The 1153433-nt window shown below is 42.6% G+C and overlaps 9 protein-coding genes, 7 long non-coding RNA genes, 2 other non-coding genes and 9 pseudogenes across 29 annotated transcripts; 12 read left to right on the forward strand and 15 right to left on the reverse strand.

Moving 5' to 3' along the window:
- Nucleotides 1–20006: 20006 nt before the first annotated feature.
- LOC130680517 (uncharacterized) lies at nucleotides 20007–654032 on the reverse strand. Of its 7 annotated transcripts, XM_057491208.1 has the most exons (5): nucleotides 222533–223094; nucleotides 221693–221770; nucleotides 21184–21240; nucleotides 20660–20720; nucleotides 20007–20390 (listed from the first exon to the last, which is right to left on the reverse strand). In XM_057491208.1, exons 1-5 carry the CDS (start codon nucleotides 222804–222806, stop codon nucleotides 20195–20197), a joined length of 666 nt encoding a protein of 221 aa, XP_057347191.1. In that variant the 5' UTR covers nucleotides 222807–223094; the 3' UTR covers nucleotides 20007–20194. The 7 variants fall into 7 exon arrangements, with proteins under 7 accessions (XP_057347191.1, XP_057347193.1, XP_057347190.1 ...); XM_057491210.1 differs by lacking the exon at nucleotides 221693–221770 and having other exon boundaries at nucleotides 20014–20390; nucleotides 222533–222932; XM_057491207.1 differs by lacking the exons at nucleotides 20007–20390; nucleotides 20660–20720; nucleotides 21184–21240 and adding exons at nucleotides 192207–194615; nucleotides 199686–199870 and having other exon boundaries at nucleotides 222533–222906.
- Nucleotides 29391–31012, forward strand: LOC130680528 (uncharacterized). Its single transcript, XR_008993550.1, has 3 exons — nucleotides 29391–29500; nucleotides 30603–30649; nucleotides 30765–31012. It is a non-coding gene; the product is annotated as an uncharacterized LOC130680528 (long non-coding RNA).
- On the forward strand, nucleotides 42524–48706 carry LOC130680523 (natural killer cells antigen CD94-like). The gene is made up of 5 exons (XM_057491217.1): nucleotides 42524–43800; nucleotides 45073–45165; nucleotides 45308–45370; nucleotides 46889–47040; nucleotides 47893–48706. Exons 1-5 carry the CDS (start codon nucleotides 43794–43796, stop codon nucleotides 47998–48000), a joined length of 423 nt encoding a protein of 140 aa, XP_057347200.1. The 5' UTR covers nucleotides 42524–43793; the 3' UTR covers nucleotides 48001–48706.
- On the forward strand, nucleotides 73333–81722 carry LOC130680526 (uncharacterized). The gene is made up of 6 exons (XR_008993548.1): nucleotides 73333–73486; nucleotides 73803–73970; nucleotides 74654–74753; nucleotides 75203–75305; nucleotides 78473–78591; nucleotides 81544–81722. It is a non-coding gene; the product is annotated as an uncharacterized LOC130680526 (long non-coding RNA).
- Nucleotides 84375–188661, reverse strand: LOC130680527 (uncharacterized). Its single transcript, XR_008993549.1, has 3 exons — nucleotides 185020–188661; nucleotides 183702–183789; nucleotides 84375–84541 (listed from the first exon to the last, which is right to left on the reverse strand). It is a non-coding gene; the product is annotated as an uncharacterized LOC130680527 (long non-coding RNA).
- Nucleotides 105961–107432, reverse strand: LOC130680520 (histone RNA hairpin-binding protein-like). Its single transcript, XM_057491211.1, has one exon. It carries the CDS (start codon nucleotides 107385–107387, stop codon nucleotides 106680–106682), a length of 708 nt encoding a protein of 235 aa, XP_057347194.1. The 5' UTR covers nucleotides 107388–107432; the 3' UTR covers nucleotides 105961–106679.
- LOC130680519 (olfactory receptor 4P4-like) lies at nucleotides 253480–254440 on the reverse strand (annotated as a pseudogene).
- Nucleotides 268633–269381, reverse strand: LOC130680547 (olfactory receptor 4P4-like; annotated as a pseudogene).
- On the reverse strand, nucleotides 305641–324503 carry LOC130680524 (apoptosis facilitator Bcl-2-like protein 14; annotated as a pseudogene).
- LOC118917116 (U6 spliceosomal RNA) lies at nucleotides 320808–320910 on the forward strand. The gene has a single exon (XR_005026684.1). It is a non-coding gene; the product is annotated as a U6 spliceosomal RNA (small nuclear RNA).
- LOC130680548 (olfactory receptor 4P4-like) lies at nucleotides 405415–406201 on the reverse strand (annotated as a pseudogene).
- LOC130680521 (natural killer cells antigen CD94-like) lies at nucleotides 429549–444030 on the forward strand. Of its 2 annotated transcripts, XM_057491213.1 has the most exons (7): nucleotides 429549–429633; nucleotides 438517–438606; nucleotides 439879–439971; nucleotides 440116–440178; nucleotides 441696–441847; nucleotides 442700–442803; nucleotides 443581–444030. In XM_057491213.1, the coding sequence occupies exons 2-7, from the start codon at nucleotides 438600–438602 to the stop codon at nucleotides 443741–443743; spliced, it is 582 nt and encodes a 193-aa protein (XP_057347196.1). In that variant the 5' UTR covers nucleotides 429549–429633; nucleotides 438517–438599; the 3' UTR covers nucleotides 443744–444030. The 2 variants fall into 2 exon arrangements, with proteins under 2 accessions (XP_057347196.1, XP_057347197.1); XM_057491214.1 differs by lacking the exons at nucleotides 429549–429633; nucleotides 440116–440178 and having other exon boundaries at nucleotides 438438–438606.
- LOC130680516 (spermatogenesis-associated protein 31E1-like) lies at nucleotides 477380–479854 on the forward strand. Its single transcript, XM_057491203.1, has one exon. It carries the CDS (start codon nucleotides 477394–477396, stop codon nucleotides 479851–479853), a length of 2460 nt encoding a protein of 819 aa, XP_057347186.1. The 5' UTR covers nucleotides 477380–477393; the 3' UTR covers nucleotide 479854.
- Nucleotides 570988–574460, forward strand: LOC118925047 (spermatogenesis-associated protein 31E1-like). Its single transcript, XM_057491284.1, has 2 exons — nucleotides 570988–573381; nucleotides 573438–574460. The coding sequence occupies exons 1-2, from the start codon at nucleotides 570988–570990 to the stop codon at nucleotides 574458–574460; spliced, it is 3417 nt and encodes a 1138-aa protein (XP_057347267.1).
- Nucleotides 613744–620155, forward strand: LOC130680525 (uncharacterized). 2 transcript variants are annotated; one of them, XR_008993546.1, is made up of 4 exons: nucleotides 613744–614120; nucleotides 617878–617935; nucleotides 618421–618550; nucleotides 619949–620155. It is a non-coding gene; the product is annotated as an uncharacterized LOC130680525 (long non-coding RNA). The 2 variants fall into 2 exon arrangements; XR_008993547.1 differs by lacking the exon at nucleotides 617878–617935.
- Nucleotides 654033–654966: 934 nt separating the features above from the next.
- Nucleotides 654967–656475, reverse strand: LOC130680522 (uncharacterized). Of its 2 annotated transcripts, none has more exons than XM_057491216.1 (2): nucleotides 655741–656470; nucleotides 654967–655099 (listed from the first exon to the last, which is right to left on the reverse strand). In XM_057491216.1, the coding sequence occupies exons 1-2, from the start codon at nucleotides 656118–656120 to the stop codon at nucleotides 655012–655014; spliced, it is 468 nt and encodes a 155-aa protein (XP_057347199.1). In that variant the 5' UTR covers nucleotides 656121–656470; the 3' UTR covers nucleotides 654967–655011. The 2 variants fall into 2 exon arrangements, with proteins under 2 accessions (XP_057347199.1, XP_057347198.1); XM_057491215.1 differs by lacking the exon at nucleotides 654967–655099 and adding an exon at nucleotides 655281–655597 and having other exon boundaries at nucleotides 655741–656475.
- A 30179-nt stretch (nucleotides 656476–686654) lies between these two features.
- Nucleotides 686655–687615, reverse strand: LOC130680765 (olfactory receptor 4P4-like; annotated as a pseudogene).
- Nucleotides 687616–710440: 22825 nt separating this feature from the next.
- LOC130680549 (olfactory receptor 4P4-like) lies at nucleotides 710441–745124 on the reverse strand (annotated as a pseudogene).
- Nucleotides 745125–757021: 11897 nt separating this feature from the next.
- Nucleotides 757022–775388, reverse strand: LOC130680550 (apoptosis facilitator Bcl-2-like protein 14; annotated as a pseudogene).
- On the forward strand, nucleotides 771693–771795 carry LOC130680890 (U6 spliceosomal RNA). Its single transcript, XR_008993916.1, has one exon. It is a non-coding gene; the product is annotated as a U6 spliceosomal RNA (small nuclear RNA).
- An 80229-nt stretch (nucleotides 775389–855617) lies between the features above and the next one.
- On the reverse strand, nucleotides 855618–856404 carry LOC130680551 (olfactory receptor 4P4-like; annotated as a pseudogene).
- A 21908-nt stretch (nucleotides 856405–878312) lies between these two features.
- Nucleotides 878313–894244, forward strand: LOC130680532 (natural killer cells antigen CD94-like). 2 transcript variants are annotated; one of them, XM_057491260.1, is made up of 9 exons: nucleotides 878313–878396; nucleotides 879512–879558; nucleotides 879675–879847; nucleotides 888731–888820; nucleotides 890093–890185; nucleotides 890330–890392; nucleotides 891910–892061; nucleotides 892914–893017; nucleotides 893795–894244. In XM_057491260.1, the coding sequence occupies exons 4-9, from the start codon at nucleotides 888814–888816 to the stop codon at nucleotides 893955–893957; spliced, it is 582 nt and encodes a 193-aa protein (XP_057347243.1). In that variant the 5' UTR covers nucleotides 878313–878396; nucleotides 879512–879558; nucleotides 879675–879847; nucleotides 888731–888813; the 3' UTR covers nucleotides 893958–894244. The 2 variants fall into 2 exon arrangements, with proteins under 2 accessions (XP_057347243.1, XP_057347244.1); XM_057491261.1 differs by lacking the exons at nucleotides 878313–878396; nucleotides 879512–879558; nucleotides 879675–879847; nucleotides 890330–890392 and having other exon boundaries at nucleotides 888117–888820.
- Nucleotides 885259–892907, reverse strand: LOC130680533 (uncharacterized). The gene is made up of 3 exons (XR_008993555.1): nucleotides 892773–892907; nucleotides 888786–888972; nucleotides 885259–888086 (listed from the first exon to the last, which is right to left on the reverse strand). It is a non-coding gene; the product is annotated as an uncharacterized LOC130680533 (long non-coding RNA).
- Nucleotides 894245–1021237: 126993 nt separating the features above from the next.
- LOC130680552 (spermatogenesis-associated protein 31E1-like) lies at nucleotides 1021238–1024710 on the forward strand. Its single transcript, XM_057491285.1, has 2 exons — nucleotides 1021238–1023631; nucleotides 1023688–1024710. The coding sequence occupies exons 1-2, from the start codon at nucleotides 1021238–1021240 to the stop codon at nucleotides 1024708–1024710; spliced, it is 3417 nt and encodes a 1138-aa protein (XP_057347268.1).
- A 39271-nt stretch (nucleotides 1024711–1063981) lies between these two features.
- LOC130680534 (uncharacterized) lies at nucleotides 1063982–1070382 on the forward strand. Of its 2 annotated transcripts, XR_008993556.1 has the most exons (4): nucleotides 1063982–1064358; nucleotides 1068114–1068171; nucleotides 1068657–1068786; nucleotides 1070185–1070382. It is a non-coding gene; the product is annotated as an uncharacterized LOC130680534 (long non-coding RNA). The 2 variants fall into 2 exon arrangements; XR_008993557.1 differs by lacking the exon at nucleotides 1068114–1068171.
- A 28447-nt stretch (nucleotides 1070383–1098829) lies between these two features.
- On the reverse strand, nucleotides 1098830–1105323 carry LOC130680535 (uncharacterized). Its single transcript, XR_008993558.1, has 3 exons — nucleotides 1105133–1105323; nucleotides 1104246–1104349; nucleotides 1098830–1101279 (listed from the first exon to the last, which is right to left on the reverse strand). It is a non-coding gene; the product is annotated as an uncharacterized LOC130680535 (long non-coding RNA).
- A 31577-nt stretch (nucleotides 1105324–1136900) lies between these two features.
- LOC130680746 (olfactory receptor 4P4-like) lies at nucleotides 1136901–1137861 on the reverse strand (annotated as a pseudogene).
- Nucleotides 1137862–1153433: the final 15572 nt, after the last annotated feature.

Consider the following 1153433-nt stretch of genomic DNA (forward strand, 5'->3'; position numbering starts at 1 on the left):
CAAGTTTGAATTATCAAATACCTATGCAGATATTTGAGTTTCTTGTAATGCAGCATCAGCATCCCAGGGACCTGTTCCTCATGCATATTCATTCTTTCTTCAGTAAATATGCAAATTATGATAGAGCTAGTTGTACAATCTTGGAAACTGGGAGATAAGTCATAATGATCATATTCTTGACAAAGTGTGTCCCCTTTGCCCAGCATTTTTTTCTGTAAGAGCTAGTTTTCAAAAACAAAGTTCACTAATTGATGATTGCCTTATATTACCATTTTTAAAAGGATGTGTTGATACTGGCTGTTCTTTAGGTTATCATTGTCGCTGTAACAGTAAATCCTAGTAGAGCTTCTGCCCTTCATCCAGGCATTCATTTTCGATATGAGTGGATGAACTTAAGATAAGTCTAGCTTAAGAAATTGATTTTGATGCCTAAAATAGCAACACTCCTGAGTAAGGAATAACCTGCTTTTGTAAGCTCATTACCATCTTTCCCAGCACAGATTCAGACTATAGCTTTGTCATCGGCCTCAGGCTCATTGCGTTAACCTTGTTCCAACAGATCAGAGTGTGTTTCCACCCCAGCCCCTCCCCCATGGTAACCACCAGTCCCTTCCCAGTGTCTATGAGTCTATTGCTGTTTTGTTCATTTTGTTTAGTTTTGTGTTTAGATTCCATAAATAAGTGAAATCATGTGGTATATTTTTTCTCTGCCTTGCTTGTTTCACTTAACATAATATCTTCTAGGTCCATCCATATTGTCACAATGGCAAGATTTCTTTCATTTTTATAGCTGAATAATATTCCATTGTTTATATGTACCACCTCTTCTTTATCCATTCATCTGTTGATGGACATTTTTGTTGCTTCCATATCTTGGCTATTGTAAGTAATGCAGCAATAAAATAGGTGTGCATATATCTTTTCAAATCAGATGTTTTGTTTTTTTTGGGTAAGTTCCTAGAAGTGGAGTGACTGGGTCAATGGTATTTCTATTTTAATTTTTTGAGGAACCTCCATACTGCTTTACACAATGGCTGCACCAGTTTACATTCCCACAAAGAGTGTAGGAGTGTTCCTATTTCCCCACATGCTCACCAACACTTGCTATTTCTTGTCTTTTGAATAGTGGCCATCCTAACTGGTGTGAGCTGATATCTCATTGTGGTTGTGACTTGCATTCCCCCGATCATTAACAGTGTGGAGCATCATTTCATGTACCTGTTGGCCATCTGTACTTCTTCATTGGAAAATTGTCTGTTCAAGTCCTCTGCCTATCTTTGAATTTTTTTTTCCCTTTTGTTGAGTCATACAGGTCCTTTATATATTTTGGATGTTAACCCCTTATCAGATAAGTCATTTATGAATATATTCTCCCCTCCTGTAGGTTGGCTTTTTGTTCTGTAGATGGTGCCTTTGCTGTACAGAAGATTTTCAGTTTGATGCAATCCCACTTGTTTATTTTTGATTTTGTGTCCCTTTCCTGGAAAGACATGTTCAGAAAAAGTTTGCTCATGCTTATGTTCTAAGATTTTTGCATGTGTTTTCTTTTAAACATTTTATGGTTTCATGTTTTACATTTAGGTCTTTGATCCATTTCGAGTTTACTTTTGTGTATAGAGTTAAGACCATGATCCAGTTTCATTCTTCTGCATGTAGCCATCCAGTTTCCGCAATGCCATTTATTGAAGTGACTGTTTTTCCCCATGGTGTATTCATGGCTCCTTTATCATATGTTAACATTAACCATCAATGTATGTGTTTATTTCTGGGCTCTCTATTCTGCTCTGCTGATCTATGGGTCTGTTCTTGTGCCATTACCACATTGTTTTGATAATTTGCGCTTTGTAGTATAGCTTGAAGTTAGGGACTTGGATCATAGAATGTCCTGGGGAGCTTAGGTGATACTCATTTCCTCTGAGACAAACGAGCTTTTTCCTGACAAAGCAGTGAGAAGAAAAGCAAACATTTTGGCTGATCTTGAACTAATGCCATGCACCATTTGGGAAAAGTCCTCTATACATCACATGCTGACTGCACGCTCTGGGCCATCCAACACATTTAGTTAATCCTCGCACAGTTCTCACTAGGGCTACAGTTTCCAAGACTGTGGAGGAACAGTCTCCATCAGTGAAAGGGCTTTGAGGGGTGTGAGTAAAATTGAAGGATTTCCAGAATCTCTCACCTAGCTTTAGTGCATCTCCATATCAACAGAAGTTCCTACTGGATGGAGAGAAGTAGTTCATCTCCAAATCAATAGGTAATTACCTGGGGCTTATCTGAACGTAAGAGGTTGGTGGGAGGTCTTAGTTGTTTCTGCCAGAGCAGGAGAGAGAAATGGCCCTGGACCACAGTTTGGAAGCAATAAACGGGTTTTAAACTTTATTTCTACCTTTGACTGATTTTGGTTTTAGAGGTATTTTGCCCCAGGATTTCCTCTCAGAGTTACAAGTGGCAGTAGTCGACAGGACCACTGAAACCAAAATCTGTCCAAATGGGTGTGACTTTTGGGAGGGCTGCTCCTGGAGATGGTGGGGAGATGCCTGGAACCCCCTGTGGATGGTGGGGAGGCCCCAATGGATGCAGCAGCAGAGGATGCAGCTTCACCTGTTACTGTCCCCCCATCTGTGGTGGGACTTGGTCTAGGGTACAGTACCTCCTAGAGGGGTGGGGCCTTCCTCAGAACTGGGGAAGGGTGGAGACTCCAGAACCTGCAGAATTAGCCCTTTGTGAGTTAGAAGGCTGCTTACATACCCTAAGTGGCCATGTAGCAGCTGGCATTATAGGGACTCTTTTCATCAAGATATTGAAAATATTATTGAGGAGAAAGATGGGATTATCCAGAGGGTTAGTGAGGAGAGAGATTGACTTAGGCTGGAGAGAGACACCCTTCAGCATCCCTTGGGGGAGCTGAGCAATAACCTATGGGATGCCTTTAAGGAAGAGAGACAGTTGCCCCACAGGCAGTCACATATACATGACACAGAGTTAATTTCCTTATGTATAAAGCCATTTTACACATCAGTGGATAAAGATAAAAAGTGTACAGATTGAAAGATATTAATAAGCAGTTTGCACAAAGAAAAGATGGCTTATAAATAAATGAAATAATGTTCAACCTCATGCAAGTTGAAGAGAGGAAAGTTGAAACAGCAGAGGGTACTACTTAGCCCATTAGATAGGAACAGAGTTAAGTATTTGGTAAAAGTGCTCCATTGTTTAGGACAATACTTTGCAAACTATATCATAGTAAAAACTTACATTCTTTTCCTTTCACAGTTATGTATTAAATTTAAACTCTCTTAAAATAATTAGTACACCACACCTATGATACCATAGATGTTCTTGCTTAGCATTAGACTCGGGTTTAAAAAAAATCAGTTTAAAGAAATTAAGTATGAATTGTTCATTACATATCCTGAGTGGTTAGTGTGTGGCAGACAGAATTCTTTGTGCTTTGTGTGTGTTTACATCCTCACAAAGCTTTACAGGAGGTAATGATATTCCACTCAAATAATAAGAAAACAAGCAAAAAAAACACAGGTGTTATTTGCTCACATCAGAGAGCTGGTTAGTGCTGACACAAGGATTTGAACCCAAGCAGCCTGGCTGCACACCTCACAACCCTCACCTGTTGTAGGTCTGTAATAAGCAGTTTGCGTGAAGCAGATAGACAAACTGCTTATGTCTGCAGATGAACTGAAAAGGTAGAGTCCAAATGATTCAACCTCATTTAACACTGCCTTAGGTGCTCGGTGGGATATACACTGACATGATTCCTAGGAGGGCAATTTGGTACTAGCTAGACAACAACAAGTTTACAAAAAAGATACAAGAAGAGTGATGCTTTTTGGTCTTCACAGTGTACAATTTAGTAGGTAGCAATTGTACTTCTTGAAATCTACCCCGTAGTTATAGTCTAATACAGGCATATGTAAATGTGCATAAAAAGATCAGCTGTACTATTTTTTATAGTAAGGTAATATATTGACACAGTTCTCTATCAGTTGGTGCCTGGCAAATGAACTTTATACTGTGGAATTGCACACAGCCTTTAGAAAGAATGAAGTAATAGTATTTGATTATAATGAACGTCAGGAGTTTTTTACAGGCAATCAATTGATAAACATAATATTTTCTCATTTGAGATTCTCAAAAGGAATAATACCTATATGTGCAAGTAAAATATATAATATATATTTAGAAGGATACAACAGAAAAACCATTATAGCAGTTTCCCCCTCTGGGTAAGGTACCCAGGAGTAAAAATTTAAGAGGAATGGTTTAAATTACATGAATGTATAGCTTTTCACTTAAATACTAAGTAGTTGAAAGATTTTTTAAAACAATAAATAGTGTTTTTTATTTTTTGTATCCTTAATCTACAATTACATGGGGAACATTATGTTTACTAGATTACCCCCTTCACCAAGTCCTCCCAACAAACCCCACTACAGTCACTGTCCGTCAGAGTAGTAAGATGCTGTAGAATCACTACTTGTCTTCTCAGTGTTGCACAGCCCTCCCTGTGCCTCCCCCCATATTATACATGCTAATCGTAAGGCCCCCTTTCTTCTCCCACCACCCATCCCTCCCTTCCCACCGATCATCCCCAGTCCTTTTCCCTTTGGTAACTGTTAGTCCATTCTTGGGTTCTGTGATTCTGCTGCTGTTTGTTCCTTCCGTTTTTTAATAAAGAGTGATTTTAACTTCATTCCTTTTATCTATTGAAATCTCTTCTGTTTGAAAGCCAGTTGGTAGAGCTCAGTTAGCATGTCCTCCACATCCTCATCAACGTCTCCTGTGATGCACTTTCCAAAGTTATAGACGATCCATCTGAAAGGGAAAGGAATGCCTAGACAGAAGTTTGTCTTCATTTGGCTGGGTCTGCCGCAGAGACCGTGAGAACAGAGGCAGCACAGTGCTGTGTCCTGGTAGCAGTGCATGGCTTGGCTGCTGGAGCGGAGGCTCTGTCCACCATGTTAATCCTGGCACGCTGGAAGATGGCTTCCTTTGACATCAGCTCCTGACTCGGTTTCTCAGTTTCTGCTCCAGTCAGTTGCTAGGGTTATGCATCTTTACCCCCAGGACTACTTCTCCATGACTTGCTCTCCTTTGGTCTTAAACCAATGTTTTTCATCTGATCACCTCTGAATTGGGTCCTTTGGCCAATAGTAGAAGCCATGGGTTTCTCAAGTGGCCTCCTTGACCTCAAAACTATTCACTAAATCATTTCTCCTGAGTTGTGTAAATGGCTTCTGACATAGTTCCACTTCTAGATGCCATTTCTGAGTTACCCCAAACTACCACAGTCTGCCCAGTCCTTCCCTGACAGTATTTGAAGCTCATTTATTTTTCATTCTATTTCACAATATTTCTATGCTGACTTTTCCCCACAGATTATACCTTTGATGTAACTTAATGCCGATCTAATATAAGCTATTGACTAAAAGATACATTATTTATGTTATCATTTTATTAAACATATTCATGCTTATTTAGGATTGTGAATTCCTAAGAGATGGGTTTGTTGTCATAAGATTTGTTTGTATGGATAGAATTTGAATCATTTCCACAGTGCATATTTTCCTAACATGTCCTTTTTGATGACATGGATAGGAGTAAATATTGATACTACTCTATTCTTGGTGACCACAGATAAAACAGAATATTATAACTAGTCATGTCATTCCTCGATTACATTACTGGGGTTTCAGTTTATAAAGCAACACGTCTTTCCCCACAACATTTTGTATATTTACAAGAAAATCTATTCTTTATAAGTAGCAGGACCTGAATCATGCAAACTGCACCTTCATGCATATTTCTGATTCTCTGTGCTCCCTCGAAGTCGGCCTCATGGAAAACCCTCTGTTTACGCCAGCATATAGGTCAGTGGTCCTTTCATAAATGTCCTTGGGGAGGAACCTTTGGGTACTACAGCAAACCATACTTTAGAAAAGATCCAAGTGTCAGGACACTAGTTCTGAAGTAACGGTGAGCATGAGAAAAAACAGAAATAATTCAGGAAAAATCAGATTTGATCTGCATTCTGCAATGGAAATGTTTTCTAAAATGTGAACTCCATCTCTTATTTTGTATTCCTTAATGTGCTAGTTAATTATTAAAATCAAATGACTTGTCTTTCTTTCAGAGTCCTAACATTTTGAAGACATAATGTCATTCTTTTTATAGGAAGGAGAAAAATTACTTGAGCATTGGAAAGAGAGCCGTAGGGAGCTATTGTGCTACACTCCAGCGAGAGCTTTATTAACCAAACTTCTGAATGAACAGGAAGAAAAATTCAGATTCAGAAAATATTTGTATTTATTGTAAGAAGTTTGCAAAGATCGCTGGAAAATGTCCCAAGAATTCAATGCAAAATTACTATGGAAGTATTTTTGCCACATTTCCTTCCCAAAATAATAAAAAGCAATACTCTTGAATCAGAATAAATTAATGAATTGTCTAATTAAGCACACATGAAAGGCAGGCTTTTTTTTTAAGTAAGTACATAAATGGATCTTATGTATATCCATTTTCTTTTCTTTTCTCAGGTGGATAAGGCACTCTGATGTTCTCAGCAATTATGTCTTTTTTTCTTTTCTTATTAAGGTATCATTGAAATACACTCTTATGAAGGTTTCGCAAGAAAAACAATCTGGTTACTATGTTCACCCATATGATCGAGTCCCCACCCCATACCCAATTGCAGTCAGTGTCATTCAGCGTAGTAAGATGCCACAGAGTCCCTGCTTGTCTTCTCTGTGCTAAACTCTCTTCCCTGTGACCCCCACACACTATGTGCACTAATCATAATACCCCCAATCCCCTTCTCCCTCCCTCCATACCCAATCTCCCACACCCCTCTCATTTGTTTACCGCTAGTCCCTTTTTGGAGTCTGTGAGTCTGCTGCTATTTTGTTCCTTCAGTTTGCTTTGTTGTTATACTCCACAAATGAGGGATATCATTTGGTATTTGTCTTTCTCTGCCTGACTTATTTCACTGAGCATAGCACCCTGTAGCTCCATCCATGTTGTTGCAAGTGGTACAATTTGTTTCTTTCTTATGTTTGAATAGTATTCCATTGTATATATGTACCACCTCTTCTTTATCCATTCATCTACTGATGGACACTTAGGTTGCTTCCATAGCTTGGCTGTTGTAAATAGTGCTGCGATAAACATAGGGGTGCATATGTCTTTTTGAATTTAAGAAGTTGTTTTCTTTGGGTAAATTCTAGGAGTAGAATTCCTGGGTGAAATGATGTTTCTATTTTTAGTTTTTTGAGGAACCTCCATACTGCTTCCTATAGTGGTTTAACAAGTTTACATTCCCACCAGCAATGCAGGAGGGTTCCCCTTTCCCCGCATCCTCGCCAGCATTTGTTGTTCCTAGTGTTTTTGATGTTGGCCATCCTAACTGGTGTGAGGTGATATCTCATTGTGGTTTTAATTTGAGTTTCCCTGACAATTAGCAATGTGGAGCATCTTTTCAAGTGCCTGTTGGCCATATGAATTTCTTCTTCAGAGAAGTGTCTGTTCATATCCTCCACCCATTTGTTAATTGGGTCATTTGCTTTTTGGGTGTTGAGGCATGTGAGTTCTTTATATATTTTGGATGTTAACCGCTTGTCACATATGTCATTTAAAAATATATTCTCCCATAGTGTAGGACGCTTTTTTTTTTTTTGCCTGAGTGGTGTCCTTTGCTGTACAGAAGCTTTTTAGCTTGATGTAGTCCCACTTGTTCATTTTTTATTTTGTTTCCCATGCCCAAGGAGATGCTTTCAGGGAAAAGTTGCTCATGTTTATATTCAAGAGATTTTTGCCTATGTTTTCTTCTAAGAGTTTTATGGTTTCATGACTTAAATTCAGGTCTTTGATCCATTTCAATTTTACTTGCATATATGGGGTTAGACAATAATCTGGTTTCATTCTCTTGCATGTAGCTGTCCAGTTTCTGCCAACACTAATTGTTGAAGAGGCTGTCATTTCCCCATTGTATATCCATGGCTCCTTTATCGTATATTAACTGACCATATATATATATATTCTTGGGTTTATATCTGGGATCTCTAGTCTGTTCCATTGGTCTGTGGGTCTGTTCTTGTGCCAGTACCAAATTGTCTTGATTACCTTGGCTTTGTAGTAGAGCTTGAAGTCGGGGAAGATAATCCCCCCTACTGTATCCTTCCTCCTCAGGATTGCTTAGGCTATTTGGGGTCTTTTGTCGCTCCATATGAATTTTAGAACTATTTGCTTTAGCTTGCTGAAGAATGTTGTTGATATTTTGGTAGGGATTGCATTGAATCTGTAGATTGCTTTAGGCAGGATGGCCATTTTGACAATATTAATTCTTCCTATCCATGAGCATGGGATGTGTTTCCATTTATTGGTATCTTCTTTAACTACTCTCATGTGTGTCTTGTAGTTTTCAGGGTATATATAGGTCTTTCACTTCCTTGGTTAGGCTTATTCCTAGGGATTTTATTCTTTTGATGCAATTGTGAATGGAATTGTTTTCCAGATTTCTCTTTCTGCTAGTTCATCATTAGAGTATAGGAATGCAACAGATTTCTGTGTATTAATTGTATATCCTACAACTTTGCTAAATTCAGATATTAGACCTAGTAGTTTTGGAGTGGGCTCTTTAGGGTTTATCATGTACAATATCATATGTGCACTCCTTTGGTTCTTAACTATCACAAGGACATATGTTTTATTGTGTTCTTCTATAAGAAAATGTAGCCCACTGCTTCTGGTCCCATAGGCTACACGTTGCCCTAATGTATTTATGACTCTTATGTGGGCTCACTGTGCTTCCTTTTGGGGTTTGCTGAGATGGCAGGATACAGGCTGTGTTAGCATGGGCTGGTGAGGAATCAGAACAGGTTCCTCTAGGAAGATATAAAGCACTGCCAATTCCTTTGACTTTTAAGCTGTTGGTAGTTGTACTCTGGTGAATAATTTTGTTATACAGAATCATTTAGGTTTAGGGCTAATCACAGTGGGGCATCTAATCCCAGTTTGATCTTTGCTACCTTGTATCAGTTTACTAAGGGTACTTTTGTTGTGAATTTTTACCTTGGTTATGCCTTTTTAGTGCTTAACCTTATTTAAATAAATTCACTTTAACAGTCTTTATGCCGCTTTTCTATAAACTTGGGTTAATCATATGACTGTGGTGGTTGGCATGAAATTTATGAAACCTTGGTAACTAAGTCGAACAATTGTTGATGGCTTAAATTTTCTCAGTGCTGTTTCCCATAGGAGGGTGTTAAGCAAGGTGTCGTGAGCTGCCTTAGAAAGCGTATTGGCTACCCACTCCTTTCAATCTTCAGGCTAGTTGATTTAGAGTCCTTTCTCACCAGAGGGCAGATACTTGGAAGTGTAATTTTGTTAAAAACTAATAGAAAAGCTGGGACTAAATCTATTTGTTCATGGAGCAGGTCTGCTAGTCTAGGCATTTTCTGTGGCTTGCTTTGTTGGAAAACTACATGAACCTGAGTTTTGTGGGGCATATGGGGGGAACCAGTTTATATTAAGAATCTATATAAAAGTTAAACCATAGTGATTTGATCTAACAGTCTTATTCACTTTAATCACACCATTCCAGTTGAATTTCATAAAGTGCAGCTTGTTATAAAGGCCCTTCCTTACTCATATGTATCTGGATCCCTAAGCATTTTGCCGATAGGCAGAGAGTAGGCCTGGAATTGAATCTCAGGGTTTTCGGGCTTGATACTGGTTACTAAGAGCATGTTTAGTGCTTCCATGTGCTCATCCTTGTTTGGGGGGTTTGACAAGATATTTAATAGATGTGGGGTGTATTTGGGGGGTAGGAGGGTTCAAGCTAACTATATTGGAGTTTATTAGGTTAACTAAGTTAATGAGCACAGCTATAGCTATTAGAATAAGTATTACAACGGTATGGTGGCTACCACGATTAACAGTACATGTATGTCTACATCTATTCTTATGCTTTCTCATATACATACAACTACATTTATGTCTATGTCTAGAATATCCATATTTTTTAAATAAATTCTGTCTGTCCTGTAGACATTGACTGAATAACACCTGAAGGTTTATATGTACAATTCACAGTTCAATTAAAGTTTAGCTACAAGTTATGTGCTTGTGCTTGAGTTTGAGCCTCAGACAGACGTGAGTCCAAGCATCCCTCAAACTAAAAAATACCAGAGAAATGACAGCATGGTTTTGTGTGAGCCTGGGTTGATTAGTCACTAATCCACTGAGATATCTTACTTAAAAGGAACAAATGAGTGATTCTGAAAGAGATGGTCCTGAAGTGAGAACTGGGTGCCAGATATAATTCGGTTTAGCTTCCCCACTGTCAGTGGGCCCACAGTGAGAAGAGGGACATGATTGTGGAAGGAATTTCATCTGAGTTCAGTGTGATTCCTGTTGGATTGTTGGATCTGGTTTCATGTAGAAATACAAGGAATGTTACTATGCCCAGAATGGTAAAGGGAAGGATAAAATGAAGGCCAAGGTTCAGGTGAGGGCAGCCTTGTCTGCTGCAAAGCTGCCCCAGAGCCGTTCTAGTAGATTTGTGCCAACATGCGAGACAGCTGAAAGGATGCTGGTAATGGCTGTTGGCCCTCAGAAAGACTTGTGTTCTCACCGTATGCTGTTGATCAGGTGTGACATTTATTCTCAGGAATGCTGTTCCTATTACTGTAAATAATAAGATGCTCCCAATGTTTGAAGTGCTATTATGTGCTTAGGATCCATAATCTAAGCCTCGCCTAATGTGCATAAATAAGCAGATGAAAACTACGTGTGCCCCGTAATCATGCATGTATCGAGCGATTCACCCATTACTGGACACCCCGGCTGATGTGTGTTACCGACGAGAATGCATTTAGTGTATCTGGTGTTTAGGGCATTTGCCAGAAAGAGGCCTGGTAAGATTTGTGGAATGAAGCAGATCCCTCAGAGTGAGCCGAAGTTTCATCATGCTGAGGTAGTAGATGGGGAGGGTAGGTCAGTGAATGAGTTGTTAATAGTTTGGACTAGGGGTGAAATTTTCACATGTTGGTCATGAAGTTCTTAGAGTTGAATTACAATGATAATTTTTTATGCTGTTGTCTGTGGATCAACATGATGTGGGAATCATGATGGTATACATTGTGTTTATTTCAAGCACGATCTTTGAAATGAGTTTTTCAGATTTTTCTTCAAAACCTTCTCCTGTTAATGGTAGGCTTGGGTTGATTTTAAGCGGCAGGGTTGTCTACAGATTTGTAATTAATTTAGTGGCTCTTTCTTAGCTTTAATAGTATTTCTTAATTATCTTGCAGTGATGTTGGCTGGTTTTGAATACACGGCAGACCTAGCTGCTGAGGAGTACCCTGAGGTTTGCATGGCTGATATGGCTCTACTGGGGACACTTCTGTGGCATTGTTGAAGGAGATTCTATTGGTATATTTTGTGTTGAAAAATTAGGAATGAAAGGTTGTGTTTGAGTTTCATGGTCTGGGGCATGGGGTTATGTATTAGATACTAGGGATTCTGGGTTTTCCAGTGAGGAGGCCATGGGGACTGCTGATTTGTGTTGTGGTAATCATGTAGGTTACTAGAGGGAATTCAGTATTATTGGGGCTGGAATAATTGTTACTGGAAGGATAACGCAGTGTAGTTAGCTAAGGCCTTTCTGGTTTGATACCAGCTGTGAGACTTTTAGGTGAAATTGTGAATGGACTTTGATGCCTTCTTGTGAAGTGAAGTCTAGTAGTAGGGATGCTGAGTTTTGGCTTATTGTTAGAGTGGTAAGTGGTCATGCGCGGTGTACAATTGTAGAGGAATAGCCCAGTAGCTGAGAAAATTTGAAGAGATGTGAAGGGGGTTGAATTTTAGTCTTTGTGTTAGAGCACAGAGTTGTAACACTGGTATGAATCCTAGGACTGTGGCGGGCAATTAGGGCTGTGAGTTTTAGGAGCGGGAATATTTGCACTGCACCTCTGGGGTCTTTAGGGCCCTCCACGGCCTTTGTGCCGAGGTCGTGCTCTCCCCAGGCCACTCGCAGCCAGTGATGGGCTGACTGACAAGCAGGGCTCTCCCTACCCAGTGTGCGGATCCCCTTGCTTGCAGCCTGTGCTCGGCACTCCCCATAGGACTGGCTGAGACTTTGTCAGATTTGCCCTGAAGTCTGCGTCCCATATTCCACCATCCTCATTCTTCCCTGTTCTCCTTTCGGGTGTCAGGCCTGCGCTGAGTCAGAATGCTTCCGCACCTGCTCCTGCGCCTTCATTTCTTTCTCCTCCACAGGTGTTTCCCTCGCAAATCACTCACGTGTCTGATTCCACATTGGCCTCTGTTTCCGAGAGAACCCAAAGTGGTCCCCTAAGAAATCAAGAAAATTCCACTTGAGCTACACTAGACTCCACTGATCTTGTTATCAGGCATAATGGTGACACTCAAGCTAGAGTAATATTCAAGGTAGGGAAGGAAGAATGACCTTCATCTCCCAATAATGAATGACCTACTGGAGTGTATAAATTAAACCTTGGGGAATATTAGAGTGTCACTGAGGGTCTGGGTGGGAGTGTGAGTGCTGTGTGAGCATGTCTGTGTGGGTCTCTGAGGGTCAGTGAGGGACCCAGGGATGGTCCAGGAGGGTCTCTGGGAGGGTCCCCCTGAGGGTCTGGGAGAGTCATGGGGGTCTGGAGTATCTGAGGAATGCAGAGTGAGGCAGTGTGAGGGACCCAGGGGAGGTCCGAGGTGCTGGGAGGCTAAGTTTGGATGCCGCTGAGGGGCTGCGCGTGTCTGTGAGGGTCTGTTAGATATGGTCTCACATACTCTGTGAGGGTTGTTGAGGGTTGTGAGGATCTGTCATGGTCTCTGTGAGGGTCCCTGTGAGGGTCTGTCTTGGTCCCAGTTAGTGTCCCTCAGGGTCTTTCAGGGTGTGTTTGCGGGTATGTGAGTGTCTCTGTGAGGTTCTGGGAAGGTGTGTGAGAGCCGCTTTGACAGACCCTGTGAGGGTTTCTGAAGGTCTCAGAGTTTCCCTGTGAGGTTCCATAAGGTTCCCTGTGAGGGTCCGTGTGAGGTGCTATGTGGCTCTGTGAGAGTCTGTCTTGGGGCTTGTGTGGGTACGTCAGGACCCACATGAGAGTGTTTGAGGGTCTCTTAGTATCACTGTGAGTGTCTTTTTGAGGGTGAGAATCCATGAGTAACCCTGTGTGTGTGTCTGTTATGGTCTTTGTAGGTCCCTGTGAGGGTCTTTCAGGGTCTCTGTGAGGGTCTTTCAGGGTGTCAATGAGGGCCTTTGAGAGTCTCTTTGAGGGTTTTGGAGTTTTGGTGAGGGTCTCTCAGTGACTATAAAAGTCCCTATATGTGTCTGTGACAGTCTGCGGAGGTCCCCATGCGGGTTTTCTGTGTGTCCATGTACATGTCTGTAATGGTCTGTGAGGGTCACAGTGAGTGTGTGTGAGGGTCTGTGTGAGTCTGTGTTTGGGTCTGTGAGGGTTTCTGTGAGGACCTGTGTGAGTCTGGGGTTCTGTTAGTGTCACTGTGTGGGTTTCTCTGAAAGTCTATGAGGATCTGTGCTGGTGTTTGTGTGTCTTGAGGGCCTGCAAGCATCCCTGTGCGTGTCTGCATGGTTCTCTGTCGGACTGTACAGGTCTGTGTTAGTCTGTGAGGGTCTTTGCGTATCTGGGATGGCCTGGGATAGAAGATGTGAGGTTGTGGGAGGGTCCCTGTGAGGGTGATTAAGTCTGTGAGGGCCTCTGTGTGGGACTCTGATGGTCCCATAGAAGTCCTCTGTGAGGGTCTGTCAGGGTTACTGAGAGGGTGTGTGTTGGTGTTTGTGGTTTCTGAGGGTGTGTGGTGGTTCCTGGGATGGTCTGGGTGGGTCTGTAAGTGCCTGTGTGTGTCTGTGAGTGTCTGTGAGGGTGCCTGAGGGTATTGAGGGTTCCAGGGTGTGTTTGTGTGGGTCTGTCAGGGTCTCTGAGGTTGTGTGAAGGTCTGTGAGGGTCTGTCTGGGTCTCTATGTGGGTCCATGAGGGACTGTGGGGGTTGTGGAGGTCTGTAGGAGGGTCTGTGATGTTCTGCGAGGGTCTGTGAGCCTCCCTGTGAGTTTCTCAAGGGGCACTGTGACGGTGAGTGAGGGTCTCTGTGAGGGTCCGTGCTGTTGGGTAAGGGTCCCTGTGGGGTTGTGTGGGGGTCATTGTGAAGGTGTGTGAGGGTCTCTTTGAAGGCCATTTTGAGGTCTGGGATGGTCTGGGAGGTTCCCTGTGTGTGTCAGAGAGGCTCTTTGTAACTCGCTGTGAGTAGCGTGCCTGTGAGCATCTCCGAAGGTCTGTGGAGGGTGTGTGAGGGTCTCTGAGGTTCTGTGAGGCTGTGTGGGGGCCTGTGAAGGTATGTGGAGCTCAGTCAGAATCTCTGTGAGGCTGTGTGAGGGTTCCCGTGAGGGTGTGTCAGGTTCGGGGAGGGTACGTTTGGATCCCGCTGAGAGTCTGAGCATGTGTGTGACGGACTTTGTGAGGGACTTTAAGGTTCCTTGGAAGGGTGCACGAGTCTCTGAGGATCTCTACTGGTCGCTCTGAGGTTCAGTTAGTGTCACTTAGGGTCTCTGTGAGGGACTGTGGGGGTATTTGAGGTTTCCTCAGTGAGTGTGACAGTCTTTGATGGTCTGTGTGGGTCCTTGAGTGTCTGGTCTGAGAGGTCTTTGCGTGTCCATATGAATGTGTGTTTGGTTCTGTGAGGATCTGTGTGGGTCTGTGACTGTCCCTGTGAAGGTCTGTGAGGGCCAATGTATGGGTGGGTGTGTCTTGGTGTCTGTGAAGGGCTTGATGTTCTGTGAGGGTCTCTGAGAGTGTCCCAGTGAGGGTCTCTGAGGTTCTGTGAGGGTCTGTGCGGCTCAGTTGGTGTCACTGTGAGGGTCCCTATAAGGGTCTTTGATGGTCACGGAGAAGGTCTGTGTTGTTCTTTTATGGTCTTTCAGGGTTTGTGAAGGTCTCTGAGGGTACCTGTGAGTGCCTTGGGGGTCTCTGTGAGGTTCTGTTTGGGTCTGTGAGTGTCTCTGTGAAGGCCTGTGTGGTTCTGGGAGGGATTATTAGGGTCTGGGAGGGCACACAGGGATCTGTGATTATTCCTTAGAGGTTCTGTGTGTAGGACTGTGAAGTAAGTTCACTTTGATGTCATGTGAGGGGCTGGACGGCACCCTGTGTGCGTCTGGAAAAGAGGGTCTCTGATGATCTGGGAGTGTCTGGGAGGGCTGGAAATGGTGTCTGTGGGGGTCTCCATTGCTGACCTTACCGCAGTCATGACAGGAGAAGAGCACAGGGGCTTGTCTACCCTGTTTCCTGCTGTTCCTTCAGCCCCATCTTTGGCACTTAACCTGCAAGGGTGTTGGTCCCCTATACCCCATTCCCAGAACGCACCTCTAGGGGCCCGTGAGAGGGCCCAGCTGTCCCGAGCCTTGGGGTCCCCTCTGTGCCCCTCCCCTGTCCCGAGGTGGGGTCTCTCTGCCCGGGATCCCAGTCCCACAGGCCCTGGCTGGGCTCTCACAGGGGCCCCTGGAGGAGCCGGGGAGCTGCGCGCAGAGGCAGATGTGGATCCAGGGGACAATGCGGCACAAGCGTCTGCACCCATTTGACTCCTCCACTCCGGCCCAAATGGGGGTGTGGTGTCCTGACAGGCACGGGGCAGGGCCGTCCATGGTCCCTGCATCAGGGCTCCCGGAGCAGGACTCACCCCCAGAAGTGGCCCTGTAGCTGGCCTACTGTGTGCGCTGCATGTGGCGGAAAGTTCACATCGCTCCCGCTTTCCCATGGGGACCGGCCAGGGTGGAGGGGTGTAGGCTGGAGCACAGCGCACAGTGGGCCATCCTGGACTGCGCCCTCATTCTGGACAGGTCACTTCCAGCCCGTTGTGTGACAGATCCTGTGTGTTGGCCTCTTCCCCCTCCGAGCCCTGGGCTGGGCAGCGCTGGGAGCCAGGCGAGTGTTGCTGTGGGACCCCAGGCCCGTCCCTTACTCTTTAAAATCCCCCTGGGAGCCTTCTTTATGGCCACGTGTGGACGTAAATGTCAGAGACCCTGAGTCAGTCTCAAGGAGCCCAGCCCTGTGCAGGTTTATTCAGTATATTGTGGGAAAGTCAAGCTTCCCTGCCTGTGTGAGCCTGGTCCTCTGTCATAGGTCCCCGAGGCAGCTCCTGGGCTCTGTGAGCTGGTGTGGGTGGAGACCCCAGGGCGGGCCACCATGCGGGAGCCATGGGCCCTGAGCTGCTCCTCCCCTCTGGGCTTGTGATGGCGGTGGGTCTCCAGGGCTCCTCGGTCCCTGCACCGTTGTGGGGTGCAGCGTGCCATTTTGCTACCATCCTCCCCTGTCCCCGAAAGGTTCAGGGTCCACCTTCTGATGGTGACTGTGCACAAGCCACAACAGCCTTGATCCCTGATTCCCCAGAAGGGAAGGTGTGGCCCATCCCTCAGGACCTCTGTGCACCCCACCCGCACACCCTCAGAGCCGGGACTGCATCCTCTTCCTGCTGCTCCTGAGTGGGAGAAGGGTGGAGGGAGGGGATGCTGAGCTAGAGGGACCCGAGCCCACCGCAACCCCGGCTTCATCAGGACAGAAGGGGCTGCCCGGCAGGTGTCAGCTACTCCCCACCCGGAGCTCCGGGTGGGGGAGGTCTCCTGCGCCTCTGCTCTCAGGCAAGCACTGCCCCGGACACCCCTGCGCCTGCGGGGAACTTTTCAGATACTTTCTGGAGCCTGAGGGGAATTTCAGCCTCTGTAAATATCTCCCTCACAGCTGCCCAAGAGCAAGCAGCAGGGCCGGCTGAGCCAGATCCTGGGGTTGGGGGGCGTCTTACAAGTTTTCGTCATCTTGTCATGTCCAGATGCTTTTGATTTGTAATGGGGCTCTCATGGAAACCTAAGGTGCATCGAGGGCAAGGGGTGCAGGTGGGCATGCCACACCACAGGCATCCTCAACCTCCCTTTCCACCTCTCGGGAAGCCACGGTGGCTGCGTGTGAAGAGCGGACCCTGACTCCTTCCCTTCCCCCAGCAGGGCACAGACAGAAGCCACCACCTCTCCTGAGAGAAAGGCATGTATTTTGGGAAATGATGGAAGTTGTGGTAGGAAGAATCCATCAGCACTAAGGGGATGTGCTGACGTAAGGAAAACCAAGTTTTCTTCACACTATATGGATCTTTTCTTGAAGAAAAGTTGTCCCAGGAAACACATGAAACCCCGCTCCCGCTGAACAGATGGCACATCTCTCTGAATCATAGGATGCCTTGGGCAGTGGAGGGTGCAGGCTGAGGCACCTGCCGCCCTTGGCCCGTGCTGGCGGGGCCTGGCTGGGCACCATAGCTAATGGGGTGAGAAGGCCCTGTTGCCGTCCTTGTCTCTGGCCAGCCTGCTCTTGCCAGCACTGCTGTGGCCCTTCAGGGTGGCCTGGAGATTGCAGGCTTTCTCTCTTGTCGCCCTCCCTTGCTCTTCATAGGAGAGAAGCCTGTGGTACCAGAAGTCTGTGGCACCATGTTCTCCTGCGGGAGCCTGGAATTGCCCTTTGTGCCAATTTAAGTCCGAGGGAGGACGTCCATGTTGAAGTTTGATTTTCTCGCCTAGGACACATCCCACAGGGGACGAGGCTGTCGCGATCCCCTGAGCCTCGGCAGCCCCGCTGTCTGGAGCAGATCTGCTATTGTCTTGTCCCTGGCTCTGGGCAGTCACTGATGGAGGCCTGCCTTTTTGCTGGGGAAGTTCACTGGAGAAAATCCCCCGCGGAAAGTGCTGTCTCTTTTTTGTGAGGTGGCTTTCTGGAGGAGCCTGTTCCTCCTTCTGTCCCAGCTGGCAGGACTTGCTTCTTAAGGATTCTACTGTTTCCTTATCCTTATTTATCATCCCATTGTCCTGGGAGGCCCACGGTTATGCTAATCTTTTTTCATGCTCTTCTTGGCTGGACCTCCTCACCAGCAGGGACAGCCATCTTGCTCTGGCTCTGATCTGGCTCCTCTGGTTTCCAGGACCCCTTCAGCCCCTGGCTGCTCTGATGTGAGGCCCATCTACTCAACATCATGTCACCTGACACATGCGCAGCTGATGTGTCCCCAGTTGATGTGCTCTGCAAGCTGCACAGAGAGCACTGAGAATCTGAACCATCTGCGGCAAGAAACGCCCGGGAGTGCTGCGGGAGCACAGGAGCGTCGCAGCTCTGAAGAGGCTCAGCAGGGCCACTGTCCGCAGGCTGCTTCGCGGACTCTACCTTCTCATGGAGCTCAGAGTCACTGTGCTGTGCATCAGGCCGTGGCTCTTCCGGATCCTGAATCACACCCTTTACACTTTGCAGTGTTGGGATTTTATTTGTCCCTGGAGTCCCTGATCTCCTCAGATCCACATTAGTAATTTGGGAGTTGGCCAGCGCACTGGATTTCAAGGTGACTTTCCAAGCAGAGGCCTCCTCAGCCACCACCAACCCCTGGTCTTCATCAGCACTTGAAGAAGGGGACCCAGTGCTGCCCTCCAACACTGTGATCCTGCAGTGGGGGACTCCTGCGGCCCAGCCTCCACTCTCCCCACCTGACTCACTGCTGGCCATGGCTGCACCTGGGCCCAGCTCCAGGCTGGCTCTGTTGGCCCTCACGGCCATCTCGCTGTGCCACATTCTGCCCACAGACACGCACGTGGAGGTCTGAGAAGGCATCCTGCTCGCCTGTGTGGTCAGAGGTGCCTCTGAGGACGCATGGCCATCATCAGGTAGTGTCTCTTCCACGGAGTTCTAGATTTCCTCATACGTAGGTGAGGGGGCTGGGACTGGACTCACTGGGCTGAAGACTTGAGCTTTTTTAACCATAGGAGGTAAGGTCTTCTGCTCACTTTCTCACTGCTTCTCCACAGAATGACATTCCAGATTGTGCTGGGATGGGGCCACAGGCTGAGGCAGGACCTGGGATGGGGTCACAGGCTGATACAAGGACTGGGATGGGGCAACAGGCTGATACAAGGGCTGGGATGGGGCCACAGGCTAGGGCAGGACCTGGGATGGGGCCTCAATCTGATACAAGGGCTTGGATGGGGCCACAGGCTGAGGCAGGACCTGGGATGGGGCCGCAGGCTGAGGCAGGACCTGGGATGGGGCCGCAGTCTGATACAAGGGCTGGGATGGGGCCACAGGCTGAGGCAGGACCTGGGATGGGGCCACAGGCTGAGGCAGGACCTGGGATGGGGCCGCAGGCTGAGGCAGGACCTGGGATGGGGCCGCAGGCTGAGGCAGGACATGGGATGGGGTCGCAGGCTGAGGCAGGACCTGGGATGGGGCCACAAGCTGATACAAGGGCTGGGATGGGGCCACAGGCTGAGGCAGGGGTTGAGTTGGTGAAATGTGTGGCCCTACTGTAGCCTGAAATCGGAATGGTAAGGCAGGAGAGTGTCCATTGAAAGAGAGCAAATCTCTTGCTGGGAACCAGATTCCCTGGCATTAGCCTCCAGCGACTCACTGTGTAGAAAGGGGATACCCCAGAAGAACTGTTTGTATTTCTGCTGTAAATGGTCCCCCAAATCCTTAGTATCTGGGGGCTTTCCAGGACTCGCCAGCTGCTCTGGTTTGCCTTTTGTGCTCTCACCCTTGGACTTCACAGTCCCCAAACAATTCAGGCGGTGGTCTGACCCATCTCCCTTTTCGTTCTCCTTCCTCATCTTCTGCTCTGTTCTCCTGCTGATTAGTGTGTCCCGCAGCTTCTGGGTGTCAGGGTTGACAAATGAGGGGCTACAAGCCTCTACCTGTTTGTCTGTGGGGTGTCCCCAGAATGAGACCTCTGGTGGGTGTTGGGGCAGGTGTTCTTGCTGTGACATGCATCGTGAGGAGGTCGAGTGGCTCCAGGTTTTGGCATCTGCCTGACACCTGGAAGGGGCTGGCACGGGCGAGGTTGCGTGTCCAACGCCTGAGATGACTCGGGTGTGAGAAGCCAGCCAGTGGGCATATGGGGCCGAACTCCATGGGAGGGTGCCTAGGCGGAGTGCCATTGAGTCACGCTCAGTGTGAGTCAGAGTGGAGCTTGGTGGTGGGAAAAAGGAGGTCATCGGAGGTGGAGGGCAAGGCTCTGAATCCGTGGAATTTGGTGGGGAAGGGGAAGGAGTACGTGGGAGAGGCTCTGGTGGCTGAGAGTCACTCTGGGACGAGTCTGAATGGACACCAACTTTGGACGTTAGCAGGCCTGGTGATCAGCTGGAGGCCAGAGGTGGAGAGCGTGTGGCCGGAGGAGCCAAGTTAGCCGAAGGGCCCACGGCAGGAGCAGTGCTGTCCTCAGGCTCCCTGCACGGCCACTGGGCTCCCTCAGGCTCTGCTTCGGACCCCTCACTGGGCTGCTCTTGCGATGACATCTGAGAGTCACCGTTGTCAGGGAGCCTCCTCACACGGCTGCAGAAGACAGGAGGCAAGAGCTGCAGCCAGGAGCAGCCAGGGCCAGGAGGGGCCGAGCAGGCCAGGCAGGGCTGAGCGCCTGAAGCCCATGGTCCTGCAGGTCCCCATGCTGGCTGCACAGTGCTCCTGCTGTCCCCCAGGTCTGCAGTCACACCTGTCCCCATGTCTCCCCCACCACGTCAGTCCCAGGCTGCCTGCAGCCCTGGAGTCCCGTCATAAGGCTCTGGGAGGAAGGAGGACCCAGAGGAGAAAGGAAGATTCTTTACCTTCTCAGAAGAAGTAACAGGTCCTTAATCTCTCCCAGGTCACGAAGGAATTCTCTGCAAGCTGGAAAGTGGAAGACGGGGTCATCGTGGGGAAGGCAGGGACCTAGGTGTCTTATAGGAGACTGAGGGCTACATCCCTTTAGGGGAGACATTGGGGAGGTTAGAGCCTGGAGCCCAAGCCTCAGAGTCCAAGGCCATAGGATCCCTGATGGCGATGGCAAGACTCGTGACTGGGAACGCTTTGCCATTTGCAAAGTGCTTCGACATTCATTGCCTGCTGCGGCCCTCACAGCCATTTTCTGGGGGAGACATGGCAAGGGCCACCTCACAGAGGCACCTGAGGGCAGGTAAACGCCCACACGTGGACCTGGAGTCCCCCCTTCCCAATCCGGACACTCTTGGTCCACTCCAGCCCACCGCGTCCATGCTGGGCAACACCATCCTCAGGGGCGTCGTGTAGCTGGGCCCTCCAGCGGGAGAGACAGGCTGACTCGGGTGGGCAGGGCCGGCTGACAGAAGCTCACCTTTCAGAGATCCACTGCTTTTTTTATACTTTTTCTTTTCTTTGGCTCCAAGTGATGCTAAGGGACCAAAAACATGACAGGCTTGGACCAAGTCTCACTCACCTCCATAGACAAGCTGCAGAGGCTTGGTGTCTATACACAGGACTTCCTACATTTACCTAACAGGCCCCGAGGTGTCCTGTCCTTGTACTCATTTTTAACATAGATAAGAACATTTTCCCTTTTCCTTCTTTGAAAAATGTAAAGAAGGATTTTCTGTGTGGGACCCGCCCTGGCTTTCTTGTGTCAGTGTATTTCTCTGCTCAAGAAACACACATGTGCTCAGACCTACAGGCCCCTCTGAGCTCTGTCAGGCCGCACTGTGCCTCCCGAGGCCAACGCCCCACTGCAGCCTCTTCTCAGAGGCACTGCGGGCTCAGCACTGCCCTCGGGTCAGCCTGGACAAAGCCTCGCCCTAGACCCTTGCCCCAGGAAGGCAGCTGGTAAATCAGTGCTCAGGGGCCTGTCCTCCTGCAGACATCAGATTCTTAGAATCTGGGCCCCAGCTGCCGGCCACTGGGTATGGGATTTTCCTGGAGCCCTTTAGCCACCTGGCCCCTGTCTAGGATCTTTGGCTAGATCCTCCTGCCGGAACTCGTGCCTGGCCTGGCTTATGCCTAGAAGGAGGATCTTGTATTCTTTCCTGAGAAGAGATGAAGAGATGATCTCTTCTTTCCCATCCCAGGAGCCTCTACAGCTGACTCCAAAAAGCAGAAGTAAAGAGAGAAAAGAGAGAACCACATTCTGTTGGGTCTGGGCCAAGGTTTCCTTACCTTCCTGATGTTTCCATATTTTTTAGATGGTGTTGGTGAGGATGGATCACTTGCGAAGAAGGGGAGTAATAGAAGGAAGAGCTCAAAGGAGTAAAGTTAGACCCCAGGAATTTTGAATTCATAATTTAATCATAGCCCTTTTTTGTTGTTTTGACATAGCATTACTAAAATGATTTTTAAAATGTACTTCTGTTTACAAAATTAGACTTGGATATCTATTCGATGCAATGAAAGAGAAACTTCCTCTAGGAACTCACTGTCATTCTCGTCCAAAGTGTTGGGCTTGATCAGTATTTTGTCTTCGTGATATAGGACTTCTTCTGGCAGCTCTTTTTCTGGGCACATCTCTGCGTGTGATCGTGTCATCTCCACCATCTTCATGGATTTCAACCCGTTGTTTTTGTTTCCTGCATACTGATATTTGCCTTGGTTTGGTAGAGGACAAAAATCTCAACATTCTGGGTATCTGCACGATTTGAATCTTGTGTGAGAACCAGGTCTTAGGAGCAGCAAGTGACGGTGAGAATCGGGAAGTAGAGCAGAAGGTGGAGGAAGGCGAGAAGAGAATGAAAGCAGCCACGTGAGTTTAGAACCCGTGAAAGGTCTCCAGTCAGCAAAGGGTTCCACAGAAGGAGCAGAACAAGGTAACAGCACCTAGCAGCAAAGGCAGGGTGTTGACGCAAGTATTTGTTGTTCCTTCTGTAACTGACCTTGTACTTTTCTGATAAGCTTGGATGGTCTTATGTTAGAAAATTATATTTAAATTAACTGAACACAGATCGAGTTTCTGGAAACAGAGGAGTGCTGTTCAACTTTATTCTCAAGAATTTCCTGTGGTGCCTACTCAAGATTCAGATTATGCTCTCTCACAGAAATTGCCAACAAATAAGTCTGGGACTTGTTGAAGCAAGTACAGTAGGTGACACTGAGGTACACGCTCTACGGATCACTTTTTAAGAAGGATTGGAACAAAGAGAAGGGAACTGTCCACAGTTTCATATAGAATTGTTAATCTCATTATTGTTCCACTGGTGACTCCTATGGTGCATAAATCTTTGTCATATATTCAGAAAATGTTGTATAACCTTAGTGTAGTGACATAGTTTACAGTCATTAAGACATTTTTGTGCTGAAGAACATAGTTCTCTAAGCACCACCTTAGTTCTATCAAAGGTACTTAAAATCCAGATCACCAGAAATTCTGCCAAGCACTCCTTAGCTACAGCCCAGGTCCTTTAGCTTTAGCAGAAATGTAGTTTGAGTTATGAAAAATATGCTTTATTAAAATATTCAGTTCTATGCTTTTAGATTTTTCACACTCACTTCTATGTCTCTGCTTCCATTTCTTCTTTTATTTTTTTTTAAAAATAATTTGTACCACTTGAAAGTATTTTCTGCTAAATTTATAATACTAATTTAAGCAAATTTCTTTCTATTCTAATATAACACCAAACCAAATCAAAAGAAAAATTTTAAAGATATGTGAAATAGTACAAAAACTCCCATACATGTGCATAACCAGAGCAAATGCCTACTTGTTGAGGATTCCTGCATGAATCTGAACATAAATATTCAAATATTCAGAGTTCGTTTAAAATCAGTGGCTATAGTTTGATAGAGATTTAGCAAATATCTGTGCCCCACTAAAAAAAAAAGAAATTCTTTATAAAATTGTCTAACATAGAAACCAAATAGAATATTCTCTTTTGTTATAAATTATTGCCTATCACATCATATGTAATAAGGCTCTGTTTGATACAGTTACCCTTGTTTTCATTAAACCGAATCTCATGGATTCTAGACTCAGCTGTTGGATTTGGCAAGGTTCAGAGTGGGAAAGCAATGTGAACAAGATCTTTTGGGCCAATTCAATGTACTGCTTTTATTGCTTCTACATTTGAAAGTATAGTAGGACTTGATGTATTATAGGCTTGTCCTTGTCCATCCCATCAGTGCCGGAAGGACTGCTTTGATTGGAAGAGAGCAGTGCTAGAGGGAGAAACTCCCTGGCATTTGCCACTGGACAGTGTGTGTGGGATGATCAGGTTTTAGAGGGAATATCTCCACCCACCACCGTCTGAAGAATTCCCTATATAGAAGATGGATGCTCTGTTGGTTGGAAAGTCAGAAGCTTTGGCCTCAGTGGGGCTGGCTGCCGTGTTACTGTACCTCTACCAATGTGTGTGTGTGTGTGTGTGTGTGTGTGTGTGTATGTGTGTGTGTGTGTGTGTGTGTGTCAGGGATGCTTATAAACATCCACAAAACCCAGGAATCTGCTCTCCGAGTAAAGTTTCTTGGGACAACATGGTATGATTCATGATACTTAATCGAGACATCAAAGAAACACTGCCCTCTCTTCCCACCTCCCACAAGGAGGCCCAACATCTTCTTGGGTGTGGGAGAGTCTAGGCATTGTGCTTGGTGCATTAACTTGCAAATCAGCCTTCTTTGAGTGGTTATGGAAGCAGTCCAGCAAGTTGTAGCATTCTGTCTCTGTGGCCTCAAGACCTCAATAATCCCTTAGAAGCACAGTTTCCTCCAGGTGATGATTGGTGCCCCTCAGGGATGCAGACCTGTTGCCTCCCTAACACAACTAACTACCTTTCACATTCCTTCTGAAAGGCAGCTATTAATTTGCTCTAAATCAAGTTTTCTTGTAAAAACAGAACACTTGACCCATGGGGCCTTGTGACTCCTTGGCCTGACATTCCTATGTTGGGGTGTTGCAATGTGGACTCAATGGAGCCAGCGTGAGAAGGACACACGTTCCCTCACCAAGTGGGATGTTACACTCAAGGACACAGAGAGCTTGGATCCGGCGGCGTCTTGTCTTTCCTGAGAAAGTGGCACCTACGCCTTTGGTGCAAACTTTAGTCCCAACTCCATCACTGAAGAAGAGTGATGGGCTGGTGGCCCTCTTAAGTCACAGAGGACCCCCAACTGATGCCACTTGAAACCTGATCCCAATGTCCCTGTTCTGGTGCAGAGCTGTCCATGCAGAAGGAGAGCAGGTGTGGTCGCTACACTTAATGGGCAGCACGCAGAGCCATTCTCATCGCTCCAGGCAGGATCCCTCTGGCTGAATCTCTGTGTTTTTTATTAACTCATGAATGGATTGTTGCCAGCGGCCCACCCGTGTGGCCTACCCTTGGGAACCTATCCTCCTCTGCGTCATAAACTGTAGACAGAATTTACAGCTACTGATTTAACTGTTTCTCATGTAAGTGCCCACATTTTCTGATCAGAATCAGGTTGTTCATTGAATCTGCCCTGTCCGACTGCTACCATGGCTGCCTGGATCCATCATGATGGGACGTGATGACACGCCACAGACCAGCACAAAGTAGAGGACTCTGTTTCTGATTCAGAGGCTACTTCCCATTGCATGCCAGACTTGTGACTCCTGCCCAAGTTGATCCTATTGTTTTCTGGCGGAGGAGGGACTCCAGTGCCCAGGGCACTGCGCCCACCCACTCCTAGCAGGCTGATTCCATCAGCTATTTGATCTGCTCTTGGAGCCATCAGTAGTAACTCATACTGTCTGCCCTTTTCTGAGCAATAGTGTTACTTATTCCAATTTGAGTACCCACTCGGGTCACAACATTTTGGCCTGTGAAAATAATCCTTGACAGGTTCTCACCTCTCCAGGCCATTTATAGTCTGACACATTTATTGCACAGCCTCTCAAAATGGCTAATATATAAATACTCTAATGTAGGGTTTTTGCTACTGATTGCTAGGAATGAATTGCTTCTTTCAATATGTTCTACAAATCATGGCTGTTTTGTTCACATATTTCAAGAATTATCTTTATCACAGTGTAGCTTCCCGTTTCCCTAACAAAAATTTATGCTTCTCAAATATGAAGATTTCTGTTTCTCTAATATTAAATGTCTGAATGTGCTTTCTAATAACCTCATCCTATCATATTTTATTTTCTTGTGAAGTTCAAGATTGAAAAGAACAGTCTGTTTTATTAAAATAGGCGGTATGACAGGTGCTCATATAGGCATTTACTTGCCTATTATTTCTTTTTACTAAATATGCTACCTGAATAGATCCCCTTGAGAAGATATTTCCAAGAAACTCATGTTTGGAACATGATTATAACATTTAATAGTCTATATATGACTTGCATTAGTGATTTTTTTCATCCTTATGTTATTATTTGTCATTCTCACTCCATTAAAGATTCTTAATTTGTATTATTAATTTTAATTCATATTATTTCACATTGTTATATGTCTTTTCATTCGTCCTTCCTTCTGAGAAAAGCCCAGTCATGACTCTGAAGTTGATGTTATTGGCTGTGATGGTCAATGTCCAACTCGTGACACTGATATGATGGTTACAGTGGTGGCAATCGCCACATCCAAGTTTATAAATCTCAGTTTTGAGATTTCCTTCTCCTTTCAGCTAAACTTACTGCGTCTTGGCCAATTACTCAGGTTTTACTTCTAATATCTTCTACAATAAAATCTCATTTTTCATCATAAATATCATTCTCCTTTCCCATCACTCCCCTGAGGTTCCCCAAGAGTCACGAATAACATCAAGAGTGGTCTAGGTGCTAAATGCCTTTCAAATGCTAGTAACACTGTGGTTGAAAATATTCTGTACAGAGGAGTGTACAGTGAGTGGATGTGTCAGCAACACCTTTACATACCTCCAGTGTATTGACCAGATACCCAGCGCTTAAACACCGCTGGATTAAATGCAGAAGAAAATCCGGTACCCTTTCTGAAAAAATGCAACATGTGCCACATCAGAATACAGATGGCTTATTTAATCAGTAATTATATGACAAATATTTAACAGCAGCTAATACCTTAGAAAAATATCACAGCACTTTATCAGAACTCAGTTATTTCATAATGAATAAAATAAATAGATTTTTTCAGCTAAGTCTTTTCCAGGCAACACTGCGCAGGGCATCAGGATAATGATTACATTGTACTCTACTGTGGAGTGTCAGAAGCAGGAATTCACAGGGACGGATTCCAGCCACTGGCAGGACCTGGTAATCAAGGGGGAGGCCGGAGAATGAAAGAGTTTGTCCACTTTCTCCTCTCACTTTCTGACCCCTGCCAGCATCTCACAATGGCTGAAACCAGAAGCCAGAAGCCAGAGGGCAAGGAAACCTGAGCATCACAGCTGTTCAGAGTGTAGCCTGCAGGAGCACAGGATGCTGCAGAGAAGCACGGAGCCAGGCTGGGGGCCGGTGTTAGGAATAGAAGATATCAAAATCCTGCCATTGCAGTAGCCAGTGGTGACAGAGTAGTGACAGCTCTGCTGGGAACACACGGTCTGTCTTGCAGGATTGATGAGCTATGTCTGCCTGATTCTTGTGGGCTAAAAGGGGCCCAATGGGGGGCAGGGGGCCACCTGGGGGCCTCTTGGATGCTGTGGTAAACTGAGTAATGGCCCCTGAAAAATCCAGGTCACAGTCACTGGAAACCAAATACTCCCTTCTATGGCAAAAACGACTTTGCACAAGTGATGAATGAAGGGCGGAATCGTGGGGTAGGGAGAGTGTGTTGGTTTTTTCCAGGTAGCCTTGAAATTGAGTCACAAATGTTTGTATAAGAAGGAGGCAGACGGAGATTTGAGTACAGGAGGTTTTAAAAGGCCAAGTAATCCGGGACCGGAGCCAGGAAGGTGAAGCCACAAGGCAGGGCCGCGCACCGGAGAGGCCGGAAGGGGGAGGGGCAGAGCGCCCCTGCTGAAGCCTTAGAGGAGCCCCGGGGGGCCCTGGACCTCCAGCCTGGCAGGGGCATGCAGGGCCTTCAGTTCAAGGGAACGGCCAGAACTAGACAGCAAACCAGCGAAGGCCACTGCCCGCGGCAGAGGAGCTGCAGCCACAGGGCTCCGCGGGCATTTCCCCGGGCTCAGCCCGCGTCACTGCCGAAACCCCGAGAAACGGCAAACACGCCCCTTTTTCTTTGCTATTTTCTCAGTCTGAACTCCGTTGAAGTTTGAAGGAGAGAGTAATGTTACATTTGCACAGGAATAATTTTATCCTATAGAATTGGAACTTTGGTTGAAATCGTTGTGACTGAAAATAACTCAATTATCTGAGAACCACCTACATAATTGGAGACTCTGGGGAGGCCCGAAAAGAAAAAAACTACACAAGTTTAAACGAAATTGAGAGAAACCTTGACCTCTACTTACACAGGCAGTATGTGAAATATTTTAATTGTTTTGCTTATGTGAATAGGATTTTGAATTCTAAGTAACAATGATTAGCTTCCACATATAAGCTTTTTTATCTGAAATCTGCTTAAAGTATCAAGAATCTGTCACTCTTCTGGTTTTAATCTTCCGGGTTTATCTTAGTGCTGTTGTTCATGTGAGAACCAAGCCCTCTGAATGTCACGTGTCTCCGTTCTGTTCATTGTACGTATCACAGCCACCATCTGATCCCTCCAGCAGACGCTATAGTCATGATCCATCGAGTGTTATATAATCATTAGACAGTTACCATAGAGATAGAGAATCCAATAAAAGCACACTTAATATAAAGGTTACTTGTAAGAATACATTTAATATAAGGAGTCATTTTAGATTTCGAGCTGCAGTTGTTGGTCCTGCGAAGGACCTTCGGCCTCCTCCTCTGTTGTAGGGACTATTGTAAATCCTATGGAATGAGGTGCGCGCACATTCAGAAAGGGTCGTCCCAGGAGTCACACAGAGTGGGCCTGGCCGAGATGAGGGGGGGAGCCTGTGCGACCTTTGGCGGGGGTGGAAGGGGCTGTACAAACAGTGGCCAAGGCTTTGCTTGGGAAAGAGCAGGAAGGCTTCCTGCCTGGGGCACAGGGGATGACGGGAAGGGGGAGGGAGAGGAAAACAGGACCAGGCAGGGCGGCAAGGCAGTGGCAAAGAGTCTGGGTTTTACTGGAAGGAGGGAGGTGCATGGTGAGGGCCCAGGAGGTAAACAAAGCCCATGCCAGATCACAAGTGGGGGGAATTTAATACAGGAAAATATTTACCAAGCTGGCAGAGAGCCTGAGAAGACAAACAGGAGACAGAAGACAGCGATGAGTGAATCAGCAAGCTGGCACCATTTCCCGGGCTGGAGGTTCCCCCGAGCACATGGTGGCAACCGGGGCCGCAGGGGGTGGTGCCGGGTGGGAGCTGGGAAGAGGAAGCCGCTGCTGCTTGGCTGGACTTAAAACCGCACAGCATGTGTAGCCCCAGCAGGAGGCAGAGCCGGACGCAGAGAAAAAAAAGCATATCACCAGGCTTCTCCCCTCTTCCTACCTTCCAAATGCCAAGCCAGTAGCTTCCGTTGGCTGCACCTGACTGGACGCTGATTGGCCGTGGAGACTGAAATGCATTTTGCAGGAAGCAGCTCCCCGAGACATGAGCAGAGCAGGGGAAGGCCCAGGAGCAGGAAAGGATACGCCTGACAGAGTGGGAGAGACCGGATCTAACCGAGGCACAGAACCACAGCCTTTGGGGGATGATGCTCCTCGTACCCAGACCGGTGCCTTGTTAACACGGTATTCTTTGAGGAGAATCATTGAACCTGTCCTATATCTACGTGTCCATCTCTTTACTGTAACAGTAGGATCAGTAAGTTATCAATATGGACCCATGCGTGGAAGGGTCAGCAAGAAGGGAAGGGATTTTAGAAAAAAAGTTCTTGAAGAAAGAATTGAGTAGACTTTATTCCCTACACTAACATGGGATATACAAGTCTACTTATCCACAGTGCTGAAAACCAAATATATAAAAATATTTTTATTAGTTTGGTTCTAAAACCTAAGCTAAGCTAACCCTGGTTTTTATATAATACATTTTGCTATGAAAACACAGATGTGATTAGTTATGGGCTGAAGCACCAAATTCTACCGGTATTGTTAATTTATGCATGTATATGCACATTTTATATTGTAAAATACAAAATTGTGAACTTTAAAATACATTTCACCCCAAGGATTTTGGAGACAGAATTAGGGACTATATTTGTATCTTACATATCATTGCTCAGTTCTAAATGTTTCAAGACATAATGAGAGAGCACTGTAGGTAGAACAATCTCTGGTCTATTCTTGCTGTCTGTCTGTCTGTCTGTCTGTCTGTCTCTGTCTTTCTGGAGGCAGGGGAGGAGGCTGTACTGGTGCTGCCTGTGTACCATGCTAGCAATATCTCACGATATCCTGGACTAGAATAACATTTCCTTACTTTGAAAAGCACTTCACTACTATTTGTAAGGTAAGTTATTACCTTTAGATTGTGTTCTTGCTAAAACTGACATTTCAGGACAGTGTCTTGCTACAACCTGCTAAGCACGGGTGGCTTCTTTTAAAACTCAACACAATCATGACCTTCTGATTCACCTTTACTCCTGGCATTATTTTTACCATGTGCTCGCTTTCTTTTCCTGTCGTGTGAATTGGCTGTCCGTTTTGAAAACTTTGTTCCAATTACTGTTCAGTCGTGATTACAGTTCAGAGAGAACTCTGGGAGAAACAATTCCTTTCACAAGGTTTTGTATAAACAGACACCCTAATAATTTTTGTATATTATTATTTAATCATATAATATCCCCATAGCAGCCTAAGTGTTCTTTAGTGTTCTTACTTTCTCATTTTTTTCCAGCTACAAAATATGCTACCTCTAACCACTCTTATCAGAAGAAAATCCAGGTAAAAAAAGATCTCACGTAAAATACAGCTCTAGTGTTTACAGTCTAATCCACGCTTTTTGATTGTCATGTTAGTTTTCTCTGAGTTTGACTCTTCTGCCCTCCTCCCCTCTTAGTGGGTAAATGGTGCAGTGATTCTGAATTTAGTGTCGCTTCCTGTGGTCCTGTTTGCTCAAGTGATAATGACACAGACAACAGTTAGAAGTATAACGGTCACTACGTCCAGGCTCGCACACCTCACTTTTGGTCTCCTGTACACCTGCAGCTACAACTTCTGTTCCTTGACCAGGTAAACTGCTTCAGTCTCCAGTATCTTTTGTAGTAGGTTCTTGTTCTTTTTTTATCAGGCATGCTGTTTCCTCTGCCTGATACCCATTCACCTCATGTCCAAGGTTGTATGGTCACCAAAAGGGCTAGGGCCAGATCAGAATCCAAACTTCCCTAGTAAAATTTAATCTCCAAACTACTGGAATGAATGACCCCTGTCCTATGTCCTAGTGGTTTTGAGCACTTTCTAGGCATTAAGTGCTTTATAAGTTTACACATTAAGCCATTGTCACAACATATTTCTAATAAACTATGTAATTATATTTTACCTTTTAAGTTGGTGGAAATGAATATTAAAGGGGTGCATAATCTACTACCCATGTTTATAGATCTAACAAAAAAACAGAATCATGCACTTGAAGCTACTGACTTTTGACAACACATTTAGCACATTGAAGGGAAGAGAAGGATTATCTGATCAGGATCCATTAGAATCTGGTTTTGACTGTTGGGTAGTTCACCTTTGCACTGCCATCTCATTTAGCTTTGTGCTGTTTTTCTAGATTCTCTGTGTACCTTGTTCTCATTAGATTATCCCACAGATGCCATAATTTTCATTTGCTGAGAAGTTGCATTGATTTCTACCTCAATTGATATTTAAGCATCATTCAATTTTTCATCAGTCTACTTATCACCTGATTCATTTATATATACATTCACACATTCATTCATTAAATAGATGGTTATTTTTAAATCTGCTATGACTTAGGCATGGTTCTAGGAGCTGCAGACACAGAAGTCAACGAGACAGATAAAATCCCTGCTCCCGCTGTTTCTTTCCCTGGCAGGCCTGAGACAGACAAGCGCAAGGCAGGCACCGTTTTCCTCCCCTCCCCGTCTTTGCTGCACACCTGGAACTGTGTGCACAAAAGAAGTTATAGCAATTTCTTAATCTGAACACATTTTGTCTTTTTTGTGTATTTGTTTTCAGAACCAGGCCTGCCATAACTGCTTATATACAGTGTCCTTTATATAATGAACCTCATGATATTTTAGGTGCTTAAAAACTTTAGAGAGACCCATATGCAGTAATGGACACAGATTTGAAGTTGGATCAAAGAGCCTCTGGGAGAATGGAAAGGTAGGCCTGAGATCAGTACCGTTATTAAACAGTTATTACTTATAAAGTACTTAGAAGAGTACATGACACATAATAAGGATTAGTTGGTGTTCATTACATAAATACATATATGCAAACATGCAAATTACTTAGAAAATTCTCTGGCTCAACTCTCAGACTTCTCACTGATAGGTTGCAAAAAATACGCAAATAGTAACAGAGCATTTTCTCTTTTGGTTCATGGTGCAATAAGCACACAAAATGTCAGAAACATTTGTTCCAGCAGTTTCTTTTGCAAATAGAGGCCAAATGGGCATTTTCTACACTAATGGGAAATATCTTTACTACAGATGTATGTAATTTCCAGCATCTCCATGTAGGTTGTACATTTTTATCATTAGCAGTGGTGATGCCTTAGACAGAAATCAGCAATGCAGCGTTTGGTATCAGAGGTGATTGGAAATATCCCTTCAGCAGCCACTACAGGAGCTAATTGTAAAGAGGTCCAGAGACTTTACATGTTTGAGCACCTCCAATTTAGAAAAAGACTTGTTCTTTTTCTTTGAAAAATAAAAGCACATATATTGTTAGAGCTCTCCACCATTTTTTCTCACATAGTTTCAACCACCATGTTTACTGTGACCTTTAGTTAAAGTAGCTAACTGCTATGACAGAAAATGCTCCTGGGTAGAGGCTGGAAACTGTCTACTGTGTAGAAGCATTTTCTCAGCCTAGAGGAGCTCATGAACACACGCAAGGCAACTTTCTACATTTTATATCTTAACGTAACAAAAAATTCCACATTTGTTAACATATTTATTTTTTTAACTATGTATATGCCTTTCACTGTCTTTAAGGTATTTTACAGCTCTGTAAACTATGAAAACTGATAGAATATTGTCAAGCTCCAGCTCTTATTGACCGTAAAGTATAACATCGCATGATTCTCTATTTGAGGGGTTATATTAGATTATCAGGATGGCTTAGGTTCTAGTTTGTTTCAGCTTTTCAGTGATTTAAAGTCTTATTTGTACTTTTATTATGGACATTATTACTTAATAGACTTTTATTGTAATAAAGTTAAAACACATTTAGAGGAGCTATCCATAACACCAAAAATTAAAGTACATCAATGGCCCACTGTTCATTCAAAAGAAGACAGATACTGAACTATCCTGATCCTTGAGTTTCCTTATTTCTTCACTGGTGTCCAGAAAAAAACCCCCCAAAACTGGTTTCCAAATCCAGACAGAACTGCACCGACCAAAGTGGGGTGATCTCTTCGCCTCCTACTCCCCATCTCCTGTGCTCCGACTGCTGTTCTCAGATCCTCACCTGCCTTGCACTGCACCACCTTAGAATCTTGCTTTATTTTCCCTTATGCACCCTTTCATGTCCCCTCTACTGTCAATATTCTCTGGAACTGGAAAGTTTGAGAAACAGTATCCCCATCAGAGAGCACAAATACAACATGCATCCCCATTGAATGACTTCAAAAAATTTTTGTTTTCTAGGGAACAGTTAATTGTTGCAGAAAGGGAAATGGCCACAATGTGGGGGAAAACCCTTATTGTTTATCTGACATAAAGAAAACTCGAGACAACAGCAATCTACAGCATGCCACACTCTGTAATGCAAAGGGGGAATTGGTAATGTGTATTTTGCATCCCGTACTGTCTCTGGCATTTAATTTGTCCTCTTCATCTGATTATTATGAATAAATTATAGAACACCATCTGTCTTTTGTAGGTTAGCACAGTTTGCTCCAGGCTCTGTGATTTACAAGCATCATTTTATTTAGTCATCCCCCAAACCAATGACTTAAACATAATAATTATAAACTGTGAAATTCTGGCCTAGCAGTTGTTATTTATTTAATCACCAAGCTAGAAAGTGCTGGAGCTTAGCTTTGAATCCAGGTCATTCATATTCGAAGGCCAAGCCTATGAATCTGTGTTATTCATACTATGTGAATCACTATGCTGACTTAGACTAAATCAGTTCAATGAGAAATCTGAATGTAGAATTTTGCCTGCAATTAGTGCATCTAATTTCAGGAGAAAAATGAAAACAAAAATAGCTTGAAGCCATGAATTATACCTGACACAGTAGACCAAATGGGAGGAAAAACTTTTATCTCAAACTGTCATTGGCCCAGTTAGGACCACCATGTTTTCCTAAAAAGTATTTCTTGCCTTTTATAAAATAACATATACCTATTGACCATGTTGGCCTGGCTTATTATTTTATGCCATTCAATTATCCTTTCATTACATTAAAATCTAAAAACAATGGTGAAGAGGGATGAAAAGAAACAAAATTAAAGTCTAATACAAATTCATCTTTTACTTTTCCCATTTCCAAAAAATTGGGTGTCAAATTTACAGTTAGCAAGCTATTAATATTTTAAACATAATTGTAAATTTGGAGCTAAAAAATACTCAAAATGATATAAATTGATCTGTGAGAAAAAATCTATAGTAAACACTAATTTGTCACCCAAAATGTCATCTTGTAACCATTTGTTTTTTCTCCAATTTTTTATATCTGTGATAAAGATTTTACCATTGACTTTTTTTCCCGCTTACTAGTAAGTGTTTTTCTGAATGTTAGGCTACTAAATGACCGTGAATCTAGCTCAAGTCAGATTCTGCCTGCTGTCTTCAACCTTTACAAACATGTGAATCTGAACAAAATCATATTGTTTTCCTATTGCACTATCTCCAATGGCTTTAGCTGTGCCAACCCCACATACCTCTCTGTGGTATGACTAGAGTCTGGGGCACCACGTGCATCCTACTCTCCATGAGTTTCCTTGACTTATGTCATGTGTAATTGGTAGTGTTTGTCCTATTTCATTACTGGAAAGAGAGTTAGTGTCCAACGTGGGACAGAAACTGCTCTTTCCTGAAATAAGGCCTTTGTAAGTGGAACAAATGTTTTGCATCCACTTTGGAAGCAGGAAGCATCTCCTTTTGGAAGAAAAATGGTTAATATTCAGCAGAATGTGATGATCAATGATAGGGAGACCACTAGAATTATATCTTGGGACTACAGAATCATGAAGCAGAGGATCTAATGAAAAGTAAAGCCAGATAATAAATTTGCTTGAAGTCTCAGATATTGAAATAATTGGAGGAATCAACTAATAACCATGTTCACAAGGGAATAGATTAGTCTTTCTCCAACCATATAGATCTCTAGGGCAGAAGGGACAAAGGGAACTCTGAAGGTTTATTTCAGGGCTTTACTTGGTGGCTGACTGAAGATTCCCATGTCCTTAGTGAGAAAAGGTCCACTTGAGCTAACGGCTAGACAGTGTAACCTGAACTATGTGCACTGTTATCATTGCCAGGATGTTGGCAAGTTTAAAATAGTTTGCTTGCATTTCACTGCATACTCCCCAGGTTCAGTTCACCAAGATGGATGAATGCCGTACATAACTGTATGGACATTAATTTGGAAACACTGTTGTATTTCAAGATGGCATCCATTCATGCACACCAGAACGGTCTCTCTCCTCCTATGTTTGCTCATGTTTGTCTATGTTTTCATTCTTTTCCTGTCCTGAAACTATGGGACACTGGCCCAGTTCTTATTTATGTACAGCCACTCTGCTGTATTTCCTGAAATTCTTGCACTGTTAGAATAGTGACTCAGGGTTGTGTTGAGCTCTTCAATCGGGGCAAAGGACAAACAGCCTTCCAGAAGCACATGACACATCTCTTCTAGAAGTATGTGACCATATCTGATCCTGGGAAGCAGGTATGGGGTCAAAGTGTGGATAATATTTCCTTTCTTTGTATTTCAGGTGTGGATAGGCCTCCCTAATAAGTCCTTTACCTCTTTTCCAGGCAATACTCCTGAGTGAAACCTTGTCATCCTTGCGGTTACTAATTTTAGTTCCTCATAAGACTATTTTGTCTGTTTAGCTTAATGTAAAGTAAAAGTTGACCAAAGCTTAGAAATAAATTGACTATAGCCCCTCCCACCTTGGCAATCATCCCTTTTTATTTTTTGTAACTGATACTTTGTTATGAGTGGGGCATCAGAAAGTTGTTGGATATATTTGCTATCAAAAAGTGTGAGTACAGAAGTTGGACTCAAAATAACCAGGATAATAGAAGCAAATAATACACATTGTTATATAATTATGCAAAGTGACTCTTCATATTTTACCTAGAGGTAGACAAAACTTAGCAAATCTTACCTCAGCAACTCTTAGCTAGTTGACTTTGAGCACATTTACTTGATAATCCTCTGCATCTTTATTTAAGAAATAGTACTATCAATAACAGGGCTTATAATGAGTAAATGAGGTAAATTATGCAAAATATCTAACAAATTTTGCAATGTAGTAAACCCCCAAATTGTCTGTTTTATAGATAATTATTAAATATAATATATATACTATGAAAATTTTGTCAATTTATAGGAAAATAAAATGCTAGGCATCATTATCATTGAGTCCAGTTGTATTTGAACCAACCATGATTTTTCTTTCTTTTTTGGTGGGGAGAGGCAAATCTGTGTACCACTTGAACTATTACTTATTTTTGTGTCAACTTGATTCACATTACAAACAAACAAATAACTAAATAAATATAGACTAGTTTTCTACTAAAAAGGTAGGGGAATTTTAAAACAGCCAAGATATGGAAGCAACCAAAGTGTTCATCGATAGGTGAATGGATAAAGAAGAGGTGGTACATATACCCAATGGAATATTATTCAGCCATAAAAAAGAAAGAAGTCTTGCCATTTGCAACAACATGGATGGACCTAGAGGGCATTATGCTAAGTGAAATAAGCCAGGTGGAGAAAGACAAATACCATATGATTTCACTTATTCATGGAGTATAAAAATAAAACAAAACTAAACTAACAAAACAGCAGTAGACTCAGAGACACTGAAAAGTGACTGGTGGTTACCATGGGGAGGGATGGGTGGGTAGATAGGATTAAGGGGCACAAAATCTCATACATAATATAAGTTGGTCACAAGGTTGGACTTGCAGCATGGAGATTACAGTCAATGATTCTATAACATCTTCCTATGTTGACAGTTGGTAACTGCACTAGCTGGGGTGAGGGTTTAATGTGTGCAGCTGTTGAATCACCGTGTTGTGTACTTGAAATATAATACTGTATATCAACTATACTTCAATAAAATTTTTAAAAGATAGCTGTGGAATCAATTATAAAATTTTAACAATAATCCTCTTCTATGACTCTCAGATTCATTTTAGACTACTAGATCTTGGAAATGTGTGTATTGATTGAGTCCCAGTGGACGAGAATTTAGTGCAAAAGTTAAAAGGCAAATTCTCTAGACTGACAGGCTTTTACTGACTCTAATAATCTTGTGTACTGATGTGTCTTATCATTCTTAGGGGACCTTCTACTTCCCTTGTCTTTTCTTTATACCCCAACTTCATCAACAGATATGAACCACAGAGCTTTACAATGTAGATATTTTTCGTCTAAAGGTCAAGAAAGACGCTTAGTGCTATTTTGATGATGCTTAGTAAAAATACTTGAGATTTAGACTTCAAGAAGTGACCAATTTGTCACCTTCCTGTGTTATATCAGAGTGAGAACCCAAAGGGCCCCTCATGCTCACCACAGAGAAACTGTTTTGGGCCACGTGGGGGTTGACAAGCCGCAGCTGCAGTCAACAAGCTCTCTGCAGCTCTCACATGAGGTTCTTACTCTTAAGACTCATGTGTTGCGCTTTATTAGAAGAGATGTATTTTAAGGGCTGAAATTAAGAAATTTTGAAAAGAATTTTACTTTTTCTCCACTCTGGTTTTATAAACCTCTCCCTACAATAAGCAAGCAGAAAATGCCAATATTTTATGCAAAATACATGTTACCAATTAGGACACCATTATTTGAATGCTGCTTTTGCTGTGTGTTGACACCTCACTTTATAAACTAGCTATTTGAGTGTTTGGTGCCGGGAAAGATTTAAAAATACTCAGAATGTTCACACTGTATTGTTTCTTTCATTTGAGTCTGTGTAAGCTACTCCTGAACCAGATGAAGAGTTGGTTTTATTGTTTGTTTATCTATTTATTTCTTTGATGGGGAAGGAGTTCCTCTGGTTGTTACTTTCTTTTTTTCTATTGAAGTGTATTGGCATTTCTAGCCTCACACAAAAAAGGGAAACTTTTGTAACATCTCTGGTTGATACCCATGATTGAATTTGCAACTGTCAGTTAAAATTGCAACTGTTAAACGTCATCCTTGTGAAAACAACAGGCAGTCTCTGAAACCTGTAATATAGTTCCAAAGATATGGTGTAACTTATCAGTCAAATCAAAACAATGTGTTGAATAACTGAAAATCAGCATGTCTACCAGTGGCAAATGTTTCCCCATTTGATTGGATTACAAAGCGATCGTCTCTGCTCCATAGGAAAGGCCAGAGAAAGACCCATAAAGGACAATCCCAGTCACCTCTTAGGAAAGCTCCCTTGGTGTAACTGAATGACCAATAAGAAGCAGGCTACTGCATTTAAAATACTGTCAGGATCTTTGACTCTAGGTTAAGAATATTCAGAGGTGGGAGATTTTTAAATGATTTCCTATTGCTAGGTATACTTGTGTGGTCTTTACTAAGAAAGTATTGAGCCTAACAGAGTTTCTGATGTATTAATAAATGTCTACAGCAGTAATATAGTGGGATGCCAAAATAATTCACTGGAATTCAATGTACTGATCCAGTTAATGTGCACTCATACACCTAATGAGACATTCACATTAAGTGCAAAAATAGGCATGTAATATATGCTCAGTAAATGTTAAGATTTTCCCCTGCTGAACCAACTCATTAAAATGGAAACTGAGAAATAAAGGAAAAGTTTCAGTCATTTATTTTGCCTTTTCTTTAACAACCATACTTCAGAGTAACAAAATAATTGGTAATTATTTTCTAGAATATAAAAATGGAAATTATATGATGATGGTTACACAATTTAGATATATGATAAACTTGCATAAAACAATACATATATGTACACACAAACACACTGAAACAAATGAGTGCATATAAAACTGGCAAAATCTAAATAAAACCTACGGATTGTACTAATGTCAATGTCTTGGCTTTGATATTACATTTTACTTATATATTACCATGGGGAAAACTGAGTAAAAGGTACAAGGGAGCTCCCTGTACTGTATTATTTTTGCAACTTTCTGTCAACTATACTCATTTCTAAATAAAAAGTGAGAAAAGGACTCTCTTGTCCCCTCCTGGCGTGAGCTGGGAGCTCTGCCCTTTCACTTTATCTCCAAATAAAAGCCTGTACCTTGCTCTCCTAAAAAAAAAGTGAAAAAAAAAGAGGTTAACAGAAGATGGTATATTTAGCCTCTTGGTATCAGCCCTAGGTATCTTCATTTCCATTTCCTTCTTATGTCTCAGCCACACTAATGGTTCTCTCACCAAAGTCAAATGCTGTTTATTCAATAACAAAAGGTGCACACCACATCAGAAATGGTAAATTCAGAGATGGTGGAAGTGCTAAATGTTTTCATATCAAAGCTCATGGAAGTCATTGCTCATCTGTTATAAAATTATTTCTTGCTGAATCTGTACATGAAGCTTTCTCAACACAGCACACCCAAAAAGGGACTCTAATTAATTACAATTGGTGCAGGAGAGATTCACTCTGATCTTTTCGCGGTGCTTCAAAGTGAACTTGCACCTGTAGATCAACGGTAGGCTTATTCATAAAGACCTATCTTAAGAAAACAAAAACAATACCAAACAGAAAATATTGAAAGGTATCAACAATTTACCAAAGTTCATCCTCCCAGAAGCATAGTGCTTCAAATTTCCTTTAGATAAACTTTACTATTCATTTTGTTTCTATTCATTTTCCAAATAGTAAAGTTGACCCCACCCCCATATTTAAACTGGGGCCCAATTGATTTAAACAATTGATGTGTCTTATCCACCAGCCAAAGTAATTGCTTTTAGCCTAGTCAGCTTCAATAAGATGGAGTTCTTGGGTGACTCTCACAAGATCTTGAAGAAAATAAGCTACACAAAAGTTTATGTTATATTGTTACAGTTATATAAATTTCAAGAACAGGCAAAACTGAAACTATAGTTCACATTAGAGGCCAAATGGTGTTAGCAGTCAAGATGTTGGTAATACCTGGAAGGAGAGAGGGAGTAGTAACTGTATGTTTAAATGAGGAAAGATTTTAGGGGTGCTGGAAATGTTTATTTTTTGTGGTGGTGGTTACATAGAAATTGCCTCATAATTAGTTTCATGCTTTTATTTTTAATTTGCACATTATATTTTACAAAAGTGAGAAGAGAATGTGTTTAATTTTTTCTCTTATTTAGATTTTGATTTGAGGCATATCTGTAATCTATTTCTCACGTTACAGTAAATAACCACAGTTCTATATTTCCAAGTCCTATTTACCCTGTAGGATCAGGCTCAAATTTCAAATTTAATGAGTCTCTTCTTCATTTCTTTCTGAAGCCATCTCTTCCTCCTCCATGACTCTATTCTGCTCCACAGTGGATTGGGAACAGATTCAAGTGTTTGCTTCAGCACCTTTCTAATGAAGCAAAACTTTTGAGAGAGAGCTGGGGGTTCTGTGATTGTCAGAATTCCAGTGTATTTCAGGTCTAGAGTGGAGGTGAATCAATATTTTCTCAAATTAAGTATCACATGGTTCCCTTTGGGAGACATTGAAAAATACTGCAAATTAAGCTGAATACTTTTAATTTGATTTTTAGACATTGAAAGGACTTTTGAGAAAATTATGTGGGTAATACTTGTACCCTAAAATACTCATTATAAAACTGATGTGAGGTACCTTAACAAATTGCATGAATAGATAAAATTCAGGTTTTTAGAAAAAAGTTACTAAAAACTCTTAGGAAAATATACAATCAATAAAAATAGATCATTATTAAACAATAAAATACAGATACCTATGTTTATGTGAGAATGAAGTGGTCTTAATCATGAATAAAGTTTATGTATTCAATGTTCTTACCAGGTGACATGTCATTTAAATACACATATTAGGTTCATGTTTTGTGCTTTAAGTGATTAGAGACAAAATAATCAGTCATAATTCAAATACATGGCTTCAATATAGAGTGAAATTTCATTGTTATCCATTATTTTCTTTAACAACCAATTAAAGTTCTTTGAATCATAATAATTTTAACTCACTTCTATCATGTTTTAAAATAACAGCTTTTTTCACATCTCCAAAATAATATGTGGAACCATATTAGAGGTATGAATATAAAAATTAGTTCATCCTTTTAAGAAGCTCTTGCTATGGCTGCATTCAAAACCTGTGCTGACCGATCATACAAACTATAGAATGTACCCAGTGCTTTACTCACAAGTTGAATTCAGATGTCTTACCTGGGATATCTAATTACTCAGGAAGTGTTGTTTAACACATTCATGTTCTGACCTCTCCTAAGTTAGATGAATGCATTTTGGTGGTGAATCATATTTCATAAGTGAATAAGGGAGTGGGCAAGACAGAGAAAAATGAGTCATGTGATTATTTTCTTATAAGATAAAATAATTTTGAGACTGATGGCATCATTTACTTAGTTCAAAATTCAAGGCATCCAGAGTTGCATAGGCAAAAATAAATGTATGAATCTTTGTGTCACTGGGGGCAGTTGGGTTTGTTTCCAATCAGGCATGTATGAACTGATGGGTCAGACATGTAGTACTTGTTTCTGAGAGGACGGCTCTGCTTTCTACGTAATTGTCCAGCGTCTGGTACATTACAGTCACTGTCCATCAGCATAGTAAGATACTATAGAGTCACTACTTGTCTTCTCTGTGCTGTACTTGTATATCTATCCCCGTGCCTCACCTATATTATGTGGGGTAATCATAATGCCCCTTATTCCCCTTCTCCCTCCCTTCCCACCCATCCTCCCCAGTCCCTTTCCCTTTGGTAACTGTTAGCCCATTCTTGGGTTCTGTGATTCTGCTATTTTGTTCCTTCAGTTTTTTCTTTGTTCTTATACTCCACAGATGAGTGAAATCATTTGATACTTGTCTTTCTCTGCCTGGCTTATTTCACTGAGTATAATGTCCTCCAACTCCATCCAGGTTGTTGCAAATGGTAGGATTTATTTTCTTCTTATGGTTGAATAATATTCCATTGTGTAAATGTACCATCTCTTCTTTATCCATTCATTTACTGACGGACACTTAGGTTGCTTTCATTTCTTGGCTGTCGTAAATAGTGCTGTGATAAACATTGGACCTCATGTATTTTATAAATCATGCTTATTTCACTATCTCTAGAAGACAGTGATATGTATCAGTATTTTATATCACATTACAATGTCTTATATATTGAAACCATTTATTTAAAAAAATTTTATGCCTCTGTATAGAGGTAATTATTTCAAAAATTTCCTGATTTTAGTATTTTATTAACCTTTAGTCTCTTGTTTTGAAACTGTGCTTCACACATGATTGCTTCCAGATTTTCCCAGTATAAAAACAATTTGGGCCCCACTCATTAATAAATTGTATTTGCATGAAATCTGGATGAAGGAATTTTCATGTTTACTTTCTCTGGTATATTTTATATTTTATACTTTAGCAATTTTGGTGGTTCAGTAAAAGCAGTCCTAAAGATGGAAAACTTCAACTTCATGGAGATTGAGAAACCAAACTATAGTCCTTTTTTGTTTTTCTTTTCGTCATTGATAAAAATACAGTAAAAATTATAATAATGAACTTATTAGTCAAATAAGGGTAATAGAGCAGCTGTACAACATTGGAGAGTCAGTTTTGAAAGAAGCTTGTAAGGCTAGTGCACGAGGCACTGGAGCGTGGGCTTGGACCAGCCGAGGCAGTCGTAGAGCACAGGTGTGCACGTGCGTGTACTTGGGGCAAAAATGAGAAGTCGCTCTGCTTCTTTCTTTTTGATCTTTGCCTTCCATAACTGGGTTCATGAGACACGGATCAGAAGAGCAGAATGAGACATGGAACTACCCACGAGTCTGTGCTAAAGAGAAGAAATGAAAACTAAAAATAAGTATATAGACACAGAAAGATAGGCTTGATTTGAAATATACTGCAATGTGTATTCTGGACAAGGCCTGGGTTTGAAACTTGAGGTCTTGGTCAAGTACTTAACTCTACTGTGCTTTAGTTTTCTCATTGGTAAGATGAGCATATTAATGTATCTTCATTATTAAGCCATTTTCAGAAATAAAACAGCTAACATATGTCAAGTGCTTTGAACTGCATTGGCACAAGGTAAATAACAAATATTTTTCATTATTAAAAGAGGACAATTCTATGTGGAATTTTATTGCACTAAGTAAATTTACCTTTGGTTTACCCATATTTTCCCCTATTCTCTAAATAATTTTTAAGGTGACTTTGATATTCAAACATTCAAAAAAAAAAAACAACCTCCTTCTCACCTTCTTTTGTGACAAAGTGTTCACATTACACAAAAAGAGTACGAATTTCCTGTGTTGTGGTTCCGGAACATTTTAGAAGCTAGTGATTTTACTTTGTCTTGTTCATTGTGCACATCCATGTCTCACCATAGAAGACTCAAGAGCATTGTTTAAATGCACAATTTTTGTTTCTCTTTCTTTTTATAACAAATTTCTCCATACACAACTTTTGGATTCTTTAGCCTCGAGGTCAGCTCTGTGACCCACCATTCTTGAACAAGACACAGAGTGCCTTACCTGCATCAGCACTGGACCAAGACTTCCCATGGCAGGTATGTGCAGCCCAGATCATAAAATTAATACATGAAAATAGCCAGAAAAGGTGTATCTCTGGGATATGGCTAATTCCAAGGTAGTGCTTTAACAAAGAAGCAGGCATTTTTAGACTTCCCACATGTCAGCACTTCCCATTTCTGACTTCATTCTGCAAATGAAAAGTGATTTTGTGAAGCTTTACCAATAGGCTTAAAGTGGCTTCTGACAGGGAGGGTTAGCTCTAAATTCTGAATGGAAACTGAATTTCCAGTGAAATTAGGAGCAGCACCATGCTAGCATAGAAATAGATAGAGAATGTTGAGTATTAACAACACAATGCTTAAAGGTGTGTTTTAAAAATATTACCATTTGTGTTGTGATATCCACAAACCACCCAGATAAACAGTTTGACACACTGGGGTGTTGCTAATGACAACACCCTTTGGGAGCATGCTAATGTTAATGTTTAATCTCCTAATAATAAATTGTTTAGGGGAAATGTCTATAAGCAAGTCATTTTTGGTATGAGAACATGTAAAAAGCGGTTGCTTATATGTCAAAATTTAATGTACTGTGAAATGAACCCAGATCCCCAGAGTATTAACCATACATTCGTTGGAGAACCTTTCTTCACACCAGATTTAGAATGCTCCTATGTCTTCTTTCCATGTAAAAAGGCTACAAACCTTTGAACAGCTTGACATTTCTCAGAGCAGAGGATGCATTGAGATTAGCAGAAGGGCATATTCCTGCCAAGTAGTTTTCTGACAGTGGTAGAATGTGCTAAATGAAAGACTCTGGGCCTGGCAAACTGTCATTTGATTTCTGACTTGGATACTTACCAGCTTTGATATCTTGGGAAAATATTAGTGGATCCTAAGGTTTCTCACCTGCCTAATGGGAATCATATTATCTTGTGTTTTTGTTGAGAAAATAGAAGTAAATGTCAATTACATAAGCCCATAAAACAGGAATTGGTGCCTGTTAGATCTCTAAGCTTCTTTGCCAAGTAAAACAATAGACGGTAAATTCACTTTGCTGAGACAGAGCTGGTAAAGAAGAAAACGTGTGGGTAAATCCCACTGACGAATAAAGTATGCCACATAAAAATGTTGGTTTGGGTGTAGTTCGGAATGGAGTGTCTTCATTTTCCAGTGTTTTACTGGCAAAGTGATCAGGTTATCAAACCAAAGAATTTTTAAGATTCTTTCTCAAAGGTTTTTGCTTTTAAGAACTTCAGCTTCTGTGTTTGTTCTTGAAGTTATCACTGGCCCTCTCTTCCTTCACAGCTTCTCAGAGCACTCCTTGGAAATTGATCAGTGGCATCTTAGGAGTAATGTGCCTTTTGTTGATGTCTACTTTGGCAATTTTGTTGAGAAATTGTAAGTTTTTCTAGGCAAGTCTATATAAAGATCAAAGTTATGATGAAACCATTTAATAGTAAAAGTTTCATTTTATGAATGTGTAATATATTATTTCATAAACCTGTGTCTAATTAAGTAAATTTCTGATCATTTCCTATAGCATTCACTAAAAAAAGTATTCAGCCAACATTGTCTCCAGGATCCACCATAGGTCTCCAGGGAGGTAGGTTCCAAATTTTGGAAAATCTTAAGAGTTGGTAGGGAATGAAATAGACAACTTTTTGCTTTTCTCACACAAAAGCATGATGGAATATTACACTTAGTAATATAAGTTTGCCTACTAATTGTGGACTAGGCACATTTCATTGTTCTCTAATGTAAAAATTATTAAATTGCCTAGACTGAGCATCATTTATATATTTAAGTAAAAAGAAAAATGTTAGCAGAAGTGACATATATTTCCTGTATGAGTGCTCATGTTTATGTAACAAATCAAAAATAATTTGCCATAAATATATTACAGAGAATCCTAATCAGCTGTTTGCTTATAACCCCTACTTTTATATCTCCTTTATCTTTGCTTTTTCTTCTTCTATGACTCAGAATATAGTGCAGATTTCTGCAGTTCTAAACCCTATTAATCCAATGAAAGCCAGCTCTAAATCCAGTTTCTAATATGTATTTTTTCCAAATGCTATCCAAGTTGTCTTACCATCTTCTGTAATTATGTGGAACTTCCTTTCTCTCTTTTTCCTTGGCATTTTTCCAGCTTTACTGATACATAATTGACATATATTTTGTAAGTTTAAGGTGTACAAGTTGATATGATGCACATATATTGCAATATGATTAGCTAACCACACCATTAGCTAACACTTCCATCATGTCACATAATTACCTTTTTTTTTGCAGTGAGAACATTTAAGATCTACTCTCTTAGCAAATTTTAAGTGTATAAAACAGTGTTGTTAACTATAACCTCAATGCTGTGCATTAGATCCCCAGAACTTACTGATCTTCTTCTATTTGGAAGTTTAACCCTTTGAACTACATCTTCCCATTTCCCCCACCTCCAGCCCCTGCTAATCACCACTCTACTCAACAACCTGGTGTCCTTCATGTGGCAAAGATTTGAGTGTTTACCATGTGTCATGAGCTTTATCAGGGAGGATAGTAAATATTTAAAACTCTATCACTGGGAAACCATATGACCAGATTTCCAGCTAATTGTTTTTATTCACCTTCATTTTGAAAATTAAAATATCCTAAAAGCATATTAGAATTCTCCCAATGTATCATGTATTTTCTGACTCAAGAAATATGTTAAAATACTCGCCTTTAAATATCTCTTTCATCTAGTTTATTCCTGTTTACACAGTAGAGCTCAAATTTGGGTCACTTCCCCAAAAAGGCTTTTCCAACCACCTCACATTATACTCTTCTATACAATGTTTTGACATACCGAATTTCTTGTGTATGCACACCCAAATTACCATTAACTATAAAAAATAAGTGATTGGAAATAATACAATTCTGACTCTACAATATAATCCCCAAGAAGAAAAACACCATGTCTGGCTTGGTCATGTGAGTATCCCCTGAACTGTGGTATAGGTAGTAGAGTCTCAAAGAGTATTTCATAGAAAAAAATGAATAAATAACAAATAATTTTTGAATGAGTGAATAGCATTGAAAAATAGAATCTCAATGTCAACAGTCATGTTTTATTTTTTTCTCTTAGGCTCTGGCTGCTGTTCTTGCCATGAAAAGTGGATTGGGTACCAGTGCAACTGTTACTTCATTTCTAATGAATTAAAAAGTTGGGCAGAAAGTAGGAATTTCTGTTCTTCTCAGAATTCCAGTTTACTTCAGATGCAAAATGAAGATGAATTGGCATGTATTTAATTGTGGTTTCTCACATTTTCTTTGACCTATTGGTCAAAGAAAAATAGGCAAACATACTAAGTAAGCTGACTACTTTATTCATGCCTTTAATCAGATAGTAAATGGATGGTTATATGTGAATGAACAATTTATTGATTTCCTATACTTTGAAATAACCACTGTAAAATGTACATGAACTTTCTCAAAGATTTATAGTCTAGAGATAAAAGTCATGATAGGTGCCAGATAAAGTACAAAAAACTTTTTAGAGAGAATTAAAAGATGAGATACTAGGTCATCATTTTTATTCAAAGAACCAACCAAACAACCTTGTAATTGTTAGTTCTTTAATTGAATTTACTATTTCTTTTGTAATTACATATCTTTTGTCATCACTCTGGGACATAATGTGGAATGAAAATGAAGAGTCTGATCACAAAAATTACCCAATTCTTAAGAAAAGGTGAAAAATTTATTGAGCTGCATGCATGCTAAGTATAGGATGAGTATGTTATATCCATGAAATCTGTCACTCAAGATTCTGATTTAGGATCAAATTTGATTGGCAATCTCCTGTGACGGAAGTGTTTCAAGAAATCTCCAGCTTCCTTTATACCATTTTTCATTCCTTGAAGGAATGATATTTTGTGGCATCTTTTTCTCTACTAATGCATGGGCGTGGTAAATGAAAAAAAATATGAAGGAAGTGACCATACATACCTCTTCAGCTAGACGTTAAAATGACTTCAGTTCATGTGATTGAAAGGCTGAATCTGATGCTGACACTGGCTTTCTTAAAAGTACATTATTCCCAGAGTAGATTCCTATGAAATTAATCAGTTTGTTTCTGTTTCCAAGCAGCATTTTATGAACTCCAGTAAATATTTTTACTGGATTGGACTCCATTACAGTGAAGAACATAGCGTCTGGGTGTGGGAGAACGGCTCTGCTCTGTCCCGAGATCTGTAAGTTTCCAGCAGTCAAGGTCTTCTCTGTTCTTTATAAGATTTTTTGTGGCTCTCGCCAGAGATGTACCATCAAGAAGCACTAGATAAGAACCTGCCCTAGAGCATGAGAACAGAGTAAAGAGAATAGATACAACAGAGTAATGATTTTAGTCCCATCTAGAACATCAAAGTTTATGCTCAAGTGACATGACGTTAGTGTACTTCTGACCATAAAGGTGCCAAAGACATATGATTTTCTCTGCATTAGTGTAAACACTTGGGCATGTCTGTGCAGACACTCACATTCCTGGAAGTGGTCCAGGGAAAACTGTAAAGAAATCCATTATTTTCTCAGTATCCTCCCATATTTCAAATATGCTGGAGTTACTCCTGTATGTTTATTTATAATCTTTGAATCTCATTTTCCTTCATAAACATGGGTTAGAATCATCATATAATGACAAATTTTATGCTCTGATTTGTATTCCTAGCCTAAATTAGTCCATCTTTAAACCAAATAGAAGCAAAGTATATCATATTGCAAAACCATTAATATTGATAGCAAAATTTTAAAAATCCCTGGCTTCAATGCTCTTGACTATTGAGGTAATAACTTGAGTTATGAAGTATTGTGCTCTGAAATTGTGAAAGCTTGGCTATTTAATGAAAGCACTACAACTCAGTAAGTTAAATTCTCATTCAAATGCTTTTAAAGGTCCTATTGCTTAATAAAAAAAAACCATCCCTGAACATTCTTTTTTCCTTTTCCATACAACAATTTATTTTTCATTACAGATCTCCATTGTTTCAAACTGTAAATACAAAACTGCATCATATACAGCACAAGCAAAAACGTTTTGGGTGATCCCTGCAAAAAAGAGCATTGTTTTATCTGTAAGCAACAGCTTTTTAAAGATGTTTCCAGGAGCGAGAAGGGTACAATGAAGGTCCAGTAGTAATAAGAATGTACCTTTGCTTCTTACAGTATAGCTAATTATCTACTGCTGGGATCTGTAAAATGTTTCAAACTGTGTCTTATACAATTTTCATACATTTGAAACCACGAGTTTTAAAGTTGATGGTTTGTACACCTACACCTGAAATTATAAAGCATCAACAAAAGAATGTCATTAATGTTGACTTAATGCATGTGTTCACTGGTGAGTTTAGCATATTTGTATGCATCTATTTTTATAGACTTTCTCTGCAGAAATTCAGATAAAACAATTCACACCAAATAATATGTATCAACATCATTTTATCTCTTTGTATGGCATGCCAAATTGGGAAATCCCATCTTCATCTCACTTTTCTGGAGTTAATTCTTTCTGGATATTTATATAGCTGTGTGTTTTCATGTAGACTTGAAAGTACCTCATGACGGTTTCCTAATGTGCATCATCCAGCTTCAGAGGGGAACACATTGTGTATCTTCTCTTGATACTCCTGAGTTCTGTAGAACAACTGCCCGTCTTTGGGCAAAGATATGGTTCCTGTGTAATTGCTTTCTGATTTTGAAAGGATAAAGGGAAACTAGGCCCAGATTACATAAGTTTACAAGACATTTCTTTACTCCACAGATTTCAGATTTTTCTTGCCTTATGCTTAACCATCAGTAAAAAATTCACTTACACGTGCACGGAAGATCTTAATCTCTAATCAACCCCACAGCCCTTTTCCTAAAACTTATGTGTCAAATATTGAACATTCCTCACCTCCTCCTGCTCCCGCTTTTGTGAGAGAGGGAGCGCTGCAAGTTATCGAGGGGTTTCTGAATGTGTCGAAAAAGGGATGGGAATACAGTAAGCTCCAATACCTGTGAGCTCGATGGGTTTTCCCCTACCTTACAGATATCAAAAGCCACTTCTCTTTTTTTAACTGTTGCTTATACATCTTAAGAAATTTATATTGACATCTCTATTTGCTTTAGTTTTATATTTCAATTAAATGATGATACTTAAGAACCTCAAATTGATTCTTAATATATAAAGAGCCAGGAAGAGGAAAGGATCTTGTTTATTTCTCAAAATGTGAATATAAAGAACTACAAACGAACTCTTCACATGTTTTGACCACAAGCCATGCTGGCAGTCAGAGCCAGGCCATCAGCGGATGCGTTCTCTGGGCAGTAGACACAGAAGCTGGGTTAACAGATGTGTACACAATCTCCTTTCTCAGTAACCGCACAAACTGGAGCAGGGCAGAGAAAGAGCGCAAAGAGGTGCCTGCTGGCCTCCCCAGTCCCTAGAGGATTTCGGTCAGCCCCTAAAAATGCGTTTAGTGGAAGCTGCCTCTCAGAGCACACTAACGAAGATAAGCTGATTTAGGCTGCTTTCACAGAAAGACTAGGGGTGTGTTTCAGTGTGCTGCCTCTTTATTTTAACTTTTTATATTAACTCTTTAATTTTCTCTCTCTTCGTTGATATTCTTAGTTTGCTCATGCATTGTTCTCCTGACCTTAGGTTTTTTTTTTTTTTTGATGGATATTTTGAATTATCTGACAGGTTGATCATACAACTCCGTTTCACTAGTTCCATTTCTGGTGATGTACCATGTTCCTTTATTTGGAACATATTTCCCTGTCTCTTCACTTTCATTCACTCTCTTTGTTGGTGTCTGTACATTAGACAAAAGAGCCACTTCTCCAAGTCTTCATAGACCAGCTTCATATAGAAGACCCTCACCAACCAGCCTGGCCACAGATCCTGGGGGTCTCTCCAACCTTTGGACTAGTTCAGTCCACTCTCTCTGTGCTCGGTGGCCCCTAGTCATCTAGAGTATGCCAGTTCTTGTTTTGACACAAGGGAGATGGGAGCCAGTTCCTCAGGAAGCTCCCATACAAGTTGGATCATCAGATGCTCTTTCCACTCTTCCCTCCCCAGAGAGAAGTTGGGAGCTGTGGATTTTTGTCCACTCACTCTGCTGGGCCAGGAGAGGGTCTATGGTGCTATGGAAACTCCTATCCCACGCTGTCATCTTTTTCTCACTGGTACCAGGCAATCAGACCCTGCTGGGTCCCACTGACACTCCAAGAAAAGCTAGACAGAACCCAGTCCTTTGACTATCTGCCTGAAAAGTTGGGGCATTGGATATACACTCCGTTTCTCTTCCTCTCAAGGAGGAAGCTGGAGTTCTCACTCTGTGATGGACTAGGTGGAAGGGATAGTGGGGCTATGGTGACTACCAGCCCACACCACTGTCACTGTGCTTCACTGGCCCCTAGTGGTTGCGTAATGCCAAGCGCCATCAGCATTCTGAAACAGGCTACACAGAATCTAGCTGGGAATTTCCTCCTGATGCATGACATCGTGCAGGAGTAGAGATTAGGCAAGAGGATGTCTCAATTCACCAGTATTGAAGTGGATAGTTTTCACCCAGAGTGTGGGAACTTCTCAATTTGTTTCAGAATTTCACACAAAGGAAGGTGTCCATGAATTATTATTGAATTGGTGTCTTTGTGATGGGAATTAGGGTTAAGGGCTTCCTATCCTGCCATCTTGTTAATGTCATTCTGCCAACACTGTTTTCTTAGAAGTATAAATAAAAATAAACAGATTTATAATTTATGTATATGTACCTATTTTCAGCCTCAAGTGATACTAGAGATATTTATTCACTCTATTTCTAAAATACATTTAAATAAGACTTGGTTTGCAATCAAATGCAATATAACTGCATTTAAAATTTACAAAAATATTACTATGTGTAAGTGGATTCATCTCATCACCGAGAAAGCCATTGCCATTGTAAACAATGCCATAAAACATTTTCATATAGTGAACCTTCAATGTTTTCTAATCTTTATGCTGAGGTTTTCTGAACCCTACTCTGAGATGCTTCTAGATACTATAAAGCTTATACTGACAAATATAATGTGATACTCTTCCTCTGTATGTTTTTACTTGATTCAACATTAAAAAGAACTGCATTTTTTCAGCCATTATGGTCTACAGCTGTTTATTCACACACTAAATACATGAAACAGAGGGGCTACAAGAAGGCAAAAGCATATACAGAGAATAAAATCATCTCAGGTAAACATTTTAGAATGTTATTCTCTGAGAATTCATGTGTCTTCCATACAAGTTTTTACTAATTAAGTGTATGAAATAGATTTCAGAGTAAGGATCTAAAAGATAGGACATATTAATAAATATACTAGCTAAACTCCCATGTTCACATTGCAAACATGGTCACCTGACTCCAAATATTCCCCCATCTCTCCCCCAATCCATAAAGTTAATAAAGAAACAAATAAAACCACACAAGACCCATGTCTTTTCAACATCTCCAGAGACACATAGTATCACAACCTTCAAATTTTCTGTAAGTAGATAAAATAAATGTTAACAGAGCCTTTGCTCCAGCCCGTTACCTAAGGCCTGTGGTACAGGGGAGAGGGGTTAGTCCTTGTAATATTCTATGAAGAAGAAAGGAAGAGAGGGCATAGATCAAGCACAGACATAATCAATCCAGGAGGATAAAACTGCAATAATAAATTCCAAAATGCCTAATACAGTCTGAGATTTGGTAGTTTCTGACACTGGAGAAGGGGTTTGCAATGTAAGACAAATGAGAAACCTGGAAAATCATTTTTTCCTGTGGAAGAGGCAGATAATAAAGAAGGGGTGGTGTGTCTTTTACATGGGAGTATGAAAATAAAGAAATAATTTGAAGGACTTAAGGATCCTGAAGAAATGAAAGAGAAAAAAGACATGCCTTCCCCTCCCCCTCCTCCAGTCAACCCCATCCACAAAGGAAACTGCACAGATAGGGCAGAACTGACAGAAGAGGGAGCTCTCCAACTAGGCGGCTTGACCATGACATCAGTAGGAATAGAAAAAACGAAACCCATTTACATAAAACCCGTTTAACAATTCAAGGATGTGAATACAGTATTTTCTACCTACAAAAAGTTATCCACCTAAAAAAGGAAACAGCCACAAGACTGAAGAAAACTATAACACAACACTGTAAATGAGATTAGATATCCTTACACTGTAATAAAAAGAACAGGAATGGAAAAAAAAGCTGAAATGAAGAAGGGATGGAGTGAGCTCAAGAAATTAATACAAGGTTAAAAGTAAAAAGATAAATATTGATAAGGCAAAGAAAGCTGGGGTTGGAATCTTGACACAAATATGTTACTATGGAGATTAAATTTATCCAGTAACAGTGCTTATTTATATATTATAAAAATTATAGGAGCTGCAAGAATACACAGTAACACTTTAATGAAAGGTGACTTTAACAGGTCACTCTCAGAAATGACAGAAAATTTGGACAAAAAATAAGTCATAGATGATCCAAATAATATAGTCAGTATGGTAGATATTTTGGATATATGTTAATTACTACAAGGGAAAATATGATTTCTTTACAAATGCACCTGAAATATCCACAAAAATTGAATACATAAAACTCTTGAAGAAAAATAAAATGTAAGGATACTACCTTAACTGTAGTTTATAAAGTTTATAAATATACTTATGTATGTATATGTATATGTATATATGCATATGTATGTAGGTATGTGTGAGTATTCTAAAACCAGAATTTTACTTTGCAGAAAATATTGAGGTAGTCCCTTAGAGTCAGGAAAATGGCATCATGCCAATTACCTCCACTACTTACTAACATTGTTCTGCTGTTGTTAGCCAATGTAACTAGGCCAGAAAAAATGAATAGAAAGATAAAAATGGGGGAAAAATGCTGTATTTGTATGTGTATGATAATATATCTAACAGTCAAGATAAGCCTAAATTTACTAATAAGAAATTCAGTATGTTAGCAAATTGTAAAATTCATATGTAAAATAAATAGCTTTCATCTACTCAATAAAACCAGTTACAAGACATATTGGATGCAAAGCCTTATTTACAGTAATGATAAATAAGACGGAATATTTGGAAATAAACTGAAAAAGGTCTATTCCAAGTTTGTATGAAAAAATGTAAAACATTCCTGGAAGATGAAAAATAGACTTTTAACCAGGTAAAAACATCTTCTGATTTGGGTCAGGACCTTTTCTTAAGTCAGTTTATAAATTTGAAGTGATCCCATTAAAAATCCGAAGATGACAGATCTGGGCACTGAAGTTCATATAGAAAAATAAACACAGGATATGTAGACTGCAAAAGCATAACCACAATGAAGAATTAGACCTACTAATTATTAAAACACACCTCAAAAACTTTCAGTTAAAATAATGTGGTTAGTAATGACCACAAATAGACCAAAGGCATAGAATGAAAAGACCATAAATAGTCTCAACTACATACAGAAATTTAGATTATGAAAAAAGTGGTAACTAATAAATGTAATAAATCATGGGCTTTTAAATAGATATTGTCTGGACAATTGGACAGCCATTTGAAAAAGGTTAAAACTAGATATATTCCTCAAACCATATAGAGGAATAAACTATAAAATATAAAGAAACCATACAAATACTAGAAGAAAACTTGATGTATTTCTTTATGACTTGAGGAAAGGCTTTCTAATTATACTTAAAGCTTAGATGCAATACATGCAAAACTTGAAAAATATGGCTATCTAAATTTATTTTAATTTGCATAGCAAAAAATACCAAAAGCAAAGTCAAAATACACATGAAAAACTTTGAAAAGAACAAAATTTCTCTAGGAAAAAATGGCAAAGCTTTCAAAGAGTTATTTCACATGAAAAGATATAAAAATGGCCCTTAAACTAAGAAAATCGACTGCAGTCATCATAAGAAAAATTCATACTAAAATTACAATGAGGTTCTATTTCTCATCTGTCAAAAATTCAGAAGTTTGATGAAGTTGAGGGGAAATAGACATTTTCACACATTGCTGGTAGGAATGCTAAATGTCACATATCCATGGAGAAAATTTCTTCCCCCTCCCCTCCCCACCTCTCCTCCCCCTTTCCTCATCTCCCCTCTTCCCTCTTCTGCTCCCTCCCTTCCTCTCCCCTAATCTCCTCTCCTTTTCATAGCCAAATGACTATGCATCAAATAAATGACCTAAAGACTAAAATATACCTTCATATATTCATTATGTGGACCTGAGAGCTTTGTGAATTCTCCCCCACTGGTTCCCACTTTTAAGACCTCCATCATCTGAGTTCTCACCTTAACTCTTATCTCCCTCTTTCCTCTGCTTTTTTCAGATGGCTCCATTAAGACTGATTTTTGAGACTTCAGGAGTCTGCAGCTTGTATTAAAATCATGGTGTGAAAAAGTGTAAGTTATTCTAGAACACTTTATGAAAATCAAAGAGTCTTTCAGGTTTTCTTTCACCAATATATAACATATTTTTATTTCATGTATTTCCTGAAAACTGAACCAAATTTCTTGTGGCATTTTCTAAACTCCCTCCAGAAACCACCATAACCATTTAGGAATATAGGTTCCAATATTTGCAAACCCAAGTGGTTGGTTTAATCTGAAAATGGAGGGTTTCCTGTACTTTACCACTCAGGAGTGTGAGAGAAAATAACATAGTAAGAAAAGTTCCCTTTTCTGATAGTAGAACCATTTAATTCCAAAGTTCTCTAATGTCAGGATAATGTAGCAAGCGGTTAAGCTCTGTATGTTAAATGAAAAACAGAAATTAGAGCTTGATATGATAGGTTTGTCCTCTGTGTGTGTGTATGATTATGTAACAAATTACAAATTAAATGCCATGAGTATTACTGTGAATTCTGCTAACCTGCCTGTGAGTGCTCACTGCTTTCACTTTCCTAACTTCTCCCTTGCTCCTGCTATTAACTACTTGACTCGGGGAAGAGTACAAATATTTGGGCATCTCTAAGTATTCTTCTGTAAGATCCAACTCAAACTCCAGTTGCTATGAGTGTTTCCTTCCTGAATGCTTCCTGAAATTGCCCCACACTCTCTCATGACCCGTAGTGCTTCTTTCATTACTGACTCAGCAATTTCAGCACCATTCTTTTGGCAAACAGGCAAGTCCTTACCATATGCTGATTTGTAGGCGCTAAGGCAAGAAAAGAGTAAGACACCATAACCACCACCATATGTTATCAGACTTTAAACTGATCTTTTTTTAATCTGTCAACCTTGGGGGGAAAGTAAAACCACTTTCTGAACATCTATCCAAATTCTGCCACTGAACTACCTAGTTATGGATGCACAAATAAATTAATTTTCTTAATTTATTTAAGACTAAAAATAAATTCCTCCATTAAACAAGGTTCTTTTCCTGGCTCAGGAAATGTGCAGATGCTATTTCTCTAGCCTGCTAAGCTTTTCCGATTTACTTCCCCCTCTAGGTAACTCCTGTTCTCCCTGAAGAGCTCATCTTATAGGTCATGTCCTAAAAAAGGAAGCTTTCTGAGCTTTGCAAGTTTGTTTTTATGTCTGGCTGGGAAAGGGACCATGTGCTTAGACAGAGTAGGATGAGGGCCTCCAGAAAATACTAAGTAAGATAATCCACTGTGGGATTTGCTTTGGCCTGCTGGGGGGTCCAGCTTGTTTTCCTGACTTTACCCAGGTACTGCTTTTCTTCCTCCAGCCTTAAACAAATTATTTGCAACTTGGGCAATGTAGCAAGCAAGAGCAAAACAACATAGTAAAATCAGGAAGGATTCCATCTTGAAAATTAGATTGCATTTTAAAACCTAATTGGTTATTAACATACTCTTTAACAAACAGACAATAACTCAGCTCACCTTGGGAGCAAAGCAAGAAGCCTTGAGTGATATGCTCCCAGACCAGGAAGCTAATATCCTGGGAGGAAATCAGAGCAGTAAATTTCTTGTGAATAACCAGGAAGGCTAATAGTAAATTTAGTGTTTCTTCAAAGGTAAACATTTTGGGACCACTTAGCAGGCGTACATCCCTAGCCCTTTGTCTCTCAACCGCCTACAAAACCCCTAGACAATGAACCACCCCAGGGCACTCTTGTCCCCGCCTGGCCTGAGGCAGGAGCTCTGTCCTCTCACTTTCTCTCTAAAATAAAAGCCTCCCCTTGCTCTCCTGCCTTGAGTGTTTGCAAAGTTCATTCTTTAGCTCCACAAACAGGAACCCCGGCATCATGGTCAGTACAGCCCACATCCAGAAGCACTGCAATAAAGAGAAAATATCTAAACCATGAGATTACAGAAAATGAAATTAGTGGAAAAGGAAACTTTTAGCTCCTCCCAGAACTAACACGTTTATGCTCAAGTGTCATGGAAGTAAACAGTCCCCTATCCTTAAAATAACTTTCATCACATAATTTTATGTCTAAACACTTTTTGGCCTTTTGCCTTGGTATAGACATAGGGACATACACACTGTCTCTGAGCCACCGACTGGCAGGCACAAGAAACTTACAAACCACTGTTCATTATTACAGTGGAGGCTCACATTCTTAGGACTTACACTTTTCAAAGACTTCAAGCTCTTTTTCCATATATTTGAAATCTTTGAATTACAATTCTAGTAATAACTGGTTATTTAACACATTCTGGAGATTCATTCTTTCTACTTAGAACTAAAATGCATGCAACAGTTTGTAAATATATATTATCTGTGATACTGTGAAGTACTAAGAAATGTATACCTGGTCTTCCTCCTTGGTTCTTGACACAGAGTTCCTAAAACCTTTGTAATTTCCTGAGTGATGAGAGTGAAAGAGTATCTTCCATTATTCCATAATAAACCCCTTTCAACCATATCTGAATTTACACTAATGAAGTGACTTGTGATTCCCTTGAAACAGGCAGGGACAAAGTAGGGTCTTAGTCACCTCAACAAAGCAGCCCACAAAGAATCAACAGAAGCCTGAGCCTCCACAAATTTTTGCTGGTGATCCAGAGGAAGAGCCAATCTTGTCCCCACCTTATGCGACCCCAGGACTGTCAGCACCTAGCCCCCTGGTCCCAGACACCCTGCCGCTTTCAGCCTCCCTGCCAACTCCAGAACCAGTGGATCCACTCACCCCCCGACCAGCAGCCAGACTGTGCCCTTGGCTGGGAGCAGGTGCCCTTCAGATGCCGGTGCAAGAGGCGAGGGAGCCCGAAAGGTGTAATGAAGATGGGACCATCCAGAGCCCGGTCCTTGTCAGTCTGAGTCTGTTCCTGCCAGACTAATGGGCCTCTGCTCCTCCCAGCAGTGACTGGGCTTTGGGGCTTTGTCTTGCTTGGGGCATTCGTTCTTCCAATGCCCCTTCTCTTCACGGTAAGCACATTGGTCCCTGGCTAGGGGTGTCCTAGGCTTTTCCCCCTTTGGTGGCCAGCTTTTCGCTGCCTTTTGGTCATCTCTGTCTTTTAGTGCAGCTGACAGAGACTGTCCTGGTCATTGAGTGACTGAAGATACTTGGGTCATGTTTATAGGCTTTTGGGACCTGGCTTTGACCCCCTGGAGGAAGGCATCCTATATCGGCGGATCTGGTGCTGTCCCTCAGGGTGGTGAAGTCCCACTCAGGGTGCTACTTAGGGACAGCGATTTCAGCCCATGCACCCCAAAGACCCTGGCTGCCTCCTCTCTTCCATTGTGAACAGGGTGCAGAGAAACTGTTGGCAGTCTTTCCAGGCCGGCTGATGGGTTTGGAAGATGAATTTCATGAGATCAACCAGGGCTTGCGGCTTTTCCGACAGCGTGCTGTGTTTTTAATTGAGGTGGTTAGTCATGGAGAAGGGTTGATAGTACAGCATGGACACAAGAGCACCTAGATTCAAAGCCCACCTCAGTATTTATTCACTCTATGTCCTTAGGGAAACTAATTCCTTTTGCAAATAGTACCTACCTTATATAGTTTTTGAGGAGATTAATTGATAGGATCCATATAAAGTGCTTAGGGCAGTTCTTGGCACATAGTTAAGTCCTGGTAAAGTGTCGATTACTGGCTGCCTTGACACAGGCTTTCAGTTTGGCAGTAACCTCTGTTCTCAGGAGTCTGATCGTTGTTCTGTGACTGCCTTGCTCTGTTTGAGCTGCAGTGAAACATGTGCTTCTAGAATGAGCTGTGACGCTCACTTGGCTCCCAGTCACCACACACATCATTTATGTATGAAGTTCTAGACACAGAGACTCTGTTTGGTGCCAGTTGGGTTGTAATTAAAACCGCTGCAGTTCTTGAAGTTTCATGGTAATACTGGGATTATAAATGGATTATCCTAATTTTAGACTTTCTAATCAATTTATTTAATTACTGATAGAAAAACCCTAGAATTAAAAATATTCTTCCACAGCACTCATACCCCTAAGAATACATCACTCAGGGATCTGCAAGTCCAGTTTGAGAACCATTCTAGAGTTATACACTCCTGTGACTTAGATCAGATGTCCTTTAATATCTGATTTTATATCTAGTATATAGGTCATAAATTACTTATTCTGTACAAGTAAGAGGAATGCCAGTCTCCTAGGATTGCTTTAGTTAGCAGTAGTACTGTTCTGCATAGAAAAGCCATGGTTTGAATGTTTGCTTTCAAGTGTGGCAGGCCTATAGCCATATTCCTCTTGGTCTATAGCTGTGGTGATACCAAATTAAATTTCCTGAGAAGCTGCTTCAGTGCTACTGTTTTTGGTAAGAGGGAGGCAGTAGAGGACCACCTTCCTATTTCTAGGCTTTTCCTCTTTGCTTCTCATTCTGTCCAGATCTATTACATGGTTGCTGTACTTAAGCATTGCCCTCTATATCTCTACTACCACATGCTTTCCCTTTGTCGCCATTATAGACACAGCGATAGTGAATGGGGGGCTGGGGCAGTGAAAGCTTGCTCTTTATTTAATTTGTATGTGGGTTCAATGTTACATCTTAGAAATCAGAATCCAGAACCCATGATTTGGGTTCTTCTGATATACCTATGGGAAAGAAGGCTGACAACTTACTTGGAAGGTTTTTGTGCAACTGTTTTCATTAATTTATATTAGGATATTTGTGCTTACAGAGCTTTTTCTCTGAGAGGATTTTGAATTTTGTCACATTGCACATAACTAGAAAGACTGTTTTCTTGAGGCTTTAAAAAGAATTTATACTTGTATTAGCAGTCTTAATGATGGGAGGTGATCTACAGGCCTTTGGAATATCGTGCCTGACAGGAGCATCTTTGTTTGCCTGAGGACCCAGGGCCATATGGTTATCAGTTCTGCCTCCAGAGGTCTGGGACCTACGGGTTAGCCACACTGGCAGTACATGACTAAACCTCAATAAAAACTCAGCACCAAGGCTCTGGTCAGCTCCCTGGGCTGGCAATACTCTATGAGTATTGTCCCATGTGGACGTAGGGAAAATAACCTGTCCTTGACTCCACAGAGACAGGAAAACAGAAGCTCTACACCTTTGGCACCTTTGCCAGACTCCACCCTATGCACCTCCTCCTTTGGCTGATTCTCATCTATATCTTTTCCCTGTAGTAAACTGTAAACATCAGTGTAATAGTTTCCAGTGAGTCCTGTGAGGCCTTGAAGCAAATTATTAAACCTGGGGGGTGGTTTGGGAAACCCCCTACGCTGAGCACCTGGTATCAGAAGTGAGGACAGCCTTGTGTGGACTGTTCTAAGTTTGTAATTGGCTAAATCCTTACATGGCTTGAGGGATATCATAGGAAGCTTTAAGATATTATCAGAGACTTAGGGTTCTCTCACTATATCGTGCTAGAAAAAGACAAAGCCATATAAGCATAAGCAAGATATGACTCCATACACATTTTATTCTGAGAAAGTAATTATTAATGATACTTTCTTTAAAAAAACTGAGGGTACTAAGTTATCACTACATAAGTGTCCCTACTGGCAGTGTAAACCAGAATAACATATTTAGAAGCTGTTCTGCAGTAGAAGTCTTTAGATTATATTCAGTTTAATTTGAAAATAATTTAACAAGAACATTTGAAATATTTTATAGTATATCTTGAGGGATATTTTAAAAATACAATTACCAGTATGATAGGTTTGAATAAGCAAAGTAATATCTTTCAATATATTCTGACTACCTATGGCCTGCTTGATAACTATACTAGATACCAAGAAAGTTTATATCACAGGACATGAATTTTATTCTTTTTTTTTTTTTTTTTTCAAGTTCTATAACTACTTTTTTTTTTTTTTTTTTTTTTATTGAAGGGTAGTTGACAACAGCATTGCATTACATTAGTTTCAGGTGTACAACACAGCGACTCAACATTTATATACATGATATTTCTAGGTACCAGGTATCACCATACCAAGTTGTTACAATATTTTGACTATATTCCTTATGCTATACATTACATCCCGGTTACTTATTTATTTTACAATTGGAAGTGTGTTTATATATATATATATATATATATATAGTGAGGGCATCTCTCATATTTATTGATCAAATAGTTGTTAACCACAACAAATCTCTGTATAGGGGGGTCAATACTCAATGCACAATCATTAATCCACCCCAAGCCCATTTTTCGTCAGTCTCCAATCTTCTGATGCATAACGAACAAATTCTTACATGGAGTACAAATTCTTACATAGTGAATAAGTTACATGGTGAACAGTGCAAGGGCAGTCATCACAGAAGCTTTCGGTTTTGTTAATGCATTATGAAGTATAAACAGTCAGTTCAAATATGAATACTCATTTGATTTTTAAACCTGATTTATATGTGGATACCACATTTCTCTATTATTATTATTTTTAATAAAATGCTGAAGTGGTAGGTAGATACGAGATAAAGGTAGAAAACAGAGTTTAGTGTTGTAAGAGAGCAAATGTAGATGATCAGGTGTGTGCCTGTAGACTATGTGTTAATCCGCGCTAGACGAGGGCAATAAACATCCATGTATGCAGAAGATTTCTCTCAGAACATGAGGGGGGAGGTTCTAAGCCTCACCTCTGCTGCTCCCCATTTTCTCACCAGATGGCCCCCTGCGACTGTGCCTGTCTTAGGTTGTTCCTCCCTTGAGGAATCTTACCCGTCTCTGGCTAACCAGTCATCTTCCGGGGCCATACAGGGAAATGTGAAGTTGGTAAGTGAGAGAGAAGCCTTATCGTTTGAAAAGGTTAGCTTTTTACTTCTTTGCATATTTATGCCCTGTGGCTTCTATGCCCAGCATTTGTCTTGAGGTGTCTTTACCACTTGGAAGAATTATGATACTCGGTAAATTCGACATGTGGCACGAGTTCTATTTAAAGGTTGTGATTAGGTAGGAAGAAGAAAAGCTACAGAAGTAGCAGGCAGAAGAAAACCTGGGAAGATTGATTATTTCTTTGACATATCTTCTTGTAGAGTAACTTCAGCATGGATAGGTTTTAAACTACTAATTAAATTGTGCACACACATTAACATAATAGGAATATAGTTACCTAACCAAAGCATACCTGTAATTACCAGCCATCTCCAGTGAAACCAAGAAAACCAGTTAGGCACCTTAGGCATTTGTGAAAACTTATCTATGATATGGTGGATATTGTCCGACTGAACTTAAACAGTCTGAGAGAATTCAGATAAACTAGAACACCCCATTCCTGGGGACTGTTCATATCCCATATGTTCTTTTAACAATAAATAGTCTGTGGTTTTAAGATTTTGGAGCGCTACAATTTGCACTTCTCCTAATTCTTGGTTGAGTTCCAACAGTATAGATCCAGTCCAATTTTTGTTTTACTGCATGCACAGGCCAGCCTAGATATCTCCTTCATCTTTCCCATGGCAAGTCCAGGAACTGGTGGGATGAGTGCATCTACACCTGTGACAGTGTGTGGATCTTTGTTGAAGTTTTTTTTTTTTTTTTTTTTTTCTGATCATCTTCTGTCGTGAGTCTTCCCGAGAGTGCTGATGTTGGAAGTTCTTTTTCATATCGTATCTTAGTTCATTTTCGGGGTAGCCAAATTAGGCTTTGATCCTCTGTATAAACACAAACAGACCCTTTGCCTACACTTTTATATGTCCTTTATATCATTGTGTAGAACTCATTAGAGGTCACCACATAGGAACTGCATTTTTTTTTTTAATCATTAATCTACACTTACATGACGAATACTTTGTTTACTAGGCTCTCCCCTATACCAGGTCCCCCCTATATACTCCTTTACAGTCACTGTCCATCAGCGTAGCAACCTGTTGTAGAATCACTACTTGTCTTCTCTGTGTTGTACAGCCCTCCCCTTTCTCCCACCCCGCTATGGATGCTAATCTTAATACCCCCCTACTTCTCCCCCCCTTATCCCTCCCTACCCACCCATCCTCCCCAGTCCCTTTCCCTTTGGTACCTGTTAGTCCATTCTTGAGTTCTGTGATTCTGCTGCTGTTTTGTTCCTTCAGTTTTTCCTTTGTTCTTATATTCCACAGATGAGTGAAATCATTTGGTATTTCTCTTTCTCTGCTTGGCTTGTTTCACTGAGCAAAATACCCTCCAGCTCCATCCATGTTGCTGCAAATGGTTGGATTTGCCCTTTTCTTATGGCTGAGTAGTATTCCATTGTGTATATGTACCACATCTTCTTTATCCATTCATCTATCGATGGACATTTAGGTTGCTTCCAATTCTTGGCTATTGTAAATAGTGCTGTGATAAACATAGGGGTGCACTGATCTTTCTCATACTTGATTGCTGCATTCTTAGGGTAAATTCCTAGGAGTGCAATTCCTGGGTCAAATGGTAAGTCTGTTTTGAGCATTTTGATGTACCTCCATACTGCTTTCCACAATGGTTGAACAAGTTTACATTCCCACCAGCAGTGTAGGAGGGTTCCCCTTTCTCCACAGCCTCGCCAACATTTGTTGTTGTTTGTCTTTTGGATGGCAGCCATCCTTACTGGTGTGAGGTGATACCTCATTGTAGTTTTAATTTGCATTTCTCTGATAATTAGCGATGTGGAGCATCTTTTCATGTGTCTGTTGGCCATCTGTATTTCTTTTTTGGAGAACCGTCTGTTCAGTTCCTTTGCCCATTTTTTAATTGGGTTATTTGTTTTTTGTTTGTTGAGGCGTGTGAGCTCTTTATATATTCTGGACGTCAAGCCTTTATCGGATGTGTCATTTTCAAAGATATTCTCCCATACTGTAGGGTTCCTTTTTGTTCTATTGATGGTGTCTTTTGCTGTACAGAAGCTTTTCAGCTTAATATAGTCCCACTTGTTCATTTTTGCTGTTGTTTTCCTTGCCCGGGGAGATATGTTCAAGAAGAGGTCACTCATGTTTATGTCTAAGAGGTTTGTGCCTATGTTTTCTTCCAAGAGTTTAATGGTTTCATGACTTACATTCAGGTCTTTGATCCATTTTGAGTTTTCTTTTGTATATGTGGTTAGACGATGGTCCAGTTTCATTCTCCTACATGTAGCTGTCCAGTTTTGCCAGCACCATCTGTTGAAGAGACTGTCATTTCGCCATTGTATGTCCATGGCTCCTTTATCAAATATTAATTGACCATATATGTCTGAGTTAATGTCTGGATTTTCTAGTCTGTTCCATTGGTCTGTGGCTCTGTTCTTGTGCCAGTACCAAATTGTCTTGATTACTATGGCTTTATAATAGAGCTTGAAGTTGGGGAGTGAGATCCCCCCTACTTTATTCTTCTTTCTCAGGATTGCTTTGGCTATTCGGGGTCTTTGGTGGTTCCATATGAATTTTTGAATTATTTGTTCCAGTTCATTGAAGAATGTTGCTGGTAGTTTCATAGGGATTGCATCAAATCTGTATATTGCTTTGGGCAGGATGGCCATTTTGACGATATTAATTCTTCCTAGCCATGAGCATGGGATGCGTTTCCATCTGTTAGTGTCCCCTTTAATTTCTTTTAAGAGTGACTTGTAGTTTTCAGAATATAAGTCTTTCACTTCTTTGGTTAGGTTTATTCCTAGGTATTTTATTTTTTTGGATGCAATTGTGAATGGAGTTGTTTTCCTGATTTCTCTTTCTGTTGGTTCATTGTTGGTATATAGGAAAGCCACAGATTTCTGTGTGTTGATTTTGTATCCTGCAACTTTGCTGTATTCTGATATCAGTTATAGTAGTTCTGGGGTGGAGTCTTTAGGGTTTTTTATGTACAGTATCATGTCATCTGCAAATAGTGACAGTTTGACTTCTTCTTTGCCAATCTGGATTCCTTGTATTTTTTTGTTTTGTCTGATTGCCGTGGCTAGGACCTCTAGTACAATGTTAAATAACAGTGGGGAGAGTGGGCATCCCTGTCTAGTTCCCGATCTCAGCGGAAATGCTTTCAGCTTCTCACTATTCAATATAATGTTGGCTGTAGGTTTTTCATAGATGGCCTTTATTATGTTGAGGTACTTGCCCTCTATTCCCATTTTGCTGAGAGTTTTTATCATGAATGGATGTTGAACTTTGTCAAATGCTTTTTCAGCATCTATGGAGATGATCATGTGGTTTTTGTCTTTCTTTTTGTTGATGTGGTGGATGATATTGATGGACTTTCGAATGTTGTGCCATCCTTGCATCCCTGGGATGAATCCCACTTGGTCATGGTGTACGATGGTTTTGATGTATTTTTGAATTCGGTTTGCTAAAATTTTGTTGAGTATTTTTGCGTCTACGTTCATCAGGGATATTGGTCTGTAGTTTTCTTTTTTGGTGGTGTCTTTGCCTGGTTTTGGTATTAGGGTGATGTTAGCTTCATAGAGTGAGTTTGGGAGTATCCCATCCTCTTCTATTTTTTTGAAAACTTTAAGGAGAATGGGTATTATGTCTTCCCTGTATGTCTGATAAAATTCCGAGGTAAATCCATCTGGCCCGGGGGTTTTGTTCTTTGGTAGTTTTTTGATTACCGCTTCAATTTCGTTGCTGGTAATTGGTCTGTTTAGATTTTCTGTTTCTTTTTGGGTCAGTCTTGGAAGGTTGTATTTTTCTAGGAAGTTGTCCATTTCTCCTAGGTTTCCCAGCTTGTTAGCATATAGGTTTTCATAGTAGTCTCTAATAATTCTTTGTATTTCTGCGGGATCTATTGTGATTTTTCCTTTCTTATTTCTGATACTGTTGATTTGTGTTGACTCTCTTTTCCTCTTAATAAGTCTGGCTAGAGGCTTATCTATTTTGTTTATTTTCTCAAGAACCAGCTCTTGGTTTCATTGATTTTTGCTATTGTTTTATTCTTCTCAATTTTATTTATTTCTTCTCTGATCTTTATTATGTCCCTCCTTCTGCTGACCTTAGGCCTCATTTGTTCTTCTTTTTCCAATTTTGATAGTTGTGACATTAGACCGTTCATTTGGGATTGCTCTTCCTTTTTTAAATATGCTTGGAGTGCTATATACTTTCCTCTTAAGACTGCTTTTGCTGCGTCCCACAGAAGTTGGGGCTTAGTGTTGTTGTTGTCATTTGTTTCCATATATTGCTGGATCTCCATTTTGATTTGGTCATTGATCCATTGATTATTTAGGAGTGTGTTGTTTAGCCTCCATGTGTTTGTGAGCCTTTTTGCTTTCTTTGAACAGTTTATTTCTAGTTTAATGCCTTTGTGGTCTGAAAAGTTGGTTGGTAGGATTTCAATCTTTTGGAATTTACTGAGGCTCTTTTTGTGTCCTAGTATGTGGTCTATTCTGGAGAATGTTCCATGTGCACTTGAGAAGAACGTGTATCCTGTTGCTTTTGGATGTAGAGTTCTGTAGATGTCTATTAGGTCCATCTGTTCTAGTGTGTTGTTCAGTGCCTCTGTGTCCTTACTTATTTTCTTTCTGGTGGATCTGTCCTTTGGAGTGAGTGGTGTGTTGAAGTCTCCTAGAATGAATGCATTGCATTCTATTTCCTCCTTTAGTTCTGTTAATATTTGTTTCAGGTATGTTTTTGCTCCTGTATTGGGTGCATATATATTTATAATGGTTATATCCTCTTGATGGACTGAGCCCTTTATCATTATGTAATGTCCTTCTTTGTCTTTTGTTACTTTATTTTGAAGTCTGTTTTGTCTGATACCAGAATTGCAACACCTGCTTTCTTCTCTCTGTTGTTTGCTTGAAATATCTTTTTCCATCCCTTGACTTTAAGTCTGTGCGCGTCTTTGGGTTTGAGGTGAGTCTCTTGTAAGCAGCATATGGATGGATCTTGCTTTTTTATCCATTCTATTACTCTGTGTCTTTTGATTGGTGCATTCAGTCCATTTACATTTAGGGTGATTATTGAAAGGTATGAATTTATTGCCATTTCAGGCTTTAAGTTTGTGGTTACCAAAGGTTTAGGGTTAGCTTCTTTACTGTCTTACTGTCTAACTTAACTCGCTTGTTGAGCTATTATAAACACAGTCTGATGATTCTTTATTTCTCTCCCTTCTTATTCCTCCTCCTCCCTTCTTCATATGTTGGGTGTTTTGTTGTGTGCTCTTTTTAGGAGTGCTCCCATCTAGAGCAGTCCCTGTAGGATGCCCTGTAGAGGTGGTTTGTGGGAGGCAAATTCCCTCAACTTTTGCTTGTCTGGGAATTGTTTAATCCCTCCTTCAAATTTAAATGATATTCGTGCTGGATACAGTAGTCTTGGTTCGAGGCCCTTCTGTTTCATTGCATTAAGTATATCATGCCATTCTCTTCTGGCCTGTAGGGTTTCTGTTGAGAAGTCTGATGATAGCCTGATGGGTTTTCCTTTGTAGGTAACCTTTTTTTTCTCTCTGGCTGCTTGTAATACTTTGTCCTTGTCTTTGATCTTTGCCATTTTAATTATTATGTGTCTTGGTGTTGCCCTCCTTGGATCCCTTGTCATGGGAGTTCTGTGTATCTCTGTGGTCTGAGAGGCCATTTCTTCCCCTAGTTTGGGGAAATTTTCAGCAATTATTTCTTCAAAGACATTTTCTATCCCCTTTTCTCTCTCTACTTCTTCTGGAATGCCTATGATTCTTATATTATTCCTTTTAGATTGATCACTCAGCTCTCTTAAAATTCTTTCATTCCTGGAGATCCTTTTATCTCTCTCTGCATCAGCTTCTCTGCGTTCCTGTTCTCTGTTTTCTAGTCCATTAATGGTCTCTTGCATCTCGTCCATTCTGTTTTGAAGTCCTTCCAGAGCTTGTTTTATTTCTGAATTCTCCTTCCTTAGTTCTTGCATATTTCTCTGCAAGTCCATCAGCATGGTTATGACTTTTGTTTTGAATTCTTTTTCAGGTAGACTGGCTAAATCTATCTCCCCAGATTCCTTCTCAGGGGAAGATGTAGCAGATGCTGAAGCTGTCTGGGTTAGTCTTGTCTGGATCATATTTTTTTGCCTTTTCATGTTGACAGGTGCTATTGACTGTCAGCTGGGAGGGCCAAAATTTTCACTTGCTACTGGCCTTTCTTTACTGGGACAACTGCGACCCCTAGTGGCTTGTGTTGGGTAATTGCGTGTAGAGTGGGTCTTTGTGTCTTGCTTGGCCGGAAGGGAGAAATTTCCCTTTCTATGGGCGGAATTTGTCTCAGGCTGCTTCTCTGCTTTCGCAGCGCCCGGTGGGGTAATGGATGGGGGGGCTGCTTGACTGTTTGCCTCTGTGTGGGGTCTCAGAGCTGTTGCCCAGGTTGTTAGTGCACCCGGTTTTCCCTGTAATTTCCAGCTGCTGTACTGTGACCTGGGTTGTTTCCGTCAAGCTGTTAAGTCCCTGTCCCTTTAAGACTTTCAAAAAGCCCCCGCTTTTCTTTGTCACAGGGGCATCAGCTTCAGCACCCGCTCAGAGGTCTTACTCCCTGTTCCCCCAGTATCCAGGGCCCCCTGGGCACGTACTGTGTCTGCGCTCTGGCCCGGATGGCTGGGGCTGGGTGTTCAGCAGTCCTGTGCTCCGTCTCCCTCCCGCTCTGCCTATTCTTCTCCCGCCGGGAGCTGGGGGGAGGGGCGCTCGGGTCCCGCTGGGCCGGGGCTTGTATCTTACCCCTTTCACCAGTCGCTGGGTTCTCGCTGGTGTAGCTGCAGTCTGGCCACTATCCTGCGTCTTCTGGTCTCTCTTTTAGGGCTAGTTGTGTTTGTTGTATTTTCAAAAGTATATATGTTTTTGGGAGGAGATTCCCACTGTCCTACTCACGCCGCCATGTTGGCTCCGCCTCCGAATTTTATTCTTAATAATGAAACATTAATATATGTGCACTATTTTTTTATTGCTACATGAAAATAGTTAAAAGTGCTATGTATATGTATTGGGGACATCAGTAACATTACATTTTAAAGTGTGACTAAACCATACTAAAGCAGAACATAAGTTTGAGTGTGGAGAGAGATGTGAGCTGGAAGGAATATAATAATAGGCCACATGGACAACTCTTATTCAATAATGGTATACAGCTATGTATATATATATATATATACACACATAAATTCATATGTGTTATGTATCTGTGTATATACATATGTGTATGTGTATACAAATATACATACACACGGGTATCATCACAAAATAGCATGTGAGTATCTTTAGGATAGATTCTTTAAAGCTTTACAGTGTCAACATGATAGATTAATTAGATAAAAACTTTTGAAAATGTTAAAGGCAAAAAATAAACACAAAATTTACCCTAAGCTAAAGCAATGCAAGAATTGTCAAAATGTTTTAAGTGTTTCCTATCACACAAAAAATGAAACTGAGAAACTGATTTTACATGAATAATTTTACACAAATCATTCGCTGATTAGGTTTCATTGTTTCATTTTTTGTTTTTAGTGGCCATGACTGATAAGAATGATTTGTGACCTGACAGCCCACTAACAGTAAGTTCTGCAGTGTCCTGAGAAAAGTCCCATATACACTACCTCGTGATGAAAAATGGTACCTACTCTAGAACTGAAAGAGTTCATAAAGAAATATCACAGAAGTGTCTTTAAGGAATAATATTTCCAGAATATTCACTGACTATGATCTGTAACAAAGCACATTAAAAATAATTAAAACATTTGAAGCTACTTTCCTAATAAGCAATGATGAATTAAATTATGTTTGTGATAATGCAAAGGTTAGTGAAATTGTTTGTGTATCAGTGTGAATGTGTTAGGCATATTGTGTAACTTCAGGTAAGACTAGTCGATGACATGCCCAATCTAGAGATGATACAGAGCTAAAATGAGCAGCAGCAGAGCAGTTTCCTGTGTGGTTGGGAAGAGTATGCCCTTGAATTCTGTGCTCACATATCAGTCTCTCACAGGACAAGACATTATCAGCCTTTCTTGGCTTCTCTTCTGGGCTCTAAGTATTGAAATTCTTGTATTGAATCTTCCATCATAAGAGTCACGATCTGCTTCTTCCCAGGATATATATGCACACTCTGCAAAAGTTCAGACATTTTCTTCGATAAACTAGATATTTATAATTTCTCAGATATTCATTCAATTTCTCAGCATGTGTTTTTTAAGAAAGTTGAAGGAAATTAAGTAGAAAGAAACAAAACTCAAGGACAGATTGATGTATCAATATGCAGGTGTGTGTATATATATATATATTCTTCCAAATAACATATGAGTAACAAGTTAGGGAAAGAACATAGGAAAAGAAAGGAGAAAGTATTGAAGATGAGGGATGCTAGGAGGGAAATCAGGTATATTTGATTTATATATATAATTTTAAGTAAGTTATTCTAATTATTATTTACATTTAGGAATTGTATTATTATCACTGTTTTTATTTGATGTAACACTTTATGAATCCTAGAAATTGTTAAGTGATATGAAATAGCGGCTTAAAGAAAACCAATAAGGAAATACAAAATTCAACCTAGGAAAAGCATAATTAATCCTCCCATAGGATGTGTTTTTTGATTATGAAGAGCTTGGGTATATTATCTTCTAGTAAAAGAGTAAAGCAATTTCACATTAATTTCTTTCAAATTTCTAAAATGTTTCAATCACAAAAAATGTTTTCCAAATTCCTCCTGAAATAGAACTTAATTAATTCACTAAACATTAGCTTTGAAGATGCATTTAATTGCTTGTTAAACTGCATGGAGAAATTGAATAAACAATTATGGCAATGACAAAGATTAATTAGACAAATCAAGGAGGTCATAATACAGTGGGGAGGCATCAATGAAAGCAAGATAAGAGGAGCTAATTGATAGAAGGGTGACAAATAAAAAATCATGAGAAAAATTGGAAGAACAGATTGTTATTGAAGGATCAGGGAGTTTTAGTAAAGGTGGTGGAATTTGATTTACAGATTGAATATACTAAAATTATAATGAGCAAATGTAGCAGGAAAATATACCAGAGAAAGAATTTGAGTGAAACACTCAGGTGGAAAGACCTATATTATGTTGAAAAGAATAGGGGTATCGATGGAATTAAGGGACATGGAAATGGGAGAAATGAAAGGTAAGACTGAAAAAAAGGAGGGAGCAGGTGAGACTGCAGAGGCTCGTGGCACTTGCATGCCAGGCTGTAGATAAATTTCATCCTATGCCATCCAATAAAGCAGTCAGATCATCTTTTCCTTTTTTACTTATCAGTGAATGACTGATTAATCAATGTATATTGAATGACTCATCACTTATATTTAAATTAAATGACAATTTATATGGAATTTTTCAGTGAATGACTATAAATCAGTTTGTAGATTTGTAGTTAATAGACATTAAAGAGACCGAAGTGACATGTCACACCAACTTGTTAACCTGAAAAATAAAACCATGTTTTTTCCCTTCTTAAAATGTTTTTGCATTTGAATTATATTCTCGTCACTAGTAATTTGAGTTCATTCCTAACACTATTTTATTCAACACCAATTTTACTTGCTGATTCCAGAATTTACATGAATTGAAAAATATGTTCTTCCATTCATTTTTCTTGCCTCTCTGCCCTTCAGTAATGAGTGAAGGAAGTGTAAAAACGTTTAGTTTTTCAGTTTCTAAAATGCTTTCACATGTAGAAATCAATACCGAAAGAATTCCACAAGGTAAGTGTCGTCTTGATAGCCAATATACAAATGTAAACAGTCATGATGGTTAAATGGCATGTTCACGACATGAGAGCCTCTAAGTGTTAGAAGTCAGTCTATCATTCAAGTAAAGAGGCTTATGGAGCCTGGAATGGATCTGATACTATAGTCATTCATTACATGATTGTGCTTTCAAGATTGTTTCAATTCAATAACTCTCCTAATGTCATAAACGGGTTTCTCCACCTGAAACATCCATCTCTTAACTGAGAATGCTCTGAAAAATTTTAATTTCTACTTTTTTTATTAGTTTCCTGATTTTTGCTTCATGTTATTGATGTATTACTAATATCCTCATGGCTTAAGTCTAATCCATCCTTCTTAAACATTTCTTTCTACCATTAGTCCAAGTGTTCTGCAGTCTTAGTAAAATGGCATGCCTAAGCAGAGATGGGGTAATGATTAAATCTAGGCTGAAGGTGGATAATGGAAGGGTATTGTCGGTATATCCCTACAAATCCTGCTTAAGCACACCATCTGATTGAAATGGCAGGGCCCGATTTTGCTTAGAGACACATCTGAAATAGCAAAACAAGACAAACACAAGAATTTGCAAAGGAACTGTGAATTTATATATGCTTGGCAGGGGATTTTATTCATAAGCCATAACAATCTTTCTCACAATTGATTTCTTTTCCCTGTTGCCCACTTATCTTACAGGATAAATGTTCTCTAAAAACTGACCCTGCATATCTTAATTTGAGTAGCATCACATTTCTGAGGCTCTTAAATCCCTACTTCTGTCCACATAGCCTGAGTTCTTTATTATGGAGATGAACTTTCATTTCTTGCTTTTTAAAATTTCACTTAAGCTTTTAAAAATATTCACTCATTTTTTGGAATAAAATGACAGAAAACCTGGAAATCAAACTGGAATAAAAAGATTTTTCTTTAGATATTGGGAAAAAAGGAGTAAAAATAATGTAAGGACATCGTTCTCTGGGGGTAGGGTTTGGGAACACACATTTATGAATGTGCTATCATGATTACATAAATGTTTTGCACACATTTGATGTTTGAAGTGAAAGAATGGAATTCAGTCAAATGAATCCAGGCTTACCACAGGACCAATGGTTTTCACTGATTCCATTCTGATAAGTGGATTTAGATAATATTATTGAATACTCTGCAGAATGCAAATTCAATAAATCCAAGTTAATGAGGTTAAGAAGAGAGATTTATAAAGAGTCAACTTTTGGAGCAGAGGTCTCAAAGACCAGAGAGGTAAAATCATTTTATCTGCTCTATAGAGTCTACAGACAAGTCTGTGGAGCAAATTATTCATCTCTGATAACATGGTTATTTTTTATTCAGAGCATTTCCATCTTATAGTTCTTATAAATTTCATATCTCTACTGAAATGCTCCATATATCTATGCCAGATTCCATTTTCCCAACAGATGCCTTTATCTATCAACCATTGTTATTTCATATTTCCTGTCTGAAAGTTACAACTAATCCATTCCCAGATCTGGTCTTGAATGCATTGTTTTTTTTAAATGTGTTTTACTAAGAGCAGGGTTTATTGCTCAGGCAAGGGGGTTTCTGTCCCTCCCTCTGTGGTATCTGTCCTGTACTTGTACTTCATGTGTGAGGCAGTTTGCTTCCTCTTGAGCTGAGGTCCTTTGCCTTACCATTTCAAGCTGGCTTTCTGATCCTTTTCTAGAAGCAGGTGCTTTTACCGATTGTCGTTGCAGGGTACAGGGCAGGTTAGCTTTCTACTTTTCCCCCAGTAGCAGCTGAACTCTCCGTAGAGTGGATGAACCGGTGCGGAGGGAGAGGGATGGTGGGGAAGCATTTATTACTCTCTCCTCAGCGGCAGCTCTCTATCAGCCCTGGAGTTAGGACAGCCAGGGTACCAGCTGGGTTTTATGTTTGTCCCTTAAGACCAGACATTTACCATCTTTTACTCACACATGGCCCAGAACAGGGATGGACTCCAGATCTACCCACTAAACCCAAACTTTGACAGACCCTGCAGACCCATGCCACAGATGGGCTTCTGAACTTTTCTTATCTTTCCAGGAACATCCAGTGGAAGCCAACAGAGTAATTGGCAAGTGTGTGTGAACTTCCATTCGTCTATGGCTACACAGGATTCCAGTCTCATGATTGCCTGCTCTTAGCCTTGGAGTGTATTCAAATTTTCACTGATTTCATGGCTGCCACTCTTTCTTCTATGCTTTGCTAGAGGTGAAGTACAGTATGTGTCCCTTCTTTCTACAGAAGCAGGGCTTGTTACCTCTTAGAATCCATCACCTGATTGCTTTTTTAATTCAACCGTCTCATTCACTCAAGACGAGATACGACTTTGTAGCTTACCTCTCTTTTCCCTGCCTTTGTATGTGAGCTGTGTTGTGCTGGACTGTAGCTCCGGGAGTAAGGCAGTTCCTTCCCAGGGCAAGCTCCCTATGAATCTGGTGAAAGTGAAGAAGGGCAAGGGGAAGGGCAGGTTGGGTTAAAGGGTTTTATTGCGCCAAGCTCAGTCCCTCGCTGGGCTTCCCCTGACGCGCTACCAACTCCTCCATCTCCAGCAAGCCCGCTCCATCCAACACTCGAGCCACAGCACCTGCTCGCTTCTCCTGACCGCCCCTCCGACAGGACCCTGGTGGCTGGCCGGTACCAGACCAATTAGGTACCTGGAACAGAGGGGAGGAGAGAATGGCTGTTTTTTGCTCCACCCCTTGCCCTGGCTGCCATCCTGCTGTGGCCTATTGTACGTAAAAGGTCCCTCATCTGCAGACCACTATGGAAGCCAGGCAGAAATTCTGGGTGGAAACTTCCATTTACCCCACAGTGACTAACTTAAAACAGAAGCAGAACTCTGAGTAAACATTTAGAAGCTGATATCACAAGGTTTAATAATCTCTTTACAGATCTTTCTACTTGATTTTCATGGAAATACGTTGCAGTGATTCAGTGAATCATTTGCCTGGTGCTTCTTTTGTCTGTTGGAATCTTAGCCATGAAGTTTAAGTGAGTATGTAAAACAGAAATCTGCTTTTCCATTACTCACATAATGAAATCTTTTAAAGAGAATACACTTTTTGATCAGTTCAATTCCTTGACCGTGAATGATATTCTTTGCATAGAATGAAAATTTCTTAGAAACGTCATTGTCCATTTTTAAGCACATAATGAACCTTACTAAATACAGTCTGTTCTCATGTTTCCTTTACCAGAAATGCCTCTTAAAAATATCTTTCTCTATGAAAAACTTTCTCACACTGTTACCAGAATAAAATTTCCTTCTCTGTGATCAATTGCTGAATGAACTTATCATAGTTATATTATTTTATTTTTATGTTTATGAATTCATTACTTTTGAACTCCTTGAAGCAAGTGATGTTTCATTAATCATTTTTTATTTCCAAATTTAGTACAGGATCCTGCATATAAGAATGTCAAATTATTTTCTATTTCAGTTTAAAATTGACCTTTCTGAATTATCTTCAGTGACTCAGAAGTCATTCCAAGCAAAAGAATGTTCAGAAAATATCTCCTCCAACAAGAAAGCAAACAAAACAGGTAATTTCAGAAGAGACTCTGAGTCATAATTTTATTTGTAGGAAAGAGAACTATGTATTAACTATTTTGCTTGATACATGTAACTGGATACATGTGAGGGGATAGGAGTCAAATCTATTTGTATGTCAAAGAGTATTTCTCATGTAATCACATAGATAAAATTTATACACTCAAAATGATGACACTATCAATGATGACCTAAGGTTGAATGAAATACTTTGACAAGGCACCAATGATGATTATTGGGTGGATATCTATTTATGACTTTACTTATGTATTTCTTTTTATCGAATTTCTGAAACAAACCTTTTAACAAATGTATGCACATTCATTTTCATTTTGAACAGAAAGAATACTTTATTGACAATTTTAACAGTTATATGTATTGGCTATGCTTCCTGATACACTTCTTTTTATCCTATGTATTTTTTTAAAATAATTTTTTAAAATTAAGGAATTATTGGTATACTCTTATGAAGGTTTCACATGAAAACCAATGTGGCTACTACATTCATCCATATTATTGAGTCCCCCCACCATACCTCATTGTAGTCACTGTCCATCAGTCTGATACACTTCTAATTCTGTGATTTTAAAAACAAAATTTGTTTCCCAATACGCATCTTATGAATCTTGACGACCAAAATGTTTTCAATGAGATGAACTATTAACTTTATTCTAACACAAAATTTAAGTGCTTACAGTCTGCAATGTAAAACTCAAAAAATGTTTTTGTAGTGGATAGGGTTGCTTATGTGAATTTACTGGATGTGATTTGCACTAATGGAAAGCATCAGTTATATTCTAACATTTTGGAAATGTCCACTTGTTCAAACAACTGGCAACATCATGGAGAAAACTACTACCATTTTTAAGAGCTTTGCATCCCTGGAAAGAACGTCACCGTTATTGCATTGATTAGGTTCAAGATTTCTTAAATCAAATATTGAAGAAGAGATGATAAAGACAAGACTTTTGTTTCATAAATTTCATTATCAAAAATAATAAGAACGCAGCAATCCTTCAAGTTTTATATTCTTCTGAAGCTCCTATTGCAGTCACAGAAATCTTTACAATTTGACTGTGATTTTCAATGTGTACTTCACTAACATTTGAATAGCTTTCCTCAGCACTAGGATAACATACGAATAACATGTGCATAAGATTATTTGTGTCTGATTCCTTCCTATCTGGGGCCTCTTCTGCTGTCCAGGACTCCCCACCACACCATTCTATGGGAAGCACGCCATGGTCTCCAGCTCTACTACAGCTCTGTGAACCCATTGTGGCCCCACGGTACTCTTTCATTTCCTTGTTTCATTTACCTGTGACAAATCTGAAGGGCAGTTGTTCTATTCCAAATCCTGTTTGCTTGCCTAACACCTCTGGATACATATGAGAAGCGATTTAAATGTATTTGGGCAACCCTTAGGGAGGATAAACACTTTTAGACAGGTTTTGCAATGTTCTGAGTTTTATCTATCTCTTTGTAAACAATGTGTTGGTGTTTCTTGGGGTTGAATGAGTCTTAGTTTTTTGTCCCTGTTCTGGTTTTCTAGTGGCAGACTTTTGAGTTATAACCAAAATAACATTTCAAACCAGTCAGTCTATGTCAGGGGCCAAGACACTATCTTTAAAAAGCCAGATGGTAAATATTTTTTGCAGGTTTGCAGGCCACAGTGTCTCTCAGCTGTTCAGTTCTGCTTGTTGCACAGAAGCAGCAGCAGGCAATGCCTGAATGAATGGGTGTGACTATGTTGCAGGAAAATTTTATTTACAAAAATAGGTAGTTCAAAAACCTGCAGGCCATCTGGCCACTAGTTTATATGTTCATGAAGCCTAGTGATCCTGGTACTTGAATATGGAAAGGGTTGGCTCCTTTTTCTCCAGTGCTGTATCAGGAACTCTAAAGGAAATAATACTCCAAATAGAAAATGTCTAGAACCTTATTACAGCACACACATTATTTTATAAGTTTGGATATATTGTGTACTTGAGTATCTGTTTTTCTATAATCTCAAAAAATGTCTTTTCACTTTCATCATCAATATAATTTGTTAGAAATACATAGTTTTGATAAAGCTGTCTATTCTTAATCTATGATGATTCTTCCAGACTTTGTTATTGAAGGTTTGAGCAGTGACCTAAAGGAATTTTACTGTATATTTCCCTGAAAATTGTATCTTCTCACCTCCCAGTTATTTGGCCTCACAAACATGAAATCCATTGTTTACATTGAGATGTGAAAATCTTGTATCATTAATCTATATGGAAAATTAGGTTATTTTTTCAAGTGTTCTATTATATTACTTTCATTTTAAATTCAGAGTCTCTTTTCCTTCCTTGATCTACTAATTCATCAATTTCTGTCATCCCCAAAACACAGCAAGGTGGGATTTATCTTTGGTTTAAAATAGCATGGAATCAGGTAGGTCTAAAAGTTCTGCCTAAGGATTTTAGACATTCTGTATTCCTAATCCTAAAAATGAAACTAGGATAATTTGAGTTTAAAAAGGTAATGCTAAAATTAAAGTGAAGAAAGACAAGCTTATGGCTGATGATGGATGAAAGGTACAAAAATAATAATAAGAAGAACAAAATTGATAAATGTCAGCTAACTTAGTAGAAATGTATGTTACCTGAATATGATCTTTTACATGGTAGTTGTCTTATTTTAGGAGCTAGTTCTTGGTCAATAATAACTTGTCACCAATCCTGGAGATGAAAATTTACATTGTTAATAGTTCAAAATGAAATAATTTTTAATCACAGTTCTGTATAACTCTTCTTTAAAAAATTGAGGTAATAGCGTTACTAAATGTGTGTTTAATGGTCAGTATGTTCTTAAATTATTAGAGTACATTTAGTGGTGTACTCTTAAAATAGGCAATTTTGTATGTACCTCTGGAAGGAAAATGATTTAAATATGCATCATAGAAGAGTCAGAAGAGCCTAAGGAATGTATGATGACAAGCATGAAATATTTATAATAAAAATGCCAATTTATTTTGATGAGCGAAACTTTTCTGATATGTCTGAAAAGCAAATAAACCTACCCTGAAGCTATCCCTTCTTCATAAAATCCTGTCTTTTTAAATATTAACTAGGGAAAAAAGTTGACCCCAGAGTTATTAGAATAAATAGGCATCTTCCCCTGTCACTGACAGGAACAAGAACAGAAAGCTGAAGAAGAAAGAATTTATATGGAAAACATTCTGAGTGGAAACCCTCTCCTTAACCTTACAGGCCCATCCCAGCCTCAGGCCAATTTCAAAGTTAAAAGAAGGTACTCTACACTAATGGGTTGGAGATATATATATATATATATATATATATATATATATATAAAGATTAAGAGTTTTATTGCAAACTATGTTCTGTAAATCCCACCTTCCACTGATAACTCTTCTCTATCAGACTGCAGTAATGGAAGAAGGAAAATGAAAGAAAATAAACTTATTTTCAATAGAGATTTACAGTAACCAGCTATGTACCAGGTATTATTCAAAACACTAGGGACAGACCAAGGCACTGAGCCCTTGACCTTACAAAGCTTACATTTTAGGTGTCTATGTCAGGGATCCCTAAGACTGTCCTTCAAATTCAGAGATTTACATTAGGCCTCAGGCTCAGCATATGGTTATACTAATGGCTAATGTGGTAAAAATACACAGTTATATCATAAGGGGAAAAGATACCAGAAGAATCCATGTGCGCAATTTCTTCCTTATGTTCTGTCCCTTTTGTGAAGTGTCGCACAAATTCTTGACCCCAGCAGTGCAAGTACAGTGCAGTGTTTTCTGCCCAGAGAGTGTACATTAGAGACTCAGTGCCTGAGGTTTTCACTAGGGCTAGTCTGGTAGGCAACCTCTGCACAGCACATACCAAAATCCAGACTCCCAGAAGGGAAAAAGGTGTTCTGCATAGTCCATATTTGTACAGATAGTCTAGGCACAATGACAGAAGATTCCTGAAATCCAGGTTCGCAACTGCCAGCCATGGAGCAACCTCGTGAGCAGCCTGTCTTAAGAATAACAGTCTTAGTTTAGGCCTGATCTATGAACTCTTTTCTATACCACCTGTGTTTGGAAGAGTGAAGTAGAAAGCTGAAGAGGGAGAATAATAAAACAATAAATATTTTATGTAGTACTTCAAAAAGTAATACATAGAAAAGTATAGCAAAAAAGCTTATAGGAGGTGCTGAATAGGAGGCAGGTTGGTTATTTTATATGTGATCAAGGAACCCCGTAGGCTTACCTTTGAAACCATACCTATTTCTCACCACCTCCACTGCTACCCTCTCCCTCTGGGGTGATGCAGTACCTCTCAGTCGTCTGATTGCACCCCCACTACCTTCTCCCTCCCTAACTACATTTTTATTTAGCAGCAGCATTGTGATCCATTTAAAATGAAAGGTCACAACCTTGCTCTGAAGTATCCAGTGGCTTCCTAACTCATTCGTAGTAAACTTTGAGTCCTTAACAATGGCCCATATGCTATAAAAACTTACAGCCTCCATGCAGAGGCAACAGAATAGTCAAGGAAGGATTTGCTGGGAAGGTGACATTTTATCAGAGACCAGACTTCAACGTATTTACCTAAGCAATTGAAAGGACTGAGATGGGGAGGAAAGTAAACTACTGTTGGAGGCAGGGGAGGTGACATATTTAAGATATGGTAAGTTTAGGATGTTATGTATGCTCTTGTGGAAATGTTGAGTAGTCCAAGTTGGAGAGGATGGATTTGGGAGTTGTCAATTTATAGAAGTTTTTCAAAGCCATGAAATTAGATGAGATCACTAGGGAATGGCTTTAGGTAGAGAAGTCAGAGGACAGCCTGGGATAATATTTAGAGATTGGGTAAATGATTAGCAATCAATGCCTGGAACTGTGCCTGGTAGGTATGAGGTGTTTAGTAAGTGAGTGCTGATTGATTGGATTTTGATGAAAGAAACTAGAAAGAAGAGGAGCAGTTAGTGAGGAGGAGGAGAACCAGAAGAGACTGGCATGTTGGAAGCCAATGAAACAAAACACTGGAAGAGGCCTAGAGAGATGATCTAGGTCAAATACCGATGACAGGGCTGGTAAAATGAGTACCGTGAACTGGCCACTCTACTTAGCCACATGGAAGAGCAGTTTTGGTGTTGAGAAGGAGAAGCTTAAAGTTTATTGGGAGTGGGTTGAGAGAGTGGTCAGAGAAAAATCTATTCAGATTATGTTTATATTAATATTAAACTATATAGTTTTTCTGCCTTTTTTGGAAGTAGAATCTTTTGTAGGTCAAAATATGTCTTAATATGCAGACCATATTTGACCTAGTTGTGCTCAGCTTTTCATATTTCTGTGTACTATACCAATGACTTTACTAACAATATTTCCAAAGGTGCCCCTATCCTTTATTTTCCCTGTGAAGTTTCTTCTGGCATGCATACACGCATGTACAAAGAATGTATGTTCTAAACAGATATTGCCTTCCTACTATTATAAAGCAAGATTACAACCTATTAAGAATTATTTTTATTCTTTTGGGTGTAATCAGCACATCAAATGATGTACATGTTGAGTATCTTTCTGTGTAATGACTAAGTTTTGCAGTTTGCATGCTGTTCTTGTCTCCTGAAACAAACATTATAAAAGCATTCTATTTCCTTTTTTCCCTGAGGTGGGATGATGATGTTGTTTTCAAGAACTGTGCAAAAGGTGTAGATGATCAGAAGACAAAAGATTTGTAAATGATACACTGCGATCAGAATTTCACAAAAAGTTCATGGAGTTTTATGTGTTTATATTAAATAGTACAGTTTTATGTGCTTTACAGTTTTGTGAGACTGTAGAATGTACATGGTCATTCGGACTTTATTTTGCTGGTGGGTTTTTTCTTTTTTTCTCTTTTCTCCCATCGAAGTTTTGTATAGGCTCTCTTAATTTTAAGGTCCAAAATATCTTTTCCTTCATTGATACCTTATTTGATAAGGACTTGGGAATTGGTTTAACCCAGTTTCTGGTCTCTGAATTTTTCCATTCATGTTTTTTTTAATACAGGAAAGGGAATCTGCCTGGAATAAATATTTTTAATAATCTAAAAAACCGTATCTGTCCCCAGCCTTTTTGTTGAAATGTATGCTGCTTATGACACAGTGCGTATTTTCTTTGTGTAATATATTTCCTTGTGCATTACCTTCTCTCCCCATTTCTCTGACATTGGCTTAAGGTTAGTTAATTTGTGATATCTCCTCCAGGTTTTCTAAGACTATGATGAACGATGGAAGGGATCCCATTTTGAATCACATGTTGGTATGGAAGTGTCATCAACCACCAAGCTGCTTCAGTGGGTGCCCAAGGATGGGATGGGGTACCTGCACCCCCAAAGTGCAGGCGTTTTTCTCTTTTCTGTTGGTGCAAGACAGGCGCTCCTTAAGCATGCCTACGAAGCATGGATACTTGTGTTCTGCATACTCAGCTGCCATGTTTCTCTTGAATGAAGTAGAGTTTACACACTGATAAACTTTAGCTACAAAGCCTAGAAAGATTAACATCCAATGATACATGTAATAAAACTTTTGGAAATAGGATTTTGTTTGCTTGTATGTTATCCTGGAGGATAAAAATGTGGGAGTATGCCTGTATACCTGGGAAATGAAGTTTTCCTAAACCTGGGCTGTGATCTTTGATAGAAAACTTGGGACCAAATAGTGAGCCTTTTATAGATAGAGACCCATTCGTAGGATTCCTCAGCTGTGAATTGATGTGGAGCTTAAGGTTAAAGGTAAAACTTTCAAAGCAAAAACAGTATGGCATTTATCACTGGCTATTTATTTAAACCATTTTCTATGAGACCTCATGCACTACTCCACATTTCCCCAGGGGACACTGGGACGTAGGTCGTATGTAGCCTGAGTTGGGAGAGCTGGAGATGGAGCCCAGGTCTTGACTTCACATTCATACTCTTTTTTCCAACTGAGGTATTTACACAAAACTTTGAATACAGCTTGTGTATTTTAAAAGCCTTTAACAATATTAAAACCTTGTTTTTGAAATATGTCCAACTTTACAATTTTTAAGTGCCTTTGCATTCATTTCAACTTCATAGCGTCACTTATGTAAGAGGGAAATACGTTAAGGAAAATGAAAACTCCGGCTGAGTTACTGGATCAAGGTTACTATGGGATGGGACACGTATAATTGCCTTAAAACTACATGAAAATATGCTTAAAAATGAGAGAGGCATGATGAGATTTCCAAAACTTGTGGTTGGGTTTATGAGTAAAGCCTGAGGAAAAGAACTGGCAGCACTTAATTGCATCTGAAGGCATGTTACTCACACCCAGGGGGTCCAATTTAGGTGCACTTTTACTCCCAAGATCTGCTAATTCCAGATTCCCTGGTTTGAACCTGACAGGTTCAGGTTCAGGAAGAATTAAAAGTAACGCTAATTTCAATGATTCTGTTCCTTTCCCTGTGATTTTACAATGTAAAACAACATTGTGAACACAAGTTACAGATTCAAGACAGGTAAATGTTCCAGTTTCAGCTCTCAGACTTCCAGAGTAGGTAATAGCCTTCTTACCTAAAAGCCCTTGCAACCTTCTTGTAAAACATCGGGAATCTTGCTATTGTTTCAGGGGTCCCATGCTGAGTGCAAAGAGCCAGGACATTGAAGCCAAATGGACCTATACTAAAGGAGCCCAGCTCTGTGTCTTTATGCTTTACTAAGGCTAACATTGAATACTCACCATGTACACTTATTTACACAGTATTCATTTAATCGACACCACTCCCTGTAAGACATTAGTATTTTCCCTATTTTATAGACTAGGAAGTTAAAGTTTGTAAGAAGTTTAAAAAGAGGCAAATCATAAATATTTCAGTGAATAGGGCTGTGATTCAAACTTGGAACTGTTTTTATTCTAAAGCCCAACCTCTTAATTGCTATGCTTGACTGCCGCCTCATGTGAATTAACTCTTCGGACTTTTCTTACCCATTAAAACGATTGTAATGAGACAATCGTAAGCAAGTTCCCAGTGATAATGGAAGATGTAAATACCCGGCAGGGCACGTACAGGGATTTCATACCTGTTCTCCTACCTGCCTCTACTAGCACACAGCAGGCATTGGCCAAAACTGACAGCCCATTGTTTTGTTCTGTCATAATGATCTGGTTCTGAATTAAGAGATTCCCTAGCTCTTCAGAGCTTGGGTTGGGCAATATGTATGGCCTGGATAGGGACTGCTTTTGTTTGGTTGCTAGAATTAGAAACCCAGTAACGGAAACGCACGTAAGATAGAGGTTTATCTTAAGTATACTTAAAAGGCACCTCCTGTGTACAACTCACTCTGCTTCTTTATTCATCTGCCCAACTTCCTCTGTAAGGCCAGATTTCTGCAGCAAAATTCTAAGGTCCCTCATTCATGCTCCTGACTTCCCTGGAAGGGAGTCTTCATGACCTTATAGCTACTACGGTTCAAAGAGCCCCTGTATTCAGAGACAGAGGTGAACCAGTGAGCAGTGACCAGGAACCAGGTCACCTAGAACAAAAATGGGCAAGGGCAGGGAGAGGGTGATGGCACCAACTCTTTCAGAGACAGGGCTTGAGATACTCAGCTGCACTCATGGCAGACAAAGCCTGGAGACAGATGTCACAGCTGTGACCGCAGGTTCCTCAGGGCCAGTGCCTGCATCTCCCTGCAGCTCTAACACTATGTTGGGCTCCTAGCAAGGGCTCCCCACTGCCTCCAGGGCTGGCCTGGGCACAGCTGTAACCTGGGCAGCAGAGGCCCGCGAGGCCTGCCAGGGGTGGCCCTGCTGGGTGAGTTGCTGCTGGCTACCGGAAGCACCAGCACCAGGCCGAGTGGGGCTTGTCCTGTTTTTGAGACTCCTTTTTAGAAGTAGGACGAATCAGACTGAACCACTCCTGTGGGGAGAGGGTGGAGCAAGAGAGGCCGAAGAGGACAGCGGAGTTCCTGAGGGCTGGAGTACTGACTTCCTGGGACCAAGGCGGGCCACAGGAGAGACAAGACCTGCCTGCCTTGGAATCATCTTTCAAGAAATGTGAGATGGCGTTTTACCTGTGGTGGTGTTGGCACACGGCTGTCGTGCAACTCTCTGAACCACACTCCCACAGAGCCCCTGCTGTGCACATCCTCGCTCTGGAAAGGTTTCTGTACAGGAACTCAGGTGTTTTTTCTTTTCATTTTTTGAAATGTCTTATTCTCACCTGGGCTGACTCTCAGAGGCACTTTAGGAGAAGAAAGAGGAGGAAGAAATCAGCATGTTCACACCTGTTCCCACTCCAGGGTGATCTTTTCATGTAACTGTATTTTCCAACAGCCTCCCTTTTGAGAAGCAGACAAAGAAATGGCTCCTAAAGGCCCCAGACTAATTAGAAGCAGCTTCCTGGCTACTCAGCCATCTCTGTATGTGCCAGAGTCTGAGGAAGGAGGGAAGAGGCATGGGGGGCATAAAGGACTTTTTGCCTTTTTCAGAAGGAAGGGTTCTAATGTCATTTTGAGAGTTCCTCAACGCACACATGTCCTCGTAAGCCTAACTCAGCTCCAGAGGCCTACTTCTAGAGGGTGGACTCAGTAAGAGCCAGGGGTTAGTCGCTGTCTGCAAAAGCCCTGATGCCCAGGCCACACCTCAACCAATTAAACCAGAAACTTTGGGGAGGAAACCTCTGCATCCATGTATTTTAAAGCTCTCTAGTTGATAACAAACTTTATCCTAGTTTGAGAACCACTGCTTTATCCTGTCCCTGCTTTAGACCTACAATATCTTTGTCAATGTAATATTAATATTTAATGTTAATATTACAATTCAATACTACATACTGTTATAATACATCATATTCATTATATTCAATATTACACACATACGTTATTGAGTTTGTTAGATGATAGCTATCTACTTAAACATAATTCTTGCATTATATAGAGCAGGTATAATTCTTAGGCCACAGACTCAGGTATGCAAAAACATGTATTGTTTTGTTTTACTATAATTCAACTTAATTTCTCTTTCTATCCCCTATCCTTGCAGAGAAGAGAATCAGAGTTGATTCCATTTTATTTCAGTTCTGGGTTTAGATATGCAATATCCTTTGAATCTCTCTTAGGTTACTTATTAGGGAGAGGAGAGGAAGGTGTTTGGTCATTATTTTTAAACCGAGGCACCTCTTGAATAAATTATTGGATGTCAAAATGACAGTGGAGCCATGAAATTCATATGGAGCCACAAAAGACCCCAAACAGCCAAAGCAATCCTGAGGAAGAAGAATAAAGCAGGGGAGATTATGCTCCCCGACTTCAAGCTCTACTACAAAGCCACTGTAATCAGGACACTTTGGTACTGGCACAAGAACAGACGCACAGACCAATGGAACAGACTAGAGTCCAGATATAAACCCAAGAATACATATATGGTCAATTACAATACGATAAAGGAGCCATGGATATACAATGGGGAAATGACAGCCTCTTCAACAGCTGGTGTTGGCAAAATTGGACAGCTACATGCAAGAGAGTAAAACCGGATAATTGTCTAACCCCATATACAAAAGTAAACTTGAAACGGATCAGAGACCTGAATGTAAGTCATGAAACCATAAAACTCATAGAAGAAAACATAGGTAAAAATCTCTTGAATATTGTAACAACCCGCAGGACAGTCAACGGGGGTCGACGAACTGGAGGAGAGAATGAAGGGGCAAGGGATACAAAGAACGGACAGCAAGACAGGATGTCTGATCAAGCTGACACAGTTTATTGTTTGCAGGCTCAATTTATACAGGTAGCAAGGAAGGGATGGGTCAGAAGGTGATTGGGCCTTAGGGGATGCCGCGGGAAGGTGTAGAGGGGTGATTGGACCTCGGCTGGCACCGGCGGGAGCGGAGGACCCGGAAGAAAAGCAGGAGGTTTGCCATCTTGTGGGTGGGGGCCCTTGGGGAGTTTACGGGTGGGGTCTTTCCCTGAGGCAGCGGGTGTTCTTGAGAAGCAGGGTGTTAGCAGGGTTAGAAGGCCAGTGGGAAGAACAGAGGAGGAAATATTGCTTAGCAACTTGACCGCAAGATTTATATTTGTTTGGCTAGGGAAGCAGCTTTGCTTTTTCTAGGATACTGCAGAAATGATTGCTGTTGTCTTAAGACTTACATAACTGGTATTCCTTAAAGTCCATAGGCTCGCTCCCAACAGAATATAAACATGAGCAATTTTTCCCTGAATGCATCTCCTCAGGCAAGGGAAACAAAAGCAAAAACGAACAAATGAGACTACATCAAGCTAAAAAGCTTTTGTACAGCAAAGGACAACATCAGTAGAACAAAAAGACATCCTACAGTATAGGAATACATTTGTAAATGACACAGACAACAAGGGGTTGACATTCAAACTGTATAAAGAATGTACATACCTCAATAAGCAAAAAGCAAATAACCTGACTAAAAAATGTGCAGAGGTTATGAACACACTTCTCCGAAGAAGAAATTCAGATGGCCAACAGGCACATGAAAAGATGCTCCATATCACTAAATATCAGGGAAATGCAAATTAAAACCAAAAAGAGCTTTCAGCTCACAATGGTGAGGATGGCCAACATCCAAAAGACAAGGAAAAACAAGTGCTGGAGAGGATGTGGAGAAAGGGGAACCCTCCTACACTGCTGGTGGGAATGTAAATTAGTTCAACCATTGTGGAAAAGTAATATGGAGTTCCTCAAAAAACTAAAAATAGAAATACCATTTGACCCGGGAATTCCACTCATAGGAATTCACCCAAAGATGACAAGTTCTCAGATACAAAAAGACAAATGCACCCCAATGTTTATTGCAGCACTATTTACAATAGCCAAGATATGGAAGCATCCTAAGTGTCCATCAGCGGATGAATGGCTAAAGAAGATGTGGTACATATACACAATGGAATACTATTCAGCCATAAGAAGAAACAAATCCTACCATTTGCTACAACATGGATGGAGCTAGAGGGTAACATACTCAGTGAAATAAGTCAGGCAGAGAAAGACAAGTACCAAATGATTTCCCTCATTTGTGGAGTATAACAACAAAGCAAAACTGAAAGAACAAAACAGCAGCAGACTCAGGGACACCCAAGAAGGGACTAGTGGTTAGCAAAGGGGAGAGGGGGGAGGGAGGGACAAGGAGATTAAGGGGTATTATGATTAGTACATGTGGTGTGGGGGGTCACGGAGAAGACAGTGTAGCAGAGAGAACACAAGTGGTCACCCTGTGGCACCTTACTACACTGATGGACAGTGACTGCAATGGGGTATGGGGTGGGGACTCGATAACATGGGTGAATGCAGTAAACACATTGTTTTTCATGTGAAACCTTCATAAGAGTGTGTATCAATGATATCTTATTAAAAAAAAAAAAAAAAGGAATGTGGGGACCAGATAATGTCCGGATGAGAGGAAAAGTGGCTAATGTCTCCCTGACAGAGTGAATAGAGTTGGAAAGAAGGAACCTACAAGGCACAGTAGGGTGCAGAGCCCTGTGGGACTGGATGGTGGGGAAGGGGCTGTGGTTCTGCCTGCTCCTCCCGTGTCCCCTTCCCCGCTCTCAGGAACCGTTTGTGACAAGGCCACTGCTCTGTGATGTGCGCCTGCTGTGCTCTGCCCAAGCACAGGCCCAGAGGTCAGTTGCCTGAGGGCAGTAGTGCGATTCAGATGATGGAGAATCCTCTCCTGTGTCTGAAAAGCATTCTAGCTACCTGGCTGAGCTCCAGCTCCACTTCCTGGGTGCCTAACACCATCGTAGGCATGCTGTGGGGACTGGGGCTCTTCCTTCTATTACTCCCCTTCTTTGCAAGTGATCCATCCTCATCACTACCATCTAAAAAACATGGAAACATCAGGAAGGTAAGGAACCCTTGGCCCAGACCCAACAGAATGTGGTTCTCTCTTTTCTTTCTTTACTTCTGCTTTTTGAGTCAGCTGTAGAGGCTCCTGGGATGGGAAAGAAGAGATCATCTCTTCTCAGGAAAGAATACAAGATCCTCATTCTAGGCATAAGCCAGGCCAGGCACGAGTTCCGGAAGGAGGATCTAGCCAAAGATCCTAGACAGGGGCCAGGTGGCTAAAGGGCTCCATGCCAAAATCCCAAACCCAGTGGACGGCAGCTGAGGCCCAGATCCTAAGAATCTGATGTCTGCAGGAGGACAGGCCCCTGAGCACTGATATACCAGCTGCCTTCCTGGGGCAGGAGTCTAGGGCGAGGCTTCGTCCAGGCTGACCTGAGGGCAGTGCTGACCCCGCAGTGCCTCTGAGCAGGGGCTTCAGTGGGGGCATTGCATCGGGAAGCAGAGAGCGGCCTGACGGAGCTCAGAGGAGCCTGTAGGTCTGAGCACGTGCGTGTTTCTTGAGAAGAGAAATACATTGACGCAAGAAAGCCAGGGCGGGTCCCACAGAGAAAATCCTTCATTACATTCTTCATGGAAGGAAAAGGGAAAATGTTCTTATCTGTGGTAAAAGTGAGTACAAGGATAGGACACCTCGGGGCCTATTAGGTAAATGTAGGAAGTCCTGTGTATAGACACCGAGCCTCTGCAGCTTGTCTATGGAGGTGACTGAGACTTGGTCCTTCTCTGAAAGGTGAGCTTCTGTCAGCCGGCCCTACCCAACCGAGTCAGCCTGTCTCTCCAGCAAGAGGGCCCTGCTCCACAACACCCCTGGGAATGGTGTCGCCCAGCAAGGATGTGGTGGGCGGGAGTGGACCAAGAGTGTCTGGATTGGGAAGGGGGGACTCCAGGTCCACGTGTGGGCATTTAAATTCCCTCATGTGCCTCTGTGAGGTGGCCCTTGCCATGTCTCCCCCAGAGGGTGGTCGCTGTGAGGGCCACAGCAGGCAATGGATGTTGAAGCACTTTGCAAATGGCAAAGTGTTCCCTGTCACGAGTCTTGCCATCGCCGTCAGGGATCCTGTGGCTTGGACACTGCGGCTTGTGCTCCAGGCTCTAAGCTCCCCAATGTCTCCCCTAAAGAAATGTAGCCCTCAGTCTCCTAGAAGACACCTAGGTCCCTGCCTTCCCCATCATGACCCCGTCTTCCGCTTTCCAGCTTGCAGAGAATTCCTTCGTGACCTGGGAGAGATTAAGGACCTGTTACTTCTTCTGAGAAGGTAAAGGATCTTCCCTTCTCCTCTGGGTCCTCCTTCCCCCCAGAGCCTTATGACGGGACTCCAGGGCTGCAGGCAGCCTGGGACTGACGTGGTGGGGGAGACATGGGGACAGGTGTGACTGCAGACCTGGGGGACAGCAGGACCACTGTGCAGTAGCATGGGGACCTGCATGGCCATGGGCTTCAGGCGCTCAGCCCTGCCAGGCCTGCTCGGCCCCTCCTGGCCCTGGCTGCTCCTGGCTGCAGCTCTTGCCTCCTGTCTTCTGCAGCCGCGTGAGGAGGCTCCCTGACAACGGTGACTCTCAGATGTCATCGCAAGAGCAGCCCAGTGAGGGGTCCGAAGCAGAGCCTGCGGGAGCCCAGTGGCCATGCGGGGAGCCTGAGGACAGCACTGCTCCTGCCGTGGGCCCTGCGGCTTCCTTGGCTCCTCTGGCCACACGCTCTCCACATCTGGCCTCCAGCTGCTCACCAGGCCTGCTAACATCCAAAGTTTGTGTCCATTCAGACTTGTCCGGGAGTGACTCTCAGCCGCGAGAGACTTTCCCACGTAGTCCTTCCCCTTCCCCACCAAATTCAGCACATTCAGAGCCTTGCCCTCCACCTCTGATGACCTCCTTTGTCCCACCACCAAGCTCCACTCCGACTCACACTCAGCGTGACTCAATGGCCCTCCACCTAGGCACCCTCCCATGGAGCTTGGCCCCATATGCACACTGGCTGGCTTCTCACACCCGAGTCATCTCAGGCGTTGGTCGCGCAACCTCGCCCGTGCCAGCCCCTTCCAGGTGTCAGGCAGATGCCAAAGCCTGGAGCCGCTCAACCTCCTCACGATGCAAGTCGCAGCAAGAACACCTGCCCCAACATCCACCTATGGTCTCATTCTGGGGAAACCCCACAGACAAACAGGTAGAGGCTTGTAGCCCCTCATTTGTCAACCCTGACACCCAGAAGCTGCGGGAGACACTAATCAGCAGGAGAACAGAGCAGAAGATGTGGAAGGAGAATGAAAAGGGAGATGGGTCAGACCACCGCCTGAATTGTTTGGGGACTGTGAAGTCCCTGGGTGAGAGCACAAAAGGCAAACCAGAGCCGCTGGCCAGTCCTGGAAAGCCCCCAGATACTAAGGATTTGGGGGACCATTTACAGCAGAAATGCGAACAGTTCTTCTGCGGTATCCCCTTTCTACACAGCGAGTCGCTAGAGGTTAATGCCAGGGAATCTGGTTCCCAGCAAGAGATTCACTGTGTCTCTTTTAATGGACACTCTCCTGTCTTACCATTCCGATATCAGGCTATAGTATGGCCACACATTTCACCAACCCAACCCCTGCCTCAGCCTGTGGCCAAATCTCAGCCCTTGTGTCAGCCTCTGACTCCAACACAGGGCCTACCTCAGCCTGAGGCCCCATCCCAGCACAATCTGGAATGTCATTCTGTGGAGAAGCAGCGAGAAAGTGAGAAGACCTTACCCGCTATGGTTAAAAAAGCTCAAGTCTTCAGCCCAGTGAGTCCAGTCCCAGCCCCCTCACCTACGTATGAGGAAATCCAGAACACCCTGGAAGAGACCCCACCTGGTGATGGCCACGCGTACTCAGAGGCCCCTCTGACCGCACAGGCGAGCAGGCCGCCTGCTCAAACTTCCACGTGCATGTCTGTGGGCAGAATGTGGCACAGTGAGATGGCCGTGAGGGCCCACAGAGCCAGCCTGGAGCTGGGCCCAGGTGCAGCCACGGCCAGCGGTGACTCAGGTGGTGAGGGTGGAGGCTGGGCCGCAGGAGTCCCCCACTGCAGGATCACAGTGTTGGAGGGCAGCACTGGGTTCCCTTCTTCAAGTGCTGATGAGGACGGGGGTTCGGTGGTGGCTGAGGAGGCCTCTGCTTGGAAAGTCACCTTGAAATACAATGTGCGGGCTAACTCCAAAATTACTAATGTGGATCTGAGGAGATCAGGGACTCCAGGGGCAAATAAAATCCCAACACTGCCAAGTGTAAAGGGTGCGATTCAGGATCCGGAAGAGCCACGGCCTGATGCACAGCACAGAGACTCTGAGCTCTGCGAGAAGGTAGAGTCTGGGAAGCAGCCTGCGGACAGCGTCCCTGCAGAGCTTCTTCGGGACTGCGACGCTCCCGCGCTCCCGCAGCACTCCCGGGCGTTTCTTGCTGCAGACGGTTCAGATTCTCAGAGCTCTCTGAGCAGCTCGCAGAGCACATCAACTGGGGACACATCAGCTGCGCATGTGTCAGGTGACATCATGTTGAGTAGATGGGCTTCACATCAGAGCCGCCAGGGGCTAAAGGGGTCCTGGAGACGGGAGGAGCCAGATCAGAGCCAGATCAGAGCCAGAGCAAGATGGCTGTCCCTGCTGGTGAGGAAAAGCACTGTAGGAGGTCCGACCAAGGAGAGCATGAAAAAAGATCAGCAGAACCGAGGGCCTCGCAGGACAATGGGATGCTAAATAAGGATAAGGAAACAGTAGAATCCTTAAGAAGCAAGTCTTGCCAGCTGGGACAGAAGGAGGAACAGGCTCCTCCAGAAAGCCACCTCACAAAAAAGAGACAGCACGTTCCGCAGTGGATTTTCGCCAGTGAACTTCCCCAGCAAAAAGACAGGCCTCCGTCACCCACTGCCCAGAGACAGGGAGAAGACAATAGCAGATCTGCCCCGAACAGCGGGGCTGCCGAGGCTCAGGGGATCGTGACAGCCTCGTCCCCTGTGGGACGGATCCCAGGTGAGAAAAATCAAACTTCAACATGGACGTCCTCCCTCGGAGTTAAATTGCCACAAAGGGCAATTCCAGGCTCCCGCAGGAGAACATGGTGCCACAGACTTCTGGTACCACAGGCTTCTCTCCTATGAAGAGCAAGGGAGGGCGACGAGACAGAAAGCCTGCAATCTCCAGGCCACCCTGAAGGGCCACAGCAGTCCTGGCAAGAGCAGGCTGGCCAGAGACAAGGACGGCAACAAGGCCTTCACACCCCGTGAGCTGGGGTGCCCAGCGAAGCCCCGCCAGCACGGGCCAAGGGCGGCAGGTGCCTCAGCCTGCACCCTCCACTGCCCAAGGCATCCTATGATTCAGAGAGATGTGCCATCGGTTCAGCGGGAGCGGGGTTTCATGTGTTTCCTGGGACAAATTTTCTTCAAGAAAAGATTCACATAGTGCGAAGAACACTTGGTTTTCCTCATATCACCACATCAACTCAGTGCTGATGGATTCTTCCTACCTCAACTTCCATCATTTCCCAAAATACATGCTTTTCTCTCAGGAGAGGTGGTGGCTTCTGTCTGTGCCCTGCTGGGGGAAGGGAAGGAGTCAGGGTCCGCTCTTCACACGCAGCCACCGTGGCTTCCCGAGAGTTGGAAAGGGAGGTTGACGATGCCTGTGGTGTGGCATGCCCACATGCACCCCTTGCCCTCGATGCACCTTAGGTTTCCATAAGAGCCCTATTACAAAACAAAAGCATCTGGACATGAGAAGATGAGGAAAACCTGTAAGACGCCCCCCAACCCCAGGATCTGGCTCAGCCGGCCTCACTGCGTGCTCTTGGGCAGCTGTGAGGGAGACATTTACAGAAGCTAAAATTTTCCTCAGGCTCCAGAAAGTGTCTGAAAAGTTCCCCTCAGGGAGGCTGTTGGCACAATGGCATGCTGCACCCAAAGGTGCAGGGACCGAGGAGCCCTGGAGACCCACCGCCATCACAAGCCCAGAGGGGAGGAGCAGCTCAGGGCCCATGGCTCCCGCATGGTGGCCCGCCCTGGGGTCTCCACCCACACCAGCTCACGGAGCCCAGGAGCTGCCTCGGGGACCTGTGACAGAGGGCCAGGTTCACACAGGCAGGGAAGCTTGACTTTCCCACAATATACTGAATAAACCTGCACAGGGCTGGGGCCCTTGAGACTGACTCAGGGTCTCTAACTTTATGTCCACACGTGGGCCAAAGAAGGCTCCCAGGGGGATTTTAAAGGGTTAGGAACGGGCCTGGGGTCCCACAGCAACGCTCACCTGGCTCCCAGCGCTGCCCAGCCCAGGGCTCAGAGGGGGAAGAGGCCATCACACAGGATCTGTCACACAAGGGCTGGAAGTGACCTGTACACAATGGGGGTGCAGTCCAGGATGGCCCACTGTGCGCTCTGCTCCAGCCTACACCCCTCCACCCTGGCCAGTCCCCACCGGAAAGAGGGAGCGATATGAACTTTCCACCACATGCAGCGCACACAATTGTCTAGCAACAGGGCCGCCCCTGGGGGTGAGTCCTGCTCAGGGAGCCCTGACGCAGGGACCATGGACGGCCCTACCCCGTGCCTGTCAGGACACCCCTCCGCCAGGTGGGCCGGGGTGGAGGAGTCAAATGGGTGCAGACGCTGGTGTTGCATCGTCCCGTGGAGCTGCATCTGCCTCTGTGTGCAGCTCTCCGGCTCCTCCAGGGGCCCCGGTGAGAGCCCAGCCAAAGCCTGTGGGACTGGGATCCCGGGCAGAGAGACCCCACCTCTGGTCAGGGGAGGGGCACAGAGGGAAACCCAGGGCTTGGGACAGCTGGGCCCTCTCACGGGCCCCTAGAGATGAGTTCTGAGAATGGAGGTATAGGGTACCACCAACACCCTTGCAGGTTAAGTGCCACAGATGGGGCTGAAGGAACAGCAGGAAACAGGGTAGACAAGCCCCTGTGTTCTTATCCTGCCATGACTGCGGTAATGTCTACAATGGAGACCGCCACAGACAACATTTCTAGCCCTCCCAGACACTCCCACACCATCAGAGACCCTCCTTCCCAGAGCCACACAGGGCGCACCCCCAGCCCCTCACATGATGTCAAAGCGCCCGTCACAGTCCTACACACAGAACCTCTAAGGAATAATCACAGATCCCTGCGTGCCCTCCCAGACCCTAATAATCCCTCCCAGAACGACACAGGCCTTCACAGAGACACTCACAGACCCAAACAGAACCTCACAGAGACCCCCAAGGCACTCACAGGAACCCTCAGAGACCTTCACAAACCCTGAAAGACCACAGAAGACCAACACAGACCCTCGCCGTGACTGTCAGAGACCCTCATAGGGACCCTTACAGTGACACTAACTGACCCGCACAGACCCACACAGAACCTCAGAGACCCTCACTGGGACCCTCTCAGAGACCCTCACAGAACATCAAGCCCTTCACAGACACCAAGACACACCCACCCATACATTGGCCCTCACAGACCTTCACAGGGACAGTCACAGACCCACGCAGATCCTCACAGAACCAAACACATTCACATGGACACGGAAAGACCTCTCAGACTCTCAAGGACCCACACAGACCATCAAAGACTGTCACACTCACTGAGGAAACCTAAAATACCCCCACAGTCCCTCACGGAGACCCTAACTGTCACTAACTGAACCTCAGAGCGACCAGTAGAGATCCTCAGAGAGTCTCGCGCACCCTTCCAAGGAACCTCAAAGTCCCTCACAGAGACCGTCACACACACGCTCAGACTCTCAGCGGGATCCAAACGTACCCTCCCCGAACCTGACAAACCTCACGGGAACCCTCAAACAGCCTCTCAGAGATTCTGACTTAGCTACACACACCTACACAGACACCCCACACACCCCCACAGAGCCTCACAGAACCTCAGGGGCCCTCCACAGAACTTCGGAGATGCTCACAGGCACACTACTCACAGCAACTTACAAAGAGCCTCTCTGACACACACAGGGAACCTCCCAGACCATCCCAGACCTCAAAATGGCCCTCAAAGAGACCCTCATACACCTTCACAATGACCCCCACACAACCCCACAGGGACCCTTACCCAACAGCACGGACCCTCACAGGGACCCTCACTCACTGTCACAGTGCCCCTCGCAGAACCTCACAGGGAGGCTCACAGACCCTCGCAGAACACCACAGACACTCCTACAGACCTTCACAACCCTCACAGTCCCGCATGGACCCACATAGAGACCCAGACAGACCCTCACAGACCTTCACACAACCTCAGAGACCCTGACAGACCCACACAAACACACCCTGGAACCCTCAATAACCTCAGGCACCCTCACAGACACTCACAGACACACACAGGCACTTACAGACCCACCCAGACCATCCCAGGAACCACCACACACCCTCAGAAACCACAAACACCAACACACACCCTCTCAGTGACCCTGACAGACCCTCACAGAGGACTTCTATGGGACCATCACAGTCCCACACAGAGGCCCTCACAGACCTAATCACCCTCACAGGGACCCTCCCACAACCTCACATCTTCTATCCCAGGCCATCCCAGATACGCAAAGACCCTCACAGACTAACACAGACCCGTACAGTCCTACACAGAACCACGCAGACCCGCACAGGGATGCTTGCAGGCCCTCAAGACACACAAACACCAGCACAGATCCTCACAGACCTTCGAGAAACCCACACAGTGACATTAACAGAACACCAGACTCACGCAGGTCCTCACAGAAACCCTCACAGACCCAAACACAGACTCACACAGACCCTCACACACACTCACTTTGACCCTCACAGACCATTACAGACATGTACATGGACACACAGCAAACCGGCATGGGGACCTCCGCAGACTGTCACAGACACATATAGGGACTTTTATAGACACTGGGAGACCCTCGCCAAACCTCCAAGACCCTCAAAGAGACTCTCACAGGCCCTCATTGACACCCTGAAAGACCCTCACAGAGACCCTGAAAGAACCTCAAAGGGACCAACAAAGACACTCACAGACACACACAGGGATACTCATGGACTCTCACCCTCAAAAAGCCACTCACAGTGATACTAAGACATCCTCAAACACCCTCATGTAGGTCCTGACGCACCCACACAAGCCCCAAGACAGACTCTCACAGAGCCACATAGCACCTCACAGGGACCCTCACAGAAAATCTCACGGAACCTCAAAGGGAAACTCTGAAACCTTCAGAAAATCTCACAGGGTCTGTCAAAGCGGCTCTCACACACCTTCACAGAACCTCACAGAAACACTCACATACCTGCAAACAAACCCTGAAAGACCCTGAGGGACACTAACCGGGACACAGACAGACCCGCACAGGGACCCACACAGAGACCATGACAGATCCTCACAACCCTCAACAACCCTCACAGAGTATGTGAGACCATATCTCACAGACCCTCACAGACATGCGCAGCCCCTCAGCGGCATCGAAACTTAGCCTCCCAGCACCTCGGACCTCCCCTGGGTCCCTCACACTGCCTCACTCTGCATTCTTCATATACTCCAGAACCCCATGACTCTCCCAGACCCTCAGGGGGACCCTCCCAGAGACACTCCTGGACCCTCCCTGGGTCCCTCAGTGACCCTCAGAGACCCACACAGACATGCTCACACAGCACTCACAGTCCCACCCAGACCGTCAGTGACAATCTAATATTCCCCAAGGTTTAATTTGTACACTCCAGTGGGTCATTCATTATTGGGAGATGAAGGTCATTCTTCCTTTCCTACCTTGAATATTAGTCTAGCTTGAGTGTCACCATTATGCCTGATAACAAGATCAGTGGAGTCTAGTGTAGCCCAAGTGGAATTTTCTTGATTTCTTAGGGGACCACTTCAGGTTCTCTCAGAAGCAGAGGCCAATGTGGAATCAGACACGTGAGTGATTTGCCAGGGAAACACCTGTGGAGGAGAAAGAAATGAAGGTGCAGGAGCAGGTGCTGAAGCATTCTGACTCAGCGCAGGCCTGACACCCGAAAGGAGAACAGGGAAGAATGAGGATGGTGGAATATGGGACGCAGACTTCAGGGCAAATCTGACAAAGTCTCAGCCAGGCCTATGGGGAGTGCCGAGCACAGGCTGCCAGCAAGGGGATCCGCACACTGGGCAGGGGGAGCCCTGCTTGTCAGTCAGCCCATCACTGGCTGCGAGTGGCCTGGGGAGAGCACGACTTTGGCACAAAGGCCGTGGAGGGCCCTAAAGACCCCAGAGGTGCAGTGCAAATATGCCCGCTCCTAAAACTCACAGCCCTAATTGCCCGCCACAGTCCTAGGATTCATACCAGTGTTACAACTCTGTGCTCTAACACAAAGACTAAAATTCAACGCCCTTCACATCTCTTCAAATTTTCTCAGCTACTGGGCTATTCCTCTACAATTGTACACCGCGCATGACCACTTACCACTCTAACAATAAGCCAAAACTCAGCATCCCTACTACTAGACTTCACTTCACAAGAAGGCATCAAAGTCCATTCACATTTTCACCTAAAAGTCTCACAGCTGGTATCAAACCAGAAAGGTCTTAGCTAACTACACTGCGTTATCCTTCCAGTAACAATTATTCCAGCCCCAATAATACTGAATTCCCTCTAGTAACCTACATGATTACCACAACACAAATCAGCAGTCCCCATGGCCTCCTCACTGGAAAACCCAGAATCCCTAGTATCTAATACATAACCCCATGCCCCAGACCATGAACCTCAAACACAACCTTTCATTCCTAATTTTTCAACACAAAATATACCAATAGAATCTCCTTCAACAATGCCACAGAAGTGTCCCCAGTAGAGCCATATCAGCCATGCAAACCTCAGGGTACTCCTCAGCAGCTAGGGCTGCCGTGTGTTCAAAACCAGCCAACATCACCGCAAGATAAATAAGAAATACTATTAAAGCTAAGAAAGAGCCACTAAATTAATTACAAATCTGTAGACAACCCTGCCGCTTAAAATCAACCCAAGCCTACCATTAACAGGAGAAGGTTTTGAAGAAAAATCTGAAAAACTCATTTCAAAGATCGTGCTTGAAATAAACACAATGTATACCATCATGATTCCCACATCGTGTTGATCCACAGACAACAGCATAAAAAATTATCATTGTAATTCAACTCCAAGAACTTCATGACCAACATGTGAAAATTTCACCCCTAGTCCAAACTATTAACAACTCATTCACTGACCTACCCTCCCCATCTACTACCTCAGCATGATGAAACTTCGGCTCACTCTGAGGGATCTGCTTCATTCCACAAATCTTACCAGGCCTCTTTCTGGCAAATGCCCTAAACACCAGATACACTAAATGCATTCTCGTTGGTAACACACATCAGCCGGTGTGTCCAGTAATGGGTGAATCGCTCGATACATGCATGATTACGGGGCACACGTAGTTTTCATCTGCTTATTTATGCACATTGGGTGAGTCTTAGATTATGGATCCTATGCACATAATAGCACTTCAAACATTGGGAGCATCTTATTATTTACAGTAATAGGAACAGCATTCCTGAGAATAAATGTCACACCTGATCAACAGCATACGGTGAGAACACAAGTCTTTCTGAGGGCCAACAGCCATTACCAGCATCCTTTCAGCTGTCTCGCATGTTGGCACAAATCTACTAGAACGGCTCTGGGGAGGCTTTGCAGCAGACAAGGCTGCCCTCACCTGAACCTCGGCCTTCATTTTACCTTCCCTTTATCATTCTGGGCATAGTAACATTCCTTCTATTTCTACATGAAACCAGATCCAACAATCCAACAGGAATCACACTGAACTCAGATGAAATTCCTTCCACAATCATGTCCCTCTTCTCACTGTGGGCCCACTGACAGTGGGGTAGCTAAACCGAATTATATCTGGCACCCAGTTCTCACTTCAGGACCATCACTTTCATAGTCACTCATTCGTTCCTCTTAAGTAAGATATCTCAGTGGATTAGTGACTAATCAACCCAGGCTCACACAAAACCATGCTGTCATTTCTCTGGTATTTTTTAGTTTGGGGGATGCTTGAACTCATGTCTGTCTGAGGCTCAAACTCAAGCACATAACTTGTAGCTAAACTTTAATTGAACTGTGAATTGTACATATAAACCTTCAGGTGTTATTCAGTCAATGTCTATAGGACATACAGAATTTATAAAAAAATATGGATATTCTAGACATAGATGTAAATGTAGTTGTATGTATTTGAGAAAGCGTAAGAATAGATGTAGACATACATGTACTATTAATGTAGACACCATACCATTGTAATACTTATTCTAATAGCTATAGCTGTGCTCATTAACTTAGTTAATCTAATAAACACCAATATAGTTAGCTTGAACCCTCCTATCCCCCAAATACACCCCACATTTATTAAATATCTTGTCAAACCCCCCAAACAAGGACGAGCACATGGAAGCACTAAACATGCGGTTAGTAACCAGTATCAAGCCCGAAAACCCTGATATTCAATTCCCAGGCCTACTCTCTGCCTATCGGCAAAATGCTTAGGGATCCAGATACGTATGAGTAAGGAAGGGCCTTTACGACAAGCTGCACTTAAGTATGAATTTCAACTGGAATGGTGTGATTAAAGTGAATAAGACTGTTAGATCAAATCACAATGGCTTAACTTTTATATAGATATGTAATATAAACTGGTTCCCCCCTATATGTCCCACAAAACTCAGGTTCATGTAGTTTTCCAACAAACAAAGCCACAGAAAATGCCTAGACTAGCAAACCTGCTCCATAAACAAATAGATTTAGTCCCAGCTTTTCTATTACTTTTTAACAAAATTACACTTGCAAGTATCTGCCCTCTGGTGAGAAAGGACTCGAAATCAACTAGCCTGAAGATTGAAAGGAGTGGGTAGCCAATACGCTTTCTAAGGCAGCTCATGACACCTTGCTTAACACCCTCCTATGGGAAACAGCACTGAGAAAAATTAAGCCATCAACAATTGTTCGACTTAGTTACCAAGGTTTCATAAATTTCATGCCAACCACCACAGTCATATGATTAACCCAAGTTTATAGAAAAGCGGCATAAAGACTGTTAAAGTGAATTTATTTAAATAAGGTTAAACACTAAAAAGTCATAACCAAGGTAAAAACTCACAACAAAAGTACCCTTAGTAAACTGATACAAGATAGCAAAGATCAAACAGGGATTAGATGCCCCACTGTGATTAGAGCTAAACCTAAATGATTCTGTATAACAAAATTATTCACCAGAGTACAACTACCAACAGCTTAAAAGTCAAAGGAATTGGCAGTGCTTTATATCCTCCTAGCGAAACCTATTCTGATTCCACACCAGCCCCTGCTAACACAGCCTGTATCCTGCTATCTCAGCAAACCACAAAAGGAAGCACATTGAGCCCACATAAGAGTCATAAATGCATTAGGGCAACATGTAACCTAAGGGACCAGAAGCAGTGGGCTACATTTTCTTATAGAAGAACACAATAAAACATATGTCCTTGTGAAAGTTAAGAACCAAAGGAGTGCACATATGATATTGTACATGATAAACCCTAAAGAGCCCACTCCAAAAATACTAGGTCTAATATCTGAATTTAGCAAAGTTGTAGGATATACAATTAATACACAGAAATCTGTTGCATTCCTATACTCTAATGATGAACTAGCAGAAAGAGAAATCTGGAAAACAATTCCATTCACAATTGCATCAAAAGAATAAAATCCCTAGGAATAAGCCTAACCAAGGAAGTGAAAGACCTATATATACCCTGAAAACTACAAGACACACATGAGAGAAATTAAAGAAAATACCAATAAATGGAAACACATCCCATGCTCATGGATAGGAAGAATTAATATTGTCAAAATGGCCATCCTGCCTAAAGCAATCTACAGATCCAATGCAATCCCTACCAAAATACCAACAACATTCTTCAGCAAGCTAAAGCAAATAGTTCTAAAATTCATATGGAGCCACAAAAGACCCCGAATAGCCAAAGCAATCCTGAGGAAGAAGGATACAGTAGGGGGGATTATCTTCCCCGACTTCAAGCTCTACTACAAAGCCACGATAATCAAGACAATTTGGTACTGGCACAAGAACAGACCCACAGACCAACGGAACAGACTAGAGATCCCAGACATAAACCCAAGAATATATACATATGGTTAATTACTATATGATAAAGGAGCCATGGATATACAATGGGGAAATGACAGCCTCTTCAACAATTAGTGTTGGCAGAAACTGGACAGCTACATGCAAGAGAATGAAACCGGATGGTTGTCTAACCCCGTATACGAAAGTAAACTCTAAATGGATCAAAGACCTGAATCTAAGTCATGAAACCACAAAACTCTTAGAAGAAAACATAGGCAAAAATCTCTTGAATATAAACATGAGCAACTTTTCCCTGAAAGCATCTCCTTGGGCATGGGAAACAAAATAAAAAATGAACAAATGGGACTACATCAATCTAAAAAGCTTCTGTACAGCAAAGGACACCACTCAGGCAAACAAAAAAGCGTCCTACACTATGGGGGAATATATTTTTAAATGACATATGTGACAAGGGGTTAACATCCAAAATATATAAAGAACTCACATGCCTCAACACCCAAAAAGCAAATAACCCTATTAACAAATGGGTGGAGGATAGGAACAGACACTTCTCTGAAGATGAAATTCATATGGCCAACAGGCACTTGAAAAGATGCTCCACATTGCTAATTGTCAGGGAAACTCAAATTAAAACCACAATGAGATATCACCTCACACCAGTTAGGATGGCCAACATCAAAAACACTAAGAACAACAAATGCTGGCGAGGTTACGGGGAAAGCGGAACCCTCCTGCATTGCTGGTGGGAATGTAAACTTGTTAAACCACTATAGAAAGCAGTATGGAGGTTCCTCAAAAAACTAAAAATAGAAACATCATTTGATCCAGGAATTCTACTCCTAGGAATTTACCCAAGGAAAACAACTTCTTAGATTGAGAAAGAGATATGCACCCCCATGTTTATCGCAGCACTATTTACAATAGCCAAACTATGGAAGCAACCTAAGTGTCCATCAGTAGATGAATGGATAAAGAAGAGGTGGTACATATATACAATGGAATACTATTCAGACATAAGAAAGAAACAAATTGTACCACTTGCAACAACATGGATGGAGCTACAGGGTGCTATGCTCAGTGAAATAAGTCAGGCAGAGAAAGACAAATACCAAATGATTTCCCTCATTTGTTGAGTATAACAACAAAGCAAAACTGAAGGAACAAAATAGCAGCAGACTCACAGACTCCAAAAAGGGACTAGCGGTTACCAAATGAGAGGGGTGGGGAAGATTGGGTATGGAGGGAGGGAGAAGGGGATTGGGGGGTATTATGATTAGTGCACATAGTGGGGGGGGGGGTCACAGGGAGGACAGTGTAGCACAGAGAAGACAAGCATGGACTCTGTAGCATCTTACTAAGCTGAATGACATTGACTGCAATTGGGTATGGGGTGGGGACTCGATCATATGGGTGAATGTAGTAACCAGATTGTTTTTCTTGCAAAACCTTCATAAGAGTGTATTTCAATGATACCTTAACAAGAAAAGAAAAAAAGACATACTTGCTGAGAACATCAGAGTGCCTTATCCACCTGAGAAAATAAAATAAAATGGATATACATAAGATCCATTTATGTACTTACTTAAAAAAAAAGCCTACCTTTCGTTTGTGCTTAATTAGACAATTCATTAATTTATTCTGATTCAAGAGTATCCATTATCAATGTAATTTATTTGTCATTTTGCTTTTTATTATTTTGGGAAGGAAAGGTGGGAAAAATACTGCCACAGTAATTTTGCATTGAATTCTTGGGACATTTTCCAGCGATCTTTGCAAACTTCTTACAATAAATACAAATATTTTCTGAGTCTGAATTTTTCTTCCTGTTCATTCAGAAGTTTGGTTAATAAAGCTCTCGCTGGAGTGTGGCACAATAGCTCCCTAAGGCTCTCTTTCCAATGCTCAAGTAATTTTTCTCCTTCCTATAAAAAGAATGACATTATGTCTTCAAAATGTTAGGGCTCTGAAAGAAAGACAATCCATTTGATTTTAATAATTAACTAGTACATTAAGGAATACAAAATAAGAGATGGAGTTCACATTTTAGAAAATATTTCCATTGCAGAATGCAGATCAAATCTGATTTTTCCTGAATTATTTGTTTTTTCTCATGCTCACTGATACTTCAGAACTAGTGTCCTGACACTTGGATCTTCTCTAAAGTATGGTTTGCTGTAGTACCCAGAGGTTCCTCCCCAAGGACATTTATGAAAGGAGCCCTGGCCTATATGCTGGCGTAAACAGATGGTTTTCCATAAGGCCGACTTGGAGGGAGCACAGAGAATCGGAAATATGCATGAAGGTGCAGTTTGCATGATTCAGGTCCTGCTACTTATAAAGAATAGCTTTTCTTGTAAATATACAACATGTTGCAGGGAAGTACATGTTGCTTTATAAACTGAAACCAGATCAATGTAATCGATGAATGACATGACTAGTTATAATGTTCTGTTTTATCTGTGGTCACCAAGAATAGAGTAGTATCAATATTTACTCCTATCCATGTCATCAAAAAGGACATGTTAGGAAAATAAGCACTGTGGAAATGATTCAAATTCTATCCATACAATCAAATCTTATGACAACAAACCCATCTCTTAGGAATTCACAATCCTAAATAAGCATGAATATGTTTAATAAAATGATAACATAAATAATGTATCTTTTAGTCAATAGCTTATATTAGATCGGCATTAAGTTACATCAAAGGTATAATCTGTGGGGAAAAGTCAGCATAGAAATATTGTGAAATAGAATGAAAAATAAATGAGCTTCAAATACTGTCAGGGAAGGACTGGGCAGACTGTGGTAGTTTGGGGTAACTCAGAAATGGCATCTAGAAGTGGAACTATGTCAGAAGCCATTTACACAACTCAGGAGAAATGATTTAGTGAATAGTTTTGAGGTCAAGGAGGCCACTTGGGAAACCCATGGCTTCTAGTATTGGCCAAAGGAACCAATTCAGAGGTGATCAGATGAAAAACATTGGTTTAAGACCAAAGGAGAGCAAGTCATGGAGAAGTAGTCCTGGGGGTAAAGATGCATAACCCTAGCAACTGACTGGAGCAGAAACTGAGAAACCGAGTCTGGAGCTGATGTCAAAGGAAGCCGTCCTCCAGAGTGCCAGGATTAATACGGTGGACAGAGCCTCCGCTCCAGCAGCCAAGCCATGCACTGCTACCAGAACACAGCACTGTGCTGCCTCTGTTCTCACGGTCTCTGCGGCAGACCCAGCCAAATGAAGACAAACTTCTGTCTAGGCATTCCTTTCCCTTTCAGATGGATCGTCTATAACTTTGGAAAGTGCATCACAGGAGAGGTTGATGAGGATGTGGAGGACATGCTAACTGAGCTCTACCAACTGGCTTTCAAACAGAAGAGATTTCAGTGGCTAAAAGGAATGAAGTTAAAATCACTCTTTATTAAAAAACGGAAGGAACAAACAGCAGCAGAATCACAGAACCCAAGAATGGACAAACAGTTACCAAAGGGAAAAGGACTGGGGATGATCGGTGGGAAGGGAGGGATTGGTGGGGGGAGAAGAAAAGGGGCCTTACGATTAGCATGTATAATATGGGAGAAGGCACGGGGAGGGCTGTGCAACACTGAGAACACAAGTAGTGATTGTACAGCATCTTACTACTCTGACGGACAGTGACTGTAGTGGGGTTTGTTGGGAGGACTTGGTGAAGGGGGTAATCTAGTAAACATAATGTTCCCCATGTAATTGTAGATTAAGGATACAAAAAATAAAAAACACTATTTATTGTTTTAAAAAATCTTTCAACTACTTAGTATTTAAGTGAAAAGCTATACATTCATGTAATTTAAACCATTCCTCTTAAATTTTTACTCCTGGGTACCTTACCCAGAGGGGGAAACTGCTATAATGGTTTTTCTGTTGTATCCTTCTAAATATATATTATATATTTTACTTGCACATATATGTATTATTCCTTTTGAGAATCTCAAATGAGAAAATATTATGTTTATCAATTGATTGCCTGTAAAAAACTCCTGACGTTCATTTTCATCAAATACTATTACTTCATTCTTTCTAAAGGCTGTGTGCAATTCCACAGTATAAAGTTCATTTGCCAGGCACCAACTGATAGAGAACTGTGTCAATATATTACCTTACTATAAAAAATAGTACAGCTGATCTTTTTATGCACATTTACATATGCCTGTATTAGACTATAACTAGGTAGATTTCAAGAAGTACAATTGCTACCTACTAAATTGTACACTGTGAAGACCAAAAAGCATCACTCTTCTTGTATCTTTTTTGTAAACTTGTTGTTGTCTAGGTAGTACCAAATTGCCCTCTTAGGAATCACATCAGTATATATCCCACCGAGCACCTAAGGCAGTATTAAATGAGGTTGAATCTTTTGGACTCTACTTTTTCAGATCATTTGTAGACATAAACAGTTTGTCTACCTGCTTTACGCAAACTGCTTATTACAGACCTGCAACAGGTGAGGGTTGTGAGGTGTGCAGCCAGGCTGCTTGGGTTCAAATCCTTGTGTCAGCACTAACCAGCTCTCTGATGTGAGCAAATAACGCCTGTGTTTTTTTTTTTTTTTTTTTTTTTTTTTAAAGGAAGTTCTTTTATTTTTGCAACGTCATTCCATACAAAAACAATAGAAACACAAGTCTTAACAAGAGGCTTATAAATGAATATTTGAACAGAAAATCTGTACACATTATCATTTACAGCAATTTCACATGGTAAATTAACTGATTGTAAAAAAGGTTCTTTCTAAATCCTTCTGCTGCCGAAACTCTTGGAGTATTACAGGTAGAAGGCCTACCTGGCGCTATTTACAAGTACCAAATTAAGACTGTATAACTTACATAAAATCTGTTAGCTTAGCTCAATTCACTATCTTTGACTCTTGAGTGTTCCGTATGAGAAAAAAAAAAATCCTGACATATTGACAAAAGGCCAGAAATTTAGTTTCCATAAAGACTTGGTCCACGGTTCCAAGACTCCTTAGGTACCAGTAAAGAAAGCCAGTGCTAGACTGTCCCCATGAGTGTAGGTTATACCCAACCAGCCACCTGACAAGTGGCAACTTCAGGTCTGAAGTGCTGTGGGGAAACCACTGAAGTGTCCCTGTCAGGGCAGCCTGGACAGGGGCAGGGAGTGAGAGACTGAGTTTGCTGCAAAGCTGCTTCGAGTTCAATTTCCCTTGGATTTAACAAAACATGCAGAATACACTATTCATAAAATCAAGGTTTCTTAAGCAAATAAGGCAAGAATAACAATTCACCATGAGATAATAAACTATTAACACACCATCCAGTTATAGATGCGCGAGGCATGCGTGGCTGGCCCCCAACCTCACTCCCAGGGGCCTCCGGGGGGCACCAGTTAGCTCATGGCCGAGAAGTCTTTCAAAGGCTCAGTTAAACAGGCTTCCAGGTCAAACTCATCCTCCACTTGGCAGTCCACGTGTCTAACTTTGGTGGGTGTACCAGAGTACACATCGGAGTTGTCCTGTAAGCTCGTCTGGGACTCGGAGCTGCTCTCTGCGGATTCTGTCTCCATTTCCCCGAGGTCCACAGGATGGATTTCTTGCAAGTCACATCCTTCTTCAGCTGGAGGATCCCAGAAATGCAGAGCCACCTTCCAGAGCTTGATCTGCTGGTCCCACGACCGCCGACTATACTTCTTGAATTTGTTGGGTGTCTTGGGATGAACGCCAGGTTGTCGAAGATGTCTCGGGACCTCCCTGGTGTAGCGGTCATAGGCAATGGTGTTCTTCCCATAGTTGATCTGCTTCTGCCGTCTCATCAGGACGCTCTCATCAGTCTCCAGGTCGGCCGGCACGGCAGACGCAGACTCCCTCGAGTCAGAACTTCCAGATGACGCTTTTCTCTCTCTTCCAAAGTCATTTATGAGGAGTTTCCTTTTATATCTTGCAATTTCTTTGTTAACTCTGGTCCTCATTTCGTCTTCTTCAACCGCACTTGCCCAGTCTGAACATCTAGGATGGGGCTGGGGGCCTTCAGGAGTGGTGAAGCTGGCGTCGGCGTCGCGGCTCCCACGACCCGCGGGGCTTCGCGGCCGGCTGGCCATGGCGAGCGCGGCGGGTCCTCGGGCCGACGGCGTCCTCCCCGTACAGACCGCGCGCTCAACCTTTGCTTGTTTTCTTATTATTTGAGCGGAATATCATTACCTCCTGTAAAGCTTTGTGAGGATGTAAACACACACAAAGCACAAAGAATTCTGTCTGCCACACACTAACCACTCAGGATATGTAATGAACAATTCATACTTAATTTCTTTAAACTGATTTTTTTTAAACCCAAGTCTAATGATAAGCAAGAACATCTATGGTATCATAGGTGTGGTGTACTCATTATTTTAAGAGAGTTTAAATTTAATACATAACTGTGAAAGGAAAAGAATGTAAGTTTTTACTATGATATAGTTTGCAAAGTATTGTCCTAAACAATGGAGCACTTTTACCAAATACTTAACTCTGTTCCTATCTAATGGGCTAAGTAGTACCCTCTGCTGTTTCAACTTTCCTCTCTTCAACTTGCATGAGGTTGAACATTATTTCATTTATTTATAAGCCATCTTTTCTTTGTGCAAACTGTTTAATATCTTTTATCTTTATCCACTGATGTGTAAAATGGCTTTATACATAAGGAAATTAACTCTGTGTCATGTATATGTGACTGCCTGTGGGGCAACTGTCTCTCTTCCTTAAAAGCATCCCATAGGTTATTGCTCAGCTCGCCAAGGGATGCTGAAGGGTGTCTCTCTGCAGCCTAAGTCCCTCTCTCTCCTCACTAACCCTCTGGATAATCCCATCTTTCTCCTCAATAATATTTTCAATATCTTGATGAAAAGAGACCCTATAATGCCAGCTGCTACATGGCCACTTAGGGTATGTAAGCAGCCTTCTAACCCACAGAGGGTTAATTCTGCAGCGTATGGAGTCTCCACCCTTCCCCAGTTCTGAGGAAGGCCCCACCCCTCTAGGAGGTACTTTACCCTAGACCAATTCCCCACTAGGGGCTCCCAAATTGGAAGCCCCACAGATGGGGGGACAGTAACAGGTGAAGCTGCATCCTCTGCTGCTGCATCCATTGGGGCCTCCCAACCATCCACAGGGGGTTCCAGGCATCTCCCACCATCTCCAGGGGCAGCCCTCCCAAAGTCACACCCATTTGGACAGATTTTGGGTTCAGCGGTCCTGTCGACACTACTGCCACTTGTAACTCTGAGGAGAGGAAATCCTGGGGCAAAATACCTCTAAAACCAAAATCAGTCAAAGGTAGAAATTAAGTTTAAAACCCATTTGTTGCTTACAAACTGTGGTCCAGGGCCATTTCTCTCTCCTGCTCTGGAAGAAACAAGTAAGACCTCCCCCCAACCTCTTAGGTTCAGTTAAGCCCTAGGTTGCCCAGATAATTACCTATTCATATGGAGATGAACTACTTCTCTCCATCCAGTAGGAACTTCTGTTGATATGGAGATGCACTAAAGCTAGGTGAGAGATTCTGGAAATCCTTCAGTTTTACCCACACCCCTCAAAGCCCTTTCACTGTTTCTTCACAGTCTTGGAAACTCTAGCCCTAGTGAGAACTGTGCGAGGATTAACTGTGAATGTTGGATGGCCCAGAGCATGCAGTCAGCACCTGATGTATAGAGGACTTTTCCCAAATAGTGCATGGCATTAGTTCAAGATCAGCCAAATGTTTGCTTTTCTCCTCTCTGCTTTGTCAGGAAAAAGCTCGTTTGTCTCAGAGGAAATGAGTATCACCTAAGCTCCCCAGGACATTCTATGATCCAAGTCCCTAACTTCAAGCTATACTACAAAGCACAAATTATCAAAACAGTGTGGTAATGGCACAAGAACAGACCCATAGATCAGCAGAGCAGAATAGAGAGCCCAGAAATAAACACATACATTGATGGTAAATGTTAACATATGATAAAGGAGCCATGAATACACCATGGGGAAAAACAGTCACTTCAATAAATGGCATTGCGGAAACTGGACGGCTACATGCAGAAGAATGAAACTGGATCATGGTCTTAACTCTATACACAAAAGTAAACTCGAAATGGATCAAAGACCTAAATGTAAAACATGAAACCATAAAATGTTTAAAAGAAAACACATGCAAAAATCTTAGAACATAAGCATGAGCAAACTTTTTCTGAACATGTCTTTCCAGGAAAGGGACACAAAATCAAAAATAAACAAGTGGGATTGCATCAAACTGAAAATCTTCTGTACAGCAAAGGCACCATCTACAGAACAAAAAGCCAACCTACAGGAGGGGAGAATATATTCATAAATGACTTATCTGATAAGGGGTTAACATCCAAAATATATAAAGGACCTGTATGACTCAACAAAAGGGAAAAAAAAATTCAAAGATAGGCAGAGGACTTGAACAGACAATTTTCCAATGAAGAAGTACAGATGGCCAACAGGTACATGAAATGATGCTCCACACTGTTAATGATCGGGGGAATGCAAGTCACAACCACAATGAGATATCAGCTCACACCAGTTAGGATGGCCACTATTCAAAAGACAAGAAATAGCAAGTGTTGGTGAGCATGTGGGGAAATAGGAACACTCCTACACTCTTTGTGGGAATGTAAACTGGTGCAGCCATTGTGTAAAGCAGTATGGAGGTTCCTCAAAAAATTAAAATAGAAATACCATTGACTCAGTCACTCCACTTCTAGGAACTTACCCAAAAAAAACAAAATATCTGATTTGAAAAGATATACGCACACCTATTTTATTGCTGCATTATATACAATAGCCAAGATATGGAAGCAACAAAAATGTCCATCAACAGATGAATGGATAAAGAAGAGGTGGTACGTATAAACAATGGAATATTATTCAGCCATAAAAATAAAAGAAATCTTGCCATTGTGACAATATGCATGGACCTAGAAGATATTATGTTATGTGAATTAAGCAAGGCAGAGAAAAAATATACCATATGACTTCACTTATTTATGGAATCTAAACACAAACTAAACAAAATGAACAAAACAGCAGTAGACTCATAGACACTGGGAAGGGACTGGTGGTTACCATGGGGGAGGGACTGGGGTGGAAACACACTCTGATCTGTTGGAACAAGGTTAACGCAATGAGCCTGAGGCCGATGACAAAGCTATAGTCTGAATCTGTGCTGGGAAAGATGGTAATGAGCTTACAAAAGCAGGTTATTCCTTACTCAGGAGTGTTGCTATTTTAGGCATCAAAATCAATTTCTTAAGCTAGACTTATCTTAAGTTCATCCACTCATATCGAAAATGAATGCCTGGATGAAGGGCAGAAGCTCTACTAGGATTTACTGTTACAGCGACAATGATAACCTAAAGAACAGCCAGTATCAACACATCCTTTTAAAAATGAGAATATGAGGCAATCATCAATTAGTGAACTTTGTTTCTGAAAAGTAGCTCTTACAGAAAAAATGCTGGGCAAAGGGGACACACTTTGTCAAGAATATGATCATTATGACTTATCTCCCAGCTTCCAAGATTGTACAACTAGCTCTATCATAATTTGCATATTTACTGAAGAAAGAATGAATATGAATGAGGAACAGGTCCCTGGGATGCTGATGCTGCATTACAAGAAACTCAAATACCTGCATAGGTATTTGATAATCCAAACTTGTCACCCTGGTTCTTTGAAATTTCTTAATTTCCATCAAATTCTTCATATTCTCTCTCCATTTCAGTCTGGATAGCCATCTCACATCTCACTGGCTTTCATGGGTCTATCTATCCATCATCCATGCTTTTGCTCACATTATTTCCCCTTCCTGAACATCCCCTTAGCTGTTTTCCAACAAGCCACATCACAGCACTTCTCTTTTCAAGCCCTAAGTTCCCCCTAGCCAAGTCTCTGAGGGTCTATAGCTCAGAGCTAAATAAACATGCACTATTATTTTCTCTGCTTTATTCTGTGGCTTCTATCTCTTTCGTAGCATCACCATTTTATTTACCATACAAAATTCAGTACATTTGTTTGCAGAGTAGGAAATGAATTCACTTAATGATTGCTATCTGTCTGTCAGAGACAGGATGAACAACATGAAAAGATAAAGCCCTCCCCTCAATACCAATTTAGCTCATAATGGTGGAAGGGAGAGTCAAGAACCCTCACAGCATCACACTTAGTTCAAAACAAGTCCTGCAGATGTGCAGGGTTGGAGTTGTGCAAGACATCTGAAGGCTTCTTCACTCTCCAGTCTGGCCCTTAGGCTGGGCTGACTCAGCTGCCATTGTTAAATAGTGTCTACAAGCACCCTCTCCATGTGACTGGGCTTTCTCACAGCACCACAGTCTCAGAGTAGCCAGACTTCAAGAGGCAACCCAGAGCTCCAGGAGCAAGTATTCCAACGAGCAAGGCAGACATGCATGGCCTTCAATGACCAGTTCCAGAAATCACATGGCATCACTTCCACCACAGCCTAATTGCTGAAACAGTCACAGCCTGCTCGGATCTAAGGAGCCGGGAAATCAAACTCAAGTCCATCAGTTTGGTACAGTGGTTATCTCCAAGTTATCTCTACAGTGTGGGATTTGGGGTGATTTTAATTTTCCTCTTTTTGCCTACCTTCGTTTCCTAATTTCTTTAACTAAGCAAGTACATCCTGTTTTATAAAATAAGTATTTTAGAAAAATAATGGATCTCTTTTAAGACCATCTTTGTGAAGTGAAAGCAAAACCATGTTTCCCATGCATTTTCCTTGTGGGTTGGAAACAGTCACAGAGTTCAGGGATAAAACCATATATATTTTTCATAAACTCTCTCTACACAAGGATGCATCATAGCGGGAGCATTATGGTCGCAAATGCGGCCACTTGAGCGGCAGCACACCTTACTCTTTCGCAGGATCAGGCTCTGCAGGCAGAGAAATAGTGCCCCAAGTGGCTGTCCCTGAACTGTGTCCATCTGTGTGGCATAGCTCTGTGGACCCTACATCCCAAGTCTTTGTCACAGGGTGTGAAGCAAGTCTGAGACAGTGAGGGGCTGGCCTGCCTGTGTCCTTTCGCCTGGCTGTGACACCTTTAAAAGAAGCTTTTCTCCCTCTATTCTTTGTCCCTCCTTCTACCTTGATTCTTCCGTCTCCCCAGCACCTTCACCCTCCCCAGATGTTTCTTCTTTAACCAATCCTCTAGCTCTCACTACTTGCACCTTTTATCTTCTCGCTATACCACACCCAGTGTCACAAGGACTCAACAAGAACACTGTATGAGAGGGCGGAAGAGCCACCCTAAGATAGCAAAACAGGCGTACAAGGCCCCTTTCCCTTTGCTCAGCTCCCAGTTTGGGGGTTTTCATGCCGCTTTGTTTTACTTCATTATTGGCCTTAGCATCCCCTGACACTTTCTGACCTCTTTCTTTTTTACTGTGGTCAACTACTCATGAAGTGAAATTCCTCTTTTCCACCATTTCAAAGTGCACCGTTCAGTGGCATCAGGTACATTTGCACCGCTGTGCAGCCATACCCACCAGCATCCGCAGAACTTTCTTGTCCCCAAACTGAAACTGTGTCCCAAAACTGAACCTCGTGGCCCCTGGCAACTACCACCTGTACTTTCAGCACCCATGAGTTTGACTATTCCATGAGTTTGAGTGTTTCATGTATCTGGAATCATACAGTAATTCTCTTTGAGAAGGCTTATTTTATCTAGCACAACATCTTCAAGTTCATCCACGGTGCCACGTGCATCAGAATTTCTTTCCATTTCAAGACGGAAGGATATTCCATTGTTTGTGCATACTGCATGTGGTTTAACCATTCATCTCGTCACTGGACGTGCGTTCTCTGCTCTCAGTTTTTCCTGTGGAACAAAGCGAGGTGGGCCCTTCCCTCCCCTCCCGCAGTTCCTTCCATCCTGCAGGCCCGCTGCTCCGCTGCCGGAGTGCCTCACGGTCGGGTCCTGCGCTCTCATCACACCTCTACCCACACTCTCCCGAGTAACGGCACCTACTTCACGGCCTCCAACACCCCCCAGGGATGATGGCTCCAGGCTTACAGCAAGACTTCTGCTCACAACCCCAAATCTCACACACACCTACACACTTTTCAGCTCTACCTACGAACAGTTCATACGTTGTTCAAAACTATATTTCTAGATTTTTTTTCTCCACCCTTCCACCTTCAACATAAAAGAGACCAGAAACCTTCCCAAAACTAGCCAGGAGACCAGAGGTTTAATCTATGGAGAAACTGAAGCTTTCCCTCCATCTCTGGACACCAGCCTCAGAGGAGGGTGAGAGTGATACACAGAGCAGAAAATAAGGGAACTAATAGAAAGTCTGTATGCTCCTTGGTAGAAAGCACCGCCCTGTGCCTGCCATGCTCCCAGAACAAAAGGAGTCAAAGGTAAGCTCCTAGGCAGGGGATTGGAGTTTTCTTCTCTGGAGAAACAGAGTGGCCCCACTGAAAGGACCTTCGTACAGAGGTATTTGGCCCATTCACTGCCCGTTCCTCTCCTGAAAGTCCTCTTAGTTCCCAAAATAGAAATCCAGCCACACACTCACAGCTTCAACCCATGCACTAGGGTCTCTGCCTTGAATGTCAAAAAACAGCCAAGGACCAACAGGCATTTCAGGAAAGTAGTAAGGTGTCCATATTATCTAGAAACTTAGAGATAAATACCAAGAAAACAGCTGAAAGAGCTGAAGATGGTTTCCTCTGGGGAGAAAAACTGTACAGATAGTAGGGGACTGGTATCTTTAGTTATACCTTTTTTTAATGTTACAATTTTTAAAATGTGTGTGTGTATGTATGTAAAAAAGCATTTTAAAAGAGCAAATATGAGCACCACCATCAATGTAGTTGCTCAAGGCTGAAGAAATTTGGAAATTACCTCTGCTTCCTCCTTTTTCCTCATCCCACAGTATCCATTCTCTCTCTAAGGCCCATCAGCTTCGTATCCAAAATAGTAGTGATCCACCCATTTCCTTCCACTTTGCTACCACCATCCTCAAGCCACCAGCACCTCTTTCCAGTTACACACAGCCACTCACTGGTCTCCTTTCCACCACTGCCTGCCTCCAAGTCACTCTCCTCAGGGCACTAAAGGTGATCTTCCTAGAACGTCAATAAGGTCACGTGACACCCTCCAATGTCTTCTCGTTGTGCTCAGCCAGGAACACATGCTCCCTTGGTTATGCCAACGTCCTGCCGGATCCAGCTACTGCCTCTCCAACCACATCTTGCTTTGCTCACTCCCGTCCTTGATCAGTAGACTCCAGCCTCGCTGTTCTCCTTTCCCTCACTTCCTGTCAAAAAGTCAAGGCCTTTGCTGTCCTAGGTCCATAAGTTTGCTCTTCCATACCTATAAAGTCTTTGCCCTGCTCCTCATCTGGCTGATCTGTTCATGTTTCAGCATAAATATCACCTCCCCAAAGGGAGCCTTCCCCACCAGCCTATCAAAAGTCACACCAATAATTCTCTCTTTTGTCCTCTTATTTGCTTCCTTCATAACATTAAAAAATTGGTATATCTTATTTGTTCATTTGCTGTACTTTTGTGCAGCCCGGGTAGAAAATAAGCTCCATGCAGGGAAGGAACTTGCATTGGTTGTGGAACTGCACACAGTACTTCTCTGAATAAATTACATCCCAAACTGAGTGCAAATCTCAACTGGCATCTGTCTGGGCAGTTTTCCAGGTTCTACTATTCTTCAGAATGACAACAACAACCAACTTGGTTCAAGATCAAACATGTATGACAACAGATGCTCCCTAACATGTGACATGACATCAGCCCAACTCCACGCTGCTAAGACGTCTCCCTTCTGGGGCTTGAGTAATGAATGGTTTATCTATTTGTATTGGAGGGAGCAGAGAACAGGAAAAACTCACATTCAAACTGATCGTGGGGTTGGGGGAGTGCTATTTTTCAAACGGCTCAATAAATCATCCTTATATAATAAGGTCAAAGCCCTATCTTGATGGACTTTGGGGAGTGGGAGTTCAATGCCAGTTTTAATTTGAATCACATTAGAATGAGTGACATAACAACTTAGAACTGTAAAGCTATGATGACTACTAAAATTGCAATAATGCGAGAGAGCGTAAAATCAGATGACAAACCAGGAAAGGCAGGTAAAATACCCTCAACCGTGTTCTCCAAACATTTTAGTTATACCTGAATCATCTCTTCATCAAAAAGATGTTAAGACAGTACTGGTGACAAGGTGTTTGCAGTGTTTGACCTAGAAAGAAGTATCTACTTTGTTACCTTCAAATTCAACCCATGTCATCCCCAAACTCACCTTGTCCAAAATCATGGTGACTCAATTTCAAGCACTGTTAGACACATATTTGAAAGGAAATGTGTGCATTCTGCTGATGCTGAAATCTTAAATCACACAATCTTCTCTCCTCCTTACCATGGAGCAGAAGTTCAAGTCCCTCTTTGAAGAGAAGGAAGGATCGAATGATTCCTCAGCACCCTTTCCAGGTCTAAGATTCAATAATTGGCGGGCTCTTTATCTGCTGAAGGCATCTGGCTAAGCAGACTGGGTGGTGGTAAGCTGTGAACCTCTCCTGAGCGTGGTCCTACTGACTGAGTTGCTCAATCTGTACATTAGCATCCCAGAAAAACATCGAATTTCATATCAGCAGAAACCAGGAGGGATGAAATCTTTCTCATCATTTATTTGCTCATTAAGCAAACATTCACTTAGCTCTCACTATGTCACCAACACGGTGCTTGACATGGAGTTAGATTTACCTGCTCCTCCATCCAGTCCTCACCACTTGCACTTCTACAACATGAGGCCAATGATCTGGCTTGGCAGGTGAAAGCACAGGATTAGTTTGTTTTCTTATTTTCCTCCTTAACTTCTCTCAGCACACTGATAGCTTGTCCTGGAAACTAGGGAAAGAAAGACACAACTATGATGAGATACCTCAGCCTCACCCACGTGTGGGGCCTGGGGATTGCATAAAGCTCCTGTGTGTGTGGTAATGAAGAAAGAAGTACATTTAAATATCTGGGACACCGGAGGAACAGACATCAATTAGATGGACAATGGCATTTTTAGGGTAATATTGCCCTATAAGCCTGCAGATACCCACAGTGATGCTGGTGCCTCACGTGTGTTCATAGTGACAATTCATAACTGCTGAGAATACAGCCCATTTCTGCTTATCGACCGCCTATTACTCTGCTAAGTATTTGCATGGCAACCTGTTCCCGCATCAGCTACCACAGTAGGCCCCAGTCTGGGTGGGATCAGGGCTGTACAAGGGAATGTGGAGGACAGGAGCAGGGGTAGAATACAGACTGAAAGGTGAGGGAGAATTTCCGCCCTGCACATTCTGTTTAAATTCTGAGGCGACACGATCCTCATCTGTGTCACCAAATATTTGCTGAGCTTCTAATGTAATTAGAACACTGTGCAAAAGAGTTTCAGAGCTAAAACATAGGATTCCTGCCTCAGGAACCTTCCACTAGAGTTTATGATACGAACCATAAACATAAATACATATGCATCAATATTCAACAGCAACTAATGCCCAAGGGTGTGAAGCAGCCAGGAGCTCCACTGCGCAGCTGTGATAGATGAATCAGAGAACTGAGTGAATTCTCCAGGGAGAAAGGAGAAAGCGACAGGAACAAGAAATATTTCTTAAGCGACTACTGATGATTCTACTAACAGCTTCCATTTGGATGCGTTTAGTAAATGCCACGTTCTTACCTGTGCCTCCTCATTTTTGCAACCCTATGTGACAGTGTTACAGCCAACCAAGTATACAGACTCCGGAAAATGGTTACTCCAAGGTCACACAATGTCAACCACTGAGCAGAACTCACTCGTGGGTTGGTCTAACTCAGAGTTCACACTCTTTTCTTCATAGCTGGGCTCACTCTTCTGCATCTTTCCATACTAGAAACATGTCATTTTTGTCGTGTGTAACCTCCATGGCCGAGGCGTAAAAGAAAAAGTTACGTGCACAAGATAGTGGGGACAAGAAAGGGCCAACCCAAAGGATGCCTGAGTGCCCAAATGTAAGGCAGAGATAATTCATTCTGGGGAGGGAGGCAATGGTGCCGTGGGGACAGGATGCCCTTCGTCAAGAGCATCATGTGCCCCTTGCTGCCTCCATGGAACTCTACCAACACTCCCAAATTCCAGTACAAAAATTGTCAACTGCAGCAACAGCCCTCAGAGTCTCTTTATCTGATGCTGCACAGTGAAGCACCCTGGTTATGCTTCAACAGCAGGTCTGTGGGTGGCCTGACTGGGCTAGTTAGACTGTGGACACAGAGGTGGCTGCCCTTCCCAAGGCCCATCTGAGTGATGGCAGCCTCCAGTGACAGAGAATGTTCCCCATGCCTGAAACAGACCTAACTAGTGTCAGTATTCACAGAGGAACTCAAGGGACAACGGATGGATGGACCTGAGGTCTCTGCTCTAGCAAAGTGGGGTCCCTCATGGCAAGTGGTGCTCTGCGCTCATCTTAGCAAACTCAGTTACCGCCCCTCAAACATGTGAGGAACTACCCACTGAAGGGTGGCTAATGGCGAGAGTTTGCTGATGCAATAGCATTTCTTAGGATAAAACAAATCCTCTCAGTTCCCCCCACTGTAATTTCCTTCTGTGTAATTTACTAGCCATCCTTGGGAGGTTCAGGAGTCACCAGCACATAGTTATTAGCTGTAAAAATGACAGTGGACAATACTTCGAATCCAGAGGGAAGAGAACTGGCCAAGAAAAACCCTGGGAGTGCCAACATCTCGGGCTGTGATATGAAGGAGAGGAGCCCAAGAATACTACGTAATCATGGACGTACACACAGATTCAGGACTGAAAGCTATCCTGGGAGTCCAGAGGGCAGCAGGGAAACCCAGAAGAAGGCAGTTACAAAATGGCCCTTGTGTTTGGTGTGGAGGTCGTGAGTGACCTGAGCATGAGTCTCAATGGAGCGAATGGCGGACCCCCGAGGCATGAGGAGCCAGGGCGCACGAGGAAACAGAAACCAAGTGCCGAGGTGTTTTCCCTCAGACAAGTTTGAATAGGCCACCAGGGAATGACCAAGATGGAAAAATCACTTGAGTGGTTGAGAGGGTCGGGGGGAAAGATCCAGTGGGAAGGAGAGGCCCCAACAGGGGAGGGCGAGCTGATGGAAGGATGCACACAGACTTCACACAGAGGGGGCCCACAGCGTATGCTCCCCAGCATTGGGGCGTTCCATCCAAAGAATCCATCTGTAAACAGCTGAAATTGTTCTCTTCGTGCTCCCTGTTGACCTACTCAAGGACAGGAAGACCAAGTCGGCTATCTTTGCTGGCGGCCACCTGATCCGTTTTCCCTCCATAAAGTGTGAACACTGTGCACAGAATGACTGTGGTGTTTCCTTGCCCCCCAATCTTACGTATAAATCTTTACCTCAGCTTAAGAACTTGTTCCTTCACATACGATGAAACAACTTGCATTCAAAATAGTTCATCAACATAAACTAAATGCTTTTTGAGTTTTGTTTTTTTTACAAAAGAAAGGCAAGGGATGCAGGAACATATGGCAGTGACTGACGAAGCCAGGCCAAGAGAAGTTGGCAGGACATAGTCGGAGGTTCCATGATGAAGTTGCTTTTAAGTGGGAGAAGGGGTCCCCACACTCTGATCCTGGAGGAATCATAGGGAGGCTGGGGAGCAAGGGGGTGTAGAGGGGATGAGGGGTGAATATAGCAGGAAGTCAGAAGGTGTCTGAGGGGGGAAGAGGCCGTCTACATGGGGAAGGGTGCAAGTTTTAATCTGGTGGAGAGAAAGGGAGACGGCATGACAAGGGAAAGGACGTGACGGCCTGGCGTCCACGGTGAACCGGTGACTGGCTGGGGCTGAGACACAACCGCAGTCTGTGCGGCCATATGATTCCTCCCACTCCGACACGACTGACCTGCCCGGGTGCAGAGGGAAAGTGGACACCGGTGTTTTGTTGGGTGGGTGGGAGAAGCCAGTGGTTCAGATGATCATAGCACTTTGGTTGGGATAGGAAGCGGGGGATGTAAAAGGGGTGCTTACACTGGCCCGTGTTCTAGGTGGATCCCAGCCCACTCTAGCTCGCTTAAGCAGAGCGGAATAATGATAGCACTAAAATCACTGGAGGTGCAAAGAAACCGAATCTGGCTGGGTGTCCAGGAGCGATTCCCTGGCGCACCGCGTATCGGCCCCTCGGAGGAACGAGCCTCTGCATGATTGTGAACTTCGGGCTCAGAGGACAGCCGCCATGGCTGCGAACCACAGAACCAAAGCCCGCCGGCCAACCTGCTCCCAGGAAAACTGACGCCCCTGCTCCGTCTTCCCTGTATAAACTGGTTTTGAGTCAGTCTCTTGTAGGTGCATTAGGTTGGTGGGACGGAAATCATGCATCTGCCCCTGGCCACCACGGTGTGCGAGAGGCTGAGAAATGAACCGTGGGTGCCCTGTCTCCTTTCCCCTTGGCACTGTCAGTTGTGAGGCTGCTATTTGCCCTGTGGAGAAAGTGTTCAAGAAGGGGAGAAAGAGCTCAAGCGGGTGGGACAGCTGTTCACAGTAGGGTATGTCAGTCAGCACTCCTGAAGCCTACCTGGTGTATCTGTGAACATTTTTAAAAGTACTCAGCCAGGCACTGCAATCCTGTGGGCACACAGCTGTACAAAGTCCACTCTTTATAAGGAAAGGGTGTTTCTTCTAAGGGGGACACTGCCCTGCCTCAGCACATAGTTCCCTGACCAAAGTGCAGGTGGTATTCAGCCCCCAGCCTCCTCTTCATGTGGGAGTACCCAAAGGACACACCATTTGTGACTACTCTGGAGTACTAACCGGGAAGAAATAGAGGGAGCAAGGGCCAAGAAGTGTCCCCAGAGTGTGACAGCATGTGCCATCGCAGAAGGAGATGGGGGGGCGGCAGACGGACAGGCTTACAGCTCAAAGCACAGGAGTCGCCCTATTCCCAGGGGTGGGGCTCTCAGTGTGGGAATTACAAGTGCCCACGGGAGGGTGAAGTGCAGCGAGTCAGGAGACCCTGACATGGACGAAGCTGTTGAGAGACAGGCCTACATGGAAATTAGAAATTGAGTTGGAGAAAGCGGGAGAAGTTGCTGGAATCCAAAGTTCCCTGTGAGAGAGCTACAGGGAGACAGTGGGTGACCACAACCAGGAGGAGAGGGGAGCAATATCCTCAAGACAGCAAGGGCTTTACGCAAGGGCAGAAGCACAAGCTGAACTAAGAACCTCAACGTCGCCGTTTTCCTCTCCCAGCCCCTGCTTCATGGACATTGATGCACTCACTCAAGCAAATGGTTAGTGAACCTCCCTGTCTCAGTCAGTTCCAGCTGCCACACCAACATACCACACAGATGGGGGGCTTGGCCAACAGAAATTTACTTCTCACAGGTCTGGAGGCTGAAGCCCAGGATCGAGGTGCCCGCGTGGGTAGGGTTCTGGAGGAGGCATTCTTTGTGCCTTGCAAAAGGCTGCCCTCTCTCCATATCCCCCCACTGAAAAGAGAAAGAGAGCAGGTTCCCCAGTCTCTTCTTATAGAGGCACCAATCCCATCATGAGGGCCTCATCCTCATGACCTCATCTAACCCTAATCTTCTCTCAAAATGCCATCTCCAAGTACCATCAGACTGGGGGTTAGGAATTCATTATTTGAATTTAAGGAGGGACATAACTCAGTCCATAGCCCTCTCCTACTTGTGAGCACAAGTTCTTATTCTGCTCAAGCTGAGCAGAAGTTAGGTTAGTGGCATGGGGGAGAAACAGGAAGAAGGGAGTCAGGCTGAGAGCATCAAGTGCAAAGGTCCTGAGGCAGGTGTGACCTGTGACATTGGAGGGAAAAGAAGGAAAGTGGTAAGATTTGTGGTAATTGGAGTAAAATAGGGTAAATTGCATAGGAACCCTGTAAGGACTTCAGCTTTGGCTCTGGGTAAGGTGGGAAGCCACTGTAGGTTAGTGAGAGAAGTGACAAGATCCAGAAATGGGAGAAAGGAAAGGGGAGAGAATTACAAGTGTTGTGTTGCGTAGGGGAAAAGCAGGTTGCAAAGAAGACAGGGAGTGGAGGAAGAGAGGTTTGAGAAATTGAGCACTGAAAGGGGAGAGGTACGGTGGATGAGTGGGAGGCCCAGGGGAAGGGCAGAGCAGCAGGAGCAAGGGAGAGCAAGGGAGGACAGAGGGGGACAGGCTACCTTGGAGATGCAAGAGCAAAGGGGCGAGAGGCAACACCATACCACACTGCTTGGAGGCAGGCCAGGGTGAGGAGTCAGAGGCACGGGGAGAGCCCCCAGCATTTGAGGAGGGTGGAGAGACTGCCTGTCTTGTGAATCGGTTTCAGGCTTGGGCAAGTTCACTATGGATTCAATGTGACCAAAGAAATTGACAGCAAAATGTTCTTGGGGTGAAAGGGTTATACCCAACTTCATTTCCACATGGCAGGTCAGTCACTAGAATTCCGTTCACTCAGAGCCAGTCTGCATGCAGCAATCCGGTCTCTGCCTCTGGGCCGCTCTGTCTGCACAGCCATCCCGCACAGCCATCCTCTGGGCTCCTTTGTCTGCACAGCCATTATGCACAGCCATCAACTGGGCTCCTCTGTCTGCACAGCCATCCTCTGGGCCCCTCTGTCTGCACAGCCATCCCACACGGCCGTCCTCTGGGCCTCCCTACACAGTTGTCCTGCACAGCCATCCTCTGGGCCTCTGTCCTTGGCGCTGCCACCACTCCAGCCTTTGCTCTGCCCCCTCCGGCCTTTAGCAGTGCCACCATGTCACATGCAGAGCACTGGGCGGACCTCTTTATATAGAGTCAACGGAGCCATGCATTGCCCACATGTGTGTACTGAGCTAGCCAACCACAGCCAGGTGAGAATCCTGGCCACAGAAACTCTCATTTTCTCCACACTGCCTGTGGAGATTGGTTCTGGGCAAGGGCTGTGGTGAAATGTGGAAGCACCAGAAGTTCCCACAAGGCTTCGGGATGTTGGGGGGTGGGGGCAAGGGGAAGCTGGGACACCTCCAAAATGTGCTGAAAGGGCACCCTGGATGGAAGGAGTACAAGAGATTTCTGGCCATGATCTGGAAATTTTGAGGGGAAAGAGTTGGAAAAATGGAACCTGGGAAGCTGTCCAGCCAAGGGGAGGGAGGGGAAGGTGGGAGAGGTGGGAGGAGAGGGAGGGGACCGCAGCCTACGGACCCTGGGTGGCCCTGGAGGTCTGTACACTGGGAGCAGGGAGGAAGAGCTTGCCAGGAAAGAGGCGCTGAACAGAGACAGGAAAGGAGGAAGTGAGTGGCTGCAATGGGAGTCACTTCCTCCTCTGGGCCTCACCCTCCCAGGGACCTGGGCCGCCAGCGGGTGTGCAGAGGCGGCCATGGACTGTGGAGGAGAAACAGCCCCAGAGTAGATCTAATCAAGAGCCACTCTCCACAGCCTCACTTGCAATTCAGCTGCTCCTTCAGCAGAGGACCCTCCACAGCTGCTGCCAAGAGAGCCTCTGCCAGGTGAACTGGGGGCCGTGCAAGATGCCTCACACCTGCTGCCCTGACAGCCACAGCTTTCCCTCTCCCAGGTGTCCGAACTCTGGGCCTTTAGGGCAGAGTTGCACCAGGAGACAGGTGAGGGAGGAGGCTCAGCACAGGCTGGGAGCAACAGCTTTGTTTTCCTCTCCTAGTTAAAGCAAGACACAAAGTGCTCTTTGATCTGAGCCCTCTGCCTGCTCTGGAGAGGCTGTGCTCGTCACAGGACCAAGGAAGAGCAGGAGGTTACTTAGCCATGGATGAATAATAATTGGGCATTTGTCTAACAGCTACTGTACTGAAGAATAATTAAAAATTTTATTACAATTGATGCAAAAAGCACTCTACCCCCACGGATGGTCTGTCAGCTGTGCCAAGGGAGATGCAGGTAATGAAAGAGTTCCTTCCAACTTCCGAAATACTAGTCACTCTTACAGTTAAGGTGTCTGCGCAAACAGCTGCAGAAGAATTATCAGGGAAACAGACCCAACACTGAGGTCTCTTCCTTACATTCCCTTCCAGGATGCAATAAATCAGCTGGAGCAGGACGAGGGGCGTGCAGACAGCTAAAATACTAGGGAAACTAGAACTGAAAATCAGGAAGCAACCGGAGAAAAAGAGAAAGAGATAACAACTCAGCTATACACAGTCCTTTCATTGTAGCCAGTGAGGATGATGGTTGGAGACAGAGCGGGGACAGCTGGAGCACAATGGGCACAGGGCTGAACTCGGGAGTCTGGACACTCTAGCTCAATGGCGTGGCTACTTCTTGCTGTGACCTTTGGCAAACTCACTACACCTCCACACACCTCCCTTTCTGAATTTACAAATGGGGATACAACTACCTGATCATTGTGTTGTCCTTAGGATTAAACAAGGTAGTGCTGATTAGAGTATCTGGTAATTACAAAAGCAAATAGCAAATGCAAGTAATTATAATTCAAAAATCAGAATTAAAGGTAACTGAGTCCAAACAGTGTAAGAGTTGGGATAGGTTCAGTCAATTAGAATTCTGAAATAATGGAAAAGAAAGTCTGTGGCATTTGGGCTGGATATTAAATTACCAATGGAATGTCACAGAGGTCAACTTAAATATATTGTGGAAGGTGAACAAATATCCTTTAGTTAAATAGTTTTTTATCCTTCTTTGGTTTATCAACATAGCAGTCCACTTAAAAGAAGCAGCACTAAATATTTACTATTTTTATGACAGCATGCCTATAGAGTTCATACATCCACCAATAAAGAGTCACACAGTGGAAATAGACGATGGGTGAGAGGGACTATTTTTCAGAGCATGTCATGTGCAATAGGACCTTCCCACGTCTCAGGATAAATCCCAAAAATGTCCTGATTCCCCAAATTTATATGGAAAACACAGTGTAGAGATTGTGGCTTGATCTTCCTTTATGCAGTGACCAGCCCTGTAGTCCATATGACTCAACTTCATGCTGGGCACCAAAAGTATTAAGTGCATAAAGGCTGAGCATCCACCATACATTATTCCTTTAGTTCTCACAACACTATTTGTGCCCCATTTTACAAAGGATGAAATATCGCTCAGAGGGGTGTAGGCAACTAGCCCAAAGTCCCAAGGCCACTAATGCATTGAGCCAGAATTTGAAGCTTACTTATCACTGAAAAGCCACTGAAACATGCACTATACTCTCCTCTTCATAGTTCACCTGGGGAGGTGACATCGACCATAACAAAGTCCCTTTCCCTCATAAGTCTGCTAGGAGAGATGAAGTGCAACAGATTAACTTGGCCAGGTATATGATGGGTACCTTTGTTCAAGGTGCTGAGAGTCCACAGACAAATAAGATACATGAAACTCTATTCTTCGAGTGACACTGAGGATAGTGACACGTGCGTGGTGCAGACCCAGCACTGGAGGCCTTGCAGGGCCCCTCATCAGCTCTTGGCACTGAATCCCCTTACATATAGTAACGAAAAGTGTCATTTTTTTCAACTTTTTCCCCTCAAAATGTCCAGATCATGGCCAGAAGTCTCTTGTACTCCTTCTATCCAGGGTAGCTCTCATGTGGCAGGTCATGAATAGCTGGCTGGTATCTCAGTCCCTTCAACAGTGAGATCAGATGAGACAGGTGAGCGGTCCAATTTCTTTCCCCAGCTCTAAACTCTCACACCCATCACAAAGAAACCGAGCCAAACCCTACATGGTCAGTTTGGGGTGCTGTGTAAACACTGTCCTCACTGACCTCTTCCTTCCTTCTTAGCTATCTCAAGTGGTTGAAGGGGGATTTATGCCATTTGCCCATGGGTATCCAGGGATGAACATCCAGCAATGTTTAATCCAATCTGCTGTCTTCTCTGAAAGGTCAAGAACATTTGTAGATGGCTCACTGCATACGCACAGAGTCCCGATAGTCTTGCGGTAGATAGGTCATCATATTTACATTTCCCCCGCTCCCATCTTGGTGTCTGTGGGGTGGTAGGGTACTGAGGAGACAGTGCTGTGAGAACAGGAGAGCAGCCCCTAGTCAGGGAGCAAGCTAGAGTTTCACCTCAGAACAGCCTTCCTCCCTAGGGCAAACCTGGAACCGCCTTTGACGTCAGTGACAGGGAGCCTTCCTCCATGATCTGCTGGAACTTCCTGGAGTCCACTGCCCGAGGGAGCCCGTACCCTGATACACACTCAATTATTTGGAGGGAAAAACCTTCCAACCAGCTTCTCTAGAACTTTCTTCCATTGGTCCATTAACTATATGACAGCTGTGTCAGAACTTCACAAAATGTGAAAGACAGAAAGAAGAGGAAGTGGTGCCTCTGCTCTCCCTTCCAGACCCTCCTCCAAATCTGTAACCACAGGGGTGAATTAGCTTTTTCTCTGGCTTTTTCTAAAAAGTCAGGTACTCTGATTCACGTCTTGATAAGTGGGAACAGGCTTTTTGCAGTGCACTTCTTCCCTGTAGCTCATCTGTGCACCTGGATATCACATGACTCTCCACTCACTGCCTGTCCAAGCACATTCACACTAGAGAGAAACTGAGGCAGCAGCCCACTTAAGAACAGTTGTGGCTGCTTCTCTATGTTAATAAGGGACAAAATAATACCCACAACGATAAACTTCATGTTTTCCAATGGTAGGATCATGTGGCTCGATCGGGCATTGGCCCACAGCTTTAACATCTCCCCAGAATTATTTGTGCATATGTGAACACTGCACTAAATAAAAGATACAGGTACATCCTACTGCCACAAACAGTCATTAGAAAATCACCCCCTCTTCTCATGATCACCCACATGCACCAGAACACTCCCCTGTGGTGGGAAGAGCAGAACACTAACTGATTAATAATCCTTTCACTCAACACATTTGGACTGAACAATCTTTTTGTTTTCACCACACTGAGGCACTGCGGAAAAAAAGAGACCTTAAGAAATCATAACCCACACCCAGTATTCTGGTAGATCTATATTCTAGATCTCCCAAGTGGGAGACAAATCCTTTACTTTGTGTTGATGACAATGACATTTTTGTGTTTGATTCTTTTACATTATTAAGTATGTCAACATAAAGAGAGTAGTGTAGACTATAATAAAACAAATATCTGTGTATCCACCATCTAGTGTTAACATTGTTAACAACTGATTATATTTTGTTCAGTTTTTTTCTAAAAAAAAAATAGTAAAGCAAAGCACTTAGACAGACATAATGCTGTGTGGGTGTTCTTCCCTGACCCCATACACTTAACTCCACTCCAACAGGCAACCACTTGCCTGAGGCTAATAGTATCAGTTCCAGGAGGAGTTTTAAAAATATTTACCACCTGTATACTCATAAAGACATAGTGGGATTCTTTTTTTGCATTTTAAATTTTTAATAAAATTATGCCACACTGTAGGTTCTATTCTGCACTTCCTTTTTTCACTCAACATTAGGTTTCTGAGATATATCCATAATGACACATGCAACTCTGTATGCACCCCAGCTGATATCATTTCTGTATTGTTTAAAAAAAATTCCGAGAGGGGACTGGAAGATGGCGGTGTGAGTAGAGCAGCGGAAATCTCCCCCCAAAACCACATATATCTATGAAAATATAACAAAGACAACTGTTCCTAGAATAAAGAGCACAGGACACAGGCAATATCCAGACCACATCCGCACTTGAGAGAACCCAGCGCCTGGTGAAGGGGGTAAGATACAAGCCCCGGCCCCGCGGGAGCCGAGCGCCCCTCCCCCCACCTCCCGGCAGGAGAAGAATAGGCAGAGCGGGAGGGAGACGGAGCCCAGGACTGCCGAACACCTAGCCCCAGCCATCCGGGCCACAGTGTAGACACATTGCGTGCACAGGGGCCCCTGGATACTAGGAAAACAGGGCAGCAAGAACAGTGAGAGGGCACCGGAGGCCAGACACCGGAGGACATAAGAAAAGGGAGGGAACAAATTTTTTTTTTTTTTGGCGAGCGCTTTTTGGAAGTCTTAAAGGGATAGGGACCCCAATACTAGGGAAACAGGGCAGCAAGAACAGTGAGTGGGCACTGGAGGTCTGGCGCCGCAGGACACCAGAAAACCGAGTGACTTTTTTTTTTTGCTCTTTTGTTTTGGAGAGCGCTTTTTGGAAGTCTTAAAGGGATTGGGACACCAATACTAGGGAAACAGAGCAGCAAGACCAGTGAGCAAGACCAAGTCACCTATAAAGGAAAACCCATCAGGCTAACATCAGACTTCTCGACAGAAACCCTACAGGCCAGAAGAGAATGGCATGATATATTTAATACAATGAAACAGAAGGGCCTTGAACCAAGGATACTGTATCCAGCACGGCTATCATTCAAATATGACGGTGGGATTAAACAATTCCCAGACATACAAAAGCTAAGGGAATTTGCTTCCCACAAACCACCTCTACAGGACATCTTACAGGGACTGCTCTAGATGGGAGCACTCCTAGAAAGACCAGAGCACAAAACACCCAATGTATGAAGAATCGAGGAGGAGGAATAAGAAGGGAGAGAAGAAAAGAATCTCCAGACAGTGTATATAACAGCTCAATAAGCGAGCTAAGTTAGGCAGTAAGATACTAAAGAGGCTAACTTTGAACCTTTGGTAAACACGAATTTAAAGCCTGCAATGGCAATAAGTACATATCTTTCAATAGTCACCCTAAATGTTAATGGGCTGAATGCACCAATCAAAAGACACAGAGTAACAGAATGGATAAAAAAGCAAGACCCACCTATATGCTGCTTACAAGAAACTCACCTCAAACCCAAAGACATCTACAGACTAAAAGTAAAGGGATGGAAAAACATATTTCAAGCAAACAACAGCGAGAAGAAAGCAGGGGTTGCAGTACTACTATCAGACTAAATAGACTTCAAAACAAAGAAAGTAACAAGAGATAAAGAAGGACACTGCATAATGATAAAGGGCTCAGTCAAACAAGAGGATATAACCATTCTAAATATATATGCACCCAACACAGGAGCACCAGCACACGTGAAACAAATACTAACAGAACTAAAGAGGGAAACAGACTGCAATGCATTCATTCTAGGAGACTTCAACACACCACTCACCCCAAAGGATAGATCCACCGGGCAGAAAATAAGAAGGACACGGAAGCTCTGAACAACACAGTAGAGCAGATGGACCTAATAGACATCTATACAACTCTATATCCAAAAGCAACAGGATATACATTCTTCTCAAGTGCACATGGAACATTCTCCAGAATAGACCACATACTAGGCCAAAAAAAGAGCCTCAGTAAATCCAAAAGATTGAAATCCTAAAAACCAACTTTTCAGACCACAAAGGCATAAAACTAGAAATAAACTGTACAAAGAAGCAAAGCGGCTCACAAACACGTGGAGGCTTAACAACACGCTCCTAAATAACCAATGGATCAATGGCCAAATCAAAATGGAGATCCAGCAATATATGGAAACAAATGACAACAACAACACTAAGCCCCAACTTCTGTGGGACACAGAAAAAGCAGTCTTAAGAGGAAAGTATATAGCAATCCAAGCACATTTAAAAAAGGAAGAACAAGCCCAAATGAATGGTCTAATGTCACAATTATCGAAATTGGAAAAAGAAGAACAAATGAGGCCTAAGGTCAGCAGAAGGAGGGACATAATAAATATCAGAGAAGAAATAAATAAAATTGAGAAGAATAAAACATTAGCAAAAATCAATGAAACCAAGAGCTGGTTCTTCGAGAAAATAAACAAAATAGATAAGCCTCTAGCCAGACTTACTAAGAGGGAAAGAGAGTCAACACAAATCAACAGTATCAGAAACGAAAAAGGAAAAATCACGACGGACCCCACAGAAATATAAAGAATTATTAGAGAATACTATGAAAACCTATATGCTAACAAGCTGGGAAACCTAGGAGAAATGGACGACTTCGTAGAAAAACACAACCTTCCAAGACTGACCCAGAAAGAAACAGAAAACCTAAACAGACCAATTACCAGCAACGAAATTGAAGCGCTAATCAAAAAAGTACCAAAGAACAAAACCCCTGGGCCAGATGGATTTACCTCAGAATTTTATCAGACATATAGAGAAGAGATAATACCCATTCTCCTTCAAGTTTTCCAAAAAATAGAGGAAGAAGGGATACTCCCAAACCCATTCTATGAAGCTAACATCACCCTAATACCAAAAGCAGGCAAAGACCCCACCAAAAAAGAAAACTACAGACCAATATCCCTGATGAACGTAGATGCAAAAATACTCAACAAAATATTAGCAAACCGAATTCAAAAATACATCAAAAGGATCATGCACCATGACAAAGTGGGAGTCATCCCAGGGATGCAAGCATGGTACAACATTCGAAAGTCCATCAACATCATCCACCACATCAACAAAAAGAAAGACAAAAACCACATGATCATCTCCATAGATGCTGAAAAAGCATTTGACAAAGTTCAACATCCATTCATGATAAAAACTCTCAGCAAAATGGGAATAGAGGGCAAGTACCTCAACATAATAAAGGCCATCTATGATAAACCCACAGCCAACATTATATTGAACAGTGAGAATCTGAAAGCATTTCCACTGAGATCGGGAACTAGTCAGGGATGACCACTCTCTCCACTGTTATTTAACATACTACTGGAGGACCTAGCCACAGCAATCAGACAAAACAAAGAAATACAAGGAATACAGTTTGGTAAAGAAGAAGTTAAACTGCCACTATTTGCAGATGAGATGATACTGAACATGAAAAACCCTAAAGACTCCACCCCAAACCTACTAGAACTGATATAGGAATACAGCAAAGTTGCAGGATACAAAATCAACACACAGAAATCTGTGGCTTTCCGATACACTAACAATGAACCAACAGAAAGAGAAATCAGGAAAACAACTCCATTCACAATTGCATCCAAAAAAAAAATACCTAGGAATAAACCTAACCAAAGAAGTGAAAGACTTATACTCTGAAAACTACAAGTTACTCTTAAGAGAAATTAAAGGGGACACTAACATATAGAAACTCATCCCATGCTCGTGGCTGGGAAGAATTAATATCGTCAAAATGGCCATCCTGACCAAAGCAATATACAGATTTGATGCAATCCCTATGAAACTACCAGCAACATTCTTCAATGAACAGGAACAAATAATTCAAAAATTAATATGGAAACACCAAAGACCCCGAATAGCCAAAGCATTCGTGAGAATGAAGAATAAAGTAGGGGGGATCTCACTCCCCAACTTCAAGCTCTACTATAAAGCCATAGTAATCAAGACAATTTGGTACTGGCACAAGAACAGAGCCACAGACCAATGGAACAGACTAGAGAATCGAGACATTAACCCAGACATATATGGTCAATTAATATTTGATAAAGGAGCCATGGACATAAAATGGGGAAATGACAGTCTCTTCAACAGATAGTGCTGGCAAAACTGTATAGCTACATGTAGAGAATGAAACTGGACCATTGTCTAACACCATATACAAAAGTAAACTCAAAATGGATCAAAGACCTGAATGTAAGTCATGAAACCATTAAACTCTTGGAAGAAAACATAGGCAAAAACCTCTTACACATAAACATAAGTGACCTCTTCTTGAACATATCTCCCCGGGCAAGGAAAACAACAGCAAAATTGAATAAGTGGGCCTATAGTAAGCTCAAAAGCTTCTGTACAGCAACAGACACCATCAATAGAACAAAAAGGAACCCTACAGTATGGGAGAATATATTTGAAAATGACACATCCGATAAAGGCTTGACGTCCAGAATATATAAAGAGCTCACACGCCTCAACAAACAAAAAACAAATAACCCAATTAAAAATTATTGGAGAATACTATGAAAACCTATATGCTAACAAGCTGGGAAACCTAGGAGAAATGGACAACTTCCTAGAAAAATATAACCTTCCAAGATTGACCCAGGAAGAAACAGAAAATCTAAACAGACCAATTACCAGCAACAAAATTGAAGCGGTAATCAAAAAACTAAAAAAGAACAAAACCCCCGGGCCAGATGGATTTACCTCAGAATTTTATCAGACATACAGGGAAGACATAATACCCATTCTCCTTAAAGTTTTCAAAAAAATAGAGGAGGAGGGGATACTCCCAAACTCATTCTATGAAGCTAACATCACCCTAATACCAAAACCAGGCAAAGACCCCACTAAAAAAGAAAACTACAGACCAATATCCCTGATGAACGTAGATGCAAAAATACTCAACAAAATATTAGCAAACTGAATTCAAAAATACATCAAAAGGATCATACACCATGACCAAGTGGGATTCATCCCAGGGATGCAAGGATGGTACAACATTCAAAAGTCCATCAACATCATCCACCACATCAACAAAAAGAAAGACAAAAACCACATGATCATCTCCATAGATGCTGAAAAAGCATTTGACAAAGTTCAACATCCATTCATGTTAAAAACTCTCAGCAAAATGGGAATAGAGGGCAAGTACCTCAACATAATAAAGGCCATCTATGATAAACCCACAGCCAACATTATATTGAACAGCGAGAAGCTGAAAGCATTTACTCTGAGATCGGGAACTAGACAGGGACGCCCACTGTCTCCACTGTTATTTAACATAGTACTGGAGGTCCTAGCCACGGCAATCAGACAAAATAAAGAAATACAAGGAATCCAGATTGGTAAAGAAGAAGTTAAACTGTCACTATTTGCAGATGACATGATACTGTACATAAAAAACCCTAAAGACTCCACCCCAAAACTACTAGAACTGATAACAGAATACAGCAAAGTTGCAGGATACAAAATCAACACACAGAAATCTGTGGCTTTCCTATATACTAACAATGAACCAACAGAAAGAGAAATCAGGAAAACAACTCCATTCACAACAGCATCAAAAAAAATAAAATACCTAGGAATAAACCTAACCAAAGAAGTGAAAGACTTATACTCTGAAAACTACAAGTCACTCTTAAGAGAAATTAAAGGGGACACTAACAGATGGAAACGCATCCCATGCTCATGGCTAGGAAGAATTAATATCGTTAAAATGGCCATCCTGCCCAAAGCAATATACAGATTTGATGCAATCCCTATGAAACTACCAGCAACATTCTTCAATTTACTGGAACAAATAATTCAAAAATACATATGGAAACACCAAAGACCCCGAATAGCCAAAGCAATCCTGAGAAAGAAGAATAAAGTAGGGGGGATCTCACTCCCCAACTTCAAGATCTACTATAAAGCCATAGTAATCAAGACAATTTGGTACTGGCACAAGAACAGTGCCACAGACCAATGGAACAGACTAGAGAATCCAGACATTAACCCAGACATATATGGTCAATTAATATTTGATAAAGGAGCCATGGACATACAATGGCGAAATGACAGTCTCTTCAACAGGTGGTGCTGGCAAAACTGGACAGCTACATGTAGGAGAATGAAACTGGACCATTGTCTAACCCCATATACAAAAGTAAACTCAAAATGGATCAAAGACCTGAATGTAAGCCATGAAACCATTAAACCCTTGGAAGAAAACATAGGCAAAAACCTCTTAGACATAAACATGAGTGACCTCTTCTTGAACATATCTCCCCGGGCAAGGAAAACAACAGCAAAAATGAGTAAGTGGGACTATATTAAGCTGAAAAGCTCCTGCACAGCAAAAGACACCATCAATAGAACAAGAAGGATCCCTACAGTATGGGAGAATATATTTGAAAATAACACATCCGATAAAGGCCTGACGTCCAGAATATATAAGGAGCTCACACGCCTCAACAAACAAAAAACAAATAACCCAATTAAAAAATGGGCAGAGGAACTGATCAGACAGTTCTCCAAAAAAGAAATACAGATGGCCAACAGACACATGAAAAGATGCTCCACATCGCTAATTATCAGAGAAATGCAAATTAAAAATAAAAATGAGGTATCACTTCACACCAGTAAGGATGGCTGCCATCCAAAAGACAAACAACAACAAATGTTGGCGAGGCTGTGGAGAAAGGGGAACCCTCCTACACTGCTGGTGGGAATGTAAGTTAGTTCAACCATTGTGGAAAGCAGTATGGAGGTACATCAAAATGCTCAAAACAGACTTACCATTTGACCCAGGAATTCCACTCCTAGGAATTTACCCTAAGAACGCAGCAATCAAGTTTGAGAAAGACAGATGCACCCCCATGTTTATTGCAGCACTATTTACAATAGCCAAGAATTGGAAGCAACCTAAATGTCCATCAATAGATGAATGGATTAAGAAGATGTGGTACATATACACAATGGAATACTACTCAGCCATAAGAAAAGGGCAAATCCAATCATTTGCAGCAACATGGATGGAGCTGGAGGGTATTATGCTCAGTGAAACAAGCCAAGCGGAGAAAGAGAAATACCAAATGATTTCACTTATCTGTGGAATATAAGAACAAAGGAAAAACTGAAGGAACAAAACAGCAGCAGAATCACAGAACTCAAGAATGGACTAACAGGTACCAAAGGGAAAGGGACTGGGGAGGATGGGTGGGTAGGGAGGAATAAGGGGTGGAGAAGTAGGGGGGTATTAAGATTAACATGCATGGGGGGGAAGGAGAAAAGGGAGGGCTGTACAACACAGAGAAGGCAAGTAGTGATTCTACAACATTTTGCTATGCTGATGGACAGTGACTGTAAAGGGGTTTATAGGGGAGACCTGGTATAGGGGAGAGCCTAGTAAACATAATATTCGTCATGTAAGTGCAGATTAGTGATACCAAAAACAAAGCAAAAAAAAAAAAAAAGGGGGGCAGTTCCTGTGTGTTAACCTCCAACGAGTTCTACACAAGGGTATAAAGGGCATATAAAAGTGTAGGCAAAGGGTCTGTTTGTGTTTACACAGAGGATCAAAGCCTAATTGGGCTACCCCGAAAATGAACTAAGATACGATATGAAAAAGAACTTCCAACATCTCCACTCTCTGGAAGACTCATGCCAGAAGATGATCATCAAAAAACCCCAACAAAGATCCACGCACTGCTACAGCTGTAGATGCACTCATCCCACCAGTTCCTGGACTTGCCATGGGAATGAGGAAGGAGATATCTAAGCTGGCCTGTGCATACAGTAAAACAACAAATTTGACTGGATCTATACTGCTGGAACTCAACCAAGAATTTGGAGAAGTGCAAATTGTAGCGCTCCAAAGTCTTACAACTACAGACTATTTACTGTTAAAAGAACATATGGCATGTGAACAGTCCCCAGGAATGGATTGTTTTAATTTGTCTAACTTCTCTCAGACTGTTCAAGTTCAGTTGGACAATATCCACCATATCATAGATAAGTTTTCACAAATGCCTAAGGTGCCTAACTGGTTTTCTTGGTTTCACTGGAGATGGCTGGTAATTACAGATATGCTTTGGTTATGTAACTATACTCCACTATGTTAATGTGTGTACGCAATTTAAGTAGTAGCTTAAAACCTATACATGCTGAAGTACTCTACAAGAAGATATGTCAAAGAAATAATCAATCTTCCCATGTTTTCTTCCGCCTGCTACTTCTATAGCTTTTCTTCTTCCTTCCTAATTACAACCCTTAAATAGAATTCGTGCCTCATATCAAATTTACCGAGTATCATAATTCTTCCAAGTGGTAAAGATACCTCAAGACAAATGCTGGGCATAGAAGCTACAGGGCATAAATATGCAAAGAAGTAAAAAGCTAACCTTTTCAAACAATAAGGCTTCCCTCTCACTTACCAACTTTACATTTCCCTGTATGGCCCCGGAAGATGAATGGTTAGCCAGAGACGGGTAAGATTCCTCAAGGGAGGAACAACCTAAGACAGGCACAGTCGCAGGGGGCCCATCAGGTGAGAAATTGGGGATCAACAGAGGTGAGGCTTAGAACCTCACCCCCCCTTTTCTGAGAGAAATCTTCTGCATACGTGGATGTTTTATTGCCCTGGTCTAGCTTAGATTAACACATAGTCTACAGGCACACACCTGATCATCTACATTTGCTCTCTTACAACACTAAACTATGTTTTCTACCTTTATCTTGTATCTACCTACCACTTCAGCATTTTATTAAAAATCATAATAATAAAGAGAGAAATGTGGTATCCACATATAAATCAAGTATAAAAACCAAATGAGTATTCATATTTGAACCGACTGTTTAGAGTTCATAATGCATGAGCAAAACTGAAAGTTTCTGTGATGACTGTCCTTGTACTGTTCACCATGTAATTTATTCACTATGTAAGAATTTGTTCTCCATGTAAGAACTTGTTTGTTATGCCTCAGAAGATTGGAGACTGATGAAAATTAGGCTTGGGGTGGATTAATGATTGTGCATTGAGCATTGACTCCCCTGTACAGAATTTTATTGTCGTTAACAACCATTTGATCAATAAATATGAGAGATGCCCTCACAAAAAAAAAAAAAAAAAAAAAAAGGACAGACTTCCAATGGTAAAATAAATAAGTAACCGGGATTTAATGTATAGCATAAGGAATATAGTCAAGATATTGTAACAGCTTGGTAGGGTGATAGCTGGAACCTAGAATTATGTATATAAATGTTCTACCACTGTGTTGTACACTTGAAACTAATGTAATGTAATACTGTGCGTCAACTACCCTTCAATAAAAAATAAAAAAATAAAAAAATAAAAATAAAAAATAGAATTTTAAATCAGTGAGGACAAGATGGATGATAAAATAAATAACATTAAGGCAGCTGGGTTGTCATCCCAAAATAAAATTATATTTGTACTCCAAAATTAATAAAGGAAAAACCAAGTAAATCACATACTGAAATGTGAAAAACTAAGCCAAAAAAGCATTTAAAGAAACCATGGGGAGATTGTTTTTATAATATTATTATAGAGGGAAAGCCCTTTCTAATGTGCCACTGTGAATTGTCTGTCCATCATATCCATTACTTACTTTCCCAGCTCTTCCCAACTGAATAAAACCCCAATTCTGCTCAGAGTGACAATAGGCCCATACCCAAAAAGTGGGTCACGAAGGCAGTCTTGGTCTCTGCTTTAGCAGCCTCCCTTCAGCTAGGCAACTATGTGACTTCATTTTCGTTGAGACTGAAGTGGGAATCTGCTGGGGAAATTTCTTGCTTTCCTAATAAAAATGGACAAGCACTCTGGCCCTGCCTCTCCTTTGGAAGACTAGACCTGAAGAAATCAGAAGGGAAAGGCCAACAGAGGAGAATAAGAGACACTGGTCCTGACATGGTGAATAGCTGGACCAGGGCTGGCAACCACCTATACCTAGACATCTCACTTTGAGACAGAAAAAAAAATTCTATTTCCTTAAGCCACCGTGTCTTAGCTTTGGCTTCTCTAGTTATATGTGACTCACAATCCTAACTGGCATGCTGAGAATACCATAAAACTCAGAAACCTTAAAGAAAAAGACTGAGCAATTTGACATGAAAATCTTTTAATTCTTTACAAAAAAAAAAGATACCAAAAAGAAAAGAAAATGAGGTATTTTAAAATTTACATTACAGCCAAAGCATTACTATCTTTACTATACAAAGAGCTCAACAAATAAAAGGTAACAAATACCACAACCCAGTAGGAAAATGGGCAAGGGACAGTTATTATCAAAACAAAGGAATACAGATGGCTCTTAATCATAGGAAGAGATGTTCAAATTCACTCTAAATAATAACAAAATAATTTAAACTATATAACATGTTCCTATCAATTTGGTATCAATATAAAACAAAGTCTGACAGAACACTGTATTTTTAAGGAAACTCATACTCTTGGCATTTCTACTAGGAGAGAAAACTGGAATAGCATTCATGGAGAGCAACATGTCAGTGTCACAAAAATTATAAATGCCACTGCAGCAATTGTTACCTGCTTATAAAACTAAAGGATTGGAAACAGTTCAAATGCCCATCAAGGTAGGACTTGTTATGTAAAGTAGGAAACATCTATGTAATAAAATATAATGTATTTATAAAAAGGAATGAAGAAGCTCTATGTGTAGTTGAAGAATCTTCAAGATATACTGTTAGATGAAAAAAAAATCAAAGTGCAGAACAAAGCATATGGTATGCAACCATCTGCAATAAAAATTGAAAGGAAAAATACGATTTTATTTTCAAAAAATACTTTTGATGGAGAACACAAGAAACTGGTAATGGTGGTTTTCTCTGAGAAGAGGAACTGAATAGTTGAGTGTTCCAGCTATCCATGAGCGCATAATGAACCATCCATCCCAAGCCTGGCGACACAAAACCACATCCATTTTATCATGTCCCCAGATTCTGTGGGTCAAGAGTTTGGCCAGGGCGCAGGGCAGGCGATGAGGGATGACTTATCTCTGGTCACTGATGTCTGCAGCTCTGGCTATTGAAGAGCTGACTGCCAGCATGTGACTCACGTGGCTGGAGCTGCAAGACATCTGAAGGCTTCTTCACTCTCCAGTCTGGCCCTTAGGCTGGGCTGACTCAGCTGCCATTGTTAAGTAGTGTCTACAAGCACCCTCTCCGTGTGGCTGGGCTTTCTCACAGCACGGCAGTCTCAGAGTAGCCAGACTTCAAGAGGCAACCCAGGGCTCCAAGAGCAAGTGTTCCAATGTGCAAGGCAGAAACGCATGGCCTTGAATGACCAGTTCCAGAAATCACATGGCATCATTTCCACCACAGCCTAATCGCTGAAACAGTCACAGCCTGCTCGGATCCAAGGAGCCGGGAAATCAAACTCAAGTTCATCGGTTTGGTACAGTGGTTATCTCCAGGTTATCTCTACAGTGTGGGATTTGGGGTGATTTTAATTTTCCTCTTTTTGCCTACCTTCGTTTCCTAATTTCTTTAACTAAGCAAGTACATCCTGTTTTATAAAATAAGTATTTTAGAAAAATCATGGATCTCTTTTAAGACCATCTTTGTGGAGTGAAAGCAAAACCATGTTTCCCATGCTTTTTTCACTGTGTGTTTGAAATAGTGACAAGAGTTCAGGGATAAATCAATACATATTTTTCATAAACTCTCTCTACACAAGGACGCATCATAGCGGGAGCGTTATAGTCGCACATGCGGCCACCTGAGCGGCAGCACACCTTACTCTTTCACAGGATCAGGCTCTGCAGGCAGAGAAATAGTGCCCCAAGTGGCTGACCCTTAACTGTGTCCAGCTGCGTGGCATAGCTCTGCGGACCCTACATCCCAAGTCTTTGTCACAGGGTGTGAAGCAAGCCTGAGACAGTGAGGGGCTGGCCTGCCTGTGTCCTTTCGCCTGGCTGTGACACCTTTAAAAGAAGCTTTTCTCCCTCTATTCTTTGTCCCTCCTTCTACCTTGATTCTTCCATCTCCCCAGCCCCTTCACCCTCCCCAGATGTTTCTTCTTTAACCAACCCTCCAGCTCTCACTACTTGCACCTTTTATTTTCTCGCTATAGCACACCCACTACCACAAGGACTCAACAAGAACACTTTCAGAGAGGGTGGAAGAGCCACCCTAAGTCAGCAAAACAGGCGTACAAGGCCCCGTTGCCTTTGCTCAGCTCCCAGTTTGGGGGTTTTCATGCCGCTTTGTTTCATTTCATTACTGGCCTTAGCATCACCTGACACTTTCTGACTTCTCTCTTTTTTACTGTGGTCAACTACACATGAAGCGAAATTCCTCATTTCCACCATTTTAAAGTGCACCGTTCAGTGGCATCAGGTTCATTTGCACCGCTGTGCAGCCATCCCCACCACCCATCCGCAGAACTTTTCTTGTTCCCAAACTGCAACTGTGTCCCAAAACTGAACCTCATGGGTCCCGGCAAGTACCACCTGTACTTTCAGCACCCATCAGTTTGACTATGCCATGACTTTGAGTGTTTCACGTATGTGGAATCATACAGTAATTCTCTTTGTGAAGGCTTATTTTATCTAGCACAACATCTTCAAGTTCCTCCACGGTGCCACATGCAACAGAATTTCTTTCTATTCTGACAGAAGGATATTCCATTGTTTGTACATACCACGTGTGGTTTACCCATTCATCTTGTCACTGGACGTGCATTCTCTGCTCTCAGTTTTTCCCGTGGAACAAAGCGAGATGGGCCCTTCCCTCCCCTCCCGCAGTTCCATCCATCCTGTGGGCCCGCTGCTCCGCTGCCGGAGTGCCTCACGGTCGGGTCCTGCGCTCTCATCACACCTCTACCCACACTCTCCCGAGTAACGGCACCTACTTCACGGCCTCCAACACCCCCCAGGGATGATGGCTCCAGACTTATGGCAAGACTTCTGGTCAGAACCCCAAATCTCACACACACCTACACACTTCTCAGCTCTACTTACGAACAGTTCATACCTTGTTCAAAACCAGATTTCTAGATTTTTTTCTCCACCCTTCCACCTTCAACATAAAATAGACCAGAACCCTTCCCAAAACTAGCCAGGAGACTAGAGGTTTAATCTATGGAGAAACTGAAGCTTTCCCTCCATCTCTGGACACCAGCCTCAGAGGAGGGTGAGAGTAATACACAGACCAGAAAATAAGGGAACTAATAGAAAGTCTGTATGCTCCTTGGTAGGAAGCAGCGCCCTGTGCCTGCCATGCTCCCAGAACAGAAGGAGTCAAAGGTAAGCTCCTAGGCAGGAGATTGGAGTTTTCTTTTCTGGAAAAACTGTAGGAAAGTAGGGGACTGGTACCTTTAACACACCTTTTTTTAGTGTTACAATTTTTTAAATGTGTGTGTGTATGTAAAAAGCATTTTAAAAGAACAAATATGACCACCATCAATGTAGTTGCTCAAGACTGAAGAAATTTGGAAATTACCTCTGCTTCCTCCTTTTTGCTCATCCCACCGTATCTATTTTCTCTCTCAGGCCCATCAGCTTCCTAATCAAAATGGTTTTGATCCACCCATTTCTTTACACTTTGCTACTGCCACCCTCAAGCCACCGGCACTGCTTTCCGTTTACACACAGCCACTCACTGGTCTCCTTTCCACCCCTGCCCTCCTCCAAGTCACTCTCCTCAGGGCACTAAAGGTGATCTTCCTAGAACATCAATAAGGTCACGTGACACCCTCCAAAGTCTTCTCGTTACCCTCAGACAGGAACACATGCTCCCGTGGTCGCGCCAACGTCCTGCCGGATCCGGCCACTGTCTCTCCAACACCATTTTGCTTTGCTCACTCCCTTCCTTGATCGGTAGACTCCAGCCTCGCTGTTCTCCTTTCCCTCACTTCCTGCCAAAAAGCCGACGCCTTTGCTGCTCCAGGTCTTTAGGTTTGCTCTTCCATATCCACAAAGTCTTTGTCCTGCTCCTCATCTGGCTGGTCCGTTCACATCTCAGCATAAACATCACCTCCCCAGAGGGGGCCTTCTCCACCAGATTATCAAAAGTCACCCCAATAATTCTCTATTTTGTCCTCTTATTTGCTTCCTTCATAACATTAAAAAATTGTTCTTATTTCTTATTTGTTCATTTGCTATACTTTTCTGCAGCCGGGGTACAAAATAAGCTGCATGCAGGGAAGGACCTTGCTTTCGTTCAAGAACTGCACACAGTACTTCTCTGAATAAATTACATCCCAAACTGAGTGAAAATCTCAATTGGGATCTCTCTGGGCAGTTTTCCAGTTTGTACTATTCTTCAGAATGAGAACAACCAACTTCGTTCAAGATCAAACATGTATGACAACAGATGCTGCCGAACATGTGACACGATATCAGCCCCACTCCACACTGCTAAGACGTCTCCCTTCGGGGCTTGTGTAATGAACGGTTTATCTATTTGAATTGGAGGGAGCAGAGAACAGGAAAAACTCACATACAAATTGATCGTGGGATTCGGGAAGTGCTATTTTTCAAATGGCTCAATAAATCATCCTTAGATAATAAGGTCAAAGCCCTATCTTGATGGACTTTGGGGAGTGGGAGTTCAATGCCAGTTTTCCTTTGAATCACATTAGAATGAGTGACATAACAACTTAGAACTGAAAAGCTATGATGACTATTAAAATTGCAACAATGCGAGAGAGCGTAAAATCAGATGACAAAACAGGATAGGCAGCTAAAATACCCTCAACCGTGTTCTCCAAACATTTTAGTTATACCTGAATCATCTCTTCATCAAAAAGATTTTAAGACAGTACTGGTGACAAGGTGTTTGCAGTGTTTGACCTAGAAAGAAGTATCTACTTTGTTACCTACAAATTTAACCCATGTCACTCCCAAAACCATCTTGTCCAAAATCATGGTGACTCAATCTCAAGCACCTTTAGACACGTATTTGAAAGGAAAGGTGTGCATTCTGCTGATGCTGAAATCTTAAATCACACAATCTTCTCTCCTCCTTACCATGGAGCAGAAGTTCAAGTCCCTCTTTGAGGAGAAGGAAGGATCGAATGATTCCTCAACACCCTTTCCAGGTCGAAGATTCAATAATTGGCGGGCTCTTTATCTGCTGAAGGCACCTGGCTAAGCAGACTGGGCGGTGTTAAGCTGTGAACCTCTCCTGAGCCTGGTCCTACTGACTGAGCTGCTCATACTATACATTAACAACGCAGAAAAACATCGAGTTTTATATCAGCAGAAACCAGGAGGGATGAAATCCTTCTCATCATTTATTTGCTCATTAAGCAAACATTCACTTAGCTCTCACTATGTCAACAGCACAGTGCTTGACGTGGGAGACAGATTTACCTACTCCTCCAACCAGTCCTCACCACTTCCACTTCTAGGACATGAGGCCAATGATCTGGCTTGGCAGGTAAAAGCACAGGATTAGTTTGTTTTCTTATTTTCCTCCTTAACTTCTCTCAGCACACTGATAGCTTGTCCTGGAAACTAGGGAAAGAAAGACAAAACTACGATCAGATACCTCAGCCTCACACACGCAGCGGGCCTGGGGATTGCATAAAGGTCCTGAGTGTGTGGTAATGAAGAAAGAAGCTCATTTAAATATCTGGGACACTGGAGGAACATACATCAATTAGATGGACAATGGCATTTTTAGTGTAATAATGCCCTATAAGCCTGCAGATACCCACAGTGATGCTGGTGCCTCACGGGTGTTCATAGTGACAATTCATAACTCTACTGAGAATACAGCCCATTTCTGCTTATCCACCGCCTATTACTCTGCTAAGTATTTGCATGGCAATCTGTTCTGGCATCAGCTACCATAGTAGATCCCATACTCAGTCTGGGTGGGTTCAGGGCTGTACAAGGGAATGTGGAGGGCAGGAGCAGGGGTAGAATACAGACTAAGAGGTGAGGGAGAATTTCCCCCCTGCACATGTCTGATTAAATTCTGAAGTGACACGATACTCATCTGTGTCACCAAATATTTGCTGAGCCTCTATTGTAATTAGAACACTGTGCAAAAGAGTTTCAGAGCTATAATATAGGATTCCTGCCTCAGGAACCTTCCACTAGAGTGAATAAGCATGAATACATATGCATCAGTATTCACCAGCAACTAATGCCCGAGGGTGTGAAGCAGCCAGGAGCTCCACTGTGGAGCTATGTTAGATGAATCAGAGAACTGAGTGAATTCTCCAGGGAGAAAGGAGAAAGCGACAGGAGCAAGAAATATTTATTAAGCGTCTACTGATGATTCTACTAACAGCTTCCATTTGGACGCGTTTAATAAATGCCACGTTCTTTACCTGTGCCTCCTCATTATTGCAACCCCATGTGACAGTGTTACAGCTAACCAAGTAATCAGTCTCCGGAAAATGGTTACTCCAAGGTCACACAATGTCAACCACTGAGAAGAACTCACTTGTGGGTTGGTCTGACTCAGAGGTCACACTCTTTTCTTCATAGCTGGGCTCACTCTTCTGCATCTTTCCATACTAGAAACATCTCATTTTTGTCATGTGTAACCTCCATGGCAGAGGCATCAAAGAAAAAGTTACGTGCACAACATAGTGGGGACAAGAAAGGGCCAAACCAAAGGATGCCTGAGTGCCCAAATGTAAGGCAGAGATAATTCATTCTGAGGAGGGAGACCTGAGGGAGGCAATGGTGCCATGGGGACAGGACGCCCTTCGTAAAGAGCATCATGTGCCCCTTGCTGCCTCCATGGAACTATGAAACTCTACCAACACTCCCAAATTCCAGTACAAAAATTGTCAACTGCAGCAACAGCGCTCAGAGTCTCTTTACCTGATGCTGCACAGTGAGGCACTCTGGTTATGCTTCAACAGCAGGCTGGTGGGTGGACTGACTGGGCTAGTTAGACTGTGGACACAGAGGTGGCTGCCCTTCCTAAGGCCCATCTGAATGATGGCAGCCTCCAGGGACAGAGAATGTTCCCCATGCCTGCAACAGGCCTAACTAGTGTCAATACTCACAGAGGAACTCAAGGGACAACAGATGGATGGACCTGAGGTCTCTGCTCTAGCAAAGTGGGGTCCCTCATGGCAAGTGGTGCTCTGCGCTCATCTTAGCAAACTCAGTTACCGCCCCTCAAACATGTGAGGGACTACCCACTGAAGGGTGGCTAATGGCGAGAGTTTGCTGATGCAATAGCATTTCTTAGGATAAAACAAATTCTCTCGGTTCCCCCCACTGTAATTTCCTTCTGTGTAATTTACTGGCCATCCTTGGCAGGTTGGGGAGTCACCAGCACATAGTTATTAGCTGTAAAAATGACAGTGGACGATACTTCGAGTCCAGAGGGAAGAGAACTGGACAAGAAAAACCCTGGGAGTGCCAACATCTCAGGCTGTGATATGAAGGAGAGGAGCCCAAGAATTCTAGGTAACCATGGACGTACACACAGAATCAGGACTGAAAGCTATCCTGGGAGTCCAGAGGGCAGCAGGGAAACCCAGAAGAAGGCAGTTACAAAACGGCTCTTGTGTTGGGTGTGGAGGTCGTGACTGACCTGAGCATGAGAGTCTCGATGGAGCGGAAGACGGACCCCCGGGGCATGAGGGGCCAGGGCGCACGAGGAAGCAGAAACCAAGTGCTGAGGTGTTTTCCCTCAGACAAGTTTGAATAGGCCACCAGGGAATGGCCAAGATGGATAATCACTTGAGTGTGATGAGAGGGTCGGGGGGAAAGATCCAGTGGGAAGGAGAGGCCCCAACAGGGGAGGGTGAGCTGATGGAAGAATGCCCACAGACTTCACACAGATTGGGCCCACAGCGTATGCTCCCCAGCCTCGGGGCTTTCCAAGGAATCCATCTGTAAACAGCTGAAATTGTTCTCTTCGAGCTCCCTGTTGACCTACTCAAGGACAGAAGACCAGGCCGGCAATCTTTGCTGGTGGCCACCTGATCCGTTTTCCCTCCATAAAGTGTGAACACTGTGCACAGACTGACTGTGGTGTTTCCGTGCCCCCCAATCTTATGTATAAATAAATCTTTACCTCAGCTTTAGAACTTGTTCCTTCACATACGATGAAACAACTTGCATACAAAATAGTTCATCAACATAAAATAAATGCTTTTTGAGTTTTGTTTTTTTTACAAAAGAAAGGAAAGGGATGCAGGAACATATGGCAGTGACTGACGAAGCCAGGCCCAGAGAAGTTGGCAGGACATAGTCGGAGGTTCCATGATGAAGTTGCTTTTAAGTGGGAGAAGGGGTCCCCATGCTCTGACCCTGGAGGAAACGTAGGGAGTCTAGGGAGCAAGGGGGTATGGAGGGGGCAAGGGGTGAATAGAGCAGGAGGTTAGAAGGTGTCTGAGGGGGAAGGAGGCCGTCTACGTGGGGAAGGGTGCAAGTTTTAAACTGGTGGAGAGAAAGGGCGACGGCATGAGAAGGGAAAGGACGTGACGGCCGGGCGTCCACGGCGACCCGGGGACTGGCTGGGGCTGAGACACGACGGCACTCTGTGTGGCTGTGTGATTCCTCAAACTCCCATATGGCTGAGCTGCCCGGATGGAAAGGCAAAGTGGACACCGGTGTTTCGTTGGGTGGGTGGGAGAGGCCAGTGGTTCAGATGATCATAGCACTTTGGCTGGGACAGGAAGGGGGGGATGTAAAAGGGGTGCTTACGGTGGCCGGTATTCTAGGTGGATCCCAGCCCACTCCAGCTCGCTTAAGCAGAGACGAATAGCGATAGCGTGAAAATCACTGGAGGCACAAAGGAACCGACTCTGGCTGGGTGTCCAGGAGCAATTCCATGGCGCACCGCGGGGCCGGCCCCTCGGAGGAACAAGCCTCTGCATGATTGTGAAGCTCGGGCTCAGAGGCCGGACGCCATGGCTGCCAACCACAGAACCAAAGCCCGCTGGCCGCCCTGCTCCCAGGAAAACTGACGCCCCTGCTCCGCCTTCCCTGTATAAACCGGGTTTGAGTCAAACTGTCTTGTAGGTGCATTAGTTTGGTGGGACAGAAATCATGCATCTGCCCCTGGCCACAAGAGTGCGGGAGAGGCTGAGAAATGAACCGTGGGTGCCCTGTCTCCCTTCCCCTCGGCACTGTCAGTTGGGAGGCTGCTATTTGCCCTGTGGAGAAAATGTTCAAGAAGGGGAGAAAGAGCTCAAGCGGGTGGGACAGCTGTTCACAGTAGGGTACGTCAGTCAGCACTGCTGAAGCCTACCTGGCATATCTGTGAACATTTTTAAAAATGCTCAGTCAGGCACTGCAATCCTGTGGGCACACAGCTGGACAAAGACCACTCTTTATAAGAAAAGGGTGTTTCTTCTAAGGGGGACACTGCCCCGCCCCAGTGCATAGTTCCCTGAGCAAAGTGCAGGTGGTACTCACCCCCAGCCACCTCTACATGTGGGAGTACCCAAAGGACACACCATTTGTGACTACTCTGGAGTACTAACCGGGAAGACATAGAGGGAGCAAGGGCCAAGAAGTGTCCCCAGAGTGTGTCAGCATGTGCCATCGCAGAAGGAGATGGGGGGGCGGCAGACGGACAGGCATTACAGTCACAGCACTAGCACAGGAGTCGCCCTATTCCCAGGGGTGGGGCTCTCAGTGTGGGAAATACAAGTGCCCACAGGAGGGTGAAGTGCAGCGAGTCAGGAGACCCTGACATGGACGAAGCTGTTGAGAGACAGGCCTACATGGAAATTAGAAATTGAGTTGGAGAAAGCGGGAGCAGGTGCTGGAATCCAAAGTTCTCTGTGAGAGAGCTACAGGGAGACAGTGGGTGACCGCAACCAGGAGGAGAGGGGAGCAATATCCTCAAGACAGCAAGGGCTTTACGCAAGGGCAGAAGCAGAAGCTGGAAACAAACTAAGAATCTCAACGTCGCCGTTTTCCTCTCCCAGCCCCTGCTTCATGGACATTGATGCACTCACTCAAGCAAATGGTTAGTGAACCTCCCTGTCTCAGTCAGTTCCAGCTGCCACACCAACATACCACAGACGGGGGGCTTGGCCAACAGAAATTTACTTCTCACAGTTCTGGAGGCTGAAGCCCAGGATCGAGGTGCCAGCATGGGTCGGGTTCTGGAGGAGGCATTCTTTGTGCCTTGCAAACAGCTGCCCTCTCTCCGAATCGCCACACGGCAAAGAGAAAGAGAGCGGGTTCTCGAGAGTCTCTTCTTATAAAGGCACCAATCCCATCATGAGGGCCCCATCCTCATAACCTCATCTAACCCTAATCTCCTCTCAAAATGCCATCTCCAAGTACCATCAGACTGGGGTTTGGGATTCATTATTTCAATTTATGGAGGGACATAACTCAGTCCATAGCCCTCTCCTACTTGTGAGCACAAGTTCTTATTCTCATTGAGCTTAGCGGAAGTTAGGTTAGTGGCATGGGGGAGAAACAGGAAGAAGAAGGGAGACAGGCTGAGAGCATCAAGTGCAAAGGTCCTGAGGCAGGTGTGACCTGTGACATTGGAGGGAGAAGGAGGAAAGTGGTAAGATTTGTGGTAATTGGAGTAAAATAGGGTAAATTGCATAGGAACCCTGTAAGGACTTCAGCTTTGGCTCTGGGTAAGGTGGGAAGGCACTGTAGGTTAGTGAGAGAAGTGACAAGATCCACAAAAGGGAGAAAGGAAAGGGGAGAGAATTACAAGTGTTGTGTTCCGTAGGGGACAAGCAGGTTGCAAGGAAGAGAGGGAGTAGATGAAGAGAGGTTTGAGAAATTGAGCACTGAAAGGGGAGTGGTATGGTGGATGAGTGGGAGGCCCAGGGGGAGGAAGGGCAGAGCAGCAGGAGCAAGGGAGAGAGGGAGGACAGAGTGGGAGAGGCTGTCCTGGAGATGCAAGAGCAAAGGAGCAAGAGCCAACACCAGACCACACCGCTTGGAGGCAGGCCAGGGTGTGGAGTCAGAGGCACGGGGAGAGCCCCCAGCAGCTGAGGAGGGTGGAGAGACTGCCTGTCTTGCTAATGGGTTTCAGGCCTGGGCAAGTTCACTATGGATTCAAACATGACCAAAGAAATTGACAGCAAAACATTCTTGGGGTGAAAGGGTTATACCCAACTTCATTTCCACATGGCAGGTCAGTCACTAGAATCCCGTTCACTCAGAGCGAGTCTGCATGCAGCAAGCCGGTCTCTGCCTCTGGGCCCCTCTGTCTACAGAGCCATCCCACACAGCCATCCTCTGGGCTTCTCTGTCTGCACAGCCATCCCGCACAGCCATCCTCTGGGCCCCTCTGTCTGCACAGCTGTCCTCTGGGCCCCTCTGTCTGCACAGCCATCCCACACAGCCATTCTCTGGGCCTCTCTGCACAGTTGTCCTGCACAGCCATCCTCTGGGCCTCTGTCCTTGGTGCTGCCACCACTCCAGCCTTTGCTCTGCCCCCCTCCGGCCTTTAGCAGTGCCACCATGTCACATGCAGAACACTGGGCCTCTTTATATAGAGTCAACGGAGCCATGCATTGCCCACATGTGTGTAGTGAGCTAGCCAACCACAGCCAGGTGAGAATCCTGGCCACAGGAACTCCCATTTTCTCCACACTGCCTGTGAAGATCAGTTCTGGGCAAGGGCTGTGGTGAAATGTGGAAGCACCAGAATTTCCCACAAGGCTTCGGGATGTTTGGGGGTGGGGGCATGGGGAAGCTGGGACACCTCCAAAATGTGCTGAATGGGCACCCTGGATGGAAGGAGTACAAGAGATTTCTGGCCATGATCTGGAAATTTTGAGGGGAAAGAGTTGGAAAAAATGGAAACCTGGGAAGCTGTCCAGCCAAGGGGAGGGAGGGGAAGGTGGGAGAGGTGGGAGGAGAGGGAGGGGACCGCAGCCTACGGACCCTGGGTGGCCCTGGAAGTCTGTACACTGGGAGCAGGGAGGAAGAGCTTGCCAGGAAAGAGGCGCTGAACAGAGACAGGAAAGGAGGAAGTGAGTGGCTGCAATGGGAGTCACATCCTCCTCTGGGCCTCACCCGCCCAGGAACCTGGGGCGCCAGGGGGTGTGCAGAGGCAGCCATGGACTGTGGAAGAGAAGCAGCCCCAGAGTAGATCTAATCAAGAGCCACTCTCCACAGCCTCATTTGCAATTCAGCTGCTCCTTCGGCAGAGGACCCTGCACAGCTGCTGCCCAGAGAGCCTCTGCCAGGTGAACTGGGGGCCGTGCAAGATGCCTCACAGCTGCTGCCCTGACGGCCACAGCTTCCCTGGTCCCAGGTGTCTGAACTCTGGGACTTTAGGGCAGAGGTGCACCAGGAGACAGGTGAGGGAGGAGGCTCAGCACAGGCTGGGAGCACCGGCTTTGTTTTCCTCTCCTAGTTAAAGCAAGACACAAAGCGCTCTTTGATCTGAGCCCTCTGCCCGCTCTGGAGAGTCTGTGCTCGTCACAGGACCAAGGAAGAGCAGGAGGTTACTTAGCCGTGGATGAATAATAATCGGGCATTTGTCTAACAGCTACTGTACTGAAGAATAATTAAAAATTTTATTACAATTGCGGCAAAAAGCACTCTACCCCCATGGATGGTCTGTCAGCTGTGCCAAGGGAGATGCAGGTAATGAAAGAGTTCCTTCCAACTTCTGAAATAATAGTCACTCTTACAGTTAAGGTGTCTGGGCAAACAGCTGCAGAAGAATTATCGGGGAAGCAGACCCAACACTGAGGTCTCTTCCTAACATTCCCTTTCAGGATGCAATAAATCAGCTGGAGCAGGACGTGGGGCGTGAAGACAGCTAAAATACTAGGGAAACTAGAACTGAAAATCAGGAAGCAACCGGAGAGAAAGAGAAAGAGATAACAACTCAGCTATACACAAGTCCTTTCATTGTAGCCAGTGAGGATGACGGTTGGCCACAGAGCGGGGACAGCTGGAGCACAATGGGCACAGGGCTGAACTCGGGAGTCCGGACACTCTAGCTCAACGGCGTGGCTACTTCTTGCTGTGACCTTTGGCAAACTCACTATACCTCCACACACCTCCCTTTCTGCATTTACAAATGGGGATACAACTACCTGATCATTGTGTTGTCCTTAGGATTAAACAAGGTAGTGCTGATTAGAGTATCTGGTAATTTCAAAAGCAAATAGCAAATGCAAGTAATTATAATTCAAAAATCAGAATTAAAGGTAACTGAGTCCAAACAGTGTAAGAGTTGGGATAGGTTCAGTCAATTAGGATTCTGAAATAATGGAAAAGAAAGTCTGTGGCATTTGGGCTGGATATTAAATTAATAAATGGAATGTCTTAGAGGTCAACTTAAATATATTGTGCAAGGTAAATAAATATCCTTTAGTTAAACAGTTTTTTATCCTTCTTTGGTTTGTCAACACAGCAGTCCACTTAAAAGAAGAAGCACTAAATATTTACTATTTTTATGACAGCATGCCTGTAGAGTTCATACATCCACCAATAAAGAGTCACACAGTGGAAATAGACGATGGGCAGGAGGGACTATTTTTCAGAGCATGTCATGTGCAATAGGACCTTGCCACGTCTGAGGATAAATACCAAGAATGTCCTGATTCCCCAAAATTATAAGGATAACACACTGTAGAGATTGTGGCTAGATCTTCCCTTATGCAGTGACCAGCCCGGTAGTCCATATGACTCAGCTTCATGCAGGGAAACAAAAGTGTTAAGTGCATAAAGGCTGAGCATCCACCATACATTTTTCCTTTAATTGTTACAACACTATTTGTCCCGAATTTTACATAGGATGCAATATGGCTCAGAGGGGTGTAGGCAACTAGCCCAAAGTCCCAAGGCCACTAATGCATTGAGACAGAATTTGAACCTTACTTATCACTGAAAAGCCACTGAAACATGCACTATACTCTCCTCTTCATAGTTCACCTGGGGAGGTGACATCGACCATAACAAAGTCCCTTTCCCTCATAAGTCTGCTAGGAGAGATGAAGTGCAACAGATTAACTTGGCCAGGTATATGATGGGTACCTTTGTTCAAGGTGCTGAGAGTCCACAGACAACTAAGAGACATGAAAACCTATTCTTCAAGAGACATTGAGGTGAGTGACATGTGCGTGGTGCAGACCCAGCACTGGAGGCCATGCACGGCCCCTCATCAGCTCTTGGCACTAAATCCCCTTGCACATAGTAACCAAAAGTGTCATTTTTTCCAAATCTTTCCCCTCAAAATTTCCAGATCATGGCCAGAAGTCTCTTGTTCTCCATCCATCCAGGGTAGCTCTCATGTGGCAGGTCACGTATAGCTGGCTGGTATCTCAGTCCTTTCAACAGTGAGATCAGATGAGACAGGTGAGTAGTCCAGTTTCTTTGCCCAGCTCTAAACTCTCACACCCATCACAAACAAACTGAGCCAAACCCTGCAGGGTCAGTTTGGGGTGCTGTGTAAACATCGTCCTCACTGACCTGTTCCTTCCTTCTTAGCTATTTCAAGTGGTTGAAGGGGGACTTATGCCATTTGCCCATGAGTATCCAGGGATGAACATCCAGCAATGTTTAATCCAATCTGCTGTCTTCTCTGAAAGGTCAAGAACATTTGTAGATGGCTCACTGCATACGCACAGCGTCCCTATATTCTCACGGTAGGTAGATTACCATATTTACATTTCCCCGCTCCCATCTTGGTGCCTGTGGGGTGGTAGGGTACTGAGGAGACAGTGCTGTGAGAACAGGAGAGCAGACCCTAGTCAGGGAGCAACCTGGAGTTAGACCTCAGAACAGCCTTCCTCCCGAGGTCAAACCTGGAACCGCCCATGATGTCACTGACAGGGAGCCTTCGGCCATGATCTGCTGAAACCTACTGGAGTGCACTGCCTGAGGCAGCCCATACTCTAATACACATTCAATTATTTGGAGGAAAAAACCTTCCAACCAGCTTCTCTAGAACTTTCTTCCATTGGTCCATGAGCTATATGACAGCTGTGTCAGAACTTCACAAAATATGAAAGACAGAAAGAAGAGGAAGAGGTGCCTCTGCTCTCCCTTCTAGACCCTCCTCCAAATCTGTCCCCACAGGGGTGCATTAGCTTTTTCTCTGGCTTTTTCTAAAAAGTCAGGTACTCTGATTCACGTCTTGATAAGTGGTAACAGGCTTTTTGCAGTGCACTTCTTCCCTGTGGCTCGTCTGTGCACCTGGATATCATATGACTCCCCAGTCACTGCCTGTCCAACCACATGCACACTAGAGAGAAACTGAGGCAGAAGCCCACATAAGGACAGTTGTGGCTGCTTCTCTATGTTTATAAGGGACAAAATAAAACCCACAAACATAAACTTCATGTGTTCCAATGGTAGGATTACGTGGCTCGATCCGGGCATTGGCCCACAGCTTTAACATCTCCCCAGAATTATTTGTGCATATGTCAACACCGCACTAAATAAAAGATACAGGTACATCCTACTGCCACAAACAGTCATCAGAAAATCATCCCCTCTTCTCATGATCACCCACACGAACCAGAACACTGCCCTGTGGTGGGAAGAGCAGAATACGAACTGATTAATAATCCTTTCACTCAACACATTTGGACTGAACAAACTTTTGTTTTCACAACACTGAGGCACAGGGGAAAAAAGAGACCTTAAGAAATCATAACCCACACCCAGTATTCTGGTAGATCTATATTCTAGATCTTCCAAGTGGGAGACAAATCCTTTACTTTGTGTTGATGACAATGACATTTTTGTGTTTGCTTATTTTACATTATTAAGTATGTCAATATAAAGAGAGAAGTGCAGACTATAATAAAACAAATATCTGTGTATCCACCATCTAGCTTTAACTTTGTTAACAACTGACTATATTTTGTTCAGTTTTCTTCAAAAAAAAAAAAAGTAAAGCAAAGCACTTACACATACATAATGCCGTGTGAGTGTTCTTCCCTGACCCCATACACTTACCTCCACTCCAGCAGGCAACCACTCGCCTGAGGCTAATAGTATCAGATCCATGAGGAGTTTTAAAAATATTTACTACCTATATACTCATAAAGACCTAATGGGATTTTTTTTTTGCATTTTAAATTTTTAATAAAATTATGCCACACTGTAGGTTCTATTCTGCACTTGCTTTTTTCACTCGACATTACGCTTCTGAGATATGTCCATAATGACACATGCAACTCTGCATGCACCCCAGCTGCTATTATTTCTCCATTGTCTAAAAAAAGAAATTCCACTGACTTTGCTCCCTCCACCATTTTTTGCGATAAAATTACCTGAAAGTGCTGTCTCTGCTAGGTTTTCTCTCAAACTCTCTCAGCCTTTAATCAGTGAAGCCCCTTGACTCCCTAGAGATACCTGGGTATGACGGGCCACAATCCTTCCTCTCTGGAGTGGCAGCACTGCTCCCTGAGTGGCCGAGGAGAAGCCCTACGTTTCGGTTTCTGGCGGTGGTTTCTGTGGTGCTCCTGCTTTAGAGCGCCTTCCTCGACTTGTCTGTTCTGAACTCTAGGATCTGGAGCCAAGCCCCGACACAGACTGGTCTGTCTCAAGAGGTCATGGCAAGCCTGGTGTCTCGGCTGCTATGTGATGGTCTTAAGAACGCTGTGTATATAACGATGCCTGATCTAGAAGCTCTTTCTGACTCCTTCTACAGAGACGCATAAATATTCGCTGAGTGTTTCCTTCCCTTGTGAACACCGTCATGTGAGAGAAGGACCAAGGGCCTCTCTCCAGGACCCCTATCCTCAGATCTCTGTTGGGCTCCACTCGGCCAGCAGGTGGAAGCCCCAAGCTGCTAGTGACATGAAAGTGCCGCAGTCTGGAGGGAGAGTTGCTTTCCAGCTCTTCTACAACTGAGAACATGCTCTGTTGGAGTCTGCAGTGAAGGTCCTTGAGGGAACGCCCGGATCACCACTAGGGAGAGGATCTGGAGCTCAGGAAGGAGCAAGGAGGATACACTGCTTCAGAGCCTCTCAACTGTGTAAGGACAGCTTTACTGCCCATACATACATACCCTAACACAACCTTCTTTTCCTCCCGCTCATGCAGAAAGTATAGACTCACACACCAAGAAGCCTGACTGTATTGATGAATCAACAGATGCAAAAGTCAGATGCACAGGGGTGACAAGGCATTTCACTCATTTGCTTTTCTTTCCTTCTTTTTTTGATCCTATTCACTTACTTTGCATCTCAGTTTATACTGATCTATTGGTGGATGGGCATGAGTTCCAAAAGTCCCAGCATCCTGCTCAGGAGATGTTGTGGAAACAAAAAACAGACACTGTGAACATTTTCTCTGAATTACTTTTCACTCACATAAGACAGCCAGGGTTTGAATCTCACCTCTCTCATTTACTGACACTTTGGGGAATTTATTTTACCTCCATAGCCTCAGTGTTACTATATGTAAAATAAAAGATAATTACAGCACCCATCTCCTTGGCTGGCTATGAGTATTAAATGTGAATGAAGACACCTAGCACTTTGCCGGGCACACAGAACATATTCAATACATGTTAATTGATATTATTATTAATATTCTCTTCACAAATTTCTCAACATTCATTTTCTCCATTCTAATGCCCAATGGCCCCAATCCTCTGCACACACCTCAGCCTCCCACCCCTTCACCGCCCCCAATCCACCTCTGAGCAAGGTCAACAAGGGCCTCTGAATCTGCCCCAATCTATCCTTCCAGCCCCAAATACTTCCCTTACTCTATAAACTCGCCCTCTGCACTGGCCACCCTGAACAATTCCCAGGCCTTGGGGGTGGTGATTCTTTGGCATTTGTCTGTCCTTACTTCCGTTGTGACCTTCTCCTGGAATGCCCTTCTCCTCTTGTCCTACTCATGATAATCAGCCCTTCACCCCTTGGCTTTCTGAAACCCTCTCTGCTTTAGCCAGCTTTTGTTCATGGGATCTGTATCTACATCTATCTAGACAACGATGGAGAGATACCAATTTATACATAGACAACTACATATATCGACCTACAGATCCCCCCTGGTAGGTACTCAAGACACGCATGTGGAATTGAACAGGTGAGCAGACTGTTCCTTCTGAGCTGTTCCAGGCTTGCTAGGCCACCTGGAAGGACACCAGATGATGTCTTTTTCCTTGTCACCTACAAACACCAAGGCTGTAAGACCCTCAGGCCACTCAGGCAAATTTTCCACATTGAAAACACCAAGCTTGAGGGCATTTGACACTCATGTAAAAGTGAGTCTCTTCCGAATATAAAATGAGATGAGGAGTGAGAATCCTCTAGTGACCCAATTTCTCTGTGAGGGCCTCTTGTTATTTAAAAAGCATCCTGGGAAGGATTCTGTGGCACGTGCCTCAGCCATCCTGGGCTATGACCAGGAAAAGCTCTTGGTGGTTGTGTGGCTCCGTATCAGGAGCCCCTCCTGCCCCACTGCTTCTGGAGAGGGGGACATTAGGGCCGACATTCCCTAGGTGACCCTGAGGATTCCTCACCATCTCACTACAGATGTTGTGAACCCAGAGATGACTCACAGCTGAAGCCACTGTCCCACATCAATACGTCAGGCTGCCATTTAAACTGGAATCCAGACAGCCATCTGCACACTATCTACTCATATTTTTGTGAAGTTGTAAATACACAGTGAGTAAGAGGAGACCAGCAAAACAAAGTTATCATGTTGCTGCTGGGAGCCATGACAGACACCCCTTATCAGACATGCCCTGAACTTGGGAAAGACACACTCCCAACAGAGTCCAGGGCACTGGGGGATGGATTCCACCTGCCAGTCAGATAAATTCAAGGGAGAGAGGCACTTGCCAGTAAGCAGGAGAGCTGGCTCTGGCCCTAACTCCCACAGCCTGGATTCGAAATCCAGTTCCTCTTAGTAGCTGTGAGACTTTGGGCCCGTTTAATTAATTGCCCTGTGCCTCTGTTTCCATATCTGGAAACGACGACAGGGGTCACTCTAAGAACTAGATGTTACACTGAAGCTGTGGGAATAGGGCCTGGTACATGGTAAGGACGTTCGTTGTCCCTATGCACTGATGGCTTCTCTACGAGCCTCTGTGAGTGGCGGGGAGACTGGGTCTCAACTTCTCATTTCATCTCAGCCAGTTAATTGGCACTGGTACCAGTGCACCCAAAGCAGAATCCTCTGGTCACTTCCAAGGCCCAGGACCCACCTCTGCTTCTTCACTACTTTCTTAGAGGGTCCCCCTCATGAAGGGGCTACTGTGGTGCTCGGAGCCCCCTTGCGCTGGGATGAAATCTGCTCTGCCTCTCTGGAACGGCCACCCAACGGTCTCCACACACTGCTTCACTTCTCTTACGGAGATGATCACTCCCCAGGGGAGACTTGGTGATGTGTGGGGGATTTCTGAAATCACAAAATAAATATGGTGTGTTTTTCCTGATGAACCAAACTGAAGTGAAGATTTATCGGGGCAGAGGGGAGGATTTAAGCTTTGCATTGAACGTCTTTGCTTTTTAAAAGATTTTCTAAGTTAAAATACTTTTTATGAGAATAAACAAGCATAACTGCATGTAAAATATAAAGCTCAGATAGTTTCATTTTCAGATTTGACAGAAAATCTTGCTTCTGGCAGCTCTGCCCCAGACCTCCCAGGAATACGTATTCATCTGCCTTTGACATTAGGCGTTTCTGGATATGAACGCCTGAGAAATGCTCACCTACTGAACAGAGACACAAAGGCCAAATCTAACTCCTTTCCCACAGGATTGCCCCCAAGTTTGAAGAAGATCTCACAGTTGGAAAGAGACTCAGAAGTTATCCCAATCGATCTCCCTTCTGCAGCAGTCCTAACGGATGGTCACCTGGCTTCTATTAGATCAGGCTCAGAGCAGAGCAGAGACCACATGATAATCCTTACCAGTCCATCACTGGCCAGCCTTAATTGTTAGAATATTCTTTTCTTAGGCTGAGCAAAATGCACATTGCCTTGGAATAAGGTCCATCTGAGATGAACTCTAGGACTAGTCCCTTGACCTCACTGGACCTCAGTTTTCCTCAGCTGTAAAATGGGATGAATGGTGTCAGCACATCACAGAGATACATAAAGGAGAAAATGCATGTAAATCACTCAGAATTCTGCCCAGCATATTGAAGGATTCAATAAGTGTACACTGTCATCATCACTATTTCCCTACAGAGCTTTCATCAGCTGCAGTTCCAGAGCCTATATGTAATGCCTCTCTAAAATCATGTTTTAGATATTTGGTAGCAGTTCACATACTCTCCACCAGCTGTGCCTAACAAGCATTTTTCCCTAAACTAAATATGCCTCCACCCTCCTCAGCAGAATAATATTTAGACCTGCAGTTAATGTGTCCTTTTCCAGAAAGCAATTTGAAAGTGAATTAAAAGGTTCTGACAGAAGAACCGGAGGAATGCTACAGGATGGAAAGTGCTACGGAGAAAAGAAAAGCAGACCAGCAAAGGAGATGGGAAAGGCTAGGATGGGGGGAGGGGGGATTTAAGTGGAGTGGTCAGGCAGCTCAGAGGCCCCAAAGACTGGGCTTTCGCACGAAATCTGATCAGAGGACATGGATCGGACCCAAGCTGAGGGCGGCATTCCTGCTCCTTCTTGGACTAACAGACAGACAGTCTGCCCTGCAGCACCAGCCTGTTTAGCGCAACAGCAGGCAGAAAGCAGGAAGAGGCTGAGCGGAGGTCTGGCTGGGGCAGCCTGAGTCTGCTCGCTGTCCTGATCACCGCGTGCTGCCCAGAAGCACAACACTGAGTATTGTGAGCCTCAACCAGAAGGCCAGAGGAGCAGGAGGTGGGGCAGAAGGAGCCCACATCTTCACATCTTCATCCAGCACCTAAAAATCAGCCCGATGGCTGTGTCACGCTCACAGCTCCCCAGTCAGCTCCTCCTCCACTTGGAGAAAGAGCCGCCAAGGTGTTCGGCCTGATCTGTGTTCCCGTGACATGCCTGCAGTGAGGCCCCAACCCCAGGGGAACTATATTTGGAGACTGGGCCTTTATGGAGATAACATTAAGTGAGATATAAAGGTGGAGCCCTAATCTGATAGAAAGGATGTAATTTTAAGAAGAGGAAGAGACGACAGAGCACACTGTCTCCCCTGTACACGGCAGAGGACAGGCAACGAGCAGGCAGCCATCTGCGGGCGAGGGAGAGAGTCCTCGCCAGGAACCACCTGGGCCGGCACCTCCACCAAGGGCTTCCAGGCTCCGGACCTGTAGGCAAATACATTGCTGCTGCATGAGCCACCCAGTCTCCAGCATTTTGTTCCCGCAGCCCGAGCTGACAGACACACAAGGCGCAGCAGTTCCCGGGAAAGTGGTATGGCTAGAGGGAGATTTCTCCTTCATGGGTGAGGCAGAACCTGGGGAGAGAAGAGTTCCCCAGTGTAGGTAGACTGGAACAATAACTCAGTGCTATAGTCATAAGACATAAGAATGTAAAACAAAGCAAAATTTAAATAGAAAGTTATTTATTATGCCTCTGGCTATATGTTCAATAAATTAATTTATTCTTAGAAAAGGAGGAGATGAAATAGAGCCTTGAGTAGGTGAAAGGGTAAAGAAAGTATTCACAGAGGGAAAGGAGAAAATGAAAAGAAGAAGCCGTTAAGTACTCTAAGCCCAAATGCAGATGGTGCAGATCCTAACTGAGATCAGGAATGTTTGTGAAGTAGTTACTGAATGTCTGATGTATTCAGGGTGCTAGGTATGGAAGATAACAATTAAAGAGTAGGATATGTATCCTGCCTTTTACAAACTTGTACGTTTTAAAATGTAAGTCCTTCCTCCCTCCTTCCCTTCCTCACTTCCTCTGTAATTTACCAAACATTGACTAAGCTAGTCCTTTGCTAGACAGCATGAAAGGTAAATAAAGGTAAGTTACAAGTCCTGCTTTGGAGCGGCTCACCCTCTCAAAAATAAACACAAAAACTAGAGATGAGTTTAAAATGCAATCAGTGAAGGGCCCACGAGCTTAACAGAAATGAAGGAACATAAAGGATGACTCCAAGTTCCACAGGGGGGGAATAAGGAGAAGGACATTCTGAGCAGAGAGACTGCCTGAGCCCGGCCCAGAGGCCTGGATGCCAAGAGTTCTTCTGAGAGGCTGAGCCCAGTCCTGGGAGCTCTGGGTAGGAGGGGGCTTCACCTAAGTGCAGCTTCCTCTCTGCCTTCAAAGTATTTCTAAGATGTGATTTTTGCCTCCAGTTACTAGGCTGGAAAGCCATCCAGAAACAGCGAACTTGCTAAAAACAGCCAAGTCCCCCTCCCTCAACCCAGGTTCTCCAAAGCTGTTTTTGGTGCCTCTGCCTCACGCAGACTCCCATCCCTTCCACACTCGGGACTGACGGCAGAGGCAGGGGAGCTAAGAGGGAAAACAGCCTGAATTCCCTGCCTTGCTTCTTAGCACCCTTTTTTAAGTACAGTTTTTTCCAGCTCTACTCTTGGTAAGTTACTAATATCTACTCATTAAGGTTACTTTTTTAAATGCTAAGTGCTTTTCATATATTTTTTTAATAGATACTCAAAACAAGTCCAAGAAGTATTACTATTCTATTTACAGATGGGAAAACTGAAGCTCACAGAAGTTGTATAACTCGCCTAAGGTTATAGAAGTAGTTAATGATGGAATTTAAAACCAAGTCCATCTGCCTCTATACATGTGGTCCTCAAAATGTGGTCACGGTAGAGGATTAGCAAATCATCATGCTACCTCTCTGATGCTCCTCTGGTGTTAGCCATATGCTAGGCCCTAGATACACATCTCCTGAATTAATTCATGGAGGTTTATACTCCTGCTACATTTTAAGACACAAGAAATGGTCACGTTCGGCATCTTGAGGAAATTCTTGAAACCTCCCACTAGCTTTGTGCAATAGTAGCTCGAATGCAGTAGAGATGAAGTTCTCATGACCTCTTTCACTTATAGTTTAAGGAATGAAATAGACTCAATATGGTGCAATCCTAAAGTAACTTTACTCTTTCTCCCACTGTCCCTCCAAACCTATTCTGGAAGCAGGTTCTTCCTCTGGCACTGCTTGTGATTTCAGGGTGGTCTAATGGCTTTTCCGGCCATCATAAGCATATGGGTCATTTTAAGTCCGGAAAGCCACCTCATTTCAGCATTCTAAATATCGAGGCCAAATTATCAAAACTCTGAACTTTTTTCTAGATTAGAGTCTCTCCTCTTCTGGCAGGGCAGTACTTTCAGACTAGCACCAGCTGGTGTTGGTACCTACAGGGCCAGGCAGGTATGCAAAGCTGACCCTGCTGCGGAAGGCACTTGCAGGGGGAACCTCCATCTCAGTTACTTGAATACCAACCAGGGTGACCACATGCCCTCTTTGCAGGGACAGTTCCAGTTTAATCCTGCTGCCCCAGCATACTGGTTAACAGCAGCCCCTTTCTTTCTCACACGTGCCCCCACTTAGATGATAAAGGAGAGTCATCCTACTTGACACAGTGAGACCTTCTCTGGATGGCCAAATTTCAATTCCCTTTTCATTTCCCTCCTTTCTCAGACCTATCTGACTATCATTTCCAAACAAGTCCTCACTCTAGAGAACAGATGGAAGCTACCCTGAGGTCCCTCTCTCTTGGCTTAAAATGAGAGGGAAGTCCCCTCACTCCAGGGCACAACATTTTATCAGCTGCCTCCAAGGAATCCCCATCCCCAGCTCTACATTTTAACTCTTTTGTAAGGTTGCAGGTAGGTGACTATTAATGCTGGCAGGTCTGGATTTCACCATTTCTTCATATGTTTTGAACTGTGGTCCAATTTCATTTTCTTTTATAATGCGGAGTTCCTTGCACCTATTGTAATATTCTCAGACTTGAAGGCCTCTACCTCTCTCCTAAGCAACAAAAGGAGTTGAATTTAACATCTAGTTATGTATGGTTTAGTAAAGAAGGGAGGGAAAAAAACCCAACCACCCTGGGTCTACTAAATCCTACAAAAAGGTGAATCCTGTAGCAGGCTATCACCCAAAGCCACATCAACTTCCAGAAATGCAACGTCTAAAATGGGGGAAGGTTCTGAACAAGCGCAGCTTTAGCCAGGATCTCCCTGGAGAAGAGGGGACCAATTCCATCAGGGCTGCCTCGGTCAGTTTCCTTGCATCCCTTCTTGAAGATGCCAATGGATGTAGGTTCTGAAAATCTGAAACATGCCCATGGCATTCCATGCCCTGGTGAAGAAAGCTCTGTGCCAACTCTGTCACAGTTTTGAACATGGGAACAGAAAACCCATCCTAGAATCACCCCTCTGACTGGGGACACCTGGCCACACTGTTAATGAGGCGTGCACAGAAGTGTCAGCCTCGCTGGTCCCAGTTTGCAGTCCTCCGTCCATCCCAAAGATAAACAGTAGGGTAGATTCCTCCTCTCTGTGTTTGCAGGGGGCTCATGGTGGTACCCTTGAAACCCACAGGTTAGAAAGCCAAGAGTGTGGTCTTACAGAGGAAGCACTGTGCTTGTCTCCTCTTCTCCTGTGTGTAACCTAAGAAGACCTCTGGGTTTGCCCAAGCCACAGGCTGGGTCAGTAGCTTAGCCAGGAACAATCTACATGGCCTGACTTTTAGTCTGTGTCCTGTTCGCTACATAACTCAAGCTCTGTCAAGTACTGTCCTCAGAAACAAAGACAAGCTCTTTAGGGTAATCCCACCTTTTCCCACAAGCCGTGTTTTTACAGGAAGTTTTTGTGTTTTCCCCAGCAGCAAGGCAAAGCAAGCAGCTGCACTGACTTGCTCTCAGATCAGTGGGTCCACTGTGCGCCTCAGGGAGCAAGAGGGGTTTTTTTTGTCACTCTTTTTTTTCCCTTTCAAATGATGGTTTCGAGCAGGAATTAAACTTGGCCACGTGCTATGAGGAAAAAAGAAGTGGATTGACAAAGCTTTTCTTTCTCTGGCTGGGGTTCGGAGTTCCATAGCAATCCATAGGTTTATAACTAAAATTGTTACTATATATGTATTTAAATAAATACTAAATATGCATTACTAAATATATAAAGAGTACGCATGTACTCTTCTGCTTCTCCTCCTGCTTCCCTCCCCTTACTCCTCATAGTAGCACCAGCTGAGCTCCAGGACACCAGAATCTGAAGTCCTCTGTGCCTGATGTCACTGGTTACCTTCCCAATAGAAACAGAAGCGAGGTTACTAACTGTGGGTAAAATTGCACTATTTCTAGAATCTCTTGCCTGGCCTTAGTACATCTCCATATCAATAGGTGTTTCACAGGGGTGGAGATGGGTATCATCTCCATATCAATAGGTGATTGAGAGGGAATGAGGGCTCATCTGGACCAGAGAGGTTGGTTAGGGTCCCTTTTGGCATCCAGGTTACGAGAGACCCGCTAGGGACATGGGTGAGCAGAAGTGGACGACTGCTTGTAAAAAATAGACGGATTTCTCCCACTTTATTTCCTCCTTTGACTGACTTTGGTTTCAGAAGTAATTTGCCCTGGGCTGGGAACTTATCCCCCTCCCACCCACCCCCAAGGTACAGTGATGTACTACCGAATGCTGGCAAAGAAAGGGAGATTCAGAAGTTCATGCCTAGCATGGACGAAGCTTCACATCAAAATTCTAGAATGTCCTGATCCACTTACGAATTAAGGAAGGGAATGGTGTTATTTATTTCACTGTTACTCCTCTGCTCATCAAGATTTGGCGATATTCTATTCTCAGTCCTGAGCTAGTTTTAGAGTAACAGGAACTAAGACAATTCAGCGCATAGAATAGTCCTTTCTCCAAATGGTACTGGGACAACTGGTATCCACATACAGAAGAATGAAGTTGGACCCCTTATTACCAGCTCAAGCCACCATAACAAAATACCACAGAATGGGTGGCTTATGCCGCAGGAATTTTTTTTCTGCCCCAGAGGTTTGAAGTCCAAGGACAGGGAGCCAACATGGCCGGAGCTCTCTGCCCGGCTCCCAGTCAGCTGCCTTCTCATTGTGTCCCCTGGTAAGGGGGGAGTCTCTCTCTCTCTACCTCTTCTTATAAGGCCAGAGTCCTATCAGATTAGGGCCCCACCCTTACAACTTCATTTATTCTTAATTACCTTCTAAAGACCCAATCTTCAGACACAGTCACACTGGGGGTGAGAGTTTTAACATACAAATTTTGGTTCACAATTCAGCCCATAGCAACCTCTCCTCATACCATACATAAAAATTAACTCAAAATGGATCTGAGATCTCAAAGCAAGAGCTTAACTATAAAACTTTCAGGAGAAAATCTTCTGTAAAACCAGAGTAAATCTTCAAAACAAAGCCTTCTTAGAAACGACGCCAACATCCCAAGGGAAAATGGAAAAAACAGATAAACTGAGCTTCATCAAAATTAAAAACCTTCATGCAATGGACACCCTCAAGAAGTGAAAAACAACCCACAGAATGAGAAATAATATTTGCAAATTAAATGACTGATAATGGACTTGTATCTAGAATATATAAAGAGCTCTTACAACACATAAGACAAATAACCTAATTAAATCATAGGCAAAGAATCTGAATAGACATTCCTCCAAAGAAGGTATAAAATTGGCCAATAAGCACATGAAAAACTGTTCATCATTAGCTCTCAGAACCAAGCAAATTAAAACCACAATGAGAAACCATTTCGCATCTACTAAGATGCTATACTTGAAAAGATAGAGAATAACAAGCATTGGCAGCACTATGGAGAAATCAGAACCTTCATACATTGCTGGCAGGGGTAAAAAATGATACAGCTACTGCAGAAAACAGCATAACAGTCCCTCAAAATGTTAAACATAAAGTTATCATACGAAACAGCAATTTCACTCCTGAGTATATACCCAAGAGCAATGAAAATAGATGTTCACACAAAAAATACTATACAATGTTCACAGCAGCATTACTCATAGTAGCCAAAAAGTGAAAACAAACCAGAAGTCCATCAGCTGGTGAATAAGTTAAAATGTGATAAATCTGCACAGTAGAATATTATTTGGCAGTAGAAAGGAATGAAGTACTGATACATGCCAATATGGATGGATCTCAAAATCATTACACTGTACTAAAGAAGCCAGTCACAAAAGTTACATACTGTATGATTTGGTTTCTATGAAATGTCCAGAGAAGGCAAATCTATAGAGACAGAAAGTAGATTCGTGGGTTACTTAGGGTGACCTGGGGTGAAGACACTGGAGAAAATGGGGAATGACTGCTGAGAGGGACAGGGTTTTACTTTTCTGGGTGATGGAAATGTTCCAAAATTGATTTTCATGATGGTTGCATATCCTGTGAATATACTGAAAACCACTGAGTGTTACATTTTAAAATGGGTGAGTTGTATGGTATGTGAATTAAATCTCCACAGAGTTGTATACACACACACACACACACAAACTTAGAAAATTACCTGAGATTTGAAACAAAAATGAAATTAAGAGAAAAACTGAGGGTTAGACCAAACATGTGTGCTTTTATTCATTATGGAGAAGGCGTCAAAATGTCTGAGAGCTAGAAAAATTGAATTAAGAGAAAATGTACTGGGGAAAACCAAACTGGAAGTCAGATTATGTTAAACCAAACAAAATAAGGCACTTCTCTTGTTTAAAGGAGTAGGAGCACTGGGATGGGACCTCTGCCAGCTCTGAATGTTTCTTGTTCGGAAGAAAATGAAGCCCACACAGAACAGTTACACCTTCCTTCCCTAGAAGTGACCTCATCTCTAATACATGGGCATTAAGAACAAAAACACACTCTTTTTCCTGATTATAAACATGATATATTTCAGATACCATAAAAGAACTAAGAAAAGGAAAAAAAAATCACAGTCTGCCACTAATGCCTGGTTGAAATGTTTGGGAGTGTTCTTTCTTGAGCATCCTGCTTCACAGGGTGAAGCTCATAAAACACAATTTTGCTTCCTTCTTTTACATTTATGATCAACATTTTCTATTACTATTTAAAACTCTGATAAGTTTTCATTTTCGATCGAAAGAATAGACCATCACTATTTCACTAATTTCTTGATGATGGGACTTTATCTTTTCAATCTTTCACTATTATTAAAAACAAAATGTTGCAAAGAATATTCTGAGCATAGATTTTTGGCCTTATTTCAAATTATTCCCTTGGGACATAAATAATTTTACAGTTAAAATGTGTGGAAGTGTTTAATGATCACCTACAGTGCTTATCAAAAATATAATGCAAACTTGTCTATTACTAGCAGTGTACTGATATGCCCATCTCATCACATGCTCATCTTTTCGAAGTAACTCCCATTACCCTTCTAGAAAAGAATTCTCATCACAGCATTTTTGATGATGGCAAAAATTGGAGGAAAAAAAAACCCCACCCATCGACAGTGGAAAAGTGAAACAGAGTATGATGAATGATTTTTCAGTAATTAAAATTAAATGTTTTCAAATGAAGTGGCAAGGAAAAATGACTTCTACAAAATTCTTAATTGAAACGACCTGTATACCAAACACCAAACTGTTGGCGTCGTCGTAATACAAAAGCCTATAGCAGCAGTGACATCTGGGCTGTGGGATCACAGGTGATTTTGTTTTATTTACACCTTTCTGTACTTTCCAAACTACCTACATGACCAATTCATTCCTTTTATCAATTTTTAAAGCTCAATGATTTTAAAAATTAGCCCCACAAGTAAATTCACTCTCAGAGAGTATCTGGCACAGAAAAGACAGGAAAGGATGAAACCTACAGGCACCTTTGAAAGACAGTGTGGGGACATCTTGCTGCTCTGGCTTCCAGCTCCAGCTCTCCTGCTTCTGGATGTGCCTTGACTGGACCTCATGTCCACACTGTTACAGGAAGCCGTCAGACGCCTGGGTGTGCTAATGTCCTTCAGTTCTGGGTTCCTCAAAATCACCAACCCAGGACAATTGGTTGCAGCCAATTAATAGGCATTAACAATTGATTACACATGAGGCAAGCATCCAAGAAGAGTACTATGCTTCTTGCCAAGCACAGAATTAGGACTAAAAACAATCCTGGCTTCAAGCAAATTTCCCAGCTTGCAAAGTTCTTTGACAGAAAGCAAAATACATCCACTATCCCTACCAGTCTGTCTGTGAGTTTTCCACTACCATTCTCTACCACGAACTCTGACTTTCCAGCAGCCTGTTGGATTTCACACTAAGAGCACAGCTAAAATGGGAGGAAAGAGTTCCTATGCAAAGCAGTAGTGCTGACAGAAAATACAGATTCAATAAGTATAATCTGGGCTTCCTGGCTTGTAAACTGTTCATAATGACTCACTCACTGCTCAGACATTAACAGCAAACTAAATTACTGTGAACCTAGGGCTAGAATGTCAGCAATTTACTCCTTAAAGTGAAGAACTCAGATGATGCTGGAATGCATTGATAAACAGGTGGAGAAAGCCACATTTGACCTGGATGAAAAACTAGTGGTAGTTGATTAGCAGGGATGGGACATCAGGCTGACCATATTCTTCTCCTTCCCAGATTTATCATCATAACAGCTCTGGAAAGTTTTTGCATGCCTATCATGCAAAAGCAGCAAGAAAATCCCTTTTTAGCCAGGAGGGAGTCGGGAGGGTCTGTTTAGCAGAGCAGTGTATCAGTCAGCTATTGCCTCAATCGGGCCACACAATAAACCACCCTAAACCTCAGCAGCTTAAAAGCACAAGGATTTAATCTCGCACTCACAGGTCCGCAAGACTGCCTGTGGTTCAGCTGGCGCAGGCTGGGCTGGGCTCGGAAGCTCTGCCTCAGGCTGCCCTTCAGCTAGACTTGGCTCCAGACTACGGACTGGGCTGCAGGCATGTAGGCCGACTACGGAGCCCAGAGGGAAGGGCCAACAGCTGCCTGCAGGAAGTCTCCTCGTGGTGGATCGCAGATGTACGTAAAGAGCAGCCTGAAGGCAGAGGCTCTTGTCCAAGGCTTGGTCATGTCCCATCCGCTAACATCCTCTTTGACCAAACCCCAAGTGAAGGGGCAGGAAGCACGCCCCACCCACCATGGGGCCGTTCCAAGGGCACTGGTGAATAATTCTCTTTGAATGCTGTTAAGACTTGAGAACAGTAATCAGTTTTCCACAGTGATGACTCAATCTCCAGGCATCAATCAACTTTTCCTCCTCTGGCCACTTCTGCCTTTCTCCTCTGGCTTCCCAGTGTCTGCACCCCTCCAAGTGGGCCAAACTGCCAGGCTGTTGGTATTATCCCCCCAAAGAGAGAAGGAAAAGCTTTCCCTTGGAAGATTCTGCCCAGTCTGCCATGTCAAGACAGCTCCATTATTTGCAAAGGGACACCATTATGCAAAATCATGGAATATAAAGAACCTAGAGCGAAAAAGGAGTAAGGGGAGGAAGCGGACCCAGCAGTCCGAACTAGAAATAAAGTTCACACTGTCACCTATCGTCAGCCGCTGTTCAAATTTTTTTTACATGGGCAACTACGGAGGATGGGAAATCAAGTTGATGAGACCTAAAAGGTGCAGTGGAAACATCAAGGCCCGGGATCCAGGCCACGTCTCATCCCTTAGCCATAAATGCCTAGGTGAGTCGTCTCTTACACATGTTTTTCATTGCTTACAGCACACACACACACACACACACACACACACACACACACACACATTGCCAATTCGGATAATCTATTACATATAGTTTTAACCTACTTCTTCCACATTTCAGAATAGTTTTCCTTATCAAGAAAGATAGGCTATATCATCATGTTAAATGCTGCCTTGTATTTCATTTATGAATTACCACAAATTGTCAGTGCTCCTTTGCTGGTAGTTTAGGTTATTTTCAAATTTTCAACATTACTTTTTGCATGCACAATGACCCACATCACTTCATATATAAAGTGAGGCATTTGTTTTCATTTCCGGATCTAAGATATCTATGAGGTGACAATAAGCAGAACGACTTCTGTGGTGCCAGAATGTAAGCAGCAAGAAAGGAAATAGTGTGGCTGAGCAGAGATTAGTCATTTTTGAAAGTGCATCTACGTGCCTTTCAAATATTGATTGCAATCCACTCTAAAGCCTACAGAGGCTGTGTTCCCACGGACGGTGTCTGGAGGCATTCAGAATGGTCCCGTGCTTGGGCTTTCCTATAATACAGCCTGCAACAAAAGTAGGCTGTCCCAAACCCCTGGTGATAGAACTATTTACCTTTATACCAAGTTGGTAGGGAAGTCACCCAAACCTACAGGTGGCATGTGCCAGGCTGGCTTTGAAGAGTTTATGTTGTGGAACCTGAAGTCCTTGTGAGGTTGTATAAAATGCAAAACTATGTGAGCGGCTTAGGGTGGTGGTTATGTGCATGCTGAATGCGTCTGTGGTACGATCAAGTGTGCTTTCCTTACTGAGGGGCGGAAAGTGGGGTGACAGTACTGGAGCCAAGACCCAGGCACAAAGTCAGAAAGCTAAATATAAAAATGAAGCTTTTTTTGAGTACTAAAAACAAAAAAGCCTATAGATGCAGATTTGTTTCAAAATGCAGCTTAAGTCTTGAGTCACCGTTAAGCACTCCTAAATTCAGTGCACATTTCAGCTTCTCAGGTAAGCCAACCCGTCTGGAGTCAAAATAAGGCCATACTCCCTGGGGGCCTCTTGGCAATCCTACCCTCAGAGTCATTTCCAGAAGAGCAAAGGCGCCCCAGAGACTCTTGTCCCAACAGGACAGAAATGACACCCAGCTCCTCAGCCCACCTCCATCATCATGGCAGGGTGCTCAGGAATAGCTCAGAGCCAGTACCACACCGGCTGATCACAAACTAAGCAACGCATCCAAAGGAAGGTGCAGGAAGGAAATAAGCCAACAGAGAAGCACCAGAACCGAGGGGCCACTCCTTCTCCAGCTCCCCTCCTCAAGAGACAGCAAGGTGACACAGCCTAAAGTAGGGGTTGACATTTTACCACTACAGCACAGAGTCATTCTGGCACCAGAAGGACTTACTCTGTTCCCCCAGATTTACTTTCACTCCTCCCCATGGTAAACCAAGATCCTCCGGGCATGTTCACAGGGATAAGGATGCTCATCCAAAAGACTGCAGAGTCGTTCAGAAACAAGTAAGCTCCACTCTCTCATTTTATTAGTCTTGTTTATAACCTCCCATCAGTCCTCTGAACTCCTTACTTTGGATAAGGGGTCAGAGAAACAGATTCACAGAATGCCAGAGCCTATGAGGACCACGGAGATTTTGTCCAATACCCTCACCGTATGATAAGCAAATGGAGGCCTTGGAGAGAGTGAGTGACCTGACCAGTGTCTCAGAGAGTTGGTGGCAGAGCCCAAGAGACTCTTGGCCCCCAACCACTCTGCCTAGACTCCAAGCTGACCCTCTTGCCAGCACTACAGAGCTAACAGGCTTTCTGCCTGAATGCCTCCTAGGGAACGTCATGAAGACAAATGACTCTCTAGCTGTATGGTTCTTGGGTCCTTTGGATAAAACCTGCTGCATGTCAGTGTGCCTGGCAGGTCCCCATGGAAACTAAATTAGGAAGAAATAAAACAGCCCACCTTGGCTGAAACTATTGCCAAAACACTCGTCTCCAACCCTCAGCTCTCCAGATATCCTAGCACGTAACCGGGAGACATCACAGAGAGTTAAACCTTCAGTATCAGTTAGGCTAAAAGAACAGTTAATCTCATACCCATAAACTTTACAGAAATAGATCTCAAGCTACAAGGGAGCAAGAACAAAGCAACAGACGAGACACATACACTTCCAGAAATTTTAAGCCCTGGAAGAAGAAAACAATTTTTTTCTTCAGAGAAAATTTGGGGGCAAGGGATTGAAATACCTGCAAAGCTTATTTTTAGTGCCCTTTACAGATATGAAGTCATGCTGTTTGTTTAGGAAAGTAAAAATGCATTATGTATAACTCATTTCACTCATAAAATTACCATGTTTTCGTATATTGATATATTTATACATTGGGAGAACTGAAAAAAGAGATTTTATGATTTCTTTCGTGGTTATTTTCTCAGGCAAAAGAGAGTTGTTTTTAAGTCCTTAGTGGGAAAATTTTACAGAGTTTTCAGAAACTTTTCTGAAAATGTATGCATTTTAGAGAGGGTCTTTATTCCCCCCAAACTATTTCAAGTCTTCAGGTTCTCAAGTTATGGAATTCACATGTGTTCAAACAACCTCTTCTATCAAGGCAAGAAATTAGCATAACTTGGTTCAGTTACGGTGACCTATTGTGGAACTTCAGAAAGTCCATTTCAGAAGTCCCACAAATTTGCAATGCACCTTGCCCTCCAAGGCAGATCTCTTCTATTCTTCCCACTGCAGGACTATCTAAAAGCACATTTCTAGAAATGGACCAGGAGAGATCATGAGTCATTTAGCTTAGAACCTGCATGAGCAAAAAGCCTCTCTCTATGAGGTCTACAAATGGTTGACTATCCCTTGCTTCTCCCATAGTCAACAGCCTAAGACCTAGTTGTTACACTTGATCATTTGTTATACATTTATGTATGTGTGATTATCTGATAAGTTTCTGTGTTCCTCACTGGACTATCGCTGCCATCAGGGAAGGGACCAAACCTTCTTTACTGACCATCTAGTCCTCAGCGCCTATCAATGCGAGGAAGATAGCAGTGAATGTATGCTCACAACCTTCTGACACAGCTCTTATTATTTGAATTTCCCTCTGTATAGCGAACTCACATTGTTCTTCCTGTAACTACTACCCACTGGCTGGATTCTGCCCTTCTGGTCCATCCAGACTTTCACAAGGCAGCAGGTCAAATACGTGAAAACACTGTGTCATTACCAACTTTCACATCCTCTAAGCTACAGATTGTCAGTCTCTTTAGCTGTTCTGCACATGGCATGGTTTTTTAGTTCCTTCATTATGTTCGATGTTTTTCTCTGCTTTTCACAGACCCCACAGCTCACAGGGAAGGGGGAGTTACTGGAGCAGAGGGTACTGACATTTTCAGTGCCCCAGAAATGGCTTCAAAGTCAGGATTAAACTGGAATTATGCAGTTTCTCCCCCAGAAAGGTGACTGGTGACCTAGACTGCCAGTTGACCCTAAAATACATTCTCCTTTTCTTCTACAGCAATAGAACCCCTGATTTTCAGCTGGACAAATACCTATGTATGAGAAATGTTAAGTTTGTCAGCCTTTTATGCAGCTAAGTGCTCTCATGTGGAAAAGTTCTTCTTAATGGAATGAATAGGAATACATTAGACATACCTGCACCTTATGCCCAGCTTCTTTATATTTCTTCTATTCTTTTTCCTAGAGTATGAATACCACCATTTTAGACTACAAGCCCAATGCATACATGGCTGAGCAATAAGGTACAGAGATGCTGGGTCCCTGACATCAGGAAGTATCCTAGACAAAGAATTTACATCTAAAAGAGAAATAAACTATAGTGTTTAAACCACTGTTATTCCAGTTTTCAGTCAGACACAGCAAAAGCTAATCCTGACAGTCTATTGCTCTGTCTTCAGTTTTACTCAAGTAGTTTTCTACTGAAGCAGAACATAGTGTAATTAAACATGACCTTGCAAGTGATAACTTTCACAACATTTGCTACTTTGCCAAGGGGGAGAGTGGAGAGGGAGGTACAAGGTATGACACCCTCTGACACAGTGTGTGTCTGGCTCGACTGTAAAGAGCTTCCAGGAGCTGACTCCCTGCCCAGTAGAAAAAGAAAGCAAAAACAAATTGAAAAACCAAAGAGGTCCCTTCATACATGAAGGCATAAATGATATTTTGCAAAAGAGGATATATTCTTCTTCTTCTTATTCCATTTAATGATTTCAAAATTACTTAATGAGACAATAACACGGACTTCAGATAGAGAAGACAATCCACGGGGCCTGGAAGGCCGACAGAGAGGCTCACAGAGGCCACTGAGAAGGCGAGCTGCAGGAACACCACCCTGCTGCCCATGCCGCTGAGGCCAGGGTAAGTACTGGGTCACGGCGCCCTCCACCGTCATGGGTAGTGGGGATGGACCCCCCAGTACCTGGAATTTCAGCTTCCATGTGCCATTTCCTGATTTAATGTCAGTCATTTAGTTGTTCTGGTTAAAATCAAACTTCTATAACAAAACCATAAAAATGGTAAAAGTATTAGTAACAGACAAGTATGGCAGCACCATATTTTTTAAATATTTCCAGGTATTATGCTTCCATTTAGAATGTAGAAATCACAAGACACAATCATTTCCCACTAATACTAAGAACAAGATAGAGAAGCTACTAATAATAGTTAAAGGACAAATAATAGTTGAGGACAAAAGGATATCTAAACAAAGTTAATTCCAGAAAGTAATAAACATGTCCTAGGAGAGAAGAAACTATGGCTGCTTTCATCTCTGGAAGTACAAAGGGGAAGAATTTGCCACAGACAGAGACAGGGAGAAACCAGCCAAACCGTTCCTAACCTTTTAGCTGGGTGCTGGCTGTCATGAAGACTGGAAGGCCAGTGAGCTCTGGCCACACAGCAAGGCGGCCCCTCTCCAAGTATTCTGCCCCAGCCTTCTCTGCGCACATGGGGATGGTCAGGGGAAAAGCTAGGGGCAAGGCAAAAGACCCGGGAGACCTTCCGCACGTACCTACCCCACTTCCCGTCCCGGCAGAATGCCCAGAGCTTCTCCAAGGGCAAGGCAGCAGCCTGCTAAAGGCTGAGGACAGGGCAGGAAGGCTGAGAACACGCATCCAAGATCGACTCGGACTTCCCCAAGGGCTCCGAGGCATCCTAAGGCTGCAGGAGGGGCTGAGGAGTGGGAAGAAATTCCTCCCAAGTTCTCCAGGCCATCACTGATTGCCAGGCAGTCTTCCAAAGGTTCGTGACAGTTAGAGAGTAGAAAGAAATGTGTCTGAGGCGCCTGAGTCTTTACCAAGCCTGCCTCTGTGGCCTTCCAAGGGCGAGGGGAAGCACAAGGGTGCCAAGAGGAATCTCCAGAAGACCCCTGGGTCTCCACTCAGTGCACTGCCAGGGGCAGGGAAGCCAGGTGGAGAGACATGTCCTGAGGAACTGCAACCCAGAGGAACAGAGAGTAAAGAAAGCCCCCAGACATGCAAAAGGCTTGTACCTAGCCATAAATTATAAGAACAGGAGCCTACCAGTGCTCAAAACCTAAGCACTTCTGAAAGAGAAGTCCCACTCCTGCTGTGATCTGGAAGCTAATGGTGAATTGAATCTAACTAAAATGACAACAAAGCCCAGACCCAGTACAGCTCTGACCCAGTTCAAGTAGATCAACTCAGCCAAAACTCTAGTGGTAAGGAAAATAAAGGAGTATACCTTTCTCTGTTGATAAATGTCATTTATCTTAATCTACTGCTCTTTGACCCACAGAGTCCAGCATACAATCAAAGTTTATAAAATATGTGAAGAAACAAGAGAAATGTTTTTATAAACATTTTTATAAAATATGTGAAGAAAGCAGCTCATGGTCAAGAGAGAAAATAGTCAACAGGAACAGATCCAGAACCAGAGATGGCCTTGGAATTATCGGATATGGACTTCACACATTTGTGCAAATATATTAAAGACACTGCAGAAAAGTTGGACAACAGTGAACAGTTGGGGAATTTTAGCAGAGAGATGAAATATTTTTAGGACAACCAAATGGAAACGATGGAAATAAATAACTACATATCAGAAAATAAAGTTTCATTCAGTGGGCTTAAAAATGACCCCAGGATTGCTTGAATGGTGAGAATATGCTCTAGGGCAGCAGTGTATAAAACTAACTTACCTCTACCAGAACCGAAATGTTTCTAAATGCCTTGCCTCTATTCTTCTTTTTCAGTAAATAAAAGCTGAGAAACGTACTAAGGTATAGCTTTAATTCAGCCAGCCACTTTAGGAAAATTCGTCCTCACAAGTACCTAATGAAGCCAGAGAAAAATAAGAGTCTTAACATGAAACTACACACAGGGGTGGAAATAAGGGTGTTCATATTCTATTTTTCTTAAAGAAAAGCTCAAGTCCCATTAGATGGCCAGGAAAGCTGTGTTGTTAGATGCTAGATTAGGTTACAAAGGATGGTTGTTCATGTCGATTCCTTATTCTACCTATCTACCTACCACCAAACATCCCCCATACAATTTAGGCAGGTTTGCTCCTCTTTGGATGAACTAAGAGGCAGGAAGAGCAAGTAAGCAATGGGCTTCCACTCACAGAAGCTAGCAACTGATGAAAACCCCCAGGAAAATGATTACTACCTTCTACCAGGACCAGGATGGCTGCCAAGCTGCTATGCTAACAGGCAGAACAGATGGAGTAACACTGATTTATGGATTATTTATGCTGCTTCATCTATACTAACAAGATAAATAACTGCATACACCATGTCCAAGAAGCTCTTGAGTTTTCATGATCAACGCAACATCTCCTTTTATACATAACTTGAACACTTTCCCAAGCAATCCAAGTCACTGACTTCAACACAAAATTCTTCCCAAAGTTCAGTCAGTACTTCCCTTCCTCTAGGGTCACAAGCATGTCTGAACTATACATTCTTTCTTCTTTTTAACACCTCTGTCTCTCCAAGCATCTTGTTGAATGTTATTAGTGAGCAAGTCATGTTTACCTAATTTCCCTCTTGCATCTTATTTGTACCAAGAACATAATATATGAACTATTCCCAAATGGGCATGGTCACCTTGTAAAAAACCTCTTGAAAAAAATAGATTTCCTTCTATAGTACTTGCATTACAGTATTTAACCAACAGTTTAATAGCATATTTCATCATATGTATTAAATTATAAGATGCACCATTATTTCAGCACCACAACATATATATAATGTATTAAGGATAGTCACATATAATACATGAATTATACACACAAATCTCTTGTTATCTCAAAATCTGGGACTTGCTTATTTCTCCTGTCTTAAGTTGTACTGCTTAGTATGTAATAATGTAATTACAGTGTAATCTTTCTGCAGTTATTTCAAATAGCAATTAAATTCAAAATTCATATGACTAACAGGGAGCATAACCCAAGAGAAGTATAGACATTGTAAAAGGTATGAACAAGATCACACATGTTCGGACAACAATGACCACGTTCTGACTTCTGCCTAGCCCACAATGTCTTTCAGATATCACTGACTCTACAACACTTCCTGATCTCACAGATGTTAGGATAAGCAAAAAAAATGTGCTTTTAAGAATCCTTTTGCATTTTCCTTTCTCTTCTGAAAGGTATACCCATTCACAGTTCTCTCCTTCGAAGGTGGTATTTTAAGCCACGGAGTGAAATGCATGTAGAAGACTGTCAGGGGGTCTATCCCACCAAACATAAGCTGTTATCTGTTGGTGGTTATCTATGGGTTCTGTGCCCAGTGAGTGGTTTATTGTTTCCTTCTTTGGTTTCTTGTGTTTAATAATTTTCCATTTAAAAAATGAAAACAATGGTATTGCCTGAGTAAAATTTAAATCTACCCAATATTTACCAAGGTTTAAAGGGATAAACCTAGTACATACGCTTTTTTTAAAAATACAAAATCAAAATGCTAGCTGGACAAAAAAATACTGGCAACACATAAAGACTAATATTAAGCTCAGTACAACAGAACAGCAATTCACAGAGGAGGAAATCCAAACAGCCATAAACATATGAAAAGGTGCTCATCCTCAACCAGGAGGCAGAGAAACCCAAAACAAACCAGTAAGGAGATGCCATTTTCCCCGCCCCTTAGATTGACAAAATATTTTTAGAATTTCTAAATGAAAAACCTATTGTATTCTATGCTGGCCAGCACTTTCTCACACTTCTGTCGGAATGAGAATTGCTGTAGCAAGTTTTTTCCCAACAAACTTTCTGGAAAGCAAACTAGACACAGGTACTAAAAATTCAAATACATATAACATTTGACCCAGCAACCCGCCTTTAGGAATAAGTCCTTTGGGGGGGGAAAGTTCAAGTCCATAACAATCTATTTAAGAGTATTTATTGCAGCATTAATTCTAAAGGTGAACATCCAGAAACTCCCTGAATATCCATCAAATGGAGATTAAATAAATTTTGGTGCATCTATACCAGTAGCTTTATAGATTACTATAAAGCTACTAAATAGAATGGCTTAGCTATTTTGATTTGGAGGGACATCCATAGCAAACTGTTATGTGAGAAAAGTTGCATACAACTGCACATAGTGTGATCTCAATGTTAAAAAGTCAAAATAATACATGTCTGTCTTAACTTGGGAAAGGTGTAAAAAAACAGTATCATTGATTACCTTAGTGGAGCAGACGTAGAAAGGCAGAAATGATGAGAAAGATGCTTAATTTGCTTCCTTCTTTCTTCATATTATTTTACAAGTTATAGAGAACGTATGTGAATTCTCTAATTTTGGAAATGAAATTTAATAGAAGATTTTTTAAACTGAACAGTCCATGCCATGCATTCTTACCTCTCTGGAACGACACTGACTCACAAGATGAAGTCTCCCTCCAAATGACAGAACGAATTCACCCATGCTGGGATGATTATCAGCCAATACAGTCCCTCAGTGAGCCTGGTTCCCTGGCTACCGGATACATTGATTGCATATTGTATTGATATATGAATACTTTCACTTTTTTATCTTGTAAGAAGTTACAGTGTAGCCATTCCATTATGAGGCTAACTGAACATAGCACCTCTGAGTCACGCCATGCCATCACATGTATCCCAACAATTCCAGAAAGGGTGTGTTATGGCTCTATGACAAGGAGCTGTCTATAATTGGTTGGGAACACTGGGGGAGGGGCAGGCTGGGGAGGGGAGATGTTCTCCAAAGTGAACGTGGGAGGAAGATTTGAGAACCATCTGACTAATACCTTTCTGGTCTCTCTCATTCTTGCGCCATTCCCCTGGCCTACAGGAGTCAACACTGCAGCTCAGTCAGATCACATAGCTGTACACCTGACAAGGACTCAAAGTGTCACCATGCTTGCCTCCTGTGCTTCCCTCAAGCTCTTCTGAAGATGCCAACAGCTGCCGTATGCCCATTAGTTAGAAATACCCTTACAGCTGCCATAACCATCCAGCAGAACTTGGCATCAAGAGAAACTAGAGGAAGTCTGCTGAAAATTTATGTGAGAAAACATGTGGCTTAACAGTGGTCAAACCTTCCTAAAAACTATGGAATCTGGAAGAAAAACTCACATCGTTCTATTTGTTCGGTTCAGCGGAATAGGGAGCAAAAATCACTTTCCTCTGCTTTTCAGTAATTTGACTTCAAATCTAAATCGAATGGCCTGAGGCTTTCTTATTAGCCAACCAGGAAGCAGAACCACTGCCAGATTCCTACTTGATAACGTCATTCGCCACACACTGCACTGTGGCTCCTACGCCTTTCATCTGGGTCCAGAGATTGGAAGGAAAGAAAAGACATAGACCTTTATTGGTCTGGGAATGGTGCTAAAATGGGGGTCTCTAATGGGTCACCAAGCACCTGCTAGGAAGCAAAGATAATTTAAACACTAATTTTTTTACATGGCTGCTAGTTTAGGAAAACCCATATGCCCAGATTTCTACTCACATTTCAGCAAACAAATAAGATTGCTGTTTATACCAACCTTCTCCTCCAGTCAGGGTCTAGGAAGAGAGGAGCAGGAGTTTGGAGTTAGCCCAGCTGCCAACCAGCTTTCTGGAAGGAGCCCACACATCCTCTTCTACCCCGTGTTCTGAATTTATCCCGGATAAGAAAGTCAGAGGATCCCAGAGAACAAGGGCCTAGAACTGGTGGCCACTGGGTTCACACACAGTCAACAGCTGTAATTTGCCTCCTTAACATTTATACCCCCTATTTCTGCCAAAAGCCCCAAATTTTTGTGAAGGGCCCATCTTTCCTTCACTTCCACTCAATCAAAGCACTGTATGCTCTGGCCACAAATCCAGCAGCACCAATGAGATGAAGTGGGGACCTTACTGGGACTTCTGGAGAAGTGACCTGATGTCTTTTCCTCTGAGATCTGAAGGTGAGAAGAGGTGAGACCAAGTGACGTGCAGCCATTACAGCCCCAAAGGGAGGGTCCGAGAGAACAGGACCTGAGGAAGGCGGGCAGAGCCAGGGTGTGACAACAGGGAGCACTGGAGCCTGCGGACTGTCACATCAGTAATTAACTCTCTTTTCACTTAAGTAGGATTGTGTTTGTCACCTTCAATAGAAGCATCCTGACTGATAAGACAGAAGATGGCAAAAAGCCACAGGTCAATACGAGGACAGCCACATGTTCTCTTTCTTCCATTTAAAGGTTCTATGCATTGTGCTTACTCTTCACCTGCCTTTAGAAGGTGTCCCAGTCTCACCTGGGGAGCAGCTCCTTCTAGACTGGTTAGACCTTCTGTAGGAAACATTTATTTTCCTGAACAAGAAATCATGGTGGGAAGACAAATGCGTTGTTTACTGTCATTTTACTTTTATTCTTATTAATTAAAATGCATCTCTCAATATTCTGAGACTATTTAGTTGACTCATCATTGGCAGGAGGTTTGCTCTCCCTGGCTGTAGACAGTTTTGCTGTGAGTCACCCATAGTCTCATATGGCCCCATGGCAACAATGACACCCTACTGCACAATGGCTTATCCAAATCCGCCTTCAGTGTCCTTTGGGGTTTTATTAAATTGGCCACTGTAAACTAGCCACTTAAAAAAGGTAGGGTATTGAATGCTCTAAACAAAACGGGAAAATATAAAAGGGCATTGCCATATTCTTGCACACCAGGTCCCAGGGCCGGGTCTCCTTCCTATCTGGTATGAGTCCCTCAGGATACATGAGGCGTAAAGAGGCTAATGACCCCTCTCAAATTATGACTTGGCTATCAATGGGCCTCTGTTTTTCTTTCTTTATTTTTTTGCTTGCCTTCTTTTCATGGGAGATATAAACACCAGGTGGGGCCTTAATGTATTGCCCAATGAAACAAGATGTGCACCAAAGCATTCACCCTGCTCAGGGCTCACAACCTTCAGGGTGCCCCCACGCCATCCTGTCAGCTAGGACAGGGCAGTTTCTGAATGCTCCCCCTCTCCATGCCCATGATATCAGTACGGGGGCTTTCCTTTCATTGGCTATTTTCTTCTTAAGATCCAGTCACAGGAATTGAGAACTAATTGCTACTGGCTGCACTAGTTTACTACACACACAGTTCCTGCCCCTTCAGGAAGAGAACTTTTGAGGGAGCTGGGTCTCAGTAAGTAGGACAAAATAACTGTTAGAAGAGTCATCACTAATTTCAAAACTAAACCATATTTCAAATTGACACCAAACAAAATAAAGGGGCTTTTCCTTCACCTTTTTCTGGGCAAAAGTCTAATAACAAAATTCTGTAGGAAGTTCCCAGTCTTCTACAACAACTTTTTGAAACTAATATTTGTTCCATTTTCACTACTTTCTCAAGGTAATGGCCATTATAAACAGAACTTAAAGAAATCACACACTGGCATGGTGGAGGGTGAGGATAGGTGCACAAAGAGACAAAGCAAAGAGGTATGAGGTTCTCTCCTACGTTGTCCCAATGCGTCTTACCAACATTAACTCCAGGAGACATGCTCCGGATGGGTACAACTCACCTCTTGTACTGACAAGGATGGGACATAATAAAGATCGAAGCAGAAATAAGTAAAATGGAGAAGAATAAAACAATAGAAACAATTGGTGAAACCAGAAGCTGGTTCCTTGAGAAAATAAACAAAATAGATTAACCACTAGCCATACTTATCAACAAAAAAAGAGAGTGTACATACATAAACAAAATCAGAAATGAAGAAGGAATAATCAGAATGGACAGTACAGAAATGCAAAAAATTATTTGAAAATTCTGTGAAAAATCATACGCCAACAAACTGCACAACCTAGAATAAATGGGCAACTTCCTGGATAAATACAACCTTCCAAGATTAACCCAGTTTGACCCAGGAAGAAATGGAAAATCTGAACAGGACAATTACCAGCAATGAAATTGAACTGGTAATCAAAATACTCCCAAAAAACAAAAGTCCAGGACCAGTGGCTTCACAGCTGAATTCTACCAAACATTTAGAGAAGAGCTAAGAGCTAATACCCATCCTTCTTAAAGTATTCCAGAAAGTAGAATAGGAGAGAATACTTCCAAATTCATTCTATGAGGCAGGCATTACTCTAATAACAAAACCAGCAAAGACACCACAGAAAGGAAAGACCAATGTCCCTGATGAACATAGAAGCAAAAATACTCAACAAAATATTAACAAACTGAATTCAAAAGTATATCAACAAGATCATCCACCATGACCAAATGGGATTCATTCCAGGGATGCAAAGACAGTACAATATTTGTAAATCAATCAGTATCATACACACTAACAAAAAGGATAAAAACCACATGATCATCTCAATAGATGCTGAAAAAGCATTTGACAAATTTAACATCCATTCATGATAAAAATTCTCAACAAAATGGGTTTAGAGGGTATATACATCAACATAATAAAGGCCACATATGACAAACTTACAGCCAACATCATACTTAACAGAAAAGCTAAAAGCTTTTCCTCTAAGATCAGGAACAAGACAATGATCCACTCTCACCACTTTTATTCCAAATAGGTCCTAGCCACAGCTATCAGATAACACAAAGAGATAAAAGGCATCCAAATTGGTAAGGAAGAAATTAAAGTGTCACTATCTGCAGACATGCATTTATACATAAAAAACCGTAAAGACTCCACCAAAAAACTACAACTAATAACTGGACTCAGCAAAGTGGCAGGATACAAAATTAATACACAGAAATCTGACACATTCCTATATATTAACAACAAACTAACAGAAAGAGAAATCAGGAAAACAACTTCATTTACAATTGTACCAAAAAGAATAAAATACCTAGGAATAAACCTAACCAAGGAGTTGAAAGACCTAAACTCTGAAAACTGTAAGACACTCATGAGAGAAATCAAAGAAGATGCCAATAAATGCAAATCTATAACATGCTCATGAATAGTAAGAATTAATACTGTCAAACAGTCATCCAGCCCAAAGCATTTTTATAGATTCAGTACCATTCATATCAAAATACCAACAGCATTTATCAATAAACTAGGACAAATAGTTTTAAAATTCATATGGAACCAGAAAAGGCTCCAAATAGCCAAAGCAGTCCTGAGAAAGAAGAACAAAGCTGCGGGTATTACACTCCCTGACTTCAAGCTATACTACAAGCTACAGTAGATTAAAAGAGTATGGTAATGCCACAGACCCACAGATCAATAGAACAGAATAGAGAACTCAGTTGTAAACCCATGCATACATGATCAATTAATATATAATAAAGGAGCCATGAATATATAATGGAGAAAAAACAACCTCTTCTTCAACAACTGCTGCTGGCAAAACTGGACAGCTACATGTAAAAGAATGAAACTGGATTATTGTCTAACCCCATACACAAAAGTAAACTTGAAATGGATCAAAGATGTAAATGTAAAACATGAAGCCATAAAACTGTTAGAAGAAAACATAGGCAGAAATCTCTTCAAGAGAAATACAAACAGTTTTCTCCTGGACACATCTCCTCAGGCAAGGGAAACAGAAGAAAAATGAACAAGTGGGACTATATCAAATTAAAAACTTCTGTACAGTGAAGGACACCATCAGCAGAACACAAAGGCAACCTACAGTATGGGAGGATATACTCATAAATGATTTATCTGATACGGGATTAACATTCAAAATACATAAAGAATTCACAGGCCTCAACACTGAAAAAACAAATAACTCAATTAAAAAATGGGCAGAGAACCTGAACACATTTCTCCAAAGAAAGAATTCAAATGGTCAACAAGCACATGAAAAGATGCGCCACATCACTAATTATCAGGGAAATGCAAATCAAAACCACAATGAGTTATCACCTCACACCAGTTAGAATGGTCATTATCCAAAAGACAAGAAGTAATAAATGGTGGTGAGGATGGAGAGAAATGGGAACCCTCTCTACACTGTTGGTGGGAATGTAAATTGGTGCAACCATTGTGGAAAGCAGTTCAGAGGTTCCTTAAAAAAACTAAAAGTAGAAATACCTTTAGATCCAGTAATTCTACTTCTAGTAATTTACTCAATTAAAACAAAATACCCTGACTCAAAAAGATAAATGCACCCCTATGTTTATCACTGTACTATTTGCAACAGCCAAGATAAAGAAACCTAAGTGTTCATCAACAGATGAATGGATAAAGAAGATGTGGTATATATACATAATGGAATATTATTCAGCCTCAAAAAGAAAAGAAATCGTGCCATTTGCAACAACATGGATGGATCTACAGGGTATTATGCTCAGTAAAATAAGCCAGGTAGAGAAAGACAAATACCATATGATTTCACTTTTATGTGGAATATACAAACAAAGCAAAACAGAAGGAACATAACAGCAGTAAATTCAGACACTGAGAAGTGACTAGTGATTACCAAGGGGGAGGGGTTGGGGGGAAGGGTGAGAGGGAGGGCGATAAAGGGACCCAATTATTCACAATCACAATATAAGTTGGTCATGGGGATAGCAGTACAGCTTGGAAAATACAGTCAGTGACTCTGTAGCATCTTTCCATATGGACAGATAGTGACGGCACTAGTGGGGGAGAGGAATTCCCAATATGGGTAGGTGTTGAATCACTGTGTTGTACATTTGAAACCAATATAAGATTATATATCAGTGATACTTTAATGAAAAAAGAACCATAAGAACATGCAGATTAACACAACAATGAAAAGTAAAATAGAAAATATAAAGATGAGAATCAAGGTCAATAGATATTATCCAACACCATGAAGCAAATTGCAATAATAAAATAAAACTAGATCATACCAAAGGCAGTAATTAATTAAGAGGAAGAGAAGGGATACACTTCAAATAGAAGTAATGATAAGTAATAAGCTCTTGGATCATCTGATAATCCAATTAATGAGGAGAAATGAATCATAGGAATACATTGAGGAAATATTTAAATTTCTTGCTGATTTGACACAAATACTGGCATGGATGTAGATGACATAAAATTTATAATATACCAGAGGACATGGCTGACATCAGTTCAAAGCATATTTAAGATAGAAGCTCACAAGAAAATCTTAAATGCCTCAAAACCTTACAACTCCTGTATGAAAGAAGTCTGTCATATCCTATATGATAGCAGTCTGCCCAAATTTGACAATTCTAAACATTTACTTGGCATTACAAATCACAAGTTGTGCAGCTGGAAGATATTTTTCTAAACTGTCCATAATAAAAATAAGTATTTTTTCATAAACCATACTAAATAAAAGACTGAATCATTTATTCTCTCTATAGAAAATATCACAAAATTGCTGGTATGAAAATACAGAAAGTGTATAGCTAAAATAGCTTTAAAAATAACATAATAAACATATGTACAGTAGTTAATAAAATGCTCCACTATGATTTCTGTTCTCATTCTAAATAAGCACTCCATTTTCATACCTCATTTTGTATTCTTTTACCTAAAGAGGGCTCCAAAAATTGTGTTAAGTTTCACCCCTACAGACGTGAGGTTCAGCCTCACAATGGGATCTTGGGTTTGTCCCTCCCTCCCTCTTCACCCTAACTCAGGGCTGACCTTCTTCCAGGCAGACAGACAATGGCCAGGACAGAACTGGAGCAGAATGAATGGAAATTCCACCTGCTGTGTTCTCCTTAGAAGTCAGACCAATCTCTATGAAGCCCATGGAAGTGAGGAGGGCTCAGACACTCCTGGGGCTGTTTTCACCAGTCCGCGTCCACACAGATGTAAGGCTAGACAGAAAGTGCTCACGGTTGTTTGTTTGTTTTTAATTATTGCGTTTTTTCACAAGTAAATGTTCCACTGGCATAAGTTAGCAGAGTAAACACAGGGCTTTCCTTCCCTACCTGATGAAAACACAGGTGACTGAATGGATTTATATATTTGAGGAAGAAGGTCTGGCTATCTTCTCACTCTAATTTGGAGGATGTTATTTATTTGGACTGCGGTCTCCTTTCTAAGAAAAAGATCTCTGTGTCTTGAATAAGCATTTGTGGGTACATTAGACAGACTAAAACTAAAATCGCTTCACTATAGAAAGTTATTTTAGTTCATTACTTCCTATATTCTTATTTGCCCATGGTCAGGTCTCAGGAATTGTCTGTTATATTTCATTAAATTTAAAATGCAAAGCTTTGACAAACAATGTAAATCTCTAGTTACCTCACTGATGTGTTTTTCACGTCAATTCAATTCAACTCAGCAAACACCGGTGCAGAGCCTTCCAGGCAGACAGGCACTGTGCTGGGTACTGGAAAATATAGAGATAAAAATTAAGGATGCTTTCTGCAAACAAGTGTCAAGGTGATAAATGCTGCCCTGGTGATAAGATCAAACTGTTAAGAGAACAGAGAGGAAGAAGGAATTAATTCTGCCTGGGCCAACTGGGAAAAGAGGAGTGGCTTCAAAGTGCAGTTTGTGGCTCCCCAGGGCTCCAGAGGAGTACTGGGCTGTCTGCTGGGACTGGAGAGCTGAATCTGGACTCCAGGGTTTCCGTTTCTGCTTCAACCAAAGTGTGTCTCCATCCATCTGTTTTATTGGTTGGAAGTCTGCATTAGACTTTTTTTTGACAAAAAGCTTCTGCTTTGGAAAGGTAACTTTTAAAAACTATAACAAAATGTCTTTTAATCTGAGCTTTCAAGGTTATAGAATTTATCCAAGTAGAGCTCAATCCAGGGGCTCCAGCTCCCTTCAGATGTTAAAATTTCCACACCTACATTTTAACCCTAACCTTTCCCTAGTGGTGCTATTCTCCTTCTCCAATCCCCCTCTATCCTCCATACCATGTTTTAGAACCTGTGATGGCTCCCCTCTCTCTACCAGATAAAGTCTAATCTCCCTAACATGCTATAAAATCCTTCCCAATTGGGCTCCAAATGCCTTCCTGCATTCACTTTCCTCCACTGACCCAAAGATACTGTTGGAAGACAACCTCTGTGGGTCTCACATTTCTGCACTTCTTGCAAACAAAACACTGACAAATTTGGTTCCTGAGTATCTTTTCAAGAATGTTTGTGTAGTGACCAGATTTGGGAAATAGAGACAGTGACCCCACTAAAGAGCAGAGGGTAAGTTTGTCTTCTTTCCAGTATAATAAAGATAGATCTCCCTCAGACAAAAGTTGATCAGGTTGGCTTGTAACCCCATGGACGATGAGGGTTCCTGAGTTCCAGGGTCCTCCGCTGTGACACGAGCCCACTGGCCCTCTCAGCACTGCCACAGAGGGACTTGGGGGACAAGGGAAATCACCGCAACAAAGCAGCTCAAGATTCCTGCTGGTGGTGAAGAATAAAATCCTTATTCTCTCACTTCGGGATCTCGTGTCTTCTGCCAGCCCCTAGGTAACTCTGGCAGACTAGCTGTTCGCTTACATGTGATATAAAATCTCAAACCCTTCATGGTACTAGAAAGTCCCCAGTATCAGTCAGAGTAAATTAAGTTACACTGCAGAACCAGACAACCCCAAATCCCAGGGGCATACAACAGAGGTTTACGTCTTGTTTATCCCCATGTCCTTTGCAGGTCAGCTGGTGGCTCTGCCTCCATCACCACTGGTCTCATTCCAGAACACAAGCAGACAAAGCAACCACCCTCCGGAACATTGCTAGTAGCCAAAAGAATACAGGAAGTAGCAAAACAACAGGCATCAGCTTTTAAATCTTCCACCTGGAAGTAACAGACATCCCCTCTGCTTACTTTCACTGGCCACATCCTCAAGCCTGATGGGAAGTTCAAAGTTGCCACGTGCCCAGAGACAAACAGAGATGGGGTATTCCTAAGCATACCTAATGACCAGCAGAGCACCCCGGCTCCAGCCTCACCAAGTGACTGGGTACTATGCAAACCTGCCATATGCTCTCTCACGCCTATGTATCTGGACATGCAATTCCTCCTTCCCAAAATGTGCTGCTGCTCCTGGCTTCTTCACCCAATCCCACACTTCTTATCACTTCAAGCTGGGTGGATTATGCTCCATAACTTGAAGCTCTTCTACAAAGTCATTTTAATCAAAACGATTTGGTACTGGCACAGGAGAAGATCCAATAGATCAAAGGAACAGAACAGAGAGCCCAGATATAAACCCACACATATATGGCCAATTAATATACAATAAAGGAGACATGGATATACAATGGGGAAATGACACCCCAGTCAACAGATGGTGTTGGCAAAACTGGACACCTACATGTAAGAGAATGAAACTGAATTATTATCTAACTGGATACACAAAAGTAAACTTGAAATGGATCAAAGACCTGAATGTAAGTCATGAAGCATAAACTCACAGAAAAAAACATAGGTAAAAATCTCTTGAATATAAATATGAGCAACATTTTCCTGAACACATCTTCTCAGGCAAAGGGAACAAAAGCCAAAATTAAAAATGGGACTACATCAAGCTAAAAATCTTCTGTACAGCAAAGGACACCATCAGTAGAACAAAAGGGCATCTTACAGTATGGGAGAATATATTTGTAAACGACTTACAACAAGGGGTTAACATCCAAACTGTATAAAGAACTCACAAGCCTCAACATCCAAAAAGCAAATAATCCGATTAAAAAATGGGCCGAGGATATGAACAGACACTTCTCCGAAGAAGAAATTCAGATAGCCAACAGGCACATGAAAAGATGCTCCATATCACTAATTATCAGGGAAATGAAAACTAAAACCACAAAGAGCTTTCACCTCACAACGGTTAGGATGGCCAACATCCAAAAGACAAGGAACAACAAGTGCTGCAGAGGATGTGGAGAAAGGGGAACCCTCCTACACTGCTGGTGGGAATGTAAATTAGTTCAACCATTGTGGAAAGCAGTATGGAGGTTCCTCAAAAAACTAAAAATAGAACTACCATTTGACCCGGGAATTCCACTCATAGGAATTCACCCAAAGATGACAAGTTCTCAGATACAAAAAGACAAATGCACCCCAATGTTTATTGCAGCACTATTTACAATAGCCAAGATATGGAAGCGACCTAAGTGTCCATCAGCGGATGAATGGCTAAAGAAGATGTGGTACATATACACAATGGAATACTATTCAGCCATAAGAAAGAAACAAATCCTACCATTTGCTACAACATGGATGGAGCTAGAGGGTATCATACTCAGTGAAATAAGTCAGGCAGAGAAAGACAAATACCAAATGATTTCCCTCATTTGTGGAGTATAACAACAAAGCAAAACTGAAAGAACAAAACAGCAGCAGACTCACAGAACCCAAGAAGGGACTAGTGGTTATCAGAGGGGAGTGCGGGAAAGGAGGGAGAAGGAGATTAAGGGGTATTATGATTAGTACATGTGGTGTGGGGGGGTCACAGAGAAGCCAGATGTAGCAGAGAGAACACTAGTCACCCTGTGGCACCTTATTACACTGATGGACAGTGACTGCAATGGGCTATGGGGTGGGGACTCGATAACATGGGTGAATATAGTAAACACACTGTTTTCATGTGAAACCTTCATAAGAGTGTGTATCAGAGAGGGGCGGAAGATGGCGGCGTGAGTAGAGCAGCGGAAATCTCCTCCCAAAAGCACATATATCTATGAAAATATAACAAAGACAACCCTTCCTAGAATAAAGACCAGAGGACACAGGACAATATCCAGACCACATCCGCACCTGAGAGAACCCAGCGCCTCGTGAAGGGGGTAAGATACAAGCCCCGGCCCGGCGGGAGCCGAGCACCCATCCCCCCAGCTCCCGGCGGGAGAAGAATAGGCAGAGCGGGAGGGAGACGGAGCACAGGACTGCCGAACACCCAGCCCCCGCCATCCGGGCCAGAGTGCAGGGCCCTGGATACTAGGAAAACAGGGCAGCAATAACAGTGAGCGGGCACCGTACGCCGGGAGCCGGAGGACATAAGAAAAGCGTGCGACCACTTTTTTTTTTTTTTTTTTTTTTGCTTTTTTGCTGTTTTGTTTTGGTGAGCGCTTTTTGGAAGTCTTAAAGGGATATGGACCCCAATACTAGGGAAACAGGGCAGCAAGACTGGTGAGCAGATGCCTGAGGCTGGCGCCGAAGAATAAAGAAAAACGAGCAGCCACCTTTTATTTATTTATTTTTTAATTAAAAAGAAAATTTTTTTTTTAAATATAATTTTTTTTGTGTGTGTGTGTGGTCGTTGTTTTGTTTTGGCGGGTGCTTTTTGGAAGTATTAAAGGGGCAGGGCAGGACACTTAATCCAGAGGTAGGGAATCGGGGGATCTCTAGACACCCTAACCCCTGGGCTGCAGGGAGAAGGGAGGCCCCGTATGGAGATAAACAGCCTCCCAGCCGCTCCCCCTCCAACGCAATTCCACCACTTTGGAGCAGAGGCCTGAGCCAGGCCACGCCCACAGCAACAGTGGAGATAAACTCCATAGCAGCCCGGAAGGAAGCAGAGGCCTTGTCTGCGCCCAGCTGCCCAGCACAAGCCACTAGAGGTCGCTGTTCTCCCAGGAGAGGAGGGCGACAAACCAACAAGAAGGGAAGTTCTTCCAGCCGTCACTCGTCCCAGCTCTGTAAACTATTCCTATCACCATGAAAAGGCAAAGCTACAGGCAGACAAAGAACACAGAGACCACACCATAGAAGGAGACATACCTAAGCAGTCTTCCTGACAAAGAAATGAAAATAAGAATCATAAACGTGCTGACAGAGATGCAGAGAAATACGCAAGAGAAATGGGATGAAGTCTGGAGGGAGATCACAGATGCCAGAAAGGAGATTACAGAACTGAAACAAACTCTGGAAGGGTTTATAAGCAGAATGGATAGGATGCAAGAGGCCACTGATGGAACTGAAACCAGAGAACAGGAACGCATAGAAGCTGACATAGAGAGAAATAAAAGGATCTCCAGGAATGAAACAATGTTAAGAGAACTGTGTGACCAATCCAAACGGAACAATACCCGTATTATAGGGGTTCCAGAAGAAGAAGAGAGAGGAAAAGAGACGGAAAGTATCTTACAAGAAATAATTTAATTGCTGAAAACTTCCCCAAACTGGGGGAGGAAATAATCGAACAGACCACGGAAATACACAGAACCCCCAACAGAAAGGATCCAAGGAGGACAACACCAAGACACATAATAAGTATAATGGCAAAGATCAAGGATAAAGAAAGAGTTTTAAAGGCAGCTAGAGAGAAAAACGTCACCTATAAAGGAAAACCCATCAGGCTAACATCAGACTTCTCGACAGAAACCCTACAGGCCAGAAGAGAATGACATGATATATTTAATACAATGAAACAGAAGGGACTTGAACCAAGGATACTGTATCCAGTCATTCAAATATGACGGTGGGATTAAACAATTCCCAGACAAACAAAAGCTGAGGGAATTTGCTTCCCACAAACCACCTCTACAGAACATCTTACAGGGACTGTTCTAGATGGGAGCACTCCTAGAAAGAGCACAGCACAAAACACCCAACATATGAAGAATCGAGGAGGAGGAATAAGAAGGGAGAGAAGAAAAGAATCTCCAGACAGTGTATATAACAGCTCAATAAGCGAGCTAAGTTAGGCAGTAAGATACTAAAGAGGCTAACCTAGAACCTTTGGTAACCACAAATTTAAAGCCTGCAATGGCAATAAGTACATATCTTTCAATAGTCACCCTAAATTTTAATGGGCTGAATGCACCAATCAAAAGACACAGAGTAATAGAATGGATAAAAATGCAGGATCCATCTATATGCTGCTTACAAGAAACTCACCTCAAACCCAAAGACATGTACAGACTAAAAGTCAAGGGATGGAAAAACATATTTCAAGCAAACAACAGCGAGAAGAAAGCAGGGGTTGCAGTACTAATATCAGACAAAATAGACTTCAAAACAAAGAAAGTAACAAGAGATAAAGAAGGACACTACATAATGATAAAGGGCTCAATCCAACAAGAGGATATAACCATTCTAAATATATATGCACCCAACACAGGAGCACCAGCATATGTAAAACGAATATTAACAGAACGAAAGGGGGAAATACACTGCAATGCATTCATTCTAGGAGACTTCAACACACCACTCACCGCAAAGGATAGATCCACTGGGCAGAAAATAAGTAAGGACACGGAAGCACTGAACAACACACTAGAACAGATGGACCTAATAGACATCTATAGAACTCTACATCCAAAAGCAACAGGATATACATTCTTCTCAAATGCGCATGGAACACTCTCCAGAATAGACCACATACTAGGCCACAAAAAGAGCCTCAGAAAATTCCAAAAGATTGAAATCCTACCAACCAACTTTTCAGACCACAAAGGCCCAAAACAAGAAATAAACTGTACAAAGAAAGCAAAGAGGCTCACAAACACATGGAGGCTTAACAACACGCTCCTAAATTATCAATGGATCAATGATCAAATCAAAATGGAGATCCAGCAATATGTGGAAAGAAATGACAACAACAACACTAAGCCCCAAATTCTGTGGGAAGCAGCAAAAGCAGTCTCAAGAGGAAAGTATATAGCAATCCAAGCATATTTTAAAAAGGAAGAACAATCCCAAATGAATGGTCTAATGTCACAATTATCGAAATTGGAAAAAGAAAAACAAATGAGGCCTAAGGTCAGCAGAAGGAGGGACATAATAAAGATCAGAGAAGAAATAAATAAAACTGAGAAGAATAAAACAATAGCAAAAATTAATGAAACCAAGAGCTGGTTCTTGAGAAAATAAACAAAATAGATAAGCCTCTAGCCAGACTTATTAAGAAGAAAAGAGAGTCAACACAAATCAACAGTATCAGAAACGAGAAAGGAAAAATCACGACGGACCCCACAGAAATACAAAGAATTATTAGAGAATACTATGAAAACCTATATGCTAACAAACTGGGAAACCTAGGAGAAATAGACAACGTCCTAGAAAAATACAACCCTCCATGATTGACCCAGAAAGAAACAGAAAATCTAAACAGACCAATTACCAGCAACGAAATTGAAGCGGTAACCAAAAAACTACCAAAGAACAAAACACCCGGGCCAGATGGATTTACCTCGGAATTTTATCAGACATACAGGGAAGACATAATACCCATTCTCCTTCAAGTTTTCCAAAAAATAGAGGAGGAGGGGATACTCCCAAACTCATTCTATGAAGCTAACATCACCCTAATACCAAAACCAGGCAAAGACCCCACCAAAAAAGGAAACTACAGACCAATATCCCTGATGAACGTAGATGCAAAAATACTCAACAAAATATTAGCAAACCGAATTCAAAAATACATCAAAAGGATCATACACCATGACCAAGTGGGATTCATCCCAGGGATGCAAGGATGGTACAACATTCGAAAGTCCATCAACATCATCCACCACAGCAACAAAAAGAAAGACAAAAACCACATGATCATCTCCATAGATGCTGAAAAAGCATTTGACAAAGTTCAACATCCATTCATGATAAAAACTCTCAGCAAAATGGGAATAGAGGGCAAGTACCTCAACATAATAAAGGCCATCTATGATAAACCCACAGCCAACATTATATTGAACAGCGAGAAGCTGAAAGCATTTCCTCTGAGATCGGGAACTAGACAGGGACGCCCACTCTCTCCACTGTTATTTAACATAGTACTGGAGGTTCTAGCCACGGCAATCAGACAAAACAAAGAAATACAAGGAATCCAGATTGGTAAAGAAGAAGTTAAACTGTCACTATTTGCAGATGACATGATACTGTACATAAAAAACCCTAAAGACTCCACCCCAAAACTATAGGAACTGATATCGGAATACAGCAAAGTTGCAGGATACAAAATCCACACACAGAAATCTCTGGCTTTCCTATACACTAACAATGAACCAACAGAAAGAGAAATCAGGAAAACAACTCCATTCACAATTGCATCAGAAAAAATAAAATACCTAGGAATAAACCTAACCAAGGAAGTAAAAGACTTATACTCTGAAAACTACAAGTCACTCTTAAGAGAAATTAAAGGGGACACTAACAGATGGAAACTCATCCCAAGCTCATGGCTAGGAAGAATTAATATCGTCAAAATGGCCATCCTGCCCAAAGCAATATACAGATTTGATGCAATCCCTATGAAACTACCAGCAACATTCTTCAATTAACTGGAACAAATAATTCAAAAATTCGTATGGAAACACCAAAGACCCCGAATAACGAAAGCAATCCTGAGAAAGAAGAATAAAGTAGGGGGGATCTCACTCCCCAACTTCAAGCTCTACTATAAAGCCATAGTAATCAAGACAATTTGGTACTGGCACAAGAGCAGAGCCACAGACCAATGGAACAGACTAGAGAATCCAGACATTAACCCAGACATGTATGGTCAATTAATATTTGATAAAGGAGCCATGGACATACAATGGCAAAATGACAGTCTCTTCAACAGATGGTGCTGGCAAAACTGGACAGCTACATGTAGGAGAATGAAACTGGACCATTGTCTAACCCCATATACAAAAGTAAACTCAAAATGGATCAAAGACCTGAATGTAAGTCATGAAACCATTAAACTCTTGGAAAAAAACAGGCAAAAACCTCTTAGACATAAACATGAGTGACCTCTTCTTGAACATATCTCCCCGGGCAAGGAAAACAACAGCAAAAATGAATAAGTGGGACTATATTTGTCGCGCGCCCCGTCCTCGCCGGCAAGAACAGCACGCAACAACAGCAGGATTCTTCTGCAGAAAGCTTTAATCTTCAGCTCTTTGTGAAACAAATGTGTCGGGCAGGACCCAGAGAGGAAGAAAGGGCTTGCGTATATAGCTCTCATGCTCCGAGCTGATTGGTGCTGCCATGCAAGCCTAATTAGCATGGCAATTTAGTAGACTCTGATTGGTACATTTGTTAGGGTGTGATTACATGTGGTTTTATGACGTGGGGTTTTTTCCAGCTGGGCTGTACGGGACTTTCTAGCTGCCCCACGTTGGGCGCCACTTTCTGGGTGCGGCTGCCAACATCTCCCCCTTTTTTGTTTAATAGAAACTCAGAGCGGAACATGTCAGCTGAGGCGGAGATAGAGGCCTGACCTCCAGCAAATACTTTTTGATGCCTTTTTTTTGGAGAGGGGTCTCTGGGCATCTACCCCTATGCAGTCAGGCGTGTCTCTCAGAGGGGTCCAAAACCTCTTGCAGTGCTTTGCCTCGCATCCTCTAGCAGACGTTGGGACCGCCTGGTACAAAGGGTCTTGGACTTTTTCTTTGACCCTCTTGCACTGCGAGTTTCTTAGGGAAAGTTGTAGGTAAGCAACAAGGTACCCGGGCCTGGTGCAATGCCACAAAGGCTCAGGGTGCAAGGGCTACCTCAAGCTAAAGCTGAGCTTCTTTATTGAGCATGTTGAGCCATACTTGGGGAGAGGCACCAATGTCTACCGCCATTAGGGCCTGAGCAAGGATTACTTTATCTTGCCTATGTTGGGCACGGAGCCTGCATAACAACCAGAGTAGGAGCATGAGACCTCCAAGCATGAATACACTCATCCCAGCCATGCCCGCCCACTCTTTAACGTGGGAGAGAGCTCTGTGAAACCAGGAAGAGAGTCCTTCTGCTACGGAGATATCTAGCCGGGTGGAGTCGACGTGGATTATTTCTCGCCGTAGCTCTTCCAATGCTCCATCAAAGTCCTGGGACCAGTTTCCTGAAAGATACTGGGACAGGCTTCGTGACAGATTAGCTGCTCGCGTAAAGTTTTCATACTGTATGCTAGTAATGCAGAGAGCGCGAAACTTTCGCTCACATCCCAATTGGGCTAACTGCCAGAGCACATCTAGTTGCTCTTCCACTAGATCTACTCGCTGGTTGAGGACCATTATTCCTCCTTTCAGCTTGCCATCAAGCGTGGACTGACGTTCAAGGGCAGAGGATACTGATTCTGCAAGGTTATTGAGTTCAGCGGCTGTTTTGATAGAGGTGTCTAAAGCTATGCCAGCTGCGGTGGCTGTAACTGCGGTTATGGAGATTAGAAGCACTATGGCGGCTGTAGCACCGAAGTCACGTTTCTCTCAAAACAGGGTCATGGTGTTAGGTGCGTCCACTGGGACGGGGACCCAACGAGGAATACGGGCTATTAAGGCATTGGTAAAGTTAAGTGCATCCCAGCACTGAGACAGAAAACAGGAGGTATTGGAACAGGAGTCAAAACTATCATTGGACAAGATGAACAGGAATGGAGGAGAAAGGCATACTGGAGCTGGTGGGAAGAAGAGCTTGGGGTCCCCCTGCGTAGAATTGGCCGGAGAACAGAAACGAGTGGTGGGGGCTGAGGACCTATCGTTAATATAGCACTGATAGGTCATGTTGTAGCTGACGCCTTTTCTTCCACCTAAAAGGGCGGATAGTGGGGACAGGTCTGTACAAGAGCCATTAATGCCACACAGCATCCATTTGTGAAAAGGATTCCTGTTCATAGGCTGGGAGTAATTGCCATCTTCTACCATTGCTGTTCCCCAGCTTCTATCTTTGGTCATATCTGGGGAGATAGTGAACCTGTGGTGTACGTCTGCCCAAGTCACTGTAGCTGACTGGCAGTCTGTCCAAGGCCACGGTTCTCCTTCATAGTCACCCAAACAGTGGGGGGCGTATTTGGGTTGGCGAAGCACAGGGGATGCTGTTACGTTTGACTGAGCACTTTCAGGGGGCTCTACAAACGTGCCATTGATCCAGAGAACATTCTGGGGGATCGTTTGGTTATCACTGCTCCCAAGCCCGATCCCCGTTATCGGATCACTGAACCAGCCATATTTTCTCTGTTTTAGGGAGATACAGTTGGTTAGATTTTGAGTGGTGAAGCATAATGACCCATGGGTTACAAAGGACCGGTTTTCTCCCAAAGGAGCTGTCATGGTGTCTTTTGCTAGGTATGGCAGGTTTATGCTAGAGTTGGTAGTGAAAAAACGTGGAAAAACCGCTGCATTGAAGCGGACGGGCATAGGCTTAGGAAAGGCAGACAATATTCCCCATCTCAATACTCCCTGAATCGGGGTTCCCAGTGACAGGAGCAGGATCAGTAGGTACAGAGAGGTCATCTCCTTTGTCCAAGACCTTCCTTGTCAGGCGCTCCGGGATCCAGAAGGGGTTTTCTTCACCCTGGGGAAAAACACATACAGCTCCCCTGGATCTTATTATAATTGGATCCGGGCCTTTCCATTGGTTAGATAATACATCTTTCCATTTTACTAGCTCCTGTGGGTCTTTTGGCCACTGATTGTGGCGGTCTGCTGCTGTATGGCCTCTAGCATCCAGATTCAAAAAATTTATAGTAAAAAGTGCTAGGGCTATTGCAGTTTTTGGTGTGGGGGGTATATCCTCAATTCCCCCTTTTTGTTTAAGTAAATAGGATTTGAGAGTGCGGTTCGCACGCTCCACAATCCCTTGACCTTGTGGGTTGTAGGGAAGACCAGTGATATGTTTTATCCCCATATGATGACAAAATTGAGCAAATTTGGTAGAGGTATATGCTGGACCATTGTCTGTTTTGAGGATTTGGGGTAACCCCCATGCGCTCCAAGCCTCAAGACAGTGCTGGATGACATGGGAAACTTTCTCCCCAGATAATGGAGAGGCAAAGATGACTCCTGAACAAGTATCTACAGATACATGTACATATTTTAGCTTCCCAAAGGAAGAAATATGTGTCACATCCATTTGCCAAACCTGTAAAGGTTTGATACCTCTGGGATTGATCCCAACATGAGGTGTGGGAAGAAAACTACAGCAATGTTGGCAGCTAAGAACAATGGTCCTAGCTTCGGCTCTGGTTATGCTAAACCGCTTGCGCAGTGTTTCCGCAGTGACATGAAATTGTGAATGGAATTGTGAGGCTGTGGCGACAGGGTCTAGCAGAGGGAAAGCCACATTCCTAGTTGAAAGGTCAGCTAAGTGGTTGCCTTGTGTCATAGGCCCGGGAAGGCCTGAATGTGCTCTAATGTGGGTTATATATAAAGGTGAGCGTCTAAGGAGTAATTGTGATTGTATCTGTTTGAACAGGGTAGCTACTGTACTTGATGCTTTGATCAGTCCAGCTACTTCTAGGGAATTAACTGCATTAACTACATAACAAGAATCTGACACAACATTTAAAGGTCCATGAAAGGTTTGAAGTACTTCTAAAACTATGTGGCATTCAACTACTTGTGGAGTATTGGGTGTATAGTTCTTTGTCACAACTTTGCCATTATGGACATAGGCACCTGTACCTGTCTTGGATCCATCTGTGTAGACTGTTTCTCCATGTGGCAACGGGGTTTGTCTAGTGATCCGAGGGAACACTAGGGGATGAGTTTTGGCAAAATTGATAAGGGGATGTTTTGGGAAATGGTTATCAAAGGTTCCTGAGAAGCTATAAGCAAGTATGGCCCAATCGTCATTCATAGCACATAATGTTTGTATCTGCTCCATATTGTAAGGAGTTATGATTGTTGCTGGAGCTTTCCCAAAATGTGTTAATGAGTTTTTTACTCCCCTCAGAGCAAGTTTGGCTATGGCCGCCGGGTAATATTCTATTGTTCTAACCTGAGAGACTTGGGGATGGATCCAGATCAGTGGACCTTGTTGCCATAAGACTGCAGTTGGCAGTCCCGGAGTAGGAAGGATGCATAACTCAAAGGGTTCATTTAATTGTATCCTATTCAATTGTGCTGTCATTAAGGCTTGTTCTATCTTGTGGATGGCTTGCATTGCCTCAGGTGTAAGGGAGCGCGGAGATGTTAGTTGTGAGTCCCCTTCTAGGATTTTAAACAATGGTTTCAATTCAGTGGTAGGTATCTTTAAAAATGGCCACAACCAATTAATATCTCCCAGGAGTTTCTGGAAATCATTCAAAGTTCGCAGCTGATCATGTCTTATCTCAAGCTTTTGAGGGTAAATAACATCTGTGGAAATAGTGGTTCCTAGGAATTTGCTAATACTAGACTTTTGGACTTTCTCACTGGCTATATTCAGTCCCCAAGTCTCTAGGGATTTAGTGAGCTTTACATAGGCCTCTTCGACTTCTGCTGATTGCGGGGAGCAGAGAAGGATATCATCCATATAGTGAATGATTTTTAGTTTGGGGTAGATTTCACGAATTGGTGCTAGCGCTTGCTAAACATACAGTTGACATATGGTGGGGCTATTTGCCATCCCTTGAGGGAGGACTTTCCACTGAAATCTGGCGTCTGGTTGCTCATGATTAATAGCTGGTAGGGTGAAAGCGAATCTTTCTCTATCTTTGGTGTTTAGGTGTATGGAGAAGAAGCAATCTTTGATGTCTATTATGATTACTTTCCATTCTTTGGTAGAGCAGAGAGAAGCGGCAGTCCTCGCTGGACAGGTCCAAATAGCCTCATTTGAGCATTTACTGCTCTCAAATCATGAAGCAATCTTCATGATCCTGACTTTTTTCTGATTATAAATATGGGCGTATTCCATGGAGATACAGAGGGTTCTAAATGTCCTAATTGGAGCTGTTCTTGTACCAAATGGTGAGCTGCTTCTAATTTCTCAGAGGATAGGGGCCACTGAGGAACCCATATGGCCTCCTCTGTAAGCCAAGGTATGGGCATGGCGTCTTCAATGGCCCCTATGAAAAACTCAAGCCGCGACGGTCATTTTTTACTTTGGGTAGGATAGGCTCTGTGCGTCCCTGTTGGTGTTTCCCTAGCCCTTTACCAGGGATGTACCCCATATCCATCATCATGCTTAGGGCAGGGGTGGAGCATTCATTAATGAGTTTAAGGCCCAGACCTTGCATAACATCTCTCCCCCACAAATTGACTGGCAGTGGGAGCACATAGGGGTAACTGTACCTTCTTGCCCCTCAGGCGCTTGCCATTTCAATGGTTTGGCACTAATGGTAGGGCTAGACTCATATCCTAAACCTTGTAAAGAGTGTGAGGATTGTGTTACAGGCCATTTGGAGGGCCACCAGGTTGCAGAAATAATACTTTTATCTGCTCCAGTATCCAGGATTCCTTCAAAACTTTTTCCTTCTATTTTGAGGGTTAATTTTGGTCTGTCTGCTAAATCTAATACTATGAAAGCTGAATTGTAGTTAGAGGAGCCGAAACTCCCTTCTCCTCTCTCAGTGGTGGCGGCTGGGTAATTGGCATGGAGACTGGGCAATACTAGGAGTTGGGCTATGCGGTCTCCTGGGGATATAGGGTAAATTCCTCTGGGGGCTGAACACATAATTTTTACCTGTCCTACGTAGTCTTGGTCTATAACTCCAGGGTGGACTACAAGGCCTTTTAAAGTAGCAGAAGAGCGCCCCAAGAGTAATCCAACTGTGTTTGGTGGTAAAGGGCCTTTAAAGTCTGAGGGGATAGGTTGAACTCCCATCTGTGGAGTTAACACTATTCTGGTGGTGGCACAGATGTCCAATCCCGTGGAACCTGGAGTGGCTCTCCTTGGGGGGCTTTGTTGCTCCCGAATGACACTTGTGTGCTGGTTGCCCCATATATTTGCGGGCCCTGATGGCGGGGGCCCCTCTGGGCGTTTTTTGGCAGCTCTAAGGGTTTCCCTTCTATGTCTTTAACAGATCGGCATTCATTGGCCCAATGTCTGCCTTTTTTGCACTTAGGGCACAATCCAGGGGTCTTTTGGGTTGTGTGCTCTAAAGCTGGGCTTTTCTACATTCTCTCTTTATATGTCCTAATTTCCCACATTGAAAACATTTAATGTTTTTATTAGTAATTCTGGCTTGTTTGTTTCTTTGTAATATAGCCGCGGCTAGGCCCGCATTGGTGAGTGGTCCCCCTATTTCTCTGCAGGCTTTTAGCCAAGCATGCATTCCCTTCTGCTTCCAGGGTGTTATTGCCTGCCTACACTCTTTGGTGCACTGTTCGAATACTAATTGCTCTACTAGGGGCATAGCCTGCTCTTGGTCTCCAAATACTCTACCCGCGGCCTCCAGCATGCGAGCGACGAAATCTGAAAATGGCTCACTCGGCCCTTGGATAATCTTTGTCAAATTGCCTGATACTTCCCCTTTGTTAGTGAGGGCTTTCCATGCCTTAGCAGAGCACGCGTTTATTTGTGCGTACACCTGTGCGGGGAAGGCAGTCTGGTTGGCCACCCACTGTCCCTGGCCTGTCAACATATCATATGACCACACGGGTTGCCCTTCGGCAGCGTTTGCACGTGCCTGGGTCATGCTGATATCATGCCACAATGCTTTCCACTCTATATATTGTCCCATACTAGTAAGGCATGCTTTAGCTACATACTGCCAATCTGTGGGCGTCATAGCTGTCTCTGTTAACCTCTCAATTTGTTCTAAGGTGTAGTTAGCACTGACTCCGTAAGCCCGAACGGATTCTGCTAAATCTTTAACTTGTTTATGGCTCAGGGGCTGGTGGGAGCGTACCCCGTTGTCCTCAAATATAGGGAACATTTGTTTAATTGCTTGTATGGTATCTGGGTGACAGAAAGTATGTGTACCGCTCACATAAGGTGGCGGAGCAGTGGGCGGCGGAGAGCACCATGCTTTCATTTTCTCTTTGGTCTGCCTTTCAGCCTTGCTAGTTCTCTCACTTCTGCATTTCGCGGTCCTGGTCTCTTCCTCCTCTTCCGAGGATATGAGCTCCTCCTCTGGCTCCCTGTCGGAGAGTTGAAGCTCTCTCAACTCTTCCCATGGATATTTGCTACTTTCTCCGAGGCGGTCGTCACCTGCTCCTCGGGGCTCTTTCACTTTTGCCCTGGGCGGACTTTCCCCCTCACTCTGGGGTTTTTTAACTTTCACTTTAGCGGTCCTCTTTCGGCCGAGAGCTAGCTGTGTCTCCCGTTCCGTTTCTGACATGCTTTCTTGGATCTCTGTCAAAGCTCTCTGTCCTGCCTTTATCACCTTTTCACATTTTTCATCTTGTAGGCAAGCTCTAATCAGTTTCCATAATGGTCTAGTGCCTCCTCTCAAGTGTCCCTCTTCTTCCTCTCTATCAAGATTTTTCCCTAACTTGTCCCAACTCGGGATGGAGAGGGACCCTGAACAGATAAACCAGGGAGCGACACGGTCTATCTCCTTTACAAAAGATCCTAAGACTTTGCTGGAGACCTTCAAATTTCGCTCTTTGAGCGCTGTTTGCAGCGCTGTGACTAATGACGGCGCGTTTCCCATGGTGTCTCTTTATCTACAGAGAACCATCAGCCCCCACCCTTAAAAGCGCGTCTCTCGGAACTTACCACTCCGGGTTTTTCTTCAGTCCTGCAGTTCTGAATCCTCTCCAGATGTCTGAAGGGTCCTCCCTGTGCCGGTGAGGTTCTGGATCCCGGGTTTCGGCACCACTTGTCGCGCGCCCCGTCCTCGCCGGCAAGAACAGCACGCAACAACAGCAGGATTCTTCTGCAGAAAGCTTTAATCTTCAGCTCTTTGTGAAACAAATGTGTCGGGCAGGACCCAGAGAGGAAGAAAGGGCTTGCTTATATAGCTCTCATGCTCCGAGCTGATTGGTGCTGCCATGCAAGCCTAATTAGCATGGCAATTTAGTAGAGTCTGATTGGTACATTTGTTAGGGTGTGATTACATGTGGTTTTATGACGTGGGGTTTTTTCCAGCTGGGCTGTACGGGACTTTCTAGCTGCCCCACGTTGGGCGCCACTTTCTGGGTGCGGCTGCCAACAATATTAAGCTGAAAAGCTTCTGTTCAGCAAAAGACAGCATCAATAGAACAAAAAGTAACCCTACAGTATGGGAGAATATATTTGAAAATGACACATCCGATAAAGGCTTGACGTCCAGAATATATAAAGAGCTCACACGCCTCAACAAACAAAAAACAAATAACCCAATTAAAAAATGGGAAGAGGAACTGGACAGACAGTTCTCCAAAAAAGAAATACAGATGGCCAACAGACACATGAAAAGATGCTCCATATCGCTAATTATCAGAGAAATGTAAATTGAAACTGCAATGAGGTACCACCTCACACCAGTAAGGATGGCTGCCTTCCAAAAGACAGAGAACAACAAATGTTTCCGAGGCTGTGGAGAAAGGGGAACCCTCCTACACTGCTGGTGGGAATGTAAGTTAGTTCAACCATTGTGGAAAGCAGTATGGAGGTCCATCAAAATGCTCAAAACAGACCTACCATTTGACCCAGGAATTGCACTCCTAGGAATTTACCCTAAGAATGCAGCAATCAAGTATGAGAAAGATCAGTTCACACCTATGTTTATCGCAGCACTATTTACAATAGCCAAGAATTGGAAGCAACCTAAAGGTCCATGGATAGATGAATGGATAAAGAAGATGTGGTACATATACACAATGGAATACTACTCAGCCATAAGAAAAGGGCAAATCCAACCATTTGCAGCAACATGGATGGAACTGGAGGGTATTATGCTCAGTGAAACAAGCCAAGCGGAGAAAGAGAAATACCAAATGATTTCACTTATCTGTGGAATATAAGAACAAAGGAAAAAATGAAGGAACAAAACAGCAGCAGAATCACAGAAATCAAGAATGGACTAACAGGTACCAAAGTGAAAGGGACTGGGGAGGATGGGTGGGTAGGGAGGGATAAGGGGGGGTGAAGTAAGGGGGTATTAAGATTAGCATGCATGTGGGGGTAGGAGAAAAGTGAGGGCTGTACAACACAGAGAAGGCAAGTAGGGATTGTACAACATTTTCCTATGCTGATGGACAGTGACTGTAAAGGGGTTTATAGGGGGGACCTGGTATAGGGGAGAGCCTACTAAACATAATATTTGTCATGTAAGTGTAGATTAGTGATACCAAGAAAAAAAAAAAGGGCAGTTCTGTGTGGTAACCTCCAATGAGTTCTACACAAGAGTATAAAGGGCATATAAAAGTGTAGGCAAAGGGTCTGTTTGTGTTTATACAGAGGATCAAAGCCTAATTGGGCTACCCTGAAAATGAACTAAGATACGATATGAAAAAGAACTTCCAACATCAGCACTCTCTGGAAGACTCATGCCAGAAGATGATCTTCAAAAAACCCCAACAAAGATCCATGCACTGCTACAACTGTAGATGCACTCATCCCACCAGTTCGTGGACTTGCCATGGGAATGAAGGAGATATCTAAGCTGGCCTGTGAATACAGTAAAACAACAAATTTGGCTGGATCTATACTGTTGGAACTCAATCAAGAATTCGGAGAAGTGCAAATTGTAGCGCTCCAAAATCTTACAACTACAGACTATTTACTCTTAAAAGAACATAAGGGATGTGAACATTCCCCAGGAATGGGTTGTTTTAATTTGTCTGATTTCTCTCAGACTGTTCAAGTTCAGTTGGACAATATCCACCATATCATAGATAAGTTTTCACAAATGCCTAAGGTGCTGAACTGGTTTTCTTGGTTTCACTGGAGATGGCTGGTAATCACACGTATGCTTTGGTTATGTAACTATACTCCTATTATGTTAATGTGTGTGCACAATTTAAGTAGTAGCTTAAAACCTATACATGCTGAGGTTACTCTACAAGAAGATGTGTCAAAGAAATAATCAATCTTCCCAGGTTTTCTTCCGCCTGCTACTTCTATAGCTTTTCTTCTTCCTTCCTAATTACAACCCTTAAATAGAATTCATGCCTCATATCAAATTTACTGAGTATCATAATTCTTCCAAGTGGTAAAGATACCTCAAGACAAATGCTGGGCATAGAAGCTACAGGGCATAAATACGCAAGGAAATAAAAAGCTAACCATTTCAAACAATAAGGCTTCTCTCTCACTTACCAACTTCACATTTCCCTGTATGGCCCCGGAAGATGACTGGTTAGCCAGAGACGGGTAAGATTCCTCAAGGGAGGAACAACCTAAGACAGGCACAGTCGCAGGGGGGTCATCAGGTGAGAAATTGGGGATCAACAGAGGTGAGGCTTAGAACCTCACGCCCCCTGTTCTGAGAGAAATCTTCTGCATACATGGATTTTATTAAAAATAATAAGAATAAGCATTTTATTAAAAATAATAATAATAAAGAGAGAAATGTGGTATCCACATATAAATCAAGTATAAAAATCAAATGAGTATTCATATTTGAACTGACTGTTTATAGTTCATAATGCATGAGCAAAACCGAAGGTTTCTGTGATGGCTGCCCCTGTACTGTTCACCATGTAAGAACTTATTCACTATGTAAGAATTTGTTCGCCATGTAAGAACTTGTTTGTTATGCCTCAGAAGATTGGAGACTGACGAAAATTAGGCTTGGGGTGGATTAATGATTGTGCATTGAGCATTGACTCCCCTATACAGAATTTTATTGTTGTTAACAACCATTTGATCAATAAATATGAGAGATGCCCTCACAAAAAAAAAAGTATACACTTCCAATGTTAAAATAATAAGTAACCGGGATGTAATGAATATAGTCAAGATATTGTTACAGCTTGGTATGGTGATAGCTGGTACCTAGAATTGTCATGTATATAAATGTTGAATCACTATGTTGTACACCTGAAACTAATGTAATGAAATACTGTGTGTCAACTACCCTTCAATAAAAAATAATTATCTACAAAAAAATAAATAAATAAAAAATAAAGATAATATCTCCCTCAGACAAAAGTTGCTCAGCTTGGCTTGTAACCCCATGGACGATGAGGGTTCCTAAGCTCCAGGGTCCTCCGCTGTGACACGAGCCCACTGGCCCTCTCTGCACTGCCACAGAGGGACTTGGGGGACAAGGGAAATCACCGCAAGAAAGCAGCTCAAGATTCTTGCTTGTGGTGAAGAATAAAATCCTTATTCTCTCACTTGGGGATCTCGTGTCTTCTGCCAGCCCCTAGGTAACTCTGGCAGGCTAGCTGTTAGCTTACATGTGATATAAAATCTCAAACCCTTCATGGTTCTGGAAAGCCCCCTGTATCAGTTAGAGTAAATTAAGTTACACTGCAGTAGCCAACAACCCCAAATCCCAGGGGCATACAACAGAGGGTTATGTCTTGCTTATCCCCATGTCCTTTGCAGGTCAGCTGGTGGCTCTGCCTCCATCACCACTGGCCTCATTCCAGAACGCAAGCGGACAAAGCAACCACCCTCCGGAACATTGCAAGTAGCCAAAAGAAAACAGGAAGTAGCAAAAAACCAGGCATCAGCTTTTAAATCTTCCACCTGGAAGTTAACAGACATCCCCTCCACTTACTTTCACTGGCCACATCCTCAAGCCTGGTGGGAAGAGCAAAGCTGCCACGTGCCCAGAGGCAAACAGAGATGGGGTATTCCTAAGCAAACCTAATGACCAGCAGAGCACCCCGGCTCCAGCCTCACCAAGTGACTCGGTACTATGAAACCTGCCATATGCTCTCTCACGCCTATGTAACTGGACACGCAATTACCCCTTCCCAAAATGTGCTGCTGCTCCTGGCTTCTTCACCCATTCCCACACTTCCTATGACTTCTTATTACCTGCTATTTTTCAACAGCCAGATCAAACTTTACCTCATTTTTGGAGCTTTCCCTGACCACTGCTTGCCCTGAAAAATATCTTGCTTCCTTATGCTTCCCTCGCACTGTGTACATAGTTCTACCGAAGTAATGAACACAGTTTCATACTTGTGCGTGAATTTGAACCTTTGCAGAAACTAAGATCTCTTGGAGATACAGGATGGACCCATGATTTTTTATTTACCTTTATGCAAACCTAACACCATTTTGATTAAAATATTTCAGAGGACTTTCACTAAGATTAAAAACAAAAACAAAATCCTTAAATCACCTGCAAAGCCCACACAGTGTGGCAGCCCCATCCACTTCTGCAGTGCTTCCTACTTCCTTCTGCCTTCAAATGCCATGTATTTAACTCTGCCTAAAACCTGTTGTTCCCCACCCACTGCCTCACCTAATTAACCCCTCCTTATCCTTCAGATCTGAGCAGAAGCACCACTTACTCAGGGAAGTCTTCCTGCACCCTACCCCCAGCCTAGGTGAACTCCCCCAACTCTATGTTCTCATAGCACTGGGGACTTTACGGCACAACTAGCATTTTAGTTATTGGCATGACTATTTCACTGTGTTTTTCCCCACACTCAACCTTCAGATGTAAGTTCATGAGGGCATGAATCCCATCTATTTTTGCCCACCGCTGGTCTCTAGTACTTGGCATACTGTCTGTCATGCAGTAGGACTCAATAAACATAGGGTGAGCAAATAAATGAATGAATGACTGAATATGAGATACTCAATGTATGTGTGTGGGGTTAAAGAATTCCAAGTACAGGGGGCAACAGTTAAAAAGAAAAGGCACAAAAATTTTCATGTCTGCGGGACAAAATTTTTTATTAATGACAAGAATATAGGTGGGCAAACCATAAACTTCCAGTGTTTCCTCTCAGTTTAGATTCTGAATTATGACTGATCAGCTCAGCAGATGCTGAATTCCAGGAGAGCTTAAGAAAATCATCTTACTTTCAACCTCTGTGTCTAAGTATAATTTATACCTAATTCTTTAAGTAAGCAGAGACCATCCGAAGCCTCTCACTGGTATCAATACCTAACATATATGTGGTGACTTACCATTTACAAAGCATTTTCTCTTATGCTGACATATTTAACACTAAGCAACCATAATAATCATGATTAAAGTCATAGGATCTGACTTTGACATCTTTGCAGAACTTTTTAATATGTTTTGAGAATAACAAGAAGGCAGGTAAGGCAGCATAGAAGCCTCCAGAAGGCAAGAAAAGTGGATGGCAGAGGCACAGGGAGGGAGATGAGAAGACAAAGAATCAGAAGGAGTGGTACCAGGAGGGAGGGAATAGCCTCCATACAATGAAGGACGGCCCACGCAGAGGACAGAACGCTGTGCCACCCCAAAGACTTATGTTGAAGTCCTAACCCCCACTGTGATGGAATCAGGACCTGGGGGCCTATGGGAGGTGACTGGGTTACAGGGTGGAGCCTTTACGAAAGGGATTAGCGCCCTTATAAACTAAACTCCAGAGAGCTCCCTCACGCTCTTCCTGCCATGTAAGGGCACAGTGAGAAGCTGGCAGTTTGGAAGAGGGTCCTCAGAACCCGACCATGCTGGCACCCTGATCTTGGACTTCTAGCATCCAGAACCATGGGAGATAATGTTCATTGGGTAAGCCGCCCAGTCTATGGTAATTTGTTATATTTATTATAGCAGCCTGAGCTGACTAGGAGCCCACAAACAAGAGAACAGTGATCTTTGAACTTGGCTTCAATGGGCTGTAGGGAGTGGAGACACATAACTATGTAGGCTAGGAAATGAGTGGGAGTCTTTACAGGGGACGAGGCTCTGGGGCAGGGAAGCCATAGAGTCTATAGAGAGCCTATAGGGACCTGAACTGTCAGCAGAAGGTAAAGGATATTTCCAGGTGTGTGTCATTAAAAGATTTAATGTGTGGGTAGATGAGAGTTAGACAGTTTTACTTAAAGTAGTAAAATGGAGATTAGGTTAATAGGTCACAAAAAATGAACATTAATTATTGTTTGCCTTTGCGATTCCATCAGTATCTGGGGTTGGTCTAGTTGGGGAAAGAAGCATCTTGAGCGTGGCACGGGTGGGGAGGGGTGAAAAGGAGAGGGTACGCCAGGATCTGAACAGACCTGCAAGCTGCAAAGAATGCAATAAATGCCCTCATTTCACTAAGATACACACTCTCCTCTCATGCTCCCAGGAGCTCTGAGCCACCTGTGCGGTCTTGAGTAGCCCCTGCAGAGGCCCACCCAGTCCTGGCTAGCTTCTAGGACTTGGTGTGCGCAGTCAGCAGGCCACCCTACTCATTTGCATTGCCAGCACAGAGGACACCACCACCATCCACCTCTTTGCCTGTGACAAAAATCTGGAAACTATTCTTGACTTTGTCTCTCTTTACTCTCCAAATCAAATTGATTCTGTGTTCTGATATGTCTCAAATCCACCTACCTCTTGCTATCCCCGAAACCACTGATGTAGCTCAGGAAGCCTCCACTGAGGCATGGTCTAACTTCCTCCCTACTCTGTCTGGCTCTCTTCCTATCTGGTTCTCATTCCGCAAAACTGATCAATGTCTCTCCGCTTCATTAACTCCCTTTCACCCTCAGGACAAAGTCCAAAGTTCCTAATATAATTGCCCTCAATACCCCTGATGAACGGGCCAGTGGTCACATCTCTGGCTTTGTCAAGGGCTTCCCACTGGGCATTTTCCAGCTCTGCTGAACTACTTGCAGTCCCCCGTGAGCACCCTGCTCTTTCTCACTCCTGGACTCAGAGAGAATGCTTCCTGCTTTTCCCTGCAATCCTCTTACTCGCACCTCTACTCACCCCCAGACCTCTCAGTCCTGATTAACTTGGTTAATTCCTACTCTTAAAATCTCAGCTGTGATTTCTCCTACCTCACAAAAACCTCCCCAACTCTTTCTAGGATAGATAAGTGGCTCCAGCTATGAGCTCCCATAACAACTTGTATTTGCCCCAGTCAGCACATAATAATGTGTTGTAGTTTTTGGTCTTTGTTTAGCTTATCTGCATCTCCATCTAGACCAGTGGTTCTCTACTCTGCACATCAGAATCACCTAGGGACCTTAAAAAAAATACAAATGTTAATTAAACAAGAACCTCTTGAGGTGGGTCTGGACATGAGTGTTTTGTATTCTCCCAAATAATTCTAGGATGTGACCAGAAATGGGCAACACTGAGAAGACCATAATTCACTGAGCTCAGAGAACATACAGGATTAGTCTTGGCTGCCCAGTGCCCTGCGCTGGAAATACCACCCAGTTTTTGTTACCTGTTCAAGTTTTGATCTCTCCACTTTGGTCTGCTGTAGGGGCCGGCCTATGGCCGAGGCTGAGTCCCACTATGGCTGAACACCGCCCTTCCACTGTAGCTGACCAACGCCCTAAGATGGCGCTCGCTTCCTGGGCGCCACCCTTCCTGGTTTGGTGGCATTAGCATAAGGAAGTTGCTCCTATAGGCTTGCCCCATGCTTCCGCGCTCGTGCTCAACTCATGCAGAAGGCATGCTACCAATCAGCTTAAAGGTCACGCATGATCTTGATCACCATAGGCCAGCTTCCTAGGCATAAGCAGGAAAGAGAAGGAGAGTCTCTCTCCTCTCATTCTTCCTCTCACTCGCTCTCTCCGGCTGTTGCTTCTTCTCACTCACCTTCTCCCGACCTTCCGAGCAACAATAAAGAACTGAAGTGAACCAGGTCTGTGTACATATCGCTGTCGTCACCGCCACAAGAAGTGAACGCAATAGTCTGCAAGGTGAAAGCTCCGCACAGCGGGCAGGGTGAAGAAGAGACGGATCTTAGAGAAGAACCTTGCCATGGGGAGGGCCCATGTCTGCCCCTAAGTGAGCACAGGTGGAAATCCATCTATCTATACAGTTCATTCTGATACAAAATCACACAGCTGGAGTTGTGGGTACAGCCACTGGGGGTGAAACACCCATACACAAGTCTTAGTAGGAAGGCTTTAATGTCAAACAGCAACGTATTTCCCTACAGAGACAGGAGAGCAAATTTGGAAGGACAAATTTACTTTTCAGATCTCTTGAGGTCTCATTATCTCTTCAGAGCAAGTACACAGGTGAATAAACGGAGGCTCCAAAAGTCTGTGAGGGGCCCTCTCCTCAACCCACTCTAGAACAATGCGGAACAGAAATCAGTAGGTGACTTGCCAAACACCATCAGCTTCATAGTGGAAGGCAGAGACCTAGGTCCTAAACTTACTGCCTTCTAGAGCAGGGGTCCCCCCACTCTCCCACCCTACTTCCTCGTGTTTATGGAGATGCATTTACAGGGAGGAATCTGTTGCAGGAAGACTGCAGAGGATGATTTTGCACCTGAGGGACTCTTCTCATTAAAACGGGCTCATGCGACTCCCCATTAAGAGAAGGAAGGGGCCTGCGGAATTCTATCAGAGAATCTGGGGCCCTCGTTAGCAAGGGGAGACAGACATCTATGTCCACAAGGCACTGACTGATCGGGCCCATCCACTCTGCTGGGTGCCATGGTGAGAAACATCAGGCCAACGGGTGTGACAGAGGCTAGGTGAGGAGGTGGGGCCCAAGGCTGTACTTACTACCAGATGTTAGAGGGCAGGACGGCTTTGGCAACACGCAGACCTAGGTTCATACCTGGCTGGCTGTAGCACTCAGCAGCTCTGGACCATGAGCATGTCAAAATGAATCCAGACTATTTACCACTCGACGATATGAGCGCAGACTATTGTGCTTATGAGGAATCCACTTGGCAGCTACACTGAAAAGCCCTCATCCTAAAGGGCAACAAGAAACGGAGAAGAACCCAGTGACCGGGGGAAACTGCAAGTGAAGCTGAATTTAATTTCTCTCCCTGTTGTTTGCGGTGCTCAACAGTACTGCTTTGCTGATCGTCTCAGAGCGGGTTAATGACCCTCTGTCGACAGTTCCCTGCCTAGCAACAGGCAGGGGCTCTGTCCAAAGTCTCATGCGGACTCGGTGGCCCCCAGGCTGTTGCTGTGGTTCGTGTCGCCCACATGCAGGGATCCAGGGCATCCACACTCATTTCCAGCCCGCCTGCCCTCACAGGCAACGGCTCCTGGCAAAGGGGAACCCACTGCTGCTGAGAATCACCTCAAGAGCTGACTACATTTGGATTCCCATTCTGCACAGGAAGGCCCTGAGTGTTCCGCCCCTCCTGCTCCACTGCTGACAGTGAGGCTGGCAGGCGCGGGGCGGAGAATGAGCCCCCGAATCCGGAAGCCATCAGAAAAGAGTTGGTGTGCCTTTAAGATGAAGATGGTGGGCAACCATCCATCTTCCCTAAACACAGACTTGCCTTGTTCTTCCATTTCTGGATGAGTGATAAAAACGTTAAATGTCATTTCCTGTATCAGTGGTTAACCACTAGATGCTGGATCAGAGATTTACCAGAAGTGCTGAAGTTAAGGAAGAAAAACCCTGCAGTTTTCAATAACCCTTTCTTGTACCCTGTGGGAACTATTTAACCTTTCTTGGGGGAGAGGCGTGAGGGGACTGCTAGATTTGGCCTGAGCAATAAACTGAGGCTTAGATTTGCCAGAGACTTTCTTATGCTTCATACAGGAAGGGAAGAGAGGCGGAATCCAACCGTCCTGCTTCCCGCCCCACTGAGTGAGCATGTGTGCAGGGGAGGCAGAAGTGAACACCCCCCACATGCCCTTTGCCCACCACTCTAGGATAGCCGCAGCGGTAAGGTTTTATTGGCCCAGCCTTGTCCCCAGGGGCCATGACTCTGGCTGTTTAGTTCCCCTGCTTCCTGCAGCAGTCAGCGTCCCGCAGGGACAAGAGGCACCCTGGGGAAGGGCAGTGCCCCCGGAGCTTCTGCGAAGGAGAAGCTGTGTCTTCTTGGATTTCTCTATTAATTAATTAAGCGCTCAGGACAGTAAAGTCAGGGAGGCTTGGCTCAGCCCTGCTGAGATCTGGCCAGACTGACTGCAACCCATGCACAGAACGTTGCCGGCGGTTCCCCTCCTCTGCCATGTACTTTCTGCTCTGAGGTGACCTCCACGGGACAACACCACACAAAGCTTCCCTGGGCCCCTCCCTGCTGCCTCCAGGCCCCACGCACCTCTCTCAGGCTCGGCAGATAAGACTTAAGAACTACACTTTGTTCCAGCAATTGCATTTCCTACCTAAGGCTGCTTAGAATGCTGTGTGCATACACCCAGCACTCCCAGCACCTCATGCACACCTAGGATGAAGAACAGTCCTGGTTTGCCTGGAACTACAGGGGTGCACAGGAGGCTGAAACTGGGAAAGTCCCTGGCAAACTGCAGTGACCCAGTCACCCCAACAGAACTGTGTGACAGGCAAATACATGCTTCTACTTCGAAAGTGAACCTAAATGTTTAGAAAGGATCCAGCCAGGTCAAAGTAAGGAGGGCACCTCATGGTGCAAGCCGACCTTGGGGTGAATGGAAATCATCACTGTCTCCTGCTACTCATAGCACATACTTAGAAGTCATCCTCTCCTAAATCAGTGTCAAAACTGGAAGGGAAAAGATTGTGGGGGAAATATATTCCACCAAGTTTCTTGCAGTTCCGACAATGAACTCAAACCTATATTCTTCCTTGCAATCCTGGTAACACCCCCATCAGCCCCCGAGGACCCCGACACAAGCAAAGCACTGTTGCCTCGCTCTGCCTGTCCCACTCTCCAGTTGAACAGCAGGCCCGGTCACACCTTCCTGCCACCAGTTGTCTCTCCTCTCCAAGCTCCCTGCTCCTTCCGAGCCCAGCACCCCAGGTCCTCAGCGAACACCTCCATCCTCTCCAACCTTGATTTCATCTGCTCCCTGACCTGGTCAATGCCTCCTCCCCTTTTTTAAAACTAAATTTAAGAAACACGTATTAATTACCTGCATCAGAAGGATGCCATCAGTGCCACTCACCTAGATTTCATATGACTCTGGACATTCTTTATGGTCCCTTTTTGAATAAACATCCCTGATGTCTTCTTGACTGAGAAAATCTCCCTGACATTGGCAGGCAGAGCTGAGGACTTCCTCCCAGCGTCCTACTTCACACTGACCTTTAGCTCTCACCACTGCTAGGGTAATTGGATTGTATTTCCATCTTGCCTACTCGCTGTGAATTCCTGGTGTCTCATCATCTTATTTCCCCAGCATCGATCCTAGACCTTGACAGACAATTAAATAAGTATGGAAAATGAGATGGCATGGAGATAAGAAGAAAATATTGGCTGGGTGCTATGGTACTTAGATGGGTCTATAGCCATTTGAACATACAAATATTCAAAGGCTATTGACCATGGCTAGATCAAACTGGTAGTCTCCATTACAGAACTAAAGTTTTCTGCCTTGGGCCCCATCATAACAAACATTTTTATAAACATCCTAGATGAAGATATAAAAGATAAAAAACAGATTTGCAGAAAAGCCAAAGCTGCGGAGCATCACTAATATGTAGGGTATGAGAACTAATGTTGCAAAATTACCTCGAACTACTAGATCAATAGACCAAAACTAAGAAGATAAAAATGCATGATAATAAATACAAATGCTACATTCATAGTAGCACTATGCACTAGAACAATGAGGAGACCTAGTTTAGCAACAGTTCATATGAAAATATTCTAGTAGTCCTCAGTCCTTGAGGTAGAAGAAAGCCCAGCGACCACCCAGTATAGAGGATCCCCGGCTTCTCTTAAACAGAACATTTTCAACAATTTCAGCAATCAGAATTTCACACAGAGGCCAAGTAAAGAAATATTTAAAAGGTACTGCTCTATGTAGGAGGACAGCAAAGACAAGTCAACCCCCCACAACTCATCCCTCAAAAACACCTTCTGAAGACCACTCAGGCACCTTCCCAAATTCCTGGGGCTTTTCTGAGCGCTGCTTGGAAACAGCAGAGCTGAATCCATCTCTTTGCTCTATCAAGCCTACACCGCTAGCATCAGAACTCCTTCAATCCCTTATCCAACTTGATTTGTTTGTTTTGTCTTTATTTATTGTTTCTGTCCCTCCCTGGCACATTATTACACAACTGAGTGTACAGCACCTGTGCCCACCCTGGGGTGTGCCCCCAGTGCATGGTACACAGTGGGAGTTAAATAAACACTTATTGGGAAAATGAGTGAAAGAACCGGAAAAGAACCAGATGTCTTGACTCCCAACCCAGTATTGCTCTGCCAATAGTGTGAATGCCCCAAAGAACAACACAAGGTAAGGTCACATGGAGCTGCATGAGAAGACGACTGCTGTCCTAAGTAAGGATGCAATGAATGGTCCCACTGTACTCTGCATTGTTCAGGCCATTTCTGGAATATCGTGTAACTCCTGGAAGCTACATGAAAGGAAAGCAATTGGTTGCAGGGGCGGGATTAAATAATATTTTTGAGGACTAACTTTGTGCCAGACATATAACACACATTTATCTCATTTAATCATCACAATTATGCTATAAAGTAATTATATTCCTTTTATAGCTGAGGAAACTGAGACTCAGAGAGTAGAAGTAATTTCTCCAAAGTCACACAGCTAAAGAGCCAGGATTCAAACCCCTGGCAAACTTTGTGTTCCTCCTACTACATCAAGATACCTCTTGGAAGGTATTCCCCCAAAGGCAGAGAATGGAGGGTCTAGAAATAATGGGATTGACATATTCAGCCTGGAGAAGCCCAGGCATGTTCTGAGGGGCTGGGGGAGTTGAGGGGAATATGACAGCGGTCATCACAGAGAGAGGAGCTCTTTTTGAGGGGGAAGTACTAAGACTCCACATTGCTTAAAAGGTGAGGTGGACAGGAGATTCCCGGCTGAGTAGGAAACTGGTCCAAACAGCTCTAAAATCTGCACGCTTGGGACTGGCCACTGCTTTTGGGGTGGAGACAGAGCCTGGTGCCCTTGACACACACTTGCGCCTCCCCTCTAGCCCTGTATCCTACATGCCATAGGTTCTCAAAAGCTCCTTTTTATTTTCCATGGACCGTGGATGCTGACAGTAGCATGGTACCAGCTGCCCACAAGCTGTGGCTGAAATCATTTTCACAGCTGCTTAGCTTTCATGGTTACAGAAACAGCCCCAGATGAAGCTGCTTGTCCAGCAGTAAACAGTCAATGGGTAAGGGACAGGGGCAATCACAGAGGAAGGCTGGGGTCCAAGTTGGGCCCTGGTGCCCTGGGGCTGGGAGGAGTTGGCCAGCAGGACCCCTCTCCCTGCCCAGGCCCTTCTCCAGGCTGCGGGAACAGACCTTCCCACACTTGGGTCTCCTGATCTGCTCCAACACACGGAGGCAAAGAGCAGAAGAGTGACCTCAGGAGGAAATGGCCTTTCTCCTCCTGAGAGTCTCCTCTGTTCAGGACCCTTCACGGAGGCTGCTCCTTGTCTTGAGCCTCCTAGAAATTCTGCCATAAGCCTGAGCTTCTCAGGACCTGAAGGCAACTACAGTATGCTGGCTCAAGTCTTGGTGAATCCAAATGTGATTATAATGACTGAGAAACAGTTTTCTGTTCCAGGTCGAGTCACCTTCCTCCATTCTTCCGGTCCCCCTACTGAGGCACCTTCCATGAGAGCACAGGGCTATAAGCTCCCCACCCCTCTGGCCTGATCCATCCTCAAGAGCTAGAGGCAGGAACAGACAGCAAATTCACAAGGAGAACTGATGCTGAAAGGGGAGGTGGGAAGACCCCAGAGGCGAGTGCCATAATCTATCTAGAATGTGAAAGCTACGAGGACTTTCCAGAGCCACTCCATCCAGGGACTGGCAAACTTTCTGTAAAGGACCAGAGAGAAAATACTTTTGACTTTGCAGACCACGTGTGGTCTCTGTCACGACCATTCAACTCAGCCATGGAGCCCAAGAGCAGCCACAGACAACGTGTGAAAGAATGGAATCAGCTGTATTCTGATAAAGCTTTATGGACACCAACATTTGAATTTCATAAAATTTTCACATGTCAGGAAGATGTCATTTTCTAAAATTTCTTTTTCAATCCTTTAAAAATGTAAACACCACTCTTATTTAACCTGCTGTACAAAAACGGGCAGCAGGCTGGATTTAGCCACTGTTTGTCAATCCCTGATCTAGTCCAAGCCCCTCCTAACACACGACTGACAGGGTAGCAGGGAATCCACATATTTAATTCTCATGTTGTACTCTTTCCCCTGCAAGGCCATGTTTCAGCTGTCCCCATTCCCTGAGTACCAAGTGCCTCTACTGCAAGCAGAGCAGTCTGGTCCAAGCCCTGCCACCTGCCACAGCTCTGGACGGGACATACTCCATCTCTGTCCCGTTTCTACACCCACTCATGGGATGACCTGGAGCAGGGTGACTGCCCTGTCTGGACCCTAACAGAAATGCAAGCATAGGAACTCAACCTGGTGAACTCGGAGAGCAAGCCCTTTGCCATTTGTCCTGCCTTCCCACATCCCAGCTCAGCTCCCAGCCTGCCCTGCTCCTGGGACATTTCGGTACTGGCACACCCTGCTGCCCTCACCAGCAGCCATCCTTAAAGCAACCCTGAGTTCTGATGTCACCAAATGACAATGACTTCTGGGCAGGAAAACCAGAAATGGAGGCAGAGGAAGTGTCTATTTTCGTGCAGATGAAGCTTTGGGAGGATACATGTTCATGTGTTAAGTGCTTTCTCAAGAGCATGTTTCTATCATTTTATGGAAGACAGAAAGTCAGCTTCCCCTGGGGTGACTGGTGAGAATGTTTGGGGTTTTTTTCTTTAAAAGGGGGGTTTGATTTGGGTTTTGTTGATGTTGTTTGGTTTCTTCATTTTTGTTTTCTTGTAACTTGTTTTAGTTAGTTGGAGAAGGAGGATAAGGAGAGAAAGGTTTTTTTTGTAAGAAAAAAGCAGAGCCCATGTACAAGGGCCTCCAGATGATACCAAGAAGGTCAAGGTGGGTTCAAAGTCACGCAGTCAGATACGTGGGTACCTGCCAAACAGCAGATGCCTTTGTTAGAAAATTAGCAACAGTCTGACATCTGGGTCTCGTGTGATTGCCATCCAAAGATAAGGAAGGGAAGAGCCTTGGCACAGGACTTCCTAGAAGGCTTGGAGCCCCAGGCCTGTCCCCGCCATCCCTTGACAGAACGTGGCCACTCTGCTCCAGAGCAGTTCCCTCCAGTCACGCCAGGGCACTGGTGGCCAAGAGCAGACGCAGGCCGGGCCCAGCCCAGAGCCGTGCTCAGTACTGGTTCCCTCGGCCGCTCTCCCCCACGGTACCCAACCCCCAAAGCAGGTGGATACTGTGAATTAGGGTTTTAGGTCAGTGGACCTTCTCAGGAAGCTCTGGGGGCCTCTGGGGACTCGAGTAGAAGCCACTCCAAAGGACTACACTGAACCCTGATTTCTCCTTAGCTAACACTATGCTGGCAAGAGTTTACTATCTAGAAAAAAAGGCTCTGCTTTGTAACATTTGCCAGTTCCCATAGAACACCCACCTTGGACAATTTCAAGTTGTCAGTGTGATATCCACTGGCTCACAAAAATCCTGAAAACTCACAGTTCAGCTCCCCTATGATGGAGCAGGCCAGCTCCAGTCAGCACGGCGCTGCGCCCTTTGGAACTCAAGGAGAAGGCAGGAATCAGAACAATCTGCTCAGATGTCAGAATGACCTGTGCTCCCCTGAGGAAGTCACAGACATCCTGAGGCTGAGCTGGGGAACCCTAGGTGGGCAGGAGGGAGGGGCAGGGGCTGGCTGACTACAAGCCCTAAAATGCCCACAGGCAATGCAGGCGGGAGGAAGGGGGGGAGCGGGGAGAAGTGCTAGAAGCTGCAGAGGCACTAAACTTCTGTATGTCCACAAAACACGCCAAACTGTGAGGGATTTCACCAGCTCCTCTCCCTCTTTCCCGAGTGTCCCTGTCTCAGTCCATCACTTTCCAGGGAAAACGTTACTAAAGGATGTAGGAATCAGCCATCCCGAAGCCCTGAAAAGAGGTGCCTTGTGTTTAAAACATGCTAAAGATGGTGGCTGACCTGGAGGAATCTGTACCCTGAACACAGAGGGCGGCTCCTGCTGGCCCCAGGGGCACTAAGGCTGGAGCCCCGCGCCCGCCTCCTGCTGCGGTTCCCCTCACCCAGCTCCCCAGACTCCCTCCCCAGGAGTCCCACCTCACTGGTGAGAACCTCACCTCCTCCTGCCTTCATTTCCCTATCATCCACGCAAACTCCTTTATTAAATGTACCTAGAGATTTATGGATGGACAGCTTGTGGGCAGTTTCAGTTAGGCGGGCATTCTGGGAATAGGGCCAGGCGGCAACTCACTTACAAAGGTCTTCATTCAGTGTTCTCTCCTCTCCCGACGCCTGACACACACAAAGAACCCCTGACGGCCAGCGTTGCTGTCCTCTGCTTTCAGAACCTGCTCACCTGTCCAGAGATGCTCACACAGTCCTCTGCACTCCCTCGACGCCCTTCCTGGAAACAGAAGCCTTGGGTTCTGTTCCTCCCTCTGCCCCTAATTACCTTAACACTCATTTAACCTCTTTACACTATACTTTCCTTACCTGTTACATAAAATATGGTTGAACTTTAAAATAAAGTTCCTCATAAAATATTACAGGAACGATTTGTGTGAACCTTTAAATGTGACCAAGTACTTTGGTCATTACTTAAGCATCACACAAAAAAATAAACAGCAACATTAGACATAATGTTGTGTAAGTGACATCACCAGTAATGGTACATAATAGTAGGGAGCTGAGACTCAGAGAGAGGTTGGGAACATACCCGAGGTTACAGGGCTCAGAGGCAACCCCAGCGCCTTCGAGTGCATGCCTCTGATGGCCAGCGCTCCGTGCAGACCGCAGAGGGCGAGGGGCTACGATGGGGACGCCACTGCAGAGCCCCGGAGTGTGACCCAGCTCCCCGGCTGACATCCACGTCCCTTTGGCTCACCAGTTTAACCCATCACTTGGCATTCAGACTGACCCCCATCCCCAAGTGAGGCGACTAGAGTGAGTATGGGCAAAACCGGAGGAGAAAACTAGGGTCGCCCTTAGCAGAGGAGGTGACTGGGGCCAGTTTGCCTTCAGTGAGTCTTGCCAATGCCTGCCACAATCACATGTCTACTCTTTTGGCACCTAACACTCGTCATTGTCTTAATATTGTCCCAGCCCCTCCAAAACGAAGCACTGCAATCAAAAAGCTGTATAACCTATTCCCTCTCTACCTTCTGCAATAAACCTACTGCTGGCACCCCACGCTCCACAAGAAGGTGGAGGCAGCTCCCTCACTTGACCTGTACACTCCTCCACTTCTCTACACACAGTTCTCATCCTTGTGTCCCAGCTGCCCTCTCTACCTCGGGGCAGACTTCTCTCAGTCCTTTATTTTCATAATCATTCTTTATCACTGTCTATTGTATGTGCTGGGTGCCAGGCATGCCCACCACCCTCCACCAAGGAGGTTAAGGCAAGAGGAAGGAATACAAAGAGGCATAAATTACTACCATTTACATAGACATTTGTAATGATGACACCCTTCCAAGCCCTCACTGAGTTATGAGAACAGTCTAATGAAGGAGGTACCATTATACTCATGTTTACAGATGAGGACACCACGGCGCAAAGGCTATCGATCATTCAGCTATCAAGCAGAAGAGCCAGAATGGGAATCCATGTTCAGGACTCCAAGGGCAGCGGCATGAGCGGGGCCCTCCCCAATAAATTATCTGATAAGAACCTCCAGGAATCTTTGCTCTCTAACAGCGGCGTCTTACGATCAGAGCCTAAGCACCCGCCCACAGTGCTCTGAGGGCGCTTACCAACATTCACTGAGGCAATCACATAGAAGACCCGGTAGGGTCTCAGATGCTGAAGTCTCCTACTTTACCGATCAGGCAGTCACCAGGCCTGCTGTCCAGAAAACCAGCCATCCATGTAAACAAAGGAGTCCCAATCCACGGGTCTGAAGACTGAAAACGATGAAGTTCCCAAATTTAGGAAAATTCTGAATCAGAAATGGTGGAATAGAACTATTTGTATAACACTATACACTAGATAGATGTATGTATGGCATATAACCATGTATGTCTAAGTCTCAGCTTTCATCCAAATAACATAAGGAACTGGACATAGTAAGAGGTTCTCTTATGCTGTCCAGACTGGTAACAGCAATCATGCAGTACCTTCTGAAGTACCCTGTGGTCTGAGACCTGTGATAGAGGATGCGATTTTCAATGCATTATGGGTGCACCCAAAGTACAGATTTGCAGACCTTCCTAGAAATGAGTAAGTGTGAAAAGTAAGTTCAGATCACCAGATAAATTTATTTTAGAGACTTTATCAGGAAAAACGGATCAGGATACTACAGAAACTTCTTGGTGATTCCACTGGGCAGGTCAAATCTAAAGACCTTGCTCTTAAATACATTACAATTTAGTTAATGAGATGTGATGAGGTCGTGACCCTCTTGGTAGGGCCAATAATGGTTGACCATTATGGGGTTTAGATCAGGAAGAGTGAAATTGAACTGTTTAAGCCTGATGTGTTTTCCTACACTTTTTGTATAGGTTAAAGACCTGCAAAAGATGAAGCTCAAGAAATCATTTGAGTGTAATGTGAAATCAAACACTCAGGCAGGGAAAATAAAACCGAATAGAACTGTAACTGCCTGGTATGCTGTCTTTGCTGGAGGAAAGAGAGACGGACTGCCCAGAACAAGTCACAAAAACATGTAGCCTGGCCAGCTGGGCTGGCTTCAAGGGTGCAAACTGAAAGGTGAGCTGGTAACATCTGTTCTAATGGATTCAAGGAAGCTACCTGGAGCCGGAAGGGAAAGGGGGTTAGTAGAGCTTTAGGGAGAAATGGGGGAAATAAAGGAGATGGATTTCCACTGGTGGTGGGAAAAAAAGGAAAGGAAAAGAAAGAAGGCAGTTGCTGGAGAAGGTACCTACGAGCTTCTACTGAGAAGAGGACCTAAGTGGATAAGACTTACCCCAGGGGAAAGCTCTAGTAAGTGAACAAAGGAAATAGAGGAGGAAGTGCTATTAGAAGTGAAAGAAAAGAACGTGGCCAGCTCCGTGGATGGATCCCAAGTCCTGAAGGAATGGGCAGAAACTAGGGGGCAAAGGAAAAGAAACTTAGAAGAAGACTTCAAAGACTAATTAAATCCACAAGAAGAGAATAGAGAATAATTCAAAGTAGAAGCATGAAATTACACTGTCTTGCGTGAGGTTTTCAGCCCCAGGCATGTTCACTGTGGACTCGGTGACAATGAAAAATGACAGGGGAACGTTTTGGAGCTTTATTCTCAACGTGGTGGTGAGTGCTGGCATCACATCTGCCTCCTGGGCAGTCTGCATGCAGCAAGCCCGTCTCCCGGTCTCCGTCTCCGCCTCTGCCTCCCAACTCTTTGCCACGGCAGCCCCGGAGCCCTGGGCAGAGCTCTTTAGAGAGTCAGTGATAGCCCATTGCCCACACGTGTGCAAGCCTATGCCTGCGAGCACTGCCCCACTGCCCGGGCACAGTGGGCAAGCAGACCAGGGCCAGGTGAGGACCCCGGCCACGGAACTTCCAGTTTCCCTAGAACTCATAAAGGACTCTAAGGAAAGGTAAACTCGACATAGATTTGTGAAAGCGGTAGTCTGGATTAGTCTCCAGGAACATGGAGAAGAAACTGATCTATGGGTTTCCTTACCAGAAGATTTTAAGAGTGAGGCTTTTATTTATAGCTTATATTTGGAACTTCCCAAAGACTTATGGGATCTGGATCTGATAATACATAGTGATGTTTATGAACTGTAGAAGCAAAACTATCTACTTCATGGATACATATATCCTCCCCAGAAAAAATCTGTATAACCCCTAAAAGAAATTTGAAAAAGAAAAGCCATATCCAACACTAAACTATGTTTTCTACCTTTATCTTGTAGCTACCTACCACTTCAGCATTTTATTAAAAATAATAATAGAGAAATGTGGTATCCACATATAAATCAAGTATAAAAAGCAAATGAGTATTCATATTTGAACTGTTTATAGTTCATAATGCATTAGCAAAACCGAAAGTTACTGTGATGACTGCCCTTGTACTGTTCACCATGTAACTTATTCATTATGTAAGAATTTGTTCTCCATGCAAGAACTTGTTTGTTATGCCTCAGAAGATTGGAGACTGACGAAAATTAGGCTTGGGGTGGATTAATGATTGTGCATTGAGCATTGACTCCCCTATACAGAATTTTATTGTTGTAAACAACCATTTGATCAATAAATATGAGAGATGCCCTCACAAAAAAAAAAAAAAGTACACACTTCCAATTGTAAAATAAATAAGTAACCGGGATGTAATGTATAGAATAAGGAATATAGTCAAAATATTGTAACAACTTGGTATGGTGATACCTGGTACCTAGAATTATCATGTATATAAATGTTGAATCACTGTGTTGTGCCCCTGAAACTAATGTAATACTGTGTGTCAACTACCCTTCAAAAAAAAATAATTATCTACAAAAAAAAAAAAAAAACAAATTTGCAGAAAGAGAATGTAAGAAAACAATCCCAGTTGCAGTTGTAGCAAAAGCAGTAAGAGATCTAGAGGATGTTTAACCAAGGAGGTGAAAGACCTGTACTCTGAATATGCTAAGATACTGAGGCAAGAAACTGAAGGTGACACAAGTTAATGGAAAGCATCTCATGCTTATGGAATGCAAGAATTAAAATGGTCGATATTAACGTTAAAATAAAAATTAGTAGTATTGTTAATACTACCTGCAGCTCTGGGAGGAAACTGCAAGTTGGTGCAGCCACCATGGAAAGCAGGATGGAGGTTTCTCAGAGAACAGCTGTGCTCTCTGTAATGCTATGGGATGAACCCTGGGAAGGACACTGAATGGTGGCTTGCTGAGGATGCTAAAAGGAGTTACCTACCCACCTCGTGTGACCCTGGAGCTAGAGAGCAGCAGATGTTTGCAGAAAAGGGTCAAGTAGAACTTTCATGAGTTCAGAGAGATGAAGTTGTTCCCTGTGGAGACCTTGTACGGAAAACAAAAATTAAGAGGGTGAACCTGACCCACTGGGCTTCTCCACTAAGAAGGGACAGTCCACTAGCAGATAGCTTCTTTTCAGAGGCAGGGAGGGTGGGTCACAGGGGAAGCCCTGATTTGCAGGCAACCTGCCTAGTGGAAGGGGGTGGGAAGGATGCTCTCACCTGTGACTATTTATGCTCCAGGGGCCTCCCTGCTGAACTCAATCTCCCCAGCAGCCTGCCCCAAAGTCTCCCCACCTGACTTCTCTGTTAGGCGGTTGTGGTGAGCCGGCTGCCTTCCTCAAGTTCTCCTAGTGCACAGGCACCCAGAGACACACACTGTCCCAGGCCGCACAGTGTTCTCACACACACACCACCACACGTGCAAGAGCTACGACACATCGAGGGAACCCGACACCACGGCGACGCACTCACCAGGGGGCCAGGCCACCGCCAAGCAGCCGCAGGGACCTTGACACACCCCCTGAACTCCTGCGCGCTGACCCGTTTGGGAAGCACAGAAGGCCCCCAAGCCCCTGCGGATGCACCCTCGCAGCGACCATGCCCGCGTACCCAGAGACGGGACACCCAAACCGTTACATTGCAGTCAGAGCAGCTGGCGGGCCTGGGGAGCTCCTGGATAAGACCTGGTCACCTTCCTGGTTGGGTAGTGCCTGCGCTGCCCATGGCTTTCCAACGCCCACGCACAGCTTTCCACTTTCCTCCCAGGGCCCATGCAACACCCCCAAACTCCCTGAACAAAAAGCCAACGGGTCGGCGGCTACCTACTATGAGCTGAGGCTGCTGCAAGTTGGCGAGGCCTGCGTGAGAACGAGGGAACCCTGGCAAGGTGGCGGCGGCAGGGGTCTAAGGGGGTCCGGCAGCGGAGAGCGCTCGGCGTCAGTGAACTTAAGTAAAGGCAGCGAAGGTCAGCGTCAGCGGGAAGAAGGCATTGGACGGCGGTGGTGGCGGCAGGCATCCGGGGCGGCTGTCAGCGGAAGGCACCGGTTGGCGGGGACAGGCGGGAGTCGGCCTCTGGGCTGGTGGCTGCGCTTTGGTGGGGGGAAGCTGCGTCGGAGGCCCTTGGCTTTCGCTGGCAGGGGCTGGGCGTCGGTTGCGGGCGGACTCCGTACCCTTACGACGTTGCCGCCCCTGCACCCCGGAACCGACACCGCCAACCGCCGCCAACCTCAGAGATCCGCTCCGCACAGACACCCGCGCCTCCCGCAGCTGCAGACGCCACGGCCCACGATGGAGCGCAGCCTGTCCACGCTGCGGCCCACTGCAGACACCGCATCCCGCCGCCTCGCCCTCGCCTCTGGCTGCGCCACCTGCCAACGGCAGCCTCGGAGGTCCGCCTCGCGCACAGACTCACGCGCCTCCCGCAGCTGGAGACGCCACGCCCCAACATGGAGACAGCCCGTCCACGCGGCGGCCCACTGCAGACCCCGCTCACCGCCGCCCGCTGCCGGCTCTCGGGGCGCACCTGCAGACGGAGGGCTGGACTGCGCCCCCGGCCGAAGACCACGCAGCGAGGCGCCCCAGCCTGCAGCCTCCCGCAGCGGACACCTTCTCGGCCCGATCCCTCCCGTACCCGATGCCGCCCGCCCCCTGGGGGTGGCCGCTTACCGTGAGCTGCCGCTGCGAGGAGCACAGGCCTGCGTGAGGAAGAGGGCGCCGGTCCCTGGCGAGGGAGGCCCCTGGAGCCGGCGGGAGGAAGCCGCAGGCGGTCGCTGTTGGAGGGCGCCTGGGCTTTGGCGAGCGACGGCGGCGGCGGCGGGGCGGGAGATACCAGCGGGCGGGCGCAGGCGGGAAGCTTCCTCTGCTGGGTCTGGCTGAGCACTTTTGGAAAGAAACATGGCGGGCACCGGAAGCGGGCGGTGCCGGCCGGCGGGACGAGCATGCGCGGCGTCGGCTGCGAGCGGACCCCGCCCCCTCAGGGCGCTGCCCCGCCCCACAACAACGGAGAGCCGGCGCAGCAATCCTACCCTCCCCTCTCGGTGCAGCGTCCCTGTGAAATAAAAGGAGATGAGAAAACTGCAAAAGGAAACCGAGGAGGAGTTTATCTAGAAGATAGAGAATTAAGGGGCAGGTGCTGTGAGAGTAAAAGAGAATAACTTTTCAGATTGCATGTACGGGAATGTTTAGTATAATCTTCAGAACTACCATCAAGTAAATGAAATTAGGCATGGAAAAGTGATCTTGAGAAATGTCATTACTGGTAATTAAATAATCTTTCCTAAAATTCTTCAAGAGATACCAATAAACATAGAAAGCCCCTTCTTATTACTCATGGTTTCACACCTGTGCGTCTATGAAAGCAATTCAGTCTGGCAGTGTGACCCTGTGGAGTGTTAGAATATTTCAGGGTATCACTGAACTCACCCATCACAAACTCACCGTCATTCCCCTCTGATGCCAGTGCCAAAGTACACATCGTCTTATGTTCTGAGTCCCGGTAAAAATCATTTGTATCTGCCCAGTTCTAGAGAAAAAGCCCTTATTTTCCTTGTCTCTCCCCTTAGAACCTGATTATTTATTTAATTACACTGTTCTATAGATTCCATAAACTTCTTTCCAGTTCATTCAAATTGTGACCCCCACAGCCCTGGGCTATGGTCCAGGTTGCAGACCTCTCTGACCTGCAGTACCCAAAGATTCTAAATGCTCATTTCCGTCTCCTTTGTCTCTTAACCTGCAGTCTGTTCTTTACAATGAAATAGCCAATATGATCTTCACCATTCTATATATTGATGGTGACCTTCTATTGCTCCAAAAAACTTAAGTGATTTCTTGCTCTTTGGGAGGAGCGCAAGGTCCCTTCACCTTGTTCTTATCTCTGAAGCTTCATACCTCACTGGTCACCCACCTCGGATTGTTAACTCGTTGACATACCAAATATTTTCTTCTCTCCAGCTAGCCATGCTCTCTTCAGCTTGTGAGACGGTGTCCTCTTTGTGTAAGATGCACTTATTCTTCCCACCTCACACCTGCCTTACCTGACCTTGCTTGTGCTCATTGTTCAGGGTCCCATCCACGGTGCCATCCTTGAAAGAAGCCTCCACCGTCCTTTTCTCTCAGGTCTGATTTAGTGCGCCCTGATCGTAGTGGCCATGTTTACCGGTCTTCTTCACCAGACTGAAGCTCTGTAGGAACACAGGTCATGTATTTCTCATTTAGGATTGTGAAGAAACAAACAGAAGAACAAAACCCACAAAAACAACAGTGAAACTCAGTGAGGGGCTCATCTAGCATTCAATAAACATTTGTTGAAGTAAAATTAAAATAAACTTCATGTATTCTGCCTTTCCATGCAATAGTAAATATGCCAAATGCTAAGTTAAATGCATCTATCACTTCCCTGCTAGCCTGGGATTGGCTGAGATTTTGTTACTTGTCAGTATGTCTCAGAACATAAAATTTATCAGGCTCATTGTTGTGTGCTAGACAAATACATACTGAATGCTGGTACATACTAGGCATTAAAGAATAATTGCTTTCCAAGGAGCAGTACGAAAGAACATTTTTTCATTAGCTTATTACTAGGAGCACAAGAATAATCAAACCTTTACAAAAAATAATATTCTTAAGTAATTTGTCAGAATACAGTCTTTAATTTCCCCAGTAAAGTTGCACTTGTCAGCCCAGGTTTCTGTATTCTGAGACCTCTTTATAATATGCTGGGAGAACAAATGGACTGTAATGATAATAATTTAATTTTTATAATTGGTGTCGTGCTTTCACCTAGCAGACCATTACAATATCAATTGGCTATTAAATAAATGTATTGTCCAAACACACTTTACATTAGAATTATGAACATAGCCTCGGTATTCTCACATGTCAGGCCTACGTTCTTGCCACATTTTGAGGTCATGTACCACTGTGTTGGATTTTCTTTATTCTTGAATGTGGCTCCTTGAAATGTCAGATTCTAAGTTATTTGCTTTTCTTTTTGTTAGCAATCTTCTTAAAAATGGAAATATAAAGTGAGCATGGAATACCAGAAAACAAGATATCTTTTGATCATTAAGTTCAGTTTTTTAAGCTTTTTTAAAGTGTAATACACATAAGCATACACTTCTAAAATGAGTTCGTATTCTCACTGTGTTTTCACAGCCTTTACATAATTGTGTAAAAGCCATCAAACTCATGAAGCAGAACTTTACCATCGCAACTAAGACCCACCTTGTTCTAGTCACTAATCCACCACTCCCAAGGTTAACCACTATCCTGATTTTAAACACAATAGATCTGTTTTGTTTGTTTTAACCTTAACATAAATGAAATCATACAGCATGTACTTTTTTGTGTCTATTTCTTTCCCACTCAAATTGTGTTAATGAGACATCTGTACTGTTACATGTAGTTGTAGATTATTGTCATGGCTGTGCAGTATTCCATTATTTGCATGTAGTACAATTTATTTTCCCATTATATCAATAGACATTTGAGGAATTATCAGTTTGGGCTATTATAAATAGTTCTATTTTGAACATATATGTATTTCTGTTAAGTGTATACCCCAGAATGGAATTTCTGGATCACAGGATATGCATATATTTAACTTTGGTACATAGAGTTAAACAATTTTCAAAGAGGCATTACCAATCTGCTCACCTGCAGGCAGTATGTGAGAGTCTGGTTTCTCCACATGCTTCTCAACACTTGCTATTACATTGTTATTATTCTTATTGATATTATTAGTATAATTATATAAACTTCAGCCATCCTGCAAAGTTGTGGCATAGGTATATGTTGTTCTAATTTGTATTTCCCCGATGATTAAGTTACTAAAGTGCCTTTTATATATTACTGGACATTTGGGTGCCCTTTTTTGGGGATGTATCTGTTCAGGTTCTCTGCCCATCTTTTGCTAGTTTCGATGTCCTTTTCAAATAGATTTGTGGAGGATCTTTATCTTTTGTTGGATTTACATATTGCAAATATGTTATTCTACCCTTTGGATTTTTTTTTCCCCCCCATAGTGCTATATTTTGGGTTTTTTTTGTTTTTTTGTGTTTTTTTTCTGGTTCCTGGATACATTTTGTTTTTTATTTTTTATTTTTTTTTTAGATAATTATTTTTATAGAAGGGTAGTTGACACACAGCATTACATTAGTTTCAGGGGTACAACACAGTGATTCAACATTTATATACATGATAATTCTAGGTACCAGCTATCACCATACCAAGTTGTTACAATATTTTGACTATATTCCTTATGCTATACATTACATCCCGGTTACTTATTTATTTTAAAATTGGAAGTGTGTATATATACATATATATATATTGTGTGTGTGTGAGGGCCTCTCTCATATTTATTGATCAAATGGTTGTTAACAACAATAAAATTCTGTATAGTGGGGTCAATGATCAACGCACAATCATTAATCCCCCCAAGCCTAATTTTCATCAGTCTCCAATCTTCTGAAGCATATCGAACAAGTTCTTACATGGAGTACAAATTCTTACATAGTGAATAAGTTACATGGTGAACCTTACAAGGGCAGTCATCACAGAAGCTTTCGGTTTTGCTCATGCATTATGAACTATAAACAGTCAGTTCAAATATGAATATTCATTTGATTTTAATACTTGATTTATATGTGGATACCACATTTCTCTCTTTATCATTATTATTTTTAATAAAATGCTGAAGTGGTAGGTAGATACAGGATAAAAGTAGAAAACATAGTTTACTGTTGAAAGAGAGCAAATATAGATGATCAGGTGTGTGCCTGTAGACTATGTGTTAATCCAAGCTAGACAAGGGCAATAAAACATCCACGTATGCAGAAGATTTCTCTCAGAAAAGGGGGATGAGGTTCTAAGCCTCACCTCTGTTGATCCCCAATTTCTCACCTGATGGCCCCCCTGCGACTGTGCCTGTCTTAGGTTGTTCCTCCCTTGAGGAATCTTACCCGTCTCTGGCTAACCAGTCATCTTCCGGGGCCATACAGGGAAATGTAAAGTTGGTAAGTGAGAGAGAAGCCTTATTGTTTGAAAAGGTTAGCTTTTTACTTCTTTGCATATTTATGCCCTGTGGCTTCTATGCCCAGCATTTGTCTTGAGGTGTCTTTACCACTTGGAAGAATTATGATACTCGGTAAATTCGATATGCAGCACGAATTCTATTTAAGGTTTGTAATTAGGAAGGAAGAAGAAAAGCTATAGAAGTAGCAGGCAGAAGAAAACATGGGAAGGTTGATTATTTCTTTAACATATCTTCTTGTAGAGTAACTTCAGCATGTATAGGTTTTAAGCTACTAATTAAATTGCGCACACACATTAACATAATAGGAGTACAGTTACATAACCAAAGCATACCTGTAATTACCAGCCATCTCCAGTGAAACCAAGAAAACCAGTTAGGCACCTTAGGCATTTGTGAAAACTTGTCTATGATATGGTGGATATTGTCCAACTGAACTTGAACAGTCTGAGAGAACTCAGACAAATTAAAACAACCCATTCCTGGGGACTGTTCACATCCCATATGTTCTTTTAACAGTAAATAGTCTGTAGTTGTAAGATTTTGGAGCGCTACAATTTGCACTTCTCCTAATTCTTGGTTGAGTTCCAACAGTATACATCCAGTCAAATTTGTTGTTTTACTGTATGCACAGGCCAGCTTAGATATCTCCTTCCTCATTCCCATGGCAAGTCCAGGAACTGGTGGGATGAGTGCATTTACAGCTGTAGCAGTGCGTGGATCTTTGTTGGGGTTTTTTTGATGATCATCTTCTGGCATGAGTCTTCCCGAGAGTGCTGATGTTGGAAGTTCTATTTTATGTCGTATCTTAGTTCATTTTCGGGGTAGCAAAATTAGGCTTTGATCCTCTGTATAAACACAAACAGATCCTTTGCCTACACTTTTATATGCCATTTATATCATTGTGTAGAACACATTGGAGGTAACCACACAGGAACTGCTGTTTTTTGTTGTCTTTTGTTTTTTTTCTTATCATTAATCTACACTTATATGACGAATAATTTGTTTACTAGGCTCGCCCCTATACCAGGTCCCCCCTATATACCCCTTTACAGTCACTGACCATCAGCATAGCAAAATGTTGTAGAATCACTACTTGTCTTCTCTGTGTTGTACAGCCCTCCCCTTTCTCCCACACCCCTATGCATGCTAATCTTAATGCACCCCTTTTTCTCCCCCCTTATCCCTCCCTACGATCCCATTCTCGCCAGTCCCTTTCCCTTTGGTACCTGTTAGTCCATTCTTGAGTTCTGTGATTCTGCTGCTGTTTTGTTCCTTCAGTTTTTCCTTTGTTCTTATACTCCACAGATGAGTGAGATCATTTGGTATTTCTCTTTCTCCGCTTGGCTTGTTTCACTGAGCATAACACCCTCCGGCTCCATCCATGTTGCTGCAAATGGTAGGATTTGCCCTTTTCTTATGGCTGAGTAGTATTCCATTGTGTATATGTACCACTGCTTCTTTATACATTCATCTATCGATGGACATTTAGGTTGCTTCCAATTCTTGGCTATTGTAAATAGTGCTGCAATAAACACAGGGGTGCATTGGTCTTTCTCATACTCGATTGCTGCATTCTTAGGGTAAATTCCTAGGAGTGTAATTCCTGGGTCAAATGGTATGTCTGTTTTGAGCATTTTGATGTACCTCCATAGTGCTTTCCACAATGGTTGAACTGATTTAAATTCCCACCAGCAGTGTAGGAGGATTCCCCTTTCTCCACAGCCTCGCCAACATTTGTTGTTGTTTGTCTTTTGGATGGCAGCCATCCTTACTGGTATGAGGTGATATCTCATTGTAGTTTTAATTTGCATTTCTCTGATTATTAGTGATGTGGAGCATCTTTTTATGTGTCTGTTGGCCATCTGTATTTCTTTTTTGGAGAACCATCTGTTCAGTTCCTCTGCATATTTTTTAATTGGGTTATTTATTTTTTGTTTGTTGAGGCGTGCGAGCTCTTTATATATTCTGGAGGTCAATCCTTTATCGGATGTGTCCTTTTCAAATATATTCTCAAATACTGTAGGGTTGCTTTTTGTTCTATTGATGGTGACTTTTGCTGTACAGAAGCTTTTCAGCTTAATATACTCCCACTTGTTCATTTTTGCTGTTGTTTTCCTTGCCCGGGGAGATATATTCAAGAAGAAGTCACTCGTGTTTATGTCTAAGAGGTTTTTGCCTATGTTTTTTTCCAAGAGTTTAATGATTTCATGACTTACATTCAGGTCTTTGATCCATTTTGAGTTTACTTTTGTATATGGGGTTAGACAATGGTCCAGTTTCATTCTCCTACATGTAGCTGTCCAGTTTTGCCAGCACCATCTGTTGAAGAGACTGTCATTTCCCCATTGTATGTCCATGGCTCCTTTATCAAATATTAATTGACCATATATGTCTGGGTTAATGTCTGGATTCTCTAGTCTGTTCCATTGGTCTGTGGCTCTGTTCTTGTTCCAGTACCAAATTGTCTTGATTACTATGGCTTTATAGTAGAGCTTGAAGTTGGGGAGTGAGATCCCCCCTACTTTATTCTTCTTTCTCAGGATTGCTTTCGTACTCGGGGTCTTTGGTGTTTCCATACGAATTTTTGAATTATTTGTTCCTGTTAATTGAAGAATGTTGCTGGTAGTTTCATAGGGATTGCATCAAATCTGTATATTGCTTTGGGCAGGATGACCATTTTGACGATATTAATTTTTCCTAGCCAAGAGAATGGGATGAGTTTCCATCTCTTAGTGTCCCTTTAATTTCTCTTAAGAGTGACTTGTAGTTTTAGTCTTTCACTTCTTTGGTTAGGTTTATTCCTAGGTATTTTTTTTTTGGATGCAATTGTGAATGGAGTTGTTTTCCTGATTTCTCTTTCTGTTGGTTCATTGTTAGTGTATAGGAAAGCCACAGATTTCTGTGTGTTGGTTTTGTATCCTGCAACTTTGCTGTATTCCGATATCAGTTCTAGTAGTTTTGGGGTGGAGTCTTTAGGGTTTTTTATGTACAGTATCATGTCATCTGCAAATAGTGACAGTTTAACTTCTTCTTTACCAATATGGATTCCTTATATTTCTTTGTTTTGTCTGATTGCCGTGGCTAGGACCTCCAGTACTATGTTAAATAACAGTGGGGAGAGTGGGCATCCCTGTCTAATTCCCGATCTCAGAGGAAAAGCTTTCAGCTTCACGCTGTTCAATATAATGTTGGCTGTGGGTTTATCATAGATGGCCTTCATTATGTTGAGGTACTTGCCCTCTATTCCCATTTTGCTGAGAGTTTTTATCATGAATGGATGTTGAACTTTGTCAAATGCTTTTTCAGCATCTATGGAGATGGTCATGTGGTTTTTGTCTTTCTTTTTGTTGATGTGGTGGATGATGTTGATGGACTTTTGAATGTTGTGCCATCCTTGCATCCCTGGAATGAATGCCACTTGGTCATGGTGTACGATCCTTTTAATGTATTTTTGAATTCGGTTTGCTAATATTTTGTTGAGTATTTTTGCATCTACATTCATCAGGGATATTGGTCTGTAGTTTTCTTTTTTGGTGGGGTCTTTGCCTGGTTTTGGTATTAGGGTGATGTTAGCTTCATAGAATGAGTTTGGGAGTATCCCCTCCTCTTCTATTTTTTGGAAAACTTTAATGAGAATGGGCATTATGTCTTCCCTGTAAGTCTGATAAAATTCTGAGGTAAATCCATCTGGCCCAGGGGTTTTGTTCTTTGGTAGTTTTTTGATTACCGCTTCAATTTCGTTGCTGGTAATTGGTCTGTTTGGATTTTCTGTTTCTTTCTGGGTCAGTCTTGGAAGGTTGTATTTTTCTAGGAAGTTGTCCATTTCTCCTAGGTTTCCCAGTTTGTTAGCATATAGGTTTTCATAGTATTCTCTAATAATTCTTTGTATTTCTGTGGGGTCCGTCGTGATTTTTCCTTTCTCGTTTCTGATACTGTTGATTTGTGTTGACTCTCTTTCCCTCTTAATAAGTCTGGCTAGAGGCTTATCTATTTTTTTTATTTTCTTGAAGAACCAGCTCATGGTTTCAATGATTTTTGCAAATGTTTTATTCTTCTCAATTTTATTTATTTCTTCTCTGATCTTTATTATGTCTCTCCTTCTGCTGACCTTAGGCCTCATTTGTTCTTCTTTTTCCAATTTCGATAATTGTGACATTAGACCATTCATTTGGGCTTGTTCTTCCTTTTTTAAATATGCTTGGATTGCTATATACTTTCCTCTTAAGACTGCTTTTGCTGTGTCCCACAGAAGTTGGGGCTTAGTGTTGTTGTCGTTTGTTTCCATATATTGCTGGATCTCCATTTTGATTTGGTCATTGATCCATTGATTATTTAGGAGCATGTTGTTAAGCCTCCATGTGTTTGTGAGCCTCTTTGCTTTCTTTGTACAGTTTATTTCTAGTTTTATACCTTTGTGGTCTGAAAAGTTGTTTGGTAGGATTTCAATCTTTTGGAATTTACTGAGGCTCTTTTTGTGGCCTAGTATGTGGTCTATTCTGGAGAATGTTCCTTGTGCACTTGAGAAGAATGTGTATACTGTTGCTTTTCAATGTAGAATTCTGTAGATGTCCATTAGGTCCATCTGTTCTAGTGTGTTGTTCAGTGCCTCTGTGTCCTTACTTATTTTCTGTCTGGTGGATCTGTCCTTTGGAGTGAGTGATGTGTTGAAGTGTCCTAGAATGAATGCATTGCATTCTATTTCCTCCTTTAGTTCTGTTAATATTTGTTTCAGGTATGTTGGTGCTCCTGTATTGGGTGCATATATATTTATAATGGTTATATCCTCATGATGGACTGAGCCCTTTATCATTATGCAATGTCCTTCTTTGTCGTTTGTTACTTTCTTTATTTTGTAGTCTGTTTTGTCTGATACCAGAGTTACAACACCTGCTTTCTTCTCTTTGTTGTTTGCATGAAATATCTTTTTCCATCCCTTGACTTTAAGTCTGTGCATGTCTTTGGGTTTGAGGTGAGTCTCTTGTAAGCAGCATATGGATGGTTCTTGCTTTTTTATCCATTCTATTACTCTGTGTCTTTTGATTGGTGCATTCAGTCCATTTACATTTAGGGTGATTATTGAAAGGTATGAATTTATTGCCATTGCAGGCTTTAAGTTTGTGGTTACCAAAGGTTCAGGGTTAGCTTCTTTACTATCTTACTGTCTAACTTAACTCATTGTTGAGCTATTATAAATGCGGTCTGATGATTCTTTATTTCTCTCCCTTCTTATTCCTCCTCCTCCCTTCTTCATATGTTGGGTGTTTTGTTCTGTGCTCTTTTTAGGAGTGCTCCCATCTAGAGCAGTCCCTGTAGGATGCCCTGAAGAGGTGGTTTGTGGGAGGCAAATTCCCTCAACTTTTGCTTATCTGGGAATTGTTTAATCCCTCCTTCATATTTAAATGATATTCATGCTGGATACAGTAGTCTTGGTTCGAGGCCCTTCTGTTTCATTGCATTAAGTATATCTTGCCATTCTCTTCTGGCCTGTAGGGTTTCTGTTGAGAAATCTGATGATAGCCTCATGTGTTTTCCTTTTTAGGTAACCTTTTTTTTCTCTCTGGCTGCCTTTAATACTTTGTCCTTGTCTTTGATCTTTGCCATTTTAATTATTATGTGTCTTGGTGTTGCCCTCCTTTTATCCCTTGTCATGGGAGTTCTGTGTACCTCTGTGGTCTGAGAGGCCATTGCTTCCCCTAGTTTGGGGAAGTGTTCTGCAATTATTTTTTCAAAGACACTTTCTATCCCTTTTTCTCTCTTCTTCTTCTTCTGGTATCCCTATAATGCATATATTGTTCCTTTTTGATTGGTCACTCAGCTCTCTTATAATTCTTTCATTCCTGGAGATCCTTTTATCTCTCTCTGCATCAGCTTCTCTGCGTTCCTGTTCTCTGTTTTCTAGTCCATTAATGGTCTCTTGCATCTCGTCCATTCTGTTTTGAAGTCCTTCCAGAGCTTGTTTTATTTCTGTATTCTCCTTCCTTAGTTCTTGGATATTTCTCTGCAAGTCCATCAGCATGGTTATGACTTTTGTTTTGAATTCTTTTTCAGGAAGACTGGCTAAATCTATCTCCCCAGGTTCCTTCTCAGGGGAAGATGTAGCAGATGCCGAAGCTGTCTGGGTTAGTCTTGTCTGGATCATAGTTTTTTGCCTTTTCATGTTGACAGGTGCTATTGACTGTCAGCTGGGAGGGCCAAACTTTTCACTTGCTACTGGCCTTTCTTTACTGGGACAATTGCGACCCCTAGTGGCTTGTGTTGTGTAATTGAGTGTAGGCTGGGTCTTTGTGTCTTTCCCGGCCGAAGTGTAAGAATTTTCCTTTCTGCCTTTCTGTGGGTGTGCTTTGCCTTAGGCTGTTTCTCTGCTTTTGCACCGCCTGGAGGTGTAATGAACGGGGGAGGGGGGCTGTTTGGCTGTTTAGCTCTGTGAGGGGTCTTGGAGCTGTTGCCCAGGGTGTTAGTGCGCCGGTTTTCCCTGTAATTTCCAGCCACTGGGCTGTGACCTATGCTGTTTCCATCCAGCTGTTAAGTCCCTGTCCCTTTAAGACTTTAAAAAAGTCCCCGCTTTTCTTTGTCACAGGGCACCCTGTGTCTTTTCGGCACCCGCTCAGAGGTCTTGCTGCCCTATTTCCCTAGTTTCCAGCCCTCCACACATGCACTGTGCCTGCGGTCTGGTGCGGGTGGCTGCGGCTGGCTGTTTAGCAGTTCTGGGCTCCCTCTCCCTCCTGCCGGGAGCTGGGGGGAGGTGTGCTCGGGTCCCGCCGGGCCGGGGCTTGTATCTTACCCCTTTCACCAGGCGCTGTGTTCTCGCTGGTGTAGTTGTAGTCTGGCTGTTGTCCTATGTCTTCTGGTCTCTCTTTTAGGATTAGCTGTATTTGTTGTATTTTCAAAAATATATATGTTTTAGGGAGGAGTTTCCCACTGTCCTACTCACGTCGCCATGTTGGCTCTGCCACGTTATAGTGGTATATTTTGATAAATAGAATTTCTTAAGGGAAAACTAGACCAATTCACTGGACTTTTTGTCATTATGGTTAGTGTGAAGATTAATTTCCATAAGCTGCACCTTAAAATAAAATATTTTGAAAACTATTTAAACAAAGTAACAAGTATTTGGACTTCAGACCTATTTTGGTCACTGGATCTTATGTATGGCATGATCTTAGACAAAGTAATTAATTTCTCCTTGCTTCTATTTACTCATTGTACAATAGACACAAGAAAAAAATATATGTATTTCCTCTACTGAATGCAAAATAAAATAAAATGTATAATGATCGTGAAATGTCTCTGTAAACTGCAAAAAACAACATAAATCAAAGACAATGATAAAAAGAACTGTGTGATTTTCCCGTCATAGGCATAAGAGATCTATGTGCCCTAACTTATGCCATGACCTTCAGTCAGTGTTCAACTTGCAGAAAATAATTAATAGATTGGCAAACCAGAGTACATTTCATCAATCTGTAGGTACCTCTAATATTGTTAATTTGAATGGAATCTCTTTAATCATAAGGTCAATCAGTTCTTTTCTGTATAATCAAAGACACTTAAATTTCATAGTAGTCTTATGGTTCTTGTTTGGATCCACCACTTCAAGCCCTGTGTCCTAGAGCCCATCAGTTCATACATGAGCTGGAGCCATGTGAACTAAGAAACAATATGACCATAAAGTATTACCATTTTATAGAATCATATTTTTCAAATATTTAATATATTTATGAAACTATATGTCTGTTCATTTAGTTGTGCTGTACATTCAATGAACACTTATTAAGAATTTAAGTTAATATTGGTCAGGATAAGCTGGATGATGATTCATAAAAAGTAACTGCAACCTTTTAGTAGCTTAAAACATCAAAGTGATTTTTTGCTCATGCTATGCTACATCTCTGTCTCAAGTGAGTTGCTATCTCTGATTCATGTTTTTCTCACTCTCAGGCCGAGCTGAAGGGCCAGCCACCAATTAGAGCTTTGTTAGCTGTGGAAATGATAATGGTGTTCTGAAGAGTCTCTTTTCAGAGATGATCCATCCAAAATATGATATAGGTCTTTTTGTTCACAACTTGCTGACCGTAAGTAGAAACACCATTCTACCCACACAAAAGAGGGCTAACAAATGTAAACTTACATGGCTGAAGGGTGGAGAGCTGGAATATCTGGTGAACAGAAGTAATGATGGTTTGTACTATCCTGTACATACCGAAGGGTCGCTGGAGAACCAAAATGAAAAAAGGCATGGCCTGTGTCTCTACAGTGACAAACAGAAAGTACACCCTACTGAGATGTGTGCAGTAACAGTTTGGTGGCTACACAAAGGAAAAAATGATAAACTCTTTTTTTGATGAGTTTGGAAAGACTTAAAGAAAGGGGAATAATGATCTGTGTCTTGAAGCATAAATAAGAGTTCAAAAGCAAAAATAAATTGGGGTAGCTAATTGTTAAAGATTCTATCAATGAGGGTATTTTATTGTTAGGAAGCAGGAAGTAGAGTGAATTACTGTTACTTCTTCTGGGTCTCCTGTTCATGGTACTCTATCTCAGGGTTTGAGTTTCTCACAGATACACAGAATTTGTTGCCAAATAAGGTGTGATAGAAGATAGTAAATATTAACTGGAAAGAAAAATGAGGAACTGTTCTTATACAACATTTTTATTGGCTTTTGTTAAAGCTTTTCTTGTTGCAAAATGCCTATCTCTTGCATAGTATGAAAATGCATTTGAATGGGTTTGCCCACCATAATCTACTTCAAAGACCAGTGAGTACATATATAGTGTAACAAACATTGGGAAACAAGACTTCACACAGTATTTTGTTTGTGGTATGTTTAGAGATTGATGTTTATGTTCATCATAACAAATGTCAAGTCCATAAAAGCTAATTGTAAAGGATAATTACAATTTGTATTGTAGTGACATTTCCTATGAAAAGAATTACAGTACATGTCAGGGAATCCATAAATAGGCTTCTTCCTGGAGGTAAAAACCAAACTTACAAATTTGCTTCAGTATATTAGGTAAGAAAAAAACAATGGCTATGTACCCGAAGAGTGCAGTGTGTTGATTGTGATTTTGTGTTAAGCTGATCATGTAGAAATTTCCCATTTGGATTAAAATTGTGAATCCACAGCTATGGAAAAATTTTAAAGGATGATTATTTTTTAAAAATTATTGAATTGCCTTGAGAATCGAAGGCCATGGGTAGAGTCCCTATCTTGCTTTCTGTTTTAGTCCTTAAGATCTAGTTACCAGCCACTCCCAGTCATCTTCATTCCTTAGGAAAGACTAGACCTTTCTATTTAGCAACCAATCCAGGAAATTGATTTCAGCACACTAACCACATCTTCCTTCTCTGTGTCACGCTTGTATGCTTTTGGTCCTGAAAAGAAGTAAATGTAGCCAAATTGTGGTTAGTGAAAATGACTTGCAAATATATAAATGGGAGGATTTGTGATGTAACTTTTCTTAGGTGGCACCAAAGGGGAACTGGGAATTTGTCAGGGGGCAGTTAGCTTGTCTGAATAGCTCTCCTCGAGCTCTGAAAGCCAACATCCCCAACTTCTCAAGCATCTCTTGGCATTCCCTCTGTCCTAACCAGGGTCTGCCTTCTCTTGGGGCCACCCAACAGGTCAGGCAAGCTGAGCTACGCTTGGTGCTTCTGTCCAGTCTATTTTCCTCCAGGAAACACACTCCCCTTTTCTCTCCATAGTCAAACCTGTAGCCGTTCTTTAAAACTCAGCCCAAGTCCTACCATAAAATCTTCAACTATGAGTGCTGGTTTCCATCTTTCTCAATTATTGAGAAGACTACTACACATTCCATATCAAATATAGATTGTCCTGTTTTCTAGTAATTTCATCTTTGTTGGATGGAGGGGTATTTCCCAAAGATATTAACCATTCCACCAGAGCAGAGACGGTATCTGCAAGTGTCTTTGAATTTCTAAGAGTCCAGCTCTGTGCTATATACTCAGGAAGAATGGATTGACTCGTTCAAAAGATTCTATTAAATGTATTCAACCAGTTCAATTTAATTTTCTTAGCTGTGTATTAAATTTCAGGAGTTAGGTGATGAAGGGGAGAAAGGCACTGGGAAGGTTGAGAGTATGTGGATTTTAAAGATGAAAACGGTGAGTTTAACTGGCTGAATTTATGATGTAGTTGACTAATGGGTTGAAGCTATACTTTTACAACTTTCCATATGTAAAGAGAGAACCACAGTGGCAGAACTTTTACAGTTACTCTTTCTAGCAGTTAATCTGGTTACCTAAATTTATAAAGGACTCAGAACCTTATGAAAAAATAAGAACCGGGGACTCCCATTTGGAAATCCATTTTCTATTATCTTAAAGCAGACCCAGGTTTCATGTTATAATTTCCACAAAGAAAGTTTTTGGTGGAAACACTCACCATTTAATTCCACAATAGCATCTATGCAGCCATTGACTCCTGAGAATTCCTCTTTAGTATTCTTTGTATAGTCTTTTTTCCATTTTCTTTTTTTGTTCATCATAGATGGAAGAAGTGTTATTTCATAAATAATAGTAAGAAGAGATTTATAGTGGCTGTAATTACATCATCCTTTTCAGGCATATTTAGCCAGGGCTGACTTATGACTTTAGGTCTCTCTCTGTCACACACACACACACACACACACACACACACACTCTCTCTCTCTCTCTCTCTCTCTGTCTCTCTCTCTCTCTCTCTCACTACTATCCTAGGTTCCTGAGAGGGGACACTAATTTGGGACTCATTTGCTCTAAACAGTGTCTTTAAAAAATTGCAAGATATATTACTTGAATTATTCTACATATTATAGCAACATATTTCTATAATTTAAAGATATATAAATAGCCTTTCAAAAGAAACTGTACATATATTACTAGTACTTTATTACTGTTGTAATTTTTCCCCCCTCTGTTCCCCTCTCTCCCCAGGTATTAATTTCCTGGCTCACAAAGTAGTTGAAAGCCCATCATTGGGGATTTTATTCTTTGGCTTCGTGATATGTACCCACAGAGAAGGGATTGAACAAATAATGCACAATGAATGAATAAACAATTGTGTAAACAGTTAATAGATAAAAATAAGCAAAAAAAAATCTATAATAACTGACCCTCTGCCTTTTAAATCAATTTAATTGAATCAAATTACTTTTGTTTCCTGGAAAAATTATACACCTGATGAAATAGATCAGGTTTCTTTTTCTGGATCAGCAACCACCATGCAGTGATGACTCTGAAGATTGTTTAATACATCTCTTGTGATCTAAATGACCTCTCCTGTAAAAAAGACTGTGACTTGTATGAATCAGCATGACATGTTTAAGGTCAGCATGTGGGCAGAGCAGACTCTCACCTCTTCAAGATTGCATTTAAAGTGTGAGAAAGTCTCTTCCTCATCAGCATAGAGCTCCCAATGGGGACATTCCCAGAGTGGACACCCTACTCCTTTCCCACCAAAAGGTCAGACAAAAGGTCTCCTGGTCTCCTGGTGCCTGGCACACTGGGCAATTTCCTGGAGCAGAAGATCACACCCACCTTCTCCTGAAATGTGCCTTGCATGTGGCTGTGACTACACAGGGCAGGGGACAGATCTCTCATGATACTGAACAGAATCAAATGTTGTGAAAGAAGTATTCAGGCTGAAACCGTCTAGGGGGTTGATCTGCTTTATAGAGTGTTAAAGAAAGACATGGTAACTAACTTCCCCAAATTCCCTTTCCAGGAAAGGCATTAGAACTTTCCAGTAGGCCAGGGGAAAAACTGAGCTACATAAGTTACTGTAGCATAAATAAAAATGGAAACCATTTACTGGATTTCTTCACCCTCAGAAGTGCCAGTGCAGTGTGTGCGGGGACAGAGCACCCACACGCGGTTTGAAGGAGTGACTGCAAGGTATCAGGAATGGAGTGAGGGAAAACTGGAGAAAAAAAGGAGCAGCCCAGGCACATTGGCCTAGATTTCTTTTGTTCTCTTTGTCCCAGTGTCTGAAATCTGGAATCTTTTATTAAAAGTGGGAGTACAGGTTGTTCACATACTAATCTTTGTCCATTAGGTTGTTTTCTACTCTCACTTCCCTGAGAGACAGCTGTACTGAGGAAATGGAAGCTTTGATCAGAAGCAGTAAGAGAGATAATTGTAGGGTTTAAAACATTTGGGGAGTGGGATGTAGAAGAAAGGAAAGTGACCAAGACGCATTTGGCGTGTGTGCAGATTTAGAGGGAAATGCGGTTGGAGGTGCCAGAGAATGTGATCTCTGACTTTCTGCCTCATGACCCTGTGCTCAGGGAAAACGGTAGGATGCCTTTCACGTCTGTATCTTTTGTCTGCTCTAAGTAGAGGATTAGAAGCTGAGCTATTATAATTAGAACTATGCCTTACCTCTGTGTATGTTATTCCTAGATTCATGAATGATTTTTACAACTTAATCACCATTTGTATTGTTTTTGTGGCAAAATATGTTCTCAGTTTCAAACAAGTGACTGGCTAAACAATAGTTGTAGGGAAACTTATTACAAGTTGGGATCTATTTATATTATATTTTAAGTTGGATGGCAAAATCTGGACAGTATGAAAGGACAGAGAAAATACCCTTCTTGAGAATAGAGAAACAGTTTAAATAGTATCTGAATAAGTTTTAAACAGAAAAGAATGACTATTAATACAATAGAAAAATCTGAAGAAGTGTTATCTGTCTGCTTATTTTACCATGGTGGGTGCTGGTGACACCTAAAATTTTATATAGACCTATTTAGAGGTTAACTGATGTAATAATATCACAGGTAAATAAAATTTCAGAGAAAACTTCAGAGAAGCAATGTCCAGCTAAGAAATTTAATTCTCAATCATACTTATGAAAACCTCGGCAAAATCCTCAGCACAACTGTGAAGCACTGTTTCTTTCCTCCATCCCTTCGAGCACTTATGTATTTAACAGTTTCTTTCTTTCCACCAGCCTCCTCTCCACCCTCTTGCCTCTTACCCTATACCTGATATCCAAAGAGTATTACTGTCAATGAAATCTATTTGAAAGTATCAGTCTGACACACAAATCACCATTTTGGGATTAGTAGATGACATCAATATTTCATTTGAGCCTTTTATGTAGACAAAAAATTACCACCTATTTGCATGATCTTTTCACATGGAACAGAAATTTTAACAACAAAAAAGACATAGTCTAAAAATAAAAGATGGTTTTTACCAATGACGTATCTTTATACTGACCCAGGCCACACCCCCCTACAGTTAAAATATTGTGCTGTTACTCATATTTTGTTGTAGACTGCTGAAAATTTTGTGATGATCTCACCCTTGGTTTGTGGTCAGATATTTAAGGATCTCTATTATTGAGCAAAGACCACAAAGTGTATAGTCAGAGAGAGCTGGGTTTGAATTTTGACTGTTATCTGATGGCTCTGTGATCAGAGGAAAGTGCTGTGAGCTCTGTCCTTGTCTCCTTCCCGGAAAATAGTGGTAATGAGAATGAGCGACAATTTAAACACACACACACACACACACACACACACACACACATAGACATCCAAGGCAGGGCCAAGTTACAAGACTTTGTAGCTTATTTTGGCCCCAAGAACCACTGACTGGCTGGCTTATATGAGGTTGAGTGACTTTTGTGAGTGATCTGGGATCCTAACTCATCAAGAAGCGGTGTGACTTTTTTCTAACATCTTTATCTTTCTGTGCTGTAATGTTTTTAGCAGTTAAATGGAGTTAGTAGTTCCTAGTTCTCAAGATTGTTGAGAAGGCAGATGGGAAAATGAGAGAATATGACAAAATATTCAATGTATAATAAACACATAATAAACTGTTAACAGATAATAGCTGGATTTTAATATTAAGAAAAAAATACATATTTATTGTGAGCATATTATATACTGGGTACCTGCTAAAAATCATTGCATACATTTTCTTATCACTGAGGTGTTGTTTGTGAAACCTAAAGACCAAATGAAAATGACTGACCTATTACTTTGCTTGTTTCCCTTATAGGCATTTATTTCATGTAATATTGATTAACAAGTATAGATATTTATTTAATATCTATATAATTATAGATAGTGAAACTTTACTAGCAATATCATAGTGCCATAGATATCTGATGTGGTTTTTCAGATATATTGTCTTACTCTTCATCTTTGTAATCTAAGGACTTGGGGACTATTGTGGTAAAGTGTCTGCATGTTGTTTAATTTTTATGCTCAGAACTTAGACTTGTGAGGAATTCCTGGTGTTTTGATTGTGATGATTTCTATCATACATCAATGGCAATACTGGCTCTATTCTACCTCTTTTGAAGTAATGAATGGGGAGTTGAGTCTGCTGAAGAATGCTTAAAATGTGGGAAAGGATGACAAAGATGGAAATTTGGTGGAAGGTATCCAAGATCTATGCTTTCAGGAAGTTTCTTCAATATCTTTCTAGTGAGATAGAAATCTCTCTGAAGTTAATAATCCCTTTAAGCAAGTTTTATTTTTTTTAATTTCATGGAAGAAGGGGCATTTCAGAGCTATACCAGAGAAGGGCAACAGGGAGAGTGGTCAGTAATGAAGAGAGAGGAGAAGAGTGAGAAGCTGCCATGTACTATCCCAGACAGGGGTCAGGAACTGAGTTCCCATGAAGAAAATGATTGTGAGAAGATTCTGGAACAAAGAGTTTGTAAAAAATGGTAGAAAATATTGATGGCCTTCATTACTACCTGATTGTATGTTGCAATGCAAATCTGTTATCTCCAGCTTGAATTCTAAGAATTCAAGACCTGTATGTCCACTTCTCTTTTGGATATTTCCATTCTTGGGTCCCACCAACATGTCAAACTCATGTTCAAAATGGAACTCCTGTTTATTCCTTTTATTCTGTATCACTTCTTAATTTTATTATTTCCTCATTGAATGGCCTTATTATCCTTGTCAAAAATTGACTGATCATAGATATATTAAGTTATTTCTGGTTTGTCAATTTTATTCCATTGATTTATGTATCTATCCTCATGTTAGTATCATATTATATTCATTACTGATGCATTGTAGTAAGTTTTGAAATTGGCAAGTCCTCCAACTTTGCTATTCATTTTCAATACATTTTGGCTACTCCAGATCCTAGGAATTTCCATATGAATTTTAGGATCAGTTGATCAATTTGTATGAAGAAATCAATGGTATTCTGATAGGAATTGTATTGAATCTGTAGAACAACTTGAGGAGTATTGCCATCTTAAAAATATTGAGTTCCAATCCATGAACATGAAATATATTTCCATTTGTCCTTTTGAATTTGTTTCAACAATGTCTTACAGTTTTCAGACTATAAGTTTTCTACTTCTGTTAAATTTATTTCTAAATTTTTGTACTTTTGATCTTATTATAAGTAGAATTGTTTTCTTAATTTCTTTTTTGGATTGTTCTTTGAAATGTAAAGAAATACAACTGATTTTTGCATATTGAATCATACTCTGCAAACTTTGCTGGACTTGTTTATTAGTTCTAATAGTTTTTTTTTTAAAGGCAATTCCTCAGGCTTTTCTATATAAAATATCATACAACATACAACTAAAGATAGTGTTATTTTCCTTCAAATCTGAATTGCTTTTATTTCATTCATCCTTGTGTAATTGTTCTGTCTAAATCTTCCAGTACAATATTGAGTAGAAGTGAGTGATGAGAGTGGAAATTTTTGTCTTGTTCCTGCTTTTAGAGGGAAAACATCCAATCTCTCACCACTGAGTATATCAGCTGTGGGTTTTTATAGGTGCCTTTTATCAGGTGAGTAAGTTTCTTTCTTTTCCTAGTTTGTTGAATGTTTTCATCATGCAACAGTGTTGGATTTTGTCAAATGCTTTTTCAGTGTCTATTGTAATGATCGTATGGTTTTCGGTTTTTTATTTTATTGATATGGTGTATTACATTAATTGATTTTCAGATGTTAAACTAACCTTGCATTCCAAGGGGAAATCCCACTTGTTCATGATGTTGCTGTACTTGACTTTTTTACTATTTTTGGAGGATTTTTTTCATCCATATTCACAATAGATATTGCTCTGATGTTTTCCTTTTTTTTGTGCGTTATCTTTAGTTTGGTATCAGGACAATGCTGGCCTCATACAATGAACTGGGAAGTGGTTCTTCCTCTTCTATTTTTTGGAAGAGTTTGTGAAAAACTGGCATTAAGTCTTCTTTAAATGTTTTAGTAGAATTCACCAGTGAAGCATGAACACTTGGAATTTTCTTTGTAGATAATTTTTGGATTATGAATTAAATCTCTTCACTAGTTATAGTCCTAGTCAGAGTGTGTATTTCTTTTTGACTCAGTTTTGTCACTTTGTACCTTTCTAGGAATTTGAAAGTCCATTTCTTCTAAGTTTTCTAATTTATTGGCATACAACTCTTCATAGTATTCCTTTATAATCCATTATATTTCTATAAGTTGGCAGTAATGTTCCCTCTTTCATTTATGATTTTAGTAAGTTGAGTCTTCTCTCTTTTACTAGGTCAATCTAGTGAGAAGTTTGTCAACTTTGTTGATCCTTTCGAAGAACAATATTTAGTTGTGTTGATCCTTCCAAATTGCTTACATATTCCCTGATTCATTCATGTTCTTGTAATCTTTGTTATTTCCTTCTTCCTGCTTATTTTATATTTAATTTGTTATCTTTTCCCACCATCTTAAGGTGGAAGATTAGGTTATTGATTTGGAATATTTCTTTTTTTAAAAAAATATGTGCATTTATGAACAATGCCTTCACTGTGTTCATGAGTTCTCACATGCTGTGTTTTCATTTTCATTCAGCTTTAAGTATTTTCGAACTTCTCTTGTAATTTCTTTGACCCATTTGTTGTTTAAGAGTATGTTATTTAATTTCCACGTATTTGTAAGTTTTCCAGTTTTCCTTTTTGTATTTGTTCCTAGTTTGATTCCATTATGATCAAAAAAGATATTTTGTATGATTTCAGTTATTTTAAATTTACTGAGACTTGTGTTGTAGCCTAACATTCTCTCCTGGACAATGTTCCATATTCACTTGAGAAGAATGTATATCCTGTTTTTGCTGAGTGAAGTGATCTACAGAAATGTTAGGTCTGATTGGTTTTTAGTGAGTGCTGTTTAAGTTATTTTCCTTACTGATCTTGTTATCTGGTTATTCTATTCATTACTGAAAGTGAAGTATTGAAGTCTCCAACTACTATTACTCAGTTGTTGCTTCAGCCCTTTATTTGTCATTTTGCCATTTGATTAGACTGTTTAATCCATTCACATTTAATATTATTGATAAAATTGGATTTATATCTGACATTTTACTTTTTGTTTTCTATATGTCTGTTGTTTTTGGGGTTCCTTTTTCTCTCCTTAATGTTTTCTTTTGCATTAGTGAAAATTCTCCAATGTACAACTTTACTTTCTTTCATGATTTTTTCACTACATTTTACAAACTTATTTTCTTAGTGGCTACTATAGAGAATACCATTATAAACCTTAATTTACCATAATCTGCTTTAGATTGATACTAACTTATTTCCAGTGAGATGTAGAAACATTGCTCCTATCGAGTTCCATCTCTTACCCTTCCTTTTGTGCACTCTTGCTATATGTATTACTTCTGAATATGTTACAAACCCCAAACATGGTTATCATTACTTTTATATATTTTAATGTTTTCTAGGTGTTGGATTAAAAATGGCAGCATTAGAGGAGAGACAGAGGCTTCCTCTTAAAACTGTATACAATTAGAAAATAAAGTTAGTGCAACTAATCCTGAGAGAACAACAGGAAAGAGGATGGTGCCAGAATGCACACACCTGGAGAAAAGAGCAGACCTCATCGAATGGGGTAATGTACCAGAGCTGTGGCTCCACGGGACCCGAGCTCTTCCCCCACCCCAGCTCACCAGCAGGAGGTAGAGAAACAGAGCAGGGAGGGAGTAGAAGGCCTGGGACTGCTGAATACCTAGCTCCAGAGATCTGCTCTGGGAGCACAAACCTACATTTCATGGTGCTTTCATGACACTCGCATGATTACAGGGTTGAAAAACTAATAAAGGCAGAGTTCCTGGAGAGACTGAGATTCCAGCTGCTTGTGGAAAGCAGGGATTCATATCCAGCTGCTCTAGGACAAAAGCTTATACCTGTGTGCTGAGCCCACTGGTTCAGGCAGTGGAGACAGGCATAGCAGCCAGGAAGCAGGAAACAGCTCTTTCCTCCCCCCAGGCACCAATACTGCTCCCCTGTGACCCCCGACATTGCTTCAGGGGCTGAGCAGCTCCAGAGTAGAGCTCCTGGACACTAGAGGGGGCCATATACAAATATGAAATGCCAAAGGAATCTTGTCCCGAGTAAAATTAATATAACTCTGGAGAAAGATTTAAATGACATGGACCTTATAACTCTTCCTGAAAGGGAGTTCAAAATAAAAATCATCAACATGCTAATGGAGGTATGGAAAGATATCCAAGAACTCAAGAATGAACTCCGGTTGGAGATCCAGTCATTGAAGAGCACAATGGAGGGTATTAAAAGCAGGTTGGATATGGTGGACGAGATGATAAATTAAATAGAAACTAGAGAAAAAGAATACAAAGAAGCTGAGGCACAGAGAGAAAAAAGTATCTCTAAGAATGAAAGACTATTGAGAGAACCGTGTGACCAATCCAAATGGAACAATATTCGCATTATAGGGATACCAGAGGAAGAAGAGAGAAAGGGATAGAAAGTGTCTTTGAGGAGGTAGTTGCTGAAAACTTCCCCAATCTGAGGAAGGAGATAGTCTCTCAGGCCATGGAGATCCACAGATCTCCCAACACAAGGGACCGAAGAAAGACAACACCAAGACATATAGTAATAAAATTAGCAAAGATCAAGGATAAGGACAGACTATTAAAAGCAGCCAGATAGAGAAATAAGATCATATACAAAGGAAAGCCCATCAGGCTAACATCAGACTTCTCAGCAGAAACCTTAGAGGCCAGAAGGGAGTGGCATGATGAATTTAATGCAATGAAGCAGAAGGGCCTGGAACCGAGATTAATTTATCCAGAAGGATTATCATTTAAATTTGAAGGAGGGATTAAACAATTTCCAGATAAGCAAAAGCTAAGAGAATTTACCTCCCACAAACCATCTCTACAGTCTATTTTGGAGCGACTGCTATAGATGGAAGTGTTCCTAAGTTTTAATAGCTGTCACCAGAGGTAATAAAACCCCAGTAAAGAAAGTAGAACAGCTAATTACTAAGCAAATGCAAAATTAAATTAACTATCCTCAAAGTCAATCAAGGGATAGACAAAGAATACAGAATATGATATGTAATATATAAAGAATGGAGGAGGAAGAAAAAGGAGGAGAAAAAGAAAAGAACCTTTAGATTGTATTTGTAACAGCATATTAAGTGAGTTAAGTTAGACTCTTAGATAGTAAGGAAGTTAACCTTGAACCTTTGGTAACCACAAATCTAAAACCTGCAATGGCAATAAGTACATACCTATCAATAATCACCCTAAATGTCAATCAAAAGACATAGAGTCATTGAATGGAAAAACAAGGCCCATCTATATGCTACCTACAAGAGACTCACTTTAAATCCAAAGACATACACAGACTAAAAGTGAAGGGATGGAAAAAGATATTTCATGCAACTAACAGAGAGAAAAATGAAGGAGTTGCAGTACTAGTATCAGACAAAATAGACTTCAAAACACACAAAGTAACAAGAGACAAAGAAGGACATTACATAGTGGTAAAGGGGTCAATCCAACAAGAAGCTATAACCACTATAAATATCTATGTTCCCAACACAGGAGCACCCACATATGTGAAACAAATACTAACAGAATTAAAAGGGGAAATAGAATGCAAAGCATTCATTCTACGAGACTTCAACACTCCACTCACTCTGAAGGACAGATCAATCAGACAGAAGATAAGTAAGAACACAGAGGCACTGAACAACACAATAGAACAGATGGACCTAACGGACATCTACAGAACTCTACACCCAAAAGCAACAGAATACACATTCTTCTCAAGGGCACATAGAACATTTTCAAGAATAGATCTTATACTAGGCCACAAAAAGAGCCTCAGTAAATTAAAAAAGACTGAAATTGTACCAACCAGCTTCTCAGATCACAAAGGTATGAAATTAGAAATAAATTATGCAAAGAAAATGAAAAATCCCACAAACACATGGAGGCTTCACAACATGCTCCTAAATAACCAATGGATCAATGACCAAATAAAAACAGAGATCAAGCAATATATGGAGACAAATGACAATAATAATTCAACACCACAAAATCTGTGGGAAGCAGCCAAGGCTCTGCTAAGAGGAAAGTATATCACAATACAGGCCTACCTCAAGACAGAAGAACAATCCCATATAAGCACTCTAAACTCACAATTAATGAAAGTAGAAAAAGAACAACAAATGAGGCCCAAAGTCAGTAGAAGGAGGGACATAATAAAGATTAGAGCAGAAATAAATAAAATTGAAAAGAATAAAACAATAGAAAGAATCAATGAAACCAAGTGCTGGTTCTTTGAGAAAATAAACAAAATAGATAAACCCCTAGCCAGACTTATCAAGAAAAAAGGAGAGTCTGCACACATAAACAGAATCAGAAATTAGACAGGAAAAATCACTACGGACACCACAGAAATACAAAGAATTATTAGAGAATACTATGAAAAATTACATGCTAACAAACTGGATAACCCAGAAGAAATGGATAACTTTCTAGAAATATACACCCTTCCAAGGCTGACCAAGGAAGAAACAGAAAATCTGAACAGACCAATTACCAGCAACAAAATTGAACGGGTAATCAAAAACCTACCTAAGAATAAAACTCCTAGACCAGATGGCTTCACCGCTGAATTTTATCAAACATTTAGTGAAGACCTAATACCCATTCTCCTTAAAGTTTTCCAAAAAATAGAAGAGGAGGTAATACTTCCAAACTCATTCTATGAGGTTCGCATCACTCTAATACCAAAACCAGGCAAAGACACCACAAAAAAGAAAATTACAGACCAATATCCCTGATGAACATACATGCAAAAATACTCAACAAAATATTAGCAAATCAAATTCAAAAATACATCAAAAAGATCATCCATCACGATCAGGTAGGGTTTATGCCAGGGATGCAAGGATGGTACAACATTCGAAAATCCATCAACATCATCCACCACCTCAACAAAAAGAAGGACAAAAACCACATGATCATCTCCATAGATGCTGAAAAAGCATTTGACAAAATTCAACATCCATTCATGATAAAAACTCTCAACAAGATGGGCATAGAGGGTAAGTACCTCAACATAATAAAGGCCATTTATGACAAACCCACAGCTAACATTATACTTAACAGTGAGAAGATGAAAGCTTTTCCTTTAAGATCGGGAATGAGATAAGGATGCCCACTCTCCCCACTTCTATTCAACATAGTACTGGAGGTCCTTGCCACAGCAATCAGACAACACAAAGAAATAAAAGGCATCCAGATTGGCAAGGAAGAAGTTAAACTGTCCCTGTTTGCAGATGACATGATATTGTACATAAAAAACCCTAAAGAATCCACTCCAAAACTACTAGAGCTAATATCTGAATTCAGCAAAGTTGCTGGATACAAAATTAATACACAGAAATCTGTGGCATTCCTATACACTAACAATGAACTAGCAGAGAGAGAAATCAGGAGAACAATTCCATTCACAACTGCATCAAAAAGAATAAAATGCCTAGGAATAAACCTAACCAAGGAAGTGAAAGACCTATACTCTGAAAACTACCAGACACTCATGAGAGAAATTAAAGAAGATACCAGTAAATGGAAACACATCCCATGCTCATGGATAGGAAGAATTAATATTGTCAAAATGGCCATCCTGCCTAAAGCAATCTATAGATTCAATGCAATTCCTATCAAAATACAAACAGCTTTCTTCAATGAACTGGAGAAAATCATCCTAAAATTCATATGGAACCACAAAAGACCTCGAATAGCCAAAGCAATCCTGAGAAGGAAGAATAAAGCAGGGGGAATCACGCTCCCCGACTTCAAGCTGTACTACAAAGCCACAGTAATCAAGACAATTTGGTACTGGCACAAGAACAGACCCATAGACCAATGGGACAGACTAGAGAGCCCTGACATAAACCCAACCATATATGGTTAATTAATCTATGTACATAGGGTTTAAACAGTAAAAGTATTATTTATGTTAGAAATAATGGTTGTACAAAAATAGAAAGTTTTTCTAAAATTATTTTAATTAGATCATTTTTAAAAATCACAAATTTTTAATAATTACAGAGATATTCACTATAAAAATCCCCTTTATATAGTAATGAGGGCATGGTATTGGTAATAAACAAACAGAGTAGCTATACAATTTATTATTCAAACTGAGCCCCATTTGAGTGTAGAAGAGTGGATCTACTAGTAATTATGATGAGAGACTAGACATAAAAGTGGGATTGTGTCAGGAAATGAGTTGGGCTGACTACTTTTGAATGTCTGAGAAGTATGGGCACCCTAGTGAAAAGGCTAGAGGTACTGACATTGAGGAATCTCCAATTAATATTACTTGGAACCAATTGAATTGTGAAAACAAATATAAACACTGGTACTGAAACTACCTGAAGTAGAGATTGCTTAAATATATATTTTTTCCTTTGAAATCAAAAGTAAAACTACAAATTTCTAGTTACTATAAAACTTCTATATATCTGGATATTTATAATCTATAGAATTGAATGTTTTCAAATAATTAATCATTTTTTTCTTAATTATTTAATGAAATAGGACTCATTGGACATCATGAAAATAACATGATGGAACGAAGTAAACCATTACATTGCACAGCTAAGGGAGGAAGTAACATAGACTGAATGTATCAATGAATACATACATGGAAAGGCAAAATAATGCCATAGCACAGTGTATGATGAAAAATTTAGAGAAGTGCAAATGGAGAAATATGATTAGAGACTTGTCCATAAAAGGGACATGTTTATATAGGCATTAAAAATTCAGGAGAAGTGTTGTTAGAGCAGTTGATCCAGAAATGTAACTGCATCTTACTGAAATGATTATGCAGTCTACATCATGACAAATGCCCATTACATTAGTTCGTTAAAAGTAACTCTAACCCTCTAGTTTTGAAATAGAGATCTAACTATCATTTTATTTTACAGATGAGTAAACTGAAACTGAGAGGATTAAAATTACTTTAAGCATAAAACTGCAACCTAGGCAGGCATTTAAATGTTCCAGTAAAGAAAAAAATCACATATAAATTGATGGCAACTGTCAAAGTTTTATTTCAAGTTTGACTGCGAGGGGGAAATCATAAAAGCGAGATTAGAGATTTCACTTTTGAAAGTGACATGTTTAGGAGAAAAAAGTAGAAGATAGAGTTCGATGAGATTTTTAGAGTAGACACAATGGAGGAGTGCATAAAGTTTTTAAGTAAAACACAGTTTGATGAGTGAATCCATATCCCCCAAAGATGTTCTTATTACATTAAATTCCATCAGAAAATTGCTCAAATGCTTTTCTCCCCAGGAGGGTCTCTGAAGTGTGTCAAAATGTCTTTCCCCAATTATGAGGAGTTTTTTTCCTTCTTAGGCTCCTTCTTTGAGGAAATCTTTAAAGATGTTTCACCAGGAAAATTACTTATTCATATTGTAATTTTGTGCTACATCATTATTTGAATATGTTACTTAAACTTTTTACATTTGGAACTGGATTTTTAAATTGCACTTGGGCTTGATATATATTTCAAATGCAATATTTGGCAATAATACCAGTTTTCCATTCATCCTCTTTCTCTCTCTCCCTCCCTCTCTCTCTGTGTGTATATATATATATATTCATATATATATATATTATTCACGCACTGAATATATATATTCACACACGCACACTCATATATGCATATATATATGAATTCTTTATACAAGATACATATATTATATACATTCCAAAGTGTGTTGGGGGGTTCTCACCAGTGGAACCTGGGCATAGCTGTGGGACACTGACTCTCTGTCATGTGGACTGGTATGCTATAGTTGGACACAAAAGTTAATGCTATTACACCTTGTCAGGGCAAGAGAGAAACACCATTACACGTGACTGCAATTCCCTCACAGAAAAATTCTGAGATTCTCTAGGAAGCTTGAAAGAAAAAGCATCATCATTAAACAAATAAAAAGAAACAAGTTGAGGGAGAAGGGCTTTCCTACACCCAGAAATGGAATAGACGATTGGTTGGCAAGGGGATAAACTAGTTTTAAAAGTGAAAAATAAGAAGAGAAAAAAGTTATAGGAAAATAAAGGTTTTGTGATAATGAAAGAAGCTTCTCATCAAAGCCGGTAGCAAATATAGAAAAAAGATTTCTAAGAGTAACTCCATCTTTCTTAGCAACCAATTCCTAAAAATGTACAGGGCACAGCTACTTATTTATATTGGAAAATATGCAAAAAGTATAACTATGCAAAAAGTAATTTCATTGGCAAGAAATGATAAATTTAGAATTTATGGATGAAAGTGATGATCATCAATGTTGATAAAAATTGAAATATATGCGATTATAATCACCCCCTTTGGAAAAATTTATCCTTACTCAATAACTAAGTCTTCTCAATTTACTCTCCATGAGAAAGTAACTCAGAGACCCCATCACTAAATCTACTCTGTATTTCCTGTTAAATATTATTTTTGGATTATGTTTAAGTTGAATTTAAATAGTAAATGAAAAATATTTTACTTTGAAAATAATCACTTATTTTGAAGTATTTACATGCTCCTTTTTGTATCAAATCCAGTTGTGGTTTATTTCTTGATAGTATATATTCAAAGGCAAACTAGTTAAAATAGCATGAGTTCATCCTCCATGACTTATTAAACAGGACGATTGAGTAATCTCCGAGGCATATTGAACTTGTTAAGAATCAATATATGTATCTTGGAGAAAATAGTGGATAGAGAATATAAAGGGAAAACAAATTACATAGCACGGGACTGTCTTTCCCTGAATCTCCTCCAGCGCTGGAGTGTGCCTAAGACACGAGGCGTCATTCTGCTCCCCACCTTCGTGGATTTCAGCTGTTAAGACTCCTCGTACAGTGTGCGTCTCTTACAGGGGTGGATGATTGAATTCCATCTTTACTATGTGCTAGGTGAGTCATGTTGGATAATTTTAACCACACTCAATGCTCATCTCATACTGACTTAAGAACCCAATGCATATAAGATGTGACTTTAAGATCTTTTATTAATGCCAAGAATGACTTAATATATGAAAGATATGTACACATATGTAAAGATAATTATCTTAAAATCATTGGGCTTTCTATATACTAACCACAAATAGTGAGGAAGCAGTAAAAATATTGTATTCCTCTAGCAACAGCAGATGAAATACATAGGGAAAAAAATAAGAAATATGACACATTTATTTGAATAAATGAGAAGATTTTACTCTAAGCTATTAAAGAAGAAGACTTCAATAGACTCTAGCATGCTCTTGGAGGGGAGAACTGAATATTATAAAGATGTTATTCCCCACCAAATTAATTTATTAGTTATAACTCCAATCAAAACCCCAAGAGAGAAATCCTGAGACTTAAAAGAAAGAATCACTGGCTCATAACTTGGAAGAATTGACTTGATTTCTTTCTAGTATCACCTATTCAATAGTTTAAGCTACACTTGTTTCATTTAAATTTATGTAGAGGTTTATGCTACGGAAAAATTATGAAGTGGGTTGAGATAGGAGGTTTTCAAACAAATATCTAAAAGTACAAAGGCCCACACACTGTCAGTGTCTTTTGCCACTTCACAGCCTTTTTCAGTACCACCAAAAGAAACAATGAAATAAGAATTTCAGTCAGACATCTTAATTTGGAGTATGTATGTGTGTGAGTGACTATCTTTATATAAATTGACTTTTTTTCTTGTAAAACTGACTTTATGAATAAGAAATATTACATATTCAAACTCTGTTTGGAAATTGGAAAAGGAATATATGCATAAACCTGAGAACTAACCCAGTACTATGTACTATGTTGCCTGATTCCTGGATGTCTTGTCTCGCTGCTTAGATCCAGGGTGGAACCCTTTCTCATCCATAGTCATGGCTGTATGAAGCTAAAATGTATTGAAGTAGAGAAATAATTGAAGAGTACATATCAGCCAAATGGTGATGCTCAATGTTCAAGTGCTCATTCAACCATGAAGGTGATTACTCTAAGGGAAGAGAAGCAGAGCTATGTGACAAAATATTCATATATTCATTCAATAAATATTTATTGAGCTCCTAATAATGTGCTATATACTTTGTCTATCAGCAGGAAATTCACAATGAAATAAGTATGACATGACCCCAACATTCATAGAGTAAAACTTAATGAAGAATGAAAACAAGGGAAGCACATCAGAACAGAGGAAAACCGCTGAGGACGAGCAGGGGTTGAAGGCTTGGCTTTTACACATTGTGCCTGGTTTCCCATTGTTAGGAGGGAATGGAAGAGGGCAGGAGTGATGAGAAGATAGCCATTCACATCACAAGATGAACAGCCTTCCGGTCACTGGCTTCCTTTCCCAAAAGCTTTTACTGCACCGGGTTCTCCTTATGGCCTGTTTCATCTCTGTGTTTCTAATCTGTAAATAAGAGGGTTGAGCATGGGGACAATAACTGCGTAGAAGAGTGTCAACACTTGGTCTACCGGTAAAATTGTGGCAGGTCAATGTAAACAAAGATGACAGGTACAAAAAACAGGATTACAAATGTGATGTGGGAACTGCAAGTGGAAAGAGCCTTGTGGCAGCTTTCTACAGAATATGCTCTCATGTTACATAATATCACAAAGTAGGAGGCCATCAAAACCATGGGGATCACCAGTCTCATCAGGCCAGAATTGGCAATGACTAAGAAACCAATTTTGTGTGTATCAGTGCAAGCTAGTTTCAACAAAGGATATACGTCACAGAAATAGTGATCTATTTCATTGGGGCCACAGAAAGGTAAAAAAAATAGTAAGAAGAAACAGGCCAAGGGAATGCGGAAAACCGCCTCGCACATGAGGACATTAGAACCGAGTTACACCTTTGCCTATTCATGATGATGGCATAGTGGAGCGGCTTGCAGATGGCCACATAGTGGTCATAGGCCATTCCTGTGAGGCTGAAGACCTCAATCCCCCAAACAAGTGTGTGGCAAAATGTTGCATTATGCAGTTTTTATAGGAAATGACCTTCCTGTCTGTCAGTAGGTCGGTCATTAGTTTGGGTGTCACAGTGGAGGTGTAGAAGAGGACTGAGAGGGCAAGGTAATTAAGGAAGAAGTACATGGGCTGGTTAATTAACTGACTGCGCATGACAGAGACCATGATAATCAAATTCCCTAACCAAATAGCCAAGTAACAGAGTAAGAAAAATAGAAAGCAGAAAATCCAAACTTTCTTATTCTTAGAAAGTCCCAACAGAATAAATTCAGTAACATTATTCCTATTTTCCATGCTCTGGTCTGATTCTGAAGAAAGTTATCTGAAATGACAAAAGTAATATAAAAAATTATTGATGAGAAAACAGGAATCTCATATCTAATTAAAATGGCACAAATGCAATTTTTGAGGGCTTAGCCATTTTAAGAGCCACTGAAGTCACTCATTCATTTCACAAAATGCTTTGAGTACCCAGTGGCAATACTCTCCTAAGAAATGAGGACACAGTGATGAAGTCCCAGCTTTTGTGTAATTTAAATTCTTTTGGGAAGAAGCAGGAAATTATACTTGTCAAAAATAAATAATAAACAAATAAATAAATGTGTAAATTCAAGTAGTGCTAAGTAGGGCAAAACATAATGCATCACCTTAAGATGTAAACTGGAGTTAACCACAGAACTTACCTGACTGGATGGTTTCCAATCAGATCACAAAAACCGTGGTTTATACAGAGTTTGGCATATAGTCAATGTTAAATAAACATTCAGTAAAGAAAAAAACTGAGAAATAAACAATGTACTATAACCCTGAAGGAATAATACAATATTAGAAATAACCAACCAGCCATTAGGTAATGCATGATAGAACTGAAGCACAAATATTTTTCTGAATTGGTTTGTAATCTTTTTGGATTTATAAGAGGAAATAACTAGAATTTACTCCATGAAACTTCTATATTTCTTAAAAGTTATTTGTAGGTTCTATTGGGTAATGTTTCTCCAGCACTGCTTTTCTTATTTTTCTTGCAGGATTATAGTAAAAACAACCTTAGTTTAAAAACTTAATTATTGGTTCAGGAACTTTTTAAATAAATTGTCACGTTTATACATCATTGATGTCTTCTGCTTTTAGGTTAAATTGGAGGTATTCGACTATAAGCAAAACTAAACTTAATGCTAATTAAGAGATATGCATGTTTTTTCTTTTTTTAATTTAGAATTATTATTTATTTAAGAGTTGGTGTAGCTTCTTTATAAGAAATATATATCTGAAGTTCAAAAATATTACATCCAAGTTACATACTTAAAGCAACATAACATTTAAGTAAATTAACAATGGTTATTTCATGATGGATAGACTATGGAGATTTTCAATTTCCAATTTATATTCTTCATTTTCTAAAAATCTTGCCATGCACATATTTATTTTCATAAAAGGAAATACTTTGTAAATAAAAGTATCTTTTACATTACTAATGATTATGATTTATATTTATTTGAAAATGTCTTTATAAATATGACTGCCCACTTATCCTTTAAATGTAGTTTAAAATATATTAGAATTGTACCCACTACAATCTGGAAGCCTACTCTCATTTTTATAGGAAACTAAGACCAGGAATTCACACTAATAATCATTCACCCCTAAGTGAAAATTTATTGAGAGACAGAAGTGCACTGATCTTTACCAGGTTTCTTTATCTTGAATCATTGATCAGACCTGCAAATTTTGTTGAAATTTGCCAAGTAAATAGGAATATTTCAATTATTGGTGTCAGTAATGCCAAAGGTCTTGCAATGTCAGATGAATGAGTAAAGACAGAAAATTTCAAAACATTACACAATTTTGAATACTGTTGTCATAAGACTGTGACTCTGGGTCCGGAGAGAAGAAACGATATGAAGACCAACAAAAAATTTCTCCATTTTTTTTCTGCTCATCTACTTTTTCAAAATAGGTAAATTATCAGAGAAGTTATTTGAATTACATTTCAGCAGGCAATCAATTGTGTTTGCCTAGGTTGGAAATACACAGAAAATAGGCTTCCCCAATTTCAAAATAGTTCCCACAAACACAAGGCAGTAAAAATGATGCTTTGCCACTTTGACCAATCATTTTCTCCCTTACTTTCTTAGAAATCTGCCCACACAATTGGCATGATTCCTTAGAAGAATTTGTCTTCCTATTGTGTTAAATAGAAACAGTTATACTTGCCTTCTAGGTAATCATCTGGTAAATGCACTCTGTCAGTTGACAAAAGAACTAGCTTTTTCTCCAATTCTGTTGTTCAGTTGCTCATTCCTTAGGATTTCAGGCTCCCATCCATACAGTATAGGAGTTGGATTAGATAATCTCTGAAGATGTCTCCAGATTCTGAGAGTGTGTGACTCCTGATTCTCCATTAGTTTGGAGAAAACCCTAGTCTGCCTGCACCCTGCCTTGCTCCACTGGATACACTGAGACTATGGACACTATGGTATCAGCAATTTCATTAGCATTTCTGTGCCTCAGTTTCCTTCTCTGTAAAACTGAGATAATGGCAATACCTCCCAATAGGGTGATATTTTAAAGTAAAAAGTTAATAAATATGAATTTCTTAGAAGAGCCCCTGGAAAGCATTACACATCCAGTAATTGTTGGCCAGCTTCTACAATTACTAAAAGATGAACGGTCTAGAGAAAATGTAAAGACACCAGGTTGGGAGCTAAATCTTGTATTATCCATCTCTCCACACTGTTGGAAATATCTGAAGCTTTGGACATAGACCCTGGTTCAAACATAGATACTTAAATGCAAGATTCTTCCCCTCCTTGAACATTTTTTCTCTACTTACATAAAATGAACACTGAGGTGCCTAATCTAAGGATTATGGTGAAATTCAAATAAACTTACACATGAAACTCAATGCTCAAAAATATACTTGCTCCCCTGCATCTTTGGAATTCCCCCAGTGTTATAAAGTTTGGAGGTACCAAAGATATTCAAGTAGTAGTAGATCCTAGGAATTAAGAAGGCAAGTTCTGGAGCTACACAAAATGAGATAGAATCCAGCTCCAAAATTAACTCTAGGGCATAATCTAGGACAAAATATGTACACAGTTTCTTCATTTATAAAATGAGTAATAATATAATTAACTCTGAGGTCTGTTGTAAGTATTTAATGGTTCATTTATGTAGAAGTTCAAGACAGACCTGGTATATTAAGATTAATCATTTAATAAATATATTTTATCACTGATATTATATATTTATGTCCTATCAGTGGGCATAAATATAAATTAAAAATGGCTTGTCATTTTATTATTCCTATTATAAATGTTAGGCTGGAGAAAGGAAAAACAAGGACATGCAAACAGAACAGAGAGATGCCACAGGGAGAGAACAGACCAGACCCCAAAGTCCGTGCCGTATATGGAAAGGGGACAGCTCTCCCTGAATTCCATCTTGATGTGCCAACTAAGACCCGGATGTCAGCCTCCTCCCTCTTGGAAAGAAAAAAGTTTCTAGTTGACTATTATGTCACCTTTAGCCAATCATACCTCTCAACACCCCCCCTAAGATAGTTTGCCCACTCCTCCCCCTCCTAATCCCTTATAAGCACCCCACCTCCCTAACCGGGCGTGACTTCTCCCTCTGGCTTGTAGTGCCCAGGCAGCGAGAACATCACCCGGGGGTATTTAAATAAATTACCTGGCCCTTTGTTGCCTCTCTTTGCCTGCTTATTCTGGCTAGAATTTATCTTACAATAAATTTTAAAGAGCTTATTAAAAATACATAATATTTCAATATGGATAAATAACGGCAGGTAAATAAAACACAGCATAGTTTCCCTGCTATGAACAATCTATTCTATCTTACTTACAAACTGGGGTTTCTCGCATCCGGGAAATGTTCTCTCATTAAACAAAATCTTTCCCTCCTTGGTAGGGTTAAACTGACCTTTCTCCCCACAAACCTGCAGGTAAACTTCTTGCTCATTCCAGTCATTTAATGCTTTTGTTTTCTGGATGAACCCTACCTAAATTAGACGGATGTTCATATCCCCCTTTCATCTAAGAAAAACAAACTGTTTACTAAACTAAGAAAAAAGAAATATACCCCATAGATATTACATACTCTAGTAGGCCAATTAAAAATTTTGCTATACGTTTGCCTCCTCATCATTTTGAAATTGTACTGGTTCTTGTTTTTTAATCATTTTTATATCCAGTTCCTTCACTGAAATTCTGTCCCTTGACCTGCTAGCCTAGGACATCCTTCTTCCTATTCAACTTTTCTTCATCATAGTGATGTCGGGGTTCTTGTTTGCGGAGCCGAAGAATGAGCTTCACAAACAGTCAAGGTAGGAGAGCAAGGTACAGGCTTTTATTTAGAGATACAGTGAAAGGACACAGCTCCCGGCTCACGCCAGGAGGGGACAAGAGAGTCCGTAGCGGTGCGTTGTCTAGGGGGTTTTACAGGCAGCTGAGGATTTTTCCAGAACATGAAAAAAACTTAGGGGTGTGGATTTGTTAAGTGGTCTCTGAATATTTAGAATTAACTTAACACAAGCAACTTCCTCTGATGATTTCTCCCTGAGATACCAGCATCTTGGTCTGGGGGCACAGGAAACAAGGCCACCTGCTCAGCCCCCCAAGGTGGGCTGAGGTATTGTTTGCTAAAGATTAAGTTAAGAATTTCTAACGTCTTAACTTCTTGGGTATTAAAATACAATCTTATCTTTAAGGTGGAATCCTTCCTGCCTTTTACTGTGTTGTTTATGCCTGGGCTTACTTGCTAAATTAGTGGCCCAGTTTGCAAAATCACTTCATCAGATCTGAAGGAGGAAAGACAGCACATAGACCTGGGCCTTTTAGTATGATAAAGAGAACCTTACACATGATTATAAATGGTTAGCATAATAAAACATGTGCTACTCTTCTTTATCTGGGGAACATTAACAGATTTTATTGAAGAATGATTCTTGAGCTCAATGTTTAACATAGAGTTTTAGCAGGAGGGTTTCCTTGCATGTAGTTACATTGCTCTGACTGCAAATATCCTGCCCTGCCCCCTCCGGAGGCCCTCATCCTACTCTGACTACATCCACGGTCCCTGTCTCAATAGAATATGAAAGGCTAATGACATGATCAAATTTGTGAAATTTAAAAATAAAGTAAAACAAGTAAATCTAGTAATATTTTGATAGATATGGCACTGATAACTCGAATAGCTGTTGCACAATCTAAAGTCCATCCTTGCTAGTGGTTTATTATAGATGGAAGGCAAGACAGAAGCTTTCCTGAAATAGTAAAAATATCATTTTTAAAGATTCTGGATTTTTTTCCATTCAAAGTTTTATTAGAGAGGTTAGATAATTATTATAATTAGAATGATTTAAACATTCTTTTTAAGGAAAATGACTAGTACAATTATGAACTGGATTTAACTTACCAGCTGTTTAACTCACCAGATTTTTTGTAAGCTGAGGCTTCACACCTATAAGTCAAAATCTTTAAAAATCACATTACTGTGCAATAATAAATCTCAAATTGCATAAAGTCTCATGAGAGAACTCTTACGGTATCCATCAATAAAAATACATTTGATAAATTGAACCAAGCTTGGTAAATTTTGTAAATTTGCATATTTTAGCAAACTAATTTTCTATTCTTAAAAAGAAAAAGGAATTGTCTCTCTGACATTTACCTTTGTCTGTAGAAAAAACATTATATATATGTAGTTATATGCGGGCATTTAAAATTAATTCTGAGAAACATGTTATATAGAATAGCTCTCAATATCTCTGAGGGTTTAAAAATTTTCCACCAGTATACTTTGTCAAATACATAAACCATAGCTTAAATGTCTCTGTAATAATTATACCAAATGCAATAATTGTATTTCCCTGCTACATCAAGATCCAAAGCATTGAGATTAGACTTGGGACAAGGGGACCCTAGGGAAATGTTGTACCTAACCTTCCTATGTCAGGACACGGCAGAAGCAGGCGGCTGAGGGAAGCTAGGATAAGCTGAACTAAAAACATCAGAGTGCCCTACAGAGAGACTTACAAGCACTGAATGTGGACCAAGAATTTAATATTTAAATTTTCCCAGAAAAAAAGCGTATTAGGGTACTGGAATTTCTAACTGATGCCTGGAAAACACTCCTTGTTAATACACTTGCTCTTCCAGGAAGCTCTTCTGACCCCAGAGGTTTTCTTGCCAGGTGTGCAGGTAGCTTAGAAATTTATCTCTGTATCCAAACTCCATTCTAAAAATAAATTATTTTCTGATATATATATCATAGAAAATAGAGAAAACTATAACAGTAAATAAAATAGTCTCATCGATTCATTCATTTCAAAAAATATTTACTGTCACCTACATCTAAAAATTGTGAATTGGATAAAAGTAGTATGAAGAATTCACATAGTGGTGGACAACACAGTCTCAGCCCTCAATGAGGCAAGAGACTAAAGGAAGAGACAAATAATAAACATGAGAACAAACAAATGTAAAATCACAAGTAGTATATTCAAAAGAAAATTTCAGAAATTCAAAAGAAATTCCAGGGGTGCTAGTCTTTTTCATTTTAACTTATGGAAGCTTGATTAAGTAGCATATCTTTGACATTTTTGTTATACAGATATTTTTACTTGGGGGTCTCTTGAATCTGTTTGAATCTATTTTTTTAACCTTAAACAATATCGTCTTTTTATTTGTTCTAAAGCTGGAATTGTGTGATTTAATAATTTTTTAAAATTTAATTTATTATGTGCTTGGAAGATTATCAGATCTTTTCATTTATCACTGAAATTGTCATACACAGTGGATGTTTATGAATGGGTCTATTCTTATAGTTTTTTCTTTTAATTTAAGCAACACTTTAAGGCTTATATCTGAATGCTCAGATTTTTAATTTTCATGTTTATTCCCATTTCAAGAAAGCTACCTTTAATGGAAATTTATTATAATCTATTTGTTTCAGAATGTGAAGATAGGAAAACTTATGATTCTTATAGTTATCTAAATATCTTTACCTGAAATATTAATTACAATCTCCCTATGTGATTTTTAGTTCTTTTTCACTTTCTTCTCCATAGTGAGAGACCTTCTCAAGTTTTCAGCACTTGATTATCAGCATTTAAAATTTTGTTTTAATGCCATTAAAGATACTTTCAGTTTGTCTACTTAATTTTGTTTTCCCCATAGTTTTTAATCTAACTATTTCTGTTTTCACATCCATTTTCTTCTTTTTTTAAGTACTCAATAAATTTTATTGAACGAATAAATGAATTCTTACTAAAAAAGCATGTATAGGGTCATAAAAAAATCAAAGGACTTTACAAACATAAGTTTGATTAGGAACTTTTGAGTTTTCTGAAGAATGAGAACATAACTAGAAAAATTAGTATTATCATAATTAAGAACTCATATTTTTGGATTTTGCTCATTATAAAAAAAATGTTGAATCTTTAAAAAACAAAATTCAAACTACACATTAATCACTAACCTACTTAGTATAGAATATGAGACTGTATTTTTTTCCCAAGCAAGCTCATGCCACACACAATTAGCTGGATTACAACCAGGAAAATGCTAAAATGTCGAGAGAGTAAAAATTGTCCTTCTCTGACTTTTAAGAGAGTAAGTGATATTAGGAGATAGTTGGAAAATCTATTTTTTTCAAGCAGAGTGGGAAAAAGATACAGAACATTGAAGAATTTTCCTAGTGCTTGTAATATATGACAGCAAATTAACTTATGAATGTATAGAGGAGTCATTGGAAATACATCAGTGTTTCTGTGAGATTTAATGAAAGTGGAGCCTTGAAGACCCTTGAGATTAATTTTTTTTAATCCATGCTCTAGTGAAACCCATACCTACTTTTTACTTTTCCCCTACTCTTCTAGCTATCTTTTTTTTTTTTGAAGAACATTATGTTTACTAGGCTCTCCCCTACCCCAAGTCCCCCCCACAAACCCCATTACAGTCACTGTCCATCAGCATAGTAAGATGTTGTAGAATCACTACTTGTCTTCTCTGTGTTGCAAAGCCCTCCCCTTTCCCCCACCCCCCACATTATACATGCTAATCGTAATACCCCCTTTCTTCTTCCCCACCCTTATCCTTCCCTACCCTCCCATTCTCCCCAGTCTCTTTCCCTTTGGTAACTGTTAGTCCATTCTTGGGTTCTGTGATTCTGCTGCTGTTTTGTTCCTTCAGTTTTTCTTTTGTTCTTATACTCCACAGATGAGTGAAATCATTTGGTATTTGTCTTTCTCCACTTGGCTTATTTCACTGAGCATAATACCCTCTAGCTCCATCCATGTTGTTGCAAATGGTAGGATTTGTTACCTTGACACATCCATTTTCTCTTGAATGTCAATTTGTTCTCCATAAAACTTTCTGTTTCAGTTTTGTAGACATTCTCTTGCAACCTACTGAAGACAGCAGACTTTTCCTTCTTGTTCCCATAGGAAATAATTTTCAGAGTTCGAGCCTTTCTCTATGATAGAGATTATTTTTTATAAAATTTCTTTTTTCTTCTTCAATATTCTTTCACTGTCTTTTATTTTTTCCTATTCTTGTTGAAATAAATCAAATGATCTTCAGCTCCAGTGTTTGCCATCTGACAGATATTGGCATTATCCTTCATGACATCCCATATCCACCCTGACCTACAGCAGTAATGTGGTGATGCATAGCTCCTTGGCCATGTGACTCTGTCTATCTGGCTTTCATGTTGGAGTTTTGACTGAGACGTTTGTCTCCCTCTGGACTCCTGAGTCCAAGCACGCTCATATTCTAATTGTTTATTTCTTTTTGTTTCATGTCAGTTCAGATAAAGAATTTACTCAGCTTCTTTGGCTCTATCCAAAATCATCCACACATTGTGTCTGAAAATGTGTTCAGACCTAATATTCATTGAATAATTGCTCTGTGCCAACCAGTACTCTAAATTGCTACTCATTTAATACTTGGGCTAGTCTCATGGTTAGGTATTATCATTATTATTCCCTTTTTACAGTTGAGAGGATTGAAGTACAGATGTTGAGAAACTTTCCCAGAGTTTCCTAGTCAGTGGAAAATTTTCCTGGTGAATTTTTACTTATGTTTATATTCTCCACAAATAATTAATCCATCTAATATAATGACAATATTAAACCTTGAGCCTAGAAACAGTTAATGTCAGCCAAAACTTTTTTTGGATTATTTGACTTTTTATTATTGAATAGTAAGAGTTTTTATACATTCTAGATACACATCCTTTTTTAGATTCATGATTTGCAAATATATCCTTCCAGTCTCTGGATTGTCTTTACCATTTCTTCATGGTATACACTGAAACACAAAAGTGCTTGCTATTGTTATTTGCTTTTTAATTTGTTTAGTCACTGTCTGGATCATTTCAGTGAGGTCATTTTCTTTCCCGCAGGCTTGCTCAGGCCACAGCCATCCTAGGATGGCAGTGATTTTGATTGAGCTCTCTTCTCTTCCCTTGATTGCACTCAGGTGGCTAGCATCACCAATTGCTGCCTGTTGCTCAGTTGATTTCAACAGTGTTCTGAAGCATAAACTGCTCTGTAAACCATTCCGACCAAATCATGGGTTTTGAAAAGAATTGTATCTGAGGTCAGAGTTTGATACTTGTTTTAATCCCAAGAGGGTTCCTCAGCTGACTCATTTTTCAGTTTTGTTCTGTCAGCTTCCTGGCTTACCATTTAACCTACATCTCAAATCTCCTCCAAATTGCCTTTCACCACATTCCCCAGTGTTTTTGAGTGTGCCTTTAGGCTTGACTTCTTCCATGCTTTGTTGCAAATGACAATGCCAACTTACTCTCTTACAGCTCCTGAAGCCTGAAGTCAGTTTCACTGGGCCAAAACCTGGATTTTCTCAGGGCTGTGCTTTCTTTGGAGGCTCTGGCAGATAGAGTGTTTCCTTGTCATTCTAACCTTCAGAACAGTATCTTTTGGCTCATGATCTCTTCTGTTTTCAAATACACTGGTGTAGCATCTTCTCTAGTCTCTGCTTCCCTTTACTTCACATGACTTTTTCTCTGTGCTGAATCTTCAACTTCACTTTTGTCAGGCAGGACACTTGTGACTGCATTTAGGGCCCACCCAGATAATCTACCCCCATCTAAATATAGTTAATTTAATCATGTCTACAAAGTCACTTTTTGCCATATGAGTTAACTTTTAACAGGTTCCAGAGATTAGGTCATAGATATATTTTGGAGAAACCTTACTCAGCCTATCATAGTAAGTATCCTTCCATCCAGTCTCCAAGAAGACTAATTTTTAAAGAAGAGAAGCAGAAAAAATGGTCTCTTGTGCTCTATATGGGGAAAATCCTTATTTTTCCATTCTGTGTCTACAGAGTGAACCCACAACTAGTGTAGTTATCTTTTCCATCTGGTTCTTATCACATTGCTCTGCTGGGGCTGCTGGTCATGGAGGACCAACACGTTTTGGAGCTAGGAAGTCCAAGATCAAGTTTTCAACAGAGTCCATGTCTAATGAGGGCTCTACTTCCTGGTTCAGGATGGCCATCTTCTTGCTGCATCCTCACATGGTGGAAAGCCAGCCTTAACTTTTTAAAAATCAACCAATAGCTACAGTGGTTTGGTGAAGCATGGCCTGAACATGTTAGATGCAAATATTTTGCTAATAATTAAATGAGAAAGATGATAAAATTCTATGAGGCAACTTTATCCATCTGTGAAATGGGTTAGGTTGTGATCCTATAAAATCTTTAAGAAATCGTAAAATACCTAGAAATAATAAGAAAATTGGTAAGGTAGCTAGATCTAACATATGTATACATAAGAAAAGTTCACTGCATATAATCTAGGAACAAAAATTAGAAAAGGAGATAAAAGGTTCTGTGTATAATAGTAAGAAAGCAATAAGTAAGTAAGAAAGCAATTACTTACAAATAAATTTTAATAAAAGAAAGTCAAGCCAATAGGGAGAAAACTATATGACCTTAATTAAAGCCATTAAGTAAACACTGACAGAATCATATACCAAAGTTTTAGATGAGCAGATATCATAAATATAACAATTTCCTGAATTAACATGTAAATTCAATTTAATTTTTAATTAAAATTCTAAGGTATTTCCCTGTTTTCACTTTTAATAAAATAATCCTAATGTTTATGCAGAAGAATAAGTGTCCAGGGGTGAAAAAAACCATGTATGTATTAGTTGGGATTGCCCTCAATCATATTTAGTAGAAAATATTTAGGAACTTAAGCAAATAATTTTTTAATGTAATAATAAGTCCATAAAAGCAAAGTTTATGAGAACATAGGATTTAAAACTATTATTAAATTGATTGAGAGATATAGTTGCTGATACAGTTGTAAACCCACGATCCTTCTAGATCCTTGCTCTACCATGTTTTTCATGAAGCATTTGCCCTTAAGGTTACAAAATGGCTGCTATATTTATACTTGCATGTCCATGTTTCAGGAAAGAAGAAGAGGACAAAGAATGAAAAAAACTTAACAGGAAGCAAAACTTTCCCAGAATTACACAGTGAATTCCCAGTTCAGTTTCATTGGTGACAGCTGTGATATGTGCTAACCTAGAAACTGCTGGTACAAAGAATCTCAGGTTTCTGAGAATAATGAACAGGAAAGAGAGATTTAGGTAGACTTCTGGCAACATCTGAACTCATATGCAAAATTAGAATCCTGAAGGGGTTCTTTGCTTTCTCAGGTATTAGCTTAATAAGGAACTGATTTTGGAATGGGCAATTCATTTTTTGGAAGAGATTCTGAAACCTAGAAATATTTCTGAATCTATATAAGGAATGTAATACTTTCTGAATATATATATATATATAGAATGTAATATATATAAAGAATATGTATTTGTAATATATAAATGTTATATATTTATTTATATAATACATACATAGTACTATCAATATGCCCTACCCCCCCTTTTTGGGTTATATTCTCTGTCATTAGAGATTTTTCTCAATATATTTATTCAGCATTTACTCATTCAACAAATACTTATTATTTATTATAGCCAGCCATTATTCTAAACAGTGAAAAAAACACAGATATCCCTGCCTTTATTGAGCTTACATTTTAATTGAGACCGTCACTAAGTAAGGTAAATACATCAGATGTGTAATAGGTTAGATACTATAAGTCTAAGGATAAAATTAAGCAATAAAGAGGGATAAAAAGAATTGGGTGTGAATGTGAGTAAGTGTGGAAATTGTATCTAGGTTGACCAGGAAAGAATTCGCTGAGAATTAAATGAAAGAAGTAACAGTTCATTTTGTGTTGGGAAAATGGAGATTTCTGACCATGACTCCCCACTGGCCTTAACAGCACCCATTGTGTAAGAGCCTGCTTGCACATCAAGGAGATGTTTACTGGGGACAGAGCAGCTGGTCAGTCACTGGGAGTACCAGCTGAGGCGAGGGGAGGAGAGGAACCACCCATTCTCTCCTCCCCTCAGTTCCTGGCGTATAATTGGTCAGGTGCCCATTAGCCACCAGAGACCTGCCAGTGGAGTTCCTCCTGGTGTGGGGGCAGGGGAAGTGGAGGGCCCCCGGGGGTGCCGTGAAAGCTGTGGAGTCTGAGCACAGGAGCACAGCGCCTGGAGAATGAGAAGGGCATCCTGCCAGGAGAACGAGGAGATGGCAGAGGCTGGGTGGACAAGAGAACTGAGACCCACTGCAGTGAGAACAAGACCCCTTTTAAGCCCCATGTCATTGCCCTTGCCTTTATGTGATTTCATAAGATTCATAAGGAACTTGCCCTGGGCAGGGAAATGCCGCCTCCCAGAGCAACATTTTATTAAACAATAAATTTTAAAGGAAGATATAATTGTTATTTTCATACAAATAGTGAATAAACACATCAAAAATTTTATCTTACCTAGTATTTAATGCAGAAGCCAGACAAGCACAAAATGTCCCCCACACATACAGTCTGCTAAGAAGGGCTGAAGTGAATCACGTGTTCTGTGAGTTAATTTCTGTATCCATAGCATTGTAAAATACCCTAGTCAAAGACAATGAAAGGCACATAGCCTGAATGGAAGAACTAGTAAAGACAGTCTCTAAACTGCAAAGAATTTCATTATTTTTCACCACAATTTTATACTGGTATCAATGATCCAGCAGAGAGAAAAAAATTGCTGATGCCTAGAAAGACACGAGAATCCATGAAGTGATGTTAAGTGAAGTTCTTGAGAAGACAAGATGAGAAGTTTTATTTTTCAACAATACAAGTCTGCAGCTGGAGGATAGAGCTCTTTTAAACAGAGGCAAACTCCATGGCGTTGCTGGTCTTCTTACCAAAAGCTACCACTTGAGTGCATTGTGTTTCCTTGGTCCTTGTCTATGTCTTCTTGAAGGAAGGAATTCAGTCAAGACACAGAACAATCTTGAGCGGCAGGAGTTTATTAAGCAAACCAAAAGTACACTCTTGAGAAGAGGGGAGAGCGGCTGTCTGGAAACCAGAAGCAGCCCTGCTGTGGGGGGTTAGGGTCAGGGTTAGGGTTAGAGTTGGTTTTTTAAATGGTGGGAAGTCCCTCCCTGCATCTTACATCATTTAAGTGACATGTTGATTGACAGCTCTAGGTTATATAACTTTCTTTCTATTGTGCAGGTGCTTACCTTTAAGTACCTAAGTGAAACCCACTGGGTTGCAGAGGGGCAAAACCACAATGTAAATTTATTGTAATTTTGGTATAATGATAATGAACCCCGAGGTAGCTTCAGTCACCTTCTAGGTCTTAGTGTGCCTGCAGTCAACCTGTGTTGGTGGTCTGGAAGCCCCATTGGGCTTTTTACACCCTGTTTGGCCCTGATAAGGCAGGAGACTGAACCATACAGGAGAGGTTTGGGTGTGTTCTGTCATCTGGTTACAAGGGAGTAGGTGGACGGAGGAGGACCTCATCCAGGACAGGGTGGGACCTGTTCCTGTCTGCTTAGGTATCTGACCCAAAGCCCCTGCTTATTGTACACCAGAGGGTGATCTTTCACCTTTCTGCTCTAATTCTGACATGAACACTGTGCAACCCTTACTCAGCAGTCTTGGCATAACTATCAAGAATTAGATAAAGAGCAACTAGGAAGGTATGTTAGGGTATTTTTTAAGAGTTTCTAGAACATGATATTTTCAGTTTTGCTTGGTGGGTATTTTAAAATGAGTCACAACACTCTGTTATTTTTCTCTTTACACCTCCATCTGTTTCAGGAAACCTCGATGATACTAACCCATCTTTACTGAATATGTCTTTTATAGCATCCTGAAAACAAATTCATATGCAAATATTTCATATCAGTAGAATTTCTATTGAACTTTGAGTTCCTCCCCAGTCCTAATTAGCTAGTTAGCTAGTCCTAATAGCTAGGTATAAGAGATATAGCACTATGCATTTTTCAAGTTTTGGTATAGAAAAGTCATATGTTCCACAAGCTCTGTAGTGAAAAATCAGTGATGTCTTTCTGTTTATTTCCTTACTTTGGTACACGGCACCACAGTGTCTTCATGGTGTTCTTCATGTCCATGTTCCTGAGTGTGTAAATCAGAGGGTTGAGCATGGGAGCAATGATGGGGTAGAAAAGAGCAAACACTTTGTCTTCTGGGAGAGTAATTACTGTTCTAATATAAATAAAGAGTAAAGGAGAATAAAAAAGGACCAGCACAGTGATGTGGGAACTGCATGTAGAAAGAGCTTTGCGACGAATTCTCTGCAGAGTAGGACCTGACTGCATGCAGGATCACAGCATGGGATACCAGCAAGACCACAAAGTCACCAGACCCATCACATCCGAATTGGCAATGACCAGGAGACCGATTCTCCTTGTGTCCATGCAGGCTAGTTTCAGCAAAGGATACACATCGCAGAAGTAGTGGTCTATCTCATTGGGGCCACAGTAGGGTAAAAGATGGCGAGAATAAACTGACCGAAGGAATGGAGGAATCCCCCAGCACAGGAAGTGGCGATCAGGACGTCACACCTCTGCCTGCTCATGATGACTGCGTAGTGCAGGGGCTTGCAGATGGCCACATAATGGTCATAGGCCATCCCTGTGAGGATGAAGACCTCTATGTCCCCAAAAAAGTGCATGGTAAAGAGCTATGTCATGCAGCCATTGTAGAAAATGTTCTTCTTTTCTGCCAGCAAGTCAATGATTAATTTTGGGGTCATAGTAGAAGTGTAGCAAAGGTCTGAGAGTGAGAGATAAGTCAGGAAGAAATACATAAGCTAATTAATAAGTTGACTGCAGGTGATTGAAATCACGACAAGCAGGTTTGCAATGAAAATCGCTATGTGACAAAATAAGAACAGTAAAAAACAGAGAATTTCTATCTCCTTTTTCTGAGAAAGTCCTAAGAGAATAAATTCTGTGATGTTATTTCTACTTTCTATGATCCAGAGCAGTTTGTAGCTACCTGAAATCAGAAACATTGTGAATTTTTGTTATATAAATATTTAAATATGATGATTCTTATCATTCCTTGGTATGAGGCAGATTACAGTGGAAAGGGTTCAAATGTTATATAAGGTAGAAATTTAATTTTTATTTTGGAAGGCTTTCCTGCTTGTCTTTTTATCATTTTCTTGAAAACATTACTGGTAAACATCTTAGGTACCTGAGATGAAGACTAACATTGTAAAATACAGAATATTTATGTAACCATTCCATTAACATGTATTATCGAACATAAATGAGATTATACCTCTATGGAATTGCAGAAATGGTATTTTTAGAAAAAAAATCAGAAATCTCTTTGCTGTTCTCACTGTTTATTATTGAAAAAATATACACAGAAATGAAACACTGAGTGAAAATACAAAAAGTGCAAATACATGAAGTATAGTATGTGGAAAATGTTATATGTGAAAAATTACCTGTCATGTGTCCTATATAGAAAGGTAATAAATAGAAAAATCAACATACGTATTTGAAACCATAAGGCATTTATACTTGGCCATAATCAGTTATATTTCTCTATTTATTAATATACTTAATTTACAACTGGATTACATTTTATAGTCAACCAAAAGAATAATAAGAGAAATATGATTATCTGTATTTTTCAAAAGATTATCATCTCAAACATATTTGACACTCGCCAACACATTAGAGGATAATAATAATAGGTTTTGCTTGGATCTTAGAGTCTCACATAATACCTTACCCACTTGCATAAACCAGCTTTTATCTAATCGATGTACACAAATTGTTCAACTCTTCATAATCAGTCATACCTAAAATGTGTATTCCTTTCAGTTTCCACATTACGGTCTCCATATCTTTCATTTCTTCTCTCTTTCATTCCCATTATTTTAACTCTCTTTCATTCTCATCACTTTTACTTCCTCCTCTTTCTCAATGTAGAATTAACACTATTAATATCTCTTTCGTAATAGCTATTAAGCCTTTGACAAATACATTTTTTTATAAGTAGAATTTCAGGCATCATCGATAAGCTAAGGAAGAACTATTGAGAAACAAGCTGTTGACCATTCCACTATATCACACCATAAATTCTTTTTTTTAATTAAAGTATAATTGGTATGCAATATTATGAAGGTTTCACATGAGTAACATTGAGGTTTCAACATTCACCCATATTATCAAGTCCTCCCCACCTCGACCCCACTACAGTCACTGTCTATCAGCATAGTAAGTTGCTATAGAGACATCACTTGTCTTCTCTGTGCTGAGTTAACATCAACCACTTCAAAGTGACAGCTTGGTATTCTTTCTACTGAAAAATGAAGAGGGGATATTCATAGTGGTCAAATAAGCCTTCTCATTCAATTAATGATTGCATTTTAGGATTTTAAAATTATTTGCAATGATTTAAAAGAATTCAGTGCTCTAGCATCCCCAAAATTAAATTCCTGTGATATATTGAAAAGAACTGAAAGTTAAATTTTTAATTATAGCCTAGTCTTTACTTCATGTTTTAACTTGTTGCATGAACTGATAGTAACTAAGTTTTCTCAACCTCTTTTCCCTCACCGATAGTCTAAAATTCTGCTTGATCTCATCCACAGGGATTTGTGAGAATCTCTATCAGGTAATAGATCAAATCACATTTGTAAAATACAGCGCAAATGTCATTTGTTAAGTGTGTTTTCAGTCCAAAAGTGAAAAATTGATGGCATAATCAGGAATTACCAGGAAAATAAACAAAGACTTTTTTTTTTTGTAGATAATTATTTTTTATTGAAGGGTAGTTGACACACAGTATTACATTACATTAGTTTCAGGTGTACAACATAGTGATTCAACATTTATATACATGACAATTCTAGGTACCAGCTATCACCATAAAAAGCTGTTACAATATCTTGACTATATTCATTACATCCCGGTTACTTATTATTTTACCATTGGAAGTGTATACCTTTTTTTTTTTTTTTGTGAGGGCATCTCTCATATTTATTGATCAAATGGTTGTTAACAACAATAAGATTCTGTATAGGGGAGTCAATGCTCAATGCACAATCATTAATCCACCCCAAGCCTAATTTTCGTCAGTCTCCAATCTTCTGAGGCATAACAAACAAGTTCTTACATGTAGAACAAATTCTTACATAGTGAATAAGTTCTTACATGGTGAACAGTACAGGGGCAGCCATCACAGAAACCTTCGGTTTTGCTCATGCATTATGAACTATAAACAGTCAGTTCAAATATGAACACTCATCTGATTTTTATACTTGATTTATATGTGGATACCACATTTCTCTCTTTATTATTATGATTTTTAATAAAATGCTGAAGTGGTAGGTAGATACAATATAAAGGTAGAAAACACAGTTTAGTGTTGTAAGAGAGCAAATGTAGATGATCAGGTGTGTGCCTGTAGACTATGTGTTAATCCAAGCTAGACCAGGGCAATAAAACATCCACGTATGCAGAATATTTCTCTCAGAACAGGGGGGGTGAGGTTCTAAGCCTCACCTCTGTTGATCCCCAATTTCTCACCTGATACCCCCTGTGACTGTGCCTGTCTTAGGTTGTTCCTCCCTTGAGGAATCTTACCCGAACAAAGACATTTTTTAATGAAGATTATTTTGTTTTACAAATACTTGGGTATTTCAGACAAAACACAATGTTCTTTAAAAAATAATAGGCACATAAATTTACCCAATCTAGTTTATTAGAAAGATGGAAAAAAAGTTGTGAAAAAGACCTATCATTTCATTTACTTTTTAAAACATAAAATCTACTGTTGTGTCTGACTCAAAAACTGCAATCTATATCCCTGAATCACTTGAAAGTATGATTTCCTCTATTTTCAAGTATTTCTATAGAAAGCTAAGAAGGTATGGCTCCTATATATCTACAAGAATAATTTCATATTTTTAAGACAGATAATAATATCACCTTATCTAGAGTAGATACCCTTCAGAATACTAGACTATTTATAAAAAAAAAATCTCCTTCATAAAGCACCTCTTAACTCAATGATTTTTAATATGCTGCATCCCTTTTATGAGTTTCAGTTTAACCAAAAGTAAACTGTGGGAGTTAAACCAGGTCTTTAAAGACCTCTTTTGGGCCTGACCTGTTCATGATTCTGACTTAAATTAAGAAGAGTCAGCAGCTGGGTGTTGGTGGCTGGTTACCTTTCTCCCAAACTGTGAGTATAATCCCATATTTCCAGAATCTCTCGCCTGAGAGACACGTTTTTTTGTTTGTTTGTTTGTTTTTTCCTTGGGTTATTTTTATTGGATTGGGGCACGTGGTCTGGCCCTAGGCAGGCTCCACCTCCATGAGGAAGTGCTCCAGGTCCTCAAACAGGCTGTTGGAGCTGGACAGGCAGAGGCTGAGGCTGCCACTGTCCAGGGAGGAAGCTCCTTCGCTCTGCACCCCCTCCAGGTACGCCCGGCACAGCCATGGCTCCAGCTTCGCCGGGCCTTAGTCCATCTCCATAGCAATAGGTGACTACACGGGGGAGCGAGGGCATATCTGGACCAGAGAGGTTGGCTGAGGTTCCTTTTCTGCAGCCGGGTCACGAGAGACCCAGGCGGGTGGAAGTGGACGACTGCTTGTAAACAATAAACGCGTTTCTCCCACTTTATTTCTCCTTTGACTGATTTTGGCCTCAAAGGTAATTTGCCCCGGACTGCGAACATATTTCCCCAGAGCTACACCAACATATTAGAATAAAGTTACAACCTTAGCTTCACGTTGTTGTCCCTTATCTCCTCTAAGGTCAGCTGATCCAATTGCACAATCACAGCAAAGTGGCCTTCCTCCCAGGAAGAGGGAGACCCTCCAGGCTCTCTCTCCTCTTGTCTGGATCCCTCATAGCCTACTATTTTGAACTCCTTAAACATCTTCCCTTTATGCAATCCAGGTACAAGGACATCTCCAGAGTGTATAGTTTAAACCTAAGTATTCTTCCCTTGATTGCTAAAGACTGTGCTGCCGGAGAACTGGACTTTTGCCATTCTCAGTCAGCCCTTATTCGATCCTGTCATTGTCCATTCAACTCCTACTCTTTTCCGATAGCACAATTAGTAGAGCCCACCACACAATGCATACTACAACTTTCTAAGTTTTTGGTAATTAGAACTATTTGGTTTCATATGCTTATCTATTTTTGTCACATTGTTAAATGCTTTAACGTCTCTTCAAGAAAATCTTGGTAAGTGTTAGGGCCAGTGCCTAACTATCCTAAAGAAGCCAGTGCCTACTGGGAAAAACTAAACTAAACAAAACAAAGCAAAATTTTATGCATTTCAGCTCTATGTTGTATCTTGGGTGTCTGGTTTTTGGACAAATTACATCACCTTTCTGAACCTCACTTATTTATCTCTCAAGTAAGGAAAATGAAACTCATCTCCTGTTGATTTAGGAAAAGACTGATTAATTAATTACTCTTTACTATGTGTCAGGTATTGTGCTAGAAGGGAAAAAGCCTGAAATCACCTAAGCTTCACTGATATTCTTATTTTGTAAGAAAACTCTTATTTTTCTGGTTCTTCCATAATAAGACTATGGCTGTGTAAATAAATCATGAATAACTAGACAACACATTCATAATTTTATCAATTTGATGACATCTGGCCTTATCATGTATTAAAATATTAATTCCGTTTATTTCCTCTTTATAGCCGCACATTATATTTTGATCATTTTAAGTAATCAGTATGTATTTGCCAAATAATTGCCTACATTCACTTTCAATTTTTGAAAGAATGAAAAGCAAGTTCATTTTAATTATATATCACTATTGTTTTGTCATGTATTGGAGAGAGAGAAAAATACAGAAGGTTTATAATCAAATTTACTTCAGAATGATAGAGAGAGGGAGAGATCACCATTCAGAGTGGTCCTCCTGATTTCTACCAGTATCCTGTTTGTCAGCAAGCACCATTTGGTTCATAAATCCCATCCTTGTAACCTTCCTGATTTCTTCATCTATTGGATTATGGTGGAGACTACATCCTTTAGTGTAGTCTTATATGTTAAAACTCAGGTCATTTTCCCTAAAACCCTGGTGGTCTCCTCCCCAGGTGGTCCACAAAATGTACAGAAAAAAAAAACCTGAATTTTATTCTCCACCCTTCCACCCATCTGTAGGAATATTCAGATAATCATCATTAATATCCTATTGTAACAGAATAGGTGATGTTTAAATAGAATAATAGAATAGGTGATGATTAAATACAGAAATCAGAAACACATACTACAAATATGACACATTAAGACAAGTAACAGGAAGTAGGAATGGAATCATTTGACACCTTCTGTATTTCTTGAGTTTTCCTTTCCAGATTTTCTCTATCCTTCACTGATACAAATCTTTCACTTTCTGTTTTCTTTCCCCTGAACTTTTCTGAAATCATGAAAAAATTTATTACTGCCATGTTTTGAATTATTTTATTTAATTGATACAGAAAGTATAAGTTATCATATATAGATGATATAAAAAATATACAACCATATGAGCCATTCTATACCTGTTCATTAGGTATATAGAACTATAGTTTGAACAGTTTATTGTATACTAATCATGACTAAAATTTTCCAGTAAGTATTAGTCAAGCACAAATAATCATTAAATTGATACTTTAATAATATATTCTAAAACTATATTTCTTATTAATCTAAGGACAGTGGTTAATCGTGGGTTGGTAAAGTAAAATTTAATGTGACCAACACACCAGATATTTGTCTTAAATCTAAGGTACATACAATCATTCACAACTACCTTACTCAGAATCAATGAATAAATTCAATGACTACGTATTAATAAATCTCACACTGCAAACAATTCTGAAGAATCCTGAAGATAGAATTCACCTGTTCTCTAACGTAAGGTGTCCAGCTTTTTTCTAAAGCAAATTCAAGTCTTTTCCCAGTTTTATTTTGATATTTAGGAAAAGAAGAAACTGACATCTTCAGCATGTATGTTGGCAACTATTCTTTATCTCTCCTCAACAGCACATTTATTACATTCTCCGGGGAAATGAAAACAAAGATAATACATGGTTCCTGTATGATTTCCAAACAGCTTTACCTAGGAGATACTGTGATTTGCAGAACTGTATTGCAGTATCTCTGTGAGTCTGGAAATTCCCACTGGGATAATTTAAACAAGCTGAACTTTTTTTTAAGGTTTTATTCCACAACCCAAAATGATTGTATCAATCAAATCATATTTTTCACATGTATCTATAGAAACTAAGAGCAGATCAGATTCTGTATTAACATTGGGAATGGTTTTTGGGACATTCTGGTGACCTGAGAAGAGAAGTCATGGTGGTCACACTACAGAAAGCAGAGGAGTAGAGAGGACATCAGTTTCAGGTCAAAGGAAAACATTAATATTGCCTCAGTTTAGTCTGTAGAGGATGCTGAATATTCCAGCATGCATCTACTATTGTCTAATAATAGCTTTAACAAGTTAACACACTCTGTCGTCCTTTCCTCTGAATGTCCTTGGCTGTTGATTTTTCTGCCAACAATTCTTCCAAGCCATCCCCCTTACACACATCCTTGTAATGGAAGATATTCCCAAGTCTTCTTTGTGATTATTTTTATTTTATAACTGAGTTCTCGGTAATCTTATCTTTTCTGACATTTTCTTCCAGATCCATAGACCACATTCCTTAAATTTGTTTATATATAGAATTTGGGATTTTAATAACTTTGAGTGCATAATTCACTGGCACTAATTACCTTTACAATGTCATACAACTATTACCACTATCTCCAAGATGTTTTCATTATCCCAAACCACACCCATTAAATAAATCCCCATCCTCCTCCTGTCTGCCACTGTAACTTCTAGTCTACTCGGTTTCTATGAATTTGCCTATTCTAGAATTTCATACAAGTGGAATCATACAACTTTTGTATTTTGCGTGTAACTCATTTCACTTAGTGTGGCTCCTGGAGGAAGGGGGTTCCCTATGAATCCCGTGGAACCGAAGGCAGACGGGGTAGGGTCTGTTGGGGATTAAAGGTTTATTTCTCGTGGCTCAGTTTCTCTCCCGCTCTGCCCTCGGCTCCGAACCCCAGCCGCTCGGCTTCCTCTGCCCCAGCACCTCGGCCTCCTGTCCCTCAACTCTGCTCCCCGGCTCTCTCTCCAGCCACAGCGCAATCCACCTCTACACCCCGCACCAACCCTCCCCACCCACGCCTTCCTCCAGGAGGAACTCCATGGGCAGGTCCCTGGTGACTAGCAGTCGCCTGACCAATTACATACCAGGAATGGAGGGGAGGAAGAATGGCTGCTGCTCTCCACCCCGTACCCCAGAGCCGCAATCCCGTGAAGGACCAGTGGCTCTGCTATAGTAAACATCACATTGATGTGCAAACAGGCCGTTATACGTATATCACTATCAAGGCCAGGTGGGAAATCTGATTGAAAACTTCCATTTACCCCACAGAATGATATTCAGGGTTTATCTACGTTGTAGCATGGGTGAATAGCAATCCATTACATGTATATACCACATTTTATCCATTCTCTATTGATGGATGCTGGAATTATTTCCACCTTTTAGCTATTGTAAATAATTGTGCCATGAACATTGGTATACAAATATCTGTTTGAGTCCCTGATTTCAATTATTCTAGGTGTTACAGCTAGTGATGTTATATGGTGATTATATGTATGCCTTTTTGAGAAACCACAAAAACCTATTCTACCGTGGCTGTACCAGTTTACATTCCCACTATCACTGTACAAGTATTCCACATTCTAGACATCCTGGGAAACACTTGTTATTTTCTATTGTATTATTATTATTATTGCCATCATAGTGAGTGTGAAGTGGTTTCTTGTTGTGGTTTTGATCTGTATTCTCCCAATAAATAATGATGGTGAGCATTATTTCATATGTTTAATGACCATTTGTATATCTTCATCTTCTTTGGGGAAATGTCTACTCAAGTCTTTACCCAGTTTGTAATTGAGTTGTTTGTCTTTTGTTCTTGAGCTGTAAGAGTTCTTCATATATTCTGGATGTTAATCATCTGTCCAATATATGATTCAAAAATATTTTCACCAATTCTGTAGATTGTCTCTTCACTTTCTTGGTAATGTCTACACTTTGTCAGTCTACCTAAAGTATGTCAAGTTTATCAATTTTTTCAAAAAACCAGTATTTGGTTTTATTAATTCTATGTTGTTTTTCTATTCTTTGCTTCATTTTTCTTCTCTCTAATCTTTATTTATTTACTTCTGGTAGCTTTGATTTTAGTTTGCACTACTTTTTCTAGTTCATATATGTATATAAAGATAGATTATTGACTTGAGGTCTTTATTTTTTAATGTAAAATTTTGTCTCCCTGCTTATCTCTCTGAACATTGCCTTGAGTACATCCTATAAGTTTTGGAGTGTTGTGTTTTCATTCATCTCTAAGAATTTTCTAATTTCTCTTATAATTCCTTTCAGCCGTTTGATTAAGAATGTGTTAATTTGTGCTACTGTATTGTTTAATTAGCCTATTTGTGAATTTTTCAGTTTTCCTTCTGTTACTGATTTTTAGCTTTATTTCATTGTAACTAAATAAGATATTTTGTATGATTTCAATATTTTTAAGTTCTCTTAGACTTGTTTTGTGGCCTAAAATATGGTCTATCCTGGATAATGTTCCTTGCACATTGAGTAAGAATGCATTATTTGCTTTTGTTGGATAGAACGGTTTATATGTTTGTTAGGGCTAGTTATTTTCAGTGGTAAGACCTCTATTTAATTATTGATCTTCTGCTTAGATGCTCTATCCATTATTGAAAGTCGTATATTGTGTTCTTCATATAGTATTATAGAATAGTCTATGTCTGTTCAATTCTGTCAATTTCTCCTTCAACCAGTTTGGAGCTGTTAAAAAAACAGACAACAGGCCCAAAATGGAGTCACTTACTTTAAGTAAACCCCATGTCACCAAACCAAGGATTAACTTATCATTTCAGCTCTCCCAGAAATGGAATCTTAAACCAATCAATGAAGAATCACCTAATCACCACTAGTTAAGTAATCTGCCTAATTAGACCCCTGTTATCCCTTAAAAGAAAGTAATCTTGCAATACCCAATCTGCTTTTTTTCTAGTATGATTTCCTTGTTCCTGCAATATTCCTATAAAAGTCTTTTATTTTGTACAACTCCTCAAAGCTTCAGTCTATCTACTAAATTGGATGCTGCCCCATTCATTAATTGTTGAATAATGCCAGTAAAATCTTATTTACTCAGTTGAATTGTTTGTAAACAGGGCTTTGTTGTTTGGTACATATAGATATATATATATATAACTATTATAATCCTTGACAAACTGACCCTTTTAATCAATTCATAATGTCTTTCTTTGTCTCTTGTAGCAGTTTTTTACCTAAAGTCTATTTTGTCTGATGTTACTATAACCACACCTGCTCTCTTTTGGTTACTATTTGCACAGTGTATATTTCTCCACTTTTTCATTTTCAGCCTATTTGTTTGTTTGGATCTATAGCAAGCCTCTTATAGCCAGCATTTTGTTGTCTCCCAGTCTTTGCAGATAGGCTAAGTGCTGGAACACTTTTTCAACGCTCATCCGTACATAGATACTGAGTCTAGAGATCACCCAAGGTGAAAGCTGAAGGTCTTCTCAAGATTTTTCTAAGCAAGCATCTTGTCCTAAACATGCACATCATCTTTATTCTCGCATTTTTTGACTGCTTTGGAATGTCCTAATTTCCCAAAGCAATCCTCCTCCACTTTTTGTTTTGGGCCTTACGCATCAGCGCATTGTTATTCATCTTGCTGTTTTCAAACCATGCCCATGTTCTTCCAACCTGAGATTTCTATTTTAGGTGAAACATAGAAGTCCTCTTAGCATGTCCTTTCTACAGACTTTGTATAGATTACAGTAGACATGCACAATTATTTATAAACATGGTGTCTCTATTCCCTCCCTAATTAGGACCTTCAATCGCACAGTAGGAATGCAGGCTATTCTTTCCAGACCACCACCACAGCAGGAAGAAGACAGCCATAGGCAAGAACAAATGCCACATAGCCTTTCCTCAGGGTGGTCCACCTGCTCATCCTCATCTTCAGAAGGCCCTGGAATGAGTCCTCCTCTCATGTTTTCCTCACAAACCTGGAGTAGAGGTGGTCAGGAATGGAGAATGGGGATCCTCGAATTAATTTACTTATATTACTTCCTTTTTCTATTAACTATTACAACTTAAAAGGTGTTGTCCTCTTTTACCTTCCCTCATTCCCCTCAGAAAGGATTTTCCCTAAATTCTTTACCTCAAATTCCATACAATTGCTAATCTTTTTCCTATAGTTCATGCTGTTTCCTATTAGGCTGTGGACCTATTTTAATGTTTGCTTATGTAAATGGAAGTTTATATTCATTTTATCTGTTTTATCCCACTAACAGGATCTCCACTTCCCTTTTCTCTTAACTAAGCTATTTCTTCAGAGTTCTCTATGTACACACATAGAATTTTGGTAATTTGAAGTCCAGAGATAGTTCTTCTCACTTGTGATAAATATTCTTTACTTAGAGGTAACTTCTACTCTATGGTTATCTTCCTTAGAGTGATGCAGAAAGTGTGGGTTATTTATTTGGTTTCTCTGGTCTGAATGGTTTTTGAGATAATGGGTAGAAAGATTGAATTTTAGGTGTTGTCACTATCATAAGGCCTTTTTCTAGGCCTCTTGAGTAAAATGTTTTATTTATTTTCATTTTATTGTTATCAATATGAAATACCAAATAATTTCTTCTGATAATTGTCTCATACAGTAATTTGCAGTTAGAGTCTATATCATTTCTTGATTCTTTTTTCTTTTTCTTTCAGGTTTTAAAAATTGGTTTTATTGAGAGAGAATTTGTATTTCTTTTTTTTTTTTTTTTTTAGATAATTATTTTTTTATTGAAGGGTAGTTGACACACAGTATTGCATTACATTAGTTTCAGGTGTACAACATAGGGATCCAACATTTATATACATGACAATTCTAGGTACCAGCTATCACCATACCAAGCTGTTACAATATCTTGACTATATCGTTATATCCTGGTTACTTATTATTTTACCATTGGAAGTGTATACTTTTTTTTTTTTTTGTGAGGGCATCTATCATATTTACTGATCAAATGGTGGTTAACAATAATAAAATTCTGTATAGGGGAGTCAATGCTCAATGCACAATCATTAATCCACCCCAAGCCTAATTTTCGTCAGTCTCCAATCTTCTGAGGCATAACAAACAAGTTCTTACATGGAAAACAAATTCTTACATAGTGAATAAGTTCTTACATGGTGAAGAGTACAAGGGCAGCCATCACAGAAAACTTCGGTTTTGCTCATGCATTATGAACTATAAACAGTCAGTTCAAATATGAATACTCATTTGATTTTTTTTTTATTAATGATTATTTTTTATTGAAGGGTAGTTGATGCACAGTATTACATTACATTAGTTTCAAGTGTACAACACAGTGATAAAACATTTATATACATAATTCTAGGTTCCAGCTATCACCCTACCAAGCTGTTACAATATCTTGACTATACTCCTTATGCTATACATTACATCCCGGTTACTTATTTATTTTACCTTGGAAGTCTGTCCCGTTTTTTTTGTTGTTTTTTTTTGTGAGGGCATCTCTCACATTTATTGATCAAATGGTTGTTAACGACAATAAAATTCTGTATAGGGGAGTCAATGCTCAATGCACAATCATTAATCCACCCCAAGCCTAATTTTCGTCAGTCTCCAATCTTCTGAGGCATAACAAACAAGTTCTTACATGGAGTACAAATTCTTACACAATTAATAAGTTACATAGTGAACAGTACAAGGGCAGTCATCACAGAAACTTTCGGTTTTGCTCATGCATTATGAACTATAAACAGTCAGTTCAAATATGAATACTCATTTGGTTTTTATACTTGATTTATATGTGGATACCACATTTCTCTCTTTATTATTATGATTTTTAATAAAATGCTGAAGTGGTAGGTAGATACAAGATAAAGGTAGAAAACATAGTTTAGTGTTGTAAGAGAGCAAATGTAGATGATCAGGTGTGTGCCTGTAGACTATGTGTTAATCCAAGCTAGACAAGGGCAATAAAACATCCACGTATGCAGAATATTTCTCTCAGAACAGGGGGGGTGAGGTTCTAAGCCTCACCTCTGTTGATCCCCAATTTCTCACCTGATGGCCCCCCTGCGACTGTGCCTGTCTTAGGTTGTTCCTCCCTTGAGGAATCTTACCCGTCTCTGGCTAACCAGTCATCTTCCGGGGCCATACAGGGAAATGTAAAGTTGGTAAGTGAGAGGGAAGCCTTATTGTTTGAAAAGGTTAGCTTTTTACTTCTTTGCATATTTATGCCCTGTAGCTTCTATGCCCAGCATTTGTCTTGAGGTATCTTTACCACTTGGAAGAATTATGATACTCGGTAAATTTGATATGAGGCACGAATTCTATTTAAGGGTTGTAATTAGGAAGGAAGAAGAAAAGCTATAGAAGTAGCAGGCGGAAGAAAACATGGGAAGATTGATTATTTCTTTGACATATCTTCTTGTAGAGTAACTTCAGCATGGATAGGTTTTAAGCTACTACTTAAATTGCGCACACACATTAACATAATAGGAGTATAGTTACATAACCAAAACATACCTGTAATTACCAGCCATCTCCAGTGAAACCAAGAAAACCAGTTAGGCACCTTAGGCATTTGTGAAAACTTATCTATGATATGGTGGATATTGTCCGACTGAACTTAGTCTGAGAGAATTCAGATAAACTAGAACAACCCATTCCTGGGGACTGTTCATATCCCATATGTTCTTTTAACAATACTCTGTGGTTTTAAGATTTTGGAGTGCTACAATTTGCACTTCTCCTAATTGTTGGTTGAGTTCAAACAGTATAGATCCAGTCCAATTTTTTGTTTTACTGTATGCACAGGCCAGCTTAGATATCTCCTTCATCATTCCCATGGCACGTCCAGGAACTGGTGGGATGAATGCATCTACACCTGTGGCAGTGCGTGGATCTTTGTTGGAGTTTTTTTTTTGCTGATCATCTTCTGTCATGAGTCTTCCCGAGAGTGCTGATGTTGGAAGTTCTTTTTCATATCGTATCTTAATTCATTTTCGGGGTAGCCAAATTAGGCTTTGATCCTCTGTATAAACACAAACAGACCCTTTGCCTACACTTTTATATGCCCTTTATATCATTGTGTAGAACTCATTAGAGGTCACCACATAGGAACTGCTTTTTTTTTTTTTTAATCATTAATCTACACTTTCATGACGACTACTTTGTTTACTAGGCTCTCCCCTATACCAGGTCCCCCCTATATACTCCTTTACAGTCACTGTACATCAGCGTAGCAAACTGTTGTAGAATCACTACTTGTCTTCTCTGTGTTGTACAGCCCTCCCCTTTCTCCCACCCCGCTATGGATGCTAATCTTAATACCCCTCTTTTTCTGCTACCCCTTATCCCTCCCTACCCATCCATCCTCCCCAGTCCCTTTCCCTTTGATACCTGTTAGTCCATTCTTGATTTCTGTGATTCTGTTGCTGTTTTGTTCCTTCAGTTTTTCCTTTGTTCTTATATTCCACAGATGAGTGAAATCATTTGGTATTTCTCTTTCTCTGCTTGGCTTCTTTCACTGAGCATAATACCCTCCAGCTCCATCCATGTTGCTGCAAATGGTTGGATTTGCCCTTTTCTTATGGCTGAGTAGTATTCCATTGTGTATATGTACCACATCTTCTTTATCCATTCATCTATCGATGGACATTTAGGTTGCTTCCAATTCTTGGCTATTGTAAATAGTGCTGCGATAAACATAGGGGTACATTGGTCTTTCTCATACTTGATTGCTGCATTCTTAGGGTAAATTCCTAGGAGTGCAATTCCTGGATCAAATGGTATGTCTGTTTTGAGCATTTTGATGTACCTCCATACTGCTTTCCACAATGGTTGAACAAGTTTACATTCCCACCAGCAGTGTAGGAGGGTTCCCCTTTCTCCACAGCCTCGCCAACATTTGTTGTTGTTTGTCTTTTGGATGGCAGCCATCCTTACTGGTGTGAGGTGATACCTCATTGTAGTTTTAATTTGCATTTCTCTGATAATTAGCGATGTGGAGCATCTTTTCATGTGTCTGTTGGCCATCTGTATTTCTTTTTTGGAGAACCGTCTGTTCAGTTCCTTTGCCCATTTTTTAATTGGGTTATTTGTTTTTTGTTTGTTGAGGCATGTGAGCTCTTTATATATTCTGGACGTCAAGCCTTTATCGGATGTGTCATTTTCAAATATATTCTCCCATACTGTAGGGTTCCTTTTTGTTCTATTGATGGTGTCTTTTGCTGTACAGAAGCTTTTCTGCTTAATATAGTCCCACTTATTCATTTTTGCTGTTGTTTTCCTTGCCCGGGGAGATATGTTCAAGAAGAGGTCACTCATGTTTATGTCTAAGAGGTTTTGCCTATGTTTTCTTCCAAGAGTTTAATGGTTTCATGACTTACATTCAGGTCTTTGATCCATTTTGAGTTTACTTTTGTATATGGGGTTAGACAATGGTCCAGTTTCATTCTCCTACATGTAGCTGTCCAGTTTTGCCAGCACCATCTGTTGAAGAGACTGTCATTTTGCCATTATATGTCCATGGCTCCTTTATCAAATATTAATTGACCATATATGTCTGGGTTAATGTCTGGATTGTCTAGTCTGTTCTATTGGTCTTTGGCTCTGCTCTTGTGAAAGTACCAAATTGTCTTGATTACTATGGCTTATAGTAGAGCTTGAAGTTGGTGAGTGAGATCCCCCCTACTTTATTCTTCTTTCTCAGGATTGTTTGGGCTATTCGGGGTCTTTGGTGCTTCCATATGAATTTTTGAATTATTTTTTCCAGTTCATTGAAGAATGTAGCTGGTAGTTTCATAGGGATTGCATCAAATCTGTATATTGCTTTGGGAAGGATGGCCATTTTGACGATATTAATTCTTCCTAGCCACGAGCATGGGATGAGTTTCCATCTATTAGTGTCCCCTTTAATTTCTCTTAAGAGTGACTTGTAGTTTTCAGAGTATAAGTCTTTCACTTCCTTGGTTAGGTTTATTCCTAGGTATTTTATTTTTTTTGATCCAATTGTGAATGGAGTTGTTTTCCTGATTTCTCTTTCTGTTGGTTCATTGTTAGTGTATAGGAAAGCCACAGATTTCTGTGTGTTGATTTTGTATCCTGCAACTTTGCTGTATTCCAATATCAGTTCTACTAGTTTTGGGGTGGAGTCTTTAGGGTTTTTTATGTTCAGTATCATGTCATCTGCAAATAATGACAGTTTAACTTCTTCTTTACCAATCTGGATTCTTTGTGTGTTTTTGTTTTGTCTGATTGCCGTGGCTAGGACCTCCTGTACTATGTTAAATAACAGTGGGGAGAGTGGGCATCCCTGTCTAGTTCCCGATCTCAGAGGAAATGCTTTCAGCTTCTCGCTGTTCAATATGATGTTGGCTGTGGGTTTATCATATATGGCCTTTATTATGTTGAGGTACTTGCACTCTATTCCCATTTTGCTGAGAGTTTTTATCATGAATGGATGTTGAACTTTGTCAAATGCTTTTTCAGCATCTATGGAGATGATCATGTGGTTTTTGTCTTTCTTTTTGTTGATGTGGTGGATGATGTTGATGGACTTTCGAATGTTGTACCGTCCTTGCATCCCTGGGGTGAATCCCACTTGGTCATGGTGTATGATCCTTTTGATGTATTTTTGAATTCGGTTTGCTAATATTTTGTTGAGTATTTTTGCATCTACGTTCATCAGGGATATTGGTCTGTAGTTTTCTTTTCTGGTGGGGTCTTTGCCTGGTTTTGGTATTAGGGTGATGTTAGCTTCATAGAATGAGGTTGGGAGTATCCCCTCCTCGTGTATTTTTTGGAAAACTCTAAGGAGAATGGGTATTATGTCTTCCCTGTATGTCTGATAAAATTCCGAGGTAAATTTATCTGGCCCGGGGGTTTTGTTCTTTGGTAGTTTTTCGATTACCGCTTCAATTTCGTTGCTGTTAATTGGTCTGTTTAGATTTTCTCTTTCTTTCTGGGTCAATTGTGGAAAGTTGTATTTTTCTCGGAAGTTGTCCATTTCTCCTGGGTTTCCCAGCTTGTTAGCACATAGGTTTTCATAGTATTCTCTAATAATTATTTGTTTTCTGTGGGGTCCGTCGTGATTTTTCCTTACTCGTTTCTGATACTGTTTATTTGTGTTAATGCTCTTTTCTTCTTAATAAGTCCGGCTAGAGGTTTATCTATATTGTTTATTTTCTCGAAGAATCAGCTCTTGGTTTCATTGATTTTTGCTATTGTTTTATTCTTCTCAATTTTATTTATTTCTTCTCTGATCTTTATTATGTCCCTCCTTCTGCTGACCTTTGGCCTCATCTGTTCTTCTTTTTCCAATTTTGATAATTGTGACATTAGACCGTTCATTTGGGATTGTTCTTCCTTTTTTAAATATGCTTGGATTGCTATATACTTTCCTCTTAAGACTGCTTTTGCTGTGTCCCACAGAAGTTGGGGCTTAGTGTTGTTGTTGTCATTTGTTTCAATATATTGCTGGATCTCCATTTTAATTTGGTCATTGATCCATTGATTATTCAGGAGCATGTTGTTAAGACTCCATGTGTTTGTGAGCCTCTTTGCTTTCTTTGTACACTTTATTTCTAGTTTTATGCCTTTGTGGTCTGAAAAGTTGGTTGGTAGGATTTCAATCTTTTGGAATTTTCTGAGGCTCTTTTTGTGGGCTAGTATGTGGTCTTTTCTGGAGAATGTTCCATGTGCACTTGAGAAGAATGTATATCCTGTTGCTTTTGGAAGTAGAGTTCTATAGGTGTCTATTAGGTCCATCTGCTCTACTGTGTTGTTCAGTGCTTCCGTGTCCTTACTTATTTTCTGCCCGGTGGATCTATCCTTTGGGTTGAGTGGTGTGTTGAAGTCTCCTAGAATGAATGCATTGCAGTCTATTTCCCCCTTTAGTTCTGTTAGTATTTGTTTCACATATGCTGGTGCTCCTGTGTTGGGTGCATATATATTTAGAATGGTTATATCCTCTTGTTAGACTGAGCCCTTTATCATTGTGTAGTGTCCTTTTTATCTCTTGTTACTTTCTTTGTTTTGAAGTCTATTTTGTCTGATATTAGTACTGGAACCCCTGCTTTCTTCTTGCTGTTGTTTGCTTGAGATATGTTTTTCCATCCCTTGACTTTTAGTCTGTACATGTCTTTGGGTTTGAAGTGAGTTTCTTGTAAGCAGCATATAGATGGGTCTTGCTTTTTTATCCATTCTATTACTCTGTGTCTTTTGATTGGTGCATTCAGCCCATTAACATTTAGGGTGACTATTGAAAGATATGTACTTATTGCCATTGCAAGCTTTAAATTTGTGGTTACCAAAGGTTCATGGTTAGCCTCTTTAGTATATTACTGCCTAACTTAGCTCGCTTATTGAGCTGTTATATACACTGTCTGGAGATTCTTTTCTTCTCTCCCTTCTTATTCCTCCTCCTCCATTCTTCATATGTTGGGTGTTTTGTGCTGTGCTCTTTCTAGGAGTGCTCCCATCTAGAGCAGTCCCTGTAAGACGTCCTGTAGAGGTGGTTTGTGGGAAGCAAATTCCCTCAGCTTTTGTTTGTCTGGGAATTGTTTAATCCCACCGTCATATTTGAATGATAGTCGTGCTGGATACAGTATCCTTGGGTCAAGGCCTTTCTGTTTCTTTGTATTAAATATATCATGCCATTCTCTTCTGGCCTGTAGGGTTTCTGACGAGAAGTCTGATGTTAGCCTGATGGGTTTTCCTTTCTAGGTGACCTTTTTCTCTCTAGCTGCCTTTAAAACTCTTTCTTTGTCCTTGATCTTTGCCATTTTAATTATTATGTGTCTTGGTGTTGTCCTCCTTGGATCCTTTCTGTTGGGGGTTCTGTGTATTTCCGTGGTCTGTTCGATTATTTCCTCCCCCAGTTTGGGGAAGTTTTCAGCAATTATTTCTTCTAAGATACTTTCCATCTCTTTTTCTCTCTCTTCTTCTTCTGCAACACCTATAATATGGATATTTTTCCTTTCGGATTGGTCACACAGTTCTCTTAACATTGTTTCATTCCTGTAGATCCTTTTATCTCTCTCTATGTCAGCTTTTATGTGTTCCTGTTCTCTGGTTTCAATTCTATCAGTGGCCTCTTACATCCTATCCATTCTACTTATAAACCCTTCCAGAGTTTGTTTCATTTCTGTAATCTCCTTTCTGGCATCTGTGATCTCCCTCCGGAATTCATCCCATTTCTCTTGCATATTTCTCTGCATCTCTGTCAGCATGTTTATGATTCTTATTTTGAATTCTTTGTCAGGAAGACAGGTTAGGTCTGTCTCCTTCTCTGGTGTTGTCTCTGTGATCTTTGTCGGCCTGTAGCTTTGCCTTTTCATGGTCATAGGAATACTTTGCAGGGCTGGAATGAGTGACGTCTGGAAGAATTTCCCTTCTTGTTGGTTTGTGGCCCTCCTCTCCTGGGAGAACAGCGACCTCTAGTGGCTTGTGCTGGGCAGCTGCACGCAGACAGGGATTCTGCTTCCTTCCGGGATGCTATGGAGTTTACCTCTGCTGTTGCTGTGTGTGTGGCCTGATTTGGGCCTCTGCTCCAAAGTGGTGGAGTCCCGTTGGAGGGGGAGTGGCCTGGAGGCTATTTATCTCTGTAAGGGTCCTCCCTGCTCCCTGCAGCCCAGGGGTTAGTGTGCCCAGAGGTCTCCGGATTCCCTACCTCTGGATTAAGTGTCCCGTCTTGCCCCTTTAAGACTTCCAAAAAGCACCCACCAAAACAGCCCCTTACCCATGACTGAGAAGAGAAAAAAACAGCCTTGAATGATCAAGGAAAACAAACTGGAGTCAAGTTCTCATGTCCTCAGTAGAATTCTTTAAGAAAAGAAGTAACAGCCTTAGCCCTCACCTCCTCTCTCACACAAATAGCACCAGAATGTGCATAGACTGTACTTTGAGGACACTGAACCAAATGTATCCTCGGTACAATGCTTTGATGTATTAATGAATGTAACTTCTTCCTTGCACACGTCCCCTGCTGTACACTGCATATAAACTGTCTTAACACGAAGGAGATGAAACAGTCTAGCTGTAGCTCTAACTGTTTTTGTTACGGGTTGAGTTCCTTCTCCTTGGTCGTGGTCCTTGTCCCCACTACAATAAAGAACTGAAAGGCACAGACACCATAGCAAAGCAAGCATAAGTTTTATTTGAACTCATTCCAAAGGGAGTAGAGAGCCCGAGTCAAGGTAAGCAAAGGCCCAATCCCTTAGGCAGGAGGCCTATGTATTGCATTCTGGCTGGGAGGCACCTCATTGCTTAACAAAGGGGGATTATTTGATTGACAAGTCCATTTATACAGCCATCCCTCTAAGTGATAACGGTCTTTCTCGTGATGAGGTGTAATTTGGGCAGCTCTTAGTTCTGTTTGATTGTGCCTATGTTGATATCTGCCTGGGACCTGCAAAGCCTTTGTTGTCCTCACATGGGACCCCCTACCCAGGCAGGGTTTGGGTGGCTTTTTCCCTGAACCTTATCTTCCCCTTTTCCAGCCACTAATGTCTATCTTTTTACCTAACATTCCTAACATTTTTAGGCCATGGTTCTCAGTGAGACTATGAATAAACCTTACCCTTCTTAATATAATAGCCATGTTGATTTCAATCAACAGAAGTGAGACCTTGCCACCCACAACAATGCTTTGCACGTGAGAGCTCTTGCCTGGGCTGGGCTGCTGACTAGAAACCATGAAGGCTTGCCAGGCGGCACTGGTGCCCTTCTGAATTTGGAGACCTTTGCCCATTTTCAGTGACTTCGATCTGCACATGAAGATGACAGTCTCCTGCCATGTTTTGAAGTCTGAGAGCAAGAAGGAAGAAAGCAGGTGGGCTGAAACATCCAGAACTAGGGCTTTGCCAATGAATGCAAAAATAATGTCGATGGGATAAAGGAATTGGAAATGACAGAAAAGTTGTTGATGGTCCATGGGATCAACACTGCAGAGCACAGGACGTGAGACTGACAGATGGGAGGTGGGGAGAATGAAGGAGTAGTGGGCAAGGAGATTTTGATGAGGTCCAAGAACAGGGGAGGTGCATGCAAGAAAATGAAAGTTCAGGAAGGATGGAGATTAGGATGAGAGATTATTGTGTGGTATTTAACAGCTAGCAGCTGTGATATTTTCTATTGTAGAAGAGTTCCAGGTAATGATAAGGTCTAGGTGTGGCCGAGGACTAAAGGGCAGAGGTGAGTGGTGAAGTGAGCCAGGGATTGGATGGCCTTTGCACAGTGGTACCCAGCTTCCCTGGAGTGATGAGGAAGACCCAGGGTCAGATGCAGCGTCTCCAGTTAGTGTGTGTGTGCTGAAGGCCATATAAGTCTCTTGTCCTTTCCATGGCAAAATTATATTACTTGATGTCAAATGGTATTTCAGAAAACTTCAAAATAGGAAAATCTTGTCTTTTGGGTGCCCTACAATGTTTTATGCATGGTTGGTTTTGATTATAGTCCTGTGTCTATGGCCTGTATGCAGGGGTTACAATGTAGACACACCTTTTGGGGGCCAACATGTAACCCACGATAGGAGGCTAAGACAGAAATTCAAGCATTTGAGAAGGGTTATGGACGAACTTAATGCAAACAACCAGGGAGAAGCCAACTAGTTTACCAGAGAAGGGAGGAGAGAGCATCTGGAAACCCCTCCGCGAGGTTCATAGAACTGCCTTCTCCCGGAGCTATGGGCACCTTGCCTCAGTAATCACTGACCTCCTGCTGTGCAAAGAGGATTCAGCAGGAGGGCCCCTTAGATCCCTCCCAATTCTGAGATCCTGTAAGAGACCCTTCCAGATCCTGGCACTTGGAAGGCTAATGACTATTTTGAACAGATGATGAATCAGGTGAGTGAGGAACTGAGAGAAAGCCAGCAAACAATTTTCTAGAAAGTTGATAGTCTCCATGTTTGCTATGTCCAGATTAGATAGGCTCCTGAATGAGGAAAGTCACTTCTGGGGAGGGCATTGAGGAAAGGTGGGACCTTTAGCTACCAGTGCACACACCAGGTGGGTTCCCTTTGGCCGGTTTGCATGGCCCTGCTACAGGGTTCCCTGACTGTATGAGAGGCAGTTGGCAAAGCACCCCAGTTCTCCATGGCTGCTCCATAGGACCGGAAGCAGCAAAGGGGAACCTGTTAGAATACAAATTCTCAGATCCTCCCCAGGCCTCTTGAACCAGGCACTCTGAGTACGGGGCCCAGAAGTCTGTTTCGAGTAAGCCTTGAGGTGAATCTGACCCTCTCCTGAGTGAGAAATGCTGGTATAGTGGTTAGACTCAGACTTATGTATCACATATACCTTCATGTATACTTACATATACATGTATTTATGTACCACATAAACCTCTCTGAAATATGGTTTTCTTATATATAAAATGGCAATAGCTACTCTATTGGATTTTCAGATAATTAAAAGTGGTAATACTTATAAAGAGCTTTATATGGTGCCTGGTACATAATGACCACTTAACGGCAAACAGCTATTATTATTAGGCCAGTGGTGGCCGGTGTTCTCTTCTACACTGTGCACTTAGAATGACTACCTGTAAATCAGTGGCTTCAGCTACCAGGTTCCTTTTCTAGGCCCTGGGGTTGTATCAGGTGACACTTCTAGCTGACGCTTGACCTGTCAATTCATTCTGCCCCAAATCCATTTTGACTCATTCTACCCATGGAACAGAGAGCTGCTGGCCTGACCTGGACCCGTGAATCAATTCTGTGAAGACATGGATTCGCATTCTCCAGAGTCACAAGCCAGTGGTATGACCCCAGACACCGTAACCAGCACGATGCCTCAGCAAGGCCGGCCTGGGTTCTGCCTCACCGAACTGTTGCTTGCTCTGAGAGCAGCTTCTGCTTCCTGCTACCAGACTTACCGCTGTCTGTTTTTCACTATACGTTTTCTCTGAGAGATTCAAACTGCTTGAAGAATCTGTTTTGTTTCTATCACTTCTCCACAAAGAAGCTCTGTACACATTTTTTTTCCTCCTGTTTGATTCTCATCCTGACAGCTGTGAAACAGCCAGAACAGGATGTGTTTTCTCCATTTCACAGATGAGGAGACTGAGTCCTTGGGCAGGTAGGTGGCCTGTCTAACCTGAGGTCACATAGCTCGTAGGCGGTACTCCCTCACCTACACCCCACTCTGCCTGCTCCTGGCGGATTGCTCCTTCAGAGGCACCATGTGGCTCCCTAAAATGTACATGAAAGTTCCTCCAAACCAGGCAACCTGGGCTCTAGAAAGTCTGCATTTGTGGAAAATTCCCTTTTCTCCCCTGGAAATCATGTCTCCTGCCCTATTTGGTCTGACTTCGTCTGACTGAGGTCTCAGTGGGAAGAGGAAGCCCTTGGGACAAGAAAAGAAAAGAAAAGGTTCCTTCCCTGCGCCTCAAGTCGGGGTCACCATCTGCTCCCCCGACCCCTGGCCCTTGACCCACTGGAGAGCAGAGGACAGGTCAGGCCAGCCACAGGAGATGGGGCCAAACTGAGGAGCATCTGGCACAAGCAGCCCTCTCTATTTTTTTTTTGTATGAACTCGACGACTACTATAGATAAGAACTTTTTCTCCCCCTGGGTTTTATAACCCTTTTCTCTTTAATGTACACATGGTGACAACTTTGCTGGCATGCCCTCATCCTGCCTTGTGTAAGGATCCAGCTGAGCCGTGGGCTGAGGGGCAGGGTGAGGAGCAGTGCTGAGGAGCAGGGCTTGGGCTCAGGCAGCCGAGGGGACACTGTCTCCTCCTCCGAATAGATGTTGGCACCAACAATACGCCAAACTCACATTTACGGTAATTAGGATCCCTAAAACCCGCAGTCAGCTCAGCTGTGGGGAGGAAAGGCAGGAATTGAGAACTGCTGATTGTGCGCTGTGTGTGTCTCTTCAACCTCCTACTGCCCCCAAATGCACACACTATTTGCTCTTTGGCTCCAAGAGGGCCCGGCTCCAGGCTGTTCTATAGCCAGGGTCTGGAGCGGGTCGGTAGGGGGTGTGAGGGACATGTGTGACTGGTTGCTGGCATGAGAATCCTGGGGAGCAGGCAGGCCAGCAGCAGGGATAGGGGGGTCTGCCCCAAGGCCCAGCTGGAGCTGACAGGGCTCTTGCCCTAGAGCTGCTAAGAAACCCCAGGCCTGGTTCCAACCGCCAGGAGAGAGGCAGCTTTGGAGCTGGGTCCTGGCTCCAGCCCTCTCTGTTTCATACCTGTCTCGGCCTGCCACCACAAGCTATCATAGTCTGAACAGATAAACAACAGAAATTTATTTCTTTGCAGTTCTGGAGGCTGGAGAGAGATGCCAGGGTGCCGGCCAGTTCCTGGTGAGGAACACTTTCTGCGCTTGGGGAAGGCCTTGTTGCTGACCTCACAGGGCCTTTCCTTGGTGGGTGCAGTGGACAGAGAGAGAGAGACAGAGATTCAACATATGAAATTTGGGGGACACAAACGTTCAGTCCATAATAGTCTTTGCCCTAGTCTTTCCGGGCTAATGTTAAAAATGTCATCTTTAATAAAAATCCAACTCTTGTCATTTATTTATTTGTAAATGCATAGCAAATCCCATCATAGATAAGTGGATGGAAGAGAAAGTGTTCTGTCTGAGGTCAGACATGCGTCCTTCCTATGGACGGAAGCTCTCTCGTGGGATGGGAGAGGGGAAGGGCAGCAGCCCACCTGGTCAGGTTGAGTGCAGTCGACTTTCACCTCGATTCCCTTCGTTCTAAGAGTTCTGCCAGTAAGAAGCAGCTTCAATTAGCCACAAGAAAAAGCAACTGGGCAGAAAACGCCACCCGCGCTTCTGCCCGTGGTGGAGGCAGTGAGGTTCACTAGCCAGTGGGTGCTGCGCCTCTGGGGCTGGGGGCTCTGGGATCTGTCTTCCCTGTCTTCCCAGCTCCTCCCTCACAGCGGGATGGGAGGAAAACCAGGAGCTTGCTATGGATGTGAAGGGTGACCACGTACACCTTTCATGTCCAACTGAGCTGCCATGCTGAGCCCAGGCAGCCGGCTGACCTCCACTCTCAGCTGGGCTCTCCTACGTGAGCATCCCCGCCCCAGGGGTGGTTTGCTCTGCCATTCCATAAGGATTTCTTGAACATCTGTTATGCAGGAGCACTGGGCTGGCAGTAGCTAAATGCCCAGAGCTGTCCTCAAGGGTTCGTGGTCAGGACTAGCTGGGTGTTTGGGCCTGGCCCCGCTTCTAGATGGACCTGGCTGTGTGCATCCTGTGTGGTGGTGCCCACCACAGGCACACAGAAGGGGCCCCAATGCCACTGCACCACTCTGTTCTTTGTCAACAGTCTCCCATTGGTCCCTGACAGCTTTCATGGCTTTACCCTGGTGCGTCAGGGCCAATAGCTCTGTTAACGGCTTTATAGAATCACAAAGAAGCTCAGTGAGTGACTTCTCTGAGTAACTCACAGGCTAACACAAGGACTGAGCTGCAGGCCCTGGGCGCCCCAGTCCTCAGCCGGAACTCTGCCTCCCCTGTTGCATAGGGCGCCATGGAAAATCCCATCTGAATGTCACAGTTTGGCTACGGAGATGGAAGAAGTTTACAAACCTGTGATGCCAGCCAGAAGATAATCACTTCTGAGCTAAGGGCCGGTTGGAAGATTTACACCCACCTCTCTCCCTGTCCTTCACACCCTGCCGTCCCTGCTGCCTCAGCCCTGACAATTCCTTCTTACCTAGTCCTTTATTTTGGGAACTCCAAATCACCTCATAGCCTCACTACAATGGTTATGGTGGAAAACTTGCCATTTGCCATTTCACCATCTCTATGTAACTATTTAACACCTACTGACGTTTGGTTCACATCAGCAGTTCTCAAAGTTGAGTGAGCATCAGAATCATCTGGAGGGCTGGTTAAAACTCAGAGTGCTGGGCCCACTCCTGGAGCTTCCGATTCACTCAGTCTGAGGTGAGATTCACTCAAGAATCTCCATTTTTATCAAGTTTCCAGATGATTCTGATGCTGCTCGTCCAGGGAAACCACACTTTGAGAACCACTGCTTCCCATAAATATAATCTAAGATTAGCACAACTGACTCTTGAGGGAGCAAGAACACAGATGAGTTTAAGAATACAAGGAGAGGGAGACACTGAGCAGAGTGTGGTGACTCTTCTCAGTGGAGGTGGGCCTGAAACAGGAGACAGTGAGGGAGGGGTCAGTAGGGACAGAGGTCGTTGGGGTCACAATTTCACGGGATACCATAGAGCACGTGCCTCTCAGCACCTTTCACACTGTAGAAACTCAAATTGTGTTAGGCCCCATATCTTTGTCATAAACTTACATAGAGTTAAAGGTGATTTTAAGATGCTGCCACATCTGTTCATTCATTCCTTCATTCCAGCTAATATTTGTGGAGATTATTTTCAGAGCACGGTGTGGAGGCACTGCGGATGCAGAGACACAAAGTTACCTTCCCTGCCTTTGAGCTGTGCTTCCTGTAGTGAGTGAGTGTCTTGCCGATGGGTTTCAGCCCCAGGCAAGTTCACTGTGGATTCAGTGAGACCGAGCAATGACAATGGAACGCTTTTAGGGTGAAAGGGTTTATTGCCCAGCTTGTTCTCCTGGCAATAGGTGGAGCCCTCGACTTACTGTAATCCTCCTTCCTCTGCCTCTGCCTGGAGCATTGGGCAGAGCTCTTTATACAGTGACTCAGTCAATAATAGTTTATTGTCTGGGTGTGGAAGCAGTAGCCTCGCAGCCGCAGCCGGCCAGTTACATCATCATGTACTTTAGGGTCAGGTGAGGATCCTGGCCATAGGGACTTCAATTTTCCCCACAGTGAGCCAAATGAATGAGCAAAAATGGCCGGGGAGGCGGTGGGGGTAGAGGTGGTGCTGGTGGTGGTATTGGCATTTGTGGCGATGCAGGTGGTGGAGGTGATGGCCCTTTTGTTGGTGGCAGTGCAGGTGAAGGTGATAGCAGAGGTGGTACTAATGATGACTTTCTTGATCAGGTTCTGCCTATGTTCCAGACATAAGCATAAGCACTTTCCATACCTGATCTTCTTTTCTCCCCAACAACACTAAGAGACAGGCATTATTATCCCTATTTTATGGGTGGTGGACTTACTTTGTTCACAGTCCACAGCTCGAAATTAAGTGGCAAAGCAAGTTTCATGTCCTGGACTGCCTGACAGCAAATGCCTAGCCCGTCACAGTCCTGCCCCTGCCAAACTGCTCTGGGCTGCCCCAGATGTTTGCTATGGGCACAGGGCCTCGGGTTTTGTCCAAGGAGAGGGTATGGTTAGGAGAAGTCTCCTAGAGGATGCACTGCTGACTGTGGCCAATGGGCAAGGTGGAGGAAGGCTCTCCAGAAAAAGAGCAGCACTTTGAGTTTCAGACATAAGCATATGTAATGAAAACTGCTCTTTTTAGAGAGAAAATAGATTAAAGAATGCAAGCCTTGCTTGGCCACCCAGGATAGACTTACTTCCTGAGATGGCTGGCAGTTCAGCTTCAGTACTGACAAGTGAAGTTTCTAGGAGACAGCGAAGGGAGCTGAAGTTGGCCCAGGCCCACTGTGCTCACATGAAGAATGCCGGAAGCATCCAACAAAATGCACACTGCTGGAAAAGTCTGGAAGTCAGAGTCATGGGAGCATCAAGGGGGGCATCAGCCAAAAAAGTAAATAAACACTTAATTTAAAAAGACTCCAGAGAGAGAAGATGTTTCCGAAAAGTGTACTCATAGATGGATTTGCTGAAGCACTTCCATATTTGTGAATGGAATTTCAGTTACTATGGCTGCTTAACAAATCACTCCAATTTAGTGGCATAAAACAACTACTTATTATGCTCTCTGGATCTGGGGTTTATGCATAAGGAACAGCAGGGACAGCTTCTCTTTGCTCCCTGATGGTCTCAGTTGCATGAATCAAAGGCTCAGCACTTAAAACCATTTGAAGGTTCTTTCACATGTTGGGTGGCTGATGCTGGCTGAGGGCCTGCATCTCCATGTGACCTCTGCTGGGCTAGTTCAGGCTTCCTCATAGCCTGGGTGCTGGGTGCCAAGGGTGAGCCTTCTGAGAGCGAGAGCCTGGTGGAATCTGGACTGCCACAATCAAATCAGGGAAATTAAATGAGATTACCTGTCTAGCCAATGCCTCTCCTGGCTATTAAAGTCAGACAGAAAAAAGTCCAGGGTTTCTGGCAAAATGGAACCCAGTTGAAATGTCTCTGAGGACCAGCACAGCTCATGGGAAATCTCCAACACGGTGATCTCCTAGGGGAGGCTTTGAGGAAGAGAAACACAAAGGATGTGAGCTGTCAGACTGCAAGTATTTTAGGAGCAGCCTAGTGGAGAATGTGGGGAAGCGAAGGCTAAGAAGACAGAATATGAACAAATCAAAAGAGTGACACAATTTGAAGCAAATTCAGACTGTGCAGGAGAAGGGAGATGGTCCTTAATTGGGTGCAGGCTCCAGGTGGGATTTTTCTGTGAATGGTCTGCAGCTAAAGAAAGGAAAGGGCCTGATGCTTGCGTCTCCACCAGCCCAGGAAGAGCATCTAGAGATGAGCATTGTTTGTAGAATGCTGAGAAGAAGCTGACGACTGGCTAGAAGCTCTCGGTCTCATTATTTCTGATTCACTGTGTAGTTCTGCCATTTATATGTGTGATACTATGTGAGAGGCAGCTGACTCCTGTAAAGCGGCCCCTCCTTGAAGACACTAATATGCCCCTCGCAGGCTATGGCAGATGTTAAACATGATGCCCCAGGGCTTTCCCTTTCTAAAGGGCTCTTTTCTGTACCTACCTGGACCCTGTGGGTGTATATTTTGGCATTTACCAGGTGAAAGATCTATTATCCAGAATATCTTCCTGAATCCCAGCTGGAAGGATGTCTTCCTCTTCTCTGCTGTCCTGCCACCTTATCCCGCCCTCTACAGAGGTGCAGAGGGCCTATACCTTCTTTCTCTCCTCTTCCATCTGGTGTGTGGGAGGAAAGAACTATGTCTGATTAATCTTTGGTTCTGAAATTTGCCACACTGTTTGACACCGACAAATGCTGAATTTGTAGGTTTGACACCTACAAAAAATGTTGAATAAATGAAATAATGAAAAGGAAAGATTAAGATGGAGACTACCTTAAATACAATGAGTGCTCATGGTAGAAAGAGCTGCTATTTCGAGTGTTTGCTACATGTTAGGCTTTAAGCTAACTACTTTATGCCTGATTCCAAAGCCAGACAATCGATACCAGCTGTGGAGAAAGGGAGGGCTCCTGCGGCCAGGACTCTCCCCTGGCCCTAGTCGCCCGCTCACTACCCGCGTGTGGGCAATACGTTGTTACTGACTGTACATAAAGAGCTCCGCCCAGTGCTCTGGGCTGCTGCACAGCTGCAGGAGAGCAGAGGCTGGAGTGGTGGCAGCACCAAGGACAGAGACTGAGACGGCTGTGGGTGTGGAAAGGCCCAGAGGCAGAGACGGGCTTTTTATATGCAGACTCGCTCTGAGTGGATGGGATTATAGTGACTGACCTGCCACTGTAGGAATTCAGTTGGGTATCAACCCTTTCATCCCATGAACGTTCCACTGTCATTTTTTTTCCATCTCATGGAATCCATACTGAACTTGTTCATGGCTGAAACCCATTGGTAAAACCCCAAACTATATGAAACGATATTAAATGATATGAAGGGTTCCTTAGAGCCATCTGCCAGTCTGCTCGAAATGCCTACTAGTTTTTTAATGGTTTAAATTGAAAGGCAAAATTTCAAAGCAGAAGTGTTAATAGGAGACACATCATATTAATATATTAATTTTGACTGAGAACTTAAATCATTTTTAATTAACTGTCTTAGTCTGTTTGGGCTGCTATAACAAAATACCATAGACTGGGTAGCTCAGAAACAACAGAAATCTATTCCTCACAGTTCTAGAGGCTAGAAGTCCAAGATCAAGGCAGGGTCCCTGCGTGGTCAGGCGAGGGCCCTCCCCAGGGGCTCGGCCTTCTCCGTGCATCCTCGCAGGGCTGAAGGGAGCTAGGGAGCTCTTCAGGGTCCCTTTTTCAGGATACTACTCCTATTATGACTTTCATGGCCTGATCACCTCCCAGAGGCCTGCCTCCTAATACCATCACCTTGAGAGGTGGATTTCAACATAATGAATTCTGGGGATACACATTCAGACCATAGCAATTGTTAATTAATATTGTTTGAGAACTTATTATTTCCAAAGCTCTGAGTACTTCACATGTAGCATTTTTTACAACCCCCTGAGACAGGTATTGTTATCGTCATTCTTTTGTAGGTGAGGAAACCGAGGCACAAAGTTCAATGCTTTGTCCCAGTTCCTACCCCTGGAAGGCAGCAGGTTCAGGCTACAGACCTGGGAGACAGCTTCAGAACCTGCACCCCTGGCGCTCTCCCATAAGAGGACAGCATGCAAAACAGCTACATTTTGCCGATGGGGAGAAACCGGAAGGTGTGGTGCACACTGCTGAGAGTGTTGAACTGCAGTGTATTGAGGAGTTGGGTGCTGTGAGTGTGGCAGCAGCGAGGTGTGCCACTCGCATGGCCCTCGGGAGAACATGCAGAGAGGATGGTAGTTGGTGTGAACAGCCTCCAACTGCTGCATGGTTAGATCTCCCCAAGTATCCATGCTGAGCTCATGCCCTCCCCAGGCTTCCCCAGCTGTAGCCAAGGACCAGGCATGGCAGGTGTCATCTGTCCTGGCTGTCCCTGTGCAATGCAGACTCCTCTGCTGGGAAATATTTGCCCTGGGGCTCCCAGTGGTCTGGCTGAGACTCTCTCAGAGGTTGCTGTAGTCGGAGGCCCTCCCTGCTTACACCTGCCCCTTGGCACTTCATCCTTTACCAGTGTTCCCCCTCCCCCCAAGTAAATTTCTTGCATGTCTAATTCTGTTTTGGCATTTTTCCTCTCAGAGAACCCAAACTGATACAATGAGAAACATAAGAGAAGTGGGGGAAAAAGTTACTCTCTGTCCCAGCTCCTTGGGCCTGCTGTAACAGAATATACTGCAGACTGGGTGGCTTAACAGACATTTACTTCTCACACTTCTGGAGGCTGCAGAGTCCAAGATCAAGGTGCCAGCACATTCTGTCTGCTGAGCCCCCTCTTCCTGGTTTGTGATAGCTGTCTTCCTGCTGTATTCTCACATAGCCCAGAGATGTTCTCTCACATTTTTTCTTTTAAGGCTCTAAGCCCACTTATGAGGACTCCACGTTCACGTCCTAATGATGCCGGGGTTCTTGTTCACTGAGCCAAAGAATGAACTTCTCAAACACTCAAGGTAGGAGGGCAAGGCAGAGGCTTTTATTTAGAGAGAAAGCAAGAGGACGGAGCTCCGGGCTCATGCCAGGAGGAGACAAGAGCCCTGGATGGTGCGCTGTCTAGGGGTTTTATAGGTGGTTGAGAGACAAAGGACTAAGGTTGTACACCTGCTAAGTGGTCCCAAAATGTTTACCTTTGAAGAAACACTAAATTTCCTATTAGTCTTCCTGGTTATTCACAAGAAATTTACTGCTCTGATTTCCTCCCAGGATAGCATCTTCGTGGTCTAGGAACATATCTCTCAAGGCTGCCTACTTTGCTCTGAAGGTGGGCTGAGTTATTGTTTGTTAAGAAACTTACTTTCAACTAATTGGGTTTTAAAATACAATCTTATTTTCAAGTTGGAATCTTTCCTGTTTTTACTATGTTGTTTTGGGCTTGTTTGCTACATTGCCCAAGTTGCAAATCATTTGTTTAGGGCTGGAGGAAGAAAAGCAGCACCTGGGTAAAGTCAGAAAAACAAACTGGGCCCCCCAGCAGGCCAAAGCAAATCCCACAGTGGATTATCTCGCTTTGCCCCCCCGCCCCCCACCATCCCAGGCCCTCACCCTACCCTGTCTCACTAACCACTTCCCAAAGTTCCCAACCCCTAATACAATCACACTGGGCATCCGGTATCAACCCCAAACAGGAAGTTCAGGCCACCCTCCTCTTTTTTTGACTATCATCTACTTAAGAAGCTTAAAGGTACATAACAGAAACTGTTAGGAAATCATTCAAGGCATCGTATAATTTCTGAAATGTAGTTCCCCCTATATTTTAGAAAGGTTTGTGTTGCTGACAAAAGTACGTATGATAGAAAGGAAAAAAAAGGGGGTTAGGGGGTGGAAGGAATCCAGGCGAAGAAAGAATAGAGCTGGAGTGACTAGCAAAGGAAATGCGGAGGTGGGGTGGGATGCGAAGGATCTGCACAGATCTGCCTCAGACCTTCCTAGAGACCCAGCAAAGAGGAGCTCCTCGCCTTTACAGGCCTCAGCAGGTCAGAGGGAAGACCAAGCCAGTTGCTCGGAAGAGGCACTGCTTTTCCAGTGGCCAACACCGCCGCCGGCGCCGGGAGGAGTCCTCGCGTGGTCCCTCATCAGGGAGACGGACCTGCGGCGGTGCAGGGCACGGTCCTAAACAACACCCCGTAAGAGCTGCGGACGGATACTGCCCAAGGCGGCTTACTTCTGCCGAGCTCTGCAGCGAACAACACATTCTGAGCGACTTCTCGGTGAAAGCGATTCCCCTGGGGTCAAACTCGTGGTCCGAGAGCACAGCCATCGCGCGATCCAGCTGACCCCGTCATACAGCTCGCAACATGCGGATCAATGAAGGAACTAGGTGTTCTTCATTCATCCCTCTATACACATAATTTCCCCCAAATCAAGCTTTTCTGGCTGCCTTCAAAAGAGTTCATGGTCATAGCCTTGGAGAGGAGCTGAGTGAAAATACTCGGCGAAGGCAGGATTCAATTTCTCCTTTGAAAATTAAGGGGCTGAATCAAGACCAGCGCCTGCCTGCAAAGGATGAGAAGGATGATCATTTCCAAGTAAGCCCTACGTTCGCACTTAAAAGGAATGCGAGGAAAAGGGGCCGAAGGGAGAACACCTCGGCCTGCGCTGGCATCCGAGGCTCTGACTGCGGCGGCGGCCTCGGCTCCGGGAGAGGCGGCGGCGGGCGGAGCGCTGCCGGGTCGCCAAGGCTCCGGGGGCGGGGACGGCGCGGGAGCCGCTGCCCAGTCTCCACCTGGATCTGGGTGATAAGCCCGGGCACCGGCGCCTGTGAGTAAAGATACTTTTGCACTAACGGCTTAAATTTCAGGACTATCTTAAATCACCACTAAAAATTTGGTTTAATTTGAGAAAAGCAAATTGAATCTAATGGAGAACCCAGATAAGGAAAGTGAGAGGATTATTCTGAGGTGGTGGGTTATTTCTGTCTCTGTAAGTGCATCACTCATAATTCTACTGCTTCTCAGGCCCCATTTCTCTGAACCGTGGGAGATGGAATGGAGGGCTATTTTCATGGAACATCATCTCTACATGAACTATTATTGTTATTAATCTCCTTTCATGCTTTAGCAATGGGGTAACTGACAACTGTTTGTTTTTTTTTTTAGTATAAGGACTAAAGTAGAAAGAGGGAGTTTAAATGATGGCCCAGCTTTCCAACACACACTTCTCTCTCTTTCCAGAACAAGAAACCCTAGCAGAGGAATACAGGCCTCCAACCGTTCCTAGCCAAACCTGAATCTTCTCTTTTCCGGACCAGATGTGGGGTTCTTTCACCAGTGCCCATCCACCATTCCTCTTGTTTTCTTCTTGATCTCCTCTGAACATCTTCCTTTATTTCTCCTGAAGTGCAGCTTTGCACATGATGTCATGACAGCCCCCAGCCCTCCCCACATGCCAGGGTGCACTCCTCCAGACACTGGGAACACAGCAGTGGAGAGAATGGCTTATTGATATGAGAGGTGGGAGAAGGTGGGTTGGGGAAGGCAGGAGAAAACTAAGGTTTATGACCATTTACTGTATACCAGCCATTCTGCAAAGAACTACACATTATGTCACATTCTTACAAAAATGGGATCATCATCCCCTTTGCAGATCAGCGAGTGGAGGCAAATGACTAAATGACTTAACTAGTCAAGTAAGTGGTGGAGCTGTGGTTCAAACCCACCTGTATCTGATCCCAGACAGGCAGACAGCTGTGTCAGAGGACCAGCACTGTGTCTTAAACATCTTTGAATCTCCATATTTACAACAGTGTCTGGCACACAGTAGGTACTCAGTTTTAAAGCACATTTTTAGACCCACCCTCTTATAGCACTAACTCACTGTTAAAAGCAAACCACATTCTAGTTGTATTTCTTCCACATTTTTTCCCCTGTTTTTTTCTGCTTCAAAAAAACAAACTTCTGCACATGAGTGATCGTTCAGTTTTCCTGGAACGCTGCCAGGCCTTGGTACTTTCAGACTTTTGACAGCCTGTTACACAATTATGTCCCATCATTGCATGTTTTAGGAACTTTTTCAACGACCCAGCTCAGGAGATAATGGGTGGATGAATGTGGTAGTGTTCCTCCAGGGCTGATGGGTGCGCCTGCCAGCCTTCAGTAATTTTCAAGTGGATGGAAAATTGAAACTCAAAAGAAACATTTTTTATTCTTTGACTTGGATGGCCTCAGCTTTACAACTCCCTCCTCCACAGCCTGGCCAGTGTCATAAGGGGCACAACTAGCTTCAGTGGGCTGTGAACTGGAGTCCCTTGCGGCTGGTGAAAGGAGAACCTGGAGGAGCCCAGTCTGCGCCTTCCTCGTCACCCAGCGGATCTTGCCTCTCACTTGCATCTGCATCAATAAAAACGTGGTAAATATATCAACTCTGAATGTCACTTTCCTCTTGAGACTTTCACGCTTGGCTTCTCTGTCTAAAGAGTATTATCTTCTACCTTTAAGTGCAAGCACATTCTCTTTGACAACTCTATGAAAAAGAAAAATTCAATTTGGAGAAAAATATTTTTTCTCTTCTTCCGAAGATGGAGAAGAAAGGCCCTGAAGGGGAAGAGGGGGAGGGAACTAAGCTGAACACCGAGGCTTTCTGCACGTGGCATTTAAATCCCACAGAAATGGATGTTCTCAGGGTGCTTGCAGATGAAGGAATGGCAGCAACTCCCAAAGTCATGGCAGTGCTCAAGGCAGAGATGGAGAGAGGAGGGGTTTTTTGGAGATATTTGTTGAGGCTGAGGTGCTGGTGAGCCATGGGTGGAGATGCTCAGCAGACAGAAACAAAAAGTGGGAGGGTGGGAAATGGATGCGGGCTGGAGACAGAGTTCTGGGGACCAGTGACATAGCGCTGTACCATCACTTTCTGAAAGGGCTGAACCCCAAGGAGCCAACTCCTTGCCACCCCCACCCAACCTCCACACCACCCACAACCTTCCCAGATGCAGAGCTTTCAAAACGCAGGGGACTGTGCCTTTAGTATTCTATGTGGATCTTTCTCAGAATGCTAAGGGTGGAGGAGGTAAGGGCAGCAGGCAGGAAGGGCCTAGGTGGAGAAGACTGTGACACCTGTGAAATGGCAAGAAGGATGGGAGGCCAATACCAGGGAGACCCTCATAGGAAGTATCCACATAGGGCGAAACTGGAGGGAACAGCCAACAATAGGCAGCTGCAGACAGGTCTGACTCCAGCACCCCAATATCCTGCCCAGACTGGACTCAAAATGACTTTGGGGAAACTGCCAAAACTCCATTAGAGCACTGCTAAAATCTCCTGAACTTATTACAGCATTGTTCACAGTGGGGAGAAAGAAAAAAAACAGAAGGAGAAATAAAATGAACAGCCTGTCACGAGGTGGTTGCTTGTATAAATTATTATAAACCAATGGTGTGGTAGCTTTCTGAAAAAACAAAGGCCCTGATTTGCAGTGCTTGCCAATTTCCATGGTGTAAATTCTTCTACTGTGGATTATTTCAAGCGACTTACAGTTTATAACTTGCTTACAAAATTGTTGACTATTTAATAACTATCTCTTGCAAGAGGTATTAAATACGAGATGGCTCCCTAACACAACCGAGTCTGGCACAGAGCTATTAAGAAGAATGAATTTGAATTATATTAGTTATCTTGGAAAAAATTCTACAGAATTTTGTTGAGTAAGAATAAAAAAGGCAGGGAGTTATGTCATCATCCCATATGTGGAAACAAATACGTGTATGTGTGAGAGTATATGAGATGGAGAAACCATGGATGACACACAGGAGGTCTTTAACATGGGTCACTGGCAGATACTGATGTGGGAGGAGTAGGAGAAGGGAAAGCAAGAAGCAAAAGAAAAACTAGATCTTTTTATCTTTTCTTTTTTTAAAGCACACATAATACGTGAGATAGAATTATATTTATTTTACATGAAACTACATCTATACATAAAAAATTCAAAAAACAGAGGCAAAGTGAGGCAAAAGCAATATAAACATGGTGAGTGGAGAACAGTCCATCAACTGACGTATGGTGAGACTTTTACACAACACTTATTAAAGAAGAATGATACTTGAATCGCAGGAGGGAAAGGCCAAGAGCTGAGTTCGGTCTCCAGCCTCGCGAAGCACGACCTCATCATCTGGGGGGTCCTCTCCCACTGCCCCTTCGTAGGGAGCACTTAGCCCCGCCTAGGCAGCAAGCCTCCTCCTGGATCATGAGTAGCTACTGGGATGCGAAAGCTTCATGGACTGTGGCAATTTGGAGTAGACTGAAGAAAAAAGACTGTGTGCACACGCAATTGAGTACGTGTGTGTGTGTGTGCGTGTGTGTGTGTGCACGTGCACACAGGTATGTGACATCAAGCATATGTGTGTGCTTGACTGTAAAAACATTTCATTATAACTACTTTGAGCCCAGACCATCCCATGAACACCTGCCCTGATATCTAGACCAAAACACACAGAATCCAATTTAGAAATGACGACTGTGTATAATGTGCAATGCTGGGAATTTCAACTACATACATGCAGCTCTCCTTTCTAGAGGGAAAAATACAGTCTACTGGAGGGATAAAACAAAGGCACAAATAAACTTATATAGAAGACAATATATGTGTCTATACATGTGTTGTATCTGAACCAATGACAGCACATTCCTTATAAAGAAAGCTAAGAGGAAAATCAAAATGTTGATGACCTCGTTTAATTTTAAAAATAAATAGTAATGGAAACTGAAGAGTAGAAACATGCACAATTTATCATTTTCCTCTCATGGGAACAGCAAATATCTAGAACACACTTTCCCTAAAGTGGCCAACAGAGGCAGGATGATGGCTTCTGTTGCGAATATCTGGAAGGCGAAATTCCACTTATCTTTCCAGACTTCCTCACCCACTCAAAGGAGGGCCCAGAAAACATGGATGTCAAGGGCCACGCTACTACCGTCTATCCGTGGGACAGGAGCAACACTCTTCTGCTGCCTCTTGCTCACAGGAATGATGGTTTTGAAAACCCGAGGCTCCATCTGCCTGTCCATTTAAATTTTCTCCTGTAGTCTATGCTGAGGGTGATGCACACCGGCCCACTGCTGCACGAATGTTCCAGATTATAGACCTTCAGATGTGTCAGTCTACCTCTTCATGTGATATCCCAAGCACTTTTTCCTAGAGAGGAAAAAAAGAAATAGATTCTTAAAATTCCAAGTTTGATTCACTGTGGAAGTGAAAGCATATGCCCGTTAACTCTGCTTTCTTATCCCAGGCCTGACCCGAGGCCCGGAGACTTTGTGGAGGTTGGGGGAGGTTTGGAAAGGTGGCTGGCATTCTTGGTATGCCTGAAAGGAAAACATCGGCTGAGGATTTATGTTATACATCCAGAGGGAACAGCCTGGATGGGAAAAATGCTTTGATACTGTACTTAACATTCAGAAAAGCAGATACTGAAAGGTTCATGACTATGGCAAAGTTCTCTTTTCAAAGTGCTGTGGAATGGTGAGATCGCAGGAAGGCAGGTAACTATGTGACAGTGTTCCACAGTGAGGAAAAAGGGCCAAGGAGTAAATTAAAATCTCACGGTAGTTTATTTAGCATGCTTTGCAGATTGAGTTGCTATTCATTCAATTGATTCATTTATTATTCTACAAGTACTGGCTGAACATCTACGATGTATGTTACAGTAACGGCAGCTATGAGAGATACTAAGAGGCATCCAATACATGGTCTCACACTCCCAGGAGACACAGGATACTGAGATAGCTGGGATGTCTGAGCTCCTGGAAAACTTGTGCATGGTATAGTGTTCCTCCCTCCACACCACTGCAAGTCCACCCCAGAGGGTCACCAAGATACGTGGGGCCAGTGAAAGTTCCTGCAGGCTGGCCGCCCAGTGTCGTCTCTCTTTCCTCTGCAGGGGGGCTGAGCACAGGTCTCATCCACATCCCTCTCACCCTTTCACAGCTCACCAACTCATGAATATTCCCTTATCAACATCCTTCACTTTGCAACTCTTTCTCCATTACTTTGGGAAAATGAGTCCTTGCTCTCACTCTGTTTCCTCCCTCTGTCTCTTTCCAGCTGTGTGCTTCAAATTAAACCTCACTGTGGCCAAGACTTAAGGTTAGGATTTATGATGACTTGGAAAAGTAAACTAATAAATTTTGAATTGAAACTACAAACGATAAAAAACTACTGCCATCAAATTCTAATGCCTTTGAAAATTCCAAATTCCCTTTATGATTTCTACTGAAAAATCCATATATTTTCTCTAATTGGAACTAACTTTCTCTGTAGCACCAGCAGTCAAATTTTAAAAATAAGTAAATAAAAATGTCTGTATTCTTTTTTCTTTTCTCTTTTTATTGGCTTACTAGAATTAGGACTCCCATTTTTCATAACAGATTTACTGAAATATACCATGAAATTCATCCTTTTAAAAGTACATGATTCAGTGGCTTTTAGTATATTCTATTTAGTATATTCACAGTATAGCCACCATCACCTCTGATTTTAGAACTTTTCATCACCACAAAAAGAAGGTCCTTGTCTATCAGTCACCACCCATTCCCTCTCCTCAAAGCCCCAGGAAACCACTCATCTGACTCCACAGATTTGCCTATTCTGGGCATTTCATATAAATTGAGTGATATAATATATGGCCCTTCTGTCTGACTTCTTTCACTTAGCATAATGTTTTCAGGGTTCATATATTTGTTAGTACTTTCCTCCTTTTTATGGGTGAATAATATTCCCTTGTATGGATATACCACTTGTGGTCTCTTCATTCATCATTCATCATTAATGAACATTTTGGCTGTTCCCATTTTTTGGCTATTCTGAGTAATGAGTGCTGCTATGAACATTCATGTCAATGTTCTTATGTGAACATTTCTTTTCAATTTTCTTGGGCATGTACCTAAGAGTGGAGTTGGTAACTATATTTAACATTTCAGGGAACTGCTGAATTACTTTCCAAAGGGGCTAGACCATTGCTAGACCTACCAGCAATGGTGCATTGAACCAGGATGGGGGTCCCAATTTATCCACATCATCACCAACACTTGTCTTTTTATTTTAGCTTTGCTAGAAAGTGTGAAATGGTCTCTCATTGTGGTTTTGATTTACATTCCCCTCATGCTGAAATGAAGCTGCCAAGCAAGCAACGTCTCATGTGCTCCTTGCTCATTTGTATATCTTCTTTGGAGAAATGTCTATTTAAATCCATTGCCCATTGTGAAAACTGGGTTTGTCTTTTATTGTTAAGAGTTTATTACATATTCTGAATATTAAGTCCCTTTTTAGATATAAAATTTGCAAATATTTTTTTCCCATTTTTGTGGGTTGTCTTCACTGATATCCTTGGAAGCATGGTACAAAAGTGGAAAATAGGAAAGAAAGGAAGACTGGGTAAGTGCAATGGGCAGCTGCTGAAGACCATGGTGGGCACATCAGCCCCTTAGGTGAGAGGACCTCTTCTTTCCTTCTGGTAGCAAAGACATCAAGCCTGTTTGGAGGCTCCAGGGCCATACAGGCCATGTCTAGGGCAGCCTTAAACCTGCTGCTGGTCCCTGGATTCTAGGGGGAAGAGGACTAAGGATAGTGTGGAGCAAAGGCCTGTCCTCTGGTGAAGGGCTTGAATAGACAAAAGTGCTCTAGACCTATTGAGATTTAAAGCTATGGGGTAAGGCATTTATACAACGTTGCCCTTGTGCAGCCATTTAACATGGCAGTTTTGAGGAAATCTCAAGGAAAGGGGATAAAGGATGGGAGAGGGGTTGAGACTAAGGCATGGGGATGAAGCTGTCTGTTCTGCTTGATGACATGTAATTAAAAACAAATGAAAATTTAACTGCTTTTTTTAGCTGAAATCAAGATGTTCCCTGTCAAAATGGCTGGGTCCAAGCAGCAATGATAAAATGTCACAAGCCCCAAGTCTCTGCCTGGGGATCACCCCTGTGCACTGCCAATACCTGAGAGGGTAGGGAACCGTCTGCCTCTTCTTGTTTCACTGCCAGACTTTGGTTGCCTGAAAAACTGGTGAAAAACACAAATTATATCTGTCTAAACATTTTACATTTTCAACATCTCTTCATTTCATATTACATCTGACCAGTCCCTCTCCCCAACACACACACTCCACATACCGTTTGGGAGCACACTATTTATTGAAGGTCAAGATAATCATGAAAAGTATGTTCCCATCAATGGGATACATCTCTTGCCACTCAAGTGTCCTAACCCCATGAGGTGGCTTGAAAGACATATTCCCTTACTTAAATAAAACAATTTTCCATCCATCTCCTCTGAATTTTGGGAAGATTCATCTTTAAACAGGATGCACTTACCCATCCTCCATGCTGCTGGACCCAGGGCGAAAAGTTGTCTCTCAGGTACTCGGTTCCAAAGCCCAGGACCCTGTTCATGGGGTGGTTGTCGACAGCGGTGAGCTTGGCTGCAACGTCTATTGCAAGGGCAGCCTTAAAGCCCTGAGCTCTGACCTCCGATTCTCCCCTGGTGTCCACTCCCCTTAGGAACTGCTCTGTGATGGTCTTGAAAACAGAGTAGGACAGCCTGTCCTGGAAGGTGTTCATCAAAGTCTTGTCTCTCTTCAACTGTGTACAAGAGGATAAACATTCAGCAGAGCAGCTTGGCCCACCCAGTGGGATTGACTATTTAGCTCAACAGTGCGCTCTAAACACCCAACGGAAAAACCCTGAATTGTAGTTTCACCCGTGGAACGCTGTCCTGCAGGCACGTACCTGCTCTGTGAATTCATTTCACTGGGACAAGTCAATAGTAAAAGTGAACAGTCCATTCATCCAACATTTCATCAGTGTTTCCTGCAAATTTACAATGGGCATGTGGTGTGGATGATTAAGACCCAGGCCCTAACGCAAGGGCTCACCGTCTACCGACAACTGCAATACAGTGCCAAGGGCTTTGTGAGAGGTTGTAAAATGGATAGAATCTGAAGCCTGGAGATGATTGTGTTGGCTGAGACCCCCACTCTGCCTCTTACCAGCTGTGCAATCTTGGGGAAATGAATTGACCTCTCAGTATCCGTTTTTGTCATTTCTAAACTCCAATGATGATGGTACCTACTCTATAGGATAATTGAGTAAAACACTTACTTAGCATAGTGCGTGATGTGGAAGAAGTGCTCTGGAAATGTAAGAAAGTAGTCACGATGTTGCAAGAGCACAAGGACAACAGGGAAGACCCCGAGGAGCATGTGTTAACTTTAAAAAGACAAACACCTAATCCATCCACCGTTTTCCATTGTTCTAAATGATCTGTCTTACTTTGTGCCCCACTCTTGAACCTTGTATCTCTGCTTTACCTCCTTTGGACTGCTATACCTTTTAGAGAAACCAACACCACCTCTGCTTCTTTTGAAAAAGCAGAGCCACATGTGTCATAAAGACATATATCACATTCATGTAAAGCCATTCTTGGAATGTCTGTTAACATGGTTGTCAGGAGAAAGCAGGAATTTCTTAGTGGGCCGGGAAATGTTCATTTGGAAATCCTCTAGCTCTACCCTTGAGGAATGATGAGCTAAACAGGTTTTCAACAAATATTTTTTCTAAGTGGGATATTCTGGGGATGGGTCGGATGCTCCATAAAGATTTTGGTGGGGCCATGTCCTTTATTGGAACCCAGCTAACACCCCCCAAACTTTCAGGCACCATAAGAGGCATATCTGAGCCATAAATCTGAGACAGGAGGACCAGTGTCATCCATACCAATAGAGACTCCTCTTAACCAGTGACCCAGCTGAAGAGGCTAGACTCAAAACCTCACTGGGTGACCAGGAGCCTGGACTTTGCCAGAACAGTTAAAGAATTCCACGCTCGAAAGAAGCCCCTCCCACAGGGAACCTGGCTCCTCCCACTATGCCCCTTGGAGATCCAGGGAGGTGGGATGAGCCCCCCTGAAGACACTCTGTGGCCATGGGGAGCCCCTCCTCAGTGTCACTGTCCCACTCTGGTGGGAACTCACCTCCTCACAGCAACTCACACCTGTGGGTTCCTATTAGAGGCCTCTACCGGAAAAATCATGTTTCCTACATAAATAATGAAGAGAGCACATCAGGCAAAGAGACGTTTTCACAAGTGGTCATTTGTGGGGCGAACAAGAAACATCTTTCTTTGTACCCCGCGGGGTCACCTTCATGCCGCCTCCTGTCCCTGGCCTCCCCACCCTACTGCAAGTCACTGCTTAGGGAGGCCAGGAAGGAGGTTGCCATGAGAGACACAGACCTTCCAGCTGCAGAGATCGCTGGAGGACATCTAATAGTCCCCTCCCATTTCACGGGCTGAACTGTTGGCTGGCATCTACTAGAAATTCTCCTTGTGACAGGAAGATCATTCCTTCACAGGGCAGCCAGCTCCTGGCCCCAGTGAGCAGCCCTGAGTGTTAGAAAGTTAACTCTTAAAATGGGGTGAAATAAATTGCCCCATAACTCGTATCCACTGATCCTAGTTCTGGAGAAACACAGGGGTGTCCTTAAACCATGTTCTATTTCCTGCTTCCTCTGCAGCCCTGTCCACCTCTACTGTGGCCCCAAAGCTCACATACCCCTCCTCTTTCTTTAGTCTGATATCCCTGGTTTTCTCACTGTTTCTCGTTCTGCACCATCTCACATGCCCTTCACCTTCCCGGTCACCTCTGGTCACACCGCTGACAGGCATGACAGGAGGCAGCGAGCACGCTGCAGTGGGGAAGGGCGGCTGGCCAGGCAGTGCTGCTTCCCCCTCCCGCAGAAGCCCCACGGCGCCTGACTTCCTCCCCGTGGATCATAGCAAAACAAGGAAGTGGCTCTCCTAGCCAGCCCGACTGACAGGCCCCAGAGACTACTCAGCAATCTGCAGGTGGCAGACATGGGAGAGGTCACGCTCAGAAACCCTCCTGACTCCAGTGGGGGCCTGCCCAGCTCCATCTGAAGGCACCCTCACATCTCCCCACCTGGAATGAAGGGTCTCAACTGCTAAGTGGCAGGATATGCAAAGTTCTCCAAGTAACACCAGCCTCCCTGGCCAAATAGCTAAGAGCAACCTTGAACAGAGAAGAGGCCAGCCATTCTAAGGGGAGATTTCAGGATGGACTCCAGCCTTGGAATAGCTGTGGGACACCGATATCCAGGCTGCAGGGCAAATGCAAGAGTCAGTCTAAACTTCCCTGAGGATCAGTTACATGGACAACTAGATTCATACTTCTCTTCAGCAAATTTTAATTTATTGGTGTTTTGCAATAACAAAGTTATAGTTCTCATTTCCAAAAATTCCAAGAAGGCTCCAGAAGGTTTACTTATGTATTCCAAAATGATTCATTTTTGAGATGCGGCCAGCGTGAAGAATTTTGACTCCAAGGGAAATAAAATTTAGGACTAAGTGGAAAGCAGAACTTTGAAAAGGAATACAACCTGGACCCCAATTCCATTCTCATGTAACACTATGCGGGCACAGAATGGAACCACATGAACTCAAGAAGCTCCATACTTCCTTTTCCAAATGATCCCCAGAATATTTCAGCACCTCAACGACTCTGGCTATTATTTAGTCATCATCATCTGTCACAGGGAAATTCCAGTTATTTTTTTTTTTTAAGTAAAAAGATAACCTTAAATTTTTCCAGTGATGAGGCTTGTGGCCTGGTCAGGGATTGAGGAAGACATGTGCTTTGTAATTCTCAGCAGATTAAATCTTACCTCGCCTCTGCTGACCAGGCACGAGTCATCCCTCTCCCCCAGGCCCCTCCTTTCTGCCGCTCCTCCTTCCCTTAGAGTCCTGTTCCCACCATGAACTTCATCACTCTAGTTACTGTACGAATGCTGCTGAAGACATTAGTTCCACTACACACGATCCTATCACTGCAGATATTTAGGAGAAATTTCTCTCTGGTCTTTAGGCTTCTCCTGAGCACACAGTGCTTTTTCCATATGGACACCGTAAATCCCCTATTTGATCATATACCCGCTTTGTGTGAGCTGCTGGCAAGTGTAGAGCCAAATTCATGGCCTCGATCTAAGGGAGGACATGATCTTCCAGGCCTGCATTTTGGGAATTAAACTCATTCCTAAGCCCACCTCGTTTTCCGCTATTGTTTCTTTTTTACATTATCTTTCATAAATTTAATTTATCTTACTTTAGTGTACACTCTATATGCTAATCCCTTACAACAAGGTGGGGAATAAATGCATAAAACTGATAAATTCTCCCACCCCAAAGGCAGGCAGAGAGAGAGACGGCTGTAGCTGGTGTGTGCTGTGCGTGCTGGAACGGGGAGGGGAGGAGGATTTTTCTTGCCTCACAACATGCTACTAACTAAACATGAGGGAGACGGTCATCGCTATGAAACAGAATCCCAACAGAGGAAAGCCAGTTACTAAGAGAACAGAATTTTTAACTTATGGCCAATCTCTGAAGTCATGGTGTCCTCATGTTTGTCCCAGATAAGAGGGAAAGAGAGGCCAGGAAATGAATCCAGCACATCATGTCCCAAGAAGGTCTAGTGAAGGGCAGGTACACGGGACGCGTGATACTCAGGTCACTTGGGAAAGGTGAGCATGCGTGTCTGCACAGCCCGTGGGTCGCTGTTACCCGATGCTGCCTCTCAGGGAAAGCTGCTGCCCCAGGGGACCGGAGTGGAAAACAGCCCTGGCTTCAGCGTGGCTTAGGGGTATTGCTTTATACCGCCCAGACACACATGAGATTGCTTCTTAGCAGGCTCAGAAAGGCCCTCCTGTCCTCCAGCCCCTCACCTTCAGCTCCTGCAGCAGCCGTGGTCCCCACAGTACAGCACGGCCCGGACAAACTCTGCCCTCTGCTTCCGGCGCTGTGAGACTCCAGTACTCCAATTTGGAGAGAGAACTTCTGCCCTGTGCTTTAGTGTGCTGCCCACCCAGAGTCCCTCTGCCCCCCACCGCCAACTGGAGTTTAGGGAAAGAGAGCTGAGAGGATTGTCCTCGGTGAGGGAAGGCAGGACTGAGCTGCTCCTCCTGTGGCGCTTGGCCCCGCTCTTCTCAACTGCAGAATTCCTGCTGTTGGGTGGGACCTACAGTCCTAGCTGGAGCTACCGTTCTGCTGACAGCTGACCCAGGCTGGTGGCTGCTCATTAGCTCTGCAACATGTTCTGCACCAGAGCCGGTGTCTGACAAAACCCTGCTTTTTCACAGGAGGCCAAGGCAACAGCATAAATCAGTGGGCTGATGCTCCCCCTACAACCAGTGCACTCCCATGAGCACGCTGGTCCTCGGGCATCACTAACATGACTAAATCTGATGCTGCATGTTCCCCATGGACAAGGTGGAGTGCACCCTGTGTACTTCCTCCTCTCCCTCAGCAGAAGACTTTATTTCGGCCTTCGCAGTGAAGCTGGCCATCTGCACACTCCCTTTGGCTTGAGCTGCTCTCTCCAGGCCAATGTCAGGCCCTTAGTCCCCGGCAGCCGGGCTTCTGGAGTTGCAGCGTCCTGAGCTGAAGAAACGTGTAAGTGCTCGTATACCTCTGCCCGGCAAACATTCAGCCCAGCACAAATACTCCAAGGGAAGTTTACCTTTCTTAGAACTTTCAGCTCTCAGCTGGAGGCTCTGGGGCTGGGGGCCATGGCAGACCACCAATCTCCCTTCCAACTGGAAGCCTCCTCCCTGGTAGGGGAGCTCTTATGGCGGTGGCCAGGAATACACAATTTCAGCAACTCGATTGGCAATGCAAACAACTTTGGGGTGTGCAGCTGAAACAAGACAAAATGGTGCTAAGAGCCCTTCCCAGAACTTGGTCTAGGTAACTGGTATATGCAGTTACCCGAAATGAAAAGACAAGGAAAGTGCCCTGGGGTGGGTATGCAGGGAGGAGCATGCAGAGAAATGATAGCCACCTTGAAACAACCACCCATCTGCACCCTCCTTTTGAAGTCTTGCAAAATTAGGGTCCTCTTTCTAGTTTGCAACGGAAGAAACACAGAAGGGAGCGCCCAGTTCTTAGTTTGAGGGAGTGCTCATGATGCCTTTATTTTTACTCTTTTTTTTTGGACATCCTTTATATCTTGGAGAGCTGGCTCCTATGTGCATAGGAGGGCATTCAGTAGTTCCACAAGTCTTTGGGGGTTAGTCACTAAGGGAAGAGAAATACCCCTGCTCTTGGACCATGTCCAGCACTCGTGCCACCACCAGGTAAACACTGAACTCCCGTGGCTCATGTGGTCATGTATCTCCTGGCTCCTCCAAGTTTGCCTGGGAACATCCAATTAATGCTGTTAGGTAAACGAGGATGCATAAAGTACAACCCACAGCCTTGTAGAATTTACACTCAGGAAAAGTATTGCCATGACTTGCACACTTAATTACAGAAGAGTGAATGCATTTGGGGACCTGAAGGCTTAAATGGCTTTGGTCCCCTTAGTTGTAGCCTGTGAGAGACCAGTCAGCTTTGCCCCTGGCCAGGGATGGGGTCCAGTGGAGAAGGCAGGTGGTAGTGCTGAGTTATTTGGGAGTAAGATTTTCATTGCTGATTCATCACTAGTTTCCTACCTAGTAGAAACCTGTACAAACTCTGTCTTTGAGCCATACGGAGCGGCCATATCATGTGATATTTGAAAAACAATTTAATTTACAGACTAGAATAAAGTAACAGAGTGGAATTTTGGTTAAAAGATTGGTGTGTTGGGGGGGACTGTTGGGCTTTGTACATCAGGATAGATAAGAGAGGCCTGTGCCCCATGAAAGGCAAACTCTGCCATCCTATGGGGCTGCCAAGGGGACCTCTGGCCCTCTCACCCTGGATTCCTCCCCAGGGCCTTGGTGCCCTCCTTTCACCCTCTGGACATTCACTGGAAAGCCATGGCAACTAACACTTGATCCATAATGCCTTCCGTTAAAAAAAAGGCATAATGGCTTCTTTGAAAAGTCCTATGTTTCATGCTCCATCCACAGGGTTTGAAAACAGAAAAGGAGAGAATTAGAGAAGCAGAGAAAGGGATTGATGCATTTCCTTCACATTTTAACAACCAAAACAAATATACTTGCCATTTTAAATCAGCTTAGTGTGGCCCAGCCTGTGCTTGAACGCTGGTCACCCAAGGCCTCCGGCAAGGAAATGGCAGGAGTCTAGGTCCCAAAGCCAGAGGGCGGCACAGAGACAGGACAGCGGAGCTTGTATTCCCTGCCTGTGTAACCTTGCGCAGCCTGTCCGGGGTGAGCAGCACATGCTCTTTCCTCGGGAGCTGCCCCACGCCCAGCTCACACTCAGGCAGATGAGGGCCCCAGAGGCTGCGTCTCCTCATACTCCAGCCCCACCGTGTGGCAGGGCCGTCATAAGGCCAGCAGGCCCAGAAGTACACAGTCAGCCTATCCTTGTACAGTGTATTGATCTCCACAAATTGGTGGGTATGCAAAGGAAACTTGTGCAGGAAAAACTAAGCAAACGCATTCAAACTCAGATGAACTAGCACTAATGAAGATTCCCATTTGAACATCTTAATTCTAGACACTGCAAAAATAAAAGATTTCCTTCTTGTCAGAGTTGGTAGGCAAAGGGACACTGGATGGGGGTAGGGAGAGGACAGACAGCCTGCCCATCCCTTGAGGCCTGTTTTTGGGGGATAGTGTGGGGCCAAGGAGAGCAGGGTTCAAAAAGTGTGTCAGCCTTTGTCCTGAGGCATTTGCTTTAAAGAGAAGAGGCAGGGAGTTTGAGAGAGATTTCCATAGCGTTGAGACTGTTATTTCCCAGTTCCTATTTCCTTCTTCGTTAGCAACAGAACCCTGAAACGTCAGCGGAGCAATGGACTGAGCTGAAAAAACTCCATTTCCCAGCTTCCCTTGCAGTAAGGAGTGGCCAGCAGCGAGATGTAAGCAGTTGAGTGCGGTTTCAAGAAAGCTCTCTCGAGGGGAGCTGAAATATCTAAAAAGCCACCCCTTTGTCTCTCCATTGCTTCTTCTGTCTTTGTGTTTGAACTTGGATTCAAAGCAGTCCCCTTGCAAAATAGGTGACTTTGAGGTGGGAAGTCACTAGCTGCGGGGTGGCAGAGTTAAGAATTCCCCAGTGCTGGTGGAGCTGCTGTTGGGCCTGGGCAGCCACACTTTGGTCTTCTATATGGGAGACAAAAATAGCCTCTGTGTTATTTAAGCCAGAGTTACTTGAACTTCCTACTATGTGTTGCAGAACTATCTTAACTGCCACATTCCACATGGAGTGAGTCAGAGCTGTGGGGCAACACAAGGTGCACATGTAAAAGAACCTGGGCTCAGAGTCTCTAAAATTGGTATTGATGCCCATTTTCCTGCATCCTAAAGCCTCTCACTACTAGACTTTGGTGTTGGGACATAACCTCATAGTTCTCACTTAAGCCTGGTGCCTGAGTCCTGGAAATGGTAGCACAGGCTAAACTGTGACCTTTGGTTAAAAGACACCAGCTGCTAAGCTCTGATTTACATGTGGCAAAGTAGAAATAGAAATCAAGGCCCTCTTGAGTCACACACAACATGACCACCTACATTATTGACCGAACAAGAAAGAAAGGAAGGTGAAGGGGGTAGTGAGGTACAAACTTCCAATGATAAAATAAATAAGCCACAGGGATGAGAAGTACAGCATAGGGAATATAGTCAATAATACTGGAATAACTTTGTACAGTGACAGCTGATCATCACACTTAATTGTGGTGGGCATTCCATAATATGTATCACCATCACATCCCTATGTTGTACGCCTGAAACTGACACGGTAGGTCAAATATACTTCAATAAAAACAATGGAAACATTGAAATCAAGTGCAGATCTACAAGAATAAACACAGCAAAAGTATGAATATAATAAAACTTCTGAAAGTGGAAAAACAAAAGCAAGCAAGGAAATAGAAAGGCGAGGAGGGAGGATAAGCTGCACATACATGTTGAAAGCTAAGTCTCCTTAGGAGGCACCCATTTCTACTTTTTTAGGGAAATCTATATATATCTCAAGAAATAGCTTGAAATTTTAGAAAACAAAAAAAAGGCCAAGTGATACTTGAGTAGTATGGGAATTCAGAATCTTTTATCTCAAGAGACCAAAAGATTGAGGTCTGTAGAAGCGTCCTCTGTCCCCTGGCAAAGTAGCCGAGCAGGGAAGCAGGTGTCACTTCAGGTGCCCCCCAACTGCTCTGCTGGCTCCAGAGCTCAGCTGCCGCCCCCTGCAGGAGGGGCCTGGGGTCCCACGACAGGCTGGGCCAAGGAGGACTTCCCCACCTGATCCCGACCCCGACTCCTCCTGTTCTAAAAACTCTAAGTCTCACGAATGGAAGTTTCTTTGATCCAGGTGAATGACCTAAAGCTGGGCTGCTTCTCCCGCTAAGCCGGGACATAGTTTAAAACTGAGACATTACTGCCCCCTGTTGACTGATTACTGACCAGCCCAGCAGGAGAGGGTGGGTTTCTTTTCAAATCTGGGCATTGGTCACTGGGCATTGTTGAACGGGAAGAAGATGCTTTTGCCAAGGTTTGTGGATGAAGCGCAACGCTCTGTGATAAAGCCCTTCGGGAAAACGTTGTATTCAATAACATATGTTTTGTCCCACTGAGGGAAGATTTTGTCAAAATGCTTCTGAGTTGTTTTCTTTGGGTGGCTTATACTTTGAAGAGTATTTTTGTATATAGCTACCTGATCTTTCCATTCACCTTAAGAGGGAGGGAGTGTGGGCTACCCCAATGTACAGATGGAAAAACAGAGGCCCAGAGAGGTGAGCTGGCTTCCCTCAGGAAGAGCAAAAGCCTGAACCCGTCTAGGGCGCTTTCCTGTGTACTGGCCTCTGACATAGAGGATTTGGAATTTGGGCAGCAAGCTTATTTATAGACAGCAGAGAAATCCAGTCCCATCACCCTTTACTGCCACCTTCTTCCTTCCTGCTTAGTCTTGAGAGAAGGAGAGTAATTGTTACTGAATATTAGTAAGTTGGGAAACTGAAGTTCAGTGAGCGCCCCACCAAAGGGCGCATTATTAGTGAGGAGAAGAGGAACTAGCACGCGCGCAAAGAGCAGAGATGCTGCTGCGGGAGAATCCGAAACCTACCTTCGTGCTTTAAGCACCGTTCCACGTTAGAAAGGGACCTGGACCCTGACTGACTCTGACGTCCACTCTCAAGGTGCACTGTCCTTTAAACCTGACGATGGATCTCTGTAGAGACCTCAGAGAATCTTCCTCTTTCTCCACTACTCCAAAAAATGTTCTCCAAGATGACTTTTTCTTGGCAAGGATTATGGGCTTCTCACTGGGTTGGGAATTTCTGCAAGCCCATGACACCTGTGTCCCTGACTCGTTTGTTGAGCAACTCCCAGTTCTTTCTGGGACAAGCTTCTTGTTCTCAACCACTCTGGCGAGAAGACAGCAGAGTTGTTCTTGAAGACATGCTGTTTGACATAGAACTCCAGGATTTTGAATTCTAGGCTATTTGGGTCATCATCATCCAGGGGGATCTCCTCCAGGTCACACTCACTGGTGGTACACATGGCTGGCCTGCAACAACAAAGTCCACATATGTCCTTGTACCTGTGGGCAGTCTACCCCTGGGAGTTCAGGAGATACAGGGGTGCAATTCCATGAACATTTATTGAGCACCTGATTTTACTTACATGGGGAGGCAAGGGCAGAGCCAGGGTTGTTTCTGAAAGTTCAGTCGTATAGAGATGAGGAAGAGAGACAGGTACATGGGTAAGTCCAAAGAGGGCGACGTAGGTGGTACACCAGAGGTCAGATGGCTGGTGTGGGGAGGAATCAACGGCTGCAAATAGAGAGCAAGCCGAGGCTCCCTGAAAGATTGCAAGGATTTAATGGGTGAGTGGGTATCGGGGTTAAGAACAGGACTGGAAGAAGTTAGATGAAAGGTGAACTTAGGATGTGTTTGAAGAGCAGCTAGAGAAGTGGAATAGCATAAACAGGCATTGTGTAGACAGCTGGGGCTCAGGGAGGTAGTGGGACAACAAGTGAAATGGCAGTCGGGCCAGATTACGGGGACCTTTGAATGTGGGGCTGAAAGCTTTGCATATTCTCTGTTGCTCTATCAGTACATTTAAAAAGGAGCCTCAAACAGTGGACAGCAATTAAAAGTCTTCTTGGGAGAGGTAGATGGGCCAAGGAGGAAGCGAGCAATGTTTGGGGTCCCTGACCCTTCCTGTTCCCTCTCCCAAACTTTGCCATCTGCTCAAGCTTACAGTTTTGCTTGTTTCTTGCCATATTTGGTGTTCCATGCAAGATTTCATCTGAAAAAAAATCCTGCTATTTTTACAAAATTTGAAGAGCATTGTTGGAGGCAATGGCGAGCTTTTCAAAGTTTTGAGTGGGAGGGTGATGTGATCACAGGCATGTTTTGGAAAGCTCAGCAGGAAAATGATGGGGTAGAAGGACCTCACCTTTATTTCCATATGAATAACTGGATGGATATAATGAACTGACTTTGTTAATTTTAGCTTTCATGAAATAATCCCTTTTCTGGTTTCTTGCTGGGAAATAATTTCTTATTAATAATCTGCCTTGCATTCTTTTGTCACATAGTGAGGACCACGTATTCTTTTTAGTCCCAGAGGCCAGAAAGCCCAGACATACCGACTCTCACTGGACTAAAATTTCCTAGATAGTGGATATTCTGGAAAACAGCGTGGGCTTCCTGACCTAACCAATGACCAGCTGTATTGGGCACGTTATTTCACCTCCCTGAACTTGAGCTTCTTGGGGGTAAATTGAAAATATGTTATCTTGGAGGGATATTGTGAGGGTATAAGATAATGCATGAGAAATCTCAACACAGAACCTGGCTCAAAAATGGTAGCTACCGTGCTCGCTTTGGCAGCACATAACTAAAATTGGAACGATACAGAGATTAGCACGGCCACTGCGCAAGGATGACATGCAAATTTGTGAAGCATTCCATATTTAAAAAAAAAAGGTGACTACTATGTTTTTTCTTGTACTACAGACATCGCAGTTCCTCTGAGTCTGTCATTGAGGTGGCTCTTAATTAGGTCCCCTTCCTTTAATAGTCCTATGTTAATACTGTCTTTTGGTATATGTAGGCATATGTTTACCGGCTTATTAAACAGATGTAGTGATATTAATGGGATGGCTGTCATATTCCTCTTTCTCTTTCCACTGTATTATCTCAAACTAGGACCAACTTAAAAAGAAACAGGACAATAACTGCAGAGACTTCGAGCGTGACAGGATACAGATAAACTGGACTGCATACAGATAAATTGCACTGGGTGTCTGGAGGCCAACGGTCAGGACTGGCTCAGCTTCTAAATTGCAAGGTCCTTGGTCAAGTCACTTAATCTCTTTGGTTCTCGGTTTCCTCCTCATATATTCTCTAACTGTTCCTGAAGGTTCTACTATTTGAAGGAGGGGCTTCCTGTCTCCATGGTTGTTTCCTCTCCTTTATTTGGAAGGGGCTCACGCTGGCTGATACAGAAGCCGTTCACCTGAGGAACAGCTCCCTGGCCAGGCCCCCAGAACGCAGTGGCCCCTGGCTGGGTGAGTTCTGATGGAAGTGCGGCAGGGAGGGGGCTGCGGGGGGCTGGTCCAGAACATCAGGTGCAGATGGAGGGGACTGAACTGGATTTCCCAGTGTCACCTTGGGCAAAAATGCAAAGCCTGAGAAACCCCTACGCACGCAGAAATATTTCCACAATTCCTAAGCCCCACAAACCCGCCTCAGGCAAGCGGGTGTAAGCAAACGCTTGAGAGGTACAATGTGAAGTGGGGGTCCTGGCCACTGTGCGTCATCCGCTTTCATCATTTTTCCATCCTATGCCAGGGCTTCGATAACTTTTCTTCCCTCATTTTCTCCCAATTTAACACTCACATCACTCGCCACAGCGGACCTTCTGCTCGCAGAAGCCACTTCCACTTCGCGGCAAAGCACCTGCGGCCTCCGGCCTTCCCGCCTCCGCCCCTTTCCCCCACGCATGCGCACGGACTCTGGGCCGCCGACTCCCAGGTGTGCGGAGAACCGGCCCAGGCCAGAGACCAGAGTGGGACTGTGTCAGGCGAGGATTCGCGAGATTTCTAATTCGAAGCTTTGCTTTGATTCGGGCCCACTCAGGACACCTTAGGCCAGAAGTGTGCTGGGCGGGGCCGGAACTGCATCCTCGAGTGGGATGCTACGTGCGAAGCTTCTGAAGAAACTCCGTGTAAGTTAAAAGCGAAATAGAGCAGAACAAAAAACGAACGAAAGTTTTCTAATGGAGTGTGAGGACTTTAAAACTGTGTGCGGTGTAGCTGGGGAAGGGAAAGAAACAAGTTTGCTAAATGCTGGTTCAGGAGCAGCCTCAGAAAGGGCAAGGTGGCGCACACAGCCCTTCCGCTTTGTGAAACGAGATTTTTGCCGTTTTATAGGCTACCCAAAACTGAGTAGTCGGTCCAACCAGCAGGCCAGGCCAAGGATGAGTGAGGAGAGGAAAGCTCAGCTGTCAGGCAACAGCTGGGTAAGGAGACCCCAACTGCCGGAGGTGGAGGTGGGTGCTGTGCCCAGGGCCGGGGAAACTGAAAGAATCCATGGGGACACAAATGGATTTAACAGTGTAGGTTTTTCCCCCCTACAGTCCGTCATTGTAAATGAAAGGAGAGCTATTGTTACATTTATAGCGAAGTCTTAGTATAGAGCAGCAGTGAGCGAGTTTATCATATGTTAGATCCCTTCTGCCGTCAGCTATTTCTGTTGGGAATAAAGGCTCAACCTGGGGCTTACAGAAACTTCACCCGTAAGTTTTATGCTTGTGGAAAGGTGGGGCCCCTGAGGGCTGATTCAGAGCCCGGAGGGGATATTTAGTCCTAGGCTTAGTAGACCTATGAGGCTTATTCTAATTTGATGACACAGTGGATGTAACTCTGCTCTTACTACAGTATTTACATACTCTCGCCAACCAGCCACAGCAAGGTTACAGAGCTGCTTTTGCTGGCGTCTTTTCCCCTCCTTGAGAGTTCCTTTCCCATCACCCCCTAAATGGCCAGAGTCCTTCGGGTCTCCCTGCAGCCTGGGTCTCCCGGGCATCAGCAGAGAAGGTGCTGCTTCCCCAGGTAGCTCAGCTGGGAAGGCCACAACCACGGGGAAGCACCTAAGGTCCCGTTATTTCCAATCACAGTTTTGGGATTTTTCTAGCTCTGGATTGTTTGTTGAAGTTAGATTTCACTTCCCTTCCTGTGGCAGGTCATGGATAAGCATACAGAGGAAACAGGTGCTGCTTGGTTCTTTGCACAGAACCTGCTACGTACAACTAGGGCCCAAGTAAGCTGGACAGAACTTACTCTCCACTCCATTCACCCTGCGTCTACCTGTCCCAGTGAGGGGTGTGTAGGACCCCTTGGCAACAGGCTGTTCAATGGAAGAGATGACTTCCATTGCTCTGGATAGACAGTTGAGGCCTGAGTGTGACTCATGGGTATAGACGCTTATCCAAAGGGAGTTTTGCATGCCAAATTATGAGTTCAATTTTGTCTGGTTGCCTTGAGCCTGCCTTTCTCAGCATCCTGTACTTCCTTATGCACTTCAGGAGCAGCCTGACCTTGTCCTGGTTCCCTAAACTTAAGACTTTAGAGTCTTCATTTCTTGCCTGTTTGTCATCTCTAAGAATGACACGTTCTTTAATCCTGAGTGAAAAGAGGAATGAAGTAAAATGCCTACTTCCTACCATGAAGCTAAACAAGAGGCGGGGAGAGAGCATGAGCAAGTGCCTGAGGTCATATTAATTAAAGGAAGGACTAAGTCTCTGAGTGTAAACAGAAGTGGTAGGGGAACCCGTGGGGGTGGGGGAAGGAGAGGCGTTTCCCATTGCAAAATGCGGGGGCCTTGCACTCAAGGACATCTCTAGAGGGTCTGCAGGACTGGACCTTGTGCCCAGGTTTCTGCAAGGTCCTCAGGACTCTAGGCTCAAACCAAGGGGTCCCTGTCCTCAGCCTCATCCTTGTGCTAGAAGAGGAATTCAGCATCTCCATGGGCCCCTGGCCATAGGCTGTCTCTCCCGTCATCACATACCTTGTCATAGACTCAAAGAGAGACGACTGCATGATGTTAAAAATGATTCTCCCAGGTAAAGATTCTTCACTGACTTACCTCAAATTTTCTGTGGCAAAGGAAAAATGAAAGAGAAACCTAAATAGCTTTTGCTTTTCTGGAAACCCCAATAAACTAGGTTCTTAGCTGTCATCTGCTTCCTGAGACATAATAAGAACTTTAAAATAAAGTCAGTGAGTGTTTCCCCTAGTTAGATTGCATCATTAGCAAAACCAAGACTGAAGACCCAGCGGTGTCTTCCCAGGAAGACGGAATGAAGACTGGCGCCTCCTGGTGTTACCTGTTTCTGAAGCTGTCAGTGGTTTCTCTGGCTTCAGGTCAGGTGGCAGTAAAGATATTTCTATACCTGAGTCTCCACAGAGCTTAAGAGGGTACTGTCACCTAGTTGTCCTGGCTTCTCAGTTAGGAAGGCTCCTGTGATCTAAGATTCCTCTGGGTGTAGCCTCTTCAGGTTTAGCACTAAGCCTGAAGGCTGAAGTAAGGCTTAGAAAAGAATTGCCACTTCCTTGTTAAGTTCCACCCCCAGCTTTTTAACTGAAGGAGGGGCTATAATTTAACTCTAAAAGGAATTCTATATCCTTTATCAAGGACTCTCACTGCTCTTTGGGACAGTTTGCTGGGTTTTCCTGAGGGTTCTTTTCTTTCTATATCGTCATTTTAACAAATGTTTACTGACCACCCAATATATGACAGATAATGTACACATATTTAATCTTAACAACATTGAAAGGAAGATGTTATGACACCCATTTTACAGATGAGGAAACTGAGGCTCATAGAGGTAAAGCATCTTGCCAGTGGTCCCTATCAGTTGAGCTGAGATCCTAACCCTGGTCTTTCTGGCTTCACACTCTATCATGTTACCTCTCCTTTGAAATCCAAAGATTGTATTCAAAGGGAACTACTGGAAAGTATTTAAAAACTAAAGCTAACTGAGTCATCTAGACACCAAAAAAACTCAATTAAAGACCATATGTCACAATTTTAGGGCTAGAATTCCCTCTGTATATGAAAGAAGAAGCAGCTACATATGGTTTTATGTTCTACTCAGATTCCTAACTGAACTAGACACTTAATGGCCACGCATGTGATTGTGAAGCCATGAGCGCTGGATGGCTGAAATGTGGAGATGAAGGAAGTATGAATGGTGAAAGAGGAATTAGGCTAATTTCATAAAAGTGAGGGAAGAACTGTCTGTTTAGATATTAGGCAAACAGATCTGTGAGACACAAACAGTGGTTATGGGACAGTTAGTTCTTTGGTGACCAAAGTGGATTTTAGCCAACAAACTAATATTTATTGCACATAACATGCAGCTGTCTAGTCAACTTAAAGGGTATTAAAGAAATACTAAGAATAGTTTTTCTTTTTTAAAAAACTTACAGTCTTTTTTGGGAAGATGAGATGTAGTCATTTGAAACAATCCAAGAATCAACAAATGCATAAATCATAAGTAAATCGCATAGTGTGGACTACAGTTGTTACTGGCATTCAGAGTTACCTAACTTAATGACAATGGAACAATTTAGAATCCAGTGAGGTTTTGGCAAGTTAAGTACAAACCAAGGAAAGGTTGGCACAAAGAGGCAGGCTAATTGAGGACAGAGAATGTCCCCTTTCTGGAACTTTCTCAGCTTCCTGGATCTGGATGTCTATTTGTTTCCCCAGATAGGGAAGTTTTCAGCCAGTTTCTCTGAACAAGCTTTCTGCCCCTCTCTCTCCTTCTGGGACTTCTGTCATGAGAGTAGTGGTCCACTTGATGGTGTCCCTTAAGTCCCTTAATCTGTCTTCGCTTTCTTTTATTCTTTTTTCTTCTCTGATTGGATGAATTCCGTTACCCTGTCTTTGAGGTTGCTGATCCATTCTCTGGCTTGCTATTGAAATGTTCTGTTCAGTTACTGTATTCTTCAGCTCTGTGATTTCTGTTTGGTACTTTCTTATATATTCTGTCTCTCTGCTGAAATTCTCACTGATTTCATGCCTTGTTCTCCTGAGCTCAGTGAGCATCTTTGTTATCTTGAACTCCTTATCAGGTAAATCACTTATCTCCATTTCATTAAGGTCTGTTTCTAGAGTTTTATCTTGTTCTTTAGTTTGGAACCTGTTCCTCTGTTTCTTCATTTTTCTTGACTCTCTGTCTTGGTTTTCGTGCGTTTGATAAAGCAGACACCTCTCTCCGTCTTGATGGAGGGGTGTCGTCTAGGACATGATCAGCTGGCTTGAGCCCTTAATTGTATCTCAAATCTTAGCGATTGTCACAGCTGCCTTCTTTGTTGTTTGTGGCTCCCTCCTCAGCAGTTGAGGGTGTGCCAAGACCTGTCAGTGTCCCAAAGGCGAGAGTCATAGTCAACACCTAGAGGAAGGTTGATTGGAAGCCAGACCCGCAGGCAGCAGCTGGGAAAGTATGTATGTAATTAGGGCCCTCCCAGTAGAAACTGGAAGATGGGCATTTTTGTTCACTCCTTCTGCACTGGAAGTGTATGTATAGCCATGGAGGGGTGTACTTCTGCACCTGTTAAGAACTATTTCTTTATTTGTTACAGTCTTGTGGGATTTGTGAATGCATGCTTGGTTGGGTTTCAGAGCCAGGCTTCCAGGGACCTGTCTCTTGGGCAGCATCTGCAGAAGCTTGGGGCCCAGATATGTATACAAGGTCTACATGGGAGATACTGGCAATTTGGAGTGGGCTGGAGGGAGAAGGCAGAGGCAAGCCCTGTTGGCTCTCAGAGATACGTGATTTGGTGGCCCACCTTTCACATGGCAGCCCTTAAAATTGGAGTGTTAGATGTGTTGTGAAGCTCCTTCTGAAGAAATACCGACAACCTGGTTTTATTGTTGAAGCAGGTAGGAGGAAGAAGGCGCAGGAAGTGCCCACCAGCTGTTTAGGGCTCCAGGAAGGATTGCAGTTAGCACCTATATAGTGTGCTAAATAGAAGCAAGTTTCTTAGGCAGCAGCTTGTAAGTGTGCAGTCAAATGCCTTCCTGGAAAAGACTGGGAAGTGGGCGTTGCCTACTCCCTCCGCTCTGAGCTCTGGGGATAGCCGCAGTGAATGTTTACATGCTTGTTAACATGCTTCGTTGTTTGCTATCATCATGCAAAGTTAATGTTTTTTATGTTACGATGTTCTCTAAGCCCCAAGTTCTAACCACTCCTTCAGGTTACTCATCACTGAGTTTCCCCCACATGTATGCAAGCTGTATGCTTTAATGAACTTCTTTTGTTTTTCTGTTGTTTAATCTATCTTTTATCTGTCTAAATTTTTTCAGAGTCCCAGCTGGAGAACCTAGGAGGGTCAAGGAAAAAGTTTTTACTTCCTCCCCTACACCTGTAGGGAAATCCTGTAAGTTGTGGTTAGAATGTTTGAATGAAGACAAAATCATGGAATTAAAGTGATGTTGGGGGTTGCTGCAGCTGGCCTCTCCAGGGGGAAGACGGATGATGCTTTTGGTACAGATGTCACACTGGCACAGAGGCAGGATCTAATTGTGACAGGAGATTTGCTTGACTTCTGCTAAACACTCTTGATAAGGAGAATCTCATACCTGAGGCTAATGTCATCTCTTAGGTCAAAAGAAGCAGTGGTGCTAAATGTTGTATACACTTGAATCCCACACTTGGCAAAGAGTAACTGGCTAAAGCAATGAGAACCCTGGGAGAAAGAATTAATGTTCATATTATTTTAGAATTTGTGATCATTAAGATAGAATTCTGGCCTGGTCAGCCACAGCCTGTTAGAGTGAAGATAGACATGCTTTCAGAGCCACAGGCTCCAAAGAGGCACAACAGTAGTATCTGTAATTTTACTGAGTCTTTACCAATGACTCACTCAGCTGTGCAATGGGTACTTTTTCTTACATGCATCTGAGAGATGAGGAAAGTGAGGCACAGGGGAGTTAAGTAAAACTGCGCAAGGTAATCCAACCATGTGTGGCACAGCTGGGATTTGAGGGCCCTGAGGCAATCCGTCTTCAGATTTCAGGAACCTAACCACTAAACTGACCATCTTCTTAATACTGTATAGATATATACCTGATTATTGAAGGTTTTCATCTTCTTAACTTTCTGTACTCAACTTTTACTGCTATTTGACCTTGTAGTAGGGAAAAACAGGGAGATTTTGAAATGCAAAAGAGATCACTGGATATCTTTTTAATGGGATACAGTGGGATGCTGGAACCTCTGGGGATAGTTTGATTTTGTAAGATATGCAAGTTTGCCTGCTTTCCATGGGGCTATTTTACAGCCCCGTAGACAGAAGTTGACTTAAAGGAAACTGATGGTAATGTAAATTGTTCCTTCCATTAAAATGGAAATGGCCCCTGTGGAATGCAGTGTTTCCTGTCCTATGGATTTTGACCTCTTTTTTCCAGTTCTGCCTCCATTGGCAATTTATTTCACCATCTATTACCTGACTACAAAGGTGTGGTAGTTTGAGCTCTCCTTTGAACTGGTTGTAATATTATACTGGTTCTATCATTAATTCATGAATTAGATAAAATGTTTGGCACATGTTCTTTTATATTATGTGAGAATTGACAAAGATTCTCTCCTTGGCCAAGCTCTAGCTAGGATCCCACTGAGCCCTTCCTTGAACAGGGCTCCACACTGGCCTATGAAGGCTTGAATGAAACACTAACATAATTTCCAACAGCACATGGCCACAGCCCTACAAAGACATTTAAAGTGCCTGCCTGAGAAAAGTCAAGGCTGACAAAAGAACTTACTGTTTGTTCCAGCCAATACCTGAACACAGGCCCCTTGTCTTCCAGTTTTTGTGGGGGATAGGAGCCTAATAATCCTAGATGGTTTTACACGGACCAACCCCGCTTCCAGCTTTTTGTAATTTATCACTCTGCTGACTCTGCTGAACCCCTGCTCACCCTCTTCTTATTCCCTCATTCTCCCTTTAAAACACTGAGGCACTCTGTACAAATCAAAGTTGCGTTCCGTTCATGCTGGACTATTTTTCCTATTGCAGTTGTATATTGCATATTAAAATCTGCCCTTACCACTTTAAGGTCTGGCTTTGTTTATCTTGATTTGACCTTTGAAACAATTATTTCCTAACATTTATTAAGCCACTTAAATTCTCTGGACCTCATGTCGCCTTCAGGCTCTTCTTTGATTGTCTAATTAATTGAGAAGTGTTTGGATAGAGATCTCAAGGTTCTGTTAGTGCTTTTTTATGTTGTTGGTGTTTTTAATGGCTTGGTTACTGACACATTTACAGATAATACAAATATAAAATAACATAGTAGTTAAGGGCTCAGACTCCACAGGCAAACATTTTGGAGTTGAATCCTGACTCCCTCTTACCTGGTGAGGTGGTGGAGGGAGTGATCTGGAGGAGGACGCAAAGGAAAGACACTTGATGTTCAGGCTAAAAGGAAGTTCTTGGATGAGCTATTTTTATAAGTACATATACAAAAGATGCCCAAAGGAGGTGTTAAAAAAGAAAATTATATTGTTATTTGTTAATATGCTAAGTAGTCTATAATCAGGGCTAGGTATAGGGACCTCAGTCTGCACTGGTGCTTTGTAGCAGGGGAGAGAGACTGGGCTTAGCTCTGAATACAGCAAGGAAAAGTGGGAATTCACAGCCAAGGAGCAGGGTTGGGGGTGGTCAGTGGATGGAAAATTGCTAAGAGGAAGCATCACTGGTAAGTGGGAATTCAGGCTAAGGTAACTTGATAGGATTCTTGCAGGAGGCAGATCAGAGTCACCAGGCTTTACCAAGGGGATTTTTGGGAAGAAGGAAGAATTTTATGAGATATCAAACGATCAGCTATCAAGAGTAGGAGATTCTGGCTAGTATTACTTAGCAGGAATCTTGCTAAAGCGGACTTTGGAGTACATGAACATCCCCGGAATGGAGCCTAGTTGGGCTTGGGAGGAGCCGGGAAAAGGTTGGTCAAGGAGAGAGTCTTTTTCAGTGGCTATGACAAAAAGCAAATGCAAAAGAGTGAAACAGGCCTGGAGTAAGTGTCAGACAGAGCTGAGGTTCTTGAAAATGTTAATGACAAGAGAAGGGATTTTTCAGATTAATTTGCAACAACAGAAGGCAGAAAGAAAACAGAACCACTGTGATTCAATTTGATGTCTCTCTTCTCTACCAAGGAAAACAGGCTTAGTTGGAAATGACGGAGAGAAATTGAAGTTTCAGATAAAGAGGAGATGGCAGAGGTCTGTTTACCAGTGCTAAATAAATCTTAGGCCTAACATAGGCAGACCTAGGGCCACTGTTGAGTGGTGTTAATGACTGGAGATGACTTGCACAGTTTTTAGGGAGTGGGCATGCCTCAGAAAACCTCACCCCAATGTTAATTCCCTGTAGAATCTACACTGGATGATTTAAGAACCATTAGAATGGTTAAGTTTCATGTGTTCACTGAGATTCAGTCTGGACAAGCTAATCCCACCTCCCGTAGATCAGGGTGGTGTCTTTGATGAAGTGCATGTTCTAAGGTTCTCATGAGATGCATGTGAGCAAGTTGGAGAATTGCTGTCTAGCTGGCCCTGTAATTGGCAAATTTTTGGATGGTTTCTCATTTATACTTGGAGTGGTGCTGATGGAATGAAGGGCTTGACCTCTCTGGATTGCTTACTTTTCCTTCTCCTTTCTTCTGTAGGTGTGTGAGCTTGGGCAAATTGTTCAACTTCCCTGGCCTTTCCATGTTACTGAAAAATGCCTCAATCTCTAAGTGTTTATGTCTACATGAGTAATTGGTTTTATATGCCTGGAGGGATATAATTTACCTCTGAGTTCTGACCTTGATTCTATTGACATTTTTTGTGATTGACTTAGTTAATGGTAAGTTTATAGATGATGCCAAGAGGTGGGAGAGGGTATGGATAAGAGTTCAGGCCCCAGAGTCAGACAATCTTAGATCTGAACCTTGGGTCTGTCACTTCCTAACTGGATCTTGGGCTGGTTTCCTAACTCCACTAGCTTTAATTTCCTACTCTCTTAAGTGAGAATAATAATAATAACAGATTTTATGTAAAGGCTAAAACACTACAAGATACTATATGAAAACAATTGGCAGGGTGTCTTGCTCAAAGTTAATGCTCCAACAACTGTTAGCTGTTAATGTTATGTTACTACTAAGCTGGGAGAGATAACATGGGATAATATATATCAAAATATTTTTAGGGTGAAACTATGAACTAAAACCTAGAATATAGTAGGGCTAATGGAAAAGCCCTACATTTAGGACCAACTAATCGACTGTACATGAACAGAATGGGTCTGCCTGGCTTAAGAGCAGCTCATGTCAAAAGCATTTTAGGAATTTTAGGTGTCTCCTTCCCAGAAAGTTGATGTTACCTTAAGCTGAGTTAATGAGAAGGCAAAAGAAGCTATAATGCCACTGCACTGGCCCTGTTGAAGCGGAACATGACTACAGAGCTGTTCAGTTCTGTCCTTGAAGAAGGAAAGCGGGAAGCCAGACGACCTGAGTTCAAATCCCAGCTCTGCCATAAGACAAGCCTGTGAACTTGGTCATGTTATTTAATCTCTCTCGGCCTCTACGTTGTCATCTGTAAATGGAAATTATAAAACTTGAACCTATCTCATTGGGCTGTTATGAGGATTCAGTGGGATGCAAATAGGAATATGTAAAGTGCTTCCAAAGGTGTTTGGCTTACAGTAATGGCTGAAGATGATGATGTTGCTGGCAGTGTCATCCTCATTCTAATAGGGACATTGTTAGTGTCCCAAAATGACATAATGGCAATGGGTGCTATGTCTATGCAACAGACAGAATAGTGAACAAATTGTCCTCCCCCTGCCCCCGACCCTGCCGCCCCAGCACACACCACTGTCTTGACGTGGGCAGGCCTTTGCATGCCTGGACTATTGCCTGAGTTAGGATGCTCGGACTCACACTTTGTGAGTCTCTCTTACTAGACTTTAGAGATCATCTGGTTTCAGGCCCTCATTTAGAATATGCTCAAGGTCAAATAGGAAGTTAAGAACCAAGGTTCTCAAGCCCATGCTGTATAGTCATTCTGCTCACTGGCTGCCTCCTTCCACACATGTACAGGCTGAAGTCTTTCAAACTGCAACTCAGATCTCACTTCCCAGAAGCCTTTCCAGATTCCCACGATGAGTTGCTCTGCTCTTTCCTTAGAGCTATACCGTATCAATTTTTGAACATTTATTATAGTACTTACCAGTCTTCTTTGTATTAGAGTCCACTGCCTAAGCCTCGGTCTCCACCCTGTTTGCCTGAAGAGCAAGGAGAGAATTTATTCACTTTAGGATCCCACCTGGCATGTGCACTGTGTGCTTTGCATGCATTATGTGAAGGTCATCATGAAATGATTGTTGTCTTGGTTATTAAGTTTGTGTAATATGAACTACTTATTCTAGAAGAGAGAAGATTTAGGGGGAATGGAGTTGACTCTCCTGGAGAGGAAAGACCAGATTTAAACTACTTAGCTCCAGAGAGCTGGAAGAGGATCAGGGACTAGAAGTCACCAGAGGACAGATTTGGAGAAAATTCTTCACAATGATAGTCATTTAATAAGGAAATGGATGCCTCAGGAGAAGAGAGGTTCCCTCAGTGCAGGCATTTGCTTAGAGGCTGGATGACCATTGTCAGGGATGAATGTAGGATATATCCCTGAGATTCCGTGTTTACTAGCGGTGTTTTAATATTAAAGATCATGGTGCCAGTGGGTGCACATCTAGTCGTTGACCCAGCATGTGAGGCTCACCTGGTTCACCAACAGGGTTGAGATGGGCCCACACTGTCCGGGTAGACTTGGGTCTCACTGGGTTCATGCTTGGCTCTTGCCAGTTCAGTGCGCAGATGAGATGGTGCCTCACTTTCCTCGCTTTGTTTCTTGTGGTACCCTTTCCCTCACCTTCTCCCACCTGTTCATTGCTGTCCTGTGTACCCGGAAGGGCAGCTTCAAGCTGAACTTGACTACAGTGGAAACTCCTGAGTGTCTCACAGTACTTCCCCAAACCTCTTAGCTTAGCTTTAGGTTACAGTGTTAAGCAAACCTTATCAAGCACTTCTATATAGAGGCCCCAACTCTCTCTCTAGCTCTTAGCCTTGGAACTATAGTTTTTGTTTTTCTTCTTGCCATTCCATTTCATTTTCAAATTATGACTCTAGCTATTCCTTTTCTGTTTGCGTCCCAGACACTCTTATATAAGCTTTCAGCTAAAACCTTTCTGCCTTCACAGGCTCTTTACCAACAAGTAGGCTCCCCATTGGCATTGTTCTTGGGGCCCTATTTTCCAAGTTTTGGGGGCTCCTTTCCAAGACTTCTCCCCAGCTTCTTCATACCAAGGTATTGATTGTGACCGCCCACTGATTTCCCCCAGCCAATCTAGCTAGTTTTCTTTACATCACAGTTTTGCTTTCTCCCTTTGGCCCTGCGCACCTCTGCCACATGGCCTCATTCATAAGGTTCTTGCTCAGACAGGCCAGGTCAGTATCTGCCATCCATCAGCCTGATAAATGTACAGTCTCCAAAGCATCCTCCTTCGTGACATTCAATTCTAGGCAGTACCAAACATAAATGTGGGTTCTGTTTCAAATGTTCATTTGTGAGGGACTTGTCCAGGACTTACATTTTCCCCTTGCAGTGATACTCTTCATGGTGGTTAGTTTGACCAGGCCAGTGCAGGAGAGCCCATTTAAATCTTAGGATTAAGCTGAAGCCCCAGAACCATAGAACCTTTAGGAGTAATAATGGCTGTATAGAATACAATCACAGTTCAGAATGGTGTTTCTATTGGAAAATATTTTCATAGTTCCAGCTTGGAATGCTGGGATTCCTTTCATGTCTCCATCATAGTAAACATACCTCAATTATTAAAAGAGAAAGTTATTTAACAAATTCTCTTAGTTTCTTTTTTTTTTTCTGTAGATAATTATTTTTTATTTAAGGGTAGTTGACACACAGTATTACATTACATTAGTTTCAGGTGTACAACACAGTGATTCAACATTTATATACATGATAATTCTAGCTACCAGCTATCACCATACAAAGTTGTTACAATATTTTGACTATATTCCTTATTCTATACATTACATCCCGGTGTCTGATTTATTTTACAATTGGAAGTGTGTACTTTTTTGTTGTTGTTGTTGTTGTGAAGGCATCTGTCATATTTATTGATCAAATGGTTGGTAACAACAATAAAATTCTGTATAGGGGTGTCAATGCTCAATGCACAATCATTAATCCACCCCAAGCCTAATTTTCGTCAGTCTCCAATCTTCCGAGGCATAACAAACAAGTTCTTACATGGAGAACAAATTCTTACATAGTGAATAAGTTACATGGTGAGCAGTACAAGGGCAGTCATCACAGAAACTTTCGGGTTTGCTCATGCATTATGAAATATAAACAGTCAGTTCAAATATGAATACTCATTTGATTTTTATACTTGATTTATATGTGGATACCACATTTCTCTCTTTATTATTATTAATTTTAATAAAATGCTGAAGTGGTAGGTAGATACAAGATAAAGGTAGAAAACATAGTTTAGTGTTGTAAGAGAGCAAATATAGATGATCAGGTGTGTGCCTGTAGACTATGTGTTAATCCAAGCTAGACCAGGGCAATAAAACATCCACGTATGCAGAAGATTTCTCTCAGAACAGGAGGGGTGAGGTTCTAAGCCTCACCTCTGTTGATCCCCAATTTCTCACCTGATGGACCCCCTGCGACTGTGCCTGCCTTAGGTTGTGCCTCCCTTGAGGAATCTTACCCGTCTCTGGCAAACCAGTCATCTTCCGGGGCCATACAGGGAAATGTAAAGTTGGTAAGTGAGAGAGAAGCCTTATTGTTTGAAAAGGTTAGCTTTTTACTTCTTTGCATATTTATGCCCTGTGGCTTCTATGCCCAGCATTTGTCTTGAGGTATCTTTACCACTTGGAAGAATTATGATACTCGGTAAATTTGATATGAGGCACGAATTCTATTTAATGGTGGTAATTAGGAAGGAAGAAGAAAAGCCATAGAAGTAGCAGGCGGAAGAAAACATGCAAAGATTGATTATTTCTTTGACATATCTTCTTGTAGAGTAACTTCAGCATATATAGGTTTTAAGCTACTAATTAAATTGCGCACACACATTAACATAATAGGAAAATAGTTACGTAACCAAAGCATACCTGTAATTACCATCCATCTCCAGTGAAACCAAGAAAACCAGTTAGGCACCTTAGGCATTTGTGAAAACTTATCCATGATATGGTGGATATTGTCCAACTGAACTTCAACACTCTGAGAAAAATCAGACAAATTAAAACAACCCATTCCTGGGGACTTTTCACATCCCATATGTTCTTTTAACAGTAAATAGTCTGTAGTTGTAAGATTTTGGAGTGCTACAATTTGCACTTCTCCGAATTCTTGTTTGAGTTCCAACAGTATAGATCCAGTGAAATTTGTTGTTTTACTGTATGCACAGGCCAGCTTAGATATCTCCTTCTTCATTCCCATGGCAAGTCCAGGAACTAGTGAGATGAGTGCATCTACAGCTGTAGCAGTGCGGGGATCTTTGTTGGGGTTTTTTGATGATCATCTTCTGACATGAGTCTTCCAGAGAGTGCTGATGTTGTAAGTTCTTTTTCATATCGTATCTTAGTTCATTTTTGGGGTAGCCCAATTAGGCTTTGATCCTCTGTATAAACAGAAAGAGGCCCTTTGCCTACACTTTTATATGCCCTTTATACTCTTCTGTAGAACTCATTGGAGGTCTCCACACAGGAACTACCTTTTTTTTTTTTTGGTATCATTAATCTACACTTACATGATGAATATTATGTTTACTAGACTCTCCCCTATACCAGGTTCCCCCTATAAACCCCTTTACAGTCACTGTCCATCAGCATAGCAAAATGTTGTAGAATCACTACTTGACTTCTCTGTGTTGTACAGCCTTCCCCTTTCTCCCACCACCCCATGCATGCTAATCTTAATACCCCCCTTCTTCTCCCTCCCCTTAACCCTCCCTTCCCACCCATCCTCCCCTGTCCCTTTCCCTTTGGTACCTGTTAGTCCATTCTTGAGTTCTGTGATTCTGCTGCTGTTTTGTTCCTTCAGTTTTTCTTTGTTCTTATATTCCACAGATAAGTGAAATCATTTGGTATTTCTCTTTCCCTGCTTGGCTTGTTTCACTGAGCATAATACCCTCCAGCTCCATCCATGTTGCTGCAAATGGTTGGATTTGCCCTTTTCTTATGGCTGAGTAGTATTCCATTGTGTATATGTACCACATCTTCTTTATCCATTCATCTATCGATGGACATTTAGGTTGCTTCCAATTCTTGGCTATTGTAAATAGTGCTGCGATAAACATAGGGGTGCATTGGTCTTTCTCATACTTGATTGCTGCATTCTTAGGGTAAATTCCTAGGAGTGCAATTCCTGGGTCAAATGGTAAGTCTGTTTTGAGCATTTTGATATACATCCATACTGCTTTCCACAATGGTTGAACTAATTTACATTCCCACCAGCAGTGTAGGAGGGTTCCCCTTTCTCCACAGCCTCGCCAACATTTGTTGTTGTTTGTCTTTTGGATGGCAGCCATCCTTACTGGTGTGAGGTGATACCTCATTGTAGTTTTAATTTGCATTTCTCTGATAATTACCGATGTGGAGCATCTTTTCATGTGTCTGTTGGCCATCTGTATTTCTTTTTTGGAGAACTGTCTGTTCAGTTCCTCTGCCCATTTTTTAATTGGGTTATTTGTTTTTTGTTTGTTGAGGTGTGTGAGCTATTTATATATTCTGGATGACAAGCCTTTATCGGATGTGTCATTTTCAAATATATTCTCCCATACTGTAGGGTTCCTTTTTGTTCTATTGATGGTGTCTTTTGCTGTACAGAAGCTTTTCAGCTTAATATAGTCCCACTTGTTCATTTTTGCTGTTGTTTTCCTTGCCCGGAGAGATATGTTCAAGAAGAGGTCACTCATGTTTATGTCTAAGAGGTTTTTGCATATGTTTTCTTCCAAGAGTTTAATGGTTGCATGACTTACATTCAGGTCTTTGATCCATTTTGAGTTTACATTGTATATGGGGTTAGACAATGGTTCAGTTTCATTCCCCTACATGTAGCTGTCCAGTTTTGCCAGCACCATCTGTTGAAGCGACTGTCATTTCGCCATTGTATGTCCATGGCTCCTTTATGAAATATTAATTGGCCATATATGTCCGGGTTAATGTCTGGATTCTCTAGTCTGTTCCATTCATCTATGGCTCTGTTCTTGTGCCAGTACCAAATTGTCTTGATTACTATGGCTTTATAGTAGAGCTTGAAGTTGGGGAGTGAGATCCCCCCTACTTTATTCTTCTTTCTCAGGATTGCTTTGGCTATTCGGGGTCTTTGGTGTTTCCATATGAGTTTTTTGAATTATTTGTTCCAGTTCATTGAAGAATGTTGCTGGTAGTTTCATAGGGATTGCATCAAATCTGTATATTGCTTTGGGCAGGATGGCCATTTTGACGATATTAATTCTTCCCAGCCACGAGCATGGGATGAGTTTCCATCTGTTAGTGTCCCTTTAATTTCTCTTAAGAGTGACTTGTAGTTTTCAGAGTATAAGTCTTTCACTTCCTTGGTTAGGTTTATTCCTAGGTATTTTATTTTTTTTGATGCAATTGTGAATGGAGTTGTTTTCCTGATTTCACTTTCTGTTGGTTCATTGCTAGTGTATAGGAAAGTCACAGATTTCTGTGTGTTGATTTTGTATCCTGCAACTTTGCTGTATTCCGATATCAGTTCTAGTAGTTTTGGGGTGGAGCCTTTAGGGTTTTTTATGTACAGTATCATGTCATCTGCAAATAATGACAGTTTAACTTCTTCTTTACCAATCTGGATTCCTTGTATGTTTTTGTTTTGTCTGATTGCCGTGGCTAGGACCTCCTGTACTATGTTAAATAACAGTGGGGAGAGTGGGCATCCCTGTCTAGTTCCCGATCTCAGAGGAAATGCTTTCAGCTTCTCGCTGTTCAATATGATGTTGGCTGTGGGTTTATCATATATGGCCTTTATTATGTTGAGGTACTTGCCCTCTATTCCCATTTTGCTGAGAGTTTTTATCATGAATGGATGTTGAACTTTGTCAAATGCTTTTTCAGCATCTATGGAGATGATCATGTGGTTTTTGTCTTTCTTTTTGTTGATGTGGTGGATGATGTTGATGGACTTTTGAATGTTGTACTGTCCTTGCATCCCTCGGGTGAATCCCACTTGGTCGTGGTGTATGATCCTTTTGATGTATTTTTGAATTCAGTTTGCTAATATTTTGTTGAGTATTTTTGCATCTACGTTCATCAGGGATATTGGTCTGTAGTTTTCTTTTTTGGTAGGGTCTTTGCCTGGTTTTGGTATTAGGGTGATGTTAGCTTCATAGAATGAGTTTGGGAGTATCCCCTCCTCCTCTATTTTTTGGAAAACTTTAAGGAGAATGGGTATTATGTCTTCCCTGTATGTCTGATATAATTCTGAGGTAAATCCAGCTGGTCCGGGGCTTTTGTTCTTTGGTAGTTTTTTTATTACTGCTAGAATTTCATTTCTGGTAATTGGTCTGTTTAGATTTTCTGTTTCTTTCTGGGTCAGTCTTGGAAGGTTGTATTATACTAGGAAGTTGCCATTTCTCCTAGGTTTCCCAGCTTGTTAGCATATAGGTTTTCTTAGTATTCTCTAATAATTCTTTGTATTTCTGTGGGGTCTGTTGTGATTATTCATTTCTCGTTTCTGATACCGTTGATGTGTGTTGTCTCTCTTTTCCTCTTAATAAGTCTGCCTAGAGCCTTATCTATTTTGTTTATTTTCTCGAAGAATCAGCTCTTGGTTTCATCGATTTTTGCTATTGTTTTATTCTTCTCAATTTTATTTATTTCTTCTCTGATCTTTATTATGTCCCTCCTTCTGCTGACCTTAGGCCTCATTTGTTTTTCTTTTTCCAATTTCGATAATTGTGACATTAGACCATTCATTTAGGATTTTTCTTCGTTTTTTAAATATGCTTGGATTGCTATATACTTTCCTCTTAAGACTGCTTTTGCTGTGTCCCACAGAAGTTGGGGCTTTGTGTTGTTGTTGTCGTTTGTTTCCATATATTGCTGGATCTCCATTTTGATTTGGTCATTGATCCATTGATTATTTAGGAGCGTGTTGTTAAGCCTCCATGTGTTTGTGAGCCTTTTTTCTTTCTTTGTACAGTTTATTTCTAGTTTTATGCCTTTGTTGTCTGAAAAGTTGGTTGGTAGGATTTCAATCTTTTGGAATTTACTGAGGCTCTTTTTGTGGCCTAGTATGTGGTCTATTCTGGAGAATGTTCCATGGGCACTTGAGAAGAATGTATATTCTGTTGCTTTTGGATGTAGAGTTCTATAGATATCTATTAGGTCCATCTGCTCTACTGTGTTGTTCAGTGCTTCCGTGTCCTTACTTATTTTCTGCCCGGTGGATCTATCCTTTGGGTTGAGTGGTGTGTTGAAGTCTCCTAGAGTGAATGCATTGCAATCTATTTCCCCCTTTAGTTCTGTTAGTATTTGTTTCAGATATGCTGGTGCTCCTGTGTTGGGTGTATATATATTTAGAATGGTTATATCCTCTTGTTGGACTGAGCCCTTTATCATTGTGTAGTGTCCTTCTTTATCTCTTGTTACTTTCTTTGTTTTGAAGTCTATTTTGTCTGATATTAGTACTGCAACCCCTGCTTTCTTCTCGCTGTTGTTTGCTTGAAATATGTTTTTCCACCCCTTGACTTTTAGTCTGTACATGTCTTTGGGTTTGAGGTGAGTTTCTTGTAAGTAGCGTATAGATGAGTCTTGCTTTTTTATCCATTCTATTACTCTGTGTCTTTTGATTGGTGCATTCAGTCCATTAACATTTAGGGTGACTATTGAAAGATATGTACTTATTGCCATTGCAGGCTTTAAATTCGTGGTTACCAGAGGTTCAAGGTTAGCCTGTTTAGTAACTTACTGTCTAACTTAGCTCGCTTATTCAGCTGTTATATACACTGTCTGGAGATTCTTTTCTTCTCTCTCTCACTTCTTATTCCTCCTCCTCAATTCTTCATATGTTGGGTGTTTTGTGCTGTGCTCTTTCTAGGAGTGCTCCCATCTAGAGCAGTCCCTGTAAGATGTCCTGTATAGAGGTGGTTTGTGGGAAGCAAATTCCCTCAACTTTTGTTTGTCTGGGAATTGTTTAATCCCACCATCATATTTGAATGATAGTCGTGCTCAATACAGTATCCTTGGTTCAAGGCCCTTCTGTTTCATTGTATTAAATATATCAAGCCATTCTCTTCTTGCCTGTAGGGTTTCTGTCGAGAAGTCTGATGTTAGCCTGATGGCTTTTCCTTCATAGGTGATCTTTTTCTCTCTAGCTGCCTTTAAAACTCTTTCCTTGGATGAGGGGCGGAAGATGGCGGCATGAGTAGAGCAGCGGAAATCTCCTCCCAAAACAACATATATCTATGAAAATATAACAAAGACAACCCTTCCTAGAATAAAGACCAGAGGACACAGGACAATATCCAGACCACATCCGCACCTGAGAGAACCCAGCGCCTCGCGAAGGGGGTAAGATACAAGCCCCGGCCCGCGGGAGCCGAGCGCCCATCCCCCCAGCTCCCGGCGGGAGAAGAGCAGGCAGAGCGGGAGGGAGACGGAGCCCAGGACTGCCGAACACCCAGCCCCAGCCATCCGGGCCAGAGTGCAGGGCGCTCGATACTAGGAAAACAGGGCAGCAAGAACAGTGAGCAGGCACTGGAGGCTGGGCGACAGAGGGCATAAAAAAAGCGCGCGACCATTTTTTTTTTTTGCTTTTTTGCTGTTTTGTTTTGGCGAGCGCTTTTTGGAAGTCTTAAAGGGATAGGGACCCCAATACTAGGGAAACAGGACAGCAAGAACAGTGAGCAGGCACTGGAGGCTGGGCGACAGAGGACATAAGAAAAGCGCGCGACCATTTTTTTTTTGCTTTTTTGCTGTTTTGTTTAGGCGAGCGCTTTTTGGAAGTCTTAAAGGGATAGGGACCCCAATACTAGGGAAACAGGGCAGCAAGAACAGTGAGCAGGCACTGGAGGCTGGGCGACAGAGGACATAAGAAAAGCGCGCGACCATTTTTTTTTTGCTTTTTTGCTGTTTTGTTTTGGCGAGCGCTTTTTGGAAGTCTTAAAGGGATAGGGACCCCAATACTAGGGAAACAGGGCAGAAAGACCGGTGAGCAGAGGCCTGAGGCTGGCACCGGAGAATAAAGAAAAACGAACGACCACCCCCTTATTTTTTTTTTTTTTATTATAAACTTTTTTTTTTTTTTTAATTAAAAAAATTTCTTTTTCTTATTTTTTTTTTTTTGTGGTCGTTGTTTTGTTTTGGCGGGTGCTTTTTGGAAGTCTTAAAGGGGCAGGGCAGGTCACTTAATCCAGAGGTAGGGAATCCGGGATCTCTGGGCACCCTAACCCCTGGGCTGCAGGGAGCAGGCAGGCCCCTTACGGAGATAAATAGCCTCCCAGCAGCTCCTGCTCCAACGCGACTCCACCATTTTGGAGTAGCTGCCCGAGCCAGGCCACGCCCACAGCAACAGCGGAGATTAACTCCATAGCAGCCGGGCAGGAAGCAGAAACCCTGTCTGCACGCAGCTGCGCAGCACAAGCCAGTAGAGGCCGCTGTTCTCCCAGGAGAGGAGGGCCACAAACCAACAAGAAAGGAAGTCCTTCCAGCCGTCACTCGTCCCAGTTCTGCAGACTATTCCTATCACCATGAAAAGGCAAAGCTACAGGCAGACAAAGATCACAGAGACAACACCAGAGAAGGAGACAGACCTAACCAGTCTTCCTGACAAAGAATTCAAAATAAGAATCATAAACATGCTGACAGAGATGCAGAGAAATACGCAAGAGAAATGGGATGAAGTCCGGAAGGAGATCACAGATGCCAGAAAGGAGATCGCAGAAATGAAACAAACTCTGGAAGGGTTTATAAGCAGAATGGATAGAATGCAAGAGGCCATTGATGGAATTGAAATCAGAGAACAGGAACGCATAGAAGCTGACATAGAGAGAGACAAAAGGATCTCCAGGAATGAAACAATGTTAAGAGAACTGTGTGACCAATCCAAAAGGAACAATACCCGTATTATAGGGGTCCCAGAAGAAGAAGAGAGAGGAAAAGAGATGGAAAGTATCTTAGAAGAAATAATTGCTGAAAACTTCCCCACACTGGGGGAGGAAGTAATTGAACAGACCACGGAAATACACAGAACCCCCAACAGAAAGGATCCAAGAAGGACAACACCAAGACACATAATAATTAAAATGGCAAAGATCAAGGACAAGGAAAGAGTATTAAAGGCAGCTAGAGAGAAAAAGGTCACCTATAAAGGGAAACCCATCAGGCTAACGTCAGATTTCTCAACAGAAACTTTACATGCCAGAAGAGAATGGCATGATATATTTAATACAATGAAAGAGAAGGGCCTTGAACCAAGGATACTGTATCCAGCACGACTATCATTCAAATATGACGGTGGGATTAAACAATTCCCAGACAAACGAAAGCTGAGGGAATTTGCTTTCCACAAACCACCACTACAGAACATCTTACAGGGACTGCTCTAGATGGGAGCACTCCTAGAAAGAGCACAGCACAAAACACCCAACATATGAAGAATCGAGGAGGAGGAACAAGAAGGGAGAGAAGAAAAGAATCTCCAGACAGTGTATATAACAGCTCAATAAGCGAGCTAAGTTAGGCAGTAAGATACTAAAGAGGCTAACCTTGAACCTTTGGTAACCACGAATTTAAAGCCTGCAATGGCAATAAGTACATATCTTTCAATAGTCACCCTAAATGTTAATGGGTTGAATGCACCAATCAAAAGACACAGAGTAACAGAATGGATAAAAAAGCAAGATCCATCTATATGCTGCTTACAAGAAACTCACCTCAAACCCAAAGACATGTACAGACTAAAAGTCAAGGGATGGAAAAACATATTTCAAGCAAACAACAGTGAAAAGAAAGCAGGGGTTGCAGTACTAATATCAGACAAAATAGACTTCAAAACAAAGAAAGTAACAAGAGATAAAGAAGGACACTACATAATGATAAAGGGCTCAGTCAAACAAGAGGATATAACCATTCTAAATATATATGCACCCAACACAGGAGCACCAGCATATGTGAAACAAATACTAACAGAACTAAAGGGGGAAATAGACTGCAATGCATTCATTCTAGGAGACTTCAACACACCACTCACCCCAAAGGATAGATCCACTGGGCAGAAAATAAGTAAGGACACGGAAGCACTGAACAACACAGTAGAGCAGATGGACCTAATAGACATCTATAGAACTCTACATCCAAAAGCAGCGGGATATACATTCTTCTCAAGTGCACATGGAACATTCTCCAGAATAGACCACATACTAGGCCACAAAAAGAGCCTCAGTAAATTCCAAAAGATTGAAATCCTACCAACCAACTTTTCAGACAACAAAGGAATAAAACTAGAAATAAACTGTACAAAGAAAGAAAAAAGGCTCACAAACACATGGAGGCTTAACAACACGCTCCTAAATAATCAATGGATCAATGACCAAATCAAAATGGAGATCCAGCAATATATGGAAACAAATGAGAACAACAACACTAAGCCCCAACTTCTGTGGGACGCAGCAAAAGCAGTCTTAAGAGGAAAGTATATAGCAATCCAAGCATATTTAAAAGAGGAAGAGCAATCCCAAATGAATGGTCTAATGTCACAATTATCGAAATTGGAAAAAGAAGAACAGATGAGGCCTAAGGTCAGCAGAAGGAGGGACATAATAAAGATCAGAGAAGAAATAAATAAAATTGAGAAGAATAAAACGATAGCAAAAATCAATGAAACCAAGAGCTGGTTCTTTGAGAAAATAAACAAAATAGATAAGCCTCTAGCCAGACTTATTAAGAAGAAAAGAGAGTCAACACAAATCAACAGTATCAGAAACGAGAAAGGAAAAATCACGACGGACCCCACAGAAATGCAAAGAATTATTGGAGAATACTATGAAAACCTATATGCTAACAAGCTGGGAAACCTAGGAGAAATGGACAACTTCCTAGAAAAATATAACCTTCCAAGATTGACGCAGGAAGAAACAGAAAATCTAAACAGACCAATTACCAGCAACGAAATTGAAGCGGTAATCAAAAAACTACCAAAGAACAAAACTCCCGGGCCAGATGGATTTACCTAAGAATTTTATCAGACATACAGGGAAGACATAATACCCATTCTCCTTAGAGTTTTCCAAAAAATAGAGGAGGAGGGGATACTCCCAAACTCATTCTATGAAGCTAACATCACCCTAATACCAAAACCAGGCAAAGACCCCACCAAAAAAGAAAACTACAGACCAATATCCCTGATGAACGTAGATGCAAAAATACTCAACAAAATATTAGCAAACCGAATTCAAAAATACATCAAAAGGATCATACACCATGACCAAGTGGGATTCATCCCAGGGATGCAAGGATGGTACAACATTCGAAAGTCCATCAACATCATCCACCACATCAACAAAAAGAAAGACAAAAACCACATGATCATCTCCATAGATGCTGAAAAAGCATTTGACAAAGTTCAACATCCATTCATGTTAAAAACTCTCAGCAAAATGGGAATAGAGGGCAAGTACCTCAACATAATAAAGGCCATCTATGATAAACCCACAGCCAACATTATATTGAACAGCGAGAAGCTGAAAGCATTTCCTCTGAGATCAGGAACTAGACAGGGATGCCCACTCTCTCCACTGTTATTTAACATAGTACTGGAGGTCCTAGCCACGGCAATCAGACAAAATAAAAAAATACAAGGAATCCAGATTGGTAAAGAAAAAGTTAAACTGTCACTATTTGCAGATGACATGATACTGTACATAAAAAACCCTAAAGACTCCACCCCAAAACTACTAGAACTGATATGGGAATACAGCAAAGTTGCGGGATACAAAAACAAAACACAGAAATCTGTGGCTTTCCTGTATACTAACAATGAACCAACAGAAAGAGAAATCAGGAAAACAACTCCATTCACAAATGCATCAAAAAAATAAAATACCTAGGAATAAACCTAACCAAAGAAGTGAAAGACTTATACTCTGAAAACTACAAGTCACTCTTAAGAGAAATTAAAGGGGACACTAACAGATGGAAACTCATCCCATGCTCGTGGCTAGGAAGAATTAATATCGTCAAAATGGCCATCCTGCCCAAAGCAATATACAGATTTGATGCAATCCCTATGAAACTACCAGCAACATTCTTCAATGAACTGGAACAAATAATTCAAAAATTCATATGGAAACACAAAAGACCCCGAATAGCCAAAGCAATCCTGAGAAAGAAGAATAAAGTAGGGGGGATCTCACTCCCCAACTTCAAGCTCTACTATAAAGCCATAGTAATCAAGACAATTTGGTACTGGCACAAGAGGAGAGCCACAGACCAATGGAACAGACTAGAGAATCCAGACATTAACCCAGACATATATGGTCAATTAATATTTGATAAAGGAGCCATGGACATACAATGGCGAAATGACAGTCTCTTCAACAGGTGGTGCTGGCAAAACTGGACAGCTACATGTAGGAGAATGAAACTGGACCATTGTCTAACCCCATATACAAAAGTAAACTCAAAATGGATCAAAGACCTGAATGTAAGCCATGAAACCATTAAACTCTTGGAAGAAAACATAGGGAAAAACCTATTAGACATAAACATGAGTGACCTCTTCTTGAACATATCTCCCCGGGCAAGGAAAACAACAGCAAAAATGAGTAAGTGGGACTATATTAAGCTGAAAAGCTTCTGTACAGCAAAAGACACCATCAATAGAACAAGAAGGATCCCTACAGTATGGGAGAATATATTTGAAAATGACACATCTGATAAAGGCTTGAAGTCCAGAATATATAAGGAGCTCACACGCCTCAACAAACAAAAAACAAATAACCCAATTAAAAAATGGGCAGAGGAACTGAACACACAGTTCTCCAAAAAAGAAATACAGATGGCCAACAGACACATGAAACGATGCTCCACATCGCTAATTATCAGAGAAATGCAAATTAAAACTACAATGAGGTATCACCTCACACCAGTAAGGATGGCTGCCATCCAAAAGACAAACAACAACAAATGTTGGCGAGGCTGTGGAGAAAGGGGAACCCTCCTACACTGCTGGTGGGAATGTAAGTTAGTTCAACCATTGTGGAAAGCAGTATGGAGGTACATCAAAATGCTCAAAACAGACTTACCATTTGACCCAGGAATTGCACTCCTAGGAATTTACCCTAAGAACGCAGCAATCAAGTTTGAGAAAGACAGATGCACCCCTATGTTTATTGCAGCACTATTTACAATAGCCAAGAATTGGAAGCAACCTAAATGTCCATCAATAGATGAATGGATAAAGAAGATGTGGTACATATACACAATGGAATACTACTCAGCCATAAGAAAAGGGCAAATCCAATCATTTGCAGCAACATGGATGGAGCTGGAGGGTATTATGCTCAGTGAAACAAGCCAAGTGGAGAAAGAGAAATACCAAATGATTTCACTTATCTGTGGAATATAAGAACAAAGGAAAAACTGAAGGAACAAAACAGCACCAGAATCACAGAACTCAACAATGGACTAACAGGTACCAAAGGGAAAGGGACTGGGGAGGATGGGTGGGTAGGGTGGGATAAGGGGGGGAGAAGTAGGGGGGTATTAAGATTAACATACAAGGGGGGGTAGGAGAAAAGGGAGGGCTGTACAACACAGAGAAGGCAAGTAGTGATTCTACAACATTTTGCTATGCTGATGGACAATGACTGTAAAGGGGTTTATAGGGGAGACCTGGTATAGGGGAGAGCCTAGTAAGCATAATATTCATCATGTAAGTGTAGATTAGTGATACCAAAAACAAAGAAAAAAAAAATTGCAGTTCCTATGTGGTAACCTCCAACGAGTTCTACACAAGGGTATAAAGGGCATATAAAAGTGTAGGCAAAGGGTCTGTTTGTGTTTATACAGAGGATCAAAGCCTAATTGGGCTACCCCAAAAATGAACTAAGATACGATATGAAAAAGAACTTCCAACATCAGCACTCTCTGGAAGACTCATGCCAGAAGATGATCATCAAAAAACCCCAACAAAGATCCACGCACTGCTACAGCTGTAGATGCACTCATCCCACCCGTTCCTGGACTTGCCATGGGAATGAGGAAGGAGATATCTAAGCTGGCCTGTGCATACAGTAAAACAACAAATTTGACTGGATCTATACTGTTGGAACTCAACCAAGAATTTGGAGAAGTGCAAATTGTAGCGCTCCAAAGTCTTACAACTACAGACTATTTACTGTTAAAAGAACATATGGCATGTGAACAGTCCCCAGGAATGGGTTGTTTTAATTTGTCTGATTTCTCTCAGACTGTTCAAGTTCAGTTGGACAATATCCACCATGTCATAGATAAGTTTTCACAAATGCCTAAGGTGCCTAACTGGTTTTCTTGGTTTCACTGGAGATGGCTGGTAATTACAGATATGCTTTGGTTATGTAACTATACTCCTATTATGTTAATGTGTGTGCGCTATTTAAGTAGTAGCTTAAAACCTGTACATGCTGAAGTTACTCTACAAGAAGATATTCCAAAGAAATAATCAATCTTCCCATGTTTTCTTCCGCCTGCTACTTCTATAGCTTTTCTTCTTCCTTCCTAATTACAACCCTTAAATAGAATTCGTGCCTCGTATCAAATTTATCGAGTATCATAATTCTTCCAAGTGGTAAAGATACCTCAAGACAAATGCTGGGCATAGAAGCCACAGGGCATAAATATGCAAAGATGTAAAAAGCTAACCTTTTCAAACAATAAGGCTTCTCTCTCACTTACCAACTTCACATTTCCCTGTATGGCCCCGGAAGATGACTGGTTAGCCAGAGACGGGTAAGATTCCTCAAGGGAGGAACAACCTAAGACAGGCACAGTCGCAGGGGGGCCATCAGGTGAGAAATTGGGGATCAACAGAGGTGAGGCTTAGAACCTCACCCCCCCTGTTCTGAGAGAAATCTTCTGCATACGTGGATGTTTTATTGCCCTGGTCTAGCTTGGATTAACACATAGTCTACAGGCACACACCTGATCATCTACATTTGCTCTCTTACAACACTGAACTATGTTTTCTACCTTTATCTTGTATCTACCTACCACTTCAGCATTTTATTAAAAATAATAATAATAAAGAGAGAAATGTGGTATCCACATATAAATCAAGTATAAAAACCAAATGAGTATTCATATTTGAACTGACTGTTTAGAGTTCATAATGCATGTGCAAAACCGAAAGCTTCTGTGATGACTGCCCTTGTACTGTTCACCATGTAAGAACTTATTCACTATGTAAGAATTTCTTCTCCATGTAAGAACTTGTTTGTTATGCCTCAGAAGATTGGAGACTGACGAAAATTAGGCTTGGGGTGGATTAATGATTGTGCATTGAGCATTGACTCCCCTATACAGAATTTTATTTTCATTAACAACCATTTGATCAATAAATATGAGAGATGCCCTCACAAAAAAAAAAAAAAAAAAAGGACAGACTTCCAATGGTAAAATAAATAAGTAACCGGGATGTAATGTATAGCATAAGGAATATAGTCAAGATAATGTAACAGCTTGGTAGGGTGATAGCTGGAACCTCGAATTATGTATATAAATGTTCTACCACTGTGTTGTACACTTGAAACTAATGTAATGTAATACTATGCGTCAACTACCCTTCAATAAAAAATAATTTAAAAAAAAAACAAAAACTCTTTCCTTGTCCTTGATCTTTGCCATTTTAATTATTATGTGCCTTGGTGTTGTGCTCCTTGGATCCTTTCTGTTGGGAGTTCTGTGTATTTCCATGGTCTGTTCAATTATTTCCTCCCCTAGATTGGGGAAGTTTTCAGCAATTATTTCTTCCAAGATACTTTCCATCCCTTTTTTCTCTCTCTTCTTCTTTCGTACCCCTACAATACGGATATTGTTCATTTTGGATTGGTCACATAGTTCTCTTAACATTGTTTCATTCCTGTAGATCCTTTTATCTCTCTCTATGTCAGCTTCTATGCATTCCTGTTCTCTGGCTTCAATTCCATCAATGGCCTCTTGCATCCTATCCATTCTGCTTATAAACCCTTCCAGAGTTTGTTTCATTTCTGTGATCTCCTTTCTGGCATCTGTGATCTCCCTCCAGACTTCATCCCATATCTCTTGCATATTTCTCTGCATCTCTGTCAGCATGTTTATGATTCTTATTTTGAATTCTTTGTCAGGAAGACTGGTTAGGTCTGTCTCCTTCTCTGGTGTTGTCTCTGTGATCTTTGTCTGCCTGTAGTTTTGCCTTTTCATGGTGATAGGAATGGTTTGCAGATCTGGAATGAGTGATGGCTGGAGGAACTTCCCTTCTTGTTGGTTTGTGGCCCTCCTCTCCTGGGAGAACAGTGACCTCTAGTGGCTTGTGCTTGGTAGCTGCGCGCAGACAGGGCTTCTGCTTCCTGCCCGGCTGCTATGGAGTTTATCTCCGCTGTTGCTGTGGGCGTGGCCTGGCTCGGGAGGCTGCTCCAAAATGGTGGAGTCGCGTTGGATGTGGAGCAGCCTGGACGCTATTTATCTCCGTAAGAGGTCTCCGAGCTCCCTGCAGCCCAGGGAATTAGCGTGCCCAGAGATCCCCGGATTCACTACCTCTGGATTAAGTGTCCCTCCCTGCCCCTTTGAGACTTCCAAAAAGTTCCCGCCAAAACAAAACAACGACCACAAAAAAAAAAATTAATAAATTTTTAAATTAAAAAGATAAAAAAATAAAAATAAAAATAAATGATGGCCACTCATTTTTCTTTATTCTCCGGTGCCATCTTCAGGCATCTGCTCACCAGTCTTGCTGCACTGTTTCCCTAGTATTGCGGTCCCTATCCCTTTAAGACTTCCAAATAGTGCTCGCCAAAACAAAACAGAAAAAAAAAAATGGCCGCTCGCTTTTCTTATGTCCTCCAGCGCCAGGCCTCCGGTACCCACTCACTGTGCTTGCTGCCCTGTTTCCCTAGTATCCAGGGCCCCCCGTGCACTCACTGTCTGCGCTCTGGCCTGGATGGCTGTGGCTGGGTGTTCAGCAGTCCTGGGCTCCTTGTCCCTCCCGCTCTGCCTACTCTTCTCCCACCGGGAGCTGGGGGGAGGGGCGCTCGGGTCCCGCGGGGCCAGGGCTTGTATCTTACCCCCTTTACGAGGCACTGGGTTCTTGCAGGTGTGGATGTGGTCTGGATGTTGTCCTGTGTCCTCTGGTCTTTATTCTAGGAAGAGTTGTCTTTGTTATATTTTCATAGATATATGTGGTTTTTGGGGGAGATTTCCGCTGCTCTACTCACGCTGCCATCTTGGCTCCAATCTCTCTCTTAGTTTCTTTCGTCAGAGAATATCTTGATTCCCCCTCAATTCTGAAAGCATTTTTTTCTGGGTATATGATTCTGAATTGACAGTTCTTTTCTTTCAGCACTTGAAAAATATTTTGCTACTTTCTTTTGGCATCAATCATTTCTTATGTGAAATCTATTGCTATTCTAATTGTTTTGCCCCTCTTTTTCTCTATGTTCAAGATTTTTTCTTTGTTCTTTGCCTTAGGTTTTCAGAAATTTGACTATGATGGATCTTGGTGTGGATTTCTTGGGGTTTGTCTTGTTTGGGATTTGCTTTACTTTTTGGAACGGTAGGTTTATGTCTCGTGGCAAATTTGGTAAGTTTTAGATCACTATTTCTGTGATAATACCTTTTTTTTAGCACTTCCTCTGCCCTTCTGGGACTCCAGTGACATGAATATCATCCATGGGTCCTTGAGGTCCTATATAGTCTCCAGTGACACCATGGTGCAGGAGGCTTTACAAACTTCTGGCAATGGTGAACAGCTTACTCTCCACTTGGCTTCCTCTAATACCACCCCAGCAGGGATGTGAGAGACCCCTCTTTACTGACAGAAGGAGAAGAAAGTCCAGGTTCTTCACATGGTCCACAGCAGATATTTATTCAGTGTAAAGAGGTTAGCCTGATTTCCAAACACCAGGTAGAGAGCTGAGGAAACAGAGTGCTCGCTAACAGCTCTGAAGCATCACTGCTGCATGGGTCTCGCATGGACCAATGAGTCCTCACTCACTGCTGCAACAGAGACCCTGCTGGTGCTGAGCTCTGGCCTTCCCTTGGATAACCAGGTTTATAGTCTGATTTATACTCACAGCTCAGGTATCATTCCCATGGCCACTGGATGGATCCCTGGGCCAGGTGGGCCTTATTGAAGGATCTGTAGGAGTTTCCACTTTGTGTTCTTATTTTAAAAACCCAAAATAAATATCCTTAAATGCATATGATTGAATACTTGAGCAACTGTATCTGTAGAACAAGTCCCTAGAATTAGATTTGTCAGATCAAAAGGTATGCTTCACAAGCCATTCTTAGGAGATAAGTCCTGGGTGCATTGATTTTCTCCAGGTGGGCAGGCTAGCTCCTTTTTCCTCTGTGTCTCTTAGCTTCTGAAAATGTATTTTCTTTTCTGTAATTATCCTGTGGTGGTTTGTACAATTTCACAATTTGGTTTCCCCTGGAAATCACAATTTTTTGTGATTTTTGTGTTCAGCGACTTCTTTAATGTACAACCCTAGCTCATTTTCTCCTGACCATTTAGATCTTGTAATATTGGAAGATCTGAATTTACTTCTTAAAACTCTTTCCGTGTTTGGCTGATAGGACACAAACAACCTGGATTTGATTCCTCTTCTTCCTCTGTTGCAGTCGGGGACAGCGAAAATGAGAAACCAAGTCAGAATGACGTTTAATGAAGAGGGCTTAGACTTCCTTTGGAGACTAAGCACCAAGCCCGTGCTCCCCTGTGCTTTTATTAAGTTACAGCAAGCAAGAAGACAGGATTAAAGGGTAAGCTTTTTTATCAAGCTAAACAATTGCAGACTAATCCTCTTAAAGTTTCTCTTATGTCTTGTCAAGTCATCTGGCCATGGTGAGTCTCAAGGTGTGTTCCTTATCTGGGTTTGCCTCAGAAAGGATCACGAGACCTGTTTGCAGTCCTTGTGGCACCACTCCTGACTCACACCAGATTCCAAGATGCAGCACCTATTGTTCTTTTCTTTTAGATTAGTTTCAGCTATAGATCAAGTTTAAGCAGGAACTAAATTACAGCAAGGTCAACTGCTGGGTAATCTACATTCCTCTTTAACAATTTCTTTACTTCAGAGAATCCATAGGGATTACCAACCAAATGTGTGTTTTCAGAATAGTGTTTGTCAAACTTTTAAAATCTGGCATATGTGCCTATAAACTTGCTAAGACATATGACTGGAGGCAGGTGCCATATTCATCATAAGATAGTTATGTGAGTTCTTTCTAAATATGTTATGAAATTGGAGAAATTAAATAATATGTTTAGATTTCCAGTTGAGCAAAGCAGACTAAACACACACACACACACACATATATATATATATGAGTTCCATTCTCACCCCTCTTTATCCAGAATTATAGTAAGGGAATAAAAAGGGATAAGACCATAAGGACAAAGAGAATTGGAGGGGAGACAAGAGTCGAGAAGAGAAGTGGTCACACCTGGGACATGAAAAGTGCTTCGAAGGATGGTAACTGTCTTAGCAGAATAGAGGTGGCCGTTACCCAAGGGCCTGTAAAAAGGAAGACTGATGAGCAGCAGGATATTTGTTCACCTGGAACAGGAGACGCTTAGGAGAGTGGGAGGAGCGAGGGTAAGTCATGGGGCTGAGGATAGTGAGATGGTTTGAAAACTTCTCTAAGGACCTGTTGTTCCCCCACCCACACCATTAAGGGACAGCCTCTCTCTAAGCCCTGTAGAACGTGGAGTTCCTTCTCTGGAGAAACTGACCAGAGTCTCTGGCTCTGGGACTTGCCAGCCGGTGAGCTCCCGTCATCCTCCATCCGCCCACTGTGGCACCAGGCTTATCACTCAGACCCAGCTCTTCAGTTGCATCACGTTGGCGACCAGAGTGAAAAGTCAATGGAAAAATTCAGTTGCCCCAGAGAAAAACTCACATGTAATGACAATTGGGGGGAGGTGTGTATCTTCTAATGACAGAGTGGCTCAACGCCTGACCACTCTGCAGGCCACCAGGTGACAGTTCTGATTTAACCACACAGCCATTTCAGACAACTTCATGATGTCTCATTTTTAAGCATGAGTCAATAGCCAAGAATCATCAGATGCTTGCGAGACATCACCAAAATAAAAGACAGAGATCAGAGTGTGTGTGGGGGGAAATAATTGATTTGAAGGAAAAGGAAATATTGTAAGGAGGGGGCAAAAAGTTGAAGGGAAAGTTAAAAGTACCTTTAGAGAGATGATATTGCAACTGTAAAACAAGAATGGATACCATTAAATCAAGAAAGGGAAATATCAGAAAACAAGAAAGAACTTTAGACATTTAAATGATTAAAGTAGAAATAAATCCAACAGAGTTTAGAAGAAGAAATTGAAGAATTATTGCATAAGGTAGTAAAAAAAAACCATGGAAAATAGGACATGGGATTGGCTCATTCCTCTTTTACAATCCGCTTTTCTCTTACATCCCTTCACTGTTGAGAGTGGGATACTGAAATTCCATTTCTAGGCTCTCCCATAGTTAGATTTGCCTTTTGCCACATTTTTGGTCAATGAGTCACACATTGAAGGCTGCAGGGGATTTCTGGAAAGCCTTTACTTTCCTGATACAAATGCAGCTCTCTTCTTCCTTCGCCTTCCTCCATACTCTTGCCTTGAATGTGGATGTGATGGCTGGAGCTGCAGCAGTTTTCTTATGGCCACGGGCAAGAGGCCAAGAGAGTTCTGGAAATCTTTACCCTGAGGTTCTTGAGCCTCTGATATAATTCCAGTCCAACTACCTCTTGAATTCTTGTGTGAGGAAGAAAAAAAAAATCCCTAACTTGTTTAAGCTATTATTTAATTGGATATCCTTTTACTCCTGGGTGAATCATATTCTTTAATAGAGAGAAGAGTTAAACTGGAATATCCATTCAAGTGGTCCTGTGTTTACCTGTTAAGCATTTCAGAGAGAGAAAACAGAGGTAATGGATGGAAAAAAATTATCAAAGGAATAATCCCAGAACTGAGCTTTCATATCTTGAAACAACACATTAGCCCAAGTCACTATAAATCACCAGGATGTAGGATGGAAGTACTTCACAGTTTGCTTTCAGATAAATGGCCAGGAGGTCAGGAAATTGGTTTTACTACAATGAAAGAATGTGTAGTAAAAAGAATTAACATTGCATTCAAAAGGTTTGTCAATAACTGTAAACCAAAAATGATACATTTTAAGAAGATTTGTATTGTGTAAACTGTAATGCCTATATTATCCATTCAACAGAGTGGTTAAGTTTGGGCTCTTGGTTCATACCTCAAAATTGCCATGTTTTATTTTAAAAGTTGGTTATTTTGAAAGATTATGCACTGTAAAATTACACAGACTTGGTTCTGATCCCAGTTTATGGGGCAGGCAATTTCCTTTACTTCTGGGCGCCTATTTCCTCTTCTGTATGGCTACTTGGGAGGTCATTGTGGCGACTAATGGTGATTCGGTATCTAAACTCCTGGCGTAGAGGTGGTGTTTCTAGCATGTTAATTCCCTATAATTCTGTTTCTTAAATTGGGATTCTACCTATACATGCACACACCACAGCCTTTCATTTTTTCTTGTTTTAGTTAATAATAGTTTGAGTTATCCTTAAGCTTACCCAGTCTATTGGTTCCCAAACTGGAATATCCTAGCGTGTAGGGTCTGGGAAAGTTGTAACTAGGGTCTGTGAGTTACTTTAAGTATTCTAAAAGCCTAACAGAAATCACACATGTATTGGGGTCAGGATAAGGGTGTGTAAGTTCATTGGGTAACTCTCTGGTGCTTCATGATCAAAAGCTCTGGTGGACAATTATACATGTGACTACTAAAGATAAAAAAGTTATTAGTTGCATTTTTAGAGATGCATTTCAGAAGGCAACATCTTTTAAAATCGTGGAATTTGTGGGGAAAATAGTGTAGACAGTAATGTGTCTGGGGCCCTAAGGTCCACAAAGATTAAGTAACTTGACCGATGACACACAGTAGGTTAGCAGCAGTGCCAAGACTTGGATTGATGTCTCCTGATGCCTAGTTGTCAGCATGCTCTACCTACAATAGCTCTCCAGACCATCTTTTCTTCCCACTGCCCCTGTCCTTCATGTCTGTCAAATATTGCTTTGGTCACCATATACCATACTATATATAGTGGCAGATAGAACTAGACTTCCTGTGGTGGTCATTTTGCAGTGTATAAAAATAGCAAATCATTGTGTTGTCTACCTGAAATAATGTATAATAATGTTTTATGTAAATTACACTCAATTTAAAAATATTTCTTCAGAAACTTGAAGCCCAGGATATTGTAGTGTCAAAGGTACCTCACTCCTCCTCTATGCTAGGACCCCAGGAATCCTAAGGGAGATAGTATCCCTGACAGTTTGTCATCTAGGTACAACTAGACATTCTCTCTTGCTTCCTTCTGTCAATTAGAGAACTTTGTACCTTAGGTTTTAAATGCTTGGTTACTTAGGAGAATGAGAAAACTCAACTGTTTATATTGTGTTTTGTGCCCATGGATAAAAGCAGGAATTTTTCAGCCAAGACAAGGCAGAGTGGCAGGAATTCCCACGAGAAAGTTGACCAGGCATGAGAACTGAATGTGCACCGCCTGGAAGCTGCAACCTTCCGTAATAAACATGAACAAGAGAACCAGGAAGAAAACTGTCTTGATAAGATGTGGTCACCAGGTGGCGCTATGCACACGCTGTCAAATCTGGAGAATTTGTCCTGATTTACTGAAGCAGGCAAAAAAAAAATACAGGTCGGTCCAGTGCTTCAACTTGGAACAGAGGACTTGAAAGGTAGTGGTAAAAAAACCTCAGAGCACTCTGCCCTCCTTAATTGTGTGGTAGAGCATTCTCTGGTGTTCTCTGAATTCACCGAGTAAGTGAGGAGCTGGCCGACTCCTCCAGTGAGTGGCCACTCAGGCGGTGACTGGCTCCTGTAGCAAGAAAAGCCCAGAGTTACTCTGCGAGGGCAGATAGACTCCAGGGTTAGGGCTCCAGTCCTTGCTGTTGCTCAGGTGGGCGAACTTCTCCTTTACTGTCTGTTGGCCTGGGCGCCTGGGCGTCTCCCTGCAGGGGAAAGGCAATTTCCGTTTCTCTGCGGGGAACTCACCTTTGTTGCCTCCTGCATTTCATTTTTCTCCCAGCAATTGTGAATCCTCAACTACGGTGGGTCCTGGGAGGAGGGGATGGGGAAAGCCGTGACCCAGCAGCCCCCTCACCCTTCCCACCCCTCCCTGCGGGAGGCCCTTCAGCACCTTGACCTACCCCTTCCCTCCAAAGGAGAAATGCAAGTGCTGCATCCGTGCCCGCTGATGTGGATTTTCCTGGGAGTTTGCTCTGGGGTTTCCTGGGGTCACTCTGTATTAAAGGAGAAAATAAAACCCCCGTGCCTCCTACCCTAGAGCCTTTTCCTGGTACCACAAGAAAACAACCTGGGCTCTCCACCCTCTGATACCTTTGATTTCAGGGCAACTTGATGGCACCCAGGCCAGTTCGCGGCATCTCAGCAGATTAAGCAGCCGCCCCACCATTCTAGGGGTGCAGCCTCGGCACCCGCAGTCACACACCCAGATGCTGCTCAGTGGCAGCTTTCTACGAATCAGTGTTTGAGAACAGTAGTTCACCCACCTGAGCCAGTCTCAGAATCACCGGGGGTTGGGGGTCTTGTTAAGACATATTGCTGGGCCCCACTCTGTGGTGTAGTGGTCTGGGGTGGAGTCAGAAAGTTTGCCTTTTTACCAAGTTCCCCTGTGAGACTGATGCTACTGCTGGTTTGGGGAGCACGGTTTTTCAGAACAAAAAGTTGATGGGAGGTGGGGCGGGGTGGGGGGAGGAGGAGCAGCAAGAAGCAGTCCGTGGCTGTGGTTTGGCTAGTCTTTTTCCTCGGGGGGGCTGTGTGCCAGGACTGCAGGGGCACCAAGTGGGCCTGACCTTGTCTTCCTAGACCAGCGGTTCTGAAACTTGGCGACACATTGCAGGGAGCTTTAAAACAGTCCTGACCACTGGCTCCGCGTCCCAGAGATCTTGATTTCATTGGTTTGGGAGGTGGTTTGGGCACCGGATGCTTTAAAAGCTCCCCGGGTGCTTCTGATGTGCAGCCCAGGTGAACAAACCGCAGTCCTAGGCCCTCCTCTCGCTGCTTTGTTCTGTCTGCTCCTCGCTGGTGGGCGTCCTGCTCAGCCGGCCTGGAGCCCTTCCAGCGCCCTCCCGCCGCCTGCCCTCCCTCTGCCGTCCCTGGGCTGGAGCACTCCTGCGTGTCTGACAGCTGACCTCCTGTGTTTCCTTCAAAACCCAGCACAAATATTTCTCCCGGAGTGCAGACTTTCCTGGCTTCTCCTAACGGTTAATTGCTTCTTTTAAAATCTCCTTAAGTACTTTGCATGCACTCGAATTATAACCTTTATTTCACTGTATTGTAATTATTTGCTTTCATGTCTTCCCTCCCCACTTGATGGTGTACCTCTCAGGGGGACTCAATAAAACTGTGATTAAGTGAAATCTCATAGTTGGAGATAAGGTTTAAAATGTAAAAGCTCTGCATAAGGAAGTTTATTAATTTCAGTTCTGTTCAAAAAACTGAATGCATACTGTGGGTCGGCCTCTCGTGGGTACCTGGCAAGGGCAGCCTGCCCTGCCCTGTCCGTGCCCTTGAGGAAACCCTCCAGCTTGGGAACCACTTTCAGGGGGCAGCTGGAGCACAGAGCAAACCTCAGGCCGCCCTTTCACTCCTCTGTGCCGTCGCCATCCGCAGGGTTAAGTGAGTTTCTTGGCACATCTTTCAGGAACTTACTGTCCTTTGTCTACCTCTCTAGACATGAAATCTGCCAACAGTTTGGTGCTTGGATTGTAGTTCCCTGCACACACGGTGCTGTTGCCAGTGCACATGTTTCCGTCCTCCTGCGATTCCCTTCTCAGCTGTGTGCCTGGCCAACAGCCGTGGCCTGCGGGGCCTCCCTGACCCCAGGCTGAGTGCCTTCTCTTCCTACTCTCTTAGCATTTGATACACACCTCTGTCCGTATGTTGAAATAATACTCATTTTTTGTGAACCCAGCACACAGTCGGTTCTCTGTTAAGTGCTGAGTTGAATCAAATCCTGTCCCAGTGATTCTCAAACTCTTCTGCCTGTGCCTATGCCCATGGAGTAGGTGGGCACATTCTCCTGGGGAATCAGGATACTGAGGAGGGGAGAGGCAGGGTCTGGTTGGAACGTCCCTCTAATTGCCACTGTGATTCTAATTTGTGTCCTGCTCACAGATTGAGCGTTGTTGAGCTACTGTAGACCAGGCAGTGTGCTGGGTGCTTTTAATATCATGGACACAGCAATCTTGCCTGATAGTTATTACCACCCCCATTTAAAGGGTGAGAAAACCGAGGACAAGGGATTTGCCCATAGCTGCATAGCTGGTTTAAATGGCAGTGGGCTACAAGGATCAAAGGCACTGGGTATTTCTTGAAGGCGGGCATGGTCTTAGTCATACTGAGCCCCAGCACCTGACCCAGAGCCTGGTGTCAGAAGGTCTCAGTACATGAGGGCTGAACTGAACTGAATTGTGCTTGGCCACAATTCTCTGTCATTTAGCTACAAAATACCGTTTGGGAACTTCACTAAGTTAAATAACCAACAGTTTTGTTCAATATATATTGAATGAGAGCCCTGTTTTAATTGGTCTTTTATCTATTCAAAACCTTGTCAAAGTCTAATTTAAGAGTTACCTGCTTCCTGTGTCATGTGTTTGCTTATAATTTCCCTTTCTAGATCTGCCACTTTTGTCCTCTTCTCCCTTCTTCGTGCACCACCCTGGCAGTGGGCAGAGCCTTTCCCTTGTTCTCCTTGAGCAGGGCACTCTCCTCCCAGCAAGGGCTCCCCAAGCAGGTAGGTTTAGAAGCCCGTCTCTGGCCTTGAGTCCATGTCAAACGAGCACTATAAACCAGCTCGGTCCCCACCCTGTGGGGGTAGATTCCCAGCCAAGTTCATGAGCTTGTTCCACTGAGCCATGAAAATGGTTCCCCTTAGCCGGGCTCCATGCCCCGTTGGCGAGAGTGGTGCACAGCCGCGTGTGCCCAGGACACCCAGCGAGAGAAGCAGCATGACCACTGGCCTCTATTCCCTTAGAGTTTCCACATCCCCAGGCTTGCTTTTCCATTTCCTTTACTATCACCCTCCTCCCCTCCATTCTGAAACCCACTGTGGAAACCTCATGACCGTTATGAGGACAGCTTTATAACAGAATCATTTCTTTATTTCATTATTTTATTTTATCTTCACAATAGATGCGAGGGTCTAATTCTACCATCTGGCCATTCCTTCCTGATTTTACCCGTCCCTCCTTTGCTCTTCCCCCCTCCGGTCTCCTTTTGGATTAATGACGTATGTGTCCGTATTCCATTTTATCTCCTCTACTGGCTTTTTGGCTACAATTCTGTTTTGTTTTATTTACATGGTTGCTGAAAATATTATCTTCAGTTTTTTCACAGTCCATCTTGAATTAATAAGACCTCATGTGAAATATAGTCTTACAACACTGTGTTTCCATTTGCTCCTCTCCTCTCCTCTGTGATAGTTATTATACATTTTACTTCTACATATATTACAGACCCAGAAAGGCATTGTCATTTTTACTTTAAACAGTGTATTTTGAAGAAACAAAAAAATGAAATAGTGTTTTATATCTACTCCCTGTATTTACCTTTTTTGGCGTTCTTCCTTGTTTGTTGTAGATCTGTGTTCCTGTCTGGAATCATTTCCCTTTGGCCTGAAGAACTCCTTTTAAGATGTCTTATTGTGCAGCTCCACTGGTGATAAATTCTTTCAGCTTTTGTTTATCTGAACATGTCTTTATTTTGTCTTCTAATTGTGTTTCTCTTGTTTAAGATGTGTTGAGATTCTTGGGTCTATGGATGGTATTTTTCATCACATTTGGAAATCATTACTTTTTGAAATACTTCTGCCCTAATTTCTCTTTGCTTTCCTCCTGAAACTTCAAGGATACATAGGTTAGACTGGTTAATATTCTTCCCACATGGAACTGAAGCTCTGCTCTTTTTCTCGGCCCTTTTTTCTCTATGTGCTTTAATTTGGTTACTTTCTAACATTCTGTCCTCAAGGTTACTGATACTTTCTTTTGCAGTGTCCAATAGCTGTTAAGCCCATTCTGTGAATTATTTCAGTTACTGTGTATTTTTTAGTTCTATAGTTCCTATTGGTTGCATTTTATAGTTTCTGTTCTATGATAAGATCATCCACCTATTCATTCCTTATGTCCATTCCTTCCCTTTAAATTCTTGAACATATTTTTGTTATTTTAAAGCCCTCGTCTCCTAATTCCATCTCTATCATTGGGACTGTTTCTACTGACTGCTTCATTTCTTCCTTGTTATATGTCATAAATTTTTTATTACATGCCAAAACTAGGGATTTTACCATCTTCCATTCAAGAGTGTTGAATTTGTCCTGGCAGGCAGCTGTTATGCTGGGTCAGCTTGATAACTGCGGAATGTTGGCCTTTGGAGTCCTAACAGTGCGTCCAGTGCAGCCCCTCTCCAGGGCCAGGTGTGGCCTTTCCTGGATCTCTGTGGAATGTCCAGAGTGGACATTAGGTTCTCAGCACTGTGGCCACTGAAAACATCAATGTGTTCACTGCTGTGTGACCCCTGGAGTCTGTTCGGGACACAGCCCCCCAACACCTACTCTCTCCAAGGCCTGGGCACTTCATCCTGCACGCATGCAGCTTCATCTGCAGCCAGAGACTCCGGTGGCCCAGTGTGCATTTCTGCTCTCGCAGCCTCTTCTCTCGTGTGCTGCCCTGCTAACCTCAGCTCTGTCGGCCGCTCACTCGCTCCGCCTCCTTTTCCTCCTGCCTTGGTTTGGGTCCTATTTCCCTGTGCTGTGGTTTGGAAAACCCCCAGGCAGGAGGCCAGAGTAAATGTGGATTTCACTTCTGTTTTTCTTCTTTCAAGGTTCCCATCCCTGCACCATGTGTAGTCCAGAGCCTGAAAACAGTTGTTCCATATATTTTGTCCAGTTTTATTGTTGTTTATGGTCAGAGGGTAAGTCTGATATCCTTTACCTCTGGCATGGCTATGCCACAGTTACTCTGTAGTTAGAAAGACATTGTTGCTCTACTTACGGTCGAGGGACCTCAGGCTCAGAACCCATCAACACCTTGCTCAAGATCACGTCAGAACCAGCTGCGTGAGGGGCGCAGATCGGAACCCAGGCCCTCTGGTTCGAGAGCAGGGCTCTCACCGCCGCTTCCCCTTTTTGCTTTTCCGCCTTGTTCCTCTTCAGGCAGCATATACAGCCATCCCTTGTCTACCTTCGGATCTTCAGTTCCATCGTATTTCCTCTTGTCTGTGGAATATGTGAAGTATTCGTGTACTTCACATTGCTCTACCTTGGCTGGACAACCCCGTATTTTAAATACTCACCTCCCCTTTCTGTTTCTATTTATGTTAGGACACCTAGCCATATTTCTTATTTATTCTCTATTTTCTTAGCATCGAGCATTGTACTTAGGACACAGACATCTTTTTATGAATGCTGACTGATCCAAAAAAGAAACGAGTTGCATTTTGTTCATCATTTCCCCCCTTCCCCCCGCATGCCATTGAAAACAGGTGCTGGAGGAGGCGCAGGTGGGCAGCGAAGTGCACAGGACTCAGGGAGGCCCCCGCGCCGGCCGCTTCTTCACCAGCAGCTTGAACGCGCTTCTCATCGGGTATGAGTTGTTGGCTGGTGATTCACGCATTTCTTTATTCTTCTTGGCGTACTGGAATTAGCCCACTGCCTTTTCTTTCTCTACCTTTCTTTTCCTGGAAACAATTTCATAAAGATCCCTATTATCCATTTTAATCAAGCTGCTAAAATCTACCCACTTCATTTTATCATTGCTCTTTATTCCTTATGTTTCTAGTACACCCTAGAATTTTGTATCCAATTTCTTTACTTTTGCTGTATCTTTCTCTTTTTCTCCTTATTTCCTTCTCTGTACAAACTCCACTAGAAACCTCAGTGTGGTACTTTCAATTTCATCATTTCTATTCCAATTCGTCTTGGACTCTTGTTTATTGCTCCTACTTGAGTAACTCTGGTTTTTCTCTTTCAAACCTTTGATTTCAGGGCCACTCTCCTTGAGCACTTCCTCCTATCATTTTCTAACATGCCCACCACTGCCAGCCTGGGAAGATCAGAGGCCGGCCCTTCCCTTGATCTCTTCTCTTTTGTTTTTAATCTATTCTTATTCTATCAGGAATTTACCCCCTTCTTTATACCTCTGCCAAACTTCTATTTTTGAGAAGTGAATTTTGGCTACTACCTTCGTAAATGAAAATGGGACCATCATTCATGATACATGTCACAACCACTATTCCTTTTTGTATGGAAATAATGTCAGCCCTCCTGGCTCAGTTTCCCTTTGGTAACCATGCGGCCGGCTGTTGGCGTGCGTGTTAAGTGAACACCTTTCAGTCCTGTGCTCTTACAACCTAGGGTATTTGGCTTGTTGGGGCACTTACCTTACACCTCTCATTTTTTTCTCAAGAATCAATGGATATCTTCCTTTCCTCCCCCTTCTTGTAGTTAGGAAGTGAGTCATATTTTTATATATGGCTTTTCTTTTTCAAATTACTTTTAGGGGTTCTACAGATTTTTTCTGGGGAGGATATATGTATCCATGAAGTAGATAGTTTTGCTTCTGCAGTTCATAAACATCTTTATGTATTATCAGATCCAGATCTCATAAATCTTAGGGAAGTTCCAAATATAAGCTATAAATAAAAGCCTCACTCTTAAAATCTTCTTGTAAGGAAACCCACAGATCTGATTCTTCTCCATGTTCCTGGAGACTAATCCAGACTACCGCTTTCACAAATCTATGTCGAGTTTACCTTTCCTTAGAGTCCTTTATGAGCTGTAGGGAAACTGGAAGTTCCGTGGCCGGGGTCCTCACCTGGCCCTGGTCTGCTTGCCCACTGTGCCGGGCAGTGCTCGCAGGCGCAGGCTTGCACACGTGTGGGCAATGGGCTATCACTCACTCTATATAAAGAGCTCCGCCCAGGGCTCAGGGGCTGCCGTGGCAAAGAGTCGGGAGGCAGAGGCGGAGACGGAGAACCCGAGATGGGCTTGCTGCATGCAGACTGCCCAGGAGGCAGATGTGATGCCAGCACTCGACCACCACGGTGAGAATAAAGCTCCAAAACGTTCCCCTGTCATTTTTCATTGTCACCGAATCCTGAGTGAACCTACCTGGGGCTGAAAACCTCAGGCAAGGCAATGTAATTTCATGCTTCTACTTTGAATTATTCTCTATTCTCTTCTTGTGGATTTAGTCAGTCTTTGAAGGCTTCTTTTAAGTTTCTTTTCCTTTGCCTCCTAGTTTCTGCCCATTCCTTCAGGACTTGGGATCCATCCACGGAGCTGGCCACGCTCTTTTCTTTCACTTTTAATAGCACTTCCTCCTCTATTTTCTTTGTTCACTTACTAGAGCTTTCCCCTGGGGTAAGTCTTATCCACTTAGGTCCTCTTCTGAGTAGAAGCTCTTAGGTACCTTCTCCAGCACCTGCCTTCTTTCTTTTCCTTTCCTTTTTTTCCCACCATCAGTGGAAATCCATCTTCTTTATTTCCCCCATTTCTCCCTAAAGCTCTACTAACCCCCTTTCCCTTCCGGCTCCAGGTAGCTTCCTTGAATCCATTAGAACAGATGTTACCAGCTCACCTTTCAGTTTGCACCCTTGAAGCCAGCCCAGCTGGCCAGGCTACATGTTTTTATGACTTGTTCTGGGCAGTTCATCTCTCTTTTCTCCAGCAAGGACAGCATACTCGGCAGTTACAGTTTTATTCGGTTTTATTTTCCCTGCCTGAGTGTTTGATTTCACATTACACTCAAATGATTTCTTGAGCTTCATCTTTTGCAGGTCTTTAACCTATACAAAAAGTGTAGGGAAACACGTCAGGTTTAAACAGTTCAATTTCACACTTCCTGATCTAAACCCCATAATGTTCAACCATTATTGGCCCTACCAAGAGGGTCACTACCTCATCACATCTCATTAACTAAATTGTAATGTATTTAAGTGCAAGGTCTTTAGATTTGACCTGCCCAGTGGAATGACCAAGAAGTTTCTGTAGTATCCTGATCCCTTTTTACTTATAAAGTCTCTAAAATAAATTTATCTGGTGATCTCAACTTACTTCACACTTCTTGCTCATTCCTAGGAAGGTCTGCAAATCTATACTTTGGGTGCACCCATAATGAATTGAAAATCGCATCCTCTATCACAGGTCTCAGACCACAGGGGACTTCAGAAGGTACTGCATGATTGCTGTTACCAGTCTGGACAGCATAAGAGAACCTCTTACTATGTCCAGTTCCTTATGTTATTTGAATGAAAGTTAAGACTTAGACATACATGGTTATATGCCATACATACATATATCTGGTGTATAAGGTTATACAAATAGTTCTATGCCCCCATTTCTGATTCAGAATTTTCCAAAATTTGGGAACTTCATCGTTTTCAGTCTCCAGACCCGTGGATTGGGACTCCTTTGTTTACATGGATGGCTGGTTTTCTGGACAGCAGGCCTGGTGACTGCCTGATCGGTAAAGTAGGAGACTTCAGCATCTGAGACCCTACCGGGTCTTCTATGTAATTGCCTCCGTGAATGTTGGTAAGCGCCCTCAGAGCACTGTGGGCGGGTGCTTAGGCTCTGATCGTAAGACGCCGCTGTTAGACAGCAAAGATTCCTGGAGGTTCTTATCAGATAATTTCTTGGGGAGGGCCCCGCTCATGCCGCTGCCCTTGGAGTCCTGAACATGGATTCCCATTCTGGCTCTTCTGCTTGATAGCTGAATGATGGATAGCCTTTGAGCCGTGGTGTCCTCATCTGTAAACATGAGTATAAAGGTACCTCCTTCATTAGACTGTTCTCATAACTCAGTGAGGGCTTTGGAAGGGTGTCATCATTACAAATGTCTATGTAAAAGGTAGTAATTTATGCCTCTTTGTATTCCTTCCTCTGCCTTAACCTCTTTGGTGGAGGGTGGTGGGCATGCCTGGCACCCAGCACATACAATAGACAGTGATAAAGAATGATTATGAAAATAAAGGACTGAGAGAAGTCTGCCCCGAGGTAGAGAGGGCAGCTGGGACACAAGGATGAGAACTGTGTGTAGAGAAGTGGAGGAGTGTACAGGTCAAGTGAGGGAGCTGCCTCCACCTTCTTGTGGAGCGTGGGGTGCCAGCAGTAGGTTTATTGCAGAAGGTAGAGAGGGAATAGGTTATACAGCTTTTTGATTGCAGTGCTTCGTTTTGGAGGGGCTGGGACAATATTAAGACAATGACGAGTGTTAGGTGCCAAAAGAGTAGACATGTGATTGTGGCAGGCATTGGCAAGACTCACTGAAGGCAAACTGGCCCCAGTCACCTCCTCTGCTAAGGGCGACCCTAGTTTTCTCCTCCGGTTTTGCCCATACTCACTCTAGTCGCCTCACTTGGGGATGGGGGTCAGTCTGAATGCCAAGTGATGGGTTAAACTGGTGAGCCAAAGGGACGTGGATGTCAGCCGAGGAGCTGGGTCACACTCCGGGGCTCTGCAGTGGGGTCCCCATCGTAGCCCCTCGCCCTCTGCGGTCTGCATGGAGCGCTGGCCATCAGAGGCATGCACTCGAAGGCGCTGGGGTTGCCTCTGAGCCATGTAACCTCAGGTATGTTCCCAACCTCTGTCTGAGCCTCAATTCCCTACTATTATCTACTATTGCTGCTGATGTCACTTACACAACATTATGTCTAATGTTGCTGCTTATTTTTTTGTGTGATGCTTAAGTAATGACCAAAGTACTTGGTCACATTTAAAGTTTCACACAAATCGTTCCTGTAATATTTGTATGTGGAACTTTATTATTTTAAAGTTCAACAATGTTTTATGTGACAGATAAGCAAAGTATAGTGTAAAGAGGTTAAATGAGTGTTAAGGTAATTAGGGGCAGAGGGAGGAATAGAACCCAAGGCTCCTGTCTCCAGGAAGGGCATCGAGGGAGCGCCGAGGACTGTGTGAGCGTCTCTGGACAGGTGAGCAGGTTCTGAAAGCAGAGGACAGCAACGCTGGCCGTCAGGGGTTCTTTGTGTGTGTCAGGCGTCGGGAGAGGAGAGAACACTGAATGAAGACCTTTGTAAGTGAGTTGCCGCCGGGCCCTATTCACAGAATGCCCGCCAAACTGAAACTGCCCACGAGCAGTCCATCCATAAATCTCTAGGTACATTTAATAAAGGAGTTTGTGTGGACGATAGGGAAATGAAAGCAGGAGGAGGTGAGGTTCTCACAAGTGAGGTGGGACTCCTGGGGAGGGAGTCTGGGGAGCTGCGTGAGGGGAGCCGCAGCAGGAGGCGGGCGCGGGGCTCCAGCCTTAGTGCCCCCCTGGCCAGCCTGCTGGCCGGAGCAGCCCTCTGTGTTCAGGGGACAGACAGATTCCTCCAGGTCAGCCACCATCTTTAGCATGTTTTAAACACAAGGCACCTCGACCCAGGGGCGGAAGATGGCGGCGTGAGTAGAGCAGCGGAAATCTCCTCCCAAAACAACATATATCTATGAAAATATAACAAAGACAACCCTTCCTAGAATAAAGACCAGAGGACACAGGACAATCTCCAGACCACATCCGCACCTGAGAGAACCCAGCGCCTCGCGAAGGGGGTAAGATACAAGCCCCGGCCCCGCGGGTGCCGAGCGCCCCTCCCCCCAGCTCCCGGCGGGAGAAGAGCAGGCAGAGCGGGAGGGAGACGGAGCCCAGGACTGCCGAACACCCAGCCCCAGCCATCCGGGCCAGAGTGCAGGGCGCTCGATACTAGGAAAACAGGGCAGCAAGAACAGTGAGCAGGCAATGGAGGCTGGGCGACAGAGGACTTAAGAAAGGCGCGCGACCATTTTTTTTTTTTTTTGCTATTTTGCTGTTTTTTTTTGGCGAGCGCTTTTTGGAAGTCTTAAAGGGATAGGGACCCCAATACTAGGGAAACAGGGCAGAAAGACCGGTGAGCAGAGGCCTGAGGCTGGCACCGGAGAATAAAGAAAAACGAACGACCACCTTTTTTTTTTTTTTTTTTTTTTTAATTAAAAACTTTTTTTTTTCTTTTTTTTTTTTTTTTGGTGGGCGTTGTTTTGTTTTGGTGGGTGCTTTTTGGAAGTCTTAAAGGGGCAGGGCGGGTCACTTAATTTAGAGGTAGGGAATCCGGGATCTCTGGGTACCCTAACCCCTGGGCTGCAGGGAGCAGGGAGGCCCCTTACGGAGATAAATAGCCTCCCAGCAGCTCCTGCTCCAAAGCGACTCCACCATTTTGGAGTAGCTGCCCGAGCCAGGCCACGCCCACAGCAACAGCGGAGATTAACTCCATAGCAGCCGGGCAGGAAGCAGAAACCCTGTCTGCACGCAGCTGCACAGCACAAGCCACTAGAGGTCGCTGTTCTCCCAGGAGAGGAGGGCCACAAACCAACAAGAAAGGAAGTCCTTCCAGCCGTCACTCGTCCCAGTTCTGCAGACTATTCCTATCACCATGAAAAGGCAAAGCTACAGGCAGACAAAGATCACAGAGACAACACCAGAAAAGGAGACAGACCTAACCAGTCTCCCTGAAAAAGAATTCAAAATAAGAATCATAAACATGCTGACAGAGATGCAGAGAAATACGCAAGAGAAATGGGATGAAGTCCGGAAGGAGATCACAGATGCCAGAAAGGAGATCGCAGAAATGAAACAAACTCTGGAAGGGTTTATAAGCAGAATGGATAGAATGCAAGAGGCCATTGATGGAATTGAAATCAGAGAACAGGAACGCATAGAAGCTGACATAGAGAGAGACAAAAGGATCTCCAGGAATGAAACAATATTAAGAGAACTGTGTGACCAATCCAAAAGGAACAATATCCGTATTATAGGGGTCCCAGAAGAAGAAGAGAGAGGAAAAGAGATGGAAAGTATCTTAGAAGAAATAATTGCTCAAAACTTCCCCACACTGGGGGAGGAAGTAATCGAACAGACCACGGAAATACACAGAACCCCCAACAGAAAGGATCCAAGAAGGACAACACCAAGACACATAATAATTAAAATGGCAAAGATCAAGGACAAGGAAAGAGTGTTAAAGGCAGCTAGAGAGAAAAAGGTCACCTATAAAGGGAAACCCATCAGGCTAACGTCAAATTTCTCAACAGAAACCCTACAGGCCAGAAGAGAATGGCATGATATATTTAATACAATGAAACAGAAGGGCCTTGAACCAAGGATACTGTATCCAGCACGACTATCATTCAAATATGATGGTGGGATTAAACAATTCCCAGACAAACAAAAGCTGAGGGAATTTGCTTTCCAGAAACCACCTCTACAGAACATCTTACAGGGACTGCTCTAGATGGGAGCACTCCTAGAAAGAGCACAGCACAAAACACCCAACATATGAAGAATCGAGGAGGAGGAACAAGAGGGAGAGAAGAAAAGAATCTCCAGAGTGTGTATATAAAAGCTCAATAAGTGAGCTAAGTTAGGCAGTAAGATACTAAAGAGGCTAACCTTGAACTTTTGGTAACCACGAACTTAAGGCCTGCAATGGCAATAAGTACATATCTTTCAATAGTCACACTAAATGTTAATGGGTTGAATGCACCAATCAAAAGACACAGAGTAACAGAATGGATAAAAAAGCAAGACCCATCTATATGCTGCTTACAAGAAACTCACCTCAAACCCAAAGACATGTACAGACTAAAAGTCAAGGGATGGAAAAACATATTTCAAGCAAACAACAGTGAGAAGAAAGCAGGGGTTGCAGTACTAATATCAGACAAAATAGACTTCAAAACAAAGAAAGTAACAAGAGATAAAGAAGGACACTACATAATGATAAAGGGCTCAGTCCAACAAGAGGATATAACCATTCTAAATATATATGCACCCAACACAGGAGCACCAGCATATGTGAAACAAATACTAACAGAACTAAAGGGGGATATAGACTGCAATGCATTCATTCTAGGAGACTCCAACACACCACTCACCCCAAAGGATAGATCCACTGGGCAGAAAATAAGTAAGGACACGGAAGCACTGAACAACACAGTAGAGCAGATGGACCTAATAGACATCTATAGAACTCTACATCCAAAAGCAGCGGGATATACATTCTTCTCAAGTGCACATGGAACATTCTCCAGAATAGACCACATACTAGGCCACAAAAAGAGCCTCAGAAAATTGCAAAAGATTGAAATCCTACCAACCAACTTTTCAGACCACAAAGGCATAAAACTAGAAATAAACTGTACAAAGAAAGCAAAGAAGCTCACAAACACATGGAGGCTTAACAACACGATCCTAAATAATCAATGGATCAATGACCAAATCAAAATGGAGATCCAGCAATATATGGAAACAAATGACAACAACAACACTAAGCCCCAACTTCTGTGGGACACAGCAAAAGATGAATGGTCTAATGTCACAATTATCGAAATTGGAAAAAGAAGAACAGATGAGGCCTAAGGTCAGCAGAAGGAGGGACGTAATAAAGATCAGAGAAGAAATAAATAAAATTGAGAAGAATTAAACAATAGCAAAAATCAATGAAACCAAGAGCTGGTTCTTCGAGAAAATAAACAAAATAGATAAGCCTCTAGCCAGACTTATTAAGAAGAAAAGAGAGTCAACACTAATCGACAGTATCAGAAACGAGAAAGGAGAAATCACGACGGACCCCACGGAAATGCAAAGAATTATTGGAGAATACTATGAAAACCTATATGCTAACAAGCTGGGAAACCTAGAAGAAATGGACAACTTCCTAGGAAAATACAACCTTCCAAGATTGACCCAGGAAGAAACAGAAAATCTAAACAGACCAATTACCAGCAACAAAATTGAAGCGGTAATCAAAAAACTACCAAACAACAAAACCCCCGGGCCAGATGGATTTACCTCGGAATTTTATCAGACATACAGAGAAGACATAATACCCATTCTCCTTAAAGTTTTCCAAAAAATAGAGGAGGAGGGGATACTCCCAAACTCATTCTATGAAGCTAACATCACCCTAATACCAAAACCAGGCAAAGACCCCACCAAAAAAGAAAACTACAGACCAATATCCCTGATGAACGTAGATGCAAAAATACTCAACAAAATATTAGCAAACCGAATTCAAAAATACATCAAAAGGATCATACACCATGACCAAGTGGGATTCATCCCAGGGATGCAAGGATGGTACAACATTCGAAAGTCCATCAACATCATCCACCACATCAACAAAAAGAAAGACAAAAACCACATGATCATCTCTATAGATGCTGAAAAAGCATTTGACAAAGTTCAACATTCATTCATGTTAAAAATTCTCAGCAAAATGGGAATAGAGGGCAAGTACCTCAACATAATAAAGGCCATCTATGACAAACCCACAGCCAACATTATATTGAACAGCGAGAAGCTGAAAGCATTTCCGCTGAGATCGGGAACTACACAGGGATGCCCACTCTCTCCACTGTTATTTAACATAGTACTGGAGGTCCTAGCCACGGCAATCAGACAAAATAAAGAAATACAAGGAATCCAGATTGGTAAAGAAGAAGTTAAACTGTCACTATTTGCAGATGACATGATACTGTACATAAAAAACCCTATAGACTCCACCCCAAAACTACTAGAACTGATATCAGAATACAGCAAAGTTGCAGGATACAAAATCAACACACAGAAATCTGTGGCTTTCCTATACACTAACAATGAACCAACAGAAAGAGAAATCAGGAAAACAACTCCATTCACAATTGCATCCAAAAAAATAAAATACCTAGGAATAAACCTAACCAAAGAAGTGAAAGACTTATACTCTGAAAACTACAAGTCACTCTTAAGAGAAATTAAAGGGGACACTAACAGATGGAAACTCATCCCATGCTCGTGGCTAGGAAGAATCAATATCGTCAAAATGGCCATCCTGCCCAAAGCAATATACAGATTTGATGCAATCCCTATGAAACTACCAGCAACATTCTTCAATGAACTGGAACAAATAATTCAAAAATTCATATGGAAACACCAAAGACCCCGAATAGCCAAAGCAATCCTGAGAAAGAAGAATAAAGTAGGGGGGATCTCACTCCCCAACTTCAAGCTCTACTATAAAGCCATAGTAATCAAGACAATTTGGTACTGGCAGAAGAGCAGAGCCACAGACCAATGGAACAGACTAGAGAATCCAGACATTAACCCAGACATATATGGTCAATTAATATTTGATAAAGGAGCCATGGACATACAATGGCGAAATGACAGTCTCTTCAACAGGTGGTGCTGGCAAAACTGGACAGCTACATGTAGAAGAATGAAACTGGACCATTGTCTAACCCCATATACAAAAGTAAACTCAAAATGGATCAAAGACCTGAATGTAAGCCATGAAACCATTAAACTCTTGGAAGAAAACATAGGCGAAAACCTCTTAGACATAAACATGAGTGACCTCTTCTTGAACATATCTCCCCGGGCAAGGAAAACAACAGCAAAAATGAGTAAGTGGGACTCTATTAAGCTGAAAAGCTTCTGTACAGCAAAAGACACCATCAATAGAACAAGAAGGATCCCTACAGTATGGGAAAATATATTTGAAAATGACACATCCGATAAAGGTTTGACGTCCAGAATATATAAGGAGCTCACACGCCTCAACAAACAAAAAACAAATAACCCAATTAAAAAATGGGCAGAGGAACTGAACAGACAGTTCTCCAGAAAAGAAATACAGATGGCCAACAGACACATGAAAAGATGCTCCACATCGCTAATTATCAGAGAAATGCAAATTAAAACTACAATGAGGTATCACCTCACACCAGTAAGGATGGCTGCCATCCAAAAGACAAACAACAACAAATGTTGGCGAGGCTGTGGAGAAAGGGGAACCCTCCTACACTGCTGGTGGGAATGTAAGTTAGTTCAACCATTGTGGAAAGCAGTATGGAGGTACATCAAAATGCTCAAAACAGACTTACCATTTGACCCAGGAATTCCACTCCTAGGAATTTACCCTAAGAACGCAGCAATCAAGTTTGAGAAAGACAGATGCACCCCTATGTTTATTGCAGCACTATTTACAATAGCCAAGAATTGGAAGCAACTTAAATGTCCATCAATAGATGAATGGATAAAGAAGATGTGGTACATATACACAATGGAATACTACTCAGCCATAAGAAAAGGGCAAATCCAATCATTTGCAGCAACATGGATGGAGCTGGAGGGTATTATGCTCAGTGAAACAAGCCAAGCGGAGAAAGAGAAATACCAAATGATTGCACTTATCTGTGGAATATAAGAACAAAGGAAAAACTGAAGGAACAAAACAGCAGCAGAATCACAGAACTCAAGAATGGATTAACAGGTACCAAAGTGAAAGGGACTGGGGAGGATGGGTGGGTAGGGAGGGATAAGGGGGGGAGAAGTAGGGGGGTATTAAGATTAACATGCATGGGAGGGTAGGAGAAAAGGGAGGGCTGTACAACACAGAGAAGGCAAGTAGTGATTCTACAACATTTTGCTATGCTGATGGACAGTGACTGTAAAGGGGTTTATAGGGGAGACCTGGTATAGGGGAGAGCCTAGTAAACATAATATTCGTCATGTAAGTGTAGATTAGTGATACCAAAAACAAAGCAAAAAAAAAAAAGGGCAGTTCCTGTGTGGTAACCTCCAACGAGTTCTACACAGGGTATAAAGGTCATATAAAAGTGTAGGCAAAGGGTCTGTTTGTGTTTATACAGAGGATCAAAGCCTAATTGGGCTACCCCGAAAATGAAATAAGATACGATATGAAAAAGAACTTCCAACATCTGCACTCTCTGGAAGACTCATGCCAGAAGATGATCATCAAAAAACCCCAACAAAGATCCACGCACTGCTACAGCTGTAGATGCACTCATCCCACCAGTTCCTGGACTTGCCATGGGAATGAGGAAGGAGATATCTAAGCTGGCCTGTGCATACAGTAAAACAACAAATTTGACTGGATCTATACTGTTGGAACTCAACCAAGAATTTGGAGAAGTGCAAATTGTAGCGCTCCAAAGTCTTACAACCACAGACTATTTACTGTTAAAAGAACATATGGCATGTGAATAGTCCCCAGGAATGGGTTGTTTTAATTGGTCTGATTTCTCTCAGACTGTTCAAGTTCAGTTGGACAATATCCACCATATCATAGATAAGTTTTCACAAATGCCAAAGGTGCCTAACTGGTTTTCTTGGTTTCACTGGAGATGGCTGGTAATTACAGATATGCTTTGGTTATGTAACTATACTCCTATTATGTTAATGTGTGTGCGCAATTTAAGTAGTAGCTTAAAACCTATATATGCTGAAGTTACTCTACAAGAAGATATGTCAAAGAAATAATCAATCTTCCCATGTTTTCTTCCGCCTGCTACTTCTATAGCTTTTCTTCTTCCTTCCTAATTACATCCCTTAAATAGAATTCGTGCCTCATATCAAATTTACCGAGTATCATAATTCTTCCAAGTGGTAAAGATACCTCAAGACAAATGCTGGACATAGAAGCCACAGGGCATAAATATGCAAAGAAGTAAAAAGCTAACCTTTTCAAACAATAAGGCTTCTCTCTCACTTACCAACTTCACATTTCCCTGTATGGCCCCGGAAGATGAATGGTTAGCCAGAGACGGGTAAGATTCCTCAAGGGAGGAACAACCTAAGACAGGCACAGTCGCAGGGGGGCCATCAGGTGAGAAATTGGGGATCAACAGAGGTGAGGCTTAGAACCTCACCCCCCCTGTTCTGAGAGAAATCTTCTGCATACGTGGATGTTTTATTGCCCTGGTCTAGCTTGGATTAACACATAGTCTACAGGCACACACCTGATCATCTACATTTGCTCTCTTACAACACTGAACTATGTTTTCTACCTTTATCTTGTATCTACCTACCACTTCAGCATTTTATTAAAAATAATAATAATAAAGAGAGAAATGTGGTATCCACATATAAATCAAGTATAAAAACCAAATGAGTATTCATATTTGAACTGACTGTTTAGAGTTCATAATGCATGTGCAAAACCGAAAGCTTCTGTGATGACTGCCCTTGTACTGTTCACCATGTAAGAACTTATTCACTATGTAAGAATTTCTTCTCCATGTAAGAACTTGTTTGTTATGCCTCAGAAGATTGGAGACTGACGAAAATTAGGCTTGGGGTGGATTAATGATTGTGCATTGAGCATTGACTCCCCTATACAGAATTTTATTTTCATTAACAACCATTTGATCAATAAATATGAGAGATGCCCTCACAAAAAAAAAAAAAAAGGACAGACTTCCAATGGTAAAATAAATAAGTAACCGGGATGTAATGTATAGCATAAGGAATATAGTCAAGATATTGTAACAGCTTGGTAGGGTGATAGCTGGAACCTAGAATTATGAATATAAATGTTCTACCACTGTGTTGTACACTTGAAACTAATGTAATGTAATACTGTGCATCAACTACCCTTCCATAAAAAATAATTATTTAAAAAATAAAATATATAAAAAAAAAAATAAACACAAGGCACCTCTTTTCAGGGCTACAGGATGGCTGCTTCCTATATCCTTTTAAAGGTTTTCCCTGGAAAGTGATGGACTGAGACAGGGACACTCGGGAAAGAGGGAGAGGAGCCGGTGAAATCCCTCACAGTTTGGTGTGTTTTGTGGGTATACAGAAGTTTGGTGCCTCTGCAGCTTCTAGCACTTACCCCCGCTCCCCCTCTTCCTCCCGCCTGCATTGCCTGTGGGCATTTTAGGGCTTGTAGTCAGCCAGCCCCTGCCCCTCCCTCCTGCCCACCTAGGGTTCCCCAGCTCAGCCTCCAGAAGTCTGCGACTTCGTCAGGGAAACACAGGTCATTCTGACGTCTGAGCAGATTGTTCTGATTCCTGCCTTCTCTTTGAGTTCCAAAGGGCACAGCGCCTTGGTGACTGGAGCTGGCCTGCTCCATCACTGGGGAGCTGAACTGTGAGTTTTCAGGATTTTTGTGAGCCAGTGGATATCACACTGACAACTTGAAATTGGCCAAGGTGGGTGTTCTATGGGAACTGGCAAATGTTACAAAGCAGAGCCTTTTTTTCTAGATAGTAAACTCTTGCCAGCATACTGTTAGCTAAGGAGAAAACAGGGTTCAGTGTAGTCCTTTGGAGTGGCTTCTACTCGAGTCCCCAGAGGCCCCCAGAGCTTCCTGAGAAGGTCCACTGACCTAAAACCCTAATTCACACTATCCACCTGCTTTGGAGGTTGGATACTGTGGGGCAGAGCTGCCGAGGGAACCAGTACTGAGCACGGCTCTCAGCTGGGCCCGGCCTGCGTCTGCTCTTGGCCACCAGTGCCCTGGCGTGACTGGAGGGAACTGCTCTAGAGCAGAGTGGCCACGTTCTGTCAAGGGATGGCGACCCTGCTTGGAAGTCCTGTGCCAAGTCTCTTCCCTTCCTTATCTTTGGATGGCAATCACACGAGACCCAGATGTCAGACTGTTGCTAATTTTCTAACAAAGGCATCTGCTGTTTGGTAGGTACCCAGGTATCTGACTGCGTGACTTTGAACCCACCTTGACCTTCTTTGTATCATCTGGAGGCCCTTGGACATGGGCTCTGCTTTCTTCTTCCAAAAAAAACCCTTTCTCTCCTTATCCTCCATCTCCAACTAACTAAAACAAGCTACAACAAAACAAAAATGAAGAAACCAAACAACATCAACAAAACCCAAATCAAACCCCCATTTTAAAGAAAAAACCCCAAACATCTTTCTCTCCAGTCACCCCAGAGGAAGCTGACTTTGTGTCTTCCAGAGAATGATAAAAACATGCTCTTGAGAAAGCACTTAACACATGAATCGTGTATCCTCCCAAAGCTTCATCTGCACGAAAATAGACACTTCCTCTGCCTCCATTTCTGGTTTTCCTGCCCAGAAGTCATTGTCATTTGGTGACATCAGAACTCAGGGTTGCTTTAAGGATGGCTGCTGGTGAGGGCAGCAGGGTGTGCCAGTACCGAAATGTCCCAGGAGCAGGGCAGGCTGGGAGCTGAGCTGGGATGTGGGAAGGCAGGACAAATGGCAAAGTGCTTGCTCTCCGAGTTCACCAGGTTGAGTTCCTATGCTTGCATTTCTGTTAGGGTCCAGACAGGGCAGTCACCCTGCTCCAGGTCATCCAATGAGTGGGTGTAGAAACGGGACAGAGATGGAGTATGTCCCGTCCAGAGCTGTGGCAGGTGGCAGGGCTTGGACCAGACTGCTCTGCTTGCAGTAGAGGCACATGGTGCTCAGGGAATGGGGGCAGCTGAAACATGGCCTTGCAGGGGAAAGAGTACAGCATGAGATTTAAATATGTGGATTCCCTGCTACCCTGTCAGTCTTGTGTTAGGAGGGGCTTGGAATAAATCAGGGATTGACAAACAGTGGCTAAATCCAGCCTGCTGCCTGTTTTTGTACAGCAGGTTAAATAAGAGTGGTGTTTACATTTTTAAAGGATTGAAAAAGAAATTTTAGAAAATGACATCTTCCTGACATGTGAAAATTCTATGAAATTCAAATGTTGGTGTCCATAAAGCTTTATCAGAATACAGCTGATTCCATTCTTTCACACGTTGTCTGTGGCTGTTCTTGGGCTCCATGGCTGAATTGAACGGTCGTGACAGAGACCACACGTGGTCTGCAAAGTCAAAAGTATTTTCTCTTCACAGAAAGTTTGCCAGTCCCTGGATGGAGTGGCTCTGGAAAGTCCTCGTAGCTTTCGCATTCTGGACAGGTTATGGCACTCGCCTCTGGGGTCTTCCCACCTCCCCTTTCAGCATCAGTTCTCCTTGTGAATTTGCTGTCTGTTCCTGCCTCTAGCTCTTGAGGTTGGATCAGGCCAGAGGGTTGGGGAGCTTAAAGCCCTGTGCTCTCATGGAAGGTGCCTCAGTAGGGGGACCAGAAGAATGGAGGAAGGTGACTCTGGACTTGGAACAGAAAACTGTTTCTCAGTCATTATAATCACATTTGGATTCACCAAGACTTAAGCCAGCATACTGTAGTTGCCTTCAGGTCCTGAGAAGCTCAGGCTTATGGCAGAATTTCTAGGAGGCTCAAGACAAGGAGCAGCCTCCGTGAAGGGTCCTGAACAGAGGAGACTCTCAGGAGGAGAAAGGCCATTTCCTCCTGAGGTCACTCTTCTGCTCTTTGCCTCCGTGTGTTTTGGAGCAGATCAGGAGACCCAAGTCTGGGAAGGTCTGTTCCTGCAGCCTGGAGAAGGGCCTGGGCAGGGAGAAGGGTCCTGATGGCCAACTCCTCCCAGCCCCAGGGCACCAGGGCCCAACTTGGACCCCAGCCTTCCTCTGTGATTGCCCCTGTCCCTTAACCGTTGACTGTTTACTGTGGGATGAGCAGCTTCATCTGGGACTGTTTCTGTAACCATGAAAGCTAAGCAGCTGTGAAAATGATTTCAGCCACAGCTTGTGGGCAGCTGGTACCATGCTACTGTCAGCATCCACGGTCCATGGAAAATAAAAAGGAGCTTTTGAGAACCTATGGCATGTAGGATACAGGGCTAGAGGGGAGGCGCAAGTATGAGTCAAGGGCACCAGGCTCTGTCTCCAACCCAAAAGCATTGGCCAGTCCCAAGCGCACAGATTTTAGAGTTGTTTGGAGCAGTTTCCTACTCAGCCGGGAATCTCCTGTCCACCTCACCTGTTAAGCAATGTGGAGTCTTAGTACTTCCCCCTCAAAAAGAGCTCCTCTCTCTGTGATGACCGCTGTCATATTCCCCTCAACTCCCCCAGCCCCTCAGAACATGACTGGGCTTCTCCAGGCTGAATATGTCACTTGCCATTATTTCTAGACCCTCCGTTCTCTGCCTTTGGGGGATACCTTCCAAGAGCTATCTTGATGTCGCAGGAGGAACACAAGGTTTGCCAGGGGTTTGAATCCTGGCTCTTTAGCGGTGTGACTTTGGAGAAATTACTTCTACTCTGAGTCTCAGTTTCCTCAGCTAGAAAAGGGATATAATTACTTTATAGCATAATTGTGATGATTAAATGAGATAAATGTGTTATATGTCTGGCACAAAGTTAGTCCTCAAAAATATTATTTACTCCCACCCCTGCAACCAATTGCTTTCCTTTCATGTAGCTTCCAGGAGTAAAACAATATTCTAGAAATGGCCTGAACAATGCAGAGTACAGTGAGACCATTGCATCCTTACTTAGGACAGCAGTCGTCTTCTCATGCAGCCTCATGTGAGCTTACCTTGTGTTGTTATTTGGGGCATTCACACTATTGGCAGAGCAATACCGGGTTGGGAGTCAAGACATCTGGTTCTTTTCCAGTTATTTCACTCATTTTCCCAATAAGTGTTTATTGAGCTCCCACTGTGTACCATGCACTGGGGGCACACCCCAGGGCGGGCACAGGTGCTGTACAGTCAAATGTGTAATAATGTGCCAGGGAGGGACAGAATCAGTAAATAAAGGCAAAACAAACAAATCAAGTTGGATAAGGGATTGAAGGAGTTCTGATGCTAGCGGTGTAGGCTTGATAGAGCAAAGAGATGGATTCAGCTCTGCTGTTTCCAAGCAGCGCTCAGAAAAGCCCCAGGAATTTGGGAAGGTGCCTGAGTGGTCTTCAGAAGGTGGGTGAGGCATGAGTTGTGGGGGTTTGACTTGTCTTTGCTGTCCTCCTACATAGACCAGTACCTTTTAAAAATTTCTTTACTTGGCCTCTGTGTGAAATTGTGATTGCTGGAAATGTTCTGTTTAAGAGAAGCTGGGGATCCTCTATACTGGGTGGTCTCTGGGCTTTCAGCTCAAAGACTTAGGATTGCTAGAATATTTTCATATGAACTGTTGCTAAACTAGGTCTCCTCATTGTTCTAGTGCATAGTGCTACTATGTCTGTAGCATTTGTATTTATTAGCATGCATTTTTATCTTCTTAGTTTTGGTCTATTGATCTAGTAGTTCAAGATAATTTTGCAACATTAGTTCTCATACCCTACATATTAGTGATGCTCCCAAGTTTTGGCTTTTCTGCAAATCTGTTTTTTATCTTTTATATCTTCATCTAGGATGTTTATAAAAATGTTTGTTATAATGGGGCCCAAGGCAGAAAACTTCAGTTCTGTAATGGAGACTACCAGTTTGACCTAGCCACGGTCAATAGCCTTTGAATATTTGTATGTTCAAATGGCTATAGACCATTCTATGTATCATAGCACCCAGCCAATATTTTCTTCTTATCTCCATGCCATCTCATTTTCCATACTTTTTTAATTATCTGTCAAGGTCTAGGATCGATGCTGGGGAAATAAGATGATGAGGCACTAGGAATTCACAGTGAGTAGGCAAGATGGAAATACAAACCAATTACCCTAGCAGTGGTGAGAGCTAAAGGTCAGTGTGAAGCAGGACGCTGGGAGGAAGTCCTCGGCTCTGCCAGCCAATGTCAGGGAGATTTTCTCGGTCAAGAAGACATCATAGATGGGAGCAATCCTAGAAAGAGCACAGCACAAGACACCCAACATATGAAGAATTGAGGAGGAGGAATAAGAAGGGAGAGAAGAAAAGAATCTCCAGACAGTGTATATAACAGCTCAATAAGCGAGGTAAGTTAGGAAGTAAGATACTAAAGAGGCTAACCTTGAACCTTTGGTAACCACGAATTTAAAGCCTGCAATGGCAATAAGTACATATCTTTCAATAGTCACCCTAAATATTAATGGGCTGAATGCACCAATCAAAAGACATAGAGAAATAGAATGGATAAAAAAGCAAGATCCATCTATATGCTGCTTACAAGAAACTCACCTCAAACACAAAGACAGGTAGAGACTAAAAGTCAATGGATGGAAAAACATATTTCAAGCAAACAACAGCGAGAAGAAAGCAGGGTTTGCAGTACATATATCAGACAAAATAGACTTCAAAACAAAGAAAGTAACAAGAGATAAAGAAGGACACAACACAATGATAAAGGGCTCAGTCCAACAAGAGGATATAACCATTCTAAATATATATACACCCAACACAGGAGCACCAGCATATGTGAAACAAATACTAACAGAACTAAAGGGGGAAATAGACTGCAATGCATTCATTCTAGGAGACTTCAACACACCACTCACCCCAAAGGATAGATAAACTGGGCAGAAAATAAGTAAGGACACGGAAGCACTGAACAACACAGTAGAGCAGATGGACCTAATAGACATCTGTAGAACACGACATCTAAAAGCAACAGAATATACATTCTTCTCAAGTGCACATGGAACATTCTCCAGAATAGACCACATACTAGGCCACAAAAAGAGCCTCAGAAAATTGCAAAAGATTGAAATCCTACCAACCAACTTTTCAGACCACAAAGGCATAAAACTAGAAATAAACTGTACAAAGAAAGCAAAGAGGCTCACAAACACATGGAGGCTTAACAACACACTCCTAAATAATCAATGGATCAATGACCAAATCAAAATGGAGATCCAGCAATATTTGGAAACAAATGACAACAACAACACTAAGCACCAACTTCTGCGGGACACAGCAAAAGCAGTCTTAAGAGAAAAGTATATAGCAATCCAAGCATATTAAAAAAAGGAAGAACAACCCCAAATGAATGATCTAATGTCACAATTATCGAAATTGGAAAAAGAAGAACAAATGAGGCCTAAGGTCAGCAGAAGGAGGGACATAATAAAGATCAGAGAAGAAGTAAATAAAATTGAGAAGAATAAAACAATAGCAAAAATCAATGAAAACATGAGCTGGTTCTTGGAGAAAATAAACAAAATAGATAAGCCTCTTGCCAGACTTATTAAGAAGAAAAGAGAGTCAACACAAATCAACAGTATCAGAAACGAGACAGGAAAAATCACGATGGACCCCACAGAAATACAAAGAATTATTAGAGAATACTATGAAAACCTATATGCTAACAAGCTGGGAAACCTAGGAGAAATGGACAACTTCCTAGAAAAAAAAAAACCTTCCAAGACTGACCCAGAAAGAAACAGAAAATCTAAACAGACCAATTACCAGCAACGAAATTGAAGCGGTAATCAAAAAACTACCAAAGAAGAAAACCCCCGGGCCAGATGGATTTACCTCGGAATTTTATCAGACATACAGGGCAGACATAATACCCATTCTCCTTAGAGTTTTCCAAAAAATACACGAGGAGGGGATACTCCCAAACTCATTCTAAGATGCTAAAATTACCCTAATATGAAAACCAGGCAAAACCCCACCAAAAAAGAAAACTACAGACCAATATCCCTGATGAATGTAGATGCAAAAATACTCAACAAAATATTAGCAAACCGAATTCGAAAGTACATCAAAAGGATCATACACCATTACCAAGTGTGATTCATCCCAGGGATGCAAGGATGGTACAACATTCGAATGTCCATCAACATCATCCACCACATCAACAAAAAGAAAGACAAAAACCACATGATCATCTCCATAGATGCTGAAAAAGCATTTGACAAAGTTCAACATCCATTCATGATAAAAACTATCAGCAAAATCTGAATAGAGGGCAAGTACCTCAATATAATAAAGGCCATCTATGATAAAGCCACAGCCAACATTATATTGAACAGCGAGAAGCTGAAAGCATTTCCTCTGAGATCAGGAACTAGACAGGGATGCCCACTCTCCCCACTGTTATTTAACATAGTACTGGAGGTCTTAGCTATGGCAATAAAAAAAAACAAAGAAATACAAGGAATCCAGATTGGTAAAGAAGAAGTTAAACTGTCATTATTTGCAGATGACATGATACTGTACATAAAAAACCCTAAAGACTCCACCCCAAAACTACTAGAACTGATATCGGAATACAGCAAAGTTGCAGGATACAAAATCAACACACAGAAATCTGTGGCTTTCCTATACACTAACAATGAACCAACAGAAAGAGAAATCAGGAAAACAACTCCATTCACAATTGCATCAAAAAAAATAAAATACCAAGGAATAAACCTAACCAAGGAAGTGAAAGACTTATACTCTGAAAACTACAAGTCACTCTTAAGAGAAATTAAAGGGGACACTAACAGATGGAAACTCATCCCATGCTCGTGGCTGGGAAGAATTAATATCGTCAAAATGGCCATCCTGCCCTAAGCAATATACAGATTTGATGCAATCCCTATGAAACTACCAGAAACATTCTTCAATGACCTGAAAAAAATAATTCAAAAATTCATATGGAAACACCAAAGACCCCGAATAGCCAAAGCAATCCTGAGAAAGAAGAATAAAGTAGGGGGGATCTCACTCCCCAACTTCAAGCTCTACTATAAAGCCATAGTAATCAAGACAATTTGGTACTGGCACAAGAGCAGAGCCACAGACCAATGGAACAGACTAGAGAATCCAGACATTAACCCGGACATATATGGTCAATTAATATTTCATAAAGAAGCCATGGACATATAATGGCGAAATGACAGTCTCTTCAACAGATGGTGCTGGCAAAACTGGACCGCTACATGTAGGAGAATGACATGGGACCATTGTCTAACCCCTTATACAAAAGTAAACTCAAAATGGATCAAAGACCTGAATGTAAATCATGAAACCATTAAACTCTTGGAAGAAAACATAGGCAAAAACCTCTTAGACATAAACATGAGTGACCTCTTCTTGAACATATCTCCCTGGGCAAGGAAAACATCAGCAAAAATGAACAAGTGGGACTATATTAAGCTGAAAGTCTTCTGTACAGCAAAAGACACCATCAATAGAACAAAAAGGAACCCTACAGTATGGGAGAATATATTTGAAAATGACATATCCGATAAAGGCTTGACATCCAGAATATATAAAGAGCTCACATGCCTCAACAAATAAAAAACAAATAACCCAATTAAAAAATGGGCAGAGGAACTGAGCAGACAGTTCTCCAAAAAAGAAATACAGATGGTCAACAGACACATGAAAAGATGCTCTACATCGCTAATTATCAGAGAAATGCAAATTAAAACTACAATGAGGTATCACCTCACAGCAGTAAAGATGGCTGCCATCCAAAAGACAAACAACAACAAATGTTGGCGAGGCTGTGGAGAAAGGGGAACCCTCCTACACTGCTGGTGGGAATGTAAGTTAGTTCAACCATTGTGGAAAGAAGTATGGAGGTACATCAAAATGCTCAAAACAGACCTACCATTTGACCCAGGAATTGCACTCCTAGGAATTTACCCTAAGAATTCAGCAATCAAGTATGAGAAAGATCAGTACACACCTATGTTTATCGCAGCACTATTTACAATAGCCAGGAATTGGAAGCAACCTAAATGACCATCGGTAGATGAATGGATAAAGAAGAAGTGGTACATATACACAATGGAATACTACTCAGCCATAAGAAAAGGCAAATCCAACCATTTGCAGCAACATGGATGGAGCTGAAGGGTATTATGCTCAGTGAAACAAGCCAAGCGGAGAAAGAGAAATACCAAACGATTTCACTTATCTGTGGAATATAAGAACAAAGGAAAAACTGATAGAACAAAACAGCAGCAGAATCACAGAACTCAAGAATGGACTAACAGGTACCAAAGGGAAAGGGACTGGGGACAATGGGTGGGTAGGGAGGGATAAGGGGGGTGTAGAAGTAGGAGGGTATGAAGATTATCATGCATGGGGGGGTAGGAGAAAAGGGAGGGCTGTACAACACAGAGAAGGCAAGTAGTGATTCTATATCATTTTGCTATGCTGATGGACAGTGACTATAAAGGGGTTTATAGGCGGGACCTGGTATAGGGGAGAGCCTAGTAAACATAATATTCATCATGTAAGTGTAGATTAGTGAGGCCAAAAAAATATTAAAAAAAAAAAGGGCTGTTCCTGTGGGGTAACCTCCAATGAGTTCTACCCAAGGGTATAAAGGGCATATAAAAGTGTAGGCAAAGGGTCTGTTTGTGTTTATACAGAGGATCAAAGTGTAATTGGGCTACCCCGAAAATGAGCTAAGATACGATATGAAAAAGAACTTCCGACATCAGCACTCTCTGGAAGACTCATGCCAGAAGATGATCATCAAAAAACCCCAACAAAGATCCACGCACTGCTACAGCTGTAGATGCACTCATCCCACCAGTTCCTGGACTTGCCATGGGAATGAGGAAGAAGATATCTAAGCTGGCCTGTGCATACAGTAAAACAACAAATTTGACTGGATCTATACTGTTGGAACTCAACCAAGAATTAGGAGAAGTGCAAATTGTAGCGCTCCAAAACCTTACAACTACAGACTATTTACTGTTAAAAGAACATAAGGGATGTGAACATTCCCCAGGAATGGGTTGTTTTAATTTGTCTGATTTCTCTCAGACTGTTCAGGTTCAGTTGGACAATATCCACCATATCATAGATAAGTTTTCACAAATGCCTAAGGTGCCTAACTGGTTTTCTTGGTTTCACTGGAGATGGTTGGTAATTACAGGTATGCTTTGGTTATGTAACTATACTCCTATTATGTTAATCTGTGTGCACAATTTAAGTAGTAGCTTAAAACCTATACATGCTGAAGTTACTCTACAAGAAGATATGTTAAAGAAATAATCAATCTTCCCATGTTTTCTGCCACCTGCTACTTCTATAGCTTTTCTTCTTCCTTCCTAATTACAACCCTTAAATAGAATTCTTGCCTCATATCAAATGTACCAAGTATCATAATTCTTCCAAGTGGTAAAGATACCTCAAGACAAATGCTGGGCATAGAAGTTACAGGGCATAAATATGCAAAGAAGGAAAAAGCTAACCATTTCAAACAATAAGGCTTCTCTCTCACTTACCAACTTTACATTTCCCTGTATGGCCCCGGAAGATGACTGGTTAGCCAGAGACGGGTAACTTTCCTCAAGGGAGGAACAACCTAAGACAGGCACAGTCGCAGGGGGGTCATCAGGTGACAAATTGGGGATCAACAGAGGTGAGGCTTAGAACCTCACCCCCACATTCTGAGAGAAATCTTCTGCATGCATGGATGTCTTATTGCCCTTGTCTAGCTTGGATTTACACATAGTCTACTGACACACACCTGATCATCTACATTTGCTCTCTTACAACACTAAACTATGTTTTCTACCTTTATCTTGTATCTATCTACCACTTCAGCATTTTATTAAAAATAATAATAATAAAGAGAGAAATGTGGTATCCACATATAAATCAAGTATAAAAATCAAATGAGTATTCATATTTGAACTGACTGTTTATAGTTCATAATGCATGAGCAAAACCGAAGGTTTCTGTGATGGCTGCCCCTGTACTGTTCACCATGTAAGAACTTATTCACTATGTAAGAATTTGTTCTCCATGTAAGAACTTGTTTGTTATGCCTCGGAAGATTGGAGACTGACGAAAATTAGGCTTGGGATGGATTAAAGATTGTGCATTGAGTTTTGACTCCCCTATACAGAATTTTATTATTGTTAACAACCATTTGATCAATAAATATGAGAGATGCCCTCACAAAGAAAAAACAAAAAACAAACAAACACACAAAAAGTACACACTTCCAATGGTAAAATAATAAGTAACCGGGATGTAATGAATATAGTCAAGATATTGTAACAGCTTTTTATGGTGATAGCTGGTACCTAGAATTGTCATGTATATAAATGTTGAATCACTATGTTTTTGTTGTACACCTGAAACTAATGTAATGTAATACTGTGTGTCAACTACCCTTCAATAAAAAATAATTATCTACAAAAAAGAAAAAAAAAAAAAAAGACATCAGGGATGTTCTTATTCAAAAGGGGATCATAAAGAATGTCCAGAGTCATATGAAATCTAGGTGAGTGGCACTGATGGCATCCTTCTGATGCAGGTACTCAATACATGTTTCTTAAATTTAGTTTAAAAAAAGGGCAGGAGGCATTGACCAGGTCAGGGAGCAGATGAAATCAAGGTTGGATAGGATGGAGGTGTTCGCTTAGGTCCTGGGGCGCTGGGCTAGACAGGGTCAGGGAGCTTGGAGAGGAGAGACAACTGGTGGCAGGAAGGTGTGGCCGGGCCTGCTGATCAACTGGAGAGTGGGACAGGCAGAGCGAGGCAACAGTGCTTTGCTTGTGTCGGGGTCCTCGGGGGCTGATGGGTGTGTTACCAGGATTGCAAGTAGGAATATAGGTTTGAGTTCATTGGCGGAACTGCAAGAAACTTGGTGGAATATATTTCCCCCACAATCTTTTCCCTTCCAGTTTTGACACTGATTTCAGATTTCCATTGCTAACTGCAGAATTAGGAGAGGATGACTTCTAGGTATGTGCTACGAGTAGCAGAAGGTAGTGATGATTTCCATTCTCCCCAAGGACTGCTTGCACCATGAGGTGCCCTCCTTACTTTGACCTGGCTGGATCCTTTCTAAACATTTAGGTTCACTTTCGAAGTAGAAGCACGTATTCGCCTGTCACACAGTTCTGTTGGGGTGACTGGCTGACTGCAGTTTGCCAGGGACTTTCCCAGTTTCTGCCTCCTGTGCACCCCTGTAGTTCCAGGCAAACCGGGACTGTTCTTCATCCTACCTAGGTGTGCATGAGGTGCTGGGAGTGCTGGGCGTATGCACACAGCATTCTAAGCAGTGTTAGGTAGGAAATGCAATTGCTGGAACAAAGTGTAGTTCTTAAGTCTTATCTGCCCAGCCTGAGAGAGGTGTGTGGGGCCTGGAGGCAGCAGGGAGGGGCCCAGGGAAGCTTTGTGTGGCATTGTCCAGTGTAGGTCACCTCAGGGCAGAAAGTACATGGCAGAGGAGGGGGGCCGCCGGCAACATTCTGTGCATGGGTTGCAGTCAGTCTGGCCAGATCTCAGCAGGGCTGAGCCAAGCCTCCCTGACTTTACTGTCCTGAGCGCTTAATTAATTAATGGAGAAATCCAAGAAGACACAGCTACTCCTACGCAGAAGCTCCGGGGGCGCACTGCCCTTCCCCAGGGTGCCCCTTGTCCCTGCGGGACGCTGACTGCTGCAGGAAGCAGGGGAACCAAACGGCTAGAGCCACGGCCCCCGGGGACAACGCTGGGCCAATAAAACCTTACCGCTGCGGCTATCCTAGAGAGTGGTGGGCAAAGGGCGTGTGCGGGGTGTTCACTTCCGCCTCCCCTGCACACATGCTCACTCACTGGGGCTGGAAGCAGGACGGTTGGATTCCGCCTCTCTTCCCTTCCTGTATGAAGCATAAGAAAGTCTCTGGCAAATCTAAGCCTCAGTTTATTGCTCAGGCAAAATCCAGCAGCCCCCTCACGCCTCTCCACCCAGGAAGGTTAAATAGTTCCCACATGGTACAAGAATGGGTTATTGAAAACTGCAGGTTTTTTTCTTCCTTAACTTCAGCACTTCTGGTAAGTCTCTGATCCAGCATCTAGTGGTTAACTACTGATACAGGAGATGACATTTAACGTTTTTATCACTCAGCCAGAAATGGAAGAACAAGGCAAGTTCTGTGTTTAGGGAAAATGGATGGTTGCCCACCATCTTCATCTTAAAGTCACACCACCTCTTTTCTAATGGCTTCGGGATTCAGGGGCTCACTCCCCGCCCCGCGCCTGCCAGCCTCACTGTCAGCAGTGGAGCAGGAGGGGCGGAACACTCAGGGCCTTCCTGCACAGAATGGGAATCCAAATGTAGTCGGTTCTTGAGGTGATTCTCAGCAGCAGTGGGTTCCCCTTTGCCAGGAGCCGTTGCCTGTGGGGGCAGGCGGGCCGGAAGTGAGTGTGGATGCCCCGGTCCCTGCATGTGGGTGCCCCGAACCACAGCAGCAGTCTGGGGGCCACCTAGTCGGCATGAGACTTTGGACAGAGCCCCTGCCTGTTGCTAGGCGGGGAACAGTCCACAGAGGGTCATTAACCCTCTCTGAGACGATCAGCAAAGCAGGACTGTTGAGCACCGCAAACAACAGGGAGAGAAATTAAATTCACCTTCACTTGCAGTTTGCTCCGGTCACTGGGTTCTTCTCCGTTTCTTGTTGCCCTTTAGGATGAGGGCTTTTCAGTGCAGCTGCCAAGTGGATTCCTCATAAGCACAATAGTCGGCGCTCATATTGTCGAGTGGTAAATAGTCTTTATTCATCTTGACATGCTCATGGTCCAGAGCTGCTGAGTGCTACAGCCAGCCAGGTATGAACCTAGGTCTGCGTGTTGCCAAAGCCGTCCTGCCCTCTAACATCTGGTAGTAAGTACAGCCTTGGGCCCCACCTCCTCGCCCAGCCTCTGTCACACCCGCTGGCCTGAGGTTTCTCACCATGGCACCCAGCGGAGTGGATGGGCCAGATCAGTCAGTGCCTTGTGGGCATAGATGTCTGTCTCCCCTTGCTAACGAGGGCCCCAGATTCTCTGATAGAATTCCGCAGGCCCCTTCCTTCTCTTAATGGGGAGTCACATGAGCCCGTTTTAATGAGAAGAGTCCCTCAGGTGCAAAATCATCCTCTGCAGTCTTACCGCACAGATTCCTCCCTGTAAATGCATCTCCATCAACATGAGGAAATAGGGTGGGAGAGTGGGGGGACCCCTGCTCTAGGAGGCAGTAAGTTTAGGGCCTAGGTCTCTGCCTTCCACTATGAAGCTGATGGTGTTTGGCAAGTCACCTACTGATTTCTGTTCCGCATTGTTCTAGAGTGGGTTGAGGAGAGGGCCCCTCACAGACTTTTGGAGCCTCCGTTTATCCACCTGTGTACTTGCTCTGAAGAGATAATGAAACCTCAAGAGCTCTGAAAAGTAAATTTGTCCTTCCAAATTTGCTCTCCTGTCTCTGTAGGAAAATAAGTTGCTCTTTGACATCAAAGCCTTCCTACTAGGACAGAGTTGTGTATGGGTGTTTCACCCCCTGTGGCTGTACCCACAACTCCAGCTGTGTGATTTTGTATCAGAATGAACTGAATAGATGGATTTCCACCTATGCTCACTTAGGGGCAGACATGGACCCTCCCCAGGGCAAGATTCCTCTCTAAGACCCATCTCTTTTTCTCCCTGCCCGCTGTGCAGAGCTTTCACCCTGCAGACCAAAGTGGAGAGATCAAAACTTGGACAGGTAATGAAAACTGGGTGGTATTTACAGGGCAGGGCACTGGGCAGCCAAGACCAATCCTGTATGTTGTCTGTGCTCAGTGAATTATGGTCTTCTCAGTGGGGTCCATTTCTGGTCACATCCTAGAATTATTTGGGAAAATACAAAACAGTCATGTCCAGACCCACCTCAAGAGGTTCTTGTTTAATTAACATTTGTATTCTTTTTAAGGTCCCTAGGTGATTCTAATGTGCAGAGTAGAGAACACTGGTCTAGATTCAGATGCAGATAAGCTAAACAAAGACCAAAGACTACAACACATTATTATGTGCTGACTGGGGCAAATACAAGTTGCTATGGGAGCTCATAGCTGGAGCCACTTATCTAGCCTAGAAAGAGTTGGGGAGGTTTTTGTGAAGTAGGAGAAATCACAGCTGAGATTTTAAGAGTAGGAATTAACCAAGTTAATCAGGACTGAGAGGTCTGGGGGAGAGTAGAGGTGAGAGTAAGAGAATTCCAGGAAAGAGCAGCAAACATTCTCTCTGAGTCCAGGAGAGAGAAAGAGCAGGGTGCTCACGGGGGACTGCAAGTAGTTCAGCAGAGCTGGAAAATGCCCAGTGGGAAGCCCTTGAGAAAGCCAGAGATGTGACCACTGGCCCGTTCATCAGGGGTATTGAGGGCAGTAATATTAGGAACTTTGGACTTTGTCCTGAGGGTGAAAGGGAGTTAATGAAGCGGAGAGACTTTGATCAGTTTTGCGGAATGAGAACCAGATAGGAAGGGAGCCAGACAGAGTAGGGAGGAAGTTAGACCATGCCTCAGTGGAGGCTTCCTGAGCTACATCAGTGGTTTTGGGGATAGCAAGAGGTAGGTGGATTTGAGACATATCAGAACACAGAATCAATTTGATTTGGAGAGTAAAGAGAGACAAAGTCAAGAATAGTTCCCAGATTTTTGTCACAGGCAAAGAGGTGGATGGTGGTGGTGTCCTCTGGGCTGGCAATGCAGATGAGTAGGGTGGCCTGCTGCCTGCGCACACCGAGTCCTGGAAGCTAACCAGTATCGCGTTTGCTCCTTGTGGCGGTGACGACAGCGATACGTACACAGACCTGGTTCACTTCAGTTCTTTATTGTTGCTCGGAAGGTCAGGAGAAGGTGAGTGAGAAGAAGCAACAGCCGGAGGGAGCGAGTGAGAGGAAGAATGAGAGGAGAGAGAAAGAGAGCTTCTCTTTCCTGCTTATGCCTATATAAAGGAAGCTGGCCTATGGTGATCAAGATAATGCGTGACCTTTAAGCTGATTGGTAGCATGCCTTCTGCATGAGTTGAGCACGAGCGCGGAAGCATGGGGCAAGCCTATAGGAGCAACTTCCTTATGCTAATGCCACCAAACAAGGAAGGGTGGCGCCCAGGAAGCGGGCGCCACCTTAGGGCGTTGGTCAGCTACAGTGGAAGGGCGGTGTTCAGCCATAGTGGGACTCAGCCTCGGCCGTAGGCCGGCCCCTACATCTCCCCCTTTTTTGTTTTATAACACAATGAGGCTCGGGGACCATGCCTGTCTTAGGTTGTCAGGGAGGCACAGCATCCTTACCCGTCATAGGGCAACAGACAGCTAAGGTCTGCGCCCTGTCTTAGGTTGGTATGCATACCTCCTGATCTTACCCGTCTTTGACTACTGGTCCAACATATTGAGCTACACCCTAGGGGAGATGCCTTCCTCTATAGCTGCCATGGCCTGCACCAGAGCCATCCGCACTTCCCGATGTTGCCGTTGCATGGAACAGACTTTTCTCCCAAGTAGGAGAGGACCTACAAGGAGTAACACCCATGCCTGACCAGGCTTTGGTGGCATTTAGCATGGCTTCAGCAAACTGAGCTACAAACAGCGCCTCTACCTTTTAGGAACTAACATTCAATATTTCTAGCCATAGCTGAGTGGTGAGCACATCAAACTCACTGGACCAATTGGTGGATAACATCTTGCCTAATTCCCTGGACAGATTGGCAGCTTTAGAGAGGTTATGAAAAGGAATGCCAGTAACACATAGAGCTGTCAAAGGGCAGATATGGGAGATTAAGTGTACTATAGGTAGAGAAAAAGGCGGGAAAGGTATGTGCAGTTTCAGTCACCGGGAGTGGTAGAGGCCAAGCCTTCACCAGACCCCATAGTTCTCTGGGTTTCGCTATTGCCTGATGAAGGATCAGTAGCAGGATCAGCATCAGTGGGGTCGGCATCTCGCACTTCCGGTTCTGGTCTTGCCACTCTCCGTGTCAGGCGTTCAGGCACCCAGATGGGATTGTTTCGGTCCTGTGGGAAAACACAAACAGAGCCTCAGTTCCAGATTAACACTGGATCCGGGCCTTTCCATGATCCTTCCAATACATCCTTCCACATAACTGCGGGCATGTCTTTAGGCCTGGAATGGCGATTATGCCTCTCTGCTGCACTGTGGCCATCTTTGTCCAATGTCAAAAAATTTAAAATGAATAATATGATGTTAAGTTTGTCTCTGGGGGATCTGAAGTCTGCCCCTATTCCCCCTTTTTGTTTATAGAGAGCATTTTTAAGGGTCAGGTTGGTGCGCTCTACCACGCCTTGCCCTTGAGGGTTGTAGGGAATACCTGTGGTATGGGTGATATCCATTACCCTTAAAAATCTGAGAAAGGATTGGGATGTATATGCTGGTCCATTATCAGTTTTTACATGCTTGGGCTTTCCCCAGGCCGAAAACGCCTGAAGGCAGTGAGTTATGACATCTCTAGTTTTTTCCCCTGTATGGCAAGAGGCGAAAATGATGCCTGAGCAGGTGTCAACAGATACATGAATATATTTCATCTTGCCAAACTCTGGAATATGAGTGACATCCATTTGCCAAATGTGATTGGGTAGTAGTCCCTTTGGATTGACTCCCTCTGAAACGGTGGGTAAGAGTGTAACACACCATTTACAACTTACTACTATGGCTCTAGCTTGGTCTCTAGTAATATTATATTTTAAGCGAAGGGTGTTTGAATTCACATGAAATTGTTTGTGAAATTGTGTCTCTTGTTCTACATGGTCAAATATCACTGAGATGTTAGACTCATGGGTCAGGGCATCGGCACGTCTGTTTCCCTCAGCAATGGGTCCTGGGAGGGAAGTGTGGGCTCTTACATGTCCAATAAAGAAAGGTGTTGATCGATCCCAGATCAGTTGTTGTAGCTTTCTGAAAATACTGGCAACGGGGGAAGACTGGCTAATATAACTTACATTCTCTAAGATGGACACAGCATTCACTACATACTGACTATCTGCTAAAAGGTTAAAAGGTTCCTGTGAGAAAAGTGTAAAGGCTTGTGCTACAGCCAACAGCTCTGTTTGTTGGGCTGAAGTGGTTGGAAAACTGAATGTCCAAGATTGGTCACCAGTGACCACAGTCCCGATGCCATTCTTTGACCCATCAGTGAACACCACCTTAGCCTTGGGTATGGGATTACATCTTGTGTTTTTAGGAAAGATGACGGGATTAGAGAGGCAGAACTGTAGCCAAGGATGTTTTGGGTAGTGGTTGTCAAAGGAAGCATTGGTGATGGTGTAAGCAACAGCCTATGCATCACAGCATGCAGTAAGACATTCAATCTGCTCAGCAGTATAAGGTGTTATTATTATGTTTGGGGGAATCCCAAATGTTTTTATAGCTGTCCTGATTCCCTTGATGATCAAATCAGCTATACTCTGAGGATACCATCTTAATGTTTTTCCTGGAGAGTGGGCCAGATATACCCAGAGAATTGGCCCTTCCTGCCAAAGTACCCCTGTTGGGCTATTATTACTGGGTATCACTATAAGGAATAGCAATTTGCCATAGTCTATTCTATCTACCTGGGCAAGCTGCAAGCGGGATTGGACTAGGCTCAAGGCTTCCTTGGCTTGCTTACTGAGAGAGCGCGGAGATGATAAATCAGAATCGCCCTTCAGTGTCTCATATAATGGACTGAGCTCTTCATCTGTAAGCTTTAGGAATGGCCTTACCCAATTTATATCTCCAAGTAGTTTTTGAAAATCATTAAGGGTTTTTAATTGATCTGTTCTTACGGTTATTTTTAATGGCCTAGCAATAGTATCTTCCAATTTAATTCCTAAATACTGTTTGGTGCAAGTTGCCTGTATTTTCTCTGGTGCTGGTTCCAGGCCCCATATCTTAAAGTGTGCTTGCAAGAAGCAGAGGGCTTCTTCTACTTTACTATTCTTTTCATGACATAAGAGAATATCATCCATATAATGATAGATAATTACATCAGGGAACTTTTTTCTAACTTCTGCCAGGGCCTCATGCACATACAACTGGCACATAGTAGGGCTATTTGCCATGCCTTGTGGCAACACTTTCCACTCATACCGCTCATCTGGTTGACCATGATTGATGGCTGGTACAGTGAAGGCAAACCTTTTACAGTCCTCAGAATGAAGAGGGATGGAAAAGAAACAATCTTTGATATCTATTACAATTGATTTCCAATCTTTTGGCAGGGCCATAGGCAACGGTAAACCTAATTGCACTGATCCCATGAGAATCATCTGATTATTTACAGCTCTTAAATCATGCAGCAATCTCCATTTTCCTGATTTCTTTCTTATGACAAATATGGGTGTATTCCATGGGGAAGTAGAACTTTGAAGATGCCCTGCGGCAATTTGCTCTTGCACTAATATGTGGGCTGCTTCCCTTTTCTCTTTAGTAAGGGGCCACTGAGGAACCCACACGGGCTCCTCTGATTGCCATTGTGTTTTTAGTTCTTGTCTGTCCTCAATGGCCCCAAGGAAAAACCCAGTCCTGGGCCTCCAATCCTACTGGGTACCACTCGTGAGAGCGGGATGGGTGTCGCTCTGCCAGTCAAGTTTTTTCCTATGCCTCCGGTCCCTGTATGGCCCTGCTTCCTCATAATGGACTTTGCCTGATTACTATAGAAGGTTTCTGTTGTTAGTTTAAGATTCATCTGGGTCACTATGTCTCTTCCCCAGAGAGACACCGGTATGCTCAGCACATAAGGTTGAACTACTCCCTCATGCCCTTCCGGATCTTTCCAGGGGAGTGTGGCAGCACTACATAATGGGGCTTGAGCTATGCCCAGCCCTCTTAGAGTCTGAGCAGCTCGGTTTAGAGGCCAATCTTTCGGCCACTCTTCTTCCCTTATAATGCTGCGATCTGCTCCTGTGTCTAATAGTCCTAAAAGGTTCCTATCTCTAATCTTTAGGACAAGCATAGGCCTGTCTCCCAGCTCTAATGTGAGACAGGTCAGAGGGGCCCCAGATGATCCAAATCCTGATTGACCTCTTTTCATGTTTTTATGTCCATATTGTCCATGCTTACTGGGAAGCATAAGAATTTGGGCAATGCGGTCTCCAGGGTTGATGGCTATAATGCCTCTTGGGGAGGAGACCATGATCTTTACTACTCCCTCATAATCTGGGTCAATTACTCCTGGGTGTACTATTAATCCTGCTTTGGTTGTGGAACTTCGGCCCAATAGGAGTCCCACTGTATCCTTAGGTAATGGACCTTTAAAATCTGACTCTACTAACTGGACCCCCATCTCGGGTGTCAATACGAGTCTGGTGGTGGCACGGATGTCCACTCCTGCGCTCCCTGTGGTGGCTATCCTTGGTTCTTCAACTCCAAGCTGGATCCTTGATCTGTCAGATGAAAATGTGTCCTGGGGATTTGTTGGATCACCCCATACATTTGAGGGCCCTGAGGTGGGGGGCCCGGCCTCCCATTTTTTGCCTGCTGTGGGGGTAGTGGGCGTCCCTCCACATCTACTACTGATCTGCACTCTCTTGCCCAATGGTTTCCTTTTCTACATCTGGGACAAAATCTCGGTTGTGGTTGGATGTTGGTCACACTGGCTCCTCCTCCGCCAAATTTCGGGCAATCTCGCTTTAAATGACCCATCTGCTTGCAATGGAAGCATGCCCTGGGAGGGGTACTCCTGCTACGCGCCTGTTGCAGTCCCTGAGTTATGGCTGTGGCTATCACTTGTCCTTGCACTACACTATCATTGATGTCTCGGCAAACTTTGAGGTACACATTTAAATCTTTATTTTTCCAAGGCCTGATAGCTTCTTTACACCATTTATTTGCTTGCTCATAGGCGAACTGTTTTACTAGGGGCATGGCTGTGTCAGCATCTCCAAATATACGGCCTGCGGTTTGCATCAGTCTCGCCAAGAAATCTGCGTAAGGCTCATTTGATCCTTAGAATACTCTGGATAGTTGACCTTGTAAATCACCAGAGCCCTGGAGTGTTTTCCAGGCCTTGACAGCTGCTGTAGCTATTTTCATATACACTGCAGGCAGGTAATTTATCTGATTATGCTGTCCTAAGTAAGGTCCTGTGCCCATTAGCATCTCTAGGTTCCACTGATTGTTCCCTGCGGCAGTGTTGCGCCGGGCAGTGTCTTGTGAAAGCTCTGCCCATGCAGTTTTGAATAGCAGGTACTGACCTCCAGTAAGGCATGCTCTGGCTACATTAGCCCAATCATCTGGTGTTAGATTCTGAGTGGCTAATGACTCCACTATGGCCACAGTGAACGCTGCTTGCACTCCATAGGTGGTGGCAGCTTCCTTTAGGCTTTTTACAAGCTTAAAATCTAGGGCTTGATGGTATCTTTGCTGGGTGTTTGGATCTTCTATTACTGGGAAGGCTGCATTCCCCTCCATGATTCTTGCCCAATTGCCTCCATTCCCTCCATCTATTCTTGCCCAATTGTTCTTGGCACCACTGGCCACCACAACATGAGTAACTCTGGTAAAGGGGTGGCTCTGCTCTATAGGTTGGAGAGCAAAATGGATGATTTGGGGCGGTTGGCACAACCTCTTCTACCTTACTGCTCTTATTGGGGAGAGGGGCCGAACTAGTCTCTCCTTCCTCTCTGCTTATTCTCAGTTGGCTCAGTGAGGGGTACAATGTGGGCCGATGTCCTCTCTGAGCAGCCCTAGCCTCTAACTCTTCTCCTGATAATTCTTGGTCCTCTTCCTCATCAGAGGACACCCCCTGTGTAGATCCTCTTTCAGATGCTCTCGCAGAGGCTCTTTCTTCTTTCACTTCCTCAAGAACCTCCTCTCCTTCCCTTATGTCCTCTCTACAACTAGGTTTATTCCCCCTTAGGCAGCTCCTAACGAGCCCCCATATGGGGAGTGTCCCAGCTGGGAGCGGCTCCCTGCGATCTGCGTTGCGCAGATCCTCGCCTAACTTTTCCCACACGGGGGTAGTGATTCTTCCTTCATCTAGGAACCACGGAGCATGCTTCTCCACCGTGTGGAGGAAAGCCCTTGCGGTTTTTGTTTTTAATGATGTTCCGTTGGCCCTCAGGAGTGCTCTCAAAGGCTCTTCTGCTCTCAGTCTAGACCCTTCAGACCCCATGTTAATAGTGAAGAGATTAAGATATACTCCTGATGTCTATAGGTAGGGGGTACTCTAATCACTAATTTACATTCATCGCTATACCGCGAACTTTCCTTGCTTCGTCGCTATCCCGCGAACTTTCACTGGCGCCCTAACTTTTCATAACATTTTTGACAAAACAAAACAGTACAACAAAGAACACTATGACGGACAGACAAAACAGAAATCCCCACCACAGCCGCTTGCTATCTCCTTTCCTACTTCTACTTTCGCTTTGCTCGTTGGTCCACTCACCCTTCTCCTCTGAGGCGCCTTCCCGAGCGATCCTTCCGAATGGGGTCCACAGGTACTGCTTCAGGGTAAGAAGCTCTATGGCGTCCGCGTCCGCCAGTTTCTCCTCTGGGTGGTTGGAGAAAAATTCCTGGGTTTCAGCTCCAGATATCGTGTTCGCTCCTTGTGGCGGTGACGACAGTGATACGTACACAGACCTGGTTCACTTCAGTTCTTTATTGTTGCTCGGAAGGCCGGGAGAAGGTGAGTGAGAAGAAGCAACAGCTGGAGGGAGCGAGTGAGAGGAAGAATGAGAGGAGAGAGAGAGAGAGAGAGAGAGAGAGAGCTTCTCTTTCCTGCTTATGCCTTATATAAAGGAAGCTGGCCTACGGTGATCAAGATCATGCGTGACCTTTAAGCTGATTGGTAGCATGCCTTCTGCATGAGTTGAGCATGAGTGCGGAAGCATGGGGCAAGCCTATAGGAGCAACTTCCTTATGCTAATGCCACCAAACGAGGAAGGGTGGCACCCGGAAAGCGGGTGCCATCTTAGGGCGTTGGACAGCTACAGTGGAAGGGCGGTGTTCAGCCATAGTGGGACTCAGCCTCGGCCGTAGGCCGGCCCCTACATGTTTTCACATACATTTTCTTTTTTTTTAAAGTACTCAATAAATTTTATTGAATGAATAAATGAATTCTTACTAAAAAAGCATGTATAGGGTCATAAAAAATGAATGGACTTTACAAACATAAGTTCGATTAGGAATGTTTGAGTTTTCTGAAGAATGAGAACATAACTAGAAAAATTAGTACTATCATAATTAAGTACTCATATTTTTGGATTTTGCTCATTATAAAAAATAATGTTGAATTTTTACAAAACAAAATTCAAATTACACATTAATCACTAACCTACTTAGTATAGAATATGAGACTGTATTTTTTTCTCAAGCAAGCTCATGCCACACACAATTAGCTGGATTACAACCAGGAAAATGCTAAAATGTCGAGAGAGTAAAAATTGTCCTTCTCTGACTTTTAAGAGAATAAGTGATATTAGGAGATAGTTGGAAAATCTATTTTTTTCAAGCAGAGTGGGAAAAAGATACAGAACATTGAAGAATTTTCCTAGTGCTAGTAATATATGACAGCAAATTAACTTATGACTGTATAGAGGAGTCATTGGAAATACATCAGTGTTTCTGTGAGATTTAATGAAAGTGGAGCCTTGAAGACCCTTGAGATTAATTTTTTTTAATCCATGCTCTAGTGAAACCCATACCTACTTTTTACTTTTCCCCTACTCTTCTAGCTACCTTCTTTTTTTTTTTAAGAACATTATGTTTATTAGGCTCTCCCCTACCCCAAGTCCCCCCCACAAACCCCATTACAGTCACTGTCCATCAGCATAGTAAGATGTTGTAGAATCACTACTTGTCTTCTCTGTGTTCCAAAGCCCTCCCCTTTCCCCCACCCCCTACATTATACATGCTAATCGTAATACCCCCTTTCTTCTTCCCCACCCTTATTCCTCCCTACCCTCCCATTCTCCCCAGTCTCTTCCCCTTTGGTTACTGTTAGTCCATTCTTGGATTCTGTGATTCTGCTGCTGTTTTGTTCCTCCAGTTTTTCTTTTGTTCTTATACTCCACAGATGAGTGAAATCATTTGGTATTTGTCTTTCTCCACTTGGCTTATTTCACTGAGCATAATACCCTCTAGCTCCATCCATGTTGTTGCAAATGGTAGGATTTGTTACCTTGACACATCCATTTTCTCTTGAATATCAATTTGTTCTCCATAAAACTTTCTGTTTCAGTTTTGTAGACATTCTCTTGCAACCTACTGAAGACAGCAGACTTTTCCTTCTTGTTCCCATAGGAAATAATTTTCAGAGTTCTAGCCTTTCTCTATGATAGAGATTATTTTTTATAAAATTTCTTTTTTCTTCTTCAATATTCTTTCACTGTCTTTTATTTTTTCCTATTCTTGTTGAAATAAATCAAATGATCTTCAGCTCCAGTGTTTGCCATCTGACAGATATTGGCATTATCCTTCATGACATCCCATATCCACCCTGACCTACAGCAGTAATGTGGTGATGCATAGCTCCTTGGCCATGTGACTCTGTCTATCTGGCTTTCATGTTGGAGTTTTGACTGAGACGTTTGTCTCCCTCTGGACTCCTGAGTCCAAGCACACTCATATTCTAATTGTTTATTTCTCTTTGTTTCATGTCAGTTAAGATAAAGAATTTACTCAGCTTCTTTGGCTCTATCCAAAATCATCCACACATTGTGTCTGAAAATGTGTTCAGAGCTAATATTCATTGAATAATTGCTCTGTGCCAACCAGTACTCTAAGTTGCTACTCATTTAATACTTGAGCTAGTCTCATGATTAGGTATTATCATTATTATTCCCTTTTTACAGTTGAGAGGATTGAAGTACAGATGTTGAGAAACTTTCCCAGAGTTTCCTAGTCAGTAGAAAATTTTCCTGGTGAATTTTTACTTATGTTTATATTCTCCACAAATAATTAATCCATCTAATATAATGACAATATTAAACCTTGATCCTAGAAACAGTTAATGTCAGCCAAAACTTTTTTTTGGATTATTTGACTTTTTATTATTGAATAGTAAGAGTTTTTATACATTCTAGATACACATCCTTTTTTAGATTCATGATTTTCAAATATATGCTTCCAGTCTCTGGATTGTCTTTACCATTTCTTCATGGTATACACTGAAACACAAAAGTGCTTGCTATTGTTATTTGCTTTTTAATTTGTTTAGTCACTGTCTGGATCATTTCAGTGAGGTCATTTCCTTTCCCGCAGGCTTGCTCAGGCCCACAGCCATCCTAGGATGGCAGTGATTTTGATTGAGCTCTCGTCTCTTCCCTTGATTGCACTCAGGTGGCTAGCATCACCAATTGCTGCCTGTTGCTCAGTTGATTTCAACAGTGTTCTGAAGCATAAACTGCTCTGTAAACCATTCCGACCAAATCACGGGTTTTGAAAAGAATTGTATCTGAGGTCAGAGTTTGATACTTGTTTTAATCCCAAGAGGGTTCCTCAGCTGACTCATTTTCCAGTTTTGTTCTGTCAGCTTCCTGGCTTACCATCTAACCTACATCTCAAATCTCCTCCGAATTGCCTTTCACCACATTCTCCAGTGTTTTTGAGTGTGCCTTTAGGCTTGACTTCTTCCATGCTTTGTTGCAAATGACAATGCCAACTTACTCTCTTACAGCTCCTGAAGCCTGAAGTCAGTTTCACTGGGCCAAAACCTGGATTTTCTCAGGGCTGTGCTTTCTTTGGAGGCTCTGGCATATAGAGTGTTTCCTTGTCATTCTAACCTTCAGAACAGTATCTTTTGGCTCATGATCTCTTCTTCTGTTTTCAAATACACTGGTGTAGCATCTTCTCTAGTCTCTGCTTCCCTTTGCTTCACATGACTTTTTCTTTGTGTTGAATCTTCAACTTCACTTTTGTCAGGCAGGACACTTGTGACTGCATTTAGGGCCCACCCAGATAATCTACCCCCATCTAAATATAGTTAATTTAATCATGTCTACAAAGTCACTTTTTGCCATATGAGTTAACTTTTAACAGGTTCCAGAGATTAGGTCATAGATATATTTTGGAGAAACCTTACTCAGCCTATCATAGTAAGTATCCTTCCATCCAGTCTCCAAGAAGACTAATTTTTAAAGAAGGGAAGCAGAAAAAATGGTCTCTTGTGCTCTATATGGGGAAAATCCTTATTTTTCCATTCTTTGTCTACAGAGTGAACCCACAACTAGTGTAGTTATCTTTTCCATCTGGTTCTCATCACATTGCTCTGCTGGGGCTGCTGGTCATGGAGGACCAACACGTTTTGGAGCTAGGAAGTCCAAGATCAAGTTTTCAACAGAGTCCATGTCTAATGAGGGCTCTACTTCCTGGTTCAGGATGGCCATCTTCTTGCTGCATCCTTACATGGTGGAAAGCCAGCCTTAACTTTTTAAAAATCAACCAATAGCTACAGTGGTTTGGTGAAGCATGGCCTGAACATGTTAGATGCAAATATTTTGCTAATAATTAAATGAGAAAGATGATAAAATTCTATGAGGCAACTTTATCCATCTGTGAAATGGGTTAGGTTGTGATCCTATAAAATCTTTAAGAAATCGTAAAATAGCTAGAAATAATAGGAAAATTGGTAAGGTAGCTAGATCTAACATATGTATACATACGAAAAGTACATTGCATATAATCTAGGAACAAAAATTAGAAAAGGAGATAAAAGGTTCTCTGTATAATAGTAAGAAAGCAATAAGTAAGTAAGAAAGCAATTACTTACAAATAAATTTTAATAAAAGAAAGTCAAGCCAATAGGGAGAAAACTGTATGACCTTAATTAAAGCCATTAAGTAAACACTGACAGAATCATATACCAAAGTTTTAGATGAGCAGACATCATAAATATAACAATTTCCTGAAATAACATGTAAATTCAATTTAATTTTTAATTAAAATTCTAAGGTATTTCCCGGTTTTCACTTTTAATAAAATAATCCTAATATTTATGCAGAAGAATAAGTGCCCAAGGGGAAAAAAAAACCATGTATGTATTAGTTGGGATTGCCCTCAATCATATTTAGTAGAAAATATTTAGGAACTTAAGCAAATAATTTTTTAATGTAATAATAAGTCCATAAAAGCAAAGTTTATGAGAACATAGGTAGGATTTAAAACTATTATTAAATTGATTGAGAGATATAGTTGCTGATACAGTTGTAGACCCACGATCCTTCTAGATCCTTGCTCTACCATGTTTTTCATGAAGCATTTGCCCTTAAGGTTACAAAATGGCTGCTATATTTATACTTGCATGTCCATGTTTCAGGAAAGAAGAAAGAAGAGGACAAAGAATGAAAAAAACTTAACAGGAAGCAAAACTTTCCCAGAATTACACAGTGAATTCCCAGTTCAGTTTTATTGGTGACAGCTGTGATGTGTGCTAACCTAGATATTGCTGGTACAAATAATCTCAGGGTTCTGAGAATAATGAACGGGAAAGAGAGATTTAGGTAGACTTCTGGCAACATCTGAACTCATATGCAAAATTAGAATCCTGAAGGGGTTCTTTGCTTTCTCAGGTATTAGCTTAATAAGGAACTGATTTTGGAATGGGCAATTCATTTTTTGGAAGAGATTCTGAAACCTAGAAATATTTCTGAATACATATAAAGAATGAAATACTTTCTGAATATATATATATAGAATGTAATATATATAAAGTATATGTATTTGTAATATATAAATGTTATATATTTATTTATATAATACATACATAGTACCATCAATATGCCCTACCCCCCCTTTTTGGGTTATATTCTCTGTCATTAGAGATTTTTCTCAATATATTTATTCAGCATTTACTCATGTAAGAATGGAAATAAGTTAGCATAAGAGTAGCCATCTTAAGCGCCTAGAAGCCATTTTCTGAGGTTGTGACTTAAAAAGAAAAACTGGAACTGGGTAAGGCCTTGGAAAACAAGTTAATCATGAACATCGGGATGGGGGCAGCTGTGGCCTTCAGTCAGCTAACCTTGGTCAGTTAATCCTACATACCAAGCTAATCGTGCAGAACCTCTCTAACAACTGAGGACTGGTCTTATCTTACCCCCAGGATGTATGATTTGCAAAGATAATGTGCAGCTGTGGAAAATTACTATGAGTTAAGTGTTTTAAAAATGCTATATAAACCCTTGGCTTTGAGTGCTCAGGGTCCTTGTTGAAACCCGCTGCACTGGGCAGACACTTGGACCCCAGCTAGCTGGAATAACAATAAACCTCTTGCTTGTTGCATCGATCTGCCGTGGCCTTCGTCTCCTCACTGGGGGGGAAGCGCAGACCAGAATAAGGCCGTTGGGTCTTACACTCATTCAACAAATACTTATTATTTATTATAGCCAGCCATTATTTTAAACAGTGAAAAAAACACAGATATCCCTGCCTTTATTGAGCTTACATTTTAATTGAGACCGTCACTAAGTAAGGTAAATACATCAGATGTGTAATAGGTTAGATACTATAAGTCTAAGGATAAAATTAAGCAATAAAGAGGGATAAAAAGAATTGGATGTGAATGTAAGTGTGGAAATTGTATCTAGGTTGACCAGGAAAGAATTCGCTGAGAATTAAATGGAAGAAGTAACAGTTCATTTTGTGTTGGGAAAATGGAGATTTCTGACCATGACTCCCCACTGGCCTTAACAGCACCCATTGTGTAAGAGCCTGCTTGCACATCAAGGAGATGTTTACTGGGGACAGAGCAGCTGGTCAGTCACTGGGAGTACCAGCTGAGGCGAGGGGAGGAGAGGAACCACCCATTCTCTCCTCCCCTCAGTTCCTGGCGTATAATTGGTCAGGTGCCCATTAGCCACCAGAGACCTGCCAGTGGAGTTCCTCCTGGTGTGGGGGCAGGGGAAGTGGAGGGCCCCCGGGGGTGCCGTGAAAGCTGTGGAGTCTGAGCACAGGAGCACAGCGCCTGGAGAATGAGAAGGGCATCCTGCCAGGAGAACGAGGAGATGGCAGAGGCTGGGTGGACAAGAGAACTGAGACCCACTGCAGTGAGAACAAGACCCCTTTTAAGCCCCATGTCATTGCCCTTGCCTTTATGTGATTTCATAAGATTCATAAGGAACTTGCCCTGGGCAGGGAAATGCCGCCTCCCAGAGCAACATTTTATTAAACAATAAATTTTAAAGGAAGATATAATTGTTATTTTCATACAAATAGTGAATAAACACATCAAAAATTTTATCTTACCTAGTATTTAATGCAGAAGCCAGACAAGCACAAAATGTCCCCCACACATACAGTCTGCTAAGAAGGGCTGAAGTGAATCACGTGTTCTGTGAGTTAATTTCTGTATCCATAGCATTGTAAAATGTCCTAGTCAAACACAATGAAAGGCAGATAGCCTGAATGGAAGAACTAGTAAAGACAGTCTATAAATTGCAAAGAATTTCATTATTTTTCACCACAATTTTATACTGGTATCAATGATCCAGCAGAGAGAAAAAAATTGCTGATGCCTAGAAAGACACGAGAATCCATGAAGTGATGTTAAGTGAAGTTCTTGAGAAGACAAGATGAGAAGTTTTATTTTTCAACAATACAAGTCTGCAGCTGGAGGATACAGCTCTTTTAAACAGAGGCAAACTCCATGGCGTTGCTGGTCTTCTTACCAAAAGCTACCACTTGAGTGCATTGTGTTTCCTTGGTCCTTGTCTATGTCTTCTTGAAGGAAGGAATTCAGTCAAGACACAGAACAATCTTGAGCGGCAGGAGTTTATTAAGCAAACCAAAAGTACACTCTTGAGAAGAAGGGAGAGCGGCTGTCTGGAAACCAGAAGCAGCCCTGCTGTGGGGGGTTAGGGTCAGGGTTAGGGTTAGAGTTGGTTTTTTAAATGGTGGGAAGTCCCTCCCTGCATCTTACATCATTTAAGTGACATGTTGATTGACAGCTCTAGGTTATATAACCTTCTTTCTATTGTGCAGGTGCTTACCTTTAAGTACCTAAGTGAAACCCACTGGGTTGCAGAGGGGCAAAACCACAATGTAAATATATTGTAATTTTGGTATAATGATAATGAACCCCGAGGTAGCTTCAGTCACCTTCTAGGTCTTAGTGTGCCTGCAGTCAACCTGTGTTGGTGGTCTGGAAGCCCCATTGGGCTTTTTACACCTTGTTTGGCCCTGATAAGGCAGGAGACTGAACCATAAACAGGAGACGTTTGGGTGTGTTCTGTCATCTGGTTACAAGGGAGTAGGTGGACGGAGGAGGACCTCATCCAGGACAGGGTGGGACCTGCTCCTGTCTGCCTAGGTATCTGACCCAAAGCCCCTGCTTATTGTACACCAGAGGGTGATCTTTCACCTTTCTGCTCTAATTCTGACGTGTACACTGTGCAACCCTTACTCAGCAGTCTTGGGATAACTATCAAGAATTAGATAAAGAGCAACTAGGAAGGTATGTTAGGGTATTTTTTAAGACTTTCTAGAACATGATATTTTCAGTTTTGCTTGGTGGGTATTTTAAAATGAGTCACAACACTCTGTTATTTTTCTCTTTACACCTCCATCTGTTTCAGGAAACCTCAATGATAATAACCCATCTTTACTGAATATGTCTTTTATAGCATCCTGAAAACAAATTCATATGCAAATATTTCATATCAGTAGAATTTCTATTGAACTTTGAGTTCCTCCCCAGTCCTAATAAGCTAGTTAGCTAGTCCTAATAGCTAAGTATAAGAGATATAGCACTATGCATTTTTAAAGTTTTGGTATAGAAAAGTCTTATATTCCACAAGCTCTGTAGTGAAAATCAGTGATGTCTTTCCGTTTATTTCCTTACTTTGGTACACGGCACCACAGTGTCTTCATGGTGTTCTTCATGTCCATGTTCCTGAGTGTGTAAATCAGAGGGTTGAGCATGGGAGCAATGATGGGGTAGAAAAGAGCAAACACTTTGTCTTCTGGGAGAGTAATTACTGTTCTAATATAAATAAAGAGTAAAGGAGAATAAAAAAGGACCAGCACAGTGATGTGGGAACTGCATGTAGAAAGAGCTTTGCGATGAATTCTCTGCAGAGTAGGACCTGACTGCATGCAGGATCACAGCATGGGATACCAGCAAGACCACTAAAGTCACCAGATCCATCACATCCGAATTGGCAATGACCAGGAGACCGATTCTCTTTGTGTCCATGCAGGCTAGTTTTAGCAAAGGATACACATCACAGAAGTAGTGGTCTATCTCATTAGGGCCACAGTAGGGTAAAAAGATGGCGAGAATAAACTGACCGAAGGAATGGAGGAATCCCCCAGCACAGGAAGTGGCGATCAGGCCGTCACACCTCTGCCTGCTCATGATGACTGCATAGTGCAGGGGTTTGCAGATGTCCACGTAATGGTCATAGGCCATCCCTGTGAGGATGATTACCTCTATGCCCCCAAAGAAGTGCATGGAAAAGAGCTATGTCATGCAGCCATTGTAGAAAATGTTCTTTTCTGCCAGCAAGTCAATGATTAATTTTGGAGTCATAGTAGAAGTGTAGCAAAGGTCTGAGAGTGAGAGGTAAGTCAGGAAGAAATACATAGGCTAATTAATAAGTTGACTGCAGGTGATTGAAATCATGACAAGCAGGTTTCCAATGAAAATCACTATGTGACAAAATAAGAATAGTAAAAAACAGAATTTCTATCTCCTTTTTCTGAGAAAGTCCTAGGAGAATAAATTCTGTGATGTTATTCCTATTTTCCATGATCCAGACCAGTTTGTAGCTACCTGAAATCAGAAACATTGTGAATTTTTGTTATATAAATATTTAAATATGGTGATTCTTATCATTGCTTGCTATGAGGCAGATTACAGTGGAAAGGGCTCAAATGTTATATAAAGTAGAAATTTAATTTTTATTTAGGAAGGCTTTCCTGCTTGTCTTTTTATCATTTTCTTGAAAACATTACTGGTAAACATCTTAGGTACCTGAGATGAAGACTAACATTGTAAAATACTTTGTAAATTAAAAGAAAGAATTACTTTTGCAAAAATAATATTTATGTAACCATTGTATTAACATGTATAATCGAACATAAGTGATATTATACCTCTATGGAATTGCAGAAATGGTATTTTTAGAAAAAAATCAGAAATCTCTTTGATGTTCTCACTGTATATTATTGAAAAAATATACACAGAAATGAAACACTGAGTGAAAATACAAAAAGTGCAAATACATGAAGTATAGTATGTGGAAAATGTTATATGTGAAAAATTACCTGTCATGTGTCCTATATAGAAAGGTAATAAATAGAAAAATCAACATACGTATTTGAAACCATAAGGCATTTATACTTGGCCATAATCAGTTATATTTCTCTATTTATTAATATATTTAATTTACAACTGGATTACATTTTACAGTCAACCAAAAGAATAATAAAAGAAATATGATTATCTGTATTTTTCAAAAGATTATCATCTCAAACATATTTGACACTCACCAACACATTTGAGGATAATAATAGTAGGTTTTGCTTGGATCTTAGAGTCTCACATAATACCTTACCCACTTGCATAAACCAGGTTTTATCAATGTACACAAATTGTTCAACTCTTCATAATCAGTCATACCTAAAATGTATGTTCCTTTCAGTTTCCACATTACTGTCTCCATATCTTTCATTTCTTTTCTCTTTCATTCTCATCACTTTTACTTCCTCCTCTTTCTCAATGTAGAATTAACACTATTAATATCTCTTTGGTAATAGCTATTAAACCTTTGACAAATACATTTTTTATAAGTAGAATTTCAGGCATCATTGATAAGCTAAGGAAGAACTATTGAGAAACAAGCTGTTGACCATTCCACTATATCACACCATAAATTCTTTTTTTTAATTAAAGTATAATTGGTATGCAATATTATGAAGGTTTCACATGAGCAACATTGAGGTTTCAACATTCACCCATATTATCAAGTCCTCCCCACCTCGACCCCACTACAGTCACTGTCTATCAGCATAGTAAGTTGCTATAGAGATATCACTTGTCTTCTCTGTGCTGAGTTAACATCAACCACTTCAAAGTGACAGTTTGGTATACTTTCTACTGAAAAATGAAGAGGGGGATATTCATAGTGGTCAAATAAGCCTTGTCATTCAATTAATGATTGCATTTTAGGATTTTAAAATTATTTGCAATGATTTAAAAGAATTCAGTGTGCTAGCATCCCCAAAATTAAATTCCTGTGATATATTGAAAAGAACTGAAAGTTAAATTTTTAATTATAGCCTAGTCTTTACTTCATGTTTTAACTTGTTGCATGAACTGATAGTAACTAAGTTTTCTCAACCTCTTTTCCCTCACCGATAGTCTAAAATTCTGCTTGATCTCATCCACAGGGCTTTGTGAGAATCTCTATCAGGTAATAGATCAAATCACACTTGAAAAATACAGTGCAAATGTCATTTCTTAAGTGTGCTTTCAGTCCAAAAGTGAAAAATTGATGGCATAAATAGGAATAACCAGGAAAATAAACAAATACTTTTTTTTTTTTTCTGTAGATAATTATTTTTATTGAAGGGCAGTTGACACACAGTATTACATTACATTAGTTTCAGGTGTACAACATAGTGATTCAACATTTATATACATGACAATTCTAGGTACCAGCTATCACCATACCAAGCTGTTGCAATATCTTGACTATATTCATTACATCCCATTTACTTATTATTTTACCATTGGAAGTGTGTACTTTTGTGTGTCTGTGTGTGTGAGGACATCTCTCATATTTATTGATCAAATGGTTGTTAACAACAATAAAATTCTGTATAGGTGAGTCAATGCTCAATGCATAATCATTAATCCACCCCAAGCCTTATTTTCATCAGTCTCCAATTTTCTGAGGCATAACAAACAAGTTCTTACATGGAGAACAAATTCTTACATAGTGAATAACTTACATGTTGAACAGTACAGTGGCAGTCATCACAGAAACTTTCGGTTTTGCTATTGCATTATAACTATAAACAGTCAGTTCAAATATGAATACTCATTTGATTTTTATACTTGATTTATATGTGGATACCACATTTCTCTCTTTATTATTATTATTTTTAATAAAATGGTGAAGTGGCAGGTAGATACAAGATAAAGGTAGAAAACATAGTTTAGTGTTGTAAGAGAGCAAATGTAGATGATCAGGTGTGTGCCTGTAGACTATGTGTTAATCCAAGCTAGACAAGGGCAATAAAACATCAACGTATGCAGAAGATTTCTCTCAGAACGGGGAGGTGAGGTTCTAAGCCTCACTTCTGTTGATCCCCAATTTCTCACCTGATGACCCCCCTGCGACTGTGCCTGTCTTAGGTTGTTCCTCCCTTGAGGAATCTTACCCGTCTCTGGCTAACCAGTCATCTTCCGGGGCCATACAGGGAAATGTAAAGTTGGTAAGTGAGAGAGAAGCTTTATTGTTTGAAATCGTTAGCTTTTTACTTCTTTGCATATTTATGCCCTGTAGCTTCTATGCCCAGCATTTGTCTTGAGGTGTCTTTACCACTTGGAAGAATTATGATACTCGGTAAATTTGATATGAGGCACGAATTGTATTTAAGGGTTGTAATTAGGAGGGAAGAAGAAAAGCTATAGAAGTAGCAGGCTGAAGACAACATGGGAAGATTGATTATTTCTTTGATATATCTTCTTGTAGAGTAACTTCACTATGTATAGGTTTTAAGCTACTACTTAAATTGTGCACACACCTTAACATAATAGGAGTATAGTTACATAACCAAAGCATACCTGTAATTACCAGCCATCTCCAGTGAAACCAAGAAAACGAGTTAGGCACCTTAGGCATTTGTGAAAACTTGTCTATGATATGGTAGATATTGACCAACTGAACTTGAACAGTCTGAGAGAAATCAGACAAATTAAAACAACCCATTCCTGGGGAATGTTCACATCCTTTATGTTCTTTTAACAGTAAACAGTCTGTAGTTGTAAGATTTTGGAGCGCTACAATTTGCACTTCTCCTAATTCTTGATTGAGTTCCAACAGTATAGATCCACTCAAATTTGTTGTTTTACTGTATGCACAGGCCAGCTTAGATATCTCCTTCTTCATTCCCATGGCAAGTCCAGGAACTGGTGGGAGGGGTGCATCTACAGCTGTAGCAGTGCGTGGATCTTTGTTGGGGTTTTTTGATGATCATCTTCTGGCATGAGTCTTCCAGACAGTGCTGATGTTGTAAGTTCTTTTTCATATGGTATCTTAGTTCATTTTCGGGGTAGCCCAATTAGGCTTTGATCCTCTGTATAAACACAAACAGACCCTTTGCCTACACTTTTATATGCCCTTTATACCCTTGTGTAGCACTCATTGGAAGTTACCACACAGGAATTGCCTTTTTCTTTTTTTTTTTTTTTGTTATCACTAGTCTACACTTTCATGACGAATATTATGCTTACTAGGCTCTCCCCTATACCAGGTCCCCCCTATAAATCCCTTCACAGTCACTGTCCATCTGCATAGCAAAATGTTGTAGAATCACTACTTCACTTCTCTGTGTTGTACAGCCCTCCCCTTTCTCCCATCCCACAATGCATGCTAATCTTAATACCCCACTACTTCTCCCCCCCTTATCCCTCCCTACCCACCCATCCTAACCAGTCCCTTTCCCTTTGGTACCTGTTATTCCACTCTTGAGTTCTGTGATTCTGCTTCAGTTTTGTTCCTTCAGTTTTTCCTTTGTTCTTATATTCCACAGATTAGTGAAATCATTTGGTATTTCTCTTTCTCCTCTTGGCTTGTTTCACTGAGCATAATACCCTCCAGCTCCATCCATTTTGCTGCAAATGGTAGGATTTGCCCGTTTCTTATGGCTGAGTAGTATTGCATTGTGTATATGTACCACCTATTCTTTATCCATTCATCTATCGATGGACATTTAGGTTCCTTCCAATTCTTGGCTATTGTAAATAGTGCTGCGATAAACATAGGGGTGCACTGATCTTTCTCATACTTGATTGCTGCATTCTTAGGGTAAATTCCTGGAAGTGTAATTTCTGGGTCAAATGGTAAGTCTGCATTGAGCATTTTGATGTACCTCCATACTGCTTTCCACAATGGTTGAACTAACTTACATTCCCACCAGCAGTGCAGGTGGGTTCCCCTTTCTCCACAGCCTCGCCAACATTTGTTGTTGTTTGTCTTTTGGATGGTAGCCATCCTTACTGGTGTGAGGTGATACGTCATTGTAGTTTTAATTTGCATTTCTCTGATAATTAGCAATGTAGAGCATCTTTTCATGTGTCTTTTGGCCATCTGTATTTCTTTTTTGGAGAACTGTCTGTTCAGTTCCTCTGCCCATTTTTTAATTGGGTTATTTGTTTTTTGTTTGTTGAGGTATGTGAGCTCTTTATATATTCTGGACGTCAAGCCTTTATCGGATGTGTCAATTTCAAATATATTCTCCCATACTGTAGGGTTCCTTTTTGTTCTATTGATGGTGTCTTTTGCTGAACAGAAGCTTTTCAGCTTAATATAGTCCCACTTATTCATTTTTGTTTTGTTTTCCTTGACCGGGGAGATATGTTCAAGAAGAGGTCACTCATATTTATGTCTAAGAGGTTTTTGCCTATGTTTTCTTCCAAGAGTTTAATGGTTTCATGACGTACATTCAGGTCTTTGATCCATTTTCAGTTTACTTTTGTATATGGGGTTAGACAATGGTTCAGTTTCATTCTCCTACATGTAGCTGTCCAGTTTTCCCAGCACCATCTGTTGAAGAGACTGTCCTTTCGCCATTGTATGTGCATGGCTCCTTTATCAAATATTAATTGACCATATATGTCTGGGTTAATGTCTGGACTCTCGAGTCTGTTCCATTGGTCTGTGGCTCTGTTCTTGTGCCAGTACCAAATTCTCTTGATTACTATGGCTTTATAGTAGAGCTTGAAGTTGGGGAGTGAGATCCCCCCTACTTTATTCTTCTTTCTCAGGATTGCTTTGGCTATTTGGGGTCTTTGGTGTTTCCATATGAATTTTTGAATTATTTGTTCCAGTTCATTGAAGAATGTTGCTGGTAGTTTCATAGGGATTGCATCAAATCTGTATATTGCTTTGGGCAGGATGGCCATTTTGACGATATTAATTCTTCCCAGCCATGAGCATGGGATGAGTTTCCATCTGTTAGTGTCCCCTTTAATTTCTCTTAAGAGTGACTTGTAGTTTTCAGAGTATAAGTCTTTCACTTCTTCGGTTAGGTTTATTCCTAGGTATTTTTTTTTTTGAGGCAATTGTGAATGGAGTTGTTTTCCCGATTTCTCTTTCTGTTGGTTCATTGTTAGTGTATAGGAAAGCCACAGATTTCTGTGTGTTGATTTTTTATCCTGCAAATTTGCTGTATTCTGATATCAGTTCTAGTTGTTTTGGGGTGGCGTCTTTAGGATTTTTTATGTACGGTATCATGTCATCTGCAAATAGTGACAGTTTAACTTCTTCTTTACCAATCTGGATTCCTTGTATTTTTTTGTTTTGTGTGATTGCCGTGGTTACAACCTCCAGTACTATGTTAAAAAACAGTGGGGAGAGTGGGCCTCCCTGTCTAGTTCCCGATCTCAGAGGAAATGCTTTCAGCTTCTCGCTGTTCAATATAATTTTGGCTGTGGGATTTTCATAGATGGCCTTTATTATGTTGAGGTACTTGCCCTCTATTCCCATTTTGCTGAGAGTTTTTATCATGAATGGAAGTTGAACTTTGTCAAATGCTTTTTCAGCATCTATGGAGATGATCTTGTGATTTTTGTCTTTCTTTTTGTTGATGTGGTGGATGATGTTGATGGACTTTCGAATGTTGTACCATCCTTGCATCCCTGGGATGAATCCCACTTGGTCATGGTGTATGATCCTTTTGATGTATTTTTGAATTCAGTTTGCGAATATTTTGTTGAGTATTTTTGCATCTACGTTCATCAGGGATATTGGTCTGTAGATTTTTTTGGTGGGGTCTTTGCCTGGTTTTGGTATTAGGGTGATGTTAGCTTCATAGAATGAGTTTGGGAGTATCCCCTCCTCCTCTATTATTTGGAAAACTTTAAGGAGAATGGGTATTATGTCTTCCCTGTATGTCTGATAAAATTCCAAGGTAAATCCATCTGACCCGGGGGTTTTATTCTTTGGTAATTTTTTGATTACCGCTTCAATTTCGTTGCTGGTAATTGGTCTGTTTAGATTATCTGTTTCTTTCTGGGTCTGTCTTGGTAGGTTGTATTTTTCAAGGAAGTTGTCCATTTCTCCAAGGTTTCCCAGCTTGTTAGCATATAGGTTTTCATAGTATTCTCTAATAATTCTTTGTATTTCTGTGGGGTCCGTCGTGATTTTTCCTTTCTCGTTTCTGATACTGTTGATTTGTGTTGACTCTCTTTTCTTCTTAATAAGTCTGGCAAGAGGCTTATCTATTTTGTTTATTTTCTCGAAGAACCAGCTCATGGTGTCATTGATTTTTGCTAGTGTTTTATTCTTCTCAATTTTATTTATTTCTTCTCTGATCTTTATTATGTCCTTCCTTCTGCTGACCTTAGGCCTCATTTGTTCTCCTTTTTCCAATTTCGATAATTGTGACATTAGACCATTCATTTGGGATTGTTCTTCCTTTTTTAAATATGCTTGGATTGCTATATACTTTCCTCTTAAGACTGCTTTTGCTGCATCCCACAGAAGTTGGCGCTTAGTGTTGTTGTTGTCATTTGTTTCCATATATTGCTGGATCTCCATTTTGATTTGGTCATTGATCCATTGATTATTTAGGAGTGTGTTGTTAAGCCTCCACGTGTTTGTGAGCCTCTTTGCTTTCTTTGTACAGTTTATTTCTAGTTTTATGCCTTTGTGGTCTGAAAAGTTGGTTGGTAGGATTTCAATCTTTTGCAATTTACTGAGGCTCTTTTTGTGGCCTAGTATGTGGTCTATTCTGGAGAATGTTCCATGTGCACTTGAGAAGAATGTATATCCTGTTGGTTTTGGATGTAGAGTTCTATAGATGTCTATTAGGTCCATCTGCTCTACTGTGTTGTTCAGAGCTTCCATATCCTTCTTATTTTCTACCCGGTGGATCTATCCTTTAGGGTGAGTTGTGTGTTGAAGTCTCCTAGAATGAATGCATTGCAGTCTGTTTCCCCCTTTAGTTCTGTTAGTATTTGTTTCACATATGCTGGTGCTCCTGTGTTGGGTGCATATATATTTAGAATGGTTATATCCTCTTGTTGGACTGAGCCCTTTATCATTATGTAGTGTCCTTCTTTATCTCTTGTTACTTTCTTTGTTTTGAAGTCTATTTTGTCTGATATTAGTACTGCAACCCCTGCTTTCTTCTCGCTGTTGTTTGCTTGAAATATGTTTTTCCATCCCTTGACTTTTAGTCTGTACATGTCTTTGGGTTTGAGGTGAGTTTCTTGTAAGCAGCATATAGATGGATCCTGCTTTTTTATCCATTCTATTACTCTGTGTCTTTTGATTGGTGCATTCATCCCTTTAACATTTAGTGTGAGTATTGAATGATATGTACTTATTGCCATTGCAGGCTTTAATTCGTGGTTACCAGATGTTCAAGGTTAGCCTCTTTAGGATCTTACTGCCTAACTTAGCTCGCTTATTGAGCTGTTATATACACTGTCTGGAGATTCTTTTCTTCTCTCCCTTCTTATTCCTCCTCCTCGATTCTTCATATGTTGGGTGTTTTGTGCTGTGCTCTTTCTAGGAATGCTCCCATCTAGAGCAGTCCCTGTAGAGGTGGTTTGTGGGAAGAAATTCTCTCAGCTTTTGTTTGTCTGGGAATTGTTTAATCCCACCATCATATTTGAATTATACTCGTGCTGGATACAGTATCATTGGTTCAAGGCCCTTCTGTTTCATTGTATTAAATATATCATGCCATTCTCTTCTGGCCTGTAGGGTTTCTGTTGAGAAATTTGACGTTAGCCTGATGGGTTTCCCTTTATAGGTGACCTTTTTCTGTCTAGCTGCCTTTAAAACTCTTTCCTTGTCCTTGATCTTTGCCATTTTAATTATTATGTGTCTTGGTGTTTTCCTCCTTGGATACTTTCTGTTGGGGATTCTTTGTATTTCTGTGGTCTGTTCGATTATTTCCTCCCCCAGTTTGGGGAAGTTTTCAGCAATTGTTTCTTCTAAGATACTTTCCATCTCTTTTCCTCTCTCTTCTCCTTCTGGTACCCCTATAATACGGATATTGTTCCTTTTGGATTGGTCACACAGTTCTCTTAATATTTTTTCATTCCTGTAGATCCTTTTATCTCTCTCTATGTCAGCTCCTATGTGTTCCTGTTCTCTGGTTTCAATTCCATCAATGGCCTCTTGCATCCTATCCATTCTGTTTATAAACCCTTCCAGAGTTTGTTTCATTTCTATAATCTCCTCTCTGGCATCTGTGATCTCCCTCCGGACTTCATCTCATTTCTCTTGCGTATTTCTCTGCATCTCTGTCAGCATGTTTATGATTTTTATTTTGAATTCTTTGGCAGGAAGACTGGTTAGGTCTGTCTCCTTCTCTGGTGTTGTCTCTGTGATCTTTGTCTGCCTGTAGTTTTGCCTTTTCATGGTGATAGGAATAGTTTGCAGATCTGGAACGAGTAACGGCTGGAGGAACTTCCCTTCTTGTTGGTTTGTGGCCCTCCTCTCCTGGGAGAACAGCGACCTCTAGTGGCTTGTGGTGGGCAACTGCGTGCCGACAGGGCTTCTGCTTCCTGCCCGGCTGCTATGGAGTTTATCTCCACTGTTCCTGTGGGTTTGGCCTGGTTCGGGCCTCTTCTCCAAAGTGGTGGCGTCGCGTTGAAGGGGGAGCGGCTGGGAGGCTATTTAAATCCATAAGGGGCCTCCGAGAACCCTGCAGCCCAGGGGCTAGGGTGCCCAGAAATCCCCAGATTCCCTACCTATGGATTAAGTGTCCCACCCTACCCCTTTAAGACTTCCATAAAGCAAACGCCAAAACAAAATGACCACAAAAAATAATAAAAATAATAATTTTTAAATTAAAAAAAAAAGTGGCCCCTCGTTTTTCTTTATTCTCCGGTACCAGCCTCAGGCATCTGCTCACCGGTCTTGCTGCCCTGTTTCCCTAATATTAGGGTCCCTATCCCTTTAAGACTTCCAAAAAGCGTTCACCAAAACAATACAACAACAACAACAACAAAAAAATGTTCGTTCACTTTTCTGGTGCCCTCCAACGCCAGGCCTCTGGTGCCCGCCCACTGTTCTTGCTGCCCTGTTTCCCTAGTATTGGGGTCCCTATCCCTTTAAGACGTCCAAAAAGCGCTGGCCAAAATAAAACAGCAAAAAAAAAAAAAAAATGGTCACTCGCTTTTCTGTTGTTCTCCGGTGCCCGGCCTCCGGTGCCCGCTCACTGTTCTTGCTGCCCTGTTTCCTTAATATCCAGGCCCCCCCGTGCATGCACTGTGTCTGCACTCTCGCCCAGATGGCTGGGGCTGGGTGTTCGGCAGTCCTGGCCTCCGTCTCCCTCCTGCTCTGCCTATTCTTCTCCCGCCGGGAGCAGGGCGTAGGGGCGCTCGGCTCCCACCGGGTCGGGGCTTGTATCTTACCCCCTTGGTGAGGCACTGTGTTCTCTCAGGTGTGGATGTGGTCTGGATATTGTCCTGGTCCTCTGGTCTTTATTCTAGGAAGTGTTGTCTTTGTTATATTTTCATAGATATATGTGGATTTGGGAGGAGATTTCCACTGCTCTACTCATGCTGCCATCTTGGCTCCGCCCACTCTGATTACATTTTAAACTCATCTCTAGTTTTTGTGTTAATTTTTGAGAGGGTGAGCCCCTCCAAAGCAGGACTTGTAACTTACCTTTATATACCTTTCATGCTATCTAGCAAAGGAGTAGCTTAATAAATGTTTGGTAAATTACAGAGGAAGAGAGGAAGGGAAGGAGGGAGGAAGGACTTACATTTTAACAGGTACAAGTTTGTAAAAGGCAGGATACATATCCTACTCTTTAATTGTTATCTTCCATACCTAGCACCCTGAATACATCAGACATTCAGTAACTACTTCACAAACATTCCTGATCTCAGTTAGGATCTGCACCATCTGCATTTGGGCTTAGAGTACTTAACGGCTTCTTCTTTTCGTTTTCTCCTTTCCCTCTAGAATACTTTCTTTACCCATTCACCTGCTCAAGGCTCTATTTCATTTCCTCCTTTTCTAAGAATAAATTAATTTATTGAACATATAGCCAGAGGCATAATAAATAAGTTTCTATTTAAATTTTGCTTTGTTTTACATTCTTATGTCTTATGACTATAGCACTGAGATATTGTTGCAATCTACTTATAGTGTGGAACTCTTCTCTCCCCACGTTCTGCCTCACCCGTGAAGGAGAAATCTCCCTCTAGCCATTCCACTTTCCCGGGAAGTGCTGCGTCTTGTGTGTCTGTCAGCTCGGGCTGCGGGAACAAAATGCTGGAGACTGGGTGGGTCATGCAGCAGCAATGTATTTGCCTACAGGTCCGGAGGCTGAAGCCCTTTCTGGAGGTGCCGGCCCAGGTGGTTCCTGGCGAGGACTCTCTCCCTCGCCCGCAGATGGCTGCCTGCTTGTTGCCTGTCCTCTGTCGTGTACTGGGGAGACAGTGCGCTCTGGCGTCTCTACTTCTTCTTAAAAGGACATCCTTTCTATCAGATTAGGGCTCTACCTTTATATCTCACTTAATATTATCTCCATAAAGGCCCAGTCTCCAAATATAGTTCCGCTGGGGTTGGGACCTCACCGCAGGCATGTCACGGGGACACAGATCAGGCCGAACTCCTTGGCGGCTCTTTCTCCAAGTGGAGGAGGAGCTGACTGGGGAGCTGAGAGCCTGACACAGCCATCGGGCTGATTTTTAGGTGCTGGGTGAAGATGTGAAGATGTGGGCTCCTTCTGCCCCACCTCCTGCTCCCCTGACCTTATGGTTGAGGCTCACAATACTCAGTGTTGTGCTTCTGGGCAGCACACAGGGATCGGGACAGCGAGCAGAGTCAGGCTGCCCCAGCCAGACCTGCGCTCAGCCTCTTCCTGCTTTCTACCTGCTGTTGGGCAAAACAGGCTGGTGCTGCAGGGCAGACTGTCTGTCTGTTAGTCCAAAAAGGGGCAGGAATGCCGCCCTCAGCTTGGGTCCAAGCCACGTCCTCTGATCAGATTTCATGCGAAAGCCCAGTCCTTGGGGCCTCTGAGCTGCCTGACCACGCCACTTAAATCCCCCTTCCCCCCCATCCTAGCCTTTCCTATCTCCTTTGCTGGTCTGCTTTTCTTTTCTCCGTAGCACTTTCCATCCTGTACCATTCCTCCAGATCTTCTGTCAGAACCTTTTAATACACTTTCAAATTGCTTTCTGGAAAAGGACACATTAACTGAAGGTCTAAATATTATTCTGCTGAGGAGGGTGGAGGCATATTTAGTTTAGGGAAAAATGCTTGTTAGGCATAGCTGGTGGAGAGTATGTGAAATGCTACGAAATATCTAAAACATGATTTTAGAGAGGCATTACATATAGGCTCTGGAACTGCAGCTGATGAAAGCTCTGTAGGGAAATAGTGATGATGACAGTGTACACTTATTGAATCCTTCAATATGCTGGGCAGAATTCTGAGTGATTTACATGCATTTTCTCCTCTATGTATCTCTGTGATGTGCTGACACCATTCATCCCATTTTACAGCTGAGGAAAACTGAGGTCCAGTGAGGTCAAGGGACTAGTCCTAGAGTTCATCTCAGATGGACCTTATTCCAAGGCAGTGTGCATTTTGCTCAGCCTAAGAAAAGAATATTCTAACAATTAAGGCTGGCCAGTGATGGACTGGTAAGGATTATCATGTGGTCTCTGCTCTGCTCTGAGCCTGATCTAATAGAAGCCAGGTGACCATCCGTTAGGACTGCTGCAGAAGGGAGATCGATTGGGACAACTTCTGAGTCTCTTTTCAACTGTGAGATCTTCTGCAAACTTGGGGGCAATCCTGTGGGAAAGCAGTTAGATTTGGCCTTTGTGGCTCTGTTCAGCAGATGAGCATTTCTCAGGCGTTCATATCCAGAAACGCCCAATGTCAAAGGCAGATGAATACGTATTCCTGGAAGGTCTGGGGGCAGAGCTGCCAGAAGCAAGATTTTCTGTCAAATCTGAAAACGAAACTATCTGAGCTTTATATTTTACATGCAATTATGCTTGTTTATTCTCATAAAAAGTATTTTAACTTAGAAAATCTTTTAAAAAGCAAAGACGTTCAATGCAAAGCTTAAATCCTCCCCTCTGCCCCGATAAATCTTCACTTCAGTTTGGTTCATCAGGAAAAACACACCATATTTATTTTGTGAGTTCAGAAATCCCCCACACATCACCAAGTCTCCCCTGGGGAGTGATCATCTCCGTAAGAGAAGTGAAGCAGTGTGTGGAGACCGGTGGGTGGCCGTTCCAGAGAGGCAGAGCAGATTGCATCCCAGCGCAAGGGGACTCCGAGCGCCACAGTAGCCCCTTCGTGAGGGGGACCCTCTAAGAAAGTAGTGAAGAAGCAGAGGTGGGTCCCGGGCCTGGGAAGTGACCAGAGGATTCTGCTTTGTGTGCGCTGGTACCAGCGACAATTAACTGGCTGAGATGAAAGGAGACGTTGAGTCCCAGTCTCTGCACCACTCAAAGAGGCTCATAGAGAAGCCATCAGTGCATAGGGACAATGAACGTCCTTACCGTGTACCAGGCCCTATTCACACAGCTTCAGTGTAACATCTAGTTCTTAGAGTGGCCCCTGTCATTGTTAACAGATGTGGAAACAGAGGCACAGGGCAATTAAGTAAAGGGACCCAAAGTCTCACAGGTACTAAGAGGAGCGAGAATTTGAATCCAGGCTGTGGGAGTTAGGGGCAGAGCCAGCTCTCCTGCTTACTGGCAAGTGCCTCTCTCCCTTGAATTTATCTGACTGGCAGGTGGAATCCATCCCCCAGTGCCCTGGACTCTGTGGGGAGTGTGTCTTTCCCAAGTTCAGGGCATGTCTGATATTGGTGTCTGTCATGGCCCCCAGTAGCAACATGATAACTGGATTTTGCTGTTCTCCTCTTACTCACTGTGTATTTACAACTTCACAAAAATATGAGTAGATAGTGTGCAGATGGCTGTCTGGTTTACAGTTTAAATGGCAGCCTGACGTATTGATGTGGGACAGTGGCTTCAGCTGTGAGTCCTCTCTGGGTTCCCAACATCTGTAGTGAGATGGTGAGGAATCCTCAGGGTCGCCTAGGGAATGTCGGCCCTAATGTCCCCCACTCCAGAAGCCGTGGGGCAGGAGGGGCTCCTGATACGGAGCCACACAACCACCGAGAGCTTTTCCTGGTCATAGCCGAGGATGGCTGAGGCACATGCCACAGAATCTTTCCCAGGATGCTTTTTAAATAACAAGAGGCTCTCACAGAGAAATTGTGTCACTAGAGGATTCTCACTCCTCATCTCATTTTATATTCCGAAGAGACTCACTTTTACATGAGAGTCAAATGCCCTGAGGCTTGGTGTTTTCAATCTGGAAAATTTGCCTGAGTGGCCTGAGGGTCTTACACCCTTGGTGTTTGTAGGTGACAAGGAAAGAGACATCATCTGGTGTCCTCCCAGGTGGCCTAGCAAACCTGGAACAGCTCAGAAGGAACAGTCTGCTCACCTGTTCAATTCCACATGCGTGCCTTGAGTACCTACCAGGGGGGATCTGTAGGTCGATATATGTAGTTGTCTATGTATAAATTGGTATCTCTCCATCGCTGTCTAAATAGATGTAGATACAGATCCCATGAACAAAAGTTGGCTAAAGCAGAGGGGGGTTCAGAAAGCCAAGGGGTGAAGGGCTGATTATTGTGAGTAGGACAAGAGGAGAAGGGCATTCCAGGAGAAGGTCACAATGGAAATAAGGACAGAGAAATGCCAAAGAATCGCCAACCCCAAGGCCTGGGAATTGTTCAGGGTGGCCAGTGCAGAGGGCGAGTTTATAGAGTAAGGAAGTATTTGGGGGTGGAAGGATAGATTGGGGCAGATTCAGAGGCCCTTGTTGACCTTGCTCAGAGGTGGATTGGGGGCGGTGAAGGGGTGGGAGGCTGAGGTGTGTGCAGAGGATTGGGGCCACGGGGCATTAGAATGGAAGAAATGAATGTTGAGAAATTTGTGAAGAGAATATTAATAATAATATCAACTAACATGTATTGAATATGTTCTGTGTGCCCGGCAAGGTGCTGGGTGTCTTCATTCACATTTCATACTCATAGCCAGCCAAGGAGATGAGTGCTGTAATTATCTTTTATTTTACATATAGTAACACTGAGGCTATGGAGGTAAAATAAATTGCCCAAAGTGTCAGTAAATGAGAGAGCTGAGATTCAAACCCTGGCTGTCTTATCTGAGTGAGAAGTAATTCAGAGAGGATGTTCACAGTGTCTGTTTTGTGTTTCCACAACATCTCCTGAGCAGGATGCCGGGACTTTTGGAACTCATGCATATCCACCTATAGGTCATTATAAACTGAGATGCAAAGTAAGTGAATAGGATCAAAAAAAGAAGGAAAGAAAAGCAAATGAATGAAATGCCTTGTCACCACTGTGCATCTGACTTTTGTGTCTGTTGATTCATCAATACAGTCAGGCTTCTTGGTGTGTGAGTCTACTTTCTGCATGAGCGGGAGGAAAAGAAGGTTGTGTTAGGGTATGTATGTATGGGCAGTAAAGGTGTCCTTACACAGGTGAGAGGCTCTGAAGCAGTGTATCCTCCTTGCTCCTTCCTGAGCTCCAGATCCTCTCCCTAGTGGGGATCCGGGCGTTCCCTCATGGACCCTCACTGCAGACTCCAACAGAGCATGTTCTCAGAAGTGGAAGAGCTGGAAAGCAACTCTCCCTCCAGACTGCGGCACTTCCATCTCACTAGCAGCTTGGGGCTTCCACCTGCTGGCCGAGTGGAGCCCAACAGAGATCTGAGGAGAGGGGTCCTGGAGAGACGCCCTTGGTCCTTCTCTCACATGACGATGTTCACAAGGGAAGGAAACACTCAGCGAATGTTTATGCGTCTCTGTAGAAGGAGTCAGAAAGAGCTTCTAGATCAGGCATCGTTATATACACAGCGTTCTTAAGACCATCACATAGCAGCCGAGACACCAGGCTTGCCATGACCTCTTGAGACAGGCCAGTCTGTGTCGGGGCTTGGCTCCAGATCCTAGAGTTCAGAACAGACAAGCCGAGGAAGGCGCTCTAAATCAGGGCACCACATAAACCACTGCCAGAAACCGAAACGTAGGGCTTCTCCTCGGCCACTCAGGGAGCAGTGCCGCCACTCCAGAGAGGAAGGATTGTGGCCCGTCATACCCAGGTATCTCTAGGGAGTCAAGGGGCTTCACTGATTCCAGGCTGAGAGAGTTTGAGAGAAAACCTAGCAGAGACAGCACTTTCAGGGAATTTTATCGCAAAAAATGGTGGAGGGAGTAAAGTCAGTGGAATTTCTTTTTTAAACAATGGTGAAATAATAGCAGCTGGGGTGCATACAGAGTTGCATGTGTCATTATGGACATATCTCAGAAGCGTAATGTTGAGTGAAAAAAGCAAGTGCAGAATAGAACCTACAGTGTGGCATAATTTTATTAAAAATTTAAAATGCAAAAAAAAATCCCATTATGTCTTTATGAATATATAGGTAGTAAATATTTTTTAAAGTCCTCATGGAACTGATACTATTAGCCTCAGGCGAGTGGTTGCCTGCTGGAGTGGAGGTAAGTGTATGGGGTCAGGGAAGAACACCCACACAGCATTACGTATGTGTAAGTGCTTTGCTTTACTTTTTTTTTTTTTTTAGAAAAAACTGAACAAAATATAGTCAGTTGTTAACAATGTAAAAGCTAGATGGTGGATACACAGATATTTGTTTTATTATAGTCTACACTTCTCTCTTTATGTTGACATACTTAGTAATGTAAAATAAGCAAACACAAAAATGTCATTGTCATCAACACAATGTAAAGGAATACTCTCCCACTTGGGAGATCTAGAATATAGATCTACCAGAATACTGGGTGTGGGTTATGATTTCTTAAGGTCTCTTTTTTCCCCAGTGCCTCAGTGTTGTGAAAACAAAAGTTTGTTCAGTCCAAATGTGTTGAGTGAAAGGATTATTAATCAATCCGTGTTCTGCTCTTCCCACCACAGGGCAGTGTTCTGGTTCGTATGGGTGATCATGAGAAGAGGGGATGATTTTCTGATGACTGTTTGTGGCAGTAGGATGTACCTGTATCTTTTATTTAGTGCGGTGTTGACATATGCACAAATAATTCTGGGGAGATGTTAAAGCTGTGGGCCAATGCCCAATCGAGCCACATGATCCTACCATTGGAAAACATGAAGTTTATCGTTGTGGGTTTTATTTTGTCCCTTATAAACATAGAGAAGCAGTCACAACTGTCCTTATGTGGGCTTCTGCCTCAGTTTCTCTCTAGTGTGCGTGTGGTTGGACAGGCAGTGACTGGAGAGTAATGTGATATCCAGGTGCGCAGATGAACCACAGGGAAGAGGTGCACTGCAAAAAGCTTGTTAACACTTACGAAGACGTGAATCAGAGTACGTGACTTTTTAGAGAAAACCAGAGAAAAAGCTAATGCACCCCTGTGGGGACAGATTTGGAGGAGGGTCTGGAAGGGAGAGCAGAGGCACCTCTTCCTCTTCTTTCTGTCTTTCATATTTTGTGAAGTTCTGACACAGTTGTCATATAGCTAATGGACCAATGGAAGAAAGTTCTAGAGAAGCTGGTTGGAAGGTTTTTTCCTCCAAATAATTGAATGTGTATCAGCGTAAGGGCTGCCTCGGGCAGTGGACTCCAGGAGGTTTAAGCAGATCATGGCGGAAGGCTCCCTGTCAGTGATGCCATGGGAGGTTCCAGGTTTGCCCTCGGGAGGAAGGCTGTTCTGATTTCAAACTCCAGCTTGCTCCCTGACTAGGGGCTGCTCTCCTGTTCTCACAGCACTGTCTCCTCACCCTACCACCCCACAGGCACCAAGATGGGAGCGGGGGAAATGTAAATATGATAATCTACCTGCTCTGAGACTGTCGGGATGCTGTGCGTATGCAGCGAGCCATCTACAAATGTTCTTGACCTTTCAGAGAAGACAGCAGATTGGATTAAACATTGCTGGACGTTCATCCCTGGATACCCATGGGCAAATGGCATAAGTCCCCCTTCAACCACTTGAGATAGCTAAGAAGGAAGGAACAGGTCAGTGAGGACAGTGTTTTCACAGCACCCCAAACTGACCTTGCAATGTTTGGCTCGGTTTCTTTGTGATGGGTGTAAGAGTTTAGAGCAGGGCAAAGAAATTGGACCGCTCACCTGTCTCATCTGATCTCACTGTTGAAAGGACTGAGATACCAGCCAGCTATTCATGACCTGCCACATGAGAGCTACCCTGGGTGGAAGGAGTACAAGAGACTTCTGGCCATGATCTGAAAATTTTGAGGGGAAAGAGTTGGGAAAAATGACACTTTTCGTTACTATATGCAAGGGGATTCAGTGCCAAGAGCTGATGAGGGGCCGTGCACGGACTCCAGTGCTGGGTCTGCACCACGCACGTGTCACTCACCTCAGTGTCGCTTGAAGAATAGGTTTTCATGTCTCTTAGTTGTCTGTGGACTCTCAGCACCTTGAACAAAGGTACCCAGCATATACCTGGCCAAGTTAATCTGTTGCACTTCATCTCTCCTAGCAGACTTATGAGGGAAAGGGACTTTGTTATGGTCGATGTCACCTCCCCAGATGAACTATGAAGAGGAGAGTATAGTGCATGTTTCAGTGGCTTTTCATTGATAAGTAAAGTTCAAATTCTGGCTCAATGCATTAGTGGCCTTGGGACTTTGGGCTAATTGCCTACACCACTCTGAGCCATATTGCATCCTATGTAAAATTCGGGACAAATAGTGTTGTAACAATTAAAGGAATAATGTATGGTGGATGCTCAGCCTTTATGCACTTAACACTTTTGGTTCCCAGCATGAAGTTGAGTCATATGGACTACAGGGCTGGTCACTGCATAAAGGAAGATCAAGCCACAATCTCTACACTGTGTTGTCCATATAAATTTGGGGAATCAGGACATTCTTTGGATTTATCCTGAGACGTGGCAAGGTCCTATTGCACATGAAATGCTCTGAAAAATAGTCCCTCTCACCCATTGTCTATTTCCACTGTGTGACTCTTTATTGGTGAATGTATGAACTCTATAGGCATGCTGTCATAAAAATAGTAAATATTTAGTGCTACTTCTTTTAAGTGGACTGCTATGTTGACAAACCAAAGAAGGATGAAAAACTATTTAACTAAAGGATATTTGTTCACCTTGCACAATATATTTAAGTTGACCTCTATGACATTCCATTAGTAATTTAATATCCAGCCCAAATGCCACAGACTTTCTTTTCCATTATTTCAGAATCCTAATTGACTGAACCTATCCCAACTCTTACACTGTTTGGACTCAGTTACCTTTAATTCTGATTTTTGAATTATAATTACTTGCATTTGCTATTTGCCTTTGAAATTACCAGATACTCTCATCAGCACTACCTTGTTTAATCCTAAGGACAACACAATGATCAGGTAGTTGTATCCCCATTTGTAAATGCAGAAAGGGAGGTGTGTGGAGGTATAGGGAGCTTGCCAAAGGTCACAGCAAGAAGTAGCCACGCCATTGAGCTAGAGTGTCCGGACTCCCGAGTTCAGCCCTGTGCCCATTGTGCTCCAGCTGTCCCCGCTCTGTCGCCAACCATCATCCTCACTGGCTACAATGAAAGGACTTGCGTATAGCTGAGTTGTTATCTCTTTCTCTCCGGTTGCTTCCTGATTTTCAGTTCTAGTTTCCCTAGTATTTTAGCTGTCTGCACGCCCCACGTCCTGCTCCATCTGATTTATTGCATCCTGAAAGGGAATGTTAGGAAGAGACCTCAGTGTTGGGTCTGCTTCCCCGATAATTCTTCTGCAGCTGTTTGCGCAGACACCTTAACTGTAAGAGTGACTATTATTTCAGAAGTTGGAAGGTACTCTTTCATTACCTGCATCTCCCTTGGCACAGCTGACAGACCATCCGTGGGGGTAGAGTGCTTTTTGCCGCAATTGTAATAAAATTTTTAATTATTCTTCACTTTCTGACCCCTGCCAGCATCTCACAGTGGCTGAAACCAGAAGCCAGAAGCCAGAGGGCAAGGAAACCTGAGCATCACAGCTGTTCAGAGTGTAGCTTGCAGGAGCACAGGATGCTGCAGAGAAGCACGGAGCTGGGCTGGGGGCCGGTGTTAGGAATAGAAGATATCAAAATCCTGCCATTGCAGTAGCCAGTGGTGACAGAGTAGTGACAGCTCTGCTGGGAACACACGGCCTGTCTTGCAGGATTGATGAGCTATGTCTGCCTGCTTCTTGTGGGCTAAAAGGGGCCCAATGGGGGCAGGGGGCCACCTGGGGGCCTCTTGGATGCTGTGGTAAACTGAGTAATGGCCCCTGAAAAATCCAGGTCACAGTCACTGGAAACCAAATACTCCCTTCTATGGCAAAAACGACTTTGCACAAGTGATGAATGAAGGGCGGAATCGTGGGGTAGGGAGAGTGTGTTGGTTTTTTCCAGGTAGCCTTGAAATTGAGTCACAAATGTTTGTATAAGAAGGAGGCAGACGGAGATTTGAGTACAGGAGGTTTTAAAAGGCCAAGTAATCCGGGACCGGAGCCAGGAAGGTGAAGCCACAAGGCAGGGCCGCGCACCGGAGAGGCCGGAAGGGGGAGGGGCAGAGCGCCCCTGCTGAAGCCTTAGAGGAGCCCCGGGGGGCCCTGGACCTCCAGCCTGGCAGGGGCGTGCAGGGCCTTCAGTTCAAGGGAACGGCCAGAACTAGACAGCAAACCAGCGAAGGCCACTGCCCGTGGCAGAGGAGCGGCAGCCACAGGGCTCCGCGGGCATTTCCCCGGGCTCAGCCCGCGTCGCTGCTGAAACCCCGAGAAACGGCAAACACGCCCCTTCTTCTTTGCTATTTTCTCAGTCTGAACTCCGTTGAAGTTGGAAGGAGAGAGTAATGTTACATTTGCACAGTAATAATTTTATCCTATAGAATTGGAACTTTGGTTGAAATCGTTGTGACTGAAAATAACTCAATTATCTGAGAACCACCTACATAATTGGAGACTCTGGGGAGGCCCGAAAAGAACAAAACTACACAAGTTTAAACAAAATTGAGAGAAACCTTGACCTCCACTTACATAGGCAGTATGTGAAATATTTTAATTGTTTTGCTTATGTGAATAGGATTTTGAATTCTAAGTAACAATGATTAGCTTCCACATATAAGCTTTTTTATCTGAAATCTGCTGAAAGTATCAAGAATCTGTCACTCTTCTGGTTTTAATCTTCCGGGTTTATCTTAGTGCTGTTGTTCATGTGAGAACCAAGCCCTCTGAATGTCACGTGTCTCCGTTCTGTTCATTGTACGTATCACAGCCACCATCTGATCCCTCCAGCAGACGCTATAGTCATGATCCATCGTGTGTTATATAATCATTAGACATTTACCGTAGAGATAGAGAATCCAATAAAAGCACACTTAATATAAAGGTTACTTGTAAGAATACATTTAATATAAGGAGTCATTTTAGATTTCGAGCTGCAGTTGTTGGTCCTGCGAAGGGCCTTCGGCCTCCTCCTCTGTTGTAGGGACTATTGTAAATCCTATGGAATGAGGTGCGCGCACATTCAGAAAGGGTCGTCCCAGGAGTCACACAGAGTGGGCCTGGCCGAGATGAGGGGGGGAGCCTGTGCGACCTTTGGCGGGGGTGGAAGGGGCTGTACAAACAGTGGCCAAGGCTTTGCTTGGGGAAGAGCAGGAAGGCTTCCTGCCTGGGGCACAGGGGATGACGGGAAGGGGGAGGGAGAGGAAAACAGGACCGGGCAGGGCGGCAAGGCAGTGGCAAAGAGTCTGGGTTTTACTGGAAGGAGGGAGGTGCATGGTGAGGGCCCAGGAGGTAAACAAAGCCCATGCCAGATCACAAGTGGGGGGAATTTAATACAGGAAAATATTTACCAAGCTGGCAGAGAGCCTGAGAAGACAAACAGGAGACAGAAGACAGCAGTGAGTGAATCAGCAAGCTGGCACCATTTCCCGGGCTGGAGGTTCCCCCGAGCACATGGTGGCAACCGGGGCCGCAGTGGGTGGTGCCGGGTGGGAGCTGGGAAGAGGAAGCCGCTGCTGCTTGGCTGGACTTAAAACCGCACAGCATGTGTAGCCCCAGCAGGAGGCAGAGCCGGACGCAGAGAAAAAAAAGCAAATCACCAGGCTTCTCCCCTCTTCCTACCTTCCAAATGCCAAGCCAGTAGCTCCCGTTGGCTGCACCTGACTGGACGCTGATTGGCCGTGGAGACTGAAATGCATTTTGCAGGAAGCAGCGCCCCGAGACATGAGCAGAGCAGGGGAAGGCCCAGGAGCAGGAAAGGATACGCCTGACAGAGTGGGAGAGACCGGATCTAACCGAGGCACAGAACCACAGCCTTTGGGGGATGATGCTCCTCGTACCCAGACCGGTGCCTTGTTAACACGGTATTCTTTGAGGAGAATCATTGAACCTGTCCTATATCTACGTGTCCATCTCTTTACTGTAACAGTAGGATCAGTAAGTTATCAATATGGACCCATGCGTGGAAGGGTCAGCAAGAAGGGAAGGGATTTTAGAAAAAAAGTTCTTGAAGAAAGAATTGAGTAGACTTTACTCCTTACGCTGACATGGGATATACAAGTCTACTTATCCACAGTGCTGAAAACCAAATATCTATAAATATTTTTATTAGTTTGGTTCTAAAACCTAAGCTAAACTAACTCTGGTTTTTATATAATACATTTTGCTTATGACAACACAGATGTGATTAGTTATGGGCTGAAGCACCAAATTCTACCGGTATTGTTAATTTATGCATGTATATGCACATTTTATATTGTAAAATACAAAATTGTGAACTTTAAAATACATTTCACCCCAAGGATTTTGGAGACAGAATTAGGGACTATATTTGTATCTTACATATCATTGCTCAGTTCTATATGTTTAAAGACATAATGAGAGAGCACTGTAGGTAGAACAATCTCTGGTCTATTCTTGCTGTCTGTCTGTCTGTCTGTCTGTCTGTCTCTCTCTCTCTGTCTTTCTGGAGGCAGGGGAGGAGGCTGTACTGGTGCTGCCTGTGTACCATGCTAGCAATATCTCACGATATCCTGGACTAGAATAGCATTTCCTTACTTTGAAAAGCACTTTACTACTATTTGTAAGGTAAGTTATTACCTTTAGATTGTGTTCTTGCTAAAACTGACATTTCAGGACAGTGTCTTGCTACAACCTGCTAAGCACGGGTGGCTTCTTTTAAAACTCAACACAATCATGACCTTCTGATTCACCTTTACTCCTGGCATTATTTTTACCATGTGCTCGCTTTCTTTTCCTGTCGTGTGAATTGGCTGTCCGTTTTGAAAACTTTGTTCCAATTACTGTTCAGTCGTGATTACAGTTCAGAGAGAACTCTGGGAGAAACAATTCCTTTCACAAGGTTTTGTATAAACAGACATCCTAATAATTTTTGTATATTATTATTTAATCATATAATATCCCCATAGCAGCCTAAGTGTTCTTTAGTGTTCTTACTTTCTCATTTTTTCCCAGCTACAAAATATGCTACCTCTAACCACTCTTATCAGAAGAAAATCCAGGTAAAAAAAGATCTCACGTAAAATACAGCTCTAGTGTTTACAGTCTAATCCACGCTTTTTGATTGTCATGTTAGTTTTCTCTGAGTTTGACTCTTCTGCCCTCCTCCCCTCTTAGTGGGTAAATGGTGCAGTGATTCAGAATTTAGTGTCGCTTCCTGTGGTCCTGTTTGCTCAAGTGATAATGACACAGACAACACTTAGAAGTATAACGGTCACTACGTCCAGGCTCGCACACCTCACTTTTGGTCTCCTGTACACCTGCAGCTACAACTTCTGTTCCTTGACCAGGTAAACTGCTTCAGTCTCCAGTATCTTTTGTAGTAGCTTCTTGTTCTTTTTTTATCAGGCATGCTGTTTCCTCTGCCTGATACCCATTCACCTCATGTCCAAGGTTGTATGGTCACCAAAAGGGCTAGGGCCAGATCAGAATCCAAACTTCCCTAGTAAAATTTAATCTCCAAACTACTGGAATGAATGGCCTCTGTCCTATGTCCTAGTGGTTTTGAGCACTTTCTAGGCATTAAGTGCTTTATAAGTTTACACATTAAGCCATTGTCACAACATATTTCTAATAAACTATGTAATTATATTTTACCTTTTAAGTTGGTGGAAATGAATATTAAAGGGGTGCATAATCTACTACCCATGTTTATAGATCTAACAAAAAAACAGAATCACGCACTTGAAGCTACTGTCTTTTGACAACACATTTAGCACATTGAAGGGAAGAGAAGGATTATCTGATCAGGATCCATTAGAATCTGGTTTTGACTGTTGGGTAGTTCACCTTTGCACTGCCATCTCATTTAGCTTTGTGCTGTTTTTCTAGATTCTCTGTGTACCTTGTTCTCATTAGATTATCCCACAGATGCCATAATTTTCATTTGCTGAGAAGTTGCATTGATTTCTACCTCAATTGATTTTTAAGCATCATTCAATTTTTCATCAGTCTACTTATCACCTGATTCATTTATATATACATTCACACGTTCATTCATTAAATAGATAGTTATTTTTAAATCTGCTATGGCTTAGGCATGGTTCTAGGAGCTGCAGACACAGAAGTCAACGAGACAGATAAAATCCCTGCTCCCGCTGTTTCTTTCCCTGGCAGGCCTGAGACAGACAAGCGCAAGGCAGGTGCCGTTTTCCTCCCCTCCCCATCTTTGCTCCACACCTGGAACTGTGTGCACAAAAGAAGTTATAGCAATTTCTTAATCTGAACACATTTTGTCTTTTTTGTGTATTTGTTTTCAGAACCAGGCCTGCCATAACTGCTTATATACAGTGTCTTTTATATAATGAACCTCATGATATTTTAGGTGCTTAAAAACTTTAGAGAGACCCATATGCAGTAATGGACACAGATTTGAGGTTGGATCAAAGAGCCTCTGGGAGAATGGAAAGGTAGGCCTGAGATCAGTACCGTTATTAAACAGTTATTACTTATAAAGTACTTAGAAGAGTACATGACACATAATAAGGATTAGTTGGTGTTCGTTACATAAATACATATATGCAAACATGCAAATTACTTAGAAAATTCTCTGGCTCAACTCTCAGACTTCTCACTGATAGGTTGCAAAAAATACACAAATAGTAACAGAGCATTTTCTCTTTTGGTTCATGGTGCAATAAGCACACAAAATGTCAGAAACATTTGTTCCAGCAGTTTCTTTTGCAAATAGAGGCCAAATGGGCATTTTCTACACTAATGGGAAATATCTTTACTACAGATGTATGTAATTTCCAGCATCTCCATGTAGGTTGTACATTTTTATCATTAGCAGTGGTGATGCCTTAGACAGAAATCAGCAATGCAGCGTTTGGTATCAGAGGTGATTGGAAATATGCCTTCAGCAGCCACTACAGGAGCTAATTGTAAACAGGTCCAGAGACTTTACATGTTTGAGCACCTCCAATTTAGAAAAAGACTAGTTCTTTTTCTTTGAAAAATAAAAGCACATATATTGTTAGAGCTCTCCATCGTTTTTTCTCACATAGTTTCAACCACCATGTTTACTGTGACCTTTAGTTAAAGTAGCTAACTGCTATGACAGAAAATGCTCCTGGGTAGAGGCTGGAAACTGTCTACTGTGTAGAAGCATTTTCTCAGCCTAGAGGAGCTCATGAACACACGCAAGGCAACTTTCTACATTTTATATCTTAACGTAACAAAAAAACCCACATTTGTTAACATATTTTTTTAACTATGTATATGCCTTTCACTGTCTTTAAGGTATTTTACAGCTCTGTAAACTATGAAAACTGATAGAATATTGTCAAACTCCAGCTCTTATTGACCGTAAAGTATAACATCGCATGATTCTCTATTTGAGGGGTTATATTAGATTATCAGGATGGCTTAGGTTCTAATTTGTTTCAACTTTTCAGTAATTTAAAGTCTTATTTGTACTTTTATTATGGACATTATTACTTAATAGACTTTTACTGTAATAAAGTTAAAACACATTTAGAGGAGCTATCCATAACACCAAAAATTAAAGTACATCAATGGGCCACTGTTCATTCAAAAGAAGACAGATACTGAACTATCCTGATCCTTGAGTTTCCTTATTTCTTCACTGGTGTCCAGAAAAAAACCCCCCAAAAACTGGTTTCGAAATCCAGACAGAACTGCACCGACCAAAGCGGGGTACTCTCTTCGCCTCCTACTCCCCAGCTCCTGTGCTCTGACTGCTGTTCTCAGATCCTCGCCTGCCTTGCAGTGCACCACCTCAGAATCTTGCTTTATTTTCCCTTATGCACCCTTTCATGTCCCCTCTACTGTCAGTATTCTCTGGAACTGGAAAGTTTGAGAAACAGTATCCCCATCAGAAAGCACAAATACAACATGCATCCCCAGTGAATGACTTCAAAAAATTTTTGTTTTCTAGGGAACAGTTAATTGTTGCAGAAAGGGAAATGGCCACAATGTGGGGGAAAACCCTTATTGTTTATCTGACATAAAGAAAACTCGAGACAACAACAGTCTACAGCATGCCACACTCTGTAATGCAAAGGGGGAATTGGTCATGTGTATTTTGCATCCCGTACTGTCTCTGGCATTTAACTTGTCCTCTTCATCTGATTATTATGAATAAATTATAGCACACCATCTGTCTTTTGTAGGTTAGAACAGTTTGCTCCAGGGTCTGTGATTTACAATCATCATTTTATTTAGTCATCCCCCAAACCAATGACTTAAACATTATAATAATTATAAACTGTGAAATTCTGGCCTAGCAGTTGTTATTTATTTAATCACCAAGCTAGAAAGTGGTGGAGCTTAGCTTTGAATCCAGGTCATTCATATTCGAAGGCCAAGCCTATGAATCTTTGTTATTCATACTATGTGATTCACTATGCTGACTTAGACTAAGTCAGTTCAATGAGAAATCTGAATGTAGAATTTTGCCTGCAACTAGTGCATCTAATTTCAGGAGAAAAATGAAAACAAAAATAGCTTGAAGCCATGAATTTTACCTGACACAGTAGACCAAATGGGAGGAAAAACTTTTATCTCAAACTGTCATTGGCCCAGTTAGGACCACCATGTTTTCCTAAAAAGTATTTCTTGCCTTTTATAAAATAACATATACCTATTGACCATGCTGGCCTGGCTTATTATTTTATGCCATTCAATTATCCTTTCATTACATTAAAATCTAAAAACAATGGTGAAGAGGGATGAAAAGAAACAAAATTAAAGTCTAATACAAATTCATCTTTTACTTTTCCCATTTCCAAAAAATTGGGTGTCAAATTTACAGTTAGCAAGCTATTAATATTTTAAACATAATTGTAAATTTGGAGCTAAAAAATACGCAAAATGATATAAATTGATCTGTGAGAAAAAATCTATAGTAAACACTAATTTGTCACCCAAAATGTCATCTTGTAACCATTTGTTTTTTCTCCAATTTTTTATATCTGTGATAAAGATTTTACCATTGACTTTTTTTCCTGCTTACTAGTAAGTGTTTTTCTGAGTGTTAGGCTACTAAATGACCGTGAATCTAGCTCAAGTCAGATTCTGCCTGCTGTCTTCAACCTTTACAAACATGTGAATCTGAACAAAATCATATTGTTTTCCTATTGCACTATCTCCAATGGCTTTAGCTGTGCCAACCCCACATACCTCTCTGTGGTATGACTAGAGTCTGGGGCACCACGTGCATCCTACTCTCCATGAGTTTCCTTGACTTATGTCATGTGTAATTGGTAGTGTTTGTCCTATTTCATTACTGGAAAGAGAGTTAGTGTCCAACGTGGGACAGAAACTGCTCTTTCCTGAAATAAGGCCTTTGTAAGTGGAACAAATGTTTTGCATCCACTTTGGAAGCAGGAAGCATCTCCTTTTGGAAGAAAAGTGGTTAATATTCAGCAGAATGTGATGATCAATGATAGGGAGACCACTGGAATTATATCTTAGGACTACAGAATCATGAAGCAGAGGATCTAATGAAAAGTAAAGCCAGATAATAAATTTGCTTGAAGTCTCAGATATTGAAATAATTGGAGGAATCAACTAATAACCATGTTCACAAGGGAATAGATTAGTCTTTCTCCAACCATTTAGATCTCTAGGGCAGAAGGGACAAAGGGAACTCTGAAGGTTTATTTCAGGGCTTTACTTGGTGGCTGACTGAAGACTCCCATGTCCTTAGTGAGAAAAGGTCCACTTGAGCTAACGGCTAGACAGTGTAACCTGAACTATGTGCACTGTTATCATTGCCAGGATGTTGGCAAGTTTAAAATAGTTTGCTTGCATTTCACTGCATACTCACCAGGTTCAGTTCACCAAGATGGATGAATGCCGTATTAACTGTATGGACATTAATTTGGAAACACTGTTGTATTTCAAGATGGCATCCATTCATGCACACCAGAATGGTCTCTCTCCTCCTATGTTTGCTCATGTTTGTCTATGTTTTCATTCTTTTCCTGTCCTGAAACTATGGGACACTGGCCCAGTTCTTATTTATGTACAGCCACTCTGCTGTATTTCTTGAAATTCTTGCACTGTTAGAATAGTGACTCAGGGTTGTGTTGAGCTCTTCAATTAGGGCAAAGGACAAACAGCCTTCCAGAAGCACATGACACATCTCTGCTAGAAGTATGTGACCATATCTGATCCTGGGAAGCTGGTATGGGGTCAAAGTGTGGATAATATTTCCTTTCTTTGTATTTCAGGTGTGGATAGGCCTCCCTAATAAGTCCTTTACCTCTTTTGCAGGCAATACTCCTGAGGGAAACCTTGTCATCCTTGCGGTTACTAATTTTAGTTCCTCATAAGACTATTTGTCTGTTTAGCTTAATGTAAAGTAAAAGTTGGCCAAAGCTTAGAAATAAATTGACTATAGCCCCTCCCACCTTGGCAATCATCCCTTATTTTTTGTAACTGATACTTTGTTATGAGTGGGGCATCAGAAAGTTGTTGCATATATTTGCTATCAAAAAGTGTGAGTACAGAAGTTGGACTCAAAATAACCAGGATAATAGAAGCAAATAATACACATTATTATATAATTATGCAAAGTGACTCTCCATATTTTACCTAGAGGTAGACAAAACTTAGCAAATCTTAGCTCAGCAACTCTTAGCTAGTTGACTTTGAGCACATTTACTTGATAATCCTCTGCATCTTTATTTAAGAAATAGTACTATCAATAACAGGGCTTATAATGAGTAAATGAGGTAAATTATGCAAAATATCTAACAAATTTTGCAATGTAGTAAACCCCCAAATTGTCTGTCTTATAGATAATTATTAAATATAATATATATATTATGAAAATGTTGTCAATTTATAGGAAAATAAAATGCTAGGCATCATTATCATTGAGTCCAGTTGTATTTGAACCAACCATGATTTTTCTTTCTTTTTTGGTGGGGAGAGGCAAATCTGTGTACCACTTGAACTATTACTTATTTTTGTGTCAACTTGATTCACATTACAAACAAACAAATAACTAAATAAATATAGACTAGTTTTCTACTAAAAAGGTAGGGGAATTTTAAAACAGCCAAGATATGGAAGCAACCAAAGTGTCCATTGATAGGTGAATGGATAAAGAAGAGGTGGTACATATACCCAATGGAATATTATTCAGCCATAAAAAGAAAGAAGTCTTGCCATTTGCAACAACATGGATGGACCTAGAGGGCATTATGCTAAGTGAAATAAGCCAGGTGGAAAAAGACAAATACCATGTGATTTCACTTATTCATGGAGTATAAAAATAAAACAAAACTTAACTAACAAAACAGCAGTAGACTCAGAGACACTGAAAAGTGACTGGTGGTTACCATGGGGAGGGATGGGTGGGTAGATGGGATTAAGGGGCACAAAATCTCATACATAATATAAGTTGGTCACAAGGTTGGACGTGCAGCATGGAGATTACAGTCAATGATTCTATAACATCTTCCTATGTTGACGGTTGGTAACTGTACTAGTTGGGGTGAGAGTTTAATAATTTGTGCAGCTGTTGAATCACCGTGTTGTGTACTTGAAATATAATACTGTATATCAACTATACTTCAATAAAAATTTTAAAAGATAGCTGTGGAATCAATTATAAAATTTTAACAATAATCCTCTTCTATGACTCTCAGATTCATTTTAGACTACTAGATCTTGGAAATGTGTGTATTGATTGAGTCCCAGTGGACGAGAATTTAGTGCAAAAGTTAAAAGGCAAATTCTCTAGACTGACAGGCTTTTACTGACTCAAATAATCTTCTGTTTGTGTACTGATGTGTCTTATCATTCTTAGGGGACCTTCTACTTCCCTTGTCTTTTCTATACCCCAACTGCATCAACAGATATGAACCACAGAGCTTTACATCGTAGATATTTTTTGTCTAAAGGTCAAGAAAGACGCTTAGTGCTATTTTGATGATGCTTAGTAAAAATACTTGAGCTTTAGACTTCAAGAAGTGACCAATTTGTCACCTTCCTGTGTTATATCAGAGAACCCAATGGGCCCCTCATGCTCACCACAGAGAAACTGTTTTGGGCCACGTGGGGGTTGACAAGCCGCAGCTGCAGTCAACAAGCTCTCTGCAGCTCTCACATGAGGTTCTTACTCTTAAGACTCATGTGATGCGCTTTATTAGAAGAGATGTATTTTAAGGGCTGAAATTAAGAAATTTTGAAACGAATTTTACGTTTTCTCCACTCTGGTTTTATAAACCTCTCCCTACAATAAGCAAGCAGAAAATGCCAATATTTTATCCAAAATACATGTTACCAATTAGGACACCATTATTTGAATGCTGCTTTTTCTGTGTGTTCACACCTCACTTTATAAACTAGCTATTTGGCAGTGTTTGGTGCTGGAAAAGATTTAAAAATACTCAGAATGTTCACACTGTATTGTTTCTTTCATTTGAGTCTGTGTAAGCTATTCCTGAACCAGATGAAGAGTTGGTTAGGTCCCTTTCCCTTTGGTAACTGTTAGTCCATTCTTGGGTTTTGTGATTCTGCTATTTTGTTCCTTCAAGTTTTTCTTTGTTCTTATACTCCACAGATGAGTGAAATCATTTGATACTTGTCTTTCTCTGCCTGGCTTATTTCACTGAGCATAATGTCCTCCAACTCCATCCAGGTTGTTGCAAATGGTAGGATTTATTTTCTTCTTATGGTTGAATAATATTCCATTGTGTAAATGTACCATCTCTTCTTTATCCATTCATTTACTGATGGACACTTAGGTTGCTTTCATTTCTTGGCTGTCGTAAATAGTGCTGTGATAAACATTGGACCTCATGTATTTTATAAATCATGCTTATTTCACTATCTCTAGAAGACAGTGATATGTATCAGTATTTTATATCACATTACAATGTCTTATATATTGAAACCATTTATTTAGAAAATTTTTATGCCTCTGTATAGAGGTAATTATTTAAAAAATTTCCTGATTTTAGTATTTTATTAACCTTGAGTCTCTTGTTTTGAAACTGTGCTTCACACATGATTGCTTCCAGATTTTCCCAGTATAAAAACAATTTGGGCCTCACTCATTAATAAATTGTATTTGCATGAAATCTGGATGAAGGAATTTTCATGTTTACTTTCTCTGGTATATTTTATATTTTATACTTTAGCAATTTTGGTGGTTCAGTAAAAGCAGTCCTAAAGATGGAAAACTTCAACTTCATGGAGATTGAGAAACCAAACTATAGTCCTTTTTTGTTTTTCTTTTTGTCATTGATAAAAATACAGTAAAAATTATAATAATGAACTTATTAGTCAAATAAGGATAATAGAGCAGCTGTACAACATTGGAGAGTCAGTTTTGAAAGAAGCTTGTAAGGCTAGTGCATGAGGCACTGGAGCGTGGGCTTGGACCAGCCGAGGCAGTCGTAGAGCACAGGTGTGCATGAGCATGTACTTGGGGCAAAAATGAGAAGTCGCTCTGCTTCTTTCTTTTTGATCTTTGCCTTCCATAGCTGGGTTCATGAGACACGGATCAGAAGAGCAGAATGAGACATGGAACTACCCACCAGTCTGTGCTAAAGAGAAGAAATGAAAACTAAAAATAAGTATATAGACACAGAAAGATAGGCTTGATTTGAAATATATTGCAATGTGTATTCTGGACAAGGCCTGGGTTTCAAACTTGAGGTCTTGGTCAAGTACTTAACTCTACTGTGCTTTAGTTTTCTCATTGGTAAGATGAGCATATTAATGTATCTTCATTATTAAGCCATTTTCAGAAATAAAACAGCTAACATATGTCAAGTGCTTTGAACTGCATTGGCACAAGGTAAATAACAAATATTTTTCATTATTAAAAGAGGACAATTCTATGTGGAATTTTATTGCACTAAGTAAATTTACCTTTGGTTTACCCATATTTTCCCCTATTCTCTAAATAATTTTTAAGGTGACTTTGATATTCAAACATTCAAAAAAAAAAAACAACCTCCTTCTCACCTTCTTTTGTGACAAAGTGTTCACATTACACAAAAAGAGTACGAATTTCCTGTGTTGTGGTTCCGGAACATTTTAGAAGCTAGTGATTTTACTTTGTCTTGTTCATTGTGCACATCCATGTCTCACCATAGAAGACTCAAGAGCATTGTTTAAATGCACAATTTTTGTTTCTTTTTCTTTTTAAAACAAATTTCTCCATACACAACTTTTGGATTCTTTAGCCTCGAGCTCAGCTCTGTGACCCACCATTCTTGAACAAGACACAGAGTGCCTTACCTGCGTCAGCACTGGACCAAGACTTCCCATGGCAGGTATGTGCAGCCCAGATCATAAAATTAATACATGAAAATAGCCAGAAAAGGTGTATCTCTGGGATATGGCTAATTCCAAGGTGGTGCTTTAACAAAGAAGCAGGCATTTTTAGACTTCCCACATGTCAGCACTTTCCATTTCTGACTTCATTCTGCAAATGAAAAGTGATTTTGTGAAGCTTTACCAATAGGCTTAAAGTGGCTTCTGACAGGGAGGGTTAGCTCTAAATTCTGAATGGAAACTGAATTTCCAGTGAAATTATGAGCAGCACCATGCTAGCATAGAAATAGATAGAGAATGTTGAATATTAACAACACAATGCTTAAAGGTGTGTTTTAAAAATATTACCATTTGTGTTGTGATATCCGCAAACCACCCAGATAAACAGTTTGATACACTGGGGTGTTGCTAATGACAACACCCTTTGGGAGCATGCTAATGTTAATGTTTAATCTCCTAATAATAAATTGTTTAGGGGAAATGTCTATAAGCAAGTCATTTTTGGTATGAGAACATGTAAAAAGCGGTTGCTTATATGTCAAAATTTAATGTACTGCGAAATGAACCCAGATCCCCAGAGTATTACCCATACATTCGTTGGAGAACCTTTCTTCACACCAGATTTAGAATGCTCCTATGTCTTCTTTCCATGTAAAAAGGCTACAAACCTTTGAACAGCTTGACATTTCTCAGCGCAGAGGATGCATTGAGATTAGCAGAAGGGCATATTCCTGCCAAGTAGTTTTCTGACAGTGGTAGAATGTGCTAAATGAAAGACTCTGGGCCTGGCAAACTGTCATTTGATTTCTCACTTGGATACTTACCAGCTTTGATATCTTGGGAAAATATTAGTGGATCCTAAGGTTTCTCACCTGCCTAATGGGAATCATATGATCTTGTGTTTTTGTTGAGAAAATAGAAATAAATGTCAGTTACATAAGCCCATAAAACAGGAATTGGTGCCTGTTAGATCTCTAAGCTTCTTTGCCAAATAAAACAATAGACGGTAAATTCACTTTGCTGAGACAGAGCTGGTAAAGAAGAAAACGTGTGGGTAAATCCCACTGACGAATAAAGTATGCCACATAAAAATGTTGGTTTGGGTGTAGTTCGGAATGGAGTGTCTTCATTTTCCAGTGTTTTACTGGCAAAGTGATCAGGTTATCAAACCAAAGAATTTTTAAGATTCTTTCTCAAAGGTTTTTGCTTTTAAGAACTTCAGCTTCTGTGTTTGTTCTTGAAGTTATCACTGGCCCTCTCTTCCTTCACAGCTTCTCAGAGCACTCCTTGGAAATTGATCAGTGGCGTCTTAGGAGTAATGTGCCTTTTGTTGATGTCTACTTTGGCAATTTTGTTGAGAAATTGTAAGTTTTTCTAGGCAAGTCTATATACAAAGATCAAAGTTATGATGAAACCATTTAATAGTAAAAGTTTCATTTTACGAATGTGTAATATATTATTTCATATACCTGTGTCTAATAAAGTAAATTTCTGATCATTTCCTATAGCATTCACTAAAAAAAGTATTCAGCCAGCATTGTCTCCAGGATCCACCATAGGTCTCCAGGGAGGTAGGTTCCAAATTTTGGAAAATCTTAAGAGTTGGTAGGGAATGAAATAGACAACTTTTTGCTTTTCTCACACAAAAGCATGATGGAATATTACACTTAGTAATATAAGTTTGCCTACTAATTGTGGACTAGGCACATTTCATTGTTCTCTAATGTAAAAATTATTAAATTGCCTAGACCTAAATTTATATATTTAAGTAAAAAGAAAAATGTTAGCAGAAGTGACATATATTTCCTGTATGAGTGCTCATGTTTATGTAACAAATCAAAAATAATTTGCCATAAATATATTACAGAGAATTCTAATTAGCTGTTTGCTTATAACCCCTACTTTTATATCTCCTTTATCTTTGCTTTTTCTTCTTCTATGACTCAGAATATAGTGCAGAGATTTCTGCAGTTCTAAACCCTATTAATCCAATGAAAGCCAGCTCTAAATCCAGTTTCTAATATGTATTTTTTCCAAATGCTATCCAAGATGTCTTACCATCTTCTGTAATTATGTGGAACTTCCTTTATTTCTTTTTCCTTGGCATTTTTCCAGCTTTACTGATACATAATTGACATATATTTTGTAAGTTTAAGGTGTACAAGTTGATATGATGCACATATATTGCAATATGATGAGCTAACCACACCATTAGCTAACACTTCCATCATGTCACATAATTACCTTTTTTTTTGCAGTGAGAACATTTAAGATCTACTCTCTTAGCAAATTTTAAGTGTATAAAACAGTGCTGTTAACTATAACCTCAATGCTGTGCATTAGATCCCCAGAACTTACTGATCTTCTTCTAATTGGAAGTTTAACCCTTTGACCTACATCTTCCCATTTCCCCCACCTCCAGCCCCTGCTAATCACCACTCTACTCAACAACCTGGTGTCCTTCATGTGGCAAAGATTTGAGTGTTTACCATGTGTCATGAGCTTTATCACCGAGGATAGTAAATATTTAAAACTCTATCACTGGGAAACCATATGACCAGATTTCCAGCTAATTGTTTTTATTCATCTTCATTTTGAAAATTAAAATATCCTAAAAACATATTAGAATTCTCCCAATGTACTGTGTATTTTCTGACTCAAGAAATATGTTAAAATACTCACCTTTAAATATCTCTTTCATCTAGTTTATTCCTGTTTACACAGTAGAGCTCAAATTTGGGTCACTTCCCCAAAAAGGCTTTTCCAACCACCTCACATTATACTCTTCTATACAATGTTTTGACATACCGAATTTCTTGTGTATGCACACCCAAATTACCATTAACTATAAAAAATAAGTGATTGGAAACAATACAATTCTGACTCTACAATATAATCCCCAAGAAGAAAAACACCATGTCTGGCTTGGTCATGTGAGTATCCCCTGAACTGTGGTATAGGTAGTAGAGTCTCAAAGAGTATTTCATAGAAAAAAATGAATAAATAACAAATAATTTTTGAATGAGTGAATAGCATTGAAAAATAGAATCTCAATGTCAACAGTCACGTTTTATTTTTTTTCTCTTAGGCTCTGGCTGCTGTTCTTGCCATGAAAAGTGGATTGGGTACCAGTGCAACTGTTACTTCATTTCTAATGAATTAAAAAGTTGGGCAGAAAGTAGGAATTTCTGTTCTTCTCAGAATTCCAGTTTACTTCAGATGCAAAATGAAGATGAATTGGCATGTATTTAATTGTGGTTTCTCACATTTTCTTTGACCTATTGGTCAAAGAAAAATAGGCAAACATATTAAGTAAGCTGACTACTTTATTCATGCCTTTAATCAGATAGTAAATGGATGGTTATATGTGAATGAACAATTTATTGATTTCCTATACTTTGAAATAACCACTGTAAAATGTACATGAACTTTCTCAAAGATTTATAGTCTAGAGATAAAAATCATGATAGGTGCCAGATAAAGTACAAAAAACTTTTTAGAGAGAATTAAAAGATGAGATATTAGGTCATCATTTTTATTCAAAGAACCAACCAAACAACCTTGTAATTGTTAGTTCTTTAATTGAATTTACTATTTCTTTTGTAATTACATATCTTTTGTCATCACTCTGGGATATAATGTGGAATGAAAATGGAGAGTCTGATCACAAAAATTACCCAATTCTTAAGAAAAGGTGAAAAATTTATTGAGCTGCATGCATGCTAAGTATAGGATGAGTATGTTATATCCATGAAATCTGTCACTCAAGATTCTGATTTAGGATCAAATTTGATTGGCAATCTCCTGTGACGGAAGTGTTTCAAGAAATCTCCAGCTTCCTTTATACCATTTTTCATTCCTTGAAGGAATGATATTTTGTGGCATCTTTTTCTCTACTAATGGATGGGCCTGGTAAGTGAAAAAAAATATGAAGGAAGTGACCATACATACCTCTTCAGCTAGACGTTAAAATGATATCAGTTCATGTGATTGAAAGGCTGAATCTGATGCTGACACTGGCTTTCTTAAAAGTACATTATTCCCAGAGTAGATTCTGATGAAATTAATCAGTTTGTTTCTGTTTCCAAGCAGCATTTTATGAACTCCAGTAAATATTTTTACTGGATTGGACTCCATTACAGTGAAGAACAAAGCGTCTGGGTGTGGGAGAACGGCTCTGCTCTGTCCCGAGATCTGTAAGTTTCCAGCAGTCAAGGTCTTCTCTGTTCTTTATAAGTTTTTCTGTGGCTCTCGCCAGAGATGTACCGTCAAGAAGCACTAGATAAGAACCTGCCCTAGAGCATGAGAACAGAGTAAAGAGAATAGATACAACAGAGTAATGATTTTAGTCCCATCTAGAACATCAAAGTTCATGCTCAAGTGACATGACGTTAGTGTACTTCTGACCATAAAGGTGCCAAAGACATATGATTTTCTCTGCTTTAGTGTAAACATTTGGGCATGTATGTGCAGACACTCACATTCCTGGAACTGGTCCAGGGAAAACTGTAAAGAAATCCATTATTTTCTCAGTATCCTCCCATATTTCAAATATGCTGGAGTTACTCCTATATGTTTATTTATAATCTTTGAATCTCATTTTCCTTCATAAACATGGGTTAGCATCATCATATAATGACAAATTTTATGCTCTGATTTGTATTCCTAGCCTAAATTAGTCCATCTTTAAACCAAATAGAAGCAAAGTATATCATATTGCAAAACCATTAATATTGATAGCAAAATTTTAAAAATCCCTGGCTTCAATGTTCTTGACTATTGAGGTTATAACTTGAGTTATGAAGTATTGTGCTCTGAAATTGTGAAAGCTTGGCTATTTAATGAAAGCACTACAACTCAACAAGTGAATTTCTCATTCAAATGCTCTTAAAGGTTCTATTGCTTAATAAAAAAAAACCATCCCTGAACATTCTTTTTTCCCTTTCCATACAACAATTTATTTTTCATTACAGATCTCCATTGTTTCGAACTGTAAATACAAAGAACTGCATTACATACAGTGCAAGCAAAAACGTTTTGGGTGAACCCTGCAAAAAAGAGCATCGTTTTATCTGTAAGCAACAGCTTTTTAAAGATGTTTCCAGGAGCGAGAAGGGTGCAATGAAGGTCCAGTAGTAATAAGAATGTACCTTTGCTTCTTACAGTATAGCTAATTATCTACTTCTGGTATCTGTAAAATGTTTCAAACTGTGTCTTATACAATTTTCATACATTTGAAACCACAAGTTTTAAAGTTGATGAAGTTTGTACACCTACACCTGAAATTATAAAGCATCAACAAAAGAATGTCATTAATGTTGACTTAATGCATGTGTTCACTGGTGAGTTTAGCATATTTGTATGCATCTATTTTTATACACTTTCTCTGCAGAAATTCAAATAAAACAATTCACACCAAATAATATGTATCAACATCATTTTATCTCTTTGTATGGCATGCCAAATTGGGAAATCCCATCTTCATCTCACTTTTCTGGAGTTAATTCTTTCTGGATATTTATATAGCTGTGTGTTTTCATGTAGACTTGAAAGTACCTCATGACGGTTTCCTAATGTGCATCATCCAGCTTCAGAGGGGAACACATTGTGTATCTTCTCTTGATACTCCTGAGTTCTGTAGAACAACTGCCCGTCTTTGGGCAAAGATATGGTTCCTGTGTAATTGCTTTCTGATTTTGAAAAGATAAAGGGAAACTAGGCCCAGATTACATAAGTTTACAAGACATTTCTTTACTCCACAGATTTCAGATTTTTCTTGCTGTATGCTTAACCATCAGTAAAAAATTCACTTACACGTGCACGGAAGATCTTCATCTCTAATCAACCCCACAGCCCTTTTCCTAAAACTTATGTGTCAAATATTGAACATTCCTCACCTCCTCCTGCTCCCGCTTTTGTGAGAGAGGGAGCGCTGCAAGTTATCGAGGGGTTTCTGAATGTGTCGAAAAAGGGATGGGAATACAGTAAGCTCCAATACCTGTGAGCTCGATGGGTTTTCCCCTACCTTACAGATATCAAAAGCCACTTCTCTTTTTTTAACTGTTGCTTATACATCTTAAGAAATTTATATTGACATCTCTATTTGCTTTAGTTTTATATTTCAATTAAATGATGATACTTAAGAACCTCAAATTGATTCTTAATATATAAAGAGCCAGGAAGAGGAAAGGATCTTGTTTATTTCTCAAAATGTAAATATAAAGAACTACAAACGAACTCTTCACATGTTTTGACCACAAGCCATGCTGGCAGTCAGAGCCAGGCCATCAGCGGATGCGTTCTCTGGGCAGCAGACACAGAAGCTAGGTTAACAGATGTGTACACAATCTCCTTTCTCAGTAACCGCACAAACTGGAGCAGGGCAGAGAAAGAGCGCAAAGAGGTGCCTGCTGGCCTCCCCAGTCCCTAGAGGATTTCGGTCAGCCCCTAAAAATGCGTTTAGTGGAAGCTGCCTCTCAGAGCACACTAACGAAGATAAGCTGATTTAGGCTGCTTTCACAGAAAGACTAGGGGTGTGTTTCAGTGTGCTGCCTCTTTAACTTTTTATATTAACTCTTTAATTTTCTCTCTCTTTGTTGATATTCTTAGTTTGCTCATGCATTGTTCTCCTGACCTTAGGTTTTTTTTTTTTTTTGATGGTTATTTTGAATTATCTGACAGGTTGATCATACAACTCCATTTCATTAGTTCCATTTCTGGTGATGTACCATGTTCCTTTATTTGGAACATATTTCCCTGTTTCTTCACTTTCATTCACTCTCTTTGTTGGTGTCTGTACATTAGACAAAAGAGCCACTTCTCCAAGTCTTCATAGACCAGCTTCATATAGAAGACCCTCACCAACCAGCCTGGCCACAGATCCTGGGGGTCTCTCCAACCTTTGGACTAGTTCAGTCCACTCTCTCTGTGCTCGGTGGCCCCTAGTCATCTAGAATATGCCAGTTCTTGTTTTGACACAAGGGAGATGGGAGCCAGTTCCTCAGGAAGCTCCCATACAAGTTGGATCATCAGATGCTCTTTCCACTCTTCCCTCCCCAGAGAGAAGTTGGGAGCTGTGGATTTTTGTCCACTCACTCTGCTGGGCCAGGAGAGGGTCTATGGTGCTATGGAAACTCCTATCCCACGCTGTCATCTTTTTCTCACTGGTACCAGGCGATCAGACCCTGCTGGGTCCCACTGACACTCCAAGACAAGCTAGACAGAACCCAGTCCTTTGACTATCTGCCTGAAAAGTTGGGGCATTGGATATACACTCCGTTTCTCTTCCTCTCAAGGAGGAATCTGGAGTTCTCACTCTGTGATGGACTAGGTGGAAGGGATAGTGGGGCTATGGTGACTACCAGCCCACACCACTGTCACTGTGCTTCACTGGCCCCTAGTGGCTGCATAATGCCAAGCGCCATCAGCATTCTGAAACAGGCTACACAGAATCTAGCTGGGAATTTCCTCCTGATGCATGACATCGTGCAGGAGTAGAGATTAGGCAAGAGGATGTCTCAATTCACCAGTATTGAAGTGGATAGTTTTCACCCAGAGTGTGGGAACTTCTCAATTTGTTTCAGAATTTCCCACAAAAGGAAGGTGTCCATGAATTATTATTGAATTGGTGTCTTTGTGATGGGAATTAGGGTTAAGGGCTTCCTATCCTGCCATCTTGTTAATGTCATTCTGCCAACACTGTTTTCTTAGAAGTATAAATAAAAATAAACAGATTCATAATTTATGTATATGTACCTATTTACAGCCTCAAGTGATACTAAATAGAGATATTTATTCACTCTATTTCTAAAATACATTTAAATAAGACTTGGTTTGCAATCAAATGCAATATGACTGGATTTTAAATTTACAAAAATATTACTATGTGTAAGTGGATTCATCTCATCACTGAGAAAGCCATTGCCATTGTAAACAATGCCATAAAACATTTTCATATAGTGAACCTTCAATGTTTTCTAATCTTTATGCTGAGGTTTTCTGAACCCTACTCTTTGAGATGCTTCTAGATACTATAAAGCTTATACTGACAAATATAATGTGATACTCTTCCTCTGTATGTTTTTACTTGATTCAACATTAAAAAGAACTGCATTTTTTCAGCCATTATGGTTTACAGCTGTTTATTCAAACACTAAATACATGAAACAGAGGGGCTACAAGAAGGCAAAAGCATATACAGAGAATAAAATCATCTCAGGTAAACATTTTAGAATGTTATTCTCTGAGAATTTATGAGTCTTCCTTACAAGTTTTTACTAATTAAGTGTATGAAACAGATTTCAGAGTAAGGATCTAAAAGATAGGACACATTAATAAATATACTAGCTAAACTCCCATGTTCACATTGCAAACATGGTCACCTGACTCCAGATATTCCTGCATCTCTCCCCCAATCCATAAAATTAATAAAGAAAGCAAATAAAACCACACAAGACCCATGTCTTTTTAACATCTCCAGAGACACATAGTATCACAACCTTCAAATTTTCTGTACGTAGTTAAAATAAATTTTAACAGAGCCTTTGCTCCAGCCTGTTACCTAAGGCCTGTGGTACAGGGGAGAGGGGTTAGTCCTTGTAATATTCTACGAAGAAGAAAGGAAGAGAGGGCATAGATCAAGCACAGACATAATCAATCCAGGAGGATAAAACTGCAATAATAAATTCCAAAATGCCTAATACGGTCTGGGATTTGGTAGTTTCTAACACTGGAAAAGGGGTTTGCAATGTAAGACAAATGAGAGACCTGGAAAAGCATTTTTTCCTGTGGAAGAGGCAGATAATAAAAAAGGGGTGGTGTGTCTTTTACATGGGAGTATGAAAGTAAAGAAATAATTTGAAGGACTTAAGGATCCTGAAGAAATGAAAGAGAAAAAAGACATGCCTTCCCCTCTCCCTCCTCCAGTCAACCCCATCCACAAAGGAAACTGCACAGATAGGGCAGAACTGACAGAAGAGGGAGCTCTCCAACTAGGCGGCTTGACCATGACATCAGTAGGAAAAAAAAAAACGAAATCCATTTACATAAAACCCGTTTAACAAATACAAGGATGTGAATACAGGATTTTCTACCTACAAAAAGTTATCCACCTAAAAAAGGAAACAGCCACAAGACTGAAGAAAACTATAACACAACACTGTAAATGAGATTAGATATCCTTACACTGTAATAAAAAGAACAGGAATGGAAAAAAAAGCTGAAATGAAGCAGGGATGGATTGAGCTCAAGAAATTAATACAAGGCTAAAAGTAAAAAGATAAATATTGATAAGGCAACGAAAGCTGGGGTTGGAATCTTAACACAAATATGTTTCTATGGAGATTACATTTATCCAGTAACAGTGCTTATTTATATATTACAAAAATTATAGGAGCTGCAAGAATACACAGTAACACATTAATAAAAGGTGACTTTAACAGGTCACTCTCAGAAATGACAGAAAATTTGGACAAAAAATAAGTTATAGATGATCCAAATAATATAGTCAGTATGGTAGATATTTTGGATATATGTTAATTACTACAAACGGATAAGGGAAAATATGATTTCTTTACAAATGCACCTGAAATATCCACAAAAATTGAATATATAAAACTCTTGAAGAAAAATAAAATGTAAGGATACTACCTTAACTGTAGTTTATAAATATACTTATGTATGTATATGTATATGTATATATGCATATGTATGTAGGTATGTGTGAGTATTCTAAAACCAGAATTTTACTTTGCAGAAAATATTGAGGTAGTCCCTTAGAGTCAGGAAAATGGCATCGTGCCAATTACCTCCACTACTTACTAACATTGTTCTGCTGTTGTTAGCCAATGTAACTAGGCCAGAAAAAATGAATAGAAAGATAAAAATGGGGGAAAAATGCTGTATTTGTATGTGTATGATAATATATCTAACAGTCAAGATAAGCCTAAATTTACTAATAAGAAATTCAGTATGTTAGCAAATTGTAAAATTCATATGTAAAATAAATAGCTTTCATCTACTCAATAAAACCAGTTACAAGACATATTGGATGCAAAGCCTTATTTACAGTAATGATAAATAAGACGGAATATTTGGAAATAAACTGAAAAAGGTCTATTCCAAGTTTGTATGAAAAAATGTAAAACATTCCTGGAAGATGAAAAATAGACTTTTAAGCAGGTAAAAACATCTTCTGATTTGGGTCAGGACCTTTTCTTAAGTCAGTTTGTAAATTTGAAGTGATCCCATTAAAAATCCGAAGATGACAGATCTGGGCACTGAAGTTCATATAGAAAAATAAACACAGGATATGTAGACTGCAAAAGCATAACCACAATGAAGAATTAGGCCTACTAATTATTAAAACACACCTCAAAAACTTTCAGTTAAAATAATGTGGTTAGTAATGACCACAAATAGACCAAAGGCATAGAATGAAAAGACCATAAATAGTCTCAACTACATATAGAAATTTAGATTATGAAAAAAGTGGTAACTAATAAATGTAATAAATCATGGGCTTTTAAATAGGTATTGTCTGGACAATTGGATAGCCATTTGAAAAAGGTTAAAACTAGATATACTCCTCAAACCATATAGAGAAATAAACTACAGAATATAAAGAAACCATACAAATACTAGAAGAAAACTTGATGTATTTCTTTATGACTTGAGGAAAGGCTTTCTAATTATACTTAAAGCTTAGATGCAATACATGCAAAACTTGAAAAATATGGCTATCTAAATTTATTTTAATTTGCATAGCAAAAAATACCAAAAGCAAAGTCAAAATACACATGAAAAACTTTGAAAAGAACAAAATTTCTCTAGGAAAAAATGGCAAAGCTTTCAAAGAGTTTTTTCACATGAAAAGATATAAAAATGGCCCTTAAACTAAGAAAATTGACTGCAGTCATCATAAGAAAAATTCAGACTAAAATTACAATGAGGTTCTATTTCTCATCTGCCAAAAATTCAGAAGTTTGATGAAGTTGAGGGGAAATAGACATTTTCACACATTGCTGGTAGGAATGCTAAATGTCACATATCCATGGAGAGAATTTCTTCCCCCTCCCCTCCCCTCCTCTCTTCCCCCTTTCCTCATCTCCCCTCTTCCCTCCACTGCTCCCTCCCTTCCTCTCCCCTCCTCTCCTCTCCTCTACTTTTCATAGCCAAATGACTATGCATCAAATAAATGACCTAAAGACTAAAATATACCTTCATCTATTCATTATGTTGACCTGAGAGCTTTGTGAATTCTCCCCCACTGGTTCCCACTTTTAAGACCTCCATCACTTGAGTTCTCACCTTAACTCTTATCTCCCTCTTTCCTCTGCTTTTTTCAGATGGCTCCATTAAGACTGATTTTTGAGACTTCAGGAGTCTGCTGCTTGTATTAAAATCATGGTGTGAAAAAGTGTAAGTTATTCTAGAACACTCTTTATGAAAATCAAAGAGTCTTTCAGGTTTTCTTTCACCAATATATAACATGTTTTTATTTCATGTATTTCCTGAAAACTGAACCTAATTTATTGTGGCATTTTCTAAACCCCCTCCAGAACCCACCATAACCATTTAGGAATATAGGTTCCAATATTTGCAAACCCAAGTGGTTGGTTTAATCTGAAAATGGAGGGTTTCCTGTACTTTACCACTCAGGAGTGTGAGAGAATATAACATAGTAATAACTAAGTTCCCTTTTCTGATAGTAGAACCATTTAATTCCAATGTTCTCTAATGTCAGGATAATGTAGCAAGCGTTTAACCTCTGTATGTTAAATGAATAACAGAAATAAGAGCTTGATATGATAGGTTTGTCCTCTGTGTGTGTGTATGATTATGTAACAAATTACAAATTAAATGCCATGAGTATTACAGTGAATTCTGATAACCTGCCTGTGAGTGCTCACTGCTTTCACTTTCCTAACTTCTCCCTTGCTCCTGCTATTAACTACTTGACTCGGGGAAGAGTACAAATATTTGGGCATCTCTAAGTGTTCTTCTGTAAGATCCAACTCAAACTCCAGTTGCTATGAGTGTTTCCTTCCTGAATGCTTCCTGAAATTGCCCCACACTCTCTCATGACCCGTAGTGCTTCTTTCATTACTGACTCAGCAATTTCAGCACCATTCTTTTGGCAAACAGGCAAGTCCTTACCATATGCTGATTTGTAGGCGCTAAGGCAAGAAAAGAGTAAGACACCATAACCACCACCATATGTTATCAGACTTTAAACTGATCTTTTTTTAATCTGTCGACCTTTGGGGGGAAAGTAAAACCACTTTCTGAACATCTATCCAAATTCTGCCACTGAACTACCTAGTTATGGATGCACAAATAAATTAATTTTCTTAATTTATTTAAGACTAAAAATAAATTCCTCCATTAAACAAGGTTCTTTTCCTGGCTCAGGAAATGTGCAGATGCTATTTCTCTTGCCTGCTAAGCTTTTCTGATTTACTTCCCCCTCTAGGTAACTCCTGTTCTCCCTGAAGAGCTCATCTTATAGGTCATGTCCTAAAAAGGAAGCTTTCTGAGCTTTGCAAGTTTGTTTTTATGTCTGGCTGGGAAAGGGACCATGTGCTTAGACAGAGTAGGATGAGGGCCTCCGGAAAATACTAAGTAAGATAATCCACTGTGGGATTTGCTTTGGCCTGTTGGGGGGTCCAGCTTGTTTTCCTGACTTTACCCAAGTACTGCTTTTCTTCCTCCAGCCCTAAACAAATTATTTGCAACTTGGGCAATGTAGCAAGCAAGTGCAAAACAACATAGTAAAATCAGGAAGGATTCCATCTTGAAAATTAGATTGCATTTTAAAACCTAATTGGTTATTAACATACTCTTTAACAAACAGACAATAACTCAGCTCACCTTGGGAGCAAAGCAGGCAGCCTTGAGTGATATGCTCCCAGACCAGGAAGCTGCCATCCTGGGAGGAAATCAGAGCAGTAAAAATTTTGTAAATAACCAGGAAAACTAGTAAGAAACTTAGTGTTTCTTCAAAGGTAAACATTTTGGGACCACTTAGCAGGCGTACATCCCTAGCCCTTTGTCTCTCAACCGCCTATAAAACCCCTAGACAATGAACCACCCCAGGGCACTCTTGTCCCCGCCTGGCCTGAGGCAGGAGCTCTGTCCTCTCACTTTCTCTCTAAATAAAAGCCTCTCCCTTGCTCTCCTGCCTTGAGTGTTTGCAAAGTTCATTCTTAGGTCCGCGAACAGGAACCCCGGCATCATGGTCAGTACAGCCCACATGCAGAAGCACTGCAATAAAGAGAAAATATCTAAACCATGAGATTACAGAAAATGAAATAAGTGGAAAAGGAAAACTTTTAGCTCCTCCCAGAACTAACACGTTTATGCTCAAGTGTCATGGAGTTAAACAGTCCCCTATCCTTAAAAAACTTTCAGCACATAATTTTATGTCTAAACACTTTTTGGCCTTTTGCCTTGGTATAGACATAGGGACATACACACTGTCTCTGAGCCACCGACTGGCAGGCACAAGAAACTTACAAACCACTGTTCATTATTCCAGTGGAGGCTCACATTCTTAGGACTCACACTTTTCAAAGACTTCAAGCTCTTTTTCCATATATTTGAAATCTTTGAATTACAATTCTAGTAATAACTGGTTATTTAACACATTCTGGAGATTCAGACATTCTTTCTACTTAGAACTGAAAATGCATGCAACAGTTTGTAAATATATATTATCTGTGATACTGTGAAGTACTAAGAAATGTATGCCTGGTCTTCCTCCCTGGTTCTTGACACAGCGTTCCTAAAACCTTTGTAATTTCCTGAGTGATGAGAGTGAAAGAGCATCTTCCATTATTCCATAATAAACCCCTTTCAACCATATCTGAATTTACACTAATGAAGTGACTTGTGATTCCCTTGCAACAGGCAGGGACAAAGTAGGGTCTTAGTCACCTCAACAAAGCAGCTCACAAAGAATCAACAGAAGCCTGAGCCTCCACAAATTTTTGCTGGTGATCCAGAGGAAGAGCCAATCTTGTCCCCACCTTATGCGACCCCAGGACTGTCAGCACCTAGCCCCCTGGTCCCAGACACCCTGCCGCTTTCAGCCTCCCTGCCAACTCCAGAACCAGTGGATCCACTCACCCCCAGACCAGCAGCCAGACTGTGCCCTTGGCTGGGAGCAGGTGCCCTTCAGATGCGGGTGCCAGAGGCGGGGAAGCCTGAAAGGTGTAATGAAGGTGGGACCATCCAGAGCCCGGTCCTTGTCAGTCTGAGTCTGTTCCTGCCAGACTAATGGGCCTCTGCTCCTCCCAGCAGTGACTGGGCTTTGGGGCTTTGTCTTGCTTGGGGCATTCGTTCTTCCAATGCCCCTTCTCTTCACGGTAAGCACAGTGGTCCCTGGCTAGGGGTGTCCTAGGCTTTTCCCCCTTTGGCGGCCAGCTTTTCTCTGCCTTTTGGTCATCTCTCTGTCTTTTATTGCAGCTAACAGAGACTGTCCTGGTTGTTGAGTGACTGAAGATACTTGGGTCATGTTCATAGACTTTTGGGACCTGGCTTTGACCCCCTGGAGGAAGGCATCCTTTATCAGCGGATCTGGTGCTGTCCCTCAGGTTGGTGAAGTCCCACTCAGGGTGCTACTTAGGGACAGCGATTTCAGCCCATGCACCCCAAAGACCCTGGCTGCCTCCTCTCTTCCGTTGTGAACAGGGTGCAGAGAAGCTGTTGGCAGTCTTTCCAGGCCGGCTGATGGGTTTGGAAGATGGATTTCATGAGATCAACCAGGGCTTGTGGCTTTTCCGACGGGGTGCTGTGTTTTTAATTGAGGTTGTTAGTCATGGAGAAGGGTTGATAGTACAGCATGGACACAAGAGCACCTAGATTCAAAGCCCACCTAGGAATTTATTCACTCTATGTCCTTAGGGAAATTTAATTCCTTTTGCAAATAGTACCTACCTTATATAGTTTTTGAGGAGATTAATTGATAGGATCCATATAAAGTGCTTAGGGCAGTTCTTGGCACATAGTTAAGTCCAGGTAAAGTGTCGATTACTGGCTGCCTTGACACAGGCTTTCAGTTTGGCAGTAACCTCTGTTCTGAGGAGTCTGATCATTGTTCTGTGACTGCCTTGCTCTGTTTGAGCTGCAGTGAAACATGTGCTTCTAGAATGAGCTGTGACGCTCACTTGGCTCCCAGTCACCGTGCACATCATTTATGTATGAAGTTCTAGACACAGAGACTCTGTTTGGTGCCAGTTGGGTTGTAATTAAAACCGCTGCAGTTCTTGAAGTTTCATGGTAATACTGGGATTATAAATGGATTACCCTAATTTTAGACTTTCTAATCAATTTATTTAATTACTGATAGAAAAACCCTAGAATTAAAAATATTCTTCCACAGCACTCATACCCCTACGAATACATCACTCAGGGATCTGCAAGTCCAGTTTGAGAACCATTCTAGAGTTATACACTCCTGTGAGTTAGATCAGATGTCCTTTAATATCTGATTTTATATCTAGTATATAGGTCATAAATTAGTTATTCTGTACAAGTAAGAGGAATGCCAGTCTCCTAGGATTGCTTTAGTTAGCAGTAGTACTGTTCTGCATAGAAAAGCCATGGTTTGAATGTTTGCTTTCAAGTGTGGCAGGCCTATAGCCATATTCCTCTTGGTCTATAGCTGTGGTGATACCAAATTAAATTTCCTGAGAAGCTGCTTCAGTGCTACTGTTTTCGGTAAGAGGGAGGCAGTAGAGGACCACCTTCCTATTTCTAGGCTTTTCCTCTTTGCTTCTCATTCTGTCCAGATCTATTACATGGTTGCTGTACTTAAGCATTGCCCTCTATATCTCTACTACCACATGCTTTCCCTTTGTCGCCATTATAGACACAGGGATAGTGAATGGGGGGCTGGGGCAGTGAAAGGTTGCTCTTTATTTAATTTGTATGTGGGTTCAATGTTACATCTTAGAAATCGGAATCCAGAACCCATGATTTGGGTTCTTCTGATATACCTATGGGAAAGAAGGCTGACAACTTACTTGGAAGGTTTTTGTGCAACTCTTTTAATTAATTTATATTAGGATATTTGGGCTTACAGAGCTTCTTTCTCTGAGAGGATTTTGAATTTTGTCACATTGCACATAACTAGAAAGACTGTTTTCTTGAGGCTTTAAAAAGAATTCATACTTGTATTAGCAGTCTTAATGATGGGAGGTGATCTACAGGCCTTTGGAATATCGTGCCTGACAGGAGCATCTTTGTTTGCCTGAGGACCCAGGGCCATATGGTTATCAGTTCTGCCTCCAGAGGTCTGGGACCTACGGGTTAGCCACACTGGCAGTACATGACTAAACCTCAATAAAAACTCAGCACCAAGGCTCTGGTCAGCTCCCTGGGCTGGCAATACTCTATGAGTATTGTCCCATGTGGACGTAGGGAAAATAACCTGTCCTTGACTCCACAGAGACAGGAAAACAGAAGCTCTACACCTTTGGCACCTTTGCCAGACTCCACCCTATGCACCTCCTCCTTTGGCTGATTCTCATCTATATCTTTTCCCTGTAATAAACTGTAAACATCAGTGTAATAGTTTCCAGTGAGTCCTGTGAGGCCTTGAAGCAAATTATTAAACCTGGGGGGTGGTTTGGGAAACCCCCTACACTGAGCACCTGGTATCAGAAGTGAGGACAGCCTTGTGTGGACTGTTCTAAGTTTGTAATTGGCTAAATCCTTACATGGCTTGAGGGATATCATAGGAAGCTTTAAGATATTATCAGAGACTTAGGGTTCTCTCACTATATCGTGCTAAAAAAAGACAAAGCCATATAAGCATAAGCAATATATGACTCCATACACATTTTATTCTGAGAAAGTAATTATTAATGATACTTTCTTTAAAAAAACTCAGGGTACTAAGTTATCACTACATAAGTGTCCCTACTGGCAGTGTAAACCAGAATAACATATTTAGAAGCTGTTCTGCAGAAAAAGTCTTTAGATTATATTCAGATTAATTTCAAAATAATTTAACAGGAACATTTGAAATATTTTATAGTGTATCTTGAGGGATATTTTAAAAATACAATTACCACTATGATAGGTTTGAATAAGCAAAGTAATATCTTTCAATATATTCTGACTACCTATGGCCTACTTGATAACTATACTAGATACCAAGAAAGTTTATATCACAGGACATGAATTTTATTCTTAATAATGAAACATTAACATATGTGCACTATTTTTTTATTGCTACATGAAAATAGTTAAAAGTGCTATGTATATGTATTGGGCACATCAGTAACATTACATTACATTTTAAGGTGTGACTAAACCATACTAAAGCAGAACATAAGTTTGAGTGTGGAGAGAGATGTGAGCTGGAAGGAATATCATAATAGGTCACATGGACAACTCTTATTCAATAATGGTATACAGCTATGTATATATATATACATATATATATGTATACATATAAATTCATATGTGTTATGTATCTGTGTATATACATATGTGTATGTGTATACAAATATACATACACACATGTGTATCATCACAAAATAGCATGTGAGTATCTTTAGGATAGATTCTTTAAAGCTTTACTTACAGTGTCAACATGATAGATTAATTAGATAAAAACTTTTGAAAATGTTAAAGGCAAAAAATAAACACAAAATTTACCCTAAGCTAAAGCAATGCAAGAATTGTCAAAATGTTTTAAGTGTTTCCTATCACACAAAAAATGAAACTGAGAAACTGATTTTACATGAATAATTTTACACAAATCATTCGCTGATTAGGTTTCATTGTTTCATTTTTTGTTTTTAGTGGCCATGACTGATAAGAATGATTTGTGACCTGACAGCCCACTAACAGTAAGTTCTGCAGTGTCCTGAGAAAAGTCCCATATACACTACCTCGTGATGAAAAATGGTACCTACTCTAGAACTGAAAGAGTTCATAAAGAAATATCACAGAAGTGTCTTTAAGGAATAATATTTCCAGAATATTCACTGACTATGATCTGTAACAAAGCACATTAAAAATAATTAAAACATTTGAAGCTACTTTCCTAATAAGCAATGATGAATTAAATTATGTTTGTGATAATGCAAAGGTTACTGAAATTGTTTGTGTATCAGTGTGAATGTGTTAGGCATATTGTGTAACTTCAGGTAAGACTAGTCGATGACATGCCCAATCTAGAGATGATACAGAGCTAAAATGAGCAGCAGCAGAGCAGTTTCCTGTGTGGTTGGGAAGAGTATGCCTTTGAATTCTGTGCTCACATATCAGTCTCTCACAGGACAAGACATTATCAGCCTTTCTTGGCTTCTCTTCTGGCCTCTAAGTATTGAAATTCTTGTATTGAATCTTCCATCATAAGAGTCACGATCTGCTTCTTCCCAGGATATATATGCACACTCTGCAAAAGTTCAGACATTTTCTTCGATAAACTAGATATTTATAATTTCTCAGATATTCATTCAATTTCTCAGCATGTGTTTTTTAAGAAAGTTGAAGGAAATTAAGTAGAAAGAAACAAAACTCAAGGACAGATTGATGTATCAATATGCAGGTGTGTGTATATATATATATATTCTTCCAAATAACATATGAGTAACAAGTTAGGGAAAGAACATAGGAAAAGAAAGGAGAAAGTATTGAAGATGAGGGATGCTAGGAGGGAAATCAGGTATATTTGATTTATATATATATAATTTTAAATAAGTTATTCTAATTATTATTTACATTTAGGAATTGTATTATCATCACTGTTTTTATTTGATGTAACACTTTATGAATCCTAGAAATTGTTAAGTGATATGAAATAGCGGCTTAAAGAAAACCAATAAGGAAATACAAAATTCAACCTGGGAAAATCATAATTAATCCTCCCATAGGATGTGTCTTTTTATTATGAAGAGCTTGGGTATATTATCTTCTAGTAAAAGAGTAAAGCAATTTCACATTAATTTCTTTCAAATTTCTAAAATGTTTCAATCACAAAAAATGTTTTCCAAATTCCTCCTGAAATAGAACTTAATTAATTCACTAAACATTAGCTTTGAAGATGCATTTAACTGCTTGTTAAATTGCATGGAGAAATTGAATAAACAATTATGGCAATAACAAAGATTAATTAGACAAATCAAGGAGGTCATAATACAGTGGGGAGGCATCAATGAAAGCAAGATAAGAGGAGCTAATTGATAGAAGGGTGACAAATAAAAAATCATGAGAAAAATTGGAAGAACAGTTTGTTATTGAAGGATCAGGGAGTTTTAGTAAAGGTGGTGGAATTTGATTTACAGATTGAATATACTAAAATTATAATGAGCAAATGTAGCAGGAAAATATACCAGAGAAAGAATTTGAGTGAAACACTCAGGTGGAAAGACCTATATTATGTTGAAAAGAATAGGGGTATCGATGGAATTAAGGGACATGGAAATGGGAGAAATGAAAGGTAAGACTGAAAAAAAGGAGGGAGCAGGTGAGGCTGCAGAGGCTCGTGGCACTTGCATGCCAGGCTGTAGATAAATTTCATCCTATGCCATCCAATAAAGCAGTCAAATCATCTTTTCCTTTTTTACTTATCAGTGAATGACTGATTAATCAATGTATATTGAATGACTTATCACTTATATTTAAATTGAATGACAATTTATATGGAATTTTTCAGTGAATGACTATAAATCAGTTTGTAGATTTGTAGTTAATAGACATTAAAGAGACCGAAGTGACATGTCACACCAACTTGTTAACCTGAAAAATAAAACCATGTTTTTTCCCTTCTTAAAATGTTTTTGCATTTGAATTATATTCTCGTCACTAGTAATTTGAGTTCATTCCTAACACTATTTTATTCAATACCAATTTTACTTGCTGATTCCAGAATTTGCATGAATTGAAAAATATGTTCTTCCATTCATTTTTCTTGCCTCTCTGCCCTTCAGTAATGAGTGAAGGAAGTGTAAAAACGTTTAGTTTTTCAGTTTCTAAAATGCTTTCACATGTAGAAATCAATACCAAAAGAATTCCACAAGGTAAGTGTCGTCTTGATAGCCAATATACAAATGTAAACAGTCATGATGGTTAAATGGCATGTTCATGACATGAGAGCCTCTAAGTGTTAGAAGTCAGTCTATCATTCAAGTAAAGAGGCTTATGGAGCCTGGAATGAATCTGATACTATAGTCATTCATTACATGATTGTGCTTTCAAGATTGTTTCAATTCAGTAACTCTCCTAATGTCATAAATGGGTTTCTCCACCTGAAACATCCATCTCTGAACTGAGAATTCTCTGAAAAATTTTAATTTCGACTTTTTTATTAGTTTCCTGATTTTTGCTTCATGTTATTAATGTATTACAAATATCCTCATGGCTTAAGTCTAATCCATCCTTCTTAAACATTTCTTTCTACCATTAGTCCAAGTGTTCTGCAGTCTTAGTAAAATGGCATGCCTAAGCAGAGATGGGGTAATGATTAAATCTAGGCTGAAGGTGGATAATGGAAGGGTATTGTCGGTATATCCCTATAAATCCTGCTTAAGCACACCATCTGATTGAAATGGCAGGGCCCGATTTTGCTTAGAGACACATCTGAAATAGCAAAACAAGACAAACACAAGAATTTGCAAAGGAACTGTGAATTTATATATGCTTGGCAGGGGATTTTATTCATAAGCCATAACAATCTTTCTCACAATTGATTTCTTTTCCCTGTTGCCCACTTATCTTACAGGATAAATGTTCTCTAAAAACTGACCCTGCATATCTTCTTAATTTGAGTAACATCACATTTCTGAGGCTCTTAAATCCCTACTTCTGTCCACATAGCCTGAGTTCTTTATTATGGAGATGAACTTTCATTTCTTGCTTTTTAAAATTTCACTTAAGCTTTTAAAAATATTCACTCATTTTTTGGAATAAAATGACAGAAAACCTGGAAATCAAACTGGAATAAAAAGATTTTTCTTTAGATATTGGGAAAAAAGGAGTAAAAATAATGTAAGGACATCGTTCTCTGGGGGTAGGGTTTGGGAACACACATTTATGAATGTGCTATCATGGTTACATAAATGTTTTGCACACATTTGATGTTTGAAGTGAAAGAATGGAATTCAGTCAAATGAATCCAGGCTTACCACAGGACCAATGGTTTTCACTGATTCCATTCTGATAAGTGGATTTAGATAATATTATTGAATACTCTGCAGAATGCAAATTCAATAAATCCAAGTTAATGAGGTTAAGAAGAGAGATTTATAAAGAGTCAACTTTTGGAGCAGAGGTCTCAAAGACCAGAGAGGTAAAATCATTTTATCTGCTCTATAGAGTCTACAGACAAGTCTGTGGAGCAAATTATTCATCTCTGATAACATGGTTATTTTTTATTCAGAGCATTCCCATCTTATACTTCTTATAAATTTCGTATCTCTACTGAAATGCTCCATATGTCTATGCCAGTTTCCATTTTCCCATCAGATGCCTGTATCTATCAACCATTGTTATTTCATATTTCCTGTCTGAAAGTTACAACTAATCCATTCCCAGATCTGGTCTTGAATGCATTGTTTTTTTAAAATGTGTTTTACTAAGCGCAGGGTTTATTGCTCAGGCAAGGGGGTTTCCGTCCCTCCCTCTGTGGTATCTGTCCTGTACTGGTACCTCATGTGTGAGGCAGTTTCCTTCCTCTTGAGCTGAGGTCCTTTGCCTTACCATTTCAAGCTGGCTTTCTGATCTTTTTCTAGAAGCAGGTTCGGTTACTGATTGTCGTTGCAGGGTACAGGGCAGGTTAGCTTTCTACTTTTCCCCCAGTAGCAGCTGAACTCTCCCTAGAGTGGATGAACCGGTGAGGAGGGAGAGGGATGGTGGGGAAGCATTTATTACTCTCTCCTCAGCGGCAGCTGTCTATCAGTCCTGGAGTTAGGACAGTCAGGGTACCAGCTGGGTTTTATGTTTGTCCCTTAAGACCAGACATTTACCATCTTTTACTCATACATGGACCAGAACAGGGATGGACTCCAGATCTACCCACTAAACCCAAACTTTGACAGACCCTGCAGACCCATGCCACAGATGGGGGTCTCTCAGGTCTTCCGAACTTTTCCTATCTTTCCAGGAACACCCAGTGGAAGCCAACAGAGTAATTGGCAAGTGTGTGTGAACTTCCATTCGTCTATGGCTACACAGGATTCCAGTCTCATGATTGCCTGCTCTTAGCCTTGGAGTGTATTCAAACTTTCACTGATTTCATGGCTGTCACTCTTTCTTCTATGCTTTGCTAGAGGTGAAGTACAGTATGTGTCCCTTCTTTCTACAGAAGCAGGGCTTGTTACCTCTTAGAATCCATCACCTGATTGCTTTTTTAATTCAACCGTCTCATTCACTCAAGACGAGATACGACTTTGTAGCTTACCTCTCTTTTCCCTGCCTTTGTATGTGAGCTGTGTTGTGCTGGACTGTAGCTCCGGGAGTAAGGCAGTTCCTTCCCAGGGCAAGCTCCCTATGAATCTGGTGAAACTGAAGAAGGGCAAGGGGAAGGGCAGGTTGGGTTAAAGGGTTTTATTGCGCCAAGCTCAGTCCCTCGCTGGGCTTCCCCTGACGCGCTACCAACTCCTCCATCTCCAGCAAGCCCGCTCCATCCAACCCTCGAGCCACAGCACCTGCTCGCTTCTCCTGACTGCCCCTCCGACAGGCCCCTGGTGGCTGGCCGGTACCAGACCAATTAGGTACCTGGAACAGAGGGGAGGAGAGAATGGCTGTTTTTTGCTCCACCCCTTGCCCTGGCTGCCATCCTGCTGTGGCCTATTGTACGTAAAAGGTCCCTCATCTGCAGACCACTATGGAAGCCAGGCAGAAATTCTGGGTGGAAACTTCCATTTACCCCACAGTGACTAACTTAAAACAGAAGCAGAACTCTGAGTAAACATTTAGAAGCTGATATCACAAGGTTTAACAATCTCTTTACAGATCTTTCTACTCGATTTTCATGGAAATACGTTGCAGTGATTCAGTGAATCATTTGCCTGGTGCTTCTTTTGTCTGTTGGAATCTTAGCCATGAAGTTTAAGTGAGTATGTAAAACAGAAATCTGCTTTTCCAATACTCACATAATGAAATCTTTTAAAGAGAATACACTTTTTGATCAGTTCAGTTCCTTGACCGTTAATGATATTCTTTGCATAGAATGAAAATGATTTCTTAGAAACGTCATTGTCCATTTCTAAGCACATACTGAACCTTACTAAATACTGTCTGTTCTCATGTTTCCTTTACCAGAAATGCCTCTTAAAAATATCTTTCTCTATGAAAAACTTTCTCACACTGTTACCAGAATAAAATTTCCTTCTCTGTGATTAATTGCTGAATGAACTTATCATAGTTATATTATTTTATTTTTATGTTTATGAATTCATTACTTTTGAACTCCTTGAAGCAAGTGATGTTTCATTAATCATTTTTTATTTCCAAATTTAGTACAGGATCCTGCATATAAGAATGTCAAATTATTTTCTATTTCAGTTTAAAATTGACCTTTCTGAATTATCTTCAGTGACTCAGAAGTCATTCCAAGCAAAAGAATGTTCAGAAAATATCTCCTCCAACAAGAAAGCAAACAAAACAGGTAATTTCAGAAGAGACTCTGAGTCATAATTTTATTTGTAGGAAAGAGGAGAGAACTATGTATTAACTATTTTGCTTGATACATGTAACTGGATACATGTGAGGGGATAGGAGTCAAATCTATTTGTATGTCAAAGAGTATTTCTCATGTAATCACACAGATAAAATTTATACACTCAAAATGATGACACTATCAATGATGACCTAAGGTTGAATGAAATACTTTGACAAGGCACCAATGATGATTATTGGGTGGATATCTATTTATGACTTTACTTATGTATTTCTTTTTATCGAATTTCTGAAACAAACCTTTTAACAAATGTATGCACATTCATTTTCATTTTGAACAGAAAGAATACTTTATTGACAATTTTAACAGTTATATGTATTGGCTATGCTTCCTGATACACTTCTTTCTTTTTATCCTATGTATTTTTTTAAAATAATTTTTAAAAATTAAGGTATTATTGGTATACTCTTATGAAGGTTTCACATGAAAAACAATGTGGTTACTACATTCATCCATATTATCGAGTCCCCCCACCATACCTCATTGTAGTCACTGTCCATCAGTCTGATACACTTCCAATTCTGTGATTTTAAAAACAAAATTTGTTTCCCAATACGCATCTTATGAATCTTGACGACCAAAATGTTTTCAATGAGATGAACTATTAACTTTATTCTAACACAAAATTTAAGTGCTTACAGTCTGCAATGTAAAACTCAAAAAATGTTTTTGTAGTGGATAGGGTTGCTTATGTGAATTTACTGGATGTGGTTTGCACTAATGGAAAGCATCAGTTATATTCTAACATTTTGGAAATGTCCACTTGTTCAAACAACTGGCAACATCATGGAGAAAACTACTACCATTTTTAAGAGCTTTGCATCCCTGGAAAGAACGTCACCGTTATTGCATTGATTAGGTTCAAGATTTCTTAAATCAAATATTGAAGAAGAGATGATAAAGACAAGACTTTTGTTTCATAAATTTCATTATCAAAAATAATAAGAACGCAGCAATCCTTCAAGTTTTATATTCTTCTGAAGCTCCTATTGCAGTCACAGAAATCTTTACAATTTGACTGTGATTTTCAATGTGTACTTCACTAACATTTGAATAGCTTTCCTCAGCACTAGGATAACATACGAATAACATGTGCATAAGATTATTTGTGTCTGATTCCTTCCTATCTGGGGCCTCTTCTGCTGTCCAGGACTCCCCACCACACCATTCTATGGGAAGCACGCCATGGTCTCCAGCTCTACTACAGCTCTGTGAACCCATTGTGGCCCCACGGTACTCTTTCATTTCCTTGTTTCATTTACCTGTGACAAATCTGAAGGGCAGTTGTTCTATTCCAAATCCTGTTTGCTTGCCTAACACCTCTGGATACATATGAGAAGCGATTTAAATGTATTTGGGCAACCCTTAGGGGGGATAAACACTTTTAGACAGGTTTTGCAATGTTCTGAGTTTTATCTATCTCTTTGTAAACAATGTGTTGGTGTTTCTTGGGGTTGAATGAGTCTTAGTTTTTTGTCCCTGTTCTGGTTTTCTAGTGGCAGACTTTTGAGTTATAACCAAAATAACATTTCAAACCAGTCAGTCTATGTCAGGGGCCAAGACACTATCTTTAAAAAGCCAGATGGTAAACATTTTTTGCAGGTTTTCAGGTCACACAGTGTCTCTCAGCTGTTCAGTTCTGCTTGTTGCACAGAAGCAGCGGCAGGCAATGCCTGAATGAATGGGTGTGACTATGTTGCAGGAAAATTTTATTTACAAAAATAGGTAGTTCAAAAACCTGCAGGCCATCTGGCCACTAGTTTATATGTTCATGAAGCCTAGTGATCCTGGTACTTGAATATGGAAAGGGTTGGCTCCTTTTTCTCCAGTGCTGTATCAGGAACTCTAAAGGAAATAATACTTCAAATAGAAAATGTCTAGAACCTTATTACAGCACACACATTATTTTATAAGTTTGGATATGTTGTGTACTTGAGTATCTGTTTTTCTATAATCTCAAAAAATGTCTTTTCACTTTCATCATCAATATAATTTGTTAGAAATACATAGTTTTGATAAAGCTGTCTATTCTTAATCTATGATGATTCTTCCAGACTTTGTTATTGAAGGTTTGAGCAGTGACCTAAAGGAATTTTACTGTATATTTCCCTGAAAATTGTATCTTCTCACCTCCCAGTTATTTGGCCTCACAAAAATGAAATCCATTGTTTACATTGAGATGTGAAAATCTAGTATCATTAATCTATATGGAAAACTAGGTTATTTTTCCAAGTGTTCTATTATATTACTTTCATTTTAAATTCAGAGTCTCTTTTTCTTCCTTGATCTACTAATTCATCAATTTCTGTCATCCCCAAAACACAGCAAGGTGGGATTTATCTTTGGTTTAAAATAGCATGGAATCAGGTAGGTCTAGAAGTTCTGCCTAAGGATTTTAGACATTCTGTATTCCTAATCCTAAAAATGAAACTAAGGATAATTTGAGTTTAAAAAGGTAATGCTAAAATTAAAGTGAAGAAAGACAAGCTTATGGCTGATGATGGATGAAAGGTACAAAAATAATAAGAACAACAAAATGGATAAATGTCAGCTAACTTAGTAGAAATGTATGTTACCTGAATATGATCTTTTACATGGTAGTTGTCTTATTTTAGGAGCTAGTTCTTGGTCAATAATAACTTGTCACCAATCCTGGAGATGAAAATTTACATTGTTAATAGTTCAAAATGAAATAATTTTTAATCACAGTTATGTATAACTCTTCTTTAAAAAATTGAGGTAATAGCGTTACTAAATGTGTGTTTAATGGTATGTTCTTAAATTATTAGAGTACATTTAGTGGTGTACTCTTAAAATAGGCAATTTTGTATGTACCTCTGGAAGGAAAATGATTTAAATATGCATCATAGAACTTCAGAGTCAGAAGAGCCTAAGGAATGTATGATGACAAGCATGAAATATTTATAATAAAAATGCCAATTTATTTTGATGAGCGAGACTTTTCTGATATGTCTGAAAAGCAAATAAACCTATCCTGAAGCTATTCCTTCTTCATAAAATCCTGTCTTTTTAAATATTAACTATGGAAAAAAATTGACCCCAGAGTTATTAGAATAAATAGGCATCTTCCCCTGTCATTGACAAGAACAAGAACAGAAAGCTGAAGAAGAAAGAATTAATATGGAAAACATTCTGAGTGGAAACCCTCTCCTTAACTTGCAGGCCCATCCCAGCCTCAGGCCAATTTCAAAGTTAAAAGAAGGTACTCTACACTAATGGGTTGGAGATTATATATATATATATATATATAGATTAAGAGTTTTATTGCAAACTATGTTCTGTAAATCCCACCTTCCACTGATAACTCTTCTCTATCAGACTGCAATAATGGAAGAAGGAAAATGAAAGAAAATAAACTTATTTTCAATAGAGATTTACAGTAACCAGCTATGTACCAGGTATTATTCAAAACACTAGGGACAGACCAAGGCAGAGCCCTTGACCTTACAAAGCTTACATTTTAGGTGTCTATGTCAGGGATCCCTAAGACTGTCCTTCAAATTCAGAGATTTACATTACGCCTCAGGCTCAGCATATGGTTGTACTAATGGCTAATGTGGTAAAAATACAGTTATAAGGGGAAAAGATACCAGAAGAATCCATGTTTGCAATTTCTTCCTTATGTTCTGTCCCTTTTGTGAAGTGTCGCACAATTTCTTGACCCCAGCAGTGCAAATACAGTGCAGTGTTTTCTGCCCAGAGAGTGTACATTAGAGACTCAGTGCCTGAGGTTTTCACTAGGGCTAGTCTGGTAGGCAACCTCTGCACAGCACATACCAAAATCCAGACTCCCAGAAGGGAAGCAGGTGTTCTGCATAGTCCATATTTGTACAGACAGTCTAGGCACAATGACAGAAGATTCCTGAAATCCAGGTTCGCAACTGCCAGCCATGGAGCAACCTCGTGAGCAGCCTGTCTTAAGAATAACAGTCTTAGTTTAGGCCTGATCTGTGAACTCTTTTCTATACCACGTGTGTTTGGAAGAGTGAAGTAGAAAGCTGAAGAGGGAGAATAATAAAACAATAAATATTTTATGTAATACTTCAAAAAGTAATACATAGAAAAGTATAGCAAAAAAGCTTATAGGAGGTGCTGAATAGGAGGCAGGTTGGTTATTTTATATGTGATCAAGGAACCCCGTAGGCTTACCTTTGAAACCATACCTATTTCTCACCACCTCCACTGCTACCCTCTCCCTCTGGGGTGATGCAGTACCTCTCAGTCATCTGCTTGCACACCCACTACCTTCTCCCTCCCTAACTACAGTTTTTTTAGCAGCAGCATTGTAATCCATTTAAAATGAAAGGTCACAACCTTGCTCTGAAGTATCCAGTGGCTTCCTAACTCATTCGTAGTAAACTTTGAGTCCTTAACAATGGCCCATATGCTATAAAAATTTACAGCCTCCATGCAGAGGCAACAGAATAGTCAAGGAAGGATTTGCTGGGAAGGTGACATTTTATCAGAGACCAGACTTCAAGGTATTTACCTAAGCAATTGAAAGGACTGAGATGGGGAGAAAGTAAACTACTGTTGGAGGCAGGGGAGGTGACATATTTAAGATATGGTAAGTTTAGGATGTTCTGTATGCTTTTTTTTGTGGAAATGTTGAGTAGTCCAAGTTGGAGAGGATGGATTTGGGAGTTGTCAATTTATAGAAGTTTTTCAAAGCCATGAAATTAGATGAGATCACTAGGGAATGGCTTTAGGTAGAGAAGTCAGAGGACAGCCTGGAATAATATTTAGAGATTGGGTAAATGATTAGCAATCAATGCCTGGAACTGTGCCTGGTAGGTATGAGGTGTTTAGTAAGTGCTGATTGATTGGATTTTGATGAAAGAAACAAGAAAGAAGAGGAGCAGTTAGTGAGGAGGAGGAGAACCAGAAGAGACTGGCATGTTGGAAGCCAATGAAACAAAACACTGGAAGAGGCCTAGAGAGATGATCTAGGTCAAATACCAATGACAGGGCTGGTAAAATGAGTACCGTGAACTGGCCACTCTACTTAGCCACATGGAAGAGCAGTTTTGGTGTTGAGAAGGAGAAGCTAAAAGTTTATTGGGAGTGGGTTGAGAGAGTGGTCAGAGAAAAATCTATTCAGATTATGTTTATATTAATATTAAACTATATAGTTTTTCTTTTTTGGAAGTAGACAGAATCATTTGGAGGTCAAAATATGTCTTAATATGCAGATCATATTTGACCTAGTTGTGCTCAGCTTTTCATATTTCTGTGTACTATACCAATGACTTTACTAACAATATTTCCAAAGGTGCCCCTATCCTTTATTTTCCCTGTGAAGTTTCTTCTGGCATGCATACACGCATGTACAAAGAATGTATGTTCTAAACAGATATTGCCTTCCTACTATTATAAAGCAAGATTACAACCTATTAAGAATTATTTTTATTCTTTTGGGTGTAATCAGCACATCAAATGATGTACATGTTGAGTATCTTTCTGTGTAATGACTAAGTTTTGCAGTTTGCATGCTGTTCTTGTTTCCTGAAACAAACATTATAAAAGCATTCTATTTCCTTTTTTCCCTGAGGTGGGATGATGATGTTGTTTTCAAGAACTGTGCAAAAGGTGTAGATGATCAGAAGACAAAAGATTTGTAAATGATACACTGTGATCAGAATTTCACAAAAAGTTCATGGAGTTTTATGTATTTATATTAAATAGTACAGTTTTATGTGCTGTAGTTTTATGAGACTGTAGAAAGTACATGGTCATTCGGACTTTATTTTGCTGGTGGGTTTTTTTTTTTTCTCTTTTCTCCCATCGAAGTTTTGTATAGGCTCTCAATTTTAAGGTCCAAAATATCTTTTCCTTTATTGATACCTTATTTGATAAGGACTTGGGAATTGGTTTAACCCAGTTTCTGGTCTCTGAATTTTTCCATTCATGTTTTCTTTTTAATACAGGAAAGGGAATCTGCCTGGAATAAATATTTTTAATAATCTAAAAAACCGTATCTGTCCCCAGCTTTTTTGTTGAAATGTATGCTGCTTATGACACAGTGCATATTTTGTGTATTATATTTCCTTGTGCATTACCTTCTCTCCCCATTTCTCTGACATTGGCTTAAGATTAGTTAATTTGTGATATCTTCTCCAGGTTTTCTAAGACTATGATGAACGATGGAAGGGATCCCATTTTGAATCACATGTTGGTATGGAAGTGTCATCAACCACCAAGCTGCTTCAGTGGGTGCCCAAGGATGGGATGGGGTACCTGCACCCCCAAAGTGCAGGTGTTTTTTTCTTTTCTGTTGGTGCAAGACAGGCGCTCCTTAAGCATGCCTACGAAGCATGGATACTTGTGTTCTGAATACTCAGCTGCCATGTTTCTCTTGAATGAAGTAGAGTTTACACACTGATAAACTTTAGCTACAAAGCCTAGAAAGATTAACATCCAATGATACATGTAATAAAACCTTTGGAAATAGGATTTTGTTTGCTTGTATGTTATCTTGGAGGATAAAAATGTGGGATGTGGGAGTATGTCTGTATACCTGGGAAATGAAGTTTTCCTAAACCTGGGCTGTGATCTTTGATAGAAAACTTGGGACCAAGTAGTGAGCCTTTTACAGATAGAGACCCATTCATAGGATTCCTCAGCTGTGAATTGATGTGGAGCTTAAGGTTAAAAGTAAAACTTTTAAAGCAAAAACAGTATGGCATTTATCACTGGCTATTTATTTAAACCATTTTCTATGAGACCTCATGCACTACTCCACATTTCCCCAGGGGACACTGGGACGTAGGTCGTATGTAGCTTGAGTTGGGAGAGCTGGAGATGGAGCCCAGGTCTTGACTTCACATTCATACTCTTCATTTTTTCCAACTGAGGTATTTACACAAAACTTTGAATACAGCTTGTGTATTTTAAAAGCCTTTAACACTATTAAAACCTTGTTTTTGAAATATGTCCAACTTTACAATTTTTAAGTGCCTTTGCATTCATTTTAACTTCATAGCGTCACTTATGTAAGAGGGAAATACGTTAAGGAAAATGAAAACTCCGGCTGAGTTACTGGATCAAGGTTACTATGGGATGGGACACGTATAATTGCCTTAAAACTACATGAAAATATGCTTAAAAATGAGAGAGGCATGATGAGATTTCCAAAACTTGTTGTTGGGTTTATGAGTAAAGCCTGAGGAAAAGAACTGGCAGCACTTAATTGCATCTGAAGGCATGTTACTCACACCCAGGGGGTCCGATTTAGGTGCACTTTTACTCCCAAGATCCGCTAATTCCAGATTCCCTGGTTTGAACCTGACAGGTTCAGGTTCAGGAAGAATTAAAAGTAATGCTAATTTCAATGATTCTGTTCCTTTCCCTGTGATTTTACAATGTAAAACAACATTGTGAACACAAGCTACAGATTCAAGACAGGTAAATGTTCCAGTTTCAGCTCTCAGACTTCCAGAGTAGGTAATAGCCTTCTTACCTAAAAGCCCTTGCAACATTCTTGTAAAACATCGGGAATCTTGCTATTGTTTCAGGGGTCCCATGCTGAGTGCAAAGAGCCAGGACATTGAAGCCAAATGGACCTATACTAAAGGAGCCCAGCTCTGTGTCTTTATGCTTTACACTAAGGCTAACATTGAATACTCACCATGTACACTTATTTACACAGTATTCATTTAATCGACACCACTCCCTGTAAGGCATTAGTATTTTCCCTATTTTATAGACCAGGAAGTTAAAGTTTGTAAGAAGTTTAAAAAGAAGCGAATCATAAATACTTCAGTGAATAGGGCTGTGATTCAAACTTGGAACTGTTTTTATTCTAAAGCCCAACCTCTTAATTGCTATGCTTGACTGCCACCTCATGTGAATTAACTCTTCGGACTTTTCTTACCCATTAAAACGATTGTAATGAGACAATCGTAAGCAAGTTCCCAGTGATAATGGAAGATGTAAATACCCGGCAGGGCACGTAAAGGGATTTCATACATGTTCTCCTACCTGCCTCTACTAGCACATAGCAGGCATTGGCCAAAACTGACAGTCCATTGTTTTGTTCTGTCATAATGATCTGGTTCTGAATTAAGAGATTCCCTAGCTCTTCAGAGCTTGGGTTGGGCAATATGTATGGCCTGGATAGGGATTGCTTTTGTTTGGTTGCTAGAATTAGAAACCCAGTAACGGAAACGCACGTAAGATAGAGGTTTATCTTAAGTATACTTAAAAGGCACCTCCTGTGTACAACTCACTCTGCTTCTTTATTCATCTGCCCCACTTCCTCTGTAAGGCCAGATTTCTGCAGCAAAATTCTAAGGACACTCATTCATGCTCCTGACTTCCCTGGAAGGGAGTCTTCATGACCTTATAGTTACTATGGTTCAAAGAGCCCCTGTATTCAGAGACAGAGGTGAACCAGTGAGCAGTGACCAGGAACCACGTCACCTTGTACAAAAACGGGCAAGGGCAGGGAGAGGGTGATGGCATCAACTCTTGTCAGAGACAGGGCTTGAGATACTCAGCTGCACTCATGGCAAAGCCTGGAGACAGATGTCACAGCTGTGACCGCAGGTTCCTCAGGGCCAGTGCCTGCTTCTCCCTGCAGCTCTAGCACTATGTTGGGCTCCTAGCAAGGACTCCCCCCTGCCTCCAGGGCTGGCCTGGGCACAGCTGTAACCTGGGCAGCAGAGGCCCGCAAGGCCTGCCAGGGGTGGCCCTGCTGGGTGAGCTGCTGCTGGCTACCGGAAGCACCAGCACCAAGCCGAGTGGGGCTTGTCCTGTTTTTGAGACTCCTTTTTTGTAGTAGGACAAATCGGACTGAACCACTCCTGTGGGGAGAGGGTGGAGCAAGAGAGGCCAAAGAGGACAGCGGAGTTCCTGAGGGCTGGAGTACTGACTTCCAGGGACCAAGGCGGGCCACAGGAGAGACAAGACCGGCCTTGGAATCATCTTTCAAGAAATGTGAGACGGCGTTTTACCTGTGGTGGTGTTGGCACACGGCTGTCGTGCAACTCTCTGAACCACACTCCCACAGAGCCCCTGCTGTGCACATCCTCGCTCTGGAAAGGTTTCTGTACAGGAACTCAGGTGTTTTTTCATTTTTTGAAATGTCTTATTCTTACCTGGGCTGACTCTCAAAGAGGCACTTCAGGAGAAGAAAGAGGAGGAAGAAATCAGCATGTTCACGCCTGTTCCCACTCCAGCGTGATCTTTTCATGTAACTGTATTTTCCAACAGCCTCCCTTTTGAGAAGCAGACAAAGAAATGGCTCCTAAAGGCCCCAGACTAATTAGAAGCAGCTTCCTGGCTACTCAGCCATCTCTGTATGTGCCAGAGTCTGAGGAAGGAGGGAAGCGGCGTGGGGGGCATAAAGGACTTTTTGCCTTTTTCAGAAGGAAGAGTTCTAATGTCATTCTGAGAGTTCCTCAACGCACACATGTCCTCGTAAGCCTAACTCAGCTCCAGAGGCCTACTTCTAGAGGGTGGGCTCAGTAAGAGCCGGGGGTTAGTCACTGTCTGCAAAAGCCCTGATGCCCAGGCCACACCTCAACCAATTAAACCAGAAACTTTGGGGAGGAAACCTCTGCATCCATGTATTTTAAAGCTCTCTAGTTGATAACAAACTTTATCCTAGTTTGAGAACCACTGCTTTATCCTGTCCCTGCTTTAGACCTACAATATCTTTGTCAATGTAATATTAATATTTAATGTTAATATTACAATTCAATATTACATACTGTTATATAATACATCATATTCATTATATATATTCAATATTACACACATACATTATTGAGTTCGTTAGATGATAGCTATCTACTTAAAACATAATTCTTGCATTTTATAGAGCAGGTATAATTCTTAGGCCACAGGCTCAGGTATGCAAAAACATGTATTGTTTTGTTTTACTATAATTCAACTTAATTTCTCTTTCTATCCCCTATCCTTGCAGAGAAGAGAATCAGAGTTGATTCCATTTCATTTCAGTTCTGGGTTTAGATATGCAATATCCTTTGAATCTCTCTTAGGTTACTTATTACGGAGAGGAGATGAAGGTGCTTGGTCATTATTTTTAAACCGAGGCACCTCTTGAATAAATTATTGGATGGCAAAATGACAGTGGAGCCATGAAATTCATATGGAGCCACAAAAGACCCCAAACAGCCAAAGCAATCCTGAGGAAGAAGAATAAAGCAGGGGAGATTACGCTCCCCAACTTCAAGCTCTACTACAAAGCCACTGTAATCAGGACACTTTGGTACTGGCACAAGAACAGACGCACAGACCAATGGAACAGACTAGAGTCCAGATATAAACCCAAGAATACATATATGGTCAATTACAATATGATAAAGGAGCCATGGATATACAATGGGGAAATGACAGCCTCTTCAACAGCTGGTGTTGGCAAAATTGGACAGCTACATGCAAGAGAGTAAAACCGGTTAATTGTCTAACCTCATATACAAAAGTAAACTTGAAACGGATCAGAGACCTGAATGTAAGTCATGAAACCATAAAACTCATAGAAGAAAACATAGGTAAAAATCTCTTGAATATTGTAACAACCCGCAGGACAGTCAACGGGGGTTGACGACCTGGAGGAGAGAATGAAGGGGCAAGGGATACAAAGAACGGACAGCAAGACAGGATGTCTGATCAAGCTGACACAGTTTATTGTTTGCAGGCTCAATTTATACAGGTAGCAAGGAAGGGGTGGGTCAGAAGGTGATTGGGCCTTAGGGGATGCCGCGGGAAGGTGTAGAGGGGTGATTGGGCCTCGGCTGGCACCGGCGGGAGCGGAGGACCCCGAAGAGAAGCAAGAGGTTCGCCATCTTGTGGGTGGGGGCCCTTGGGGAGTTTACGGGTGGGGTCTTTCCCTGAGGCAGCGGGTGTTCTTGAGAAGCAGGGTGTTAGCAGGGTTAGAAGGCCAGTGGGAAGAACAGAGGAGGAAATATTGCTTAGCAACTTGACCGCAAGATTTATATTTGTTTGGCTAGGGAAGCAGCTTTGCTTTTTCTAGGATACTGCAGAAATGATTGCTGTTGTCTTAAGACTTACATAACTGGTATTCCTTAAAGTCCATAGGCTCGCTCCCAACAGAATATAAACATGAGCAATTTTTCCCTGAATGCATCTCCTCAGGCAAGGGAAACAAAAGCAAAAACGAACAAATGAGACTACATCAAGCTAAAAAGCTTTTGTACAGCAAAGGACAATGTCAGTAGAACAAAAAGACATCCTACAGTATAGGAATACATTTGTAAATGACATAGACAACAAGGGGTTAACATTCAAACTGTATAAAGAACGCACATACCTCAACACCCAGAAAGCAAATAACCTGATTAAAAAATGTCCAGAGGTTATGAACACACTTCTCCGAAGAAGAAATTCAGATGGCCAACAGGCACATGAAAAGATGCTCCATTATCACTAATTATCAGGGAAATGCAAATTAAAACCAAAAAGAGCTTTCACCTCACAATGGTGAGGATGGCCAACATCCAAAAGACAAGGAAAAACAAGTGCTGGAGAGGATGTGGAGAAAGGGGAACCCTCCTACACTGCTGGTGGGAATGTAAATTAGTTCAACCATTGTGGAAAAGCAATATGGAGTTCCTCAAAAAACTAAAAATAGCAATATCATTTGACCCAGGGATTCCACTCATAGGAATTCACCCAAAGATGACAAGTTCTCAGATACAAAAAGACAAATGCACCCCAATGTTTATTGCAGCACTATTTACAATAGCCAAGATATGGAAGCATCCTAAGTGTCCATCAGCAGATGAATGAAGATGTTTGTACATATACACAATGGAATACTATTCAGCCATAAGAAAGAAACAAATCCTACCATTTGCTACAACATGGATGGAGCTAGAGGGTATCATACTCAGTGAAATAAGTCAGGCAGAGAAAGACAAGTACCAAATGATTTCCCTCATTTGTGGAGTATAACAACAAAGCAAAACTGAAAGAACAAAACAGCAGCAGACTCAGAGACACCCAAGAAGGGACTAGTGGTTAGCAAAGGGGAGAGGGGGGAGGGAGGGAGAAGGAGATTAAGGGGTATTATGATTAGTACACGTGGTGTGGGGGGTCACGGAGAACACAGTGTAGCAGAGAGAACACAAGTGGTCACCCTGTGGCACCTTACTACACTGATGGACAGTGACTGCAATGAGGTATGGGGTGGGGACTCGATAACATGGGTGAATGCAGTAAACACATTGTTTTTCATGTGAAACCTTCATAAGAGTGTGTATCAATGATACCTTAAAAAAAGGAATGGGGGGACCAGATAATGTCCGGATGGGAGAAAAAGTGGCTAATGTCTCCCTGACAGAGTGAATAGAGTTGGAAAGAAGGAACCTACAAGGCCCAGTAGGGTGCAGAGCCCTGTGGGACTGGATGGTGGGGAAGGGGCTGTGGTTCCGCCTGCTCCTCCTCTGTCCCCTCCCCGCCCCCAGAAACAGTTTGTGACAAGGCCAGTGCTCTGTGATGTGCGCCTGCTGTGCTGTGCCCAAGCACAGGCCCAGAGGTCAGTTGCCTGAGGGAAGCAGTGTGATTCAGATGATGGAGAGTCCTCTCCTGTGTCTGAAAAGCATTCTAGCTACCTGGCTGAGCTCCAGCTCCACTTCCTGGGTGCCTAACACCATCGTAGGCATCCTGTGGGGACTGGGGCTCTTCCTTCTATTACTCCCCTTCTTTGCAAGTGATCCATCCTCATCACTACCATCTAAAAAACATGGAAACATCAGGAAGGTAAGGAAACCTTGGCCCAGACCCAACAGAATGTGGTCCTCTCTTTTCTATCTTTACTTCTGCTTTTTGGAGTCAGCTGTAGAGGCTCCTGGGATGGGAAAGAAGAGATCATCTGTACTGAGGAAAGAATACAAGATCCTCCTTCTAGGCATAAGCCAGGCCAGGCACGAGTTCCGGCAGGAGGATCTAGCCAACGACCCTAGACGGGGCCAGGTGGCTAAAGGGCTCCAGGTCAAAATCCCAAACCCAGTGGCCGGCGGCTGAGGCCCAGATCCTAAGAATCTGATGTCTGCAGGAGGACAGGCCCCTGGGCACTGATTTACCAGCTGCCTTCCCGGGGCAGGGGTCTAGGGCGAGGCTTCGTCCAGGCTGACCTGAGGGCAGTGCTGAGCCCGCAGTGCCTCTGAGAAGGGGCTGCAGTGGGGCGTTGGCCTCGGGAGGCAGAGTGCGGCCTGACGGAGCTCAGAGGGGCCTGTAGGTCTGAGCACGTGTGTGTTTCTTGAGCAGAGAAATACACTGATGCAAGAAAGCCAGGGCAGGTCCCACAGAGAAAATACTTCACACTACATTCTTCATGGAAGGAAAAGGGAAAATCTTCTTATCTATGGTAAAAATGAGTACAAGGACAGGACACCTCGGGGCCTATTAGGTAAATGTAGGAAGTCCTGTGTATAGACACAGAGCCTCTGCAGCTTGTCTATGGAGGTGACTGAGACTTGGTCCCAGCCTGTCATGTTTCTGGTCCCTCAGCATCACTTGGAGGCAAATGGAAAGAAAAAGTATAAAAAAAAAGTGGATCTCTGAAAGGTGATCTTCTGTCAGCCGGCCCTGCCCAACCGAGTCAGCCTGTCTCTCCGGCTACAGGGCCGAGCTCCACAACACCCCTGAAAATGGTGTCGCCCAGCACGGATGTGGTGGGCTGGAGTGGACCAAGAGGGTCTGGATTGGGAAGGGGGGACTCCAGGTCCACGTGTGGACATTTAAATTCCCTCATGTGCCTCTGTGAGGTGGCCCTTGCCATGTCTCCCCCAGAGGGTAGTCGCTGTGAGGGCCGCAGCAGGCAATGGATGTTGAAGCACTTTGCAAATGGCAAAGTGTTCCCTGTCACGAGTCTTGCCATCGCCGTCAGGGATCCTGTGGCTTGGACACTGAGGCTTGGGCTCCAGGCTCTAACCTCCCCAATGTCTCCCCTAAAGAGATGTAGCCCTCAGTCTCCTATAAGACACCTAGGTCCCTGACTTTAACACGATGACCCCGTCTTCCGCTTTCCAGCTTGCAGGGAATTCCTTCGTGACCTGGGAGAGATTAAGGACCTGTTACTTCTTCTGAGAAGGTAAAGAATGTTCCCTTCTCCTCTGGGTCCTCCTTCCTCCCAGAGCCTTATGACGGGACTCCAGGGCTGCAGGCAGCCTGGGACTGACGTGGTGGGGGAGACATGGGGACAGGTGTGACTGCAGACCTGGGGGACAGCAGGAGCACTGTGCAGCCAGCATGGGGACCTGCATGGCCATGGGCTTCAGGCGCTCAGCCCTGCCAGGCCTGCTCGGCCCCTCCTGGCCCTGGCTGCTCCTGGCTGCAGCTCTTGCCTCCTGTCTTCTGCAGCCGCGTGAGGAGGCTCCCTGACAACGGTGACTCTCAGATGTCATCGCAAGAGCAGCCCAGTGAGGGGTCCGAAGCAGAGCCTGCGGGAGCCCAGTGGCCATGCGGGGAGCCTGAGGACAGCACTGCTCCTGCCGTGGGCCCTGCGGCTTCCTTGGCTCCTCTGGCCACACGCTCTCCACATCTGGCCTCCAGCTGCTCACCAGGCCTGCTAACATCCAAAGTTTGTGTCCATTCAGACTTGTCCGGGAGGGACTCTCAGCCGCTAGAGCCTTTCCCACGTAGTCCTTCCCCTTCCCCACCAAATTCAACGCATTCAGAGCCTTGCTTTCCACCTCTGATGACCTCCTTTGTCCCACCACCAAGCCCCACTCCGACTCACACTCAGCGTGACTCAATGGCACTCCGCCTAGGCACCCTCCCATGAAGCTCGACCCCATATGCACACTGGCTGGCTTCTCACACCCGAGTCATCTCAGGCGTTGGTCGCGCAACCTCGCCCGTGCCAGCCCCTTCCAGGTGTCAGGCAGATGCCAAAGCCTGGAGCCGCTCAACCTCCTCACAATGCAAGTCGCAGCAAGAACACCTGCCCCAACACCCACCAGAGGTCTCATTCTGGGGACACCCCACAGACAAACAGGTAGAGGCTTGTAGCCCCTCATTTGTGAACCCTGACACCCAGAAGCTGCAGGAGACACTAATCAGCAGGAGAACAGAGCAGAAGATGTGGAAGGAGAACGAAAAGGGAGATGGGTCAGACCACCGCCTGAATTGTTTGGGGACTGTGAAGTCCCTGGGTGAGAGTACAAAAGGCAAACCAGAGCAGCTGGCCAGTCCTGGAAAGCCCACAGATACTAAGGATTTGGGGGACCATTTACAGCAGAAATGCGAACAGTTCTTCTGGGGTATCCCCTTTCTACACAGCGAGTCGCTGGAGGCTAATGCCAGGGAATCTGGTTCCCAGCAAGAGATTCGCTCTGTCTCTTTCAATGGACACTCTCCTGCCTTATCATTCCGATATCAGGCTATAGTACGGCCACACATTTCACCAACCCAACCCCTGCCTCAGCCTGTAGCCACATCTCAGCCCTTGTGTCAGCCTCTGACCCCATCCCAGGCCCTGCCTCAGCCTGTGGCCCCAACACAGGTCCTGCCTCAGCCTGCGGCCCCATCCCAGCACAATCTGGAATACTGTTCTGTGGAGAAGCAGCGAGAAAGTGAGAAGACCTTACCCGCTATGGTTAAAAAAGCTCAAGTCTTCAGCCCAGTGAGTCCAGTCCCAGCCCCCTCACCTACGTATGAGGAAATCCAGAACACCATGGAAGAGACCCCACCTGGTGATGGCCACGCGTACTCAGAGGCCCCTCTGACCGCACAGGTGAGCAGGCCACCTGCTCAAACTTCCACGTGCGTGTCTGTGGGCAAAATGTGGCACAGTGAGATGGCCGTGATGGCCCACAGAGCCAGCCTGGAGATGGGCCCAGGTGCAGCCACGGCCAGGAGTGAGTCAGGTGGGGAGGGTGGAGGCTGGGCCGCAGGAGTCCCCCACTGCAGGATCACAGTGTTGGAGGGCAGCACTGGGTCCCCTTCTTCAAGTGCTGATGAGGACGGGGGTTCGGTGGTGGCTGAGGAGGCCTCTGCTTGGAAAGTCACCTTGAAATCCAGTGTGCGGGCCAACTCCCAAATTACTAATGTGGATCTGAGGAGATCAGGGACTCCAGGGGCAAATAAAATCCCAACACTGCCAAGTGTAAAGGGTGTGATTCAGGATCCGGAAGAGCCACGCCTTCATGCACAGCACAGAGACTCTGAGCTCTGCGAGAAGGTAGAGTCTGGGAAGCAGCCTGCGGACAGTGTCCCTGCTGAGCTTCAGGACTGCGACGCTCACGCGCTCCTGCAGCACTCCCAGGCGTTTTTTGCTGCAGACTGTTCAGATTCTCAGAGCTCTCCGAGCAGCTCGCAGAGCACATCAACTGGGGACACATCAGCTGCGCATGTGTCAGGTGACATCATGTTGAGTAGATGGGCCTCACATCAGAGCCGCCAGGGGCTTAAGGGGTCCTGGAGACGGGAGGAGCCACATCAGAGCCAGAGCAAGATGGCTGTCCCTGCTGGTGAGGAAAAACACTGTAGGAGGACCGACCAAGGACAGCATGAAAAAAGATCAGCAGAACCAAGGGTCTCGCAGGACAATGGTATACTAAATAAGGATAAGGAAACAGTAGAATCCTTAAGAAGCAAGCCCTGCCAGCTGGGACAGAAGGAGGAACAGGCTCCTCCAGAAAGCCACCTCACAAAAAAGAGACAGCACTTTCCACGGGGGATTTTCTCCAGTGAACTTCCCCAGCAAAAAGGCAGGCCTCCGACAGCCACTGCCCAGAGCCAAGGACAAGAGAATAGCAGATCTGCTCCGGACAGCGGGGCTGCCAAGGCTCAGGGGATTGCGACAGCATCGTCCCCTGTGGGACGGATCCTAGGTGAGAAAATCAAACTTCAACATGGACGTCCTCCCTCGGACTTAAATTGGCACAAAGGGCAATTCCAGGCTCCCGCAGGAGAACATGGTGCCACAGACTTCTGGTACCACAGGCTTCTCTCCTATGAAGAGCAAGGGAGGGCGACGAGAGAGAAACCCTGTAATCTCCAGGCGACCCTGAAGGGTCACAGCAGTCTTGGCAAGAGCAGGCTGGCTAGAGACAAGGACGGCAACAGGGCCTTCCCACCCCATGAGCTGGGGTGCCCAGCAAGGCCCCGCAAGCAGGGGCCAAGGGCGGCAGGTGCCTCAGCCTGCACCCTCCACTGCCCAAGGCATCCTATGATTCAGAGAGATGTGCCCTCGGTTCAGCGGGAGCGGGGTTTCATGTGTTTCCTGGGACAACGTTTCTTCATGAAAAGATCCACATCGTGTGAAGAACACTTGGTTTTCCTCATATCACCACATCAACTCAGTGCTGATGGATTCTTCCTACCTCAACTTCTATCATTTCCCAAAATACATGCTTTTCTCTCAGGAGAGGTGGTGGCTTCTGTCTCTGCCCTGCTGGGGGAAGGGAAGGAGTCAGGGTCCGCTCTTCACACGCAGCCACCGTGGCTTCCCGAGAGGTGGAAAGGGAGGTTGAGGATGCCTGTGGTGTGGCATGCCGACATGCACCCCTTGCCCTCGATGCACCTTAGGTTTCCATGAGAGCCCTATTAAAAAACAAAAGCATCTGGACATGAGAAGATGAGGAAAACCTGTTAAGACGCCCCCCAACCCAAGGATCTGGCTCAGCCGGCCCCACTGTGTGCTCTTGGGCAGCTGTGAGGGAGACGTTTACAGAAGCTGAAATTTCCCTCAGGCTCCAGAAAGTGTCTGAAAAGTTCCCCTCAGGGAGGCTGGTGGCAAAATGGCATGCTGCACCCCACAACGGTGCAGGGACTGAGGAGCCCTGGAGACCCACCGCCATCACAAGCCCAGAGGGGAGGAGCAGCTCAGGGCCCATAGCTCCCGCATGGTAGCCCGCCCTGGGGTCTCCACCCACACCAGCCCCCAGAGCCCAAGAGCTGCCTCGGGGACCTGTGACAGAGGGCCAGGCTCACACAGGCAGGGAAGCTTGACTTTCCCACAATATACTGAATAAACCTGGACAGGGCTGGGGCCCTTGAGACTGACTCAGGGTCTCTAACCTTTACGTCCACACGTGGGCCAAAGAAGGCTCCCAGGGGGATTTTAAAGGGATAGGGACGGGCCTGGGGTCCCACAGCAACGCTCACCTGGCTCCCAGCGCTGCCCAGCCCAGGGCTCGGAGGGGAAAGAGGCCATCACACAGGATCTGTCACACAACGGGCTGGAAGTGACCTGTACACAATGAGGGTGCAGTCCAGGATGGCCCACTGTGGGCTCTGCTCCAGCCTACACCCTTCCACCCTGGCCAGTCCCCACGGGAAAGCGGGAGCGATGTAAACTTTCCGCCAAATGCAGTGCACACAATTGGCCAGCTACAGGGCCGCCCCTGGGGGTGAGTCCTGCTCCGGGAGCCCTGATGCAGAGCCCATGGACGGCCATGCCCCGCCCGTGCCTGTCAGGACACCCCACCCCCAGGTGGGCCGGGGTGGAGGAGTCAAATGGGTGCAGATGCTGGTGTTGCATTGTCCCGTGGAGCCGCATCTGCCTCTGTGTGCAGCTCCCCGGCTCCTCCAGGGGCCCCGGTGAGAGCCCAGCCAAAGCCTGTGGGACTGGGATCCCGGGCAGAGAGACCCCACCTCTGGTCAGGGGAGGGGCACAGAGGGTAACCAGGGCTCGGGACAGCTGGGCCCTCTCACGGGCCCCTAGAGATGAGTTCTAAGAATGGAGGTATAGGGTACCAACACCCTTGCAGGTTAAGTGCCACAGATGGGGCTGAAGGAACAGCAGGAAACAGGGTAGGCAAGCCCCTGTGTTCTTCTCCTGCCATGACTGCGGTAATGTCAACAATGGAGACCCCCACAGACAACATTTCTAGCCCTCCCAGACACTCCCAAACCATCAGAGACCCTCCTTCCCAGAGCCACACAGGGCGCACCCCCAGCCCCTCACATGATGTCAAAGGGCCCGTCACAGTCCTACACACAGAACCTCTAAGGAATAATCACAGTTTCCTGCGTGCCCTCCCAGACCATAATAATACCTCCCAGAACCACATAGGCCTTCACAGAGACACTCACAGACCCAAACAGAACCTCACAGAGACCCCCAAGGCACTCACAGGTACCCTCACAGACCTTCACAAACCCTGAAAGACCACAAAAGAACAACACAGACCCTCTCCGTGACCGTCAGAGACCCTTATAGGGAGCCTCACAGTGACACCAACTGACCCTCACAGTCCGGCACAGAACCTCAGAGACCCTCACTGGGACCCTCTCAGAGACCCTCACAGAACATCAAGCCTTTCACAGACACCAAGACACACCCACCCATACATTGGCCCTCACAGACCTTCACAGGGACACTCACAGATCCACGCAGATCCTCACAGAACCAAACACACATTCACATGGACACGGAAAGACCTCTCAGACTCTCAAGGACCCACACAGACCATCAAAGACTGTCACACTCACTGAGGAAACCTCAAATACCCCCACAGTCCCTCACGGAGACCCTAACTGTCACTAACTGAACCTCAGAGCGACCAGTAGAGATCCTCAGAGAGTCTCGCGCACCCTTCCAAGGAACCTCAAACTCCCTCACAGAGTCCGTCACACACACACTCAGACTCTCAGCGGGATCCAAACGTACCCTCCGCAAACCTGACACACCCTCACGGGAACCCTCACACAGCCTCTCAGAGATTCTGACTTAGCTCCACACACCTTCACAGACACCCCACACACCCCCACAGAGCCTCACAGAACCTCAGGGGCCCTCCACAGACCTTCGGAGATGCTCACAGGCACACTACTCACAGCGACTTACAAAGAGCCTCTCTGACACAGACAGGGAACCTCCCAGACCATCCCAGACCTCAAAATGGCCCTCAAAGAGACCCTCACACACCTTCACAATGACCCCCACACAACCCCACAGGGACCCTTACCCAACAGCATGGACCCTCACAGAGACCCTCACTCACCGTCACAGTGCCCCTCGTAGAACCTCACACGGAGGCTCACAGACCCTCGCAGAACATCACAGACCCTCCTACAGACCTTCACAACCCTCACAGTCCCTCATGGACCCACATAGAGACCCAGACAGACCCTCACAGACCTTCACACAACCTCAGAGACCCTGACAGACCCACACAAACACACCCTAAACCCTCAATATCCTCAGGCACCCTCACAGACACTCACAGACACACACAGGCACTTACAGACCCACCCAGACCATCCCAGGAACCACCACACACCCTCAGAAACCACAAACACCAACACACACCCTCTCAGTGACCCTGACAGACCCTCACAGAGGACTTCTATGGGACCATCACAGTCCCACACAGAGGCCTTCACAGACCTAATCACAATCACAGGGACCCTCCCACAATCTCACATCTTCTATCCCAGGCCATCCCAGATACGCAAAGACCCTCACAGACTAACACAGACCTGTACAGTACTACAGAGAACCACGCAGACCCGCACAGGGATGCTTGCAGGCCCTCAAGACACACAAACACCAGCACAGATCCTCACAGACCTTCGATAAAACCCACACAGTGACACTCACAGAACCCCAGACTCACGCAGGTCCTCACAGAAACCATCACAGACCCAAACACAGACTCACACAAACCCTCACACACACTCACTTGACCCTCACAGACCCTCACAGACATGTACATGGACACACAGCAAACCCGCATGTGGACCTCCGCAGACTGTCACAGACACATATAGGGACTTTTATAGACACTGAGAGACCCTCACCGAACCTCCAAGACCCTCAAAGAGACTCTCACAGGCCCTCATTGACACCCTTAAAAACCCTCAAAGGGACCAACAAAGACCCTCACAGACACACACAGGGATACTCATGGACTCTCACCCTCAAAAAGACACTCACAGTGATACGAAGACATCCTCAAACAGCCTCATGTAGGTCCTGACGCACCCACACAAGCCCCAAGACAGACTCTCACAGAGAAACATAGCACCTCACATGGACCCTCACAGAACATCTCACGGAACCTCACAGGGAAACTCTGAGACCTATAGAAACCCTCACAGGGTCTGTCAAAGCGGCTCTCACAGACCTTCACAGAACCTCACAGAGACACTCACATACCCGCAAACAAACCCTGAAAGACCCTGAGGGACACTAACCGGGACACAGACAGACCCTCACAGGGACCCACACAGAGACCATGACAGATCCTCACAACCCTCAACAATCCTCACAGAGTATGTGAGACCATATCTCACAGACCCTCACAGACATGCGAAGGCCCTCAGCGGCATCAAAACTTAGCCTCCGAGCACCTCGGACCTCCCTTGGGTCCATCACACTGCCTCACTCTGCATTCTTCAGATGCTCCAGAGCCCCATGACCCTCCCAATCAGGGGGACACTCCCAGAGACCCTCCCAGGCCCTCCCTGGGTCCCTCAGTGACCCTCAGAGACCCACACAGACATGCTCACACAGCACTCACAGTCCCACCCAGACCCTCAGTGACACTCTAATATTCCCCAAGGTTTAATTTGTACACTCCAGTAGGTCATTATTGAGAGACAAAGGTCATTCTTCCTTTCCTACCTTGAATATTAATCTAGCTTGACTGTCACCATTATGCCTGATAACAAGATCAGTGGAGTCTAGTGTAGCCAAAGTGGAATTTTCTTGATTTCTTAGGGGACCACTTCGGGTTCTCTCGGAAGCAGAGGCCAACGTGGAATCAGACACGTGAGTGATTTGCCAGGGAAACACCTGTGGAGGAGAAAGAAATGAAGGTGCAGGAGCAGGTGCTGAAGCATTCTGACTCAGCGCAGGCCTGACACCCGAAAGGAGAACAGGGAAGAATGAGGATGGTGGAATATGGGACGCAGACTTCAGGGAAAATCTGACAAAGTCTCAGCCAGGCCTATGGGGAGTGCCGAGCACAGTCTGCCAGCAGAGGGATCCGCACACTGGGCAGGGGGAGCCCTGCTTGTCAGTCAGCCCATCACTGGCTGCGAGTCCTGGAGAGAGCACAACCTCAGCACAAAGGCCGTGAGGGCCCTAAAGACCCCAGAGGTGCAGTGCAAATATGCCCGCTCCTAAAACTCACAGCCCTAATTGCCCGCCACAGTCCTAGGATTCATACCAGTGTTACAACTCTGTGCTCTAACACAAAGGCTAAAAATTCAACCCCCTTCACATCTCTTCAAATTTTCTCAGCTACTGGGCTATTTCTCTACAATTGTACACCACGCATGACCACTTACCACTCTAACAAGAAGCCAAAACTCAGCATCCCTACTACTAGACTTCACTTGACAAGAAGGCGTCAAAGTCCATTCACATTTTCACCTAAACGTCTCACTGCTGGTATCCAACCAGAAAGGCCTTAGCTAACTACACTGCGTTATCCTTCCGATAACAATTATTCCAGCCCCAATAATACTGAATTCCCTCAAGTAGCCTACATGATTAGCACAACACAAATCAGCAGGGACCACCCTGTCACAGTCACAAGCCAACCCCCCTGTCACTGTCACAAGCCAAGTACCATAACTACACAAAGCAGCAGTCCCCACGGCCTCATCACTGGAAAACCCAGAACCCCTAGTATCTAATAAATAACCCAATGCCAAGGACCATAAAACTCAAACACAACCTTTCATTCCTCATTTTTCAACACAAAATATACCAATAGAATCTCCTGCAACACCCCCACACAAGTGTTCCCAGTAGAGCCATATTAGCCATGCAAACCTCAGGGTACTCCTCAGCAGCTAGGGCTGCCGTGTATTCAAAACCAGCCAACATCACCGCAAGATAAATAAGAAATACTATTAAAGCTATGAAAGAGCCACTAAATTAATTACAATTATGTAGACAACCCTGCCGCTTAAAATCAACCCAAGCCTACCATTAACAGGAGAAGGTTTTGAAGAAAAATCTGAAAAACTCATTTCAAAGATTGTGCTTGAAATAAACACAATGTATACCATCATGATTCCCACATCGTGTTGATCCACGGACAACAGCATAAAAAATTATCATTGTAATTCAACTCTAAGAACTTCATGACCAACATGTGAAAATTTCACCCCTAGTCCAAACTATCAAAAACTCATTCACTGACCTACACTCCCCATCTACTACCTCAGCATGATGAAACTTCGGCTCACTCTGAGGGATCTGCTTCATTCCACAAATCTTACCAGGCCTCTTTCTGGCAAATGCCCTAAACACCAGATACACTAAATGCATTCTCGTCGGTAACACACATCAGCCGGGGCATCCAGTAATGGGTGAATCGCTCGATACATGCATGATTACAGAGCATACGTAGTTTTCATCTGCTTATTTATGCACATTGGGCAAGGCTTAGATTATGGATCCTATGCAAATAATAGCACTTCAAACATTGGGAGCATCTTATTATTTACAATAATAGGAACAGCATTCCTGAGAATAAATGTCGCACCTGATCAACAGCATACGGTGAGAACACAAGTCTTTCTGAGGGCCAACAGCCATTACCAGCATCCTTTCAGCTATCTCGCACGTTGGCACAAATCTACTAGAACGGCTCTGGGGCGGCTTTGCAGCAGACAAGGCTGCCCTCACCTGAACCTCGGCCTTCATTTTATCCTTCCCTTTATCTTTCTGGGCATAGTAACATTCGTTCTATTTCTACGTGAAACCAGATCCAACAATCCAACAGGAATCACCCTGAACTCAGATGAAATTCCTTCCACAATCATGTCCCTCTTCTCACTGTGGGCCCACTGACAGTGGGGTAGCTAAACCGAATTATATCTGGCACCCAGTTCTCACTTCAGGACCATCTCTTTCATAGTCACTCATTCGTTCCTCTTAAGTAAGATATCTCAGTGGATTAGTGACTAATCAACCCAGGCTCACACAAAACCATGCTGTCATTTCTCTGGTATTTTTTAGTTTTGGGGATGCTTGAACTCACGTCTGTCTGAGGCTCAAACTCAAGCACATAACTTGTAGCTAAACTTTAATTGAACTGTGAATTGTACATATAAACCTTCAGGTGTTATTCAGTCAATGTCTACAGGACATACAGAATTTATTAAAAAATATGGATATTCTAGACATAGACGTAAATGTAGTTGTATGTATGTGAGAAAGCATAAGAATAGATGTAGACATACATGTACTGTTAATGTAGACACCATACCGTTGTAATACTTATTCTAATAGCTATAGCTGTGCTCATTAACTTAATCTAATAAACACCAATATAGTTAGCGTGAACCCTCCTACCCCCCAAATACACCCCACATTTATTAAATATCTTGTCAAACCCCCCAAACAAGTATGAGCACATGGAAGCACTAAACATGCTGTTAGTAACCAGTATCAAGCCCGAAAACCCTGATATTCAATTCCCAGGCCTACTCTCTGCCTATCGGCAAAATGCTTAGAGATCCAGATACATATGAGTAAGGAAGGGCCTTTACAACAAGCTGCACTTAAGTATGAATTTCAACTGGAATGGTGTGATTAAAGTGAATAAGACTGTTAGATCAAATCACTATGGCTTAACTTTTATATAGATTCTTAATATAAACTGGTTCCCCCCTATATGCCCCATAAAACTCAGGTTCATGTAGTTTTCCAACAAACAAAGCCACAGAAAATGCCTAGACTAGCAAATCTGCTCCATAAACGAATAGATTTGGTCCCAGCTTTTCTATTAGTTTTTAACAAAATTACACTTGCAAGTATCTGCCCTCTGGTGAGAAAGGACTCTAAATCAACTAGCCTGAAGATTGAAAGGAGTGGGTAGCCAATACGCTTTCTAAGGCAGCTCACGACACCTTGCTTAACACCCCCCTATGGGAAACAGCACTGAGAAAAATTAAGCCATCAACAATAGTTCGACTTAGTTACCAAGGTTTCATAAATTTCATGCCAACCACCACAGTCATATGATTAACCCAAGTTAATAGAAAAGCGGCATAAAGACTGTTAAAGTGAATTTATTTAAATAAGGTTAAACACTAAAAAGTCATAACCAAGGTAAAAATTCACAACAAAAGTACCCTTAGTAAACTGATACAAGATAGTAAAGATCAAACTGGGATTAGATGCACCACTGTGATTAGCCCTAAACCTAAATGATTCTGTATAACAAAATTATTTACCAGAGTACAACTACCAATAGCTTAAAAGTCAAAGAAATTGGCAGTGCTTTATATCCTCCTAGAGGAACCTGTTCTGATTCCTCACCAGCCCCTGCTAACACAGCCTGTATCCTGCCATCTCAGCAAACCCCAAAAGGAAGCACAGTGAGCCCACATAAGAGTCATAAATACATTAGGGCAACGTGTAACCTATGGGACCAGAAGCAGTGGGCTACATTTTCTTATAGAAGAACACAATAAAACATATGTCCTTGTGAAAGTTAAGAACCAAAGGAGTGCACATATGATACTGTACATGATAAACCCTAAAGAGCCCACTCCAAAACTACTAGGTCTAACATCTGAATTTAGCAAAGTTGTACGATATAAAATTAATACACAGAACTCTGTTGCATTCCTATACTCTAATGATGAACTAGCAGAAAGAGAAATCTGGAAAACCATTCCATTCACAATTGCATCAAAAGAATAAAATCCCTAGGAATAAGCCTAACCAAGGAAGTGAAAGACCTATATATACCCTGAAAACTACAAGACACACATGAGAGAAATTAAAGAAGATACCAATAAATGGAAACACATTCCATGCTCATGGATAGGAAGAATTAATATTGTCAAAATGGCCATCCTGCCTAAAGCAATCTACAGATCCAATGCAATCCCTACCAAAATACCAACAACATTCTTCAGCAAGCTAAAGCAAATAGTTCTAAAATTCATATGGAGCCACAAAAGACCCCGAATAGCCAAAGCAATCCTGAGGAGGAAGGATACAGTAGGGGGGATTATCTTCCCCGACTTCAAGCTCTACTACAAAGCCAAGGTAATCAAGACAATTTGGTACTGGCACTAGAACAGACCCACAGACCAATGGAACAGACTAGAGAGCCCAGATATAAACCCAAGAATATATATATATGGTTAATTAATATATGATAAAGGAGCCATGGATATACAATGGGGAAATGACAGCCTCTTCAACAATTAGTGTTGGCAGAAACTGGACAGCTACATGCAAGAGAATGAAACCGGATGATTGTCTAACCCCATATACGAAAGTAAACTCGAAATGGATCAAAGACCTGAATCTAAGTCATGAAACCATAAAACTCTTAGAAGAAAACATAGGCAAAAATCTCTTGAATATAAACATGAGCAACTTTTCCCTGAAAGCATCTCCTTGGGCATGGGAAACAAAATAAAAAATGAACAAATGGGACTACATCAAGCTAAAAAGCTTCTATACAGCAAAGGACACCACTCAAGCAAACAAAAAAGCGGCCTACAGTATGGGAGAATGTATTTTTAAATGACATATGTGACAAGGGGTTAACATCCAAAATATATAAAGAACTCACATGCCTCAACGCCCAAAAAGCAAATAACCCAATTAACAAATGGGTGGAGGATATGAACAGACACTTCTCCGAAGAAGAAATTCATATGGCCAACAGGCACTTGAAAAGATGCTCCACATTGCTAATTGTCAGGGAAACTCAAATTAAAACCACAATGAAATATCAACTCACACCAGTTAGGATGGCCAACATCAAGAAGAATAGGAACAACAAATGCTGGTGAGGATGCGGAGAAAGGGGAACCCTCCTGCATTGCTGGTGGGAATGTAAACTTGTTAAACCACTATAGAAAGCAGTATGGAGGTTCCTCAAAAAACTAAAAATAGAAACATCATTTGACCCAGGAATTCTACTCCTAGGAATTTACCCAAGGAAAACAACTTCTTAGATTCAGAAAGAGATATGCACCCCCATGTTTATCGCAGCACTATTTACAATAGCCAAACTATGGAAGCAACCTAAGTGTCCATCAGTAGATGAATGGATAAAGAAGAGGTGGTACATATATACAATGGAATACTATTCAGACATAAGAAAGAAACAAATTGTACCACTTGCAACAACATGGATGGAGCTACAGGGTGCTATGCTCAGTGAAATAAGTCAGGCAGAGAAAGACAAATACCAAATGATTTCCCTCATTTGTGGAGTATAACAACAAAGCAAAACTGAAGGAACAAAATAGCAGCAGACTCACAGACTCCAAAAAGGGACTAGCGGTTACCAAATGAGAGGGGTGGGGGAGATTGGGTATGGAGGGAGGGAGAAGGGGATTGGGGGGTATTATGATTAGTGCACATCGTGTGGGGGGGGTCAAAGGGAAGACAGTTTAGCACAGAGAAGACAAGCAGGGACTCTGTAGCATCTTACTAAGCTGAATGACATTGACTGCAATTGGGTATGGGGTGGGGACTCGATCATATGGGTGAATGTAGTAACCAGATTGATTTTCTTGCGAAACCTTCATAAGAGTGTATTTCAATACCTTAACAAGAAAAGAAAAAAAGACATACTTGCTGAGAACATCAGAGTGCCTTATCCACCTGAGAACAGAAAAGAAAATGGATATACATAAGATCCATTTATGTACTTACTTAAAAAAAAAGCCTACCTTTTGTTTGTGCTTAATTAGACAGTTCATTAATTTATTCTGATTCAAGAGTATCCATTATCAATGTAATTTATTTGTCATTTTGCTTTTTATTATTTTGGGAAGGAAAGGTGGGAAAAATACTGCCACAGTAATTTTGCATTGAATTCTTGGGACATTTTCCAGCGATCTTTGCAAACTTCTTACAATAAATAGAAATATTTTCTGAATCTGAATTTATCTTCCTGTTCATTCAGAAGTTTGGTTAATAAAGCTCTCGCTGGAGTGTGGCACAATAGCTCCCTAAGGCTCTCTTTCCAATGCTCAAGTAATTTTTCTCCTTCCTATAAAAAGAATGACATTATATCTTCAAAATGTTAGGGCTCTGAAAGAAAGACAAGCCATTTGATTTTAATAATTAACTAGTACATTAAGGAATACAAAATAAGAGATGGAGTTCACATTTTAGAAAATATTTCCATTGCAGAATGCAGATCAAATCTGATTTTTCCTGAATTATTTCTGTTTTTTTCTCATGCTCACCGTTACTTCAGAACTAGTGTCCTGACACTTGGATCTTTTCTAAAGTATGGTTTGCTGTAGTACCCAAAGGTTCCTCCCCAAGGACATTTATGAAAGGAGCCCTGGCCTATATGCTGGCGTAAACAGATGGTTTTCCATGAGGCCGACTTGGAGGGAGCACAGAGAATCGGAAATATGCATGAAGGTGCAGTTTGCATGATTCAGGTCCTACTAGTTATAAAGAATAGCTATTCTTGTAAATATACAACATGTTGCATGGAAGTACATGTTGCTTTATAAACTGAAACCAGATCAATGTAATCGAGGAATGACATGACTAGTTATAATGTTCTGTTTCATCTGTGGTCACTAAGAATAGAGTAGTATCAATATTTACTCCTATCCATGTCATCAAAAAGGACATATTAGGAAAATATGCACTGTGGAAATGATTCAAATTCTATCCATACAAACAAATCTTATGACAACAAACCCATCTCTTAGGAATTCATAATCCTAAATGAGCATGAATATGTTTAATAAAATGATAACATAAATAATGTATCTTTTAGACAATAGCTTATATTAGATCGGCATTAAGTTACATCAAAGGTATAATCTGTGGGGAAAAGTCAGCACAGAAATATTGTGAAATAGAATGAAAAATAAATGAGCTTCAAATACTGTCAGGGAAGGACTGGGCAGACTGTGGTAGTTTGGGGGTAACTCAGAAATGGCATCTAGAAGTGGAACTATGTCAGAAGCCATTTACACAATTCAGGAGAAATGATTTAGTGAATAGTTTTGAGGTCAAGGAGGCCACTTGGGAAACCCATGGCTTCTACTATTGGCCAAAGGACCCAATTCAGAGGTGATCAGATGAAAAACATTGGTTTAAGACCAAAGGAGAGCAAGTCATGGAGAAGTAGTCCCGGGGGTAAAGATGCATAACCCTAGCAACTGACTGGAGCAGAAACTGAGAAACCGAGTCAGGAGCTGATGTCAAAGGAAGCCATCTTCCAGAGTACCAGGATTAACACGGTGGACAGAGCCTCCGCTCCAGCAGCCAAGCCATGCACTGCTACCAGGACACAGCACTGTGCTGCATCTGTTCTCACGGTCTCTGCGGCAGACCCAGCCAAATGAAGACAAACTTCTGTCTAGGCATTCCTTTCCCTTTCAGACGGATCGTCTATAACTTTGGAAGTGCATCACAGGAGAGGTTGATGAGGATGTGGAGGACATGCTAACTGAGCTCTACCAACTGGCTTTCAAACAGAAGAGATTTCAATGGCTAAAAGGAATGAAGTTAAAATCACTCTTTATTAAAAAACAGAAGGAACAAACAGCAGCAGAATCACAGAACCCAAGAATGGACTAACAGTTACCAAAGGGAAAAGGACTGGGAGGATTGGTAGGAAGGGAGGGATTGGTGGGGGGAGAAGAAAGGGGGCATTACGATTAGCATGTATAATATGGGGGGAGGCACGGGGAGGGCTGTGCAACACTGAGAAGATGAGTAGTGATTGCACAGCATCTTACTACTCTGACGGACAGTGACTGTAGTGGGGTTTGTTGGGAGGACTTGGTGAAGGGGGTAGTCTAGTAAACATAATGTTCCCCAGGTAATTGTAGATTAAGGATACAAAAAATAAAAAATACTATTCATTGTTTTAAAAAATCTTTCAACTACTTAGTATTTAAGTGAAAATCTATACATTCATGTAGTTTAAACCATTCCTCTTAAATTTTTACTCCTGGGTACCTTACCCAGAGGGGGAAAATGCTATAATGGTTTTTCTGTTGTATCCTTCTAAATATATATTCTATATATTACTTGCACATATATGCACTATTCCTTTAGAGAATGTCAAATGAGAAAATATTATGTTTATCAATTGATTGCCTGTAAAAAACTCCTGAAGTTCATTATCATCAAATACTATTACTTCATTCTTTCTAAAGGCTGTGTGCAATTCCACAGTATAAAGTTTATTTGCCAGGCACCAACTGATAGAGAACTGTGTCAATATATTACCTTACCATAAAAAATAGTACAGCTGATCTTTTTATGCACATTTACAGATGCCTGTATTAGACTATAACTAGGTAGATTTCAAGAAGTACAATTGCTACCTACTAAATTGTACACTGTGAAGACCAAAAAGCATCACTCTTCTTGTATCTTTTTTGTAAACTTGTTGTTGTCTAGCTAGTACCAAATTGCCCTCTTAGGAATCACGTCAGTGTATATCCCACCGAGCACCTAAGGCAGTATTAAATGAGGTTGAATCTTTTGGACTCTACCTTTTCAGTTCATTTGTAGACATAAACAGTTTGTCTACCTGCTTTACGCAAACTGCTTATTACAGACCTGCAACAGGTGAGGGTTGTGAGGTGTGCAGCCAGGCTGCTTGGGTTCAAATCCTTGTGTCAGCACTAACCAGCTCTCTGATGTGAGCAAATAACACCTGTGTTTTTTTTGCTTGTTTTCTTATTATTTGAGCGGAATATCATTACCTCCTGTAAAGCTTTGTGAGGATGTAAACACACACAAAGCACAAAGAATTCTGTCTGCCACACACTAACCACTCAGGATATGTAATGAACAATTCATACTTAATTTCTTTAAACTGATTTTTTTTAAACCCAAGTCTAATGCTAAGCAAGAATATCTATGGTATCATAGGTGTGGTGTACTAATTATTTTAAGAGAGTTTAAATTTAATATGTAACTGTGAAAGGAAAAGAATATAAGTTTTTACTATGATATAGTTTGCAAAGTATTGTCCTAAACAATGGAGCACTTTTACCAAATACTTAACTCTGTTCCTATCTAATGGGCTAAGTAGTACCCTCTGCTGTTTCAACTTTCCTCTCTTCAACTTGCATGAGGTTGAACATTATTTCATTTATTTATAAGCCATCTTTCCTTTGTGCAAACTGCTTATTAATATCTTTCAATCTGTACACTTTTTATCTTTATCCACTGATGTGTAAAATGGCTTTATACATAAGGAAATTAACTCTGTGTCATGTATATGTGACTGCCTGTGGGGCAACTGTCTCTCTTCCTTAAAGGCATCCCATAGGTTATTGCTCAGCTCCCCCAAGGGATGCTGAAGGGTGTCTCTCTCCAGCTTAAGTACCTCTCTCTCCTCACTAATCCTCTGGATAATCCCATCTTTCTCCTCAATAATATTTTCAATATCCTGATGAAAAGAGACCCTATAATGCCAGCTGCTACATGGCTACTTAGGGTATGTAAGCAGCCTTCTAACTCACAGAGGGTTAATTCTGCAGCTTCTGGAGTCTCCACCCTTCCCCAGTTCTGAGGATGGCCCCAGCCCTCTAGGAGGTACATTACCCTAGACCAGTTCCCCACTAGGGGCTCCCAAATTGGAAGCCCCACAGATGGGGGGACAGTAACAGGTGAAGCTGCATCCTCTGCTGCTGCATCCATTGGGGCCTCCCCACCATCCACAGGGGGTTCCAGGCATCTCCCACCATCTCCAGGGGAAGCCCTCCCAAAAGTCACACCCATTTGGACAGATTTTGGGTTCAGCGGTCCTGTCGACTACTGCCACTTGTAACTCTGAGGAGAGGAAATCCAGGGTGAAATACCTCTAAAACCAAAATTAGTCCAAGGTAGAAATAAAGTTTAAAACCCATTTGTTGCTTACAAACTGTGGTCCAGGGCCATTTCTCTCTCCTGCTCTGGCAGAAACAAGTAAGACCTCCCCCCAACCTCTTAGGTTCAGATAAGCCCTAGGTTTCCCAGATAATTACCTATTGATATGGAGATGAACTACTTCTCTCCATCCAGTAGGAATTTCTGTTGACATGGAAATGCACTAAAGCTACGTGAGAGATTCTGGAAATCCTTCAATTTTACCCACAGCCCTCAAAGCCCTTTCACTGTTTCTTCACAGTCTTGGAAACTGTAGCCCTAGTGAGAACTGTGCGAGGATGAACTGTGAATGTGTTGGATGGCCCAGAGCATGCAGTCAGCACCTGATGTATAGAGGACTTTTCCCAAATGGTGCATGGCATTAGTTCAAGATCAGCCAAAATGTTTGCTTTTCTCCTCTCTGCTTTGTCAGGAAAAAGCTCGTTTGTCTCAGAGGAAAAGAGTATCACCTAAGCTCCCCAGGACATTCTATGATCCAAGTCCCTAACTTCAAGCTATACTACAAAGCGCAAATTATCAAAACAGTGTGGTAATGGCACAAGAACAGACCCATAGATCAGCAGAGCAGAATAGAGAGCCCAGAAATAAACACATACATTGATGGTTAATGTTAACATATGATAAAGGAGCCATGAATACACCATGGGGAAAAACAGTCACTTCAATAAATGGCATTGCGGAAACTGGAAGGCTACATGCAGAAGAATGAAACTGGATCATGGTCTTAACTCTATACACAAAAGTAAACTCGAAATGGATCAAAGACCCAAATGTAAAACATGAAACCATAAAATGTTTAAAAGAAAACACATGCAAAAATCTTACAACATAAGCATGAGCAAACTTTTTCTGAACATGTCTTTCCAGGAAAGGGACACAAAATCAAAAATGAACAAGTGGGATTGCATCAAACTGAAAATCTTCTGTACAGCAAAGGCACCATCTACAGAACAAAAAGCCAACCTACAGGAGGGGAGAATATATTCATAAATGACTTATCTGATAAGGGGTTAACATCCAAAATATATAAACGACCTGTATGACTCAACAAAAGGGAAAAAAAAAATTAAAAGATAGGCAGAGGACTTGAACAGACAATTTTCCAATGAAGAAGTACAGATGGCCAACAGGTACATGAAATGATGCTCCACACTGTTAATGATCGGGGGAATGCAAGTCACAACCACAATGAGATATCAGCTCACACCAGTTAGGATGGCCACTATTCAAAACATAAGAAATAGCAAGTGTTGGTGAGGATGTGGGGAAATAGGAATACTCCTACACTCTTTGTGGGAATGTAAACTGGTGCAGCCATTGTGTAAAGCAGTATGGAGGTTCCTCAAAAAATTAAAATAGAAATACCATTGACCCAGTAACTCCACTTCTAGGAACTTACCCAAAAAAAACAAAATATCTGATTTGAAAAGATATATGCACACCTATTTTATTGTTGCATTATTTACAATAGCCAAGATATGGAAGCAACAAAAATGTCCATCAACAGATGAATGGATAAAGAAGAGGTGGTACGTACAAACAATGGAATATTATTCAGCCATAAAAATGAAAGAAATCTTGCCATTGTAACAATATGGATGGACCTAGAAGATATTATGTTATGTGAAATAAGCAAGGCAGAGAAAAAAATATACCATATGACTTCACTTATTTATGGAATCTAAACACAAACGAAGCAAAATGAACAAAACAGCAGTAGACTCATAGACACTGGGAAGGGACTGGTGGTTATCATGGGGGAGGGGCTGGGGTGGAAACACACTCTGATCTGTTGGAACAAGGTTAAAGCAATGCGCCTGAGGTTGATGATGAAGCTAGAGTCTGAATCTGTGCTAGGAAAGATGGTAATAAGCTTACGAAAGCAGGTTATTCCTTACTCAGGAGTGTTGCTATTTTGGGCATCAAAATCAATTTCTTAAGCTAGACTTATCTTAAGTTCATCCACTCATATCGAAAATGAATGCCTGGATGAAGGGCAGAAGCTCCACTAGGATTTACTGTTACAGCAACAATGATAACCTAAAGAACAGCCAGTATCAACACATCCTTTTAAAAATGAGAATATGAGGCAATCATCAATTAGTGAACTTTGTTTCTGAAAAGTAGCTCTTACAGAAAAAATGCTGGGCAAAGGGGACACACTTTGTCAAGAATATGATCATTATGACTTATCTCCCAGCTTCCGAGATTGTACAACTAGCTCTATCATAATTTGCATATTTACTGAAGAAAGAATGAATATGAATGAGGAACAGATCCCTGGGATGCTGATGCTGCATTACAAGAAACTCAAATATCTGCATAGGTATTTGATAATCCACACTTGTCACCCTGGTTCTTTGAAATTTCTTAATTTCCATCAAATTCTTCATATTCTCTCTCCATTTCAGTCTGGATAGCCATCTCACATCTCACTGGCTTTTGTGGGCCTATCCATCATCCATGGTTTTGCTCACATTATTTCCCCTTCCTGAACATCCCCTTAGCTGTTTTCCAACAAGCCACATCACAGCACTTCTCTTTTCAAGCCCTAAGTTCCCCCTAGCCAAGTCTCTGAGGGTCTATAGCTCAGAGCTAAATAAACATGCACTATTATTTTCTCTGGTTTATTCTGTGGCTTCTATCTCTTTAGTAGCATCACCACTTTATTGAGCATACCAAATTCAGTACATTTGTTTGCAGAGTAGGAAATGAATTCACTTAATGATTGCTATCTGTCTGTCAGAGACAGAGGATGAACGACATGAAAAGATAAAACCCTCCCCTCAATACCAATTTAGCTCATAATGGTGGAAGGGAGGGTCAAGAACCCTCACAGCATCACACTTAGTTCAAAACAAGTCCTGGAGATGTGCAGGGTTGGAGTTCTGCAAGACATCTGAAGGCTTCTTCACTCTCCAGTCTGGCCCTTAGGCTGGGCTGACTCAGCTGCCATTGTTAAATAGTGTCTACAAGCACCCTCTCCGTGTGGCTGGGCTTTCTCACAGCATGGCAGTTTCAGAGTAGCCAGACTTCAAGAGGCAACCCAGGGCTCCAAGAGCAAGTATTCCAACGAGTAAGGCAGACACGCATGGCCTTGAATGACCAGTTCCAGAAATCACATGGCATCACTTCCACCACAGCCTAATCGCTGAAACAGTCACAGCCTGCTCGGATCCAAGGAGCCGGGAAATTGAAACTCAAGTCCATCAGTTTGGTACAGTGGTTATCTCCAGGTTATCTCTACAGTGTGGGATTTGGGGAGATTTTAATTTTCCTCTTTTTGCTTACCTTCGTTCCCTAATTTTTTTAAATAAGCAAGTACATCCTGTTTTATAAAATAAGTATTTTAGAAAAATCATGGATCTCTTTTAAGACCATCTTTGTGGAGTAAAAGCAAAACCATGTTTCCCATGCATTTTCCTTGTGGGTTGGAAACAGTCACAGAGTTCAGGGATAAAACCATATATGTTCTTCATAAACTCTCTCTACACAAAGATGCATCATAGCGGGAGCATTATGGTCGCACATGCGGCCACCTGAGCGGCAGCACACCTTACTCTTTCGCAGGATCAGTCTCTGCAGGCAGAGAAATAGTGCCCCAAGTGGCTGTCCCTGAACTGTGTCCAGCTGCGTGGCATAGCTCTGTGGACCCTACATCCCAAGTCTTTGTCACAGGGTGTGAAGCAAGTCTGAGACAGTGAGGGGCTGGCCTGCCTGTGTCCTTTCGCCTGGCTGTGACACCTTTAAAAGAAGCTTTTCTCCCTCTATTCTTTGTCCCTCCTTCTACATTTATTCTTCCGTCTCCCCAGCCCCTTCACCTTCCCCAGATGTTTCTTCTTTAACCAACCCTCTAGCTCTCACTACTTGCACCTTTTATTTTCTCGCTATAGCACACACACTGTCACAAGGACTCAACAAGAACACTGTATGAGAGGGCGGAAGAGCCACCCTAAGATAGCAAAACAGTCGTACAAGGCCCCGTTGCCTTTGCTCAGCTCCCAGGTTGGGGGTTTTCATGCCGCTTTGTTTTACTTTATTATTGGCCTTAGCATCCCCTGACACTTTCTGACTTCTCTCTTTCTTACTGTGGTCAACTACTCATGAAGTGAAATTCCTCATTTCCACCATTTTAAAGTGCACCGTTCAGTGGCATCAGGGACATTCGCACCGCTGTGGAGCCATCCCCACCACCATCCACAGAACTTTCTTGTCCCCAAACTGAAACTGTGTCCCAAAACTGAACCTCGTGGCCCCTGGCAACTACCACCTGTACTTTCAGCACCCATGAGTTTGACTATGCCATGAGTTTGAGTGTTTCATGTATGTGGAATCATACAGTATTTCTCTTTGAGAAGGCTTATTTTATCTAGCACAACATCTTCAAGTTCATCCACGGTGCCACGTGCGTCAGAATTTCTTTCCATTTCAAGACGGAAGGATATTCCATTGTTTGTGCATACTGCATGTGGTTTACCCATTCATCTTGTCACTGGACATGCGTTCTCTGCTCTCAGTTTTTCCTGTGGAACAAAGCGAGGGGGCCCTTCCGTCCCCTCCCACAGTTATTTCCATCCTGCAGGCCCGCTGCTCCGCTGCCGGAGTGCCTCACGGTCGGGTCCTGCGCTCTCATCACACCTCTACCCACACTCTCCCGAGTAACGGCACCTACTTCATGGCCTTCACTACCCCCCTGTGCCGATGGCTCCAGGCTTATGGCAAGACTTCTGCTCAGAACCCCAAATCTCACACCCACCTACACACTTCACAGCTCTACTTACGAACAGTTCATACATTGTTCAAAACCAGATTTCTAGATTTTTTTCTCCACCCTTCCACCTTCAACATAAAAGAGACCAGAACCCTTCCCAAAACTAGCCAGGAGACCAGAGGTTTAATCTTCAGAGAAATTGAAGCTTTCCCTCCATCTCTGGACACCAGCCTCAGAGGAGGGTGAGACTGATATACAGAGCAGAAAATAAGGGAACTAATAGAAAGTCTGTATGCTCCTTGGTAGGAAGCACCACCCTGTGCCTGCCATGCTCCCAGAAAAAAAGGAGTCAAAGGTAAGCTCCTAGGCAGGAGATTGGAGTTTTCTTCTCTGGAGAAACTGAGTGGCCCCACTGAAACGACCTTCGTACAGAGGTATTTGGCCAGTTCACTGCCTGTTCCTCTCCTGAAAGTCCTCCTAGTTCCCAAAATAGAAATCCAGCCACACACACACAGCTTCAACCCATGCACTAGGGTCTCTGCCTTGAATGTCAAAAAACAGCCAAGGACCAACAGGCATTTCAGGAAAGTAGTAAGGTGTCCATATTATCTAGAAACTTAGAGATAAATACCAAGAAAACAGCTGAAAGAGCTGAAGATGGTTTCCTCTGGGGAGAAAAACTGTACAGATAGTAGGGGACTGGTATCTTTAGTTATACCTTTTTTTAATATTACAATTTTTAAAATTTGTGTGTGTATGTATGTAAAAAGCATTTTAAAAGAGCAAATATGAGCACCATCAATGTAGTTGCTCAAGACTGAAGAAATTTGGAAATTACCTCTGCTTCCTCCTTTTTTCTCAATCCACAGTATCCATTCTCTCTCTAAGGCCCGTCAGCTTCCCATCCAAAATGGTATTGATCCACCCATTTCCTTCCACTTTGCTACCAACATCTTCAAGCCACCAGCACCGCTTTCCAGTTACACACAGCCACTCACTGGTCTCCTTTCCACCCCTGCCCGCCTCCAAGTCACTCTCCTCAGAGCACTAAAGGTGATCTTCCTAGAACGTGAATAAGGTCACGTGACACCCTCCAATGTCTTCTTGTTACCCTCAGAGAGGAATACTCGCTCCCGCGGTCGCACCAAGGTCCTGCCGGATCCGGCCACTGCCTCTCCAAACACATCTTGCTTTGCTCACTCCCTTCCTTGATCAGTAGACTCCAGGGTCGCTGTTCTCCTTTCCCTCACTTCCTGCCAAAAAGTCAACGCCTTTGCTGCTCTAGGTGTTTAAGTTTGCTCTTCCATACCTATAAAATCTTTTCCCTGCTCCTCATCTGGCTGGTCCGTTTACGTTTCAGCATAAATATCACCTCCCCAAAGGGAGCCTTCCCCAACAGCCTATCAAAAGTCACACCAATAATTCTCTCTTTTGTCCTCTTATTTGCTTCCTTAATAACATTAAAAATTTGTTCTTATTTCTTACTTGTTCATTTGCTGTACTTTTCTGCAGCCCAGGTAGAAAATAAGCTCCATGCAGGGAAGGAACTTGCCTTGGTTGTGGAACTGCACACAGTACTTCTCTGAATAAATCACATCCCAAACTGAGTGTAAATCTAAACTGGCATCTGTCTGGGCAGTTTCCCAGGTTGTACTATTCTTCAGAATGAGAACAACCAACTTGGTTCAAGATCAAACATGTATGGCAACAGATGCTCCCTAACATGTGACATGACATCAGCCCCACTCCACGCTGCTAAGACGTCTCCCTTCTGGGGCTTGAGTAATGAACGGTTTATCTATTTGTATTGGAGGGAGCAGAGAACAGGAAAAACTCACATTCAAACTGATCGTGGGGTTGGGGAAGTGCTATTTTTCAAACGGCTCAATAAATCATCCTTATATAATGACCTTATTTATATAAGGTCAAAGCCCTATCTTGATGGACTTTGGGGAGTGGGAGTTCAATGCCAGTTTTCATTTGAATCACATTAGAATGAGTGACATAACAACTTAGAACTGAAAAGATTAAAATTGCAATAATGTGAGAGAGCATAAAATCAGATGACAAACCAGGAAAGACAGGTAAAATACCCTCAACCGTGTTCTACAAAGATTTTAGTTATACCTAAATCATCTCTTCATCAAAAAGATGTTAAGACAGTACTGGTGAAAAGGTGTTTGCAGTGTTTGACCTAGAAAGAAGTATCTACTTTGTTACCTTCAAATTCAACTCATGTCATCCCCAAACCCATCTTGTCCAAAATCATGGTGACTCAATTTCAAGCACTGTTAGACACATATTTGAAAGGAAAGGTGTGCATTCTGCTGATGCTGAAATCTTAAATCACACAATCTTCTCTCCTCCTTACCATGGAGCAGAAGTTCAAGTCCCTCTTTGAGGAGAAGGAAGGATCGAATGATTCCTCAGCACCCTTTCCAGGTCTAAGATTCAATAATTGGCAGGCTCTTTATCTGCTGAAGGCACCTGGCTAAGCAGACTGGGTGGTGGTAAGCTGTGAACCTCTCCTGAGCGTGGTCCTACTGACTGAGCTGCTCAATCTGTACATTAGCATCCCAGAAAAACATCGAATTTTATATCAGCAGAAACCAGGAGGGATGAAATCCTTCTCATCATTTATTTGCTCATTAAGCAAACATTCACTTAGCTCTCACTATGTCACCAGCACGGTGCTTGACGTGGAGACAGATTTACCTGCTCCTCCATCCAGTCCTCACCACTTGCACTTCTACGACAAGAGGCCAATGATCTGGCTTGGCAGGTAAAAGCACAGGATTAGTTAGTTTTCTTATTTTCCTCCTTAACTTCTCTCAGCACACTGATAGCTTGTCCTGGAAACTAGGGAAAGAAAGACACAACTACGATCAGATACCTCAGCCTCACCCATGTGTGGGGCCTGGGGATTGCATAAAGCTCCTGAGCGTGCGGTGATGAAGAAAGAAGTTCATTTAAATATCTGGGACACCAGAGGAACAGACATCAATTAGATGGACAATGGCATTTTTAGGGTAATAATGCCCTATAAGCCTGCAGATACCCACAGTGATGGTGGTGACTCACGGGTGTTCATAGTGACAATTCATAACTGCTGAGAATACAGCCCATTTCTGCTTATCCACCGCCTATTACTCTGCTAAGTATTTGCATGGCAACCTGTTCCCGCATCAGCTACCACAGTAGGCCCCAGTCTGGGTGGGATCAGGGCTGTACAAGGGAATGTGGAGGACAGGAGCAGGGGTAGAATACAGACTGAAAGGTGAGGGAGAATTTCCGCCCTGCACATTCTGTTTAAATTCTGAGGCGACATGATACTCATCTGTGTCACCAAATATTTGCTGAGCCTCTAATGTAATTAGAACACTGTGCAAAAGAGTTTCAGAGCTATAATATAGGATTCCTGCCTCAGGAACCTTCCACTAGAGTTTATGATACAAACCATAAACATTAATACATATGCATCAATATTCACCAGCAACTAATGCCCAAGGGTGTGAAGCAGCCAGGAGCTCCACTGTGGAGCTATGATAGATGAATCAGAGAACTGAGTGAATTCTCCACGGATAAAGGAGAAAGTGACAGGACCAAGAAATATTTATTAAGCGTCTACTGATGATTCTACTAACAGCTTCCATTTGGATGCGTTTAGTAAATGCCACGTTCTTTACCTGTGCCTCCTCATTTTTGCAACCCCATGTGACAGTGTTACAGCTAACCAAGTATACAGTCTCCGGAAAATGGTGACTCCAAGGTCACACAATGTCAACCACTGAGCAGAACTCACTCGTGGGTTGGTCTGACTCAGAGTTCACACTCTTTTCTTCATAGCTGGGCTCACTCTTCTGCATCTTTCCATACTAGAAACATGTCATTTTTCTTGTGTGTAACCTCCATGGCCGAGGCGTCAAAGAAAAAGTTACATGCACAAGATAGTGGGGACAAGAAAGGGCCACACCAAAGGATGCCTGAGTGCCCAAATGTAAGGCAGAGATAATTCATTCTGGGGAGGGAGGCAATGGTGCCGTGGGGACAGGATGCCCTTCGTCAAGAGCATCATGTGCCCCTTGCTGCCTCCATGGAACTCTACCAACACTCCAAATTCCAGTACAAAAATTGTCAACTGCAGCAACAGCCCTCAGAGTCTCTTTATCTGATGCTGCACAGTGAGGCACCCTGGTTGTGCTTCAACAGCAGCAGGCCTGTGGGTGGCCTGACTGGGCTAGTTAGACTGTGGACACAGAGGTGGCTGCCCTTCCCAAGGCCTATCTGAGTGATGGCAGCCTCCAGGGATAGAGAATGTTCCCCATGCCTGAAACCGGCCTAACTAGTGTCAGTATTCACAGAGGAACTCAAGGGACAACAGATGGATGGACCTGAGGTCTCTGCTCTAGCAAAGTGGGGTGCCTCACGGCAAGTGGTGCTCTGCGTTCTTAGCAAACTCAGTTACCGCCCCTCAAACATGTGAGGGACTACCCACTGATGGGTGGGTAATGGCGAGAGTTTGCTGATGCAATCGCTTTTCTTAGGATAAAACAAATCCGCTCGGTTCCCCCCACTGTAATTTCCTTCTGTGTAATTTACTAGCCATCCTTGGCAGGTTGGGGAGTCACCAGCACATAGTTATTAGCTGTAAAAATGACAGTGGACAATACTTCGAATCCAGAGGGAAGAGAACTGGCCAAGTAAAACCCTGGAAGTGCCAACATCTCGGGCTGTGATATGAAGGAGAGGAGCCCAAGAATACTACGTAATCATGGACGTACACACAGAATCAGGACTGAAAGCTATCCTGGGAGTCCAGAGGGCAGCAGGGAAACCCAGAAGAAGGCAGTTACAAAATGGCCCTTGTGTTTGGTGTGGAGGTCGTGACTGACCTGAGCATGAGAGTCTCGATGGAGCGAATGGCGGACCCCCGAGGCATGAGGGGCGAGGGCGCACGAGGAAACAGAAACCAAGTGCTGAGGTGTTTTCCCTCAGACAAGTTTGAATAGGCCACCAGGGAATGGCCAAGACGGAAAAATCACTTGAGTGGTTGAGAGGGTCGGGGGGAAAGATCCAGTGGGAATGAGAGGCCCCAATAGGGGAGGGCGAGCTGATGGAAGGATGCTCACAGACTTCACACAGAGGGGTCCCACAGCGTATGCTCCCCAGCATCGGGGCGTTCCAAAGAATCCATCTGTAAACAGCTGAAATTGTTCTCTTCGTGCTCCCTGTTGACCTACACAAGGACAGGAAGACCAAGTCGGCTATCTTTGCTGGCGGCCACCTGATCCGTTTTCCCTCCATAAAGTGTGAACACTGTGCACAGAATGACTGTGGTGTTTCAGTGCCCCTAACTCTTACGTATAAATCCTTACCTCAGCTTAAGAACTTGTTCCTTCACATACGATGAAACAACTTGCATACAAAATAGTTCATCAACATGTAAACTAAATGCTTTTTGAGTTTTGTTTTGTTTTTTTACAAAAGAAAGGCAAGGTATGCAGGAACAGATGGCAATGACTGACGAAGCCAGACCCAGAGAAGTTGGCAGGACATAGTCGGAGGTTCCATGATGAAGTTGCTTTTAAGTGGGAGAAGGGGTCCCCACGCTCTGATCCTGGAGGAATCATAGGGAGGCTGGGGAGCAAGGGGGTGTAGAGGGGATGAGGGGTGAATAGAGCAGGAGGTTAGAAGGTGTCTGAGGGGGGAAAAGGCAGTGTATGTGGGGAAGGGTGCAAGTTTTAAACTGGTGGAGAGAAAGGGAGACGGCATGACAAGGGAAAAGACATGACGGCCTGGCGTCCACGGTGACCCAGTGACTGGCTGGGGCTGAGACACGACCGCAGTCTGTGCGGCCATGTGATTCCTCCCACTCCGACACGACTGACCTGCCCGGGTGCTGAGGGAAAGTGGACACCGGTGTTTTGTTGGGTGGGTGGGAGAGGCCAGTGGTTCGGATGATCATAGCACTTTGGCTGGGATAGGAAGCGGGGGATGTAAAAGGGGTGCTTACACTGGCCCGTGTTCTAGGTGGATCCCAGCCCACTCTAGCTCGCTTAAGCAGAGCGGAATAATGATAGCACTAAAATCACTGGAGATGCAAAGAAACCGACTCTGGCTGGGTGTCCAGGAGCGATTCCCTGGCGCACCGCGTGTCGGCCCCTCGGAGTAACGAGCCTCTGCATGATCGTGAACCTCGGGCTCAGAGGCCGGCCACCATGGCTGCCAACCACAGAACCAAAGCCCGCGGACCGCCCTGCTCCCAGGAAAACTGACGCCCCTGCTCCGCCTTCCCTGTATAAACCGGTTTTGAGTCAGTCTCTTGTAGGTGCATTAGGTTGGTGGGACCTAAATCATGCACCTGCCCCTGGCCGCCAGGGTGCGGGAGAGGCTGAGAAATGAACCGTGGGTGCCCTGTCTACCATCCCCTCGGCACTGTCAGTTGGGAGGCTGCTATTTGCCCTGTGGAGAAAGTGTTCAAGAAGGGGAGAAAGAGCTCGAGCGGGTGGGACAGCTGTTCACATTAGGGCACATCAGTCAGCACTGCTGAACCTACCTGGCGTTTCTGTGAACATTTTCAAAAATGCTCAGCCAGGCACTGCAATCCTGTGGGCACACAGCTGGACAAAGTCCACTCTTTATAAGGAAAGGGTGTTTCTTCTAATGGGGACACTGCCCCGCCCCAGCGCATAGTTCCTGAGCAAAGTGCAGGTGGTATTCAGCCCCCAGCCACCTCTACATCTGGGAGTACCCAAAGGACACACCATTTGTGACTACTCTGGAGTACTAACCGGGAAGACATAGAGGGAGCAAGGGCCAAGAAGTGTCCCCAGAGTGTGGGAGCATGTGCCATCGCAGAAGGAGATGGGGGGGCGGCAGACGGACAGGCATTACGGTCACAGCCCAAAGCACAGGAGTCGCCGTGTTCCCGGGGGTGGGGCTCTCAGTGTGGGAATTACAAGTGCCCACGGGAGGGTGAAGTGCAGCGAGTCAGGAGACCCTGACATGGACGAAGCTGTTGAGAGACAGGCCTACATGGAAATTAGAAATTGAGTTGGAGAAAGCGGGAGCAGGTGCTGGAATCCAAAGTTCCCTGTGAGAGAGCTACAGGGAGACAGTGGGTGACCGCAACCAGGAGGAGAGGGGAGCAATATCCTCAAGACAGCAAGGGCTTTACGCAAGGGCAGAAGCAGAAGCTGGAAACAAACTAAGAATCTCAACGTCGCCGTTTTCCTCTCCCAGCCCCTGCTTCATGGACATTGATGCACTCACTCAAGCAAATGGTTAGTGAACCTCCCTGTCTCAGTCAGTTCCAGCTGCAATACCAACATACCACAGATGGGGGGCTTGGCCAACAGAAATTTACTTCTCACAGTTCTGGAGGCTGAAGCCAAGGATCGAGGTGCCAGCATGGGTCGGGTTCTGGAGGAGGCATTCTTTGTGCCTTGCAAACAGCTGCCCTCTCTCCGTATCGCCACACGGCAAAGAGAAAGAGAGCGGGTTCTCGAGAGTCTCTTCTTATAAAGGCACCAATCCCATCATGAGGGCCCCATCCTCATAACCTCATCTAACCCTAATCTCCTCTCAAAATCCCATCTCCAAGTACAATCAGACTGGGGGTTAGGAATTCATTATTTGAATTTATGGAGTGACATAACTCAGTCCATAGCCCTCTCCTACTTGTGAGCACAAGTTCTTATTCTCCTAGAGCTTAGTGGAAGTTAGGTTAGTGGCATGGGGTAGAAACAGGAAGAAGGGAGTCAGGCTGAGAGCATCAAGTGCAAAGGTCCTGAGGCAGGTGTGACCTGTGACATTGGAGGGAGGAGGAGGAAAGTGGTAAGATTTGTGGTAATTGGAGTAAAATAGGGTAAATTGCATAGGAACCCTGTAAGGACTTCAGCTTTGGCTCTGGGTAACGTGGGAAGCCACTGTAGGTTAGTGAGAGAAGTGACAAGATCCAGAAATGGGAGAGAGGAAAGGGGAGAGAATTACAAGTGTTGTGTTAAATAGGGGAAAGGCAGGTTGCAAGGAAGAGAGGGAGTGGAGGAAGAGAGGTTTGAGAAATTGAGCACTGAAATGGGAGGGTATGGTGGATGAGTGGGAGGCCCAGGGGGAGGAAGGGCAGAGCAGCAGGTGCAAGGGAGAGCAAGGGAGGACTGAGGGGAGCGGGGTGTGAGGGGCGTGTCTTGGAGATGCAAGAGCAAAGGAGTGAGAGGCAACACCAGACCACACTGCTTGGAGGCAGGCCAGGGTGAGGAGTCAGAGGCACGGGGAGAGCCCCCAGCATCTGAGGAGGGTGGAGAGACTGCCTGTCTTGCCAATGGGTTTCTACCCTGGGCAAGTTCACTATGGATTCAATGTGACCAAAGAAATTGACAGCAAAACATTCTTCCGGTGAAAGGGTTATACCCAACTTCATTTCCATGTGGCAGGTCAGTCACTAGAATCCCGTTGCAGGCAGCAAGCCAGTCTCTGCCTCTGGTTCCCTCTGTCTGCATAGCCATCCCACACAGCCATCCTCTGGGCCCCTCTGTCTGCAGAGCCATCCCACACTGACGTCCTCTGGGCCTCTCTGCACAGTTGGTCTGCACAGCCATCCTCTGGGCCTCTGTCCTTGGCGCTGCCACTACTCCAGCCTCTGCTCTGCCCCCCTCCGGCCTTCAGCAGTGCCACCATGTCACATGCAGAGCACTGGGCGGACCTCTTTATATAGAGTCAACAGAGCCATGTATTGCCCACATGTGTGTAGTGAGCTAGCCAACCCCAGCCAGGTGAGAATCCTGGCCACAGGAACTCTCATTTTATCCACACTGCTTATGGAGATCGGTTCTGGGCAAGGACTGAGGTGAAATGTGGAAGCACCAGAACCTCCCACAAGGCTTCGGGATGTTGGGGGTGGGGGCATGGGGAAGCTGGGACACCTCCAAAATGTGCTGAATGGGCACCCTGGATGGAAGGAGTACAAGAGATTTCTGGCCATGATCTGGAAAATTTGAGGGGAAAGTGGTGGAAAAAATGGAAACCTGGGAAGATGTCCAGCCAAGGGGAGGGAGGGGAAGGTGGGAGAAGTGGGAGGAGAGGGAGGGGACCGCAGCCTATGGACCCTGGGTGGCCCTGGAGGTCTGTACACTGGGAGCAGGGAGGAAGAGCTTGCCAGGAAAGAGGCGCTGAACAGAGACAGGAAAGGAGGAAGTGAGTGGCTGCAATGGGAGTCACTTCCTTCTCTGCGCCTCACCCTCCCAGGGACCTGGGCCGCAAGCGGGTGTGCAGAGGCGGCCATGGACTGTGGAGGAGAAGCAGCCCCAGAGTAGATCTAACTAAGAGCCACTCTCCACAGCCTCATTTGCAATTCAGCTGCTCCTTCAGCAGAGGACCCTGCACAGCTGTTGCCCAGAGAGCCTCTGCCAGGTGAACTGGGGGGCCGTGCAAGATGCCTCACAGCTGCTGCCCTGACGGCCACAGCTTCCCTGGTCCCAGGTGTCCGAACTCTGGGACTTTAGGGCAGAGGTGCACCAGGACACAGGTGAGGGAGGAGGCTCAGCACAGGCTGGGAGCACCAGCTTTGTTTTCCTCTCCTAGTTAAAGCAAGAAACAAAGCGCTCTTTGATCTGAGCCCTCTGCCTGCTCTGGAGAGGCTGTGCTCGTCACAGGACCAAGGAAGAGCAGGAGGTTACTTAGCCATGGATGAATAATAATTGGGCATTTGTCTAACAGCTACTGTACAGGTGAATAATTAAAAATTTTATTACAATTGATGCAAAAAGCACTCTACCCCCATGGATGGTCTGTCAGCTGTGCCAAGGGAGATGCAGGTAATGAAAGAGTTCCTTCCAACTTCTGAAATTATAGTCACTCTTACAGTTAAGGTGTCTGCGCAAACAGCTGCAGAAGAATTATCGGGGAAGCAGACCCAACACTGAGGTCTCTTCCTAACATTCCCTTTCAGGATGCAATAAATCAGATGGAGCAGGACGTGGGGCGTGCAGACAGCTAAAATACTAGGGAAACTAGAACTAAAAATCAGGAAGCAACAAGAGAGAAAGAGAAAGAGATAACAACTCAGCTATACGCAAGTCCTTTCATTGTAGCCAGTGAGGATGACGGTTGGCGACAGAGCGGGGACAGCTGGAGCACAATGGGCACAGCGCTGAACTCGGGAGTCCGGACACTCTAGCTCAATGGCGTGGCTACTTATTGCTGTGACCATTGGCAAGCTCCCTATACCTCCACACACCTCCCTTTCTGCATTTACAAATGGGGATACAACTACCTGATCATTGTGTTGTCCTTAGGATTAAACAAGGTAGTGCTGATGAGAGTATCTGGTAATTTCAAAGGCAAATAGCAAATGCAAGTAATTATAATTCAAAAATCAGAATTAAAGGTAACTGAGTCTAAACAGTGTAAGAGTTGGGATAGGTTCAGTCAATTAGGATTCTGAAATAATGGAAAAGAAAGTCTGTGGCATTTGGGCTGGATATTAAATTACCAATGGAATGTCATAGAGGTCAACTTAAATATATTGTGCAAGGTGAACAAATATCCTTTAGTTAAATAGTTTTTTATCCTTCTTTGGTTTGTCAACATAGCGGTCCACTTAAAAGTAGAACTATATATTTACTATTTTTATGACAGCATGCCTATAGAGTTCATACATCCACCAATAAAAAGTCACACAGTGGAAATAGACAATGGGTGACAGGGACTATTTCTCAGAGCATTTCATGTGCAATAGGACCTTGCCACGTCTCAGGATAAATCCAAAGAATGTCCTGATTCCCCAAATTTATAAGGACAACACAGTGTAGAGATTGTGGCTTAATCTTCCCTTATGCAGTGACCAGCCCTGTAGTCCATATGACTCAGGATCATGCTGGGAATCAAAAGTGTTAAGTGCATAAAGGCTGAGCATCCACCATTCTTTATTCCTTTAATTCCCACAACACTATTTTTCCCCCATTTTATATAGGATGCAATATGGCTCAGAGGGGTGTAGGCAACTAGCCCAAAGTCCCAAGGCCACTAATGCATTGAGCCAGAATTTGAAGCTTACTTATCACTGAAAAGCCACTGAAACATGCACTATACTCTCCTCTTCATAGTTCACCTGGGGAGGTGACATCGACCATAACAAAGTCCCTTTCCCTCATAAGTCTGCTAGGAGAGATGAAGTGCAACAGATTAACTTGGCCAGGTATATGCTGGGTACCTTTGTTCAAGGTGCTGAGAGTCCAAAGACAACTAAGAGACATGAAAACCTATTCTTCAAGCGACACTGAGGTGAGTGACACGTGCGTGGTGCAGACCCAGCACTGGAGGCCGTGCACGGCCCCTCATCAGCTCTTGGCACTGAATCCCCTTACACATAGTAACCAAAAGTGTCATTTTTTCCAACTCTTTCCCCTCAAAATTTCCAGATCATGGCCAGAAGTCTCTTGTACTCCTTCCATCCAGGGTAACTCTCATGTGGCAGGTCATGAATAGCTGGCTGGTATCTCAGTCCTTTCAACAGTGAGATCAGATGAGACAGGTGAGCAGTCCAATTTCTTTGCCTTGCTCTAAACTCTCACACCCATCACAAAGAAACCGAGCCAAATCCTGCACGGTCAGTTTGGGGTGCTGTGTAAACACTGTCCTCACTGACCTGTTCCTTCCTTCTTAGCTATCTCAAGTGGTTGAAGGGGGACTTATGCCATTTGCCTATGGGAATCCAGGAATGAACATCCAGAAATATTTAATCCAATCTGCTGTCTTCTCTGAAAGGTCAAGAACATTTGTAGATGGCTCACTGCATACGCACAGCACCCCGACAGTCTCGAAGTAGGTAGATTATCATATTTACATTTCCCCCGCTCCCATCTTGGTGCCTGTGAGGTGGTATGGTGAGGAGACAGTGCTGTGAGAACAGGAGAGCAGCCCCTAGTCAGGGAGCAAGCTGGAGTTAGACCTCAGAACAGCCTTCCTCCCGAGGGCAAACCTGGAACCGCCCATGGCGTCAGTGACAGGGAGCCTTCCGCCATGATCTGCTGAAACCTCCTGGAGTCCACTGCCCGAGGCAGCCCTTACGCTGATACACATTCAATTATTTGGAGGAAAAAACCTTCCAACCAGCTTCTCTAGAACTTTCTTCCATTGTTCCATTAGCTATATGACAACTGTGTCAGAACTTCACAAAATATGAAAGACCGAAAGAAGAGGAAGAGGTGCCTCTGCTCTCCCTTCCAGACCCTCCTCCAAATCTGTCCCCACAGGGGTGCATTAGCTTTTTCTCTGGTTTTCTCTAAAAAGTCAGGTACTCTGATTCACGTCTTCATAAGTGGTAACAAGCTTTTTGCAGTGCACCTCTTCCCTGTGGTTCATCTGCGCACCTGGATATCACATTACTCTCCAGTCACTGCCTGTCCAACCACATGTACACTAGAGAGAAACTGAGGGAGAAGCCCACATGAAGACAGTTGTGACTGCTTCTCTATGTTTATAAGGGACAAAATAAAACCCACAACGATAAACTTCATGTTTTCCAAAGGTAGGATCATATGTCTCGATCGGGCATTGGCCCACAGCTTTAACATCTTCCCAGAACTATTTGTGCATATGTAAACACCACACTAAATAAAAGATACAGGTACATCCTACTGCCACAAACAGTCATCAGAAAATCATCCCCTCTTCTCATGATCACCCACACGAACCAGAACACTGCCTTGTGGTGGGAAGAGCAGAACACGAACTGATTAATAATCCTTTCACTCAACACATTTGGACTGAACAAACTTTTGTTTTCACAACACTGAGGCACTGGGGAAAAAAGAGACCTTAAGAAATCATAACCCACACCCAGTATTCTGGTAGATCTATATTCTAGATCTCCCAAGTGGGAGAGTATTCCTTTACATTGTGTTGATGACAATGACATTTTTGTGTTTGCTTATTTTACATTACTAAGTATGTCAACATAAAGAGAGAAGTGTAGACTATAATAAAACAAATATCTGTGTATCCACCATCTAGCTTTTACATTGTTAACAACTGACTATATTTTGTTCAGTTTTTTCTAAAAAAAAAAAAAAAGTAAAGCAAAGCACTTACACATACGTAATGCTGTGTGGGTGTTCTTCCCTGACCCCATACACTTACCTCCACTCCAGCAGGCAACCACTCGCCTGAGGCTAATAGTATCAGTTCCATGAGGACTTTAAAAAATATTTACTACCTATATATTCATAAAGACATAATGGGATTTTTTTTTGCATTTTAAATTTTTAATAAAATTATGCCACACTGTAGGTTCTATTCTGCACTTGCTTTTTTCACTCAACATTACGCTTCTGAGATATGTCCATAATGACACATGCAACTCTGTATGCACCCCAGCTGCTATTATTTCACCATTGTTTAAAAAAGAAATTCCACTGACTTTACTCCCTCCACCATTTTTTGCGATAAAATTCCCTGAAAGTGCTGTCTCTGCTAGGTTTTCTCTCAAACTCTCTCAGCCTGGAATCAGTGAAGCCCCTTGACTCCCTAGAGATACCTGGGTATGACGGGCCACAATCCTTCCTCTCTGGAGTGGCGGCACTGCTCCCTGAGTGGCCGAGGAGAAGCCCTACGTTTCGGTTTCTGGCAGTGGTTTATGTGGTGCCCTGATTTAGAGCGCCTTCCTCGGCTTGTCTGTTCTGAACTCTAGGATCTGGAGCCAAGCCCCGACACAGACTGGCCTGTCTCAAGAGGTCATGGCAAGCCTGGTGTCTCGGCTGCTATGTGATGGTCTTAAGAACGCTGTGTATATAACGATGCCTGATCTAGAAGCTCTTTCTGACTCCTTCTACAGAGACGCATAAACATTCGCTGAGTGTTTCCTTCCCTTGTGAACATCGTCATGTGAGAGAAGGACCAAGGGCGTCTCTCCAGGACCCCTCTCCTCAGATCTCTGTTGGGCTCCACTCGGCCAGCAGGTGGAAGCCCCAAGCTGCTAGTGAGATGGAAGTGCCGCAGTCTGGAGGGAGAGTTGCTTTCCAGCTCTTCCACTTCTGAGAACATGCTCTGTTGGAGTCTGCAGTGAGGGTCCATGAGGGAACGCCCGGATCCCCACTAGGGAGAGGATCTGGAGCTCAGGAAGGAGCAAGGAGGATACACTGCTTCAGAGCCTCTCACCTGTGTAAGGACACCTTTACTGCCCATACATACATACCCTAACACAACCTTCTTTTCCTCCCGCTCATGCAGAAAGTAGACTCACACACCAAGAAGCCTGACTGTATTGATGAATCAACAGACACAAAAGTCAGATGCACAGTGGTGACAAGGCATTTCATTCATTTGCTTTTCTTTCCTTCTTTTTTTGATCCTATTCACTTACTTTGCATCTCAGTTTATAATGACCTATAGGTGGATATGCATGAGTTCCAAAAGTCCCGGCATCCTGCTCAGGAGATGTTGTGGAAACAAAAAACAGACACTGTGAACATTTTCTCTGAATTACTTTTCACTCACATAAGACAGCCAGGGTTTGAATCTCACCTCTCTCATTTACTGACACTTTCGGCAATTTATTTTACCTCCATAGCCTCAGTGTTACTATATGTAAAATAAAAGATAATTACAGCACCCATCTCCTTGGCTGGCTATGAGTATGAAATGTGAATGAAGACACCCAGCACCTTGCCGGGCACACAGAACATATTCAATACATGTTAGTTGATATTATTATTAATATTCTCTTCACAAATTTCTCAACATTCATTTCTTCCATTCTAATGCCCCGTGGCCCCAATCCTCTGCACACACCTCAGCCTCCCACCCCTTCACCGCCCCCAATCCACCTCTGAGCAAGGTCAACAAGGGCCTCTGAATCTGCCCCAATCTATCCTTCCACCCCCAAATACTTCCTTACTCTATAAACTCGCCCTCTGCACTGGCCACCCTGAACAATTCCCAGGCCTTGGGGTTGGCGATTCTTTGGCATTTCTCTGTCCTTATTTCCATTGTGACCTTCTCCTGGAATGCCCTTCTCCTCTTGTCCTACTCACAATAATCAGCCCTTCACCCCTTGGCTTTCTGAACCCCCCTCTGCTTTAGCCAACTTTTGTTCATGGGATCTGTATCTACATCTATTTAGACAGCGATGGAGAGATACCAATTTATACATAGACAACTACATATATCGACCTACAGATCCCCCCTGGTAGGTACTCAAGGCACGCATGTGGAATTGAACAGGTGAGCAGACTGTTCCTTCTGAGCTGTTCCAGGTTTGCTAGGCCACCTGGGAGGACACCAGATGATGTCTCTTTCCTTGTCACCTACAAACACCAAGGGTGTAAGACCCTCAGGCCACTCAGGCAAATTTTCCAGATTGAAAACACCAAGCCTCAGGGCATTTGACTCTCATGTAAAAGTGAGTCTCTTCGGAATATAAAATGAGATGAGGAGTGAGAATCCTCTAGTGACACAATTTCTCTGTGAGAGCCTCTTGTTATTTAAAAAGCATCCTGGGAAAGATTCTGTGGCATGTGCCTCAGCCATCCTCGGCTATGACCAGGAAAAGCTCTCGGTGGTTGTGTGGCTCCGTATCAGGAGCCCCTCCTGCCCCACGGCTTCTGGAGTGGGGGACATTAGGGCCGACATTCCCTAGGCGACCCTGAGGATTCCTCACCATCTCACTACAGATGTTGGGAACCCAGAGAGGACTCACAGCTGAAGCCACTGTCCCACATCAATACGTCAGGCTGCCATTTAAACTGTAAACCAGACAGCCATCTGCACACTATCTACTCATATTTTTGTGAAGTTGTAAATACACAGTGAGTAAGAGGAGAACAGCAAAATCCAGTTATCATGTTGCTACTGGGGGCCATGACAGACACCAATATCAGACATGCCCTGAACTTGGGAAAGACACACTCCCCACAGAGTCCAGGGCACTGGGGGATGGATTCCACCTGCCAGTCAGATAAATTCAAGGGAGAGAGGCACTTGCCAGTAAGCAGGAGAGCTGGCTCTGCCCCTAACTCCCACAGCCTGGATTCAAATTCTCGCTCCTCTTAGTACCTGTGAGACTTTGGGTCCCTTTACTTAATTGCCCTGTGCCTCTGTTTCCACATCTGTTAACAATGACAGGGGCCACTCTAAGAACTAGATGTTACACTGAAGCTGTGTGAATAGGGCCTGGTACACGGTAAGGACGTTCATTGTCCCTATGCACTGATGGCTTCTCTATGAGCCTCTTTGAGTGGTGCAGAGACTGGGACTCAACGTCTCCTTTCATCTCAGCCAGTTAATTGTCGCTGGTACCAGCGCACACAAAGCAGAATCCTCTGGTCACTTCCCAGGCCCGGGACCCACCTCTGCTTCTTCACTACTTTCTTAGAGGGTCCCCCTCACGAAGGGGCTACTGTGGTGCTCGGAGCCCCCTTGCGCTGGGATGCAATCTGCTCTGCCTCTCTGGAACGGCCACCCACCGGTCTCCACACACTGCTTCACTTCTCTTACGGAGATGATCACTCCCCAGGGGAGACTTGGTGATGTGTGGGGGATTTCTGAACTCACAAAATAAATATGGTGTGTTTTTCCTGATGAACCAAACTGAAGTGAAGATTTATCGGGGCAGAGGGGAGGATTTAAGCTTTGCATTGAACGTCTTTGCTTTTTAAAAGATTTTCTAAGTTAAAATACTTTTTATGAGAATAAACAAGCATAATTGCATGTAAAATATAAAGCTCAGATAGTTTCGTTTTCAGATTTGACAGAAAATCTTGCTTCTGGCAGCTCTGCCCCCAGACCTTCCAGGAATACGTATTCATCTGCCTTTGACATTGGGCGTTTCTGGATATGAACGCCTGAGAAATGCTCATCTGCTGAACAGAGACACAAAGGCCAAATCTAACTGCTTTCCCACAGGATTGCCCCCAAGTTTGCAGAAGATCTCACAGTTGAAAAGAGACTCAGAAGTTGTCCCAATCGATCTCCCTTCTGCAGCAGTCCTAACGGATGGTCACCTGGCTTCTATTAGATCAGGCTCAGAGCAGAGCAGAGACCACATGATAATCCTTACCAGTCCATCACTGGCCAGCCTTAATTGTTAGAATATTCTTTTCTTAGGCTGAGCAAAATGCACACTGCCTTGGAATAAGGTCCATCTGAGATGAACTCTAGGACTAGTCCCTTGACCTCACTGGACCTCAGTTTTCCTCAGCTGTAAAATGGGATGAATGGTGTCAGCACATCACAGAGATACATAGAGGAGAAAATGCATGTAAATCACTCAGAATTCTGCCCAGCATATTGAAGGATTCAATAAGTGTACACTGTCATCATCACTATTTCCCTACAGAGCTTTCATCAGCTGCAGTTCCAGAGCCTATATGTAATGCCTCTCTAAAATCATGTTTTAGATATTTCGTAGCATTTCACATACTCTCCACCAGCTATGCCTAACAAGCATTTTTCCCTAAACTAAATATGCCTCCACCCTCCTCAGCAGAATAATATTTAGACCTTCAGTTAATGTGTCCTTTTCCAGAAAGCAATTTGAAAGTGTATTAAAAGGTTCTGACAGAAGAACCGGAGGAATGCTACAGGATGGAAAGTGCTACGGAGAAAAGAAAAGCAGACCAGCAAAGGAGATGGGAAAGGCTAGGATGGGGGGAGGGGGGATTTAAGTGGAGTGGTCAGGCAGCTCAGAGGCCCCAAGGACTGGGCTTTCGCATGAAATCTGATCAGAGGACGTGGCGCAGACCCAAGCTGAGGGCGGCATTCCTGCTCCTTCTTGGACTTACAGACAGACAGTCTGCCCTGCAGCACCAGCCTGTTTTGCGCAACAGCAGGCAGAAAGCAGGAAGAGGCTGAGCGGAGGTCTGGCTGGGGCAGCCTGAGTCTGCTCGCTGTCCTGATCACCGCGTGCTGCCCAGAAGCACAACACTGAGTATTGTGAACTTCAACCAGAAGGCCAGAGGAGCAGGAGGTGGGGCAGAAGGAGCCCACATCTTCACATCTTCACCCAGCACCTAAAAATCAGCCCAATGGCTGTGTCAGGCTCTCAGCTCCCCAGTCAGCTCCTCCTCCACTTGGAGAAAGAGCCGCCAAGGTGTTCGGCCTGATCTGTGTTCCCGTGACATGCCTCCGGTGAGGCCCCAACCCCAGGGGAACTATATTTGGAGACTGGGGCTTTATGGAGATAATATTAAGTGAGATATAAAGGTGGAGCCCTAATCTGATAGAAAGGATGTAATTTTAAGAAGAGGAAGAGACGACAGAGCACACTGTCTCCCCCGTACACGACAGAGGACGGGCAACAAGCAGGCAGCCATCTGCGGGCGAGGGAGAGAGTCCTCGCCAGGAACCACCTGGGCCGGCACCTCCAGAAAGGGCTTCAGCCTCCGGACCTGTAGGCAAATACATTGCTGCTGCATGTGCCACCCGTCTCCAGCATTTTGTTCCCGCAGCCCGAGCTGACAGACACACAAGGCGCAGCAGTTCCCGGGAAAGTGGTATGGCTAGAGGGAGATTTCTCCTTCATGGGTGAGGGAGAACGTGGGGAGAGAAGAGTTCCCCAGTGTAGGTAGATTGGAATAATAACTCAGTGCTATAGTCATAAGACATAAGAATGTAAAACAAAGCAAAATTAAAATAGAAACTTATTTATTATGCCTCTGGCTATATGTTCAATAAATTAATTTATTCTTAGAAAAGGAGGAAATGAAATAGAGCCTTGAACAGATAAAAGGGTAAAGAAAGTATTCACAGAGGGAAAGGAGAAAATGAAAAGAAGAAGCCGTTAAGTACTCTAAGCCCAAATGCAGATGGTGCAGATCCTAACTGAGATCAGGAATGTTTGTGAAGTAGTTACTGAATGTCTGATGTATTCAGGGTGCTAGGTATGAAAGATAACAATTAAAAAGTAGGATATGTATCCTGCCTTTTACAAACTTGTACCTGTTAAAATGTAAATCCTTCCTCCCTCCTTCCCTTCCTCTCTTCCTCTGTAATTTACCAAACATTTATTAAGCTAGTACTTTGCTAGATAGCATGAAAGGTATATAAAGGTAAGTTACAAGTCCTGCTTTGGAGGGGCTCACCCTCTCAAAAATTAACACAAAAACTAGAGATGAGCTTAAAATGTAATCAGAGGGGGCGGAGCCAAGATGGCAGCGTGAGTAGAGCAGCGGAAATCTCCTCCCAAATCCACATATATCTATGAAAATATAACAAAGACAACTCTTCCTAGAATAAAGACCAGAGGACACAGGACAATATCCAGACCACATCCACACGTGAGAGAACACAGCGCCTCGCCAAGGGGGTAAGATAAAAGCCCAGAACCGGTGGGAGCCGAGCGACCCTCCCCCCAGCTACCGGCGGGAGAAGAATAGGCAGAGCGGGAGGGAGACGGAGCACAGGTCTGCCGAACACCCAGCCCCAGCCATCTGGGCCAGAGTGCAGACACAGTGCATGCACGGGGGGGCCTGGATATTAGGGAAACAGGGCAGCAAGAACAGTGAGCGGGCACCGGATGCCGGGTGCCGGAGGACAACAGAAAAGCGAGCGACCATTTTTTTTTTATTTTTGCTGTTTTGTTTTGGCCAGCGCTTTTTGAAAGTCTTAAAGGGATAGGGACCCTAATACTAGGGAAACAGGGCAGCAAGACCGGTGAGCAGATGCCTGAGGCTGGCGCCGGAGACTAAAGAAAAACGAGGGGCAACTTTTTTTCTTTTTAATTTAAAAATTATTATTATTATTATTTTTTGTGGTCGTTGTTTTGTTTTCGCGGGTTCTTTTTGGAAGTCTTAAAGGGGCAGTGTGGGACACTTAATCGAGAAGCAGGGAATTTGGGGATTTCTGGGCACCCTAATCCCTGGGCTGCAGGGAGCTCGGAGGCCCCTTATGGAGATAAATAGCCTCCCATCCGCTCCCCCTCCAACGCGACGCCACCACGTTGGAGCACCAGCCCGAACTAGGCCAAACCCACAGCGCCAGCGGAGATAAACTCCATAGCAGCCGGGCAGGAAGCAGAAACACTGTCTGTGCACAGCTGTGCAGCACAAGCCACTAGAGGTCGCTGTTCTCCCAGGAGAGGAGGGCCACAAACCAACAAGAAAGGAAGTCCTTCCAGCCGTCACTCGTCCCAGTTCTGCAGACTATTCCTATCACCATGAAAAGGCAAAGCTACAGGCAGACAAAGATCACAGAGACAACACCAGAGAAGGAGACAGACCTAACCAGTCTCCCTGAAAAAGAATTCAAAATAAGAATCATAAACATGCTGACAGAGATGCAGAGAAATACGCACGAGAAATGGGATGAAGTCCGGAAGGAGATCACAGATGCCAGAAAGGAGATCGCAGAAATGAAACAAACTCTGGAAGGGTTTATAAGCAGAATGGATAGAATGCAAGAGGCCATTGATGGAATTGAAATCAGAGAACAGGAACGCATAGAAGCTGACATAGAGAGAGACAAAAGGATCTCCAGGAATGAAACAATATTGAGAACTGTGTGACCAATCCTAAAGGAACAATATCCATATTATAGGGGTCCCAGAAGAAGAAGAGAGAGGAAAAGAGATGGAAAGTATCTTAGAAGAAATAATTGCTGAAAACTTCCCCACACTGGGGGAGGAAGTAATCGAACAGACCACGGAAATACACAGAACCCCCAACAGAAAGGATCCAAGGAGGACAACACTAAGACACATAATAATGAAAATGGCACAGATCAAGGACAAAGAAAGAGTTTTAAAGGCAGCTAGATAGAAAAAGGTCACCTATAAATCAAAACCCATCAGGCTAACATCAGACTTCAAGACCAAAACACTACAGGCCAGAAGAGAATGGCATGATATATTAAATGCAATGAAACAGAAGGGCCTTGAACCAAGGATACTGTATCCAGCACGACTATCATTCAAATATGATGGTGGGATTAAGCAATTCCCAGACAAATAAAAGCTGAGAGAATTTCTTCCCACAAACCACCTCTACAGAACATCTTACAGGGACTGCTCTAGATGGGAGCACTCCTAGAAAGAGCACAGCACAAAATACCCAACATATGAAGAATCGAGGAGGAGGAATAAGAAGGGAGAGAAGAAAAGAATCTCCAGACAGTGTATATAACAGCTCAATAAGCGAGCTAACTTAGGCAGTAAGATACTAAAGAGGCTAACCTTGAATATCTGGCAACCACGAATTAAAGCCTGCAATGGCAATAAGTACATATCTTTCAATACTCACCCTAAATGTTAATGGTCTGAATGCAACAATCAAAAGACACAGAGTAATAGAATGGATAAAACAGCAAGACCCATCTATATGCTGCTTACAAGAAACTCACCTCAAAACCAAAGACATCTACAGACTAAAAGTCTAGGGATGGAAAAACATATTTCAAGCAAACAAGAGCGAGAAGAAAGCAGGGGTTGCAGTACTAATATCAGACAAAATAGATTTCAAAACAAAATAGGTAACAAGAGATAAAGAACGACACTACATAATGATAAAGGGCTCAGTCCAACAAGAGGATATAACCATTCCAAATATATATGCACCCAATACAGGAGAACCTGCATATGTGAAATAAATACTAACAGAACTAAAGGGGGAAACAGACTGCAATGCATTGATTCTAGGAGACTTCAACACACCACTCACCCCAAAGGATAGATCCACCGGGCAGAAAATAAGTAAGGACATGGAAGCACTGAACAACACAGTAGAGCAGATGGACCTAATAGACATCTATAGAACTCTACATCCAAAAGCAACAGGATATAAATTCTTCTCAAGAGCACATGGAACATTCTCCAGAATAGACCACACACTAGGCCACAAAAAGAGCCTCAGAAAATTGCAAAAGATTGAAATCCTACAAACCAACTTTTCAGACCACAAAGGCATAAAACTAGAAATAAACTGTACAAAGAAAGCAAAGAGGCTCACAAACAAGTGGACGCTTAAAAACACGCTCCTAAATAATCAATGGATGAATGACCAAATCAAAATGGAGATCCAGCAATATATGGAAACAAATGACAATAACAACACTAAGCCGCAACTTCTGTGGGACACAGCAAAAGCAGTCTAAAGAGGAAAGTATATAGCAATCCAAGCATATTTAAAAAACGAAGAACAATCCCAAATGAATGGTCTAATGTCACAATTATCGAAATTGCAAAAAGGAGAACAAATGAGGCCTAAGGTCAGCAGAAGGAGGGACATAATATAAGATCAGAGAAGAAATAAATAAAATTGAGAAGAATAAAACAACAGCAAAAATCAATGAAACCAAGAACTGGTTCTTCAAGAAAATAAACAAAATAGATAAGCCTCTAGCCATACTTATTAAGAAGAAAAGAGAGTCAACACAAATCAACAGTATCAGAAACGAGAAAGGAAAAATCACGACGGACAACACAGAAATACAAAGAATTATTAGAGAATACTAAGAAAACCTATATGCTAACAAGCTGGGAAACCTAGGAGAAATGGACAACTTCCTAGAAAAATACAACCTTCCAAGACAGACCCAGAAAGAAACAGAAAATCTAAACAGACCAATTACGAGCAACGAAATTCCAGTGCTAATCAAAAAATTACCAAAGAACAAAACCCCCGGGTCAGATGGATGTACCTCAGAATTTTATCAGACATACAGGGAAGACATAATACCCATTCTCCTTAGAGTTTTCCAAAAAATACACGAGGAGGGGATACTCCCAACCTCATTCTATGAAGTTAACATCACCCTAATACCAAAACCAGGCAAAGACCCCACCAAAAAAAACTACAGACCAATATCCCTGATGAACATAGATGCAAAAATACTCAATAAAATATGAGCAAATCGAATTCAAAAATACATCAAAAGGATCATACACCATGACCAAGTAGGATTCATTCCAGGGATGCAAGGATGGTACAACACTCGAAAGTCCATCAACATCATCCACCACATCAACAAAAAGAAAGACGAAAAACAGAAGATCATCTCCACAGATGCTGAAAAAGCATTTGACAAAGTTCAACATCCATTCATGATAAAAACTCTCAGCAAAATGGGAATAGAAGGCAAGTACCTCAACATAATAAAGGCCATCTATGAAAAACCCACAGCCAAAATTATATTGAACAGCGAGAAGCTGAAAGCATTTCCTCTGAGATCAGGAACTAGACAGGGATGCCCAATCTCCCCACTGTTTTTTAACATAGTACTGGAGGTCGTAACCACGGCAATCAAACAAAACAAAAAAATACAAGGAATCCAGATTGGTAAAGAATAAGTTAAACTGTCACTATTTGCAGATGACATGATACTGTACATAAAAAAACCTAAAGACGCCACACCAAAACTACTAGAACTGATATCGGAATACAGCAAAGTTGCAGGATACAAAATCAATACACAGAAATCTGAGGCTTTCCTAAACACTAACAATGAACCAACAGAAAGAGAAATCAGGAAAACAACTCCATTCACAATTGCATCAAAAAAAATAAAATACCTAGGAATAAACCTAACCAAGGAAGTGAAATACTTATACTCTGAAAACTACAAGTCGCTCTCAAGAGAAATTAAAGGGGACACTAACAGATGGAAACTCATCCCATGCTCATGGCTAGGAAGAATTAATATCGTCAAAATGGCCATCCTACCCAAAGCAATATACAGATTTGATGCAATCCCTATGAAACTACCAGAAACATTCTTCAATGAACTGGAACAAATAATTCAAAAATTCATATGGAAACACCAAAGACCCCGAACAGCAAAAGCAATTCAGAGAAAGAAGAATAAAGTAGGGGGGATCTCCCTCCCCAACTTCAAGCTCTACTATAAAGCCACAGTAATCAAGACAATGTGGTACTGGCAGAAGAACAGAGCCACAGGCCAATGGAACAGACTAGAGAATCCAGATATTAACCCAGATATATATGGCCAATTAATATTTGATAAAGGAGCCATGCACATACAGTGGTGAAATGACAGTCTCTTCAACAGATGGTGCTGGGAAAACTGGACAGCTACATGTAGGAGAATGAAACTGGGCCACTGTCTAACCCCATATACAAAAGTAAACTGAAAATTGATCAAAGACCTGAATGTACGTCATGAAACCATTAAACTCTTGGAAGAAAACATAGGCAAAAACCTCTTAGACATAAACATGAGTGACCTCTTCTTGAACATATCTCCCCGGTCAAGGAAAACAAAAGCAAAAATGAATAAGTGGGACTATATTAAGCTGACAAGGTTCTATACAGCAAAAGACACCATCAATAGAAGAAAAAGGAACCCTACAGTATGGGAGAATATATTTGAAAATGACCCTTCCGATAAAGGCTTGACGTCCAGAATATATAAAGAGCTCACACGCCTCAACAAACAAAAAACAAATAACCCAATTAAAAAAAGGCAGAAGAACTGAACAGACAGTTCTCCAAAACAGAAGTACAGATGGCCAACAGACACATGAAAAGATGCTCCACATCGCTAATTATCAGAGAAATGCAAATTAAAACTACAATGAGGTATCACACCACACCAGTAAAGATGACTGCCTTCCAAAAGACAAACAACAACAAATGTTGGCGAGGCTGTGGAGAAAGGGGAACCCACCTACACTGCTGGTGGGAATGTAAGTTAGTTCAACCATTGTGGAAAGCAGTATGGATGTACATCAAAATGCTCAAAACAGACTTACCATTTGACCCAGGAATTCCACTCCTAGGAATTTACCCTAAGAACGCAGCAATCAAGTTTGAGAAAGACAGATGCACCCCTATGTTTATTGCAGCACTATTTACAATAGCCAAGAATTGGAAGCAACCTAAATGTCTATCAATAGATGAATGGATAAAGAAGAAGTGGTACATATACACAATGGAGTACTACTCAGCCATAAGAAAAGGGCAAATCCAACCATTTGCAACAACATGGATGGAGCTGTAGGGTGTTATTCTCAGTGAAACAAGCCAAGTGGAGAAAGAGAAATACCAAATGATTTCACTTATCTGTGGAATATAAGAACAAAGGAAAAACTGAAGGAACAAAACAGCACCAGAATCACAGAACTCAAGAATGGACTAACAGGTACCAAAGGGTAAGGGACTGGGGAGGATGGGTGGGAAGAGAGGGACAAGGGTGGGGAGAAGTAGGGTGTATTAAGATTAGCATGCATGGGGGGGTAGGAGAAAAGGGAGGGCTGTACAACACAGAGAAGACAAGTAGTGATTCTACAACATTTTGCTATGCTGTTGGACAGTGACTGTAAAGGGGTTTATAGGGGGCCTCTGGTATAGGGGAGAGCCTAGTAAACATAATATTCATTATGTAAGTGCAGATTAGTGATATCAAAAAAAAAAAAAAAGGCAGTTCCAGTGTGGTAACCTCAAATGAGTTCTACACAAGGGTATAAAGGGCATATAATAGTGTAGGCAAAGGGTCTGTGTTTATACAGAGGATCAAAGCCTAATTGTGCTAACCCAAAAATGAACTAAGATACGATATGAAAAAGAACTTCCAACATCAGCACTCTCTGGAAGACTCATCCCAGAAGATGATCATCAAAAAACCCCAACAAAGATCCACGCACTGCTACAGGTGTAGATGCACTCATCCCACCAGTTCCTGGACTTCCCATGGGAATGAAGAAGGAGATATCTAAGCTGACCTGTGCATACAGTAAAACAACAAATTTGACTGGATCTATACTGTTGGAACTCAATCAAGTATTAGGAGAAGTGCAAATTGTAGCGCTCCAAAATCTTACAACTACAGACTATCTACTGTTAAAAGAACCTAAGGGATGTGAACATTCCCCAGGAATGGGCTGTTTTAATTTGTCTGATTTCTCTCAGACTGTTCAAGTTTAGTTGGACAATATCCACCATATCACAGATAACTTTTCACAAACGCCTAAGGTGCCTAACTGGCTTTCTTGGTTTCACTGGAGATGGCCGGTAATTACACGTATGCTTTGGTTATATAACTATACTCCTATTACGTTAATGTGTGCGCGCAATTTAAGTAGTAGCTTAAAACCTATACATGCTGAAGTTATGCTACAAGAAGATAAGCTGAAGAAATGATCAGTCTTCCCATGTTTTCTTCCGCTTGCTGCTTCTATAGATTTTCTTCCTTCCTAATTACAACACTTAAATAGAATTCGTGCCTCATATCAAATTTACCGAGTATCATAATTCTTCCAAGTGGTAAAGATGCATCAAGACAGATGCTGGGCTTAGAAGCTTCAGGGCATAAATATGCAAACAAATAAAAAGCAAACCATTTCAAACAATAAGGCTTCTCTCTCACTTACCAACTTTACATTTCCCTGTATGGCCCCGGAAGATGACTCGTTAGCCAGAGACGGGTAAGATTCCTCAAGGGAGGAACAACCTAAGACAGGCACAGTCGCAGGGGGGCCATCAGGTGATAAATCAGGGATCAACAGAGGTGAGGCTTAGAACCTCACCCATCCTGTTCTGAGAGAAATCTTCTGCATACGTGGATGTTTTATTGCCCTTGTCTAGCTTGGATTAACACATAGTCTACAGGCACACACCTGATCATCTGCATTTGCTCTCTTACAACACTAAACTATGTTTTCTACCTTTATCTTGTATCTACCTACCACTTCAGCATTTTATTAAAAATAATAATAATAATGAAGAGAGAAATGTTGTATCCACATATAAAACAAGTATGAAAATCAAATGAGTATTCATATTTGAACTGACTGTTTATAGTTTATAATGCATGAGCAAAACCAAAAGTTTCTCTGATGACTGCCCTTGTACTGTTCACTATGTAACTTACTCACTATGAAAGAATTTGTTCTCCATGTAAGAACTTGTTTGTTATGCCTCAGAAGATTGGAGACTGATGAAAATTAGGCTTGGGGTGGATTAATGATTTTGCATTGAGCATTGAGTCCCCTATACAGAATTTTATTGTTGTTAACAACCATTTGATCAATAAACATGAGAGATGCCTCACAAAAAAAAAAAAAAAAAAAAGTACACACTTCCAATGGGAAAGTAAATAAGTAACCAGGATGTAATGTATAGCATAAGGAATATAGTCAAATTATTGTAACAACTTGGTATGGGGATAGCTGGAACCTAGAATTATCATGTATATAAATGTTGAATCACTATGTCGTACACCTGAAACTAATGTAATACTGTGTGTCAACTACCCTTCAATAAAAAATAATTATCTAACAAAAAAAGAGAAATTCTAATTATGTGATGGTATAGAAGTGTTAGCTAATGCTATGGTGGTAATTACATTGCAATATGTACATATATCAAGTCAACCTATACATTTACAACTTATACAATGTTATATGTCAATATATCTCAATAAAAAATAAAAAATAAATTAAAAAAAAAAGAAATTCCACTGACTTTGCTCCCTCCATCATTTTTTGCGATAAAATTCCCTGAAAGTGCTGTCTCTGCTAGGTTTTCTATCAAACTCTCTCAGCCTTTAATCAGTGAAGCCCCTTGACTCCCTAGAGATACCTGGGTATGACGGGCCACAATCCTTCCTCTCTGGAGTGGCAGCACTGCTCCCTGAGTGGCCGAGGAGAAGCCCTACGTTTCGTTTTCTGGCAGTGGTTTCTGTGGTGCCCTGCTTTAGAGCGCCTTCCTCGGCTTGTCTGTTCTGAACTCTAGGATCTGGACCCAAGCCCCGACACAGACTGGCCTGTCTCAAGAGGTCATGGCAAGCCTGGTACCTCGGCTGCTATGTGATGGTCTTAAGAACGCTGTGTATATAACGATGCCTGATCTAGAAGCTCTTTCTGACTCCTTCTACAGAGACGCATAAACATTCGCTGAGTGTTTCCTTCCCTTGTGAACACCGTCATGTGAGAGAAGGACCAAGGGCCTCTCTCCAGGACCCCTCTCCTCAGATCTCTGTTGGGCTCCACTCGGCCAACAGGTGGAAACCCAAGCTGCTAGTGAGATGGAAGTGCCACAGTCTGGAGGGAGAGTTGCTTTCCAGCTCTTCCACTTCTGAGAACATGCTCTGTTGGAGTCTGCAGTGAGGGTCCATGAGGGAATGCCCGGATCCCCACTAGGGAGAGGATCTGGAGCTCAGGAAGGAGCAAGGAGGATACACTGCTTCAGAGCCTCTCACCTGTGAAAGGACACCTTTACTGCCCATATATACATACCCTATCACAACCTTCTTTTCCTCCCGCTCATGCAGAAAGTAGACTCACACACCAAGAAGCCTGACTGTATTGATGAATCAACAGACACAAAAGTCAGATGCACAGTGGTGACAAGGCATTTCATTCATTTGCTTTCTTTCCTTCTTTTTTTGATCCTATTCACTTACTTTGCATCTCAGTTTATACTGACTTTTCGGTGGATATGCATGAGTTCCAAAAGTCCCGGCATCCTGCTCAGGAGATGTTGTGGAAACACAAAACAGACACTGTGAACATCCTCTCTGAATTACTTCTCACTCAGATAAGACAGCCAAGGCTTGAATCTCAGCTCTCTCATTTACTGACACTTTGGGCAATTTATTTTACCTCCATAGCCTCAGTGTTACTATATGTAAAATAAAAGATAATTACAGCACCCATCTCCTTGGCTGGCTATGAGTATTAAATGTGAATGAAGACACCTAGCACTTTGCCGGGCACACAGAACATATTCAATACATGTTAGTTGATATTATTATTAATATTCTCTTCACAAATTTCTCAACATTCATTTCCTCCATTCTAATGCCCTGTGGCCCCAATCCTCTGCACACACCTCGGCCTCCCACCCCTTCACCGCCCCAAATCCACCTCTGAGCGAGGTCAACAAGGGCCTCTGAATCTGCCCCAATCTATCCTTCCAGCCCCAAATACTTCCCTTACTCTATAAACTCGCCCTCTGCACTGGCCACCCTGAACAATTCCCAGGCCTTGGGGTTGGCGATTCTTTGGCATTTCTCTGTCCTTATTTCCATTGTGACCTTCTCCTGGAATGCCCTTCTCCTCTTGTCCTACTCACAATAATCAGCCCTTCACCCCTTGGCTTTCTGAACCCCCCTCTGCTTTAGCCAACTTCTGTTCATGGGATCTGTATCTACATCTGCTTAGACAGCAATGGAGAGATACCAATTTATACATAGACAACTACATATATTGACCTACAGATCCCCCCCGGTAGGTACTCAAGACACGCATGTGGAATTGAACAGGTGAGCAGACTGTTACTTCTGAGCTGTCCCAGGCTTGCTAGGCCACCTGGAAGGACACCAGATGATGTCTCTTTCCTTGTCACCTACAAACACCAAGGGTGTAAGACCCTCAGGCCACTCAGGCAAATTTTCCAGATTGAAAACACCAAGCCTCAGGGCATTTGACTCTCATGTAAAGGTGAGTCTCTTCCGAATATAAAATGAGATGAGGAGTGAGAATCCTCAAGTGACCCAATTTCCCTGTGAGACCCTCTTGTTATTTAAAAAGCATCCTGGGAAGGATTCTGTGGCATGTGCCTCAGCCATCCTGGGCTATGACCAGGAAAAGCTCTAGGTGGTTATGTGGCTCCGTATCAGGAGCCCCTCCTACCTCACTGCTTCTGGAGGGGGAAACATGAGGGCCCATGGTAAGGATTCCTCACCATCTCACTACAGCTGTAGGAAACCCAGAGATGACTCACAGCTGAAGCCACTGTCCCACATCAATACATCAGGCTGCCATTTAAACTCGAAACCAGACAGCCATCTGGACACGATCTACTCATATTTTTGTGAAGTTGTAATTACACAGTGAGTAAGAGGAGACCAGCAAAATTCAGTTATCATGTTGCTGCTGGGAGCTATGACAGACACCCCTTATCAGACATGCCCTGACCTTGGGAAAGACACACTCCCCACACAGTCCAGGACACTGGGGGACGAATTCCACCTGCCAGTCAGATAAATTCAAGGTAGAGAGGCACTTGCCAGTAAGCAGGAGAGCTGGCTCTGGCGCTAACTCCCACAACCTGGATTCAAAATCCCGTTCCTCTTAGTAGCTGTGAGACTTTGGTCCCATTTACTTAATCGCCCTGTGCCTCTGTTTCCGTATCTGGAAACGACGACAGGGGTCACTCTAAGAACTAGATGTTACGCTGATGCTGTGGGAATAGGGCCTGGTACTTGGTAAGGACGTTCGTTGTCCCTATGCACTGATGGCTTCTCTAAAAGCCTCTTCGAGTGGTGGGGAGACTGGGTCTCAACTTCTCATTTCATCTCAGCCAGTTAATTGGCTCTGGTACCAGCACACACAAAGCAGCATCCTCTGGTCACTTCCCTAGGCCCGGGACCCACCTCTGCTTCTTCACTACTTTCTTAGAGGGTCCCACTCATGAAGAGGCTACTTCGGCACTCAGATCCCCCTTGTGCTGGGATGAAATCTGCTCTGCGTCTCTGGAACGGCCTTGCACCGGTCTCCACACACTGCTACACTTCCCTTACGGAGATGATCGCTCCCCAGGGGAGACTTGGTGATGTGTGGGCGATTTGTAAACTAACAAAATAAATATGGCGTGTTCTTCCTGATGAACCAAACTGAAGTGAAGATTTATCGGGGCAGAAGGGAGGATTTAAGCTTTGCATTGAAAGTCTTTGCTTTTTAAAAGATTTTCTAAGTTAAAATACTTTTTATGAGAATAAACAAGCATAACTGCATGTATAATATAAAGCTCAGATAGTTTCATTTTCAGATTTGACAGAAAATCTTGCTTCTGGCAGCTCTGCCCCAGACCTTCCAGGAATACTTATTCATCTGCCTTTGACATTGGGCGTTTCTGGATATGAACGCCTGAGAAATGCTCATCTGCTGAACAGAGACACAAAGGCCAAATCTAACTCCTTTCCCACAGGATTACCCCTGAAGTTTGCAGAAGATCTCACAGTTGGAAAGAGACTCAGAAGTTGTCCCAATCGATCTCCCTTCTGCAGCAGTCCTAACGAATGGTCACCTGGCTTCTACTACATCAGGCTCAGAGCAGAGCAGAGACCACATGATAATCCTTACCAGTCCATCACTGGTCAGCTTTAATTGTTAGAATATTCTTTTCTTAGGCTGAGCAAAATGCACACTGCCTTGGAATAAGGTCCATCTGAGATGAACTCTAGGACTAGTTCCTTGACCTCACTGGACCTCAGTTTTCCTCAGCTGTAAAATGGGATGAATGGTGTCAGCACATCACAGAGATACATAGAGGAGAAAATGCATGTAAATCACTCAGAATTCTGCCCAGCATATTGAAGGATTCAATAAGTGTACACTGTCATCATCACTATTTCCCTACAGAGCTTTCATCAGCTGCAGTTCCAGAGCCTATATGTAATGCCTCTCTAAAATCATGTTTTAGATATTTGGTAGCAGTTCACATACTCTCCACCAGCTGTGCCTAACAAGCATTTTTCCCTAAACTAAATATGCCTCCAGCCTCCTCGGAAGAATAATATTTAGACCTTCAGTTAACGTGTCCATTTTCAAAAAGCAAATTGAAAGTGCGTTAAAAGGTTCTTACAGAAGAACCGGAGGAATGCTACAGGATGGAAAGTGCTACGGAGAAAGGAAAAGCAGCCGAGCAAAGGAGATGGGAAAGGCTAAGATGGGGGGGTTGGATTTAAGTGGAGTGGTCAGGCAGCTCAGAGGCCCCAAGGACTGGGCTTTCCTATGAAATTTGATCAGAGGATGTGGATCGGACCCAAGGTGAGGACGGCATTCCTGCTCTTTCTTGGACTTACAGACAGACAATCTGCCCTGCAGCACCAGCCTGTTTTGCGGAACAGCAGGCAAAAAGCAGGAAGAGGCTAAGCGGAGGTCTGGCAGGGGCAGCCTGAGTCTGCTCGCTGTCCCGATCACCACGTGTGGCCCAGAAGCACAACACTGAGTACTGTGAGCCTCAACCAGAAGGCCAGAGGAGCAGGAGGAGGGGCAGAAGAAGCCCCCCCATCTTCACATCATGCCCCAGCCCCTAAAAAAGAACCCGATGGGTGTGTCAGCCTCTCAGCTGCCCAATCAGCTCCTTCTCCACTTGGAGAAAGAACTGCCAAGGTGTTCGGCCTGATATGTGTCCCTGTGACATGCTTGTGGTGAGTCCCCAACCCCAGGGGAACTATATTTGGAGACTGGGGCTTTATGGAGATAATATTAAGTGAGATATAAAGGTGGAGCCCTAATCTGATAGAAAGGATGTAATTTTAAGAAGAGGAAGAGACGCCAGAGCGCACTGTCTCCCCTGTACACGATAGAGGACAGGCAACAAGCAGGCAGCCATCTGCGGGCGAGGGAGAGAGTCCTCTCCAGGAACCACCTGGGCCGGCACCTCCACCAAGGGCTTCCAGCCTCCGGAACTGTAGGCAAATACATTGGTGCTGCATGAGCCACCCAGTCTCCAGCATTTTGTTCCCGCAGCCTGAGCTGACACACAAGGCGCAGAATTCCTGGGAAAGTGGTATGGCTAGAGGGAGATTTCTCCTTCACGGGTGAGGCAGAACGTGGGGAGAGAAGAGTTCCCCAGTGTAGGTTGATTGGAACAATAACTCAGTGCTATAGTTATAAGACATAAGAATGTAAAACAAAGCAAAATTTAAATAGAAAGTTATTTATTATGCCTCTGGCTATATGTTCAATAAATTAATTTATTCTTAGAAAAGGTGGAGATGAAATAGAGCCTTGAGCAGGTGAAAGGGTAAAGAAAGTATTCATAGAGGGAAAGGAGAAAACGAAAAGAAGAAGCCGTTAAGTACTCTAACCCAAATGCAGATGGTGCAGATCCTAACTGAGATCAGGAATGTTTGTGAAGTAGTTACTGAATGTCTGATGTATTCAGGGTGCTAGGTATGGAAGATAACAATTAAAGAGAAGGATATGTATCCTGCCTTTTACAAACTTGTACGTTTTAAAACGTAAGTCCTTCCGCCCTCCTTCCCTTCCTCCCTTCCTCTGTAATTTACCAAACATTGACTAAGCTAGTCCTTTGCTAGACAACATGAAAGGTATATGAAGGTAAGTTACAAGTTCTGCTTTGGAGGGGCACACCCTCTCAAAAATTAACACAAAAACTAGAGGTGAGTTTAAAATGCAATCAGTGAAGGGCCCACGAGCTTCAAAGAAATGAAGGACCATAAAGGATGGCTCCAAGTTCCACAGGGGTGGCCTAAGGAAAAGGACATTCTGAGCAGAGAGACTGCCTGAGCCCGGCCCAGAGGCCTGGATGCCAAGAGTTCTTCTGAGAGGCTGAGCCCAGTCCTGGGAGCTCTGGGTAGGAGGGGGCTTCACCTAAGTGGAGCTTCCTCTCTGCCTTCAAAGTATTTCTAAGCTGCGACTTTTGCCTTTAGTTACTAGGCTGTAAAGCCATCCAGAAACAGCGAATTTGCTAAAAACAGCCAAGTCCCCCTCTGTCAACGAAGGTTCTCCAAAGCTGATTTGGTGCCTCTGCCTCACGCAGACTCCCATCCCTTCCACACTCGGGACTGACGGCAGAGGCAGGGAACCCAAGAGGGAAAACAGCCTGACGTCCCTGCCTTGCTTCTTAGCACCCTTTTTAAGTACAGTTTTTTCCAGCTCTACTTTTGGTAAGTTACTAATATCTACTCATTAAGGTTACTTTTTAAAATGCCAGGTGCTTTTCATATATTTTTTTAACTGATACTCAAAACAAGACCAAGAAGTATTACTATTCTATTTACAGATGGGAAAGCTGAAGCTCACAGAAGTTGTATAACTCGCCTAAGGTTATAGAAGTAGTTAATGATGGAATTTAAAACCAAGTCCATCTGCCTCTATAGATGTGGTTCTCAAAATGTGGTCACGGTAGAGGATTAGCAAATCATGATGCTACCTCTCTGATGCTCCTCTGGTGTTAGCCATATGCTAGGCCCTAGATACACATCTCCTGAATTAATTCATGGAGGTTAATACTCCTGCTACATTTTAAGACAACAAGAAATGGTCGCGTTCAGCATCATGAGGAAATTCTTGAAACCTCCCACTAGCTTTGTGCAATAGTAGCTTGAATGCAGTAGAGATGAAGTTCTCATGACCTCTTTCACTTATAGTTTAAGGAATGAAATAGACTCAATATGGTGCAATCCTAAAGTAACTTTACTCTTTCTCCCACTGTCCCTCCAAACCTATTCTGGAAGCAGGTTCTTCCTCTGGCACTGCTTGTGATTTCAGGGTGGTCTAATGGCTTTTCCAGCCATCATAAGCATATGGGTCATTTTCAGTCCCGAAAGCCACCTCATTTCAGCATTTTAAATATCCAGGCCAAATTATCAAAACTCTGAACTTTTTTCTAGATTAGAGTCTCTCCTCTTCTGGCAGGGCAGTACTTTCAGACTAGCACCAGCTGGTGTTGGTACCTACAGGGCCAGGCAGGTATGCAAAGCTGACCCTGCTGCGGAAGGCACTTGCAGGGGGAACCTCCATCTCAGTTACTTGAATACCAACCAGGGTGACCACATGCCCTCTTTGCAGGGACAGTTCCAGTTTAATCCTGCTGCCCCAGCATATTGGTTAACAGCAGCCCCTTTCTTTCTCACACGTGCCCCCACTTAGATGATAAAGGAGAGTCATCCTACTTGACACAGTGAGACCTTCTCTGGATGGCCAAATTTCAAATCCCTTTTCACTTCCCTCCTTTCTCAGACCTACGTGACTATCATTTCCAAACAAGTCCTCACTCTAGAGAACAGATGGAAGCTACCCTGAGGTTCCACTCTCTTGGCTTAAAATGAGAGGGAAGTCCCCTCACTCCAGGGCACAGCATTTTAACAGCTGCCTCCAAGGAATCCTCCTCCCCAGCTCTACATTTCAACTCTTTTGAAAGGTTGCAGGTAGGTGACTATTAATGCTGGCAGGTCTGGTTTTCACCATTTCTTCATATGTTTTGAACTGTGGTCCAATTTCATTTTCTTTTATAATGCGGAGTTCCTTGCACCTATTGTAATATTCTCAGACTTGAAGGGCTCTACCTATCTCCTAAGCAACAAAAGGAGTTGAATTTAACATCTAGTTATGTATGGTTTAGTAAAGAAGGGAGGGAAAAAAACCCAACCACTCTGGGACTCCTAAATCCTACAAAAAGGTGAATCCTGTAGCAGGCTATCACCCAAAGCCACATCAACTTCCAGAAATGCAACGTCTAAACTAGGGGAAGGTTCTGAACAAGCGCAGCTTTAGACAGGATCTCCCTGGAGAAGAGGGGACCAATTCCATCAGGGCTGCCTCGGTCAGTTTCCTTGCATCCCTTCTTGAAGATGCCAATGGATGTAGGTTCTGAAAATCTGAAACATGCCCATGGCATTCCATGCCCTGGTGAAGAAAGCTCTGTGCCAACTCTGTCACAGTTATGAACATGGGAACAGAAAACCCATCCTAGAATCACCCCTCTGACAGGGGACACCTGGCCACACTACTAATGAGGCGTGCACAGAAGTGTCAGCCTCGCTGGTCCCAGTTTACAGTCCTCTATCCATCCCAAAGATAAACAGTAGGGTAGATTTCTCCTTTCTGTGTTTGCAGGGGTCTCATGGTGGTACCCTTGATACCCACAGGTTAGAAAACCAAGAGTGTGGTCTTACAGAGGAAGCACTGTGCTTGTCTCCGCTTCTCCTGTGTGTAACCTAATAAGACTTCTGGGTTTGCCCAAGCCACAGGCTGGGTCAGTAGCTTAGGCAGGAACAATCTACGTGGCCTGACTTTTAGTCTGTGTCCTGTTCACTACATAACTCAAGCTCTGTCGAGCAGTGTCCACAGAAACAAAGACAAGGTTTTTAGGGTAATCCCACCTTTTCCCACAGGCCGTGTTTTTACAGGAAGTATTTTGTTTTCCCCAGCAGCAAGGTAAAGGAAGCATCTGCACTGACCTGCTCTCAGATCAGTGGGTCCACTGGGCACCTCAGGGAGCAAAAGGGGTTTTGGTTGTCACTCTTTTTTTTCTCTTTCAAATGATGGTTTGGAGCAGGAATTAAACTTGGCCACGTGCTATGAGGAAAAAGAAGTGGATTGACAAAGCTTTTCTTTCTCTGGCTGGGGTTCGGAGTTCCATAGCAATCCATAGGTTTATAACTAAAATTGTTACTAAATATGTATTTAAATAAATACTAAATATGCATTACTAAATATATAAAGAGTACACATGTACTCTTCTGCTTCTCCTCCTGCTTCCCTCCCCTTACTCCTCATAGTAGCACCAGCTGAGCTCCAGGACACCAGAATCTGAAGTGCTCTTTGCCTCATGTCACTGGTTACCTTCCCAATAGAAACAGATGCGAGGTTACTAACTGTGGGTAAAATTGCACTATTTCTAGAATCTCTTTCCTGGCCTTAGTGCATCTCCATATCAATAGGACTTTCACAGGGGTGGAGACAGGTACCATCTCCATATCAATAGGTGATTGAGGGGAAATGAGGGCTTATCTGGACCAGAGAGGTTGGTTAGGGTCCCTTTTGGCATCCAGGTTACCAGAGACGTCCAAGAGACATGGGTGAGCAGAACTGGACGACTGCTTGTAAAAAATACACGGATCTCTCCCACTTTATTTCCTCCTTTCACTGACTTTGGTTTCAGAAGTAATTTGCCCTGGGCTGGGAACTTATCCCCCTCCCACACACCCCCGAGGTACAGTGATGTACTACCGAATGCTGGCAAAGAAAGGGAGATTCAGAAGTTCATGCCTAGCATGGACAAAGCTTCAGATCAAAATTCTAGAATGTCCTGATCTACTTACGAATTAAGGAAGGGAATGGTGTTATTTATTTCACTGTTACTCCTCTGCTCATCAAGATTTGGCGATATTCTGTTCTCAGTCCTGAGCTAGTCTTAGAGTAACTGGAACTAAGACAATTCAGCGCATAGAATAGTCCTTTCTCCAAATGGTACTGGGACAACTGGTATCCACATACAGAAGAATGAAGTTGGACCCTTTATTACCAGCTCAAACCACCATAACAAAATACCACAGAATGGGTGGCTTAAGCCACAGGAATTTTTTTTCTGCCCCAGAGGTTGGAAGTCCAAGGGCAGGGAGCCAACATGGCCGGAGATCTCTGCCTGGCTCCCAGGCAGCTGCCTTCTCACTGTGTCCCCTGGGCAGGGGGCAGTCTCTCTCTCTACCTCTTCTTATAAGGCCAGAGTCCTATCAGATTAGGGCCCCACCCTTACAACTTCATTTATTCTTAATTACCTTCTAAAGACCCAATCTTCAGACACAGTCACACTGGGGGTGAGAGCTTTAACATACAAATTTTGGTTCACAATTCAGCCCATAGCAACCTCTCCTCATACCATACATAAAAATTAACTCAAAATGGATCTGAGATCTCAATGCAAGAGCTTAACTATAAAACTTTCAGGAGAAAATCTTCTGTAAAACCAGAGTAAATCTTCAAAACAAAGCCTTCTTAGAAATGACACCAACATCCCAAGGGAAAAAGGAAAAAAAAGATAAACTGAACATCATCAAAATAAAAAAACTTCATACAATGGACACCCTCAAGAAGTGAAAAACAACCCACAGAATGAGAAATAATATTTGCAAATTAAATGACTGATAATGGACTTGTATCTAGAATATGTAAAGAGCTCTTCCAACACATAAGACAAATAACCTAATTAAATCATAGGCAAAGAATCTGAATAGACATTCCTCCAAAGAAGGTATAAAATTGGCCAATAAGCACATGAAAAACTGTTCATCATTAGCTGTCAGAAATATGCAAATTAAAACCACAATGAGAAACCATTTCCCATCTACTAAGATGCTATACTTGAAAAGATAGAGAATAACAAGCATTGGCAGCACTATGGAGAAATCAGAACCTTCATACATTGCTGGCAGGGGTAAAAAATGATGCAGCTACTTCGGAAAACAGCATAACAGCTCCTCAAAATGTTAAACATAAAGTTATCATATGAACCAGCAATTTCACTCCTGAGAATATACCCAAGAGCAATGAAAATAGATGTTCACACAGAAAATACTATACAATGTTCACAGCAGCATTACTCATAGTAGCCAAAAAGTGAAAACAAACCAGAAGTCCATCAGCTGGTGAATAAGTTAAAATGTGATAAATCTGCACAGTAGAATATTATTTGGCAGTAGAAAGGAATGAAGTACTGATACATGCCAATATGGATGGATCTCAAAATCATTACACTGTACTAAAGAAGCCAGTCACAAAAGTTACATACTGTATGATTTGGTTTCTATGAAATGTCCAGAGTAGGCAAATCTATAGAGACAGAAAGTAGATTAGTGGGTTACTTAGGGTGACATGGGGTGAAGGCACTGGAGAAAATGGGGAATGACTGCTGAGAGGGACAGGGTTTTTCTTTTCTGGGTGATGGAAATGTTCCAAAATTGATTGTCACGATGGTTGCATATCCTGTGAATATACTGAAAACCTGAGTTTAACATTTTAAAATGGCTGAGTTGTATGGTATGTGAATTAAATCTCCACAGAGTTGTATATACACACACACACACACACACACACACAAACTTAGAAAATTACCTGAGATTTGAAACAAAAATGAAATTAAGAGAAAAACTGAGGGGTTAGACCAAACGTGTGCTTTTATTCATTATGGAGAAGGCATCAAAATGTCTGAGAGCTAGAAAAATTGAATTAAGACAAAATGCACTCGGGAAAACCAAAATGGAAGTCAGATTATGTTAAACCAAATGAAATAAGGCACTTCTCTTGTTTAAAGGAGTAGGAGCACTGGGATGGGACTTCTGCCAGCTCTGAATGTTTCTTGTTCAGAAGAAAATGAAGCCCACACAGAACAGTCACACCTTCCTTCCCTAGAAGTGACCTCATCTCTAATACATGGGCATTATGAACAACAACACACTCTTTTTACTGATTATAAACATGATATATTTAAGATACCATAAAAGTACTAAGAAAAGGAAAAAAAAAATCACAGTCTGCCACTAATGTCTGGTAGAAATGTTTGGGAGTGTTCTTTCTTGAGCATCCTGCTTCACAGGGTGAAGCTCATAAAACACAATTTTGCTGCCTTCTTTTACATTTACGATCAACATTTTCTATTACTATTTAAAACTCTGATAAGTTTTCATTTTCGATCACAAGAATAGACCATCACTATTTCACTAATTTCTTGATAATGGGACTTTATCTTTTCAATCTTTCACTATTATTAAAAACAAAATGTTGGAAAGAATATTCTAAGCATAGATTTTTGGCCTTATTTCAAATTATTCCCTTGGGATATAAATAATTTTACAGTTAAAATGTGTGGAAGTGTTTAATGATCACCTACAGTGCTTATCAAAAATGTAATGCAAACTTGTCTCTTACTAGCACTGTAGTGATATGCCCATCTCATCACATGCTCATCTTTCCAAAGTAACTCCCATTCCCCTTCTAGAAAAGAATTCTCATCACAGCATTTTTGATGATAGCAAAAATTGGAGGAAAAAAAAACCCCACCCATCGACAGTGGAAAAGTGAAACACATTATGATGAATGATTTTTCAGAAACTAAAATTAAATGTTTTTCAAATGAAGTGGCAAGGAAAAATGAGTTCTACAAAATTCTTCATTGAAACGACGTGTATACCAAACACCAAACTGTTGGCGTGGTCGTAATAAAAAAGCCTACAGCAGCAGTGACATCTGGGCTGTGGGATCACAGGTGATTTTGTTTTATTTACACCTTTCTGTAGTTTCCAAACTACCTACATGACCAATTCTTTCCTTTTATCAATTTTTAAAGCTCAATGATTTTAAAAATTAGCCCCACAAGTAAATTCACTCTCAGAGAGTATCCGGCACAGAAAAGACAGGAAAGGATGAAACCTACAGGCACCTTTGAAAGCCAGTGTGGGGACATCTTGCTGCTCCGTCTTCCAGCTCCAGCTCTTCTGCTTCCGGATGTGCCTTGACTGGACCTAATGTCCACACTGTTACAGGAAGCCATCAGATGCCTGGGTGTGCTAATGTCCTTCAGTTCTGTGTTCCTCAAAATCACCACCCCAGGACTCTGTTGCAGCCAATTAATAGGCATTAACAATTGATTGCACATGAGGCAAGCATCCAAGAAGAGTTCTATGCTTCTCGCCGAGCACAGAATTAGGACTAAAAACAATCCTGGCTTCAAGCAAATCCCCCAGCTTGCAAAGTTCTTTGACAGAAAGCAAAATACATCCACTATCCCTACCAGTCTGTCTGTGAGTTTTCCACTACCATTCTCTACCACGAACTCTGACTTTCCAGCAGCCTGTTGGATTTCACACGAAGAGCACAGCTAAAATGGGAGGAAAGAGTTCCTATGCAAAGCAGTACGGCTGACAGAAAATACAGATTCAGTAAGTATAATCTGGGCTTCCTGGCTTGTAAACTGTTCATAATGACTCACTCACTGCTCAGACATTAACAGCAAACTAAATTCCTGTGAACCTAGGGCTAGAATGTCAGCAATTTAGTCCTTAAAGTGAAGAACTCAGATGATGCTGGAATGCATTTATAATCAGGTGGAGAAAGCCACATTTGACCTAGATGAAAAACTAGTGGTAGTTGGTTAGCAGGGATGGGACATCAGGCTGACCATATTCTTCTCCTTCCCAGATTTATCATCATAACAGCTCTGGAAAGTTTTGCATGCCTATCATGCAAAAGCAGCAAGAAAATCCCTTTTTAGCCAGCAGGGAGAGGGGAGGGTCTGTTTAGTAGAGCAGTGTATCAGTCAGCTATTGCCTCAATCGGGCCACATAATAAACCACCCTAAACATCAGCAGCTTAAAAGCACAAGGACTTAATCTCGCACTCACAGGTCCGCAAAACTGCCTGTGGTTCAGCTAGGGCAGGCTGGGCTGGGCTCCGGAGCTCTGCCTCAGGCTGCCCTTCACTAGACTTGGCTCCAGACTACGGACTGGGCTGCAGGCATGTAGGCCGACTATGGAGCCCAGCGGGAAGGGCCAACAGCTGCCTGCAGGATGTCTTCTCGTGGTGGATCGCTAATGTATGTAAAGAGCAGCCTGAAGGCAGAGGCTCTTGTCCAAGGCTTGGTCATGTCCCATCCGCTAACATCCTCTTTGACCAAACCCCAAGTGAAGGGGCAGGAAGCACGCCCCACCCACCATGGGGCCCTGCCAAGGGCACTGGTGAATAATTCTCTTTGAATGCTGTTAAGAATTGAGAACAGTAATCAGTTTTCCACAGTGATGACTCAATCTCCAGCCATTAATAAACTCCTCCTCCTCTGGCCACTTCTGCCTTTCTCCTCTGCCTTCCCAGTGTCTGCACCCCTCCAAGTGGGCCAAACTGCCAGGCTGTTGGTATTATTCCCCCAGAGAGAGAAGGAACACCTTTTCCTTGGAAGATTCTGCCCAGTCTGCCATGTCAAGACAGCTCCATTATTTGCAAAGGGACACCATTATGCAAAATCATGGAATATAAAGAACCTAGAGCCAAAAAGGAGTAAGGGGAGGAAGCCGACCCAGCAGTCCGAACTAGAAAAAAAGTTCACACTGTCACCTATCGTCACCCACTGTTCAAATTTTTTTTACATGGGCAACTACGGAGGATCGGAAATCAAGTTGATGAGACCTTAAAAATGCAGTGGAAACATCAAGGCCCGGAATCCAGGCCACGTCTCATCCCTTAGCCATAAATGCCTAGGTGAGTTGTCTCTTACACATGTTTTTCAGTGCTTACAGCACACACACACACACACACACACACACACACACACACACACACACACACACACATATATTGCCAATTCGGATAATCTATTACATATAGTTTTAACCTACTTGTTCCACATTTCAGAATAGTTTTCCTTATCAAGAAAGATAGGCTATATCATCATGTTAAATGCTGCCTTGTATTTCATCTATGAATTACCACAAATTATCAGTGCTCCTTTGCTGGTAGTTTAGGTTATTTTCAAATTTTCAACATTACTTTCTGCATGCACAACGACCCATATCACTTCATATATAAAGTTAGGCATTTGTTTTCCTTTCCAGATCTAAGAAATCTAAGAGGCGACTTTACTGACAATAAGCAGAACCACTTCTGTGGTGCCAGAATGTGAGCAGCAAGAAAGGAAATAGGGTGGCTGAGCAGAGGTTGGTCATTCTTGAAAGTGCATCTACGTGCCTTTCAAATATTGATTGCAATCCACTCTAAAGGCTACAGAGGCTGCGTTCCAGCGGACAGTGTCTGGAGGCATTCAGAATGGTCCCGTGCTTGGGCTTTCCTACAATATAGCCTGCAACAAAAGTAGGCTGTCCCAAACCGCTGGTGATAGAACTATTTACCTTTATACCAAGTTGGTAGGGAAGGCACCCAAACCTACAGGTGGAATGTGCCAGGCTGCCTTTGAAGAGTTTATGCTGTGGAACCTAAACTCCTTGTGAGGTTGTATAAAATGCAAAACTATGTGAGCGGCTTATGGTGGTGGTTATGTGCATGCTGAATGTGTCTGTGGTACGATCAAGTGTGCTTTCTTTACTGAGGGGCGGAAAGTGGGGTGACAGTACTGGAGCCAAGACCCAGGCACAAAGTCAGAAAGCTAAATTTAAAAATCAAGCTTTTTTTGAGTACTAAAAACAAAAAAGCCTATAGACGCAGATTTGTTTCAAAATGCAGCTTAAGTCTTGAGTCACCGCTAAGCACTCCTAAATTCAGTGCACATTTCAGCTTCTCAGGTCCGCCAACCCGTCTGGAGTCAAAATAAGGCCAGACTCCCTGGGGGCCTCTTGGCAATCCTAACCTCAGAGTCATTTCCAGAAGAGCAAAGGCGCCCCAGAGACTCTTGTCCCACCAGGACAGAAACGACACCCAGCTCCTCAGCCCGCCACCATCACCATGGCAGGGTGCTCAGGAATAGCTCAGAGCCAGTACCACGCTGGCTGATCACAAACTGAGCCACACATACAAAGGAAGGTGCAGGAAGGAAATAAGCCAACAGAACACCACCAGAACTGAGTGGCCACTCCTTCTCCAGCTCCCCTCCTCAAGAGACAGCAAGGTGACACAGCCTAAAGTAGGGGTTGACATTTTACCGCTACAGCACAGAGTCATTCTGGCACCAGAAGGACTTACTCTGTTCCCCCAGATTTACTTTCACTCCTCCCCATGGTAAACCAAGATCCTCCGGGCATGTTCACAGGGATAAGGATGCTCATCCAAAAGACTGCAGAGCCGTTCAGAAACAAGTAAGCTCCACTCTCTCATTTTATTAGTCTTGTTTATAACCTCCCATCAGTCCTCTGATCTCCTTCCTTTGGATAAGGGGTCAGAGTAACAGATTCACAGAATGCCAGAGCCTATGAGAACCACGGAGATTTTGTCCAATACCCTCACCCTACGATAAGCAAATGGAGGCCTTGGAGAGAGTGAGCGACCTGACCAGGGTCCCAGAGAGTTGGTGGCAGAGCCCAAGACACTTGATCACCAACCACTCTTCCTAGATTCCAAGCTGACCCTCTTGCCAGCCCTACAGGGCTAACAGGCTTTCTGCCTGAATGCCTCCTGGGGAACGTCATGAAGACAAATGACTCTCTAGCTGTATGGTTCTTGGGTCCTTTGGATAAAACCTGCTGCATGTCAGTGTGCCTGCCTGGCAGGTACCCACGGAAAGTAAAATTGGGAAGAAATAAAACAGCCCACCTTGGCTGAAACTATTGCCAGAACACTCATCTCCCACCCTCAGCTCTCCAAATATCCTAGCAGGTAAACGGGAGACATCACACAGAGTTAAACCTTCAGTATCAGGCTAAAAGAACAGTTAATTTCATACCCATAAACTTTACAGAAATAGATCCCAAGCTACAAGGGAGCAAGAACAAAGCAACAGACGAGACACATACACTTTCAGAAATTTTAAGCCCTGGAAGAAAAAAACAATTTTTTTCTTCAGAAAAAATTTGGGGGCAAGGGATTGAAATACCTGCAAAGCTTATTTGTAGTGCCCTTTACAGATATGAAGTCATGCTGTTCGTTTAGGAAAGAAAAAATGCATTATGTATAACTCATTTCACTCATAAAATCACCATGTTTTTGTATATTGACATATTTAGACATTGGGAGAACTGAAAAAAGAGATCTTATGATTTCTTTCCTGGTTATTTTCTCAGGCAAAAGAGAGTTGTTTTTTAAGTCCTTAGTGGGAAAATTTTACAGAGTTTTCAGAAACTTTTCTGAAAATATGCATTTTAGACAGGGTCTTTATTCCCCCCAAACTATTTCAAGTCTTCAGGTTCTCAAGTTATTGAATTCACAGGTGTTCAAACAACCTCTTCTATCTAGGCAAGAAATTAGCATAACCTGGTTCAGTTACGGTGACCTATTGTGGAACTACAGAAAGTCCATTTCAGAAGTCCCACAAATTTGCAATTCACCTTGCCCTCCAAGGCAGATCTCTTCTATTCTTCCCAGGGCAGGACTATCTAAAGCACATTTCTAGAAATGGACCAGGAGAGATCATGAGTCATTTAGCTTAGAACCTGCATGAGCAAAAAGCCTCTCTCTATGAGGTCTACAAATGGTTGACTATTCCTTGCTTCTCCCATAGTCAACAGCCTAAGACCTAGTTGTTACACTTGATCATTAGTTATACATTTATGTATGTGTGATTATCTGATAAGTTTCTGTCTTCCTCACTGGACTATAGCTGCCATCAGGGAAGGGACCAAACCTTTTTTACTGACCATCTAGTCCTCAGCGCCTATCAATGCGAGGAAGATAGCAGTGAATGTATGCGCACAACCTTCTGACACAGCTCTTATTATTTGAATTTCCCTCTCTACAGTGAACTCACATTGTTCTTCCTATAACTTCTACCCACTGGCTGGATTCTCCCCTTCTGGTCCATTGAGACTTTCACAAGGTAGCACGTCCAATATGTGAAAACACTGTGTCGTTACCAACTTTCACTTCCTCTAAGCTACAGATTGTCAGTCTCTTTAGCTGTTCTGCACGTGGCATGGTTTCTTAGTTCCTTCATTATGTTCGATGCTTTTCTCTGCTTTTCACAGACCCCACAACTCACAGGGAAGGGGGAGTTACAGGAGCAGACGGTACTGACATTTTCAGTGCCCCAGAAATGGCTTCAAAGTCAGGATTAAACTGCAACTATGCAGTTTCTCCCCCAGAAAGGTGACTGGTGACCTAGATTGCCAGTTGACCCTAAAATACATTCTCCTTTTCTTCTACAGCAATAGAACCCCTGATTTTCAGCTGGACAAATACCTATGTATAAGAAACGTTAAGTTTGTCAGCCTTTTACGCAGCTAAGTGCTGTCATGTGGAAAAATTCTTGTTAATGGAATGAGTAGGAATACATTAGACATACCTGCACCTTTTGCCCAGCTTTTTTATATTTCTTCTATTCCTTTTCCTAGAGTATGAATACCACAATTTTAGACTACAAGCCCAATTTACACATGGCTGAGCAATAAGGTACAGAGATGCTGGGTCCCTGACATCAGGGAGTATCCTAGACAAAGACTTTTACATCTAAAAGAGAAATAAACTATAGTGTTTAAACCACTGTTATTCCGGTTTTCGGTCAGACACAGCCAAAGCTAATCCTAACTGACAGTCTATTGCTCTGTCTTCAGTTTTACTCAAGTAGTTTTCTACTGAAGTAGAATATAGTGTAATTAAACATGACCTTGCAAGTGATAACTTTCACAACATTTGCTACTTTGCCAAGGGGGAGAGTGGAGAGGGAGGTACAGGGCATGACACCCTCTGACACAGTGTGTCTGTGGCTCGACTGGAAAGAGCTTCCAGGAGCTGCCTCCCTGCCCAGTAGAAAAAGAAAGCAAGAACAAATTTAAAAAACCGAAGAGGTCCCTTCATACATGAAGGCATAAATGATATTTTGCAAAAGAGGATATATTCTTCTTCTTCTTCTTCCATTAAATGGTTTCAAAATTACTTAATGAGACAATAACACGGACTTCAGATAGAGTAAACAATCCACGGGGCCTGGAAGGCCGACAGAGATGCTCACAGAGCCCACTAGAAGGCGAGCTGCAGGAACACCACACTGATGCCCATGCCGCTGAGGCCAGGGTAAGTACCGGGTCACGGCGCCCTCCACCGTCATGGGTAGAGGGGATGGACGCCCCAGTGACTGGAATTTCAGCTTCCATGTGCCATTTCCTGATTTAATGTCAATCATTTAGTAGTTCTTGTTAAAATAAAACTTCTATAACAAAACCATAAAAATGGTAAAAGTATTAGTAAGAGACAAGTATGGCAGCACCATATTTTTAAAATATTTCCAGGTATTATGCTTCCGTTTAGAATGTAGAAATCACAAGACACAATCATTTCCCACTAATACTAAGAACAAGATAGAAAATCTACTAATAATAATTTAAGGACAAATAATAGTTGAGGACAAAAGGAAATCTAAACAAAGTTAATTCCAGAAAGTAATAAACATGTCCTAGGAGAGAAGAAACTATGGCTGCTTTCATCTCTGGAAGTACAAAGGGGAAGAATTTGCCACAGACAGAGACAGGGAGAAACCAGCCAAACCGTTCCTAACCTTTTAGCTGTGTGCTGGCTGTCATGAAGACTGGAAGGCCAGTGAGCTCTGGCCACACAGCAAGGCGGCCCCTCTCCAAGTCTTCTGACCCAGCCTTCTCTGCGCACATGGGGATGGTCAGGGGAAAAGCTAGGAACAAGGCAAGAGACCCGGGAGACTTTCCGCACGTACCTACCCCACCTCCCGTCCCGGCAGAATGCCCAGAGCTTCTCCAAGGGCAAGGCAGCAGCCTGCTAAAGGCTGAGGGCAGGGCAGGAAGGCTGAGAACATGCATCCAAGACCGACTCGGACTTCCCCAAGGACTCCGAGGCATCCTAAGGCTGCAGGAAGGGCTGAGGAGCGGGAAGAAATTCCTCCCAAGTTCTCCAGGCCGTCACTGATTGCCAGGCAGTCTTCCAAATTTTGGGGACAGTAAGAGAGTAGAAAGAAATGTCTCTGACGCGCCTGAGTCTTTACCAAGTCTGCCTCTGTGGCCTTACAAAGGCGAGGGGAAGCACAAGGATGCCGGGAGGAATCTCCGGAAGACCCCTGGGTCTCCACTGAGTGCACTGCCAGGGGCAGGGAAGCCAGGTGGAGAGGCATGTCCTGAGGAACTGCAACCCAGAGGAACAGAGAGTAAAGAAAGCCCCCAGACATGCAAAAGGCTTGTAGCTAGCCATAAATTATAAGAACAGGAGCCTACCAGTGCTCAAAACCTAAGCACTTCTGAAAGAGAAGTCCCACTCCTGCTGTGATCCTGAAGCTAATGGTGAATTGAATCTAACTAAAATGACAACAAAGCCCAGACCCAGTACAGCTCTGACCCAGTTCGAGTAGATCAACTCAGCCACCACTCTAGTGGTAAGGAAAATAAAGGAGTATACCTTTCTCTGTTGATAAATGTTATTTATCCTAATCTACTGCTCTATGACCCACAGAGTCCAGCATAAACTTCACAAAGTTTATAAAATATGTGAAGAAACAAGAGAAATGTTTTTATAAACATTTTTATAAAATATGTGGAGAAAGCAGCTCATGGTCAAGAGAGAAAATAGTCAACAGGAACAGATCCAGAACCAGAGATGGCCTTGGAATTATCGGATATGGACTTCACACAATTGTGACAAAGATATTAAAGGACACTGCAGAAAAGTTGGACAACAGTGAACAGTTGGGGAATTTTAGCAGAGAGATGAAATATTTTTAGGACAACCAAATGGAAATAAGGAAATAAATAAATACATATCAGAAAATAAAGTTTCATTCAGTGGGCTTAAAAATGAACCCAGGATTGCTTGAATGGCGAGAATATGCTCTAGGACAGCAGTGTATAAAACTAACTTACCTCTACCAGAAGTGAAATATTTCTAAATGCCTTGCCTCTATTCTTCTTTTTCGGTAAATAAAAGCTGAGAAACGTACTAAGGTATAGCTTCAATTCAGCCAGCCACTTAAGGAAAATTTGTCCTGGCAAGTACCTAATGAAGCCAGAGAAAAATAAGAGTCTTAACATGAAACTACACACAGGGGTGAAAATAAGGGTGTTCATATTCTATTTTTCTTAAAGAAAAGCTCAAGTCCCATTAGATGGCCAGGAAAGCTGTGTTGTTAGATGCTAGATTAGGTTACAAAGGATGGTTGTTCATGTCAATTCCTTATTCTACCTATCTACCTACCACCAAACATCCCCCATACAATTTAGGCAGGTTTGCTCCTCTTTGGATGAATTAAGAGGCAGGAAGAGTAAGTAAGCAATGGGCTTCCACTCACATAAGCTAGCAACTGATGAAAGCCCCCAGGAAAATGATTACTACCTTCTACCAGGACCAGGATGGCTGCCAAGCTGGTATGCTAACAGGCAGAACAGATGGAGTTAACACTGATTTATGGAATATTTATGCTGCTTCATCTATACTAACAAGATAAATAACTGCATACACCATGTCCAAGAAGCTCTTGAGTTTTCATGATCAATGCAACATCTCCTTTTATACATAACTTGAACACTTTCCCAAGCAATCCAAGTCACTGACTTCAACACAAAATTCTTCCCAAAGTCCAGTCAGTACTTCCCTTCCTCTAGGGTCACAAGCATGTCTGAACTATACATTCTTTCTTCTTTTTAACACCTCTGTCTCTCCAAGCATCTTGTTGAATGTTATTACTGAGCAAGTCATGTTTACCTAATTTCCCTCTTGCATCTTATTTGTACCAAGAACATAATATATGAACTATTCCCAAATGGGCATGGTCACCTTGTAAAAAACCTCTTGAAAAAAACAGATTTTCTTCTATACTACTTGCCATATACAGTACTTAACCAACAATTTAATAGCATATTTCATCATATGTAATAAATTATAAGATGCACCATTATTTCAGCACCACAACATACATATAATGTATTAAGGATAGTCACATATAATACATGAATTAGACACACAAATCTCTTGTTATCTCAAAATCTGGGACTTGCATATTTCTCCTGTCTTAAATTGTACTGCTTAGTATGTAATAATGTAATTACAGTGTAATCTTTCTACAGTTATTTCAAATAGCAATTAAATTCAAAATTCATATGACTAACAGGGAGCATAACCCAAGAGAAGTATAGACATTGTAAAAGGAATGAACAAGATCACACATGTGCGGACAACAATGACCACGTTCTGACTTCTGCCTAGCCCACAATGTCTGTCAGACATCACTGACTCTACAACACTTCCTGATTTCACAGATGTTAGGATAAACAGAAAAAAATGTGCTTTTAACAATCCTTTTGCATTTTCCTTTCTCTTCTGAAAGGTATACCCATTCACAGTTCTCTCCTTCGATGGTGGTATTTTAAGCCACGGAGTGAAATGCATGTAGAAGACTGTCAGGGGGTCTATCTCCCCAAACATAAGCTGTTATCTGTTGGTGGTTATCTATGGGTTGTGTGCCCAGTGAGTGGTTTATTGTTTCCTTCTTTGGTTTCTTGTGTTTAATAATTTTCCAATTAAAAAATGAAAACAACAGTATTGCCTGGGTAAAATTTAAATCTACCCAATTTTTACCAAGGTATAAAGGGATAAACCTAGTACATATGCTTTTTTTGAAAATACAAAATCAAAATGCTAGCTGGACAAAAAAATACTGGCAACACATAAAGACTAATATTAAGCTCAGTACAACAGAACAGCAATTCACAGAGGAGGAAATCCAAACAGCCATAAACATATGAAAAGGTGCTCATCCACAACCAGGAGGCAGAGAAACCCAAAACAAACCAGTAAGGAGATGCCATTTTCCCCACCACTTAGATTGACAAAATATTTTTAGAATTTCTAAATGAAAAACCTATTGTATTCTATGCTAGCCAGCACTTTCTCACACTTCTGTCGGAATGAGAATTGATGTAGCAAGTTTTTTCCCAACAAATTTTCTGGAAAGCAAACTAGACACAGGTACTAAAAATTCAAATACATATAACCTTTGACCTAGCAACCCGCCTTTAGGAATAAGTCCTTTGGGGGGGAAAGTTCAAGTCCATAAAAATCTATTTAAAAGAGTATTTATTGCAGCATTAATTCTAAAGGTGAAAATCCAGAAACTCCCTGAATATCCATCAAATGGATATTAAATAAATTTTGGTGCATCTATACCAGTAGCTTTATAGATTACTATAAAGAAACTAAATAGAATGGCTTAGCTATTTTGCTTTGGAGGGACATCCATAGCAAACTGTTGAGAGAAAATGTGAGAAAAGTTGCATACAACTGCACATAGTGTGATCTCAATTTTAAAACGTCAAAATAATATATGTCTGTATTAACTTGGGAAAGGTGTAAAAAAACATTATCATCGATTACCTCAGTGGAGCAGACGTAGAAAGGCAGAAATGATGAGAAAGATGCTTAATTTGCTTCCTTCTTCCTTCGTATTATTTTAAAAGTTATAGAGAACGTATGTGAATTCTCTAATTTTGGAAATGAAATTTACTAGAAGATTTTTTAAACTGAACAGTGCATGCCATGCATTCTTACCTCTCTGGAACGACACTGACTCACAAGATGAAGTACCCTCCAGGTGACAGAATGAACTCAGCCCTGCTGGGATGATGATCAGCCAATACAGTTCCTCAGCAAGCCTGGTTCCCTGGCTACAGGATATATTGATTGTATATTGTATTGATATATGAATACTTTTACTTTTTTATCTTGTAAGAAGTTACAGTGTAGCCATTCCATCATGAGGCTAACTGAACATAGCACCTCTGAGTCACGCCAGGCCATCATATGTATCCAAACAATTCCAGAAAGGGTGTGTTATGGCTCCATGAGAACGAGCTGTCTATAATTGGTAGGGAACACTGGGGGAGGGGCAGGCTGGGGAGGGGAGATGTTCTCCAAAGTGAACGTGGGATGAAGATTTGAGAACCATCTGACTAAGACCTTTCCGGTCTCTCTCATTCTTGCGCCATTCCCCTGGCCTACAGGAGCCACCACCGCAGCTCAGTCAGATCACATAGCTGTACACCTGACAAGGATTCAAAGTGTCACCATGCTTGCCTCCTGTGCTTCCCTCAAGCTCTTCTGAAGATGCCAACAGCTGCCGTATGCCCATTAGTTAGAAATACCCTTACAGCTGCCATAACCATCCAGCAGAACTTGGCGTCAAGAGAAACTAGTGGAAGTCTGCTGAAAATTTATGTGAGAAAACATGTGGCTTAACAATGGTCACACCTCCCTAAAATCTATGGAATCTGGAAGAAAAACCCACATCGTTCTATTTGTTCGGTTCCGAGGAATAGGGAGCAAAAATCAGTTTCCTCTGCTTTTCAGTAATTTGATTTCAGAACTAAATCAAATGGCCTGAGGCTTTCTTATTAGCCAACCAGGAAGCAGAACCACTGCCAGATTCCTACTTGATAACGTCATTCGCCACACACTGCACTGTGGCTCCTACGCCTTTCATCTGGGTCCAGAGATTGGAAGGAAAGAAAAGACATAGACCTTTATTGGTCTGGGAATGGTGCTAAAATGGGGGTCTCTAATGGGTCACCAAGCACCTGCTAGGAAGCAAAGATAATTTAAACACTAATTTTTTTACATGGCTGCTAGTTTAGGAAAACCCATATGCCCAGATTTCTACTCACATTTCAGCAAACAAATAAGATTGCTGTTTATACCAACCTTCTCCTCCAGTCAGGGTCTAGGAAGAGAGGAGCAGGAGTTTGGAGTTAGCCCAGCTGCCAACCAGCTTTCTGGAAGGAGCCCACACATCCTCTTCTACCCCGTGTTCTGAATTTATCCCGGATAAGAAAGTCAGAGGATCCCAGAGAACAAGGGCCTAGAACTGGTGGCCACTGGGTTCACACACAGTCAACAGCTGTAATTTGCCTCCTTAACATTTATACCCCCTATTTCTGCCAAAAGCCCCAAATTTTTGTGAAGGGCCCATCTTTCCTTCACTTCCACTCAATCAAAGCACTGTATGCTCTGGCCACAAATCCAGCAGCACCAATGAGATGAAGTGGGGACCTTACTGGGACTTCTGGAGAAGTGACCTGATGTCTTTTCCTCTGAGATTTGAAGGTGAGAAGAGGTGAGACCTAGTGACGAGCAGCCATTACAGCCCCAAAGGGAGGGCCCCTGAGAACAGGACCTGAGGAAGGCGGGCAGAGCCAGGGTGCGACAACAGGGAGCACTGGAGCCTGCGGACTGTCACATCAGTAATTAACTCTCTTTTCACTTAAGTAGGATTGTGTTTGTCACCTGCAATAGAAGCATCCTGACTGATAACACAGAAGATGGCAAAAAGCCACAGGTCAGTACGAGGATAGCCACGTGTTCTCTTTCTTCCATTTAAAGGTTCCATGCATTGTGCTTACTGTTCACCTGCCGAAAGAAGCTGTCCCAGTCTCACCTGGGGAGCGGCTCCTTCTAGTCTGGTTAGACCTTCTGTAGGAAACATTTATTTTCCTGTACAAGAAATGGTGGTGGGAAGACAAATGCGTTGTTTACTGTCATTTTACTTCTATTCTTATTAATTAAAATGCATCTCTCAATATTCTGAGACTATTCAGTTGACTCATCATTGGCAGGAGGTTTGCTCTCCCTGGCTGTAGACAGTTTTGTTCTGAGTCACCCATAGTCTCATATGGCCCCATGGCGACAATGACACCCTACTGCACAATGGCTTATCCAAATCCGCCTTCAGTGTCCTGTGGGATTTTATTAAATTGACCACTGTACACTAGCCACTTAAAAAAGGTAGGGTATTGAATGCTCTAAACAAAAAGGGAAAATATTAAAGGGCATTGCCATATTCTTGCACACCAGGTCCCAGGGCCGGGTCTCCTTCCTATCTGGTATGAGTCCCTCAGGATACATGAGGCATAAAGAGGCTAATGACCCCTCTCAAATTATGACTTGGCTATCAATGGGCCTCTGTTTTTCTTTCTTTATTTTTTTGCTTGCCTTCTTTTCATGGGAGATATAAACACCAGGTAGGGCCTTAATGTATTGCCCAATGAAACAAGATGTGCACCAAAGCATTCACCCTGCTCAGGGCTCACAACCTTCAGGGTGCCCCCACGCCATCCTGTCAGCTAGGACAGGGCAGTTTCTGAATGCTCCCCCTCTCCATGCCCATGATATCAGTACGGGGGCTTTCCTTTCATTGGCTATTTTCTTCTTAAGATCCAGTCACAGGAATTGAGAACTAATTGCTACTGGCTGCACTAGTTTACTACACACACACAGTTCCTGCCCCTTCAGGAAGAGAACTTTTGAGGGAGCTGGGTCTCAGTAAGTAGGACAAAATAACTGCTAGATGAGTCATCACTAATTTCAAAACTAAACCATATTTCAAATTGACATCAAACAAAATAAAGGGGCTTTTCCTTCACCTTTTTCTGGGCAAAAGTCTAATAACACAATTCTGTAGGAAGTTCCCAGTCTAATACAACAACTTTTTGAAACTAATATTTGTTCCATTTTCACTACTTTCTCAAGGTAATGGCCATTATAAACAGAACTTAAAGAAATCACACACTGGCATGGTGGAGGGTGAGGATAGGTGCACAAAGAGACAAAGCAAAGAGGTATGAGGTTCTCTCCTACGTGGTCCCAATGCGTCTTACCAACATTAACTCCAGGAGACATGCACCGGATGGGTACAACTCACCTCTTATACTGACAAGGATGGGACATAATAAAGATCGAAGCAGAAATAAATAAAATGGAGAAGAGTAAAACAATAGAAAAAATTGGTGAAACCAGAAGCTGGTTCCTTGAGAAAATAAACAAAATAGATTAACCCCTAGCCAGACTTATCAAGAAAAAAAGAGTGTACATACATAAACAAAATCGGAAATGAAGAAGGAATAATCAGAATGGACACTACAGAAATGCAAAGAATTATTTGAAAATTCTGTGAAAAATCATTTGCCAACAAACTGCACAACCTAGAATAAATGGGCAACTTCCTGGATAAATACAACCTTCCAAGATTGACCCAGTTTGACCCAGGAAGAAATGTAAAATCTGAACAGGACAATTACCAGCAATGAAATTGAACTGGTAATCAAAATACTCCCAAAAAACAAAAGTCCAGTACCAGTGGCTTCACAGCTGAATTCTACCAAACATATAGAGAAGAGCTAAGAGCTAATACCAATCCTTCCTAAAGTATTCCAAAAAGTAGAATAGGAGAGAATACTTCCAAATTCATTCTATGAGGCAGGCATTACTCTAATAACAAAACCAGCAAAGACACCACAGAAAAGGAAAGACCAATGTCCCTGATGAACATAGAAGCAAAAATACTCAACAAAATATTAACAAACTGAATTCAAAAGTATATCAACAAGATCATCCACCATGACCAAGTGGGATTCATTCCAGGGATGCAAAGACGGTACAATATTTGTAAATCAATCAGTATCATACACACTAACAAAAAGAAGGATAAAAACCACATGATCATCTCCATAGACGCTGAAAGAGCAGTTGACAAATTTAAAATCCATTCATGATAAAAACTCTCAACAAAATGGGTTTAGAGGGTATGTACATCAACATAATAAAGGCCACATATGACAAAACTACAGCCAACATCGTACTTAATAGAAAAGCTAAAAGCTTTTCCCCTAAGATCAGGAACAAGACAATGATCCACTCTCATCACTTTTATTCCAAATAGGTCCTAGCCACAGCTATCAGATAACACGAAGAGATAAGAGCCATCCAAATTGGTAAGGAAGAAATTAAAGTGTCACTATCTGCAGACATGCATTTATACATAAAAAACCGTAAAGACTCCACCAAAAAACTACAACTAATAACTGGACTCAGCAAAGTGGCAGGATACAAAATTAATACACAGAAATCTGACACATTCCTATATATTAACAACAAACTAACAGAAAGAGAAATCAGGAAAACAACTTCATTTACAATTGTATCAAAAAGAATAAAATACCTAGGAATAAACCTAACCAAGGAGGTGAAAGACCTAAACTCTGAAAACTGTAAGACACTCATGAGAGAAATCAAAGAAGATGCCAATAAATGGAAATCTATCCCAAGCTCATGAATAGTAAGAATTAATATTGTCAAACAGTCATCCAGCCCAAAGCATTTTTGAAGATTCAGTGCCATTCGTATCAAAATACCAACAGCATATATCAATAAACTAGGACAAATAGTTTTAAAATTCATATGGAACCAGAAAAGACTGCAAATAGCCAAAGCAATCCTGAGAAAGAAGAACAAAGCTGCAGGTATTACACTCCCTGACTTCAAGCTATACTACAAGCTACAGTAGATCAAAAGAGTATGGTAATGCCACATACCCACAGATCAATAGAACAGAATAGAGAACTCAGTTGTAAACCCATGCATTCATGATCAATTAATATATAATAAAGGAGGCATGAATACACAATGGAGAAAAAACAACCTCTTCAACAACTGCTCCTGGCAAAACTGGACAGCTACATGTAAAGGAATGAAACTGGATTATTGTCTAACCCCATACACAAAAGTAAACCTGAAATGGATCAAAGATGTAAATGTAAGACATGAAACCATAAAACTGTTAGAAGAAAACATAGGCAAAAATCTCTTCAAGAGAAATACAAACAGCTTTCTCCTGGACACATCTCCTCGGGCAAGGGAAACAAAACAAAAATGAACAAGTGGGACTACATCAAATTAAAAAGCTTCTGGAGGCGGAGCCAACATGGTGGCGTGAGTAGGACAGTGGGAATCTCCTCCCAAAAACATATATACTTTTGAAAATACAACAAACACAACTAGCCCTAAAAGAGAGACCAGAAGACGGAGGACAGTGGCCAGACTGCAGCTACACCAGCGAGAACCCAGCGACTGGTGAAAGGGGTAAGATACAAGCTACGGCCCTGCGGGACCCGAGCACCCATCCCCCCAGTTCCCAGCGGGAGAAGAATAGGCAGAGCGGGAGGGAGACGGAGCCCAGGACTGCCAAACACCCAGCCCCAGCCATCCGGGCCAGAGCGCAGACACAGTACGTGCCCAGGGGGCCCTGGATACTGGGAGAACAGGGAGTAAGACCTCTGAGCGGGTGCCGAATCTGATGCCCCTGTGACAAAGAAAAGCGGGGGCTTTTTGAAAGTCTTAAAGGGACAGGGACTTAAGAGCTGGACGGAAACAACCCAGGTCACAGTACAGCAGCTGGAAATTACAGGGAAAACCGGGTGCACTAACCCCTGGGCAACAGCTCTGAGAACCCTCACGGAGGCAAACAGTCAAGCAGCCCCCCCATCCATTACCCCACCGGGCGCTGCGAAAGCAGAGAAGCAGCCTGAGACAAATTCCGCCTACAGAAAGGGAAATTTCTCCCTTCCGGCCAGGCAAGACACAAAGACCCACTCTACACGCAATTACCCAACACAAGCCACTAGGGGTCGCAATTGTCCCAGTAAAGAAAGGCCAGTAGCAAGTGAAAATTTTGGCCCTCCCAGCTGACAGTCAATAGCACCTGTCAACATGAAAAGGCAAAAAAATATGATCCAGACAAGACTAACCCAGACAGCTTCGGCATCTGCTACATCTTCCCCTGAGAAGGAATCTGGGGAGATAGATTTAGCCAGTCTACCTGAAAAAGAATTCAAAACAAAAGTCATAACCATGCTGATGGACTTGCAGAGAAATATGCAAGAACTAAGGAAGGAGAATTCAGAAATAAAACAAGCTCTGGAAGGACTTCAAAACAGAATGGACGAGATGCAAGAGACCATTAATGGACTAGAAAACAGAGAACAGGAACGCAGAGAAGCTGATGCAGAGAGAGATAAAAGGATCTCCAGGAATGAAAGAATTTTAAGAGAGCTGAGTGATCAAACGAAAAGGAACAATATAAGAATCATAGGTATTCCAGAAGAAGTAGAGAGAGAAGAGGGGATAGAAAATGTCTTTGAAGAAATAATTGCTGAAAATTTCCCCAAACTAGGGGAAGAAATGGCCTCTCAGACCACAGAGGTACACAGAACTCCCATGACAAGGGATCCAAGGAGGGCAACACCAAGACACATAATAATTAAAATGGCAAAGATCAAAGACAAGGACAAAGTATTACAGGCAGCCAGAGAGAAAACAAAGGTTACCTACAAAGGAAAACCCATCAGGCTATCATCAGACTTCTCAAGAGAAACCCTACAGGGCAGAAGAGAATGGCATGATATACTTAATGCAATGAAACAGAAGGGCCTCGAACCAAGACTACTGTATCCAGCACGAATATCATTTAAATATGAAGGAGGGATTAAACAATTCCCAGACAAGCAAAAGTTGAGGGAATTTGCCTCACACAAACCACCTCTACAGGGCATCCTACAGGGACTGCTCTAGATGGGAGCACTCCTAAAAAGAGCACACAACAAAAACACCCAACATATGAAGAAGGGAGGAGGAGGAATAAGAAGGGAGAGAAATAAAGAATCATCAGACTGTGTTTATAATAGCTCAACAAGCGAGTTAAGTTAGACAGTAAGATAGTAAAGAAGCTAACCCTAAACCTTTGGTAACCACAAACTTAAAGCCTGCAATGGCAATAAATTCATACCTTTCAATAATCACTCTAAATGTAAATGGACTGAATGCACCAATCAAAAGACAGAGAGTAATAGAATGGATAAAAAAGCAAGATCCAACCAAATGCTGCTTACAAGAGACTCACCTCAAACCCAAAGATGCGCACAGACTTAAAGTCAAGGGATGGAAAAAGATATTTCAAGCAAACAACAGAGAGAAGAAAGCAGGTGTTGCAATTCTGGTATCAGACAAAACAGACTTCAAAATAAAGAAAGTAACAAAAGACAAAGAAGGACATTACATAATGATAAAGGGCTCAGTCCATCAAGAGGATATAACCATTATAAATATATATGCACCCAATACAGGAGCACCAACATACCTGAAACAAATATTAATAGAACTAAAGGAGGAAACAGAATGCAATGCATTCATTCTAGGAGACTTCAACACACCACTCACTCCAAAGGAAAGATCCACCAGACAGAAAATAACTAAGGACACAGAGGCACTGAACAACACATTAGAACAGATGGACCTAATAGACATCTACAGAACTCTACATCCAAAAGCAACAGGATACACATTCTTGTCAAGTGCACATGGAACATTCTCCAGAATAGACCACATACTAGGACACAAAAAGAGCCTCAGTAAATTCCAAAAGATTGAAACCCTACCAATCAACTTTTCAGACCACAAAGGCATTAAACTAGAAATAAACTGTTCAAAGAAAGCAAAAAGGCTCACAAACACATGGAGGCTAAACAACACGCTCCTAAATAATCAATGGATCAATGACCAAATCAAAATGGAGATCCAGCAATATATGGAAACAAATGACAACAACAACAATAAGCCCCAACTTCTGTGGGACACAGCAAAAGCAGTCTTAAGAGGAAAGTATATAGCAATCCAAGCATATTTTAAAAAGGAAGAGCAATCCCAAATGAACGGTCTAATGTCACAACTATCGAAATTGGAAAAAGAAGAACAAATGAGGCCTAACGTCAGCAGAAGGAGGGACATAATAAAGATCAGAGAAGAAATAAATAAAATTGAGAAGAATAAAACAATAGCAAAAATCAATGAAACCAAGAGCTGGTTCTTCGAGAAAATAAACAAAATAGATAAGCCTCTAGCCAGACTTATTAAGAGGAAAAGAGAGTCAACACAAATCAACAGTATCAGAAATGAGAAAGGAAAAATCACGACGGACCCCGCAGAAATACAAAGAATTATTAGAGACTACTATGAAAACCTATATGCTAACAAGCTGGGAAACCTAGGAGAAATGGACAACTTCCTAGAAAAATACAACCTTCCAAGACTGACCCAAAAAGAAACAGAAAATCTAAACAGACCAATTACCAGCAACGAAATTGAAGCGGTAATCAAAAAACTACCAAAGAACAAAACCCCCGGGCCAGATGGATTTACCTCAGAATTTTATCAGACATACAGAAAAGACATAATACCCATTCTCCTTAAAGTTTTCCAAGAAACAGAAGAGGAGGAGATACTCCCAAACTCATTCTATGAATCTAACATCACCCTAATACCAAAACCAGGCAAAGACACCACCAAAAAAGAAAACTACAGACCAATATCCCTGATGAACGTAGACGCAAAAATACTCAACAAAATTTTAGCAAACCGAATTCAAAAATACATCAAAACCATCGTACACCATGACCAAGTGGGATTCATCCCAGGGATGCAAGGATGGCACAACATTCGAAAGTCCATCAATATCATCCACCACATCAACAAAAAGAAAGACAAAAACCACATGATAATCTCCATAGATGCTGAAAAAGCATTTGACAAAGTTCAACATCCATTCATGATAAAAACTCTCAGCAAAATGGGAATAGAGGGCAAGTACCTCAACATAATAAAGGCCATCTATGAAAAACACACAGCCAACATTATATTGAATAGCGAGAAGCTGAAAGCATTTCCGCTGAGATCGGGAACTAGACAGGGATGCCCACTCTCCCCACTGTTATTTAACATAGTACTGGAGGTCCTAGCCACGGCAATCAGACAAAACAAAAAAATACAAGGAATCCAGATTGGAAAAGAAGAAGTCAAACTGTCACTATTTGCAGATGACATGATACTGTACATAAAATACCCTAAAGACTCCACCCCAGAACTACTAGAACTGATATCGGAATACAGCAAAGTTGCAGGATACAAAATCAACACACAGAAATCTGTGGCTTTCCTATATACCAACAATGAACCAACAGAAAGAGAAATCAGGAAAACAACTCCATTCACAATTGCATCAAAAAAAATTAAATACCTAGGAATAAACCTAACCAAAGAAGTGAAAGACTTATATTCTGAAAACTACAAGTCACTCTTAAAAGAAATTAAAGTGGACACTAACAGATGGGAACTCATCCCATGCTCATGGCTAGGAAGAATTAATATTGTCAAAATGGCCATCCTGCCCAAAGCAATATACAGATTTGATGCAATCCCTATGAAACTACCAGCAACATTCTTCAATGAACTGGAACAAATAATTCAAAAATTCATATGGAACCACCAAAGACCCCGAATAGCCAAAGCAATCCTGAGAAAGAAGAATAAAGTAGGAGGGATCTCACTCCCCAACTTCAAGCTCTATTATAAAGCCATAGTTATCAAGACAATTTGGTACTGGCACAAGAACAGAGCCACAGACCAATGGAACAGACTAGACAATCCAGACATTAACCCAGACATATATGGCCAATTAATATTTGATAAAGGAGCCATGGACATACAATGGCAAAATGACAGTCTCTTCAACAGATGGTGCTGGCAAAACTGGACAGCTACATGTAGGAGAATGAAACTGGACCATTGTCTAACCCCATATACAAAAGTAAACTCAAAATGGATCAAAGACCTGAATGTAAGTCACGAAACCATTAAACTCTTGGAAGAAAACATAGGCACGAACCTCTTAGACATAAACATGAGTGACCTCTTCTTGAACATATCTCCCCGGGCAAGGAAAACAACAGCAAAAATGAACAAGTGGGACTATATTAAGCTGAAAAGCTTCTCTGTACAGCAAAAGACACCATCAGTAGAACAAAAAGGAACCCTACATTATGGGAGAATATATTTGAAAATGACACATCCGATAAAGGCTTGATGTCCAGAATATATAAAGAGCTCACACGCCTCAACAAACAAAAAACAAATAACCCAATTAAAAAATGGGCAAAGGAACTGAACATATGGTTCTCCAAAAAAGAAATACAGATGGCCAACAGACACATGAAAAGATGATCCACATCGCTAATTATCAGAGAAATGCAAATTAAAACTACAATGAGGTATCACCTCACACCAGTAAGGATGGCTGCCATCCAAAAGACAAACAACAACAAATGTAGGCGAGGCTGTGGAGAAAGGGGAACCCTCCTACACTGCTGGTGGGAATGTAAGTTAGTTCAACCATTGTGGAAAGCAGTATGGAGGTACATCAAAATGCTCAAAACACACATATCATTTGTGTTTGCAATTCCCAGGAATTGCACTCCTAGGAATTTACCCTAAGAATGCAGCAATCAAGTATGAGAAAGACCAGTGTACCCTATGTTTATCACAGCACTATTTACAATAGCCAAGAATTGGAAGCAACCTAAATGTCCATCGATAGATGAATGGATAAAGAAGATGTGGTACATATACACAATGGAATACTACTCAGCCATAAGAAAAGGGCAAATCCAACCATTTGCAGCAACATGGATGGAGCTGGGGGGTATTATGCTCAGTGAAACAAGCCAAGCAGAGAAAGAGAAATACCAAATGATTTCACTCATCTGTGGAATATAAGAACAAAGGAAAAACTGAAGGAACAAAACAGCAACAGAATCACAGAACTCAAGAATGGACTAACAGGTACCAAAGGGAAAGGGACTGGGGAGGATGGGTGGGCAGGGAGGGATAAGGGGGGGCAGAAAAAGAGGGTTATTAAGATTAGCATCCATAGCGGGGTGGGAGAAAGGGGAGGGCTGTACAACACAGAGAAGACAAGTAGTGATTCTACAACAGTTTGCTACGCTGATGTACAGTGACTGTAAAGGAGTATATAGGGAGGACCTGGTATAGGGGAGAGCCTGGTAAACAAAATATTCGTCATGTAAGTGTAGATTAATGATAAAAAAAAAAAAAAGCAGTTCCTATGTGGTGACCTCTAATGAGTTCTACGCAATGATATAAAGGGCATATAAAAGTGTAGGCAAAGGGTCTGTTTGTGTTTATACAGAGGATCAAAGCCTAATTTGGCTACCCAAAAATGAACTAAGATACGATATGAAAAAGAACTTCCAACATCAGCACTCTCGGGAAGACTCATGACAGAATATGATCAGCAAAAAAAAAAAAACAAACTCCAACAAAGATCCACGCACTGTCACAGGTGTAGATGCACTCATCCCACCAGTTCCTGGACTTGCCATGGAAACGATGAAGGAGATATCTAAGCTGGCCTGTGCATACAGTAAAACAAAAATTGGACTGGATCTATACTGTTGGAACTCAACCAAGAATTAGGAGAAGTGCAAATTGTAGCACTCCAAAATCTTACAACCACAGACTATTTATCGTTAAAAGAACATATGGGATATGAACAGTCCCCAGGAATGGGTTGTTGTAGTTTATCTGAATTCTCTCAGACTGTTTAAGTTCAGTCGGACAATATCCACCATATCATAGATAAGTTTTCACAAATGCCTAAGGTGCCTAACTGGTTTTCTTGGTTTCACTGGAGATGGCTGGTAATTACAGGTATACTTTGGTTAGGTAACTATATTCCTATTATGTTAATGTGTGTGCACAATTTAATTAGTAGTTTAAAACCTATCCATGCTGAAGTTACTCTACAAGAAGATATGTCAAAGAAATAATCAATCTTCCCATGTTTTCTTCTGCCTGCTACTTCTATAGCTTTTCTTCTTCCTACCTAATCACAACCTTTAAATAGAACTCGTGCCACATGTCGAATTTACCGAGTATCATAATTCTTCCAAGTGGTAAAGACACCTCAAGACAAATGCTGGGCATAGAAGCCACAGGGCATAAATATGCAAAGAAGTAAAAAGCTAACCTTTTCAAACAATAAGGCTTCTCTCTCACTTACCAACTTTACATTTCCCTGTATGGCCCCGGAAGATGACTGGTTAGCCAGAGACGGGTAAGATTCCTCAAGGGAGGAACAACCTAAGACAGGCACAGTCGCAGGGGGCCATGTGGTGAGAAAATGGGGAGCAGCAGTGGTGAGGCTTAGAACCTCCCCCCTCATGTTCTGAGAGAAATCTTCTGCATACATGGATGTTTATTGCCCTCGTCTAGCTCGGATTAACACATAGTCTACAGGCACAGACCTGATCATCTACATTTGCTCTCTTACAACACTAAACTCTGTTTTCTACCTTTATCTCGTATCTACCTACTTCAGCATTTTATTAAAAATAATAATAATAGAGAAATGTGGTATCCACATATAAATCAAGTTTAAAAATCAAATGAATATTCATATTTGAACTGACTGTGTATAGTTCATAATGCATGAACAAAACCGAAAGCTTCTGTGATGACTGCCCTTGCACTGTTCACCATGTAACTTATTCACTATGTAAGAATTTGTGCTCCATGTAAGAATTTGTTCGTTATGCATCAGAAGATTGGAGACTGACGAAAATTAGGCTTGGGGTGGATTAATGATTGTGCATTGAGTAGTGACCCCCCTATACAGAAATTTATTGTGGTTAACAACTATTTGATCAATAAATATGAGAGATGCCCTCACAAAATATATATATACATATATATATATATAAACACACTTCCAATTGTAAAATAAATAAGTAACCGGGATGTAATGTATAGCATAAGGAATATAGTCAAAATATTGTAACAACCTGGTATGGTGATACCTGGTACCTAGAATTATCATGTATATAAATGTTGAATCACTGTGTTGTACACCTGAAACTAATGTAATGCAATACTGTTGTGAACTACCCTTCAATAATAATTAAAAAATTAAATAAATAAATAAATAAATAAATAAAGCTTCTGTACATCGAAGGACACCATCAGCAGAACACAAAGGCAACCTACAGTATGGGAGGATATACTCATAAATGATTTATCTGATACGGGATTAACATTCAAAATACATAAAGAATTCACAAGCCTCAACACTGAAAAAACAAATAACTCAATTAAAAAATGGGCAGAGAACCTGAACACATTTCTCCAAAGAAAGAATTCAAATGGTCAACAGGCACATGAAAAGATGCTCCACATCACTAATTATCAGGGAAATGCAAATCAAAACCACAGTGAGATATCACCTCACACCAGTTAGAATGGTCATTATCCAAAAGACAGAAGTAAGAAATGCTGGCGAGGATGTAGAGAAATGGGAACTCTCTCTACACTGTTGGTGGGAATGTAAATTGGTGAAACCATTGTGGAAAGCAGTTCAGAGGTTCCTCAAAAAACTAAAACTAGAAATACTTTTCGATCCAGGAATTCTACTTCTAGTAATTTACTCAATTAAAACAAAATCCCCTGACTCAAAAAGATAAATGCACCCCTATGTTTATCACTGTACTATAATTATTTGCAACAGCCAAGATACAGAAGCAACCTAAGTGTTCATCAATAGATGAATGGATAATGAAGATGTGGTATATGTACATAATGGAATAATATTCAGCCTCAAAAAGAAAAGAACTCGTGCCATTTGCAACATGGATGGATCTACAGGGTATTATTCTCAGTAAAATAAGCCAGGTAGAGAAAGACAAATACTATATGATTTCACTTTTTTGTGGAATATACAAACAAAGTAAAACAGAAGGAACATAACAGCAGTAAATTCATAGACACTGAGAAGTGACTAGTGATTACCAAGGGGAAGGGGTTGGGGGGAGGGGTGAGAGGGAGGGGTATAAAGGGACCCAATCATTCACAGTCACAATATAAGTTGGTCATGGGGATAGCAGTACAGCTTGGAAAATACAGTCAGTGATTCTGTAGCATCTTTCCATATGGACAGATAGTGACGGCACTAGTGGGAGAGAGGAATTACCAATATGGGTAGGTGTTGAATCACTGTGTTGTACATTTGAAACCAATATAAGATTATATATCAGTGATACTTTAATGAAAAAAGAAACATAAGAACATGCAGATTAACACAACAATGAAAAGTAAAATAGAAAAAATAAAGATGAGAATTAAGGTCAATAGATATTATCCAACACCATGAAGCAAATTGCAATAATAAAATAAAACTAGATCATACCAAAGGCAGTAATTAATTAAGAGGAAGAGAAGGAATACACTTCAAATAGAAGTAATGATAAGTAATAAGCTCTTGGATCATTTGATAATCCAATTAATGAGGAGAAATGAATCATAGGAATACATTGAGGAAATATTTAAATTTTTTGCTGATTTGACACAAAATACTGGCATGGATGTAGATAACATAAAATTTATAATATACCAGAGGACATGGCTGACATCAGTTCAAAGCATATTTAAGATAGAAGCTCACAAGAAAATCTTAAATGCCTCAAAACCTTACAGCTCCTGTATGAAAGAAATCTGTCATATCCTATATGATAGCAGTCTGCCCAAATCTGACAATTCTAAACATTTACTTGGCATTACAAATCACAAGTTGTGCAGCTGGAAGATATTTTTCTAAACGGTCGGTAATAAAAATAAGTATTTTTTCATCAACCATACTAAATAAAAGACTGAATCATTTATTCTCTCTATAGAAAATATCACAAAATTGCTGGTATGAAAATACAGAAAGTGTACAGCTAAAATAGCTTTAAAAATAACATTATAAACATATGTACAGTAGTTAACAAAATGCTCCACTATGATTTCTGTTCTCATTCTAAATAAGCACTCCATTTTCATACCTCATTTTGCATTCTTTTACCTAAAGAGGGCTCCAAAAATTGTGTTAAGTTTCACCCCTACAGACGTGAGGTTCAGCCTCACAATGGGATCTTGGGTTTGTCCCTGCCTCCCTCTTCACCCTAACTCAGGGCTGACCCTCTTCCAGGCAGACAGACAATGGCCAGGACAGAACTGGAGCAGAATGAATGGAAATTCCACCTGCTGGGTTCTCCTTAAAAGTCAGACCGATCTGTATGAAGCCCATGGAAGTGAGGAGGGCTCAGACACTCCTGGGGCTGTTTTCACCAGTCCGCATCCACACAGATGTAAGGCTAGACAGAAAGTGCTCACGGTTGTTTGTTTGTTTTTAATTATTGCGTTTTTTCACAAGTAAATATTCCGCTGGCATAAGTTAGCAGAGTAAACACAGGGATTTCCTTCCCTACCTAATGAAAACACAGGTGACTGAATGGATTTATATATTTGAGGAAGAAGGTCTGGCGATCTTCTCACTCTAATTTGGAGGATGTTATTTATTTGGACTGCGGTCTCCTTTCTAAGAAAAAGATCTCTGTGTCTTGAATAAGCATTTGTGGGTACATTAGACAGACTAAAACTAAAATCGCTTCACTATAGAAAGTTATTTTAGTTCATTACATCCTATATTCTTATTTGCCCATGGTCAGGTCTCAGGAATTGTCTGTTAAATTTCATTAAATTTAAAATGCAAAGCTTTGACAAAAAATGTAATTCTCCAGTTACCTCATTGATGTGTTTTTCACGTGAATTCAATTCAACTCAGCAAACACCGGTGCAGAGCCTTCCAGGCAGACAGGCACTCTGCTGGGTACTGGAAAATACAGAGATAAAAATTAAGGATGCTTTCTGCAAACATGTGTCAAGGTGACAAATGCTGCCCCGGTGGTAAGATCAAACTGTTAAGAGAACAGAGAGGAAGAAGCAATTAATTCTGCCTGGGCCAACTGGGAAAAGAGGAGTGGCTTCAAAGTGCAGTTTGTGGCTCCCCAGGGCTCCACAGGAGTACTGGGCTGTCTGCTGGGACTGGGGAGCTGAATCTGGGCTCCAGGGTTTCCGAGGAGTTTCTGCTTCAACCAAAGTGTGTCTCCTTCCATCCGTTTTATTGGTTGGAGGTCTGCATTAGACTTTTTTATTGACAAAAAGCTTCTGCTTTGGAAAGGTAACTTTAAAAAACTAAAACAAAATGTCTTTTGATTTGAGCTTTCAAGGTTATAGAATTTATCCAAGTAGAGCTCAATCCAGGGGCTCCAGCTCCCTTCAGATGTTAAAATTTCCACACCTACATTTTAACCCTAACCTTTCCCTAGTGGTGCTATTCTCCTTCTCCAATCCCCCTCTATCCTCCATACCATGTTTTAGAACCTGAGATGGCTCCCCTCTCTCTACCAGATAAAGTCTAACCTCCCTAACATGCTATAAAATCCTTCCCAATTGGGCTCCAAATGCCTTCCTGCATTCACTTTCCTCCACTGACACAAAGATACTGTTGGAAGACAACCTCTGTGGGTCTCACATTTCTGCACTTCTTGCAAAGAAAACACTGACAAATTTGGTTCCTGAGTATCTTTTCAGGAATGTTTGTGTAGTGACCAGATTTGGGAAATAGAGACAGTGACCCCGCTCCAGAGCAGAGGGAAAGTCTGTCTTCTTTACAGTATAATAAAGATAGTATCTCCCTCAGACAAAAGTTGATCGGGTTGGCTTGTAACCCCATGGACGATGAGGGTTCCTGAGCTCCAGGGTCCTCTGCTGTGACACGAGCCCACTGGCCCTCTCAGCACTGCCAGAGAGGGACTTGGGGGACAAGGGAAATCACCGCAAGAAAGCAGCTCAAGATTCCTGCTGGTGGTGAAGAATAAAATCCTTATTCTCTCACTTGGGGATCTCGTGTCTTCTGCCAGCCCCTAGGTAACTCTGGCAGGCTAGCTGTTAGCTTACATGTGATATAAAATCTCAAACCCTTCATGGTTCTGGAAAGCCCCCAGTTCCAGTCTGAATAAATTAAGTTACACTGCAGTAGCCAACAACCCCAAATCCCAGGGGCATACAACAGAGGGTTACGTCTTGCTTATCCCCATGTCCTTTGCAGGTCAGCTGGTGGCTCTGCCTCCATCACCACTGGTCTCATTCCAGAACACAAGCAGACAAAGCAACCACCCTCCGGAACATTGCAAGTAGCCAAAAGAATACAGGAAGTAGCAAAACAACAGGCATCAGCTTTTAAATATTCCACCTGGAAGTAACAGACATCCCCTCTGCTTACTTTCACTGGCCACATCCTCAAGCCTGATGGGAAGAGCAAAGCTGCCACGTGCCCAGAGGCAAACAGAGATGGGGTATTCCTAAGCATACCTAATGACCAGCAGAGCACCCCGGCTCCAGCCTCACCAAGTGACTGGGTACTATGCAAACCTGCCATATGCTCTCTCACACCTATGTATCTGGACATGCAATTCCTCCTTCCCAAAATGTGCTGCTGCTCCTGGCTTCTTCACCCAATCCCACATTTCTTATCACTTCAAGCTGGGTGGATTATGCTCCATGACTTGAAGCTCTTCTACAAAGTCACTGTAATCAAAACGATTTGGTACTGGCACAGGAAAAGATCCAATATATCAAAGGAATAGAACAGAGAGCCCAGATATAAACCCACACATATATGGCCAATTAATATACGATAAAGGAGACAAGGATATACAATGGGGAAATGACACCCCAGTCAACAGATCGTATTGGCAAAACTGGACACCTACATGTAAGAGAATGAAACTGAATTATTATCTAACTGCATACACAAAAGTAAACTTGAAATGGATCAAAGACCTGAATGTAAGTCATGAAACATAAACTCATAGAAGAAAACATAGGTAAAAATCTCTTGAATATAAATATGAGCAACATTTTCCTGAACACATCTTCTCAGGCAAAGGGAACAAAAGCCAAAATGAAAAAATGGGACTACATCAAGCTAAAAATCTTCTGTACAGCAAAGGACACCATCAGTAGAACAAAAGGGCATCTTACAGTATGGGAGAATATATTTGTAAACGACTTGTAAACAAGGGGTTAACATCCAAACTGTATAAAGAACTCACAAGCCTCAACATCCAAAAAGCAAATAACCCGATTAAAAAATGGGCCGAGGATATGAACAGACACCTCTCCGAAGAAGAAATTCAGATGGCCAACAGGCACATGAAAAGATGCTCCATATCACTAATTATCAGGGAAATGAAAATTAAAACCACAAAGAGCTTTCACCTCACAACGGTTAGGATGGCCAACATCCAAAAGACAAGGAACAACAAGTGCTGCAGAGGATGTGGAGAAAGGGGAACCCTCCTACACTGCTGGTGGGAATGTAAATTTGTTCAACCATTGTGGAAAGCAGTATGGAGGTTCCTCAAAAAACTAAAAATAGAACTACCATTTGACCCGGGAATTCCACTCATAGGAATTCACCCAAAGATGACAAGTTCTCAGATACAAAAAGACAAATGCACCCCAATGTTTATTGCAGCACTATTTACAATAGCCAAGATATGGAAGCGACCTAAGTATCCATCAGCGGGTGAATGGCTAAAGAAGATGTGGTACATATACACAATGGAATACTATTCAGCCCTAAGAAAGAAACAAATCCTACCATTTGCTACAACATGGATGGAGCTAGAGGGTATCATACTCAGTGAAATAAGTCAGGCAGAGAAAGACAAATACCAAATGATTTCCCTCATTTGTGGAGTATAACAACAAAGCAAAACTGAAAGAACAAAACAGCAGCAGACTCACAGAACCCAAGAAGGGACTAGTGGTTAGCAAAGGGAGTGCAGGAAGGGAGGGAGAAGGAGATTAAGGGGTATTATGATTAGTACACGTGGTGTGGGGGGTCACGGAGAAGACAGTGAAGCAGAGAGAACACTAGTCACCCTGTGGCACCTTACTACACTGATGGACAGTGACTGCAATGGGCTATGGGGTGGGGACTCGATAACATGGGTGAATGTAGTAAACACAGTTTTCATGTGAAACCTTCATAAGAGTTTGTATCAATGATACCTTAAAGTGAAACCTTCATAAGAGTTTGTATCAATGATACCTTAATTTAAAAAAAAAGGAAACTGGCGACCAGATAATGTCCGGATGAGTGGAAAATTGGCTAAGGTCTCCATGACAGAGTGAATAGAGTTGGAAAGAAGGAACCTACAAGGCCCAGTAGGGTGCAGAGCCCTGTGGGACGGGATGGTGGGGGAGGGGCTGTGGTTCCGCCTGCTCCTCCTCTGTCCCCTCCCCGCCCTCAGGAACCGTTTGTGACAAGGCCAGTGATCTGTGATGTGTGCCTGCTGTGCTCTGCCCAAGCACAGGCCCAGAGGTCAGTTGCCTGAGGGCAGCAGTGCGATTCAGAATGATGGAGAGTCCTCTCCTGTGTCTGAAAAGCATTCTAGCTACCTGGCTGAGCTCCAGCTCCACTTCCTGGGTGCCTAACACCATCATAGGCATCCTGTGGGGACTGGGGCTCTTCCTTCTATTACTCCCCTTCTTTGCAAGTGATCCATCCTCATCACTACCATCTAAAAAACATGGAAACATCAGGAAGGTAAGGAAACCTTGGCCCAGACCCAACAGAATGTGGTTCTCTTTTCTCTCTTTACTTCTGCTTTTTGGAGTCAGCTGTAGAGGCTCCTGGGATGGGAAAGAAGAGATCATCTCTTCTCAGGAAAGAATACAAGATCCTCCTTCTAGGCATAAGCCAGGCCAGGCACCAGTTCCGGAAGGAGGATCTAGCCAAAGATCCTAGACAGGGGCCAGGTGGCTAAAGGGCTCCAGGCCAAAATACCAAACTCAGTGGCCAGTGGCTGAGGCCCAGATCCTAAGAATCTGATGTCTGCAGGAGGACACGCCCCTGAGCACTCATTTACCAGCTGCCTTCCTGGGGCAGGGGTCTAGGGCGAGGCTTCGTCCAGGCTGACCTGAGGGCAGTGCTGACCCCGCAGTGCCTCTGAGCAGGGGCTGCAGTGGGGCATTGCCTAGGGAGGCAGAGTGCGGCCTGACGGAGCTCAGAGGGGAACATGTGTGTTTCTTGAGCAGAGAAATACACTGACACAAGAAAGCCAGGGCGGGTCCCACACAGAAAATCCTTCTTTACATTCTTCAAGGAAGGAAAAGGGAAAATGTTCTTATCTATGGTAAAAATGAGTACAAGGACAGGACACCTTGGGGCCTGTTAGGTACATGTAGGAAGTCCTGTGTATAGACACCGAGCCTCTGCAGCTTGTCTATGGAGGTGAGTGAGACTTGGTCCCAGCCTGTCATGTTTTTGGTCCCTCAGCATCACTTGGAGCCAAATGGAAAGAAAAAGTATAAAAAAAGAAGTGGATCTCTGAAAGGTGAGCTTCTGTCAGCCGGCCCTGCCCACCCGAGTCAGCCTGTCTCTCCTGCTGGAGGGCCCAGCTACACGATGCCCCTGAGGATGGTGTCGCCCAGCACGGACGCGGTGGGCTGGAGTGGACCAAGAGTGTTCGGATTGGGAAGGGTGGACTTCAGGTCCACGTGTGGGTGTTTACCTTCCCTCAGGTGCCTCTGTGAGGTGGCCCTTGCCATGTCTGCCCAGAGGATGGCTGTGAGGGCCACAGCAGGCAATGGATGTTGAAGCACTTTGCAAATGGCAAAGCGTTCCCTATCACGAGTCTTGCCATCGCCATCAGGGATCTGTGACCTTGGACACTGAGGCTCGGGCTCCAGACTCTAAGCTCCCAAAGTCTCCCCTAAAGGGATGTAGCTCTCAGTCTCCTATAAGATACCTAGGTCCCTGCCTTCCCCACCATGACCCCGTCTTCCACTTTCCAGCTTGCAGAGAATTCCTTCATGACCTGGGAGAGATTAAGGACCTGTTACTTCTTCTGAGAAGGTAAAGAATCTTCCCTTCTCCTCTGGGACCTCCTTCCTCCCAGAGCTTTATGACGGGACTCCAGGGCTGCAGGCAGCCTGGGACTGACGTGGTGGGGGAGACATGGGGACAGGTGTGACTGCAGACCTGGGGGACAGCAGGAGCACTGTGCAGCCAGCATGGGGACCTGCAGGACCATGGGCTTCAGGCGCTCAGCCCTGCCGGGCCTGCTCGGCCCCTCCTGGCCCTGGCTGCTCCTGGCTGCAGCTCTTGCCTCCTGTCTTCTGCAGCCGCGTGAGAAGGCTCCCTGACAACGGTGACTCTCAGATGTCATCGCAAGAGCAGCTCAGTGAGGGGTCCGAAGCAGAGCCTGCGGGAGCCCAGTGGCCATGCGGGGAGCCTGAGGACAGCACTGCTCCTGCCGTGGACACTTCCGCTTCCTTTGCTCCTCTGGCTACACGCTCTCCACATCTGGCCTCCAGCTGCTCACCAGGCCTGCTAACGTCCAAAGTTTGTGTCCATTCAGACTTGTCTGGGAGTGACTCCCAGCCGCTAGAGCCTTTCCCACATAGTCCTTCCCCTTCCCCACAAAATTCAACGTATTCAGAGCCTTGCCCTCCACCTCTGATGACCTCCTTTGTCCCACCACCAAGCCCCACTCCGACTCACACTCAGCGTGACTCAATGGCACTCCGCCTAGGCACCCTCCCATGGAACTCGACCCCATATGCACACTGGCTGGCTTCTCACACCCGAGTCATCTCAGGCGTTGGTCGCGCAACCTCGCCCGTGCCAGCCCCTTCCAGGTGTCAGGCAGATGCCAAGGCCTGGAGCCGCTCAACCTCCTCACGACGCAAGTCACAGCAAGAACACCTGCCCCAACACCCACCAATGGTCTCATTCTGGGGAAACCCCACAGACAAACAGGTAGAGGCTTGTAGCCCCTCATTTGTCAACCCTGACACCCAGAAGCTGCGGGAGACACTAATCAGCAGGAGAACAGAGCAGAAGATGTGGAAGGAGAACGAAAAGGGAGATGGGTCAGACCACCGCCTGAATTGTTTGGGGACTGTGAAGTCCCTGGGTGAGAGCACAAAAGGCAAACCAGACCAGCTGGCCAGTCCTGGAAAGCCCCCAGATACTAAGGATTTGGGGGACCATTTACAGCAGAAATACGAACAGTTCTTCTGGGGTATCCCCTTTCTACACAGCGAGTCGCTGGAGGCTAATGCCAGGGAATCTGGTTCCCAGCAAGAGATTCGCTCTGTCTCTTTCAATGGACACTCTTCTGCCTTCCCATTCCGATTTCAGGCTACAGTAGGGATACACATTTCAACAACCCAACCCCTGCTTCAGCCTATGGCCCCATCCCAGCCCTTGCATCAGACTGCGGCCCCATCCCAGGTCCTGCCTCAGCCTGCAGCCCCATCCCAGGTCGTGCCTCAGCCTGTGGCCCCATCCAAGCCCTTGTATCAGATTGCGGTCCCATCCCAGGTCCTGCCTCAGCCTGCGGCCAGATCCCAGCACAATCTGAAATGTCATTCTGTGGAGAAGCAGCGAGAAAGTGAGAAGACCTTACCTTCTACGGTTAAAAAAGCTCAAGTCCTCAGCCCAGTGAGTTCCCTCCCAGCCCCCTCACCTACGTATGAGGAAATGCAGAAAAACCTGGAGGAGACCCCACCTGGTGATGGCCATGCGTCCTCAGAAGCGCGTCTGACCACACAGGCGAGCAGGCCGCCTGCTCAGACCTCCACGTGCGTGTCTGTGGGCAGAATGTGGCACACCGAGATGGCCGTGAGGGCCCACAGAGCCAGCCTGAAGATGAACCCACGTGTAGCCACGACCAGGACTGAGTCAGTTGGGGAGGGTGGAGGCTGGGCCGCAGGAGTCCCCCACTGCAGGATCACAGTGTTGGAGGGCAGCACTGGGTCCCCTTCTTCAAGTGCTGATGAGGACGGGGAGTCGGTGGTGGATGAGGCCTCTGCTTGGAAAGTCACCTTGAAATCCAGTGTGCTGGCCAACTCCCAAATTACTAATCTGGACCTGAGAAGATCAGGGACTCCAGGGACAAATACAATCCCAACACTGCCAAGTGAAAAGGGTGCGATTCAGGATCCAGAAGAACCACGGCCTGATGCACAGCACAGTGACTCTGAGCTCCGCGAGAACGTAGTGACTGGGAAGCAGCCTGCGGACAGCGGCCCTGCTGAGCTTCTTCAGGACTGCGACGCTCCCGCGCTCCCGCAGCACTCCCGGGCGTTTCTTGCCGCAGACGGTTCGGATTCTCAGAGCTCTCTGTGCAGCTCGCAGAGCACATCAACTGGGGACACATCAGCTGCACATGTGTCAGGTGACATCATGTTGAGTAGATGGGCCTCACATCAGAGCAGTCAGGGATTGAAGGGGTCCTGGAAACCGGAGGAGCCAGATCAGAGCCAGAGCAAGATGTCTGTCCCTGCTGGTGAGGAAAAGCACTGTACCTGCCCACCTACCTGTGTAGCTGGAGTCCAGCTAAATACGTTTTCCCAGCTCTTGGAAAAACCTCAGTGCCCCCTGGGAGAGGAGGCAGTAAAGAAGGAGGCGATTTCCAGCCCAGTGAGTCTGCTCCCTGAGACCTCACCTACGTATGAGGAAATTGAGAAGACCCTGGCAGTGACCCCACCCGGTGATGGCCACGTGTCCTCAGAGGCTCCTCTGACTACACAGCCGAGCAGACCACCTACTCAGACCTCCACGTGCGTGTCTGTGGGCAGAATGTGGCACAGCGAGATGGCCGTGAGGGCCCACAAAGCCAGCCTGGAGATGGGCTCAGGTGCAGCCACGGCCAGGAGTGAGTCAGGTGGGGAGGGTGGAGGCTGGGACGCAGGAGTCCCCCACTGCAGGATCACAGTGTTGGATGGCAGCAGTGGGTCCCCTTATTCAAGTGCTGATGAGGATGGGGGGTCATTGGTGGCTGAGGAGGACTCTGCTTGGAAAGTCACCTTGAAATCCAGTGTGCCGGCCAACTCCCAAATTACTAATGAGGATTTGAGGAGATCAGGGAATCCAGGAACAAATAAAATCCCAACACTGCCGAGGGTAAAGGGTGCAAATCAGCGATTCAGGATCCAGAAGAGCCATGCCTTCATGCACAGCACAGTGACTCTGAGCTCCCGGAGAAGCTAGCGTCTGGGAAGCAGCCTGCAGACAGCGTCCCTGCTGAGCTTCTTCAGGACTGCGACGCTCACGCACTCCTGCAACACTCCCGGGAGTTTCGTGCCGCAGACGGTTCGGATTCTCAGAGCTCTCTGTGCAGCTCGCAGAGTACATCAACTGGGGACACAGCAGCTGCGCATGTGTCAGGTGACATCATGCTGAGTAGATGGGCCTCACGTCAGAGCAGCCAGGGGCTGAAGGGGTCCTGGAGACGGGAGGAGGCAGATCAGAGCCAGAGCAAGATGGCTGTCCCTGCTGGTGAGGAAAAGCACTGTAGGAGGTCCGACCAAGGAGAGCATGAAAAAAGATCAGCACAACCGAGGGCCTCCCAGGACAATGAGATGTTAAATAAGGATAAGGAAACAGGAGAATACTTAAGAAGCAAGTCCTGCCAGCTGGGACAGAAGGAGGAACAGGCTCCTCCAGAAAGCCACCTCACAAAAAAGACACAGCACTTTCCGCGGGGGATTTTCTCCAGTGAACTTCCCCAGCAAAAAGGCAGGCCTCCTACAGCCACTGCCCAGAGCCAGGGACAAGACAATAGCAGATCTGCTCCGGACAGCGGGGCTGCCGAGGCTCAGGGGATCGTGACAGCCTCGTCCCCTGTGGGACGGATCCTAGGCGAGAAAATCAAACTTCAACATGGACGTCCTCTCTTGGAGTTAAATTGGCACAAAGGGCAATTCCAGGCTCCAGCAGGAGAACATGGTGCCACAGACTTCTGGTACCACAGGCTTCTCTCCTATGAAGAGCAAGGGAGGGCGACGAGAGACAAAGCCTGCAATCTCCAGGCCACCCTGAAGGGTTACAGCAGTCCTGGCAAGAGCAGGCTGGCCAGAGACAAGGACGGCAACAAGGCCTTCCCACCCCGTGAGCTGGGGTGCCCAGCGAACCCTGCCAGCACGGGCCAAGGGCGGCAGGTGCCTCAGCCTGCACCCTCCACTGCCCAAGGCATCCTATGATTCAGAGAGATGTGCCATCTGTTCAGCGGGAGCGGGGTTTCATGTGTTTCCTGGGACAACTTTTATTCAAGAAAAGATCCAAATAGTGCGAAGAACTCTTGGTTTTCCTCACGTCAGCAAATCCCCTTAGTGCTGATGGATTCTTCCTACCTCAACTTCTATCATTTCCCAAAATACATGCTTTTTTCTCATGAGAGGTGGTGCCTTCTGTCTGTGCCCTGCTGGGGGAAGGGAAGGAGTCAGGGTCCGCTCTTCACACGCAGCCACCGTGGCTTCCCGAGAGGTGGAAAGGGAGGTTGAGGATGCCTGTGGTGTGGCATGCCCACATGCACCCCTTGCCCTCTATGCACCTTAGGTTTCCATGAGAGCCCCATTACAAAACAAAAGCACCTGGACATGATAAGATGAGGAAAACCTGTAAGACGCCCCCCAACCCCAGGATGTGCTCAGGGGGCCCCACTGCGTGCTCTTGAGCAGCTGTGAGGGAGTTGTTTACAGAAGCTGAAATTTCCCTCAGGCTCCAGAAAGTGTCTGAAAAGTTCCCCTCAGGGAGGATGGTGGCAAAATGGCATGCTGCACCCCACAACGGTGCAGGGACCGAGGAGCCCTGGAGACCCAACGCCATCACAAGCCCAGAGGGGAGGAGCTGCTCAGGGCCCACGGCTCCTGCATGGTGGCCCGCCCTGGGGTCTCCACCCACACCAGCTCACAGAGCCCAGGAGCTGCCTCGGGGACCTGTGACAGAGGGCCAGGCTCACACAGGCAGGGAAGCTTGACTTTCCCACAATATAGTGAATAAACCTGCACAGGGCGGGGGTCCTTGAGACTGACTCAGGGTCTCTGACCTTTACTTCAACATATGGCCCAAAGAAAGCTCCCAGGGGGACAATAAAGAGTAAGGGATGGGCCTGGGGTCCCACAGCAATGCTCACCTGGCTCCCAGCGCTGCCCAGCCGAGGGCTCGGAGGGGGAAGAGGGAATCACACAGGATCTGTCACAAAACGGGCTGAAAGTGACCTGTCCACAATGAGGGTGCAGTCCAGGATGGCCCACCGTGCGCTCTGCTCCAGCCTACACCCCTCCACCCTGGCCGGTCCCCACGGGAAAGAGGGAGCGATGTGAACTTTCTGCCACATGCAGCACACACAATTGGCCAGCTACAGGGCTGCCCCTGGGGGTGAGTCCTGCTCCGGGAGCCCTGATGCAGGGACCATGTACGGCCCTGCCCCGTGCCTGTCAGGAGAACCCACCCCCAGGTGGGCTGGGGTGGAGGAGTCAAATGGGTGCAGACGCTTCTGCCGCACTGTCCCCTGGAGCCGCATCTGGCTCTGCGCGCAGCTCCCTGGCTCCTCCAGGGGCCCCGGTGAGAGCCCAGCCAGAGCCTGTGGGACTGGGATCCCCGACAGAGAGACCCCACATTGGGTCAGGAGAGGCGCACAGAGGGGACCCCAAGGCTCGGGACAGCTGGGCCCTCTCACGGGCCCCTAGAGATGCGTTCTGGGAATGGTGGTATAGGGTACCAACACCTTGCAGGTTAAGTGCCAAAGATTGGGCTGAAGGAACAGCAGGAAACAGGGTAGAGAAGGCCCTGTATTCTTATCCTGCCATGACTGCGGTAATGTCAACAAGACACCCCCACAGACACCATTTCTAGCCCTCCCAGACACTCCCACACCATCAGAGACCCTCCTTCCCAGACCCACACAGGGCGCCGCCCAGCCCCTCACATGATGTCAAAGGGCCCTTCACAGTCCTACACACAGAACCTCTAAGGAATAATCACAGTTCCCTGCGTGCCCTCCCAGACCCTAATAATCCCTCCCAGAACCACACAGGCCTTCACAGAGACCCTCACAGTCCCAAACAGAACCTCACAGAGACCCCCAAGGCACTCACAGGTACCCTCAGCGACCTTCACAAACCCTGAAAGACTGCAGAAGAGCAACACAGACCCTCTCTGTGACCGTCAGAGAACTTATAGGGAGCCTCACAGTGACACCAACTGACACGCACAGACCCTCACAGAACCTCAGAGACCCTCACTGGGACCCTCTCAGAGACAGTCACAGAACATCAAGCCCTTCACAGACACCAAGACACACCCACCCGTACATTGGCCCTCACAGACCTTTACAGGGACACTCACAGACCCACGCAGATCCTCACAGAACCAAACACACATTCACGTGGACACAGAACAACCTCATGGACTCTCACCCTCTAGAAGACAGTCACAGTGGTAACTAAGAGATCCTCAAACACCCTCATGTGGTCCCTCATGTGGACGCACCCACACAAGCCCAAACACAGACTCTCACAGAGCCACATAGCACCTCACACGGACCCTCACAGAAAACTTCACGGAACCTCAGAGGGAACCTATGAGACCTTCAGAAAACCTCACAGGGTCTGTCAAAGCGGCTCTCACACACCTTCAGAGAACCTCACAGAGACACTCACATACCCGCAAACACACCCTGAAAGACCCTGAGGGACACTAACCGGGACACAGACAGACCCTCACAGGAACCCTCACAGAGACCATGACAGATCCTCACAACGCTCAACAACCCTCACAGAGTATGTGAGACCATATATCACAGACCCTCACAGACACGTGCAGCCCCTCAGAGGCATCCAAACTTAGCCACCCAGCACCTTGGACCTCCCCTGGGTCCCTCACACTGCCTCACTCTGCATTCTTCAGATACTCCAGACCCCCATGACCCTCCCAGAGACCCTCCTAGACCCTCAGAGGTACCCTCACCGACCCTCCCAGACCCTCAGGGATACCCTCCCAGAGACCCTCCCGGACCATCCCTGGGTCCCGGACCCTCACTGACCCTCAGAGACCCACACAGACATGCTCACACAGCACTCACTGTCCCACCCAGACCGTCAGTGACACTCTAATATTCCCCAATATTTAATTTATACACTCCAGTAAGTCATTCATTATTGGGAGATGAAGGTCATTCTTCCTTCCCTACCTTGAATATTACTCTAGCTTGAGTGTCACCATTATGCCTGATAACAAGATCAGTGGAGTCTAGTGTAGCCCAAGTGGAATTTTCTTGATTTCTTAGGGGACCACTTCAGGTCCTCTCGGGAGCAGAGGCCAAAGTGGAATCAGACACGTGAGTGATTTGCCGGGGAAACACCTGTGGAGGAGAAAGAAATGAAGGCACAGGAGCAGGTGCTGAAGCATTCTGACTCAGCGCAGGCCTGACACCCGAAAGGAGAACAGGGAAGAATGAGGATGGTGGAACACGGGACACAGACATCAGGGCAAATCTGACAAAGTCTCAGCCAGGCCTATGGAGAGCGCCGAGCAGAGGCTGCCAGCAAGGGGATCCGCACATTGGGCAGGGGGAGCCCTGCTTGTCAGTCAGCCCATCACTGGCTGCGAGTGGCCTGGAGAGAGCACGACCTCAGCACAGAGGCCGTGGAGGGCTCTAAAGACCCCAGAGGTGCACTGCAAATATTCCCGCTCCTAAAACTCACAGCCCTAATTGCCCGCCACAGTCCTAGGATTCATACCAGTGTTACAACTCTGTGCTCTAATACAAAGACTAAAATTCAACCCCCTTCACATCTCTTCAAATTTTCTCAGCTACTGGGCTATTTCTCTACAATTGTACACCGCGCATGACCACTTACCACTCTAACAAGAAGCCAAAACTCAGCATCCCTACTACTAGACTTCACTTGACAAGAAGGCGTCAAAGTCCATTCACATTTTCACCTAAACGTCTCACTGCTGGTATCCAACCAGAAAGGCCTTAGCTAACTACACTGCGTTATCCTTCTGATAACAATTATTCCAGGCCCAATAATACTGAATTCCCTCAAGTAACCTCCATGATTACCACAACACAAATCAGAAGGGACCACCCTGTCACAGTCACAAGCCAACTGCCCTGTCACAGTCACAAGCCAAGTACCATAACTACACAAAACACCAGTCCCCATGGCCTCCTCACTGGAAAACCCAGAAACCCTAGTATCTAATAAATAACCCAATGCCCCGGACCATGAAACTCAAACACAACCTTTCATTCCTCATTTTTCAACACAAAATATACCAATAGAATCTCCTGCAACACCCCCACACAAGTATCCCCAGTAGAGCCATATCAGCCATGCAAACGTCAGGGTACTCCTCAGCAGCTAGGGCTGCCGTGTATTCAAAACCAGCCAACATCACCGCAAGATAAATAAAAAATACTGTTAAAGCTAAGAAAGAGCCACTAAATTAATTACAATTATGTAGACAACCCTGCTGCTGAAAATCAACCCAAGTCTACGACAAACAAGACAAGGTTCCGAACAAAAATCTGAAAAACTCATTTCAAAGATCGTGCTTGAAATAAACACAATGTATACCATCAGGATACTTACATCGTGTTGATCCACGGACAACAGCATAAAAAATTATCATTGTAATTCAACTCTAAGAACTTCATGACTAACATGTGAAAATTTCACCCCTAGTCCAAACTATCAACAACTCATTCACTGACCTACCCTCCCCATCTACTACCTCAGCATGATGAAACTTCGGCTCACTCTGAGGGATCTGCTTCATTCCACAAATCTTACCAGGCCTCTTTCTGGCAAATGCCCTAAACACCAGATACACTAAATGCATTCTCGTCGGTAACACACATCAGCCGGGGCATCCAGTAATGGGTGAATCGCTCGATACATGCATGCTTACAGAGAACACGCAGTTTTCATCTGCTTATTTATGCACATTGGGCAAGGCTTAGATTATGGATCCTATGCACATAATAGCACTTCAAACATTGGGAGCATCTTATTATTTACAATAATAGGAACAGCATTCCTGAGAATAAATGTCACACCTGATCAACAGCATACGGCGAGAACACAAGTCTTTCTGAGGGCCAACAGCCATTACCAGCATCCTTTCAGCTGTCTCGCACGTTGGCACAAATCTACTAGAACGGCTCTGGGGCGGCTTTGCAGCAGACAAGGCTGCCCTCACCTGAACCTCGGCCTTCATTTTATCCTTCCCTTTATCATTCTGGGCATATAAAATTCCTTCTATTTCTACATGAAACCAGATTCAACAATCCAACAGGAATCACACTGAACTCAGATGAAATTCCTTTCACAATTGTGTCCCTCTTCTCACTGTGGGCCCACTGACAGTGGGGTAGCTAAACCGAATTATATCTGGCACCCAGTTCTCACTTCAGGACCATCTCTTTCAGAATCACTCATTCGTTCCTCTTAAGTAAGATATCTCAGTGGATTAGTGACTAATCAACCCAGGCTCACACAAAACCATGCTGTCATTTCTCTGGTATTTTTTAGTTTGGGGGATGCTTGGACTCACTGTCTGTCTGAGGCCCAAATTCAAGCAAATAACTTGTAGCTAAATTTTAATTGAACTGTGAATTGTACATATAAACCTTCAGGTGTTATTGAGTTAATGTCTACAGGACATGTAGACTTTATAAATAAATACAGATATCAAGACATACACATAAATGTAGTTGTATGTGTAAGAGCAAGCATAAGAATTGATGTACACATACATGTACTATTAATCGTGGTAGCCACCATAGAGTTTTAATACATATTCTAATAGCTATAGCTGTGCTCATTAACTTAGTTAATCTAATAAACACCAATATACTTAGCTTGAACCCTCCTACCCCCCTAATACACATGCTTACAAACTGTGGTCCAGGGCCATTTCTCTCTCCTGCTCTGGCAGAAACAAGTAAGACCTCCCCCCAACCTCTTAGGTTCAGATAAGCACTAGGTTGCCCAGGTTATTATCTATTGATATGGAGATGAACTACTTCTCTCCATCCAGTAGGAACTTCTGTTGATATGGAGATGCACTAAAGCTAGGTGAGAGATTCTGGAAATCCTTCAATTTTACCCACACCCCTCAAAGGCCTTTCACTGATGGAGACTGTTCCTTCACAGTGTTGGAAACTGTAGCCCTAGTGATAACTGCGCGAGGATTAACTGTGAATGTGTTGGATGGCCCAGAGCGTGCAGTCGGCACCTGATGTATAGAGGACTTTTCCCAAATGGTGCATGGCATTAGTTCAAGATCAGCCAAAATGTTTGCTTTTCTCCTCACTGCTTTGTCAGGAAAAAGCTCGTTTGTCTCAGAGGAAAAGAGTATCACCTAAGCTCCCCAGGACATTCTATGATCCAAGTCCCTAACTTCAAGCTATACTACAAAGCGCAAATTATCAAAACAGTGTGGTAATGCACAAGAACAGACCCATAGATCAGCAGAGCAGAATAGAGAGCCCAGAAGGAAACACATACATTGATGGTTAATGTTAACATATGATAAAGGAGCCATGAATACACCATGGGGAAAAACAGTCACTTCAATAAATGGCATTGCGGAAACTGGACGGCTACATGCAGAAGAATGAAACTGGATCATGGTCTTAACTCTATACACAATAATAAACTCAAAATGGACCAAAGATCTAAATGAAAAACATGAAACCATAAAATGTTTAAAAGAAAACACATGCAAAAATCTTAGAACATAAGCATGAGCAAACTTTTTCTGAACATGTCTTTCCAGGAAAGGGACACAAAATCAAAAATAAACAAGTGGGATTGCATCAAACTGAAAATCTTCTGTACAGCAAAGGCACCATCTACAGAACAAAAAGCCAACCTACAGGAGGGGAGAATATATTCATAAATGACTTATCTGATAAGGGGTTAACATCCAAAATATATAAACGACCTGTATGACTCAACAAAAGGGAAAAAAAAAATTAAAAGATAGGCAGAGGACTTGAACAGACAATTTTCCAATGAAGAAGTACAGATGGCCAACAGGTACATGAAATGATGCTCCACACTGTTAATGATCGGGGGAATGCAAGTCACAACCACAATGAGATATCAGCTCACACCAGTTAGGATGGCCACTATTCAAAACATAAGAAATAGCAAGTGTTGGTGAGGATGTGGGGAAATAGGAATACTCCTACACTCTTTGTGGGAATGTAAACTGGTGCAGCCACTGTGTAAAGCAGTATGGAGGTTCCTCAAAAAATTAAAATAGAAATACCATTGACCCAGTAACTCCACTTCTAGGAACTTACCCAAAAAAAACAAAATATCTGATTTGAAAAGATATATGCACACCTATTTTATTGCTGCATTATTTACAATAGCCAAGATATGGAAGCAACAAAAATGTCCATCAACAGATGAATGGATAAAGAAGAGGTGGTATGTATAAAGAATGGAATATTATTCAGCCATAAAAATGAAAGAAATCTTGCCATTGTGACAATATGGATGGACCTAGAGGATATTATGTTAAGTGAAATAAGCAAGGCAGAGAAAAAATATACCACATGATTTCACTTATTTATGGAATCTAAACACAAAACTAAACAAAATGAACAAAACAGCAATAGACTCATAGACACTGGGAAGGGACTGGTGGTTACCATGGAGAAGGGACTGGGGTGGAAACACACTCTGATCTGTTGGAACAAGGTTAACGCAATGAGCCTGAGGCCGATGACGAAGCTAGAGTCTGAATCTGTGCTGGGAAAGATGGTAATAAGCTTACAAAAGCAGGTTATTCCTTACTCAGGAGTGTTGCTATTTTAGGCATCAAAATCAATTTCTTAAGCTAGACTTATCTTAAGTTCATCCACTCATATCGAAAATGAATGCCTGGATGAAGGGCAGAAGCTCCACTAGGATTTACTGTTACAGCAACAATGATAACCTAAAGAACAGCCAGTATCAACATATCCTTTTAAAAATGATAATATGAGGCAATCATCAATTAGTGAACTTTGTTTCTGAAAAGTAGCTCTTACAGGAAAAATGCTGGACAAAGGGGACACACTTTGTCAAGAATATGATCATTATGACTTATCTCCCAGCTTCCAAGATTGTACAACTAGCTCTATCATAATTTGCATATTTACTGAGGAAAGAATGAATATGAATGAGGAACAGGTCCCTGGGATGCTGATGCTGCATTACAAGAAACTCAAATATCTGCATAGGTATTTGATAATCCAAACTTGTCACGCTGGTTCTTTGAAATTTCTTAATTTCCATCAAATTCTTCATATTCTCTCTCCATTTCAGTCTGGATAGCCACCTCACATCTCACTGGCTTTCGTGGGTCTATCTATCCATCAACCATGCTTTTGCTCACATTATTTCCCCTTCCTGAACATCCCCTTAGCTGTTTTCCAACAAGCCACATCACAGCACTTTTCTTTTCAAGCCATAAGTTCCCCCTCACCCCCAAGTCTCTGAGGGTCTGTAGCTCAGAGCTAAATAAACATGCACTATTATTTTCTCTGGTTTATTCTGTGGCTTCTATCTCTTTAGTAGCATCAACATTTTATTGACCATACAAAATTCTGTACATTTGTTTGCAGAGTAGGAAATGAATTCACTTAATGATTGCTATCTGTCTGTCAGAGACAGAGGATGAACGACATGAAAAGATAAAGCCCTCCCCTCAATACCAATTTAGCTCATACTGGTGGAAGGGAGAGTCAAGAACCCTCACAGTATCACATTTACTTAAAAACAAGTCCTGGAGATGTGCAGGGTTGGAGGGATCGCTTTCAAGGGTGGGTGTTCAAGAAAGGCATTTTGGGAGAGGATGAATTTCACTCATTCGTTCAGCATTTACTGGCATTCTCTGTTAAATTCATAAATAAGATAGGGCTGTCAACTATCACCACTTCGACTTTTATTAAACATTATACTGTAAGTATTATTCTAATCAATTAGACAAGAAGAAAAAATGACATGTGTAACATTTGGTGATACGATATTTGCCATAAAAATTCCCTAAAAATTACAAATAATAAGCAATTCAAGTTGACTAATTTACAAAACTAGTATTCAAAAATAAAAATTCTTCATGTACATAAAAAACATCTGCTAGGAATTTATCATGGAAGAAAAGATAAAACACATAGGTTTTAGAGTAACTCTTAAAAAACACATTAAAATCAATCCCTCCAAAATCTTACTCAAATGAAAAAATAGATTTGTTCTTACACAGGAAGACTCCACATCATAAAGATGTTACACCTTCCAAAATTAATCTAAAATACATGTCATCCTTGTGAAATATTACCAGTACTATTTTTGGAACTAGACAAAGTGATTCTAAAGTTCACTTGGAATGAGAATAAAGAGGCAAGAGATGCCAGGGTGATTATGGGGAGAAAACAGTATAAGAAGTCTACTCTACTTAGCTAAATTTTAGCTAATTAAAACAGTATGGTACTGGTGCATAAATATAGTAACACAATAGGATACAAAACAGAGATATTCAAATTCATACAAGAATTTTGTATAAGATAAAAGTAGAATTTTAAATCAGTGAGGACAAGATGGATTATACAATAAATAACATTAAGGAAGCTGGGTTGTCATCTCAAGATAAAATTATATTTGTACTCCAAAATTAATAAAGGAAAAACCAAGTAAATCACACACTGAAATGTGAAAAACTAAGCCAAAAAAGCATTTAAAGAAACCATGGGGAGATGGTTTTTATAATAATATTATAGAGGGAAAGCCCTTTCTAATGTGCCACTGTGAACTGTCTGTCCATCATATCCATTACTTATTTTTCCCCAGCTCTTCCCAGCTGAATAAAACTCCAATTCTGCTCAGAGTGACAATAGGCCCATACCCAAAAAGTGGGTCACGAAGGCAGTCTTGGTCTCTGCTTTAGCAGCCTCCCTTCAGCTAGGCAACTATGTGACTTCATTTTGGTTGAGACTGAAGTGGGAATCTGCTGGGGAAATTTCTTGCTTTCCTAATAAAAATGGACAAGCACTCTGGCACTGCGTCTCCTTTGGAAGACTAGACCTGAAGAAATCAGAAGGGAAAGGCCAACAGAGGAGAATAAGAGACACTGGTCCTGGCATGGTGAATAGCTGAACCAGGGCTGGCAACCACCTACACCTAGACATCTCACTTTGAGACAAAACAATAAATTCTATTTCCTTAAGCCACCGTGTCTTAGCTTTGGCTTCTCTAGTTATATGTGACTCACAATCCTAACTGGCATGCTGAGAATACCATAAAACTCAGAAACCTTAAAGAAAAAGACTGAGCAATTTGACATGAAAATCTTTTAATTCTTTGCAAAAAAAAAAAAGATAACAAAAAGAAAAGAAAATGAGGTATTTTAAAATTTACATTACAGCCAAAGCATTACTATCTTTACTATACAAAGAGCTCAACAAATAAAAGGTAACAAATACCACAACCCAGTAGGAAAATGGGCAAGGGACAGTTATTATCAAAACAAAGGAATACAGATGGCTCTTAATCATAGGAAGAGATGTTCAAATTCACTCTAAATAATAACAAAATAATTTAAACTATATAACATGTTCCTATCAATTTGGTATCAATTTAAAACAAAGTCTGACAGAACACTGTATTTTTAAGGAAACTCATACTCTTGGCATTTCTACTAGGAGAGAAAACTGGAATAGCATTCATGGAGAGCAACATGTCAGTGTCACAAAAATTATAAATGCCACTGCAGCAATTGTTACCTGCTTATAAAACTAAAGGATTGGAAACAGTTCAAATGCCCATCAAGGTAGGACTTGTTATGTAAAGTAGGAAACATCTATGTAATAAAATATAATGTATTTATAAAAAGGAATGAAGAAGCTCTATGTGTAGTTGAAGAATCTTCAAGATATACTGTTAGATGAAAAAAAAATCAAAGTGCAGAACAAAGCATATGGTATGCAACCATCTGCACTAAAAATAAATTGACAGGAAAAATATGATTTTATTTTCAAAAAACACTTTTGATGGAGTACACAAGAAACTGGTAATGGTGGTTTTCTCTGAGAAGAGGAACTGAATAGTTGAGTGTTCCAGCTATCCATGAGCGCATAATGAACCATCCATCCCAAGCCTGAGGACACAAAACCACATCCATTTTATCATGCCCACAGATTCTGTGGGTCAAGAGTTTGGCCAGGGCGCAGGGCAGGCGATGAGGGATGACTTATCTCTGGTCACTGATGTCTGCAGCTCCGGCTGTTGAAGAGCTGACTGCCAGCATGTGACTCACTTGGCTGGAGCTGCAAGACATCTGAAGGCTTCTTCACTCTCCAGTCTGGCCCTTAGGCTGGGCTGACTCAGCTGCCATTGTTAAATAGTGTCTACAAGCACCCTCTCCGTGTGGCTGGGCTTTCCCACAGCACGGCAGTCTCAGAGTAGCCAGACTTCAAGAGGCAACCCAGGGCTCCAAGAGCAAGTGTGCCAATGAGCAAGGCAGACACGCATGGCCTTGTATGACCAGTTCCAGAAATCACATGGCATCACTTCCACCACAGCCTAATCGCTGAAACAGTCACAGCCTGCTCGGATCCAAGGAGCCGGGAAATCAAACTCAAGTCCATCAATTTGGTACAGTGGATATCTCCAGGTTATCTCTACAGTGTGGCATTTGGGGAGATTTTAATTTTCCTCTTTTTGCCTACCTTCGTTCCTAATTTCTTTAAATAAGCAAGTACATCCTGTTTTATAAAATAAGTATTTTAGAAAAATCATGGATCTCTTTTAAGACCATCTCTGTGGAGTTGAAAGCAAAACCATGTTTCCCATGCATTTTCACTGTGGGTTTGAAATAGTGACAAGAGTTCAGGGATAAATCAATACATATTTTTCATGAACTCTCTCTACACAAGGACGCATCATAGCGGGAGCGTTATGGTCGCACACGCGGCCGCCTGAGCGGCAGCACACCTCACTCTTTCGCAGGATCGGGCTCTGCAGGCAGAGAAATAGTGCCCCAAGTGGCTGTCCCTGACTGGGTCCATCTGCGTGGCATAGCTCTGTGGACCCTACATCCCAAGTCTTTGTCACAGGGTGTGAAGCAAGTCTGAGACAGTGAGGGGCTGGCCTGCCTGTGTCCTTATGCCTGGCTGTGACACCTTTAAAAGAAGCTTTTCTCCCTCTATTCTTTGTCCCTCCTTCTACCTTCATTCTTCTGTCTTCCCAGCCCCTTCACCTTCCCCAGATGTTTCTTCTTTAACCAACCCTCCAGCTCTCACTACTTGCACCTTTTATTTTCTCGCTATAGCATACCCACTGCCACAAGGACTCAACAAGAACACTTTATGAGAGGGCGGAAAAGCCACCCTAAGTCAGCAAAACAGACGTACAAGGCCCTGTTGCCTTTGCTCAGCTCCCAGTTTGGGGGTTTTCATGCCGCTTTGTTTTACTTCATTACTGGCCATAGCATCACCTGATACTTCCGGACCTCTCTTTTTTACTGTGGTCAACTACACATGAAGTGGAATTCCTCATTTCCACCATTTTAAAGTGCACAGTTCAGTGGAATCAGGTACATTCGCACCACTGTGCAGCCATCCCCACCACCCATCCACAGAACTTTTCTTGTCCCCAAACTGCAACTGTGTACCAAAACTGAACCTCGTGACCCCCGGCAACTACCACCTATACTTTCAGCACCCATGAGTTTGACTATGCCATGACTTTGAGTGTTTCATGTGTGTGGAATCATACAGTAATTCTCTCTGCGAAGGCTTATTTTATCTAGCACAACATCTTCAAGTTCATCCACGGTGCCACGTGCATAAGAATTTCTTTCCATTCTGATGGAAGGATATTCCATTGTTTCTACATACCACGTGTGGTTTACCCATTCATCTTGTCACTGGACGTGCGTTCTCTGCTCTCAGTTTTTCCCGTGGAACAAAGCGAGATGGGCCCTTCCCTCCCCTCCCGCAGTTCCTTCCATCCTGCGGGCCCGCTGCTCCGCTGCCACAGCGCCTCACGGTCGGGTCCTGCGCTCTCATCACACCTCTAAACACACTCTCCCGAGTAACGGCACCTACTTCACGGCCTCCAACACCCCCCAGGGATGATGGCTCCAGGCTTACGGCAAGACTTCTGCTCAGAACCCCAAATCTCACACACACCTACACACTTCTCAGCTCTACTTACGAACAGTTCATACCTTGTCCAAAACCAGATTTCTAGAATTTTTTCTCCACCCTTCCACATTCAACATAAAAGAGACCAGAACCCTTCCCAAAACTAGCCAGGAGACTAGAGGTTTAATCTATGGAGAAACTGAAGCTTTCCCTCCATCTCTGGACACCATCCTCAGAGGAGGGTGAGAGTGATACACAGAGCAGAAAATAAGGGAACTAATAGAAAGTCTGTATGCTCCTTGGTAGGAAGCAGCGCCCTGTGCCTGCCATGCTCCCAGAACAGAAGGAGTCAAAGGTAAGCTCCTAGGCAGGAGATTGGAAGTTTTCTTTTCTGGAAAAACTGTAGGATAGTAGGGGACTGGTACCTTTAATACACCTTTTTTTAGTGTTACAATTTTTTAAATGTGTGTGTGTATGTAAAAAGCATTTTAAAAGAACAAATATGACCACCACCATCAATGTAGTTGCTCAAGACAGAAGAAATTTGGAAATTACCTCTGCTTCCTCCTTTTTGCTCATCCCACCATATCTATTTTCTCTCTCAGGCCCATCAGCTTCCTATCCAAAATGGTTTTGATCCACCCATTTCTTTGCACTTTGCTACTGCCATCCTCAAGCCACCAGCACCGCTTTCCGGTTACACACAGCCACTCACTGGTCTCCTTTCCACCCATGCCCTCCTCCAAGTCACTCTCCTCAGGGCACTAAAGGTGATCTTCCTAGAACGTCAATAAGGTCACGTGACACGCTCCAATGTCTTCTCGTTGCCCTCAGCCAGGAACACACGCTCCCTTGGTCGTGCCAACGTCCTGCCGGATCCGGCCACTGCCTCTCCAACCACATCTTGCTTCGCTCACTCCCTTCCTTGATCAGTAGACTCCAGGGTCGCTGTTCTCCTTTCCCTCACTTCCTGCCAAAAAGCCAACACCTTTGCTGCTCTAGGTCTTTACGTTTGCCCTTCCGTATCCACAATGTCTTTGCCCTGCTGCTCATCTGGCTGGTCCGTTCACATCTCAGCATAAACATCACCTCCCCAGAGGGAGCCTTCTCCACCAGACTATCAAAAGTCACCCCAATATTTCTCTATTTTGTCCTCCTATTTGCTTCGTTCAAAACAATAAAAAATTGTTCTTATTTCTTATTTGTTCATTTGCTATACTTTTCTGCAGCCAGGGTAGAAAATAAGCTAAATGCAGGGAAGGACCTTGCTTTCGTTCAAGAACTGCACACAGTACTTCTCTGAATAAATTACATCCCAAACTGAGTGAAAATCTCAATTGGCATCTCTCTGGGCAGTTTTCCAGTTTGTACTATTCTTCAGAATGAGAACAACCAACTTCGTTCAAGATCAAACATGTATGACAACAGATGCTCCCTAACATGTGACACGATATCAGCCCCACTCCACGCTGCTAAGACGTCTCCCTTCGGGGCTTGTGTAATGAACGGTTTATCTATTTGTATTGGAGGGAGCAGAGAACAGGAAAAACTCACATACAAATTGATCGTGGGATTCGGGAAGTGCTATTTTTCAAATGGCTCAATAAATCATCCTTAGATAATAAGGTCAAAGCCCTATCTTGATGGACTTTGGGGAGTGGAAGTTCAATGTGAGTTTTCCTTTGAATCACATTAGTATGAGTGACATAACAACTTAGAACTGAAAAGCTATGATGACTATTAAAATTGCAACAATACGAGAGAGTGTAAAATCAAATAACAAAACAGGATAGGCAGCTAAAATACCCTCAACCGTGTTCTCCAAACATTTTAGTTATACCTGAATCATCTCTTCATCAAAAAGATGTTAAGACAGTACTGGTGACAAGGTGTTTGCAGTGTTTGACCTAGAAAGAAGTATCTACTTTGTTACCTACAAATTTAACCCATGTCACCCCCAAAACCATCTTGTCCAAAATCATGGTGACTCAATCTCAAGCACTGTTAGACACATATTTGAAAGGAAAGGTGTGCATTCTGCTGATGCTGAAATCTTAAATCACACAATCTTCTCTCCTCCTTACCATGGAGCAGAAGTTCAAGTCCCTCTTTGAGGAGAAGGAAGAATCGAATGATAACTCAACACCCTTTCCAGGTCAAAGATTCAATAATTGGCGGGCTCTTTATCTGCTGAAGGCACCTGGCTAAGCAGACTGGGCGGTGGTAAGCTGTGAACCTCTCCTGAGCCTGGTCCTACTGACTGAGCTGCTCATACTGTACACTAACATCCCACAAAAACATCGACTTTTATATCAGCAGAAACCAGGAGAGATGAAATCCTTCTCATCATTTATTTGCTCATTAAGCAAACATTCACTTAGCTCTCACTATGTCACCAGCACAGTGCTTGACATGGGAGACAGATTTACCTGCTCCTCCATCCAGTCCTCACCACTTCCACTTCTAGGACATGAGGCCAATGATCTGGCTTGGCGGGTAAAAGCACAGAATTAGTTTGTTTTCTTATTTTCCTCCTTAACTTCTCTCAGCACACTGATAGCTTGTCCTGGAAACTAGGGAAAGAAAGACACAACTACGATCAGATACCTCAGCCTCACCCACGCGTGGGGCCTGGGAATTTAATAAAGCTCCTGTGCATGCGGTAATGAAGAAGCTCATTTAAATATCTGGGACACTGGAGGAACAGACATCAGTTAGATGGACAATGGCATTTTTAGTGTAATAATGCCCTATAAGCCTGCAGGTACCCACAGTCATGCTGGTGCCTCACGGGTGTTCATAGTGACAATTCATAACTCTACTGAGAATACAGCCCATTTCTGCTTATCCCCTGCTTATTACTCTGCTAAGTATTTGCATGGCAATCTGTTCCCACATCAGCTACCACAGTAGGCCCCAGTCTGGGTGGGATCAGGGCTGTACAAGGGAATGTGGAGGACAGGAGCAGGGGTAGAATATAGACTAAGAGGTAAGGGAGAATTTCCCCCCTGCACATGTCTGACTAAATTCTGAGGTGACACGATACTCATCTGTGTCACCAAATATTTGCTGAGCCTCTATTGTAATAAGAACATTGGGCAAAAGAGTTTCAGAGCTATAAAATAGGATCCCTGCCTCAGAAACCTTACACTAGAGTTTATGATACAAACCAAAAGCATAAATACATATGCATCAATCTTCACCAGCAACTAATGCCCAAGGGTGTGAAGCAGCCAGGAACTCCACTGCACAGCTGTGATAGATGAATCAGAGAACTGAGCAAATTCTCCAGGGAGAAAGGAGAAAGTGACAGGAGCAAGAAATATTTATTAAGCGTCTACTGATGATTCTACTAACAACTTCCATTTGGACGCGTTTAATAAATGCCACGTTCTTTACCTGTGCCTCCTCATTTTTGCAACCCCATGTGACAGTGTTACAGCTAACCAAGTAATCAGTCTCCGGAAAATGGTTACTCCAAGGTCACACAATGTCAACCACTGAGCAGAACTCACTCGTGGGTTGGTCTGACTCAGAGTTCACACTCTTTTCTTCATAGCTGGGCTCACTCTTCTGCATCTTTCCATACTAGAAACATGTCATTTTCTTGTGTGTAACCTCCATGGCCGAGGCGTCAAAGAAAAAGTTATGTGCACAAGATAGTGGGGACAAGAAAGGGCCAAACCAAAGGATGCCTGAGTGCCCAAATGTAAGGCAGAGATAATTCATTCTGGGGAGGGAGGCAATGGTGCGTGGAGACAGGGTGCCCTTCATAAAGAGGATCATGTGCCCCTTGCTGCCTCGATGGAACTCTACCAACACTCCCAAATTCCAGTACAAAAATTGTCAACTGCAGCAACAGCCCTCAGAGTCTCTTTATCTGATGCTGCACAGTGAGGCACCCTGGTTATGCTTCAACAGCAGGCCTGTAGGTGGCCTGACTGGGCTAGTTAGACTGTGAACACAGAGGTGGCTGCCCTTCCCAAGGCCCATCTGAATGATGGCAGCCTCCAGGGACAGAGAATGTTCCCCATGCCTGAAACAGAACTAACTAATGTCAGTATTCACAGAGGAACTCAAGGGACAATGGATGGATGGACCTGAGGTCTCTGCTCTAGCAAAGTGGGGTCCCTCACGGCAGGTGGTGCTCTGCGCTCATCTTAGCAAACTCAGTTACCGCCCCTCAAACATGTGAGGAACTACCCACTGAAGGGTGGCTAATGGCGAGAGTTTGCTGATGCAATAGGATTTCTTAGGATAAAACAAATCCTCTCACTTCCCCCACTGTAATTTCCTTCTGTGTAATTTACTAGCCATCCTTGGCAGGTTGGGGAGTCACCAGCACATAGCTATTTGCTGTAAAAATGACAGTGGATGATACTTCGAGACCAGAGGGAAAAGAACTGGCCAAGAAAAACCCTGGGAGTGCCAACATCTCAGGCTGTGATATGAAGGAGAGGAGCCCAAGAATACTATGTAATCATGGACGTACACACAGAATCAGGACTGACAGCTATCCTGGGAGTCCAGAGGGCAGCAGGGAAACCCAGAAGAAGGCAGTTACCAAACGGCTCGTGTGTTGGGTGTGGAGGTCGTGACTGACCTGAGCATGAGAGTCTCCATGGAGCTGAAGGCGAACCCCCAGGGCATGAGGGAAGAGGGGGCACGAGGAAGCAGAAACCAAGTGCTGAGATGTTTTCCCTCAGACAAGTTAGAATAGGCCACCAGGGAATGGCCAAGACGAATAATCACTTGAGTGTGATGAGAGGCTCGGGGGGAAAGATCCAGTGGAAAGGAGAGGCCCCAATAGGGGAGGGCGAGCTGATGGAAGGATGCCCGCAGACTTCACACAGATTGCGCCCACAGCGTATGCTCCCCATCCTCGGGGCTTTCCAAGGAATCCATCTGTAAACAGCTGAAATTGTTCTCTTCGAGCTCCCTGTTGACCTACTGAAGGACAGAAGACCAGGACGGCATTCTTTGCTGGCGGCCACCTGATCCGTTTTCCCTCCATAAAGTGTGATCATTGTGCACAGACTGACTGTGGTGTTTACGTGCGCCCCGCTCTTACGTATAAATCCTTACCTCAGCTTAAGAACTTGTTCCTTCACATACGATGAAACAACTTGCATACAAAATAGTTCATCAACATATAAACTAAATGCTTTTTGAGTTTTGTTTTTTTTTACAAAAGAAACGCAAGGGATGCAGGAACATATGGCAGTGACTGACGAAGCCAGGCCCAGAGAAGTTGGCAGGACATAGTCGGAGGTCCCATGATGAAGTTGCTTTTAAGTGGGAGAAGGGGTCCCCATGCTCTGACCCTGGAGGAAACGTAGGGAGTCTAGGGAGCAAGGGAGTGTGGAGGGGGCAAGGGGTGAATACAGCAGGAGGTTAGAAGGTGTCTGAGGGGGGAGGAGGCAGTCTACGTGGGGAAGGGTGCAAGTTTTAAACTGGTGGAGAGAAAGGGAGACGGCATGAGAAGGGAAAGGACGTGACGGCCGGGCGTCCACGGCGACCCGGTGACTGGCTGGGGCTGAGACACGACGGCACTCTGTGTGGCTGTGTGATTCCTCAAACTCCAACATGGCTGAGCTGCCCGGGTGGAAAGGCAAAGTGGACAACGGTGTTTCGTTGGGTGGGTGGGAGAGGCCAGTGGTTCAGATGATCATAGAACTTTGGCTGGGACAGGAAGGGAGGGATATAAAAGGGGTGCTTACGGTGGCCGGTATTCTAGGGGGATCCCAGCCCACTCCAGCTCGCTTAAGCAGAGAGGAATAGCGATAGTGTGAAAATCAATGGAAGCACAAAGGAACCGACTCTGCCTGGGTGTCCAGGAGCAATTCCCTGGCGCACCGCGGGGCCGGCCCCTCGGAGGAACAAGCCTCTGCATGATCGTGAAGCTCGGGCTCAGAGGCCGGCCGCCATGGCTACCAACCACAGAACCAAAGCCCGCTGGCCGCCCTGCTCCCAGGAAAACTGACGCACCTGCTCCGCCTTCCCTGTATAAACCGGTTTTGAGTCAAAGTCTCTTGTAGGTGCATTAGGTTGGTGGGAAGGAAATCATGCATCTGCCCCTGGCCACCAGGGTGTGGGAGAGGCTGAGAAATGAACCGTGGGTGCCCTTTCTCCTTTCCCCTTGGCACTGTCAGTTGGGAGGCTGCTATTTGCCCTGTGGAGCTGGAAACAAACTAAGAATCTCAACATCGCAGTTTTCCTCTCCCAGTCCCTGCTTCATGGACATTGATGCACTCAGTCAAGCAAATGGTTAGTGAACCTCCCTGTCTCAGTCAGTTCTAGCTACAATAACAACATACCACAGATGGGGGGCTTGGTCAACAGAAATTTACTTCTCACAGTTCTGGAGGCTGAAGCCAAGGATCGAGGTGCCAGCATGGGTCGGGTTCTGGAGGAGGTATTCTTTGTGCCTTGCAAACAGATGCCCTCTCTCCGTATCGCCACACAGCAAAGAGTGCGGGTTCTCCAGAGTCTCTTCTTATGAAGGCACCAATCCCATCATGAGGGCCCCACCCTCATAACCTCATCTAACCCTAATCTCCTCTCAAAATCCCATCTCCAAGTACCATCAGACTGGGGTTTGGGATTCATCATTTGAATTTATGGAGGGACATAACTCAGTCGATAGCCCTCTCCTACTTGTGAGCACAAGTTCTTATTCTCATCGAGCTTAGCGGAAGTTAGGTTAGTGGCATGGGGGAGAAACAGGAAGAAGAAGGGAGACAGGCTGAGAACATCAAGTGCAAAGGTCCTGAGGCAGGTGTGACCTGTGACATTGGAGGGAAAAGGAGGAAAGTGGTAAGATTTGTGGTAATTGGAGTAAAATAGGGTAAATTGCATTAGAACCCTGTAAGGACTTCAGCTTTGGCTCTGGGTAAGGTGGGAAGCCACTGTAGGTTAGCGAGAGAAGTGACAAGATCCAGAAAAGGGAGAAAGGAAAGGGGAGAGAATTACAAGTGCTGTGTTCCATAGGGGACAAGCAGGTTGCAAGGAAGAGACGGAGTGGATGAAGAGAGGTTTGAGAAATTGAGCACTGAAAGGGGAGGGGTATGGTGAATAAGTGGGAGGCCCAGGGGGAGGAAGGGCAGAGCAGCAGGAGCAAGGGAGAGAGAGGGAGGACAGAGTGGGAGAGGCTGTCCTGGAGATGCAAGAGCAAAGGAGCGAGAGCCAACACCAGACCACACTGCTTGGAGGCAGGCCAGGGTGAGTAGTCAGAGGCACGGGGAGAGCCCCCAGCATCTGAGGAGGGTGGAGAGACTGCCTGTCTTGCTAATGGGTTTCAGCCCTGGGCAAGTTCACTATGGATTCAATATGAACAAAGAAATTGACAGCAAAACATTCTTCGGGTGAAAGGGTTATACCCAACTTCATTTCAACATGGCAGGTCAGTCACTAGAATCTGGTTCACTCAGAGCGAGTCTGCATGCAGCAAGCCGGTCTCTGCCTCTGGGCCCCTCTGTCTACAGAGCCGTCTTCCGGGACCCTCTGTCTACCCAGCCATCCTCTGGGCCCCTCTGTCTGCAGAGCCATCCCACACAGCCGTCCTCTGGGCCTCAATGCACAGTTGCTCTGCACAGCCATCCTCTGGGCCTCTGTCCTTGGCGCTGCCTGTACTCCAGCCTCTGCTCTGCCCCCCCTCCGGCCTTTAGCAGTGCCAACATGTCACATGCAGAGCACTGGGCGGACCTCTTTATATAGAGTCAACGGAGCCATGCATTGCCCACATGTGTGTAGTGAGCTAGCCAACCACAGCCAGGTGAGAATCCTGGCCACAGGAACTCCCATTTTCTCCACACTGCCTGTGGAGATGAGTTCTGGGCAAGAGCTGTGGTGAAATGTGGAAGCACCAGAAGTTCCCACAAGGCTTTGGGATGTTGGGGGGTGGGCGCATGGGGAAGCTGGGACACCTCCAAAATGTGCTGAAAGGGCACCCTGGATGGAAGGAGTACAAGAGATTTCTGGCCATGATCTGGAAACTTTGAGGGGAAAGAGTTGGAAAAAATGGAAACCTGGGAAGCTGTCCAGCCAAGGGGAGGGAGGGGAAGGTGGGAGAGGTGGGAGGAGAGGGAGGGGACCGCAGCCTACGGACCCTGAGTGGCCCTGGAGGTCTGTACACTGGGAGCAGGGAGGAAGAGCTTGCCAGGAAGAGGCGCTGAACAGAGACAGGAAAGGAGGAAGTGAGTGGCTGCAATGGGAGTCACTTCCTCCTCTGGGCCTCACCCTCCCAGGGACCTGGGCCGCCAGGGGGTGTGCAGAGGCGGCCATGGACTGTGGAGGAGAAGCAGCCCCAGAGTAGATCTAATCAAGAGGCACTCTCCACAGCCTCATTTGCAATTCAGCTGCTCCTTCGGCAGAGGACCCTGCACAGCTGCTGCCCAGAGAGCCTCTCCCAGGTGAACTGGGGGGCCGTGCAAGATGCCTCACAGCTGCTGCCCTGACGGCCACAGCTTCCCTGGTCCCAGGTGTCTGAACTCTGGGACTTTAGGTCAGAGGTGCACCAGGAGTCTGGTGAGGGAGGAGGCTCAGCACAGGCTGGGAGCACCAGCTTTGTTTTCCTCTCCTAGTTAAAGCAAGAAACAAAGCGCTCTTTGATCTGAGCCCTCTGCCCGCTCTGGAGAGGCTGTGCTCGTCACAGGACCAAGGAAGAGCAGGAGATTACTTAGCCATGGATGAATAATAATTGGGCATTTGTCTAACAGCTACTGTACTGGTGAATAATTAAAAATTTTATTACAATTGATGCAAAAAGCACTCTACCCCCATGGATGGTCTGTCAGCTGTGCCAAGGGAGATGCAGGTAATGAAAGAGTTCCTTCCAACTTCTGAAATTATAGTCACTCTTACAGTTAAGGTGTCTGGGCAAACAGCTGCAGAAGAATTATCGGGGAAGCAGACCCAACACTGAGGTCTCTTCCTAACATTCCCTTTCAGGATGCAATAAATCAGCTGGAGCAGGACGTGGGCGTGAAGACAGCTAAAATACTAGGGAAACTAGAACTGAAAATCAGGAAGCAACCGGAGAGAAAGAGAAAGAGATAACTCAGCTATACACAAGTCCTTTCATTGTAGCCAGTGAGGATGACGGTTGGCCACAGAGCGGGGACAGCTGGAGCACAATGGGCACAGGGCTGAACTCGGGAGTCCGGACACTCTAGCTCAATGGCGTGGCTACTTATTGCTGTGACCATTGGCAAGCTCCCTATACCTCCACACACCTCCCTTTCTGCATTTACAAATGGGGATACAACTACCTGATCATTGTGTTGTCCTTAGGATTAAACAAGGTAGTGCTGATGAGAGTATCTGGTAATTTCAAAGGCAAATAGCAAATGCAAGTAATTATAATTCAAAAATCAGAATTAAAGGTAACTGAGTCTAAACAGTGTAAGAGTTGGGATAGGTTCAGTCAATTAGGATTCTGAAATAATGGAAAAGAAAGTCTGTGGCATTTGGGCTGGATATTAAATTACCAATGGAATGTCATAGAGGTCAACTTAAATATATTGTGCAAGGTGAACAAATATCCTTTAGTTAAATAGTTTTTTATCCTTCTTTGGTTTGTCAACATAGCGGTCCACTTAAAAGAAGTAGAACTATATATTTACTATTTTTATGACAGCATGCCTATAGAGTTCATACATCCACCAATAAAAAGTCACACAGTGGAAATAGACAATGGGTGACAGGGACTATTTCTCAGAGCATTTCATGTGCAATAGGACCTTGCCACGTCTCAGGATAAATCCAAAGAATGTCCTGATTCCCCAAATTTATAAGGACAACACAGTGTAGAGATTGTGGCTTAATCTTCCCTTATGCAGTGACCAGCCCTGTAGTCCATATGACTCAGGATCATGCTGGGAATCAAAAGTGTTAAGTGCATAAAGGCTGAGCATCCACCATTCTTTATTCCTTTAATTCCCACAACACTATTTTTCCCCCATTTTATATAGGATGCAATATGGCTCAGAGGGGTGTAGGCAACTAGCCCAAAGTCCCAAGGCCACTAATGCATTGAGCCAGAATTTGAAGCTTACTTATCACTGAAAAGCCACTGAAACATGCACTATACTCTCCTCTTCATAGTTCACCTGGGGAGGTGACATCGACCATAACAAAGTCCCTTTCCCTCATAAGTCTGCTAGGAGAGATGAAGTGCAACAGATTAACTTGGCCAGGTATATGCTGGGTACCTTTGTTCAAGGTGCTGAGAGTCCAAAGACAACTAAGAGACATGAAAACCTATTCTTCAAGCGACACTGAGGTGAGTGACACGTGCGTGGTGCAGACCCAGCACTGGAGGCCGTGCACGGCCCCTCATCAGCTCTTGGCACTGAATCCCCTTACACATAGTAACCAAAAGTGTCATTTTTTCCAACTCTTTCCCCTCAAAATTTCCAGATCATGGCCAGAAGTCTCTTGTACTCCTTCCATCCAGGGTAGCTCTCATGTGGCAGGTCACGAATACCAGGCTGGTATCTCAGTCCTTTCAACAGTGAGATCAGATGAGACAGGTGAGCGGTCCAATTTCTTTGCCCTGCTCTAAACTCTCACACCCATCACAAAGAAACCGAGCCAAACTCTGCACGGTCAGATTGGGGTGCTGTGTAAACACCATCCTCATGGACCTGTTCCTTCCTTCTAAGCTATCTCAAGTGGTTGAAGAGGGACTTATGCCATTTGCCCATGGGTATCCAGGGTGAATGTCCAGCAATGTTTAATCCAATCTGCTGTCTTCTCTGAAAGGTCAAGAACATTTGTAGATGGCTCACTGCATACGCACAGCGTACCGACAGTCTCACGGTAAGTAGATCATCATATTTACATATCACCCGCTCCCATCTTGGTGCCCCTGGGGTGGTAAGGTATTGAGGAGACAGTGCTGTGAGAACAGGAGAGCAGTCCCTAGTCATGGAGCAAGCTAGAGTTACACCTCACAACAGCCTTCCTCCAGAGGGCAAACCTGGAACCGCCCATGGCGTCAGTGACAGGGAGCCTTCTGCCATGATCTGCTTAAACCTCCTAGAGTACACTGCCCGAGGCAGCCCATACCCTAATACACATTCAATTATTTGGAGGAAAAAACCTTCCAACCAGCTTCTCTAGAACTTTCTTCCATTGGTCCATTAGCTATATGACAGCTGTGTCAGAACTTCACAATATATGAAAGACCGAAAGAAGAGGAAGAGGTGCCTCTGTTCTCCCTTCCAGACCCTCCTCCAAATCTGTCCCCACAGGGGTGCATTAGCTTTTTCTCTGGTTTTCTCTAAAAAGTCGGGTACTCTGATTCACGTCTTGATAAGTGAGAACAGGCTTTTTGCAGTGCACTTCTTCCTTGTAGATCATCTGCGCACCTGGATATCACATGACTCTCCACTCACTGCCTGTCCAACCACATTCACACTAGAGAGAAACTGAGGCAGCAGCCCACATAAGAACAGTTGTGGCTGCTTCTCTATGTTTATAAGGGACAAAATAAAACCCACAACGATAAACTTCATGTTTTCCAATGGTAGGATCATGTGGCTTGATCCGGGCATTAGCCCACAGCCTTAACATCTCCCCAGAATTATTTGTGCATATGTCAACACCGCACTAAATAAAAGATACAGGTATATCCTACTGCCACAAACAGTCATCAGAAAATCATCCCCTCTTCTCATGATCACCCACACAAACCAAAACACTCCCCTGTGGTGGGAAGAGAAGAACACGAACTGATTAGTAATCCTTTCACTCAACACATTTGGACTGAACAAACTTTTGTTTTCACAACACTGAGGCACTGGGGAAAAAAGAGACCTTAAGAAATCATAACCCACACCCAGTATTCTGGTAGATCTATATTCTAGATCTCCCAAGTGGGAGAGAATTCCTTTACATTGTATTGATGACAATGACATTTTTGTGTTTGCTTATTTTACATTACTAAGTATGTCAACATAAAGAGAGAAGTGTAGACTAGAATAAAACAAATATCTGTGTATCCACCATCTAGCTTTAACATTGTTAACAAATGACTATATTTTGTTCAGTTTTTTTCTAAAAAAAAAAAAAAAAGAAAAGAAAAGCACTTAGACATACATAATGCTGTGTGGGTGTTCTTCCCTGACCCCATACACTTACCTCCACTCCAGCAGGCAACCACTCGCCTGAGGCTAATAGTGTCAGTTCCATGAGGACTTTTAAAAATATTTACTACCTGTATACTCATAAAGACATAATGGGATTATTTTTTGCATTTTAAATTTTTAATAAAATTATGCCACACTGTAGGTTCTATTGTGCACTTGCTTTTTTCACTCAACATTAGGCTTCTGAAATATGTCCATAATGACACATGCAACTCTGTATGCACCCCAGCTGCTATTATTTCACCATTGTTTAAAAAAGAAATTCCACTGACTTTGCTCCCTCCACCATTTTTTGCGATAAAATTCCCTGAAAGTGCTGTCTCTGCTAGGTATTCTCTCAAACTATCTCAGCCTGGAATCAGGGAAGCCCCTTGACTCCCCAGAGATACCTGGGTATGACGGGCCACAATCCTTCCTCTCTGGAGTGGCGGCACTGCTCCCTGAGTGGCCGAGGAGAAGCCCTACGTTTCGGTTTCTGGCGGTGGTTTCTGTGGTGCTCCTGCTTTATCGCGCCTTCCTCGGCTTCTCTGTTCTGAACTCTAGGATCTGGAGCCAAGCCCCGACACAGACTGGCCTGTCTCAAGAGGTCATGGCAAGCCTGGTACCTCGGCTGCTATGTGATGGTCTTAAGAACGCTGTGTATATAACGATGCCTGATCTAGAAGCTCTTTCTGACTCCATCTACAGAGACGCATAAATATTCGCTGAGTGTTTCCTTCCCTTGTGAACACCGTCATGTGAGAGAAGGACCAAGGGCCTCTCTCCAGGACCCCTCTCCTCAGATCTCTGTTGGGCTCCACTCGGCCAGCAGGTGGAAGCCCCAAGCTGCTAGTGAGATGGAAGTGCCGCAGTCTGGAGGGAGAGTTGCTTTCCAGCTCTTCCACTTCTGAGAACATGCTCTGTTGGAGTCTGCAGTGAGGGTCCATGAGGGAACGCCCGGATCCCCACTAGGGAGAGGATCTGGAGCTCAGGAAGGATCAAGGAGGATACACTGCTTCAGAGCCTCTCACCTGTGAAAGGACACCTTCACTGCCCATACATATATACCCTAACACAACCTTCTTTTCCTCCCGCTCACGCAGAAAGTAGACTCACACACCGAGAAGCCTGACTATATTGATGAATCAACAGACGCAAAAGTCAGATGCACAGTGGTGACAAGGCATTTCATTCATTTGCTTTTCTTTCCTTCTTTGTTTGATCCTATTCACTTACTTTGCATCTCATTTTCAACTGACATATGGGTGGATATGCATGAGATCCAAAAGTCCCGGCATCCTGCTCAGGAGATGTTGTGGAAACACAAAACAGACACTGTGAACATCCTCTCTGAATTACTTCTCACTCAGATAAGACAGCCAGGGTTTGAATCTCAGCTCTCTCGTTTACTGACACTTTGGGCAATTTACTTTACCTCCATAGCCTCAGTGTTACTATATGTAAAATAAAAGATAATACAGCACCCATCTCCTTGGCTGGCTATGAGTATTAAATGTGAATGAAGACACCTGGCACTTTGCCGCGCACACAGAACATATTCAATACATGTTAGTTGATATTATTACTAATATTCTCTTCACAAATTTCTCAATATTCATTTCCTCCATTCTAATGCACCACGGCCCCCAATCCTCTGCACCCACCTTGGCTTCCCACCCCTTCACTACCCTTGATCCACCTCTGAGCGAGGTCAACAGGGGCCTCTGAATCTGCCCCAATCTATCCTTCCAGCCCCAAATACTTCCTTACTCTATAAACTCGCCCTTGGCACTGGCCACCCTGAACAATTCCCAGGCCTTGGGGGTGGCGATTCTTTGGCATTTCTCTGTCCTTACTTCCTTTGTGACCTTCTCCTGGAATGCCCTTCTCCTCTTGTCCTACTCATGATAATCAGCCCTTCACCCCTTGGCTTTCTGAAACCCCCTCTACTTTAGCCAACTTTTGTTCATGGGATCTGTATCTACATCTATCTAGACAGCGATGGAGAGATACCAATTTATACATAGACAACTACATATATTGACCTACAGATCCCCCCCGGTAGGTACTCAAGACATGCATGTGGAATTGAACAGGTGAGCAGACTGTTCCTTCTGAGCTGTTCCACGCTTGCTAGGCCACCTGGAAGGACTTCCAGGGACATCAGATGATGCTCTCTTCCCTTTTCACCTACAAACACCAAGGGTGTAAGACCCTCAGGCCACTCAGGCAAATTTTCCAGATTGAAAACACCAAGCCTCAGGGCATTTGACTCTCATGTAAAAGTGAGTCTCTTCCGAATATAAAATGAGATGAGGAGTGAGAATCCTCCAGTGACCCAAAATCCCTATGAGAGCCTCTTGTTATTTAAAAAGCATCCTGGGAAGGATTCTGTGGCATGTGCCTCAGCCATCCTGGGCTATGACCAGGAAAAGCTCTAGGTGGTTGTGTGGCTCCGTATCAGGAGCCCCTCCTACCCCACTGCTTCTGGAGGGGGGAACATGAGGGCCGACATTCCCTAGGTGACCCTGAGGATTCCTCACCATCTCACTACAGATGTTGGGTACCCAGAGAGGACTCACAGCTGAAGCCACTGTCCCACATCAATAGATCAGGCTGCTATTTAAACTGGAAGCCAGAAAACCATCTGGACACAATCTACTCATACTTTTGTGAAGTTGTAAATACACAGTGAGTAAGAGAAGACCAGCAAAATACAGTTATCACGTTGCTGCTGCGAGCCATGACAGACACCCCTTATCAGACATGCCCTGAACTTGGGAAAGACACACTCCCAACAGAGTCCAGGGCACTGGGGGATGGATTCCACCTGCCAGTCAGATAAATTCAAGGGAGAGAGGCACTTGCCAGTAAGCAGGAGAGCTGGCTATGGCCCTCACTCCCACAGTCTGGATTCAAAATCCAGCTCCTCCTCTTAGTAGCCGTGAGACGTTGGCCCCCTTTACTTAATTGCCCTGTGCCTCTGTTTCCATATCTGGAAACAATGACAGGGGCCACTCTGAGAACTAGATGTTACGCTGATGCTGTGGGAATAGGGACTGGTACACGGTAAGGACGTTCGTTGTCCCTATGCACTGATGGCTTCTCTACCAGCCTCTTTGAGTGGTGCGGAGACTGGGACTCAACTTCTCCTTTCATCTCAGCCAGTTAATTGTCGCTGGTACCAGCGCACACAAAGCAGAATCCTCTGGTCACTTCCCCAGGCCCGGGAACCACCTCTGCTTGTTCACTACTTTCTTAGAGGGTCCCCCTCATGAAGGGGCTACTGCGGTGCTTGGAGCCCCCTTGCGCTGGGAAGAAATCTGCTCTGGCTCTCTGGAACGGACCCCACAGGTCTGCAAACACTGCTTCACTTCTCTTACGGAGATGATCGCTCCCCAGGGGAGCCTTGGTGATGTGTGGGCGATTTGTAAACTCACAACATAAATATGGTGTGTTTTTCCTGATGAACCAAACTGAAGTGAAGATTTATCAGGGCAGAGGGGAGGATTTAAGCTTTGCATTGAACGTCTTTGCTTTTTAAAAGATTTTCTAAGTTAAAATACTTTTTATGAGAATAAACAAGCATAACTGCATGTATAATATAAAGCTCAGATAGTTTCATTTTCAGATTTGACACAAAATCTTGCTTCTGGCAGCTCTGCCCCAGACCTTCCAGAAATACGTATTCATCTGCCTTTGACATTGCATGTTTCTGGATATGAATGCCTGAGAAATGCTCACCTGCTGAACAGAGCCACAAAGGCCAAATCTAATTCCTTTCCGCAGGACTGCCCCCAAGTTTGCAGAAGATCTCACAGTTGGAAAGAGACTCAGAAGTTGTCCCAATCGATCTCCCTTCTGCAGCAGTCCTAACGGATGGTCACCTGGCTTCTACTAGATCAGGCTCAGAGCAGAGCAGAGACCACATGATAATCCTTACCAGTCCATCACTGGCCAGCCTTAATTGTTAGAATATTCTTTTCTTAGGCTGAGCAAAATGCACACTGCCTTGGAATAAGGTCCATCTGAGATGAACTCTACGACTAGTCCCTTGACCTCACTGGACCTCAGTTTTTCGCAGCTGTAAAATGGGATGAATGGTGTCAGCACATCACAGAGATACATAAAGGAGAAAATGCATGTAAATCACTCAGAATTCTGCCAGCATATTGAAGGATTCAATAAGTGTACACTGTCATCATCACTATTTCCCTACAGAGCTTTCATCAGCTGCAGTTCCAGAGCCTATATGTAATGCCTCTCTAAAATCATGTTTTAGATATTTCGTAGCATTTCACATACTCTCCACCAGCTATGCCTAACAAGCATTTTTCCCTAAACTAAATATGCCTCCACCCTCCTCAGCAGAATAATATTTAGACCTTCAGTTAATGTGTCCTTTTCCAGAAAGCAATTTGAAAGTGTATTAAAAGGTTCTGACAGAAGAACCAGAGGAATGCTACAGGATGGAAAGTGCTACGGAGAAAAGAAAAGCAGACCAGCAAAGGAGATGGGAAAGGCTAGGATGGGGGGAAGGGGGAATTTAAGTGGAGTGGTCAGGCAGCTCAGAGGCCCCAAGGACTGGGCTTTCGCATGAAATCTGATCAGAGGACGTGGCGCAGACCCAAGCTGAGGGCGGCATTCCTGCTCCTTCTTGGACTTACAGACAGACAGTCTGCCCTGCAGCACCAGCCTGTTTTGCCCAACAGCAGGTAGAAAGCAGGAAGAGGCTGAGCGGAGGTCTGGCTGGGGCAGCCTGAGTCTGCTCGCTGTCCTGATCACCGCGTGCTGCCCAGAAGCACAACACTGAGTATTGTGAACTTCAACCAGAAGGCCAGAGGAGCAGGAGGTGGGGCAGAAGGAGCCCACATCTTCACATCTTCATCAAGCACCTAAAAATCAGCCCGATTGCTGTGTCACGCTCACAGCTCCCCAGTCAGTTCCTCCTCCACTTGGAGAAAGAGCCGCCAAGGTGTTCGGCCTGATCTGTGTTCCCGTGACATGCCTCCGGTGAGGCCCCAACCCCAGGGGAACTATATTTGGAGACTGGGGCTTTATGGAGATAATATTAAGTGAGATATAAAGGTGGAGCCCTAATCTGATAGAAAGGATGTAATTTTAAGAAGAGGAAGAGACGACAGAGCACACTGTCTCCCCTGTACACGGCAGAGGACAGGCAACAAGCAGGCAGCCATCTGCGGGCGAGGGAGAGAGTCCTCGCCAGGAACCACCTGGGCCGGCACCTCCACCAAGGGCTTCCAGGCTCCGGACCTGTAGGCAAATACATTGCTGCTGCATGAGCCACCCAGTCTCCAGCATTTTGTTCCCGCAGCCCGAGCTGACAGACACACAAGGCGCAGCAGTTCCCAGGAAAGTGGTATGGCTAGAGGGAGATTTCTCCTTCATGGGAGAGACAGAACGTGGGGAGAGAAGAGTTCCCCAGGGTAGGTAGATTGGAACAATAGCTCAGTGCTATAGTTATAAGACATAAGAATGTAAAACAAAGCAAAATTTAAATAGAAAGTTATTTATTATGCCTCAGGCTATATGTTCAATAAATTAACTTATTCTTAGAAAAGGAGGATATGAAATAGAGCCTTGAGCAGGTAAAAGGGTAAAGAAAGTATTCACAGAGGGAAAGGAGAAAATGAAAAGAAGAAGCCGTTAAGTACTCTAAGCCCAAATGCAGATGGTGCAGATCCTAACTGAGATCAGGAATGTCTGTGAAGTAGTTACTGAATGTCTGATTTATTCAGGGTGCTAGGTATGGAAGATAACAATTAAAGGGTAGGATATGTATCCTGCCTTTTACAAACTTGTACGTTTTAAAATGTAAATCCTTCCTTCCTCCTTCCCTTCCTCCATTCCTCTGTAATTTACCAAACATTTATTAAGCTAGTACTTTGCTAGATAGCATGAAAGGTATATAAAGGTAAGTTACAAGTCCTGCTTTGGAGGGGCTCACCTTCTCAAAAATTAACACAAAAACTAGAGATGAGTTTAAAATGCAAGCAGTGTAGGGTCCACGAGCTTCAAAGAAATGAAGGACCATAAAGGATGACTCCGAGTTCCACAGGGGGGGCCTAAGGAAAAGGACATTCTGAGCAGACAGACTGCCTGAGCCCCGGCCCAGAGGCCTGGATGCCAAGAGTTCTTCTGACAGGCTGAGCCCAGTCCTGGGAGCTCTGGGTAGGAGGGGGCTTCACCTAAGTGCAGCTTCCTCTCTGCCTTCAAAGTATTTCTAAGATGTGATTTTTGCCTTCAGTTACTAGGCTGTAAAGCCATCCAGAAACAGCAAATTTGCTAAAAACAGCCAAGTCCCCCTCCCTCAACCCAGGTTCTCCAAAGCTGTTTTTGGTGCCTCTGCCTCTCGCAGACTCCCATCCCTTCCACACTCGGGACTGACGGCAGAGGCAGGGGAGCTAAGAGGAAAAACAGCCTGACTTCCCTGCCTTGCTTCTTAGCACCCTTTTTAAGTACAGTTTTTTCCAGCTCTACTCTTGGTAAGTTACTAATATCTACTCATTAAGGTTACTTTTTTAAATGCTAGGTGCTTTTCATATATTTTTTTAACTGATACTCAAAACAAGACCAAGAAGTCTTAGTATTCTATTTACAGATGGGAAAGCTGAAGCTCACAGAAGTTGTATAACTCGCCTAAGGTTATAGAAGTAGTTAATGATGGAATTTAAAACCAAGTCCATCTGCCTCTATAGATGTGGTTCTCAAAATGTGGTCACGGTAGAGGATTAGCAAATCATCATGCTACCTCTCTGATGCTCCTCTGGTGTTAGCCATATGCTAGGCCCTAGATACACATCTCCTGAATTAATTCATGGAGGTTAATACTCCTGCTACATTTTAAGACAACAAGAAATGGTCGCGTTCAGCATCATGAGGAAATTCTTGAAACCTCCCACTAGCTTTGTGCAATAGTAGCTTGAATGCAGTAGAGATGAAGTTCTCATGACCTCTTTCACTTATAGTTTAAGGAATGAAATAGACTCAATATGGTGCAATCCTAAAGTAACTTTACTCTTTCTCCCACTGTCCCTCCAAACCTATTCTGGAAGCAGGTTCTTCCTCTGGCACTGCTTGTGATTTCAGGGTGGTCTAATGGCTTTTCCAGCCATCATAAGCATATGGGTCATTTTCAGTCCCGAAAGCCACCTCATTTCAGCATTTTAAATATCCAGGCCAAATTATCAAAACTCTGAACTTTTTTCTAGATTAGAGTCTCTCCTCTTCTGGCAGGGCAGTACTTTCAGACTAGCACCAGCTGGTGTTGGTACCTACAGGGCCAGGCAGGTATGCAAAGCTGACCCTGCTGCGGAAGGCACTTGCAGGGGGAACCTCCATCTCAGTTACTTGAATACCAACCAGGGTGACCACATGCCCTCTTTGCAGGGACAGTTCCAGTTTAATCCTGCTGCCCCAGCATATTGGTTAACAGCAGCCCCTTTCTTTCTCACACGTGCCCCCACTTAGATGATAAAGGAGAGTCATCCTACTTGACACAGTGAGACCTTCTCTGGATGGCCAAATTTCAAATCCCTTTTCACTTCCCTCCTTTCTCAGACCTACGTGACTATCATTTCCAAACAAGTCCTCACTCTAGAGAACAGATGGAAGCTACCCTGAGGTTCCACTCTCTTGGCTTAAAATGAGAGGGAAGTCCCCTCACTCCAGGGCACAGCATTTTAACAGCTGCCTCCAAGGAATCCTCCTCCCCAGCTCTACATTTCAACTCTTTTGAAAGGTTGCAGGTAGGTGACTATTAATGCTGGCAGGTCTGGTTTTCACCATTTCTTCATATGTTTTGAACTGTGGTCCAATTTCATTTTCTTTTATAATGCGGAGTTCCTTGCACCTATTGTAATATTCTCAGACTTGAAGGGCTCTACCTATCTCCTAAGCAACAAAAGGAGTTGAATTTAACATCTAGTTATGTATGGTTTAGTAAAGAAGGGAGGGAAAAAAACCCAACCACTCTGGGTCTACTAAATCCTACAAAAAGGTGAATCTTGTAGCAGGCTATCACCCAAAGCCAGATCAACTTCCAGAAATGCAACATCTAAAATGGGGGAAGGTTCTGAACAAGCGCAGCTTTAGCCAGGATCTCCCTGGAGAAGAGGGGACCAATTCCATCACGGCTGCCTTGGTCAGTTTCCTTGCATCCCTTCTTGAAGATGCCAATGGATGTAGGTTCTGAAAATCTGAAACATGCCCATGGCATTCAATGCCCTGGTGAAGAAAGCTCTGTGCCAACTCAGTCACAGTTCTGAACATGGGAACAGAAAACCCATCCTAGAATCACACCTCTGACTGGGACACCTGGCCACATTGCTAATGGGGCGTGCACAGAAGTGTCAGCCTCGCTGGTCCCAGTTTGCAGTCCTCCATCCATCCCAAAGATAAACAGTAGGGTAGATTCCTTCTCTCTGTGTTTGCAGGGGGCTCATGGTGGTACCCTTGAAAGCTAAAGGTTAGAAAGCCAAGAGTGTGGTCTTACAGAGGAAGCACTGTGCTTGTCTCCACTTCTCCTGTGTGTAACCTAAGAAGACTTCTGGGTTTGCCCAAGCCACAGGCTGGGTCAGTAGCTTAGCCAGGAACAATCTACATGGCCTGACTTTTAGTCTGTGTCCTGTTCGCTACATAACTCAAGCTCTGTCAAGTACTGTCCACAGACACAAAGACAAGCTTTTTAGGGTAATCCCACCTTTTCCCACAAGCCGTGTTTTTACAGGAAGTTTTTGTGTTTTCCCCAGCAGCAAGGCAAAGCAAGCAGCTGCACTGACTTGCTCTCAGATCAGTGGGTCCACAGTGCACCTCAGGGAGCAAAAGTGGTTTTTGTTTTCACTCTTTTTTTCCCCTTTCAAATGATGGTTTAAAGCAGGAATTAAACTTGGCCACGTGCTATGAGGAAAAAGAAGTGGATTGACAAAGCTTTTCTTTCTCTGGCTGGGGTTCGGAGTTCCATAGCAACCCATAGTTTTATAACTATGTATTTAAATAAATACTAAATATGCATTACTAAATATATAAAGAGTACACATGTACTCTTCTGCTTCTCCTCCTGCTTCCCTCCCCTTACTCCTCATAGTAGCACCAGTTGAGCTCCAGGACACCAGAATCTGAAGTCCTCTGTGCCTGATGTCACTGGTTACCTTCCCAATAGAAACAGACGCGAGGGCACTAACTGTGGGTAAAATTGCACTATTTCTAGAATCTCTTGCCTGGCCTTAGTGCATCTCCATATCAATAGGACTTTCACAGGGGTGGAGACAGGTACCATCTCCATATCAATAGGTGATTGAGGGGAAATGAGGGCTTATCTGGACCAGAGAGGTTGGTTAGGGTCCCTTTTGGCATACAGGTTGCCAGAGACGCCCAAGAGACATGGGTGAGCAGAACTGGACGACTGCTTGTAAAAAATACACGGGTCTCTCCCACTTTATTTCCTCCTTTCACTGACTTTGGTTTCAGAAGTAATTTGCCCTGGGCTGGGAACTTATCCCCCTCCCACACACCCCCGAGGTACAGTGATGTACTACCGAATGCTGGCAAAGAAAGGGAGATTCAGAAGTTCATGCCTAGCATGGACAAAGCTTCAGATCAAAATTCTGGAATATCCTGATCTACTTACGAATTAAGGAAGGGAATGGTGTTATTTACTTCACTGTTACTCCTCTGCTCATCAAAATCTGGGGAGATTCTATTCTCAGTCCTGAGCTAGTTTTAGAGTAACTGGAACTAAGACAATTCAGCGCATAGAATAGTCCTTTCTCCAAATGGTACTGGGACAACTGGTATCCACATACAGAAGAATGAAGTTGGACCCCTTATTACCAGCTCAAACCACCATAACAAAATACCACAGAATGGGTGGCTTAAGCCACAGGAATATTTTTCTGCCCCAGAGGTTTGAAGTCCAAGGGCAGGGAGCCAACATGGCCGGAGCTCTCTGCCCGGCTCTCAGGCAGCTGCCTTCTCACTGAGTCCCCTGGGCTGGGGGAGTCTCTCTCTCTACCTCTTCTTATAAGGCCAGAGTCCTATCAGATTAGGGCCCCACCCTTACAACTTCATTTATTCTTAATTACCTTCTAAAGACCCAATCTTCAGACACAGTCACACTGAGGGTTAGAGCTTTAACATACCAATTTTGGTTCACAATTCAGCCCATAGCAACCTCTCCTCATACCATACATAAAAATTAACTCAAAATGGATCTGAAATCTCAATGCAAGAGCTTAACTATAAAACTTTCAGGAGAAAATCTTCTGTAATACCAGAGTATATGTTCAAAACAAAGCCTTCTTAGAAATGACACCAACATCCCAAGGGAAAAAGGAAAAAAAAGATAAACTGAACATCATCAAAATTAAAAACCTTCATGCAATGGACAGCCTCAAGAAGTGAAAAACAAACCCACAGAATGAGAAATAATATTTGCAAATTAAATGACTGATAATGGACTTGTATCTAGAATATATAAAGAGCTCTTCCAACACATAAGACAAATAACCTAATTAAATCATAGGCAAAGAATCTGAATAGACATTCCTCCAAAGAAGGTATAAAATTGGCCAATAAGCACATGAAAAACTGTTCATCATTAGCTCTCGGAAACATGCAAATTAAAACCACAATGAGAAACCATTTCGCATCTACTAAGATGCTATACTTGAAAAGATAGAGAATAACAAGCATTGGCAGCACTATGGAGAAATCAGAACCTTCATACATTGCTGGCAGGGGTAAAAAATGATACAGCTACTGCAGAAAACAGCATAACAGTCCCTCAAAATGTTAAACATAAAGTTATCATACGAAACAGCATTTTCACTCCTGAGAATATACCCAAGAGCAATGAAAATAGATGTTCACACAGAAAATACTATACAATGTTCACAGCAGCATTACTCACAGTAGCCAAAAAGTGAAAACAAACCAGAAGTCCATCAGCTGGTGAATAAGTTAAAATGTGATAAATCTGCACAGTAGAATATTATTTGGCAGTAGAAAGGAATGAAGTACTGATACATGTCAATATGGATGGATCTCAAAATCAGTACACTGTACTAAAGAAGCCAGTCACAAAAGTTACATACTGTATGATTTGGTTTCTATGAAATGTCCAGAGTAGGCAAATCTATAGAGACAGAAAGTAGATTAGTGGGTTACTTAGGGTGACATGGGGTGAAGGCACTGGAGAAAATGGGGAATGACTGCTGAGAGGGACAGGGTTTTTCTTTTCTGGGTGATGGAAATGTTCCAAAATTGATTGTCACGATGGTTGCATATCCTGTGAATATACTGAAAACCTGAGTTTAACATTTTAAAATGGCTGAGTTGTATGGTATGTGAATTAAATCTCCACAGAGTTGTATATACACACACACACACACACACACACACAAACTTAGAAAATTACCTGAGATTTGAAACAAAAATGAAATTAAGAGAAAAACTGAGGGGTTAGACCAAACGTGTGCTTTTACTCATTATGGAGAAGGCGTCAACGTCTGAGAGCTAGAAAAATTGAATTAAGACAAAATGCACTCGGGAAAACCAAACTGGAAGTCAGATTATGTTAAACCAAACGAAATAAGGCACTTCTCTTGTTTAAAGGGGTAGGAGCACTGGGATGGGACTTCTGCCAGCTCTGAATGTTTCTTGTTCGGAAGAAAATGAAGCCCACACAGAACAGTCACACCTTCCTTCCCTAGAAGTGACCTCATCTCTAATACATGGGAATTAAGAACAACAACACGCTCTTTTCCCTGATTATAAACATGATATATTTAAGATACCATAAAAGTACTAAGAAAAGGAAAAAAAAATCACAGTCTGTCACTAATGCCTGGTAGAAATGTTTGGGAGTGTTCTTTCTTGAGCATCCTGCTTCACAGGGTGAAGCTCATAAAACACAATTTTGCTTCCTTCTTTTACATTTACGATCAACATTTACTATTACTATTTAAAACTCTGATAAGTTTTTATTTTCGATCACAAGAATAGACCATCACTATTTCACTAATTTCTTGATAATGGGACTTTATCTTTTCAATCTTTCACTATTATTATAAACAAAATGTTGCAAAGAATATTCTGAGCATAGATTTTTGGCCTTATTTCAAATTATTCCCTTGGGATATAAATAATTTTACAGTTAAAATGTGTGGAAGTGTTTAATGATCACCTACAGTGCTTATCAAAAATATAATGCAAACTTGTCTATTACTAGCAGTGTACTGATATGCCCATCTCATCACATGCTCATCTTTTCAAAGTAACTCCCATTACCCTTCTAGAAAAGAATTCTCATCACAGCATTTTTGATGATGGCAAAAATTGGAGGAAAAAAAAACCCCACCCATCGACAGTGGAAAAGTGAAACAGAGTATGATGAATGATTTTTCAGTAATTAAAATTAAATGTTTTCAAATGAAGTGGCAAGGAAAAATGACTTCTACAAAATTCTTAATTGAAACGACCTGTATACCAAACACCAAACTGTTGGCGTCGTCGTTAATACAAAAGCCTACAGCAGCAGTGACATCTGGGCTGTGGGATCACAGGTGATTTTGTTTTATATACACCTTTCTGTACTTTCCAAACTACCTACATGACCAATTCTTTCCTTTTATCAATTTTTAAAGCACAATGATTTTAAAAATTAGCCCCACAAGTAAATTCACTCTCAGAGAGTATCTGGCACAGAAAAGACAGGAAAGGATGAAACCTACAGGCACCTTTGAAAGCCAGTGTGGGGACATCTTGCTGCTCTGGCTTCCAGCTCCAGCTCTCCTGCTTCTGGATGTGCCTTGACTGGACCTCATGTCCTCACTGTTACAGGAAGCCGTCAGACGCCTGGGTGTGCTAATGTCCTTCAGTTCTGGGTTCCTCAAAATCACCAACCCAGGACAATTGGTTGCAGCCAATTAATAGGCATTAACAATTGATTGCACATGAGGCAAGCATCCAAGAAGAGTTCTATGCTTCTCGCCGAGCACAGAATTAGGACTAAAAACAATCCTGGCTTCAAGCAAATTTCCCAGCTTGCAAAGTTCTTTGACAGAAAGCAAAATACATCCACTATCCCTACCAGTCTGTCTGTGAGTTTTCCACTACCATTCTCTACCACGAACTCTGACTTTCCAGCAGCCTGTTGGATTTCACACGAAGAGCACAGCTAAAATGGGAGGAAAGAGTTCCTATGCTAAGCAGTACGGCTGACAGAAAATACAGATTCAGTAAGTATAATCTGGGCTTCCTGGCTTGTAAACTGTCCATAATGACTCACTCACTGCTCAGACATTAACAGCAAACTAAATTCCTGTGAACCTAGGGCTAGAATGTCAGCAATTTAGTCCTTAAAGTGAAGAACTCAGATGATGCTGGAATGCATTTATAATCAGGTGGAGAAAGCCACATTTGACCTGGATGAAAAACTAGTGGTAGTTGGTTAGCAGGGATGGGACATCAGGCTGACCATATTCTTCTCCTTCCCAGATTTATCATCATAACAGCTCTGGAAAGTTTTGCATGCCTATCATGCAAAAGCAGCAAGAAAATCCCTTTTTAGCCAGCAGGGAGAGGGGAGGGTCTGTTTAGCAGAGCAGTGTATCAGTCAGCTATTGCCTCAATCAGGCCACATAATAAACCACCCTAAACATCAGCAGCTTAAAAGCACAAGGACTTAATCTCGCACTCACAGGTCCGCAAAACTGCCTGTGGTTCAGCTAGGGCAGGCTGGGCTGGGCTCCGGAGCTCTGCCTCAGGCTGCCCTTCAGCTAGACTTGGCTCCAGACTACGGACTGGGCTGCAGGCATATAGGCCGACTACGGAGCCAACAGCTGGGAAGGGCCAACAGCTGCCTGCAGGAAGTCTCCTCGTGGTGGATCGCAGATGTACGTAAAGAGCAGCCTGAAGGCAGAGGCTCTTGTCCAAGGCTTGGTCATGTCCCATCCGCTAACATCCTCTTTGACCAAACCCCAAGTGAAGGGGCAGGAAGCACGCCCCACCCACCATGGGGCCCTGCCAAGGGCACTGGTGAATAATTCTCTTTGAATGCTGTTAAGAATTGAGAACAGTAATCAGTTTTCCACAGTGATGACTCAATCTCCAGCCATTAATAAACTCCTCCTCCTCTGGCCACTTCTGCCTTTCTCCTCTGCCTTCCCAGGTGTCTGCACCCCTCCAAGTGGGCCAAACTGCCAGGCTGTTGGTATTATTCCCCCAAAGAGAGAAAGAACACCTTTTCCTTGGAAGATTCTGCCCAGTCTGCCATGTCAAGACAGCTCCATTATTTGCAAAGGGACACCATTATGCAAAATCATGGAATATAAAGAACCTAGAGCCAAAAAGGAGTAAGGGGAGGAAGCCGACCCAGCAGTCCGAACTAGAAAAAAAGTTCACACTGTCACCTATCGTCACCCACTGTTCAAATTTTTTTTACATGGGCAACTACGGAGCATCAGAAATCAAGTTGATGAGACCTAAAAAATGCAGTGGAAACATCAAGGCCCGGGATCCAGGCCACATCTCATCCCTTAGCCATAAATGCCTAGGTGAGTCGTCTCTTACACATGTTTTTCATTGCTTACAGCACACACACACACACACACACACACACACACACACACACACATATACTGCCAATTCGGATAATCTATTACATACAGTTTTAACCTACTTGTTCCACATTTCAGAATAGTTTTCCTTATCAAGAAAGATAGGCTATATCATCACGTTAAATGCTGCCTTGTATTTCATTTATGAATTACCGCAAATTGTCAGTGCTACTTTGGTGGTAGTTTAGGTTATTTTCAAATTTCAACATTACTTTCTGCATGCACAACAACCCACATCACTTCATATATAAAGTGAGGCATTTGTTTTCATTTCCAGATCTAAGAAATCTAAGAGGTGACTTTATTGACAATAAGCAGAACCACTTATGTGGTGCCAGAATGTGAGCAGCAAGAAAGGAAATAGTGTGGCTGAGCAGAGATCAGTCATTTTTGAAAGTGCATCTACGTGCCTTTCAAATATTGATTGCAATCCACTCTAAAGGCTACAGAGGCTGTGTTCTCGCGGACAATGCCTGGAGGCATTCAGAATGGTCCCGTGCTTGGGCTTTCCTACAATACAGCCTGCAACAAAAGTAGGCTGTCCCAATCCCCTGGTAATAGAACTATTTACCTTCAAACCAAGAAGGTAGGGAAGGCACCCAAACCCACAGGTGGCATGTGCCAGGCTGGCTTTGAAGAGTTTATGCTGTGGTACCTGAAGTCTTTGTGAGATTGTATAAAATGAAAAACTATCTGAGCACCTTAGGGTGGTGGTTCTGTGCATGCTGAATGTGTGTGTGGTACAATCAAGTGTGCTTTCCTTCTGAGGGGCGGAAAGCGGGGTGACAGTACTGGAGCCAAGACCCAGGCACAAAGTCAGAAAGCTAAATTTAAAAATGAAGCTTTTTTTGAGTACTAAAAACAAAAAAGCCTATAGATGCAGATTAGTTTCAAAATGTAGCTTACGTCTTGAGTCAGCGTTAAGCACTCCTAAATTCAGTGTACATTTCAGCGTCTCAGGTCCGCCAAGCCAGTCTGGAGACCAATCCCTCAGGGCCTCTTCGCAATCCTACCCTCAGAGTCATTTCCAGAAGAGCAAAGGCGCCCCAGAGACTCTTGTCCCACCAGGACAGAAATGACACCCACCTCCTCAGCCCCCCTCCATCACCATGGCAGGGGACAGTAGCCCAGTCCTGAGCAGGGTGCTCAGGAATAGCTCAAAGCCAGTACCATGCTGGCTGATCACAAACTAAGCCACGCATCCAAACGAAGGCACAGGAAGGAAATAAGACAACAGAACAGTACCAGAACTGAGGGGCCACTCCTTCTCCAGCTCCCCTCCTCAAGAGACGGCAAGGTGACACAGCCTAAAGTAGGGGTTGGCATTTTACCGCTACAGCACAGAGTCATTCTGGCACCAGAAGGACTTACTGTTCCCCCAGATTTACTTTCATTCCTCCCCATGGTAAACCAAGATCATCTGGGCACGTTCACAGGGATAAAGATGTTCATTCAAAAGACTGCAGAGCCGTTCAGAAACAAGTGAGCTCCACTCTCTCATTTTATTAGCCTCGTTTATAACCTCTGATCAGTCCTCTGATCTCCTTCCTTTGGATAAGGGGTCAGAGTAACAGACTCACAGAATGCCAGAGCCTATGAGAACCACGGAGATTTTGTCCAATACCCTCACCCTACGATAAGCAAATGGAGGCCTTGGAGAGAGTGAGCGACCTGACCAGGGTCCCAGAGAGTTGGTGGCAGAGCCCAAGACACTTGGTCCCCAACCACTCTTCCTAGACTCCAAGCTGACCCTCTTGCCAGCCCTACAGGGCTAACAGGCTTTCTGCCTGAATGCCTCCTGGGGAATGTCATGAAGACAAATGACTCTCTAGCTGTATGGTTCTGGGGTCCTTTGGATAAAACCTGCTGCATGTCAGTGTGTCTGGCTGGTCCCCATGGAAACTAAAATTAGGAAGAAATAAAACAGCCCACCTTGGCTGAAACTATTGACAGAATACTCATCCCCAACCCTCAGGTCTCCAGATATCCTAGCAGGTAAACGGGAGACATCACGGAGAGTTAAACATTCAGTAACAGTTAGGCAAAAAGGGGAGCTAATTTCATACCCATAAACGTTACAAAAATAGAACCCAAGCTACAAGGGAACAAGAACAAAGCAACAGATGAGACACATACACTTTCAGAAATTTTAAGCCCTGGAAGAAGAAAACAATTTTTTTCTTCAGAGAAAATTTGGGGGCAAGGGATTGAAATACCTGCAAAGCTTATTTTTAGAGCCTTTTACGGATACCAAGTCATGCTGTTCGTTTAGGAACGTAAAAATCCACTATGTATAACTCGTTTCACTCATAAAATTACCATGTTTTTGTATATTGATATATTTAGACACTGGGAGATCTGAAAAAAGAGATTTTATGATTTCTTTCCTGGTTATTTTCTCAGGCAAAAGGGAGTTGTTGTTTTCTAAGTCCTCAGTGGGAAATTTTTACAGAGTTTTCAGAAACTTTTCTGAAAATGTATGCATTTTAGAGAGGGTCTTTATTCGCCCCAAATTATTTGAGGTCTTCAGGTTCTCAAGTTATTGAATTTACATGTGTTCAAACAACCTCTTCTATCTAGACAAGAAATTACCATAACCTGGTTCAGTTACAGTGACCTATTGTGGAACTTCAGAAAGTCCATTTCAGAAGTCCCACAAATTTGCAATTCACCTTGCCCTCCAAGGCAGATCTCTTCTATTCTTCCCACTGCAGGACTATCTAAAAGCACGTTTCTAGAAATGGACCAGGAGAGATCATGAGTCATTTAGCTTGGAACCTGCATGAGCAAAAAGCCTCTCTCTATGAGGTCCCCAAATGGTTGACTATCATCCCTTGCTTCTCCCATAGTCAACAGCCTAAGACCTATTTGTTACACCTGATCATTTTTTACACATTCATGTATGTGTGATTATCTGATAAGTTTCTGTCTTCCTCACTGGACTATAGCTGCCATCAGGGAAGGGACCAAACCTTCTTTACTGACCATCTAGTCCTCAGCGCCTATCAATGCGAGGAAGATAGCAGTGAATGTATGCTCACAACCTTCTGACACAGCTCTTGTTATTTGAATTTCCCTCTGTATAGTGAACTCACATTGTTCTTCCTGTAACTTCTACCCACTGGCTGGATTCTGCCCTTCTGGTCCATCCAGACTTTCACAAGGTAGCACGTCAAATATGTGAAAACACTGTGTCCTTACCAACTTTCATTTCCTCTAAGCTACAGATCCTCAGTCTCTTTAGTTGTTCTGCACATGGCATGGTTCTTTAGTCCCTTCATTATGTTCAATGCTTTTCTCTGAGTATCTCATCGCTCTGGCTTCACAGACCCCACAGCTCACAGGGAAGGGGGAGTTACTGGAGCAGAGGGAACTGACATTTTCAGTGCCCCAGAAATGGCTTCAAAGTCAGGATTAAACTGGAACTATGCAGTTTCTCCCCCAGAAAGGTGACTGGTGACCTAGACTGCCAGTTGACCCTAAAATACATTCTCCTTTTCTTCTACAGCAATAGAACCCCTGATTTTCAGCTGGACAAATACCTATGTATAAGAAATGTTAAGTTTGTCAGCCTTTTACGCAGCTAAGTGCTGTCATGTGGAAAAATTCTTGTTAATGGAATGAGTAGGAATACATTAGACATACCTGCACCTTTTGCCCAGCTTTTTTATATTTCTTCTATTCTTTTTCCTAGAGTATGAATACCACAATTTTACACTACAAGCCCAATTTACACATGGCTGAGCAATAAGGTACAGAGATGCTGGGTCCCTGACATCAGGGAGTATCCTAGACAAAGACTTTTACATCTAAAAGAGAAATAAACTATAGTGTTTAAACCACTGTTATTCTGGTTTTCGGTCAGACACAGCAAAAGCTAATCCTGACAGTCTATTGCTCTGTCTTCAGTTTTACTCAAGTAGTTTTCTACTGAAGCAGAACACAGTGTAATTAAACATGACCTTGCAAGTGATAACTTTCACAACATTTGCTACTTTGCCAAGGGGGAGAGTGGAGAGGGAGGTACACGGTATGACACCCTCTGACACAGTGTGTGTCTGGCTCGACTGGAAAGAGCTTCCAGGAGCTGACTCCCTGCCTAGTAGATAAAAGAAAGCAAAAACAAATTAAAAAACCAAAGAGGTCCCTTCATATATGAAGGCATAAATGATATTTTGCAAAAGAGGATATATTATTATTCTTCTTCCATTAAATGATTTCAAAATTACTTAATGAGACAATTACATGGCCTTCAGATAGAGAAGACAATCCACGGGGCCTGGAAGGCCGACAGAGATGCTCACAGAGGCCACTGAGAAGGCGAGCTGCAGGAACCCCACACTGCTGCCCATGCCGCTGAGGCCAGGGTAAGTACTGCGTCACGGCGCCCTCCACCGTCATGGGTAGTGGGGATGGACGCAACAGTGACTGGAATTTCAGCTTCCATGTGCCATTTCCTGATTTAATGTCAGTCATTTAGTAGTTCCGGTTAAAATCAAACTTCTATAACAAAACCATAAAAATGGTAAAAGTATTAGTAACAGACAAGTATGGCAGCACCATATTTTTAAAATATTTCCAGGTATTATGCTTCCGTTTAGAATGTAGAAATCACAAGACACAATCATTTCCCACTAATACTAAGAACAAGATAGAGAAGCTACTAATAATAGTTAAAGGACAAATAATAGTTGAGGACAAAAGGAGATCTAAACAAAGTAAATTCCAGAAAGTAATAAACATGTCCTAGGAGAGAAGAAACTATGGCTGCTTTCATCTCTGGAAGTACAAAGGGGAAGAATTTGCCACAGACAGAGACAGGGAGAAACCAGCCAAACCGTTCCTAACCTTTTAGCTGGGTGCTGGCTGTCATGAAGACTGGAAGGCCAGTGAGTTCTGGCCACACAGCAAGGCGGCCCCTCTCCAAGTCTTCTGCCCCAGCCTTCTCTGCGCACATGGAGATGGTCAGGGGAAAAGCTAGGGGCAAGGCAAGAGACCCGGGAGACTTTCCGCACGTACCTACCCCACCTCCCGTCCCGGCAGAATGCCCAGAGCTTCTCCAAGGGCAAGGCAGCAGCCTGCTAAAGGCTGAGGGCAGGGCAGGAAGGCTGAGAACACGCATCCAAGACCCACTCGGGACTTCCCCAAGGGCTCCGAGGCATCCTAAAGCTGCAGGAGGGGCTGGGCAGCAGAATGAAATTCCTCCCAAGTTCTCCAGGCCGTCACTGACTGTTAGGCAGTCTTCCAAAGTTTGGGGACAGTAAGAGAGTAGAAAGAAATGTCTCTGAGGCGTCTGAGTCTTTACCAAGCCTGCCTCTGTGGCCTTCCAAAGGCGAGGGCAAGCACAAGGGTGCCGAGAGGAATCTCCGGAAGACCCCTGGGTCTCCACTCAGGGCACTTCCAGGGACAGGGAAGCCAGGTGGAGAGACATGTCCTGAGGAACTGCAACCCAGAGGAACAGAGAGTAAAGAAAGCCCCCGACATGCAAAAGGCTTGTAGCTAGCCATAAATTATAAGAACAGGAGCCTACCAGTGCTCAAAACCTAAGCACTTCTGAAAGAGAAGTCCCACTCCTGCTGTGATCCTGAAGCTAATGGTGAATTGAATCTAACTAAAATGACAACAAAGCCCAGACCCAGTACAGCTCTGACCCAGTTCGAGTAGATCAACTCAGCCACCACTCTAGTGGTAAGGAAAATAAAGGAGTATACCTTTCTCTGTTGATAAATATTATTTATCTTAATCTACTGCTCTTTGACCAACAGAGTCCAGCATACAATCAAAGTTTATAAAATTAGTGAAGAAACGAGAAAATATGACTCATGGTCAAGGGAGAAAATAGTCAACAGGAACAGACCCAGACCCAGAGATGGCGCAGATGTTGGAATTATCGGATATGGACTTCACACAATTGTGAGAAATATATTAAAGGACACTGCAGAAAAGTTAGACAAGAGTGTACAGTTGGAGAATTTCAGCAGAAAGATGAAATATTTTTAGGACAACCAAATGGAACTGATGGAAATAAATAAATATATATCAGAAATTAAAGTTTCATTCAGTGGGCTTAAAAATGACCCCAGGGAAGGGGTGGAAGATGGTGGCGTGAGTAGAGCAGCGGAAATCTCCTCCCAAAACAACATATATCTATGAAAATATAACAAAGACAACCTTTCCTAGAATAAAGGCCAGAGGACACAGGACAATATCCAGACGACATCCGCACCTGAGAGAACCCAGCGCCTCGCGAAGGGGGTAAGATACAAGTCCCGGCCCCGCGGGAGCCGATCACCCATCCCCCCAGCCCCCGGCGGGAGAAGAATAGGCAGAGTGGGAGGAAGACAGAGCCCAGGACTGCCGAACACCCAGCCCCAACCATTCGGGCCAGAGTGCAGACACAGTACGTGCCCAGGGGGCCCTGGATGCTAGGGAAACAGTGCAGCAAGAACAGTGAGTGGGCACTGGAGGCCGGATAGAGGACATAAGAAAAGCGCACGACCATTTTTTTTTTTGCTTTTTTGCTGTTTTGTTTTGGCGAGCGTTTTTTGGAAGTCTTAAAGGCATACGGACCCCAATACTAGGGAACCAGGGCAGCAAGAACAGTGAGCAGGCACTGGTGGCCTGGAAAAGCAAGTGCCCATTTTTTTTAATTTTTTTTTTTTTTTTTTGCTGTTTTGCTTTGGCAAGCGCTTTTTGGTAGTCTTAAAGGGATAGAGACCCCAATACTAGGGAAACAGGGCAGCAAGACCGGTGACCAGAGGTCTGAGGCTGGCACCGGAGAATAAAGAAAAACGAGCGATCACCTATTTTTTAATTTAAAAAAAAATTTTTTTTTTAATTAAAAAAACTTTTTTTTTTTTTTGGTGGTCGTTGTTTTGTTTTGGCAGAGGCTTTTTGGAAGTCTTAAAGGGGCAGGGCGGGACACTTAATCCAGAGGTACGGAATCCGGGGATCTCTGGGCACCCTAACCCCTGGGCTGCAGGGAGCAGGGAGCCTCCCAGCAGGTCCTGCTCCAACGCGATTAGATCACTTTGGAGTAGGTGCTCGAGACAGGCCACGCCCACAGCAACAGCGGAGATAAACTCCAGAGCAGCCGGACAGGAAGCAGAAAACCTGTCTGCGTGCAACTGCCCAGCACAAGCCACTAGAGGTCGCTGTTCTCCCAGGAGAGGAGGGACACAAACCAACAAGAAAGGAAGTTCTTCCAGGCGTCACTCGTCCCAGCACTGCAAACTATTCCTATCACCATGAAAAGGAAAACCTACAGGCCGACAAAGATCACAGAGACAACACCAGAGAAGGAGACAGACCTAACCAGTCTTCCTGACAAAGAATTCAAAATAAGAATCATAAACATGCTGACAGAGATGCAGAAAAATACACAAGAGAAATGGGATGAAGTCCGGAGGGAGATCACAGATGCCAGAAAGGAGATCGCAGAAATCAAACAAACTCTGGAAGGGTTTATAAGCAGAATGGATAGACTGCAAGAGGCCATTGATGGAATTGAATCAGAGAACAGGAATGCATAGAAGCTGACATAGAGAGAGACAAAAGGATGTGCCGGAATAAAACAGTATTAAGAGAACTGTGTGACCAATCCAAAAGGAACAATATCCATATTACAGGGGTCCCAGAAGAAGAACAGAGAGGGAAAGAGATGGAAAGTATCTTAGAAGAAATAATTGCTGAAAACTTCCCCAAACTGGGGGAGGAAATAATCGAACAGACCACGGAAATACACAGAACCCCTAACAGAAAGGATCCAAGAAGGACAACACCAAGACACATAATAATTAAAATGGCAAAGATCAAGGACAAGGAAAGAGTGTTAAAGGCAGCTAGAGAGAAAAAGGTCACCTATAAAGGGAAACCCATCAGGCTAACATCACATTTCTCAACAGAAACCCTACAGGCCAGAAGACAAAGGCATGATATATTTAATACAATGAAACAGAAGGGCCTTGAACCAAGGATACTGTATCCAGCACGACTATCATTCAAATATGACGGTGGGATTAAACAATTCCCAGACAAACAAAAGCTGAGGGAATTTGCTTTCCACAAACCACCTCTACAGAACATCTTACAGGGACTGCTCTAGATGGGAGCACTCCTAGAAAGAGCACAGCACAAAACACCCAACATATGAAGAATCGAGGAGGAGGAATAAGAAGGGAGAGAAGAAAAGAATCTCCAGACAGTGTATATAACAGCTCAATAAGCGAGCTAAGTTAGGCAGTAAGATACTAAAGAAGCTAACCTTGAACTTTTGGTAAACACAAATTTAAAGCCTGCAATGGCAATAAGTACAAATCTTTCAATAGTCACCCTAAATGTTAATGGGTTGAATGCACCAATCAAAAGACACAGAGTAACAGAATGGATAAAAAAGCAAGACCCACCTATATGCTGCTTACAAGAAACTCACCTCAAACCCAAAGACATGTACAGACTAAAAGTCAAGGGATGGAAAAACATATTTCAAGCAAACAACAGTGAGAAGAAAGCAGGGGTTGCAGTACTAATATCAGACAAAATAGACTTCAAAACAAAGAAAGTAACAAGAGATAAAGAAGGACACTACACAATGATAAAGGGCTCAGTCCAACAAGAGGATAAAACCATTCTAAATATATATGCACCCAACACAGGAGCACCAGCATATGTGAAACAAATACTAACAGAACTAAAGGGGGAAATAGACTGCAATGCATTCATTCTAGGAGACTTCAACACACCACTCAAACCAAAGGATAGATCCACCGGGCAGAAAATAAGTAAGGACACGGAAGCACTGAACAACACATTAGAGCAGATGGACCTAACAGACATCTATAGAACTCTACATCCAAAAGCAGCGGGATATACATTCTTCTCAAGTGCACATGGAACATTCTCCAGAATAGACCACATACTAGGCCACAAAAAGAGCCTCAAAAAATTCCAAAAGATTGAAATCCTACCAACCAACTTTTCAGACCACAAAGGCATAAAACTAGAAATAAACTGTACAAATAAAGCAAAAAGGCTCACAAACACATGGAGGCTTAACAACACGCTCCTAAATAATCAATGGATCAATGACCAAATCAAAATGGAGATCCAGCAATATATGGAAACAAATGACAACAACAACAATAAGCCCCAACTTCTGTGGGACACAGCAAAAGCAGTCTTAAGAGGAAAGTATATAGCAATCCAAGCATATTTAAAAAAGGAAGAGCAATCCCAAATGAATGGTCTAATGTCACAATTATCGAAATTGGAAAAAGAAGAACAGATGAGGCCTAAGGTCAGCAGAAGGAGGGACATAATAAAAATCAGAGAAGAAATAAATAAAATTGAGAAGAATAAAACAATAGCAAAAATCAATGAAACCAAGACCTGATTCTTCCAGAAAATAAACAATATAGATAAGCCTCTAGTCGGACTTATTAAGAAGAAAAGAGCATTAACACAAATCAACAGTATCAGAAACGAGAAAGGAAAAATCACGACGGATCCCACGGAAATGCAAAGAATTATTGGAGAATACTATGAAAACCTACATGCTAACAAGCTGGGAAACCTAGGAGAAATGGACAACTTCCTAGAAAAATATAACCTTCCTAGACTGACCCAGGAAGAAACAGAAAATCTAAACAGACCAATTACCAGCAATGAAATTGAAGCGCAAATCAAAAAACTACCAAAGAACAAAACCCCCGGGCCAGATGGATTTACCTCGGAATTTTATCAGACATACAGGGAAGACATAAAACCCATTCTCCTTAAAGTTTTCCAAAAAATAGAGGAGGAGGGGATACTCCCAAACTCATTCTATGTAGCTAACATCACCCTAATACCAAAACCAGGCAAAGACCCCACCAAAAAAGAAAACTACAGACCAATATCCCTGATGAACGTAGATGCAAAAATACTCAACAAAATATTAGCAAACCGAATTCAAAAACACATCAAAAGGATCATACACCATGACCAAGTGGGATTCATCCCAGGGATGCGAGGATGGTACAACATTCGAAAGTCCATCAACATCATCCACCACATCAACAAAAAGAAAGACAAAAACCACATGATCATCTCCATAGATGCTGAAAAAGCATTTGACAAAGTTCAACATCCATTCATGTTAAAAACTCTCAGCAAAATGGGAATAGAGGGCAAGTAACTCAACATAATAAAGGCCATCTATGACAAACCCACAGCCAACATTATATTGAACAGCGAGAAGCTGAAAGCATTTCCTCTGAGATCGGGAACTAGACAGGGATGCCCACTCTCCCCATTGTTATTTAACATAGTACTGGAGGTCCTAGCCACGGCCATCAGACAAAATAAATATAAGGAATCCAGATTGGTAAAGAAGAAGTTAAACTGTCACTATTTGCAGATGACATGATACTGTACATAAAAAACCCTAAAGACTCCACCCCAAAACTACTAGAACTGATATCGGAATACAGCAAAGTTCCAGGATACAAAATCGACACACAGAAATCTGTGGCTTTCCTATATACTAACAATGAACCAACAGAAAGAGAAATCAGGAAAACAACTCCATTCACAATTGCATCAAAAAAAATAAATACCTAGGAATAAACCTAACCAAAGAACTGAAAGACTTATACTCTGAAAACTACAAGTCACTCTTAAGAGAAATTAAAGGGGACACGAACAGATGGAAACTCATCCCATGCTCGTGGCTAGGAAGAATTAATATCGTCAAAATGGCCATCCTGCCCAAAGCAATATACAGATTTGATGCAATCCCTATGAAACTACCAGCAACATTCTTCAATGAACTGGAACAAATAATTCAAAAATTCATATGGAAACACCAAAGACCCCGAATAGCCAAAGCAATCATGAGAAAGAAGAATAAAGTAGGGGGGATCTCACTCCCCAACTTCAAGCTCTACTATAAAGCCATAGTAATCAAGACAATTTGGTACTGGCAGAAGAGCAGAGCCACAGACCAATGGAACAGACTAGAGAATCCAGACATTAACCCAGACATATATGGTCAATTAATATTTGATAAAGGAGCCATGGACATACAATGGCGAAATGACAGTCTCTTCAACAGGTGGTTCTGGCAAAACTGGACAGCTACATGTAGGAGAATGAAACTGGACCATTGTCTAACCCCATATACAAAAGTAAACTCAAAATGGATCAAAGACCTGAATGTAAGCCATGAAACCATTAAACTCTTGGAAGAAAACATAGGCGAAAACCTCTTAGACATAAATATGAGTGACCTCTTCTTGAACATATCTCCCCGGGCAAGGAAAACAACAGCAAAAATGAGTAAGTGGGACTATATTAAGCTGAAAAGCTTCTGTACAGCAAAAGACACCATCAATAGAACAAGAAGGATCCCTACAGTATGGGAGAATATATTTGAAAATGACACATCTGATAAAGGCTTGACGTCCAGAATATATAAGGAGCTCACACGCCTCAACAAACAAAAAACAAATAACGCAATTAAAAAATGGGCAGAGGAACTGAACAGACAGTTCTCCAAAAAAGAAATACAGATGGCCAACAGGCACATGAAAAGATGCTCCACATCGCTAATTATCAGAGAAATGCAAATTAAAACTACAATGAGGTATCACCTCACACCAGTAAGGATAGCTGCCATCCAAAAGACAAACAACAACAAATGTTGGCGAGGCTGTGGAGAAAGGGGAACCCTCCTACACTGCTGGTGGGAATGTAAGTTAGTTCAACCATTGTGGAAAGCAGTATGGAGGTACATCAAAATGCTCAAAACAGACTTACCATTTGACCCAGGAATTCCACTCCTAGGAATTTACCCTAAGAACGCAGCAATCAAGTTTGAGAAAGACAGATGCACCCCTATTTTTATTGCAGCACTATTTACAATAGCCAAGAATTGGAAGCAACCTAAATGTCCATCAATAGATGAATGGATAAAGAAGATGTGGTACATATACACAATGGAATACTAGTCAGCCATAAGAAAAGGGCAAATCCAATCATTTGCAGCAACATGGATGGAGCTGGAGGGTATTATGCTCAGTGAAACAAGCCAAGCGGAGAAAGAGAAATACCAAATGATTTCACTTATCTGTGGAATATAAGAACAAATGAAAAACTGAAGGAACAAAACAGCAGCAGAATCACAGAACTCAAGAATGGACTAACAGGTACCAAAGGGAAAGGGATTGGGGAGGATGGGTGGGTTGGGAGGGATAAGGGGGGGAGATGTAGGGGGGTATTAAGATTAACATGCATGGGGGGGTAGGAGAAAAGGGAGGGCTGTACAACACAGAAAAGGCAAGTAGTGATTCTACAACATTTTGCTATGCTGATGGACAGTGACTGTAAAGGGGTTTATAGGGGAGACCTGGTATAGGGGAGAGCCTAGTAAACATAATATTCGTCACGTTACAATCTATTTAAATTAATATTTATTGCAGCATTAATTCTAAAGGTGAAAATCCAGAAACTTCCTGAATATCCACCAAATGGAGATTCAATAAATTTTGGTGCATCTATACCACGGATTACTATAAAGCTACTAAGTAGAATGGCTTAGCTATTTTGATTTGGAGGGATATTCATAGCAAACTGTTATGTGAGAAAAGTTGCATACAACTGCACATAGTGTGATCTCAATGTTAAAAAGTCAAAATAATACATGTCTGTCTTAACTTCGGAAAGGTGTAAAAAATACATTATCATTGATTACCTCAGTGGAGCAGAGGTAGAAAGGCAGAAATGATGAGAAAGATGCTTAATTTGTTTCCTTCTTTCTTCATATTATTTTACTAGTTATAGAGAACATATGTGAATTCTCTAATTTTGGACATGGAATTTAATAGAAGATATTTTAAACTGAACAGTCCATGCCATGCATTCTTATCTCTCTGGAACGACACTGACTCACAAGATGAAGTCTCCCTCCAGATGTCAGAATGAACTCACCCCTGCTGGGATGATGATCAGCCAATACAGTTCCTCAGCTAGCCTGGTTCCCTGGCTACTGGATATATTGATTGCATATTGTATTGATATATGAATACTTTCACTTTTTTATCTTGTAAGAAGTTACAGTGTAGCCATTCCATTATGAGGCTAACTGAACATAGCACCTCTGAGTCACGCCATGCTATCACATGTATCCCAACAATTCCAGAAAGGGTGTGTTATGGCTCCATGAGAACGAGCTGTCTATAATTGGTGGGGAACGCTGGGGGAGGGGCAGGCTGGGGAGGGGAGATGTTCTCCAAAGTGAACGTGGGAGGAAGATTTGAGAACCATCTGACTAAGACCTTTCCGGTCTCTCTCATTCTTGCGCCATTCCCCTGGCCTACAGGAGCCACCACCGCAGCTCAGTCAGATCACATAGCTGTACACCTGACAAGGATTCAAAGTGTCACCATGCTTGCCTCCTGTGCTTCCCTCAAGCTCTTCTGAAGATGCCAACAGCTGCCGTATGCCCATTAGTTAGAAATGCCCTTACAGCTGCCATAACCATCCAGCAGAACTTGGCGTCAAGAGAAACTAGTGGAAGTCTGCTGAAAATTTATGTGAGAAAACATGTGGCTTAACAATGATCAAACCTCCCTAAAAACTATGGAATCTGGAAGAAAAACCCACATCGTTCTATTTGTTCGGTTCCGAGGAATAGGGAGCAAAAACCACTTTCCTCTGCTTTTCAGTAATTTGATTTCAGAACTAAATCAAATGGCCTGAGGCTTTCTTATTAGCCAACCAGGAAGCAGAACCACTGCCAGATTCCTACTTGATAACGTCATTCGCCACACACTGCACTGTGGCTCCTATGCCTTTCATCTGGGTCCAGAGATTGGAAGGAAAGAAAAGACATAGACCTTTATTGGTCTGGGAATGGTGCTAAAATGGGGGTCTCTAATGGGTCACCAAGCACTTGCTAGGAAGCAAAGATAATTTAAACACTAATTTTTTTACATGGCTGCTAGTTTAGGAAAACCCATATGCCCAGATTTCTACTCACATTTCAGCAAACAAATAAGATTGCTGTTTATACCAACCTTCTCCTCCAGTCAGGGTCTAGGAAGAGAGGAGCAGGAGTTTGGAGTTAGCCCAGCTGACAACCAGCTTTCTGGAAGGAGCCCACACATCCTCTTCTACCCCGTGTTCTGAATTTATCCCGGATAAGAAAGTCAGAGGATCCCAGAGAACAAGGGCCTAGAACTGGTGGCCACTGGGTTCACACATAGTCAACAGCTGTAATTTGCCTCCTTAACATTTATACCCCCTATTTCTGCCAAAAGCCCCAAATTTTTGTGAAGGGCCCATCTTTCCTTCACTTCCACTCAATCAAAGCACTGTATGCTCTGGCCACAAATCCAGCAGCACCAATGAGATGAAGTGGGGACCTTACTGGGACTTCTGGAGAAGTGACCTGATGTCTTTTCCTCTGAGATTTGAAGGTGAGAAGAGGTGAGACCTAGTGACGTGCAGCCATTACAGCCCCAAAGGGAGGGCCCCTGAGAACAGGACCTGAGGAAGGCGGGCAGAGCCAGGGTGCGACAACAGGGAGCACTGGAGCCTGCGGACTGTCACATCAGTAATTAACTCTCTTTTCACTTAAGTAGGATTGTGTTTGTCACCTGCAATAGAAGCATCCTGACTGATAACACAGAAGATGGCAAAAAGCCACAGGTCAGTACGAGAACAGCCACGTGTTCTCTTTCTTCCATTTAAAGGTTCCATGCATTGTGCTTACTGTTCACCTGCCGGAAGAAGCTATCCCAGTCTCACCTGGGGAGCGGCTCCTTCTAGTCTGGTTAGACCTTCTGTAGGAAACATTTATTTTCCTGAACAAGAAATCGTGATGGGAAGACAAGTGCATTGTTTACTCTCAATTTAATTTTATTCTCATTAATTAAAATGCATCTCTCAATATTCTGAGACTATTCAGTTGACATCACTGGCAAGAGGTTTGCTCTCCCTGGCTGTGGCGAGTTTTGCTCTGAGTCACCCACAGTCTCATAAGGCCCCATGGTGACAGTGACACCCTACTGCACAATGGCTTATCCAAATCCTCCTTCAGTGTCCTGTGGGGTTTAATTAATTGGCCACTGTACACTAGCCACTTAGAAAAGGTAGGGTATTATTTGCAACAACATGGATGGAGCTTGAGGGTATTATGTTCAGTGAAATAAGCAAGGCTGAGAAAGACAAGTACCAAATGATTTCACTCATATGTGGAGCATAAGAACAAAGAAAAACTGAGGAAACAAAACAGCAGCAGAATCACAGAACCCAAGAATAGACTAACAGTTACCAAAGGGAAAGGGACTGGCGAGGATGGGTGGGAAGGGAGGGATATGGGCAGGGAAAAAGAAAGGGGGCATTACGATTAGCATGTATAATGTTAAAGTCTACAGCATCTTACTATGCTGACAGACAGTGACTGTATTGGGGATTGTGGGGGGGACTTGGTGAAAGGGGGAGGCTAGTAACCATAATGTTCCTCATGTAATTGTAGATCAATGATAACAACAATAACAAAAAAAGGTAGGGTATTGAGTGCTCTAAACAAAATGGGAAAATATAAAAGGACATTGCCATATTCTTCCACACCAGGTCCCAGGGCAGCTTCTCCTTCCTATCTGATATGCCTCGCTCAGGACACATGAGGCATAAAGAGGCTAATGACCCCTATCAAATGATGACTTGGCTACCAAGGGGCCTCTGTTTCTCCTTCTTTATTTTTTTCCTTGCCTTCTTTTCATGGGAGATATATAAACACCAGGTGAGGCCTTAATGTATGGCCCAATGAAACAAGATGTGCACCAAAGCATTCACCCTGCTCAGGGCTCACAACCTTCAGGGTGCCCCCACGCCATCCTGTCAGCTAGGACAGGGCAGTTTCTGAATGCTCCCCCTCTCCATGCCCATGATATCAGTACGGGGGCTTTCCTTTCACTGGCTGTTTTCTTCTTAAGATCCAGTCAGAGGAATTGAGAACTAATTGCTACTGGCTGCACTAGTTTACTACACACAGTTCCTGCCCCTTCAGGAAGAGAACTTTTGGAGGAGCTGGGTCTCAGTAAGTAGGACAAAATAACTGTTATATGAGTCATCATTAATCTCAAAACTAAACCATATTTCAAATTGACACCAAACACAATAAAGGGGGCTTTTCCTTCACCTTTTCCTGGGCAAAACTCTAATAATAAAATTCTGTAGGAAGTTCCCAGTCTAATACAACAAGTTTTGAAACTAATATTTGTTCCATTTTCACTACTTTCTCAAGGTAATGGCCATGATAAACAGAACTTAAACATATCACACACTGGCATGGTGGAGGGTGAGGATAGGTGCAAAATGAGACAAAGCAAAGAGGTATGAGGTCCTCTCCTACATTGTCCCAATGTGTCTTACCAACATTAACTCCAGGAGACATGCTCCGGATGGGTACAACTTACCTCTTATACTGAGAAGGATGGGACATAATAAAGATTGAAGCAGAAATAAATAAAATAGAGAAGAATAAAATAATAGAAGAAATTTGAAACCAGGAGCTGGTTCCTTGAGAAAATAAACAAAATAGATTAACCCCTACCCAGACTTACCAAGAAAAAAAGAAAGTGTACACACATAAACAAAATCAGAAATGTAGAAGGAATAATCATAACGGACACTACAGAAATGCAAAGAATTATTAGAGAATTCTGTGAAAAATTGTATGCCAACAAATTGGACAACCTAGAATAAATGGGCAACTTCCTGGAAAAATACAACCTTCCAAGATTGACCCAGTTTGACCCAGGAAGAAACAGAAAACCTGAGCAGGCCAATTACCAGCAATGAAATTAAACTAGTAATCAAAATACTCCCAGAAAACAAAATTCCAGGACCAGTGGCTTCACAGCTGAATTCTACCAAACATTTAGAGAAGAGCTAAGAGCTAATACCCATCCTTCTTAAAGTATTCCGAAAAGTAGAAGACGAGGGAATATTTCCAAATTCATTCTATGAGGCCAGTATCACTCTAATAACAAAACCAGCAAACACACCACACAAAAACGAAAGACCAATGATGTCCCTGATGAACATAGAAGCAAAAATACTCAACAAAATATTAACAAACTGAATTCCAAAGTATATCAACAAGATCATCCACCATGACCAAGTGGGATTTATTCCAGGGATGCAAGGATGGTACAATATTTGTAAATCAATCAATATCATACACACTAACAAAAAGAAAGATAAAAACCACATGATCATCTCAATAGATGCTGAAAAAGCATTTGACAAATTTAACATCCATTCATGATAAAAACTCTCAACAAAATGGGTTTAGTGGGTATGTACATCAACATAATAAAGTCCACATATGACAAACCTACAGCCAACATACTTAATAGAAAAGCTAAAAGCCTTTCCTCTAAGATCAGGAACAAGACAATGATCCACTCTCACCACTTTTATTCCAAATAGGTCCTAGGCACAGCTATCAGACAACACAAAGAGATAAAAGGCATCCAAATTGGTAAGGAAGAAATTAAACTGTCACTATTTGCAGACATGAGTTTATACATAAAAAACCCTAAAGACTCCACCAAAAAAAAAAAGAACTAATAACTGAATTCAGCAAAGTTGCAGGATACAAAATTAATACACAGAAATCTGTTACATTCCTATATATTAACAACAAACTAACAGAAAGAGAAATCAGGAAAACAACTTCATTTACAACTTCATCAAAAAGAATAAAATACCTAGGAATAAACCTAACCAAGGATTTGAAAGACCTAAACTCTGAAAACTGCAAGACACTCATGAGAGAAATTAAAGAAGATGCCAATAAATGGAAATCTATCCCGTGCTCATGAATAGTAAGAATTTATATTGTCAAACGGCCATCCAGCCCAAAGCATGTTTAAAGATTCAGTGCCATTCCTATCAACATACCAACAGCATTTATCAATGAACTAGGACAAATAGTTTTAAAATTCATATGGAACCAGAAAAGACTCCAAATAGCCAAAGCAATCCTGAGAAAGAAGAACAAATCTGGGGGTATTACACTCCCTGACTTCAAGCTATACTACAAGCTACTGTGATCAAAAGAGTATGGTAATGCCACAGACCCACAGATCAATAGAACAGAATAGAGAACTCAGACGTAAACCCATGCATACATGATCAATTAATATATAATAAAGGAGCCATGAATACACAATGGAGAAAAAAACAACCTCTTCAACAACTGGTGCTGGTAACGCTGGACAGCTACATGCAAGAGAATGAAACTGGATTATTGTCTAACCCCATACACAAAAGTAAACTTGAAATGGATCAAAGATGTAAATGTAAGACATGAAACCATAAAACTGTTAGAAGAAAACATAGGCAAAACTCTCAAGATAAATACAAAAATTTTTTCCTGGACACATCTCCTCGGGCAAAGGAAACAAAAGCAAAAATGAACAAGTGGGACTACATCAAATTAAAAAGCTTCTGTACAACGAAGGAGACCATCAGCAGAACACAAAGGCAACCTACAGTATGGGAGGATATACTCATAAACGATTTATCTGAAATGGGGATAACATTCAAAATATATAAAGAACTCACATGCCTCAACACTGAAAAAAACAAATAACTCAATTAAAAAATGGGCAGAGAACCTGAACACATTTCTCCAAAGAAAGAATTCAAATGGTCAACAGGCACATGAAAAGATGCTCCACATCACTAATTATCAGGGAAATGCAAATCAAAACCACAAAGAGGTATCACCTCACACCAGTTAGAATGGCCATTATAAAAAAGACAAGAAATAGCAAATGCTGGCGAGGATGTAGAGAAATGGGAACCCTCACTACACTGTTGGTGTGAATGTAAATTGGTGCAACCATTGTGGAAAGCAGTTCAGAGGTTCCTCAAAAAACTACATGTAGGAATACCATTCAATCCAGTATTTCTACTTCTAGGAATTTACTCAATTAAAACAAAATACCCTGATTCAAAATATAAATGCACCCCTATGTTTATCACTGCACTATTTGCAATAGCCAAGATATGGACGCAACCTAAGTGTCCATCAACAGATGAATGGATAAAGAAGATGTGGTATATATACATAATGGAATATTTTTCAGCCTTGAAAAGAAAAGAAATCATGCCGTTTGCAACAACATGGATGGATCTACAGGGTATTATACTCAGTAAAATAAGCCAGGTGGAGAAAGACAAATACCATATGATTTCACTTATTTGTGGAATATACAAACAAAGCAAAACAGAAGGAACAAAACAGCAGTAAATTCATAGACACTGAGAAGTGACTAGTGATTACCAAGGGGGAGGGGTTGGGGTGAGGGTTGAGAGGGAGGGGGATAAAGGGACCCAATCATTCACAATCACAATATAAGTTGGTCACGGGGATAGTAGTACAACTTGGAAAATATAGTCAATGATTCCGTAGCATCATTCTATGTGGACAGATAGTGACTGCACTAGTAGGGGTGAGGATTTAATAATATGGGTAGGTGTTGAACCACTGTGTTGTACATTTGAAACCAATATAAGATTATATATCAATGATACTTCAATGAAAAAGGAACCATAAGAACATGCAGATTAAAACAACAATGAAATGTCAAATAGGAAAAAGAAAGATGAGTAATAAAGTCAATAGATATCCAACATCATGAAGCAAATTGCAATAATAAAATAAAATTAGATCATACCAAAGGCAGTAATGAATTAAGAGGAAGAGACGGGATACATTTCAAATAGAAGTAATGATAAGTAATAAGCTCTTGGATCATTTGATAATCCAGTGAGGAGAAATGAGTCATAGGAATGAATACACTGAGAAAATACTTAAATTTCTTGCTGATTTGACACAAAATACTGGCATGGATGAAGAAAACATAAAATTTGTAATATACCAGAAGACATGGCTGACATCAATTCAAAGGATATTTAAGATAGAAGCTCACAAGAAAATCTTAAATGCCTCAAAACCTTACAGCTCCTGTATGAAAGAAGTCTGTCATATCCTATATGATAGCAGTCTGCCCAAACCTGACAATTCTAAACATTTTCTTGGCATTACAAATCACAAGTTGTCAAGCTGGAAGATATTTTTCTAAACTGTCAGTAATAAAAATAAATATTTTTTTCATCAACCATACTAAATAAAAGACTGAATCATTTATTCTGTCTATATAAAATATCACAAAATTGCTTATATAAAAATACAGGAAGTATATAGCTAAAATAGCTTTAAAAATAATATTATAAACATATGTACAGTAGTTAATAAAATTTTCCACTATGATTTTTGTTCTCATTCTAAATAAGCACTCCATTTTCATACCTCATTTTGCATTCTTTTACCTAAAGAGGGCTCCAAAATTTGTGCTAAGTTTCACCCCTACAGACGTGAGGTTCAGCCTCACAATGGGATCTTGGCTGTGTCCCTCCCTCCCTCGTCACACTAACTCAGGACTGACCCTCTTCCAGGCAGACAGACAATGGCCAGGACAGAACTGGAGCAGTATGAATTGAAATTCCACCGGCTGTGTTCTCCTTAAAAGTCAGACCGATCTGTATGAAGCCCATGGAAGTGAGGAGAGCTCAGACACTCCTAGGGTTGTTTTCACCAGTCACTCCACACAGATGTAAGGCTAGACAGAAAGTGCTCACGGTTGTTTGTTTGTTTTTAATTATTGCATTTTTTCACAAGTAAATATTCCGCTGGCATAAGTTAGCAGAGTAAACACAGGGATTTCCTTCCCTACCTGATGGAAACACAAGTGACTGAATGGATTTATATATTTGAGGAAGAAGGTCTGGCAATCTTCTCACTCTAATTTGGAGGATGTTATTTATTTGGACTGCGGTCTCCTTTCTAAGAAAAAGATCTCTGTGTCTTGAATAAGCATTTGTGGGTACATTAGACAGACTAAAACTAAAATCGCTTCACTATAGAAAGTTATTTTAGTTCATTACTTCCTATATTCTTATTTGCCCATGGTCAGATCTCAGGAATTGTCTATTATATTTCATTAAATTTAAAATGCAAAACTTTGACAAAAAATGTAATTCTCTAGTTACCTCACTGATGTGTTTTTCACGTCAATTCAATTCAAATCAGCAAACACCGGTGCAGAGCCTTCCAGGCAGACAGGCACTCTGCTGGGTACTGGAAAATACAGAGATAAAAATTAAGGATGCTTTCTGCAAACATGTGTCAAGGTGACAAATGCTGCCCTGGTGATAAGATCAAACTGTTAAGAGAACAGAGAGGAAGAAGCAATTAATTCTGCCTGGGCCAACTGGGAAAAGAGGAGTGGCTTCAAAGTGCAGTTTGTGGCTCCCCAGGGCTCCAGAGGAGTCCTGGGCTGTCTGCTGGGACTGGGGAGCTGAATCTGGGCTCCACGGCTCCCGTTTCTGCTTCAACCAAAGTGTGTCTCCTTCCATCCGTTTTATTGGTTGGAGGTCTGCATTAGACTTTTTTTGACAAAAAGTTTCTGCTTTGGAAAGGTAACTTTAAAAAACTAAAACAAAATGTCTTTTGATCTGAGCTTTGAAGGTTATAGAATTTACCCAAGTAGAGCTCAATCCAGGGGCTCCAGCTCCCTTCAGATGTTAAAATTTCCACACCTACATTTTAACCCTAACCTTTTCCTAGTGGTGGTATTCTCCTTCTCCAATCCCCCTCTATCCTCCATGCCATGTTTTAGAACCTGTGATGGCTCCCCTCTCTCTACCAGATAAAGTCTAATCTCCCTAACATGCTATAAAATCCTTCCCAATTGGGCTCCAAATGCCTTCCTGCATTCACTTTCCTCCACTTACCCAAAGATACTGCTGGAAGACAATCTCTGTGAGTCTCTCACATTTCTGCATTTCTTACAAACAAAACACTGACAAATTTGGTTCCTGAGTATCTTTTCAAGAATACTTGTGTAGTGACCAGATTTGGGAAATAGAGACAGGGACCCCGCTCCAGAGCAGAGGGAAAGTTCGTCTTCTTTCCAGTATAATACAGATAGTATCTCCCTCAGACAAATGTTGGTCGGGTTGGCTTATAACCCTATGGACGATGAGGGTTCCTAAGCTCCAGGGTCCTCTGCTGTGACCACGAGCCCACTGGCCCTCTCAGGACTGCCACAGAGGGACTTGGGGGACAAGGGAAATCACCGCAAGAAAGCAGCTCAAGATTCTTGCTTGTGGTGAAGAATAAAATCCTTATTCTCTCACTTGGGGATCTCGTGTCTTCTGCCAGCCCCTAGGTAACTCTGGCAGGCTAACTGTTAGCTTACATGTGATACAAAATCTCAAACCCTTCATGGTTCTGGAAAGCCCCCTGTATCAGTTAGAGTAAATTAAGTTACACTGCAGTAGCCAACACCCCCAAATCCCAGGGGCATACAACAGAGGGTTACGTCTTGCTTATCCCCATGTCCTTTGCAGGTCAGCTGGTGGCTCTGCCTCCATCACCACTGGCCTCATTCCAGAACGCAAGCGGACAAAGCAACCACCCTCCGGAACATTGCAAGTAGCCAAAAGAAAACAGGAAGCAGCAAAAAACCAGGCATCAGCTTTTAAATCTTCCACCTGGAAGTAACAGACATCCCCTCTGCTTACTTTCACTGGCCACATCCTCAAGCCTGATGGGAAGAGCAAAGCTGCCACGTGCCCAGAGGCAAACAGAGATGGGGTATTCCTAAGCATACCTAATGACCAGCAGAGCACCCCGGCTCCAGCCTCACCAAGTGACTGGGTACTATGAAACCTGCCATATGCTCTCTCACGCCTATGTAACTGGACACGCAATTCCCCCTTCCCAAAATGTGCTGCTGCTCCTGGCTTCTTCACCCATTCCCACACTTCCTATGACTTCTTATTACCTGCTATTTTTTAACAGCCAGATCAAACTTTACCTCATTTTTGGAGCCTTCCCTGACCACTGCTTGCCCTGAAAAATATCTTGCTTCCTTATGCTTCCCTCGCACTGTGTACATAGTTCTAACCGAGGTAATGAACACACTGTTTCATACTTGTGCGTGAATTTGAACCTTTCCAGAAACTAAGATCTCTTGGAGATACAGGATGGACCAATGATTTTTTATTTACCTTTATGCAAACCTAACAACATTTTGATTAAAATATTTCAGAGGACTTTCACTAAGATTAAAAACAGAAACAAAATCCTCAACACACCTGCAAAGCCCACACAGTGTGGCAGCCCCATCCACTTCTGCAGTGCTTCCTACTTCCTTCTGCCTTCAAATGCCAGTATTTAACTCTGCCTGAAACCTGTTGTCCCCCACCCACTGCCTCACCTAATTAACCCCTCCTTATCCTTCAGATCTGAGCAGAAGCACCACTTACTCAGGGAAGTCTTCCTGCAACCTACCCCCAGCCTAGGTGAACTCCCCCAACTCTATGTTCTCATAGCACTGGGGACTTTACGGCACAACTAGCATTTTAGTTATTGGCATGACTATTTCACTGTGTTTTTCCCCACACTCAACCTTCAGATATAAGTTCATGAGGGCATGAATCCCATCTACTTTTGCCCACCGCTGGTCTCTAGTACTTGGCATACTGTCTGTCATGCAGTAGGACTCAATAAACATAGGGTGAGCAAATAAATGAATGAATGACTGAATATGAGACACTCAATGTATGTGTGCGGGGCTAAAGAATTCCAAGTAGAGGGAGAAACAGTTAAAAAGAAAAGGCACAAAAATTTTCATGTCTGCGGGACAAAATTTTTTATGAATGACAAGAATATAGGTGGGCAAACCATAAACTTCCAGTGTTTCCTCTCAGTTTAGATTCTGAATTATGACTGATGAGCTCAGCAGATGCTGAATTCCAGGAGAGCTTAAGAAAATCATCTTACTTTCAACCTCTGTGTCTAAGTATAATTTATACCTAATTCTTTAAGTAAGCAGAGACCATCCCAAGCCTCTCACTGGTATCATTACCTAACATATATGTGGTGACTTACCATTTACAAAGCATTTTCCCTTATGCTGTCATATTTAACACTAAGCAACCATAATAATCATGATTAAAGTCATAGGATCTGACTTTGACATCTTTGCAGAACTTTTTAATATGTTTTGAGAATAACAAGAAGGCAGGTAAGGCAGCATAGAAGCCTCCAGAAGGCAAGAAAAGTGGATGGCAGAGGCACAGGGAGGGAGATGAGAAGACAAAGAAACAGAAGGAGTGGTACCAGGAGGGAGGGAATAGCCTCCATACAATGAAGGACGGCCCACGCAGAGGACAGAACGCTGTGCCACCCCAAAGACTTATGTTGAAGTCCTAACTCCCACTGTGATGGAATCAGGACCTGAGGGCCTATGGGAGGTGACTGGGTTACAGGGTGGAGCCTTTACGAAAGGGATTAGCGCCCTTATAAACTAAACTCCAGAGAGCTCCCTCACGCTCTTCCTGCCATGTAAGGGCAGGAGTTGAGAAGCTGGCAGTTTGGAAGAGGGTCCTCAGAACCCGACCATGCTGGCACCCTGATCTTGGACTTCTAGCATCCAGAACCATGGGAGATAATGTTCATTGGGAAAGCCGCCCAGTCTATGGTAATTTGTTATATTTATTATAGCAGCCTGAGCTGACTAGGAGCCCACAAACAAGAGAGCAGTGATCTTTGAACTTGGCTTCAATGGGCTGTAGGGAGTGGAGACACATAACTATGTAGGCTAGGAAATGAGTGGGAGTCTTTACAGGGGACGAGGCTCTGGAGCAGGGAAGCCATAGAGTCTATAGAAAGCCTATAGGGACCTGAACTGTCAGCAGAAGGTAAAGGATATTTCCAGGTTTGTGTCATTAAAAGATTTAATGTGTGGGTAGATGAGAGTTAGACAGTTTTACTTACAGTAGTAAAATGGAGATTAGGTTAATAGGTCACAAAAAATGAACATTAATTATTGTTTGACTTTGCGATTCCATCAGTATCTGGGGTTGGTCTAGTTGGGGAAAAAAGCATCTTGAGCGTGGCACGGGTGGGGAGGGGTGAGAAGGAGAGGGTACGCCAGGATCTAAACAGGCCTGCAAGCTGCAAAGAATGCAATAAATGCCCTCATTTCACTAAGATACACACTCTCCTCTCATGCTCCCCGGGAGCTCTGAGCCACCTGTTCAGTCTTGAGTAGCCCCTGCAGAGGCCCACCCAGTCCTGGCTAGCTTCTAGGACTCGGTGTGTGCAGTCAGCAGGCCACCCTACTCATTTGCATTGCCAGCACAGAGGACACCACCACCATCCACCTCATTGCCTGTGACAAAAATCTGGAAACTATTCTTGACTTTGTCTCTCTTTACTCTCCAAATCAAATTGATTCTGTGTTCTGATATGTCTCAAATCCACCTACCTCTTGCTATCCCCGAAACCACTGATGTAGCTCAGGAAGCCTCCACTGAGGCATGGTCTAACTTCCTCCCTACTCTGTCTGGCTCCCTTCCTATCTGGTTCTCATTCCGCAAAACTGATCAATGTCTCTCCGCTTCATTAACTCCCTTTCACCCTCAGGACAAAGTCCAAAGTTCCTAATATTACTGCCCTCAATACCCCTGATGAACGAGCCAGTGGTCACATCTCTGGCTTTGTCAAGGGCTTCCCACTGGGCATTTTCCAGCTCTGCTGAACTACTTGCAGTCCCCCGTGAGCACCCTGCTCTTTCTCACTCCTGGACTCAAGAGAGAATGCTTCCTGCTTTTCCCTGCAATCCTCTTACTCGCACCTCTACTCACCCCCAGACCTCTCAGTCCTGATTAACTTGGTTATTCCTAATCTTAAAATCTCAGCTGTGATTTCTCCTACTTCACAAAAACCTCCCCAACTCTTTCTAGGCTAGATAAGTGGCTCCAGCTGTAAGATCCCATAGCAACTTGTATTTGCCCCAGTCAGCACATAATAATGTGTTATAGTTTTTGGTCTTTGTTTACCTTATCTGCATCTCCATCTAGACCAGTGGTTCTCTACTCTGCACATCAGAATCACCTAGGGACCTTAAAAAAAATACAAATGTTAATTAAACAAGAACCTCTTGAGGTGGGTCTGGACATGAGTGTTTTGTATTCTCCCAAATAATTCTAGGATGTGACCAGAAATGGGCAACACTGAGAAGACCATAATTCACTGAGCTCAGAGAACATACAGGATTAGTCTTGGCTGCCCAGTGCCCTGCGCTGGAAATACCACCCAGTTTTTGTTACCTGCTCAAGTTTTGATCTCTCCACTTTGGTCTGCTGTAGGGGCCGGCCTACAGCCAAGGCTGAGTCCCACTATGGCTGAACACCGCCCTTCCACTGTAGCTGACCAACGCCCTAAGATGGCGCCCGCTTCCTGGGCGCCACCCTTCCTGGTTTGGTGGCATTAGCATAAGGAAGTTGCTCCTATAGGCTTGCCCCATGCTTCCGCGCTCGTGCTCAACTCATGCAGAAGGCATGCTACCAATCAGCTTAAAGGTCACGCATGATCTTGATCACCATAGGCCAGCTTCCTAGGCATAAGCAGGAAAGAGAAGGAGAGTCTCTCTCCTCTCATTCTTCCTCTCACTCGCTCTCTCCGGCTGTTGCTTCTTCTCACTCACTTTCTCCTGACCTTCCGAGCAACAATAAAGAACTGAAGTGAACCAGGTCTCTGTACGTATCGCTGTCGTCACCGCCACAAGGAGCGAACGCGATAGTCTGCAAGGTGAAAGCTCTGCACAGCGGGCATGGAGAAGAAGAGACGGGTCTTAGAGAAGAACCTTGCCATGGGAAGGGCCCATATCTGCCCCTAAGTGAGCATAGGTGGAAATCCATCTATCTATACAGTTCATTCTGATACAAAATCACACAGCTGGAGTTGTGGGTACAGCCACTGGGGGTGAAACACCCATACACAACTCTGTCTTAGTGGGAAGGCTTTAATGTCAAACAGCAACGTATTTCCCTACAGAGACCGGAGAGCAAATTTGGAAGGACAAATTTACTTTTCAGATCTCTTGAGGTCTCATTATCTATTCAGAGCAAGTACACAGGTGGATAAACGGAGGCTCCAAAAGTCTGGGAGGGGCCCTCTCCTCAACCCACTCTAGAACAATGCGGAACAGAAATCAGTAGGTGACTTGCCAAGCACCATCAGCTTCATAGTGGAAGGGAGAGACCTAGGCCCTAAACTTACTGCCTCCTAGAGCTGGGGTCCCCCCACTCTCCCACCCTACTTCCTCGTGTTTATGGAGATGCATTTACAGGGAGGAATCTGTGCAGGAAGACTGCAGAGGATGATGTTGCACCTGAGGGACTCTTCTCATTAAAACGGGCTCATGTGACTTCCCATTAAGAGAAGGAAGGGGCCTGCGGAATTCTATCAGAGAATCTGGGGCCCTCGTTAGCAAGGGGAGACAGACATCTATGCCCACAAGGCACTGACTGATCTGGCCCATCCACTCTGCTGGGTGCCATGGTGAGAAACCTCAGGCCAGCGGGTGTGACAGAGGCTGGGCGAGGAGGTGGGGCCCAAGGCTGTACTTACTACCAGATGTTAGAGGGCAGAACGGCTTTGGCTACACGCAGAGCTAGGTTCATACCTGGCTGGCTGTAGCACTCAGCAGCTGTGGACCATGAGCATGTCAAAATGAATCCAGACTATTTACCACTCGACGATATGAGCGCAGACTATTGTGCTTATGAGGAATCCACTTGGCAGCTACACTGAAAAGCCCTCATCCTAAAGGGCAACAAGAAACGGAGAAGAACCCAGTGACCGGGGGAAACTGCAAGTGAAGCTGAATTTAATTTCTCTCCCTGTTGTTTGCCGTGCTCAACAGTCCTGCTTTGCTGATCGTCTCAGAGCGGGTCAATGACCCTCTGTGGACTGTTCCCCGCCTACCAACAGGCAGGGGCTCTGTCCAAAGTCTCATGCGGACTCGGTGGCCCCCAGGCTGTTGCTGTGGTTCGTGGCGCCCACATGCAGGGATCCAGGGCATCCACACTCATTTCCAGCCCGCCTGCCCCCACAGGCAACGGCTCCTGGCAAAGGGGAACCCACTGCTGCTGAGAATCACCTCAAGAGCCGACTACATTTGGATTCCCATTCTGCACAGGAAGGCCCTGAGTGTTCCGCTCCTCCTGCCCCACTGCTGACAGTGAGGCTGGCAGGCGCGGGGCGGAGAATAAGCCCCCGAATCCGGAAGCCATCAGAAAAGAGTTGGTGTGCCTTTAAGATGAAGATGGTGGGCAACCATCCATCTTCCCTAAACACAGACTTGCCTTGTTCTTCCATTTCTGGCTGAGTGATAAAAACGTTAAATGTCATTTCCTGTATCAGTGGTAACCACTAGATGCTGGATCAGAGATTTACCAGAAGTGCTGAAGTTAAGGAAGAAAAACCCTACAGTTTTCAATAACCCATTCTTGTACCATGTGGGAACTCTTTAACCTTTCTTGGGGGAGAGGCGTGAGGGGACTGCTGGATTTGGCCTGAGCAATAAACTGAGGCTTAGATTTGCCAGAGACTTTCTTATGCTTCATACAGGAAGGGAAGAGAGGCGGAATCCAACCGTCCTGCTTCCCACCCCACTGAGTGAGCATATGAGCAGGGGAGGCGGAAGTGAACACCCCCCACACGCCCTTTGCCCACCACTCTCTAGGATAGGCACAGCGGTAAGGTTTTATTGGCCCAGCCTTGTCCCCAGGGGCCATGACTCTGGCTGTTTAGTTCCCCTGCTTCCTGCAGCAGTCAGCGTCCCGCAGGGACAAGGGGCACCCTGGGGAAGGGCAGTGCCCCCGGAGCTTCTGCGTAGGAGTAGCTGTGTCTTCTTGGATTTCTCCATTAATTAATTAAACGCTCAGGACAGTAAAGTCAGGGAGGCTTGGCTCAGCCCTGCTGAGATCTGGCCAGACTGACTGCAACCCATGCACAGAACGTTGCCGGCGGTTCCCCTCCTTCTGCTCTGAGGTGACCTCCACGGGACAACAACACACAAAGCTTCCCTGGGCTCCTCCCTGCTGCCTCCAGGCCCCACACACCTCTCTCAGGCTGGGCAGATAAGACTTAAGAATTACACTTTGTTCCAGCAATTGCATTTCCTACCTAAGGCTGCTTAGAATGCTGTGTGCATACACCCAGCACTCCCAGCACCTCATGCACACCCAGGATGAAGAACAGCCCTGGTTTTCCTGGAACTACAGGGGTGCACAGGAGGCTAAAACTGGGAAAGTCCCTGGCAAACTGCAGTGAGCCAGTCACCCCAACAGAACTGTGTGACAGGCAAATACGCGCTTCTACTTCGAAAGCGAACCTAAATGTTTAGAAAGGATTGAGCCAGGTCAAAGTAAGGAGGGCACCTCATGGTGCAAGCCGACCTTGGGGAGAATGGAAATCATCACTGTCTCCTGCTACTCATAGCACATACCTAGAAGTCATCCTCTCCTAAATCAGTGTCAAAACTGGAAGGGAAAAGATTGTGGGGGAAATATATTCCACCAGTTTCTTGCAGTTCCGCCAATGAACTCAAACCTATATTCTTCCTTGCTATCCTGGTAACACCCCCATCAGCCCCCGAGGACCCCGACACAAGCAAAGCACTGTTGCCTCGCTCTGCCTGTCCCACTCTCCAGTTGAACAGCAGGCCCGGCCACACCTTCCTGCCACCAGTTGTCTCTCCTCTCCAAGCTCCCTGCTCCTGCCTAGCCCAGCACCCCAGGCCCTCAGCGAACACCTCCATCCTCTCCAACCTTGATTTCATCTGCTCCCTGACCTGGTCAATGCCTCCTGCCCTTTTTTAAAACTAAATTTCAGAAACACGTATTGAGTACCTGCATCAGAAGGATGCCATCAGTGCCACTCACCTAGATTTCATATGACTCTGGACATTCTTTATGGTCCCCTTTTGAATAAACATCCCTGATGTCTTCTTGACTGAGAAAATCTCCCTGACATTGGCAGGCAGAGCTGAGGACTTCCTCCCAGCATCCTGCTTCACACTGACCTTTAGCTCTCACCACTGCTAGGGTAATTGGTTTGTATTTCCATCTTGCCTACTCGCTGTGAATTCCTGGTGCCTCATTCATCTCATTTCCCCAGCAGCAATCCTAGACCTTGACAGATAATTAAATAAGTATGGAAAATGAGATGGCATGGAGATAAGAAGAAAATATTGACTGGGTACTATGATACTTAGATGGGTCTATAGCCATTTGAACACATAAAATGCAAAGGCTATTGACCGTGGCTAGATCAACCAGGTAGTCTCCATTACAGAACTGAAGTTTTCTGCCTTGGGCCCCATCATAACAAACATTTTTATAAACATCCTAGATGAAGATATAAAAGATAAAAAACAGATTTGCAGAAAAGCCAAAGCTGCGGAGCATCACTAATATGTAGGGTATGAGAACTAATGTTGCAAAATTATCTCGAACTACTAGATCAATAGACCAAAACTAAGAAGATAAAAATGCATGATAATAAATACAAATGCTACATTCATAGTAGCACTATGCACTAGAACAATGAGGAGACCTAGTTTAGCAACAGTTCATATGAAAATATTCTAGCAATCCGCAGTCCTTGAGGTAGAAGAAAGCCCAGCGACCACCCAGTATAGAGGATCCCCAGCTTCTCTTAAACAGAACATTTTCAACAATTTCAGCAATCAGAATTTCACACAGAGGCCAAGTAAAGAAATTTTTAAAAGGTACTGCTCTATGTAGGAGGACAGCAAAGACAAGTCAACCCCCCACAACTCATCCCTCAAAAACACCTTCTGAAGACCACTCAGGCACCTTCCCAAATTCCTGGGGCTTTTCTGAGCACTGCCTGGAAACAGCAGAGCTGAATCCATCTCTTGGTTCTATCAAGCCTACACCGCTAGCATCAGAACTCCTTCAATCCCTTATCCAACTTGATTTGTTTGTTTTGTCTTTATTTTATTGTTTCTGTCCCTCCCTGGCACATTATTACACATCTGAGTGTACAGCACCTGTGCCCACCCTGGGGTGTGCCCCCAGTGCATGGTACACAGTGGGAGTTCAATAAACACTTATTGGGAAAATGAGTGAAAGAACCGGAAAAGAACCAGATGTCTTGACTCCCAACCCAGTATTGCTCTGCCAATAGTGTGAATGCCCCAAAGAACAACACAAGGTAAGGTCACATGAAGCTGCATGAGAAGACGACTGCTCTCCTAAGTAAGGATGCAATGAATGGTCCCACTGTACTCTGCACTGTTCAGGCCATTTCTGAAATATCGTGTAACTCCTGGAAGCTACATGAAAGGAAAGCAACTGGTTGCAGGGGTGGGATTAAATAATATTTTTGAGGACTAACTTTGTGCCAGACATATAACACACATTTATCTCATTTAATCATCACAATTATGCTATAAAGTAATTATATTCCTTTTGTAGCTGAGGAAACTGAGACTCAGAGAGTAGAAGTAATTTCTCCAAAGTCACACAGCTAAAGAGCCAGGATTCAAACCCCTGGCAAACCTTGTGTTCCTCCTCCTACATCAAGATAGCTCTTGAAAGGTATCCCCCAAAGGCAGAGAACGGAGGGTCTAGAAATAATGGCAAGTGACATATTCAGCCTGGAGAAGCCCAGGCATGTTCTGAGGGGCTGGGGGAGTTGAGGGGAATATGACAGCGGTCATCACAGAGAGAGGAGCTCTTTTTTAGGGGGAAGTACTAAGACTCCACATTGCTTAACAGGTGAGGTGGAGAGGAGATTCCCGGCTCAGTAGGAAACTGGTCCAAACAGCTCTAAAATCTGCACGCTTGGGACTGGCCACTGCTTTTGGGGTGGAGACAGAGCCTGGTGCCCTTGACACACACTTGCGCCTCCCCTCTAGCCCTGTATCCTACATGCCATAGGTTCTCAAAAGCTCCTTTTTATTTTCCATGGACCGTGGATGCTGACAGTAGCATGGTACCAGCTGCCCACAAGCTGTGGCTGAAATCATTTTCACAGCTGCTTAGCTTTCATGGTTACAGAAACAGCCCCAGATGAAGCTGCTTGTCCAGCAGTAAACAGTCAATGGGTAAGGGACAGGGGCAATCACAGAGGAAGGCTGGGGTCCAAGTTGGGCCCTGGTGCCCTGGGGCTGGGAGGAGTTGGCCAGCAGGACCCCTCTCCCTGCCCAGGCCCTCTCCAGGCTGCAGGAACAGACCTTCCCAGACTTGGGTCTCCTGATCTGCTCCAAAACACACGGAGGCAAAGAGCAGAAAAATGACCTCAGGAGGAAATGGCCTTTCTCCTCCTGAGAGTCTCCTCTGTTCAGGACCCTTCACGGAGGCTGCTCCTTGTCTTGAGCCTCCTAGAAATTCTGCCATAAGCCTGAGCTTCTCAGGACCTGAAGGCAACTACAGTATGCTGGCTTAAGTCTTGGTGAATCCAAATGTGATTATAATGACTGAGAAACAGTTTTCTGTTCCAAGTCCAGAGTCACCTTCCTCCATTCTTCTGGTCCCCCTACTGAGGCACCTTCCATGAGAGCACAGGGCTTTAAGCTCCCCAACCCTCTGGCCTGATCCAACCTCAAGAGCTAGAGGCAGGAACAGACAGCAAATTCACAAGGAGAACTGATGCTGAAAGGGGAGGTGGGAAGACCCCAGAGGCGAGTGCCATAACCTGTCCAGAATGCGAAAGCTACGAGGACTTTCCAGAGCCACTCCATCCAGGGACTGGCAAACTTTCTGTGAAGAGAAAATACTTTTGACTTTGCAGACCATGTGTGGTCTCTGTCACGACCGTTCAATTCAGCCATGGAGCCCAAGAACAGCCACAGACAACGTGTGAAAGAATGGAATCAGCTGTATTCTGATAAAGCTTTATGGACACCAACATTTGAATTTCATAGAATTTTCACATGTCAGGAAGATGTCATTTTCTAAAATTTCTTTTTCAATCCTTTAAAAATGTAAACGCCACTCTTATTTAACCTGCTGTACAAAAACAGGCAGCAGGCTGGATTTAGCCACTGTTTGTCAATCCCTGATCTAGTCCAAGCCCCTCCTAACACATGACTGACAGGATAGCAGGGAATCCACATATTTAAATCTCATGCTGTACTCTTTCCCCTGCAAGGCCATGTTTCAGCTGCCCCCATTCCCTGAGCACCATGTGCCTCTACTGCAAGCAGAGCAGTCTGGTCCAAGCCCTGCCACCTGCCACAGCTCTGGACGGGACATACTCCATCTCTGTCCCGTTTCTACACCCACTCATGGGATGACCTGGAGCAGGGTGACTGCCCTGTCTGGACCCTAACAGAAATGCAAGCATAGGAACTCAACCTGGTGAACTCGGAGAGCACGCCCTTTGCCATTTGTCCTGCCTTCCCACATCCCAGCTCAGCTCCCAGCCTGCCCTGCTCCTGGGACATTTCGGTACTGGCACACCCTGCTGCCCTCACCAGCAGCCATCCTTAAAGCAACCCTGAGTTCTGATGTCACCAAATGACAATGACTTCTGGGCAGGAAAACCAGAAATGGAGGCAGAGGAAGTGTCTATTTTCGTGCAGATGAAGCTTTGGGAGGATACATGTTCATGTGTTAAGTGCTTTCTCAAGAGCATGTTTCTATCATTTTATGGAAGACAGAAAGTCAGCTTCCCCTGGGGTGACTGGTGAGAATGTTTGGGGTTTTTTTCTTTAAAAGGGGGGTTTGATTTGGGTTTTGTTGATGTTGTATGGTTTCTTCATTTTTGTTTTCTTGTAACTTGTTTTAGTTAGTTGGAGGAGGATAAGGAGAGAAAGGTTTTTTTTGTAAGAAAAAAGCAGAGCCCGTGTACAAGGGCCTCCAGATGATACCAAGAAGGTCAAGGTGAGTTCAAAGTCATGCAGTCAGATACCTGGGTACCTGCCAAACAGCAGATGCCTTTGTTAGAAAATTAGCAACAGTCTGACATCTGGGTCTCGTGTGATTGCCATGCAAAGATAAGGAAGGGAAGAGCCTTGGCACAGGACTTCCAAGCAGGCTTGGATTCCCAGGCCTGTCCCCGCCATCCCTTGACAGAACGTGGCCACTCTGCTCCAGAGCAGTTCCCTCCAGTCACGCCAGGGCACTGGTGGCCAAGAGCAGACGCAGGCCGGGCACAGCCCAGAGCCGTGCTCAGTACTGGTTCCCTCGGCCGCTTTCTCCCACGGTATCCAACCTCCAAAGCACGTGGATACTGTGAATTAGGGTTTTAGGTCAGTGGACCTTCTCAGGAAGCTCTGGGGGCCTCTGGGGACTCGAATAGAAGCCACTCCAAAGGACTACACTGAACCCTGATTTCTCCTTAGCTAACAGTATGCTGACAAGAGTTTACTATCTAGAAAAAAAGGCTCTGCTTTGTAACATTTGCCAGTTCCCATAGAACACGCACCTTGGCCAATTTCAAGTTGTCGATATGATATCCACTGGCTCACAAAAATCCTGAAAACTCAGTTCAGCTCCCCTATGATGGAGCAGGCCAGCTCCAGTCACCAAGGCGCTGCGCCCTTTGGAACTCAAGGAGAAGGCAGGAATCAGAACAATCTGCTCAGACGTCAGAATGACCTGTGCTCCCCTGAGGAAGTCACAGACTTCCTGAGGCTGAGCTGGGGAACCCTAGGTGGGCAGGAAGGAGGGGCAGGGGCTGGCTGACCACAAGCCCTAAAATGCCCACAGGCAATGCAGGAGGGAGGAAGGGGGGGAGCGGGGAGAAGTGCTAGAAGCTGCAGAGGCACTAAACTTCTGTATGTCCACAAAACACGCCAAACTGTGAGGGATTTCACCGGCTCCTCTCCCTCTTTCCCGAGTGTCCCTGTCTCCGTCCATCACTTTCCAGGGAAAACCTTACTAAAGGATGTAGGAAGCAGCCATCCCGAAGCCCTGAAAAGAGGGGCCTTGTGTTTAAAACATGCTAAAGATGGTGGCTGACCTGGAGGAATCTGTCTGTCCCCTGAACACAGAGGGCAGCTCCGGCCAGCAGGCTGGCCAGGGGGGCACTAAGGCTGGAGCCCCGCGCCCGCCTCCTGCTGCGGTTCCCCTCACCCAGCTCCCCAGACTCCCTCCCCAGGAGTCCCACCTCACTGGTGAGAACCTCACCTCCTCCTGCCTTCATTTCCCTATCGTCCACACAAACTCCTTTATTAAATGTACCTAGAGATTTATGGATGGACAGCTTGTGGGCAGTTTCAGTTAGGCGGGCATTCTGGGAATAGGGCCAGGCGGCAACTCACTTACAAAGGTCTTCATTCAGTGTTCTCTCCTCTCCCGACGCCTGACACACACAAAGAAACCCTGACGGCCAGCGTTGCTGTCCTCTGCGTTCAGAACCTGCTCACCTGTCCAGAGACGCTCACAAAGTCCTCTGCGCTCCCTCAACGCCCTTCCTGGAGACAGAAGCCTTGGGTTCTGTTCCTCCCTCTGCCCCTAATTACCTTAACACTCATTTAACCTCTTTACACTATACTTTCCTTACCTGTTACATAAAATATGGTTGAACTTTAAAATAAAGTTCCACATAAAATATTACAGGAACGATTTGTGTGAAACTTTAAATGTGACCAAGTACTTTGGTCATTACTTAAGCATCACACAAAAAAATAAGCAGCAACATTAGACATAATGTTGTCTAAGTGACATCACCAGTAATAGTAGATAATAGTAGGGAACTGAGGCTCAGACAGAGGTTGGGAACATACCCGAGGTTACAGGGCTCAGAGGCAACCCCAGGGCCTTCAAGCGCATGCCTCTGATGGCCAGCGCTCCGTGCAGACCGCAGAGGGCGAGGGGCTATGATGCGGACCCCACTGCAGAGCCCCGGAGTGTGACCCAGCTCCCCGGCTGACATCCACGTCCCTTTGGCTCACCAGTTTAACCCATCACTTGGCATTCAGACTGACCCCCATCCCCAAGTGAGGCGACTAGAGTGAGTATGGGCAAAACCGGAGGAGAAAACTAGGGTCGCCCTTAGCAGAGGAGGTGACTGGGGCCAGTTTGCCTTCAGTGAGTCTTGCCAATGCCTGCCACAATCACATGTCTACTCTTTTGGCACCTAACACTCGTCATTGTCTTAATATTGTCCCAGCCCCTCCAAAACGAAGCACTGCAATCAAAAAGCTGTATAACCTATTCCCTCTCTACCTTCTGCAATAAACCTACTGCTGGCACCCCACGCTCCACAAGAAGGTGGAGGCAGCTCCCTCACTTGACCTGTACACTCCTCCACTTCTCTACACACAGTTCTCATCCTTGTGTCCCAGCTGACCTCTCTACCTCGGGGCAGACTTCTCTCAGTCCTTTATTTTCATAATCATTCTTTATCACTGTCTATTGTATGTGCTGGGTGCCAGGCATGCCCACCACCCTCCACCAAGGAGGTTAAGGCAAGAGGAAGGAATACAAAGAAGCATAAATTACTACCATTTACATAGACATTTGTAATGATGACACCCTTCCAAAGCCCTCACTGAGTTATGAGAACAGTCTAATGAAGGAGGTACCTTTATACTCATGTTTACAGATGAGGACACCACGGCGCAAAGGCTATCCATCAATCAGCTATCAAGCAGAAGAGCCAGAATGGGAATCCATGTTCAGGACTCCAAGGGCAGCGGCATGAGCGGAGCCCTCCCCAAGAAATTATCTGATAAGAACCTCTAGGAATCTTTGCTCTCTAACAGCGGCGTCTTACGATCAGAGCCTAAGCACCCGCCCACAGTGCTCTGAGGGCGCTTACCAACATTCACGGAGGCAATCACATAGAAGACCAGGTAGGGTCTCAGATGCTGAAGTCTCCTACTTTACCGATCAGGCAGTCACCAGGCCTGCTGTCCAGAAAACCAGCCATCCATGTACACAAAGGAGTCTGAAGACTGAAAACGATGAAGTTCCCAAATTTTGGAAAATTCTGAATCAGAAATGGTGGCATAGAACTATTTGTATAACCTTATACACTAGATAGATGTATGTATGGCATATAACCATGTATGTCTAAGTCTCAGCTTTCATCCAAATAACATAAGGAACTGGACATAGTAAGACGTTCTCTTATGCTGTCCAGACTGGTAACAGCAATCATGCAGTACCTTCTGAAGTACCCTGTGGTCTGAGACCTGTGATAGAGGATGCGATTTTCAATGCATTATGGGTGCACCCAAAGTACAGATTTGCAGACCTTCCTAGAAATGAGTAAGAAGTGTGAAAAGTAAGTTCAGATCACCAGATAAATTTATTTTAGAGACTTTATCAGGAAAAAGGGATCAGGATACTACAGAAACTTCTTGGTGATTCCACTGTGCAGGTCAAATCTAAAGACCTTGCTCTTAAATACATTAGAATTTAGTTATTAATGAGATGTGATGAGGTCGTAACCCTCTTGGTAGGGCCAATAATGGTTGACCATTATGGGGTTTAGATCAGGAAATGTGAAATTGAACTGTTTAAGCCTCACGTGTTTCCCTACACTTTTTGTATAGGTTAAAGACCTGCAAAAGATGAAGCTCAAGAAATCATTTGAGTGTAATGTGAAATCAAACACTCAGGCAGGGAAAATAAAACCGAATAGAACTGTAACTGCCTGGTATGCTGTCTTTGCTGGAGGAAAGAGAGACGGACTGCCCAGAACAAGTCACAAAAACATGTAGCCTGGCCAGCTGGGCTGGCTTCAAGGGTGCAAACTGAAAGGTGAGCTGGTAACATCTGTTCTAATGGATTCAAGGAAGCTACCTGGAGCCGGACGGGAAAGGGGGTTAGTAGAGCTTTTGGGAGAAATGGGGGAAATAAAGGAGATGGATTTCCACTGATGGTGGGAAAAAAAGGAAAGGAAAAGAAAGAAGGCAGTTGCTGGAGAAGGTACCTACGAGCTTCTACTGAGAAGAGGACCTAAGTGGATAAGACTTACCCCAGGGGAAAGCTCTAGTAAGTGAACAAAGGAAATAGAGGAGGAAGTGCTATTAGAAGTGAAAGAAAAGAGCGTGGCCAGCTCCGTGGATGGATCCCAAGTCCTGAAGGAATGGGCAGAAACTAGGGGGCAAAGGAAAAGAAACTTAGAAGAAGACTTCAAAGACTAATTAAATCCACAAGAAGAGAATAGAGAATAATTCAAAGTAGAAGCATGAAATTACACTGTCTTGCCTGAGGTTTTCAGCCCCAGGCAAATTCACTGTGTACTTGGTGACAATGAAAAATGACAGGGGAACGTTTTGGAGCTTTATTCTCACCGTGGTGGTGAGTGCTGGCATCACATCTGCCTCCTGGGCAGTCTGCATGCAGCAAGCCCGTCTCCGGGTCTCCGTCTCCGCCTCTGCCTCCCGACTCTTTGCCACGGCAGCCCCGGAGCCCTGGGCGGAGCTCTTTATATAGAGAGTCAGTGATAGCCCATTGCCCACACGTGTGCAAGCCTGCGCCTGCGAGCACTGCCCCACTGCCCGGGCACAGTGGGCAAGCAGACCAGGGCCAGGTGAGGACCCCGGCCACGGAACTTCCAGTTTCCCTACAACTCATAAAGGACTCTAAGGAAAGGTAAACTTGACACAGATTTGTGAAAGCGGTAGTCTGGATTAGTCTCCAGGAACATGGAGAAGAAACTGATCTTTGGGTTTCCTTACCAGAAGATTCTAAGAGTGAGGCTTTTATTTATAGCTTATATTTGGAACTTCCCAAAGATTTATGAGATCTGGATCTGATAATACATAGTGATGTTTATGAACTGTAGAAGCAAAACTATCTACTTCATGGATACATATATCCTCCCCAGAAAAAATCTGTATAACCCCTAAAAGAAATTTGAAAAAGAAAAGCCATATACAACACTAAACTATGTTTTCTACCTTTATCTTGTAGCTACCTACCACTTCAGCATTTTATTAAAAATAATAATAATAGAGAAATGTGGTATCCACATATAAATCAAGTATAAAAAGCAAATGAGTATTCATATTTGAACTGTTTATAGTTCATAATGCATTAGCAAAACCGAAAGTTACTGTGATGACTGCCCTCGTACTGTTCACCATGTAACTTATTCACTATGTAAGAATTTGTTCTGCATGTAAGAGCTTGTTCGTTATGCTTCAGAAGATTGGATACTGACGAAAATTAGGTTTGGGGTGGATTAATGATTGTGCATTGAGCATTGACTCCCCTATACAGAATTTTATTGTTGTTAACAACCATTTGATCAATAAATATGAGAGATGCCCTCACAAAAAAAAAAAAAAAGTACACACTTCCAATTGTAAAATAAATAAGTAACCGGGATGTAATGTATAGAATAAGGAATATAGTCAAAATATTGTAACAACTTGGTATGGTGATAGCTGGTACCTAGAATTATCATGTATATAAATGTTGAATCACTGTGTTGTGCCCCTGAAACTAATGTAATACTGTGTGTCAACTACCCTTCAAAAAAAAATAATTATCTACAAAAAAAAAAAAAAAACAAATTTGCAGAAAGAGAATGTAAGAAAACAATCCCACTTGCAGTTGTAGCAAAAGGAGTAAGAGATCTGGAGGATGTTTAACCAAGGAGGTGAAAGACCTGTACTCTGAATATGCTAAGATACTGAGGCAAGAAACTGAAGGTGACACAAGTTAATGGATAGCATCTCATGCTTATGGAATTCAAGAATTAAAATGGTTGATATTAACGTTAAAATAAAAATTAGTAGTATTGTTAATACTTCCTGCAGCTCTGGGAGGAAATTGCAAGTTGGTGCAGCCACCATGGAAAGCAGGATGGAGGTTTCTCAGAGAACAGCTGTGCTCTCTGTAATGCTATGGGATGAACCCTGGGAAAGACACTAAATGGTGGCTTGCTGAGGATGCTAAAAGGAGTTACCTACCCGCCTCGTGTGACCCTGGAGCTAGAGAGCAGCAGATGTTTGCAGAAAAGGGTCAAGTAGAACTTTCATGAGTTCAGAGAGAGGAAGTTGTTCCCTGTGGAGACCTTGTAGGGAAAACAAAAATTAAGAGGGTGAACCTGACCCACTGGGCTTCTCCACTAAGAAGGGACAGTCCACTAGCAGATAGCTTCTTTTCAGAGGCAGGGAGGGTGGGTCACAGGGGAAGCCCTGATTTGCAGGCAACCTGCCTAGTGGAAGGGGGTGGGAAGGATGCTCTCACCTGTGACTATTTATGCTCCAGGGGCCTCCCTGCTGAGCTCAATCTCCCCAGCAGCCTGCCCCAAAGTCTCCCCACCTGACTTCTCTGTTAGGCGGTTGTGGTGAGCCGGCTGCCTTCCTCAAGTTCTCCTAGTGCACAGGCACCCAGAGACACACACTGTCCCAGGCCGCACAGTGTTCTCACACACACACCACCACACGTGCAAGAGCTACGACACATCGAGGGAACCCGACACCACGACGACGCACTCACCAGGGGGCCAGGCCACCGCCAAGCAGCCGCAGGGACCTTGACACACCCCCTGAACTCCTGCGCGCTGACCCGTTTGGGAAGCACAGAAGGCCCCCAAGCCCCTGCGGATGCACCCTCGCAGCGCCCATGCCCGCGTACCCATGGACCGGACACCCAAACCGTTACATTGCAGTCAAAGCAGCTGGCGGGCCTGGGGAGCTCCTGGATAAGACCTGGTCACCTTCCTGGTTGGGTAGGTGCCTGCGCTGCCCATGGCTTTCCAACGCCCACGCACAGCTTTCCACTTTCCTCCCAGGGCCCATGCAACACCCCCAAACTCCCTGAACAAAAAGCCAACGGGTCGGCGGCTACCTACTATGAGCTGAGGCTGCTGCAAGTTGGCGAGGCCTGCGTGAGAACGAGGGAATCCTGGCAAGGTGGCGGCGGCAGGGGTCTAAGGGGGTCCGGCAGCGGAGAGAGCTCGGCGTCAGTGAGCGTAAGTAAAGGCAGCGAAGGTCAGCGTCAGCGGGAAGAAGGCATTGGACAGCGGTGGTGGCGGCAGGCATCCGGGGCGGCTGTCAGCGGAAGGCACCGGTTGGCGGGGACAGGCGGGAGTCGGCCTCTGGGCTGGTGGCTGCGCTTTGGTGGGGGGAAGCTGCGTCGGAGGCCCTTGGCTTTCGCTGGCAGGGGCTGGGCGTCGGTTGCGGGCGGACTCCGTACCCTTACGACGTTGCCGCCCCTGCACCCCGGAACCGACACCGCCAACCGCCGCCAACCTCAGAGATCCGCTCCGCGCAGACACCCGCGCCTCCCGCAGCTGCAGACGCCACGGCCCACGATGGAGCGCAGCCTGTTCACGCTGCGGCCCACTGCAGACCCCGCATCCCGCCGCCTCGCCCTCGCCTCTGGCTGCGCCACCTGCCAACGGCAGCCTCGGAGGTCCGCCTCGCGCACAGACTCACGCGCCTCCCGCAGCTGGAGACGCCACGCCCCAACATGGAGACAGCCCGTCCACGCGGCGGCCCACTGCAGACCCCGCTCACCGCCGCCCGCTGCCGCCTCTCGGGGCGCACCTGCAGACGGAGGGCTGGACTGCGCCCCCGGCCGAAGACCCCGCAGCGAGGCGCCCCAGCCTGCAGCCTCCCGCAGCGGACACCTTCTCGGCCCGATCCCTCCCGTACCCGATGCCGCCCGCCCCCTGGGGGTGGCCGCTTACCGTGAGCTGCCGCTGCGAGGAGCACAGGCCTGCGTGAGGAAGAGGGCGCCGGTCCCTGGCGAGGGAGGCCCCTGGAGCCGGCGGGAGGAAGCCGCAGGCGGTCGCTGTTGGAGGGCGCCTGGGCTTTGGCGAGCGACGGCGGCGGCGGCGGGGCGGGAGATACCAGCGGGCGGGCGCAGGCGGGAAGCTTCCTCTGCTGGGTCTGGCTGAGCACTTTTGGAAAGAAACATGGCGGGCACCGGAAGCGGGCGGTGCCGGCCGGCGGGACGAGCATGCGCGGCGTCGGCTGCGAGCGGACCCCGCCCCCTCAGGGCGCTGCCCCGCCCCACAACAACGGAGAGCCGGCGCAGCAATCCTACCCTCCCCTCTCGGTGCAGCATCCCTGTGAAATAAAAGGAGATGAGAAAACTGCAAAAGGAAACCGAGGAGGAGTTTATCTAGAAGATAGAGAATTAAGGGGCAGGTGCTGTGAGAGTAAAAGAGAATAACTTTTCAGATTGCATGTACGGGAATGTTTAGTATAATCTTCAGAATTACCATCAAGTAAATGAAATTAGGCATGGAAAAGTGATCTTGAGAAATGTCATTACTGGTAATTAAATAATCTTTCCTAAAATTCTTCAAGAGATACCAATAAACATAGAAAGCCCCTTCTGATTACTCATGGTTTCACACCTGTGCGTCTATGAAAGCAATTCAGTCTGGCAGTGTGACCCTATGGAGTGTTAGAATATTTCAGGGTATCACTGAACTCACCCATCACAAACTCACCGTCATTCCCCTCTGATGCCAGTGCCAAAGTACACATCGTCTTGTGTTCCGAGTCCCGGTGAAAATCATTTGTATCTGCCCAGTTCTGGAGAAAAAGCCCTTATTTTACTTGTCTCTCCCCTTAGAACCTGATTATTTATTTAATTACACTGTTCTATAGATTCCATAAACTTCTTTCCAGTTCATTCAAATTGTGACCCCCACAGCCCTGGGCTATGTATGGTCCAGGTTGCAGACCTCTCTGACCTGCAGTACCCAAAGATTCTAAATGCTCATTTCCCTCTCCTTTGTCTCTTAACCTTCAGTCTGTTCTTTACAATGAAATAGCCAATATGATCTTCACCATTCTATATATTGATGGTGACCTTCTATTGCTCCAAAAAACTTAAGTGATTTCTTGCTCTTTGGGAGGAGCGCAAGGTCCCTTCACCTTGTTCTTATCTCTGAAGCTTCATACCTCACTGGTCACCCACCTCGGATTGTTAACTCGTTGACATACCAAATATTTTCTTCTCTCCAGCTAGCCATGCTCTCTTCAGCTTGTGAGACGGTGTCCTCTTTGTGTAAGATGCACTTATTCTTCCCACCTCACACCTGCCTTACCTGACCTTGCTTGTGCTCATTGTTCAGGGTCCCATCCACGGTGCCATCCTTGAAAGAAGCCTCCACCGTCCTTTTCTCTCAGGTCTGATTTAGTGCGCCCTGATCGTAGTGGCCATGTTTACCGGTCTTCTTCACCAGACTGAAGCTCTGTAGGAACACAGGTCATGTATTTCTCATTTAGGATTGTGAAGAAACAAACAGAAGAACAAAACCCACAAAAACAACAGTGAAACTCAGTGAGGGGCTCATCTAGCATTCAATAAACATTTGTTGAAGTAAAATTAAAATAAACTTCATGTATTCTGCCTTTCCATGCAATAGTAAATATGCCAAATGCTAAGTTAAATGCATCTATCACTTCCCTGCTAGCCTGGGATTGGCTGAGATTTTGTTACTTGTCAGTATGTCTCAGAACATAAAATTTATCAGGCTCATTGTTGTGTGCTAGACAAATACATACTGAATGCTGGTACATACTAGGCATTAAAGAATAATTGCTTTCCAAGGAGCAATACAAAAGAACATTTTTTCATTAGCTTATTACTAGGAGCACAAGAATAATTAAACCTTTACAAACAAATAATATTCTTAAGTAATTTGTCAGAATACAGTCTTTAATTTCCCCAGTAAAGTTGCACTTGTCAGCCCAGGTTTCTGTATTCTGAGACCTCTTTATAATATGCTGGGAGAACAAATGGACTGTAATGATAATAATTTAATTTTTATAATTGGTGTCTTGCTTTCACCTGGCAGACCATTACAATATCAATTGGCTATTAAATAAATGTATTGTCCAAACACACTTTACATTAGAATTATGAACAAAGCCTCGGTATTCTCACATGTCAGGCCTACGTTCTTGCCACATTTTGAGGTCATGTACCACTGTGTTGGATTTTCTTTATTCTTGAATGTGGCTCCTTGAAATGTCAGATTCCAAGTTATTTGCTTTTCTTTTTGTTAGCAATCTTCTTAAAAATGGAAATATAAAGTGAGCATGGAATCCCAGAAAACAAGATATCTATTGATCATTAAGTTCAGTTTTTTAAGCTTTTTTAAAGTAATACACATAAGCATACACTTCTAAAATGAGTTAGTATTCCCAATGTGTTTTCACAGCCTTTACATAATTGTGTAAAAGCCATCAAAATCATGAAGCAGAACTTTACCATCGCAACTAAGACCCACCTTGTTCTAGTCGCTAATCCACCACTCCCAAGGTTAACCACTATCCTGACTTTTAAACACAATAGATCTGTTTTGTTTGTTTTAACCTTAACATAAATGAAATCATACAGCATGTACTTTTTTGTATCTATTTCTTTCCCACTCAAATTGTGTCAATGAGACATCTGTACTGTTACATGTAGTTGTATATTATTGTCATGGCTGTGCAGTATTCCATTATTTGCATGTAGTACAATTTATTTTCCCATTATATCGATAGACATTTGAGGAATTATCAGTTTGGGCTATTATAAATAGTTCTATTTTGAACATATATGTATTTCTGTTAAGTGTATACCCCAGAATGGAATTTCTGGATCACAGGATATGCATATATTTAACTTTGGTACATAGAGTTAAACACTTTTCAAAGAGGCATTACCAATCTGCTCACCTACAGGCAGTATATGAGAGTCTGGTTTCTCCACATGCTTCTCAACACCTGCTATTACATTGTTATTATTCTTATTGATATTATTAGTATAATTATATAAACGTCAGCCATCCTGCAAAGGTGTGGCATAGGTATATGTTGTTCTAATTTGTATTTCCCTGATGATTAAGTTACTAAAGTGCCTTTTATATAATACTGGACATTTGGGTGCCCTTTTTTGGGGATGTGTCTGTTCAGGTTCTCTGCCCATCTTTTCCTAGTTTCGATGTCCTTTTCAAATAGATTTGTGGAGGATCTTTATCTTTTGTTGGATTTACATATTGGAAATATGTTATTCTACCCTTTGGATTTCTTTTTTTTCCCCCCCCCATAGGGCTATATTTTGCTTTTTTTGTTTGTTTTTTTTTGTTTTTCTGGTTCCTGGATACATTTTGTTTTTTATTTTTTATTTTTTTTTTTAGATAATAATTTTTATTGAAGGGTAGTTGACACACAGTATTACATTAGTTTCAGGTGTACAACACAGTGATTCAACATTTATATACATGATAATTCTAGGTAACAGCTATCACCATACCAAGTTGTTACAATATTTTGACTATATTCCTTATGCTATACATTATATCCCGGTTACTTATTTATTTTAAAATTGGAAGTGTGTATATATATATACATATATATATATATATATATATTGTGTGTGTGTGTGAGGGCCTCTCTCATATTTATTGATCAAATGGTTGTTAACAACAATAAAATTCTGTATAGTGGGGTCAATGCTCAACGCACAATCATTAATCCACCCCAAGCCTAATTTTCATCAGTCTCCAATCTTCTGAAGCATATCGAACAAGTTCTTACATGTAGTACAAATTCTTACATAGTGAATAAGTTACATGGTGAACCTTACAAGGGTAGTCATCACAGAAGCTTTCCGTTTTGCTCATGCATTATGAACTATAAACAGTCAGTTCAAATATGAATATTCATTTGATTTTTATACTTGATTTATATGTGGATACCACATTTCTCTCTTTATTATTATTATTTTTAATAAAATGCTGAAGTGGTAGGTAGATACAAGATAAAGGTAGAAAACATAGTTTAGTGTTGTAAGAGAGCAAATGTAGAAGATCAGGTGTGTGCCTGTAGACTATGTGTTAATCCAAGCTAGACCAGGGCAATAAAACATCCACGTATGCTGAAGATTTCTCTCAGAACGGGGGGGTGAGGTTCTAAGCCTCACCTCTGTTGATCCCCAATTTCTCACCTGATGGCCCCAATGCAACTGTGCCTGTCTTAGGTTGTTCCTCCCTTGAGGAATCTTACCCGTCTCTGGCTAACCAGTCATCTTCCGGGGCCATACAGGGAAATGTAAAGTTGGTAAGTGAGAGAGAAGCCTTATTGTTTGAAAAGGTTAGCTTTTTACTTCTTTGCATATTTATGCCCTGTGGCTTCTATGCCCAGCATTTGTCTTGAGGTGTCTTTACCACTTGGAAGAATTATGATACTCGATAAATTCGATATGTGGCACGAATTCTATTTAAGGGTTGTAATTACGAAGGAAGAAGAAAAGCTATAGAAGTAGCAGGAGGAAGAAAACATGGGAAGATTGATTATTTCTTTGACATATCTTCTTGTAGAGTAACTTCAGCATGTATAGGTTTTAAGCTACTAATTAAATTGCGCACACACATTAACATAATAGGAGTACAGTTACGTAACCAAAGCATACCTGTAATTACCAGCCATCTCCAGTGAAACCAAGAAAACCAGTTAGGCACCTTAGGCATTTGTGAAAACTTATCCATGATATGGTGGATATTGTCCAACTGAACTTGAACAGTCTGAGAGAACTCAGACAAATTAAAACAACCCATTCCTGGGGACTGTTCACATCCCATATGTTCTTTTAACAGTAAATAGTCTGTAGTTGTAAGATTTTGGAGCGCTACAATTTGCACTTCTCCTAATTCTTGGTTGAGTTCCAACAGTATAGATCCAGTCAAATTTGTTGTTTTACTGTATGCACAGGCCAGCTTAGATATCTCCTTCCTCATTCCCATGGCAAGTCCAGGAACTGGTGGGATGAGTGCATCTACAGCTGTAGCAGTGCATGGATCTTTGTTGGGGTTTTTTTGATGATCATCTTCTGGCATGAGTCTTCCTGAGAGTGCTGATGTTGGAAGTTCTATTTCATATCGTATCTTAGTTCATTTTCGGGGTAGCCAAATTAGGCTTTGATCCTCTGTATAAACACAAACAGATCCTTTGCCTACACTTTTATATGCCCTTTATATCATTGTGTAGAACACATTGGAGGTCACCACACAGGAACTGCTGTTTTTTGTTGTCTTTTCTTTTTTTTTTATCAGTAATCTACACTTATATGACGAATACTTTGTTTACTAGGCTCGCCCCTATACCAGGACCCCCTATATGCCCCTTTACAGTCACTGTCCGTCAGCGTAGCAAAATGTTGTAGAATCACTACTTATCATCTCTGTGTTGTACAGCCCTCCCCTTTCTCCCACCCCCCTATGCATGCTAATCTTATTGCACCCCTTTTTCTCCCCCCTTATCCCTCCCTACGCACCCATCCTCCCCAGTCCCTTTCACTTTGGTACCTGTTAGTCCATTCTTGAGTTCTGTGATTCTGCTGCTGTTTTGTTCCTTCAGTTTTTCCTTTGTTCTTATATTCCACAGATGAGTGAGATCATTTGGTATTTCTCTTTCTCTGCTTGGCTTGTTTCACTGAGCATAACACCCTCCAGCTCCATCCATGTTGCTGCAAATGATTGGATTTGCCCTTTTCTTATGGCTGAGTAGTATTCCATTGTGTATATGTACCACTTCTTCTTTATACATTCATCTATCGATGGACATTTAGGTTGCTTCCAGTTCTTGGCTATTGTAAATAGTGCTGCGATAAACATAGGGGTGCATTGGTCTTTCTCATACTCAATTGCTGCATTCTTAGGGTAAATTCCTAGGAGTGTAATAACTGGGTCAAATGGTATGTCTGTTTTGAGCATTTTGATGTACCTCCATACTGCTTTCCACAATGGTTGAACTAATTTAAATTCCCACCAGCAGTGTAGGAGGATTCCCCTTTCTCCACAGCCTCGCCAACATTTGTTGTTGTTTGTTTTTTGAATGGCAGCCATCCTTACTGGTGTGAGGTGATATCTCATTGTAGTTTTAATTTGCATTTCTCTGATAATTAGTGATGTGGAGCATCTTTACATGTGTCTGTTGGCCATCTGTATTTCTTTTTTGGAGAACCGTCTGTTCAATTCCTCTGCCCATTTTTTAATTGCGTTATTTGTTTTTTGTTTGTTGAGGCGTGTGAGCTCTTTATACATTCTGGACGTCAATCCTTTATCGGATGTGTCCTTTTCAAATTTATTCTCCCATACTGTAGGGTTCCTTTTTGTTCTATTGATGGTGTCTTTTGCTGTACAGAAGCTTTTTAGCTTAATATACTCCCACTTGTTCATTTTTGCTGTTGTTTTCCTTGCCCGGGGAGATATGTTCAAGAAGAGGTCACTCATGTTTATGTCTAAGAGGTTTTTGCCTATGTTTTTTTCCAAGAGTTTAATGGTTTCATGACTTACATTCAGGTCTTTGATCCATTTTGAGTTTACTTTTGTATATGAGGTTAGACAATGGTCCAGTTTCATTCTCCTACATGTAGCTGTTCAGTTTTCCCAGCACCACCTGTTGAAGAGACTGTTATTTCCCCATTGTATGTCCATGGCTACATTATCAAATATTAATTGACCATATATGTCTGGGTTAATGTCTGGACTGTCTAGTCTGTTCCATTGGTCTGTGGCTCTGTTCTTGTGCCAGTACCAAATTGTCTTGATTACTATGGCTTTATAATAGAGCTTGAAGTTGGGAAGTGAGATCCCCCCTACTTTATTCTTCTTTCTCAGAATTGCTTTGGCTATTCGGGGTCTTTGGTGGTTCCATATGAATTTTTCAATTATTTGTTCCAGTTCATTGAAGAATGTTTCTGGTAGTTTCATAGGGATTGCATCAAATCTGTATATTGCCTTGGGCAGGATGGCCATTTTGACAATATTAATTCTTCCTAGCCATGAGCATGGGATGAGTTCCCATCTGTTCGTGTCCCCTTTAATTTCTCTTAAGAGTGACTTGTAGTTTTCAGAGTATAAGTCTTTCACTTCTTTGGTTAGGTTTATTCCTAGATATTTCTTTTTTTGATGCAATTGTGAATGGAGTTGTTTTCCTGATTTCTCTTTCTGTTGGTTCATTGTTAGTGTATAGGAAAGCCACAGATTTCTGTGTGTTGATTTTGTATCCTGAAACTTTGCTGTATTCTGATATTAGTTCTAGTAGTTTTGTGGTGGACTCTTTAGGGTTTTTTATGTACAGTATCATGTCATCTGCAAATAGTGACAGTTTAACTTCTTCTTTACCAATCTGGATTCCTTGTATTTTTTTGTTTTGTCTGATTGCCGTGGCTAGGACCTCCAGTACTATGTTAAATAACAGTGGAGAGAGTGGGCATCCCTGTCTAGTTCCCGATCTCAGAGGAAATGCTTTCAGCTTCTCGCTGTTCAATATAATGTTGGCTGTGGGTTTATCATAGATGGCCTTCATTATGTTGAGGTACTTGCCCTCTATTCCCATTTTTCTGAGAGTTTTTATCATGAATGGATGTTGAACTTTGTCAAATGCTTTTTCAGCATCTATGGAGATGATCATGTGGTTTTTGTCTTTCTTTTTGTTGATGTGGTGGATGATGTTGATGGACTTTCGAATGTTGTGCCATCCTTGCATCCCTGGGATGAATCCCACTTGGTCATGGTGTATGATCCTTTTGATGTATTTTTGAATTCGGTTTGCTAATATTTTGTTGAGTATTTTTGCATCTACATTCATCAGGGATATTGGTCTGTAGTTTTCTTTTTTGGTGGTGTCTTTGCCTGGTTTGGGTATTACGGTGATGTTAGCTTCATAGAGTGAGTTTCTGAGTATCCCGTCCTCTTCTGTTTTTTGGAAAACTTTAAGGAGAATGGGTATTATGTCTTCCCTATATGTCTGATAAAATTCCAAGGTAAATTCATCTGGCCCAGGGCTTTTGTTCTTTGGTAGTTTTTTGATTAGCGCTTCAATTTTGTTGCTGGTAATTGGTCTGTTTGTATTTTCTGTTTCTTTCTGGGTCAGTCTTGGAAGATTGTATTTTTCTAGGACGTTGTCCATTTCTCCTAGGTTTCCCAGCTTGTTAGCATATAGGTTTTCATAGCATTCTCTAATAATTCTTTGTATTTCTGTGGGGTCCGTCGTGATTTTTCCTTTCTCCTTTCTGATACTGTTGATTTGTGTTGACTCTCTTTCCCTCTTAATAAGTCTGTCTAGAGGCTTATCAATTTTGTTTATTTTCTCAAAGAACCAGTTCTTGGTTTCATTGATTTTTGCTAATGTTTTATTCTTCTCAATTTTATTTATTTCTTCTCTGATCTTTATTATGTCCCTCCTTCTGCTGACCTTAGGCCTCATCTGTTCTTCTTTTTCCAATTTCGATAATTGTGACATTAGACCATTCATTTGGGATTGCTCTTCCTTTTTTAAATATGCTTGGATTGCTATATACTTTCCTCTTAAGACTGCTTTTGCTGTATCCCACAGAAGTTTGGTCTTAGTGTTTTTGTCATTTGTTTCTATATATTGCTGGATCTCCATTTTGATTTGGTCATTGATCCATTGATTATTTAGGAGCGTGTTGTTAAGCCTCCATGTGTTTATGAGCCTTTTTGCTTTCTTTGTACAGTTTATTTCTAGTTTAATGCATTTGTGGTCTGAAAAGTTGGTTGGTAGGATTTCAATCTTTTGAAATTTACTGAGGCTCTTTTTGTGGCCTAGTATGTGGTCTATTCTGGAGAATGTTCCATGTGCACTTGAGAAGAATGTGTATCCTGTTGCTTTTCGATGTAGAGTTCTGTAGATGTCTATTAGGTCCATATGTTCTAGTGTGTTGTTCGGTGCCTCTGTGTCCTTACTTATTTTCTGTCTGGTGGATCTGTCCTTTGGAGTGAGTGATGTGTTCAAGTCTCCTAGAATGAATGCATTGCATTCTATTTCCTCCTTTAGTTCTTTTAATATTTGTTTCAGGTATGTTGGTGCTCCTGTATTGGGTGCATATATATTTATAATGGTTATATCCTCTTGATGTACTGAGCCCTTTATCATTATGCAATGTCCTTCTTTGTCGTTTGTTACTTTCTTTATTTTGTGGTCTGTTTTGTCTGATACAAGAATGGCAACACCTGCTTTCTTCTCTTTGTTGTTTGCATGAAATATCTTTTTCCATCCCTTGACTTTAAGTCTGTGAATGTCTTTGGGTATGAGGTGAGTCTCTTGTAAGCAGCATATGGATGGATCTTGCTTTTTTGTCCATTCTATTACTCTTTGTCTTTTGATTGGTGCATTCAGTCCATTTTCATTTAGGGTGATTATTGAAAGGTATGAATTTATTGCCATTGCAGGCTTTAAGTTTGTGGTTACCAAAGGTTCAGGATTAGCTTCTTTACTACCTTACTGTCTAACTTAACTTGCTTGTTGATCTATTATAAATGTGGTCTGATGATTCTTTATTTCTCTCCCTTCTTATTCCTCCTCCTCCCTTCTTCATATGTTGGGTGTTTTGTTCTGTGCTCTTTTTAGGAGTGCTCCCATCTAGAGCAGTCCCTGTAGGATGCCTTGAAGAGGTGGTTTGTGGGAGGCAAATTCCCTCAACTTTTGCTTATCTGGGAATTGTTTAATCCCTCCTTCATATTTAAATGATATTCGTGCTGGATACAGTAGTCTTGGTTCGAGGCCCTTCTGTTTCATTGCATTAAGTATATCATGCCATTCTCTTCTGGCCTGTAGGGTTTCTGTTGAGAAGTCTGATGATAGCCTGATGGGTTTTCCTTTTTAAGGAACCTTTTTTTTCTCTCTGGCTGCCTTTAATACTTTGTCCTTGTCTTTGATCTTTGCCATTTTAATTGTTATGTGTCTTGGTGTTGCCCTCCTTTTATCCCTTGTCATGGGAGTTCTGTGTACCTCTGTGGTCTGAGAGGCCATTTCTTCCCCTAGTTTGGGGAAGTTTTCGGCAATTATTACTTCAAAGACACTTTCTATCCCTTTTTCTCTGTTCTTCTTCTTCTGGTATCCCTATAATGCATATATTGTTCCTTTTGGTTGGTCACTCAGCTCTCTTAAAATTCTTTCATTCCTGGAGATCCTTTTATCTCTCTCTGCATCAGCTTCTCTGCGTTCCTGTTCTCTGTTTTCTAGTCCATTAATGGTCTCTTGCATCTCGTCCATTCTTTTTTGAAGTCCTTCCAGAGCTTGTTTTATTTCTGTATTCTCCTTCCTCAGTTCTTGCATATTTCTCTGCAAGTCCATCAGCATGGTTATGACTTTTGTTTTGAATCCTTTTTCAGGAAGACTGGCTAAATCTATCTCCCCAGGTTCCTTCTCAGGGGAAGATGTAGCAGATGCCGAAGCTGTCTGGGTTAGTCTTGTCTGGATCATAGTTTTTTGCCTTTTCATGTTGACAGGTGCTATTGACTGTCAGCTGGGAGGGCCAAACTTTTCACTTGCTACTGGCCTTTCTTTACTGGGACAATTGCGACCCCTAGTGGCTTGTGTTGTGTAATTGAGTGTAGGCTGGGTCTTTGTGTTTTTCCCAGCCGAAGTGTAAGAATTTTACTTTCTGCCTTTCTGTGGGTGTGCTTTGCCTTAGGTTGTTTCTCTGCTTTCGCAGCGCCCAGAGGGGTAATGGACGGGGGGGGGGGGGGGGCTGTTTGGCTGTTTAGCTCCGTGAGGGGTCTTGGAGCGGTTGCCCAGGGTGTTAGTGCGCCAGTTTTCCCTGTAATTTCCAGCCACTGTGCTGTGACCTATGCTGTTTCCATCCAGCTGTTAAATCCCTGTCCCTTTAAGACTTTCAAAAAGTCCCCGCTTTTCTTTGTCACAGGGGCATCAGCTTCGGCACCCGCTCAGAGGTCTTGCTGCCCTATTTCCCTAGTTTCCAGCCCTCCACACATGCACTGTGCCTGCGGTCTGGTGCGGGTGGCTGCGGCTGGCTGTTTAGCAGTCCTGGGCTCCCTCTCCCTCCTGCCGGGAGCTGGGGGGAGGTGTGCTCCAGTCCCACCGGGCCGGGGGCTTGTATCTTACCCCTTTCACCAGGCGCTGGGTTCTCGCTGGTGTAGTTGTAGTCTTGCTGTTGTCCTATGTCTTCTGGTCTCTCTTTTAGGATTAGTTGTATTTGCTGTATTTTCAAAAATATATATGTTTTAGGGAGGAGTTTCCCACTGTCCTACTCACGCCGCCATGTTGGCTCTGCCACGTTATAGTGGTATATTTTGATAAATAGAATTTCTTAAGGGAAAAATAGACAAATTCACTGGACTTTTTGTCATTATGGTTAGTGTGAAGATTAATTTCCATAAGCTGCACCTTAAAATAAAATATTTTGAAAACTATTTCTACAAAGTAACAAGTATTTGGACTGCAGACCTATTTTGGTCCCTGGATCTTATGTATGGCATGATCTTAGACAAAGTAATTAATTTCTCCTGGCTTCTATTTACTCATTGTGAAATAGACACAAGAAAAAAATATATGTATTTCCTCTACTGAATGCAAAATAAAATAAAATGTATAATGATCGTGAAATGTCTTTGTAAACTGCAAAGAACAACATAAGTCAAAGACAATGATAAAAAGAACTGTGTGATTTTTCCATCATAGGCACAAGAGATCTATGTGCCCTAACTTATGCCATGACCTTCACTCAGTGTTCAACTTGCAGAAAATAATTAATAGATTGGCAAACTAGAGTACATTTCATCAATCTGTAGGTACCTCTAATATTGTTAATTTGAATGGAATCTCTTTAATCATAAGGTCAATCAGTTCTTTTCTGTATAATCAAAGACACTTAAATTTCATAGTAGTCTTATGGTTCTTGTTTGGATCCACTACTTAAAGCCCTGTGTCCTAGAGCCCATCAGTTCATACATGAGCTGGAGCCATGTGAACTAAGAAACAATTTGACCATAAAGTATTATCATTTTATAGAATCATATTTTTCAAATATTTAATATATTTATGAAACTATATGTCTGTTCATTTAGTTGTGCTGTACATTCAATGAACACTTATTAATAATTTACATTAATATTGGTCAGGATAAGCTGGATGATGATTCATAAAAAGTAACTGCAACCTTTTAGTAGCTTAAAATATCAAGGTGATTTTTTGCTCATGCTATGCTACATCTCTGTCTCAAGTGAGTTGCCATCTCTGATTCATGTTTTTCTCACTCTCAGGCCGAGCTGAAGGGCCAGCCACCAATTAGAGCATTGTTAGCTGTGGAAATGATAATGGTGTTCTGAAGAGTCTCTTTTCAGAGATGATCCATCCAAAATATGATATAGGTCTTTTTGTTCACAACTTGCTGACTGTAAGTAGAAACACCATTCTACCCACACAAAAGAGGGCTAACAAATATAAACTTACATGGCTGAAGGGTGGAGAGCTGGAATATCTGGTGAGCAGAAGTAATGACGGTTTGTACTATCCTGTACATACCGAAGGGTCGCTGGAGAACCAAAATGAAAAAAGGCATGGCCTGTGTCTCTACAGTGACAAACAGAAAGTACACCCTACTGAGATGTGTGCAGTAACAGTTTGGTGGCTACACAAAGGAAAAAATGATAAACTCTTTTTTTGATGAGTTTGGAAAGACTTAAAGAAAGGGGAATAATGATCTGTGTCTTGAAGCATAAATAAGAGTTCAAAAGCAAAAATAAATTGGGGTAGCTAATTGTTAAAGATTCTATCAATGAGGGTATTTTATTGTTAGGAAGCAGGAAGTAGAGTGAATTACTGTTACTTCTTCTGGGTCTCCTGTTCATGGTACTCTATCTCAGGGTTTGAGTTTCTCACAGATACACAGAATTTGTTGCCAAATAAGGTGTGATAGAAGATAGTAAATATTAACTGGAAAGAAAAATGAGGAACTGTTCTTATACAACATTTTTATTGGCTTTTGTTAAAGCTTTTCTTGTTGCAAAATGCCCATCTCTTGCATAGTATGAAAATGCATTTGAATGGGTTTGCCCACCATAACCTACTTCAAAGACCAGTGAGTACATATATAGTGTAACAAACATTGGGAAACAAGACTTCACACAGTATTTTGTTTGTGGTATGTTTAGAGATTGATGTTTATGTTCATCATAACAAATGTTAAGTCCATAAAAGCTAATTGTAAAGGATAATTACAATTTGTATTGTAGTGACATTTCCTATGAAAAGAATTACAGTACATGTCAGGGAATCCATAAATAGGCTTCTTCCTGGAGGTAAAAACCAAACTTACAAATTTGCTTCAGTATATTAGGTAAGAAAAAAACAATGGGTATGTACCCGAAGAGTGCAGTGTGTTGATTGTGATTTTGTGTTAAGCTGATCATGTAGAAATTTCCCATTTGGATTAAAATTGTGAATCCACAGCTATGGAAAAATTTTAAAGGATAATTATTTTTTAAAAATTATTGAATTGCCTTGAGAATCGAAGGCCATGGGTAGAGTCCCTATCTTGCATTCTGTTTTAGTCCTTAAGATCTAGTTACCAGCCACTCCCAGTCATCTCCATTCCTTAGGAAAGACTAGACCTTTCTATTTAGCAACCAATCCAGGAAATTGATTTCAGCACACTAACCACATCTTCCTTCTCTGTGTCACGCTTGTATGCTTTTGGTCCTGAAAAGAAGTAAATGTAGCCAAATTGTGGTTAGTGAAAATGACTTGCAAATATATAAATGGGAGGATTTGTGATGTAACTTTTCTTAGGTGGCACCAAAGGGGAACTGGGAATTTGTCAGGTGGCAGTTAGCTTGTCTGAATAGCTCTCCCCGAGCTCTGAAAGCCAACATCCCCAACTTCTCAAGCATCTCTTGGCATCCCCTCTATCCTAGCCAGGGTCTGCCTTCTCTGGGGGCCACACAACAGGTCAGGCAAGTTCAGCTACGCTTGGTGCTTCTGTCCAGTCTATTTTCCTCCAGGAAACACACTCCCCTTTTCTCTCCATAGTCAAACCTGTAGCCGTTCTTTAAAACTCAGCCTAAGTCCTACCATAAAATCTTCAACTATGAGTGCTGGTTTCCATCTTTCTCAATTATTGAGAAGACTACTACACATTCCATATCAAATATAGATTGTCCTGTTTTCTAGTAATTTCATCTTTGTTGGATGGAGGGGTATTTCCCAAAGATATTAACCATTCCACCAGAGCAGAGACGGTATCTGCAAGTGTCTTTGAATTTCTATGAGTCCAGCTCTGTGCTATATACTCAGGAAGAATGGATTGACTCGTTCAAAAGATTCTATTAAATGTATTCAACCAGTTCAATTTAATTTTCTTAGCTGTGTATTAAATTTCAGGAGTTAGGTGATGAAGGGGGGAAAGGCACTGGGAAGGTTGAGAGTATGTGGATTTTAAAGATGAAAACAGTGAGTTTAACTGGCTGAATTTATGATGTAGTTGACTAATGGGTTGAAGCTATACTTTTACAACTTTCCATATGTAAAGAGAGAACCACGGTGGCAGAACTTTTACAGTTACTCTTTCTAGCAGTTAATCTGGTTACCTAAATTTATAAAGGACTCAGAACCTTATGAAAAAATAAGAACCAGGGACTCCCATTTGGAAATCCATTTTCTATTATCTTAAAGCAGACCCAGGTTTCATGTTATAATTTCCACAAAGAAAGTTTTTGGTGGAAGCACTCACCATTTAATTCCACAATAACATCTATGCAGCCATTGACTCCTGAGAATTCCTCTTTAGTATTCTTTGTATAGTCTTTTTTCCATTTTCTTTTTTTGTTCATTATAGATGGAAGAAGTGTTATTTCATAAATAATAGTAAGAAGAGATTTATAGTGGTTGTAATTACATCATCCTTTTCAGGCATATTTAGCCAGGGCTGACTTATGACTTTAGCTCTCTCTCTGTCACACACACACACACACACACACTCTCTCTCTCTCTCTCTCTCTCTCTACTATCCTAGGTTCCTGAGAGGGGCCACTAATTTGGGAGTCATTTGCTCTAAACAGTGTCTTTAAAAAATTGCAAGATATATTACTTGAATTATTCTACATATTATAGCAACATATTTCTATAATTTAAAGATATATAAATAGCCTTTCAAAAGAAACTGTACATACATTACTAGTACTTTATTACTGTTGTAATTTTTCGCCCCTCTACTCCCCTCTCTCCCCAGGTATTAATTTCCTGGCTCACCAAGTAGTTGAAAGCCCATCATTGGCGATTTTATTCTTGGGCTTCGTGATATGTACCCACAGAGAAGGATTGAACAAATAATGCACAATGAATGAATAAACAATTGTGTAAACAGTTAATAGATAAAAATAAGCAAAAAAAAATCTATAATAACTGACCCTCTGCCTTTTAAATCAATTTAATTGAATCAAATTACTTTTGTTTCCTGGAAAAATTATACACCTGATGAAACAGATCAGGTTTCTTTTTCTGGATCAGCAACCACCATGCAGTGATGACTCTGAAGATTGTTTAATACATCTCTTGTGATCTAAATGACCTCTCCTGTAAAAAAGACTGTGACTTGTATGAATCAGCATGACATGTTTAAGGTCAGCATGTGGGCAGAGCAGACTCTCACCTCTTCAAGATTGCATTTAAAGTGTGAGAAAGTCCCTTCCTCATCAGCATAGAGCTCCCAATGGGGACATTCCCAGAGTGGACACCCTACTCCTTTCCCACCAAAAGGTCAGACAAAAGGTCTCCTGGTCTCCTGGTGCCTGGCACACTGGGCAATTTCCTGGAGCAGAAGATCACACCCACCTTCTCCTGAAATGTGCCTTGCATGTGGCTGTGACTACACAGGGCAGGGGACAGATCTCTCATGATACTGAACAGAATCAAATGTTGTGAAAGAAGTATTCAGGCTGAAACCGTCTAGGGGGTTGATCTGCTTTATAGAGTGTTAAAGAAAGACATGGTAATTAACTTCCCCAAATTCCCTTTCCAGGAAAGGCATTAGAACTTTCCAGTAGGCCAGGGGAAAAACTGAGCTACATAAGTTACTGTAGCATAAATAAAAATGGAAACCATTTACTGGATTTCTTCGCCCTCAGAAGTGCCAGTGCAATGTGTGCGGGGACAGAGCACCCACACGCGGTTTGAAGGAGTGACTGCAAGGTATCAGGAATGGAGTGAGGGAAAACTGGAGAAAAAAAGGAGCAGCCCAGGCACATTGGCCTAGATTTCTTTTGTTCTCTTTGTCCCAGTGTCTGAAATCTGGAATCTTTTATTCAAAGTGGGAGTACAGGTTGTTCACAGACTAATCTTTGTCCATTAGGTTGTTTTCTACTCTCACTTCCCTGAGAGACAGCTGTACTGAGGAAATGGAAGCTTTGATCAGAAGCAGTAAGAGAGATAATTGTAGGGTTTAAAACATTTGGGGAGTGGGATGTAGAAGAAAGGAAAGTGACTAAGACGCATTTGGCGTGTGTGCAGATTTAGAGGGAAATGCGGTTGGAGGTGCCAGAGAATGTGATCTCTGACTTTCTGCCTCATGACCCTGTGCTCAGGGAAAACGGTGGGATGCCTTTCACGTCTGTATCTTTTGTCTGCTCTAAGTGGAGGATTAGAAGCTGAGCTATTATAATTAGAGCTATGCCTTACCTCTGTGTATGTTATGCCTAGATTAATGAATGATTTTTACAACTTAATCACCATTTGTATTGTTTTTGTGGCAAAATATGTTCTCAGTTTCAAACAAGTGACTGGCTAAACAATAGTTGTAGGGAAACTTATTACAAGTTGGGATCTATTTATATTATATTTTAAGTTGGATGGCAAAGTCTGAACAGTATGAAAGGACAGAGAAAATACCCTTCTTGAGAATAGAGAAACAGTTTAAATAGTATCTGAATAAGTTTTAAACAGAAAAGAATGACTATTAATACAATAGAAAAATCTGAAGAAGTGTTATCTGTCTGCTTATTTTACCATGGTGGGTGCTGGTGACATCTAAAATTTTATATAGACCTATTTAGAGGTTAACTGATGTAATAATATCATAGGTAAATAAAATTTCAGAGAAAACTTCAGAGAAGCAATGTCCAGCTAAGAACTTTAATTCTCAATCATACTTATGAAAACCTCGGCAAAATCCTCAGCACAACTGTGAAGCACTGTTTCTTTCCTCCATCCCTTCCAGCACTTATGTATTTAGCAGTTTCTTTCTTTCCACCAGCCTCCTCTCCACCCTCTTGCCTCTTACCCTATACCTGATATCCAAAGAGTATTACTGTCAATGAAATCTATTTCAAAGTATCAGTCTGACACACAAATCACCATTTTGGGGTTAGTAGATGACATCAATATTTCATTTGAACCTTTTATGTAGACAAAAAATTACCACCTATTTGCATGATCTTTTCACATGGAACAGAAATTTTAACAACAAAAAAGACATCGTCTAAAAATAAAAGATGGTTTTTGCCAATGACGTATCTTTATACTGACCCAGGCCACACCCCCCTACAGTTAAAATATTGTGCTGTTACTCATATTTTGTTGTAGACTGCTGAAAATTTTGTGATGATCTCGCCCTTGGTCAGATATTTAAGTATCTCTATTATAGAGCAAAAACCACAAAGTGTATAGTCAGACAGAGCTGGGTTTGAATTTTGACTGTTATCTGATGGCTCTGTGATCAGAGGAAAGTGCTGTGAGCTCTGTCCTTGTCTCCTTCCCGGAAAATAGTGGTAATGAGGATGAGCGACAATTTAAACACACACACACACACACACACACATATAGACATCCAAGGCAGGGCCAAGTTACAAGACTTTGTAGCTTATTTTGGCCCCAAGAACTACTGACTGGCTGGCTTATATGAGGTTGAGTGACTTTGTGATTGATCTGGGATCCTAACTCATCAAGAAGCGGTGTGACTTTTTTCTAACATCTTAATCTTTCTGTGCTGTAATGTTTTTAGCAGTTAAATGGAGTTAGTAGTTCCTAGTTCTCAAGATTGTTGAGAAGGCAGATGGGAAAATGAGAGAATATGACAAAATATTCAATGTATAATAAACACATAATAAACTATTAACAGATAATAGCTGGAATTTAATATTAAGAAAAAAATACATATTTATTGTGAGCATATTATATACTGGGTACCTGCTTAAAATCATTGCATACATTTTCTTATCACTGAGGTGTTGTTTGTGAAACCTAAAGACCAAATGAAAATGACTGACCTATTACTTTGCTTGTTTCCCTTATAGGCATTTATTTCATGTAATATTGATTAACAAGTATAGATATTTATTTAATATCTATATAATTATAGATAGTGAAATTTTACTAGCAATATCATAGTGCCATAGATATCTGATGTGGTTTTTCAGATATATTGTCTTACTCTTCATCTTTGTAATCTAAGGACTTGGGGACTATTGTGGTAAAGTGTCTGCATGTTGTTTAATTTTTATGCTCAGAACTTAGACTTGTGAGGAATTCCTGGTGTTTTGATTGTGATGATTTCTATCATACATCAATGGCAATACTGGCTCTATTCTACCTCTTTTGAAGTAATGAATGGGGAGTTGAGTCTGCTGAAGAATGCTTAAAAATGTGGGAAAGGATGACAAAGATGGAAATTTGGTGGAAGGTATCCAAGATCTATGCTTTCAGGAAGTTTCTTCAATATCTTTCTAGTGAGATAGAAATCTCTCTGAAGTTAATAATCCCTTTAAGCAAGTTTTATTTTTTTTAATTTCATGGAAGAAGGGGCATTTCAGAGCTATACCAGAGAAGGGCAACAGGTCAGTAATGAAGAGAGAGGAGAAGAGTGAGAAGCTGCCATGTACTATCCCAGACAGGGGTCAGGAACTGAGTTCCCATGAAGAAAATGATTGTGAGAAGATTCTGGAACAAAGAGTTTGTAAAAAATGGTAGAAAATATTGATGGCCTTCATTACTACCTGATTGTATGATGCAATGCAAATCTGTTATCTCCAGCTTGAATTCTAAGAATTCAAGACCTCTATGTCCACTTCTCTTTTGGATATTTCCATTCTTGGGTCCCACCAACATGTCAAACTCATGTTCAAAATGGAACTCCTGTTTATTCCTTTTATTCTGTTTCACTTCTTAATTTTATTATTTCCTCATTGAATGGCCTTATTATCCTTGTCAAAAATTGACTGATCATAGATATATTAAGTTATTTCTGGTTTGTCAATTTTATTCCATTGATTTATGTATCTATCCTCATGTTAGTATCATATTATCTTCATTACTGATGCTTTGTAGTAAGTTTTGAAATTGGCAAGTCCTCCAACTTTGTTATTCATTTTCAATACATTTTGGCTACTCCAGATCCTAAGAATTTCCATATGAATTTTAGGATCAGTTGATCAATTTGTATGAAGAAATCAATGGTATTCTGATAGGAATTGTATTGAATCTGTAGAACAACTTGAGGAGTATTGCCATCTTAAAAATATTGAGTTCCAATCCATGAACATGAAATATATTTCCATTTGTCCTTTTGAATTTGTTTCAACAATGTCTTACAGTTTTCAGACTATAAGTTTTCTACTTCTGTTAAATTTATTTCTGAATTTTTGTAATTTTGATCTTATTATAAGTAAAATTGTTTTCTTAATTTCATTTTTGGATTGTTCTTTGAAATGTAAAGAAATACAACTGATTTTTGCATATTGAATCATACTCTGCAAACTTTGCTGAACTTGTTTATTAGTTCTAATAGTTTTTTTTTTAAGGCAATTCCTTAGGCTTTTCTATATAAAATATCATACAACATACAAATAAAGATAGTGTTATTTTCCTTCAAATTTGAATTGCTTTTATTTCATTCATCCTTGTTTAATTGTTCTGTCTAAATCTTCCAGTACAATATTGAGTAGAAGTGATGAGAGTGGAAATTTTTGTCTTGTTCCTGCTTTTAGAGGGAAAACATCCAATCTCTCACCACTGAGTATATCAGCTGTGGGTTTTTATAGGTGCCTTTTATCAGGCTGAGTAAGTTTCTTTCTTTTCCTAGTTTGTTGAATGTTTTCGTCATGCAACAGTGTTGGATTTTGTCAAATGCTTTTTCAGTGTCTATTGTAATGATCGTATGGTTTTCGGTTTTTTATTTTATTGATATGGTGTATTACATTAATTGATTTTCAGATGTTAAACTAACCTTGCATTCCAAGGGGAAATCCCACTTGGTCATGATGTTGCTGTACTTGATTTTTTACTATTTTTGGAGGATTTTTTTCATCCATATTCACAATAGATATTGCTCTGATGTTTTCCTTTTTTTGTGCGTTATCTTTAGTTTGGTATCAGGGCAATGCTGGCCTCATACAATGAACTGGGAAGTGGTTCTTCCTCTTCTATTTTTTGGAAGAGTTTGTGAAAAACTGGCATTAAGTCTTCTTTAAATGTTTTAGTAGAATTCACCAGTGAAGCATGTATGCCTGGAATTCTCTTTGTAGATAATTTTTGGATTATGAATTAAATCTCTTCACTAGTTATAGTCCTAGTCAGAGTGTGTATTTCTTTTTGACTCAGTTTTGTCACTTTGTATCTTTCTAGGAATTTGAAAGTCCATTTCTTCTAAGTTTTCTAATTTATTGGCATACAACTGTTCATAGTATTCCTTTATAAACCATTATATTTCTATAAATTGGCAGTAATGTTCCTTCTTTCATTTATGATTTTAGTAAGTTGAGTCTTCTCTCTTTTACTAGGTCAATCTAGTGAGAAGTTTGTCAACTTTGTTGATCCTTTCGAAGAACAATATTTAGTTGTGTTGATTCTTCCAAATTGCTTACATATTCCCTGATTCATTCATGTTCTTGTAATCTTTGTTATTTCCTTCTTCCTGCTTACTTTATATTTAATTTGTTATCTTTTCCCACCATCTTAAGGTGGAAGATTAGGTTATTGATTTGGAATATTTCTTTTTTTAAAAAAATATGTGCATTTATGAACACTGCCTTCACTGTGTTCATGAGTTCTCACATGCTGTGTTTTCATTTTCATTCAGCTTTAAGTATTTTCGAACTTCTCTTGTAATTTCTTTGACCCATTTGTTGTTTAAGAGTATGTTATTTAATTTCCACATATTTATAAATTTTGCAGTTTTCCTTTTTGTATTTGTTCCTAGTTTCATTCCATTATGATCAGAAAAGATATTTTGTATGATTTCAATTATTTTAAATTTACTGAGACTTGTGTTGTAGCCTAACATTCTCTCCTGGACAATGTTCCATATTCACTTGAGAAGAATGTATATCCTGTTTTTGCTGAGTGAAGTGTTCTACAGAAATGTTAGATCTCGTTGGTTTATAGTGAGTGCTGTTTAAGTTATTTTCCTTACTGATCTTGTTATCTGGTTATTCTATTCATTACTGAAAGTGAAGTATTGAAGTCTCCAACTACTATTAGTCAGTTGTTGCTTCAGCCCTTTATTTTGTCATTTTGCCATTTGATTAGACTGTTTAATCCATTCACATTTAATATTATTGATAAAATTGGATTTATATCTGACATTTTACTTTTTGTTTTCTATATGTCTGATGTTTTTGGGGTTCCTTTTTCTCTCCTTAATGTTTTCTTTTGCATTAGTGAAAATTCTCCAATGTACAACTTTACTTTCTTTCATGATTTTTTCACTACATTTTACAAACTTATTTTCTTAGTGGCTACTATAGAGAATACCATTATAAACCTTAATTTACCATAATCTGCTTTAGATTGATACTAACTTATTTCCAGTGAGATGTAGAAACATTGCTCCTATCAAGTTCCATCTCTTACCCTTCCTTTTGTGTACTCTTGCTATATGTATTACTTCTGAATATGTTACAAACCCCAAACATGGTTATCATTACTTTTATATATTTTAATGTTTTCTAGGTGTTGGATTAAAGATGGCAGCATTAGAGGAGAGACAGAGGCTTCCTCTTAAAACTGCATACAATTAGAAAATATAGTTAGTGCAACTAATCCTGAGAGAACAACAGGAAAGAGGATGGTGCCAGACTGCACACACCTGGAGAAAAGAGCAGACCTCATCGAATGGGGTAATGTACCAGAGCTGTGGCTCCACGGGACCCGAGCTCTTCCCCCACCCCAGCTCACCAGCAGGAGGTAGAGAAACAGAGCAGGGAGGGAGTGGAAGGCCTGGGACTGCTGAATACCTAGCTCCAGAGATCTGCTCTGGGAGCACAAACCTACATTTCATGGTGCTTTCATGACACTCGCATGATTACAGGGTTGAAAAACTAATAAAGGCAGAGTTCATGGAGAGACTGAGATTCCAGCTGCTTGTGGAAAGGAGGGATTCATATCCAGCTGCTCTAGGACAAAAGTTTATACCTGTGTGCTGAGCCCACTGGTTCAGGCAGTGGAGAGAGGCATAGCAGCCAGGAAGCAGGAAACAGCTCTTTCCTCCCCCCAGGCACCAATACTGCTCCCCTGTGACCCCGGACATTGCTTCAGGGGCTGAGCAGCTCCAGAGTAGAGCTCCTGGACACTAGAGGGGGCCATATACAAATATGAAATGCCAAAGGAATCTTGTCCAGAGTAAAATTAATATAACTCTGGAGAAAGATTTAAATGACATGGACCTTATAACTCTTCCTGAAAGGGAGTTCAAAATAAAAATCATCAACATGCTAATGGAGGTATGGAAAGATATCCAAGAACTCAAGAATGAACTCTGTTTGGAGATCCAGTCATTGAAGAGCACAATGGAGCGTATTAAAAGCAGGTTGGGTACAGTGGACGAGATGATAAATTAAATAGAAACTAGAGAAGAAGAATACAAAGAAGCTGAGGCACAGAGAGAAAAAAGTATCTCTAAGAATGAAAGACTATTGAGAGAACCGTGTGACCAATCCAAATGGAACAATGTTCGCATTATAGGGATACCAGAGGAAGAAGAGAGAAAGGGATAGAAAGTGTCTTTGAGGAGGTAGTTGCTGAAAACTTCCCCAATCTGAGGAAGGAGATAGTCTCTCAGGCCATGGAGATCCACAGATCTCCCAACACAAGGGACCGAAGAAAGACAACACCAAGACATATAGTAATAAAATTAGCAAAGATCAAGGATAAGGACAGACTATTAAAAGCAGCCAGATAGAGAAATAAGATCATATACAAAGGAAAGCCCATCAGGCTAACATCAGACTTCTCAGCAGAAACCTTAGAGGCCAGAAGGGAGTGGCATGATGAATTTAATGCAATGAAGCAGAAGGGCCTGGAACCGAGATTACATTATCCAGAAGGATTATCATTTTAATTTGAAGGAGGGATTAAACAATTTCCAGATAAGCAAAAGCTGAGAGAATTTACCTCCCACAAACCATCTCTACAGTCTATTTTAGAGCGACTGCTATAGATGGAAGTGTTCCTAAATTTTAATAGCTGTCACCAGAGGTAATAAAACCCCAGTAAAGAAAGTAGAACAGCTAATTACTAAGCAAAAGCAAAATTAAATTAACTATCCTCAAAGTCAATCAAGGGATAGACAAAGAATACAGAATATGATACGTAATATATAAAGAATGGGGGAGGAAGAAAAAGGAGGAGAAAAAGAAAAGAACCTTTAGATTGTATTTGTAACAGCATATTAAGTGAGTTAAGTTAGACTCTTAGATAGTAAGGAAGTTAACTTTGAACCTTTGGTAACCACAAATCTAAAACCTGCAATGGCAATAAGTACATACCTATCAATAATCATCCTAAATGTCAGTCAAAAGACATAGAGTCACTGAATGGAAAAACAAGGCCCATCTATATGCTACCTACAAGAGACTCACTTTAAATCCAAAGACATACACAGACTAAAAGTGAAGGGATGGAAAAAGATATTTCATGCAACTAACAGAGAGAAAAAAGAAGGAGTTGCAGTACTAGTATCAGACAAAATAGATTTCAAAACACACAAAGTAACAAGAGACAAAGGACATTACATAGTGGTAAAGGGGTCAATCCAACAAGAAGCTATAACCACTATAAATATCTATGTTCCCAACACAGGAGCACCGACATATGTGAAACAAATACTAACAGAATTAAAAGGGGAAATAGAATGCAATGCATTCATTCTAGGAGACTTCAACACTCCACTCACTCTGAAGGACAGATCAATCAGACAGAAGATAAGTAAGGACACAGAGGCACTGAACAACACAATAGAACAAATGGACCTAACGGACATCTACAGAACTCTACACCCAAAAGCAACAGAATACACATTCTTCTCAAGGACACATAGAACATTTTCAAGAATAGATCTTATACTAGGCCACAAAAAGAGCCTCAGTAAATTAAAAAAGACTGAAATTGTACCAACCAGCTTCTCAGATCACAAAGGTATGAAATTAGAAATAAATTATGCAAAGAAAATGAAAAATCCCACAAACACATGGAGGCTTCACAACATGCTCCTAAAAAACCAATGGATCAATGACCAAATAAAAACAGAGATCAAGCAATATATGGAGACAAATGACAATAATAATTCAACACCACAAAATCTGTGGGAAGCAGCCAAGGCTCTGCTAAGAGGAAAGTATATTGCAATACAGGCCTACCTCAAGAAAGAAGAACAATCCCATATAAGCACTCTAAACTCACAATTAATGAAAGTAGAAAAAGAACAACAAATGAGGCCCAAAGTCAGTAGAAGGAGGGACATAATAAAGATTAGAGCAGAAATAAATAAAATTGAAAAGAATAAAACAATAGAAAGAATCAATGAAACCAAGTGCTGGTTCTTTGAGAAAATAAACAAAATAGATAAACCCCTAGCCAGACTTATCAAGAACAAAGGAGAGTCTACACACATAAACAGAATCAGAAATTAGACAGGAAAAATCACTACGGACACCACAGAAATACAAAGAATTATTAGAGAATACTATGAAAAATTACATGCTAACAAACTGGATAACCCAGAAGAAATGGATAACTTTCTAGAAATATACACCCCTCCAAGGCTGAACAAGGAAGAAACAGAAAATCTGAACAGACCAATTACCAGCAACAAAACTGAACTGGTAATCAAAAACCTACCTAAGAATAAAACTCCTAGACCAGATGGCTTCACCGCTGAATTTTATCAAACATTTAGTGAAGACCTAATACCCATTCTCCTTAAAGTTTTCCAAAAAATAGAAAAGGAGGTAATACTTCCAAACTCATTCTATGAGGTTCGCATCACTCTAATACCAAAACCAGGCAAAGACACCACAAAAAAGAAAATCACAGACCAATATCCCTGATGAACATACATGCAAAAATACTCAACAAAATATTAGCAAATCAAATTCAAAAATACATCAAAAAGATCATCCATCACGATCAGGTAGGGTTTATGCCAGGGATGCAAGGATGGTACAACATTCGAAAATCCATCAACATCATTCACCACCTCAACAAAAGGAAGGACAAAAACCACATGATCATCTCCATAGATGCTGAAAAAGCATTTGACAAAATTCAACATCCATTCATGATAAAAACTCTCAACAAGATGGGCATAGAGGGTAAGTACCTCAACATAATAAAGGCCATTTATGACAAACCCACAGCTAACATTATACTTAACAGTGAGAAGATGAAAGCTTTTCCTTTAAGATCGGGAATGAGACAAGGATGCCCACTCTCCCCACTTCTATTCAACATAGTACTGGAGGTCCTTGCCACAGCAATCAGACAACACAAAGAAATAAAAGGCATCCAGATTGGCAAGGAAGAAGTTAAACTGTCCCTGTTTGCAGATGACATGATATTGTACATAAAAAACCCTAAAGAATCCACTCCAAAACTACTAGAGCTAATATCTGAATTCAGCAAAGTTGCTGGATACAAAATTAATACACAGAAATCTGTGGCATTCCTATACACTAACAATGAACTAGCAGAGAGAGAAATCAGGAAAACAATTCCATTCACAACTGCATCAAAAAGAATAAAATGCCTAGGAATAAACCTAACCAAGGAAGTGAAAGACCTATACTCTGAAAACTATCAGACACTCATGAGAGAAATTAAAGAAGATACCAATAAATGAAAACACATCCCATGCTCATGGATAAGAAGAATTAATATTGTCAAAATGGCCATCCTGCCTAAAGCAATCTATAGATTCAATGCAATTCCTATCAAAATACCAACAGCTTTCTTCAATGAACAAGAGAAAATCATCCTAAAATTCATATGGAACCACAAAAGACCTCGAATAGCCAAAGCAATCCTGAGAAGGAAGAATAAAGCAGGGGGAATCACGCTCCCCGACTTCAAGCTGTACTACAAAGCCACAGTAATCAAGACAATTTGGTACTGGCACAAGAACAGACCCATAGACCAATGGGACAGACTAGAGAGCCCTGACATAAACCCAACCATATATGGTCAATTAATCTATGTACATAGGGTTTAAACAGTAAAAGTATTATTTATGTTAGAAATAATGGTTGTACAAAAATAGAAAGTTTTTCTAAAATTATTTTAATTAGATCATTTTTAAAAATCACAAATTTTTAATAATTACAGAGATATTCACTATAAAAATCCCCTTTATATAGTAATGAAGGCATAGTATTGGTAATAAACAGAGTAGCTATATAATTTATTATTCAAACTGAGCCCCATTTGAGTGTAGAAGAGTGGATCTACTAGTAATTATGATGAGAGACTAGACATAAAAGTGGAATTGTGTCAGGAAATGAGTTGGGCTGGCTACTTTTGAATGTCTGAGAAGTATGGGCACCCTAGTGAAAAGGCTAGAGGTACTGACATTGAGGAATCTCCAATTAATATTACTTGGAACCAATTGAATTGTAAAAACAAATATAAACACTGGTACTGAAACTACCTGAAGTAGAGATTGCTTAAATATATATTTTTTCCTTTGAAATCAAAAGTAAAACTACAAATTTCTAGTTACTATAAAACTTCTATATATCTGGATATTTATAATCTATAGAATTGAATGTTTTCAAATAATTAATCATTTTTTTCTTAATTATTTAATGAAATAGGACTCATTGGACATCATGAAAATAACATGATGGAACGAAGTAAACCATTACATTGCACAGCTAAGGGAGGAAGTAACATAGACTGAATGTATCAATGAATACATACATGGAAAGGCAAAATAATGCCATAGCGCAGTGTATGATGAAAAATTTAGAGAAGTGCAAATGGAGAAATATGATTACAGACTTGTCCATAAAAGGGACATGTTTATATAGGCATTAAAAATTCAGGAGAAGTGTTGTTAGAGCAGTTGATCCAGAAATGTAACTGCATCTTACTGAAATGATTATGCAGTCTACATCATGACAAATGCCCATTACATTAGTTCGTTAAAAGTAACTCTAACCCTCTAGTTTTGAAATAGAGATCTAACTATCATTTTATTTTACAGATGAGTAAACTGAAACTGAGAGGATTAAAATTACTTTAAGCATAAAACTGCAACCTAGGCAGGCATTTAAATGTTCCAGTAAAGAAAAAAATCACATATAAATTGATGGCAACTGTCAAAGTTTTATTTCAAGTTTGACTGCGAGGGGGAAATCATAAAAGCGAGATTAGAGATTTCACTTTTGAAAGTGACATGTTTAGGAGAAAAAAGTAGAAGATAGAGTTCGATGAGATTTTTAGAGTAGACACAATGGAGGAGTGCATAAAGTTTTTAAGTAAAACACAGTTTGATGAGTGAATCCATATCCCCCAAAGATGTTCTTATTACATTAAATTCCATCAGAAAATTGCTCAAATGCTTTTCTCCCCAGGAGGGTCTCTGAAGTGTGTCAAAATGTCTTTCCCCAATTATGAGGAGTTTTTTTCCTTCTTAGGCTCCTTCTTTGAGGAAATCTTTAAAGATGTTTCACCAGGAAAATTACTTACTCATATTGTAATTTTGTGCTACATCATTATTTGAATATGTTACTTAAACTTTTTACATTTGGAACTGGATTTTTAAATTGCACTTGGGCTTGATATATATTTCAAATGCAATATTTGGCAATAATACCAGTTTTCCATTCATCCTCTTTCTCTCTCTCCCTCCCTCTCTCTCTCTGTGTATATATATATATTCATATATATATATATATTATTCACGCACTGAATATATATATTCACACACGCACACTCATATATGCATATATATATGAATTCTTTATACAAGATACATATATTATATACATTCCAAAGTGTGTTGGGGGGTTCTCACCAGTGGAACGTGGGCATAGCTGTGGGACACTGACTCTCTGTCATGTGGACTGGTATGCTATAGTTGGACACAAAAGTTAATGCTATTACACCTTGTCAGGGCAAGAGAGAAACACCATTACACGTGACTGCAATTCCCTCACAGAAAAATTCTGAGATTCTCTAGGAAGCTTGAAAGAAAAAGCATCATCATAAAACAAATAAAAAGAAACAAGTTGAGGGAGAAGGGCTTTCCTACACCCAGAAATGGAATAGACGATTGGTTGGCAAGGGGAGAAACTAGTTTTAAAAGTGAAAAATAAGAAGAGAAAAAAGTTATAGGAAAATAAAGGTTTTGTGATAATGAAAGAAGCTTCTCATCAAAGCCGGTAGCAAATATAGAAAAAAGATTTCTAAGAGTAACTCCATCTTTCTTAGCAACCAATTCCTAAAAATGTACAGGGCACAGCTACTTATTTATATTGGAAAATATGCAAAAAGTATAACTATGCAAAAAGTAATTTCATTGGCAAGAAATGATAAATTTAGAATTTATGGATGAAAGTGATGATCATCAATGTTGATAAAAATTGAAATATATGCGATTATAATCACCCCCTTTGGAAAAATTTATCCTTACTCAATAACTAAGTCTTCTCAATTTACTCTCCATGAGAAAGTAACTCAGAGACCCCATCACTAAATCTACTCTGTATTTCCTGTTAAATATTATTTTTGGATTATGTTTAAGTTGAATTTAAATAGTAAATGAAAAATATTTTACTTTGAAAATAATCACTTATTTTGAAGTATTTACATGCTCCTTTTTGTATCAAATCCAGTTGTGGTTTATTTCTTGATAGTATATATTCAAAGGCAAACTAGTTAAAATAGCATGAGTTCATCCTCCATGACTTATTAAACAGGACGATTGAGTAATCTCCGAGGCATATTGAACTTGTTAAGAATCAATATATGTATCTTGGAGAAAATAGTGGATAGAGAATATAAAGGGAAAACAAATTACATAGCACGGGACTGTCTTTCCCTGAATCTCCTCCAGCGCTGGAGTGTGCCTAAGACACGAGGCGTCATTCTGCTCCCCACCTTCGTGGATTTCAGCTGTTAAGACTCCTCGTACAGTGTGCGTCTCTTACAGGGGTGGATGATTGAATTCCATCTTTACTATGTGCTAGGTGAGTCATGTTGGATAATTTTAACCACACTCAATGCTCATCTCATACTGACTTAAGAACCCAATGCATATAAGATGTGACTTTAAGATCTTTTATTAATGCCAAGAATGACTTAATATATGAAAGATATGTACACATATGTAAAGATAATTATCTTAAAATCATTGGGCTTTCTATATACTAACCACAAATAGTGAGGAAGCAGTAAAAATATTGTATTCCTCTAGCAACAGCAGATGAAATACATAGGGAAAAAAATAAGAAATATGACACATTTATTTGAATAAATGAGAAGATTTTACTCTAAGCTATTAAAGAAGAAGACTTCAATAGACTCTAGCGTGCTCTTGGAGGGGAGAACTGAATATTATAAAGATGTTATTCCCCACCAAATTAATTTATTAGTTATAACTCCAATCAAAACCCCAAGAGAGAAATCCTGAGACTTAAAAGAAAGAATCACTGGCTCATAACTTGGAAGAATTGACTTGATTTCTTTCTAGTATCACCTATTCAATAGTTTAAGCTACACTTGTTTCATTTAAATTTATGTAGAGGTTTATGCTATGGAAAAATTATGAAGTGGGTTGAGATAGGAGGTTTTCAAACAAATATCTAAAAGTACAAAGGCCCACACACTGTCAGTGTCTTTTGCCACTTCACAGCCTTTTTCAGTACCACCAAAAGAAACAATGAAATAAGAATTTCAGTCAGACATCTTAATTTGGAGTATGTATGTGTGTGAGTGACTATCTTTATATAAATTGACTTTTTTTCTTGTAAAACTGACTTTATGAATAAGAAATATTACATATTCAAACTCTGTTTGGAAATTGGAAAAGGAATATATGCATAAACCTGAGAACTAACCCAGTACTATGTACTATGTTGCCTGATTCCTGGATGTCTTGTCTCGCTGCTTAGATCCAGGGTGGAACCCTTTCTCATCCATAGTCATGGCTGTATGAAGCTAAAATGTATTGAAGTAGAGAAATAATTGAAGAGTACATATCAGCCAAATGGTGATGCTCAATGTTCAAGTGCTCATTCAACCATGAAGGTGATTACTCTAAGGGAAGAGAAGCAGAGCTATGTGACAAAATATTCATATATTCATTCAATAAATATTTATTGAGCTCCTAATAATGTGCTATATACTTTGTCTATCAGCAGGAAATTCACAATGAAATAAGTATGACATGACCCCAACATTCATAGAGTAAAACTTAATGAAGAATGAAAACAAGGGAAGCACATCAGAACAGAGGAAAACCGCTGAGGACGAGCAGGGGTTGAAGGCTTGGCTTTTACACATTGTGCCTGGTTTCCCATTGTTAGGAGGGAATGGAAGAGGGCAGGAGTGATGAGAAGATAGCCATTCACATCACAAGATGAACAGCCTTCCGGTCACTGGCTTCCTTTCCCAAAAGCTTTTACTGCACCGGGTTCTCCTTATGGCCTGTTTCATCTCCGTGTTTCTAATCTGTAAATAAGAGGGTTGAGCATGGGGACAATAACTGCGTAGAAGAGTGTCAACACTTGGTCTACCGGTAAAATTGTGGCAGGTCAATGTAAACAAAGATGACAGGTACAAAAAACAGGATTACAAATGTGATGTGGGAACTGCAAGTGGAAAGAGCCTTGTGGCAGCTTTCTACAGAATATGCTCTCATGTTACATAATATCACAAAGTAGGAGGCCATCAAAACCATGGGGATCACCAGTCTCATCAGGCCAGAATTGGCAATGACTAAGAAACCAATTTTGTGTGTATCAGTGCAAGCTAGTTTCAACAAAGGATATACGTCACAGAAATAGTGATCTATTTCATTGGGGCCACAGAAAGGTAAAAAAAATAGTAAGAAGAAACAGGCCAAGGGAATGCGGAAAACCGCCTCGCACATGAGGACATTAGAACCGAGTTACACCTTTGCCTATTCATGATGATGGCATAGTGGAGCGGCTTGCAGATGGCCACATAGTGGTCATAGGCCATTCCTGTGAGGCTGAAGACCTCAATCCCCCAAACAAGTGTGTGGCAAAATGTTGCATTATGCAGTTTTTATAGGAAATGACCTTCCTGTCTGTCAGTAGGTCGGTCATTAGTTTGGGTGTCACAGTGGAGGTGTAGAAGAGGACTGAGAGGGCAAGGTAATTAAGGAAGAAGTACATGGGCTGGTTAATTAACTGACTGCGCATGACAGAGACCATGATAATCAAATTCCCTAACCAAATAGCCAAGTAACAGAGTAAGAAAAATAGAAAGCAGAAAATCCAAACTTTCTTATTCTTAGAAAGTCCCAACAGAATAAATTCAGTAACATTATTCCTATTTTCCATGCTCTGGTCTGATTCTGAAGAAAGTTATCTGAAATGACAAAAGTAATATAAAAAATTATTGATGAGAAAACAGGAATCTCATATCTAATTAAAATGGCACAAATGCAATTTTTGAGGGCTTAGCCATTTTAAGAGCCACTGAAGTCACTCATTCATTTCACAAAATGCTTTGAGTACCCAGTGGCAATACTCTCCTAAGAAATGAGGACACAGTGATGAAGTCCCAGCTTTTGTGTAATTTAAATTCTTTTGGGAAGAAGCAGGAAATTATACTTGTCAAAAATAAATAATAAACAAATAAATAAATGTGTAAATTCAAGTAGTGCTAAGTAGGGCAAAACATAATGCATCACCTTAAGATGTAAACTGGAGTTAACCACAGAACTTACCTGACTGGATGGTTTCCAATCAGATCACAAAAACCGTGGTTTATACAGAGTTTGGCATATAGTCAATGTTAAATAAACATTCAGTAAAGAAAAAAACTGAGAAATAAACAATGTACTATAACCCTGAAGGAATAATACAATATTAGAAATAACCAACCAGCCATTAGGTAATGCATGATAGAACTGAAGCACAAATATTTTTCTGAATTGGTTTGTAATCTTTTTGGATTTATAAGAGGAAATAACTAGAATTTACTCCATGAAACTTCTATATTTCTTAAAAGTTATTTGTAGGTTCTATTGGGTAATGTTTCTCCAGCACTGCTTTTCTTATTTTTCTTGCAGGATTATAGTAAAAACAACCTTAGTTTAAAAACTTAATTATTGGTTCAGGAACTTTTTAAATAAATTGTCACGTTTATACATCATTGATGTCTTCTGCTTTTAGGTTAAATTGGAGGTATTCGACTATAAGCAAAACTAAACTTAATGCTAATTAAGAGATATGCATGTTTTTTCTTTTTTTAATTTAGAATTATTATTTATTTAAGAGTTGGTGTAGCTTCTTTATAAGAAATATATATCTGAAGTTCAAAAATATTACATCCAAGTTACATACTTAAAGCAACATAACATTTAAGTAAATTAACAATGGTTATTTCATGATGGATAGACTATGGAGATTTTCAATTTCCAATTTATATTCTTCATTTTCTAAAAATCTTGCCATGCACATATTTATTTTCATAAAAGGAAATACTTTGTAAATAAAAGTATCTTTTACATTACTAATGATTATGATTTATATTTATTTGAAAATGTCTTTATAAATATGACTGCCCACTTATCCTTTAAATGTAGTTTAAAATATATTAGAATTGTACCCACTACAATCTGGAAGCCTACTCTCATTTTTATAGGAAACTAAGACCAGGAATTCACACTAATAATCATTCACCCCTAAGTGAAAATTTATTGAGAGACAGAAGTGCACTGATCTTTACCAGGTTTCTTTATCTTGAATCATTGATCAGACCTGCAAATTTTGTTGAAATTTGCCAAGTAAATAGGAATATTTCAATTATTGGTGTCAGTAATGCCAAAGGTCTTGCAATGTCAGATGAATGAGTAAAGACAGAAAATTTCAAAACATTACACAATTTTGAATACTGTTGTCATAAGACTGTGACTCTGGGTCCGGAGAGAAGAAACGATATGAAGACCAACAAAAAATTTCTCCATTTTTTTTCTGCTCATCTACTTTTTCAAAATAGGTAAATTATCAGAGAAGTTATTTGAATTACATTTCAGCAGGCAATCAATTGTGTTTGCCTAGGTTGGAAATACACAGAAAATAGGCTTCCCCAATTTCAAAATAGTTCCCACAAACACAAGGCAGTAAAAATGATGCTTTGCCACTTTGACCAATCATTTTCTCCCTTACTTTCTTAGAAATCTGCCCACACAATTGGCATGATTCCTTAGAAGAATTTGTCTTCCTATTGTGTTAAATAGAAACAGTTATACTTGCCTTCTAGGTAATCATCTGGTAAATGCACTCTGTCAGTTGACAAAAGAACTAGCTTTTTCTCCAATTCTGTTGTTCAGTTGCTCATTCCTTAGGATTTCAGGCTCCCATCCATACAGTATAGGAGTTGGATTAGATAATCTCTGAAGATGTCTCCAGATTCTGAGAGTGTGTGACTCCTGATTCTCCATTAGTTTGGAGAAAACCCTAGTCTGCCTGCACCCTGCCTTGCTCCACTGGATACACTGAGACTATGGACACTATGGTATCAGCAATTTCATTAGCATTTCTGTGCCTCAGTTTCCTTCTCTGTAAAACTGAGATAATGGCAATACCTCCCAATAGGGTGATATTTTAAAGTAAAAAGTTAATAAATATGAATTTCTTAGAAGAGCGCCTGGAAAGCATTACACATCCAGTAATTGTTGGCCAGCTTCTACAATTACTAAAAGATGAACGGTCTAGAGAAAATGTAAAGACACCAGGTTAGGAGCTAAATCTTGTATTATCCATCTCTCCACACTGTTGGAAATATCTGAAGCTTTGGACATAGACCCTGGTTCAAACATAGATACTTAAATGCAAGATTCTTCCCCTCCTTGAACATTTTTTCTCTACTTACATAAAATGAACACTGAGGTGCCTAATCTAAGGATTATGGTGAAATTCAAATAAACTTACACATGAAACTCAATGCTCAAAAATATACTTGCTCCCCTGCATCTTTGGAATTCCCCTAGTGTTATAAAGTTTGGAGGTACCAAAGATATTCAAGTAGTAGTAGATCCTAGGAATTAAGAAGACAAGTTCTGGAGCTACACAAAATGAGATAGAATCCAGCTCCAAAATTAACTCTAGGGCATAATCTAGGACAAAATATGTACACAGTTTCTTCATTTATAAAATAAGTAATAATATAATTAACTCTGAGGTCTGTTGTAAGTATTTAATGGTTCATTTATGTAGAAGTTCAAGACAGACCTGGTATATTAAGATTAATCATTTAATAAATATATTTTATCACTGATATTATATATTTATGTCCTATCAGTGGGCATAAATATAAATTAAAAATGGCTTGTCATTTTATTATTCCTATTATAAATGTTAGGCTGGAGAAAGGAAAAACAAGGACATGCAAACAGAACAGAGAGATGCCACAGGGAGAGAACAGACCAGACCCCAAAGTCCGTGCCGTATATGGAAAGGGGACAGCTCTCCCTGAATTCCATCTTGATGTGCCAACTAAGACCCGGATGTCAGCCTCCTCCCTCTTGGAAAGAAAAAAGTTTCTAGTTGACTATTATGTCACCTTTAGCCAATCATACCTCTCAACACCCCCCCTAAGATAGTTTGCCCACTCCTCCCCCTCCTAATCCCTTATAAGCACCCCACCTCCCTAACCGGGCGTGACTTCTCCCTCTGGCTTGTAGTGCCCAGGCAGCGAGAACATCACCCGGGGGTATTTAAATAAATTACCTGGCCCTTTGTTGCCTCTCTTTGCCTGCTTATTCTGGCTAGAATTTATCTTACAATAAATTTTAAAGAGCTTATTAAAAATACATAATATTTCAATATGGATAAATAACGGCAGGTAAATAAAACACAGCATAGTTTCCCTGCCATGAACAATCTATTCTATCTTACTTACAAACTGGGGTTTCTCGCATCCGGGAAATGTTCTCTCATTAAACAAAATCTTTCCCTCCTTGGTAGGGTTAAACTGACCTTTCTCCCCACAAACCTGCAGGTAAACTTCTTGCTCATTCCAGTCATTTAATGCTTTTGTTTTCTGGATGAACCCTACCTAAATTAGACGGATGTTCATATCCCCCTTTCATCTAAGAAAAACAAACTGTTTATTAAACTAAGAAAAAAGAAATATACCCCATAGATATTACATACTCTAGTAGGCCAATTAAAAATTTTGCTATACGTTTGCCTCCTCATCATTTTGAAATTGTTCTGGTTCTTGTTTTTTAATCATTTTTATATCCAGTTCCTTCACTGAAATTCTGTCCCTTGACCTGCTAGCCTAGGACATCCTTCTTCCTATTCAACTTTTCTTCATCATAGTGATGTCGGGGTTCTTGTTTGCGGAGCCGAAGAATGAGCTTCACAAACAGTCAAGGTAGGAGAGCAAGGTACAGGCTTTTATTTAGAGATACAGTGAAAGGACACAGCTCCCGGCTCACGCCAGGAGGGGACAAGAGAGTCCGTAGCGGTGCGTTGTCTAGGGGGTTTTACAGGCAGCTGAGGATTTTTCCAGAACATGAAAAAAACTTAGGGGTGTGGATTTGTTAAGTGGTCTCTGAATATTTAGAATTAACTTAACACAAGCAACTTCCTCTGATGATTTCTCCCTGAGATACCAGCATCTTGGTCTGGGGGCACAGGAAACAAGGTCACCTGCTCAGCCCCCCAAGGTGGGCTGAGGTATTGTTTGCTAAAGATTAAGTTAAGAATTTCTAACGTCTTAACTTCTTGGGTATTAAAATACAATCTTATCTTTAAGGTGGAATCCTTCCTGCCTTTTACTGTGTTGTTTATGCCTGGGCTTACTTGCTAAATTAGTGGCCCAGTTTGCAAAATCACTTCATCAGATCTGAAGGAGGAAAGACAGCACATAGACCTGGGCCTTTTAGTATGATAAAGAGAACCTTACACATGATTATAAATGGTTAGCATAATAAAACATGTGCTACTCTTCTTTATCTGGGGAACATTAACAGATTTTATTGAAGAATGATTCTTGAGCTCAATGTTTAACATAGAGTTTTAGCAGGAGGGTTTCCTTGCATGTAGTTACATTGCTCTGACTGCAAATATCCTGCCCTGCCCCCTCCGGAGGCCCTCATCCTACTCTGACTACATCCACGGTCCCTGTCTCAATAGAATATGAAAGGCTAATGACATGATCAAATTTGTGAAATTTAAAAATAAAGTAAAACAAGTAAATCTAGTAATATTTTGATAGATATGGCACTGATAACTCGAATAGCTGTTGCACAATCTAAAGTCCATCCTTGCTAGTGGTTTATTATAGATGGAAGGCAAGACAGAAGCTTTCCTGAAATAGTAAAAATATCATTTTTAAAGATTCTGGATTTTTTTCCATTCAAAGTTTTATTAGAGAGGTTAGATAATTATTGTAATTAGAATGATTTAAACATTCTTTTTAAGGAAAATGACTAGTACAATTATGAACTGGATTTAACTTACCAGCTGTTTAACTCACCAGATTTTTTGTAAGCTGAGGCTTCACACCTATAAGTCAAAATCTTTAAAAATCACATTACTGTGCAATAATAAATCTCAAATTGCATAAAGTCTCATGAGAGAACTCTTACGGTATCCATCAATAAAAATACATTTGATAAATTGAACCAAGCTTGGTAAATTTTGTAAATTTGCATATTTTAGCAAACTAATTTTCTATTCTTAAAAAGAAAAAGGAATTGTCTCTCTGACATTTACCTTTGTCTGTAGAAAAAACATTATATATATGTGTAGAATCCTCCACTAAGAATCAACCTTATTGAAGATAGAAAGTTAGCATAAGTATAGCCATCTTAAAAGCTTAGACTCCATTTTCTAACCTAGAAGGAAGAAAATAGGAAAATATTAGAACCTTGAAAAACAAGTTAGTCAGCCAGCGTTGATTGCAGTGACCTTTAGTTAGCCAACCTCAATCAGTTAATCATACATACCAAGCTTACCTTACTAAGAACCACCCTAACATTCCGAGGGTGATCTTATCTCACTAGACCCCCAGGATGTGGCGTCAGCCAAAATGTATGTGTTTTTTGGAAAAACAATGTGATGTGTTTGTGGAAAAATACTGCCCTTTTTGAAAATGCTATAAAAACCTCTGACTCTAAGTGCTCGGGGTCCTTGTTGAGACCCGCTGCGTCGGGCTGACACTTGGACCCCAGCTAGCTGGTCTCTGAATAAATTCCTCTTGCTTATTGCATCAAGAGACGCCTTCTGTGAGTGATTTGGGGCGGCGCTCTCCTCTGGGAGAATCCAACATTTGGGGGCTCGTCCGGGATTGTGCGCTCGCCCCGTTTCACTCCTGAAAGTCGCCCTTGGAGGGAGAGGTAAGACTAAGTGGCGCCTTGAGTTGTCTGTGTTCTGTGTTCTATTTCTTGGTAAGACCGGTCAGAATTCTGAAAAGGGGTACCCTTGTCTGGCAGTCGTCCCGATCCCGAAAAGGGATCGAGACTGTGGTCGGTAGACGTACTTGGAGAACCGCAGGCTGCAACCCTGGGGGACGCCTCAGGGAGATTGGAGGGCCAGGGACGCCTGGTGGCCTCTCATCTGTTTTTCCGGTAAAGTGAATCTGATGAGATAAGGTTGATATTCGGGCGCCAAGAGTATCAGCCCACTGATTCCTTTCGGTTTTTGGTCAGAAAATCTGAAGAAAAATTAAGTGCGGCCGCTGTGTGTCTAATCTCTGTGTGTCTCTGTTTTTTGTGTTCTGTACGTGTCTAATAATTGTTATACTGACCATGGGACAGACGGTAACGACTCCACTCAGTCTGACGTTAGATCATTGGACCGAAGTGAGAGCGAGGGCACACAATTTGTCAGTAGAAGTTAAGAAGGGGCTATGGCAGACTTTCTGTACCTCCGAGTGGCCCACTCTTAATGTAGGGTGGCCCCCGGAGGGGACTTTTGACCTCTCCACTTTACTTGCAGTAAAAGCTGTTGTTTTTCAGAGTTCGTCTCAAGGACATCCGGATCAGCAACCCTATATTGTGGTCTGGCAGGAGTTAGTGGAAAATCCATCACCCTGGGTAAAGCCCTGGGTGCAAAAGAAAATGAGCTCTCGAGTCTTAGTGGCCCAGGCTCAACCTCAGAGCAAGGAAAAAGAGACTACCAAAATTCACCCTGACACTCAAGATTTACTTATGGTTGATGATCCCCCTCCCTACCCTCCTGCCCCAGCCCCAGCTCCTCCAGCCCCGGCTCCCCCAGCTCCGGTGCCCTCAGCTCCGGCGCCTCCGGCCCAGGTGCCCCCAGCCCCAGCGCCCCCGCTGCCCCTAGCTCCAGGCACCGGGGCAATGGGACCGCTTCCAGGACCGGCCCAGGGAACTCGAAGCCGCCGAGGGGCCGCAATGGACCCACCGGGTATTTTTCCCCTCCAGTCTTATGGGGCCCCCATCCTTGGAGAGGAAGGGGACCCGCCTTTCCAACCTCTGCAATATTGGCCATTCTCCTCTGCTGATTTATACAACTGGAAAGCTAACCACCCTCCTTTTTCAGAAGAACCACAGAAACTAACTGGACTGATAGAGTCCCTAATGTTTTCTCACCAGCCCACTTGGGATGACTGTCAGCAGCTTTTACAGGTGCTCTTCACCACGGAAGAAAGAGAAAGGATCCTCCTGGAAGCACGAAAGAACGTGCCTGGAGCTGACGGGCGACCATCACAACTCCCTCATGATATAGAAAGGGGGTTCCCACTGACCAGACCCAACTGGGACTTTAATTCTCCAGAAGGTAGGGAGCGACTAACCATCTATCGCCAGGCTCTGGTGGCGGGTCTTCGCGGGGCCGCGAGGCGCCCCACCAATTTGGCCAAGGTAAGAGAGGTCAGTCAGGGAGCCACTGAGGCGCCTGCAGTGTTCTTAGAACGCCTGATGGAAGCCTTCAGGCGGTATACTCCCTTTGACCCCACTTCCGAGGAGCACAGTGCCTCAGTGGCGCTTGCCTTTATTGGGCAATCAGCACCCGATATTAGAAAGAAGCTTCAGAGATTGGAAGGCTTACAAGATTTGTCGCTGAGAGATTTAGTGAAAGAAGCTGAGAAAGTTTATCATAAGAGAGAGACTGAGGAAGAAAAGGAATTGAGGAAGGAGAAGGAAAGAGAAAGTAAAGAGGAGAAAAGGGATAGGAAACATGAGAAAAATTTAACAAGGATCTTGGCCGCAGTGGTAGAAGGCAAGGGACGCCCGCCCTCTAGCGGCAGAACTAGTAAGGCAGGGCACCTGGGCAACCGGCCTCCTTTGGATAAAGATCAATGTGCATATTGCAAGGAAAAAGGGCACTGGGTAAAAGAATGCCCTAAAAAGCCACTAAAAAAAGCCTCCGAAGAAGGTGTTGTCCCTGCTAGAAGACGAGGATTAGGGAAGACGGGGCTCGGAGCCCCTCCCCGAGCCCAGGGTAACTCTGAAAGTGGAGGGGCAACCCGTTGAATTCCTGGTAGACACCGGTGCTCAACATTCTGTATTGACTCAGGCAAAGGGCCCCCTCTCTGATAAAAAATCTTGGGTGATTGGAGCTTCGGGCCAGAAACAATATGTGTGGACTACCCGGAGAACAGTGGATTTAGGAGTAGGACGAGTAAACCACTCGTTCCTTGTTATACCGGAATGCCCCACACCCCTGTTAGGAAGAGACATTTTAACCAAAGTGGGGGCCCAAATATCCTTTCAAGCCGGGGAACCTCTGGTGACCAATCAAGAGAATAAACCTTTGAGCTTAAGCATCCTGACTATAAGATTAGAAGATGAATACCGTCTTTTTAAGGAGCCGGAGCCCTCCAAAATAAGTCAGGAGTGGTTTGACCGGTTCCCAGGAGCCTGGGCGGAAACGGCCGGCATGGGGCTCGCCAAGAACCAGCCCCCTGTAGTCATAGAACTAAAAGCTTCAGCCTTACCAGTAACTGTGAGACAATATCCAATGAGTAGAGAAGCCAGGGACGGAATTAGGCCACATATCCAGAAGCTTATGGAACAGGGGATATTAGTAAGATGTCAATCCCCATGGAACACCCCCTTGCTGCCTGTAAAAAAGGCAGGAACGGGAGACTACCGACCAGTACAAGATTTAAGAGAGGTTAACAAAAGGACACAGGACATTCACCCCACCGTGCCAAATCCTTATAACCTACTAAGTTCCCTGGCCCCGGAAAACACCTGGTATTCAGTTTTAGATTTAAAGGATGCTTTCTTTTGTCTGCGCTTGCACCAGAGCAGCCAACCGCTGTTTGCTTTTGAATGGAAAGATCCCTCCACAGGAACTACTGGACAATTGACCTGGACTCGTTTGCCACAAGGATTTAAGAACTCGCCCACCCTCTTCGATGAGGCTCTACAACAAGATTTGGCTTTCTACCGAGCTTCTAACCCACAGGTAACTTTGTTACAGTATGTTGATGACTTATTGATAGCCACCCCTACTCAGAGAACCTGCCAAAAGGCCACTGGAGCCCTTTTGGCTGAGCTTGCCAAATTGGGGTACAGGGTATCTGCTAAGAAGGCACAGATCTGCCAACAACAAGTGACTTATTTGGGATACTCCCTGAGAAATGGGAAAAGGTGGCTTACTGAAACCCGAAAGCAGACTGTGACGCAGATTCCAGTTCCCACTACTGCACGCCAGGTTCGCGAGTTTCTGGAGACAGCAGGGTTTTGTAGACTATGGATACCCGGGTATGCTTCTTTGGCAGCCCCTCTGTATCCCCTCACTAAAGGAGCAGCCCCATTTGTTTGGGGATCTGAACAACAACAGGCCTTTGATGATATCAAAAAGGCCCTCCTATCGGCACCCGCTCTGGCATTGCCAGACATAACTAAGCCATTTATCCTTTTTGTGGATGAACGGAACGGAGTCGCTCGAGGAGTATTGACCCAACAATGGGGACCTTGGAAGAGACCTGTCGCCTATTTGTCTAAAAAATTAGACCCCGTGAGTAGTGGATGGCCCACTTGTTTGAGAGTAGTGGCAGCTGTGGCCCTCTTAGTTAAAGATTCTGACAAGCTAACGCTGGGACAAAAACTCACTGTAGTTGCTCCTCATGCACTGGAAAGCGTAATTTGACAACCACCCGAAAGATAGATGTCGAATGCTAGAATGACTCTCTATCAAACCTTACTCCTGAATCGTGATCGTGTGGAATTTGCCCCGCCTGCCATCCTAAACCCGGCTACTCTGCTCCCCGATGTGGGAAAAGAAGTGCTTCATACCTGCCAGGAAATCCTGGCTGAGGAGACGGGGACCCGTCGGGACTTACGAGATCAGCCCTTAGAAGGACCGGGACTCCTGACCTGGTACACAGACGGGAGCAGTTACATCATGGGAGGTAAGAGGATGGCAGGAGCTGCAGTAGTAGATGATGACCGAATTGTGTGGGCCAGCGGACTCCCAATGGGCACTTCTGCGCAGCGGGCAGAGCTCGTTGCCCTGACTCAGGCTTTAAAGATGGCAGAAGGTAAGAGACTTAACGTCTATACTGACAGCCGTTACGCTTTTGCCACTGCTCATATACACGGGGCTATATATAGACAGAGAGGGCTGCTGACTTCTGCTGGGAAAGATGTTAAGAATAAACAAGAAATCTTAGATCTGTTAGAAGCCATTCATAGACCTAGAGAAGTAGCAATAATACATTGTCCTGGGCATCAAAAAAGTGACTCTCCAATAGCTCAAGGAAACAGAAGGGCGGACCAAGCTGCAAAACAAGCAGCCCAGGGAACGAACATCTTACCCCTCCAGGTGTACCCAGAAGCCACATATAGTAAGAACCTTCAGTATACCCCCGAAGATCTTGCTCAGATGGACAAGTTGGGGATCCAAAAATCCCCACCCCTTGGAATGTATAAGTCAGAAGATGGGAAAATTATCCTGCCCCAGAAAAAGGCAGGAGAATACTTAAGGCAATTACATCAGTTGACACATTTGGGGGCCAATAATCTAAAAACCCTGGTTCGAGATTCCCCTTATCATGTCATCAGTTTGGGAAAATTGGCAGACGAGGTTGTAAAAAATTGTGTTCCTTGCCAATTAGTAAATGTGAACAAACATCAAGTAATATGCGGAAAGAGACTTCGAGGGGATCGGCCAGGAGCCTACTGGGAAGTTGACTTCACTGAAATTAAGCCTGCTAAGTATAGATATAAATACCTCCTAGTTTTCCTAGACACCTTTTCAGGATGGGCAGAAGCGTTCCCCACCAAAACTGAGACAGCTCAGATGGTGTCCAAGAAAATCCTTGAAGAAATATTTCCCAGGTTCGGGATCCCAAAGGTAATCGGCTCTGACAACGGTCCTGCCTTTGTTGCCCAGGTAAGTCAGGGATTGGCCAAGATCCTGGGGACAGATTGGAAATTACACTGTGCATATAGACCCCAGAGCTCAGGACAGGTAGAAAGGATGAATAGAACTTTAAAAGAGACCCTGACTAAATTATCCATAGAGACTGGTTTATGTGATTGGTTAGTCCTCCTTCCTTTCGCCTTACTTCGAGTCAGGAACACCCCCAGCCGTTTTAAACTAACACCTTTTGAAATAATGTTTGGAGCTCCAGCTCCGCTAAATGCAACTCTCCTCCATACATCCTCTGAATGTGTGACTAATAAGTTTCTGCTTGAAAGGTTACGGGCTCTGGAAGCTGTGCAGAAAGAAGTGTGGGCCTCTATCAAAGAAGTCTATCGGCCAGAGGACATCTCAGTACCTCATCAATTCCAAGTGGGAGACTCTGTCTATGTGAGACGACACCGAACGGGTAATCTTGAGCCCCGGTGGAAAGGACCCTTCATTGTCCTTTTGACTACTCCCACAGCTGTGAAAGTAGATGGCATCTCCTCCTGGGTCCACGCTTCACATCTGAAGAGAGCGCCTCAACCAGGCCCGGATTGGCGAGTAATTCGAACTGATAACCCCCTTAAACTTCGTTTGTGTAAGAATGATTGTGTCACTGATTCTGATGCTCCTGCCACTTCCAACTCTCCAGAACCCCAATTCCCATGAACCCAGGTTGTTGACATGGCAAGTTTGCTCTCAGACAGGAGAGGTAGTGTGGTCCATTTCTAAGGTTGCCCCCCTTAAGACTTGGTGGCCGTCCCTGCACCCCGATGTTTGTGCCCTGGTCGCTGGATTAGATACCTGAGATATACCTAATATACCCTGGGAACAGGCCCACAAAACTCTCAATCACCCCCTAGTGAGCGGTTGGTGGCCTGCCGGTTTTGGATGCAGTACACCCGACGCTCGAAATAAGACAAAAGCCACTACTTTCTATGTCTGCCCCCGTGACGGACGAACCCATCAACTAGTCCGACAGTGTGGAGGCTTAGAATCTTTTTATTGTAGCTCTTGGGGTTGTGAGACTACGGGTAACGTTTATTGGAATCCTGTGTCTGACTGGGACCTCCTTAAAGTAACCCAGAACCGCACATCCCCCAACTGTGAATGGACAGGACTGTGCCTCCCCTTAAATATCACGTTTAGTGATAAGGGATGCCAGTATGATGAGTGGATCACTGGACGACAGTGGGGACTTAGATACTATAGATCTGGAGATGACAAAGGCCTCATATTTACTGTCCGACTTAAAGTTGAGACACTTCCAGCTGCCCCAATAGGACCTAATTCTGTCCTAAGAAATCAACTGCGTCTCCCAGCCTCGATCCTGAAACAGACTCCGGTGCCTCCAGTAGACCCTACCACTATTTCTGCTGCCCTCACCCCTGACCAAATAGCCCCCTTTCCTGACACTGGACAACGCCTCTTCAATCTTCTTGAGGGGGCTTTCCAAGTTCTAAACACCACCAACCCTAATACTACTAAATCCTGTTGGTTGTGTTTCTCCTCTGGACCTCCTTACTATGAAGGATTGGGGCTGTTGAGAAATTTTAACAGAACGACCAGTCACGAGATCTGTAGCTGGGGAAGCCATAAGAAGCTGACCCTGACCGAGGTGACTGGGAGGGGGAAATGTTTAGGTTTAGTTCCCCCCATTCATGAAGCTTTGTGTAATGAAACCATATCCGTAAATTCCTCAGGTGAAAATGAGTATCTAGTCCCTCCTCCCGAAGGGTGGTGGGCCTGTAATACTGGATTGACCCCATGTGTCTCTACTTCCGTCTTCAATTCTTCCCGCGACTTCTGTATCATGGTTCAATTAGTACCTAGATTGATGTATCATGATGATTTCTCATTCGTAGCTGAATTTGAACCAAAACACAGGTATAGAAGAGAGCCAATCTCGCTGACCTTAGCTGTATTATTAGGAATAGGAGTTGCAGCTGGAGTAGGAACAGGGACAGCCGCCATTATCCAAGGGAACCAACATTATGCGGGATTGAGGACAGCAATTGATGAAGACCTAAAGACTATAGAACAATCCATTACCAAACTTGAAGAATCTCTAACCTCCCTGTCTGAAGTAGTCTTGCAGAACAGACGAGGATTAGATCTGTTGTTTTTAAAAGAAGGAGGATTGTGCGCAGACTTAAGGGAAGAATGCTGCTTTTATGCAGACCATTCTGGAATAGTAAGAGATTCAATGTCAAAACTTAGGGAAAGGTTAGATCAAAGAAAGAGAGAACGGGAGGCTGGACAAGGGCTATTTGAGTCCTGGTTTACTAGATCTCCGTGGCTTACAACCTTGATATCCACCTTGACTGGGCCTTTACTTATTCTTATACTACTCCTCACTTTGGGACCCTGTATACTAAATCGGCTGATAACTTTTGTTAGAGAAAGAGTGAGTACCGTTCAAGTGCTAATGTTGAGGCAACAATATCATTCACTCGCACAACAAGAGGACACAAGCATTCCATGATTGGAATGCTTCTTGAAAAGAAGTGGGGAAATGTAGAATCCTCCACTAAGAATCAACCTTATTGAAGATAGAAAGTTAGCATAAGTATAGCCATCTTAAAAGCTTAGACTCCATTTTCTAACCTAGAAGGAAGAAAATAGGAAAATATTAGAACCTTGAAAAACAAGTTAGTCAGCCAGCGTTGATTGCAGTGACCTTTAGTTAGCCAACCTCAATCAGTTAATCATACATACCAAGCTTACCTTACTAAGAACCACCCTAACATTCCGAGGGTGATCTTATCTCACTAGACCCCCAGGATGTGGCGTCAGCCAAAATGTATGTGTTTTTTGGAAAAACAATGTGATGTGTTTGTGGAAAAATACTGCCCTTTTTGAAAATGCTATAAAAACCTCTGACTCTAAGTGCTCGGGGTCCTTGTTGAGACCCGCTGCGTCGGGCTGACACTTGGACCCCAGCTAGCTGGTCTCTGAATAAATTCCTCTTGCTTATTGCATCAAGAGACGCCTTCTGTGAGTGATTTGGGGCGGCGCTCTCCTCTGGGAGAATCCAACATATGAAGTTATATGCGGGCATTTAAAATTAATTCTGAGAAACATGTTATATAGAATAGCTCTCAATATCTCTGAGGGTTTAAAAATTTTCCACCAGTATACTTTGTCAAATACATAAACCATAGCTTAAATGTCTCTGTAATAATTATACCAAATGCAATAATTGTATTTCCCTGCTACATCAAGATCCAAAGCATTGAGATTAGACTTGGGACAAGGGGACCCTAGGGAAATGTTGTACCTAACCTTCCTATGTCAGGACACGGCAGAAGCAGGCGGCTGAGGGAAGCTAGGATAAGCTGAACTAAAAACATCAGAGTGCCCTACAGAGAGACTTACAAGCACTGAAAGTGGACCAAGAATTTAATATTTAAATTTTCCCAGAAAAAAAGCGTATTAGGGTACTGGAATTTCTAACTGATGCCTGGAAAACACTCCTTGTTAATACACTTGCTCTTCCAGGAAGCTCTTCTGACCCCAGAGGTTTTCTTGCCAGGTGTGCAGGTAGCTTAGAAATTTATCTCTGTATCCAAACTCCATTCTAAAAATAAATTATTTTCTGATATATATATCATAGAAAATAGAGAAAACTATAACAGTAAATAAAATAGTCTCATCGATTCATTCATTTCAAAAAATATTTACTGTCACCTACATCTAAAAATTGTGAATTGGATAAAAGTAGTATGAAGAATTCACATAGTGGTGGACAACACAGTCTCAGCCCTCAATGAGGCAAGAGACTAAAGGAAGAGACAAATAATAAACATGAGAACAAACAAATGTAAAATCACAAGTAGTATATTCAAAAGAAAATTTCAGAAATTCAAAAGAAATTCCAGGGGTGCTAGTCTTTTTCATTTTAACTTATGGAAGCTTGATTAAGTAGCATATCTTTGACATTTTTGTTATACAGATATTTTTACTTGGGGGTCTCTTGAATCTGTTTGAATCTATTTTTTTAACCTTAAACAATATCGTCTTTTTATTTGTTCTAAAGCTGGAATTGTGTGATTTAATAATTTTTTAAAATTTAATTTATTATGTGCTTGGAAGATTGTCAGATCTTTTCATTTATCACTGAAATTGTCATACACAGTGGATGTTTATGAATGGGTCTATTCTTATAGTTTTTTCTTTTAATTTAAGCAACACTTTAAGGCTTATATCTGAATGCTCAGATTTTTAATTTTCATGTTTATTCCCATTTCAAGAAAGCTACCTTTAATGGAAATTTATTATAATCTATTTGTTTCAGAATGTAAAGATAGGAAAACTTATGATTCTTATAGTTATCTAAATATCTTTACCTGAAATATTAATTACAATCTCCCTATGTGATTTTTAGTTCTTTTTCACTTTCTTCTCCATAGTGAGAGACCTTCTCAAGTTTTCAGCACTTGATTGTCAGCATTTAAAATTTTGTTTTAATGCCATTAAAGATACTTTCAGTTTGTCTACTTAATTTTGTTTTCCCCATAGTTTTTAATCTAACTATTTCTGTTTTCACATCCATTTTCTTTTTTTTTTAAGTACTCAATAAATTTTATTGAACGAATAAATGAATTCTTACTAAAAAAGCATGTATAGGGTCATAAAAAATCAAAGGACTTTACAAACATAAGTTCGATTAGGAACGTTTGAGTTTTCTGAAGAATGAGAACATAACTAGAAAAATTTGTATTATCATAATTAAGGACTCATATTTTTGGATTTTGCTCATTATAAAAAATAATGTTGAATCTTTACAAAACAAAATTCAAACTACACATTAATCACTAACCTACTTAGTATAGAATATGAGACTGTATTTTTTTCCCAAGCAAGCTCATGCCACACACAATTAGCTGGATTACAACCAGGAAAATGCTAAAATGTCGAGAGAGTAAAAATTGTCCTTCTCTGACTTTTAAGAGAATAAGTGATATTAGGAGATAGTTGGAAAATCTAATTTTTTCAAGCAGAGTGGGAAAAAGATACAGAACATTGAAGAATTTTCCTAGTGCTAGTAATATATGACAGCAAATTAACTTATGACTGTATAGAGGAGTCATTGGAAATACATCAGTGTTTCTGTGAGATTTAATGAAAGTGGAGCCTTGAAGACCCTTGAGATTAATTTTTTTTAATCCATGCTCTAGTGAAACCCATACCTACTTTTTACTTTTCCCCTACTCTTCTAGCTACCTTCTTTTTTTTTTTTTGAAGAACATTATGTTTACTAGGCTCTCCCCTACCCCAAGTCCCCCCCACAAACCCCATTACAGTCACTGTCCATCAGCATAGTAAGATGTTGTAGAATCACTACTTGTCTTCTCTGTGTCACAAAGCCCTCCCCTTTCCCCCACCCCCCACATTATACATGCTAATCGTAATACCCCCTTTCTTCTTCCCCACCCTTATCCTTCCCTACCCTCCCATTCTCCCCAGTCTCTTTCCCTTTGGTTACTGTTAGTCCATTCTTGGGTTCTGTGATTCTGCTGCTGTTTTGTTCCTTCAGTTTTTCTTTTGTTCTTATACTCCACAGATGAGTGAAATTATTTGGTATTTGTCTTTCTTCACTTGGCTTATTTCACTGAGCATAATACCCTCTAGCTCCATCCATGTTGTTGCAAATGGTAGGATTTCTTACCTTGACACATCCATTTTCTTTTGAATATCAATTTGTTCTCCATAAAACTTTCTGTTTCAGTTTTGTAGACATTCTCTTGCAACCTATTGAAGACAGCAGACTTTTCCTTCTTGTTCCCATAGGAAATAATTTTCAGAGTTCTAGCCTTTCTCTATGATAGAGATTATTTTTTATAAAATTTCTTTCTTCTTCTTCAATATTCTTTCACTGTCTTTTATTTTTTTCTTATTCTTGTTGAAATAAATCAAATGATCTTCAGCTCCAGTGTTTGCCATCTGACAGATATTGGCATTATCCTTCATGACATCCCATATCCACCCTGACCTACAGCAGTAATGTGGTGATGCATAGCTCCTTGGCCATGTGACTCTGTCTATCTGGCTTTCATGTTGGAGTTTTGACTGAGACGTTTGTCTCCCTCTGGACTCCTGAGTCCAAGCATGCTCATATTCTAATTGTTTATTTCTCTTTGTTTCATGTCAGTTCAGATAAAGAATTTACTCAGCTTCTTTGGCTCTATCCAAAATCATCCACACATTGTGTCTGATAATGTGTTCAGACCTAATATTCATTGAATAATTGCTCTGTGCCAACCAGTACTCTAAATTGCTACTCATTTAATACTTGGGCTAGTCTCATGGTTAGGTATTATCATTATTATTCCCTTTTTTCAGTTGAGAGGATTGAAGTACAGATGTTGAGAAACTTTCCCAGAGTTTCCTAGTCAGTAGAAAATTTTCCTGGTGAATTTTTACTTATGTTTATATTCTCCACAAATAATTAATCCATCTAATATAATGACAATATTAAACCTTGAGCCTAGAAACAGTTAATGTCAGCCAAAACTTTTTTTTGGATTATTTGACTTTTTATTATTGAATAGTAAGAGTTTTTATACATTCTAGATACATATCCTTTTTTAGATTCATAATTTGCAAATATATCCTTCCAGTCTCTGGATTGTCTTTACCATTTCTTCATGGTATACACTGAAACACAAAAGTGCTTGCTATTGTTATTTGCTTTTTAATTTGTTTAGTCACTGTCTGGATCATTTCAGTGAGGTCATTTTCTTTCCGGCAGGCTTGCTCAGGCCACAGCCATCCTAGGATGGCAGTGATTTTGATTGAGCTCTCTTCTCTTCCCTTGATTGCACTCAGGTGGCTAGCATCACCAATTGCTGCCTGTTGCTCAGTTGATTTCAACAGTGTTCTGAAGCATAAACTGCTCTGTAAACCATTCCGACCAAATCATGGGTTTTGAAAAGAATTGTATCTGAGGTCAGAGTTTGATACTTGTTTTAATCCCAAGAGGGTTCCTCAGCTGACTCATTTTTCAGTTTTGTTCTGTCAGCTTCCTGGCTTACCATTTAACCTACATCTCAAATCTCCTCCGAACTGCCTTTTACACATTCCCCAGTGTTTTTGAGTGTGCCTTTAGGCTTGACTTCTTCCATGCTTTGTTGCAAATGACAATGCCAACTTACTCTCTTACAGCTCCTGAAGCCTGAAGTCAGTTTCACTGGGCCAAAACCTGGATTTTCTCAGGGCTGTGCTTTCTTTGGAGGCTCTGGCATATAGAGTGTTTCCTTGTCATTCTAACCTTCAGAACAGTATCTTTTGGCTCATGATCTCTTCTGTTTTCAAATACACTGGTGTAGCATCTTCTCTAGTCTCTGCTTCCCTTTACTTCACATGACTTTTTCTCTGTGCTGAATCTTCAACTTCACTTTTGTCAGGCAGGACACTTGTGACTGCATTTAGGGCCCACCCAGATAATCTACCCCCATCTAAATATAGTTAATTTAATCATGTCTACAAAGTCACTTTTTGCCATATGAGTTAACTTTTAACAGGTTCCAGAGATTAGGTCATAGATATATTTTGGAGAAACCTTACTCAGCCTATCATAGTAAGTATCCTTCCATCCAGTCTCCAAGAAGACTAATTTTTAAAGAAGAGAAGCAGAAAAAATGGTCTCTTGTGTTCTATATGGGGAAAATCCTTATTTTTCCATTCTTTGTCTACAGAGTGAACCCACAACTAGTGTAGTTATCTTTTCCATCTGGTTCTTATCACATTGCTCTGCTGGGGCTGCTGGTCATGGAGGACCAACACGTTTTGGAGCTAGGAAGTCCAAGATCAAGTTTTCAACAGAGTCCATGTCTAATGAGGGCTCTACTTCCTGGTTCAGGATGGCCATCTTCTTGCTGCATCCTCACATGGTGGAAAGCCAGCCTTAACTTTTTAAAAATCAACCAATAGCTACAGTGGTTTGGTGAAGCATGGCCTGAACATGTTAGATGCAAATATTTTGCTAATAATTAAATGAGAAAGATGATAAAATTCTATGAGGCAACTTTATCCATCTGTGAAATGGGTTAGGTTGTGATCCTATAAAATCTTTAAGAAATCGTAAAATACCTAGAAATAATAAGAAAATTGGTAAGGTAGCTAGATCTAACATATGTATACATAAGAAAAGTTCACTGCATATAATCTAGGAACAAAAATTAGAAAAGGAGATAAAAGGTTCTGTGTATAATAGTAAGAAAGCAATAAGTAAGTAAGAAAGCAATTACTTACAAATAAATTTTAATAAAAGAAAGTCAAGCCAATAGGGAGAAAACTATATGACCTTAATTAAAGCCATTAAGTAAACACTGACAGAATCATATACCAAAGTTTTAGATGAGTAGATATCATAAATATAACAATTTCCTGAATTAACATGTAAATTCAATTTAATTTTTAATTAAAATTCTAAGGTATTTCCCTGTTTTCACTTTTAATAAAATAATCTTAATGTTTATGCAGAAGAATAAGTACCCAGGGGAAAAAAAACCATGTATGTATTAGTTGGGATTGCCCTCAATCATATTTAGTAGAAAATATTTAGGAACTTAAGCAAATAATTTTTTAATGTAACAATAAGTCCATAAAAGCAAAGTTTATGAGAACATAGGATTTAAAACTATTATTAAATTGATTGAGAGATATAGTTGCTGATACAGTTGTAAACCCACGATCCTTCTAGATCCTTGCTCTACCATGTTTTTCATGAAGCATTTGCCCTTAAGGTTACAAAATGGCTGCTATATTTATACTTGCATGTCCATGTTTCAGGAAAGAAGAAAGAAGAGGACAAAGAATGAAAAAAACTTAACAGGAAGCAAAACTTTCCCAGAATTACACAGTGAATTCCCAGTTCAGTTTCATTGGTGACAGCTGTGATATGTGCTAACCTAGAAACTGCTGGTACAAATAATCTCAGGTTTCTGAGAATAATGAACAGGAAAGAGAGATTTAGGTAGACTTCTGGCAACATCTGAACTCATTTGCAAAATTAGAATCCTGAAGGGGTTCTTTGCTTTCTCAGGTATTAGCTTAATAAGGAACTGATTTTGGAATGGGCAATTCATTTTTTGGAAGAGATTCTGAAACCTAGAAATATTTCTGAATATATATAAAGAATGTAATACTTCCTGAATATATATATATATATATATAGAATGTAATATATATAAAGAATACGTATTTGTAATATATAAATGTTATATATTTATTTATATAATACATACATAATACTATCAATATGCCCTACCCCCCCTTTTTGGGTTATATTCTCTGTCATTAGAGATTTTTCTCAATATATTTATTCAGCATTTACTCATTCAACAAATACTTATTATTTATTATAGCCAGCCATTATTCTAAACAGTGAAAAAAACACAGATATCCCTGCCTTTATTGAGCTTACATTTTAATTGAGACCGTCACTAAGTAAGGTAAATACATCAGATGTGTAATAGGTTAGATACTATAAGTCTAAGGATAAAATTAAGCAATAAAGAGGGATAAAAAGAATTGGGTGTGAATGTGAGTAAGTGTGGAAATTGTATCTAGGTTGACCAGGAAAGAATTCGCTGAGAATTAAATGAAAGAAGTAACAGTTCATTTTGTGTTGGGAAAATGGAGATTTCTGACCATGACTCCCCACTGGCCTTAACAGCACCCATTGTGTAAGAGCCTGCTTGCACATCAAGGAGATGTTTACTGGGGACAGAGCAGCTGGTCAGTCACTGGGAGTACCAGCTGAGGCGAGGGGAGGAGAGGAACCACCCATTCTCTCCTCCCCTCAGTTCCTGGCGTATAATTGGTCAGGTGCCCATTAGCCACCAGAGACCTGCCAGTGGAGTTCCTCCTGGTGTGGGGGCAGGGGAAGTGGAGGGCCCCCGGGGGTGCCGTGAAAGCTGTGGAGTCTGAGCACAGGAGCACAGCGCCTGGAGAATGAGAAGGGCATCCTGCCAGGAGAACGAGGAGATGGCAGAGGCTGGGTGGACAAGAGAACTGAGACCCACTGCAGTGAGAACAAGACCCCTTTTAAGCCCCATGTCATTGCCCTTGCCTTTATGTGATTTCATAAGATTCATAAGGAACTTGCCCTGGGCAGGGAAATGCCGCCTCCCAGAGCAACATTTTATTAAACAATAAATTTTAAAGGAAGATATAATTGTTATTTTCATACAAATAGTGAATAAACACATCAAAAATTTTATCTTACCTAGTATTTAATGCAGAAGCCAGACAAGCACAAAATGTCCCCCACACATACAGTCTGCTAAGAAGGGCTGAAGTGAATCACGTGTTCTGTGAGTTAATTTCTGTATCCATAGCATTGTAAAATACCCTAGTCAAAGACAATGAAAGGCACATAGCCTGAATGGAAGAACTAGTAAAGACAGTCTCTAAACTGCAAAGAATTTCATTATTTTTCACCACAATTTTATACTGGTATCAATGATCCAGCAGAGAGAAAAAAATTGCTGATGCCTAGAAAGACACGAGAATCCATGAAGTGATGTTAAGTGAAGTTCTTGAGAAGACAAGATGAGAAGTTTTATTTTTCAACAATACAAGTCTGCAGCTGGAGGATAGAGCTCTTTTAAACAGAGGCAACCTCCATGGCGTTGCTGGTCTTCTTACCAAAAGCTACCACTTGAGTGCATTGTGTTTCCTTGGTCCTTGTCTATGTCTTCTTGAAGGAAGGAATTCAGTCAAGACACAGAACAATCTTGAGCGGCAGGAGTTTATTAAGCAAACCAAAAGTACACTCTTGAGAAGAGGGGAGAGCGGCTGTCTGGAAACCAGAAGCAGCCCTGCTGTGGGGGGTTAGGGTCAGGGTTAGGGTTAGAGTTGGTTTTTTAAATGGTGGGAAGTCCCTCCCTGCATCTTACATCATTTAAGTGACATGTTGATTGACAGCTCTAGGTTATATAACCTTCTTTCTATTGTGCAGGTGCTTACCTTTAAGTACCTAAGTGAAACCCACTGGGTTGCAGAGGGGCAAAACCACAATGTAAATTTATTGTAATTTTGGTATAATGATAATGAACCCCGAGGTAGCTTCAGTCACCTTCTAGGTCTTAGTGTGCCTGCAGTCAACCTGTGTTGGTGGTCTGGAAGCCCCATTGGGCTTTTTACACCCTGTTTGGCCCTGATAAGGCAGGAGACTGAACCATACAGGAGAGGTTTGGGTGTGTTCTGCCATCTGGTTACAAGGGAGTAGGTGGACGGAGGAGGACCTCATCCAGGACAGGGTGGGACCTGCTCCTGTCTGCCTAGGTATCTGACCCAAAGCCCCTGCTTATTGTACCCAGAGGGTGATCTTTCCCCTTTCTGCTCTAATTCTGACATGAACACTGTGCAACCCTTACTCAGCAGTCTTGGGATAACTATCAAGAATTAGATAAAGAGCAACTAGGAAGGTATGTTAGGGTATTTTTTAAGAGTTTCTAGAACATGATATTTTCAGTTTTGCTTGGTGGGTATTTTAAAATGAGTCACAACACTCTGTTATTTTCTCTTTACACCTCCATCTGTTTCAGGAAACCTCAATGATACTAACCCATCTTTACTGAATATGTCTTTTATAGCATCCTGAAAAGAAGTTCATAAGCAAATATTTCATATCAGTAGAATTTCTATTGAACTTTGAGTTCCTCCCCAGTCCTAATTAGCTAGTTAGCTAGTCCTAATAGCTAGGTATAAGAGATATAGCACTATGCATTTTTAAAGTTTTTTAATAGAAAAGTCATATGTTCCACAAGCTCTGTGGTGAAAAATCAGTGATGTCTTTCTGTTTATTTCCTTACTTTGGTACACGGCACCACAGTGTCTTCATGGTGTTCTTCATGTCCATGTTCCTGAGTGTGTAAATCAGAGGGTTGAGCATGGGAGCAATGATGGGGTAGAAAAGAGCAAACACTTTGTCTTCTGGGAGAGTAATTACTGTTCTAATATAAATAAAGAGTAAAGGAGAATAAAAAAGGACCAGCACAGTGATGTGGGAACTGCATGTAGAAAGAGCTTTGCGACGAATTCTCTGCAGAGTAGGACCTGACTGCATGCAGGATCACAGCATGGGATACCAGCAAGACCACAAAGTCACCAGACCCATCACATCCGAATTGGCAATGACCAGGAGACCGATTCTCCTTGTGTCCATGCAGGCTAGTTTCAGCAAAGGATACACATCACAGAAGTAGTGGTCTATCTCATTGGGGCCACAGTAGGGTAAAAAGATGGTGAGAATAAACTGACCGAAGGAATGGAGGAATCCCCCAGCACAGGAAGTGGCGATCAGGACGTCACACCTCTGCCTGCTCATGATGACTGCGTAGTGCAGGGGCTTGCAGATGGCCACATAATGGTCATAGGCCATCCCTGTGAGGATGAAGACCTCTATGCCCCCAAAGTAGTGCATGGTAAAGAGCTATGTCATGCAGCCATTGTAGAAAATGTTCTTCTTTTCTGCCAGCAAGTCAATGATTAATTTTGGGGTCATAGTAGAAGTGTAGCAAAGGTCTGAGAGTGAGAGGTAAGTCAGGAAGAAATACATAAGCTAATTAATAAGTTGACTGCAGGTGATTGAAATCACGACAAGCAGGTTTGCAATGAAAATCGCTATGTGACAAAATAAGAAGAGTAAAAAACAGAGAATTTCTATCTCCTTTTTCTGAGAAAGTCCTAAGAGAATAAATTCTGTGATGTTATTCCTACTTTCTATGATCCAGAGCAGTTTGTAGCTACCTGAAATCAAAAACATTGTGAATTTTTGTTATATAAATATTTAAATATGGTGATTCTTATCATTCCTTGGTATGAGGCAGATTACAGTGGAAAGGGTTCAAATGTTATATAAGGTAGAAATTTAATTTTTATTTAGGAAGGCTTTCCTGCTTGTCTTTTTATCATTTTCTTGAAAACATTACTGGTAAACATCTTAGGTACCTGAGATGAAGACTAACATTGTAAAATACAGAATATTTATGTAACCATTCCATTAACATGTATTATCGAACATAAATGAGATTATACTTCTATGGAATTGCAGAAATGGTATTTTTAGAAAAAAAATCAGAAATCTCTTTGCTGTTCTCACTGTTTATTATTGAAAAAATATACACAGAAATGAAACACTGAGTGAAAATACAAAAAGTGCAAATACATGAAGTATAGTATGTGGAAAATGTTATATGTGAAAAATTACCTGTCATGTGTCCTATATAGAAAGGTAATAAATAGAAAAATCAACATACGTATTTGAAACCATAAGGCATTTATACTTGGCCATAATCAGTTATATTTCTCTATTTATTAATATACTTAATTTACAACTGGATTACATTTTATAGTCAACCAAAAGAATAATAAGAGAAATATGATTATCTGTATTTTTCAAAAGATTATCATCTCAAACATATTTGACACTCGCCAACACATTTGAGGATAATAATAAAAGGTTTTGCTTGGATCTTAGAGTCTCACATAATACCTTACCCACTTGCATAAACCAGCTTTTATCTAATCGATGTACACAAGTTGTTCAACTCTTCATAATCAGTCATACCTAAAATGTATATTCCTTTCAGTTTCCACATTACGGTCTCCATATCTTTTATTTCTTCTCTATTTCATTCCCATTATTTTAACTCTCTTTCATTCTCATCACTTTTACTTCCTCCTCTTTCTCAATGTAGAATTAACACTATTAATATCTCTTTTGTAATAGCTATTAAGCCTTTGACAAATACATTTTTTTATAAGTAGAATTTCAGGCATCATCGATAAGCTAAGGAAGAACTATTGAGGAACAAGCTGTTGACCATTCCACTATATCACACCATAAATTCTTTTTTTTAATTAAAGTATAATTGGTATGCACTATTATGAAGGTTTCACAAGAGCAACATTGAGGTTTCAACATTCACCCATATTATCAAGTCCTCCCCACCTCGACCCCACTACAGTCACTGTCTATCAGCATAGTAAGTTGCTATAGAGATATCACTTGTCTTCTCTGTGCTGAGTTAACATCAATCACTTCAAAGTGACAGCTTCATATTCTTTCTACTGAAAAATGAAGAGGGGATATTCATAGTGGTCAAATAAACCTTCTCATTCAATTAATGATTGCATTTTAGGATTTTAAAATTATTTGCAATGATTTAAAAGAATTCAGTGCTCTAGCATCCCCAAAATTAAATTCCTGTGATATATTGAAAAGAACTGAAAGTTAAATTTTTAATTATAGCCTAGTCTTTACTTCATGTTTTAACTTGTTGCATGAACTGATAGTAACTAAGTTTTCTCAACCTCTTTTCCCTCACCGATAGTCTAAAATTCTGCTTGATCTCATCCACAGGGCTTTGTGAGAATCTCTATCAGGTAATAGATCAAATCACATTTGTAAAATACAGCGCAAATGTCATTTGTTAAGTGTGTTTTCAGTCCAAAAGTGAAAAATTGATGGCATAATCAGGAATTACCAGGAAAATAAACAAAGACTTTTTTTTTTTTTTGTAGATAATTATTTTTTATTGAAGGGTAGTTGACACACAGTATTACATTACATTAGTTTCAGGTGTACAACATAGTGATTCAACATTTATATACATGACAATTCTAGGTACCAGCTATCACCATACCAAGCTGTTACAATATCTTGACTATATTCATTACATCCCGGTTACTTATTATTTTACCATTGGAAGTGTATACCTTTTATTTTTTTGTGAGGGCATCTCTCATATTTATTGATCAAATGGTTGTTAACAACAATAAGATTCTGTATAGGGGAGTCAATGCTCAATGCACTATCATTAATCCACCCCAAGCCTAATTTTCATCAGTCTCCAATCTTCTGAGGCATAACAAACAAGTTCTTACATGGAGAACAAATTCTTACATAGTGAATAAATTCTTACATAGTGAACAGTAAAGGGCAGCCATCACAGAAACCTACGGTTTTGCTCATGCATTATGAACTATAAACAGTCAGTTCAAATATGAATACTCATTTGATTTTTATACTTGATTTATATGTGGATACCACATTTCTCTCTTTATTATTATTATTTTTAATAAAATGCTGAAGTGGTAGGTAGATACAAGATAAAGGTAGAAAACATAGTTTAGTGTTGTAAGAGAGCAAATGTAGATGATCAGGTGTGTGCCTGTAGACTATGTGTTAATACAAGCTAGACAAAGGCAATAAAACATCCACGTATGCAGAAGATTTCTCTCAGAACAGGGGGGTTGAGGTTCTAAGCCTCACCTCTGTTGATCCCCAATTTCTCACCTGATACCCCCTGTGACTGTGCCTGTCTTAGGTTGTTCCTCCCTTGAGGAATCTTACCCGAACAAAGACATTTTTTAATGAAGATTATTTTGTTTTACAAATACTTGGGTATTTCAGACAAAACACAATGTTCTTTAAAAAATAATAGGCACATAAATTTACCCAATCTAGTTTATTAGAAAGATGGAAAAAAAGTTGTGAAAAAGACCTATCATTTCATTTACTTTTTAAAACATAAAATCTACTGTTGTGTCTGACTCAAAAACTGCAATCTATATCCCTGAATCACTTGAAAGTATGATTTCCTCTATTTTCAAGTATTTCTATAGAAAGCTAAGAAGGTATGGCTCCTATATATCTACAAGAATAATTTCATATTTTTAAGACAGATAATAATATCACCTTATCTAGAGTAGATACCCTTCAGAATACTAGACTATTTATAAAAAAAAAATCTCCTTCATAAAGCACCTCTTAACTCAATGATTTTTAAAATGCTGCATCCCTTTTATGAGTTTCAGTTTAACCAAAAGTAAACTGTGGGAGTTAAACCAGGTCTTTAAAGACCTCTTTTGGGCCTGACCTGTCCATGATTCTGACTTAAATTAAGAAGAGTCAGCAGCTGGGTGTTGGTGGCTGGTTACCTTTCTCCCAAACTGTGAGTATAATCCCATATTTCCAGAATCTCTCGCCTGAGAGACACGTTTTTTTTTTGTTTGTTTGTTTTTTCCTTGGGTTATTTTTATTGGATTGGGGCACGTGGTCTGGCCCTAGGCAGGCTCCACCTCCATGAGGAAGTGCTCCAGGTCCTCAAACAGGCTGTTGGAGCTGGACAGGCAGAGGCTGAGGCTGCCACTGTCCAGGGAGGAAGCTCCTTCGCTCTGCACCCCCTCCAGGTACGCCCGGCACAGCCATGGCTCCAGCTTCGCCGGGCCTTAGTCCATCTCCATAGCAATAGGTGACTACACGGGGGAGCGAGGGCATATCTGGACCAGAGAGGTTGGCTGAGGTTCCTTTTCTGCAGCCGGGTCACGAGAGACCCAGGCGGGTGGAAGTGGACGACTGCTTGTAAACAATAAACGCGTTTCTCCCACTTTATTTCTCCTTTGACTGATTTTGGCCTCAAAGGTAATTTGCCCCGGACTGCGAACATATTTCCCCAGAGTTACACCAACATATTAGAATAAAGTTACAACCTTAGCTTCACGTTGTTGTCCCTTATCTCCTCTAAGGTCAGCTGATCCAATTGCACAATCACAGCAAAGTGGCCTTCCTCCCAGGAAGAGGGAGACCCTCCAGGCTCTCTCTCCTCTTGTCTGGATCCCTCATAGCCTACTATTTTGAACTCCTTAAACATCTTCCCTTTATGCAATCCAGGTACAAGGACATCTCCAGAGTGTATAGTTTAAACCTAAGTATTCTTCCCTTGATTGCTAAAGACTGTGCTGCCGGAGAACTGGACTTTTGCCATTCCCAGTCAGCCCTTATTCAATCCTGTCATTGTCCATTCAACTCCTACTCTTTTCCGATAGCACAATTAGTAGAGCCCACCACACAATGCATACTACAACTTTCTAAGTTTTTGGTAATTAGAACTATTTGGTTTCATATGCTTATCTATTTTTGTCACAATTTTAAATGCTTTAACGTCTCTTCAAGAAAATCTTGGTAAGTGTTAGGGCCAGTGCCTAACTATCCTAAAGAAGCCAGTGCCTACTGGGAAAAACTAAACTAAACAAAACAAAGCAAAATTTTATGCATTTCAGATCTGTGTTGTATCTTGGGTGTCTGGTTTTTGGACAAATTACATCACCTTTCTGAACCTCACTTATTTATCTCTCAAGTAAGGAAAATAAAACTCATCTGTTGATTTAGGAAAAGACTGATTAATTAATTACTCTTTACTATGTGTCAGGTATTGTGCTAGAAGGGAAAAACCCTGAAATCACCTAAGCTTCACTGATATTCTTATTTTGTAAGAAAACTCTTATTTTTCTGGTTCTTCCATAATAAGACTATGGCTATGTAAATAAATCATGAATAACTAGACAACACATTCATAATTTTATCAATTTGATGACATCTGGCCTTATCATGTATTAAAATATTAATTCCATTTATTTCCTCTTTATAGCCGCACATTATATTTTGATCATTTTAAGTAATCAGTATGTATTTGCCAAATAATTGCCTACATTCACTTTCAATTTTTGAAAGAATGAAAAGCAAGTTCATTTTAATTATATATCACTATTGTTTTGTCATGTATTGGAGAGAGAGAAAAATACAGAAGGTTTATAATCAAATTTACTTCAGAATGATAGAGAGAGGGAGAGATCACCATTCAGAGTGGTCCTCCTGATTTCTACCAGTATCCTGTTTGTCAGCAAGCACCATTTGGTTCATAAATCCCATCCTTGTAACCTTCCTGATTTCTTCATCTATTGGATTATGGTAGAGACTACATCCTTAAGTGTAGTCTTATATGTTAAAACTCAGGTCATTTTCCCTAAAACCCTGGTGGTCTCCTCCCTAGGTGGTCCACAAAAGGTACAGAAAAAAAAAACCTGAATTTTATTCTCCACCCTTCCACCCATCTGTAGGAATATTCAGATAATCATCATTAATATCCTATTGTAACAGAATAGGTGATGTTTAAATAGAATAATAGAATAGGTGATGATTAAATACAGAAATCAGAAACACATACTACAAATATGACACATTAAGACAAGTAACAGGAAGTAGGAATGGAATCATTTGACACATTCTGTATTTCTTGAGTTTTCCTTTCCAGATTTTCTCTATCCTTCACTGATACAAATCATTCACTTTCTGTTTTCTTTCCCCTGAACTTTTCTCAAATCATGAAAAAAATTTATTACTGCCTTGTTTTGAATTATTTTATTTAATTGATACAGAAAGTATAAGTTATCATATATAGATGATATAAAAAATATACTACCATATGAGCCATTCTATACCTGTTCATTAGGTATATAGAGCTATAGTTTCAACAGTTTATTGTATATTAATCATGGCTAAAATTTTCCAGTAAGTATTAGTCAAGCACAAATAATCATTAAATTGATACTTTAATAATATATTCTAAAACTATATTTCTTATTAATCTAAGGACAGTGGTTAATCGTGGGTTGGTAAAGTAAAATTTAATGTGACCAACACACCAGATATTTGTTTTAAATCTAAGGTACGTACAATCATTCACAACTACCTTACTCAGAATCAATGAATAAATTCAATGACTACATATTAATAAATCTCACACTGCAAACAATTCTGAAGAATCCTGAAGATAGAATTCACCTGTTCTCTAACGTAAGGTGTCCAGCTTTTTTCTAAAGCAAATTTGAAGAGTCTTTTCCCAGTTTTATTTTGATATTTAAGAAAAGAAGAAACTGACATCTTCAGCATGTATGTTGGCAACTATTCTTTATCTCTCCTCAACAGCACATTTATTACATTCTCTTTGGAAATGAAAACAAAGATAATACATGGTTCCTGTATGATTTCCAAACAGCTTTACCTAGGAGATACTGTGATTTGCAGAACTGTATTGCAGTATCTCTGTGAGTCTGGAAATTCCCACTGGGATAATTTAAACAAGCTGAACTTTTTTTTAAGGTTTTATTCCACAACCCAAAATGATTGTATCAATCAAATCATATTTTTCACATGTATCTATAGAAACTAAGAGCAGATCAGATTCTGTATTAACATTGGGAATGGTTTTTGGGACATTCTGGTGACCTGAGAAGAGAAGTCATGGTGGTCACACTACAGAAAGCAGAGGAGTAGAGAGGACATCAGTTTCAGGTCAAAGGAAAACATTAATATTGCCTCAGTTTAGTCTGTAGAGGATGCTGAATATTCCAGCATGCATCTACTATTGTCTAATAATAGCTTTAACAAGTTAACACACTCTGTCGTCCTTTCCTCTGAATGTCCTTGGCTGTTGATTTTTCTGCCAACAATTCTTCCAAGCCATCCCCCTTACACACATCCTTGTAATGGAAGATATTCCCAAGTCTTCTTTGTGATTATTTTTATTTTATAACTGAGTTCTCGGTAATCTTATCTTTTCTGACATTTTCTTCCAGATCCATAGACCACATTCCTTAAATTTGTTTATATATAGAATTTGGGATTTTAATAACTTTGAGTGCATAATTCACTGGCACTAATTACCTTTACAATGTCATACAACTATTACCACTATCTCCAAGATGTTTTCATTATCCCAAACCACACCCATTAAATAAATCCCCATCCTCCTCCTGTCTGCCACTGTAACTTCTAGTCTACTCGGTTTCTATGAATTTGCCTATTCTAGAATTTCATACAAGTGGAATCATACAACTTTTGTTATTTTGCGTGTAACTCATTTCACTTAGTGTGGCTCCTGGAGGAAGGGGGTTCCCTATGAATCCCGTGGAACCGAAGGCAGACGGGGTAGGGTCTGTTGGGGATTAAAGGTTTATTTCTCGTGGCTCAGTTTCTCTCCCGCTCTGCCCTCGGCTCCGAACCCCAGCCGCTCGGCTTCCTCTGCCCCAGCACCTCGGCCTCCTGTCCCTCAACTCTGCTCCCCGGCTCTCTCTCCAGCCACAGCGCAATCCACCTCTACACCCCGCACCAACCCTCCCCACCCACGCCTTCCTCCAGGAGGAACTCCATGGGCAGGTCCCTGGTGACTAGCAGTCGCCTGACCAATTACATACCAGGAATGGAGGGGAGGAAGAATGGCTGCTGCTCTCCACCCCGTACCCCAGAGCCGCAATCCCGTGAAGGACCAGTGGCTCTGCTATAGTAAACATCACATTGATGTGCAAACAGGCCGTTATACGTATATCACTATCAAGGCCAGGTGGGAAATCTGATTGAAAACTTCCATTTACCCCACAGAATGATATTCAGGGTTTATCTACGTTGTAGCATGGGTGAATAGCAATCCATTACATGTATATACCACATTTTATCCATTCTCTATTGATGGATGCTGGAATTATTTCCACCTTTTAGCTATTGTAAATAATTGTGCCATGAACATTGGTATACAAATATCTGTTTGAGTCCCTGATTTCAATTATTCTAGGTGTTACAGCTAGTGATGTTATATGGTGATTATATGTATGCCTTTTTGAGAAACCACAAAAACCTATTCTACCGTGGCTGTACCAGTTTACATTCCCACTATCACTGTACAAGTATTCCACATTCTAGACATCCTGGGAAACACTTGTTATTTTCTATTGTATTATTATTATTATTGCCATCATAGTGAGTGTGAAGTGGTTTCTTGTTGTGGTTTTGATCTGTATTCTCCCAATAAATAATGATGGTGAGCATTATTTCATATGTTTAATGACCATTTGTATATCTTCATCTTCTTTGGGGAAATGTCTACTCAAGTCTTTACCCAGTTTGTAATTGAGTTGTTTGTCTTTTGTTCTTGAGCTGTAAGAGTTCTTCATATATTCTGGATGTTAATCATCTGTCCAAAATATGATTCAAAAATATTTTCACCAATTCTGTAGATTGTCTCTTCACTTTCTTGGTAATGTCTACACTTTGTCAGTCTACCTAAAGTATGTCAAGTTTATCAATTTTTTCAAAAAAACAGTATTTGGTTTTATTAATTCTATGTTGTTTTTCTATTCTTTGCTTCATTTTTCTTCTCTCTAATCTTAATTTATTTACTTCTGGTAGCTTTGATTTTAGTTTGCACTACTTTTTCTAGTTCATATATGCATATAAAGATAGATTATTGACTTGAGGTCTTTATTTTTTAATGTAAAATTTTGTCTCCCTGCTTATTTCTCTGAACATTGCCTTGAGTACATCCTATAAGTTTTGGAGTGTTGTGTTTTCATTCATCTCTAAGAATTTTCTAATTTCTCTTATAATTCCTTTCAGCCGTTTGATTAAGAATGTGTTAATTTGTGCTACTGTATTGTTTAATTAGCCTATTTGTGAATTTTTCAGTTTTCCTTCTGTTACTGATTTTTAGCTTTATTTCATTGTAACTAAATAAGATATTTTGTATGATTTCAATATTTTTAAGTTCCCTTAGACTTGTTTTGTGGCCTAAAATATGGTCTATCCTGGATAATGTTCCTTGCACATTGAGTAAGAATGCATTATTTGCTTTTGTTGGATAGAACGGTTTATATGTTTGTTAGGGCTAGTTATTTTCAGTGCTAAGACCTCTATTTAATTATTGATCTTCTGCTTAGATGCTCTATCCATTATTGAAAGTCGTATATTGTGTTCTTCATATAGTATTATAGAATAGTCTATGTCTGTTCAATTCTGTCAATTTCTCCTTCAACTAGTTTGGAGCTGTTAAAAAAACAGACAACAGGCCCAAAATGGAGTCACTTACTTTAAGTAAACCCCATGTCACCAAACCAAGGATTAACTTATCATTTCAGCTCTCCCAGAAATGGAATCTTAAACCAATCAATGAAGAATCACCTAATCACCACTAGTTAAGTAATCTGCCTAATTAGACCCCTGTTATCCCTTAAAAGAAAGTAATCTTGCAATACCCAATCTGCTTTTTTTCTAGTATGATTTCCTTGTTCCTGCAATATTCCTATAAAAGTCTTTTATTTTGTACAACTCCTCAAAGCTTCAGTCTATCTACTAAATTGGATGCTGCCCCATTCATTAATTATTGAATAATGCCAGTAAAATCTTATTTACTCAGTTGAATTGTTTGTGAACAGGGCTTTGTTGTTTGGTACATATAGATATATATATATATATAACTATTATAATCCTTGACAAACTGACCCTTTTAATCAATTCATAATGTCTTTCTTTGTCTCTTGTAGCAGTTTTTTACCTAAAGTCTATTTTGTCTGATGTTACTACAGCCACACCTGCTCTCTTTTGGTTACTATTTGCACAGTGTATATTTCTCCACTTTTTCATTTTCAGCCTATTTGTTTGTTTGGATCTATAGCAAGCCTCTTATAGCCAGCATTTTGTTGTCTCCCAGTCTTTGCAGATAGGCTAAGTGCTGGAACACTTTTTCAATGCTCATCCGTACATAGATACTGAGTCTAGAGATCACCCAAGGTGAAAGCTGAAGGTCTTCTCAAGATTTTTCTAAGCAAGCATCTTGTCCTAACATGCACATCATCTTTATTCTCGCATTTTTTGACTGCTTTTGAATGTCCTAATTTCCCAAAGCAATCCTCCTCCACTTTTTGTTTTGGGCCTTACGCATCAGCGCATTATTATTCATCTTGCTGTTTTCAAACCATGCCCATGTTCTTCCAACCTGAGATTTCTATTTTAGGTGAAACATAGAAGTCCTCTTAGCATGTCCTTTCTACAGACTTTGTATAGATTACAGTAGACATGCACAATTATTTATAAATATGGTGTCTCTATTCCCTCCCTAATTAGGACCTACAATCGCACAGTAGGAATGCAGGCTATTCTTTCCAGACCACCACCACAGCAGGAAGAAGACAGCCATAGGCAAGAACAAATGCCACATATCCTTTCCTCAGGGTGGTCCACCTGCTCATCCTCATCTTCAGAAGGCCCTGGAATGAGTCCTCCTCTCATGTTTTCCTCACAAACCTGGAGTAGAGGTGGTCAGGATTGGAGAATGGGGATCCTCGAATTACTTATATTACTTCCTTTTTCTATTAACTATTACAACTTAAAAGGTGTTGTCCTCTTTTACCTTCCCTCATTCCCCTCAGAAAGGATTTTCCCTAAATTCTTTACCTCAAATTCCATACAATTGCTAATCTTTTTCCTATAGTTCATGCTGTTTCCTATTAGGCTGTGGACCTATTTTAATGTTTGCTTATGTAAATGGAAGTTTATATTCATTTTATCTGTTTTATCCCACTAACAGGATCTCCACTTCCCTTTTCTCTTAACTAAGCTATTTCTTCAGAGTTCTCTATGTACACACATAGAATTTTGGTAATTTGAAGTCCAGAGATAGTTCTTCTCACTTGTGATAAATATTCTTTACTTAGAGGTAACTTCTACTCTATGGTTATCTTCCTTAGAGTGATGCAGAAAGTGTGGGTTATTTATTTGGTTTCTCTGGTCTGAATGGTTTTTGAGATAATGGGTAGAAAGTTTGAATTTTAGGTGTTGTCACTATCATAAGGCCTTTTTCTAGGCCTCTTGAGTAAAATGTTTTATTTATTTTCATTTTATTGTTATCAATATGAAATACCAAATAATTTCTTCTGATAATTGTCTCATACAGTAATTTGCAGTTATAGTCTATATCATTCCTTGATTCTTTTTTTTTTTTCTTTCAGGTTTTAAAATTGGTTTTATTGAGAGAGAATTTGTATTTCTTTTTTTTTTTTTTTTAGATAATTATTTTTTTATTGAAGGGTAGTTGACACACAGTATTGCATCACATTAGTTTCAGGTGTACAACACAGTGATCCAACATTTATATACATGACAATTCTAGGTACCAGCTATCACCATACCAAGCTGTTACAATATCTTGACTATATCATTATATCCTGGTTACTTATTATTTTACCATTGGAAGTGTATACTTTTTTCTTTTTTGTGAGGGCATCTATCATATTTATTGATCAAATGGTGGTTAACAACAATAAAATTCTGTATAGGGGAGTCAATGCTCAATGCACAATCATTAATCCACCCCAAGCCTAATTTTTGTCAGTCTCCAATCTTCTAAGGCATAACAAACAAGTTCTTACATGGAAAACAAATTCTTACATAGTGAATAAGTTCTTACATGGTGAACAGTACAAGGGCAGCCATCACAGAAAACTTCGGTTTTGCTCATGCATTATGAACTATAAACAGTCAGTTCAAATATGAATACTCATTTGATTTTTTTTTTTATTAATAATTATTTTTTATTGAAGGGTAGTTGATGCACAGTATTACATTACATTAGTTTCAAGTGTACAACACAGTGATAAAACATTTATATACATAATTCTAGGTTCCAGATATCACCCTACCAAGCTGTTACAATATCTTGACTATATTCCTTATGCTATACATTACATCCCGGTTACTTATTTATTTTACCAATGGAAGTCTGTCCCGTTTTTTTTGTTTTTTCTTTTTTGTGAGGGCATCTCTCACATTTATTGTTCAAATGGTTGTTAATGACAATAAAATTCTGTATAGGGGAGTCAATGCTCAATGCACAATCATTAATCCACCCCAAACCTAATTTTCGTCAGTCTCCAATCTTCTGAGGCATAACAAACAAGTTCTTACATGTAGAACAAATTCTTACACAATGAATAAGTTACATAGTGAACAGTACAAGGGCAGTCATCACAGAAACTTTCGGTTTTGCTCATGCATTATGAACTATAAACAGTCAGTTCAAATATGAATACTCATTTGGATTTTATACTTGATTTATATGTGGATACCACATTTCTCTCTTTATTATTATGATTTTTAATAAAATGCTGAAGTGGTAGGTAGATACAAGATAAAGGTAGAAAACATAGTTTAGTGTTGTAAGAGAGCAAATGTAGATGATCAGGTGTGTGCCTGTAAACTATGTGTTAATCCAAGCTAGACAAGGGCAATAAAACATCCACGTATGCAGATTTCTCTCAGAACAGGGGGGTTGAGGTTCTAAGCCTCACCTCTGTTGATCCCCAATTTCTCACCTGATGGACCCCCTGCGACTGTGCCTGTCTTAGGTTGTTCCTCCCTTGAGGAATCTTACCCGTCTCTGGCTAACCAGTCATCTTCCGGGGCCATACAGGGAAATGTAAAGTTGGTAAGTGAGAGGGAAGCCTTATTGTTTGAAAAGGTTAGCTTTTTGCTTCTTTGCATATTTATGCCCTGTAGCTTCTATGCCCAGCATTTCTCTTGAGGTATCTTTACCACTTGGAAGAATTATGATACTCGATAAATTTGATATGAGGCACGAATTCTATTTAAGGGTTGTAATTAGGAAGGAAGAAGAAAAGCTATAGAAGTAGCAGGCGGAAGAAAACATGGGAAGATTGATTATTTCTTTGACATATCTTCTTGTAGAGTAACTTCAGCATGTATAGGTTTTAAGCTACTACTTAAATTGCGCACACACATTAACATAATAGGAGTATAGTTACATAGCCAAAACAAACCTGTAATTACCAGCCATCTCCAGTAAAACCAGTTAGGCACCTTAGGCATTTGTGAAAACTTAACTATGATATGGTGGATATTGTCCAACTGAACTTGAACAGTCTGAGAGAAATCAGACAAATTAAAACAACCCATTCCTGGGGAATGTTCACATGCCATATGTTCTTTTAACAGTAAGTAGTTTGTAGTTGTAAGATTTTGGAGTGCTACAATTTGCACTTCTCCGAATTCTTGATTGAGTTCCAACAGTATAGATCCAGTCAAATTTGTTGTTTTACTGTATGCACAGCCAGCTTAGATATCTCCTTCCTCATTCCCATGGCAAGTCCAGGAACTGGTGGGATGAGTGCATCTACAGCTGTAGCAGTGCGTGGATCTTTGTTTGGGTTTTTTGATGATCATCTTCTGGGATGAGTCTTCCAGAGAGTGCTGATGTTGGAAGTTCTTTTTCATATTGTATCTAAGTTCATTTTCAGGGTAGCCCAATTAGGCTTTGATCCTCTGTATAAACACAAACAGACCCTTTGCCTACACTTTTATATGCCCTTTATACTCTTGTGTAGAACTCATTGGAGGTTACCACACAGGAACTGCCCTTTATTTATTTATTTATTTATTTATTTATTTATTTATTGTATCTCTAATCTACATTTACATGAAGAATATTATGTTTACTAGGCCCTCCCCTATACCAGGACCCCCTATAAACCCCTTTACAGTCACTGTCCATCAGCATAGCAAAATGTTGTAGAATCCCTACTTGCCTTCTCTGTGTTGTACAGCCCTCCCTGTTATCCTACCCCCCCATGCATGCTAATCATAATACCCCCCTACTTTTCCCCCCCCTTATCCCACCCTACCCTCCCATCCTCCCAATCCCTATCCCTTTGGTACCTGTTAGTCCATTCTTGAGTTCTGTGATTCTGCTGCTGTTTTGTTCCTTCACTTTTTCCTTTGTTCTTATATTCCACAGATGAGTGAAATCATTTGGTATTTCTCTTTCCCTGCTTGGCTTGTTTCACTGAGCATAATACTCTCCAGCTCCATCCATCTTGCTTCAAATGGTTGGATTTGCCCTTTTCTTATGGCTGAGTAGTATTCCATGGTGTATATGTACCACCTGTTCTTTATCCATTCATCTATCGAAGGACATTTAGGTTGCTTCCAATTCTTGGCTATTGTAAATAGTGCTGCGATAAACATAGGGGTGCACTGATCTTTCTCATACTTGATTGCTGCATTCTTAGGGTAAATTCCTAGGAGTGCAATTCCTGGGTCAAATGGTAGGTCTGTTTGAGCATTTGGATGTACCTCTATACTGCTTTCCACAATGGTTGAACTAACTTACATTCCCACCAGCAGTGTAGGAGGGTTCCCGTTTCTCCACAGCCTCGCCAACATTTGTTGTTCTGTCTTTTGGATGGCAGCCATCCTTACTGGTGTGAGGTGATACCTCATTGTAGTTTTTTTTTTTTTTCAAAGTCACCTTTTATAGATCCTGCCATGAATATTAGACAGCTCTTTGAAAATGTTAGTGTTTACCACTTAAACTGCTTCTGGTTTAAGCACAGTTGGCATATGAGGGCTTGTGATAGTATATGAGTGGAGCTTCCTTTCCTATGTAGACCTTCTGTTCTCCAGTGTTGCTAGTTTATGTTCCCACTGAGCTGCTGCCAGAACAAAATTAATCCAGTTGCCTTTTGCTGCTCAAGACCAACCTAGCAACTATGGAAAAAAATTAGTTGTTCTGAGCATTTGTCCTAGGATGTCATTGGAGGGTAGGGATGTGCTGTTTCATGACGAGTACCATCCACAACGGTTTGCTCATTTGAACAGCTGACTAATTTAGATTTAATATTTTGGTGCTTGCTCTTTATTCTTTTTTTTTTTTTTTAATTGAAGGGTAGTTGACAACAGTATTACATTACATTAGTTTCAGGTGTACAACACAGTGATTCAACATTTATATACATGATAATTCTAGGTACCAGCTATCACCATAACAAGTTGTTACAATATTTTGACTATATTCCTTATGCTATACATTACATCCCGGTTACTTATTTATTTTACAATTGGAAGTGTGTTTATATATATATATATTTTGTGAGGGCATCTCTCATATTTATTGATCAAATAGTTGTTAACAACAATAAATTTCTGTATAGGGGGGTCAATACTCAATGCACAATCATTAATCCACCCCAAGCCTAATTTTCGTCAGTCTCCAATCTTCTGATGCATAATGAACAAATTCTTACATGGAGTACAAATTCTTACATAGTGAATAAGTTACATGGTGAACAGTGCAAGGGCAGTCATCACAGAAGCTTTCGGTTTTGTTCATGCATTATGAACTATAAACAGTCAGTTCAAATATGAATATTCATTTGATTTTTAAACTTGATTTATATGTGGATACGCCCTTTCTCTATTATTATTTCTTTTAATAAAATGCTGAAGTGGTAGGTAGATACGAGATAAAGGTAGAAAACAGAGTTTAGTGTTGTAAGAGCGCAACTGTAGATGATCAGGTGTGTGCCTGTAGACTATGTGTTAATCCAAGCTAGACGAGGGCAATAAACATCCATGTATGCAGAAGATTTCTCTCAGAACATGAGGGGGGAGGTTCTAAGCCTCACTTCTGCTGCTCCCCATTTTCTCACCAGATGGCCCCCTGTGACTGTGCCTGTCTTAGGTTGTTCCTCCCTTGAGGAATCTTACCCGTCTCTGGCTAACCAGTCATCTTCCGGGGCCATACAGGGAAATGTGAAGTTGGTAAGTGAGAGAGAAGCCTTATTGTTTGAAAAGGTTAGCTTTTTGCTTCTTTGCATATTTATGCCCTGTGGCTTCTATGCCCAGCATTTGTCTTGAGGTGTCTTTACCACTTGGAAGAATTATGATACTCGGTAAATTCGACATGTGGCACGAGTTCTATTTAAAGGTTGTGATTAGGTAGGAAGAAGAAAAGCTATAGAAGTAGCAGGCGGAAGAAAACATGGGAAGATTGATTATTTCTTTGACATATCTTCTTGTAGAGTAACTTCAGCATGGATAGGTTTTAAACTACTAATTAAATTGTGCACACACATTAACATAATAGGAATATTGTTACCTAACCAAAGCATACCTGTAATTACCAGCCATTTCCAGTGAAACCAAGAAAACCTTAGTTAGGCACCTTAGTCATTTGTGAAAACTTATCTATGATATGGTGGATATTGTCCGACTGAACTTAAACAGTCTGAGAGAATTCAGATAAACTAGAACAACCCATTCCTGGGGACTGTTCATATCCTATATGTTCTTTTAACAATAGTCTGTTGTTGTAAGATTTTGGAGTGCTACAATTTGCACTTCTCCTAATTGTTGGTTGAGTTCAAACAGTATAGATCCAGTCCAATTTTTTGTTCTACTGTATGCACAGGCCAGCTTAGATATCTCCTTCATCATTCCCATGGCAAGTCCAGGAACTGGTGGGATGAGTGCATCTACACCTGTGGCAGTGCGTGGATCTTTGTTGGAGTTTTTTTTTTGCTGATCATCTTCTGTCATGAGTCTTCCCGAGAGTGCTGATGTTGGAAGTTCTTTTTCATATCGTATCTTAGTTCATTTTCGGGGTAGCCAAATTAGGCTTTGATCCTCTGTATAAACACAAACAGACCCTTTGCCTACACTTTTATATGCCCTTTATATCACTGTGTAGTACTCATAAGAGGTCACCACATAGGAACTGCTTTTTTTTTTTTTAATCATTAATCTACACTTACATGATGAATACTTTGTTTACTAGGCTCTCCCCTTTACCAGGTCCCCCCTATATACTCCTTTACAGTCACTGTCCATCAGCGTATCAAACTGTTGTAGAATCACTACTTGTCTTCTCTGTGTTGTACAGCCCTCCCCTTTCTCCCACCCCGCTATGGATGCTAATCTTAATACCCTCTTTTTCTGCCCCCCCTTATCCCTCCCTACCCATCCATCCTCCCCAGTCCCTTTCCCTTTGGTACCTGTTAGTCCATTCTTGAGTTCTGTGATTCTGTTGCTGTTTTGTTCCTTCAGTTTTTCCTTTGTTCTTATATTCCACAGATGAGTGAAATCATTTGGTATTTCTCTTTCTCTGCTTGGCTTGTTTCACTGAGCATAATACCCTCCAGCTCCATCCATGCTGCTGCAAATGGTTGGATTTGCTCTTTTCTTATGGCTGAGTAGTATTCCATTGTGTATATGTACCACATCTTTATCCATTCATCTATCGAAGGACATTTAGGTTGCTTCCAATTCTTGGCTATTGTAAATAGTGCTGCGATAAACATAGGGGTACATTGGTCTTTCTCATACTTGATTGCTGCATTCTTAGGGTAAATTCCTAGGAGTGCAATTCCTGGATCAAATGGTATGTCTGTTTTGAGCATTTTGATGTACCTCCATACTGCTTTCCACAATGGTTGAACAAGTTTACATTCCCACCAGCAGTGTAGGAGGGTTCCCCTTTCTCCACAGCCTCGCCAACATTTGTTGTTGTTTGTCTTTTGGATGTCAGCCATCCTTACCGGTGTGAGGTGATACCTCATTGTAGTTTTAATTTGCATTTCTCTGATAATTAGTGATGTGGAGCATCTTTTCATGTGTCTGTTGGCCATCTGTATTTCTTTTTTGGAGAACAATCTGTTCAGTTTCTTTGCCCATTTTTTAATTGGGTTATTTGTTTTTTGTTTGTTGAGGTGTGTGAGCTCTTTATATATTCTGGACGTCAAGCCTTTATCGGATGTGTCATTTTCAAATATATTCTCCCATACTGTTGGGTTCCTTTTTGTTCTATTGATGGTGTCTTTTGCTGTACAGAAGCTTTTCAGCTTAATATATTCCCACTTATTCATTTTTGCTGTTGTTTTCCTTGCCCGGGGAGATATGTTCAAGAAGAGGTCACTCATGTTTATGTCTAAGAGGTTTTGCCTATGTTTTCTTCCAAGAGTTTAATGGTTTCATGACTTACATTCAGGTCTTTGATCCATTTTGAGTTTACTTTTGTATATGGGGTTAGACAATGGTCCAGTTTCATTCTCCTACATGTAGCTGTCCAGTTTTGCCAGCACCATCTGTTGAAGAGACTGTCATTTTGCCATTATATGTCCATGGCTCCTTTATCAAATATTAATTGACCATATATGTCTGGGTTAATGTCTGGATTGTCTAGTCTGTTCCATTGGTCTTTTTCTCTGCTCTTGTGCCAGTACCAAATTGTCTTGATTACTATGGCTTATAGTAGAACTTGAAGTTGGTGAGTGAGATCCCCCCTACTTTATTCTTCTTTCTCAGGATTGCTTGGTTTATTCGGAGTCTTTGGTGCTTCCATATGATGTTTTGAATTATTTTTTCCAGTTCATTGAAGAATGTTGCTGGTAGTTTCATAGGGATTGCATCAAATCTGTATATTGCTTTGGGCAGGATGGCCATTTTGACGATATCAATTCTTACTAGCCACGAGCATGGGATGAGTTTCCATCTATTAGTGTCCCCTTTAATTTCTCTTAAGAGTGACTTGTAGTTTTCAGAGTATAAGTCTTTCACTTCCTTGGTTAGGTTTATTCCTAGGTATTTTATTTTTTTTGATGCAATTGTGAATGGAGTTGTTTTCCTGATTTCTCTTTCTGTTGGTTCATTGTTAGTGTATAGGAAAGCCACAGATTTCTGTGTGTTGATTTTGTATCCTGCAACTTTACTGTATTCCAATATCAGTTCTAGTAGTTTTGGGGTGGATTCTTTAGGGATTTTTATGTTCAGTATCATGTCATCTGCAAATAATGACAGTTTAACTTCTTCTTTACCAATCTTGATTCCTTGTGTGTTTTTGTTTTGTCTGATTGCCGTGGCTAGAACCTCCAGTACTATGTTAAATTACAGTGGGGAGAGTGGGCATCCCTGTCTAGTTCCAGATCTCATAGGAAATGCTTTCAGCTTCTCGCTGTTCAATATGATGTTGGCTGTGGGTTTATCATATATGGCCTTTATTATGTTGAGGTACTTGCACTCTATTCCCATTTTGCTGAGAGTTTTTATCATGAATGGATGTTGAACTTTGTCAAATGTTTTTTCAGCATCTATGGAGATGATCATGTGGTTTTTGTCTTTCTTTTTGTTGATGTGGTGGATGATGTTGATGGACTTTCGAATGTTGTACTGTCCTTGAATCCCTGGGGTGAATCCCACTTGGTCATGGTGTATGATCCTTTTGATGTATTTTTGAATTCGGTTTGCTAATACTTTGTTGAGTATTTTTGCATCTACGTTCATCAGGGAAATTGTTTGTAGTTTTCTTTTCTGGTGGGGTCTTTCCTGGTTTTGGTATTTGGGTGATGTTAGATTCATAGAATGAGTTTGGGAGTATCCCCTTCTCGTGTATTTTTTGGAAAACTCTAAGGAGAATGGGTATTATGTCTTCCCTGTATGTCTGATAAAATTCCGAGGTAAATTTATCTGGCCTGGGGGTTTTGTTCTTTGGTAGTTTTTTGGTTACCGCTTCAATTTTGTTGCTGTTAATTGGTCTGTTTAGATTTTCTATTTCTTTCTGGGTCAATCGTGGAAAGTTGTATTTTTCTCGGAAGTTGTCCATTTCTCCTAGGTTTCACAGCTTGTTAGCACATAGGTTTTCATAGTATTCTCTAATAATTATTTGTATTTCTGTGAGGTCCATCGTGATTTTTCCTTTCTCGTTTCTGATACTGTTGATTTGTGTTAATGCTCTTTTCTTCTTAATAAGTCCGGCTAGAGGCTAATCTATATTGTTTATTTTCTTGAAGAATCAGCTCTTGGTTTCATTGACTTTTGCTATGGTTTTATTCTTCTCAATTTTATTTATTTCTTCTCTGATCTTTATTATGTCCCTCCTTCTGCTGACCTTAGGCATCATCTGTTCTTCTTTTTCCAATTTCGATAATTGTGACATTAGACCATTCATTTGGGATTGCTCTTCCTTTTTTAAATATGCTTGGATTGCTATATACTTTCCTCTTAAGACTGCTTTTGCTGTGTCCCACAGAAGTTGGGGCTTATTGTTGTTGTTGTCATTTGTTTCCATATATTGCTGGATCTCCATTTTGATTTGGTCATTGATCCATTGATTATTTAGGAGCGTGTTGTTAAGCCTCCATGTGTTCGTGAGCCTCTTTGCTTTCTTTGTACAGTTTATTTCTAGTTTTATGCCTTTGTGGTCTGAAAAGTTGGTCGGTAGGATTTCAATCTTTTGGAATTTTCTGAGGCTCTTTTTGTGGCCTAGTATGTGGTCTATTCTGGAGAATGTTCCATGTGCTCTTGAGAAGAATGTATATCCTGTTGCTTTTGGATGTATAGTTCTATAGATGTCTATTAGGTCTATCTGCTCTACTGTGTTGTTCAGTGCTTCCGTGTCCTTACTTATTTTCTGCCCAGTGGATCTATCCTTTGGGGTGAGTGGTGTGTTGAAGTCTCCTAGAGTGAATGCATTGCAGTCTATTTCCCCCTTTAGTTCTGTTAGTATTTGTTTCACATATGCTGGTGCTCCTGTGTTGGGTGTATATATATTTAGGATGGTTATATCCTCTTGTTGGACTGAGCCCTTTATCATTATGTAGTGTCCTTCTTTATCTCTTGTTACTTTCTTTGTTTTGAAGTCTATTTTGTCTGATATTAGTACTGCAACCCCTGCTTTCTTCTCATTGTTGTTTGCTTGAAATATGTTTTTCCATCCCTTGACTTTTAGTCTGTACATGTCTTTGGGTTTGAGGTGAGTTTCTTGTAAGCAGCATATACATGGGTCTTGCTTTTTTATCCATTCTGTTACTCTGTGTCTTTTGATTGGTGCATTCAACCCATTAACATTTAGGGTGACTATTGAAAGATATGTACTTATTGCCATTGCAGGCTTTAAATTCGTGGTTACCAAAGGTTCAAGGTTAGCCTCTTTAGTATCTAACTGCCTAACTTAGTTCGCTTATTGAGCTGTTATATACACTGTCTGGAGATTCTTTTCTTCTCTCCCTTCTTGTTCCTCCTCCTCGATTCTTCATATGTTGGGTGTTTTGTGCTGTGCTCTTTCTAGGAGTGCTCCCATCTAGGGCAGTCCCTGTAAGATGTTCTGTAGAGGTGGTTTGTGGACAGCAATTTCCCTCAGCTTTTGTTTCTCTGGGAATTATTTAATCCCACCATCATATTTGAATGATAGTCGTGCTGGATACAGTATCCTTGGTTCAAGGCCCTTCTGTTTCATTGTATTAAATATATCATGCCATTCTCTTCTGGCCTGTAGGGTTTCTGACGAGAAGTCTGATGTTAGCCTGATGGGTTTTCCTTTATAGGTGACCTTTTACTCTCTAGCTGCCTTTAAAACTCTTTCTTTGTCCTTGATCTTTGCCATTTTAATTATTATGTGTCTTGGTGTTGTCCTCCTTGGATCCTTTCTGTTGGGGGTTCTGTGTATTTCCGTGGTCTGTTCGATTATTTCCTCCCCCAGTTTGGGGAAGTTTTCAGCAATTATTTCTTCTAAGATACTTTCCATCTCTTTTTCTCTCTCTTCTTCTTATGCAACCCCTATAATATGGATATTGTTCCTTTTGGATTGGTCACACAGTTCTCTTAACATTGTTTCTTTCCTGTAGATCCTTTTATCTCTCTCTATGTCAGCTTTTATGTGTTCCTGTTCTCTGGTTTCAATTCCATCAGTGGCCTCTTACATCCTATCCATTCTGCTTATAAACCCTTCCAGAGTTTGTTTCATTTCTGTAATCTCCTTTCTGGCATCTGTGATCTCCCTCCGGACTTCATCCCATTTCTCTTGCATATTTCTCTGCATCTCTGTCAGCATGTTTATGATTCTTATTTTGAATTCTTTGTCAGTAAGACTGGTTAGGTCTGTCTCCTACTCTGGTGTTGTCTCTGTGATCTTTGTCGGCCTGTAGCTTTGCCTTTTCATGGTGATAGGAATAGTTTGCAGAGCTGGGATGAGTGATGGCTGGAAGAACTTCCTTTCTTGTTGGTTTGTGTCCCTCCTCTCCTGGGAGAACAGCGACCTCTAGTGGCTTGTGCTGGGCAGCTGCATGCAGACAGGGATTCTCCTTCTTTCCGGGATGCTATGGAGTTTACCTCTGCTGTTGCTGTGGGTGTGGCCTGATTCGGGCCTCTGCTCCAAAGTGGTGGAGTGGCGTTGGAGGGGGAGTGGCCTGGAGGCTGTTTATCTCTGTAAGGGTCCTCCCTGCTCCCTGCAGCCCAGGGGTTAGGGTGCCCAGAGGTCTCCGGATTCCCTACCTCTGGATTAAGTGTCCCGCCTTGCCCCTTTAAGACTTCCAAAAAGCACCCACCAAAACAGCCCCTTACCCATGACTGAGAAGAGAAAAAAACAGCCTTGAATGATCAAGGAAAACAAACTGGAGTCAAGTTCTCATGTCCTCAGTAGAATTCTTTAAGAAAAGAAGTACCAGCCTGAGCCCTCACCTCCTCTCTCACACAAATAGCACCAGAATGTGCATAGACTGTACTTTGAGGACACTGAACCAAATGTATCCTCGGTACAATGCTTTGATGTAATAATGAATGTAACTTCTTCCCTGCACACGTCCCCTGCTGTACGCTGCATATAAACTGTCTTAACACGAAGGAGATGAAACAGTCTAGCTGTAGCTCTAACTGTTTTTGTTACAGGTTGAGTTCCTTCTCCTTGGTCGTGGTCCTTGTCCCCACTACAATAAAGAACTGAAAGGCACAGACACCGTAGCAAAGCAAGCATAAGTTTTATTTGAACTCATTCCAAAGGGAGTAGAGAGCCAGAGTCAAGGTAAGCAAAGGCCCAATCCCTTAGGCAGGAGGCCTATGTATTGCATTCTGGCTGGGAGGCACCTCATTGCTTAACAAAGGGGGATTATTTGATTGACAAGTCCATTTATACAGCCATCCCTCTAAGTGATAACGGTCTTTTTCGTGATGAGGTGTAATTTGGGCAGCTCTTAGTTCTGTTTGATTGTGCCTATGTTGATATCTGCCTGGGACCTGCAAAGCCTTTGTTGTCCTCACATGGGGCCCCCTACCCGGGCAGGGTTTGGGTGGCTTTTTCCCTGAACCTTATCTTCCCCTTTTCCAGCCACTAATGTCTATCTTTTTACCTAACATTACTAACATTTCTGGCCATGGTTCTCAGTGAGACTATGAATAAACCTTACCCTTCTTAATATAATAGCCATGATGACAGAGGGGCGGAAGATGGCGGCGTGAGTAGAGCAGCGGAAATCTCCTCCCAAAACAACATATATCTATGAAAATATAACAAAGACAACCCTTCCTAGAATAAAGACCAGAGGACACAGGACAATATCCAGACCACATCCGCACCTGAGAGAACCCAGCGCCTCGCGAAGGGGGTAAGATACAAGCCCCGGCCCGGCGGGAGCCGAGCGCCCCTCCCCCCAGCTCCCGGCGGGAGAAGAAAAGGCAGAGCGGGAGGGAGACTGAGCACAGGGCTGCTGAACACCCAGCCCCAGCCATCCGGGCCAGAGCGCAGACAGAGTATGTGCCCAGGGGGCCCTGAATGCTAGGAAAACAGGGCAGCAAGAACAGTGAGCGGGCACGGGAGGCCGGGCGCCGGAGGACATAAGAAAAGTGCGCGACCATTTTTTTTTTTTGCTGTTTTGCTGTTTTGTTTGGGCGAGCGTTTTTGGAAGTCTTAAAGGGATAGGGACCCCAATACTAGGGAAACAGGGCAGAAAGACTGGTGAGCAGAGGCCTGAGGCTGGCACCGGAGAATAAAGAAAAACGAACGACCACCTTTTTTTTTTTTTTAAATTAAAAATTTTTTTTTTTTTTGGTGGTCCTTGTTTTGTTTTGGCGGGTGCTTTTTGGAAGTCTTAAAGGGGCAGGGCGGGTCACTTAATTTAGAGGTAGGGAATCCGGGATCTCTGGGTACCCTAACCCCTGGGCTGCAGGGAACAGGGAGGCCCCTTACAGAGATAAATAGCCTCCCAGCAGCTCCTGCTCCAACGCGACTCCACCATTTTGGAGTAGCTGCCCGAGCCAGGCCACGCCCACAGCAACAGCGGAGATTAACTCCATAGCAACCGGGCAGGAAGCAGAAACCCTGTCTGCGTGCAGTTGCGCAGCACAAGCCACTAGAGGTCGCTGTTCTCCCAGGAGAGGAGGGCCACAAACCAACAAGAAAGGAAGTCGTTCCAGCCATCACTCGTCCCAGTTCTGCAGACTATTCCTATCACCATGAAAAGGCAAAGCTACAGGCAGACAAAGATCACAGAGACAACACCAGAGAAGGAGACAGACCTAACCAGTCTTCCTGAAAAAGAATTCAAAATAAGAATCATAAACATGCTGACAGAGATGTAGAGAAATACGCAAGAGAAATGGGATGAAGTCCGGAAGGAGATCACAGATGCCAGAAAGGAGATCGCAGAAATGAAACAAACTCTGGAAGGGTTTATAAGCAGAATGGATAGAATGCAAGAGGCCATTGATGGAATTGAAATCAGAGAACAGGAACACATAGAAGCTGACATAGAGAGAGACAAAAGGATCTCCAGGAATGAAACAATATTAAGAGAACTGTGTGACCAATCCAAAAGGAACAATATCCGTATTATAGGGGTCCCAGAAGAAGAAGAGAGAGGAAAAGAGATGGAAAGTATCTTAGAAGAAATAATTGCTGAAAACTTCCCCACACTGGGGGAGGAAGTAATCGAACAGACCACGGAAATACACAGAACCCCCAACAGAAAGGATCCAAGGAGGACAACACCAAGACACATAATAATTAAAATGGCAAAGATCAAGGACAAGGAAAGAGTGTTAAAGGCAGCTAGAGAGAAAAAGGTCACCTATAAAGGGAAACCCATCAGGCTAACATCAGACTTCTCGTCAGAAACCCTACAGGCCAGAAGAGAATGGCATGATATATTTAATACAATGAAACAGAAGGGCCTTGAACCAAGGATACTGTATCCAGCACGACTATCATTCAAATATGATGGTGGGATTAAATAATTCCCAGAGAAACAAAAGCTGAGGGAAATTGCTGTCCACAAACCACCTCTACAGAACATCTTACAGGGACTGCTCTAGATGGGAGCACTCCTAGAAAGAGCACAGCACAAAACACCCAACATATGAAGAATCGAGGAGGAGGAACAAGAAGGGAGAGAAGAAAAGAATCTCCAGACAGTGTATATAACAGCTCAATAAGCGAACTAAGTTAGGCAGTTAGATACTAAAGAGGCTAACCTTGAACCTTTGGTAACCACGAATTTAAAGCCTGCAATGGCAATAAGTACATATCTTTCAATAGTCACCCTAAATGTTAATGGGTTGAATGCACCAATCAAAAGACACAGAGTAACAGAATGGATAAAAAAGCAAGACCCATGTATATGCTGCTTACAAGAAACTCACCTCAAACCCAAAGACATGTACAGACTAAAAGTCAAGGGATGGAAAAACATATTTCAAGCAAACAACAATGAGAAGAAAGCAGGGGTTGCAGTACTAATATCAGACAAAATAGACTTCAAAACAAAGAAAGTAACAAGAGATAAAGAAGGACACTACATAATGATAAAGGGCTCAGTCCAACAAGAGGATATAACCATCCTAAATATATATACACCCAACACAGGAGCACCAGCATATGTGAAACAAATACTAACAGAACTAAAGGGGGAAATAGACTGCAATGCATTCACTCTAGGAGACTTCAACACACCACTCACCCCAAAGGATAGATCCACTGGGCAGAAAATAAGTAAGGACACGGAAGCACTGAACAACACAGTAGAGCAGATAGACCTAATAGACATCTATAGAACTATACATCCAAAAGCAACAGGATATACATTCTTCTCAAGAGCACATGGAACATTCTCCAGAATAGACCACATACTAGGCCACAAAAAGAGCCTCAGAAAATTCCAAAAGATTGAAATCCTACCGACCAACTTTTCAGACCACAAAGGCATAAAACTAGAAATAAACTGTACAAAGAAAGCAAAGAGGCTCACGAACACATGGAGGCTTAACAACACGCTCCTAAATAATCAATGGATCAATGACCAAATCAAAATGGAGATCCAGCAATATATGGAAACAAATGACAACAACAACAATAAGCCCCAACTTCTGTGGGACACAGCAAAAGCAGTCTTAAGAGGAAAGTATATAGCAATCCAAGCATATTTAAAAAAGGAAGAGCAATCCCAAATGAATGGTCTAATGTCACAATTATCGAAATTGGAAAAAGAAGAACAGATGATGCCTAAGGTCAGCAGAAGGAGGGACATAATAAAGATCAGAGAAGAAATAAATAAAATTGAGAAGAATAAAACAATAGCAAAAATCAATGAAACCAAGAGCTGATTCTTCAAGAAAATTAACAAAATAGATAAGCCTCTAGCCAGACTTATTAAGAAGAAAAGAGCATTAACACAAATCAACAGTATCAGAAACGAGAAAGGAAAAATCACGACGGACCCCACGGAAATGCAAAGAATTATTGGAGACTACTATGAAAACCTCTATGCTAACAAGCTGTGAAACCTAGGAGAAATGGACAACTTCCGAGAAAAATACAACTTTCCAAGATTGACCCAGGAAGAAACAGAAAATCTAAACAGACCAATTACCAGCAACGAAATTGAAGCGGTAATCAAAAAACTACCAAAGAACAAAACCCCCGGGCCAGATGGATTTACCTCGGAATTTTATCAGACATACAGGGAAGACATAATACCCATTCTCCTTAAAGTTTTCCAAAAAATAGAGGAGGGGATACTCCCAAACTCATTCTATGAATCTAACATCACCCTAATACCAAAACCAGGCAAAGACCCCACCAAAAAAGAAAACTACAGACCAATATCCCTGATGAACGTAGATGCAAAAATACTCAACAAAATATTAGCAAACCGAATTCAAAAATACATCAAAAGGATCATACACCATGACCAAGTGGGATTCATCCCAGGGATGCAAGGATGGCACAACATTCGAAAGTCCATCAACATCATCCACCACATCAACAAAAAAAGACAAAAACCACATGATCATCTCCATAGATGCTGAAAAAGCATTTGACAAAGTTCAACATCCATTCGTGTTAAAAACTCTCAGCAAAATGGGAATAGAGGGCAAGTACCTCAACATAATAAAGGCCATCTATGATAAACCCACAGCCAACATTATATTGAACAGCGAGAAGCTGAAAGCATTTCCTCTGAGATCGGGAACTAGACAGGGATGCCCACTCTCTCCACTGTTATTTAACATAGTACTGGAGGTCCTAGCCATGGCAATCAGACAAAATAAAGAAATACAAGGAATCCAGATTGGTAAAGAAGAAGTTAAACTGTCACTATTTGCAGATGACATGATACTGTACATAAAAAACCCTAAAGACTCCACCCCAAAACTACTAGAACTGATATCGGAATACAGCAAAGTTGCAGGATACAAAATCAACACACAGAAATCTGTGGCTTTCCTATATACTAACAATGAACCAACAGAAAGAGAAATCAGGAAAACAACTCCATTCACAATTGCATCAAAAAAAATAAAATACCTAGGAATAAACCTAACCAAATAAGTGAAAGACCTATAACATGAAAACTACAAGACACTCTTAAGAGAAATTAAAGGGGACACTAACAGATGGAAACTCATCCCATGCTTGTGGCTAGGAAGAATTAATATCGTCAAAATGGCCATCCTGCCCAAAGCAATATACAGATTTGATGCAATCCTTATGAAACTACCAGCAACATTCTTCAATGAACTGGAACAAATAATTCAAAAATTCATATGGAAACACAAAAGACCCCGAATAGCTAAAGCAATCCTGAGAAAGAAGAATAAAGTAGGGGGGATCTCACTCCCTAACTTCAAGCTCTACTATAAAGCCATAGTAATCAAGACAATTTGGTACTGGCACAAGAGCAGAGCCACAGACCAATGGAACAGACTAGAGAATCCAGACATTAACCCAGACATATATGGTGAATTAATATTTGATAAAGGAGCCATGGACATACAATGGCAAAATGACAGTCTCTTCAACAGGTGGTGCTGGCAAAACTGGACAGCTACATGTAGGAGAATGAAACTGGACCATTGTCTAACCCCATATACAAAAGTAAACTCAAAATGGATCAAAGACCTGAATGTAAGCCATGAAACCATTAAACTCTTGGAAGAAAACATAGGCAAAAACCTCTTAGACATAAACATGAGTGACCTCTTCTTGAACATATCTCCCCGGGCAAGGAAAACAACAGCAAAAATGAGTAAGTGGGACTATATTAACCTGAAAAGCTTCTGTACAGCAAAAGACACCATCAATAGAACAAAAAGGATCCCTACAGTATGGGAGAATATATTTGAAAATGACACATCCGATAAAGGCTTGACGTCCAGAATATATAAAGAGCTCACACGCCTCAACAAACAAAAAACAAATAACCCAATTAAAAAATGGGCAGAGGAACTGAACAGACAGTTCTCCAAAAAAGAAATACAGATGGCCAACAGACACATGAAAAGATGCTCCACATCGCTAATTATCAGAGAAATGCAAATTAAAACTACAATGAGGTATCACCTCACACCGGTAAGGATAGCTGCCATCCAAAAGACAAACAACAACAAATGTTGGCGAGGCTGTGGAGAAAGGGGAACCCTCCTACACTGCTGGTGGGAATGTAAGTTAGTTCAACCATTGTGGAAAGCAGTATGGAGGTACATCAAAATGCTCAAAACAGACTCACCATTTGACCCAGGAATTCTACTCCTAGGAATTTACCCTAAGAACACAGCAATCAAGTTTGAGAAAGACAGATGCACCCCTATGTTTATTGCAGCACTATTTACAATAGCCAAGAATTGGAAGCAACCTAAATGTCCATCGATAGATGAATGGATAAAGAAGAAGTGGTACATATACACAATGGAATACTACTCAGCCATAAGAAAAGGGCAAATCCAATCATTTGCAGCAACATGGATGGAGCTGGAGGGTATTATGCTCAGTGAAACAAGCCAAGCGGAGAAAGAGAAATACCAAATGATTTCACTTATCTGTGGAATATAAGAACAAAGGAAAAACTGAAGGAATATAATAGCCATGTTGATTTCAATCAACAGAAGTGAGACCTTGCCACCCACAACAATGCTTTGCACGTGAGAGCTCTTGCCTGGGCTGGGCTGCTGACTAGAGACCATTAAAGCTTGCCAGGCAGCACTGGTGCCCTTCTGAATTTGGAGACCTTTGCCCATTTCCAGTGACTTCGATCTGCACATGAAGATGACAGTCTCCTGCCATGTTTTGAAGTCTGAGAGCAAGAAGGAAGAAAGCAGGTGGGCTGAAACATCCAGAACTGGGGCTTTGCCAATGAATGCAAAAATAATGTCGATGGGATAAAGGAATTGGAAATGAGAAAAAAGTTTTTGATGGTCCATGGGATCAACACTGCAGAGCACAGGACGTGAGACTGACAGATGGGAGGTGGGGAGAATGAAGGAGTAGTTGGCAAGGAGATTTTGATGAGGTCCAAGAACAGGGGAGGTGCATGCAAGAAAATGAAAGTTCAGGAAGGATGGAGATTAGAATGAGAGATTATTGTGTGGTATTTAACAGCTAGCAGCTGTGATGTTTTCTATTGTAGAAGAGTTCCAGGTAATGATAAGGTCTAGGTGTGGCCGAGGACTAAAGGGCAAAGGTGGGGCAGAGGTGAGTGGTGAAGTGAGCCAGGGATTGGATGGCCTTTGCACAGCGGTACCCAGCTTCCCTGGGGTGATGAGGAAGACCCAGGGTCAGATGCAGCGTCTCCAGTTAGTGTGTGTGTGCTGAAGGCCATATAAGTCTCTTGTCCTTTCCATGGCAAAATTATATTACTTGATGTCAAATGGTATTTCAGAAAACTTCAAAATAGGAAAATCTTGTCTTTGGGGTGCCCTACAATGTTTTATGCATGTTTGGTTTTGATTATAATCCTGTGTCTATGGCCTGTGTGCAGGGGTTACAATGTAGACACACCTTTTGGGGGCCAACATGTAACCCACAATAGGAGGCTAAGACAGAAATTCAAGCATTTGAGAAGGGTTATGGACGAACTTAATGCAAACAACCAGGGAGAAGCCAACTAGTTTACCAGAGAAGGGAGGAGAGAGCATCTGGAAACCCCTCCGCGAGGTTCATAGAACTGCCTTCTCCCGGAGCTACGGGCACCTTGCCTCAGTAATCACTGACCTCCTGCTGTGCAAAGAGGATTCAGCAGGAGGGCCCCTTAGATCCCTCCCAATTCTGAGATCCTGTAAGAGACCCTTCCAGATCCTGGCATTTGGAAGGCTAATGACTATTTTGAACAGATGATGAATCAGGTGAGTGAGGAACTGAGAAAAAGCCAGCAAACAATTTTCTAGAAAGTTGATAGTCTCCATGTTTGCTATGTCCAGATTAGGTAGGCTCCTGAATGAGGAAAGTCACTTCTGGGGAGGGCATTGAGGACAGGTGGGACCTTTAGCTACCAGTGCACACACCAGGTGGGTTCCCTTTGGCCGGTTTGCATGGCCCTGCTACAGGGCTCCCTGACTATATGAGAGGCAGTTGGCAAAGCACCCCAGTTCTCCATGGCTGCTCCATAGGACCGGAAGCAGCAAAGGGGAACCTGTTAGAATACAAATTCTCAGATCCTCCCCAGGCCTCTTGAATCAGGCACTCTGAGTACGGGGCCCAGAAGTCTGTTTCGAGTAAGCCTTGAGGTGAATCTGACCCTCTCCTGAGTGAGAAATGCTGGTATAGTGGTTAGACTCAGACTTATGTATCACATATACCTTCATGTATACTTACATATACATGTATTTATGTACCACATAACCCTCTCTGAAATATGGTTTTCTTATATATAAAATGGCAATAGCTACTCTATTGGATTTTCAGAGAATTAAAAGTGGTAATACTTATAAAGAGCTTTATATGGTGCCTGGTACATAATGACCACTTAACGGCAAACAGCTATTATTATTAGGCCAGTGGTGGCCGGTGTTCTCTTCTACACTGTGCACTTAGAATGACTACCTGTAAATCAGTGGCTTCAGCTACCAGGTTCCTTTTCTAGGCCCTGGGGTTGTATCAGGTGACACTTCTAGCTGACGCTTGACCTGTCAATTCATTCTGCCCCAAATCCATTTTGACTCATTCTACCCATGGAACAGAGAGCTGCTGGCCTGACCTGGACCCGTGAATCAATTCTGTGAAGACATGGATTCGCATTCTCCAGAGTCACAAGCCAGTGGTATGACCCCAGACACCGTAACCAGCACGATGCCTCAGCAAGGCCGGCCTGGGTTCTGCCTCACCGAACTGTTGCTTGCTCTGAGAGCAGCTTCTGCTTCCTGCTACCAGACTTACCGCTGTCTGTTTTTCACTATACGTTTTCTCTGAGAGATTCAAACTGCTTGAAGAATCTGTTTTGTTTCTATCACTTCTCCACAAAGAAGCTCTGTACACATTTTTTTTCCTCCTGTTTGATTCTCATCCTGACAGCTGTGAAACAGCCAGAACAGGATGTGTTTTCTCCATTTCACAGATGAGGAGACTGAGTCCTTGGGCAGGTAGGTGGCCTGTCTAACCTGAGGTCACATAGCTCGTAGGCGGTACTCCCTCACCTACACCCCACTCTGCCTGCTCCTGGCGGATTGCTCCTTCAGAGGCACCATGTGGCTCCCTAAAATGTACATGAAAGTTCCTCCAAACCAGGCAACTTGGGCTCTAGAAAGTCTGCATTTGTGGAAAATTCCCTTTTCTCCCCTGGAAATCATGTCTCCTGCCCTATTTGGTCTGACTTCGTCTGACTGAGGTCTCAGTGGGAAGAGGAAGCCCTTGGGACAAGAAAAGAAAAGAAAAGGTTCCTTCCCTGCGCCTCAAGTCGGGGTCACCATCTGCTCCCCCGACCCCTGGCCCTTGACCCACTGGAGAGCAGAGGACAGGTCAGGCCAGCCACAGGAGATGGGGCCAAACTGAGGAGCATCTGGCACAAGCAGCCCTCTCTATTGTTTTTTTGTATGAACACGACGACTACTATGGATAAGAACTTTTTCTCCCCCTGGGTTTTATAACCCTTTTCTCTTTAATGTACACATGGTGACAACTTTCCTGGCATGCCCTCATCCTGCCTTGTGTAAGGATCCAGCTGAGCCGTGGGCTGAGGGGCAGGGTGAGGAGCGGTGCTGAGGAGCAGGGCTTGGGCTCAGGCGGCTGAGGGGACACTGTCTCCTCCTCCGAATAGATGTTGGCACCAACAATACGCCAAACTCACATTTACGGTAATTAGGATCCCTAAAACCCGCAGTCAGCTCAGCTGTGGGGAGGAAAGGCAGGAATTGAGAACTGCTGATTGTGCACTGTGTGTGTCTCTTCAACCTCCTACTGCCCCCAAATGCACACACTATTTGCTCTTTGGCTCCAAGAGGGCCCGGCTCCAGGCTGTTCTATAGCCAGGGTCTGGAGCGGGTCGGTAGGGGGTGTGAGGGACATGTGTGACTGGTTGCTGACATGAGAATCCTGGGGAGCAGGCAGGCCAGCGGCAGGGATAGGGGGGTCTGCCCCAAGGCCCAGCTGGAGCTGACAGGGCTCTTGCCCTAGAGCTGCTAAGAAACCCCAGGCCTGGTTCCAACCGCCAGGAGAGAGGCAGCTTTGGAGCTGGGTCCTGGCTCCAGCCCTCTCTGTTTCATACCTGTCTCGGCCTGCCACCAGAAGCTATCATAGTCTGAACAGAAAAACAACAGAAATTTATTTCTTTGCAGTTCTGGAGGCTGGAGAGAGATGCCAGGGTGCCGGCCAGTTCCTGGTGAGGACCACCTTCTGCGCTTGGGGAAGGCCTTGTTGCTGACCTCACAGGGCCTTTCCTTGGTGGGTGCAGTGGACAGAGAGAGAGAGACAGAGATTCAACATATGAAATTTGGGGGACACAAACGTTCAGTCCATAATAGTCTTTGCCCTAGTCTTTCCGGGCTAATGTTAAAAATGTCATCTTTAATAAAAATCCAACTCTTGTCATTTATTTATTTGTAAATGCATAGCAAATCCCATCATAGATAAGTGGATGGAAGAGAAAGTGTTCTGTCTGAGGTCAGACATGCGTCCTTCCTATGGACGGAAGCTCTCTCGTGGGATGGGAGAGGGGAAGGGCAGCAGCCCACCTGGTCAGGTTGAGTGCAGTCGACTTTCACCTCGACTCCCTTCGTTCTAAGAGTTCTGCCAGTAAGAAGCAGCTTCAATTAGCCACAAGAAAAAGCAACTGGGCAGAAAACGCCACCCGCGCTTCTGCCCGTGGTGGAGGCAGTGAGGTTCACTAGCCAGTAGGTGCTGCGCCTCTGGGGCTGGGGGCTCTGGGATCTGTCTTCCCTGTCTTCCCAGCTCCTCCCTCACAGCGGGATGGGAGGAAAACCAGGAGCTTGCTATGGATGTGAAGGGTGACCACGTACACCTTTCATGTCCAACTGAGCTGCCATGCTGAGCCCAGGCAGCCGGCTGACCTCCACTCTCAGCTGGGCTCTCCTACGTGAGCATCCCCGCCCCAGGGGTGGTTTGCTCTGCCATTCTATAAGGATTTCTTGAACATCTGTTATGCAGGAGCACTGGGCTGGCAGTAGCTAAATGCCCAGAGCTGTCCTCAAGGGTTCGTGGTCAGGACTAGCTGGGTGTTTGGGCCTGGCCCCGCTTCTAGATGGACCTGGCTGTGTGCATCCTGTGTGGTGGTGCCCACCACAGGCACACAGAAGGGGCCCCAATGCCACTGCACCACTCTGTTCTTTGTCAACAGTCTCCCATTGGTCCCTGACAGCTTTCATGGCTTTACCCTGGTGCGTCAGGGCCAATAGCTCTGTTAACGGCTTTATAGAATCACAAAGAAGCTCAGTGAGTGACTTCTCTGAGTAACTCACAGGCTAACACAAGGACTGAGCTGCAGGCCCTGGGCGCCCCAGTCCTCAGCCGGAACTCTGCCTCCCCTGTTGCATAGGGCGCCATGGAAAATCCCATCTGAATGTCACAGTTTGGCTACGGAGATGGAAGAAGTTTACAAACCTGTGATGCCAGCCAGAAGATAATCACTTCTGAGCTAAGGGCCGGTTGGAAGATTTACACCCACCTCTCTCCCTGTCCTTCACACCCTGCCGTCCCTGCTGCCTCAGCCCTGACAATTCCTTCTTACCTAGTCCTTTATTTTGGGAACTCCAAATCACCTCATAGCCTCACTACAATGGTTATGGTGGAAAACTTGCCATTTGCCATTTCACCATCTCTATGTAACTATTTAACACCTACTGACGTTTGGTTCACATCAGCAGTTCTCAAAGTTGAGTGAGCGTCAGAATCATCTGGAGGGCTGGTTAAAACTCAGAGTGCTGGGCCCACTCCTGGAGCTTCCGATTCACTCAGTCTGAGGTGAGATTCACTCAAGAATCTCCATTTTTATCAAGTTTCCAGATGATTCTGATGCTGCTTGTCCAGGGAAACCACACTTTGAGAACCACTGCTTCCCATAAATATAATCTAAGATTAGCACAACTGACTCTTGAGGGAGCAAGAACACAGATGAGTTTAAGAATACAAGGAGAGGGAGACACTGAGCAGAGTGTGGTGACTCTTCTCAGTGGAGGTGGGCCTGAAACAGGAGACAGTGAGGGAGGGGTCAGTAGGGACAGAGGTCGTTGGGGTCACAATTTCACGGGATACCATAGAGCACGTGCCTCTCAGCACCTTTCACACTGTAGAAACTCAAATTGTGTTAGGCCCCATATCTTTGTCATAAACTTACATAGAGTTAAAGGTGATTTTAAGATGCTGCCACATCTGTTCATTCATTCCTTCATTCCAGCTAATATTTGTGGAGATTATTTTCAGAGCACGGTGTGGAGGCACTGCGGATGCAGAGACACAAAGTTACCTTCCCTGCCTTTGAGCTGTGCTTCCTGTAGTGAGTGAGTGTCTTGCCGATGGGTTTCAGCCCCAGGCAAGTTCACTGTGGATTCAGTGAGACCGAGCAATGACAATGGAACGCTTTTAGGGTGAAAGGGTTTATTGCCCAGCTTGTTCTCCTGGCAATAGGTGGAGCCCTCGACTTACTGTAATCCTCCTTCCTCTGCCTCTGCCTTGAGCATTGGGCAGAGCTCTTTATACAGTGACTCAGTCAATAATAGTTTATTGTCTGGGTGTGGAAGCAGTAGCCTCGCAGCCGCAGCCGGCCAGTTACATCATCATGTAGTTTAGGGTCAGGTGAGGATCCTGGCCATAGGGACTTCAATTTTCCCCACAGTGAGCCAAATGAATGAGCAAAAATGGCCGGGGAGGCGGTGGGGGTAGAGGTGGTGCTGGTGGTGGTATTGGCATTTGTGGCGATGCAGGTGGTGGAGGTGATGGCCCTTTTGTTGGTGGCAGTGCAGGTGAAGGTGATAGCAGAGGTGGTACTAATGATGACTTTCTTGATCAGGTTCTGCCTATGTTCCAGACATAAGCATAAGCACTTTCCATACCTGATCTTCTTTTCTCCCCAACAACACTAAGAGATAGGGATTATTATCCCTATTTTATGTGTGGTGGACTTACTTTGTTCACAGTCCACAGCTCGAAATTAAGTGGTAAAGCAAGTTTCATGTCCTGGACTGCCTGACAGCAAATGCCTAGCCCGTCACAGTCCTGCCCCTGCCAAACTGCTCTGGGCTGCCCCAGATGTTTGCTATGGGCACAGGGCCTCGGGTTTTGTCCAAGGAGAGGGTATGGTTAGGAGAAGTCTCCTAGAGGATGCACTGCTGACTGTGGCCAATGGGCAAGGTGGAGGAAGGCTCTCCAGAAAAAGAGCAGCACTTTGAGTTTCAGACATAAGCATATGTAATGAAAACTGCTCTTTTTAGAGAGAAAATAGATTAAAGAATGCAAGCCTTGCTTGGCCACCCAGGATAGACTTACTTCCTGAGATGGCTGGCAGTTCAGCTTCAGTACTGACAAGTGAAGTTTCTAGGAGACAGCGAAGGGAGCTGAAGTTGGCCCAGGCCCACTGTGCTCACATGAAGAATGCCGGAAGCATCCAACAAAATGCACACTGCTGGAAAAGTCTGGAAGTCAGAGTCATGGGAGCATCAAGGGGGGCATCAGCCAAAAAAGTAAATAAACACTTAATTTAAAAAGACTCCAGAGAGAGAAGATGTTTCTGAAAAGTGTACTCATAGATGGATTTGCTGAAGCACTTCCATATTTGTGAATGGAATTTCAGTTACTATGGCTGCTTAACAAATCACTCCAATTTAGTGGCATAAAACAACTACTTATTATGCTCTCTGGATCTGGGGTTTATGCATAAGGAACAGCAGGGACAGCTTCTCTTTGCTCCCTGATGGTCTCAGTTGCATGAATCAAAGGCTCAGCACTTAAAACCATTTGAACGTTCTTTCACATGTTGGGTGGCTGATGCTGGCTGAGGGCCTGCATCTCCATGTGACCTCTGCTAGGCTAGTTCAGGCTTCCTCATAGCCTGGGTGCTGGGTGCCAAGGGTGAGCCTTCTGAGAGCGAGAGCCTGGTGGAATCTTAACTGCCACAATCAAATCAGGGAAATTAAATGAGATTACCTGTCCAGCCAATGCCTCTCCTGGCTATTAAAGTCAGACAGAAAAAAGTCCAGGGTTTCTGGCAAAATGGAACCCAGTTGAAATGTGGCTGAGGACCAGCACAGCTCATGGGAAATCTCCAACACGGTGATCTCCTAGGGGAGGCTTTGAGGAAGAGAAACACAAAGGATGTGAGCTGTCAGACTGCAAGTATTTTAGGAGCAGCCTAGTGGAGAATGTGGGGAAGCGAAGGCTAAGAAGACAGAATATGAACAAATCAAAAGAGTGACACAATTTGAAGCAAATTCAGACTGTGCAGGAGAAGGGAGATGGTCCTTAATTGGGTGCAGGCTCCAGGTGGGATTTTTCTGTGAATGGTCTGCAGCTAAAGAAAGGAAAGGGCCTGATGCTTGCGTCTCCACCAGCCCAGGAAGAGCATCTAGAGATGAGCATTGTTTGTAGAATGCTGAGAAGAAGCTGACGACTGGCTAGAAGCTCTCGGTCTCATTATTTCTGATTCACTGTGTAGTTCTGCCATTTATATGTGTGATACTATGTGAGAGGCCGCTGACTCCTGTAAAGCGGCCCCTCCTTGAAGACACTAATATGCCCCTCGCAGGCTATGGCAGATGTTAAACATGATGCCCCAGGGCTTTCCCTTTCTAAAGGGCTCTTTTCTGTACCTACCTGGACCCTGTGGGTGTATATTTTGGCATTTACCAGGTGAAAGATCTATTATTCCAGAATATCTTCCTGAATCCCAGCTGGAAGGATGTCTTCCTCTTCTCTGCTGTCCTGCCACCTTATCCCGCCCTCTACAGAGGTGCAGAGGGCCTATACCTTCTTTCTCTCCTCTTCCATCTGGTGTGTGGGAGGAAAGAACTATGTCTGATTAATCTTTGGTTCTGAAATTTGCCACACTGTTTGACACCGACAAATGCTGAATTTGTAGGTTTGACACCTACAAAAAATGTTGAATAAATGAAATAATGAAAAGGAAAGATTAAGATGGAGACTACCTTAAATACAATGAGTGCTCATGGTAGAAAGAGCTGCTATTTCGAGTGTTTGCTACATGTTAGGCTTTAAGCTAACTACTTTATGCCTGATTCCAAAGCCAGACAATCGATACCAGCTGTGGAGAAAGGGAGGGCTCCTGCTGCCAGGACTCTCCCCTGGCCCTAGTCGCCCGCTCACTACCCGCGTGTGGGCAATACGTTGTTACTGACTGTACATAAAGAGCTCCGCCCAGTGCTCTGGGCTGCTGCACAGCTGCAGGAGAGCAGAGGCTGGAGTGGTGGCAGCACCAAGGACAGAGACTGAGACGGCTGTGGGTGTGGAAAGGCCCAGAGGCAGAGACGGGCTTTTTATATGCAGACTCGCTCTGAGTGGATGGGATTATAGTGACTGACCTGCCACTGTAGGAATTCAGTTGGGTATCAACCCTTTCATCCCATGAACGTTCCACTGTCATTTTTTTTCCATCTCATGGAATCCATACTGAACTTGTTCATGGCTGAAACCCATTGGTAAAACCCCAAACTATATGAAACGATATTAAATGATATGAAGGGTTCCTTAGAGCCATCTGCCAGTCTGCTCGAAATGCCTACTAGTTTTTTAATGGTTTAAATTGAAAGGCAAAATTTCAAAGCAGAAGTGTTAATAGGAGACACATCATATTAATATATTAATTTTGACTGAGAACTTAAATCATTTTTAATTAACTGTCTTAGTCTGTTTGGGCTGCTATAACAAAATACCATAGACTGGGTAGCTCAGAAACAACAGAAATCTATTCCTCACAGTTCTAGAGGCTAGAAGTCCAAGATCAAGGCAGGGTCCCTGCGTGGTCAGGCGAGGGCCCTCCCCAGGGGCTCGGCCTTCTCCGTGCATCCTCGCAGGGCTGAAGGGAGCTAGGGAGCTCTTCAGGGTCCCTTTTTCAGGATACTACTCCTATTATGACTTTCATGGCCTGATCACCTCCCAGAGGCCTGCCTCCTAATACCATCACCTTGAGAGGTGGATTTCAACATAATGAATTCTGGGGATACACATTCAGACCATAGCAATTGTTAATTAATATTGTTTGAGAACTTATTATTTCCAAAGCTCTGAGTACTTCACATGTAGCATTTTTTACAACCCCCTGAGACAGGTATTGTTATCGTCATTCTTTTGTAGGTGAGGAAACCGAGGCACAAAGTTCAATGCTTTGTCCCAGTTCCTACCCCTGGAAGGCAGCAGGTTCAGGCTACAGACCTGGGAGACAGCTTCAGAACCTGCACCCCTGGCGCTCTCCCATAAGAGGACAGCGTGCAAAACAGCTACATTTTGCCGATGGGGAGAAACCGGAAGGTGTGGTGCACACTGCTGAGAGTGTTGAACTGCAGTGTATTGAGGAGTTGGGTGCTGTGAGTGTGGCAGCAGCGAGGTGTGCCACTCGCATGGCCCTCGGGAGAACATGCAGAGAGGATGGTAGTTGGTGTGAACAGCCTCCAACTGCTGCATGGTTAGATCTCCCCAAGTATCCATGCTGAGCTCATGCCCTCCCCAGGCTTCCCCAGCTGTAGCCAAGGACCAGGCATGGCAGGTGTCATCTGTCCTGGCTGTCCCTGTGCAATGCAGACTCCTCTGCTGGGAAATATTTGCCCTGGGGCTCCCAGTGGTCTGGCTGAGACTCTCTCAGAGGTTGCTGTAGTCGGAGGCCCTCCCTGCTTACACCTGCCCCTTGGCACTTCATCCTTTACCAGTGTTCCCCCTCCCCCCAAGTAAATTTCTTGCATGTCTAATTCTGTTTTGGCATTTTTCCTCTCAGAGAACCCAAACTGATACAATGAGAAACATAAGAGAAGTGGGGGAAAAAGTTACTCTCTGTCCCAGCTCCTTGGGCCTGCTGTAACAGAATATACTGCAGACTGGGTGGCTTAACAGACATTTACTTCTCACACTTCTGGAGGCTGCAGAGTCCAAGATCAAGGTGCCAGCACATTCTGTCTGCTGAGCCCCCTCTTCCTGGTTTGTGATAGCTGTCTTCCTGCTGTATTCTCACATAGCCCAGAGATGTTCTCTCACATTTTTTCTTTTAAGGCTCTAAGCCCACTTATGAGGACTCCACGTTCACGTCCTAATGATGCCGGGGTTCTTGTTCACTGAGCCAAAGAATGAACTTCTCAAACACTCAAGGTAGGAGGGCAAGGCAGAGGCTTTTATTTAGAGAGAAAGCAAGAGGACGGAGCTCCGGGCTCATGCCAGGAGGAGACAAGAGCCCTGGATGGTGCGCTGTCTAGGGGTTTTATAGGTGGTTGAGAGACAAAGGACTAAGGTTGTACACCTGCTAAGTGGTCCCAAAATGTTTACCTTTGAAGAAACACTAAATTTCCTATTAGTCTTCCTGGTTATTCACAAGAAATTTACTGCTCTGATTTCCTCCCAGGATAGCATCTTCGTGGTCTAGGAACATATCTCTCAAGGCTGCCTACTTTGCTCTGAAGGTGGGCTGAGTTATTGTTTGTTAAGAAACTTACTTTCAACTAATTGGGTTTTAAAATACAATCTTATTTTCAAGTTGGAATCTTTCCTGTTTTTACTATGTTGTTTTGGGCTTGTTTGCTACATTGCCCAAGTTGCAAATCATTTGTTTAGGGCTGGAGGAAGAAAAGCAGCACCTGGGTAAAGTCAGAAAAACAAACTGGGCCCCCCAGCAGGCCAAAGCAAATCCCACAGTGGATTATCTTGCTTTGTCCCCCCCGTCCCCCACCATCCCAGGCCCTCACCCTACCCTGTCTCACTAACCACTTCCCAAAGTCCCCAACCCCTAATACAATCACACTGGGCATCCGGTATCAACCCCAAACAGGCAGTTCAGGCCACCCTCCTCTTGTTTTGACTATCATCTACTTAAGAAGCTTAAAGGTACATAAACAGAAACTGTTAGGAAATCATTCAAGGCATCGTATAATTTCTGAAATGTAGTTCCCTCTATATTTTAGAAAGGTTTGTGTTGCTGACAAAAATACGTATGATAGAAAGGAAAAAAAGGGGGGTTAGGGGGTGGAAGGAATCCAGGCGAAGAAAGAATAGAGCTGGAGTGACTAGCAAAGGAAACGCGGAGGTGGGGTTCCGGGATGCGAAGGATCTGCACAGATCTGCCTCAGACCTTCCTAGAGACCCAGCAAAGAGGAGCTCCTCGCCTTTACAGGCCTCAGCAGGTCAGAGGGAAGACCAAGCCAGTTGCTCGGAAGAGGCACTGCTTTTCCGGTGGCCAACACCGCCGCCGGCGCCGGGAGGAGTCCTCGCGTGGTCCCTCATCAGGGAGACCGACCTGCGGCGGTGCAGGGCACGGTCCTAAACAACACCCCGTAAGAGCTGCGGTCGGATACTGCCCAAGGCGGCTTGCTTTTGCCGAGCTCTGCAGCGAACAACCCATTCTGAGCGACTCCTCGGTGAAAGCGACTCCCCTGGGGTCAAACTTGTGGTACGAGAGCACAGCCATCGCGCGATCCAGCTGACCCCGTCATACAGCTCGCAACATGCGGATCAATGAAGGAACTAGGTGTTCTTCATTCATCCCTCTATACACATAATTTCCCCCAAATCAAGCTTTTCTGGCTGCCTTCAAAAGAGTTCATGGTCATAGCCTTGGAGAGGAGCTGAGTGAAAATACTCGGCGAAGGCAGGGTTCAATTTCTCCTTTGAAAATTAAGGGGCTAAATCAAGACCAGCGCCTGCCTGCAAAGGATGAGAAGGATCATCATTTCCAAGTAAGCCCTACGTTCGCACTTAAAAGGAATGCGAGGAAAAGAGGCCGAAGGGAGAAAACCTCGGCCTGCGCTGGCATCCGAGGCTCTGACTGCGGCGGCGGCCTCGGCTCCGGGAGAGGCGGCGGCGGGCGGAGCGCTGCCGGGTCGCCAAGGCTCCGGGGGCGGGGACGGCGCGGGAGCCGCTGCCCAGTCTCCACCTGGATCTGGGTGATAAGCACGGGCACCGGCGCCTGTGAGTAAAGATACTTTTGCACTAACGGCTTAAATTTCAGGACTATCTTAAATCACCACTAAAAATTTGGTTTAATTTGAGAAAAGCAAATTGAATCTAATGGAGAACCCAGATAAGGAAAGTGAGAGGATTATTCTGAGGTGGTGGGTTATTTCTGTCTGTGTAAGTGCATCACTCATAATTCTACTGCTTCTCAGGCCCCATTTCTCTGAACCGTGGGAGATGGAATGGAGGGCTATTTTCATGGAACATCATCTCTACATGAACTATTATTGTTATTAATCTCCTTTCATGCTTTAGCAATGGGGTAACTGACAACTGTTTTTTGTTTTTTTTTTTAGTATAAGGACTAAAGTAGAAAGAGGGAGTTTAAATGATGGCCCAGCTTTCCAACACACACTTCTCTCTCTTTCCAGAACAAGAAACCCTAGCAGAGGAATACAGGCCTCCAACCGTTCCTAGCCAAACCTGAATCTTCTCTTTTCCGGACCAGATGTGGGGTTCTTTCACCAGTGCCCATCCACCATTCCTCTTGTTTTCTTCTTGATCTCCTCTGAACATCTTCCTTTATTTCTCCTGAAGTGCAGCTTTGCACATGATGTCATGACAGCCCCCAGCCCTCCCCACATGCCAGGGTGCACTCCTCCAGACACTGGGAACACAGCAGTGGAGAGAATGGCTTATTGATATGAGAGGTGGGAGAAGGTGGGTTGGGGAAGGCAGGAGAAAACTAAGGTTTATGACCATTTACTGTATACCAGCCATTCTGCAAAGAACTACACATTATGTCACATTCTTACAAAAATGGGATCATCATCCCCTTTGCAGATCAGCGAGTGGAGGCAAATGACTAAATGACTTAACTAGTCAAGTAAGTGGTGGAGCTGTGGTTCAAACCCACCTGTATCTGATCCCAGACAGGCAGACAGCTGTGTCAGAGGACCAGCACTGTGTCTTAAACATCTTTGAATCTCCATATTTACAACAGTGTCTGGCACACAGTAGGTACTCAGTTTTAAAGCACATTTTTAGACCCACCCTCTTACAGCACTAACTCACTGTTAAAAGCAAACCACATTCTAGTTGTATTTCTTCCACATTTTTTCCCTGTTTTTTCTGCTTCAAAAAAACAAACTTCTGCACATGAGTGATCGTTCAGTTTTCCTGGAACGCTGCCAGGCCTTGGTACTTTCAGACTTTTGACAGCCTGTTACACAATTATGTCCCATCATCGCATGTTTTAGGAACTTTTTCAACGACCCAGCTCAGGAGATAATGGGTGGATGAATGTGGTAGTGTTCCTCCAGGGCTGATGGGTGCGCCTGCCAGCCTTCAGTAATTTTCAAGTGGATGGAAAATTGAAACTCAAAAGAAACATTTTTTATTCTTTGACTTGGATGGCCTCAGCTTTACAACTCCCTCCTCCACAGCCTGGCCAGTGTCATAAGGGGCACAACTAGCTTCAGTGGGCTGTGAACTGGAGTCCCTTGCGGCTGGTGAAAGGAGAGCCTGGAGGAGCCCAGTCTGCACCTTCCTCATCACCCAGCGGATCTTGCCTCTCACTTGCATCTGCATCAATAAAAACGTGGTAAATATATCAACTCTGAGTGTCACTTTCCTCTTGAGACTTTCACGCTTGGCTTCTCTGTCTAAAGAGTATTATCTTCTACCTTTAAGTGCAAGCACATTCTCTTTGACAACTCTATGAAAAAGAAAAATTCAATTTGGAGAAAAATATTTTTTCTCTTCTTCCAGAAGACGGAGAAGAAAGGACCTGAAGGGGAAGAGGGGGAGGGAACTAAGCTGAATACCGAGGCTTTCTGCACGTGGCATTTAAATCCCACAGAAATGGATGTTCTCAGGGTGCTTGCAGATGAAGGAATGGCAGCACCTCCCGAAGTCATGGCAGTGCTCAAGGCAGAGACGGAGAGAGGAGGGGTTTTTTGGAGATATTTGTTGAGGCTGAGGTGCTGGTGAGCCATGGGTGGAGATGCTCAGCAGACAGAAACAAAAAGTGGGAGGGTGGGAAATGGATGCGGGCTGGAGACAGAGTTCTGGGGACCAGTGACATAGCGCTGTACCATCACTTTCTGAAAGGGCTGAACCCCAAGGAGCCAACTCCTTGCCACCCCCACCCAACCTCCACACCACCCACAACCTTCCCAGATGCAGAGCTTTCAAAACGCAGGGGACTGTGCCTTCAGTATTCTATGTGGATCTTTCTCAGAATGCTAAGGGTGGAGGAGGTAAGGGCAGCAGGCAGGAAGGGCCTAGGTGGAGAAGACTGTGACACCTGTGAAATGGCAAGAAGGATGGGAGGCCAATACCAGGGAGACCCTCATAGGAAGTATCCACATTGGGCGAAACTGGAGGGAACAGCCGACAATAGGCTGCTGCAGGCAGGTCTGACTCCAGCACCCCAATTTCCCGCCCAGCCTGGACTCAAAATGACTTTGGGGAAACTGCCAAAACTCCATTAGAGCACTGCTAAAATCTCCTGAACTTATTACAGCATTGTTCACAGTGGGGAGAAAGACAGAAAAAAAACAGAAGGAGAAATAAAATGAACAGCCAGTCACGAGGTGGTTGCTTGTATAAATTATTATAAACCAATGGTGTGCTAGCTTTCTGAAAAAACAATGACCCTGATTTGCAGTGCTTGCCAATTTCCATGGCGTAAATTCTTCTACTGTGGATTATTTCAAGCGACTTACAGTTTATAACTTGCTTACAAAATTGTTGACTATTTAATAACTATCTCTTGCAAGAGGTATTAAATACGAGATGGCTCCCTAACACAACTGAGTCTGGCACAGAGCTATTAAGAAGAATGAATTTGAATTATATTAGTTATCTTGGAAAAAATTCTACAGAATTTTGTTGAGTTAGAATAAAAAAGGCAGGGAGTTATGTCATATAATCCCATATGTGGAAACAAATACGTGTATGTGTGAGATTATATGAGATGGAGAAACCATGGATGACACACAGTAGGTCTTTAACATGGGTCACTGGCAGATACTGATGTGGGAGGAGTAGGAGAAGGGAAAGCAAGAAGCAAAAGAAAAACTAGATCTTTTTATCTTTTCTTTTTTTAAAGCACACATAATACGTGAGATAGAATTATATTTATTTTACATGAAACTACATCTATACATAAAAAATTCAAAAAACAGAGGCAAAGTGAGGCAAAAGCAATATAAACATGGTGAGTGGTGAACAGTCCATCAACTGACGTATGGTGAGACTTTTACACAACACTTATTAAAGAAGAATGATACTTGAATCGCAGGAGGGAAAGGCCAAGAGCTGAGTTAGGTCTCCAGCCTCGCGAAGCACGACCTCATCATCTGGGGGGTCCCCGCCCACTGCCCCTTCGTAGGGAGCACTTAGCCCCGCCTAGGCAGCAAGCCTCCTCCTGGATCATGAGTAGCTACTGGGATGCGAAAGCTTCATGGACTGTGGCAATTTGGAGTAGACTGATGAAAAAAGACTGTGTGCACATGCAATTGAGTACGTGTGTGTGTGTGCATGTGTGTGTGCACGTGCACACAGGTGTGTGACATCAAGCATATGTGTGTGCTTGACTGTAAAAACATTTCATTATAACTACTTTGAGCCCAGACCATCCCATGAACACCTGCCCTGATATCTAGACCAAAACACACAGAATCCAATTTAGAAATGACGACTGTGTATAATGTGCAATGCTGGGAATTTCAACTACATACATGCAGCTCTCCTTTCTAGAGGGAAAAATACAGTCTACTGGAGGGATAAAACAAAGGCACAAATAAACTTTTATAGAAGACAACATATGTGTCTATATATGTGTAGTATCTGAACCAATGATAGCACATTTCTTATAAAGAAAGCTAAGAGGAAAATCAAAATGTTGATGACCTCGTTTAATTTTAAAAATAAATAGTAATGGAAACAAGAGTAGAAACATGCACAATTTATCATTTTCCTCTCATGGGAACAGCAAATATCTATAACACACTTTCCCTAAAGTGGCCAACAGAGGCAGGATGATGGCTTCTGTTGCGAATATCTGGAAGGCGAAATTCCACTTATCTTTCCAGACTTCCTCACCCACTCAAAGGAGGACCCAGAAAACATGGATGTCAAGGGCCACACTACTACCGTCTATCCGTGGGACAGGAGCAACACTCTTCTGCTGCCTCTTGCTCACAGGAATGATGGTTTTGAAAACCCGAGGCTCCATCTGCCTGTCCATTTAAATTTTCTCCTGTAGTCTATGCTGAGGTTGATGCACACCGGCCCACTGCTGCACGAATGTTCCAGATTATAGACCTTCAGATGTGTCAGTCTACCTCTTCATGTGATATCCCAAGCACTTTTTCCTAGAGAGGAAAAAAAGAAATAGATTCTTAAAATTCCAAGTTTGATTCACTGTAGAAGTGAAAGCATATGCCCGTTAACTCTGCTTTCTTATCCCAGGCCTGACCCGAGGCCCGGAGACTTTGTGGAGGTTGGGGGAGGTTTGGAAAGGTGGCTGCCATTCTTGGTATGCCTGAAAGGAAAACATCGGCTGAGGATTTATGTTATACATCCAGAGGGAACAGCCTGGATGGGAAAAGGCTTTGATGCTGTACTTAACATTCAGAAAAGCAGATACTGAAAGGTTCATGACTATGGCAAAGTTCTCTTTTCAAAGTGCTGTGGAATGGTGAGATTGCAGGAAGGCAGGTAACTATGTGACAGTGTTCCACAGTGAGGAAAAAGGGCCAAGGAGTAAATTAAAATCTCACGGTAGTTTATTTAGCATGCTTTGCAGATTGAGTTGCTATTCATGCAATTGATTCATTTATTATTCTACAAGTACTGGCTGAACATCTACGATGTATGTTACAGTAACGGCAGCTATGAGAGATACTAAGAGGCATCCAATACATGGTCTCACACTCCCAGGAGACACAGGATACTGAGATAGCTGGGATGTCTGAGCTCCTGGAAAACTTGTGCATGGCATAGTGTTCCTCCCTCCACACCACTGCAAGTCCACCCCAGAGGGTCACCAAGATACGTGGGGCCAGTGAAAGTTCCTGCAGGCTGGCCGCCCAGTGTCGTCTCTCTTTCCTCTGCAGGGGGGCTGAGCACAGGTCTCATCCACATCCCTCTCACCCTTTCACAGCTCACCAACTCATGAATATTCCCTTATCAACATCCTTCACTTTGCAACTCTTTCTCCATTACTTCGGGAAAATGAGTCCTTGCTCTCATTCTGTTTCCTCCCTCTGTCTCTTTCCAGCTGTGTGCTCCAAATTAAACCTCGCTGTGGCCAAGACTTAAGATTAGGATTTATGATGACTTGGAAAAGTAAACTAATACATTTTGAATTGAAACTACAAATGATAAAAAACTACAGCCATCAAATTCTAATGCCTTTGAAAATTCCAAATTCCCTTTATGATTTCTACTGAAAAATCCATATATTTTCTCTAATTGGAACTAACTTTCTCTGTAGCACCAGCAGTCAAATTTTAAAAATAAGTAAATAAAAATGTCTGTATTCTTTTTTCTTTTCTCTTTTTATTGGCTTACTAGAATTAGGACTCCCATTTTTCATAACAGATTTACTGAAATATACCATGAAATTCATCCTTTTAAAAGTACATGATTCAGTGGCTTTTAGTATATTCTATTTAGTATATTCACAGTATAGCCACCATCACCTCTGATTTTAGAACTTTTCATCACCACAAAAAGAAGGTCCTTGTCTATCAGTCACCACCCATTCCCTCTCCTCAAAGCCCCAGGAAACCACTCATCTGACTCCACAGATTTGCCTATTCTGGGCATTTCATATAAATTGAGTGATATAATATATGGCCCTTCTGTCTGACTTCTTTCACTTAGCATAATGTTTTCAGGGTTCATATGTTTGTTAGTACTTTCCTCCTTTTTATGGGTGAATAATATTCCCTTTTATGGATATACCACTTGTGGTCTCTTCATTCATCATTCATCATTAATGAACATTTTGGCTGTTCCCATTTTTTGGCTATTCTGAGTAATGAGTGTTGCTATGAACATTCATGTCAATGTTCTTATGTGAACATTTCTTTTCAATTTTCTTGGGCATGTACCTAAGAGTGGAGTTGGTAACTATATTTAACATTTCAGGGAACTGCTGAATTACTTTCCAAAGAGGCTAGACCATTGCTAGACCTACCAGCAATGGTGCATTGAACCAGTATGGGGGTCCCAATTTATCCACATCATCACCAACACTTGTCTTTTTATTTTAGCTTTGCTAGTAGGTGTGAAATGGTCTCTCATTGTGGTTTTGATTTACATTCCCCTCATGCTGAAATGAAGCTGCCAAGCAAGCAACGTCTCATGTGCTCCTTGCTCATTTGTATATCTTCTTTGGAGAAATGTCTATTTAAATCCATTGCCCATTGTGAAAACTGGGCTTTGTCTTTTATTGTTAAGAGTTTAATACATATTCTGAATATTAAGTCCCTTTTTAGATATAAAATTTGCAAATAATTTTTTCCCATTTTGTGGGTTGTCTTCACTGATATCCTTGGAAGCATGGTACAAAAGTGGAAAATAGGAAAGAAAGGAAGACTGGGTAAGTGCAATGGGCAGCTGCTGAAGACCATGGTGGGCACATCAGCCCCTTAGGTGAGAGGACCTCTTCTTTCCTTCTGGTAGCAAAGACATCAAGCCTGTTTGGAGGCTCCAGGGCCATACAGGCCATGTCTAGGGCAGCCTTAAACCTGCTGCTGGTCCCTGGACCATTCTAGGGGGAAGAGGACTAAGGATAGTGTGGAGCAAAGGCCTGTCCTCTGGTGAAGGGCTTGAATAGACAAAAGTGCTCTAGACCTATTGAGATTTAAAGCTATGGGGTAAGGCATTTATACAACGTTGCCCTTGTGCTGTCATTTAACATGGCAGTTTTGAGGAAATCTCAAGGAAAGGGGATAAAGGATGGGAGAGGGGTTGAGACTAAGGCATGGGGATGAAGCTGTCTGTTCTGCTTGATGACATGTAATTAAAAACAAATGAAAATTTAACTGCTTTTTTTAGCTGAAATCAAGATGTTCCCTGTCAAAATGGCTGGGTCCAAGCAGCAATGATAAAATGTCACAAGCCCCAAGTCTCTGCCTGGGGATCACCCCTGTGCACTGCCAACACCTGAGAGGGTAGGGAACCGTCTGCCTCTTCTTGTTTCACTGCCAGACTTTGGTTGCCTGAAAAACTGGTGAAAAACAGAAATTATATCTGTCTAAACATTTTACATTTTCAACATCTCTTCATTTCATATTACATCTGACCAGTCCCTCTCCCCAACACACACACTCCACATACCGTTTGGGAGCACACTATTTATTGAAGGTCAAGATAATCATGAAAAGTATGTTCCCATCAATGGGATACATCTCTTGCCACTCAAGTGTCCTAACCCCATGAGGTGGCTTGAAAGACATATTCCCTTACTTAAATAAAACAATTTTCCATCCATCTCCTCTGAATTTTGGGAAGATTCATCTTTAAACAGGATGCACTTACCCATCCTCCATGCTGCTGGACCCAGGGCGAAAAGTTGTCTCTCAGGTACTCGGTTCCAAAGCCTGCTACCCTGTTCATGGGGTGGTTGTTGACAGCGGTGAGCTTGGCTGCAATGTCTATTGCAAGGGTAGCCTTAAAGCCCTGAGCTCTGACCTCCGATTCTCCCCTGGTGTCCACTCCCCTTAGGAACTGCTCTGTGATGGTCTTGAAAACAGAGTAGGACAGCCTGTCCTGGAAGGTGTTCATCAAAGTCTTGTCTCTCTTCAACTGTGTACAAGAGGATAAACATTCAGCAGAGCAGCTTGGCCCACCCAGTGGGATTGACTATTTAGCTCAACAGTGCGCTCTAAACACCCAACGGAAAAACCCTGAATTGTAGTTTCACCCGTGGAACGCTGTCCTGCAGGCACGTACCTGCTCTGTGAATTCATTTCACTGGGACAAGTCAATAGTAAAAGTGAACAGTCCATTCATCCAACATTTCATCAGTGTTTCCTGCAAATTTACAATGGGCATGTGGTGTGGATGATTAAGACCCAGGCCCTAACTCAAGGACTCACCGTCTACCGACAACTGCAATACAGTGCCAAGGGCTTTGTGAGAGGTTGTAAAATGGATAGAATCTGAAGCCTGGAGATGATCGTGTTGGCTGAGACCCCCACTCTGCCTCTTACCAGCTGTGCAATCTTGGGGAAATGAATTGACCTCTCAGTGTCCGTTTTTGTCATTTCTAAACTCCAATGATGATGGTACCTACTCTATAGGATAATTGAGTAAAACACTTACTTAGCATAGTGCGTGATGTGGAAGAAGTGCTCTGGAAATGTAAGAAAGTAGTCACGATGTTGCAAGAGCACAAGGACAACAGGGAAGACCCCGAGGAGCATGTGTTAACTTTAAAAAGACAAACACCTAATCCATCCACCGTTTTCCATTGTTCTAAATGATCTGTCTTACTTTGTGCCCCACTCTTGAACCTTGTATCTCTGCTTTACCTCCTTTGGACTGCTATACCTTTTAGAGAAACCAACACCACCTCTGCTTCTTTTGAAAAAGCAGAGCCACATGTGTCATAAAGACATATATCACATTCATGTAAAGCCATTCTTGGAATGTCTGTTAACATGGTTGTCAGGAGAAAGCAGGAATTTCTTAGTGGGCCGGGAAATGTTCATTTGGAAATCCTCTAGCTCTACCCTTGAGGAATGATGAGCTAAACAGGATTTCAACAAATATTTTTTCTAAGTGGGATATTCTGGGGATGGGTCGGATGCTCCATAAAGATTTTGGTGGGGCCATGTCCTTTATTGGAACCCAGCTAACACCCCCCAAACTTTCAGGCACCATAAGAGGCATATCTGAGCCATAAATCTGAGACAGGAGGACCAGTGTCATCCATACCAATAGAGACTCCTCTTAACCAGTGACCCAGCTGAAGAGGCTAGACTCAAAACCTCACTGGGTGACCAGGAGCCTGGACTTTGCCAGAACAGTTAAAGAATTCCACGCTCGAAAGAAGCCCCTCCCACAGGGAACCTGGCTCCTCCCACTATGCCCCTTGGAGCTCCAGGGAGGTGGGATGAGCCCCCCTGAAGACACTCTGTGGCCATGGGGAGCCCCTCCTCAGTGTCACTGTCCCACTCTGGTGGGAACTCACCTCCTCACAGCAACTCACACCTGTGGGTTCCTATTAGAGGCCTCTACCGGAAAAATCATGTTTCCTACATAAATAATGAAGAGAGCACATCAGGCAAAGAGACGTTTTCACAAGTGGTCATTTGTGGGGCGAACAAGAAACATCTTTCTTTGTACCCCGCGGGGTCACCTTCATGCCGCCTCCTGTCCCTGGCCTCCCCACCCTACTGCAAGTCACTGCTTAGGGAGGCCAGGAAGGAGGTTGCCATGAGAGACACAGACCTTCCAGCTGCAGAGATCGCTGGAGGACATCTAATAGTCCCCTCCCATTTCACGGGCTGAACTGTTGGCTGGCATCTACTAGAAATTCTCCTTGTGACAGGAAGATCATTCCTTCACAGGGCAGCCAGCTCCTGGCCCCAGTGAGCAGCCCTGAGTGTTAGAAAGTTAACTCTTAAAATGGGGTGAAATAAATTGCCCCATAACTCGTATCCACTGATCCTAGTTCTGGAGAAACACAGGGGTGTCCTTAAACCATGTTCTATTTCCTGCTTCCTCTGCAGCCCTGTCCACCTCTACTGTGGCCCCAAAGCTCACATACCCCTCCTCTTTCTTTAGTCTGATATCCCTGGTTTTCTCACTGTTTCTCGTTCTGCACCATCTCGCATGCCCTTCACCTTCCCGGTCACCTCTGGTCACACCGCTGACAGGCATGACAGGAGGCAGCGAGCACGCTGCAGTGGGGAAGGGCGGCTGGCCAGGCAGTGCTGCTTCCCCCTCCCGCAGAAGCCCCACGGCGCCTGACTTCCTCCCCGTGGATCATAGCAAAACAAGGAAGTGGCTCTCCTAGCCAGCCCGACTGACAGGCCCCAGAGACTACTCAGCAATCTGCAGGTGGCAGACATGGGAGAGGTCACGCTCAGAAACCCTCCTGACTCCAGTGGGGGCCTGCCCAGCTCCATCTGAAGGCACCCTCACATCTCCCCACCTGGAATGAAGGGTCTCAACTGCTAAGTGGCAGGATATGCAAAGTTCTCCAAGTAACACCAGCCTCCCTGGCCAAATAGCTAAGAGCAACCTTGAACAGAGAAGAGGCCAGCCATTCTAAGGGGAGATTTCAGGATGGACTCCAGCCTTGGAATAGCTGTGGGACACCGATATCCAGGCTGCAGGGCAAATGCAAGAGTCAGTCTAAACTTCCCTGAGGATCAGTTACATGGACAACTAGATTCATACTTCTCTTCAGCAAATTTTAATTTATTGGTGTTTTGCAATAACAAAGTTATAGTTCTCATTTCCAAAAATTCCAAGAAGGCTCCAGAAGGTTTACTTATGTTTTCCAAAATGATTCATTTTTGAGATGCGGCCAGCGTGAAGAATTTTGACTCCAAGGGAAATAAAATTTAGGACTAAGTGGAAAGCAGAACTTTGAAAAGGAATACAACCTGGACCCCAATTCCATTCTCATGTAACACTATGCGGGCACAGAATGGAACCACATGAACTCAAGAAGCTCCATACTTCCTTTTCCAAATGATCCCCAGAATATTTCAGCACCTCAACGACTCTGGCTATTATTTAGTCATCATCATCTGTCACAGGGAAATTCCAGTTATTTTTTTTTTTAAGTAAAAAGATAACCTTAAATTTTTCCAGTGATGAGGCTTGTGGCCTGGTCAGGGATTGAGGAAGACATGTGCTTTGTAATTCTCAGCAGATTAAATCTTACCTCGCCTCTGCTGACCAGGCACGAGTCATCCCTCTCCCCCAGGCCCCTCCTTTCTGCCGCTCCTCCTTCCCTTAGAGTCCTGTTCCCACCATGAACTTCATCACTCTAGTTACTGTACGAATGCTGCTGAAGACATTAGTTCCACTACACACGATCCTATCACTGCAGATATTTAGGAGAAATTTCTCTCTGGTCTTTAGGCTTCTCCTGAGCACACAGTGCTTTTTCCATATGGACACCGTAAATCCCCTATTTGATCATATACCAGCTTTGTGTGAGCTGCTGGCAAGTGTAGAGCCAAATTCATGGCCTCGATCTAAGGGAGGACATGATCTTCCAGGCCTGCATTTTGGGAATTAAACTCATTCCTAAGCCCACCTCGTTTTCCGCTATTGTTTCTTTTTTACATTATCTTTCATAAATTTAATTTATCTTACTTTAGTGTACACTCTATATGCTAATCCCTTACAACAAGGTGGGGAATAAATGCATAAAACTGATAAATTCTCCCACCCCAAAGGCAGGCAGAGAGAGAGACGGCTGTAGCTGGTGTGTGCTGTGCGTGCTGGAACGGGGAGGGGAGGAGGATTTTTCTTGCCTCACAACATGCTACTAACTAAACATGAGGGAGACGGTCATCGCTATGAAACAGAATCCCAACAGAGGAAAGCCAGTTACTAAGAGAACAGAATTTTTAACTTATGGCCAATCTCTGAAGTCATGGTGTCCTCATGTTTGTCCCAGATAAGAGGGAAAGAGAGGCCAGGAAATGAATCCAGCACATCATGTCCCAAGAAGGTCTAGTGAAGGGCAGGTACACGGGACGCGTGATACTCAGGTCACTTGGGAAAGGTGAGCATGCGTGTCTGCACAGCCCGTGGGTCGCTGTTACCCGATGCTGCCTCTCAGGGAAAGCTGCTGCCCCAGGGGACCGGAGTGGAAAACAGCCCTGGCTTCAGCGTGGCTTAGGGGTATTGCTTTATACCGCCCAGACACACATGAGATTGCTTCTTAGCAGGCTCAGAAAGGCCCTCCTGTCCTCCAGCCCCTCACCTTCAGCTCCTGCAGCAGCCGTGGTCCCCACAGTACAGCACGGCCCGGACAAACTCTGCCCTCCGCTTCCGGCGCTGTGAGACTCCAGTACTCCAATTTGGAGAGAGAACTTCTGCCCTGTGCTTTAGTGTGCTGCCCACCCAGAGTCCCTCTGCCCCCCACCGCCAACTGGAGTTTAGGGAAAGAGAGCTGAGAGGATTGTCCTCGGTGAGGGAAGGCAGGACTGAGCTGCTCCTCCTGTGGCGCTTGGCCCCGCTCTTCTCAACTGCAGAATTCCTGCTGTTGGGTGGGACCTACAGTCCTAGCTGGAGCTACCGTTCTGCTGACAGCTGACCCAGGCTGGTGGCTGCTCATTAGCTCTGCAACATGTTCTGCACCAGAGCCGGTGTCTGACAAAACCCTGCTTTTTCACAGGAGGCCAAGGCAACAGCATAAATCAGTGGGCTGATGCTCCCCCTACAACCAGTGCACTCCCATGAGCACGCTGGTCCTCGGGCATCACTAACATGACTAAATCTGATGCTGCATGTTCCCCATGGACAAGGTGGAGTGCACCCTGTGTACTTCCTCCTCTCCCTCAGCAGAAGACTTTATTTCGGCCTTCGCAGTGAAGCTGGCCATCTGCACACTCCCTTTGGCTTGAGCTGCTCTCTCCAGGCCAATGTCAGGCCCTTAGTCCCCGGCAGCCGGGCTTCTGGAGTTGCAGCGTCCTGAGCTGAAGAAACGTGTAAGTGCTCGTATACCTCTGCCCGGCAAACATTCAGCCCAGCACAAATACTCCAAGGGAAGTTTACCTTTCTTAGAACTTTCAGCTCTCAGCTGGAGGCTCTGGGGCTGGGGGCCCTGGCAGACCACCAATCTCCCTTCCAACTGGAAGCCTCCTCCCTGGTAGGGGAGCTCTTATGGCGGTGGCCAGGAATACACAATTTCAGCAACTCGATTGGCAATGCAAACAACTTTGGGGTGTGCAGCTGAAACAAGACAAAATGGTGCTAAGAGCCCTTCCCAGAACTTGGTCTAGGTAACTGGTATATGCAGTTACCCGAAATGAAAAGACAAGGAAAGTGCCCTGGGGTGGGTATGCAGGGAGGAGCATGCAGAGAAATGATAGCCACCTTGAAACAACCACCCATCTGCACCCTCCTTTTGAAGTCTTGCAAAATTAGGGTCCTCTTTCTAGTTTGCAACGGAAGAAACACAGAAGGGAGCGCCCAGTTCTTAGTTTGAGGGAGTGCTCATGATGCCTTTATTTTTACTCTTTTTTTTTGGACATCCTTTATATCTTGGAGAGCTGGCTCCTATGTGCATAGGAGGGCATTCAGTAGTTCCACAAGTCTTTGGGGGTTAGTCACTAAGGGAAGAGAAATACCCCTGCTCTTGGACCATGTCCAGCACTCGTGCCACCACCAGGTAAACACTGAACTCCCGTGGCTCATGTGGTCATGTATCTCCTGGCTCCTCCAAGTTTGCCTGGGAACATCCAATTAATGCTGTTAGGTAAACGAGGATGCATAAAGTACAACCCACAGCCTTGTAGAATTTACACTCAGGAAAAGTATTGCCATGACTTGCACACTTAATTACAGAAGAGTGAATGCATTTGGGGACCTGAAGGCTTAAATGGCTTTGGTCCCCTTAGTTGTAGCCTGTGAGAGACCAGTCAGCTTTGCCCCTGGCCAGGGATGGGGTCCAGTGGAGAAGGCAGGTGGTAGTGCTGAGTTATTTGGGAGTAAGATTTTCATTGCTGATTTATCACTAGTTTCCTACCTAGTAGAAACCTGTACAAACTCTGTCTTTGAGCCATACGGAGCGGCCATATCATGTGATATTTGAAAAACAATTTAATTTACAGACTAGAATAAAGTAACAGAGTGGAATTTTGGTTAAAAGATTGGTGTGTTGGGGGGGACTGTTGGGCTTTGTACATCAGGATAGATAAGAGAGGCCTGTGCCCCATGAAAGGCAAACTCTGCCATCCTATGGGGCTGCCAAGGGGACCTCTGGCCCTCTCACCCTGGATTCCTCCCCAGGGCCTTGGTGCCCTCCTTTCACCCTCTGGACATTCACTGGAAAGCCATGGCAACTAACACTTGATCCATAATGCCTTCCGTTAAAAAAAAGGCATAATGGCTTCTTTGAAAAGTCCTATGTTTCATGCTCCATCCACAGGGTTTGAAAACAGAAAAGGAGAGAATTAGAGAAGCAGAGAAAGGGATTGATGCATTTCCTTCACATTTTAACAACCAAAACAAATATACTTGCCATTTTAAATCAGCTTAGTGTGGCCCAGCCTGTGCTTGAACGCTGGTCACCCAAGGCCTCCGGCAAGGAAATGGCAGGAGTCTAGGTCCCAAAGCCAGAGGGCGGCACAGAGACAGGACAGCGGAGCTTGTATTCCCTGCCTGTGTAACCTTGCGCAGCCTGTCCGGGGTGAGCAGCACATGCTCTTCCTTCAGGAGCCGCCCCGCGCCCAGCTCACACTCAGGCAGATGAGGGCCCCAGAGGCTGCGTCTCCTCATACTCCAGCCCCACCGTGTGGCAGGGCCGTCATAAGGCCAGCAGGCCCAGAAGTACACAGTCAGCCTATCCTTGTACAGTGTATTGATCTCCACAAATTGGTGGGTATGCAAAGGAAACCTGTGCAGGAAAAACTAAGCAAACGCATTCAAACTCAGATGAACTAGCACTAATGAAGATTCCCATTTGAACATCTTAATTCTAGACACTGCAAAAATAAAAGATTTCCTTCTTGTCAGAGTTGGTAGGCAAAGGGACACTGGATGGGGGTAGGGAGAGGACAGACAGCCTGCCCATCCCTTGAGGCCTGTTTTTGGGGGATAGTGTGGGGCCAAGGAGAGCAGGGTTCAAAAAGTGTGTCAGCCTTTGTCCTGAGGCATTTGCTTTAAAGAGAAGAGGCAGGGAGTTTGAGAGAGATTTCCATAGCGTTGAGACTGTTATTTCCCAGTTCCTATTTCCTTCTTCGTTAGCAACAGAACCCTGAAACGTCAGCGGAGCAATGGACTGAGCTGAAAAAAACTCCATTTCCCAGCTTCCCTTGCAGTAAGGAGTGGCCAGCAGCGAGATGTAAGCAGTTGAGTGCGGTTTCAAGAAAGCTCTCTCGAGGGGAGCTGAAATATCTAAAAAGCCACCCCTTTGTCTCTCCATTGCTTCTTCTGTCTTTGTGTTTGAACTTGGATTCAAAGCAGTCCCCTTGCAAAATAGGTGACTTTGAGGTGGGAAGTCACTAGCTGCGGGGTGGCAGAGTTAAGAATTCCCCAGTGCTGGTGGAGCTGCTGTTGGGCCTGGGCAGCCACACTTTGGTCTTCTATATGGGAGACAAAAATAGCCTCTGTGTTATTTAAGCCAGAGTTACTTGAACTTCCTACTATGTGTTGCAGAACTATCTTAACTGCCACATTCCACATGGAGTGAGTCAGAGCTGTGGGGCAACACAAGGTGCACATGTAAAAGAACCTGGGCTCAGAGTCTCTAAAATTGGTATTGATGCCCATTTTCCTGCATCCTAAAGCCTCTCACTACTAGACTTTGGTGTTGGGACATAACCTCATAGTTCTCACTTAAGCCTGGTGCCTGAGTCCTGGAAATGGTAGCACAGGCTAAACTGTGACCTTTGGTTAAAAGACACCAGCTGCTAAGCTCTGATTTACATGTGGCAAAGTAGAAATAGAAATCAAGGCCCTCTTGAGTCACACACAACATGACCACCTACATTATTGACCGAACAAGAAAGAAAGGAAGGTGAAGGGGGTAGTGAGGTACAAACTTCCAATGATAAAATAAATAAGCCACAGGGATGAGAAGTACAGCATAGGGAATATAGTCAATAATACTGGAATAACTTTGTACAGTGACAGCTGATCATCACACTTAATTGTGGTGGGCATTCCATAATATGTATCACCATCACATCCCTATGTTGTACGCCTGAAACTGACACGGTAGGTCAAATATACTTCAATAAAAACAATGGAAACATTGAAATCAAGTGCAGATCTACAAGAATAAACACAGCAAAAGTATGAATATAATAAAACTTCTGAAAGTGGAAAAACAAAAGCAAGCAAGGAAAGAGAAAGGCGAGGAGGGAGGATAAGCTGCACATACATGTTGAAAGCTAAGTCTCCTTAGGAGGCACCCATTTCTACTTTTTTAGGGAAATCTATATATATCTCAAGAAATAGCTTGAAATTTTAGAAAACAAAAAAAAGGCCAAGTGATACTTGAGTAGTATGGGAATTCAGAATCTTTTATCTCAAGAGACCAAAAGATTGAGGTCTGTAGAAGCGTCCTCTGTCCCCTGGCAAAGTAGCCGAGCAGGGAAGCAGGTGTCACTTCAGGTGCCCCCCAACTGCTCTGCTGGCTCCAGAGCTCAGCTGCCGCCCCCTGCAGGAGGGGCCTGGGGTCCCACGACAGGCTGGGCCAAGGAGGACTTCCCCACCTGATCCCGACCCCGACTCCTCCTGTTCTAAAAACTCTAAGTCTCACGAATGGAAGTTTCTTTGATCCCAGTGAATGACCTAAAGCTGGGCTGCTTCTCCCGCTAAGCCGGGACATAGTTTAAAACTGAGACATTACTGCCCCCTGTTGACTGATTACTGACCAGCCCAGCAGGAGAGGGTGGGTTTCTTTTCAAATCTGGGCATTGGTCACTGGGCATTGTTGAAAGGGAAGAAGATGCTTTTGCCAAGGTTTGTGGATGAAGCGCAACGCTCTGTGATAAAGCCCTTCGGGAAAACGTTGTATTCAATAACATATGTTTTGTCCCACTGAGGGAAGATTTTGTCAAAATGCTTCTGAGTTGTTTTCTTTGGGTGGCTTATACTTTGAAGAGTATTTTTGTATATAGCTACCTGATCTTTCCATTCACCTTAAGAGGGAGGGAGTGTGGGCTACCCCAATGTACAGATGGAAAAACAGAGGCCCAGAGAGGTGAGCTGGCTTCCCTCAGGAAGAGCAAAAGCCTGAACCCGTCTAGGGCGCTTTCCTGTGTACTGGCCTCTGACATAGAGGATTTGGAATTTGGGCAGCAAGCTTATTTATAGACAGCAGAGAAATCCAGTCCCATCACCCTTTACTGCCACCTTCTTCCTTCCTGCTTAGTCTTGAGAGAAGGAGAGTAATTGTTACTGAATATTAGTAAGTTGGGAAACTGAAGTTCAGTGAGCGCCCCACCAAAGGGCGCATTATTAGTGAGGAGAAGAGGAACTAGCACGCGCGCAAAGAGCAGAGATGCTGCTGCGGGAGAATCCGAAACCTACCTTCGCGCTTTAAGCACCGTTCCACGTTAGAAAGGGACCTGGACCCTGACTGACTCTGACGTCCACTCTCAAGGTGCACTGTCCTTTAAACCTGACGATGGATCTCTGTAGAGACCTCAGAGAATCTTCCTCTTTCTCCACTACTCCAAAAAATGTTCTCCAAGATGACTTTTTCTTGGCAAGGATTATGGGCTTCTCACTGGGTTGGGAATTTCTGCAAGCCCATGACACCTGTGTCCCTGACTCGTTTGTTGAGCAACTCCCAGTTCTTTCTGGGACAAGCTTCTTGTTCTCAACCACTCTGGCGAGAAGACAGCAGAGTTGTTCTTGAAGACATGCTGTTTGACATAGAACTCCAGGATTTTGAATTCTAGGCTATTTGGGTCATCATCATCCAGGGGGATCTCCTCCAGGTCACACTCACTGGTGGTACACATGGCTGGCCTGCAACAACAAAGTCCACATATGTCCTTGTACCTGTGGGCAGTCTACCCCTGGGAGTTCAGGAGATACAGGGGTGCAATTCCATGAACATTTATTGAGCACCTGATTTTACTTACATGGGGAGGCAAGGGCAGAGCCAGGGTTGTTTCTGAAAGTTCAGTCGTATAGAGATGAGGAAGAGAGACAGGTACATGGGTAAGTCCAAAGAGGGCGACGTAGGTGGTACACCAGAGGTCAGATGGCTGGTGTGGGGAGGAATCAACGGCTGCAAATAGAGAGCAAGCCGAGGCTCCCTGAAAGATTGCAAGGATTTAATGGGTGAGTGGGTATCGGGGTTAAGAACAGGACTGGAAGAAGTTAGATGAAAGGTGAACTTAGGATGTGTTTGAAGAGCAGCTAGAGAAGTGGAATAGCATAAACAGGCATTGTGTAGACAGCTGGGGCTCAGGGAGGTAGTGGGACAACAAGTGAAATGGCAGTCGGGCCAGATTACGGGGACCTTTGAATGTGGGGCTGAAAGCTTTGCATATTCTCTGTTGCTCTATCAGTACATTTAAAAAGGAGCCTCAAACAGTGGACAGCAATTAAAAGTCTTCTTGGGAGAGGTAGATGGGCCAAGGAGGAAGCGAGCAATGTTTGGGGTCCCTGACCCTTCCTGTTCCCTCTCCCAAACTTTGCCATCTGCTCAAGCTTACAGTTTTGCTTGTTTCTTGCCATATTTGGTGTTCCATGCAAGATTTCATCTGAAAAAAAATCCTGCTATTTTTACAAAATTTGAAGAGCATTGTTGGAGGCAATGGCGAGCTTTTCAAAGTTTTGAGTGGGAGGGTGATGTGATCACAGGCATGTTTTGGAAAGCTCAGCAGGAAAATGATGGGGTAGAAGGACCTCACCTTTATTTCCATATGAATAACTGGATGGATATAATGAACTGACTTTGTTAATTTTAGCTTTCATGAAATAATCCCTTTTCTGGTTTCTTGCTGGGAAATAATTTCTTATTAATAATCTGCCTTGCATTCTTTTGTCACATAGTGAGGACCACGTATTCTTTTTAGTCCCAGAGGCCAGAAAGCCCAGACATACCGACTCTCACTGGACTAAAATTTCCTAGATAGTGGATATTCTGGAAAACAGCGTGGGCTTCCTGACCTAACCAATGACCAGCTGTATTGGGCACGTTATTTCACCTCCCTGAACTTGAGCTTCTTGGGGGTAAATTGAAAATATGTTATCTTGGAGGGATATTGTGAGGGTATAAGATAATGCATGAGAAATCTCAACACAGAACCTGGCTCAAAAATGGTAGCTACCGTGCTCGCTTTGGCAGCACATAACTAAAATTGGAACGATACAGAGATTAGCACGGCCACTGCGCAAGGATGACATGCAAATTTGTGAAGCATTCCATATTTAAAAAAAAAAGGTGACTACTATGTTTTTTCTTGTACTACAGACATCGCAGTTCCTCTGAGTCTGTCATTGAGGTGGCTCTTAATTAGGTCCCCTTCCTTTAATAGTCCTATGTTAATACTGTCTTTTGGTATATGTAGGCATATGTTTACCGGCTTATTAAACAGATGTAGTGATATTAATGGGATGGCTGTCATATTCCTCTTTCTCTTTCCACTGTATTATCTCAAACTAGGACCAACTTAAAAAGAAACAGGACAATAACTGCAGAGACTTCGAGCGTGACAGGATACAGATAAACTGGACTGCATACAGATAAATTGCACTGGGTGTCTGGAGGCCAACGGTCAGGACTGGCTCAGCTTCTAAATTGCAAGGTCCTTGGTCAAGTCACTTAATCTCTTTGGTTCTCGGTTTCCTCCTCATATATTCTCTAACTGTTCCTGAAGGTTCTACTATTTGAAGGAGGGGCTTCCTGTCTCCATGGTTGTTTCCTCTCCTTTATTTGGAAGGGGCTCACGCTGGCTGATACAGAAGCCGTTCACCTGAGGAACAGCTCCCTGGCCAGGCCCCCAGAACGCAGTGGCCCCTGGCTGGGTGAGTTCTGATGGAAGTGCGGCAGGGAGGGGGCTGCGGGGGGCTGGTCCAGAACATCAGGTGCAGATGGAGGGGACTGAACTGGATTTCCCAGTGTCACCTTGGGCAAAAATGCAAAGCCTGAGAAACCCCTACGCACGCAGAAATATTTCCACAATTCCTAAGCCCCACAAACCCGCCTCAGGCAAGCGGGTGTAAGCAAACGCTTGAGAGGTACAATGTGAAGTGGGGGTCCTGGCCACTGTGCGTCATCCGCTTTCATCATTTTTCCATCCTATGCCAGGGCTTCGATAACTTTTCTTCCCTCATTTTCTCCCAATTTAACACTCACATCACTCGCCACAGCGGACCTTCTGCTCGCAGAAGCCACTTCCACTTCGCGGCAAAGCACCTGCGGCCTCCGGCCTTCCCGCCTCCGCCCCTTTCCCCCACGCATGCGCACGGACTCTGGGCCGCCGACTCCCAGGTGTGCGGAGAACCGGCCCAGGCCAGAGACCAGAGTGGGACTGTGTCAGGCGAGGATTCGCGAGATTTCTAATTCGAAGCTTTGCTTTGATTCGGGCCCACTCAGGACACCTTAGGCCAGAAGTGTGCTGGGCGGGGCCGGAACTGCATCCTCGAGTGGGATGCTACGTGCGAAGCTTCTGAAGAAACTCCGTGTAAGTTAAAAGCGAAATAGAGCAGAACAAAAAACGAACGAAAGTTTTCTAATGGAGTGTGAGGACTTTAAAACTGTGTGCGGTGTAGCTGGGGAAGGGAAAGAAACAAGTTTGCTAAATGCTGGTTCAGGAGCAGCCTCAGAAAGGGCAAGGTGGCGCACACAGCCCTTCCGCTTTGTGAAACGAGATTTTTGCCGTTTTATAGGCTACCCAAAACTGAGTAGTCGGTCCAACCAGCAGGCCAGGCCAAGGATGAGTGAGGAGAGGAAAGCTCAGCTGTCAGGCAACAGCTGGGTAAGGAGACCCCAACTGCCGGAGGTGGAGGTGGGTGCTGTGCCCAGGGCCGGGGAAACTGAAAGAATCCATGGGGACACAAATGGATTTAACAGTGTAGGTTTTTCCCCCCTACAGTCCGTCATTGTAAATGAAAGGAGAGCTATTGTTACATTTATAGCGAAGTCTTAGTATAGAGCAGCAGTGAGCGAGTTTATCATATGTTAGATCCCTTCTGCCGTCAGCTATTTCTGTTGGGAATAAAGGCTCAACCTGGGGCTTACAGAAACTTCACCCGTAAGTTTTATGCTTGTGGAAAGGTGGGGCCCCTGAGGGCTGATTCAGAGCCCGGAGGGGATATTTAGTCCTAGGCTTAGTAGACCTATGAGGCTTATTCTAATTTGATGACACAGTGGATGTAACTCTGCTCTTACTACAGTATTTACATACTCTCGCCAACCAGCCACAGCAAGGTTACAGAGCTGCTTTTGCTGGCGTCTTTTCCCCTCCTTGAGAGTTCCTTTCCCATCACCCCCTAAATGGCCAGAGTCCTTCGGGTCTCCCTGCAGCCTGGGTCTCCCGGGCATCAGCAGAGAAGGTGCTGCTTCCCCAGGTAGCTCAGCTGGGAAGGCCACAACCACGGGGAAGCACCTAAGGTCCCGTTATTTCCAATCACAGTTTTGGGATTTTTCTAGCTCTGGATTGTTTGTTGAAGTTAGATTTCACTTCCCTTCCTGTGGCAGGTCATGGATAAGCATACAGAGGAAACAGGTGCTGCTTGGTTCTTTGCACAGAACCTGCTACGTACAACTAGGGCCCAAGTAAGCTGGACAGAACTTACTCTCCACTCCATTCACCCTGCGTCTACCTGTCCCAGTGAGGGGTGTGTAGGACCCCTTGGCAACAGGCTGTTCAATGGAAGAGATGACTTCCATTGCTCTGGATAGACAGTTGAGGCCTGAGTGTGACTCATGGGTATAGACGCTTATCCAAAGGGAGTTTTGCATGCCAAATTATGAGTTCAATTTTGTCTGGTTGCCTTGAGCCTGCCTTTCTCAGCATCCTGTACTTCCTTATGCACTTCAGGAGCAGCCTGACCTTGTCCTGGTTCCCTAAACTTAAGACTTTAGAGTCTTCATTTCTTGCCTGTTTGTCATCTCTAAGAATGACACGTTCTTTAATCCTGAGTGAAAAGAGGAATGAAGTAAAATGCCTACTTCCTACCATGAAGCTAAACAAGAGGCGGGGAGAGAGCATGAGCAAGTGCCTGAGGTCATATTAATTAAAGGAAGGACTAAGTCTCTGAGTGTAAACAGAAGGGGTAGGGGAACCCGTGGGGGTGGGGGAAGGAGAGGCGTTTCCCATTGCAAACTGCGGGGGCCTTGCACTCAAGGACATCTCTAGAGGGTCTGCAGGACTGGACCTTGTGCCCAGGTTTCTGCAAGGTCCTCAGGACTCTAGGCTCAAACCAAGGGGTCCCTGTCCTCAGCCTCATCCTTGTGCTAGAAGAGGAATTCAGCATCTCCATGGGCCCCTGGCCATAGGCTGTCTCTCCCGTCATCACATACCTTGTCATAGACTCAAAGAGAGACGACTGCATGATGTTAAAAATGATTCTCCCAGGTAAAGATTCTTCACTGACTTACCTCAAATTTTCTGTGGCAAAGGAAAAATGAAAGAGAAACCTAAATAGCTTTTGCTTTTCTGGAAACCCCAATAAACTAGGTTCTTAGCTGTCATCTGCTTCCTGAGACATAATAAGAACTTTAAAATAAAGTCAGTGAGTGTTTCCCCTAGTTAGATTGCATCATTAGCAAAACCAAGACTGAAGACCCAGCGGTGTCTTCCCAGGAAGACGGAATGAAGACTGGCGCCTCCTGGTGTTACCTGTTTCTGAAGCTGTCAGTGGTTTCTCTGGCTTCAGGTCAGGTGGCAGTAAAGATATTTCTATACCTGAGTCTCCACAGAGCTTAAGAGGGTACTGTCACCTAGTTGTCCTGGCTTCTCAGTTAGGAAGGCTCCTGTGATCTAAGATTCCTCTGGGTGTAGCCTCTTCAGGTTTAGCACTAAGCCTGAAGGCTGAAGTAAGGCTTAGAAAAGAATTGCCACTTCCTTGTTAAGTTCCACCCCCAGCTTTTTAACTGAAGGAGGGGCTATAATTTAACTCTAAAAGGAATTCTATATCCTTTATCAAGGACTCTCACTGCTCTTTGGGACAGTTTGCTGGGTTTTCCTGAGGGTTCTTTTCTTTCTATATCGTCATTTTAACAAATGTTTACTGACCACCCAATATATGACAGATAATGTACACATATTTAATCTTAACAACATTGAAAGGAAGATGTTATGACACCCATTTTACAGATGAGGAAACTGAGGCTCATAGAGGTAAAGCATCTTGCCAGTGGTCCCTATCAGTTGAGCTGAGATCCTAACCCTGGTCTTTCTGGCTTCACACTCTATCATGTTACCTCTCCTTTGAAATCCAAAGATTGTATTCAAAGGGAACTACTGGAAAGTATTTAAAAACTAAAGCTAACTGAGTCATCTAGACACCAAAAAAACTCAATTAAAGACCATATGTCACAATTTTAGGGCTAGAATTCCCTCTGTATATGAAAGAAGAAGCAGCTACATATGGTTTTATGTTCTACTCAGATTCCTAACTGAACTAGACACTTAATGGCCACGCATGTGATTGTGAAGCCATGAGCGCTGGATGGCTGAAATGTGGAGATGAAGGAAGTATGAATGGTGAAAGAGGAATTAGGCTAATTTCATAAAAGTGAGGGAAGAACTGTCTGTTTAGATATTAGGCAAACAGATCTGTGAGACACAAACAGTGGTTATGGGACAGTTAGTTCTTTGGTGACCAAAGTGGATTTTAGCCAACAAACTAATATTTATTGCACATAACATGCAGCTGTCTAGTCAACTTAAAGGGTATTAAAGAAATACTAAGAATAGTTTTTCTTTTTTAAAAAACTTGCAGTCTTTTTTGGGAAGATGAGATGTAGTCATTTGAAACAATCCAAGAATCAACAAATGCATAAATCATAAGTAAATCGCATAGTGTGGACTACAGTTGTTACTGGCATTCAGAGTTACCTAACTTAATGACAATGGAACAATTTAGAATCCAGTGAGGTTTTGGCAAGTTAAGTACAAACCAAGGAAAGGTTGGCACAAAGAGGCAGGCTAATTGAGGACAGAGAATGTCCCCTTTCTGGAACTTTCTCAGCTTCCTGGATCTGGATGTCTATTTGTTTCCCCAGATAGGGAAGTTTTCAGCCAGTTTCTCTGAACAAGCTTTCTGCCCCTCTCTCTCCTTCTGGGACTTCTGTCATGAGAGTAGTGGTCCACTTGATGGTGTCCCTTAAGTCCCTTAATCTGTCTTCGCTTTCTTTTATTCTTTTTTCTTCTCTGATTGGATGAATTCCGTTACCCTGTCTTTGAGGTTGCTGATCCATTCTCTGGCTTGCTATTGAAATGTTCTGTTCAGTTACTGTATTCTTCAGCTCTGTGATTTCTGTTTGGTACTTTCTTATATATTCTGTCTCTCTGCTGAAATTCTCACTGATTTCATGCCTTGTTCTCCTGAGCTCAGTGAGCATCTTTGTTATCTTGAACTCCTTATCAGGTAAATCACTTATCTCCATTTCATTAAGGTCTGTTTCTAGAGTTTTATCTTGTTCTTTAGTTTGGAACCTGTTCCTCTGTTTCTTCATTTTTCTTGACTCTCTGTCTTGGTTTTCGTGCGTTTGATAAAGCAGACACCTCTCTCCGTCTTGATGGAGGGGTGTCGTCTAGGACATGATCAGCTGGCTTGAGCCCTTAATTGTATCTCAAATCTTAGCGATTGTCACAGCTGCCTTCTTTGTTGTTTGTGGCTCCCTCCTCAGCAGTTGAGGGTGTGCCAAGACCTGTCAGTGTCCCAAAGGCGAGAGTCATAGTCAACACCTAGAGGAAGGTTGATTGGAAGCCAGACCCGCAGGCAGCAGCTGGGAAAGTATGTATGTAATTAGGGCCCTCCCAGTAGAAACTGGGAGATGGGCATTTTTGTTCACTCCTTCTGCACTGGAAGTGTATGTATAGCCATGGAGGGGTGTACTTCTGCACCTGTTAAGAACTATTTCTTTATTTGTTACAGTCTTGTGGGATTTGTGAATGCATGCTTGGTTGGGTTTCAGAGCCAGGCTTCCAGGGACCTGTCTCTTGGGCAGCATCTGCAGAAGCTTGGGGCCCAGATATGTATACAAGGTCTACATGGGAGATACTGGCAATTTGGAGTGGGCTGGAGGGAGAAGGCAGAGGCAAGCCCTGTTGGCTCTCAGAGATACGTGATTTGGTGGCCCACCTTTCACATGGCAGCCCTTAAAATTGGAGTGTTAGATGTGTTGTGAAGCTCCTTCTGAAGAAATACCGACAACCTGGTTTTATTGTTGAAGCAGGTAGGAGGAAGAAGGCGCAGGAAGTGCCCACCAGCTGTTTAGGGCTCCAGGAAGGATTGCAGTTAGCACCTATATAGTGTGCTAAATAGAAGCAAGTTTCTTAGGCAGCAGCTTGTAAGTGTGTAGTCAAATGCCTTCCTGGAAAAGACTGGGAAGTGGGCGTTGCCTACTCCCTCCGCTCTGAGCTCTGGGGATAGCCGCAGTGAATGTTTACATGCTTGTTAACATGCTTCGTTGTTTGCTATCATCATGCAAAGTTAATGTTTTTTATGTTACGATGTTCTCTAAGCCCCAAGTTCTAACCACTCCTTCAGGTTACTCATCACTGAGTTTCCCCCACATGTATGCAAGCTGTATGCTTTAATGAACTTCTTTTGTTTTTCTGTTGTTTAATCTATCTTTTATCTGTCTAAATTTTTTCAGAGTCCCAGCTGGAGAACCTAGGAGGGTCAAGGAAAAAGTTTTTACTTCCTCCCCTACACCTGTAGGGAAATCCTGTAAGTTGTGGTTAGAATGTTTGAATGAAGACAAAATCATGGAATTAAAGTGATGTTGGGGGTTGCTGCAGCTGGCCTCTCCAGGGGGAAGACGGATGATGCTTTTGGTACAGATGTCACACTGGCACAGAGGCAGGATCTAATTGTGACAGGAGATTTGCTTGACTTCTGCTAAACACTCTTGATAAGGAGAATCTCATACCTGAGGCTAATGTCATCTCTTAGGTCAAAAGAAGCAGTGGTGCTAAATGTTGTATACACTTGAATCCCACACTTGGCAAAGAGTAACTGGCTAAAGCAATGAGAACCCTGGGAGAAAGAATTAATGTTCATATTATTTTAGAATTTGTGATCATTAAGATAGAATTCTGGCCTGGTCAGCCACAGCCTGTTAGAGTGAAGATAGACATGCTTTCAGAGCCACAGGCTCCAAAGAGGCACAACAGTAGTATCTGTAATTTTACTGAGTCTTTACCAATGACTCACTCAGCTGTGCAATGGGTACTTTTTCTTACATGCATCTGAGAGATGAGGAAAGTGAGGCACAGGGGAGTTAAGTAAAACTGCGCAAGGTAATCCAACCATGTGTGGCACAGCTGGGATTTGAGGGCCCTGAGGCAATCCGTCTTCAGATTTCAGGAACCTAACCACTAAACTGACCATCTTCTTAATACTGTATAGATATATACCTGATTATTGAAGGTTTTCATCTTCTTAACTTTCTGTACTCAACTTTTACTGCTATTTGACCTTGTAGTAGGGAAAAACAGGGAGATTTTGAAATGCAAAAGAGATCACTGGATATCTTTTTAATGGGATACAGTGGGATGCTGGAACCTCTGGGGATAGTTTGATTTTGTAAGATATGCAAGTTTGCCTGCTTTCCATGGGGCTATTTTACAGCCCCGTAGACAGAAGTTGACTTAAAGGAAACTGATGGTAATGTAAATTGTTCCTTCCATTAAAATGGAAATGGCCCCTGTGGAATGCAGTGTTTCCTGTCCTATGGATTTTGACCTCTTTTTTCCAGTTCTGCCTCCATTGGCAATTTATTTCACCATCTATTACCTGACTACAAAGGTGTGGTAGTTTGAGCTCTCCTTTGAACTGGTTGTAATATTATACTGGTTCTATCATTAATTCATGAATTAGATAAAATGTTTGGCACATGTTCTTTTATATTATGTGAGAATTGACAAAGATTCTCTCCTTGGCCAAGCTCTAGCTAGGATCCCACTGAGCCCTTCCTTGAACAGGGCTCCACACTGGCCTATGAAGGCTTGAATGAAACACTAACATAATTTCCAACAGCACATGGCCACAGCCCTACAAAGACATTTAAAGTGCCTGCCTGAGAAAAGTCAAGGCTGACAAAAGAACTTACTGTTTGTTCCAGCCAATACCTGAACACAGGCCCCTTGTCTTCCAGTTTTTGTGGGGGATAGGAGCCTAATAATCCTAGATGGTTTTACACGGACCAACCCCGCTTCCAGCTTTTTGTAATTTATCACTCTGCTGACTCTGCTGAACCCCTGCTCACCCTCTTCTTATTCCCTCATTCTCCCTTTAAAACACTGAGGCACTCTGTACAAATCAAAGTTGCGTTCCGTTCATGCTGGACTATTTTTCCTATTGCAGTTGTATATTGCATATTAAAATCTGCCCTTACCACTTTAAGGTCTGGCTTTGTTTATCTTGATTTGACCTTTGAAACAATTATTTCCTAACATTTATTAAGCCACTTAAATTCTCTGGACCTCATGTCGCCTTCAGGCTCTTCTTTGATTGTCTAATTAATTGAGAAGTGTTTGGATAGAGATCTCAAGGTTCTGTTAGTGCTTTTTTATGTTGTTGGTGTTTTTAATGGCTTGGTTACTGACACATTTACAGATAATACAAATATAAAATAACATAGTAGTTAAGGGCTCAGACTCCACAGGCAAACATTTTGGAGTTGAATCCTGACTCCCTCTTACCTGGTGAGGTGGTGGAGGGAGTGATCTGGAGGAGGACGCAAAGGAAAGACACTTGATGTTCAGGCTAAAAGGAAGTTCTTGGATGAGCTATTTTTATAAGTACATATACAAAAGATGCCCAAAGGAGGTGTTAAAAAAGAAAATTATATTGTTATTTGTTAATATGCTAAGTAGTCTATAATCAGGGCTAGGTATAGGGACCTCAGTCTGCACTGGTGCTTTGTAGCAGGGGAGAGAGACTGGGCTTAGCTCTGAATACAGCAAGGAAAAGTGGGAATTCACAGCCAAGGAGCAGGGTTGGGGGTGGTCAGTGGATGGAAAATTGCTAAGAGGAAGCATCACTGGTAAGTGGGAATTCAGGCTAAGGTAACTTGATAGGATTCTTGCAGGAGGCAGATCAGAGTCACCAGGCTTTACCAAGGGGATTTTTGGGAAGAAGGAAGAATTTTATGAGATATCAAACGATCAGCTATCAAGAGTAGGAGATTCTGGCTAGTATTACTTAGCAGGAATCTTGCTAAAGCGGACTTTGGAGTACATGAACATCCCCGGAATGGAGCCTAGTTGGGCTTGGGAGGAGCCGGGAAAAGGTTGGTCAAGGAGAGAGTCTTTTTCAGTGGCTATGACAAAAAGCAAATGCAAAAGAGTGAAACAGGCCTGGAGTAAGTGTCAGACGGAGCTGAGGTTCTTGAAAATGTTAATGACAAGAGAAGGGATTTTTCAGATTAATTTGCAACAACAGAAGGCAGAAAGAAAACAGAACCACTGTGATTCAATTTGATGTCTCTCTTCTCTACCAAGGAAAACAGGCTTAGTTGGAAATGACGGAGAGAAATTGAAGTTTCAGATAAAGAGGAGATGGCAGAGGTCTGTTTACCAGTGCTAAATAAATCTTAGGCCTAATATAGGCAGACCTAGGGCCACTGTTGAGTGGTGTTAATGACTGGAGATGACTTGCACAGTTTTTAGGGAGTGGGCATGCCTCAGAAAACCTCACCCCAATGTTAATTCCCTGTAAAATCTACACTGGATGATTTAAGAACCATTAGAATGGTTAAGTTTCATGTGTTCACTGAGATTCAGTCTGGACAAGCTAATCCCACCTCCCGTAGATCAGGGTGGTGTCTTTGATGAAGTGCATGTTCTAAGGTTCTCATGAGATGCATGTGAGCAAGTTGGAGAATTGCTGTCTAGCTGGCCCTGTAATTGGCAAATTTTTGGATGGTTTCTCATTTATACTTGGAGTGGTGCTGATGGAATGAAGGGCTTGACCTCTCTGGATTGCTTACTTTTCCTTCTCCTTTCTTCTGTAGGTGTGTGAGCTTGGGCAAATTGTTCAACTTCCCTGGCCTTTCCATGTTACTGAAAAATGCCTCAATCTCTAAGTGTTTATGTCTACATGAGTAATTGGTTTTATATGCCTGGAGGGATATAATTTACCTCTGAGTTCTGACCTTGATTCTATTGACATTTTTTGTGATTGACTTAGTTAATGGTAAGTTTATAGATGATGCCAAGAGGTGGGAGAGGGTATGGATAAGAGTTCAGGCCCCAGAGTCAGACAATCTTAGATCTGAACCTTGGGTCTGTCACTTCCTAACTGGATCTTGGGCTGGTTTCCTAACTCCACTAGCTTTAATTTCCTACTCTCTTAAGTGAGAATAATAATAATAACAGATTTTATGTAAAGGCTAAAACACTACAAGATACTATATGAAAACAATTGGCAGGGTGTCTTGCTCAAAGTTAATGCTCCAACAACTGTTAGCTGTTAATGTTATGTTACTACTAAGCTGGGAGAGATAACATGGGATAATATATATCAAAATATTTTTAGGGTGAAACTATGAACTAAAACCTAGAATATAGTAGGGCTAATGGAAAAGCCCTACATTTAGGACCAACTAATCGACTGTACATGAACAGAATGGGTCTGCCTGGCTTAAGAGCAGCTCATGTCAAAAGCATTTTAGGAATTTTAGGTGTCTCCTTCCCAGAAAGTTGATGTTACCTTAAGCTGAGTTAATGAGAAGGCAAAAGAAGCTATAATGCCACTGCACTGGCCCTGTTGAAGCGGAACATGACTACAGAGCTGTTCAGTTCTGTCCTTGAAGAAGGAAAGCGGGAAGCCAGACGACCTGAGTTCAAATCCCAGCTCTGCCATAAGACAAGCCTGTGAACTTGGTCATGTTATTTAATCTCTCTCGGCCTCTACATTGTCATCTGTAAATGGAAATTATAAAACTTGAACCTATCTCATTGGGCTGTTATGAGGATTCAGTGGGATGCAAATAGGAATATGTAAAGTGCTTCCAAAGGTGTTTGGCTTACAGTAATGGCTGAAGATGATGATGTTGCTGGCAGTGTCATCCTCATTCTAATAGGGACATTGTTAGTGTCCCAAAATGACATAATGGCAATGGGTGCTATGTCTATGCAACAGACAGAATAGTGAACAAATTGTCCTCCCCCTGCCCCCGACCCTGCCGCCCCAGCACACACCACTGTCTTGACGTGGGCAGGCCTTTGCATGCCTGGACTATTGCCTGAGTTAGGATGCTCGGACTCACACTTTGTGAGTCTCTCTTACTAGACTTTAGAGATCATCTGGTTTCAGGCCCTCATTTAGAATATGCTCAAGGTCAAATAGGAAGTTAAGAACCAAGGTTCTCAAGCCCATGCTGTATAGTCATTCTGCTCGCTGGCTGCCTCCTTCCCCACATCTACAGGCTGAAGTCTTTCAAACTGCAACTCAGATCTCACTTCCCAGAAGCCTTTCCAGATTCCCACGATGAGTTGCTCTGCTCTTTCCTTAGAGCTATACCGTATCAATTTTTGAACATTTATTATAGTACTTACCAGTCTTCTTTGTATTAGAGTCCACTGCCTAAGCCTCGGTCTCCACCCTGTTTGCCTGAAGAGCAAGGAGAGAATTTATTCACTTTAGGATCCCACCTGGCATGTGCACTGTGTGCTTTGCATGCATTATGTGAAGGTCATCATGAAATGATTGTTGTCTTGGTTATTAAGTTTGTGTAATATGAACTACTTATTCTAGAAGAGAGAAGATTTAGGGGGAATGGAGTTGACTCTCCTGGAGAGGAAAGACCAGATTTAAACTACTTAGCTCCAGAGAGCTGGAAGAGGATCAGGGACTAGAAGTCACCAGAGGACAGATTTGGAGAAAATTCTTCACAATGATAGTCATTTAATAAGGAAATGGATGCCTCAGGAGAAGAGAGGTTCCCTCAGTGCAGGCATTTGCTTAGAGGCTGGATGACCATTGTCAGGGATGAATGTAGGATATATCCCTGAGATTCCGTGTTTACTAGCGGTGTTTTAATATTAAAGATCATGGTGCCAGTGGGTGCACATCTAGTCGTTGACCCAGCATGTGAGGCTCACCTGGTTCACCAACAGGGTTGAGATGGGCCCACACTGTCCGGGTAGACTTGGGTCTCACTGGGTTCATGCTTGGCTCTTGCCAGTTCAGTGCGCAGATGAGATGGTGCCTCACTTTCCTCGCTTTGTTTCTTGTGGTACCCTTTCCCTCACCTTCTCCCACCTGTTCATTGCTGTCCTGTGTACCCGGAAGGGCAGCTTCAAGCTGAACTTGACTACAGTGGAAACTCCTGAGTGTCTCACAGTACTTCCCCAAACCTCTTAGCTTAGCTTTAGGTTACAGTGTTAAGCAAACCTTATCAAGCACTTCTATATAGAGGCCCCAACTCTCTCTCTAGCTCTTAGCCTTGGAACTATAGTTTTTGTTTTTCTTCTTGCCATTCCATTTCATTTTCAAATTATGACTCTAGCTATTCCTTTTCTGTTTGCGTCCCAGACACTCTTATATAAGCTTTCAGCTAAAACCTTTCTGCCTTCACAGGCTCTTTACCAACAAGTAGGCTCCCCATTGGCATTGTTCTTGGGGCCCTATTTTCCAAGTTTTGGGGGCTCCTTTCCAAGACTTCTCCCCAGCTTCTTCATACCAAGGTATTGATTGTGACCGCCCACTGATTTCCCCCAGCCAATCTAGCTAGTTTTCTTTACATCACAGTTTTGCTTTCTCCCTTTGGCCCTGCGCACCTCTGCCACATGGCCTCATTCATAAGGTTCTTGCTCAGACAGGTCAGGTCAGTATCTGCCATCCATCAGCCTGATAAATGTACAGTCTCCAAAGCATCCTCCTTCGTGACATTCAATTCTAGGCAGTACCAAACATAAATGTGGGTTCTGTTTCAAATGTTCATTTGTGAGGGACTTGTCCAGGACTTACATTTTCCCCTTGCAGTGATACTCTTCATGGTGGTTAGTTTGACCAGGCCAGTGCAGGAGAGCCCATTTAAATCTTAGGATTAAGCTGAAGCCCCAGAACCATAGAACCTTTAGGAGTAATAATGGCTGTATAGAATACAATCACAGTTCAGAATGGTGTTTCTATTGGAAAATATTTTCATAGTTCCAGCTTGGAATGCTGGGATTCCTTTCATGTCTCCATCATAGTAAACATACCTCAATTATTAAAAGAGAAAGTTATTTAACAAATTCTCTTAGTTTCTTTTTTTTTTTCTGTAGATAATTATTTTTTATTTAAGGGTAGTTGACACACAGTATTACATTACATTAGTTTCAGGTGTACAACACAGTGATTCAACATTTATATACATGATAATTCTAGCTACCAGCTATCACCATACAAAGTTGTTACAATATTTTGACTATATTCCTTATTCTATACATTACATCCCGGTGTCTGATTTATTTTACAATTGGAAGTGTGTACTTTTTTGTTGTTGTTGTTGTTGTGAAGGCATCTGTCATATTTATTGATCAAATGGTTGGTAACAACAATAAAATTCTGTATAGGGGTGTCAATGCTCAATGCACAATCATTAATCCACCCCAAGCCTAATTTTCGTCAGTCTCCAATCTTCCGAGGCATAACAAACAAGTTCTTACATGGAGAACAAATTCTTACATAGTGAATAAGTTACATGGTGAGCAGTACAAGGGCAGTCATCACAGAAACTTTCGGGTTTGCTCATGCATTATGAAATATAAACAGTCAGTTCAAATATGAATACTCATTTGATTTTTATACTTGATTTATATGTGGATACCACATTTCTCTCTTTATTATTATTAATTTTAATAAAATGCTGAAGTGGTAGGTAGATACAAGATAAAGGTAGAAAACATAGTTTAGTGTTGTAAGAGAGCAAATATAGATGATCAGGTGTGTGCCTGTAGACTATGTGTTAATCCAAGCTAGACCAGGGCAATAAAACATCCACGTATGCAGAAGATTTCTCTCAGAACAGGAGGGGTGAGGTTCTAAGCCTCACCTCTGTTGATCCCCAATTTCTCACCTGATGGACCCCCTGCGACTGTGCCTGCCTTAGGTTGTGCCTCCCTTGAGGAATCTTACCCGTCTCTGGCAAACCAGTCATCTTCCGGGGCCATACAGGGAAATGTAAAGTTGGTAAGTGAGAGAGAAGCCTTATTGTTTGAAAAGGTTAGCTTTTTACTTCTTTGCATATTTATGCCCTGTGGCTTCTATGCCCAGCATTTGTCTTGAGGTATCTTTACCACTTGGAAGAATTATGATACTCGGTAAATTTGATATGAGGCACGAATTCTATTTAATGGTGGTAATTAGGAAGGAAGAAGAAAAGCCATAGAAGTAGCAGGCGGAAGAAAACATGCAAAGATTGATTATTTCTTTGACATATCTTCTTGTAGAGTAACTTCAGCATATATAGGTTTTAAGCTACTAATTAAATTGCGCACACACATTAACATAATAGGAAAATAGTTACGTAACCAAAGCATACCTGTAATTACCATCCATCTCCAGTGAAACCAAGAAAACCAGTTAGGCACCTTAGGCATTTGTGAAAACTTATCCATGATATGGTGGATATTGTCCAACTGAACTTCAACACTCTGAGAAAAATCAGACAAATTAAAACAACCCATTCCTGGGGACTTTTCACATCCCATATGTTCTTTTAACAGTAAATAGTCTGTAGTTGTAAGATTTTGGAGTGCTACAATTTGCACTTCTCCGAATTCTTGTTTGAGTTCCAACAGTATAGATCCAGTGAAATTTGTTGTTTTACTGTATGCACAGGCCAGCTTAGATATCTCCTTCTTCATTCCCATGGCAAGTCCAGGAACTAGTGAGATGAGTGCATCTACAGCTGTAGCAGTGCGGGGATCTTTGTTGGGGTTTTTTGATGATCATCTTCTGACATGAGTCTTCCAGAGAGTGCTGATGTTGTAAGTTCTTTTTCATGTCGTATCTTAGTTCATTTTTGGGGTAGCCCAATTAGGCTTTGATCCTCTGTATAAACAGAAAGAGGCCCTTTGCCTACACTTTTATATGCCCTTTATACTCTTCTGTAGAACTCATTGGAGGTCTCCACACAGGAACTACCTTTTTTTTTTTTGGTATCATTAATCTACACTTACATGATGAATATTATGTTTACTAGACTCTCCCCTATACCAGGTTCCCCCTATAAACCCCTTTACAGTCACTGTCCATCAGCATAGCAAAATGTTGTAGAATCACTACTTGACTTCTCTGTGTTGTACAGCCTTCCCCTTTCTCCCACCACCCCATGCATGCTAATCTTAATACCCCCCTTCTTCTCCCTCCCCTTAACCCTCCCTTCCCACCCATCCTCCCCTGTCCCTTTCCCTTTGGTACCTGTTAGTCCATTCTTGAGTTCTGTGATTCTGCTGCTGTTTTGTTCCTTCAGTTTTTCTTTGTTCTTATATTCCACAGATGAGTGAAATCATTTGGTATTTCTCTTTCCCTGCTTGGCTTGTTTCACTGAGCATAATACCCTCCAGCTCCATCCATGTTGCTGCAAATGGTTGGATTTGCCCTTTTCTTATGGCTGAGTAGTATTCCATTGTGTATATGTACCACATCTTCTTTATCCATTCATCTATCGATGGACATTTAGGTTGCTTCCAATTCTTGGCTATTGTAAATAGTGCTGCGATAAACATAGGGGTGCATTGGTCTTTCTCATACTTGATTGCTGCATTCTTAGGGTAAATTCCTAGGAGTGCAATTCCTGGGTCAAATGGTAAGTCTGTTTTGAGCATTTTGATATACATCCATACTGCTTTCCACAATGGTTGAACTAATTTACATTCCCACCAGCAGTGTAGGAGGGTTCCCCTTTCTCCACAGCCTCGCCAACATTTGTTGTTGTTTGTCTTTTGGATGGCAGCCATCCTTACTGGTGTGAGGTGATACCTCATTGTAGTTTTAATTTGCATTTCTCTGATAATTACCGATGTGGAGCATCTTTTCATGTGTCTGTTGGCCATCTGTATTTCTTTTATGGAGAACTGTCTGTTCAGTTCCTCTGCCCATTTTTTAATTGGGTTATTTGTTTTTTGTTTGTTGAGGTGTGTGAGCTATTTATATATTCTGGATGACAAGCCTTTATCGGATGTGTCATTTTCAAATATATTCTCCCATACTGTAGGGTTCCTTTTTGTTCTATTGATGGTGTCTTTTGCTGTACAGAAGCTTTTCAGCTTAATATAGTCCCACTTGTTCATTTTTGCTGTTGTTTTCCTTGCCCGGAGAGATATGTTCAAGAAGAGGTCACTCATGTTTATGTCTAAGAGGTTTTTGCATATGTTTTCTTCCAAGAGTTTAATGGTTGCATGACTTACATTCAGGTCTTTGATCCATTTTGAGTTTACATTGTATATGGGGTTAGACAATGGTTCAGTTTCATTCCCCTACATGTAGCTGTCCAGTTTTGCCAGCACCATCTGTTGAAGCGACTGTCATTTCGCCATTGTATGTCCATGGCTCCTTTATGAAATATTAATTGGCCATATATGTCCGGGTTAATGTCTGGATTCTCTAGTCTGTTCCATTGGTCTGTGGCTCTGTTCTTGTGCCAGTACCAAATTGTCTTGATTACTATGGCTTTATAGTAGAGCTTGAAGTTGGGGAGTGAGATCCCCCCTACTTTATTCTTCTTTCTCAGGATTGCTTTGGCTATTCGGGGTCTTTGGTGTTTCCATATGAGTTTTTTGAATTATTTGTTCCAGTTCATTGAAGAATGTTGCTGGTAGTTTCATAGGGATTGCATCAAATCTGTATATTGTTTTGGGCAGGATGGCCATTTTGACGATATTAATTCTTCCCAGCCACGAGCATGGGATGAGTTTCCATCTGTTAGTGTCCCTTTAATTTCTCTTTTAAGAGTGACTTTTAGTTTTCAGAGTATAAGTCTTTCACTTCCTTGGTTAGGTTTATTCCTAGGTATTTTATTTTTTTTGATGCAATTGTGAATGGAGTTGTTTTCCTGATTTCACTTTCTGTTGGTTCATTGCTAGTGTATAGGAAAGTCACAGATTTCTGTGTGTTGATTTTGTATCCTGCAACTTTGCTGTATTCCGATATCAGTTCTAGTAGTTTTGGGGTGGAGCCTTTAGGGTTTTTTATGTACAGTATCATGTCATCTGCAAATAATGACAGTTTAACTTCTTCTTTACCAATCTGGATTCCTTGTATGTTTTTGTTTTGTCTGATTGCCGTGGCTAGGACCTCCAGTACTATGTTAAATAACAGTGGGGAGAGTGGGCATCCCTGTCTAGTTCCCGATCTCAGAGGAAATGCTTTCAGCTTCTCGCTGTTCAATATGATGTTGGCTGTGGGTTTATCATATATGGCCTTTATTATGTTGAGGTACTTGCCCTCTATTCCCATTTTGCTGAGAGTTTTTATCATGAATGGATGTTGAACTTTGTCAAATGCTTTTTCAGCATCTATGGAGATGATCATGTGGTTTTTGTCTTTCTTTTTGTTGATGTGGTGGATGATGTTGATGGACTTTTGAATGTTGTACTGTCCTTGCATCCCTCGGGTGAATCCCACTTGGTCGTGGTGTATGATCCTTTTGATGTATTTTTGAATTCAGTTTGCTAATATTTTGTTGAGTATTTTTGCATCTACGTTCATCAGGGATATTGGTCTGTAGTTTTCTTTTTTGGTAGGGTCTTTGCCTGGTTTTGGTATTAGGGTGATGTTAGCTTCATAGAATGAGTTTGGGAGTATCCCCTCCTCCTCTATTTTTTGGAAAACTTTAAGGAGAATGGGTATTATGTCTTCCCTGTATGTCTGATATAATTCTGAGGTAAATCCAGCTGGTCCGGGGCTTTTGTTCTTTGGTAGTTTTTTTATTACTGCTAGAATTTCATTTCTGGTAATTGGTCTGTTTAGATTTTCTGTTTCTTTCTGGGTCAGTCTTGGAAGGTTGTATTATACTAGGAAGTTGCCATTTCTCCTAGGTTTCCCAGCTTGTTAGCATATAGGTTTTCTTAGTATTCTCTAATAATTCTTTGTATTTCTGTGGGGTCTGTTGTGATTATTCCTTTCTCGTTTCTGATACTGTTGATGTGTGTTGTCTCTCTTTTCCTCTTAATAAGTCTGCCTAGAGCCTTATCTATTTTGTTTATTTTCTCGAAGAATCAGCTCTTGGTTTCATTGATTTTTGCTATTGTTTTATTCTTCTCAATTTTATTTATTTCTTCTCTGATCTTTATTATGTCCCTCCTTCTGCTGACCTTAGGCCTCATTTGTTTTTCTTTTTCCAATTTCGATAATTGTGACATTAGACCATTCATTTAGGATTTTTCTTCGTTTTTTAAATATGCTTGGATTGCTATATACTTTCCTCTTAAGACTGCTTTTGCTGTGTCCCACAGAAGTTGGGGCTTTGTGTTGTTGTTGTCGTTTGTTTCCATATATTGCTGGATCTCCATTTTGATTTGGTCATTGATCCATTGATTATTTAGGAGCGTGTTGTTAAGCCTCCATGTGTTTGTGAGCCTTTTTTCTTTCTTTGTACAGTTTATTTCTAGTTTTATTCCTTTGTTGTCTGAAAAGTTGGTTGGTAGGATTTCAATCTTTTGGAATTTACTGAGGCTCTTTTTGTGGCCTAGTATGTGGTCTATTCTGGAGAATGTTCCATGGGCACTTGAGAAGAATGTATATTCTGTTGCTTTTGGATGTAGAGTTCTATAGATATCTATTAGGTCCATCTGCTCTACTGTGTTGTTCAGTGCTTCCGTGTCCTTACTTATTTTCTGCCCGGTGGATCTATCCTTTGGGTTGAGTGGTGTGTTGAAGTCTCCTAGAGTGAATGCATTGCAATCTATTTCCCCCTTTAGTTCTGTTAGTATTTGTTTCAGATATGCTGGTGCTCCTGTGTTGGGTGTATATATATTTAGAATGGTTATATCCTCTTGTTGGACTGAGCCCTTTATCATTGTGTAGTGTCCTTCTTTATCTCTTGTTACTTTCTTTGTTTTGAAGTCTATTTTGTCTGATATTAGTACTGCAACCCCTGCTTTCTTCTCGCTGTTGTTTGCTTGAAATATGTTTTTCCACCCCTTGACTTTTAGTCTGTACATGTCTTTGGGTTTGAGGTGAGTTTCTTGTAAGTAGCGTATAGATGAGTCTTGCTTTTTTATCCATTCTATTACTCTGTGTCTTTTGATTGGTGCATTCAGTCCATTAACATTTAGGGTGACTATTGAAAGATATGTACTTATTGCCATTGCAGGCTTTAAATTCGTGGTTACCAGAGGTTCAAGGTTAGCCTGTTTAGTAACTTACTGTCTAACTTAGCTCGCTTATTCAGCTGTTATATACACTGTCTGGAGATTCTTTTCTTCTCTCTCTCACTTCTTATTCCTCCTCCTCAATTCTTCATATGTTGGGTGTTTTGTGCTGTGCTCTTTCTAGGAGTGCTCCCATCTAGAGCAGTCCCTGTAAGATGTCCTGTATAGAGGTGGTTTGTGGGAAGCAAATTCCCTCAACTTTTGTTTGTCTGGGAATTGTTTAATCCCACCATCATATTTGAATGATAGTCGTGCTCAATACAGTATCCTTGGTTCAAGGCCCTTCTGTTTCATTGTATTAAATATATCAAGCCATTCTCTTCTTGCCTGTAGGGTTTCTGTCGAGAAGTCTGATGTTAGCCTGATGGCTTTTCCTTCATAGGTGATCTTTTTCTCTCTAGCTGCCTTTAAAACTCTTTCCTTGGATGAGGGGCGGAAGATGGCGGCATGAGTAGAGCAGCGGAAATCTCCTCCCAAAACAACATATATCTATGAAAATATAACAAAGACAACCCTTCCTAGAATAAAGACCAGAGGACACAGGACAATATCCAGACCACATCCGCACCTGAGAGAACCCAGCGCCTCGCGAAGGGGGTAAGATACAAGCCCCGGCCCGCGGGAGCCGAGCGCCCATCCCCCCAGCTCCCGGCGGGAGAAGAGCAGGCAGAGCGGGAGGGAGACGGAGCCCAGGACTGCCGAACACCCAGCCCCAGCCATCCGGGCCAGAGTGCAGGGCGCTCGATACTAGGAAAACAGGGCAGCAAGAACAGTGAGCAGGCACTGGAGGCTGGGCGACAGAGGGCATAAAAAAAGCGCGCGACCATTTTTTTTTTTTGCTTTTTTGCTGTTTTGTTTTGGCGAGCGCTTTTTGGAAGTCTTAAAGGGATAGGGACCCCAATACTAGGGAAACAGGACAGCAAGAACAGTGAGCAGGCACTGGAGGCTGGGCGACAGAGGACATAAGAAAAGCGCGTGACCATTTTTTTTTTGCTTTTTTGCTGTTTTGTTTAGGCGAGCGCTTTTTGGAAGTCTTAAAGGGATAGGGACCCCAATACTAGGGAAACAGGGCATCAAGAACAGTGAGCAGGCACTGGAGGCTGGGCGACAGAGGACATAAGAAAAGCGCACGACCATTTTTTTTTTTTTGCTTTTTTGCTGTTTTGTTTTGGCGAGCGCTTTTTGGAAGTCTTAAAGGGATAGGGACCCCAATACTAGGGAAACAGGGCAGAAAGACCGGTGAGCAGAGGCCTGAGGCTGGCACCGGAGAATAAAGAAAAACGAACGACCACCCCCTTATTTTTTTTTTTTTTATTATAAACTTTTTTTTTTTTTTAATTAAAAAAATTTCTTTTTCTTATTTTTTTTTTTTTGTGGTCGTTGTTTTGTTTTGGCGGGTGCTTTTTGGAAGTCTTAAAGGGGCAGGGCAGGTCACTTAATCCAGAGGTAGGGAATCCGGGATCTCTGGGCACCCTAACCCCTGGGCTGCAGGGAGCAGGCAGGCCCCTTACGGAGATAAATAGCCTCCCAGCAGCTCCTGCTCCAACGTGACTCCACCATTTTGGAGTAGCTGCCCGAGCCAGGCCACGCCCACAGCAACAGCGGAGATTAACTCCATAGCAGCCGGGCAGGAAGCAGAAACCCTGTCTGCACGCAGCTGCGCAGCACAAGCCAGTAGAGGCCGCTGTTCTCCCAGGAGAGGAGGGCCACAAACCAACAAGAAAGGAAGTCCTTCCAGCCGTCACTCGTCCCAGTTCTGCAGACTATTCCTATCACCATGAAAAGGCAAAGCTACAGGCAGACAAAGATCACAGAGACAACACCAGAGAAGGAGACAGACCTAACCAGTCTTCCTGACAAAGAATTCAAAATAAGAATCATAAACATGCTGACAGAGATGCAGAGAAATACGCAAGAGAAATGGGATGAAGTCCGGAAGGAGATCACAGATGCCAGAAAGGAGATCGCAGAAATGAAACAAACTCTGGAAGGGTTTATAAGCAGAATGGATAGAATGCAAGAGGCCATTGATGGAATTGAAATCAGAGAACAGGAACGCATAGAAGCTGACATAGAGAGAGACAAAAGGATCTCCAGGAATGAAACAATGTTAAGAGAACTGTGTGACCAATCCAAAAGGAACAATACCCGTATTATAGGGGTCCCAGAAGAAGAAGAGAGAGGAAAAGAGATGGAAAGTATCTTAGAAGAAATAATTGCTGAAAACTTCCCCACACTGGGGGAGGAAGTAATTGAACAGACCACGGAAATACACAGAACCCCCAACAGAAAGGATCCAAGAAGGACAACACCAAGACACATAATAATTAAAATGGCAAAGATCAAGGACAAGGAAAGAGTATTAAAGGCAGCTAGAGAGAAAAAGGTCACCTATAAAGGGAAACCCATCAGGCTAACGTCAGATTTCTCAACAGAAACTTTACATGCCAGAAGAGAATGGCATGATATATTTAATACAATGAAACAGAAGGGCCTTGAACCAAGGATACTGTATTGAGCACGACTATCATTCAAATATGATGGTGGGATTAAACAATTCCCAGACAAACAAAAGTTGAGGGAATTTGCTTCCCACAAACCACCTCTATACAGGACATCTTACAGGGACTGCTCTAGATGGGAGCACTCCTAGAAAGAGCACAGCACAAAACACCCAACATATGAAGAATCGAGGAGGAGGAACAAGAAGGGAGAGAAGAAAAGAATCTCCAGACAGTGTATATAACAGCTCAATAAGCGAGCTAAGTTAGGCAGTAAGATACTAAAGAGGCTAACCTTGAACCTTTGGTAACCACGAATTTAAAGCCTGCAATGGCAATAAGTACATATCTTTCAATAGTCACCCTAAATGTTAATGGGTTGAATGCACCAATCAAAAGACACAGAGTAACAGAATGGATAAAAAAGCAAGATCCATCTATATGCTGCTTACAAGAAACTCACCTCAAACCCAAAGACATGTACAGACTAAAAGTCAAGGGATGGAAAAACATATTTCAAGCAAACAACAGTGAAAAGAAAGCAGGGGTTGCAGTACTAATATCAGACAAAATAGACTTCAAAACAAAGAAAGTAACAAGAGATAAAGAAGGACACTACATAATGATAAAGGGCTCAGTCAAACAAGAGGATATAACCATTCTAAATATATATGCACCCAACACAGGAGCACCAGCATATGTGAAACAAATACTAACAGAACTAAAGGGGGATATAGACTGCAATGCATTCATTCTAGGAGACTTCAACACACCACTCACCCCAAAGGATAGATCCACTGGGCAGAAAATAAGTAAGGACACGGAAGCACTGAACAACACAGTAGAGCAGATGGACCTAATAGACATCTATAGAACTCTACATCCAAAAGCAGCGGGATATACATTCTTCTCAAGTGCACATGGAACATTCTCCAGAATAGACCACATACTAGGCCACAAAAAGAGCCTCAGTAAATTCCAAAAGATTGAAATCCTACCAACCAACTTTTCAGACCACAAAGGCATTAAACTAGAAATAAACTGTTCAAAGAAAGCAAAAAGGCTCACAAACACATGGAGGCTAAACAACACACTCCTAAATAATCAATGGATCAATGACCAAATCAAAATGGAGATCCAGCAATATATGGAAACAAATGAGAACAACAACACTAAGCCCCAACTTCTGTGGGACGCAGCAAAAGCAGTCTTAAGAGGAAAGTATATAGCAATCCAAGCATATTTAAAAGAGGAAGAGCAATCCCAAATGAATGGTCTAATGTCACAATTATCGAAATTGGAAAAAGAAGAACAGATGAGGCCTAAGGTCAGCAGAAGGAGGGACATAATAAAGATCAGAGAAGAAATAAATAAAATTGAGAAGAATAAAACGATAGCAAAAATCAATGAAACTAAGAGCTGGTTCTTTGAGAAAATAAACAAAATAGATAAGCCTCTAGCCAGACTTATTAAGAAGAAAAGAGAGTCAACACAAATCAACAGTATCAGAAACGAGAAAGGAAAAATCACGACGGACCCCACAGAAATGCAAAGAATTATTGGAGAATACTATGAAAACCTATATGCTAACAAGCTGGGAAACCTAGGAGAAATGGACAACTTCCTAGAAAAATATAACCTTCCAAGATTGACGCAGGAAGAAACAGAAAATCTAAACAGACCAATTACCAGCAACGAAATTGAAGCGGTAATCAAAAAACTACCAAAGAACAAAACTCCCGGGCCAGATGGATTTACCTAAGAATTTTATCAGACATACAGGGAAGACATAATACCCATTCTCCTTAGAGTTTTCCAAAAAATAGAGGAGGAGGGGATACTCCCAAACTCATTCTATGAAGCTAACATCACCCTAATACCAAAACCAGGCAAAGACCCCACCAAAAAAGAAAACTACAGACCAATATCCCTGATGAACGTAGATGCAAAAATACTCAACAAAATATTAGCAAACCGAATTCAAAAATACATCAAAAGGATCATACACCATGACCAAGTGGGATTCATCCCAGGGATGCAAGGATGGTACAACATTCGAAAGTCCATCAACATCATCCACCACATCAACAAAAAGAAAGACAAAAACCACATGATCATCTCCATAGATGCTGAAAAAGCATTTGACAAAGTTCAACATCCATTCATGTTAAAAACTCTCAGCAAAATGGGAATAGAGGGCAAGTACCTCAACATAATAAAGGCCATCTATGATAAACCCACAGCCAACATTATATTGAACAGCGAGAAGCTGAAAGCATTTCCTCTGAGATCAGGAACTAGACAGGGATGCCCACTCTCTCCACTGTTATTTAACATAGTACTGGAGGTCCTAGCCACGGCAATCAGACAAAATAAAAAAATACAAGGAATCCAGATTGGTAAAGAAAAAGTTAAACTGTCACTATTTGCAGATGACATGATACTGTACATAAAAAACCCTAAAGACTCCACCCCAAAACTACTAGAACTGATATGGGAATACAGCAAAGTTGCGGGATACAAAAACAAAACACAGAAATCTGTGGCTTTCCTGTATACTAACAATGAACCAACAGAAAGAGAAATCAGGAAAACAACTCCATTCACAAATGCATCAAAAAAATAAAATACCTAGGAATAAACCTAACCAAAGAAGTGAAAGACTTATACTCTGAAAACTACAAGTCACTCTTAAGAGAAATTAAAGGGGACACTAACAGATGGAAACTCATCCCATGCTCGTGGCTAGGAAGAATTAATATCATCAAAATGGCCATCCTGCCCAAAGCAATATACAGATTTGATGCAATCCCTATGAAACTACCAGCAACATTCTTCAATGAACTGGAACAAATAATTCAAAAATTCATATGGAAACACAAAAGACCCCGAATAGCCAAAGCAATCCTGAGAAAGAAGAATAAAGTAGGGGGGATCTCACTCCCCAACTTCAAGCTCTACTATAAAGCCATAGTAATCAAGACAATTTGGTACTGGCACAAGAGGAGAGCCACAGACCAATGGAACAGACTAGAGAATCCAGACATTAACCCAGACATATATGGTCAATTAATATTTGATAAAGGAGCCATGGACATACAATGGCGAAATGACAGTCTCTTCAACAGGTGGTGCTGGCAAAACTGGACAGCTACATGTAGGAGAATGAAACTGGACCATTGTCTAACCCCATATACAAAAGTAAACTCAAAATGGATCAAAGACCTGAATGTAAGCCATGAAACCATTAAACTCTTGGAAGAAAACATAGGGAAAAACCTATTAGACATAAACATGAGTGACCTCTTCTTGAACATATCTCCCCGGGCAAGTAAAACAACAGCAAAAATGAGTAAGTGGGACTATATTAAGCTGAAAAGCTTCTGTACAGCAAAAGACACCATCAATAGAACAAGAAGGATCCCTACAGTATGGGAGAATATATTTGAAAATGACACATCTGATAAAGGCTTGAAGTCCAGAATATATAAGGAGCTCACACGCCTCAACAAACAAAAAACAAATAACCCAATTAAAAAATGGGCAGAGGAACTGAACACACAGTTCTCCAAAAAAGAAATACAGATGGCCAACAGACACATGAAACGATGCTCCACATCGCTAATTATCAGAGAAATGCAAATTAAAACTACAATGAGGTATCACCTCACACCAGTAAGGATGGCTGCCATCCAAAAGACAAACAACAACAAATGTTGGCGAGGCTGTGGAGAAAGGGGAACCCTCCTACACTGCTGGTGGGAATGTAAGTTAGGTCAACCATTGTGGAAAGCAGTATGGAGGTACATCAAAATGCTCAAAACAGACTTACCATTTGACCCAGGAATTGCACTCCTAGGAATTTACCCTAAGAACGCAGCAATCAAGTTTGAGAAAGACAGATGCACCCCTATGTTTATTGCAGCACTATTTACAATAGCCAAGAATTGGAAGCAACCTAAATGTCCATCAATAGATGAATGGATAAAGAAGATGTGGTACATATACACAATGGAATACTACTCAGCCATAAGAAAAGGGCAAATCCAATCATTTGCAGCAACATGGATGGAGCTGGAGGGTATTATGCTCAGTGAAACAAGCCAAGTGGAGAAAGAGAAATACCAAATGATTTCACTTATCTGTGGAATATAAGAACAAAGGAAAAACTGAAGGAACAAAACAGCACCAGAATCACAGAACTCAACAATGGACTAACAGGTACCAAAGGGAAAGGGACTGGGGAGGATGGGTGGGTAGGGTGGGATAAGGGGGGGAGAAGTAGGGGGGTATTAAGATTAACATACAAGGGGGGGTAGGAGAAAAGGGAGGGCTGTACAACACAGAGAAGGCAAGTAGTGATTCTACAACATTTTGCTATGCTGATGGACAATGACTGTAAAGGGGTTTATAGGGGAGACCTGGTATAGGGGAGAGCCTAGTAAGCATAATATTCATCATGTAAGTGTAGATTAGTGATACCAAAAACAAAGAAAAAAAAAATTGCAGTTCCTATGTGGTAACCTCCAATGAGTTCTACACAAGGGTATAAAGGGCATATAAAAGTGTAGGCAAAGGGTCTGTTTGTGTTTATACAGAGGATCAAAGCCTAATTGGGCTACCCCAAAAATGAACTAAGATACGATATGAAAAAGAACTTCCAACATCAGCACTCTCTGGAAGACTCATGCCAGAAGATGATCATCAAAAAACCCCAACAAAGATCCACGCACTGCTACAGCTGTAGATGCACTCATCCCACCCGTTCCTGGACTTGCCATGGGAATGAGGAAGGAGATATCTAAGCTGGCCTGTGCATACAGTAAAACAACAAATTTGACTGGATCTATACTGTTGGAACTCAACCAAGAATTTGGAGAAGTGCAAATTGTAGCGCTCCAAAGTCTTACAACTACAGACTATTTACTGTTAAAAGAACATATGGCATGTGAACAGTCCCCAGGAATGGGTTGTTTTAATTTGTCTGATTTCTCTCAGACTGTTCAAGTTCAGTTGGACAATATCCACCATGTCATAGATAAGTTTTCACAAATGCCTAAGGTGCCTAACTGGTTTTCTTGGTTTCACTGGAGATGGCTGGTAATTACAGATATGCTTTGGTTATGTAACTATACTCCTATTATGTTAATGTGTGTGCGCTATTTAAGTAGTAGCTTAAAACCTGTACATGCTGAAGTTACTCTACAAGAAGATATTCCAAAGAAATAATCAATCTTCCCATGTTTTCTTCCGCCTGCTACTTCTATAGCTTTTCTTCTTCCTTCCTAATTACAACCCTTAAATAGAATTCGTGCCTCGTATCAAATTTATCGAGTATCATAATTCTTCCAAGTGGTAAAGATACCTCAAGACAAATGCTGGGCATAGAAGCCACAGGGCATAAATATGCAAAGATGTAAAAAGCTAACCTTTTCAAACAATAAGGCTTCTCTCTCACTTACCAACTTCACATTTCCCTGTATGGCCCCGGAAGATGACTGGTTAGCCAGAGACGGGTAAGATTCCTCAAGGGAGGAACAACCTAAGACAGGCACAGTCGCAGGGGGGCCATCAGGTGAGAAATTGGGGATCAACAGAGGTGAGGCTTAGAACCTCACCCCCCCTGTTCTGAGAGAAATCTTCTGCATACGTGGATGTTTTATTGCCCTGGTCTAGCTTGGATTAACACATAGTCTACAGGCACACACCTGATCATCTACATTTGCTCTCTTACAACACTAAACTATGTTTTCTACCTTTATCTTGTATCTACCTACCACTTCAGCATTTTATTAAAAATAATAATAATAAAGAGAGAAATGTAGTATCCACACATAAATCAAGTATAAAAACCAAATGAGTATTCATATTTGAACTGACTGTTTAGAGTTCATAATGCATGAGCAAAACTGAAAGTTTCTGTGATGACTGCCCTTGTACTGTTCACTATGTAACTTATTCATTATGTAAGAATTTGTTCTCCATGTAAGAACTTGTTTGTTATGCCTCAGAAGATTGGAGACTGACGAAAATTAGGCTTGGGGTGGATTAATGATTGTGCATTGAGCATTGACTCCCCTATACAGAATTTTATTGTCGTTAACAATCATTTGATCAATAAATATGAGAGATGCCCTCACAAAAAAAAAAAAAAAAAAAGGACAGACTTCCAATGGTAAAATAAATAAGTAACCGGGATGTAATGTATAGCATAAGGAATATAGTCAAGATAATGTAACAGCTTGGTAGGGTGATAGCTGGAACCTCGAATTATGTATATAAATGTTCTACCACTGTGTTGTACACTTGAAACTAATGTAATGTAATACTATGCGTCAACTACCCTTCAATAAAAAATAATTTAAAAAAAAAACAAAAACTCTTTCCTTGTCCTTGATCTTTGCCATTTTAATTATTATGTGCCTTGGTGTTGTGCTCCTTGGATCCTTTCTGTTGGAAGTTCTGTGTATTTCCATGGTCTGTTCAATTATTTCCTCCCCTAGATTGGGGAAGTTTTCAGCAATTATTTCTTCCAAGATACTTTCCATCCCTTTTTTCTCTCTCTTCTTCTTTCGTACCCCTACAATACGGATATTGTTCATTTTGGATTGGTCACATAGTTCTCTTAACATTGTTTCATTCCTGTAGATCCTTTTATCTCTCTCTATGTCAGCTTCTATGCATTCCTGTTCTCTGGCTTCAATTCCATCAATGGCCTCTTGCATCCTATCCATTCTGCTTATAAACCCTTCCAGAGTTTGTTTCATTTCTGTGATCTCCTTTCTGGCATCTGTGATCTCCCTCCAGACTTCATCCCATATCTCTTGCATATTTCTCTGCATCTCTGTCAGCATGTTTATGATTCTTATTTTGAATTCTTTGTCAGGAAGACTGGTTAGGTCTGTCTCCTTCTCTGGTGTTGTCTCTGTGATCTTTGTCTGCCTGTAGTTTTGCCTTTTCATGGTGATAGGAATGGTTTGCAGATCTGGAATGAGTGATGGCTGGAGGAACTTCCCTTCTTGTTGGTTTGTGGCCCTCCTCTCCTGGGAGAACAGCGACCTCTAGTGGCTTGTGCTTGGTAGCTGCGCGCAGACAGGGCTTCTGCTTCCTGCCCGGCTGCTATGGAGTTTATCTCCGCTGTTGCTGTGGGCGTGGCCTGGCTCGGGAGGCTGCTCCAAAATGGTGGAGTCGCGTTGGATGTGGAGCAGCCTGGACGCTATTTATCTCCGTAAGAGGTCTCCGAGCTCCCTGCAGCCCAGGGAATTAGCGTGCCCAGAGATCCCCGGATTCACTACCTCTGGATTAAGTGTCCCTCCCTGCCCCTTTGAGACTTCCAAAAAGTTCCCGCCAAAACAAAACAACGACCACAAAAAAAAAAATTAATAAATTTTTAAATTAAAAAGATAAAAAAATAAAAATAAAAATAAATGATGGCCACTCATTTTTCTTTATTCTCCGGTGCCATCTTCAGGCATCTGCTCACCAGTCTTGCTGCACTGTTTCCCTAGTATTGCGGTCCCTATCCCTTTAAGACTTCCAAATAGTGCTCGCCAAAACAAAACAGAAAAAAAAAAATGGCCGCTCGCTTTTCTTATGTCCTCCAGCACCAGGCCTCCGGTACCCACTCACTGTGCTTGCTGCCCTGTTTCCCTAGTATCCAGGGCCCCCCGTGCACTCACTGTCTGCGCTCTGGCCTGGATGGCTGTGGCTGGGTGTTCAGCAGTCCTGGGCTCCTTGTCCCTCCCGCTCTGCCTACTCTTCTCCCACCGGGAGCTGGGGGGAGGGGCGCTCGGGTCCCGCGGGGCCAGGGCTTGTATCTTACCCCCTTTACGAGGCACTGGGTTCTTGCAGGTGTGGATGTGGTCTGGATGTTGTCCTGTGTCCTCTGGTCTTTATTCTAGGAAGAGTTGTCTTTGTTATATTTTCATAGATATATGTGGTTTTTGGGGGAGATTTCCGCTGCTCTACTCACGCTGCCATCTTGGCTCCAATCTCTCTCTTAGTTTCTTTCGTCAGAGAATATCTTGATTCCCCCTCAATTCTGAAAGCATTTTTTTCTGGGTATATGATTCTGAATTGACAGTTCTTTTCTTTCAGCACTTGAAAAATATTTTGCTACTTTCTTTTGGCATCAATCATTTCTTATGTGAAATCTATTGCTATTCTAATTGTTTTGCCCCTCTTTTTCTCTATGTTCAAGATTTTTTCTTTGTTCTTTGCCTTAGGTTTTCAGAAATTTGACTATGATGGATCTTGGTGTGGATTTCTTGGGGTTTGTCTTGTTTGGGATTTGCTTTACTTTTTGGAACGGTAGGTTTATGTCTCGTGGCAAATTTGGTAAGTTTTAGATCACTATTTCTGTGATAATACCTTTTTTTTAGCACTTCCTCTGCCCTTCTGGGACTCCAGTGACATGAATATCATCCATGGGTCCTTGAGGTCCTATATAGTCTCCAGTGACACCATGGTGCAGGAGGCTTTACAAACTTCTGGCAATGGTGAACAGCTTACTCTCCACTTGGCTTCCTCTAATACCACCCCAGCAGGGATGTGAGAGACCCCTCTTTACTGACAGAAGGAGAAGAAAGTCCAGGTTCTTCACATGGTCCACAGCAGATATTTATTCAGTGTAAAGAGGTTAGCCTGATTTCCAAACACCAGGTAGAGAGCTGAGGAAACAGAGTGCTCGCTAACAGCTCTGAAGCATCACTGCTGCATGGGTCTCGCATGGACCAATGAGTCCTCACTCACTGCTGCAACAGAGACCCTGCTGGTGCTGAGCTCTGGCCTTCCCTTGGATAACCAGGTTTATAGTCTGATTTATACTCACAGCTCAGGTATCATTCCCATGGCCACTGGATGGATCCCTGGGCCAGGTGGGCCTTATTGAAGGATCTGTAGGAGTTTCCACTTTGTGTTCTTATTTTAAAAACCCAAAATAAATATCCTTAAATGCATATGATTGAATACTTGAGCAACTGTATCTGTAGAACAAGTCCCTAGAATTAGATTTGTCAGATCAAAAGGTATGCTTCACAAGCCATTCTTAGGAGATAAGTCCTGGGTGCATTGATTTTCTCCAGGTGGGCAGGCTAGCTCCTTTTTCCTCTGTGTCTCTTAGCTTCTGAAAATGTATTTTCTTTTCTGTAATTATCCTGTGGTGGTTTGTACAATTTCACAATTTGGTTTCCCCTGGAAATCACAATTTTTTGTGATTTTTGTGTTCAGCGACTTCTTTAATGTACAACCCTAGCTCATTTTCTCCTGACCATTTAGATCTTGTAATATTGGAAGATCTGAATTTACTTCTTAAAACTCTTTCCGTGTTTGGCTGATAGGACACAAACAACCTGGATTTGATTCCTCTTCTTCCTCTGTTGCAGTCGGGGACAGCGAAAATGAGAAACCAAGTCAGAATGACGTTTAATGAAGAGGGCTTAGACTTCCTTTGGAGACTAAGCACCAAGCCCGTGCTCCCCTGTGCTTTTATTAAGTTACAGCAAGCAAGAAGACAGGATTAAAGGGTAAGCTTTTTTATCAAGCTAAACAATTGCAGACTAATCCTCTTAAAGTTTCTCTTATGTCTTGTCAAGTCATCTGGCCATGGTGAGTCTCAAGGTGTGTTCCTTATCTGGGTTTGCCTCAGAAAGGATCACGAGACCTGTTTGCAGTCCTTGTGGCACCACTCCTGACTCACACCAGATTCCAAGATGCAGCACCTATTGTTCTTTTCTTTTAGATTAGTTTCAGCTATAGATCAAGTTTAAGCAGGAACTAAATTACAGCAAGGTCAACTGCTGGGTAATCTACATTCCTCTTTAACAATTTCTTTACTTCAGAGAATCCATAGGGATTACCAACCAAATGTGTGTTTTCAGAATAGTGTTTGTCAAACTTTTAAAATCTGGCATATGTGCCTATAAACTTGCTAAGACATATGACTGGAGGCAGGTGCCATATTCATCATAAGATAGTTATGTGAGTTCTTTCTAAATATGTTATGAAATTGGAGAAATTAAATAATATGTTTAGATTTCCAGTTGAGCAAAGCAGACTAAACACACACACACACACACATATATATATATATGAGTTCCATTCTCACCCCTCTTTATCCAGAATTATAGTAAGGGAATAAAAAGGGATAAGACCATAAGGACAAAGAGAATTGGAGGGGAGACAAGAGTCGAGAAGAGAAGTGGTCACACCTGGGACATGAAAAGTGCTTCGAAGGATGGTAACTGTCTTAGCAGAATAGAGGTGGCCGTTACCCAAGGGCCTGTAAAAAGGAAGACTGATGAGCAGCAGGATATTTGTTCACCTGGAACAGGAGACGCTTAGGAGAGTGGGAGGAGCGAGGGTAAGTCATGGGGCTGAGGATAGTGAGATGGTTTGAAAACTTCTCTAAGGACCTGTTGTTCCCCCACCCACACCATTAAGGGACAGCCTCTCTCTAAGCCCTGTAGAACGTGGAGTTCCTTCTCTGGAGAAACTGACCAGAGTCTCTGGCTCTGGGACTTGCCAGCCGGTGAGCTCCCGTCATCCTCCATCCGCCCACTGTGGCACCAGGCTTATCACTCAGACCCAGCTCTTCAGTTGCATCACGTTGGCGACCAGAGTGAAAAGTCAATGGAAAAATTCAGTTGCCCCAGAGAAAAACTCACATGTAATGACAATTGGGGGGAGGTGTGTATCTTCTAATGACAGAGTGGCTCAACGCCTGACCACTCTGCAGGCCACCAGGTGACAGTTCTGATTTAACCACACAGCCATTTCAGACAACTTCATGATGTCTCATTTTTAAGCATGAGTCAATAGCCAAGAATCATCAGATGCTTGCGAGACATCACCAAAATAAAAGACAGAGATCAGAGTGTGTGTGGGGGGAAATAATTGATTTGAAGGAAAAGGAAATATTGTAAGGAGGGGGCAAAAAGTTGAAGGGAAAGTTAAAAGTACCTTTAGAGAGATGATATTGCAACTGTAAAACAAGAATGGATACCATTAAATCAAGAAAGGGAAATATCAGAAAACAAGAAAGAACTTTAGACATTTAAATGATTAAAGTAGAAATAAATCCAACAGAGTTTAGAAGAAGAAATTGAAGAATTATTGCATAAGGTAGTAAAAAAAAACCATGGAAAATAGGACATGGGATTGGCTCATTCCTCTTTTACAATCCGCTTTTCTCTTACATCCCTTCACTGTTGAGAGTGGGATACTGAAATTCCATTTCTAGGCTCTCCCATAGTTAGATTTGCCTTTTGCCACATTTTTGGTCAATGAGTCACACATTGAAGGCTGCAGGGGATTTCTGGAAAGCCTTTACTTTCCTGATACAAATGCAGCTCTCTTCTTCCTTCGCCTTCCTCCATACTCTTGCCTTGAATGTGGATGTGATGGCTGGAGCTGCAGCAGTTTTCTTATGGCCACGGGCAAGAGGCCAAGAGAGTTCTGGAAATCTTTACCCTGAGGTTCTTGAGCCTCTGATATAATTCCAGTCCAACTACCTCTTGAATTCTTGTGTGAGGAAGAAAAAAAAAATCCCTAACTTGTTTAAGCTATTATTTAATTGGATATCCTTTTACTCCTGGGTGAATCATATTCTTTAATAGAGAGAAGAGTTAAACTGGAATATCCATTCAAGTGGTCCTGTGTTTACCTGTTAAGCATTTCAGAGAGAGAAAACAGAGGTAATGGATGGAAAAAAATTATCAAAGGAATAATCCCAGAACTGAGCTTTCATATCTTGAAACAACACATTAGCCCAAGTCACTATAAATCACCAGGATGTAGGATGGAAGTACTTCACAGTTTGCTTTCAGATAAATGGCCAGGAGGTCAGGAAATTGGTTTTACTACAATGAAAGAATGTGTAGTAAAAAGAATTAACATTGCATTCAAAAGGTTTGTCAATAACTGTAAACCAAAAATGATACATTTTAAGAAGATTTGTATTGTGTAAACTGTAATGCCTATATTATCCATTCAACAGAGTGGTTAAGTTTGGGCTCTTGGTTCATACCTCAAAATTGCCATGTTTTATTTTAAAAGTTGGTTATTTTGAAAGATTATGCACTGTAAAATTACACAGACTTGGTTCTGATCCCAGTTTATGGGGCAGGCAATTTCCTTTACTTCTGGGCGCCTATTTCCTCTTCTGTATGGCTACTTGGGAGGTCATTGTGGCGACTAATGGTGATTCGGTATCTAAACTCCTGGCGTAGAGGTGGTGTTTCTAGCATGTTAATTCCCTATAATTCTGTTTCTTAAATTGGGATTCTACCTATACATGCACACACCACAGCCTTTCATTTTTTCTTGTTTTAGTTAATAATAGTTTGAGTTATCCTTAAGCTTACCCAGTCTATTGGTTCCCAAACTGGAATATCCTAGCGTGTAGGGTCTGGGAAAGTTGTAACTAGGGTCTGTGAGTTACTTTAAGTATTCTAAAAGCCTAACAGAAATCACACATGTATTGGGGTCAGGATAAGGGTGTGTAAGTTCATTGGGTAACTCTCTGGTGCTTCATGATCAAAAGCTCTGGTGGACAATTATACATGTGACTACTAAAGATAAAAAAGTTATTAGTTGCATTTTTAGAGATGCATTTCAGAAGGCAACATCTTTTAAAATCGTGGAATTTGTGGGGAAAATAGTGTAGACAGTAATGTGTCTGGGGCCCTAAGGTCCACAAAGATTAAGTAACTTGACCGATGACACACAGTAGGTTAGCAGCAGTGCCAAGACTTGGATTGATGTCTCCTGATGCCTAGTTGTCAGCATGCTCTACCTACAATAGCTCTCCAGACCATCTTTTCTTCCCACTGCCCCTGTCCTTCATGTCTGTCAAATATTGCTTTGGTCACCATATACCATACTATATATAGTGGCAGATAGAACTAGACTTCCTGTGGTGGTCATTTTGCAGTGTATAAAAATAGCAAATCATTGTGTTGTCTACCTGAAATAATGTATAATAATGTTTTATGTAAATTACACTCAATTTAAAAATATTTCTTCAGAAACTTGAAGCCCAGGATATTGTAGTGTCAAAGGTACCTCACTCCTCCTCTATGCTAGGACCCCAGGAATCCTAAGGGAGATAGTATCCCTGACAGTTTGTCATCTAGGTACAACTAGACATTCTCTCTTGCTTCCTTCTGTCAATTAGAGAACTTTGTACCTTAGGTTTTAAATGCTTGGTTACTTAGGAGAATGAGAAAACTCAACTGTTTATATTGTGTTTTGTGCCCATGGATAAAAGCAGGAATTTTTCAGCCAAGACAAGGCAGAGTGGCAGGAATTCCCACGAGAAAGTTGACCAGGCATGAGAACTGAATGTGCACCGCCTGGAAGCTGCAACCTTCCGTAATAAACATGAACAAGAGAACCAGGAAGAAAACTGTCTTGATAAGATGTGGTCACCAGGTGGCGCTATGCACACGCTGTCAAATCTGGAGAATTTGTCCTGATTTACTGAAGCAGGCAAAAAAAAAATACAGGTCGGTCCAGTGCTTCAACTTGGAACAGAGGACTTGAAAGGTAGTGGTAAAAAAACCTCAGAGCACTCTGCCCTCCTTAATTGTGTGGTAGAGCATTCTCTGGTGTTCTCTGAATTCACCGAGTAAGTGAGGAGCTGGCCGACTCCTCCAGTGAGTGGCCACTCAGGCGGTGACTGGCTCCTGTAGCAAGAAAAGCCCAGAGTTACTCTGCGAGGGCAGATAGACTCCAGGGTTAGGGCTCCAGTCCTTGCTGTTGCTCAGGTGGGCGAACTTCTCCTTTACTGTCTGTTGGCCTGGGCGCCTGGGCGTCTCCCTGCAGGGGAAAGGCAATTTCCGTTTCTCTGCGGGGAACTCACCTTTGTTGCCTCCTGCATTTCATTTTTCTCCCAGCAATTGTGAATCCTCAACTACGGTGGGTCCTGGGAGGAGGGGATGGGGAAAGCCGTGACCCAGCAGCCCCCTCACCCTTCCCACCCCTCCCTGCGGGAGGCCCTTCAGCACCTTGACCTACCCCTTCCCTCCAAAGGAGAAATGCAAGTGCTGCATCCGTGCCCGCTGATGTGGATTTTCCTGGGAGTTTGCTCTGGGGTTTCCTGGGGTCACTCTGTATTAAAGGAGAAAATAAAACCCCCGTGCCTCCTACCCTAGAGCCTTTTCCTGGTACCACAAGAAAACAACCTGGGCTCTCCACCCTCTGATACCTTTGATTTCAGGGCAACTTGATGGCACCCAGGCCAGTTCGCGGCATCTCAGCAGATTAAGCAGCCGCCCCACCATTCTAGGGGTGCAGCCTCGGCACCCGCAGTCACACACCCAGATGCTGCTCAGTGGCAGCTTTCTACGAATCAGTGTTTGAGAACAGTAGTTCACCCACCTGAGCCAGTCTCAGAATCACCGGGGGTTGGGGGTCTTGTTAAGACATATTGCTGGGCCCCACTCTGTGGTGTAGTGGTCTGGGGTGGAGTCAGAAAGTTTGCCTTTTTACCAAGTTCCCCTGTGAGACTGATGCTACTGCTGGTTTGGGGAGCACGGTTTTTCAGAACAAAAAGTTGATGGGAGGTGGGGCGGGGTGGGGGGAGGAGGAGCAGCAAGAAGCAGTCCGTGGCTGTGGTTTGGCTAGTCTTTTTCCTCGGGGGGGCTGTGTGCCAGGACTGCAGGGGCACCAAGTGGGCCTGACCTTGTCTTCCTAGACCAGCGGTTCTGAAACTTGGCGACACATTGCAGGGAGCTTTAAAACAGTCCTGACCACTGGCTCCGCGTCCCAGAGATCTTGATTTCATTGGTTTGGGAGGTGGTTTGGGCACCGGATGCTTTAAAAGCTCCCCGGGTGCTTCTGATGTGCAGCCCAGGTGAACAAACCGCAGTCCTAGGCCCTCCTCTCGCTGCTTTGTTCTGTCTGCTCCTCGCTGGTGGGCGTCCTGCTCAGCCGGCCTGGAGCCCTTCCAGCGCCCTCCCGCCGCCTGCCCTCCCTCTGCCGTCCCTGGGCTGGAGCACTCCTGCGTGTCTGACAGCTGACCTCCTGTGTTTCCTTCAAAACCCAGCACAAATATTTCTCCCGGAGTGCAGACTTTCCTGGCTTCTCCTAACGGTTAATTGCTTCTTTTAAAATCTCCTTAAGTACTTTGCATGCACTCGAATTATAACCTTTATTTCACTGTATTGTAATTATTTGCTTTCATGTCTTCCCTCCCCACTTGATGGTGTACCTCTCAGGGGGACTCAATAAAACTGTGATTAAGTGAAATCTCATAGTTGGAGATAAGGTTTAAAATGTAAAAGCTCTGCATAAGGAAGTTTATTAATTTCAGTTCTGTTCAAAAAACTGAATGCATACTGTGGGTCGGCCTCTCGTGGGTACCTGGCAAGGGCAGCCTGCCCTGCCCTGTCCGTGCCCTTGAGGAAACCCTCCAGCTTGGGGACCACTTTCAGGGGGCAGCTGGAGCACAGAGCAAACCTCAGGCCGCCCTTTCACTCCTCTGTGCCGTCGCCATCCGCAGGGTTAAGTGAGTTTCTTGGCACATCTTTCAGGAACTTACTGTCCTTTGTCTACCTCTCTAGACATGAAATCTGCCAACAGTTTGGTGCTTGGATTGTAGTTCCCTGCACACACGGTGCTGTTGCCAGTGCACATGTTTCCGTCCTCCTGCGATGCCCTTCTCAGCTGTGTGACCTGCGGGGCCTCCCTGACCCCAGGCTGAGTGCCTTCTCTTCCTACTCTCTTAGCATTTGATACACACCTCTGTCCGTATGTTGAAATAATACTCATTTTTTGTGAACCCAGCACACAGTCGGTTCTCTGTTAAGTGCTGAGTTGAATCAAATCCTGTCCCAGTGATTCTCAAACTCTTCTGCCTGTGCCTATGCCCATGGAGTAGGTGGGCACATTCTCCTGGGGAATCAGGATACTGAGGAGGGGAGAGGCAGGGTCTGGTTGGAACGTCCCTCTAATTGCCACTGTGATTCTAATTTGTGTCCTGCTCACAGATTGAGCGTTGTTGAGCTACTGTAGACCAGGCAGTGTGCTGGGTGCTTTTAATATCATGGACACAGCAATCTTGCCTGATAGTTATTACCACCCCCATTTAAAGGGTGAGAAAACCGAGGACAAGGGATTTGCCCATAGCTGCATAGCTGGTTTAAATGGCAGTGGGCTACAAGGATCAAAGGCACTGGGTATTTCTTGAAGGCGGGCATGGTCTTAGTCATACTGAGCCCCAGCACCTGACCCAGAGCCTGGTGTCAGAAGGTCTCAGTACATGAGGGCTGAACTGAACTGAATTGTGCTTGGCCACAATTCTCTGTCATTTAGCTACAAAATACCGTTTGGGAACTTCACTAAGTTAAATAACCAACAGTTTTGTTCAATATATATTGAATGAGAGCCCTGTTTTAATTGGTCTTTTATCTATTCAAAACCTTGTCAAAGTCTAATTTAAGAGTTACCTGCTTCCTGTGTCATGTGTTTGCTTATAATTTCCCTTTCTAGATCTGCCACTTTTGTCCTCTTCTCCCTTCTTCGTGCACCACCCTGGCAGTGGGCAGAGCCTTTCCCTTGTTCTCCTTGAGCAGGGCACTCTCCTCCCAGCAAGGGCTCCCCAAGCAGGTAGGTTTAGAAGCCCGTCTCTGGCCTTGAGTCCATGTCAAACGAGCACTATAAACCAGCTCGGTCCCCACCCTGTGGGGGTAGATTCCCAGCCAAGTTCATGAGCTTGTTCCACTGAGCCATGAAAATGGTTCCCCTTAGCCGGGCTCCATGCCCCGTTGGCGAGAGTGGTGCGCAGCTGCGTGTGCCCAGGACACCCAGCGAGAGAAGCAGCATGACCACTGGCCTCTATTCCCTTAGAGTTTCCACATCCCCAGGCTTGCTTTTCCATTTCCTTTACTATCACCCTCCTCCCCTCCATTCTGAAACCCACTGTGGAAACCTCATGACCGTTATGAGGACAGCTTTATAACAGAATCATTTCTTTATTTCATTATTTTATTTTATCTTCACAATAGATGCGAGGGTCTAATTCTACCATCTGGCCATTCCTTCCTGATTTTACCCGTCCCTCCTTTGCTCTTCCCCCCTCCGGTCTCCTTTTGGATTAATGACGTATGTGTCCGTATTCCATTTTATCTCCTCTACTGGCTTTTTGGCTACAATTCTGTTTTGTTTTATTTACATGGTTGCTGAAAATATTATCTTCAGTTTTTTCACAGTCCATCTTGAATTAATAAGACCTCATGTGAAATATAGTCTTACAACACTGTGTTTCCATTTGCTCCTCTCCTCTCCTCTGTGATAGTTATTATACATTTTACTTCTACATATATTACAGACCCAGAAAGGCATTGTCATTTTTACTTTAAACAGTGTATTTTGAAGAAACAAAAAAATGAAATAGTGTTTTATATCTACTCCCTGTATTTACCTTTTTTGGCGTTCTTCCTTGTTTGTTGTAGATCTGTGTTCCTGTCTGGAATCATTTCCCTTTGGCCTGAAGAACTCCTTTTAAGATGTCTTATTGTGCAGCTCCACTGGTGATAAATTCTTTCAGCTTTTGTTTATCTGAACATGTCTTTATTTTGTCTTCTAATTGTGTTTCTCTTGTTTAAGATGTGTTGAGATTCTTGGGTCTATGGATGGTATTTTTCATCACATTTGGAAATCATTACTTTTTGAAATACTTCTGCCCTAATTTCTCTTTGCTTTCCTCCTGAAACTTCAAGGATACATAGGTTAGACTGGTTAATATTCTTCCCACATGGAACTGAAGCTCTGCTCTTTTTCTCGGCCCTTTTTTCTCTATGTGCTTTAATTTGGTTACTTTCTAACATTCTGTCCTCAAGGTTACTGATACTTTCTTTTGCAGTGTCCAATAGCTGTTAAGCCCATTCTGTGAATTATTTCAGTTACTGTGTATTTTTTAGTTCTATAGTTCCTATTGGTTGCATTTTATAGTTTCTGTTCTATGATAAGATCGTCCACCTATTCATTCCTTATGTCCATTCCTTCCCTTTAAATTCTTGAACATATTTTTGTTATTTTAAAGCCCTCGTCTCCTAATTCCATCTCTATCATTGGGACTGTTTCTACTGACTGCTTCATTTCTTCCTTGTTATATGTCATAAATTTTTTATTACATGCCAAAACTAGGGATTTTACCATCTTCCATTCAAGAGTGTTGAATTTGTCCTGGCAGGCAGCTGTTATGCTGGGTCAGCTTGATAACTGCGGAATGTTGGCCTTTGGAGTCCTAACAGTGCGTCCAGTGCAGCCCCTCTCCAGGGCCAGGTGTGGCCTTTCCTGGATCTCTGTGGAATGTCCAGAGTGGACATTAGGTTCTCAGCACTGTGGCCACTGAAAACATCAATGTGTTCACTGCTGTGTGACCCCTGGAGTCTGTTCGGGACACAGCCCCCCAGCACCTACTCTCTCCAAGGCCCTGGGCACTTCATCCTGCACGCATGCAGCTTCATCTGCAGCCAGAGACTCCGGTGGCCCAGTGTGCATTTCTGCTCTCGCAGCCTCTTCTCTCGTGTGCTGCCCTGCTAACCTCAGCTCTGTCGGCCGCTCACTCGCTCCGCCTCCTTTTCCTCCTGCCTTGGTTTGGGTCCTATTTCCCTGTGCTGTGGTTTGGAAAACCCCCAGGCAGGAGGCCAGAGTAAATGTGGATTTCACTTCTGTTTTTCTTCTTTCAAGGTTCCCATCCCTGCACCATGTGTAGTCCAGAGCCTGAAAACAGTTGTTCCATATATTTTGTCCAGTTTTATTGTTGTTTATGGTCAGAGGGTAAGTCTGATATCCTTTACCTCTGGCATGGCTATGCCACAGTTACTCTGTAGTTAGAAAGACATTGTTGCTCTACTTACGGTCGAGGGACCTCAGGCTCAGAACCCATCAACACCTTGCTCAAGATCACGTCAGAACCAGCTGCGTGAGGGGCGCAGATCGGAACCCAGGCCCTCTGGTTCGAGAGCAGGGCTCTCACCGCCGCTTCCCCTTTTTGCTTTTCCACCTTGTTCCTCTTCAGGCAGCATATACAGCCATCCCTTGTCTACCTTCGGATCTTCAGTTCCATCGTATTTCCTCTTGTCTGTGGAATATGTGAAGTATTCGTGTACTTCACATTGCTCTACCTTGGCTGGACAACCCCGTATTTTAAATACTCACCTCCCCTTTCTGTTTCTATTTATGTTAGGACACCTAGCCATATTTCTTATTTATTCTCTATTTTCTTAGCATCGAGCATTGTACTTAGGACACAGACATCTTTTTATGAATGCTGACTGATCCAAAAAAGAAACGAGTTGCATTTTGTTCATCATTTCCCCCCTTCCCCCCGCATGCCATTGAAAACAGGTGCTGGAGGAGGCGCAGGTGGGCAGCGAAGTGCACAGGACTCAGGGAGGCCCCCGCGCCGGCCGCTTCGTCACCAGCAGCTTGAACGCGCTTCTCATCGGGTATGAGTTGTTGGCTGGTGATTCACGCATTTCTTTATTCTTCTTGGCGTACTGGAATTAAGTCCACTGCCTTTTCTTTCTCTACCTTTCTTTTCCTGGAAACAATTTCATAAAGATCCCTATTATCCATTTTAATCAAGCTGCTAAAATCTACCCACTTCATTTTATCATTGCTCTTTATTCCTTATGTTTCTAGTACACCCTAGAATTTTGTATCCAATTTCTTTACTTTTGCTGTATCTTTCTCTTTTTCTCCTTATTTCCTTCTCTGTACAAACTCCACTAGAAACCTCAGTGTGGTACTTTCAATTTCATCATTTCTATTCCAATTCGTCTTGGACTCTTGTTTATTGCTCCTACTTGAGTAACTCTGGTTTTTCTCTTTCAAACCTTTGATTTCAGGGCCACTCTCAGCACTTCCTCCTATTATTTTCTAACATGCCCACCACTGCCAGCCTGGGAAGATCAGAGGCCTGCCCTTCCCTTGATCTCTTCTCTTTTGTTTTTAATCTATTCTTATTCTATCAGGAATTTACCCCCTTCTTTATACCTCTGCCAAACTTCTATTTTTGAGAAGTGAATTTTGGCTACTACCTTCGTAAATGAAAATGGGACCATCATTCATGATACATGTCACAACCACTATTCCTTTTTGTATGGAAATAATGTCAGCCCTCCTGGCTCAGTTTCCCTTTGGTAACCATGCGGCCGGCTGTTGGCGTGCGTGTTAAGTGAACACCTTTCAGTCCTGTGCTCTTACAACCTAGGGTATTTGGCTTGTTGGGGCACTTACCTTACACCTCTCATTTTTTTCTCAAGAATCAATGGATATCTTCCTTTCCTCCCCCTTCTTGTAGTTAGGAAGTGAGTCATATTTTTATATATGGCTTTTCTTTTTCAAATTACTTTTAGGGGTTCTACAGATTTTTTCTGGGGAGGATATATGTATCCATGAAGTAGATAGTTTTGCTTCTGCAGTTCATAAACATCTTTATGTATTATCAGATCCAGATCTCATAAATCTTAGGGAAGTTCCAAATATAAGCTATAAATAAAAGCCTCACTCTTAAAATCTTCTTGTAAGGAAACCCACAGATCTGATTCTTCTCCATGTTCCTGGAGACTAATCCAGACTACCGCTTTCACAAATCTATGTCGAGTTTACCTTTCCTTAGAGTCCTTTATGAGCTGTAGGGAAACTGGAAGTTCCGTGGCCGGGGTCCTCACCTGGCCCTGGTCTGCTTGCCCACTGTGCCGGGCAGTGCTCGCAGGCGCAGGCTTGCACACGTGTGGGCAATGGGCTATCACTCACTCTATATAAAGAGCTCTGCCCAGGGCTCAGGGGCTGCCGTGGCAAAGAGTCGGGAGGCAGAGGCGGAGACGGAGAACCCGAGATGGGCTTGCTGCATGCAGACTGCCCAGGAGGCAGATGTGATGCCAGCACTCGACCACCACGGTGAGAATAAAGCTCCAAAACGTTCCCCTGTCATTTTTCATTGTCACCGAATCCTGAGTGAACCTACCTGGGGCTGAAAACCTCAGGCAAGGCAATGTAATTTCATGCTTCTACTTTGAATTATTCTCTATTCTCTTCTTGTGGATTTAGTCAGTCTTTGAAGGCTTCTTTTAAGTTTCTTTTCCTTTGCCTCCTAGTTTCTGCCCATTCCTTCAGGACTTGGGATCCATCCACGGAGCTGGCCACGCTCTTTTCTTTCACTTTTAATAGCACTTCCTCCTCTATTTTCTTTGTTCACTTACTAGAGCTTTCCCCTGGGGTAAGTCTTATCCGCTTAGGTCCTCTTCTGAGTAGAAGCTCTTAGGTACCTTCTCCAGCACCTGCCTTCTTTCTTTTCCTTTCCTTTTTTTCCCACCATCAGTGGAAATCCATCTTCTTTATTTCCCCCATTTCTCCCTAAAGCTCTACTAACCCCCTTTCCCTTCCGGCTCCAGGTAGCTTCCTTGAATCCATTAGAACAGATGTTACCAGCTCACCTTTCAGTTTGCACCCTTGAAGCCAGCCCAGCTGGCCAGGCTACATGTTTTTATGACTTGTTCTGGGCAGTTCATCTCTCTTTTCTCCAGCAAGGACAGCATACTCGGCAGTTACAGTTTTATTCGGTTTTATTTTCCCTGCCTGAGTGTTTGATTTCACATTACACTCAAATGATTTCTTGAGCTTCATCTTTTGCAGGTCTTTAACCTATACAAAAAGTGTAGGGAAACACGTCAGGTTTAAACAGTTCAATTTCACACTTCCTGATCTAATCCCCATAATGTTCAACCATTATTGGCCCTACCAAGAGGGTCACTACCTCATCACATCTCATTAACTAAATTGTAATGTATTTAAGTGCAAGGTCTTTAGATTTGACCTGCCCAGTGGAATGACCAAGAAGTTTCTGTAGTATCCTGATCCCTTTTTACTTATAAAGTCTCTAAAATAAATTTATCTGGTGATCTCAACTTACTTCACACTTCTTGCTCATTCCTAGGAAGGTCTGCAAATCTATACTTTGGGTGCACCCATAATGAATTGAAAATCGCATCCTCTATCACAGGTCTCAGACCACAGGGGACTTCAGAAGGTACTGCATGATTGCTGTTACCAGTCTGGACAGCATAAGAGAACCTCTTACTATGTCCAGTTCCTTATGTTACTTGAATGAAAGTTAAGACTTAGACATACATGGTTATATGCCATACATACATATATCTGGTGTATAAGGTTATACAAATAGTTCTATGCCCCCATTTCTGATTCAGAATTTTCCAAAATTTGGGAACTTCATCGTTTTCAGTCTCCAGACCCGTGGATTGGGACTCCTTTGTTTACATGGATGGCTGGTTTTCTGGACAGCAGGCCTGGTGACTGCCTGATCGGTAAAGTAGGAGACTTCAGCATCTGAGACCCTACCGGGTCTTCTATGTAATTGCCTCCGTGAATGTTGGTAAGCGCCCTCAGAGCACTGTGGGCGGGTGCTTAGGCTCTGATCGTAAGACGCCGCTGTTAGACAGCAAAGATTCCTGGAGGTTCTTATCAGATAATTTCTTGGGGAGGGCCCCGCTCATGCCGCTGCCCTTGGAGTCCTGAACATGGATTCCCATTCTGGCTCTTCTGCTTGATAGCTGAATGATGGATAGCCTTTGAGCCGTGGTGTCCTCATCTGTAAACATGAGTATAAAGGTACCTCCTTCATTAGACTGTTCTCATAACTCAGTGAGGGCTTTGGAAGGGTGTCATCATTACAAATGTCTATGTAAAAGGTAGTAATTTATGCCTCTTTGTATTCCTTCCTCTGCCTTAACCTCTTTGGTGGAGGGTGGTGGGCATGCCTGGCACCCAGCACATACAATAGACAGTGATAAAGAATGATTATGAAAATAAAGGACTGAGAGAAGTCTGCCCCGAGGTAGAGAGGGCAGCTGGGACACAAGGATGAGAACTGTGTAGAGAAGTGGAGGAGTGTACAGGTCAAGTGAGGGAGCTGCCTCCACCTTCTTGTGGAGCGTGGGGTGCCAGCAGTAGGTTTATTGCAGAAGGTAGAGAGGGAATAGGTTATACAGCTTTTTGATTGCAGTGCTTCGTTTTGGAGGGGCTGGGACAATATTAAGACAATGACGAGTGTTAGGTGCCAAAAGAGTAGACATGTGATTGTGGCAGGCATTGGCAAGACTCACTGAAGGCAAACTGGCCCCAGTCACCTCCTCTGCTAAGGGCGACCCTAGTTTTCTCCTCCGGTTTTGCCCATACTCACTCTAGTCGCCTCACTTGGGGATGGGGGTCAGTCTGAATGCCAAGTGATGGGTTAAACTGGTGAGCCAAAGGGACGTGGATGTCAGCCGAGGAGCTGGGTCACACTCCGGGGCTCTGCAGTGGGGTCCCCATCGTAGCCCCTCGCCCTCTGCGGTCTGCATGGAGCGCTGGCCATCAGAGGCATGCACTCGAAGGCGCTGGGGTTGCCTCTGAGCCATGTAACCTCAGGTATGTTCCCAACCTCTGTCTGAGCCTCAATTCCCTACTATTATCTACTATTGCTGCTGATGTCACTTACACAACATTATGTCTAATGTTGCTGCTTATTTTTTTGTGTGATGCTTAAGTAATGACCAAAGTACTTGGTCACATTTAAAGTTTCACACAAATCGTTCCTGTAATATTTGTATGTGGAACTTTATTATTTTAAAGTTCAACAATGTTTTATGTGACAGATAAGCAAAGTATAGTGTAAAGAGGTTAAATGAGTGTTAAGGTAATTAGGGGCAGAGGGAGGAATAGAACCCAAGGCTCCTGTCTCCAGGAAGGGCATCGAGGGAGCGCCGAGGACTGTGTGAGCGTCTCTGGACAGGTGAGCAGGTTCTGAAAGCAGAGGACAGCAACGCTGGCCGTCAGGGGTTCTTTGTGTGTGTCAGGCGTCGGGAGAGGAGAGAACACTGAATGAAGACCTTTGTAAGTGAGTTGCCGCCGGGCCCTATTCACAGAATGCCCGCCAAACTGAAACTGCCCACGAGCAGTCCATCCATAAATCTCTAGGTACATTTAATAAAGGAGTTTGTGTGGACGATAGGGAAATGAAAGCAGGAGGAGGTGAGGTTCTCACAAGTGAGGTGGGACTCCTGGGGAGGGAGTCTGGGGAGCTGCGTGAGGGGAGCCGCAGCAGGAGGCGGGCGCGGGGCTCCAGCCTTAGTGCCCCCCTGGCCAGCCTGCTGGCCGGAGCAGCCCTCTGTGTTCAGGGGACAGACAGATTCCTCCAGGTCAGCCACCATCTTTAGCATGTTTTAAACACAAGGCACCTCGACCCAGGGGCGGAAGATGGCGGCGTGAGTAGAGCAGCGGAAATCTCCTCCCAAAACAACATATATCTATGAAAATATAACAAAGACAACCCTTCCTAGAATAAAGACCAGAGGACACAGGACAATCTCCAGACCACATCCGCACCTGAGAGAACCCAGCGCCTCGCGAAGGGGGTAAGATACAAGCCCCGGCCCCGCGGGTGCCGAGCGCCCCTCCCCCCAGCTCCCGGCGGGAGAAGAGCAGGCAGAGCGGGAGGGAGACGGAGCCCAGGACTGCCGAACACCCAGCCCCAGCCATCCGGGCCAGAGTGCAGGGCGCTCGATACTAGGAAAACAGGGCAGCAAGAACAGTGAGCAGGCAATGGAGGCTGGGCGACAGAGGACTTAAGAAAGGCGCGCGACCATTTTTTTTTTTTTTTGCTATTTTGCTGTTTTTTTTTGGCGAGTGCTTTTTGGAAGTCTTAAAGGGATAGGGACCCCAATACTAGGGAAACAGGGCAGAAAGACCGGTGAGCAGAGGCCTGAGGCTGGCACCGGAGAATAAAGAAAAACGAACGACCACCTTTTTTTTTTTTTTTTTTTTTTTAATTAAAAACTTTTTTTTTTCTTTTTTTTTTTTTTTTGGTGGGCGTTGTTTTGTTTTGGCGGGTGCTTTTTGGAAGTCTTAAAGGGGCAGGGCGGGTCACTTAATTTAGAGGTAGGGAATCCGGGATCTCTGGGTACCCTAACCCCTGGGCTGCAGGGAGCAGGGAGGCCCCTTACGGAGATAAATAGCCTCCCAGCAGCTCCTGCTCCAAAGCGACTCCACCATTTTGGAGTAGCTGCCCGAGCCAGGCCACGCCCACAGCAACAGCGGAGATTAACTCCATAGCAGCTGGGCAGGAAGCAGAAACCCTGTCTGCACGCAGCTGCACAGCACAAGCCACTAGAGGTCGCTGTTCTCCCAGGAGAGGAGGGCCACAAACCAACAAGAAAGGAAGTCCTTCCAGCCGTCACTCGTCCCAGTTCTGCAGACTATTCCTATCACCATGAAAAGGCAAAGCTACAGGCAGACAAAGATCACAGAGACAACACCAGAAAAGGAGACAGACCTAACCAGTCTCCCTGAAAAAGAATTCAAAATAAGAATCATAAACATGCTGACAGAGATGCAGAGAAATACGCAAGAGAAATGGGATGAAGTCCGGAAGGAGATCACAGATGCCAGAAAGGAGATCGCAGAAATGAAACAAACTCTGGAAGGGTTTATAAGCAGAATGGATAGAATGCAAGAGGCCATTGATGGAATTGAAATCAGAGAACAGGAACGCATAGAAGCTGACATAGAGAGAGACAAAAGGATCTCCAGGAATGAAACAATATTAAGAGAACTGTGTGACCAATCCAAAAGGAACAATATCCGTATTATAGGGGTCCCAGAAGAAGAAGAGAGAGGAAAAGAGATGGAAAGTATCTTAGAAGAAATAATTGCTCAAAACTTCCCCACACTGGGGGAGGAAGTAATCGAACAGACCACGGAAATACACAGAACCCCCAACAGAAAGGATCCAAGAAGGACAACACCAAGACACATAATAATTAAAATGGCAAAGATCAAGGACAAGGAAAGAGTGTTAAAGGCAGCTAGAGAGAAAAAGGTCACCTATAAAGGGAAACCCATCAGGCTAACGTCAAATTTCTCAACAGAAACCCTACAGGCCAGAAGAGAATGGCATGATATATTTAATACAATGAAACAGAAGGGCCTTGAACCAAGGATACTGTATCCAGCACGACTATCATTCAAATATGATGGTGGGATTAAACAATTCCCAGACAAACAAAAGCTGAGGGAATTTGCTTTCCAGAAACCACCTCTACAGAACATCTTACAGGGACTGCTCTAGATGGGAGCACTCCTAGAAAGAGCACAGCACAAAACACCCAACATATGAAGAATCGAGGAGGAGGAACAAGAGGGAGAGAAGAAAAGAATCTCCAGAGTGTGTATATAAAAGCTCAATAAGTGAGCTAAGTTAGGCAGTAAGATACTAAAGAGGCTAACCTTGAACTTTTGGTAACCACGAACTTAAGGCCTGCAATGGCAATAAGTACATATCTTTCAATAGTCACACTAAATGTTAATGGGTTGAATGCACCAATCAAAAGACACAGAGTAACAGAATGGATAAAAAAGCAAGACCCATGTATATGCTGCTTACAAGAAACTCACCTCAAACCCAAAGACATGTACAGACTAAAAGTCAAGGGATGGAAAAACATATTTCAAGCAAACAACAGTGAGAAGAAAGCAGGGGTTGCAGTACTAATATCAGACAAAATAGACTTCAAAACAAAGAAAGTAACAAGAGATAAAGAAGGACACTACATAATGATAAAGGGCTCAGTCCAACAAGAGGATATAACCATTCTAAATATATATGCACCCAACACAGGAGCACCAGCATATGTGAAACAAATACTAACAGAACTAAAGGGGGATATAGACTGCAATGCATTCATTCTAGGAGACTTCAACACACCACTCACCCCAAAGGATAGATCCACTGGGCAGAAAATAAGTAAGGACACGGAAGCACTGAACAACACAGTAGAGCAGATGGACCTAATAGACATCTATAGAACTCTACATCCAAAAGCAGCGGGATATACATTCTTCTCAAGTGCACATGGAACATTCTCCAGAATAGACCACATACTAGGCCACAAAAAGAGCCTCAGAAAATTGCAAAAGATTGAAATCCTACCAACCAACTTTTCAGACCACAAAGGCATAAAACTAGAAATAAACTGTACAAAGAAAGCAAAGAAGCTCACAAACACATGGAGGCTTAACAACACGATCCTAAATAATCAATGGATCAATGACCAAATCAAAATGGAGATCCAGCAATATATGGAAACAAATGACAACAACAACACTAAGCCCCAACTTCTGTGGGACACAGCAAAAGATGAATGGTCTAATGTCACAATTATCGAAATTGGAAAAAGAAGAACAGATGAGGCCTAAGGTCAGCAGAAGGAGGGACGTAATAAAGATCAGAGAAGAAATAAATAAAATTGAGAAGAATAAAACAATAGCAAAAATCAATGAAACCAAGAGCTGGTTCTTCGAGAAAATAAACAAAATAGATAAGCCTCTAGCCAGACTTATTAAGAAGAAAAGAGAGTCAACACAAATCGACAGTATCAGAAACGAGAAAGGAGAAATCACGACGGACCCCACGGAAATGCAAAGAATTATTGGAGAATACTATGAAAACCTATATGCTAACAAGCTGGGAAACCTAGAAGAAATGGACAACTTCCTAGGAAAATACAACCTTCCAAGATTGACCCAGGAAGAAACAGAAAATCTAAACAGACCAATTACCAGCAACAAAATTGAAGCGGTAATCAAAAAACTACCAAACAACAAAACCCCCGGGCCAGATGGATTTACCTCGGAATTTTATCAGACATACAGAGAAGACATAATACCCATTCTCCTTAAAGTTTTCCAAAAAATAGAGGAGGAGGGGATACTCCCAAAGTTGCAGGATACAAAATCAACACACAGAAATCTGTTGCTTTCCTATATACTAACAATGAACCAACAGAAAGACAAATCAGGAAAACAACTCCATTCACAATTGCATCAAAAAAAATTAAATACCTAGGAATAAACCTAACCAAAGAAGTGAAAGACTTATACTCTGAAAACTACAAGTCACTCTTAAGAGAAATTAAAGGGGACACTAACAGATGGAAACTCATCCCATGCTCGTGGCTAGGAAGAATCAATATCGTCAAAATGGCCATCCTGCCCAAAGCAATATACAGATTTGATGCAATCCCTATGAAACTACCAGCAACATTCTTCAATGAACTGGAACAAATAATTCAAAAATTCATATGGAAACACCAAAGACCCCGAATAGCCAAAGCAATCCTGAGAAAGAAGAATAAAGTAGGGGGGATCTCACTCCCCAACTTCAAGCTCTACTATAAAGCCATAGTAATCAAGACAATTTGGTACTGGCAGAAGAGCAGAGCCACAGACCAATGGAACAGACTAGAGAATCCAGACATTAACCCAGACATATATGGTCAATTAATATTTGATAAAGGAGCCATGGACATACAATGGCGAAATGACAGTCTCTTCAACAGGTGGTGCTGGCAAAACTGGACAGCTACATGTAGGAGAATGAAACTGGACCATTGTCTAACCCCATATACAAAAGTAAACTCAAAATGGATCAAAGACCTGAATGTAAGCCATGAAACCATTAAACTCTTGGAAGAAAACATAGGGAAAAACCTATTAGACATAAACATGAGTGACCTCTTCTTGAACATATCTCCCCGGGCAAGTAAAACAACAGCAAAAATGAGTAAGTGGGACTATATTAAGCTGAAAAGCTTCTGTACAGCAAAAGACACCATCAATAGAACAAGAAGGATCCCTACAGTATGGGAAAATATATTTGAAAATGACACATCCGATAAAGGTTTGACGTCCAGAATATATAAGGAGCTCACACGCCTCAACAAACAAAAAACAAATAACCCAATTAAAAAATGGGCAGAGGAACTGAACAGACAGTTCTCCAGAAAAGAAATACAGATGGCCAACAGACACATGAAAAGATGCTCCACATCGCTAATTATCAGAGAAATGCAAATTAAAACTACAATGAGGTATCACCTCACACCAGTAAGGATGGCTGCCATCCAAAAGACAAACAACAACAAATGTTGGCGAGGCTGTGGAGAAAGGGGAACCCTCCTACACTGCTGGTGGGAATGTAAGTTAGTTCAACCATTGTGGAAAGCAGTATGGAGGTACATCAAAATGCTCAAAACAGACTTACCATTTGACCCAGGAATTCCACTCCTAGGAATTTACCCTAAGAACGCAGCAATCAAGTTTGAGAAAGACAGATGCACCCCTATGTTTATTGCAGCACTATTTACAATAGCCAAGAATTGGAAGCAACCTAAATGTCCATCAATAGATGAATGGATAAAGAAGATGTGGTACATATACACAATGGAATACTACTCAGCCATAAGAAAAGGGCAAATCCAATCATTTGCAGCAACATGGATGGAGCTGGAGGGTATTATGCTCAGTGAAACAAGCCAAGCGGAGAAAGAGAAATACCAAATGATTGCACTTATCTGTGGAATATAAGAACAAAGGAAAAACTGAAGGAACAAAACAGCAGCAGAATCACAGAACTCAAGAATGGATTAACAGGTACTAAAGTGAAAGGGACTGGGGAGGATTGGTGGGTAGGGAGGGATAAGGGGGGGAGAAGTAGGGGGGTATTAAGATTAACATGCATGGGAGGGTAGGAGAAAAGGGAGGGCTGTACAACACAGAGAAGGCAAGTAGTGATTCTACAACATTTTGCTATGCTGATGGACAGTGACTGTAAAGGGGTTTATAGGGGAGACCTGGTATAGGGGAGAGCCTAGTAAACATAATATTCGTCATGTAAGTGTAGATTAGTGATACCAAAAACAAAGCAAAAAAAAAAAAGGGCAGTTCCTGTGTGGTAACCTCCAACGAGTTCTACACAGGGTATAAAGGTCATATAAAAGTGTAGGCAAAGGGTCTGTTTGTGTTTATACAGAGGATCAAAGCCTAATTGGGCTACCCCGAAAATGAACTAAGATACGATATGAAAAAGAACTTCCAACATCTGCACTCTCTGGAAGACTCATGCCAGAAGATGATCATCAAAAAACCCCAACAAAGATCCACGCACTGCTACAGCTGTAGATGCACTCATCCCACCAGTTCCTGGACTTGCCATGGGAATGAGGAAGGAGATATCTAAGCTGGCCTGTGCATACAGTAAAACAACAAATTTGACTGGATCTATACTGTTGGAACTCAACCAAGAATTTGGAGAAGTGCAAATTGTAGCACTCCAAAGTCTTACAACCACAGACTATTTACTGTTAAAAGAACATATGGCATGTGAATAGTCCCCAGGAATGGGTTGTTTTAATTGGTCTGATTTCTCTCAGACTGTTCAAGTTCAGTTGGACAATATCCACCATATCATAGATAAGTTTTCACAAATGCCAAAGGTGCCTAACTGGTTTTCTTGGTTTCACTGGAGATGGCTGGTAATTACAGATATGCTTTGGTTATGTAACTATACTCCTATTATGTTAATGTGTGTGCGCAATTTAAGTAGTAGCTTAAAACCTATACATGCTGAAGTTACTCTACAAGAAGATATGTCAAAGAAATAATCAATCTTCCCATGTTTTCTTCCGCCTGCTACTTCTATAGCTTTTCTTCTTCCTTCCTAATTACAACCCTTAAATAGAATTCGTGCCTCATATCAAATTTACCGAGTATCATAATTCTTCCAAGTGGTAAAGATACCTCAAGACAAATGCTGGACATAGAAGCCACAGGGCATAAATATGCAAAGAAGTAAAAAGCAACCCTTTTCAAACAATAAGGCTTCTCTCTCACTTACCAACTTCACATTTCCCTGTATGGCCCCGGAAGATGAATGGTTAGCCAGAGACGGGTAAGATTCCTCAAGGGAGGAACAACCTAAGACAGGCACAGTCGCAGGGGGGCCATCAGGTGAGAAATTGGGGATCAACAGAGGTGAGGCTTAGAACCTCACCCCCCCTGTTCTGAGAGAAATCTTCTGCATACGTGGATGTTTTATTGCCCTGGTCTAGCTTGGATTAACACATAGTCTACAGGCACACACCTGATCATCTACATTTGCTCTCTTACAACACTGAACTATGTTTTCTACCTTTATCTTGTATCTACCTACCACTTCAGCATTTTATTAAAAATAATAATAATAAAGAGAGAAATGTGGTATCCACATATAAATCAAGTATAAAAACCAAATGAGTATTCATATTTGAACTGACTGTTTAGAGTTCATAATGCATGTGCAAAACCGAAAGCTTCTGTGATGACTGCCCTTGTACTGTTCACCATGTAAGAACTTATTCACTATGTAAGAATTTGTTCTCCATGTAAGAACTTGTTTGTTATGCCTCAGAAGATTGGAGACTGACGAAAATTAGGCTTGGGGTGGATTAATGATTGTGCATTGAGCATTGACTCCCCTATACAGAATTTTATTTTCATTAACAACCATTTGATCAATAAATATGAGAGATGCCCTCACAAAAAAAAAAAAAAAGGACAGACTTCCAATGGTAAAATAAATAAGTAACCGGGATGTAATGTATAGCATAAGGAATATAGTCAAGATATTGTAACAGCTTGGTAGGGTGATATCTGGAACCTAGAATTATGAATATAAATGTTCTACCACTGTGTTGTACACTTGAAACTAATGTAATGTAATACTGTGCATCAACTACCCTTCCATAAAAAATAATTATTTAAAAAATAAAATATATAAAAAAAAAAATAAACACAAGGCACCTCTTTTCAGGGCTACAGGATGGCTGCTTCCTATATCCTTTTAAAGGTTTTCCCTGGAAAGTGATGGACTGAGACAGGGACACTCGGGAAAGAGGGAGAGGAGCCGGTGAAATCCCTCACAGTTTGGTGTGTTTTGTGGGTATACAGAAGTTTGGTGCCTCTGCAGCTTCTAGCACTTACCCCCGCTCCCCCTCTTCCTCCCGCCTGCATTGCCTGTGGGCATTTTAGGGCTTGTAGTCAGCCAGCCCCTGCCCCTCCCTCCTGCCCACCTAGGGTTCCCCAGCTCAGCCTCCAGAAGTCTGCGACTTCGTCAGGGAAACACAGGTCATTCTGACGTCTGAGCAGATTGTTCTGATTCCTGCCTTCTCTTTGAGTTCCAAAGGGCACAGCGCCTTGGTGACTGGAGCTGGCCTGCTCCATCACTGGGGAGCTGAACTGTGAGTTTTCAGGATTTTTGTGAGCCAGTGGATATCACACTGACAACTTGAAATTGGCCAAGGTGGGTGTTCTATGGGAACTGGCAAATGTTACAAAGCAGAGCCTTTTTTTCTAGATAGTAAACTCTTGCCAGCATACTGTTAGCTAAGGAGAAAACAGGGTTCAGTGTAGTCCTTTGGAGTGGCTTCTACTCGAGTCCCCAGAGGCCCGCAGAGCTTCCTGAGAAGGTCCACTGACCTAAAACCCTAATTCACACTATCCACCTGCTTTGGAGGTTGGATACTGTGGGGCAGAGCTGCCGAGGGAACCAGTACTGAGCACGGCTCTCGGCTGGGCCCGGCCTGCGTCTGCTCTTGGCCACCAGTGCCCTGGCGTGACTGGAGGGAACTGCTCTAGAGCAGAGTGGCCACGTTCTGTCAAGGGATGGCGACCCTGCTTGGAAGTCCTGTGCCAAGTCTCTTCCCTTCCTTATCTTTGGATGGCAATCACACGAGACCCAGATGTCAGACTGTTGCTAATTTTCTAACAAAGGCATCTGCTGTTTGGTAGGTACCCAGGTATCTGACTGCGTGACTTTGAACCCACCTTGACCTTCTTTGTATCATCTGGAGGCCCTTGGACATGGGCTCTGCTTTCTTCTTCCAAAAAAAACCCTTTCTCTCCTTATCCTCCATCTCCAACTAACTAAAACAAGCTACAACAAAACAAAAATGAAGAAACCAAACAACATCAACAAAACCCAAATCAAACCCCCATTTTAAAGAAAAAACCCCAAACATCTTTCTCTCCAGTCACCCCAGAGGAAGCTGACTTTGTGTCTTCCAGAGAATGATAAAAACATGCTCTTGAGAAAGCACTTAACACATGAATCGTGTATCCTCCCAAAGCTTCATCTGCACGAAAATAGACACTTCCTCTGCCTCCATTTCTGGTTTTCCTGCCCAGAAGTCATTGTCATTTGGTGACATCAGAACTCAGGGTTGCTTTAAGGATGGCTGCTGGTGAGGGCAGCAGGGTGTGCCAGTACCGAAATGTCCCAGGAGCAGGGCAGGCTGGGAGCTGAGCTGGGATGTGGGAAGGCAGGACAAATGGCAAAGTGCTTGCTCTCCGAGTTCACCAGGTTGAGTTCCTATGCTTGCATTTCTGTTAGGGTCCAGACAGGGCAGTCACCCTGCTCCAGGTCATCCAATGAGTGGGTGTAGAAACGGGACAGAGATGGAGTATGTCCCGTCCAGAGCTGTGGCAGGTGGCAGGGCTTGGACCAGACTGCTCTGCTTGCAGTAGAGGCACATGGTGCTCAGGGAATGGGGGCAGCTGAAACATGGCCTTGCAGGGGAAAGAGTACAGCATGAGATTTAAATATGTGGATTCCCTGCTACCCTGTCAGTCTTGTGTTAGGAGGGGCTTGGAATAAATCAGGGATTGACAAACAGTGGCTAAATCCAGCCTGCTGCCTGTTTTTGTACAGCAGGTTAAATAAGAGTGGTGTTTACATTTTTAAAGGATTGAAAAAGAAATTTTAGAAAATGACATCTTCCTGACATGTGAAAATTCTATGAAATTCAAATGTTGGTGTCCATAAAGCTTTATCAGAATACAGCTGATTCCATTCTTTCACACGTTGTCTGTGGCTGTTCTTGGGCACCATGGCTGAATTGAACGGTCGTGACAGAGACCACACGTGGTCTGCAAAGTCAAAAGTATTTTCTCTTCACAGAAAGTTTGCCAGTCCCTGGATGGAGTGGCTCTGGAAAGTCCTCGTAGCTTTCGCATTCTGGACAGGTTATGGCACTCGCCTCTGGGGTCTTCCCACCTCCCCTTTCAGCATCAGTTCTCCTTGTGAATTTGCTGTCTGTTCCTGCCTCTAGCTCTTGAGGTTGGATCAGGCCAGAGGGTTGGGGAGCTTAAAGCCCTGTGCTCTCATGGAAGGTGCCTCAGTAGGGGGACCAGAAGAATGGAGGAAGGTGACTCTGGACTTGGAACAGAAAACTGTTTCTCAGTCATTATAATCACATTTGGATTCACCAAGACTTAAGCCAGCATACTGTAGTTGCCTTCAGGTCCTGAGAAGCTCAGGCTTATGGCAGAATTTCTAGGAGGCTCAAGACAAGGAGCAGCCTCCGTGAAGGGTCCTGAACAGAGGAGACTCTCAGGAGGAGAAAGGCCATTTCCTCCTGAGGTCACTCTTCTGCTCTTTGCCTCCGTGTGTTTTGGAGCAGATCAGGAGACCCAAGTCTGGGAAGGTCTGTTCCTGCAGCCTGGAGAAGGGCCTGGGCAGGGAGAAGGGTCCTGATGGCCAACTCCTCCCAGCCCCAGGGCACCAGAGCCCAACTTGGACCCCAGCCTTCCTCTGTGATTGCCCCTGTCCCTTAACCGTTGACTGTTTACTGTGGGATGAGCAGCTTCATCTGGGACTGTTTCTGTAACCATGAAAGCTAAGCAGCTGTGAAAATGATTTCAGCCACAGCTTGTGGGCAGCTGGTACCATGCTACTGTCAGCATCCACGGTCCATGGAAAATAAAAAGGAGCTTTTGAGAACCTATGGCATGTAGGATACAGGGCTAGAGGGGAGGCGCAAGTATGAGTCAAGGGCACCAGGCTCTGTCTCCAACCCAAAAGCATTGGCCAGTCCCAAGCGCACAGATTTTAGAGTTGTTTGGAGCAGTTTCCTACTCAGCCGGGAATCTCCTGTCCACCTCACCTGTTAAGCAATGTGGAGTCTTAGTACTTCCCCCTCAAAAAGAGCTCCTCTCTCTGTGATGACCGCTGTCATATTCCCCTCAACTCCCCCAGCCCCTCAGAACATGACTGGGCTTCTCCAGGCTGAATATGTCACTTGCCATTATTTCTAGACCCTCCGTTCTCTGCCTTTGGGGGATACCTTCCAAGAGCTATCTTGATGTCGCAGGAGGAACACAAGGTTTGCCAGGGGTTTGAATCCTGGCTCTTTAGCGGTGTGACTTTGGAGAAATTACTTCTACTCTGAGTCTCAGTTTCCTCAGCTAGAAAAGGAATATAATTACTTTATAGCATAATTGTGATGATTAAATGAGATAAATGTGTTATATGTCTGGCACAAAGTTAGTCCTCAAAAATATTATTTACTCCCACCCCTGCAACCAATTGCTTTCCTTTCATGTAGCTTCCAGGAGTAAAACAATATTCTAGAAATGGCCTGAACAATGCAGAGTACAGTGAGACCATTGCATCCTTACTTAGGACAGCAGTCGTCTTCTCATGCAGCCTCATGTGAGCTTACCTTGTGTTGTTATTTGGGGCATTCACACTATTGGCAGAGCAATACCGGGTTGGGAGTCAAGACATCTGGTTCTTTTCCAGTTATTTCACTCATTTTCCCAATAAGTGTTTATTGAGCTCCCACTGTGTACCATGCACTGGGGGCACACCCCAGGGCGGGCACAGGTGCTGTACAGTCAAATGTGTAATAATGTGCCAGGGAGGGACAGAATCAGTAAATAAAGGCAAAACAAACAAATCAAGTTGGATAAGGGATTGAAGGAGTTCTGATGCTAGCGGTGTAGGCTTGATAGAGCAAAGAGATGGATTCAGCTCTGCTGTTTCCAAGCAGCGCTCAGAAAAGCCCCAGGAATTTGGGAAGGTGCCTGAGTGGTCTTCAGAAGGTGGGTGAGGCATGAGTTGTGGGGGTTTGACTTGTCTTTGCTGTCCTCCTACATAGACCAGTACCTTTTAAAAATTTCTTTACTTGGCCTCTGTGTGAAATTGTGATTGCTGGAAATGTTCTGTTTAAGAGAAGCTGGGGATCCTCTATACTGGGTGGTCTCTGGGCTTTCAGCTCAAAGACTTAGGATTGCTAGAATATTTTCATATGAACTGTTGCTAAACTAGGTCTCCTCATTGTTCTAGTGCATAGTGCTACTATGTCTGTAGCATTTGTATTTATTAGCATGCATTTTTATCTTCTTAGTTTTGGTCTATTGATCTAGTAGTTCAAGATAATTTTGCAACATTAGTTCTCATACCCTACATATTAGTGATGCTCCCAAGTTTTGGCTTTTCTGCAAATCTGTTTTTTATCTTTTATATCTTCATCTAGGATGTTTATAAAAATGTTTGTTATAATGGGGCCCAAGGCAGAAAACTTCAGTTCTGTAATGGAGACTACCAGTTTGACCTAGCCACGGTCAATAGCCTTTGAATATTTGTATGTTCAAATGGCTATAGACCATTCTATGTATCATAGCACCCAGCCAATATTTTCTTCTTATCTCCATGCCATCTCATTTTCCATACTTTTTTAATTATCTGTCAAGGTCTAGGATCGATGCTGGGGAAATAAGATGATGAGGCACTAGGAATTCACAGTGAGTAGGCAAGATGGAAATACAAACCAATTACCCTAGCAGTGGTGAGAGCTAAAGGTCAGTGTGAAGCAGGACGCTGGGAGGAAGTCCTCGGCTCTGCCAGCCAATGTCAGGGAGATTTTCTCGGTCAAGAAGACATCATAGATGGGAGCAATCCTAGAAAGAGCACAGCACAAGACACCCAACATATGAAGAATTGAGGAGGAGGAATAAGAAGGGAGAGAAGAAAAGAATCTCCAGACAGTGTATATAACAGCTCAATAAGCGAGGTAAGTTAGGAAGTAAGATACTAAAGAGGCTAACCTTGAACCTTTGGTAACCACGAATTTAAAGCCTGCAATGGCAATAAGTACATATCTTTCAATAGTCACCCTAAATATTAATGGGCTGAATGCACCAATCAAAAGACATAGAGAAATAGAATGGATAAAAAAGCAAGATCCATCTATATGCTGCTTACAAGAAACTCACCTCAAACACAAAGACAGGTAGAGACTAAAAGTCAATGGATGGAAAAACATATTTCAAGCAAACAACAGCGAGAAGAAAGCAGGGTTTGCAGTACATATATCAGACAAAATAGACTTCAAAACAAAGAAAGTAACAAGAGATAAAGAAGGACACAACACAATGATAAAGGGCTCAGTCCAACAAGAGGATATAACCATTCTAAATATATATACACCCAACACAGGAGCACCAGCATATGTGAAACAAATACTAACAGAACTAAAGGGGGAAATAGACTGCAATGCATTCATTCTAGGAGACTTCAACACACCACTCACCCCAAAGGATAGATAAACTGGGCAGAAAATAAGTAAGGACACGGAAGCACTGAACAACACAGTAGAGCAGATGGACCTAATAGACATCTGTAGAACACTACATCTAAAAGCAACAGAATATACATTCTTCTCAAGTGCACATGGAACATTCTCCAGAATAGACCACATACTAGGCCACAAAAAGAGCCTCAGAAAATTGCAAAAGATTGAAATCCTACCAACCAACTTTTCAGACCACAAAGGCATAAAACTAGAAATAAACTGTACAAAGAAAGCAAAGAGGCTCACAAACACATGGAGGCTTAACAACACACTCCTAAATAATCAATGGATCAATGACCAAATCAAAATGGAGATCCAGCAATATTTGGAAACAAATGACAACAACAACACTAAGCACCAACTTCTGCGGGACACAGCAAAAGCAGTCTTAAGAGAAAAGTATATAGCAATCCAAGCATATTAAAAAAAGGAAGAACAACCCCAAATGAATGATCTAATGTCACAATTATCGAAATTGGAAAAAGAAGAACAAATGAGGCCTAAGGTCAGCAGAAGGAGGGACATAATAAAGATCAGAGAAGAAGTAAATAAAATTGAGAAGAATAAAACAATAGCAAAAATCAATGAAAACATGAGCTGGTTCTTCGAGAAAATAAACAAAATAGATAAGCCTCTTGCCAGACTTATTAAGAAGAAAAGAGAGTCAACACAAATCAACAGTATCAGAAACGAGACAGGAAAAATCACGATGGACCCCACAGAAATACAAAGAATTATTAGAGAATACTATGAAAACCTATATGCTAACAAGCTGGGAAACCTAGGAGAAATGGACAACTTCCTAGAAAAAAAAAACCTTCCAAGACTGACCCAGAAAGAAACAGAAAATCTAAACAGACCAATTACCAGCAACGAAATTGAAGCGGTAATCAAAAAACTACCAAAGAAGAAAACCCCCGGGCCAGATGGATTTACCTCGGAATTTTATCAGACATACAGGGCAGACATAATACCCATTCTCCTTAGAGTTTTCCAAAAAATACACGAGGAGGGGATACTCCCAAACTCATTCTAAGATGCTAAAATTACCCTAATATGAAAACCAGGCAAAACCCCACCAAAAAAGAAAACTACAGACCAATATCCCTGATGAATGTAGATGCAAAAATACTCAACAAAATATTAGCAAACCGAATTCGAAAGTACATCAAAAGGATCATACACCATTACCAAGTGTGATTCATCCCAGGGATGCAAGGATGGTACAACATTCGAAAGTCCATCAACATCATCCACCACATCAACAAAAAGAAAGACAAAAACCACATGATCATCTCCATAGATGCTGAAAAAGCATTTGACAAAGTTCAACATCCATTCATGATAAAAACTATCAGCAAAATCTGAATAGAGGGCAAGTACCTCAATATAATAAAGGCCATCTATGATAAAGCCACAGCCAACATTATATTGAACAGCGAGAAGCTGAAAGCATTTCCTCTGAGATCAGGAACTAGACAGGGATGCCCACTCTCCCCACTGTTATTTAACATAGTACTGGAGGTCTTAGCTATGGCAATAAAAAAAAACAAAGAAATACAAGGAATCCAGATTGGTAAAGAAGAAGTTAAACTGTCATTATTTGCAGATGACATGATACTGTACATAAAAAACCCTAAAGACTCCACCCCAAAACTACTAGAACTGATATCGGAATACAGCAAAGTTGCAGGATACAAAATCAACACACAGAAATCTGTGGCTTTCCTATACACTAACAATGAACCAACAGAAAGAGAAATCAGGAAAACAACTCCATTCACAATTGCATCAAAAAAAATAAAATACCAAGGAATAAACCTAACCAAGGAAGTGAAAGACTTATACTCTGAAAACTACAAGTCACTCTTAAGAGAAATTAAAGGGGACACTAACAGATGGAAACTCATCCCATGCTCGTGGCTGGGAAGAATTAATATCGTCAAAATGGCCATCCTGCCCTAAGCAATATACAGATTTGATGCAATCCCTATGAAACTACCAGAAACATTCTTCAATGACCTGAAAAAAATAATTCAAAAATTCATATGGAAACACCAAAGACCCCGAATAGCCAAAGCAATCCTGAGAAAGAAGAATAAAGTAGGGGGGATCTCACTCCCCAACTTCAAGCTCTACTATAAAGCCATAGTAATCAAGACAATTTGGTACTGGCACAAGAGCAGAGCCACAGACCAATGGAACAGACTAGAGAATCCAGACATTAACCCGGACATATATGGTCAATTAATATTTCATAAAGAAGCCATGGACATATAATGGCGAAATGACAGTCTCTTCAACAGGTGGTGCTGGCAAAACTGGACCACTACATGTAGGAGAATGACATGGGACCATTGTCTAACCCCTTATACAAAAGTAAACTCAAAATGGATCAAAGACCTGAATGTAAATCATGAAACCATTAAACTCTTGGAAGAAAACATAGGCAAAAACCTCTTAGACATAAACATGAGTGACCTCTTCTTGAACATATCTCCCCGGGCAAGGAAAACATCAGCAAAAATGAACAAGTGGGACTATATTAAGCGGAAAGTCTTCTGTACAGCAAAAGACACCATCAATAGAACAAAAAGGAACCCTACAGTATGGGAGAATATATTTGAAAATGACATATCCGATAAAGGCTTGACATCCAGAATATATAAAGAGCTCACATGCCTCAACAAATAAAAAACAAATAACCCAATTAAAAAATGGGCAGAGGAACTGAGCAGACAGTTCTCCAAAAAAGAAATACAGATGGTCAACAGACACATGAAAAGATGCTCTACATCGCTAATTATCAGAGAAATGCAAATTAAAACTACAATGAGGTATCACCTCACAGCAGTAAAGATGGCTGCCATCCAAAAGACAAACAACAACAAATGTTGGCGAGGCTGTGGAGAAAGGGGAACCCTCCTACACTGCTGGTGGGAATGTAAGTTAGTTCAACCATTGTGGAAAGAAGTATGGAGGTACATCAAAATGCTCAAAACAGACCTACCATTTGACCCAGGAATTGCACTCCTAGGAATTTACCCTAAGAATTCAGCAATCAAGTATGAGAAAGATCAGTACACACCTATGTTTATCGCAGCACTATTTACAATAGCCAGGAATTGGAAGCAACCTAAATGACCATCGGTAGATGAATGGATAAAGAAGAAGTGGTACATATACACAATGGAATACTACTCAGCCATAAGAAAAGGCAAATCCAACCATTTGCAGCAACATGGATGGAGCTGAAGGGTATTATGCTCAGTGAAACAAGCCAAGCGGAGAAAGAGAAATACCAAACGATTTCACTTATCTGTGGAATATAAGAACAAAGGAAAAACTGATAGAACAAAACAGCAGCAGAATCACAGAACTCAAGAATGGACTAACAGGTACCAAAGGGAAAGGGACTGGGGACAATGGGTGGGTAGGGAGGGATAAGGGGGGTGTAGAAGTAGGAGGGTATGAAGATTATCATGCATGGGGGGGTAGGAGAAAAGGGAGGGCTGTACAACACAGAGAAGGCAAGTAGTGATTCTATATCATTTTGCTATGCTGATGGACAGTGACTATAAAGGGGTTTATAGGCGGGACCTGGTATAGGGGAGAGCCTAGTAAACATAATATTCATCATGTAAGTGTAGATTAGTGAGGCCAAAAAAATATTTTAAAAAAAAAGGGCTGTTCCTGTGGGGTAACCTCCAATGAGTTCTACCCAAGGGTATAAAGGGCATATAAAAGTGTAGGCAAAGGGTCTGTTTGTGTTTATACAGAGGATCAAAGTGTAATTGGGCTACCCCGAAAATGAGCTAAGATACGATATGAAAAAGAAATTCCGACATCAGCACTCTCTGGAAGACTCATGCCAGAAGATGATCATCAAAAAACCCCAACAAAGATCCACGCAATGCTACAGCTGTAGATGCACTCATCCCACTAGTTCCTGGACTTGCCATGGGAATGAGGAAGAAGATATCTAAGCTGGCCTGTGCATACAGTAAAACAACAAATTTGACTGGATCTATACTGTTGGAACTCAACCAAGAATTAGGAGAAGTGCAAATTGTAGCGCTCCAAAACCTTACAACTACAGACTATTTACTGTTAAAAGAACATAAGGGATGTGAACATTCCCCAGGAATGGGTTGTTTTAATTTGTCTGATTTCTCTCAGACTGTTCAAGTTCAGTTGGACAATATCCACCATATCATAGATAAGTTTTCACAAATGCCTAAGGTGCCTAACTGGTTTTCTTGGTTTCACTGGAGATGGTTGGTAATTACAGGTATGCTTTGGTTATGTAACTATACTCCTATTATGTTAATCTGTGTGCACAATTTAAGTAGTAGCTTAAAACCTATACATGCTGAAGTTACTCTACAAGAAGATATGTTAAAGAAATAATCAATCTTCCCATGTTTTCTGCCACCTGCTACTTCTATAGCTTTTCTTCTTCCTTCCTAATTACAACCCTTAAATAGAATTCTTGCCTCATATCAAATGTACCAAGTATCATAATTCTTCCAAGTGGTAAAGATACCTCAAGACAAATGCTGGGCATAGAAGTTACAGGGCATAAATATGCAAAGAAGGAAAAAGCTAACCATTTCAAACAATAAGGCTTCTCTCTCACTTACCAACTTTACATTTCCCTGTATGGCCCCGGAAGATGACTGGTTAGCCAGAGACGGGTAACTTTCCTCAAGGGAGGAACAACCTAAGACAGGCACAGTCGCAGGGGGGTCATCAGGTGACAAATTGGGGATCAACAGAGGTGAGGCTTAGAACCTCACCCCCACATTCTGAGAGAAATCTTCTGCATGCATGGATGTCTTATTGCCCTTGTCTAGCTTGGATTTACACATAGTCTACTGACACACACCTGATCATCTACATTTGCTCTCTTACAACACTAAACTATGTTTTCTACCTTTATCTTGTATCTATCTACCACTTCAGCATTTTATTAAAAATAATAATAATAAAGAGAGAAATGTGGTATCCACATATAAATCAAGTATAAAAATCAAATGAGTATTCATATTTGAACTGACTGTTTATAGTTCATAATGCATGAGCAAAACCGAAGGTTTCTGTGATGGCTGCCCCTGTACTGTTCACCATGTAAGAACTTATTCACTATGTAAGAATTTGTTCTCCATGTAAGAACTTGTTTGTTATGCCTCGGAAGATTGGAGACTGACGAAAATTAGGCTTGGGATGGATTAAAGATTGTGCATTGAGTTTTGACTCCCCTATACAGAATTTTATTATTGTTAACAACCATTTGATCAATAAATATGAGAGATGCCCTCACAAACAAAAAACAAAAAACAAACAAACACACAAAAAGTACACACTTCCAATGGTAAAATAATAAGTAACCGGGATGTAATGAATATAGTCAAGATATTGTAACAGCTTTTTATGGTGATAGCTGGTACCTAGAATTGTCATGTATATAAATGTTGAATCACTATGTTTTTGTTGTACACCTGAAACTAATGTAATGTAATACTGTGTGTCAACTACCCTTCAATAAAAAATAATTATCTACAAAAAAGAAAAAAAAAAAAGAAGACATCAGGGATGTTCTTATTCAAAAGGGGATCATAAAGAATGTCCAGAGTCATATGAAATCTAGGTGAGTGGCACTGATGGCATCCTTCTGATGCAGGTACTCAATACATGTTTCTTAAATTTAGTTTAAAAAAAGGGCAGGAGGCATTGACCAGGTCAGGGAGCAGATGAAATCAAGGTTGGATAGGATGGAGGTGTTCGCTTAGGTCCTGGGGCGCTGGGCTAGACAGGGTCAGGGAGCTTGGAGAGGAGAGACAACTGGTGGCAGGAAGGTGTGGCCGGGCCTGCTGATCAACTGGAGAGTGGGACAGGCAGAGCGAGGCAACAGTGCTTTGCTTGTGTCGGGGTCCTCGGGGGCTGATGGGTGTGTTACCAGGATTGCAAGTAGGAATATAGGTTTGAGTTCATTGGCGGAACTGCAAGAAACTTGGTGGAATATATTTCCCCCACAATCTTTTCCCTTCCAGTTTTGACACTGATTTCAGATTTCCATTGCTAACTGCAGAATTAGGAGAGGATGACTTCTAGGTATGTGCTATGAGTAGCAGAAGGTAGTGATGATTTCCATTCTCCCCAAGGACTGCTTGCACCATGAGGTGCCCTCCTTACTTTGACCTGGCTGGATCCTTTCTAAACATTTAGGTTCACTTTCGAAGTAGAAGCACGTATTCGCCTGTCACACAGTTCTGTTGGGGTGACTGGCTGACTGCAGTTTGCCAGGGACTTTCCCAGTTTCTGCCTCCTGTGCACCCCTGTAGTTCCAGGCAAACCGGGACTGTTCTTCATCCTACCTAGGTGTGCATGAGGTGCTGGGAGTGCTGGGCGTATGCACACAGCATTCTAAGCAGTGTTAGGTAGGAAATGCAATTGCTGGAACAAAGTGTAGTTCTTAAGTCTTATCTGCCCAGCCTGAGAGAGGTGTGTGGGGCCTGGAGGCAGCAGGGAGGGGCCCAGGGAAGCTTTGTGTGGCATTGTCCAGTGTAGGTCACCTCAGGGCAGAAAGTACATGGCAGAGGAGGGGGGCCGCCGGCAACATTCTGTGCATGGGTTGCAGTCAGTCTGGCCAGATCTCAGCAGGGCTGAGCCAAGCCTCCCTGACTTTACTGTCCTGAGCGCTTAATTAATTAATGGAGAAATCCAAGAAGACACAGCTACTCCTACGCAGAAGCTCCCGGGGCGCACTGCCCTTCCCCAGGGTGCCCCTTGTCCCTGCGGGACGCTGACTGCTGCAGGAAGCAGGGGAACCAAACGGCTAGAGCCACGGCCCCCGGGGACAACGCTGGGCCAATAAAACCTTACCGCTGCGGCTATCCTAGAGAGTGGTGGGCAAAGGGCGTGTGCGGGGTGTTCACTTCCGCCTCCCCTGCACACATGCTCACTCACTGGGGCTGGAAGCAGGACGGTTGGATTCCGCCTCTCTTCCCTTCCTGTATGAAGCATAAGAAAGTCTCTGGCAAATCTAAGCCTCAGTTTATTGCTCAGGCAAAATCCAGCAGCCCCCTCACGCCTCTCCACCCAGGAAGGTTAAATAGTTCCCACATGGTACAAGAATGGGTTATTGAAAACTGCAGGTTTTTTTCTTCCTTAACTTCAGCACTTCTGGTAAGTCTCTGATCCAGCATCTAGTGGTTAACTACTGATACAGGAGATGACATTTAACGTTTTTATCACTCAGCCAGAAATGGAAGAACAAGGCAAGTTCTGTGTTTAGGGAAAATGGATGGTTGCCCACCATCTTCATCTTAAAGTCACACCACCTCTTTTCTAATGGCTTCGGGATTCAGGGGCTCACTCCCCGCCCCGCGCCTGCCAGCCTCACTGTCAGCAGTGGAGCAGGAGGGGCGGAACACTCAGGGCCTTCCTGCACAGAATGGGAATCCAAATGTAGTCGGTTCTTGAGGTGATTCTCAGCAGCAGTGGGTTCCCCTTTGCCAGGAGCCGTTGCCTGTGGGGGCAGGCGGGCCGGAAGTGAGTGTGGATGCCCCGGTCCCTGCATGTGGGTGCCCCGAACCACAGCAGCAGTCTGGGGGCCACCTAGTCGGCATGAGACTTTGGACAGAGCCCCTGCCTGTTGCTAGGCGGGGAACAGTCCACAGAGGGTCATTAACCCTCTCTGAGACGATCAGCAAAGCAGGACTGTTGAGCACCGCAAACAACAGGGAGAGAAATTAAATTCACCTTCACTTGCAGTTTGCTCCGGTCACTGGGTTCTTCTCCGTTTCTTGTTGCCCTTTAGGATGAGGGCTTTTCAGTGCAGCTGCCAAGTGGATTCCTCATAAGCACAATAGTCGGCGCTCATATTGTCGAGTGGTAAATAGTCTTTATTCATCTTGACATGCTCATGGTCCAGAGCTGCTGAGTGCTACAGCCAGCCAGGTATGAACCTAGGTCTGCGTGTTGCCAAAGCCGTCCTGCCCTCTAACATCTGGTAGTAAGTACAGCCTTGGGCCCCACCTCCTCGCCCAGCCTCTGTCACACCCGCTGGCCTGAGGTTTCTCACCATGGCACCCAGCGGAGTGGATGGGCCAGATCAGTCAGTGCCTTGTGGGCATAGATGTCTGTCTCCCCTTGCTAACGAGGGCCCCAGATTCTCTGATAGAATTCCGCAGGCCCCTTCCTTCTCTTAATGGGGAGTCACATGAGCCCGTTTTAATGAGAAGAGTCCCTCAGGTGCAAAATCATCCTCTGCAGTCTTCCTGCACAGATTCCTCCCTGTAAATGCATCTCCATCAACATGAGGAAATAGGGTGGGAGAGTGGGGGGACCCCTGCTCTAGGAGGCAGTAAGTTTAGGGCCTAGGTCTCTGCCTTCCACTATGAAGCTGATGGTGTTTGGCAAGTCACCTACTGATTTCTGTTCCGCATTGTTCTAGAGTGGGTTGAGGAGAGGGCCCCTCACAGACTTTTGGAGCCTCCGTTTATCCACCTGTGTACTTGCTCTGAAGAGATAATGAAACCTCAAGAGCTCTGAAAAGTAAATTTGTCCTTCCAAATTTGCTCTCCTGTCTCTGTAGGAAAATAAGTTGCTCTTTGACATCAAAGCCTTCCTACTAGGACAGAGTTGTGTATGGGTGTTTCACCCCCTGTGGCTGTACCCACAACTCCAGCTGTGTGATTTTGTATCAGAATGAACTGAATAGATGGATTTCCACCTATGCTCACTTAGGGGCAGACATGGACCCTCCCCAGGGCAAGATTCCTCTCTAAGACCCATCTCTTTTTCTCCCTGCCCGCTGTGCAGAGCTTTCACCCTGCAGACCAAAGTGGAGAGATCAAAACTTGGACAGGTAATGAAAACTGGGTGGTATTTACAGGGCAGGGCACTGGGCAGCCAAGACCAATCCTGTATGTTGTCTGTGCTCAGTGAATTATGGTCTTCTCAGTGGGGTCCATTTCTGGTCACATCCTAGAATTATTTGGGAAAATACAAAACAGTCATGTCCAGACCCACCTCAAGAGGTTCTTGTTTAATTAACATTTGTATTCTTTTTAAGGTCCCTAGGTGATTCTAATGTGCAGAGTAGAGAACACTGGTCTAGATTCAGATGCAGATAAGCTAAACAAAGACCAAAGACTACAACACATTATTATGTGCTGACTGGGGCAAATACAAGTTGCTATGGGAGCTCATAGCTGGAGCCACTTATCTAGCCTAGAAAGAGTTGGGGAGGTTTTTGTGAAGTAGGAGAAATCACAGCTGAGATTTTAAGAGTAGGAATTAACCAAGTTAATCAGGACTGAGAGGTCTGGGGGAGAGTAGAGGTGAGAGTAAGAGAATTCCAGGAAAGAGCAGCAAACATTCTCTCTGAGTCCAGGAGAGAGAAAGAGCAGGGTGCTCACGGGGGACTGCAAGTAGTTCAGCAGAGCTGGAAAATGCCCAGTGGGAAGCCCTTGACAAAGCCAGAGATGTGACCACTGGCCCGTTCATCAGGGGTATTGAGGGCAGTAATATTAGGAACTTTGGACTTTGTCCTGAGGGTGAAAGGGAGTTAATGAAGCGGAGAGACTTTGATCAGTTTTGCGGAATGAGAACCAGATAGGAAGGGAGCCAGACAGAGTAGGGAGGAAGTTAGACCATGCCTCAGTGGAGGCTTCCTGAGCTACATCAGTGGTTTTGGGGATAGCAAGAGGTAGGTGGATTTGAGACATATCAGAACACAGAATCAATTTGATTTGGAGAGTAAAGAGAGACAAAGTCAAGAATAGTTCCCAGATTTTTGTCACAGGCAAAGAGGTGGATGGTGGTGGTGTCCTCTGGGCTGGCAATGCAGATGAGTAGGGTGGCCTGCTGCCTGCGCACACCGAGTCCTGGAAGCTAACCAGTATCGCGTTTGCTCCTTGTGGCGGTGACGACAGCGATACGTACACAGACCTGGTTCACTTCAGTTCTTTATTGTTGCTCGGAAGGTCAGGAGAAGGTGAGTGAGAAGAAGCAACAGCCGGAGGGAGCGAGTGAGAGGAAGAATGAGAGGAGAGAGAAAGAGAGCTTCTCTTTCCTGCTTATGCCTATATAAAGGAAGCTGGCCTATGGTGATCAAGATAATGCGTGACCTTTAAGCTGATTGGTAGCATGCCTTCTGCATGAGTTGAGCACGAGCGCGGAAGCATGGGGCAAGCCTATAGGAGCAACTTCCTTATGCTAATGCCACCAAAGAAGGAAGGGTGGCGCCCAGGAAGCGGGCGCCACCTTAGGGCGTTGGTCAGCTACAGTGGAAGGGCGGTGTTCAGCCATAGTGGGACTCAGCCTCGGCCGTAGGCCGGCCCCTACATCTCCCCCTTTTTTGTTTTATAACACAATGAGGCTCGGGGACCATGCCTGTCTTAGGTTGTCAGGGAGGCACAGCATCCTTACCCGTCATAGGGCAACAGACAGCTAAGGTCTGCGCCCTGTCTTAGGTTGGTATGCATACCTCCTGATCTTACCCGTCTTTGACTACTGGTCCAACATATTGAGCTACACCCTAGGGGAGATGCCTTCCTCTATAGCTGCCATGGCCTGCACCAGAGCCATCCGCACTTCCCGATGTTGCCGTTGCATGGAACAGACTTTTCTCCCAAGTAGGAGAGGACCTACAAGGAGTAACACCCATGCCTGACCAGGCTTTGGTGGCATTTAGCATGGCTTCAGCAAACTGAGCTACAAACAGCGCCTCTACCTTTTAGGAACTAACATTCAATATTTCTAGCCATAGCTGAGTGGTGAGCACATCAAACTCACTGGACCAATTGGTGGATAACATCTTGCCTAATTCCCTGGACAGATTGGCAGCTTTAGAGAGGTTATGAAAGGAATGCCAGTAACACATAGAGCTGTCAAAGGGCAGATATGGGAGATTAAGTGTACTATAGGTAGAGAAAAAGGCGGGAAAGGTATGTGCAGTTTCAGTCACCGGGAGTGGTAGAGGCCAAGCCTTCACCAGACCCCATAGTTCTCTGGGTTTCGCTATTGCCTGATGAAGGATCAGTAGCAGGATCAGCATCAGTGGGGTCGGCATCTCGCACTTCCGGTTCTGGTCTTGCCACTCTCCGTGTCAGGCGTTCAGGCACCCAGATGGGATTGTTTCGGTCCTGTGGGAAAACACAAACAGAGCCTCAGTTCCAGATTAACACTGGATCCGGGCCTTTCCATGATCCTTCCAATACATCCTTCCACATAACTGCGGGCATGTCTTTAGGCCTGGAATGGCGATTATGCCTCTCTGCTGCACTGTGGCCATCTTTGTCCAATGTCAAAAAATTTAAAATGAATAATATGATGTTAAGTTTGTCTCTGGGGGATCTGAAGTCTGCCCCTATTCCCCCTTTTTGTTTATAGAGAGCATTTTTAAGGGTCAGGTTGGTGCGCTCTACCACGCCTTGCCCTTGAGGGTTGTAGGGAATACCTGTGGTATGGGTGATATCCATTACCCTTAAAAATCTGAGAAAGGATTGGGATGTATATGCTGGTCCATTATCAGTTTTTACATGCTTGGGCTTTCCCCAGGCCGAAAACGCCTGAAGGCAGTGAGTTATGACATCTCTAGTTTTTTCCCCTGTATGGCAAGAGGCGAAAATGATGCCTGAGCAGGTGTCAACAGATACATGAATATATTTCATCTTGCCAAACTCTGGAATATGAGTGACATCCATTTGCCAAATGTGATTGGGTAGTAGTCCCTTTGGATTGACTCCCTCTGAAACGGTGGGTAAGAGTGTAACACACCATTTACAACTTACTACTATGGCTCTAGCTTGGTCTCTAGTAATATTATATTTTAAGCGAAGGGTGTTTGAATTCACATGAAATTGTTTGTGAAATTGTGTCTCTTGTTCTACATGGTCAAATATCACTGAGATGTTAGACTCATGGGTCAGGGCATCGGCACGTCTGTTTCCCTCAGCAATGGGTCCTGGGAGGGAAGTGTGGGCTCTTACATGTCCAATAAAGAAAGGTGTTGATCGATCCCAGATCAGTTGTTGTAGCTTTCTGAAAATACTGGCAACGGGGGAAGACTGGCTAATATAACTTACATTCTCTAAGATGGACACAGCATTCACTACATACTGACTATCTGCTAAAAGGTTAAAAGGTTCCTGTGAGAAAAGTGTAAAGGCTTGTGCTACAGCCAACAGCTCTGTTTGTTGGGCTGAAGTGGTTGGAAAACTGAATGTCCAAGATTGGTCACCAGTGACCACAGTCCCGATGCCATTCTTTGACCCATCAGTGAACACCACCTTAGCCTTGGGTATGGGATTACATCTTGTGTTTTTAGGAAAGATGACGGGATTAGAGAGGCAGAACTGTAGCCAAGGATGTTTTGGGTAGTGGTTGTCAAAGGAAGCATTGGTGATGGTGTAAGCAACAGCCTATGCATCACAGCATGCAGTAAGACATTCAATCTGCTCAGCAGTATAAGGTGTTATTATTATGTTTGGGGGAATCCCAAATGTTTTTATAGCTGTCCTGATTCCCTTGATGATCAAATCAGCTATACTCTGAGGATACCATCTTAATGTTTTTCCTGGAGAGTGGGCCAGATATACCCAGAGAATTGGCCCTTCCTGCCAAAGTACCCCTGTTGGGCTATTATTACTGGGTATCACTATAAGGAATAGCAATTTGCCATAGTCTATTCTATCTACCTGGGCAAGCTGCAAGCGGGATTGGACTAGGCTCAAGGCTTCCTTGGCTTGCTTACTGAGAGAGCGCGGAGATGATAAATCAGAATCGCCCTTCAGTGTCTCATATAATGGACTGAGCTCTTCATCTGTAAGCTTTAGGAATGGCCTTACCCAATTTATATCTCCAAGGAGTTTTTGAAAATCATTAAGGGTTTTTAATTGATCTGTTCTTATGGTTATTTTTAATGGCCTAGCAATAGTATCTTCCAATTTAATTCCTAAATACTGTTTGGTGCAAGTTGCCTGTATTTTCTCTGGTGCTAGTTCCAGGCCCCATATCTTAAAGTGTGCTTGCAAGAAGCAGAGGGCTTCTTCTACTTTACTATTCTTTTCATGACATAAGAGAATATCATCCATATAATGATAGATAATTACATCAGGGAACTTTTTTCTAACTTCTGCCAGGGCCTCATGCACATACAACTGGCACATAGTAGGGCTATTTGCCATGCCTTGCGGCAACACTTTCCACTCATACCGCTCATCTGGTTGACCATGATTGATGGCTGGTACAGTGAAGGCAAACCTTTTACAGTCCTCAGAATGAAGAGGGATGGAAAAGAAACAATCTTTGATATCTATTACAATTGATTTCCAATCTTTTGGCAGGGCCATAGGCAACGGTAAACCTAATTGCACTGATCCCATGAGAATCATCTGATTATTTACAGCTCTTAAATCATGCAGCAATCTCCATTTTCCTGATTTCTTTCTTATGACAAATATGGGTGTATTCCATGGGGAAGTAGAACTTTGAAGATGCCCTGCGGCAATTTGCTCTTGCACTAATGTGTGGGCTGCTTCCCTTTTCTCTTTAGTAAGGGGCCACTGAGGAACCCACACGGGCTCCTCTGATTGCCATTGTGTTTTTAGTTCTTGTCTGTCCTCAATGGCCCCAAGGAAAAACCCAGTCCTGGGCCTCCAATCCTACTGGGTACCACTCGTGAGAGCGGGATGGGTGTCGCTCTGCCAGTCAAGTTTTTTCCTATGCCTCCGGTCCCTGTATGGCCCTGCTTCCTCATAATGGACTTTGCCTGATTACTATAGAAGGTTTCTGTTGTTAGTTTAAGATTCATCTGGGTCACTATGTCTCTTCCCCAGAGAGACACCGGTATGCTCAGCACATAAGGTTGAACTACTCCCTCATGCCCTTCCGGATCTTTCCAGGGGAGTGTGGCAGCACTACATAATGGGGCTTGAGCTATGCCCAGCCCTCTTAGAGTCTGAGCAGCTCGGTTTAGAGGCCAATCTTTCGGCCACTCTTCTTCCCTTATAATGCTGCGATCTGCTCCTGTGTCTAATAGTCCTAAAAGGTTCCTATCTCTAATCTTTAGGACAAGCATAGGCCTGTCTCCCAGCTCTAATGTGAGACAGGTCAGAGGGGCCCCAGATGATCCAAATCCTGATTGACCTCTTTTCATGTTTTTATGTCCATATTGTCCATGCTTACTGGGAAGCATAAGAATTTGGGCAATGCGGTCTCCAGGGTTGATGGCTATAATGCCTCTTGGGGAGGAGACCATGATCTTTACTACTCCCTCATAATCTGGGTCAATTACTCCTGGGTGTACTATTAATCCTGCTTTGGTTGTGGAACTTCGGCCCAATAGGAGTCCCACTGTATCCTTAGGTAATGGACCTTTAAAATCTGACTCTACTAACTGGACCCCCATCTCGGGTGTCAATACGAGTCTGGTGGTGGCACGGATGTCCACTCCTGCGCTCCCTGTGGTGGCTATCCTTGGTTCTTCAACTCCAAGCTGGATCCTTGATCTGTCAGATGAAAATGTGTCCTGGGGATTTGTTGGATCACCCCATACATTTGAGGGCCCTGAGGTGGGGGGCCCGGCCTCCCATTTTTTGCCTGCTGTGGGGGTAGTGGGCGTCCCTCCACATCTACTACTGATCTGCACTCTCTTGCCCAATGGTTTCCTTTTCTACATCTGGGACAAAATCTCGGTTGTGGTTGGATGTTGGTCACACTGGCTCCTCCTCCGCCAAATTTCGGGCAATCTCGCTTTAAATGACCCATCTGCTTGCAATGGAAGCATGCCCTGGGAGGGGTACTCCTGCTACGCGCCTGTTGCAGTCCCTGAGTTATGGCTGTGGCTATCACTTGTCCTTGCACTACACTATCATTGATGTCTCGGCAAACTTTGAGGTACACATTTAAATCTTTATTTTTCCAAGGCCTGATAGCTTCTTTACACCATTTATTTGCTTGCTCATAGGCCAACTGTTTTACTAGGGGCATGGCTGTGTCAGCATCTCCAAATATACGGCCTGCGGTTTGCATCAGTCTCGCCAAGAAATCTGCGTAAGGCTCATTTGATCCTTAGAATACTCTGGATAGTTGACCTTGTAAATCACCAGAGCCCTGGAGTGTTTTCCAGGCCTTGACAGCTGCTGTAGCTATTTTCATATACACTGCAGGCAGGTAATTTATCTGATTATGCTGTCCTAAGTAAGGTCCTGTGCCCATTAGCATCTCTAGGTTCCACTGATTGTTCCCTGCGGCAGTGTTGCGCCGGGCAGTGTCTTGTGAAAGCTCTGCCCATGCAGTTTTGAATAGCAGGTACTGACCTCCAGTAAGGCATGCTCTGGCTACATTAGCCCAATCATCTGGTGTTAGATTCTGAGTGGCTAATGACTCCACTATGGCCACAGTGAACGCTGCTTGCACTCCATAGGTGGTGGCAGCTTCCTTTAGGCTTTTTACAAGCTTAAAATCTAGGGCTTGATGGTATCTTTGCTGGGTGTTTGGATCTTCTATTACTGGGAAGGCTGCATTCCCCTCCATGATTCTTGCCCAATTGCCTCCATTCCCTCCATCTATTCTTGCCCAATTGTTCTTGGCACCACTGGCCACCACAACATGAGTAACTCTGGTAAAGGGGTGGCTCTGCTCTATAGGTTGGAGAGCAAAATGGATGATTTGGGGCGGTTGGCACAACCTCTTCTACCTTACTGCTCTTATTGGGGAGAGGGGCCGAACTAGTCTCTCCTTCCTCTCTGCTTATTCTCAGTTGGCTCAGTGAGGGGTACAATGTGGGCCGATGTCCTCTCTGAGCAGCCCTAGCCTCTAACTCTTCTCCTGATAATTCTTGGTCCTCTTCCTCATCAGAGGACACCCCCTGTGTAGATCCTCTTTCAGATGCTCTCGCAGAGGCTCTTTCTTCTTTCACTTCCTCAAGAACCTCCTCTCCTTCCCTTATGTCCTCTCTACAACTAGGTTTATTCCCCCTTAGGCAGCTCCTAACGAGCCCCCATATGGGGAGTGTCCCAGCTGGGAGCGGCTCCCTGCGATCTGCGTTGCGCAGATCCTCGCCTAACTTTTCCCACACGGGGGTAGTGATTCTTCCTTCATCTAGGAACCACGGAGCATGCTTCTCTACCGTGTGGAGGAAAGCCCTTGCGGTTTTTGTTTTTAATGATGTTCCGTTGGCCCTCAGGAGTGCTCTCAAAGGCTCTTCTGCTCTCAGTCTAGACCCTTCAGACCCCATGTTAATAGTGAAGAGATTAAGATATACTCCTGATGTCTATAGGTAGGGGGTACTCTAATCACTAATTTACATTCATCGCTATACCGCGAACTTTCCTTGCTTCGTCGCTATCCCGCGAACTTTCACTGGCGCCCTAACTTTTCATAACATTTTTGACAAAACAAAACAGTACAACAAAGAACACTATGACGGACAGACAAAACAGAAATCCCCACCACAGCCGCTTGCTATCTCCTTTCCTACTTCTACTTTCGCTTTGCTCGTTGGTCCACTCACCCTTCTCCTCTGAGGCGCCTTCCCGAGCGATCCTTCCGAATGGGGTCCACAGGTACTGCTTCAGGGTAAGAAGCTCTATGGCGTCCGCGTCCGCCAGTTTCTCCTCTGGGTGGTTGGAGAAAAATTCCTGGGTTTCGGCTCCAGATATCGTGTTCGCTCCTTGTGGCGGTGACGACAGTGATACGTACACAGACCTGGTTCACTTCAGTTCTTTATTGTTGCTCGGAAGGCCGGGAGAAGGTGAGTGAGAAGAAGCAACAGCTGGAGGGAGCGAGTGAGAGGAAGAATGAGAGGAGAGAGAGAGAGAGAGAGAGAGAGAGAGAGAGCTTCTCTTTCCTGCTTATGCCTTATATAAAGGAAGCTGGCCTACGGTGATCAAGATCATGCGTGACCTTTAAGCTGATTGGTAGCATGCCTTCTGCATGAGTTGAGCATGAGTGCGGAAGCATGGGGCAAGCCTATAGGAGCAACTTCCTTATGCTAATGCCACCAAACGAGGAAGGGTGGCACCCGGAAAGCGGGTGCCATCTTAGGGCGTTGGACAGCTACAGTGGAAGGGCGGTGTTCAGCCATAGTGGGACTCAGCCTCGGCCGTAGGCCGGCCCCTACATGTTTTCACATACATTTTCTTTTTTTTTAAAGTACTCAATAAATTTTATTGAATGAATAAATGAATTCTTACTAAAAAAGCATGTATAGGGTCATAAAAAATGAATGGACTTTACAAACATAAGTTCGATTAGGAATGTTTGAGTTTTCTGAAGAATGAGAACATAACTAGAAAAATTAGTACTATCATAATTAAGTACTCATATTTTTGGATTTTGCTCATTATAAAAAATAATGTTGAATTTTTACAAAACAAAATTCAAATTACACATTAATCACTAACCTACTTAGTATAGAATATGAGACTGTATTTTTTTCTCAAGCAAGCTCATGCCACACACAATTAGCTGGATTACAACCAGGAAAATGCTAAAATGTCGAGAGAGTAAAAATTGTCCTTCTCTGACTTTTAAGAGAATAAGTGATATTAGGAGATAGTTGGAAAATCTATTTTTTTCAAGCAGAGTGGGAAAAAGATACAGAACATTGAAGAATTTTCCTAGTGCTAGTAATATATGACAGCAAATTAACTTATGACTGTATAGAGGAGTCATTGGAAATACATCAGTGTTTCTGTGAGATTTAATGAAAGTGGAGCCTTGAAGACCCTTGAGATTAATTTTTTTTAATCCATGCTCTAGTGAAACCCATACCTACTTTTTACTTTTCCCCTACTCTTCTAGCTACCTTCTTTTTTTTTTTAAGAACATTATGTTTATTAGGCTCTCCCCTACCCCAAGTCCCCCCCACAAACCCCATTACAGTCACTGTCCATCAGCATAGTAAGATGTTGTAGAATCACTACTTGTCTTCTCTGTGTTCCAAAGCCCTCCCCTTTCCCCCACCCCCTACATTATACATGCTAATCGTAATACCCCCTTTCTTCTTCCCCACCCTTATTCCTCCCTACCCTCCCATTCTCCCCAGTCTCTTCCCCTTTGGTTACTGTTAGTCCATTCTTGGATTCTGTGATTCTGCTGCTGTTTTGTTCCTCCAGTTTTTCTTTTGTTCTTATACTCCACAGATGAGTGAAATCATTTGGTATTTGTCTTTCTCCACTTGGCTTATTTCACTGAGCATAATACCCTCTAGCTCCATCCATGTTGTTGCAAATGGTAGGATTTGTTACCTTGACACATCCATTTTCTCTTGAATATCAATTTGTTCTCCATAAAACTTTCTGTTTCAGTTTTGTAGACATTCTCTTGCAACCTACTGAAGACAGCAGACTTTTCCTTCTTGTTCCCATAGGAAATAATTTTCAGAGTTCTAGCCTTTCTCTATGATAGAGATTATTTTTTATAAAATTTCTTTTTTCTTCTTCAATATTCTTTCACTGTCTTTTATTTTTTCCTATTCTTGTTGAAATAAATCAAATGATCTTCAGCTCCAGTGTTTGCCATCTGACAGATATTGGCATTATCCTTCATGACATCCCATATCCACCCTGACCTACAGCAGTAATGTGGTGATGCATAGCTCCTTGGCCATGTGACTCTGTCTATCTGGCTTTCATGTTGGAGTTTTGACTGAGACGTTTGTCTCCCTCTGGACTCCTGAGTCCAAGCACACTCATATTCTAATTGTTTATTTCTCTTTGTTTCATGTCAGTTAAGATAAAGAATTTACTCAGCTTCTTTGGCTCTATCCAAAATCATCCACACATTGTGTCTGATAATGTGTTCAGACCTAATATTCATTGAATAATTGCTCTGTGCCAACCAGTACTCTAAGTTGCTACTCATTTAATACTTGAGCTAGTCTCATGATTAGGTATTATCATTATTATTCCCTTTTTACAGTTGAGAGGATTGAAGTACAGATGTTGAGAAACTTTCCCAGAGTTTCCTAGTCAGTGGAAAATTTTCCTGGTGAATTTTTACTTATGTTTATATTCTCCACAAATAATTAATCCATCTAATATAATGACAATATTAAACCTTGATCCTAGAAACAGTTAATGTCAGCCAAAACTTTTTTTTGGATTATTTGACTTTTTATTATTGAATAGTAAGAGTTTTTATACATTCTAGATACACATCCTTTTTTAGATTCATGATTTTCAAATATATGCTTCCAGTCTCTGGATTGTCTTTACCATTTCTTCATGGTATACACTGAAACACAAAAGTGCTTGCTATTGTTATTTGCTTTTTAATTTGTTTAGTCACTGTCTGGATCATTTCAGTGAGGTCATTTCCTTTCCCGCAGGCTTGCTCAGGCCCACAGCCATCCTAGGATGGCAGTGATTTTGATTGAGCTCTCGTCTCTTCCCTTGATTGCACTCAGGTGGCTAGCATCACCAATTGCTGCCTGTTGCTCAGTTGATTTCAACAGTGTTCTGAAGCATAAACTGCTCTGTAAACCATTCCGACCAAATCACGGGTTTTGAAAAGAATTGTATCTGAGGTCAGAGTTTGATACTTGTTTTAATCCCAAGAGGGTTCCTCAGCTGACTCATTTTCCAGTTTTGTTCTGTCAGCTTCCTGGCTTACCATCTAACCTACATCTCAAATCTCCTCCGAATTGCCTTTCACCACATTCTCCAGTGTTTTTGAGTGTGCCTTTAGGCTTGATTTCTTCCATGCTTTGTTGCAAATGACAATGCCAACTTACTCTCTTACAGCTCCTGAAGCCTGAAGTCAGTTTCACTGGGCCAAAACCTGGATTTTCTCAGGGCTGTGCTTTCTTTGGAGGCTCTGGCATATAGAGTGTTTCCTTGTCATTCTAACCTTCAGAACAGTATCTTTTGGCTCATGATCTCTTCTTCTGTTTTCAAATACACTGGTGTAGCATCTTCTCTAGTCTCTGCTTCCCTTTGCTTCACATGACTTTTTCTTTGTGTTGAATCTTCAACTTCACTTTTGTCAGGCAGGACACTTGTGACTGCATTTAGGGCCCACCCAGATAATCTACCCCCATCTAAATATAGTTAATTTAATCATGTCTACAAAGTCACTTTTTGCCATATGAGTTAACTTTTAACAGGTTCCAGAGATTAGGTCATAGATATATTTTGGAGAAACCTTACTCAGCCTATCATAGTAAGTATCCTTCCATCCAGTCTCCAAGAAGACTAATTTTTAAAGAAGGGAAGCAGAAAAAATGGTCTCTTGTGCTCTATATGGGGAAAATCCTTATTTTTCCATTCTTTGTCTACAGAGTGAACCCACAACTAGTGTAGTTATCTTTTCCATCTGGTTCTCATCACATTGCTCTGCTGGGGCTGCTGGTCATGGAGGACCAACACGTTTTGGAGCTAGGAAGTCCAAGATCAAGTTTTCAACAGAGTCCATGTCTAATGAGGGCTCTACTTCCTGGTTCAGGATGGCCATCTTCTTGCTGCATCCTTACATGGTGGAAAGCCAGCCTTAACTTTTTAAAAATCAACCAATAGCTACAGTGGTTTGGTGAAGCATGGCCTGAACATGTTAGATGCAAATATTTTGCTAATAATTAAATGAGAAAGATGATAAAATTCTATGAGGCAACTTTATCCATCTGTGAAATGGGTTAGGTTGTGATCCTATAAAATCTTTAAGAAATCGTAAAATAGCTAGAAATAATAAGAAAATTGGTAAGGTAGCTAGATCTAACATATGTATACATACGAAAAGTACATTGCATATAATCTAGGAACAAAAATTAGAAAAGGAGATAAAAGGTTCTGTGTATAATAGTAAGAAAGCAATAAGTAAGTAAGAAAGCAATTACTTACAAATAAATTTTAATAAAAGAAAGTCAAGCCAATAGGGAGAAAACTGTATGACCTTAATTAAAGCCATTAAGTAAACACTGACAGAATCATATACCAAAGTTTTAGATGAGCAGACATCATAAATATAACAATTTCCTGAAATAACATGTAAATTCAATTTAATTTTTAATTAAAATTCTAAGGTATTTCCCGGTTTTCACTTTTAATAAAATAATCCTAATATTTATGCAGAAGAATAAGTGCCCAAGGGGAAAAAAAAACCATGTATGTATTAGTTGGGATTGCCCTCAATCATATTTAGTAGAAAATATTTAGGAACTTAAGCAAATAATTTTTTAATGTAATAATAAGTCCATAAAAGCAAAGTTTATGAGAACATAGGTAGGATTTAAAACTATTATTAAATTGATTGAGAGATATAGTTGCTGATACAGTTGTAGACCCACGATCCTTCTAGATCCTTGCTCTACCATGTTTTTCATGAAGCATTTGCCCTTAAGGTTACAAAATGGCTGCTATATTTATACTTGCATGTCCATGTTTCAGGAAAGAAGAAAGAAGAGGACAAAGAATGAAAAAAACTTAACAGGAAGCAAAACTTTCCCAGAATTACACAGTGAATTCCCAGTTCAGTTTTATTGGTGACAGCTGTGATGTGTGCTAACCTAGATATTGCTGGTACAAATAATCTCAGGGTTCTGAGAATAATGAACGGGAAAGAGAGATTTAGGTAGACTTCTGGCAACATCTGAACTCATATGCAAAATTAGAATCCTGAAGGGGTTCTTTGCTTTCTCAGGTATTAGCTTAATAAGGAACTGATTTTGGAATGGGCAATTCATTTTTTGGAAGAGATTCTGAAACCTAGAAATATTTCTGAATACATATAAAGAATGAAATACTTTCTGAATATATATATATAGAATGTAATATATATAAAGTATATGTATTTGTAATATATAAATGTTATATATTTATTTATATAATACATACATAGTACCATCAATATGCCCTACCCCCCCTTTTTGGGTTATATTCTCTGTCATTAGAGATTTTTCTCAATATATTTATTCAGCATTTACTCATGTAAGAATGGAAATAAGTTAGCATAAGAGTAGCCATCTTAAGCGCCTAGAAGCCATTTTCTGAGGTTGTGACTTAAAAAGAAAAACTGGAACTGGGTAAGGCCTTGGAAAACAAGTTAATCATGAACACCGGGATGGGGGCAGCTGTGGCCTTCAGTCAGCTAACCTTGGTCAGTTAATCCTACATACCAAGCTAATCGTGCAGAACCTCTCTAACAACTGAGGAGTGGTCTTATCTTACCCCCAGGATGTATGATTTGCAAAGATAATGTGCAGCTGTGGAAAATTACTATGAGTTAAGTGTTTTAAAAATGCTATATAAACCCTTGGCTTTGAGTGCTCAGGGTCCTTGTTGAAACCCGCTGCACTGGGCAGACACTTGGACCCCAGCTAGCTGGAATAACAATAAACCTCTTGCTTGTTGCATCGATCTGCCGTGGCCTTCGTCTCCTCACTGGGGGGGAAGCGCAGACCAGAATAAGGCCGTTGGGTCTTACACTCATTCAACAAATACTTATTATTTATTATAGCCAGCCATTATTTTAAACAGTGAAAAAAACACAGATATCCCTGCCTTTATTGAGCTTACATTTTAATTGAGACCGTCACTAAGTAAGGTAAATACATCAGATGTGTAATAGGTTAGATACTATAAGTCTAAGGATAAAATTAAGCAATAAAGAGGGATAAAAAGAATTGGATGTGAATGTAAGTGTGGAAATTGTATCTAGGTTGACCAGGAAAGAATTCGCTGAGAATTAAATGGAACAACAGTTCATTTTGTGTTGGGAAAATGGAGATTTCTGACCATGACTCCCCACTGGCCTTAACAGCACCCATTGTGTAAGAGCCTGCTTGCACATCAAGGAGATGTTTACTGGGGACAGAGCAGCTGGTCAGTCACTGGGAGTACCAGCTGAGGCGAGGGGAGGAGAGGAACCACCCATTCTCTCCTCCCCTCAGTTCCTGGCGTATAATTGGTCAGGTGCCCATTAGCCACCAGAGACCTGCCAGTGGAGTTCCTCCTGGTGTGGGGGCAGGGGAAGTGGAGGGCCCCCGGGGGTGCCGTGAAAGCTGTGGAGTCTGAGCACAGGAGCACAGCGCCTGGAGAATGAGAAGGGCATCCTGCCAGGAGAACGAGGAGATGGCAGAGGCTGGGTGGACAAGAGAACTGAGACCCACTGCAGTGAGAACAAGACCCCTTTTAAGCCCCATGTCATTGCCCTTGCCTTTATGTGATTTCATAAGATTCATAAGGAACTTGCCCTGGGCAGGGAAATGCCGCCTCCCAGAGCAACATTTTATTAAACAATAAATTTTAAAGGAAGATATAATTGTTATTTTCATACAAATAGTGAATAAACACATCAAAAATTTTATCTTACCTAGTATTTAATGCAGAAGCCAGACAAGCACAAAATGTCCCCCACACATACAGTCTGCTAAGAAGGGCTGAAGTGCATCACGTGTTCTGTGAGTTAATTTCTGTATCCATAGCATTGTAAAATGTCCTAGTCAAACACAATGAAAGGCAGATAGCCTGAATGGAAGAACTAGTAAAGACAGTCTATAAATTGCAAAGAATTTCATTATTTTTCACCACAATTTTATACTGGTATCAATGATCCAGCAGAGAGAAAAAAATTGCTGATGCCTAGAAAGACACGAGAATCCATGAAGTGATGTTAAGTGAAGTTCTTGAGAAGACAAGATGAGAAGTTTTATTTTTCAACAATACAAGTCTGCAGCTGGAGGATACAGCTCTTTTAAACAGAGGCAAACTCCATGGCGTTGCTGGTCTTCTTACCAAAAGCTACCACTTGAGTGCATTGTGTTTCCTTGGTCCTTGTCTATGTCTTCTTGAAGGAAGGAATTCAGTCAAGACACAGAACAATCTTGAGCGGCAGGAGTTTATTAAGCAAACCAAAAGTACACTCTTGAGAAGAAGGGAGAGCGGCTGTCTGGAAACCAGAAGCAGCCCTGCTGTGGGGGGTTAGGGTCAGGGTTAGGGTTAGAGTTGGTTTTTTAAATGGTGGGAAGTCCCTCCCTGCATCTTACATCATTTAAGTGACATGTTGATTGACAGCTCTAGGTTATATAACCTTCTTTCTATTGTGCAGGTGCTTACCTTTAAGTACCTAAGTGAAACCCACTGGGTTGCAGAGGGGCAAAACCACAATGTAAATATATTGTAATTTTGGTATAATGATAATGAACCCCGAGGTAGCTTCAGTCACCTTCTAGGTCTTAGTGTGCCTGCAGTCAACCTGTGTTGGTGGTCTGGAAGCCCCATTGGGCTTTTTACACCTTGTTTGGCCCTGATAAGGCAGGAGACTGAACCATAAACAGGAGACGTTTGGGTGTGTTCTGTCATCTGGTTACAAGGGAGTAGGTGGACGGAGGAGGACCTCATCCAGGACAGGGTGGGACCTGCTCCTGTCTGCCTAGGTATCTGACCCAAAGCCCCTGCTTATTGTACACCAGAGGGTGATCTTTCACCTTTCTGCTCTAATTCTGACGTGTACACTGTGCAACCCTTACTCAGCAGTCTTGGGATAACTATCAAGAATTAGATAAAGAGCAACTAGGAAGGTATGTTAGGGTATTTTTTAAGACTTTCTAGAACATGATATTTTCAGTTTTGCTTGGTGGGTATTTTAAAATGAGTCACAACACTCTGTTATTTTTCTCTTTACACCTCCATCTGTTTCAGGAAACCTCAATGATAATAACCCATCTTTACTGAATATGTCTTTTATAGCATCCTGAAAACAAATTCATATGCAAATATTTCATATCAGTAGAATTTCTATTGAACTTTGAGTTCCTCCCCAGTCCTAATAAGCTAGTTAGCTAGTCCTAATAGCTAAGTATAAGAGATATAGCACTATGCATTTTTAAAGTTTTGGTATAGAAAAGTCTTATATTCCACAAGCTCTGTAGTGAAAATCAGTGATGTCTTTCCGTTTATTTCCTTACTTTGGTACACGGCACCACAGTGTCTTCATGGTGTTCTTCATGTCCATGTTCCTGAGTGTGTAAATCAGAGGGTTGAGCATGGGAGCAATGATGGGGTAGAAAAGAGCAAACACTTTGTCTTCTGGGAGAGTAATTACTGTTCTAATATAAATAAAGAGTAAAGGAGAATAAAAAAGGACCAGCACAGTGATGTGGGAACTGCATGTAGAAAGAGCTTTGCGATGAATTCTCTGCAGAGTAGGACCTGACTGCATGCAGGATCACAGCATGGGATACCAGCAAGACCACTAAAGTCACCAGATCCATCACATCCGAATTGGCAATGACCAGGAGACCGATTCTCTTTGTGTCCATGCAGGCTAGTTTTAGCAAAGGATACACATCACAGAAGTAGTGGTCTATCTCATTGGGGCCACAGTAGGGTAAAAAGATGGTGAGAATAAACTGACCGAAGGAATGGAGGAATCCCCCAGCACAGGAAGTGGCGATCAGGCCGTCACACCTCTGCCTGCTCATGATGACTGCATAGTGCAGGGGTTTGCAGATGTCCACGTAATGGTCATAGGCCATCCCTGTGAGGATGATTACCTCTATGCCCCCAAAGAAGTGCATGGAAAAGAGCTATGTCATGCAGCCATTGTAGAAAATGTTCTTTTCTGCCAGCAAGTCAATGATTAATTTTGGAGTCATAGTAGAAGTGTAGCAAAGGTCTGAGAGTGGGAGGTAAGTCAGGAAGAAATACATAGGCTAATTAATAAGTTGACTGCAGGTGATTGAAATCATGACAAGCAGGTTTCCAATGAAAATCACTATGTGACAAAATAAGAATAGTAAAAAACAGAATTTCTATCTCCTTTTTCTGAGAAAGTCCTAGGAGAATAAATTCTGTGATGTTATTCCTATTTTCCATGATCCAGACCAGTTTGTAGCTACCTGAAATCAGAAACATTGTGAATTTTTGTTATATAAATATTTAAATATGGTGATTCTTATCATTGCTTGCTATGAGGCAGATTACAGTGGAAAGGGCTCAAATGTTATATAAAGTAGAAATTTAATTTTTATTTAGGAAGGCTTTCCTGCTTGTCTTTTTATCATTTTCTTGAAAACATTACTGGTAAACATCTTAGGTACCTGAGATGAAGACTAACATTGTAAAATACTTTGTAAATTAAAAGAAAGAATTACTTTTGCAAAAATAATATTTATGTAACCATTGTATTAACATGTATAATCGAACATAAGTGATATTATACCTCTATGGAATTGCAGAAATGGTATTTTTAGAAAAAAATCAGAAATCTCTTTGATGTTCTCACTGTATATTATTGAAAAAATATACACAGAAATGAAACACTGAGTGAAAATACAAAAAGTGCAAATACATGAAGTATAGTATGTGGAAAATGTTATATGTGAAAAATTACCTGTCATGTGTCCTATATAGAAAGGTAATAAATAGAAAAATCAACATACGTATTTGAAACCATAAGGCATTTATACTTGGCCATAATCAGTTATATTTCTCTATTTATTAATATATTTAATTTACAACTGGATTACATTTTACAGTCAACCAAAAGAATAATAAAAGAAATATGATTATCTGTATTTTTCAAAAGATTATCATCTCAAACATATTTGACACTCACCAACGCATTTGAGGATAATAATAGTAGGTTTTGCTTGGATCTTAGAGTCTCACATAATACCTTACCCACTTGCATAAACCAGGTTTTATCAATGTACACAAATTGTTCAACTCTTCATAATCAGTCATACCTAAAATGTATGTTCCTTTCAGTTTCCACATTACTGTCTCCATATCTTTCATTTCTTTTCTCTTTCATTCTCATCACTTTTACTTCCTCCTCTTTCTCAATGTAGAATTAACACTATTAATATCTCTTTGGTAATAGCTATTAAACCTTTGACAAATACATTTTTTATAAGTAGAATTTCAGGCATCATTGATAAGCTAAGGAAGAACTATTGAGAAACAAGCTGTTGACCATTCCACTATATCACACCATAAATTCTTTTTTTTAATTAAAGTATAATTGGTATGCAATATTATGAAGGTTTCACATGAGCAACATTGAGGTTTCAACATTCACCCATATTATCAAGTCCTCCCCACCTCGACCCCACTACAGTCACTGTCTATCAGCATAGTAAGTTGCTATAGAGATATCACTTGTCTTCTCTGTGCTGAGTTAACATCAACCACTTCAAAGTGACAGTTTGGTATACTTTCTACTGAAAAATGAAGAGGGGGATATTCATAGTGGTCAAATAATCCTTGTCATTCAATTAATGATTGCATTTTAGGATTTTAAAATTATTTGCAATGATTTAAAAGAATTCAGTGTGCTAGCATCCCCAAAATTAAATTCCTGTGATATATTGAAAAGAACTGAAAGTTAAATTTTTAATTATAGCCTAGTCTTTACTTCATGTTTTAACTTGTTGCATGAACTGATAGTAACTAAGTTTTCTCAACCTCTTTTCCCTCACCGATAGTCTAAAATTCTGCTTGATCTCATCCACAGGGCTTTGTGAGAATCTCTATCAGGTAATAGATCAAATCACACTTGAAAAATACAGTGCAAATGTCATTTCTTAAGTGTGCTTTCAGTCCAAAAGTGAAAAATTGATGGCATAAATAGGAATAACCAGGAAAATAAACAAATACTTTTTTTTTTTTCTGTAGATAATTATTTTTATTGAAGGGCAGTTGACACACAGTATTACATTACATTAGTTTCAGGTGTACAACATAGTGATTCAACATTTATATACATGACAATTCTAGGTACCAGCTATCACCATACCAAGCTGTTGCAATATCTTGACTATATTCATTACATCCCGTTTACTTATTATTTTACCATTGGAAGTGTGTACTTTTGTGTGTCTGTGTGTGTGAGGACATCTCTCATATTTATTGATCAAATGGTTGTTAACAACAATAAAATTCTGTATAGGTGAGTCAATGCTCAATGCATAATCATTAATCCACCCCAAGCCTTATTTTCATCAGTCTCCAATTTTCTGAGGCATAACAAACAAGTTCTTACATGGAGAACAAATTCTTACATAGTGAATAACTTACATGTTGAACAGTACAGTGGCAGTCATCACAGAAACTTTCGGTTTTGCTATTGCATTATAACTATAAACAGTCAGTTCAAATATGAATACTCATTTGATTTTTATACTTGATTTATATGTGGATACCACATTTCTCTCTTTATTATTATTATTTTTAATAAAATGGTGAAGTGGCAGGTAGATACAAGATAAAGGTAGAAAACATAGTTTAGTGTTGTAAGAGAGCAAATGTAGATGATCAGGTGTGTGCCTGTAGACTATGTGTTAATCCAAGCTAGACAAGGGCAATAAAACATCAACGTATGCAGAAGATTTCTCTCAGAACGGGGAGGTGAGGTTCTAAGCCTCACCTCTGTTGATCCCCAATTTCTCACCTGATGACCCCCCTGCGACTGTGCCTGTCTTAGGTTGTTCCTCCCTTGAGGAATCTTACCCGTCTCTGGCTAACCAGTCATCTTCCGGGGCCATACAGGGAAATGTAAAGTTGGTAAGTGAGAGAGAAGCTTTATTGTTTGAAATCGTTAGCTTTTTACTTCTTTGCATATTTATGCCCTGTAGCTTCTATGCCCAGCATTTGTCTTGAGGTGTCTTTACCACTTGGAAGAATTATGATACTCGGTAAATTTGATATGAGGCACGAATTGTATTTAAGGGTTGTAATTAGGAGGGAAGAAGAAAAGCTATAGAAGTAGCAGGCTGAAGACAACATGGGAAGATTGATTATTTCTTTGATATATCTTCTTGTAGAGTAACTTCACTATGTATAGGTTTTAAGCTACTACTTAAATTGTGCACACACCTTAACATAATAGGAGTATAGTTACATAACCAAAGCATACCTGTAATTACCAGCCATCTCCAGTGAAACCAAGAAAACGAGTTAGGCACCTTAGGCATTTGTGAAAACTTGTCTATGATATGGTAGATATTGACCAACTGAACTTGAACAGTCTGAGAGAAATCAGACAAATTAAAACAACCCATTCCTGGGGAATGTTCACATCCTTTATGTTCTTTTAACAGTAAACAGTCTGTAGTTGTAAGATTTTGGAGCGCTACAATTTGCACTTCTCCTAATTCTTGATTGAGTTCCAACAGTATAGATCCACTCAAATTTGTTGTTTTACTCTATGCACAGGCCAGCTTAGATATCTCCTTCTTCATTCCCATGGCAAGTCCAGGAACTGGTGGGAGGGGTGCATCTACAGCTGTAGCAGTGCGTGGATCTTTGTTGGGGTTTTTTGATGATCATCTTCTGGCATGAGTCTTCCAGACAGTGCTGATGTTGTAAGTTCTTTTTCATATGGTATCTTAGTTCATTTTCGGGGTAGCCCAATTAGGCTTTGATCCTCTGTATAAACACAAACAGACCCTTTGCCTACACTTTTATATGCCCTTTATACCCTTGTGTAGCACTCATTGGAAGTTACCACACAGGAATTGCCTTTTTCTTTTTTTTTTTTTTTGTTATCACTAGTCTACACTTTCATGACGAATATTATGCTTACTAGGCTCTCCCCTATACCAGGTCCCCCCTATAAATCCCTTCACAGTCACTGTCCATCTGCATAGCAAAATGTTGTAGAATCACTACTTCACTTCTCTGTGTTGTACAGCCCTCCCCTTTCTCCCATCCCACAATGCATGCTAATCTTAATACCCCACTACTTCTCCCCCCCTTATCCCTCCCTACCCACCCATCCTAACCAGTCCCTTTCCCTTTGGTACCTGTTATTCCACTCTTGAGTTCTGTGATTCTGCTTCAGTTTTGTTCCTTCAGTTTTTCCTTTGTTCTTATATTCCACAGATTAGTGAAATCATTTGGTATTTCTCTTTCTCCTCTTGGCTTGTTTCACTGAGCATAATACCCTCCAGCTCCATCCATTTTGCTGCAAATGGTAGGATTTGCCCGTTTCTTATGGCTGAGTAGTATTGCATTGTGTATATGTACCACCTATTCTTTATCCATTCATCTATCGATGGACATTTAGGTTCCTTCCAATTCTTGGCTATTGTAAATAGTGCTGCGATAAACATAGGGGTGCACTGATCTTTCTCATACTTGATTGCTGCATTCTTAGGGTAAATTCCTGGAAGTGTAATTTCTGGGTCAAATGGTAAATCTGCATTGAGCATTTTGATGTTCCTCCATACTGCTTTCCACAATGGTTGAACTAACTTACATTCCCACCAGCAGTGCAGGTGGGTTCCCCTTTCTCCACAGCCTCGCCAACATTTGTTGTTGTTTGTCTTTTGGATGGTAGCCATCCTTACTGGTGTGAGGTGATACGTCATTGTAGTTTTAATTTGCATTTCTCTGATAATTAGCAATGTAGAGCATCTTTTCATGTGTCTTTTGGCCATCTGTATTTCTTTTTTGGAGAACTGTCTGTTCAGTTCCTCTGCCCATTTTTTAATTGGGTTATTTGTTTTTTGTTTGTTGAGGTATGTGAGCTCTTTATATATTCTGGACGTCAAGCCTTTATCGGATGTGTCATTTTCAAATATATTCTCCCATACTGTAGGGTTCCTTTTTGTTCTATTGATGGTGTCTTTTGCTGAACAGAAGCTTTTCAGCTTAATATAGTCCCACTTATTCATTTTTGTTTTGTTTTCCTTGACCGGGGAGATATGTTCAAGAAGAGGTCACTCATATTTATGTCTAAGAGGTTTTTGCCTATGTTTTCTTCCAAGAGTTTAATGGTTTCATGACGTACATTCAGGTCTTTGATCCATTTTCAGTTTACTTTTGTATATGGGATTAGACAATGGTTCAGTTTCATTCTCCTACATGTAGCTGTCCAGTTTTCCCAGCACCATCTGTTGAAGAGACTGTCCTTTCGCCATTGTATGTGCATGGCTCCTTTATCAAATATTAATTGACCATATATGTCTGGGTTAATGTCTGGACTCTCGAGTCTGTTCCATTGGTCTGTGGCTCTGTTCTTGTGCCAGTACCAAATTCTCTTGATTACTATGGCTTTATAGTAGAGCTTGAAGTTGGGGAGTGAGATCCCCCCTACTTTATTCTTCTTTCTCAGGATTGCTTTGGCTATTCGGGGTCTTTGGTGTTTCCATATGAATTTTTGAATTATTTGTTCCAGTTCATTGAAGAATGTTGCTGGTAGTTTCATAGGGATTGCATCAAATCTGTATATTGCTTTGGGCAGGATGGCCATTTTGACGATATTAATTCTTCCCAGCCATGAGCATGGGATGAGTTTCCATCTGTTAGTGTCCCCTTTAATTTCTCTTAAGAGTGACTTGTAGTTTTCAGAGTATAAGTCTTTCACTTCTTCGGTTAGGTTTATTCCTAGGTATTTTTTTTTTTGAGGCAATTGTGAATGGAGTTGTTTTCCCGATTTCTCTTTCTGTTGGTTCATTGTTAGTGTATAGGAAAGCCACAGATTTCTGTGTGTTGATTTTTTATCCTGCAAATTTGCTGTATTCTGATATCAGTTCTAGTTGTTTTGGGGTGGCGTCTTTAGGATTTTTTATGTACGGTATCATGTCATCTGCAAATAGTGACAGTTTAACTTCTTCTTTACCAATCTGGATTCCTTGTATTTTTTTGTTTTGTGTGATTGCCGTGGTTACAACCTCCAGTACTATGTTAAAAAACAGTGGGGAGAGTGGGCCTCCCTGTCTAGTTCCCGATCTCAGAGGAAATGCTTTCAGCTTCTCGCTGTTCAATATAATTTTGGCTGTGGGATTTTCATAGATGGCCTTTATTATGTTGAGGTACTTGCCCTCTATTCCCATTTTGCTGAGAGTTTTTATCAGGAATGGAAGTTGAACTTTGTCAAATGCTTTTTCAGCATCTATGGAGATGATCTTGTGATTTTTGTCTTTCTTTTTGTTGATGTGGTGGATGATGTTGATGGACTTTCGAATGTTGTACCATCCTTGCATCCCTGGGATGAATCCCACTTGGTCATGGTGTATGATCCTTTTGATGTATTTTTGAATTCAGTTTGCGAATATTTTGTTGAGTATTTTTGCATCTACGTTCATCAGGGATATTGGTCTGTAGATTTTTTTGGTGGGGTCTTTGCCTGGTTTTGGTATTAGGGTGATGTTAGCTTCATAGAATGAGTTTGGGAGTATCCCCTCCTCCTCTATTATTTGGAAAACTTTAAGGAGAATGGGTATTATGTCTTCCCTGTATGTCTGATAAAATTCCAAGGTAAATCCATCCGACCCGGGGGTTTTATTCTTTGGTAATTTTTTGATTACCGCTTCAATTTCGTTGCTGGTAATTGGTCTGTTTAGATTATCTGTTTCTTTCTGGGTCTGTCTTGGTAGGTTGTATTTTTCAAGGAAGTTGTCCATTTCTCCAAGGTTTCCCAGCTTGTTAGCATATAGGTTTTCATAGTATTCTCTAATAATTCTTTGTATTTCTGTGGGGTCCGTCGTGATTTTTCCTTTCTCGTTTCTGATACTGTTGATTTGTGTTGACTCTCTTTTCTTCTTAATAAGTCTGGCAAGAGGCTTATCTATTTTGTTTATTTTCTCGAAGAACCAGCTCATGGTGTCATTGATTTTTGCTAGTGTTTTATTCTTCTCAATTTTATTTATTTCTTCTCTGATCTTTATTATGTCCTTCCTTCTGCTGACCTTAGGCCTCATTTGTTCTCCTTTTTCCAATTTCGATAATTGTGACATTAGACCATTCATTTGGGATTGTTCTTCCTTTTTTAAATATGCTTGGATTGCTATATACTTTCCTCTTAAGACTGCTTTTGCTGCATCCCACAGAAGTTGGCGCTTAGTGTTGTTGTTGTCATTTGTTTCCATATATTGCTGGATCTCCATTTTGATTTGGTCATTGATCCATTGATTATTTAGGATCGTGTTGTTAAGCCTCCACGTGTTTGTGAGCCTCTTTGCTTTCTTTGTACAGTTTATTTCTAGTTTTATGCCTTTGTGGTCTGAAAAGTTGGTTGGTAGGATTTCAATCTTTTGCAATTTACTGAGGCTCTTTTTGTGGCCTAGTATGTGGTCTATTCTGGAGAATGTTCCATGTGCACTTGAGAAGAATGTATATCCTGTTGGTTTTGGATGTAGAGTTCTATAGATGTCTATTAGGTCCATCTGCTCTACTGTGTTGTTCAGAGCTTCCATATCCTTCTTATTTTCTACCCGGTGGATCTATCCTTTAGGGTGAGTTGTGTGTTGAAGTCTCCTAGAATGAATGCATTGCAGTCTGTTTCCCCCTTTAGTTCTGTTAGTATTTGTTTCACATATGCTGGTGCTCCTGTGTTGGGTGCATATATATTTAGAATGGTTATATCCTCTTGTTGGACTGAGCCCTTTATCATTATGTAGTGTCCTTCTTTATCTCTTGTTACTTTCTTTGTTTTGAAGTCTATTTTGTCTGATATTAGTACTGCAACCCCTGCTTTCTTCTCGCTGTTGTTTGCTTGAAATATGTTTTTCCATCCCTTGACTTTTAGTCTGTACATGTCTTTGGGTTTGAGGTGAGTTTCTTGTAAGCAGCATATAGATGGATCCTGCTTTTTTATCCATTCTATTACTCTGTGTCTTTTGATTGGTGCATTCATCCCTTTAACATTTAGTGTGAGTATTGAATGATATGTACTTATTGCCATTGCAGGCTTTAATTCGTGGTTACCAGATGTTCAAGGTTAGCCTCTTTAGGATCTTACTGCCTAACTTAGCTCGCTTATTGAGCTGTTATATACACTGTCTGGAGATTCTTTTCTTCTCTCCCTTCTTATTCCTCCTCCTCGATTCTTCATATGTTGGGTGTTTTGTGCTGTGCTCTTTCTAGGAATGCTCCCATCTAGAGCAGTCCCTGTAGAGGTGGTTTGTGGGAAGAAATTCTCTCAGCTTTTGTTTGTCTGGGAATTGTTTAATCCCACCATCATATTTGAATTATACTCGTGCTGGATACAGTATCATTGGTTCAAGGCCCTTCTGTTTCATTGTATTAAATATATCATGCCATTCTCTTCTGGCCTGTAGGGTTTCTGTTGAGAAATTTGACGTTAGCCTGATGGGTTTCCCTTTATAGGTGACCTTTTTCTGTCTAGCTGCCTTTAAAACTCTTTCCTTGTCCTTGATCTTTGCCATTTTAATTATTATGTGTCTTGGTGTTTTCCTCCTTGGATACTTTCTGTTGGGGATTCTTTGTATTTCTGTGGTCTGTTCGATTATTTCCTCCCCCAGTTTGGGGAAGTTTTCAGCAATTGTTTCTTCTAAGATACTTTCCATCTCTTTTCCTCTCTCTTCTCCTTCTGGTACCCCTATAATACGGATATTGTTCCTTTTGGATTGGTCACACAGTTCTCTTAATATTTTTTCATTCCTGTAGATCCTTTTATCTCTCTCTATGTCAGCTCCTATGTGTTCCTGTTCTCTGGTTTCAATTCCATCAATGGCCTCTTGCATCCTATCCATTCTGTTTATAAACCCTTCCAGAGTTTGTTTCATTTCTATAATCTCCTTTCTGGCATCTGTGATCTCCCTCCAGTCTTCATCTCATTTCTCTTGCGTATTTCTCTGCATCTCTGTCAGCATGTTTATGATTTTTATTTTGAATTCTTTGGCAGGAAGACTGGTTAGGTCTGTCTCCTTCTCTGGTGTTGTCTCTGTGATCTTTGTCTGCCTGTAGTTTTGCCTTTTCATGGTGATAGGAATAGTTTGCAGATCTGGAACGAGTAACGGCTGGAGGAACTTCCCTTCTTGTTGGTTTGTGGCCCTCCTCTCCTGGGAGAACAGCGACCTCTAGTGGCTTGTGGTGGGCAACTGCGTGCCGACAGGGCTTCTGCTTCCTGCCCGGCTGCTATGGAGTTTATCTCCACTGTTCCTGTGGGTTTGGCCTGGTTCGGGCCTCTTCTCCAAAGTGGTGGCGTCGCGTTGAAGGGGGAGCGGCTGGGAGGCTATTTAAATCCATAAGGGGCCTCCGAGAACCCTGCAGCCCAGAATTTCTGGGGCTAGGGTGCCCAGAAATCCCCAGATTCCCTACCTATGGATTAAGTGTCCCACCCTACCCCTTTAAGACTTCCATAAAGCAAACGCCAAAACAAAATGACCACAAAAAATAATAAAAATAATAATTTTTAAATTAAAAAAAAAAGTGGCCCCTCGTTTTTCTTTATTCTCCGGTACCAGCCTCAGGCATCTGCTCACCGGTCTTGCTGCCCTGTTTCCCTAATATTAGGGTCCCTATCCCTTTAAGACTTCCAAAAAGCGTTCACCAAAACAATACAACAACAACAACAAAAAAAAAATGTTCGTTCACTTTTCTGGTGCCCTCCAACGCCAGGCCTCTGGTGCCCGCCCACTGTTCTTGCTGCCCTGTTTCCCTAGTATTGGGGTCCCTATCCCTTTAAGACGTCCAAAAAGCGCTGGCCAAAATAAAACAGCAAAAAAAAAAAAAAAATGGTCACTCGCTTTTCTGTTGTTCTCCGGTGCCCGGCCTCCGGTGCCCGCTCACTGTTCTTGCTGCCCTGTTTCCTTAATATCCAGGCCCCCCCGTGCATGCACTGTGTCTGCACTCTCGCCCAGATGGCTGGGGCTGGGTGTTCGGCAGTCCTGGCCTTCGTCTCCCTCCTGCTCTGCCTATTCTTCTCCCGCCGGGAGCAGGGCGTAGGGGCGCTCGGCTCCCACCGGGTCGGGGCTTGTATCTTACCCCCTTGGTGAGGCACTGTGTTCTCTCAGGTGTGGATGTGGTCTGGATATTGTCCTGGTCCTCTGGTCTTTATTCTAGGAAGTGTTGTCTTTGTTATATTTTCATAGATATATGTGGATTTGGGAGGAGATTTCCACTGCTCTACTCATGCTGCCATCTTGGCTCCGCCCACTCTGATTACATTTTAAACTCATCTCTAGTTTTTGTGTTAATTTTTGAGAGGGTGAGCCCCTCCAAAGCAGGACTTGTAACTTACCTTTATATACCTTTCATGCTATCTAGCAAAGGAGTAGCTTAATAAATGTTTGGTAAATTACAGAGGAAGAGAGGAAGGGTAGGAGGGAGGAAGGACTTACATTTTAACAGGTACAAGTTTGTAAAAGGCAGGATACATATCCTACTCTTTAATTGTTATCTTCCATACCTAGCACCCTGAATAAATCAGACATTCAGTAACTACTTCACAAACATTCCTGATCTCAGTTAGGATCTGCACCATCTGCATTTGGGCTTAGAGTACTTAACGGCTTCTTCTTTTCGTTTTCTCCTTTCCCTCTGTGAATACTTTCTTTACCCATTCACCTGCTCAAGGCTCTATTTCATTTCCTCCTTTTCTAAGAATAAATTAATTTATTGAACATATAGCCAGAGGCATAATAAATAAGTTTCTATTTAAATTTTGCTTTGTTTTACATTCTTATGTCTTATGACTATAGCACTGAGATATTGTTGCAATCTACTTATAGTGTGGAACTCTTCTCTCCCCACGTTCTGCCTCACCCGTGAAGGAGAAATCTCCCTCTAGCCATTCCACTTTCCCGGGAAGTGCTGCGTCTTGTGTGTCTGTCAGCTCGGGCTGCGGGAACAAAATGCTGGAGACTGGGTGGGTCATGCAGCAGCAATGTATTTGCCTACAGGTCCGGAGCCTGGAAGCCCTTGGTGGAGGTGCCGGCCCAGGTGGTTCCTGGCGAGGACTCTCTCCCTCGCCCGCAGATGGCTGCCTGCTTGTTGCCTGTCCTCTGTCGTGTACTGGGGAGACAGTGCGCTCTGGCGTCTCTACTTCTTCTTAAAAGGACATCCTTTCTATCAGATTAGGGCTCTACCTTTATATCTCACTTAATATTATCTCCATAAAGGCCCAGTCTCCAAATATAGTTCCGCTGGGGTTGGGGCCTCACCGCAGGCATGTCACGGGGACACAGATCAGGCCGAACACCTTGGCGGCTCTTTCTCCAAGTGGAGGAGGAGCTGACTGGGGAGCTGAGAGCCTGACACAGCCATCGGGCTGATTTTTAGGTGCTGGGTGAAGATGTGAAGATGTGGGCTCCTTCTGCCCCACCTCCTGCTCCCCTGACCTTATGGTTGAGGCTCACAATACTCAGTGTTGTGCTTCTGGGCAGCACACAGGGATCGGGACAGCGAGCAGAGTCAGGCTGCCCCAGCCAGACCTGCGCTCAGCCTCTTCCTGCTTTCTACCTGCTGTTGGGCAAAACAGGCTGGTGCTGCAGGGCAGACTGTCTGTCTGTTAGTCCAAGAAGGGGCAGGAATGCCGCCCTCAGCTTAGGTCCAAGCCACGTCCTCTGATCAGATTTCATGCGAAAGCCCAGTCCTTGGGGCCTCTGAGCTGCCTGACCACGCCACTTAAATCCCCCTTCCCCCCATCCTAGCCTTTCCTATCTCCTTTGCTGGTCTGCTTTTCTTTTCTCCGTAGCACTTTCCATCCTGTACCATTCCTCCAGATCTTCTGTCAGAACCTTTTAATACACTTTCAAATTGCTTTCTGGAAAAGGACACATTAACTGAAGGTCTAAATATTATTCTGCTGAGGAGGGTGGAGGCATATTTAGTTTAGGGAAAAATGCTTGTTAGGCATAGCTGGTGGAGAGTATGTGAAATGCTACGAAATATCTAAAACATGATTTTAGAGAGGCATTACATATAGGCTCTGGAACTGCAGCTGATGAAAGCTCTGTAGGGAAATAGTGATGATGACAGTGTACACTTATTGAATCCTTCAATATGCTGGCAGAATTCTGAGTGATTTACATGCATTTTCTCCTCTATGTATCTCTGTGATGTGCTGACACCATTCATCCCATTTTACAGCTGAGGAAAACTGAGGTCCAGTGAGGTCAAGGGACTAGTCCTAGAGTTCATCTCAGATGGACCTTATTCCAAGGCAGTGTGCATTTTGCTCAGCCTAAGAAAAGAATATTCTAACAATTAAGGATGGCCAGTGATGGACTGGTAAGGATTATCATGTGGTCTCTGCTCTGCTCTGAGCCTGATCTAATAGAAGCCAGGTGACCATCCGTTAGGACTGCTGCAGAAGGGAGATCGATTGGGACAACTTCTGAGTCTCTTTTCAACTGTGAGATCTTCTGCAAACTTGGGGGCAATCCTGTGGGAAAGCAGTTAGATTTGGCCTTTGTGTCTCTGTTCAGCAGATGAGCATTTCTCAGGCGTTCATATCCAGAAACGCCCAATGTCAAAGGCAGATGAATACGTATTCCTGGAAGGTCTGGGGGCAGAGCTGCCAGAAGCAAGATTTTCTGTCAAATCTGAAAACGAAACTATCTGAGCTTTATATTTTACATGCAATTATGCTTGTTTATTCTCATAAAAAGTATTTTAACTTAGAAAATCTTTTAAAAAGCAAAGACGTTCAATGCAAAGCTTAAATCCTCCCCTCTGCCCCGATAAATCTTCACTTCAGTTTGGTTCATCAGGAAAAACACACCATATTTATTTTGTGAGTTCAGAAATCCCCCACACATCACCAAGTCTCCCCTGGGGAGTGATCATCTCCGTAAGAGAAGTGAAGCAGTGTGTGGAGACCGGTGGGTGGCCGTTCCAGAGAGGCAGAGCAGATTGCATCCCAGCGCAAGGGGACTCCGAGCGCCGCAGTAGCCCCTTCGTGAGGGGGACCCTCTAAGAAAGTAGTGAAGAAGCAGAGGTGGGTCCCGGGCCTGGGAAGTGACCAGAGGATTCTGCTTTGTGTGCGCTGGTACCAGCGACAATTAACTGGCTGAGATGAAAGGAGACGTTGAGTCCCAGTCTCTGCACCACTCAAAGAGGCTCATAGAGAAGCCATCAGTGCATAGGGACAATGAACGTCCTTACCGTGTACCAGGCCCTATTCACACAGCTTCAGTGTAACATCTAGTTCTTAGAGTGGCCCCTGTCATTGTTAACAGATATGGAAACAGAGGCACAGGGCAATTAAGTAAAGGGACCCAAAGTCTCACAGGTACTAAGAGGAGCGAGAATTTGAATCCAGGCTGTGGGAGTGAGGGCCATAGCCAGCTCTCCTGCTTACTGGCAAGTGCCTCTCTCCCTTGAATTTATCTGACTGGCAGGTGGAATCCATCCCCCAGTGCCCTGGACTCTGTGGGGAGTGTGTCTTTCCCAAGTTCAGGGCATGTCTGATATTGGTGTCTGTCATGGCCCCCAGTAGCAACATGATAACTGGATTTTGCTGTTCTCCTCTTACTCACTGTGTATTTACAACTTCACAAAAATATGAGTAGATAGTGTGCAGATGGCTGTCTGGTTTACAGTTTAAATGGCAGCCTGACGTATTGATGTGGGACAGTGGCTTCAGCTGTGAGTCCTCTCTGGGTTCCCAACATCTGTAGTGAGATGGTGAGGAATCCTCAGGGTCGCCTAGGGAATGTCGGCCCTAATGTCCCCCACTCCAGAAGCCGTGGGGCAGGAGGGGCTCCTGATACGGAGCCACACAACCACCGAGAGCTTTTCCTGGTCATAGCCGAGGATGGCTGAGGCACATGCCACAGAATCTTTCCCAGGATGCTTTTTAAATAACAAGAGGCTCTCACAGAGAAATTGTGTCACTAGAGGATTCTCACTCCTCATCTCATTTTATATTCCGAAGAGACTCACTTTTACATGAGAGTCAAATGCCCTGAGGCTTGGTGTTTTCAATCTGGAAAATTTGCCTGAGTGGCCTGAGGGTCTTACACCCTTGGTGTTTGTAGGTGACAAGGAAAGAGACATCATCTGGTGTCCTCCCAGGTGGCCTAGCAAACCTGGAACAGCTCAGAAGGAACAGTCTGCTCACCTGTTCAATTCCACATGCGTGCCTTGAGTACCTACCAGGGGGGATCTGTAGGTCGATATATGTAGTTGTCTATGTATAAATTGGTATCTCTCCATCGCTGTCTAAATAGATGTAGATACAGATCCCATGAACAAAAGTTGGCTAAAGCAGAGGGGGGTTCAGAAAGCCAAGGGGTGAAGGGCTGATTATTGTGAGTAGGACAAGAGGAGAAGGGCATTCCAGGAGAAGGTCACAATGGAAATAAGGACAGAGAAATGCCAAAGAATCGCCAACCCCAAGGCCTGGGAATTGTTCAGGGTGGCCAGTGCAGAGGGCGAGTTTATAGAGTAAGGAAGTATTTGGGGGTGGAAGGATAGATTGGGGCAGATTCAGAGGCCCTTGTTGACCTTGCTCAGAGGTGGATTGGGGGCGGTGAAGGGGTGGGAGGCTGAGGTGTGTGCAGAGGATTGGGGCCACGGGGCATTAGAATGGAAGAAATGAATGTTGAGAAATTTGTGAAGAGAATATTAATAATAATATCAACTAACATGTATTGAATATGTTCTGTGTGCCCGGCAAGGTGCTGGGTGTCTTCATTCACATTTCATACTCATAGCCAGCCAAGGAGATGAGTGCTGTAATTATCTTTTATTTTACATATAGTAACACTGAGGCTATGGAGGTAAAATAAATTGCCCAAAGTGTCAGTAAATGAGAGAGCTGAGATTCAAACCCTGGCTGTCTTATCTGAGTGAGAAGTAATTCAGAGAGGATGTTCACAGTGTCTGTTTTGTGTTTCCACAACATCTCCTGAGCAGGATGCCGGGACTTTTGGAACTCATGCATATCCACCTATAGGTCATTATAAACTGAGATGCAAAGTAAGTGAATAGGATCAAAAAAAGAAGGAAAGAAAAGCAAATGAATGAAATGCCTTGTCACCACTGTGCATCTGACTTTTGTGTCTGTTGATTCATCAATACAGTCAGGCTTCTTGGTGTGTGAGTCTACTTTCTGCGTGAGCGGGAGGAAAAGAAGGTTGTGTTAGGGTATATATGTATGGGCAGTGAAGGTGTCCTTTCACAGGTGAGAGGCTCTGAAGCAGTGTATCCTCCTTGATCCTTCCTGAGCTCCAGATCCTCTCCCTAGTGGGGATCCGGGCGTTCCCTCATGGACCCTCACTGCAGACTCCAACAGAGCATGTTCTCAGAAGTGGAAGAGCTGGAAAGCAACTCTCCCTCCAGACTGCGGCACTTCCATCTCACTAGCAGCTTGGGGCTTCCACCTGCTGGCCGAGTGGAGCCCAACAGAGATCTGAGGAGAGGGGTCCTGGAGAGACGCCCTTGGTCCTTCTCTCACATGACGGTGTTCACAAGGGAAGGAAACACTCAGCGAATGTTTATGCGTCTCTGTAGAAGGAGTCAGAAAGAGCTTCTAGATCAGGCATCGTTATATACACAGCGTTCTTAAGACCATCACATAGCAGCCGAGACACCAGGCTTGCCATGACCTCTTGAGACAGGCCAGTCTGTGTCGGGGCTTGGCTCCAGATCCTAGAGTTCAGAACAGACAAGCCGAGGAAGGCGCTCTAAATCAGGGCACCACATAAACCACTGCCAGAAACCGAAACGTAGGGCTTCTCCTCGGCCACTCAGGGAGCAGTGCCGCCACTCCAGAGAGGAAGGATTGTGGCCCGTCATACCCAGGTATCTCTAGGGAGTCAAGGGGCTTCACTGATTCCAGGCTGAGAGAGTTTGAGAGAAAACCTAGCAGAGACAGCACTTTCAGGGAATTTTATCGCAAAAAATGGTGGAGGGAGTAAAGTCAGTGGAATTTCTTTTTTAAACAATGGTGAAATAATAGCAGCTGGGGTGCATACAGAGTTGCATGTGTCATTATGGACATATCTCAGAAGCGTAATGTTGAGTGAAAAAAGCAAGTGCAGAATAGAACCTACAGTGTGGCATAATTTTATTAAAAATTTAAAATGCAAAAAAAAATCCCATTATGTCTTTATGAATATATAGGTAGTAAATATTTTTTAAAGTCCTCATGGAACTGATACTATTAGCCTCAGGCGAGTGGTTGCCTGCTGGAGTGGAGGTAAGTGTATGGGGTCAGGGAAGAACACCCACACAGCATTACGTATGTGTAAGTGCTTTGCTTTACTTTTTTTTTTTTTTTAGAAAAAACTGAACAAAATATAGTCAGTTGTTAACAATGTAAAAGCTAGATGGTGGATACACAGATATTTGTTTTATTATAGTCTACACTTCTCTCTTTATGTTGACATACTTAGTAATGTAAAATAAGCAAACACAAAAATGTCATTGTCATCAACACAATGTAAAGGAATACTCTCCCACTTGGGAGATCTAGAATATAGATCTACCAGAATACTGGGTGTGGGTTATGATTTCTTAAGGTCTCTTTTTTCCCCAGTGCCTCAGTGTTGTGAAAACAAAAGTTTGTTCAGTCCAAATGTGTTGAGTGAAAGGATTATTAATCAATCCGTGTTCTGCTCTTCCCACCACAGGGCAGTGTTCTGGTTCGTATGGGTGATCATGAGAAGAGGGGATGATTTTCTGATGACTGTTTGTGGCAGTAGGATGTACCTGTATCTTTTATTTAGTGCGGTGTTGACATATGCACAAATAATTCTGGGGAGATGTTAAAGCTGTGGGCCAATGCCCAATCGAGCCACATGATCCTACCATTGGAAAACATGAAGTTTATCGTTGTGGGTTTTATTTTGTCCCTTATAAACATAGAGAAGCAGTCACAACTGTCCTTATGTGGGCTTCTGCCTCAGTTTCTCTCTAGTGTGCGTGTGGTTGGACAGGCAGTGACTGGAGAGTAATGTGATATCCAGGTGCGCAGATGAACCACAGGGAAGAGGTGCACTGCAAAAAGCTTGTTAACACTTACGAAGACGTGAATCAGAGTACGTGACTTTTTAGAGAAAACCAGAGAAAAAGCTAACGCACCCCTGTGGGGACAGATTTGGAGGAGGGTCTGGAAGGGAGAGCAGAGGCACCTCTTCCTCTTCTTTCGGTCTTTCATATTTTGTGAAGTTCTGACACAGTTGTCATATAGCTAATGGACCAATGGAAGAAAGTTCTAGAGAAGCTGGTTGGAAGGTTTTTTCCTCCAAATAATTGAATGTGTATCAGCGTAAGGGCTGCCTCGGGCAGTGGACTCCAGGAGGTTTAAGCAGATCATGGCGGAAGGCTCCCTGTCAGTGATGCCATGGGAGGTTCCAGGTTTGCCCTCGGGAGGAAGGCTGTTCTGATTTCAAACTCCAGCTTGCTCCCTGACTAGGGGCTGCTCTCCTGTTCTCACAGCACTGTCTCCTCACCCTACCACCCCACAGGCACCAAGATGGGAGCGGGGGAAATGTAAATATGATAATCTACCTGCTCTGAGACTGTCGGGATGCTGTGCGTATGCAGCGAGCCATCTACAAATGTTCTTGACCTTTCAGAGAAGACAGCAGATTGGATTAAACATTGCTGGACGTTCATCCCTGGATACCCATGGGCAAATGGCATAAGTCCCCCTTCAACCACTTGAGATAGCTAAGAAGGAAGGAACAGGTCAGTGAGGACAGTGTTTTCACAGCACCCCAAACTGACCTTGCAATGTTTGGCTCGGTTTCTTTGTGATGGGTGTAAGAGTTTAGAGCAGGGCAAAGAAATTGGACCGCTCACCTGTCTCATCTGATCTCACTGTTGAAAGGACTGAGATACCAGCCAGCTATTCATGACCTGCCACATGAGAGCTACCCTGGGTGGAAGGAGTACAAGAGACTTCTGGCCATGATCTGAAAATTTTGAGGGGAAAGAGTTGGGAAAAATGACACTTTTCGTTACTATATGCAAGGGGATTCAGTGCCAAGAGCTGATGAGGGGCCGTGCACGGACTCCAGTGCTGGGTCTGCACCACGCACGTGTCACTCACCTCAGTGTCGCTTGAAGAATAGGTTTTCATGTCTCTTAGTTGTCTGTGGACTCTCAGCACCTTGAACAAAGGTACCCAGCATATACCTGGCCAAGTTAATCTGTTGCACTTCATCTCTCCTAGCAGACTTATGAGGGAAAGGGACTTTGTTATGGTCGATGTCACCTCCCCAGATGAACTATGAAGAGGAGAGTATAGTGCATGTTTCAGTGGCTTTTCATTGATAAGTAAAGTTCAAATTCTGGCTCAATGCATTAGTGGCCTTGGGACTTTGGGCTAATTGCCTACACCACTCTGAGCCATATTGCATCCTATGTAAAATTCGGGACAAATAGTGTTGTAACAATTAAAGGAATAATGTATGGTGGATGCTCAGCCTTTATGCACTTAACACTTTTGGTTCCCAGCATGAAGTTGAGTCATATGGACTACAGGGCTGGTCACTGCATAAAGGAAGATCAAGCCACAATCTCTACACTGTGTTGTCCATATAAATTTGGGGAATCAGGACATTCTTTGGATTTATCCTGAGACGTGGCAAGGTCCTATTGCACATGAAATGCTCTGAAAAATAGTCCCTCTCACCCATTGTCTATTTCCACTGTGTGACTCTTTATTGGTGAATGTATGAACTCTATAGGCATGCTGTCATAAAAATAGTAAATATTTAGTGCTACTTCTTTTAAGTGGACTGCTATGTTGACAAACCAAAGAAGGATGAAAAACTATTTAACTAAAGGATATTTGTTCACCTTGCACAATATATTTAAGTTGACCTCTATGACATTCCATTAGTAATTTAATATCCAGCCCAAATGCCACAGACTTTCTTTTCCATTATTTCAGAATCCTAATTGACTGAACCTATCCCAACTCTTACACTGTTTGGACTCAGTTACCTTTAATTCTGATTTTTGAATTATAATTACTTGCATTTGCTATTTGCCTTTGAAATTACCAGATACTCTCATCAGCACTACCTTGTTTAATCCTAAGGACAACACAATGATCAGGTAGTTGTATCCCCATTTGTAAATGCAGAAAGGGAGGTGTGTGGAGGTATAGGGAGCTTGCCAAAGGTCACAGCAAGAAGTAGCCACGCCATTGAGCTAGAGTGTCCGGACTCCCGAGTTCAGCCCTGTGCCCATTGTGCTCCAGCTGTCCCCGCTCTGTCGCCAACCATCATCCTCACTGGCTACAATGAAAGGACTTGCGTATAGCTGAGTTGTTATCTCTTTCTCTCCGGTTGCTTCCTGATTTTCAGTTCTAGTTTCCCTAGTATTTTAGCTGTCTGCACGCCCCACGTCCTGCTCCATCTGATTTATTGCATCCTGAAAGGGAATGTTAGGAAGAGACCTCAGTGTTGGGTCTGCTTCCCCGATAATTCTTCTGCAGCTGTTTGCGCAGACACCTTAACTGTAAGAGTGACTATTATTTCAGAAGTTGGAAGGTACTCTTTCATTACCTGCATCTCCCTTGGCACAGCTGACAGACCATCCGTGGGGGTAGAGTGCTTTTTGCCGCAATTGTAATAAAATTTTTAATTATTCTTCACTTTCTGACCCCTGCCAGCATCTCACAGTGGCTGAAACCAGAAGCCAGAAGCCAGAGGGCAAGGAAACCTGAGCATCACAGCTGTTCAGAGTGTAGCTTGCAGGAGCACAGGATGCTGCAGAGAAGCACGGAGCTGGGCTGGGGGCCGGTGTTAGGAATAGAAGATATCAAAATCCTGCCATTGCAGTAGCCAGTGGTGACAGAGTAGTGACAGCTCTGCTGGGAACACACGGCCTGTCCTGCAGGATTGATGAGCTATGTCTGCCTGCTTCTTGTGGGCTAAAAGGGGCCCAATGGGGGCAGGGGGCCACCTGGGGGCCTCTTGGATGCTGTGGTAAACTGAGTAATGGCCCCTGAAAAATCCAGGTCACAGTCACTGGAAACCAAATACTCCCTTCTATGGCAAAAACGACTTTGCACAAGTGATGAATGAAGGGCGGAATCGTGGGGTAGGGAGAGTGTGTTGGTTTTTTCCAGGTAGCCTTGAAATTGAGTCACAAATGTTTGTATAAGAAGGAGGCAGACGGAGATTTGAGTACAGGAGGTTTTAGAAGGCCAAGTAATCCGGGACCGGAGCCAGGAAGGTGAAGCCACAAGGCAGGGCCGCGCACCGGAGAGGCCGGAAGGGGGAGGGGCAGAGCGCCCCTGCTGAAGCCTTAGAGGAGCCCCGGGGGGCCCTGGACCTCCAGCCTGGCAGGGGCGTGCAGGGCCTTCAGTTCAAGGGAACGGCCAGAACTAGACAGCAAACCAGCGAAGGCCACTGCCCGTGGCAGAGGAGCGGCAGCCACAGGGCTCCGCGGGCATTTCCCCGGGCTCAGCCCGCGTCGCTGCCGAAACCCCGAGAAACAGCAAACACGCCCCTTCTTCTTTGCTATTTTCTCAGTCTGAACTCCGTTGAAGTTGGAAGGAGAGAGTAATGTTACATTTGCACAGTAATAATTTTATCCTATAGAATTGGAACTTTGGTTGAAATCGTTGTGACTGAAAATAACTCAATTATCTGAGAACCACCTACATAATTGGAGACTCTGGGGAGGCCCGAAAAGAACAAAACTACACAAGTTTAAACAAAATTGAGAGAAACCTTGACCTCCACTTACATAGGCAGTATGTGAAATATTTTAATTGTTTTGCTTATGTGAATAGGATTTTGAATTCTAAGTAACAATGATTAGCTTCCACATATAAGCTTTTTTATCTGAAATCTGCTGAAAGTATCAAGAATCTGTCACTCTTCTGGTTTTAATCTTCCGGGTTTATCTTAGTGCTGTTGTTCATGTGAGAACCAAGCCCTCTGAATGTCACGTGTCTCCGTTCTGTTCATTGTACGTATCACAGCCACCATCTGATCCCTCCAGCAGACGCTATAGTCATGATCCATCGTGTGTTATATAATCATTAGACATTTACCGTAGAGATAGAGAATCCAATAAAAGCACACTTAATATAAAGGTTACTTGTAAGAATACATTTAATATAAGGAGTCATTTTAGATTTCGAGCTGCAGTTGTTGGTCCTGCGAAGGGCCTTCGGCCTCCTCCTCTGTTGTAGGGACTATTGTAAATCCTATGGAATGAGGTGCGCGCACATTCAGAAAGGGTCGTCCCAGGAGTCACACTGAGTGGGCCTGGCCGAGATGAGGGGGGGAGCCTGTGCGACCTTTGGCGGGGGTGGAAGGGGCTGTACAAACAGTGGCCAAGGCTTTGCTTGGGGAAGAGCAGGAAGGCTTCCTGCCTGGGGCACAGGGGATGACGGGAAGGGGGAGGGAGAGGAAAACAGGACCGGGCAGGGCGGCAAGGCTGTGGCAAAGAGTCTGGGTTTTACTGGAAGGAGGGAGGTGCATGGTGAGGGCCCAGGAGGTAAACAAAGCCCATGCCAGATCACAAGTGGGGGGAATTTAATACAGGAAAATATTTACCAAGCTGGCAGAGAGCCTGAGAAGACAAACAGGAGACAGAAGACAGCAGTGAGTGAATCAGCAAGCTGGCACCATTTCCCGGGCTGGAGGTTCCCCCGAGCACATGGTGGCAACCGGGGCGCAGTGGGTGGTGCCGGGTGGGAGCTGGGAAGAGGAAGCCGCTGCTGCTTGGCTGGACTTAAAACCGCACAGCATGTGTAGCCCCAGCAGGAGGCAGAGCCGGAAGCAGAGAAAAAAAAGCATATCACCAGGCTTCTCCCCTCTTCCTACCTTCCAAATGCCAAGCCAGTAGCTCCCGTTGGCTGCACCTGACTGGACGCTGATTGGCCGTGGAGACTGAAATGCATTTTGCAGGAAGCAGCGCCCCGAGACATGAGCAGAGCAGGGGAAGGCCCAGGAGCAGGAAAGGATACGCCTGACAGAGTGGGAGAGACCGGATCTAACCGAGGCACAGAACCACAGCCTTTGGGGGATGATGCTCCTCGTACCCAGACCGGTGCCTTGTTAACACGGTATTCTTTGAGGAGAATCATTGAACCTGCCCTATATCTATGTGTCCATCTCTTTACTGTAACAGTAGGATCAGTAAGTTATCAATATGGACCCATGCGTGGAAGGGTCAGCAAGAAGGGAAGGGATTTTAGAAAAAAAGTTCTTGAAGAAAGAATTGAGTAGACTTTACTCCTTACGCTGACATGGGATATACAAGTCTACTTATCCACAGTGCTGAAAACCAAATATCTATAAATATTTTTATTAGTTTGGTTCTAAAACCTAAGCTAAACTAACTCTGGTTTTTATATAATACATTTTGCTTATGACAACACAGATGTGATTAGTTATGGGCTGAAGCACCAAATTCTACCGGTATTGTTAATTTATGCATGTATATGCACATTTTATATTGTAAAATACAAAATTGTGAACTTTAAAATACATTTCACCCCAAGGATTTTGGAGACAGAATTAGGGACTATATTTGTATCTTACATATCATTGCTCAGTTCTATATGTTTAAAGACATAATGAGAGAGCACTGTAGGTAGAACAATCTCTGGTCTATTCTTGCTGTCTGTCTGTCTGTCTGTCTGTCTGTCTGTCTCTCTCTCTCTGTCTTTCTGGAGGCAGGGGAGGAGGCTGTACTGGTGCTGCCTGTGTACCATGCTAGCAATATCTCACGATATCCTGGACTAGAATAGCATTTCCTTACTTTGAAAAGCACTTTACTACTATTTGTAAGGTAAGTTATTACCTTTAGATTGTGTTCTTGCTAAAACTGACATTTCAGGACAGTGTCTTGCTACAACCTGCTAAGCACGGGTGGCTTCTTTTAAAACTCAACACAATCATGACCTTCTGATTCACCTTTACTCCTGGCATTATTTTTACCATGTGCTCGCTTTCTTTTCCTGTCGTGTGAATTGGCTGTCCGTTTTGAAAACTTTGTTCCAATTACTGTTCAGTCGTGATTACAGTTCAGAGAGAACTCTGGGAGAAACAATTCCTTTCACAAGGTTTTGTATAAACAGACACCCTAATAATTTTTGTATAATATTATTTAATCATATAATATCCCCATAGCAGCCTAAGTATTCTTTAGTGTTCTTACTTTCTCATTTTTTTCCAGCTACAAAATATGCTACCTCTAACCACTCTTATCAGAAGAAAATCCAGGTAAAAAAAAGATCTCACATAAAATACAGCTCTAGTGTTTACAGTCTAATCCACGCTTTTTGATTGTCATGTTAGTTTTCTCTGAGTTTGACTCTTCTGCCCTCCTCCCCTCTTAGTGGGTAAATGGTGCAGTGATTCTGAATTTAGTGTCGCTTCCTGTGGTCCTGTTTGCTCAAGTGATAATGACACAGACAACAGTTAGAAGTATAACGGTCACTACGTCCAGGCTCGCACACCTCACTTTTGGTCTCCTGTACACCTGCAGCTACAACTTCTGTTCCTTGACCAGGTAAACTGTTTCAGTCTCCAGTATCTTTTGTAGTAGCTTCTTGTTCTTTTTTTATCAGGCATGCTGTTTCCTCTGCCTGATACCCATTCACCTCATGTCCAAGGTTGTATGGTCACCAAAAGGGCTAGGGCCAGATCAGAATCCAAACTTCCCTAGTAAAATTTAATCTCCAAACTACTGGAATGGATGGCCTCTGACCTATGTCCTAGTGGTTTTGAGCACTTTCTAGGCATTAAGTGCTTTATAAGTTTACACATTAAGCCATTGTCACAACATATTTCTAATAAACTATGTAATTATATTTTACCTTTTAAGTTGGTGGAAATGAATATTAAAGGGGTGCATAATCTACTACCCATGTTTATAGATCTAACAAAAAAACAGAATCACGCACTTGAAGCTACTGTCTTTTGACAACACATTTAGCACATTGAAGGGAAGAGAAGGATTATCTGATCAGGATCCATTAGAATCTGGTTTTGACTGTTGGGTAGTTCACCTTTGCACTGCCATCTCATTTAGCTTTGTGCTGTTTTTCTAGATTCTCTGTGTACCTTGTTCTCATTAGATTATCCCACAGATGCCATAATTTTCATTTGCTGAGAAGTTGCATTGATTTCTACCTCAATTGATTTTTAAGCATCATTCAATTTTTCATCAGTCTACTTATCACCTGATTCATTTATATATACATTCACACGTTCATTCATTAAATAGATAGTTATTTTTAAATCTGCTATGGCTTAGGCATGGTTCTAGGAGCTGCAGACACAGAAGTCAACGAGACAGATAAAATCCCTGCTCCCGCTGTTTCTTTCCCTGGCAGGCCTGAGACAGACAAGCGCAAGGCAGGTGCCGTTTTCCTCCCCTCCCCATCTTTGCTCCACACCTGGAACTGTGTGCACAAAAGAAGTTATAGCAATTTCTTAATCTGAACACATTTTGTCTTTTTTGTGTATTTGTTTTCAGAACCAGGCCTGCCATAACTGCTTATATACAGTGTCTTTTATATAATGAACCTCATGATATTTTAGGTGCTTAAAAACTTTAGAGAGACCCATATGCAGTAATGGACACAGATTTGAGGTTGGATCAAAGAGCCTCTGGGAGAATGGAAAGGTAGGCCTGAGATCAGTACCGTTATTAAACAGTTATTACTTATAAAGTACTTAGAAGAGTACATGACACATAATAAGGATTAGTTGGTGTTCGTTACATAAATACATATATGCAAACATGCAAATTACTTAGAAAATTCTCTGGCTCAACTCTCAGACTTCTCACTGATAGGTTGCAAAAAATACACAAATAGTAACAGAGCATTTTCTCTTTTGGTTCATGGTGCAATAAGCACACAAAATGTCAGAAACATTTGTTCCAGCAGTTTCTTTTGCAAATAGAGGCCAAATGGGCATTTTCTACACTAATGGGAAATATCTTTACTACAGATGTATGTAATTTCCAGCATCTCCATGTAGGTTGTACATTTTTATCATTAGCAGTGGTGATGCCTTAGACAGAAATCAGCAATGCAGCGTTTGGTATCAGAGGTGATTGGAAATATGCCTTCAGCAGCCACTACAGGAGCTAATTGTAAACAGGTCCAGAGACTTTACATGTTTGAGCACCTCCAATTTAGAAAAAGACTAGTTCTTTTTCTTTGAAAAATAAAAGCACATATATTGTTAGAGCTCTCCATCGTTTTTTCTCACATAGTTTCAACCACCATGTTTACTGTGACCTTTAGTTAAAGTAGCTAACTGCTATGACAGAAAATGCTCCTGGGTAGAGGCTGGAAACTGTCTACTGTGTAGAAGCATTTTCTCAGCCTAGAGGAGCTCATGAACACACGCAAGGCAACTTTCTACATTTTATATCTTAACGTAACAAAAAAACCCACATTTGTTAACATATTTTTTTAACTATGTATATGCCTTTCACTGTCTTTAAGGTATTTTACAGCTCTGTAAACTATGAAAACTGATAGAATATTGTCAAACTCCAGCTCTTATTGACCGTAAAGTATAACATCGCATGATTCTCTATTTGAGGGGTTATATTAGATTATCAGGATGGCTTAGGTTCTAATTTGTTTCAACTTTTCAGTAATTTAAAGTCTTATTTGTACTTTTATTATGGACATTATTACTTAATAGACTTTTACTGTAATAAAGTTAAAACACATTTAGAGGAGCTATCCATAACACCAAAAATTAAAGTACATCAATGGGCCACTGTTCATTCAAAAGAAGACAGATACTGAACTATCCTGATCCTTGAGTTTCCTTATTTCTTCACTGGTGTCCAGAAAAAAACCCCCCAAAAACTGGTTTCGAAATCCAGACAGAACTGCACCGACCAAAGCGGGGTACTCTCTTCGCCTCCTACTCCCCAGCTCCTGTGCTCTGACTGCTGTTCTCAGATCCTCGCCTGCCTTGCAGTGCACCACCTCAGAATCTTGCTTTATTTTCCCTTATGCACCCTTTCATGTCCCCTCTACTGTCAGTATTCTCTGGAACTGAAAAGTTTGAGAAACAGTATCCCCATCAGAAAGCACAAATACAACATGCATCCCCAGTGAATGACTTCAAAAAATTTTTGTTTTCTAGGGAACAGTTAATTGTTGCAGAAAGGGAAATGGCCACAATGTGGGGGAAAACCCTTATTGTTTATCTGACATAAAGAAAACTCGAGACAACAACAGTCTACAGCATGCCACACTCTGTAATGCAAAGGGGGAATTGGTAATGTGTATTTTGCATCCCGTACTGTCTCTGGCATTTAACTTGTCCTCTTCATCTGATTATTATGAATAAATTATAGCACACCATCTGTCTTTTGTAGGTTAGAACAGTTTGCTCCAGGGTCTGTGATTTACAATCATCATTTTATTTAGTCATCCCCCAAACCAATGACTTAAACATTATAATAATTATAAACTGTGAAATTCTGGCCTAGCAGTTGTTATTTATTTAATCACCAAGCTAGAAAGTGGTGGAGCTTAGCTTTGAATCCAGGTCATTCATATTCGAAGGCCAAGCCTATGAATCTTTGTTATTCATACTATGTGATTCACTATGCTGACTTAGACTAAGTCAGTTCAATGAGAAATCTGAATGTAGAATTTTGCCTGCAACTAGTGCATCTAATTTCAGGAGAAAAATGAAAACAAAAATAGCTTGAAGCCATGAATTTTACCTGACACAGTAGACCAAATGGGAGGAAAAACTTTTATCTCAAACTGTCATTGGCCCAGTTAGGACCACCATGTTTTCCTAAAAAGTATTTCTTGCCTTTTATAAAATAACATATACCTATTGACCATGCTGGCCTGGCTTATTATTTTATGCCATTCAATTATCCTTTCATTACATTAAAATCTAAAAACAATGGTGAAGAGGGATGAAAAGAAACAAAATTAAAGTCTAATACAAATTCATCTTTTACTTTTCCCATTTCCAAAAAATTGGGTGTCAAATTTACAGTTAGCAAGCTATTAATATTTTAAACATAATTGTAAATTTGTAGCTAAAAAATACGCAAAATGATATAAATTGATCTGTGAGAAAAAATCTATAGTAAACACTAATTTGTCACCCAAAATGTCATCTTGTAACCATTTGTTTTTTCTCCAATTTTTTATATCTGTGATAAAGATTTTACCATTGACTTTTTTTCCTGCTTACTAGTAAGTGTTTTTCTGAGTGTTAGGCTACTAAATGACCGTGAATCTAGCTCAAGTCAGATTCTGCCTGCTGTCTTCAACCTTTACAAACATGTGAATCTGAACAAAATCATATTGTTTTCCTATTGCACTATCTCCAATGGCTTTAGCTGTGCCAACCCCACATACCTCTCTGTGGTATGACTAGAGTCTGGGGCACCACGTGCATCCTACTCTCCATGAGTTTCCTTGACTTATGTCATGTGTAATTGGTAGTGTTTGTCCTATTTCATTACTGGAAAGAGAGTTAGTGTCCAACGTGGGACAGAAACTGCTCTTTCCTGAAATAAGGCCTTTGTAAGTGGAACAAATGTTTTGCATCCACTTTGGAAGCAGGAAGCATCTCCTTTTGGAAGAAAAGTGGTTAATATTCAGCAGAATGTGATGATCAATGATAGGGAGACCACTGGAATTATATCTTAGGACTACAGAATCATGAAGCAGAGGATCTAATGAAAAGTAAAGCCAGATAATAAATTTGCTTGAAGTCTCAGATATTGAAATAATTGGAGGAATCAACTAATAACCATGTTCACAAGGGAATAGATTAGTCTTTCTCCAACCATTTAGATCTCTAGGGCAGAAGGGACAAAGGGAACTCTGAAGGTTTATTTCAGGGCTTTACTTGGTGGCTGACTGAAGACTCCCATGTCCTTAGTGAGAAAAGGTCCACTTGAGCTAACGGCTAGACAGTGTAACCTGAACTATGTGCACTGTTATCATTGCCAGGATGTTGGCAAGTTTAAAATAGTTTGCTTGCATTTCACTGCATACTCACCAGGTTCAGTTCACCAAGATGGATGAATGCCGTATTAACTGTATGGACATTAATTTGGAAACACTGTTGTATTTCAAGATGGCATCCATTCATGCACACCAGAATGGTCTCTCTCCTCCTATGTTTGCTCATGTTTGTCTATGTTTTCATTCTTTTCCTGTCCTGAAACTATGGGACACTGGCCCAGTTCTTATTTATGTACAGCCACTCTGCTGTATTTCTTGAAATTCTTGCACTGTTAGAATAGTGACTCAGGGTTGTGTTGAGCTCTTCAATTAGGGCAAAGGACAAACAGCCTTCCAGAAGCACATGACACATCTCTGCTAGAAGTATGTGACCATATCTGATCCTGGGAAGCTGGTATGGGGTCAAAGTGTGGATAATATTTCCTTTCTTTGTATTTCAGGTGTGGATAGGCCTCCCTAATAAGTCCTTTACCTCTTTTGCAGGCAATACTCCTGAGGGAAACCTTGTCATCCTTGCGGTTACTAATTTTAGTTCCTCATAAGACTATTTGTCTGTTTAGCTTAATGTAAAGTAAAAGTTGGCCAAAGCTTAGAAATAAATTGACTATAGCCCCTCCCACCTTGGCAATCATCCCTTATTTTTTGTAACTGATACTTTGTTATGAGTGGGGCATCAGAAAGTTGTTGCATATATTTGCTATCAAAAAGTGTGAGTACAGAAGTTGGACTCAAAATAACCAGGATAATAGAAGCAAATAATACACATTATTATATAATTATGCAAAGTGACTCTCCATATTTTACCTAGAGGTAGACAAAACTTAGCAAATCTTAGCTCAGCAACTCTTAGCTAGTTGACTTTGAGCACATTTACTTGATAATCCTCTGCATCTTTATTTAAGAAATAGTACTATCAATAACAGGGCTTATAATGAGTAAATGAGGTAAATTATGCAAAATATCTAACAAATTTTGCAATGTAGTAAACCCCCAAATTGTCTGTCTTATAGATAATTATTAAATATAATATATATATTATGAAAATGTTGTCAATTTATAGGAAAATAAAATGCTAGGCATCATTATCATTGAGTCCAGTTGTATTTGAACCAACCATGATTTTTCTTTCTTTTTTGGTGGGGAGAGGCAAATCTGTGTACCACTTGAACTATTACTTATTTTTGTGTCAACTTGATTCACATTACAAACAAACAAATAACTAAATAAATATAGACTAGTTTTCTACTAAAAAGGTAGGGGAATTTTAAAACAGCCAAGATATGGAAGCAACCAAAGTGTCCATTGATAGGTGAATGGATAAAGAAGAGGTGGTACATATACCCAATGGAATATTATTCAGCCATAAAAAGAAAGAAGTCTTGCCATTTGCAACAACATGGATGGACCTAGAGGGCATTATGCTAAGTGAAATAAGCCAGGTGGAAAAAGACAAATACCATGTGATTTCACTTATTCATGGAGTATAAAAATAAAACAAAACTTAACTAACAAAACAGCAGTAGACTCAGAGACACTGAAAAGTGACTGGTGGTTACCATGGGGAGGGATGGGTGGGTAGATGGGATTAAGGGGCACAAAATCTCATACATAATATAAGTTGGTCACAAGGTTGGACGTGCAGCATGGAGATTACAGTCAATGATTCTATAACATCTTCCTATGTTGACGGTTGGTAACTGTACTAGTTGGGGTGAGAGTTTAATAATTTGTGCAGCTGTTGAATCACCGTGTTGTGTACTTGAAATATAATACTGTATATCAACTATACTTCAATAAAAATTTTAAAAGATAGCTGTGGAATCAATTATAAAATTTTAACAATAATCCTCTTCTATGACTCTCAGATTCATTTTAGACTACTAGATCTTGGAAATGTGTGTATTGATTGAGTCCCAGTGGACGAGAATTTAGTGCAAAAGTTAAAAGGCAAATTCTCTAGACTGACAGGCTTTTACTGACTCAAATAATCTTCTGTTTGTGTACTGATGTGTCTTATCATTCTTAGGGGACCTTCTACTTCCCTTGTCTTTTCTATACCCCAACTGCATCAACAGATATGAACCACAGAGCTTTACATCGTAGATATTTTTTGTCTAAAGGTCAAGAAAGACGCTTAGTGCTATTTTGATGATGCTTAGTAAAAATACTTGAGCTTTAGACTTCAAGAAGTGACCAATTTGTCACCTTCCTGTGTTATATCAGAGAACCCAATGGGCCCCTCATGCTCACCACAGAGAAACTGTTTTGGGCCACGTGGGGGTTGACAAGCCGCAGCTGCAGTCAACAAGCTCTCTGCAGCTCTCACATGAGGTTCTTACTCTTAAGACTCATGTGATGCGCTTTATTAGAAGAGATGTATTTTAAGGGCTGAAATTAAGAAATTTTGAAACGAATTTTACGTTTTCTCCACTCTGGTTTTATAAACCTCTCCCTACAATAAGCAAGCAGAAAATGCCAATATTTTATCCAAAATACATGTTACCAATTAGGACACCATTATTTGAATGCTGCTTTTTCTGTGTGTTCACACCTCACTTTATAAACTAGCTATTTGGCAGTGTTTGGTGCTGGAAAAGATTTAAAAATACTCAGAATGTTCACACTGTATTGTTTCTTTCATTTGAGTCTGTGTAAGCTATTCCTGAACCAGATGAAGAGTTGGTTAGGTCCCTTTCCCTTTGGTAACTGTTAGTCCATTCTTGGGTTTTGTGATTCTGCTATTTTGTTCCTTCAAGTTTTTCTTTGTTCTTATACTCCACAGATGAGTGAAATCATTTGATACTTGTCTTTCTCTGCCTGGCTTATTTCACTGAGCATAATGTCCTCCAACTCCATCCAGGTTGTTGCAAATGGTAGGATTTATTTTCTTCTTATGGTTGAATAATATTCCATTGTGTAAATGTACCATCTCTTCTTTATCCATTCATTTACTGATGGACACTTAGGTTGCTTTCATTTCTTGGCTGTCGTAAATAGTGCTGTGATAAACATTGGACCTCATGTATTTTATAAATCATGCTTATTTCACTATCTCTAGAAGACAGTGATATGTATCAGTATTTTATATCACATTACAATGTCTTATATATTGAAACCATTTATTTAGAAAATTTTTATGCCTCTGTATAGAGGTAATTATTTAAAAAATGTCCTGATTTTAGTATTTTATTAACCTTGAGTCTCTTGTTTTGAAACTGTGCTTCACACATGATTGCTTCCAGATTTTTCCCAGTATAAAAACAATTTGGGCCTCACTCATTAATAAATTGTATTTGCATGAAATCTGGATGAAGGAATTTTCATGTTTACTTTCTCTGGTATATTTTATATTTTATACTTTAGCAATTTTGGTGGTTCAGTAAAAGCAGTCCTAAAGATGGAAAACTTCAACTTCATGGAGATTGAGAAACCAAACTATAGTCCTTTTTTGTTTTTCTTTTTGTCATTGATAAAAATACAGTAAAAATTATAATAATGAACTTATTAGTCAAATAAGGATAATAGAGCAGCTGTACAACATTGGAGAGTCAGTTTTGAAAGAAGCTTGTAAGGCTAGTGCATGAGGCACTGGAGCGTGGGCTTGGACCAGCCGAGGCAGTCGTAGAGCACAGGTGTGCATGAGCATGTACTTGGGGCAAAAATGAGAAGTCGCTCTGCTTCTTTCTTTTTGATCTTTGCCTTCCATAGCTGGGTTCATGAGACACGGATCAGAAGAGCAGAATGAGACATGGAACTACCCACCAGTCTGTGCTAAAGAGAAGAAATGAAAACTAAAAATAAGTATATAGACACAGAAAGATAGGCTTGATTTGAAATATATTGCAATGTGTATTCTGGACAAGGCCTGGGTTTCAAACTTGAGGTCTTGGTCAAGTACTTAACTCTACTGTGCTTTAGTTTTCTCATTGGTAAGATGAGCATATTAATGTATCTTCATTATTAAGCCATTTTCAGAAATAAAACAGCTAACATATGTCAAGTGCTTTGAACTGCATTGGCACAAGGTAAATAACAAATATTTTTCATTATTAAAAGAGGACAATTCTATGTGGAATTTTATTGCACTAAGTAAATTTACCTTTGGTTTACCCATATTTTCCCCTATTCTCCAAATAATTTTTAAGGTGACTTTGATATTCAAACATTCAAAAAAAAAAACAACCTCCTTCTCACCTTCTTTTGTGACAAAGTGTTCACATTACACAAAAAGAGTACGAATTTCCTGTGTTGTGGTTCCGGAACATTTTAGAAGCTAGTGATTTTACTTTGTCTTGTTCATTGTGCACATCCATGTCTCACCATAGAAGACTCAAGAGCATTGTTTAAATGCACAATTTTTGTTTCTCTTTCTTTTTAAAACAAATTTCTCCATACACAACTTTTGGATTCTTTAGCCTCGAGCTCAGCTCTGTGACCCACCATTCTTGAACAAGACACAGAGTGCCTTACCTGCGTCAGCACTGGACCAAGACTTCCCATGGCAGGTATGTGCAGCCCAGATCATAAAATTAATACATGAAAATAGCCAGAAAAGGTGTATCTCTGGGATATGGCTAATTCCAAGGTGGTGCTTTAACAAAGAAGCAGGCATTTTTAGACTTCCCACATGTCAGCACTTTCCATTTCTGACTTCATTCTGCAAATGAAAAGTGATTTTGTGAAGCTTTACCAATAGGCTTAAAGTGGCTTCTGACAGGGAGGGTTAGCTCTAAATTCTGAATGGAAACTGAATTTCCAGTGAAATTATGAGCAGCACCATGCTAGCATAGAAATAGATAGAGAATGTTGAATATTAACAACACAATGCTTAAAGGTGTGTTTTAAAAATATTACCATTTGTGTTGTGATATCCGCAAACCACCCAGATAAACAGTTTGATACACTGGGGTGTTGCTAATGACAACACCCTTTGGGAGCATGCTAATGTTAATGTTTAATCTCCTAATAATAAATTGTTTAGGGGAAATGTCTATAAGCAAGTCATTTTTGGTATGAGAACATGTAAAAAGCGGTTGCTTATATGTCAAAATTTAATGTACTGCGAAATGAACCCAGATCCCCAGAGTATTACCCATACATTCGTTGGAGAACCTTTCTTCACACCAGATTTAGAATGCTCCTATGTCTTCTTTCCATGTAAAAAGGCTACAAACCTTTGAACAGCTTGACATTTCTCAGCGCAGAGGATGCATTGAGATTAGCAGAAGGGCATATTCCTGCCAAGTAGTTTTCTGACAGTGGTAGAATGTGCTAAATGAAAGACTCTGGGCCTGGCAAACTGTCATTTGATTTCTCACTTGGATACTTACCAGCTTTGATATCTTGGGAAAATATTAGTGGATCCTAAGGTTTCTCACCTGCCTAATGGGAATCATATGATCTTGTGTTTTTGTTGAGAAAATAGAAATAAATGTCAGTTACATAAGCCCATAAAACAGGAATTGGTGCCTGTTAGATCTCTAAGCTTCTTTGCCAAATAAAACAATAGACGGTAAATTCACTTTGCTGAGACAGAGCTGGTAAAGAAGAAAACGTGTGGGTAAATCCCACTGACGAATAAAGTATGCCACATAAAAATGTTGGTTTGGGTGTAGTTCGGAATGGAGTGTCTTCATTTTCCAGTGTTTTACTGGCAAAGTGATCAGGTTATCAAACCAAAGAATTTTTAAGATTCTTTCTCAAAGGTTTTTGCTTTTAAGAACTTCAGCTTCTGTGTTTGTTCTTGAAGTTATCACTGGCCCTCTCTTCCTTCACAGCTTCTCAGAGCACTCCTTGGAAATTGATCAGTGGCGTCTTAGGAGTAATGTGCCTTTTGTTGATGTCTACTTTGGCAATTTTGTTGAGAAATTGTAAGTTTTTCTAGGCAAGTCTATATACAAAGATCAAAGTTATGATGAAACCATTTAATAGTAAAAGTTTCATTTTACGAATGTGTAATATATTATTTCATATACCTGTGTCTAATAAAGTAAATTTCTGATCATTTCCTATAGCATTCACTAAAAAAAGTATTCAGCCAGCATTGTCTCCAGGATCCACCATAGGTCTCCAGGGAGGTAGGTTCCAAATTTTGGAAAATCTTAAGAGTTGGTAGGGAATGAAATAGACAACTTTTTGCTTTTCTCACACAAAAGCATGATGGAATATTACACTTAGTAATATAAGTTTGCCTACTAATTGTGGACTAGGCACATTTCATTGTTCTCTAATGTAAAAATTATTAAATTGCCTAGACCTAAATTTATATATTTAAGTAAAAAGAAAAATGTTAGCAGAAGTGACATATATTTCCTGTATGAGTGCTCATGTTTATGTAACAAATCAAAAATAATTTGCCATAAATATATTACAGAGAATTCTAATTAGCTGTTTGCTTATAACCCCTACTTTTATATCTCCTTTATCTTTGCTTTTTCTTCTTCTATGACTCAGAATATAGTGCAGAGATTTCTGCAGTTCTAAACCCTATTAATCCAATGAAAGCCAGCTCTAAATCCAGTTTCTAATATGTATTTTTTCCAAATGCTATCCAAGATGTCTTACCATCTTCTGTAATTATGTGGAACTTCCTTTATTTCTTTTTCCTTGGCATTTTTCCAGCTTTACTGATACATAATTGACATATATTTTGTAAGTTTAAGGTGTACAAGTTGATATGATGCACATATATTGCAATATGATGAGCTAACCACACCATTAGCTAACACTTCCATCATGTCACATAATTACCTTTTTTTTTGCAGTGAGAACATTTAAGATCTACTCTCTTAGCAAATTTTAAGTGTATAAAACAGTGCTGTTAACTATAACCTCAATGCTGTGCATTAGATCCCCAGAACTTACTGATCTTCTTCTAATTGGAAGTTTAACCCTTTGACCTACATCTTCCCATTTCCCCCACCTCCAGCCCCTGCTAATCACCACTCTACTCAACAACCTGGTGTCCTTCATGTGGCAAAGATTTGAGTGTTTACCATGTGTCATGAGCTTTATCACCGAGGATAGTAAATATTTAAAACTCTATCACTGGGAAACCATATGACCAGATTTCCAGCTAATTGTTTTTATTCATCTTCATTTTGAAAATTAAAATATCCTAAAAACATATTAGAATTCTCCCAATGTACTGTGTATTTTCTGACTCAAGAAATATGTTAAAATACTCACCTTTAAATATCTCTTTCATCTAGTTTATTCCTGTTTACACAGTAGAGCTCAAATTTGGGTCACTTCCCCAAAAAGGCTTTTCCAACCACCTCACATTATACTCTTCTATACAATGTTTTGACATACCGAATTTCTTGTGTATGCACACCCAAATTACCATTAACTATAAAAAATAAGTGATTGGAAACAATACAATTCTGACTCTACAATATAATCCCCAAGAAGAAAAACACCATGTCTGGCTTGGTCATGTGAGTATCCCCTGAACTGTGGTATAGGTAGTAGAGTCTCAAAGAGTATTTCATAGAAAAAAATGAATAAATAACAAATAATTTTTGAATGAGTGAATAGCATTGAAAAATAGAATCTCAATGTCAACAGTCACGTTTTATTTTTTTTCTCTTAGGCTCTGGCTGCTGTTCTTGCCATGAAAAGTGGATTGGGTACCAGTGCAACTGTTACTTCATTTCTAATGAATTAAAAAGTTGGGCAGAAAGTAGGAATTTCTGTTCTTCTCAGAATTCCAGTTTACTTCAGATGCAAAATGAAGATGAATTGGCATGTATTTAATTGTGGTTTCTCACATTTTCTTTGACCTATTGGTCAAAGAAAAATAGGCAAACATATTAAGTAAGCTGACTACTTTATTCATGCCTTTAATCAGATAGTAAATGGATGGTTATATGTGAATGAACAATTTATTGATTTCCTATACTTTGAAATAACCACTGTAAAATGTACATGAACTTTCTCAAAGATTTATAGTCTAGAGATAAAAATCATGATAGGTGCCAGATAAAGTACAAAAAACTTTTTAGAGAGAATTAAAAGATGAGATACTAGGTCATCATTTTTATTCAAAGAACCAACCAAACAACCTTGTAATTGTTAGTTCTTTAATTGAATTTACTATTTCTTTTGTAATTACATATCTTTTGTCATCACTCTGGGATATAATGTGGAATGAAAATGGAGAGTCTGATCACAAAAATTACCCAATTCTTAAGAAAAGGTGAAAAATTTATTGAGCTGCATGCATGCTAAGTATAGGATGAGTATGTTATATCCATGAAATCTGTCACTCAAGATTCTGATTTAGGATCAAATTTGATTGGCGATCTCCTGTGATGGAAGTGTTTCAAGAAATCTCCAGCTTCCTTTATACCATTTTTCATTCCTTGAAGGAATGATATTTTGTGGCATCTTTTTCTCTACTAATGGATGGGCCTGGTAAGTGAAAAAAAATATGAAGGAAGTGACCATACATACCTCTTCAGCTAGACGTTAAAATGATATCAGTTCATGTGATTGAAAGGCTGAATCTGATGCTGACACTGGCTTTCTTAAAAGTACATTATTCCCAGAGTAGATTCTGATGAAATTAATCAGTTTGTTTCTGTTTCCAAGCAGCATTTTATGAACTCCAGTAAATATTTTTACTGGATTGGACTCCATTACAGTGAAGAACAAAGCGTCTGGGTGTGGGAGAACGGCTCTGCTCTGTCCCGAGATCTGTAAGTTTCCAGCAGTCAAGGTCTTCTCTGTTCTTTATAAGTTTTTCTGTGGCTCTCGCCAGAGATTTACCGTCAAGAAGCACTAGATAAGAACCTGCCCTAGAGCATGAGAACAGAGTAAAGAGAATAGATACAACAGAGTAATGATTTTAGTCCCATCTAGAACATCAAAGTTCATGCTCAAGTGACATGACGTTAGTGTACTTCTGACCATAAAGGTGCCAAAGACATATGATTTTCTCTGCTTTAGTGTAAACATTTGGGCATGTATGTGCAGACACTCACATTCCTGGAACTGGTCCAGGGAAAACTGTAAAGAAATCCATTATTTTCTCAGTATCCTCCCATATTTCAAATATGCTGGAGTTACTCCTATATGTTTATTTATAATCTTTGAATCTCATTTTCCTTCATAAACATGGGTTAGCATCATCATATAATGACAAATTTTATGCTCTGATTTGTATTCCTAGCCTAAATTAGTCCATCTTTAAACCAAATAGAAGCAAAGTATATCATATTGCAAAACCATTAATATTGATAGCAAAATTTTAAAAATCCCTGGCTTCAATGTTCTTGACTATTGAGGTTATAACTTGAGTTATGAAGTATTGTGCTCTGAAATTGTGAAAGCTTGGCTATTTAATGAAAGCACTACAACTCAACAAGTGAATTTCTCATTCAAATGCTCTTAAAGGTTCTATTGCTTAATAAAAAAAAACCATCCCTGAACATTCTTTTTTCCTTTTCCATACAACAATTTATTTTTCATTACAGATCTCCATTGTTTCGAACTGTAAATACAAAGAACTGCATTACATACAGTGCAAGCAAAAACGTTTTGGGTGAACCCTGCAAAAAAGAGCATCGTTTTATCTGTAAGCAACAGCTTTTTAAAGATGTTTCCAGGAGCGAGAAGGGTGCAATGAAGGTCCAGTAGTAATAAGAATGTACCTTTGCTTCTTACAGTATAGCTAATTATCTACTTCTGGTATCTGTAAAATGTTTCAAACTGTGTCTTATACAATTTTCATACATTTGAAACCACAAGTTTTAAAGTTGATGAAGTTTGTACACCTACACCTGAAATTATAAAGCATCAACAAAAGAATGTCATTAATGTTGACTTAATGCATGTGTTCACTGGTGAGTTTAGCATATTTGTATGCATCTATTTTTATACACTTTCTCTGCAGAAATTCAAATAAAACAATTCACACCAAATAATATGTATCAACATCATTTTATCTCTTTGTATGGCATGCCAAATTGGGAAATCCCATCTTCATCTCACTTTTCTGGAGTTAATTCTTTCTGGATATTTATATAGCTGTGTGTTTTCATGTAGACTTGAAAGTACCTCATGACGGTTTCCTAATGTGCATCATCCAGCTTCAGAGGGGAACACATTGTGTATCTTCTCTTGATACTCCTGAGTTCTGTAGAACAACTGCCCGTCTTTGGGCAAAGATATGGTTCCTGTGTAATTGCTTTCTGATTTTGAAAAGATAAAGGGAAACTAGGCCCAGATTACATAAGTTTACAAGACATTTCTTTACTCCACAGATTTCAGATTTTTCTTGCTGTATGCTTAACCATCAGTAAAAAATTCACTTACACGTGCACGGAAGATCTTCATCTCTAATCAACCCCACAGCCCTTTTCCTAAAACTTATGTGTCAAATATTGAACATTCCTCACCTCCTCCTGCTCCCGCTTTTGTGAGAGGGAGCGCTGCAAGTTATCGAGGGGTTTCTGAATGTGTCGAAAAAGGGATGGGAATACAGTAAGCTCCAATACCTGTGAGCTCGATGGGTTTTCCCCTACCTTACAGATATCAAAAGCCACTTCTCTTTTTTTAACTGTTGCTTATACATCTTAAGAAATTTATATTGACATCTCTATTTGCTTTAGTTTTATATTTCAATTAAATGATGATACTTAAGAACCTCAAATTGATTCTTAATATATAAAGAGCCAGGAAGAGGAAAGGATCTTGTTTATTTCTCAAAATGTAAATATAAAGAACTACAAACGAACTCTTCACATGTTTTGACCACAAGCCATGCTGGCAGTCAGAGCCAGGCCATCAGCGGATGCGTTCTCTGGGCAGCAGACACAGAAGCTGGGTTAACAGATGTGTACACAATCTCCTTTCTCAGTAACCGCACAAACTGGAGCAGGGCAGAGAAAGAGCGCAAAGAGGTGCCTGCTGGCCTCCCCAGTCCCTAGAGGATTTCGGTCAGCCCCTAAAAATGCGTTTAGTGGAAGCTGCCTCTCAGAGCACACTAACGAAGATAAGCTGATTTAGGCTGCTTTCACAGAAAGACTAGGGGTGTGTTTCAGTGTGCTGCCTCTTTAACTTTTTATATTAACTCTTTAATTTTCTCTCTCTTTGTTGATATTCTTAGTTTGCTCATGCATTGTTCTCCTGACCTTAGGTTTTTTTTTTTTTTTGATGGTTATTTTGAATTATCTGACAGGTTGATCATACAACTCCATTTCATTAGTTCCATTTCTGGTGATGTACCATGTTCCTTTATTTGGAACATATTTCCCTGTTTCTTCACTTTCATTCACTCTCTTTGTTGGTGTCTGTACATTAGACAAAAGAGCCACTTCTCCAAGTCTTCATAGACCAGCTTCATATAGAAGACCCTCACCAACCAGCCTGGCCACAGATCCTGGGGGTCTCTCCAACCTTTGGACTAGTTCAGTCCACTCTCTCTGTGCTCAGTGGCCCCTAGTCATCTAGAATATGCCAGTTCTTGTTTTGACACAAGGGAGATGGGAGCCAGTTCCTCAGGAAGCTCCCATACAAGTTGGATCATCAGATGCTCTTTCCACTCTTCCCTCCCCAGAGAGAAGTTGGGAGCTGTGGATTTTTGTCCACTCACTCTGCTGGGCCAGGAGAGGGTCTATGGTGCTATGGAAACTCCTATCCCACGCTGTCATCTTTTTCTCACTGGTACCAGGCGATCAGACCCTGCTGGGTCCCACTGACACTCCAAGACAAGCTAGACAGAACCCAGTCCTTTGACTATCTGCCTGAAAAGTTGGGGCATTGGATATACACTCCATTTCTCTTCCTCTCAAGGAGGAATCTGGAGTTCTCACTCTGTGATGGACTAGGTGGAAGGGATAGTGGGGCTATGGTGACTACCAGCCCACACCACTGTCACTGTGCTTCACTGGCCCCTAGTGGCTGCATAATGCCAAGCGCCATCAGCATTCTGAAACAGGCTACACAGAATCTAGCTGGGAATTTCCTCCTGATGCATGACATCGTGCAGGAGTAGAGATTAGGCAAGAGGATGTCTCAATTCACCAGTATTGAAGTGGATAGTTTTCACCCAGAGTGTGGGAACTTCTCAATTTGTTTCAGAATTTCCCACAAAAGGAAGGTGTCCATGAATTATTATTGAATTGGTGTCTTTGTGATGGGAATTAGGGTTAAGGGCTTCCTATCCTGCCATCTTGTTAATGTCATTCTGCCAACACTGTTTTCTTAGAAGTATAAATAAAAATAAACAGATTCATAATTTATGTATATGTACCTATTTACAGCCTCAAGTGATACTAAATAGAGATATTTATTCACTCTATTTCTAAAATACATTTAAATAAGACTTGGTTTGCAATCAAATGCAATATGACTGGATTTTAAATTTACAAAAATATTACTATGTGTAAGTGGATTCATCTCATCACTGAGAAAGCCATTGCCATTGTAAACAATGCCATAAAACATTTTCATATAGTGAACCTTCAATGTTTTCTAATCTTTATGCTGAGGTTTTCTGAACCCTACTCTTTGAGATGCTTCTAGATACTATAAAGCTTATACTGACAAATATAATGTGATACTCTTCCTCTGTATGTTTTTACTTGATTCAACATTAAAAAGAACTGCATTTTTTCAGCCATTATGGTTTACAGCTGTTTATTCAAACACTAAATACATGAAACAGAGGGGCTACAAGAAGGCAAAAGCATATACAGAGAATAAAATCATCTCAGGTAAACATTTTAGAATGTTATTCTCTGAGAATTTATGAGTCTTCCTTACAAGTTTTTACTAATTAAGTGTATGAAACAGATTTCAGAGTAAGGATCTAAAAGATAGGACACATTAATAAATATACTAGCTAAACTCCCATGTTCACATTGCAAACATGGTCACCTGACTCCAGATATTCCTGCATCTCTCCCCCAATCCATAAAATTAATAAAGAAAGCAAATAAAACCACACAAGACCCATGTCTTTTTAACATCTCCAGAGACACATAGTATCACAACCTTCAAATTTTCTGTACGTAGTTAAAATAAATTTTAACAGAGCCTTTGCTCCAGCCTGTTACCTAAGGCCTGTGGTACAGGGGAGAGGGGTTAGTCCTTGTAATATTCTACGAAGAAGAAAGGAAGAGAGGGCATAGATCAAGCACAGACATAATCAATCCAGGAGGATAAAACTGCAATAATAAATTCCAAAATGCCTAATACGGTCTGGGATTTGGTAGTTTCTAACACTGGAAAAGGGGTTTGCAATGTAAGACAAATGAGAGACCTGGAAAAGCATTTTTTCCTGTGGAAGAGGCAGATAATAAAAAAGGGGTGGTGTGTCTTTTACATGGGAGTATGAAAGTAAAGAAATAATTTGAAGGACTTAAGGATCCTGAAGAAATGAAAGAGAAAAAAGACATGCCTTCCCCTCTCCCTCCTCCAGTCAACCCCATCCACAAAGGAAACTGCACAGATAGGGCAGAACTGACAGAAGAGGGAGCTCTCCAACTAGGCGGCTTGACCATGACATCAGTAGGAAAAAAAAAAACGAAATCCATTTACATAAAACCCGTTTAACAAATACAAGGATGTGAATACAGGATTTTCTACCTACAAAAAGTTATCCACCTAAAAAAGGAAACAGCCACAAGACTGAAGAAAACTATAACACAACACTGTAAATGAGATTAGATATCCTTACACTGTAATAAAAAGAACAGGAATGGAAAAAAAAGCTGAAATGAAGCAGGGATGGATTGAGCTCAAGAAATTAATACAAGGCTAAAAGTAAAAAGATAAATATTGATAAGGCAACGAAAGCTGGGGTTGGAATCTTAACACAAATATGTTTCTATGGAGATTACATTTATCCAGTAACAGTGCTTATTTATATATTACAAAAATTATAGGAGCTGCAAGAATACACAGTAACACATTAATAAAAGGTGACTTTAACAGGTCACTCTCAGAAATGACAGAAAATTTGGACAAAAAATAAGTTATAGATGATCCAAATAATATAGTCAGTATGGTAGATATTTTGGATATATGTTAATTACTACAAACGGATAAGGGAAAATATGATTTCTTTACAAATGCACCTGAAATATCCACAAAAATTGAATATATAAAACTCTTGAAGAAAAATAAAATGTAAGGATACTACCTTAACTGTAGTTTATAAATATACTTATGTATGTATATGTATATGTATATATGCATATGTATGTAGGTATGTGTGAGTATTCTAAAACCAGAATTTTACTTTGCAGAAAATATTGAGGTAGTCCCTTAGAGTCAGGAAAATGGCATCGTGCCAATTACCTCCACTACTTACTAACATTGTTCTGCTGTTGTTAGCCAATGTAACTAGGCCAGAAAAAATGAATAGAAAGATAAAAATGGGGGAAAAATGCTGTATTTGTATGTGTATGATAATATATCTAACAGTCAAGATAAGCCTAAATTTACTAATAAGAAATTCAGTATGTTAGCAAATTGTAAAATTCATATGTAAAATAAATAGCTTTCATCTACTCAATAAAACCAGTTACAAGACATATTGGATGCAAAGCCTTATTTACAGTAATGATAAATAAGACGGAATATTTGGAAATAAACTGAAAAAGGTCTATTCCAAGTTTGTATGAAAAAATGTAAAACATTCCTGGAAGATGAAAAATAGACTTTTAAGCAGGTAAAAACATCTTCTGATTTGGGTCAGGACCTTTTCTTAAGTCAGTTTGTAAATTTGAAGTGATCCCATTAAAAATCCGAAGATGACAGATCTGGGCACTGAAGTTCATATAGAAAAATAAACACAGGATATGTAGACTGCAAAAGCATAACCACAATGAAGAATTAGGCCTACTAATTATTAAAACACACCTCAAAAACTTTCAGTTAAAATAATGTGGTTAGTAATGACCACAAATAGACCAAAGGCATAGAATGAAAAGACCATAAATAGTCTCAACTACATATAGAAATTTAGATTATGAAAAAAGTGGTAACTAATAAATGTAATAAATCATGGGCTTTTAAATAGGTATTGTCTGGACAATTGGATAGCCATTTGAAAAAGGTTAAAACTAGATATACTCCTCAAACCATATAGAGAAATAAACTACAGAATATAAAGAAACCATACAAATACTAGAAGAAAACTTGATGTATTTCTTTATGACTTGAGGAAAGGCTTTCTAATTATACTTAAAGCTTAGATGCAATACATGCAAAACTTGAAAAATATGGCTATCTAAATTTATTTTAATTTGCATAGCAAAAAATACCAAAAGCAAAGTCAAAATACACATGAAAAACTTTGAAAAGAACAAAATTTCTCTAGGAAAAAATGGCAAAGCTTTCAAAGAGTTTTTTCACATGAAAAGATATAAAAATGGCCCTTAAACTAAGAAAATTGACTGCAGTCATCATAAGAAAAATTCAGACTAAAATTACAATGAGGTTCTATTTCTCATCTGCCAAAAATTCAGAAGTTTGATGAAGTTGAGGGGAAATAGACATTTTCACACATTGCTGGTAGGAATGCTAAATGTCACATATCCATGGAGAGAATTTCTTCCCCCTCCCCTCCCCTCCTCTCCTCCCCCTTTCCTCATCTCCCCTCTTCCCTCCACTGCTCCCTCCCTTCCTCTCCCCTCCTCTCCTCTCCTCTACTTTTCATAGCCAAATGACTATGCATCAAATAAATGACCTAAAGACTAAAATATACCTTCATCTATTCATTATGTTGACCTGAGAGCTTTGTGAATTCTCCCCCACTGGTTCCCACTTTTAAGACCTCCATCACTTGAGTTCTCACCTTAACTCTTATCTCCCTCTTTCCTCTGCTTTTTTCAGATGGCTCCATTAAGACTGATTTTTGAGACTTCAGGAGTCTGCTGCTTGTATTAAAATCATGGTGTGAAAAAGTGTAAGTTATTCTAGAACACTCTTTATGAAAATCAAAGAGTCTTTCAGGTTTTCTTTCACCAATATATAACATGTTTTTATTTCATGTATTTCCTGAAAACTGAACCTAATTTATTGTGGCATTTTCTAAACCCCCTCCAGAACCCACCATAACCATTTAGGAATATAGGTTCCAATATTTGCAAACCCAAGTGGTTGGTTTAATCTGAAAATGGAGGGTTTCCTGTACTTTACCACTCAGGAGTGTGAGAGAATATAACATAGTAATAACTAAGTTCCCTTTTCTGATAGTAGAACCATTTAATTCCAATGTTCTCTAATGTCAGGATAATGTAGCAAGCGTTTAACCTCTGTATGTTAAATGAATAACAGAAATAAGAGCTTGATATGATAGGTTTGTCCTCTGTGTGTGTGTATGATTATGTAACAAATTACAAATTAAATGCCATGAGTATTACAGTGAATTCTGATAACCTGCCTGTGAGTGCTCACTGCTTTCACTTTCCTAACTTCTCCCTTGCTCCTGCTATTAACTACTTGACTCGGGGAAGAGTACAAATATTTGGGCATCTCTAAGTGTTCTTCTGTAAGATCCAACTCAAACTCCAGTTGCTATGAGTGTTTCCTTCCTGAATGCTTCCTGAAATTGCCCCACACTCTCTCATGACCCGTAGTGCTTCTTTCATTACTGACTCAGCAATTTCAGAACCATTCTTTTGGCAAACAGGCAAGTCCTTACCATATGCTGATTTGTAGACGCTAAGGCAAGAAAAGAGTAAGACACCATAACCACCACCATATGTTATCAGACTTTAAACTGATCTTTTTTTAATCTGTCGACCTTTGGGGGGAAAGTAAAACCACTTTCTGAACATCTATCCAAATTCTGCCACTGAACTACCTAGTTATGGATGCACAAATAAATTAATTTTCTTAATTTATTTAAGACTAAAAATAAATTCCTCCATTAAACAAGGTTCTTTTCCTGGCTCAGGAAATGTGCAGATGCTATTTCTCTTGCCTGCTAAGCTTTTCTGATTTACTTCCCCCTCTAGGTAACTCCTGTTCTCCCTGAAGAGCTCATCTTATAGGTCATGTCCTAAAAAGGAAGCTTTCTGAGCTTTGCAAGTTTGTTTTTATGTCTGGCTGGGAAAGGGACCATGTGCTTAGACAGAGTAGGATGAGGGCCTCCGGAAAATACTAAGTAAGATAATCCACTGTGGGATTTGCTTTGGCCTGTTGGGGGGTCCAGCTTGTTTTCCTGACTTTACCCAAGTACTGCTTTTCTTCCTCCAGCCCTAAACAAATTATTTGCAACTTGGGCAATGTAGCAAGCAAGTGCAAAACAACATAGTAAAATCAGGAAGGATTCCATCTTGAAAATTAGATTGCATTTTAAAACCTAATTGGTTATTAACATACTCTTTAACAAACAGACAATAACTCAGCTCACCTTGGGAGCAAAGCAGGCAGCCTTGAGTGATATGCTCCCAGACCAGGAAGCTGCCATCCTGGGAGGAAATCAGAGCAGTAAAAATTTTGTAAATAACCAGGAAAACTAGTAAGAAACTTAGTGTTTCTTCAAAGGTAAACATTTTGGGACCACTTAGCAGGCGTACATCCCTAGCCCTTTGTCTCTCAACCGCCTATAAAACCCCTAGACAATGAACCACCCCAGGGCACTCTTGTCCCCGCCTGGCCTGAGGCAGGAGCTCTGTCCTCTCACTTTCTCTCTAAATAAAAGCCTCTCCCTTGCTCTCCTGCCTTGAGTGTTTGCAAAGTTCATTCTTAGGTCCGCGAACAGGAACCCCGGCATCATGGTCAGTACAGCCCACATGCAGAAGCACTGCAATAAAGAGAAAATATCTAAACCATGAGATTACAGAAAATGAAATAAGTGGAAAAGGAAAACTTTTAGCTCCTCCCAGAACTAACACGTTTATGCTCAAGTGTCATGGAGTTAAACAGTCCCCTATCCTTAAAAAACTTTCAGCACATAATTTTATGTCTAAACACTTTTTGGCCTTTTGCCTTGGTATAGACATAGGGACATACACACTGTCTCTGAGCCACCGACTGGCAGGCACAAGAAACTTACAAACCACTGTTCATTATTCCAGTGGAGGCTCACATTCTTAGGACTCACACTTTTCAAAGACTTCAAGCTCTTTTTCCATATATTTGAAATCTTTGAATTACAATTCTAGTAATAACTGGTTATTTAACACATTCTGGAGATTCAGACATTCTTTCTACTTAGAACTGAAAATGCATGCAACAGTTTGTAAATATATATTATCTGTGATACTGTGAAGTACTAAGAAATGTATGTCTGGTCTTCCTCCCTGGTTCTTGACACAGCGTTCCTAAAACCTTTGTAATTTCCTGAGTGATGAGAGTGAAAGAGCATCTTCCATTATTCCATAATAAACCCCTTTCAACCATATCTGAATTTACACTAATGAAGTGACTTGTGATTCCCTTGCAACAGGCAGGGACAAAGTAGGGTCTTAGTCACCTCAACAAAGCAGCTCACAAAGAATCAACAGAAGCCTGAGCCTCCACAAATTTTTGCTGGTGATCCAGAGGAAGAGCCAATCTTGTCCCCACCTTATGCGACCCCAGGACTGTCAGCACCTAGCCCCCTGGTCCCAGACACCCTGCCGCTTTCAGCCTCCCTGCCAACTCCAGAACCAGTGGATCCACTCACCCCCAGACCAGCAGCCAGACTGTGCCCTTGGCTGGGAGCAGGTGCCCTTCAGATGCGGGTGCCAGAGGCGGGGAAGCCTGAAAGGTGTAATGAAGATGGGACCATCCAGAGCCCGGTCCTTGTCAGTCTGAGTCTGTTCCTGCCAGACTAATGGGCCTCTGCTCCTCCCAGCAGTGACTGGGCTTTGGGGCTTTGTCTTGCTTGGGGCATTCGTTCTTCCAATGCCCCTTCTCTTCACGGTAAGCACAGTGGTCCCTGGCTAGGGGTGTCCTAGGCTTTTCCCCCTTTGGCGGCCAGCTTTTCTCTGCCTTTTGGTCATCTCTCTGTCTTTTATTGCAGCTAACAGAGACTGTCCTGGTTGTTGAGTGACTGAAGATACTTGGGTCATGTTCATAGACTTTTGGGACCTGGCTTTGACCCCCTGGAGGAAGGCATCCTTTATCAGCGGATCTGGTGCTGTCCCTCAGGTTGGTGAAGTCCCACTCAGGGTGCTACTTAGGGACAGCGATTTCAGCCCATGCACCCCAAAGACCCTGGCTGCCTCCTCTCTTCCGTTGTGAACAGGGTGCAGAGAAGCTGTTGGCAGTCTTTCCAGGCCGGCTGATGGGTTTGGAAGATGGATTTCATGAGATCAACCAGGGCTTGTGGCTTTTCCGACGGGGTGCTGTGTTTTTAATTGAGGTTGTTAGTCATGGAGAAGGGTTGATAGTACAGCATGGACACAAGAGCACCTAGATTCAAAGCCCACCTCAGAATTTATTCACTCTATGTCCTTAGGGAAATTTAATTCCTTTTGCAAATAGTACCTACCTTATATAGTTTTTGAGGAGATTAATTGATAGGATCCATATAAAGTGCTTAGGGCAGTTCTTGGCACATAGTTAAGTCCAGGTAAAGTGTCGATTACTGGCTGCCTTGACACAGGCTTTCAGTTTGGCAGTAACCTCTGTTCTGAGGAGTCTGATCATTGTTCTGTGACTGCCTTGCTCTGTTTGAGCTGCAGTGAAACATGTGCTTCTAGAATGAGCTGTGACGCTCACTTGGCTCCCAGTCACCGTGCACATCATTTATGTATGAAGTTCTAGACACAGAGACTCTGTTTGGTGCCAGTTGGGTTGTAATTAAAACCGCTGCAGTTCTTGAAGTTTCATGGTAATACTGGGATTATAAATGGATTACCCTAATTTTAGACTTTCTAATCAATTTATTTAATTACTGATAGAAAAACCCTAGAATTAAAAATATTCTTCCACAGCACTCATACCCCTACGAATACATCACTCAGGGATCTGCAAGTCCAGTTTGAGAACCATTCTAGAGTTATACACTCCTGTGAGTTAGATCAGATGTCCTTTAATATCTGATTTTATATCTAGTATATAGGTCATAAATTAGTTATTCTGTACAAGTAAGAGGAATGCCAGTCTCCTAGGATTGCTTTAGTTAGCAGTAGTACTGTTCTGCATAGAAAAGCCATGGTTTGAATGTTTGCTTTCAAGTGTGGCAGGCCTATAGCCATATTCCTCTTGGTCTATAGCTGTGGTGATACCAAATTAAATTTCCTGAGAAGCTGCTTCAGTGCTACTGTTTTCGGTAAGAGGGAGGCAGTAGAGGACCACCTTCCTATTTCTAGGCTTTTCCTCTTTGCTTCTCATTCTGTCCAGATCTATTACATGGTTGCTGTACTTAAGCATTGCCCTCTATATCTCTACTACCACATGCTTTCCCTTTGTCGCCATTATAGACACAGGGATAGTGAATGGGGGGCTGGGGCAGTGAAAGGTTGCTCTTTATTTAATTTGTATGTGGGTTCAATGTTACATCTTAGAAATCGGAATCCAGAACCCATGATTTGGGTTCTTCTGATATACCTATGGGAAAGAAGGCTGACAACTTACTTGGAAGGTTTTTGTGCAACTCTTTTAATTAATTTATATTAGGATATTTGGGCTTACAGAGCTTCTTTCTCTGAGAGGATTTTGAATTTTGTCACATTGCACATAACTAGAAAGACTGTTTTCTTGAGGCTTTAAAAAGAATTCATACTTGTATTAGCAGTCTTAATGATGGGAGGTGATCTACAGGCCTTTGGAATATCGTGCCTGACAGGAGCATCTTTGTTTGCCTGAGGACCCAGGGCCATATGGTTATCAGTTCTGCCTCCAGAGGTCTGGGACCTACGGGTTAGCCACACTGGCAGTACATGACTAAACCTCAATAAAAACTCAGCACCAAGGCTCTGGTCAGCTCCCTGGGCTGGCAATACTCTATGAGTATTGTCCCATGTGGACGTAGGGAAAATAACCTGTCCTTGACTCCACAGAGACAGGAAAACAGAAGCTCTACACCTTTGGCACCTTTGCCAGACTCCACCCTATGCACCTCCTCCTTTGGCTGATTCTCATCTATATCTTTTCCCTGTAATAAACTGTAAACATCAGTGTAATAGTTTCCAGTGAGTCCTGTGAGGCCTTGAAGCAAATTATTAAACCTGGGGGGTGGTTTGGGAAACCCCCTACACTGAGCACCTGGTATCAGAAGTGAGGACAGCCTTGTGTGGACTGTTCTAAGTTTGTAATTGGCTAAATCCTTACATGGCTTGAGGGATATCATAGGAAGCTTTAAGATATTATCAGAGACTTAGGGTTCTCTCACTATATCGTGCTAGAAAAAGACAAAGCCATATAAGCATAAGCAATATATGACTCCATACACATTTTATTCTGAGAAAGTAATTATTAATGATACTTTCTTTAAAAAAACTCAGGGTACTAAGTTATCACTACATAAGTGTCCCTACTGGCAGTGTAAACCAGAATAACATATTTAGAAGCTGTTCTGCAGAAAAAGTCTTTAGATTATATTCAGATTAATTTCAAAATAATTTAACAGGAACATTTGAAATATTTTATAGTGTATCTTGAGGGATATTTTAAAAATACAATTACCACTATGATAGGTTTGAATAAGCAAAGTAATATCTTTCAATATATTCTGACTACCTATGGCCTACTTGATAACTATACTAGATACCAAGAAAGTTTATATCACAGGACATGAATTTTATTCTTAATAATGAAACATTAACATATGTGCACTATTTTTTTATTGCTACATGAAAATAGTTAAAAGTGCTATGTATATGTATTGGGCACATCAGTAACATTACATTACATTTTAAGGTGTGACTAAACCATACTAAAGCAGAACATAAGTTTGAGTGTGGAGAGAGATGTGAGCTGGAAGGAATATCATAATAGGTCACATGGACAACTCTTATTCAATAATGGTATACAGCTATGTATATATATATACATATATATATGTATACATATAAATTCATATGTGTTATGTATCTGTGTATATACATATGTGTATGTGTATACAAATATACATACACACATGTGTATCATCACAAAATAGCATGTGAGTATCTTTAGGATAGATTCTTTAAAGCTTTACTTACAGTGTCAACATGATAGATTAATTAGATAAAAACTTTTGAAAATGTTAAAGGCAAAAAATAAACACAAAATTTACCCTAAGCTAAAGCAATGCAAGAATTGTCAAAATGTTTTAAGTGTTTCCTATCACACAAAAAATGAAACTGAGAAACTGATTTTACATGAATAATTTTACACAAATCATTCGCTGATTAGGTTTCATTGTTTCATTTTTTGTTTTTAGTGGCCATGACTGATAAGAATGATTTGTGACCTGACAGCCCACTAACAGTAAGTTCTGCAGTGTCCTGAGAAAAGTCCCATATACACTACCTCGTGATGAAAAATGGTACCTACTCTAGAACTGAAAGAGTTCATAAAGAAATATCACAGAAGTGTCTTTAAGGAATAATATTTCCAGAATATTCACTGACTATGATCTGTAACAAAGCACATTAAAAATAATTAAAACATTTGAAGCTACTTTCCTAATAAGCAATGATGAATTAAATTATGTTTGTGATAATGCAAAGGTTAGTGAAATTGTTTGTGTATCAGTGTGAATGTGTTAGGCATATTGTGTAACTTCAGGTAAGACTAGTCGATGACATGCCCAATCTAGAGATGATACAGAGCTAAAATGAGCAGCAGCAGAGCAGTTTCCTGTGTGGTTGGGAAGAGTATGCCCTTGAATTCTGTGCTCACATATCAGTCTCTCACAGGACAAGACATTATCAGCCTTTCTTGGCTTCTCTTCTGGGCTCTAAGTATTGAAATTCTTGTATTGAATCTTCCATCATAAGAGTCACGATCTGCTTCTTCCCAGGATATATATGCACACTCTGCAAAAGTTCAGACATTTTCTTCGATAAACTAGATATTTATAATTTCTCAGATATTCATTCAATTTCTCAGCATGTGTTTTTTAAGAAAGTTGAAGGAAATTAAGTAGAAAGAAACAAAACTCAAGGACAGATTGATGTATCAATATGCAGGTGTGTGTATATATATATATATTCTTCCAAATAACATATGAGTAACAAGTTAGGGAAAGAACATAGGAAAAGAAAGGAGAAAGTATTGAAGATGAGGGATGCTAGGAGGGAAATCAGGTATATTTGATTTATATATATATAATTTTAAATAAGTTATTCTAATTATTATTTACATTTAGGAATTGTATTATTATCACTGTTTTTATTTGATGTAACACTTTATGAATCCTAGAAATTGTTAAGTGATATGAAATAGCGGCTTAAAGAAAACCAATAAGGAAATACAAAATTCAACCTGGGAAAATCATAATTAATCCTCCCATAGGATGTGTCTTTTTATTATGAAGAGCTTGGGTATATTATCTTCTAGTAAAAGAGTAAAGCAATTTCACATTAATTTCTTTCAAATTTCTAAAATGTTTCAATCACAAAAAATGTTTTCCAAATTCCTCCTGAAATAGAACTTAATTAATTCACTAAACATTAGCTTTGAAGATGCATTTAACTGCTTGTTAAATTGCATGGAGAAATTGAATAAACAATTATGGCAATAACAAAGATTAATTAGACAAATCAAGGAGGTCATAATACAGTGGGGAGGCATCAATGAAAGCAAGATAAGAGGAGCTAATTGATAGAAGGGTGACAAATAAAAAATCATGAGAAAAATTGGAAGAACAGTTTGTTATTGAAGGATCAGGGAGTTTTAGTAAAGGTGGTGGAATTTGATTTACAGATTGAATATACTAAAATTATAATGAGCAAATGTAGCAGGAAAATATACCAGAGAAAGAATTTGAGTGAAACACTCAGGTGGAAAGACCTATATTATGTTGAAAAGAATAGGGGTATCGATGGAATTAAGGGACATGGAAATGGGAGAAATGAAAGGTAAGACTGAAAAAAAGGAGGGAGCAGGTGAGGCTGCAGAGGCTCGTGGCACTTGCATGCCAGGCTGTAGATAAATTTCATCCTATGCCATCCAATAAAGCAGTCAAATCATCTTTTCCTTTTTTACTTATCAGTGAATGACTGATTAATCAATGTATATTGAATGACTTATCACTTATATTTAAATTGAATGACAATTTATATGGAATTTTTCAGTGAATGACTATAAATCAGTTTGTAGATTTGTAGTTAATAGACATTAAAGAGACCGAAGTGACATGTCACACCAACTTGTTAACCTGAAAAATAAAACCATGTTTTTTCCCTTCTTAAAATGTTTTTGCATTTGAATTATATTCTCGTCACTAGTAATTTGAGTTCATTCCTAACACTATTTTATTCAATACCAATTTTACTTGCTGATTCCAGAATTTGCATGAATTGAAAAATATGTTCTTCCATTCATTTTTCTTGCCTCTCTGCCCTTCAGTAATGAGTGAAGGAAGTGTAAAAACGTTTAGTTTTTCAGTTTCTAAAATGCTTTCACATGTAGAAATCAATACCAAAAGAATTCCACAAGGTAAGTGTCGTCTTGATAGCCAATATACAAATGTAAACAGTCATGATGGTTAAATGGCATGTTCATGACATGAGAGCCTCTAAGTGTTAGAAGTCAGTCTATCATTCAAGTAAAGAGGCTTATGGAGCCTGGAATGAATCTGATACTATAGTCATTCATTACATGATTGTGCTTTCAAGATTGTTTCAATTCAGTAACTCTCCTAATGTCATAAATGGGTTTCTCCACCTGAAACATCCATCTCTGAACTGAGAATTCTCTGAAAAATTTTAATTTCGACTTTTTTATTAGTTTCCTGATTTTTGCTTCATGTTATTAATGTATTACAAATATCCTCATGGCTTAAGTCTAATCCATCCTTCTTAAACATTTCTTTCTACCATTAGTCCAAGTGTTCTGCAGTCTTAGTAAAATGGCATGCCTAAGCAGAGATGGGGTAATGATTAAATCTAGGCTGAAGGTGGATAATGGAAGGGTATTGTCGGTATATCCCTATAAATCCTGCTTAAGCACACCATCTGATTGAAATGGCAGGGCCCGATTTTGCTTAGAGACACATCTGAAATAGCAAAACAAGACAAACACAAGAATTTGCAAAGGAACTGTGAATTTATATATGCTTGGCAGGGGATTTTATTCATAAGCCATAACAATCTTTCTCACAATTGATTTCTTTTCCCTGTTGCCCACTTATCTTACAGGATAAATGTTCTCTAAAAACTGACCCTGCATATCTTCTTAATTTGAGTAACATCACATTTCTGAGGCTCTTAAATCCCTACTTCTGTCCACATAGCCTGAGTTCTTTATTATGGAGATGAACTTTCATTTCTTGCTTTTTAAAATTTCACTTAAGCTTTTAAAAATATTCACTCATTTTTTGGAATAAAATGACAGAAAACCTGGAAATCAAACTGGAATAAAAAGATTTTTCTTTAGATATTGGGAAAAAAGGAGTAAAAATAATGTAAGGACATCGTTCTCTGGGGGTAGGGTTTGGGAACACACATTTATGAATGTGCTATCATGATTACATAAATGTTTTGCACACATTTGATGTTTGAAGTGAAAGAATGGAATTCAGTCAAATGAATCCAGGCTTACCACAGGACCAATGGTTTTCACTGATTCCATTCTGATAAGTGGATTTAGATAATATTATTGAATACTCTGCAGAATGCAAATTCAATAAATCCAAGTTAATGAGGTTAAGAAGAGAGATTTATAAAGAGTCAACTTTTGGAGCAGAGGTCTCAAAGACCAGAGAGGTAAAATCATTTTATCTGCTCTATAGAGTCTACAGACAAGTCTGTGGAGCAAATTATTCATCTCTGATAACATGGTTATTTTTTATTCAGAGCATTCCCATCTTATACTTCTTATAAATTTCGTATCTCTACTGAAATGCTCCATATGTCTATGCCAGTTTCCATTTTCCCATCAGATGCCTGTATCTATCAACCATTGTTATTTCATATTTCCCGTCTGAAAGTTACAACTAATCCATTCCCAGATCTGGTCTTGAATGCATTGTTTTTTTAAAATGTGTTTTACTAAGCGCAGGGTTTATTGCTCAGGCAAGGGGGTTTCCGTCCCTCCCTCTGTGGTATCTGTCCTGTACTGGTACCTCATGTGTGAGGCAGTTTCCTTCCTCTTGAGCTGAGGTCCTTTGCCTTACCATTTCAAGCTGGCTTTCTGATCTTTTTCTAGAAGCAGGTTCGGTTACTGATTGTCGTTGCAGGGTACAGGGCAGGTTAGCTTTCTACTTTTCCCCCAGTAGCAGCTGAACTCTCCCTAGAGTGGATGAACCGGTGAGGAGGGAGAGGGATGGTGGGGAAGCATTTATTACTCTCTCCTCAGCGGCAGCTGTCTATCAGTCCTGGAGTTAGGACAGTCAGGGTACCAGCTGGGTTTTATGTTTGTCCCTTAAGACCAGACATTTACCATCTTTTACTCATACATGGACCAGAACAGGGATGGACTCCAGATCTACCCACTAAACCCAAACTTTGACAGACCCTGCAGACCCATGCCACAGATGGGGGTCTCTCAGGTCTTCCGAACTTTTCCTATCTTTCCAGGAACACCCAGTGGAAGCCAACAGAGTAATTGGCAAGTGTGTGTGAACTTCCATTCGTCTATGGCTACACAGGATTCCAGTCTCATGATTGCCTGCTCTTAGCCTTGGAGTGTATTCAAACTTTCACTGATTTCATGGCTGTCACTCTTTCTTCTATGCTTTGCTAGAGGTGAAGTACAGTATGTGTCCCTTCTTTCTACAGAAGCAGGGCTTGTTACCTCTTAGAATCCATCACCTGATTGCTTTTTTAATTCAACCGTCTCATTCACTCAAGACGAGATACGACTTTGTAGCTTACCTCTCTTTTCCCTGCCTTTGTATGTGAGCTGTGTTGTGCTGGACTGTAGCTCCGGGAGTAAGGCAGTTCCTTCCCAGGGCAAGCTCCCTATGAATCTGGTGAAACTGAAGAAGGGCAAGGGGAAGGGCAGGTTGGGTTAAAGGGTTTTATTGCGCCAAGCTCAGTCCCTCGCTGGGCTTCCCCTGACGCGCTACCAACTCCTCCATCTCCAGCAAGCCCGCTCCATCCAACCCTCGAGCCACAGCACCTGCTCGCTTCTCCTGACTGCCCCTCCGACAGGCCCCTGGTGGCTGGCCGGTACCAGACCAATTAGGTACCTGGAACAGAGGGGAGGAGAGAATGGCTGTTTTTTGCTCCACCCCTTGCCCTGGCTGCCATCCTGCTGTGGCCTATTGTACGTAAAAGGTCCCTCATCTGCAGACCACTATGGAAGCCAGGCAGAAATTCTGGGTGGAAACTTCCATTTACCCCACAGTGACTAACTTAAAACAGAAGCAGAACTCTGAGTAAACATTTAGAAGCTGATATCACAAGGTTTAACAATCTCTTTACAGATCTTTCTACTCGATTTTCATGGAAATACGTTGCAGTGATTCAGTGAATCATTTGCCTGGTGCTTCTTTTGTCTGTTGGAATCTTAGCCATGAAGTTTAAGTGAGTATGTAAAACAGAAATCTGCTTTTCCATTACTCACATAATGAAATCTTTTAAAGAGAATACACTTTTTGATCAGTTCAATTCCTTGACCGTGAATGATATTCTTTGCATAGAATGAAAATGATTTCTTAGAAACGTCATTGTCCATTTTTAAGCACATAATGAACCTTACTAAATACCGTCTGTTCTCATGTTTCCTTTACCAGAAATGCCTCTTAAAAATATCTTTCTCTATGAAAAACTTTCTCACACTGTTACCAGAATAAAATTTCCTTCTCTGTGATCAATTGCTGAATGAACTTATCATAGTTATATTATTTTATTTTTATGTTTATGAATTCATTACTTTTGAACTCCTTGAAGCAAGTGATGTTTCATTAATCATTTTTTATTTCCAAATTTAGTACAGGATCCTGCATATAAGGATGTCAAATTATTTTCTATTTCAGTTTAAAATTGACCTTTCTGAATTATCTTCAGTGACTCAGAAGTCATTCCAAGCAAAAGAATGTTCAGAAAATATCTCCTCCAACAAGAAAGCAAACAAAACAGGTAATTTCAGAAGAGACTCTGAGTCATAATTTTATTTGTAGGAAAGAGGAGAGAACTATGTATTAACTATTTTGCTTGATACATGTAACTGGATACATGTGAGGGGATAGGAGTCAAATCTATTTGTATGTCAAAGAGTATTTCTCATGTAATCACACAGATAAAATTTATACACTCAAAATGATGACACTATCAATGATGACCTAAGGTTGAATGAAATACTTTGACAAGGCACCAATGATGATTATTGGGTGGATATCTATTTATGACTTTACTTATGTATTTCTTTTTATCGAATTTCTGAAACAAACCTTTTAACAAATGTATGCACATTCATTTTCATTTTGAACAGAAAGAATACTTTATTGACAATTTTAACAGTTATATGTATTGGCTATGCTTCCTGATACACTTCTTTCTTTTTATCCTATGTATTTTTTTAAAATAATTTTTAAAAATTAAGGTATTATTGGTATACTCTTATGAAGGTTTCACATGAAAAACAATGTGGTTACTACATTCATCCATATTATCGAGTCCCCCCACCATACCTCATTGTAGTCACTGTCCATCAGTCTGATACACTTCCAATTCTGTGATTTTAAAAACAAAATTTGTTTCCCAATACGCATCTTATGAATCTTGACGACCAAAATGTTTTCAATGAGATGAACTATTAACTTTATTCTAACACAAAATTTAAGTGCTTACAGTCTGCAATGTAAAACTCAAAAAATGTTTTTGTAGTGGATAGGGTTGCTTATGTGAATTTACTGGATGTGATTTGCACTAATGGAAAGCATCAGTTATATTCTAACATTTTGGAAATGTCCACTTGTTCAAACAACTGGCAACATCATGGAGAAAACTACTACCATTTTTAAGAGCTTTGCATCCCTGGAAAGAACGTCACCGTTATTGCATTGATTAGGTTCAAGATTTCTTAAATCAAATATTGAAGAAGAGATGATAAAGACAAGACTTTTGTTTCATAAATTTCATTATCAAAAATAATAAGAACGCAGCAATCCTTCAAGTTTTATATTCTTCTGAAGCTCCTATTGCAGTCACAGAAATCTTTACAATTTGACTGTGATTTTCAATGTGTACTTCACTAACATTTGAATAGCTTTCCTCAGCACTAGGATAACATACGAATAACATGTGCATAAGATTATTTGTGTCTGATTCCTTCCTATCTGGGGCCTCTTCTGCTGTCCAGGACTCCCCACCACACCATTCTATGGGAAGCACGCCATGGTCTCCAGCTCTACTACAGCTCTGTGAACCCATTGTGGCCCCACGGTACTCTTTCATTTCCTTGTTTCATTTACCTGTGACAAATCTGAAGGGCAGTTGTTCTATTCCAAATCCTGTTTGCTTGCCTAACACCTCTGGATACATATGAGAAGCGATTTAAATGTATTTGGGCAACCCTTAGGGGGGATAAACACTTTTAGACAGGTTTTGCAATGTTCTGAGTTTTATCTATCTCTTTGTAAACAATGTGTTGGTGTTTCTTGGGGTTGAATGAGTCTTAGTTTTTTGTCCCTGTTCTGGTTTTCTAGTGGCAGACTTTTGAGTTATAACCAAAATAACATTTCAAACCAGTCAGTCTATGTCAGGGGCCAAGACACTATCTTTAAAAAGCCAGATGGTAAACATTTTTTGCAGGTTTTCAGGTCACACAGTGTCTCTCAGCTGTTCAGTTCTGCTTGTTGCACAGAAGCAGCGGCAGGCAATGCCTGAATGAATGGGTGTGACTATGTTGCAGGAAAATTTTATTTACAAAAATAGGTAGTTCAAAAACCTGCAGGCCATCTGGCCACTAGTTTATATGTTCATGAAGCCTAGTGATCCTGGTACTTGAATATGGAAAGGGTTGGCTCCTTTTTCTCCAGTGCTGTATCAGGAACTCTAAAGGAAATAATACTTCAAATAGAAAATGTCTAGAACCTTATTACAGCACACACATTATTTTATAAGTTTGGATATGTTGTGTACTTGAGTATCTGTTTTTCTATAATCTCAAAAAATGTCTTTTCACTTTCATCATCAATATAATTTGTTAGAAATACATAGTTTTGATAAAGCTGTCTATTCTTAATCTATGATGATTCTTCCAGACTTTGTTATTGAAGGTTTGAGCAGTGACCTAAAGGAATTTTACTGTATATTTCCCTGAAAATTGTATCTTCTCACCTCCCAGTTATTTGGCCTCACAAAAATGAAATCCATTGTTTACATTGAGATGTGAAAATCTAGTATCATTAATCTATATGGAAAACTAGGTTATTTTTCCAAGTGTTCTATTATATTACTTTCATTTTAAATTCAGAGTCTCTTTTTCTTCCTTGATCTACTAATTCATCAATTTCTGTCATCCCCAAAACACAGCAAGGTGGGATTTATCTTTGGTTTAAAATAGCATGGAATCAGGTAGGTCTAGAAGTTCTGCCTAAGGATTTTAGACATTCTGTATTCCTAATCCTAAAAATGAAACTAAGGATAATTTGAGTTTAAAAAGGTAATGCTAAAATTAAAGTGAAGAAAGACAAGCTTATGGCTGATGATGGATGAAAGGTACAAAAATAATAAGAACAACAAAATGGATAAATGTCAGCTAACTTAGTAGAAATGTATGTTACCTGAATATGATCTTTTACATGGTAGTTGTCTTATTTTAGGAGCTAGTTCTTGGTCAATAATAACTTGTCACCAATCCTGGAGATGAAAATTTACATTGTTAATAGTTCAAAATGAAATAATTTTTAATCACAGTTATGTATAACTCTTCTTTAAAAAATTGAGGTAATAGCGTTACTAAATGTGTGTTTAATGGTATGTTCTTAAATTATTAGAGTACATTTAGTGGTGTACTCTTAAAATAGGCAATTTTGTATGTACCTCTGGAAGGAAAATGATTTAAATATGCATCATAGAACTTCAGAGTCAGAAGAGCCTAAGGAATGTATGATGACAAGCATGAAATATTTATAATAAAAATGCCAATTTATTTTGATGAGCGAGACTTTTCTGATATGTCTGAAAAGCAAATAAACCTATCCTGAAGCTATTCCTTCTTCATAAAATCCTGTCTTTTTAAATATTAACTATGGAAAAAAATTGACCCCAGAGTTATTAGAATAAATAGGCATCTTCCCCTGTCATTGACAAGAACAAGAACAGAAAGCTGAAGAAGAAAGAATTAATATGGAAAACATTCTGAGTGGAAACCCTCTCCTTAACTTGCAGGCCCATCCCAGCCTCAGGCCAATTTCAAAGTTAAAAGAAGGTACTCTACACTAATGGGTTGGAGATTTATATATATATATATATATAGATTAAGAGTTTTATTGCAAACTATGTTCTGTAAATCCCACCTTCCACTGATAACTCTTCTCTATCAGACTGCAATAATGGAAGAAGGAAAATGAAAGAAAATAAACTTATTTTCAATAGAGATTTACAGTAACCAGCTATGTACCAGGTATTATTCAAAACACTAGGGACAGACCAAGGCAGAGCCCTTGACCTTACAAAGCTTACATTTTAGGTGTCTATGTCAGGGATCCCTAAGACTGTCCTTCAAATTCAGAGATTTACATTAGGCCTCAGGCTCAGCATATGGTTGTACTAATGGCTAATGTGGTAAAAATACAGTTATATCATAAGGGGAAAAGATACCAGAAGAATCCATGTTTGCAATTTCTTCCTTATGTTCTGTCCCTTTTGTGAAGTGTCGCACAATTTCTTGACCCCAGCAGTGCAAATACAGTGCAGTGTTTTCTGCCCAGAGAGTGTACATTAGAGACTCAGTGCCTGAGGTTTTCACTAGGGCTAGTCTGGTAGGCAACCTCTGCACAGCACATACCAAAATCCAGACTCCCAGAAGGGAAGCAGGTGTTCTGCATAGTCCATATTTGTACAGACAGTCTAGGCACAATGACAGAAGATTCCTGAAATCCAGGTTCGCAACTGCCAGCCATGGAGCAACCTCGTGAGCAGCCTGTCTTAAGAATAACAGTCTTAGTTTAGGCCTGATCTGTGAACTCTTTTCTATACCACGTGTGTTTGGAAGAGTGAAGTAGAAAGCTGAAGAGGGAGAATAATAAAACAATAAATATTTTATGTAATACTTCAAAAAGTAATACATAGAAAAGTATAGCAAAAAAGCTTATAGGAGGTGCTGAATAGGAGGCAGGTTGGTTATTTTATATGTGATCAAGGAACCCCGTAGGCTTACCTTTGAAACCATACCTATTTCTCACCACCTCCACTGCTACCCTCTCCCTCTGGGGTGATGCAGTACCTCTCAGTCATCTGCTTGCACACCCACTACCTTCTCCCTCCCTAACTACAGTTTTTTTAGCAGCAGCATTGTAATCCATTTAAAATGAAAGGTCACAACCTTGCTCTGAAGTATCCAGTGGCTTCCTAACTCATTCGTAGTAAACTTTGAGTCCTTAACAATGGCCCATATGCTATAAAAATTTACAGCCTCCATGCAGAGGCAACAGAATAGTCAAGGAAGGATTTGCTGGGAAGGTGACATTTTATCAGAGACCAGACTTCAAGGTATTTACCTAAGCAATTGAAAGGACTGAGATGGGGAGAAAGTAAACTACTGTTGGAGGCAGGGGAGGTGACATATTTAAGATATGGTAAGTTTAGGATGTTCTGTATGCTTTTTTTTGTGGAAATGTTGAGTAGTCCAAGTTGGAGAGGATGGATTTGGGAGTTGTCAATTTATAGAAGTTTTTCAAAGCCATGAAATTAGATGAGATCACTAGGGAATGGCTTTAGGTAGAGAAGTCAGAGGACAGCCTGGAATAATATTTAGAGATTGGGTAAATGATTAGCAATCAATGCCTGGAACTGTGCCTGGTAGGTATGAGGTGTTTAGTAAGTGCTGATTGATTGGATTTTGATGAAAGAAACAAGAAAGAAGAGGAGCAGTTAGTGAGGAGGAGGAGAACCAGAAGAGACTGGCATGTTGGAAGCCAATGAAACAAAACACTGGAAGAGGCCTAGAGAGATGATCTAGGTCAAATACCAATGACAGGGCTGGTAAAATGAGTACCGTGAACTGGCCACTCTACTTAGCCACATGGAAGAGCAGTTTTGGTGTTGAGAAGGAGAAGCTAAAAGTTTATTGGGAGTGGGTTGAGAGAGTGGTCAGAGAAAAATCTATTCAGATTATGTTTATATTAATATTAAACTATATAGTTTTTCTTTTTTGGAAGTAGACAGAATCATTTGGAGGTCAAAATATGTCTTAATATGCAGACCATATTTGACCTAGTTGTGCTCAGCTTTTCATATTTCTGTGTACTATACCAATGACTTTACTAACAATATTTCCAAAGGTGCCCCTATCCTTTATTTTCCCTGTGAAGTTTCTTCTGGCATGCATACACGCATGTACAAAGAATGTATGTTCTAAACAGATATTGCCTTCCTACTATTATAAAGCAAGATTACAACCTATTAAGAATTATTTTTATTCTTTTGGGTGTAATCAGCACATCAAATGATGTACATGTTGAGTATCTTTCTGTGTAATGACTAAGTTTTGCAGTTTGCATGCTGTTCTTGTTTCCTGAAACAAACATTATAAAAGCATTCTATTTCCTTTTTTCCCTGAGGTGGGATGATGATGTTGTTTTCAAGAACTGTGCAAAAGGTGTAGATGATCAGAAGACAAAAGATTTGTAAATGATACACTGTGATCAGAATTTCACAAAAAGTTCATGGAGTTTTATGTATTTATATTAAATAGTACAGTTTTATGTGCTGTAGTTTTATGAGACTGTAGAAAGTACATGGTCATTCGGACTTTATTTTGCTGGTGGGTTTTTTTTTTTTCTCTTTTCTCCCATCGAAGTTTTGTATAGGCTCTCAATTTTAAGGTCCAAAATATCTTTTCCTTTATTGATACCTTATTTGATAAGGACTTGGGAATTGGTTTAACCCAGTTTCTGGTCTCTGAATTTTTCCATTCATGTTTTCTTTTTAATACAGGAAAGGGAATCTGCCTGGAATAAATATTTTTAATAATCTAAAAAACCGTATCTGTCCCCAGCTTTTTTGTTGAAATGTATGCTGCTTATGACACAGTGCATATTTTGTGTATTATATTTCCTTGTGCATTACCTTCTCTCCCCATTTCTCTGACATTGGCTTAAGATTAGTTAATTTGTGATATCTTCTCCAGGTTTTCTAAGACTATGATGAACGATGGAAGGGATCCCATTTTGAATCACATGTTGGTATGGAAGTGTCATCAACCACCAAGCTGCTTCAGTGGGTGCCCAAGGATGGGATGGGGTACCTGCACCCCCAAAGTGCAGGTGTTTTTTTCTTTTCTGTTGGTGCAAGACAGGCGCTCCTTAAGCATGCCTACGAAGCATGGATACTTGTGTTCTGAATACTCAGCTGCCATGTTTCTCTTGAATGAAGTAGAGTTTACACACTGATAAACTTTAGCTACAAAGCCTAGAAAGATTAACATCCAATGATACATGTAATAAAACCTTTGGAAATAGGATTTTGTTTGCTTGTATGTTATCTTGGAGGATAAAAATGTGGGATGTGGGAGTATGTCTGTATACCTGGGAAATGAAGTTTTCCTAAACCTGGGCTGTGATCTTTGATAGAAAACTTGGGACCAAGTAGTGAGCCTTTTACAGATAGAGACCCATTCATAGGATTCCTCAGCTGTGAATTGATGTGGAGCTTAAGGTTAAAAGTAAAACTTTTAAAGCAAAAACAGTATGGCATTTATCACTGGCTATTTATTTAAACCATTTTCTATGAGACCTCATGCACTACTCCACATTTCCCCAGGGGACACTGGGACGTAGGTCGTATGTAGCTTGAGTTGGGAGAGCTGGAGATGGAGCCCAGGTCTTGACTTCACATTCATACTCTTCATTTTTTCCAACTGAGGTATTTACACAAAACTTTGAATACAGCTTGTGTATTTTAAAAGCCTTTAACACTATTAAAACCTTGTTTTTGAAATATGTCCAACTTTACAATTTTTAAGTGCCTTTGCATTCATTTTAACTTCATAGCGTCACTTATGTAAGAGGGAAATACGTTAAGGAAAATGAAAACTCCGGCTGAGTTACTGGATCAAGGTTACTATGGGATGGGACACGTATAATTGCCTTAAAACTACATGAAAATATGCTTAAAAATGAGAGAGGCATGATGAGATTTCCAAAACTTGTTGTTGGGTTTATGAGTAAAGCCTGAGGAAAAGAACTGGCAGCACTTAATTGCATCTGAAGGCATGTTACTCACACCCAGGGGGTCCGATTTAGGTGCACTTTTACTCCCAAGATCCGCTAATTCCAGATTCCCTGGTTTGAACCTGACAGGTTCAGGTTCAGGAAGAATTAAAAGTAATGCTAATTTCAATGACTCTGTTCCTTTCCCTGTGATTTTACAATGTAAAACAACATTGTGAACACAAGTTACAGATTCAAGACAGGTAAATGTTCCAGTTTCAGCTCTCAGACTTCCAGAGTAGGTAATAGCCTTCTTACCTAAAAGCCCTTGCAACCTTCTTGTAAAACATCGGGAATCTTGCTATTGTTTCAGGGGTCCCATGCTGAGTGCAAAGAGCCAGGACATTGAAGCCAAATGGACCTATACTAAAGGAGCCCAGCTCTGTGTCTTTATGCTTTACACTAAGGCTAACATTGAATACTCACCATGTACACTTATTTACACAGTATTCATTTAATCGACACCACTCCCTGTAAGGCATTAGTATTTTCCCTATTTTATAGACCAGGAAGTTAAAGTTTGTAAGAAGTTTAAAAAGAAGCGAATCATAAATACTTCAGTGAATAGGGCTGTGATTCAAACTTGGAACTGTTTTTATTCTAAAGCCCAACCTCTTAATTGCTATGCTTGACTGCCACCTCATGTGAATTAACTCTTCGGACTTTTCTTACCCATTAAAACGATTGTAATGAGACAATCGTAAGCAAGTTCCCAGTGATAATGGAAGATGTAAATACCCGGCAGGGCACGTAAAGGGATTTCATACATGTTCTCCTACCTGCCTCTACTAGCACATAGCAGGCATTGGCCAAAACTGACAGTCCATTGTTTTGTTCTGTCATAATGATCTGGTTCTGAATTAAGAGATTCCCTAGCTCTTCAGAGCTTGGGTTGGGCAATATGTATGGCCTGGATAGGGATTGCTTTTGTTTGGTTGCTAGAATTAGAAACCCAGTAACGGAAACGCACGTAAGATAGAGGTTTATCTTAAGTATACTTAAAAGGCACCTCCTGTGTACAACTCACTCTGCTTCTTTATTCATCTGCCCCACTTCCTCTGTAAGGCCAGATTTCTGCAGCAAAATTCTAAGGACACTCATTCATGCTCCTGACTTCCCTGGAAGGGAGTCTTCATGACCTTATAGTTACTATGGTTCAAAGAGCCCCTGTATTCAGAGACAGAGGTGAACCAGTGAGCAGTGACCAGGAACCACGTCACCTTGTACAAAAACGGGCAAGGGCAGGGAGAGGGTGATGGCATCAACTCTTGTCAGAGACAGGGCTTGAGATACTCAGCTGCACTCATGGCAAAGCCTGGAGACAGATGTCACAGCTGTGACCGCAGGTTCCTCAGGGCCAGTGCCTGCTTCTCCCTGCAGCTCTAGCACTATGTTGGGCTCCTAGCAAGGACTCCCCCCTGCCTCCAGGGCTGGCCTGGGCACAGCTGTAACCTGGGCAGCAGAGGCCCGCAAGGCCTGCCAGGGGTGGCCCTGCTGGGTGAGCTGCTGCTGGCTACCGGAAGCACCAGCACCAAGCCGAGTGGGGCTTGTCCTGTTTTTGAGACTCCTTTTTTGTAGTAGGACAAATCGGACTGAACCACTCCTGTGGGGAGAGGGTGGAGCAAGAGAGGCCAAAGAGGACAGCGGAGTTCCTGAGGGCTGGAGTACTGACTTCCTGGGACCAAGGCGGGCCACAGGAGAGACAAGACCGGCCTTGGAATCATCTTTCAAGAAATGTGAGACGGCGTTTTACCTGTGGTGGTGTTGGCACACGGCTGTCGTGCAACTCTCTGAACCACACTCCCACAGAGCCCCTGCTGTGCACATCCTCGCTCTGGAAAGGTTTCTGTACAGGAACTCAGGTGTTTTTTCATTTTTTGAAATGTCTTATTCTTACCTGGGCTGACTCTCAAAGAGGCACTTCAGGAGAAGAAAGAGGAGGAAGAAATCAGCATGTTCACGCCTGTTCCCACTCCAGCGTGATCTTTTCATGTAACTGTATTTTCCAACAGCCTCCCTTTTGAGAAGCAGACAAAGAAATGGCTCCTAAAGGCCCCAGACTAATTAGAAGCAGCTTCCTGGCTACTCAGCCATCTCTGTATGTGCCAGAGTCTGAGGAAGGAGGGAAGCGGCGTGGGGGGCATAAAGGACTTTTTGCCTTTTTCAGAAGGAAGAGTTCTAATGTCATTCTGAGAGTTCCTCAACGCACACATGTCCTCGTAAGCCTAACTCAGCTCCAGAGGCCTACTTCTAGAGGGTGGGCTCAGTAAGAGCCGGGGGTTAGTCACTGTCTGCAAAAGCCCTGATGCCCAGGCCACACCTCAACCAATTAAACCAGAAACTTTGGGGAGGAAACCTCTGCATCCATGTATTTTAAAGCTCTCTAGTTGATAACAAACTTTATCCTAGTTTGAGAACCACTGCTTTATCCTGTCCCTGCTTTAGACCTACAATATCTTTGTCAATGTAATATTAATATTTAATGTTAATATTACAATTCAATATTACATACTGTTATATAATACATCATATTCATTATATATATTCAATATTACACACATACATTATTGAGTTCGTTAGATGATAGCTATCTACTTAAACATAATTCTTGCATTATATAGAGCAGGTATAATTCTTAGGCCACAGGCTCAGGTATGCAAAAACATGTATTGTTTTGTTTTACTATAATTCAACTTAATTTCTCTTTCTATCCCCTATCCTTGCAGAGAAGAGAATCAGAGTTGATTCCATTTCATTTCAGTTCTGGGTTTAGATATGCAATATCCTTTGAATCTCTCTTAGGTTACTTATTACGGAGAGGAGATGAAGGTGCTTGGTCATTATTTTTAAACCGAAGCACCTCTTGAATAAATTATTGGATGGCAAAATGACAGTGGAGCCATGAAATTCATATGGAGCCACAAAAGACCCCAAACAGCCAAAGCAATCCTGAGGAAGAAGAATAAAGCAGGGGAGATTACGCTCCCCAACTTCAAGCTCTACTACAAAGCCACTGTAATCAGGACACTTTGGTACTGGCACAAGAACAGACGCACAGACCAATGGAACAGACTAGAGTCCAGATATAAACCCAAGAATACATATATGGTCAATTACAATATGATAAAGGAGCCATGGATATACAATGGGGAAATGACAGCCTCTTCAACAGCTGGTGTTGGCAAAATTGGACAGCTACATGCAAGAGAGTAAAACCGGTTAATTGTCTAACCTCATATACAAAAGTAAACTTGAAACGGATCAGAGACCTGAATGTAAGTCATGAAACCATAAAACTCATAGAAGAAAACATAGGTAAAAATCTCTTGAATATTGTAACAACCCGCAGGACAGTCAACGGGGGTTGACGACCTGGAGGAGAGAATGAAGGGGCAAGGGATACAAAGAACGGACAGCAAGACAGGATGTCTGATCAAGCTGACACAGTTTATTGTTTGCAGGCTCAATTTATACAGGTAGCAAGGAAGGGGTGGGTCAGAAGGTGATTGGACCTTAGGGGATGCCGCGGGAAGGTGTAGAGGGGTGATTGGGCCTCGGCTGGCACCGGCGGGAGCGGAGGACCCCGAAGAGAAGCAAGAGGTTCGCCATCTTGTGGGTGGGGGCCCTTGGGGAGTTTACGGGTGGGGTCTTTCCCTGAGGCAGCGGGTGTTCTTGAGAAGCAGGGTGTTAGCAGGGTTAGAAGGCCAGTGGGAAGAACAGAGGAGGAAATATTGCTTAGCAACTTGACCGCAAGATTTATATTTGTTTGGCTAGGGAAGCAGCTTTGCTTTTTCTAGGATACTGCAGAAATGATTGCTGTTGTCTTAAGACTTACATAACTGGTATTCCTTAAAGTCCATAGGCTCGCTCCCAACAGAATATAAACATGAGCAATTTTTCCCTGAATGCATCTCCTCAGGCAAGGGAAACAAAAGCAAAAACGAACAAATGAGACTACATCAAGCTAAAAAGCTTTTGTACAGCAAAGGACAACATCAGTAGAACAAAAAGACATCCTACAGTATAGGAATACATTTGTAAATGACATAGACAACAAGGGGTTAACATTCAAACTGTATAAAGAACGCACATACCTCAACACCCAGAAAGCAAATAACCTGATTAAAAAATGTCCAGAGGTTATGAACACACTTCTCCGAAGAAGAAATTCAGATGGCCAACAGGCACATGAAAAGATGCTCCATTATCACTAATTATCAGGGAAATGCAAATTAAAACCAAAAAGAGCTTTCACCTCACAATGGTGAGGATGGCCAACATCCAAAAGACAAGGAAAAACAAGTGCTGGAGAGGATGTGGAGAAAGGGGAACCCTCCTACACTGCTGGTGGGAATGTAAATTAGTTCAACCATTGTGGAAAAGCAATATGGAGTTCCTCAAAAAACTAAAAATAGCAATATCATTTGACCCAGGGATTCCACTCATAGGAATTCACCCAAAGATGACAAGTTCTCAGATACAAAAAGACAAATGCACCCCAATGTTTATTGCAGCACTATTTACAATAGCCAAGATATGGAAGCATCCTAAGTGTCCATCAGCAGATGAATGAAGATGTTTGTACATATACACAATGGAATACTATTCAGCCATAAGAAAGAAACAAATCCTACCATTTGCTACAACATGGATGGAGCTAGAGGGTATCATACTCAGTGAAATAAGTCAGGCAGAGAAAGACAAGTACCAAATGATTTCCCTCATTTGTGGAGTATAACAACAAAGCAAAACTGAAAGAACAAAACAGCAGCAGACTCAGAGACACCCAAGAAGGGACTAGTGGTTAGCAAAGGGGAGAGGGGGGAGGGAGGGAGAAGGAGATTAAGGGGTATTATGATTAGTACACGTGGTGTGGGGGGTCACGGAGAACACAGTGTAGCAGAGAGAACACAAGTGGTCACCCTGTGGCACCTTACTACACTGATGGACAGTGACTGCAATGAGGTATGGGGTGGGGACTCGATAACATGGGTGAATGCAGTAAACACATTGTTTTTCATGTGAAACCTTCATAAGAGTGTGTATCAATGATACCTTAAAAAAAGGAATGGGGGGACCAGATAATGTCCGGATGGGAGAAAAAGTGGCTAATGTCTCCCTGACAGAGTGAATAGAGTTGGAAAGAAGGAACCTACAAGGCCCAGTAGGGTGCAGAGCCCTGTGGGACTGGATGGTGGGGAAGGGGCTGTGGTTCCGCCTGCTCCTCCTCTGTCCCCTCCCCGCCCCCAGAAACAGTTTGTGACAAGGCCAGTGCTCTGTGATGTGCGCCTGCTGTGCTGTGCCCAAGCACAGGCCCAGAGGTCAGTTGCCTGAGGGAAGCAGTGTGATTCAGATGATGGAGAGTCCTCTCCTGTGTCTGAAAAGCATTCTAGCTACCTGGCTGAGCTCCAGCTCCACTTCCTGGGTGCCTAACACCATCGTAGGCATCCTGTGGGGACTGGGGCTCTTCCTTCTATTACTCCCCTTCTTTGCAAGTGATCCATCCTCATCACTACCATCTAAAAAACATGGAAACATCAGGAAGGTAAGGAAACCTTGGCCCAGACCCAACAGAATGTGGTCCTCTCTTTTCTATCTTTACTTCTGCTTTTTGGAGTCAGCTGTAGAGGCTCCTGGGATGGGAAAGAAGAGATCATCTGTACTGAGGAAAGAATACAAGATCCTCCTTCTAGGCATAAGCCAGGCCAGGCACGAGTTCCGGCAGGAGGATCTAGCCAACGACCCTAGACAGGGGCCAGGTGGCTAAAGGGCTCCAGGTCAAAATCCCAAACCCAGTGGCCGGCGGCTGAGGCCCAGATCCTAAGAATCTGATGTCTGCAGGAGGACAGGCCCCTGGGCACTGATTTACCAGCTGCCTTCCCGGGGCAGGGGTCTAGGGCGAGGCTTCGTCCAGGCTGACCTGAGGGCAGTGCTGAGCCCGCAGTGCCTCTGAGAAGGGGCTGCAGTGGGGCGTTGGCCTCGGGAGGCAGAGTGCGGCCTGACGGAGCTCAGAGGGGCCTGTAGGTCTGAGCACGTGTGTGTTTCTTGAGCAGAGAAATACACTGATGCAAGAAAGCCAGGGCAGGTCCCACAGAGAAAATACTTCACACTACATTCTTCATGGAAGGAAAAGGGAAAATCTTCTTATCTATGGTAAAAATGAGTACAAGGACAGGACACCTCGGGGCCTATTAGGTAAATGTAGGAAGTCCTGTGTATAGACACAGAGCCTCTGCAGCTTGTCTATGGAGGTGACTGAGACTTGGTCCCAGCCTGTCATGTTTCTGGTCCCTCAGCATCACTTGGAGGCAAATGGAAAGAAAAAGTATAAAAAAAAAGTGGATCTCTGAAAGGTGATCTTCTGTCAGCCGGCCCTGCCCAACCGAGTCAGCCTGTCTCTCCGGCTACAGGGCCGAGCTCCACAACACCCCTGAAAATGGTGTCGCCCAGCACGGATGTGGTGGGCTGGAGTGGACCAAGAGGGTCTGGATTGGGAAGGGGGGACTCCAGGTCCACGTGTGGACATTTAAATTCCCTCATGTGCCTCTGTGAGGTGGCCCTTGCCATGTCTCCCCCAGAGGGTAGTCGCTGTGAGGGCCGCAGCAGGCAATGGATGTTGAAGCACTTTGCAAATGGCAAAGTGTTCCATGTCACGAGTCTTGCCATCGCCGTCAGGGATCCTGTGGCTTGGACACTGAGGCTTGGGCTCCAGGCTCTAACCTCCCCAATGTCTCCCCTAAAGAGATGTAGCCCTCAGTCTCCTATAAGACACCTAGGTCCCTGACTTTAACACGATGACCCCGTCTTCCGCTTTCCAGCTTGCAGGGAATTCCTTCGTGACCTGGGAGAGATGAAGGACCTGTTACTTCTTCTGAGAAGGTAAAGAATGTTCCCTTCTCCTCTGGGTCCTCCTTCCTCCCAGAGCCTTATGACGGGACTCCAGGGCTGCAGGCAGCCTGGGACTGACGTGGTGGGGGAGACATGGGGACAGGTGTGACTGCAGACCTGGGGGACAGCAGGAGCACTGTGCAGCCAGCATGGGGACCTGCATGGCCATGGGCTTCAGGCGCTCAGCCCTGCCAGGCCTGCTCGGCCCCTCCTGGCCCTGGCTGCTCCTGGCTGCAGCTCTTGCCTCCTGTCTTCTGCAGCCGCGTGAGGAGGCTCCCTGACAACGGTGACTCTCAGATGTCATCGCAAGAGCAGCCCAGTGAGGGGTCCGAAGCAGAGCCTGCGGGAGCCCAGTGGCCATGCGGGGAGCCTGAGGACAGCACTGCTCCTGCCGTGGGCCCTGCGGCTTCCTTGGCTCCTCTGGCCACACGCTCTCCACATCTGGCCTCCAGCTGCTCACCAGGCCTGCTAACATCCAAAGTTTGTGTCCATTCAGACTTGTCCGGGAGGGACTCTCAGCCGCTAGAGCCTTTCCCACGTAGTCCTTCCCCTTCCCCACCAAATTCAACGCATTCAGAGCCTTGCTTTCCACCTCTGATGACCTCCTTTGTCCCACCACCAAGCCCCACTCCGACTCACACTCAGCGTGACTCAATGGCACTCCGCCTAGGCACCCTCCCATGAAGCTCGACCCCATATGCACACTGGCTGGCTTCTCACACCCGAGTCATCTCAGGCGTTGGTCGCGCAACCTCGCCCGTGCCAGCCCCTTCCAGGTGTCAGGCAGATGCCAAAGCCTGGAGCCGCTCAACCTCCTCACAATGCAAGTCGCAGCAAGAACACCTGCCCCAACACCCACCAGAGGTCTCATTCTGGGGACACCCCACAGACAAACAGGTAGAGGCTTGTAGCCCCTCATTTGTGAACCCTGACACCCAGAAGCTGCAGGAGACACTAATCAGCAGGAGAACAGAGCAGAAGATGTGGAAGGAGAACGAAAAGGGAGATGGGTCAGACCACCGCCTGAATTGTTTGGGGACTGTGAAGTCCCTGGGTGAGAGTACAAAAGGCAAACCAGAGCAGCTGGCCAGTCCTGGAAAGCCCACAGATACTAAGGATTTGGGGGACCATTTACAGCAGAAATGCGAACAGTTCTTCTGGGGTATCCCCTTTCTACACAGCGAGTCGCTGGAGGCTAATGCCAGGGAATCTGGTTCCCAGCAAGAGATTCGCTCTGTCTCTTTCAATGGACACTCTCCTGCCTTATCATTCCGATATCAGGCTATAGTACGGCCACACATTTCACCAACCCAACCCCTGCCTCAGCCTGTAGCCACATCTCAGCCCTTGTGTCAGCCTCTGACCCCATCCCAGGCCCTGCCTCAGCCTGTGGCCCCAACACAGGTCCTGCCTCAGCCTGCGGCCCCATCCCAGCACAATCTGGAATACTGTTCTGTGGAGAAGCAGCGAGAAAGTGAGAAGACCTTACCCGCTATGGTTAAAAAAGCTCAAGTCTTCAGCCCAGTGAGTCCAGTCCCAGCCCCCTCACCTACGTATGAGGAAATCCAGAACACCATGGAAGAGACCCCACCTGGTGATGGCCACGCGTACTCAGAGGCCCCTCTGACCGCACAGGTGAGCAGGCCACCTGCTCAAACTTCCACGTGCGTGTCTGTGGGCAAAATGTGGCACAGTGAGATGGCCGTGATGGCCCACAGAGCCAGCCTGGAGATGGGCCCAGGTGCAGCCACGGCCAGGAGTGAGTCAGGTGGGGAGGGTGGAGGCTGGGCCGCAGGAGTCCCCCACTGCAGGATCACAGTGTTGGAGGGCAGCACTGGGTCCCCTTCTTCAAGTGCTGATGAGGACGGGGGTTCGGTGGTGGCTGAGGAGGCCTCTGCTTGGAAAGTCACCTTGAAATCCAGTGTGCGGGCCAACTCCCAAATTACTAATGTGGATCTGAGGAGATCAGGGACTCCAGGGGCAAATAAAATCCCAACACTGCCAAGTGTAAAGGGTGTGATTCAGGATCCGGAAGAGCCACGCCTTCATGCACAGCACAGAGACTCTGAGCTCTGCGAGAAGGTAGAGTCTGGGAAGCAGCCTGCGGACAGTGTCCCTGCTGAGCTTCAGGACTGCGACGCTCACGCGCTCCTGCAGCACTCCCAGGCGTTTTTTGCTGCAGACTGTTCAGATTCTCAGAGCTCTCCGAGCAGCTCGCAGAGCACATCAACTGGGGACACATCAGCTGCGCATGTGTCAGGTGACATCATGTTGAGTAGATGGGCCTCACATCAGAGCCGCCAGGGGCTTAAGGGGTCCTGGAGACGGGAGGAGCCACATCAGAGCCAGAGCAAGATGGCTGTCCCTGCTGGTGAGGAAAAACACTGTAGGAGGACCGACCAAGGACAGCATGAAAAAAGATCAGCAGAACCAAGGGTCTTGCAGGACAATGGGATACTAAATAAGGATAAGGAAACAGTAGAATCCTTAAGAAGCAAGCCCTGCCAGCTGGGACAGAAGGAGGAACAGGCTCCTCCAGAAAGCCACCTCACAAAAAAGAGACAGCACTTTCCACGGGGGATTTTCTCCAGTGAACTTCCCCAGCAAAAAGGCAGGCCTCCGACAGCCACTGCCCAGAGCCAAGGACAAGAGAATAGCAGATCTGCTCCGGACAGCGGGGCTGCCAAGGCTCAGGGGATCGCGACAGCATCGTCCCCTGTGGGACGGATCCTAGGTGAGAAAATCAAACTTCAACATGGACGTCCTCCCTCGGACTTAAATTGGCACAAAGGGCAATTCCAGGCTCCCGCAGGAGAACATGGTGCCACAGACTTCTGGTACCACAGGCTTCTCTCCTATGAAGAGCAAGGGAGGGCGACGAGAGAGAAACCCTGTAATCTCCAGGCGACCCTGAAGGGTCACAGCAGTCTTGGCAAGAGCAGGCTGGCTAGAGACAAGGACGGCAACAGGGCCTTCCCACCCCATGAGCTGGGGTGCCCAGCAAGGCCCCGCAAGCAGGGGCCAAGGGCGGCAGGTGCCTCAGCCTGCACCCTCCACTGCCCAAGGCATCCTATGATTCAGAGAGATGTGCCCTCGGTTCAGCGGGAGCGGGGTTTCATGTGTTTCCTGGGACAACGTTTCTTCATGAAAAGATCCACATCGTGTGAAGAACACTTGGTTTTCCTCATATCACCACATCAACTCAGTGCTGATGGATTCTTCCTACCTCAACTTCTATCATTTCCCAAAATACATGCTTTTCTCTCAGGAGAGGTGGTGGCTTCTGTCTCTGCCCTGCTGGGGGAAGGGAAGGAGTCAGGGTCCGCTCTTCACACGCAGCCACCGTGGCTTCCCGAGAGGTGGAAAGGGAGGTTGAGGATGCCTGTGGTGTGGCATGCCGACATGCACCCCTTGCCCTCGATGCACCTTAGGTTTCCATGAGAGCCCTATTAAAAAACAAAAGCATCTGGACATGAGAAGATGAGGAAAACCTGTTAAGACGCCCCCCAACCCAAGGATCTGGCTCAGCCGGCCCCACTGTGTGCTCTTGGGCAGCTGTGAGGGAGACGTTTACAGAAGCTGAAATTTCCCTCAGGCTCCAGAAAGTGTCTGAAAAGTTCCCCTCAGGGAGGCTGGTGGCAAAATGGCATGCTGCACCCCACAACGGTGCAGGGACTGAGGAGCCCTGGAGACCCACCGCCATCACAAGCCCAGAGGGGAGGAGCAGCTCAGGGCCCATAGCTCCCGCATGGTAGCCCGCCCTGGGGTCTCCACCCACACCAGCCCCCAGAGCCCAAGAGCTGCCTCGGGGACCTGTGACAGAGGGCCAGGCTCACATAGGCAGGGAAGCTTGACTTTCCCACAATATACTGAATAAACCTGGACAGGGCTGGGGCCCTTGAGACTGACTCAGGGTCTCTAACCTTTACGTCCACACGTGGGCCAAAGAAGGCTCCCAGGGGGATTTTAAAGGGATAGGGACGGGCCTGGGGTCCCACAGCAACGCTCACCTGGCTCCCAGCGCTGCCCAGCCCAGGGCTCGGAGGGGAAAGAGGCCATCACACAGGATCTGTCACACAACGGGCTGGAAGTGACCTGTACACAATGAGGGTGCAGTCCAGGATGGCCCACTGTGGGCTCTGCTCCAGCCTACACCCTTCCACCCTGGCCAGTCCCCACGGGAAAGCGGGAGCGATGTAAACTTTCCGCCAAATGCAGTGCACACAATTGGCCAGCTACAGGGCCGCCCCTGGGGGTGAGTCCTGCTCCGGGAGCCCTGATGCAGAGCCCATGGACGGCCATGCCCCGCCCGTGCCTGTCAGGACACCCCACCCCCAGGTGGGCCGGGGTGGAGGAGTCAAATGGGTGCAGATGCTGGTGTTGCATTGTCCCGTGGAGCCGCATCTGCCTCTGTGTGCAGCTCCCCGGCTCCTCCAGGGGCCCCGGTGAGAGCCCAGCCAAAGCCTGTGGGACTGGGATCCCGGGCAGAGAGACCCCACCTCTGGTCAGGGGAGGGGCACAGAGGGTAACCAGGGCTCGGGACAGCTGGGCCCTCTCACGGGCCCCTAGAGATGAGTTCTAAGAATGGAGGTATAGGGTACCAACACCCTTGCAGGTTAAGTGCCACAGATGGGGCTGAAGGAACAGCAGGAAACAGGGTAGGCAAGCCCCTGTGTTCTTCTCCTGCCATGACTGCGGTAATGTCAACAATGGAGACCCCCACAGACAACATTTCTAGCCCTCCCAGACACTCCCAAACCATCAGAGACCCTCCTTCCCAGAGCCACACAGGGCGCACCCCCAGCCCCTCACATGATGTCAAAGGGCCCTTCACAGTCCTACACACAGAACCTCTAAGGAATAATCACAGTTCCCTGCGTGCCCTCCCAGACCATAATAATACCTCCCAGAACCACATAGGCCTTCACAGAGACACTCACAGACCCAAACAGAACCTCACAGAGACCCCCAAGGCACTCACAGGTACCCTCACAGACCTTCACAAACCCTGAAAGACCACAAAAGAACAACACAGACCCTCTCCGTGACCGTCAGAGACCCTTATAGGGAGCCTCACAGTGACACCAACTGACCCTCACAGTCCGGCACAGAACCTCAGAGACCCTCACTGGGACCCTCTCAGAGACCCTCACAGAACATCAAGCCTTTCACAGACACCAAGACACACCCACCCATACATTGGCCCTCACAGACCTTCACAGGGACACTCACAGATCCACGCAGATCCTCACAGAACCAAACACACATTCACATGGACACGGAAAGACCTCTCAGACTCTCAAGGACCCACACAGACCATCAAAGACTGTCACACTCACTGAGGAAACCTCAAATACCCCCACAGTCCCTCACGGAGACCCTAACTGTCACTAACTGAACCTCAGAGCGACCAGTAGAGATCCTCAGAGAGTCTCGCGCACCCTTCCAAGGAACCTCAAACTCCCTCACAGAGTCCGTCACACACACACTCAGACTCTCAGCGGGATCCAAACGTACCCTCCGCAAACCTGACACACCCTCACGGGAACCCTCACACAGCCTCTCAGAGATTCTGACTTAGCTCCACACACCTTCACAGACACCCCACACACCCCCACAGAGCCTCACAGAACCTCAGGGGCCCTCCACAGACCTTCGGAGATGCTCACAGGCACACTACTCACAGCGACTTACAAAGAGCCTCTCTGACACAGACAGGGAACCTCCCAGACCATCCCAGACCTCAAAATGGCCCTCAAAGAGACCCTCACACACCTTCACAATGACCCCCACACAACCCCACAGGGACCCTTACCCAACAGCATGGACCCTCACAGAGACCCTCACTCACCGTCACAGTGCCCCTCGTAGAACCTCACACGGAGGCTCACAGACCCTCGCAGAACATCACAGACCCTCCTACAGACCTTCACAACCCTCACAGTCCCTCATGGACCCACATAGAGACCCAGACAGACCCTCACAGACCTTCACACAACCTCAGAGACCCTGACAGACCCACACAAACACACCCTAAACCCTCAATATCCTCAGGCACCCTCACAGACACTCACAGACACACACAGGCACTTACAGACCCACCCAGACCATCCCAGGAACCACCACACACCCTCAGAAACCACAAACACCAACACACACCCTCTCAGTGACCCTGACAGACCCTCACAGAGGACTTCTATGGGACCATCACAGTCCCACACAGAGGCCTTCACAGACCTAATCACAATCACAGGGACCCTCCCACAATCTCACATCTTCTATCCCAGGCCATCCCAGATACGCAAAGACCCTCACAGACTAACACAGACCTGTACAGTACTACAGAGAACCACGCAGACCCGCACAGGGATGCTTGCAGGCCCTCAAGACACACAAACACCAGCACAGATCCTCACAGACCTTCGATAAAACCCACACAGTGACACTCACAGAACCCCAGACTCACGCAGGTCCTCACAGAAACCATCACAGACCCAAACACAGACTCACACAAACCCTCACACACACTCACTTGACCCTCACAGACCCTCACAGACATGTACATGGACACACAGCAAACCCGCATGTGGACCTCCGCAGACTGTCACAGACACATATAGGGACTTTTATAGACACTGAGAGACCCTCACCGAACCTCCAAGACCCTCAAAGAGACTCTCACAGGCCCTCATTGACACCCTTAAAAACCCTCAAAGGGACCAACAAAGACCCTCACAGACACACACAGGGATACTCATGGACTCTCACCCTCAAAAAGACACTCACAGTGATACGAAGACATCCTCAAACAGCCTCATGTAGGTCCTGACGCACCCACACAAGCCCCAAGACAGACTCTCACAGAGAAACATAGCACCTCACATGGACCCTCACAGAACATCTCACGGAACCTCACAGGGAAACTCTGAGACCTATAGAAACCCTCACAGGGTCTGTCAAAGCGGCTCTCACAGACCTTCACAGAACCTCACAGAGACACTCACATACCCGCAAACAAACCCTGAAAGACCCTGAGGGACACTAACCGGGACACAGACAGACCCTCACAGGGACCCACACAGAGACCATGACAGATCCTCACAACCCTCAACAATCCTCACAGAGTATGTGAGACCATATCTCACAGACCCTCACAGACATGCGAAGGCCCTCAGCGGCATCAAAACTTAGCCTCCGAGCACCTCGGACCTCCCTTGGGTCCATCACACTGCCTCACTCTGCATTCTTCAGATGCTCCAGAGCCCCATGACCCTCCCAATCAGGGGGACACTCCCAGAGACCCTCCCAGGCCCTCCCTGGGTCCCTCAGTGACCCTCAGAGACCCACACAGACATGCTCACACAGCACTCACAGTCCCACCCAGACCCTCAGTGACACTCTAATATTCCCCAAGGTTTAATTTGTACACTCCAGTAGGTCATTATTGAGAGACAAAGGTCATTCTTCCTTTCCTACCTTGAATATTAATCTAGCTTGACTGTCACCATTATGCCTGATAACAAGATCAGTGGAGTCTAGTGTAGCCAAAGTGGAATTTTCTTGATTTCTTAGGGGACCACTTCGGGTTCTCTCGGAAGCAGAGGCCAACGTGGAATCAGACACGTGAGTGATTTGCCAGGGAAACACCTGTGGAGGAGAAAGAAATGAAGGTGCAGGAGCAGGTGCTGAAGCATTCTGACTCAGCGCAGGCCTGACACCCGAAAGGAGAACAGGGAAGAATGAGGATGGTGGAATATGGGACGCAGACTTCAGGGCAAATCTGACAAAGTCTCAGCCAGGCCTATGGGGAGTGCCGAGCACAGTCTGCCAGCAGAGGGATCCGCACACTGGGCAGGGGGAGCCCTGCTTGTCAGTCAGCCCATCACTGGCTGCGAGTCCTGGAGAGAGCACAACCTCAGCACAAAGGCCGTGAGGGCCCTAAAGACCCCAGAGGTGCAGTGCAAATATGCCCGCTCCTAAAACTCACAGCCCTAATTGCCCGCCACAGTCCTAGGATTCATACCAGTGTTACAACTCTGTGCTCTAACACAAAGGCTAAAAATTCAACCCCCTTCACATCTCTTCAAATTTTCTCAGCTACTGGGCTATTTCTCTACAATTGTACACCACGCATGACCACTTACCACTCTAACAAGAAGCCAAAACTCAGCATCCCTACTACTAGACTTCACTTGACAAGAAGGCGTCAAAGTCCATTCACATTTTCACCTAAACGTCTCACTGCTGGTATCCAACCAGAAAGGCCTTAGCTAACTACACTGCGTTATCCTTCCGATAACAATTATTCCAGCCCCAATAATACTGAATTCCCTCAAGTAGCCTACATGATTAGCACAACACAAATCAGCAGGGACCACCCTGTCACAGTCACAAGCCAACCCCCCTGTCACTGTCACAAGCCAAGTACCATAACTACACAAAGCAGCAGTCCCCACGGCCTCATCACTGGAAAACCCAGAACCCCTAGTATCTAATAAATAACCCAATGCCAAGGACCATAAAACTCAAACACAACCTTTCATTCCTCATTTTTCAACACAAAATATACCAATAGAATCTCCTGCAACACCCCCACACAAGTGTTCCCAGTAGAGCCATATTAGCCATGCAAACCTCAGGGTACTCCTCAGCAGCTAGGGCTGCCGTGTATTCAAAACCAGCCAACATCACCGCAAGATAAATAAGAAATACTATTAAAGCTATGAAAGAGCCACTAAATTAATTACAATTATGTAGACAACCCTGCCGCTTAAAATCAACCCAAGCCTACCATTAACAGGAGAAGGTTTTGAAGAAAAATCTGAAAAACTCATTTCAAAGATTGTGCTTGAAATAAACACAATGTATACCATCATGATTCCCACATCGTGTTGATCCACGGACAACAGCATAAAAAATTATCATTGTAATTCAACTCTAAGAACTTCATGACCAACATGTGAAAATTTCACCCCTAGTCCAAACTATCAAAAACTCATTCACTGACCTACACTCCCCATCTACTACCTCAGCATGATGAAACTTCGGCTCACTCTGAGGGATCTGCTTCATTCCACAAATCTTACCAGGCCTCTTTCTGGCAAATGCCCTAAACACCAGATACACTAAATGCATTCTCGTCGGTAACACACATCAGCCGGGGCATCCAGTAATGGGTGAATCGCTCGATACATGCATGATTACAGAGCATACGTAGTTTTCATCTGCTTATTTATGCACATTGGGCAAGGCTTAGATTATGGATCCTATGCAAATAATAGCACTTCAAACATTGGGAGCATCTTATTATTTACAATAATAGGAACAGCATTCCTGAGAATAAATGTCGCACCTGATCAACAGCATACGGTGAGAACACAAGTCTTTCTGAGGGCCAACAGCCATTACCAGCATCCTTTCAGCTATCTCGCACATTGGCACAAATCTACTAGAACGGCTCTGGGGCGGCTTTGCAGCAGACAAGGCTGCCCTCACCTGAACCTCGGCCTTCATTTTATCCTTCCCTTTATCTTTCTGGGCATAGTAACATTCGTTCTATTTCTACGTGAAACCAGATCCAACAATCCAACAGGAATCACCCTGAACTCAGATGAAATTCCTTCCACAATCATGTCCCTCTTCTCACTGTGGGCCCACTGACAGTGGGGTAGCTAAACCGAATTATATCTGGCACCCAGTTCTCACTTCAGGACCATCTCTTTCATAGTCACTCATTCGTTCCTCTTAAGTAAGATATCTCAGTGGATTAGTGACTAATCAACCCAGGCTCACACAAAACCATGCTGTCATTTCTCTGGTATTTTTTAGTTTTGGGGATGCTTGAACTCACGTCTGTCTGAGGCTCAAACTCAAGCACATAACTTGTAGCTAAACTTTAATTGAACTGTGAATTGTACATATAAACCTTCAGGTGTTATTCAGTCAATGTCTACAGGACATACAGAATTTATTAAAAAATATGGATATTCTAGACATAGACGTAAATGTAGTTGTATGTATGTGAGAAAGCATAAGAATAGATGTAGACATACATGTACTGTTAATGTAGACACCATACCGTTGTAATACTTATTCTAATAGCTATAGCTGTGCTCATTAACTTAATCTAATAAACACCAATATAGTTAGCGTGAACCCTCCTACCCCCCAAATACACCCCACATTTATTAAATATCTTGTCAAACCCCCCAAACAAGTATGAGCACATGGAAGCACTAAACATGCTGTTAGTAACCAGTATCAAGCCCGAAAACCCTGATATTCAATTCCCAGGCCTACTCTCTGCCTATCGGCAAAATGCTTAGAGATCCAGATACATATGAGTAAGGAAGGGCCTTTACAACAAGCTGCACTTAAGTATGAATTTCAACTGGAATGGTGTGATTAAAGTGAATAAGACTGTTAGATCAAATCACTATGGCTTAACTTTTATATAGATTCTTAATATAAACTGGTTCCCCCCTATATGCCCCATAAAACTCAGGTTCATGTAGTTTTCCAACAAACAAAGCCACAGAAAATGCCTAGACTAGCAAATCTGCTCCATAAACGAATAGATTTGGTCCCAGCTTTTCTATTAGTTTTTAACAAAATTACACTTGCAAGTATCTGCCCTCTGGTGAGAAAGGACTCTAAATCAACTAGCCTGAAGATTGAAAGGAGTGGGTAGCCAATACGCTAAGGCAGCTCACGACACCTTGCTTAACACCCCCCTATGGGAAACAGCACTGAGAAAAATTAAGCCATCAACAATAGTTCGACTTAGTTACCAAGGTTTCATAAATTTCATGCCAACCACCACAGTCATATGATTAACCCAAGTTAATAGAAAAGCGGCATAAAGACTGTTAAAGTGAATTTATTTAAATAAGGTTAAACACTAAAAAGTCATAACCAAGGTAAAAATTCACAACAAAAGTACCCTTAGTAAACTGATACAAGATAGTAAAGATCAAACTGGGATTAGATGCACCACTGTGATTAGCCCTAAACCTAAATGATTCTGTATAACAAAATTATTTACCAGAGTACAACTACCAATAGCTTAAAAGTCAAAGAAATTGGCAGTGCTTTATATCCTCCTAGAGGAACCTGTTCTGATTCCTCACCAGCCCCTGCTAACACAGCCTGTATCCTGCCATCTCAGCAAACCCCAAAAGGAAGCACAGTGAGCCCACATAAGAGTCATAAATACATTAGGGCAACGTGTAACCTATGGGACCAGAAGCAGTGGGCTACATTTTCTTATAGAAGAACACAATAAAACATATGTCCTTGTGAAAGTTAAGAACCAAAGGAGTGCACATATGATACTGTACATGATAAACCCTAAAGAGCCCACTCCAAAACTACTAGGTCTAACATCTGAATTTAGCAAAGTTGTACGATATAAAATTAATACACAGAACTCTGTTGCATTCCTATACTCTAATGATGAACTAGCAGAAAGAGAAATCTGGAAAACCATTCCATTCACAATTGCATCAAAAGAATAAAATCCCTAGGAATAAGCCTAACCAAGGAAGTGAAAGACCTATATATACCCTGAAAACTACAAGACACACATGAGAGAAATTAAAGAAGATACCAATAAATGGAAACACATTCCATGCTCATGGATAGGAAGAATTAATATTGTCAAAATGGCCATCCTGCCTAAAGCAATCTACAGATCCAATGCAATCCCTACCAAAATACCAACAACATTCTTCAGCAAGCTAAAGCAAATAGTTCTAAAATTCATATGGAGCCACAAAAGACCCCGAATAGCCAAAGCAATCCTGAGGAGGAAGGATACAGTAGGGGGGATTATCTTCCCCGACTTCAAGCTCTACTACAAAGCCAAGGTAATCAAGACAATTTGGTACTGGCACTAGAACAGACCCACAGACCAATGGAACAGACTAGAGAGCCCAGATATAAACCCAAGAATATATATATATGGTTAATTAATATATGATAAAGGAGCCATGGATATACAATGGGGAAATGACAGCCTCTTCAACAATTAGTGTTGGCAGAAACTGGACAGCTACATGCAAGAGAATGAAACCGGATGATTGTCTAACCCCATATACGAAAGTAAACTCGAAATGGATCAAAGACCTGAATCTAAGTCATGAAACCATAAAACTCTTAGAAGAAAACATAGGCAAAAATCTCTTGAATATAAACATGAGCAACTTTTCCCTGAAAGCATCTCCTTGGGCATGGGAAACAAAATAAAAAATGAACAAATGGGACTACATCAAGCTAAAAAGCTTCTATACAGCAAAGGACACCACTCAAGCAAACAAAAAAGCGGCCTACAGTATGGGAGAATGTATTTTTAAATGACATATGTGACAAGGGGTTAACATCCAAAATATATAAAGAACTCACATGCCTCAACGCCCAAAAAGCAAATAACCCAATTAACAAATGGGTGGAGGATATGAACAGACACTTCTCCGAAGAAGAAATTCATATGGCCAACAGGCACTTGAAAAGATGCTCCACATTGCTAATTGTCAGGGAAACTCAAATTAAAACCACAATGAAATATCAACTCACACCAGTTAGGATGGCCAACATCAAGAAGAATAGGAACAACAAATGCTGGTGAGGATGCGGAGAAAGGGGAACCCTCCTGCATTGCTGGTGGGAATGTAAACTTGTTAAACCACTATAGAAAGCAGTATGGAGGTTCCTCAAAAAACTAAAAATAGAAACATCATTTGACCCAGGAATTCTACTCCTAGGAATTTACCCAAGGAAAACAACTTCTTAGATTCAGAAAGAGATATGCACCCCCATGTTTATCGCAGCACTATTTACAATAGCCAAACTATGGAAGCAACCTAAGTGTCCATCAGTAGATGAATGGATAAAGAAGAGGTGGTACATATATACAATGGAATACTATTCAGACATAAGAAAGAAACAAATTGTACCACTTGCAACAACATGGATGGAGCTACAGGGTGCTATGCTCAGTGAAATAAGTCAGGCAGAGAAAGACAAATACCAAATGATTTCCCTCATTTGTGGAGTATAACAACAAAGCAAAACTGAAGGAACAAAATAGCAGCAGACTCACAGACTCCAAAAAGGGACTAGCGGTTACCAAATGAGAGGGGTGGGGGAGATTGGGTATGGAGGGAGGGAGAAGGGGATTGGGGGGTATTATGATTAGTGCACATCGTGTGGGGGGGGTCAAAGGGAAGACAGTTTAGCACAGAGAAGACAAGCAGGGACTCTGTAGCATCTTACTAAGCTGAATGACATTGACTGCAATTGGGTATGGGGTGGGGACTCGATCATATGGGTGAATGTAGTAACCAGATTGATTTTCTTGCGAAACCTTCATAAGAGTGTATTTCAATACCTTAACAAGAAAAGAAAAAAAGACATACTTGCTGAGAACATCAGAGTGCCTTATCCACCTGAGAACAGAAAAGAAAATGGATATACATAAGATCCATTTATGTACTTACTTAAAAAAAAAGCCTACCTTTTGTTTGTGCTTAATTAGACAATTCATTAATTTATTCTGATTCAAGAGTATCCATTATCAATGTAATTTATTTGTCATTTTGCTTTTTATTATTTTGGGAAGGAAAGGTGGGAAAAATACTGCCACAGTAATTTTGCATTGAATTCTTGGGACATTTTCCAGCGATCTTTGCAAACTTCTTACAATAAATAGAAATATTTTCTGAATCTGAATTTATCTTCCTGTTCATTCAGAAGTTTGGTTAATAAAGCTCTCGCTGGAGTGTGGCACAATAGCTCCCTAAGGCTCTCTTTCCAATGCTCAAGTAATTTTTCTCCTTCCTATAAAAAGAATGACATTATATCTTCAAAATGTTAGGGCTCTGAAAGAAAGACAAGCCATTTGATTTTAATAATTAACTAGTACATTAAGGAATACAAAATAAGAGATGGAGTTCACATTTTAGAAAATATTTCCATTGCAGAATGCAGATCAAATCTGATTTTTCCTGAATTATTTCTGTTTTTTTCTCATGCTCACCGTTACTTCAGAACTAGTGTCCTGACACTTGGATCTTTTCTAAAGTATGGTTTGCTGTAGTACCCAAAGGTTCCTCCCCAAGGACATTTATGAAAGGAGCCCTGGCCTATATGCTGGCGTAAACAGATGGTTTTCCATGAGGCCGACTTGGAGGGAGCACAGAGAATCGGAAATATGCATGAAGGTGCAGTTTGCATGATTCAGGTCCTACTAGTTATAAAGAATAGCTATTCTTGTAAATATACAACATGTTGCATGGAAGTACATGTTGCTTTATAAACTGAAACCAGATCAATGTAATCGAGGAATGACATGACTAGTTATAATGTTCTGTTTCATCTGTGGTCACTAAGAATAGAGTAGTATCAATATTTACTCCTATCCATGTCATCAAAAAGGACATATTAGGAAAATATGCACTGTGGAAATGATTCAAATTCTATCCATACAAACAAATCTTATGACAACAAACCCATCTCTTAGGAATTCATAATCCTAAATGAGCATGAATATGTTTAATAAAATGATAACATAAATAATGTATCTTTTAGACAATAGCTTATATTAGATCGGCATTAAGTTACATCAAAGGTATAATCTGTGGGGAAAAGTCAGCACAGAAATATTGTGAAATAGAATGAAAAATAAATGAGCTTCAAATACTGTCAGGGAAGGACTGGGCAGACTGTGGTAGTTTGGGGGTAACTCAGAAATGGCATCTAGAAGTGGAACTATGTCAGAAGCCATTTACACAATTCAGGAGAAATGATTTAGTGAATAGTTTTGAGGTCAAGGAGGCCACTTGGGAAACCCATGGCTTCTACTATTGGCCAAAGGACCCAATTCAGAGGTGATCAGATGAAAAACATTGGTTTAAGACCAAAGGAGAGCAAGTCATGGAGAAGTAGTCCCGGGGGTAAAGATGCATAACCCTAGCAACTGACTGGAGCAGAAACTGAGAAACCGAGTCAGGAGCTGATGTCAAAGGAAGCCATCTTCCAGAGTACCAGGATTAACACGGTGGACAGAGCCTCCGCTCCAGCAGCCAAGCCATGCACTGCTACCAGGACACAGCACTGTGCTGCATCTGTTCTCACGGTCTCTGCGGCAGACCCAGCCAAATGAAGACAAACTTCTGTCTAGGCATTCCTTTCCCTTTCAGACGGATCGTCTATAACTTTGGAAGTGCATCACAGGAGAGGTTGATGAGGATGTGGAGGACATGCTAACTGAGCTCTACCAACTGGCTTTCAAACAGAAGAGATTTCAATGGCTAAAAGGAATGAAGTTAAAATCACTCTTTATTAAAAAACAGAAGGAACAAACAGCAGCAGAATCACAGAACCCAAGAATGGACTAACAGTTACCAAAGGGAAAAGGACTGGGAGGATTGGTAGGAAGGGAGGGATTGGTGGGGGGAGAAGAAAGGGGGCATTACGATTAGCATGTATAATATGGGGGGAGGCACGGGGAGGGCTGTGCAACACTGAGAAGATGAGTAGTGATTGCACAGCATCTTACTACTCTGACGGACAGTGACTGTAGTGGGGTTTGTTGGGAGGACTTGGTGAAGGGGGTAGTCTAGTAAACATAATGTTCCCCAGGTAATTGTAGATTAAGGATACAAAAAATAAAAAATACTATTCATTGTTTTAAAAAATCTTTCAACTACTTAGTATTTAAGTGAAAATCTATACATTCATGTAGTTTAAACCATTCCTCTTAAATTTTTACTCCTGGGTACCTTACCCAGAGGGGGAAAATGCTATAATGGTTTTTCTGTTGTATCCTTCTAAATATATATTCTATATATTACTTGCACATATATGCACTATTCCTTTAGAGAATGTCAAATGAGAAAATATTATGTTTATCAATTGATTGCCTGTAAAAAACTCCTGAAGTTCATTATCATCAAATACTATTACTTCATTCTTTCTAAAGGCTGTGTGCAATTCCACAGTATAAAGTTTATTTGCCAGGCACCAACTGATAGAGAACTGTGTCAATATATTACCTTACCATAAAAAATAGTACAGCTGATCTTTTTATGCACATTTACAGATGCCTGTATTAGACTATAACTAGGTAGATTTCAAGAAGTACAATTGCTACCTACTAAATTGTACACTGTGAAGACCAAAAAGCATCACTCTTCTTGTATCTTTTTTGTAAACTTGTTGTTGTCTAGCTAGTACCAAATTGCCCTCTTAGGAATCACGTCAGTGTATATCCCACCGAGCACCTAAGGCAGTATTAAATGAGGTTGAATCTTTTGGACTCTACCTTTTCAGTTCATTTGTAGACATAAACAGTTTGTCTACCTGCTTTACGCAAACTGCTTATTACAGACCTGCAACAGGTGAGGGTTGTGAGGTGTGCAGCCAGGCTGCTTGGGTTCAAATCCTTGTGTCAGCACTAACCAGCTCTCTGATGTGAGCAAATAACACCTGTGTTTTTTTTGCTTGTTTTCTTATTATTTGAGCGGAATATCATTACCTCCTGTAAAGCTTTGTGAGGATGTAAACACACACAAAGCACAAAGAATTCTGTCTGCCACACACTAACCACTCAGGATATGTAATGAACAATTCATACTTAATTTCTTTAAACTGATTTTTTTTAAACCCAAGTCTAATGCTAAGCAAGAATATCTATGGTATCATAGGTGTGGTGTACTAATTATTTTAAGAGAGTTTAAATTTAATATGTAACTGTGAAAGGAAAAGAATATAAGTTTTTACTATGATATAGTTTGCAAAGTATTGTCCTAAACAATGGAGCACTTTTACCAAATACTTAACTCTGTTCCTATCTAATGGGCTAAGTAGTACCCTCTGCTGTTTCAACTTTCCTCTCTTCAACTTGCATGAGGTTGAACATTATTTCATTTATTTATAAGCCATCTTTCCTTTGTGCAAACTGCTTATTAATATCTTTCAATCTGTACACTTTTTATCTTTATCCACTGATGTGTAAAATGGCTTTATACATAAGGAAATTAACTCTGTGTCATGTATATGTGACTGCCTGTGGGGCAACTGTCTCTCTTCCTTAAAGGCATCCCATAGGTTATTGCTCAGCTCCCCCAAGGGATGCTGAAGGGTGTCTCTCTCCAGCTTAAGTACCTCTCTCTCCTCACTAATCCTCTGGATAATCCCATCTTTCTCCTCAATAATATTTTCAATATCCTGATGAAAAGAGACCCTATAATGCCAGCTGCTACATGGCTACTTAGGGTATGTAAGCAGCCTTCTAACTCACAGAGGGTTAATTCTGCAGCTTCTGGAGTCTCCACCCTTCCCCAGTTCTGAGGATGGCCCCAGCCCTCTAGGAGGTACATTACCCTAGACCAGTTCCCCACTAGGGGCTCCCAAATTGGAAGCCCCACAGATGGGGGGACAGTAACAGGTGAAGCTGCATCCTCTGCTGCTGCATCCATTGGGGCCTCCCCACCATCCACAGGGGGTTCCAGGCATCTCCCACCATCTCCAGGGGAAGCCCTCCCAAAAGTCACACCCATTTGGACAGATTTTGGGTTCAGCGGTCCTGTCGACTACTGCCACTTGTAACTCTGAGGAGAGGAAATCCAGGGTGAAATACCTCTAAAACCAAAATTAGTCCAAGGTAGAAATAAAGTTTAAAACCCATTTGTTGCTTACAAACTGTGGTCCAGGGCCATTTCTCTCTCCTGCTCTGGCAGAAACAAGTAAGACCTCCCCCCAACCTCTTAGGTTCAGATAAGCCCTAGGTTTCCCAGATAATTACCTATTGATATGGAGATGAACTACTTCTCTCCATCCAGTAGGAATTTCTGTTGACATGGAAATGCACTAAAGCTACGTGAGAGATTCTGGAAATCCTTCAATTTTACCCACAGCCCTCAAAGCCCTTTCACTGTTTCTTCACAGTCTTGGAAACTGTAGCCCTAGTGAGAACTGTGCGAGGATGAACTGTGAATGTGTTGGATGGCCCAGAGCATGCAGTCAGCACCTGATGTATAGAGGACTTTTCCCAAATGGTGCATGGCATTAGTTCAAGATCAGCCAAAATGTTTGCTTTTCTCCTCTCTGCTTTGTCAGGAAAAAGCTCGTTTGTCTCAGAGGAAAAGAGTATCACCTAAGCTCCCCAGGACATTCTATGATCCAAGTCCCTAACTTCAAGCTATACTACAAAGCGCAAATTATCAAAACAGTGTGGTAATGGCACAAGAACAGACCCATAGATCAGCAGAGCAGAATAGAGAGCCCAGAAATAAACACATACATTGATGGTTAATGTTAACATATGATAAAGGAGCCATGAATACACCATGGGGAAAAACAGTCACTTCAATAAATGGCATTGCGGAAACTGGAAGGCTACATGCAGAAGAATGAAACTGGATCATGGTCTTAACTCTATACACAAAAGTAAACTCGAAATGGATCAAAGACCCAAATGTAAAACATGAAACCATAAAATGTTTAAAAGAAAACACATGCAAAAATCTTACAACATAAGCATGAGCAAACTTTTTCTGAACATGTCTTTCCAGGAAAGGGACACAAAATCAAAAATGAACAAGTGGGATTGCATCAAACTGAAAATCTTCTGTACAGCAAAGGCACCATCTACAGAACAAAAAGCCAACCTACAGGAGGGGAGAATATATTCATAAATGACTTATCTGATAAGGGGTTAACATCCAAAATATATAAACGACCTGTATGACTCAACAAAAGGGAAAAAAAAAATTAAAAGATAGGCAGAGGACTTGAACAGACAATTTTCCAATGAAGAAGTACAGATGGCCAACAGGTACATGAAATGATGCTCCACACTGTTAATGATCGGGGGAATGCAAGTCACAACCACAATGAGATATCAGCTCACACCAGTTAGGATGGCCACTATTCAAAACATAAGAAATAGCAAGTGTTGGTGAGGATGTGGGGAAATAGGAACACTCCTACACTCTTTGTGGGAATGTAAACTGGTGCAGCCATTGTGTAAAGCAGTATGGAGGTTCCTCAAAAAATTAAAATAGAAATACCATTGACCCAGTAACTCCACTTCTAGGAACTTACCCAAAAAAAACAAAATATCTGATTTGAAAAGATATATGCACACCTATTTTATTGTTGCATTATTTACAATAGCCAAGATATGGAAGCAACAAAAATGTCCATCAACAGATGAATGGATAAAGAAGAGGTGGTACGTACAAACAATGGAATATTATTCAGCCATAAAAATGAAAGAAATCTTGCCATTGTAACAATATGGATGGACCTAGAAGATATTATGTTATGTGAAATAAGCAAGGCAGAGAAAAAAATATACCATATGACTTCACTTATTTATGGAATCTAAACACAAACGAAGCAAAATGAACAAAACAGCAGTAGACTCATAGACACTGGGAAGGGACTGGTGGTTATCATGGGGGAGGGGCTGGGGTGGAAACACACTCTGATCTGTTGGAACAAGGTTAAAGCAATGCGCCTGAGGTTGATGATGAAGCTAGAGTCTGAATCTGTGCTAGGAAAGATGGTAATAAGCTTACAAAAGCAGGTTATTCCTTACTCAGGAGTGTTGCTATTTTGGGCATCAAAATCAATTTCTTAAGCTAGACTTATCTTAAGTTCATCCACTCATATCGAAAATGAATGCCTGGATGAAGGGCAGAAGCTCCACTAGGATTTACTGTTACAGCAACAATGATAACCTAAAGAACAGCCAGTATCAACACATCCTTTTAAAAATGAGAATATGAGGCAATCATCAATTAGTGAACTTTGTTTCTGAAAAGTAGCTCTTACAGAAAAAATGCTGGGCAAAGGGGACACACTTTGTCAAGAATATGATCATTATGACTTATCTCCCAGCTTCCGAGATTGTACAACTAGCTCTATCATAATTTGCATATTTACTGAAGAAAGAATGAATATGAATGAGGAACAGATCCCTGGGATGCTGATGCTGCATTACAAGAAACTCAAATATCTGCATAGGTATTTGATAATCCACACTTGTCACCCTGGTTCTTTGAAATTTCTTAATTTCCATCAAATTCTTCATATTCTCTCTCCATTTCAGTCTGGATAGCCATCTCACATCTCACTGGCTTTTGTGGGCCTATCCATCATCCATGGTTTTGCTCACATTATTTCCCCTTCCTGAACATCCCCTTAGCTGTTTTCCAACAAGCCACATCACAGCACTTCTCTTTTCAAGCCCTAAGTTCCCCCTAGCCAAGTCTCTGAGGGTCTATAGCTCAGAGCTAAATAAACATGCACTATTATTTTCTCTGGTTTATTCTGTGGCTTCTATCTCTTTAGTAGCATCACCACTTTATTGAGCATACCAAATTCAGTACATTTGTTTGCAGAGTAGGAAATGAATTCACTTAATGATTGCTATCTGTCTGTCAGAGACAGAGGATGAACGACATGAAAAGATAAAACCCTCCCCTCAATACCAATTTAGCTCATAATGGTGGAAGGGAGGGTCAAGAACCCTCACAGCATCACACTTAGTTCAAAACAAGTCCTGGAGATGTGCAGGGTTGGAGTTCTGCAAGACATCTGAAGGCTTCTTCACTCTCCAGTCTGGCCCTTAGGCTGGGCTGACTCAGCTGCCATTGTTAAATAGTGTCTACAAGCACCCTCTCCGTGTGGCTGGGCTTTCTCACAGCATGGCAGTTTCAGAGTAGCCAGACTTCAAGAGGCAACCCAGGGCTCCAAGAGCAAGTATTCCAACGAGTAAGGCAGACACGCATGGCCTTGAATGACCAGTTCCAGAAATCACATGGCATCACTTCCACCACAGCCTAATCGCTGAAACAGTCACAGCCTGCTCGGATCCAAGGAGCCGGGAAATTGAAACTCAAGTCCATCAGTTTGGTACAGTGGTTATCTCCAGGTTATCTCTACAGTGTGGGATTTGGGGAGATTTTAATTTTCCTCTTTTTGCTTACCTTCGTTCCCTAATTTTTTTAAATAAGCAAGTACATCCTGTTTTATAAAATAAGTATTTTAGAAAAATCATGGATCTCTTTTAAGACCATCTTTGTGGAGTAAAAGCAAAACCATGTTTCCCATGCATTTTCCTTGTGGGTTGGAAACAGTCACAGAGTTCAGGGATAAAACCATATATGTTCTTCATAAACTCTCTCTACACAAAGATGCATCATAGCGGGAGCATTATGGTCGCACATGCGGCCACCTGAGCGGCAGCACACCTTACTCTTTCGCAGGATCAGTCTCTGCAGGCAGAGAAATAGTGCCCCAAGTGGCTGTCCCTGAACTGTGTCCAGCTGCGTGGCATAGCTCTGTGGACCCTACATCCCAAGTCTTTGTCACAGGGTGTGAAGCAAGTCTGAGACAGTGAGGGGCTGGCCTGCCTGTGTCTTTACGCCTGGCTGTGACACCTTTAAAAGAAGCTTTTCTCCCTCTATTCTTTGTCCCTCCTTCTACATTTATTCTTCCGTCTCCCCAGCCCCTTCACCTTCCCCAGATGTTTCTTCTTTAACCAACCCTCTAGCTCTCACTACTTGCACCTTTTATTTTCTCGCTATAGCACACACACTGTCACAAGGACTCAACAAGAACACTGTATGAGAGGGCGGAAGAGCCACCCTAAGATAGCAAAACAGTCGTACAAGGCCCCGTTGCCTTTGCTCAGCTCCCAGGTTGGGGGTTTTCATGCCGCTTTGTTTTACTTTATTATTGGCCTTAGCATCCCCTGACACTTTCTGACTTCTCTCTTTCTTACTGTGGTCAACTACTCATGAAGTGAAATTCCTCATTTCCACCATTTTAAAGTGCACCGTTCAGTGGCATCAGGGACATTCGCACCGCTGTGGAGCCATCCCCACCACCATCCACAGAACTTTCTTGTCCCCAAACTGAAACTGTGTCCCAAAACTGAACCTCGTGGCCCCTGGCAACTACCACCTGTACTTTCAGCACCCATGAGTTTGACTATGCCATGAGTTTGAGTGTTTCATGTATGTGGAATCATACAGTATTTCTCTTTGAGAAGGCTTATTTTATCTAGCACAACATCTTCAAGTTCATCCACGGTGCCACGTGCGTCAGAATTTCTTTCCATTTCAAGACGGAAGGATATTCCATTGTTTGTGCATACTGCATGTGGTTTACCCATTCATCTTGTCACTGGACATGCGTTCTCTGCTCTCAGTTTTTCCTGTGGAACAAAGCGAGGGGGCCCTTCCGTCCCCTCCCACAGTTATTTCCATCCTGCAGGCCCGCTGCTCCGCTGCCGGAGTGCCTCACGGTCGGGTCCTGCGCTCTCATCACACCTCTACCCACACTCTCCCGAGTAACGGCACCTACTTCATGGCCTTCACTACCCCCCTGTGCCGATGGCTCCAGGCTTATGGCAAGACTTCTGCTCAGAACCCCAAATCTCACACCCACCTACACACTTCACAGCTCTACTTACGAACAGTTCATACATTGTTCAAAACCAGATTTCTAGATTTTTTTCTCCACCCTTCCACCTTCAACATAAAAGAGACCAGAACCCTTCCCAAAACTAGCCAGGAGACCAGAGGTTTAATCTTCAGAGAAATTGAAGCTTTCCCTCCATCTCTGGACACCAGCCTCAGAGGAGGGTGAGACTGATATACAGAGCAGAAAATAAGGGAACTAATAGAAAGTCTGTATGCTCCTTGGTAGGAAGCACCACCCTGTGCCTGCCATGCTCCCAGAAAAAAAGGAGTCAAAGGTAAGCTCCTAGGCAGGAGATTGGAGTTTTCTTCTCTGGAGAAACTGAGTGGCCCCACTGAAACGACCTTCGTACAGAGGTATTTGGCCAGTTCACTGCCTGTTCCTCTCCTGAAAGTCCTCCTAGTTCCCAAAATAGAAATCCAGCCACACACACACAGCTTCAACCCATGCACTAGGGTCTCTGCCTTGAATGTCAAAAAACAGCCAAGGACCAACAGGCATTTCAGGAAAGTAGTAAGGTGTCCATATTATCTAGAAACTTAGAGATAAATACCAAGAAAACAGCTGAAAGAGCTGAAGATGGTTTCCTCTGGGGAGAAAAACTGTACAGATAGTAGGGGACTGGTATCTTTAGTTATACCTTTTTTTAATATTACAATTTTTAAAATTTGTGTGTGTATGTATGTAAAAAGCATTTTAAAAGAGCAAATATGAGCACCATCAATGTAGTTGCTCAAGACTGAAGAAATTTGGAAATTACCTCTGCTTCCTCCTTTTTTCTCAATCCACAGTATCCATTCTCTCTCTAAGGCCCGTCAGCTTCCCATCCAAAATGGTATTGATCCACCCATTTCCTTCCACTTTGCTACCAACATCTTCAAGCCACCAGCACCGCTTTCCAGTTACACACAGCCACTCACTGGTCTCCTTTCCACCCCTGCCCGCCTCCAAGTCACTCTCCTCAGAGCACTAAAGGTGATCTTCCTAGAACGTGAATAAGGTCACGTGACACCCTCCAATGTCTTCTTGTTACCCTCAGAGAGGAATACTCGCTCCCGCGGTCGCACCAAGGTCCTGCCGGATCCGGCCACTGCCTCTCCAAACACATCTTGCTTTGCTCACTCCCTTCCTTGATCAGTAGACTCCAGGGTCGCTGTTCTCCTTTCCCTCACTTCCTGCCAAAAAGTCAACGCCTTTGCTGCTCTAGGTGTTTAAGTTTGCTCTTCCATACCTATAAAATCTTTTCCCTGCTCCTCATCTGGCTGGTCCGTTTACGTTTCAGCATAAATATCACCTCCCCAAAGGGAGCCTTCCCCAACAGCCTATCAAAAGTCACACCAATAATTCTCTCTTTTGTCCTCTTATTTGCTTCCTTAATAACATTAAAAATTTGTTCTTATTTCTTACTTGTTCATTTGCTGTACTTTTCTGCAGCCCAGGTAGAAAATAAGCTCCATGCAGGGAAGGAACTTGCCTTGGTTGTGGAACTGCACACAGTACTTCTCTGAATAAATCACATCCCAAACTGAGTGTAAATCTAAACTGGCATCTGTCTGGGCAGTTTCCCAGGTTGTACTATTCTTCAGAATGAGAACAACCAACTTGGTTCAAGATCAAACATGTATGGCAACAGATGCTCCCTAACATGTGACATGACATCAGCCCCACTCCACGCTGCTAAGACGTCTCCCTTCTGGGGCTTGAGTAATGAACGGTTTATCTATTTGTATTGGAGGGAGCAGAGAACAGGAAAAACTCACATTCAAACTGATCGTGGGGTTGGGGAAGTGCTATTTTTCAAACGGCTCAATAAATCATCCTTATATAATGACCTTATTTATATAAGGTCAAAGCCCTATCTTGATGGACTTTGGGGAGTGGGAGTTCAATGCCAGTTTTCATTTGAATCACATTAGAATGAGTGACATAACAACTTAGAACTGAAAAGATTAAAATTGCAATAATGCGAGAGAGCATAAAATCAGATGACAAACCAGGAAAGACAGGTAAAATACCCTCAACCGTGTTCTACAAAGATTTTAGTTATACCTAAATCATCTCTTCATCAAAAAGATGTTAAGACAGTACTGGTGAAAAGGTGTTTGCAGTGTTTGACCTAGAAAGAAGTATCTACTTTGTTACCTTCAAATTCAACTCATGTCATCCCCAAACCCATCTTGTCCAAAATCATGGTGACTCAATTTCAAGCACTGTTAGACACATATTTGAAAGGAAAGGTGTGCATTCTGCTGATGCTGAAATCTTAAATCACACAATCTTCTCTCCTCCTTACCATGGAGCAGAAGTTCAAGTCCCTCTTTGAGGAGAAGGAAGGATCGAATGATTCCTCAGCACCCTTTCCAGGTCTAAGATTCAATAATTGGCAGGCTCTTTATCTGCTGAAGGCACCTGGCTAAGCAGACTGGGTGGTGGTAAGCTGTGAACCTCTCCTGAGCGTGGTCCTACTGACTGAGCTGCTCAATCTGTACATTAGCATCCCAGAAAAACATCGAATTTTATATCAGCAGAAACCAGGAGGGATGAAATCCTTCTCATCATTTATTTGCTCATTAAGCAAACATTCACTTAGCTCTCACTATGTCACCAGCACGGTGCTTGACGTGGAGACAGATTTACCTGCTCCTCCATCCAGTCCTCACCACTTGCACTTCTACGACAAGAGGCCAATGATCTGGCTTGGCAGGTAAAAGCACAGGATTAGTTAGTTTTCTTATTTTCCTCCTTAACTTCTCTCAGCACACTGATAGCTTGTCCTGGAAACTAGGGAAAGAAAGACACAACTACGATCAGATACCTCAGCCTCACCCATGTGTGGGGCCTGGGGATTGCATAAAGCTCCTGAGCGTGCGGTGATGAAGAAAGAAGTTCATTTAAATATCTGGGACACCAGAGGAACAGACATCAATTAGATGGACAATGGCATTTTTAGGGTAATAATGCCCTATAAGCCTGCAGATACCCACAGTGATGGTGGTGACTCACGGGTGTTCATAGTGACAATTCATAACTGCTGAGAATACAGCCCATTTCTGCTTATCCACCGCCTATTACTCTGCTAAGTATTTGCATGGCAACCTGTTCCCGCATCAGCTACCACAGTAGGCCCCAGTCTGGGTGGGATCAGGGCTGTACAAGGGAATGTGGAGGACAGGAGCAGGGGTAGAATACAGACTGAAAGGTGAGGGAGAATTTCCCCCCTGCACATTCTGTTTAAATTCTGAGGCGACATGATACTCATCTGTGTCACCAAATATTTGCTGAGCCTCTAATGTAATTAGAACACTGTGCAAAAGAGTTTCAGAGCTATAATATAGGATTCCTGCCTCAGGAACCTTCCACTAGAGTTTATGATACAAACCATAAACATTAATACATATGCATCAATATTCACCAGCAACTAATGCCCAAGGGTGTGAAGCAGCCAGGAGCTCCACTGTGGAGCTATGATAGATGAATCAGAGAACTGAGTGAATTCTCCACGGATAAAGGAGAAAGTGACAGGACCAAGAAATATTTATTAAGCGTCTACTGATGATTCTACTAACAGCTTCCATTTGGATGCGTTTAGTAAATGCCACGTTCTTTACCTGTGCCTCCTCATTTTTGCAACCCCATGTGACAGTGTTACAGCTAACCAAGTATACAGTCTCCGGAAAATGGTGACTCCAAGGTCACACAATGTCAACCACTGAGCAGAACTCACTCGTGGGTTGGTCTGACTCAGAGTTCACACTCTTTTCTTCATAGCTGGGCTCACTCTTCTGCATCTTTCCATACTAGAAACATGTCATTTTTCTTGTGTGTAACCTCCATGGCCGAGGCGTCAAAGAAAAAGTTACATGCACAAGATAGTGGGGACAAGAAAGGGCCACACCAAAGGATGCCTGAGTGCCCAAATGTAAGGCAGAGATAATTCATTCTGGGGAGGGAGGCAATGGTGCCGTGGGGACAGGATGCCCTTCGTCAAGAGCATCATGTGCCCCTTGCTGCCTCCATGGAACTCTACCAACACTCCAAATTCCAGTACAAAAATTGTCAACTGCAGCAACAGCCCTCAGAGTCTCTTTATCTGATGCTGCACAGTGAGGCACCCTGGTTGTGCTTCAACAGCAGGCCTGTGGGTGGCCTGACTGGGCTAGTTAGACTGTGGACACAGAGGTGGCTGCCCTTCCCAAGGCCTATCTGAGTGATGGCAGCCTCCAGGGATAGAGAATGTTCCCCATGCCTGAAACCGGCCTAACTAGTGTCAGTATTCACAGAGGAACTCAAGGGACAACAGATGGATGGACCTGAGGTCTCTGCTCTAGCAAAGTGGGGTGCCTCACGGCAAGTGGTGCTCTGCGTTCTTAGCAAACTCAGTTACCGCCCCTCAAACATGTGAGGGACTACCCACTGATGGGTGGGTAATGGCGAGAGTTTGCTGATGCAATCGCTTTTCTTAGGATAAAACAAATCCGCTCGGTTCCCCCCACTGTAATTTCCTTCTGTGTAATTTACTAGCCATCCTTGGCAGGTTGGGGAGTCACCAGCACATAGTTATTAGCTGTAAAAATGACAGTGGACAATACTTCGAATCCAGAGGGAAGAGAACTGGCCAAGTAAAACCCTGGAAGTGCCAACATCTCGGGCTGTGATATGAAGGAGAGGAGCCCAAGAATACTACGTAATCATGGACGTACACACAGAATCAGGACTGAAAGCTATCCTGGGAGTCCAGAGGGCAGCAGGGAAACCCAGAAGAAGGCAGTTACAAAATGGCCCTTGTGTTTGGTGTGGAGGTCGTGACTGACCTGAGCATGAGAGTCTCGATGGAGCGAATGGCGGACCCCCGAGGCATGAGGGGCGAGGGTGCACGAGGAAACAGAAACCAAGTGCTGAGGTGTTTTCCCTCAGACAAGTTTGAATAGGCCACCAGGGAATGGCCAAGACGGAAAAATCACTTGAGTGGTTGAGAGGGTCGGGGGGAAAGATCCAGTGGGAATGAGAGGCCCCAATAGGGGAGGGCGAGCTGATGGAAGGATGCTCACAGACTTCACACAGAGGGGGGTCCCACAGCGTATGCTCCCCAGCATCGGGGCGTTCCAAAGAATCCATCTGTAAACAGCTGAAATTGTTCTCTTCGTGCTCCCTGTTGACCTACACAAGGACAGGAAGACCAAGTCGGCTATCTTTGCTGGCGGCCACCTGATCCGTTTTCCCTCCATAAAGTGTGAACACTGTGCACAGAATGACTGTGGTGTTTCAGTGCCCCTAACTCTTACGTATAAATCCTTACCTCAGCTTAAGAACTTGTTCCTTCACATACGATGAAACAACTTGCATACAAAATAGTTCATCAACATGTAAACTAAATGCTTTTTGAGTTTTGTTTTGTTTTTTTACAAAAGAAAGGCAAGGTATGCAGGAACAGATGGCAATGACTGACGAAGCCAGACCCAGAGAAGTTGGCAGGACATAGTCGGAGGTTCCATGATGAAGTTGCTTTTAAGTGGGAGAAGGGGTCCCCACGCTCTGATCCTGGAGGAATCATAGGGAGGCTGGGGAGCAAGGGGGTGTAGAGGGGATGAGGGGTGAATAGAGCAGGAGGTTAGAAGGTGTCTGAGGGGGGAAAAGGCAGTGTATGTGGGGAAGGGTGCAAGTTTTAAACTGGTGGAGAGAAAGGGAGACGGCATGACAAGGGAAAAGACATGACGGCCTGGCGTCCACGGTGACCCAGTGACTGGCTGGGGCTGAGACACGACCGCAGTCTGTGCGGCCATGTGATTCCTCCCACTCCGACACGACTGACCTGCCCGGGTGCTGAGGGAAAGTGGACACCGGTGTTTTGTTGGGTGGGTGGGAGAGGCCAGTGGTTCGGATGATCATAGCACTTTGGCTGGGATAGGAAGCGGGGGATGTAAAAGGGGTGCTTACACTGGCCCGTGTTCTAGGTGGATCCCAGCCCACTCTAGCTCGCTTAAGCAGAGCGGAATAATGATAGCACTAAAATCACTGGAGATGCAAAGAAACCGACTCTGGCTGGGTGTCCAGGAGCGATTCCCTGGCGCACCGCGTGTCGGCCCCTCGGAGTAACGAGCCTCTGCATGATCGTGAACCTCGGGCTCAGAGGCCGGCCACCATGGCTGCCAACCACAGAACCAAAGCCCGCGGACCGCCCTGCTCCCAGGAAAACTGACGCCCCTGCTCCGCCTTCCCTGTATAAACCGGTTTTGAGTCAGTCTCTTGTAGGTGCATTAGGTTGGTGGGACCTAAATCATGCACCTGCCCCTGGCCACCAGGGTGCGGGAGAGGCTGAGAAATGAACCGTGGGTGCCCTGTCTACCATCCCCTCGGCACTGTCAGTTGGGAGGCTGCTATTTGCCCTGTGGAGAAAGTGTTCAAGAAGGGGAGAAAGAGCTCAAGCGGGTGGGACAGCTGTTCACATTAGGGCACATCAGTCAGCACTGCTGAACCTACCTGGCGTTTCTGTGAACATTTTCAAAAATGCTCAGCCAGGCACTGCAATCCTGTGGGCACACAGCTGGACAAAGTCCACTCTTTATAAGGAAAGGGTGTTTCTTCTAATGGGGACACTGCCCCGCCCCAGTGCATAGTTCCTGAGCAAAGTGCAGGTGGTATTCAGCCCCCAGCCACCTCTACATCTGGGAGTACCCAAAGGACACACCATTTGTGACTACTCTGGAGTACTAACCGGGAAGACATAGAGGGAGCAAGGGCCAAGAAGTGTCCCCAGAGTGTGGGAGCATGTGCCATCGCAGAAGGAGATGGGGGGGCGGCAGACGGACAGGCATTACGGTCACAGCCCAAAGCACAGGAGTCGCCGTGTTCCCGGGGGTGGGGCTCTCAGTGTGGGAATTACAAGTGCCCACGGGAGGGTGAAGTGCAGCGAGTCAGGAGACCCTGACATGGACGAAGCTGTTGAGAGACAGGCCTACATGGAAATTAGAAATTGAGTTGGAGAAAGCGGGAGCAGGTGCTGGAATCCAAAGTTCCCTGTGAGAGAGCTACAGGGAGACAGTGGGTGACCGCAACCAGGAGGAGAGGGGAGCAATATCCTCAAGACAGCAAGGGCTTTACGCAAGGGCAGAAGCAGAAGCTGGAAACAAACTAAGAATCTCAACGTCGCCGTTTTCCTCTCCCAGCCCCTGCTTCATGGACATTGATGCACTCACTCAAGCAAATGGTTAGTGAACCTCCCTGTCTCAGTCAGTTCCAGCTGCAATACCAACATACCACAGATGGGGGGCTTGGCCAACAGAAATTTACTTCTCACAGTTCTGGAGGCTGAAGCCAAGGATCGAGGTGCCAGCATGGGTCGGGTTCTGGAGGAGGCATTCTTTGTGCCTTGCAAACAGCTGCCCTCTCTCCGTATCGCCACACGGCAAAGAGAAAGAGAGCGGGTTCTCGAGAGTCTCTTCTTATAAAGGCACCAATCCCATCATGAGGGCCCCATCCTCATAACCTCATCTAACCCTAATCTCCTCTCAAAATCCCATCTCCAAGTACAATCAGACTGGGGGTTAGGAATTCATTATTTGAATTTATGGAGTGACATAACTCAGTCCATAGCCCTCTCCTACTTGTGAGCACAAGTTCTTATTCTCCTAGAGCTTAGTGGAAGTTAGGTTAGTGGCATGGGGTAGAAACAGGAAGAAGGGAGTCAGGCTGAGAGCATCAAGTGCAAAGGTCCTGAGGCAGGTGTGACCTGTGACATTGGAGGGAGGAGGAGGAAAGTGGTAAGATTTGTGGTAATTGGAGTAAAATAGGGTAAATTGCATAGGAACCCTGTAAGGACTTCAGCTTTGGCTCTGGGTAACGTGGGAAGCCACTGTAGGTTAGTGAGAGAAGTGACAAGATCCAGAAATGGGAGAGAGGAAAGGGGAGAGAATTACAAGTGTTGTGTTAAATAGGGGAAAGGCAGGTTGCAAGGAAGAGAGGGAGTGGAGGAAGAGAGGTTTGAGAAATTGAGCACTGAAATGGGAGGGTATGGTGGATGAGTGGGAGGCCCAGGGGGAGGAAGGGCAGAGCAGCAGGTGCAAGGGAGAGCAAGGGAGGACTGAGGGGAGCGGGGTGTGAGGGGCGTGTCTTGGAGATGCAAGAGCAAAGGAGTGAGAGGCAACACCAGACCACACTGCTTGGAGGCAGGCCAGGGTGAGGAGTCAGAGGCACGGGGAGAGCCCCCAGCATCTGAGGAGGGTGGAGAGACTGCCTGTCTTGCCAATGGGTTTCTACCCTGGGCAAGTTCACTATGGATTCAATGTGACCAAAGAAATTGACAGCAAAACATTCTTCCGGTGAAAGGGTTATACCCAACTTCATTTCCATGTGGCAGGTCAGTCACTAGAATCCCGTTGCAGGCAGCAAGCCAGTCTCTGCCTCTGGTTCCCTCTGTCTGCATAGCCATCCCACACAGCCATCCTCTGGGCCCCTCTGTCTGCAGAGCCATCCCACACTGACGTCCTCTGGGCCTCTCTGCACAGTTGGTCTGCACAGCCATCCTCTGGGCCTCTGTCCTTGGCGCTGCCACTACTCCAGCCTCTGCTCTGCCCCCCTCCGGCCTTCAGCAGTGCCACCATGTCACATGCAGAGCACTGGGCGGACCTCTTTATATAGAGTCAACAGAGCCATGTATTGCCCACATGTGTGTAGTGAGCTAGCCAACCCCAGCCAGGTGAGAATCCTGGCCACAGGAACTCTCATTTTATCCACACTGCTTATGGAGATCGGTTCTGGGCAAGGACTGAGGTGAAATGTGGAAGCACCAGAACCTCCCACAAGGCTTCGGGATGTTGGGGGTGGGGGCATGGGGAAGCTGGGACACCTCCAAAATGTGCTGAATGGGCACCCTGGATGGAAGGAGTACAAGAGATTTCTGGCCATGATCTGGAAAATTTGAGGGGAAAGTGGTGGAAAAAATGGAAACCTGGGAAGATGTCCAGCCAAGGGGAGGGAGGGGAAGGTGGGAGAAGTGGGAGGAGAGGGAGGGGACTGCAGCCTATGGACCCTGGGTGGCCCTGGAGGTCTGTACACTGGGAGCAGGGAGGAAGAGCTTGCCAGGAAAGAGGCGCTGAACAGAGACAGGAAAGGAGGAAGTGAGTGGCTGCAATGGGAGTCACTTCCTTCTCTGCGCCTCACCCTCCCAGGGACCTGGGCCGCAAGCGGGTGTGCAGAGGCGGCCATGGACTGTGGAGGAGAAGCAGCCCCAGAGTAGATCTAACTAAGAGCCACTCTCCACAGCCTCATTTGCAATTCAGCTGCTCCTTCAGCAGAGGACCCTGCACAGCTGTTGCCCAGAGAGCCTCTGCCAGGTGAACTGGGGGGCCGTGCAAGATGCCTCACAGCTGCTGCCCTGACGGCCACAGCTTCCCTGGTCCCAGGTGTCCGAACTCTGGGACTTTAGGGCAGAGGTGCACCAGGACACAGGTGAGGGAGGAGGCTCAGCACAGGCTGGGAGCACCAGCTTTGTTTTCCTCTCCTAGTTAAAGCAAGAAACAAAGTGCTCTTTGATCTGAGCCCTCTGCCTGCTCTGGAGAGGCTGTGCTCGTCACAGGACCAAGGAAGAGCAGGAGGTTACTTAGCCATGGATGAATAATAATTGGGCATTTGTCTAACAGCTACTGTACAGGTGAATAATTAAAAATTTTATTACAATTGATGCAAAAAGCACTCTACCCCCATGGATGGTCTGTCAGCTGTGCCAAGGGAGATGCAGGTAATGAAAGAGTACCTTCCAACTTCTGAAATAATAGTCACTCTTACAGTTAAGGTGTCTGCGCAAACAGCTGCAGAAGAATTATCGGGGAAGCAGACCCAACACTGAGGTCTCTTCCTAACATTCCCTTTCAGGATGCAATAAATCAGATGGAGCAGGACGTGGGGCGTGCAGACAGCTAAAATACTAGGGAAACTAGAACTAAAAATCAGGAAGCAACAAGAGAGAAAGAGAAAGAGATAACAACTCAGCTATACGCAAGTCCTTTCATTGTAGCCAGTGAGGATGACGGTTGGCGACAGAGCGGGGACAGCTGGAGCACAATGGGCACAGCGCTGAACTCGGGAGTCCGGACACTCTAGCTCAATGGCGTGGCTACTTATTGCTGTGACCATTGGCAAGCTCCCTATACCTCCACACACCTCCCTTTCTGCATTTACAAATGGGGATACAACTACCTGATCATTGTGTTGTCCTTAGGATTAAACAAGGTAGTGCTGATGAGAGTATCTGGTAATTTCAAAGGCAAATAGCAAATGCAAGTAATTATAATTCAAAAATCAGAAAGAATTAAAGGTAACTGAGTCTAAACAGTGTAAGAGTTGGGATAGGTTCAGTCAATTAGGATTCTGAAATAATGGAAAAGAAAGTCTGTGGCATTTGGGCTGGATATTAAATTACCAATGGAATGTCATAGAGGTCAACTTAAATATATTGTGCAAGGTGAACAAATATCCTTTAGTTAAATAGTTTTTTATCCTTCTTTGGTTTGTCAACATAGCGGTCCACTTAAAAGTAGAACTATATATTTACTATTTTTATGACAGCATGCCTATAGAGTTCATACATCCACCAATAAAAAGTCACACAGTGGAAATAGACAATGGGTGACAGGGACTATTTCTCAGAGCATTTCATGTGCAATAGGACCTTGCCACGTCTCAGGATAAATCCAAAGAATGTCCTGATTCCCCAAATTTATAAGGACAACACAGTGTAGAGATTGTGGCTTAATCTTCCCTTATGCAGTGACCAGCCCTGTAGTCCATATGACTCAGGATCATGCTGGGAATCAAAAGTGTTAAGTGCATAAAGGCTGAGCATCCACCATTCTTTATTCCTTTAATTCCCACAACACTATTTTTCCCCCATTTTATATAGGATGCAATATGGCTCAGAGGGGTGTAGGCAACTAGCCCAAAGTCCCAAGGCCACTAATGCATTGAGCCAGAATTTGAAGCTTACTTATCACTGAAAAGCCACTGAAACATGCACTATACTCTCCTCTTCATAGTTCACCTGGGGAGGTGACATCGACCATAACAAAGTCCCTTTCCCTCATAAGTCTGCTAGGAGAGATGAAGTGCAACAGATTAACTTGGCCAGGTATATGCTGGGTACCTTTGTTCAAGGTGCTGAGAGTCCAAAGACAACTAAGAGACATGAAAACCTATTCTTCAAGCGACACTGAGGTGAGTGACACGTGCGTGGTGCAGACCCAGCACTGGAGGCCGTGCACGGCCCCTCATCAGCTCTTGGCACTGAATCCCCTTACACATAGTAACCAAAAGTGTCATTTTTTCCAACTCTTTCCCCTCAAAATTTCCAGATCATGGCCAGAAGTCTCTTGTACTCCTTCCATCCAGGGTAACTCTCATGTGGCAGGTCATGAATAGCTGGCTGGTATCTCAGTCCTTTCAACAGTGAGATCAGATGAGACAGGTGAGCAGTCCAATTTCTTTGCCTTGCTCTAAACTCTCACACCCATCACAAAGAAACCGAGCCAAATCCTGCACGGTCAGTTTGGGGTGCTGTGTAAACACTGTCCTCACTGACCTGTTCCTTCCTTCTTAGCTATCTCAAGTGGTTGAAGGGGGACTTATGCCATTTGCCTATGGGAATCCAGGAATGAACATCCAGAAATATTTAATCCAATCTGCTGTCTTCTCTGAAAGGTCAAGAACATTTGTAGATGGCTCACTGCATACGCACAGCACCCCGACAGTCTCGAAGTAGGTAGATTATCATATTTACATTTCCCCCGCTCCCATCTTGGTGCCTGTGAGGTGGTATGGTGAGGAGACAGTGCTGTGAGAACAGGAGAGCAGCCCCTAGTCAGGGAGCAAGCTGGAGTTAGACCTCAGAACAGCCTTCCTCCCGAGGGCAAACCTGGAACCGCCCATGGCGTCAGTGACAGGGAGCCTTCCGCCATGATCTGCTGAAACCTCCTGGAGTCCACTGCCCGAGGCAGCCCTTACGCTGATACACATTCAATTATTTGGAGGAAAAAACCTTCCAACCAGCTTCTCTAGAACTTTCTTCCATTGGTCCATTAGCTATATGACAACTGTGTCAGAACTTCACAAAATATGAAAGACCGAAAGAAGAGGAAGAGGTGCCTCTGCTCTCCCTTCCAGACCCTCCTCCAAATCTGTCCCCACAGGGGTGCATTAGCTTTTTCTCTGGTTTTCTCTAAAAAGTCAGGTACTCTGATTCACGTCTTAATAAGTGGTAACAAGCTTTTTGCAGTGCACCTCTTCCCTGTGGTTCATCTGCGCACCTGGATATCACATTACTCTCCAGTCACTGCCTGTCCAACCACATGTACACTAGAGAGAAACTGAGGGAGAAGCCCACATGAAGACAGTTGTGACTGCTTCTCTATGTTTATAAGGGACAAAAATAAAACCCACAACGATAAACTTCATGTTTTCCAAAGGTAGGATCATATGTCTCGATCGGGCATTGGCCCACAGCTTTAACATCTTCCCAGAACTATTTGTGCATATGTAAACACCACACTAAATAAAAGATACAGGTACATCCTACTGCCACAAACAGTCATCAGAAAATCATCCCCTCTTCTCATGATCACCCACACGCACCAGAACACTGCCTTGTGGTGGGAAGAGCAGAACACGAACTGATTAATAATCCTTTCACTCAACACATTTGGACTGAACAAACTTTTGTTTTCACAACACTGAGGCACTGGGGAAAAAAGAGACCTTAAGAAATCATAACCCACACCCAGTATTCTGGTAGATCTATATTCTAGATCTCGCAAGTGGGAGAGAATTCCTTTACATTGTGTTGATGACAATGACATTTTTGTGTTTGCTTATTTTACATTACTAAGTATGTCAACATAAAGAGAGAAGTGTAGACTATAATAAAAGACAAATATCTGTGTATCCACCATCTAGCTTTAACATTGTTAACAACTGACTATATTTTGTTCAGTTTTATTCTTAAAAAAAAAAAAAAAGTAAAGCAAAGCACTTACACATACATAATGCTTTGTGGGTGTTCTTCCCTGACCCCATACACTTACCTCCACTCCAGCAGGCAACCACTCGCCTGAGGCTAATAGTATCAGTTCCATGAGGACTTTTAAAAATATTTACTACCTATATACTCATAAAGACATAATGGGATTTTTTTTTGCATTTAAATTTTTAATAAAATTATGCCACACTGTAGGTTCTATTCTGCACTTGCTTTTTTCACTCAACATTACGCTTCTGAGATATGTCCATAATGACACATGCAACTTTGTATGCACCCCAGCTGCTATTATTTCTCCATTGTTTAAAAAAGAAATTCCACTGACTTTGATCCCTCCACCATTTCTTGCGATAAAATTGCCTGAAAGTGCTGTCTCTGCTAGGTTTTCTCTCAAACTCTCTCAGCCTGGAATCAGTGAAGCCCCTTGACTCCCTAGAGATACCTGGGTATGACGGGCCACAATCCTTCCTCTCTGGAGTGGCAGCACTGCTCCCTGAGTGGCCGAGGAGAAGCCCTATATTTCGGTTTCTGGCAGTGGTTTCTGTGGTGCCCTGCTTTAGAGCGCCTTCCTCGGCTTGTCTGTTCTGAACTCTAGGATCTGGACCCAAGCCCCGACACAGACTGGCCTGTCTCAAGAGGTCATGGCAAGCCTGGTGCCTCGGCTGCTATATGATGGTCTTAAGAACGCTGTGTATATAACGATGCCTGATCTAGAAGCTCTTTCTGACTCCTTCTACAGAGACGCATAAACATTCGCTGAGTGTTTCCTTCCCTTGTGAACATCGTCATGCGAGAGAAGGACCAAGGGCCTCTCTCCAGTACCCCTATCCTCAGATCTCTGTTGGGCTCCACTCGGCCAACAGGTGGAAGCCCCAAGCTGCTAGTGAGATGGAAGTGCCGCAGTCTGGAGGGAGAGTTGCTTTCCAGCTCTTCCACTTCTGAGAACATGCTCTGTTGGAGTCTGCAGTGAGGGTCCATGAGGGAACGCCCGGATCCCCACTAGGGAGAGGATCTGGAGCTCAGGAAGGAGCAAGGAGGATACACTGCTTCAGAGCCTCTCACCTGTGAAAGGACACCTTTACTGCCCATACATACATACCCTAACACAACCTTCTTTTCCTCCCGCTCATGCAGAAAGTAGACTCACACACCAAGAAGCCTGACTGTATTGATGAATCAACAGACACAAAAGTCAGATGCACAGTGGTGACAAGGCATTTCATTCATTTGCTTTCTTTCCTTCTTTTTTTGATCCTATTCACTTACTTTGCATCTCAGTTTATACTGACTTTTCGGTGGATATGCATGAGTTCCAAAAGTCCCGGCATCCTGCTCAGGAGATGTTGTGGAAACACAAAACAGACACTGTGAACATCCTCTCTGAATTACTTCTCACTCAGATAAGACAGCCAAGGCTTGAATCTCAGCTCTCTCATTTACTGACACTTTGGGCAATTTATTTTACCTCCATAGCCTCAGTGTTACTATATGTAAAATAAAAGATAATTACAGCACCCATCTCCTTGGCTGGCTATGAGTATTAAATGTGAATGAAGACACCTAGCACTTTGCCGGGCACACAGAACATATTCAATACATGTTAGTTGATATTATTATTAATATTCTCTTCACAAATTTCTCAACATTCATTTCCTCCATTCTAATGCCCTGTGGCCCCAATCCTCTGCACACAGCTCGGCCTCCCACCCCTTCACCGCCCCAAATCCACCTCTGAGCGAGGTCAACAAGGGCCTCTGAATCTGCCCCAATCTATCCTTCCAGCCCCAAATACTTCCCTTACTCTATAAACTCGCCCTCTGCACTGGCCACCCTGAACAATTCCCAGGCCTTGGGGGTGGCGATTCTTTGGCATTTCTCTGTCCTTATTTCCATTGTGACCTTCTCCTGGAATGCCCTTCTCCTCTTGTCCTACTCACAATAATCAGCCCTTCACCCCTTGGCTTTCTGAACCCCCCTCTGCTTTAGCCAACTTCTGTTCATGGGATCTGTATCTACATCTGCTTAGACAGCAATGGAGAGATACCAATTTATACATAGACAACTACATATATTGACCTACAGATCCCCCCCGGTAGGTACTCAAGACACGCATGTGGAATTGAACAGGTGAGCAGACTGTTACTTCTGAGCTGTCCCAGGCTTGCTAGGCCACCTGGAAGGACACCAGATGATGTCTCTTTCCTTGTCACCTACAAACACCAAGGGTGTAAGACCCTCAGGCCACTCAGGCAAATTTTCCAGATTGAAAACACCAAGCCTCAGGGCATTTGACTCTCATGTAAAGGTGAGTCTCTTCCGAATATAAAATGAGATGAGGAGTGAGAATCCTCCAGTGACCCATTTTCTCTGTGAGAGCCTCTTGTTATTTAAAAAGCATCCTCGGAAGGATTCTGTGGCATGTGCCTCAGCCATCCTTGGCTATGACCAGGAAAGGCTCTCGGTGCTTGTGTGGCTCTGTATCAGGAGCCCCGCCTGCCCCACTGCTTCTGGAGGGGGGGACATTAGGGCCGACATTCCCTAGGCGACCCTGAGGATTCCTCACCATCTCACTACAGATGTTGGGAACCCAGAGATGACTCACAGCTGAAGCCACTGTAACACATCAATACGTCAGGCTGCCATTTAAACTGGAAACCAGACAGCCATCTACACACTATCTACTCATATTTTTGTGAAGTTGTAAATACACAGTGACTAAGAGAAGACTAGCAAAATCCAGTTATCATGTTGCCACTGGGAGCTATGACAGACACCAATATCAGACATGCCCTTAACTTGGGAAAGACACACTCCCCACAGAGTCCAGGGCAATGGGGGATGGATTCCACCTGCCAGTCAGATAAATTCAAGGGAGAGAGGCATTTGCCAGTAAGCAGGAGAGCTGGCTTTGGTCCTAACTCCCACAGCCTGGATTCAAAATCCCGCTCCTCTTAGTACCTGTGGGACTTTGGGGCCCTTTACTTAATTGCCCTGTGCCTCTGTTTCCATATCTGGAAACAATGACAGGAGACACTCTAAGAACTAGATGTTACACTGAAGGTGTGGGAATAGGGCCTGGTACACGGTAAGGATGTTCATTGTCCCTATGCACTGATGGCTTCTCTACGAGCCTCTTTGAGTGGTGGGGAGACTGGGTCTCAACTTATCCTTTCATCTCAGCCAGTTAATTGTCGCTGGTACCAGTGCACCCAAAGCAGAATCATCTGGTCACTTCCCAGGCCCGGGACCCACCTCTGCTTCTTCACTACTTTCTTAGAGGGTCCCCCTCATGAAGGTGCTACTGCGGCGCTCGGAGTCCCCTTGTGCTGGGATGAAATCTGCTCTGCCTCTCTGGAACGGCCACCCACCGGTCTCCACACACTGCTTCACTTCTCTTACGGAGATGATCGCTCCCCAGGGGAGACTTGGTGATGTGTGGGGGATTTTTAAACTCACAAAATAAATATGGTGTGTTTTTCCTGATGAACCAAACTGAAGTGAAGATTTATTGGGGCAGAGGGGAGGATTTAAGCTTTGCATTGAACGTCTTTGCTTTTTAAAAGATTTTCTAAGTTAAAATACTTTTTATGAGAATAAACAAGCATAACTGCATGTATAATATAAAGCTCAGATAGTTTCGTTTTCAGATTTGACACAAAATCTTGCTTCTGGCAGCTCTGCCCCAGACCTTCCAGGAATACGTATTCATCTGCCATTGACATTGGGCGTTTCTGGATATGAATGCCTGAGAAATGCTCATCTGCTGAACAGAGCCACAAAGGCCAAATCTAACTGCTTTCCCACAGGATTGCCCCCAAGTTTGCAGAAGATCTCACAGTTGGAAAGAGTCTCAGAAGTTGTCCCAATCGATCTCTCCCTTCTGCAGACGTCCTAACGGATGGTCACCTGGCTTCTACTAGATCAGGATCAGAGCAGTGCAGAGACCACATGATAATCCTTACCAGTCCATCACTGGCCAGCCTTAATTGTTAGAATATTCTTTTCTTAGGCTGAGCAAAATGCACACTGCTTTGGAATAAGGTCCATCTGAGATGAACTCTAGGACTAGTCCCTTGACCTCACTGGACCTCAGTTTTCCTCAGCTGTAAAATGGGATGAATGGTGTCAGCACATCAGAGATACATAGAGGAGAAAATGCATGTAAATCACTCAGAATTCTGCCCAGCATATTGAAGGATTCAATAAGTGTACACTGTCATCATCACTATTTCCCTACAGAGCTTTCATCAGCTGCAGTTCCAGAGCCTATATGTAATGCCTCTCTAAAATCATGTTTTAGATATTTCGTAGCATTTCACATACTCTCCACCAGCTATGCCTAACAAGCATTTTGCCCTAAACTAAATATGCCTCCACCCTCCTCAGCAGAATAATATTTACACCTTCAGATAATGTGTCCTTTTCCAGAAGGCAATTTGAAAGTGTATTAAAAGGTTCTGACAGAAGAACCAGAGGAATGCTACAGGATGGAAAGTGCTACGGAGAAAAGAAAAGCAGACCAGCAAAGGAGATGGGAAAGGCTAGGATGGGGGGAAGGGGGAATTTAAGTGGAGTGGTCAGGCAGCTCAGAGGCCCCAAGGACTGGGCTTTCGCATGAAATCTGATCAGAGGACGTGGCGCAGACCCAAGCTGAGGGCGGCATTCCTGCTCCTTCTTGGACTTACAGACAGACAGTCTGCCCTGCAGCACCAGCCTGTTTTGCGCAACAGCAGGCAGAAAGCAGGAAGAGGCTGAGCGGAGGTCTGGCTGGGGCAGCCTGAGTCTGCTCGCTGTCCTGATCACCGCGTGCTGCCCAGAAGCACAACACTGAGTATTGTGAACTTCAACCAGAAGGCCAGAGGAGCAGGAGGTGGGGCAGAAGGAGCCCACATCTTCACATCTTCACCCAGCACCTAAAAATCAGCCCAATGGCTGTGTCAGGCTCTCAGCTCCCCAGTCAGCTCCTCCTCCACTTGGAGAAAGAGCCGCCAAGGTGTTCGGCCTGATCTGTGTTCCCGTGACATGCCTCCGGTGAGGCCCCAACCCCAGGGGAACTATATTTGGAGACTGGGGCTTTATGGAGATAATATTAAGTGAGATATAAAGGTGGAGCCCTAATCTGATAGAAAGGATGTAATTTTAAGAAGAGGAAGAGACGACAGAGCACACTGTCTCCCCCGTACACGACAGAGGACGGGCAACAAGCAGGCAGCCATCTGCGGGCGAGGGAGAGAGTCCTCGCCAGGAACCACCTGGGCCGGCACCTCCAGAAAGGGCTTCAGCCTCCGGACCTGTAGGCAAATACATTGCTGCTGCATGTGCCACCCGTCTCCAGCATTTTGTTCCCGCAGCCCGAGCTGACAGACACACAAGGCGCAGCAGTTCCCGGGAAAGTGGTATGGCTAGAGGGAGATTTCTCCTTCATGGGTGAGGGAGAACGTGGGGAGAGAAGAGTTCCCCAGTGTAGGTAGATTGGAATAATAACTCAGTGCTATAGTCATAAGACATAAGAATGTAAAACAAAGCAAAATTAAAATAGAAACTTATTTATTATGCCTCTGGCTATATGTTCAATAAATTAATTTATTCTTAGAAAAGGAGGAAATGAAATAGAGCCTTGAACAGATAAAAGGGTAAAGAAAGTATTCACAGAGGGAAAGAAGAAAATGAAAAGAAGAAGCCGTTAAGTACTCTAAGCCCAAATGCAGATGGTGCAGATCCTAACTGAGATCAGGAATGTTTGTGAAGTAGTTACTGAATGTCTGATGTATTCAGGGTGCTAGGTATGAAAGATAACAATTAAAAAGTAGGATATGTATCCTGCCTTTTACAAACTTGTACCTGTTAAAATGTAAATCCTTCCTCCCTCCTTCCCTTCCTCTCTTCCTCTGTAATTTACCAAACATTTATTAAGCTAGTACTTTGCTAGATAGCATGAAAGGTATATAAAGGTAAGTTACAAGTCCTGCTTTGGAGGGGCTCACCCTCTCAAAAATTAACACAAAAACTAGAGATGAGCTTAAAATGTAATCAGAGGGGGCGGAGCCAAGATGGCAGCGTGAGTAGAGCAGCGGAAATCTCCTCCCAAATTAACATATATCTATGAAAATATAACAAAGACAACTCTTCCTAGAATAAAGACCAGAGGACACAGGACAATATCCAGACCACATCCACACGTGAGAGAACACAGCGCCTCGCCAAGGGGGTAAGATAAAAGCCCAGAACCGGTGGGAGCCGAGCGACCCTCCCCCCAGCTACCGGCGGGAGAAGAATAGGCAGAGCGGGAGGGAGACGGAGCACAGGTCTGCCGAACACCCAGCCCCAGCCATCTGGGCCAGAGTGCAGACACAGTGCATTCACGGGGGGGCCTGGATATTAGGGAAACAGGGCAGCAAGAACAGTGAGCGGGCACCGGATGCCGGGTGCCGGAGGACAACAGAAAAGCGAGCGACCATTTTTTTTTTATTTTTGCTGTTTTGTTTTGGCCAGCGCTTTTTGAAAGTCTTAAAGGGATAGGGACCCTAATACTAGGGAAACAGGGCAGCAAGACCGGTGAGCAGATGCCTGAGGCTGGCGCCGGAGACTAAAGAAAAACGAGGGGCAACTTTTTTTCTTTTTAATTTAAAAATTATTATTATTATTATTTTTTGGGGTCGTTGTTTTGTTTTCGCGGGTTCTTTTTGGAAGTCTTAAAGGGGCAGTGTGGGACACTTAATCAAGAAGCAGGGAATTTGGGGATTTCTGGGCACCCTAATCCCTGGGCTGCAGGGAGCTCGGAGGCCCCTTATGGAGATAAATAGCCTCCCATCCGCTCCCCCTCCAACGCGACGCCACCACGTTGGAGCACCAGCCCGAACTAGGCCAAACCCACAGCGCCAGCGGAGATAAACTCCATAGCAGCCAGGCAGGAAGCAGAAACACTGTCTGTGCACAGCTGTGCAGCACAAGCCACTAGAGGTCGCTGTTCTCCCAGGAGAGGAGGGCCACAAACCAACAAGAAAGGAAGTCCTTCCAGCCGTCACTCGTCCCAGTTCTGCAGACTATTCCTATCACCATGAAAAGGCAAAGCTACAGGCAGACAAAGATCACAGAGACAACACCAGAGAAGGAGACAGACCTAACCAGTCTCCCTGAAAAAGAATTCAAAATAAGAATCATAAACATGCTGACAGAGATGCAGAGAAATACGCACGAGAAATGGGATGAAGTCCGGAAGGAGATCACAGATGCCAGAAAGGAGATCGCAGAAATGAAACAAACTCTGGAAGGGTTTATAAGCAGAATGGATAGAATGCAAGAGGCCATTGATGGAATTGAAATCAGAGAACAGGAACGCATAGAAGCTGACATAGAGAGAGACAAAAGGATCTCCAGGAATGAAACAATATTGAGAACTGTGTGACCAATCCTAAAGGAACAATATCCATATTATAGGGGTCCCAGAAGAAGAAGAGAGAGGAAAAGAGATGGAAAGTATCTTAGAAGAAATAATTGCTGAAAACTTCCCCACACTGGGGGAGGAAGTAATCGAACAGACCACGGAAATACACAGAACCCCCAACAGAAAGGATCCAAGGAGGACAACACTAAGACACATAATAATGAAAATGGCACAGATCAAGGACAAAGAAAGAGTTTTAAAGGCAGCTAGATAGAAAAAGGTCACCTATAAATCAAAACCCATCAGGCTAACATCAGACTTCAAGACCAAAACACTACAGGCCAGAAGAGAATGGCATGATATATTAAATGCAATGAAACAGAAGGGCCTTGAACCAAGGATACTGTATCCAGCACGACTATCATTCAAATATGATGGTGGGATTAAGCAATTCCCAGACAAATAAAAGCTGAGAGAATTTCTTCCCACAAACCACCTCTACAGAACATCTTACAGGGACTGCTCTAGATGGGAGCACTCCTAGAAAGAGCACAGCACAAAATACCCAACATATGAAGAATCGAGGAGGAGGAATAAGAAGGGAGAGAAGAAAAGAATCTCCAGACAGTGTATATAACAGCTCAATAAGCGAGCTAACTTAGGCAGTAAGATACTAAAGAGGCTAACCTTGAATATCTGGCAACCACGAATTAAAGCCTGCAATGGCAATAAGTACATATCTTTCAATACTCACCCTAAATGTTAATGGTCTGAATGCAACAATCAAAAGACACAGAGTAATAGAATGGATAAAACAGCAAGACCCATCTATATGCTGCTTACAAGAAACTCACCTCAAAACCAAAGACATCTACAGACTAAAAGTCTAGGGATGGAAAAACATATTTCAAGCAAACAAGAGCGAGAAGAAAGCAGGGGTTGCAGTACTAATATCAGACAAAATAGATTTCAAAACAAAATAGGTAACAAGAGATAAAGAACGACACTACATAATGATAAAGGGCTCAGTCCAACAAGAGGATATAACCATTCCAAATATATATGCACCCAATACAGGAGAACCTGCATATGTGAAATAAATACTAACAGAACTAAAGGGGGAAACAGACTGCAATGCATTGATTCTAGGAGACTTCAACACACCACTCACCCCAAAGGATAGATCCACCGGGCAGAAAATAAGTAAGGACATGGAAGCACTGAACAACACAGTAGAGCAGATGGACCTAATAGACATCTATAGAACTCTACATCCAAAAGCAACAGGATATAAATTCTTCTCAAGAGCACATGGAACATTCTCCAGAATAGACCACACACTAGGCCACAAAAAGAGCCTCAGAAAATTGCAAAAGATTGAAATCCTACAAACCAACTTTTCAGACCACAAAGGCATAAAACTAGAAATAAACTGTACAAAGAAAGCAAAGAGGCTCACAAACAAGTGGACGCTTAAAAACACGCTCCTAAATAATCAATGGATGAATGACCAAATCAAAATGGAGATCCAGCAATATATGGAAACAAATGACAATAACAACACTAAGCCGCAACTTCTGTGGGACACAGCAAAAGCAGTCTAAAGAGGAAAGTATATAGCAATCCAAGCATATTTAAAAAACGAAGAACAATCCCAAATGAATGGTCTAATGTCACAATTATCGAAATTGCAAAAAGGAGAACAAATGAGGCCTAAGGTCAGCAGAAGGAGGGACATAATATAAGATCAGAGAAGAAATAAATAAAATTGAGAAGAATAAAACAACAGCAAAAATCAATGAAACCAAGAACTGGTTCTTCAAGAAAATAAACAAAATAGATAAGCCTCTAGCCATACTTATTAAGAAGAAAAGAGAGTCAACACAAATCAACAGTATCAGAAACGAGAAAGGAAAAATCACGAAGGACAACACAGAAATACAAAGAATTATTAGAGAATACTAAGAAAACCTATATGCTAACAAGCTGGGAAACCTAGGAGAAATGGACAACTTCCTAGAAAAATACAACCTTCCAAGACAGACCCAGAAAGAAACAGAAAATCTAAACAGACCAATTACGAGCAACGAAATTCCAGTGCTAATCAAAAAATTACCAAAGAACAAAACCCCCGGGTCAGATGGATGTACCTCAGAATTTTATCAGACATACAGGGAAGACATAATACCCATTCTCCTTAGAGTTTTCCAAAAAATACACGAGGAGGGGATACTCCCAACCTCATTCTATGAAGTTAACATCACCCTAATACCAAAACCAGGCAAAGACCCCACCAAAAAAAACTACAGACCAATATCCCTGATGAACATAGATGCAAAAATACTCAATAAAATATGAGCAAATCGAATTCAAAAATACATCAAAAGGATCATACACCATGACCAAGTAGGATTCATTCCAGGGATGCAAGGATGGTACAACATTCGAAAGTCCATCAACATCATCCACCACATCAACAAAAAGAAAGACGAAAAACAGAAGATCATCTCCACAGATGCTGAAAAAGCATTTGACAAAGTTCAACATCCATTCATGATAAAAACTCTCAGCAAAATGGGAATAGAAGGCAAGTACCTCAACATAATAAAGGCCATCTATGAAAAACCCACAGCCAAAATTATATTGAACAGCGAGAAGCTGAAAGCATTTCCTCTGAGATCAGGAACTAGACAGGGATGCCCAATCTCCCCACTGTTTTTTAACATAGTACTGGAGGTCGTAACCACGGCAATCAAACAAAACAAAAAAATACAAGGAATCCAGATTGGTAAAGAATAAGTTAAACTGTCACTATTTGCAGATGACATGATACTGTACATAAAAAAACCTAAAGACGCCACACCAAAACTACTAGAACTGATATCGGAATACAGCAAATTTGCAGGATACAAAATCAATACACAGAAATCTGAGGCTTTCCTAAACACTAACAATGAACCAACAGAAAGAGAAATCAGGAAAACAACTCCATTCACAATTACATCAAAAAAAATAAAATACCTAGGAATAAACCTAACCAAGGAAGTGAAATACTTATACTCTGAAAACTACAAGTCGCTCTCAAGAGAAATTAAAGGGGACACTAACAGATGGAAACTCATCCCATGCTCATGGCTAGGAAGAATTAATATCGTCAAAATGGCCATCCTACCCAAAGCAATATACAGATTTGATGCAATCCCTATGAAACTACAAGAAACATTCTTCAATGAACTGGAACAAATAATTCAAAAATTCATATGGAAACACCAAAGACCCCGAACAGCAAAAGCAATTCAGAGAAAGAAGAATAAAGTAGGGGGGATCTCCCTCCCCAACTTCAAGCTCTACTATAAAGCCACAGTAATCAAGACAATGTGGTACTGGCAGAAGAACAGAGCCACAGGCCAATGGAACAGACTAGAGAATCCAGATATTAACCCAGATATATATGGCCAATTAATATTTGATAAAGGAGCCATGCACATACAGTGGTGAAATGACAGTCTCTTCAACAGATGGTGCTGGGAAAACTGGACAGCTACATGTAGGAGAATGAAACTGGGCCACTGTCTAACCCCATATACAAAAGTAAACTGAAAATTGATCAAAGACCTGAATGTACGTCATGAAACCATTAAACTCTAGGAAGAAAACATAGGCAAAAACCTCTTAGACATAAACATGAGTGACCTCTTCTTGAACATATCTCCCCGGTCAAGGAAAACAAAAGCAAAAATGAATAAGTGGGACTATATTAAGCTGAAAAGGTTCTATACAGCAAAAGACACCATCAATAGAAGAAAAAGGAACCCTACAGTATGGGAGAATATATTTGAAAATGACCCTTCCGATAAAGGCTTGACGTCCAGAATATATAAAGAGCTCACACGCCTCAACAAACAAAAAACAAATAACCCAATTAAAAAAAGGCAGAAGAACTGAACAGACAGTTCTCCAAAACAGAAGTACAGATGGCCAACAGACACATGAAAAGATGCTCCACATCGCTAATTATCAGAGAAATGCAAATTAAAACTACAATGAGGTATCACACCACACCAGTAAAGATGACTGCCTTCCAAAAGACAAACAACAACAAATGTTGGCGAGGCTGTGGAGAAAGGGGAACCCACCTACACTGCTGGTGGGAATGTAAGTTAGTTCAACCATTGTGGAAAGCAGTATGGATGTACATCAAAATGCTCAAAACAGACTTACCATTTGACCCAGGAATTCCACTCCTAGGAATTTACCCTAAGAACGCAGCAATCAAGTTTGAGAAAGACAGATGCACCCCTATGTTTATTGCAGCACTATTTACAATAGCCAAGAATTGGAAGCAACCTAAATGTCTATCAATAGATGAATGGATAAAGAAGAAGTGGTACATATACACAATGGAGTACTACTCAGCCATAAGAAAAGGGCAAATCCAACCATTTGCAACAACATGGATGGAGCTGGAGGGTGTTATTCTCAGTGAAACAAGCCAAGTGGAGAAAGAGAAATACCAAATGATTTCACTTATCTGTGGAATATAAGAACAAAGGAAAAACTGAAGGAACAAAACAGCACCAGAATCACAGAACTCAAGAATGGACTAACAGGTACCAAAGGGTAAGGGACTGGGGAGGATGGGTGGGAAGAGAGGGACAAGGGTGGGGAGAAGTAGGGTGTATTAAGATTAGCATGCATGGGGGGGTAGGAGAAAAGGGAGGGCTGTACAACACAGAGAAGGCAAGTAGTGATTCTACAACATTTTGCTATGCTGTTGGACAGTGACTGTAAAGGGGTTTATAGGGGGCCTCTGGTATAGGGGAGAGCCTAGTAAACATAATATTCATTATGTAAGTGCAGATTAGTGATATCAAAAAAAAAAAAAAAAGGCAGTTCCAGTGTGGTAACCTCAAATGAGTTCTACACAAGGGTATAAAGGGCATATAATAGTGTAGGCAAAGGGTCTGTGTTTATACAGAGGATCAAAGCCTAATTGTGCTAACCCAAAAATGAACTAAGATACGATATGAAAAAGAACTTCCAACATCAGCACTCTCTGGAAGACTCATCCCAGAAGATGATCATCAAAAAACCCCAACAAAGATCCACGCACTGCTACAGGTGTAGATGCACTCATCCCACCAGTTCCTGGACTTCCCATGGGAATGAAGAAGGAGATATCTAAGCTGACCTGTGCATACAGTAAAACAACAAATTTGACTGGATCTATACTGTTGGAACTCAATCAAGTATTAGGAGAAGTGCAAATTGTAGCGCTCCAAAATCTTACAACTACAGACTATCTACTGTTAAAAGAACCTAAGGGATGTGAACATTCCCCAGGAATGGGCTGTTTTAATTTGTCTGATTTCTCTCAGACTGTTCAAGTTTAGTTGGACAATATCCACCATATCACAGATAACTTTTCACAAACGCCTAAGGTGCCTAACTGGCTTTCTTGGTTTCACTGGAGATGGCCGGTAATTACACGTATGCTTTGGTTATATAACTATACTCCTATTACGTTAATGTGTGCGCGCAATTTAAGTAGTAGCTTAAAACCTATACATGCTGAAGTTATGCTACAAGAAGATAAGCTGAAGAAATGATCAGTCTTCCCATGTTTTCTTCCGCTTGCTGCTTCTATAGATTTTCTTCCTTCCTAATTACAACACTTAAATAGAATTCGTGCCTCATATCAAATTTACCGAGTATCATAATTCTTCCAAGTGGTAAAGATGCATCAAGACAGATGCTGGGCTTAGAAGCTTCAGGGCATAAATATGCAAACAAATAAAAAGCAAACCATTTCAAACAATAAGGCTTCTCTCTCACTTACCAACTTTACATTTCCCTGTATGGCCCCGGAAGATGACTCGTTAGCCAGAGACGGGTAAGATTCCTCAAGGGAGGAACAACCTAAGACAGGCACAGTCGCAGGGGGGCCATCAGGTGATAAATCAGGGATCAACAGAGGTGAGGCTTAGAACCTCACCCATCCTGTTCTGAGAGAAATCTTCTGCATACGTGGATGTTTTATTGCCCTTGTCTAGCTTGGATTAACACATAGTCTACAGGCACACACCTGATCATCTGCATTTGCTCTCTTACAACACTAAACTATGTTTTCTACCTTTATCTTGTATCTACCTACCACTTCAGCATTTTATTAATAATAATAATAATAATGAAGAGAGAAATGTCGTATCCACATATAAAACAAGTATGAAAATCAAATGAGTATTCATATTTGAACTGACTGTTTATAGTTTATAATGCATGAGCAAAACCAAAAGTTTCTCTGATGACTGCCCTTGTACTGTTCACTATGTAACTTACTCACTATGAAAGAATTTGTTCTCCATGTAAGAACTTGTTTGTTATGCCTCAGAAGATTGGAGACTGATGAAAATTAGGCTTGGGGTGGATTAATGATTTTGCATTGAGCATTGAGTCCCCTATACAGAATTTTATTGTTGTTAACAACCATTTGATCAATAAACATGAGAGATGCCTCACAAAAAAAAAAAAAAAAAAAGTACACACTTCCAATGGTAAAGTAAATAAGTAACCAGGATGTAATGTATAGCATAAGGAATATAGTCAAATTATTGTAACAACTTGGTATGGGGATAGCTGGAACCTAGAATTATCATGTATATAAATGTTGAATCACTATGTCGTACACCTGAAACTAATGTAATACTGTGTGTCAACTACCCTTCAATAAAAAATAATTATCTAACAAAAAAAGAGAAATTCTAATTATGTGATGGTATAGAAGTGTTAGCTAATGCTATGGTGGTAATTACATTGCAATATGTACATATATCAAGTCAACCTATACATTTACAACTTATACAATGTTATATGTCAATATATCTCAATAAAAAATAAAAAATAAATTAAAAAAAAAAGAAATTCCACTGACTTTGCTCCCTCCATCATTTTTTGCGATAAAATTCCCTGAAAGTGCTGTCTCTGCTAGGTTTTCTATCAAACTCTCTCAGCCTTTAATCAGTGAAGCCCCTTGACTCCCTAGAGATACCTGGGTATGACGGGCCACAATCCTTCCTCTCTGGAGTGGCAGCACTGCTCCCTGAGTGGCCGAGGAGAAGCCCTACGTTTCGGTTTCTGGCAGTGGTTTATGTGGTGCCCTGATTTAGAGCGCCTTCCTCGGCTTGTCTGTTCTGAACTCTAGGATCTGGACCCAAGCCCCGACACAGACTGGCCTGTCTCAAGAGGTCATGGCAAGCCTGGTACCTCGGCTGCTATGTGATGGTCTTAAGAACGCTGTGTATATAACGATGCCTGATCTAGAAGCTCTTTCTGACTCCTTCTACAGAGACGCATAAACATTCGCTGAGTGTTTCCTTCCCTTGTGAACACCGTCATGTGAGAGAAGGACCAAGGGCCTCTCTCCAGGACCCCTCTCCTCAGATCTCTGTTGGGCTCCACTCGGCCAACAGGTGGAAACCCAAGCTGCTACTGAGATGGAAGTGCCACAGTCTGGAGGGAGAGTTGCTTTCCAGCTCTTCCACTTCTGAGAACATGCTCTGTTGGAGTCTGCAGTGAGGGTCCATGAGGGAACGCCCGGATCCCCACTAGGGAGAGGATCTGGAGCTCAGGAAGGAGCAAGGAGGATACACTGCTTCAGAGCCTCTCACCTGTGAAAGGACACCTTTACTGCCCATATATACATACCCTATCACAACCTTCTTTTCCTCCCGCTCATGCAGAAAGTAGACTCACACACCAAGAAGCCTGACTGTATTGATGAATCAACAGACACAAAAGTCAAATGCACAGTGGTGACAAGGCATTTCATTCATTTGCTTTCTTTCCTTCTTTTTTTGATCCTATTCACTTACTTTGCATCTCAGTTTATACTGACTTTTCGGTGGATATGCATGAGTTCCAAAAGTCCCGGCATCCTGCTCAGGAGATGTTGTGGAAACACAAAACAGACACTGTGAACATCCTCTCTGAATTACTTCTCACTCAGATAAGACAGCCAAGGCTTGAATCTCAGCTCTCTCATTTACTGACACTTTGGGCAATTTATTTTACCTCCATAGCCTCAGTGTTACTATATGTAAAATAAAAGATAATTACAGCACCCATCTCCTTGGCTGGCTATGAGTATTAAATGTGAATGAAGACACCTAGCACTTTGCCGGGCACACAGAACATATTCAATACATGTTAGTTGATATTATTATTAATATTCTCTTCACAAATTTCTCAACATTCATTTCCTCCATTCTAATGCCCTGTGGCCCCAATCCTCTGCACACACCTCGGCCTCCCACCCCTTCACCGCCCCAAATCCACCTCTGAGCGAGGTCAACAAGGGCCTCTGAATCTGCCCCAATCTATCCTTCCAGCCCCAAATACTTCCCTTACTCTATAAACTCGCCCTCTGCACTGGCCACCCTGAACAATTCCCAGGCCTTGGGGGTGGCGATTCTTTGGCATTTCTCTGTCCTTATTTCCATTGTGACCTTCTCCTGGAATGCCCTTCTCCTCTTGTCCTACTCACAATAATCAGCCCTTCACCCCTTGGCTTTCTGAACCCCCCTCTGCTTTAGCCAACTTCTGTTCATGGGATCTGTATCTACATCTGCTTAGACAGCAATGGAGAGATACCAATTTATACATAGACAACTACATATATTGACCTACAGATCCCCCCCGGTAGGTACTCAAGACACGCATGTGGAATTGAACAGGTGAGCAGACTGTTACTTCTGAGCTGTCCCAGGCTTGCTAGGCCACCTGGAAGGACACCAGATGATGTCTCTTTCCTTGTCACCTACAAACACCAAGGGTGTAAGACCCTCAGGCCACTCAGGCAAATTTTCCAGATTGAAAACACCAAGCCTCAGGGCATTTGACTCTCATGTAAAGGTGAGTCTCTTCCGAATATAAAATGAGATGAGGAGTGAGAATCCTCAAGTGACCCAATTTCCCTGTGAGACCCTCTTGTTATTTAAAAAGCATCCTGGGAAGGATTCTGTGGCATGTGCCTCAGCCATCCTGGGCTATGACCAGGAAAAGCTCTAGGTGGTTATGTGGCTCCGTATCAGGAGCCCCTCCTACCTCACTGCTTCTGGAGGGGGAAACATGAGGGCCCATGGTAAGGATTCCTCACCATCTCACTACAGCTGTAGGAAACCCAGAGATGACTCACAGCTGAAGCCACTGTCCCACATCAATACATCAGGCTGCCATTTAAACTCGAAACCAGACAGCCATCTGGACACGATCTACTCATATTTTTGTGAAGTTGTAATTACACAGTGAGTAAGAGGAGACCAGCAAAATTCAGTTATCATGTTGCTGCTGGGAGCTATGACAGACACCCCTTATCAGACATGCCCTGACCTTGGGAAAGACACACTCCCCACACAGTCCAGGACACTGGGGGACGAATTCCACCTGCCAGTCAGATAAATTCAAGGTAGAGAGGCACTTGCCAGTAAGCAGGAGAGCTGGCTCTGGCGCTAACTCCCACAACCTGGATTCAAAATCCCGTTCCTCTTAGTAGCTGTGAGACTTTGGTCCCATTTACTTAATCGCCCTGTGCCTCTGTTTCCGTATCTGGAAATGACGACAGGGGTCACTCTAAGAACTAGATGTTACGCTGATGCTGTGGGAATAGGGCCTGGTACTTGGTAAGGACGTTCGTTGTCCCTATGCACTGATGGCTTCTCTACAAGCCTCTTCGAGTGGTGGGGAGACTGGGTCTCAACTTCTCATTTCATCTCAGCCAGTTAATTGTCGCTGGTACCAGCACACACAAAGCAGCATCCTCTGGTCACTTCCCTAGGCCCGGGACCCACCTCTGCTTCTTCACTACTTTCTTAGAGGGTCCCACTCATGAAGAGGCTACTTCGGCACTCAGATCCCCCTTGTGCTGGGATGAAATCTGCTCTGCGTCTCTGGAACGGCCTTGCACCGGTCTCCACACACTGCTACACTTCCCTTACGGAGATGATCGCTCCCCAGGGGAGACTTGGTGATGTGTGGGAGATTTGTAAACTAACAAAATAAATATGGCGTGTTCTTCCTGATGAACCAAACTGAAGTGAAGATTTATCGGGGCAGAAGGGAGGATTTAAGCTTTGCATTGAAAGTCTTTGCTTTTTAAAAGATTTTCTAAGTTAAAATACTTTTTATGAGAATAAACAAGCATAACTGCATGTATAATATAAAGCTCAGATAGTTTCATTTTCAGATTTGACACAAAATCTTGCTTCTGGCAGCTCTGCCCCAGACCTTCCAGGAATACTTATTCATCTGCCTTTGACATTGGGCGTTTCTGGATATGAATGCCTGAGAAATGCTCATCTGCTGAACAGAGCCACAAAGGCCAAATCTAACTGCTTTCCCACAGGATTGCCCCCAAGTTTGCAGAAGATCTCACAGTTGGAAAGAGTCTCAGAAGTTGTCCCAATCGATCTCTCCCTTCTGCAGACGTCCTAACGGATGGTCACCTGGCTTCTACTAGATCAGGATCAGAGCAGTGCAGAGACCACATGATAATCCTTACCAGTCCATCACTGGCCAGCCTTAATTGTTAGAATATTCTTTTCTTAGGCTGAGCAAAATGCACACTGCTTTGGAATAAGGTCCATCTGAGATGAACTCTAGGACTAGTCCCTTGACCTCACTGGACCTCAGTTTTCCTCAGCTGTAAAATGGGATGAATGGTGTCAGCACATCAGAGATACATAGAGGAGAAAATGCATGTAAATCACTCAGAATTCTGCCCAGCATATTGAAGGATTCAATAAGTGTACACTGTCATCATCACTATTTCCCTACAGAGCTTTCATCAGCTGCAGTTCCAGAGCCTATATGTAATGCCTCTCTAAAATCATGTTTTAGATATTTCGTAGCATTTCACATACTCTCCACCAGCTATGCCTAACAAGCATTTTGCCCTAAACTAAATATGCCTCCACCCTCCTCAGCAGAATAATATTTACACCTTCAGATAATGTGTCCTTTTCCAGAAGGCAATTTGAAAGTGTATTAAAAGGTTCTGACAGAAGAACCAGAGGAATGCTACAGGATGGAAAGTGCTACGGAGAAAAGAAAAGCAGACCAGCAAAGGAGATGGGAAAGGCTAGGATGGGGGGAAGGGGGAATTTAAGTGGAGTGGTCAGGCAGCTCAGAGGCCCCAAGGACTGGGCTTTCGCATGAAATCTGATCAGAGGACGTGGCGCAGACCCAAGCTGAGGGCGGCATTCCTGCTCCTTCTTGGACTTACAGACAGACAGTCTGCCCTGCAGCACCAGCCTGTTTTGCGCAACAGCAGGCAGAAAGCAGGAAGAGGCTGAGCGGAGGTCTGGCTGGGGCAGCCTGAGTCTGCTCGCTGTCCTGATCACCGCGTGCTGCCCAGAAGCACAACACTGAGTATTGTGAACTTCAACCAGAAGGCCAGAGGAGCAGGAGGTGGGGCAGAAGGAGCCCACATCTTCACATCTTCACCCAGCACCTAAAAATCAGCCCAATGGCTGTGTCAGGCTCTCAGCTCCCCAGTCAGCTCCTCCTCCACTTGGAGAAAGAGCCGCCAAGGTGTTCGGCCTGATCTGTGTTCCCGTGACATGCCTCCGGTGAGGCCCCAACCCCAGGGGAACTATATTTGGAGACTGGGGCTTTATGGAGATAATATTAAGTGAGATATAAAGGTGGAGCCCTAATCTGATAGAAAGGATGTAATTTTAAGAAGAGGAAGAGACGACAGAGCACACTGTCTCCCCCGTACACGACAGAGGACGGGCAACAAGCAGGCAGCCATCTGCGGGCGAGGGAGAGAGTCCTCGCCAGGAACCACCTGGGCCGGCACCTCCAGAAAGGGCTTCAGCCTCCGGACCTGTAGGCAAATACATTGCTGCTGCATGTGCCACCCGTCTCCAGCATTTTGTTCCCACAGCCCGAGCTGACAGACACACAAGGCGCAGCAGTTCCCGGGAAAGTGGTATGGCTAGAGGGAGATTTCTCCTTCATGGGTGAGGGAGAACGTGGGGAGAGAAGAGTTCCCCAGTGTAGGTAGATTGGAACAATAACTCAGTGCTATAGTCATAAGACATAAGAATGTAAAACAAAGCAAAATTAAAATAGAAACTTATTTATTATGCCTCTGGCTATATGTTCAATAAATTAATTTATTCTTAGAAAAGGAGGAAATGAAATAGAGCCTTGAACAGATAAAAGGGTAAAGAAAGTATTCACAGAGGGAAAGAAGAAAATGAAAAGAAGAAGCCGTTAAGTACTCTAAGCCCAAATGCAGATGGTGCAGATCCTAACTGAGATCAGGAATGTTTGTGAAGTAGTTACTGAATGTCTGATGTATTCAGGGTGCTAGGTATGGAAGATAACAATTAAAGAGAAGGATATGTATCCTGCCTTTTACAAACTTGTACGTTTTAAAACGTAAGTCCTTCCGCCCTCCTTCCCTTCCTCCCTTCCTCTGTAATTTACCAAACATTGACTAAGCTAGTCCTTTGCTAGACAACATGAAAGGTATATGAAGGTAAGTTACAAGTTCTGCTTTGGAGGGGCACACCCTCTCAAAAATTAACACAAAAACTAGAGGTGAGTTTAAAATGCAATCAGTGAAGGGCCCACGAGCTTCAAAGAAATGAAGGACCATAAAGGATGGCTCCAAGTTCCACAGGGGTGGCCTAAGGAAAAGGACATTCTGAGCAGAGAGACTGCCTGAGCCCGGCCCAGAGGCCTGGATGCCAAGAGTTCTTCTGAGAGGCTGAGCCCAGTCCTGGGAGCTCTGGGTAGGAGGGGGCTTCACCTAAGTGGAGCTTCCTCTCTGCCTTCAAAGTATTTCTAAGCTGCGACTTTTGCCTTTAGTTACTAGGCTGTAAAGCCATCCAGAAACAGCGAATTTGCTAAAAACAGCCAAGTCCCCCTCTGTCAACGAAGGTTCTCCAAAGCTGATTTGGTGCCTCTGCCTCACGCAGACTCCCATCCCTTCCACACTCGGGACTGACGGCAGAGGCAGGGAACCCAAGAGGGAAAACAGCCTGACGTCCCTGCCTTGCTTCTTAGCACCCTTTTTAAGTACAGTTTTTTCCAGCTCTACTTTTGGTAAGTTACTAATATCTACTCATTAAGGTTACTTTTTAAAATGCCAGGTGCTTTTCATATATTTTTTTAACTGATACTCAAAACAAGACCAAGAAGTATTACTATTCTATTTACAGATGGGAAAGCTGAAGCTCACAGAAGTTGTATAACTCGCCTAAGGTTATAGAAGTAGTTAATGATGGAATTTAAAACCAAGTCCATCTGCCTCTATAGATGTGGTTCTCAAAATGTGGTCACGGTAGAGGATTAGCAAATCATGATGCTACCTCTCTGATGCTCCTCTGGTGTTAGCCATATGCTAGGCCCTAGATACACATCTCCTGAATTAATTCATGGAGGTTAATACTCCTGCTACATTTTAAGACAACAAGAAATGGTCGCGTTCAGCATCATGAGGAAATTCTTGAAACCTCCCACTAGCTTTGTGCAATAGTAGCTTGAATGCAGTAGAGATGAAGTTCTCATGACCTCTTTCACTTATAGTTTAAGGAATGAAATAGACTCAATATGGTGCAATCCTAAAGTAACTTTACTCTTTCTCCCACTGTCCCTCCAAACCTATTCTGGAAGCAGGTTCTTCCTCTGGCACTGCTTGTGATTTCAGGGTGGTCTAATGGCTTTTCCAGCCATCATAAGCATATGGGTCATTTTCAGTCCCGAAAGCCACCTCATTTCAGCATTTTAAATATCCAGGCCAAATTATCAAAACTCTGAACTTTTTTCTAGATTAGAGTCTCTCCTCTTCTGGCAGGGCAGTACTTTCAGACTAGCACCAGCTGGTGTTGGTACCTACAGGGCCAGGCAGGTATGCAAAGCTGACCCTGCTGCGGAAGGCACTTGCAGGGGGAACCTCCATCTCAGTTACTTGAATACCAACCAGGGTGACCACATGCCCTCTTTGCAGGGACAGTTCCAGTTTAATCCTGCTGCCCCAGCATATTGGTTAACAGCAGCCCCTTTCTTTCTCACACGTGCCCCCACTTAGATGATAAAGGAGAGTCATCCTACTTGACACAGTGAGACCTTCTCTGGATGGCCAAATTTCAAATCCCTTTTCACTTCCCTCCTTTCTCAGACCTACGTGACTATCATTTCCAAACAAGTCCTCACTCTAGAGAACAGATGGAAGCTACCCTGAGGTTCCACTCTCTTGGCTTAAAATGAGAGGGAAGTCCCCTCACTCCAGGGCACAGCATTTTAACAGCTGCCTCCAAGGAATCCTCCTCCCCAGCTCTACATTTCAACTCTTTTGAAAGGTTGCAGGTAGGTGACTATTAATGCTGGCAGGTCTGGTTTTCACCATTTCTTCATATGTTTTGAACTGTGGTCCAATTTCATTTTCTTTTATAATGCGGAGTTCCTTGCACCTATTGTAATATTCTCAGACTTGAAGGGCTCTACCTATCTCCTAAGCAACAAAAGGAGTTGAATTTAACATCTAGTTATGTATGGTTTAGTAAAGAAGGGAGGGAAAAAAACCCAACCACTCTGGGACTCCTAAATCCTACAAAAAGGTGAATCCTGTAGCAGGCTATCACCCAAAGCCACATCAACTTCCAGAAATGCAACGTCTAAACTAGGGGAAGGTTCTGAACAAGCGCAGCTTTAGACAGGATCTCCCTGGAGAAGAGGGGACCAATTCCATCAGGGCTGCCTCGGTCAGTTTCCTTGCATCCCTTCTTGAAGATGCCAATGGATGTAGGTTCTGAAAATCTGAAACATGCCCATGGCATTCCATGCCCTGGTGAAGAAAGCTCTGTGCCAACTCTGTCACAGTTATGAACATGGGAACAGAAAACCCATCCTAGAATCACCCCTCTGACAGGGGACACCTGGCCACACTACTAATGAGGCGTGCACAGAAGTGTCAGCCTCGCTGGTCCCAGTTTACAGTCCTCTATCCATCCCAAAGATAAACAGTAGGGTAGATTTCTCCTTTCTGTGTTTGCAGGGGTCTCATGGTGGTACCCTTGATACCCACAGGTTAGAAAACCAAGAGTGTGGTCTTACAGAGGAAGCACTGTGCTTGTCTCCGCTTCTCCTGTGTGTAACCTAATAAGACTTCTGGGTTTGCCCAAGCCACAGGCTGGGTCAGTAGCTTAGGCAGGAACAATCTACGTGGCCTGACTTTTAGTCTGTGTCCTGTTCACTACATAACTCAAGCTCTGTCGAGCAGTGTCCACAGAAACAAAGACAAGGTTTTTAGGGTAATCCCACCTTTTCCCACAGGCCGTGTTTTTACAGGAAGTATTTTGTTTTCCCCAGCAGCAAGGTAAAGGAAGCATCTGCACTGACCTGCTCTCAGATCAGTGGGTCCACTGGGCACCTCAGGGAGCAAAAGGGGTTTTGGTTGTCACTCTTTTTTTTCTCTTTCAAATGATGGTTTGGAGCAGGAATTAAACTTGGCCACGTGCTATGAGGAAAAAGAAGTGGATTGACAAAGCTTTTCTTTCTCTGGCTGGGGTTCGGAGTTCCATAGCAATCCATAGGTTTATAACTAAAATTGTTACTAAATATGTATTTAAATAAATACTAAATATGCATTACTAAATATATAAAGAGTACACATGTACTCTTCTGCTTCTCCTCCTGCTTCCCTCCCCTTACTCCTCATAGTAGCACCAGCTGAGCTCCAGGACACCAGAATCTGAAGTGCTCTTTGCCTCATGTCACTGGTTACCTTCCCAATAGAAACAGACGCGAGGGCACTAACTGTGGGTAAAATTGCACTATTTCTAGAATCTCTTTCCTGGCCTTAGTGCATCTCCATATCAATAGGACTTTCACAGGGGTGGAGACAGGTACCATCTCCATATCAATAGGTGATTGAGGGGAAATGAGGGCTTATCTGGACCAGAGAGGTTGGTTAGGGTCCCTTTTGGCATCCAGGTTACCAGAGACGTCCAAGAGACATGGGTGAGCAGAACTGGACGACTGCTTGTAAAAAATACACGGGTCTCTCCCACTTTATTTCCTCCTTTCACTGACTTTGGTTTCAGAAGTAATTTGCCCTGGGCTGGGAACTTATCCCCCTCCCACACACCCCCGAGGTACAGTGATGTACTACCGAATGCTGGCAAAGAAAGGGAGATTCAGAAGTTCATGCCTAGCATGGACAAAGCTTCAGATCAAAATTCTAGAATGTCCTGATCTACTTACGAATTAAGGAAGGGAATGGTGTTATTTATTTCACTGTTACTCCTCTGCTCATCAAGATTTGGCGATATTCTATTCTCAGTCCTGAGCTAGTCTTAGAGTAACTGGAACTAAGACAATTCAGCGCATAGAATAGTCCTTTCTCCAAATGGTACTGGGACAACTGGTATCCACATACAGAAGAATGAAGTTGGACCCTTTATTACCAGCTCAAACCACCATAACAAAATACCACAGAATGGGTGGCTTAAGCCACAGGAATTTTTTTTCTGCCCCAGAGGTTGGAAGTCCAAGGGCAGGGAGCCAACATGGCCGGAGATCTCTGCCTGGCTCCCAGGCAGCTGCCTTCTCACTGTGTCCCCTGGGCAGGGGGCAGTCTCTCTCTCTACCTCTTCTTATAAGGCCAGAGTCCTATCAGATTAGGGCCCCACCCTTACAACTTCATTTATTCTTAATTACCTTCTAAAGACCCAATCTTCAGACACAGTCACACTGGGGGTGAGAGCTTTAACATACAAATTTTGGTTCACAATTCAGCCCATAGCAACCTCTCCTCATACCATACATAAAAATTAACTCAAAATGGATCTGAGATCTCAATGCAAGAGCTTAACTATAAAACTTTCAGGAGAAAATCTTCTGTAAAACCAGAGTAAATCTTCAAAACAAAGCCTTCTTAGAAATGACACCAACATCCCAAGGGAAAAAGGAAAAAAAAGATAAACTGAACATCATCAAAATAAAAAAACTTCATACAATGGACACCCTCAAGAAGTGAAAAACAACCCACAGAATGAGAAATAATATTTGCAAATTAAATGACTGATAATGGACTTGTATCTAGAATATGTAAAGAGCTCTTCCAACACATAAGACAAATAACCTAATTAAATCATAGGCAAAGAATCTGAATAGACATTCCTCCAAAGAAGGTATAAAATTGGCCAATAAGCACATGAAAAACTGTTCATCATTAGCTGTCAGAAATATGCAAATTAAAACCACAATGAGAAACCATTTCCCATCTACTAAGATGCTATACTTGAAAAGATAGAGAATAACAAGCATTGGCAGCACTATGGAGAAATCAGAACCTTCATACATTGCTGGCAGGGGTAAAAAATGATGCAGCTACTTCGGAAAACAGCATAACAGCTCCTCAAAATGTTAAACATAAAGTTATCATATGAACCAGCAATTTCACTCCTGAGAATATACCCAAGAGCAATGAAAATAGATGTTCACACAGAAAATACTATACAATGTTCACAGCAGCATTACTCATAGTAGCCAAAAAGTGAAAACAAACCAGAAGTCCATCAGCTGGTGAATAAGTTAAAATGTGATAAATCTGCACAGTAGAATATTATTTGGCAGTAGAAAGGAATGAAGTACTGATACATGCCAATATGGATGGATCTCAAAAGCAGTACACTGTACTAAAGAAGCCAGTCACAAAAGTTACATACTGTATGATTTGGTTTCTATGAAATGTCCAGAGTAGGCAAATCTATAGAGACAGAAAGTAGATTAGTGGGCTACTTAGGTTGACCTGGGGTGAAGGCACTGGAGAAAATGGGGAATGACTGCTGAGAGGGACAGGGTTTTTCTTTTCTGGGTGATGGAAATGTTCCAAAATTGATTGTCATGATGGTTGCATATCCTGTGAATATACTGAAAACCACTGAGTTTTACATTTTAAAATGGGTGAGATGTATGGTATGTGAATTAAATCTCCACAGAGTTGTATACACACACACACACACACACACACACACACACACACACACACACACACACACACACACAACTTAGAAAATTACCTGAGATTTGAAACAAAAATGAAATTAAGAGAAAAACTGAGGGGTTAGACCAAACGTGTGCTTTTATTCATTATGGAGAAGGCATCAAAATGTCTGAGAGCTAGAAAAATTGAATTAAGACAAAATGCACTCGGGAAAACCAAAATGGAAGTCAGATTATGTTAAACCAAATGAAATAAGGCACTTCTCTTGTTTAAAGGAGTAGGAGCACTGGGATGGGACTTCTGCCAGCTCTGAATGTTTCTTGTTCAGAAGAAAATGAAGCCCATACAGAACAGTCACACCTTCCTTCCCTAGAAGTGACCTCATCTCTAATACATGGGCATTATGAACAACAACACACTCTTTTTACTGATTATAAACATGATATATTTAAGATACCATAAAAGTACTAAGAAAAGGAAAAAAAAAATCACAGTCTGCCACTAATGTCTGGTAGAAATGTTTGGGAGTGTTCTTTCTTGAGCATCCTGCTTCACAGGGTGAAGCTCATAAAACACAATTTTGCTGCCTTCTTTTACATTTACGATCAACATTTTCTATTACTATTTAAAACTCTGATAAGTTTTCATTTTCGATCACAAGAATAGACCATCACTATTTCACTAATTTCTTGATAATGGGACTTTATCTTTTCAATCTTTCACTATTATTAAAAACAAAATGTTGGAAAGAATATTCTAAGCATAGATTTTTGGCCTTATTTCAAATTATTCCCTTGGGATATAAATAATTTTACAGTTAAAATGTGTGGAAGTGTTTAATGATCACCTACAGTGCTTATCAAAAATGTAATGCAAACTTGTCTCTTACTAGCACTGTAGTGATATGCCCATCTCATCACATGCTCATCTTTCCAAAGTAACTCCCATTCCCCTTCTAGAAAAGAATTCTCATCACAGCATTTTTGATGATAGCAAAAATTGGAGGAAAAAAAAACCCCACCCATCGACAGTGGAAAAGTGAAACACATTATGATGAATGATTTTTCAGAAACTAAAATTAAATGTTTTTCAAATGAAGTGGCAAGGAAAAATGAGTTCTACAAAATTCTTCATTGAAACGACCTGTATACCAAACACCAAACTGTTGGCGTGGTCGTAATAAAAAAGCCTACAGCAGCAGTGACATCTGGGCTGTGGGATCACAGGTGATTTTGTTTTATTTACACCTTTCTGTAGTTTCCAAACTACCTACATGACCAATTCTTTCCTTTTATCAATTTTTAAAGCTCAATGATTTTAAAAATTAGCCCCACAAGTAAATTCACTCTCAGAGAGTATCCGGCACAGAAAAGACAGGAAAGGATGAAACCTACAGGCACCTTTGAAAGCCAGTGTGGGGACATCTTGCTGCTCCGTCTTCCAGCTCCAGCTCTTCTGCTTCCGGATGTGCCTTGACTGGACCTAATGTCCACACTGTTACAGGAAGCCATCAGATGCCTGGGTGTGCTAATGTCCTTCAGTTCTGTGTTCCTCAAAATCACCACCCCAGGACTCTGTTGCAGCCAATTAATAGGCATTAACAATTGATTGCACATGAGGCAAGCATCCAAGAAGAGTTCTATGCTTCTCGCCGAGCACAGAATTAGGACTAAAAACAATCCTGGCTTCAAGCAAATCCCCCAGCTTGCAAAGTTCTTTGACAGAAAGCAAAATACATCCACTATCCCTACCAGTCTGTCTGTGAGTTTTCCACTACCATTCTCTACCACGAACTCTGACTTTCCAGCAGCCTGTTGGATTTCACACGAAGAGCACAGCTAAAATGGGAGGAAAGAGTTCCTATGCAAAGCAGTACGGCTGACAGAAAATACAGATTCAGTAAGTATAATCTGGGCTTCCTGGCTTGTAAACTGTTCATAATGACTCACTCACTGCTCAGACATTAACAGCAAACTAAATTCCTGTGAACCTAGGGCTAGAATGTCAGCAATTTAGTCCTTAAAGTGAAGAACTCAGATGATGCTGGAATGCATTTATAATCAGGTGGAGAAAGCCACATTTGACCTAGATGAAAAACTAGTGGTAGTTGGTTAGCAGGGATGGGACATCAGGCTGACCATATTCTTCTCCTTCCCAGATTTATCATCATAACAGCTCTGGAAAGTTTTGCATGCCTATCATGCAAAAGCAGCAAGAAAATCCCTTTTTAGCCAGCAGGGAGAGGGGAGGGTCTGTTTAGTAGAGCAGTGTATCAGTCAGCTATTGCCTCAATCGGGCCACATAATAAACCACCCTAAACATCAGCAGCTTAAAAGCACAAGGACTTAATCTCGCACTCACAGGTCCGCAAAACTGCCTGTGGTTCAGCTAGGGCAGGCTGGGCTGGGCTCCGGAGCTCTGCCTCAGGCTGCCCTTCACTAGACTTGGCTCCAGACTACGGACTGGGCTGCAGGCATGTAGGCCGACTATGGAGCCCAGCGGGAAGGGCCAACAGCTGCCTGCAGGATGTCTTCTCGTGGTGGATCGCTAATGTATGTAAAGAGCAGCCTGAAGGCAGAGGCTCTTGTCCAAGGCTTGGTCATGTCCCATCCGCTAACATCCTCTTTGACCAAACCCCAAGTGAAGGGGCAGGAAGCACGCCCCACCCACCATGGGGCCCTGCCAAGGGCACTGGTGAATAATTCTCTTTGAATGCTGTTAAGAATTGAGAACAGTAATCAGTTTTCCACAGTGATGACTCAATCTCCAGCCATTAATAAACTCCTCCTCCTCTGGCCACTTCTGCCTTTCTCCTCTGCCTTCCCAGTGTCTGCACCCCTCCAAGTGGGCCAAACTGCCAGGCTGTTGGTATTATTCCCCCAGAGAGAGAAGGAACACCTTTTCCTTGGAAGATTCTGCCCAGTCTGCCATGTCAAGACAGCTCCATTATTTGCAAAGGGACACCATTATGCAAAATCATGGAATATAAAGAACCTAGAGCCAAAAAGGAGTAAGGGGAGGAAGCCGACCCAGCAGTCCGAACTAGAAAAAAAGTTCACACTGTCACCTATCGTCACCCACTGTTCAAATTTTTTTTACATGGGCAACTACGGAGGATCGGAAATCAAGTTGATGAGACCTTAAAAATGCAGTGGAAACATCAAGGCCCGGAATCCAGGCCACGTCTCATCCCTTAGCCATAAATGCCTAGGTGAGTTGTCTCTTACACATGTTTTTCAGTGCTTACAGCACACACACACACACACACACACACACACACACACACACACACACACACACATATTGCCAATTCGGATAATCTATTACATATAGTTTTAACCTACTTGTTCCACATTTCAGAATAGTTTTCCTTATCAAGAAAGATAGGCTATATCATCATGTTAAATGCTGCCTTGTATTTCATCTATGAATTACCACAAATTATCAGTGCTCCTTTGCTGGTAGTTTAGGTTATTTTCAAATTTTCAACATTACTTTCTGCATGCACAACGACCCATATCACTTCATATATAAAGTTAGGCATTTGTTTTCCTTTCCAGATCTAAGAAATCTAAGAGGCGACTTTATTGACAATAAGCAGAACCACTTCTGTGGTGCCAGAATGTGAGCAGCAAGAAAGGAAATAGGGTGGCTGAGCAGAGGTTGGTCATTCTTGAAAGTGCATCTACGTGCCTTTCAAATATTGATTGCAATCCACTCTAAAGGCTACAGAGGCTGCGTTCCAGCGGACAGTGTCTGGAGGCATTCAGAATGGTCCCGTGCTTGGGCTTTCCTACAATATAGCCTGCAACAAAAGTAGGCTGTCCCAAACCGCTGGTGATAGAACTATTTACCTTTATACCAAGTTGGTAGGGAAGGCACCCAAACCTACAGGTGGAATGTGCCAGGCTGCCTTTGAAGAGTTTATGCTGTGGAACCTAAACTCCTTGTGAGGTTGTATAAAATGCAAAACTATGTGAGCGGCTTAGGGTGGTGGTTATGTGCATGCTGAATGTGTCTGTGGTACGATCAAGTGTGCTTTCTTTACTGAGGGGCGGAAAGTGGGGTGACAGTACTGGAGCCAAGACCCAGGCACAAAGTCAGAAAGCTAAATTTAAAAATCAAGCTTTTTTTGAGTACTAAAAACAAAAAAGCCTATAGACACAGATTTGTTTCAAAATGCAGCTTAAGTCTTGAGTCACCGCTAAGCACTCCTAAATTCAGTGCACATTTCAGCTTCTCAGGTCCGCCAACCCGTCTGGAGTCAAAATAAGGCCAGACTCCCTGGGGGCCTCTTGGCAATCCTAACCTCAGAGTCATTTCCAGAAGAGCAAAGGTGCCCCAGAGACTCTTGTCCCACCAGGACAGAAACGACACCCAGCTCCTCAGCCCGCCACCATCACCATGGCAGGGTGCTCAGGAATAGCTCAGAGCCAGTACCACGCTGGCTGATCACAAACTGAGCCACACATACAAAGGAAGGTGCAGGAAGGAAATAAGCCAACAGAACACCACCAGAACTGAGTGGCCACTCCTTCTCCAGCTCCCCTCCTCAAGAGACAGCAAGGTGACACAGCCTAAAGTAGGGGTTGACATTTTACCGCTACAGCACAGAGTCATTCTGGCACCAGAAGGACTTACTCTGTTCCCCCAGATTTACTTTCACTCCTCCCCATGGTAAACCAAGATCCTCCGGGCATGTTCACAGGGATAAGGATGCTCATCCAAAAGACTGCAGAGCCGTTCAGAAACAAGTAAGCTCCACTCTCTCATTTTATTAGTCTTGTTTATAACCTCCCATCAGTCCTCTGATCTCCTTCCTTTGGATAAGGGGTCAGAGTAACAGATTCACAGAATGCCAGAGCCTATGAGAACCACGGAGATTTTGTCCAATACCCTCACCCTACGATAAGCAAATGGAGGCCTTGGAGAGAGTGAGCGACCTGACCAGGGTCCCAGAGAGTTGGTGGCAGAGCCCAAGACACTTGATCACCAACCACTCTTCCTAGATTCCAAGCTGACCCTCTTGCCAGCCCTACAGGGCTAACAGGCTTTCTGCCTGAATGCCTCCTGGGGAACGTCATGAAGACAAATGACTCTCTAGCTGTATGGTTCTTGGGTCCTTTGGATAAAACCTGCTGCATGTCAGTGTGCCTGCCTGGCAGGTACCCATGGAAAGTAAAATTGGGAAGAAATAAAACAGCCCACCTTGGCTGAAACTATTGCCAGAACACTCATCTCCCACCCTCAGCTCTCCAAATATCCTAGCTGGTAAACGGGAGACATCACACAGAGTTAAACCTTCAGTATCAGGCTAAAAGAACAGTTAATTTCATACCCATAAACTTTACAGAAATAGATCCCAAGCTACAAGGGAGCAAGAACAAAGCAACAGACGAGACACATACACTTTCAGAAATTTTAAGCCCTGGAAGAAAAAAACAATTTTTTTCTTCAGAAAAAATTTGGGGGCAAGGGATTGAAATACCTGCAAAGCTTATTTGTAGTGCCCTTTACAGATATGAAGTCATGCTGTTCGTTTAGGAAAGAAAAAATGCATTATGTATAACTCATTTCACTCATAAAATCACCATGTTTTTGTATATTGACATATTTAGACATTGGGAGAACTGAAAAAAGAGATCTTATGATTTCTTTCCTGGTTATTTTCTCAGGCAAAAGAGAGTTGTTTTTTAAGTCCTTAGTGGGAAAATTTTACAGAGTTTTCAGAAACTTTTCTGAAAATATGCATTTTAGACAGGGTCTTTATTCCCCCCAAACTATTTCAAGTCTTCAGGTTCTCAAGTTATTGAATTCACATGTGTTCAAACAACCTCTTCTATCTAGGCAAGAAATTAGCATAACCTGGTTCAGTTACGGTGACCTATTGTGGAACTACAGAAAGTCCATTTCAGAAGTCCCACAAATTTGCAATTCACCTTGCCCTCCAAGGCAGATCTCTTCTATTCTTCCCAGGGCAGGACTATCTAAAGCACATTTCTAGAAATGGACCAGGAGAGATCATGAGTCATTTAGCTTAGAACCTGCATGAGCAAAAAGCCTCTCTCTATGAGGTCTACAAATGGTTGACTATTCCTTGCTTCTCCCATAGTCAACAGCCTAAGACCTAGTTGTTACACTTGATCATTAGTTATACATTTATGTATGTGTGATTATCTGATAAGTTTCTGTCTTCCTCACTGGACTATAGCTGCCATCAGGGAAGGGACCAAACCTTTTTTACTGACCATCTAGTCCTCAGCGCCTATCAATGCGAGGAAGATAGCAGTGAATGTATGCGCACAACCTTCTGACACAGCTCTTATTATTTGAATTTCCCTCTCTACAGTGAACTCACATTGTTCTTCCTATAACTTCTACCCACTGGCTGGATTCTCCCCTTCTGGTCCATTGAGACTTTCACAAGGTAGCACGTCCAATATGTGAAAACACTGTGTCGTTACCAACTTTCACTTCCTCTAAGCTACAGATTGTCAGTCTCTTTAGCTGTTCTGCACGTGGCATGGTTTCTTAGTTCCTTCATTATGTTCGATGCTTTTCTCTGCTTTTCACAGACCCCACAACTCACAGGGAAGGGGGAGTTACAGGAGCAGACGGTACTGACATTTTCAGTGCCCCAGAAATGGCTTCAAAGTCAGGATTAAACTGCAACTATGCAGTTTCTCCCCCAGAAAGGTGACTGGTGACCTAGATTGCCAGTTGACCCTAAAATACATTCTCCTTTTCTTCTACAGCAATAGAACCCCTGATTTTCAGCTGGACAAATACCTATGTATAAGAAACGTTAAGTTTGTCAGCCTTTTACGCAGCTAAGTGCTGTCATGTGGAAAAATTCTTGTTAATGGAATGAGTAGGAATACATTAGACATACCTGCACCTTTTGCCCAGCTTTTTTATATTTCTTCTATTCCTTTTCCTAGAGTATGAATACCACAATTTTAGACTACAAGCCCAATTTACACATGGCTGAGCAATAAGGTACAGAGATGCTGGGTCCCTGACATCAGGGAGTATCCTAGACAAAGACTTTTACATCTAAAAGAGAAATAAACTATAGTGTTTAAACCACTGTTATTCCGGTTTTCGGTCAGACACAGCCAAAGCTAATCCTAACTGACAGTCTATTGCTCTGTCTTCAGTTTTACTCAAGTAGTTTTCTACTGAAGTAGAATATAGTGTAATTAAACATGACCTTGCAAGTGATAACTTTCACAACATTTGCTACTTTGCCAAGGGGGAGAGTGGAGAGGGAGGTACAGGGCATGACACCCTCTGACACAGTGTGTCTGTGGCTCGACTGGAAAGCACTTCCAGGAGCTGACTCCCTGCCCAGTAGAAAACGAAAGCAAGAACAAATTTAAAAAACCGAAGAGGTCCCTTCATACATGAAGGCATAAATGATATTTTGCAAAAGAGGATATATTCTTCTTCTTCTTCTTCCATTAAATGGTTTCAAAATTACTTAATGAGACAATAACACGGACTTCAGATAGAGTAAACAATCCACGGGGCCTGGAAGGCCGACAGAGATGCTCACAGAGCCCACTAGAAGGCGAGCTGCAGGAACACCACACTGATGCCCATGCCGCTGAGGCCAGGGTAAGTACCGGGTCACGGCGCCCTCCACCGTCATGGGTAGAGGGGATGGACGCCCCAGTGACTGGAATTTCAGCTTCCATGTGCCATTTCCTGATTTAATGTCAATCATTTAGTAGTTCTTGTTAAAATAAAACTTCTATAACAAAACCATAAAAATGGTAAAAGTATTAGTAAGAGACAAGTATGGCAGCACCATATTTTTAAAATATTTCCAGGTATTATGCTTCCATTTAGAATGTAGAAATCACAAGACACAATCATTTCCCACTAATACTAAGAACAAGATAGAAAATCTACTAATAATAATTTAAGGACAAATAATAGTTGAGGACAAAAGGAAATCTAAACAAAGTTAATTCCAGAAAGTAATAAACATGTCCTAGGAGAGAAGAAACTATGGCTGCTTTCATCTCTGGAAGTACAAAGGGGAAGAATTTGCCACAGACAGAGACAGGGAGAAACCAGCCAAACCGTTCCTAACCTTTTAGCTGTGTGCTGGCTGTCATGAAGACTGGAAGGCCAGTGAGCTCTGGCCACACAGCAAGGCGGCCCCTCTCCAAGTCTTCTGACCCAGCCTTCTCTGCGCACATGGGGATGGTCAGGGGAAAAGCTAGGAACAAGGCAAGAGACCCGGGAGACTTTCCGCACGTACCTACCCCACCTCCCGTCCCGGCAGAATGCCCAGAGCTTCTCCAAGGGCAAGGCAGCAGCCTGCTAAAGGCTGAGGGCAGGGCAGGAAGGCTGAGAACATGCATCCAAGACCGACTCGGACTTCCCCAAGGACTCCGAGGCATCCTAAGGCTGCAGGAAGGGCTGAGGAGCGGGAAGAAATTCCTCCCAAGTTCTCCAGGCCGTCACCGATTGCCAGGCAGTCTTCCAAATTTTGGGGACAGTAAGAGAGTAGAAAGAAATGTCTCTGACGCGCCTGAGTCTTTACCAAGTCTGCCTCTGTGGCCTTACAAAGGCGAGGGGAAGCACAAGGATGCCGGGAGGAATCTCCGGAAGACCCCTGGGTCTCCACTGAGTGCACTGCCAGGGGCAGGGAAGCCAGGTGGAGAGGCATGTCCTGAGGAACTGCAACCCAGAGGAACAGAGAGTAAAGAAAGCCCCCAGACATGCAAAAGGCTTGTAGCTAGCCATAAATTATAAGAACAGGAGCCTACCAGTGCTCAAAACCTAAGCACTTCTGAAAGAGAAGTCCCACTCCTGCTGTGATCCTGAAGCTAATGGTGAATTGAATCTAACTAAAATGACAACAAAGCCCAGACCCAGTACAGCTCTGACCCAGTTCGAGTAGATCAACTCAGCCACCACTCTAGTGGTAAGGAAAATAAAGGAGTATACCTTTCTCTGTTGATAAATGTTATTTATCCTAATCTACTGCTCTATGACCCACAGAGTCCAGCATAAACTTCACAAAGTTTATAAAATATGTGAAGAAACAAGAGAAATGTTTTTATAAACATTTTTATAAAATATGTGGAGAAAGCAGCTCATGGTCAAGAGAGAAAATAGTCAACAGGAACAGATCCAGAACCAGAGATGGCCTTGGAATTATCGGATATGGACTTCACACAATTGTGACAAAGATATTAAAGGACACTGCAGAAAAGTTGGACAACAGTGAACAGTTGGGGAATTTTAGCAGAGAGATGAAATATTTTTAGGACAACCAAATGGAAATAAGGAAATAAATAAATACATATCAGAAAATAAAGTTTCATTCAGTGGGCTTAAAAATGAACCCAGGATTGCTTGAATGGCGAGAATATGCTCTAGGACAGCAGTGTATAAAACTAACTTACCTCTACCAGAAGTGAAATATTTCTAAATGCCTTGCCTCTATTCTTCTTTTTCGGTAAATAAAAGCTGAGAAACGTACTAAGGTATAGCTTCAATTCAGCCAGCCACTTAAGGAAAATTTGTCCTGGCAAGTACCTAATGAAGCCAGAGAAAAATAAGAGTCTTAACATGAAACTACACACAGGGGTGAAAATAAGGGTGTTCATATTCTATTTTTCTTAAAGAAAAGCTCAAGTCCCATTAGATGGCCAGGAAAGCTGTGTTGTTAGATGCTAGATTAGGTTACAAAGGATGGTTGTTCATGTCAATTCCTTATTCTACCTATCTACCTACCACCAAACATCCCCCATACAATTTAGGCAGGTTTGCTCCTCTTTGGATGAATTAAGAGGCAGGAAGAGTAAGTAAGCAATGGGCTTCCACTCACATAAGCTAGCAACTGATGAAAGCCCCCAGGAAAATGATTACTACCTTCTACCAGGACCAGGATGGCTGCCAAGCTGGTATGCTAACAGGCAGAACAGATGGAGTTAACACTGATTTATGGAATATTTATGCTGCTTCATCTATACTAACAAGATAAATAACTGCATACACCATGTCCAAGAAGCTCTTGAGTTTTCATGATCAATGCAACATCTCCTTTTATACATAACTTGAACACTTTCCCAAGCAATCCAAGTCACTGACTTCAACACAAAATTCTTCCCAAAGTCCAGTCAGTACTTCCCTTCCTCTAGGGTCACAAGCATGTCTGAACTATACATTCTTTCTTCTTTTTAACACCTCTGTCTCTCCAAGCATCTTGTTGAATGTTATTACTGAGCAAGTCATGTTTACCTAATTTCCCTCTTGCATCTTATTTGTACCAAGAACATAATATATGAACTATTCCCAAATGGGCATGGTCACCTTGTAAAAAACCTCTTGAAAAAAACAGATTTTCTTCTATACTACTTGCCATATACAGTACTTAACCAACAATTTAATAGCATATTTCATCATATGTAATAAATTATAAGATGCACCATTATTTCAGCACCACAACATACATATAATGTATTAAGGATAGTCACATATAATACATGAATTAGACACACAAATCTCTTGTTATCTCAAAATCTGGGACTTGCATATTTCTCCTGTCTTAAATTGTACTGCTTAGTATGTAATAATGTAATTACAGTGTAATCTTTCTACAGTTATTTCAAATAGCAATTAAATTCAAAATTCATATGACTAACAGGGAGCATAACCCAAGAGAAGTATAGACATTGTAAAAGGAATGAACAAGATCACACATGTGCGGACAACAATGACCACGTTCTGACTTCTGCCTAGCCCACAATGTCTGTCAGACATCACTGACTCTACAACACTTCCTGATTTCACAGATGTTAGGATAAACAGAAAAAAATGTGCTTTTAACAATCCTTTTGCATTTTCCTTTCTCTTCTGAAAGGTATACCCATTCACAGTTCTCTCCTTCGATGGTGGTATTTTAAGCCACGGAGTGAAATGCATGTAGAAGACTGTCAGGGGGTCTATCTCCCCAAACATAAGCTGTTATCTGTTGGTGGTTATCTATGGGTTGTGTGCCCAGTGAGTGGTTTATTGTTTCCTTCTTTGGTTTCTTGTGTTTAATAATTTTCCAATTAAAAAATGAAAACAACAGTATTGCCTGGGTAAAATTTAAATCTACCCAATTTTTACCAAGGTATAAAGGGATAAACCTAGTACATATGCTTTTTTTGAAAATACAAAATCAAAATGCTAGCTGGACAAAAAAATACTGGCAACACATAAAGACTAATATTAAGTTCAGTACAACAGAACAGCAATTCACAGAGGAGGAAATCCAAACAGCCATAAACATATGAAAAGGTGCTCATCCACAACCAGGAGGCAGAGAAACCCAAAACAAACCAGTAAGGAGATGCCATTTTCCCCACCACTTAGATTGACAAAATATTTTTAGAATTTCTAAATGAAAAACCTATTGTATTCTATGCTAGCCAGCACTTTCTCACACTTCTGTCGGAATGAGAATTGCTGTAGCAAGTTTTTTCCCAACAAACTTTCTGGAAAGCAAACTAGACACAGGTACTAAAAATTCAAATACATATAACCTTTGACCTAGCAACCCGCCTTTAGGAATAAGTCCTTTGGGGGGGAAAGTTCAAGTCCATAAAAATCTATTTAAAAGAGTATTTATTGCAGCATTAATTCTAAAGGTGAAAATCCAGAAACTCCCTGAATATCCATCAAATGGATATTAAATAAATTTTGGTGCATCTATACCAGTAGCTTTATAGATTACTATAAAGAAACTAAATAGAATGGCTTAGCTATTTTGCTTTGGAGGGACATCCATAGCAAACTGTTGAGAGAAAATGTGAGAAAAGTTGCATACAACTGCACATAGTGTGATCTCAATTTTAAAACGTCAAAATAATATATGTCTGTATTAACTTGGGAAAGGTGTAAAAAAACATTATCATCGATTACCTCAGTGGAGCAGACGTAGAAAGGCAGAAATGATGAGAAAGATGCTTAATTTGCTTCCTTCTTCCTTCGTATTATTTTAAAAGTTATAGAGAACGTATGTGAATTCTCTAATTTTAGAAATGAAATTTACTAGAAGATTTTTTAAACTGAACAGTGCATGCCATGCATTCTTACCTCTCTGGAACGACACTGACTCACAAGATGAAGTACCCTCCAGGTGACAGAATGAACTCAGCCCTGCTGGGATGATGATCAGCCAATACAGTTCCTCAGCAAGCCTGGTTCCCTGGCTACAGGATATATTGATTGTATATTGTATTGATATATGAATACTTTTACTTTTTTATCTTGTAAGAAGTTACAGTGTAGCCATTCCATCATGAGGCTAACTGAACATAGCACCTCTGAGTCACGCCAGGCCATCATATGTATCCAAACAATTCCAGAAAGGGTGTGTTATGGCTCCATGAGAACGAGCTGTCTATAATTGGTAGGGAACACTGGGGGAGGGGCAGGCTGGGGAGGGGAGATGTTCTCCAAAGTGAACGTGGGATGAAGATTTGAGAACCATCTGACTAAGACCTTTCCGGTCTCTCTCATTCTTGCGCCATTCCCCTGGCCTACAGGAGCCACCACCGCAGCTCAGTCAGATCACATAGCTGTACACCTGACAAGGATTCAAAGTGTCACCATGCTTGCCTCCTGTGCTTCCCTCAAGCTCTTCTGAAGATGCCAACAGCTGCCGTATGCCCATTAGTTAGAAATACCCTTACAGCTGCCATAACCATCCAGCAGAACTTGGCGTCAAGAGAAACTAGTGGAAGTCTGCTGAAAATTTATGTGAGAAAACATGTGGCTTAACAATGGTCACACCTCCCTAAAATCTATGGAATCTGGAAGAAAAACCCACATCGTTCTATTTGTTCGGTTCCGAGGAATAGGGAGCAAAAATCAGTTTCCTCTGCTTTTCAGTAATTTGATTTCAGAACTAAATCAAATGGCCTGAGGCTTTCTTATTAGCCAACCAGGAAGCAGAACCACTGCCAGATTCCTACTTGATAACGTCATTCGCCACACACTGCACTGTGGCTCCTACGCCTTTCATCTGGGTCCAGAGATTGGAAGGAAAGAAAAGACATAGACCTTTATTGGTCTGGGAATGGTGCTAAAATGGGGGTCTCTAATGGGTCACCAAGCACCTGCTAGGAAGCAAAGATAATTTAAACACTAATTTTTTTACATGGCTGCTAGTTTAGGAAAACCCATATGCCCAGATTTCTACTCACATTTCAGCAAACAAATAAGATTGCTGTTTATACCAACCTTCTCCTCCAGTCAGGGTCTAGGAAGAGAGGAGCAGGAGTTTGGAGTTAGCCCAGCTGCCAACCAGCTTTCTGGAAGGAGCCCACACATCCTCTTCTACCCCGTGTTCTGAATTTATCCCGGTAAGAAAGTCAGAGGATCCCAGAGAACAAGGGCCTAGAACTGGTGGCCACTGGGTTCACACACAGTCAACAGCTGTAATTTGCCTCCTTAACATTTATACCCCCTATTTCTGCCAAAAGCCCCAAATTTTTGTGAAGGGCCCATCTTTCCTTCACTTCCACTCAATCAAAGCACTGTATGCTCTGGCCACAAATCCAGCAGCACCAATGAGATGAAGTGGGGACCTTACTGGGACTTCTGGAGAAGTGACCTGATGTCTTTTCCTCTGAGATTTGAAGGTGAGAAGAGGTGAGACCTAGTGACGAGCAGCCATTACAGCCCCAAAGGGAGGGCCCCTGAGAACAGGACCTGAGGAAGGCGGGCAGAGCCAGGGTGCGACAACAGGGAGCACTGGAGCCTGCGGACTGTCACATCAGTAATTAACTCTCTTTTCACTTAAGTAGGATTGTGTTTGTCACCTGCAATAGAAGCATCCTGACTGATAACACAGAAGATGGCAAAAAGCCACAGGTCAGTACGAGGATAGCCACGTGTTCTCTTTCTTCCATTTAAAGGTTCCATGCATTGTGCTTACTGTTCACCTGCCGAAAGAAGCTGTCCCAGTCTCACCTGGGGAGCGGCTCCTTCTAGTCTGGTTAGACCTTCTGTAGGAAACATTTATTTTCCTGTACAAGAAATGGTGGTGGGAAGACAAATGCGTTGTTTACTGTCATTTTACTTCTATTCTTATTAATTAAAATGCATCTCTCAATATTCTGAGACTATTCAGTTGACTCATCATTGGCAGGAGGTTTGCTCTCCCTGGCTGTAGACAGTTTTGTTCTGAGTCACCCATAGTCTCATATGGCCCCATGGCGACAATGACACCCTACTGCACAATGGCTTATCCAAATCCGCCTTCAGTGTCCTGTGGGATTTTATTAAATTGACCACTGTACACTAGCCACTTAAAAAAGGTAGGGTATTGAATGCTCTAAACAAAAAGGGAAAATATTAAAGGGCATTGCCATATTCTTGCACACCAGGTCCCAGGGCCGGGTCTCCTTCCTATCTGGTATGAGTCCCTCAGGATACATGAGGCATAAAGAGGCTAATGACCCCTCTCAAATTATGACTTGGCTATCAATGGGCCTCTGTTTTTCTTTCTTTATTTTTTTGCTTGCCTTCTTTTCATGGGAGATATAAACACCAGGTAGGGCCTTAATGTATTGCCCAATGAAACAAGATGTGCACCAAAGCATTCACCCTGCTCAGGGCTCACAACCTTCAGGGTGCCCCCACGCCATCCTGTCAGCTAGGACAGGGCAGTTTCTGAATGCTCCCCCTCTCCATGCCCATGATATCAGTACGGGGGCTTTCCTTTCATTGGCTATTTTCTTCTTAAGATCCAGTCACAGGAATTGAGAACTAATTGCTACTGGCTGCACTAGTTTACTACACACACACAGTTCCTGCCCCTTCAGGAAGAGAACTTTTGAGGGAGCTGGGTCTCAGTAAGTAGGACAAAATAACTGCTAGATGAGTCATCACTAATTTCAAAACTAAACCATATTTCAAATTGACATCAAACAAAATAAAGGGGCTTTTCCTTCACCTTTTTCTGGGCAAAAGTCTAATAACACAATTCTGTAGGAAGTTCCCAGTCTAATACAACAACTTTTTGAAACTAATATTTGTTCCATTTTCACTACTTTCTCAAGGTAATGGCCATTATAAACAGAACTTAAAGAAATCACACACTGGCATGGTGGAGGGTGAGGATAGGTGCACAAAGAGACAAAGCAAAGAGGTATGAGGTTCTCTCCTACGTGGTCTCAATGCGTCTTACCAACATTAACTCCAGGAGACATGCACCGGATGGGTACAACTCACCTCTTTTACTGACAAGGATGGGACATAATAAAGATCGAAGCAGAAATAAATAAAATGGAGAAGAGTAAAACAATAGAAAAAATTGGTGAAACCAGAAGCTGGTTCCTTGAGAAAATAAACAAAATAGATTAACCCCTAGCCAGACTTATCAAGAAAAAAAGAGTGTACATACATAAACAAAATCGGAAATGAAGAAGGAATAATCAGAATGGACACTACAGAAATGCAAAGAATTATTAGAAAATTCTGTGAAAAATCATTTGCCAACAAACTGCACAACCTAGAATAAATGGGCAACTTCCTGGATAAATACAACCTTCCAAGATTGACCCAGTTTGACCCAGGAAGAAATGTAAAATCTGAACAGGACAATTACCAGCAATGAAATTGAACTGGTAATCAAAATACTCCCAAAAAACAAAAGTCCAGTACCAGTGGCTTCACAGCTGAATTCTACCAAACATATAGAGAAGAGCTAAGAGCTAATACCAATCCTTCCTAAAGTATTCCAAAAAGTAGAATAGGAGAGAATACTTCCAAATTCATTCTATGAGGCAGGCATTACTCTAATAACAAAACCAGCAAAGACACCACAGAAAAGGAAAGACCAATGTCCCTGATGAACATAGAAGCAAAAATACTCAACAAAATATTAACAAACTGAATTCAAAAGTATATCAACAAGATCATCCACCATGACCAAGTGGGATTCATTCCAGGGATGCAAAGACGGTACAATATTTGTAAATCAATCAGTATCATACACACTAACAAAAAGAAGGATAAAAACCACATGATCATCTCCATAGACGCTGAAAGAGCAGTTGACAAATTTAAAATCCATTCATGATAAAAACTCTCAACAAAATGGGTTTAGAGGGTATGTACATCAACATAATAAAGGCCACATATGACAAAACTACAGCCAACATCGTACTTAATAGAAAAGCTAAAAGCTTTTCCCCTAAGATCAGGAACAAGACAATGATCCACTCTCATCACTTTTATTCCAAATAGGTCCTAGCCACAGCTATCAGATAACACGAAGAGATAAGAGCCATCCAAATTGGTAAGGAAGAAATTAAAGTGTCACTATCTGCAGACATGCATTTATACATAAAAAACCGTAAAGACTCCACCAAAAAACTACAACTAATAACTGGACTCAGCAAAGTGGCAGGATACAAAATTAATACACAGAAATCTGACACATTCCTATATATTAACAACAAACTAACAGAAAGAGAAATCAGGAAAACAACTTCATTTACAATTGTATCAAAAAGAATAAAATACCTAGGAATAAACCTAACCAAGGAGGTGAAAGACCTAAACTCTGAAAACTGTAAGACACTCATGAGAGAAATCAAAGAAGATGCCAATAAATGGAAATCTATCCCAAGCTCATGAATAGTAAGAATTAATATTGTCAAACAGTCATCCAGCCCAAAGCATTTTTGAAGATTCAGTGCCATTCGTATCAAAATACCAACAGCATATATCAATAAACTAGGACAAATAGTTTTAAAATTCATATGGAACCAGAAAAGACTGCAAATAGCCAAAGCAATCCTGAGAAAGAAGAACAAAGCTGCAGGTATTACACTCCCTGACTTCAAGCTATACTACAAGCTACAGTAGATCAAAAGAGTATGGTAATGCCACATACCCACAGATCAATAGAACAGAATAGAGAACTCAGTTGTAAACCCATGCATTCATGATCAATTAATATATAATAAAGGAGGCATGAATACACAATGGAGAAAAAACAACCTCTTCAACAACTGCTCCTGGCAAAACTGGACAGCTACATGTAAAGGAATGAAACTGGATTATTGTCTAACCCCATACACAAAAGTAAACCTGAAATGGATCAAAGATGTAAATGTAAGACATGAAACCATAAAACTGTTAGAAGAAAACATAGGCAAAAATCTCTTCAAGAGAAATACAAACAGCTTTCTCCTGGACACATCTCCTCGGGCAAGGGAAACAAAACAAAAATGAACAAGTGGGACTACATCAAATTAAAAAGCTTCTGGAGGCGGAGCCAACATGGTGGCGTGAGTAGGACAGTGGGAATCTCCTTCCAAAAACATATATACTTTTGAAAATACAACAAACACAACTAGCCCTAAAAGAGAGACCAGAAGACGGAGGACAGTGGCCAGACTGCAGCTACACCAGCGAGAACCCAGCGACTGGTGAAAGGGGTAAGATACAAGCTACGGCCCTGCGGGACCCGAGCACCCATCCCCCCAGTTCCCGGCGGGAGAAGAATAGGCAGAGCGGGAGGGAGACGGAGCCCAGGACTGCCAAACACCCAGCCCCAGCCATCCGGGCCAGAGCGCAGACACAGTACGTGCCCAGGGGGCCCTGGATACTGGGAGAACAGGGAGTAAGACCTCTGAGCGGGTGTCGAATCTGATGCCCCTGTGACAAAGAAAAGCGGGGGCTTTTTGAAAGTCTTAAAGGGACAGGGACTTAAGAGCTTGACGGAAACAACCCAGGTCACAGTACAGCAGCTGGAAATTACAGGGAAAACCGGGTGCACTAACCCCTGGGCAACAGCTCTGAGAACCCTCACGGAGGCAAACAGTCAAGCAGCCCCCCCATCCATTACCCCACCGGGCGCTGCGAAAGCAGAGAAGCAGCCTGAGACAAATTCCGCCTACAGAAAGGGAAATTTCTCCCTTCCGGCCAGGCAAGACACAAAGACCCACTCTACACGCAATTACCCAACACAAGCCACTAGGGGTCGCAATTGTCCCAGTAAAGAAAGGCCAGTAGCAAGTGAAAATTTTGGCCCTCCCAGCTGACAGTCAATAGCACCTGTCAACATGAAAAGGCAAAAAAATATGATCCAGACAAGACTAACCCAGACAGCTTCGGCATCTGCTACATCTTCCCCTGAGAAGGAATCTGGGGAGATAGATTTAGCCAGTCTACCTGAAAAAGAATTCAAAACAAAAGTCATAACCATGCTGATGGACTTGCAGAGAAATATGCAAGAACTAAGGAAGGAGAATTCAGAAATAAAACAAGCTCTGGAAGGACTTCAAAACAGAATGGACGAGATGCAAGAGACCATTAATGGACTAGAAAACAGAGAACAGGAACGCAGAGAAGCTGATGCAGAGAGAGATAAAAGGATCTCCAGGAATGAAAGAATTTTAAGAGAGCTGAGTGATCAAACGAAAAGGAACAATATAAGAATCATAGGTATTCCAGAAGAAGTAGAGAGAGAAGAGGGGATAGAAAATGTCTTTGAAGAAATAATTGCTGAAAATTTCCCCAAACTAGGGGAAGAAATGGCCTCTCAGACCACAGAGGTACACAGAACTCCCATGACAAGGGATCCAAGGAGGGCAACACCAAGACACATAATAATTAAAATGGCAAAGATCAAAGACAAGGACAAAGTATTACAGGCAGCCAGAGAGAAAACAAAGGTTACCTACAAAGGAAAACCCATCAGGCTATCATCAGACTTCTCAAGAGAAACCCTACAGGGCAGAAGAGAATGGCATGATATACTTAATGCAATGAAACAGAAGGGCCTCGAACCAAGACTACTGTATCCAGCACGAATATCATTTAAATATGAAGGAGGGATTAAACAATTCCCAGACAAGCAAAAGTTGAGGGAATTTGCCTCACACAAACCACCTCTACAGGGCATCCTACAGGGACTGCTCTAGATGGGAGCACTCCTAAAAAGAGCACACAACAAAAACACCCAACATATGAAGAAGGGAGGAGGAGGAATAAGAAGGGAGAGAAATAAAGAATCATCAGACTGTGTTTATAATAGCTCAACAAGCGAGTTAAGTTAGACAGTAAGATAGTAAAGAAGCTAACCCTAAACCTTTGGTAACCACAAACTTAAAGCCTGCAATGGCAATAAATTCATACCTTTCAATAATCACTCTAAATGTAAATGGACTGAATGCACCAATCAAAAGACAGAGAGTAATAGAATGGATAAAAAAGCAAGATCCAACCAAATGTTGCTTACAAGAGACTCACCTCAAACCCAAAGATGCGCACAGACTTAAAGTCAAGGGATGGAAAAAGATATTTCAAGCAAACAACAGAGAGAAGAAAGCAGGTGTTGCAATTCTGGTATCAGACAAAACAGACTTCAAAATAAAGAAAGTAACAAAAGACAAAGAAGGACATTACATAATGATAAAGGGCTCAGTCCATCAAGAGGATATAACCATTATAAATATATATGCACCCAATACAGGAGCACCAACATACCTGAAACAAATATTAATAGAACTAAAGGAGGAAACAGAATGCAATGCATTCATTCTAGGAGACTTCAACACACCACTCACTCCAAAGGAAAGATCCACCAGACAGAAAATAACTAAGGACACAGAGGCACTGAACAACACATTAGAACAGATGGACCTAATAGACATCTACAGAACTCTACATCCAAAAGCAACAGGATACACATTCTTGTCAAGTGCACATGGAACATTCTCCAGAATAGACCACATACTAGGACACAAAAAGAGCCTCAGTAAATTCCAAAAGATTGAAACCCTACCAATCAACTTTTCAGACCACAAAGGCATTAAACTAGAAATAAACTGTTCAAAGAAAGCAAAAAGGCTCACAAACACATGGAGGCTAAACAACACGCTCCTAACTAATCAATGGATCAATGACCAAATCAAAATGGAGATCCAGCAATATATGGAAACAAATGACAACAACAACAATAAGCCCCAACTTCTGTGGGACACAGCAAAAGCAGTCTTAAGAGGAAAGTATATAGCAATCCAAGCATATTTTAAAAAGGAAGAGCAATCCCAAATGAACGGTCTAATGTCACAACTATCGAAATTGGAAAAAGAAGAACAAATGAGGCCTAACGTCAGCAGAAGGAGGGACATAATAAAGATCAGAGAAGAAATAAATAAAATTGAGAAGAATAAAACAATAGCAAAAATCAATGAAACCAAGAGCTGGTTCTTCGAGAAAATAAACAAAATAGATAAGCCTCTAGCCAGACTTATTAAGAGGAAAAGAGAGTCAACACAAATCAACAGTATCAGAAATGAGAAAGGAAAAATCACGACGGACCCCGCAGAAATACAAAGAATTATTAGAGACTACTATGAAAACCTATATGCTAACAAGCTGGGAAACCTAGGAGAAATGGACAACTTCCTAGAAAAATACAACCTTCCAAGACTGACCCAAAAAGAAACAGAAAATCTAAACAGACCAATTACCAGCAACGAAATTGAAGCGGTAATCAAAAAACTACCAAAGAACAAAACCCCCGGGCCAGATGGATTTACCTCGGAATTTTATCAGACATACAGAAAAGACATAATACCCATTCTCCTTAAAGTTTTCCAAGAAATAGAAGAGGAGGAGATACTCCCAAACTCATTCTATGAATCTAACATCACCCTAATACCAAAACCAGGCAAAGACACCACCAAAAAAGAAAACTACAGACCAATATCCCTGATGAACGTAGACGCAAAAATACTCAACAAAATTTTAGCAAACCGAATTCAAAAATACATCAAAACCATCGTACACCATGACCAAGTGGGATTCATCCCAGGGATGCAAGGATGGCACAACATTCGAAAGTCCATCAATATCATCCACCACATCAACAAAAAGAAAGACAAAAACCACATGATAATCTCCATAGATGCTGAAAAAGCATTTGACAAAGTTCAACATCCATTCATGATAAAAACTCTCAGCAAAATGGGAATAGAGGGCAAGTACCTCAACATAATAAAGGCCATCTATGAAAAACACACAGCCAACATTATATTGAATAGCGAGAAGCTGAAAGCATTTCCGCTGAGATCGGGAACTAGACAGGGATGCCCACTCTCCCCACTGTTATTTAACATAGTACTGGAGGTCCTAGCCACGGCAATCAGACAAAACAAAAAAATACAAGGAATCCAGATTGGAAAAGAAGAAGTCAAACTGTCACTATTTGCAGATGACATGATACTGTACATAAAATACCCTAAAGACTCCACCCCAGAACTACTAGAACTGATATCGGAATACAGCAAAGTTGCAGGATACAAAATCAACACACAGAAATCTGTGGCTTTCCTATATACCAACAATGAACCAACAGAAAGAGAAATCAGGAAAACAACTCCATTCACAATTGCATCAAAAAAAATTAAATACCTAGGAATAAACCTAACCAAAGAAGTGAAAGACTTATATTCTGAAAACTACAAGTCACTCTTAAAAGAAATTAAAGTGGACACTAACAGATGGGAACTCATCCCATGCTCATGGCTAGGAAGAATTAATATTGTCAAAATGGCCATCCTGCCCAAAGCAATATACAGATTTGATGCAATCCCTATGAAACTACCAGCAACATTCTTCAATGAACTGGAACAAATAATTCAAAAATTCATATGGAACCACCAAAGACCCCGAATAGCCAAAGCAATCCTGAGAAAGAAGAATAAAGTAGGAGGGATCTCACTCCCCAACTTCAAGCTCTATTATAAAGCCATAGTTATCAAGACAATTTGGTACTGGCACAAGAACAGAGCCACAGACCAATGGAACAGACTAGACAATCCAGACATTAACCCAGACATATATGGCCAATTAATATTTGATAAAGGAGCCATGGACATACAATGGCAAAATGACAGTCTCTTCAACAGATGGTGCTGGCAAAACTGGACAGCTACATGTAGGAGAATGAAACTGGACCATTGTCTAACCCCATATACAAAAGTAAACTCAAAATGGATCAAAGACCTGAATGTAAGTCACGAAACCATTAAACTCTTGGAAGAAAACATAGGCACGAACCTCTTAGACATAAACATGAGTGACCTCTTCTTGAACATATCTCCCCGGGCAAGGAAAACAACAGCAAAAATGAACAAGTGGGACTATATTAAGCTGAAAAGCTTCTCTGTACAGCAAAAGACACCATCAGTAGAACAAAAAGGAACCCTACATTATGGGAGAATATATTTGAAAATGACACATCCGATAAAGGCTTGATGTCCAGAATATATAAAGAGCTCACACGCCTCAACAAACAAAAAACAAATAACCCAATTAAAAAATGGGCAAAGGAACTGAACATATGGTTCTCCAAAAAAGAAATACAGATGGCCAACAGACACATGAAAAGATGATCCACATCGCTAATTATCAGAGAAATGCAAATTAAAACTACAATGAGGTATCACCTCACACCAGTAAGGATGGCTGCCATCCAAAAGACAAACAACAACAAATGTAGGCGAGGCTGTGGAGAAAGGGGAACCCTCCTACACTGCTGGTGGGAATGTAAGTTAGTTCAACCATTGTGGAAAGCAGTATGGAGGTACATCAAAATGCTCAAAACACACATACCATTTGTGTTTGCAATTCCCAGGAATTGCACTCCTAGGAATTTACCCTAAGAATGCAGCAATCAAGTATGAGAAAGACCAGTGTACCCTATGTTTATCACAGCACTATTTACAATAGCCAAGAATTGGAAGCAACCTAAATGTCCATCGATAGATGAATGGATAAAGAAGATGTGGTACATATACACAATGGAATACTACTCAGCCATAAGAAAAGGGCAAATCCAACCATTTGCAGCAACATGGATGGAGCTGGGGGGTATTATGCTCAGTGAAACAAGCCAAGCAGAGAAAGAGAAATACCAAATGATTTCACTCATCTGTGGAATATAAGAACAAAGGAAAAACTGAAGGAACAAAACAGCAACAGAATCACAGAACTCAAGAATGGACTAACAGGTACCAAAGGGAAAGGGACTGGGGAGGATGGGTGGGCAGGGAGGGATAAGGGGGGGCAGAAAAAGAGGGTTATTAAGATTAGCATCCATAGCGGGGTGGGAGAAAGGGGAGGGCTGTACAACACAGAGAAGACAAGTAATGATTCTACAACAGTTTGCTACGCTGATGTACAGTGACTGTAAAGGAGTATATAGGGAGGACCTGGTATAGGGGAGAGCCTGGTAAACAAAATATTCGTCATGTAAGTGTAGATTAATGATAAAAAAAAAAAAAGCAGTTCCTATGTGGTGACCTCTAATGAGTTCTACGCAATGATATAAAGGGCATATAAAAGTGTAGGCAAAGGGTCTGTTTGTGTTTATACAGAGGATCAAAGCCTAATTTGGCTACCCAAAAATGAACTAAGATACGATATGAAAAAGAACTTCCAACATCAGCACTCTCGGGAAGACTCATGACAGAATATGATCAGCAAAAAAAAAAAAAACAAACTCCAACAAAGATCCACGCACTGTCACAGGTGTAGATGCACTCATCCCACCAGTTCCTGGACTTGCCATGGAAACGATGAAGGAGATATCTAAGCTGGCCTGTGCATACAGTAAAACAAAAATTGGACTGGATCTATACTGTTGGAACTCAACCAAGAATTAGGAGAAGTGCAAATTGTAGCACCCCAAAATCTTACAACCACAGACTATTTATCGTTAAAAGAACATATGGGATATGAACAGTCCCCAGGAATGGGTTGTTGTAGTTTATCTGAATTCTCTCAGACTGTTTAAGTTCAGTCGGACAATATCCACCATATCATAGATAAGTTTTCACAAATGCCTAAGGTGCCTAACTGGTTTTCTTGGTTTCACTGGAGATGGCTGGTAATTACAGGTATACTTTGGTTAGGTAACTATATTCCTATTATGTTAATGTGTGTGCACAATTTAATTAGTAGTTTAAAACCTATCCATGCTGAAGTTACTCTACAAGAAGATATGTCAAAGAAATAATCAATCTTCCCATGTTTTCTTCTGCCTGCTACTTCTATAGCTTTTCTTCTTCCTACCTAATCACAACCTTTAAATAGAACTCGTGCCACATGTCGAATTTACCGAGTATCATAATTCTTCCAAGTGGTAAAGACACCTCAAGACAAATGCTGGGCATAGAAGCCACAGGGCATAAATATGCAAAGAAGTAAAAAGCTAACCTTTTCAAACAATAAGGCTTCTCTCTCACTTACCAACTTTACATTTCCCTGTATGGCCCCGGAAGATGACTGGTTAGCCAGAGACGGGTAAGATTCCTCAAGGGAGGAACAACCTAAGACAGGCACAGTCGCAGGGGGCCATGTGGTGAGAAAATGGGGAGCAGCAGTGGTGAGGCTTAGAACCTCCCCCCTCATGTTCTGAGAGAAATCTTCTGCATACATGGATGTTTATTGCCCTCGTCTAGCTCGGATTAACACATAGTCTACAGGCACAGACCTGATCATCTACATTTGCTCTCTTACAACACTAAACTCTGTTTTCTACCTTTATCTCGTATCTACCTACTTCAGCATTTTATTAAAAATAATAATAATAGAGAAATGTGGTATCCACATATAAATCAAGTTTAAAAATCAAATGAATATTCATATTTGAACTGACTGTGTATAGTTCATAATGCATGAACAAAACCGAAAGCTTCTGTGATGACTGCCCTTGCACTGTTCACCATGTAACTTATTCACTATGTAAGAATTTGTGCTCCATGTAAGAATTTGTTCGTTATGCATCAGAAGATTGGAGACTGACGAAAATTAGGCTTGGGGTGGATTAATGATTGTGCATTGAGTAGTGACCCCCCTATACAGAAATTTATTGTGGTTAACAACTATTTGATCAATAAATATGAGAGATGCCCTCACAAAATATATATATACATATATATATATATAAACACACTTCCAATTGTAAAATAAATAAGTAACCGGGATGTAATGTATAGCATAAGGAATATAGTCAAAATATTGTAACAACCTGGTATGGTGATACCTGGTACCTAGAATTATCATGTATATAAATGTTGAATCACTGTGTTGTACACCTGAAACTAATGTAATGCAATACTGTTGTGAACTACCCTTCAATAATAATTAAAAAATTAATTAAATAAATAAATAAATAAATAAAGCTTCTGTACATCGAAGGACACCATCAGCAGAACACAAAGGCAACCTACAGTATGGGAGGATATACTCATAAATGATTTATCTGATACGGGATTAACATTCAAAATACATAAAGAATTCACAAGCCTCAACACTGAAAAAACAAATAACTCAATTAAAAAATGGGCAGAGAACCTGAACACATTTCTCCAAAGAAAGAATTCAAATGGTCAACAGGCACATGAAAAGATGCTCCACATCACTAATTATCAGGGAAATGCAAATCAAAACCACAGTGAGATATCACCTCACACCAGTTAGAATGGTCATTATCCAAAAGACAGAAGTAAGAAATGCTGGCGAGGATGTAGAGAAATGGGAACTCTCTCTACACTGTTGGTGGGAATGTAAATTGGTGAAACCATTGTGGAAAGCAGTTCAGAGGTTCCTCAAAAAACTAAAACTAGAAATACTTTTCGATCCAGGAATTCTACTTCTAGTAATTTACTCAATTAAAACAAAATCCCCTGACTCAAAAAGATAAATGCACCCCTATGTTTATCACTGTACTATAATTATTTGCAACAGCCAAGATACAGAAGCAACCTAAGTGTTCATCAATAGATGAATGGATAATGAAGATGTGGTATATGTACATAATGGAATAATATTCAGCCTCAAAAAGAAAAGAACTCGTGCCATTTGCAACATGGATGGATCTACAGGGTATTATTCTCAGTAAAATAAGCCAGGTAGAGAAAGACAAATACTATATGATTTCACTTTTTTGTGGAATATACAAACAAAGTAAAACAGAAGGAACATAACAGCAGTAAATTCATAGACACTGAGAAGTGACTAGTGATTACCAAGGGGAAGGGGTTGGGGGGAGGGGTGAGAGGGAGGGGTATAAAGGGACCCAATCATTCACAGTCACAATATAAGTTGGTCATGGGGATAGCAGTACAGCTTGGAAAATACAGTCAGTGATTCTGTAGCATCTTTCCATATGGACAGATAGTGACGGCACTAGTGGGAGAGAGGAATTACCAATATGGGTAGGTGTTGAATCACTGTGTTGTACATTTGAAACCAATATAAGATTATATATCAGTGATACTTTAATGAAAAAAGAAACATAAGAACATGCAGATTAACACAACAATGAAAAGTAAAATAGAAAAAATAAAGATGAGAATTAAGGTCAATAGATATTATCCAACACCATGAAGCAAATTGCAATAATAAAATAAAACTAGATCATACCAAAGGCAGTAATTAATTAAGAGGAAGAGAAGGAATACACTTCAAATAGAAGTAATGATAAGTAATAAGCTCTTGGATCATTTGATAATCCAATTAATGAGGAGAAATGAATCATAGGAATACATTGAGGAAATATTTAAATTTTTTGCTGATTTGACACAAAATACTGGCATGGATGTAGATAACATAAAATTTATAATATACCAGAGGACATGGCTGACATCAGTTCAAAGCATATTTAAGATAGAAGCTCACAAGAAAATCTTAAATGCCTCAAAACCTTACAGCTCCTGTATGAAAGAAATCTGTCATATCCTATATGATAGCAGTCTGCCCAAATCTGACAATTCTAAACATTTACTTGGCATTACAAATCACAAGTTGTGCAGCTGGAAGATATTTTTCTAAACGGTCGGTAATAAAAATAAGTATTTTTTCATCAACCATACTAAATAAAAGACTGAATCATTTATTCTCTCTATAGAAAATATCACAAAATTGCTGGTATGAAAATACAGAAAGTGTACAGCTAAAATAGCTTTAAAAATAACATTATAAACATATGTACAGTAGTTAACAAAATGCTCCACTATGATTTCTGTTCTCATTCTAAATAAGCACTCCATTTTCATACCTCATTTTGCATTCTTTTACCTAAAGAGGGCTCCAAAAATTATGTTAAGTTTCACCCCTACAGACGTGAGGTTCAGCCTCACAATGGGATCTTGGGTTTGTCCCTGCCTCCCTCTTCACCCTAACTCAGGGCTGACCCTCTTCCAGGCAGACAGACAATGGCCAGGACAGAACTGGAGCAGAATGAATGGAAATTCCACCTGCTGGGTTCTCCTTAAAAGTCAGACCGATCTGTATGAAGCCCATGGAAGTGAGGAGGGCTCAGACACTCCTGGGGCTGTTTTCACCAGTCCGCATCCACACAGATGTAAGGCTAGACAGAAAGTGCTCACGGTTGTTTGTTTGTTTTTAATTATTGCGTTTTTTCACAAGTAAATATTCCGCTGGCATAAGTTAGCAGAGTAAACACAGGGATTTCCTTCCCTACCTAATGAAAACACAGGTGACTGAATGGATTTATATATTTGAGGAAGAAGGTCTGGCGATCTTCTCACTCTAATTTGGAGGATGTTATTTATTTGGACTGCGGTCTCCTTTCTAAGAAAAAGATCTCTGTGTCTTGAATAAGCATTTGTGGGTACATTAGACAGACTAAAACTAAAATCGCTTCACTATAGAAAGTTATTTTAGTTCATTACATCCTATATTCTTATTTGCCCATGGTCAGGTCTCAGGAATTGTCTGTTAAATTTCATTAAATTTAAAATGCAAAGCTTTGACAAAAAATGTAATTCTCCAGTTACCTCATTGATGTGTTTTTCACGTGAATTCAATTCAACTCAGCAAACACCGGTGCAGAGCCTTCCAGGCAGACAGGCACTCTGCTGGGTACTGGAAAATACAGAGATAAAAATTAAGGATGCTTTCTGCAAACATGTGTCAAGGTGACAAATGCTGCCCCGGTGGTAAGATCAAACTGTTAAGAGAACAGAGAGGAAGAAGCAATTAATTCTGCCTGGGCCAACTGGGAAAAGAGGAGTGGCTTCAAAGTGCAGTTTGTGTCTCCCCAGGGCTCCACAGGAGTACTGGGCTGTCTGCTGGGACTGGGGAGCTGAATCTGGGCTCCAGGGTTTCCGAGGAGTTTCTGCTTCAACCAAAGTGTGTCTCCTTCCATCCGTTTTATTGGTTGGAGGTCTGCATTAGACTTTTTTATTGACAAAAAGCTTCTGCTTTGGAAAGGTAACTTTAAAAAACTAAAACAAAATGTCTTTTGATTTGAGCTTTCAAGGTTATAGAATTTATCCAAGTAGAGCTCAATCCAGGGGCTCCAGCTCCCTTCAGATGTTAAAATTTCCACACCTACATTTTAACCCTAACCTTTCCCTAGTGGTGCTATTCTCCTTCTCCAATCCCCCTCTATCCTCCATACCATGTTTTAGAACCTGAGATGGCTCCCCTCTCTCTACCAGATAAAGTCTAACCTCCCTAACATGCTATAAAATCCTTCCCAATTGGGCTCCAAATGCCTTCCTGCATTCACTTTCCTCCACTGACACAAAGATACTGTTGGAAGACAACCTCTGTGGGTCTCACATTTCTGCACTTCTTGCAAAGAAAACACTGACAAATTTGGTTCCTGAGTATCTTTTCAGGAATGTTTGTGTAGTGACCAGATTTGGGAAATAGAGACAGTGACCCCGCTCCAGAGCAGAGGGAAAGTCTGTCTTCTTTACAGTATAATAAAGATAGTATCTCCCTCAGACAAAAGTTGATCGGGTTGGCTTGTAACCCCATGGACGATGAGGGTTCCTGAGCTCCAGGGTCCTCTGCTGTGACCACGAGCCCACTGGCCCTCTCAGCACTGCCAGAGAGGGACTTGGGGGACAAGGGAAATCACCGCAAGAAAGCAGCTCAAGATTCCTGCTGGTGGTGAAGAATAAAATCCTTATTCTCTCACTTGGGGATCTCGTGTCTTCTGCCAGCCCCTAGGTAACTCTGGCAGGCTAGCTGTTAGCTTACATGTGATATAAAATCTCAAACCCTTCATGGTTCTGGAAAGCCCCCAGTTCCAGTCTGAATAAATTAAGTTACACTGCAGTAGCCAACAACCCCAAATCCCAGGGGCATACAACAGAGGGTTACGTCTTGCTTATCCCCATGTCCTTTGCAGGTCAGCTGGTGGCTCTGCCTCCATCACCACTGGTCTCATTCCAGAACACAAGCAGACAAAGCAACCACCCTCCGGAACATTGCAAGTAGCCAAAAGAATACAGGAAGTAGCAAAACAACAGGCATCAGCTTTTAAATATTCCACCTGGAAGTAACAGACATCCCCTCTGCTTACTTTCACTGGCCACATCCTCAAGCCTGATGGGAAGAGCAAAGCTGCCACGTGCCCAGAGGCAAACAGAGATGGGGTATTCCTAAGCATACCTAATGACCAGCAGAGCACCCCGGCTCCAGCCTCACCAAGTGACTGGGTACTATGCAAACCTGCCATATGCTCTCTCACACCTATGTATCTGGACATGCAATTCCTCCTTCCCAAAATGTGCTGCTGCTCCTGGCTTCTTCACCCAATCCCACATTTCTTATCACTTCAAGCTGGGTGGATTATGCTCCATGACTTGAAGCTCTTCTACAAAGTCACTGTAATCAAAACGATTTGGTACTGGCACAGGAAAAGATCCAATATATCAAAGGAATAGAACAGAGAGCCCAGATATAAACCCACACATATATGGCCAATTAATATACGATAAAGGAGACAAGGATATACAATGGGGAAATGACACCCCAGTCAACAGATCGTATTGGCAAAACTGGACACCTACATGTAAGAGAATGAAACTGAATTATTATCTAACTGCATACACAAAAGTAAACTTGAAATGGATCAAAGACCTGAATGTAAGTCATGAAACATAAACTCATAGAAGAAAACATAGGTAAAAATCTCTTGAATATAAATATGAGCAACATTTTCCTGAACACATCTTCTCAGGCAAAGGGAACAAAAGCCAAAATGAAAAAATGGGACTACATCAAGCTAAAAATCTTCTGTACAGCAAAGGACACCATCAGTAGAACAAAAGGGCATCTTACAGTATGGGAGAATATATTTGTAAACGACTTGTAAACAAGGGGTTAACATCCAAACTGTATAAAGAACTCACAAGCCTCAACATCCAAAAAGCAAATAACCCGATTAAAAAATGGGCCGAGGATATGAACAGACACCTCTCCGAAGAAGAAATTCAGATGGCCTACAGGCACATGAAAAGATGCTCCATATCACTAATTATCAGGGAAATGAAAATTAAAACCACAAAGAGCTTTCACCTCACAACGGTTAGGATGGCCAACATCCAAAAGACAAGGAACAACAAGTGCTGCAGAGGATGTGGAGAAAGGGGAACCCTCCTACACTGCTGGTGGGAATGTAAATTTGTTCAACCATTGTGGAAAGCAGTATGGAGGTTCCTCAAAAAACTAAAAATAGAACTACCATTTGACCCGGGAATTCCACTCATAGGAATTCACCCAAAGATGACAAGTTCTCAGATACAAAAAGACAAATGCACCCCAATGTTTATTGCAGCACTATTTACAATAGCCAAGATATGGAAGCGACCTAAGTATCCATCAGCGGGTGAATGGCTAAAGAAGATGTGGTACATATACACAATGGAATACTATTCAGCCCTAAGAAAGAAACAAATCCTACCATTTGCTACAACATGGATGGAGCTAGAGGGTATCATACTCAGTGAAATAAGTCAGGCAGAGAAAGACAAATACCAAATGATTTCCCTCATTTGTGGAGTATAACAACAAAGCAAAACTGAAAGAACAAAACAGCAGCAGACTCACAGAACCCAAGAAGGGACTAGTGGTTAGCAAAGGGAGTGCAGGAAGGGAGGGAGAAGGAGATTAAGGGGTATTATGATTAGTACACGTGGTGTGGGGGGTCACGGAGAAGACAGTGAAGCAGAGAGAACACTAGTCACCCTGTGGCACCTTACTACACTGATGGACAGTGACTGCAATGGGCTATGGGGTGGGGACTCGATAACATGGGTGAATGTAGTAAACACAGTTTTCATGTGAAACCTTCATAAGAGTTTGTATCAATGATACCTTAAAGTGAAACCTTCATAAGAGTTTGTATCAATGATACCTTAATTTAAAAAAAAAGGAAACTGGCGACCAGATAATGTCCGGATGAGTGGAAAATTGGCTAAGGTCTCCATGACAGAGTGAATAGAGTTGGAAAGAAGGAACCTACAAGGCCCAGTAGGGTGCAGAGCCCTGTGGGACGGGATGGTGGGGGAGGGGCTGTGGTTCCGCCTGCTCCTCCTCTGTCCCCTCCCCGCCCTCAGGAACCGTTTGTGACAAGGCCAGTGATCTGTGATGTGTGCCTGCTGTGCTCTGCCCAAGCACAGGCCCAGAGGTCAGTTGCCTGAGGGCAGCAGTGCGATTCAGAATGATGGAGAGTCCTCTCCTGTGTCTGAAAAGCATTCTAGCTACCTGGCTGAGCTCCAGCTCCACTTCCTGGGTGCCTAACACCATCATAGGCATCCTGTGGGGACTGGGGCTCTTCCTTCTATTACTCCCCTTCTTTGCAAGTGATCCATCCTCATCACTACCATCTAAAAAACATGGAAACATCAGGAAGGTAAGGAAACCTTGGCCCAGACCCAACAGAATGTGGTTCTCTTTTCTCTCTTTACTTCTGCTTTTTGGAGTCAGCTGTAGAGGCTCCTGGGATGGGAAAGAAGAGATCATCTCTTCTCAGGAAAGAATACAAGATCCTCCTTCTAGGCATAAGCCAGGCCAGGCACCAGTTCCGGAAGGAGGATCTAGCCAAAGATCCTAGACAGGGGCCAGGTGGCTAAAGGGCTCCAGGCCAAAATACCAAACTCAGTGGCCAGTGGCTGAGGCCCAGATCCTAAGAATCTGATGTCTGCAGGAGGACACGCCCCTGAGCACTCATTTACCAGCTGCCTTCCTGGGGCAGGGGTCTAGGGCGAGGCTTCGTCCAGGCTGACCTGAGGGCAGTGCTGACCCCGCAGTGCCTCTGAGCAGGGGCTGCAGTGGGGCATTGCCTAGGGAGGCAGAGTGCGGCCTGACGGAGCTCAGAGGGGAATATGTGTGTTTCTTGAGCAGAGAAATACACTGACACAAGAAAGCCAGGGCGGGTCCCACACAGAAAATCCTTCTTTACATTCTTCAAGGAAGGAAAAGGGAAAATGTTCTTATCTATGGTAAAAATGAGTACAAGGACAGGACACCTTGGGGCCTGTTAGGTACATGTAGGAAGTCCTGTGTATAGACACCGAGCCTCTGCAGCTTGTCTATGGAGGTGAGTGAGACTTGGTCCCAGCCTGTCATGTTTTTGGTCCCTCAGCATCACTTGGAGCCAAATGGAAAGAAAAAGTATAAAAAAAGAAGTGGATCTCTGAAAGGTGAGCTTCTGTCAGCCGGCCCTGCCCACCCGAGTCAGCCTGTCTCTCCTGCTGGAGGGCCCAGCTACACGATGCCCCTGAGGATGGTGTCGCCCAGCACGGACGCGGTGGGCTGGAGTGGACCAAGAGTGTTCGGATTGGGAAGGGTGGACTTCAGGTCCACGTGTGGGTGTTTACCTTCCCTCAGGTGCCTCTGTGAGGTGGCCCTTGCCATGTCTGCCCAGAGGATGGCTGTGAGGGCCACAGCAGGCAATGGATGTTGAAGCACTTTGCAAATGGCAAAGCGTTCCCTATCACGAGTCTTGCCATCGCCATCAGGGATCTGTGACCTTGGACACTGAGGCTCGGGCTCCAGACTCTAAGCTCCCAAAGTCTCCCCTAAAGGGATGTAGCTCTCAGTCTCCTATAAGATACCTAGGTCCCTGCCTTCCCCACCATGACCCCGTCTTCCACTTTCCAGCTTGCAGAGAATTCCTTCATGACCTGGGAGAGATTAAGGACCTGTTACTTCTTCTGAGAAGGTAAAGAATCTTCCCTTCTCCTCTGGGACCTCCTTCCTCCCAGAGCTTTATGACGGGACTCCAGGGCTGCAGGCAGCCTGGGACTGACGTGGTGGGGGAGACATGGGGACAGGTGTGACTGCAGACCTGGGGGACAGCAGGAGCACTGTGCAGCCAGCATGGGGACCTGCAGGACCATGGGCTTCAGGCGCTCAGCCCTGCCGGGCCTGCTCGGCCCCTCCTGGCCCTGGCTGCTCCTGGCTGCAGCTCTTGCCTCCTGTCTTCTGCAGCCGCGTGAGAAGGCTCCCTGACAACGGTGACTCTCAGATGTCATCGCAAGAGCAGCTCAGTGAGGGGTCCGAAGCAGAGCCTGCGGGAGCCCAGTGGCCATGCGGGGAGCCTGAGGACAGCACTGCTCCTGCCGTGGACACTTCCGCTTCCTTTGCTCCTCTGGCTACACGCTCTCCACATCTGGCCTCCAGCTGCTCACCAGGCCTGCTAACGTCCAAAGTTTGTGTCCATTCAGACTTGTCCGGGAGTGACTCCCAGCCGCTAGAGCCTTTCCCACATAGTCCTTCCCCTTCCCCACAAAATTCAACGTATTCAGAGCCTTGCCCTCCACCTCTGATGACCTCCTTTGTCCCACCACCAAGCCCCACTCCGACTCACACTCAGCGTGACTCAATGGCACTCCGCCTAGGCACCCTCCCATGGAACTCGACCCCATATGCACACTGGCTGGCTTCTCACACCCGAGTCATCTCAGGCGTTGGTCGCGCAACCTCGCCCGTGCCAGCCCCTTCCAGGTGTCAGGCAGATGCCAAGGCCTGGAGCCGCTCAACCTCCTCACGACGCAAGTCACAGCAAGAACACCTGCCCCAACACCCACCAATGGTCTCATTCTGGGGAAACCCCACAGACAAACAGGTAGAGGCTTGTAGCCCCTCATTTGTCAACCCTGACACCCAGAAGCTGCGGGAGACACTAATCAGCAGGAGAACAGAGCAGAAGATGTGGAAGGAGAACGAAAAGGGAGATGGGTCAGACCACCGCCTGAATTGTTTGGGGACTGTGAAGTCCCTGGGTGAGAGCACAAAAGGCAAACCAGACCAGCTGGCCAGTCCTGGAAAGCCCCCAGATACTAAGGATTTGGGGGACCATTTACAGCAGAAATGCGAACAGTTCTTCTGGGGTATCCCCTTTCTACACAGCGAGTCGCTGGAGGCTAATGCCAGGGAATCTGGTTCCCAGCAAGAGATTCGCTCTGTCTCTTTCAATGGACACTCTTCTGCCTTCCCATTCCGATTTCAGGCTACAGTAGGGATACACATTTCAACAACCCAACCCCTGCTTCAGCCTATGGCCCCATCCCAGCCCTTGCATCAGACTGCGGCCCCATCCCAGGTCCTGCCTCAGCCTGCAGCCCCATCCCAGGTCGTGCCTCAGCCTGTGGCCCCATCCAAGCCCTTGTATCAGATTGCGGTCCCATCCCAGGTCCTGCCTCAGCCTGCGGCCAGATCCCAGCACAATCTGGAATGTCATTCTGTGGAGAAGCAGCGAGAAAGTGAGAAGACCTTACCTTCTACGGTTAAAAAAGCTCAAGTCCTCAGCCCAGTGAGTTCCCTCCCAGCCCCCTCACCTACGTATGAGGAAATGCAGAAAAACCTGGAGGAGACCCCACCTGGTGATGGCCATGCGTCCTCAGAAGCGCGTCTGACCACACAGGCGAGCAGGCCGCCTGCTCAGACCTCCACGTGCGTGTCTGTGGGCAGAATGTGGCACACCGAGATGGCCGTGAGGACCCACAGAGCCAGCCTGAAGATGAACCCACGTGTAGCCACGACCAGGACTGAGTCAGTTGGGGAGGGTGGAGGCTGGGCCGCAGGAGTCCCCCACTGCAGGATCACAGTGTTGGAGGGCAGCACTGGGTCCCCTTCTTCAAGTGCTGATGAGGACGGGGGTTCGGTGGTGGATGAGGCCTCTGCTTGGAAAGTCACCTTGAAATCCAGTGTGCTGGCCAACTCCCAAATTACTAATCTGGACCTGAGAAGATCAGGGACTCCAGGGACAAATACAATCCCAACACTGCCAAGTGAAAAGGGTGCGATTCAGGATCCAGAAGAGCCACGGCCTGATGCACAGCACAGTGACTCTGAGCTCCGCGAGAACGTAGTGACTGGGAAGCAGCCTGCGGACAGCGGCCCTGCTGAGCTTCTTCAGGACTGCGACGCTCCCGCGCTCCCGCAGCACTCCCGGGCGTTTCTTGCCGCAGACGGTTCGGATTCTCAGAGCTCTCTGTGCAGCTCGCAGAGCACATCAACTGGGGACACATCAGCTGCACATGTGTCAGGTGACATCATGTTGAGTAGATGGGCCTCACATCAGAGCAGTCAGGGATTGAAGGGGTCCTGGAAACCGGAGGAGCCAGATCAGAGCCAGAGCAAGATGTCTGTCCCTGCTGGTGAGGAAAAGCACTGTACCTGCCCACCTACCTGTGTAGCTGGAGTCCAGCTAAATACGTTTTCCCAGCTCTTGGAAAAACCTCAGTGCCCCCTGGGAGAGGAGGCAGTAAAGAAGGAGGCGATTTCCAGCCCAGTGAGTCTGCTCCCTGAGACCTCACCTACGTATGAGGAAATTGAGAAGACCCTGGCAGTGACCCCACCCGGTGATGGCCACGTGTCCTCAGAGGCTCCTCTGACTACACAGCCGAGCAGACCACCTACTCAGACCTCCACGTGCGTGTCTGTGGGCAGAATGTGGCACAGCGAGATGGCCGTGAGGGCCCACAAAGCCAGCCTGGAGATGGGCTCAGGTGCAGCCACGGCCAGGAGTGAGTCAGGTGGGGAGGGTGGAGGCTGGGACGCAGGAGTCCCCCACTGCAGGATCACAGTGTTGGATGGCAGCAGTGGGTCCCCTTATTCAAGTGCTGATGAGGATGGGGGGTCATTGGTGGCTGAGGAGGACTCTGCTTGGAAAGTCACCTTGAAATCCAGTGTGCCGGCCAACTCCCAAATTACTAATGAGGATTTGAGGAGATCAGGGAATCCAGGAACAAATAAAATCCCAACACTGCCGAGGGTAAAGGGTGCAAATCAGCGATTCAGGATCCAGAAGAGCCATGCCTTCATGCACAGCACAGTGACTCTGAGCTCCCGGAGAAGCTAGCGTCTGGGAAGCAGCCTGCAGACAGCGTCCCTGCTGAGCTTCTTCAGGACTGCGACGCTCACGCACTCCTGCAACACTCCCGGGAGTTTCGTGCCGCAGACGGTTCGGATTCTCAGAGCTCTCTGTGCAGCTCGCAGAGTACATCAACTGGGGACACAGCAGCTGCGCATGTGTCAGGTGACATCATGCTGAGTAGATGGGCCTCACGTCAGAGCAGCCAGGGGCTGAAGGGGTCCTGGAGACGGGAGGAGGCAGATCAGAGCCAGAGCAAGATGGCTGTCCCTGCTGGTGAGGAAAAGCACTGTAGGAGGTCCGACCAAGGAGAGCATGAAAAAAGATCAGCACAACCGAGGGCCTCCCAGGACAATGAGATGTTAAATAAGGATAAGGAAACAGGAGAATACTTAAGAAGCAAGTCCTGCCAGCTGGGACAGAAGGAGGAACAGGCTCCTCCAGAAAGCCACCTCACAAAAAAGAGACAGCACTTTCCGCGGGGGATTTTCTCCAGTGAACTTCCCCAGCAAAAAGGCAGGCCTCCTACAGCCACTGCCCAGAGCCAGGGACAAGACAATAGCAGATCTGCTCCGGACAGCGGGGCTGCCGAGGCTCAGGGGATCGTGACAGCCTCGTCCCCTGTGGGACGGATCCTAGGCGAGAAAATCAAACTTCAACATGGACGTCCTCTCTTGGAGTTAAATTGGCACAAAGGGCAATTCCAGGCTCCAGCAGGAGAACATGGTGCCACAGACTTCTGGTACCACAGGCTTCTCTCCTATGAAGAGCAAGGGAGGGCGACGAGAGACAAAGCCTGCAATCTCCAGGCCACCCTGAAGGGTTACAGCAGTCCTGGCAAGAGCAGGCTGGCCAGAGACAAGGACGGCAACAAGGCCTTCCCACCCCGTGAGCTGGGGTGCCCAGCGAACCCTGCCAGCACGGGCCAAGGGCGGCAGGTGCCTCAGCCTGCACCCTCCACTGCCCAAGGCATCCTATGATTCAGAGAGATGTGCCATCTGTTCAGCGGGAGCGGGGTTTCATGTGTTTCCTGGGACAACTTTTATTCAAGAAAAGATCCAAATAGTGCGAAGAACTCTTGGTTTTCCTCACGTCAGCAAATCCCCTTAGTGCTGATGGATTCTTCCTACCTCAACTTCTATCATTTCCCAAAATACATGCTTTTTTCTCATGAGAGGTGGTGCCTTCTGTCTGTGCCCTGCTGGGGGAAGGGAAGGAGTCAGGGTCCGCTCTTCACACGCAGCCACCGTGGCTTCCCGAGAGGTGGAAAGGGAGGTTGAGGATGCCTGTGGTGTGGCATGCCCACATGCACCCCTTGCCCTCTATGCACCTTAGGTTTCCATGAGAGCCCCATTACAAAACAAAAGCACCTGGACATGATAAGATGAGGAAAACCTGTAAGACGCCCCCCAACCCCAGGATGTGCTCAGGGGGCCCCACTGCGTGCTCTTGAGCAGCTGTGAGGGAGTTGTTTACAGAAGCTGAAATTTCCCTCAGGCTCCAGAAAGTGTCTGAAAAGTTCCCCTCAGTGAGGATGGTGGCAAAATGGCATGCTGCACCCCACAACGGTGCAGGGACCGAGGAGCCCTGGAGACCCAACGCCATCACAAGCCCAGAGGGGAGGAGCTGCTCAGGGCCCACGGCTCCTGCATGGTGGCCCGCCCTGGGGTCTCCACCCACACCAGCTCACAGAGCCCAGGAGCTGCCTCGGGGACCTGTGACAGAGGGCCAGGCTCACACAGGCAGGGAAGCTTGACTTTCCCACAATATAGTGAATAAACCTGCACAGGGCGGGGGTCCTTGAGACTGACTCAGGGTCTCTGACCTTTACTTCAACATATGGCCCAAAGAAAGCTCCCAGGGGGACAATAAAGAGTAAGGGATGGGCCTGGGGTCCCACAGCAATGCTCACCTGGCTCCCAGCGCTGCCCAGCCGAGGGCTCGGAGGGGGAAGAGGGAATCACACAGGATCTGTCACAAAACGGGCTGCAAGTGACCTGTCCACAATGAGGGTGCAGTCCAGGATGGCCCACCGTGCGCTCTGCTCCAGCCTACACCCCTCCACCCTGGCCGGTCCCCACGGGAAAGAGGGAGCGATGTGAACTTTCTGCCACATGCAGCACACACAATTGGCCAGCTACAGGGCTGCCCCTGGGGGTGAGTCCTGCTCCGGGAGCCCTGATGCAGGGACCATGTACGGCCCTGCCCCGTGCCTGTCAGGAGAACCCACCCCCAGGTGGGCTGGGGTGGAGGAGTCAAATGGGTGCAGACGCTTCTGCCGCACTGTCCCCTGGAGCCGCATCTGGCTCTGCGCGCAGCTCCCTGGCTCCTCCAGGGGCCCCGGTGAGAGCCCAGCCAGAGCCTGTGGGACTGGGATCCCCGACAGAGAGACCCCACATTGGGTCAGGAGAGGCGCACAGAGGGGACCCCAAGGCTCGGGACAGCTGGGCCCTCTCACGGGCCCCTAGAGATGCGTTCTGGGAATGGTGGTATAGGGTACCAACACCTTGCAGGTTAAGTGCCAAAGATTGGGCTGAAGGAACAGCAGGAAACAGGGTAGAGAAGGCCCTGTATTCTTATCCTGCCATGACTGCGGTAATGTCAACAAGACACCCCCACAGACACCATTTCTAGCCCTCCCAGACACTCCCACACCATCAGAGACCCTCCTTCCCAGACCCACACAGGGCGCCGCCCAGCCCCTCACATGATGTCAAAGGGCCCTTCACAGTCCTACACACAGAACCTCTAAGGAATAATCACAGTTCCCTGCGTGCCCTCCCAGACCCTAATAATCCCTCCCAGAACCACACAGGCCTTCACAGAGACCCTCACAGTCCCAAACAGAACCTCACAGAGACCCCCAAGGCACTCACAGGTACCCTCAGCGACCTTCACAAACCCTGAAAGACTGCAGAAGAGCAACACAGACCCTCTCTGTGACCGTCAGAGAACTTATAGGGAGCCTCACAGTGACACCAACTGACACGCACAGACCCTCACAGAACCTCAGAGACCCCCACTGGGACCCTCTCAGAGACAGTCACAGAACATCAAGCCCTTCACAGACACCAAGACACACCCACCCGTACATTGGCCCTCACAGACCTTTACAGGGACACTCACAGACCCACGCAGATCCTCACAGAACCAAACACACATTCACGTGGACACAGAACAACCTCATGGACTCTCACCCTCTAGAAGACAGTCACAGTGGTAACTAAGAGATCCTCAAACACCCTCATGTGGTCCCTCATGTGGACGCACCCACACAAGCCCAAACACAGACTCTCACAGAGCCACATAGCACCTCACACGGACCCTCACAGAAAACTTCACGGAACCTCAGAGGGAACCTATGAGACCTTCAGAAAACCTCACAGGGTCTGTCAAAGCGGCTCTCACACACCTTCAGAGAACCTCACAGAGACACTCACATACCCGCAAACACACCCTGAAAGACCCTGAGGGACACTAACCGGGACACAGACAGACCCTCACAGGAACCCTCACAGAGACCATGACAGATCCTCACAACGCTCAACAACCCTCACAGAGTATGTGAGACCATATATCACAGACCCTCACAGACACGTGCAGCCCCTCAGAGGCATCCAAACTTAGCCACCCAGCACCTCGGACCTCCCCTGGGTCCCTCACACTGCCTCACTCTGCATTCTTCAGATACTCCAGACCCCCATGACCCTCCCAGAGACCCTCCTAGACCCTCAGAGGTACCCTCACCGACCCTCCCAGACCCTCAGGGATACCCTCCCAGAGACCCTCCCGGACCATCCCTGGGTCCCGGACCCTCACTGACCCTCAGAGACCCACACAGACATGCTCACACAGCACTCACTGTCCCACCCAGACCGTCAGTGACACTCTAATATTCCCCAATATTTAATTTATACACTCCAGTAAGTCATTCATTATTGGGAGATGAAGGTCATTCTTCCTTCCCTACCTTGAATATTACTCTAGCTTGAGTGTCACCATTATGCCTGATAACAAGATCAGTGGAGTCTAGTGTAGCCCAAGTGGAATTTTCTTGATTTCTTAGGGGACCACTTCAGGTCCTCTCGGGAGCAGAGGCCAACGTGGAATCAGACACGTGAGTGATTTGCCGGGGAAACACCTGTGGAGGAGAAAGAAATGAAGGCACAGGAGCAGGTGCTGAAGCATTCTGACTCAGCGCAGGCCTGACACCCGAAAGGAGAACAGGGAAGAATGAGGATGGTGGAACACGGGACACAGACATCAGGGCAAATCTGACAAAGTCTCAGCCAGGCCTATGGAGAGCGCCGAGCAGAGGCTGCCAGCAAGGGGATCCGCACATTGGGCAGGGGGAGCCCTGCTTGTCAGTCAGCCCATCACTGGCTGCGAGTGGCCTGGAGAGAGCACGACCTCAGCACAGAGGCCGTGGAGGGCTCTAAAGACCCCAGAGGTGCAGTGCAAATATTCCCGCTCCTAAAACTCACAGCCCTAATTGCCCGCCACAGTCCTAGGATTCATACCAGTGTTACAACTCTGTGCTCTAATACAAAGACTAAAATTCAACCCCCTTCACATCTCTTCAAATTTTCTCAGCTACTGGGCTATTTCTCTACAATTGTACACCGCGCATGACCACTTACCACTCTAACAAGAAGCTAAAACTCAGCATCCCTACTACTAGACTTCACTTGACAAGAAGGCGTCAAAGTCCATTCACATTTTCACCTAAACGTCTCACTGCTGGTATCCAACCAGAAAGGCCTTAGCTAACTACACTGCGTTATCCTTCTGATAACAATTATTCCAGGCCCAATAATACTGAATTCCCTCAAGTAACCTCCATGATTACCACAACACAAATCAGAAGGGACCACCCTGTCACAGTCACAAGCCAACTGCCCTGTCACAGTCACAAGCCAAGTACCATAACTACACAAAACACCAGTCCCCATGGCCTCCTCACTGGAAAACCCAGAAACCCTAGTATCTAATAAATAACCCAATGCCCCGGACCATGAAACTCAAACACAACCTTTCATTCCTCATTTTTCAACACAAAATATACCAATAGAATCTCCTGCAACACCCCCACACAAGTATCCCCAGTAGAGCCATATCAGCCATGCAAACGTCAGGGTACTCCTCAGCAGCTAGGGCTGCCGTGTATTCAAAACCAGCCAACATCACCGCAAGATAAATAAAAAATACTGTTAAAGCTAAGAAAGAGCCACTAAATTAATTACAATTATGTAGACAACCCTGCTGCTGAAAATCAACCCAAGTCTACGACAAACAAGACAAGGTTCCGAACAAAAATCTGAAAAACTCATTTCAAAGATCGTGCTTGAAATAAACACAATGTATACCATCAGGATACTTACATCGTGTTGATCCACGGACAACAGCATAAAAAATTATCATTGTAATTCAACTCTAAGAACTTCATGACTAACATGTGAAAATTTCACCCCTAGTCCAAACTATCAACAACTCATTCACTGACCTACCCTCCCCATCTACTACCTCAGCATGATGAAACTTCGGCTCACTCTGAGGGATCTGCTTCATTCCACAAATCTTACCAGGCCTCTTTCTGGCAAATGCCCTAAACACCAGATACACTAAATGCATTCTCGTCGGTAACACACATCAGCCGGGGCATCCAGTAATGGGTGAATCGCTCGATACATGCATGCTTACAGAGAACACGCAGTTTTCATCTGCTTATTTATGCACATTGGGCAAGGCTTAGATTATGGATCCTATGCACATAATAGCACTTCAAACATTGGGAGCATCTTATTATTTACAATAATAGGAACAGCATTCCTGAGAATAAATGTCACACCTGATCAACAGCATACGGCGAGAACACAAGTCTTTCTGAGGGCCAACAGCCATTACCAGCATCCTTTCAGCTGTCTCGCACGTTGGCACAAATCTACTAGAACGGCTCTGGGGCGGCTTTGCAGCAGACAAGGCTGCCCTCACCTGAACCTCGGCCTTCATTTTATCCTTCCCTTTATCATTCTGGGCATATAAAATTCCTTCTATTTCTACATGAAACCAGATTCAACAATCCAACAGGAATCACACTGAACTCAGATGAAATTCCTTTCACAATCGTGTCCCTCTTCTCACTGTGGGCCCACTGACAGTGGGGTAGCTAAACCGAATTATATCTGGCACCCAGTTCTCACTTCAGGACCATCTCTTTCAGAATCACTCATTCGTTCCTCTTAAGTAAGATATCTCAGTGGATTAGTGACTAATCAACCCAGGCTCACACAAAACCATGCTGTCATTTCTCTGGTATTTTTTAGTTTGGGGGATGCTTGGACTCACTGTCTGTCTGAGGCCCAAATTCAAGCAAATAACTTGTAGCTAAATTTTAATTGAACTGTGAATTGTACATATAAACCTTCAGGTGTTATTGAGTTAATGTCTACAGGACATGTAGACTTTATAAATAAATACAGATATCAAGACATACACATAAATGTAGTTGTATGTGTAAGAGCAAGCATAAGAATTGATGTACACATACATGTACTATTAATCGTGGTAGCCACCATAGAGTTTTAATACATATTCTAATAGCTATAGCTGTGCTCATTAACTTAGTTAATCTAATAAACACCAATATAGTTAGCTTGAACCCTCCTACCCCCCTAATACACATGCTTACAAACTGTGGTCCAGGGCCATTTCTCTCTCCTGCTCTGGCAGAAACAAGTAAGACCTCCCCCCAACCTCTTAGGTTCAGATAAGCACTAGGTTGCCCAGGTTATTATCTATTGATATGGAGATGAACTACTTCTCTCCATCCAGTAGGAACTTCTGTTGATATGGAGATGCACTAAAGCTAGGTGAGAGATTCTGGAAATCCTTCAATTTTACCCACACCCCTCAAAGGCCTTTCACTGATGGAGACTGTTCCTTCACAGTGTTGGAAACTGTAGCCCTAGTGATAACTGCGCGAGGATTAACTGTGAATGTGTTGGATGGCCCAGAGCGTGCAGTCGGCACCTGATGTATAGAGGACTTTTCCCAAATGGTGCATGGCATTAGTTCAAGATCAGCCAAAATGTTTGCTTTTCTCCTCACTGCTTTGTCAGGAAAAAGCTCGTTTGTCTCAGAGGAAAAGAGTATCACCTAAGCTCCCCAGGACATTCTATGATCCAAGTCCCTAACTTCAAGCTATACTACAAAGCGCAAATTATCAAAACAGTGTGGTAATGCACAAGAACAGACCCATAGATCAGCAGAGCAGAATAGAGAGCCCAGAAGGAAACACATACATTGATGGTTAATGTTAACATATGATAAAGGAGCCATGAATACACCATGGGGAAAAACAGTCACTTCAATAAATGGCATTGCGGAAACTGGACGGCTACATGCAGAAGAATGAAACTGGATCATGGTCTTAACTCTATACACAATAATAAACTCAAAATGGACCAAAGATCTAAATGAAAAACAGGAAACCATAAAATGTTTAAAAGAAAACACATGCAAAAATCTTAGAACATAAGCATGAGCAAACTTTTTCTGAACATGTCTTTCCAGGAAAGGGACACAAAATCAAAAATAAACAAGTGGGATTGCATCAAACTGAAAATCTTCTGTACAGCAAAGGCACCATCTACAGAACAAAAAGCCAACCTACAGGAGGGGAGAATATATTCATAAATGACTTATCTGATAAGGGGTTAACATCCAAAATATATAAACGACCTGTATGACTCAACAAAAGGGAAAAAAAAAATTAAAAGATAGGCAGAGGACTTGAACAGACAATTTTCCAATGAAGAAGTACAGATGGCCAACAGGTACATGAAATGATGCTCCACACTGTTAATGATCGGGGGAATGCAAGTCACAACCACAATGAGATATCAGCTCACACCAGTTAGGATGGCCACTATTCAAAACATAAGAAATAGCAAGTGTTGGTGAGGATGTGGGGAAATAGGAATACTCCTACACTCTTTGTGGGAATGTAAACTGGTGCAGCCACTGTGTAAAGCAGTATGGAGGTTCCTCAAAAAATTAAAATAGAAATACCATTGACCCAGTAACTCCACTTCTAGGAACTTACCCAAAAAAAACAAAATATCTGATTTGAAAAGATATATGCACACCTATTTTATTGCTGCATTATTTACAATAGCCAAGATATGGAAGCAACAAAAATGTCCATCAACAGATGAATGGATAAAGAAGAGGTGGTATGTATAAAGAATGGAATATTATTCAGCCATAAAAATGAAAGAAATCTTGCCATTGTGACAATATGGATGGACCTAGAGGATATTATGTTAAGTGAAATAAGCAAGGCAGAGAAAAAATATACCACATGATTTCACTTATTTATGGAATCTAAACACAAAACTAAACAAAATGAACAAAACAGCAATAGACTCATAGACACTGGGAAGGGACTGGTGGTTACCATGGAGAAGGGACTGGGGTGGAAACACACTCTGATCTGTTGGAACAAGGTTAACGCAATGAGCCTGAGGCCGATGACGAAGCTAGAGTCTGAATCTGTGCTGGGAAAGATGGTAATAAGCTTACAAAAGCAGGTTATTCCTTACTCAGGAGTGTTGCTATTTTAGGCATCAAAATCAATTTCTTAAGCTAGACTTATCTTAAGTTCATCCACTCATATCGAAAATGAATGCCTGGATGAAGGGCAGAAGCTCCACTAGGATTTACTGTTACAGCAACAATGATAACCTAAAGAACAGCCAGTATCAACATATCCTTTTAAAAATGATAATATGAGGCAATCATCAATTAGTGAACTTTGTTTCTGAAAAGTAGCTCTTACAGGAAAAATGCTGGACAAAGGGGACACACTTTGTCAAGAATATGATCATTATGACTTATCTCCCAGCTTCCAAGATTGTACAACTAGCTCTATCATAATTTGCATATTTACTGAGGAAAGAATGAATATGAATGAGGAACAGGTCCCTGGGATGCTGATGCTGCATTACAAGAAACTCAAATATCTGCATAGGTATTTGATAATCCAAACTTTTCACCCTGGTTCTTTGAAATTTCTTAATTTCCATCAAATTCTTCATATTCTCTCTCCATTTCAGTCTGGATGGCCATCTCACATCTCACTGGCTTTCGTGGGTCTATCTATCCATCAACCATGCTTTTGCTCACATTATTTCCCCTTCCTGAACATCCCCTTAGCTGTTTTCCAACAAGCCACATCACAGCACTTTTCTTTTCAAGCCATAAGTTCCCCCTCACCCCCAAGTCTCTGAGGGTCTGTAGCTCAGAGCTAAATAAACATGCACTATTATTTTCTCTGGTTTATTCTGTGGCTTCTATCTCTTTAGTAGCATCAACATTTTATTGACCATACAAAATTCTGTACATTTGTTTGCAGAGTAGGAAATGAATTCACTTAATGATTGCTATCTGTCTGTCAGAGACAGAGGATGAACGACATGAAAAGATAAAGCCCTCCCCTCAATACCAATTTAGCTCATACTGGTGGAAGGGAGAGTCAAGAACCCTCACAGTATCACATTTACTTAAAAACAAGTCCTGGAGATGTGCAGGGTTGGAGGGATCGCTTTCAAGGGTGGGTGTTCAAGAAAGGCATTTTGGGAGAGGATGAATTTCACTCATTCGTTCAGCATTTACTGGCATTCTCTGTTAAATTCATAAATAAGATAGGGCTGTCAACTATCACCACTTCGACTTTTATTAAACATTATACTGTAAGTATTATTCTAATCAATTAGACAAGAAGAAAAAATGACATGTGTAACATTTGGTGATACGATATTTGCCATAAAAATTCCCTAAAAATTACAAATAATAAGCAATTCAAGTTGACTAATTTACAAAACTAGTATTCAAAAATAAAAATTCTTCATGTACATAAAAAACATCTGCTAGGAATTTATCATGGAAGAAAAGATAAAACACATAGGTTTTAGAGTAACTCTTAAAAAACACATTAAAATCAATCCCTCCAAAATCTTACTCAAATGAAAAAATAGATTTGTTCTTACACAGGAAGACTCCACATCATAAAGATGTTACACCTTCCAAAATTAATCTAAAATACATGTCATCCTTGTGAAATATTACCAGTACTATTTTTGGAACTAGACAAAGTGATTCTAAAGTTCACTTGGAATGAGAATAAAGAGGCAAGAGATGCCAGGGTGATTATGGGGAGAAAACAGTATAAGAAGTCTACTCTACTTAGCTAAATTTTAGCTAATTAAAACAGTATGGTACTGGTGCATAAATATAGTAACACAATAGGATACAAAACAGAGATATTCAAATTCATACAAGAATTTTGTATAAGATAAAAGTAGAATTTTAAATCAGTGAGGACAAGATGGATTATACAATAAATAACATTAAGGAAGCTGGGTTGTCATCTCAAGATAAAATTATATTTGTACTCCAAAATTAATAAAGGAAAAACCAAGTAAATCACACACTGAAATGTGAAAAACTAAGCCAAAAAAGCATTTAAAGAAACCATGGGGAGATGGTTTTTATAATAATATTATAGAGGGAAAGCCCTTTCTAATGTGCCACTGTGAACTGTCTGTCCATCATATCCATTACTTATTTTTCCCCAGCTCTTCCCAGCTGAATAAAACTCCAATTCTGCTCAGAGTGACAATAGGCCCATACCCAAAAAGTGGGTCACGAAGGCAGTCTTGGTCTCTGCTTTAGCAGCCTCCCTTCAGCTAGGCAACTATGTGACTTCATTTTGGTTGAGACTGAAGTGGGAATCTGCTGGGGAAATTTCTTGCTTTCCTAATAAAAATGGACAAGCACTCTGGCACTGCGTCTCCTTTGGAAGACTAGACCTGAAGAAATCAGAAGGGAAAGGCCAACAGAGGAGAATAAGAGACACTGGTCCTGGCATGGTGAATAGCTGAACCAGGGCTGGCAACCACCTACACCTAGACATCTCACTTTGAGACAAAACAATAAATTCTATTTCCTTAAGCCACCGTGTCTTAGCTTTGGCTTCTCTAGTTATATGTGACTCACAATCCTAACTGGCATGCTGAGAATACCATAAAACTCAGAAACCTTAAAGAAAAAGACTGAGCAATTTGACATGAAAATCTTTTAATTCTTTGCAAAAAAAAAAAGATAACAAAAAGAAAAGAAAATGAGGTATTTTAAAATTTACATTACAGCCAAAGCATTACTATCTTTACTATACAAAGAGCTCAACAAATAAAAGGTAACAAATACCACAACCCAGTAGGAAAATGGGCAAGGGACAGTTATTATCAAAACAAAGGAATACAGATGGCTCTTAATCATAGGAAGAGATGTTCAAATTCACTCTAAATAATAACAAAATAATTTAAACTATATAACATGTTCCTATCAATTTGGTATCAATTTAAAACAAAGTCTGACAGAACACTGTATTTTTAAGGAAACTCATACTCTTGGCATTTCTACTAGGAGAGAAAACTGGAATAGCATTCATGGAGAGCAACATGTCAGTGTCACAAAAATTATAAATGCCACTGCAGCAATTGTTACCTGCTTATAAAACTAAAGGATTGGAAACAGTTCAAATGCCCATCAAGGTAGGACTTGTTATGTAAAGTAGGAAACATCTATGTAATAAAATATAATGTATTTATAAAAAGGAATGAAGAAGCTCTATGTGTAGTTGAAGAATCTTCAAGATATACTGTTAGATGAAAAAAAAATCAAAGTGCAGAACAAAGCATATGGTATGCAACCATCTGCACTAAAAATAAATTGACAGGAAAAATATGATTTTATTTTCAAAAAACACTTTTGATGGAGTACACAAGAAACTGGTAATGGTGGTTTTCTCTGAGAAGAGGAACTGAATAGTTGAGTGTTCCAGCTATCCATGAGCGCATAATGAACCATCCATCCCAAGCCTGAGGACACAAAACCACATCCATTTTATCATGCCCACAGATTCTGTGGGTCAAGAGTTTGGCCAGGGCGCAGGGCAGGCGATGAGGGATGACTTATCTCTGGTCACTGATGTCTGCAGCTCCGGCTGTTGAAGAGCTGACTGCCAGCATGTGACTCACTTGGCTGGAGCTGCAAGACATCTGAAGGCTTCTTCACTCTCCAGTCTGGCCCTTAGGCTGGGCTGACTCAGCTGCCATTGTTAAATAGTGTCTACAAGCACCCTCTCCGTGTGGCTGGGCTTTCCCACAGCACGGCAGTCTCAGAGTAGCCAGACTTCAAGAGGCAACCCAGGGCTCCAAGAGCAAGTGTGCCAATGAGCAAGGCAGACACGCATGGCCTTGTATGACCAGTTCCAGAAATCACATGGCATCACTTCCACCACAGCCTAATCGCTGAAACAGTCACAGCCTGCTCGGATCCAAGGAGCCGGGAAATCAAACTCAAGTCCATCAATTTGGTACAGTGGATATCTCCAGGTTATCTCTACAGTGTGGCATTTGGGGAGATTTTAATTTTCCTCTTTTTGCCTACCTTCGTTCCTAATTTCTTTAAATAAGCAAGTACATCCTGTTTTATAAAATAAGTATTTTAGAAAAATCATGGATCTCTTTTAAGACCATCTCTGTGGAGTTGAAAGCAAAACCATGTTTCCCATGCATTTTCACTGTGGGTTTGAAATAGTGACAAGAGTTCAGGGATAAATCAATACATATTTTTCATGAACTCTCTCTACACAAGGACGCATCATAGCGGGAGCGTTATGGTCGCACACGCGGCCGCCTGAGCGGCAGCACACCTCACTCTTTCGCAGGATCGGGCTCTGCAGGCAGAGAAATAGTGCCCCAAGTGGCTGTCCCTGACTGGGTCCATCTGCGTGGCATAGCTCTGTGGACCCTACATCCCAAGTCTTTGTCACAGGGTGTGAAGCAAGTCTGAGACAGTGAGGGGCTGGCCTGCCTGTGTCCTTATGCCTGGCTGTGACACCTTTAAAAGAAGCTTTTCTCCCTCTATTCTTTGTCCCTCCTTCTACCTTCATTCTTCTGTCTTCCCAGCCCCTTCACCTTCCCCAGATGTTTCTTCTTTAACCAACCCTCCAGCTCTCACTACTTGCACCTTTTATTTTCTCGCTATAGCATACCCACTGCCACAAGGACTCAACAAGAACACTTTATGAGAGGGCGGAAAAGCCACCCTAAGTCAGCAAAACAGACGTACAAGGCCCTGTTGCCTTTGCTCAGCTCCCAGTTTGGGGGTTTTCATGCCGCTTTGTTTTACTTCATTACTGGCCATAGCATCACCTGATACTTCCTGACCTCTCTTTTTTACTGTGGTCAACTACACATGAAGTGGAATTCCTCATTTCCACCATTTTAAAGTGCACAGTTCAGTGGAATCAGGTACATTCGCACCACTGTGCAGCCATCCCCACCACCCATCCACAGAACTTTTCTTGTCCCCAAACTGCAACTGTGTACCAAAACTGAACCTCGTGACCCCCGGCAACTACCACCTATACTTTCAGCACCCATGAGTTTGACTATGCCATGACTTTGAGTGTTTCATGTGTGTGGAATCATACAGTAATTCTCTCTGCGAAGGCTTATTTTATCTAGCACAACATCTTCAAGTTCATCCACGGTGCCACGTGCATAAGAATTTCTTTCCATTCTGATGGAAGGATATTCCATTGTTTCTACATACCACGTGTGGTTTACCCATTCATCTTGTCACTGGACGTGCGTTCTCTGCTCTCAGTTTTTCCCGTGGAACAAAGCGAGATGGGCCCTTCCCTCCCCTCCCGCAGTTCCTTCCATCCTGCGGGCCCGCTGCTCCGCTGCCACAGCGCCTCACGGTCGGGTCCTGCGCTCTCATCACACCTCTAAACACACTCTCCCGAGTAACGGCACCTACTTCACGGCCTCCAACACCCCCCAGGGATGATGGCTCCAGGCTTACGGCAAGACTTCTGCTCAGAACCCCAAATCTCACACACACCTACACACTTCTCAGCTCTACTTACGAACAGTTCATACCTTGTCCAAAACCAGATTTCTAGAATTTTTTCTCCACCCTTCCACATTCAACATAAAAGAGACCAGAACCCTTCCCAAAACTAGCCAGGAGACTAGAGGTTTAATCTATGGAGAAACTGAAGCTTTCCCTCCATCTCTGGACACCATCCTCAGAGGAGGGTGAGAGTGATACACAGAGCAGAAAATAAGGGAACTAATAGAAAGTCTGTATGCTCCTTGGTAGGAAGCAGCGCCCTGTGCCTGCCATGCTCCCAGAACAGAAGGAGTCAAAGGTAAGCTCCTAGGCAGGAGATTGGAAGTTTTCTTTTCTGGAAAAACTGTAGGATAGTAGGGGACTGGTACCTTTAATACACCTTTTTTTAGTGTTACAATTTTTTAAATGTGTGTGTGTATGTAAAAAGCATTTTAAAAGAACAAATATGACCACCACCATCAATGTAGTTGCTCAAGACAGAAGAAATTTGGAAATTACCTCTGCTTCCTCCTTTTTGCTCATCCCACCATATCTATTTTCTCTCTCAGGCCCATCAGCTTCCTATCCAAAATGGTTTTGATCCACCCATTTCTTTGCACTTTGCTACTGCCATCCTCAAGCCACCAGCACCGCTTTCCGGTTACACACAGCCACTCACTGGTCTCCTTTCCACCCATGCCCTCCTCCAAGTCACTCTCCTCAGGGCACTAAAGGTGATCTTCCTAGAACGTCAATAAGGTCACGTGACACGCTCCAATGTCTTCTCGTTGCCCTCAGCCAGGAACACACGCTCCCTTGGTCGTGCCAACGTCCTGCCGGATCCGGCCACTGCCTCTCCAACCACATCTTGCTTCGCTCACTCCCTTCCTTGATCAGTAGACTCCAGGGTCGCTGTTCTCCTTTCCCTCACTTCCTGCCAAAAAGCCAACACCTTTGCTGCTCTAGGTCTTTACGTTTGCCCTTCCGTATCCACAATGTCTTTGCCCTGCTGCTCATCTGGCTGGTCCGTTCACATCTCAGCATAAACATCACCTCCCCAGAGGGAGCCTTCTCCACCAGACTATCAAAAGTCACCCCAATATTTCTCTATTTTGTCCTCCTATTTGCTTCGTTCAAAACAATAAAAAATTGTTCTTATTTCTTATTTGTTCATTTGCTATACTTTTCTGCAGCCAGGGTAGAAAATAAGCTAAATGCAGGGAAGGACCTTGCTTTCGTTCAAGAACTGCACACAGTACTTCTCTGAATAAATTACATCCCAAACTGAGTGAAAATCTCAATTGGCATCTCTCTGGGCAGTTTTCCAGTTTGTACTATTCTTCAGAATGAGAACAACCAACTTCGTTCAAGATCAAACATGTATGACAACAGATGCTCCCTAACATGTGACACGATATCAGCCCCACTCCACGCTGCTAAGACGTCTCCCTTCGGGGCTTGTGTAATGAACGGTTTATCTATTTGTATTGGAGGGAGCAGAGAACAGGAAAAACTCACATACAAATTGATCGTGGGATTCGGGAAGTGCTATTTTTCAAATGGCTCAATAAATCATCCTTAGATAATAAGGTCAAAGCCCTATCTTGATGGACTTTGGGGAGTGGAAGTTCAATGTGAGTTTTCCTTTGAATCACATTAGTATGAGTGACATAACAACTTAGAACTGAAAAGCTATGATGACTATTAAAATTGCAACAATACGAGAGAGTGTAAAATCAAATAACAAAACAGGATAGGCGCTAAAATACCCTCAACCGTGTTCTCCAAACATTTTAGTTATACCTGAATCATCTCTTCATCAAAAAGATGTTAAGACAGTACTGGTGACAAGGTGTTTGCAGTGTTTGACCTAGAAAGAAGTATCTACTTTGTTACCTACAAATTTAACCCATGTCACCCCCAAAACCATCTTGTCCAAAATCATGGTGACTCAATCTCAAGCACTGTTAGACACATATTTGAAAGGAAAGGTGTGCATTCTGCTGATGCTGAAATCTTAAATCACACAATCTTCTCTCCTCCTTACCATGGAGCAGAAGTTCAAGTCCCTCTTTGAGGAGAAGGAAGAATCGAATGATAACTCAACACCCTTTCCAGGTCAAAGATTCAATAATTGGCGGGCTCTTTATCTGCTGAAGGCACCTGGCTAAGCAGACTGGGCGGTGGTAAGCTGTGAACCTCTCCTGAGCCTGGTCCTACTGACTGAGCTGCTCATACTGTACACTAACATCCCACAAAAACATCGACTTTTATATCAGCAGAAACCAGGAGAGATGAAATCCTTCTCATCATTTATTTGCTCATTAAGCAAACATTCACTTAGCTCTCACTATGTCACCAGCACAGTGCTTGACATGGGAGACAGATTTACCTGCTCCTCCATCCAGTCCTCACCACTTGCACTTCTAGGACATGAGGCCAATGATCTGGCTTGGCGGGTAAAAGCACAGAATTAGTTTGTTTTCTTATTTTCCTCCTTAACTTCTCTCAGCACACTGATAGCTTGTCCTGGAAACTAGGGAAAGAAAGACACAACTACGATCAGATACCTCAGCCTCACCCACGCGTGGGGCCTGGGAATTTAATAAAGCTCCTGTGCATGCGGTAATGAAGAAGCTCATTTAAATATCTGGGACACTGGAGGAACAGACATCAGTTAGATGGACAATGGCATTTTTAGTGTAATAATGCCCTATAAGCCTGCAGGTACCCACAGTCATGCTGGTGCCTCACGGGTGTTCATAGTGACAATTCATAACTCTACTGAGAATACAGCCCATTTCTGCTTATCCCCTGCTTATTACTCTGCTAAGTATTTGCATGGCAATCTGTTCCCACATCAGCTACCACAGTAGGCCCCAGTCTGGGTGGGATCAGGGCTGTACAAGGGAATGTGGAGGACAGGAGCAGGGGTAGAATATAGACTAAGAGGTAAGGGAGAATTTCCCCCCTGCACATGTCTGACTAAATTCTGAGGTGACACGATACTCATCTGTGTCACCAAATATTTGCTGAGCCTCTATTGTAATAAGAACATTGGGCAAAAGAGTTTCAGAGCTATAAAATAGGATCCCTGCCTCAGAAACCTTACACTAGAGTTTATGATACAAACCAAAAGCATAAATACATATGCATCAATCTTCACCAGCAACTAATGCCCAAGGGTGTGAAGCAGCCAGGAACTCCACTGCACAGCTGTGATAGATGAATCAGAGAACTGAGCAAATTCTCCAGGGAGAAAGGAGAAAGTGACAGGAGCAAGAAATATTTATTAAGCGTCTACTGATGATTCTACTAACAACTTCCATTTGGACGCGTTTAATAAATGCCACGTTCTTTACCTGTGCCTCCTCATTTTTGCAACCCCATGTGACAGTGTTACAGCTAACCAAGTAATCAGTCTCCGGAAAATGGTTACTCCAAGGTCACACAATGTCAACCACTGAGCAGAACTCACTCGTGGGTTGGTCTGACTCAGAGTTCACACTCTTTTCTTCATAGCTGGGCTCACTCTTCTGCATCTTTCCATACTAGAAACATGTCATTTTCTTGTGTGTAACCTCCATGGCCGAGGCGTCAAAGAAAAAGTTATGTGCACAAGATAGTGGGGACAAGAAAGGGCCAAACCAAAGGATGCCTGAGTGCCCAAATGTAAGGCAGAGATAATTCATTCTGGGGAGGGAGGCAATGGTGCGTGGAGACAGGATGCCCTTCATAAAGAGGATCATGTGCCCCTTGCTGCCTCGATGGAACTCTACCAACACTCCCAAATTCCAGTACAAAAATTGTCAACTGCTGCAGAGTCTCTTTATCTGATGCTGCACAGTGAGGCACCCTGGTTATGCTTCAACAGCAGGCCTGTAGGTGGCCTGACTGGGCTAGTTAGACTGTGAACACAGAGGTGGCTGCCCTTCCCAAGGCCCATCTGAATGATGGCAGCCTCCAGGGACAGAGAATGTTCCCCATGCCTGAAACAGAACTAACTAGTGTCAGTATTCACAGAGGAACTCAAGGGACAATGGATGGATGGACCTGAGGTCTCTGCTCTAGCAAAGTGGGGTCCCTCACGGCAGGTGGTGCTCTGCGCTCATCTTAGCAAACTCAGTTACCGCCCCTCAAACATGTGAGGAACTACCCACTGAAGGGTGGCTAATGGCGAGAGTTTGCTGATGCAATAGGATTTCTTAGGATAAAACAAATCCTCTCACTTCCCCCACTGTAATTTCCTTCTGTGTAATTTACTAGCCATCCTTGGCAGGTTGGGGAGTCACCAGCACATAGCTATTTGCTGTAAAAATGACAGTGGATGATACTTCGAGACCAGAGGGAAAAGAACTGGCCAAGAAAAACCCTGGGAGTGCCAACATCTCAGGCTGTGATATGAAGGAGAGGAGCCCAAGAATACTATGTAATCATGGACGTACACACAGAATCAGGACTGACAGCTATCCTGGGAGTCCAGAGGGCAGCAGGGAAACCCAGAAGAAGGCAGTTACCAAACGGCTCTTGTGTTGGGTGTGGAGGTCGTGACTGACCTGAGCATGAGAGTCTCCATGGAGCTGAAGGCGAACCCCCAGGGCATGAGGGAAGAGGGGGCACGAGGAAGCAGAAACCAAGTGCTGAGATGTTTTCCCTCAGACAAGTTAGAATAGGCCACCAGGGAATGGCCAAGACGAATAATCACTTGAGTGTGATGAGAGGCTCGGGGGGAAAGATCCAGTGGAAAGGAGAGGCCCCAATAGGGGAGGGCGAGCTGATGGAAGGATGCCCGCAGACTTCACACAGATTGCGCCCACAGCGTATGCTCCCCATCCTCGGGGCTTTCCAAGGAATCCATCTGTAAACAGCTGAAATTGTTCTCTTCGAGCTCCCTGTTGACCTACTGAAGGACAGAAGACCAGGACGGCATTCTTTGCTGGCGGCCACCTGATCCGTTTTCCCTCCATAAAGTGTGATCATTGTGCACAGACTGACTGTGGTGTTTACGTGCCCCCCGCTCTTACGTATAAATCCTAACCTCAGCTTAAGAACTTGTTCCTTCACATACGATGAAACAACTTGCATACAAAATAGTTCATCAACATATAAACTAAATGCTTTTTGAGTTTTGTTTTTTTTTACAAAAGAAACGCAAGGGATGCAGGAACATATGGCAGTGACTGACGAAGCCAGGCCCAGAGAAGTTGGCAGGACATAGTCGGAGGTCCCATGATGAAGTTGCTTTTAAGTGGGAGAAGGGGTCCCCATGCTCTGACCCTGGAGGAAACGTAGGGAGTCTAGGGAGCAAGGGAGTGTGGAGGGGGCAAGGGGTGAATACAGCAGGAGGTTAGAAGGTGTCTGAGGGGGGAGGAGGCAGTCTACGTGGGGAAGGGTGCAAGTTTTAAACTGGTGGAGAGAAAGGGAGACGGCATGAGAAGGGAAAGGACGTGACGGCCGGGCGTCCACGGCGACCCGGTGACTGGCTGGGGCTGAGACACGACGGCACTCTGTGTGGCTGTGTGATTCCTCAAACTCCAACATGGCTGAGCTGCCCGGGTGGAAAGGCAAAGTGGACAACGGTGTTTCGTTGGGTGGGTGGGAGAGGCCAGTGGTTCAGATGATCATAGAACTTTGGCTGGGACAGGAAGGGAGGGATATAAAAGGGGTGCTTACGGTGGCCGGTATTCTAGGGGGATCCCAGCCCACTCCAGCTCGCTTAAGCAGAGAGGAATAGCGATAGTGTGAAAATCAATGGAAGCACAAAGGAACCGACTCTGCCTGGGTGTCCAGGAGCAATTCCCTGGCGCACCGCGGGGCCGGCCCCTCGGAGGAACAAGCCTCTGCATGATCGTGAAGCTCGGGCTCAGAGGCCGGCCGCCATGGCTACCAACCACAGAACCAAAGCCCGCTGGCCGCCCTGCTCCCAGGAAAACTGACGCACCTGCTCCGCCTTCCCTGTATAAACCGGTTTTGAGTCAAAGTCTCTTGTAGGTGCATTAGGTTGGTGGGAAGGAAATCATGCATCTGCCCCTGGCCACCAGGGTGTGGGAGAGGCTGAGAAATGAACCGTGGGTGCCCTTTCTCCTTTCCCCTTGGCACTGTCAGTTGGGAGGCTGCTATTTGCCCTGTGGAGCTGGAAACAAACTAAGAATCTCAACATCGCAGTTTTCCTCTCCCAGTCCCTGCTTCATGGACATTGATGCACTCAGTCAAGCAAATGGTTAGTGAACCTCCCTGTCTCAGTCAGTTCTAGCTACAATAACAACATACCACAGATGGGGGGCTTGGCCAACAGAAATTTACTTCTCACAGTTCTGGAGGCTGAAGCCAAGGATCGAGGTGCCAGCATGGGTCGGGTTCTGGAGGAGGTATTCTTTGTGCCTTGCAAACAGATGCCCTCTCTCCGTATCGCCACACAGCAAAGAGTGCGGGTTCTCCAGAGTCTCTTCTTATGAAGGCACCAATCCCATCATGAGGGCCCCACCCTCATAACCTCATCTAACCCTAATCTCCTCTCAAAATCCCATCTCCAAGTACCATCAGACTGGGGTTTGGGATTCATCATTTGAATTTATGGAGGGACATAACTCAGTCGATAGCCCTCTCCTACTTGTGAGCACAAGTTCTTATTCTCATCGAGCTTAGCGGAAGTTAGGTTAGTGGCATGGGGGAGAAACAGGAAGAAGAAGGGAGACAGGCTGAGAACATCAAGTGCAAAGGTCCTGAGGCAGGTGTGACCTGTGACATTGGAGGGAAAAGGAGGAAAGTGGTAAGATTTGTGGTAATTGGAGTAAAATAGGGTAAATTGCATTAGAACCCTGTAAGGACTTCAGCTTTGGCTCTGGGTAAGGTGGGAAGCCACTGTAGGTTAGCGAGAGAAGTGACAAGATCCAGAAAAGGGAGAAAGGAAAGGGGAGAGAATTACAAGTGCTGTGTTCCATAGGGGACAAGCAGGTTGCAAGGAAGAGAGGGAGTGGATGAAGAGAGGTTTGAGAAATTGAGCACTGAAAGGGGAGGGGTATGGTGAATAAGTGGGAGGCCCAGGGGGAGGAAGGGCAGAGCAGCAGGAGCAAGGGAGAGAGAGGGAGGACAGAGTGGGAGAGGCTGTCCTGGAGATGCAAGAGCAAAGGAGCGAGAGCCAACACCAGACCACACTGCTTGGAGGCAGGCCAGGGTGAGTAGTCAGAGGCACGGGGAGAGCCCCCAGCATCTGAGGAGGGTGGAGAGACTGCCTGTCTTGCTAATGGGTTTCAGCCCTGGGCAAGTTCACTATGGATTCAATATGAACAAAGAAATTGACAGCAAAACATTCTTCGGGTGAAAGGGTTATACCCAACTTCATTTCAACATGGCAGGTCAGTCACTAGAATCTGGTTCACTCAGAGCGAGTCTGCATGCAGCAAGCCGGTCTCTGCCTCTGGGCCCCTCTGTCTACAGAGCCGTCTTCCGGGACCCTCTGTCTACCCAGCCATCCTCTGGGCCCCTCTGTCTGCAGAGCCATCCCACACAGCCGTCCTCTGGGCCTCAATGCACAGTTGCTCTGCACAGCCATCCTCTGGGCCTCTGTCCTTGGCGCTGCCTGTACTCCAGCCTCTGCTCTGCCCCCCCTCCGGCCTTTAGCAGTGCCAACATGTCACATGCAGAGCACTGGGCGGACCTCTTTATATAGAGTCAACGGAGCCATGCATTGCCCACAGGTGTGTAGTGAGCTAGCCAACCACAGCCAGGTGAGAATCCTGGCCACAGGAACTCCCATTTTCTCCACACTGCCTGTGGAGATGAGTTCTGGGCAAGAGCTGTGGTGAAATGTGGAAGCACCAGAAGTTCCCACAAGGCTTTGGGATGTTGGGGGGTGGGCGCATGGGGAAGCTGGGACACCTCCAAAATGTGCTGAAAGGGCACCCTGGATGGAAGGAGTACAAGAGATTTCTGGCCATGATCTGGAAACTTTGAGGGGAAAGAGTTGGAAAAAATGGAAACCTGGGAAGCTGTCCAGCCAAGGGGAGGGAGGGGAAGGTGGGAGAGGTGGGAGGAGAGGGAGGGGACCGCAGCCTACGGACCCTGGGTGGCCCTGGAGGTCTGTACACTGGGAGCAGGGAGGAAGAGCTTGCCAGGAAGAGGCGCTGAACAGAGACAGGAAAGGAGGAAGTGAGTGGCTGCAATGGGAGTCACTTCCTCCTCTGGGCCTCACCCTCCCAGGGACCTGGGCCGCCAGGGGGTGTGCAGAGGCGGCCATGGACTGTGGAGGAGAAGCAGCCCCAGAGTAGATCTAATCAAGAGGCACTCTCCACAGCCTCATTTGCAATTCAGCTGCTCCTTCGGCAGAGGACCCTGCACAGCTGCTGCCCAGAGAGCCTCTCCCAGGTGAACTGGGGGGCCGTGCAAGATGCCTCACAGCTGCTGCCCTGACGGCCACAGCTTCCCTGGTCCCAGGTGTCTGAACTCTGGGACTTTAGGTCAGAGGTGCACCAGGAGTCTGGTGAGGGAGGAGGCTCAGCACAGGCTGGGAGCACCAGCTTTGTTTTCCTCTCCTAGTTAAAGCAAGAAACAAAGCGCTCTTTGATCTGAGCCCTCTGCCCGCTCTGGAGAGGCTGTGCTCGTCACAGGACCAAGGAAGAGCAGGAGATTACTTAGCCATGGATGAATAATAATTGGGCATTTGTCTAACAGCTACTGTACTGGTGAATAATTAAAAATTTTATTACAATTGATGCAAAAAGCACTCTACCCCCATGGATGGTCTGTCAGCTGTGCCAAGGGAGATGCAGGTAATGAAAGAGTTCCTTCCAACTTCTGAAATTATAGTCACTCTTACAGTTAAGGTGTCTGGGCAAACAGCTGCAGAAGAATTATCGGGGAAGCACACCCAACACTGAGGTCTCTTCCTAACATTCCCTTTCAGGATGCAATAAATCAGATGGAGCAGAACGTGGGCGTGAAGACAGCTAAAATACTAGGGAAACTAGAACTGAAAATCAGGAAGCAACCGGAGAGAAAGAGAAAGAGATAACTCAGCTATACACAAGTCCTTTCATTGTAGCCAGTGAGGATGACGGTTGGCGACAGAGCGGGGACAGCTGGAGCACAATGGGCACAGCGCTGAACTCGGGAGTCCGGACACTCTAGCTCAATGGCGTGGCTACTTATTGCTGTGACCATTGGCAAGCTCCCTATACCTCCACACACCTCCCTTTCTGCATTTACAAATGGGGATACAACTACCTGATCATTGTGTTGTCCTTAGGATTAAACAAGGTAGTGCTGATGAGAGTATCTGGTAATTTCAAAGGCAAATAGCAAATGCAAGTAATTATAATTCAAAAATCAGAATTAAAGGTAACTGAGTCTACACAGTGTAAGAGTTGGGATAGGTTCAGTCAATTAGGATTCTGAAATAATGGAAAAGAAAGTCTGTGGCATTTGGGCTGGATATTAAATTACCAATGGAATGTCATAGAGGTCAACTTAAATATATTGTGCAAGGTGAACAAATATCCTTTAGTTAAATAGTTTTTTATCCTTCTTTGGTTTGTCAACATAGCGGTCCACTTAAAAGATGTAGAACTATATATTTACTATTTTTATGACAGCATGCCTATAGAGTTCATACATCCACCAATAAAAAGTCACACAGTGGAAATAGACAATGGGTGACAGGGACTATTTCTCAGAGCATTTCATGTGCAATAGGACCTTGCCACGTCTCAGGATAAATCCAAAGAATGTCCTGATTCCCCAAATTTATAAGGACAACACAGTGTAGAGATTGTGGCTTAATCTTCCCTTATGCAGTGACCAGCCCTGTAGTCCATATGACTCAGGATCATGCTGGGAATCAAAAGTGTTAAGTGCATAAAGGCTGAGCATCCACCATTCTTTATTCCTTTAATTCCCACAACACTATTTTTCCCCCATTTTATATAGGATGCAATATGGCTCAGAGGGGTGTAGGCAACTAGCCCAAAGTCCCAAGGCCACTAATGCATTGAGCCAGAATTTGAAGCTTACTTATCACTGAAAAGCCACTGAAACATGCACTATACTCTCCTCTTCATAGTTCACCTGGGGAGGTGACATCGACCATAACAAAGTCCCTTTCCCTCATAAGTCTGCTAGGAGAGATGAAGTGCAACAGATTAACTTGGCCAGGTATATGCTGGGTACCTTTGTTCAAGGTGCTGAGAGTCCAAAGACAACTAAGAGACATGAAAACCTATTCTTCAAGCGACACTGAGGTGAGTGACACGTGCGTGGTGCAGACCCAGCACTGGAGGCCGTGCACGGCCCCTCATCAGCTCTTGGCACTGAATCCCCTTACACATAGTAACCAAAAGTGTCATTTTTTCCAACTCTTTCCCCTCAAAATTTCCAGATCATGGCCAGAAGTCTCTTGTACTCCTTCCATCCAGGGTAGCTCTCATGTGGCAGGTCACGAATACCAGGCTGGTATCTCAGTCCTTTCAACAGTGAGATCAGATGAGACAGGTGAGCGGTCCAATTTCTTTGCCCTGCTCTAAACTCTCACACCCATCACAAAGAAACCGAGCCAAACTCTGCACGGTCAGATTGGGGTGCTGTGTAAACACCATCCTCATGGACCTGTTCCTTCCTTCTAAGCTATCTCAAGTGGTTGAAGAGGGACTTATGCCATTTGCCCATGGGTATCCAGGGTGAATGTCCAGCAATGTTTAATCCAATCTGCTGTCTTCTCTGAAAGGTCAAGAACATTTGTAGATGGCTCACTGCATACGCACAGCGTACCGACAGTCTCACGGTAAGTAGATCATCATATTTACATATCACCCGCTCCCATCTTGGTGCCCCTGGGGTGGTAAGGTATTGAGGAGACAGTGCTGTGAGAACAGGAGAGCAGTCCCTAGTCATGGAGCAAGCTAGAGTTACACCTCACAACAGCCTTCCTCCAGAGGGCAAACCTGGAACCGCCCATGGCGTCAGTGACAGGGAGCCTTCTGCCATGATCTGCTTAAACCTCCTAGAGTACACTGCCCGAGGCAGCCCATACCCTAATACACATTCAATTATTTGGAGGAAAAAACCTTCCAACCAGCTTCTCTAGAACTTTCTTCCATTGGTCCATTAGCTATATGACAGCTGTGTCAGAACTTCACAATATATGAAAGACCGAAAGAAGAGGAAGAGGTGCCTCTGTTCTCCCTTCCAGACCCTCCTCCAAATCTGTCCCCACAGGGGTGCATTAGCTTTTTCTCTGGTTTTCTCTAAAAAGTCGGGTACTCTGATTCACGTCTTGATAAGTGAGAACAGGCTTTTTGCAGTGCACTTCTTCCTTGTAGATCATCTGCGCACCTGGATATCACATGACTCTCCACTCACTGCCTGTCCAACCACATTCACACTAGAGAGAAACTGAGGCAGCAGCCCACATAAGAACAGTTGTGGCTGCTTCTCTATGTTTATAAGGGACAAAATAAAACCCACAACGATAAACTTCATGTTTTCCAATGGTAGGATCATGTGGCTTGATCCGGGCATTAGCCCACAGCCTTAACATCTCCCCAGAATTATTTGTGCATATGTCAACACCGCACTAAATAAAAGATACAGGTATATCCTACTGCCACAAACAGTCATCAGAAAATCATCCCCTCTTCTCATGATCACCCACACAAACCAAAACACTCCCCTGTGGTGGGAAGAGAAGAACACGAACTGATTAGTAATCCTTTCACTCAACACATTTGGACTGAACAAACTTTTGTTTTCACAACACTGAGGCACTGGGGAAAAAAGAGACCTTAAGAAATCATAACCCACACCCAGTATTCTGGTAGATCTATATTCTAGATCTCCCAAGTGGGAGAGAATTCCTTTACATTGTATTGATGACAATGACATTTTTGTGTTTGCTTATTTTACATTACTAAGTATGTCAACATAAAGAGAGAAGTGTAGACTAGAATAAAACAAATATCTGTGTATCCACCATCTAGCTTTAACATTGTTAACAAATGACTATATTTTGTTCAGTTTTTTTCTAAAAAAAAAAAAAAAAGAAAAGAAAAGCACTTAGACATACATAATGCTGTGTGGGTGTTCTTCCCTGACCCCATACACTTACCTCCACTCCAGCAGGCAACCACTCGCCTGAGGCTAATAGTGTCAGTTCCATGAGGACTTTTAAAAATATTTACTACCTGTATACTCATAAAGACATAATGGGATTATTTTTTGCATTTTAAATTTTTAATAAAATTATGCCACACTGTAGGTTCTATTGTGCACTTGCTTTTTTCACTCAACATTAGGCTTCTGAAATATGTCCATAATGACACATGCAACTCTGTATGCACCCCAGCTGCTATTATTTCACCATTGTTTAAAAAAGAAATTCCACTGACTTTGCTCCCTCCACCATTTTTTGCGATAAAATTCCCTGAAAGTGCTGTCTCTGCTAGGTATTCTCTCAAACTATCTCAGCCTGGAATCAGGGAAGCCCCTTGACTCCCCAGAGATACCTGGGTATGACGGGCCACAATCCTTCCTCTCTGGAGTGGCGGCACTGCTCCCTGAGTGGCCGAGGAGAAGCCCTACGTTTCGGTTTCTGGCGGTGGTTTCTGTGGTGCTCCTGCTTTATCGCGCCTTCCTCGGCTTCTCTGTTCTGAACTCTAGGATCTGGAGCCAAGCCCCGACACAGACTGGCCTGTCTCAAGAGGTCATGGCAAGCCTGGTACCTCGGCTGCTATGTGATGGTCTTAAGAACGCTGTGTATATAACGATGCCTGATCTAGAAGCTCTTTCTGACTCCATCTACAGAGACGCATAAATATTCGCTGAGTGTTTCCTTCCCTTGTGAACACCGTCATGTGAGAGAAGGACCAAGGGCCTCTCTCCAGGACCCCTCTCCTCAGATCTCTGTTGGGCTCCACTCGGCCAGCAGGTGGAAGCCCCAAGCTGCTAGTGAGATGGAAGTGCCGCAGTCTGGAGGGAGAGTTGCTTTCCAGCTCTTCCACTTCTGAGAACATGCTCTGTTGGAGTCTGCAGTGAGGGTCCATGAGGGAACGCCCGGATCCCCACTAGGGAGAGGATCTGGAGCTCAGGAAGGATCAAGGAGGATACACTGCTTCAGAGCCTCTCACCTGTGAAAGGACACCTTCACTGCCCATACATATATACCCTAACACAACCTTCTTTTCCTCCCGCTCACGCAGAAAGTAGACTCACACACCGAGAAGCCTGACTATATTGATGAATCAACAGACGCAAAAGTCAGATGCACAGTGGTGACAAGGCATTTCATTCATTTGCTTTTCTTTCCTTCTTTGTTTGATCCTATTCACTTACTTTGCATCTCATTTTCAACTGACATATGGGTGGATATGCATGAGATCCAAAAGTCCCGGCATCCTGCTCAGGAGATGTTGTGGAAACACAAAACAGACACTGTGAACATCCTCTCTGAATTACTTCTCACTCAGATAAGACAGCCAGGGTTTGAATCTCAGCTCTCTCGTTTACTGACACTTTGGGCAATTTACTTTACCTCCATAGCCTCAGTGTTACTATATGTAAAATAAAAGATAATACAGCACCCATCTCCTTGGCTGGCTATGAGTATTAAATGTGAATGAAGACACCTGGCACTTTGCCGCGCACACAGAACATATTCAATACATGTTAGTTGATATTATTACTAATATTCTCTTCACAAATTTCTCAATATTCATTTCCTCCATTCTAATGCACCACGGCCCCCAATCCTCTGCACCCACCTTGGCTTCCCACCCCTTCACTACCCTTGATCCACCTCTGAGCGAGGTCAACAGGGGCCTCTGAATCTGCCCCAATCTATCCTTCCAGCCCCAAATACTTCCTTACTCTATAAACTCGCCCTTGGCACTGGCCACCCTGAACAATTCCCAGGCCTTGGGGGTGGCGATTCTTTGGCATTTCTCTGTCCTTACTTCCTTTGTGACCTTCTCCTGGAATGCCCTTCTCCTCTTGTCCTACTCACGATAATCAGCCCTTCACCCCTTGGCTTTCTGAAACCCCCTCTGCTTTAGCCAACTTTTGTTCATGGGATCTGTATCTACATCTATCTAGACAGCGATGGAGAGATACCAATTTATACATAGACAACTACATATATTGACCTACAGATCCCCCCCGGTAGGTACTCAAGACATGCATGTGGAATTGAACAGGTGAGCAGACTGTTCCTTCTGAGCTGTTCCACGCTTGCTAGGCCACCTGGAAGGACTTCCAGGGACATCAGATGATGCTCTCTTCCCTTTTCACCTACAAACACCAAGGGTGTAAGACCCTCAGGCCACTCAGGCAAATTTTCCAGATTGAAAACACCAAGCCTCAGGGCATTTGACTCTCATGTAAAAGTGAGTCTCTTCCGAATATAAAATGAGATGAGGAGTGAGAATCCTCCAGTGACCCAAAATCCCTATGAGAGCCTCTTGTTATTTAAAAAGCATCCTGGGAAGGATTCTGTGGCATGTGCCTCAGCCATCCTGGGCTATGACCAGGAAAAGCTCTAGGTGGTTGTGTGGCTCCGTATCAGGAGCCCCTCCTACCCCACTGCTTCTGGAGGGGGGAACATGAGGGCCGACATTCCCTAGGTGACCCTGAGGATTCCTCACCATCTCACTACAGATGTTGGGTACCCAGAGAGGACTCACAGCTGAAGCCACTGTCCCACATCAATAGATCAGGCTGCTATTTAAACTGGAAGCCAGAAAACCATCTGGACACAATCTACTCATACTTTTGTGAAGTTGTAAATACACAGTGAGTAAGAGAAGACCAGCAAAATACAGTTATCACGTTGCTGCTGCGAGCCATGACAGACACCCCTTATCAGACATGCCCTGAACTTGGGAAAGACACACTCCCAACAGAGTCCAGGGCACTGGGGGATGGATTCCACCTGCCAGTCAGATAAATTCAAGGGAGAGAGGCACTTGCCAGTAAGCAGGAGAGCTGGCTATGGCCCTCACTCCCACAGTCTGGATTCAAAATCCAGCTCCTCCTCTTAGTAGCCGTGAGACGTTGGCCCCCTTTACTTAATTGCCCTGTGCCTCTGTTTCCATATCTGGAAACAATGACAGGGGCCACTCTGAGAACTAGATGTTACGCTGATGCTGTGGGAATAGGGACTGGTACACGGTAAGGACGTTCGTTGTCCCTATGCACTGATGGCTTCTCTACCAGCCTCTTTCAGTGGTGCGGAGACTGGGACTCAACTTCTCCTTTCATCTCAGCCAGTTAATTGTCGCTGGTACCAGCGCACACAAAGCAGAATCCTCTGGTCACTTCCCCAGGCCCGGGAACCACCTCTGCTTGTTCACTACTTTCTTAGAGGGTCCCCCTCATGAAGGGGCTACTGCGGTGCTTGGAGCCCCCTTGCGCTGGGAAGAAATCTGCTCTGGCTCTCTGGAACGGACCCCACAGGTCTGCAAACACTGCTTCACTTCTCTTACGGAGATGATCGCTCCCCAGGGGAGCCTTGGTGATGTGTGGGCGATTTGTAAACTCACAACATAAATATGGTGTGTTTTTCCTGATGAACCAAACTGAAGTGAAGATTTATCAGGGCAGAGGGGAGGATTTAAGCTTTGCATTGAACGTCTTTGCTTTTTAAAAGATTTTCTAAGTTAAAATACTTTTTATGAGAATAAACAAGCATAACTGCATGTATAATATAAAGCTCAGATAGTTTCATTTTCAGATTTGACACAAAATCTTGCTTCTGGCAGCTCTGCCCCAGACCTTCCAGAAATACGTATTCATCTGCCTTTGACATTGCATGTTTCTGGATATGAATGCCTGAGAAATGCTCACCTGCTGAACAGAGCCACAAAGGCCAAATCTAATTCCTTTCCGCAGGACTGCCCCCAAGTTTGCAGAAGATCTCACAGTTGGAAAGAGACTCAGAAGTTGTCCCAATCGATCTCCCTTCTGCAGCAGTCCTAACGGATGGTCACCTGGCTTCTACTAGATCAGGCTCAGAGCAGAGCAGAGACCACATGATAATCCTTACCAGTCCATCACTGGCCAGCCTTAATTGTTAGAATATTCTTTTCTTAGGCTGAGCAAAATGCACACTGCCTTGGAATAAGGTCCATCTGAGATGAACTCTACAACTAGTCCCTTGACCTCACTGGACCTCAGTTTTTCGCAGCTGTAAAATGGGATGAATGGTGTCAGCACATCACAGAGATACATAAAGGAGAAAATGCATGTAAATCACTCAGAATTCTGCCAGCATATTGAAGGATTCAATAAGTGTACACTGTCATCATCACTATTTCCCTACAGAGCTTTCATCAGCTGCAGTTCCAGAGCCTATATGTAATGCCTCTCTAAAATCATGTTTTAGATATTTCGTAGCATTTCACATACTCTCCACCAGCTATGCCTAACAAGCATTTTTCCCTAAACTAAATATGCCTCCACCCTCCTCAGCAGAATAATATTTAGACCTTCAGTTAATGTGTCCTTTTCCAGAAAGCAATTTGAAAGTGTATTAAAAGGTTCTGACAGAAGAACCAGAGGAATGCTACAGGATGGAAAGTGCTACGGAGAAAAGAAAAGCAGACCAGCAAAGGAGATGGGAAAGGCTAGGATGGGGGGAAGGGGGAATTTAAGTGGAGTGGTCAGGCAGCTCAGAGGCCCCAAGGACTGGGCTTTCGCATGAAATCTGATCAGAGGACGTGGCGCAGACCCAAGCTGAGGGCGGCATTCCTGCTCCTTCTTGGACTTACAGACAGACAGTCTGCCCTGCAGCACCAGCCTGTTTTGCCCAACAGCAGGTAGAAAGCAGGAAGAGGCTGAGCGGAGGTCTGGCTGGGGCAGCCTGACTCTGCTCGCTGTCCTGATCACCGCGTGCTGCCCAGAAGCACAACACTGAGTATTGTGAACTTCAACCAGAAGGCCAGAGGAGCAGGAGGTGGGGCAGAAGGAGCCCACATCTTCACATCTTCATCAAGCACCTAAAAATCAGCCCGATTGCTGTGTCACGCTCACAGCTCCCCAGTCAGTTCCTCCTCCACTTGGAGAAAGAGCCGCCAAGGTGTTCGGCCTGATCTGTGTTCCCGTGACATGCCTCCGGTGAGGCCCCAACCCCAGGGGAACTATATTTGGAGACTGGGGCTTTATGGAGATAATATTAAGTGAGATATAAAGGTGGAGCCCTAATCTGATAGAAAGGATGTAATTTTAAGAAGAGGAAGAGACGACAGAGCACACTGTCTCCCCTGTACACGGCAGAGGACAGGCAACAAGCAGGCAGCCATCTGCGGGCGAGGGAGAGAGTCCTCGCCAGGAACCACCTGGGCCGGCACCTCCACCAAGGGCTTCCAGGCTCCGGACCTGTAGGCAAATACATTGCTGCTGCATGAGCCACCCAGTCTCCAGGATTTTGTTCCCGCAGCCCGAGCTGACAGACACACAAGGCGCAGCAGTTCCCAGGAAAGTGGTATGGCTAGAGGGAGATTTCTCCTTCATGGGAGAGACAGAACGTGGGGAGAGAAGAGTTCCCCAGGGTAGGTAGATTGGAACAATAGCTCAGTGCTATAGTTATAAGACATAAGAATGTAAAACAAAGCAAAATTTAAATAGAAAGTTATTTATTATGCCTCAGGCTATATGTTCAATAAATTAACTTATTCTTAGAAAAGGAGGATATGAAATAGAGCCTTGAGCAGGTAAAAGGGTAAAGAAAGTATTCACAGAGGGAAAGGAGAAAATGAAAAGAAGAAGCCGTTAAGTACTCTAAGCCCAAATGCAGATGGTGCAGATCCTAACTGAGATCAGGAATGTCTGTGAAGTAGTTACTGAATGTCTGATTTATTCAGGGTGCTAGGTATGGAAGATAACAATTAAAGGGTAGGATATGTATCCTGCCTTTTACAAACTTGTACGTTTTAAAATGTAAATCCTTCCTTCCTCCTTCCCTTCCTCCATTCCTCTGTAATTTACCAAACATTTATTAAGCTAGTACTTTGCTAGATAGCATGAAAGGTATATAAAGGTAAGTTACAAGTCCTGCTTTGGAGGGGCTCACCTTCTCAAAAATTAACACAAAAACTAGAGATGAGTTTAAAATGCAAGCAGTGTAGGGTCCACGAGCTTCAAAGAAATGAAGGACCATAAAGGATGACTCCGAGTTCCACAGGGGGGGCCTAAGGAAAAGGACATTCTGAGCAGACAGACTGCCTGAGCCCCGGCCCAGAGGCCTGGATGCCAAGAGTTCTTCTGACAGGCTGAGCCCAGTCCTGGGAGCTCTGGGTAGGAGGGGGCTTCACCTAAGTGCAGCTTCCTCTCTGCCTTCAAAGTATTTCTAAGATGTGATTTTTGCCTTCAGTTACTAGGCTGTAAAGCCATCCAGAAACAGCAAATTTGCTAAAAACAGCCAAGTCCCCCTCCCTCAACCCAGGTTCTCCAAAGCTGTTTTTGGTGCCTCTGCCTCTCGCAGACTCCCATCCCTTCCACACTCGGGACTGACGGCAGAGGCAGGGGAGCTAAGAGGAAAAACAGCCTGACTTCCCTGCCTTGCTTCTTAGCACCCTTTTTAAGTACAGTTTTTTCCAGCTCTACTCTTGGTAAGTTACTAATATCTACTCATTAAGGTTACTTTTTTAAATGCTAGGTGCTTTTCATATATTTTTTTAACTGATACTCAAAACAAGACCAAGAAGTCTTAGTATTCTATTTACAGATGGGAAAGCTGAAGCTCACAGAAGTTGTATAACTCGCCTAAGGTTATAGAAGTAGTTAATGATGGAATTTAAAACCAAGTCCATCTGCCTCTATAGATGTGGTTCTCAAAATGTGGTCACGGTAGAGGATTAGCAAATCATCATGCTACCTCTCTGATGCTCCTCTGGTGTTAGCCATATGCTAGGCCCTAGATACACATCTCCTGAATTAATTCATGGAGGTTAATACTCCTGCTACATTTTAAGACAACAAGAAATGGTCGCGTTCAGCATCATGAGGAAATTCTTGAAACCTCCCACTAGCTTTGTGCAATAGTAGCTTGAATGCAGTAGAGATGAAGTTCTCATGACCTCTTTCACTTATAGTTTAAGGAATGAAATAGACTCAATATGGTGCAATCCTAAAGTAACTTTACTCTTTCTCCCACTGTCCCTCCAAACCTATTCTGGAAGCAGGTTCTTCCTCTGGCACTGCTTGTGATTTCAGGGTGGTCTAATGGCTTTTCCAGCCATCATAAGCATATGGGTCATTTTCAGTCCCGAAAGCCACCTCATTTCAGCATTTTAAATATCCAGGCCAAATTATCAAAACTCTGAACTTTTTTCTAGATTAGAGTCTCTCCTCTTCTGGCAGGGCAGTACTTTCAGACTAGCACCAGCTGGTGTTGGTACCTACAGGGCCAGGCAGGTATGCAAAGCTGACCCTGCTGCGGAAGGCACTTGCAGGGGGAACCTCCATCTCAGTTACTTGAATACCAACCAGGGTGACCACATGCCCTCTTTGCAGGGACAGTTCCAGTTTAATCCTGCTGCCCCAGCATATTGGTTAACAGCAGCCCCTTTCTTTCTCACACGTGCCCCCACTTAGATGATAAAGGAGAGTCATCCTACTTGACACAGTGAGACCTTCTCTGGATGGCCAAATTTCAAATCCCTTTTCACTTCCCTCCTTTCTCAGACCTACGTGACTATCATTTCCAAACAAGTCCTCACTCTAGAGAACAGATGGAAGCTACCCTGAGGTTCCACTCTCTTGGCTTAAAATGAGAGGGAAGTCCCCTCACTCCAGGGCACAGCATTTTAACAGCTGCCTCCAAGGAATCCTCCTCCCCAGCTCTACATTTCAACTCTTTTGAAAGGTTGCAGGTAGGTGACTATTAATGCTGGCAGGTCTGGTTTTCACCATTTCTTCATATGTTTTGAACTGTGGTCCAATTTCATTTTCTTTTATAATGCGGAGTTCCTTGCACCTATTGTAATATTCTCAGACTTGAAGGGCTCTACCTATCTCCTAAGCAACAAAAGGAGTTGAATTTAACATCTAGTTATGTATGGTTTAGTAAAGAAGGGAGGGAAAAAAACCCAACCACTCTGGGTCTACTAAATCCTACAAAAAGGTGAATCTTGTAGCAGGCTATCACCCAAAGCCAGATCAACTTCCAGAAATGCAACATCTAAAATGGGGGAAGGTTCTGAACAAGCGCAGCTTTAGCCAGGATCTCCCTGGAGAAGAGGGGACCAATTCCATCACGGCTGCCTTGGTCAGTTTCCTTGCATCCCTTCTTGAAGATGCCAATGGATGTAGGTTCTGAAAATCTGAAACATGCCCATGGCATTCAATGCCCTGGTGAAGAAAGCTCTGTGCCAACTCAGTCACAGTTCTGAACATGGGAACAGAAAACCCATCCTAGAATCACACCTCTGACTGGGACACCTGGCCACATTGCTAATGGGGCGTGCACAGAAGTGTCAGCCTCGCTGGTCCCAGTTTGCAGTCCTCCATCCATCCCAAAGATAAACAGTAGGGTAGATTCCTTCTCTCTGTGTTTGCAGGGGGCTCATGGTGGTACCCTTGAAAGCTAAAGGTTAGAAAGCCAAGAGTGTGGTCTTACAGAGGAAGCACTGTGCTTGTCTCCACTTCTCCTGTGTGTAACCTAAGAAGACTTCTGGGTTTGCCCAAGCCACAGGCTGGGTCAGTAGCTTAGCCAGGAACAATCTACATGGCCTGACTTTTAGTCTGTGTCCTGTTCGCTACATAACTCAAGCTCTGTCAAGTACTGTCCACAGACACAAAGACAAGCTTTTTAGGGTAATCCCACCTTTTCCCACAAGCCGTGTTTTTACAGGAAGTTTTTGTGTTTTCCCCAGCAGCAAGGCAAAGCAAGCAGCTGCACTGACTTGCTCTCAGATCAGTGGGTCCACAGTGCACCTCAGGGAGCAAAAGTGGTTTTTGTTTTCACTCTTTTTTTCCCCTTTCAAATGATGGTTTAAAGCAGGAATTAAACTTGGCCACGTGCTATGAGGAAAAAGAAGTGGATTGACAAAGCTTTTCTTTCTCTGGCTGGGGTTCGGAGTTCCATAGCAACCCATAGTTTTATAACTATGTATTTAAATAAATACTAAATATGCATTACTAAATATATAAAGAGTACACATGTACTCTTCTGCTTCTCCTCCTGCTTCCCTCCCCTTACTCCTCATAGTAGCACCAGTTGAGCTCCAGGACACCAGAATCTGAAGTCCTCTGTGCCTGATGTCACTGGTTACCTTCCCAATAGAAACAGACGCGAGGGCACTAACTGTGGGTAAAATTGCACTATTTCTAGAATCTCTTGCCTGGCCTTAGTGCATCTCCATATCAATAGGACTTTCACAGGGGTGGAGACAGGTACCATCTCCATATCAATAGGTGATTGAGGGGAAATGAGGGCTTATCTGGACCAGAGAGGTTGGTTAGGGTCCCTTTTGGCATACAGGTTGCCAGAGACGCCCAAGAGACATGGGTGAGCAGAACTGGACGACTGCTTGTAAAAAATACACGGGTCTCTCCCACTTTATTTCCTCCTTTCACTGACTTTGGTTTCAGAAGTAATTTGCCCTGGGCTGGGAACTTATCCCCCTCCCACACACCCCCGAGGTACAGTGATGTACTACCGAATGCTGGCAAAGAAAGGGAGATTCAGAAGTTCATGCCTAGCATGGACAAAGCTTCAGATCAAAATTCTGGAATATCCTGATCTACTTACGAATTAAGGAAGGGAATGGTGTTATTTACTTCACTGTTACTCCTCTGCTCATCAAAATCTGGGGAGATTCTATTCTCAGTCCTGAGCTAGTTTTAGAGTAACTGGAACTAAGACAATTCAGCGCATAGAATAGTCCTTTCTCCAAATGGTACTGGGACAACTGGTATCCACATACAGAAGAATGAAGTTGGACCCCTTATTACCAGCTCAAACCACCATAACAAAATACCACAGAATGGGTGGCTTAAGCCACAGGAATATTTTTCTGCCCCAGAGGTTTGAAGTCCAAGGGCAGGGAGCCAACATGGCCGGAGCTCTCTGCCCGGCTCTCAGGCAGCTGCCTTCTCACTGAGTCCCCTGGGCTGGGGGAGTCTCTCTCTCTACCTCTTCTTATAAGGCCAGAGTCCTATCAGATTAGGGCCCCACCCTTACAACTTCATTTATTCTTAATTACCTTCTAAAGACCCAATCTTCAGACACAGTCACACTGAGGGTTAGAGCTTTAACATACCAATTTTGGTTCACAATTCAGCCCATAGCAACCTCTCCTCATACCATACATAAAAATTAACTCAAAATGGATCTGAAATCTCAATGCAAGAGCTTAACTATAAAACTTTCAGGAGAAAATCTTCTGTAATACCAGAGTATATGTTCAAAACAAAGCCTTCTTAGAAATGACACCAACATCCCAAGGGAAAAAGGAAAAAAAAGATAAACTGAACATCATCAAAATTAAAAACCTTCATGCAATGGACAGCCTCAAGAAGTGAAAAACAAACCCACAGAATGAGAAATAATATTTGCAAATTAAATGACTGATAATGGACTTGTATCTAGAATATATAAAGAGCTCTTCCAACACATAAGACAAATAACCTAATTAAATCATAGGCAAAGAATCTGAATAGACATTCCTCCAAAGAAGGTATAAAATTGGCCAATAAGCACATGAAAAACTGTTCATCATTAGCTCTCGGAAACATGCAAATTAAAACCACAATGAGAAACCATTTCGCATCTACTAAGATGCTATACTTGAAAAGATAGAGAATAACAAGCATTGGCAGCACTATGGAGAAATCAGAACCTTCATACATTGCTGGCAGGGGTAAAAAATGATACAGCTACTGCAGAAAACAGCATAACAGTCCCTCAAAATGTTAAACATAAAGTTATCATACGAAACAGCATTTTCACTCCTGAGAATATACCCAAGAGCAATGAAAATAGATGTTCACACAGAAAATACTATACAATGTTCACAGCAGCATTACTCACAGTAGCCAAAAAGTGAAAACAAACCAGAAGTCCATCAGCTGGTGAATAAGTTAAAATGTGATAAATCTGCACAGTAGAATATTATTTGGCAGTAGAAAGGAATGAAGTACTGATACATGTCAATATGGATGGATCTCAAAATCAGTACACTGTACTAAAGAAGCCAGTCACAAAAGTTACATACTGTATGATTTGGTTTCTATGAAATGTCCAGAGTAGGCAAATCTATAGAGACAGAAAGTAGATTAGTGGGTTACTTAGGGTGACATGGGGTGAAGGCACTGGAGAAAATGGGGAATGACTGCTGAGAGGGACAGGGTTTTTCTTTTCTGGGTGATGGAAATGTTCCAAAATTGATTGTCACGATGGTTGCATATCCTGTGAATATACTGAAAACCTGAGTTTAACATTTTAAAATGGCTGAGTTGTATGGTATGTGAATTAAATCTCCACAGAGTTGTATATACACACACACACACACACACACACACAAACTTAGAAAATTACCTGAGATTTGAAACAAAAATGAAATTAAGAGAAAAACTGAGGGGTTAGACCAAACGTGTGCTTTTACTCATTATGGAGAAGGCGTCAACGTCTGAGAGCTAGAAAAATTGAATTAAGACAAAATGCACTCGGGAAAACCAAACTGGAAGTCAGATTATGTTAAACCAAACGAAATAAGGCACTTCTCTTGTTTAAAGGGGTAGGAGCACTGGGATGGGACTTCTGCCAGCTCTGAATGTTTCTTGTTCGGAAGAAAATGAAGCCCACACAGAACAGTCACACCTTCCTTCCCTAGAAGTGACCTCATCTCTAATACATGGGAATTAAGAACAACAACACGCTCTTTTCCCTGATTATAAACATGATATATTTAAGATACCATAAAAGTACTAAGAAAAGGAAAAAAAAATCACAGTCTGTCACTAATGCCTGGTAGAAATGTTTGGGAGTGTTCTTTCTTGAGCATCCTGCTTCACAGGGTGAAGCTCATAAAACACAATTTTGCTTCCTTCTTTTACATTTACGATCAACATTTACTATTACTATTTAAAACTCTGATAAGTTTTTATTTTCGATCACAAGAATAGACCATCACTATTTCACTAATTTCTTGATAATGGGACTTTATCTTTTCAATCTTTCACTATTATTATAAACAAAATGTTGCAAAGAATATTCTGAGCATAGATTTTTGGCCTTATTTCAAATTATTCCCTTGGGATATAAATAATTTTACAGTTAAAATGTGTGGAAGTGTTTAATGATCACCTACAGTGCTTATCAAAAATATAATGCAAACTTGTCTATTACTAGCAGTGTACTGATATGCCCATCTCATCACATGCTCATCTTTTCAAAGTAACTCCCATTACCCTTCTAGAAAAGAATTCTCATCACAGCATTTTTGATGATGGCAAAAATTGGAGGAAAAAAAAACCCCACCCATCGACAGTGGAAAAGTGAAACAGAGTATGATGAATGATTTTTCAGTAATTAAAATTAAATGTTTTCAAATGAAGTGGCAAGGAAAAATGACTTCTACAAAATTCTTAATTGAAACGACCTGTATACCAAACACCAAACTGTTGGCGTCGTCGTTAATACAAAAGCCTACAGCAGCAGTGACATCTGGGCTGTGGGATCACAGGTGATTTTGTTTTATATACACCTTTCTGTACTTTCCAAACTACCTACATGACCAATTCTTTCCTTTTATCAATTTTTAAAGCACAATGATTTTAAAAATTAGCCCCACAAGTAAATTCACTCTCAGAGAGTATCTGGCACAGAAAAGACAGGAAAGGATGAAACCTACAGGCACCTTTGAAAGCCAGTGTGGGGACATCTTGCTGCTCTGGCTTCCAGCTCCAGCTCTCCTGCTTCTGGATGTGCCTTGACTGGACCTCATGTCCTCACTGTTACAGGAAGCCGTCAGACGCCTGGGTGTGCTAATGTCCTTCAGTTCTGGGTTCCTCAAAATCACCAACCCAGGACAATTGGTTGCAGCCAATTAATAGGCATTAACAATTGATTGCACATGAGGCAAGCATCCAAGAAGAGTTCTATGCTTCTCGCCGAGCACAGAATTAGGACTAAAAACAATCCTGGCTTCAAGCAAATTTCCCAGCTTGCAAAGTTCTTTGACAGAAAGCAAAATACATCCACTATCCCTACCAGTCTGTCTGTGAGTTTTCCACTACCATTCTCTACCACGAACTCTGACTTTCCAGCAGCCTGTTGGATTTCACACGAAGAGCACAGCTAAAATGGGAGGAAAGAGTTCCTATGCTAAGCAGTACGGCTGACAGAAAATACAGATTCAGTAAGTATAATCTGGGCTTCCTGGCTTGTAAACTGTCCATAATGACTCACTCACTGCTCAGACATTAACAGCAAACTAAATTCCTGTGAACCTAGGGCTAGAATGTCAGCAATTTAGTCCTTAAAGTGAAGAACTCAGATGATGCTGGAATGCATTTATAATCAGGTGGAGAAAGCCACATTTGACCTGGATGAAAAACTAGTGGTAGTTGGTTAGCAGGGATGGGACATCAGGCTGACCATATTCTTCTCCTTCCCAGATTTATCATCATAACAGCTCTGGAAAGTTTTGCATGCCTATCATGCAAAAGCAGCAAGAAAATCCCTTTTTAGCCAGCAGGGAGAGGGGAGGGTCTGTTTAGCAGAGCAGTGTATCAGTCAGCTATTGCCTCAATCAGGCCACATAATAAACCACCCTAAACATCAGCAGCTTAAAAGCACAAGGACTTAATCTCGCACTCACAGGTCCGCAAAACTGCCTGTGGTTCAGCTAGGGCAGGCTGGGCTGGGCTCCGGAGCTCTGCCTCAGGCTGCCCTTCAGCTAGACTTGGCTCCAGACTACGGACTGGGCTGCAGGCATATAGGCCGACTACGGAGCCAACAGCTGGGAAGGGCCAACAGCTGCCTGCAGGAAGTCTCCTCGTGGTGGATCGCAGATGTACGTAAAGAGCAGCCTGAAGGCAGAGGCTCTTGTCCAAGGCTTGGTCATGTCCCATCCGCTAACATCCTCTTTGACCAAACCCCAAGTGAAGGGGCAGGAAGCACGCCCCACCCACCATGGGGCCCTGCCAAGGGCACTGGTGAATAATTCTCTTTGAATGCTGTTAAGAATTGAGAACAGTAATCAGTTTTCCACAGTGATGACTCAATCTCCAGCCATTAATAAACTCCTCCTCCTCTGGCCACTTCTGCCTTTCTCCTCTGCCTTCCCAGGTGTCTGCACCCCTCCAAGTGGGCCAAACTGCCAGGCTGTTGGTATTATTCCCCCAAAGAGAGAAAGAACACCTTTTCCTTGGAAGATTCTGCCCAGTCTGCCATGTCAAGACAGCTCCATTATTTGCAAAGGGACACCATTATGCAAAATCATGGAATATAAAGAACCTAGAGCCAAAAAGGAGTAAGGGGAGGAAGCCGACCCAGCAGTCCGAACTAGAAAAAAAGTTCACACTGTCACCTATCGTCACCCACTGTTCAAATTTTTTTTACATGGGCAACTACGGAGCATCAGAAATCAAGTTGATGAGACCTAAAAAATGCAGTGGAAACATCAAGGCCCGGGATCCAGGCCACATCTCATCCCTTAGCCATAAATGCCTAGGTGAGTCGTCTCTTACACATGTTTTTCATTGCTTACAGCACACACACACACACACACACACACACACACACACACACATATACTGCCAATTCGGATAATCTATTACATACAGTTTTAACCTACTTGTTCCACATTTCAGAATAGTTTTCCTTATCAAGAAAGATAGGCTATATCATCACGTTAAATGCTGCCTTGTATTTCATTTATGAATTACCGCAAATTGTCAGTGCTACTTTGGTGGTAGTTTAGGTTATTTTCAAATTTCAACATTACTTTCTGCATGCACAACAACCCACATCACTTCATATATAAAGTGAGGCATTTGTTTTCATTTCCAGATCTAAGAAATCTAAGAGGTGACTTTATTGACAATAAGCAGAACCACTTATGTGGTGCCAGAATGTGAGCAGCAAGAAAGGAAATAGTGTGGCTGAGCAGAGATCAGTCATTTTTGAAAGTGCATCTACGTGCCTTTCAAATATTGATTGCAATCCACTCTAAAGGCTACAGAGGCTGTGTTCTCGCGGACAATGCCTGGAGGCATTCAGAATGGTCCCGTGCTTGGGCTTTCCTACAATACAGCCTGCAACAAAAGTAGGCTGTCCCAATCCCCTGGTAATAGAACTATTTACCTTCAAACCAAGAAGGTAGGGAAGGCACCCAAACCCACAGGTGGCATGTGCCAGGCTGGCTTTGAAGAGTTTATGCTGTGGTACCTGAAGTCTTTGTGAGATTGTATAAAATGAAAAACTATCTGAGCACCTTAGGGTGGTGGTTCTGTGCATGCTGAATGTGTGTGTGGTACAATCAAGTGTGCTTTCCTTCTGAGGGGCGGAAAGCGGGGTGACAGTACTGGAGCCAAGACCCAGGCACAAAGTCAGAAAGCTAAATTTAAAAATGAAGCTTTTTTTGAGTACTAAAAACAAAAAAGCCTATAGATGCAGATTAGTTTCAAAATGTAGCTTACGTCTTGAGTCAGCGTTAAGCACTCCTAAATTCAGTGTACATTTCAGCGTCTCAGGTCCGCCAAGCCAGTCTGGAGACCAATCCCTCAGGGCCTCTTCGCAATCCTACCCTCAGAGTCATTTCCAGAAGAGCAAAGGCGCCCCAGAGACTCTTGTCCCACCAGGACAGAAATGACACCCACCTCCTCAGCCCCCCTCCATCACCATGGCAGGGGACAGTAGCCCAGTCCTGAGCAGGGTGCTCAGGAATAGCTCAAAGCCAGTACCATGCTGGCTGATCACAAACTAAGCCACGCATCCAAACGAAGGCACAGGAAGGAAATAAGACAACAGAACAGTACCAGAACTGAGGGGCCACTCCTTCTCCAGCTCCCCTCCTCAAGAGACGGCAAGGTGACACAGCCTAAAGTAGGGGTTGGCATTTTACCGCTACAGCACAGAGTCATTCTGGCACCAGAAGGACTTACTGTTCCCCCAGATTTACTTTCATTCCTCCCCATGGTAAACCAAGATCATCTGGGCACGTTCACAGGGATAAAGATGTTCATTCAAAAGACTGCAGAGCCGTTCAGAAACAAGTGAGCTCCACTCTCTCATTTTATTAGCCTCGTTTATAACCTCTGATCAGTCCTCTGATCTCCTTCCTTTGGATAAGGGGTCAGAGTAACAGACTCACAGAATGCCAGAGCCTATGAGAACCACGGAGATTTTGTCCAATACCCTCACCCTACGATAAGCAAATGGAGGCCTTGGAGAGAGTGAGCGACCTGACCAGGGTCCCAGAGAGTTGGTGGCAGAGCCCAAGACACTTGGTCCCCAACCACTCTTCCTAGACTCCAAGCTGACCCTCTTGCCAGCCCTACAGGGCTAACAGGCTTTCTGCCTGAATGCCTCCTGGGGAATGTCATGAAGACAAATGACTCTCTAGCTGTATGGTTCTGGGGTCCTTTGGATAAAACCTGCTGCATGTCAGTGTGTCTGGCTGGTCCCCATGGAAACTAAAATTAGGAAGAAATAAAACAGCCCACCTTGGCTGAAACTATTGACAGAATACTCATCCCCAACCCTCAGGTCTCCAGATATCCTAGCAGGTAAACGGGAGACATCACGGAGAGTTAAACATTCAGTAACAGTTAGGCAAAAAGGGGAGCTAATTTCATACCCATAAACGTTACAAAAATAGAACCCAAGCTACAAGGGAACAAGAACAAAGCAACAGATGAGACACATACACTTTCAGAAATTTTAAGCCCTGGAAGAAGAAAACAATTTTTTTCTTCAGAGAAAATTTGGGGGCAAGGGATTGAAATACCTGCAAAGCTTATTTTTAGAGCCTTTTACGGATACCAAGTCATGCTGTTCGTTTAGGAACGTAAAAATCCACTATGTATAACTCGTTTCACTCATAAAATTACCATGTTTTTGTATATTGATATATTTAGACACTGGGAGATCTGAAAAAAGAGATTTTATGATTTCTTTCCTGGTTATTTTCTCAGGCAAAAGGGAGTTGTTGTTTTCTAAGTCCTCAGTGGGAAATTTTTACAGAGTTTTCAGAAACTTTTCTGAAAATGTATGCATTTTAGAGAGGGTCTTTATTCGCCCCAAATTATTTGAGGTCTTCAGGTTCTCAAGTTATTGAATTTACATGTGTTCAAACAACCTCTTCTATCTAGACAAGAAATTACCATAACCTGGTTCAGTTACAGTGACCTATTGTGGAACTTCAGAAAGTCCATTTCAGAAGTCCCACAAATTTGCAATTCACCTTGCCCTCCAAGGCAGATCTCTTCTATTCTTCCCACTGCAGGACTATCTAAAAGCACGTTTCTAGAAATGGACCAGGAGAGATCATGAGTCATTTAGCTTGGAACCTGCATGAGCAAAAAGCCTCTCTCTATGAGGTCCCCAAATGGTTGACTATCATCCCTTGCTTCTCCCATAGTCAACAGCCTAAGACCTATTTGTTACACCTGATCATTTTTTACACATTCATGTATGTGTGATTATCTGATAAGTTTCTGTCTTCCTCACTGGACTATAGCTGCCATCAGGGAAGGGACCAAACCTTCTTTACTGACCATCTAGTCCTCAGCACCTATCAATGCGAGGAAGATAGCAGTGAATGTATGCTCACAACCTTCTGACACAGCTCTTGTTATTTGAATTTCCCTCTGTATAGTGAATTCACATTGTTCTTCCTGTAACTTCTACCCACTGGCTGGATTCTGCCCTTCTGGTCCATCCAGACTTTCACAAGGTAGCACGTCAAATATGTGAAAACACTGTGTCCTTACCAACTTTCATTTCCTCTAAGCTACAGATCCTCAGTCTCTTTAGTTGTTCTGCACATGGCATGGTTCTTTAGTCCCTTCATTATGTTCAATGCTTTTCTCTGAGTATCTCATCGCTCTGGCTTCACAGACCCCACAGCTCACAGGGAAGGGGGAGTTACTGGAGCAGAGGGAACTGACATTTTCAGTGCCCCAGAAATGGCTTCAAAGTCAGGATTAAACTGGAACTATGCAGTTTCTCCCCCAGAAAGGTGACTGGTGACCTAGACTGCCAGTTGACCCTAAAATACATTCTCCTTTTCTTCTACAGCAATAGAACCCCTGATTTTCAGCTGGACAAATACCTATGTATAAGAAATGTTAAGTTTGTCAGCCTTTTACGCAGCTAAGTGCTGTCATGTGGAAAAATTCTTGTTAATGGAATGAGTAGGAATACATTAGACATACCTGCACCTTTTGCCCAGCTTTTTTATATTTCTTCTATTCTTTTTCCTAGAGTATGAATACCACAATTTTACACTACAAGCCCAATTTACACATGGCTGAGCAATAAGGTACAGAGATGCTGGGTCCCTGACATCAGGGAGTATCCTAGACAAAGACTTTTACATCTAAAAGAGAAATAAACTATAGTGTTTAAACCACTGTTATTCTGGTTTTCGGTCAGACACAGCAAAAGCTAATCCTGACAGTCTATTGCTCTGTCTTCAGTTTTACTCAAGTAGTTTTCTACTGAAGCAGAACACAGTGTAATTAAACATGACCTTGCAAGTGATAACTTTCACAACATTTGCTACTTTGCCAAGGGGGAGAGTGGAGAGGGAGGTACACGGTATGACACCCTCTGACACAGTGTGTGTCTGGCTCGACTGGAAAGAGCTTCCAGGAGCTGACTCCCTGCCTAGTAGATAAAAGAAAGCAAAAACAAATTAAAAAACCAAAGAGGTCCCTTCATATATGAAGGCATAAATGATATTTTGCAAAAGAGGATATATTATTATTCTTCTTCCATTAAATGATTTCAAAATTACTTAATGAGACAATTACATGGCCTTCAGATAGAGAAGACAATCCACGGGGCCTGGAAGGCCGACAGAGATGCTCACAGAGGCCACTGAGAAGGCGAGCTGCAGGAACCCCACACTGCTGCCCATGCCGCTGAGGCCAGGGTAAGTACTGCGTCACGGCGCCCTCCACCGTCATGGGTAGTGGGGATGGACCCCCCAGTGACTGGAATTTCAGCTTCCATGTGCCATTTCCTGATTTAATGTCAGTCATTTAGTAGTTCCGGTTAAAATCAAACTTCTATAACAAAACCATAAAAATGGTAAAAGTATTAGTAACAGACAAGTATGGCAGCACCATATTTTTAAAATATTTCCAGGCATTATGCTTCCGTTTAGAATGTAGAAATCACAAGACACAATCATTTCCCACTAATACTAAGAACAAGATAGAGAAGCTACTAATAATAGTTAAAGGACAAATAATAGTTGAGGACAAAAGGAGATCTAAACAAAGTAAATTCCAGAAAGTAATAAACATGTCCTAGGAGAGAAGAAACTATGGCTGCTTTCATCTCTGGAAGTACAAAGGGGAAGAATTTGCCACAGACAGAGACAGGGAGAAACCAGCCAAACCGTTCCTAACCTTTTAGCTGGGTGCTGGCTGTCATGAAGACTGGAAGGCCAGTGAGTTCTGGCCACACAGCAAGGCGGCCCCTCTCCAAGTCTTCTGCCCCAGCCTTCTCTGCGCACATGGAGATGGTCAGGGGAAAAGCTAGGGGCAAGGCAAGAGACCCGGGAGACTTTCCGCACGTACCTACCCCACCTCCCGTCCCGGCAGAATGCCCAGAGCTTCTCCAAGGGCAAGGCAGCAGCCTGCTAAAGGCTGAGGGCAGGGCAGGAAGGCTGAGAACACGCATCCAAGACCCACTCGGGACTTCCCCAAGGGCTCCGAGGCATCCTAAAGCTGCAGGAGGGGCTGGGCAGCAGAATGAAATTCCTCCCAAGTTCTCCAGGCCGTCACTGACTGTTAGGCAGTCTTCCAAAGTTTGGGGACAGTAAGAGAGTAGAAAGAAATGTCTCTGAGGCGTCTGAGTCTTTACCAAGCCTGCCTCTGTGGCCTTCCAAAGGCGAGGGCAAGCACAAGGGTGCCGAGAGGAATCTCCGGAAGACCCCTGGGTCTCCACTCAGGGCACTTCCAGGGACAGGGAAGCCAGGTGGAGAGACATGTCCTGAGGAACTGCAACCCAGAGGAACAGAGAGTAAAGAAAGCCCCCGACATGCAAAAGGCTTGTAGCTAGCCATAAATTATAAGAACAGGAGCCTACCAGTGCTCAAAACCTAAGCACTTCTGAAAGAGAAGTCCCACTCCTGCTGTGATCCAGAAGCTAATGGTGAATTGAATCTAACTAAAATGACAACAAAGCCCAGACCCAGTAGAGCTCTGACCCAGTTCGAGTAGATCAACTCAGCCACCACTCTAGTGGTAAGGAAAATAAAGGAGTATACCTTTCTCTGTTGATAAATATTATTTATCTTAATCTACTGCTCTTTGACCAACAGAGTCCAGCATACAATCAAAGTTTATAAAATTAGTGAAGAAACGAGAAAATATGACTCATGGTCAAGGGAGAAAATAGTCAACAGGAACAGACCCAGACCCAGTGATGGCGCAGATGTTGGAATTATCGGATATGGACTTCACACAATTGTTAGAAATATATTAAAGGACACTGCAGAAAAGTTAGACAAGAGTGTACAGTTGGAGAATTTCAGCAGAAACATGAAATATTTTTAGGACAACCAAATGGAACTGATGGAAATAAATAAATATATATCAGAAATTAAAGTTTCATTCAGTGGGCTTAAAAATGACCCCAGGGAAGGGGTGGAAGATGGTGGCGTGAGTAGAGCAGCGGAAATCTCCTCCCAAAACAACATATATCTATGAAAATATAACAAAGACAACCTTTCCTAGAATAAAGGCCAGAGGACACAGGACAATATCCAGACGACATCCGCACCTGAGAGAACCCAGCGCCTCGCGAAGGGGGTAAGATACAAGTCCCGGCCCCGCGGGAGCCGATCACCCATCCCCCCAGCCCCCGGCGGGAGAAGAATAGGCAGAGCGGGAGGAAGACAGAGCCCAGGACTGCCGAACACCCAGCCCCAACCATTCGGGCCAGAGTGCAGACACAGTACGTGCCCAGGGGGCCCTGGATGCTAGGGAAACAGTGCAGCAAGAACAGTGAGTGGGCACTGGAGGCCGGATAGAGGACATAAGAAAAGCGCACGACCATTTTTTTTTTTGCTTTTTTGCTGTTTTGTTTTGGCGAGCGTTTTTTGGAAGTCTTAAAGGCATACGGACCCCAATACTAGGGAACCAGGGCAGCAAGAACAGTGAGCAGGCACTGGTGGCCTGGAAAAGCAAGTGCCCATTTTTTTTAATTTTTTTTTTTTTTTTTTGCTGTTTTGCTTTGGCAAGCACTTTTTGGTAGTCTTAAAGGGATAGAGACCCCAATACTAGGGAAACAGGGCAGCAAGACCGGTGACCAGAGGTCTGAGGCTGGCACCGGAGAATAAAGAAAAACGAGCGATCACCTATTTTTTAATTTAAAAAAAAATTTTTTTTTTAAATAAAAAAACTTTTTTTTTTTTTTGGTGGTCGTTGTTTTGTTTTGGCAGAGGCTTTTTGGAAGTCTTAAAGGGGCAGGGCGGGACACTTAATCCAGAGGTACGGAATCCGGGGATCTCTGGGCACCCTAACCCCTGGGCTGCAGGGAGCAGGGAGCCTCCCAGCAGGTCCTGCTCCAACGCGATTAGATCACTTTGGAGTAGGTGCTCGAGACAGGCCACGCCCACAGCAACAGCGGAGATAAACTCCAGAGCAGCCGGACAGGAAGCAGAAAACCTGTCTGCGTGCAACTGCCCAGCACAAGCCACTAGAGGTCGCTGTTCTCCCAGGAGAGGAGGGACACAAACCAACAAGAAAGGAAGTTCTTCCAGGCGTCACTCGTCCCAGCACTGCAAACTATTCCTATCACCATGAAAAGGAAAACCTACAGGCCGACAAAGATCACAGAGACAACACCAGAGAAGGAGACAGACCTAACCAGTCTTCCTGACAAAGAATTCAAAATAAGAATCATAAACATGCTGACAGAGATGCAGAAAAATACACAAGAGAAATGGGATGAAGTCCGGAGGGAGATCACAGATGCCAGAAAGGAGATCGCAGAAATCAAACAAACTCTGGAAGGGTTTATAAGCAGAATGGATAGACTGCAAGAGGCCATTGATGGAATTGAATCAGAGAACAGGAATGCATAGAAGCTGACATAGAGAGAGACAAAAGGATGTGCCGGAATAAAACAATATTAAGAGAACTGTGTGACCAATCCAAAAGGAACAATATCCATATTACAGGGGTCCCAGAAGAAGAACAGAGAGGGAAAGAGATGGAAAGTATCTTAGAAGAAATAATTGCTGAAAACTTCCCCAAACTGGGGGAGGAAATAATCGAACAGACCACGGAAATACACAGAACCCCTAACAGAAAGGATCCAAGAAGGACAACACCAAGACACATAATAATTAAAATGGCAAAGATCAAGGACAAGGAAAGAGTGTTAAAGGCAGCTAGAGAGAAAAAGGTCACCTATAAAGGGAAACCCATCAGGCTAACATCACATTTCTCAACAGAAACCCTACAGGCCAGAAGACAAAGGCATGATATATTTAATACAATGAAACAGAAGGGCCTTGAACCAAGGATACTGTATCCAGCACGACTATCATTCAAATATGACGGTGGGATTAAACAATTCCCAGACAAACAAAAGCTGAGGGAATTTGCTTTCCACAAACCACCTCTACAGAACATCTTACAGGGACTGCTCTAGATGGGAGCACTCCTAGAAAGAGCACAGCACAAAACACCCAACATATGAAGAATCGAGGAGGAGGAATAAGAAGGGAGAGAAGAAAAGAATCTCCAGACAGTGTATATAACAGCTCAATAAGCGAGCTAAGTTAGGCAGTAAGATACTAAAGAAGCTAACCTTGAACTTTTGGTAAACACAAATTTAAAGCCTGCAATGGCAATAAGTACAAATCTTTCAATAGTCACCCTAAATGTTAATGGGTTGAATGCACCAATCAAAAGACACAGAGTAACAGAATGGATAAAAAAGCAAGACCCACCTATATGCTGCTTACAAGAAACTCACCTCAAACCCAAAGACATGTACAGACTAAAAGTCAATGGATGGAAAAACATATTTCAAGCAAACAACAGTGAGAAGAAAGCAGGGGTTGCAGTACTAATATCAGACAAAATAGACTTCAAAACAAAGAAAGTAACAAGAGATAAAGAAGGACACTACACAATGATAAAGGGCTCAGTCCAACAAGAGGATATAACCATTCTAAATATATATGCACCCAACACAGGAGCACCAGCATATGTGAAACAAATACTAACAGAACTAAAGGGGGAAATAGACTGCAATGCATTCATTCTAGGAGACTTCAACACACCACTCAAACCAAAGGATAGATCCACCGGGCAGAAAATAAGTAAGGACACGGAAGCACTGAACAACACATTAGAGCAGATGGACCTAACAGACATCTATAGAACTCTACATCCAAAAGCAGCGGGATATACATTCTTCTCAAGTGCACATGGAACATTCTCCAGAATAGACCACATACTAGGCCACAAAAAGAGCCTCAAAAAATTCCAAAAGATTGAAATCCTACCAACCAACTTTTCAGACCACAAAGGCATAAAACTAGAAATAAACTGTACAAATAAAGCAAAAAGGCTCACAAACACATGGAGGCTTAACAACACGCTCCTAAATAATCAATGGATCAATGACCAAATCAAAATGGAGATCCAGCAATATATGGAAACAAATGACAACAACAACAATAAGCCCCAACTTCTGTGGGACACAGCAAAAGCAGTCTTAAGAGGAAAGTATATAGCAATCCAAGCATATTTAAAAAAGGAAGAGCAATCCCAAATGAATGGTCTAATGTCACAATTATCGAAATTGGAAAAAGAAGAACAGATGAGGCCTAAGGTCAGCAGAAGGAGGGACATAATAAAAATCAGAGAAGAAATAAATAAAATTGAGAAGAATAAAACAATAGCAAAAATCAATGAAACCAAGAGCTGATTCTTCCAGAAAATAAACAATATAGATAAGCCTCTAGTCGGACTTATTAAGAAGAAAAGAGCATTAACACAAATCAACAGTATCAGAAACGAGAAAGGAAAAATCACGACGGATCCCACGGAAATGCAAAGAATTATTGGAGAATACTATGAAAACCTACATGCTAACAAGCTGGGAAACCTAGGAGAAATGGACAACTTCCTAGAAAAATATAACCTTCCTAGACTGACCCAGGAAGAAACAGAAAATCTAAACAGACCAATTACCAGCAATGAAATTGAAGCGCAAATCAAAAAACTACCAAAGAACAAAACCCCCGGGCCAGATGGATTTACCTCGGAATTTTATCAGACATACAGGGAAGACATAAAACCCATTCTCCTTAAAGTTTTCCAAAAAATAGAGGAGGAGGGGATACTCCCAAACTCATTCTATGTAGCTAACATCACCCTAATACCAAAACCAGGCAAAGACCCCACCAAAAAAGAAAACTACAGACCAATATCCCTGATGAACGTAGATGCAAAAATACTCAACAAAATATTAGCAAACCGAATTCAAAAACACATCAAAAGGATCATACACCATGACCAAGTGGGATTCATCCCAGGGATGCAAGGATGGTACAACATTCGAAAGTCCTTCAACATCATCCACCACATCAACAAAAAGAAAGACAAAAACCACATGATCATCTCCATAGATGCTGAAAAAGCATTTGACAAAGTTCAACATCCATTCATGTTAAAAACTCTCAGCAAAATGGGAATAGAGGGCAAGTAACTCAACATAATAAAGGCCATCTATGACAAACCCACAGCCAACATTATATTGAACAGCGAGAAGCTGAAAGCATTTCCTCTGAGATCGGGAACTAGACAGGGATGCCCACTCTCCCCATTGTTATTTAACATAGTACTGGAGGTCCTAGCCACGGCCATCAGACAAAATAAATATAAGGAATCCAGATTGGTAAAGAAGAAGTTAAACTGTCACTATTTGCAGATGACATGATACTGTACATAAAAAACCCTAAAGACTCCACCCCAAAACTACTAGAACTGATATCGGAATACAGCAAAGTTCCAGGATACAAAATCGACACACAGAAATCTGTGGCTTTCCTATATACTAACAATGAACCAACAGAAAGAGAAATCAGGAAAACAACTCCATTCACAATTGCATCAAAAAAAATAAAATACCTAGGAATAAACCTAACCAAAGAACTGAAAGACTTATACTCTGAAAACTACAAGTCACTCTTAAGAGAAATTAAAGGGGACACGAACAGATGGAAACTCATCCCATGCTCGTGGCTAGGAAGAATTAATATCGTCAAAATGGCCATCCTGCCCAAAGCAATATACAGATTTGATGCAATCCCTATGAAACTACCAGCAACATTCTTCAATGAACTGGAACAAATAATTCAAAAATTCATATGGAAACACCAAAGACCCCGAATAGCCAAAGCAATCATGAGAAAGAAGAATAAAGTAGGGGGGATCTCACTCCCCAACTTCAAGCTCTACTATAAAGCCATAGTAATCAAGACAATTTGGTACTGGCAGAAGAGCAGAGCCACAGACCAATGGAACAGACTAGAGAATCCAGACATTAACCCAGACATATATGGTCAATTAATATTTGATAAAGGAGCCATGGACATACAATGGCGAAATGACAGTCTCTTCAACAGGTGGTTCTGGCAAAACTGGACAGCTACATGTAGGAGAATGAAACTGGACCATTGTCTAACCCCATATACAAAAGTAAACTCAAAATGGATCAAAGACCTGAATGTAAGCCATGAAACCATTAAACTCTTGGAAGAAAACATAGGCGAAAACCTCTTAGACATAAATATGAGTGACCTCTTCTTGAACATATCTCCCCGGGCAAGGAAAACAACAGCAAAAATGAGTAAGTGGGACTATATTAAGCTGAAAAGCTTCTGTACAGCAAAAGACACCATCAATAGAACAAGAAGGATCCCTACAGTATGGGAGAATATATTTGAAAATGACACATCTGATAAAGGCTTGACGTCCAGAATATATAAGGAGCTCACACGCCTCAACAAACAAAAAACAAATAACGCAATTAAAAAATGGGCAGAGGAACTGAACAGACAGTTCTCCAAAAAAGAAATACAGATGGCCAACAGGCACATGAAAAGATGCTCCACATCGCTAATTATCAGAGAAATGCAAATTAAAACTACAATGAGGTATCACCTCACACCAGTAAGGATAGCTGCCATCCAAAAGACAAACAACAACAAATGTTGGCGAGGCTGTGGAGAAAGGGGAACCCTCCTACACTGCTGGTGGGAATGTAAGTTAGTTCAACCATTGTGGAAAGCAGTATGGAGGTACATCAAAATGCTCAAAACAGACTTACCATTTGACCCAGGAATTCCACTCCTAGGAATTTACCCTAAGAACGCAGCAATCAAGTTTGAGAAAGACAGATGCACCCCTATTTTTATGGCAGCACTATTTACAATAGCCAAGAATTGGAAGCAACCTAAATGTCCATCAATAGATGAATGGATAAAGAAGATGTGGTACATATACACAATGGAATACTAGTCAGCCATAAGAAAAGGGCAAATCCAATCATTTGCAGCAACATGGATGGAGCTGGAGGGTATTATGCTCAGTGAAACAAGCCAAGCGGAGAAAGAGAAATACCAAATGATTTCACTTATCTGTGGAATATAAGAACAAATGAAAAACTGAAGGAACAAAACAGCAGCAGAATCACAGAACTCAAGAATGGACTAACAGGTACCAAAGGGAAAGGGATTGGGGAGGATGGGTGGGTTGAGAGGGATAAGGGGGGGAGAAGTAGGGGGGTATTAAGATTAACATGCATGGGGGGGTAGGAGAAAAGGGAGGGCTGTACAACACAGAGAAGGCAAGTAGTGATTCTACAACATTTTGCTATGCTGATGGACAGTGACTGTAAAGGGGTTTATAGGGGAGACCTGGTATAGGGGAGAGCCTAGTAAACATAATATTCGTCACGTAACAATCTATTTAAATTAATATTTATTGCAGCATTAATTCTAAAGGTGAAAATCCAGAAACTTCCTGAATATCCACCAAATGGAGATTCAATAAATTTTGGTGCATCTATACCACGGATTACTATAAAGCTACTAAGTAGAATGGCTTAGCTATTTTGATTTGGAGGGATATTCATAGCAAACTGTTATGTGAGAAAAGTTGCATACAACTGCACATAGTGTGATCTCAATGTTAAAAAGTCAAAATAATACATGTCTGTCTTAACTTCGGAAAGGTGTAAAAAATACATTATCATTGATTACCTCAGTGGAGCAGAGGTAGAAAGGCAGAAATGATGAGAAAGATGCTTAATTTGTTTCCTTCTTTCTTCATATTATTTTACTAGTTATAGAGAACATATGTGAATTCTCTAATTTTGGACATGGAATTTAATAGAAGATATTTTAAACTGAACAGTCCATGCCATGCATTCTTATCTCTCTGGAACGACACTGACTCACAAGATGAAGTCTCCCTCCAGATGTCAGAATGAACTCACCCCTGCTGGGATGATGATCAGCCAATACAGTTCCTCAGCTAGCCTGGTTCCCTGGCTACTGGATATATTGATTGCATATTGTATTGATATATGAATACTTTCACTTTTTTATCTTGTAAGAAGTTACAGTGTAGCCATTCCATTATGAGGCTAACTGAACATAGCACCTCTGAGTCACGCCATGCTATCACATGTATCCCAACAATTCCAGAAAGGGTGTGTTATGGCTCCATGAGAACGAGCTGTCTATAATTGGTGGGGAACGCTGGGGGAGGGGCAGGCTGGGGAGGGGAGATGTTCTCCAAAGTGAACGTGGGAGGAAGATTTGAGAACCATCTGACTAAGACCTTTCCGGTCTCTCTCATTCTTGCGCCATTCCCCTGGCCTACAGGAGCCACCACCGCAGCTCAGTCAGATCACATAGCTGTACACCTGACAAGGATTCAAAGTGTCACCATGCTTGCCTCCTGTGCTTCCCTCAAGCTCTTCTGAAGATGCCAACAGCTGCCGTATGCCCATTAGTTAGAAATGCCCTTACAGCTGCCATAACCATCCAGCAGAACTTGGCGTCAAGAGAAACTAGTGGAAGTCTGCTGAAAATTTATGTGAGAAAACATGTGGCTTAACAATGATCAAACCTCCCTAAAAACTATGGAATCTGGAAGAAAAACCCACATCGTTCTATTTGTTCGGTTCCGAGGAATAGGGAGCAAAAACCACTTTCCTCTGCTTTTCAGTAATTTGATTTCAGAACTAAATCAAATGGCCTGAGGCTTTCTTATTAGCCAACCAGGAAGCAGAACCACTGCCAGATTCCTACTTGATAACGTCATTCGCCACACACTGCACTGTGGCTCCTATGCCTTTCATCTGGGTCCAGAGATTGGAAGGAAAGAAAAGACATAGACCTTTATTGGTCTGGGAATGGTGCTAAAATGGGGGTCTCTAATGGGTCACCAAGCACTTGCTAGGAAGCAAAGATAATTTAAACACTAATTTTTTTACATGGCTGCTAGTTTAGGAAAACCCATATGCCCAGATTTCTACTCACATTTCAGCAAACAAATAAGATTGCTGTTTATACCAACCTTCTCCTCCAGTCAGGGTCTAGGAAGAGAGCAGCAGGAGTTTGGAGTTAGCCCAGCTGCCAACCAGCTTTCTGGAAGGAGCCCACACATCCTCTTCTACCCCGTGTTCTGAATTTATCCCGGATAAGAAAGTCAGAGGATCCCAGAGAACAAGGGCCTAGAACTGGTGGCCACTGGGTTCACACATAGTCAACAGCTGTAATTTGCCTCCTTAACATTTATACCCCCTATTTCTGCCAAAAGCCCCAAATTTTTGTGAAGGGCCCATCTTTCCTTCACTTCCACTCAATCAAAGCACTGTATGCTCTGGCCACAAATCCAGCAGCACCAATGAGATGAAGTGGGGACCTTACTGGGACTTCTGGAGAAGTGACCTGATGTCTTTTCCTCTGAGATTTGAAGGTGAGAAGAGGTGAGACCTAGTGACGAGCAGCCATTACAGCCCCAAAGGGAGGGCCCCTGAGAACAGGACCTGAGGAAGGCGGGCAGAGCCAGGGTGCGACAACAGGGAGCACTGGAGCCTGCGGACTGTCACATCAGTAATTAACTCTCTTTTCACTTAAGTAGGATTGTGTTTGTCACCTGCAATAGAAGCATCCTGACTGATAACACAGAAGATGGCAAAAAGCCACAGGTCAGTACGAGAACAGCCACGTGTTCTCTTTCTTCCATTTAAAGGTTCCATGCATTGTGCTTACTGTTCACCTGCCGGAAGAAGCTATCCCAGTCTCACCTGGGGAGCGGCTCCTTCTAGTCTGGTTAGACCTTCTGTAGGAAACATTTATTTTCCTGAACAAGAAATCGTGATGGGAAGACAAGTGCATTGTTTACTCTCAATTTAATTTTATTCTCATTAATTAAAATGCATCTCTCAATATTCTGAGACTATTCAGTTGACATCACTGGCAAGAGGTTTGCTCTCCCTGGCTGTGGCGAGTTTTGCTCTGAGTCACCCACAGTCTCATAAGGCCCCATGGTGACAGTGACACCCTACTGCACAATGGCTTATCCAAATCCTCCTTCAGTGTCCTGTGGGGTTTAATTAATTGGCCACTGTACACTAGCCACTTAGAAAAGGTAGGGTATTATTTGCAACAACATGGATGGAGCTTGAGGGTATTATGTTCAGTGAAATAAGCAAGGCTGAGAAAGACAAGTACCAAATGATTTCACTCATATGTGGAGCATAAGAACAAAGAAAAACTGAGGAAACAAAACAGCAGCAGAATCACAGAACCCAAGAATAGACTAACAGTTACCAAAGGGAAAGGGACTGGCGAGGATGGGTGGGAAGGGAGGGATATGGGCAGGGAAAAAGAAAGGGGGCATTACGATTAGCATGTATAATGTTAAAGTCTACAGCATCTTACTATGCTGACAGACAGTGACTGTATTGGGGATTGTGGGGGGGACTTGGTGAAAGGGGGAGGCTAGTAACCATAATGTTCCTCATGTAATTGTAGATCAATGATAACAACAATAACAAAAAAAGGTAGGGTATTGAGTGCTCTAAACAAAATGGGAAAATATAAAAGGACATTGCCATATTCTTCCACACCAGGTCCCAGGGCAGCTTCTCCTTCCTATCTGATATGCCTCGCTCAGGACACATGAGGCATAAAGAGGCTAATGACCCCTATCAAATGATGACTTGGCTACCAAGGGGCCTCTGTTTCTCCTTCTTTATTTTTTTCCTTGCCTTCTTTTCATGGGAGATATATAAACACCAGGTGAGGCCTTAATGTATGGCCCAATGAAACAAGATGTGCACCAAAGCATTCACCCTGCTCAGGGCTCACAACCTTCAGGGTGCCCCCACGCCATCCTGTCAGCTAGGACAGGGCAGTTTCTGAATGCTCCCCCTCTCCATGCCCATGATATCAGTACGGGGGCTTTCCTTTCACTGGCTGTTTTCTTCTTAAGATCCAGTCAGAGGAATTGAGAACTAATTGCTACTGGCTGCACTAGTTTACTACACACAGTTCCTGCCCCTTCAGGAAGAGAACTTTTGGAGGAGCTGGGTCTCAGTAAGTAGGACAAAATAACTGTTATATGAGTCATCATTAATCTCAAAACTAAACCATATTTCAAATTGACACCAAACACAATAAAGGGGGCTTTTCCTTCACCTTTTCCTGGGCAAAACTCTAATAATAAAATTCTGTAGGAAGTTCCCAGTCTAATACAACAAGTTTTGAAACTAATATTTGTTCCATTTTCACTACTTTCTCAAGGTAATGGCCATGATAAACAGAACTTAAACATATCACACACTGGCATGGTGGAGGGTGAGGATAGGTGCAAAATGAGACAAAGCAAAGAGGTATGAGGTCCTCTCCTACATTGTCCCAATGTGTCTTACCAACATTAACTCCAGGAGACATGCTCCGGATGGGTACAACTTACCTCTTATACTGAGAAGGATGGGACATAATAAAGATTGAAGCAGAAATAAATAAAATAGAGAAGAATAAAATAATAGAAGAAATTTGAAACCAGGAGCTGGTTCCTTGAGAAAATAAACAAAATAGATTAACCCCTACCCAGACTTACCAAGAAAAAAAGAAAGTGTACACACATAAACAAAATCAGAAATGTAGAAGGAATAATCATAACGGACACTACAGAAATGCAAAGAATTATTAGAGAATTCTGTGAAAAATTGTATGCCAACAAATTGGACAACCTAGAATAAATGGGCAACTTCCTGGAAAAATACAACCTTCCAAGATTGACCCAGTTTGACCCAGGAAGAAACAGAAAACCTGAGCAGGCCAATTACCAGCAATGAAATTAAACTAGTAATCAAAATACTCCCAGAAAACAAAATTCCAGGACCAGTGGCTTCACAGCTGAATTCTACCAAACATTTAGAGAAGAGCTAAGAGCTAATACCCATCCTTCTTAAAGTATTCCGAAAAGTAGAAGACGAGGGAATATTTCCAAATTCATTCTATGAGGCCAGTATCACTCTAATAACAAAACCAGCAAACACACCACACAAAAACGAAAGACCAATGATGTCCCTGATGAACATAGAAGCAAAAATACTCAACAAAATATTAACAAACTGAATTCCAAAGTATATCAACAAGATCATCCACCATGACCAAGTGGGATTTATTCCAGGGATGCAAGGATGGTACAATATTTGTAAATCAATCAATATCATACACACTAACAAAAAGAAAGATAAAAACCACATGATCATCTCAATAGATGCTGAAAAAGCATTTGACAAATTTAACATCCATTCATGATAAAAACTCTCAACAAAATGGGTTTAGTGGGTATGTACATCAACATAATAAAGTCCACATATGACAAACCTACAGCCAACATACTTAATAGAAAAGCTAAAAGCCTTTCCTCTAAGATCAGGAACAAGACAATGATCCACTCTCACCACTTTTATTCCAAATAGGTCCTAGGCACAGCTATCAGACAACACAAAGAGATAAAAGGCATCCAAATTGGTAAGGAAGAAATTAAACTGTCACTATTTGCAGACATGAGTTTATACATAAAAAACCCTAAAGACTCCACCAAAAAAAAAAAGAACTAATAACTGAATTCAGCAAAGTTGCAGGATACAAAATTAATACACAGAAATCTGTTACATTCCTATATATTAACAACAAACTAACAGAAAGAGAAATCAGGAAAACAACTTCATTTACAACTTCATCAAAAAGAATAAAATACCTAGGAATAAACCTAACCAAGGATTTGAAAGACCTAAACTCTGAAAACTGCAAGACACTCATGAGAGAAATTAAAGAAGATGCCAATAAATGGAAATCTATCCCGTGCTCATGAATAGTAAGAATTTATATTGTCAAACGGCCATCCAGCCCAAAGCATGTTTAAAGATTCAGTGCCATTCCTATCAACATACCAACAGCATTTATCAATGAACTAGGACAAATAGTTTTAAAATTCATATGGAACCAGAAAAGACTCCAAATAGCCAAAGCAATCCTGAGAAAGAAGAACAAATCTGGGGGTATTACACTCCCTGACTTCAAGCTATACTACAAGCTACTGTGATCAAAAGAGTATGGTAATGCCACAGACCCACAGATCAATAGAACAGAATAGAGAACTCAGATGTAAACCCATGCATACATGATCAATTAATATATAATAAAGGAGCCATGAATACACAATGGAGAAAAAAACAACCTCTTCAACAACTGGTGCTGGTAACGCTGGACAGCTACATGCAAGAGAATGAAACTGGATTATTGTCTAACCCCATACACAAAAGTAAACTTGAAATGGATCAAAGATGTAAATGTAAGACATGAAACCATAAAACTGTTAGAAGAAAACATAGGCAAAACTCTCAAGATAAATACAAAAATTTTTTCCTGGACACATCTCCTCGGGCAAAGGAAACAAAAGCAAAAATGAACAAGTGGGACTACATCAAATTAAAAAGCTTCTGTACAACGAAGGAGACCATCAGCAGAACACAAAGGCAACCTACAGTATGGGAGGATATACTCATAAACGATTTATCTGAAATGGGGATAACATTCAAAATATATAAAGAACTCACATGCCTCAACACTGAAAAAAACAAATAACTCAATTAAAAAATGGGCAGAGAACCTGAACACATTTCTCCAAAGAAAGAATTCAAATGGTCAACAGGCACATGAAAAGATGCTCCACATCACTAATTATCAGGGAAATGCAAATCAAAACCACAAAGAGGTATCACCTCACACCAGTTAGAATGGCCATTATAAAAAAGACAAGAAATAGCAAATGCTGGCGAGGATGTAGAGAAATGGGAACCCTCACTACACTGTTGGTGTGAATGTAAATTGGTGCAACCATTGTGGAAAGCAGTTCAGAGGTTCCTCAAAAAACTACATGTAGGAATACCATTCAATCCAGTATTTCTACTTCTAGGAATTTACTCAATTAAAACAAAATACCCTGATTCAAAATATAAATGCACCCCTATGTTTATCACTGCACTATTTGCAATAGCCAAGATATGGACGCAACCTAAGTGTCCATCAACAGATGAATGGATAAAGAAGATGTGGTATATATACATAATGGAATATTTTTCAGCCTTGAAAAGAAAAGAAATCATGCCGTTTGCAACAACATGGATGGATCTACAGGGTATTATACTCAGTAAAATAAGCCAGGTGGAGAAAGACAAATACCATATGATTTCACTTATTTGTGGAATATACAAACAAAGCAAAACAGAAGGAACAAAACAGCAGTAAATTCATAGACACTGAGAAGTGACTAGTGATTACCAAGGGGGAGGGGTTGGGGTGAGGGTTGAGAGGGAGGGGGATAAAGGGACCCAATCATTCACAATCACAATATAAGTTGGTCACGGGGATAGTAGTACAACTTGGAAAATATAGTCAATGATTCCGTAGCATCATTCTATGTGGACAGATAGTGACTGCACTAGTAGGGGTGAGGATTTAATAATATGGGTAGGTGTTGAACCACTGTGTTGTACATTTGAAACCAATATAAGATTATATATCAATGATACTTCAATGAAAAAGGAACCATAAGAACATGCAGATTAAAACAACAATGAAATGTCAAATAGGAAAAAGAAAGATGAGTAATAAAGTCAATAGATATCCAACATCATGAAGCAAATTGCAATAATAAAATAAAATTAGATCATACCAAAGGCAGTAATGAATTAAGAGGAAGAGACGGGATACATTTCAAATAGAAGTAATGATAAGTAATAAGCTCTTGGATCATTTGATAATCCAGTGAGGAGAAATGAGTCATAGGAATGAATACACTGAGAAAATACTTAAATTTCTTGCTGATTTGACACAAAATACTGGCATGGATGAAGAAAACATAAAATTTGTAATATACCAGAAGACATGGCTGACATCAATTCAAAGGATATTTAAGATAGAAGCTCACAAGAAAATCTTAAATGCCTCAAAACCTTACAGCTCCTGTATGAAAGAAGTCTGTCATATCCTATATGATAGCAGTCTGCCCAAACCTGACAATTCTAAACATTTTCTTGGCATTACAAATCACAAGTTGTCAAGCTGGAAGATATTTTTCTAAACTGTCAGTAATAAAAATAAATATTTTTTTCATCAACCATACTAAATAAAAGACTGAATCATTTATTCTGTCTATATAAAATATCACAAAATTGCTTATATAAAAATACAGGAAGTATATAGCTAAAATAGCTTTAAAAATAATATTATAAACATATGTACAGTAGTTAATAAAATTTTCCACTATGATTTTTGTTCTCATTCTAAATAAGCACTCCATTTTCATACCTCATTTTGCATTCTTTTACCTAAAGAGGGCTCCAAAATTTGTGCTAAGTTTCACCCCTACAGACGTGAGGTTCAGCCTCACAATGGGATCTTGGCTGTGTCCCTCCCTCCCTCGTCACACTAACTCAGGACTGACCCTCTTCCAGGCAGACAGACAATGGCCAGGACAGAACTGGAGCAGTATGAATTGAAATTCCACCGGCTGTGTTCTCCTTAAAAGTCAGACCGATCTGTATGAAGCCCATGGAAGTGAGGAGAGCTCAGACACTCCTAGGGTTGTTTTCACCAGTCACTCCACACAGATGTAAGGCTAGACAGAAAGTGCTCACGGTTGTTTGTTTGTTTTTAATTATTGCATTTTTTCACAAGTAAATATTCCGCTGGCATAAGTTAGCAGAGTAAACACAGGGATTTCCTTCCCTACCTGATGGAAACACAAGTGACTGAATGGATTTATATATTTGAGGAAGAAGGTCTGGCAATCTTCTCACTCTAATTTGGAGGATGTTATTTATTTGGACTGCGGTCTCCTTTCTAAGAAAAAGATCTCTGTGTCTTGAATAAGCATTTGTGGGTACATTAGACAGACTAAAACTAAAATCGCTTCACTATAGAAAGTTATTTTAGTTCATTACTTCCTATATTCTTATTTGCCCATGGTCAGATCTCAGGAATTGTCTATTATATTTCATTAAATTTAAAATGCAAAACTTTGACAAAAAATGTAATTCTCTAGTTACCTCACTGATGTGTTTTTCACGTCAATTCAATTCAAATCAGCAAACACCGGTGCAGAGCCTTCCAGGCAGACAGGCACTCTGCTGGGTACTGGAAAATACAGAGATAAAAATTAAGGATGCTTTCTGCAAACATGTGTCAAGGTGACAAATGCTGCCCTGGTGATAAGATCAAACTGTTAAGAGAACAGAGAGGAAGAAGCAATTAATTCTGCCTGGGCCAACTGGGAAAAGAGGAGTGGCTTCAAAGTGCAGTTTGTGGCTCCCCAGGGCTCCAGAGGAGTCCTGGGCTGTCTGCTGGGACTGGGGAGCTGAATCTGGGCTCCACGGCTCCCGTTTCTGCTTCAACCAAAGTGTGTCTCCTTCCATCCGTTTTATTGGTTGGAGGTCTGCATTAGACTTTTTTTGACAAAAAGTTTCTGCTTTGGAAAGGTAACTTTAAAAAACTAAAACAAAATGTCTTTTGATCTGAGCTTTGAAGGTTATAGAATTTACCCAAGTAGAGCTCAATCCAGGGGCTCCAGCTCCCTTCAGATGTTAAAATTTCCACACCTACATTTTAACCCTAACCTTTTCCTAGTGGTGGTATTCTCCTTCTCCAATCCCCCTCTATCCTCCATGCCATGTTTTAGAACCTGTGATGGCTCCCCTCTCTCTACCAGATAAAGTCTAATCTCCCTAACATGCTATAAAATCCTTCCCAATTGGGCTCCAAATGCCTTCCTGCATTCACTTTCCTCCACTTACCCAAAGATACTGCTGGAAGACAATCTCTGTGAGTCTCTCACATTTCTGCATTTCTTACAAACAAAACACTGACAAATTTGGTTCCTGAGTATCTTTTCAAGAATACTTGTGTAGTGACCAGATTTGGGAAATAGAGACAGGGACCCCGCTCCAGAGCAGAGGGAAAGTTCGTCTTCTTTCCAGTATAATACAGATAGTATCTCCCTCAGACAAATGTTGGTCGGGTTGGCTTATAACCCTACGGACGATGAGGGTTCCTAAGCTCCAGGGTCCTCTGCTGTGACCACGAGCCCACTGGCCCTCTCAGGACTGCCACAGAGGGACTTGGGGGACAAGGGAAATCACCGCAAGAAAGCAGCTCAAGATTCTTGCTTGTGGTGAAGAATAAAATCCTTATTCTCTCACTTGGGGATCTCGTGTCTTCTGCCAGCCCCTAGGTAACTCTGGCAGGCTAACTGTTAGCTTACATGTGATACAAAATCTCAAACCCTTCATGGTTCTGGAAAGCCCCCTGTATCAGTTAGAGTAAATTAAGTTACACTGCAGTAGCCAACACCCCCAAATCCCAGGGGCATACAACAGAGGGTTACGTCTTGCTTATCCCCATGTCCTTTGCAGGTCAGCTGGTGGCTCTGCCTCCATCACCACTGGCCTCATTCCAGAACGCAAGCAGACAAAGCAACCACCCTCCGGAACATTGCAAGTAGCCAAAAGAAAACAGGAAGCAGCAAAAAACCAGGCATCAGCTTTTAAATCTTCCACCTGGAAGTAACAGACATCCCCTCTGCTTACTTTCACTGGCCACATCCTCAAGCCTGATGGGAAGAGCAAAGCTGCCACGTGCCCAGAGGCAAACAGAGATGGGGTATTCCTAAGCATACCTAATGACCAGCAGAGCACCCCGGCTCCAGCCTCACCAAGTGACTGGGTACTATGAAACCTGCCATATGCTCTCTCACGCCTATGTAACTGGACACGCAATTCCCCCTTCCCAAAATGTGCTGCTGCTCCTGGCTTCTTCACCCATTCCCACACTTCCTATGACTTCTTATTACCTGCTATTTTTTAACAGCCAGATCAAACTTTACCTCATTTTTGGAGCCTTCCCTGACCACTGCTTGCCCTGAAAAATATCTTGCTTCCTTATGCTTCCCTCGCACTGTGTACATAGTTCTAACCGAGGTAATGAACACACTGTTTCATACTTGTGCGTGAATTTGAACCTTTCCAGAAACTAAGATCTCTTGGAGATACAGGATGGACCAATGATTTTTTATTTACCTTTATGCAAACCTAACAACATTTTGATTAAAATATTTCAGAGGACTTTCACTAAGATTAAAAACAGAAACAAAATCCTCAACACACCTGCAAAGCCCACACAGTGTGGCAGCCCCATCCACTTCTGCAGTGCTTCCTACTTCCTTCTGCCTTCAAATGCCAGTATTTAACTCTGCCTGAAACCTGTTGTCCCCCACCCACTGCCTCACCTAATTAACCCCTCCTTATCCTTCAGATCTGAGCAGAAGCACCACTTACTCAGGGAAGTCTTCCTGCAACCTACCCCCAGCCTAGGTGAACTCCCCCAACTCTATGTTCTCATAGCACTGGGGACTTTACGGCACAACTAGCATTTTAGTTATTGGCATGACTATTTCACTGTGTTTTTCCCCACACTCAACCTTCAGATATAAGTTCATGAGGGCATGAATCCCATCTACTTTTGCCCACCGCTGGTCTCTAGTACTTGGCATACTGTCTGTCATGCAGTAGGACTCAATAAACATAGGGTGAGCAAATAAATGAATGAATGACTGAATATGAGACACTCAATGTATGTGTGCGGGGCTAAAGAATTCCAAGTAGAGGGAGAAACAGTTAAAAAGAAAAGGCACAAAAATTTTCATGTCTGCGGGACAAAATTTTTTATGAATGACAAGAATATAGGTGGGCAAACCATAAACTTCCAGTGTTTCCTCTCAGTTTAGATTCTGAATTATGACTGATGAGCTCAGCAGATGCTGAATTCCAGGAGAGCTTAAGAAAATCATCTTACTTTCAACCTCTGTGTCTAAGTATAATTTATACCTAATTCTTTAAGTAAGCAGAGACCATCCCAAGCCTCTCACTGGTATCATTACCTAACATATATGTGGTGACTTACCATTTACAAAGCATTTTCCCTTATGCTGTCATATTTAACACTAAGCAACCATAATAATCATGATTAAAGTCATAGGATCTGACTTTGACATCTTTGCAGAACTTTTTAATATGTTTTGAGAATAACAAGAAGGCAGGTAAGGCAGCATAGAAGCCTCCAGAAGGCAAGAAAAGTGGATGGCAGAGGCACAGGGAGGGAGATGAGAAGACAAAGAAACAGAAGGAGTGGTACCAGGAGGGAGGGAATAGCCTCCATACAATGAAGGACGGCCCACGCAGAGGACAGAACGCTGTGCCACCCCAAAGACTTATGTTGAAGTCCTAACTCCCACTGTGATGGAATCAGGACCTGAGGGCCTATGGGAGGTGACTGGGTTACAGGGTGGAGCCTTTACGAAAGGGATTAGCGCCCTTATAAACTAAACTCCAGAGAGCTCCCTCACGCTCTTCCTGCCATGTAAGGGCAGGAGTTGAGAAGCTGGCAGTTTGGAAGAGGGTCCTCAGAACCCGACCATGCTGGCACCCTGATCTTGGACTTCTAGCATCCAGAACCATGGGAGATAATGTTCATTGGGAAAGCCGCCCAGTCTATGGTAATTTGTTATATTTATTATAGCAGCCTGAGCTGACTAGGAGCCCACAAACAAGAGAGCAGTGATCTTTGAACTTGGCTTCAATGGGCTGTAGGGAGTGGAGACACATAACTATGTAGGCTAGGAAATGAGTGGGAGTCTTTACAGGGGACGAGGCTCTGGAGCAGGGAAGCCATAGAGTCTATAGAAAGCCTATAGGGACCTGAACTGTCAGCAGAAGGTAAAGGATATTTCCAGGTTTGTGTCATTAAAAGATTTAATGTGTGGGTAGATGAGAGTTAGACAGTTTTACTTACAGTAGTAAAATGGAGATTAGGTTAATAGGTCACAAAAAATGAACATTAATTATTGTTTGACTTTGCGATTCCATCAGTATCTGGGGTTGGTCTAGTTGGGGAAAAAAGCATCTTGAGCGTGGCACGGGTGGGGAGGGGTGAGAAGGAGAGGGTACGCCAGGATCTAAACAGGCCTGCAAGCTGCAAAGAATGCAATAAATGCCCTCATTTCACTAAGATACACACTCTCCTCTCATGCTCCCCGGGAGCTCTGAGCCACCTGTTCAGTCTTGAGTAGCCCCTGCAGAGGCCCACCCAGTCCTGGCTAGCTTCTAGGACTCGGTGTGTGCAGTCAGCAGGCCACCCTACTCATTTGCATTGCCAGCACAGAGGACACCACCACCATCCACCTCATTGCCTGTGACAAAAATCTGGAAACTATTCTTGACTTTGTCTCTCTTTACTCTCCAAATCAAATTGATTCTGTGTTCTGATATGTCTCAAATCCACCTACCTCTTGCTATCCCCGAAACCACTGATGTAGCTCAGGAAGCCTCCACTGAGGCATGGTCTAACTTCCTCCCTACTCTGTCTGGCTCCCTTCCTATCTGGTTCTCATTCCGCAAAACTGATCAATGTCTCTCCGCTTCATTAACTCCCTTTCACCCTCAGGACAAAGTCCAAAGTTCCTAATATTACTGCCCTCAATACCCCTGATGAACGAGCCAGTGGTCACATCTCTGGCTTTGTCAAGGGCTTCCCACTGGGCATTTTCCAGCTCTGCTGAACTACTTGCAGTCCCCCGTGAGCACCCTGCTCTTTCTCACTCCTGGACTCAAGAGAGAATGCTTCCTGCTTTTCCCTGCAATCCTCTTACTCGCACCTCTACTCACCCCCAGACCTCTCAGTCCTGATTAACTTGGTTATTCCTAATCTTAAAATCTCAGCTGTGATTTCTCCTACTTCACAAAAACCTCCCCAACTCTTTCTAGGCTAGATAAGTGGCTCCAGCTGTAAGATCCCATAGCAACTTGTATTTGCCCCAGTCAGCACATAATAATGTGTTATAGTTTTTGGTCTTTGTTTACCTTATCTGCATCTCCATCTAGACCAGTGGTTCTCTACTCTGCACATCAGAATCACCTAGGGACCTTAAAAAAAATACAAATGTTAATTAAACAAGAACCTCTTGAGGTGGGTCTGGACATGAGTGTTTTGTATTCTCCCAAATAATTCTAGGATGTGACCAGAAATGGGCAACACTGAGAAGACCATAATTCACTGAGCTCAGAGAACATACAGGATTAGTCTTGGCTGCCCAGTGCCCTGAGCTGGAAATACCACCCAGTTTTTGTTACCTGCTCAAGTTTTGATCTCTCCACTTTGGTCTGCTGTAGGGGCCGGCCTACAGCCAAGGCTGAGTCCCACTATGGCTGAACACCGCCCTTCCACTGTAGCTGACCAACGCCCTAAGATGGCGCCCGCTTCCTGGGCGCCACCCTTCCTGGTTTGGTGGCATTAGCATAAGGAAGTTGCTCCTATAGGCTTGCCCCATGCTTCCGCGCTCGTGCTCAACTCATGCAGAAGGCATGCTACCAATCAGCTTAAAGGTCACGCATGATCTTGATCACCATAGGCCAGCTTCCTAGGCATAAGCAGGAAAGAGAAGGAGAGTCTCTCTCCTCTCATTCTTCCTCTCACTCGCTCTCTCCGGCTGTTGCTTCTTCTCACTCACTTTCTCCTGACCTTCCGAGCAACAATAAAGAACTGAAGTGAACCAGGTCTGTGTACGTATCGCTGTCGTCACCGCCACAAGGAGCGAACGCGATAGTCTGCAAGGTGAAAGCTCTGCACAGCGGGCATGGAGAAGAAGAGACGGGTCTTAGAGAAGAACCTTGCCATGGGAAGGGCCCATATCTGCCCCTAAGTGAGCATAGGTGGAAATCCATCTATCTATACAGTTCATTCTGATACAAAATCACACAGCTGGAGTTGTGGGTACAGCCACTGGGGGTGAAACACCCATACACAACTCTGTCTTAGTGGGAAGGCTTTAATGTCAAACAGCAACGTATTTCCCTACAGAGACCGGAGAGCAAATTTGGAAGGACAAATTTACTTTTCAGATCTCTTGAGGTCTCATTATCTATTCAGAGCAAGTACACAGGTGGATAAACGGAGGCTCCAAAAGTCTGGGAGGGGCCCTCTCCTCAACCCACTCTAGAACAATGCGGAACAGAAATCAGTAGGTGACTTGCCAAACACCATCAGCTTCATAGTGGAAGGGAGAGACCTAGGCCCTAAACTTACTGCCTCCTAGAGCTGGGGTCCCCCCACTCTCCCACCCTACTTCCTCGTGTTTATGGAGATGCATTTACAGGGAGGAATCTGTGCAGGAAGACTGCAGAGGATGATTTTGCACCTGAGGGACTCTTCTCATTAAAACGGGCTCATGTGACTTCCCATTAAGAGAAGGAAGGGGCCTGCGGAATTCTATCAGAGAATCTGGGGCCCTCGTTAGCAAGGGGAGACAGACATCTATGCCCACAAGGCACTGACTGATCTGGCCCATCCACTCTGCTGGGTGCCATGGTGAGAAACCTCAGGCCAGCGGGTGTGACAGAGGCTGGGCGAGGAGGTGGGGCCCAAGGCTGTACTTACTACCAGATGTTAGAGGGCAGAACGGCTTTGGCTACACGCAGACCTAGGTTCATACCTGGCTGGCTGTAGCACTCAGCAGCTGTGGACCATGAGCATGTCAAAATGAATCCAGACTATTTACCACTCGACGATATGAGCGCAGACTATTGTGCTTATGAGGAATCCACTTGGCAGCTACACTGAAAAGCCCTCATCCTAAAGGGCAACAAGAAACGGAGAAGAACCCAGTGACCGGGGGAAACTGCAAGTGAAGCTGAATTTAATTTCTCTCCCTGTTGTTTGCCGTGCTCAACAGTCCTGCTTTGCTGATCGTCTCAGAGCGGGTCAATGACCCTCTGTGGACTGTTCCCCGCCTACCAACAGGCAGGGGCTCTGTCCAAAGTCTCATGCGGACTCGGTGGCCCCCAGGCTGTTGCTGTGGTTCGTGGCGCCCACATGCAGGGATCCAGGGCATCCACACTCATTTCCAGCCCGCCTGCCCCCACAGGCAACGGCTCCTGGCAAAGGGGAACCCACTGCTGCTGAGAATCACCTCAAGAGCCGACTACATTTGGATTCCCATTCTGCACAGGAAGGCCCTGAGTGTTCCGCTCCTCCTGCCCCACTGCTGACAGTGAGGCTGGCAGGCGCGGGGCGGAGAATAAGCCCCCGAATCCGGAAGCCATCAGAAAAGAGTTGGTGTGCCTTTAAGATGAAGATGGTGGGCAACCATCCATCTTCCCTAAACACAGACTTGCCTTGTTCTTCCATTTCTGGCTGAGTGATAAAAACGTTAAATGTCATTTCCTGTATCAGTGGTAACCACTAGATGCTGGATCAGAGATTTACCAGAAGTGCTGAAGTTAAGGAAGAAAAACCCTACAGTTTTCAATAACCCATTCTTGTACCATGTGGGAACTCTTTAACCTTTCTTGGGGGAGAGGCGTGAGGGGACTGCTGGATTTGGCCTGAGCAATAAACTGAGGCTTAGATTTGCCAGAGACTTTCTTATGCTTCATACAGGAAGGGAAGAGAGGCGGAATCCAACCGTCCTGCTTCCCACCCCACTGAGTGAGCATATGAGCAGGGGAGGCGGAAGTGAACACCCCCCACACGCCCTTTGCCCACCACTCTCTAGGATAGGCACAGCGGTAAGGTTTTATTGGCCCAGCCTTGTCCCCAGGGGCCATGACTCTGGCTGTTTAGTTCCCCTGCTTCCTGCAGCAGTCAGCGTCCCGCAGGGACAAGGGGCACCCTGGGGAAGGGCAGTGCCCCCGGAGCTTCTGCGTAGGAGTAGCTGTGTCTTCTTGGATTTCTCCATTAATTAATTAAACGCTCAGGACAGTAAAGTCAGGGAGGCTTGGCTCAGCCCTGCTGAGATCTGGCCAGACTGACTGCAACCCATGCACAGAACGTTGCCGGCGGTTCCCCTCCTTCTGCTCTGAGGTGACCTCCACGGGACAACACCACACAAAGCTTCCCTGGGCTCCTCCCTGCTGCCTCCAGGCCCCACACACCTCTCTCAGGCTGGGCAGATAAGACTTAAGAATTACACTTTGTTCCAGCAATTGCATTTCCTACCTAAGGCTGCTTAGAATGCTGTGTGCATACACCCAGCACTCCCAGCACCTCATGCACACCCAGGATGAAGAACAGCCCTGGTTTTCCTGGAACTACAGGGGTGCACAGGAGGCTAAAACTGGGAAAGTCCCTGGCAAACTGCAGTGAGCCAGTCACCCCAACAGAACTGTGTGACAGGCAAATACGCGCTTCTACTTCGAAAGCGAACCTAAATGTTTAGAAAGGATTGAGCCAGGTCAAAGTAAGGAGGGCACCTCATGGTGCAAGCCGACCTTGGGGAGAATGGAAATCATCACTGTCTCCTGCTACTCATAGCACATACCTAGAAGTCATCCTCTCCTAAATCAGTGTCAAAACTGGAAGGGAAAAGATTGTGGGGGAAATATATTCCACCAGTTTCTTGCAGTTCCGCCAATGAACTCAAACCTATATTCTTCCTTGCTATCCTGGTAACACCCCCATCAGCCCCCGAGGACCCCGACACAAGCAAAGCACTGTTGCCTCGCTCTGCCTGTCCCACTCTCCAGTTGAACAGCAGGCCCGGCCACACCTTCCTGCCACCAGTTGTCTCTCCTCTCCAAGCTCCCTGCTCCTGCCTAGCCCAGCACCCCAGGCCCTCAGCGAACACCTCCATCCTCTCCAACCTTGATTTCATCTGCTCCCTGACCTGGTCAATGCCTCCTGCCCTTTTTTAAAACTAAATTTCAGAAACACGTATTGAGTACCTGCATCAGAAGGATGCCATCAGTGCCACTCACCTAGATTTCATATGACTCTGGACATTCTTTATGGTCCCCTTTTGAATAAACATCCCTGATGTCTTCTTGACTGAGAAAATCTCCCTGACATTGGCAGGCAGAGCTGAGGACTTCCTCCCAGCATCCTGCTTCACACTGACCTTTAGCTCTCACCACTGCTAGGGTAATTGGTTTGTATTTCCATCTTGCCTACTCGCTGTGAATTCCTGGTGCCTCATTCATCTCATTTCCCCAGCAGCAATCCTAGACCTTGACAGATAATTAAATAAGTATGGAAAATGAGATGGCATGGAGATAAGAAGAAAATATTGACTGGGTACTATGATACTTAGATGGGTCTATAGCCATTTGAACACATAAAATGCAAAGGCTATTGACCGTGGCTAGATCAACCAGGTAGTCTCCATTACAGAACTGAAGTTTTCTGCCTTGGGCCCCATCATAACAAACATTTTTATAAACATCCTAGATGAAGATATAAAAGATAAAAAACAGATTTGCAGAAAAGCCAAAGCTGCGGAGCATCACTAATATGTAGGGTATGAGAACTAATGTTGCAAAATTATCTCGAACTACTAGATCAATAGACCAAAACTAAGAAGATAAAAATGCATGATAATAAATACAAATGCTACATTCATAGTAGCACTATGCACTAGAACAATGAGGAGACCTAGTTTAGCAACAGTTCATATGAAAATATTCTAGCAATCCGCAGTCCTTGAGGTAGAAGAAAGCCCAGCGACCACCCAGTATAGAGGATCCCCAGCTTCTCTTAAACAGAACATTTTCAACAATTTCAGCAATCAGAATTTCACACAGAGGCCAAGTAAAGAAATTTTTAAAAGGTACTGCTCTATGTAGGAGGACAGCAAAGACAAGTCAACCCCCCACAACTCATCCCTCAAAAACACCTTCTGAAGACCACTCAGGCACCTTCCCAAATTCCTGGGGCTTTTCTGAGCACTGCCTGGAAACAGCAGAGCTGAATCCATCTCTTGGTTCTATCAAGCCTACACCGCTAGCATCAGAACTCCTTCAATCCCTTATCCAACTTGATTTGTTTGTTTTGTCTTTATTTTATTGTTTCTGTCCCTCCCTGGCACATTATTACACATCTGAGTCTACAGCACCTGTGCCCACCCTGGGGTGTGCCCCCAGTGCATGGTACACAGTGGGAGTTCAATAAACACTTATTGGGAAAATGAGTGAAAGAACCGGAAAAGAACCAGATGTCTTGACTCCCAACCCAGTATTGCTCTGCCAATAGTGTGAATGCCCCAAAGAACAACACAAGGTAAGGTCACATGAAGCTGCATGAGAAGACGACTGCTCTCCTAAGTAAGGATGCAATGAATGGTCCCACTGTACTCTGCACTGTTCAGGCCATTTCTGAAATATCGTGTAACTCCTGGAAGCTACATGAAAGGAAAGCAACTGGTTGCAGGGGTGGGATTAAATAATATTTTTGAGGACTAACTTTGTGCCAGACATATAACACACATTTATCTCATTTAATCATCACAATTATGCTATAAAGTAATTATATTCCTTTTGTAGCTGAGGAAACTGAGACTCAGAGAGTAGAAGTAATTTCTCCAAAGTCACACAGCTAAAGAGCCAGGATTCAAACCCCTGGCAAACCTTGTGTTCCTCCTCCTACATCAAGATAGCTCTTGAAAGGTATCCCCCAAAGGCAGAGAACGGAGGGTCTAGAAATAATGGCAAGTGACATATTCAGCCTGGAGAAGCCCAGGCATGTTCTGAGGGGCTGGGGGAGTTGAGGGGAATATGACAGCGGTCATCACAGAGAGAGGAGCTCTTTTTTAGGGGGAAGTACTAAGACTCCACATTGCTTAACAGGTGAGGTGGAGAGGAGATTCCCGGCTCAGTAGGAAACTGGTCCAAACAGCTCTAAAATCTGCACGCTTGGGACTGGCCACTGCTTTTGGGGTGGAGACAGAGCCTGGTGCCCTTGACACACACTTGCGCCTCCCCTCTAGCCCTGTATCCTACATGCCATAGGTTCTCAAAAGCTCCTTTTTATTTTCCATGGACCGTGGATGCTGACAGTAGCATGGTACCAGCTGCCCACAAGCTGTGGCTGAAATCATTTTCACAGCTGCTTAGCTTTCATGGTTACAGAAACAGCCCCAGATGAAGCTGCTTGTCCAGCAGTAAACAGTCAATGGGTAAGGGACAGGGGCAATCACAGAGGAAGGCTGGGGTCCAAGTTGGGCCCTGGTGCCCTGGGGCTGGGAGGAGTTGGCCAGCAGGACCCCTCTCCCTGCCCAGGCCCTCTCCAGGCTGCAGGAACAGACCTTCCCAGACTTGGGTCTCCTGATCTGCTCCAAAACACACGGAGGCAAAGAGCAGAAAAATGACCTCAGGAGGAAATGGCCTTTCTCCTCCTGAGAGTCTCCTCTGTTCAGGACCCTTCACGGAGGCTGCTCCTTGTCTTGAGCCTCCTAGAAATTCTGCCATAAGCCTGAGCTTCTCAGGACCTGAAGGCAACTACAGTATGCTGGCTTAAGTCTTGGTGAATCCAAATGTGATTATAATGACTGAGAAACAGTTTTCTGTTCCAAGTCCAGAGTCACCTTCCTCCATTCTTCTGGTCCCCCTACTGAGGCACCTTCCATGAGAGCACAGGGCTTTAAGCTCCCCAACCCTCTGGCCTGATCCAACCTCAAGAGCTAGAGGCAGGAACAGACAGCAAATTCACAAGGAGAACTGATGCTGAAAGGGGAGGTGGGAAGACCCCAGAGGCGAGTGCCATAACCTGTCCAGAATGCGAAAGCTACGAGGACTTTCCAGAGCCACTCCATCCAGGGACTGGCAAACTTTCTGTGAAGAGAAAATACTTTTGACTTTGCAGACCACGTGTGGTCTCTGTCACGACCGTTCAATTCAGCCATGGAGCCCAAGAACAGCCACAGACAACGTGTGAAAGAATGGAATCAGCTGTATTCTGATAAAGCTTTATGGACACCAACATTTGAATTTCATAGAATTTTCACATGTCAGGAAGATGTCATTTTCTAAAATTTCTTTTTCAATCCTTTAAAAATGTAAACGCCACTCTTATTTAACCTGCTGTACAAAAACAGGCAGCAGGCTGGATTTAGCCACTGTTTGTCAATCCCTGATCTAGTCCAAGCCCCTCCTAACACATGACTGACAGGATAGCAGGGAATCCACATATTTAAATCTCATGCTGTACTCTTTCCCCTGCAAGGCCATGTTTCAGCTGCCCCCATTCCCTGAGCACCATGTGCCTCTACTGCAAGCAGAGCAGTCTGGTCCAAGCCCTGCCACCTGCCACAGCTCTGGACGGGACATACTCCATCTCTGTCCCGTTTCTACACCCACTCATGGGATGACCTGGAGCAGGGTGACTGCCCTGTCTGGACCCTAACAGAAATGCAAGCATAGGAACTCAACCTGGTGAACTCGGAGAGCACGCCCTTTGCCATTTGTCCTGCCTTCCCACATCCCAGCTCAGCTCCCAGCCTGCCCTGCTCCTGGGACATTTCGGTACTGGCACACCCTGCTGCCCTCACCAGCAGCCATCCTTAAAGCAACCCTGAGTTCTGATGTCACCAAATGACAATGACTTCTGGGCAGGAAAACCAGAAATGGAGGCAGAGGAAGTGTCTATTTTCGTGCAGATGAAGCTTTGGGAGGATACATGTTCATGTGTTAAGTGCTTTCTCAAGAGCATGTTTCTATCATTTTATGGAAGACAGAAAGTCAGCTTCCCCTGGGGTGACTGGTGAGAATGTTTGGGGTTTTTTTCTTTAAAAGGGGGGTTTGATTTGGGTTTTGTTGATGTTGTATGGTTTCTTCATTTTTGTTTTCTTGTAACTTGTTTTAGTTAGTTGGAGGAGGATAAGGAGAGAAAGGTTTTTTTTGTAAGAAAAAAGCAGAGCCCGTGTACAAGGGCCTCCAGATGATACCAAGAAGGTCAAGGTGAGTTCAAAGTCATGCAGTCAGATACCTGGGTACCTGCCAAACAGCAGATGCCTTTGTTAGAAAATTAGCAACAGTCTGACATCTGGGTCTCGTGTGATTGCCATGCAAAGATAAGGAAGGGAAGAGCCTTGGCACAGGACTTCCAAGCAGGCTTGGATTCCCAGGCCTGTCCCCGCCATCCCTTGACAGAACGTGGCCACTCTGCTCCAGAGCAGTTCCCTCCAGTCACGCCAGGGCACTGGTGGCCAAGAGCAGACGCAGGCCGGGCACAGCCCAGAGCCGTGCTCAGTACTGGTTCCCTCGGCCGCTTTCTCCCACGGTATCCAACCTCCAAAGCACGTGGATACTGTGAATTAGGGTTTTAGGTCAGTGGACCTTCTCAGGAAGCTCTGGGGGCCTCTGGGGACTCGAATAGAAGCCACTCCAAAGGACTACACTGAACCCTGATTTCTCCTTAGCTAACAGTATGCTGACAAGAGTTTACTATCTAGAAAAAAAGGCTCTGCTTTGTAACATTTGCCAGTTCCCATAGAACACCCACCTTGGACAATTTCAAGTTGTCAGTGTGATATCCACTGGCTCACAAAAATCCTGAAAACTCACAATTCAGCTCCCCTATGATGGAGCAGGCCAGCTCCAGTCAGCATGGCGCTGCGCCCTTTGGAACTCAAGGAGAAGGCAGGAATCAGAACAATCTGCTCAGATGTCAGAATGACCTGTGCTCCCCTGAGGAAGTCACAGACATCCTGAGGCTGAGCTGGGGAACCCTAGGTGGGCAGGAGGGAGGGGCAGGGGCTGGCTGACTACAAGCCCTAAAATGCCCACAGGCAATGCAGGCGGGAGGAAGGGGGGGAGCGGGGAGAAGTGCTAGAAGCTGCAGAGGCACTAAACTTCTGTATGTCCACAAAACACGCCAAACTGTGAGGGATTTCACCAGCTCCTCTCCCTCTTTCCCGAGTGTCCCTGTCTCAGTCCATCACTTTCCAGGGAAAACGTTACTAAAGGATGTAGGAATCAGCCATCCCGAAGCCCTGAAAAGAGGTGCCTTGTGTTTAAAACATGCTAAAGATGGTGGCTGACCTGGAGGAATCTGTACCCTGAACACAGAGGGCGGCTCCTGCTGGCCCCAGGGGCACTAAGGCTGGAGCCCCGCGCCCGCCTCCTGCTGCGGCTCCCCTCACCCAGCTCCCCAGACTCCCTCCCCAGGAGTCCCACCTCACTGGTGAGAACCTCACCTCCTCCTGCCTTCATTTCCCTATCATCCACGCAAACTCCTTTATTAAATGTACCTAGAGATTTATGGATGGACAGCTCGTGGGCAGTTTCAGTTAGGCGGGCATTCTGGGAATAGGGCCAGGCGGCAACTCACTTACAAAGGTCTTCATTCAGTGTTCTCTCCTCTCCCGACGCCTGACACACACAAAGAACCCCTGACGGCCAGCGTTGCTGTCCTCTGCTTTCAGAACCTGCTCACCTGTCCAGAGATGCTCACACAGTCCTCTGCACTCCCTCGACGCCCTTCCTGGAAACAGAAGCCTTGGGTTCTGTTCCTCCCTCTGCCCCTAATTACCTTAACACTCATTTAACCTCTTTACACTATACTTTCCTTACCTGTTACATAAAATATGGTTGAACTTTAAAATAAAGTTCCTCATAAAATATTACAGGAACGATTTGTGTGAACCTTTAAATGTGACCAAGTACTTTGGTCATTACTTAAGCATCACACAAAAAAATAAACAGCAACATTAGACATAATGTTGTGTAAGTGACTCACCAGTAATGGTAGATAATAGTAGGGAACTGAGACTCAGAGAGAGGTTGGGAACATACCCGAGGTTACAGGGCTCAGAGGCAACCCCAGCGCCTTCGAGTGCATGCCTCTGATGGCCAGCGCTCCGTGCAGACCGCAGAGGGCGAGGGGCTACGATGGGGACGCCACTGCAGAGCCCCGGAGTGTGACCCAGCTCCCCGGCTGACATCCACGTCCCTTTGGCTCACCAGTTTAACCCATCACTTGGCATTCAGACTGACCCCCATCCCCAAGTGAGGCGACTAGAGTGAGTATGGGCAAAACCGGAGGAGAACACTAGGGTCGCCCTTAGCAGAGGAGGTGACTGGGGCCAGTTTGCCTTCAGTGAGTCTTGCCAATGCCTGCCACAATCACATGTCTACTCTTTTGGCACCTAACACTCGTCATTGTCTTAATATTGTCCCAGCCCCTCCAAAACGAAGCACTGCAATCAAAAAGCTGTATAACCTATTCCCTCTCTACCTTCTGCAATAAACCTACTGCTGGCACCCCACGCTCCACAAGAAGGTGGAGGCAGCTCCCTCACTTGACCTGTACACTCCTCCACTTCTCTACACACAGTTCTCATCCTTGTGTCCCAGCTGCCCTCTCTACCTCGGGGCAGACTTCTCTCAGTCCTTTATTTTCATAATCATTCTTTATCACTGTCTATTGTATGTGCTGGGTGCCAGGCATGCCCACCACCCTCCACCAAGGAGGTTAAGGCAGAGGAAGGAATACAAAGAAGCATAAATTACTACCATTTACATAGACATTTGTAATGATGACACCCTTCCAAAGCCCTCACTGAGTTATGAGAACAGTCTAATGAAGGAGGTACCTTTATACTCATGTTTACAGATGAGGACACCACGGCTCAAAGGCTATCCATCATTCAGCTATCAAGCAGAAGAGCCAGAATGGGAATCCATGTTCAGGACTCCAAGGGCAGCGGCATGAGCGGGGCCCTCCCCAAGAAATTATCTGATAAGAACCTCCAGGAATCTTTGCTGTCTAACAGCGGCGTCTTACGATCAGAGCCTAAGCACCCGCCCACAGTGCTCTGAGGGCGCTTACGAACATTCACGGAGGCAATCACATAGAAGACCCGGTAGGGTCTCAGATGCTGAAGTCTCCTACTTTACCGATCAGGCAGTCACCAGGCCTGCTGTCCAGAAAACCAGCCATCCATGTAAACAAAGGAGTCCCAATCCACGGGTCTGAAGACTGAAAACGATGAAGTTCCCAAATTTAGGAAAATTCTGAATCAGAAATGGTGGAATAGAACTATTTGTATAACACTATACACTAGATAGATGTATGTATGGCATATAACCATGTATGTCTAAGTCTCAGCTTTCATCCAAATAACATAAGGAACTGGACATAGTAAGAGGTTCTCTTATGCTGTCCAGACTGGTAACAGCAATCATGCAGTACCTTCTGAAGTACCCTGTGGTCTGAGACCTGTGATAGAGGATGCGATTTTCAATGCATTATGGGTGCACCCAAAGTACAGATTTGCAGACCTTCCTAGAAATGAGTAAGAAGTGTGAAAAGTAAGTTCAGATCACCAGATAAATTTATTTTAGAGACTTTATCAGGAAAAAGGGATCAGGATACTACAGAAACTTCTTGGTGATTCCACTGGGCAGGTCAAATCTAAAGACCTTGCTCTTAAATACATTACAATTTAGTTAATGAGATGTGATGAGGTAGTGACCCTCTTGGTAGGGCCAATAATGGTTGACCATTATGGGGTTTAGATCAGGAAGAGTGAAATTGAACTGTTTAAGCCTGATGTGTTTTCCTACACTTTTTGTATAGGTTAAAGACCTGCAAAAGATGAAGCTCAAGAAATCATTTGAGTGTAATGTGAAATCAAACACTCAGGCAGGGAAAATAAAACCGAATAGAACTGTAACTGCCTGGTATGCTGTCTTTGCTGGAGGAAAGAGAGACGGACTGCCCAGAACAAGTCACAAAAACATGTAGCCTGGCCAGCTGGGCTGGCTTCAAGGGTGCAAACTGAAAGGTGAGCTGGTAACATCTGTTCTAATGGATTCAAGGAAGCTACCTGGAGCCGGAAGGGAAAGGGGGTTAGTAGAGCTTTAGGGAGAAATGGGGGAAATAAAGGAGATGGATTTCCACTGGTGGTGGGAAAAAAAGGAAAGGAAAAGAAAGAAGGCAGATGCTGGAGAAGGTACCTACGAGCTTCTACTGAGAAGAGGACCTAAGTGGATAAGACTTACCCCAGGGGAAAGCTCTAGTAAGTGAACAAAGGAAATAGAGGAGGAAGTGCTATTAGAAGTGAAAGAAAAGAACGTGGCCAGCTCCGTGGATGGATCCCAAGTCCTGAAGGAATGGGCAGAAACTAGGGGGCAAAGGAAAAGAAACTTAGAAGAAGACTTCAAAGACTAATTAAATCCACAAGAAGAGAATAGAGAATAATTCAAAGTAGAAGCATGAAATTACACTGTCTTGCGTGAGGTTTTCAGCCCCAGGCATGTTCACTGTGGACTCGGTGACAATGAAAAATGACAGGGGAACGTTTTGGAGCTTTATTCTCAACGTGGTGGTGAGTGCTGGCATCACATCTGCCTCCTGGGCAGTCTGCATGCAGCAAGCCCGTCTCCGGGTCTCCGTCTCCGCCTCTGCCTCCCAACTCTTTGCCACGGCAGCCCCGGAGCCCTGGGCAGAGCTCTTTAGAGAGTCAGTGATAGCCCATTGCCCACACGTGTGCAAGCCTACGCCTGCGAGCACTGCCCCACTGCCCGGGCACAGTGGGCAAGCAGACCAGGGCCAGGTGAGGACCCCGGCCAAGGAACTTCCAGTTTCCCTAGAACTCATAAAGGACTCTAAGGAAAGGTAAACTCGACATAGATTTGTGAAAGCGGTAGTCTGGATTAGTCTCCAGGAACATGGAGAAGAAACTGATCTATGGGTTTCCTTACCAGAAGATTTTAAGAGTGAGGCTTTTATTTATAGCTTATATTTGGAACTTCCCAAAGACTTATGGGATCTGGATCTGATAATACATAGTGATGTTTATGAACTGTAGAAGCAAAACTATCTACTTCATGGATACATATATCCTCCCCAGAAAAAATCTGTATAACCCCTAAAAGAAATTTGAAAAAGAAAAGCCATATCCAACACTAAACTATGTTTTCTACCTTTATCTTGTAGCTACCTACCACTTCAGCATTTTATTAAAAATAATAATAGAGAAATGTGGTATCCACATATAAATCAAGTATAAAAAGCAAATGAGTATTCATATTTGAACTGTTTATAGTTCATAATGCATTAGCAAAACCGAAAGTTACTGTGATGACTGCCCTTGTACTGTTCACCATGTAACTTATTCACTATGTAAGAATTTGTTCTGCATGTAAGAGCTTGTTCGTTATGCTTCAGAAGATTGGATACTGACGAAAATTAGGCTTGGGGTGGATTAATGATTGTGCATTGAGCATTGACTCCCCTATACAGAATTTTATTGTTGTAAACAACCATTTGATCAATAAATATGAGAGATGCCCTCACAAAAAAAAAAAAAGTACACACTTCCAATTGTAAAATAAATAAGCAACCGGGATGTAATGTATAGAATAAGGAATATAGTCAAAATATTGTAACAACTTGGTATGGTGATAGCTGGTACCTAGAATTATCATGTATATAAATGTTGAATGACTGTGTTGTGCCCCTGAAACTAATGTAATACTGTGTGTCAACTACCCTTCAAAAAAAAATAATTATCTACAAAAAAAAAAAAAAAAACAAATTTGCAGAAAGAGAATGTAAGAAAACAATCCCAGTTGCAGTTGTAGCAAAAGCAGTAAGAGATCTAGAGGATGTTTAACCAAGGAGGTGAAAGACCTGTACTCTGAATATGCTAAGATACTGACTGAGGCAAGAAACTGAAGGTGACACAAGTTAATGGAAAGCATCTCATGCTTATGGAATGCAAGAATTAAAATGGTCGATATTAACGTTAAAATAAAAATTAGTAGTATTGTTAATACTACCTGCAGCTCTGGGAGGAAACTGCAAGTTGGTGCAGCCACCATGGAAAGCAGGATGGAGGTTTCTCAGAGAACAGCTGTGCTCTCTGTAATGCTATGGGATGAACCCTGGGAAGGACACTGAATGGTGGCTTGCTGAGGAAGCTAAAAGGAGTTACCTACCCGCCTCGTGTGACCCTGGAGCTAGAGAGCAGCAGATGTTTGCAGAAAAGGGTCAAGTAGAACTTTCATGAGTTCAGAGAGATGAAGTTGTTCCCTGTGGAGACCTTGTACGGAAAACAAAAATTAAGAGGGTGAACCTGACCCACTGGGCTTCTCCACTAAGAAGGGACAGTCCACTAGCAGATAGCTTCTTTTCAGAGGCAGGGAGGGTGGGTCACAGGGGAAGCCCTGATTTGCAGGCAACCTGCCTAGTGGAAGGGGGTGGGAAGGATGCTCTCACCTGTGACTATTTATGCTCCAGGGGCCTCCCTGCTGAACTCAATCTCCTCAGCAGCCTGCCCCAAAGTCTCCCCACCTGACTTCTCTGTTAGGCGGTTGTGGTGAGCCGGCTGCCTTCCTCAAGTTCTCCTAGTGCACAGGCACCCAGAGACACACACTGTCCCAGGCCGCACAGTGTTCTCACACACACACCACCACACGTGCAAGAGCTACGACACATCGAGGGAACCCGACACCACGACGACGCACTCACCAGGGGGCCAGGCCACCGCCAAGCAGCCGCAGGGACCTTGACACACCCCCTGAACTCCTGCGCGCTGACCCGTTTGGGAAGCACAGAAGGCCCCCAAGCCCCTGCGGATGCACCCTCGCAGCGCCCATGCCCGCGTACCCATGGACCGGACACCCAAACCGTTACATTGCAGTCAAAGCAGCTGGCGGGCCTGGGGAGCTCCTGGATAAGACCTGGTCACCTTCCTGGTTGGGTAGGTGCCTGCGCTGCCCATGGCTTTCCAACGCCCACGCACAGCTTTCCACTTTCCTCCCAGGGCCCATGCAACACCCCCAAACTCCCTGAACAAAAAGCCAACGGGTCGGCGGCTACCTACTATGAGCTGAGGCTGCTGCAAGTTGGCGAGGCCTGCGTGAGAACGAGGGAATGCTGGCAAGGTGGCGGCGGCAGGGGTCTAAGGGGGTCCGGCAGCGGAGAGAGCTCGGCGTCAGTGAGCGTAAGTAAAGGCAGCGAAGGTCAGCGTCAGCGGGAAGAAGGCATTGGACAGCGGTGGTGGCGGCAGAAATCCGGGGCGGCTGTCAGCGGAAGGCACCAGTTGGCGGGGACAGCCGGGAGTCGGCCTCTGGGCTGGTGGCTGCGCTTTGGTGGGGGGAAGCTGCGTCGGAGGCCCTTGGCTTTCGCTGGCAGGGGCTGGGCGTCGGTTGCGGGCGGACTCCGTACCCTTACGACGTTGCCGCCCCTGCACCCCGGAACCGACACCGCCAACCGCCGCCAACCTCAGAGATCCGCTCCGCGCAGACACCCGCGCCTCCCGCAGCTGCAGACGCCACGGCCCACGATGGAGCGCAGCCTGTCCACGCTGCGGCCCACTGCAGACCCCGCATCCCGCCGCCTCGCCCTCGCCTCTGGCTGCGCCACCTGCCAACGGCAGCCTCGGAGGTCCGCCTCGCGCACAGACTCACGCGCCTCCCGCAGCTGGAGACGCCACGCCCCAACATGGAGACAGCCCGTCCACGCGGCGGCCCACTGCAGACCCCGCTCACCGCCGCCCGCTGCCGCCTCTCGGGGCGCACCTGCAGACGGAGGGCTGGACTGCGCCCCCGGCCGAAGACCCCGCAGCGAGGCGCCCCAGCCTGCAGCCTCCCGCAGCGGACACCTTCTCGGCCCGATCCCTCCCGTACCCGATGCCGCCCGCCCCCTGGGGGTGGCCGCTTACCGTGAGCTGCCGCTGCGAGGAGCACAGGCCTGCGTGAGGAAGAGGGCGCCGGTCCCTGGCGAGGGAGGCCCCTGGAGCCGGCGGGAGGAAGCCGCAGGCGGTCGCTGTTGGAGGGCGCCTGGGCTTTGGCGAGCGACGGCGGCGGCGGCGGGGCGGGAGATACCAGCGGGCGGGCGCAGGCGGGAAGCTTCCTCTGCTGGGTCTGGCTGAGCACTTTTGGAAAGAAACATGGCGGGCACCGGAAGCGGGCGGTGCCGGCCGGCGGGACGAGCATGCGCGGCGTCGGCTGCGAGCGGACCCCGCCCCCTCAGGGCGCTGCCCCGCCCCACAACAACGGAGAGCCGGCGCAGCAATCCTACCCTCCCCTCTCGGTGCAGCATCCCTGTGAAATAAAAGGAGATGAGAAAACTGCAAAAGGAAACCGAGGAGGAGTTTATCTAGAAGATAGAGAATTAAGGGGCAGGTGCTGTGAGAGTAAAAGAGAATAACTTTTCAGATTGCATGTACGGGAATGTTTAGTATAATCTTCAGAATTACCATCAAGTAAATGAAATTAGGCATGGAAAAGTGATCTTGAGAAATGTCATTACTGGTAATTAAATAATCTTTCCTAAAATTCTTCAAGAGATACCAATAAACATAGAAAGCCCCTTCTGATTACTCATGGTTTCACACCTGTGCGTCTATGAAAGCAATTCAGTCTGGCAGTGTGACCCTATGGAGTGTTAGAATATTTCAGGGTATCACTGAACTCACCCATCACAAACTCACCGTCATTCCCCTCTGATGCCAGTGCCAAAGTACACATCGTCTTGTGTTCTGAGTCCCGGTGAAAATCATTTGTATCTGCCCAGTTCTGGAGAAAAAGCCCTTATTTTACTTGTCTCTCCCCTTAGAACCTGATTATTTATTTAATTACACTGTTCTATAGATTCCATAAACTTCTTTCCAGTTCATTCAAATTGTGACCCCCACAGCCCTGGGCTATGTATGGTCCAGGTTGCAGACCTCTCTGACCTGCAGTACCCAAAGATTCTAAATGCTCATTTCCCTCTCCTTTGTCTCTTAACCTTCAGTCTGTTCTTTACAATGAAATAGCCAATATGATCTTCACCATTCTATATATTGATGGTGACCTTCTATTGCTCCAAAAAACTTAAGTGATTTCTTGCTCTTTGGGAGGAGCGCAAGGTCCCTTCACCTTGTTCTTATCTCTGAAGCTTCATACCTCACTGGTCACCCACCTCGGATTGTTAACTCGTTGACATACCAAATATTTTCTTCTCTCCAGCTAGCCATGCTCTCTTCAGCTTGTGAGACGGTGTCCTCTTTGTGTAAGATGCACTTATTCTTCCCACCTCACACCTGCCTTACCTGACCTTGCTTGTGCTCATTGTTCAGGGTCCCATCCACGGTGCCATCCTTGAAAGAAGCCTCCACCGTCCTTTTCTCTCAGGTCTGATTTAGTGCGCCCTGATCGTAGTGGCCATGTTTACCGGTCTTCTTCACCAGACTGAAGCTCTGTAGGAACACAGGTCATGTATTTCTCATTTAGGATTGTGAAGAAACAAACAGAAGAACAAAACCCACAAAAACAACAGTGAAACTCAGTGAGGGGCTCATCTAGCATTCAATAAACATTTGTTGAAGTAAAATTAAAATAAACTTCATGTATTCTGCCTTTCCATGCAATAGTAAATATGCCAAATGCTAAGTTAAATGCATCTATCACTTCCCTGCTAGCCTGGGATTGGCTGAGATTTTGTTACTTGTCAGTATGTCTCAGAACATAAAATTTATCAGGCTCATTGTTGTGTGCTAGACAAATACATACTGAATGCTGGTACATACTAGGGATTAAAGAATAATTGCTTTCCAAGGAGCAATACAAAAGAACATTTTTTCATTAGCTTATTACTAGGAGCACAAGAATAATTAAACCTTTACAAACAAATAATATTCTTAAGTAATTTGTCAGAATACAGTCTTTAATTTCCCCAGTAAAGTTGCACTTGTCAGCCCAGGTTTCTGTATTCTGAGACCTCTTTATAATATGCTGGGAGAACAAATGGACTGTAATGATAATAATTTAATTTTTATAATTGGTGTCTTGCTTTCACCTAGCAGACCATTACAATATCAATTGGCTATTAAATAAATGTATTGTCCAAACACACTTTACATTAGAATTATGAACAAAGCCTCGGTATTCTCACATGTCAGGCCTACGTTCTTGCCACATTTTGAGGTCATGTACCACTGTGTTGGATTTTCTTTATTCTTGAATGTGGCTCCTTGAAATGTCAGATTCCAAGTTATTTGCTTTTCTTTTTGTTAGCAATCTTCTTAAAAATGGAAATATAAAGTGAGCATGGAATCCCAGAAAACAAGATATCTATTGATCATTAAGTTCAGTTTTTTAAGCTTTTTTAAAGTAATACACATAAGCATACACTTCTAAAATGAGTTAGTATTCCCAATGTGTTTTCACAGCCTTTACATAATTGTGTAAAAGCCATCAAAATCATGAAGCAGAACTTTACCATCGCAACTAAGACCCACCTTGTTCTAGTCGCTAATCCACCACTCCCAAGGTTAACCACTATCCTGACTTTTAAACACAATAGATCTGTTTTGTTTGTTTTAACCTTAACATAAATGAAATCATACAGCATGTACTTTTTTGTATCTATTTCTTTCCCACTCAAATTGTGTCAATGAGACATCTGTACTGTTACATGTAGTTGTATATTATTGTCATGGCTGTGCAGTATTCCATTATTTGCATGTAGTACAATTTATTTTCCCATTATATCAATAGACATTTGAGGAATTATCAGTTTGGGCTATTATAAATAGTTCTATTTTGAACATATATGTATTTCTGTTAAGTGTATACCCCAGAATGGAATTTCTGGATCACAGGATATGCATATATTTAACTTTGGTACATAGAGTTAAACACTTTTCAAAGAGGCATTACCAATCTGCTCACCTACAGGCAGTATATGAGAGTCTGGTTTCTCCACATGCTTCTCAACACTTGCTATTACATTGTTATTATTCTTATTGATATTATTAGTATAATTATATAAACGTCAGCCATCCTGCAAAGGTGTGGCATAGGTATATGTTGTTCTAATTTGTATTTCCCTGATGATTAAGTTACTAAAGTGCCTTTTATATAATACTGGACATTTGGGTGCCCTTTTTTGGGGATGTGTCTGTTCAGGTTCTCTGCCCATCTTTTCCTAGTTTCGATGTCCTTTTCAAATAGATTTGTGGAGGATCTTTATCTTTTGTTGGATTTACATATTGGAAATATGTTATTCTACCCTTTGGATTTCTTTTTTTTCCCCCTCCATAGGGCTATATTTTGCTTTTTTTGTTTGTTTTTTTTTGTTTTTCTGGTTCCTGGATACATTTTGTTTTTTATTTTTTATTTTTTTTTTTAGATAATAATTTTTATTGAAGGGTAGTTGACACACAGTATTACATTAGTTTCAGGTGTACAACACAGTGATTCAACATTTATATACATGATAATTCTAGGTAACAGCTATCACCATACCAAGTTGTTACAATATTTTGACTATATTCCTTATGCTATACATTATATCCCGGTTACTTATTTATTTTAAAATTGGAAGTGTGTATATATATATATATATATATATATATATATATATATATATATATATTGTGTGTGTGTGTGAGGGCCTCTCTCATATTTATTGATCAGATGGTTGTTAACAACAATAAAATTCTGTATAGTGGGGTCAATGCTCAACGCACAATCATTAATCCACCCCAAGCCTAATTTTCATCAGTCTCCAATCTTCTGAAGCATATCGAACAAGTTCTTACATGTAGTACAAATTCTTACATAGTGAATAAGTTACATGGTGAACCTTACAAGGGTAGTCATCACAGAAGCTTTCCGTTTTGCTCATGCATTATGAACTATAAACAGTCAGTTCAAATATGAATATTCATTTGATTTTTATACTTGATTTATATGTGGATACCACATTTCTCTCTTTATTATTATTATTTTTAATAAAATGCTGAAGTGGTAGGTAGATACAAGATAAAGGTAGAAAACATAGTTTAGTGTTGTAAGAGAGCAAATGTAGATGATCAGGTGTGTGCCTGTAGACTATGTGTTAATCCAAGCTAGACCAGGGCAATAAAACATCCACGTATGCTGAAGATTTCTCTCAGAACGGGGGGGTGAGGTTCTAAGCCTCACCTCTGTTGATCCCCAATTTCTCACCTGATGGCCCCAATGCAACTGTGCCTGTCTTAGGTTGTTCCTCCCTTGAGGAATCTTACCCGTCTCTGGCTAACCAGTCATCTTCCGGGGCCATACAGGGAAATGTAAAGTTGGTAAGTGAGAGAGAAGCCTTATTGTTTGAAAAGGTTAGCTTTTTACTTCTTTGCATATTTATACCCTGTGGCTTCTATGCCCAGCATTTGTCTTGAGGTGTCTTTACCACTTGGAAGAATTATGATACTCGATAAATTCGATATGTGGCACGAATTCTATTTAAGGGTTGTAATTACGAAGGAAGAAGAAAAGCTATAGAAGTAGCAGGAGGAAGAAAACATGGGAAGATTGATTATTTCTTTGACATATCTTCTTGTAGAGTAACTTCAGCATGTATAGGTTTTAAGCTACTAATTAAATTGCGCACACACATTAACATAATAGGAGTACAGTTACGTAACCAAAGCATACCTGTAATTACCAGCCATCTCCAGTGAAACCAAGAAAACCAGTTAGGCACCTTAGGCATTTGTGAAAACTTATCTATGATATGGTGGATATTGTCCAACTGAACTTGAACAGTCTGAGAGAACTCAGACAAATTAAAACAACCCATTCCTGGGGACTGTTCACATCCCATATGTTCTTTTAACAGTAAATAGTCTGTAGTTGTAAGATTTTGGAGCGCTACAATTTGCACTTCTCCTAATTCTTGGTTGAGTTCCAACAGTATAGATCCAGTCAAATTTGTTGTTTTACTGTATGCACAGGCCAGCTTAGATATCTCCTTCCTCATTCCCATGGCAAGTCCAGGAACTGGTGGGATGAGTGCATCTACAGCTGTAGCAGTGCATGGATCTTTGTTGGGGTTTTTTTGATGATCATCTTCTGGCATGAGTCTTCCTGAGAGTGCTGATGTTGGAAGTTCTATTTCATATCGTATCTTAGTTCATTTTCGGGGTAGCCAAATTAGGCTTTGATCCTCTGTATAAATACAAACAGATCCTTTGCCTACACTTTTATATGCCCTTTATATCATTGTGTAGAACACATTGGAGGTCACCACACAGGAACTGCTGTTTTTTGTTGTCTTTTCTTTTTTTTTTATCAGTAATCTACACTTATATGACGAATACTTTGTTTACTAGGCTCGCCCCTATACCAGGACCCCCTATATGCCCCTTTACAGTCACTGTCCGTCAGCGTAGCAAAATGTTGTAGAATCACTAATTATCATCTCTGTGTTGTACAGCCCTCCCCTTTCTCCCACCCCCCTATGCATGCTAATCTTAATGCACCCCTTTTTCTCCCCCCTTATCCCTCCCTACGCACCCATCCTCCCCAGTCCATTTCCCTTTGGTACCTGTTAGTCTATTCTTGAGTTCTGTGATTCTGCTGCTGTTTTGTTCCTTCAGTTTTTCCTTTGTTCTTATATTCCACAGATGAGTGAGATCATTTGGTATTCCTCTTTCTCTGCTTGGCTTGTTTCACTGAGCATAACACCCTCCAGCTCCATCCATGTTGCTGCAAATGATTGGATTTGCCCTTTTCTTATGACTGAGTAGTATTCCATTGTGTATATGTACCACTTCTTCTTTATACATTCATCTATCGATAGACATTTAGGTTGCTTCCAGTTCTTGGCTATTGTAAATAGTGCTGCGATAAACATAGGGGTGCATTGGTCTTTCTCATACTCGATTGCTGCATTCTTAGGGTAAATTCCTAGGAGTGTAATAACTGGGTCAAATGGTATGTCTGTTTTGAGCATTTTGATGTACCTCCATACTGCTTTCCACAATGGTTGAACTAATTTAAATTCCCACCAGCAGTGTAGGAGGATTCCCCTTTCTCCACAGCCTCGCCAACATTTGTTGTTGTTTGTTTTTTGAATGGCAGCCATCCTTACTGGTGTGAGGTGATATCTCATTGTAGTTTTAATTTGCATTTCTCTGATATTTAGTGATGTGGAGCATCTTTACATGTGTCTGTTGGCCATCTGTATTTCTTTTTTGGAGAACCGTCTGTTCAATTCCTCTGCCCATTTTTTAATTGCGTTATTTGTTTTTTGTTTGTTGAGGCGTGTGAGCTCTTTATACATTCTGGACGTCAATCCTTTATCGGATGTGTCCTTTTCAAATTTATTCTCCCATACTGTAGGGTTCCTTTTTGTTCTATTGATGGTGTCTTTTGCTGTACAGAAGCTTTTTAGCTTAATATACTCCCACTTGTTCATTTTTGCTGTTGTTTTCCTTGCCCGGGGAGATATGTTCAAGAAGAGGTCACTCATGTTTATGTCAAGAGGTTTTTGCCTATGTTTTTTTCCAAGAGTTTAATGGTTTCATGACTTACATTCAGGTCTTTGATCCATTTTGAGTTTACTTTTGTATATGAGGTTAGACAATGGTCCAGTTTCATTCTCCTACATGTAGCTGTTCAGTTTTCCCAGCACCACCTGTTGAAGAGACTGTTATTTCCCCATTGTATGTCCATGGCTACATTATCAAATATTAATTGACCATATATGTCTGGGTTAATGTCTGGACTGTCTAGTCTGTTCCATTGGTCTGTGGCTCTGTTCTTGTGCCAGTACCAAATTGTCTTGATTACTATGGCTTTATAATAGAGCTTGAAGTTGGGAAGTGAGATCCCCCCTACTTTATTCTTCTTTCTCAGAATTGCTTTGGCTATTCGGGGTCTTTGGTGGTTCCATATGAATTTTTCAATTATTTGTTCCAGTTCATTGAAGAATGTTTCTGGTAGTTTCATAGGGATTGCATCAAATCTGTATATTGCCTTGGGCAGGATGGCCATTTTGACAATATTAATTCTTCCTAGCCATGAGCATGGGATGAGTTCCCATCTGTTCGTGTCCCCTTTAATTTCTCTTAAGAGTGACTTGTAGTTTTCAGAGTATAAGTCTTTCACTTCTTTGGTTAGGTTTATTCCTAGATATTTCTTTTTTTGATGCAATTGTGAATGGAGTTGTTTTCCTGATTTCTCTTTCTGTTGGTTCATTGTTAGTGTATAGGAAAGCCACAGATTTCTGTGTGTTGATTTTGTATCCTGAAACTTTGCTGTATTCTGATATTAGTTCTAGTAGTTTTGTGGTGGACTCTTTAGGGTTTTTTATGTACAGTATCATGTCATCTGCAAATAGTGACAGTTTAACTTCTTCTTTACCAATCTGGATTCCTTGTATTTTTTTGTTTTGTCTGATTGCCGTGGCTAGGACCTCCAGTACTGTGTTAAATAACAGTGGAGAGAGTGGGCATCCCTGTCTAGTTCCTGATCTCAGAGGAAAAGCTTTCAGCTTCACGCTGTTCAATATAATGTTGGCTGTGATTTTTTCATAGATGGCCTTCATTATGTTGAGGTACTTGCCCTCTATTCCCATTTTTCTGAGAGTTTTTATCATGAATGGATGTTGAACTTTGTCAAATGATTTTTCAGCATCTATGGAGATGATCATGTGGTTTTTGTCTTTCTTTTTGTTGATGTGGTGGATGATGTTGATGGACTTTCGAATGTTGTGCCATCCTTGCATCCCTGGGATGAATCCCACTTGGTCATGGTGTACGATCCTTTTGATGTATTTTTGAATTCGGTTTGCTAATATTTTGTTGAGTATTTTTGCATCTACATTCATCAGGGATATTGGTCTGTAGTTTTCTTTTTTGGTGGTGTCTTTGCCTGGTTTGGGTATTACGGTGATGTTAGCTTCATAGAGTGAGTTTCTGAGTATCCCGTCCTCTTCTGTTTTTTGGAAAACTTTAAGGAGAATGGGTATTATGTCTTCCCTATATGTCTGATAAAATTCCAAGGTAAATTCATCTGGCCCAGGGCTTTTGTTCTTTGGTAGTTTTTTGATTAGCGCTTCAATTTTGTTGCTGGTAATTGGTCTGTTTGTATTTTCTGTTTCTTTCTGGGTCAGTCTTGGAAGATTGTATTTTTCTAGGACATTGTCCATTTCTCCTAGGTTTCCCAGCTTGTTAGCATATAGGTTTTCATAGCATTCTCTAATAATTCTTTGTATTTCTGTGGGGTCCGTCGTGATTTTTCCTTTCTCCTTTCTGATACTGTTGATTTGTGTTGACTCTCTTTCCCTCTTAATAAGTCTGTCTAGAGGCTTATCAATTTTGTTTATTTTCTCAAAGAACCAGTTCTTGGTTTCATTGATTTTTGCTAATGTTTTATTCTTCTCAATTTTATTTATTTCTTCTCTGATCTTTATTATGTCCCTCCTTCTGCTGACCTTAGGCCTCATCTGTTCTTCTTTTTCCAATTTCGATAATTGTGACATTAGACCATTCATTTGGGCTTGTTCTTCCTTTTTTAAATATGCTTGGATTGCTATATACTTTCCTCTTAAGACTGCTTTTGCTGTATCCCACAGAAGTTTGGGCTTAGTGTTTTTGTCATTTGTTTCTATATATTGCTGGATCTCCATTTTGATTTGGTCATTGATCCATTGATTATTTAGGAGCGTGTTGTTAAGCCTCCATGTGTTTATGAGCCTTTTTGCTTTCTTTGTACAGTTTATTTCTAGTTTTATGCATTTGTGGTCTGAAAAGTTGGTTGGTAGGATTTCAATCTTTTGAAATTTACTGAGGCTCTTTTTGTGGCCTAGTATGTGGTCTATTCTGGAGAATGTTCCATGTGCACTTGAGAAGAATGTGTATCCTGTTGCTTTTCGATGTAGAGTTCTGTAGATGTCTATTAGGTCCATATGTTCTAGTGTGTTGTTCAGTGCCTCTGTGTCCTTACTTATTTTCTGTCTGGTGGATCTGTCCTTTGGAGTGAGTGATGTGTTCACGTCTCCTAGAATGAATGCATTGCATTCTATTTCCTCCTTTAGTTCTGTTAATATTTGTTTCAGGTATGTTGGTGCTCCTGTATTGGGTGCATATATATTTATAATGGTTATATCCTCATGATGTACTGAGCCCTTTATCATTATGCAATGTCCTTCTTTGTCGTTTGTTACTTTCTTTATTTTGTGGTCTGTTTTGTCTGATACAAGAATGGCAACACCTGCTTTCTTCTCTTTGTTGTTTGCATGAAATATCTTTTTCCATCCCTTGACTTTAAGTCTGTGAATGTCTTTGGGTTTGAGGTGAGTCTCTTGTAAGCAGCATATGGATGGATCTTGCTTTTTTGTCCATTCTATTACTCTTTGTCTTTTGATTGGTGCATTCAGTCCATTTTCATTTAGGGTGATTATTGAAAGGTATGAATTTATTGCCATTGCAGGCTTTAAGTTTGTGGTTACCAAAGGTTCAGGGTTAGCTTCTTTACTACCTTACTGTCTAACTTAACTTGCTTGTTGATCTATTATAAATGTGGTCTGATGATTCTTTATTTCTCTCCCTTCTTATTCCTCCTCCTCCCTTCTTCATATGTTGGGTGTTTTGTTCTGTGCTCTTTTTAGGAGTGCTCCCATCTAGAGCAGTCCCTGTAGGATGCCTTGAAGAGGTGGTTTGTGGGAGGCAAATTCCCTCAACTTTTGCTTATCTGGGAATTGTTTAATCCCTCCTTCATATTTAAATCATATTCGTGCTGGATACAGTAGTCTTGGTTCGAGGCCCTTCTGTTTCATTGCATTAAGTATATCATGCCATTCTCTTCTGGCCTGTAGGGTTTCTGTTGAGAAGTCTGATGATAGCCTGATGTGTTTTCCTTTTTAAGGAACCTTTTTTTTCTCTCTGGCTGCCTTTAATACTTTGTCCTTGTCTTTGATCTTTGCCATTTTAATTGTTATGTGTCTTGGTGTTGCCCTCCTTTTATCCCTTGTCATGGGAGTTCTGTGTACCTCTGTGGTCTGAGAGGCCATTTCTTCCCCTAGTTTGGGGAAGTTTTCGGCAATTATTACTTCAAAGACACTTTCTATCCCTTTTTCTCTGTTCTTCTTCTTCTGGTATCCCTATAATGCATATATTGTTCCTTTTTGATTGGTCACTCAGCTCTCTTAAAATTCTTTCATTCCTGGAGATCCTTTTATCTCTCTCTGCATCAGCTTCTCTGCGTTCCTGTTCTCTGTTTTCTAGTCCATTAATGGTCTCTTGCATCTCATCCATTCTGTTTTGAAGTCCTTCCAGAGCTTGTTTTATTTCTGTATTCTCCTTCCTCAGTTCTTGCATATTTCTCTGCAAGTCCATCAGCATGGTTATGACTTTTGTTTTGAATCCTTTTTCAGGAAGACTGGCTAAATCTATCTCCCCAGGTTCCTTCTCAGGGGAAGATGTAGCAGATGCCGAAGCTGTCTGGGTTAGTCTTGTCTGGATCATAGTTTTTTGCCTTTTCATGTTGACAGGTGCTATTGACTGTCAGCTGGGAGGGCCAAACTTTTCACTTGCTACTGGCCTTTCTTTACTGGGACAATTGCGACCCCTAGTGGCTTGTGTTGTGTAATTGAGTGTAGGCTGGGTCTTTGTGTTTTTCCCAGCCGAAGTGTAAGAATTTTACTTTCTGCCTTTCTGTGGGTGTGCTTTGCCTTAGGTTGTTTCTCTGCTTTCGCAGCGCCCAGAGGGGTAATGGACGGGGGGGGGGGCTGTTTGGCTGTTTAGCTCCGTGAGGGGTCTTGGAGCGGTTGCCCAGGGTGTTAGTGCGCCAGTTTTCCCTGTAATTTCCAGCCACTGTGCTGTGACCTATGCTGTTTCCATCCAGCTGTTAAATCCCTGTCCCTTTAAGACTTTCAAAAAGTCCCCGCTTTTCTTTGTCACAGGGGCATCAGCTTCGGCACCCGCTCAGAGGTCTTGCTGCCCTATTTCCCTAGTTTCCAGCCCTCCACACATGCACTGTGCCTGCGGTCTGGTGCGGGTGGCTGCGGCTGGCTGTTTAGCAGTCCTGGGCTCCCTCTCCCTCCTGCCGGGAGCTGGGGGGAGGTGTGCTCCAGTCCCACCGGGCCGGGGGCTTGTATCTTACCCCTTTCACCAGGCGCTGGGTTCTCGCTGGTGTAGTTGTAGTCTTGCTGTTGTCCTATGTCTTCTGGTCTCTCTTTTAGGATTAGTTGTATTTGCTGTATTTTCAAAAATATATATGTTTTAGGGAGGAGTTTCCCACTGTCCTACTCACGCCGCCATGTTGGCTCTGCCACGTTATAGTGGTATATTTTGATAAATAGAATTTCTTAAGGGAAAAATAGACAAATTCACTGGACTTTTTGTCATTATGGTTAGTGTGAAGATTAATTTCCATAAGCTGCACCTTAAAATAAAATATTTTGAAAACTATTTCTACAAAGTAACAAGTATTTGGACTGCAGACCTATTTTGGTCCCTGGATCTTATGTATGGCATGATCTTAGACAAAGTAATTAATTTCTCCTGGCTTCTATTTACTCATTGTGAAATAGACACAAGAAAAAAATATATGTATTTCCTCTACTGAATGCAAAATAAAATAAAATGTATAATGATCGTGAAATGTCTTTGTAAACTGCAAAGAACAACATAAGTCAAAGACAATGATAAAAAGAACTGTGTGATTTTCCCATCATAGGCACAAGAGATCTATGTGCCCTAACTTATGCCATGACCTTCACTCAGTGTTCAACTTGCAGAAAATAATTAATAGATTGGCAAACTAGAGTACATTTCATCAATCTGTAGGTACCTCTAATATTGTTAATTTGAATGGAATCTCTTTAATCATAAGGTCAATCAGTTCTTTTCTGTATAATCAAAGACACTTAAATTTCATAGTAGTCTTATGGTTCTTGTTTGGATCCACTACTTAAAGCCCTGTGTCCTAGAGCCCATCAGTTCATACATGAGCTGGAGCCATGTGAACTAAGAAACAATTTGACCATAAAGTATTATCATTTTATAGAATCATATTTTTCAAATATTTAATATATTTATGAAACTATATGTCTGTTCATTTAGTTGTGCTGTACATTCAATGAACACTTATTAATAATTTACATTAATATTGGTCAGGATAAGCTGGATGATGATTCATAAAAAGTAACTGCAACCTTTTAGTAGCTTAAAATATCAAGGTGATTTTTTGCTCATGCTATGCTACATCTCTGTCTCAAGTGAGTTGCCATCTCTGATTCATGTTTTTCTCACTTTCAGGCTGAGCTGAAGGGCCAGCCACCAATTAGAGCATTGTTAGCTGTGGAAATGATAATGGTGTTCTGAAGAGTCTCTTTTCAGAGATGATCCATCCAAAATATGATATAGGTCTTTTTGTTCACAACTTGCTGACTGTAAGTAGAAACACCATTCTACCCACACAAAAGAGGGCTAACAAATATAAACTTACATGGCTGAAGGGTGGAGAGCTGGAATATCTGGTGAGCAGAAGTAATGACGGTTTGTACTATCCTGTACATACCGAAGGGTCGCTGGAGAACCAAAATGAAAAAAGGCATGGCCTGTGTCTCTACAGTGACAAACAGAAAGTACACCCTACTGAGATGTGTGCAGTAACAGTTTGGTGGCTACACAAAGGAAAAAATGATAAACTCTTTTTTTGATGAGTTTGGAAAGACTTAAAGAAAGGGGAATAATGATCTGTGTCTTGAAGCATAAATAAGAGTTCAAAAGCAAAAATAAATTGGGGTAGCTAATTGTTAAAGATTCTATCAATGAGGGTATTTTATTGTTAGGAAGCAGGAAGTAGAGTGAATTACTGTTACTTCTTCTGGGTCTCCTGTTCATGGTACTCTATCTCAGGGTTTGAGTTTCTCACAGATACACAGAATTTGTTGCCAAATAAGGTGTGATAGAAGATAGTAAATATTAACTGGAAAGAAAAATGAGGAACTGTTCTTATACAACATTTTTATTGGCTTTTGTTAAAGCTTTTCTTGTTGCAAAATGCCCATCTCTTGCATAGTATGAAAATGCATTTGAATGGGTTTGCCCACCATAATCTACTTCAAAGACCAGTGAGTACATATATAGTGTAACAAACATTGGGAAACAAGACTTCACACAGTATTTTGTTTGTGGTATGTTTAGAGATTGATGTTTATGTTCATCATAACAAATGTTAAGTCCATAAAAGCTAATTGTAAAGGATAATTACAATTTGTATTGTAGTGACATTTCCTATGAAAAGAATTACAGTACATGTCAGGGAATCCATAAATAGGCTTCTTCCTGGAGGTAAAAACCAAACTTACAAATTTGCTTCAGTATATTAGGTAAGAAAAAAACAATGGGTATGTACCCGAAGAGTGCAGTGTGTTGATTGTGATTTTGTGTTAAGCTGATCATGTAGAAATTTCCCATTTGGATTAAAATTGTGAATCCACAGCTATGGAAAAATTTTAAAGGATAATTATTTTTTAAAAATTATTGAATTGCCTTGAGAATCGAAGGCCATGGGTAGAGTCCCTATCTTGCATTCTGTTTTAGTCCTTAAGATCTAGTTACCAGCCACTCCCAGTCATCTCCATTCCTTAGGAAAGACTAGACCTTTCTATTTAGCAACCAATCCAGGAAATTGATTTCAGCACACTAACCACATCTTCCTTCTCTGTGTCACGCTTGTATGCTTTTGGTCCTGAAAAGAAGTAAATGTAGCCAAATTGTGGTTAGTGAAAATGACTTGCAAATATATAAATGGGAGGATTTGTGATGTAACTTTTCTTAGGTGGCACCAAAGGGGAACTGGGAATTTGTCAGGTGGCAGTTAGCTTGTCTGAATAGCTCTCCCCGAGCTCTGAAAGCCAACATCCCCAACTTCTCAAGCATCTCTTGGCATCCCCTCTATCCTAGCCAGGGTCTGCCTTCTCTGGGGGCCACACAACAGGTCAGGCAAGTTCAGCTACGCTTGGTGCTTCTGTCCAGTCTATTTTCCTCCAGGAAACACACTCCCCTTTTCTCTCCATAGTCAAACCTGTAGCCGTTCTTTAAAACTCAGCCTAAGTCCTACCATAAAATCTTCAACTATGAGTGCTGGTTTCCATCTTTCTCAATTATTGAGAAGACTACTACACATTCCATATCAAATATAGATTGTCCTGTTTTCTAGTAATTTCATCTTTGTTGGATGGAGGGGTATTTCCCAAAGATATTAACCATTCCACCAGAGCAGAGACGGTATCTGCAAGTGTCTTTGAATTTCTATGAGTCCAGCTCTGTGCTATATACTCAGGAAGAATGGATTGACTCGTTCAAAAGATTCTATTAAATGTATTCAACCAGTTCAATTTAATTTTCTTAGCTGTGTATTAAATTTCAGGAGTTAGGTGATGAAGGGGGGAAAGGCACTGGGAAGGTTGAGAGTATGTGGATTTTAAAGATGAAAACAGTGAGTTTAACTGGCTGAATTTATGATGTAGTTGACTAATGGGTTGAAGCTATACTTTTACAACTTTCCATATGTAAAGAGAGAACCACGGTGGCAGAACTTTTACAGTTACTCTTTCTAGCAGTTAATCTGGTTACCTAAATTTATAAAGGACTCAGAACCTTATGAAAAAATAAGAACCAGGGACTCCCATTTGGAAATCCATTTTCTATTATCTTAAAGCAGAGCGCAGGTTTCATGTTATAATTTCCACAAAGAAAGTTTTTGGTGGAAGCACTCACCATTTAATTCCACAATAACATCTATGCAGCCATTGACTCCTGAGAATTCCTCTTTAGTATTCTTTGTATAGTCTTTTTTCCATTTTCTTTTTTTGTTCATTATAGATGGAAGAAGTGTTATTTCATAAATAATAGTAAGAAGAGATTTATAGTGGTTGTAATTACATCATCCTTTTCAGGCATATTTAGCCAGGGCTGACTTATGACTTTAGCTCTCTCTCTGTCACACACACACACACACACACACACACACACACACTCTCTCTCTCTCTCTCTCTACTATCCTAGGTTCCTGAGAGGGGCCACTAATTTGGGAGTCATTTGCTCTAAACAGTTTCTTTAAAAAATTGCAAGATATATTACTTGAATTATTCTACATATTATAGCAACATATTTCTATAATTTAAAGATATATAAATAGCCTTTCAAAAGAAACTGTACATACATTACTAGTACTTTATTACTGTTGTAATTTTTCGCCCCTCTACTCCCCTCTCTCCCCAGGTATTAATTTCCTGGCTCACCAAGTAGTTGAAAGCCCATCATTGGCGATTTTATTCTTGGGCTTCGTGATATGTACCCACAGAGAAGGATTGAACAAATAATGCACAATGAATGAATAAACAATTGTGTAAACAGTTAATAGATAAAAATAAGCAAAAAAAAATCTATAATAACTGACCCTCTGCCTTTTAAATCAATTTAATTGAATCAAATTACTTTTGTTTCCTGGAAAAATTATACACCTGATGAAACAGATCAGGTTTCTTTTTCTGGATCAGCAACCACCATGCAGTGATGACTCTGAAGATTGTTTAATACATCTCTTGTGATCTAAATGACCTCTCCTGTAAAAAAGACTGTGACTTGTATGAATCAGCATGACATGTTTAAGGTCAGCATGTGGGCAGAACAGACTCTCACCTCTTCAAGATTGCATTTAAAGTGTGAGAAAGTCCCTTCCTCATCAGCATAGAGCTCCCAATGGGGACATTCCCAGAGTGGACACCCTACTCCTTTCCCACCAAAAGGTCAGACAAAAGGTCTCCTGGTCTCCTGGTGCCTGGCACACTGGGCAATTTCCTGGAGCAGAAGATCACACCCACCTTCTCCTGAAATGTGCCTTGCATGTGGCTGTGACTACACAGGGCAGGGGACAGATCTCTCATGATACTGAACAGAATCAAATGTTGTGAAAGAAGTATTCAGGCTGAAACCGTCTAGGGGGTTGATCTGCTTTATAGAGTGTTAAAGAAAGACATGGTAACTAACTTCCCCAAATTCCCTTTCCAGGAAAGGCATTAGAACTTTCCAGTAGGCCAGGGGAAAAACTGAGCTACATAAGTTACTGTAGCATAAATAAAAATGGAAACCATTTACTGGATTTCTTCGCCCTCAGAAGTGCCAGTGCAATGTGTGCGGGGACAGAGCACCCACACGCGGTTTGAAGGAGTGACTGCAAGGTATCAGGAATGGAGTGAGGGAAAACTGGAGAAAAAAAGGAGCAGCCCAGGCACATTGGCCTAGATTTCTTTTGTTCTCTTTGTCCCAGTGTCTGAAATCTGGAATCTTTTATTAAAAGTGGGAGTACAGGTTGTTCACAGACTAATCTTTGTCCATTAGGTTGTTTTCTACTCTCACTTCCCTGAGAGACAGCTGTACTGAGGAAATGGAAGCTTTGATCAGAAGCAGTAAGAGAGATAATTGTAGGGTTTAAAACATTTGGGGAGTGGGATGTAGAAGAAAGGAAAGTGACTAAGACGCATTTGGCGTGTTTGCAGATTTAGAGGGAAATGCGGTTGGAGGTGCCAGAGAATGTGATCTCTGACTTTCTGCCTCATGACCCTGTGCTCAGGGAAAACGGTGGGATGCCTTTCACGTCTGTATCTTTTGTCTGCTCTAAGTAGAGGATTAGAAGCTGAGCTATTATAATTAGAGCTATGCCTTACCTCTGTGTATGTTATGCCTAGATTAATGAATGATTTTTACAACTTAATCACCATTTGTATTGTTTTTGTGGCAAAATATGTTCTCAGTTTCAAACAAGTGACTGGCTAAACAATAGTTGTAGGGAAACTTATTACAAGTTGGGATCTATTTATATTATATTTTAAGTTGGATGGCAAAGTCTGAACAGTATGAAAGGACAGAGAAAATACCCTTCTTGAGAATAGAGAAACAGTTTAAATAGTATCTGAATAAGTTTTAAACAGAAAAGAATGACTATTAATACAATAGAAAAATCTGAAGAAGTGTTATCTGTCTGCTTATTTTACCATGGTGGGTGCTGGTGACATCTAAAATTTTATATAGACCTATTTAGAGGTTAACTGATGTAATAATATCATAGGTAAATAAAATTTCAGAGAAAACTTCAGAGAAGCAATGTCCAGCTAAGAACTTTAATTCTCAATCATACTTATGAAAACCTCGGCAAAATCCTCAGCACAACTGTGAAGCACTGTTTCTTTCCTCCATCCCTTCCAGCACTTATGTATTTAGCAGTTTCTTTCTTTCCACCAGCCTCCTCTCCACCCTCTTGCCTCTTACCCTATACCTGATATCCAAAGAGTATTACTGTCAATGAAATCTATTTCAAAGTATCAGTCTGACACACAAATCACCATTTTGGGGTTAGTAGATGACATCAATATTTCATTTGAACCTTTTATGTAGACAAAAAATTACCACCTATTTGCATGATCTTTTCACATGGAACAGAAATTTTAACAACAAAAAAGACATCGTCTAAAAATAAAAGATGGTTTTTGCCAATGACGTATCTTTATACTGACCCAGGCCACACCCCCCTACAGTTAAAATATTGTGCTGTTACTCATATTTTGTTGTAGACTGCTGAAAATTTTGTGATGATCTCGCCCTTGGTCAGATATTTAAGTATCTCTATTATAGAGCAAAAACCACAAAGTGTATAGTCAGACAGAGCTGGGTTTGAATTTTGACTGTTATCTGATGGCTCTGTGATCAGAGGAAAGTGCTGTGAGCTCTGTCCTTGTCTCCTTCCCGGAAAATAGTGGTAATGAGGATGAGCGACAATTTAAACACACACACACACACACACACACATATAGACATCCAAGGCAGGGCCAAGTTACAAGACTTTGTAGCTTATTTTGGCCCCAAGAACTACTGACTGGCTGGCTTATATGAGGTTGAGTGACTTTGTGATTGATCTGGGATCCTAACTCATCAAGAAGCGGTGTGACTTTTTTCTAACATCTTAATCTTTCTGTGCTGTAATGTTTTTAGCAGTTAAATGGAGTTAGTAGTTCCTAGTTCTCAAGATTGTTGAGAAGGCAGATGGGAAAATGAGAGAATATGACAAAATATTCAATGTATAATAAACACATAATAAACTATTAACAGATAATAGCTGGAATTTAATATTAAGAAAAAAATACATATTTATTGTGAGCATATTATATACTGGGTACCTGCTTAAAATCATTGCATACATTTTCTTATCACTGAGGTGTTGTTTGTGAAACCTAAAGACCAAATGAAAATGACTGACCTATTACTTTGCTTGTTTCCCTTATAGGCATTTATTTCATGTAATATTGATTAACAAGTATAGATATTTATTTAATATCTATATAATTATAGATAGTGAAACTTTACTAGCAATATCATAGTGCCATAGATATCTGATGTGGTTTTTCAGATATATTGTCTTACTCTTCATCTTTGTAATCTAAGGACTTGGGGACTATTGTGGTAAAGTGTCTGCATGTTGTTTAATTTTTATGCTCAGAACTTAGACTTGTGAGGAATTCCTGGTGTTTTGATTGTGATGATTTCTATCATACATCAATGGCAATACTGGCTCTATTCTACCTCTTTTGAAGTAATGAATGGGGAGTTGAGTCTGCTGAAGAATGCTTAAAAATGTGGGAAAGGATGACAAAGATGGAAATTTGGTGGAAGGTATCCAAGATCTATGCTTTCAGGAAGTTTCTTCAATATCTTTCTAGTGAGATAGAAATCTCTCTGAAGTTAATAATCCCTTTAAGCAAGTTTTATTTTTTTTAATTTCATGGAAGAAGGGGCATTTCAGAGCTATACCAGAGAAGGGCAACAGGAGTGGTCAGTAATGAAGAGAGAGGAGAAGAGTGAGAAGCTGCCATGTACTATCCCAGACAGGGGTCAGGAACTGAGTTCCCATGAAGAAAATGATTGTGAGAAGATTCTGGAACAAAGAGTTTGTAAAAAATGGTAGAAAATATTGATGGCCTTCATTACTACCTGATTGTATGATGCAATGCAAATCTGTTATCTCCAGCTTGAATTCTAAGAATTCAAGACCTCTATGTCCACTTCTCTTTTGGATATTTCCATTCTTGGGTCCCACCAACATGTCAAACTCATGTTCAAAATGGAACTCCTGTTTATTCCTTTTATTCTGTTTCACTTCTTAATTTTATTATTTCCTCATTGAATGGCCTTATTATCCTTGTCAAAAATTGACTGATCATAGATATATTAAGTTATTTCTGGTTTGTCAATTTTATTCCATTGATTTATGTATCTATCCTCATGTTAGTATCATATTATCTTCATTACTGATGCTTTGTAGTAAGTTTTGAAATTGGCAAGTCCTCCAACTTTGTTATTCATTTTCAATACATTTTGGCTACTCCAGATCCTAAGAATTTCCATATGAATTTTAGGATCAGTTGATCAATTTGTATGAAGAAATCAATGGTATTCTGATAGGAATTGTATTGAATCTGTAGAACAACTTGAAGAGTATTGCCATCTTAAAAATATTGAGTTCCAATCCATGAACATGAAATATATTTCCATTTGTCCTTTTGAATTTGTTTCAACAATGTCTTACAGTTTTCAGACTATAAGTTTTCTACTTCTGTTAAATTTATTTCTGAATTTTTGTAATTTTGATCTTATTATAAGTAAAATTGTTTTCTTAATTTCATTTTTGGATTGTTCTTTGAAATGTAAAGAAATACAACTGATTTTTGCATATTGAATCATACTCTGCAAACTTTGCTGAACTTGTTTATTAGTTCTAATAGTTTTTTTTTTAAAGGCAATTCCTCAGGCTTTTCTATATAAAATATCATACAACATACAAATAAAGATAGTGTTATTTTCCTTCAAATTTGAATTGCTTTTATTTCATTCATCCTTGTTTAATTGTTCTGTCTAAATCTTCCAGTACAATATTGAGTAGAAGTGATGAGAGTGGAAATTTTTGTCTTGTTCCTGCTTTTAGAGGGAAAACATCCAATCTCTCACCACTGAGTATATCAGCTGTGGGTTTTTATAGGTGCCTTTTATCAGGCTGAGTAAGTTTCTTTCTTTTCCTAGTTTGTTGAATGTTTTCGTCATGCAACAGTGTTGGATTTTGTCAAATGCTTTTTCAATGTCTATTGTAATGATCGTATGGTTTTCGGTTTTTTATTTTATTGATATGGTGTATTACATTAATTGATTTTCAGATGTTAAACTAACCTTGCATTCCAAGGGGAAATCCCACTTGGTCATGATGTTGCTGTACTTGATTTTTTACTATTTTTGGAGGATTCTTTTCATCCATATTCACAATAGATATTGCTCTGATGTTTTCCTTTTTTTGTGCGTTATCTTTAGTTTGGTATCAGGGCAATGCTGGCCTCATACAATGAACTGGGAAGTGGTTCTTCCTCTTCTATTTTTTGGAAGAGTTTGTGAAAAACTGGCATTAAGTCTTCTTTAAATGTTTTAGTAGAATTCACCAGTGAAGCATGTATGCCTGGAATTCTCTTTGTAGATAATTTTTGGATTATGAATTAAATCTCTTCACTAGTGATAGTCCTAGTCAGAGTGTGTATTTCTTTTTGACTCAGTTTTGTCACTTTGTATCTTTCTAGGAATTTGAAAGTCCATTTCTTCTAAGTTTTCTAATTTATTGGCATACAACTGTTCATAGTATTCCTTTATAATCCATTATATTTCTATAAATTGGCAGTAATGTTCCTTCTTTCATTTATGATTTTAGTAAGTTGAGTCTTCTCTCTTTTACTAGGTCAATCTAGTGAGAAGTTTGTCAACTTTGTTGATCCTTTCGAAGAACAATATTTAGTTGTGTTGATTCTTCCAAATTGCTTACATATTCCCTGATTCATTCATGTTCTTGTAATATTTGTTATTTCCTTCTTCCTGCTTACTTTATATTTAATTTGTTATCTTTTCCCACCATCTTAAGGTGGAAGATTAGGTTATTGATTTGGAATATTTCTTTTTTTAAAAAAATATGTGCATTTATGAACACTGCCTTCACTGTGTTCATGAGTTCTCACATGCTGTGTTTTCATTTTCATTCAGCTTTAAGTATTTTCAAACTTCTCTTGTAATTTCTTTGACCCATTTGTTGTTTAAGAGTATGTTATTTAATTTCCACATATTTATAAATTTTGCAGTTTTCCTTTTTGTATTTGTTCCTAGTTTCATTCCATTATGATCAGAAAAGATATTTTGTATGATTTCGTTATTTTAAATTTACTGAGACTTGTGTTGTAGCCTAACATTCTCTCCTGGACAATGTTCCATATTCACTTGAGAAGAATGTATATCCTGTTTTTGCTGAGTGAAGTGTTCTACAGAAATGTTAGATCTCGTTGGTTTATAGTGAGTGCTGTTTAAGTTATTTTCCTTACTGATCTTGTTATCTGGTTATTCTATTCATTACTGAAAGTGAAGTATTGAAGTCTCCAACTACTATTAGTCAGTTGTTGCTTCAGCCCTTTATTTTGTCATTTTGCCATTTGATTAGACTGTTTAATCCATTCACATTTAATATTATTGATAAAATTGGATTTATATCTGACATTTTACTTTTTGTTTTCTATATGTCTGATGTTTTTGGGGTTCCTTTTTCTCTCCTTAATGTTTTCTTTTGCATTAGTGAAAATTCTCCAATGTACAACTTTACTTTCTTTCATGATTTTTTCACTACATTTTACAAACTTATTTTCTTAGTGGCTACTATAGAGAATACCATTATAAACCTTAATTTACCATAATCTGCTTTAGATTGATACTAACTTAGTTCCAGTGAGATGTAGAAACATTGCTCCTATCAAGTTCCATCTCTTACCCTTCCTTTTGTGTACTCTTGCTATATGTATTACTTCTGAATATGTTACAAACCCCAAACATGGTTATCATTACTTTTATATATTTTAATGTTTTCTAGGTGTTGGATTAAAGATGGCAGCATTAGAGGAGAGACAGAGGCTTCCTCTTAAAACTGCATACAATTAGAAAATATAGTTAGTGCAACTAATCCTGAGAGAACAACAGGAAAGAGGATGGTGCCAGACTGCACACACCTGGAGAAAAGAGCAGACCTCATCGAATGGGGTAATGTACCAGAGCTGTGGCTCCACGGGACCCGAGCTCTTCCCCCACCCCAGCTCACCAGCAGGAGGTAGAGAAACAGAGCAGGGAGGGAGTGGAAGGCCTGGGACTGCTGAATACCTAGCTCCATACATCTGCTCTGGGAGCACAAACCTACATTTCATGGTGCTTTCATGACACTCGCATGATTACAGGGTTGAAAAACTAATAAAGGCAGAGTTCATGGAGAGACTGAGATTCCAGCTGCTTGTGGAAAGGAGGGATTCATATCTAGCTGCTCTAGGACAAAAGTTTATACCTGTGTGCTGAGCCCACTGGTTCAGGCAGTGGAGAGAGGCATAGCAGCCAGGAAGCAGGAAACAGCTCTTTCCTCCCCCCAGGCACCAATACTGCTCCCCTGTGACCCCGGACATTGCTTCAGGGGCTGAGCAGCTCCAGAGTAGAGCTCCTGGACACTAGAGGGGGCCATATACAAATATGAAATGCCAAAGGAATCTTGTCCAGAGTAAAATTAATATAACTCTGGAGAAAGATTTAAATGACATGGACCTTATAACTCTTCCTGAAAGGGAGTTCAAAATAAAAATCATCAACATGCTAATGGAGGTATGGAAAGATATCCAAGAACTCAAGAATGAACTCTGTTTGGAGATCCAGTCATTGAAGAGCACAATGGAGCGTATTAAAAGCAGGTTGGGTACAGTGGACGAGATGATAAATTAAATAGAAACTAGAGAAGAAGAATACAAAGAAGCTGAGGCACAGAGAGAAAAAAGTATCTCTAAGAATGAAAGACTATTGAGAGAACCGTGTGACCAATCCAAATGGAACAATGTTCGCATTATAGGGATACCAGAGGAAGAAGAGAGAAAGGGATAGAAAGTGTCTTTGAGGAGGTAGTTGCTGAAAACTTCCCCAATCTGAGGAAGGAGATAGTCTCTCAGGCCATGGAGATCCACAGATCTCCCAACACAAGGGACCGAAGAAAGACAACACCAAGACATATAGTAATAAAATTAGCAAAGATCAAGGATAAGGACAGACTATTAAAAGCAGCCAGATAGAGAAATAAGATCATATACAAAGGAAAGCCCATCAGGCTAACATCAGACTTCTCAGCAGAAACCTTAGAGGCCAGAAGGGAGTGGCATGATGAATTTAATGCAATGAAGCAGAAGGGCCTGGAACCGAGATTAATTTATCCAGAAGGATTATCATTTAAATTTGAAGGAGGGATTAAACAATTTCCAGATAAGCAAAAGCTGAGAGAATTTACCTCCCACAAACCATCTCTACAGTCTATTTTGGAGCGACTGCTATAGATGGAAGTGTTCCTAAGTTTTAATAGCTGTCACCAGAGGTAATAAAACCCCAGTAAAGAAAGTAGAACAGCTAATTACTAAGCAAATGCAAAATTAAATTAACTATCCTCAAAGTCAATCAAGGGATAGACAAAGAATACAGAATATGATATGTAATATATAAAGAATGGAGGAGGAAGAAAAAGGAGGAGAAAAAGAAAAGAACCTTTAGATTGTATTTGTAACAGCATATTAAGTGAGTTAAGTTAGACTCTTAGATAGTAAGGAAGTTAACCTTGAACCTTTGGTAACCACAAATCTAAAACCTGCAATGGCAATAAGTACATACCTATCAATAATCATCCTAAATGTCAGTCAAAAGACATAGAGTCACTGAATGGAAAAACAAGGCCCATCTATATGCTACCTACAAGAGACTCACTTTAAATCCAAAGACATACACAGACTAAAAGTGAAGGGATGGAAAAAGATATTTCATGCAACTAACAGAGAGAAAAAAGAAGGAGTTGCAGTACTAGTATCAGACAAAATAGATTTCAAAACACACAAAGTAACAAGAGACAAAGGACATTACATAGTGGTAAAGGGGTCAATCCAACAAGAAGCTATAACCACTATAAATATCTATGTTCCCAACACAGGAGCACCGACATATGTGAAACAAATACTAACAGAATTAAAAGGGGAAATAGAATGCAATGCATTCATTCTAGGAGACTTCAACACTCCACTCACTCTGAAGGACAGATCAATCAGACAGAAGATAAGTAAGGACACAGAGGCACTGAACAACACAATAGAACAGATGGACCTAACAGACATCTACAGAACTCTACACCCAAAAGCAACAGAATACACATTCTTCTCAAGGACACATAGAACATTTTCAAGAATAGATCTTATACTAGGCCACAAAAAGAGCCTCAGTAAATTAAAAAAGACTGAAATTGTACCAACCAGCTTCTCAGATCACAAAGGTATGAAATTAGAAATAAATTATGCAAAGAAAATGAAAAATCCCACAAACACATGGAGGCTTCACAACATGCTCCTAAAAAACCAATGGATCAATGACCAAATAAAAACAGAGATCAAGCAATATATGGAGACAAATGACAATAATAATTCAACACCACAAAATCTGTGGGAAGCAGCCAAGGCTCTGCTAAGAGGAAAGTATATTGCAATACAGGCCTACCTCAAGAAAGAAGAACAATCCCATATAAGCACTCTAAACTCACAATTAATGAAAGTAGAAAAAGAACAACAAATGAGGCCCAAAGTCAGTAGAAGGAGGGACATAATAAAGATTAGAGCAGAAATAAATAAAATTGAAAAGAATAAAACAATAGAAAGAATCAATGAAACCAAGAGCTGGTTCTTTGAGAAAATAAACAAAATAGATAAACCCCTAGCCAGACTTATCAAGAAAAAAGGAGAGTCTACACACATAAACAGAATCAGAAATTAGACAGGAAAAATCACTACGGACACCACAGAAATACAAAGAATTATTAGAGAATACTATGAAAAATTACATGCTAACAAACTGGATAACCCAGAAGAAATGGATAACTTTCTAGAAATATACACCCCTCCAAGGCTGAACAAGGAAGAAACAGAAAATCTGAACAGACCAATTACCAGCAACAAAACTGAACTGGTAATCAAAAACCTACCTAAGAATAAAACTCCTAGACCAGATGGCTTCACCGCTGAATTTTATCAAACATTTAGTGAAGACCTAATACCCATTCTCCTTAAAGTTTTCCAAAAAATAGAAAAGGAGGTAATAATTCCAAACTCATTCTATGAGGCTCGCATCACTCTAATACCAAAACCAGGCAAAGACACCACAAAAAAGAAAATCACAGACCAATATCCCTGATGAACATACATGCAAAAATACTCAACAAAATATTAGCAAATCAAATTCAAAAATACATCAAAAAGATCATCCATCACGATCAGGTAGGGTTTATGCCAAGGATGCAAGGATGGTACAACATTCGAAAATCCATCAACATCATTCACCACCTCAACAAAAGGAAGGACAAAAACCACATGATCATCTCCATAGATGCTGAAAAAGCATTTGACAAAATTCAACATCCATTCATGATAAAAACTCTCAACAAGATGGGCATAGAGGGTAAGTACCTCAACATAATAAAGGCCATTTATGACAAACCCACAGCTAACATTATACTTAACAGTGAGAAGATGAAAGCTTTTCCTTTAAGATCGGGAATGAGACAAGGATGCCCACTCTCCCCACTTCTATTCAACATAGTACTGGAGGTCCTTGCCACAGCAATCAGACAACACAAAGAAATAAAAGGCATCCAGATTGGCAAGGAAGAAGTTAAACTGTCCCTGTTTGCAGATGACATGATATTGTACATAAAAAACCCTAAAGAATCCACTCCAAAACTACTAGAGCTAATATCTGAATTCAGCAAAGTTGCTGGATACAAAATTAATACACAGAAATCTGTGGCATTCCTATACACTAACAATGAACTAGCAGAGAGAGAAATCAGGAAAACAATTCCATTCACAACTGCATCAAAAAGAATAAAATGCCTAGGAATAAACCTAACCAAGGAAGTGAAAGACCTATACTCTGAAAACTATCAGACACTCATGAGAGAAATTAAAGAAGATACCAATAAATGAAAACACATCCCATGCTCATGGATAAGAAGAATTAATATTGTCAAAATGGCCATCCTGCCTAAAGCAATCTATAGATTCAATGCAATTCCTATCAAAATACCAACAGCTTTCTTCAATGAACTAGAGAAAATCATCCTAAAATTCATATGGAACCACAAAAGACCTCGAATAGCCAAAGCAATCCTGAGAAGGAAGAATAAAGCAGGGGGAATTATGCTCCCCGACTTCAAGCTCTACTACAAAGCCACAGTAATCAAGACAATTTGGTACTGGCACAAGAACAGACCCATAGACCAATGGGACAGACTAGAGAGCCCTGACATAAACCCAACCATATATGGTCAATTAATCTATGTACATAGGGTTTAAACAGTAAAAGTATTATTTATGTTAGAAATAATGGTTGTACAAAAATAGAAAGTTTTTCTAAAATTATTTTAATTAGATCATTTTTAAAAATCACAAATTTTTAATAATTACAGAGATATTCACTATAAAAATCCCCTTTATATAGTAATGAAGGCATAGTATTGGTAATAAACAGAGTAGCTATATAATTTATTATTCAAACTGAGCCCCATTTGAGTGTAGAAGAGTGGATCTACTAGTAATTATGATGAGAGACTAGACATAAAAGTGGAATTGTGTCAGGAAATGAGTTGGGCTGACTACTTTTGAATGTCTGAGAAGTATGGGCACCCTAGTGAAAAGGCTAGAGGTACTGACATTGAGGAATCTCCAATTAATATTACTTGGAACCAATTGAATTGTAAAAACAAATATAAACACTGGTACTGAAACTACCTGAAGTAGAGATTGCTTAAATATATATTTTTTCCTTTGAAATCAAAAGTAAAACTACAAATTTCTAGTTACTATAAAACTTCTATATATCTGGATATTTATAATCTATAGAATTGAATGTTTTCAAATAATTAATCATTTTTTTCTTAATTATTTAATGAAATAGGACTCATTGGACATCATGAAAATAACATGATGGAACGAAGTAAACCATTACATTGCACAGCTAAGGGAGGAAGTAACATAGACTGAATGTATCAATGAATACATACATGGAAAGGCAAAATAATGCCATAGCGCAGTGTATGATGAAAAATTTAGAGAAGTGCAAATGGAGAAATATGATTAGAGACTTGTCCATAAAAGGGACATGTTTATATAGGCATTAAAAATTCAGGAGAAGTGTTGTTAGAGCAGTTGATCCAGAAATGTAACTGCATCTTACTGAAATGATTATGCAGTCTACATCATGACAAATGCCCATTACATTAGTTCGTTAAAAGTAACTCTAACCCTCTAGTTTTGAAATAGAGATCTAACTATCATTTTATTTTACAGATGAGTAAACTGAAACTGAGAGGATTAAAATTACTTTAAGCATAAAACTGCAACCTAGGCAGGCATTTAAATGTTCCAGTAAAGAAAAAAATCACATATAAATTGATGGCAACTGTCAAAGTTTTATTTCAAGTTTGACTGCGAGGGGGAAATCATAAAAGCGAGATTAGAGATTTCACTTTTGAAAGTGACATGTTTAGGAGAAAAAAGTAGAAGATAGAGTTCGATGAGATTTTTAGAGTAGACACAATGGAGGAGTGCATAAAGTTTTTAAGTAAAACACAGTTTGATGAGTGAATCCATATCCCCCAAAGATGTTCTTATTACATTAAATTCCATCAGAAAATTGCTCAAATGCTTTTCTCCCCAGGAGGGTCTCTGAAGTGTGTCAAAATGTCTTTCCCCAATTATGAGGAGTTTTTTTCCTTCTTAGGCTCCTTCTTTGAGGAAATCTTTAAAGATGTTTCACCAGGAAAATTACTTACTCATATTGTAATTTTGTGCTACATCATTATTTGAATATGTTACTTAAACTTTTTACATTTGGAACTGGATTTTTAAATTGCACTTGGGCTTGATATATATTTCAAATGCAATATTTGGCAATAATACCAGTTTTCCATTCATCCTCTTTCTCTCTCTCCCTCTCTCTCTCTGTGTATATATATATATTCATATATATATATATATTATTCACGCACTGAATATATATATTCACACACGCACACTCATATATGCATATATATATGAATTCTTTATACAAGATACATATATTATATACATTCCAAAGTGTGTTGGGGGGTTCTCACCAGTGGAACGTGGGCATAGCTGTGGGACACTGACTCTCTGTCATGTGGACTGGTATGCTATAGTTGGACACAAAAGTTAATGCTATTACACCTTGTCAGGGCAAGAGAGAAACACCATTACACGTGACTGCAATTCCCTCACAGAAAAATTCTGAGATTCTCTAGGAAGCTTGAAAGAAAAAGCATCATCATAAAACAAATAAAAAGAAACAAGTTGAGGGAGAAGGGCTTTCCTACACCCAGAAATGGAATAGACGATTGGTTGGCAGGGGGAGAAACTAGTTTTAAAAGTGAAAAATAAGAAGAGAAAAAAGTTATAGGAAAATAAAGGTTTTGTGATAATGAAAGAAGCTTCTCATCAAAGCCGGTAGCAAATATAGAAAAAAGATTTCTAAGAGTAACTCCATCTTTCTTAGCAACCAATTCCTAAAAATGTACAGGGCACAGCTACTTATTTATATTGGAAAATATGCAAAAAGTATAACTATGCAAAAAGTAATTTCATTGGCAAGAAATGATAAATTTAGAATTTATGGATGAAAGTGATGATCATCAATGTTGATAAAAATTGAAATATATGCGATTATAATCACCCCCTTTGGAAAAATTTATCCTTACTCAATAACTAAGTCTTCTCAATTTACTCTCCATGAGAAAGTAACTCAGAGACCCCATCACTAAATCTACTCTGTATTTCCTGTTAAATATTATTTTTGGATTATGTTTAAGTTGAATTTAAATAGTAAATGAAAAATATTTTACTTTGAAAATAATCACTTATTTTGAAGTATTTACATGCTCCTTTTTGTATCAAATCCAGTTGTGGTTTATTTCTTGATAGTATATATTCAAAGGCAAACTAGTTAAAATAGCATGAGTTCATCCTCCATGACTTATTAAACAGGACGATTGAGTAATCTCCGAGGCATATTGAACTTGTTAAGAATCAATATATGTATCTTGGAGAAAATAGTGGATAGAGAATATAAGGGGAAAACAAATTACATAGCACGGGACTGTCTTTCCCTGAATCTCCTCCAGCGCTGGAGTGTGCCTAAGACACGAGGCGTCATTCTGCTCCCCACCTTCGTGGATTTCAGCTGTTAAGACTCCTCGTACAGTGTGCGTCTCTTACAGGGGTGGATGATTGAATTCCATCTTTACTATGTGCTAGGTGAGTCATGTTGGATAATTTTAACCACACTCAATGCTCATCTCATACTGACTTAAGAACCCAATGCATATAAGATGTGACTTTAAGATCTTTTATTAATGCCAAGAATGACTTAATATATGAAAGACATGTACACATATGTAAAGATAATTATCTTAAAATCATTGGGCTTTCTATATACTAACCACAAATAGTGAGGAAGCAGTAAAAATATTGTATTCCTCTAGCAACAGCAGATGAAATACATAGGGAAAAAAATAAGAAATATGACACATTTATTTGAATAAATGAGAAGATTTTACTCTAAGCTATTAAAGAAGAAGACTTCAATAGACTCTAGCATGCTCTTGGAGGGGAGAACTGAATATTATAAAGATGTTATTCCCCACCAAATTAATTTATTAGTTATAACTCCAATCAAAACCCCAAGAGAGAAATCCTGAGACTTAAAAGAAAGAATCACTGGCTCATAACTTGGAAGAATTGACTTGATTTCTTTCTAGTATCACCTATTCAATAGTTTAAGCTACACTTGTTTCATTTAAATTTATGTAGAGGTTTATGCTATGGAAAAATTATGAAGTGGGTTGAGATAGGAGGTTTTCAAACAAATATCTAAAAGTACAAAGGCCCACACACTGTCAGTGTCTTTTGCCACTTCACAGCCTTTTTCAGTACCACCAAAAGAAACAATGAAATAAGAATTTCAGTCAGACATCTTAATTTGGAGTATGTATGTGTGTGAGTGACTATCTTTATATAAATTGACTTTTTTTCTTGTAAAACTGACTTTATGAATAAGAAATATTACATATTCAAACTCTGTTTGGAAATTGGAAAAGGAATATATGCATAAACCTGAGAACTAACCCAGTACTATGTACTATGTTGCCTGATTCCTGGATGTCTTGTCTCGCTGCTTAGATCCAGGGTGGAACCCTTTCTCATCCATAGTCATGGCTGTATGAAGCTAAAATGTATTGAAGTAGAGAAATAATTGAAGAGTACATATCAGCCAAATGGTGATGCTCAATGTTCAAGTGCTCATTCAACCATGAAGGTGATTACTCTAAGGGAAGAGAAGCAGAGCTATGTGACAAAATATTCATATATTCATTCAATAAATATTTATTGAGCTCCTAATAATGTGCTATATACTTTGTCTATCAGCAGGAAATTCACAATGAAATAAGTATGACATGACCCCAACATTCATAGAGTAAAACTTAATGAAGAATGAAAACAAGGGAAGCACATCAGAACAGAGGAAAACCGCTGAGGACGAGCAGGGGTTGAAGGCTTGGCTTTTACACATTGTGCCTGGTTTCCCATTGTTAGGAGGGAATGGAAGAGGGCAGGAGTGATGAGAAGATAGCCATTCACATCACAAGATGAACAGCCTTCCGGTCACTGGCTTCCTTTCCCAAAAGCTTTTACTGCACCGGGTTCTCCTTATGGCCTGTTTCATCTCCGTGTTTCTAATCTGTAAATAAGAGGGTTGAGCATGGGGACAATAACTGCGTAGAAGAGTGTCAACACTTGGTCTACCGGTAAAATTGTGGCAGGTCAATGTAAACAAAGATGACAGGTACAAAAAACAGGATTACAACTGTGATGTGGGAACTGCAAGTGGAAAGAGCCTTGTGGCAGCTTTCTACAGAATATGCTCTCATGTTACATAATATCACAAAGTAGGAGGCCATCAAAACCATGGGGATCACCAGTCTCATCAGGCCAGAATTGGCAATGACTAAGAAACCAATTTTGTGTGTATCAGTGCAAGCTAGTTTCAACAAAGGATATACGTCACAGAAATAGTGATCTATTTCATTGGGGCCACAGAAAGGTAAAAAAAATAGTAAGAAGAAACAGGCCAAGGGAATGCGGAAAACCGCCTCGCACATGAGGACATTAGAACCGAGTTACACCTTTGCCTATTCATGATGATGGCATAGTGGAGCGGCTTGCAGATGGCCACATAGTGGTCATAGGCCATTCCTGTGAGGCTGAAGACCTCAATCCCCCAAACAAGTGTGTGGCAAAATGTTGCATTATGCAGTTTTTATAGGAAATGACCTTCCTGTCTGTCAGTAGGTCGGTCATTAGTTTGGGTGTCACAGTGGAGGTGTAGAAGAGGACTGAGAGGGCAAGGTAATTAAGGAAGAAGTACATGGGCTGGTTAATTAACTGACTGCGCATGACAGAGACCATGATAATCAAATTCCCTAACCAAATAGCCAAGTAACAGAGTAAGAAAAATAGAAAGCAGAAAATCCAAACTTTCTTATTCTTAGAAAGTCCCAACAGAATAAATTCAGTAACATTATTCCTATTTTCCATGGTCTGGTCTGATTCTGAAGAAAGTTATCTGAAATGACAAAAGTAATATAAAAAATTATTGATGAGAAAACAGGAATCTCATATCTAATTAAAATGGCACAAATGCAATTTTTGAGGGCTTAGCCATTTTAAGAGCCACTGAAGTCACTCATTCATTTCACAAAATGCTTTGAGTACCCAGTGGCAATACTCTCCTAAGAAATGAGGACACAGTGATGAAGTCCCAGCTTTTGTGTAATTTAAATTCTTTTGGGAAGAAGCAGGAAATTATACTTGTCAAAAATAAATAATAAACAAATAAATAAATGTGTAAATTCAAGTAGTGCTAAGTAGGGCGAAACATAATGCATCACCTTAAGATGTAAACTGGAGTTAACCACAGAACTTACCTGACTGGATGGTTTCCAATCAGATCACAAAAACCGTGGTTTATACAGAGTTTGGCATATAGTCAATGTTAAATAAACATTCAGTAAAGAAAAAAACTGAGAAATAAACAATGTACTATAACCCTGAAGGAATAATACAATATTAGAAATAACCAACCAGCCATTAGGTAATGCATGATAGAACTGAAGCACAAATATTTTTCTGAATTGGTTTGTAATCTTTTTGGATTTATAAGAGGAAATAACTAGAATTTACTCCATGAAACTTCTATATTTCTTAAAAGTTATTTGTAGGTTCTATTGGGTAATGTTTCTCTAGCACTGCTTTTCTTATTTTTCTTGCAGGATTATAGTAAAAACAACCTTAGTTTAAAAACTTAATTATTGGTTCAGGAACTTTTTAAATAAATTGTCACGTTTATACATCATTGATGTCTTCTGCTTTTAGGTTAAATTGGAGGTATTCGACTATAAGCAAAGCTAAACTTAATGCTAATTAAGAGATATGCATGTTTTTTCTTTTTTTAATTTAGAATTATTATTTATTTAAGAGTTGGTGTAGCTTCTTTATAAGAAATATATATCTGAAGTTCAAAAATATTACATCCAAGTTACATACTTAAAGCAATATAACATTTAAGTAAATTAACAATGGTTATTTCATGATGGATAGACTATGGAGATTTTCAATTTCCAATTTATATTCTTCATTTTCTAAAAATTTTGCCATGCACATATTTATTTTCATAAAAGGAAATACTTTGTAAATAAAAGTATCTTTTACATTACTAATGATTATGATTTATATTTATTTGAAAATGTCTTTATAAATATGACTGCCCACTTATCCTTTAAATGTAGTTTAAAATATATTAGAATTGTACCCACTACAATCTGGAAGCCTACTCTCATTTTTATAGGAAACTAAGACCAGGAATTCACACTAATAATCATTCACCCCTAAGTGAAAATTTATTGAGAGACAGAAGTGCACTGATCTTTACCAGGTTTCTTTATCTTGAATCATTGATCAGACCTGCAAATTTTGTTGAAATTTGCCAAGTAAATAGGAATATTTCAATTATTGGTGTCAGTAATGCCAAAGGTCTTGCAATGTCAGATGAATGAGTAAAGACAGAAAATTTCAAAACATTACACAATTTTGAATACTGTTGTCATAAGACTGTGACTCTGGGTCCGGAGAGAAGAAACGATATGAAGACCAACAAAAAATTTCTCCATTTTTTTTCTGCTCATCTACTTTTTCAAAATAGGTAAATTATCAGAGAAGTTATTTGAATTACATTTCAGCAGGCAATCAATTGTGTTTGCCTAGGTTGGAAATACACAGAAAATAGGCTTCCCCAATTTCAAAATAGTTCCCACAAACACAAGGCAGTAAAAATGATGCTTTGCCACTTTGACCAATCATTTTCTCCCTTACTTTCTTAGAAATCTGCCCACACAATTGGCATGATTCCTTAGAAGAATTTGTCTTCCTATTGTGTTAAATAGAAACAGTTATACTTGCCTTCTAGGTAATCATCTGGTAAATGCACTCTGTCAGTAGACAAAAGAACTAGCTTTTTCTCCAATTCTGTTGTTCAGTTGCTCATTCCTTAGGATTTCAGGCTCCCATCCATACAGTATAGGAGTTGGATTAGATAATCTCTGAAGATGTCTCCAGATTCTGAGAGTGTGTGACTCCTGATTCTCCATTAGTTTGGAGAAAACCCTAGTCTGCCTGCACCCTGCCTTGCTCCACTGGATACACTGAGACTATGGACACTATGGTATCAGCAATTTCATTAGCATTTCTGTGCCTCAGTTTCCTTCTCTGTAAAACTGAGATAATGGCAATACCTCCCAATAGGGTGATATTTTAAAGTAAAAAGTTAATAAATATGAATTTCTTAGAAGAGCGCCTGGAAAGCATTACACATGCAGTAATTGTTGGCCAGCTTCTACAATTACTAAAAGATGAACGGTCTAGAGAAAATGTAAAGACACCAGGTTAGGAGCTAAATCTTGTATTATCCATCTCTCCACACTGTTGGAAATATCTGAAGCTTTGGACATAGACCCTGGTTCAAACATAGATACTTAAATGCAAGATTCTTCCCCTCCTTGAACATTTTTTCTCTACTTACATAAAATGAACACTGAGGTGCCTAATCTAAGGATTATGGTGAAATTCAAATAAACTTACACATGAAACTCAATGCTCAAAAATATACTTGCTCCCCTGCATCTTTGGAATTCCCCTAGTGTTATAAAGTTTGGAGGTACCAAAGATATTCAAGTAGTAGTAGATCCTAGGAATTAAGAAGACAAGTTCTGGAGCTACACAAAATGAGATAGAATCCAGCTCCAAAATTAACTCTAGGGCATAATCTAGGACAAAATATGTACACAGTTTCTTCATTTATAAAATAAGTAATAATATAATTAACTCTGAGGTCTGTTGTAAGTATTTAATGGTTCATTTATGTAGAAGTTCAAGACAGACCTGGTATATTAAGATTAATCATTTAATAAATATATTTTATCACTGATATTATATATTTATGTCCTATCAGTGGGCATAAATATAAATTAAAAATGGCTTGTCATTTTATTATTCCTATTATAAATGTTAGGCTGGAGAAAGGAAAAACAAGGACATGCAAACAGAACAGAGAGATGCCACAGGGAGAGAACAGACCAGACCCCAAAGTCCGTGCCGTATATGGAAAGGGGACAGCTCTCCCTGAATTCCATCTTGATGTGCCAACTAAGACCCGGATGTCAGCCTCCTCCCTCTTGGAAAGAAAAAAGTTTCTAGTTGACTATTATGTCACCTTTAGCCAATCATACCTCTCAACACCCCCCCTAAGATAGTTTGCCCACTCCTCCCCCTCCTAATCCCTTATAAGCACCCCACCTCCCTAACCGGGCGTGACTTCTCCCTCTGGCTTGTAGTGCCCAGGCAGCGAGAACATCACCCGGGGGTATTTAAATAAATTACCTGGCCCTTTGTTGCCTCTTTTTACCTGCTTATTCTGGCTAGAATTTATCTTACAATAAATTTTAAAGAGCTTATTAAAAATACATAATATTTCAATATGGATAAATAACGGCAGGTAAATAAAACACAGCATAGTTTCCCTGCCATGAACAATCTATTCTATCTTACTTACAAACTGGGGTTTCTCGCATCCGGGAAATGTTCTCTCATTAAACAAAATCTTTCCCTCCTTGGTAGGGTTAAACTGACCTTTCTCCCCACAAACCTGCAGGTAAACTTCTTGCTCATTCCAGTCATTTAATGCTTTTGTTTTCTGGATGAACCCTACCTAAATTAGACGGATGTTCATATCCCCCTTTCATCTAAGAAAAACAAACTGTTTATTAAACTAAGAAAAAAGAAATATACCCCATAGATATTACATACTCTAGTAGGCCAATTAAAAATTTTGCTATACGTTTGCCTCCTCATCATTTTGAAATTGTTCTGGTTCTTGTTTTTTAATCATTTTTATATCCAGTTCCTTCACTGAAATTCTGTCCCTTGACCTGCTAGCCTAGGACATCCTTCTTCCTATTCAACTTTTCTTCATCATAGTGATGTCGGGGTTCTTGTTTGCGGAGCCGAAGAATGAGCTTCACAAACAGTCAAGGTAGGAGAGCAAGGTACAGGCTTTTATTTAGAGATACAGTGAAAGGACACAGCTCCCGGCTCACGCCAGGAGGGGACAAGAGAGTCCGTAGCGGTGCGTTGTCTAGGGGGTTTTACAGGCAGCTGAGGATTTTTCCAGAACATGAAAAAAACTTAGGGGTGTGGATTTGTTAAGTGGTCTCTGAATATTTAGAATTAACTTAACACAAGCAACTTCCTCTGATGATTTCTCCCTGAGATACCAGCATCTTGGTCTGGGGGCACAGGAAACAAGGTCACCTGCTCAGCCCCCCAAGGTGGGCTGAGGTATTGTTTGCTAAAGATTAAGTTAAGAATTTCTAACGTCTTAACTTCTTGGGTATTAAAATACAATCTTATCTTTAAGGTGGAATCCTTCCTGCCTTTTACTGTGTTGTTTATGCCTGGGCTTACTTGCTAAATTAGTGGCCCAGTTTGCAAAATCACTTCATCAGATCTGAAGGAGGAAAGACAGCACATAGACCTGGGCCTTTTAGTATGATAAAGAGAACCTTACACATGATTATAAATGGTTAGCATAATAAAACATGTGCTACTCTTCTTTATCTGGGGAACATTAACAGATTTTATTGAAGAATGATTCTTGAGCTCAATGTTTAACATAGAGTTTTAGCAGGAGGGTTTCCTTGCATGTAGTTACATTGCTCTGACTGCAAATATCCTGCCCTGCCCCCTCCGGAGGCCCTCATCCTACTCTGACTACATCCACGGTCCCTGTCTCAATAGAATATGAAAGGCTAATGACATGATCAAATTTGTGAAATTTAAAAATAAAGTAAAACAAGTAAATCTAGTAATATTTTGATAGATATGGCACTGATAACTCGAATAGCTGTTGCACAATCTAAAGTCCATCCTTGCTAGTGGTTTATTATAGATGGAAGGCAAGACAGAAGCTTTCCTGAAATAGTAAAAATATCATTTTTAAAGATTCTGGATTTTTTTCCATTCAAAGTTTTATTAGAGAGGTTAGATAATTATTGTAATTAGAATGATTTAAACATTCTTTTTAAGGAAAATGACTAGTACAATTATGAACTGGATTTAACTTACCAGCTGTTTAACTCACCAGATTTTTTGTAAGCTGAGGCTTCACACCTATAAGTCAAAATCTTTAAAAATCACATTACTGTGCAATAATAAATCTCAAATTGCATAAAGTCTCATGAGAGAACTCTTACGGTATCCATCAATAAAAATACATTTGATAAATTGAACCAAGCTTGGTAAATTTTGTAAATTTGCATATTTTAGCAAACTAATTTTCTATTCTTAAAAAGAAAAAGGAATTGTCTCTCTGACATTTACCTTTGTCTGTAGAAAAAACATTATATATATGTGTAGAATCCTCCACTAAGAATCAACCTTATTGAAGATAGAAAGTTAGCATAAGTATAGCCATCTTAAAAGCTTAGACTCCATTTTCTAACCTAGAAGGAAGAAAATAGGAAAATATTAGAACCTTGAAAAACAAGTTAGTCAGCCAGCGTTGATTGCAGTGACCTTTAGTTAGCCAACCTCAATCAGTTAATCATACATACCAAGCTTACCTTACTAAGAACCACCCTAACATTCCGAGGGTGATCTTATCTCACTAGACCCCCAGGATGTGGCGTCAGCCAAAATGTATGTGTTTTTTGGAAAAACAATGTGATGTGTTTGTGGAAAAATACTGCCCTTTTTGAAAATGCTATAAAAACCTCTGACTCTAAGTGCTCGGGGTCCTTGTTGAGACCCGCTGCGTCGGGCTGACACTTGGACCCCAGCTAGCTGGTCTCTGAATAAATTCCTCTTGCTTATTGCATCAAGAGACGCCTTCTGTGAGTGATTTGGGGCGGCGCTCTCCTCTGGGAGAATCCAACATTTGGGGGCTCGTCCGGGATTGTGCGCTCGCCCCGTTTCACTCCTGAAAGTCGCCCTTGGAGGGAGAGGTAAGACTAAGTGGCGCCTTGAGTTGTCTGTGTTCTGTGTTCTATTTCTTGGTAAGACCGGTCAGAATTCTGAAAAGGGGTACCCTTGTCTGGCAGTCGTCCCGATCCCGAAAAGGGATCGAGACTGTGGTCGGTAGACGTACTTGGAGAACCGCAGGCTGCAACCCTGGGGGACGCCTCAGGGAGATTGGAGGGCCAGGGACGCCTGGTGGCCTCTCATCTGTTTTTCCGGTAAAGTGAATCTGATGAGATAAGGTTGATATTCGGGCGCCAAGAGTATCAGCCCACTGATTCCTTTCGGTTTTTGGTCAGAAAATCTGAAGAAAAATTAAGTGCGGCCGCTGTGTGTCTAATCTCTGTGTGTCTCTGTTTTTTGTGTTCTGTACATGTCTAATAATTGTTATACTGACCATGGGACAGATGGTAACGACTCCACTCAGTCTGACGTTAGATCATTGGACCGAAGTGAGAGCGAGGGCACACAATTTGTCAGTAGAAGTTAAGAAGGGGCTATGGCAGACTTTCTGTACCTCCGAGTGGCCCACTCTTAATGTAGGGTGGCCCCCGGAGGGGACTTTTGACCTCTCCACTTTACTTGCAGTAAAAGCTGTTGTTTTTCAGAGTTCGTCTCAAGGACATCCGGATCAGCAACCCTATATTGTGGTCTGGCAGGAGTTAGTGGAAAATCCATCACCCTGGGTAAAGCCCTGGGTGCAAAAGAAAATGAGCTCTCGAGTCTTAGTGGCCCAGGCTCAACCTCAGAGCAAGGAAAAAGAGACTACCAAAATTCACCCTGACACTCAAGATTTACTTATGGTTGATGATCCCCCTCCCTACCCTCCTGCCCCAGCCCCAGCTCCTCCAGCCCCGGCTCCCCCAGCTCCGGTGCCCTCAGCTCCGGCGCCTCCGGCCCAGGTGCCCCCAGCCCCAGCGCCCCCGCTGCCCCTAGCTCCAGGCACCGGGGCAATGGGACCGCTTCCAGGACCGGCCCAGGGAACTCGAAGCCGCCGAGGGGCCGCAATGGACCCACCGGGTATTTTTCCCCTCCAGTCTTATGGGGCCCCCATCCTTGGAGAGGAAGGGGACCCGCCTTTCCAACCTCTGCAATATTGGCCATTCTCCTCTGCTGATTTATACAACTGGAAAGCTAACCACCCTCCTTTTTCAGAAGAACCACAGAAACTAACTGGACTGATAGAGTCCCTAATGTTTTCTCACCAGCCCACTTGGGATGACTGTCAGCAGCTTTTACAGGTGCTCTTCACCACGGAAGAAAGAGAAAGGATCCTCCTGGAAGCACGAAAGAACGTGCCTGGAGCTGACGGGCGACCATCACAACTCCCTCATGATATAGAAAGGGGGTTCCCACTGACCAGACCCAACTGGGACTTTAATTCTCCAGAAGGTAGGGAGCGACTAACCATCTATCGCCAGGCTCTGGTGGCGGGTCTTCGCGGGGCCGCGAGGCGCCCCACCAATTTGGCCAAGGTAAGAGAGGTCAGTCAGGGAGCCACTGAGGCGCCTGCAGTGTTCTTAGAACGCCTGATGGAAGCCTTCAGGCGGTATACTCCCTTTGACCCCACTTCCGAGGAGCACAGTGCCTCAGTGGCGCTTGCCTTTATTGGGCAATCAGCACCCGATATTAGAAAGAAGCTTCAGAGATTGGAAGGCTTACAAGATTTGTCGCTGAGAGATTTAGTGAAAGAAGCTGAGAAAGTTTATCATAAGAGAGAGACTGAGGAAGAAAAGGAATTGAGGAAGGAGAAGGAAAGAGAAAGTAAAGAGGAGAAAAGGGATAGGAAACATGAGAAAAATTTAACAAGGATCTTGGCCGCAGTGGTAGAAGGCAAGGGACGCCCGCCCTCTAGCGGCAGAACTAGTAAGGCAGGGCACCTGGGCAACCGGCCTCCTTTGGATAAAGATCAATGTGCATATTGCAAGGAAAAAGGGCACTGGGTAAAAGAATGCCCTAAAAAGCCACTAAAAAAAGCCTCCGAAGAAGGTGTTGTCCCTGCTAGAAGACGAGGATTAGGGAAGACGGGGCTCGGAGCCCCTCCCCGAGCCCAGGGTAACTCTGAAAGTGGAGGGGCAACCCGTTGAATTCCTGGTAGACACCGGTGCTCAACATTCTGTATTGACTCAGGCAAAGGGCCCCCTCTCTGATAAAAAATCTTGGGTGATTGGAGCTTCGGGCCAGAAACAATATGTGTGGACTACCCGGAGAACAGTGGATTTAGGAGTAGGACGAGTAAACCACTCGTTCCTTGTTATACCGGAATGCCCCACACCCCTGTTAGGAAGAGACATTTTAACCAAAGTGGGGGCCCAAATATCCTTTCAAGCCGGGGAACCTCTGGTGACCAATCAAGAGAATAAACCTTTGAGCTTAAGCATCCTGACTATAAGATTAGAAGATGAATACCGTCTTTTTAAGGAGCCGGAGCCCTCCAAAATAAGTCAGGAGTGGTTTGACCGGTTCCCAGGAGCCTGGGCGGAAACGGCCGGCATGGGGCTCGCCAAGAACCAGCCCCCTGTAGTCATAGAACTAAAAGCTTCAGCCTTACCAGTAACTGTGAGACAATATCCAATGAGTAGAGAAGCCAGGGACGGAATTAGGCCACATATCCAGAAGCTTATGGAACAGGGGATATTAGTAAGATGTCAATCCCCATGGAACACCCCCTTGCTGCCTGTAAAAAAGGCAGGAACGGGAGACTACCGACCAGTACAAGATTTAAGAGAGGTTAACAAAAGGACACAGGACATTCACCCCACCGTGCCAAATCCTTATAACCTACTAAGTTCCCTGGCCCCGGAAAACACCTGGTATTCAGTTTTAGATTTAAAGGATGCTTTCTTTTGTCTGCGCTTGCACCAGAGCAGCCAACCGCTGTTTGCTTTTGAATGGAAAGATCCCTCCACAGGAACTACTGGACAATTGACCTGGACTCGTTTGCCACAAGGATTTAAGAACTCGCCCACCCTCTTCGATGAGGCTCTACAACAAGATTTGGCTTTCTACCGAGCTTCTAACCCACAGGTAACTTTGTTACAGTATGTTGATGACTTATTGATAGCCACCCCTACTCAGAGAACCTGCCAAAAGGCCACTGGAGCCCTTTTGGCTGAGCTTGCCAAATTGGGGTACAGGGTATCTGCTAAGAAGGCACAGATCTGCCAACAACAAGTGACTTATTTGGGATACTCCCTGAGAAATGGGAAAAGGTGGCTTACTGAAACCCGAAAGCAGACTGTGACGCAGATTCCAGTTCCCACTACTGCACGCCAGGTTCGCGAGTTTCTGGAGACAGCAGGGTTTTGTAGACTATGGGTACCCGGGTATGCTTCTTTGGCAGCCCCTCTGTATCCCCTCACTAAAGGAGCAGCCCCATTTGTTTGGGGATCTGAACAACAACAGGCCTTTGATGATATCAAAAAGGCCCTCCTATCGGCACCCGCTCTGGCATTGCCAGACATAACTAAGCCATTTATCCTTTTTGTGGATGAACGGAACGGAGTCGCTCGAGGAGTATTGACCCAACAATGGGGACCTTGGAAGAGACCTGTCGCCTATTTGTCTAAAAAATTAGACCCCGTGAGTAGTGGATGGCCCACTTGTTTGAGAGTAGTGGCAGCTGTGGCCCTCTTAGTTAAAGATTCTGACAAGCTAACGCTGGGACAAAAACTCACTGTAGTTGCTCCTCATGCACTGGAAAGCGTAATTTGACAACCACCCGAAAGATAGATGTCGAATGCTAGAATGACTCTCTATCAAACCTTACTCCTGAATCGTGATCGTGTGGAATTTGCCCCGCCTGCCATCCTAAACCCGGCTACTCTGCTCCCCGATGTGGGAAAAGAAGTGCTTCATACCTGCCAGGAAATCCTGGCTGAGGAGACGGGGATCCGTCGGGACTTACGAGATCAGCCCTTAGAAGGACCGGGACTCCTGACCTGGTACACAGACGGGAGCAGTTACATCATGGGAGGTAAGAGGATGGCAGGAGCTGCAGTAGTAGATGATGACCGAATTGTGTGGGCCAGCGGACTCCCAACGGGCACTTCTGCGCAGCGGGCAGAGCTCGTTGCCCTGACTCAGGCTTTAAAGATGGCAGAAGGTAAGAGACTTAACGTCTATACTGACAGCCGTTACGCTTTTGCCACTGCTCATATACACGGGGCTATATATAGACAGAGAGGGCTGCTGACTTCTGCTGGGAAAGATGTTAAGAATAAACAAGAAATCTTAGATCTGTTAGAAGCCATTCATAGACCTAGAGAAGTAGCAATAATACATTGTCCTGGGCATCAAAAAAGTGACTCTCCAATAGCTCAAGGAAACAGAAGGGCGGACCAAGCTGCAAAACAAGCAGCCCAGGGAACGAACATCTTACCCCTCCAGGTGTACCCAGAAGCCACATATAGTAAGAACCTTCAGTATACCCCCGAAGATCTTGCTCAGATGGACAAGTTGGGGATCCAAAAATCCCCACCCCTTGGAATGTATAAGTCAGAAGATGGGAAAATTATCCTGCCCCAGAAAAAGGCAGGAGAATACTTAAGGCAATTACATCAGTTGACACATTTGGGGGCCAATAATCTAAAAACCCTGGTTCGAGATTCCCCTTATCATGTCATCAGTTTGGGAAAATTGGCAGACGAGGTTGTAAAAAATTGTGTTCCTTGCCAATTAGTAAATGTGAACAAACATCAAGTAATATGCGGAAAGAGACTTCGAGGGGATCGGCCAGGAGCCTACTGGGAAGTTGACTTCACTGAAATTAAGCCTGCTAAGTATAGATATAAATACCTCCTAGTTTTCCTAGACACCTTTTCAGGATGGGCAGAAGCGTTCCCCACCAAAACTGAGACAGCTCAGATGGTGTCCAAGAAAATCCTTGAAGAAATATTTCCCAGGTTCGGGATCCCAAAGGTAATCGGCTCTGACAACGGTCCTGCCTTTGTTGCCCAGGTAAGTCAGGGATTGGCCAAGATCCTGGGGACAGATTGGAAATTACACTGTGCATATAGACCCCAGAGCTCAGGACAGGTAGAAAGGATGAATAGAACTTTAAAAGAGACCCTGACTAAATTATCCATAGAGACTGGTTTATGTGATTGGTTAGTCCTCCTTCCTTTCGCCTTACTTCGAGTCAGGAACACCCCCAGCCGTTTTAAACTAACACCTTTTGAAATAATGTTTGGAGCTCCAGCTCCGCTAAATGCAACTCTCCTCCATACATCCTCTGAATGTGTGACTAATAAGTTTCTGCTTGAAAGGTTACGGGCTCTGGAAGCTGTGCAGAAAGAAGTGTGGGCCTCTATCAAAGAAGTCTATCGGCCAGAGGACATCTCAGTACCTCATCAATTCCAAGTGGGAGACTCTGTCTATGTGAGACGACACCGAACGGGTAATCTTGAGCCCCGGTGGAAAGGACCCTTCATTGTCCTTTTGACTACTCCCACAGCTGTGAAAGTAGATGGCATCTCCTCCTGGGTCCACGCTTCACATCTGAAGAGAGCGCCTCAACCAGGCCCGGATTGGCGAGTAATTCGAACTGATAACCCCCTTAAACTTCGTTTGTGTAAGAATGATTGTGTCACTGATTCTGATGCTCCTGCCACTTCCAACTCTCCAGAACCCCAATTCCCATGAACCCAGGTTGTTGACATGGCAAGTTTGCTCTCAGACAGGAGAGGTAGTGTGGTCCATTTCTAAGGTTGCCCCCCTTAAGACTTGGTGGCCGTCCCTGCACCCCGATGTTTGTGCCCTGGTCGCTGGATTAGATACCTGAGATATACCTAATATACCCTGGGAACAGGCCCACAAAACTCTCAATCACCCCCTAGTGAGCGGTTGGTGGCCTGCCGGTTTTGGATGCAGTACACCCGACGCTCGAAATAAGACAAAAGCCACTACTTTCTATGTCTGCCCCCGTGACGGACGAACCCATCAACTAGTCCGACAGTGTGGAGGCTTAGAATCTTTTTATTGTAGCTCTTGGGGTTGTGAGACTACGGGTAACGTTTATTGGAATCCTGTGTCTGACTGGGACCTCCTTAAAGTAACCCAGAACCGCACATCCCCCAACTGTGAATGGACAGGACTGTGCCTCCCCTTAAATATCACGTTTAGTGATAAGGGACGCCAGTATGATGAGTGGATCACTGGACGACAGTGGGGACTTAGATACTATAGATCTGGAGATGACAAAGGCCTCATATTTACTGTCCGACTTAAAGTTGAGACACTTCCAGCTGCCCCAATAGGACCTAATTCTGTCCTAAGAAATCAACTGCGTCTCCCAGCCTCGATCCTGAAACAGACTCCGGTGCCTCCAGTAGACCCTACCACTATTTCTGCTGCCCTCACCCCTGACCAAATAGCCCCCTTTCCTGACACTGGACAACGCCTCTTCAATCTTCTTGAGGGGGCTTTCCAAGTTCTAAACACCACCAACCCTAATACTACTAAATCCTGTTGGTTGTGTTTCTCCTCTGGACCTCCTTACTATGAAGGATTGGGGCTGTTGAGAAATTTTAACAGAACGACCAGTCACGAGATCTGTAGCTGGGGAAGCCATAAGAAGCTGACCCTGACCGAGGTGACTGGGAGGGGGAAATGTTTAGGTTTAGTTCCCCCCATTCATGAAGCTTTGTGTAATGAAACCATATCCATAAATTCCTCAGGTGAAAATGAGTATCTAGTCCCTCCTCCCGAAGGGTGGTGGGCCTGTAATACTGGATTGACCCCATGTGTCTCTACTTCCGTCTTCAATTCTTCCCGCGACTTCTGTATCATGGTTCAATTAGTACCTAGATTGATGTATCATGATGATTTCTCATTCGTAGCTGAATTTGAACCAAAACACAGGTATAGAAGAGAGCCAATCTCGCTGACCTTAGCTGTATTATTAGGAATAGGAGTTGCAGCTGGAGTAGGAACAGGGACAGCCGCCATTATCCAAGGGAACCAACATTATGCGGGATTGAGGACAGCAATTGATGAAGACCTAAAGACTATAGAACAATCCATTACCAAACTTGAAGAATCTCTAACCTCCCTGTCTGAAGTAGTCTTGCAGAACAGACGAGGATTAGATCTGTTGTTTTTAAAAGAAGGAGGATTGTGCGCAGACTTAAGGGAAGAATGCTGCTTTTATGCAGACCATTCTGGAATAGTAAGAGATTCAATGTCAAAACTTAGGGAAAGGTTAGATCAAAGAAAGAGAAAACGGGAGGCTGGACAAGGGCTATTTGAGTCCTGGTTTACTAGATCTCCGTGGCTTACAACCTTGATATCCACCTTGACTGGGCCTTTACTTATTCTTATACTACTCCTCACTTTGGGACCCTGTATACTAAATCGGCTGATAACTTTTGTTAGAGAAAGAGTGAGTACCGTTCAAGTGCTAATGTTGAGGCAACAATATCATTCACTCGCACAACAAGAGGACACAAGCATTCCATGATTGGAATGCTTCTTGAAAAGAAGTGGGGAAATGTAGAATCCTCCACTAAGAATCAACCTTATTGAAGATAGAAAGTTAGCATAAGTATAGCCATCTTAAAAGCTTAGACTCCATTTTCTAACCTAGAAGGAAGAAAATAGGAAAATATTAGAACCTTGAAAAACAAGTTAGTCAGCCAGCGTTGATTGCAGTGACCTTTAGTTAGCCAACCTCAATCAGTTAATCATACATACCAAGCTTACCTTACTAAGAACCACCCTAACATTCCGAGGGTGATCTTATCTCACTAGACCCCCAGGATGTGGCGTCAGCCAAAATGTATGTGTTTTTTGGAAAAACAATGTGATGTGTTTGTGGAAAAATACTGCCCTTTTTGAAAATGCTATAAAAACCTCTGACTCTAAGTGCTCGGGGTCCTTGTTGAGACCCGCTGCGTCGGGCTGACACTTGGACCCCAGCTAGCTGGTCTCTGAATAAATTCCTCTTGCTTATTGCATCAAGAGACGCCTTCTGTGAGTGATTTGGGGCGGCGCTCTCCTCTGGGAGAATCCAACATATGTAGTTATATGCGGGCATTTAAAATTAATTCTGAGAAGCATGTTATATAGAATAGCTCTCAATATCTCTGAGGGTTTAAAAATTTTCCACCAGTATACTTTGTCAAATACATAAACCATAGCTTAAATGTCTCTGTAATAATTATACCAAATGCAATAATTGTATTTCCCTGCTACATCAAGATCCAAAGCATTGAGATTAGACTTGGGACAAGGGGACCCTAGGGAAATGTTGTACCTAACCTTCCTATGTCAGGACACGGCAGAAGCAGGCGGCTGAGGGAAGCTAGGATAAGCTGAACTAAAAACATCAGAGTGCCCTACAGAGAGACTTACAAGCACTGAATGTGGACCAAGAATTTAATATTTAAATTTTCCCAGAAAAAAAGCGTATTAGGGTACTGGAATTTCTAACTGATGCCTGGAAAACACTCCTTGTTAATACACTTGCTCTTCCAGGAAGCTCTTCTGACCCCAGAGGTTTTCTTGCCAGGTGTGCAGGTAGCTTAGAAATTTATCTCTGTATCCAAACTCCATTCTAAAAATAAATTATTTTCTGATATATATATCATAGAAAATAGAGAAAACTATAACAGTAAATAAAATAGTCTCATCGATTCATTCATTTCAAAAAATATTTACTGTCACCTACATCTAAAAATTGTGAATTGGATAAAAGTAGTATGAAGAATTCACATAGTGGTGGACAACACAGTCTCAGCCCTCAATGAGGCAAGAGACTAAAGGAAGAGACAAATAATAAACATGAGAACAAACAAATGTAAAATCACAAGTAGTATATTCAAAAGAAAATTTCAGAAATTCAAAAGAAATTCCAGGGGTGCTAGTCTTTTTCATTTTAACTTATGGAAGCTTGATTAAGTAGCATATCTTTGACATTTTTGTTATACAGATATTTTTACTTGGGGGTCTCTTGAATCTGTTTGAATCTATTTTTTTAACCTTAAACAATATCGTCTTTTTATTTGTTCTAAAGCTGGAATTGTGTGATTTAATAATTTTTTAAAATTTAATTTATTATGTGCTTGGAAGATTGTCAGATCTTTTCATTTATCACTGAAATTGTCATACACAGTGGATGTTTATGAATGGGTCTATTCTTATAGTTTTTTCTTTTAATTTAAGCAACACTTTAAGGCTTATATCTGAATGCTCAGATTTTTAATTTTCATGTTTATTCCCATTTCAAGAAAGCTACCTTTAATGGAAATTTATTATAATCTATTTGTTTCAGAATGTAAAGATAGGAAAACTTATGATTCTTATAGTTATCTAAATATCTTTACCTGAAATATTAATTACAATCTCCCTATGTGATTTTTAGTTCTTTTTCACTTTCTTCTCCATAGTGAGAGACCTTCTCAAGTTTTCAGCACTTGATTGTCAGCATTTAAAATTTTGTTTTAATGCCATTAAAGATACTTTCAGTTTGTCTACTTAATTTTGTTTTCCCCATAGTTTTTAATCTAACTATTTCTGTTTTCACATCCATTTTCTTTTTTTTT

Source organism: Manis pentadactyla, chromosome 14 (assembly GCF_030020395.1).
Source record: "Manis pentadactyla isolate mManPen7 chromosome 14, mManPen7.hap1, whole genome shotgun sequence".
NCBI classification, from domain to species: domain Eukaryota; kingdom Metazoa; phylum Chordata; class Mammalia; order Pholidota; family Manidae; genus Manis; species Manis pentadactyla.

Bases quoted from the DNA above. Each gene is read 5' to 3' on its own strand.
- LOC130680552 (XM_057491285.1), top strand. From the start codon at position 1,021,238: ATGGCACTCCGCCTAGGCACCCTCCCATGGAACTCGACCCCATATGCA. The intron at 1,023,632-1,023,687 runs GTAAAGGGTGCA...CTTCATGCACAG, and splicing joins AAATCCCAACACTGCCGAGG to CACAGTGACTCTGAGCTCCC.
- LOC130680520 (XM_057491211.1), bottom strand. From the start codon at position 107,387: ATGGCCAGCCGGCCGCGAAGCCCCGCGGGTCGTGGGAGCCGCGACGCC.
- LOC130680523 (XM_057491217.1), top strand. The intron at 45,166-45,307 runs GTAAGTTTTTCT...CATTTCCTATAG, and splicing joins GGCAATTTTGTTGAGAAATT to CATTCACTAAAAAAAGTATT. The intron at 47,041-47,892 runs GCATGTATTTAA...GTTTCCAAGCAG, and splicing joins TGCAAAATGAAGATGAATTG to CATTTTATGAACTCCAGTAA.
- LOC130680521 (XM_057491213.1), top strand. The intron at 439,972-440,115 runs GTAAGTTTTTCT...CATTTCCTATAG, and splicing joins GGCAATTTTGTTGAGAAATT to CATTCACTAAAAAAAGTATT. The intron at 441,848-442,699 runs GCATGTATTTAA...GTTTCCAAGCAG, and splicing joins TGCAAAATGAAGATGAATTG to CATTTTATGAACTCCAGTAA.
- LOC130680516 (XM_057491203.1), top strand. From the start codon at position 477,394: ATGTGGAAGGAGAACGAAAAGGGAGATGGGTCAGACCACCGCCTGAAT.
- LOC130680522 (XM_057491215.1), bottom strand. From the start codon at position 656,014: ATGCTCGTCCCGCCGGCCGGCACCGCCCGCTTCCGGTGCCCGCCATGT. The intron at 655,598-655,740 runs GTAAGCGGCCAC...CTCCGTCTGCAG, and splicing joins CCTCGCAGCGGCAGCTCACG to GTGCGCCCCGAGAGGCGGCA.
- LOC130680517 (XM_057491206.1), bottom strand. From the start codon at position 194,554: ATGACCTCTCTGTACCTACTGATCCTGCTCCTGTCACTGGGAACCCCG.
- LOC130680532 (XM_057491260.1), top strand. The intron at 892,062-892,913 runs GCATGTATTTAA...GTTTCCAAGCAG, and splicing joins TGCAAAATGAAGATGAATTG to CATTTTATGAACTCCAGTAA. The intron at 893,018-893,794 runs GTAAGTTTCCAG...TTTTCATTACAG, and splicing joins TCTGCTCTGTCCCGAGATCT to ATCTCCATTGTTTCGAACTG.
- LOC118925047 (XM_057491284.1), top strand. From the start codon at position 570,988: ATGGCACTCCGCCTAGGCACCCTCCCATGGAACTCGACCCCATATGCA. The intron at 573,382-573,437 runs GTAAAGGGTGCA...CTTCATGCACAG, and splicing joins AAATCCCAACACTGCCGAGG to CACAGTGACTCTGAGCTCCC.